This window comes from Schistocerca nitens, chromosome 11 (assembly GCF_023898315.1).
Source record: "Schistocerca nitens isolate TAMUIC-IGC-003100 chromosome 11, iqSchNite1.1, whole genome shotgun sequence".
NCBI classification, from domain to species: domain Eukaryota; kingdom Metazoa; phylum Arthropoda; class Insecta; order Orthoptera; family Acrididae; genus Schistocerca; species Schistocerca nitens.
In genome coordinates, this window is record NC_064624.1 from 119,577,484 (window position 1) to 120,730,916 (window position 1,153,433).

Consider the following 1,153,433-nt stretch of genomic DNA (forward strand, 5'->3'; position numbering starts at 1 on the left):
TCCAAAGTTTTTTTATAATTTTTCTTGTCTTTCTGGTATTTTCATAATCTGACCAAAAAAGGGGATCCTTTTTGCCTTATAGCATCTGTAAAGGGTTCCAGTACGCTGTAGACCGCTTCATTTGGCACTATCCCGCTATTGTCATTTTTTTAATATTTCTCATTTATGCATATTCTAGCTACTCTTCTCTGTACTTCAGGTATTTTGTTGATTCTGTTATTATGGATGAATTTGAAAATAGTTTTAATTCGATATGTCACCTCTGGTTCAACGGCCGTTTTGTAATTTTTTAAACTCATTTATGATTGATAGACGTTGCATCAATTATGCTGATTAAAATAAAGATAGAGAAAAGACTTAATCATTCTCGTTGCACACATCCATCGTACCTGTAATTACATGGCTGATGTATGACTGTTATCTTAGAGACTTCTGATGATAAATACAAATGATTAACCTGGAATCGTCCTGTAAGAAATTATATAGCAAGTTCTATCAAGTCGCCTATGTGACAGCTCGTGTGTGTATTTAACATATGATTAATCATATTTTATTGACGTTATCTTACTGGCACGTACTGTCATAAAATACACTACTGGCCATTAAAATTGCTACACCAAGAAGAAATGCAGGTGATAAACGGGTATTGATAGGACAAATATATTATACGAGAACTGACATGTGATTACATTTTCACGCAATTTGGGTGCATAGATCCTGAGGAATCAGTACCCAAAACAACCACAACTGGCCGTAATAGCGGCCTTGATACGCCTGGGCATTGAGTCCGACAGAGCTCGGATGTCGTGTACAGGTACAGCTGCCCATGCAGCTTCAACACGATACCACAGTTCATCAAGAGTAATGACTGGAGTATTGTGACAACCCAGTTGCTCGGCCACCATTGACCAGACGTTTTCAGTTGGTGAGACATCTGGAGAATGTGCTGGCCAGCGCAGCAGTCGAACATTTTCTGTATCCAGAAAGGCCCGTACAGGACCTGCAACATGCGGTCGTGCATTATCCTGCTGAAATGTAGGGTTTCGCAGGGATCGAATGGAGGCTAGAGCCACGGGTCGTAACACATCTAAAATTTAACGTTCACTGTACAAAGTGCCATCATTGCGAACAAGAGGTGACGAAGACGTGTAACCAATGGCACCCCATACCATCACGCCGGGTGATAACGCCAGTATGGCCATGACGAATACACGGATGCTACCATCATGATGCTGTAAACAGAACCTGGTTTCGTCCGAAAAAATGACGTTTTGCCATTCGTGCACCCAGGTTCGTCATTGAGTACACCATCGCAGGCGCTGCTGTCTGTGATGCAGCGTCAAGGGTAACCGCAGCCGTGGTCTCCGAGCTGATAGTCCTTGCTGCTGCAAACGTCGTCGAACTGTTCGTGCAGACGGTTGTTGTCTTGCAAACGTCCCCACCTGTTGACTCAGGGATCGAGACGTGGCTGCACGATCCGTTACAGCCGTGCGGATAACATGCCTGTCATCTCGACTGCTAGTGATACGAGGCCGTTGGGATCCAGCATGGCGTTCCGTATTACCCTCCTGAACCCACCGATTCCATATTCTGCTAACAGTCATTGGAGCTCGACCAACGCGAGCAGCAATGTCGCGATACGATAAACCGCAGCCGCGAGAGGCTACAATCCGACCTTTATTAAAGTCGGAAACGTGATGGTACGCAATTCTCCTCGTTACACGAGGCATCACAACAACGTTTCGCCAGGCAACTGCTGTTTGTGTATGAGAACTCGGTTGGAAACTTTCCTCGTGTCAGCTCGTTGTAGGTGTCGCCACCGGCGCCAGCCTTGTGTGAATGCTCTGAAAAGCTAATCATTTGCATATCACAGCATCGTCTTTCTGTCGGTTAAATTTCGCGTCTGTAGCACGTCATCGTCGTGGTGTAGCAATTTTAATGGTCAGTAGTGTACTTGGAATGGTTCGCGTATGTGACTGGAGACATCGGAAACTATGTGAGATATAGCAGTGTGAAACAATAACGTGAATGCTCCCAAGAACTGTGTTAGGTTTGCACTTGTCACAAGAGGTGCTGGGCAGTGGAGTAGTACCGACACGAAACGGCGTGTGGATTACTGCCTCAACTCAGTGCGGACGTATAAGAGAGTTGTGTATGGTGGTTTTTGCGGCGGCCGGGACAAAGAGAAGAGCGGCTAGGCTAGTCTAGCCTAGACGGGTTGTCGGCTATTAGCGGTTGCGCCATAGCTGGCGGGCCGTCTGGCTGGTGTCTAGGAATCTCTCCTATCTCTAGACGGGCGTTGCTAGGCGAACGCTTCAAGGGCAGCAGTCGCAGGGGGAAGTGCTGCAGACAGAAGACAAAAGACCGCGATCTGCACACACACACACACACACACACACACACACACACACACAGGTGCGCGCGCGCTACTTCATTGTTTTATGGCGGTGATAATAAAACACTATACGGAGTTTCCAGAATGAGAATTTCACTCTGCAGCGGAGTGTGCGCTTATATGAAACTTCCTGGCAGATTAAAACTGTGTACCGGACCGAGACTCGAACTCGGGACCTTTATCTTACACGGGGAAGTGCTCTACCATCTGAGCTACCCAAGCACGACTTGCGCCCCGTCGTCACAGCTTTTTACTCCTGCCAGGTCCCGAGCTCGAGTCTCGGCCCGGCACACAGTTTTAATCTGCCAGGAAGTTTCAAACCAAATGTTGCTTATTTGGACTTTGTCCATCGTTTTATACCTCAGAGGTAGATAAGTATCGTAGAAACATGAAAAACGCCATACAACGAAATTGGTCATTTTTTCCGAAATATTGTGATATCTCATTTTCCCTTATCAAAAAAAGTGGTATAAACCTGGGGACCCAGTCTTCCAACGCTCTTAACTGATAATTATGCAGGGTCGAACTACCGTTCCTTTTTCCTCAAGACTGAAATTAGTGTAAAATATTAAAATGACAGTTCATTTCCTATGCAAGTGTCGATGTTGTAACGTCAATATAACACCGAAATTGGCAAAGAAGTAACTTCAAAAGAGGAAAAAAGTACAGTGACACCGACATTTGCAAAAAAGAAAACCTAAATTGGAAAAAATGACAGCGGAATTGATAAAAAATAGTGAATTCGACAAAGATTACACCAAATCTGGCAAAAAAGTAACCTCGGGTTTGGCCTAAAACCTCCGTATTTGGCAGAAAATGTTGCACCAAGTTAGGGAAAAATATCATTTAATTTGACAAAATTGGCTTTGAAATTGGCAGAAAAAGCAGATCCGGAATTGGTAAAAAAAAACTCAAAAAAGGAAAAAAATAACACAAAATTGACATGAAACATCGAATTTGGCAAAAAATATCACCGAATTTTGCAAACTATAGAACTGATGTGGCATAAAGCAACACCGAATATGGCAAAAAATAAAACAATTTTTCTCCTGTCCCTACTTATTAGTCCATCGAATTTTCAACTTTTCTTTTACGGCATCGCATTTCAAACGCTTCGATTCTCTTCTTTTCCTGTTTTCCCCACGACCCATGATTCACTATCGTACAACAATGTCGTGCTGCAGACGAACATTGTTATATCAGGTATGAAAAGTTGACCTAACCACGCTGTCACGAATATACGAGAACGAGGCGGGTAGTTCCAGTAATCTAGTGAATGGTGTATGTTGGCAAAGGCTTGAGCTGCTAGCGTGATGATTCGTCGGGAAGACCTGGAATTGTCAGCGAATTACATTTTATGTGGAAAAATCAGGGAGTTCCAGGAACTTCAAAAATGGCTCTGAGCGCTATGGGACTTAACTTCTGAGGTCATCAATCCCCTAGAACTGAGAACTACTTAAACCTAACTAACCTAAGGACATCACACACACCCATGCCCGAGGCAGGATTCGTACCTGCGACCGTAGCGGTCGCGCGGTTCCAGACTGTAGCGCCTAGAACCGCTCGGCCACCCCGGCCGGCCAGGAACTTCGTAAAATCACTTGGAATCCTGTGTTTTTAACTTAGCATTGTAATTTGATTATATTGAGCTTCGCCAATCACAAATCCTAAAATACTTAACATTATATGAATATTATTCCGTATAAATTACCGATATTTAAAAACCGCTGTTGAATTACTGCTTGTTCTCAATGTATCTCAGCCTACAACAGTGGTTCCCAATCTGGGTTAATTACCCCCTGAGGGGTAAAACGAAATTCTCTAAGGGGTAAAAACTAAATTATTTTCAAATGATCATTTCTATTATCACAGTGTTGTACGACCCAAATACTGATTACGTAAGTTATTTTTTCCCAATTAGTAGCATTAATATGTTGCAGGTCATAAGTTCCTCACATAGTCCTCCCACTTCACACATATGTTGTACCTTGTCCCGTACATCGCTGTTGATAAAAGTGGGAGACATACGTAACAAATCCTAAAAATCTCAAGAAAACGTCTTCTTCAAGTTGTAGATAGTACTTACAATAGTCCAGAAATTGTTTCATTGCTCGCTTCAAAACAGGTAAATGAATTAAATGAAACCACGACACAGCAGTATCTGCATAAGGGATACTGTAGTGCTGCAAACAGTATTATCATTATTGAAACTTCCTGGCAGATTAAAACTGTAGGCCGGACCGAGACTCGAACTCGGGACCTTTGCCTTTCGCGGGCAAGCGCTTTACCAACTGAGCTACCCAAGCACGACTCACGCCCCGTCCTCACAGCTTTACTTCTGTTAGTACCTCGTCTCCTACCTTCCAAACTTTACAGAAGCTCTCCTGCGAACCTTGCGGAACTAGCACTCCTGAAAGAAAGGATATTGTGGAGACATGGCTTAGCCACAGTCTGCGGGATGTTTCCAGAATGAGATTTTCACTCTGTGTGCGCTGATATGAAACTTCCTGGCAGATTAAAACTGTGTGCCGGACCGAGACTGGAACTCGGGACCTTTGCCTTTCGCGGGCAAGTGCTCTACCAACTGAGCTACCCAAGCACGACTCACGCCCCGTCCTCACAGCTTTACTTCTGCCAGTACCTCGTCTCCTACCTTCCAAACTTTACAGAAGCTCTCCTGCGAACCTTGCAGAACTAGCACTCCTGAAAGAAAGGGTATAGCGGAGACATGGCTTAGCCACAGCCTGGGGGATGTTTCCAGAATGAGATTTTCACTCTGCAGCGGAGTGTGCGCTGATATGAAACTTCCTGGCAGATTAAAACTGGCACAAGTAAAGCTGCGAGGACGGGGCGTGAGTCGTGCTTGGGTAGCTCAGTGGTGCCGGCACGGTAGCTCAGCGTATTTGGTCAGAGAGCTAATTGGCCTATGTAATAAAAGAACTGAGTGGAAGGATCAACAAACGAACTTTAACGGATGTCATGTGACGTCCGCAGCGACCAAACACAACGATAAAAAAATAAATAAATAAAAGAGATGGTAGAGCACTTGCCCGCGAAAGGCAAAGGTCCCGAGTTCGAGTCTCGGCCCGGCAAACAGTTTTAATCTGCCAGGAAGTTTCATGTCAGCGCACACTCCGCTGCAGAGTGAAAATCTCATTCCAATATTGACATTATTATTACTATCCGTGGCTGTGGTGAGACACAAAGCATTAAGAGCCTGAAGTCTTCCAATTTCTGCCATTTCAGAAGTACAGCAATCAAGTGATGTAGGAACAGCAGATATAATGCACATATTTTAACTTGGTTGAATTTAAATATATTGCAGTGTGCAGGTCAAGCAAGGTCCGGAATGAAGGGGAGTAATGCAGAGCTTGTATGTTTTATGCAAAGGGTCTACCCTCACTGTGAATAGCTTTCGTATCTGAGAGGACGTTGTCGGTAGCACTTGTGATACACCACGAACTCCTTCGTCATTCGTTCTAGGCGGCCGTTGTGGCCGTACGGTTCTAGGCGCTTCAGTCTGGAACCGCTCGACCGCTACGGTCGCAGGTTCTAATCCTGCCTCGGGCATGGTTGTGTGTGATGTCATTAGGTTAGTTAGGTTTAAGCAGTTCTGAGTGTAGGGGACTGATGACCTCAGATGTTAAGTCCCATAGTGCTCAGAGTCATTTGAACCATTCGTTCTAACACGCCCCCCCCCTCCCCTCCTCCTCCCCACATACAAACTAAATATCATTCATCTTTTATAAAAATCTTCCAAGAAAAGTCAGTTTAGTGGTGTAAATTTGGCACGGAAGGGGGGGGGGGCACTAGCTAATGTCTAATTACAGTCAGGAGTAATAGTCTAAGAAAGTAATAAGTTTCATTTAATTTACGTCTATGGTCACAAACGTTTTGTTAACAGATTATGAGTTTCGGTCCTTAATGACCGTCATCGGATCTGTTTCATAAAAACAGTTCTAATGTACAGCAGCCATAATGGCATCGTCAAATGTTGTTAACATTTGATGATGCCACTATGGCTGCAGTACGACTTTGTTTTTATGAAACAGATACCGATGATGGTCATTAAAGACCGAAACCGGTAATCTGTTAACAAAAAGTTTGTGACCATAGACGTAAATTAAAGGAAACATTACATATACGGGTCACTGTTTTTCCCCACGATGTCGCAGCTTGTGAGTCTAAGAAAGGTTGGTAACCACTGACCACAGGAAAGGAAAGTAGTATTGTGAGATGCACAACTCTCTCCCCCCCCCCCCCCTCCTCCTCACGGTTAATTTATCACGATCTTTTCATGTCACCATGTCTCCGCACCTGATATGCTCAGATTTCTTTTTTTCCCCCCTCCGAGGGGTGAGTAGCCACCCTGTGTAGCCTCTATATTTTGTGCAGAGCCAATGAGGCGGTGTGTTTGACGTTTTTGCCTGTGTGTCCCCGGCAGGTGCTGCTGGACGGCGTGGGCGGTCTGCAGGCGGTGGCTTCGCTGCGCGACCACGCCGTGTACCGGGCGCTGAACGCGCGCAACCAGTTCCGCGCGCCCACCGAGTGGGGGCTCTGCCTGCGGCCCAGCTCCAGCTCCAGGGTGGGGGCGGGCGGGGGCGGCCCGGGGGCGCTCTTCTGCGTCGCCTGCGAGTCCGAGCGCGCCAGGCTGTGCTGGCTCACCGCCATGCGGCTTGCCAAGGTAGGCCAGCGCTGCCCGTCACTCTTCTCTCATCTCTCTCTCTCTCACACACACACAGAGAGATATGTACAGATGGAAGACAGAGTTCGACAGACGGAGAACAAAACTAGACGGGGAGGGGGGAGTTAGAGAACGAGATGGACAGGGAGTTAGAGGGAGCGAGGGAGAGGTTTAGTGAGAGAGAGAAAGAGAGAGAGAGAGCGAGAGAGTTAGAAAGCGAGTGAGACCGACAGACACAGAGAGAGTGTGTTACAAAGAGTGTGGTGGACGGAGAGAGAGAGAAAGAGAACGAGGGAGAGATAGGGAATGTTAGAATTAGAAAAAGAGAGTGAGAGACAGAGAGTCAGAGAGATGGAATGGTAGAGACAGAGGAAGAGAGAGACAGAGAGAGAGAGAGAGAGAGCCGCGTGGGATTAGCCGAGCGGTCTAGGCGCTGCAGTCATGGACTGTGCGGCTGGTCCCGGCGGAGGTTTGAGTCCTACCTCGGGCATGGGTGTGTGTGTTTGTCCTTAGGATAATTTAGGTTAAGTAGTGTGTAAGCTTAGGGACTGATGACCTTAGCAGTTAAGTCCCATAAGATTTCACACACATTTGAACATTTTTGAGAGAGAGAGAGAGAGGAGAGAGAGAGAGAGAGAGAGAGAGAGAGAGAGAGAGAGAGAGATTCGAGTGTGTGTGAGAGAGAACGAGATGGACAGAGAGGGAGGGAGTGAGGGAGAGGGTTAGAAAGACAGTGAGAGAGAGCGAGAGAGGTAGAAAGAGAGTGAAACAGAGAGAGAGTGTTACAAAGAGTGTGACAGGTGGAGGGAGAGACAGACTTAGAAAGAGAGTGAGGGAGAGATAGGGAATGTTACAGTTAGAAAGAGAGAGTGTGTGTGTGTGTGAGAGAGAGAGAGAGAGAGAGAGACAGGGAGAGAGAGAGAGTTAGATTGAATGTGTGTGAGGAAGAGAGTGAGGGACAGGGAGAGAGAAAGTGAGTTAGAAAGAGAGTGTGTGTGTGAGAGAGAGAGAGAGAGAGAGAGAGAGAGAGAGAGAGAGAGAAAGAGAGAGAGAGAGTGAGAGACAGAGAAAAGGAGTGTGTATTGGGACGAGAAAATAAAACTGTGTTACGAAGAGAAAGAAAGTAGGTCCGGAAGAGGAGAAAGTTACGAACAGGGAAAAATGTTTAGCACCAGAAAAAGCGAGCGTGTTAGACTTTCATACATAGAAGGCAAGCTATGTTCCAATAGGTCCACCTGTTAGTACCGTCACAAAATTTAAGCTTGTGTGAATAATGTTGTAATACACCAAACTTCGCTTTTCCTCCTCTCCTATCTCTTCTCTCTACGTCTTCGTCGTCTGCATGGCGAGTGGTTAAAAATACTGTGTACGTTCCGCCAATCCCTATCGAGTGGAAGCTAGTGCGAAGGAAGTTACAGTCTGGAATGTGCGGAATCCTGCCTGCAGCTGTGGCGGTTACTTTTTCAGCCGAGCCTATTGCCTCCAAAACTTTGACCTGAGTTGTGAATTTCGACCCAGTTCTATTTTTATCACTAGCTTTCTGCCCACGTCTCCGCTAGCGCACGCACGCTATATGTATTTCACGCATAAACACGGTTGTTTATCTTATTAAAGAGGCTTATTCGCCCAGATCGCACATAAAAAAACGATGATTATTAGATTTAGTGGAATTAAATCGACATCTTCAGATCATTTGTTTAGGATATTTTTTACAGGGCCAGTCCATTTCGTCGACTGTCCACTTTCAGTATACATAGAGATAACATTCCATAGTACCGTCTTTCGTCACACATTAAGAGAATAGCTGTGTGAACAGTGCATAATAGTTACAAATAAAATATATGACATGTGCGTAAAATGTTTCCATTTTTTGTGCTTCTTGACATCTGATCTTTTTGTGTCTTTTGAGATGTCAACAGGGACACAACAAGAAACATTTTATACACGTCATATGTATCTCATTTGTAACTATTGTGCACTATTCGCACGCCTATTCCCTTACTGTGTGACGAGAGACGGTACTACGGAATGTTGTCTCTGTAAGTTATGTCCAATTGATGTGAACAGTCGACGAAATCGACTGTCCCTGTAAAAATTTTTCCTACACAAATGATCTAAAGATGGCGATTTAATTCCGCTAAAACTAGTAATCACCGTGTACTTTTGTGCGAATAAATTTCTGTAATAAGAACGACCGTGTTTACTTTTTGAGGTCACCTCCAGAACACTACTGTGACACCTCGTAGAAAGTGAAAATGTTTGAAAAATACAGAAAACAAATAAGAATGCACATTGTTTTCCATCTTGCAAAGCATTCGGATTAGGACATATGTCCATATGACGTTTTTTGTTCAGAACCAGTAATGTTATCACACCTCAAAGCATGTACCTCACCTCCTGACTTACCTATTTGTAGACACATTTCATATGTACATTTTAACGTATTCCAAAACAACTAAATACACCAAAGAAACGCTAACAGGTCACTTTCGTAAATTTTTGCGTGTTATTCCTTTTCACACCCAGAGGGATAATAGGGGTATTTTACTCCCACATAATTGTTATGAAACTAATCAGTTACTGCACCAAATGTGATAGAAATTGCTCCAGGCGTTACCCAGAGACGCTGATATGTCATTTTGTCAACCCCCCCCTCCAACCTCTAGGAGTAAAACGTCGTTGGCACTTTCACCAACCAGCCTACAACCCGAAAACTGTACATTCGATGGTAACATCGGCCGTTACCGGACGTTTTTACATGTCATGGCCTCTCATACCTACCCCGACCACTACGGGTGGTAGAATATTACCCCCACATAAATTTTGTACACGAATTTTGTGTGAAATTGCTCCAAATGTTCCTCAGTTATGCTTTCGTTAACCCCTATACAGTCCAATCCCTATGAGAGATAAGTGATTGTTACCTCCAGATTGCTATTCTCTAGATAGTGATGTATCTACCGAGTTGGTTGGTGGAAATGGATGCAGTGGTTTATACAGGGTGGTCCATTGATCGTGACAGGGCCAAATATCTGACGAAATAAGCTCAAACGAAAAAACTACAAAGAACGAAACTCGTCTAGCTTGAAGGGGGAAACCAGATGGCGCTATGGTTGGCCCGCTAGATGGCGCTGCCATAGGTCAAACGGATATCAACTGCGCTTTTTTTAAAAATAGGAACCCCCATTTTTTATTACATATTCGTGTAGTACGTAAAGAAATATGAATGTTTTAGTTGGACCACTTTTTTCGGTTTGTGATACATGGCGCTGTAATAGTCACAAACATATGGCTCACAATTTTAGACGAACAGTTGGTGACAGGTAGGTTTTTTTAAATTAAAATACAGAACATAGGTACGTTTGAACATTTTATTTCGGTCGTTCCAACGAGATACATGTACCTTTGTGAACGTATCATTTCTGAGAACGCATGCTGTTACAGCGAGATTACCTGTAAATACCACATTAATGCAATAAATGCTCAAAATGAAGTCCGTTAACCTCAGTGCATTTGGCAGTACGTGTAACGAAATTCCTCTCAACAGCGAGTAGTTCGCCTTCCGTAATGTTCGCACACGCATTGACAATGCGCTGATGCATGTTGTCAGGTGTTGTCAGTCGATCACGATAGCAAATATCCTTCAACTTTCCCCACAGAAAGAAATCCAGGGACGTCAGATACGGTGAACGTGCGGGCCACGGTATGGTGCTTCGATGACCAATCCACCTGTCATGAAATATGCTATTCAATACCGCTTCAACCGCACTCGAGCTACTTGCCGGACATCCATCATGTTGGCAGTACATCGCCATTCTGTCATTCAGTGAAACATCTTGTAGTACGTCGACAGAACATTACGTAGGAAATCAGCATACATTGCACCATTTAGATTGCCATCGATAAAATGGGGGCCAATTATCCTTCCTCCCATATTGCCGCACCATACATTAACCCGCTAAGGTCGCTGATGTTCCACTTGTCGCAGCCATCGTCGATTTTCCGTTGCTCAATAGTGCATATTATGCCGATTTACGTTACCGCTGTCGGTGAATGTCGCTTCGTCGCTAAATAAACTCCTGGAAAATGAAATAAGAACACCGTGAATTCATTGTCCCAGGAAGGGGAAACTTTATTGACACATTCCTGGGGTCAGATACATCACATGATCACACTGACAGAACCACAGGCACATAGACACAGGCAACAGAGCATGCACAATGTCGGCACTAGTAGAGTGTATATCCACCTTTCGCAGCAATGCAGGCTGCTATTCTCCCATGGAGACGATCGTAGAGATGCTGGATGTAGTCCTGTGGAACGGCTTGCCATGCCATTTCCACCTGGCGCCTCAGTTGGACCAGCGTTCGTGCTGGACGTGCAGACCGCGTGAGACGACGCTTCATCCAGTCCCAAACATGCTCAATGGGGGACAGATCCGGAGATCTTGCTGGCCAGGGTAGTTGACTTACACCTTCTAGAGCACGTTGGGTGGCACGGGATACATGCGGACGTGCATTGTCCTGTTGGAACAGCAAGTTCCCTTGCCGGTCTAGGAATGGTAGAACGATGGGTTCGATGACGGTTTGGATGTACCGTGCACTATTCAGTGTCCCCTCGACGATCACCAGTGGTGTACGGCCAGTGTAGGAGATCGCTCCCCACACCATGATGCCGGGTGTTGGCCCTGTGTGCCTCGGTCGTATGCAGTCCTGATTGTGGCGCTCACCTGCACGGCGCCAAACACGCATACGACCATCATTGGCACCGAGGCAGAAGCGACTCTCATCGCTGAAGACGACACGTCTCCATTCGTCCCTCCATTCACGCCTGTCGCGACACCACTGGAGGCGGGCTGCACGATGTTGGGGCGTGAGCGGGAGACGGCCTAACGGTGTGCGGGACCGTAGCCCAGCTTCATGGAGACGGTTGCGAATGGTCCTCGCCGATACCCCAGGAGCAACAGTGTCCCTAATTTGCTGGGAAGTGGCGGTGCGGTCCCCTACGGCACTGCGTAGGATCCTACGGTCTTGGCGTGCATCCGTGCGTCGCTGCGGTCCGGTCCCAGGTCGACGGGCACGTGCACCTTCCGCCGACCACTGGCGACAACATCGATGTACTGTGGAGACCTCACGCCCCACGTGTTGAGCAATTCGGCGGTACGTCCACCCGGCCTCCCGCATGCCCACTATACGCCCTCGCTCAAAGTCCGTCAACTGCACATACGGTTCACGTCCACGCTGTCGCGGCATGCTACCAGTGTTAAAGACTGCGATGGAGCTCCGTATGCCACGGCAAACTGGCTGACACTGACGGCGGCGGTGCACAAATGCTGCGCAGCTAGCGCCATTCGACGGCCAACACCGCGGTTCCTGGTGTGTCCGCTGTGCCGTGCGTGTGATCATTGCTTGTACAGCCCTCTCGCAGTGTCCGGAGCAAGTATGGTGGGTCTGACACACCGGTGTCCATGTGTTCTTTTTTCCATTTCCAGGAGTGTAGTTGGAGAAAGCGGCGCTCCTGGTGCCCCCTGCTGGGAGCTGCAGAAAGGCCATCCGCGCGTGCGCTTTGGGCAATAACTGTGCTGCCGGACGCTCCTGCGGATAAAGTTTGAACTAAATCTCAGCTACGCGTTGAGTCACTTGACTAAACGGAAGTTCTTGTTTTCCCTGTTTTTGATTTAATGGCAGCCAGTGCTGGATTCCAGGCGGCGCTCAGTTGAAAACCTGCATCCCATCTTTCTGGGACTGTGTTATTAAGGAGGCCATACATATTCGCACGGCGGACAATTTAATCAACAGGGATGCAGGTTTTCAACTGAGCGCCGCCTGGAATCCAGCACTGGCTGCCATTAAATTAAAAACAGGGAAAACAAGAACTTCCGTTTAGTCAAGTGACTCAACGCGTAGCTGAGATTTAGTTCAAACTTTATCCGCAGGAGCGTCCGGCAGCACAGTTATTGCCCAAAGCGCACGCGCGGATGGCCTTTCTGGAGCTCCCAGCAGGGGGCACCAGGAGCGCCGCTTTCTCCAACTACACTCCTGGAAATGGAAAAAAGAACACATTGACACCGGTGTGTCAGACCCACCATACTTGCTCCCGACACTACGAGAGGGCTGTACAAGCAATGATCACACGCACGGCACAGCGGACACACCAGGAACCGCGGTGTTGGCCGTCGAATGGCGCTAGCTGCGCAGCATTTGTGCACCGCCGCCGTCAGTGTCAGCCAGTTTGCCGTGGCATACGGAGCTCCATCGCAGTCTTTAACACTGGTAGCATGCCGCGACAGCGTGGACGTGAACCGTATGTGCAGTTGACGGACTTTGAGCGAGGGCGTATAGTGGGCATGCGGGAGGCCGGGTGGACGTACCGCCGAATTGCTCAACACGTGGGGCGTGAGGTCTCCACAGTACATCGATGTTGTCGCCAGTGGTCGGCGGAAGGTGCACGTGCCCGTCGACCTGGGACCGGACCGCAGCGACGCACGGATGCACGCCAAGACCGTAGGATCCTACGCAGTGCCGTAGGGGACCGCACCGCCACTTCCCAGCAAATTAGGGACACTGTGGCTCCTGGGGTATCGGCGAGGACCATTCGCAACCGTCTCCATGAAGCTGGGCTACGGTCCCGCACACCGTTAGGCCGTCTTCCGCTCACGCCCCAACATCGTGCAGCCCGCCTCCAGTGGTGTCGCGACAGGCGTGAATGGAGGGACGAATGGAGACGTGTCGTCTTCAGCGATGAGAGTCGCTTCTGCCTCGGTGCCTATGATGGTCGTATGCGTGTTTGGCGCCGTGCAGGTGAGCACCACAATCAGGACTGCATACGACCGAGGCACACAGGGCCAACACCCGGCATCATGGTGTGGGGAGCGATCTCCTACACTGGCCGTACACCACTCGTGATCGTCGAGGGGACACTGAATAGTGCACGGTACATCCAAACCGTCATCGAACCCATCGTTCTACCATTCCTAGACCGGCAAGGGAACTTGCTGTTCCAACAGGACAATGCACGTCCGCATGTATCCCGTGCCACGCAACGTGCTCTAGAAGGTGTAAGTCAACTACCCTGGCCAGCAAGATCTCCGGATCTGTCCCCCATTGAGCATGTTTGGGACTGGATGAAGCGTCGTCTCGCGCGGTCTGCACGTCCAGCACGAACGCTGGTCCATCTGAGGCGCCAGGTGGAAATGGCATGGCAAGCCGTTCCACAGGACTACATCCAGCATCTCTACGATCGTCTCCATGGGAGAATAGCAGCCTGCATTGCTGCGAAAGGTGGATATACACTGTACTAGTGCCGACATTGTGCATGCTCTGTTGCCTGTGTCTATGTGCCTGTGGTTCTGTCAGTGTGATCATGTGATGTATCTGACCCCAGGAATGTGTCAATAAAGTTTCCCCTTCCTGGGACAATGAATTCACGGTGTTCTTATTTCAATTTCCAGGAGCGTATGAGCGTCTTCTCGCGCACGCGTATTGCCTGCTCCCGTCATGATAAATTCCGACGCCGCCGCGCGATTATCATGAGTCGCGCCTTGCAGCAGTGACAGCAGCAGCTACCAGCACCTGATGATGTCGACCAGTTGCATCGACGAAATATTGTACGATTTACACAATACGATCCGGCGGCAAACCCGAGAAGCGTATTTGCAACAGATCCGTCGGGAAAGCATGAAAAGTCACACATTCATATTTCTTTACGTACTACACGAATATGTAATCAAAAATGGGGGTTCCTATTTAAAAGTAAACGCAGTTGATATCTATTTGACCTGTGGCAGCGCCATCTAGCGGTCGACCCATAGCGCCATCTGGTTTCCCTCTTCAAGCTAGACGAGTTTCGTTCTTTGTATTTGGCCCGGTCACGATCAATGGACCACCCTGTATAGGCAGATAAGTACACACCTCGCCCAATGCAAATTTTTGGACACTTGTGTGTGTGTGTGTGTGCGTGTGCGCGCCTTCTTGCCAAGATGTGCAGTGCGTGCTGTGTTCCCTCACGGCGTTCCCTTTCTGTGTTTCAGTATGGCAAGCAGCTACGGGAGAACTACCGTTCGTTCAAGAGCAAGTGTACCGAGTCTGGCTCCAGTCCCAAGGAGTACAACAGCTACTCCGTGCCCAATGTGAGTACCACGCACCTACACCCTGTCTAACACTGTATGTACGCCAATTTTTTGTTTTGAACGGGAAGGCGGCCGTTGTGGCCGAGCGGTTCTAGGCGCTTCAGTCTGGAACGGCGCGACCGCTACGGCCGCAGGTTCGAATCCTGCCTCGGGCATGGATGTATGTTGATGTCCTTAGGTTAGGTTTAAGTAGTTCTAACAAGGGAACCTCCCCATCGCACCCCCCTCAGATTTACTTATAAGTTGGCACAGTGGATAGGCCTTGAGAAACTGAACACAGATCAATTGAGAAAACAGGAAGAAGTTGTGTGGAACTGTGAAAAAATAAGCAAAATATACAAACTGAGTAGTTCGTGGGAAGATAGGCAACATCAAGGATAGTGGAAATGCAGGAGCGCCGTGGTCTCGTGGTAACGTGAGCAGCTGCGGAACGAAAGGTCCTTGGTTCCGCTCCTTCCATCGAGTGAAAAATTTAATTTTTTATTTTCAATTTATGTGACAAACTCTTATGTTTTCATCACTTTTTTGGGAGTGATTATCACATCCACAAGAAAACCTAAATCGGGCAAGGTAGAAGAATCTTTTTACCCATTCGCCAAGTGTACAAGTTAGGTGGGTCGACAACATATTCCTGTCATGTGACACACATGCCGTCACCAGTGTCGTATAGAATATATCAGACGTGTTTTCCTGTGGAGGAATCGGTTGACCTATGACCTTGCGATCAAATGTTTTCGGTTCCCATTGGAGAGGGACGCCCTTTCGTCTACGAATCGCACGGTTTTGCGGTGAGGTCGCAAAAACACAGACACTAAACTTATTACAGTGAGCAGAGACGTCAATGAATGAACGGACAGATCATAACTTTACGAAAATAAAGAATTAAAATTTTCAGCCGGCCGAAGTGGCCGTGCGGTTAAAGGCGCTGCAGTCTGAAACCGCAAGACCGCTGCGGTCGCAGGTTCGAATCCTGCCTCGGGCATGGATGTATGTTGATGTCCTTAGGTTACTTAGGGTTAAGTAGTTCTAAGTTCTAGGGGACTGATGACCTCAGATGTTAAGTCCCATAGTGCTCAGAGCCATTCGAACCATTTTTTTGAACGGGGCGCCATGAATCTTGTGGCTGTAGCTGGGAGATTCCATTGTTCAAATGTCTGTGAACTCCTAAGGGACCAAACTGCTGAGGTCATCGGTCTCTAGACTTAACACTACTTAAAGTAACTTTGCTAAGAACAACAGACACACATCCATGCCCGAGGGAGGACTCGAACCTCCGGCGGGGCGGGGGGGGGGGGGGGGCACTATCTGTGACATGGCGCCTCAAACCACGCGGCTATACCTAGTGGCAAAAGAGTAATAGAGCACCACAAAAATAAGGGTAAGCGTGGTTAACATCTGAAGGAAATAGCTCGGAATATGATAATGTTTTTAGGTTTCGGATATGAAGTGGTGGTGCGACCTCCAGATCAGGTGAGAGCAAACGCACATGCCAACAGAAGTGCAAGTATTTACTTACTTACATAAAAAACGCGATGTGAGCTGTTTGGTAGTCTAAAAATCACACGTACACAACTGGCCATTAAAATCACTTCACCAAGAAGAAATGCAGATGATAAACGGGCATTCATTGGACAAATATATTATACTAGAGCTGACATGTGATTACATTTTCACGCAATGTTGGGTGCATAGATCCTCAGAGAAATCAGTACCCAGAACAACCACCTCTGGCCGTAATAACGGCCTCGATACGCCTAGGCATCGAGTCAAACACAGATCGGATAGCGTGTACAAGTAGAGCTGCCCATGCAGCTGCAACACGATACCACAGTTCGAGTGTAGTGACTGGCGTATTGTGACGAGCCAGTTGCTCGGCCACCATTGACCAGACGTTTTCAATTGGTGAGAGATCTGGAGAATATGCTGGCCAGGGCAGCAGTTGAACAGTTTCTGTATCCAGAGAGACCCGTACAGAACCTGCAACGTACGGTCGTGCATTATCCTGCTGAAATGTAGGGTTTCGCAGGGATCGCATGAAGGGTAGAGCCACGGTCGTAACACATCTGAAATGTAACGTCAACTGTTCAAAGTGTCGTCAATGCGAACAAGAGGTGACCGAGACATGTAACCAATGGCACCCCATACCATCACGCCGGATGATACACCAGTATGGCGATGACGAATACACGCTTCCAATGTGCGTTCACCGCGACGTCACCAAACACGGATGCGACCATGGTGATGCTGTAAACAGAACCTGGATTCATCCGAAAAAATGACGTTTTGCCATTCCTGCACACAGGTTCGTCGTCGAGTACACCATCGCAGCCGCTCCTGTCTGTGATGCAGCGTCAAGGGTAACCGCAGCCGTGGTCTCCGAGCTGATGGTCCGTGCAGCTGCAAACGTCGTCGAACTGTTCGTGCAGATGGCTGTTGTCTTGCAAACGTCCCCATCTGTTGACTCAGGGATCGAGACGTGGCTGCACGATCCGTTACAGCCGTGCGGATAAGATGCCTGTCATCTCGACTGCTAGTGATACGAGGCCGTTGGAATCCAGCACGGCGTTCCGTATTACCCTCCCCAAACCCACATTCTGCTAACAGTCATTCGATAACGCGAGCAGCAGTGTCGTGATACGATAAACCGCAATCGCGATAGGCTACAATCCGACCTTTATCAAAGTCGGAAACGAGATGGTACGCATTTCTCCTCCTTAGACGAGGCATCACAACAACGTTTCACCAGGCAACGCCGGTCAACTGCTGTTTGTGTATGAGAAATCGGTTGGAAACTTTCCTCTTGTCAGCACGTTGTAGGTGTCGCCACCGGCGCCAACCTTGTGTGAATGCTCTGAAAAGTAATCATTTGCATATCACAGCATCTTATTGCTGTCGGTTAAATTTCGTGTCTGTAGCACGTAATCTTTGTCGTGTAGCATTTTTAATGGCCAGTAGTGTATTTGTTTGATGGTGGTGGTGTTTTGGTTGTTGATGATGATGAGTGTTGTGGTGGCGATGGTTCTGATGGTGGCTTGATTGATGATGGTTGTGGTGATGGTTTGGTTGATGATGGTTGTGATGATGATTTGGTTGAAGATGGTGATTAGATTGATGATGGTGCTGATGAATTTGGTGATGATGATAATTATTAGTGTTTTTGGGCGCACAACAACGAGGTTATCAGCGCCCATGATGAATTTGATTGATGGTGGTAGTGATGATATGGGTGTTAATGGTGACAGCTATAGCTTAAGATGGTAGAAAATATTCATTCCCTGCCTTTGGTAGCTTATCTCTTAGGATCCTGTACAGTCTGCGACATACACTCCACATGCCCGCTCTGGCGCAACCTGAGATGAAGCTCCAGTTATCCACGCAGGATAGCAAATGGTTCAAATGTCTCTGAGCACTATGGAACAGAACTACTTAAAGCTAACTAAGGACGTCACACACATCCATGCCCGAAGCAGGATTCGAACGCGCGACCGTAGCGGTCACGCGGTTCCAGACTGAAGCGCCTAGAACCGCTCGGCTACCCCGGCCGGCCACAGAATATCCTACAGGGCCACATACTTAGTGTCTTTTTGGAGTACGTGCTGCAACACACGCACTGCGCCTCTGCTCTGTGTGTGAGCGTGCGCCCGAGTTACGTAACCCGTCGCGGCGCACGCCCGTGTATACACGGGAGAGGAAGAAGACACCGCCCGCCGCTTTGCTTTCTGTAAAACCCGGCGGCGCGCGTCCGCCTGCTGCGGGCGAGGCACTAAAGGCCCGCCAAGGCCGGGCGTATCTGTGCGCTGCTTTGGAAAGTGCCGGCACGCCTATCGGCCCATTGTGCTGTGTGCCCGGCCGCGCTATTTGTCGCCACTTTACGCCCCCGCGATAAGCCGACGGGGTCACCTTGCCCCGGCACACGGGACTCCCGCGTTGGGGCTCCCGCGTGAATCCCTTTTCGCGGAATGATGAATTTTGGAACACGTATTATCTTCGAGAATAATGACTTTTCTGGAGACTAGAAATCTACTCTGTGGGAATCAGCGTGGGTTTCGAAAAACACGATCGTGTGAAACCTCGCTCGCGCTATTCGTCCACGAGACTCAGAGGGCCACAGACACGGGTTCCCAGGTAGATGCCGTGTTTCTTGACTTCCGCAAGGCGTTCGATACAGATCCCCACAGTCGTTTAATGAACAAAGTAAGAGCATATGGGATATCAGACCAATTGTGTGATTGGATTGAAGAGTTCCTAGATAACGGAACGCAGCATGTCATTCTCAATGGAGAGAAGTCTTCCGAAGTAAGAGTGATTTCAGGTGTGCCGCAGGGGAGTGTCGTAGGACAGTTGCTATTCACAGTATACATAAATGACCTTGTGGATAACATCGGAAGTTCACTGAGGTTTTTTGCGGATGATGTTTAGTATATCGAGAGGTTGTAACAGTGGAAAATTGTACTGAAATGCAGGAGGATCCGCAACGAATTGACGCATGGTGCAGGGAATGGCAACTGAATCTCAATGTAGACAAGTGTAATGTGCTGCGAATACATAGAAAGATAGATCCCTTATCATTTAGCTACAAAATAGCAGGTCAGCAACTGGAAGCAGTTAATTCCGTAAATTATCTGGGAGTACGCATTAGGAGTGATTTAAAATGGAATGATCATATAAAGTTGATCGTCGGTAAAGCAGATGCCAGACTAGGATTCATTGGAAGAATCCTAAGGAAATGCAATCCGAAAAGAAAGGAAGTAGGTTACAGTACGCTTGTTCGCCCACTGCTTGAATACTGCTCACCAGTGTGGGATCCGTTCCAGACAGGGTTCATAGAACAGATAGAGAAGATCCAACGGAGAGCAGCGCGCTTCGTTACAGGATCGTTTAGTAATCGCGAAAGCGTTACGGAGATGATAGATAGACTCCAGTGGAAGACTCTGCAGGAGAGACGCTCAGTAGCTCGTCTCCGGCCATCCTGATTTAGGTTTTCCGTGATTTCCCTAAATCGTTTCAGGCAAATGCCGGGATGGTTCCTTTGAAAGGGCACGGCCGATTTCCTTCCCAATCCTTCCCTAACCCGAGCTTGCGCTCCGTCGCTAATGACCTCGTTGTCGACGGGACGTTAAACAGTAACCACCACCACCACATTTGCTTGCTGAGGTTGGCAGTACCGTAAATAGCATAGTCCAGGCTCGACCTCTGCTGGTGTCTTAAGCAGCCACACTCCAAAACAGACCTACCTAGAACTGACAAGCCAAAGTGCGCGCAGTATAGTACATCTACATCTGCATGCATACTCTGCAACTCACATTTAAGTGCCTGGCAGAGGGTTCATCGAACCACCTTCACAATTCTCTATTATTCCAATCTCGTATATCGCGCGGGAAGAATGAACTCCTATATCTTTCCGTACGAGCTCTGATTTCCCTTATTTTATCGTGGTGATCGTTCCTCTCTATGTAGGTCGGTGTCAACGAAATATTTTCGCATTCGCAGGAGAAAGTTGGTCATTGGAATTTCGTGAGAAGACTCCGTCGCAACGAAAAACGCCTTTCTTTTAATGATTTCCAGCCGAAATCCTGTATCATTTCTGTGACACTCTCTCCCATATTTCGCGATCATACAAAACGTGCTGCCTTTCTTTGAACTTTTTCGATGTACTCCGTCAGTCCTACCTGGTAAGGATCCCACAGCGCGCAGCAGTATTCTAAAAGAGGACGGACAAGAGTAGTGTAGGCAGTCTCCTTAGTAGGTCTGTTACATTTTCCAAATGTTCTGCCGATAAAACGCAGTCTTTGGTTAGCCTTCCCCACAAAATTTTCTGTGAGTTTCTTCTAATTTAAGGTGCTCCTAATTGTAATACCTAGGTATGAAGTTGAACTTACGGCTTTTAGATTAGAGTGATTTATTGTGTAACCGAAGTTTAACGCGTTCCTTTTAGCGCTCATGTGGATGACCTCAGACTTTTCGTTATTTAGTCTACTGCCACTTTTCGTAACATTCAGATATCATTTATAAATGGTTTTGTAGATTTTGTTATGGTGGTGTAATGGTCAGCGTTCCTGCCTCGTAAGCAACAAGACCCGGGTTCGGATCTCGGCCGTGACACAAATTTTAATTCATTTCGTCAGCTTCTATCATTGTCGTAGATAAATTTGAAATTCAGATTTCTCGAAGAAAATTTAGTTATAAGATACGGCTGTATGGTTATTTTCCTTTCGTAAAGATGTTACTTCGTCCGACGTCTGGGCGAAATGACCACAATGAGAAAATTCGTCGGCCGGAGTGGCCGAGCGGTTCTAGGCGCTACAGTCTGGAACCGCACGACCGCTACGGTCGCAGATTCGAATCCTGCCTCGGGCATGGATGTGTGTGATGTCCTTAGGTTAGTTAGGTTTTTTAAAAATGGCTCTGAGCACTATGGGACTTAACATCTGAGGTCATCAGTCCCCTAGAACTTAGAACTACTTAAACCCAACTAACCTAAGGACATCACACACATCCATGCCCGAGTCAGCCGACCGTAGCGGTCACTCGGCTCCAGACTGTAGCGCCTAGAACCGCACGGCCACTCCTGCCGGCTGAGCACTATGGGACTTAACTTCTGAGGTCATCAGTCCCCTAGACTTAGGACTACTTAAACCTAACTAACCTGACGACATCACACACATCCATGCCCGAGGCAGGATTCGAACCTGCGACCGTAGCAGCAGCGCGGTTCCGAACTGACGTGCCTAGAACCGCTCGGCCACAGCGGCCAGTTGCCACACACCATCCTAGTTTATTATTTAAATTTCACAGATTCATTAAAAGAGGTACAAATAAATTTTAACATTTCAATTTTGGTAAACATTTTTGGAATACAGTGATCAATAGATTATTATATTTTGACTAAAGTTGTCTTGATCACACCATTTATGTTTCAATGATGTAGGTAACCGGTTTCGGTTATTTTTACATAACCATCTTCAGACCCATGGCTCCCTTAGGATGGTAGGCGGAGCTCTCCTCAGCTGCTGAGCAGAGTTGACTTCGTAGCAGCTGAGGAGAGCTCCGCCTACCATCCTAAGGGAGCCATGGGTCTGAAGATGGTTATGTAAAAATAACCGAAACCGGTTACCTATATCATTGAAACATAAATGGTGTGATCAAGACTGAACTTTAGTCAAAATATAATTTAACATTTCACCTTACAAATTTATATTTTAACCCTAATAATATAAACAACTGTTTTAACCAATAATATTCACTTGTATCAATCGTATAACGGCGGCTGCTGGCACGAATTCTGTGTTGTAGACAGGGAGAGTAATGTGATTGATCGTCATTTTGAAATCACGTTCGTGTTTCATTGTAGGCACTGTTATGACGTCAAAGGTGAGAGTCAGCTGATGATATCGAAGGCTGTGGATCATGTGGAGAATGGAATCAGCCGCTCAGCGGAGTACCCGGAAGCACGCCACTGATCGAGCTGGCAACGGCGACACTATAGTGGTGATGGGGCGTCATAAATATCTCTGGAGTGAGCATTCGTATGCGCAGAACAGATTTTGTGTTGTCAACATACATTGCCGGCCTGGCCACGTGTTCTCGGGACGTCGTGTGTTTGTCCGTATAGCGCCCTACATACTTATAATGTCACTACATCCCTTTACAGACGGATTCTTTTCGTACGTGTCGTGGATTATTTATATATGTTACGCAGACATTTTAACAGTATCCATTTGATACCGGGAATAAATCAGCTACGTAACTTTTAAGGGCAAGTGATATTACATTCTGCTTCTTTGCGATAGGTGTCACAGTTCAGATGCACTCGATATTTGGTAGTTTTCGGTATGATACGGCACTTTATAGTATTACAGAGCCTGACGTACATTTTTGCAGTGATGGTCTTGCAAAACGACTTGACAGTACGCTAGTACTTTTGCAAGTGTCCGAAAAACACCGAATTTGCCACACATTAGCGATCATATCCCTGCTAATTCGTCCTTTTTTTCTTGTATTTCTGGGTATTTATTTTCTCGTTTTTGCGACCTAAAGCACAATTTTTCTTATTGGTGGCACTTTGAGGCATTTATTTAACGCATTTTAAGTACTTGCTCCCAGCTTATTAAATAAGTAGTAGACTTAGTAATCTATATACATAATCGACATGTCACTGATAAATGCATGGAGGATAGTATTTACTGAAACAACTAACCATTCTCTTTCCTATTCCACTAGCAAATTTACGAGAGGAAGCGACTGTTTGTAAGCTTTTGTACAAGCCGTAATATCTATTATATAGTCATAAAATCGTAGAAAAAAAAGGTCTACAGAATCAAGCCTTAATTTTACAGCGTCTCGAAATTTTTAGCATATACAGTGTCTCTTACTAATATGATAACTATAATTAAAGCTACATGGTATCGGGAGGACGACGGTTCAATCCCGTCTCCAGCCATCCTGATTTAGGTTTTCCGTGATTTCCCTAAATCGTTTCAGGCAAATACCGGGATGGTTCCTTTGAAAGGGCACGGCCGATTTCCTTCCCAATCCTTCCCTAACCCGAGCTTGCGCTCCGTCTCTAATGACCTCGTTGTCGACGGGACGTTAAACACTAACCACCACCACCACTACATGGTATGTACCCCTGAAAAGTTACTATCCCTCCTTTCACGTATTTTTCTTTGTATCCGTAGCAACAACAGTAATTCACCCTCGCTATTACACTATCAACAAACGGTGAAACACAACAAAAACTCTTGATATTGTAAACTTCAAACGCTGCAGAAAGCACACAGGCACAGCGAAGTCCCGAGATCACGTGACAATCCTGGTTTAATGTTGACAGCCTGCGCAGAACGCAATGCTCACTCCAGACATACTTACTCTATGTGGGGCGTGCGCGATCGCTACGCAGGCGGGGTGTCGGCCAGCACACACACACACACACACACACACACACACACACACACACCGTTACGAGTAACGGTGGGGCGACCTCGTCTAGCGCTCTACGACCGCGTCGCTTTCCAGGCCAGACCGGCCTAACCTCCACTAGACCACTCATCTAGCGAGGCGATGCGAACAACGCGCAGTGATGGCTCACTAGTATACGACCGCAAGATTTGCGATGAGCATCTTAGAGGAACTCAGTTCGATCAAGTATCTAGCGGTAATACTAGGAAGGAAAAACCTCCTGGATGGCCGGCCGCAGTGGCCGAGCGGCTCTAGGCGCTTCAGTCTGGAAACGCGCGACCGGTACGTCGCAGGTACGAATCCTGCCTCGGCCATGGATGTGTGTGATGTCCTTAGGTTAGTTAGGTTTAAGTAGTTCTAGGGGACTGATGACCTCAGATGTTAAGTCCTATAGTGCTCAGAGCCATTTGAACCATTTCTGGCCGGCCGCTGGTGGCCGAGCGGTTCTGGCGCTACAGTCTGGAACCGCGCGACCGCTACGGTCGCAGGTTCGAATCCTGCCTCGGGCATGGATGTGTGTGTTGTCCTTAGGTTAGTTAGGTTTAAGTAGTTCTAAGTTCTAGGGGACTTATGACCTCAGCAGTTGAGTCCCATAGTGCTCAGAGCCATTTGAACCATTTTGAACCATTTCTCCTGGATGAACCGGAGCTCCACTGACAAACTTCCACAGATTGTTTCGGGTTACCTTCCGAGCTGATGATGGTGCAGCGTACGAGAAGGTGTCGTTGGGTGACTACAGGAGGATACGAGGTGACACAGACAAAATTTCTAGTCGGAGTGGTGAGTGGTAACTAGCTTTACACTGAGGTGTCAAAAGTCATGGGATACCAAAAATGTTCAAATGTGTGTGAAATCTTATGAGACTTAACTGCTAAGGTCATCAGTCCCTAAGCTTACACACTACTTAAACTAAATTATCCTAAGGACAAACACACACACCCATGCCCGAGGGAGGACTCGAACCTCCGCCGGGACCAGCCGCACAGTCCACATTGGATACCGATATGAGCATATAGACACGGCCCTAGTTTCGTGTACACAAGGTACACTATGTGATCAAAAGTATCCGGACACCTGGCTGAAAATCGACTTACAAGTGCGACCACCATCGGTATTGCTGGAAGTCAATACGGTGTTGGCCCACGCTTAGCCTGGATGACAGCTTCCACTCTCGCAGGCATACGTTCAATCGGGTGCTGGAAGGTGTCTTGGGGAACGGCAGCCAATTCTTCACGGAGTGCTGCACTGAGGAGAGGTATCGATGTCGGTCGGTGAGACCTGGCGCGAAGATGGCGTGGCAAATAATCCCAAAGGTGTACTACTGGATTTAGGTCAGTACTCTCTGGAGGCCAGTCCATTACAGGGATGGTGCTGTCGTGTAACCACTCCGCCAGAGACCGTGCATTCTGAACAGGTGCTAGATCGTGTTGAAAGATGCAATTGCCATCTCTGGATTGCTCTTCTACACTGGGAAGCAACAAGGTGCTTGAAACATCAATGTAGGCCTGTGGTGTGATAGTGCCACGCAAAACAACAAGGGGTGCAAGCCCCCTCCACGAAAAACACGACCACACCATAACACCACCGCCTCCGGCCGGGGTGGCCGAGCGGTTCTAGGCGCTACAGCCTGGAACCGCTCGACCGCTACGGTCGCAGGTTCGAATCCTACCTCGGGCATGAGTGTGTGTGATGTCCTTAGGTTAGTTAGGTTTAAATAGTTCTAAGTTCTAGGGGACTGATGACCTCAGTCCCATAGTGCTCCGAGCCATTTGAACCATTTTAACACCACCACCTCCGAATTTTACTTTGGCACTACACACGCTGGCAGATGACGTTCACCGGGCATTCGCCATACCCACACCCTGCCATCGGAACGCTACATTGTGTACCGTGATTCGTCACTCCACACAAACGTTTTTACACTGTTCAATCGTCCAATGTTTACGCTCCTTACATCGAGTGAGGCGTCGTTTGGAATTTACCGGCGAGATGTGTGGCTTATGAGCAGCCGCTCGACCATGAAATCCAAGTTTTCTCACCTCCCGCCTAACTGTCACAGTACTTGCGGTGGATCCTGATGCAGTTTGGAATTCCTGTGTGACGGTCTGGACATATGTCTGCCTATCGCACATTACGTCCCTCTTCAACTGTCGGCGGTCTCTGTCAGTCAACAGACGAGGTCGGCCTGTACGCTTTTGTGCTGTACGTGTCCCTTCACGTTTCCACTTCACTACCACATCGGAAACAGTAGACCTAGGGATGTTTAGGAGTGTGGAAATCTCGCGTACAGACGTATGACACAAGCGACACCCAATCACCTGACCACGTTCGAAGTCCTTGAGTTCCGCGGAACGCCCCATTCTGCTCTCTCGCGATGTCTACTGAGGTCGCTGATATGGAGTACCTGGCAGTAGGTGGCAGCACAATGCACGTAATATGAAAAAACGTATGTTTTTGATGGTGTCCGGATACTTTTGATCACACAGTGTATAAAAGTTCAGTGCATTGGCACTTGAAAAGATTTCCGATGTGATTATGGTCGCAAGACAGGAATTAACAGACTTTGAACGCCCGAAGATACGAGAAGATAGAGCTAGACGCATACGACATTCCACTTCGGAAATCGTTAGCGAATTCAATATTCGGAGTTCCACTGTATCAAGAGTCTGCCGAGAACATCAGACTTCAGTGATTGCCTCTCATCACGGACAGTGGAGTGGCCGACGTACGTATTAGTGATAGTATTATGTATGCCCTACTCCAAATGTTCAAATGTGTGTGAAATCTTATGGGATTTAACTGCTAAGGTCATCAGTCCCTAAGCTTACATACTACTTAACCTAAACTATCCTAAGGACAAACACACACACACCTGCCCGAGGGAGGACTCGAACCTCCGCCGGGACCAGCCGCGCAGTCCATGACTGCAGCCCCTAGAGTCTAGGGCCTAGACCGTTCGGCTAATCCCACGCGGCTGCCCTACTGAGTATGGAGATAGAACACATTTAATATTCATTGTTATTTATTTTCCGTACTATCAAACATTGTCACTGTTTGCAAATGGCTCTGAGCACTATGGGACTTAATTTCTGAGGTCATCAGTCCTCTAGAACTTAGAACTACTTAAACCTAACTAACCTAAGGACATCACACACATCCATGCCCGAGGCAGGATTCGAACGTGCGACCGTAGCGGTCACGCGGTTCCAGACTGAAGCGCCTAGAACCGCACGGCCTAAGGGAAATCAGAGCTCGTACGGAAAGGTATAGGTGTTCATTCTTTCCGCGCGCTATGCCAGATTGGAATAATAGAGAATTGTGAAGCTGGTTCGATGAACCCTCTGCCAGGCACTTAAATGTGATTGGAGAGTATCCATGTAGATGTAGATGTAGAAGGTTGTGTCGAACATTGAGAGATTTAAGATTTCGAACAAACGAACGTTTACAATATAGTTGTTTACAATTTCCTTTTTTCGGATATGATTCTCGTATCATATGCAGCATGCAAATTGCATCGTCACGACTTCGCCTGTCATCTATTCTTTTCCTGCCCAAAAGACACCCACCTACTAGAATGAGATTCACTCTGCAGCGGAGTGTGCGCTGATATGAAACTTCCTGGCAGATTAAAACTATGTGCCGGACCGAGACTCGAACACGGGACCTTTGCCTTTCGCGGGCAAGTGCTCTGCAAGGTTCGCAGGAGAGATTCTGTTAAGTTTGGAAGGTAGGAGACGAGGTACTGGCAGAAGTAGAGCTGTGAGGACGGGGCGTGAGGCGTGCTTGGGTAGCTCAGTTGGTAGAGCACTTGCCCGCGAAAGGTCCCGAGTTCGAGTCTTGGTCCGGCACACAGTTTTAATCTGTCAGGAATTTTCATACCCACCTACTACTTTGACTGCCTAATTTCCCATCCTAATTCCTTCTGCATCACTGAATTTAATTGGATTTCATTCCATCACTCTTGTTTAACTTTTGTTGATGTCTATCTTACTACCTCTGTGAGAAGAGTCCCTGTTTCCAATTTTCACTCTACAATGTTCTCCTCTAATATCCGTGCTGGCGCCTGATGAAGACCGGAATGAGATGTGTCCCGGACGGTCGCGCAGTGCAGTGCTGCGGCCGCTGCGGGGGCGTGTTAGCACGGAAATCGCGTGAGCGCTGCGTCGGCCAGCTGGCCCGCTATATCGATCCCAGCTGCCTAACAGGTACGGGTCGGGGGGCGAGTCTATGCTAATGTCGCGAGGGGCAGCGGCCCGAGTACAGACAACACCCAACAGGTGGTCTCCCCCTGGCGGGGCCATTCTGTAATCCCGAGGCTCCCCAAACACAGCCCGCCGAGCGCGGCGAAAGCTGGAGGCTCTTTTGAGCGGGGGCAACACTTCCGCACTCGGAATGTAATGGTTCTTCATACTTCTATTTTATGACATCACATCATAAGCACTAAAAGACCTGAGTCGAAACGAGGCCCCAGGAGTAGGCAACATTCCATTAGAACTACTGACATCCTTGGGAGAGCCGGTCCTGACAAAATACTACCATCTGGTGAGCAAAATGTATGAGACAGGCGAAATACCCTCAGACTTCAAGAAGAATATAATAATTCCAATCCCAAAGAAAGCAGGCGTTAACAGATGTGAAAATTACCGAACTATCAGTTTTCAAGAAGAATATAATAATTCCAATCCCAAAGAAAGCAGGCGTTGACAGATGTGAAAATTACCGAACTATCAGTTTAATAAGTCACCGCTGCAAAATACTAACGCGAATTCTGTACAGACGAATGGAAAAACTGGTAGAAGCCGACCTCGGGGAAGATCAGTTTGGATTCCGTAGAAATGTTGGAACACGTGAGGCAATACTAACCTTACGAATTATCTTAGAAGAAAGATTAAGAAAAGGCAAACCTACGTTTCTATCATTTGTAGACTTAGAGAAAGCTTTTGACAACGTTAACTGGAATACTCTCTTTCAAGACAGTGTCTTGATAGGAGGATATAAGATGAACATCAACAAAAGCAAAACGAGGATAATGGAATGTAGTCGAATTAAATCGGGTGATGCTGAGGGGATTAGATAAGGAAATGAGACACTTAAAGTAGTAAAGGAGTTTTGCTGTTTAGGGAGCAAAATAACTGATGATGGTCGAAGTAGAGAGGATATAAAATGTAGACTGGCAATGGCAAGGAAATCGTTTCTGAAGAAGAGAAATTTGTTAACATCGAGTATAAATTTAAGTGTCAGGAAGTCGTTTCTGAAAGTATTTGTATGGAGTGTAGCCATGTATGGAAGTGAAACATGGACGATAACCAGTTTGGACAAGAAGAGAATAGAAGCTTTCGAAATGTGGTGCTACAGAAGAATGCTGAAGAGAAGGTGGGTAGATCACGTAACTAATGAGGAGGTATTGAATAGGATTGGGGAGAAGTTTGTGGCACAACTTGAGTAGAAGAAGGGATCGGTTGGTAGGACATGTTTTGATACATCAAGGGATCACAAATTTAGCATTGGAGAGCAGCGTGGAGGGTAACAATCGTAGGGGGAGACCAAGAGATGAATACACTAAGCAGATTCAGAAGGATGTAGGTTGCAGTAGGTACTGGGAGATGAAGAAGCTTGCACAGGATAGAGTAGCATGGAGAGCTGCATCAAACCAGCCTCAGGACTGAAGACCACAACAACAACAACGTCATTTTTTCCTATGAGGAGTATCTAAACCGGTAGAGGAAGATTTCCCTGGCGGCATATTAATTAAACCAACAAACACTTCATTTTTTTTATTACGAAGAGACAACACAGATTTTCAAAAATGCCTCCATCGACACGTAAACAAAGATTACACCGTCGGCTCATGTTCTGTCTGACACGGGCAAAAACCCCAGAAGTACCTGAATTGTTCCTGCTGCTGCTACTATCCGGGAAACCAGATCCTCTTCTGGTGCAACAGGAGTTGAAGGTTACGCATCTCTCCCCACACAAAAAACAGAGGGAACATATCTGGGGATCGAGCAGGCCACGGTACAGGACCACCTCTGCCAATCCACGTTTCTGGGAACCGTCGGTCCAGGAATCGACGCACACGGCGACCGAAATGTGCCGGCGCCCCGTCATGTTGGATCGACATGCGTTGTCTTGTAGAGAGCGGGACGTCTTCCAGCAATTCTGGCAATGCTCTGGCGAGAAAGTTGTGATAGCGCCTGCCATTTAATGGCCTAGGTAGCAGATGCGGCCCAATTAAACAATCTCCAACAACACCGACCCACACATTAACGAAGAACCGCACTTGATGAACGCTAGTAACTGTGGCATGTGGGTTATCCTCACTCCAGACATGCGAACTGTGCATGTTGAAGACTCCATCACGCCCGAACGTTGCTTCATCGGTAAACAACACAGAGGATGGAAATGTAGGACGCATTTCACACTGTTCCAGGTACCACTGCGAAAACTGGGCTCTGGATGGATAATCAACTGGTTCCAGGTTGTGGACACGCTTTAAGTGAAATGGACGTAACAATTGCTCTCGAAGGACTGTTCTTACAGTCGTCTGAATCGTCCTCATGTGACGTGCAGTTGCACGAGTGCTGATTGAAGGATCCCGCTCCACATGCTGCAAGACAGCTTCCTCAAATTGCAGCGTTCGTACCGTGCGACGGCGTCCCTGTCCAGGAAATCTGCTAAATGGCCCGGTCTCACGCAGACGTTGGTACACAGCAGCAAAGGTCGTACGATGCGGGATACGGCGATTAGGATATTGTTGTTGATAAACCCGCTGTGCAGCTCGTCCGTTGTGGTGCGCTACGTAGCACGCACCAACCATATCAGTGTACTCACTCCAGGTGTATCGCTCCACTAGTAAACAGACAATGCACTACTACACTGGTGGACTGCAGTTGCCTACGACTGAAGAGCGTAATACGGCCCCCACCGGTTTAAATAATCCTCATAGAAAAAAATGACATTAGGAAAAAATATTTGTTTTCATGTCCCCTACAACCTCCCAGAGTTTGTCGGTTTAAATACTTTTCACCCTGTACAGTGGTCGTAGAATCCAGGACGTGCTAGGCTCCACTAGGGGCAAGATGGATGCATTACGCACTCCAGGCGTATACGAGGAGGAATGCAAACGTGGAGAGGTATACATCGGCGATTTTTGGACAACGTGGTTGTGGAGGTAAAGCAGCGATTAGTATGATTAATCAATTATTCAACGACAGTTCTCAATCGCATTTATTATTATTATACCGACAACCGGTTTCAACCCGACGTAGGGGTCATCTCGGCGTTTACACTGTGAAATTACAGATATCCGTCAGAAAGACTGCGTTATACAACAGTTAAAATTACGTAAATTTAAAATATGTTTCCCACTGGTCGACTGCTGGTGGTGTCACTCCTGTCTACATAACGGCAGGAAACTATGCGGGACTCACCCTTCGTATGGACTTAAATAGCGTGCTCAGATCACGTGAATAGACTGAAACAGCTCCAGCGGCGATCAACCGCATTTAACACAGTTTATTATGTGTAATTACTACTCACCTTAGTTTAACATAAATTTAAGTGACAGCAAGTAACAGAAAACGGAACCATTTCATTCAAGAAGAGTTACAATTATAGTGTTAATTATAAAATAATCACAAATGTTCCGTAGTCAACTCGTAAAATTCGTAAAAGTACATTACATTATGTGCCACAATATAAAGTAAAACAATTTGTGACACACAAAAACTGGTGTCCTGTTGTATTACAATATACACTCCTGGAAATTGAAATAAGAACACCGTGAATTCATTGTCCCAGGAAGGGGAAACTTTATTGACACATTCCTGGGGTCAGATACATCACATGATCACACTGACAGAACCACAGGCACATAGACACAGGCAACAGAGCATGCACAATGTCGGCACTAGTACAGTGTATATCCACCTTTCGCAGCAATGCAGGCTGCTATTCTCCCATGGAGACGATCGTAGAGATGCTGGATGTAGTCCTGTGGAACGGCTTGCCATGCCATTTCCACCTGGCGCCTCAGTTGGACCAGCGTTCGTGCTGGACGTGCAGACCGCGTGAGACGACGCTTCATCCAGTCCCAAACATGCTCAATGGGGGACAGATCCGGAGATCTTGCTGGCCAGGGTAGTTGACTTACACCTCCTAGAGCACGTTGGGTGGCACGGGATACATGCGGACGTGCATTGTCCTGTTGGAACAGCAAGTTCCCTTGCCGGTCTAGGAATGGTAGAACGATGGGTTCGATGACGGTTTGGATGTACCGTGCACTATTCAGTGTCCCCTCGACGATCACCAGTGGTGTACGGCCAGTGTAGGAGATCGCTCCCCACACCATGATTCCAGGTGTTGGCCCTTTGTGCCTCGGTCGTATGCAGTCCTGATTGTGGCGCTCACCTGCACGGCGCCAAACACGCATACGACCATCATTGGCACCAAGGCAGAAGCGACTCTCATCGCTGAAGACGACACGTCTCCATTCGTCCCTCCATTCACGCCTGTCGCGACACCACTGGAGGCGGGCTGCACGATGTTGGGGCGTGAGCGGAAGACGGCCTAACGGTGTGCGGGACCGTAGCCCAGCTTCACGGAGACGGTTGCGAATGGTCCTCGCCGATACCCCAGGAGCAACAGTGTCCCTAATTTGCTGGGAAGTGGCGGTGCGGTCCCCTACGGCACTGCGTGGGATCCTACGGTCTTGGTGTGCATCCGTGCGTCGCTGCGGTCCGGTCCCAGGTCGACGGGCACGTGCACCTTCCGCCGACCACTGGCGACAACATCGATGTACTGTGGAGACCTCACGCCCCACGTGTTGAGCAATTCGGCGGTACGTCCACCCGGCCTCCCGCATGCCCACTATACGCCCTCGCTCAAAGTCCGTCAACTGCACATACGGTTCACGTCCACGCTGTCGCGGCATGCTACCAGTGTTAAAGACTGCGATGGAGCTCCGTATGCCACGGCAAACTGGCTGACACTGACGGCGGCGGTGCACAAATGCTGCGCAGCTAGCGCCATTCGACGGCCAACACCGCGGTTCCTGGTGTGTCCGCTGTGCCATGCGTGTGATCATTGCTTGTACAGCCCTCTCGCAGTGCCCGGTGCAAGTATGGTGAGTCTGACACACCGGTGTCAATGTGTCCATTTCGAGGAGTGTATCTATTCATACATTTAGGTAGAAGACATTTGAGTCAGTTTACTAAAACGGTTAATATGGCAGGACCACAGAGCCCTCTACTCGTTGTGGTGAGGAAGCCGTTGCCATGGATTATACAGCATGTATCAGGCGCCCCCTAGTCTGTGTAGCGAGGGCGGTGTCGTCATGGTAGCAGCTGGTGTGTTCGTATGGTGTTATCTTATGTGGTATAACGTAACATTTCGCCAGTGCTTCGTCATACATTACCCATGTTGAAATGGACCGTTTCCGAATTGCGGAAAACTTCGATATCGTGTTGATGTATGGCTATTGTGATCAAAATGCCCAACGGGCGTGTGCTATGTCTGCCCGGTATCCTGGACGACATCATCCAAGTGTCCGGACCGTTCGCCAGATAGTTACGATATTTAAGGAAACAGGAAGTGTTCAGCCACATGTGTAACGTCAACCACGACCTGGAACAAATAATGGTGCCCAAGTAGGTGTTTTAGCTGCTGTCGCGGCTAGTCCGCACATCAGTAGCAGACAAATTGGGCGAGAATCGGGAATCTCAAAAACGTCGGTGTTGAGAATGCTACATCAACATCGATTCCACCCGTACCATATTTCTATGCACCAGGAATTGCATGGCGATGACTTTGAACGTCGTGTACAGTTCTGCCACTGGGCACAAGAGAAATTACGGGATGATGACAGATTTTTTGCACGCGTTCTATTTGATGTGTTGGCAGAAGAGCCAACACTGTGTTGCTAGAGGAGGCCGAAATGCACGCGTTTAATTACACGCTGACTGGCGTGAGGTATGCTTCACAATATTAATTATCAAATGCTATGGCGCCTTGCTAGGTCGTAGCAAATGACGTAGCTGAAGGATATGCTAACTATCGTCTCAGCAAATGAGAGCGTATTGGTCAGTGATCCATCTCTGGCTAAGTCGGCTGTGCAACTGGGGCGAGTGCTAGGAAGTCTCTCTAGACCTGCCGTGTGGTGGCGTCGGTCTGCAATCACTGACAGTGGCGACACGTGGGTCCGACGTATACTAACGGACCGCGGCCGATTTAAAGCTACCACCTAGCAAGTGTGGTGTCTGGCGGTGACACCACACTATTTAGCGACGAAGCGTCATTCACCAACAGCGGTAACGTAAACCGGCATAATATGCACCACTGGGCAACGGAAAATCCACGATGGCTACAAGTGGAACATTAGCGACCTTGACGGGTTAATGCATGGTGCGGCATTATGGGAGGAATGGTAATTGGCCCCCATTTTATTGATGACAATCTAAATGGTGCAATGTATGCTGATTTCCTACGTAATGTTCTGCCGATGTAACTACAAGAACTTTCAGTGCACGACAGAATGGCGACGTACTTCCAACACGATGGATGTTCGGCACATAGCTCACGTGCGGTTGAAGCGGAATTTAATAACATATATAATGACAGGTGTTGGTCGTCGAAGCACCATACCGTGGCCCGCACGTTCACCGGATCTGACGTCACCGGATTTCTTTCTGTGGGGAAAGTTGAAGGATATTTGCTATCGTGATCCACCGACAACGCCTGACAACATGCGTCAGCGCATTGTCAATGCGTGTGCGAACATTACGGAAGGCGAACTACTCGCTGTTGAGAGGAATGTCGTTACACGTATTGCCAAATTCATTGGTTGACGGACATCATTTTGAGCATTTATTGCATTAATGTGGTATTTACAGGTAATCGCGCTGTAACAGCATGCGTTCTCGGAAATGATAAGTTCACAAAGGTACATGTATCTCGTTGGAACGACCGAAATAAAATGTTCAAACGTACCTATGTTCTGTATTTTAATTTAAAAAAACCTACCTGTTACCAACTGTTCGTCTAAAATTGTGAGCCATATGTTTGTGACTATTACAGCGCCATGTATCACAAAGTGAAAAAAGTGGTCCAACTAAAACATTCATATTTCTTTACGTACTACACGAATATGTAATAAAAAATGGGGGTTCCAATTTTAAAAAAACGCAGTTGATATCCGTTTGACCTACGGCAGCGCCATCTAGCGGGGCAACGATAGTGCCATCTGGTTTGCCCCATCAAGCTAGACAAGTTTCGTTCTTTCTAGTTTTTTCGTTTGACGCTTATTTCGTGAGATATTTGGCCCGTTCACGATCAATGGACCACCCTGTATATCAGAAGTTTCATATTGTTTCCTTGTCCCCTTCTGAGTACTTCACTTTCTTCGCTAGACAGTCGCATTTGTGCGTATGATGTGATGTTGTTGTTGTTGTGGTCTTCAGTCCGGAGACTGCTTTGATGCAGCTCTCCATGCTACTCTATCCTGTGCAAGCTTCTTCATCTCCCAGTACCTACTGCAACCTACATCCTTCTGAATCTGCTTAGTGTATTCATCTCTTGGTCACCCTCCACGCTGCCCTCCAATGCTAAATTTGTGATCCCTTGATGTCTCAGAACATGTCCTACGAACCGATCCCTTCTTGTCAAGTTGTGTCACAAACTCCTCACTAATTCTATTCAATAGCTCCTCATTAGTTACGTGATCTACCCATCTAATCTTCAGCATTCTTCTGTAGCACCACATTTCGAAAGCTTCTATTCTCTTCTTGTCCAAACTATTTATCGTCCATGTTTCACTTCCATACATGACTACACTCCATACAAATACTTTCAGAGACGACTTCCTGACACTTAAATCTATACTCGATGTTAACAAATTTCTCATCTTCAGCTCTCTACTTCGACCATCATCAGTTATTTTGCTCCCCAAATAACAAAACTCCTTTACTACTTTAAGTGTCTCATTTCCTAATCTAATTCCGTGAGCATCATCCGACTTAATTCGACTACATTCCATTATCCTCGTTTTGCTTTTGTTGATGTCCATTCCGTTCAACTGCTCTTCCAAGTCCTTTGCTGTCTCTGACAGAATTACAATGTCATCGGCGAACCTCAAAGATTTTACTTCTTCTCCATGAATTTTAATACCTACTCCGAATTTTTCTTTTGTTTCCTTTATTGCTTGCTCAATATACAGATTGAATAACATCGGGGAGAGGCTACAACCCTGTCTCACTCCTTTCCCAACCACTGCTTCCCTTTCATGCTCCTCGACTCTTATAACTGCCATCTGGTTTCTGTACAAATTGTAAATGTAAATTGTAAATGTAAATTGTAAATTGTAAATGACATTAGGGAAAAATATTTGTTTTGATGTCCCCTACAACCTCCCAACTTTTCACCCTGTAGAAGACAGGCTGCAGCCCAATCCGGTCAGTAACATTTATCACGTAAGGCAAGCGCACTGCTGGCTGCAGTTTGTCTGTTTCTTGCGCACTTGTGTTCGTCGATAAGGGTGGGTCCATCGAATTATGGTTGTAGCCATTGGCTAGAAACGTTGTGCGTAGCCTTTTAAGCTCAGGTGTCATGTTTTGAGCATCACTTAGGCGCTGCGAGGTTACACTGACCTCTGACCACGTCTTATTGGTGCGGCACGTTTTTTTTTCCGAGCTGGAGGGCTCACGCAGCGTTTGGTAGACCCTGTGCTGAAGCGCTGACGTCGGAGCAGAGCTTGTGCCGGTGTTCCCGGGCAGCAAGCAGGTGATTTAAAGCGAGGCGGGGCGGGGCCAGTGTTTACCCAGGCAGCCAGCCAGGCCGGGCTTTGTTAACTGTTTGCAGCGCTCAGCGCAGGCCCGAGGCGCGTGAGAGCGCGTGTTTGCAGTTGCTATGCGACGCGGCGGCCAGAACTCTGCTATCGCTTGCTCTGCAGGGTCTGTCCGTGTTCTCATACAGTTTGATCAAAAGTATCCGGACGTCTACGTGATCAAAAGTATCCGGACACCTACACTATGTGATCGAAAGTACCACCGAGCGAGGTGGCGCAGTGGTTAGACACTGGATTCGCATTCGGCAGGACGACGGTTCAGTCCCGCGTCCGGCCATCCTGGTTTAGGTTTTCCGTGATTTCCCTAAATCGCTCCAGGCAAATGCCGGGATGGTTCCTTTCAAAGGGCACGGCCGACTTCCTTCCCTAATCCAATGAGACCGATGACCTCGCTGTCTGGTCTCCTTCCCCAAACCAACCAACCAACCAATCAAAAGTACCCGCACACCTACACTATGCGATCAAAAGTACCCGCACACCTACACTATACGATCAAAAGTACCCAGACACCTACACTATACGATCAAAAGTACCCGGACACCTACACTATGTGATCAAAAGTACCCGGACACCTACACTATGTGATCAAAAGTACCTACACCTACACTATGTGATCAAAAGTACCCGCACACCTACACTATGTGATCAAAAGTACCCAGACACCTACACTATGTGATCAAAAGTACCCGGACACCTACACTATGTGATCAAAAGTACTTGCACACCTACACTATGTGATCAAAAGTACTTGCACACCTACACTATGTGATCAAAAATACCCACACACCTACACTATGTGACCAAAGGACCTGGACACCTACACTATGTGATCAAAAGTACCCGCACACCTACACTATGCGATCAAAAGTACCCGGACACCTACACTATGTGATCAAAAGTATCGAGACACCTGGCTGAAAATCGACTTAAAAGTGGCGCCTTCCATCGCTAATGCTGGAATTCAACATGGTGTTGGCCCAGCCTTTGCCTTGATGACAGCTTCCACTGCCCAGGTATACGTTCAGTCAGGTGCTGGAAGGTTTCTTGTGGAATGGCAGCCCATTCTTCACGGAGTGCTGCACTGAGGAGAGGTATCGATGTCGGTCGGTGAGGCCGGCCACGAAGTCATCGTTCCAAAATGTCTCAAAGGTGTTCTGTAGGATTCAGGTCAGGACTCTGTGCAGGCCAGTCCATTACAGGGATGTTACTGTCGTGTAACCACTCCGCCACAGGCCGTGCATTATGAACAGGTGCTCGATCGCGTTGAAAGATGCGATCGCCATCTCCGAATTGCTCTTCAATAGTGGGAAGCAAGAAGGTGCTTAAAACATCAATGTAGGCCTGTGCTGTGATAGTGCCACGCAAAACAACAACGGGTGCAAGTCCCCTCTCGCGTCCGTCGCCCGTCGTAATTTAATTTCTTATTTATTGGTAATGTTTATTGGTACCGACTTACGTGGTGGGCCTTAATCAAAATATTTCATTCAATTTTGATTTTCAGTTAAATGCTTTTGTGAAGTTCTCCTTTTTCACAATATTAATCTTAAATTATTTGTTACGTTGATGAATGTTAGACTCGCTGAATCTTAAAACGTGAGCATATAAGTTGAACAGTGGAGTATCATATTAATTTCCTCGACTAGTCAGTTCACTTTAAAGCAAAAAATCTTTAGTCATTAATTACAATTGCGGCCCACACACGCGCGAGAATATTTTTTTTCTTACCTCCGTTAACCACTGCATTGTAGTCGGAGTCCTGGCTCTGGCTCTCGGCTGTTGTACTGAAAGTAAGAATCTTAGAGCTACGTATTTTCTGCAGCGTCGGGCGGCTGTGGAGAAAAATGTATACTATGTTAATAGTGGGCGAGTTTTTCGCTTCCGCTAATTTTTATAAGTTAACATCGCCACGTAATGGCATCGGCCGCTGCTATTGTTGCACTGTAAATTACTCGAATGCAGGTTAATTCAAAGGAAGGCTGACATGAAATCGGGATCACCTCTTACAAATTAAAAGTGAACAATAATATTAAATCAATATATTATCTGCTTAATTAGTACAAATATGCTTACATTTGCCAGCACTCGCAAGATGTCCGTCTACACGCAACCAAGACAAGGGAAGAAGTGAAGACGACTAAAAAATTAACAAAAGAGCGTATCTTGTCGTCTCTTTAGATAATTTTGTTATATTTCTTTGCCCTCGAAACTTACACAGAGAAATTATTATAATACGGAGCTCACAATATCATTGATGTTGCCTATCTTACGCATGGACTACTCAGTTTGTATATTTTGCTTATTTTTTTCGTAGTTCCACACAACTTCTTCCTGTTTTCTCGATTGATCCGTGTTCAGTTTTTCGAGGCCTATCCACTGTGCCAACTTATAAGTAAATCTGAGGGGGGTGCGATGGGGAGGTTCCCTTGTCAGTTTGCATATTTTGCTTATTTTTTCATAGTCCCACACAACTTCTTCCTGTTTTCTCGATTGATCCGTGTTCAGTTTTTCGAGGCCTATCCACTGTGCCAACTTATAACTAAATCTGAGGGGGCGAGGGTGCAATGGGGAGGTTTCCTTGTAAGTTCTAGTGCTTAGAGCCATTTGAACCATTCTGAAAGCCAGCTGCCGCATATTACAACACGTGGAAATTTTGTTCAATTGCTGTATTCCGTTACGGTTGCCCAACGGCGATACTTTGCTGTACACAAATGCATCTGGTTGTGTATGCTGCAGGAACGTTAGACGTCAGAACTCCTATTATGTCAGCTTGTATTGTGAAGTATACACGGTGGAAATTTTACTCGGGGCCGGAGGATTAAAGTGAAGGGGCGTGTGCGTGCGTGCGAGGAGCCCCTTGCCGCCGTGCTGCTGCGTGTGGAGAAACTTCACTGACGATGACGAAGCGCTGTCGAAACACCTGTTGAAGGCCGCGGGGAGCAGCGAGCGTCGGCTTGTGAAACGCCCTGCGCCGACGACGACTGCTGTGTGCGTGCACGCACGACTCACTGTCGCGCGTAATTCCGCCTGCTCCCTTTCTCTCTGCATCAGATACGAGGTGTGGCTATAAAATAACGGGACTGTTTCTGTAAAACGTTTTATTTCTAAAGCACACGTCATATTTAGTTAGGCGCTTGGATTAGCCGTGTGGTCAAGGGCGCCTTGTCACGGTTCGAGCGGCTCCCCCTGTCGGAGGTTCGAGTCCTCCCTCGGGCATGGGTGTGTATGTTGACCTTAGCGAAAGTAAGTTAGATTAAGTAGCGTGTAAGCCCACGGGCCAATGACCTCAGCAGTTTCGTCCCATAGGAATTTACCACAAATTAAAAAAAAAATACAAAAAAACCATATTTAGTTATTGAAACTTCCTGGCAGCTGAAAACTGTGTGCCCGACCGAGACTCGAACCCGGGACCTTTGTCTTTCGTGGACAAGTGTTCTACCATCTGAGCTACCCAACCACGAATCACGACCCCTCCTCACAATTTTACTTCCGCCAGTACGTCGTCTCCCACCTTCCAAACTTCATAGAATGTCTTCTGTGAAACTTGCAGAACTAGCGCTCCTGGGAGAAAGTATCTGGGTGTGACTCCCAGGTTGATGCCATATTCCTCGACTTTCGAAAGGCGTTCGACTCAGTTCCGCACTGGTTGGTTGGTTTGGGGAAGGAGACCAGACAGCGAGGTCATCGGTCTCATCGGATTAGGGAAGGATGGGGAAGGAAGTCGGCCGTGCCCTTTGAAAGGAACCATCCCGGCATTTGCCTGGAGCGATTTAGGGAAATCACGGAAAACCTGAAGTTCCGCACTGTCGCTTGCTCCAAAAAGTGTGCGCTTACGGTCTTTCCGATGACATATGCGGTTGGATAAAAAGTTTTCTAACAGACAGAGAGCAGTATGTCGTCCTGAATGGGGAGACTTCAACAGAAACAACCGTAACTTCAGGTGTGCCCCAGGGCAGCGTAATAGGTCCGCTGCTTTTTACGATTTACATAAACGATTTGGTTGATGGTATTGACAGCGGCAATAGACTGTTTGCCGATGATGCTGTAGTCTACAGGAAAGAGTTATCACACGAAAGTTGTGAACAAATCAATGTGGATCTGCAGAAAAGAAATGCGTGGTGTAATGGCTGGCAGTTATCTCTCAGTACTAGTAAGTGTAACCTACTGCGTGTAACAAGGCGAAAATCCCCATTAAGTACGAGTACAAAATAAATGCCAGCGGTAACATCCGTCAAGTATTTGGGTGTGACTATTCGAAATGGTCCCAAATGGAACGATCAGATTACACAAGTAAGGGGTAAGGCGAACTCTAGATTGCGGTTTATTGGTAGAATCCTGAAGCGATGCAGTCCTTCAACGAAGGAAATTGCTTACAGTGCGTTAGTTCGTCCACTTTTAGAGTATTGTTTGTCTGTGTGGGACCCTTACCGGTTTGGTCTGATTCAAGAGATTGACAAGGTCCAAAGAAGAGCGGCAAGATTCGTGATTGGTACATTTAGCCATCGCGAGAGCGATACTTCATTCTATGAAGTGGAACACACTTGCAGATAGACGACGCGCTAAACGGAAGGGGCTGCTCACTAAATTCCAAAATCCGATCTTCGCCGACGATGTAGAGCATATATTATTACCACCAACTTTCAGCTCGCGCAATGATCACCATTCAAAGATAAGGTAAATTAGAGCTGGTACTGAGGCGTTCAGACAGTCGTTTTACCCTCGCGCGATTCACGAGTGGAACAGAGTGGGGGAAATACACTCCTGGAAATTGAAATAAGAACACCGTGAATTCATTGTCCCAGGAAGGGGAAACTTTATTGACACATTCCTGGGGTCAGATACATGACAGAACCACAGGCACATAGACACAGGCAACAGAGCATGCACAATGTCGGCACTAGTACAGTGTATATCCACCTTTCGCAGCAATGCAGGCTGCTATTCTCCCATGGAGACGATCGTAGAGATGCTGGATGTAGTCCTGTGGAACGGCTTGCCATGCCATTTCCACCTGGCGCCTCAGTTGGACCAGCGTTCGTGCTGGACGTGCAGACCGCGTGAGACGACGCTTCATCCAGTCCCAAACATGCTCAATGGGGGACAGATCCGGAGATCTTGCTAGCCAGGGTAGTTGACTTACACCTTCTAGAGCACGTTGGGTGGCACGGGATACATGCGGACGTGCATTGTCCTGTTGGAACAGCAAGTTCCCTTGCCGGTCTAGGAATGGTAGAACGATGGGTTCGATGACGGTTTGGATGTACCGTGCACTATTCAGTGTCCCCTCGACGATCACCAGTGGTGTACGGCCAGTGTAGGAGATCGCTCCCCACACCATGATGCCGGGTGTTGGCCCTGTGTGCCTCGGTCGTATGCAGTCCTGATTGTGGCGCTCACCTGCACGGCGCCAAACACGCATACGACCATCATTGGCACCGAGGCAGAAGCGACTCTTATCACTGAAGACGACACGTCTCCATTCGTCCCTCCATTCACGCCTGTCGCGACACCACTGGAGGCGGGCTGCACGATGTTGGGGCGTGAGCGGAAGACGGCCTAACGGTGTGCGGGACCGTAGCCCAGCTTCACGGAGACGGTTGCGAATGGTCCTCGCCGATACCCCAGGAGTAACAGTGTCCCTAATTTGCTGGGAAGTGGAGGTGCGGTCCCCTACGGCACTGCGTAGGATCCTACGGTCTTGGCGTGCATCCGTGCGTCGCTGCGGTCCGGTCCCAGGTCGACGGGCACGTGGACCTTCCGCCGACCACTGGCGACAACATCGATGTACTGTGGAGACATCACGCCCCACGTGTTGAGCAATTCGGCGGTACGTCCACCCGGCCTCCCGCATGCCCACTATACGCCCTCGCTCAAAGTCCGTCAACTGCACATACGGTTCACGTCCACGCTGTCGCGGCATGCTACCAGTGTTAAAGACTGCGATGGAGCTCCGTATGCCACGGCAAACTGGCTGACACTGACGGCGGCGGTGCACAAATGCTGCGCAGCTAGCGCCATTCGACGGCCAACACCGCGGTTCCTGGTGTGTCCGCTGTGCCGTGCGTGTGATCATTGCTTGTACAGCCCTCTCGCAGTGTCCGGAGCAAGTATGGTGGGTCTGACACACCGGTGTCAATGTGTTCTTTTTTCCATTTCCATGAGTGTATGACTTTGGCGCGAATTGTGCCCTCAGCCACACACCGCTTGGTGGCTAACGGAGTATATATGTAGATGTAGATGCCGGAAGTTAAGAAGACTTCAAGTTTAGTGCAGTTGTATCCCGACAATTATTGTCCAACATGGCTCCTGAAACATGCAATATGTCCGAAGAAATACAGGGCGAGTCAAAAGTCCTTGGACACCTTCGTAAGTTGGAAGATTAAAGGGAAAATTGAATTGTGATGATGGGAACATAGGTGCCATCTTAAATCCCCCATTTTGGATTCATTTTTTTAAATGGGAGAGGAGGTGTATGACACATCAAATAACATTCGCTTGAGCTCTGGAATTTAGTGGTGTAATTTGTTTTTGTCTATCGTGTACCGTTTAGAGGTTATTAATGTTCAAATTTGGGAAATTACCTTCATACCGACTGCTACAACACATTTTCTACGTGTTGTCCATCCTGAGACATGAGTCGGTATCAAGGTAAATTTGAACATCAATAACTTCTAAACTGTACAAGATAGACAAAAATAAATTACGCCACTCAATTCCAGAGCTCAATGGAGTGTTATTCGATGTGTCATACACCCCCCTTCCCATTAAAAAAAAATGACGTGAATCCAAAATGGCGGATTTCAAGATGGCGGCCATGAATGATATTCACTCTAAAAGTTGCGGCCCCGCATCAAACCTGTGTTCCCATCATCACATTTCAATTTTCCCTTTAATCTTCCAACTTACGAAGGTGTCCAAGGATTTTTCACTCGCCCTGTATACCAAGGTAATGCAAAAAATAAAAAGAAATGGAACAAACGATTTTCAAGTAAACTTTAATAGCCTTTGTAGCATAGATAGTCGTAATAAATAATAGCGATGAAAGGAACAGAAGATAGCTCTCTAGACAGTCTGGTCATGACATCTGTGCCTGTTTCGTTATCTGCCAAGTTAGCCATTTGAAACAGTGTGTATTTTTGCGCTGACAGACAGCAGACGATCGTCATTCGGGAAGTTAGTCGGACACGCACAGACAGTCGGTTCTGTCGAGTGGTGGTGGGATGATGGGGTCAGACCAACCAACTGACCGACATCAGACCAACCGACCGACAAGCAGAATTGGTCGGTAAGCTCCTCCAGTCGTCCAGTTTGTAGGACAGCTGATAAATTGGTCCCGATAAATTGGTCAAGCAAAATTGGTCGGGAAGCACCTCCACTCGTCCAGTTTGTAGGACGGCCGATAAATTGGTGCCGATAAATTGGTCAAGCAAAATTGAAGCCCCTCCACTCGTCCAGTTAGTAGGACGGCCTATAAATTGGTCCCGATAAATTGGTCAAGCAAAATTGGTCGGTAAGCCTCTCCAATCGACCAGTTTCCAGAACGGCTGATAAATTGGTCCCGATAAATTTGTCAAGCAAAATTGGTCGGTAAGCCTCTCCACTCGTCCAGTTTGTAGGACGGCTGATAAATTGGTCCCGTTAAATTGGTCAAGCAAAATTGGTCAGTAAGCCTCTCCACTTGTCCAGTTTGTAGGACGGCCAATAAATTGGTCCTGATAAATTGGTCAAGCAGAATTAGTCAGTAAGCCCCTCCACCCGTTCATTTTGTAGGACGGCCGCTAATTTGGTCCCGATAAATTGGTCAAGCAAAATTGGTCGGGAAGCCCCTCCACTCGTCCAGTTTGTAGGACGGCCGATAAATTGGTCCCGACAAATTGGTCAAGCAAAATTGGTTGTCAAACCCCTCCACTCGTCCAGTCTGTAGGACGGCCGATAAATTGGTCAAGCAAAATTGGCCAGTAAGCCTCTCCACTCGTCGAGTTTGTAGGATGGTCAATAAATTGGTCCCGATAAATTGGTCAAGCAAAATTGGTCGGGCAGCCCCTACACTCGTCCAATTTGTAGGACGGCCGATAAATTGGTCCCGACAAGCTGGTCAAGCAAAATTGGTCGTCAAGCCCCTCCACTCGTCCAGTTTGTAGGACGGCCGATAAATTGGTCCCGACAAGCTGGTCAAGCAAAATTGGTCGTCAAGCCCCTCCACTCGTCCAGTTTGTTGTAGGACGGCCGATAAATTGGTCCCGATAAATTGTTATGTGTGTGGAGTCCTTATACTGAGTGGTGACCGGTGAGTGTTAAGTGGCGATGTTGTTGACGTCTACAGGAGAGCGTGCGGTCTCGCGTGGCCATGGACTTCACGGGCAGCGTGGGGCGCATCGTGGACGACCCGCAGGAGGCGCGCGCCATCGCAGCCGCGGAGGGCTACTCGTGGAAGCGGCGCTGGCGGCCGCCCAGGCCGTCCGCCCCCGGCGCCGCCCCCGCCGCTCCCGGCGCCACCCCCGCGCCCGCCACCGGGCTGGCGGCCGGCGTGCACGTGGCGCAGCCCTGGTTCCACGCCGGCATGACGCGCGAGCAGGCCGCGCAACTCGTCCACCGGCACGGCTCCGTCGACGGGTGAGTCGCTCCTCACGATGAACACTCCTCTCTGCCTCCGAAACCTCCTGGCTTCCCGTACCTGTCCCCCTGTCTGTAACAGGCCGCGTCAACGCTGGGGTAAGAGGGGCATTAGGGGTATAGGTTTACCATTTACTACAATACTAGCTGAGTACCCAGTCTGTCACTTCCCCCCTCCCCCCCCCCCCATTACCATCTCCCACCCTCTGTCCATGTCCCACCCTGTGCACATGTCCCATCCCTTGTCCATCTCCCACCCTCTGTCCGTCTCCCACCCCCTATCCATCCCCCATCCCCTACTGTCCATCTCCCATCCCCTTCTGTCCAACCCCCTCTATCTCCCTCCCCCTCTTTCTCCCTCCCCCTCTTTCTATCTCCCTCCCCCTCTTTCTATCTCCATCGCCCTCTTTCTATCTCCCTCCCCTCTCATTCTCCCTCCCCTCTCATTCTATCTCCCTCCCCCTCTTTCTCCCTCCCCCTCTTTCTATCTCCCTCCCCCCTCTTTCTATCTCCCTCCATTGTCTGTCTCTCTCCCTCCCCCGCCTGTCTATCTCCCTCCCCCGCCTGTCTCCTGTCTATCTCCCTCCCCCGCCTGTCTATCTCCCTCCCCCGCCTGTCTGTCTCCCTCCCCCGCCTGTCTGTCTCCCTCCCCTGCCTGTCTGTCTCCCTCCCCCGCCTGTCTGTCTCCCTCCCCCGTCTGTCTCCCTCCCTTCCCCATCTGTCTGTCTCCCTCCCCCGTCTGTCTGTCTCCCTCCCCCGTCTGCCTCCCCCTTCTGTCTGTCTCCCTCCCCCGTCTGTCTATCTCCCTCCCCCGTCTGTCTATCTCCCTCCCCGTCTGTCTATCTCCCTCCCCCGTCTGTCTATCTCCCTCCCCGCTCTGTCTATATTCCTCCCCCTCTGTCCGTCTCCCACTCCCCCTGTCTCTGCCATTGCATCTCTTCCTACCTCCTTCTCTCTCCACAATATCACCTCCACGAAATAGCAAGTTGCAGGTTCTTACACCCACAGTATTTCCTTCCATATATCTTTATAAGTTAAAGCTTTAACAACGTTGTAACTCATCTAGACATTAACAAAAGTTTTTCATGATGTGATAACTCACAAACTTTTGTTTGCTCATTCACACACATCGATTTGTGCACCCTTAGTGGCACGGATAACGTCTGGCCGCCATTCCATTTCTCTCCACGTACGATTCCAGATCTCGGAGCTGACATGTTCAGCTGCATTGCGATAGTGTGCCTTCGAGTCCTATAGGTCTCTAACCTTTGTTCAGTACACCAGATCCTTCACAAAACCCCACAGGGCGAACTCTAGTGATGTGAGGTCACTGGATCATGGCAGGTCACACTCCGAGCTTCCTCCTCTGGCGTCCAAATTTTGTAAGGTTTTCAAGTCAAGTTTTACGTCAAAATTGCGTCACGTGGAAGGTAAGAAAAACTTTTGAGTTATCTTATCACATGCTGAGAACCATCTGTCAATATCTAGTATAGTTTTACAGTTATTGAAATCTTAAGTTGTAAAGATAATTTATGGACACCCTGTATGTGTACCGAATTTGGTTGAAATCGATTTAGGGGTTTAGGACGAGCTTTTTACCCGTGGCCCACGTATGCATATGTCTCACGTATTTCATATACAGGGTGAGTCACCTAACATTACCGCTGGATATATTTCGTAAACCACATCAAATACTGACGAATCGATTCCACAGACCGAATGTGAGGAGAGGGGCTAGTGTAATTGGTTAATACAGACCATAAAAAATGCACGGAAGTATGTTTTTTAACACAAACCTACGTTTTTTTAAATGGAACCCCGTTAGTTTTGCTAGCACATCTGAACATATAAACAAATACGTAATCAGTGCCGTTTGTTGCATTGTAAAATGTTAATTACATCCGGAGATATTGTAACCTAAAGTTGACGCTTGAGTACCACTCCTCCGCTGTTCGATCGTGTGTATCGGAGAGCACCGAATTACGTAGGGATCCAAAGGGAACTGTGATGGACCTTAGGTACAGAAGAGACTGGAACAGCACATTACGACCACATGCTAACACCTTTTTATTGGTCTTTTTCACTGACGCACATATACATTACCGTGAGGGGTGAGGTACACGTACACACGTGGTTTCCGTTTTCAATTACGGAGTGGAATAGAGTGTGTCCCGACATGTCAGGCCAATAGATGTTCAATGTGGTGGCCATCATTTGCTGCACACAATTGCAATCTCTGGCGTAATGAATGTCGTACACGCCGCAGTACATCTGGTGTAATGTCGCCGCAGGCTGCCACAATACGTTGTTTCATATCCTCTGGGGTTGTAGGCACATCACGGTACACATTCTCCTTTAACGTACCCCACAGAAAGAAGTCCAGAGGTGTAAGATCAGGAGAACGGGCTGGCCAATTTATGCGTCCTTCACGTCCTATGAAACGCCCGTCGAACATCCTGTCAAGGGTCAGCCTAGTGTTAATTGCGGAATGTGTAGGTGCACCATCATGCTGATACCACACACGTCGACGCGTTTCCAGTGGGACATTTTCGAGCAACGTTGGCAGATCACTCTGTAGAAACGCGATGTATGTTGCAGCTGTTTGGGCCCTTGCAATGAAGTGTTTGTTACAACACGCAACTGAACGTCGGAGGTTTCAAGCGTCAACTTTAGGTTACAATATCTCCGGATGTAATTAACATTTTACAATGCAAGAAACGGCACTGATTACAGATTTGTTTATATGTTCAGATGTCCATTAAAAAAAACGTAGCTTTGTGTTAAAAAACATACTTCCGTGCATTTTTGTATGGTCTGTATTAAACAATTACACTAGCCCCTCTCCTCACGTTCGGCCTGTGGAATCGGTTCGTTAGTATTTGATGTGGTTTACGAAATAATCGAGCGGTAACGTTATGTGACTCACCCTGTATGTACACTGAAGAGCCAAATGAACTGGTACACCGGCCTAATATTGTGTACGGCCCCTGCGAGCACGACGTGGCATGGACTCGACTAATGTGTCAAGTAGTGGTCGAGGGAGTTGACACCATGAATCCTGCATGGCTGTCCATAAATCTGTAAGAGTGCGAAGGGGGTGGAGATCTCTTCCGAACAGCACGTTGCCAGGTTCCCCAGATATGCTCAATAATGTTTATGTCTGGGGAGGTTGGTGGGCAGCGGAAGTGTTTAAACTCTGTAGCAATTCTGGACGTGTGTGGTGTCGCATTGTCCTGCTGGAATTGCCCGAGTCCGTCGGGATGATCAGTGCACATGAATGGATGCAGGTGATCAGACAGGAAGCTTACGTACGTGTCAGCCACAGTCATATCTAGACATACCAGGGGTCCCATATCACTACTGACATGCAGGGTCCAATGGATTCATGAGGTTGTCTCCATATCCGTACACGTCCATCCGCTCTATGCAGTTTGAAGCGAAAGTCGTCCGACCAGGCAACATGTTTCCAATCATCAACAGTCCAGTGTCGGTGTTGTGGGGACCAGGTGAGGCGTAAAGCTTTGTGTCGTCCAGTCAGGAAGGGTACACGAGTGAGCCTTCGGTTCCGAAAGCCCATATCGATGATATTTCGTGTAATGTTCGCACGCTGACACTTGTTGATGGCCCAGCATTGAAATCTGCACCAATATGTGGAAACAAACTGCCTATTGGCTTCTGTCTCGGGTTCTTCGGCGGACGTTCATCTAATGATTTTTCTGACGTTTCGCCAGCACGAGTGGCTGGCATTGTCAAAGCTTCACCCTCCGTTGCCGGTGGTGAACTGGAGGCGAGCTCGCGGCCGCAGACTGTATGTACCTGGCGCGCCAACGTCCGAGGCTTCTCCGCGGTCATTTCCGGTGCGGTTCTCCTCTTGCTACCTGTGACGGTCGTTCGCTGCAGTACGGGAAGCCAGGATCCGTTTACCTTAAGGCTTTCCTCTTTCTTGTTCAAACTGTTCGCGTGTTTTTGGATTTCTACAGCTTCTCTGAACAAGCGCATGTGATAGTGCTTCTCTACAGCCAGAACTCCCGTGTCTGCGAATTTTATTACGTGGTCGGTCTCATTCAGTGCGTGCTCTGGCACGGGCGATTTCTCCACCTGCCCCAACCTGCAATGTCGCTTATGTTCTTTGATCCTGGTGTTAATGGATCGTCCAGTCATTCCGACATAAACTTGATGACTGGACGATCAATTAACAAAAAAATGGTTCAAATGGCTCTGAGCACTATGGGACTCAACATCTTAGGTCATAAGTCCCCTAGAACTTACAACTACTTAAACCTAACTAACCTAAGGACATCACACACACCAATGCCCGAGGCAGGATTCGAACCTGCGACCGTAGCGATCAATTAACACCAGGATCAAAGAGCATAAGCGACATTGCAGGTTGGGGCAGGTGGAGAAATCGCCCGTGCCAGAGCAGGCACTGAATGAGACCGACCACGTAATAAAATTCGCAGACACGGAAGTTCTGGCAAGAGAAGCACTATCACACGCGCTTGTTCAGAGAAGCTGTAGAAATCCAAAAACACGCGAACAGTTTCAACAAGAAAGAGGAAAGCCTTAAGGTAAACGTATCCTGGCTTCCCGTACTACAGCGAATGACCGTCGCAGGTAGCAAGAGGAGAACCGCACCGGAAATGACCGCGAGGAAGCCCTCGGACGTTGGCGCGCCAGGTACATATAGTCTGCGGCCGCGAGCTCGCCTCCAGTTCACCACCGGCAACGGAGGGTGAAGCTTTGACAATGCCAGCCACTCGTGCTGGCGAAACGTCAGAAAAATCATTAGATGAACGTCGGGCGAAGAACCCGAGACAGAAGCCAATAGGCAGTTTGTCAACAAGTGGCCACGATAGCCTTAACAATTTTGTAATATGTGGAAAGGTAGCACTTCTGTCCCGTTGAACGATTCTCTTCAGTCGTCGTTGGTCCCGTTCTTGCAGGATCTTTTTCCGTCCGCAGCGATGTCGGATATTTGATGTTTTACCGGATTCTCGATATTCACGGTAGACTCGTGAAATGTTCTTACGGAATATCCCCACTTCACCGCTACCTCGGACATGGTGTGTCCCATCGCTCTTACGCCGACTATTAACACCACGCTCAAACCCTCTTACATCATTATAACCTGCCATTGCAGCAGCAGTAACCGATCTAACAACTGAGCCAACCTCTTGTTGTCTTTATAGGCGTTGCCGATCGCAGCGCTGTATTCTCCTTGTTTACACATCTGTTTATTTGACTGCGCATGCCTATACCAGTTACTTCGGCGCTTCGTTGTATTTGAAATAATTCACACATTTCTTCACATTCTTCGCCTGTATCTGTAGCGAATTTCAAACAAACACACTACAGACGTCAAATAGTTGTAGCGATGCCAGCGCGATTTGGTCGTGTTTGTTTGACGAAAGCGAGATTTGACAAAGTTCCCTATCACAGTATCAAAATGGAATGTAGTCGAATTAAGTCGGGTGATGCTCACGGAATTAGATTAGGAAATTAGACACTTAAAGTAGTAAAGGAGTGTTGTTATTTGGGGAGGAAAATAACTGATGATGGTCGAAGTAAAGAGCTGAAGAAGAGAAATTTGTTAACATCGAGTATAGATTTAAGTGTCAGGAAGTCGTTTCTGAAAGTATTTGTATGGAGTGTAGCCATGTATGGAAGTAAACATGGACGATAACCAGTTTGGACAAGAAGAGAATAGAAGCTTTCGAAATGTGGTGCTACAGAAGAATGCTGAAGATAAGGTGGGTAGATCACGTAACTAATGAGGAGGTATTGAATAGGATTGGGGAGAAGAGAAGTTTGTGGCACAACTTGACTAGAAGAAGGGGTCGGTTGGTAGGACATGTCCTGAGGCATCGAGGGATCACCAATTTAGCATTGGAGGGCAGCGTGGAGGGTAAAAATCGTAGAGGGAGACCAAGAGATGAATACACTAAGCAGATTCAGAAGGATGTAGGTTGCAGTAGGTACTGGGAGATGAAGAAGCTTGCACAGGATAGAGTAGCATGGAGAGCTGCATCAAACCAGTCTCAGGACTGAAGGCCACAACAACAACAACAAATGTTTGACATATCAACTTTGACAAAGAAATATGATAGTTTCCAGAATGAGATTTTCACCGAGACTCGAACTCGGGACCTTTGCCTTTCGCGGGCAAGTGCTCTACCAACTGAGCTACCGAAGCACGATTCACGCCCGGCCTCACAGCTTTACTTCTGCCAGTATCTCGTCTCCTACCTTCCAAACTTTACAGAAGCTCTTCTGCGAACCTTGCAGAACTAGCACTCCTGAAAGAAAGGATATTGCGGAGACATGGCTTAGCCACAACCTGGGGGATGTTTCCAGAATGAGATTTTCACTCTGCACCGGAGTGTGCGCTGATATGAAACTTCCTGGCAGATTAAAACTGTGTGCCCGACCGAGACTCGAACTCGGAACCTTTGCCTTTCGCGGGAAAGTCTTCTGCCATAATTTTTTTATTTTTTATTTATTTATTTTTTTTATCGTTGTGTTTGGTCGTTGCGGACGTCACATAACATCCGTTAGAGTTCGTTTGTTGATCCTTCCACTCAGTTTTCTTTTTTTTTTTTAATTGCAGGCAGCTCTCTGACCGAACACGCTGAGCTACCGTGCCGGCACCATCTGAGCTACCCAAGCACGACTCACGCCCCGTCCTCACAGCTTTACTTCTGCCAGTACCTCGTCTCCTACCTTCCAAACTTTACAGAAGCTCTCCTGCGAACAAAGTACTGGCAGAAGTAAAGCAGTAAGGACGGGGCTTGAGTCGTGCTTGAGTAGCTCAGATGCCCGCGAAAGGGAAAGGTCCCGAGTTCAAGTCTCGGCCCGGCACACAGTTTTAATCTGCCAGGAAGTTAAATATGGTAGTGTTATATTGGCAGTAGACATTGTATTGCCGTACCAACTTTGCCAAACCCTCGTCTTAAAAGGCAACCTCCTGTGCTTTCCGCCATCTCTCTACACTGGTCTGCAGCTCGTTGTCTGTGCCAGAATGTTGTCCTCATAGACAGCGGTTCATCTGAGCAGAGATGAACATCGGAGGAAGCCAAGTCCGGGCTGTATGTTGGGCAATCAAACACTTCCGGTCGAGAATGCCACAGAAGCATCTCCATCGCCTCGTGAAGCGGGTCTTACAGGCCTCTCCGAGGAGCGCGTGATACTAAATTTTCAGTTACGCCAGGGTCGAACCGCGCTGAGAGCGATAATTTAAAACTGGAGGCCGCAGACCATTCGACGTTTGGGACTCGTGGCTTCTATCAGCGTGATAAGGCAGACTCTGTAAAGTCTGGGGAAATCCGGATGCGAGGGGCGCCCGCTAATGGTGGTCAGCCACTTTAATAGCGCCCGGGGGTCCGGCGCATTCAGAATCGTATTAAGGCTGCTGCTGGAAGTCGTTAGCTCCAAGGCCGCAGCGGGTGGGAGAGATACCAACCCAAATTAGCGCCTACCCGCACAAGGATCTTCTCTTCACCTTCCAATGAGGCCTGTGTCCTTGAAAACGCTTTCCTCAAAATAGTCATGGTTTTAGTTCATCGTGCTAAGCATGTATTCCCAACACCCAAAAGACCGCGGTGGTAGTTTTGTAGCGCTGTAGGTCTGTAGAACTGGAACCCCCACATTGGAACTACGTCATGCCACTCACATGTTGTGTACACCATCTTAACAAAACCTGTACATGCTGTTGCTCTGCTCCAGAATATCGCCCCCCTCCCTCTCTCCCCCACCCCTCCAGTGCTCCTTGACACACACCGTCCCATGTTGTGACGTTTGATGTTGGTGTTTCAGGGTGTTCCTGGTCCGAGAGAGCCGCAGCTCCCCTGGGTCGTTCGTGCTGACCTACAAGTGCGGCGGGAAGGTCATCCACACGCAGATACAGCCGGTAAGTGAACCAGTGACCTCAGCTTCAGATAACCCCCCAAAACAGCCGACCCACCAAGAAATACACTACTGGCCATTAAAATTGCTACACCACGAAGGTGACGTGCTATAGACGCGAAATTTAACCGACGGTAAGAAGATGCTGTGATATGCAAATGATTAGCTTTTCAGAGCATTAACACAAGGTTGGCGCCGGTGGCGACACCTACAACGTGCTGACATGAGGGAAGTTCCCAACCGATTTTTCATACACAAACAGCAGTTGACCGGCGTTGCCTGGTGAAACTTCGTTGTGATGCCTCGTGTAAGGAGGAGAAATGCGTACCATCACGTTTCCGACTTTGATAAAGGTCGGATTGTAGCCTATCGCGATTCCTGCTTATCGTATCGCGACATTTCTGCTCGCGTTGGTCGATATCAAATGACTGTTAGCAGAATACGGAATCGGTGCGTAAAGGAGCGTAATACGGAACGCCGTGCTGGCTCCCAACGGCCTCGTATCGCTAGCAGTTGAGGTGGCAGGCATCTGTAATGGATCGTGCAGCCACGTCTCGATCCCTGAGTCAACAGATGGGGACGTTTCCAAGACAAAAACCATATGCAGGAACAATTCGACGACGTTTGCAGAAGCACGAACTACCACCTCAGAGACCGTGGCTGCGGTTAGCCTTGACGCTGCATCACAGACAGGAGCGCCTGCGATGGTGTACTCGACGACGAACCTGGGTGCACGAATGGGAAAACGTCATTTTTTCGGATGAATCCAGGTTCTGTTTACAGCATCGTGATGGTCACATCCGTGTTTGGCGACATCGCGGGTAACGCACATTGGCAGCGTGTATTCGTCATCGCCATACTGGCGTATCACCTGGCGTGATGGTTTGCGTTGCCATCGGTTACACGTCTCGCTCACCTCTTGTTCGCAATGACGGCACTTTGAACAGTGGACGTTACATTGCAGATGTCTTACGACCCGTGGCTCTACCCTTCATTCGATCCCTTCAAAACCCTGCATTTCAGCAGGATAATGCACGACCGCATGTTGCAGGTCCTGTACCGGCCTTTCTGGATACAGAAAATGTTCGACTCCTGCCCTCGCCAGCACATTCTCCAGATCTCTCACCAATTGAAAACGTCTGGTCAATGGTGGCCGAGCAACTGGCTCGTCACAATACGCCAGTCACTACTCTCGATGAACTGTGGTATCGTGTTGAAGCTGCACGGGCAGCTGTACCTGTACACGCCATCGGAGCTCTGTTTGACTCAATGCTCAGGCGTATCAAGTCCGTTATTACGGCTAGAGGTGGTTGTTCTGGGTACTGAGCTCTCAGGATCTATGCACCTAAATTGCGTGAAAATGTAATCACATGTCAGTTCTAGTATAATATATTTGTCCTCTGGATACCCGTTTATCATCTGCATTTCTTGTTGGTGTAGCAATTTTAATGGCCAGTGGTGTACTATTTCGCGCCCTGAACTTCCAAAATGTGCGCACTTTAAGAGGTTCTAGATCTGCTTTAGTAGGTAGTCTTACATTGAAACATATCTTAGTATGTTAAACTGTAATCTTTATTTAACATAAAAACTAAACTGCGTCCGAACAGGCCTTGGAAGGCCCAAGGGTACCGACCGACCGTCGTGTCATCCTCAGCGCACAGGCGTCACTGGATGCGGATACAGAGGAGCGTGTGGTCAGCACACCGCTTTTCCGGCCGTATGTCAGTTTACGAGACCGGAGCCGCTACTTCTCAATCGAGTAGCTCCTCAGTTTGCCTCACAAGGGCTGAGTGAACCCCGCTTGGCAACAGCGCTCGGCAGACCGGATGGTCACCCATCCGAGTGCTAGCCCAGCCCGACAGCGCTTAACTTCGGTTATCTGACGGGAACCGGTGTTACCACTGCGACAAGGCCGCTGGCCACGTTTAACATACAGGGTGATAATTATTGAACTATATAAGAAACGTAAATTAGTTGCAAACTATGGCGTGCACACACTTTATTCAACATGTAAAGGTGACTACAGATATTTGGATTTTGGTTATGATATGTTCCATATGCCTGCCTTCATTGGCAATGATGTTGCTCAGACGACTCGCTGAAGTGTCGGAACATCAATGCTGTCGACGACCTCCTGAATGGCTCTTTTCAGCTCAGCAATGGTTTTGAGGTTATTGCTGTACTCCTTGTCTTTAATATAGCCTCACAAAAAGGATTCGCACGTGTTTAGATCTGGAGAATATGGCATCCAATCTAGGTCTGTGCCAGTGGCCTCTGGGTACTTCGGACCCAGAATGTTGTTCCCAAAGTGCTCATGACATGAAACACTCTCCTGTTTTGATGGGGTTGAGCTCCATCTTGGATGAACCATATTGCACAATGGGGATGAAATCATCTCCGAAAACCTTCACGTACGTTTGGTAGTCACCGTGCCATCGAGGGATATACACCAATTATTCTGTGGCAGCCGTTGAGGGTGGAAAGGCTTCTCAATCATGGATGCACCAGTTTTGCTCATTGATGAAACCCATATTTTTGGATTTCCAGAAGGCTTTCGACACCGTTCCTCATAGCGTCTTCTAACCAAGCTGCGTGTCTGTGGAATATCACCTCAGATGAGCGAGTGGATTCGTGATTTCCTCTCAGAAAGGTCACAGTTTGTAGTTATAGATGGAAAGCCATCGAGTAAAACAGCAGGAATATCCGGTGTTCCCCAAGGAAGTGTTATAGGCCCTCTATTGTTCCTGATCTATATTAACGACACAGGAGACAATCTGAGTAGCCGTCTTAGATTGTTTGCAGAGGTTGCTGTGATTTAACATTTTGTAAAGTCGCCAGATGAGCAAAATTAAGTGTGAAATGATTTAGATATGATATCTGTATGGTGTGAAAAGTGGCAATTGACCCTGAATAAACGAAAGTGCGAAGTTATTTACATAAGTACTAAAAGGAATCAGCTAAATTTCGATTACGCGTAAGTCACACAAATCTGAGAGCTGTAAATTCAACTAAATACTGACGGATTACAATTACAAATAACCTAAACTGGGAGAATCACATAGATATTGTTGTCGACTGAGCAAACCAAAGACTGCGATTCATTGGCAGAACACTTGGAAGGTGCAACAGGTCTACTAAAGAGACTGCTTACTCCACGCTTGTCCGCCCTATTCTGGAGTACTGCTGTGCGGTGTGGGATCCACATCAGGTGGGACTGACGGATGACATCGAAAAAGTACAAAGAAGGGCAGCTCGTTTTGTGTTACCGCGAAATAGGGGAGATAGTGTCACAGACATGATACGTAAACTGGGGTGGCAATCATTGAAACAAAGGCGTTTTTCGTTGCGACAGGATCTTCTCATGAAATATCTGATTGCAAAAACATTCTGTTGGCACCCACCTACGTAAGGAGAAATGATCATCACGATGAAATAAGATAAATCAGGGCTCACACATAAAAATTTAAGTGCTCGTTTTTCCCGCGCGCCGCTCGAGAGTGGAACGGTAGAGAGACAGCTTGAAGGTGGTTCATTGAACCCTCTGCCAGGCACTTTATTGTGAACAGCAGAGTAATTACATAGACGTAGACATCTAAATGAAAGTGTGCTTCATCGCTAAACCAAACCCTAGATTGCATACTGTTTCCCATCAAGCCCTGCAGCCAATCCTAATGCAAACTATTCAGAAGTTATGACTATTTTATTTCATATAGTTCTCTAATTGCCACCTGTACACCGCAAAAATGATGCACAGAACTGCAAATCTATCTCGCCAACCTCACTCTCATTCGGTCTGCTGTCTGCTTTGATGCAACTCTCCACTAGTCTGTCCTGTGCAAGGCTCTTCATCTCCACATAACTATTGCGACCTACATCGACTTTTTAGTGCATTCCAGGTCCATAGGATGGATTATCTTCATCCTCTGCAAACTCCTCCTCCAGCTTCCTCTTGTTCCTCCTCCTGTTTACTCTTGGTTGTATTTCTAGACTCTTTACAGCCCTGTCTGCAGCCCGAAGGCGTTCCTTGTCTAAAGCAAGCATCGCTCGTACCGTGTTAGAACCTATCTTCATTCCCATATTTCTAAATACCTTGCACCTTACAATGTTGGCATCATTGAAAGTCGCAACAGCATCATACACACCAAAGTGAAGTGTTTCTATTCCAACAAATACAGTCTTGGGGATTCTCGACCATATAACACTATTTACACTTTCATTGGGGTTTTGACTTTTTCCGTGAATACACTTTTTCAACAGTTCAGGTGCTGCTAAGTCTCTGAAAATAGGTTTTATCATCTCCATTATTGCATGAGGCAGACTATGCTTATGAGTGTACACTTCACCAGTTAGCAATCCTTTGTTATATTTACAGCAACTGTCTTCTTCTTTGGGACACAAGCTATGTTGGGGATTTTCATCGTCTTTATTGTTTACAGTAATAACACATACCTTTGGCTTTCCAACATTTCTCCTTTTCTTAAAAGCGTTCAGAGGATTTCTAATAACTTTACTTTTACTCATTATTATACTTCAACAAAACAGAGACTCAAGAAACAGAATTAATTCCGAATATTTTCGAGATAACGACAGAGTAAATAAACACGAAACAATCGACAATCACACCAGCGATATATATTGAACCATCACAGGTTAGCCACAACACATACTTTATCTCACATCACTAAAATGTACCTGATGAACACGGACGTTAATAATAACACCATTTGACAGCAGTTTAACAGCGCCACAGTGGGTCACGCCCATGTAGAACACATTTCAAAAAAAATTTAAAAATAGTTGTAGTCTTCGGAATTGAATAAATTATATATCTATTAAAAGGTAATAGTCTGCAGATTCAGAAAACGCAAAAAAGTAAAACTTGAACTTTTCATGGTTTTGAGCCTTTCCGGAGCCCCTTAAGTTCTTCTCTCCCCAATACTCTACCTCATCATTGTGCATAATAAACATTTCGACATTAGTCAGTGTTCAGCACCTGTTCAGACTTGAAACTAGTTGTTTATTCACACATAATGTATGCTGAGGTGACAAATCTCATGGGACAGCTGTCAATATTGTGGTGGAGCTCCTTTTGGCCAACCTCGTGCAGTGACTCGACGTGGCACGGACTCGACAAGTTGTTGATAGCTCCTGCGGATATACGAGGTGCGGCTAGAAAAAAACCGGACTGATGCTGGAAAAAACATTTATTTACAATTATTTACAATTTCATGTTATCTCCTTCAATGTACTCTCCTCCTCGGTCTCTACACCGCTCCATACGAATTTTCCACTGTTCGTAGCAATGCTGCAGATCATTTTCGGTAAGTCCATACATTACGTCCGTCGCTTTTTCTTTTACTGCTTCAACAGTCTCAAATCTAGTTCCTTTCAAAGCTGACTTGACTTTAGGGAAAAGAAAAAAATCACAGGGGGCCAAATCAGGTGAGTAGGGTGGATGATCTAAGATGGGAATGTTGTGTTTTGCCAAAAACGTCTTCACTGACAACGCACTGTGAGCTGGGGCATTGTCTTGGTGAAGGATCCGTGACTTTTTTCTCCACAAATCGTTCCGTTTTCTCCGTACTCGCTCACGTAGAGTAGCCAGGACGCTAATGTAGTAATGCTGATTCACTGTTTGTCCCTCTGGTACCCAATCAATGTGCACAATCCCTTTGATGTCAAAAAAAAAAAAAAACAATCATCATTGCCTTGAATTTCGATTTTGACATTCGTGCTTTTTTTTGTCGTGGAGAACCAGGAGTTTTCCAATGCATCGATTGGCGTTTAGTTTCGGGATCGTAAGTAACATTACAAACGTTTCACTTGCAGATTTTCCTAGTTTGAAACAAAATTTGATGTTAACACGCTGTTCTTTCTGTACACTCAACATTTTCCGACGCACAGACAAAACGTCAACTACTTAAAACAGACGCCACGGGCAGACTGAGTGCAGGAGGCAGATGAAACTCGAGCAGTAGGCGGAGCGAGAGTCACGTGACAGGCCACGCGACTTTCAGCCTTATTGCATTCGTTTTATTGTCTCACAAGTACTAGTCCGGTTTTTTTCTAGCCACACCTCGTATTGAGCCACACTAACTGCGTAAGTGCTGCCGGTGTAGGATTTTGTCCATGAACTGAACTCTGCATCATGTCCCATAAATATTCAATGGGATTCATGTTCGGCGATCTGGGTGCCCGAAATCATATGCTCAAATTGTCCAAAATGTTCTCCAAACCAGTTGTTAACAATTGTGGCCCAATGACATGGCATTTTAGCATCCACAAAAATTACATTGTTGTTTGGGAACCTGAAGTCCATAAATAGCTCCAAATGGTCTCCAAGTAGCTGAACATAACCATTTCCAGTCAATGATCAGTTTAATTGTACCAGAGGACCCCTTCCATTCCGTGTGAATGCAGCCCCCATGTGATTACAAAGCTGCCACCAGCTTGTGCAGTACCGTGTTGACAATTTGGGTCTGTGGCTTCACGGAGTCTGCACCACTCTCGAACACTACCTTCAAAATGAGATTTTCACTCTGCAGCGGATTGTGCGCTGATATGAAACTTCCTGGCAGATTAAAACTGTGTATCGGTGTGAGACTCGAACTCGGGAGCTTTGCCTTTCGCGGGCAAGTGCTCTACCAACTGAGCTACCCAAGCACGACTCACGCTCGGTACTCACAGCTTTACTTCTGCCAGTACCTCGTCTCCTACCTTCCAAACTTAACAGAAGCTGTCCTGCGAACCTAGCAGTACTAGCACTCCTGAAAGAAAGGATATTGCGGAGACATGGCTTAACCACAGCCTGGGGAATGTTTCCAGAATGAGATTTTCACTCTGCAGCGGAGGTTCGCAGGAGAGCTTCTGTAAAGTTTGGTAGGTAGGAGACGAGGTACTGGCAGAAGTAAAGCTGTGAGTACCAGGCGTGAGTCGTGCTTCGGTAGCTCAGTTGGTAGAGCACTTGCCCGCGAAAGGCAGAGGTCCCGAGTTCGAGTCTCGGTCCGGCACACAGTTTTAATCTGCCAGGTAGTTTCATTACTTTCAGGTCTTACCAATTGAACTTGGGACTCATCTGACCAGGTCACGGTTCTCCAGTTGTCTAGAGTCCAACTGACATATTCACGAGTCCAGGAGTGGCACTGCAGGTCATGTGCTATCAGCAAAGGCACTTGCGTCAGTTGTCTGCTGACATAACCAATTAACGCCAGATTTCTCCGCACTGTCCTAACGGATATCTTTGTCGTACATCCCACATTCATTTCCGTGGGTATTTCACATAGTGTTGGTTGTCTCTTAGCACTGAAATGGTCGTCAGCCAGTGCGTTGTCCGTGGTGAGGAGTAATGCCTGAAACTTTTGTATTCTCAGCCAACTCTCGACGCTGTGGATCTTGGAACGTTGAATTCCCTGAAGTTTTCAGAAATGGAATGTCCCATGCAGCCGGCCAGGGTGGCCGGGCGGTTCTAGGCACTACAGTCTGGAACCGTGCGACCAGTACGGTCGCAGGTTTGAATCCTGTTTCGGGCATGGATGTGTGTGATGTCCTTAGGTTAGTTAGGTTTAAGTAGTTCTAAATTCTAGGGCACTGATGACCTCAGATGTTAAGTCCCATAGTGCTCAGAGCCATGTGAACCAATTTTTGTCCCATGCATCTAGCTCCAACTACCATTCCAGTTTCAAAGTCTGTTAACCCTCGTTGTGCAGCCATAATGAGGTCATAAACCTTTTCACATGAATCACCTGAGTACAAATAACAGCTCCGTCAATGAACTGACATTTTATATCTTCTGTTCACTACACATCTATGTGATCAAAAGTATCCGGACATCTGGCTGAAAATGACTTAAAAGTTCGTGGTGCCTTCCATCGCTAATGCTGGAATTCAGTATGGTGTTGGCCTTAATGACAGCTTCCACTCTTGCAGGCATACGTTCAATCAGGTGCTGGAAGGTTTCCTAGGGAATGGCAGCCCATTCTTCACGGAGTGCTGCACTGAGGAGAGGTATCGATGTCGGTCGGTGAGGCCTGGCACGAAGTCGGTGTTCCAAAACGTCGCAAAGGTGTTCTGTAGGACTCAGGTCAGGACTCTGTGCAGGCCAGTCCATTACAGGGATGTTACTGTCGTGTAACCACTCCGCCACAGGCCGTGCATTATGAACAGGTGCTCGACCGTGTTGGTAGATGCAATCGCCATCCCCGAATTGCTCTTCAACAGCGCGAAGGAAGGAGGTGCTTAAAACGTAAATGTGGGGCTGTTCTATGATAGTGCTTTGCCCCCTCCGCAAAAAAGACGACCACATCATACCACCACTGCCTCCGAATTTTACTGTTGGCACTACACACGCTGGCAGATGATGTTCACTGATCATTCGCCATACCCACACACAGCCATCGAATCGCCACATTGTGTACCGTAATTCGTCACTCCACACAACGTTTTTCCAGTGTTCAATCGTCCAATGTTTACGCTCCTTACACAGAGCGAGGGGTCGTTTGGCATTTACCGGCGTGATGTGTGGCTTGTGAGCAGCCACTCGACTGTGAAATCCAAGTTTTCTCACCTCTCACCTAACTGTCAGAGCGTTAATGTGGATCCTGATGCAGTTTTGAATTCCTGTGTGATGGTCTGGATAGATGTCTGCCTATTACACATTACAACCCTCTTCAACAGTCGGCAGTCCCTGTCGGTCAATAGATGAGGTTGGCCTGTACGCTTTTATGCTGTACGTGTCTTTTCACATTTGCACTTCACTGTGACATCGGAAACAGTGGACCTAGGGATGTTTAGCAGAGTGGAAATCTCGCATACAGATGTGACGCCCAATCACCTGACTACATTTCAAGTCCGTGAGTTCTGCAGAGCACCCCATTCTGCTCTCTCACGATGTCCAATGGCTACTGAGATCGCTAACGTGGAGTACCTGGCAGTAGGTGGCAGCACAATGCACCTAATATGAAAAACGTGTTTTTGGGGGTGTCTGGATACTTTTGATCACATAATGTATGTGCATGTCACTATCCCATAACTTATATCACGTTAATGTACATCTCCGCTGAGCCTTCATTAACGTCTGGAAACTTTGGAACATGTGCACCCATCAGACAAAAACATTAACAAGTCCTCGCTGCGTTCCAGAGGAATGTGGCACGAGATATCTACTCACTCGCCATTCAATTCCCGGAGATTGATGGGCACCTGCTAGATTCTCAGGTGCATCCATCTGGCTTCCTCTCAGGCAAGTTCGTTGGGCAATACATCAAGATAACTTTCTCTAAGTACAGGGTGATTCAAAAAGAATACCACAACTTTAGGAATTTAAAACTCTGCAACGACAAAAGGCAGAGCTAAGCACTATCTGTCGGCGAATTAAGGGAGCTATAAACTTTCATTTAGTTAGACCTGAGTTTCTCCTGGCGTATACAACTTTCAAATAACTTCCGGGAATTCAGCCAGGTAACACTTTCAGCGACCGCCGATATTTCGGCGGGAGAACACCCCGCCATTTTCAAGGCAAGGCAAACGGGGTGTTCTCCCGCCGAAATATAGGTATTAAATTTGCATGCACGCCGCCTGTCCGTTGCAGTTTGCCTTGAAAATGGCGGGGTGTTCTCCCGCCGAAATATCGGCGGTCGCTGAAAGTGTTACCTGGCTGAATTCCCGGAAGTTATTTGAAATTTCATTTAGTTGTACATTTGTTCGCATGAGGCGCTGTTGACTAGGCGTCAGCGTCAGTTGATGCTAAGATGGCGACCGCTCAACAGAAAGCTTTTTGTGTTATTGAGTACGGCAGAAGTGAATCGACGACAGTTGTTCGGCGTGCATTTCGAACGAAGTATGGTGTTAAACCTCCTGATAGGTGGTGTATTAAACGTCGGTATAAACAGTTTACAGAGAATGGATGTTTGTCCAAAGGGAAAAGTTCTGGATGGCCGAGAACGAGTGATGAAAATGTAGCACGCATCCAGCAAGCATTTGTTTGCAGCCCAGGAAAATCGACTCGCAGAGCTAGCAGAGAGCTGCAAATTCCACAATCGACTGTATGGAGAGTCCTACGAAAAAGGTTAGTTATGAAACCTGAACGTCAACTACCTGAGGCGATGGATCGGCCGCCAGGCAGCCCGTGACAGAGCACTTCATCACTGGCCTCCAAGAAGCCCTGATCTTACCCCCTGCGATTTTTTCTTACGGGGGTATGTTAAGGATATGGTGTTCCGGCCACCTCTCCCAGCCACCATTGATGATTTGAAACGAGAAATAACAGCAGCTATCCAAACTGTTACGCCTGATATGCTACAGAGAGTGTGGAACGAGTTGGAGTATCGGGTTGATATTGCTCGTGTGTCTGGAGGGGGCCATATTGAACATCTCTGAACTTGTTTTTGAGTGAAAAAAAAACTTTTTAAATACTCTTTGTAATGATGTATAACAGAAGGTTATATTATGTTTCTTTCATTAAATACACATTTTTAAAGTTGTGGTATTCTTTTTGAATCACCCTGTACTTTAGCACGATTCTGGCCCTTGTTGTGTAGACAGTTGTCACGCCAGAAGCTACCATCACTGTCAGGGCTGGCATCAACCGTGAAAGGACGCGGCTGGTAAGTGGTTCACACACGGCTCCCGTGGAAGCCCAGCTGAATGCCCCTACATTTCAATATTCCCCACACTAGACTGTCTCTGGTGTGTTGCCTCTTTCGAGCAGCTATTCTCCTCGATGACGGTGTATCGGATGCAACCGTCAGCCTGGTGGTAACGAAAAATGGATTCTTCCGACGGAATGAAATTTTTACATCAATTTTGGTCCAGTGCGATGACCCTGTCCCAACTAACTGCAACTGACGATGTGGTCTAGGCGGCTTGGGAGTATGTACGGATCGTCTGCTGTGGAGCCCCTTAGACATTGTGCTCCGAAAGGTGTGCTCCGAAATGTTTGTACCCACACCGGCACTGTACTCTGTCGTCAGGCTTGTACCGACCACCACCTGTCCTGCTTTACAGAGTGAGTGGGCCTCTGCCCCTCCACATTCTGTGACGAGGCACGGGTGTCCGACAACTTGTCACCTACTTGTCGTTTTGTGTTGGAACACGTGAAGCAATACTAACCTTACGACTTATCTTAGAAGAAAGATTAAGAAAAGGCAAACCTACGTTTCTAGCATTTGTAGACTTAGAGAAAGCTTTTGACAACGTTAACTGGAATACTCTCTTTCAAATTCTGAAGGTGGCAGGGGTAAAATACAGGGAGCGAAAGGCTATTTACAATTTCTACAGAAACCAGATGGCAGTTATAAGAGTCGAGGGACATGAAAGGGAAGCAGTGGTTGGGAAAGGAGTGAGACAGGGTTGTAGCCTCTCCCCGATGTTATTCAATCTGTATATTGAGCAAGCAGTAAAGGAAACAAAAGAAAAATTCGGAGTAGGTATTAAAATTCATGGAGAAGAAGTAAAAACTTTGAGGTTCGCCGATGACATTGTAATTCTGTCAGAGACAGCAAAGGACTTGGAAGAGCAGTTGAACGGAATGGACAGTGTCTTGAAAGGAGGATATAAGATGAACATCAACAAAAGCAAAACGAGGATAATGGAATGTAGTCTAATTAAATCGGGTGACGCTGAGGGGATTAGATTAGGAAGTGAGACACTTAAAGTAGTAAAGGAGTTTTGCTATTTAGGGAGTAAAATAACTGAAGATGGTCGAAGTAGAGAGGATATAAAATGTAGACTGGCAATGGCAAGGAAATCGTTTCTGAAGAAGAGAAATTTGTTAACATCGAGTATAGATTTAAGTGTCAGGAAGTCTTATCTGAAAGTATTTGTATGGAGTGTAGCCATGTATGGAAGTGAAACATGGACGATAACCAGTTTGGACAAGAAGAGAATAGAAGCTTTCGAAATGTGGTGCTGCAGAAGAATGCTGAAGATTAGATGGGTAGATCATATAACTAATGAGGAGGTACTGAATAGAATTGGGGAGAAGAGAAGTTTGTGGCACAACTTGACTAGAAGAAGGGATCGGTTGGTAGGACATGTTTTGAGGCATCAAGGGATCACAAATTTAGCATTGGAGGGCAGCGTGGAGGGTAAAAATCGTAGAGGGAGACCAAGAGATGAATACACTAAGCAGATTCAGAAGGATGTAGGTTGCAGTAGGTACTGGGAGATGAAGAAGCTTGCACAGGATAGAGTAGCATGGAGAGCTGCATCAAACCAGTCTCAGGACTGAAGACTACAACAACAACAGCAACAGCCCTCTGAGCAGTTCCCGTAGTCACTCACGAGCAGCTGACCATTTTCACCTTTTCCCTAGATGCTCGTTTTCGATGTGTCGAGCCCACAACAACAGGCACTTCGTCAGAGTGGCTTGTGTCGGATTAGTTCCCCATTTCTGGCCCGTATCATTGTTAGAGTGATTTGTGACTCATCTTTGCTTCACGTTACTGTGCCACAACACCAAAGGAGGCATTCCATTTCACTATGTGGCAGTGGCCATAATGTTACGGCTCACCAGTGTAATGTTTGACGTTGATGTCACCCGGCCTCCCTTTACCTGTTCCGACATTGCCAGACTCGTCTCCTTGGACCGAGATTCATTTAACGCTTAACGTTCCCACCCCAATTAACTGTATCCCAAATTAATAATTTTGTGAAAATTAATCCAGCTGCTGATTTTTGGAGCTGGGCAACCGTAACACCAAACTGCTGAGAAGTGTTTGTCCAGATTTTCTTTGAATAACATTATGCCAATAGTGTGAACTCCAACTTATTTGAGAAAGCGAAAGACGTACAGTTAGATGTAAGCGTAGGCTTCCGCGGCCGTTGTCTTCTTCAATAAAATTCTTCAGGGTATCAGACCGCATCGTCATAATTTAAAATGCGCCAACGTTTCGGCCAGCGTTGCAGCTAGCCTTCATCAGGGCCTTACGTTAACTGCTAAATGAACACACGTGGTTCCTTAAATAGCTGCACGAGAAAACCGTGTCGTTACTTGATTGGCTGTAAAAGGAGGAGGAGGAGGGGTGAAAGGTATGCTTTATTGGTGTTTCATTTATTATCTGTCATTGGCTGAAATAGCTGTTTTCTATTGGTCTTTATATTAATCCACCCCATTGGAGGAGATGGACGAATAGCGAACAGGTGATGGCTGTGACGTCACACTGTTTCCATGCTGTCCAGAAGCCGGCTGCGGCGTGCCATTGCTTTGTGTACTCGCGACCACTACTGCGGCTCTCCGCGTGTCTGCATGGGCCGCCACGGCTCTGCCGCCGCTCCGTAGCCCTGCTATTGCAGGCAGCCAAGACCTCGGAAGCTTGTACCCGTCCTCTCTATTCATGTTGGCGGGTCTTTTGGCTATTTCTATCGCCTCTCTAATCTTTCTTTTGAAAGTGAGAGGCTGTTTCGCCAGGACGCGGGCTTCTTGAAAAAATATTGGTTTCCCGCACTCGTCTCGGTGTTCCGCCACTGCTGACTTAGTGTGTTGTTTCAGGCGGATATATCTTTCATGTTCCGAGAGCCTTGTGCTAATCGGACGTCCCGTCTCACCTATGTAGACTAATCCACACGCACAACCAATTTCATACACGCCGCCTGAAACAACACACTAAGTCAGCAGTGGCGGAACACCGAGACGAGTGCGGGAAACCAATATTTTTTCAAGAAGCCCGCGTCCTGGCGAAACAGCCTCTCACTTTCAAAAGAAAGATTAGAGAGGCGATAGAAATAGCCAAAAGACCCGCCAACATGAATAGAGAGGACGGGTACAAGCTTCCGAGGTCTTGGCTGCCTGCAATAGCAGGGCTACGGAGCGGCGGCAGAGCCGTGGCGGCCCATGCAGACACGCGGAGAGCCGCAGTAGTGGTCGCGAGTACACAAAGCAATGGCACGCCGCAGCCGGCTTCTGGACAGCATGGAAACAGTGTGACGTCACAGCCATCACCTGTTCGCTATTCGTCCATCTCCTCCAATGGGGTGGATTAATATAAAGACCAATAGAAAACAGCTATTTCAGCCAATGACAGATAATAAAGAAAACACCAATAAAGCATACCTTTCACCCCTACTCCTCCTCCTTTTACAGCCAATCAAGTAACGACACGGTTTTCTCGTGCAGCTATTTAAGGAACCACGTGTGTTCATTTAGCAGTTAACGTAAGGCCCTGATGAAGGCTAGCTGCAACGCTGGCCGAAACGTTGGCGCATTTTAAATTATGACGATGCGGTCTGATACCCTGAAGAATTTTATTGAAGACGTACAGTTAGCTTTGTAGCAGTTGTTTCGTACCAAGACTGTAATGAGCCACTAACATATTTGTATTAGCTTATATTGTTTCATTCGTATAAATTTTGTCACAATTACTTTTATTATTTTACATTAATTTTTTGCATAATTTATAGTATTACCTTGTTGGTTCTTTCTACACAGAATACATGTTTTCTATCACAAAACAGCATTAATCTTATTTTTCTTCTTCTTCTTCTTCTTCTTCTTCTTCTTCTTGTGTTACGGCCTCTGTAGGACCACAGGTCGACTGCATTCTCCTCTTCTTTTCCCAGAACTTTTTCATTCTTTCTCTTCTTCTCTTCCGCTCTTCTTCCGAGATCTTTGGTGTACATTTCTCCTGTCGGCTTCACTGTTGACACACTAATCTTTTTGTGTGTTCTTCTCTGTCATTGGTCTCCGGCATATTGGTCGGTGTGTATTTGTTCCTGCAATTTTCCTTTTCTTCATCCTAATTCCAACCAGCCCTTCCGAAGTTCAACAGCCCACTTGGTTCCTGTCTGTCCCCTTGTCCTCCCAGTTGTTTCCCACACTCTCTTCGCCATTCTGTCCATACTCATCCTAACTACATGTCCAGCAAACCTTGCCAAAACAGTATTAATACAACCAATATTCAAATTTATACATTTATCTCAAATAACAATTTTATATTTGATTTTACATGATTAATATTGTGCTTCAGCACTCACCCACATGCATTGAGTAACTGACACTGGATAAAGATTCATAGAAAACTTGCATACATTAAATTTAAAATGTATACAAAATTTCCCAGTTTATCTTAAGTAAAGAAAGAACTAGCTCATACATACGTACTTTTGCCGGACTTTATTAACTTGTGAATAGCCTGCTTATCCAGATAAATGTGGACATGATACTCCACTGGAAAACACAGATAATGTAAAATACACATGTTTTTGCCACAAATTGTAATTTTTTTGTATTTAGAAAACACGGCTGTGTGTCACATTTGAGAGCTCATTCTGTTATTTGTGTGTTACATGTTGGGAACCAACAAATTACCCATAAGGCAGTATGTTGTATCACTTTCCTCCATTTCATATATTTTGTTTCTTTTATCCACTTTTACCCTGTATAAAGCTCTCATTTTCTGGAGTAAAGAACAATGATGTGGTCAGATAAATTTTGTCCTGAATGCTCTACTATGCAGATCAGCCCAACATAATTTCGAGCAAAAACATATTATCATCCAAAATGTTATGTCTTCTGAAATGCGCATCAAAGTGGAAAATTCTCAAGGGAAAAAAGAAGAATAAGCCTTAGAATGAAAACAATGGATGTGTATTGAAACTTCCTGGCAGATTAAAACTGTGTGCCGGACCGAGACGAACTCGGGACCTTTACCTTTCGTGGGCACGTGCTCTACCATCTGAGCTACCCAAGAACGACTCACTGTGAGGACGGGGCGTCACGGCCGCGAAAGGCAAAGGTCCCGAGTTCGAGTCTCGGTCCGGCGCACGGTTTTAATCTGCCAGGAAGTTTCATATACACTGCTGGCCACCGTAAATGCAACACCCTGAAGGAAGCATCCGAATCAAGTGAAATTTACACCATGAGTTTGCTGCGATGAGATATGCAACTGATTAGAATTTCAGCGCAGACGCACATCACGCGCGCCTGTGGCGCCACCTCATAGCGCCATTTAAGGCTTGGCGATTTCGACGAGTGTACGTTCGGCACGTGTGTTTACCTTGTGGTAGTTTCACAAGACGATCAGTTATGCCTCGTAGACAACAGCGAACATCTTTTGATCAAGTATCCGAGTTCGACAGAGGAAGGATAGTGGCTTACCGAGATTGTGGATTATCATACAGAGAAATCGCTAGTCGTGTTGGACGAAACCGAACAACTGTAATGCGGATATGTGACCGTCGGATGCAGGAGGGTACGACGGACCGACGTGGTCGATCGCATTCACCTCGGTGCACCACTGCACGTGCTGATAGGCAAATTGTGCGCATGGCAGTGACGGATCGCTCAGTGACATCCCGAACCATAGCACAGCACATTGCGTCTGTAACGCATCATCCAGTGTCTGCGCGTACCATTCGACGCCGTTTACAGCAGAGTGGTGTGTCCGCAAGACGTCCATTGCTTCGTCTACCACTGACGCAGAACCACAGACGTCTCCGTCGCCAATGGTGTGATGACAGACGGATGTGGACGGCAGAATGGAATGACGTTGTCTTTACTGACGAGGCACGCTTCTGTCTGCAGCACCACGATGGTCGGATTCGAGTGTGGAGACACCGTGGAGAGAGGATGCTGGACAGCTGCATTATGCACCGCCACACTGGTCTTGCACCGGGTATTATGGTATGGGGCGGTATTGGATATTACTCTCGCACGCCTCTAGTACGCATTGCCGGTACTTTAAATAGCCGGCTCTACATATCCGAGGTGCTGGAGCCAGTTGTCCTTCCTTACCTTCAGGGCTCGGCCACAGCCATATTTCAACAGGATAATGCGCGACCACACGTGGCACGCATTATCCAAAGGTTCTTCGTCAATAACCAGATTGAACTGCTTCCCTGGCCGGCTCGCTCTCCGGATCTTTCGCCGATAGAAAACATGTGGTCCACGGTTTCTCAACGAGTGACCAAGATTACATCCCCAGCTGCCACACCAGATGATCTTTGGCAACGTGTGGAAGCTGCTTGGGCTGCTGTGCCCCAGGAACACATCCAACGTCTCTTTGACTCAATGCCGAGACGTGTGGCAGCGGTGATCTCCAACAATGGCGGCTACTCTGGCTACTGATTCTGGCAGGAACCACATGTCACAGACGTCTGTAAACGTAATCATTTGATACTTGGTCAACATGTTATCTACAAAATAAATTTTGTTGTGCTACCTCTTGTCTTTCTTGGTGTTGCATTTACGGTGGCCAGCAGTGTAAGTCCACACTCCGCTGCCGAGTGAAATTCTCATAATGGATGTGTATTGTGTGCTTCACTAAGCACAGTATTAGGTACTGTAGTATATCTTATTCGTCACACAGTTTCGTCTCGCTTTGCCCACAGGTGGTGGACACTGCCCGCGACGCGGTCTGCTACTCGCTGGACAACGGCAGCACCAAGTTCTACGACCTGCTGCAGCTCGTCGAGTTCTACCAGCTGAACGCCGGCCGCCTGCCCACGCGCCTCACCCACTACGTCGTGCAGGGCCCCGCCGAACACAACTCCGTCACCTACTGAGGGCGGCAGTCCCGAGACGACACCTGACCGTCCCGAGGATCTGACGCTGTCGGAGGAACCTCCCGGACCCCGACGCGGCCAGTATCTACGCGGAGCTACATTGCCGACCGCGTACTCTTGCCGGCCTGTCGGTGCACACGTTTGATCTGTGCCTCGGTGGTAATACCCTGTAGCGTTTCGAGAACTGGACCGTGGTCACACTGTGTAAGCCGGCAAAGACTAGAGAATCGTTGTGGTATACCGGAATAGCTTCCAGTGTGTACTGGAGTAGCTTCCAGAAACTTCCGTCACCGTAGGATTCTTCTGTTTACCACTATGGAGAGGTAAAACCCTCTCACTATTTGTTGCACATATTATAGCATTGCGTGCAGACTTACACAACACTAGGGGGGTCGCGTTCTACCCAGCCCGACTTACAAAATGATGCGTCTTGTAAATTCTATTGGTGCATTTATTTCTTTATCCACCCGTGAACATTAATGTAATTTGTAAAGGGTACGGGATGACGTCATTATATATGTAAACGCGTATGTACAAAGGACATCTGCATAATAAGGAATCTGTTGACGACATATTAATGTAATTGAGTTTCGTGCAACATGTGTCATTACTGTGAAATATAAATGCATAGCACTGTGCACTGTTGGAGAATACATACAAAAATACTGAGCAGACTTGCCAAAGTTGGAGCTTTTTTATTATTATTTCTTTTTTTGCTGAGTCGTCAGTCTTGCTCTTGGCTATGTATGACCCACTACAGCTTTAGCCTCGGTGTCAATCTATTAGCACATTTGCTGGATGTTTACTGGTCTCTGTCTTCCTCAAAAGGTGTTGCCCTCTATGGCTCCCCAGTACCACAGAAGTTATTCCCTGATATCCTAGCACACGCCCTATCATCCTTTACTTACAGGAATCAGAGTTCCTCATAATTTATCGGTCCACCTAATTTGCAGCACCTCCAATTCTCTGTTTCCTATTCTCCCACAGTTGAGATTCTTCTGCACCCAGACAAGTTTCAGGAGAGAAATCCTATTTTAAAACTAACGGACATTCTCTGGTGTGTGGTTGGCCGACTTCTCATCTTTTTCGGATCTGTAAACGAGTGGCTACCAAATTGAGATGCTCTCAGTTCACCCTACGTCATTTCATGTGTAATTTAAAAATGTGAAGTTCCAAATGAATATCACTGCTTGTAATTTTCTCTCATGATGTCACCCACTTCGTTTGTCGTAAAATGTTTCTGTCCGTGTCTTATCATCTTGCCTCAATGTCTAAGCCTGACTTCCGTAAGACAGAACATGTCGTTTAGAGGTAATTTTATGCATTATTGCATTACAATACAATCTGTTATTAATTCAATCTGTACCGAACACACTTGCCGACACAGTTTTGAGATTTGACTCCTGAAATGGACATTGTTACCTTGCCAGAACTGTGTTTTGTAAACTTTGGAGGGATGAGGTCATTTTGTAGAAGAGGCCAGTATGCAAAGCACACGCTACAGATTGTGTACGCTACGTGGGACTTCTGTACATCTGGCATCGATGATAAATCTTGAGGTAGCCTGGCGTATTTTAAAAGCGTTTAACAGCTGTCTAAAATTTTTAAGAAGCATTACGCATGTTACTGCAGCTAATTGTCATCTGCAGTGTTTTGTCTGTCAGACATTTGTATGTGTACATAATATTTACAGTGCCTCTCTGCAGCACAAACTATGAAAATTCTTTGAAGTAATAAAATATATCTACACTATCATCGGTGTCAACATCCTCACCATCATTGAATGAATACTGTACAATATAGTGTATATAAATAAATAAGCAAGCAATCAGTTGCCACAAACCTTTTGACCCCTTACCTTCATCTGCAGAAATATTTCTAAATGCTTTATGTATTGAGTAATGCACGTGCGTGTGTGCGTGCATGTGTGTGTGTTGCATTGGAATTTATTTTTCTATTTATCAGAGTAACATATGATCAGTGAATGCACCCAGTAAATAATATTTAGGTGCTGAATCTATAAATAAAACTATGTATGCCAGTCTTGCATGATTGTGTCTGATAAGAGTGTTGCGTATATAGTTGTAATAACCAAGATGATTTAAAGCTCTGTAAGTGACTAAACGTTTTAGTTCATGATTTTAATTTATTACAAATTGCAGTGAGAGAAGCAAATGAAGTAGTTGTACAAACAGAGTAATAACTGAATTGTGATTTGTGTGTAATGTATAACAGAGTATCGTATATCATTCGCAGGAAAATGTAGAGAAAATTTATTTGCAATGTAATGTTATATATGTTTGTGAATCATCAGTATTTATTATATAGAAACATTAGCCTTTAGAGAAGCAAGTTGAAATAAGTATTTATCATGACAATACATATCTCGTCAGTTGCTGCTAGTACCGTTGTTTCGAAAATGACTTTTTGTGAATTTTGCATCGGCAACCCTGACGAATGAGATAAATGTAATAGCAGTGGAAGTGAATTGTAGTAAGTGTCTTAAAATACTTTGACATTGAAACTGAGGCTTTTGAGTTGCTACTGAAGAGTTACAACTCGGCAAGTAATAACAACATTATTATTTCTTATGTATTAATATCTATTTAGGAAGACTTTTGAACTAGATCTGTGGAGTGAGAGAGATACAAAGTTTAGTTGTAGTAACTGTAAAAATTAAAGAGTAATATATTTTTGTACATTTGTGGTAAAACTTTATTTTTGCCAAATAATATAGAAGTGCAGGAAGTTTTCCTTGGCCATGGCAACCACCTAGTTTTTGGTTTTATTAAAGTGTTTGTATTGTATACGTAGTGAGAAGTGGTGTGGCAGATGCGAGAACTTCCTGGCGGAACCTGTGTCTCTCTTTTTGTTATTGATTTTGTGTGTGTTAATCCTCGTGCTGTATAAAAGGGTTGTACATTGCATTGTATTCTGCACATCTCTATAACAGAATGATTGAGCTATCAGTATATCTCTGTACGTTGAAAATGAATGATACTTTTTGATTTGAGATCAGGAGAAGTTCATTCTGCAGCAAGCAATAAGTGTTGTCCACTGTGGATATTGACAGCAATAACTTGGACAATCATATCTTCATTTCCTGCGGACGTGGCTATCGTATTTCGTTGTGACACTTAATACTAACTGAATCCAGATATACTGTACATGATACATTGGTGCAGTTGTCGGGCATTACCACGTGGAGACGAGATGCAAATGTTAATTTGTGATAACTGTGACATTCTTAATGTCTAGTTGTGGTGGCTAGTGTTCTTTCCTGACACAATCACATTCATATTTGTGCCACTAAAGGCTTTCTTGAAGAATTACTCTTACAAATGTTTCTCTTGTGAAACATTGGATATCATTGTGTAATTCCTGAAATATTTTGCCGATGCAATTGACCGACATCTTCAGGTGCGACAAATTCACTGTTGAGCTACGACTGAAGACTTCTGTTTACTCCAGTCTAAAATGGGAAAACGTTTTCGGCCACAGAATTTGACACATTTCTGTGCGAGCTACTTCGATGCTCAGTGTAAAATAATCGTGCGTGGACTTGACGAGAGGTACCTTTTTCACCCGAGTGTCGGGACTAGATTGTACTTTGAAACATTTATTTAAGCAAAAGTAAGTTCTTTACAGTGGACAGAATAAAAAGCAATACAGATCGTTACTCAGAAGGGAACAAATCGGCAGGTACCTACTGGGGCAAATTTGTTGTTTTTTGCCCCACTTGTTGAGAAAGTCACAACCCTTTTTATGTTCTTTTTTTTTGTTATTGCCTGTAATATATCACTGTTGTGTATGGTGCACTTTCTTTCCTTGCAAGAAGTTCTGTGGTAGTGTAGGTAACCCTTACATGATAGACTAAAGATATTGCCTGCTGATACTTTGTTAGTGTTGTCCTTTATTAATGTTTAGTATTGTTTCTATTGCTGTTTACTGTTGTTATAGCTGTATCTCTATCAGTATTAATATGTATACAAGAACAGGGTTCGTATTTATGCTTCACTTCGTTTCGCAAATCTGTGAACTAGAGTTTTTATGTAACCACATTTACATTTCTTAGGAGTAAATGTTTGTTTTTGCACATTTGATCACTAGGATGTATTAACTTAATACTGTAATATGTACAAACAAGCTTGTTCACTTCTTTTCTATGGTCAGTAAATTATTTTTTACTCAAAACCGTGTGCTGTGTCATTTATTTCACCTGTCAATTATGTATTCATCCCATCCCTCTCCACCATTTCAGTGTTTGAAACACAATTAAGGAAGTTGTCAGTAAATTTTGGAGTTTACTCAGGGGTATTTTCTAAGTATTAAACTTTGTTTGGTTTCCTACCATCATTTAACTGTGTGTCTCTACTGCTCTGGAAATACCTGCACAGCAGTTGGCTCGATGTGCTCTGTTTGTTAATTTGAAACAAACTTATTTTGCTCATCCGTAGTACTCACTATTCATCATCATCTTGGACAGTTTCCAGCCACTGGCTGGGTCTGTCGGGAACACAAGCCTCTCCATCGTGTTCTGTCTTTCCACCATTCCCCCTCTTCCACCTTCGTCCAGTTCTCTCTGTGGTGTCACCGCCAGACACCACACTTGCTAGGTGGTAGCTTAAATCGGCCGCGGTCCATTAGTACATGTCGGACCCGCGTGTCGCCACTGTCAGGATCGCAGACCGAGCGCCACCACAAGGCAGGTCTCGAGAGACGTACTAGCACTCGCCCCAGTTGTACGACGACGTTGCTAGCGACTACACTGACGAAGCCTTTCTCTCATTTGCCGAGAGACAGTTAGAATAGCCTTCAGCTAAGTTAATGGCTACGACCTAGCAAGGCGCCATTTGTACCATTGCATGTATCTCAAGATAGTCTCACTTGTATCATCAAGAATGCTGTATACCAAAGGAGGATATAAAAGTGAAGTGTTCTAGTAGCTACGTTCTTTTCTTTATCACATTCATTACGAATCCTGTTCCAGACTTCACGCCAGTCGGCGTGTGTGTACGTGTGCCCTCTCGGCTACCCGTCACTGTGGACTGGCTGCCTTGTCAGCCCACTACACTCTCCTCTTCTTGTCACACATTCCTTCACTCCCTTCACCCATCTCTTGGTCTTCCTCTGGGCCTCTTCCCCTCCATTTGCAGATCAAACATCCTCTTTGGAATTCTTCCCTCATCCATTCTCTTCATGTGTCCATACCACTGCAGTCTTGATTTTTCTATCCTGTCCTGTACTGGTTCCTCCTTTAGTCTTTCCCTCACATACACATTTCGCAATCTGTCTCGTCTTGTTACACTCAACCTGCTCCTCTGGAACTTCATTTCACTAGCCTGTATTCTACTTTTGTCGCTTTTGTGCATTACCCATGTCTCACTTCCGTATGCCAATATGGGGACAAAGTAGGTTCGGTATATAATTCCCTTGGATTTCTGTGGCACCTCCTTGCTCCAAATAAGCCCCCTAATGCATTTGTAGAACTGCCCTGCTTTTCTGCACCTTTCATTTATTTCCATTGCGTTTCCCCCCTTACTTTCAATCACGCTTCCCAGGTACTTGAAGTTCTCTACCACTTGTAGTTTTTCCCCTCCACAAGTTATATCCACGTTTGGCCTATTCTTCTTCCTTGTTATGACAATTATTTCACTTTTCTTTGCAGAGAAATGCATTCCATATTGTGCTGCCGTTGCCTCCCATGCATCTAACTGCTCTTGCACCTCCTTCTCGCAATTTCCCCATAACATCAGGTCATCGGCAGAAAGCACTGCTTTCATTTTATGATCTCCAATTGCATCTGATACTTGCTGTAGGATTTCATCCGTAACAATAATAAACAATAAAGGCGAAATTGCACTTCCCTGTCGCAGCCCATTTTCCAGCTTGAACCGTGCAGTACGTTCCCTCCCCACTTTCACACAACTCTCACTTCCCTCATACATTTTTCTGACTTTTCGTGTTATCTCTTCATCTATCCCTTTTGTGTTCAGCACATCCCAGAGCTTGTCCCTACAGATACTGTCATACGCCTTCTCAATATCTAAAAAGGCCACGATTAAGTCCTTCCCGTACTCATAGTGCCTTTCCTGCAGTTGCCTTACCGCAAATATGAGGTCCGTTGTTGATCTTCCCGGTCTGAAACCGTACTGCTCCTCTTGCAGTCTACTTTCAATACTGCTTCTTATTCTCTTCTCCAGGATCTTTTCATAGATTTTTCCACAGTGGCATAGCAGGGTGATTCCTCTGTAGTTCTCACATCTCCTTTTATCCCCTTTCTTGAAGATCGGGACTATAATTCCTTTCTTCCAATCCTCAGGAATTCTGTTCTCCTTCCACACCACCCTCAGCACTCTGTATAGCCACTGGGTTCCTACTTCTCCTGCTGCTCGTATCATATCCACTGTTACTTCGTCCCACCCTGGTGCCTTGCCCCCTTTCATCCTCTTTATGGCTTCTTCCACTTTATTCCAAGTTAGATCATCAATTTCCCCACTATTATAATCATCCGCTGCCTTAGGCTCTCCATCGCTGTTAGTTACCCGCTTGACGGCATTCAACAGATCTTCAAAGTACTCCTTCCAAATCTTTTTGAGCTCATGCATTTCCTCCACAACTCTTCCATTATTATCCATGATCCTCAGGTACCCTCTTCTGAAGGCTTTGTTCTTTCGAAGTACTGCCTCTTTACATATGTTGTTCCACCATGGGGTTTCCCTACTTCTCCTCTTTGTGCTAGTTCTTCCGCACACAGTCTCAGCTGCCTCAACTAGAGCCCTCTTAAAACCTCCCCATTCTTCTTCCACTGTTCTCTGACCTTCCTTTGGCAGCTTCTTCCTGATCGCTATTAACAACAGTAATACCCACTTTTTACTCACTGCCCTCAAGCTTGTGCTGTTCCATTCTATTCCGGGTTTGTTTTTCTGGAAGTGTTAGATGTACATTAACAGCGATATATTTGTGTTGTATGCTTTGATTATTGGTTATCACACAGCCTTTTTGACTGTTGTGAAGGTATTTTCACAGAAGCAGAACTAACTGGGGCAGTAAAGATGATAAATCATAATTACAATATTAATGTATAATGAGCCATCAAGGACCACAGGTCACATGAGCCATAATACTCAGAAAATACTCCCGAGCAGCCTTCAAAGTTCTGTCGGTGAAGTTCAGATCGTCTTGTGTAATGGTTAAATCTTAAGCACAAAACATATTTCTCTTCATCAGTGCTATTGAAGTTTGCTTGTAGACTGTGAACCGTAAGAACACAGGAAAAGTGTTCCGCAAAGCAGTGGAATAAGAAAGAACAATTTCAGCTTTCTGACAAGTTCAGTCTGCCTTTAATGATTTACAACCTGATTTTGTGAGATTGCCTTGTCATCCCATTTTTGTATTATGCAGGAAAAGAAATCAATCGTACTTATAATGTAAAATAAAATGACTGTTGTTAACCCTTTAATCACAAGACCTGTATGAGCATACCCTTACTATTCGGCCTGGCATATGCTGCAAAGCTTGCTGTAAGGCATAATAAAATTTTAAGCTCTTTATTATCACAAACATATTTATGAAATGTAACCGAGCTATAGTTCCAATTCCACCCTTCTTTTACTTCATCATATTTTTGGTTTCAGATAAAGTACAGTGTAAACAGAGTTTGCAAGACTTTTTGATAGACAACTCCTTGTACTCTGTAGATAAATATCTTAACAGAGACTGTTAGACCAGCTTTAATAAAAATGTCTGTTAGATTTCAGTTCTGGCAGCACTTGGTTTGCAAGTCAACATTAGGTATTTTGTGCAAGATAAATTTATTAAAAGTGCATAAATATGTTTTATTCTGACAGGATAGGAATTCTGTAAATAATAGCAGTTGCACTTCACTGTAATGTACTCACATATTTTTGAAAACCTCCTGACAAATGATATTTTATGTTTTTTTAGTTCAGATTTTCTGACTTGTTCCACACTCATGAGAATCATCTCATTTTTGGATCTATGGAACAAAAACTGAATCTAATCTAATCTGACAACTTCTTTTGAGTGAAGTAACGTACAAGCACATTGTTATTGAAAAGGTCTATTAAAGTCTTATTTTTATTTATTTTCTTATGTTTCTACACTGTTGATTGACAATGAAATGAAATAATAATGTCACTGCTACAACAGATTTTGTACTAGCATAATAAGATATATACAAAATATAACTGAGTACCACTAATAACACAGAAAAAACAGTGCCTCAATCACACATCACATACAGGGTGTTTCAAAAATGACCGGTATATTTGAAACGGCAATAAAAACTAAACGAGCAGCGATAGAAATACACCGTTTGTTGCAATATGCTTGCGACAACAGTACATTTTCAGGCAGACAAACTTTCGAAATTACAGTAGTTACAATTTTCAACAACAGATGGCGCTGCGGTCTGGGAAACTCTATAGTACGATATTTTCCACATATCCACCATGCGTAGCAATAATATGGCGTAGTCTCTGAATGAAATTACCCGAAACCTTTGACAACGTGTCTGGCGGAATGGCTTCACATGCAGATGAGATGTACTGCTTCAGCTGTTAAATTGTTTCTGGATTCTGGCGGTACACCTGGTCTTTCAAGTGTCCCCACAGAAAGAAGTCACAGGGGTTCATGTCTGGCGAATAGGGAGGCCAATCCATGCCGCCTCCTGTATGTTTCGGATAGCCCAAAGCAATCACACGATCATCGAAATATTCATTCAGGAAATTAAAGACGTCGGCCGTGCTGTGTGGCCGGGCACCGTCTTGCATAAACCACGAGGTGTTCGCAGTGTCGTCTAAGGCAGTTTGTACCGCCACAAATTCACGAAGAATGTCCAGATAGCGTGATGCAGTACTCGTTTCGGATCTGAAAAATGGGCCAATGATTCCTTTGGAAGAAATGGCGGCCCAGACCAGTACTTTTTGAGGATGCAGGGACGATGGGACTGCAACATGGGGCTTTTCGGTTCCCCATATGCGCCAGTTCTGTTTATTGACGAAGCCGTCCAGGTAAAAATAAACTTCGTCAGTAAACCAAATGCTGCCCACATGCATATCGCTGTCATCAATCCTGTGCACTATATCGTTAGCGAATGTCTCTCGTGCAGCAATGGTAGCGGCGCTGAGGGGTTGCCGCGTTTGAATTTTGTACGGATAGAGGTGTAAACTCTGGCGCACGAGACGATACGTGGACGTTGGCGACATTTGGACCGCAGCTGCAACACGGCGAACGGAAACCCGAGGCCGCTGTCGGATCACCTGCTGCACTAGCTGCGCGTTGCCCTCTGTGGTTGCCGTACGCGGTCGCCCTACCTTTCCAGCACGTTCATCCGTCACGTTCCCAATCCGTTGAAATTTTTCAAACAGATCCTTTATTGTATCGCTTTTCGGTCCTTTGGTTACATTAAACCTCCGTTGAAAACTTCGTCTTGTTGCAACAACACTGTGTTCTAGGCGGTGGAATTCCAACACCAGAAAAATCCTCTGTTCTAAGGAATAAACCATGTTGTCTACAGCACACTTGCACGTTGTGAACAGCACACACTTACAGCAGAAAGACGACGTACAGAATGGCGCACCCACAGACTGCGTTGTCTTCTATATCTTTCACATCACTTGCAGCGCCATCTGTTGTTGAAAATTGTAGCTACTGTAATTTCGAAAGTTTGTCCGCCTGAAAATGTACTGTTGTCCCAAGCATATTGCAACAAACAGTGTATTTCTATCACTGCTCGTTTAGGTTTTATTGCCGTTTCAAATATACCGGTCATTTTTGAAACACCCTGTAATATAGAAAGTTTCTTTCCATTGTCAAACGTACCTGAATGATTACTATTCAGAATGGAGATGCAGTGGGTGAAATGTTCTCCCCTTTGTTGTGTAAAAACAAGTCTGGGTTTTGTGTGACAAGTAATAATATAGAATAATTTGGAAGTTAAAACACATCACTCATTAGAAACATGCACATGTGATTTAGCCAGGGCTGGTCCAATGCCCAGATCTAAAAGAAGGATGGGAAAAGTGTACTTCTAGTTTGATGTCGTGTGACTACTTACTCATGCATTATTTGCATATGTAGTGGAGTTTGCATATGCGAATGATGTGGTACCCTGTGGCTGTCACTGGCATTAAAGGAATTAAAATACATTCATGAAATAAATCATCATGAGGTAGAGTTTGTGGCCACTTTAAATTTTCCTCTATCCTCCCACCACCCCCCTGATTCATACCTCTTCTTTTCTTCAAATCTCTCTTCTCCACTTTTCTGAGCCAATTATACCATGGTGTTTCACCATGGAGCCTCAATTTGGGTGTCTTCCTCAATATTCTATCAGATGTCATTCCCTCCACATGTTCTTAACAACTGAACATTGCAATTACACCCTTTGATATTTCAATTTTTAATCTGTCCATTCTTGTTACTCCATTCTGGTTTAGCGACATGTCATTTCAAATGCCTGAATTATGCGTAAAATCCTTTATCTTCATTGTCCAAGTTTAAGTGACACTCATGTAATTGGAATAAGTAATGTGTACAAATTACAAGGTGAATTCTTTTACGATATTCACTGCAAGTGTAATTTAAGTAAGTGTGTGTGTGTTTTAAACATTTCTGGAATGGTATTAAAAGGAACGAGGACTGTCACCAACTTCAGTCCAAAGACTGATTTGACACCGTTCCCCTCCCTACTCTATTTTCATCTCTGCATAACTACCACAACCTGCTTACTCCATTCAAATTTCTATGATTTTTATCCCCGAGACTTTCCTTCATCATCAAGTGCATCATTTGTCAATGCCTCGCAATGGGGTCTATCCTGCAATCCCTTCTTTTAGTCAGGATGTACCATAAATTTCTTTTTTCTCCCAGTTCGGTTTGGAACCTCCTCATTAGTTTGTTGAGTTGCCTATCTAGTTGTAAGCATTCATCTACAGCACTGCATTTCGAAAGTCTCTATTCTCTTCTTGTATCAACTGCTTACTGTCCACATTTCACTTCTGTGCTATGCTACGCTCCAGAAACGATCTAACAGTTAAATTTATATCAGCGTTAACAAATATCTCTTTTGCAGAAATGCTTTTCTTGCCATTGTTACTGCACATTTTATATCATCTCTACTTCAGCCATCACAGTTATTTTACTACACTTATCTTACTTTTACCACTGCTCATCTACTACACCTCCTGATCCATTGCAATGGTGCATAAGTTTGTAATGTTTTTCCATAAGTTTAATAACCACAGCAGATACTCATAACAGAGACTTCAGTCATCAGTAATACAGGGTGATTCAAAAAGAATACCACAACTTTAAAAATGTGTATTTAATGAAAGAAACATAATATAACCTTCTGTTATACGTCATTACAAAGAGTATTTAAAAAGGTTTTTTTTCACTCAAAAACAAGTTCAGAGATGTTCAATATGGCCCCCTCCAGACACACGAGCAGTATCAACCCGATACTCCAACTCGTTCCACACTCTCTGTAGCATATCAGGCGTAACAGTTTGGATAGCTGCTGTTATTTCTCGTTTCAAATCGTCAATGGTGGCTGGGAGAGGTGGCCGAAACACCATATCCTTAACATACCCCCATAAGAAAAAATCGCAGGAGGTAAGATCAGGGCTTCTTGGAGGCCAGTGATGAAGTGCTCCGTCACGGGCTGCCTGGCGGCCGATCCATCGCCTCGGGTAGTTGACGTTCAGGTTTCATAACTAACCTTTTTCGTAGGACTCTCCATACAGTTGATTGTGGAATTTGCAGCTCTCTGCTAGCTCTGCGAGTCGATTTTCCTGGGCTGCGAACAAATGCTTGCTGGACGCGTGCTACATTTTCGTCACTCGTTCTCGGCCTTCCACAACTTTTCCCTTTGCACAAACACCCATTCTCTGTAAACTGTTTATACCAACGTTTAATACACCACCTATCAGGAGGTTTAACACCATACTTCGTTCGAAATGCACGCCGAACAACTGTCGTCGATTCACTTCTGCCGTACTCAATAACACAAAAAGCTTTCTGTTGAGCGGTCGCCATCTTAGCATCAACTGACGCTGACGCCTAGTCAACAGCGCCTCAAGCGAACAAATGTACAACTAAATGAAACTTTATAGCTCCCTTAATTCGCCGGCAGATAGTGCTTAGCTCTGCCTTTTGTCGTTGCAGAGTTTTAAATTCCTAAAGTTGTGGTATTCTTTTTGAATCACCCTGTATATTCCCCTTCACTATTTACAACAGTCTGCCAGTGCTGGGGTAACCTTACAGTTCTGCAGCCATAAAAGTCACGTTGTTTTTAAGGCAAAAACTCATAGAGCCACATTCAGCGCACATTTTCATCTGGAGAGGAAGCTCCTTCGAGGTTGTTCAGTAGAGAGCAGAAAAGGTGAAATTCTGAGAGTAGAAGGTGAGGTGAATATGGCTGGTGCCGAGTGACTTCCCAACCCAACTGCTGCATAGCGGTTTTTGTCAGTCTCGCAGAAAGCAGGTGGGCGTTATTGTGACGTAGCGTTGTTTCTCACAGTCTTCCTGGTTTGTTGTTCTTGGGTTGTCTGCAAGACATCTCAGTTGTTGGCAATAAACGCCATCAGCGATCGTTACACCTCGGGGAAGCAATTGGTAGTACACCGAAACATTCCTGTTGTGCCAGATGCACAACATTATCTTTTGTGGATGCACACAGGTCTTTATACAGGGTTGTCCGTTGATCATGACCGTGCCAAATATCTCACAAAATAAGCGTCAAACGGAATAAATACAAAGAACAAAACTTGTCTAGCTTGAAGGGCGAAACCAGATGGCGCTATGGTTGGCCCACTAGATGGCACTGCCATAAGTCAAATGGATATCAACCGTGTTTTTTTTTTAATAGGAACCCCCCTTTTTTATTACATATTCATGTAGTACGTAAAGGAGAATGAATGCTCTAGTTGGACCACTTTTTTCGCTTTGTGATAGGTGGTGCTGTAATAGTCACAAACATACGGCTCACAATTTTAGACGAACACTTGGTAACAGGTAGGTTTTTAAAATTAAAATACGGAATGTAGGTACATTTCAACATTTTATTTCGGTTGTTCCAATGTGATACATGTGCCTTTGTGAACTTATCATTTCTGCATTAATGCAACAAATGCTCAAAATGATGTCCATCAACCCCAATGCATTTGGCAATATGTGTAACGACATTCCTCTCAACAGCGAGTAGTTTGCATTCCGTAATGTTCACACATGCATTGACAATATGCTGACGCATGTTGTCAGGCATTGTCGGTGGATCACGATAGCAAATATCCTTCAACTTTCCCCACAGAAAGAAATCCGGGGACGTGAGATCCAGTGAACGTGTGGGCCACGGTATGGTGCTTCGACGACCAATGCACCTGTCATGAAATACACTATTCAATATTGCTCCAACTGCACGCGAGCTATGTGCTGGACATCAATCATGTTGGAAGTACATTGGCATTCTGTCATGCAGTGAAACATCTTGTAATAACATCGGTAGAACATTACGTAGGAAATCAGCGTACATTCCACCTTTTAGATTGCCATCGATAAAATGGGGGCCAATTATCCTTCCTCCCATAATGCTGTACCATACATTAACCCACCAAGGTCGCTGATATTCCACTTGTCGCAGCCATCGTGGATTTTCCGTTGCCCAGTAGTGCATATTATGGCGGTTTACGTTACCACTGTTGGTGAATGACGCTTCGTCACTAAATAGAACGCGTGCAAAAAATTTGTCATCTTCCCGTAATTTCTCTTGTGCCCAGTGGCAGAACTGTAAACGATGTTCAAAGTCGTGGCCATGCAATTCCTGGTGCATAGAAATATGGTACGGGTGCAGTCGATGTTGATGTAGCATTCTCAACACCGACGTTTTTGAGATTCCCGATTCTCGTGCAATTTGTCTGCTACTGATGTGCGGATTAGCCGCGACAGCAGCTAAAACACCTACTTGGGGATGGTCACTATTTGTTGCAGATTGTGGTTGACGTTTCACGTGTGGCTGAACACTTCATGTTTCCTTTAATAACGTAGCTATCCGGCGAACGGTCCGGACACTTGGATGATGTCGTCCAGGATACCGAGCAGCGTACACGGCACACACCCTTCGGTCATTTTGATCACAATAGCCATACATCAACACGATATCGACCTTTTCCTCAATTGTTAAACGGTCCTTTTGAACACAGGTAATGTACCACGAAGCAAATACCGTCTGCACTGGTGGAATGTTACGTGATACCACGTACTCATACATTTGTGGCTGTTACAGCACCATCTATCACAAAGCGAAAAAAGTGGTCCAACTAAAACATTCATATTTCTTTATATACTGCATGAATATGTAATAAAAATTTTGGTTCCTATTTAAAAAAACACATTTGATAATCATTTGGCCTATGGCAGTGCCATCTAGCGGACCAACCATAGCGCCATCTAGTTTCTCCCTTCAAGCTAGACGAGTTTCGTTCTTTGTAGTTTTTTCTTTTGATGCTTATTTTGTGAGATATTTGGCCCGGTCACTGTCAATGGACCATCGTGTGTAGGAAGTTGCTACAGTGTCTGGGCTCAACCATTCTTCTTTTTTCATTATGTTAGCATAAAGACACCATTTCTCATCACCAGTAATGATACAGGGTAGGAATGGTCGGTGTCGTTCGTGAGGCATTTGGTGACAAGTAAGCAGAGATGCACATATGGCCACCTCCCGATTTTTATGATTGGGCTTTGATCATGCGGTACCCATACACCTGATTTTTTTAAACCTTTCACATGGTGGAATGGTTTCAGTTCATCATATTCGCCAGTTCTTGAATCCACTGGTGTAGATCATGCGTTTAAATGATATTCGTCGAACCCCGAAGGTCTTCCTGAACACGGAGACTCACTGATGTCAAAAAGACATCCACTTCCTCGCTGTGCTGTGTCCAGTGCCATTATCCCAGACACTATGCAACTGTTTCTGGCTGTCTCCGCTGCTGTGCCCCCTCTACTGGTTCCAAACAGAAGATTATGTCAGAAATATACAGATTTCTCTACATGGCACTCCATTTTATAGCATCAGTAGCTCCAGTCACTACCTCCAAATGACAATATGTAAACATAAATAACAACAGCAAACTACAAATTAAATAATGACACTTGATAAACAATCCCATAGCAACCAGTATGTCAACATGCGAAAGAAAAGCTTACGAACTTATGCGCCGGCCTGTAATTTCTCACAGTATCACTTGATTTAATTTGAGAGTGTTCTGCTACCCTTTTCTGTTTACTTTTGTTGGTTAGCAAGCCAAAAATCTGTCAGTAACATTGGTGATTTTTCATAATTTTTATGTCACCATTTGCTTCAGTTATGTGTTACGAAGACAGTGTGAAAGGTTTTTATATGACAGTTGATCACTTACAATTTCATCCTCTTGCTACTTCACTTGCATCACTGGTGTAATGGCGGAGCTGTTGATTGACATTACACTATTGTACATTATATTTTTTCACTGACCAGTGACAAAATATAATGTACAATAGTGCATGTGTCTAACATAAATAAAAGGGAGGATATGTATTGGCATGTAAGTGTAATAAATAATCTGTATGTCCCTGAAAAAGCTTCTGAAAAGTTTTCAGTTATCACCTTTACAGAGAAATCTTGTTGCAGTCTTCTGTCGAATAAACACTTTCTTCACCTTTGTTTCAATTCCCCTGAAAATTACACCCTAGGGCAGTACCGAGTGAAAGTATGCTAAGTATGATAGCAACCCTGTCCGCAAGTCAACACGAAGTGCGAAGTGTCGGAACTGAACTTTGTGACCAGTTCGCCCATGTGCTTGGAACACCTGAGTAAATGGATGATAATAATAATGATGGTAATTCATCTTTTAATAGCATCTTCAGCTACATAAAAAGTTAGTAAAGTCACTTTCTTCTTCTCTTTTCCTTTTCAGTAGTTTATGCAAAATCCACTTTGATGTGTAAAAGCATTCATTCATTCATTCATTCTACAGGGTGTTTCAAAAATGACCAGTATATTTGAAACGGCAATAAAAACTAAACGAGCAGCGATAGAAATACACCGTTTGTTGCAATATGCTTGGGACAACAGTACATTTTCAGGCAGACAAACTTTCGAAATTACAGTAGTTACAATTTTCAACAACAGATGGCGCTGTGGTCTGGGAAACTCTATAGTACGATATTTTCCACATATCCACCATGCGTAGCAATAATATGGCGTAGTCTCTGAATGAAATTACCCGAAACCTTCGACAACGTGTCTGGCTGAATGGCTGCACATGCAGATGAGATGTACTGCTTCAGCTGTTCAATTGTTTCTGGATTCTGGCGGTACACCTGGTCTTTCAAGTGTCCCCACAGAAAGAAGTCACAGGGGTTCATGTCTGGCGAATAGGGAGGCCAATCCACGCCGCCTCCTGTATGTTTCGGATAGCCCAAAGCAATCACACGATCATCGAAATATTCATTCAGGAAATTAAAGACGTTGGCCGTGCGATGTGGCCGGGCACCATCTCGCATAAACCACGAGGTGATCGCAGTGTCGTCTAAGGCAGTTTGTACCGCCACAAATTCACGAAGAATGTCCAGATAGCATGATGCAGTAATCGTTTCGGATCTGAAAAATGGGCCAATGATTCCTTTGGAAGAAATGGCGGCCCAGACCAGTACTTTTTGAGGATGCAGGGACGATGGGACTGCAACATGGGGCTTTTCGGTTCCCCATATGCGCCAGTTCTGTTTATTGACGAAGCCGTCCAGGTAAAAATAAGCTTCGTCAGTAAACCAAATGCTGCCCACATGCATATCGCCGTCATCAATCCTGTCCACTATATCGTTAGCGAATGTCTCTCGTGCAGCAATGGTAGCGGCGCTGAGGGGTTGCCGCGTTTGAATTTTCTATGGATAGAGGTGTAAACTGTGGCGCACGAGACGATACGTGGACGTTGGCGTCATTTGGACCGCAGCTGCAACACGGCGAACGGAAACCCGAGGCCGCTGTCGGATCACCTGCTGCACTAGCTGCGCGTTGCCCTCCGTGGTTGCCGTACGCGGTCGCCCTACCTTTCCAGCACGTTCATCCTTCACGTTCCCAGTCCGTTGAAATTTTTCAAACAGATCCTTTATTGTATCGCTTTTCGGTCCTTTGGTTACATTAAACCTCCGTTGAAAACTTCGTCTTGTTGCAACAACACTGTGTTCTAGGCGGTGGAATTGCAACACCAGAAAAATCCTCTGTTCTAAGGAATAAACCATGTTGTCTACAGCACACTTGCACGTTGTGAACAGCACACGCTTACAGCAGAAAGACGACGTACAGAATGGCGCACCCACAGACTGCGTTGTCTTCTATATCTTTCACATCACTTGCAGCGCCATCTGTTGTTGAAAATTGTAACTACTGTAATTTCGAAAGTTTGTCTGCCTGAAAATGTACTGTTGTCCCAAGCATATTGCAACAAACGGTGTATTTCTATCGCTGCTCGTTTAGTTTTTATTGCCGTTTCAAATATACCGGTCATTTTTGAAACACCCTGTACATGCTTCGTAGATTCCATCAACAGAGAAAACCTTCAGGAGTGTGGACTGAGTCAACATATGCTTTCTGATCAATGGTGTCCAGACCCCTATTAGGAGACATTAATAAGGCCTGTGTCCACATTGTGCCTTAATGTGTTGGCTCAAACCCTACTATGGCCACTTTCAGTGACATGTCTGTATATTTGTGGGGCAGCGCTAAGTAATTGTCTATGTCTACGTGATTACTCTGCTATTCACAATAAAGTGCCCGGCAGAGGGTTCAGTGAACCACCTTTCCACTGTCTCTCTACCATTCCACTATCAAATGGTGCAGGGGAAAAATGAGCTGTTAAATTTTTCTGTGGGATACCTGATGTTTTCTTATTTTATGTTGATCATCATTTCTCTCTATGCAGGTAGGTGCCAACAGAATGTTTTCACAATCAGAGGAGAAAACTTGTGATTGAAATTTCATGACAAGATCCTGTCACAACGAAAAATGCCTTCGTTTTAATGATTGCTGCTCCAATTCATGTAACATGTCTGTGGCACTTTCTCACCTATTTCTCAATAATACAAAATGCCAGCCTTCTTTGAGTTTTTTCGATGTCATCCATCACACAGTAATACTCCAGAATAGGGTGGACAAGTGTGGTGTAAGCAATTTCTTTAGTAGATCCGTTACATCTTCTAAGTGTTCTGCCAATGAATCGCCATCTTTCATTTTGCTCTACCTACAACATTATAAATGTGACCTTTCCAATTAAGGTTATTTGTAATTTTAATCCCTAAGTATTTAGTTGAGTTTACAGCCTTCAGATTTGTGTGACAGAGTCAATTGCCACATTTTGCACCATACAGATATCTTATCTAAATCATTTTATAGTTCATTTTCGTCATCTGATGACTTTACATGACGGTAAATGACAGCATGAGCTAAAAATAATCTAAGACGGCTACTCAGATTGTCTGCTATGTCATTAATATAGGTAAGGAACAATGGAGGCCCTATAACGCTACCTTGGGGAATGCCGAATATTACTTCTGTTTTTTTCGATGACTTTCCATCTATTACTACGAACTGTGACCTTCCTGACAGGAAATCATGAACCCAGTCGCACAGCTGAGATGATATGCCATAGGCACACGATTTGGTTAGAAGATGCTTGTGAGGAACCGTGTTGAAAGCCTTCTGGAAATCTAAAAATATGGAATCCATTATTTGACATCCCCTATCGATAGCACTCATTACCTCAAGAGTATAAAGAGCTAGTTGTTTTTCACAAGAACGGTTTCTGAATCCATGCTATGTGTCAATAAATCGTTCCAAAATCCTACTACAAACCAACATTGCTGATATTGGCCTATAATTCAGGTGCACGGCTCAGCAGATAGGGTATATATAGATTGTGAGGGAGCCTAAACGGGAGGTCATGTTGAAAAAAGGTGAAAAAAAAATTAGAACCTGAAACCACTTTCTGGAACATCTTGGATGCCTTAGAATAATTACAATGTGTCCCAGAATTCTGTTAAAATTTGAAAATCCAGTAACTCACAGAATAATGTAGGCAGAGAGGTAAAAACTGGCACACATGCCTGAAATGACACGGGGTCTTATTGAAACTAAAAACAAGTCCAAAAACTGGCCAACAGATGACTCTGCACAAGAACACATCAGTGACACTGCATAAGAATTGTGTACAAAATGAGCTGGAGCAAGAGGTGGCTCAGAAGCTCGATCAATTGTGACATGCTGGCCTCACCAGAAAAGACAGTGTTATTGAAGCTTTATTATCACAATGGAGAATCCACTACTGCAGCTTTGTGATCCTACTGCCATAAGAAGGATATTTGAAGGGGTAAAAGTCCTGTGACAAGTGTCACTGTTAAGAAAATGATCATGAAGTTCAAAGTTCTTAGATGATCGGCCAGGCACAAGTGCCACTGCTGCTCGGACAGTTCAGGAAGAAATGGAGACTATAGCAAGTTCATCTCCACACGGTGAAGTCAACACTCATGAAGTCACGAATCGCTCTGGCATTCCATGCTCCATTATTTGTGGAGCACTAAGTCGCATCCTCCCATGCTATCTGTACAAAACTAGTGTCATCATGAACTGTTAGCTACCAATTTTGTGACAAGGGCAGCATTTGCACTGTGAGCACTTCCAAAAAATGGGGGAAGATGACAATTGCTTGTCTAATCTGTTGTGGGTGTACAAACACCATTTCACACTCTGAGGGCCTCTCAACACCTACAGCTGCAGAATTTGAGCTACGGAAAATCTTAGAACTGTAATGGAAATCCTATTGTATGACAAGAAAGTCACTGTGTGGTGTGGATTTACCACATCAGTCATGATTGGACCCTTTTCTTCTAGGAAATGCAGGGTACTGCTTTTCAAACTTTCAGCATGATGGGTGCAAGGTACGCCAATATGTTACAGAATCGCATCTTCCCTAGCCTGGCTGATAAACACCTGCCGGATGGTACAACCTTTATGCAGGATGGCTTTTCACCCCATATCAATACACGTAGTGAGGATCACATGCTTGTCCTCCCTGGAACGCGTGATTACTGGTTGTGCGATTGCTTGTAGTTGCAAGGCTACTGTGATTGTCCGATCTCTTTAGGTATGCTATGAGGGTAATCCCGAAAGTAAGGTCTCATATTCTTTTATAAGTACATAGGCCTGTTTATTTCTACAGTGGTATACATCAGTTTACAGCTTGAACATTTAGCTATTTTTCGACATAATCACCATTTCTGTCGATGCATTTTTGTAGATGCTGTGGCAGTTTTTGTAGGCCCATGTCATACCAGCTCGTCGTTGTGCTGTTCAGAAACTTATGACCCTCTTCTTTCACCTCGTCGTCGGAGCTGAATCTCTGGGACCACAATTAACAAGACAGGCAGCTTCTTATTAGCAATTAACTCAGTAAATGCTGTCCCTGCATGGTATTTTTTGCCAATGGTATGTATGTCCAGATGTAAAAATGAAGCCTCTAAAATCCAGGGCTTGTCACATCAGCTTTTACCAAGTGAATTGCTAGTGCGAAGTTGTCTGTCCTCCTGAAATAGACTGGTTTAGATCTGGCCAAACTGTGGGCAAAGTTATTTGAAAACCACCATTTTTTGCAACTGGTTGGCTGTCCTTTATTGCTGTCAAAACTAGTGTGTCTGTATGTATCAGAGTGCTTTGTATCCTTGAGAGATGTTAGCTAGCCAAATTAGAAAAAAAATTGGGACTCATCCTTTACAATATATTTATAAAAACAGGATCTACAAAGCAAAAATTAAAACAAGACACATATTTTAAAGACATAAAAAAGTTCTGATCATCTCTCACTTGGCACCAAAAGCAAGAATACTAAGGTACATGAAAGTTAAAAAAGATATATAGGAAATGAACGTACAATTGAAACACGTGCAAACCTATACATCCCTAGAACAGATGTAGAAACATTTGGAACTTTACGAGATGAGAAATGAACAATTGGTGCCGAGTGCTGCCACAGGCATGAAAATTGCCTAGCTTAAAGAAAAAAACTAAAACTGGCCCTTACCATAATGCTTATAAACTTCCCATGGTCGTAGATGGCTGGTTAGCAAAACAAATAAAACATATCTGTGTGTCTGTTTTAGCAAGGGCAGGGAGGGGATGGGAAGTGAAAAAACTCAGTTACATAGTACAATGGTTTATTTTATACATGACAACTTTTAGAGTACATAAAAATAATGTTTTTGGTATATGGCTGTAAAATACACTTCTGTGATGATATCAGCACATTACAAGATACACATACATTAAACATGCATTACACAATCCAGACACGTACAACACTCAGCTACAAAACAAGAAAATAAAATTTCTGTGCATCACTGAGGTTGTTAATGAATATTACATAAAATATTTTAAACAGGTTTATATTAACAATAGCCATTCCTTAATGCTTAGAAAGTTTTACATTATGTATGCAAAATTTTGATTGTTTTGATATTTTTTTTCTTTACATTATGCTTAGTCTGATCTAACCACACATAGTACATGAAAAGAAAACACATGAAATTAGCAGTTCATGGCGTTTTTGCAACTTTGTGGCAGTGGAGTCACAAATGGAATTTTGGACTCATACCAGACAGAAAAATATGACATTTAATCAATGATTCTTGAAACAGCCTCATTTTCCCCACTTTTATATACAAATTAGCTTTGGTTTTACTCAGTTAATGTTACAATGCATTAAATTACAATTATTGAACAGTTTGATAATTATCTCCTTTCTCTCGTTCATTCACTCACTCACACACACACACACACACACACACACACACACACACACACACACACACACGTTTTATTTATTCTTGAAAATAAACTTTTTTTCTCCTGGCAACATGTTTACAGTAGGTGACACCATCTTAAAATATCTGAACAAAGTCAATACTTCACAATCCTTGCAAATTAGCTTTATTTTCTTTTTACTTGCAATTTGACATTTCAGTGATAAATACACACAAATGGAAGACATACTGTCGATGACAATATCCTTATTTGAATCACCTCCTAAGTGATTACTTAGATTCAGTGACCAAAAATTCAGAGGCCTTTTTATTTTCTTCAACAGACACAAAACTGGCCGTTCTGGACATGCTGTAGAGTGGGGCAGAAAATAAACCGCAAACTTCTATCTAGCAATTATATTCCCATTTAGCAACAATTTCAAACATGTATTTAACATTACAGCAATTGCAGATATACAATTAGTAATTTGTATTCTGTGTATCCACATGTCCTAGTTAAACAGTTCATAAACCATGTGTCTGATATACATAAAAATACTGAAACAATTCAGAAACAATAAGCATAATGTACACGATGTCAAAACAATTTCTTCTCTAACAACCAACGTGGTCAGTAGATACACACACATAACTGTGTTGTGTTTACACAGAATTAAGTTTGGTGTTAGTAGATCAGAGAAATAGCATAAACGAAATACAAGAGACTCAGCCAACTTTCCATTTCATTCTCAGATATCCAAAATAATGTTTTTAATAAGCCTGTTTGACCAAGATAATTTGAGTACAACAATTGTATATAAGTGGTATGGCAGAGATTTAAGACCATACTGGCTCACAAATTGTGCCATTACAGTCTTATGGCGAATTAAATGTTCAGCAAATTAGACATTTCAGCTGCGATGGTGTCAACATTTACATGGATGTAAATGAACCCATCACACACTGACTATAGTACTTCCACAGCAAGCATGTCATGTTCCCCAATGAACAGCAATGCCTTATAGATACAGTAATTTCAATATTAACTTTTGCCTCATTGAATTCCTGTTTGTAAATTAGCATTATTTAAAGGTATTTGGATGCCATTTTAAATTATGAAATTTGTATTTTTGGATGCTGTATTTGGTCTGGTTCACATTATTATGTCATACAGGCATTGCAAGTAAGCAATTTTTCTAGAGGTCTTTTTGTATCTAAGTAGAAAGCATGACATTAAATGCATGGGTATCCATATTTCATTCAAGTACTTAGATTGACAGTTCATGCATTAGTAACTCAGTTGTCAATTGAGTTTGTTCATAATTTATTTTCACTCTGAATTTTCTACATTGCATTACTTGGACCTCTTCTTAACATATAGTGAAATTCTGTCAGGCCCAACTGTGAACTTAGTGGGAAATGAAAGGCTTTAAAAATGTCAACTGAGACATATACTGTTAGAAGAGTTTACGCACAGAACATCACTTCCCGATACCAAAATTGTAGAAAATGCGACATCAAAACAAGTGCTGCAGAGTTAACAACTGAAATATGAAACAAAAATTATGCCAAACAGGAAAGGAAATAGGCCTATGCAAAACGAGTAAAAAGAATGGGTTTTTGAACCTTTTCAGATAGTCAGAACTGGATGCACAGATGAAGTGAAAAGTTTGGGTGTGCACATACAGCAGCAGAAAGAGTAATTGTGCAGAAACAATGGGGAATTACAGAGGGAAAATTGTAAAAGATTCCAAAGACTGGAATATGTGATATAGTATTGAAGATGGAGAGGTGAAGAAAGTTTGTTAGTATTTGGGGACATAGGACATTGCATTAAACTGAACAAAATACTTAAGAGAAGAATGAAAGCAAAATAATGCTCTGAAATTTGTGTTATGTTTAATTCATTCAAAGCATTCCAGATCCTAGTTTACAACGGAGAAATTGCATTATTCATGAGCACAATAAACACATCGATCTTCCATTAAGAACTACAGCTTCTGATGCTGAAAACAAGAAGCAAAACATGAAATATGGCAGTTTTATTGACCCCACAAAAATGCATATTTTAATAACAGATGTCAACAGTCAACAATATTCCATTATTGTTTCTGACATTGCGAATAAATGTCAGGTGCCAAAATCTTCCAAGGTTCACATTGTGAACTTTTTTCAAATTTAGAGTTACCACTGCATCATGTGGTACATGAGTAAATTTTGTTACATAACAAGAGAAATGAATTGCTGTTGTAGAATTACACAGACTTTGAATTGTGCAAACTCTGTTGCTCCCCACAAGTTTCATTCCATTGTCCTCCTTAAATCACTGTTTCCATTCAGTGTTTATTTCTAATACTTCATCCAGAGCACTGTAACTTTTTCTGCCTACGTATTGAAACTCAAATCCAAATATGCAGTCACACAGTACATCAGTCACTCCCTTTAAGAGGCTAAATGCAGCTCTCAGCAGTTCATGATGTGATACGAGGCAGTGAATGTAAACAAATGCAGAGTGGAAGACAATATATACTGGAGGTAGTACATGATGTTGGCTCAAGTGCTGGTGACATCATGTGTTGTGTAGCAGGATGCCTTGGTGCACACAGTATCAACTCGCTTCTCCTTGGTGTAAGTTTAGCATTAAACAAGGCACAGAAGTAATCCCTCACAACTGTGTCAAACAGGGCAGATCACATTTTGTTTACAGTGGCTGTCAAATGGGACAAAAGGCACTTCAGTTCCAGTGGTTGCTAAATGGGGCAAAAGCCTCTTACTCTACAGTTGTGTCAAACAGGGCACCAAAAACAGCCACAGTGGTGTCAAATGGCGCACAATGTCCCCTATTACTGTTTGTGTGTCACAGACTTCAGCCATTCTGACTCATGAGGCAGGTGACAGAGGCGACTGAGTGTGACCTGCCGTGGATGCCGACTGCGCAGAAGGAAGGTCGACACACGCCGCTACTCGATCTCCTCGACGTAGGTGGCGGGGAAGATGCCGACGACTCCGTTGAGCTCCCCCAGCCACCAGCCGTCTGCTTGCTTGCTGTGGATGCGTATCACATCACCTGCAAACACATAACAGCAATGAAAACATGTTACAAGACCATGCAAAAATGGCGAGTGAAAATGAAAATAATTTTCTATCTAAGTTCTACACTCTACTCACAACTGAATAAGTTCAGCTGAAGTAACATGCAATTTTCCCTCTCTTTTCCTTTTCTTCTGATAGGGAAATGAGTTAAATATATTTTATCATGTACAATAAGATATCAACGTCAACAGTTATGGGAAAAAACAGTCTGAAAACATCTCTTGTCAAAACTGGGATACAATCTATAAAAAAATAACATTGGGGATCGCTTTTATGGGATGCTAAAGGGTTCCCCACCGTTCTCAACATTTTCCTTGGGGACATCACTTAGCAGCATTCCTGTAAGTTATTTGTACATTTAATTCACAAAGGAGTTCAAATTCTAGATATTCAAGGGAACAAAGAAATATTAGAACGTGTAAAAAAAGTTCACTGGAAACAGATAAAAATGGTTTTAGATTCTCTAGATTTATGTTTATGCAGGAAATAATTGTAAGGATGTTAAAAAGTGCCCGTAAAGCAATACATTCTACACAGTCAAGGGTTACTCAGCAAAGAGTGGGGGGTTTGGCAAAAATGTAACACAACTAACAATAAAACACTTCTGTCACTTCACAACACTGTTTCCCACTATGATGCTTTTTTTAATTTTTTTTTTAAATTTTTTGGAAAACCTTAAACCAAAGGTCCGCAACAAACAATACTAACATCTTATTCTCTTTCTGAGCTCCGAATCTCACTCAATTTTTCAGGCACGCAAATAGGAATTTGCGATACAAGAATGTAATCTGGGCATCAAAATGGTCCTGTTGATAGATGGTAGTGCATGTATAGTGCATGCAGTGACTATAGTTGAGAAGTTAAAGAACATTGTAGCACCAACATGTACATTATGAAATAACTACTTTGCAAAACAGTATTGTACGCTGTGGGTAAACAGAATGAGGTAACAATGTTTTAAACAGACTGGCCTTGTATTTGTGAGGATGGAGATTCCATTATTCATCCGGCCATGATGATTGAAGTTTTCTGTGATTTTCCTAAATTACTTCAGGCAAATGCCGAGATTGTTGCCCAACTAGCTCTATAAATGGGTAAAAAAAAATGGAAATGATCGTATGGCATTGTTGGCTGGGAGGCCCAATTCGGGGGAGTTCGGCTACTGTATTGCAAGTCCTTTTTAGTTGATGCCATTTCAGTGACTTGCGAGTCAATGATGATGAAAATGATGATGATGGACACACAATCAAACCTGGGCCCCCTGCGTAGTAGGCGGTAATGCTACTGCTAGGTTACAGAGGTGGACTATAAATGGGTAAATACCTGTGTATATGAATTGTTTTTTTTGTGTGTTTTTTTTGTTCTGAAACTGTTATACCACAGCATGTCCAATATCTCTGTAAAATGGTTGACAACCAAATAAAACTACTGCTACTACAGAAGGTACATTTTACTGCACAACAAAGTAATATTTTTTTCTGTCTGGTCTACAAGTTCAAAGAGGCAATAGTGGCTACTTCTATGCCTATGTGTAAGATGTTATTAATCCAGCTATATCTGCACAATTCCTATGGGACTGAGAAGTTGAGGAATACCTATTATACGTTATGCACTGCTGAATGGTCCTGTGAATTTTCAGCTTAGTTCTGCTACAGATATTCACAGTATTACTTTGCGTGGCTGCCAGGTTAGAATTCTCAGTGCTCCTGTAACATTCTCCAGTGGAGCAACGATTCCTCAAGCTACTTGATCTCCTTTCTATCTCTCACTTGATTCAAGATTCTTTATTAACCACAGACTTCGTTCAGTAGAATAGGTTTAATTATTAAACATGCAACTGGTAAAAAGAATACTCTTCCAGAAAAATTCTTAAAATTTACTGCTGTTTCTTTAACAAAATTTTCAAACATTGGTATCAGCACTGTTTTTTTTTTCAGAAAGTTTCGTTATTGTGTACATGGGGCACTCCAACAACAAATTAAAAAATTTGAACATGATATTTTGTGGGAATTTCCCCAATTTTTTTCATGAGGTATCAAAGTTCCATTTGGGAATGAAAATTTGCAATAAATTTAAAGGGAACAAGTTGATGCAGATGAATTTAGGTCCACTTAAAAGAAAGCTGTATGAGGTATTACTCAGTGGCTGAATACATGCATGACAAACAGCAAACATGAGCTGGATACAATGTGTTACATCCAAGAAATATCCTTATAGTGTTATTATTTATTGTAGTGCTATTATTTATTAGTGTAAAAATCTTTCTAACTGTATTATAAATTTTTGACATGTCTCCTGTACGCAAACCAAATGGATTGAAAATGTACGTCATGAGATGAATAAAACACAATTCACACATGTGACTAGCACTGTGACTGTGTATGCTCTACAGTGCAAAACTCATTTTCAACATAACACAACACTGTATAGAATTCTGAATTTACTGCAGTCAATATCATGTTTCTGATAAAGAGCTTCTTAGGATTCACTTTGCTCTTTAATCTGGTCACTTCCTTTTCAGTTACCGAATTTCACTTCTATAACAGGAATGTCCCCATATCAGTACACTGTAGGAGATGTGTGAATAGGTAAAACTAGCATACGCCATTTTTGCGTGCTCAGTGACATCTGCTGCTGACGAGAGACCACAGCTGAGCTATTCTCTTGCAGATACAGCTACCAAATTCCTCTCAGATCAATTCGGAGAGGCAGGCAGTTTCATTGATTCACTCTATGCATATTTAGTTAGTCCCAGAGTTAGTTGATGTATTTTATCAGGATTACAGAGGAGTTAATTACTAGAAAACAAATTCACTGGTAGTTAAGATTTTTTTCTGGGACAACTGATGTAATTTAAGAGATCATTACAAAAACAATACCTGTCTGTTTTTTGTTTTCATGGTTTCAGTACATTGTGGTAACCATGTCTGAGACTCACCATTTGCAGCAATGAAATGTGGTGGCAGACACAGCCCCTATCTACATCTTCATCTACATCTACATTCTGCAAACCACCGTAAGGTACATGGTCGAGGGTATGTCCCATTGTGCCAGTTATTAAGGTTTCTTCTCCTTCCATTCACGTAAGGAGTGGAGGAATAATGATTGTTTGAATGTCTCTGTGCATGCAGTAAATATTCTAATCTTATTCTCACAACCCCTACATGAGCGATAGGGGGTTGTAGTATATCCCTAGAGTAATTATTTCAAGCTGGTCCTTGAAACTTTGTTAATACACTACTGGCCATTAAAATTGCTACACCAAGAAGATAACGTGCTACAGACGCAAAATTTAACTGACAGGAAGAAGATGCTGTGATATGCAAATGATTACCTTTTCAGAGCATTCACACAAGGTTGGCACCGGTGGCGACACCTACAACGTGCTGACATGAGGAAAGTTTGCAACCGATTTCTCATACACAAACAGCAGTTGACCGGTGTTGCCTGGTGAAATGTTGTTGTGATGTCTCGTGTAAGGAGGATAAATGCGTACCATCACGTTTCCGACTTCGATAAAGGTCGGATTGTAGACTATCGCGATTGTGGTTTATCGTATCGCAACATTGCTGCTCGCATTGATTGTGATCCAATGACTGTTGGCAGAATATGGAATCGGTGGTTTCAGGAGAGTAATACGGAACGCCGTGCTGGATCACAATGGCCTCGTATCACTAGCAGATGAGATGACAGGCATCTTAATCGCACGGCTGTAATGGATCGTGTAGCCATGTCTCGATCCCTGAGTCAACAGATGGGGACGTTTGCAAAACAACAACCATCTGCACGAACAGTTCAATGACGTTTGCAGCAGCACAGACTATCAGCTCGGAGACCGTGGCTGCAGTTACCCTTGACGCTGCATCACAGAAAGGAGCGCCTGCAATGGTGTACTCGACGACGAACCTGGGTGCACGAATGGCAAAACGTCATGTTTTCCTATGAATCCAGTTTGTGTTTACAGCATCACGATGGTTGCATCTGTGTTTGGCAACATCACAGTGAACGCACATTGGAAGCGTGTATCCGTCATCGCCATACTGGCGTATCACCTGGCGTGATGGTATGGGGTGCCATTGGTTACACGTCTCGGTCACCTCTTGTTCGCATTGATGGCACTTTCAACAGTGGACATTACATATCAGATTTGTTACGACCCGTGGCTCTACCCTTCATTCGATCCCTGCGAAACCGTACATTTCAGCACGATAATGCACGACCGCATGTTGCAGGTCCTGTATGGGCCTTTCTGGATACAGAAAATGTTCAGCTGCTGCCCTGCCCAGCACCCTCTCCACCAATTGAAAACGTCTGGTCAATGGTGACCGAGCAACTGGCTCGTCACTATACGCCAGTCACTACTCTCGATGAACTGTGGTATTGTGTTGAAGTTGCATGGGCAGCTGTACCTGTACACGCCATCCGAGCTGTGTTTGACTCAATGCCCGGGCGTGTCAAGGCCGTTATTACGGCCAGAGGTGGTTGTTCTGGGTACTGATTTCTCAGGATCTATGCACTGAAATTGCATGAATATATAATCACATGTCAGTTCTAGTATAATATATTTGTCCAATGAATACCCATTTATCATCTACATTTCTTGTTGGTGCAGCAATTTTAATGGCCAGTAGTGTAGATGTTCTTGGGTAGTTTATGCCTGTCTTCAGGAGTCTTACAGTTGAGTTCCTTCACTAACTCTGTGACAATCTCCCAAGGATTAAACAAACCTGTGACCATTCGTGCTGCCCTTCTCTGTATACGTTCAATATCTCCTGTTAGTCCTATCTGGTATGGATCCAACTCACTTGTGCAATATTCTAGAACCAGTCTCATGAGTGATTTGTAAGCAATCTCTTTTGTAGACTGATTGCACTTCCCCTGTATTCTACCAGTAAACCAGTGTCTACCATCTGCCTGACCCACAACTGAACCTATGTGATCATTCCATTTCATATCCCTACAAAATGTTACACCCAGGTATTTGCACGAGTCGGTTGATTCCAACAGTTACTTGTTGATATTAGAATCATAGGATACTATGTTTTTTTCATGTTGTTAAGTGCAAAAGTTTACATTACTGAACATTTAGAGAAAGTTGCAAATCTCTGCACTGTGTTGAAATCCTATCAAGTAGCAGCTCCTCTCAGATAGTACTTCATTATAGATAACCACATCATTGGCAAAAGGCCAGATTTTACTATTAATGTTGTCTGCAAAGTCATTAACATACACCATGAACAACGAGGATCCAAACACACTTCCCTGGGACACACCCCAAGATACTTCTACATCTGACAATGACTTTTCATCTAAGATAACATGTTGCATCGTTCCTACCATAAAGTCCTCAATCCAGTCACATGTGAGAAAAGTGTGAGTCGGGTTTGTCATGGTCGATGTTTTCAAAATCCGTGCTGGCAGGCATTGAGGAATTCATTGTGTTCAAGGTACCTCAGTATGTTTGAGCTCAAAATATGTTCTAAGATTCTACAACAAATCGATGTCAAGGATATCGGACAGAGGTTTTGAGGATCACTTCTATGCTTCTTGTAGACGGTAGTGGCCTGTGCCTTTCTCCAAAAACTAGGGATGGTCTTTTCTTTCTGTCCCCTAACTCAGCCACAAATTCCGAATAGAATCTGACAGGGATTGCATCAGGCCCAGGAGCTTTGCTCAATTCTAACAATTTCAGTTGTTTCTCAACACCACTAACACTTATTTCATTCATCGTTTCAGTGATGTGAGGATTAAATTGGGGCAATTCTCCTTGGTTTTCCTTTGTAAAGGAACATTTGAAAATGGAGTTAAGCATTTCAGCTTTTGCTTTGCTACCCTCAATTTCAGTTCCTATCTCATTCCCTACGGACTGTCTTATTCACTATTCCTAGAGCCACCATTTAAAGCCAGTGCTTGAAACTTTGTAAGTAGGCTTTATCAGGATAGTTGCATCTGTCTTCACGAGACTGTCAGTTCAGTTTCTTCAGTATCTCTGTGACACTCTCCTACGGGTCAGACAAACAAGTGAATATTCGGGCTGCTCTTCTCTGTATACATTTAATGCCCCCTGACAGTCCTATTTTGTACAGGCCTCACACATTTGAACAATTTCCTAGGATGGGTAGCACAACTGTTTCATAAGCAATCTCCTTTGTAGACAGACTGCATTTTCCCAGACCAATGAACCAAAGTCACCACCTTCGTTACCCACAACTGAACCTATGTGATCATTCCATTTCATACCTTCACAAACTGTTACTTCCAGATGAAACTTCCTGGCAGATTAAAACTGTGTGCCCGACCGAGACTCGAACTCGGGACCTTTGCCTTTCGCGGGCAAGTGCTCTACCATCTGAGCTACCGAAGCACGACTCACGCCCGGTACTCACAGCTTTACTTCTGCCAGTACCTCGTCTCCTACCTTCCAAACTTTACAGAAGCTCTCCTGCGAACCTTGCAGAACTAGCACTCCTGAAAGAAAGGATATAGCGGAGACATGGCTTAGCCACAGCCTGGGGGATGTTTCCAGAATGAGATTTTCACTCTGCAGCGGAGTGTGCGCTGATATGAAACTTCCTGGCAGATTAAAACAGATACAGTTACTTCCAGATATTTGTATGAGTTAACTGATTCCAACTGTGCCTCACTGATAAGTGCTAAATTTTATATTTCTGAACATTTAAAACAAGTTGCTAATCTCTGCATCACTTTGGAACCTTATCAAGATCTGACTCAATATTTGTGCAGTTATTTTCAGACAATACTTCATTATATGCAAAAAGTCAGTGGTTGCAATTAATGCTGAACATTTCTTGGGTATTCAGCTGAGCTTTGTCATCTAGAAGGCACAATATTTTGGCCAGCTAACTTCTTGCCATTTGCAGTTGTTCCTGGTGACAGATTTCTGCCGGGCAGCACATGTATCAGGGTCACTTCTACCATTAGGCAAGACTAGGCGGCCACCTTGGGTGGAAACATTTTAGGGATGGCAAAGGGTGGAAAAATTAATTTCAAATCGAACAGCAAAAAAATTGGGCAAGTGAGGAGAAAAAAATGAAATAGAGAAAAAATTAAAACATCAAATTGTTTTTAAAAGCATGTGGAACAGCTACTTAATAAGTATTTCCTACCTTTAATGAAAGTAAACACATTGCCCCTACCTACCTCAAAACTATAGCAGCCACTACTGATTGTGAATACAAAACAAACAACCACGAACTTTATTCATCTCTGTCAAGTGCGGCTGTGAACCACGTGCACTGGCTTGCCGTGAAGATTAGCAAAGAATTTCTGAAGTGTATCATGACTGTCTAATAAACATATGACGAATCTGAGTGATACTTTTCATATGAAATAAGTAAGAAATAGGAATAAAGTACTATAATTCAGAATATTACTTCTGATAAATTAAAAATGTCACTCATAGGGGTAACATATAAAAATAGAGCCACATTCTGATTTTGTACTGAAATTTCTTCGTGATTATGTACAAGAAAAAAATTTGAAGCCAAAAATTTACTGTAGAGAAGAAGGAATATTCCAAGTCCAGTAACTCTGCCTGAAGAAACAGTCTGGTGAAAAAAATGTTCTTAACAATTTTTTTTTTTTATTTTTTGGTAAGCAATCATTGTGTGCAACTCAATTGGCCATAAGCAGTCATCTGTAGCTAATGTAGGGCAACAGCCACAGAAGGGAAACAGCCATTGCCTTTAGACAAACACAACATCCACACCTCACCAGGATTCAAACCCGGACCAACAATGATCAGAAGCCGATCGCTTGGACCAATGTGCCACCAGTGTGGCTAATAAAAGTTGTAGAACTCTCAATAGCAATAATCACAAGAAAGTTGATGATAAAAAAGGAGATTTATTCCACATTCTAAAAATTTTTCAGTTAAAGCAAATAATCCCACGGTTACCTAGCTGACCTAATCTGAAGCTTCGGCATGTCTCCCATCAGTATAACTTAATTTCTAAATTCAAGGAAAAATTCATTCGCACCAGAAAACAGTTCCACAACTTTATTAGTCCAGTTTCTCGCAATTAATCTATATAAACGATTTTGGAGACAATCTGAGCAGCCATCTTCAGTTGTTTGCAGATGACGCTGTCATTTATCGACTAATAAAGTCATCAGAAGATCAAAACAAACTGCAAAATGATTTAGAAAAGATATCTGAATGGTGCAAAATGTGGCACTTGACCCTAAATAACGAAAAGTGTGATGTCATCCACGTAAGTGCTAAAAGGAATTTGTTAAAATTCAGTTACACGATAAATCAGTCTAATCTAAAAGCCATAAATTCAACTAAATACCTAGGTATTATGAAACTTCCTGGCAGATTAAAACTGTGTGCCCGACTGAGACTCGAACTCGGGACCTTTACCTTTCGCGGGCAAGTGCTCTACCATCTGAGCTACCGAAGCACGACTCACGCCCGGTACTCACAGCTTTACTTCTGCCAGTACCTCGTCCCCTAACTTCCAAACTTTACAGAAGCTCTCCTGCGAACCTTGCAGAACTAGCACTCCTGAAAGAAAGGATATTGCGGAGACATGGCTTAGCCACAGCCTGGGGGATGTTTCCAGAATGAGATTTTCACTCTGCAGCGGAGTGTGCGCTGCTATGAAACTTCCTGGCAGATTAAAACTGTGTGCCCGACCGAGACTCGAACTCGGGACCTTTGCCTTTCGCGGGCAAGTGCTCTACCAACAGCGCACACTCCGCTGCAGAGTGAAAATCTCATTCTGGAAACATCCCCCAGGCTGTGGCTAAGCCATGTCTCCGCAATATCCTTTCTTTCAGGAGTGCTAGTTCTGCAAGGTTCGCAGGAGAGCTTCTGTAAAGTTTGGAAGGTAGGAGACGAGGTACTGGCAGAAGTAAAGCTGTGAATACCGGGCGTGAGTCGTGCTTCGGTAGCTCAGTTGGTAGAGCACTTGCCCGCGAAAGGCAAAGGTCCCGAGTTCGAGTCTCGGTCGGGCACACAGTTTTAATCTGCCAGGATGTTTCATATCAGCGCACACTCCGCTGTGGAGTGAAAATCTCATTCTGGACCTACGTTTTACAATTACGAACAACTTAAATTGGAAGGGACACATAGAAAATGTTACGGGGAAGGCTAACCGCAGACTGCGTTTTATTGGCAGGACACTTAGAAAATGTAACAGACCTACTAAGGAGACTGCCTACACTACACTTGTCTGCCCTCTTTTAGAATACTGCTGCATGGTGTGGGATCTTTACCAGGTAGGACTGACAGAGTACATTGAAAAAGTTCAAAGAAAGGCAGCACGTTTTGTATTATCACTAAATGTGGGAGAGAGTGTCACAGAAATGATACAGGTTTTGGGGCTGGAAATCATTAAAAGAAAGGCGTTTTTCATTGCGACGCAATCTTCTCACGAAATTGCAATCACCAACCTCCTCCTCCAAAAGCAAAAATATTTTGTTGACATTGAACTACATAGGGAGGAACGATCACCACGCTGAAACAAGGGAAATCAGAGCTCGTACGGAAAGATATAGGTGTTCGTGCTTTCCACGCGCTATACTAGATTCGAATAATAGAGAATTGTGAAGGTGGTTCGATGAACCCTCTGCCAGGCCCTTGAATGTGATTTGCAGAGTCTCCATGTAGATGTAGATGAAACAAGCAATTGATGACAAGTTTGGCTGCACTGGTATTTTCAGTTGAGTTCTAGTTTAAAATATACAGCGAATTCTCCCTATTTCAATTATTTTGGGTACATTTCAGAAACTGATGGCCAAAGATAACAAATTGAGGACATTTGCTGCCTTCAATTAGTTATAAAGGAACTAAGGACAAAGCATGAAAACTGACGACTGTTCGCAGAAAATAAGGGTGCCTGGTCACCTTAGTTCAATAATTAAATGTGTAATGGAGATTTGCATTGTTGTGCTGTTGGATATTGATGGTGGTGGAGGATGGGGGGGGGGGTATCTAGGAGACCGATGGTATTTAAAAAAAAAAAAAAAAAAAAGGGAGCATCACTCATCGTTTTCGAAGTCTTGCCTAGGAAAGCAAAACATTTAGCAATGGCCCTAACTTGCATATTTTCTCTCTCTCTCTCTCTCTCTCTCTCTCTCTCTCTCTCTCTCTCTCTGTCTGTCTCTCTCCTGCAGGCTCTGGTTGTGGACCCATTGCAATGGTGGGGGAAGCATGCTGTTAGGGTCAATCCAGGGTTCTCAGTAATGCTGCTGGCTTTATTAATTAGTATGCCACGTAGTTGGGTCTCTACAACCTCTTTGAGAACACTGTCCCAGTAGGTGCTGGACTGGTGCAACAAATTGGTGCTGTGGTAATCCATTGTATGTCCACAGGAGATGCAATGCTCTATCACTGTTGACATTGTCAGCTGTGTGTTATCAGTGTGGCATTTATGCTCAGTCTGTCTGTCCTGTACTGTCTGAATAGCCTGGCTTACATACATTTCTACATCTACAACCATACTCCGCAAGCCACGTATTGTTCGTGGAAAGAAAGATTGTCGGTATGCCTCTGTGTGGGCTCTAATCTCTCTGATTTTATCCTCACGGTCTCTTTGCGAGATATACGTAGGAGGGAGCAATACACTGCTCGACTCCTTGGTCAAGGTATGTTCTCGAAACTTCAACAAAAGCCCGTACCGAGCTACTGAGTGTCTCTCCTGCACAGTCTTCCACTGGAGTTATCTATCATCTCTGTAACGCTTTCGCGATTTCTAAACGATCCTGTAACGAAGCGAGCTGCTCTCCGTTGGATCTTTTCTATCTCTTCTATCGACCCTATCTGGTACGGATGGCACACAGGTGAGCAGTATTCAAGCAGTGCGCGAACAAGTGTAGTGTAACCTACTTCCTTTGGTTTTGGATTGCATTTCCTTAGGATTCTTCCAATGAATCTCAGTCTGGCGACGATCAGCTTTATATGATCATTCCATTTTAAATCACTCCTAATGCGTACTCCCAGATAATTTATGGAATTAACTGCTTCCAGTTGCTGACCTGCTATATTGTAGCTAAATGATAAGGGATCTTTCTTTCTATGTATTCGCAGCACATTACACTTGTCTACATTGAGATTCAATTGCCATTCCCTGCACCATGCGTCAATTTGCTGCAGATCCTCCTGCATTTCAGTACAATTATCCACTGTTACAACCTCTCGATATACCACAGCATCATCCGCAAAAAGTCTCAGTGAACTTCTGATGTGATCCACGTGGTCATTTATGTATATTGTGAATAGCAACGGTCCTACGATACTCCCCTGCGGCACACCTGAAATCACCCTCACTTCGGAAGACTTCTCTCAATTGAGAATGAGATGCTGTGTTCTGTTATCTAGGAACTCTTCAATCCAATCACACAATTGGTCCGACAGTCCATATGCTCAATATTTTTCGACACTGGCAACGGAAGTGGTAGACTCCCAGAGTCTTGGATCATCCTTAACTGATCCCTTTAAGGCTGTGGTCTCGGCTGGTGGCCGGAACACACACGGTGCTGTGTCTCCGAAGAATTCTTCTAATTTATGCTGATGTGTTCCCAACATACGAGACATTCACTATTCCAGCAGGCATCTCTCTATTCTCAGCAATATCTGCTCTCAACGTCTTCGGCATTAAGGCACACAATATTTGTTGGTTGCTGCAATAGGTTGTGCGGAACACAACCAGTAAGTACTGCAGTTCAGCTGCTAGGCTGTCACAGTCTGAGATTTTGTGTTCTCTGTGCACACCTCTCATTGTGAAGCGGCGTGGCAGCTGGTGGCACGCAAGCACAAATCTGTCTGTGTCGCTTTACAGCAGACGCTGTGTTCTAGTGTGCTGCCTGTTCTTCACTTTCCATTTGACGGGCACAACCAGAAGTGGGAGTTGACTGTCTTCTTCTACCTCCATCATGAACTTGATGTTCCGGTGCAAGAAATTGATGTGATGTCAGGTGTGCACCCAGATTAAGAACCTATCACCTACATATCACAACAAGCTTGAAGGCTACAGTTCAGTTCTTTTATCTTGGCGGCTCGCGCATGCCCGCCCAGACGCGGGAGATTGCTGCGTTGCCAGGTGCAAACGACGCACGCGCCAAGAGAAGGAGCACCATAGTACAGTACAGTTCGCAAACTTACTTTTTGGGGGGAGCGCGCAGTTTTTGAAGTAGAGCCACCACGGCCGCATTAACCCTTTCGCTGCTACAGAGACGTGCTCCCCGCATTCCGCACTGTGCGCGATTTTGTCACTGCACTGCTCGCCTGTGCAGACACATGGTGTTTCGACTGCTTTGACACTCTTATCATTCGATTTCACAAAAACTATTTGGCCCAAAAATTTGATTTTTACACATCTTCTTGACTGATACCTTCCCCCCATAAATGACTTAATTTTGTTTCGATGTTCAACGCAGTTATTGTGCAGCATTAGATGTAGTAAACCACTGTACGAAATTTTGAAGAGTTTGCAGAGGTAAAAGTCCACAGCATATACTTTCCGTATGGTCAATTTTAGCTGCCACAAGAAATTTAAAAAAATTACATTCAAACGAATAAAATTCATGAAGTAAGACACTTTGATGTCATTTTTAAATAAAGAAAATATTAAGCACCGAGCAAGATTTGAACTCGGAACCTTTTGCTTAGCAGCCAAAGACGTTCACCGTTACACTAACACAGCTCATCGTTCAACAGAATTCCTGGAGTACTTTAAAAAATCACGCAAAATACCGACAAATACTGTTGGTATGACTATGAATTACTCACGTTTTGTCGAAGTACAATAAGAAATAAACAATTACCGCTGTTCTTTATTGTGAAAAAGCGGTTGGTGAGAATGAATTTCCTTGCTATCGCCTGAATTAGGAGGCTTATTGCTTGTTTGGTTTAATTAATTAATAGAATATGAAGCAGTTGGTATAAATGCTTTTTCCAAACTTTCATTTATAGAAAGTCTGCTGTCAAGACATTGCTTTTGTTCTATTACTTTATTTATGACTGAACGTTTCTAAAACTGAAGACACTCGTCCGTACTCTGCTCTGCAGTCGAGCTCTGGCAACGTCGTTCTCTGTTCATTGGCTGACTGTGTTTTGTGACGTCAGATGCGCAGAATGGCCATAAACTCGGCCACCGTCGTAAATGACGCGCACTTTAGTACATTTCTGACTCCAGGGGTTCTTCTTCAAATGCCTCTGTATACACATTGGCCACCACTGGTGATAGCAGACAGCCCATCACTATTTTGTGTGTTTGTACATAGTCATTTTCATCAAATAGAAAATTGGTCAATGTAAGTAGGAACTGAAAGAGTTTCGGTAGTGCAGGGCTAAGCTTCTCTCCTGTGATGGGGGGGGGGGGGGGGGAGATGACATGTCATAGCTCATCATGAGGTCCTCTTAGCTTAATTGGAAGTTCTAGAGCCATCCGATGGAACGCACAGAATTCCATATTTGGTGCTGGCACTGTCCTGCAAAGGTGTTGTGCTAGCAAAAATTTTTGACTTATTGAATTCTTTCATTTGACAATAGTACATTTTACATGTCTGTATAAATTTTTAATTTATTTTCGTACAAGGAGTAACTAACAATTATAAATATACCATTTTCACAACTTTAAACATGGCTGACAGCAGCAACCGTAAATAAATTTTCAATATACGAGGGCCGTTCAGAAAGTAACCTCCGGTTGATTTAAAAAAATACACCAAGTTAAATAAAAATATTTTAATATATACATCTTACAACTACATCTTTGCACTATTTTTCTACATAGTCTCCATAGCGATTGAGGCACTTATCGTATCTCTTCAAAAGCTTTGAAATTCCTTCTGCATAAAAATCACCCGCTTGTGCCTGGAGCCAGCCTGTGACCGCATCTTTGAGCTCTTCGTCGTCATCAGACCGCTGTGACCCGAGCCATTTCTTCAAATGCATGAAGAGGTGATAATCACTTGGCGCCAGGTCTGGGCTGTAAGGTGGATGGTTGATAACGTCCCACTTGAAGGACTCGAGAAGGGCCGTTGTTCTGCGAGCAGAGCGAGGACGGGCGTTATCGTGCAAAAAAACGATACCGGAAGTCAGCACACCACGGCGTTTGTTCTGTATAGCCCGTCGTAACTTTTTTATTGTTTCACAGTACACGTCTTGATTAATGGTCGTACCACGTTCCACAACGAAGAGCTCAAAGATGCGGTCACAGGCTGGCTCCAGGAACAAGCGGGTGATTTTTATGCAGAAGGAATTTCAAAGCTTGTGAAGAGATATGATAAGTGCCTCAATCGCTATGGAGACTATGTAGAAAAATAGTGCAAAGATGTAGTTGTAAGATGTATATATTAAAATATTTTTATTTAACTTGGTGTATTTTTTTAAATCAACCGCAGGTTACTTTCTGAACGGCCCTCGTATAATATATATGGCCAACCAGTTGTATCAGTTTATTTAAGTTTTATTTACAATAAACTTATGCAATAGGTTGGTTGTATGCTTCATATGTTCAAAATATGTCATTTTTATTAAAAATTATAAGTCAATAATAGTTAATTAAATTTCTACTTTTTTAATAAAGTGCATTCTAACCCTGAGGCAGGTGTGCTGTTTTTTTTTATAACATCAGTGGGTTCATGGCATACTTCATACAAATGTTATATACAGCTGCCTTTACGTTACAAAAGTAAACATGTATGAGCAATATCACAGTTTAATTCAACATGATACAAAAACTTATGTTATATGAGCTAAATCCTGTTTAGTTAAACTATAATAAAATAAACTTTCATTAAGTCATTCTCTTGATGCATTCAAGTTTTACCACAGAATAATAACGCACTTGGAGCATTAAACATGGCATTTGCATCAGATCCCAGTCAAATGGTTATTTGATCGCTAATTAACTTGTAGACAACTGCCTCATTGTGGGATCCTCCTGCTAGCTCGGAATTCGGGTCATTTTCTTACACGGATCATAAATTTTTTCTCACCTAGCTCGCTGTTTATTTTATATTACTGCTGCCCTCTTGGATATGTGACAACACAACTTATCACAGAGTTAACTGAAGCAATAATAAAGATAAATATATATGGGCTCACAATTGTAAAACAACAATGGAACGGTACAAGACAATGTTACCTGTGATTATCACACTTTATACATGGGTGCTCCTGCTTGAGGGTTAAATAAAAAATATGTTGCTAATAGTGAGATTTGAATCAGTTAATTTATGATTACATAACTTTCACATTATGCACTCAGCTGTTGATGACTGTGTCAATACTTAATATCATAAGAGTTTGTACGTTTCAGTGCTCAGAAATCTTCTACCGTATTTACTCCAATCCAAGCTGCACTCGAATCTAAGCCACACCTGAAATTTTAGACTCAAAATTCAAGGGGAGAGAAACGTTTTAGACCGCACCTCCAAACCGAAAGAAAGTTGGTGCATTGTAATATGAGACACAATTTAGGTCGAATGAATAACGATACAGGTACAGTAGTTTGGTTCGTGTGGTAAGCTTAGCATTTAAGCTTTATCAGGCAGTCATTGCTATGCGTCAGGCGCTCCATCTGTTTTTATACGGGTACGCTTCCTTTTTCAAGTGCTTCATCTGAAAGAGAGAGAGAGAGAGAAAGAGAGAGAGGAATCGTTTCATTAGCAAAACAATGGCAAGAGACTGCTATTTGTTGTTACTTACACTGCTGCTTTCTTTGATAATGATCAACAAGAACCAAATAATAGACTGCGTATGATAGATGTTCTGAACGAAAGTTTAGCGAAAATTTTTCTCCATTTGAAAATCTTTGCAGACGCCTCTTTAGTACATTACATTCTGCACAGAAATTAAGGTCATCTTAGATTTAAAAATCTAGTCAGTTGCCGTGCTTCATTTCTGACTGTATCACTATTACGCATAAGAATAATACGAATATAAACATGACATGATACGTATATTGTTCCGCGTTTGCTGTTGTCTCACTCTAGTTTCATAGTTTATTAGGCAGACAGCATTTAAATGAGATAGCAGGAAACACAAAGGAATACATGGCAAAATGTTTACATTCGTATTATTCTGATGGTGAAGAGAATACTGCATGTGATTCACAATTCATAAAAGTTCCTATTAGCAACTATCTCTTGTCACAGGTAGGAAAAATTTAGAACGTAGAGTTGGTCATATTGACAAACATCCCAAACAGTCTTGCCAGTTGGATTTTTGTAGTACATTCAAAGGCTCCTACATTCGAAGATGAACAATACGGAATTTGTATCTACTTCATTGGATAATGTATGAAAATGTAATGGTTGAAACTCGGGGCGGAGAAAAAAGTTCATCTTCCACCTTTTTTTTTTTAATTTATTTACTGACGCAGAGGTTTTGGAGCCAGTATTTATCTTTGTGCCTGCAAAGCGTGCCTGTATAGCGCTACATATATTAGACGGCAAAAGTTAGTTGTGGCGGCACCTACCAACATTTTTCAGAACTTCCGCTTACTTTGCACTCTATTCTAAGCTGCAGGTGGTTTTTTGGATTACAAAAACCGGAAAAAAGTGCGGCTTGGATCTGAGTAAATACGGTAATCTTCAAACGCGATTTTGTGATTTTTTTGTTTAAAACTGCATCATAACACATTTAGAAATTGATGTCCAAGTACTGACGCTGAATGACATAAATAAGAATAAAATAGAAGAGAGTAATGCCACCTGTTGAGACTGTAGGTTATCGCTTCAATCAGTTCCTTTTCTCCTAAGTACTCAGCTTGAGATCACCTCTATTGCTATAATTTTGACATCAAAGGTTTCAGACAGCATATATATGACACAAAATTACATAACTGCTAGAGCATTTCCCATCTTCTGCAAGTTACTATTACATCACGGCCACAGGTAAGCAGTAATGTGATGACGATCATCATCATGATAATGATGATTGTGAAGATGATGCTAATGACAGTGATAATCATAGTGGCGATAGTGATTATATTGTTGATATTGTTGATGATGATGGCATGCTGACATACCCGGAGCCAGGTTGAGTTCGTCGTAGAGTTTGGCAGCGTAGTCGTACAGGGCGCGGCACTTCCCCGCACCCCCGCCACCGCCGCCGCCACCCCCGATGCCCCCGTTGCTGACACCGTTGGTGATGCCCGGGTCTTCCGACTCCAGGCCGCATTCGTAGTCTCTTTCGTCACTGCCCTGACTCGAGAACTCGTCTGAAAGAGAACCGTAACAACCTTGTGTGAACTAACATTCTTTACTGCTTCTCTTGTAATGAAACTGCTCAATGCTGCACTCTCACTATTTACTAAACAGCAAGATTCAGTATATTAGTGTACAACACAATACATTAATATACCCCACATACAATTATTCCTTACATCTGTATTTATAAATTGCATATCATTTACATCAGATTCACAAACGTGTATCCGTACAAAACGCTTGTATAAATTGTATTTACAGTCAAACCATATTAATTAAAAATTGCTGTGCATATTTTGTATTGCTTTGTGTAAGCCATCCTTTTGGAAATTTTTGTAGTTAAAATTACATTTGAACTTGTAATATACCTAATATACAAAGACTTAATGATAACTTTGATTCCCTGACATTGTGTAGTGCAATACCTCACTCTAAAGTGATTGGTATTGTGATTCGTGAATTTCATAAAAGTGACACTAAATTGGAGAATAATTAGGAGACACTATTACCAAATAAAACAAACAACGATGTATTTTAACAAACTGTGGCATTCATTGTAGTAATGAGAAAGACTTGAATTAGTGAAAATGGTAGGAAGAAAATATATAGTATTAATCACCAACTGTAATTATTCAAATAATTGGACTTTTACAAATGTAGTTTACTCATTCAAGAAGTTATTCTGTTGCTTGCAAATGAAGGCACATATTGTAAAACGTAAATTTAGGATGAAAGCTGTAAACAACATTCTGTCTTAATGACTTGATCAATTAAACTTGTCTTGTTTTAACCAGATATACATCTAATTATAAAATTCTAGGCATCTGTTACAAATTCTATCAATCAAAACCTGTTTCATTTTACCCTCTTAGCTTCAATTATTGTTGGGAATGTGAGTCATTGTGTAATTAGTGTGTATTAATTAATTTTGTGAAGTTCATTATCGTACTCATATTTAGATGGAATTTTCACATTTAAAAACATTTTTACATTATAAATTTCACATATTATTCAATTCTGTAATTTTAGACGCATTATTCTGTGTAATCAGAACATTTTAGCTTTGGAACTTTTAAATGTAAATACGATTAAAATATGTTGTCATTATTAAGTAATAACGGTCCAAGTGACCATCCATTATTAAGAATATATAAATAGGGAAGCAGCGAGGCTGCTGGGACGGGCAGTTTGAGCTGATTATCTCGAAGTGTAACCTGTGTCAGTTACTTGAATATTATTTCATTAAGATTTAAAGTTGTGAAAAAGTATGTTTCTTGATTTGTGAACCAGTCAGTTGTTTTACAAAGACATACTGTACAACTCGGCCTCTTTGCAATGTGGCATGATGGTTTTGATCAGCTGTTATGAACGGAAGAACAAATGTTTAAAAACTGAAATGGAAGAATAAATGTTTAAAAACTGAAACGGAAGAATAAATGTTTAAAAACTGGAAGCGATCACTTTCACTGTAAACCACACACTTCATGAAGATCCAGGCAATCTATGGATATTTCAGTTATGTGGAGAAAAATTTCTTTTTAACCTTCTACTTATGATTCTAGATAACATCAGATGACATGCACTTTTGATAAGTCAGTTCATCTGTCTTTGAAGTTTTGAGGATTACCTTAACTTACCGATGAGTAGATAATAATTAAGTAGAAGTGTTAAAAACTTATTATAGTTGATTACTGAAAAATGGGTTGGCACATAATTATCAGTTCAGTGTGAAATTTTCATGCAATTCTTTGCAATTTGAGTGACCCCTGGATCCGGTGCAAATGGTGTGCAGGTAAGTATGGTGGGTGGACTACCACCTTTAAGCTTCCGTCCCAGCTGATTTTATTTCAAACTTGATCTGTCACAGACAGACAGATTCAATATCTCTCCTCCTGCTGTGCTAGTTTTGGTCCAACCTGGGTATTTTACTTCCCTGGTACCTGCCATACCTGGTGAGCATTACCCAACCTGCCCCTAAGGAGGTGTCCCAGAGGGAGACAAGCATCTCCGCACAAAATTGATGGCATTTCAGGGATTGGAACACATAAGAGCCACAATTGATATAGACGGATAAATAACTGAACAAGTAAGGGAGTTTAAATATCTACATGCAGTTTTAAATTTCCCAAGTCAGATGATGCAGGGCTAAAACCAGCCAGATTCAGATATTTCTACGGAACCGTGCAACATATATTCAATCATAATGTATACAGGGAAAAGCATTAATTAAAATTTGTAAAAAAAATACCCTTGCATTTACTTTGTACAGTAGCAAAGGTTGACACTAAAATCAGATCAATTATGACAAACTGAGTCACCAGAGTTGAAGTTTCTCCATTTTATCATGGGATATTCATTACTAGACCATACAAGAAATGCTGATATAAGAGAAGAATTAATGTAGAATCCATTACAACTATAACATAAAAATATAAGACTGAACTGGAAAGACATGTCCAATGTATAATAAAAGGATAGCTAAAGCTGTAATACTGTATAAGAGAAACAATAGAGGTCCCTTAAGGAGATAGTGGAACAGCACAAAACATCTAACCCTTAGAGATGATAATTGTTATTATTATTATTATTATTATTATTATTGAAACAGATATAAAACATTGGAAGACTGTACAATATGAATGAACTACTTTTGTTAACATTGTGATTGGTATTATTAATGTAACATCTTTGATGAAAAGTTTTGGCTGGGTTTGTTTTATGTGTAGCACATAGTAAATTGTAATATAAATGGATAGATAAAAAAATCTACTCACCAAGTGGTAGCAGGGGAACACACACACACAAAAGGATTTAAATTTTTACAAACTTTCAAAGCCATTGGCTTCTTCTTCCGGCAGAACAATTGAAGGGGAATGAAGAGGGGTCAAGGAAAAGGACTGGAGAGATTTAGGGAAAGGGGTACAGTTCAGAAAAATTACCCAGAATCCTACATCAGGGGAGACTTACCGGATGAGTAAATTGTGTTGTGGAGTTGGTGTCATCTCAATATGTTTAGAAACAAAGGTTATTAATAAAATATAGAGAAATGAAACAAATAAACTGAGACATTTCATTTAAAAAAAAATACATATATTGAAACAAATATAATCATGAAATGTTTCTGCAAGCGGGACTGACTTACCAGAAAAACTATGTTGATAATGAGAATGAGTATTAATGGACAACCAATAGAAGGTAAGTAAAAGATAATTTTTAATACCTTGAGATTAAATTCATGGGCAACCTATCCTTTTCCTCTTATTAGGTTTCAAGATATTGAGAAAATATGGTGCAATAAAACACAAAAGTTCTTGTGAGGTGTGCTATCTTATGCCTTTACAATATCATAATTTTCAACTCAGTAAAATAACAGGTGGGTTACAGGCTGCTGTTGCAGGAATGAAAACTCTCCAAGACTCTGCACGGAGTTTTGAGATTGCACAGAATTCTGTACTGTGGTCTATGTGCCGCTCCTTAGGCACTTTAAAAAAGTGTAAACCAAACAAAACTTATTTGTTACAATCACCACAAATATCTCATAATACTCAAATATGCACCTACATCAACTATCAAGAGATCCTCAAAATCAGCAAAATCTTTTACACAAGTGACACCGCCACTCCTCGGTTTAAGTTGGTGGATAGCTAACAAACAACCCTTTTATACCACTTTACATGTTGAAATTTTCTTATGAGAAGAAATGAATAATTATTTTCAAGACATAAGCTTATTTATGAAAGAGAATTAAAATTATTTACATAAGATCATGTTCATATGGTTTATCAATTAATGTGGACTATATGGTAGGTGCAAATGTTGACCGCCACAAAAATGTACGATGGATTAGTTCACAGCCACTATACAATGAATAAAAAATTGGGAAAACTTGTCAGTCAGCCACTTTACTGTGACACATTAGTGTGTTTGCAAATACACATCAGATACATCCCAACATTTTTAATGTCTTCTAATCTTCCACAGATAAAAGAATCTAGAATATGAAAAAATTATCATTGAATTATTTCTTGAAGGAGTCCAATTTGCAAGAAAATGCCCATAACCATATGCGATTATACGCATAATAATAAGGAAATCTATTTTACGTATTTTATATGTGTGCTCGTTTGTGCCTACGAAAAAAAAATCACTTGTAGAGGTGTCATGAAAGTTTGAAAGATACTTTAATGTCCCCCAAAGGGAAAAAAAATTGAGAAGTGCAGAATTACATTACTGATCACTGGTAGTGAGGTTACTAATAGTTAAAATGTGAGTACTCATAATAAATTAAAATTGGTACAAAAACATGAAGCACCAAATAGAAAATAAATAACTTTTTATTTCTACATATTAAAAATAAATACAATATTAAAAACAATATTACTGATTTTCATTTAACAATAAGACATTTTGTGGTTTTGTACCAAATTTTAATGTATTATGAATGTTCAAGTTTGCTTCCATTCACTGGTCAAAAGTAAAAGATCTTATTTTTATAAGAAAACTATGATTCAATGTTTCTCAGATAACATATGAATTTCATAACATACAATTTAAAAAAGTAAAGAAGGTTGCATGCAGTAAAAATCAAACCAGTGACCTTTCCCTTACTGCTTCCACTACAAGCAAGTCTCTATTGACACTTTGCAATTTTTTTTTAGCTTAACTGGTCTTGGAAATGTTCAGAGTCGATTTTTTCAAGTCATTCTGACAAGTGCCTTCTAATCCTTTAGGAAACTGTGAGACATTAACTTTTCCCAGCGAATTGAATGTCCAAATAGCTTACGGGTTTGCTGCCGGGTGACGTCGTAGACCACCGCCGATATTTTGACAGGAGCACACCCTGCCATTCTCAAGGCACAACTGCAAGGAGGAAGCAATGTGCAAGGGAATTTAATACCTTGGTTGACAGAGGAGAAACAAGGAAGATACCACACACAGAACAAGTAACCACAGAGTCAACACACAACCGAAGCTAACCAACATCAGAAATATCGATAGTGAATCAACAGGCAAGGTAGCACTAATTCAGTCCCTCTGTTTTTTTATGAGAGACAGAGCCGGATTCCAAGCAGCATTTAAACAAAATCCACCATCTCTGTTTATAAGGTTGCTTGCTAATTTGATTTCAATAGCTTCCTTAATAACACTATCCCAATAGCTGGACATGCAAGCCAGAATCTCCGTGTTGTTGTGTTCCATAGGTTCTAGTGTACTGAACATAAGCATCACACACACTTACAACAGCTGAGCAAATCCGCTATTGCAGAACACTGCCTTGACACCGGCCATCCTATGGAGTACAAGAACATGGAGATTCTGGCTTGCATGTCTAGCTATTGGGATAGTGTTATTAAGGAAGCTATTGAAATCAAATTAGCAAGCAACCTTATAAACAGAGATGGTGGATTTTGTTTAAATGCTGCTTGGAATCCGGCTATGTCTCTCATCAAAACACAGAGGGGCAGAATTAGTGCTATCACACCTGTCGATTAATAGTCACCATCGATATTTGTGATGTTGGTTAGCTTTGGTTGTGTATTGACTCCGCGGTTACTTGTTCTGTGTGCGGTATCTTCCTTGTTTCTCCTCTGTGAACCGAGGTATTAAATTCTCTTGCACATTGCTTCCTCCTCGCAGTTGTGCCTCGAGAATAGCAGGGTGTGCCCCTGGCGAAATATCGGTGCTGGTCGACGACGTCACCTCGCAGCAAACCCGTAAGTTATTTGAACTTTAGGAAACTGTTGACAGAGCACTGACCTATGAATCCTGTAAGTATAATGGAAACAGGAGAGGTACAGCCTGGCAGGTTCCCTCGTTAGATGGGAAGGAGTGTGAAATCCTGCAAGCTGCAAGGTGCCACAGGATTCAGAACAACTACCTCTATGCAACATTTCATCCCGTAAGAAATTCTGAGCCCCACTCTCATACACAGGTCTGACAAACACATTATTGAGGTGGCTCACCAAAGTCGCTGTCCGCGGGCCTCACAGAGTTTCCGTCTCCGGCACCGCGGTCGTCGCAGCCGTTGACGACGCTGACGGCGACACTACCCGGCCAGTCGCTGCCACTGCCTGCCAGCAGCTCCACAGACTCGTCTCGTACCCATGTTGGCACCTGTGCAAGTCAACCAATTATCCCTGCTTTACCGGGAAATGCATCCCGACGACAAGGTGTGGAGCAGAACCACTGCTCCAAACTTTCTAAGTCAATAATTATTTCAGAGGTATTATACACAATCACAGGAAAAGAAGAATTTAAAGACACAGATAAAAAGGTCAGTTACTTAGCTAAGGTACCTGCGCAAATAAAGAATGGATAAAATCGCTTGCCCACAAACGGCAAAGGTCCTGAGTTCAAGTCTTGGTCTGGCCCGCAGTTTTAATCTGCCAAGAAAGTTTCATAACAGCACACACTCTGCTGCAGAGTGAAAATCTCATTCTGGAAACATCCTCCAGACTGTGGCTAAGCCATGTCTCCACAATATCCTCTCTTCCAGGAGTGCTAGTTCAGCAAGTTTCGCAGGAGAGCTTCTGTGAAGTTTGGAAGGTAGGAGATGAGGTACTGGCAGAAGTAAAGCTGTGAGGACGGGGTGTGAGTCATGCTTGAGTAGCTCATATGGTAGAGCACATGCCTATGAAAGGCAAAGGTCCCGAGTTTGAGTCTCAGTCCGGCACACACTTTTACCTGCCAGGAAAGTTTCAATGGATAAAACGTTCTCCATTAGGTCATCATCTCTGTGTTTTCTCAACCCATCCGTCACCTATTCACATGGCTACATGTCCCATTCATTCTCACTTCATTCTCCTTATGTCTCCCACTCCAGTCTGTTCCCTGACCCATCTGTTTTTTCCCTGTCTGTCCCGGTAATTCCAAGCATGCATCTCTCCAGTGATCATATGAACGCATAACGTCTGTTCTTGCGGACGTGTTATTGATTAACCTGAGTGGGCAATTAATCCACAAGCTTCAGTATGGATGTACAATTATGTTCAATTTCCTGCAGGAATCTTGAAGTAGTGAGCAGAGGATATGGATGGAGACTGCAGATAGATGGCATTAGGTGGGAGTGTGGGTGCACTGGGAAATACCGAGATAGTCCACACATTTAGCATAAACACTGTGGCAAGGTGGTGCAGTGGTTAACGCAACTGCCTGGTAAGCAGGAGATCCCAGGTTTGAGTCCCTGTCTGGAACACATTTTTTCTTTTCCCCACTGATTCAACATAAAGTTCCAATGCAACTGACCATTAGTTTCTTCCCTTCCCTTCCTGTCCCTTCCTTCTCTCCCCATCGCTTCTCTTCCATTTCCTTCCCCCCTACTCCAGCTTTAATTACATTACCTATTTTGATTACTGAGCAGCTGTAATGTAACAGACTGAGTCTCTCATATAGTAATATACAATTTTTTTTTTTTGGTCATCAGTCTACTGACTGGTTTGATGCGGCCCGCCACGAATTCCTTTCCTGTGCTAACCTCTTCATCTCAGAGTAGCACTTGCAACCTACGTCCTCAATTATTTGCTAGACGTATTCCAATCTCTGTCTTCCTCTACAGTTTTTGCCCTCTACAGCTCCCTCTAGTACCATGGGAGTCATTCCCTCATGTCTTAGCAGATGTCCTATCATCCTGTCCCTTCTCCTTATCAGTGTTTTCCACATATTCCTTTCCTCTCCGATTCTGCGTAGAACCTCCTCATTCCTTACCTTATCAGTCCACCTAATTTTCAACATTCGTCTATAGCTCCACATCTCAAATGCTCCGATTCTCTTCTGTTCCGGTTTTCCCACAGTCCATGTTTCACTACCATACAATGCTGTACTCCAGACGTACATCCTCACAAATTTCTTCCTCAAATTAAGGCCGGTATTTGATATTAGTAGACTTCTCTTGGACAGAAATGCCTTTTTTGCCATAGCGAGTCTGCTTTTGATGTCCTCCTTGCTCCGTCCGTCATTGGTTATTTTACTGCCTAGGTAGCAGAATTCCTTAACTTCATTGACTTCGTGACCATCAATCCCGATGTTAAGTTTCTCGCTGTTCTCATTTCTACTACTTCTCATTACCTTCGTCTTTCTCCGATTTACTCTCAAACCATACTGTGTACTCATTAGACTGTTCATTCCGTTCAGCAGATCATTTAATTCTTCTTCACTTTCACTCAGGATGGCAATGTCATCAGCGAATCGTATCATTGATATCCTTTCACCTTGTATTTTAATTCCACTCCTGAACCTTTCTTTTATTTCCATCATTGCTTCCTCGATGTACACCCTTCTTAATACGAGCACTTCATTCTTGATCGTCCACTCTTATTGTTCCCTCTTGGTTGTTGTACCCCGTCTCTCCCTATAGCTTACCCTACTTTTTTCAGAATCTCGAACAGCTTGCACCATTTTATATTGTCGAACGCTTTTTCCAGGTCGACAAATCCTATGAAAGTGTCTTGATTTTTCTTTAGCCTTGCTTCCATTATTAGCTGTAACGTCAGAATTGCCTCCCTCGTCCCTTTACTTTTCCTAAAGCCAAACTGATCGTCACCTAGCGCGTTCTCAATTTTCTTTTCCATTCTTCTGTATATTATTCTTGTAAGCAGCTTCGATGCATGAGCTGTTAAGCTGATTGTGCGATAATTCTCGCACTTGTCAGCTCTTGTCGTCTTCGGAATTGTGTGGATGAAGCTTTTCCGAAAGTCAGATGGTATGTCGCCAGACTCATATATTCTACACACCAACGTGAATAGTCATTTTGTTGCCACTCCCCCCAATGATTTTAGAAATTCTGATGGAATGTTATCTATCCCTTCTGCCTTATTTGACCGTAAGTCCTCCAAAGCTCTTTTAAATTCCGATTCTAATACTGGATCCCCTATCTCTTCTAAATCGAATCCTGTTTCTTCTTCTATCACATTAGACAAATCTTCACCCTCATAGAGGCTTTCAATGAATTTTTTCCACCTATCTGCTCTCTCCTCTGCATTTAACAGTGGAATTCCCGTTGCACTCTTAATGTTACCACCGTTGCTTTTAATGTCACCAAAGGATGTTTTGACTTTCCTGTATGCTGAGTCTGTCCTTCCGACAATCAAATCTTTTTCGATGTCTTCACATTTTTCCTGCAGCCATTTCGCCTTAGCTTCCCTGCTCTTCCTACTTATTTCAGTCCTCAGCGACTTGTATTTCTGTATTCCTGACTTTCCCGGAACATGTTTGTACTTCCTCCTTTCATGAATCAACTGAAGTATTTCTTCTGTTACCCATGGTTTCTTCGCAGCTACCTCCTTTGTACCTATGTTTTCCTTCCCAACTTCTGTGATGGCCTTTTTAGAGATGTCCATTCCTCTTCAACTGTACTGCCTACTGCGCTATTCCTTATTGCCGTATCTATAGCGTTAGAGAACTTCAAACGTATCTCGTCATTCCTTAGTACTTCCGTATCCCACTTCTTTGCGTATTGATTCTTCCTGACTAATGTCTTGAACTTCAGCCTACTCTTCATCACTACTATATTGTGATCTGAGGCTATATCTGCTCCTGGGTATGCCTTACAATCCAGTATCTGATTTCGGAATCTCTGTCTGACTGTGATATAATCTAATTGAAATCTTCCCGTATCTCCTGGCCTTTTCCAAGTATACCTCCTCCTCTTGTGATTCTTGAACAGGGTATTCGCTATTACTAGCTGAAACTTGTTACAGAACTCAATTAGTCTTTTTCCTCTTTCATTCCTTGTCCCAAGCCCAGATTCTCCTGTAACCTTTTCTTCTTCCCCTACAACTGCATTTCAGTCGCCCATGACTATATACGATATGTCTCGTTACTAATGATCACGATATACAATCATTAAGGTATTATGTGATACACGGCCTATAACATATAACTCAATGTACTGTATCATTTATTGTGTTATCTTATATCTACATTTACATTTATTCCTTTCTTTGTTAATATTCTTTATCTAATACTATTTGGAGTAATTAAATGTCCTGCAAATTACAGGTAATTAACCCTATTTCATTTACTAAAACATGCTAGTTAAAAATTTCATGTATGCACGTTACTAGTTTGTTGAAAAGATAATTTCTAATGCACAAAGATGATGGTTGGTCAGCTGGTACAGTTTTGTAAAACTAACAAATGCAAAGTTCTAGAAAGACACTTAATAATATCATATCTGATTACTATAATGTGACTCTACAAATGGCAGTATTTAAAATAATTAAGCACCTTAGAACAACTCTGTATATTTTATAGTAATTGTTAAAGAGATTTATTGTACAAAGTTTAGCGCGTAAAAACAATGGAATGTTACATCTGCCTATTTCTTTGTCTCTCCCAGTAACTCTGCAATCCACAAGTGAAACAGAGGGGGGGAAATATGACTTTGGCACGAATTGTGCCCTGCGCCACTCACCACTTGGTGGCTAGCGGAGTATACATGCAGATGTAGATGTAGATGTAATTCACACTATGCATCTCTCCAATGATCACTGAAGCAACCCACAGTTTTTTCTGGTCTTCACCATAAAATTACTTTACTTTGCGTACTTACTTTCATTACCATGTAGAATAATTTTTCTGAGGGAATTGCATACACAGACGCAAAGCACTGACTGCACATAAACATGCTGCAAGGATCATGTCTCTGGTGTCTCAGACCTAAGCTTCATGTAGGCAACCGTTAAACGAAAACAGTCATACTATCAATAATCTGTCATTACGAGGGTGGATGGAAAGTTCTTGGAATCATCACAAGAGGTCAGTGCTAGCACAACGAGTTGTTCACGTGATACTCATTGGACTGTTGGCTGTAAACATGTGCCACGCCAGTGCTCCCGGAAGAGAGCTGTGGCGGTGATGTGGCTGTGTTGTTGTTCCCACGTAGTGATTTGCGATAATGGAAAAAATCGAAATTTGAGCAGTGATTATGTACTTCGTGAAGAAAGGTATGAAAGCAAAGGACATTCCTGCCAATTTCCAGAATACACAGGGGGACTCTGCTCCTTCCTATTCAACTGTTGCCGAGTGGACAAATGAATTTAAATTTGGTCGGGAGAGCTTAGATGATGATACGTACAGTGGTTGGCCAAGATGTGTCACTACTGCAGAAATCATTGCAAAAATGCACAAAATGGTCACAGAGGATCACCGAATGAAAGTGTGTGAAGTTGCTCACGCTTGCCAGATCTCATCTGAAAGGGTATATCACATTTTAACTGAAGAATTAGAAGTGATAAAATTATCTGCAAGATGGGTGCCACGAATCTTGACACTGGATCAAAAACGAACGAGAATGGACAAATCGGAACAATGTTTGGCCTGTTTAGGAGAAACGAACAAATATTTTTGTGCCAGTTTCGGCCGCACATGAAACTTGGGAGTACTACTATATCCCAGAGACAAAACAACAGTCGAAGCAGTGGAAACATACTGATTCGCTGCCACCAAAGAAAGTAAAGACCATTCCTATGGTGGGAAAGGTCATGGCATCACTGTTCTGGGATGCGAAGGGGATTCTGTTTGTAGATTATCTCCCCACTGGGCAAATAATTACTGGAGAATACTATGCTAACCTCCAGGACAAAGTTCAACAGGTTTAGCAAGTAAGAAAGTTATCTTCCATCAAGACAATGTGCACCCGTAGCCATGGTAAAGTTACACAAACACAGGTATGAATTGTTGCCACACCCACTTTATTCACCTCATATGGCTCTGTCAGACTTCCATCTCTTCCCAAAACTGAAAATTTTTCTTGGTGGACAAAGATTCACTTCAAATGAAGTATTGATAGCGAGAGTTGACAACTATTTTGCAGGCCTGGAGGAAACTCATTTTCGAGATGGGATCAAGGCACTGGAACATCATTGGACAAAGTGCATTAATCTACAAGGAGGCTACATTGAAAAATTAAAAAAGTTTCTGTGATGTAAGTACTTTTTTTCTATTCTGTTCCAAGAACTTTTCAAACAACCCTCGTACAATAGCCAGCTGGAAAGGAATGACTTCTATCTTCTTTTCTCCCTCATTAGGTAGGTAATGTAATAATCATTAATTTGGTGGACTTTTGTGAACTTTCTTCTACAACCTACTCTAGTAACAGCATCCTACATAAACACATGGCAACACAGTATAAGTTCAGAAAATGGCCAACATTGATATAATTATAACATAATGTTCTGTGACTGGATTTCTTACACAATGAAATGCCCAGTCACATTCATGAAAGGCGGAAGAATGGGTATGGAGATGCTATGGTGCATGTTAGCAGTGTTAGGTAGTGGCTTCTTCGCTGTAGAGAATCTGACAGTCAGACGCAGTTGGCTGATGCAATACAGACTGGAACGTGCAGCTGGCGACTGTGGTAATTTTGTACAGTATCCAGTGTGTCAACCAAATCATTCACTACGGCTGCCAGGTAATGATAGATGAACTGTGTCACCTGTGATTCCCCAGTAAAGGCAACATCATACACTGGTAAAGGCAATGTGATGGCCATCATTGAAAACTTAGGCTATTCCAAGATTTGACCAACCAGAATAAAAAAGCAGGAAAACAATTGCATCCAATCTGTTACAGCACTTCAATTCACTGGAGCACACTTTCAAGTTGCAGAGACCCTGAAAAATTTTGAATATCAGTTGCTGATGCAAGGATGTAGCTCGAGGGGGGCAGTCCAGGTGGTCTGGAACCCCCCCCCCCCCCCCCCCCACACTGCCCCACTGTTTTCAATCATATGATGAGACAGGGATAGTCACTATTTATATTCAGCAAGGCCAACAATTTAAATAGCAGTCCCAGAAAATGCCATATATGCTTTCACCAATCAAATTTTGAATGATCTGAATAACCGAACACCACCCATTGGGATTTTTTGTGATCTCTCAAAGGCTTTTGATTGTGTAAATCATGAAATTCTGCTAGAGAAACTCAAGTATTGTGGCATGAGTGGGACAGTGCACAAATTGTTTAATTCGTACCTAACTGAAAGAGTGCAGAAAGTAGAAATAAGTAGTTCTCATAATATGCAAAGATCAGCACATTCCTCAAACTGGGGAACTATCAAGAATGAGGTTCCACAAGGGTCGGCCTTGGGTCGTTTGTTGTTCTTAATATATATTAATGACTTGCCATTCTATATTCATGAAGAGGCAAAGTTAGTTCTCTTTGCTGATGATAAAAGTATAGTAATCACACCTGACAAACAAGAATTAACTGATGAAATTGTCAATAATGTCTTTCAGAAAATTACTAAGTGGTTCCTTGTAAACGGACTCTCACTGAATTTTGATAAGACACAGTACATGCAGTTCCGTACAGTGAATGGTATGACGCCATTAATAAATACAGACCTTAATCAGAAGCATATAGCTAAGGTAGAATATTCAAAATTTTTAGGTGTGTCCATTGATGAGAGATTAAATTGGAAGAAACACATTGATGATCTGCTGAAACGTTTGAGTTCAGCTACTTATGCAATAAGGGTCATTGCAAATTTTGGTGATAAACATCTTAGTAAATTAGCTTACTTCGCCTATTTTCACTCATTGCTTTCATATGGCATCATATTTTGGGGTAATTCATCACTGAGGAATAAAGTATTTATTGCACAAAAGTGTGTAATCAGAATAATAGCTGGAGTCCACCCAAGATCATCCTGCAGACATTTATTTAAGGATCTAGGGATATTCACAGTAGCTTCTCAGTATATACACTCTCTTATGAAATTTGTTATTAACAACCAAACCCAATTCAAAAGTAATAGCAGTGTGCATAACTACAATACTAGGAGAAAGGATGATCTTCACTATTCAAGATTAAATCTAACTTTGGCACAGAAAGGGGTGAATTATACTGCCACTAAAGTCTTTGGTCACTTACCAAATAGTATCAAAAGTCTGACAGATAACCAACAAGTATTTAAGAAGAAATTAAAAGAATTTCTGAAGGACAACTCCTTCTACTCCATAGAGGAATTTTTAGATATAAATTAAGAAAAAAAGAGAAAAAAAAATTATAAAAAAAACAAAAAAAACAAAAAATAAAAAAGTTGTTATATTAACTTAATTATGTTGTTAAATTAACTTAATTATGTCATGTATTGGAAAATTTGACTCGTTCCACATCATTACAACATATCATATTCATGATCCATGGAACTAGTATTAACCTAATCTAATCTAATTTAATCTTGAAGGCAATGTGGCCTGAACCCGGCAACATTGAACATAGTTATCTGTGGTTTCCCATTTTCAAATTAGGCAAATTCTGGCATTGGTCCCTTACTATAAGCCACAGCCAATTCCTTCCAAACACCTTTCTTTCCTGACAGATTCCAGTTCCCTTGAAGAAGCAGCCTCTCTGCTTAAATGAAAAGAGCTGCATCAAAGGCGAGCTGAGCATCTCTTTGGAAACTCCTGGCAGTAAAAGCCGTATGATAAATAATCATCCAAATTCTCCTCATTTAGGCTCATGTGTTTGCCTGGATATACTTTCATGTAGAAAATGATCTGTCTTTCATTGTGAGAAGTGATAGGCGATACTTAAATGAGGAAATTTGGGAAGTGTTAGGTTGAATAATTCCAGATCTTTTGCATTTTTGACACCAAACATTGTTCTAGCTTCTCTGTTGAACAGAGACCTCTTTACTCCAAAATCCCTGTTGGTAATAATCATGGTGTCTGAAGAAATAAGCACTTGTCCACTCCTTATCAATTTCTCAGCTCAAATCAAGACTGAAAGAAGTAGAGCGTAAAATGACTTTGGAGGGTCAAGTGAGATTGTAGTGTGACTGCTTATTAGAGCTTTGCCGACATACACCACTGTTAGGTAACGATATTATATATTCACTCGATCAGAGCTGCGAGATCGTTGTTGAATAAAATGGCTTCGTTCTCTATGGAAATTTTCGGAATAAATGAAAAACATAAGTTTTGTTAACAAACTGGACCCCCACCCCTTTTTGATAAAATCATAGCTAAGTCCTTGGCTGAGGAAGGAGGACCATGACTTTTACTGCACAGGTGTACATGATCTTGTTTCAAGCTGAAAACAAACTGTGGAGAAAGATTGTGATTATATTGAAAAATAACAAATTAATCATGTACAGGGTTATTACAAATGATTGAAGCAATTTCACAGCTCTACAATAACTTTATTATTTGAGATATTTTCACAATGCTTTGCACACACATACAAAAACTCAAAAAGTTTTTTTAGGCATTCACAAATGTTCGATATGTGCCCCTTTAGTGATTCGGCAGACATCAAGCCGATAATCGAGTTCCTCCCACACTCGGCGCAGCATGTCCCCATCAATGAGTTCGAAAGCATCGTTGATGCGAGCTCGCAGTTCTGGCACGTTTCTTGGTAGAGGAGGTTTAAACACTGAATCTTTCACATAACCCCACAGAAAGAAATCGCACGGGGTTAAGTCGGGAGAGCGTGGAGGCCATGACATGAATTGCTGATCATGATCTCCACCACGCCCGATCCATCGGTTTTCCAATCTCCTGTTTAAGAAGTGCCGAACATCGTGATGGAAGTGTGGTGGAGCACCAACCTGTTGAAAGATGAAGTAGGCGCTGTCGGTCTCCAGTTGTGGCACGAGCCACTTTTCCAGCATATCCAGATACACGTGTCCTGTAATGTTTTTTTCGCAGAAGAAAAAGGGGCCGTAAACTTTAAACCGTGAGATTGCACAAAACACGTTAACTTTTGGTGAATTGTGAATTTGCTGCACGAATGCGTGAGGATTCTCTACCGCCCAGATTCGCACATTGTGTCTGTTCACTTCACCATTAAGAAAAAATGTTGCTGCATCACTGAAAACAAGTTTTGCACTGAACGCATCCTCTTCCACGAGCCGTTGCAACTGCGCCGAAAATTCAAAGCGTTTGACTTTGTCATCGGGTGTCAGGGCTTGTAGCAATTGTAAATGGTAAGGCCTCTGCTTTAGCCTTTTCCGTAAGATTTTCCAAACCGTCGGCTGTGGTACGTTTAGCTCCCTGCTTGCTTTATTCGTCGACTTCCGCGGGCTACGCGTGAAACTTGCCCGCACGCGTTCAACCGTTTCTTCGCTCACTGCAGGCCGACCCGTCGATTTCCCCTTACAGAGGCATCCAGAAGCTTTAAACTGCACATACCATCGCCGAATGGAGTTAGCAGTTGGTGGATGTTTGTTGAACTTGGTCCTGAAGTGTCGTTGCACTGTTATGACTGACTGATGTGAGTGCATTTCAAGCACGACATACGCTTTCTCGGCTCCTGTCGCCATTTTGTCCTACTGCGCTCTCGAGCGCTCTGGCGGCAGAAACCTGAAGTGTGGCTTCAGCCGAACAAAACTTTATGAGTTTTTCTACGTATCTGTAGTGTGTCGTGACCATATGTCAATGAATGGAGCTACAGTGAATTTATGAGATCACTTCAATCATTTGTAATAGCCCTGTATGTTGTAGCTTTTATCCTAAAAATATGGCATTCAGTTACTTATAAAAGAAACATTTTAAAAAATGGGTATTATTTTCTCACTGAGCCTCTTACATTTACTGTCTTATACAGTTCATTAAGAACAATGATGCTCAATTAATAAATATAATGCTGCGAACAAAATAACCTCTATCATCTACAACTTAAATTCACTCTGTCACAAAAGAAGCAAAGCATACAGCCATAGAAAATATTTTACCACCTCCCTCATGAATTAAATGTTCTAGCAGATAATGAAAGTTTTAACAAAAAACTGAAATGGTCCTTATTTGTCCTCTTCCTCTACTCGATGAACTGTGAGTAGATAGTATGTATGTGGTTGGGTTATGTTTATCACATTTTGTCTTACATTAAGATTAAGACAAAGAAATCAAGTTATGCAAATGACCTGCATGTAGCAAACTTTCCTCATGTATTTTATTTGTACGAGGGGGGATCAAATATAAATGGGATTTTTGTTCCTGAACATCAACTGTTGGTAGGACTGGCCCCGCACTTCTGCTCTGCTTAGGAGGGACTGTTAGCACTGAGGAGAGCATGCTGTTAGATATTGCCTGCCATTTCATTAGTAATGATCAAGGTGTCTGAGCAACACGTGCACCCCTCCATTGTGCAATCCACAATTATCAAATTTCTTGCTCGTGAAGGAGATATAGCGGTGGAAATTTGCCAAAGATTGACTGCACAGTTCAGTGATAAAACATTATCGAGGACGTGTTTGTCTGGCATAAAAAGTTCAAGAAAGGACAAGAGCATGTGGAAAATCAGCAACAAAATTGCCATCCTCAGCCCAGCGTAACAGACAAAGATATTCGTGCGGTTAAAGACATTACTGACGACGATCGACGGGTGCGAGTATCAGAAATTGCACTAAAAGTCGGAATCAGTTATGGGAGCTGTCAAGCAATCTTTACCTACAGTTCCATAAAGTTTGTCCAGATGGCTCCCTAAGCTTTTGACTCAAAATCAAGTTGAGATATTTGGAGGTCTATCAGAGGCTTACAGCACAGTTTGCGGAAGAAGGTGACGCATTTTTCAGTCAGATCGTCACCTGCGATGAAATGTGGGTTCACCACTACACTCCAGAATCTGAACGAGCCACTAAGGAGTGACAGAGAAAAGGGGAGGCAGCACCAGTAAAAGCCAAGACTCGACTGTCAACTGGTAAGGTTCTTTCAACCATTTTTTTCGATCAGTGAGGCATTTTGCTGATCGATTTATTGCACGAGGGATCCACAATCAATGCTGCTTACAATGGCAAATGGTTGAACAATGCGAGTGCTACATATTTCTGCTAAAGATGAGACCAATTGATTCGACAGGTCATCCTCCTCCACGACAATGCGGACCCCATACTGCAGCTCTAACTGTCTCCAAGCTACAGGAAATGCCCTGGACTACACTCGATCATCCCCCTACAGCTCGGACGTATCGCTCTGCAATTTCCATTTATTTGGACTGCTTAAAGAAGCTCTAGGAGAGTGACTATTTGAAGGTGATGAGAGTGTGGAAGCATTCGTGCGTGACTGGCTGGTAACACAACCCAGTTATTTTTATGGTGAGGGCATCAAAAAGCTGCCAATACACTGGGACCAATACATTTCCAAAGCAGGAGACTATGTGGAAAAATAAATTACAACTGATTTGAGTTTTTCAATAAATGAATTTAAATAAAAAATAAAATCCTGTTTATATTTGATCTGCCCTTGTACCAGGTGTACCTGTATGAAATGAGCATTTTTTTGTGAAAATTAAACACTAATTTTGAATTGAAAAGTAAAAACATTTTATTCAAAGTACTGACCATTGCTTTCTATACATTTTGACCACCTTTATGGCAATTTGTGGACACCACGCCAATAGAAATGTTCGTCTTTTGAAGCAAACCAATCAGACACCCAATTTTCGACTTCTTCGTAGGACTCGAAGTGTTCCTCAGCCAATGCGTGTCCCATTGATGAACACAAATGGTAGTCGGATGGGGCAAAGTCTGGTGAATACGGCGGGCAGGGTAGCAGCTCCCAGACAAGTGTTTTGATTGTATCCTGAACCAGTTTTGTTTCGTGTGCAGGTGCATTGTCGTGTAAAAAAATTACTTTGCCACGTCTTCTGGCCCATTCTGGTCCTTTTTGATCAATGCATAGTTCAAATTGATCATCTGCTGTCTGTAGCGATTAGTATTCACAGTTTCACTTGGTTTTAGAAGCTCGTGATACACCACACCTTTCTGATCCCACCAAACAGAGAGCATTGTTTGCTTGCCGAATCGATCTGGTTTTGCAGTCGATGTTGACGGTTGTCCCAGATTAACCCATGATTCTTCCTGTTTAGGATTCTTAAAATAAATCCATTTTTCATTGCCAGCAACAATTCGATGCAAAACTGATTTTCTTTCATGTCTTTGAAGCAAAATTTTACAAATGGTTTTTCAGTTTTCCATCTGTCTTTCATTCAATTCATGTGGCACCCATTTTCCACACGTTTGGATCTTTCCCATAGCTTTCTAACGGTCAGAAATTGTTTTTTGTGCAACATTTAGCATTCCTGCCATTTGCTTCTGACTCAAAGTATCATCTTCATCCAATATTGCTTGCAATTCGGCGTCTTCGAGCTATTTTGGTGGTCTTCCACGTACTTCATTTCATACATCAAAATCATTATTTCTGAACCATTGAAACCATCTCTTGCACATTGCTCTTGATAGAGCACGATCACCGAATGCCTCAGCAAGCATTCGATGTGACTCTGCAGCACTTTTTTTCAAATGAAAATAAAAAAATTAATGCTTTCGCAAATCGTCACTTTCTGGTACAAAATTCGACACTGTTAACGTGATGAAAACATATGATGTCGTTTGTTCCACGACTTCATGTATACTAAATATCTTTGACAGATGTCACACCTACCAAACAAAAAAAAAATTAAGGCTGGTTCACAACAAATGTTCCCTATCGACACATTTGTATCTTAACGCTCATTTAATACTGCTACACCTGGTAAATCTAAAGACGTGAGCTGACTTGTATATGCCCTATAGAACATGCAAAATAACCAAACTAAACTAAACCAAAATAAAGTAAGCCGGCCCCACAGTAACTTGACCACGCAGCCCACTAGCCCACGCATGCCTCACCTTCAGCACACTGTGCTGCATTCCGGCGCGGTCCCGGGAGACAGAGATGTGCGGAGCCAGCGGGTGCGCCGCTCTCGGCCGGCCTTCCAGCTCCAGAAGTGCGCTCTGGACTTTGAAGCGTGCAGCCTCCAGGTACGCCAGCATGGAACGTGCCTGGAACCCAAAGGCGAGTGCTACGTAATGCAACAGCCACAGATTTTGTATAGGAGTATGGGATACACAATCTTTAATGAACTACTCAATAAATTGTCTATTTTATAATGTTATAGTGTACGATTGTGTTTATTATTTTCCCATTTATTACTTATTAGCTAACATTATTTCTAAGACTTCAACGTCCTTTGATAAAAATTAGTTATACTATTTCATTTGCAAAATTACAAAACTGGATAATTTAGTATTTCCTGTACACAGATTTCCATTCTGCCAAAACAATAATTTCAAAATTAGAAAAATAATAATTTACTTGTCTGATGTAATTCTTGCATAAAATATATTAAAATGATTAACAGAAAGTTCTAAAAAAACGTTGCACAACAACAGGTTCAATTATTCAAATAGGGAACAGTTCAGTAGATAATAATCTGTAACATGATTTACAAAGCATTTGGTTCTATTAAATATCGTAACATAAGCATTGCCACCTCTGTAAATGTTAGCAATTAAAACGATTATGCACTTTGGCAGGAATTCACATATTTCAAAAGCAACTGCTCAAAATCAATATTTTAAGAAATTTCGTATCAAAAAGAAATAATTGTATAAAAAAGCAAGTAGTGTCAAACATTTTCTCCATTATTGTAAAACTTACAGTCATGCAAGTTTTTGTGAATATGTCACATTTCATTGTAACTTCCTAAAAAGTATTAATACTCTTAAAAATAAATGAACTTGTCATCACCAATTGTTACTTTTCATGTCAGTGCTGCTGCGAGACCAAATAAGTCAGCTGTTACAATCAGTTGCTGGTCAGACATTAAAGTATGGCCAACACAAGTTGTAGTTTAAATAAAAAAGGCAACAATTATTTAATCAGTCTGTAAAAAGTTTATGAAGATATGTTAGAAGATTAAGACAATAAATCATTATGTGAGTTAACAGTCAGTGTTTTATTCCATAAATTGAAAATAATGCATCGATCTCTTGCTAAAAATACACTCCTGGAAATTGAAATAAGAACACCGTGAATTCATTGTCCCAGGAAGGGGAAACTTTATTGACACATTCCTGGGGTCAGATACATCACATGATCACACTGACAGAACCACAGGCACATAGACACAGGCAACAGAGCATGCACAATGTCGGCACTAGTACAGTGTATATCCACCTTTCGCAGCAATGCAGGCTGCTATTCTCCCATGGAGACGATCGTAGAGATGCTGGATGTAGTCCTGTGGAACGGCTTGCCATGCCATTTCCACCTGGCGCCTCAGTTGGACCAGCGTTCGTGCTGGACGTGCAGACCGCGTCAGACGACGCTTCATCCAGTCCCAAAAATGCTCAATGGGGGACAGATCCGGAGATCTTGCTGGCCAGGGTAGTTGACTTACACCTTCTAGAGCACGTTGGGTGGCACGGGATACATGCGGACGTGCATTGTCCTGTTGGAACTGCAAGTTCCCTTGCCGGTCTAGGAATGGTAGAACGATGGGTTCGATGACGGTTTGGATGTACCGTGCACTATTCAGTGTCCCCTCGACGATCACCAGTGGTGTACGGCCAGTGTAGGAGATCGCTCCCCACACCATGATGCCGGGTGTTGGCCCTGTGTGCCTCGGTCGTATGCAGTCCTGATTGTGGCGCTCACCTGCACGGCGCCAAACACGCATACGACCATCATTGGCACCGAGGCAGAAGCGACTCTCATCGCTGAAGACGACACGTCTCCATTCGTCCCTCCATTCACGCCTGTCGCGACACCACTGGAGGCGGGCTGCACGATGTTGGGGCGTGAGCGGAAGACGGCCTAACGGTGTGCGGGACCGTAGCCCAGCTTCATGGAGACGGTTGCGAATGGTCCTCGCCGATACCCCAGGAGCAACAGTGTCCCTAATTTGCTGGGAAGTGGCGGTGCGGTCCCCTACGGCACTGGGTAGGATCCTACGGTCTTGGCGTGCATCCGTGCGTCGCTGCGGTCCGGTCCCAGGTCGACGGGCACGTGCACCTTCCGCCGACCACTGGCGACAACATCGATGTACTGTGGAGACCTCACGCCCCACGTGTTGAGCAATTCGGCGGTACGTCCACCCGGCCTCCCGCATGCCCACTATACGCCCTCGCTCAAAGTCCGTCAACTGCACATACGGTTCACGTCCACGCTGTCGCGGCATGCTACCAGTGTTAAAGACTGCGATGGAGCTCCGTATGCCACGGCAAACTGGCTGACACTGACGGCGGCGGTGCACAAATGCTGCGCAGCTAGCGCCATTCGACGGCCAACACCGCGGTTCCTGGTGTGTCCGCTGTGCCGTGCGTGTGATCATTGCTTGTACAGCCCTCTCGCAGTGTCCGGAGCAAGTATGGTGGGTCTGACACACCGGTGTCAATGTGTTCTTTTTTCCATTTCCAGGAGTGTAAATATTGAGCCAATTTCTTCTGAGAAGTGTTATTAGGAGGAGGACAGGTACTTTGGAAAAAGGTACTGCTTTATCTTCTTATAATAACCAGCCACTGCTTTTATCGAATACTTTAAAGAAAGTATTTACTATTAGCACTATTATCAGAGACTACAGAAAATGTCAAGATATCGAACAGAAAATTGTTTGCAGAAGGATGGATTCAGCATATAGAAAAGTCAAAAAAACTTTAAAATGTATTTATGAGCAAAGGAATCAAGGAAGAAAGAGTGTTAGACAAATGTAGAGGAGAGAGGTGGAAAGGGTGCATTGTGAGCCTCAAAGACGGGGAGGAATTTTTTGCTGATGTGATAGAAGCAGAAATGGGAACTGATGTGGAAGACATTTCAGTGTTAGAGTTTGCAAAGCTTTGGAAGACCTGAGACCAAATGAGGTGGAAGGCACAGATAACAGCAGAAATTACGAGATCATTGAAGGAAGTAGGAACCAAACAACTACAAAAGTTAGTGTATAGAATGTGGCACTGAAGAGATAACACTTTCGAAGGATATCAAACGCACAATCTAGAAGACAGAAAGGGCAGATAAATGTGAGAACTACAGCACAATCAGCTTGACTGGCTCATACATCCCATTCTTCTCAGCTCCACATGCCAATCTCACTTCCACATTCACTATTCTTTTGTTTTCTTCCAGCACTCTTTCATTTGTTCACTATGTTTGTTCTTCTTCTCTTTTGACCACTTCAGATGAAGTCCCTGCCCCCCCCCCCTCCATTCTGCTATCTTGGAATCCTTCCATATTCAATACTTTTCCCCTAAACACTTCTGTCACTTGTTTCTTGCGCTTTTATATTATTTTTCTAAATCCTTTTTGTAGTTTGTGGATCCAACTAACCAACTTTTTATACCATAAATATTTGAAGATCTTCTTGCTTAATCTACTGTCTTCCATTTCATATAAATGCTAAAAAATATCGGCCTTTTTTTTTCATTACTTCTGATATGATTTATGATTTCTATATTTCAGTAAACTGCATGAGTACTTTGTAACAGCCAACATTTCACAGTTTTTCGTGTGCATGTGCCTAATGCTTTCCTAATGACTTACTTTCCTAGTATTTCTAATTTATCTAAACAACAATTTTATGAGAAGGAAAGTTGCTACCCACCATACAGCGGAGATGCTGAGTGGCAGACAGGCAAAAAAGAAAAGATTTTCCACATACGTGCACACACACACACACACTCATGCAAAAACAACTTACACACATGACTGCAGTCTCAGGTAACTGAACCCACTCTCTGTGTGTGTGTGTGTGTGTATGTGTATGTGTGTCTAAGCCTGTTAATACCAGTGCCTAACAATTTTAATTGTATCTTACAGCACTGAGGATGGTCACTAAGTGACCGAAAATCGATTTTGTGGACAATAAAACAAAAAAATACGACCAAGACTGTTTCTCCTTCCAATCCTCAATGACTGTTCAGCGAACATTGCTGCATATGGACTTCCACAGCAAATTCGTGGTGGACAATGCTCTGACATCAAAGAAGGCAATGAGCACAGTTTTGATCCTGCACTTGCTCGTGAGTGCCTTCAAAGGGACAGGGCAGCGATGGGGTGGCCACTCTGAACTCTGCCTTTTTGTCTCAGGGTCGCAGTCAAAAATCCACGACTCATCACCAGTGATAACTGAGCTTAAAAAATGAGGATCATTTTCTCACATTTCCAACATTTCTCCGCACCGAAGCACTCGCGTGTGCTCGTGTTCGTCGGTCAACACTTTTGGGACGAGTTTGGCACACACCTTTCTCGTGTTCAAATCTTCGGTCCCAATGCGGAAAATGGTTGTTTTTGAGATGTTTAGAGTTTGCGCTACGAGTTGAAGGCTCAGCCGTCTGCCAGAGTTCAAGCAATCGCGCACACACGTCACATTTTCGTCGACTCGTGCGGCTGATGGCCGTCCACTGTGAGGTTCGTCGGTGATCTCCTCTCGGCCCTCCGTGCACCACTTGTGCCATCTTGTGATTTGCACAAGCAATCAGTCCCAAAGGCATGCTGAAGTAATGAAAACGTTTCGGTGGCGGACTTCCCAAGTTTAACGCAAGATCTGACAACGTACCGTTGCTCTACAGAATTATCCATTGTGTTGTGTTACATAAACTCAAAATGGGGTTGACGGAAGTACATATCCTGACTCGCTGGCAGCTCACAACCGAATGAGACAAAGAGCGTTTGAAGCTAACACCCCCCTCCACTTAGCCCACGAGGTTACAACACGCTGTGGTGTACCGTTGTGTCAGAACCAACTTGGTCGCATTTGTTATAGAATATATATATATAATAGAGGGAAACATTCCACGTGGGAAAAATATATCTAAAAACAAAGATGATGTGACTTACCGAACGAAAGTGCTGGCAGGTCGATAGACACACAAACAAACACAAACACACACACAAAATTCAAGCTTTCACAGCAAACTGTTGCCTCATCAGGAAAGAGGGGGAGGAGAGGGAAAGACGAAAGGATGTGGGTTTTAAGGGAGAGGGTAAGGAGTCATTCCAATCCCGGGAGTGGAAAGACTTACCTTAGGGGGCAAAAAGGACAGGTATACACTCGCACACACACATATCCATCCGCACATACACAGACACAAGCAGACATTTGTAAAGGCCAAGAGTTCGGGCAGAGATGTCAGTCTAGGCGGAAGTAAAGAGGCAAAGTTGTTGTTGAATGACAGGTGAGGTGTGAGTGGCGGCAACTTGAAATTAGCGGAGATTGAGGCCTGGTGGGTAACGGGAAGAGAGGATATATTGAAGAGCAAGTTCCCATCTCCGGAGTTCGGATAGGTTGGTGTTGGTGGGAAGTATCCAGATAACCCGGACGGTGTAACACTGTGCCAAGATGTGCTGGCCTTGCACCAGGGCATGTTTAGCCACAGGGTGATCCTCATTACCAACAAACACTGTCTGCCTGTGTCCATTCATGCGAATGGACAGTTTGTTGCTGGTCATTCCCACATAGAATGCATCACAGTGTAGGCAGGTCAGTAGGTAAATCACGTGGGTGCTTTCACATGTGGCTCTGGCTTTGTTCGTGTACACCTTCCAGGTTACAGGACTGGAGTAGGTGGTGGTGGGAGGGTGCATGGGGCAGGTTTTACATCGGGGACGGTTACAAGGGTAGGAGCCAGAGGGTAGGGAAGGGGCCACCTAACCTGCGTAACCTCTTAGTTCATCCCTATGAAATCCCCTGAGACTCGTTTGATGCAGCTCTCCATCTCTCCATGCTACTCTATCCTGTGCATGCTTCTCCCAGTACTTTATCTAAACATCCTTCTGAATCTGCTTAGCATATTCATCTCTTGGTCACCCTCTACCATATTTACCCTCCACGCTGCCCTCCAATGCTAGATTTGTGATCCCTCGATCTCTCAGAACATGTCCCACCAACCGATCCCTTCTTCTAGTCAAGTTGTGCCACAAACTCCTCTTCTCCCCAATTCTATTCAATACCTCCTCATTAGTTATGTGATCTACCCACCTAACCTTCAGCATTCTTCTGTAGCACCACATTTCGAAAGCTTCTATTCTCTTCTTGTCCAAACTATTTATCGTCCATGTTTCACTTCCATACAAATACTTTCAGAAACGACTTCCTGACACTTAAATCTATACTCTATGTTAACAAATTTCTCTTCTTCAGAAACGCTTTCCTTGCCATTGCCAGTCTACATTTTATATCCTCTCTACTTCAACCCTCATCAGTTATTTTGCTCCCTAAATAGCAAAACTCCTTTACTACTTTAAGTGTCTCATTTACGAATCTAATTCCCTCAGCATCACCCGACTTAATTCGCCTACATTCCGTTATCCTTGTTTTGCTATCCTTATTTCAAGACACTGTCCATTCCGTTCAACTGCTCTTTCATGTCCTTTGCCATCTCTGACAGAATTACAATGTCATCGGCGAACCTTAAATTTTTTATTTCTTCTCCATGGGCTTTAATACCTACTCCGAATTTTTCTTTTGTTTCCTTTACAGCTTGCTCAATATACAGATTGAATAATATCGGGGAGAGACTACAACCCTGTCTCAATCCCTTCCCAACCACTGCTTCCCTTTCATGTCCCTTGACTCTTATACCTGCCATCTGGTTTCTGTACAAATTGTAAATAGCTTTTCTTTCTCTTTTTTGGACTCCTGCCGCCCTAGGTATTTGAAAGAGAGTATTCCAATCAACATTGTCAAAAGCTTTCTCTAAGTCTACAAATGCTAGAAATGTAGGTTTGCCTTTTCTTAATCTTTCTTCTAAGATAAGTCGTAGGGTTTGTATTGCCTCACGTGTTGCAACATTTCTACGGAATCCAAACTGATCTTCCCCGAGGTCGGCTTCTATCAGTTTTTCCATTCGTCTGTAAAGAATTCACATTAGTATTTTGTAGCTGTGACTTATTAAACTGATTGTTCGGTAATTTTCACAGCTGTCAACACCTGCTTTCTTTGGGATTGGAATTATTATATTCTTCTTGAAGTCTGTGGGTATTTCGCCTGTCTCATACATCTTGCTCACCAGATGGTAGAGTTTTGTCAGGACAGGCTCTCCGAAGGCCATCAGTAGTTCTGATGGAATGTTGTCTACTCCGGGGGCCTTGTTTTGACTCAGGTCTTTCAGTGCTCTGTCAAACTCTTAACGCAGTAACATATCTCCCATTTCATCTTCATCTACATCCTCTTTCATTTCCATAATATTGTCCTCAAGTACATCGCCCTTGTATAGACCCTCTATATACTCCTTCCACCTTTCCGCTTTCCCTTCTTTGCTTAGAACTGGGTTTCCATCTGAGCTCTTTATGTTCATGCAAGTGGTTCTCTTATCTCCAAAGGTCTCTTTAATTTTCCTGTAGGCAGTATCTATCTTACCCCTAGTGAGATAAGCCTCTACATCCTTACGTTTGTCCTCTAGCCATCCCTGCTTTGCCCTGTTGCACTTCCTGTCAATCTCATTTTTGAGACGTTTGTATTCCTTTTTGCCTGCTTCATTTACTGCATTTTTATATTGTCTCCTTTCATCAACTAAATTCAATATTTCTTCTGTTACCCAAGGGTTTCTACTAGCCCTCGTCCTTTTACCTACTTGATCCTCTGCTGCCTTCACTACTTCATCCCTCAAAGCTACCCATTCTTCATCTACTGTATTTCTTTCCCCCATTCCTGTCAATTGTTCCCTTATGCTCTCCCTGAAACACTGTACAACCTCTGGTTTAGTCAGTTTATCCAGGTCCCATCTCCTTAAATTTCCACCTTTTTGCAGTTTCTTCAGTTTTAATCTACAGTTGATAACCAATAGATTGTGGTGATAGTCCATATCTGTCCCTGGAAATGTCTTGCAATTTAAAACCTGGTTCCTAAATCTCTATCTTACCATTATATAATCTATCTGATACCTTTTAGTACCTTTTAGTATCTCCAGGGTTCTTCCATGTATATAACCATCTTTCATGATTCTTAAACCAAGTGTTAGCTATGATTAAGTTATGCTCTGCGCAAAATTCTACCAGGCGGCTTCCTCTTTCATTTCTTAGCCCCAATCCATATTCACCTAATATTTTTCCTTCTCTCCCTTTTCCTACTCTTGAATTCCAGTCACTCATGACTATTAAATTATCGTCTCCCTACCCTACCTGAATAATTTCTTTTATAACAAACACAAACACACACACATGTATATATGATTTGGTTACGTTAAGGTATAGGTTACGTTAGGTTAGGTTATGCCCGTCTGGAAGTCTGTTAACATGTGGTGCAAATATGTGCAGTAAATTTGTCAAGGAGTTGTCGAGATTTTTGGTAATGATGTTGATGTATTTATATAGTAGTATAGATTAGTGTAATGACTGCTGTGCTTGTTTTCAATATACTAATAACCAACAATGAAACAGGGGAGACTCAAAGAATGTTATTGTTGTGAAGGTGTGTAGTGTGTAATGGGGTCTGTGAGCAGACCGAGTGAACACTGGAGCCTCCAGCCGGTACTCACGTGGTGCAGCTTATCGGCGACACTCTCGCCCCCGGAGTCGGCCGCCCCCGGTGATCCGCCGCCCCCGGCCCCGGTCCCCGAGTCAGAGGCGGAGGCCTTGAGTGCCCTGGCCAGCTGCTCGACGCCCTGCTTGCCGCGCCGCTCACGCTCTAGGTCTTGCCGGATCAGCTGCAGCAGCTTCACCAGTGCCTGAGGACGGACACAACGTGTTGAAACGAGACAAATTAAATCGTGGCATGGGATGGGGGGAGAAGCTCAACAATGGTAGGAGTCAGGAAATTGTTTTCAAGTGTCAACAAATGGGAATAAAAGTCTGAATATGACTGGGGTCATCGAAAGTCGAATGAGGGAGTCACAGGTTTCTGTTCTGGGTCTGATATAAGGAACTGTTATGAATGTGAGTGGGATTAAATGTGTCAGATACTTTAAAAATTTTTTAGCTCCAGTTCTATACCATAAATTGACTGTAAAGCACAGAAAAACAAGAATTACTCCACAACAAAATTGTGCAATGGTGTAAGTCAAAAGGACAGACTGCATTTTTTGAACTGTTTTCTGTATAAAGATTAAATTTTATGGTCAGTTTAAAATATCTTATGAGTAAAAGCATATTAAACTGAAGCTTATTATTATGTAATTCCTTTTCTTTAAACACATTTTCATCATCTTTCAATAATTTAGCTTGTTTAATATAAATATGTGTTTTTTGGAAATTCTGTAAAAAATGTAATAGTAGCACTCTTTACACTCTTACAATGTGGCTTACTGTCTTGTTATAGGAAGTGGCCACAAGGAAATCACAGGTGTATTTTCAGTTGCAGGATTCAGACACTACTGCTAAGGATAGTCTTGAGCAGATAAAAGATGCAGAGTTTGATTGTTTTGCAGGTAAAAGAAGCAGAGTAAAAACTGCAGAGTTCATGTGTTGAGTAGGTACAAGATACAGAGTTCACGCATGATGCAGAGTTCGTGTGTTCAGCAGATAAAAGATGCGGAGGTCACATGTTGAGGAGGTAAAAGGTGTGGAGCTCATATGTTGAATAGGTAAAAGATTGCAAGTTTGTGAGTTGTGCAGGTTGAAGTGTGTAGCTTGTGTGTTGCGGACACAAAATTTGTGAGGTTCATTCATTGATCAGGGTAAAGGTGCAGAGTTCATGCGTTGAGCAGGTAAAAATTGTGGTGATAGCAAATGGTCTCGTAGAAGCTGAACATAACTGTTCCAGTCAATGATCAGTTCAGTAGGACCGTAGGACTCAGTTCATTCTACATAAACACATCCCATACCATTATGGAGACACCAACAGCTTGCACAGTGCCTTGTTGAGAACTTGAGACTGTCGCTTCGTGGGATCTGTGTTGCAGTTGAACCCTTCCACCAGCTCTTACCAGCTGAAATTGGGACTCATCAGAGCATGCCACGGTTTTCATCCCACTGTCCTAACAGATATGGTTGCTGTATGTCCCACATTGTTTTCTGCTGTTATTTTGCACAGAGTTGCTTGTTTGTTAGCACTGACAACTCTACGGCAACACCACAGCTCTGTTATTAACTTAAGGCCGTCAGACCCTATGTTGTGACAGGTCTTGCCTGAAATTTGGTCTTCTCAACACACTCTTGACACCGTGGATCTCAGAACATTGAATTCCCTAGAATGATTTGTGAAATGGAATGTCTCATACATCTAGCTCCGACTACCATTCCGCGTTCATAGTCTGTTGATTCCCATGGTGTGGCCCTAATCACATTGGAAAATTTTTCACATGAGTCACCTGAGTACAAATGACAGGTCAGCCAATGCACTGCCCTTTTATGCCTCGTGTGGGCAACACTACCTTCATGTGTAGGTGTGCATATCGCTATTCCACGACTTTAGTCACCTCCCTGTAGCGCTGGGCAGGTAAAAGACGCAGAGTTTATGGTGTGAGCGGGTAAAATTTGTGGAGTTCGAGTGTGAAGCGTATAAACGTTGTGAGTTTTGTGTGTTGAGCAGGTAATACGTGGTTCACTCCAAAACAAATGCCCCAATTTTTTTTTAATCCATCTTTTATTCTACACCTTTGAAAGTTTTACAGTGCGTAGATACATCCTTTAGGAACAATATTTTCATTTCTCCACATAATTTCCATCCCTCTCAACTGCATTACGCCATCTAGGAACCAGCACCTGTATACCCGCACGGTAAAATTCTGGACCGACCTGTAGGAGCCTCTGAATGGCAGCGTGCACAAGGGAGTCATCATCTTCAAACCTTGTTCCACAAAGAGAGTCTTTCAGTTTCCCAAAGAGGTGCTAGTCACATGGAGCCAGGTCAGGACTGTTTCAGTGTTGTCCATCCGACTTTTGTGATCGCTTCCACGGTTTTTTGAGAGACACGTGGCCGTGCACTGTCGTGCAACAGCAAAACATCCTGCTTTTGCCGATGTGGTCGTACACGACTCAGTCGAGCTCGAAGTTTCTTCAGTGTCATCACATTTGCATCAGAATTTATGGTGGTTGCACTTGCCACGATGTCCACAAGCAGGAGTGCTTCGGAATCGAAAAACACCATAGCCATAACTTTTCCAGCAGAAAGTGTGGTTTTGAATTTTTTTTCTTGGGTAAATTTTCATGATGCCAATCCATTGATTGGCTCTTCATCTCTGGTGAAAAATGATGGAGCCACGTTTCATCACCTGTCACAGTTCTTCCAAGAAATTCATCTCCACCATTCTCGTACTGTTCCAAAAGTTCGCTGCATACCGTTTTTCTTGTTCTTTGTGAGCCACTGTCAACATCCTGGCACAAACCTTTTTTAACGCCAACACTTTCAGTATTCTGCAAACACTTCCTTCCCCTATCCCAACGTAGCGTGACAAGTCGTTCACTGTGATGCGTCTGTCAGCAGTCACCAATTCTTAGCTCTTTGCACATTGTCTGGAGTGTGTGCAGTACGAGGCCTGCCGCTGCGAGGACAATCCTCAATAATGCCGTGCCCGCTTTCATCACGTAACCTGCTTGCCCACCGACTAACTGTACTGCGATCGACAGCAGCATCTCCGTACACCTTTTTCAACCTCTTGTGGATGTTTCCCACTGTCTCGTTTTCACAGCACAGGAATTCTATGACAGCACGCTCTTTCTGACGAACGTCAAGTGTAGCAGCCATCTTGAAGACATGCTGTGACGGCGCCACTTACGGGAACAGGTTCAACTAAGTTTGAAAACAAGCGGTAAGGATGTATCTACGCACAGTAAAACTTTCAGACATGCAGAATGAAAACAAAAATAGCGTGCATTTCTTTTGGAGTGACCCTCGTACTTGTTGGAGTTAGCGTTGAGCAGGTAAAAGCTGCAAAGTGTGTGTGCTGAGTAGGTAAAAGGTGCCGAGTTTTTGTGTTGCGCAGGTAAAATATGCGAAGTTGGTGTGTTGAGGAGTCGGTGTGAGCCGCTGAGTGACTGATTTACCTGCTTGCGTCGGTCCCTGTTCATGGCGAGGGTGACGTGCTCGGCGTAGAAGTCTGGCAGCAGCTGCTCCGGCAGGGGGTTCCCCGCGCCCTGTAGTGCCGCCGTCGTCCGCAAGTCGCGCTGCACGTCCATCGCCTCCACCGGCTCGCGAAGCCGCGCTACGCTCTGCAGCAACAACAACGCCACCTCACACTACACCTACACACTACACAAGAAATAATAATGATGATTTCGCTTTGGGATACATTCAAACATCATTTCCCACGTAAATCCGCGACATATTGTTGCATAAAGTAACAAAAAAATTGGCTCTGAGCACTATGCGACTCAACTTCTGAGGTCATTAGTCGCCTAGAACTTAGAACTAATTAAACCTAACTAACCTAAGGACATCACACACATCGATGCCCGAGGCAGGATTCGAACCTGCGACCGTAGCGGTCGCTCGGTTCCAGACTGTAGCGGCCAGAACCGCACGGCCACTCCGGCCGGCCATAAAGTAACAGGTTGAGTTGCGTAAAATGTAGCATTCTGAGCAAATAACAGTGCATAAATGGAAATGTAATGTAGTTGAACGTTTACTATTCCTAACTCCTGTATCAACTGAGATAGTAAAGTAATTATGATTCTTTTAAATGGAACGAACTTTTTTTTTTTTTTTAAAAAAAAAGAAAAAGACGAGTGCACTGACGTAATACTTGTTAGCGTTTGCGTTCAAACTTTGCAAAAATATCAGAGAAAATTGCTAAAGCTGAGAGGCGGGGCAGCCGCAACCAGCTGTTGCAGCGTAAACACCACGTAAACACCACTCTCATACCAGGCTCCATCGCTGTGTCAAATCTTTCGACTGTTTACTTGTTTGCACAAAGTCTGATTACTTAAACGTGTCAAACTATATATGTTTCAAGTAATTTCCCTAAACCCCTTCTGATACACTAGAATTACCAAAAAAAGTGGTATCTCGCTGTTCCTATTAGGGGTTCTAGGGGTTGTAGAGTGGACTTAGTAGATTAAAGTTTTTATAATCCATGTCTGGAAACGGAGCGTTCGGATGTAAAGCAAGTTTGAAGACCAGATCACCAGGAAGATAGAATTTACTAAAAGCCAAGAACAGTCAGGCTATGACATTTGTGTGTACCATGTACAAAACTTGTTAAACACCCTGTATACCTTGTCTATGATGGAAGTTACCAGGTGGACACAGCTTACTATGCTCACATCGTACCGAATTGGTACAGTCCAGAGAACTTATAGAACGTCCTGTAGATCCTCATCTCAAGGGCAATCCAAAGAACTTACTATACATCTCTATCTCCAAAAAACTTACTAATCAACCTGTAGAACCAGCGCATTAGATAATAGAAAGTTATTAGATACCCTGTTGTTGTTGTGGTCTTCAGTCCTGAGACTGGTTTGATGCAGCTCTCCATGCTACACTATCCTGAGCAAGCTTCTTCATCTCCCAGTACCTGCTGCAACCTACATCCTTCTGAATCTGCTTAGTGTATTGATCTCTTGGTCTCTCTTTACGATTTTTACCCTCCACGCTGCCCTCCAATGCTAAATTTGTGACACCTTGATGCCTCAAAACATGTCCTACCAACCGATCCCTTCTTCTAGTCAAGTTGTGCCACAAACTTCTCTTCTCCCCAATCCTATTCAATACCTCCTCATTAGTTACGTGATCTACCCACCTTATCTTCAGCATTCTTCTGTAGCACCACATTTCGAAAGCTTCTATTCTCTTCTTGTCCAAACTGGTTATCGTCCATGTTTCACTTCCATACATGGCTACACTCCATACAAATACTTTCAGAAACGACTTCCAGACACTTAAATCTATACTCGATGTTAGCAAATTTCTCTTCTTCAGAAACGATTTCCTTGCCATTGCCAGTCTACATTTTATAGCCTCTCTACTTCGACCATCATCAGTTATTTTACTCCCTAAATAGCAAAACTCCTTTACTACTTTATGTGTCTCATTTCCTAATCTAATCCCCTCAGCATCACCCGATTTAATTTGACTACATTCCATTATCCTCGTTTTGCTTTTGTTGATGTTCATCTTATATCCTCCTTTCAAGACACTGTCCATTCCGTTCAACTGCTCTTCCAAGTCCTTTGCTGTCTCTGACAGAATTACAATGTCATCGGCGAACCTCAAAGTTTTTACTTATTTAGATACCCTGGGAGAAAGAAATTACTTTCTATACACCATGTTCACCAGTCCAGTATATTTAGTAGACTTGTCATATACCCCGTAGAGACTGTCTCAGATCAGTGTCGGAAGGTAGGCAGAACTTACTAAACACGCTTTACATCCGAACCCTTATGGAAGCGGTACAGTGTACAGAACTCATGAAACCCCTGTATATCATGATCTCAATGGCGACCTAAAGAACTGTAAAGTAGCCCTTTAGCTGCTGGGAACGTACCAGCCACACTGTATATTCTCTGCAGGACAGAAGCCGGCTGGTGTACAGACATTACTATGCATCCTGCACATGTATACCATGATAGAAATGAATATGACATGCAGAAATCATCAGACACTCTCTGCATCATATCTCGGATAAAAACTAGGAGGTACACAGAACTAATTAAACACACCGTTGAACCATTTCAGTATCTATAAAGGATTTACTAAATACCCAGTAATACCGTATAGGTGCTGGAAATTGGGACGTCAATAGAACTTTCTAAACACACTATGAGGCCCACAGGACTTGTGAACCATCCTGTACCACCTGTTCCATCTGGAGGCAGCAACCATTTCAGTAAGTACGAAGAACTTATTAAACGTGTATCACGCCTGTGCTGGAAGTTGGGAGGTGGACACAACTAAGTAAACACACTGTACATCAAATCTATGATACGTGCACTACTTGTGTACCACCCTGTACCACCTGTTCTACCTCTAGGTTACAACCATTTCAGCATGTACAGAGAACTTGTCAAACACCTTGTACAGCCTGTCTGTGCTGGTTGTAGGCAGGTGGACAGAACTGAGTAAACACGCTGTACACGGCGTTGTTTTTTCCATCGTCCACAAACTCTAGCGATTGATCGATGAGAGAATACAGAACAAAAAAGATCTAATGAATTTATGTTCGGAAGTGTGTGGTTTCCATGCAGGAGATCATTTATTCAATCATGCTTTCTTACAGAGACTGCAGTCTAATACGCGCAGTACCATGCAGTCACAGTTACAATACGTGTTGAAAATGGTTTCCGTGTGCCTCAACGCATGTTCTGTCTCACACGCTCACATCTGCCAGCCTGCATCCGAACAGTGTCAAAAGGTAGCATATCTGGAATGGGCTCTGGGCACACAATACTTTTGAGATGGCCCCATAGCCAGAAATCGCACGGGCTAAAAAGGGGAGGCCGCCAATTGTGAAATTCAGATTCGACTCATACTGCGCATAATAAAAGCTCATGGCCAGAGGTGTAATGTGGCAAAGCACCAAGATGCACTTCTCAGCCGTTGTCGAGAAAATCGACAGTTAAAAGAAACCGTTGTGGTGAAATACTCTCTACGATTAATAGTTGTCCACCGCGTCGTGGCGCAGCGGTAAGCGCTCGGGTTCGTAATCCGAAGGTCGTCGGATCGAATATCGCGCTATGCAACCTTTTTTTTTAGTATTTGTTTTTTGTATATATATATATATATATATATATATATATATATATATATATATATATAATTCCCGGCAATCAGTTGCAACAATTATGCATATAATAAGTTGTTGAAAGTCGTTTGTCGTGGAAAAACTGGCGACTTCGAACATCATTATGTTTTCCGCAAACAAAGTTGTATTTCACAAATGTTATTAAATGTCGTCATAATGTTAACCAAGTATAGTTAACGGAAGACGTATTCCGAAACGAATATATATATATATATATATATATATATATATATATATATATATATATATATATATATATATACAACAATTGTGCATATAATAAGTTGTTGAAAGTCGTTTGTCGTGGAAAAACTGGCGACTTCGAACATCATTATGTTTTCCGCAAACAAATTGCATTTCACAAATGTTATTAATTGTCTTCATAATGTTAACCACGTATAGTTAACGGAAGGCGTAGAAACGATATTCCGAAACGAATACGTATAGCGTAAGTCAAACGTTCGAATTAGAATAGAGACCCCACGAACACAAATTCGCTGTGGCAGGTATGAAATATAAACTCCGTTACTCGCTCGTTACACTTGAAGGACAGATGTTGAATGGGTCGAAACGAGCCGCCGCATAACAGCGTAGTTGCCTGCTAACTTCGAAAGAAGGTAGATGCGGTCCCTAGCGCAACTTACAACATCGTCGAAAATCAGTGCGGACGGGATAGCTTTGGTACACCCTGTTAAAAAAACGGAAAAATGGAGGCGGTACAATTGGAGAGCGATCCGCCTTCACCAACATGCATAAGCAATTCATTAATAGTATATATATATATATATATATATATATATATATATATATATATATATATATATATATATATATATATTACAAAAAACCAATAATAAAAAAAAATTGCATGGCGCGAGATTCGACCCGGCGACCTTCGGATTATGAACCCGAGCGCTTACCGCTGCGCCACGACGCTGAAGAAAATTGTTAATCGTAGAGAGTATTTCACCACAACGGTTTCTTTTAACTGTCGATTTTCTCGACAACGGCTGAGAAGTGCATCTTGGTGCTTTGCCACATTACACCTCTGGCCATGAGTTTTTATTATGCGCAGTATGAATCGAATCTGAATTTCACAACTGGCGGCCTCCCCTTGTAAGATCCAGTGAAGGAGCCGGCCATGCAACTAGACCCCCTCGTCCGATCCATCGATCAGGGAAGACACGATTGAGACACTTCCGGACGGCGAAGTGTGCTGGAGCATCATCGTGTAGCAGCCACATAACCCTTCCAGTCATTAGTGGCACTTCTTCCAGCAGGGGAGACAAAGACACCCGCAAGAAACGCCGTTAGTTCCGGCCTGTTAGGCGACGTGGAAAGAAGACAGGTCCCAAAGTACGGTCGCCAGTTATCCCGGCCCACACATTCTGGCTGCGCCGATGCTGATGATTCGCTGTCACCATACCGAGAGGGTCCTGTGTAGCAATCGTTTGCGCCAGGATTTCACCCGGAACAAGTCCCGCCCACTCACCCCCGGTCTTCCCGGTCTTTGTTCGGCGCCTGGGCATCGTTTCAGTTGACCTACGTGGCTTACCGCGTTCGGCTGCACTTGGTTCAAATGGCTCTGAGCACTATGGGACTCAACTGCTGTGGTCATAAGTCCCATAGAACTTAGAACTACTTAAACCTAACTAACCTAAGGACAGCACACAACACCCAGCCATCACGAGGCAGAGAAAATCCCTGACCCCGCCGGGAATCGAACCCGGGAACCCGGGCGTGGGAAGCGAGAACGCTACCGCACGACCACGAGATGCGGGCTCGGCTGCACTTGGAGTGAATGTTAAATTACGAGGGCAGTTCAATAAGTAATGCAACACATTTTTTCTCGGCCAATTTTGGTTGAAAAAACCGGAAATTTCTTGTGGAATATTTTCAAACATTCCCGCTTCGTCTCGTATAGTTTCATTGACTTCCGACAGGTGGCAGCGCTGTACGGAGCTGTTAAAATGGCGTCTGTAAACGGATGTGCGTTGCAAACAAAGGGCAGTGATCGAGTTTCTTTTGGCGGAAAACCAGGGCATCTCAGATATTCATAGGCGCTTGCAGAATGTCTACGGTGATCTGGCAGTGGACAAAAGCACGGTGAGTCGTTGGGCAAAGCGTGTGTCATCATCGCCGCAAGGTCAAGCGAGACTGTCTGATCTCCCGCATGCGGTCCGGCCGTGCACAGCTGTGACTCCTGCAATGGCGGAGCGTGCGAACACACTCGTTCGAGATGATCGACGGATCACCATCAAAAAACTCAGTGCTCAACTTGACATCTCTGTTGGTAGTGCTGTCACAATTGTTCACCAGTTGAGATATTCGAAGGTTTGTTCCCGCTGGGTCCCTCGTTGTCTAACCGAACACCATAAAGAGCAAAGGAGAACCATCTGTGCGGAATTGCTTGCTCGTCATGTGGCTGAGGGTGACAATTTCTTGTCAAAGATTGTTACAGGCGATGAAACATGGGTTCATCACTTCGAACCTGAAATAAAACGGCAATCAATGGAGTGGCGCCACACCCACTCCCCCTACCAAGAAAAAGTTTAAAGCCATACCCTCAGCCGGTAAAGTCACGGTTACAGTCTTCTGGGACGCTGAAGGGGTTATTCTGTTCGATGTCCTTCCCCACGGTCAAACGATCAACTCTGAAGTGTATTGTGCTACTCTTCAGAAATTGAAGAAACGACTTCAGCGTGTTCGTAGGCACAAAAATCTGAACGAACTTCTCCTTCTTCATGACAACGCAAGACCTCACACAAGTCTTCGCACCCGAGAGGAGCTCACAAAACTTCAGTGGACTGTTCTTCCTCGTGCACCCTACAGCCCCGATCTCGCACCGTCGGATTTCCATATGTTTGGCCCAATGAAGAACGCAATCCGTGGGACGCACTACGCGGATGATGAAGAAGTTATTGATGCAGTACGACGTTGGCTCCGACATCGACCAGTGGAATGGTACCGTGCAGGCATACAGGCCCTCATTTCAAGGTGGCGTAAGGCCGTAGCATTGAATGGAGATTACGTTGAAAAATAGTGTAGGGTAGCTAAAAGATCGGGGAATAACCTGGTGTATTTCAATGCTGAATAAAACAACCCCTGTTTCAGAAAAAAAAGTGCTGCATTACTTATTGAACTGCCCTCGTAGTATCTCGCTAGGCCTTAAATTTTGCTAGGTACTTAAAAGACGCGTTACAAAAAACGTGTACAGTTGGCCTCAGCTGTGCCAGGTACAGCAAACATAAGAGAAAACAATTTGGCACTGAATTCTTTAAATGCGAGAACTCAGTATTCAGATGAATAGCCTATGAAGAAACATACTTCTGTGCGAGAAAAAGAACCGAAAGGTAAAACAGGAAAAACCTACCCTCAAAGAATAATTTGCTAGGAGAAATAGAAACCACGATACATTTGACACTCGAGTTTCAGAACTCAGTATACGCGAAACAGGCACCAGTGTTCACTATGATTCCAGAGGGCATCAAAATTACTTTGTTCTTGCTAGATCGATCCAGGGTGTTTTCGCATGTTATTCACTGAATAGTTTTGCTGAAAAGTTTTAGGGGTGGAAGAAGAGCTGCACAGCATGAAGAACGTTTTAAAGCCGTCAAACACTGCAGCATTTATTTCCTCCATAACTGCTCTGTGACAAACATACACATCATCATTATCATTTTTAAAAAATGGTTTGAATGGCATTTATGAAATTAATAAATCTTTTGGTTAAAAATAGACAGGACAAAGAATAACGACACATTATTTTCCTGAGACGTTTGCAACAGCGTATAGTACATTAATCGCACAGAAACAGCCACAATTCTTTATAACCTCGTTTATAATGCGCAGGTATGGCATTGGAAGAATTTACAAGTTAAAATTCACCCATTACCCATGCAAATACTAACGAAATACACTCCTGGAAATTGAAATAAGAACACCGTGAATTCATTGTCCCAGGAAGGGCAAACTTTATTGACACATTCCTTGGGTCAGATACATCACATGATCACACTGACAGAACCACAGGCACATAGACACAGGCAACAGAGCATGCACAATGTCGGCACTAGTACAGTGTATATCCACCTTTCGCAGCAATTCAGGCTGCTATTCTCCCATGGAGACGATCGTAGAGATGCTGGATGTAGTCCTGTGGAACGGCTTGCCATGCCATTTCCACCTGGCGCCTCAGTTGGACCAGCGTTCGTGCCGGACGTGCAGACCGCGTGAGACGACGCTTCATCCAGTCCCAAACATACTCAATGGGGGACAGATCCGGAGATCTTGCTGGCCAGGGTAGTTGACTTACACCTTCTAGAGCACGTTGGGTGGCACGGGATACATGCGGACGTGCATTGTCCTGTTGGAACAGCAAGTTCCCTTGCCGGTCTAGGAATGGTAGAACGATGGGTTCGATGACGGTTTGGATGTACCGTGCACTATTCAGTGTCCCCTCGACGATCACCAGTGGTGTACGGCCAGTGTAGGAGATCGCTCCCCACACCATGATGCCGGGTGTTGGCCCTGTGTGCCTCGGTCGTATGCAGTCCTGATTGTGGCGCTCACCTGCACGGCGCCAAACACGCATACGACCATCATTGGCACCAAGGCAGAAGCGACTCTCATCGCTGAAGACGACACGTCTCCATTCGTCCCTCCATTCACGCCTGTCGCGACACCACTGGAGTCGGGCTGCACGATGTTGGGGCGTGAGCGGAAGACGGCCTAACGGTGTGCGGGACCGTAGCCCAGCTTCATGGAGACGGTTGCGAATGGTCCTCGCCGATACCCCAGGAGCAACAGTGTCCCTAATTTGCTGGGAAGTGGCGGTGCGGTCCCCTACGGCACTGCGTAGGATCCTACGGTCTTGGCGTGCATCCGTGCGTCGCTGCGGTCCGGTCCCAGGTCGACGGGCACGTGCACCTTCCGCCGACCACTGGCGACAACATCGATGTACTGTGGAGACCTCACGCCCCACGTGTTGAGCAATTCGGCGGTACGTCCACCCGGCCTCCCGCATGCCCACTATACGCCCTCGCTCAAAGTCCGTCAACTGTACATACGGTTCACGTCCACGCTGTCGCGGCATGCTACCAGTGTTAAAGACTGCGATGGAGCTCCGTATGCCACGGCAAACTGGCTGACACTGACGGCGGCGGTGCACAAATGCTGCGCAGCTAGCGCCATTCGACGGCCAACACCGCGGTTCCTGGTGTGTCCGCTGTGCCGTGCGTGTGATCATTGCTTGTACAGCCCTCTCGCAGTGTCCGGAGCAAGTATGGTGGGTCTGACACACCGGTGTCAATGTGTTCTTTTTTCCATTTCCAGGAGTGTATGTCATATAAGCAAATATCTTACTGCTTTCATCAGGCATTTCTACTTTATGGCATTCTTATATTCTTTAATTTTCGTGAGTTACTATGAGGGCCTACATAAACAAAACGACTTTCACTTATTTCTATACAACGTTGATGTTAGACAACAGAGTTAGTCGACTGCACCCGTGGCTTTACTACCGACATGACAGATTCAAGACCATTGTTTTCGCATTGTATGTTTGCTCTGCTGTTTCCCTCAAATAAACGTATTATAATAAGTGAATTAGCTAATGAAAATTTGTCCTTATTGCCCTTAAATAACATCGCGTTATTTTTTGCTTTCTATTGCAGCCGATGCTTTCAATTCTCTATAAATATTTTTATTTCTTTAATAATTCACATTGATGTTATACAGGGTCATTCAAAAAGAATACCACAACTTTAAAAATGTGTATTTAATGAAAGAAACATAATATAACCTTCTGTATACATCATTACAAAGAGTATTTAAAAAGGTTTTTTTTTTTACTCAAAAACAAGTTCAGAGATGTTCAATATGGCCCCCTCCAGACACACGAGCAATATCAACCCGATACTCCAACTCGTTCCACACTCTCTGTAGCATATCAGGCGTAACAGTTTGGATAGCTGCTGTTATTTCTCGTTTCAAATCCTCAATGGTGGCTGGGAGAGGTGGCCGAAACACCATATCCTTAACATACCCCCATAAGAAAAAATCGCAGGGGGTAAGATCAGGGCTTCTTGGAGGCCAGTGATGAAGTGCTCTGTCACGGGCTGCCTGGCGGCCGATCCGTCGCCTCGGGTAGTTGACGTTCAGGTTTCACAACTAACCTTTTTCGTAGGACTCTCCATACAGTTGATTGTGGAATTTGCAGCTCTCTGCTAGCTCTGCGAGTCGATTTTCCTGGGCTGCGAACAAATGCTTGCTGGATGCGTGTTACATTTTCGTCACTCGTTCTCGGCCGTCCAGAACTTTTCCCTTTGCACAAACACCCATTCTCTGTAAACTGTTTATACCAACGTTTAATACACCACCTATCAGGAGGTTTAACACCATACTTCGTTCGAAATGCACGCTGAACAACTGTCGTCGATTCACTTCTGCCGTACTCAATAACACAAAAAGCTTTCTGTTGAGCGGTCGCCATCTTAGCATCAACTGACGCTGATGCCTAGTCAACAGCGCCTCAAGCGAACAAATGTACAACTAAATGAAACTTTATAGCTCCCTTAATTCGCCGACAGATAGTGCTTAGCTCTGCCTTTTGTCGTTGCGGAGTTTTAAATTCCTAAAGTTGTGGTATTCTTTTTGAATCACCCTGTATTACTATCCAGAAAAACTTAAATTTCTTATCGTTACTAAATTTCATCACAGTGTAACGTGTTGAACAGTGACGATAACAACTTTGCTGTAGCTTCCAGTTTGCGGAACTGGCGGCTGTTTAGGGGAGGACCTTACACTACAGATAGGCGTGGAGGGGGGTGAATGGGCGAGACTTGTTCCGGGCGAAATCCTAGCGCTAAGGACACGTGTCCAGTGTACCATCTCACAGATGACTGTTGTGAAAGTTGAAGATACCGCTGTGAGTAAAGGTGGCCTCATTAGGGATGACGCAAATCCCGGAATCGTGGTTGCCTGGAGAAGAAACCACTGACAAAAAGTGAAAGTCTGTCGCTAGTAAGCCCTCCACACGCTGTAAGTGAAAGTCTGTAGCTAGTAAGCCCTCCACACGCTGTAAGTGAAAGTCTGTCGCTAGTAAGCCCTCCACACGCTGTAAGTGAAAGTCTGTAGCTAGTAAGCCCTCCACACGCTGTAAGTGAAAGTCTGAAGCTAGTAAGCCCTCCACACGCTGTAAGTGAAAGTCTGTCGCTAGTAAGCCCTCCACACGCTGTAAGTGAAAGTCTGTAGCTAATAAGCCCTCCACACGCTGTAAGTGAAAGTCTGTCGCTAGTAAGCCCTCCACACACTGTAAGTGAAAGTCTGTCGCTAGTAAGCCCTCCACACGCTGTAAGTGAAAGTCTGTCGCTAGTAAGCCCTCCACACGCTGTAAGTGAAAGTCTGTCGCTAGTAAGCCCTCCACACACTGTAAGTGAAAGTCTGTCGCTAGTAAGCCCTCCACACGCTGTAAGTGAAAGTCTGTCGCTAGTAAGCCCTCCACACACTGTAAGTGAAAGTCTGTCGCTAGTAAGCCCTCCACACGCTGTAAGTGAAAGTCTGTCGCTAGTAAGCCCTCCACACGCTGTAAGTGAAAGTCTGTCGCTAGTAAGCCCTCCACACGCTGAAAGTGAAAGTCTGTCGCTAGTAAGCCCTCCACACACTGTAAGTGAAAGTCTGTCGCTAGTAAGCCCTCCACACGCTGTAAGTAAAAGTCTGTAGCTAGTAAGCCCTCCACACGCTGTAAGTGAAAGTCTGTCGCTAGTAAGCCCTCCACACGCTGTAAGTAAAAGTCTGTAGCTAGTAAGCCCTCCACACGCTGTAAGTGGAAGTCTGTCGCTAGTTCAAATGGTTCAAACGGCTCTGAGCACTATGGGACTCAACTGCTGAGGTCATTAGTCCCCTAGAACTTAGAACTAGTTAAACCTAACTAACCTAAGGACATCACAAACATCCATGCCCGAGGCAGGATTCGAACCTGCGACCGTAGCGGTCTTGCGGTTCCAGACTGCAGCGCCTTTAACCGCACGGCCACTTCGGCCGGCCCTGTCGCTAGTAAGCCCTCCACACACTGTAAGTCTGTCGCTAGTAAGCCCTCCACACGCTGTAAGTGAAAGTCTGTCGCTAGTAAGCCCTCCACACGCTGTAAGTGAAAGTCTGTAGCTAGTAAGCCCTCCACACACTGTAAGTGAAAGTCTGTCGCTAGTAACCCCTCCACACATTGTAAGTGAAAGTCTGTCGCTAGTAAGCCCTCCACACGCTGTAAGTGAAAGTCTGTCGCTAGTAAGCCCTCCACACGCTGTAAGTGAAAGTCTGTAGCTAGTAAGCCCTCCACACGCTGTAAGTGAAAGTCTGTCGCTAGTAAGCCCTCCACACGCTGTAAGTGAAAGTCTGTCGCTAGTAAGCCCTCCACACGCTGTAAGTGAAAGTCTGTAGCTAGTAAGCCCTCCACACGCTGTAAGTGAAAGTCTGTAGCTAGTAAGCCCTCCACACGCTGTAAGTGAAAGTCTGTAGCTAGTAAGCCCTCCACACGCTGTAAGTGAAAGTCTGTAGCTAGTAAGCCCTCCACACGCTGTAAGTGAAAGTCTGTAGCTAGTAAGCCCTCCACATGCTGTAAGTGAAAGTCTGTCGCTAGTAAGCCCTCCACACGCTGTAAGTGAAAGTCTGTAGCTAGTAAGCCCTCCACACGCTGTAAGTGAAAGTCTGTCGCTAGTAAGCCCTCCACACGCTGTAAGTGAAAGTCTGTCGCTAGTAAGCCCTCCACACGCTGTAAGTGAAAGTCTGTCGCTAGTAAGCCCTCCACATGCTGTAAGTGAAAGTCTGTAGCTAGTAAGCCCTCCACACGCTGTAAGTGAAAGTCTGTAGCTAGTAAGCCCTCCACACGCTGTAAGTGAAAGTCTGTAGCTAGTAAGCCCTCCACACGCTGTAAGTGAAAGTCTGTAGCTAGTAAGCCCTCCACACGCTGTAAGTGAAAGTCTGTAGCTAGTAAGCCCTCCACACGCTGTAAGTGAAAGTCTGTAGCTAGTAAGCCCTCCACACGCTGTAAGTGAAAGTCTGTAGCTAGTAAGCCCTCCACACGCTGTAAGTGAAAGTCTGTAGCTAGTAAGCCCTCCACACGCTGTAAGTGAAAGTCTGTCGCTAGTAAGCCCTCCACACGCTGTAAGTGAAAGTCTGTAGCTAGTAAGCCCTCCACACGCTGTAAGTGAAAGTCTGTCGCTAGTAAGCCCTCCACACGCTGTAAGTGAAAGTCTGTCGCTAGTAAGCCCTCCACACGCTGTAAGTGAAAGTCTGTAGCTAGTAAGCCCTCCACACGCTGTAAGTGAAAGTCTGTAGCTAGTAAGCCCTCCACACGCTGTAAGTGAAAGTCTGTAGCTAGTAAGCCCTCCACACGCTGTAAGTGAAAGTCTGTAGCTAGTAAGCCCTCCACATGCTGTAAGTGAAAGTCTGTCGCTAGTAAGCCCTCCACACGCTGTAAGTGAAAGTCTGTAGCTAGTAAGCCCTCCACACGCTGTAAGTGAAAGTCTGAAGCTAGTAAGCCCTCCACACGCTGTAAGTGAAAGTCTGTCGCTAGTAAGCCCTCCACACGCTGTAAGTGAAAGTCTGTCGCTAGTAAGCCCTCCACATGCTGTAAGTGAAAGTCTGTAGCTAGTAAGCCCTCCACACGCTGTAAGTGAAAGTCTGTCGCTAGTAAGCCCTCCACACACTGTAAGTGAAAGTCTGTAGCTAGTAAGCCCTCCACACGCTGTAAGTGAAAGTCTGTAGCTAGTAAGCCCTCCACACACTGTAAGTGAAAGTCTGTAGCTAGTAAGCCCTCCACACGCTGTAAGTGAAAGTCTGTCACTAGTAAGCCCTCCACACACTGTAAGTGAAAGTCTGTAGCTAGTAAGCCCTCCACACGCTGTAAGTGAAAGTCTGTAGCTAGTAAGCCCTCCACACACTGTAAGTGAAAGTCTGTAGCTAGTTAGCCCTCCACATGCTGTAAGTGAAAGTCTGTCGCTAGTAAGCCCTCCACACGCTGTAAGTGAAAGTCTGTAGCTAGTAAGCCCTCCACACGCTGTAAGTGAAAGTCTGTATCTAGTAAGCCCTCCACACGCTGTAAGTGAAAGTCTATAGCTAGTAAGCCCTCCACACGCTGTAAGTGAAAGTCTGTAGCTAGTAAGCCCTCCACACGCTGTAAGTGAAAGTCTGTAGCTAGTAAGCCCTCCACACGCTGTAAGTGAAAGTCTGTCGCTAGTAAGCCCTCCACACACTGTAAGTGAAAGTCTGTAGCTAGTAAGCCCTCCACACGCTGTAAGTGAAAGTCTGTAGCTAGTAAGCCCTCCACACGCTGTAAGTGAAAGTCTGTAGCTAGTAAGCCCTCCACATGCTGTAAGTGAAAGTCTGTAGCTAGTAAGCCCTCCACACGCTGTAAGTGAAAGTCTGTCGCTAGTAAGCCCTCCACACGCTGTAAGTGAAAGTCTGTAGCTAGTAAGCCCTCCACATGCTGTAAGTGAAAGTCTGTCGCTAGTAAGCCCTCCACACACTGTAAGTGAAAGTCTGTAGCTAGTAAGCCCTCCACACGCTGTAAGTGAAAGTCTGTAGCTAGTAAGCCCTCCACACACTGTAAGTGAAAGTCTGTCGCTAGTAAGCCCTCCACACGCTGTAAGTGAAAGTCTGTCGCTAGTAAGCCCTCCACACACTGTAAGTGAAAGTCTGTAGCTAGTAAGCCCTCCACACACTGTAAGTGAAAGTCTGTCGCTAGTAAGCCCTCCACATGCTGTAAGCGATAAGGGCAGCAACAACTGTCATGGAGAATGTTCCACACGGTCTCCTGGCTTACCCTGTACTGCCTGGTACTGACACGGCATTCGTCTTACACAGTGTTTATCACATTTTCCTCCAAGTCTAGTGTCCCAACATTTTGGGCACGTCCTTCACGATTTCCTGCTTCCTGAAACGACCCCGTCTCACAGAAACAGCGAAACACTGTTGGAAACATTGGATGCTGGGCTTCTTGTCATTGGGGCAGTGTGCGATTTGCAGGGGGGGGGGGGTGGGGGGGGATTTCCCCCCCTCTGCATCAGACCATCCCCTCCTCTGGCTTTAGTTTATGCATCCGTACCTGGGATGTTTATTTCCCACGCACTGGAGTAAAACTTTACATATAATTTAAATTTGTGGAGCCGAACTCTGGAAATTTTTAATACAGTCTTACTACTAATACTATTAATACGTTTGCCTATTAATTTTGAAAAAGTGTTACGTAGTAGTTAAGCACTTCAAAACATTTAGAACCAAATAATCATTCTCATGTTGTCATTGTTGCTTTCGTCTAAGGTGCGTCATCCGTTTACTTGCGAGCTTGCGAGGGAAGTAGTGTGTCAGTCATACCGCAGCAGTCGTACCGCAGAGTTGGGTGAGCTGGGGTCTGAAGTTCCCACCCCGGGCCCTGACACAGGGTGGTGACCGGCCCGGCGCCTGTGCGAACATTCACCGTTAGGCCACCTTTTGGCAACGGTATGGCGCGGACTAACGCGCCTGGGACGAAAGCACACATTACTAAATAACGCACCATCGTGTGATTCTAGTTCCTACGAACTATTTCGTGGACCGTCTTTAAATACTCTTCTCTTCCACCATCGTTTTCTTTTCCTTTGGTTTTCATTTCCGTTGTTAGCTGCATGTGCAAGTACCAAGTAGGCCGCCGCTGCGATCACTTGATCATCATTTATACTGCAAGACTGACACACGTGTGGCACAAATTCTGTTGCTCTGGTATAAATTAACCTGCCGCATGCAACATACGCCGCAAGATGTTTCCTGTTGCAGCATGCTACAAGACGACGCACGCCACATTTCCGTAGCGTGCCACGATGTTGCAAGACGTCGCCCCAGCGTAAACGAGGCTTTAGAGCCAGGTCTGTATTGTATGGTGGATGTGAGGCGTTGCGTACGAAACTAAAACCTGCAATCAGATCCAAACGTCGTGGAAAACTGTGAAGAGGTGTCATCCTGCAGCAAGATACCGCTGGCCCACATTCTGCCAAACGGACAGCCGACGCAATAAAGGAGTTGAGACTCGAGGTGCTGGAACATCCACCATACAGTACAGACCTGGCTCCAAGTGATTTTCACATGTTTGGACCCTTAACGGAAGCACTACAGGGAAGAAGATTTGAAAGTGATGAAGACGTCATTGCTGCGGTGCAAAATTGATTACAGATGCAACCGAAAATCGTATTTTCTGATGAAATTAAAAAAAAAACAACTCGTAAAACGTCGGGAAAACTGCATTGAAGTCCAGGGAGGTTACGCAGAAAAATAACGCATGTTTCAGTTTTCTGTCATCAGAATAAGTGCAGCTTTTTACAGATGTGCCTTTACTTTTTGAATTCCCGTCGTATACCTGTATGTAATTCTGTCAGAGACAGCAAAGGACTTGGAAGAGCAGTTGAATGGAATGGATAGCGTCTTGAAAGGAGGATATAAGATGAACATCAACAAAAGCAAAACGAGGATAATGGAATGTAGTCAAATTAAGTCGGGTGATGCTGAGGGATTAGATTAGGAAATGATACACTTAAAGTAGTAAAGGAGTTTTGCTATTTAGGGAGTAAAATAACTGATGATGGTCGAAGTAGAGAGGATATAAAATGTAGATTGGCAATGGCAAGGAAAGCGTTTCTGAAGAAGAGAAATTTGTTAACATCGAGTATAGATTTAAGTGTCAGGAAGTAGTTTCTGAAAGTATTTGTATGGAGTGTCGCCATGTATGGAAGTGAAACATGGACGATAACCAATTTGGACAAGAAGAGAATAGAAGCTTTCGAAATGTGGTGCTACAGAAGAATGCTGAAGATTAGATGGGTAGATCACATAACTAATGAGAAGGTATTGAATGGAACTGGAGAGGAGTTTGTGGCACAACTTGACTAGATGAAGGAATCGGTTGGTAGGACATGTTCTGAGGCATCAAGGGATCACCAATTTAGAATTGGAGGGCAGTGCGGAGGGTAAAAATCGAAGAGGGAGACCAAGAGATGAATACACTAAGCAGATTCAGAAGGATGTAGGCTGCAGTAGGTACTGGGAGATGAAAAAGCTTGCACAGGATAGAGTAGCATGGAGAGCTGCATCAAACCAGTCTCAGGACTGAAGACCACAACAACAACAACAACAACCTGTATGTAGATGATTTCGTAACTAAGCTTTACCTATAATGTACTTTTAAAGATATAACAAGGGATGGCTTTTCTGATAGTGCATACGCGTGAATAGTGAGTTTCGACATTAACATCTATTTATAAATAACTGTTTAACCATGGGTAACGCCACGGTCCAAGCTAGTAACATATGTAATTATACTAACCCCCTAAGACATCCCCCCCCCCCACTAGTAAAAGCACAAATTGCACACTGCATTGGGGATAGGTCTCCTGATACAACGCCGCTGCCCGCCGCCTGTTGCCGTTTGCCTTTCATGTGAGCAGCACCATGTCGGCAAGCTATCGATTCGAATACGGAACCATTGTGTACAACACCGTATCACATCCACTACAAAGGTGAGTCAGCAAGAGAAGTGAATCGGACACAACATTAGCAATGAGTGTGGTAGGACGAACCATGCATACTGAAACTGTGGCTGCATGGCACAGCGCGTACTGGACCGCAGTCTCTGTAACAATGTATGACTGAGTAAATGGTCTCTAGCCCGTCCACCTAGCCACGCGGTCTAACGCGCTGCTTCCCGAGCTGGAAGGCGTGCCGGTCTCCGACACGAATCAGCCCGGCGGAAAAGTGTCGAGGTGCGGTGTGCCGGACAGCCTGTGGATGGTTTTTAGGCGGTTTTCCATTTTCCTCGGGGAATGCTGGCTGGTTCCCCTTATTCCGCCTCAGCTACACTGTGTCGGCGATTGCTGCGCAAACACTGTCTCCATGTATGCGTTCACCATAATTACTCTACCACGCAAACATTTGGGATACACTCGTCTGGTATGAGACGTTCCCGGCGGGGTCCACTGGGGGCTGAACCGCTCAGTAACCCTGGGTTCGGTGTGGGGCGGCGGTGGGGTGGGTCGACTGCTGTGGGGTTATGAACCACTGAGGACTACGGCGGGACGAAGCCTCTCCATTGTTTCTAGGCCCCCAGTTTTACAGGGTGATTCAAAAAGAATACCACAACTTTAAAAATGTGTATTTAATGAAAGAAACATAATACACTCGTGGAAATTGAAATAAGAACACCGTGAATTCATTGTCCCAGGAAGGGGAAACTTTATTGACACATTCCTGGGGTCAGATACATCACATGATCACACTGACAGAACCACAGGCACATAGACACAGGCAACAGAGCATGCACAATGTCGGCACTAGTACAGTGTATATCCACCTTTCGCAGCAATGCAGGCTGCTATTCTCCCATGGAGACGATCGTAGAGATGCTGGATGTAGTCCTGTGGAACGGCTTGCCATGCCATTTCCACCTGGCGCCTCAGTTGGACCAGCGTTCGTGCTGGACGTGCAGACCGCGTGAGACGACGCTTCATCCAGTCCCAAACATGCTCAATGGGGGACAGATCCGGAGATCTTGCTGGCCAGTGTAGTTGACTTACACCTTCTAGAGCACGTTGGGTGGCACGGGATACATGCGGACGTGCATTGTCCTGTTGGAACAGCAAGTTCCCTTGCCGGTCTAGGAATGGTAGAACGATGGGTTCGATGACGGTTTGGATGTACCGTGCACTATTCAGTGTCCCCTCGACGATCACCAGTGGTGTACGGCCAGTGTAGGAGATCGCTCCCCACACCATGATGCCGGGTGTTGGCCCTGTGTGCCTCGGTCGTATGCAGTCCTGATTGTGGCGCTCACCTGCACGGCGCCAAACACGCATACGACCATCATTGGCACCGAGGCAGAAGCGACTCTCATCGCTGAAGACGACACGTCTCCATTCGTCCCTCCATTCACGCCTGTCGCGACACCACTGGAGGCGGGCTGCACGATGTTGGGGCGTGAGCGGAAGACGGCCTAACGGTGTGCGGGACCGTAGCCCAGCTTCATGGAGACGGTTGCGAATGGTCCTCGCCGATACCCCAGGAGCAACAGTGTCCCTAATTTGCTGGGAAGTGGCGGTGCGGTCCCCTACGGCACTGCGTAGGATCCTACGGTCTTGGCGTGCATCCGTGCGTCGCTGCGGTCCGGTCCCAGGTCGACGGGCACGTGCACCTTCCGCCGGCCACTGGCGACAACATCGATGTACTGTGGAGACCTCACGCCCCACGTGTTGAGCAATTCGGCGGTACGTCCACCCGGCCTCCCGCATGCCCACTATACGCCCTCGCTCAAAGTCCGTCAACAGCACATACGGTTCACGTCCACGCTGTCGCGGCATGCTACCAGTGTTAAAGACTGCGATGGAGCTCCGTATGCCGCGGCAAACTGGCTGACACTGACGGCGGCGGTGCACAAATGCTGCGCAGCTAGCGCCATTCGACGGCCAACACCGCGGTTCCTGGTGTGTCCGCTGTGCCGTGCGTGTGATCATTGCTTGTACAGCCCTCTCGCAGTGTCCGGAGCAAGTATGGTGGGTCTGACACACCGGTGTCAATGTGTTCTTTTTTCCATTTCCAGGAGTGTATAACCTTCTGTTATACATAATTACAAAGAGTGTTTAAAAAGGTTTTATTTCACTCAAAAACAAGTTCAGAGATGTTCAATATGGCCCCCTCCAGACACTCGAGCATTATCAACCCGATACTCCAACTCGTTCCACACTCTCAGTAGCATATCAGGCGTAACAGTTTGGATAGCTGCTGTTATTTCTCGTTTAAAATCATCAGTGGTGGCTGGGAGAGGTGGCCGAAACACCATATCCTTAACATACCCCCATAAGAAAAAATCGCAGGGGGTAAGATCAGGGCGGGCTGCCTGGCGGCCGATCCGTCGCCTCGGGTAGTTGACGTTCAGGTAGTTACGGACAGATAAGTGCCAATGTGGTGGCGCTCCATCCTGCTGAAATATGAATCGTTGTGCTTCTTGTTCGAGCTGAGGGAACAGCCAATTCTCTAACATCTCCAGATACTGTAGTCCAGTTACAGTAGCACCTTCGAAGAAAAAGGGACCAAAAACTTTATTGGCTGAAATGGCAAGCGAACAAATGTACAACTAAATGAAACTTTATAGCTCCCTTAATTCGCCGACAGATAGTGCTTAGCTCTGCCTTTTGTCGTTGCAGAGTTTTAAATTCCTAAAGTTGTGGTATTCTTTTTGAATCACCCTGTACAATACAAATGGTCTGTAGCATGGAAACCATGCATCTCCGGACGTAAGTTCATTAGACCTTTTTTGTTCCCTGGCCTCTCATCGGTAAATCTCCATAAATTGTACAAGGTGGAAAAAATCACCCTGTACGAGGTAAACTGAACTTGTGAACCATCCTGTACCATATGTTCCATTTGCACGGAGATGAATTTCAGCATATGCAGTGCTGGACTCCAGGAAGTGAGCTGAACACCCTGTGCTTGCTGTCCAGTAGCTCTAGACCAGGGGTCTCCAAAGTACGGCCCGCGGGCCGAAACCGGCCCGCGAGGGCTGGCAAACCGGCCCGCGTTAGCTGGCCGGACATCCCCGGTATCCGGCCCGCCAAATATGTGAGGTGGTACCTATACCGCCAACAACTGAGTTTCGAGGCCTATCGCGGCCAATGCACCGCGACATTGGCTCTGCTACTCGCTACAAGACTACATAACTAAACTTATTGAACAGAAGAAATATTGAATTTAATTGATGAAAGGAGAAAATATAAAAATGCAGTAAATGAAGCAGGCAAAAAGGAATACAAACGTCTCAAAAATGATATCGACAGAAAGTGCAAAATGGCTAAGCAGGGATGGCTAGAGGACAAATGTAAGGATGTAGAGGCTTGTCTCACTAGGGGTAAGATAGATACTGCCTACAGGAAAATTAAAGAGACCTTTGGAGAGAAGAGAAACACTTGTATGAATATCAAGAGCTCAGATGGCAACCCAGTTCTAAGCAAAGAAGGGAAGGCAGAAAGGTGGAAGGAGTATATATAGAGGGTTTATACAAGGGCGATGTACTTGAGGACAATATTATGGAAATGGAAGAGGATGTAGATGAAGATGAAATGGGAGATAAGATACTGCGTGAAGAGTTTGACAGAGCACTGAAAGACCTGAGTCGAAACAAGGCCCCGGGAGTAGACAACATTCCATTAGAACTACTGATGGCCTTGGGAGAGCCAGTCATGACAAAACTCTAGCATCTGGTGAGCAAGATGTATGAGACAGGCGAAATACCCACAGACTTCAAGAAGAATATAATAATTCCAATACCAAAGAAAGCAGGTGTTGACAGATGTGAAAATTACCGAACTATCAGTTTAATAAGTCACAGCTGCAAAATACTAACGCGAATTCTTTACAGACGAATGGAAAAACTGGTAGAAGCGGACCTCGGGGAAGATCAGTTTGGATTCCGTAGAAATGTTGGAACACGTGAGGCAATACTAACCTTACGACTTATCTTAGAAGAAAGATTAAGAAAAGGCAAACCTACATTTCTAGCATTTGTAGACTTAGAGAAAGCTTTTGACAACGTTAACTGGAATACTCTCTTTCAAATTCTGAAGGTGGCAGGGGTAAAATACAGGGAGCGAAAGGCTATTTACAATTTGTACAGAAACCAGATGGCAGTTATAAGAGTCGAGGGGCATGAAAGGGAAGCAGTGGTTGGGAAAGGAGTGAGACAGGGTTGTAGCCTATTGCCGATGTTATTCAGTCTGTATATTGAGCAAGCAGTAAAGGAAACAAAAGAAAGATTCGGATTAGGTATTAAAATTCATGGAGAAGAAGTAAAAACTTTGAGGTTCGCCGATGACATTGTAATTCTGTCAGAGACAGCAAAGGACTTGGAAGAGCAGTTGAACGGAATGGACAGTGTCTTGAAAGGGGGATATAAGATGAACATCAACAAAAGCAAAACGAGGATGTAGTCAAATTAAATCGGGTGATGCTGAGGGAATTAAACTAGGAAATGAGACACTTAAAGTAGTAAAGGAGTTTTGCTATTTAGGGAGTAAAATAACTAATGATGGTCGAAGTAGAGAGGATATAAAATGTAGATTGGCAATGGCAAGGAAAGCGTTTCTCAAGAAGAGAAATTTGTTAACATCGAGTATAGATTTAAGTGTCAGGAAGTCATTTCTGAAACTATTTGTATGGAGTGTAGCCATGTATGGAAGTGAAATATGGACGATAACTAGTTTGGACAAGAAGAGAATAGAAGCTTTCGAAATGTGGTGCTACAGAAGAATGCTGAAGATAAGGTGGGTAGATCACGTAACTAATGAGGCGGTATTGAATAGGATTGGGGAGAAGAGAAGTTTGTGGCACAACTTGACTAGAAGAAGGGATCGGTTGGTAGGACATGTTTTGAGGCATCAAGGGATCACAAATTTAGCATTGGAGGGCAGCGTGGAGGGTAAAAATCGTAGAGGGAGACCAAGAGATGAATACACTAAGCAGATTCAGAAGGATGTAGGCTGCAGTAGGTACTGGGAGATGAAGAAGCTTGCACAGGATAGAGTAGCATGGAGAGCTGCATCAAACCAGTCTCAGGACTGAAGACCACAACAACAACATTGTTGCGCCGCTTGAAATAACAATGCGTTGACATACTCTACCTCTGTTACGTCTTGCAGTAATAGTTAAGGTGACCAGACGTCCGGATTAATCCGGACATGTCCTCCTTTTTAGCTCTTTGTCCGGGGCCCGGGCGGATTTTTACAGTGTTCGGCTTTTTCGCAAAGTTGAGCGTAATGCAGTTAAATTTACAATTCGTCCCGTTCTATTGCTCTTTTCTTAAATACTTTAACTATTGGCACAGCCTTCGTGACACACACACACACGAAGGCGATGTTAGTAGGTGCCACCAGGATCGTCGATGTTATCGTTGATCGACCTATAAGCGAATGCAAATATCGATTATTTAAAATTTTCGTTTCGTACCTTCGCTATGTATTGGCTTGGCTTCCTGTAGTGCACGTGTGATTTGTGAGTGTAATTTTTAACCGAGTGAGTTAAGTAAAATATTTGGCTATGCCTAAACGAAAGTGTACATTTTCTGATGTCCTTTCCTGCAAATATCCGGCTTTCAAGAAAGGGAGAAATGATTTTGAAGCGGAATGTGAGATATGTGGAGCTGGAACGCACGTCTCAGTGGCTAATAAAGGTAAGAAATGACACATTAACTGTCGTGGTTTTATTTCATTGTTTCATAGTCATTCAATTTATTTGTATTCGGAAGGTTGAAGTGCAGTTTACATGTCGTCAGCTGCTGCTTGAATTGTAGATGTTGGTAGCGGTGCGTCGAATGAAGGGAGGTGAATGGTCTTACGTTTTTCGGTTTGTAAACAATTCCGTGTTAAATGACACAACAAGTTTACTGTTACCAGTCACCGTTTTATTTTTTCCCACGACGCGTTTCGAAGGTTTAAACCTCCATCATCGGGTGGATTTACATTAGTTAGTATTACATATGTGTGTATGTTGTGTTACGATTTTGGAGGAACTTGTGGCACTGCCTAGTGGAGAAACAAGACACTATTTCAGAATATGGTTTTGGATAACTTTTGACAAAAAATTAAACTGATATCTAATGGTAAACTTTAATAAGTAAACTAGAGTACCTCCAGTGGTCACAGGTTCCTTTTTCTGTCGTAACACTTCACATGTATACTGCCACATTTGTAAACAAATTTGGCGTCTGGAATCAGCTGGGTGCAAGGTTCGTACAGCAGAAGAGAAGACATAATCGCAAAGTGCAAAGAATATACATCGTAACAACATTATTACAGGATAATCGTTTAAACCATTTGGAGGTGTTTGTTTTGAGGTGTCGAATATATGTGTGTGTACTTCAGGTGGTATATAAGTCCAATTTTGAAAGGTTAAAACAGCTAAACATTCGTACTCGTTTATGCAATCAGGTGAAATGTTAAAATGGCTTAAACTTCATGCTTGCTAATAACAATTAGGTGAAATGTTACAGGCTTGAATTACAATGATCATATTGGCTACAGCAGTAAAATCATACATAGATGACACTCTTTGAAGAAAGAGTGAGAGAGAGACAGAGAGAGAGAGGAAGGAGTGATTATATGAGAGCAAACATTTACATGGCAAGAAGTCTTAAGATTACATGTTGCATATATTATCTTTCTAAATAATACTAACTAATGTAAATCCACCCGATGATGGAGGTTTAAACCTTCGAAACGCGTCGTGGAAAAAATGAAACGGTGACTGGTAACAGTAAACTTGTTGTGTCATTTAATGTCAGTAACAGTGACGGTAAAGCCTAACCTAAAAAATGTTCGCAATTCCGTGTTGTTGAAATAACAGAACAATTGACGCCACACTGTCGCCACGATCAATGTTTTTAAATTTTTTTTTATATTGCTCAGTTAACCACCACCTGACCATCAGTAACAATCAACTACTAGTTTTACCGATGATTCCCCGGCAGTCACGTGACTTGTCCAAAGCTGACGGGTGGTATCCTCGTCTGCAGTTCACCCGTTTGATGTGTCCTTTTTTCTTCCTTTTTGAAGCTGTTTGTCCTCCTTTTCAAACAATAGCACCTGGTCATCCTAGTAATAGTGTTGTTAACAATTATTTTGAGATTTCGTTAACGTTGCAGGACGCTTTCGTGAAGAATGTGCAGTGACATACTTTTTTGTCGGTGAGATTCGCCAGAATAAAATACGCCAGAATTTCGGTCAGGTACGCCCACCAATCAAAATTATGTAATTAAATAAAAATCGTAGTTCGTTTCAGTGCTAGCTCTTCCCACACCCTTAGATTTTTGCGATTTCGTCTTTCCTTTAGCCTTACATTACGGTGAACGTGGAGTGCTAGGGTGCTTTAATCCCACTAGGCAGATCTTGGCCCTTATGACTTCCTGGAGGAGTCAATGTTGCCCGCGGACTAAAAAGTTTGGAGACCGCTGCTCTAGACGACTTTTGAACCTCCCTGTAGCAGCTGTCGGACGTACAGGCGTCACGTGGTGGTGACTACTTACCTGGAGCAGCCGGGGCGCCAGCTGGTCCAGCAGGGCGAGGTGCCTGGAGGCGAGCCCGGCGGCAGCCTCCAGCCGGTCCTGGTCCAGCGCCCGGAGGCAGCGTCCGCCCCTGCTCACGGCCGCCTCCCACTCCAGCCGCGACCGCTCGGCGCGCACGCAGCACCCCCAGTACTCCACGTCGGCGCGCTTCACGCACTCCTCGGCCTTGCGGCGCTTCTGCTGCAGCTGCCGGCACACAACGTACGTAAGAGACCTCACCTCGAAGTGGCGCCAATACATCGTTATCCACAGGGAGTTTCCCCAAAAATGTAACAGGACATAGAGAATGCTCCAATAAACAATGTGAGGTAGGAAAACTAGGGTCGGCTCTGAGCACTATGGGACTCAACTGCTGTGGTCATCAGTCCCCTAGAACTTAGAACTACTTAAACCTAACTAACCTAAGGACATCACACACGTCCATGCCCGAGGCAGGATTCGAACCTGCGGCCGTAGCGGTCGCACGGTTCCGGACTGCGCGCCTAGAACCGCGAGACCACCGCGGCCGGCGCTAGGGTCGGACAAGCCAGCTTAAACGAGATATGGATGTAAACTTTTCTACCGCTCTGTCTAGCGTTACTGTTTTCCAGCCTGTTTACAACTAACATGCCTACAAGTTTGCATGCACTGTGCTCTTTACTTACACTGCTGGCCACCGTAAATGCAACACCCTGAAGGAAGCATCCGAATCGAGTGAAATTTACACCATGGGTTTGCAGCGATGAGATATGCAACTGATTAGAATCTCAGCGCAGACGCACATCACGCGCGCCTGTGGCGCCACCTCATAGCGCCACTTAAGGCTTGGCGATTTCGACGAGTGTACGTTCGGCACGTGTGTTTACCGTGTGGTTGTTTCACAAGACGATCAGTTATGCCTCGTAGACAACAGCGAACATCTTTTGATCAAGTATCCGAGTTCGACAGAGGAAGGATAGTGGCTTACCGAGATTGTGGATTATCATACAGAGAAATCGCTAGTCGTGTTGGACGAAACCAAACAACTGTAATGCGGATATGTGACCGTCGGATGCAGGAGGGTACGACGGACCGACGTGGTCGATCGCATTCACCTCGGTGCACCACTGCACGTGCTGATAGGCAAATTGTGCGCACGGCAGTGACGGATCGCTCAGTGACATCCCGAACCGTAGCACAGCACATTGCGTCTGTAACGCATCATCCAGTGTCTGCGCGTACCACTCGACGCCGTTTACAGCAGAGTGGTCTGTCCACAAAACGTCCATTGCTTCGTCTACCATTGACGCAGAACCACAGACGTCTCCGTCGCCAATGGTGTGATGACAGACGGATGTGGACGGCAGAATGGAATGACGTTGTCTTTACTGACGAGGCACGCTTCTGTCTGCAGCACCACGATGGTCGGATTCGAGTGTGGAGACACCGTGGAGAGAGGATGCTGGACAGCTGCATTATGCACCGCCACACTGGTCTTGCACCGGGTATTATGGTATGGGGCGGTATTGGATATTACTCTCGCACGCCTATAGTACGCATTGCCGGTACTTTAAATAGCCGGCGCTACATATCCGAGGTGCTGGAGCCAGTTGTCCTTCCTTACCTTCAGGGCTCGGCCACAGCCATATTTCAACAGGATAATGTGCGACCTCACGTGGCACGCATTGTCCAAAGGTTCTTCGTCAATAACCAGATTGAATTGCTTCCCTGGCCGGCTCGCTCTCCGGATCTTTCGCCGATAGAAAACATGTGGTCCATGGTTGCTCAACGAGTGACCCAGATTACATCCCCAGCTGCCACACCAGATGATCTTTGGCAACGTGTGGAAGCTGCTTGGGCTGCTGTACCCCAGGAACACATCCAACGTCTCTTTGACTCAATGCCGAGACGTGTGGCAGCGGTGATCTCCAACAATGGCGGCTACTCTGGCTACTGATTCTGGCAGCAACCACATGTCACAGACGTCTGTAAACGTAATCATTTGATACTTGGTCAACATGTTATCTACAAAATAAATTTTGTTGCGCTACCTCTTGTCTTTCTTGGTGTTGCATTTACGGTGGCCAGCAGTGTACATGTACACTCTTTATTTCCTGCAAGGAAACAAGGAAGACGAACCCGATTACCAGGAAGTCGTGATGCAGGTGTTGTTTACTTTACTTGTCCAGAAGGAGGGGCATGAAAGGGAAGCAGTGGTTGGGAACGGAGTGACACAGGGTTGTAGCCTCTCCCCGATGTTATTCAATCTGTATACTGAGCAAGCACTAAAGGAAACAAAGGAAAAATTCGGAGTGGGAATTAAAATCCATTGAGAAGAAATAAAAACTTTGAGGTTCAAAAATGGTTCAAATGGCTCTGAGCACTATGTTCAAATGGTTCAAATGGCTCTGAGCACTATGGGACTTAACTGCTGAGGTCATCAGTCCCCTAGAACTTAGAACTAATTAAACCTAACTAACCTAAGGACAACACACACATCCATGCCCGAGGCAGGATTCGAACCTGCGACCGTAGCGGTCACGCGGCTCCACACCGTATCGACTAGAACCGCACGGCCACTGCGGCCGGCCTGAGCACTATGTGACTTAACTTCTAAGGTCATCAGTCGCCTAGAACTTAGAACTACTTAAACCTAACTAACCTAAGGACATCACCCACATCCATGCCCGAGGTAGGATTCGAACCTGCGACCGTAGCGGTCACGCGGTTCCAGACTGAAGCGCCTAGAACCGCACGGCCTCACCGGCAGGCTATGAGGTTCGCCGATGAGATTGTAATTCTGTCAGAGACAGCAAAGGACCTGGAAGAGCAGTGATTTTATTCCTAGTACCTCCTCAAGCTGGACTCTCCGAGCCCAGGTTCCCTACCTCAAGCTGTTCACTGGAGCATTATTTCTTTCTTTTTTTTGCTCGTGCCATGTCCCGCGGTTTCGCAGGGTCGGCACGGTTATGAACGCATTTGGCGAGGTTAGTTATAAGGGGCGGCCGGATGCCCTTCCTGCCGCCACCCCGTACCCCCACCCCCTCCCCCCCCCTCCCGGTATGGAATCAGTGTACCCCAGCTGTCTGCGTCTAGTGTAAATCGTGAAATAGTGCGAATGTGTTCAGATGTGTGCGAGTCGTGTAACTGAGGCAGAACATGGAGACCAGCCCAATATTCACCTAGCGGGATGTGGAAAACCGCCGAAAAACCACATCCAGGCTGGCCGACGTCGTTAATCCGCTGTGCGGATTCGATCCGGGGCCGGCACGCCTACCCGAGTCCAGGAAGCAGCGCATTAGCGCTCTTGGCTAACCTGGCGGGTTTTCACTGGAGCATCCTCTATGTCCGATTAAATATTTGCACGCTCTTACGGAAACACCCTGTATATAGCACACACCTGTATTTAAAAAGAAATCATATCCATATTTGTTGTTGTTGTTGCTGTGGTCTTGAGTCTGAAGACTGGTTTCATACAACTCTCCACTCTAGTGTATCCTGTGCAAGCCTCTTTATCTCTACATAACTAGTGGACCCTACATCAATCTGAACCTCCTTACTGTATTCGTACCTTCGTCTTCCTCTAATCCTTCTTTTATTCAATCTTGCAATAAATTCCTTTCCTCTCCAATATGATTCAGTACCTCTTCATCAGTTATCCAATCCATTCATCTACTTCTCAAAGTTGTTCTGCAGCATCAGACTTCAAAAGTTCCTATTCTCTTCTTGTCTGAACACCAGAAAAATACTTTCACAAAAGATATCCTAACACTTAAAATTACATTCGATGTTAACAAATTCTCTTTTTAAAGAAACATTTTCCCTGTTATAGCCAGTCACCACTTCATATCCCCTCTACTTTCATCAGTTATTTTACTGCCCAAATAGGAAATTCATCTACCAGTTTTACTGTTTCGTTTCCTAATGTAATTAACTCACCAATCAACTGTTTAATTCATCTCCATTCCCTTACCCTAGTTTTTCTTTTGTTGATGTTCATCTTATAATCTCTTTTCAGGACACTATCCATTTTGTTGACTTGCTCTTCAAAGTCCTTTGCTGGCTCCGAAAGAATTAAAATGCTACCGGTATTTCTCAGAGTTTGTATTTCTGCTCCCTGACAGAATTCCTTATTTGATTTCCTTTACTGCTTCCTTGGTATTTATACATCGGAAATAGACATCCGATATTTCACTGATACTGACCCATTTCCGCCATATTTGGGACTTCAAAACTGTGTTTTCTATATACTTGAAAAATGCTACAATCACCACGCCATTGGCAAAAGATTCCAGATTAGTTGCCCGTCCGGACCTCTCGGAATAGGCTGCTAATGGGGAGGTAGCCAAGACGAAAAGACTGAATGACCAAAAACCAGCATCTAATTGTATCAAGAAATATTCAAGCCTTAGTTGACCGCCTGAGCTTTCAGTTTCTTCCTCAAGAATATCTCGCTGGAGCCTTCCATTCTCCGCTACTAATATTCTGACTGTGTTACTGGTTTCATATCTACAGTTTCGACAATTGTTTCAGACCTGGAAATGTTCTAACAAACCTCAAACGAACCAGAGCAGAAGCAAATCATCACTTCTGTGAGACAGAGCATGAAATGTCATAGGTGTGAATGTGTTAAAGAAGCTCCAAAATCGGAAAAGGGAAATGCAAAGGCTCAGTACAGACACTGTAGGGGTCTGCGAAGTCAAATGGAAAGAAGACAGGAATCTGACGTCAGCAGAAAATGGAATGCTGCAATCGGGATTTGTCATGAATAGGAATATGGGCCAACAGTTGAGTAATAGTGTTGTAGTGATCAAACATCAATGCAAACCAACACCACCAACATTTCAGGTATACGTTCCGGTATCACAAGCAGAATGGACATGCCGTGTGGCTAGGGCCCCCCACGGTGTAGACCGTTCGCCTGGTGCAAGTCTTTCGAGTTGACGCCACTTCGGCGACTTGGGTGGTAATGGGGATGAAATGACGATGATAAGGACAGCACAACACCCAGTCCCTGAGCGGAGAAAATCTCCGACACAGCCGAGAATCGAACCCGGGCCGTTAGGTACGACATTCCGTCGCTCTGACCACTCAGCTACCAGGAGCGGACTCAAGCAGAATGAAGACATACAGAAAATATACGACATTAAACAAAGGGACATTAACCAAAAGGAGGTGAAACTCTTAACAATCATGGGTGACTGGAAGGCCGTAGTAGGAGAAGGAATAGAAGACAGAGTTACAGGAGAATACGTACTCGGTGCCAGAAATGTGAGAGGAGAAAGGAAGACTGTTTTGCAGTAAATTTCAGCTAGTAAGAGTGTAGACACTGCCCAAAAATCACAAGCGAATGAGGCTGTAAAGGGCCTGGAGATACGGGAAGATTCCAGCTGGATTACGTCATGTCAAGCAGAAATTCTGAAATCAGGTACGGGACTGCAACGCGTACCCAGGTAGACTCAGTCCTCAGTTTAGCAATAATAAGGAGATTACATTGAAGGCCTCTATGAGTTGGACGATTTGTCTGATGTAATAGAAGGAGAAACAGGTTCAAATGGCTCTGAGCACTATGGGACTTAACATCTGAGGTCATCAGTCCCCTAGAACTTAGAACTACTTAAGCCTAAGTAACCTAAGGACATCACACACATCCATGCCCGAGGCAGGATTCGAACCTGCGACCGCAGCGGTCGTGCGATGCCAGACTGAAGCGCCGAGAACCACTCGGCCACAACGGCCGGCGAAGAAACAGGATTCGAATTAGAACAGATAGGGGATCCATTATTAGAATCGGAATTTGAAAGAGCTTTGAAGGTCTTAAGATCAAATGAGGCAGAAGTAACAGATAACATTCCATCAGAATATCTAAAATCATTGGGGGGAAGAGGCCACAAAACTACTGTTCACGTTGGTGTGTAGAATGTATGACTCTGGCGACGTACCATCTGACTTTCGAAAAAATATCATCCACAAAATTCGCAAGACTGCAAAAGCTGACATGTGCGAGAATTATTGCACAGTTAGCTGAACAGCTCATGTGTCCAAGTTGCTGACAAGTGTAATATACAGAAAAATGGAAAAGAAAATTGAGGATGTGTTATATGACAATCAGTTTGGCTCGAGGAAAGGTAAAGCCATCAGAGAGACAATTCTGACATTGCGGTTGGTAACAGAAGCAAGACAGAAGACAAATCAAGATACGTTTATAGCATTCGTCGATCTGGAAAAAAGGTTCGACAATGTAAATTGGTAGAAGATGCTCGAAATTCTGAGGAAAATTGGGAGAAACGGGTGATAAATAATATGTACATTATCGGCTCTAGGTACATACAAAACTACACTACTGGCCATTAAAATTGCTACACCAAGAAGAAATGCAGATTGTAAACGGGTATTCATTGGACAAGTATATTATACTAGAACTGACATGTGATTACATTTTCGCGCAATTTGGGTGCATAGATCCTGAGAAATAACGGCCTTGATACGCCTGGGTATGAGTCAAAGAGAGCTCGTATGGCGTGTAAAGGTACAGCTGCCGATGCAGCTTCAACACATTACCACAGTTCATCAAGAGTACTGACTGGCATATTGTGACGAGCCAGTTGCTGGGCCACCATTGACCAGACGTTTCCAATTGGTGAGAGATCTGGAGAATGTACTGGCCAGGGCAGCAGTCGAACATTTTCTGTATCCAGAAAGGCCCGTACAGGACCTGGAACATGCGGTCGTGCATTATCCTGCTGAAATGTATGGTTTCGCGAGGATCGAATGAAGGGTGGAGCCACGGGTCGTAACACATCTGAAATGTAACGTCCACTGTTCAGAGTGCCGTCAATGCGAACAAGAGGTGACCGAGACGTGTAACCAGTGGCACCCCATACCATCACGCCAGGTGATACGCCAGTACGGCGATGGCGAATACACGCTTCCAATGTGTGTTCACCGCGATGTCGCCAACACGGATGCGACCATCATGATGCTTTTAACACAACCTGAATTCATCCGAAAAAAATGACGTTTTGCCATTCGTGCACCCAGGTTCGGCGTTGAGTATCGCATCGCAGGCGCTCCTGTCTGTGATGCAGCGTCACGGGTAACCGCAGCCGCGGTCTCCGAGCTGATAGTCCGTGCTGCTGCAAACGTCGTCGAACTGTTTGTGCAGATGGTTGTTGTCTTGCAAACGTCCCAATCTGCTGTCTCAGGGATCGAGACGTGGCTGCTCGATCCGTTACAGCCGTGCGGATAAGATGCCTGTCATCTCGACTGCTAGTGATGCGAGATCGTCGGGATCCAGCACGGCGTTCCGTATTACCCTCCTGAACCCACCGATTCCATATTCTGCTAACAGTCACTGGATCTCGACCAACGCAAGCAGCAACGTGATGGTACGCATTTCTCCTCCTTACACGATGCAACAACGTTTCACCACGCAACGCCGGTCAACTGCTGTTTGTGTATGAGAAATCGGTTGGAAACGTTCCTCATGTCAGCACGTTGTAGGTGTCGCCACCGGCGCCAACCTCGTGTGAATGCTCTGAAAAGCTAATCATTTGCATATCGCAGCATCTTCTTCCTGTCGGTTAAATTTCGCCTCTGTAGCACGTCATCTTCGTGGTGTACCAACTTTAATCGCCAGTAGTGTCTCTTTACGTACTGATTTATTATTGGATATTCCGTACACCAACAAGCTAGCTGCCTGCTAAGCTCCTTAGAGCAAGAATTGGAAGGAAAACGATGCACGTTCAATCTTGATGATAACCACTTTGCAAACAATGGTAACTGCATATAAGTGGCACAAAAAAAGATGTTCGCTTTCGTCACATATTGGATTTGTTCGGAACACTCCAGGCCGACTTCCCTGTTTTTTTTATTTTTTATTTATTTTTTTTTATTTCTGCAAACGCCAGCGAACTAGAAGTTGGGTGAAAATTTCGAGGTGTAGTTTCTGTTAGTAGCGCCAAGCGTCGATTACGTGAGCATTTCCCCTCAAACGTCTCCGCTCACCGCAATGACGAATCTTCTCATTTAGATTTTTGTTTATCATTTTCAACAACTTTTTTTTAAAATGCCGATGTGAAGAAATAGTACACTAGTTGCGTTACAAATTGTTTTTTAACGCAGCTAGTGTGCTGTTTCTTCACATCGGAAGTCTTGTTATGCGAGAGAAACAGACACGCCCCCCCCCCCCCCCCCACCCTTTCCTCCCTCCTCCTCCTCCTCCTCCTCCTCCGCATTGCGTCGGATTAATACTTTTGTGCCACATATACTTGTTTCGCACAGTCAAAGGGAAAGACTGGCAGTGATGCAGTGATGAAAGCTCAAAAAGTAGTAAAACCGTTTCACACAGTGAAAGTAAAATTCCGTTCTACATCAAGTTCAAAAGAGCAACTGCAAATATTTACCGAAAATTGTGAAAAAAAATATGATAAAAATATCGGCACTCGGTATTGCAATTTTAACGTCAATACATCGGGTGAAAGTATCTTAGAAAAATATCGATATATCGACATATCGATATTTTCCAACAGCCACACTGCTAACCTGAGGAGGGACTTTCCTACCGCTCCTGTTTCTTATGCAACGCGCCGAACAGAGTCGTTCGGCGGGTTGCGGTCACAAGGCGCCCTGCTTTGCGAAACTATACGAGCGCGGTCAGGTGGGGCAGTGTTTTGCTTCTCACGGTGGGCTCAAGGGCGTTTGGGCAAGGCCGCCATTCCGTAACAGGTACGCCAGCGCTGCGTGCCTTCGCCTGTACCAAATCAATTACTTTCTCCAGTACCGGAGAGCTACGCACGTTTGCCCTCCTATGCAATTTACTATTTTGTGAATGTCCGTTGGCACGGCCAAACGAGTGATTGAGGACAGTTGGCAGTTTCTTTAATTTAATAAAAGCACTCGATTGTGTGGACCACTGAATACTTTTGCGTAAGTTGGAGCATTATGTGATAGAGGAAAAATACACTCCTGGAAATTGAAATAAGAACACCGTGAATTCATTGTCCCAGGAAGGGGAAACTTTATTGACACATTCCTGGGGTCAGATACATCACATGATCACACTGACAGAACCACAGGCACATAGACACAGGCAACAGAGCATGCACAATGTCGGCACTAGTACAGTCTATATCCACCTTTCGCAGCAATGCAGGCTGCTATTCTCCCATGGAGACGATCGTAGAGATGCTGGATGTAGTCCTGTGGAACGGCTTGCCATGCCATTTCCACCTGGCGCCTCAGTTGGACCAGCGTTCGTGCTGGACGTGCAGACCGCGTGAGACGACGCTTCATCCAGTCCCAAACATGCTCAATGGAGGACAGATCCGGAGATCTTGCTGGCCAGGGTAGTTGACTTACACCTTCTAGAGCACGTTGGGTGGCACGGGATACATGCGGACGTGCATTGTCCTGTTGGAACAGCAAGTTCCCTTGCCGGTCTAGGAATGGTAGAACGATGGGTTCGATGACGGTTTGGATGTACCGTGCACTATTCAGTGTCCCCTCGACGATCACCAGTGGTGTACGGCCAGTGTAAGAGATCGCTCCCCACACCATGATGCCGGGTGTTGGCCCTGTGTGCCTCGGTCGTATGGAGTCCTGATTGTGGCGCTCACCTGCACGGCGCCAAACACGCATACGACCATCATTGGCACCAAGGCAGAAGCGACTCTCATCGCTGAAGACGACACGTCTCCATTCGTCCCTCCATTCACGCCTGTCGCCACACCACTGGAGGCGGGCTGCACGATGTTGGGGCGTGAGCGGAAGACGGCCTAACGGTGTGCGGGACCGTAGCCCAGCTTCGTGGAGACGGTTGCGAATGGTCCTCGCCGATACCCCAGGAGCAACAGTGTCCCTAATTTGCTGGGAAGTGGCGGTGCGGTCCTCTACGGCACTGCGTAGGATCCTACGGTCTTGGCGTGCATCCGTGCGTCGCTGCGGTCCGGTACCAGGTCGACGGGCACGTGCACCTTCCGCCGACCACTGGCGACAACATCGATGTACTGTGGAGACCTCACGCCCCACGTGTTGAGCAATTCGGCGGTACGTCCACCCGGCCTCCCGCATGCCCACTATACGCCCTCGCTCAAAGTCCGTCAACTGCACATACGGTTCACGTCCACGCTGTCGCGGCATGCTACCAGTGTTAAAGACTGCGATGGAGCTCCGTATGCCACGGCAAACTGGCTGACACTGACGGCGGCGGTGCACAAATGCTGCGCAGCTAGCGCCATTCGACGGCCAACACCGCGGTTCCTGGTGTGTCCGCTGTGCCGTGCGTGTGATCATTGCTTGTACAGCCCTCTCGCAGTGTCCGGAGCAAGTATGGTGGGTCTGACACACCGGTGTCAATGTGTTCTTTTTTCCATTTCCAGGAGTGTAGTTTTCTTCATACCTGGGAAGTGGGGGCACGAAGTTATCCTCCAGTGTGAACAGAGAGGAAGGAGATTTGAATCTGACTGGGGCCATGTAAAGTGTTGGGTGCCAGACGGTTCTGTCCTGGTTTCGTTGCTTTTCGTGATACATTTCAATGATCTGCCGTAATACACGAGAGGTGATTCAAAAAGATTTGTCTTTGCATATGACACAGGTGCTATAGTGAAAGATGTGGAACATAGTATAAATGATGTATTGTGTATTGAACTGGGGACCTAGAAACGACGGATAGGGTTCGTCCCGCCGTAGCCCAGTGGTTCACAACCCCCACAACACGTGTTTAATAAGTCCTCTGTACATACTGAAATTCATCTCAGTGCAAGTGGAACAGGTGGTACAGGATGGTTCACAAGTCCAGTCTATCTCATAGTTTGGATATACAGGATGATTTTTTTCCACCTTGTACAAATTCTGGGGATTCGCTGATGAAAGAATACGGAACAAAAAAGGTTGAATGAACTTACGTCCGGGGATGCATGGTTTCCATGCTAAAAACGGTTTGTATTGCGTATTGTGTATTAAACTGGGGGACCTAGAAACGACAGAGACGCTTCGTTCCGCCATAGCTCTCAATGGTTCACAACCCGCATAACACACCACAGCAGCCCACCCACCCCACCCCCGCCCCACACCGAACCCAGGGGTTATTGTGCACCTCGGCCCCCAGTGGAAACCCCGAGAACATCTCATACCCAAATGGTCGCGTGGTAGAATAATCATGGTGTACGCGTATATGGGGACACTGTTTGCGCAGCAATCGCCGACATAGTGAAACTGAGGCGGAATAAGGGAAATCAGCCCGCACTCGCCGAGGCAGATGGAAAACCGCCTGAAAGACCATCCACAGGCTGGCTCGCACAGCGGACCTCGACAGCGATCCGTCGGGCGGATTCGTGCCGGAGCCTGGCACGCCTTCTCGCTAGGGAAGTAGCGCGTTAGCCAGCGGGGCTAGCCGGGCGGCCGGCTAATAGGGTATATAGTGAGTATGGCTGCTGGTGAAATGACAAACTGCCTATTGGCTTCTGTCTCGGGTTCTTCGGCCGACGTTCATCTAATGATTTTTCTGACGTTTCGCCAGCACGAGTGGCTGGCATTGTCAAAGCTTCACCCTCCATTGCCGGTGGTGGAGGGTGAAGCTTTGACAATGCCAGCCACTCGTGCTGGCGAAACGTCAGAAAAATCATTAGATGAACGTCGGCCGAAGAACCCGAGACAGAAGCCAATAGGCAGTTTGTCAACAAGTGGCCACGAAAGCCTCAACAATTTTGCTGGTGAAATATTGGATTACCGACATTTTTCAAAAAATATCGATATGTTCCTCACATATATCGATGTCGCAAACTCGAGCGCCAATATTTTTATTTTATATAATTTTTTTCGCATTTTTTCGGTAAATATTTGACACTGTTCATTTGAAATTGTAGTAGCACATTATTTTACTTCCATTGCGTGAAGGAGTCTTACTTCTTTTTGAGCTTTCGTCACGTCCTTCTCTTTGACTGCGTGAGGCAAGTATAGGTGCCACAAACAAACAATCCGATTGCATAGGACGGGGGGTGCGGGCTGTATGAAAGACATAACAAGATTTCCGATGTGAGGAAACAGCACACCGGTTGCGTTAAAAAACAATTTCTAACGCAGCCAATGTGCTATTTTTTCACGTCGGTATTCTTCGAAAACAGCTGCTGAAAATGATGAGGAAAGATTTAAATTACAAGATGGGTCTTTGTGGAGGACGGAGACGTGTGAGGGGGGAACGCCGACGTAATCGGCGCTCGGCGCTACCAACAGAAACTGCAACGTTTAACTTCATCACGCAATTTTCTATACTGCAATTGCTAGGTCGCTGGCATTGGCGTAAATGAAAAAAACAGGAAAGTCGACATGAAGTGTTCCGGACAAATCGGATATGTGACGATACCAGACGACGGAACGATCGGACACCGTTTACCTTGTCAGTTACATGCAGTTACCATTGCTAACAAAGTAGTTATCTGCCGGCCGTGGTGGCCGAGCGGTTCTAGGCGCTACAGTCTGGAACCGCGCGACCGCTACGGCAGGTTCGAATCCTGCCTCGGGCGTGGATGTGTGTGATGTCCTTAGGTTAGTTAGGTTTAAGTAGTTCTAAGTTCTAGGGGACTGATGACCTCAGCAGTTGAGTCCCATAGTGCTCAGAGGCATTTTTTTGAAAGTAGTTATCGCCAAGCGTGAACGTGCATTGTTTTTGTTATATCCTAGCCAGTAATGCCAACCGAGCCCGCTGTCAAAAAGGTTGGCAGCATCAAAGTCCGGACGCCGTCCACATAAGCAGCGCCAGCGATACAGGAAATCGCCGCAAGTCTGCGCGCGCCACCGCTGGCTTCTGGCTTCTTAAGCGCTGGAGTCGCGAGCGCTAGGACCGTTCTGGATTCGCCGCTCAGTTGTAGACTCGCCACCGAATTGTGTACCTGCTAGTCAGTTGTGTGTTCATCGCAGCAGAGTTGTTGGTTGTCGTCAGCCGACGCTGACCAAGCCGCTCCGACTCGAACTAGACAGATTTCTGTAGACCATGTTCACCACTGTGTTCTGTATCGTCGTTAATAAAGATAAGTACCGACTTTCATTTAATCCGAGTGTTTGGGTTTTCATCTTTCTGTTCACTGTTCCAGCGGACCGGTCGGCCCGCTATTAAAAGTGTGGCGGTGACTTCGTAGGCCGTTTCTACAGCGAAGTGTTGTCGCTACGAAGGCCGTCACAAAAGTTTTCTTTTCAATTCTCTCTCTAAGGGGGATAAACAGGCTGCTAGATTGTTGGTGCACAGAATATCTAATAGTAAATCAATGCTTAATTATACAGCTCTAAAACTGGCATTATACTTACAATGTGCAGCCGATATTTCTATGCGCCAGTGTGTCCTTATCTTCCTGTTCGATATACCGATTAGTTCAAATGGTTCAAATGGCTCTGAGCACTATGGGACTCAACTGCTGAGGTCATTAGACCCCTAGAACTTAGAACTACTTAAACCTAACTAACCTAAGGACATCACAAACATCCATACCCGAGGCAGGATTCGAACCTGCGACCGTAGCGGTGCCGCGGTTCCAGACTGCAGCGCCTTTAACCGCACGGCCACTTCGGCCGGCTATACCGATTAGTTTCCCGGTATATCCATGGCAGATAATCATACTTCTTTTTGAATATCGATATACTGGATTTCTGATATTTTTAAAACTATCGCCGGCCGAAGTGGCCGTGCGGTTAAAGGCGCTGCAGTCTGGAACCGCAAGACCGCTACGGTCGCAGGTTCGAATCCTACCTCGGGAATGGATGTTTGTGATGTCCTTAGGTTAGTTAGGTTTAACTAGTTCTAAGTTCTAGGGGACTAATGACCTCAGCAGTTGAGTCCCATAGTGCTCAGAGCCATTTGAACCATTTTTTAAAACTATCAACAGTCGTAGTAGTCAGTAACACTAACAAGAGGCTTACAGCAAAAAACATTAACGTTTGAGTGTAATAAAACGCTATCCACACCGTTTCTGAGACGCACCTTTTATAAAAACGAATTACAGTGGTGAGGAAAACGTAAGGACCAAAGCAACTCTCGCATGATGTCTCACTGACAAGTGACATAGCTCGATGACACCTGAGCCATGAATAGAAAGAACCGCTGCAGTATAGCACAGAAGGAAACTGAAAGAAATACGCAATGAGACGAACAGAAACGACGTTTTTATTCAAACACATTACTCGCACTTGAGTGAGCGAGATTCACAATGACCCCCTCGACATTATAAAAGACGTAACACGGTTGTTAATAGAGAGTGTGACAATAAAGTAATAACAGAGCCCAGTATGTTGTCGTCGACGGCGAGTGTTCATCAGAGACAACGGTACCGCCAGGAGTGCCCCAGGCAAGTGTGACAGGACCGCTGTTCTTCTGTACGTACATACACTCCTGGAAATTGAAATAAGATCACCGTGAATTCATTGTCCCAGGAAGGGGAAACTTTATTGACACATTCCTGGGGTCAGATACATCACATGATCACACTGACAGAACCACAGGCACATAGACACAGGCAACAGAGCATGCACAATGTCGGCACTAGTACAGTGTATATCCACCTTTCGCAGCAATGCAGGCTGCTATTCTCCCATGGAGACGATCGTAGAGATGCTGGATGTAGTCCTGTGGAACGGCTTGCCATGCCATTTCCACCTGGCGCCTCAGTTGGACCAGCGTTCGTGCTGGACGTGCAGACCGCGTGAGACGACGCTTCATCCAGTCCCAAACATGCTCAATGGGGGACAGATCCGGAGATCTTGCTGGCCAGGGTAGTTGACTTACACCTTCTAGAGCACGTTGGGTGGCACGGGATACATGCGGACGTGCATTGTCCTGTTGGAACAGCAAGTTCCCTTGCCGGTCTAGGAATGGTAGAACGATGGGTTCGATGACGGTTTGGATGTACCGTGCACTATTCAGTGTCCCCTCGACGGTCACCAGTGGTGTACGGCCAGTGTAGGAGATCGCTCCCCACACCATGATGCCGGGTGTTGGCCCTGTGTGCCTCGGTCGTATGCAGTCCTGATTGTGGCGCTCACCTGCACAGCGCCAAACACGCATACGACCATCATTGGCACCAAGGCAGAAGCGACTCTCATCGCTGAAGACGACACGTCTCCATTCGTCCCTCCATTCACGCCTGTCGCGACACCACTGGAGGCGGGCTGCACGATGTTGGGGCGTGAGCGGAAGACGGCCTAACGGTGTGCGGGACCGTAGCCCAGCTTCATGGAGACGGTTGCGAATGGTCCTCGCCGATACCCCAGGAGCAACAGTGTCCCTAATTTGCTGGGAAGTGGCGGTGCGGTCCCCTACGGCACTGCGTAGGATCCTACGGTCTTGGCGTGCATCCGTGCGTCGCTGCGGTCCGGTCCCAGGTCGACGGGCACGTGCACCTTCCGCCGACCACTGGCGACAACATCGATGTACTGTGGAGACCTCACGCCTCACGTGTTGAGCAATTCGGCGGTACGTCCACCCGGCGTCCCGCATGCCCACTATACGTCCTCGCTCAAAGTCCGTCAACTGCACATACGGTTCACGTCCACGCTGTCGCGGCATGCTACCAGTGTTAAAGACTGCGATGGAGCTCCGTATGCCACGGCAAACTGGCTGACACTGACGGCGGCGGTGCACAAATGCTGCGCAGCTAGCGCCATTCGACGGCCAACACCGCGGTTCCTGGTGTGTCCGCTGTGCCGTGCGTGTGATCATTGCTTGTACAGCCCTCTCGCAGTGTCCGGAGCAAGTATGGTGGGTCTGACACACCGGTGGCAATGTGTTCTTTTTTCCATTTCCAGGAGTGTATATGAGTTGGCAGTCAGGATGGGTATATGTCGGCGTTTGCTGATGACGCCGTGGTATACTGTAACGTTCCAAAGTTGAGTGACTGTAGGTAGATACGAGACGACTCAGACGAAATTTCCAGTTCGTCTGATGAATGGCAGGTAGCCCTAAATGTGGAAACATGTAAGTTAATGCGGATGAGTAGAAAGATCAAACGTGTGATGTTCGGATACAGTATTACTAGTGCCCTGCTTGACACAGTCAAGTCGTTTAAATATCTGGGTGTAGCGCTGCAGCGTGTGAGAACTGTTTTGGGGAAGGCGAGTGGTCGACTTCGGTTTATTGGAACAATTTTTGGGAAACAGTGGTTCACCTGCAAAAAGAGACCGCTTATACAACGCTGGTGCGACCTACTACTGAGTACTGCTCGAGTGTTTGTCATCCGTACCAGGTCGGAGTGAAGGAAGACGTTGTAGGAATTCAGAGGAAGAGCCGGCCGCTGTGGCCGAGCGGCCCTATGCGCTTCAGTCCGGAACCACGCGGCTGCTACGGTCGCAGGTTCGAATGCTGCCTCGGGCATGGATGTGTATGATGTCCTTAGGTTAGTTCGGTTTAAGTAGTTCTAAGTCTAGGGGACTGATGACCTCAGATGTTAGGTCCCATACTGCTCAGAGCCATCTGAACCATTTTCAGAGGCGGGTTGCTAGCTTCGTTACCGGTATGTTCGAAAAACACGCAAGTGCCACTGGGAGACTGAACTCAATTCAGTGGGAGACCCTCCAAGAGAGGAATTGTGCATCACGGTGTGGCTATCAAAGTTCACAGAATGTACGTTCACAGAGGAGCCAGTCAGTACACTGCTCCCTCCTACGCATATGTCACGAAAAGACTATCAAGATAAAACAGGAGATATTCGAGCCCACACGCAGGCTTACCAGCAACCGTTCTTGCCGCGAACGTAGCGGGACAAGAACAGAAAAAGGGGGAAGTGACGCCGGTTCACAAACTACCCTCCGCCACACACCGTTAGCTGGTTTACGGAGTATAGTTGAGTAAAGGTATGAGGAGTGGATGCAGAGTGGGGGAAGGGAGTGTGAGTTGGTAATGAACTGGAGAAAGTGGAGGAGGGACCAGAGGTGAAATGATGGGGAGGGAGGGAGGGAGAGAGAGATATATGAAGGGTCATTTTATGTATTCAGTATGTTGTCGCTTCCGTTTTATCAAAAATCTGTTTTCGTTATGTTGTCGTTGGAGACTATATGAAATGGCACCAGAAGCTAGGCATCTACATGCTCACTCCAAATCTACTTGATCTGAAAATGTCCTCCTCACCTGTGATTCGTCATATCTGTATTATGACGTATTAATTATGGTAGGAGACGAGGTACCGGCGGAATTAAAGCTGTGAGGACGGGGCGCGAGTCGTGCTTGGGAAGCTCAGTCGGTAGAGCACTTGCCCGCGAAAGGCAAAGGTCCCGAGTTCGAGTCTCGGCCCGGTACACAGTTTTAATCTGCCAGAAAATTTCGTGCTGTGTATTTAATACCTAAGAGAAATGAAGGACTAGTGTGGCTATGAAAATCTAAATGGAGAGTATATATCTCAATTACCATAGTTTTCCTTAATTTTTTACATATTTATAAGTCGACATTACCATCAATAATACGTCAAAATACACATTTTTCGAACAACAGACGAAGGGAACATTTTCATACCAAGTTAAAACGAAAACTATCGGCTAGGTTGACAACATTACGTACACAAAAACACACGATGACAGGTTAGGCCAGGAAAATGCAAACAAGCATAAGTAGTGCTATATTGTGTCGTATTTCACTCCTGGAATGTGTGTACTGATGCAAGGCAATGTGAGATTGTTGGCAGGGTGTACACGCGGACAAAGAAAAAAAAACCTGAAATTTTGCCAGATTTCTCTGTTAAAAATACAATTTTTCCCAGGTAAAAATACTTTTCCTGTGTTAAAAAAAAATCACTCGTTTTGCAAAGATCTTTGATGTGCAACAACATGTGCGCTGCATATTTTCGTGTTACGAAATTATATATTTGAATTCCACCAAACCCAGCACGTTAGTTTCCGAAGCATTGAAATCGAGATTGCTATGTGCTTTTGTAAGCCAATCATAGCTCATGTTACGTGATTTCGCCAGCCGATAATAGCAAATATTCAGAGCCTAAGACACGTGATGTAGTAAAGCAATAGTAACACCACTGTTCAGTAACGCGAACACACAAATAGGAAAAGTTAATGGTTTAAATTAATATACATGGTGTAGTTACAAGAAGAGCTAAGCTTTCAGATATGATATTGGTCTTTTTTGCGTGTGTTACATTTTAATATACATCACAAAAATGTTTTAGTAAAATTTTAAATGACTAGGTGGCTGCCACTCAAAGTGTTAAGCTTTAAATGGGAATCAAACGCTCTGTGATTCAAGAAATTCAAAGCGCATTGGCACATGTAACATAATTCATCCAGCATAAAATGAAATTCACCTCGAAAGTAACGCTTTTCAACCACCATTCCCAATATTTTCGCCCGACCTGTTAGAATTCGTTTCAGCAGTTGTCAGACAGCGCCGGCCAGAGTGGCCGAGCGGTTCTAGGCGCTACAGTCTGAAACCGCGCGACCACTACGATCGCAGGTTCGAATCCTGCCTCGGGCATGGATGTGTGTGATGTCCTTAGGTTAGTTAGCTTTAAGTAGTTCAAAGTTCTAGGGGACTGATGACCTCAGAAGTTAAGTCCCATAGTGCTCAGAGCCATTTTAACCATTTTTGTCAGAGAGCGCCAGAAAACGGCGTTACTGCGCGTGCGCAGCTATGACGATGTAAGTACGAAGCCCACATCTCCGTTCATATAGAGCATTATGAGATCTTACATTACGTCGTAAACGAAACAGGAGGTCATAGGACAGTCCAAGAGCATCGAAATTTCGTAAACCACACTAAAATGCATAAATCGGCTGAAAGTGCATATTCGTATGTCCAGATTCACGAAGAAGTAGGCCCCAACCTGATATTAAGCTTTTCAGTGTAGTTTTCGGGCTCCAAACTTTCTTGAGTACCAGTACCGTATTATCTCAAGTTTGATTCTTTATTATGGCATAATGAATTTAAAGGAGATGGGATCTGGATAAACTGACAGAACCAGAGGTTGTAGAGGGTTTCAGAGATAACATTAGGGAACGATTGACAGGAATGGGGGAAAGAAATACAGTAGAAAAAGAATGGGTACCTATGAGGAATGAAATAGTGAAGGCAGCAGAGGATCAAGTATGTAAAAAGACGAGGGCTAGTAAAAATCCTTGGATAACAGATATTGAATTTAATCGATGAAAGGAGAAAATATAAAAATGCAGTAAATGAAGCAGGCAAAAACGAATACAAACGTCTCAAAAATGAGATCGGCAGGAAGTGCAAAACGGCTAAGCAGGGATGGCTACAGGACAAATATAAGGATGTAGGGGTAAGATGGATACTACCTACAGGAAAATTAAAGAGACTTTTGGAGAAAAGAGAACCACTTGTATGAATATCAAGAGCTCAGATGGTAACCCAGTTCTAAGCAAAGAAGAGAAAGCAGAAAGGTGGAAGGAGTATATAGAGGATCTATACAAGGGCAATGTACTTGAGGACAATATTATGGAAATGGATGTGGATGAAGATGAAATGGGAGATATGATACTGCGTGAAGAGTTTGACAGAGGACTGAAAGACCTAAGTCGAAAGGAAGCCCCGGGAGTAGACAACATTCCATTAGAACTACTGATGGCATTGGGAGAGCCAGTCCTGACAAAACTCTACCATCTGGTGAACAAGATGTATGAGACAGGCTAAATACCCCCAGACTTGAAGAAGAGCATAATAATTCCAATCCCAAAGAAACCAGGTGTTGACAGATGTGAAAATTACCGAACTATCAGTTTAATAAGTCACTGCTGCAAAATACCAACGCGAATTCTTTACAGACGAATGGAAAAACTGGTAGAAGCCGACGTTAGGGAAGATCAGTTTGGATTCCGTAGAAATATGGGAACACGTGAGGCAATACTGACCCTACGACTTATCTTAGAAAATATATTTAAAAAAGGCAAACCTACGTTTCTAGCATTTGTAGACTTAGAGAAAGCTTTTGACAATGTTGACTGGAATACTCTCGTTCAAAATTATGTAGGTGGCAGGGGTAAAATACAGGGAGCGAAAGGCTATTTACAATTTGTATAGAAACCAGATGGCAGTTATTAGAGTCGAGGGACATAAAAGGGAAGGGGTGGTTGGGAAGGGAGTGAGACAGGATTGTAGCCTCTTCCCAATGATATTCAGTCTGTATATTGAGCAAACAGTAAAGAAAACAAAAGGAAAATTCGAAGTAGGTATTAAAATCCATGGAGAAGAAATAAAAACTTTGAGGTTCGCCGATGACATTGTAATTCTGTCAGAGACAGCAAAGGACTTGGAAGAGCAGTTGAACGGAATGGACAGTGTCTTGAAAGGAGGATATAAGATGAACATCAACAAAAGCAAAACGAGGATAATGGAATGTAGTCGAATTAAATCGGGTGATGCTGAGGGTATTAGATTAGGAAAGGAGACGCTCAAATTAGTAAAAGAGCTTTGCTATTTGGGGAGCAAAATAACTTAAGATGGTCGAAGTAGAGAGGATATAAAATGTAGAGGGGCAATGGCAACGAAAGCGTTTCTGAAGAAGAGAAATTTGTTAACATGGAGTATAGATTTAAGTGTCAGGAAGTCGTTTCTGAAAGTATATGTATGGAGTGTAGCCATGTATGGAAGTGAAACGTGGACGATAAATAGTTTAGACAAGAAGAGAATAGAAGCTTTGGAAATGTGGTGTTACAGAAGAATGCTGAAGATTAGATGGGTAGATCTCAGAACAAATGAGGAGGTTTTGAATAGAATTAGGGAGAAGATAAATTTGTGGCACACGTTGACTAGAAGAATTGAAAGGTTGGTAGGACATGTTCTGAGGAATCGAGGGATCACAAATTTAGTGTTGGAGGGCAGCGTGGAGGGTAAAAATCGTAGAGGGAGACCAAGAGATGAATACAGTAAGCAGATTCAGAAGGATGTAGGTTGCAGTAGGTACTGGGAGATGAAGAAGCTTGTACAGGATAGAGTAGCATGGAGAGCTGCATCAAACCAGTCTCAGGACTGAAGACCACAACAACAACAATGACATATGTGCCACAAGATAAAAACGGCAACTGAAATTCGGCAAACTGTAAACACTAGCAAATAGTGTCGAATGAAACACTTCGTTTCAAATAAATTGACTGCCTCTGCGGAAAAGATTAATGGAAGCCAAATTTCTTTAGCAAATCGACAAAAACAACTTGATTTTCCTGCAAGGCAATTAATGCTTGACTGCCAAAAACTTGTAAATAAAATAATATCGGAAAACTGAAACTAACAACGTATTTTAGTCTTTCATAATTATGTGAATGTATTTTGATTCATTTGCTAGCTCCCGGCCACAGAAATACGTTTGTTTTCATTTGACGCGAGAGCTGTGAACGAAGATAGACAGCAAAATCACTAAACGTAAATACGGGTCACGTGGACACTCCCTCCCCCTACCCCCCGCCCCTACCCCGTCCCAGCCCCCGCCACACTACAACTCAGACTGCTCTGCGCATGCGCTAATCTGGCAGTTTGGGCGCGCCACAAAAAATTTTCCCGGTTAGCGTCCGGCTGCTCGTTGCTTCTGGCGGTACAGCTAACAGCTGTACTGACGTAGCCATAAGGGGAAGCAGGTACAGCTCATACGCGACTCAACTGCGCATGCGCAGGAGCCCGCTGGCAACTGCTGAAACGAACCTAATGTAAACCGTTGTGACGTCTCGCGCATCGGAAGCAGCTTGTTGTTATCAAGTAGTGCGTAGTTTTCGTTATCAAAACTTTTTGCTGTTGGCAGACGCTTGTGTGTTGTAAATGGCGCATTTCCTTTGCAACTTAACTTTTATTTTGGTTCTTACCCTCGTTTATGTTTTATTGCTGCAGTATTATTCTGCAGTAGGGGGGGCTAAGGTAAAATTCTTTGTTAGAATATCACTTCTTACCAGTCAAAACTACAAAAATTTAGCTGAAAACTGAAACAATGAGAAATTCCCGGGATTCTGAAAAATTCACGGGTTTTTCCCGGTTTAGCCGGCCGCGGTGGTCTAGCGGTTCTAGGCGCGCAGTCCGGAACCGCGCGACTGCTACGGTCGCAGGTTCGAATCCTGCCTCGGGCATGGATGTATGTGATGTCATTAGGTTAGTTAGGTTTAAGTAGTTCTAAGTTCTAGGGACTGATGACCACAGATGTTAAGTCCCATAGTGCTCAGAGCCATTTTTTCCCGGTTTGCTCCCGAATGAAAACATTCCCGGATTTCCCGATTGTCCCGGAGCGTATATTCAACAATTGTCCGTGCGAAACGAACGAGCTCATCAAAAATGTGCAAGCAGACAACTCTTCCTGATATAAAGGAAAGTCACACACAAAATGCCGTAACTATAAATCACACCTAACAAGGGAACCTCCCCATCGCACCCCCCTCAGATTTAGTTATAAGCTGGCACAGTGGATAGGCCTCTAAAAACTGAACACTGATCAATCGAGAAAGTAGGAAGAAGTTGTGTGGAACTATGAAGAAAATAAGCAAAATATACGAACTGAGTAGTCCATGTGCAAGATAGGCAACATCAAGGAGAATGTGAGGTCAGGAGCGCCGTGGTCCCGTGGTTTTTAGTCGGCACGGTAGCTCAGCGTGTTCGGTCAGAGGGTTAACTGCCCGCTGTAATAAAAAAGCTGAGTGAATGGATCATTAATGAACTTCAACGGCCGTTAGGTGACGTCCGCCACGAACAATTGAAACGAACAATAACGAACAAAATAACAAAAAAAAAAGTGGCCAGCGTGAGCAACTGCGGAAGGAGAGGTTCTTGGTTCAAGTCTTTCCTCGAGTGAAAACGTTTAATTTTCTATTTTCAGAAAATTATTATCTGTCCGTCCGTCCGCTATATTTGCTGGATTCATATTGCCCACGGAATACATCTCACGTATTTAACGCACTCTCGTCCAAAGTAGCGAACAGTCAACTGCCAGCCAGGGAGCCTCGTTAGCAGGAATACTCTCTCTTCCGTGCCGGCCGGTGTGGCCGAGCGGTTCTAGGCGCTTCAGTCCGGAGCCGCGCGACCGCTACGGTCGCAGGTTCGAATCCTGCCTCGGGCATGGATGTGTGTGATGTCCTTAGGTTAGTTAGGTTTAAGTAGTTCTAAGTTGTAGGGGACTGATGACCTCAGAAGTTAAGTCCCATAGTGCTCAGAGCCATTTGAACTCTCTCTTCCGAGCGCTGTAGTCGACTGACGTCGTGTGTTTCGATGTTTATTTAGGTGTAGCGTCCCAATACTGCGGCGCAGTTACTTCGCATCGGACGGACGGACGGACGGATAATAATTGTGTGAAAATAAAAAATTGAACCTCTCACTCGAGGACTTGAACCATGGACCTCTCGTTCCGCAGCTGCTCACGCTAACCACTTTTTTTTTTTTCCAAATCTCATTTTGTTCGGTTTCGTTCGTTGCATCTGCTCGGGGCGGACGTCGTAAGACATCCGTTTAAATTCGTTGTTGGTCGATTAACTCAGTTTATTTATTACAGAGGGCAGCTAACCCTCTGACAGAACACGCTGAGCCACCGTGCCGGCAGGACCACGGCGCTCCTGAGCTCATATTCTCCTTGATGTTGCCTATCTTGCACATGACTACTCAGTTTGTATATTTTGCTTATTTTCTTCAAAAAAAAATGGTTCAAATGGCTCTGAGCACTATGGGACTCAACTGCTGAGGTCATTAGTCCCCTAGAACTTAGAACTAGTTAAACCTAACTAACCTAAGGACATCACAAACATCCATGCCCGAGGCAGGATTCGAACCTGCGACCGTAGCGGTCTTGCGGTTCCAGACTGCAGCGCCTTTAACCGCACGGCCACTTCGGCCGGCTTATTTTCTTCATAGTTCCACACAACTTCTTCCTGTTTTCTCGATTGATCTGTGTTCAGTTTTTCAAGGCCTATCCACTGTGCCAACTTATAACTACATCTGAGGGGGGATGCGATGGGGAGGTTCCCTTGTAAGTATCATTTCTAACGAACTGTTTTTATATCTGGAAACCAAACTAAAATTATAAACATGTTTCACTGCAGACGGTGTTTTAAATACATGGAGCGAAACGCATATGGTGAGGTAAACGCCCATTTTTTAGTAGTTACACAGACGAATTTTAGATACCTTCAACAATCGTGACACAAGTACGCTCACGATGATCACACGGATGAAGGATTTAATGCTCTGAACGCTTAGAGGTGGCTATTATTATCAGAAAAAAGCCTTGAGAATACCGAATCCAGTCGTCCCTGCGAATGTAGCCTGTGGTATGGTAACAATGCCAACGAAAAGAAGACAGTAACGAGTGCGGAGTAATTATTGGTCAAATGTCAACAGTTTGTAAGAAACAATAAAAAAGCACCAATGGCCCTACTATTTCTTGGTTTAATAACCTATCTACATTTTTGCAAACGATAAGAAAACATAATTTACTTCCGGTGCTTCAAAACTAGGAGTGGATTTCCTTCATTGTCGCAATCTCGGAAAGAATGGTGACCTCTGATGTAGAGAAAAAAACGTAAGTTCCGTTACGTAGGTGACACGTTGTTGCAGACAAAATATATTTATTGACCTTATTAAAGACATAATGCACACACGGAGAACAAAACAGCATGAACTAACAATGAACTCACACAAGCAATTGATGAGATTTTAACTGTACTGACTAGGAAATTCGTAAGCTAGCAGAGATAAAATGCGTGTACGGAAAGGCTATTTACAGCTTGTACAGAATCCAGACAGCAATTATAAGAGTCAAAGGTCAGGGAACAGTGGCCGAGATGGAGTGAGATGGGATTGTGGCCTGTGCCTAATGTTATCCAATCTGTACAATGAGCGCGCTGTGAAAGAAATGATGGAGACGTCTGGGAAGGGAATTAAACTTTAGGGAACGCAAATAAAAAACACTGAGGTCCGTCGAATACATTAAATTATGTTAGATAGGGCTATAAACTTGAAAGAACAGCAGAGCGAAGTTGATGTTGTTTTGAAAAGAGTAATGGAATGTGGACGAATAAAATCACGCGACGCTGAAGGAATTAGATTAGGAAATCAGACACTAAAAGTAATGGATTAATACTGGTACCCAGCTAGCAAAATATCTGATGATGGCCGAAGAAGAGAGATTATGAGACTTGAACTGGCAGTAGCAAGAACAATTTTTTCTATAAGACAATAGTGTTTTAATAAAAGTTATGAATATGAATTGATGTGTTTGGCAGTCTTTTCTCAACGTATTTGTCTTGAATGTAGCCTTGCACGGAAGTGAAGTGTTCAGCATATAGAGATCAAACGACAGGGGAATAGAAGCTTTTAAAATGAGACAATGTTGAAGATGAGTAGGTACCGCATCAGATCGGGGAGAAAAATTTATGACATAACTTGACTGAATCGGCTTGGTTTTGCCATATATTTCTTTCGTCCCCGATTACATTCAATAACTTCTCATCTTCAGCATTCTCCTGTAGTGTCACATTTTAAAAGCTTTTCTCTTCTCGGTAGACAAGGCTGACGACTATCACAGGCCCTTTTTACTATCTAAATTGACATCATTCTTTGCAAATGGAAATGTAAAGTAAACAAAGGAATTGAGATAACGAATGAGAAATACCTGAATATACTTTTGTTTGCTGATGACATCGTTACCATTCAAAAGAATGAAATGACCTCCGAAGGTCGGTATACCAGCTGAACGACATTTGCAAGAAGTACAGCTTTAAAATTTCTAGTAAGAAAACAAAAATAGTGGCATTCCGAGGAAAATACCGAGCCAGAACATAAATTGTTTTGGATAATTCAGTTTTAGAACAAGTGTCTCTGATCTCTTACGTATGCTGTGCTATAAGTTTTGATTTGTACCCTGATATTGAAAATAAAATACACAAATTCCAAGCTCTCCTTGGTACCATTAGCAGAACACTGGGCCACGAAAAAAAATGAAAAAAAAATCCTGAGATTGTATAAAGTAATGGTGGTTTCAGTGTTATCCTACGGGGGGTTACCACAAAAAATGAATAAGTAAATAAATAAAATTCAAACAGCCGGGATGAGGTTCCTAAGAAAGACGAAGGGCTGCACAAGAAGACAATTCAAATGGCTCTGAGCACTATGGGACTTAACATCTGAGGATATCGGTCACCTAGACTTAGAACTACTTATTCCTAACTGACTTAAGTATACCACACACATCCATGCCCGAGGCAGCATTCGAACCTGCGACCGTAGCAGCAGCGCGGTTCCGGACTGAAGCGCCTAGAAGAGCTCGGCCACAGCGGCCGGGTGCACAAGAAGATATATGATTAGAAACGAACATATTAGAACCGAATTAAATATTCTCAGTATGAATGAAAAAATTCTGAAATATGGTTAAGGCTGCAAACAACACCTCATGAGAATGCCAGGTCACAGAATTCCTCAGAAGAACCTGAACTACAAGCCGAATGGAAAAAGGAGATTTCGGAAGACACAAAAAAAAAAGGTTCAAATGGCTCTGAGCACTATGGGACTTAACATCTATGGTGATCAGTCGCCCAGAACTTAGAACTACTTAAACCTAACTAACCTAAGGACATCACACAACACCCAGTCATCACGAGGCAGAGAAAATCCCTGACCCCGCCGGGAATCGAACCCGGGAAAGCCGGCCCCGGTGGCCGTGCGGTTCTAGGCGCTCCAGTCCGGAGCCGCGCTGCTGCTACGGTCGCAGGTTCGAATCCTGCCTCGGGCATGGGTGTGTGTGATGTCCTTAGGTTAGTTAGGTTTAAGTAGTTCTAAGTTCTAGGGGACTGATGACCACAGCAGTTGAGTCCCATAGTGCTCAGAGCCATTTTGAACCCGGGAACCCGAGCGTGGGAAGCGAGAACGCTACTGCACGACCACGAGATGCGGACTAGACCTACAAAAAGATGGGATTGATTTTGTTCGTGAGTTTCGAACAGGCAACGGCCTTATCCTTGAAAGGAAGATGATGATGATGAGGATGACTTGACTGAAACAAGTGATCGGTTGATAGGACACATCCAGAGGCATTGAGGAATTGTCAGGTTGGGAAAGGAGGAGGTGTGACGGCTAAAAACTGTGGAAGGAGACCTACGCTAAAATACTGTAACCAGATTCAAATGGATGTACGTTGCGGTATTCAGAGATGAAGAGGGTTGGCCAGGATACTGTTGCGTGGACAGCTGCATCAGACCTGTCTCAGACTGGAGACCACAAAGGCAACAACAACAGCAACAACAACAACAACAACAACAGCGACGACGACGACGACGACAGCAGTACGGTGATGGGCCTACCTTGGCAGTCTCCTTGTCGGACAGCTGGTGACCGAGTCGGGCGTGCAGCGGTTGGTGCTGCGTCGGTCCAGACTCCAGGTGGCTGTCCTGGAGCCTCTCGTTCTCGCGGGCAGCCGCGAAGCTCGCCTGCCAACACAGAAAAACACAAGACCTCAGTCCCAACGTGGCCAGTTCTGCAGTAAGCATAAAGCTACAACAGACTTCGGGTACACGTCTGCTGAAATACACTGAAGAGCAAAACAAACTGGTACACCTGGCTAAGGTCGTGCAGCGCCCCCGCGAGCACGCACGAGTGCATCAGCATGACGTGGCATGGACTCGACTGATGTCTGAAGTAGTGCTGGAGGGAATCGACACCATGAATCCTGCAGGTCTGTCAGTAAAACCGTAAGAGTAGGAGGGGGTGGAGATCTCTTCTGAACAGCGCATTGCAAGGCATCCCAGACATGCTCAATAATATTGTCAGGGGAGTTTGGTGGCCAGCGGAAGTGTTTAAACTCAGAAGAGTGTTCCTGGAGCCACTTCGTAGCAGTTTTGGACATGTGGGGTGTCGCATTGTCCTGCTGGAATTGCCCAAGTCCGCCGGAACGCACAGTGGACATGAATGGATGCAGGTGATCAGACAGGATGCTTACTTATGTGACTCCTGTCAGAGTCGTATCCAGACGTATCAGGGGTCCCATATCGCTCCAACTGCACACGCCCCACACCATTACAGAGCCTCCACCAGCTTGAACAGTCCTCTCCTGACTTGCAGGGTCCATGGATTCATGAGGTTGTCTTCATGCCCGTACACGTCCATCCGCTCGATAGAATTTGATACGAGACTCGTCCGACCAGGCAACATGTTTCCAGCCATCAACAGTCCAATGTTGGTGTTGACGGGCCCAGGCGAGGCGTAAACCTTTGTGTCGTCCAGTCATGAAGACTACACGAGTGAGCCTTCGGCTCCGAAAGCCAATATCGACGATGTTTCGTTGGATGGTTCGCACGCTGACACTTGCTGATGGCCCAGCATTAGAATCTGCAGGAATTTGCGGAATGCTTGCACTTGTGTCACGTTTCTCTTCTGCCATCGTTGGTCCTGTTCTTACAGGATCTTTTTCCAGCCGCAGCGATGTCGGGGATTTGATCTTTTACTGAATTCCTGACATTCACGGTCCGCTCGTGAAATGGTCGTACGATAAAATCCCCACTTCATCGCTACCTCAGAGATGCTGTGTCCTATCGCTCGTGCTCCGACTATAACACCACGTTCAAACTCACTTAAATGTTGACATTTCTGCCATTGTAGCAGCAGTAACCGATCTACCAGTCCGCCAGACACTTGTCTAATATAGGCGTTGTCGACCGCAGCGCCGTATTCTGCCTGTTTACAGATCTCTATATTGGAAGACGCATGCCTATACCAGTTTCTTTGGGGCTTCAATGTATTAAGGATCAAGTAGGATATTTGGTAAACCGATTACAACGGCTGACACTTTTAAAGACTGTACCGGAAACTTAGAACGACGGCTCTAATGCAACATTATTTTCGCTGATGGCAGCAGCCACGTGGCACATTAGAAGCGTCCCGGTTCCGAATTCGAATCCAGGATTACTCACGTGGAGAAGTGCTCTTGCTACTAACAAGGGAACCTCCCCATCGCATCCCCCTCAGATTTAGTTGGCACAGTGGATAGGCCTTGAAAAACTGAACACAGATCAATTGAGAAAACAGGAAGAAGTCGTGTGGGACTGTGAAAAAAATAAGCAAAATATACAAACTGAATAGTTCAAGGGAAGACAGGCAACGTCAAGGACACTGGAAACGCAGGAGCGCCGTGGTCTCGTGGTAACGTGAGCAGCTGCGGAACGAAAGGTCCTTGGTTCAAATCTTCCATCGAGTGAAAAGTTTAATTTTTTGTTTTCAGTTTATGTGACAAACTCTTGTGTTTTCATCACTTTTTTGGTAGTGATTATCACATCCACAAGAAAACCTAAATCGGGCAAGGTAGAAGAATCTTTTTACCCATTCGCCAAGTGTACAAGTTAGGTGGGTCGACAACATATTCCTGTCATGTGACGCACATGCCGTCACCAGTGTCGTATAGAATATATCAGACGTGTTTTCCTGTGGAGGAATCGGTTGACCTATGACCTTGCGATCAAATGTTTTCGGTTCCCATTGGAGAGGCACGTCCTTTCTTCTACTAATCGAACGGTTTTGCGGTGCGGTCGCAAAACACAGACGCTAAACTTATTACAGTGAACAGAGACGTCAATGAACGAACGGACAGATCATAACTTTGCGAAAATAAAAAAGTAAACTTTTCACTCGAGGGAAGACTTGAACCAAGGATCTCTCGTTCCGCAGCTGCTCACGCTAACCACGGGACCACGGCGCTCCTGAGCTCACACTATCCTAGATGTTGCCTATCTTGCACACTGACTACTCAGTTTGTATATTTTGCTTATTTTTTTCATAGTTCCACACAACTTCTTCCTGTTTTCTCGATTCATCTGTGTTCAGTTTTTGAAGGCCTATCCACTGTGCCAACTTATAACTAAATCTGAGGGGGGTCCGATGGGGAGGTTCCCTTGTAAGCTATCCAGGCGCGACTGATAACCAGTTTCTGGCGCTTGCGGTCCACAGTGAAGGACATCATCTTAACGCCGTCGATTGTAATATTGGTTGGTTGATTGGGGGGGGGGGGGGCAAACAGCGAGGTTATCGTTCTTATCGCATTAGGGAAGGAAGTCGGCTGTGCCCTTTCAAACGAACCATACCGGCATTTGCCCGAAGAGATTTAGGGAAGTCACGGAAAACCTCAATCAGGAAGGCCGGACGCGGGATTGAACCGTCGTCCTCCCGAATGTGAGTCCAGTGTGCTAACCACTGCGCCACCTCGGGTTGTAATGTTTTATTAGGCAGTTGACGAATGCAATTTTGGCACTAGCCCACCATAAAGTGATTAAACCAGAGCGTTAGCATATGTAAAAAATATTGGGTCTTCACAAGGTGCTGATGGCACGAGAGATAACTGTTGGATAAGGTTTTTACTTAAAGGTCAAATCATGATTCGAATCAGGCTTTCTTGAAACAGACTAGAGTTTCTCCATTCTTGTGTAATGATTTGATATTTCTGATTTATGCTAAGTCAATACTTTAAGCACTTCTTGATCTTACATCCTTGGTATTACGTTCTCGGTAGTACCTTCCGGAAATTACATTACGGAAATTACGTTTCAGATATTACTTACTTTCTGGAATTTGCCTTTCAGAAGTTACTTTCCGAAAATCACGTTCTGGAAATTATTTACCAGAAATTACGTTCTGGAAATTATAATTTGGTAAGTCCCTCCCAAAAATTATCGTCTAGATATCACCTTTTATAGCCTATTTTGAGGACATTATCTTCAAACTATTACCTTGCAAGTAAGCTGCCCTGAATTTCATTAATTGAGTGCAAGCGTTAGTATTTTTGTGTTGATTGAAGGACGTTCCCTCCCTCTATACCGCTATGTCAAGCAAGGAAACCAAGGTATACGTCTTGAGAAGGAAGTGTTTGGTTGCAAAGTTTATTTATTTATTTTGTTCAGAAGGTAATATGTTGAAGGTAATGTCCGAAAGTAATTTCCATAACGTAATACCTAGAAAGTAAGTTGTGGGAGGTAGCTTTTAGAAGGTAGTTCCAGATAATTTTTAGGGGTAACTCCTAGCAGGTAAGTACCAGAAGGTAAGTTGCAGAATGTAATTTTCGGAAGGTAATATGTGGAAGGTAATGTTGGCAACGTAATTTTGGGAAGGTGTTATTCAGAAGGTAATTTTCGATAGGTGGTGTCCAGAAAGTAACTTTCAGAGATCACGCCAAGCATCTTCAGAAAATTATTTGCAGGAGGTAATTTTCGCAAGATAAAGCCCAGAAGAAAATTTTTGGAGGGTAAGTTCCAAAATGAAATTTCTGAAAGGTAATTTCTGTAAATTAACGTGCAGAAGTTGATGCCTGGAAAGGAATTTTCAGAAGGCAATTTCTAGGCGGTGACATTCAGTAGGTAGGTAATTTCTGGAAACTACTTTCGAAACGTAAATCTCAGAAAAAAATTTTGGGAAGGTAAGTTCCAAAAGGTAATTTTTGAAAGGTAATTTCTGGAAATGTCTGGAAAGCAATTTTCAGAAGATAATGTCTAGAAGGTGACATTTAGTAGGTAGGTAATTTCTGGAATCAATTTTCGCAAGGTAAAGCCCAGAAGAAAATTTCTGGAAGGTAAGTTCCAAAAGGCAATTTCTGAAAGGTAATTTCTGGAAAGTAACATGCAGAAGGTGATGTCTGGCTGGAAAGGAATTTTCGGGAGAGGATTTCTAGAAGGCACCATTTAGTAGGCAGGTAATTTCTGGAAACAATTTTCCAGAAGGTAATTTTTAAAAACTAATACCTAAACTTAATTAGCAGTAGGCAAGGCCCTGGCCTGTGCTGTCCAGCCACCCTTCCTTCGGCCCCCGACACAGTACAGCGCCTGCCTAGCCCAGCCCGTCGCCTGCTCACCTTCTTGCTCTTGGCCTGCGCGTGCCTCCAGTCGGACAGCCCCCTGCCCGCCTTGTCCACGGCGGCCTCCACAGACTTGCGGATGCGGTGCTGCGCCTCGCTCAGCTGCCGCAGCGGCTTCACCACCTCCTCACCCAGAGACGCCGCCAGCGCCCTGCAACAACAACATCAGCAACATCAGACAACGCTACACACACCACACTGTCTCATCAAAGTACCACATCATATGTACGAGGCACTCAGTGTAATGGCATACAAGGTCAATGTGCGTAGCAGACAAACTCGTGCACAGATATTGCTGTTGTCAATCAGAATGCTTGAATGTTCGAATGTATGTGAAATCTTATGGGACTTAACTGCTAAGGTCATCAGTCCCTAAGCTTACACACTACTTAACCTAAATTATCCTAAGGACCAACACACACACACCCATGCCCAAGGGAGGACTCGAACCTCCGCTGGGACCTGCCAATCAGACTTCCGTTCGTTAGAGTGCTGGCGCAAGCTGGCGCCACCACACTAGTCGGCAAAGATGCAGCGCGAAGATCGATTATTAGGCGCCAGATCAAGCGCGCCTACGACAAGAGACCCCAGAGACACACCCGCAAGCAACATGCCGCCAGCGCCCTCTCGACGGCGTGTATTTACGCCGCCGCCGCAGACCGGACAGACTCACTGACTCAATCATCCCAGTTGGCGCCTGTCAATATACACTCCTGGAAATGGAAATAAGAACACATTGACACCGGTGTGTCAGACCCACCATACTTGCTCCGGACACTGCGAGAGGGCTGTACAAGCAATGATCACACGCACGGCACAGCGGACACACCAGGAACCGCGGTGTTGGCCGTCGAATGGCGCTAGCTGCGCAGCATTTGTGCACCGCCGCCGTCAGTGTCAGCCAGTTTGCCGTGGCATACGGAGCTCCATCGCAGTCTTTAACACTGGTAGCATGCCGCGACAGCGTGGACGTGAACCGTATGTGCAGTTGACAGACTTTGAGCGAGGGCGTATAGTGGGCATGCGGGAGGCCGGGTGGACGTACCGCCGAATTGCTCAACACGTGGGGCGTGAGGTCTCCACAGTACATCGATGTTGTCGCCAGTGGTCGGCGGAAGGTGCACGTGCCCGTCGACCTGGGACCGGACCGCAGCGACGCACGGATGCACGCCAAGACCGTAGGATCCTACGCAGTGCCGTAGGGGACCGCACCGCCACTTCCCAGCAAATTAGGGACACTGTTGCTCCTGGGGTATCGGCGAGGACCATTCGCAACCGTCTCCGTGAAGCTGGGCTACGGTCCCGCACACCGTTAGGCCGTCTTCCGCTCACGCCCCAACATCGTGCAGCCCGCCTCCAGTGGTGTCGCGACAGGCGTGAATGGAGGGACGAATGGAGACGTGTCGTCTTCAGCGATGAGAGTCGCTTCTGCCTTGGTGCCAATGATGGTCGTATGCGAGTTTGGCGCCGTGCAGGTGAGCGCCACAATCAGGACTGCATACGACCGAGGCACACAGGGCCAACACCCGGCATCATAGTGTGGGGAGCGATCTCCTACACTGGCCGTACACCACTGGTGATCGTCGAGGGGACACTGAATAGTGCACGGTACATCCAAACCGTCATCGAACCCATCGTTCTACCATTCTTAGACCGGCAGGGGAACTTGCTGTTCCAACAGGACAATGCACGTCCGCATGTATCCCGTGCCACCCAACGTGCTCTAGAAGGTGTAAGTCAACTACCCTGGCCAGCAAGATCTCCGGATCTGTCCCCCACTGAGCATGTTTGGGACTGGATGAAGCGTCGTCTCACGCGGTCTGCACGTCCGGCACGAACGCTGGTCCAACTGAGGCGCCAGGTGGAAATGGCATGGCAAGCCGTTCCACAGGACTACATCCAGCATCTCTACGATCGTCTCCATGGGAGAATAGCAGCCTGCATTGCTGCGAAAGGTGGATATACACTGTACTAGTGCCGACATTGTGCATGCTCTGTTGCCTGTGTCTATGTGCCTGTGGTTCTGTCAGTGTGATCATGTGATGTATCTGACCCCAGGAATGTGTCAATAAAGTTTCCCCTTCCTGGGACAATGAATTCACGGTGTTCTTATTTCAATTTCCAGGAGTGTATTTCTGAGCAGATTCAGTTAATGTCGGCGACTATGACAGTACGTAGCAACCAGATTAGTGACCATAGCAGGATTACCGATATTGTGTCCAGGAGCTGACGAGCGTGTACCACAACACATGGACTCTATTCCAGTTAAGTAAATGTTCATGTAAATACAGAACCATATGAATCCAATGTGCATGTGTGTTGTACAAAGAGGACAACATCCTCTCCCTTGCTTCCTTGCGATACAAGACTCTACCTTTAGGGCAACTGTAGAACTGAACAGTGGTCCAGCACAAGAATGGCACTGACAGACAGTAGCCCATTTTTGATTGTAGTTAGTAGTTGCATTTTCCAGGCGGGATAGTGAGTAACTACACCACTGGCCATTAAAATTGCTATACCAAGATGAAATGCAGATGGTAAACGGGTATTCATTGGAAACATATATTATACTAGAACTGACATGTGATTACATTTTCACGCAATTTAGGTGCATAGATCCTGAGAGCTCAGTACCCAGAACAACAACCCCTGGCCGTAATAACGGCCTTGATACGCCTGCAAATTGAGTCAAACAGAGCTTGGATGGCGTGTAGAGGTACAGCTGCCCATGCAGCTTCAACACGATACCACACTTCAAGAGCAGTGACTGGCGTATTGTGACGAGCCAGTTGCTCGGCCACAATTGACCAGACGTTTTCAACTGCTGAGAGACCTGGAGAAGGTGCTGGCCAGGGCAGCAGTCGAACATTTTCTGTATCCAGAAAGGCCCGTACAGGACCTGCAACATGAGGTCGTGCGTTATCCTGCTGAAATCGTAACACATCTGAAATGTAACGTTCACTGTTCAAAGTGCTGTCAATGCGAACAAGAGGTCACTGACACGTATAACCAATGGCACCGCATACCATCACGCCGGGTGATACGTCAGTATGGCGATGACGAATACACGCTTTCAATGTCCATTCACCGCGATGTCGCCAAACACGGAAGCGACCATCGTAATGCTGTAAACAGAACCTGGATTCATCCGAAAAAATGACGTTTTGCCATTCGTGCATCCACGTTCGTCGTCGAGTACACCATCGCAGGCGCTCCTGTCTGTGATGCAGCGTCAAGGGTAAATGCAGCCACGGTCTCCGAGCTGATAGTCCGTGCTGCTGCAAACGTCGTCGAACTGTTCGTGCAGATGGTTGTTGTCTTGCAAACGTCCCCATCTGTTGACTCAGGGATCCAGACGTGGCTGCACTATGCGTTACAGCCATGCAGATAAGATGCCTGTCATTTCGACTGCTAGTGGTACGAGGCCGTTGGGATCCAGCACGGCGTTCTGTATTACCCTCCTGAACCCCGCGCCATCCACAAAAATTCCTTCCATGAATGGCTGCATATGGCTTCCAAGTAGCCTAACATAACCATTTTCAGCTAATGATCGGTTCAGCTGGACCAATCCATTCCAAATCCAGTCCAAAACATTATCGAACGAAGCTTGTGGGGTGCCTTGCTGAGGACTTGGGTCCAGGGCTTCATGGGATCTACACCACACTCAAACCGTACCATCAGCTCTCGCCACCTGATATTGGCACTCAGCTGATCAGGCCACGGTGTTCCAGTCGTGTAGGGTCCAACCGACATGGTAACGAGCCCTGGAGAGGCGCTGCAGGCCGTGTCGTGCTGTTAGCAAAGACACTGTCATCGGTTGTCTGCTGTCATAGACCATCAACGCCAAATTTCGCCGCACTGCCCTAACGGATTTGTTCGTCGTACGTCCGACACTGATTTCAAGCAGTGTTGCTTGTCTGTTAGCACCGACGACCCTCCGCAAAAGCTGCTGCTCTCGGCGTTTCAGTCAAGGCCGTCCCCAAATGCGCTGTCCGTGATCAGAGGTAATGCCTCAGATTTGGTATTCTCGACACATTCGTGACACTCTCGGAACACTGAATTCCGTAACGATTTCCGAAATGGGATGCCCCATGCGTCTACCACCAACTACCAGCTGGCGTCCAAAGTTTGTTAACTCCCATCGCGCGGCCATAGTCCCGTCGGAAACCTTTTCACATGAATCGTGGGAGTACAGCTCCGTCAGTGCACCATGTTGTTGGGGGTTGGGTTGTTTGGGGAAGGAGACCAGACAGCGAGGTCATCGGTCTCGTCGGATTAGAGGAGGACGGGGAAGGAAGTCGGCCGTGCCCTATGAAAGGAACCATCCCGGCATTTGCCTGGAGCGATTTAGGGAAATCACGGAAAACCTAAATCAGGATGGCCGGACGCGGGATTGAACCGTCGTCCTCCCGAATGCGAGTCCAGTGTCTAACCACTGCGCCACCTCGCTCGGTTTACAATATCCGTGCAGTATTGTGGATGTATGCAATATCTATTGTACCTTTTTTAGTGTCTCTTGTTCGGCTACATTGTCGGGCAATATTGACAGCAATATGGAACCTATTGGCCGTGTAGCTCGCGAAAATAGCCTCTGGCAGTGTTGCCAAACAAGTATAGCCGAATCGTAGAGCTTCAGTATTGCCCGGCAATATTGACGGCAATATGTAGTACCTATTGGCCGTTTACCCCGCGCAAACAGTCGCTGGCGGTGTTGCCGAACAAGTGGCTCCAGTACGTATAACGTCAGTGTCACCTAGCTACGTTCCCGGGCAGTATTGGGGGCCGTATGCAGTATCTATTGGCTGTGTACCTTTTTATAGTGCGTGTTGCTCGGCTACATTGTCGGGCAATATTGACAGCAATATGAAACCTATTGGCCGTGTAGCTCGCGCAAATAGCCTCTGGCAGTGTTGCCAAACAAGTATAGCCGATTCGTAGAGCTTCAATATTGCCCGGCAATATTGACGGCAATATGTAGTACCTATTTGCCGTGTACCTCGCGCAAACAGTCGCTGGCGGTGTTGCCGAACAAGTGGCTCCACTACACATAACGTCAGTGTTAGCCGGCTACGTATACGGGCAGTTGGGTTGGGTCATTTGGGGAAGGAGACCAGACAGCGAGGTCATCGGTCTCATCGGATTAGAGGAGGACGGGGAAGGAAGTCGGCCGTGCCCTATGAAAGGAACCATCCCGGAATTTGCCTGGAGCGATTTAGGGAAATCACGGAAAACCTAAATCAGGATGGCCGGACGCGGGATTGAACCGTCGTCCTTCCGAATGCGAGTCCAGTGTCTAACCACTGCGCCACCTCGCTCGCTTTTTATACCATGTGTACGTGGTATGATCGTCATCGGTGTGTGTACATATCACTGTCCCATGACTTTTGTCACCCCAGTCGACGAGACCTGCCCACAAAATTCCGGAACATTGGTAATTTCGCGTCAGTGGTGCGTTGGAGAGAAATGCGGTTGTCATCCCTGTACGAGGCTGCGGTTAACGTGTAACTGCCGGAAGTTACATTGTTGTACGTCTGTTAGTTATTGTCCAATGCTGTACGGAGTAGAATGCTGTCTCGCACAGTTTGCGAATTTCGAGATGGCAGAGTTACAGGAGCAATGCGTCTGCATTAAATTTTCCGTGAAATTCGAGAAAACCTTTGCAGAGACACACCAAATGACACAGGCAGCCTACGCTGATGAGCGTTTAAGCCATAGTCGAATGGTTCACACAGTTTAAAAACGGCCGGACCCAATTGATAGAGTGGTCTAAGGCGCTGCAGTCCTGGACTGTGCAGCTGGTCCCGGCGGAGGTTCGAGTCCTCCCTCGGGCATGGGTGTGTGTGTTTGTCCTTAGGATAATTTAGGTTAAGTAGTGTTTAAGCTTAGGGACTGATGACCTTAGCAGTTAAGTCCCATAAGATTTCTCACACTTTTTTTTTTTTTTTAACAACAAGTGAAAGATGAGCCTCGTTCAGGACGCTTATGTCGGGAACGTGAACGAAACTGTGCGCGCCAATCGAAGACTGAGTGTCCGAGAGATTACAGAAGAATGTAGCATTACAGATGGATCATATCACGAAATCCTGACACAGCAACTTGCAAAGCATCGTGTTGGTGCGAAGTTCGTTCCACAGCTCGTGAGTCAAGACCAGAGAGACCTTCGCCTCGTAATCTGTGAAGAGCATGTGGATCGCGCAAATGAGAGCGAGATGTGCCTTAAGAGTATCAGAACTGGTGACGAGACGTGGGACTGCGGTTGAAATGTTGGCTCCAAGGTGGGTCGGGAAAGGTTCTCCGAGACCAAAAAGAAGCTCGTCATGTGAGGTCAAACGTCAAAGTCGTGCTGACAGTTTCCTTTGACTTTGAAGGATGAATTCGTGCCACAGGAACGTGTTGCGATGCACTCGCCACGTTAACGCGCTGCTTCCTGGACTCGGGTAGGCGCGCCGGCCCGGATCGAATCCACCCCGCGGATTAACGACGACGGTCGGTGTGCCGGCCAGTCTGGATGTGGTTTTTAGGCGGTTTTCCACATCCCCCTAGGTGAATACCGGGCTGGTCCCCACGTCCCGCCTCAGTTATATTGCTCGCAGGCATCTGAACACTTTCGCATTCTTCCATGGATTACACTGGACGCACACAGCCGGGGTACACTAATTCTGTCCTGGGGGGGGGGGGGGGGGGGTATACGGCGATGGCAGGAAGGGCATCCGGCCACTCCTTAATCTAACATTGCCAAATGCGATTAACCATGCTGACCCTGCCTCACTGCGGGAAAAAGGCACAAGCAAAAAAAAAAGAAAAGAACGTGTTGCAATGCCTGAAAAAACATGTGACAAGGAAAAGGCCTGAAATCTGGGGAGATAATTTACCAGTCTTGCATCAAGATAACACAGCCGCACATTCATCCCCATTGGCGCGTGACTTTTGCACAAAAAACAAAATCACTGTGCTGTCTCATTCTCCGTGCCCTCCAGACCTAGTACCAGCGTACTTTTTGTTCGTTTGTAAAGCTGAAAACCCTGTTGAAAGGTCAAAGATTTGCAACGACAGACGAGATACGAGGGTGAGTCAAATGAAAAAAATAAATATTTTTTTAATATTATTTATCGTGCAGAAGTGCTACAAAGCTGTATCACTTTTCAGCATAGTCTCCCCCACGCTCAATGCAAGTGCTCCAGCGCTTACAAAGTGAATAGATTCCTTTAGAAAAAAATTCTTTTGGTAGTCCGCGCAACCACTCATGCACCGCCTGGCGTACCTCTTCATCAGAACGCGACTTCTTTCCTCCCATTGCGTCTCTGAGTGGTCCAAACATATGGAAATCACTTGTGGCAAGGTCTGGTGAGTGTCGTGGATGAGGAAGACACTCAAAATGGAGGTGTGTGATTGTTGCAACTGTTGTACGGGCAGTGTGGGGCCTTGCATTGTCATGTTGCAAAAGGACACCTGCTGACAGCAATCCACGTCGCTTTGATTTGATTGCAGGCCGCAGATGATTTTTTAGGAGATCTGTGTACGATGCACTGGTAACAGTGGTCCCTCTAGGCATGTAATGCTCCAAAATGACGCCTTTTTCGTCCCAAAAGAGAGTCAGCATAACCTTCCCTGCTGATGGTTCTGTTCGAAACTTCTTTGGTTTTGATGATGAGGAATGGCGCCATTCCTTGCTCGCTCTCTTCGTTTCCGGCTGGTGGAAGTGAAACCAGGTTTCGTCCCCAGTAACGATTCTTGCAAGGAAGCCATCACCTTTTCGTTCAAAGCGCCGAAGAAGTTCTTCACAAGCATCAACACGTCGTTCTCTCACTTCAGGAGTCAGCTGCCGTGGCACCCATCTTGCAGACACTCCGTGAAACTGGAGCACATCATGCACAGTGTGGTGTGCTGACCCGTGACTAATCTGTAAACATGCTGCAGTGTCATTCTGTGTCACTCGACGCTTTTCTCCTTTACTATGGCTTCAACTGCTGCAATGTTCTGTGGAGTCACAACTCGTTGTGCCTGACCTGGACGCGGAGCACCTTCCACTGAAGTCGCACCATTTGCGAACTTCCTACTCCATTCGTAGACTTGCTGCTGTGACAAACGTGCAACACTGTACTGAACCTTCATTCGTCGATGAATTTCACTACGCAAAATCCGAACAACAGATCGCTATTCTTACGCAGTGCAAGTCTCGAGTGGGGCGGCCATCTTTATAGTGATACTGCGACGGTATGTGTGCATCTGCACTATGCTGCCACCTACAGGCCATTCTGCACGCTGTTTGTAGCACGCTTACCAACTTACAGGACAACGGCGCGAAATTTCGATTTCTTTTACAAAATTAAGGTTTTCATTTGACTCAACCTCAAATTCGCAGACGGCGCTTCGTGCGATCCAGCAAGACATGTACCAAGACTGCTTCCGGAAGCGGAAACGGCGTTAAGACGGTGTATCAATTGTGGAGGAGACTACCGGGTGATCAAAAAGTCAGCATAAATTTGAAAACTTAATAAACCACGGAATAATGTAGATAGGTAAAAATTGACAAACATGCTTGGAATGACATGGGGTTTTATTAGAACAAAAAAAAAACAGTGTTCACAAAATGTCCGACAGATGGCGCTGGACAGCAAAACGTCAGTGACTGCGCATGACAATTGTGTATAAAAGGAGCTGTAATGAGAGAGAGAATCAGCGCTCCCAACACCTTCTCCAATCCCATCTTGACCGGTTCACTGCTTGGTGCAACCAGTGGTTGCTCAAGGTCAATCCCTCCAAAACCCAGGCGATCATTGTAGGCAAAACCACCCCTTCCTTCCGCCTCCTTGATTTCTATCTCACCATCTATGGCCGTCCTATCGCCCTCACTCCCACCCTTAAGTACCTTGGCGTCACCCTCGACCGTCGCCCCCTCCTGCGCCCCCCATCACTGGACAATCCGAGCCAAGGCACGCTCCCGACAGTCTCCTCGAGCTCCTCTCCGGCCGCACGTGGGGTCTGGACCCCTCCACCATCCTCCACACCTATAAATCCCTCATCCGCCCTATCCTTTGTTACGCCCATCCGGCTTGGATCTCCGCCCCCCTACCTTTTATAAATCCCTCCAAATCCTTGAACGCCATGCTCTCTGCCTCGCCTATCGCATCCGTCTCCCCTCCCCCACGCGGATCCTGTACGACCTCATCCCCTTCCCCCACCTCCTCCTTTCCTTTGAACGGATACGGATCCTGTACACCTCCTGAAAACTCGATTGCCCTCACCTGCTTGTCTCACCCATCCACTCCCACCCCCGTCGGCTGCCGCGCCTGTATTCCCCACCAGGTCTCCATCTCTCCACCCTCCTTACCCTCTCCCGAGGTGGCTTCCGCCAGCTCCCCCTCCCTGATGATGTCCTCCTCCCCTCCATATACCCCTCCTACCAACTTTGATCCTCCCCCGCCACTTCCTGTGTCCTTTCCTTTAGGCACCCTCCCTCCCTTCCTTTTCCTTTTTCCCCGTCCCCTCCCTCCACCCCTCTTCCTCTGGGCTTCTCCTCTCCCTTCCTCCCTTCCCCCTGTCTCCCCTGCGCATGGCATCTTCTCTCCCCTCTCCCTCTCCCACTCCCCTTCCTCCTCCTCCTCTCTTGGCAGGTCCCCGGACTCGTACACGGTAAGTGAACATTCGCGCGCCGGAGATCAACGCCTCGTGTTCTGTGTGTGCCGTCGTTTTGTGCTTAAGTGATTCAGTGTTATTCGTTTTGTGCACCTACGTTCACATGTGACAATTTTCGTTTCTGTCTGTGTCCAAGTGTCTGAACAATTTTATCTTGGACTCTACGCCCGTGAACGGCACCTTGTATTTTAAAAAGTGTTTGTCTCCGTTTATTCGTCCACCATCTTTTTTCTCTGTCTTGATTTGTATCTTTTGTGTTTCTCTGTAGCCAAAGAGCGGTGTAGTATGCTGCTGCAGACCTGCCTGCATACAGGTTTCAAAATGACAATAAAGAAGAAAAAAAAGGGGGAGAGAATCAGATGCGCCAGCAGTCGCAGCATGTTGACGTTACCTGAAAAGGCGCTTTTAGTGAAGCTGTATTGTCAGAATGGAGAATGTGCTAGTTCAGCGTTACGATCCTATCGCCATAGGAAGGGGATTCGAACAGGTAAAGGTCCGTTGACAAATGCAGCTGTGGCGATAATGATTTCGAAGTTCGAAGCCACGGGTTGTTTAGACAAGCACAAGGCGTGATGCTGCTGAGACAGTTCAGGAAGAAATGGAGACTGTAGCGGGTTCGTCTATGCACGGGGAAGTCAGCGCTCGTGCAGTCGCACGTCGCACCGGCATTCCGTACACTACTGTTTGGTTGGCACTGAGGCGTACCCTCCGATGCTATCCGTACAAAATCCATCGGCATCGTGAACTGTTACCTGGCGATTTAGTGAAGCGGAGGGCATTTGCGGTGTGGGCGTTTCAAAAGATGGCGGAAGATGACGATTGGTTGAGAAACGTGTTGTGGACCGACGAAGCTCATTGCACGCTCCGACGGTCTGTCAACGCCCACAACTGCAGAATCTGGGCAACCGAAAATCCTAGAACTGTCGTGGAACCTCCATTGCACGACGAGAAAGTCACGATATAGGTTGGATTTACATCTACCACTATCGGGCCTTTTTTCTTCGAGGAAATGCGTGATTCTGGTTTTGTAACTGCTACCGTGACGGGTGAGAGGTACGCCGATATGTTACAGAATTGCATCATCCCCAGCCTGGCTGATAAAGACCTGCTGGAACGTACGATGTTTATGCAGGATGGCGCTCCACCCCATATTGCTAGACGCGTGAAAGATCTCTTGCGCACATTTGGTGATGATCGTGTGCTCAGGCGCCACTTTCGTCATGCTTAGCGTCCCAGGTCCCCAGACCTCCGTCCGTGCGATTACTGGCTTTGGGGTTACCTGAAGTCGCATATGTATCGTGATCGACCGACATCTCTAGGGATGCTGAAAGACAGCGTCCGACGCAAATGCCTCGCCATAACTCCGGACATGCTTTACAGTGCTGTTCACAACATCATTCCTCGACTACAGCTATTGTTGAGGAATGATGGCGGACGTATTGAGCATTTCCTGTAAAGAACATCACCTTTGCTTTGTCTTACTTTGTTATGCTAGTTATTGCTATTCTGATCAGATGAAGCGCCATCTGTCGGACATTTTTTAAACTTTTGTATTTTTGGTTCTAATAAAATCCTATGTCATTCCAAACAAGTGTGTCAATTTTTGCCTCTCTATGTATATTATTCCGTTATTTATTCAGTTTTGAAATTTATACTGACTTTTTGATCACCCGGTATTTCGGAGAGCATGCACAATAAGCAGAAGGTGAGCGCAGAAAAAAATTGTGGACAAATTTCCTGAATTTTTTGAACAGACCTCGTATACAGTGTTCCAATTTCTTTCGTTCCTTACACCAGGAAGCGGGCCAAAATTCGATAAGTGAGCTTATTTACTGCACTTGACGAGTACCGTCTAGCACTCGCCATACCGCTAAACTCCTCTTCTCGCCTCGTTCCGCGCTATGTCAGTCTCGCTTTCCGTCGTAGCGCTGTTTCGTGCGTGTACATGTTTCGGAGTGGTTCAGAGAGTTCATCTTCAGGAGCGACTGACCTGTGCGCCTCTGCCTGCTGCTGCATCTGCAGGCCGGCGGCCTGCCACGCCGTGCCCACGGTCCCCACCGCGTCCCGGGACGCCCTGGCCAGCTTGCCCGACAGCTTGCCCAGCGCCTTGGCGTACGCCGTCTCCGCCTCGCATCTGGAAAACAGCAACACAACACAGCTCAGCAGCGGCACCCTCTGGTCAGCACTCGCTCACCTATAGAACACAACTGGATAATTATACAGGGTGTTACAAAAAGGTACGGCCAAACTTTCAGGAAACATTCCTCACACACAAAGAAAGAAAATATGTTATGTGGACATGTGTCCGGAAACGCTTAGTTTCCATGTTAGAGCTCATTTTATTACTTCTCTTCAAATCACATTAATTGTGGAATGGAAACACACAGCAACAGAACGTACCAGCCTGACTTCAAACACTTTGTTACAGGAAATGTTCAAAACGTCCTCCATTAGCAAGGAAACGTGCATCCACCCTCCGTCGCACGGAATCCCTGATGCGCTGATGCAGCACTGGAGAATGGCGTATTGTATCACAGCCGTCCACAATACGAGCACGAAGAGTCTCTACATTTGGTACCGGGGTTGCGTAGACAAGAGCTTCCAAATGCCCCCATAAAAGAAAGTCAAGAGGGTTGAGGTCAGGAGAGCGTGGAGGCCACGGAATTTGTCCGCCTCTGCCAATGCATCGGTCACCGAATCTGTTGTTGAGAAGCATACGAAACACTTCGACTGAAATGTGCAGGAGCTCCATCGTGCACGAACCACATGTTGTGTCGTACTTGTAAAGGCACATGTTCTAGCAGTACAGGTAGAGTATCCCGTATGAAATCGTGATAACGTGCTCCATCGAGCGTAGGTGGAAGAACACACTGACGAAACTAAAATGAGCTCTAACACGGAAATTAAGCGTTTCCGCACACATGTCCACATAACATATTTTCTTTATTTGTGTGTGAGGAATGTTCCCTGAAAGTTTGGCCGTACCTTCTTGTAACACCCTGTATACTGAAGCGCCAAAGAAACTGGTATTCCAATACAGAGATGTGTAAACGGCGCACACGTCAGCAAAGCCTATACAGGGTGGCTCATTGATAGTGACGCGCCAAATATCTCACGAAATCGTCAAACGAAAAAACTACAAAGAACAAAACTGGTCTAGCTTGAAGGGGGAAACCAGATGGCGCTATGGTTGGCCCGCTAGATGGCGCTGCCATTGGTCAAACGGATATCAACTGCGTTTTCTTTTTAAATGGGAACCCCACTTTTTATTACATATTCGTGTAGTACCTAAAGAAATGTGAATGTTTCAGTTGGACCACTTTTTTCGCTTTGTGATAGATGACGCTGTAATAGTCACAAACGTATAAGTACGTGGTATCACGTAACACTCCGCCAGTGCGGACGGTATTTGCTTCGTGATACATTACCCGTGTTAAAATGGACCGTTTACCAATTGCGGAAAAGGTCGATGTCGTGTTGATGTATGCCTATTGTGATCAAAATGCCCAACGGGCGTGTGCTATGTATGCTGCTCGGTATCCTGGACGACACCATCCAAGTGTCCGGACCGTTCGCCGAACACTTACGTTATTTAAGGAAACAGGAAGTGTTCAGCCGCATGTGAAACGTCAACCACGACCTGCGACAAATGATGATGCCCAAGTAGGTGTTTTAGCTGCTGTGGCGGCTAATCCGCACATCAGTAGCAGACAAATTGCGCGAGAATAGGGAATCTCAAAAACGTCGGTGTTGAGAATGCTACATCGACATCGATTGCACCCGTACCATATTTCTGAGCACCAGGAATTGCATGGCGACTACTTGGAACGTCGTGTACAGTTCTGCCACTGGGCACGAGAGAAATTACGGGACGATGAGAGATTTTTTGCACGCGTTCTATTTAGCGACGAAGCGTCATTGACCGACAGTGGTAACGTAAACTGGCATAATATGCACTATTGGGCAACGGAAAATCCACGATGGCTGCGACAAGTGGTACATCAGCAACCTTGGCGGGTTAATGTATGGTGCGGCATTATGGGGGGAAGGATAATTGGCCCCCATTTTATCGATTGCAATCTAAATGGTGCAATGTATGCTGATTTCCTGCGTAATGTTCTACCGATGTCATTACAAGATGTTTCAGTGCATGACAGAATGGCGATGTACTTCCAGCATGATGGATGTCCGGCACATAGCTCGCGTATGGTTGAAGCGGTATTGAGTAGCATATTTCGTGACATGTGGATTGGTCGTTGAAGCACCATACCATGGCCCACACGTTCACCGGATCTGACGTCCCCGGATTTCTGTCTATGGGGAAGGTTGATGGATATTTGCTATCGTGATCCACTGACGATGCCTGACAACTGCGTCAGCGCATTCTAAATGCATGTGCGAACATCACGGAAGGCGAACTACTCGCTGTTGAGAGGAATGTCGTGACACGTATTGCCAAATGCATTGAGGTTGACAGACATCATTTTCAGCATTTATTGCATTAATGTGGTATTTACAGGTAATCACGCTGTAGCAGCATGCTTTCTCAGAAATGGTAAGTTCACAAAGGTACATGTATCACATTGCAACAACCGAAATAAAATGTTCAAACGTACCTACGTTCTGTATTTTAATTTAAAAAACCTACCTGTTACTAACTGTTCGTCTAAAATTGTGAGCCATATGTTTGTGGCTATTACAGCGCCATCTATCACTATGCGAAAAAAGTGGTCAGACTAAAACATTCATATTTCTTTACGCAGTACACGAATAAGTAATAAAAAATGGGGGTGCATATTTAAAAAAAACGCAGTCGATATCCGTTTGACCTATGGCAGCGCCATCTAGCGGGCCGACCATAGTGCCATCTGGTTTCCCCCCCTTCAAGCTAGACGAGTTTCGTTCTTTGTAGTTTTCTCGTTTGACGCTTATTTCGTGAGATATTTGGCCGCAATCACGATCAATGGACCACCCTGGCGCAGTTCTTAGATCGGCTACTGCTGCTGCAATGGCAGGTTATTACGATTCAAGTGGGTTTTAACGTGGTGTTATAGTCGGTGCACGACCGATAGGACAAAGGATCTCCGACCTTGCGACGAAGTGGGGATTTTAACGTGTGACCATTTCACAAGTGTGCAGTGAATATCAGGAATACGGTAAAACATCAAATCTCCGACATCGCAGCGGCCGGAAAAATATCGTGCAAGAATGGGACCAACGATGACAGAAGAGAAACGTTCAACGTGACAGAAGTGCAAGCCTTCCGTAAATTGCTGCAGATTTCAAGGCTGCCTCATCAATAAATGTCAGCGTGCGAAGCATTCAATGAAACATCATCGATACGGGTTTTCGGAGCCAAAGGTCCACTCGTGTACCCTTGATGACTGCACGACACAAAGCTTTACGGCTCGCCTGGGCCTGTCAATACTGTTGAGGACTGGAAACGTGTTGCCTGGTCGGGCGAGTCTCGTTTCAAATTGTATCGAGAGGATGGACGTGTACAGATATGGAGACAACCTCATGAGTCCGTGGACCCTGAACGTCAGCAGCGGACTGTTTAAGCTGGTGTAATGGTGTGGGGCGTGTGCAGTTGGAGTGATATGGGACCCCTGATTCGTCTAGATACGATTCTGACAGGTGACACGTATGTAAACATTCCGTCTGATCACCTGCACCCATTCGTGTCCACTGTGCATTCCCACGGACTTGGGCAATTGCAGCAGTACAATGCGACACCCCACACGTGCAAAATTGCTACGAAGTCGTTCGAGGAATACTCTTCTGACAAGGGAACCTCCCCATCGCACCCCCCTCAGATTTAGTTATAAGTTGGCACAGTGGATAGGCCTTGAAAAACTGAACACAGATCAATCGAGAAAACAGGAAGAAGTTGTGTGGAACTATGAAAAAAATTAGTAAAATATACAAACTGAGTAGTCCATGGGAAGATAGGCAACATCAAGGACAATGGGAGTCAACGAGCGCCGTGGTCCTGTGCTTAGCGAGAGCAGCTACGGAACGAGAGGTCCTAGGATCAAGTCTTCCCACGAGTGAAAAGTTTAATTTTTTATTTTCAGTTTATGTGACAAACTCTTATGTTTTCATCACTTTTTTGGCAGTGATTATCACACCCCCAAGAAAACCTAAATCGGGCAAGGTAGAAGAATCTTTTTACCCATTCGCCAAGTGTACAAGTTAGGCGGGTCGACAACATATTCCTGTCATGTGACGCACATGCCGTCACCAGTGTCGTATAGAATATATCAGACGTGTTTTCCTGAGGAGGAATCGGTTGACCTATGACCTTGCGATTAAATGTTTTCGGCTCCCATTGGAGAGGCACGTCCTTTCGTCTAATAATCGCAAAGTTTTGCGGTGCGGTCGCAAAACACAGACACTAAACTTATTACAGTGAACAGAGACGTCAATGAACGAACGGACAGATCATAACTTTGCGAAAATAAAAAAAGGAAACTTTTCACTCGAGGGAAGACTTGAACCAAGGATCTCTCGTTCCGCAGCTGCTCACGCTAACCACAGGACCACGGCGCTCCTGAGCTCACACTATCCTAGATGTTACCTATCGTGCACATGGTCTACTCAGTTTGTATATTTTACTAATTTTTTTCATAGTTCCATACAACATCTTCCTGTTTTCTCGATTGATCTGTGTTCAGTTTTTCAAGGCCTATCCACTGTGCCAACTTATAACTAAATCTGAGGGGGGTGCGATGGGGAGGTTCCCTTGTCAGTAAACAGCACGATCTGGAGGAAATCTGGCCGATCAATCCGTTGTTGGAGTAACCTCTGATGCAATGCGACCCTTGGTGCAAAGTCACTCACGAGCATTGCACGGACTCGTTGTGGGCGATATGGGTGTAATTGTTGTCCGTGCAGCACTTCGGCACACGCTAGTATGTGCAGCGTCAATTTCTCGTGCAATACGACCAGTACTTGCAGTGCGATCCGCTACAACACGTTGCAGCACCTCCTCTTCAAAATAGGGCGTGCAAGTTGTCCTAATGTTGTCAGGTCCCTCGTTTCTCCTTCCAGTGAATCAGTCTCCTTTATTCATCGATAGAAATAAACATTCCTCGTGAGGGATGATGCCTGTTAGCATATCTTTCCCTGTGCAGCCTTTCACCAGCGAGAGCATTGCAACGTGCTTCCCCATACACGAGGTGCATGCCAGTTCTGTGAAATTGCACCGGTACCGCTCAATCGTATTGTATTGTATTGTATTGTATTGTATTGTACTGTACGTCTCTCAATAGCACTGAGTAATTAATGGACCTGTCGTTGATTCATATCACGTTCTATCATGGGACAACGGAAATACACTCCTGGAAATTGAAATAAGAACACCGTGAATTCATTGTCCCAGGAAGGGGAAACTTTATTGACACATTCCTGTGGTCAGATACATCACATGATCACACTGACAGAACCACAGGCACATAGACACAGGCAACAGAGCATGCACAATGTCGGCACTAGTACAGTGTATATCCACCTTTCGCAGCAATGCAGGCTGCTATTCTCCCATGGAGACGATCGTAGAGATGCTGGATGTAGTCCTGTGGAACGGCTTGCCATGCCATTTCCACCTGGCGCCTCAGTTGGACCAGCGTTCGTGCTGGACGTGCAGACCGCGTGAGACGACGCTTCATCCAGTCCCAAACATGCTCAATGGGGGACAGATCCGGAGATCTTGCTGGCCAGGGTAGTTGACTTACACCTTCTAGAGCACGTTGGGTGGCACGGGATACATGCGGACGTGCATTGTCCTGTTGGAACAGCAAGTTCCCTTGCCGGTCTAGGAATGGTAGAACGATGGGTTCGATGACGGTTTGGATGTACCGTGCACTATTCAGTGTCCCCTCGACGATCACCAGTGGTGTACGGCCAGTGTGCCTCGGTCGTATGCAGTCCTGATTGTGGCGCTCACCTGCACGGCGCCAAACACGCATACGACCATCATTGGCACCGAGGCAGAAGCGACTCTCATCGCTGAAGACGACACGTCTCCATTCGTCCCTCCATTCACGCCTGTCGCGACACCACTGGAGGCGGGCTGCACGCTGTTGGGGCGTGAGCGGAAGACGGCCTAACGGTGTGCGGGACCGTAGCCCAGCTTCATGGAGACGGTTGCGAATGGTCCTCGCCCATACCCCAGGAGCAACAGTGTCCCTAATTTGCTGGGAAGTGGCGGTGCGGTCCCCTACGGCACTGCGTAGGATCCTACGGTCTTGGCGTGCATCCGTGCATCGCTGCGGTCCGGTCCCAGGTCGACGGGCACGTGCACCTTTCGCCGACCACTGGCGACAACATCGATGTACTGTGGAGACCTCACGCCCCACGTGTTGAGCAATTCGGCGGTACGTCCACCCGGCCTCCCGCATGCCCACTATACGCCCTCGCTCAAAGTCCGTCAACTGCACATACGGTTCACGTCCACGCTGTCGCGGCATGCTACCAGTGTTAAAGACTGCGATGGAGCTCCGTATGCCACGGCAAACGGGCTGACACTGACGGCGGCGGTGCACAAATGCTGCGCAGCTAGCGCCATTCGACGGCCAACACCGCGGTTCCTGGTGTGTCCGCTGTGCCGTGCGTGTGATCATTGCTTGTACAGCCCTCTCGCAGTGTCCGGAGCAAGTATGGTGGGTCTGACACACCGGTGTCAATGTGTTCTTTTTTCCATTTCCAGGAGTGTACGATACAAGAGAGCCGCGTTATGGGCAAGTAAAGTATACAAAACCTGAATCGTGACTTCCTGGTAATGAGGCTGGTCCTCCTTTTTTATTTTCAGGAAATAAAGATTGTACCTGTAAATAAACAGCAAAGTTCGTGTAAACTTGTTCGCGAGTTGGTTGTAAATGAGCTGGAAAACAGTAATTCTAGACAAAGCGGTAGACAAGTTTACTTTCCTATCTCCTTAAGCTGCCTTCTCCGACCCCAGGTCTCCTACCTCAAAGTGTTCAGTGGAGCGTTCTCTATGCCCTGTCACATGTTTGCACGCCCTTTCGGAAAGCCGGCCGGGGTGTCCGAGCGGAACCGCGCGACCGCTACGGCGCTGGTTCGTATCCTGCCTCGGGCATGGATGTGTGTTAGTTATGTTTAAGTAGTTCTAAGTTCTAGGGGACTGATGACCTCAGAAGTCCCATAGTGCTCAGAGCCATTTGAACCATTTGAACTGTCCACTCACCCCTATGTCTCCCCACACTGAACCTAGGGTTATTGTGTGTTTCGGCCGTCAGCGGAGGAAAATGATGAGGAAGCTTCCGTCACTGTCAACGGCGGCCGTTAGCGAAAAATGCTCTCTGATCGGTTTTCCTCTCTTATTAGCGAAAATGGAGATTTTTAGTTTTAACAAGACGGTGCGACCACTCACAGATTCCGTGAAACGATTGATCTGCTGAATGAAAAGTATCCTGAAAAAATCATCTCATCGCGTAGCAATCAGGAAAGGCGTTCCAGATCGTGCGATCTTACGTCTTGTGACGTTTTAGTAGGGATTTCGAAAAGTGCACGTGAACAAACCACAAGCAATACACCAAATCAGGTATGAAAAAATGGTTCAAATGGCTCTCAGCACTATGTGACTCAACTGCTGAGGTCATAAATCCCCTAGAACTTAGAACTACTTAAACCTAACTAACCTAAGGAAAACACACACATCCATGCCCGACGCAGGATTCGAACCTGCGACCGTAGCGGTCGCGCGGTTCCAGACTGTAGCGCCAGAACCGCTCGGCCACCACCGGCCGGCGAAGTATGAAACTAAAAGGGTTATTAAACGCACACGCCCCCCCCCCCTCCCTCCACCCCAGATGTTTGTGAACGAGAACTTCAATGAACGCATTGCTCTTTGCCGCGTGGCCTTGGGTGGGCTATGGAGCATATAATTTTTCATACATAAATGGGAGAAGTCATTAATGTTAGTAAAAAACAATTACATTTTGAATAAACTTTATATGTTCTATAAAAAAAACTAAACGCCGCCAGAACAGGCCATGAAGGCCCAACGGTACCGACCGGTCGCCGCGTCGTCCTGAGGCGTGACTGGATGCGGATATGGAGGGGCATGTGGTCAGCACACTGCTCTCCCGGCCGTATGTCAGTTTCCGAGACCGGAGCCGCCACTTCTCAGTCAAGTAGCTCCTCAGTTTGCCTCACAAGGACTGAGTGCACCTCGCTTGCCAACAGCGCTCGGCAGACCGGATGGTCACCCATCCACGTGCTAGCCCAGCCCGACAGCGCTTAACTTCGGTGATGTGACGGGAACCGGTGCTACCACTGCGGCAAGGCAGTGACGGCCTAAGAAGGGGAAAATGAGCTGAAGATGTGAGTTGGTATTAGGGACGACAATGGATTAGTGTCGTCCTTGCAGGTCTGTTAGTTATAGTGTTGTCGTGGTGTAATGGCTAGCATTCGTGCATAATAAGCATGTAAAACATGGGTTCAACTCCTGGCCATTGTACAAATTTTAATTCATCTCTTCAGCGTCCATCATTATAGCAGATAAAGACGAGACTCAAATGTCTTGTGGAAACTTTAATTATATCAGATCAATAGTCCAGCAATATGTTCTGGACTGGGAGACCTCTGGCAACATGCTCCCGCATTTTCATTCATTTCCACGAAGTTGATAATTTTTTCAGAGCTAACTACTTATAAATAATGAGAGGAATTGCAACGCATCTCGGGCACAAATGGTAACGCAGCTGCAGCATAAGTAAAATTTCGTTATCTTTAGTCCTCTTTGCTGCTCCAGTGAAAATTGCAGCAGTGTAGATTCACGTGCAGATCGATGTTTTCGGGATCTAATCTGGCAGCGATGAGTGAACGTCGTGTTGTTCCAGCGGCTAGTGCCTGCGTTTGAATTTTCACTCCTGACGATGTGGGGTAGTGTGAAACGCCTACTGCAAGCATGTTAGTACCCGCAGCGGGCGTCACCGTACAGTATTCCACGGCGAGCGACGGCCGGAAATGCTCGCAAGGCCTCGTGCATCCGCCCCCACATGTCGTTATACTCTGCTGCCGCTGCTGCGCGGATTCCGTGCCGTTGCGAGGCACATTATAAGCTCACAGTACATCATGCTTATGTGCCTCGCTTACAGCGGAAGTTCATCAGCTCGTGTAGAATAACCGGAATGAAAACAATTTCATTAAAAATATGCATCTGTGTCTGTCATTAGTTACTTTGTATTGTATGGATCAGGGGATCCAGAAACGACGGAGGCGCTTCGTCCCCGCCGTAGCCTTCAGTGGTACACAACCTCGAAACAGGCTACAGCAGTCCACCCACCCAACCGCCGCCCCACACGGAACCCAGGGTTATTGTGCGGTTCGGCCCCCAGTGGACCCCCTGGGAACCTCTTTCACCAGACGAGTGTAACCCCAATGGTTGCGTGGTAGAGTGATTATGGTGTAGGGGGATCCAGAAACGACGGAGGCGCTTCGTCCCCGCCGTAGCCTTCAGTGGTACACAACCCCGAAACAGGCTACAGCAGTCCACCCACCCACCCCCGCCCCACACGGAACCGAGGGTTATTGTGCGGTTCGGCCCCCAGTGGACCCCCTGGGAACCTCTTTCACCAGACGAGTGTAACCCCAATGGTTGCGTGGTAGAGTAATTATGGTGTAGGGGGATCCAGAAACGATGGAGGCGCTTCGTCCCCGCCGTAGCCTTCAGTGGTACACTACCCCGAAACAGGCTACAGCAGTCCACCCACCCAACCGCCGCCCCACACGGAACCCAGGGTTATTGTGCGGTTCGGCCCCCAGTGGACCCCCTGGGAACCTCTTTCACCAGACGAGTGTAACCCCAATGGTTGCGTGGTAGAGTAATTATGGTGTAGGGGGATCCAGAAACGACGGAGGCGCTTCGTCCCCGCCGTAGCCTTCAGTGGTACACTACCCCGAAACAGGCTACAGCAGTCCACCCACCCAACCGCCGCCCCACACGGAACCCAGGGTTATTGTGCGGTTCGGCCCCCAGTGGACCCCCTGGGAACCTCTTTCACCAGACGAGTGTAACCCCAATGGTTGCGTGGTAGAGTAATTATGGTGTAGGGGGATCCAGAAACGATGGAGGCGCTTCGTCCCCGCCGTAGCCTTCAGTGGTACACAACCCCGAAACAGGCTACAGCAGTCCACCCACCCAACCACCGCCCCACACGGAACCCAGGGTTATTGTGCGGTTCGGCCCCCAGTGGACCCCCTGGGAACCTCTTTCACCAGACGAGTGTAACCCCAATGGTTGCGTGGTAGAGTAATTATGGTGTAGGGGGATCCAGAAACGACGGAGGCGCTTCGTCCCCGCCGTAGCCTTCAGTGGTACTCAACCCCGAAACAGGCTACAGCAGTCCACCCACCCAACCGCCGCCCCACACGGAACCCAGGGTTATTATGCGGTTCGGCCCCCAGTGGACTCCCTGGGAACCTCTTTCACCAGATGAGTGTAACCCCAATGGTTGCGTGGTAGAGTAATTATGGTGTAGGGGGATCCAGAAACGACGGAGGCGCTTTGTCCCCGCCGTAGCCTTCAGTGGTACACAACCCCGAAACAGGCTACAGCAGTCCACCCACCCAACCGCCGCCCCACACGGAACCCAGGGCTATTGTGCGGTTCGGCCCCCAGTGGACTCCCTGGGAACCTCTTTCACCAGACGAGTGTAACCCCAATGGTTGCGTGGTGAGTAATTATGGTGTAGGGGGATCCAGAAACGACGGAGGCGCTTCGTCCCCGCCGTAGCCTTCAGTGGTACACAACCCCGAAACAGGCTACAGCAGTCCACCCACCCAACCACCGCCCCACACGGAACCCAGGGTTATTGTGCGGTTCGGCCCCCAGTGGACCCCCTGGGAACCTCTTTCACCAGACGAGTGTAACCCCAATGGTTGCGTGGTAGAGTAATTATGGTGTAGGGGGATCCAGAAACGACGGAGGCGCTTCGTCCCCGCTGTAGCCTTCAGTGGTACACAACCCCGAAACAGGCTACAGCAGTCCATCCACCCAACCGCCGCCCCACACGAAACCCAGGGTTATTGTGCAGTTCGGCCCCCAGTGGACCCCCTGGGAACCTCTTTCACCAGACGAGTGTAAACCCAATGGTTGCGTGGTAGAGTAATTATGGTGTAGGGGCATCCAGAAACGACGGAGGCGCTTCGTCCCCGCCGTAGCCTTCAGTGATACACAACCCCGAAACAGGCTACAGCAGTCCACCCACCCAACTGCCGCCCCACACCGAACCCAGGGTTATTGTGCGGTTCGGCCCCCAGTGGACCCCCTGGGAACCTCTTTCACCAGACGAGTGTAACCCCAATGGTTGCGTGGTAGAGTAATTATGGTGTAGGGGGATCCAGAAACGACGGAGGCGCTTCGTCCCCGCCGTAGCCTTCAGTGGTACACAACCCCGAAACAGGCTACAGCAGTCCACCCACCCAAGCGCCGCCCCACACGAAACCCAGGGTTATTGTGCGGTTCGGCCCCCAGTGGACCCCCTGGGAACCTCTTTCACTAGACGAGTGTAACACCAATGGTTGCGTGGTAGAGTAATTATGGTGTAGGGGGATCCAGAAACGACGGAGGCGCTTCGGCCCCGCCGTAGCCTTCAGTGGTACACAACCCCGAAACAGGCTACAGCAGTCCACCCACCCAACCGCTGCCCCACACGGAACCCAGGGTTATTGTGCGGTTTGGCCCTCAGTGAACCCCCTGGGAACCTCTTTCACCAGACAAGTGTAACCCCAATGGTTGCGTGGTAGAGTAATTATGGTGTACTAATCCGCCGGGCGGATTCGTGCCGGGGACCGGCATGCTTTCCCACTCGGGATGCAGCGCGTTAGACCGCACGGCTAACTGGGCGAGACATTAGTTAGTTACTCTTACACGTACCACATGTCGTAATTCTGACCCCTCTCTATGGTGTGGAAAGACTGAATTATGTAGTTAACGTACACAGGTGAAGTTGAGGGATTAGATTAGCAAAGTAGACGGTAAAACTAGTAGGTAGGCAACAAAGTAACTGAGGTGGTATAGAAGGATGTTCAAAATTAGGACTGATAAGACATGAGTAGGTTGTCCACAGAACCGGTGAAGAAAGCGATATATGGAAAACACTGAGTAGGAGAAGGTTCAAAATGGTTCAAGTGGCTCTAACAAGGGAACCTCCCCATCGCACCTCCCTCAGATTTAGTAATAAGTTGGCACAGTGGATAGGCCTTGATAAAATGAACACAGATCAATTGAGAAAACAGGAAGAAGTTGTGTGGAACTATGAAAAAATAAGCAAAATATACAAACTGAGTAGTTCAAGCACCACATAGGCAACATAATGGACAATGTGAGCTTAGGAGCGCCGTGGTCCCGTGGTAGCGTGAGCAGCTGTAGAATGGGAGGTACTTGGTTCAAGTCTTCCCTCAAGTGAAAATTTTACTTTCTTTATTTTTGCATAGTTATTATCAGTCCGTTCGTTCATTGACGTCTCTGTTCACTGCAATAAGTTTAGTGTCTCTGTTTCGCGACCGCATCGCAAAACCGTACGATTAGTAGACGAAAGGACGTGCCTCTCCAATGAGAACCGAAAACATTTGACCGCAAGGTCATAGGTCAACCGATTCCTCCACAGGAAAACACATCTGATATATTCTATACGACACTGGTGACGGCATGTGCGTCACATGACAGGAATATGTTGTCCATCCACCTAACTTGTACACTTGGCGAATGGGTAATAAGATTCTTCTACCTTGCCCGATTTAGGTTTTCTTGTGGATGTGATAATCACTCCAAAAAAGTGATGAAAACATAAGAGTTTGTCACATAAACTGAAAATAAAAAATTAAACTTTTCACTCGATGGAAGATTTTAACCAGTGACCTTTCGTTCCACAGCTGCTCACGTTACCACGAGACCACGGCTCTCCTGCGTTCCTGGTCTCCTTGATGTTGCCTATCTTCCCATGAACTACTCAGTTTGTATATTTTGCTTATTTTTTTCACAGTTCCACACAACTCCTTCCTGTTTTCTCAATTGATATGTGTTCAGTTTTTCAAGGCCTATCCACAGTGCCAACTTATAACTAAATCTGAGGTGGGTGCGATGGGGAGGTTCCCTTGTAAGAACTATGGGACTTAACTTCAGAGGTCATCTGTCCCCTAGAACTCAGAACTACTTAAACCTAACTAACCTAAGGACATCACACACATCCATGCCCGAGGCAGGATTCGAACCTGCGACCGTAGCGATCGCGCGGTTCCAGACTGACGCGCCTAGAACCGCTCGGCCACACCGGCCGGCCCGCTCCTATAGAGTAACCCGAGCAAAAACAATTTTAAAAACACGGAGATGTGTCTGTCATTTGTTATTTGCTAGTACACGTTCCATGTGTGGTAATTCTGATCCGTCTCTACCAAGCGGAAAGATTGAGTTTTACAGCTGAAGTATTAGAGGCGAGGCTGAGGGATTAGATTAGTAAATGAAAGTAGTAGATGGGGAACATAGTAACTGAGATGTTCTGGTATAGTAGGATGTTGAAAATTAGGTGGACTGATAAGAGATGAGTAGGTCCTCCGCAGGACCGGTGAAGAAACGAGTATATGAACAAGACTGACAAGAAAAAGGGGCAGGGACACAGGTAATGTGTTATGACACGAGGGAATGACTTCTAGAGAGAGCTGTAGAGGGCAAGAACTAGGGGGAGACAGAGATTGGAATATATCCAGCAAATAATTGAGGACGTTCGGCTGAAATGCTACTCTGAGGAGACGAGGTTGGCACAGGAAAGGAATGGCCCGCATGAAACCAAACAGAAGACTAACGTGTCGCCGGCCGGAGTGACCGAGTGGTTCTAGGCGCTACAGTCTGGAACCGCGCGACCGCTACGGTCTCAGGTTCGAATCCTGCCTCGGGCATGGATGTGTGTGATGTCCTTAGGTTAGTTAGGTTTAAGTAATTCTAAGTTCTAGGGGACTGATGACGTTAGAAGTTAAGTCCCATAGTGCTCAGAGCCATTTGAATCATTTTTTCGACTAACGTGTCATTGAGTTGCTTCTAACGATGAGTTTTATGCAACCTGCAACGCTTGCAAATACCACGATCAAGATTCTCCTATTCTCTCCCTCGGTACGCACAAACTACACTCCTGGAAATTGAAATAAGAACACCGTGAATTCATTGTCCCAGGAAGGGGAAACTTTATTGACACATTCCTGGGGTCAGATACATCACATGATCACACTGACAGAACCACAGGCACATAGACACAGGCAACAGAGCATGCACAATGTCGGCACTAGTACAGTGTATATCCACCTTTCGCAGCAATGCAGGCTGCTATTCTCCCATGGAGACGATCGTAGAGATGCTGGATGTAGTCCTGTGGAACGGCTTGCCATGCCATTTCCACCTGGCGCCTCAGTTGGACCAGCGTTCGTGCTGGACGTGCAGACCGCGTGAGACGACGCTTCATCCAGTCCCAAACATGCTCAATGGGGACAGATCCGGAGATCTTGCTGGCCAGGGTAGTTGACTTACACCTTCTAGAGCACGTTGGGTGGCACGGGATACATGCGGACGTGCATTGTCCTGTTGGAGCAGCAAGTTCCCTTGCCGGTCTAGGAATGGTAGAACGATCGGTTCGATGACGGTTTGGATGTACCGTGCACTATTCAGTGTCCCCTCGACGATCACCAGTGGTGTACGGCCAGTGTAGGAGATCGCTCCCCACACCATGGTGCCGGGTGTTGGCCCTATGTGCCTCGGTCGTATGCAGTCGTGATTGTGGCGCTCACCTGCACGGCGCCAAACACGCATACGACCATCATTGGCACCAAGGCAGAAGCGACTCTCATCGCTGAAGACGACACGTCTCCATTCGTCCCTCCATTCACGCCTGTCGCGACACCACTGGAGGCGGGCTGCACGATGGGGCGTGAGCGGAAGACGGCCTAACGGTGTGCGGGACCGTAGCGCAGCTTCATGGAGACGGTTGCGAATGGTCCTCGCCGATACCCCAGGAGCAACAGTGTCCCTAATTTGCTGGGAAGTGGCGGTGCGGTCCCCTACGGCACTGCGTAGGATCCTACGGTCTTGGTGTGCATCCGTGCGTCGCTGCGGTCCGGTCCCAGGTCGACGGGCACGTGCACCTTCCGCCGACCACTGGCGACAACATCGATGTACTGTGGAGACCTCACGCCCCACGTGTTGAGCAATTCGGCGGTACGTCCACCCGGCCTCCCGCATGCCCACTATACGCCCTCGCTCAAAGTCCGTCAGCTGCACATACGGTTCACGTCCACGCTGTCGCGGCATGCTACCAGTGTTAAAGACTGCGATGGAGCTCCGTATGCCACGGCAAACTGGCTGACACTGACGGCGGCGGTGCACAAATGCTGCGCAGCTAGCGCCATTCGACGGCCAACACCGCGGTTCCTGGTGTGTCCGCTGTGCCGTGCGTGTGATCATTGCTTGTACAGCCCTCTCGCAGTGTCCGGAGCAAGTATGGTGGGTCTGACACACCGGTGTCAATGTGTTCTTTTTTCCATTTCCAGGAGTGTATTAGTCCCACAGAACAAAAATGAGCAAAACTTTTTTCTACGAAATTTAGTATAGTTAAATTTTTACTGGGATACGTTTTCGGTGGAGGGCTTGGGCTTTCGAGTTGTTCAAGAAAAACCCGTTCTCTTAAATAATTCGAAAACTATGAGCCTTAGCGAAAACGCATCCAAGCACTAAATTTAACTACGTCAAATTTTCAACAAAAAAGCCCCGTTCACTTCTTCTGCAGGACTAATAGTTTGTGCGTAGCAAGGGAGTGTACGAAGATCTTGCTCGTGGTATTTGCAGGTGTTGCAGATTGTGTGAAACCCATAGGAAGGAGCAGCTGAATCACCGTGTATACAGGGCGAGTTACGTAAGACGTAAGACCCCTTTCATTCCTTGAACGGTTCCATACATCGATACGAGGTTTTCAGCAAATGATAGTACGCTAAAGGACATGTACTTTGGTATATGATAAAGTGTTTTTTGTATCCATCGACATACTGTAGCAGGTATGATTTTTAAATAGAACGATGTGATTTTTTTAAAGGCATCCGAAAGCTGTTGAAAAGACGACTGCAGGTTATCTGACTAATTATATTGGAGCTGCAACTCTTCGCAAAACAGTCCGAGAAATGTGCTAAAATCTGAAAGCAAATTGGTCAGAATCAAAAACTGCGGTGTAAACACCGGCAAGCAAAGCTGTCATGGCAGACGGGGTCGTTATATGCAGCAAGACAGGGATACGCCGCTTATTTCCTATACAATGTAGATAGAGGGTGAGTTATCATTTTTGTGTATGGAACTACGGCATATACACTACTGGCCATTAAAATTGCTACACCAAGAAGAAGTGCAGATGATAAACGGGTATTCACTGGACAAATATACTAGAACTGACATGTCAATACATTTTCACGCAATTTGGGTGCATAGATCCTGACAAATCAGTACCCAGAACAACCACCTCTGGCCGTAATAACGGCCTTGATACGCCTGGGCATTGAGTCAGAGCTTGGATGGCGTGTGGAGGTACAACTGCCCATGGAGGTTCAACACGATACCGCAGTTCATCAATAGTAGTGACTGGCGTATTGTGACGAGCCAGTTGCTCGGCCACCATTGACCAGACGTTTTCAGTTGGTGAGAGATCTGGATAATGTGCTGGCCAGGACAGCAGTCGAAGATTTTCTGTATCCAGAAAGGCCCGTACAGGACGTGCAACATGCGGTCGTGCATTATCCTGCTGAAACGCAGGGATCCAATGAAGGGTAGAGCCACGGGTTGTAACACATCTGAAATGTAACGTCCACTGTTCAAAGTGCCATCAGTGCGAACAAGAGGTGACCGAGACGTGTAACCGATGCCACCCCATGCCATCACGCCGGGTGATGCGCCAGTATGGCGATGACGAATACACGCTTCCAATGTGCGTTCACCCCGATGTCGCCAAACACGGATGCGACCATCTTCATGCTGTAAACAGAACCTGGATTCATCCGAAAAAATGACGTTTTGCCATTCGTGCACCCAGGTTCGTCGTCGAGTACACCATCGCAGGCGCTCCTGTCTGTGATGCAGCGTCAAGGGTAACCGCAGCCACGGTCTCCGAGCTGATTGTTCTTGCTGCTGCAAACGTCGTCGAACTGTTGGTGCAGATGGTTGTTGTCTCGCAAACGTGCCCATCTGTTGACTCAGGGATCGAGACGTGGCTGCAGGATCCGTTGCAGCCGTGCGGATAAGATGCGTGTCATCTCGACTGCTTGCAATACGAGGCCGTTGGGATCCAGCACGCCGTTCCGTATTACCCTCCTGAACCCACCGATTCTATATTCTGCTAACAGTCATTGGATCTCGACCAACGCGAGCAGCAGTGTCGCGATAAGATAAATCGCAATCGCGACACGCTACAATCCGACCTTTATCAAAGTCGAAAACGTGATGGTACGCATTTCTCCTCCTTACACGAGGCATCACAACAACGTTTCACCAGGCAACGCCCGTCAACTGCTGTTTGTGCACGAGAAATCGCTGGAAACTTTCCTCATGTCAGGACGTTGTAGGTGTTGCGACCGGTGCGAATCTTGTGTGAATGCTCTTAAAAAGCTAATCATTTGCATATGACAGCATCTTCTTCCTGTCGGTTAAATTTCGAGTCTGTAGCACGTCGTCTTCGTGGTGTAGCAATTTTAATGGCCAGTAATGTACACTCCTGGAAATGGAAAAAAGAACACATTGACACCGCTGTGTCAGACCCACCATACTTGCTCCGGACACTGCGAGAGGGCTGTACAAGCAATGATCACACGCACGGCACAGCGGACACACCAGGAACCGCGGTGTTGGCCGTCGAATGGCGCTAGCTGCGCAGCATTCGTGCACCGCCGCCGTCAGTGTCAGCCAGTTTGCCGTGGCATACGGAGCTCCATCGCAGTCTTTAACACTGGTAGCATGCCGCGACAGCGTGGACGTGAACCGTATGTGCAGTTGACGGACTTTGAGCGAGGGCGTATAGTGGGCATGCGGGAGGCCGGGTGGACGTACCGCCGAATTGCTCAACACGTGGGGCGTGAGGTCTCCACAGTACATCGATGTTGTCGCCAGTGGTCGGCGGAAGGTGCACGTGCCCGTCGACCTGGGACCGGACCGCAGCGACGCACGGATGCACGCCAAGACCGTAGGATCCTACGCAGTGCCGTAGGGGACCGCACCGCCACTTCCCAGCAAATTAGGGACACTGTTGCTCCTGGGGTATCGGCGAGGACCATTCGCAACCGTCTCCACGAAGCTGGGCTACGGTCCCGCACACCGTTAGGCCGTCTTCCGCTCACGCCCCAACATCGTGCAGCCCGCCTCCAGTGGTGTCGCGACAGGCGTGAATGGAGGGACGAATGGAGACGTGTCGTCTTCAGCGATGAGAGTCGCTTCTGCCTTGGTGCCAATGATGGTCGTATGCGTGTTTGGCGCCGTGCAGGTGAGCGCCACAATCAGGACTGCATACGACCGAGGCACACAGGGCCAACACCCGGCATCATGGTGTGGGGAGCGATCTCCTACACTGGCCGTACACCACTGGTGATCGTCGAGGGGACACTGAATAGTGCACGGTACATCCAAACCGTCATCGAACCCATCGTTCTACCATTCCTAGACCGGCAAGGGAACTTGCTGTTACAACAGGACAATGCATGTCCGCATGTATCCCGTGCCACCCAACGTGCTCTAGAAGGTGTAAGTCAACTACCCTGGCCAGCAAGATCTCCGGATCTGTCCCCCATTGAGCATGTTTGGGACTGGATGAAGCGTCGTCTCACGCGGTCTGCACGTCCAGCACGAACGCTGGTCCAACTGAGGCGCCAGGTGGAAATGGCATGGCAAGCCGTTCCACAGGACTACATCCAGCATCTCTACGATCGTCTCCATGGGAGAATAGCAGCCTGCATTGCTGCGAAAGGTGGATATACACTGTACTAGTGCCGACATTGTGCATGCTCTGTTGCCTGTGTCTATGTGCCTGTGGTTCTGTCAGTGTGATCATGTGATGTATCTGACCCCAGGAATGTGTCAATAAAGTTTCCCCTTCCTGGGACAATGAATTCACGGTGTTCTTATTTCAATTTCCAGGAGTCTATATTGTGTTTGAATATTACGAATTACCTCGAAGACAACGGTCTCTTTCACATAGTCAACTCGGATTTAGAAAACATCGTTCTTGTGAAACAGAACTAGCTCTTTACTCACACGAAGTGTTGACTGCTATCGACAAAGTATTTCAAATTAATTCTGTACTTCAAGATTTTCAAAAGGCTTTTGGCACCGTATCACACAAGCGGCTTGCAATGAAATTGCGTGCTTATGGAAAATCGTCTCATTTATGCGATTCATGATTTCCTGTTCAAAGGTCACAGTTCGTAGTAATTGACGGAAAGTCATCGAGTAAAACAGAAGTGATTCCTGGCGTTCCCATAGGTAGTGTTATAGGCCCCCTCCTGTTGATTATCTACATAAACGGTTTAGGAGACAATATGAGCAGCCGTCTTAGGATGTTTGCAGATGATGCCGTTGTCTGTCGTCTAGTAAAGTCATCAGAAGACCGAAAGAAATTGCAAAACTATTCAGAAAACATATCTGTATGGTGCAAAAAGCGGCAATTGACCCTAGATAACGAAAAGTGTGAGGCATTCATACGAGTGCTAAAAGATATCCGTTAAACTTTGGTTACACGATAAATCAGTTAAGTCTAAGGGCCGTACATTCAACTAAATGAGCTAAGTATCTAGAAATTACAATTACGAACAAACTGGAAGGAACACGCAGAAAACGTTGTGGGGAAGGCTAACAAAAGACTGCGTTTTATTAGCAAGACACTTAGAAGATGTAACAGAGGATAGACACTGCGGTTGTCCATCTTCGTTTAGAATACTGCTGCACGGTGTGGGATCCTTACGAGATAGGACTGACGGCGTACACCGAGAAAGTTCAAAGAAGGGCAGCACGTTTTGTTTCATCGCGAGATATTGAAGAGGGTGTTACGGGCATGATGCAGGATTTGGGGTGGACATAACTAAAACAAAGGCGTTTTGTACAATCACGAACTTTCTTTTCCGAATGCGAATTTTTTTTTTTTTTTTTTTTTTTGCGCCGGCCTATATAGGGAGAAACTATCATCATAACAAAATAAGGGAGAACGAAGCTCGGACGAAAGATGTAGGTGACACGAACGTAAGCATCCTCTCCGATCCCCTGGATCCGTTCACGTCCATTGTGCATTCCGCCGCCTTGTGCAATTCCAGCAGGACAATGCGACACCCCACACGTCCAGAATTGGTACTAAATGGCTCCAGGAACACTCTTCTGAGTTTAAACACTTCCGCTGGCCACCAAACACCCGAGACACGAACATTATTGAGTATATCTGGGACGCCTAGCAACGTGCTGTTCAGAACAGATCTCCATCCCCTCGTACTCTTACGGATTTATGGACAGCCCTGCAGGATTCATGGTGTCAGTTCCCTCCAGCACTACTTCAGACATTAGTCGAGTCTACGCCACGTCGTGTTGCGGCACTTCTGCATGCTCGCTTGCGCCCTACACGATATTAGGCAGGTGTACAGGTTTCTTTGGCTCTTCAGTGTATATAGTACTTGTTTACATGACACTCTATAGGAACGTGCCACCAGAAGTCAAAAAAAGAAAACGCAAGTTTTATGCTGCAGTTAAAAATGTGGTCCAACTCTCCCCTACTGACCCCCATATACGTGAAATGTACATACAGGGTGCTACAAAAAGGTACGGCCAAACTTTCAGGAAACATTCCTCACACACAAAGAAAGAAAATATGTTATGTGGACATGTGTCCGGAAACGCTTACTTTCCATCTTAGAGCCCATTTTATTACTTCTCTTCAAATCACATTACTCATGGAATGGAAACACACAGCAACAGAACGTACCAGCGTGACTTCAAACACTTTGTTACGGGAAATGTTCAAAATGTCCTCCGTTAGCGAGGATACGTGCATCCACCCTCCGTCGCACGGAATCCCTGATGCGCTGATGCAGCCCTGGAGAATGTATTGTATCACAGCCGCCCACAATACGAGCACGAAGAGTCTCTACATTTGGTACCGGGGTTGCGGAGACGAGAGCTTTCAAATGCCCCCATAAATGAAAGTCAAGAGGGTTGAGGTCAGGAGAGCGTGGAGGCCACGGAATTGGTCCGCCTCTACCAATCCGTCGGTCACCGAATCTGTTGTTGAGAAGCGTACCAACACCTCGACTGAAATGTGCGGGAACTCCATCGTGCATGAACCACATGTTGTGTCGTACTTGTAAAGGCACATGTTATAGCAGCACAGGTAGAGTATCCCGTATGAAATCATGATAACGTGCTCCATTGATCGTAGGTGGAAGAACATGGGGCCCAATCGAGACATCACCAACAATGCCTGCCCAAATGTTCACAGAAAATCTCTGTTGATGACGTGATTGCACGATTGCGTGCGGATTCTCGTCAGCCCACACATGTTGATTGTGAAAATTTACAATTTGATCACGTTGGAATGAAGCATCATCCGTAAAGAGAACATTTGTACTGAAATGAGGACTGACACATTGTCGGATGAACCATTCGCAGAATTGTACCCGTGGAGGCCAATCAGCTGCTGATAGTGCCTGCACACGCTGTACACGGTACGGAAACAACTGGTTCTCCCGTAGCACTCTCCATACAGTGACGTGGTCAACGTTACCTTGTACAGCAGCAACTTCTCTGACGCTGACATTAGGGTTATCGTCAACTGCACGAAGAACTGCCTCGTCCATTGCAGGTGTCCTAGGTCTTCCCCAGTCGCGAGTCATAGGCTGGAATGTTCCGTGCTCCCTAAGACGCCGATCAATTGCTTCGAACGTCTTCCTGTCTCGATACAAACGTACCGCGCCACGGCTATTGCCCCGTGCTAATCCGTACATCAAATGGGCATCTGCCAACTCCGCATTTGTAAACATTGCACTGACTGCAAAACCACGTTCATGATGAACACTAACCTGTTGATGCTACGTACTGATGTGCTTGATGCTAGTACTGTAGAGCAATGAATCGCATGTCAACACAAGCACCGAAGTCAGCATTACCTTCCTTCAATAGGACCAACTGGCGGTGAATCGAGGAAGTACAGTACATACTGACGAAACTGAAATGAGCTCTAACGTGGGAATTAAGCGTTTCCGGACTGATGTCCACATAACATCTTTTCTTTATTTGTGTGTGAGGAATGTTTCCTGAAAGTTTGGCCGTACCTTTTTGTAACACTCTGTATACACAGAAACTAAATACCATACATTTTTCATCATTTTAAATACAAAAGTGTTCCAAGAAAAGTCTTTCATTCTACAGCTGAGTTAGAGCTCATTTCATTACTTGTCGTCAAATCACATTAATCGTGGAATGGAAACACACAGCAACAGAACGTACCAGCGTGACTTCAAACACTTTGTTAGAGGAAATGTTCAAAATGTCCTCCGTTAGCGAGGAGACATGCATCCACCCTCCGTCGCACGGAATCCCTGATGCGCTGATGCAGCCCTGGAGAATGGAGTATTGTATCACAGCCGTCCACAATACGAGCACGAAGAGTCTCTACATTTGGTACCGGGGTTGCGTAGACAAGAGCTTTCGAATGCCCCCATAAATGAAAGTCAAGAGGGTGAGGTCAGGAAAGCGTGGAGGCCACGGAATTGGTCCGCCTCTACCAATCCGTCGGTCACCGAATCTGTTGTTGAGAAGCGCACGAACACTTCGACTCAAATGTGCAGGGCCTCCATCGTGCACGAACCACATGTTGTGTCGCACTTGTAAAGGCACATGTTCTAGCAGCACAGGTAGAGTATCCCGTATGAAATCATGGCGGTGAATCGAGGAAGTACAGTACATGCTGACGAAACTAAAATGAGCTCTAACACGGAAATTAAGCGTTTCCGGACACATGTCCACATAACATCTTTTCTTTATTTGTGAGTGAGGAATGTTTCCTGAAAGTTTGGCCGTACCTTTTTGTAACACCCTGTATATGTGAAATCTGTGTCAAATGATTGCGCGAGCGCATCTGCGGGAAAATAGCTAGTAAGAAAATAAAATTCGCGGTGCTTTCATTTTTTGAATACTGTTGTTGTTGTTGTTGTTGTTGTTGTGGTCTTCAGTCCTGAGACTGGTTTGATGCAGCTCTCCATGCTACTCTATCCTGTGCAAGCATCTTCATCTCCCAGTACCTACTGCAACCTAGGCTACAACCTTCTCAATCTGCTTAGTGTATTCATCTCTTGGTCTCCCTCTATGGTTTTTACCCTCCACGCTGCCCTCCAATACTAAATTGGTGATCCCTTGATGCCTCAGCACATGTCCTACCAACCGACCCCTTCTTCTAGTCAAGTTGTGCCACAAACTTCTCCCCAATCCTATTCAATACCGCCTCATTAGTTATGTGATCTACCCATCTAATCTTCAGCATTCTTCTGTAGCACCACATTTCGAAAGCTATTCTCTTCTCTAGTTACCGTCCATGTTTCACTTCCATGCGTGGCTACACTCCATACAAATACTTTCAGAAACGACGTCCTGAGAAATCTATACTCGATGTTAACAAATTTCAATTCTTCAGGAACGCTTTCCCTGCCATTGCCAGTCTACATTTTATATCCTCCCTACTTCGGCCATCATCAGTTATTTTGCTTCTCAAATAGCAAAACTCCTTTACTAATGACAACGAATCAGCAAGGGTGGTTTCTAAGACGATGTGTCCGTAAACCTCATGTCACGTTAGGAATCTTCAACCTCGAATATAAAAAACAGACTTTTTTCCTCGGTACAACGCAAACAGGACGTATGACGTTCATTACGTTTTGGCCACATCGTACCCACAACATAAGGAAAAAAAAAGAAACAAAAACGTAATAGTTAGTACGTACCTCTCCTGGAGAATGGAGCTCAACTCCTTGCAGAAATCGCCACCCTGTTTGATGTAGCGTCGGAGTTCCTCGAAGCCCGACTGACCCTGGAACAGAAGAGAGAATGGCCGTGATGAAATCTCTCGCCAAAAGTGTACCGAACAAATCTCACCGCCAGACGGTGAAACTGCTGCGTTGTGAAGGATAATCAGATATAAAGTAAATTTATGCTGTCCATTACTAACGTCGGTTCAAATAAACATAGGGTTCCGGCCTGACATGACTACGTGCTAACTACAGATTATTAGACAATTTCCTGAGGAACATAAATACATAATCTTGTCACCATCTCAAGGAGGCAACCTGGAATGACGAGGCAGAGAAGAACAGGACGTCTATAGTGAGAGAAGTGTGAGCAAGGTACAGGGTGACAATTATTGAACTATACAGGGTGAAAAGTATTTAAACCGACAAACTCTGCGAGGTTGTAGAGGACATCAAAACAAATATTTTTCCCTGATGTCATTTTTTCCTATGACAATTATTTAAACCGGTGGTGGCCGTATTAATTTCTTCAGCTGTTAGAGGCCGTATTACGCTCTTCAGCTGTAGGCAACTGCTGTCCACCAGTGTAGTAGTGCATTGTCTCTGTTTACTAATGGAGCGATACGCCTGGAGTGAGTACACTGATATGGTTGGTGCGTACTACGTAGCGCACCACAACGGACGAGCTGCACAGCGGGTTTATCAACAACAATATCCTAATCGCCGTATCCCGCATCGTACGACCTTTGCTGCTGTGTACCAACGTCTGCGTGAGACCGGGTCATTTAGCAGATTGCCTGGACAGGGACGCCGTCGCACGGTAAGAACGCTGCAATTTGAGGAAGCTGTCTTGCAGCATGTGGAGCGGGATCCTGCAATCAGTGCAGTTCTTCGTTAATGTGTGGGGTCAGTGTTGCTGGGGACTGTTTAATTGGGCCGTATCTGCTACTTAGGCCATTAAATGGCAGGCACTATCACAACTTTCTCGCCAGAGCATTGCCAGAATTGCTGGAAGACGTCCCGCTCTCTACAAGACAACGCATGTCGATCCAACATGACGGGGCGCCGGCACATTTCAGTCGCCGTGTGCGTCGATTCCTGGACCGACGGTTCCCAGAAACGTGGATTGGCAGAGGTGGTCCTGTACCGTGGCCTGCTCGATCCCCAGATATGTCCCCTCTGGACTTTCTTGTGTGGGGAGAGATGCGCAACCTTCAACTCTTGTTGCACCAGAAGAGGATCTGGTTGCCCGGATAGTAGCAGCAGCAGGAACAATTCAGGATACTCCTGGGGTTCTTGCCCGTGTCTGACAGAACATGATCCGACGGTGTAACCTTTGTTTACGTGTCAATGGAGGCATTTTTGAAAATCTAATGTAATTGAATTGGGTTGTGTTAATGTGTTGTCTCTTGGTCATAAAAAAATGGAAAAGTGTTTGTTAGTTTAATTAATCTGCGACCAGAGAAATCTTCCTCTACCGGTTTAAGTACTCCTCATAGAAAAAAAATGACATTAGGGAAAAATATTTGTTTTGATGTCCCCTACAACCTCCCAGAGTTTGTCGGTTTAAATACTTTTCACTCTGTATGAAATAAAATCGTCATAACTTCTGAAAGGTTTCCCGTTAGGACGTTCAAACTGCACGACTGGCCGCGGGGCATGATGGGAATTAGTATGGTTTGGTTTAGCGACGAAGCCCACTTTAATTTGGATGGGTTCGTCAATAAGCGAAATTGGCGCTTTTGGGAGACTGAGAATCCGCATTTCACCATCGAGAAGTCTCTTCACTCTCAACAGTCACAGAATAATCGGTGCGATATTTCTCTACGGCACGGTGCCTACTGAACGGTACGTGAAGGTTTTGGAAGACGATTTCATCCTGATTATCCAAAGTGACTCTGATTTCGACACGATGTGGTTTATGCAAGACGGAGCTCTACCCCATCGAAGCAGGAGAGTGTTTGATGTCCTGGGGGAGCACTTTGGGGACAGCATTCTGGCCCTGGGGTACCGAGAGGCCACTGGCATGGGCCTCGAATGGCCGTCATATTCATAGCACCTGAACACATGGGACTCCTTTTTGTGGGGCTACATTAAAGACAAGGTGTACAGCAATAACCCCAAAACCATTGCAGAGCTGAAAACAGCGATTCAGGAGGTCATCGACAGCATCGATGTTCCGATACTTCAGCGGGTCATGCAGAATTTCGCTATGCGCCACATCATCGCCAATGATGGCAGGCAAATCGAACATGTCACAACCTAAATCCGAATATCTGTAGTGACGTTTACATGCTGAATAAAGTGTGTGCACGCCGTGGTTTGTAATTAATTTACGTTTTTTTGATATAGTTCAATAATTGTCACCATGTTGAAATGAAGAGATGCAAGACTGAGGGAAGTAGATTGAGATATGTAGGGCTGACAGAGTGAGGAGTAAATGAAATGGAACGACTTTGGTAGAAATGGTGAGAGAAAAGTGGGAGTAATGAAATAAACAAATAAGGTAAAATAGTGCTGAAATTGGGTTGAGCAAGGTGACATAGATAATGAGGAAAGGAGATCAAGAATCAGAGAAGACACAGCAAGTGAGATGATAATGGAGGTAGAGAGAGAGTGGAGAGGAGGAATAAAGAGGAAATCACATACAATGAGGTTAGTACAAGTAAAGGAAGGGAGAAAATGCTTCAGGTAATGGAGAAAATAAGAAGAACGTCCTTGTAGCTTCTTTGGCGATTATAGGCGGTGAGGATATCAAGTAGGAACTTCATTGATGCAAGCAGGTATCTTTTTTCTTCCACTTGATATTATACTTCTGCAGCCGATCAGCTGCATTCATTGCTTTCAGTTTTATATGCTGTCGATACGAATAAGAAAAAGGATTGACGTAATAATTTGTGTGTGAGAATGTAAAGCGAATGAGATGACAGACTTACAGAAGGAAGAAAAGAGATCGAAAACAAGAGAAGTATAGGTTGAGAGGATAGAAATTGAGAAAGTAGGAAGTGATGAAGGTACACACAAGAGTGCTGGAGAATTAGGGTGAAATGTGTAGAAGAGTTAAAATAAAGAGGGACTGCGAGAGATATTTCGACCGTTCTAAAGCTGTTCATATCGACTGTTGGTGATATCACTTTGAAGTGGAAACGCGAAGGAAGATACACAGGTAAACCGCGCCCAGGCAAACAGCATGTAGTGACGGATAGAGACGGTCGAGCATTGGCTGGCAGTAAAAAATCGTATGGAATCAGCAGAAATAATCATTTGTGAGTGAATAACGCGTTAGTAGAACAACGACAGTGAATAGGGAGTTAAGAGTGGACGAGAAGCTCCTGATGATACGCACATTTCTGTGGTGAGTGTTAGGTAACGCTTGGAGCTGGGGTAAAGAGCGCTGTCACTGGATTGTGAATGACGGAAACACGTGATCTGGAGCGATGAATGACGCTATACCCCGTCCCTAAGTCATGGGAGGCTCTGAGTTTGGCTAATGCCTGGAGAACGTTATCTGCCATCATGTGTACTGCCAGCACCGAAGTGCGGAGGAATGTGGTGTTATCTGAGGTCATCAGTCCCCTAGACTTAGAACTATTTAAACCTAACTAACCTAAGGAGAATCTTCTGCAGCGGTCTGGACAGAGAACTCAGAAAGAGACTCATAAAATGTATTCTATGGACTGTTCTTCTATATGGCGCTGAAACATGGACTATGAGGAAAAAAGGCAAGAGATCTGGACATGGCGGAAGATGGTTCAAATGGCTCTGAGCACTATGGGACTCAACATCTTAGGTCATAAGTCCCCTAGAACTTAGAACTACTTAAACCTAACTAACCTAAGGACATCACACACACCCACGCCCGAGGCAGGATTCGAACCTGCGACCGTAGCAGTCCCGCGGTTCCGGACTGCAGCGCCAGAACCGCTAGACCACCGCGGCCGGCGGCGGAAGATGGAAAGAATAAGTTGGATGGACAGAGTAAAAAATGAAGAGGTACTGAGAAGAGTGGGAGAGAAAAGACAGTTACTAGATGTAATAAAGAGAAGAAAAAGAAATTGGATTGGGCATATATTAAGAAATAATGACGGACTGATAAAATTAGTTTTAGAAGGTTATGTAGAAGGGAAAAGGAAGTGAGGAAGGAAGAGATTCCAGATACTGGATGACATGATGGACGGTACAACATACAGAAGCCTTAAAAAGGAAGCAATGGATCGCAGAAAATGGAGAGGCAAAGGACCTGCTAATATAGCAGGTAATTGATGAAGGTGATCAACCTAAGGACATCACACACATCCATGCCCGAGGCAGGATTCGAACCTGCGACCGTAGCAGCAGCGGAGTTCCAGACTGAAGCGCCTAGAACCGGTCGGTCACAGCGGATGGCCTATAAGTTTTGATTTATACCCTGATATTGAAAGAAAAGGGTAAAATATCAGGCGTTCCAGAACATCCGACTCTGTGCAGGCCAGTCCATTACAGGGATGTTATTGTCGTGTAACCACTCCGCCACAGGCCGCGCATTATGAACAGGTGCTGGATCGTGTTGAAAGATGCAATCGCCATCCCCTAATTGCACTTCAAAAAATGGTTCAAATGGCTCTGAGCACTATGGGACTCAACTGCTGAGGTCATTAGTCCCCTAGAACTTAGAACTAGTTAAACCTAACTAACCTAAGGACATCACAAACATCCATGCACGAGGCAGGATTCGAACCTGCGACCGTAGCGGTCTTGCGGTTCCAGACTGCAGCGCCTTTAACCGCACGGCCACTTCGGCCGGCTAATTGCTCTTCAACAGTGGGAAGCAAGAAGTGCTTCAAACATCAATGTAGGCCTGTACAGTGATAGTGCCATGCGAAATAACAAGGGGTACAAACCCCCTCCATCAAAAACACGACCACACCGTAACACCACCGCCTCCGAATTTTACTGCTGGCACTACACACGCTGGCAGATGACGTTCACCAGCCATTCGCCATACCCACACCCTGCCATCGGATCACGACATATTGTACCGTGATTCGTCACTCCACACAACGTTTTTCCACTGTTCATTCGTCCCATGTTTACGTTCCTTACACCAAGCGAGGCGTCGTTTGGCATTTACCGGCGTGATGTGTGGCTTATGAACAGCCGCTCGACCGTGAAATCCAAGTTTTCTCACCTCCCGCCTAACTGTCACAGTACTTGCACTGGATCCTGATGCAGTTTGGAATTCCTGTGTGATGGTCTGGATAGATGTCTGCTTATTACACATTATGACCCTCTTCAACTGGCTCAAATGGTTCAAATGGCTCTGAGCACTATGAGACTCAACTGCCTTGGTCATCAGTCCCCTAAAACTTAGAACTACTTAAACCTAACTAACCTAAGGACAACACACACACCCATGCCCGAGGCAGGATTCGAACCTGCGACCGTAGCAGTCGCGGGGTTCCGGACTGAAGCGCCTAGAACCGCACGGCCACCGCGACCGGCCCTCTTCAACTGTCGGCGGTTTATGCCAGTCAACAGACGAGGTCGGCCTGTACGCTTTTGTGCTGTACGTCCTTTCACGTTTCCACTTCACTATCATATCGGAAACAGCGGACCTAGGGATGTTTAGGAGCGTGGAAATCTCGCGTACAGACGTATGAAACAAGTGACACCCAATCAGCTGACCATGTTCGAAGTCCGTGAGTTCCGTGGAGTGCCCCATTCTGCTCTGTCATGATGTTTAATGATTACTGACGTCACTGATATGCAGTACCTGGAAGTAGGTGGCAGCACAATGCACCTAATATTGAATACGTATGTTTTTGGGGATGTCCGGATACTTTCGATCGCATAGTGTATGTACCTGGCGCGCCAACGTCCGAGGGCTTCTACGCGGTCATTTCCGGTGCGGTTCTCCTCTTGCTACCTGCGACGGTCGTTCGCTGCAGTACGGGAAGCCAGGATCCGTTTACATGTTTGGGCGGGTTTAGTGACATCTCTGAATAGTCAAAGGGACTGTCTGTGACACAATATCCACAGTCAACGTGTATGTTCAGGAGTTCTGGGAACCGGGGTGAGGCAGAACTTTTTTTGGTGTGTGTATGCTGAGATTTTCTCTCTGCAGCGGAGTGTGCGCTGATATGAAACTTCCTGGCAGATTGAAACAGTGTGCCGGACCGAGACTCGAACTCGGAACCTCTGCAGTGTTCGACGGTCCCTGCCCGTTGAAAGTAAGACGTTGTCAACCGGCCTGAGTAAAAACCCTAAGAGATTTTGGTCGTATGTAAGAGCAGCAAGTGGGTCAAAATCATCTATTCATTCTCTCAGCGACTACTCCGGCACCGAAACGGAAGATAAGAGAGAGAAGGCCGAAATACTGAATTCTAAGTAGTTTCACCGCGGAAGGTCGTAACACCGTCCCTCCTTTGAATCGTCGTACGAACTTCGAAATGGCAGATATTGAGATAACCGATCGCAGAACTGAAAAGCAGCTACAATCCAGAATGAGATTTTCACTCTGCAGCCGAGTGTGCGCTGATATGAAACTTCCTGGCAAATTGAAACAGTGTGCCGGACCGAGACTCGAACTCGGGACCTTTGCCTTTCGCGTCAAGTGCTCTACCAACTCTGAGCTACCCAAGCACGACTCACGCCCCGTCCCCACAGGAGAGCTTCTGTAAGTTTGGAAGGTACGAGACGAGGTACTGGCAGAAGTAAAGCTGTGAGGACGGGGCGAGAGTCGTGCTTGGGTAGCTCAGTTGGTAGAGCACTTGCCCGCGAAAGGCAAACGTCCCGAGTTCGAGTCTCGGTCCGGCACACAGTTTTAATCTGCGAGGAAGTTTCAGCTACAATCGCTTGGTAGTGGAAAGGCGTCAGGACCAGATGAGATACCTGTAAGATTGTGCGACAGAACTTCCTCCCCTTCTAGCACTCATTCACCGTAGATTGCTTGAGCAACGAAAGGTACCTAACGACTGGAGAAAAGCGCATGTCATTCCCGTTTTTAAGAAAGCCCGTAAGACAGATCCACATAACTGTAGACCTAAATCGTTGACGTCATTTTGTTGTAGAATTATGTAAATTGTTTCATGCTCATGAATTATGACGTTTTTGGATAATGAACATTATAAAAATCAACACGGATTTCGCAAACAGAGATCCGGCGAAACTCAGCTCGCTCTGTTCCTCCGTGAGATCCACAGCGCAGTGGAGGACGGCTCTGAGGCTGATGGCGTGTTCCCTGATTTCAGTCAGGCATTTGACACCGCCCCGTATTGCCGTTGAACGAAAAAAAAAAAAAAAACCGAGGTTACGGAGTATCGGAGCAGACCTGCGATTGCATTCAAGGCTTTCTTGCAGACAGAATTCAAAACGTCGCTCTTAGCGCAACTAAATCGACAGATGTAAAGGCAACATCGGGAGTACCACAGGGAAGTGTGAGGGGTTGGGTTGTTTGGGGAAGGAGACCAGACAGCGAGGTCTTCGGTCTCATCGGATTAGGTTCAAAATGGTTCAAATGGCTCTGGGCACTATGGGACTTAACATTTGTGGTCATCAGTCCCCTAGAACTTAGTACTTAAACCTAACCAGCCTAAGGACATCACACACATCCATGCCCGAGGCAGGATTCGAACCTGCGACCGTAGCGGTCACGCGGTTCCGGACTGAAGCGCCTAGAACCGCACGGCCACACTGGCCGGCGGATTAGGGAAGGATGGGGAAGGAAGTCGGCCGTGGCCTTTCAAAAGAACCATCCCGACATTTGCCTGGAGCGATTTAGGGAAATCACGAAAAACCTAGATCAGGATGGCCGGACGCGGGATTGAACCGTCGTCCTTCCGATATTGCGAGTCCAGTGTCTGACCGGGAAGTGTGACAGGACCGTTGCTGTTTTCAATGTATATAAATGATCTAGTAGAAAGCGTCGGATGCTCTTTAACGCTATTCGCAGATGATGCGGTTGTCTATGCCAAAGTGGCAACGCCAGAAGGTAGTAAGAATTTGCAGAACGACCTGCAGAGAATTGATGAATGGTGCAGGCTCTGGCAGTTGATCCAGAACGCAAGTAAATGTAACACGCTGCGCGTACATATGAAAAGAAATTCACTACTGTACAGCTACACTGTTGGTGACAAACAGCTGGAGACAGCGTCTGCCGTGAAATATCTGGGCGCAACTATAGAGAGCGAACTGAAGTTCAAATGGATCTGAGCACTATGGGACTACCCATTTGAGGTCACCAGTCCCCTAGAACTTAGACCTACTAAAACCTAACTAACCTAACGACATCACACGCATCCATGCCCGAGGCAGGATTCGAACCTGTGACCGTAGCGGTCACGCGGTTCCAGACTGAAGCGCCTAGAACCGCACGGCCACTTCGGCCGGCCGAACTGAAGTGCAATGACCATATGAAACAGATAGTGCGAAAATCACACACAAAGATTCAGCGGAAGAATGTTAAGGTTCAAATGGCTCTGAGCACTATGGGACTCAACTGCTGTGGTCATCGTCCCCTAGAACTTAGAAATACTTAAACCTAACTAACCTAAGGACATCACACACAGCCATGTCCGAGGCAGGATTCGAACCTGCGACCGTAGCAGTCGCACGGTTCCGGACTGCGCGCCTAGAACCGCGAGACCACCGCGGCCGGCCGAATGTTAAGGAAATGTAACTCATACACGAAAAAAGTGGCTTATAAGGCGTTTGTTCGTCCGATTCTTGGGTATTGTTCATCTATCTGGGATCCCTATCAGGTAGGACTGATAGAGGAGATAGAGAAGATCCAACGAAGAGCGCCGCGTTTCGTCACGGGATCGTTTAGCTGGCCAAAGAGTGTTATGGAGATGCTAAACAAACTCCACTCGCAGACGTTAGAAGAGAGACGTTGTGCATCACGGAGAGAGTTACTATTGAAATTTCGGGACAGCACTTTTCAGGAGCAGTCAGACAACATATTACTCCCCCCCCCCCCCCCTCCTCCTCCACACCCACATAAATCTCCCGTTCTGACCACGAGGAGAAAATCTGAGAAATTAGAGCCAATACAGAGTCTTACCGACAATTCGCGAGTGCAACAGGGTTGGAGGGATCAGATAGTGGTACAGAAAGTACCTCCGCCACGGATCATTAGGTGGCTTGCCTAGTCACGGTTTAGCTGTAGCTATTCCTTCGCGTGACCACTTCAGAATTTCGTCACCGACAGTCTACTTGGGCAGTTTTAGAACTGTTGGAATGTCTCTGACTGATTTGTCACGCTGTCAGTCAACGTTGGACGGCACTGAACTCCACTGAGCGCCGTATTCTCCTCTTACTGCTTCTCTACCGACTACGCAATACTGCCTGCCTTCTTCTACAGGGTGTTTCAAAAATGACCGGTATATTTGAAACGGCAATAAAAACTACACGAGCAGCGATAGAAATACACCGTTTGTTGCAATATGCTTGGGACAACAGTACATTTTCAGGCGGACAAACTTTCGAAATTACAGTAGTTACAATTTTCAACAACAGATGGCGCTGCGGTCTGGGAAACTCTATAGTACGATATTTTCCACATATCCACCATGCGTAGCAATAATATGGCGTAGTCTCTGAATGAAATTACCCGAAACCTTTGACAACGTGTCTGGCGGAATGGCTTCACATGCAGATGAGATGTACTGCTTCAGCTGTTCAATTGTTTCTGGATTCTGGCGGTACACCTGGTCTTTCAAGTGTCCCCACAGAAAGAAGTCACAGGGGTTCATGTCTGGCGAATAGGGAGGCCAATCCACGCCGCCTCCTGTATGTTTCGGATAGCCCAAAGCAATCACACGATCATCGAAATATTCATTCGGGAAATTAAAGACGTCGGCCGTGCGATGTGGCCGGGCACCATCTTGCATAAACCACGAGGTGTTCGCAGTGTCGTCTAAGGCAGTTTGTATCGCCACAAATTCACGAAGAATGTCCAGATAGCGTGATGCAGTAATCGTTTCGGATCTGAAAAATGGGCCAATGATTCCTTTGGAAGAAATGGCGACCCAGACCAGTACTTTTTGAGGATGCAGGGACGATGGGACTGCAACATGGGGCTTTTCGGTTCCCCATATGCTCCAGTTCTGTTTATTGACGAAGCCGTCCAGGTAAAAATAAGCTTCGTCAGTAAACCAAATGCTGCCCACATGCATATCGCCGTCATCAATCCTGTGCACTATATCGTTAGCGAATGTCTCTCGTGCAGCAATGGTAGCGGCGCTGAGGGGTTGCCGCGTTTGAATTTTGTATGCATAGAGGTGTAAACTCTGGCGCACGAGACGATACGTGGACGTTGGCGTCATTTGGACCGCAGCTGCAACACGGCGAACGGAAACCCGAGGCCACTGTCGGATCACCTGCTGCACTAGCTGCGCGTTGCCCTCTGTGGTTGCCGTACGAGGTCGCCCTACCTTTCCAACACGTTCATCCGTCACGTTCCCAGTCCGTTGAAATTTTTCAAACAGATCCTTTATTGTATCGCTTTTCGGTCCTTTGGTTACATTAAACCTCCGTTGAAAACTTCGTCTTGTTGCAACAACACTGTGTTCTAGGCGGTGGAATTCCAACACCAGAAAAATCCTCTGTTCTAAGGAATAAACCATGTTGTCTACAGCACACTTGCACGTTGTGAACAGCACACGCTTACAGCGGAAACACGACGTACAGAATGGCGCACCCACAGACTGCGTTGTCTTCTATATCTTTCACATCACTTGCAGCGCCATCTGTTGTTGAAAATTGTAACTACTGTAATTTCGAAAGTTTGTCCGCCTGAAAATGTACTGTTGTCCCAAGCATATTGCAACAAACGGTGTATTTCTATCGCTGCTCGTTTAGTTTTTATTGCCGTTTCAAATATACCGGTCATTTTTGAAACAACCTGTATGTTGGCGGTGCCGCCTCCCCTGACATCTGGTGGTCGATTCCGTTATAAATACGAGTGTCTGGATAGTTTTGATCAGATAGATTACAAAGAAACAATGAAAAATAAAAAATAAACACGGAAGTACATACAAAAATTATATGTAGCGTTGTTCACGAAATGATCCTTGTAACGGGACATCCTTCTCTAACATTACTTCTCCTCAACAGTAGTTGTCGATACCAGTACTATTCTAATTTTTGGACAGGTCAATATTATCTCACAAGGGGAAGGCCTCAGACACGGCCAACCGGTTCAGCTCAAATTTGGCAGGTCGCTTGTGTACAACCTAAAACGAAGGAATCTAAGATATTTTGGGTCAACACAGCCGAAATTTTGAGAAAATCGCCTCTAAAGGTTATGACGAGCAATCGGCTCAAAATTCGCGGAATCGATAGATAATTGTAAATAGAGCATTGTTCATCATCAGGTATGGGGTCCGAAAATGCATACTTTTCCAGAAATAGAGGTAAGAAACTTTTACAACTGCCGCTTCTGTACCGACATGGTAAACGCTTTTCGCCGACAGTACCGATAGCGCAATAGCCAAGGTAACTGGCTGGGGCTTGGAGGACCCGGGTTCGAATCTCGAAGAAACCTAGCGGATGTTGTTCTTTGTATTTTTCCATATCTCAATTAATAGGGATAGGAGGGTTAATAAGGTAAGTATTATTATCATTCCTTATTCATTTATTTACGATATTAACCCTCCTATCCCTATCAACTGAGATATGGAAAAATACAAACGAAAAGAATAACATCCGCTACGTTTCTTCGAGATTCCAACCCGGGTTTTCCAATTCCCAACCAATTACCTTGGCTACTGCGCTGTAGGCGACAGGCGTTTACCATGTGGGTACAGAAGCGGCAGTTGTAAAAGTTTCTTTCCTCGATTTCTGGAAAATTTTGCGTTTGCGGACTCCATAGCTGATGATGAAAAGTGCTCTATTTACAATTATCTATCGATCCCGCCAATTTTGAGTCGATTGCTCGTCATAACCTTTAGGGATAATTTTCTCAAAATTGCGGGGTGTTGACCCAAAATATCTTAGATTCCCTCGTTTTAGGTTGTACACAAGCGACCTGCCAAATTTGAGCCGAATCGGTTGGCCGTGTCTGAGGCCTTCCCCTTGTCAGTTGCTTTTCTGAAAACTTTCATATAATTTTACACGCAGAATGTTATACTCCAAGCTAAAACTTATGAAAAGGAATTATTTATAAAATATTTTAGTTTCGACGTTATAATCGATGGGGACTAGCTCTGCATCTACTGTTACAATCACTTTTTTATTAGAAACATTTGAAATTACTAAATATTTGCACACTTAAAATTTCTATTATTAATTACGCCATCCTGCAATGTTTACTATGTTCATTTCTGGATTCATTCATGACATAATAACCGAAATTAACAGCGTAACGAAAATTAGTAGGAATTCAGTTGTTAAGAAAAATTGTAAATCCTTTGGAATGTTGCTATTTCCGCAGAGTGTGAGAGTCGTAATCTTGCCTCTGATGTGATCGTACGTATTCTTGTATAATAGGCGCGATCAATGTAATTTCGGCTTTGCTAATGTAAAAAGTCAAAATACTGTACTATACGAGGTGTGGCTAGAAAAAAAACCGGACTAGTACTGGTGAAACAATAAAACGAATGCAATAAGGCTGAAAGTCGCGTGGCCTGTCACGTGACTCTCGCTCCGCCTACTGCTCGAGTTTCATCTGCCTCCTGCACTCAGTCTGCCCGTGGCGTCTGTTTTAAGTAGTTGACGTTTTGTCTGTGCGTCGGAAAATGTTGAGTGTACAGAAAGAACAGCGTGTTAACATCAAATTTTGTTTCAAACTAGGAAAATCTGCAAGTGAAACGTTTGTAATGTTACAACAAGTGTACGGCGATGATTGTTTATCGCGAACACAAGTGTTTGAGTGGTTTAAACGATTTAAAGATGGCCGCGAAGACACCAGTGATGACACTCGCACTGGCAGACCATTGTCAGCAAAAACTGGTGCAAACATTGAAAAAATCGGTAAACTTGTTCGACAAGATCGCCGTTCAACAATCAGAGCAGTGTCTGAGTTAACGGGAGTTGACAAGGAAAGTGTTAGGCAGATTCTTCATGAAAGTTTCGACATGAACAAAGTGTGTTCAAAAATGGTTCCAAAGTGTCTCACAATTGAACAGAAGGAACGCCGAAGAATGATTTGTTCTGACATCCTGGAAAACATTGAAAGTGATCCCACCTTCTTACAAAATGTTATTACTTGCGATGAATCGTGGTTTTTTACTTACGATCCCGAAACTAAACGCCAATCGATGCATTGGAAAACTCCTGGTTCTCCACGACAAAAAAAAGGCACGAATGTCAAAATCGAAATTCAAGGCAATGATGACTGTTTTTTTTGACATCGAAGGGATTGTGCACATTGATTGGGTACCAGAGGGACAAACAGTGAATCAGCATTACTACATTAGCGTCCTGGCTACCCTACGTGAGCGAGTACGGAGAAAACGGAACGATTTGTGGAGAAAAAAGTCACGGATCCTTCACCGAGACAATGCCCCAGCTCACAGTGCGTTGTCAGTGAAGACGTTTTTGGCAAAACACAACATTCCCATCTTAGATCATCCACCCTACTCACCTGATTTGGCCCCCTGTGACTTTTTTCTTTTCCCTAAAGTCAAGTCAGCTTTGAAAGGAACTAGATTTGAGACTGTTGAAGCAGTGAAAGAAAAAGCGACGGAAGTAATGTATGGACTTACCGAAAATGATCTGCAGCATTGCTATGAACAGTGGAAAATTCGTATGGAGCGGTGTAGAGACCGAGGAGGAGAGTACATTGAAGGAGATAACATGAAATTGTAAATAATTGTAAATAAATGTTTTTTCCAGCATCAGTCCGGTTTTTTTCTAGCCGCACCTCGTATACTAAAATGTGAGAACATCTGCGTAAAATACCGTTTTGAAATTAAAAAAGACGTGCTAAGATATGTCAATAATTTTATTTTTACATGAAAGCCTGTACATTAATCTAGTTTTCCACATACTTTCCGTCAATATTGAGGCACTTGTTGTAACGTTGTACCAGTTTTTGAGTACCCTCCTCATAGAAGTCTGCCGCCTGACTTGTTAACCACTGCATCACCACTGTTTTGGCTTCGTCATCGTCTTGAAGACGCTGACCGCGCGGGTGTTTCTTCAAGTGCAGGAGCAGATGGCAGTCACTGGGCGCAAGATCGGGGCTGTACGGAGGATGATCTAGAGTTTCCCATCGAAAAAATGTGATGAGATGTTTGGTCTGATTCGCCACATGCGGACGGACAGCAAAACGATGCCCTTTCTCAACTTCCCATGGACTGTGGCTTTGATTCTGGTGTGACGTAGGCCACCCACGTTTCATCGCCCGTAACAATTTGGCTTTAGAAATCATCACCGTCGTTGTGGTACCGCTCAAGGAAAGTCAATGCACTGTCTAAACGTTGGGTTTTGTGCACATCCGTCAACATTTTCGGTACCCGACGTGCGCACAATTTTCGGCAATTCGGGTGCTCGGTCACCGTGCCATACAAAACACTAGGAGAAACATTAGGAAAGTCATTCCGCAAGGAGGAAATCGTAAAGAGTCTGTTTTCTCTCGCCTTCTTGTCCACTTCCTGCACCAAACTTTCATTAACGACCGAAGGACGCCCACTCCGTTGTTCATCGTGCACATCTGTGCGGCCATCTTTAAATGCTCTCACCCACTTTCTTACCATTCCATCACTCATAATGTTTTCTCCGTAAACTGCACAGATCTCACGATGAATATCGATCGCTTTTTAGGCCTTTAGCAGTAAGAAATCTTATAACAGCCCGTACTTCACAGTCGGCGGGACTCACGAGTATCGGAGGCACCTTAAACACTCAGTACACAACGTAAACAAGCAAGAATCAGACTGTAGTGGCGTCAGTGCGTAGATTAAGGTACAGGCTGTCATGTAAAAATAAAATGCTTGAGATATCTTAGCACGTCTTTTTTTAATTACCTACTTAAAAAAACACGCGTCGTACATTTACGCAAAAAAATTCTGCAACAGCTATCTTCCAATTTATTTAGTTCAAACGAAGCGTGTGGACCTGATGTTGGATGTTCAGCTTAAAGAATCAGGCCCCTAGACAAGAAGAACTGGAGGCATCTCATCATGACAAGCTAATTAAACTTGAAAGTTTGTTGTAATCTTCTCTCCTCTCAAATCTTTATAAAAGGCTTTGCTTATTAATTACTTGGACTGGGTATTGTGCAATGTGGACAATAGACAGAAGAAGGAGGAAGCAGGGGAGAGATTACATCCTCTTACGAATGGAGGGAGAGTATATATATATATATATATATATATATATATATATATATATATATATATATATATATGTGTGTGTGTGTGTGTGTGTGTGTGTGTGTGTGTGTGTGTGTGTAGAGACAGAGGGAAAGAGAGAGAGCGACGAAAGTTGGTGAGAGAGAGTAAATGGAGTCGGTAGAAGCCATATACACTCCTGGAAATGGAAAAAAGAACACATTGACACCGGTGTGTCAGACCCACTATACTTGCTCCGGACACTGCGAGAGGGCTGTACAAGCAATGATCACACGCACGGCACAGCGGACACACCAGGAACCGCGGTGTTGGCCGTCGAATGGCGCTAGCTGCGCAGCATTTGTGCACCGCCGCCGTCAGTGTCAGCCAGTTTGCCGTGGCATACGGAGCTCCATCGCAGTCTTTAACACTGGTAGCATGCCGCGACAGCGTGGACGTGAACCGTATGTGCAGTTGACGGACTTTGAGCGAGGGCGTATAGTGGGCATGCGGGAGGCCGGGTGGACGTACCGCCGAATTGCTCAACACGTGGGGCGTGAGGTCTCCACAGTACATCGATGTTGTCGCCAGTGGAAGGTGCACGTGCCCGTCGACCTGGGACCGGACCGCAGCGACGCACGCATGCACGCCAAGACCGTAGGATCCTACGCAGTGCCGTAGGGGACCGCACCGCCACTTCCCAGCAAATTAGGGACACTGTTGCTCCTGGGGTATCGGCGAGGACCATTCGCAACCGTCTCCGTGAAGCTGGGCTACGGTCCCGCACACCGTTAGGCCGTCTTCCGCTCACGCCCCAACATCGTGCAGCCCGCCTCCAGTGGTGTCGCGACAGGCGTGAATGGAGGGACGAATGGAGACGTGTCGTCTTCAGCGATGAGAGTCGCTTCTGCCTTGGTGCCAATGATGGTCGTATGCGTGTTTGGCGCCGTGCAGGTGAGCACCACAATCAGGACTGCATACGACCGAGGCACACAGGTCCAACACCCGGCATCATGGTGTGGGGAGCGATCTCCTACACTGGCCGTACACCACTGGTGAATGTCGAGGGGACACTGAATAGTGCACGGTACATCCAAACCGTCATCGAACCCATCGTTCTACCATTCCTAGACCGGCAAGGGAACTTGCTGTTCCAACAGGACAATGCACGTCCGCATGTATCCCGTGCCACCCAACGTGCTCTAGAAGGTGTAAGTCAACTACCCTGGCCAGCAAGATCTCCGGATCTGTCCCCCATTCAGCATGTTTGGGACTGGATGAAGCGTCGTCTCACGCGGTCTGCACGTCCAGCACGAACGCTGGTCCAACTGAGGCGCCAGGTGGAAATGGCATGGCAAGCCGTTCCACAGGACTACATCCAGCATCTCTACGATCGTCTCCATGGGAGAATAGCAGCCTGCATTGCTGCGAAAGGTGGATATAGACTGTACTAGTGCCGACATTGTGCATGCTCTGTTGCCTGTGTCTATGTGCCTGTGGTTCTGTCAGTGTGATCATGTGATGTATGTGACCCCAGGAATGTGTCAATAAAGTTTCCCCTTCCTGGGACAATGAATTCACGGTGTTCTTATTTCAATTTCCAGGAATATATATATATATATATATATATATATATATATATATATATATATATATATATAGAGAGAGAGAGAGAGAGAGAGAGAGAGAGAGAGAGAGTGAGAGTGAGAGAGAGAGAGAGAGACAGAGAAAGAGAGCAAGGAAGGTGGGTGAGTGAGCGAATAAGGTCGGCGGAAGCCCGACAGAGACAGACAGAGGTTTTACAGTGATCGTGGTATATATTGTGCGGACCTTCTCCTCGGCTGGCGCCCGGAACTTGTCCCTGGAGCGCGCGCTGGAGCGGCGCCGCCCGCGCAGCAGGAGCCTGGAGTCGACGTCCGCCCCCACCACGATCACCAGCGTGGCGGCGCTGGCGGACCTCCGTCGCATTGTAGCGCCGTCTGTCCCGCTCACCACAACACGACACGGCACGGGGAAACACACCCGCCGCCTTACTACACCCTGCCGCTCGTCACTTTTATCTTTGTTCGCTGACAGCACGCCACACCACGCTACACTCCCTGATGACACACGCTTCGATAATACCTCTGCTCACGCACCGCTGAAACTACTCAAGTCAGCTGCGACGCACCTCCCCAACTCGCAAACACAAGTTCCCACAACAAGTAAACAGAAACTTCGCCCACTTGTACACTGTCACCACGTTCCACAAATATCTCTCGCTCCAAAATTTCCCTTAATTCCACAAGAAATAGAAAATCACTTCAGCATCCCTTCAATGAAGATAATCTTTGCTGACATCTCTCATAACAAAAACGGTGTTTCTACAAATTGTAGCAGTAACATCTCTGGTGGTACTCTAGCAATGTCTCTGGGCTGAAGTGCACATAGCTACTATCTCTGGATCACACATTTATCAGTAATATCTCTGCTAAACTCAATCTCACGGTGTGTAATATTTACAACAGGACCTTGTAAATATATCAGGAGCTTAATATCCCTCGTACATACTACTAGGTCTCGTAGATAGCTGTAGAAGATGACATTGCTAATATCTGTGGATGAAGGATTCTTCAATACAACCTCTGCTCATGCTAGTAACTAACCATTATTTGTGTTCACTGTAACACAGTTGAGATGACCCACTTGTACACTGTCACCACGTTCCACAAATATCTCTCGCTCCAAAATTTCCCTTAATTCCACAAGAAATAGAAAATCACTTCAGCATCCCTTCAATGAAGATAATCTTTGCTGACATCTCTCATAACAAAAACGGTGTTTCTACAAATTGTAGCAGTAACATCTCTGGTGGTACCCTAGCAATGTCTGTGGGCTGAAGCGCACATACCTACTATCTCTGGATCACACATTTACCAGTAATATCTCTGCTAAAAATCTCACGGTGTGTAATCTTTACAACAGGACCTTGTAAATATATCAGGAGCTTAATATCCCTCGTACATACTACTAGGTCTCGTAGATAGCTGTAGAAGATGACATCGCTAATATCTGTGGATGAAGGATTCTTCAATATAATCTCTGCTCATGCTAGTAACTAACCGTTATTTGTGTTCACTGCAACACAGTTGAGATGACTCATCTTTTCTGAGCACAGGATCTCCATTCAAATCTCAGCTGGCTGAAGACTGACACAGCACCAATATCTCTGGACAGCATAGAGACATTACGTTGCATTAATATCGCTGGACAGCTACACTGCAACACAGTTCAGATGACGCATCTTTTCTCAGCACAGTATCTCCACACTACAAGTAAACTCAAATCTCAGCTGGCTGAAGACTGACACAATACTAATATCTCCGGACAGCACAGATACATTACGTTGCATTAATATCGCTGGACATCAAAATTTCCCCTTATTTCACTTAGAAATGGAAAGGCACCATGCCCATAGTTGTACCATAAAACACCACTGCAACGAAGATAGACTTCCCTGACATTTCTAATAACAAAGATGATCTCGTACATATTACTTCGGTAACATTTCTGCTATAGCAATATCTGTGAGCTACGAAAGAGGGCACTGGTAACGACTATGGAGAGGGGATCTTAACGTCACTTCTGTTTGTTGCAAACCTCAACGTACTGCGTACATGGGCTAGAAAACGGATCGTCAAAATAACACAGGTTGCTACAGAGCCAACATTACATTGTATATCCAAATACACACAGAAAAAGTCTCCTCTGTTTTGGGAAATCTTTTCAACAGCTCCGCAGACTGTGGTTGAATTGAACACTTTCAACTGCACAAGAAATTTTGCAAAATTTTCTTCGGGTGCTGGTCACGGCGAAGCCAGCGCTTTCGAAAATTACGAAAGGAAAGCGAAAACTGAACTTCTTCGGGAGGGTCGATATTCCGTCCAGCTGTTCTTGAAAACAGATCTTCAAGGACGCGGAGGAGAAGCGGTGGTGTGGGAAACAGCAAAAGTCGTTCTCTCCAGATGGAAGTCCCGGACTCCCACGCTCCGTACTTGTGAGAAAATATTCAGTGAAGTTCACTGGTTCCGGTGTCTATCTTCTCATCAATGAAACCTCAACACACAACAGTGTCGCCTGTAAACGGATCACTGCGTCGCTCTGGAGATCACCCATCCTGCTTCAGCACCGCCGCACCTACAGAGAACAGCACATTAAAACTCAACCCTACGTAACAGACCTATACAAGAAAGCTACCACAAAACTAGGAATGGTTTCAACATTCGAAATTCGATTCCTCCAGTTCCTTTCCTTCTAGGGAGTTTCGTGTGCAGATTTTTACGGGTACGAACATTCAGAGTGCTAAACGGTCTACCGGGGCTATTTGCGCAGACACAACCCAAGTTTAATTTTAATTTTAATAACCAACAGCCTCAGTTTCACCTTTTACCTAGAATATACCTAGGTGTCAGTCGGGATAGCCCAACTTTCTTCGGAATAAAAGTAACTACCATTTGTCAAGTTAAAACTACAAATCCATAAATTATCGTCAGACTTGAGTTCCAGTACAGCACTCGTGGCTGCCGAGGCAGTTTCAGGTAAGTTTTTGCAGTCTGACGATACGAGGTGTGGCTAGAAAAAAACCGGACTAGTACTGGTGAAACAATAAAACGAATGCAATAAGGCTGAAAGTCGCGTGGCCTGTCACGTGACTCTCGCTCCGCCTACTGCTCGAGTTTCATCTGCCTCCTGCACTCAGTCTGCCCGTGGCGTCTGTTTTAAGTAGTTGACGTTTTGTCTGTGCGTCGGAAAATGTTGAGTGTACAGAAAGAACAGCGTGTTAACATCAAATTTTGTTTCAAACTAGGAAAATCTGCAAGTGAAACGTTTGTAATGTTACAACAAGTGTACGGCTATGATTGTTTATCGCGAACACAAGTGTTTGAGTGGTTTAAACGATTTAAAGATGGCCGCGAAGACACCAGTGATGACACTCGCACTGGCAGATCATTGTCAGCAAAAACTGATGCAAACATTGAAAAAATCGGTAAACTTGTTCGACACTTTCCTTGTAAACTCCTGTTAACTCAGACACTGACAATGGTCTGCCAGTGCGAGTGTCATCACTGGTGTCTTCGCGGCCATCTTTAAATCGTTTAAACCACTCAAACACTTGTGTTCGCGATAAACAATCATCGCCGTACACTTGTTGTAACATTACAAACGTTTCACTTGCAGATTTTCCTAGTTTGAAACAAAATTTGATGTTAACACGCTGTTCTTTCTGTACACTCAACATTTTCCGACGCACAGACAAAACGTCAACTACTTAAAACAGACGCCACGGGCAGACTGAGTGCAGGAGGCAGATGAAACTCGAGCAGTAGGCGGAGCGAGAGTCACGTGACAGGCCACGCGACTTTCAGCCTTATTGCATTCGTTTTATTGTTTCACCAGTACTAGTCCGGTTTTTTTCTAGCCACACCTCGTAATTATGGATTTGTACTTTTAGCTTGACGATGTCCACTATGGACAAACGGTAGTTACTTTTATTCTGAAGAAGCTTGGGTTATCCCGACTGAAACATAGGTGAATTCTAAGTAAACGGTGCAACTGAGGCTGTTGGTTATTAAAATTAATATTTATACAGTTGCTGACAGGGCCGCGAAATTTTGAAAATATTCAACGCAAGTTTACTCGAGCAATGGAACGGAAAGAATATATAGACAACGATACGTTGGAAGCGCCATAAGGTTCTTCGCAGACAGTGCCTACGACAAACATATTACTTCCTCCTACAAATCTCTCGCGAAATGACCACGGTCTGACTCTCAGAAAAATTGGAGCTCATACAGAATTATGGCACAGTTAGCTTAACGAATCAGGCATCCAAGTTGTTAACAATAAAAAAAATTACAGGTAAATGGAAATTAAAATAGTTAGATCACGATCAATTTGGCTTTCTGAGGATGGAGAAAATGCGATACACATCATATGAGCAGTAAAATCATTTCTAGCCTGATGTCTGGCTTTTACCATTGCGACCCAGTCAGTCTGAATGCTACTACGGATTGTCTTGATTTCGTGTTCCACGTCCGATACCAAATGACAAATTTTTTCTCGACTGATATAATTATAAATTGACAGTTTTTCGATGTTTTTCTCTTTTTGTCTTGCGATTAAAATTCAACGTGAAAGGCTATCAATGATACGATTCGCTGATGATATTCCTATGTTGAGTGAAAGTGATGAAGATTACATGATCTGCTGAATGGAATGGACAGTCTAGTGAGAACGGACTATGGATTGAGAGTAAATTGAAGAAAGACGAAAATAATGAGAAGCAGTAGAAATGAGAACAGCGTGAAACTTAACATCAGGATTGATGGTCACGAAGTAGGTGAAGTTAAGAAACTCTGCTACGTAGGCAGCAAAATAACCAATGCCGGATGGAGCAAGGAGGACATCAAAAGCGGAAAAGCTCTGGCAAAAAGGGCATTCGTGGCCAAGAGAGGTCTATTAGTACCAAACATAGGCCTTAATTTGAGGAAGAATGCCGCGTGGGATTAGCCGAGCGGTCTAAGGCGCTACAGTCATGGACTGTGCGGCTGGTCCCGGCGGAGGTTCGAGTCCTCCCTCGGGCATGGATGTGTGTGTTTGTCCTTAGGATAATTTAGTTTAAGTAGTGTGTAAGCTTAGGGACTGATGACCTTAGCAGTTAAGTCCCATAAGATTTCACACACATTGAGGAAGAAATTTCTGAGAATGTACGTTTGGACCACAGTATTGTATGGGAGTGAAACATGGACTGCGGGAAATCCGGAACAGAAGAGAATTGAAGCATTTGAGATATGGTGCTACAGACGAACGTTGAAAATTAGGTGGACTGGTAAGGTAAGGAATGAGAAGGTTCTGCGCAGAGCCGGCCACTGTGGCCGAGCGGTTCTAGGCGCTTCAGTCCGGAGCCGCGCTGCTGCTACCGTCACAGGTTCGAATCCTGCTCGGGCATGGATGTGTGTCATGTCCTTAAGTTACGAGGGCTAGCTTGGAAAAATTTTTATTATATACAGATGAAAGCCACACTTAAATACTACTTTTATACATAGTTACCATTTAAATTAAGGCACTTATCGTAGCGATGGACGAGCTTGGAAATTCCTTCGTCGTAAATTTCGGCCGCCTGCGCCTTCAACCACGTGGTTACCTCTTTTGGGACAGAAAAGGTGTGATTTTTGTGGATTTCCTGGAAAGAGGCACTACAATAAACTCTCAAAGGTATTGTCAAACTCTGCACAACCTCAGAAGAGCAATACAAAACAAGCGCAGGGGAAAGTTGGGCTCAAAGATCTTGCCGATTCACGACAACGCCCGGGCCCACACGGCAAATGCCACTCGTGAAGTTCTCGAATCTTTTAAGTGGGAGTTGTTTCCTCATCCGCCGTACAGTCCCGACCTGGCACCGAGCGACTTCCACTTATTCCCAGGAATGAAGAAGTGGTTGGCTATGCAGCGTTTTGATGACGACGCACAGCTTCAAGAACAGGTAACCACGTGGTTGAAGGCGCAGGCGGCCGAATTTTACGACGAAGGAATTTCCGAGCTCGTCCAGCGCTACAATAAGTGCCTTAATTTAAATGGCAACTATGTAGAAAACTAGTATTTAAGTGTGGCTTTCATCTGTATATAATAAAAAAATTTCCAATACTTTATTTATTTTTAATTCCAAAACGTAATGTACTTTGTGGATAGCCCTCGTAGTTAGTTTTGAGTAATACTTCCCGGCAGATCTGTGTGCCGAACCGAGACTCGAACTCGGGACCTTTGCTTTTCGCGGGCAAGTGCTCCACCAAATGAGCTACCCAAGCACGACTCACGCCCCGTCCTCACAGCTTTACTTCTGCCAGTATCTCGTCTACTACCTTCCAAGCTTTACAGAAGCTCTCCTGTCCCTTCTCCTTGTCGGTGTTTTCCACATATTCCTTTCCTCTCCGGTTCTCAAAAAATGGCTCAAATGGGTCTAAGCACTATGGGACTTAACATCTGAGGTCATCAGTACCCCGGATTTATAACTACTTAAACCTAGAATGAGATTTTCACTCTGCAGCGGAGTGTGCGCTGATACGAAACTTCCTGGCAGATTAAAACTGTGTGCCGGACCGAGACTCGAACGCGGGACCATTGCCTTTCGCGGGCAAGTGCTCTACCATCTGAGCTACCCGAGCACGACTCACGCCCCGTCCTCACAGCTTTACTTCTGCCAGTACCTCGTCTCCTACCTTCCAAACTTTACAGAAGCTCTCCTGCTTACCTTGCAGAACTAGCACTCCTGAAAGAAAGGATATTGCGGAGACATGGCTTAGCCACAGCCTAGGGTCTGGAAGGTTCGCACGAGAGCTTCTGTAAAGTATGGAAGGTAGGAGACGAGGTACTGGCAGAAGTAAAGCTGTGAGGACGGGGCGTGAGTCGTGTATGGGTAGCTCAGATGGTAGAGCACTTGCCCGCGAAAGGCAAAGGTCCAGAGTTCGAGTCTCGGCCCAGCACACACTTTTAATCTGCCAGGAAGTTTCAATAGGAGAGTTAACGGCGAAAGTAAAGCTGTGAGTGCTGGTTGTGGTTGAATATTTAAAGTTACAGGTCCCCGGTCCAGCACAGTCGTTATACAAGAGGAAATTTAAGATCAATGAATATCATACTGAGTGGGTCAAGATTTCTCTGTGCGAAGCTACTGTCTGCATCTGTGTGAGCCGGCTGGGAATAAGACCTCCTAATCTCGCTCTCTGTACCCTGAATCCCAGGCCACCTCGTTAGGTCCCGCCTCCCACGCCTCCTACAGTCTTGGCACTCTCGCCGCCTTTGTTAGCGCTTCACTCACTTTCCAGGGTCCACGCCTCTCCATGGACCACATCCTTTCCAGAAAACCGCTGCTCGCTGCTTTCTCTCCGCCTTCCAGTGGGCCAAAGGTTCCACGAGCGAGCGGAGGACGTCTCGGCACAAGTGAAAATACGACTAAGCTCTCACCCTGAAGATGATGATTGCAAATACGGTCGAAACGCCGCTTGTACTAGCAGTTAAACCAGAACGTAATTACAGCCCACTTTACACCGAAGCGAAGACAAGCGAACGAGAATTCTCTCTGGTATAAACGTTAGGTGCGCGGCAGTAAACAAAATCCCGTCGTGTTGGGTTCGCATGCACTTGTGTTCCACTCGTTGTCGGTAGTTTAGCCAACCATCAAAGGAAGGCTGCGTGTTCTCCGCTTCGGCGCTAGTAGTACAGAAAGTTTTCGTTTCCTGTCTTACATACTTCTGTTGTTGTTGTTGTTGTTGACATGAGTTGCTGAGCGATGGATTAGCCCGAAGGGAATGTAATGTTGCTGCCACAAGGAATACACAGGGTGATTCCGTGATGGTGTTAAGAAATTTCAGGGATGATGGCGAAGCGTAAATGTACTCGTATCAATCTGAGATAAGGGAACATGGTCCGGAAACGTCCGAGCCGTACGTTACAAGTGAAAGCTACTCCGAAACTTATCTCCCCCACCGAAAAAGTGTTCATACTTCTTAAGGTGCACATTGTACAGTCCATGTTTATTAGGCATTTTTTTCCTCTTTTTGTAAATACACCTCCTTCCAAAATACGGAAAGCGAGAGGCTCCGAGTAGAAGAGATGTTTCACAATAGTGCAGATGAACGAGTGCTCATAGCTAGACTTGCCCTCTACGATAACTACGGTTCGATAGTACACAGGGTGTTACAAAAAGGTACGGCCAAACTTTCAGGAAACATTCCTCACACACAAATAAAGAAAAGATGTTATGTGTACATGTGTCCGGAAACGCTTAATTTCCATGTTAATTTCCATGTTAGAGCCGGCCGAAGTGGCCGTGCGGTTAAAGGCGCTGCAGTCTGGAACCGCAAGACCGCTACGGTCGCAGGTTCGAATCCTGCCTCGGGCATGGATGTTTGTGATGTCCTTAGGTTAGTTAGGTTTAACTAGTTCTAAGTTCTAGGGGACTAATAACCTCAGCAGTTGAGTCCCATAGTGCTCAGAGCCATTTGAACCATTTCCATGTTAGAGCTCATTTTAGTTTCTTCCACCTACGCTCAATGAAGCACGTATCCATGATTTCATACGAGATACTCTACCTGTGCTGCTAGAACATGTGCCTTTACAAGTACGACACAACATGTGGTTCATGCACGATGGAGCTCCTGCACATTTCAGTCGAAGTGTTCGTACGCTTCTCAACAACAGATTCGGTGACCGACGGATTGGTAGAGGCGGACCAATTCCGTGGCCTCCACGCTCTCCTGACCTCAACCCTCTTGACTTTCATTTGTGGGGGCATTCGAAAGCTCTCGTCTACGCAACCCCGGTACCAAATGTAGAGACTCTTCGTGCTCGTATTGTGGACGGCTGTGATACAATACGCCATTCTCCAGGGCTGCATCAGCGCATCAGGGATTCCGTGCGACGGAGGGTGGATGCACGTATCCTAACTAACGGAGGACATTTTGAACATTTCCTGTAACAAAGTGTTTGAAGTCACGCTGGTACGTTCTGTTGCTGTGTGTTTCCATTCCATGATTAATGTGATTTGAAGAGAAGTAATAAAATGAGCTCTAACATGGAAAGTAAGCGTTTCCGGACACATTTCTTTGTGTGTGAGGAATGTTTCCTGAAAGTTTGGCCGTACCTTTTTGTAAGACCCTTTATAAACTATATAAATGTAGTAAATGGTAGGATCACCGATATTACTGGTAGCATTGGGAGGTAAATGACTGTGATTTGAGCCTCCCTTCGGGTATACCGTTCGCCTGGTGCAAGTCTTTGGATTTGACGCCACTTCTGTGACTTGCGCGTCAATGGGGATGAACACCCAGTCTCTGAGCGGAGAAAATCTCCGACTCAGCCGGGAATCGAACCCGGGCCCTTAGGATTGACATTCTGTCGCGCTGACCACTCAGCTACCGGGGGCGGACATTGGGAGGTGAAGAACCATGAATAAATGTGTAAGAAAGGAAAAGGGAGATGACGACTTGGCTCCTCTTTTGTTTTTTGTTTTGGTTGTTTGTCTTGCACATAATTCGTACAGTGTTAGTCCATCGCGTATTCTACGTATATATTTACGAAATATAAATAGGTAATCGCGTAAATTTTGCTCTTTTATGTAACCAAAGCAAGTACTTTGATGCAAGGTGGTCGCAGGTTGTGTTCCAAAAACGAACAGCTTACAGACAGAAGTGGTGTCACTTTCTGCAGGACCTGACCATCATTTTGCAGGGCAATGCCCAAGCACGTACAGTTACTGATTTTGTTTGACTGATGGGTCTGGTAAGTGCTATACCACATACTGCACTCCCCTGACTTAGCCCGTCGTGAGTTCAACTCGGTTTCTAAACTGAAGGAAACACTTCACGGCATTCGCTTCAGAACTGCTACAAATTCGTCGGGCAACAGACCGCGCCGCTCGAAATGTCAACACAACTGGCACTGCTAAGAGTATCCTACGACTTCCACATCGCTGGCAACGGGCTATACAGAATGTTGGTGACTACTTTGAAGATGAGTAAAACTTTGAAAAATAATTCAAACGGCTCTGAGCACTATGACACTTAACTTCTGAGGTCATCAGTCCCCTAGAACTGAGAACTACTTAAACCTAACTAACCTAAGGACATCACACACATCCATGCCCGAGGCAGGATTCGAACCTGCGACCGCAGCGGTCGCCCGGTTCCAGATTGTAGCGCCTAGAACCGCTCGGCCACACCGGCCGTCAGTAAAACTTTGAAACACGAATCTGTTTTGTGCTATCTGTAAATAAATAGTTGCCACTATTAAAGTTCCAACCGTCGTATATTCTCACTCAGTTTCTAGACAGTTCACCGCTTCCGGTTTCTAGGAGAATCTAGTAACACACTGATGGCACATGTAGAAAGAAGAATCGTTATGAGGTAATGCCCGATAGGTATGAGACAAACACAGTGTACAGGCAATGCGGGTACGACCTTAACTGACCAAAGCTTCTGCAGTGTGCGCTTAATTACGGTAGACTGCGGAAACCTATGGTAGTTTTATAACTCTACTCATGGCTCTTAAGATACGCCCATGTTTACGCGACTTTTTTTTGTTTTAGTTCACGCTACCATCTCTGAAACTTAATACCCTGTGGTCCGCCCCAGGTAGCTGAATGGTCGCCAGATGCAACGAACGTAAACGAACAAAATGAGATAAAAAAATGGTCAGCGTGACGGATTGTCAATCCTCTGGGCCCGGGTTCGTTTCCCGGCTGGGTCGGGGAATTTTCTCCGTCAAGGGACTGGGTGTTGTGCTGTCATCATCTTCATCCTGTCATCCTCATCGACTGCAGGTCGCCGAAGTGGCGTCAAATTGAAAGACCGGCACCCGGCGAACGGTCTGCCCGACACAGGGCCCTAGCCATACGATTAAATTAAAAAAAAAATACCTTGTAGCTTTAGCAACAAGAGTATATGTAACCTATTCCACTGTCAGAAGCATCAAAATAATTTTCGATTCTAACTTTTGAATTGGTCGCCTCCGGACCAAAGTACACTACTGGCGATTAAAACTGGTACACCACGAAGATGACGAGCCACAGATGCGAAATTTAACCGACAGGAAGAAGATGCTGTGATATGCAAATTATTAGCTTTTCAGAGCATTCACACAAGGTTGGCGCCGGTGGCGACACCTACAACGTGCTGACATGAGCAAAGTTTCCGACCGATTTCTCATACACAAACAGCAGTTGACCGGCGTTGCCTGGTGAAACGTTGTTGTGATGCCTCGTGTAAGGAGGAGAAATGCGTACCATCACGTTTCCGACTTTGATAAAGGTCGGATTGTAGCCTTTCGCGATTGCGGTTTATCGTATCGCGACATTGCTGCTCGCGTTGGTCGAGATCCAATGACTTTACCAGAATATGGAATCGGTGGGTTCAGGAGGGTAATACGGAACGCCGTGCTGGATCCCAACGGCCTCGTATCACTAACAGTCGAGATGACAGGCATCTTATCCGCACGGCTGTAACGGATCGTACAGCCACGTCTCGATCCCTGAGTCAACAGATGGGGACGTTTGCAAGACACCAACCATCTGCACGAACAGTTCGACGACGTTTGCAGCAGCACGGACTATCAGCTCGGAGACCGTGGCTGCGGTTACCCTTGACGCTGCATCACAGACAGGAGCGGCTGCGATGGTGTACTCGACGACGAACCTGGGTGCACGAATGGCAAAACGTCATTTTTTCGGATGAATCCAGATTCTTTTTACAGCATCACGATGGTCGCATCCGTATTTGGCGACATCGCGGTGAACGCACATTGGAAGCTTGTATTCGTCATCGCCATACTGGCGTATCAACCGGCGTGATAGTACGGGGTGCATTGGTTACACGTCTCGGTCACCTCTTGTTCGCATTGACGACACTTTGAACAGTGGACGCTACATTTCAGATGTGTTACGACCCGTGGCTCTACCCTTCATTCGATCCCTGCGAAACCCTACATTTCAGCAGGATAATGCACGACCGCATGTTGCAGGTCCTGTACGGACCTTTCTGGATACATAAAATGTTCGACTGCTGCCCTGGCCAGCAGATTCTCCAGATCTCTCAGCAACTGAAAACGTCTGGTCAATGGTGGCCGAGCAGCTGGCTCGTCACAATGCACCAGTCACTACTCTTGATGAACTGTGGTATCGTGTTGAAGCTGCCTGGGCAGCTGTACCTGTACAGGGCATCCGAGCTCCGTTTGACTCAATGCCCAGGCGTATCAAGGCCGTTATTACGGCCAGAGGTGGTTGTTCTGGATACTGATTTCTCAGGATGTATGCACCCAAATTGCGTGAAAATGTAGTCACATGCCAGTTCTAGTATAATATATTTGTCCAATGAATACCCGTTTATCACCTGCATTTCTTCTTGGTGTAGCAATTTTAATCGCCAGTAGTGTATTTCTGCAATATCGCAGAATGCTCATTCAGCTTCTCGTAGCCCTATGACACGACCTCGTTCAAAGTCACTGAGGTGTTGCACCCGGCGTCTTTTTTGCCTTAAAGGCATTCTAGACTCTCAACTCATCACGTCCAGTATCAAAGGTAAACAACACTCACGATCGTTACAGCGTCTATTTAAATCAAACCCGCTTTGCATCCTGATAGTGGCGCAACTAGCGAAACCCTTAGCCAACGTGCGCGAAATTTGAACAGACATCTTCCTTCAGACATAGAAACACGACTACCAACTTATGTTTATCTCGCACAATCACAAGCCACTGAAGGTGCCGCATAAGCTAAACGCCAATGGCGCAAAATAAACAGCCTTTCATTTACTTGCATAGACGCACCACGTCTCCAAGAATACACATGTAACTAAGGAACGACGCAAAACATAAAAGCCGCTCGGGATTAGCCGAGCGGTCTGGAGCGCTGCAGTCATGAACTGTGCGGCTGGCCCCGGCGGAGGTTCGAGTCCTCCCTCGGGCATGAGTGTGTGTGTGTTTGTCCTCAGGATAATTTAGGTAAAGTAGTGTGTAAGCTTAGGGACTGATGACCTAAGCAGTTAAGTCCCATAACATTTTACACACATTTGAACATCTGAAAACATAAAAACCTGACGGTATGCGTGTTTATCCACAAAAAGTTTCCTCCTGCACGTTGGAAAGCGGCGAGCAGCACGGCATGTATTGTCGCTCTCGGCGTGCGCCAGGTCACTAGGAACAGAGCAAGAGTGGCACTTATCCGGGCTCTGCAAGCAGCAGCTTGCCCTCGGTCAGGAGGAAACTGTTTGTAAACAGCGGACGTGAAACCCCGCGGGCTTCCGCCGCCCCTGACACGCATTTGGACCGCAGCAGGAAGCGGCGGCTTCTCTCCACATCGGTCACGCCCCCTCCGTTAACAGGTGCTAATCTCTGTCTGTTCTCTTTCCAGTACCTGCATCTACACTATCACTGCGCAAGCGCTTGTGGTGTGTACGGCATGCGTTGTTCCCTTCCTAGCATGACTTTCCAACACATCCTCCCTACTGAATGGTACGTACGGGAGAGTTACCTACACTGAAGAGTCAAAGAAACTGGTACACCTGCCTAATATCGTGTAGGGACGCCGCGAGGACGCAGAAGTGCCGCGACATGACGTGGCATGGACTCGGCTAATGTCTGAAGTAATGCTGGAGGGAACTGACACTATGAATATAGAAGGGCTGTCCATAAATCCGTGCCGGCCGTGATGGCTGAGCGGTTCTAGGCGCTACAGTCTGGAACCGCGCGACCCCTATGGTCGCAGTTTCGAATCCTGCCTCGGGCATGGATATGTGTGATGTCCTTAGGTTAGTTACATTTAAGTAGTTCTAAGTTCTACGGGACTGATGACCTTAGAATTTAAGTCCCATAGTGCTCAAGACACTTTCATAGAATTTGTCGACCTGGAAAAAGCGTTCGACAATATAAAATGGTGCAAGCTGTTCGAGATTCTGAAAAAAGTAGGGGTAAGCTATAGGGAGAGACGGGTCATATACAACATGTACAACAACCAAGAGGGAATAATAAGAGTGCACGATCAAGAACGAAGTGCTCGTATTAAGAAGGGTGTAAGACAAGGCTGCAGCCTTTCGCCTCTACTCTTCAATATGTACAGCGAGGAAGCAATGATGGAAATAAAAGAAAAGTTCAGGAGTGGAATTAAAATACAAGGTGAAAGGATATCAGTGATACGATTCGCTGATGACATTGCTATCCTGAGTGAAAGTGAAGAAGAATTAAATGATCTGCTGAACGGAATGAACAGTCTGATGGGTACACAGTATGGTTTGAGAGTAAATCGGAGAAAGACGAAGGTAATGAGAAGTAGTAGAAATGAGAACAGCGAGAAACTTAACATCAGGATTGATGGTCACGAAGTCAATGAAGTTAAGGAATTCTGCTACCTAGGCAGTAAAATAACCAATGACGGACGGAGCAAGGAGGACATCAAAAGCAGACTCGCTATGGCAAAAGAGGCATTTCTGTCCAAGAGAAGTCTACTAATATCAAATACCGGCCTTAATTTGAGGAAGAAATTTCTGAGGATGTACCTCTGGAGTACAGCATTGTATGGTAGTGAAACATGGAAAACCGGAACAGAAGAGAATCGAAGCATTTGAGATGTGGTGCTATAGACGAATGTTGAAAATTAGGTGGACTGATAAGGTAAGGAATGAGGAGGTTCTACGCAGAATCGGAGAGGAAAGGAATATGTGGAAAACAGTGATAAGGGACAGGATGATAGGACATCTGCTAAGACATGAGGGAATGACTTCCATGGTACTAGAGGGAGCTGTAGAGGGCAAAAACTGTAGAGGAAGACAGAGATTGGAATACGTCAAGCAAATACTTGAGGACGTAGGTTGCAAGTGCTACTCTGAGATGAAGAGGTTAGCACAGGAAAGGAATTCGTGGCGGACCGCATCAAACCAGTCAGTAGACTGATGACCAAAAAAAAAAAAAAGTGCTCAGAGCCACTTGAACCATAAATCCGTAAGAGTACGATGGGGTGGGGATCTCTTCTGAACTGCACGTTGCAAGGCATCCCAGATATGCTCAATAATGTTCATGTCTGGCGAGTTTGGTGGACAGCGGATGTGTTTAATCTTAGAAGCGTCTGTAGCAATTCAGGATGTGTGAGATATCGCATTGTCCTGCTGGAATTGCCCAAGTCCGTCGGAATGCACGATGAACATGAATGGATGCAGGTGATCAGACAGGATGCTTACGTACGTGTCACCTGTCAGAGTCGTATCTAGACGTATCAGGGGTTCCATATCGCTCCAACTTCACACGCTCCACAACATTACAGAGCCTCCACCAGCTCGAACAGTCCCCTGCTGACATACAGGGTCAAAGGATTCATGAGGTTGTCTCCATACCCGACCATCCGCCCGATACAATTTGAAACCAGATTCGCCCGACCAGGCAACATGTCTCCAATCCAGAATGAAATTTTCACTCTGCAGCGGAGTGTGCGCTGATATGAAACTTCCTGGCAGATTAAAACTGTGTGCCCGACCGAGACTCGAACTCGGGACCTTTGCCTTTCGCGGGCAAGTGCTCTACCATCTGAGCTACCGAAGCACGACTCACGCCCGGTACTCACAGCTTTACTTCTGCCAGTATCTCGTCTCCTACCTTCCTGCAAGGTTCACAGGAGAGCTTCTGTAAAGTTTGGAAGGTAGGAGACGAGATACTGGCAGAAGTAAAGCTGTGAGTACCGGGCGTGAGTCGTGCTTCGGTAGCTCAGATGGTAGAGCACTTGCCCGCGAAAGGCAAAGGTCCCGAGTTCGAGTCTCGGTCGGGCACACAGTTTTAATCTGCCAGGAAGTTTCATGTTTCCAATCATCAACAGTCCAATGTCACTATTGATGAGCCCAGGCGCGTTTTAATGCTTTCTATAGTGCAGTCATCAAGCGTACACGAGTGGACCTCCGGCTCCGAAAGCCCATATCGAAAATATTTCGTCGATTGGTTCGCACACTGAAATGAAATAAAATGATCGTATGGCATTGTTGGCCGGGAGGCCCCATGTGGAGAAGTTCGTCCGCCGTATTGCCTTTTTAGTTGACGCCACTTCGGCGACTTGCGAGTCAATGACCATGAAGAACACACAACACCCAGTCATCACGAGGCAGAGAAAATCCCTGACCCCGCCGGGAATCGAACCCGGGACCCCGTGCGCGGGAAGCGAGAACGCTACCGCAAGACCACACTGACACTTGTTGATGGCGCAGCATTGAAATGTGCGGAAGGGCTGCACTGCTCTCATGTTGAACGATTCTATAGTTTTGTTTATAAATAAATAAATCTTCTGCCCCCAGTCACGATTTTTCTTTATTTCACTTTTCGCACGACGCGTTTCGAGAAATAATTCCCATTTTCAAGTGCGTTTTTTGTGTGTATTAAGCCATTTCTTTTGATGTTGTCAGTGTGTGTGAGTCTGCTTCATTTCGTTGACTTTTACTGCAATACATAAGAAACACGCGATTTTTTAGCTGGGTATCAATTCTTTTTGTGAAATTAGTGGCGAAATTTAGAACAATTTGTACTTACAGTTTTCTAATGGTCCATTTGTGCAGAGTCTCACATTAGAAAACTATAAGTACAAATTCTTCTAAATTTCGCCACTAACTTCACAAAAAGAACTGATGTTGTAGTGGCCTTCAGTCCTGAGACTGGTTTGATGCAGCTCTCCATGCTACTCTATCCTGTGCAAGCTTCTTCATCTCCCAGTACCTACTGCAACCTACATCCTTCTGAATCTGCTTAGTGTATTCATCTCTTGGTCTCCCTCTACGATTTTTACCCTCCACGCTGCCCTCCAATGCTAAATTTGTGATCCCTTGATGTCTCAGAACATGTCCTACCAACTGATCCCTTCTTCTTGTCAAGTTGTGCCACAAACTCCTCTGCTCCCCAATCCTATTCAATACCTCCTCATTAGTTATGTGATCTACCCGTCTAATCTTCAGCATTCTTCTGTAGCACCACATTTCGAAAGCTTCTATTCTCTTCTTGTCCAAACTAGTCATCGTCCATGTTTCACTTCGACACAAATACTTTCAGAAACGACTTCCTCACACTTAAATCTATACTCGATGTTAACAAATTTCTCTTCTTCAGAAACGCTTTCCTTACCATTGCCAGTCTACATTTTATATGCTCTCTACTTCGACCATCATCAGTTATTTTGCTCCCCAAATAGCAAAACTCCTTTACTGCTTTAAGTGTCTCATTTCCTAATCTAATTCCCTCAGCGTCACCCGACTTAATTCGACTACATTCCATTATCCTCGTTTTGCTTTTGTTGATACGCAACTAAAAAATCGCGTGTGTCTTATGTATTGCAGTACAAGTCAACGAAATGAAGCAGAATCACATACACTGACAACAACAAAAGAAATGGCTTAATACACACAAAAATGCACTTGAAAATGGGAATTATTTCTCGAAACGCGATGTGCGAAAAGTAAAATAAAGAAAAATCGTGACTGGTAGCAGATGATTTATTTATTTATAAACAAATTTATTGTTTCTACAGTCGGACGCTTTCAAAAACCATTTATAATGGATCAAATCAGATTGAACGATTCTCTTCACTTTTCTTTGGTCCCGTTCTTGCAGGATCTTTTTCCGACCGCAGCGACGTCGGAGATTTGATGTCTTAGCGGATTCCTGATATTCACGATACACACCAAATCGTCATACGGGAAAATCCGCTCTTCATCGCTGCCTCGGAGATGCTGTGTCCCATCGCTCATGCGCCGACTATAACACGACGTTCAGACTCACTTAAATCAACGTGCCATTGTACCAGCAGTAAACGATCTAACAACTGCGCCAGACACTTGTTGTCTTACATAGGCGTTGTCGACCACAACTTCCTATTCTGCCTCTATCTCTGTATTTAAATACACATTCCTATACCAGTTTCTTTGGCTCTTCAGTGTACACTCTAGCGAATCCTAATTTGTACTGCTGCTACAAAACTCGTACCTCCAGTTCACCCGAAATTTGTTGACATCTGCGTCAACTGCGTGCTTGTTGGAGCCATATTCTCAGCTATGAGATGTGTTTGTTGAGGAACAAATGATTCAGATGGCTCTAAACACTATGGGACTTAACATCTCAGATCATCAGTCCCCTAGACTGAGAACTACTTAAACCTAACTAACCTAAGGACATCACACACACCCATGCCGGAAGCAGGATTCGAACCTGCGACCGTTGCAGTAGCGCGGTTCCGGACTTATTGAGGAACACATGGTAGGGAAGACAGAGCTGGTTTTGTCGTAGTCTTTATGTAACTTTTTGTGCAAGCGCTGTTACTAGGTAAACACGGATATGCTTCTTTATGATTCAATATATACGAAATAACCTTAGTTTTTAGGCAGTGTTCAGCCAGTATTGCCTGTGGTTTGTTTGTAGAAAACTGTTGAAGAAAAATTGGCGACGATGCCTATAATGTACCGCTTAAGGCAGGGGCGGGCAGGAATCCTGCACGTGTGCGGTGCACATGAACCTGTGCAGTTAACAGGTGTTCCGCGTGCACACAGGGGCAAGCTAGCCACCTCCTTCTCTCCCCTCCCCACCATACCTTCTGTCCGCTCCTTCCTCTGCAATGCGTTTCGTTTCCTAGCTTGCTTTATTGAATGAAGGAATAGGATTAGTAGGAATGCTTGAAAGATGTCGTGTTTTGAAAGAGTACCTATTACCTACGATATGTTTTATTTAATTATCACAGGTGGAGTGGAACAAAATAAGGTTAGTAGGAATGCTTGAAAGATGTCGTGTTTTGGAGTACCTGTTACCTACGATACTTTTCATTTAACTATCACAGGTGTAGTGGAACAAAATTTCTACATACAGACAAACGCAAACAGTTACTTAAATTTTCATCACTGATGTTTGCTCTTAACCGACACTTACAAATTCAGCAAATGGTTTTCCAGCTCTCGCTATATTAAGCGCAGTCTTATAACTTGCACATACCGCTGGGCTATTATTGTTGTCGTCCAGAAAACTTGAAAACAGTGCTCCATAAAATGTTAAATCAGTTACATGAGAAACATGACGAAAGGAAGTCTCAGATCTCTCGTGACCACAGCAACTACGACAGCACGTGCACTCTCGTGATCATCCCACGCAAATATGTACGTCATTCTGATGATTCGGCCCATCGTGCTGCCATTCGTGAACGGAACTGCAGGGGGTGTTTCCAACAGGATAACGCTCGCCCATATACCGCTGTTGTAACCCAACATGCCCTACAGAGTGTCTCGGCTGCGATTTCGTACGACAGCACGTGCACTCTCGTGGTCATCCCACGCAAATATGTCCGTCATTCTGGTGATTCGGCCCATCGTGCTGCCATTCGTGAACGGAACTGCAGGGGGTGTTTCCAACAGGATAACGCTCGCCCATATACCGCTGTTGTAACCCAACATGCCCTACAGAGTGTCTCGGCTGCGATTTCGTACGACAGCACGTGCACTCTCGTGGTCATCCCACGCAAATATGTCCGTCATTCTGGTGATTCGGCCCATCGTGCTGCCATTCGTGAACGGAACTGCAGGGGGTGTTTCCAACAGGATAACGCTCGCCCATATACCGCTGTTGTAACCCAACATGCCCTACAGAGTGTCTCGGCTGCGATTTCGTACGACAGCACGTGCACTCTCGTGGTCATCCCACGCAAATATGTCCGTCATTCTGGTGATTCGGCCCATCGTGCTGCCATTCGTGAACGGAACTGCAGGGGGTGTTTCCAACAGGATAACGCTCGCCCATATACCGCTGTTGTAACCCAACATGCCCTACAGAGTGTCTCGGCTGCGATTTCGTACGACAGCACGTGCACTCTCGTGGTCATCCCACGCAAATATGTACGTCATTCTGGTGATTCGGCCCATCGTGCTGCCATTCGTGAACGGAACTGCAGGGGGTGTTTCCAACAGGATAACGCTCGCCCATATACCGCTGTTGTAACCCAACATGCCCTACAGAGTGTCTCGGCTGCGATTTCGTACGACAGCACGTGCACTCTCGTGGTCATCCCACGCAAATATGTCCGTCATTCTGATGATTCGGCCCATCGTGCTGCCATTCGTGAACGGAACTGCAGGGGGTGTTTCCAACAGGATAACGCTCGCCCATATACCGCTGTTGTAACCCAACATGCCCTACAGAGTGTCTCGGCTGCGATTTCGTACGACAGCACGTGCACTCTCGTGGTCATCCCACGCAAATATGTACGTCATTCTGGTGATTCGGCCCATCGTGCTGCCATTCGTGAACGGAACTGCAGGGGGTGCTTTCCAACAGGATAACGCGCGCCCATATACCGCTGTTGTAACATGATCTTACAGAGGGTTGATGTATTGCCTTGGCCTACTCGGTCACCAGATCTGTCCCCAATCGAGCACATATGGGACATCATAGGACAACTCAAGCGTTATATCCAAACAGCATTAACTGTCTCTGTATTGACCAACCAAGTGCAACACGCATGGAACTCCATCTACAAACTAACATCGCTCTTCTTAAGCTCAGTCAATTTCCCCATCTACTCAGAATCCGACAATAAATTGTACTCGTCCTTGTGAAATTTGTTATAATGGCGTTCAATGCTAAACTTCTGCTGACCAGCGAGAATACTGCCACATATTAAACATTTCGAATTTTCACGTTTTTGCACAAAGAAAAAATGATTCTCCCATTACTTTTTAAAAGATAGCAAATCTCCACTTCTCCGTTTCCTTGTTTCACTCTGCATTTTCCGGTTATTGAAATACAACGTTCACTACGTAGTGGTCGCTACGCATCAACGTCCGCGGCTTAGCCTGGCACTACACTACCGCAACCTGCTGGCTGTAGCCACTGCCCCAGTCGACGATTGCACGCGAGCAGCACACGTGCAGCGCTGTGTGCTCATGAGCCGGCCGCCCCTGGCTTAAAGATTCCAATAGCCACGCGGGATTAGCCGAGCCGTCTTAGGCGCTGCAGTCATGGACTGTGCGGCTGGTGGCGGCGGAGGTTCGAGTCCTCCCTCGGGCATGGGTGTCTTTGTTTGTCCTTAGGATAATTTAGGTTAAGTAGTGTGTAAGCTTAGGGACTGACGGCCTTAGCAGTTAAGTCCCATAAGATTTCACACACATTTGAACATTTTGATTCCAATATTTTACCGGTACAGTTTAAGAAACTTCCTCGAATACTACGTTTCAAAAAATGTGTTTAACGTTATTAGAGCAATATAATGCTTAGAAATAATGTGATGAATTTTCTAATACGTCTTTATACTAAGTTGATAATTAAATAATTATTTTGTATTACAGGAGGGCAACAGAAAGGCGTTCAGGAAAGTGGATGAGAAATGAATTTCATTTACGAAGAGCAGACTAGTGTTTAACGTCCCGTCGACAGCGAGGTCTTTAGAGACGGGGCACATCTCGGATTAAAGAAGGACTGGGAAGGAAGTCGGCCGTGCCATTTCAAAGGAACCATCCCGGTATTTGCCTGAAACGAATTAGGGTGGTCTCATTAGAACTTACCGCAAATATCAAATACTTAAACATACAGCTCTAAAACTGGCAGTATATTTACAATGTGCAGCCGATATTATTTTGGTCGGTACGTCGATATTTTTTCGTCAATATATCGATATATCGCTACGGTCGCAGGTTCGAATCCTGTCTCAGTCATGGATGTGCGTGATGTGCTTCAGTTAGTTAGGTTTAAGTAATAAGTCCTAGGGCCTCCCCCCATGAACCATGGACCTTGCCGTTGGTGGGTAGGCTTGTGTGCCTCAACGATACAGATAGCCGTACCGTAGGTGCAACCACAACGGAGGGGTATCTGTTGAGAGGCCAGACAAACACGTGGTTCCTGAAGAGGGGCAGCAGCCTTTTCAATAGTTGCAAGGGCAACAGTCTGAATGACTGACTGATCTGGCCTTGCAACACTAACCAAAACGGCCTTGCTGTTCTGGTACTGCGAACGGCTGAAAGCAAGGGGAAACTACAGCCGTAATTTTTCCCGGGGGCATGCTGCTTTACTGTATGGTCAAATGATGATGGCGTCCTCTTGGGTAAAATATTCCGGAGGTAAACCTACGTTTCTAGCATTTGCAGTCTCAGAGAAAGCTTTTGACAATGTTGACTGGAATACTCTCTTTCAAATTCTGAAGGGGGCAGGGGTAAAATACAGGGAGCGAAAGGCTATTTACAATTTGTACAGCAAGCAGTTGGCAGTTATAAGAGTCGACGGGCATGAAAGGGAAGCAGTGGTTGGGAAGGGTTGTAGCCTTATTCAATCTGTATACTGAGCAAGCAGTAAAGGAAACAAAAGAAAAACTCGGAGTAGGTATTAAAATCCAGGGAGAAGAAATAAATACTTTGAGGTTCGCTGATGACATTGTAATTCTGTCAGAGACAGCAAAGGACTTGGAAGAGCAGTTGAACGGAATGGACAGTGTCTTGAAAGGAGGATATAAGATGAACATCAACAAAAGCGAAACGAGGATAATGAAATGTAGTCGAATTAAGTCGGGTGATGCTGAGGGGATTAGATTAGGAAATGAGACACTTAAAGTAGTAAACGAGTTTTGCTATTTGGGGAGCAAAATAACTGATGATGGTCGAAGTAGAGAGGATATAAAATGTAGACTGGCAATGGCAAGGAAAGCGTTTCTGAAGAAGAGAAATTTGTTAGCATCGAGTATAGATTTAAGTGTAAGGAAGTCGTTTCTGAAAGTATTTGTATAGAGTGTAGCCATGTATGGAAGTGAAACATGGACGATAAATAGTTTGGACAAGAAGAGAATAGAAGCTTTCGAAATGTGGTGCTACAGAAGAATATTGAAGATTAGGTGGGTAGATCACGTAACTAATGAGGAGGTATTGAATAGGATTGGGGAGAAGAGGAGTTTGTGGCACAACTTGACAAGAAGAAGGGACCGGTAGGTGTGACATGTCCTGAGGCATCAAGGGATCACAAATTTAGCATTGGAGGGCAGCGTGGAGGGTAAAAATCGTAGAGGGAGACCAAGTGATGAATACACTAAGCAGATTCAGAAGGATGTAGGTTGCAGTAGGTACTGGGAGATGAAGGAGCTTGCACAGGATAGATTAGCATGGAGAGCTGCATCAAACCAGTCTCAGGACTGAAGACCAGACCAACAACAATAAGTCCTACGGGACTGATGACCTCATATGTTGAGCCCATAGTGCTCAGAGCCATATCGATATATCATAACTTTGTCAATATATCGGTAGCCAATAGGGACACGTTTTTAAATATCGGTTTATCAGAGTCCCGATATTTTTAAAAATATCAAGAGTCCTAGTTCCTAGAGCAGCCAACCATATATTGGTTCTTGTTACGTGTATCTCGGAAAGAGATCATAGTGATTAAGTTGACGCGGACGTTTACCAGTAATCGTTGTTGCGACGAACCATTCGCCCCTGGAAGGGCGGTAAGTGTCAGTGCTATACAAAATACCGTCCCGCACCCTCGTCCAAGTGCAACGCCACGTCCACTTTCACGTCTTATGTCAGGGCAACTTAAGGTGATTCGCGAAGTAAAACCGCACTAGTGGGTGAAGGTAGGAGAAAGCTGTGAGCCGGGCGTCGAACCCTGGTGTCTCCTGCCCGCTGTCCGCGAGCTGCCCACGTCCCGCCGGTTCCCGGCCGCGTCTGGAGCCCACACTTACACTTATCGCAGTACGGAGGGGGGGGGGGGAGGCAGGGCAAGAGCTGCGGGCCTATGGGGTTGTGCGACTGGATACGTGATTTCCCGTCAGGAAGGTCGCAGTTCGTAGTAATAGACGGCAAATCGTCGAGTAAAACTGAAGTGATATCAGGTGTTCCCCAGGGAAGCGTCCTGGGACCTCTGCTGTTCCTGATCTATATAAATGACCTGGGTGACAATCTGAGCAGTTCTCTTACGTTGTTCGCAGATGATGCTGTAATTTACCGTCTAGTAACGTCATCCGAAGACCAGTATCAGTTGCAAAGCGATTTAGAAAAGATTGCTGTACGGTGTAGCAGGTGGCAGTTGAGGCTAAATAACGAAAAGTGTGAGGTGATCCACACGAGTTCCAAAAGAAATCCGTTGGAATTCGATTACTCGATAAATAGTACAATTCTCGAGGCTGTCAATTCAACTAAGCACCTGGACGTTAAAATTACGGAGAACTTCAGTCGGAAAGACCACATAGATAATATTGTGGGGAAGGCGAGCCAAAGGTTGCGTTTCATTGGCAGGACACTTAGAAGATGCAACAGGTCCACTAAAGAGACAGCTTACACTACACTCGTTCGTCCTCTGTTAGAATATTGCTGCGCGGTGTGGGATCCTTACCAGGTGGGATTGACGGAGGACATCGAAAGGGTGCAAAAAAGGGCAGCTCGTTTTGTATTATCACGTAATAGGAGAGAGAGTGTGGCAGATATGATACGCGAGTTGGAACGGAAGTCATTAAAGCAAAGACGTTTTTCGTCGCGGCATCTATTTACGAAATTTCAGTCACCAACTTTCTCTTCCGAATGCGAAAATATTTTGTTGCGCCCAACTTACATAGGTAGGAATGGTCATCACAATAAAATAAGAGAAATCAGAGCTCGAACAGAAAGGTTTAGGTGTTCGTTTTTCCCGCGCACTGTTCGGGAGTGGAATGGTAGAGATGATTGTGGTTCGATGAACCCTCTGCCAAGCAGTTGAATGTGAATTGCAGAGTAATCATGTAGATGTAGAAGTAGATGAAGAGGCAGACGCTTTGTTCGCATAACGCAACAGCCGTCCCGTCAGAACGGCGTCCAACTTGGGCCGTGAGAGCAGCCTACCGGCTGAGTCAGACAGGTGTCTCGGAGCGCAGGCCCACTCAGCAGGGCGCTGAGTCACGGCCGACTCAGGTGCTCCACAAGGCACCGCACTGGGGCTGCCACACTTCCGCTGCGCAACCCGACCTGGCCGCTGAGTAATACACAGCACGAGCACTGCGGACAAAGCATTGGTTGGAGGAGAACTTCGGCGAAGTTTGCGAAGTGGGAGAAGAGACATTGGCGGAGGCAGCACTGCGACGGCGGGTCGTGATCGGATATCTCGGTCAGCGGACGAGGTAAAAACTTGCGATCATAACATCGAACTTGGCCAGCCACATTCAGCTCAGAAGATATTCCCGGATAGTCCTTTTATCTAGAAACGAAAAACAACGCGTGTCTCTGGCTCCCAGCCTGTGACAGCTACTACTCAGAGCAAGAAAACCAAAACCAGTCTTGAACACTGCCCATTATACACGACACTGGAGCACATCAAAACCAAAATTAGTCTCGAAGATTACTAATATGATCTGACAATACAGTACAACAAATTATCTGGCAGGGCCAACTAACAAAACTAAAATCAGTCTCAAAGATTACTGGTATTACCTGACACCAGAGCACAACAAAAATCAAAATCAGTCACAAAGGTTACTGGCACTGGAACACAAAAAAACCTACGTCAGCTGAAGGTTACTGGCATTACCTGGCAGTGGAGCGCAACAAATTACCTGACAGCAGAGCATTAAAAAAATCGATCATTCTGAAAGGTTAATTGTATTACCTGACACAGGAGCACAACAAAAACCAAAGTAAGTGGCAAAGGTTATGGGCATTACCTGACAGTGGAGCACAACAAATTACCTCACAGCAGAGCATAAAAAAAATATCAATCATTCTGAAAGGTTAATTGTATTACCTGACACAGGAGCACAACAAAAACCAAAGTAAGTGGCAAAGGTTATGGCCATTACCTGACAGTGGAGCACAACAAATTACCTCACAGCAGAGCATAAAAAAATCGATCATTCTGAAAGGTTAATTGTATTACCTGACACAGGAGCACAACAAAAACCAAAGTAAGTGGCAAAGGTTATGGGCATTACCTGACAGTGGAGCACAACAAATTACCTCACAGCAGAGCATAAAAAAATCGATCATTCTGAAAGGTTGATTGTATTACCTGACACAGGAGCACAACAAAAACCAAAGTAAGTGGCAAAGGTTATGGCCATTACCTGACAGTGGAGCACAACAAATTACCTCACAGCAGAGCATAAAAAAAATCGATCATTCTGAAAGGTTAATTGTATTACCTGACACAGGGGCACAACAAAAACCAAAGTGGCAAAGGTTATGGCCATTACCCGACAGTGGAGCGCAACAAATTACCTGACAGCAGAGCATTAAAAAAATCGATCATTCTGAAAGGTTAATTGTATTACCTGACACAGGAGCACAACAAAAACCAAAGTGGCAAAGGTTATGGGCATTACCTGACAGTGGAGAACAACAAATTACCTCACAGCAGAGCATAAAAAAAATCCATCATTCTGAAAGGTTAATTGTATTACCTGACACAGGGGCACAACAAAAACCAAAGTGGCAAAGGTTATGGCCATTACCTGACAGTGGAGCACAACAAATTACCTGACAGCAGAGTATAAAAAAATCGAACATTCTGAAAGGTTAACTGTATTACCTGACACAGGAGCACAACAAAAACCAAAGTAAGTGGCAAAGGTTATGGCCATTACCTGACAGTGGAGCACAACAAATTACCTCACAGCAGAGCATAAAAAAATCCATCATTCTGAAAGGTTAATTGTATTACCTGACACAGGGGCACAACAAAAACCAAAGTGGCAAAGGTTATGGCCATTACCTGACAGTGGAGCACAACAAATTACCTGACAGCAGAGCATAAAAAAAATCGATCATTCTGAAAGGTTACTTGTATTACCTGACACAGGAGCACAACAAAAACCAAAGTAAGTGGCAAAGGTTATGGCCATTACCTGACAGTGGAGCACAACAAATTACCTCACAGCAGAGCATAAAAAAATCGATCATTCTGAAAGGTTAATTGTATTACCTGACACAGGAGCACAACAAAAACCAAAGTAAGTGGCAAAGGTTATGGGCATTACCTGACAGTGGAGCACAACAAATTACCTCACAGCAGAGCATAAAAAAAAACCATCATTCTGAAAGGTTAATTGTATTACCTGACACAGGGGCACAACAAAAACCAAAGTGGCAAAGGTTATGGCCATTACCTGACAGTGGAGCACAACAAATTACCTGACAGCAGAGCATAAAAAAATCGAACATTCTGAAAGGTTAATTGTAATACCTGACACAGGAGCACAACAAAAACCAAACTAAGTGGCAAAGGTTATGGGCATTACCTGACAGTGGAGCACAACAAATTACCTCACAGCAGAGCATAAAAAAATCGATCATTCTGAAAGGTTAATTGTATTACCTGACACAGGAGCACAACAAAAACCAAAGTAAGTGGCAAAGGTTATGGCCATTACCTGACAGTGGAGCACAACAAATTACCTCACAGCAGAGCATAAAAAAATCGATCATTCTGAAAGGTTAATTGTATTACCTGACACAGGGGCACAACAAAAACCAAAGTGGCAAAGGTTATGGCCATTACCTGACAGTGGAGCGCAACAAATTACCTGACAGCAGAGCATTAAAAAAATCGATCATTCTGAAAGGTTAATTGTATTACCTGACACAGGAGCACAACAAAAACCAAAGTGGCAAAGGTTATGGGCATTACCTGACAGTGGAGAACAACAAATTACCTCACAGCAGAGCATAAAAAAAATCGATCATTCTGAAAGGTTAATTGTATTACCTGACACAGGAGCACAACAAAAACCAAACTAAGTGGCAAAGGTTATGGGCATTACCTGACAGTGGAGCACAACAAATTACCTCACAGCAGAGCATAAAAAAATCGAACATTCTGAAAGGTTAATTGTATTACCTGACACAGGAGCACAACAAAAACCAAAGTAAGTGGCAAAGGTTATGGGCATTACCTGACAGTGGAGCACAACAAATTACCTCACAGCAGAGCATAAAAAAAATCGATCATTCTGAAAGGTTAATTGTATTACCTGACACAGGGGCACAACAAAAACCAAAGTGGCAAAGGTTATGGCCATTACCTGACAGTGGAGCACAACAAATTACCTGACAGCAGAGCATAAAAAAATCGATCATCCTGAAAGGTTAATTGTATTACCTGACACAGGAGCACAACAAAAACCAAAGTAAGTGGCAAAGGTTATGGGCATTACCTGACAGTGGAGCACAACAAATTACCTGAAAGCAGAGCATAAAAAAAAATCGATCATTCTGAAAGGTTAATTGTATTACCTGACACAGGAGCACAACAAAAACCAAAGTAAGTGGCAAAGGTTATGGGCATTACCTGACAGTGGAGCACAACAAATTACCTCACAGCAGAGCATAAAAAAAATCGATCATTCTGAAAGGTTAATTGTATTACCTGACACAGGAGCACAACAAAAACCAAAGTAAGTGGCAAAGGTTATGGGCATTACCTGACAGTGGAGCACAACAAATTACCTCACAGCAGAGCATAAAAAAATCGATCATCCTGAAAGGTTAATTGTATTACCTGCCACAGGAGCACAACAAAAACCAAAGTAAGTGGCAAAGGTTATGGGCATTACCTGACAGTGGAGCACAACAAATTACCTGAAAGCAGAGCATAAAAAAAAATCGATCATTCTGAAAGGTTAATTGTATTACCTGACACAGGAGCACAACAAAAACCAAAGTAAGTGGCAAAGGTTATGGGCATTACCTGACAGTGGAGCACAACAAATTACCTCACAGCAGAGCATAAAAAAAATCGATCATTCTGAAAGGTTAATTGTATTACCTGACACAGGAGCACAACAAAAACCAAACTAAGTGGCAAAGGTTATGGGCATTACCTGACAGTGGAGCACAACAAATTACCTCACAGCAGAGCATAAAAAAAATCCATCATTCTGAAAGGTTAATTGTATTACCTGACACAGGGGCACAACAAAAACCAATGTGGCAAAGGTTATGGCTATTACCTGACAGTGGAGCACAACAAATTACCTGACAGCAGAGCATAAAAAAATCGAACATTCTGAAAGGTTAATTGTATTACCTGACACAGGAGCACAACAAAAACCAAAGTAAGTGGCAAAGGTTATGGGCATTACCTGACAGTGGAGCACAACAAATTACCTCACAGCAGAGCATTAAAAAAATCGATCATTCTGAAAGGTTAATTGTATTACCTGACACAGGGGCACAACAAAAACCAAAGTGGCAAAGGTTATGGCCATTACCTGACAGTGGAGCACAACAAATTACCTGACAGCAGAGCATAAAAAAATCGATCATCCTGAAAGGTTAATTGTATTACCTGACACAGGAGCACAACAAAAACCAAAGTAAGTGGCAAAGGTTATGGGCATTACCTGACAGTGGAGCACAACAAATTACCTCACAGCAGAGCATAAAAAAAAATCGATCATTCTGAAAGGTTAATTGTATTACCTGACACAGGAGCACAACAAAAACCAAAGTAAGTGGCAAAGGTTATGGGCATTACCTGACAGTGGAGCACAATAAATTACCTCACAGCAGAGCATAAAAAAATCCATCATTCTGAAAGGTTAATTGTATTACCTGACACAGGGGCACAACAAAAACCAAAGTGGCAAAGGTTATGGCCATTACCTGACAGTGGAGCACAACAAATTACCTGACAGCAGAGCATAAAAAAATCGAACATTCTGAAAGGTTAATTGTATTACCTGACACAGGAGCACAACAAAAACCAAACTAAGTGGCAAAGGTTATGGGCATTACCTGACAGTGGAGCACAACAAATTACCTGAAAGCAGAGCATAAAAAAAATCGATCATTCTGAAAGGTTAATTGTATTACCTGACACAGGAGCACAACAAAAACCAAAGTAAGTGGCAAAGGTTATGGGCATTACCTGACAGTGCAGCACAACAAATTACCTCACAGCAGAGCATAAAAAAAATCGATCATTCTGAAAGGTTACTTGTATTACCTGACACAGGAGCACAACAAAAACCAAAGTAAGTGGCAAAGGTTATGGGCATTACCTGACAGTGGAGCACAACAAATTACCTGACAGCAGAGCATAAAAAAATCGAACATTCTGAAAGGTTAATTGTATTACCTGACACAGGAGCACAACAAGAACCAAACTAAGTGGCAAAGGTTATGGGCATTACCTGACAGTGGAGCACAATAAATTACCTCACAGCAGAGCATAAAAAAATCCATCATTCTGAAAGGTTAATTGTATTACCTGACACAGGGGCACAACAAAAACCAAAGTGGCAAAGGTTATGGCCATTACCTGACAGTGGAGCACAACAAAACCAAAATGAGTTTCAAGGATTACTGGTACTACCTGCCTGAAATCCGTCCCAAAGATTGCTGGCACTACGTGACAGTAATTACAACAAATTACCTGACAGTGGCTGGCCGGAGTGGCCGTGCGGTTAAAGGCGCTGCAGTCTGGAACCGCAAGACCGCTACGGTCGCAGGTTCGAATCCTGCCTCGGGCATGGATGTTTGTGATGTCCTTAGGTTAGTCAGGTTTAAGTAGTTCTATGTTCTAGGGGACTGATGACCACAGCAGTTGAGTCCCATAGTGCTCAGAGCCAACCTGACAGTGGAGCATAAGAAAAGGAAAATCAGTCACGAAAATTACTGGCACTGACTGACATAGGACCACAACAAAACCAGAATCTGTGAGCGAGGTGGCGCAGTGGTTAGCACAATGTACTCGCATTCGGGAAGACGACGGGTCAAATCCGCGTCCAACCATCCTCATTTATAGGAACATGGTATCTGTTCTTTCGGACATGTCCGAAACAACAGATACGATCTTGATATAGTTAAGGCTAACCGGCCATTGACCTTCTTCGTCTGTGCTGAATTCACACGCATTGCCCGAACTCTTACGGGACTTGGTAAGATTGTCTGCCGCGAGTAATGAGTGTAATGGGCAGAGGCACTACGAATGTAGTGTGTGGACGTTAATTTGGAAATGTGTGTCTCACGGGGAACGTGCAAGGGCTAAGTCCCTGCAGTCGCACTATCCTCTGTGCCCTCGGTGGCTCACATGGATAGGGCGTCTGCCATATAAGCAGCAGATCCCGGGTTCGAATCCCAGTCCGTGCACACATTTTCAACTGTCCCTGTTGATGTATGTCAAGGGCTGTGTACAGCCTGCGGTCTTCATTTCATTATCATTTCATCCTAATTTAGGTTTTTCTTGATTTCCCCAAATCCAGAGAAATGCCGGGATGGTTCCTTTGAAAGGACACGGCCGACTTCCTCCCCATCCTTCCCTAATCCGATGGGACCGGAGACCTCGCTGTTTGGTCCCCTCCCCCGAATAGCTGTATGAAGATAACTTTGCCTGAGTTTTGACCGCTGTACTGCCACACTGGCTGATGCTATGTAAATGTAAATGTCGTGTGACTAGGGCCTCCAGTCGGGTAGACCGTTCGCCGGGTGCAAGTCTTTCGATTTGACGCCACTTCGGCGACTTGCGCGTCGATGGGAATGAAATGATGATGATGACAACACAACACCCAGTCCGTGAGCGGAGAAAATCTCCGACCCAGCCGAGAATCGAACCCAGGCCCTTAGGATTGACATTCTACCGCGCTGAGCAATCAGCTACCGGGGGCTATTGAACAGAATAATATTGGCTATACCTACAAGGAATGAAAATCGACAGGGTGGCAGAGTGAACGTATGCTAAATAAGCATCCATGTGACTCACTATTTGTTCAAAAAATTACTTTAGTTTAAATTCAAACGAGGGGCCCCGTTTATTTTCAAAAACGTTCCTTGATTCTAAAATACAGATTTTGGTTATTCTAGAATGGGAGCCTTTTTCTGCTTTAGAAGCAATTCTTCTGTGATGTAGAAGACTAGTAACAAGTGGCGTTAAAAGAGAAAGATGACTAATTTCAGATGAGTTGCCTTTGTTTGTTTTGGATGAAGGAATAAGATTCAGTTTATAAGAGGAGTTTGTTTGTTCGTTCTAGAAATGAAGATTTGTTGTTATTTACTGTACGAAGACTGCCGCAGTGTCAAGGGAGAAGTATTAGTGGTTGTAGATGAAGGAAGGAAGATTAGAGTGTAACGTTCGTCGGCAGCGAGGTCATTTTTAGAGACGGTGTTATGGAAACGGAGATTTGTTAGCGTTGAAAGAGGTGTCTTGTTTGGGTTAGACAAGAAGCGCAAATCTGAGAGAGGAAACTCGTATGTTTTACACAAAGAAGTGAAGCCCAATTTGTTTTAGAAGAGGAAGCTTGTGTGCTTTTAGATGTGAAACTTTGCTTTCTATAAAAGAGGAATCTTGCTTGCTTCAGAAGAGGAGTTTTATTTGCTTTTGAAGACAAATACTGTTTTGGAAGAGGAATCATATTTGTGTTTTGAAAAGGAGTTTCTTATTTTGGTTTTGAAGAGGAACCGTGATATTTATCTTACGCTGAAAATGTAGTAATGGGACACCCTTCTTTTTTATAGAAATAACCGATACCAAGTATACTGTCGATTCTTGTATAGGTGAGCATTCTCGACTGTTTCAATGAAAGAATTTCATTTGATTTTGTATACGATGTATTATACTTCAGGATAAAATTTATAAAAAGGAAATTAATTTGTTACACTCGATATGTAGTAACGGTTAAAAATTATTCTTGTTTGAAATTATAAATTCTGGCATACTTAAAATTCATATTATTATTTGCAAAATCTAGCGCTAACTATTAAATTTATTTCTGGACTCATTTGTAAAATAATGTTATAATTTGGTGCAGATACTTCTTTTGTCAAGAAAGTTTGTAAAGTATTTTACTTTAGAAACTCTTTGGAATAAGCTAAGTACCGCAGAATGTAGTAGTAGTGGACATGCTTCTGATGGAGACACACGGATTTATATGATCGATACTAACAGTGTAATTTGGAATATGAAGTGGAAATTGTAAAAACGGTGTGATGTTTAATAGTGTGACAAAGAATACAATTGAAGAAATATACAGGCAAATCTTCGTCATTTATTTAGTCATCAGGAGCCCACAACGTTAAATCAAAATTTCAGCCGCAATAACGTAGCCCCACACGCAAGACTTGGAGCCAACAACAAGAAGGGAAAAGGAAGTATTTCTTTTGCATATTTTGCGCCTCTCGAAGCTTTTGAAAGTAATGAAGACACCTGTGATCGTTTCTGCTAGCGCTGTTTCATTCCTGTTTCGTTTTATATGGCAAGTTTAAGTGCACAACGTGCAGTTGTTAAATTTTGTTTTCTACTCACAAGGGGAGGCCGCCAATTGTGAAATTCAGATTCGATTCATACTACGCATAATAAAAGCTCATGGCCAGAGGTGTAATGTGGCAAAGCACCAAGATGCACTTCTCAGCCGTTGTCGAGAAAATCGACAGTTAATAGAAACAGTTGCGGTGAAATACTCTCTACGATTTACAATTTCCTACAGCGTCGTGGCGCAGCGGTAGCTCGGGTTCGTAATCCGAAGGTCGCCGGATCGAATCTCGCGCCATGCAATATTTTTATTATTAGTTTTTTGTTTTATATATATATATATATATATATATATATATATATATATATATATATTAGTCGTAAAGCTCCCAACATGGAAGACGCTAAGTAAAGATGGTTCACTTCTGGGGCTTCTCATTCTTCTTGTTTGCCCACCAGGTCTTCATTCTTTGCGAGAATTCAGCTTTTCTTTCTTCGCTCCATTTTGTTCCAGTTCTCGCCGCTTTTGTCTCTGGTTTGACCTCCCATTTGTCAATTTAAGTTTGAAATTGTTTCTTTTGTTCATGTCTTCAGTAGTAATGTTGGCTAATTCCAGATCTTTCTTTACATTTTTGATCCATTCTCCTCCATTAACAAGGGATGCTACGTATCTTACTATTTTTTTTGTAAGTCTGTGATCGGGAAGTCTCATTATGTGGCCATAGAATTTTAGACGCCTCTTCCTCATGTCTATCTCTATGTTAGAATATTCTTCAATTTTAGAATTTTTCTGTAATCTATACCCCTCTTTGGTCCATCTTGGTCCCAGAATTTTCCTAATGATTTTCCTTTCCTCTTTCTTTAGGTTTTCCATATATATATATATATATATATATATATATATATATATATATATATATATATATATATAAACTATTAATGAATTGCTTATGCATGTTGGTGAAGGCGGATCGCTCTCCAATTGTACCACCTCCATTTTTCCGTTTGTTTAACAGGGTGTACCAAAGCTCTCACGTCCGCACTGATTTTCGACGATGTTATAAGTTGCGCTAGGGACCGCATCTACCTTCTTTCGAAGTTAGCAGGCAACTACGCTGTTATGCGGCGGCTCGTTTCGGCCCATTCAACATCTGTCCTTCGAGTGTAACGAGCGAGTAACGGAGTTTATATTTCATACCTGCCACAGCAAATTTGTGTTCGTGGGGTCTCTATTCTAATTCGAACGTTTGACTTACGCTATACTTATTCGTTTCAGAATTCCGTTTTTACGTCTTCCGTTTACTATACATGGTTAACATTATGAAGACAATTAATAACATTTGTGAAATAGAACTTTGTTTGCGGAAAACATAATCATGTTCGAAGTCGCCAGTTTTTCCACCACAAACGACTTTCAACAACTTATTATATGCATAATTGTTGCAACTGATTGCCGGGAATTATATATATATATATATATATATATATTACAAATAACAAATACTAAAAAAAAAGTTGCATGGCGCGAGATTCGATCCGGCGACCTTCGGATTTCGAACCCGAGCGCTTACCGCTGCACCACCACGCTGTAGAAAGTTATTAATCGTAGAGAGTTAGAGAGTATTTCACCGCAACGGTTTCTTTTAACTGTAGATTTTCTCGACAACGGCTGAGAAGTGCATCTTGGTGCTTTGCCACATTACACCTCTGGCCATGAGCTTTTATTATGCGCAGAATGAATCGAATCTGAATTTCACAATTGGCGGCCTCCCCTTGTCAGTAAAAATCGTGCTAAATCTGTTTTGTTATTGAAAAGAGCTTACCAAGATGACGGACGCTGTGGGAAAATGATGTACGAATGGTTTGATCGAATTAAAAATGGCGACATGTCGATTGATGACAAACCTCGTTCTGGACGTCCGTCAACTGCCTGAATCGACTTAAACATTGAAACAATTTTCGAGAGCTTGTGCTCACAGACCATCCACAGACAATTGATCAGCTGTCAGAGATTAATGGGTTATCTTGGGGCTTCGTTCAGCGAATTTTAACGGAAGATTTTCGAATGAAAAGGGTTGCTGCCAAGTTTTCTCCACGGGTTCTGACTGACAACCAAAAGGAACGTAGAGTCGGAATATGTCGTGCTTTGAAATAACAGCCTGAAACTGACCCGGATTTTCTGCCAAAGGTCATCACTGGCCATGAGTCATTGTGCTATGGTTATGACCAAGAAATAAAGCAACAGCCAAGCCGATGGAAGACTTCATCGTCACTCTGCCTAAAAAAATGTCGTCATGTCAAATCAAACATCCTACGGTCGGAGGTTCGAATCCTGCCCCGGTCATGGATGTGTGTGATGTCCTTAGGTTAGTTAGGTTTAAGTAGTTCTAAGTTCTAGGGGACTGATGACCTCAGGTGTTAAGCCCCATAGTGCTCAGAGCCATTTGAACCAAATCAAACATCAAAACAGTGCTGATTTGATTTTTTTGATGCCAAACAGAGTTTTTTCCCCCAGGTCAGACCGTCAGTCACACCTTTTATTTGGTACTTTATAGAAGATTGCGCAACAGTGTTCCTAAAAAGACTTGATTTGTGGCAGATAAGAAACTAGTTCTTCCACCACGACAATGCACCCGCACACACAGCCATCTCTGTTAGACAGTTTTTGACTAAAAATGGCACGCTTCCAATGCCCCCTGCACCTTACTCGCTCGACCTGGCCGCGTGGTCCTAGGCGCCTTGCCACGGTTCGTGCGGCTTTCCCCCGTCGGAGGTTCGAGTCCTCCCTCGAACATGGGTGTGTGTGTTGTCCTTAGCGTAAGTTAGTTTAAGTTAGATTAAGTAGTGTGTAAGCCTAGGGACCGAAGACCTCAGCAGTTTGGTCCCACAGGAACTTAGCACAAATATCCAGAATTTTCGCTTGAGCTGGCTCCGTGCGACATTGTCTTATTTCCAAGCATGAAACGAATCACGAAAGGACACCGATTCAACAACATTGAAAAATTCGAGAAGAAAACGAGGGGGGAGCTGTCAGCTGTTTCTACAAACGACTACAAAAGATGTTTCGAACAGTGGAGGTTCAAATGGCTCTGAGAACTATGGGACTTAACTTCTTAGGTCATCAGTCCCCTAGAACTTAGAACTACTTAAACCTAACTAACCTGAGGACAACACACACATCCATGCCCGAGGCAGGATTCGAACCTGCGACCGTAGCGGTCGCGGGGTTCCAGACTGTAGCGCCTAGAACCGCTCGGCCACTCCAGCCGGCAACAGTGGAGGCATTAGTGGAACAAATGCATTAGTTGCAATGGAATTATTTTGGAGGGGATATGGTTGGGCCGGCCGAAGTGGCCGTGCGGTTAAAGGCGCTGCAGTCTGGAACCGCAAGACCGCTACGGCCGCAGGTTCGAATCCTGCCTCGGGCATGGATGTTTGTGATGTCCTTAGGTTAGTTAGGTTTACCTAGTTCTAAGTTCTAGGGGACTAATGACCTCAGCAGTTGAGTCCCATAGTGCTCAGAGCCATTTGAACCATTTGATATGGTTGTTTTCCTAACAGTTTGAAAATATAGAGCTTTTAAAGAGTTATTCAGGTTTTTTCAGGTACCTTCTAGTACAGACAATGATTTTTCTTCGCTCAATAAGCGAATGGAATAAGAAAAACATGGATAATACTGGTACAATGTACCCTCCTCCGTGCACTGCTCAGTGGCTTGCGTCGTAAATAAATAAATGAGGAGTGAGAAGTATAGTGTACCGTCTGCCACTCAGCCGGCCGCGGTGGCCGAGCGGTTCTAGGCGCTCCAGTCCGGAGCCGCGCTGCTGCTACGGTCGCAGGTTCGAATCCTGCCTCGGGCATGGGTGTGTGTGATGTCCTTAGGTTACTTAGGTTTAAGTAGCTCTAAGTTCAAGGGGACTGATGACCACAGCAGTTAAGTCCCATAGTGCTCAGAGCCATTTGAACCATTGAACCTCTGCCACTCACTGGCGAAGCGTTCTCGCGGCTCTAGTGGTATAGCGGCAGCTGGCGGCGGATGTGAGAGGGAGAAGGAACGCGCGAGAATTTACGGTCGCCGCAGGTCACGAAATATCAGCGCGCTTACAACAGGTAGCGGAATGCTGCGCGCAGTCCATTCACAATACTGCACTCAATACTGCTGACTTCAGACTGTTGTATAATCACAGGACCGTATAAATACATTTATGAAAGTTATTATTTCCATGTCTAGCAGTTAACGTCCATTCTGCAACGGCTTTTATGACTGTAAGTATAACTTGCTTAAAATTTTGTGTTGTTGGGCTGCGTTCACAGTGTTGTAGGGAACGGTCGTCGGACGCCTTAGCCTTCTGTTGTGTTGGCAGAAGAGCCAACACGGTGTTACTAGAGGAGGCCGAAATGCACGCGTTTTAGCTCACGCAGGCTGGCGTGAGGAGAGAAGAACTACACTGACGTGAGGTCTGGAAGATGACAAGGAATGAGAATTCAGAAAGCGGACGTCATTAGTTTGATACTTAACTTTAATCCATTAATGATGAACGTCGCTCTTGACGGTACATGATTCACAATATTATCTGTTCAGATTTTTGAATATGGCGCCTTGCTAGGTCGTAGCAAATGACGTAGCTGAAGGCTATGCTAAACTGTCGTCTCTGCAAATGAGAGCGTATGTAGAGGGTGAACCATCGCTAGCAAAGTCGGCTGTACAACTGGGGCGAGTGCTAGGAAGTCTCTCTAGACCTGCCGTGTGGCGGCGCTCGGTCTGCAATCACTGATAGTGGCGACACGCGGGTCCGACGTATACTAACGGACCGCGGCCGATTTAAAGGCTACCACCTAGCAAGTGTGGTGTCTGGCGGTGACACCACACCTTCCTCAAGGAAGTATTCAAAAAACTCGCCACTCGACTATACAGGAACTCGAGCCGTTCGAACAGTCCTTTCATCCTTATTCTGGTGAACTGCACTGAAGAGCCAAGGAAACTGGTGCACCTACCTAATATTGTGTAGAGCCCCCGCGAGCACGCAGAAGTGCCGCAACACGGCGTGGCGTGGACTCGAGTAGTGTCTGGAGTAGTACTGGAGGGAACTGACACGATGAATCCTGCAGGGCCCTCCATAAATCCGTAAACAGTACGAAGAGGTGGAGATATCTCTTCTGAATGTGCAGGATATACTAAAAACATAGATAACATTCCATCAGAATTTCCAAAATCATTGGGGGAAGTGGCAACAAAACGACTATTCACGTTGGTGTGTAGAATATATGAGTCTGGCGATATACCATCTGACTTTCGGAAAAGCATCATCCACACAATTCCGAAGACGGCAAGAGCTGACAAGTGCGAGAATTATCGCACAATCAGCTTAACAGCTCATGCATCGAAGCTGCTTACAAGGATAATATACAGAAGAATGGAAAAGAAAATTGAGAATGCGCTAGGTGACGATCAGTTTGGCTTTAGGAAAAGTAAAGGGACGAGAGAGGCAATTCTGACGTTACGGCTAATAATGGAAGCAAGGCTAAAGAAAAATCGAGACACTTTCATAGGATTTGTCGACCTGGAAAAAGCGTTCGACAATATAAAATGGTGCAAGCTGTTGGAGATTCTGAAAAAAGTAGGGGTAAGCTATAGGGAGAGACGGGTCATATACAAGATGTACAACAACCAAAAGGGAATAATAAGAGTGGACGATCAAGAACGAAGTGCTCGTATTAAGAAGGGTGTAAGACAAGGCTATAGCCTTTCGCCCCTACTCTTCAATCTGTACATCGAGGAAGCAATGATGGAAATAAAAGAAAGGTTCAGGAGTGGAATTAAAATACAAGGTGAAAGGATATCAATGATACGATTCGCTGATGGCATTGCTATCCTGAGTGAAAGTGAAGAAGAATTAAATGATCTGCTGAACGGAATGAACAGTCTAATGAGTACACAGTATGGTTTGAGAGTAAATCGGAGAAAGACGAAGGTAATGAGAAGTAGTAGAAATGAGAACAGCGACAAACTTATCAGGATTGACGGTCACGAAGTCAATGAAGTTAAGGAATTCTGCTACCTAGGCAGTAAAATAACCAATGACGGACGGAGCAAGAACATCAAAAGCAGACTCGCTATGGCAAAAAAGTCATTTCTGGCCAAGAGAAGTCTACTAATATCAAATACCGGCCTTAATTTGAGGAAGAAATTTCTGAGGATGTACGTCTGGAGTACAGCATTGTATGGTAGTGAAACATGGAAAACCGGAACAGAAGAGACTCGAAGCATTTGAGATGTGGTGCTATAGACGAATGTTGAAAAATAGGTGGACTGATAAGGTAAGGAATGAGGAGGTTCTACGCAGAATCGGGGAGGAAAGGAATATGTGGAAAACACTGATAAGGAGAAGGGACAGGATGATAGGACATCTGCTAAGATATGAGGGAATGACTTCCATGGTATTAGAGGGAGCTGTAGAGGGCAAAAACTGTAGAGGAAGACAGAGATTGGAATACGTCAAGCAAATAATTGAGGACGTACGTTGCAATTGCTACTCTGAGATGAAGAGGTTAGCACAGGAAAGGAATTCGTGGCGGTCCGCATCAAACCAGTCAGTAGACTGATGACAAAAAAAATACTCCGTCCGAACAGGCCTTGGAAGGGCTAACGGTACCGACCGGCCGCCGTGTCATCCTCAGACCACATGCATCACTCGATGCGGATATGGAGGGTCATGTGCTCAGCACACCGCTCTCCCGGCCGTATGTCAGTTTCCGAGACCGGAGCCGCTACTTCTCAGTCAAGCAGCTCCTCAGTTTGCCTCACAAGGGCTGAGTGAACCCCGCTAGCCAACAGCGCTCGGCAGACCAGATGGTCACCCATCCGAATGCTAGTATACACTGCACATTCAAGCCAATATAATGGCAGTAAGAACTAATAGACATAAAACATGACATCCCTAAATCCACTGATCAGAGCACTCAGGTAACTGCACTACTTCTTGACTATCGAGTGGTTCAAATGGCTCTGAGCACTATGGGACTTAACTTCCGAGGTCATCAGTCCCCTAGAAAGTAGAACTACTTAAATCTAACTAACCTAAGGACATCACACACATCCATGCCCGAGGCAGGATTCGAACCTGCGACCGTAGCGGTCGCGCGGTTCCAGACTGTAGCGCCTAGAACCGCTCGGCCACCCCAGCCGGCTATTGACTATCCAAAAGCATTTGATTTACAGTTACACATAAGCTAATTATCCAAAGTACGGTCGTACGGAGTAAGCAGTGAAGCTTGTGGCTGGATTCGGGATTTCTTGGTGGAGAGGGCACAGCAAGTTGTGAATGGTGGGTCACCGACAGAAGTAGGGGTAACATCAGGATGCGCCAGAGAAGTGTGTTGGGACCCTTGCTGTTTACATTGTATATGAATGACATTGCAGGCAATATTAATAGTAGCCTCAGACTTTTCGCAGATGATGAACTTATCTGTAATCAAGTACTGTTTGCAAAAAGCTGCATACAAATTCAGTCGCAACTTTGTAAGATTGGTTCAAATGGCTCTGAGCACTATGAGACTTAACAACTGAGGTCATCAGTCCCCTAGAACTTAGAACTACTTAAACCTAACTAACCTAAGGACATCACACACATCCATGCCCGAGGCAGGATTCGAACCTGCGACCATAGCAGTCGCGTGGTTCCGGACTGAAGCGCTTACAACCGCTCGGCCACAGCGGCCGGCCCTCTTTTGTAAGATTTTAAATGGATGCAATGATTGGCAACTTGATTAAATATTGAAAAATTTGGAACTGTGCGCTTTACAAAACGAAAAATGTGTCTACAGTATGAATGAGTCACAGTTGGAATCCGTCAACTCATAGAAATATCTGGGGGTAACTCTTTATAGGAAAACGAAATGGAACGGTGACATAGCCTCAGCCATCAGTAAAGCGGATTTATTCGTAGAATACAAGAAAAATGCAATCAGTCTGCAAAGGAGACTTTACTATTCTCTCGTGCAACCCTTCCTAGAACATTGTTCGAGTGCGTGGGACATCTACCAAATACGAGCAGCAGGGGATATTGAACGTGTACAAAGTGGGGCAGCACGAATGGTCACTTTTTTTTTTTTTTTTTACATGCGGGAGAGTGTCACAGAGATACAGAAGGAATTGAACTGGCAGATTCTTGAAGTTATATGGAAACTATCCCGAGAAAGTCTATTAACAAAATTTGAAGAATCGGCTTTAAATGATGACACTAGGAATATACTACAACGCCTTACCTATCGCTCACATAGATATAATGAGGGCAAGATTAGAGTAATTACAGGACTCACGGAGCCATTCAAACATTCTTCCTGCGCTCCATATGTGGATGCAGCAGCAAGAAATCCTAATAACTTGTATAATGGCACGTACCCTCTGCCATGCACTTCACAGTGGTTTGCAGAGTATAGAAGTAGACGTAAGACTATAATTATTAGTACTAAGCATCAAGTCCGAAACTTATGCAAACAACTGCTTCTTTATATTAATCCAAACATATTTCAGTATCTTTGCGCCATCGCCAGTTGGTATTCTTCAGTTTGTTCCTTAAAATGGTTTCTTAACTTGCCGACCAAACTCACTACACCAACATTTCAGTGCTCATGATAACGCTAAGAATATGCGCTAAAGTATGGATCGTTGTACATGACTGAATAATTTAGAACAATTAAAGTAATGACAATAACTATTTTAGGCCTAATTTGGTTAGGATAATTATTACTTAAAATATGTTCAAATTTTACAGAGCTGGCTAAAGATACCCGCTGGTAAGGATTCAAGAGTGCTGAAACATGTTTGGTTGTATATAAAACACAGTTGATTTCCATAATATGTGAATCTATTTTGTCTGTAAACAAGGGCCGGCGGTAGTGGCCGTGCGGTTCTAGGCGCTACAGTCTGGAACCGAGCGACCGCTACGGTCGCAGGTTCGAATCCTGCCTCAGGAATGGATGTGTGTGATGTCCTTAGGTGAGTTAGGTTTAAGTAGTTCTGAGTTCTAGGGGACTGATGACCTCAGAAGTTAAGTCCCATAGTGCTCAGAGCCATTTGATCTTGCCTGTAAACAAGGCTACTGCAAGAGCTTCAAAAGCAAATGATGAACATCATAATTATTATCAAAAATGTCTCTGAGCACTATGGAACTTAACTTCTAAGGTCATCAGTCGCCTAGAACTGAGAACTACTTAAACCTAACTAACCTAAGGACATCACACACATCCATGCCCGAGGCAGGATTCGAATCTGCGACAGTAGAGGTCGCGCGGTTCCAGACTGTAGCGCCTAGAACCGCTCGGCCACCCCGGCCGGCATAATTATTATCGATCGCATGTAACGCAAGTAGACGAAAACGAATGCTGACTCTCCTTCAACTTTTAATTGTAAAGTAAGTAATATTTTGTCGCCGGCCGCATGGCCGTGCGGTTCTAGGCGCTTCAGTCTGGAACCGCGTGACCGCTACGGTCGCAGGTTCGAATCCTGTCTCGTGCATGGATGTGTGTGATGTCCTTAGGTTAGATAGGTTTAAGTAGTTCTAAGTTCTAGGGGACTGATGACCTCCCATAGTGCTCAGAGCAATTTGAACCAATATTTTGCCTGTAAACAAGGCTACTGCAAGAGCTTGTTTAAAAAAAAAATGTTCAAATGTGTGTGAAATCTTATGGGACTTAACTGCTAAGGTCATCAGTCCCTAAGCTTACACACTACTTAACCTAAATTATCCTAAGGACAAACACACACAGCCATGCCCGAGGGAGGACTGGAACCTCCGCCGGAACCAGCCGCACAGTCCATGACTGCAGCGCCCGAGACCGCTCGGCTAATCCCGCGCGGCCCAAGAGCTTCAAAAGCAAATGATGAACATCATAATTATTATCGGTCGCATGTAATGCAAGTAGACGAAAATGATAATGCTGACTCTCAACTTTTAATGGTAAAGCAAGTAATATTTTGGGATATCCGCAAAACACTAGCGGTTACTTGTATCGGCACAGGTCGTATCCACAAAGCAGTTGTGACATCCGGTGCCCACGTACATATCCTGGCATATCTGCGTTAGCGCAGACTATGGAGCCTTCCTCGCATCTGGATTTGAACATACGCACGCACACACACATACTACCGACTCGCAAGCCGTTGCTCATTTCCACGTCACAAGAGCACCCCAGAAGGTAAGGCAAATACGCTGGAGGAATCGAACAAAATATAAGCTGCGAAGCTAATCCGAGTAGGATCACAACATACTGAACACACACACGCGCGCACTGCCGAAGTCGACCGGAAAGGAACGCACTGATTCGGCACGGGACGCGAACCCGCGCGACACAGTTCACCGACTGACGACAGGTGCGAAGCCGACCTGCCACCGACGCGCCAGGAAGTGGCTGCAGTGTTGCCAACTGAGCGGCGACGTCAGTCACTAGGCACGCTCGGGAGCTCTTCTCTCCCCTCCACCACAGTTACACTCCAACACGCACACACACACACACACACACACACACACACACACAGCGTGCTACGTGCCACCGTCCTGTTGACCTGTACGAGACCTCGGCGCAGGGCGACTTTTTATAAGGTCCGATGCACACGACCGCGCACGTGAGTATGTGTGTGTGTGTGTGTGTGTGTGTGTGTGTGTGAGGAAATGCCGCCCTTTACGGGTGCGTCGCACGTGCTCTTACATCCGGAACACTTACCTTACTCGGAAGATAAGGAGGGAAAAGTAGGCGAGTCGCGACAATGCACTTACTGCAAGGTCCCACTTACTGCTCCCTGTAAACTCGCGGCGTAGAAAAAAACAGTGGGCAGATTACTCACAGTGCATCAGATGCACTTTACAGACCTTGGGGGTCACATTCCTCACAAGGGAACCTCCCCATCGCACCCCTCTTAGATTTAGTTATAAGTTGGCACAGTGGATAGGCCTTGAAAAACTGAACACAGGTCAATCGAGAAAACAGGAAGAAGTTGTGTGGAACTATGAAAAAATAAGCAAAATATATAAACAAAATATATATACGATGTTTGGTTAGTTAGTTAGCTAGTCACATGATTTGTGGATAATTAAAAGTTGTGTGGCCTCATAACCACGAAACAAACAAAACTTATGCGAATCTACGGAAAAAATTAATATTTGGGCCGACATTTCTAAGATTCTAATTCCTCTGTCTCAAGCCCTACGCTGTGGGGAGAGAGGGAGACTTTTACTTTTAGAGAATCAAAATTTACGAAGTAAATAAGTATTTTTTATTTTTCCGTAACCATTTTCTACGCAAAAATGAGAACATGGATTTTCTTGAATTACAGCGCCAACTACCAAGAATCAAAACAAATGTTTAAGACAAAATGTACGTAGTTTTTTTTATGTAGAATCTGATTCCACAATAAAAAAAAATGGGGGTTCCCATTTGAAATTTTAAAGTTGCCTCCCGCCCCAAACCCAGGCGGCTGGGCTGGGGTGGTGGGCTAATTTTAGCACCAGCGGATGTCCCCCTCGAAAATAATCAACTTTAGATTCTACACATCTTTTCGTGTTAAGCTTATTTTTCGAGTTACTCTGGTTTGTCAACTTAGAATTTACACCCTGTATACTATGAATGACGCCTTGTTAAGTTTTTATTTTATTACTGTTACCATAATTTTCTTCCTGTTTTATTATTTCACAGAAATGGTAGAGTAATCTAGAATCTTTTAAAGCAAATGAAGCATTATACCTCATTGCTACGTCAGACTAGGGTTTGTGCCATTCTGCGAGGAACTGCCGCATAGACCGGGTGGGCCCAAGTCCCGCAATCCGCACGTAGACGCCTATCTCAGGGTTCAAATGGTTCAAATGGCTCTGACCACTGTGGGACTTAACTTTCTGAGGTCATCAGTCCCCTAGAACTTAGAACTACTTAAACCTAACTAACCTAAGGACATCACACACATCCATGTCCCATGGAGGATCCGAACATGCGACCGTAGCGGTCGCACGGGTCCAGACTGAAGCGCCTAGAACCGCTCGGCCACATAGGCCGGCGCCTATCTCAGGCCACGACACGTGGCAACAGAGACATTTTTGACTCAGCTGTGCCGCTCAGATCTTACGGCATGTGTTTATTGTTCGTTTATGTCGGCATTGTTATTAACTTCTCCCATTTTCTATAATAATGGAATATTTCAAACCAATGCAAAATTTATAAATAAAACATACTCAACTAAAAAAAGTTTATTTAAAAACGACACATTTTAGCACTACCGGGACGACTAATTCATATATTTTTTTTTTTTACTCGGTGATTAGTAAAATTTTAAAAAACACCTGCTATGACCGTGACCAAATCAACACCGAGAAACGCACGTTATTCATGACTAGAATACCGTTATCTGTTCTACATTGTCGGATTTCCCATGCCTATCCGAGAGTGACCATTACGATGTTGCGACAGTTCCTCTGCACCCGGAACACAATCTTGACAGTTGCTGCAACTTTGGGGTTGGTACAGGTATTACGATAGTTTCTAATTAGCTATAGAGCTGACACACAATCCGGGATGATAACTGTCGTGTCTGCTGTGGACGTCTCTGCGAATAGTAGGGTTTCCACAATCGCAATCAGCTCCGCTGTCTTAAAATTGGAGTGTGGATGCAGCTTCTGCAGGCCTTGCTGTTTGCTTTGGGGTACCCAATTAGACCTACCAGCTCCTTCACTAGACTTGGGCCCATCTGCATGCACCACACGCACGCATCATGATAGTGATGACCTGGCGTTGCTTTAGCTGAATCCTTGTTTTGGCACCTTACATTAGCCCTGGCATCAGTCTACAGGGCCGAGATTTCGTACGCGCCAACAGAGTTGCAACTACCAGCACAGCAATGCCGACATAAAGGCGAAGAGCCGCGCGGGGTAGCCGCGCGGTCTTGGGCGTCTTGCCATGGTTCGCACAGCTCCACTCCCCCCGCCCCCTTCCCCGTCGGAGGTTCGGCTCCTCCCTCGTTCATAAATACCGGGTGATCAAAAAGTCAGTATAAATTTGAAAACTTAATAAACCACGGAATAATGTAGATAGAGAGGCAAAAATCGACTCTCATGCTTGGAATGACATGGGGTTTTGTCAGGAAAAAAAAAAAATCACAAAATGTCCGACAGATGGCGCTGGACAGCAAAACTGCTACCGTGACGGGTGAGAGGTACGCCGATATGTTACAGAATCGCATCGTCCCCAGCCTGGCTGATAAACACCTGCTGGAACGGACGATGTTTATGCAGGATGGCGCTCCACCCCATGTTGCTAGACGCATCGTTTGGTGATGATCGTGTGCTCAGCCGCCACTTTCGTCACGCTTGGCCTCCCAGGTCCCCAGACCTCAGTCCGTGCGATTGTTGGCTTTGGGGTTACCTGAAGTCGCAAGTGTATCGACCGACATCTCTAGGGATGCTGAAAGACAACATCCGACGCCAATGCCTCACCATAACTCCGGACATGCTTTACAGTGCTCTTCAAAAAATTATTACTGGACTACAGCAATTGTTGAGGAATGATGCTGGACATATTGAGCATTTCCTGTAAAGAACATCATTTTTGCTTTGTCTTACTTTGTTATGCTCATTATTGCTATTCTGATCACATGAAGCGCCATCTGTCGGACATTTTTTCAACTTTTGTATTTTTTGGTTCTAATAAAACCCCATCTCATTCGAAGCATGTGTGTCAATTTGTACCTCTCTATCTACATTATTCCGTGATTTATTCAGTTTTCAAATTTATACTGACTTTTTGATCACCCGGTATATCTGTTGTCCTTATCGAAAGTTAGGTAAGTACTGTGTACGCCTAGGGACTTATGATCTCGGCAGTTTGGTCCCCTAGGATCTTAAAACAAATTAAAAAAAAAAGGGCGAAGAGTGGACGGACCGCATCTCAATATCCACTAATACGTGTTGGGGTACCCCTGATTATATGGAGTATGACGCGGCCTAACGCTTTAGGAGATTTTACCATCACTGTTACAATGATTGGCGAACTGCCGTGGCTTGGGAACTGGGAAACCCCCCTGTGGGAAGTAGCCGTGTGAGTTTTCACAACGCGGGTCTGCTGCAGGGGAATGTTCAGACGCCCGTCTCACGGATTTTCACGCTTTTCGTATTCTCCGGATCACAAAGAAGCAGAAAGTGTGCTCAGAAACGTATGTGTTCGGTAGGTTCTAACTAAGGTTATTGCTCGTAACACATTACATTACTTGGACGCATGTGAAAAACGCGGGTATTTAAGAAATGTTTTTAATGGTGTGTATATGAGGAGGTTGAAAAGTATCAGCCAACCAGTTGCAAACCAAAAGTTTATTTAGCCCTTGACCTAGGTTTCGCTATTTATAAAAATACCTTCTTCTTCAGGAGTGGGCCACATTACCTGAAGTCGAGGGCGTCTTGTCATATATAAAAATTCATATAAAAACCAGAAACCTCATGCTACGACTCAATACGGCAGCAGAATTACACTCTGCGTACGTCAGAATAACTGTACAAATTTATTCGCCCACTGGCAAAGGCTCTTGTCTATAAAAGACTCCTGTTACAATTTTTGTATACAAGAGCCATTACCAATGGCCGAATACATTTGTGCATTTATTCTGACGTACGCTGAGTGTAATTTAATAATAACTGACAGTAATAATAATAAGGAAAAAATACTGTACATTAATAATAATGGCAACAATAATAGTAAAGGGTATAGAGACTGATACACACTGGTGTAGCACATTTGAATGCATGTTCACTACTGTGGAAGCCAAAGGGATGAAGAAAGAGGAGAAGAGGGGGAGACAGTGACGGTGGTTGTTCGGAAAGAACTTAAACAGAGATCTCTGCCAATACGGGAGAAGGGAACAGTTGTGAGGGACGACAGACTGACGAGAGTCAGCTGCAGACAAGTACACTATGTGCTCAAAAGTATCCGGACACCTCGCTGAAAATGACAAGTTCGTGGCGCCCGCTGTTGGTAATGCTGGAATTCAGTATGGTGTTGGCTCACCCTTAGGCTTGATGACAGCTTCCACTCTCGCAGGCATACGTTCAGTCAGGTGCTTGAAGGTTTCGTGGCGAATGACAGCCCATTCTTCACGGAGTGCTGCACTGAGGTATCGATGTCGGTCGGTGAGGCCTGGCACGAAGCCGGCGTTCCGAAACATCCCAGAGGTGTTCTGTAGGATTGAGGTCAGGACTCTGTGCAGGACAGTCCATTACAGGGATGTTATTGTCGTGTAACCACTCCGCCACAGGTCGTGCATTATGAACAGGTGCTCGATCGTGTTGAAAGATGCAATCGCCATCCACGAATTGCTCTTGAACAGAGGGAAGCAATAAGATGCTTAAAACATCAATGTAGGCCTGTGCTGTGACAGTGCCACGCAAAACAACACGGGGTGCAAGCTCCCTCCATGAAAAACACGACCACACCATAACACCACCGCCTCCGAATTTTACTGCTGGCACTACACACGCTGGCAGATGACGTTCACCGGGCATTCTCCATACCCACACCCTGCCATCAGATCGTCACGTTTTGTTCCGTGATTCATCACTCCACACAACGTTTTTCCACTGTTCAATCGTCCAATGTTTATGCTCCTTACACCGAGCGAGGCGTCGTTTGGCATATACCGGCGTGATGTGTGGCTTATGTGCAGCCACTGGACGGTGAAATCGAGGTTTTCTTACCTCCAGCCTAACTGTCATAGTACTTGCAGTGGATCCTGATGCAGTTTGGAATTCCTGTGTGGTGGTCTGGATACATGTCTGCCTATTACACATTACGACCCTCTTCGACTGTCGGCAGTCTGTGTCAGTCAACAGACGAGGTTGGCCTGTACACTTTTGTGCTGTACGTGTCCCTTCACGTTTCCACTTCACCATCACATCGGAAATAGTGGACCTAGCGATGTTTAGGAGTGTGTAAATCTCGCGTACAGATGTACGAGGTGCATTGTCAATACGTCCCAGAGATGGCAGCACCGTACGGCAGATGGAATTTTACCGCCAGCGGTGAGAATGAGAACTGTTTTAAATACTTAAAATGGCGACGTTTTCCTTACTTGAACAGCGTGCAATCATTCGTTTTCTGAATTTGCGTGGTGTGAAATCAATTGAAATACATCGACAGTTGAAGGAGACATGTGGTGATGGAGTTACGGATGTGTCGAAAGTGCGTTCGTGGGTGCGACAGTTTAATGAAGGCAGAAAATCGTGTGACAACAAACCGAAACAACCTCGGGCTCGCACAAGCCGGTCTGACGACACGATCGAGAAAGTGGAGAGAATTGTTTTGGGGGATCGCCGAATGACTGTCGAACAGATCGCCTCCAGAGTTGGCATTTCTGTGGGTTCTGTGCACACAATCCTGCACGACGACCTGAAAATGCGAAAAGTGTCATCCAGGTGGGTGCCACGAATGCTGACGGACGACCACACGGCTGCCCGTGTGGCACGTTGCCGAGCAATGTTGACGCGCAACGACAGCACGAATGGGACTTTCTTTTCGTCGGTTGTGACAATGTATGAGACGTGGATGCCATTTTTCAATCCAGAAACAAAGCGCCAGTCAGCTCAATGGAAGCACACAGATTCACCGCCACCAAAAAAATTTCGGGTAACCGCCAGTGCTGAAAAAATGATGGTGTCCACGTTCTGGGACAGCGAGGGCGTAATCCTTACCCATTGCGTTCCAAAGGGCACTATGGTAACAGGGGCATCCTACGAAAATGTTTTGAAGAACAAATTCCTTCCTGCACTGCAACAAAAACGTCCGGGAAGGGCTGCGCATGTGCTGTTTCACCGAGACAACGCACCCGCACATCGAGCTAACGTTACGTAACAGTTTCTTCGTGATAACAACTTTGAAGTGATTCCTCGTGCTCCCTACTCATCTGACCTGGCTCTTAGTGACTTTTGGCTTTTTCCAACAATGAAAGACACTCTCCGTGGCAGCACATTCACCAGCCGTGCTGCTATTGCCTCAGCGATTTTCCAGTGGTCAAAACACTCCTAAAGAAGCCTTCGCCGCTGCCATGGAATCGTGGCGTCAGCGTTGTGAAAAATGTGTACGTCTGCAGGGCGATTACGTCGAGAAGTAACGCCAGTTTCATCGATTTCGGGTGAGTATTTAATTACATAAGAAATCGGAGGCCTTAGAACTTGAATGCACCTCGTATGACACAAGTGACACCCAATCACCTGACCACGTTCCAAGTCCGTGAGTTCCGCGGAGAGCCCCATTCTGCTCTCTCACGATGTCTAATGACTACTGAGGTCGCTGATATGGAGTACCTGGCAGTAGGTGGCAGCACAATGCACCTAATGTGAAAAACGTATGTTTCTGGGGGTGTCTGGATACTTTTGATCACATAGTGTACACGCTCCTTCCTGTTCATTAATTTTACGTTGATCCCTGGTCCTTAATACCAGTGTCATTGTAGCTGTAAAGTAGGATTTACCCATGACTCTGTCATATGTCTCCAATCTGAAAGGTACGATAGGCAATAACATCCCTACTCAAATGGTTCAAATGGCTCTGAGCACTATGGGACTTAACATCTGAGGTCATCAGTCCCCTAGCTAGAACTTAGAACTACTTAAACCTAACTAACCTAAGGACATCACACACATCCATGCCCGAGGCAGGATTCGAACCTTCGAGCGTAGTAGCAGCTCGGTTCCGGACTGAAGCCCCAAGAACCGCTCGGTCACAGCGGCCGTCTGTGAACACTCTGCCAGGTTGTTAAATGTGATCTGCAGAGTATCCATGTAGATGTAGATATACTGTACTGCTAGCGCCGCCAGCAGTCGTCTGTTAATGGTTACTGCACGTTGTCGCAGAACATAGGCGGTGGTACCGTTAATGTGACTGGACCGTATACATGGGAGCGAGGAATTGTTATTTTTATTCTGCAAACTGCCACTGTGTGTATTTTTATGTCGCTTTTGACTGTATTTATGCTATAGTATCCCGTTTTAATGAATCTGAGGATGACATAAATAAAGTTGGAAACCGAAACTTCCTGGCAGATTAAAAGTGTGTGCCCGACCGAGACTCGAACTCGGGACCTTTGCCTTTCGCGGGCAAGTGCTCTACCATCTGAGCTACCGCAGCACAACTCACACCAATACTCAGCTTTACTTCCGCCAGTATCTCGTCTCCTACCTTCCAAACTTTACAGAAGCTCTCCTGCGAACCTTGCAGAACTAGCACTCCTGAAAGAAAGGATATAGCGGGGACATGGCTTAGCTACAGCCTGGTGGATGTTTCCAGAATGAGATTTTCACTCTGCAGCGGAGGTTCGCAGGAGAGCTTCTGTAAAGTTTGGCAGGTAGGAGACGAGATACTGGCAGAAGTAAAGCTGTGAGGACCGGGCGTGAGTCGTGCTTGGGTAGCTCAGATGGTAGAGCAGTTGCCCGCGAAAGGCAAAGGTCCCGAGTTCGAGTCTCGGTCCGACACACAGTTTTAATCTGCCGGGAAGTTTCATATCAACGCACACTCCGCTGCAGAGTGAAAATCTCATTCTGGAAAGTTGGAAACCGTCTGTCCAACAAAATAAAAAAGTTGCCTAGGCGGTGCTTGTCTTTCTATACATCAGATCTCGTCATGGTGCCACGCTCCATGTCTCACATTTACGAAATCTAATGAGTGATGGTGCTTGTGAAGTTGGGGGGAGAGGGGGGTCAAAGGTATGCAAAACACCCGTACTCACTTCGCTGTGACAGAAACGTCCTCCGCCAGAGCACTGTATAGTAGACCATCGCGAGCGCTTCGGCGCCTGTCTTGAGTGAGCGACTTATCCGAGGCCCGGATTCCCCCGGCAGTGAAACCCAGTGCTTACGGCGCCCTCGAGCTGGCGTGCGTTCTGGGACAGAGAAACCGCCCACCTCGCGCTGTGTGTGCCCTGCGTCCCTAAACACTGCGCTCTACTCTCAACGCCTCTACTTTCTCTCTCTCTGCCTCCCCTTTTGTTACAGCCAAGTCGGCACGTCACTGATAAACACCTGCTTTACTGCCGTCTTGTAATTATCCTACACCCTTTTTTTTGTTTTTTTTTTCCTTTATTGAATTTCAATTCCCCCCTGAAGGGGGCGGGCTGGCAGCAGCTTAGTATGCCGCTCTTCAGCCTACAGACTTTGTTAGAAAGATGAAGAGCATAAATAATAAAAACAGGCGATAAAATCGGAGACTGAAAGAGTAACATGGCGAAAAGAAATCGTGGATTGGTTGGTTGTTTGAGGAAGGAGACCAGACAGCGTGGTCATCGGTCTCATCGGAGTAGGGAAGGATGGGGAAGGAAGTCGGCCGTGCCCTTTCAGAGGAACCATCCCGGCATTTGCCTGGAGTGATTTAGGGAAACCACGGAAAACCTAAATCAGGATGGCCGGACGCGGGATTGAACCGTCGTCCTCCCGAATAGAAATCGTGGAACTTAAAACAATGAACAGAGGGATGATGACGCTAAGAGAATACATACAAAGCAGACAGGTAAAACAATAGACAGTCAATTAAAAAAACACGGCGACAGTCTGGTTTCTGTTCGCAAAAGACATAAAATTCACACCCAGCGACAGCACGGTTTCTGTTCGCAACACGAGAAAGACGAACAACACTGAACAGTCACTGGAACACTGCACTAAAAAGTTGTCAAATGTGACAGACCACAGCCGAGAGCAGGTGGGGGGAAACTGGACAGATGATGGGAAAATAAAAAAGGGGGGGAGACGGGAAAGGAGCTGATGGAGGATGAGGACCCATAAGAGGGGTGGGGGATGCTGGGCAGACGCGACAGGGAGTGGGGAAGGCAGAGGAGGGGAATACAAAAGGACTCGGGGGGGGGGGGGACAAGGGAGGTAGGGAGAGGTGCAGTGGGGTGAAAACAGGACGGAAGGGGGGGGGGAAGAGGGAGCCCAGGGAAAGGACAGAGGAAAGGAGGGGGAATGAGGATCAGAGTTGATAGGAGGGATAAATGGAGGGAGAGAGGGCATCATCCGGGAGGGGGAGTTGATGGAAGCCACCTTGTTGGGAAAGGAGATGTAGGGTGTAGAGATGGAGGGCAGGGGGGACACAACGGTGAAGACGTAGCAGGGGGCGGGGATCGGAGAGGAGTGGAGCAACCAGGGGGTGAGGGGGTTCAAGATGGCGGGAGGTGTAGAGGATGCGGATATGTTCGAGGAATAGGAGCAGACGGGGGAAAGGAATGAGATCATAGAGGATCCGCGTGGGGGACGGGAGGCGTATACGGAAGGCGAGGCGGAGTGCATGACGCTCAAGGATCTGGAGGGACTTATAGAATTTGGGGGGGGGGGGGGGAGAGATATCCAGGTAGGACTGGCATAACAGAGGATGGGACGGATTAAGGATTTTTAGGTGTGGAGGATGGTAGAGGGGTGCAACCCCCAAGTCCGGCCGGAGAGGAGTTTGAGGAGTCGGAGGCGGTTGTGAGCTTTGGATTGGATGGAGCGGAGATGAGGGATCCAGGTGAGGTGACGGTCAATGGTGAGGCCAAGGTAGGTGAGGGTGGGGGTGAGGCGGACAGGACGGGCGCAGACAGTAAGGGAGAAATCCAGGAGCCGGGAGGAGCGAGTGGTACGACCTACGATGATTGCCTGGGTCTTGGAAGGGTTCTACACCCTTAACACTTTGCTGCTTTTTGTTTTATGGGCACTTGACCGCGATCCTAGGGATACTTCTGTGCCTAGCGTTTCGTTTTCCAGCGTTGGAGTAGTAACCAGAGGCTATGAAGATTGAGGTAGCAGTCTCAAACTTGAATAAGCTCTATATACAGGGAGATCTATTGATAGTGACCGGGCCAAATATATCACGAAATAAGCATCAAACGAAAAAACTACGAAGAACGAAACTCGTCTAGCTTGAATGGGGAAAACAGATGGCGCTATGGTTGGTCCGCTAGATGGCGCTGCCTTAGGTCGAACGGATATCAACTGTTTTTTTATATAGGAACACCCATTTTTTATTACATATTCGTGTAGTACGTAAAGAAATATGAATTTTTTAGTTGGACCACTTTTTTCGATTTGGGATAGATAGCGCTGTAATAGTCACAAACGTATGTGTCTCAATTTTAGAGGAACAGCTGGTAACAGGTAGGTTTTTTACATTAAAATACAGAACATACGTACGTTTGAACATTTTATTTCGGTTGTTCCAATGTGATACATGTACCTTTGTGAACTTATCATTTCTGAGAACGCATGCTGTTACAGCTTGATTACCTGTAAATACCACATTAATGCAATAAATGCTCAAAATGATGTCCGTCAACCTCAATGGATTTGGCAATACGTGTAACGACATTCCTCTCAACAGCGAGTAGTTCGCCTTCCGTAATGTTCGCACATGCATTGACAATGCGCTGCCGCATGTTGTCAGGAGTTGTCGGTGGATCACGACAGCAAATATCCTTAAGTGCTTCGACGACCAATGCACCTGTCATGAAATATGCTACTCAATACTGCTTCAACCGCACGCGAGCTATGTGCGCGACATCCATCATGTTGGAAGTACATCGCCATTCTGTCACGCAGTGAAACATCTTGTAGTAACATCGGTAGAACATTACGTAAGAAATCAGCATACATTTCACCATTTAGATTGCCATCGATAAAATGGGGGCCAATTATCCTTGCTCCCACAATGCCGCACCATACATTAACCCGCCAAGGTCGCTGATGTTCCACTTGTCGCAGCCATCGTGGTTTTCCTTTGTCCAATAGAGCTTATTATGCCGGTTTACGTTACCGCTGTTGGTGAATGACGCTTCGTCGTTAAATAGAACGCGTGCAAAAAGTCTGTCATCGTCCCGTAATTTCTCTTGTGCCCAGTGGCAGAACTGTACACGAAGTTCAGAGTCGTCGCCATGCAATTCCTGGTGCATAGAAATATGGTGCGGGTGGAATCGATGTTGACGTTTCATTCTAAACGCCGACGTTTTTGAGATTCCCGATTTTCGCCCAGTTTATCTGCTACTGATGTGCGGATTAGCTGCGACAGCAGCTGAAACACCTACTCGGGCATCATCATTTATTGCAGATCGTGGTTGACGTTTCACATGTGGCTGAACACTTCCTGTTTTCTCAAATAACATAACTAACCGGCGAACGGTCCGGACGCTTGGATGATGTCGTCCAGGATACCGAGCAGCGTACATAGCACACGCCCGTTGGGCATTTTGATTACAATAGCCATACATCAACACGATATCGATCTTTTCCGCAATTGGTGAACGGTCCATTTAGCGCGGGTAATGTATCACGGAGCAAATACCGTCCGCACTGGCGGAATGTTTTGTGATACCACCTTACTTATTCGTTTGTGACTATTGCAGCGCCATCTATCGCAAAGCAAAAAAAGTGGTCTAACTAAAACATTCATATTTCTTTAGGTACTACACGAATATGTAATAAAAACGGGGGTTCCTATTTTAAAAAAACGCAGTCGATATCGGTTTGACCTATGGCAGCGCCATCTAGCTGGCCACCTATAGCGCCATCTGGTTTGCCCCTTCAAGCTAGACGAGTTTCGTTCTGTGTAGTTTTTTCGTTTGACGCTTATTTCGTGTGATATTTGGCCCAGTCACCATCAATGGACCACCCTGTATATATATGGTATCTGTTCTTTCGGACATCTAAGGTGTCAAAGGATCACCAATTTAGTATTGGAAGGCAGTATGTGAGGGCAGGGGGAGGGGTGGAGGGGAGTTCAACAGGGGGAGCAACGCCCTGGAAATGGATGCAGGTTGTGGTAGTTATACGGAGATGAAGAGACTTGCACAGGATAGAGTCTAGAGCTGCCGTTTGCTCACAGTACTGTGCCCCTTCGTAGCGCAAGTATTCGGAATGGATTACGTAATGAAGTGCTGAGACTATTTCGCAACTTTTAAACCAAGTGTGTCGCGTACTAAATGGGTACTCAAATACACTCCTGGAAATTGAAATAATAACACCGTGCATTCATTGTCCCAGGAAGGGGAAACTTTATTGACACATTCCTGGGGTCAGATACATCACATGATCACACTGACAGAACCACAGGCACATAGACACAGGCAACAGAGCATGCACAATGTCGGCACTAGTACAGTGTATATCCACCTTTCGCAGCAATGCAGGCTGCTATTCTCCCATGGAGACGATCGTAGAGATGCTGGATGTAGTCCTGTGGAACGGCTTGCCATGCCATTTCCACCTGGCGCCTCAGTTGGACCAGCGTTCGTGCTGGACGTGCAGACCGCGTGAGACGACGCTTCATCCAGTCCCAAACATGCTCAATGGGGGACAGATCCGGAGATCTTGCTGGCCAGGGTAGTTGACTTACACCTTCTAGAGCACGTTGGGTGGCACGGGATACATGCGGACGTGCATTGTGCTGTTGGAACAGCAAGTTCCCTTGCCGGTCTAGGAATGGTAGAACGATGGGTTCGATGACGGTTTGGATGTACCGTGCACTATTCAGTGTCCCCTCGACGATCACCAGTGGTGTACGGCCAGTGTAGGAGATCGCTCCCCACACCATGATGCCGGGTGTTGGCCCTGTGTGCCTCGGTCGTATGCAGTCCTGATTGTGGCGCTCACCTGCACGGCGCCAAACACGCATACGACCATCATTGGCACCAACGCAGAAGCGACTCTCATCGCTGAAGACGACACGTCTCCATTCGTCCCTCCATTCACGCCTGTCGCGACACCACTGGAGGCGGGCTGCACGATGTTGGGGCGTGAGCGGAAGGCGGCCTAACGGTGTGCGGGACCGTAGCCCAGCTTCATGGAGACGGTTGCGAATGGTCCTCGCCGATACCCCAGGAGCAACAGTGTCCCTAATTTGCTGGGAAGTAGCGGTGCGGTGCCCTACGGCACTGCGTAGGATCCTACGGTCTTGGCGTGCATCCGTGCGTCGCTGCGGTCCGGTCCCAGGTCGACGGGCACGTGCACCTTCCGCCGACCACTGGCGACAACATCAATGTACTGTGGAGACCTCACGCCCCACGTGTTGAGCAATTCGGCGGTACGTCCACCCGGCCTCCCGCATGCCCACTATACGCCCTCGCTCAAAGTCCGTCAACTGCACATACGGTTCACGTCCACGCTGTCGCGGCATGCTACCAGTGTTATAGACTGCGATGGAGCTCCGTATGCCACGGCAAACTGGCTGACACTGACGGCGGCGGTGCACAAATGCTGCGCAGCTAGCGCCATTCGACGGCCAACACCGCGGTTCCTGGTGTGTCCGCTGTGCCGTGCGTGTGATCATTGCTTGTACAGCCCTCTCGCAGTGTCCGGAGCAAGTATGGTGGGTCTGACACACCGGTGTCAATGTGTTCTTTTTTCCATTTCCAGGAGTGTAGTAACATCAGAAATTTCGTAGATGATGTTATTACAAACGATGGCTCCAACTATCATTCTTAGAATCGAACTGCCATCTCTAAAACAAATTCAGACGTCTGATTAGTTTACAAACTAGTTAGTGTGATCAGTATGTGATCAAAAGTATCCGGACACCACCAAAATCATTCGTTTTTCACATTAGGTGCATTGTGCTGCCACCTACTGCCAGGCACTCCATATCAGCGACCTCAGTAGTCATTAGCCATCGTGAGAGAGCAGAATGGGGAGCTCAATGGAACTCACGAACTTCGGACGTGGTCAGATGATTGGGTGTCACTCGTGTCATAGGTCTGCACGCGAGATTTCCACACTCCTAAACACCCCTAGGTCCGCTGTTTTCGATGTGATAGTGAAGTGGAAACATTAAGGGAAACGTACAGCACAAAATCGTACAGGCCGACATCGTCTTACAGAGACCGCCGACAGTTGAAGAGTGTCGTAATGTGTAATAGGCAGACATCTAATCAGACCATCGCACATAAATTCCAAACTGGATCAGGATCCACTGCAAGTACTATGACCGTTTGGTGGGAGGTTAGAAAACGTGGATTTCATGGTTGAGCGGCTGGACATAAGCAATACATCACGCCGGTATATGCCAAACGATGCCTTGCTTGGTATAAGGACTGTAGACACTGGACGGTTGAACAGTGGGAAAACGTTGTGTGGAGTGACGAATCACGGTACACAATGTGGCGATCCGATGGCAGGGTGTGGGTATGGCGAATGCCCGGTGAACGTCATCCGCCAGCGTGCGTAGTGCCAAGTTTTTCGTGGAGGGAGCTTGCTCCCTTCTTGTTTTGCGTGGCACTATCACAGCACAGGCCTACAATGATGTTTTAAGCACCTTCTTGCTTCCCACTGTTGAAGAGCAATTCGGGGATGGCGATTGCATCTTTCAACACGATCGAGCACCTGTTAATAATGCACAGCCTGTGGCGGAGTCGTTACACGAGAGTAACATCCCTGTAATGGACTGGCCTGCACAGAGTCCTGACCTGAATCCTACAGAACACTTTTTGGGATGTTTTGGAACGCCGACTTCGTGCCAGGCCTCACCAAACGACATCTATACCTCTCCTCAGAGCAGCACTCCGCCAAGAATTGAGTGGCTTTCCCCAAGAAACCTTCCAGCACCTGATTGAAGGTATGCCTGCGAGAGTGGAAGCTGTCATCAAGGCTAAGGGTGGACCAACACGTTACTGAATTCCAGCATTAGCGATGGAGGGCCGCACGAACTTGTAAGTGTTTTGAGCCAGGTGTCCAGATACTTTTGATCACATAGTGTGTTTGATGTTAAGCATGTAACATTTTTATTACTGAAGATGCAGACTTCGAATTATATTGGTTTCTTTAGTTTCGTAGTACTGACCCATACACTAACGAGAAAGCCAAAACGAAGATCGGTAAATCAAAAAGGTGGTTGTTGTTGTTGTGGTCTTCAGTCCTGAGACTGGTTTGATGCAGCTCTCCATGCTACTCTATCCTGCGCAAGCTTCTTCATCTCCCAGTACCTACTGCAACCTACATCCTTCTGAATCTGCTTAGTGTATTCATCTCTTGGTCTCCCTCTACGATTTTTACCCTCCACGCTGCCCTCCAATGCTAAATTTGTGATCCCTTGATGCCTCAAAACATGTCCTACCAACCGATCCCTTCTTCTAGTCAAGTTGTGCCACAAACTTCTCTTCTCCCCAATCCTATTCAATACCTCCTCATTAGTTACGTGATCTACCCACCTTATCTTCAGCATTCTTCTGTAGCACCACATTTCGAAAGCTTCTATTCTCTTCTTGTCCAAACTGGTTATTGTCCATGTTTCACTTCCATACATGGCTACACTCCATACAAATACTTTCAGAAACGACTTCCTGACACTTAAATCTATACTCGATGTTAACAAATTTCTCTTCTTCAGAAACGATTTCCTTGCCATTGCCAGTCTACATTTTATATCCTCTCTACTTCGACCATCATCAGTTATTTTACTCTCCAAATAGCAAAAATCCTTTACTACTTTAAGTGTCTCATTTCCTAATCTAATCCCCTCAGCATCACCCGATTTAATTTGACTACATTCCATTATCCTCGTTTTGCTTTTGTTGATGTTCATCTTATATCCTCCTTTCAAGACACTGTCCATTCCATTCAACTGCTCTTCCAAGTCCTTTGCTGTCTCTGACAATGTCATCGGCGAATCTCAACGTTTTTATTTCTTCTCCATGGATTTTAATACCTACTCCGAATTTTTCTTTTGTTTCCTTTACTGCTTGCTCAATGGTAGTCCTTCTATATATTCATTTAAGAACTTCTGGGAAATAGTGCACAGTGTCAAAGTCTTTTAGGTTTGATCACGGCAAAATTGACTATACTAGCACAGCCATTAAATTGGGAAAGGTTTGAAATAACCTTTCAATGTTTGTCAGAAGTTGCTAAGCGTCATCCAAACGGACTTACATCAAAAATGGTTCAAATGGCTCTGAGCAGTATGGGACTCAACATCTGAAGTCATCTGTCTCCTAGAACTCAGACTACTTAAACCTAAGTAACCTAAGGACATCACACACATCCATGCCCGAGGCAGGATTCGAACCTGCGACCGTAGCAGCAGCGCGGTTCCGGACAGAAGCGCCTAGAACCGCTCGGCCACAGCGGCCGGCTGGACTTACACCTGGCGGTGAACTTTCTAAAAGGGGACTCCCGACTAAAACATGGCGTACCCTCATTTCACAGACTGTGCTAAGGGGAAGGCAACTATGGTCTGTAGCTACACGATCGGCCTGGAGGTGTTCTACCGTGGACTCTCCCCGTGCTAAGCTGCGCTGCCCTGACCACAGAATGTATCGTAGCCAGCCTCCGTGTCGCGCCGGTGCAAGTTATGTCGCGGCCACGCCCCACGACGCAATGCCGCCGCCGTATTTACATGTGTGTTTGTGTGTTGTGGCGACCTTGGCACCTGCCGGGTAGGTGGCGACCTTGCCAGGACTGCAGGCGGAGCTCCCTGGAGAAACCGCCGCGAAGGAGAGAGAACACGGCCAGTCGGGAGAAAGCTGGGAGCGATTTGCTCCCCGCCGGGCGGTTACGGCAGGGAGGAGCCATATAACTGAGCTGTCTTCCCGGCCGCGCACGCACCACTGGCTCTTGGCCCGCACTGAAGTCTGACCGCGGAGCATCGCGTCAACAGCAGTCTGTGGCCCAACCGCGAGCCGAACCCGCTCTGCAAAGCTCCGGAGCGTATTTCATTAATTTTCTGCCTCTAGATACTGAGATGGTAAAAAAAAAAAAAAAAATTACGCCCACAGGAGACACGACGCTATCACCGAGTGACACCCGTCTGTTATCGTTGAGAATGGCCTCATTTCGCTCCACAAGCATTCCCCAGCAGTCGTTGGGAAGGGAGTGAGACAGGGTTGTAGCCTCTCCCCGATGTTGTTCAATCTGTATATTGAGCAAGCAGTGAAGGAAACGAAAGAAAAATTCGGAGTAGGTATTAAAATCCACGGAGAAGAAATAAAAACTTTGAGGTTCGTCGATAACATTGTAATTGTGTCAGTAGTCCATGTGCAAGATAGGCAGCATCAAGGATAATGCGAGCTCAGGAGCGCCGTGGTTAGCGTGTGCAGCTGCGGAACGAAAGGTCCTTGGTTCAAGTCTTCCCAAGAGTAAAAATTTTAACTTTTTATTTTCAGACAATTATCAAATTTCAGGCACTCAACAAAATCAACTTCGCTCTCCAAAATTCCAGGACATGTTCAGATTTGCTTGGACATATGCAGGATTTGATGGTCTACATACGGAAAAATTTGAAAACATTAAAAACATATGTTTTGACAGAGCACAGGGAAAACTGAGCGACTGTGAAACTATTGCATTCATTTGTTGCAGTTTATGTGACAAACTCTTACGTTTTCATCACTTTTTTGGGAGTGATTATCACATCCACAAGAAAACCTAAATAGGGCAAGGTAGAAGAATCTTTTTACCCATTCGCCAAGTGTACAAGTTAGGTGGGTCGACAACATATTCCTGTCATGTGACGCACATGCCGTCACCAGTGTCGTATAGAATATATCAAACGTGCTTTCCTGTGGAGGAATCGGTTGACCTATGGCCTTGCGATGAAATATTTTCGGTTCCCATTGGAGAGGCACGTCCTTTCGTCTACTAATCGCATGGTTTTGCGGTGCTGTCGCAAAACACAGACACTAAACTTATTACAGTGAACAGAGACGTCAATGAACGAACGGACAGATCATAACTTTGCGATAATAAAGAAAGTAAACTTTTCTCTCGAGGGAAGACTTGAACCAATTACCTCTCGCTCCGCAGCTGCTCACGCTAACCACGGGACCGCGGCGCTCCTGCGCTCACATTATCCTTGATGTTAACTATCTTGCTCATGGACTACTCAGTTTGTATATTTTGCTTATTTTTTCATAGTTCCACACAACTTCTTCCTGTTTTCTCGAGTGATATGTGTTCAGTGTTCCAAGGCCTATCCACTGTGCCAACCTATAACTAAATCTGAGGGGGGTGCGATGGGGAGGTTCCCTTGTAAGTGTAACATACTGCGTATAACAAGGCGAAAATCCCCATTAATGTATGAGTACAAAATGAATGCTCAGTCTTTGGAAGCGGTAACATCCGTCAAGTATCTGGGTGTGACTACTCGAAATGATCTCAAACGGAACGATCAGATTACACAAGTAATGGGTAAGGCGAACTCTAGATTTCGGTTTACTGGTAGAATCCTGAAGCGATGCAGTCCTTCAACAAAGGAAATAGCTTACAATACGTTAGTTCGTCCAGTCTTAGAGTATTGTTCGTCTGTATGGGACCCTTACCAGTTGGGTCTGATTCGAGAGATTGAGAAGGTCCAAAGAAGAGCGGCAAGATTCGTGACTGGTACATTTGGCCATCGTGATAGCGTTACAAATCTCATAGAAAGTCTGAAGTGGGACACACTTGCAGATAAACGGAAGGGGCTGGTCACAAAATTCCGATGTAGAGCATATTACCACCAACTTTCAAATCGCATAATGATCATCATTCAAAGATATGGGAAATTAGAGATCGTACTGAGGCGTTCAGACAGGCGTTTTTCCCTCGAGCGATCCGCGAGTGGAACAGAGGGGGGCGGGGGGGGGGGATATGACTTTGGCGCGAATTGTGCCCTCCGCCACACACCGCTTGGTGGCTAGCAGAGTATATATGGCGATGTACATGTAGATATCAAACAATCCCTTCTTTGAGTCAAGTTGTCCCACTTCTGCTTTGGTTAGTATCTAAAAACAATTCCACTGAGAATGCAACAAAAGCAGCGATTTATTTGCACCTGGCTTATTAAGGTTGGTAGCTTTCGGAGAAGCGTCATGAGCGGCGAATTTTGAGTAAAACCTACACATTTCAGTTACTGTCACGTTAAAATTTGCTTTTTTGGCAAAATACAAAGGAGTTCATACAACGTCACCTCAATAACATGTTGTGCAGATGCAATTGCAAATACACTCCTGGAAATGGAAAAAAGAACACATTGACACCGGTGTGTCAGACCCACCATACTTGCTCCGGACACTGCGAGAGGGCTGTACAAGCAATGATCACACGCACGGCACAGCGGACACACCAGGAACCGCGGTGTTGGCCGTCGAATGGCGCTAGCTGCGCAGCATTTGTGCACCGCCGCCGTCAGTGTCAGCCAGTTTGCCGTGGCATACGGAGCTCCATCGCAGTCTTTAACACTGGTAGCATGCCGCGACAGCGTGGACGTGAACCGTATGTGCAGTTGACGGACTTTGAGCGAGGGCGTATAGTGGGCATGCGGGAGGCCGGGTGGACGTACCGCCGAATTGCTCAACACGTGGGGCGTGAGGTCTCCACAGTACATCGATGTTGTCGCCAGTGGTCGGCGGAAGGTGCACGTGCCCGTCGACCTGGGACCGGACCGCAGCGACGCACGGATGCACGCCAAGACCGTAGGATCCTACGCAGTGCCGTAGGGGACCGCACCGCCACTTCCCAGCAAATTAGGGACACTGTTGCTCCTGGGGTATCGGCGAGGACCATTCGCAACCGTCTCCATGAAGCTGGGCTACGGTCCCGCACACCGTTAGGCCGTCTTCCGCTCACGCCCCAACATCGTGCAGCCCGCCTCCAGTGGTGTCGCGACAGGCATGAATGGAGGGACGAATGGAGACGTGTCGTCTTCAGCGATGAGAGTCGCTTCTGCCTTGGTGCCAATGATGGTCGTATGCGTGTTTGGCGCCGTGCAGGTGAGCGCCACAATCAGGACTGCATACGACCGAGGCACACAGGGCCAACACCCAGCATCATGGTGTGGGGAGCGATCTCCTACACTGGCCGCACACCACTGGTGATCGTCGAGGGGACACTGAATAGTGCACGGTACATCCAAACCGTCATCGAACCCATCGTTCTACCATTCCTAGACCGGCAAGGGAACTTGCTGTTCCAACAGGACAATGCACGTCCGCATGATTCCCGTGCCACCCAACGTGCTCTAGAAGGTGTAAGTCAACTACCCTGGCCAGCAAGATCTCCGGATCTGTCCCCCATTGAGCATGTTTGGGACTGGACGAAGCGTCGTCTCACGCGGTCTGCACGTCCAGCACGAACGCTGGTCCAACTGAGGCGCCAGGTGGAAATGGCATGGCAAGCCGTTCCACAGGAGTACATCCAGCATCTCTACGATCGTCTCCATGGGAGAATAGCAGCCTGCATTGCTGCGAAAGGTGGATATACACTGTACTAGTGCCGACATTGTGCATGCTCTGTTGCCTGTGTCTATGTGCCTGTGGTTCTGTCAGTGTGATCATGTGATGTATCTGACCCCAGGAATGTGTCAATAAAGTTTCCCCTTCCTGGGACAATGAATTCACGGTGTTCTTATTTCAATTTCCAGGAGTGTAATTCTCAAACAGTGGTTTATCAAGGTTATTAAGTGGGGAACTGAGGAAAAGTAAATTCAATAGCTTATGAAAAAGAATATCATTCTACATCTACATCGATACTCTGCGAATCACATTTAAGTGCCTGGCAGAGGGTTCATCGAACCACCTTCACAATTCTCTATTATTCCAATCGCGTATAGCGCGCGGAAAGAACAAACGCCTATATCTCTCCGTACGAGCTGTAATTTCCCTTATTTTACATTGGTGATCGTTCCTCCCTACGCAGGCCGTTGTCGACAAAACATTTTCGCATTCGGAGGAGAAAGTTGGTGATTGGAATTTCGTGAGAAAATTCTGTCGGAACGAAAAACGCCTTTCTTTTAATGACGTGCAGTTAAAATCCTGTATCATTTCTGTGACACTCTCTCCCATATTTCGCGATAATGCAAAATGTGCTGCCTTTCTTTGAACTTTTTCGATGTACTCCGTCAGTCCTACCTGGTAAGGATCCCACACCGCGCAGCAGTATTCTAAAAGAGGACGGACAAGCGTAGTGTGGGCAGTCTCCTTAGTAGATCTGTTACATTTTCTAAGTGTCCTGCCAAGAAAACTCCTTCCCCACAACATTTACTATGTGTTCCTTCCAATTTGGTACAAAATCATAAACGTGTAATGTCTTCGCTAATGTTATTCCAAAGCTCAGACCACTTCTCATTTGACCAGCTATCAATGGCCCTTAAAAATTAAATTCTTTCATCAAAAAAGTATATAGTTAGTGGAATAATATGGCAGATAATGGAGTTCTGCATACTAACCACATGATAAAATACTCTTTTCTTTGTGTGGTAACATTTCCCAAAATCTCGTAACGATATCTCAAACCGTTTATGAGACATCAGGAATGTTACGAATGTTTCATTTTGGCTTTATCGCGGTCGCAAATGAGCTACGTAAGATCAATTTTCTCGAGATTGGTGACAGACACCTCAACCAAAGTCTAAAGAAAAATTCTGTATGTTAGCCACGTTTCATACAAAGCAACATATTGTGTAATATGCACCATAAGCAAAAACATAGCGACCCCTGTTTCCCTATGCAAACTTTTGCAATTTTGCGTAGAGTCCTACTTAAATGCAAATATCACAATAACTACGACTATTATTGAAAAGATGGGCACTTCATCATGAAGCTGATATATAAAGCTACAAGATACGCAAAAATGAAATTTTTTACCGAATAGTTTCTGTAAAATCATTTGTGGAAGTTTGCAGAACATGCGCCTCGATTGTGTCGCCACCGAACGGCTGAAATATGGCAAACAGTGTCGGCCATCGCTTCCGAACAAACGACTGACCTCGCCCAGCACTTTCGACAAGTGGTCACTCCACAACCGTCACCGTATCTTGAGTGGATTCTACCCTCCTAATCTTCACCATTCTCCTGTTGATCCACATTTTAAAAATGTTCTGTTCTTTTTTTGTCTAATCTGCTTGTCAACCACGTTTCACTTCCCTTCAAGGGTACAGTGTACAGAAAAATCCCTTCAGAGGAAACGCAACTATTGAAAACCTAAATATACTGTATTGATGTTCCATAACAAATACTTAAATCTATATTCGATGTTAACAAATTCCTCTTCCTTGCTGTAGCAAATCTGCAGTTTCTGTGTGTCTACATAACCCAGCATTAGTTACTTCGCTGCCCAAATACCAGACTTCATCGACTACTTCTGATGCCTCATTTCTAATCTAATCCCCGCAGAATCACCTTCTCGGCCATTGCTTGTTTTTCCTTTTCTTCAACTCTTATAACTGCAATCTCCTTGCTCTACAAGTTATGTATAACATTTCGCTCCCTACGTTTTACCCCTGCCTACTCCGGGATTTCAATGAGTGTCTTCCACGCAACATTTGGAAAAGCTTTCTCGAAGTCTAGGCCTTTCTTTACCTAATCTTCTACGATAGGTCGTTGGGTAACTACTGCGTAGAGTGTTCCTACACTACTGGCCATTAAAATTGCTACACCAAGAAGAAACGCAGATGATAAACGGGTATTCATTGGACAGATATAATATAGCGGAACTGACATGTGATTACATTTTCACGCAGTTTGGGTGTACAGATCCTGAGAAATCAGTATCCAGAACAACCACCTCTGGCCGTAATAACGGCCTTGATACGCCTGGGCATTGAGTCAGAGCTCGGATGGCGTGTACAGGTACAGCTGCCCATGCAGCTTTAACACGATACCACAGTTCATCGAGAGTAGTGACTGGCGTATTTTGACGAGCCAGTTGCTCGGCCACCATTGACCAGACCTTTTCAGTTGGTGACAGATCTGGAGAATGTGCTGGCCAGGGCAGCAGTCGAACATTTTCTGTATCCAGAAAGGCCCACACAGGACCTGCAACATGCGGTCGTGCATTATCCTGCTGAAATGTAGGGTTTCGCAGGGATCGAATGAAGGGCAGAGCCACGGGTCGTAACACATCTGAAATGTAACGTCCACTGTTCAAAGTGGCGTCAATGCGAACAAGAGGTGACCGAGACGTGTAACCATTGGCACCCCATATCATCACGCCGGGTGATATGCCAGTATGGCGATGACTAATACACGCTTCCAATGTGCGTTGACCGCCATGTCACCAAAGACGGATGCGACCATCACGATGCTGTAAACAGAACCTGGATTCATCCGAAAAAATGACGTTTTGCCATTCGTGCACCCAGGTTCGTCGTCGAGTACACCATCGCAGGCGCTCCTGTCTGTGATGCGGCGTCAAGGGTAGCCGCAGCCGTGGTCTCCGAGCTGATAGTCTGTTCTGCTGCAAACATCGTCTAATTGTTCGTGCAGATGGTTGTTGTCTTACAAATGTCCCCATCTGTTGCCTCAGAGATCGAGACTTGGCTGCACGATCCGTTACAGCCGTGCGGATAAGATGCCTGACATCTCGACTGCTAGTGATACGAGCCGTTGAAATCGAGCACGGCGTTCCGTACTAGCCTCCTGAACCCACCGATTCCATATTCTGCTAACAGTCATTGGATCTCGACCAACGCGAGCAGCAATGTCGCTATACGATAAACCGCAATCATGATAGGCTACAATCCGTCCTTTATCAAAGTCGGAAACGTGATGGTACGCATTTTTCCTTCTTAGAGGAGGCATCACGTTTCACCAGGCAACGCCAGTCAACTGCTGTTTGTGTATGAGAAATCGGTTGGAAACTTTCCTCGTGTCAGTACGTTGTTGGTGTCGCCACCGGCGCCAACCTTGTGTGAACGCTCTGACATTTGCATGTCCGAGCATCTTCTTCCTGTCGGTTAAATTTCGCTTGTGTAGCACGTCATCTTCGTGGTGTAGCAGTTTTAATGGCCAGTAGTGTACATTTCTCCAGAAACCAAAGTGATCTTCCCCGACATCGGATGCTACCAGTTTTTCCACTCTTCTGTAAATAGTACGTGTTAGTATTCTTGCAACTGTGGCTTATTACACTGATACTTCGGCAGTACTGACACCTGTGAGCACCTGCTTTCTTTGGAATCATCACATTCTTCCTGAAGTCTTGTTGCATTTCGCCTGCCACGTAAGTTTCCCACAGCAGGTGGGATGACACAGAGAACATTAACCAGCCAGAAGATGCGTGGCCGCCCGGAACGGCGAGTCGCAGCGGTGGCTCGTGACCCTGTGAGACAAGTGGCTAGTTGCCGGGAGTCCCGCTAGGGGCGCCCTCTGCCTGACCCCTGACCCGACCCCGCAGAGAGCCTGGCCGTCAAATGGGGCCGCCAGCGGCAGCTGGACCTGTCTAATTGGCCGCCTCAAGTCATCACTGCAAAGTCTCTCTCTCTCTCTCTCTCTCTCTCTCTCTCTCTATCTCTATCTCTCTCTTGGTATATTCCCTCAATTCAGCACACGCCGCGGCACCCGCCGGAAGTTGTCGTTGCGAATTTTGACCTTAACAGTTAGCTACAAGGGGCAGCATACTTACTGCAACACGTCACAGCCATAAACGGCGAGCCGGCCGGAGTGGCCGAGCGGTTAAAGGCGCTACAGTCTGGAACCGCACGACCGCTACGGTCGCAGGTTCGAATCCTGCCTCGGGCATGGATGTGTGTGATGTCCTTAGGTTAGTTAGGTTTAAGTAGTTCTAAGTTCTAGGGGACTGATGACCATAGCAGTTGAGTCCCATAGTGCTCAGAGCCATTTGAACCATAAACGGCGTACCTGCAGTACTAAAACGCTAGCCCGGTACCTGATACGATTTGCAACTTGCTTGTCTTAACAGCTTTCAGCAGCATTTTGATTTTACAGTATTTCGCAAAATTGTTGACCGAATTTAAAAATTTAAAATGCTTCCATATTCTAGTCATTAAGACGTATAATCCGACGTAAATCTTTTTATACTGTAAGACAAGTAAACTGGAATGAGATTTTCACTCTGCAGCGTAGTGTGCGCTGATATGGAACTTCCTGACAGATTGAAACTGTGTGCCCGACCGAGACTCGAACTCGGGACCTTTGCCTTTCGCGGGCAAGTGCTCTACCAACTGAGCTACCGAAGCACGACTCACGCCCGGCCCTCACAGCATTACTTCTGCCAGTATCTCGTCTCCTACTTTCCAAACTTTACAGAAGCTCTCCTGCGAAGAGCACTTGCCCGCGAAAGGCAAAGGTCCCGAGTTCGAGTCTCGGTCCGGCACACAGTTTTAATCTCTCACGAAGTTTCAGACAAGTAACCTGACGGAAAAAATAGCAACATCAGAAAATGATTAAAGTGGAGTAATGAAATTTCGGGAATAAATTTGTCTAGCCAACATATTTAAATAATTAAAGGGGGTAGGACGTCAAACGGGCCGACTTGGAGCAGGAGAGGCATCACAGGACATTTCAATTTCCACTGTCTATACTTTTACAAATTAATTCATAAAACTTTGTCAGCATGACCAGGAAGGATTCAGGATTCACACTCGTAGCAGCGGCAGTTTAAAAACATAACAAAATAATTTTTTTTACATGTGAAATTTCATCATTTTTCAGTTACTATTGGCTACTTTCATAAGTAAGAGAGACTGTTCGATGAATTTTGCACAGCCTACAAACCATACTTACAGGTGTCTGAAACTCTAGAATCTATTTAATTTATGAAAAAATGAATGAGCTGTTACGTTTTCAACTTTATGTTTAGAAAAAATCAAATTTTGTAGTTAATTATCTCTATTTTTACCACAGTTTTTAATAGATTTGGATAATTCTTTAGTTTCATACACCTGTAAGTATTGGTTTGTATGCTGTGCAAAATTCATCAAAGAATCTCTCTTAGTTGTGAAGAAAAATGTACCTATAGCAACAAATGTAGCCAACTGTAAGTGAAAAAATGATGAAATTTCATATCTGAAAAAAATTATTTTGTTATGTTTTTGCGCTTCCACTGCTATGAATGTGAATACTGAATCCTTCCTGGTCATGCTGACAAAGTTTTATGAATTTATTTGTGAAAGTATAGACAGTTGGAAATTAAAATGTCCTGCGGTGCCTCTCCTGCTCCAAGTCGGCCCGTTTGACGTCCTACCCCCCTTAATATTGCGAGATAAGCCATCGTAAATGTTGAATGCTGGTACATTAATAACCGGTGCAACGACCAGAATATGGTGGCCATCTATTCCGATATATGGGGGGGCCTTCACCATTATGGATCTTCGTGTCCCGACTTTGCAAAGTACTGTTACGATCTTGGATCAAGTACTGAACTACCGCAACCTGTTAGCGCAACATGTAAATGCGGCCTCATTTAGTATTGTTTATGTCGACAAACTTACGCTGACAATGTCGCATGTTGCGTATCCTGTATCGACGGTGCACGCTGATCTTGCGCCATCATTACAGAAAATACCAGACTTCTCCAGTAGTGCGGGGCTGGAAATCTTGAAGCAGAGCCAGGCAGGAGAATCGGGCAAGTTCCCATTTGAATAGTGATCTGATAAGACGATTCCTTCTAAATGTAATACGAGTGCATGTTAGTAATGTTTGAAGTGTTTACTACGGGTACATCAGTGGCTCAAATGGTTCAAATGGCTCTGAGCACTATGGGACTTCACTGCTGTGGTCATCAGTCCACTAGACTTAGAACTACTTAAACCTAACTAACCTAAGGACATCACACACATCCATGCCCGAGGCAGGATTCGAACTTGCGACCGTAGCGGTCGCGCGGTTCCAGACTGCAGCGCCTTTAACCGCTTGGCCACCACGGCCGGTGCGTACATCAGTGGCGATGCGTGGCATTTTTTGTACGGTAGGCTGAGAAATACGAATTTCGAAAAAAGAAAAAAAAAATTATAACGAAAACTCGTAAAACAGAAACACTGCAAAAATAACTTAGGTACGTGTTTTTACTAACAAGTAAGATTGAAACTGTCACAGAAACTGTTATAAATAAATACATAAAAATACCAAGCACCTACACATTAATAAAAATGTAACACTTAGTAACACATCTTTATACAAATAATTCTGTCCTCCTGTCCGTATTTCGGGCGTAAACATCGATTACACGAGATATAAACTACTGTCGTTTGGTTGAAGATTTCACAGTTCCCTTCTCTGTAGCCAAAATCGCCAAGTTTCACAGTCTTTTATTCGTCATTGTGCTGCGAAGAAAGGTTTTAACCCTTTTTAATGTACTCACGCTTCTTTCGCAAGACGCAGTGGTTGCTGGAATTGCAAGAACCGACGACAGTAATTTCACACATTCAAAGAACATGGTTTTTAATTCAATGTTTATAATCGATTTGTGGAAGCCCTGGAACTGTAGACCCTTTTCCTCACGGCTGTAAAATGAACTTAAATTCTCCTTTCACTTACTCATTGTCAAAGGAAGGATATATTTTAAGTAGGTTTTCAACTTCACACACCGGGAATATGTTTGGCCTACTATAACCTGAGATTTTTTTCTCATTTACAAGTTCTGTAAAATCTGTTGCATGCAAGTCCTGGAATGTAGCTTTAACGTTTACTACTACTGTGTCAATTATTTCAAATCTACATCTACATCTACATGATTACTCTGCAATTCACATTTAAGTGCTTGGCAGAGGGTTCGTCGAACCACAATCATACTATCTCCCTACCATTCCACTCCCGAACAGCGCGCGGGAAAAACGACCACCTAAACCTTTCTGTTCGAGCTATGATTTCTCTTATTTTATTTTGACGATCATTCCTACCTATGTAAGTTGGGCTCAACAAAATATTTTCGCATTCGGAAGAGAAAGTTGGTGACTGAAATTTCGTAAATAGATCTCGCCGCGACGAAAAACGTCTTTGCTTTAATGATTTCCATCCCAACTCGCGTATCATATCTGCCACACTCTCTCCCCCATTACGTGATAATACAAAACGAGCTGCCCTTTTTTGCACCCTTTCGATGTCCTCCGTCAATCCCACCTGGTACGGATCCCACACCGCGCAGCAGTATTCTAACAGAGGACGAACGAGTGTAGTGTAAGCTGTCTCTTTAGTGGACTTGTTGCATCTTCTAAGTGTCCTGCCAATGAAACGCAACCTTTGGCTCACCTTCCCCACAATATTATCTATGTGGTCTTTCCAACTGAAGTTGTTCGTAATTTTAACACCCAGGTACTTAGTTGAATTGACAGCCTTGAGAATTGTACTATTTATCGAGTAATCGAATTCCAACGGATTTCTTTTGGAACTCGTGTGGATCACCTCACACTTTCCGTTATTTAGCCTCAACTGCCACCTGCCACACCATACAGCAACCTTTTCTAAATGCTAGCCTTCTCAATTTCTATATACTTGCTTCTGTTTCGTTCAAATTAATTTCTGATGTTCCTGCTGAATTTATAAGGCTCTTACCTTCCACTACGCATTTCAGAATAATTTCGTGACATGTTAGTCTTCCAACAGCCTTAACGCAGTTTTCTGTTTCGAGCTTACAGCGTCTTATGTCCATTTACTTCGCAACATGTTAAATAAGATACTTATATGTTGTACAATCGAGTTGTACAGTTGCAGTAGAAAAAGAAAAGTTTGATCACCCAATATATTATTTAGCCCATTTGCTTGGTGTAAGAAATTATCATCCCACATTTCATCGTTTATCACATCATTAAATGCTGCTCTTAGGTAAATTCGGAAATTTGTGGTAAGGACTATGGGACCAAACTGGTGAGGTCTCGGTCCCTAGGCTTACACACTACTTAATCTAACTTCCGCTAAGGACAATACACACACCCATGCCCGAGGGAGGACTCGAACCTCCCACAGGGGAGGGGGGGGGGGGAGCTGCGCGAACCGTGACACCGTAACAAGACGCCCTAGACCGTGCTCTTAGGTCTGTGTAGTGAAGAATAATGGTTTGTACAGTGCGTGAACGAAAATTCCACTTGAAATGATACTGAAATCGAGACCCTAAGCTGCCGACAGGGGTTGATATACATCAACGGGGACATGTGAAAATGTATGTCCCGACCGGGACTCGAACCAGGGATCTCCAGCTTACACGGTAGACGCTCTCTCCATCTGAGCCACCGAGGACACAGAGGATAGAGTGACTGCAGGGATTTATCCCGTGCACGCTGCCCATGAGACCCACATTCCCAACTTAATGTCCACATACTACATTCGTAGTGCCCCTGCCCATTACACTCATTACTCGTGGCAGACAATCTTACTGACTCCCGTAAGAGTTCGGGCAATGCGTGTGCATCCAGTACAGAAGGAGAAGGTCAATGGCCGGTTAGCCTTAATTATATCAAGATAGTATCTGTTCTTTCGGACATACCATACCATCTTCATATAAAATTCCACTTTCTTTCACAAGGACTCGGTACTTTAAATCCCCTTCCCACAGAAGTACGCTTCTTTTACTGGAACGGCTAAGAAATGCGTGAAAGCCTGATAGATTCGCCACGAAAATTCTTATTTGCATAATTTTTCTTACGAATATAGAGAACGACGTTTCAGGTGAAGTACGTAGCAGTGGATAAAGAGAGCACGATGATATGCTTGTTTCGAAATAAGATGTAATGTAAATGTCATGTGAATTGGGACTCCCGTCGGGTAGACCGTTCGCCGGGTGCAAGTCCTCCAATTTGACGCCACTTCGGCGACTTGCGCATTGATGGGGATGAAATGATGATGATTAGGACAACACAACACCCAGTCCCTGAGCGGAGAAAATCTCCGACCCAGCCGGGAATCGAACCCGGGCCCTTACGATTGACATGCTGGCGCGCTGACGACTCAGTTACCGGGGGCGGACGTTTTCCAATAGAATACACACCATAATTGGACCCTGCCATTGAACTGTACCGTCGTATAGATATTCCAACCGCTGAGCACTCGCAACAAAACAGTAGCTATGCCTTGTGCACTCCGTTCTTTGGATACGTCATAAAACCCTGCGAATCTCTCGTGTATTTATCCTGATTCATTAGTTGCAAAACAAAAAATTATAGTCATTTTACTTCTAGGTGAGGCAGCCGGCTTGTACTGATGTAAAAGGACTATTTTTATATTCACTCGAAATCTGTTCCGTAACAAGATCCGTAAAGCAAGCTGTGTGTCACAGGAAGTGCCTTTAGATACTCCATCGCATGTTAAATGATCTTTCATGTATGGTTCTTCTTCTGCCAAGAAATCCAAAAGTTCTAAATAATTTCCTTTTTTTACTGACACCTCAGATTCGTCATGACATCGTATAGCTAACTCTTGCCATGCTAAAAAGCAGAGCCGGCCGCGGTGCCGAGCTGTTCTAGGCGCTTCAGTCGGGAACTGCGCTCCTGCTACGGTCGCAGGTTCCAATCCTGCCTCGGGCATGGAGTTGTGTGATGTCCTTAGGTTAGTTAGGTTTAAGTAGTTCCAAGGTCTAGGGGACTGATGACCTCAGAAGTTAAGTCCAATAGTGCTCAGAGCCATTTGAATTGTATGGGGTGTCTGCAGTTGGAGTGGTATGGGACGCCTGATACGTCTAGATACGACTCTGACAGGTGACCCGTACGTAAGCATCCTGTCGGATCAGCTGCATCCATTCGTGTCCACTCTGCATTCCGACGGGCAATTCCAGCAGGACAATGCGACACCCCACACGTCCAGATTTCCTACAGATTGGCTCCAGGAACACTCTTCTGAGTTAAAACACTTCCGCTGGCCACCAAAGTTCCCAGGTATGAACATTATTGGGCATATCTGGGATGCCACAGAATGTGCTGTTCGGATTTATGGACAGCCGTGCAGGATTTATGGTGTTAATTCCCTCCAGCTCTACTTCAGACATTAGTCGAGTCCTTGCCATGTCGTGTTGCGGCACTTCTGCGTGCCCTCGGGGGCCCTACGCGGTACTATGCTTGTGTACCAGTTTCTTTGGCTCTTCAGTAAACATACCAGTATGGCGAAAAAAATCCTGAATTTGCGCAAATATTTTCGTCTATCATCCTGTAATTCCACGTTGAGAAGACGGCTGTGTCTTTCGTCGCGGTATTGTGAACAAAACGGAAATAATAATAGGGAGGAACAGCCAGAAGTGGCCAATTAGCAGTAGTAGGGTTAAAAGTTCGGAGTAGGTATTAAAATCCATGGAGAAGAAATAAAAACTTCGAGGTTCGCCGATGACGTAATTCTGTCAGAGACAGCAAAGGACTTGGAAGAGCAGTTGAACGGAATGGACAGTGTCTTGAAAGGAGGGTATAAGACGAACATCAACAAAAGCGAAACGAGGATAATAGAATGTAGTCGAATTAAGTCGGGTGATGCTGCGGGAATTAGATTAGGAAATGAGAAACTTAAAGTAGTAAAGATGTTTTGCTATTTGGGGAGCAAAATAACTGATGATGGCCGAAGTAGAGAGGATATAAAATGTAGACTGGCAATGGCAAGGAAAGCGTTTCTGAAGAAGAAAAATTTGTTAGCATCGAGTATAGATTTAAATGTCAGGGAGTCGTTTCTGAAAGTACTTGTGTGGTGTGTAGCCATGTATGGAAGTGAAACGTGGACGATAAATAGTTTGGACAAGAAGAGAATAGAAGCTTTCGAAATGTGGTGCTACAGAAGAATGCTGAAGATAAGGGGGGTAGATCACGTAACTAATGAGGAGGTATTGAATAGGATTGGGGAGAAGAGAAGTTTGTGGCACAACTTGACTAGAAGAAGGGATCGATTGGTAGGACATGTTCTGAGGCATAAAGGGATCACAAATTTAGCACTGGAGGGCAGCGTGGAGGGTAAAAATCGTAGAGGGAGACCAAGAGATGAATACACTAAGCAGATTCAGAAGGATGTAGGCTGCAGTAGGTACTGGGAGATGAAGAAACTTGCAAAGGATAGAATAGCATGGAGAGCTGCAACCGGCCGAAGTGGCCGTGCGGTTCTAGGCACTGCAGTCTGGAACTGCGTGACCGCTACGGTCGCAGGTTCGAATCCTGCCTCGGGCATGGATGTTTGTGATGTCCTTAGGTTAGTTAGGTTTAACTAGTTCTAAGTTCTAGGGGACTAACGACCACAGGAGTCCCATAGTGCTCAGAGCCATTTGGAGAGCTGCATCAAAACAGTCTCAGGACTGAAGACCACAACAACAACATCCTGTAATTCTACATTGAGAAGACGGCTGTGTCTTTCGTCGCGGTATTGTGAACAAAATGAAAATAATAATGGGGAGGAACAGCCAGAATTGCCCAATTAGCAGTAGTAAGGTCAAGGCGAAAGTGAGGGAATGACGCAGCGGCAGTTATATCTAGAATCTCTCCGTCAGTTTGACGGAGTCTCTTGCTGTCATGTCTTGCAGACAGGTGTGTGTGTGTGTGTGTGATAGCAACTTATGTCTTCGCCCTTTCCGTGTCGCGAGAGCTAAGGCGCCGCCGCTTTCGCTTGCCGGCTCTTGGCAGCTACAAGCACGGAGAGGCGAGTGCCTGAGAGCTGTGGGCGACCGTCACCTTGCCGTGTAGAGGGCGTCGACCCCAGTGCTGGCACACGCCCCTTGCCAGAGGGCAGCCGTGCGGGGAGAAAGGCCCGTCTCTCCCTTCGTTTTCTCACGTCGACTCGTCTCGTGTCGCCGTAGTCTGGCGCCGCCTCGACCGTCTTCCCCTACAGGCCGCGACAATCCCTCGCTCTCCAGCCAAATCACACTTCGTGGTCAACACCCTGCGGCTCACAAGTCAGCACCCGGTAGCCGACTGGTGCCGGCACGGTAGCTCAGCGTGTTTGGTCAGAGGGTTAGCTGCCCTCTACACGGTGTTACAAAAAGGTACGGCCAAACTTTCAGGAAACATTCCTCACACACTAAGAAAGAAAATATGTTATGTGGACATGTGTCCGGAAACGCTTACTTTCCATGTTAGAGCTCATTTTATTACTTCTCGTCAAATCACATTAATCATGGAATGGAAACGCACAGCAACAGAACGTACCAGCGAGACTTCACTTTGTTACAGGAAATGTTCAAAATGTCCTCCGTTAGCGAGGATACATGCATCCACCCTCCGTCGCACGGAATCCCAGATGCGCTGATGCAGCCCTGGAGAATGGCGTATTGTATCACAGCCGTCCACAATACGAGCACGAAGAGTCCCTACATTTGGTACCGGGGTTGCGTAGACGAGAGCTTTCAAATGCCCCCATAAATGAAAGTCAAGAGGGTTGAGGTCAGGAGAGCGTGGAGGCCACGGAATTGGTCCGCCTCTACCAATCCATCGGTCACCGAATGTGTTGTTGAGAAGCGTACGAACACTTCGACTGAAATGTGCAAGAGTTCCATCGTGCATGAACCACATGTTGTGTCGTACTTGTAAAGGCACATGTTCTAGCACCACAGGTAGAGTATCCCGTATGAAATCACGATAACGTGCTCCATTGAGCGTGGGTGGAAGAACATGGGGCCCAATCGAGACATCACCAACAATGCCTGCCCAAACGTTCACAGAAAATCTGTGTTGATGTGATTGCACAATTGCGTGCGGATTCTCGTCAGCCCTCACATGTTGATTGTGAAAATTTACAATTTGATCACGTTGGAATGAAGCCTCATCCGTAAAGAGAACATTTGCACTGAAATGAGGATTGACACATTCTCGGATGAACCATTCGTAGAAGTGTACCCGTGGAGGCCAATCAGCTGCTGCTAGTGCCTGCACACGCTGTACACGGTACGGAAACAACTGGTTCTCCCGTAGCACTCTCCATACAGTGACGTGGTCAACGTTACCTTGTACAGCAGCAACTTCCCTGACGCTGCCATTAGGGTTATCGTCAACTTCACGAAGAATTGCCTCGTCCATTGCAGGTGTCCTCGTCGTTCTAGGTCTTCCCCAGTCGCGAGTCATAGGCTGGAATGTTCCGTGCTCCCTAAGGCGCCGATCAATTGCTTCGAACGTCTTCCTGTCGGGACACCTTCGTTCTGGAAATCTGTCTCGATACAAACGTACCGCGCCACGGCTATTGCCCCGTGCTAATCCGTACATCAAATGGGCATCTGCCAACTCCGCATTTGTAAACATTGCACTGACTGCAAAACCACGTTCGCGATGAACACTAACCTGTTGATGCTACGTACTGATGTGCTTGATGCTAGTACTGTACAGCAATGAGTCGCATGTCAACACCAACACCGAACTCAACATTACCTTCCTTCAATTGGGCCAACTGGCGGTGAATCGAGGAAGTACAGTACATACTGACGAAACTAAAATGAGCTCTAACGTGGAAATTAAGCGTTTCCGGACACATGTCCACATAACATCTTTTCTTTATTTGTGTGTGAGGAATGTTTCCTGAAAGCTTGGCCGCACCTTTTTGTAACACCCTGTATAATAAAAAAAATGAGTTAATGGATCAACTACGAACTGAGTGTCTTGCGACGTCAGCCCCGAGCAGATACAACGAACGAAAGCGAACAAAATTAGATTTAAAAAAAAAAGTGGTCAGTGCGACAGACTATCAATCCCAAGGACCCGGTTTCGATTCCCGGCTGGGTCGGAGATTTTCTCTTGTCAGGGACTGGGTGTTGTGTTGCCCTTATTATCATCATTTCATCCCCATCGACGCGCAAGTCGCCGAAGTGGCGTCAAATAGAAAGACATGCACCAGGCGAGCGGTCTACCCGACGTCACATGACCTCTGCAGTGAAGAACTCTTCGGCGAAACAAAAACGTTTTTGGGCAGCCAAAGCATTATGGCGAGTAGGGCTGTCGATATTTTACAAAACATCAGGTTTCCGATGTACCAATATATTAAAAAATGAGATTATCACTCTGCAGCGGAGTGTTCGCTGATATGAAACTTCCTGGCAGATTAAACTGTGTGGCGGACCGAGACTCGAACTCGGGACCTTTGCCTTTCGCGGGCAAGTGCTGTACCAACTGAGCTACCCAAGCACGACTCACGGCCCGTCCTCACAGCTTTACTTCTGCCAGTACCTCGTCTCCTACCTTCCAAACTTTACAGAAGCTCTCCTGCGAACTTTGCTGAGACATGGCTAAGCCACAGCCAGCGGGATGGTTCCAGAATGAGATTTTCACTCTGCAGCGGAGTGTGCGCTGATATGAAACTTCCTGGCAGATTAAAACTGTGTGCCGGACCGAGACTCGAACTCGGGACCTTTGCCTTTCGCGGGCAAGTGCTGTACCAACTGAGCTACCCAAGCACGACTCACGGCCCGTCCTCACAGCTTTACTTCTGCCAGTACCTCGTCTCCTACCTTCCAAACTTTACAGAAGCTCTCCTGCGAACTTTGCTGAGACATGGCTAAGCCACAGCCAGCGGGATGGTTCCAGAATGAGATTTTCACTCTGCAGCGGAGTGTGCGCTGATATGAAACTTCCTGGCAGATTAAAACTGTGTGCCGGACCGAGACTCGAACTCGGGACCTTTGCCTTTCGCGGGCAAGTGCTGTACCAACTGAGCTACCCAAGCACGACTCACGGCCCGTCCTCACAGCTTTACTTCTGCCAGTACCTCGTCTCCTACCTTCCAAACTTTACAGAAGCTCTCCTGCGAACTTTGCTGAGACATGGCTAAGCCACAGCCAGCGGGATGGTTCCAGAATGAGATTTTCACTCTGCAGCGGAGTGTGCGCTGATATGAAACTTCCTGGCAGATTAAAACTGTGTGCCGGACCGAGACTCGAACTCGGGACCTTTGCCTTTCGCGGGCAAGTGCTGTACCAACTGAGCTACCCAAGCACGACTCACGCCCCGTCCTCACAGCTTTACTTCTGCCAGTGCCTCGTCTCCTACCTTCCAAACTTTACAGAAGCTCTCCTGCGAACTTTGCTGAGACATGGCTAAGCCACAGCCAGCGGGATGGTTCCAGAATGAGATTATCACTCTGCAGCGGAGTGTGCGCTGATATGAAACTTCCTGGCAGATTAAAACTGTGTGCTGGACCGAGACTCGAACTCGGGACCTTTGCCTTTCGCGGGCAAGTGCTGTACCAACTGAGCTACCCAAGCACGACTCACGCCCCGTCCTCACAGCTTTACTTCTGCCAGTACCTCGTCTCCTACCTTCCAAACTTTACAGAAGCTCTCCTGCGAACTTTGCTGAGACATGGCTAAGCCACAGCCAGCGGGATGGTTCCAGAATGAGATTATCACTCTGCAGCGGAGTGTGCGCTGATATGAAACTTCCTGGCAGATTAAAACTGTGTGCCGGACCGAGACTCGAACTCGGGACCTTTGCCTTTCGCGGGCAAGTGCTGTACCAACTGAGCTACCCAAGCACGACTCACGGCCCGTCCTCACAGCTTTACTTCTGCCAGTACCTCGTCTCCTACCTTCCAAACTTTACAGAAGCTCTCCTGCGAACTTTGCTGAGACATGGCTAAGCCACAGCCAGCGGGATGGTTCCAGAATGAGATTTTCACTCTGCAGCGGAGTGTGCGCTGATATGAAACTTCCTGGCAGATTAAAACTGTGTGCCGGACCGAGACTCGAACTCGGGACCTTTGCCTTTCGCGGGCAAGTGCTGTACCAACTGAGCTACCCAAGCACGACTCACGGCCCGTCCTCACAGCTTTACTTCTGCCAGTACCTCGTCTCCTACCTTCCAAACTTTACAGAAGCTCTCCTGCGAACTTTGCTGAGACATGGCTAAGCCACAGCCAGCGGGATGGTTCCAGAATGAGATTTTCACTCTGCAGCGGAGTGTGCGCTGATATGAAACTTCCTGGCAGATTAAAACTGTGTGCCGGACCGAGACACGAACTCGGGACCTTTGCCTTTCGCGGGCAAGTGCTGTACCAACTGAGCTACCCAAGCACGACTCACGGCCCGTCCTCACAGCTTTACTTCTGCCAGTACCTCGTCTCCTACCTTCCAAACTTTACAGAAGCTCTCCTGCGAACTTTGCTGAGACATGGCTAAGCCACAGCCAGCGGGATGGTTCCAGAATGAGATTTTCACTCTGCAGCGGAGTGTGCGCTGATATGAAACTTCCTGGCAGATTAAAACTGTGTGCCGGACCGAGACTCGAACTCGGGACCTTTGCCTTTCGCGGGCAAGTGCTGTACCAACTGAGCTACCCAAGCACGACTCACGGCCCGTCCTCACAGCTTTACTTCTGCCAGTACCTCGTCTCCTACCTTCCAAACTTTACAGAAGCTCTCCTGCGAACTTTGCTGAGACATGGCTAAGCCACAGCCAGCGGGATGGTTCCAGAATGAGATTATCACTCTGCAGCGGAGTGTGCGCTGATATGAAACTTCCTGGCAGATTAAAACTGTGTGCCGGACCGAGACTCGAACTCGGGACCTTTGCCTTTCGCGGGCAAGTGCTGTACCAACTGAGCTACCCAAGCACGACTCACGGCCCGTCCTCACAGCTTTACTTCTGCCAGTACCTCGTCTCCTACCTTCCAAACTTTACAGAAGCTCTCCTGCGAACTTTGCTGAGACATGGCTAAGCCACAGCCAGCGGGATGGTTCCAGAATGAGATTTTCACTCTGCAGCGGAGTGTGCGCTGATATGAAACTTCCTGGCAGATTAAAACTGTGTGCCGGACCGAGACTCGAACTCGGGACCTTTGCCTTTCGCGGGCAAGTGCTGTACCAACTGAGCTACCCAAGCACGACTCACGGCCCGTCCTCACAGCTTTACTTCTGCCAGTACCTCGTCTCCTACCTTCCAAACTTTACAGAAGCTCTCCTGCGAACTTTGCTGAGACATGGCTAAGCCACAGCCAGCGGGATGGTTCCAGAATGAGATTTTCACTCTGCAGCGGAGTGTGCGCTGATATGAAACTTCCTGGCAGATTAAAACTGTGTGCCGGACCGAGACTCGAACTCGGGACCTTTGCCTTTCGCGGGCAAGTGCTGTACCAACTGAGCTACCCAAGCACGACTCACGGCCCGTCCTCACAGCTTTACTTCTGCCAGTACCTCGTCTCCTACCTTCCAAACTTTACAGAAGCTCTCCTGCGAACTTTGCTGAGACATGGCTAAGCCACAGCCAGCGGGATCGTTCCAGAATGAGATTTTCACTCTGCAGCGGAGTGTGCGCTGATATGAAACTTCCTGGCAGATTAAAGCTGTGTGCCGGACCGAGACTCGAACTCGGGACCTTTGCCTTTCGCGGGCAAGTGCTGTACCAACTGAGCTACCCAAGCACGACTCACGCCCCGTCCTCACAGCTTTACTTCTGCCAGTACCTCGTCTCCTACCTTCCAAACTTTACAGAAGCTCTCCTGCGAACTTTGCTGAGACATGGCTAAGCCACAGCCTGGGGGATGTTTCCAGAATGAGATTTTCACTCTGCAGCGGAGTGTGCGCTGATATGAAACTTCCTGGCAGATTAAAGCTGTGTGCCGGACCGAGACTCGAACTCGGGACCTTTGCCTTTCGCGGGCAAGTGCTGTACCAACTGAGCTACCCAAGCACGACTCACGCCCCGTCCTCACAGCTTTACTTCTGCCAGTACCTCGTCTCCTACCTTCCAAACTTTACAGAAGCTCTCCTGCGAACTTTGCTGAGACATGGCTAAGCCACAGCCAGCGGGATGGTTCCAGAATGAGATTTTCACTCTGCAGCGGAGTGTGCGCTGATATGAAACTTCCTGGCAGATTAAAGCTGTGTGCCGGACCGAGACTCGAACTCGGGACCTTTGCCTTTCGCGGGCAAGTGCTGTACCAACTGAGCTACCCAAGCACGACTCACGCCCCGTCCTCACAGCTTTACTTCTGCCAGTACCTCGTCTCCTACCTTCCAAACTTTACAGAAGCTCTCCTGCGAACTTTGCTGAGACATGGCTAAGCCACAGCCAGCGGGATCGTTCCAGAATGAGATTTTCACTCTGCAGCGGAGTGTGCGCTGATATGAAACTTCCTGGCAGATTAAAGCTGTGTGCCGGACCGAGACTCGAACTCGGGACCTTTGCCTTTCGCGGGCAAGTGCTGTACCAACTGAGCTACCCAAGCACGACTCACGCCCCGTCCTCACAGCTTTACTTCTGCCAGTACCTCGTCTCCTACCTTCCAAACTTTACAGAAGCTCTCCTGCGAACTTTGCTGAGACATGGCTAAGCCACAGCCTGGGGGATGTTTCCAGAATGAGATTTTCACTCTGCAGCGGAGTGTGCGCTGATATGAAACTTCCTGGCAGATTAAAGCTGTGTGCCGGACCGAGACTCGAACTCGGGACCTTTGCCTTTCGCGGGCAAGTGCTGTACCAACTGAGCTACCCAAGCACGACTCACGCCCCGTCCTCACAGCTTTACTTCTGCCAGTACCTCGTCTCCTACCTTCCAAACTTTACAGAAGCTCTCCTGCGAACTTTGCTGAGACATGGCTAAGCCACAGCCAGCGGGATGGTTCCAGAATGAGATTTTCACTCTGCAGCGGAGTGTGCGCTGATATGAAACTTCCTGGCAGATTAAAGCTGTGTGCCGGACCGAGACTCGAACTCGGGACCTTTGCCTTTCGCGGGCAAGTGCTGTACCAACTGAGCTACCCAAGCACGACTCACGCCCCGTCCTCACAGCTTTACTTCTGCCAGTACCTCGTCTCCTACCTTCCAAACTTTACAGAAGCTCTCCTGCGAACTTTGCTGAGACATGGCTAAGCCACAGCCAGCGGGATGGTTCCAGAATGAGATTTTCACTCTGCAGCGGAGTGTGCGCTGATATGAAACTTCCTGGCAGGTAGAGCACTTGCCCGCGAAAGGTAAAGGTCCCGAGTTCGAGTATCGGTCCGTCACACAGTTTTAATCTGCCAGGAAGTTTCATATTAAAAAATAATATTTTCAATCCTCGATATCAGAACAGCATCGATATATCGAAGGAAGAAATATCGACGTACCGGCCTATGAAGATGTCGAGTGAACGCTGTAAATATACGAGGGTCACTCCAAAAGAAATGCACACTATTTTTGTAAAACTACTGTTTTCATTCTGTATGTGTGACAGTTTTACAGTGTGTAGATACATTCTTTAGGAGCAATACTTATTGAACTTATTGAACGCTCCTCGGAAAGCTATGATCCTCCAAGTAGTAAAACAGTAGCTGATAGTATAGTTAATACGAAACGACTAGAAATATGTGTAAAGGAAAAGGACGGCACGACCAATATTGTATGAAGAGGATGTTGGCCATGTCAGAGCATCTGTTATTCGTAGTTTTAAGAAATCTGTTCGGAAAGCAGTTATTGAATTTCAGTTGCCAAACACGACAAGATGGACCGTTATAAGAAACCGTTTTTAACACTATGTGATCAAAAGTATCCGGACACCTGGCTGAAAATGACTAACAAGTTCGTGGCGCCCTACATCGGTAATTGAGCAATTCAGTATGGTGTTGGCCCACCCTTAGCCTTGATGGCAGCTTCCACTGTCGCAGGCGTACGTTCAGTCAGGTGCTGGAGGGTTTCTTGAGGAATGCCGCAGCCCATTCTTCACGGAGTGCTGCACTGAGGAGAGGTATCGATGTCGGTCGGTGAGGCCTGGCACGAAGTGGGCGTTCCAAAACATCCCAGAGGTGTTCTGTAGGATTCAGGTCAGGACTCTGTGCAGACCAGCCCATTACAGGGATGTTATTGTCGTGTAACCACTCCGCCACAGGCCGTGCATTATGAACGGGTGCTCGATCGTGTTGAAAGATGCAATCGCCATCCTCGAATTGCTCTTCAACAGTGGGAAGCAAGAAGGTGCTTAAAACATCAATGTAGGCCTGCGCTGTGATAGTGCCATGCAAAGTAACAAGGGGTGCAAGCCCCCTCCACGAAAAACACGACCACACCATAACACCACCGCCTCCGAATTTTACTGCTGGCACTACACACGCTGGCAGATGACGTTCACCGGGCATTCGCCACACCCACACCCTGCCAACGGATCGCCACATTGTGTGATTCGTCACTCCACACTACGTTTTTCCATTGTTCAATCGTCCAATGTTTACGCTCCTTACATCGAGCGAGGCGTCATTTGGCATTTACCGGCGTGATGTGTGGCTTGTGAGCAGCCGCTAGACCATGAAATCCAAGTTTCCTCACCTCCCGCCTTACTCTCATAGTACTTGCAGTGGATCCTGATGCAGTTTGGAATTCCCGTGTGATGGCCTGGCTAGATGTCTGCCCATCACACGTTAAGACCCTCTTCAACTGTCGGTGGTCTCTGTTAGTCAACAGACGAAGTCGCCCTGTACGCTTTTGTGCTGTGCGCGTCCCTTCAGGTTTGTACTTCATCATCACATCGGAAACACTGGACCTAGGGATGTTTAGGAGTGTGGAAAACTCGCGTATAGACGTATGACACAAGTGACACCCAGTCACGTGACGACATTCGAAGACCGTAAGTTGCGCGGAGCGCCCCATTCTGCTCTCTCACGATGTCTAATGACTACTGAGGTCGCTGATAGGGAGCACCTGGCAGTAGGTGGCAGCGCAATGCACCTGATATGAAAGACGTATGTTTTTTGGACGTTTCCGGATACTTTTTATCACACACTGTACATGCTTCCATACCGGTTGCAGTCGGTGCATACTTTAAAGCCAGATGACTATGTTGTACCTTAAATAGTCATAATGTTCGTTGCTACAGTCTGGAACCGCGCGACCGCTACGGTCGCAGGTTCAAATCCTGCCTCGGGCATCGATGTTTGTGTTGTCCTTAGTTAGGTTTAAGTAGTTCTAAGTTCTAGAGGACTTATGACCTCAGCAGTTGAGTCCCATAGTGCTCAGAACCATTTGAACCATTTTTTTTGTGTTCGTTGCTGGGTGTGAGTACATCCTCATGAACTTGTACAGTTTTAAATAGCTCTCCCCAAAATTAAACATTTTCTGCACTGTGCTCGGATGTAAAGTGTACGGAGTATTTTTTCTTTTTTTTTTCTGGAGAGGCAAAACAGCATCCCCAGAGCACATGCACGTACAGCTTATAGTCATCTTTTGTATTTTGAGAAAAGACGGACAACTGGCTTGAGAGACATTGGAGCATAATGCCGACAGATCGTACAGACCGTCGGCTACAGTGTAATAAAATGTAAATACCGTGCGAGTAGGTCCACCCGTCGGGTAGACCTTTCGCCGGGTGCAAGTCTTTCGATTTCACGCCACTTCGGCGACTTGTGCGTCGATGGGGATGAAATGATTAGGACAACACAACGCCTAGTCCCTGAGCGGAGAAAATTTCCGACCCAGCCGGGAATCGAACCCGGGCCCTTCTGACCACTCAGCTACCTGGGGCGGACTGCTGTGCAATGACCGCAGAAGCACCGACGAGACAGACAGAGTATAGCAATGTGGTAACAAGAGTAGACGGAAGTCATTCCAGAAGGACTACATCACGTGAAGGTAGTAGTAGGATTGTTGGTCTGGCTGTGACAGCAGCTGAAGTTGGAGCGGCGATTGCAGGCAATGCGTAACCCGGGGCCACCGGCAGCAGGTTACGGGAAGCTCGGTTGAGGTCTAGCGTTGCCGCGTACACTGAGGTACAAGTCATGGGATACCTCCTAATATCGTATCGGACTTCCTTTTGCCTGGCGTAGAGCATCAACTAGGCGTGTCACGGACTCAACAAGTCGCTGGAAGAGCCCTGCAGAAATAATGACTCATGCTGCCTCTACAACCTTCCATCCTTCCATTACGAAAGTGTCGGCGGTGCAGCAATTTTGGTCATGAACTGGCCTCTCTATCATGTCCCATAAATGTTCAATGGGATTCACGTGGCCAATTGCGCGAATTGTCCAGAATGTTCTTCAAACCAATCGCAAACAACTATGGTCAGGTGACATGACATGATTGTTTGGAGACCATGAATGGCTGCAAATGGTCTCCAAGTAGCCTAACACAATCATTTCCAGTCAATGATCAGTTCAGTTGAACCATAGGACAAAGTCCATTCCATGTGAACGGAGCCCACACGCCGGCCGCGGTGGTCTCGCGGTTCTAGGCGCGCAGTCCGGAACCGCGCGACTGCTACGGTTGCAGGTTCGAATCCTGCCTCGGGCATGGATGTGTGTGATGTCCTTAGGTTAGTTAGGTTTAAGTAGTTCTAAGTTCTAGAGGACTTATGACCTCAGCAGTTGAGTCCCATAGTGCTCAGAGCCATTTCAACCATTTTTTGGAGCCCACACCATTATGCACCCACCATCAGCTTGCACAGTGCCTTCTTGGCATCTTGGGTCCACGACTTCGTAGGGTCTGACCCACACTCCAACCCTACCTGTAGCTCTTACGAACTGAAATCGGAACTCGTCTCACAAGGCCACGGTTTTCCAGTCGTGTAGGGTCCAACAGATATGGTCAACAGTGCAGGAGAGGCGCTGCGGGCAATGTTGTGCTCTTGGCAAAGACACTCGCGTCGGTCGTCTGCTGGCACAGCCATTAACGCCGAATTTCGTCGCACTGTCTGAGCCGTGGTAAAAGTTGCTGTTTTGAAGAATGGTTCAAATGGTTCAAATGGCTCTGAGCACTATGGGACTTAACTTCTGAGGTCATCAGTCCCCTAGAGCTTAGAACTACTTAAACCTAAGTAACCTAAGGACATCACACACATCCATGCCCGAGGCAGGATTCGAACCTGCGACCGTAGCAGCCGCGCGGTTCCGGACTGCGCGCCTAGAACCGCTAGACCACCGCGGCCGGCGCTGTTTTGAAGAGCGCGCCGCATCGCGTAGTGTGAAGCAGTGGCCCTCCGTTTCTGGCGGTGGCGCCGCTGTGCCAATCGCAGCTTTGGTGTCTCTCTCTGGTGGGAAAGGGGAGAGGTTGCCTGTTCACGTGCAGTTAAGGGGCGCTATGAGCTCGCCAGTCGGTCAGTCTGGGTCAGTCTCTCGTCCCCAGCTTGCTAGTCTGTCTCTCTTCCGCATTAGTGTCTGTCTGTCGTTCGAATCAACCTTTAAAGCCGGCAAAATCAGAGTCTTTCCATTCCGCCAGTAAGAGAACTCAGCGACGCATGAAGAGTATATGCGGACACGACATTACAGACATGCCTACGTGCAGCGTAACAGCAATCTCCAGAGGGTGGACAGCGATACCCACAGTGACAGCGAAAATAGTGACAATGAGGAGGAAGAGGAGGAGGAAGCTGAGATGTGACAGTAAATAAGCAAAAGTGCTGGCTATCTAGCCAAGAAAACACCAAATGCTGTACATGGTGTACATGGGGCACCTAAAGTAGTTAATACATAGGATTAGTAATAAATAGGATAAGCAACATTATTTCTCTACTAATAACCATTTGTGTGTGTGTGTGTGTGTGTGTGTGTGTCCGAAGTGGCCGTGCGGTTAAAGGCGCTCCAGTCTGGAACCGCAAGACCGCTACGGTTGCAGGTTCGAATCCTGCCTCGGGCATGGATGTTTGTGATGTCCTTAGGTTAGTTAGGTTTAACTAGTTCTAAGTTCTAGGGGACTAATGACCTCAGCAGTTGAGTCCCATAGTGCTGAGAGCCATTTGAACCATTTTGTGTGTGTGTGTGTGTGTGTGTGTGTGTCTGTGTGTGTGTGTGTGACTGGTGGTCAATGGCTCGAAGAAACCATTCCGAGGTATTCACCGTAAGTCACATTCGGTGATGGTACTAACAAATCTCTCATCTATCTTATCTTCTTTTAATATTCTTCTTAAAAAAACAACAAAATTTTATTTGTATTTCAACCTTAAATTATTGTTATTGTGAAAGTGTCATTCTTTGTAAATGTTGTAGATCAAACAAAAGGAAAGAAAACAGTAAAAAGATGAAAAACGAAAATTGTAACATGTACGACCTGTTTTAAACATCAGGCATCAGGTCTATAATTTGACAATAAATATATGAATAAAATTGCCGCAGTGGATACACCGGTTCCCATGAGATCACCGGAGTTAAGCGCTGTCGGGCGTGGCCAGCACTTGGATGGGTGACCATCCGGGCCGCCATGCGCTGTTGCCATTTTTCGGCGTTCACTCAGCCTCGTGACGCCAACTGAGGGGCTACTCGACCGAATAGTAGAGGCTCCGGTCAAGAATACCATCTTACGACCGGGAGAGCGGTGTGCTGACCCCACGCCCCTCCTATCCGCATCCTCCACTGAGGATGACACGGCGGTCGGATGGTCCCGGTAGGCCACTCGTGGCCTGAAGACGGAGTGCTAAAGATTTCTGAAATGGAATGTCCTACGCGTCTAGCTGGAACTACCATTCCGCATTCAAAGTCTGTTAATCCTCGTCGTTCGGCCACAATCACGTCGGAAAGCTTTACACATGAACCACCTGAGTACAAAGACAGCTGCACCAGTACACTGCCCTTTTATACCTTGTGTAAGCGATACTACCGCAACCTGCGTATGTGCATATCGCCAGCGCATGACTTTTGTTACCTCACAAGGGGAGGCCGCCAATTGTGAAATTCAGATTCGATTCATACTGCGCATAATAAAAGCTCATGGCCAGAGGCGTAATGTGGCAAAGCACCAAGACGCACTTCTCAGCCGTTGTCGAGAAAATCGACAGTTAAAAGAAACCGTTGCGGTGAAATACTCTCTACGATTAACAATTTATTACAGCGTCGTGGCGCAGTGGTAAGCGCTCGGGTTCGTAATCCGAAGGTCGCCGGATCAAATCTCGCGCCATGCAATTTTTTTATTAGTTATATATATTTGAATTACAAAAAAACTAATAAAAAAAATTGCATCGCGCGAGATTTGATCCGGCGACCTTCGGATTACAAACATTAATGAATTGCTTATGCATGTTGGTGAAGGCGGATCGCTCTCCAATTGTACCGCCTCCGTTTTTCCGTGTGTTCAACAGGGTGTACCAAAGCTCTCCCGTCCGCACTGACTTTCGACGATGTTGTAAGCTGCGCTAGGGACCGCGTCTACCTTCTTTCGATGTTAGCACTTGTGACTCATGTAAAGCCATCTTCAAATGACCCTGTCATTTTGATTCTTGATGGGCATTACGCTGTTATGCGGCGGCCCGTTTCGGCGCATTCAACATCTGTCCTTCAAGTGTAACGAGCGAGTAACGGAGTTTATATTTCATACCTGCCACAGCAAATTTGTGTTCGTGGGGTCTCTATTCTAATTCGAACGTTTGACTTACGCTATACGTATTCGTTTCGGAATATCGTTTCTACGTCTTCCGTTAACTATACGTGGTTAACATTACGAAGACAATTAATAACATTTGTGAAATACAACTTTGTTTGCGGAAAACATAATGATGTTCGAAGTCGCCAGTTTTTCCACGAGAAACGACTTTCAACAACTTATTATATGCATAATTGTTGCAACTGATTGCCGGGAATTATATATATGTGTGTGTGTATACACATTTGAATTCCAAAAAACAAATCCAAAAAAAAAAAAAGGTTGCATGGCGCGAGATTCGATCCGGCGACCTTCGGATTACGAGCCCGAGCGCTGACCGCTGCACCATGACGCTGTAGAAAATTATTAATCGTAGAGAGTATTTCACCGCAACGGTTTCTTTTAACTGTCGATTTTCTCGACAACGGCTGAGAAGTGCATCTTGGTGCTTTGCCACATTACACCTCTGGCCATGAGCTTTTATTATGCGCAGCATGAATCGAATCTGAATTTCACAATTGGCGGCCTCCCCTTGTCAGTGTATGGTAGTCCGCGCGCTTAGAGCTGGGTGGTAACGCGCTCGCCTCCCATGCAAGTTGGCCCGGGTTCGATTCCCAGCCGGGTTGGAGATTTTTCTCCGCTCGCGGACTGGGTGTTGTGTCGTCCTCATCATCATTTCATCCTCATTACCGGCGCACAAGTCGCCCAAAGTGGCGTCGAATGGATAAGACTTGCACTTGGCAGCCGAATTTCCCCGAATAGGGGACTCCCGGCCAACCATGCCATACGCTCATTTCACTTTTTAGTGTATCGTTTACCGGTGGCACCGTATCACAGACTTGTATGCTACACAGCCGGAGTCAACTGGGATATTGTGCAGCGTTGTCTGGTGTTCACCGATCAGTCTCGTTTTTGTTTGTGGTGGTCAGACCAACACCAACTTGTCCATAAGCCACCTTGTGGAACGTCTCAGGCAGCGGCAGTTCTCAAGACCCACACCTCTCCAACTCTTGCAATCAAGCTACGGGGATATACTGCTTACAGGAACGGGACTGATTCAGGGTTGAAGGAAAACTGAATGCTCGCCAGCAAGTGGTGACAATGATAAACCCGTTTTAAACGAAAGTTCCGCCATTTGATTGTCTAGATAGTTTGTTCTGCTGTACAATCACGATTTCGGCCTTTGCCCGTTTTCAAGCATCATAATGTTGGGCATGATCAGACTTCTATAAACAAACCCATCGTCAAATAGATTTAAGTTGGTTATATGCCGCACTTATAACAGCAAACAAAAAAAGAAAAAAAAGAGTAGAAGATATTCACAAAGTGTCTGGCACTCAAGCCACACTTTTGCCCAACATTGAAAATGGCCAAAGACCGAAATTATGGTTCTGCAGCAGAATAAACGACCTATTCCGCAAATGGCGGAACTTTCGTACAACAAATATGACATGGGTCTGGCCCGAAACCACGGTAAAATTATCAATGGTACAACTTGTTGTTTTACTGTTCATGACCAGACCAGCGAACCAAATGACACTTTCCAGCAGGATAATGCAGGATCCCAAAGTACAGCCACAAAAGGAACGCCTTCAGGAATGAAAGATTCCCTGACTGGCCTCCTTTGTGGCCCAATACGTCATCCATAGGGTGGTACGCCATCCACAGGGCAATTATCAATGGTAAAGCCTGTCGTTATTCTCTTCATAACCAGCGAACCAAATGGCACTTTCCAGCAGGATGATTCAGCATCCCACAGTACAGCTCACACCACAAACTGAGGAATGTAAGGTCCCCTGACTAGCCTCCTTGGTGCCCTGATATGTCATCCATGTGGCAATTATCAATGGTAAAGCCTGTGGTTATGCTCTCATGACCAGCGAATCAAATAGCACTTTCCAGCAGGATAATTCCGTAGGCCACAGTACAGCTCTCAGCACAAACGCCTGGACGAAGGTTCCCTGACTAGCCTCCTTGGTGCGCTGATATGTCATCCACTGGGCAATCATCAAAGCGTGTCGTTATATTATTCATTAGCAGCGAACTAAATGGCACCTTCCAGCAGGATAATACAAGATCCCACAGTACAGCTCTCACCACAAACACTTTGAGGAATGTAAGGTTGCATGACTGGTTTTCTTGGTGCCCTGATATGTGCCATCCATGCGACATGTCTGAGATGCTACAGGAAGTCGTTTACTGTAACGTATGCATCCTGAGTCATAGAGTCTGGTTGCCACCTCTTCCAATGACACCAGAAATTCCTTAGGAATGTTGTCTATACGGTCTGAATTATTTCACCCATGTCTGTAAATTCTAATGCTGGATCTCGTATCTCCCATATCGACTCCCATTTCTTCTTTTATAACAGTTTCTTCTTCTATAACATTTCCTCCATCTCATAGAGTCCATCAGTGTGCTCGCTCTGTCCTATGCGTTTAACAGTGGAAGTCACCCTGCCTTATTCCCCTGTCTCGGCTAGTAGCGAATTCCACACAATGAGCCTCTGGTGTGTAAGTGTGTGTGTGTGTGTGTGTGTGTCAGAGAGAGAGAGAGAGAGAGATTGTGGCGGTGGAGGGAGAGAGAGATGGGAAAACTAGCGACGTGACATTACGTCTCCTTTACGCGTCCAGCATTTACTTGAGTAAACACGCGTCGAGCTGTCACGCAGTGGACAGCTGGTTGGTATTTAGAGGCTCTTTACGAGATTTCAGCTAGAGATGAGCAGCTTTTATTGAGACACCGCACCGGGTCGTCTACGTAAACTCTCTCTGTCCCCCGGTCTCTGAATACGGGACTATGTCTCAACGCAATGTTGTTTCTCCTCACTCTTTGTGTGTGTGTATGTGTGTGTGTGTGTGTGTGTGTGTGTGTGTGTGTGTGTGTCTAGAGAAAACCTTCTCCCAACTCTCCGGGCAGTGCCATTTGACACACGTGGTACCGCGGCAATACGAAAGTGCCTTCTACGCATGTCCAGAAACGTCAGACTAACCGATTCACAAATTTCAAAAGTTGCTGTATCGTACGACTACAGCATCAATGACTCGCCAACGGATGCTGTCAACCCATAGAAACACGAGGGTACAACGATATTTCGGGATGTGAAGTACAAGCTTCTGAAATGCCCACAGCCTCAACGTGTTTTCAGAATGAAAACATGGTCCAAGTAGGCTGTATTCCTTATATTACCCGTTCAATTGGCTAATTTCAATCGCGGGTCTCATGCAGGTTCAAATAGTTCAAATGGCTCTGAGCACTGTGGGACTTAACATCTGAGGTCATCAGTCCCCTAGAACTTAGAACTACTTAAACCTAACTAACCTAAGGACATCACGCACATCCATGCCCAAGGCAGGATTCGAACCTCCGACCGTAGCGGTCACGCGGTTCCAAACTGACGCGCTTAGAACCGCACGGCCACACCGGCCGGCTATATGTGATCACATGTATCTCATTATATATATAGGGTGTTACAAAAAGGTACGGCCAAACTTTCAGGAAACATTCCTCACACACAAGTAAAGAAAAGATGTTATGTGGATATGTGTCCGGAAACGCTTAATTTCCATGTTAGAGCTCATTTTAGTTTCGTCAGTATGTACTGTACTTCCTCCATTCACCGCCATGATTTCATACTGGATACTCTACCTGTGCCTTTACAAGTACGACACAACATGTGGTTCATGCACGATGGAGCTCCTGCACATTTCAGTCCAAGTGTTCGTACGCTTCTCAACAGATTCGGTGACCGATGGATTGGTAGAGGCGAACCAATTCCGTGGCCTCCACACTCTCCTGACCTCAACCCTCTTGACTTTCATTTATGGGGGCATTTGAAAGCTCTCGTCTACGCAACCCCGGTACCAAATGTAGAGACTCTTCGTGCTCGTATTGTGGACGGCTGTGATACAATACGCCATTCTCCAGGGCTGCATCAGCGCATCAGGGATTCCGTGCGACGGAGGGTGGATGCACGTATCCTCGCTAACGGAGGACATTTTGAACATTTCCTGTAACAAAGTGTTTGAAGTCACGCTCGTACGTTCTGTTGCCGTGTGTTTCCATTCCATGATTAATGTGATTTGAAGAGAAGTAATAAAATGAGCTCTAACATGGAAAGTAAGCGTTTCCGGACACACGTCCACATAACATATTTTCTTTCTTAGTGTGTGAGGAATGTTTCCTGAAAGTTTGGCCGTACCTTTTTGTAACCCCCTGTAGATAAAACGCAGTGTCCCGAGCTACTCACTCACTCACTGACTTATCAACGCCCAGCCGAGACCACTATGGATAGAAACTTGAAATTTGCAGAGCTTGTCGATCTTCTACAGCAGGCGTCGTTTAAGAAGGGGTTTTCCGAAATTCCACCCCTGAGGGGGTGAAATAGGTGCTGAAAGATTTTTTGAAAACCATCGCTATTAAGGCGATTTTTAACCTAGACCTACGAAAACTCATATTTGGTTTCTTGCTTACAAGGGAGCCTCCCCATCGCACCCCCGTCAGATTTAGTTATAAGTTGGCACAGTGGATAGACCTTGAAAAAATGAACACAGATCAATCGAGAAAACAGGAAGAAGTTGTGGAGCTATGATAAAAATAAGCAAAATATACAAACTAAGTAGTCCATGCGCAAGATAGGCAACATCAAGGATAATGTGAGCTCAGGAGCGCCGTGGTCCCGTGGTTAGCGTGAGCAGCCGCGGAACGAGAGGTCCTTGGTTCAAGTCTTCCCTCAAGTGAAAAGTTTAATTTTTTATTTTCAGACAATTATCTGTCGGTCCGTCCGATGCGAGGTAACTGCGCCGTAGTATGGAGGCGCTACACCTAAACAAACCTCGAAACACACGTCAGTCGAACACAGCGCACAAACTCTGTTATCATCACTTTTTTCGGAGTGATTATCACATCCACAAGAAAACCTAAATCGGGCAAGGTAGAAGAATCTTTTTACCCATTCGCCAAATGTACAAGTTAGGTGGGTCGAGAACATATTCCTGTCATGTGACGCACGTGCAGTCACCAGTGTCGTATTGAATAAATCAGACGTGTTTTCCTGTGGAGGAATCGCTTGACCTATGACCTTGCGATCAAATGTGTTCGGTTCCCATTGGAGTGGCACGTCCTTCCGTCTAACACACACTAAACTTATTACAGTGAACAGAGGCGTCAATGAACGAACGGACAGATCAAAACTTTGCGAAAATAAAGTAAATTTTTCACTTGAGGGAAGACTTGAACCAAGGATCCTCTCGTTCAGCAGCTGCTCACCTTAAACACATGCCCACGGCGCTCCTGAGCTCGCATTATCCTTGATGTTGCCTATCTTACGCATGGACTACTCAGTTTGTATATTTTGCTTCTTTTTTTCATAGTTCCAAACAACTTCTTCCTGTTTTCTCGATTGATCTGTGTTCAGTTTTTCAAGGCCTATCCACTGTGCCAACTTACAACCAAATGTGAGGGGGGTGCGATGCGGAGGTTCCCTTGTTAGAAATAAAGAAATACATATTTCAGAATTTTCGAAAATTTAACCCCTATGGGAGTGAAAATTTGGAATTAAATAATTATTAAAGAACATGTTTTTTAAAGCTACATCTATGAAAATTGGTGTTTAACTTCTCGGTTGCAAATAAAAACACACGTGGCGTAGTGTTTTTGGAAATTGAGTCGCTAAGAGGGTGAAATAGGGGATGAAATACTTATGAAAAGCTTTCGGTATGAAAGCATTATTTAAGCTAAATCCATGAAAATTTGTATTTGGCTTCTCGGTTAGAAATAAGAAAGAAATATCTTTTTGCTGTTTTTCCAACGGCCTTGCCGCACAGTAATGACATTTGTTCCCATCAGATCACCGAAGTGAAGCGTTATCGGTCTTGGCTAGCACTCGGATGGGTGACCATCCGGTCTGCCGAGCGCTGTTGGCAAGCGGGGTGCACTCAGCCCTTGTGAGGCAAACTGAGGAGCTACTTGACTGAGAAGTGGCGGCTCCGGTCTCGTAAACTGAGATACGGCTTGGGTGCGTTGTTCCGACCACATGCCCCTCCGTATCCGCATCCAGTGACGCCTGTGGGCTGAGGAGGACACGGCGGCCGGTCGGTACCGTTGGGCCTTCCTAGACCTGTTCGGATGAGGTTTAGTTTTCAGAGTTTACAGACATTGGAAATAGAACGCCCAGGGGGACGAAATAGGAGATGAAAGTTTTTACGCAAATATTTCGTTATGAAAGCTAAATCTATGAATTTGTCTTTGGCTTCTTTGTTAGAATTAAAGAAATGTGCATTTCACTTTTTTTTAGAAATTCAACGCTTAATTGTATGAATTAAGGGGTGAAACGTTTTATGAAGATATTTCATCGTGAAAGCGTTGTCGAAGTTAAATCAATGAAAATTTGTATTTAGCATCTCTGTTAGAAATTAAAAAAAGTGTTTAATTGATTTTGGAACTTAAGCCCCTAATGGGTGATAGAGGGGATGAAATTTTTAAGCAAATATTTCGTTATATTTTAAAAAGATTTAAATCCAAATGTACGAAATTTGATATTCCACTTCTTAGTTAAATATACAGAGTCTTAGTTAAATATACAGAAACTGTGTTAGGGGCTGAAAGTCTCTACGGAAACATCACCATTGTTGTTGTTGTTGTGGTCTTCAGTCCTGAGACTGGTTTCATGCAGCTCTCCATGCTACTCTATCCTCTGCAAGCTTCTTCATCTCCCAGTACCTACTGCAACCTACATCCTTCTGAATCTGCTTAGTGTATTGATCTCTTGGTCTCCCTCTACGATTTTTACCCTCCACGCTGCCCTCCAATGCTAAATTTGTGATCCCTTGATGCCTCAAAACATGTCCTACCAACCGATCCCTTCTTCTAGTCAAGTTGTGCCACAAACTTCTCTTCTCCCCAATCCTATTCAATACGTCCTCATTAGTTACGTGATCTACCCACCTTATCTTCAGCATTCTTCTGTAGCACCACATTTCGAAAGCTTCTATTCTCTTCATGTCCAAACTGGTTATCGTCCATGTTTCACTTCCATACATGGCTACACTCCATACAAATACTTTCAGAAACGACTTCCTGACACTTAAATCTATACTCGATGTTAACAAATTTTTGTTCTTCAGAAACGATTTCCTTGCCATTGCCAGTCTACATTTTATATCCTCTCTACTTCGACCATCATCAGTTATTTTGCTCCCCAAATAGCAAAACTCCTTTACTACTTTAAGTGTCTCATTTCCTAATCTAATCCCCTCAGCATCACCCGATTTAATTTGACTACATTCCATTATCCTCGTTTTGCTTTTGTTGATGTTCATCTTATATCCTGCTTTCAAGACGCTGTCCATTCCGTTCAACTGCTCTTCTAAGTCCTTTGCTGTCTCTGACAGAATTACAATGTCATCGGCGAACCTCAAAGTTTTTACTTCTTCTCCATGAAATTTAGTACCTACTCGGAATTTTTCTTTTGTCTCCTTTACTGCTTGCTCAAAATACAGATTGAATAACATCGGGGAGAGGCTACAACCCTATCTCACTGCTTTCCCAACCACTGCTTCCCTTTCATGCCCCTCGACTCTTATAACTGCCATCTGGTTTCTGTACAAATTTTAAATAGCCTTTCGCTCCTTGTATTTTACCCCTGCCACCTTCAGAATTTGAAAGAGAGTATTCGAGTTAACATTGTCAAAAGCTTTTTCTACCATAAGAACGCAAAAGGCATGATTAACAAAAACCTTGGACTCCTACTACCAGAATCGCTTTTTGGTCAGAAGTACACTCGGGAAAGATGACGCTCCTACGGCCTTCATTAGCGTGAAAAGAGGGTGTTGCAATATGTAAACAACATAGAAAGTCGAGTAATGAAAAGAAAAGCAGAACTGAGCAGACAACACAGTTTATGGGAGCGAAGCAGTGGGCGCTAACCTACTTCAGGTATAAGTTAGCATCGAGAGCTTTCATAAACATTAGTCTCGACTACTGCAGTGATGTAAATTTACCCACGTAAACCCCCGTCGCCGCCGCCGCCTCCTCCACTTACGTTTCCGCAATTAACGTACACTATCAACGTGCAAATAAGGAACTGGGTACCTCCTATCAGCTGACTGTAATGAAAATTGAAATAATGACAACTGGAGGCGAGAAGAACAGACGGCTCAATTAGTGTCGTGGGCTGCGACGGTAAGAGGCTGTCTGGATACCAGCCGACATTCCTCCGTAACGAGTTGTCGGCTTTATCTGCAGCCTTATCTGACACCAGCGCGACGCCTCTGTAAATATTCCACTATCGACTGCTGCTTAAATTCTCTCAGCAGAGAAATTTCGGAGCTTTTCCTGCCCACGTGTCCATCGCAAAGGAAGGTATTCATGTGCCGCCCCTGCCCCCCCCCCCCCCCCACTGCATGTACTGTCCTGACTTGTAATAAATAAGAGCTGTATCTGTTTTGATTACCATAGACTGTACACATACATCAATCTATTTATGGCATGTAATACCTAAGTAGCTTTCATTGGGAGTTTTTCCAACTACGTGTCAACTACTCTATTTTATGCAGTTGCAATGTCATTATCATCATCATTTCCCTTGGACCTTTGTCCGACTTCAACTCGGGGTCCGCCTTGTTACTATGGAATTTTGTATTGTTAGAGGGTGGCCAGATGCCCTTCTTGCTACCCCGAACCCCCCCCCCCCCCCCTCTCCCCGGGACAGAGCGAGTGTACCCCAGCGGTCTGCATCCAGTGGAAGCCCTGAAACAGTGCGAACGTTTTCAAATGTTTGCGAGTCGTGTAACTGTGGCGGGACTGGGGACCAGCCCGGTTTTCACCTAGCGGGATGTGGAAAACCGCCTAAAAACCACGTACAGGCTCGCCAGCATACCGGCCCTAGTCGTTAATTCGCCAGGTGGATTCGATCCGGTGCCGGTGCTCGTACCCGAGTCCAGGAAGCAGCGTATTAGTGCCCTCGGCTAACCTGGTGGGCTTATGAAATTGTCATGTATTTTTACATTTCAATAAGTGTAGTATGATTACTATATACACTCCTGGAAATTGAAATAAGAACACCGTGAATTCATTGTCCCAGGAAGGGGAAACTTTATTGACACATTCCTGGGGTCAGATACATCACATGATCACACTGACAGAACCACAGGCACATAGACACAGGCAACAGAGCATGCACAATGTCGGCACTAGTACAGTGTATATCCACCTTTCGCAGCAATGCAGGCTGCTATTCTCCCATGGAGACGATCGTAGAGATGCTGGATGTAGTCCTGTGGAACGGCTTGCCATGCCATTTCCACCTGGCGCCTCAGTTGGACCAGCGTCCGTGCTGGACGTGCAGACCGCGTGAGACGACGCTTCATCCAGTCCCAAACATGCTCAATGGGGGACAGATCCGGAGATCTTGCTGGCCAGGGTAGTTGACTTACACCTTCTAGAGCACGTTGGGTGGCACGGGATACATGCGGACGTGCATTGTCCTGTTGGAACAGCAAGTTCCCTTGCCGGTCTAGGAATGGTAGAACGATGGGTTCGATGACGGTTTGGGTGTACCGTGCACTATTCAGTGTCCCCTCGACGATCACCAGTGGTGTACGGCCAGTGTAGGAGATCGCTCCCCACACCATGATGCCGGGTGTTGGCCCTGTGTGCCTCGGTCGTATGCAGTCCTGATTGTGGCGCTCACCTGCACGGCGCCAAACACGCATACGACCATCATTGGCACGAAGGCAGAAGCGACTCTCATCGCTGAAGACGACACGTCTCCATTCGTCCCTCCATTCACGCCTGTCGCGACACCACTGGAGGCGGGCTGCACGATGTTGGGGCGTGAGCGGAAGACGGCCTAACGGTGTGCGGGACCGTAGCCCAGCTTCATGGAGACGGTTGCGAATGGTCCTCGCCGATGCCCCAGGAGCAACAGTGTCCCTAATTTGCTGGGAAGTGGCGGTGCGGTCCCCTACGGCACTGCGTAGGATCCTACGGTCTTGGCGTGCATCCGTGCGTCGCTGCGGTCCGGTCCCAGGTCGACGGGCACGTGCACCTTCCGCCGACCACTGGCGACAACATCGATGTACTGTGGAGACCTCACGCCCCACGAGCAATTCGGCGGTACGTCCACCCGGCCTCCCGCATGCCCACTATACGCCCTCGCTCAAAGTCCGTCAACTGCACATACGGTTCACGTCCACGCTGTCGCGGCATGCTATCAGTGTTAAAGACTGCGATGGAGCTCCGTATGCCACGGCAAACTGGCTGACACTGACGGCGGCGGTGCACAAATGCTGCGCAGCTAGCGCCATTCGACGGCCAACACCGCGGTTCCTGGTGTGTCCGCTGTGCCGTGCGTGTGATCATTGCTTGTACAGCCCTCTCGCAGTGTCCGGAGCAAGTATGGTGGGTCTGACACACCGGTGTCAATGTGTTCTTTTTTCCATTTCCAGGAGTGTATTTCCATACTATTACTATATTTTATGAATATTGCACTGTAACTGCAGCCTCATGTCTTTTCTATCCACGTTGGACCCCCTACCTATGCCAACCTAATCTAATGGACTACCATTCTTCCCCACCCAGGCGCCTCCCCCTCCCTCCCTGGATGATGGCGGTCAAAGTGTAAGCAGTGAGAGGATGAGGAAAGGGAAGGTAGTCGACCGTGTCCTGGAGCCTGCGTTTGTTTGTCGATATATATCATTGTCTCTTGTTACCCCCCTCCCTCCGTTTTGTTTTGGAGCGTTCAACGACTCACCTGTTGATAGGTCCTTTGAAGTTTCCTGCCCCCAGCACCCCTCCCCTCCCCCCCCCCCCCCCCCCATCCACCACCCAACTTTATCTACAGTCTCATTTCCATTTTTCCTGCTTTAACATTTAATCAAACATACACTCATATCCCTACTATCGTTTATCCAGCCCCCAATCCATATATCTCCTACATATACCCACCTCTCCAGCATCCATTTACGCCGTCCCGCCGCCCCTCCCCTCGCATTTTTAAATCCTACTCTTAACTTCCGTATTATCAGTGGCACTTACTATATTCTTTTGTGGTCAATTGTCTTCGAATTTAATTTGGTTTTGTTCCTTTTACGCTTGAATACTGCCTAGCAATGTGGGATCTGTACCAGATAGGGTTGACAGAAGAGAGAGAGAAGATCCAACGGAGAGCAGCACGCTTCGTTACAGCATCATTTAGTAATCGCGAAAGCGTTACGGAGATGACAGATAAACTCCAGTGGAAGACTCTGCAGGAGAGAAGCTCAGTAGCTCGGTACGGGCTTTTGTTAAAGTTTCGAGAACATACCTTCACCGAAGAGTCAAGCAGTACGAGGTGCATTCAAGTTCTAAGGCCTCCGATTTTTTTTCTCCGGACTGGAAAGAGATTGAAACATGCGCATTGTTTTAACATGAGGTCGCGTTCATTGTCAATACGTCCCAGAGATGGCAGCACCGTACAGCAGATGGAATTTTACCGCCAGCAGCGAGAATGAGAACTGTTTTAAATACTTAAAATGGCGACGTTTTCCTTACTTGAACAGCATGCAATCATTCGTTTTCTGAATTTGCGTGGTGTGAAACCAACTGAAATTCATCGACAGTCGAAGGAGACATGTGGTGACGGAGTTAAGGATGTGTCGAAAGTGCGTTCGTGGGTGCGACAGTTTAACGAAGGCAGAACATCGTGTGACAACAAACCGAAACAACCTCGGGCTCGCACGAGCCGGTCTGACGAAACGATCGAGAAAGTGGAGAGAATTGTTTTGGGGGGTCGCCGAATGACTGTTGAACAGGTCGCCTCCAGAGTTGACATATCTGTGGGTTCTGTGCACACAATCCTGCACGACGACCCGAAAATGCGAAAAGTGTCATCCAGGTGGGTGCCACGAATGCTGACGGACGACCACACGGCTGCCCGTGTGGCACGTTGCCGAGCAATGTTGACGCGCAACGACAGCATGAATGGGACTTTCTTTTCGTCGGTTGTGACAATGGATGAGACGTGGATGCCATTTTTCAATCCAGAAACAAAGCGCCAGTCAGCTCAATGGAAGCACACAGATTCACCGCCACCAAAAAAATTTCGGGTAACCGCCAGTGCTGAAAAAATGATGGTGTCCACGTTCTGGGACAGCGAGGGCGTAATCCTTACCCATTGCGTTCCAAAGGGCACTACGGTAACAGGTGCATCCTACGAAAATGTTTTGAAGAACAAATTCATTCCTGCACTGCAACAAAAACGTCCGGGAAGGGCTGGGCGTGTGCTGTTTCACCGAGACAACGCACCCGCACATCGAGCTAACGTTACGCAACAGTTTCTTCGTGATAACAACTTTGAAGTGATTCCTCGTGCTCCCTACTCACCTGACCTGGCTCCTAGTGACTTTTGGCTGTTTCCAACAATGAAAGACAATCTCCGTGGCCGCACATTCACCAGCCGTGCTGCTATTGCCTCTGCGATTTTCCAGTGGTCAAGAAGCCTTCGCCGCTGCCATGGAATCATGGCGTCAGCGTTGTGAAAAATGTGTATGTCTGCAGGTCGATTACGTCGAGAAGTAACGCCAGTTTCATCGAATTCGGCTGAGTAGTTAATTAGAAAAAAAATCGGAGGCCTTAGAACTTGAATGCACCTCGTATATTGCTCCCTCCTACGTATATCTCGCGAAGAGACCGTGAGGATAAAATCAGAGAGATTAGAGCCCACACAGAAGCATACCGACAATCCTTCTTTCCACGAACAATATGAGACTGGAATAGAAGGGAGAACCGATAGAGGTACTCAGGGTACCCTCCGCCACACACCGTCAGGTGGCTTGCGGAGTATGGATGTAGATGTAGTTCCTGATCAAATTTAATGTGGGTTCACTTACAGGTGTTGACGATTTGTTGTATACACGTTTATTGCAAAGATGATGATACACAGTACCATCCCAAAGATAATTACATATAGTCTGGAGTTATTTAACATTAACAGTCATTTAACTGTGATATTTGTCATTTTAGTATTCAGTTGTTTTATTACACATACTCTCTGATTTCACTGTCAGTGCGACTCAAGGACATGTGTTCATCTTTTATATACCGAAGTAAATCTGTTTTTATTTAACATGAGTGCTCCCGATATTATTTATTGATCAGTTTACAAGATGATGATTTTACATCTGGCATTTCGTGGGGAACGAATTTTTTCGTTAGTTTATGGCCAAATCTGAGCTTGATGTCCCGCACTGTATGTTAATGACATTAATTGTAAGTACATTTCGTAATTATACGCTAATTTACATTCATTGTTTAAGACGTTTTACATCTTATGAAATTTTATGTGCTCTCACTGCATGCAATTTTTGCTTTTAGCAATCACTTGAAAATGGTATAAAATGCCGAAACCTGGGTCGGAATTAAACAAACACTAATACAGTCAAATGGCGGTATGTTCATTTAAAAAATTTAATGATTGCCCCCCCCAACTAAATGGTTCAAATGGCTCTGAGCAGTATGGGACTTAACTTATGAGGTCATCAGTCCCCTAGAAAGTAGAACTACTTAAATCTAACTAACCTAAGGACATCACACACATCCATGTCCGAGGCAGGATTCGAACCTGCGACCGTAGCGTTCGCGCGGTTCCGGACTAAAGCGCCTAGAACCGCTCGGCCACAACAGCCCCCCCCCCCCCCAACCAACATCATATCAGCGACACTCACTCTCTCTCTCTCTCTCTCTCTCTCTCTTTCTCTCTCTCTCTCTCCTATTTCGCGATAATAGAAAACGAGCTGCCCTTCTTTGGACTTGTTAGATGTCCTACGTCAATCCTATCTGGTACGGATTCGACAGCGCACAGCAATATTCCAGAAGAGGATGGGCAAGCGAAATGTAGGTAGTCTCTTTTGTAAATTTGTTGTATCTTGTAAGTGTTCTGCCTGTCTGCACAACATTTTCCATTCCACCGTTCCGAATTAAGTTGTTCGGAATTATAATCCCCATTTACTTATCGTGTAATCAAAATCTAATGGATTACTATTAGTTCTCAAGTTCACACCATCACACTTTTTATTTTACGTGTCATTTGCCGCTTTTCACGCTATACAGATATTTTGTATAAGTCATTTTTCAATTGATTTTGGCCATCTGATGTCAGAAGTAGACGGTAAACGACTGCTACATCTGCGAACAATATGTAACATGGCCAATAAGATTATCTCCTTCATTATTTATATATAGACTGGGAACAACAGAGGCGCTATAACACTTCCTTGGGGAACACAAGGTATTACTCCCGTCTCACTCAACGATTTTCTGTCAGTTGTTACCAAATGTGACCCTTCTGACAGGAAATCATGTAGGCATTCGCGCAATTGCGACGTTACTCTACAGCCACGAGGAACGGTGTCAGAAGCCTGCTGGAAATCTGCAAATATGAAATCAACTTGAGATACCGTGTCAACAGCACTCATTACTTCGTGTGAATAAAGAACCATATTATCTCAATCTCTGCTAGATATGTGTCAAGAGGTCGTTTTCTTCGAAATAATTTGTAATAATAAGTTTGTTTGCATGGCCATCCTCCGCAGGAAGCCAGAAATACTTGTTTTGTAAATAAAACCACCTTTTCTTGCTGCAACTTAATTTATTTTTCTCAGACTCGTTTCGCCATTTTCTTGGCCTAAGGCATCTTCAGTGGGATCTATAACGATACAGTTTTGTTATTTATAGATTATCAAACAGTTAACGTCGCGTTTTTTATGTAAATAAGTAATTTACTTGAAGATTGCTATGATCTGCGTTGAGAAAGGAGACGCAGATCACAGCAAACTGTAAGTAATTACTTATTTACATAAAAAAGGCGACGTTAACTGTTTTATAATCTATAAATAACAAAACTGTATCGTTATAGATCCCACTGAAGCCCTGAAGACACTGATATAGGCATGCGTATTCCAATACAGATACGAAAGCAGGCAGAAAACGGCGTTGCGGTCGGCAACGCCTATATAAGACAACAAGTGTCTGGCGCAGTTGTTAAATCAATTACTGCTGCTACAATGACAGATTATCAAGGTTTAAGTGAGTTTGAGCGTGGTGTTATAGTCGGCGCATGAGCGAAGTGGGGATTTTCTGTAAGAACTTTTCACCAGTCTACTGTGACTAGCAGGAATCCGGAAAACATCAAATATCCGAAATCGCTTCGGTCGGAAGAAGATCCTGCAAGAACGGACCAACAACGATTGAAGCGAATCGTTCAACGCGACAGAAGTGCAACCCGTCCGCAAATTGCTGTGCATTTCAATGCTGAGCCATCAAGAAGTGTCAGCGTGCGAACCATTCAACGAATCACCATCGATACGGGCTTTCGGAGCTGAAGGGCCGACTCGTGTACCCTTGATGACTGCACGACACAAAGCTTTACGCCTCTCCTGGCTCGTCAAATCCGACATTGGTCTGTTGACGACTGGAAACGAGTTGCCTGGTCGGACAAGTCTCGTTTCAAAATGTATCGAGCGGATGGGCACTGTCCAAGCCGATGGAGGCTCTGTAATGGTGTGGGACGTGTGCAGTTGGAGTGATATGGGACCCCTGACACGTCTAGATACGACTCTGACAGGTGACACGTACCTAAGCATCCTGTCTGATCACCTGCAACCATTCGTGTCCGTTGTGGATTCAGACGGGCAATTCCAGCAGGACAATGCGACACACCACACGTGCAGAATTGGTAAAGACAGAGTGACTCCAGGAACACTTACGAGTTTAAACACTTTCGCTAGTCACTAAACTCCCGGGACATGAACATTCTTGAGCACATCTGGGATGCCTTGCAACATGCTGTTTAGAAGAGATCTCAACTCCGTCGTACTCTTACGGAGTTATGGAGAGACCTGCAGGATTCGTGGTGTCTGTTGCCTCCAGCACTACTTCAGACATTAGTCGAGTCCATGCCACGTCGTGTTGCGGCAGTTTTGGGTGGTCGCGGGGGCCCTGCTAGGCAGGTGTACCAGTTTCTTTGGCTCTTCAGCGCAGATCCCACTGAAGATGCGTTGGACCAAGGAAAAGGGGAAACGCATCTGGGAAAAATAAAGTAAGTTGCAGCAACAAAAGACATATTTACAAAACAAATATGATTTGTAACACCTAGTATGTTATTGAGTCCTACTGCAAATCGAAGCCAGCGGTAGGCGCTTGTAATTCAGCGCTCCTTTTTGCTTTTTTTGCAACTTTTCACTCTTTAGGTTCAAATGGCTCTGAGCACTATGGGACTTAACAGCTATGGTCATCAGTCCCCTAGAACTTAGAACTACTTAAACCCAACTAACCTAAGGACATCACACAACACCCAGTCATCACGAGGCAGAGAAAATCCCTGACCCCGCCGGGAATCGAACCCGGGAACCCGGGCGCGGGAAGCGAGAACGCTCCGCACGACCACAATCGAAGGGGTCCTGGTATAAAAAAGACTCCTGGGTGTCAGGCCTTATGGAGGCTGACAGTCGTGTTGGTATCCCGCCACTGTCTGGGGCGTCACCAGACACCTCTTCCTGGTCATCGGAGGTCAGTTCAGAGCAGGTCAGTGAAGGCAATTCTAGTCCAGCAATAAGATTCCAAGCCCCAGTGACCAGCAAAAGAGTTTATAGAGACGCCTCGGGCTGCGATGGACCAGGTGTTTTGATGTGGGGTGCCTGTTGTTTTCAGGGCAGGACCCGTTTTCAGGTTATCCACGGCATCTGTACAGCACAGCCGTACGTGGACGATATTCTACGCCCCATTTTGTTTTCCCTCGCAGTAAACCGTCCTGTGCTTACACTTCAGCAAGATAATGCCCAGCCCCGCACAAGGCCAGACCCTACCTTGGCCAACAAGGTCGTCAGGTCTGTCCCCAGTTGCGAACGCTTGGAGCACTATGGCCAGGGCCCACAAACCATCTCAGGATTTTGACGATCTAACGTGGCAGTTGGACAGAATTGGGCACGATATCCATCAGTACAGCAGCAGAGTAACTGGTTGCATAAGGGCCAGAGGTGGATCAACGGGTTACTGGTTCAAATGGCTCTCAGCACTACGGGACTTAACATCTGAGGTCATTAGTCCCCTAGAACTTAGAACTAGTTAAACCTAACTAACCTAAGGACATCACAAACATCCATGCCCGAGGCAGGATTCGAACCTGCGATCGTAGTAGTCGCGCGGTTCCAGACTGAAGCGCCCAGTGTAGTGGGACGCGAAATTGAAGCGTCACCCATGCACCAGTGTCAGCCCAGTTTGCAGGTGAATTTAAGTGTAATTCAGTGTTTTGTTTATGTATTTTGTAATATTTGTAATGTTTGTGAACTATCTAAAGTTTTGTATTTACTTTTATGTTTCATGTACGGAGAGGGCGGCGCAACGAACGGAGACAGCATCTTCGCTGCCGGGACCAGAGAGGAAATTGCTGGCCACTATACGTCGCGGGGCGACAGCCAGAGAGCAACAGAAGATCCTGAAACCGAGTTGTTGCGTGGTGCTTCTAAAAAACTGAAAAAATAAGAATTTGTAATGTTTCTACAACAATGACGTTATAGAAAGTTCAATCATGTTGTAAATTTTCAGTCCTATCTTGTCAAGGCTAAGGTTCACGTCTATATGTAGTATATATGAAGATAATAAACTAGTGTATATTACAAAAGTTTAAATACGTGTTCCGAGAATTTATTTATGAAGAACTATATTAAGGAAGAAGGATTACTGATTATTAATTTTTGACAACATTTATCGCGAGTTTGAATCTTAAAAGTTTATTCAATGTGGTTTTAATATTTATTAAAGCAGATAACTTGCATTAATATAATTTCTGAGAAGAAACAAACGACATCTAAATTGAAAAAACTTTGCGCAAACCAATTGGACTGAGTGACGTAATTCTGCGCATACGACTCAAATGATGATGTTTTAATTACAGTTTCGTTCAAGAACCAGAGACAACTTTAAAAAGAATTTAAATAATTTTGAAGTGTTGTGTAACTGACGTAGGTGATGAAGTCTGCACATGGTCATACACTCCTGGAAATGGAAAAAAGAACAGATTGACACCGGTGTGTCAGACCCACCATACTTGCTCCGGACACTGCGAGAGGGCTGTACAAGCAATGATCACACGCACGGCACAGCGGACACACCAGGAACCGCGGTGTTGGCCGTCGAATGGCGCTAGCTGCGCAGCATTTGTGCACCGCCGCCGTCAGTGTCAGCCAGTTTGCCGTGGCATACGGAGCTCCATCGCAGTCTTCAACACTGGTAGCATGCCGCGACAGCGTGGACGTGAACCGTATGTGCAGTTGACGGACTTTGAGCGAGGGCGTATAGTGGGCATGCGGGAGGCCGGGTGGACGTACCGCCGAATTGCTCAACACGTGGGGCGTGAGGTCTCCACAGTACATCGATGTTGTCGCCAGTGGTCGGCGGAAGGTGCACGTGCCCGTCGACCTGGGACCGGACCGCAGCGACGCACGGATGCACGCCAAGACCGTAGGATCCTACGCAGTGCCGTAGGGGACCGCACCGCCACTTCCCAGCAAATTAGGGACACTGTTGCTCCTGGGGTATCGGCGAGGACCATTCGCAACCGTCTCCATGAAGCTGGGCTACGGTCCCGCACACCGTTAGGCCGTCTTCCGCTCACGCCCCAACATCGTGCAGCCCGCCTCCAGTGGTGTCGCGACAGGCGTGAATGGAGGGACGAATGGAGACGTGTCGTCTTCAGCGATGAGAGTCGCTTCTGCCTTGGTGCCAATGATGGTCGTATGCGTGTTTGGCGCCGTGCAGGTGAGCGCCACAATCAGGACTGCATACGACCGAGGCACACAGGGCCAACACCCGGCATCATGGTGTGGGGAGCGATCTCCTACACTGGCCGTACACCACTGGTGATCGTCGAGGGGACACTGAATAGTGCACGGTACATCCAAACCGTCATCGAACCCATCGTTCTACCATTCCTAGACCGGCAAGGGAACTTGCTGTTCCAACAGGACAATGCACGTCCGCATGTATCCCGTGCCACCCAACGTGCTCTAGAAGGTGTAAGTCAACTACCCTGGCCAGCAAGATCTCCGGATCTGTCCCCCATTGAGCATGTTTGGGACTGGATGAAGCGTCGTCTCACGCGGTCTGCACGTCCAGCACGAACGCTGGTCCAACTGAGGCGCCAGGTGGAAATGGCATGGCAAGCCGTTCCACAGGACTACATCCAGCATCTCTACGATCGTCTCCATGGGAGAATAGCAGCCTGCATTGCTGCGAAAGGTGGATATACACTGTACTAGTGCCGACATTGTGCATGCTCTGTTGCCTGTGTCTATGTGCCTGTGGTTCTGTCAGTGTGATCATGTGATGTATCTGACCCCAGGAATGTGTCAATAAAGTTTCCCCTTCCTGGGACAATGAATTCACGGTGTTCTTATTTCAATTTCCAGGAGTGTATGTCAAAAGAAAATCATTTGTACAAAACTTACGTCGTTACACTACACTAGAACCGCTCGGCCACAACGACCGGCGTTAATTACATCGTCAATAGGACAATCAATGTGAAGGTGAGTGTTCAACAGAGCTAAGCCGTTAAGTCGATCCTCCTCCATTGTCGACCTCGACCCTATAGAAGACTAACTGTATAACTATCAGTAAATTTGTGAAAATATTAGTAATTGTTCGAAACTAGCTGCAATAACCAATCTCTAAATTTATACATCGTTATGTTCACATGTTATTAGTTTCATCAGTCGTAAGAGAGTGTGATAGGCTTTGGTTAATACCAGTATGAGTACATTATTAAGTATTACTTTAAATGTTCTAAAACAGTATCATATGAGACAAGGGTGTATGTAGACCAATGTAGACCAACCATAATACTGTAGTGCCTCTGCCCCTTGTTGAAGTAGACAATGCAGTCTGTATTAGAAATGTTTACTTGTTTTTAATCAAGCTTCTAAGCTACAAGATCAAAGCAACTCCTATAAGCAACTCTCAATAAATGTAAATATTTTCCTTTTATTCTATTCGTGTAAAGTAATATTGTTCCTTTCTAACTCGCTATGTTCATATTTTCTTTATATTTTTTTTCAGTTCTATATTTATACTAAATATTATCAACATAATAATACTTTGTAAATGAAACAGCAAACCACGCACGCAGCATGCAGCATGTAATAGCATAGATCTGGTCCGCCTACTCGTGGCTAGGGACGGAAACGGTGCAGCTACTCGCAAACACACCATTTGTGAGTAGCCGCAACGGCAAAGAGACCATGACTTGCTGCAGACATACTGAAATAAGTAAGCTAACAACCCACCATAGTTATCAAGGCGGTGGGTTTCGAATGAGGTTAAATGTAAAAAAAAAAAAAAAAAAAAGTCAACCTCAGCCATGTCTTCGTACGCCGCAATGTTGAAATACTTCTTTCTATTGTAGCAATAGATGCAGGTAGACAAGCAAATATTTTGTACAGCCTGTGCAAACTAGGATGGTCAGATCTAGGACAGACAGACAACGCTTCCACAACAGTATCACGATCATCAAGGGCGTTTATACTCGTTTGCTTGTTTTTCTCCCACTCGAACAATCAGTTTAATAAGCCACAGCTGCAAAATACTAACACGAATTCTTTACAGACGAATGGAAAAGCTAGTAGAAGCCGACCTCGGGGAAGATCAGTTTGGATTCCGTAGAAATACTGGTACACGTGAGGCAATACTGACCCTACGACTTATCTTAGAAGAAAGATTAAGGAAAGGCAAACCTACGTTTCTAGCATTTGTAGACTTGGAGAAAGCTTTTGACAATGTTGACTGGAATACTGTCTTTCAAATTCTAAAGGTGGCAGGGGTAAAATACAGGGAGCGAAAGGCTATTTGCAATTTGTACAGAAACCAGATGGCAGTTATAAGAGTCGAGGGACATGAAAGGGAAGCAGTGGTTGGGAAGGGAGTAAGACAGGGTTGTAGCCTCTCCCCGATGTTATTCAATCTGTATATTGAGCAAGCAGTAAAGGAAACAAAAGAAAAATTCGGAGTAGGTATTAAAATCCATGGAGAAGAAATAAAAAGTTTGAGGTTCGCCGATGACATTGTAATTCTGTCAGAGACAGCAAAGGACTTGGAAGAGCAGTTGAACGGAATGGACAGTGTCTTGAAAGGAGGATATAAGATGAACATCAACAAAACCAAAACGAGGATAATGGAATGTAGTCGAATTAAGTCGGGTGATGTTGAGGGTATTAGATTAGGAAATGAGACACTTAAAGTAGAAAAGGACTTTTGCTATTTGGGGGAGCAAACTAACTGATGATGGTCGAAGTAGAGAGGATATAAAATGTAGACTGGCAATGGCAAGGAAAGCGTTTATGAAGAAGAGAAATTTGTTAACATCGAGTATAGATTTAAGTGTCAGGAAGTCGTTTCTGAAAGTATTTGTATGGAGTGTAGCCATGTATGGAAGTGAAACATGGACGATAAATAGTTTGGACAAGAAGAGAATAGAAGCTTTTGAAATGTGCTACAGAAGAATGCTGAAGATAAGGTGGGTAGATCACGTAACTAATGAGGAGGTATTGAATAGGATTGAGGAGAAGAGGAGTTTGTGGCACAACTTGACCAGAAGAAGGGATCGGTTGGTAGGACATGTTCTGAGGCATCAAGGGATCACGAATTTAGTATTGGAGGGCAGCGTGGAGGGTAAAAGTCGTAGAGGGAGACCAAGAGATCAATACACTAAGCAGATTCAGAAGGATGTAGGCTGCAGTAGGTACTGGGAGATGCAGAAGCTTGCACAGGATAGAGTAGCATGGAGAGCTGCATCAAACCAGTCTCAGGACTGAAGACCACAACAACAACAGTCTCTTCTTAATCACAGAGAGTGATTCTTCTTCAAAGAGCGGGTAGTTCAGTTAAGCACTGATTCAATTTATGTGCCGGATCATTATCCTCATTTTTCAGTAGTTGTGAGGGCGAAAGTACGTTGAATTTTAAATGATCACTAGAATGACCACGACTTTTCTCGCAGCTATGCGTTAGCTATCTATCTGCCACTCAGAAACGTATGAAGTACGATGACGCGGATGCGGGAGCAACATAGGAAAGTACAAACCACTCGATAACTCGATTCACTCGAGTCGACTGACGAAAGAAACGATCGAACAGCGTGCGGGCTGATTAGCGGGGGCGGCGCGGGTGGCAATGCGGGGGCGCGCACCCCTTGCGGCCCCCATATGTATCCGCCATTGCTTGGAATCGGTATGAAGGGCCGTGTCAGCAGCACACCGTTCTCCCGGCCGTCGTCACTTTTTGTGGAGCCGGTGCTACTTGGTCAAGTAGCTCCCTAGTTGGGATCCAGAAGACTGGGTACACACCGGTCCAGTCCTCCCACCAAGAAGAAATCCCTGCCAGTGCCGGAAATCGAATGCGGGTCCTTCGAATTGCACTCTGCCGTACTAGCTACTCAGCTACGCACGGCAGATCAGAATACCTCGTGCCAAAAGTGTATGACCCTCGAAGAACGTAAATGGGGCTCTCTGGGAGAAAGACGACGTATCTCACCAGAAAACTTATTGTGTAAATTCCGAGGGAGGGCTTCTTTTATTTCACAGGCACATATACATCTACATGGATACTCTGCAAATCATATTTAAGTGCCTGGCAGAGGATTCATCGAACCACCTTCACAATTCGCTATTATTCAAATCTCGTATAGCGTGCGGATAGAATGAACACCTGTATCTTTCCGTACGAGCTCTGATTTCCCTTATTTTATCGTGGTGATCCTTTCTCACTATGTAAGTCGGTGTCAACAAAATATTTTCGCATTCCGAGGTGAAAGTTGGTGATTGGAATTTCGTGAGAAGATTCCGTCGCAACGAAAAAGGCCTATCTTTTAATGATTTCCAGCACAAATCCTGTGACACTCTCTCCCGTATTTCGCGATAATACAAAACGTGCAGCCCTTTGAATTTTTTCGATGTACTCCGTCAGTCCTACCTGGTAACGATCCCACACCGCGCAGCAGTATTCTAAAAGAGGACGGACAAGCGTAGTGTAGGCAGTCTCCTTAGTAGGTCTACTACGTTTTCTAAGTGTCCTGCCAATAAAACGCAGTCTTTGGTTAGCCTTCCCCCACATTTTCTGTGTGTTCCTTCCAATTTAAGTTTTTCGTTATTGTATTTCCTAGGTACTTAGTTGAATTTACGGCTTTTTGCTTAGACTGATTTATCGTGTAACCGAAGTTTAACGAATTTCTTTTAGCACTCATGTGGATGACCTCACACTTTTAGTTATTTAGGGTCAACTGTCACTTTTCGGCCGGCCGCGGTGGTCTAGCGGTTCTAGGCGCTCAGTCCGGAACTGCGCGACTGCTACGGTCGCAGGTTCGAATCCTGCCTCGGGCATGGATGTGTGTGATGTCCTCAGGTTAGTTAGGTTTAAGTAGTTCTGAGTTCTAGGGGACTGATGACCACAGATGTTAAGTTCCATAGTGCTCAGAGCCATTTTTTTGTCACTTTTCGCACCATTCAGATATCTTTTCTAAATCCTTTGCAGTTTGTTTTGATCTTCTGATGACTTCATTAACTGATGAACTACAGCATGATCTGCAAACAACCGAAAACGGCTGCTCAGATTGTCTCCCAAATCGTTTATAAAGATAAGGAACAGCAAAGGGCCTATAACACTACCTTAGGGAACGCCAGAAATCACTTCTGTTTTACTCGATGACTTTCCGTCACCTACTACGAACTGTGACCTCCCTGACACGAAATCACAAATCCAGTCACATAACTGAGACGATATTCCATAAGCACGCAATTTTACTACGAGCCGCTTCTGTGGTACAGTGTCAAAACCCTTCCGGAAATCCAGAAATACGGAATCTATTTGAAATCCATTGTTAATAGCTCTCAACACTTCATGCGAATAAAGAGCTAATTGTGTTTCACAAGAACGATGTTTTCTAAATCCATGTTCACTTTGTGTCAATAGACCGTTTTCTTTCAGGTAATTCATAACGTTCTAACACAATATACGTTCCAGAAGCCTCCTGCATAACGACGTTAACGATATGGGCCAGTAATTTAGTGGATTACTCCTAGTACCTTTCTTGAATATTGGTGTGACCTGCGAAACTTCCCAGTCTTTGGGTACGGATCTTTCGTCGAGCGAACGGTTATATATGATTGTTAAGTATGGAGCTAATGCATCAGCATACTCCGAGAGGAACCTAATTGATATACAGAGAACTCAGGAGGTAAGTTGCAATATTGTGCCTGTGCTAATGTTTTAGCTGTACACTCAATGAGGGCCATAAGCTCATCATGTAGTAGCCACATTACCCTTCATACCAGCAACAGTAGGTCATCGGGTACGCAGTGCAGACGTACTGCGCCTGTTGGGAGTTGGGGGAGGATGGCTGTTCCCCAGAGGCGGTCCCAACAATCCCCTCCCACACAATGAGGCTGAACCAGAGCCCACAGTTCGCTGCACCCGTACCGTTGGAATCCTCCGTAGCCCACAGGCGGGCGCTGTGATGGTTAACAAACCGACCGCTGTGAAGGCGGCCTCACCTGTGAATAGGTTGGATGACAGCAATCCGAACACCATGGTGATCTGCCCGATGAATCACACGCGTGTCACATTTTCATCGTCTCGTGCGGTTGATGGCCGTCCACTGCGAGGTTCGTCGGTGATTTCCTCTCGGCCCTCCGTGCACTACTTGTGCCATCTTGTGATTTGGACGAGCAATCAGTCCCAAAGGCATGCTGAAGTAATGGAGACGTTTCGGTGGCGGACTTCCTAAGTTTAACGCAAAGTCTGATAGCGTGCCGTTGATCTACAGAATGATCCACTGTGCCGTGTTACATAAACTCAAAACGCACGTACTGACTCTCCGGCAGCTCGCATCCGAATGAGACAAAGAGCTTTTTGAAGCTGACACCGCCCTTCACTCACAAGGGGAGGCCGCCAATTGTGAAATTCAGATTCGACTCATACTGCGCATTATAGAAGCTCATGGCCAGAGGTGTAATGTGGCAAAACACCAAGATGCACTTCTCAGCCGTTGTCGAGAAAATCGACAGTTAAAAGAAACCGTTGCGGTGAAATACTCTCTACGATTAATAATTTTCTACAGCGTCGTGGTGCAGCGGTCAGCGCTCGGGTTCGTAATCCGAAGGTCGCCGGATCCAATCTCGCGCCATGCAACCTTTTTTTTTTAGTATATGTTTTTTGTAATTCAAATGTGTACACACACACACACACACACACACACACACACACACACATATATATATATATATATATATATATATATATATATATATATACTCCTGGAAATTGAAATAAGAACACCGTGAATTCATTGTCCCAGGAAGGGGAAACTTTATTGACACATTCCTGGGGTCAGATACATCACATGATCACACTGACAGAACCACAGGCACATTGACACAGGCAACAGAGCATGCACAATGTCGGCACTAGTACAGTGTATATCCACCTTTCGCAGCAATGCAGGCTGCTATTCTCCCATGGAGACGATCGTAGAGATGCTGGATGTAGTCCTGTGGAACGGCTTGCCATGCCATTTCCACCTGGCGCCTCAGTTGGACCAGCGTTCGTGCTGGACGTGCAGACCGCGTGAGACGACGCTTCATCCAGTCCCAAACATGCTCAATGGGGGACAGATCCGGAGATCTTGCTGGCCAGGGTAGTTGACTTACACCTTCTAGAGCACGTTGGGTGGCACGGGATACATGCGGACGTGCATTGTCCTGTTGGAACAGCAAGTTCCCTTGCCGGTCTAGGAATGGTAGAACGATGGGTTCGATGACGGTTTGGATGTACCGTGCACTATTCAGTGTCCCCTCGACGATCACCAGTGGTGTACGGCCAGTGTAGGAGATCGCTCCCCACACCATGATGCCGGGTGTTGGCCCTGTGTGCCTCGGTCGTATGCAGTCCTGATTGTGGCGCTCACCTGCACGGCGCCAAACACGCATACGACCATCATTGGCACCGAGGCAGAAGCGACTCTCATCGCTGAAGACGACACGTCTCCATTCGTCCCTCCATTCACGCCTGTCGCGACACCACCGGAGGCGGGCTGCACGATGTTGGGGCGTGAGCGGAAGACGGCCTTACGGTGTGCGGGACCGTAGCCCAGCTTCATGGAGACGGTTGCGAATGGTCCTCGCCGATACCCCAGGAGCAACAGTGTCCCTAATTTGCTGGGAAGTGGCGGTGCGGTCCCCTACGGCACTGCGTAGGATCCTACGGTCTTGGCGTGCATCCGTGCGTCGCTGCGGTCCGGTCCCAGGTCGACGGGCACGTGCACCTTCCGCCGACCACTGGCGACAACATCGATGTACTGTGGAGACCTCACGCCCCACGTGTTGAGCAATTCGGCGGTACGTCCACCCGGCCTCCCGCATGCCCACTATACGCCCTCGCTCAAAGTCCGTCAACTGCACATACGGTTCACGTCCACGCTGTCGCGGCATGCTACCAGTGTTAAAGACTGCGATGGAGCTCTGTATGCCATGGCAAACTGGCTGACACTGACGGCGGCGGTGCACAAATGCTGCGCAGCTAGCGCCATTCGACGGCCAACACCGCGGGTCCTGGTGTGTCCGCTGTGCCGTGCGTGTGATCATTGCTTGTACAGCCCTCTCGCAGTGTCAGGAGCAAGTATGGTGGGTCTGACACACCGGTGTCAATGTGTTCTTTTTTGCATTTCCAGGAGTGTATATATATAATTCCCGGCAATCAGTTGCAACAATTATGCATATAATAAGTTGTTGAAAGTCGTTTCTCGTGGAAAAACTGGCGACTTGGAACATCATTATGTTTTCCGCAAACAAAGTTGTATTTCACAAATGTTATTAATTGTCTTCATAATGTTAACCACGTATAGTTAACGGAAGACGTAGAAACGATATTCCGAAACGAATACGTATAGCGTGAGTCAAACGTTCGAATTAGAATAGAGACCCCACGAACACAAATTTGCTGTGGCAGGTATGAAATATAAACTCCGTTACTCGCTCGTTACACTTGAAGGACAGATGTTGAATGGGCCGAAACGAGCCGCCGCATAACAGCGTAGTTGCCTGCTAACTTCGAAAGAAGGTAGATGCGGTCCCTAGCGCAACTTATAACATCGTCGAAAATCGGTGCGGACGGGAGAGCTTTGGTACACCCTGTTAAACAAACGGAAAAACGGAGGCGGTACAATTGGAGAGCGATCCGCCTTCGCCAACATGCATAACCAATTCATTAATGTTTGTAATCCGAGGGCCGCTGGATCGAATCTCGCGCCATGCAATTGTTTTTATTAGTTTTTTTGTAATTCAAATATATATAACTAATAAAAAAATTGCATGGCGCGAGATTTGATCCGGCGACCTTCGGATTACGAACCCGAGCGCTTACCACTGCGCCACGACGCTGTAATAAATTGTTAATCGTAGAGAGTATTTCATCGCAACGGTTTCTTTTAACTGTCGATTTTCTCGACAACGGCTGAGAAGTGCGTCTTGGTGCTTTGCCACATTACACCTCTGGCCATGAGCTTTTATTATGCGCAGTATGAATCGAATCTGAATTTCACAATTGGCGGCCTCCCCTTGTCAGCCCAGCCGCTTATAACACGATGTGGTGTAGAGGAAAGGTGCCTATTATCCGATAGTTCCCTAATATGAGACACCCCCAACTGTGCTCATGTTAGGGGTTACACTCTGGTGGAGAGTTTATTGAACACTTCTATTGCGTGCCAGACGACGACACAGCGAGTAGGACGCCGTAGTTGAGCCGGACACAGTACGTAGAGGTTGATACAAAATTTCTTGTGTTTGGAGTTTTTGCGACATCGGTGTTGAGACAATATTTCAGCTTACAGGTGAGTGAATATTACTGCACTCTTTTATTGTAACGGTATTACCTATAATTATTGACAATTAGGTTCATTTTCCAACGAGCGTTGTTATAGTTGAATTCTTTTATCTTGGCGGCTCGCGCATGCCCGCCCAGACGCGGGAGATTGCTGCGTTCCCAGTTGCACACGACGCACGCGCCAAGAGAAACAGCACCATAATACAGGGTGATTCAAAAAGAGTACCACAACTTTAAAAATGTGTATTTAATGAAAGAAACATAATACAACCTTCTGTTATACATCATTACAAAGAGTATTTAAAAAGGTTTTTTTTTCACTCAAAACAAGTTCAGAGATGTTCAATATGGCCCCCTCCAGACACACGAGCAATATCAACCCGATACTCCAACTCGTTCCACACTCTCTGTAGCATATCAGGCGTAACAGTTTGGATAGCTGGTGTTATTTCTCGTTTCCAATCATCAATGGTGGCTGGGAGAGGTGGCCGAAACACCATATCCTTAACATACCCCCATAAGAAAAAATCGCAGGGGGTAAGATCAGGGCTTCTTGGAGGCCAGTTATGAAGTGCTCTGTCACGGGCTGCCTGGCGGCCGATCCATCGCCTCGGGTAGTTGACGTTCAGGTTTCATAACTAATCTTTTTCGTAGGACTCTCCATACAGTTGATTGTGGAATTTGCAGCTCTCTGCTAGCTCTGCGAGTCGATTTTCCTGGGCTGCGAACAAATGCTTGCCTGATGCGTGCTACATTTTCATCACTCGTTCTCGGCCGTCCAGAACTTTTCTCTTTGCACAAACACCCATTCTCTGTAAACTGTTTATACCAACGTTTAATACACCACCTATCAGGAGGTTTAACACCATACTTTGTTCGAAATGCACGCTGAACAACTGTCGTCGATTCACTTCTGCTGTACTCAATAACACAAAAAGCTTTCTGTTGAGCGGTCGCCATCTTAGCATCAACTGACGCTGACGCCTAGTCAACAGCGCCTCAAGCGAACAAATGTACAACTAAATGAAACTTTATAGCTCCCTTAATTCGCCGACAGATAGTGCTTAGCTCTGCCTTTTGTCGTTGCAGAGTTTTAAATTCCTAAAGTTGTGGTATTCTTTTTGAATCACCCTGTATTATTACTGTCTCATATTAGGAAACCTTGATCTCATTTCTATGAAATGCCTTGTTTGTGAACATTTCATAACTACTCTGAAAGATTGTTTATTATTGCAAGTACGATAATTGTATGATAAAATTAAATAATGTAAGATCTTATTACCATCATAAAAAATACAATTGCACTTACTTGTAGGTCTTTCAAATGGGTTTACAAAAGTGTGTCTCATATTAGGCACCTTTCCTCTACCGTTGCGTCAGGAAAATATTGGTCGCATTACTGATGGAACGCACTCTGTACGTAGACTTCCGCGGCCGGTGTCATGAAGATTAAAATTGGCCTGGGTGTTGTACCGCGCCACGGTATAAAATACAAGGCCGCTGCAATACGGTCGTGTTGTTGGTTTTAAGTTCAACTAAAGTATTTTATACAATAACGTGGTACAACACCCAGAACGATTTTAACCATAAACTTACGCTGTGGAACGTTTTTACTTTGTCGTCTAGAGTCCTGCATGACCGAGTAAGCGAGCACAAAATACGAGGTGGGGCGAGCACACCCTAACTGGATAGGCTGCCCGCACTAGTTGTAGTGACCGAAGAAGCCGTGACGGAATACGTAGCACGTTACTTTAAACACATTACACGTGTTATTATCCGTGTGAGACTGCAGCCAGTACGGGCTTCTCATTTGTGGCGTGTCTCTCTCTGTCATCATGCAGCGCGAGGAAGCCAGTGTAGTAAGACGTAAGATTGATTTCAATGTTTACACATTAAAGAAACGGGAAGGTCTAAAAAGCCAAGTATGGAGTACATTTCTGTTGGTTGTAGAGCAGGGCTTAACAACTGGCCGGTTTTGAGCGTGAGTACTCGCGTCTGCTCAGGCACGTGCTCGCCAGCAGTTGCAAGGTCGCGGAGTAGGGAGGGAGGGGAGGGAGGGGAGGGAGGGGAAATGCGCGCACATGTTTGAATGTGATCTCGCGTTCTTAGCAGATTTAACTAGCCATCTGAATGCTTTGAACATTTTACTACAAGGTAAAGATCTGCTAATTACTCATTTCATAGATCGAATACGAGCTTTTAAAATGAAATTGACAGTTTGGGTGAGTCAGCTGGAAACAGGAAATCTAGCTCATTTTCCTAAATTATCATCCATGCAAGACGTTCACAAAGACTGTGAACGTTATTCACATAGTTTAGTTGATCAGCGCTTTCATGATCTGACCGCACTAGACAGTGATTTTGATCTGTTCTCTCCATATTCAGCGAATATTTAAGAGATACGTCCTGAGCTGCAGCAAGAAATTATTGACCTGCAGTGTGACAGAGAATACAGAGACAAGAAAAACATTTTGGAATTCTACAGACACTTCCCTCAGGATGGATTTCCTCGTTAGCACAAACTGGCGGCTACAATAATATCAATGTTCGGTTCCACGTATGATGCAGCTTTTATTGTGTAACAGTTCACAAATTAATGCGAATGTAGAGGCATACACTAAGCTAATAAAATTATGTGGCATGTGTACATTCTCCTTTATTTGTTTCATTTGTCGCAGTAATAATTCGTGAATGATATCCCTGCAGGTGGCCCCGGATTTACATTGGCTGGCGGCAGTTGTTGTGTGTCCCACATGACTCTCCCCACTCTCCGCTCTGCTCTGGTCCGGTAGTGGGGGTAGCGTGCTCGTGCTGCTCCGTGCTCGCGCCTTGTTGCTCACAGCTTGCTCTGCGAGCACGTATGTTGTGAAGCCCTGTTGTAGATGAAAACAGTGCGTCTACTGGGTACGTATCATGCATAAAAAGCTCCACTTTATTGTTTTTCCAGTCGGGAACCACTCATTTAAAGAAACACAGTTGCAAGAAAGCTCACAAAGATCGTTGCTTTGGCCGTCCTTCCATGAACTTAATATGTTTGAAATAAGTGAAAAGCAGGAAATTCTTAGCAATGTGCGACAAATGTGTGCTACGTACGCAGGTTCAACATGCAATCATTAACATAATCGTTTTTGCATAGTTAGTGGGAAGTGTATTATAGAGAAACGGGAATGTTGTGCCTCATATAATATTTCATTAACGTAAAACATCTCGTTTTTATGGGAACGGGGGTCGGGTTTTTTAGGGTAGAGACCAAACAGCGAGGTCATCGGGCTCTTATGGGAACGTTTCGATGATTTCGATATGAGTTCTGTATTAGTTGTCTCTTTTGTTTATTATCATAGATCCTTCAAGTACTGTGTCATCACCACCCAGAGAGAGAGATCGTTTCAAGGAATGGAGGAACAACAGATCATCCGCAGCAGATGAAGTAGATCTGTACATTTTAATGCCCCCCGGAGACGATGATGATATCTTAAAGTGGTGGAGCAGACATGAAACAGATCTGCCAGGTTTGGCTGCAGTTGCAAGACGTATTTTATGCATCCCAGCAACAAGCGCACCTAGTGAAAGGTGCTTTAGTAAAGCCGACATGTTACTAACAAATCGCCGCAGCCAATTAAATCCGGAACGCGTTAGTGATTTACTGCTGATCAACAATAACTATAATTTTGTTTATGTTGTAAACAATTGAAAAGTGTGACAAGTTACGTCTGTAAATGTTTAATGTTCCTTGTGTGCTTTCTTTATGAAGACTGTTGTCTTCTAGATTACAGGAAAAGCACTTATTTAATGTTTCCTATAAATGAAAGAAAAAATATATCTTTTGTTTGGAAATGAGACTCGTCTTCTGTCCGCGATTGTATTGAAATATCATTTTACTTTCCTGGTGCTTTATGAATTTAGCTGTGTCACGTACCCGTTCTTGGAAATGTTACTTTTGTATTAAAAGAGAGAGAGAGATAAATACACTGTGTGTGTGAGAGAGAGAGAGAAAGAGAAAGAGAGAGAGAGAGAGTGAGAGAGATAAATACACTGTGTGTGTGTGAGAGAGAGAAAGAGCAAGAGAGAGAGAAAGAGAAAGAGAGAGAGAGAGAGATAAATACACTGTGTGTGTGAGAGAGAGAGAGAAAGAGAAAGAGAGAGATAGAGAGTATTAAAAGAGAGAGAGAGAGAGATAAATACACTGTGTGTGAGAGAGAGAGAGAAAGAGAAAGAGAGAGAGAGAGAGAGAGAGAGAGAGAGAGAGAGAGAGAGTTAAATACACTGTGTGTGTGAGAGAGAGAGAAAGAGAAAGAGAAAGAGAGAGAGAGATAAATACACTGTGTGTGTGAGAGAGAGAGAAAGAGAAAGAGAGAGAGTATTAAAAGAGAGAGAGAGAGAGAGATAAATACACTGTGTGTGAGAGAGAGAGAGAGAAAGAGGGAGAGAGAGAGAGATAAATACACTGTGTGTGTGTGAGAGAGAGAAAGAGCAAGAGAGAGAGAAAGAGAAAGAGAGAGAGAGATAAATACACTGTGTGTGTGAGAGAGAGAGAGAGAGAGAAAGAGAGAGATAGAGAGAGAGAGAGAGAGAGAGAGAGAGTATTAAAAAGAGAGAGAGAGTGAGAGAGAGATAAATACACTGTGTGTGTGTGAGAGAGAGAGAGAAAGAGAAAGAGAGAGAGAGAGAGAGAGTTAAATACACTGTGTGTGTGTGAGAGAGAGAAAGAGCAAGAGAGAGAGAAAGAGAAAGAGAAAGAGAGAGAGAGATAAATACACTGTGTGTGAGTGAGAGAGAGAGAAAGAGAGAGAGAGAGTATTAAAAAGAGAGAGAGAGAGAGATAAATACACTGTGTGTGTGAGAGAAAGAGAAAGAGAGAGAGAGAGAGAGAGAGAGGCGTTGGGTTTGTACAATACAGTACAGTGCAGTGAGCCGGGGCGAGGCGAGGTGAGACGTCAGCGGCGACCGGCCATGCTCGGTTATCCGCGTGTCCGGAATCCGGACAACAGACATGAAGCGAGTACGTGACCGATCCGAGATGTATGGGGCCGCACAGGAGCGGCTCGGTCCCCCCGTCAACAGGCCAGCCGTGACCGGTCAAACACAGAGCGTTGCACCGCTCTATTGTCGACAAACTTTATGAAGTGGTATTGATTTTCTTCAAGCCTTGCCTCCATAGCGAAGTGCAATGTCTCAAGTAGAGGTAGGGATGTAAATGTGGGGGCGTGTGGGTAATGTGCAAACGAGTGGTATCTGGCCCGCAGAGTGGCGCAGCCAGAAATTGTTGCAATAGTTCCTGTTTGTCACGGTAGAGGGTTAGCAGTCAGCTGAGCAACAGATGCCGTCACAGTGATGCAATTTACCTTCGCGCATTTTCTAAACCTTTTTCGAGACAAGTTGTGATATTATATTTATCTACATACTTTCTAGTTATCTTTTCTTTACGTCTGATAGCTTATAAAAAGAGGTGCATAGAAGGTTTTAGCAGTCGTTTGTCAACCTTAAATGGATAGTTGCTTAGTGTAATACACCGAAATTTAAAATGGCCATTGTGTAGGTAATGTGGAAGCATGCATACGATGGCAATGTGGAAGCGTTTCCACAATAGCAACATCAAATACATTGAAACTTCCTGGCAGATTAAAACTGTGTGCCCGACCGAGACTCGAACTCGGGACCTTTGCCTTTCGCGGGCAAGTGCTCTACCAACTGAGCACACTCCGCTGCAGAGTGAAAATCTCATTCTGGAATCATCAAATACATTACCTCTAATACGCTTTGCGTCTGTTTCTAGATGCCACGAAAGCTAGCTGATCGGAAACCAAGAGCTATTGTGAAGAAGTGGGATGCTGAAAACATGATTAAGGCTATAATAGCCTCAAGGGAAAGCAGGAGGAGTTAAGAAGAGCAGTAAAAGCTTTCAGACGACACTTCAAAGGTTTGTGCATAGTGACATGTCACCTGAAGAATGTGTTACCTTGAGACTTGGACGTAAGCCTGTACTACCTGATGCTACTGAGAAACAGTTGGTACAGTATCTCATTGAAATGCATAATCACTTCTATGGCCTTACCAGACTAGATGTCAAGAGAATGGCATATCAGCTGGCGGAAAGAAATAATATTGTCATCCTTTTACTTCAAATGCTGCAGTTAGAGCTCTGTTTGACCTTCTTCTTAGACGACACACAAATAAACTCACAATCCACAAACCTATGGGGACCTGATTCTCGAGAGCAAACGGGCTCAACAAAGAAGCTGTAGACAAGTTTTTTGATATTTTGGAAGCTGAGTACACTAAACATTCCTTAAGTTATTTGAGGATTCAGATGCAGAGCCCAATCCACCAACTGTCTCTTCACGCGAGTCAGATTTGGGTCTCCCAGTTGGGGAAGTTCAAATGGTTCAAATGGCTCTGAGCACTATGGAACTCAACTGCTGTGGTCATCAGTCCCCTAGAACTCAGAACTACTTAAACCTAACTAACCTATGGACATCACACACACCCATGCCCGAGGCAGGATTCGAACCTGCGACCGTAGCGGTCGCGCGGCTCCGGACTGGAGCGCCTAGAACCGCACGGCCACAACGGCCGGCCCAGTTGGGGAAGAAAAACCTACTGAAGAAGATGGCATTTGTATTTTTTGTGGAGGCGCATTTTCCAAATACGTTCGGGGAGAATTGTGGATTAAGTGTGTAGTGTGTCAGGAGTGGAGTCACTCTTTGTGTGCAAGAAAATATTAGATACAGGCTCCGAGGTAGATGCCATTTTCCTTGACCTCCGGAAGGCGTTCGATACAGTTCCGCACTGTCGCCTGATAAATAAAGTAGGATCCTACGGAATATCAGACCAGCTGTGTGGCTGGATTGAAGAGTTTTTAGCAAGCAGAACACAGCATGTTGTTATCAATGGGGAGACGTCTACAGACGTTAAAGTAACCTCTGGCTTGCCACAGGGGAGTGTTATGGGACCATTGCTTTTCATAATATATGTAAATGACCTAGTAGATAGTGTCGGAAGGTCCATGCGGCTTTTCGCGGATGATGCTGTAGTATACAGAGAAGTTGCAGCATTAGAAAATTGCAGCGGAATGCAGGAAGATCTGCAGCGGATAGGCACTTGGTGCAGGGAGTGGCAACTGACCCTTAACATAGACAAATGTAATGTATTGCGAATACATATGATTATATGATAGCGGAACAAACACTGGTAGCAGTTACTTCTGTAAAATATCTGGAAGTATGCGTGCGGAACGATTTGAAGTGGAATCATCATATAAAATTAATTGTTGGTAAGGCGGGTGCCAGGTTGAGATTCATTGGGAGAGTCCTTAGAAAATGTAGTCCATCAACAAAGCAGGTGGCTTACAAAACACTCGTTCGACCTATACTTGAGTATTGGTCATCATTGTGGGATCCGTACCAGATCGGGTTGACGGAGGAGATAGACAAGATCCAAAGAAGAGCGGCGCGTTTCGTCACAGGGTTATTTGGTAAGCGTGATAGCGTTACGGACATGTTTAGCAAACTCGAGTGGCAGACTCTGCAAGAGAGGCGCTCTGCATCGCGGTGTAGCTTGCTGTCCAGGTTTCGAGACGGTGCGTTTCTGGATGAGGTATCGAATATATTGCTTCCCCCTACTTATACCTCCCGAGGAGATCACGAAAGTAAAATTAGAGAGATTCGAGCGCGCACGGAGGCTTTCCGGCAGTCGTTCTTCCCGCGAACCGTACGCGACTGGAACAGAAAAGGGAGGTAATGACAGTGGCGTGTAAAGTGCCCTCCGCCACACACCGTTGGGTGGCTTGCGGAGTATAAATGTAGATGTAGATGAAGAAATGGATATATTTAAGATGCAATTTTTGCAAATGAACTTCGCGTATGAAGCATTTTTCTGTTACAGTTGCGTTTAAAAATATTATTGTGTAATTTAAATGTAATATAAAATAAAATAGTTTCTAAAATTTTTAATAGTTTTCGTTTGAAGTAGTCAGTTTCCCACAAATTTATGGCGTTTCCACATTACCCGCACTTCTTGAAAAATCAATGAGTCGTTGTGCAAGCAGAAACTGTTTCTTAATTTTTAACGTATTTACTTTTTATGTTTCAAATATTACATTCATTGCTAAAACCTTATCAATTAGTTTTGGCTCATTTTTGAAGCTGAAAGAGAAGTAAACATTTCTTTTATACAGCAAAAACAAACTGGGTTTCCACGTTTACACCCCTACCTCTAAAAAATTGGGCCCTTGCCCTTCCTACTGCCAAGCTGCTCGCTGGTTAACAGACCATTTACTGCCTCCCCGATTCTCCTGTACAGTATTCTCGCCAGGCAGCGAGCGCAGACGCCGCCAATTGTGGGGCGACCGACGCCGAAGGGGGCGTCGTCACGTGACACGACGCCTAAAACAGACGCCGGCCGTCGCGGCGTCAGCGACCGAAATAATTGGCAGCTGGCGGAGCGTGTGGGGGATCTGTACACGCCGTCTGCAGCCTAGGTCTTGGAGCAGGCAAGCTGACCACCACCCTACCCTCAGCCTAAGGGGTCCGGAAAGGCTCAAAATCATGAAAAGTTCAATTTTTACTTTTTTGCGTTTTCTGAATCTGCAGACTATTACCTTTTAATAGATATATAATTTATTCAATTCCGAAGACTACAACTATTTTTAAATTTTTTTAAAATGTGTTCTACATGGGCGTGACCCACTGTGGCGCTGTTAAACTGCTGTCAAATGGTGTTATTATTAACGTCCGTGTTCATCAGGTACATTTTAGTGATGTGAGATAAAGTATGTGTTGTGGCTAACCTGTGATGGTTCAATATATATCGCTGGTGTGACTGTCGATTGTTTCATGTTTATTTACTCTGTCGTTATCTCGAAAATATTCGTAATTAATTCTGTTTCTTGAGTCTCTGTTTTGTTGAAGTATAATAATGAGTAAAAGTAAAGTTATTATCCTCTGAAGGCTTTTAAGAAAAGGAGAAATGTTGGAAAGCCAAAGGTATGTGTTATTACTGTAAACAATAAAGACGATGAAAATCCCCAACATAGCTTGTGTCCCAAAGAAGAAGACAGTTGGTGTAAATATAACAAAGGATTGCTAACTGGTGAAGTGTACACTCATACGCATAGTCTGCCTCATGCAATAATGGAGGTGATAAAACCTATTTTCAGAGACTTAGCAGCACCTGAACTGTTGAAAAAGTGTATTCACGGAAAAACCCAAAACCCCAATGAAAGTGTAAATAGTGTTATATGGTCGAGAATCCCCAAGACTGTATTTGTTGGAATAGAAACACTTCACTTTGGTGTGTATGATGGTGTTGCGACTTTCAATGATGGCAACATTGTAAGGTGCAAGGTATTTAGAAATATGGGAATGAAGATAGGTTCTAACACGGTACGAGCGATGCTTGCTTTAGACAAGGAACGCCTTCGGGCTGCAGACAGGGCTGTAAAGAGTCTAGAAATACAAGCAAGAGTAAACAGGAGGAGGAACAAGAGGAAGCTGGAGGAGGAGTTTGCAGAGGATGAAGATAATCCATCCTATGCATCTGGAATGCACTAAAAAGTTAATCCAATCTTTGTCGCTCGATTCCCAAAACTTTTATTTTCTCATACTAATTACATGTTTTCTAAGGATCTTCCAAACAAAATTGTTTCAAACTTTCAGTAAATGTTACACAGTACCTTCTGCATAATTTAACACAGCCTTTTTCCAAAAAACTGTATATTTTTGAATATATAAATAAAAAATTCCAAAAAAATGTTGTCAATTTTCATTACAATTGAAAAAAATCATCTTTAATAACTGAACTAAAATTTTGTAAAATCCCTGTGTTAACTTGTAGCCCATATTCCAATAAATAATCTGTAAAAAGTTCAACTTCCTACCTCAAATACTTTGTGAGGAAAGATGTAATTTATAAGCGTTATTTTAACATTGCAAGTATAGGGCGTTCCGGAGCCCCTTAAGAAAGTCCGCCGGACAGTGATATCCCCATATACAGGTGGCGGCAGTATCGCTTATACAACGTATACAAGAGAAGTGCATTGCCTTAGTCGTTTGTACTGCCCCCACACCCGGCCTATGAAGCCAGAGTTTTAGAGCGAGCGGGATTACTCATTTATACCCGCGTCAATCATGTGAAAAAGTTTCCGACGTGATTATGGCAGCACGAAGCTAATTAACAGACGCCGTCCGGTGTGGCCGAGCAGTTTTAGGCGCTTCAGTCTGGAACCTCAAGGCCGCTACGGTCGCATGTTCGAATCCTGAGTCGGGCATGGATGTGTGTCATCTCCTTACGTTGGTTAGGTTCAAGTACACTACTGGCCATTAAAATTCCTACACCGAGAAGAAATGCAGATGATAAACGGGTAACAAATATATTATACTAGAACTGACATGTGATTATATTTTCATGCAATCTGGGTGAATAGATCCTGAGAAATCAGTAACCAGAACAACCACCTCTAGCAGTAATAACGGCCTCGATACACATGGGCATTGAGTCAAACAGAGCTCGGATGGCGTGTACAGGTACAGCTGCCCATGCAGCTTCAACACGATACCACAGTTCATAGAGAGTAGTGACTGGCGTATTGTGACGAGCCAGTTGCTCGGCCACCATTGAACAGACGTTTTCAATTGGTGAGACATTAGGAGAATGTGCTGACCAGGGCAGCAGTCGAACATTTTCTGTATCCAGAAAGGCCCGTGCAGGACTTGCAACATGCGGTCGTGCATTATCCTGCTGAAATGTAGGGTTTCGCATGCTTCGAATGAAGGGTAGAGCCACGGGTCGTAACACATCTGAAATGTAACGTCCACTGTTCAAAGTGCCGTCAATGCGAACAAGAGGTGACCGAGACGTGTAACCAATGGCACCCCATACCATCACGCCGGGTGATACGCCAGTATGGCGATGACGAATACACGCTTCCAATGTGCGTTCATCGCGATGTCGCCAAACACGGATGCAACCATCGTGATGCTGTAAACAGAACCTGGATTCGTCCGAAAAAATGACGTTTTGCCATTCGTGCTCCCAGGTTCGTCGTCGAGTACACCATCGCAGGCGCTCCTGTCTGTGATGCAGCGTCAAGGGTAACCGCAGCCACGGTCTTCGAGCTGATAGTCCGTGCTGCTGCAAACGACGTCGAACTGTTCGTGCAGATAGTTGTTCTCTTGCAAACGTCCCCATCTGTTGACTCATGGATCGAGACGTGGCTGCACGATCCGTTACAGCCATGCGGATAAGATGCCTGTCATCTTCGTCTTGTCGGTTAAATTTCGCGTCTGTGGCTCGTCATCTTTGTGGTGCAGCAATTTTAATGGCCACTAGTGTGTTGTTGTTGTTGTTGTGGTCTTCAGTCCTGAGATTGGTTTGATGCAGCTCTCCATGCTACTCTATCCTGTGCAAGCTTCTTCATCTCCCAGTACCTACTGCAACCTACATCCTTCTGAATCTGCTTAGTGTATTCATCTCTTGGTCTCCCCCTACGATTTTTACCTTCCACGCTGCCCTCCAATGCTAAATTTGTGATCAAATGGTTCAAATGGCTCTGAGCACTATGGGACTCAACATCTTAGGTCATAAGTCCCCTAGAACTTAGAACTACTTAAACCTAACTAACCTAAGGACATCACACACACCCATGCCCGAGGCAGGATTCGAACCTGCGACCGTAGCAGTCCCGCGGTTCCGGACTGCAGCGCCAGAACCGCTAGACCACCGCGGCCGGCAAATTTGTGATCCCTTGATGCCTCAAAACATGTCCTACCAACCGATCCCTTCTTCTAGTCAAGTTGTGCCACAAACTTCTCTTCTCCCCAATCCTATTCAATACCTCCTCATTAGTTACGTGATCTACCCACCTTATCTTCAGCATTCTTCTGTAGCACCACATTTCGAAAGCTTCTATTCTCTTCTTGTCCAAACTGGTTATCGTCCATGTTTCACTTCCATACATGGCTACACTCCATACAAATACTTTCAGAAACGACTTCCTGACACTTAAATCTATACTCGATGTTAACAAATTCCTCTTCTTCAGAAACGATTTTCTTGCCATTGCCAGTCTACATTTTATATCCTCTCTACTTCGACCATCATCAGTTATTTTGCTCCCCAAATAGCAAAACTCCTTTACTACTTTAAGTGTCTCATTTCCTAATCTAATCCCCTCAGCATCACCCGATTTAATTTGACTACATTCCATTATCCTCGTTTTGCTTTTGTTGATGTTCATCTTATATCCTCCTTTCAAGACACTGTCCATTCCGTTCAACTGCTCTTCCAAGTCCTTTGCTGTCTCTGACAATTACAATGTCATCGGCGAACTTCAAAGTTTTTACTTCTTCCCCATGAATTTTAATACCTACTCCGAATTTTTCTTTTGTTTCCTTTACTGCTTGCTCAATATACAGATTGAATAACATCGGGGAGAGGCTACAACCCTGTCTCACTCACTTCCCAACTACTGCTTCCCTTTCATGCCCCTCGACTCTTATAACTGCCATCTGGTTTCTGTACAAATTGTAAATAGCTTTTCGCTCCCTGTATTTTATCCCTGCCACCTTCAGAATTTGAAAGAGAGTATTCCAGTTAACATTGTAAAAAGCTTTCTCTTAGTCTACAAATGCTAGAAACGTAGGTTTGCCTTTTCTTAATATTTCTTCCAACATAAGTCGTAAGGTTAGTATTGCCTCATGTGTTCCAACATTTCTACGGAATCCAAACTGATCTTCCCCGAGGTCCGCTTCTACCAGTTTTTCCATTCGTCTGTAAAGAATTCGCGTTAGTATTTTGCAGCCATGACTTATTAAACTGATAGTTTGGTAATTTTGACATCTGTCAACACCTGCTTTCTTTGGGATTGGAATTATTATATTCTTCTTGAAGTCTGTGGGTATTTCGCCTGTCTCATACATCTTGCTCACCAGATGGTAGAGCTTTGTCATGACTGGCTCTCCCAAGGCCATCAGTAGTTCTAATGGAATGTTGTCTACTCCCGGGGCCTTGTTACGACTCAGGTCTTTCAGTGCTCTGTCAAACTCTTCACGCAGTATCTTATCTCCCATTTCGTCTTCATCTATATCCCCTTCCATTTCCATAATATTGTCCTCAAGTACATCGCCCTTGTATAAACCCTCTATATACTCCTTCCACCTTTCTGCCTTCCCTTCTTTGCTTAGAACTGGGTTGCCATCTGAGCTCTTGATATTCATACAAGTGGATCTCTTCTCTCCAAAGGTCTCTTTAATTTTCCTGTAGGTAGTATCTATCTTACCCCTAGTAAGACAAGCCTCTACATCCTTACATTTGTCCTCTAGCCATCCCTGCTTAGCCATTTTGCACTTCCTGTCAATCTCATTTTTGAGACGTCTGTATTCCCTTTTGCCTGCTTCATTTACTGCATTTTTATATTCTCTCCTTTCATCAATTAAATTCAATATTTCTTCTGTTACCCAAGGATTTCTATGAGCCCTCGTCTTTTTACCTACTTGATCCTCTGCTGCCTTCACTACTTCATCCCTCAGAGCTACCCATTTTTCTTCTACTGTATTTCTTTCCCCCATTCCTGCCAATTCTTCCCTTATGCTCTCCCTGAAACTCTCTACAACCTCTGGTTCTTTCAGTTTATCCAGGTCCCATCTCCTTAAATTCCCACCGTTTTGCAGTTTCTTCAGTTTCAATCTGCAGTTCATAACCAATAGATTGTGGTCAGAGTCCACATCTGCCCCTGGAAATGCCTTACAATTTAAAACCTGGTTCCTAAATCTCTGTCTTACCATTATATAATCTATCTGATACCTTTTAGTATCTCCAGGATTCTTCCAGGTATACAACCTCCTTTTATCATTCCTGAACCAAGTGTTAGCTATTATTAAGTCATGCTCTGTGCAAAATTCTACAAGGCGGCTTCCTCTTTCATTTCTTCCCCCCAATCCATATTCACCTACTATGTTTCCTTCTCTCCCTTTTCCTACTGATGAATTCCAGTCACCCATGACTATTAAATTTTCGTCTCCCTTCACTACCTGAATAATTTCTTTTATCTCGTCATACATTTCATCTATTTCTTCATCATCTGCAGAACTAGTTGGCATATAAACTTGTACTACTGTAGTAGGCATGGGCTTTGTGTCTATCTTGGCCACAATAATGCGTTCACTATGCTGTTTGTAGTAGCTAACCCGCACTACTATTTTTTTATTCATTATTAAACCTACTCCTGCATTACCCTTATTTGATTTTGTATTTATAACCCTGTATTCACCTGACCAAAAGTCTTGTTCCTCCTGCCACCGCCGGCCGCGGTGGTCTCGCGGTTCTAGGCGCGCAGTCCGGAACCGTGCGACTGCTACGGTCGCAGGTTCGAATCCTGCCTCGGGCATGGATGTGTGTGATGTCCTTAGGTTAGTTAGGTTTAAGTAGTTCTAAGTTCTAGGGGACTGATGACCACAGCAGTTGAGTCCCATAGTGCTCAGAGCCATTTGAACCATTTGAACCTCCTGCCGCCGAACTTCACTAATTCCCACTATATCTAACTTTAACCTATCCATTTCCCTTTTTAAATTTTCTAACCTACCTGCCCGATTAAGGGATCTGACATTCCACGCTCCGATCCGTAGAACGCCAGTTTTCTTTCTCCTGATAACGACATCCTGTTGAGTAGTCCCCGCCCGGAGATCCGAATGGGGGACTATTTTACCTCCGGAATATTTTACCCAAGAGGACGTCATCATCATTTAATCATACAGTAAAGCTGCATGTCCTCGGGAAAAATCACGGCTGTAGTTTCCCCTTGCTTTCAGCCGTTCGCAGTACCAGCACAGCATGGCCGTTTTGGTTAATGTTACAAGGCCAGATCAGTCAATCATCCAGACTGTTGCCCCAGCAACTACTGAAAAGGCTGCTGCCCCTCTTAGGAACCACACGTTTGTCTGGCCTCTCAACAGATACCCCTCCGTTGTGGTTGCACCTACGGTACGGCCATCTGTATCGCTGAGGCACGCAAGCCTCCCCACCAACGGCAAGGTCCATGGAGGGGCCACTAGTGTATTATTAATCAATTAATTATCCGTTCACACAAACACAACACTCCTTCAGGCATTAAAATCTCACAGCCTCGGGTTCGCTGAGGGTGGCAGCAATCTAAAACAGAGAACAGTCGACACGAAGTGTTCCGAATGGTTCCGATGTTTAACGATCAGTGCTTGGGAGCTGGCAGCCAACTTACCACGCCCTTATTATAGCCAAACTATTGTAGACTGGTAACACACTAATTTATGTAAGGTACCAACTAATAATAAGATCGGTACATATGCGGCCTGAGGTGCAGCCCAACAATGTCAGTATAGGTTCTCGAGCAAAAACGCTAGACGATCACTGGACTAGCGGATTCTCTTCCCCGTCGAAATGAGTCCATTCGAGGGCAAAGGCGGCAATACACGGTGTCGGCTTGATATCTACAGAGAATAACCAAGTTTTTGTCTGCCGTATTTACGAAGAAAGATTAAAGGAGAACATTTAAAAATTTAGGATAGGTAGCAGGCGAAAAGGAATACAAACGTTTAAGAAACAAGATTCGCAGGAAGTGCAAAATAGCTAAGCAGAAATGGCTGGAGGAAAAATGTAAGGATTTGGCAGGGTAAAGATAGATGCCACCTACAGGAAAATTCAAGACCCCTTTGAAGAAAAGACAAGCAGCCGTACGAATATCAAAAGTTCAAATGATAAACCAGTCCTAAGCAAAGAAAGGAAAGCAGAAAGGCGGAAGGAGTAAATAGAGGGTCTTTACGAGACAGATGAACTTGAAAGCAATATTATAGAGAAGCGGCAGACGAGACGCGAGATACGATACTGCGAGAAGAATTTGAAAAAGCACTGAAACATCTAAGTCGAGACACGGACCCGGGAGTAGATATTCCATCAGAACTACCGATAGCCTTCGGAGTGCCAGCCATGACAAAACTCTTCCATTTAGTGAGAAAGATGTATGAGACGGGTGGAATACCCTCAGACCAAGAAAAATGTTGTTGTTGTGGTCTTCAGCCCTGAGACTGGTTTGATGCAGCTCTCCATGCTACTCTATCCTGTGCAAGCTTCTTCATCTCCCAGTACCTACTGCAACCTACATCCTTCTGAATCTGCTTAGTGTATTCATCTCTTGGTCTCCCTCTACGATTTTTACCCTCCACGCTGCCCTCCAATGCTAAATTTGTGATCCCTTGATGCCTCAAAACATGCCCTACCAACCGATCCATTCTTCTAGTCAATTTGTGCCACAAACTCCTCTTCTCCCCAATTCTATTCAATACCTCCTCAATACTTATGTGATCTACCCATCTAATCTTCAGCATTCTTCTGTAGCACCACATTTCGAAAGCTTCTATTCTCTTCTTGTCCAAACTATTTATCGTTCACGTTTCACTTCCATACATGGCTACACTCCATACAAATACTTCTCGAAAAGACTTCCTGACACTTAAATTTATACTCGATGTTAACAAATTTCTCTTCTTCAGAAACGCTTTCCTTGCCATTGCAAGTCTACATTTTATATGCTCTCTACTTCGACCATCATCAGTTATTTTGCTACCCAAATAGCAAAACTCATCTACTACTTTGTCTCGTTTCCTAATCTCATTCCCACAGCATCAGCTGATTTAATTTGGCTACATTCTATTGTCCTCGTTTTGCTTTTGTTGATGTTCATTTATAGCCTCCTTTCAAGACACTGTCCATTACGTTCAGCTGCTCTTCCAGGTCCTTTTGCTGTGTACTAGTTCCAATTCCAAAGAAAGCTGTAGCTGACAAGTGTGAAAATTACCGAACTATCTGTTAAATAATTCATGGTTGCAAAATATCGACACGAGTTCTTCACAGAAGAATGGAAAAACAGGTAGAAGCTGAATTCGGGGAAGATCAGTTTGCAGTCCGGAGAAATGTAGGAATATGCGAGGCAATACTGATACTACGACTTGCCTTAGAAGATAAGTTAAGAAAACGGAAATCTGTGTTCATAGCATTTGTAAAGAAAAAGCTAGAGAAAGGTTTCGACAATATGGACGAGAATAACTCTTTGAAATTCTGAAGCTAGCAAGGGTCAAATACAGTGAACTATTTACAACCTGTACAGAAACCAGAGCGCAGTTATAAGAGGGGAGGGGCATAAACGAGGAGGAGTGGTTGAGAAGGGAGTGAGACAGGGTTGTGGTCTAACCCCGATGTTAATCAATTGTACATTGAACAAGCACTAAAGGAAACAAAAGAAAAACCTGGAGTAGGTATTAAATTTTAGGTATTAGTAATAGAAACTTAGAGGATTGCGGTTGACATTGTGATTCTGTCAGAGACAGCGACGGACTTGGACGAGCAGTTGAACGGAATGATGATGCTGAAGGAATTAGATTAGGAAATGAGACACTTAAAGTACTAGATGAGGTTTGGTGTCTAGGCAGCAAAGTAACTGATGAGGGGCGAAGTAGACATGATACATACTGTAGACTGGCAATGGTAAGCGTCCCTGAAGAAGAGAAATTTGTTAACATCGAGTATAGATTTAAGTGTCAGGAAGTCATTTCTGACGGTATTTGCCTGTAGTGTAGCCTTGTATCGAAGTGGTGACGACAAACAGTTCAGACAAGAAGAGGATAGAAGCGTTAGAAATGTAGTGCTTTAGAAGAATGCTGAAGATCGGATGGGTCGATCACATAGCTAATGAGGAGTTACTGAACAGAAATGGGAAGAAAAGAAATTTGTGGCAGAAGTAGGCCAAAAGAAGGGACCGTTTGGTAGGACACATTATGAGACAACAAGGGATCACCAGTTTACTGCTGGAGGGAAGGGGGAAATACGAGGGTGAGTCAGATGAAAACATTAAATTTGTAATAACAAATCGAAATTTCGCGTCGTTATCCTGTAAGTTGGTAAGCGTGCTACAAACAGCGTGAAGAATGGCCTGTAGGTGGCAGCATATTGCAGATACACACATACCGTCGCTGTATCAGTATAAAGATGGCCGCTCCACTTGAGACTTGCAGCAGGGTAGAACAGCGTTCTTGGTTCAAATGGCTCGGAGCACTATGGGACTTAACTGCTGTGGTCATCAGTCCCCTAGAACTTAGAACTACTTAAACCTAACTAACCTAAGGACATCACACACCGCCATGCCCGAGGCAGGATTCGAACCTGCGACCGTAGCGGTTGCGCGACAGCGTTCTTTTGTTCGGTTTTCGCGTAGTGAAGGTGTGAAACCTATTGAAATTCATCGACGAATGTTTAGTACGGTTCGCAAATGGTGCGACTTCAGTGGAAGATGCTCCTCGTCCAGGTCAGGCACAACAAGTTGTGACTCCACAGAACATTGCAGCAGTTGAAGCCATAGTGAAGGAAAACCGCCGAGTGACACAGAATGACACTGCAGCATGTTTACAGATTGTGCACGATGTGCTCCAGTTTCACTAAGTGTCTGCAAGATGGGTGCCACGCCAGCTGACTCCTGAAATGAGAGAACGACGTGTCGATGCTTGTGAAGAACTTCCTCGGCGCTTTGAACGACAAGGTGATCGCTTCCTTGCAAGAATCGTTACTGGGGACGAAATCTGGGTTCACTTCCACCAACCGGAAACGAAGAGAACGAGCAAGGAATGGCGCCATTCCTCATTACCAAAACCGAGGAAGTTTCGAACAGAACCATCAGCAGGGAAGGTTATGCTGACTCTCTTTTTGGACGAAAAAGGCGTCATTTTGGAGCATTACATGCCTAGAGGGACCACTGTGTCGCAGATCTCCTAAAAAATCATCTGCGGCCTGCAATGAAATCAAAGCGACGTGGATTGCTGTCAGCAGGTGTCCTTTTCCAACATGACAATGCGAGGCCCCACACTGCCCGTACAACAGTTGCAACAATCACAGACCTGAATTTTGAGTGTCTTCCTCATCCACCATACTCACCACACTTTGCCCCAAAAGCTTTCCATATTTTTGGACCACTCAGAGACGCAATGGGAGAAAGAATTTCAGTACTGACGAAGAGGTACGCCACGCGGTGCATGAGTGGTTGCACGGACTACCGAAAGAATTTTTTTTCTAAAAGATTTATGCACTTCGTAAGCGCTGGGGACTTGCATTGAGCGTGGGGAAGATTATGTTGAAAAGTGATACAGCTTTGTACCTCTTCTGCACAATAAATAATATTAGAAAAAATATTATGGTTTTCATTTGACTCACCCTCGTAGTAGAGGTAGACCAAGAGATGAATACAGTAAGCAGAGGGATGTAAGTTGCAGTAGGTACTGGGAGATGAAGAAGCTTGCACAGGATAGAGTAGCATGGAGCAAACTCGTCAATATTTACGAGGAAGTGAGCACGGAACTGTCAGTGATTCTTTTACACCGCATTACTCCATAGCAGGCCCTGGTGCCTAGGGAACAGATATTCAGCCATTACGATAGCGGGAAGCACTGGCCTGTTTGGCGGATTGGACCTCAGGCGACCCCAGCATTGGATGTGACGCCTGGGCCAGCGCTCAGGCAGTGGAAAGCAGAGCTTAATTGCTGGCAGGAGATGGGCAGACGCCCCGGAGCTAGAAAACTGGCGCCAACACGCTGACTCACGCCAGCGCTTGCCGAAAAAGCGACGCGCCAACCCATCTTGCACCCAAGGCAGGGGAACAGAAAATAGCTGCTCTGTGTGCGCTGACCGTGGTCGGAAGATCAAAGTCCGGGTTGAGACATCGGCACCTCTTCCCACCGCCGTTGCAGCGTCGACGTGTCTTCAAGACCGCGCTACACCAGTATTTATACGCACCAACCTACTTTGCAGTGTTTAATAGCTTGCACTTCCTACCAATACAAGGGGTTCTCCGTCTTATTTGTAATGACATGTCTTCCCTCTTTCCGCCTCGCTTACAACTAAAGCATCCCGGATGTGAGGTCCGCCAGTTATGCAAAACACCGGTTTTCTCGGTACCCAAACATGTTTCGGCACCACTGTGGCATCATCAGTGGGTTTTCGTTTTTATTTATTCTGCAATGTGAACATTTTTGTTGAATGATTATAAAATTGTGTGCATCTTTAGTTATGCAAAACACCGTTTTTCTCAGTACCCAAACATGTTTCGGCACCACTGTGCCATCATCAGTGGGTTTTCGTTTTTATTTATTCTGCAATGTGAACATTTTTGTTGAATGATTATAAAATTGTGTGCATCTTTAGTTATGCAAAACACCGTTTTTCTCAGTACCCAAACATGTTTCGGCACCACTGTGCCATCATCAGTGGGTTTTCGTTTTTATTTATTCTGCAATGTGAACATTTTTGTTGAATGATTATAAAATTGTGTGCATCTTTAGTTATGCAAAAAACCGTTTTTCTCAGTACCCAAACATGTTTCGGCACCACTGTGGCATCATCAGTGGATTTTCGTTTTTATTTATTCTGCAATGTGAACATTTTTGGTGAATGATTATAAAATTGTGTGCATCTTTAGTTATGCAAAACACCGTTTTTCTCAGTACCCAAACATGTTTCGGCACCACTGTGCCATCATCAGTGGGTTTTCGTTTTTATTTATTCTGCAATGTGAACATTTTTGTTGAATGATTATAAAATTGTGTGCATCTTTAGTTATGCAAAACACTGTTTTTCTCAGTACCCAAACATGTTTCGGCACCACTGTGCCATCATCAGAGAGTTTTCGTTTTTATTTATTCTGCAATGTGAACATTTTTGTTGAATGATTATAAAATTGTGTGCATCTTTAGTTATGCAAAACACTGTTTTTCTCAGTACCCAAACATGTTTCGGCACCACTGTGCCATCATCAGTGGGTTTTCGTTTTTATTTATTCTGCAATGTGAACATTTTTGTTGAATGATTATAAAATTGTGTGCATCTTTAGTTATGCAAAACACTGTTTTTCTCAGTACCCAAACATGTTTCGGCACCACTGTGCCATCATCAGTGGGTTTTCGTTTTTATTTATTCTGCAATGTGAACATTTTTGTTGAATGATTATAAAATTGTGTGCATCTTTAGTTATGCAAAACACCGTTTTTCTCAGTACCCAAACATGTTTCGGCACCACTGTGGCATCATCAGTGGATTTTCGTTTTTATTTATTCTGCAATGTGAACATTTTTGTTGAATGATTATAAAATTGTGTGCATCTTTAGTTATGCAAAACACCGTTTTTCTCAGTACCCAAACATGTTTCGGCACCACTGTGCCATCATCAGTGGGTTTTCGTTTTTATTTATTCTGCAATGTGGACATTTTTGTTAAATGGTTATAAAATTGTGTGCATCTTTAGTTATGCAAAACACCGTTTTTCTCAGTACCCAAACATGTTTCGGCACCACTGTGCCATCATCAGTGGGTTTTCGTTTTTATTTATTCTGCAATGTGAACATTTTTGTTGAATGATTATAAAATTGTGTGCATCTTTAGTTATGCAAAACACCGTTTTTCTCAGTACCCAAACATGTTTCGGCACCACTGTGCCATCATCAGTGGGTTTTCGTTTTTATTTATTCTGCAATGTGAAAATTTTTGTTGAATGATTATAAAATTGTGTGCATCTTTAGTTACGCAAAACACCGTTTTTCTCAGTACCCAAACATGTTTCGGCACCTCTGTGCCATCATCAGTGGGTTTTCGTTTTTATTTATTCTGCAATGTGGACATTTTTGTTAAATGATTATAAAATTATGTGCATCTTTAGTTCAAACAACAGATCGTTTCTTTTTGTAAATATCTTTACATTTGGTGTGTTTGAATTTTCTGGATCACTTGCGTGTTAATTACTGCAGGTAGCTTGTCCTCTGCAACCAAACGATGTTGATGTGTAAGTTTGTTGCTGAGAGTTAACCTATCTTCTAGAATGTAATTTAGTTTTTCGCGGTGTTTTCGCGCCTATTTTCGTTTTTACTTACGTTTTCGTGTGGCAAGCACTTCCATTCGCCGCATCATGCTGAGGCGTTGTGATGCACACAAGTATTTTCCACAAATAACGTAGTAAAACACTTTTTACTACACCAGAACACAGTGTGATTGTGGTTTGTTGTGTGTCCCAGCCCAGTTAGTGTTCATTTGTTCACCAGAGAGTTCGGCGCCAAATATGAGTTTTGTTTGCATTTTGTCTTTGTGTGTGTGTGTGTGTGTGTGTGTGTGTGTGCGTATGTGAGTGTGTGTAGATTTTATCTGCTTGTGTTGTTTTCTTTAATGTGTTAAATGGTGTGCCCCTGCAGAGTGTAGTGTATTCGTTTAAGACCTGTTTTCCTTCTGCTATTGCCTTTTGTATATGGAAGTTTTCCTTAATGGTCAGTTTGCTGTATAGGCTGTGGCTGGCTTTTAGTATTCTTAAGTCCGTTTCTATTGTGGTTGAGTGGTGATTGTTGGCTATAAGGTGGTCAGCAAATGTGCTATGAGAGCTGTTGCTTTTTAAAGCTCTGAGATCTTGTTTTGAAGTTTCTGCATGTTTGTCCTATGTACATTGACTGGCAAGTGTTGCATGTGAGTTCATATATTCCTGATCTGGCACATACTCACCTACAATAACATGTGCCATTTCGTTGTGTGTTGGTGTGTGTGTGTATGTGTGTGTGTGTGTGTGTGTTGTTGCTCTGTTGTGTCTTGTGTGTGGGCATTCTTTGTGTTCTGTGTTGTTCTGTGCTGGGTGGGGGAATTGTGTGTGTGTGTGTGTGTGTGTGTGTGTGTGTGTGTGTGTGGTGTGTTCATTTTTGTACTGTTACTATATTTTTTGATTAAACTTGTCTACCATATGGCTAGTATAACCACTTTCTACTGCTATTTGTTTTATTATTATAATCATTTAACAAAAATGTTCACATTGCAGAATGAATAAAAACGAAAACTCATTGATGGTGGTGCCGAAACATGTTTGGGCACTGAGAAAAAGGATGTTTTGCATAACTGGCGGACCTCACATCCAACAATTTTAACTGCAAATACGGCCAATACAAGGAGCTGCGAATCAATATGCTGATTAAATCATCACGTCTAGCAACGTCAAATTTATTATCTTAACAACTGTCTCAACGTAGCCAATTTTCACAGCAAGTACACAGCGTCATTCAGCATCCCCTAACGATGTCGTTTTATGCAACCCGCAATGTTATCTACATCTGCATCTACATTCATACTCCGCAAGCCACCCAACGGTGTGTGGCGGAGGGCACTTTACGTGCCACTGTCATTACCTCCCTTTCCTGTTCCAGTCGCGTATGGTTCGCGGGAAGAACGACTGTCTGAAAGCCTCCGTGCGCGCTCTAATCTCTCTAATTTTACATTCGTGATCTCCTCGGGAGGTATAAGTAGGGGGAAGCAATATACTCGATACCTCATCCAGAAACGCACCCTCTCGAAACCTGGCGAGCAAGCTACACCGCGATGCAGAGCGCCTCTCTTGCAGAGTCTGCCACTTGAGTTTATTAAACATCTTCGTAACGCTATCACGGTTACCAAATAACCCTGTGACGAAACGCGCCGCTCTTCTTTGGATCTTCTCTATCTCCTCCGTCAACCCGATCTGGTACGGATCCCACACTGATGAGCAATACTCAAGTATAGGTCGAACGAGTGTTTTGTAAGCCACCTCCTTTGTTGCTGGACTACATTTTCTAAGCACTCTCCCAATGAATCTCAACCTGGTACCCGCCTTACCAACAATTAATTTTATATGGTCATTCCACTTCAAATCGTTCCGCACGCATACTCCCAGATATTTTACAGAAGTAACTGCTACCAGTGTTTGTTCCGCTATCATACAATCATACAATGAAGGATCCTTCTTTCTATGTATTCGCAATACATTACATTTGTCTATGTTAAGGGACAGTTGCCACTCCCTGCACCAAGTGCCTATCCGCTGCAGATCTTCCTGCATTTCGCTACAATTTTCTAATGCTGCAACTTCTCTGTATACTACAGCATCATCCGCGAAAAGCCGCATGGAACTTCCGACACTATCTACTAGGTCATTTATATATATTGTGAAAAGCAATGGTCCCATAACACTCCCCTGTGGCACGCCAGAGGTTACCTTAACGTCTGTAGACGTCTCTCCATTGATAACAACATGCTGTGTTCTGTTTGCTAAAAAATCTTCAATCCAGCCACACAGCTGGTCTGATATTCCGTAGGCTCTTACTTTGTTTATCAGGCGACAGTGCGGAACTGTATCGAACGCCTTCCGGAAGTCAAGAAAAATAGCATCTACCTGGGAGCCTGTATCTAATATTTTCTGGGTCTCATGAACAAATAACGCGAGTTGGGTCTCACACGATCGCTGTTTCCGGAATCCATGTTGATTCCTACATAGTAGATTCTGGGTTTCCAAAAACGACATGATACTCGAGCAAAAAACATGTTCTAAAATTCTGCAACAGATCGACGTCAGAGATATAGGTCTATAGTTTTGCGCATCTGCTCGACGACCCTTCTTGAAGACTGGGACTACCTGTGCTCTTTTCCAATCATGTGGAACCTTCCGTTCCTCTAGAGACTTGCGGTACACGGCTGTTAGAAGGGGTGCAAGTTCTTTCGCGTACTCTGTGTAGAATCGAATTGGTATCCCGTCAGGTCCAGTGGACTTTCCTCTGTTGAGTGATTCCAGTTGCTTTTCTATTCCTTGGACACTTATTTCGATGTCAGCCATTTTTTCGTTTGTGCGAGGATTTAGAGAAGGAACTGCAGTGCGGTCTTCCTCTGTGAAACAGCTTTGGAAAAAGGTGTTTAGTATTTCAGCTTTACGCGTGTCATCCTCTGTTTCAATGCCATCATCATCCCGGAGTGTCTGGATATGCTGTTTCGAGCCACTTACTGATTTAACGTAAGACCAGAACTTCCTAGGATTTTCTGTCAAGTCGGTACATAGAATTTTACTTTCGAATTCACTGAACGCTTCTCGCATAGCCCTCCTTACGCTAACTTTGACATCGCTTAGCTTCTGTTTGTCTGAGAGGTTTTGGCTGCGTTTAAACTTGGAGTGAAGCTCTCTTTGCTTTCGCAGTACTTTCCTGGACTTCAAAAACCGCACGCGAGATTTTCGTATTCTCTGCCTCGTTACGCGTAAACTATTAGTCCTACAGTAAAACTGATCAGCAGGAAATGTAATGTAGTTAAATTTTGTACTGGTGTACGTTATCGCTACAGCCAGTAGTTTTCGAGTTATTCAAGAAAAACGTACAACAGTGACCTCCCAAACGCATTCGCTTTCACACACTCAGCCCGCCTGGGACAGAATTTCCAGTATGTTGTTTATGGCACTCCCTCCTACCACTGCGACTGCACGAATTGTTTCGCACATTCGACCTTTTCGATCTTCATTGATTGGTCTCATTACTCCACCGGCACTTACAAATTGTAAAGTTGACGTTCGTCTAAAGTTAACCTCACAGTTTCGTGAATAGCGTAATGTAAACAAATTACATCACTGTATTCATCAGGTCTTCTGACTGTGATTGTAAGAGTCAAATTTGAATCGAATTCTCAACGTAATTAGTAACGTTTGTTTTTCTTTTATTGCCCTCGCGGGAACGTCTAAATCATTGGCTTCGAAAACTCCAATACTGTATCAGAAACTCTACAGCAGTTTTCGAGATTAATCCGGGCATACAATAAGAAGCGAGTAGGCGACTTTACTTTATATAGGTAGACACAGAAGATTTAATAAAATATTATTTATTTACTTGCTAAAACAAGGCTACGACTTATATGGTTCAAATGGCTCTCAGCACTATGGGACTTAACTTCTGAGGTCATCAGTCCCCTAGAACTTAGAACTACTTAAACGTAACTAACCTAAGGACATCACACACATCCATGCCCGAGGCAGGATTCGAACCCGCGGGTTCCAGACTGTAGCGCCTAGAACCGCTCGGCCACTCCGGCCGGCTACGACTTCTCACGCAGTAATATTTTCCCATGATGCTTTTGGAGAATAATGAACTCCCATAAATTCTAGTGACAAAAGGCATATTTTATGTGATAGAACTACAATTTACCAATATTTTCAGATTTTTTGCCTTTACTTGTACTGGAAACCTTGTCTTTTGTCAGATTTCATGATTCTAGGACAACAGGACGTGTCCTATGCGTTGTGATGGCTGAGTTTGCCAGTATCAAAATATTTGACGTAAATGGCAGTATCTTTTGAGTGCACTGACAAAAAAACTTAAATTTCTGACACCGTAAAGGAACCATAAACTTTAGAACGTGAGATGAATTTGAACTTGCTGCTCTTAAGAGGTCTTAACAGACGGACATTCAAACGGATAATAACGACAAAAAAATTATGCGATATAACTGCAGTTTAACAATTTTCAGATTTTTTTGCCTTTACTTGTACGGTAATACCTTGCTTCTTGGCAGATTTCATTATTCTAGGACAAGAGATATCCTGTAGGTTCCGATGGGTGACTTTGCGATTATCAAAATATCTACATCTACATCTACATCCATACTCCGCAAACCACCCGACGGTGTGTGGCAGAGGGTACTTCGAGTACCTCTACAGGTTCTCCCAGTCTCGCATTGTTCGTGGAAGGAAAGATTGTCGGTATGCCTCCGTGTGGGCTCTAATCTCTCTGATTTTATCCTCACGGTCTCTTCGCGAGATATACGTAGGAGGAAGCAATATACTGCTTGACTCCTCGGTGAAGGTATGTTCTCGAAACTTCAACAAAAGCCCGTACTGAGCTACTGAGCGTCTCTCCTGCAGAGTCTTCCACTGGAGTTTATCTAGCATCTCCGTAACGCTTTCGCGATTACTAAATGATCCTGTAACGAAGCGCGCTGCTCTCTGTTGGATCTTCTCTATCTCTTCTATCAACCCTATCTGGTACGGATCCCACACTGCTGAGCAGTATTCAAGCAGTGGGCGAACAAGCGTACTGTAACTAACTTCCTTTGTTTTCGGATTGCATTTCCTTAGGATTCTTCCAATGAATCTCAGTCTGGCATCTGCTTTACCGACGATTAATTTTATATGGTCATTCCATTTTACATCACTCCTAATGCCTACTCCCAGATAACTTATGGAATTATTTGCTTCCATTTGCTGACCTGCTATATTGTAGCTAAATGATAAAGGATCTTTCTTCCTATGCATTCGCAGCACATTACACTTGTCTACATTGAGATTCAATTGCCATTCCCTGCACCATGCGTCAATTCGTTGCAGATCCTCCTGCATTTCAGTACAATTTTCCATTGTTACAACCTCTCGATGTACCACAGCATCATCCGCAAAAAGCCTCAGTGAACTTCCGATGTTATGCACAAGGTCATTTATGTATATTGTGAATAGCAACGGTCCTACGACACTCCCCTGCGGCACACCTGAAATCACTCTTACTTCGGAAGACTTCTCTCCATTGAGAATGACATGCTGCGTTCTGTTATCTAGGAACTCTTCAATCCAATCACACAATTGGTCTGATAGTCCATATGCTCTTACTCTGTTCATTAAACGACTGTGGGGAACTGTATCGAACGCCTTGTGGAAGTCAAGAAACACGGCATCTACCTGGGAACCCGTGTCTATGGCCCTCTGAGTCTCGTGGACGAATAGCGCGAGCTCGGTTTCACACGATCGTCTTTTCCGAAACCCATGCTGATTCCTACATTGTAGATTTCGAGACTCCAGAAAAGTCATTATACTCTAACATAATATGTGCTCCAAAATTCTACAACTGATCGACGTTAGAGATATAGGTCTATAGTTCTGCACATCTGTTCGACGTCCCTTCTTGAAAACTGGGATGACCTGTGCCCTTTTCCAATCCTTTGGAACGCTACGCTCTTCTAGAGACCTACGGTACACCGCTGGAAGGGGGGGGGGGGGGGCAAGTTCCTTCGCGTACTCTGTGTAAAATCGAACTGGTATCCCATCAGGTCCAGCGGCCTTTCCTCTTTTGAACGATTTTAATTTTTTTTTCTATCCCTCTTGTCATCTGTTTCGATATCTACCATTTTGTCATCTGTGCGACAATCTAGAGAAGGAACTACGGTTCAGTCTTCCTCTGTGAAACAGCTTTGGAAAAAATGGCCGTATTTTTTGACTGCATTGACATAGAACCTCAAATGTTTTACACCGCCAAGGGACCGCAGACATTGGTATGTGAAAAATATTTCAAGTCGATATGTTTACTCGTTCCTGAGAAAAAGAATTCTTAACAGGCGGACAACAAAGCGATCGTAGAAGGGTCCCGTTCTTACCGAGTGAGGTATGCACCCGTAAAAATCAACCAACACATTGCTTACTTCTATGTATATCTCGCGAGAAAACCATGAAGGCAAAGTTAAACATATTCGCAATCATATTGAAGCTTGCCAACAATAGTTCTTAGATTAGGAAAGTGTGGAAGCGACATGTGTACACAATGTATTCTCCGCCAGACACCGTAAGGTAGCTTGCGGTGCAGAACTGAAGGTGTGGATGCAGAAACAGCCGTCAGCTGAATTATCGGCCACAGCTTTTAGATTAGATTAGTACTTGTTCCATAGATCATGAATACGACACTTCGTAATGATGTGGAACGTGTCAGGTTAATAAAAGGATTTCTATACAAGATATTACATTACACAAAATATTACATGACAATATTTTTAATTTTTTTGTGGGGGTTGGGGAAATTACCCACTTACTATATCCAAAAATTCATCTAATGAGTAGGAGTTGCCATTAAGAAATTCTTTTAATTTCCTGCCGGCCGGAGTGGCCGAGCGGTTCTAGGAGCTACAGTCTGGAACCGCGCGACCGCTACGGTCGCAGGTTCGAATCCTGCCTCGGGGATGGATGTGTGTGATGTGCTTAGGTTTGTTAGGTTTAAGTAGTTCTAAGTTCTAGGGGACTGATGACCTCAGAAGTTAAGTCCCGTAGTGCTCAGAGCCATTTGAACCATGTTTTAATTTCCTTTTAAATGCTATATGGCTATCTGTCAGACTTCTGATGCTATTAGGTAAGTGACCAAACACTTTTGTGGCCGCATAATTTACTCCCTTCTGAGCCAAAGTTAGATTTACCCTTGAGTAGTGAAGATCATCTTTTCTCCTAGTGTTGTAGCCATGTACACTGCTACTACTTTTGAATTCGTTCGCACTGTTAATAACAAATTTCATAAGAGAATATATATATATTGTGAGGCTACAGTGAAGATCCATAGCTCTTTAAATAAGAGTCTGCAGGATGATCTCGGATGAGCTCCAGCAATAATTCTGATTACACGCTTTTGTGCAATGAACACTCTTTATACTCAATGATGAGTTTCCCCAGAATATGATGCCATACGAAAGCAGAGAATGAAAATAGGCGTGGTTGGCTAATGTATTGAGATGTTTATCGAGAAAATTTGGAATGACCCTAACAGCATAAGTAGCTGAACTCAAACGTTTCAGCAGATCCTCACTGTGTTTTTTTCCAGTTCAACCCTTCGTCAATGCATACACCTAGAAATTTTGAATATTCTACCTTAGCTACCGATTTCTGATCGAAGTCTAAATTTATTAATGGTGTCATTCCATTTACTGTGTGGAACTGTATATACTGCGTTTTGTCAAAGTTTAGTGGGAGCCCATTTGCAGAGAACCACTTAATGATTTTCTGAAAAACATCGTTTGCAATGTCATCAGTTAATTCTGGTCTGTTCGGTGTGACAGCCACACTTGTATCATCGGCAAAAAGTACCAGCTTTGCATCTTCGTGAATATAGAACGGCAAGTCATTAATATACCAGGTGATCAAAAACTTAGTATAAATTAGAAAACTTAATAAACTACGGAATAATGTAGATAGAGAGGTAAAAATTGACACACGTGCTTGGAATGACATGGGGTTTTATTAGAACCAAAATAAAACAAAGTATTGCTAGACGCGTGAAAGATCTCTTGCGCGCGTCGTCTGGTGATGATCGTGTGCTCAGCCGCCACTTTCGTCATGCTTGGCCTCCCAGGTCCCCAGACCTCAGTCCGTGCGATTATTGGATTTGGGGTTACCTGAAGTCGCAAGTGTATCGTGATCGACCGACATCTCTAGGGATGCTGAAAGACGACATCCGACGCCAATGCCTGACCATAACTCCGGACATGCTTTACAGTGCTGTTCACAACACTATTCCTCGACTACAGCTATTGTTGAGGAATGATGGTGGACATATTGACCATTTCCTGTAAACAGCATCATCTTTGCTTTGTTTTGTCTTACTTTGTTATGCTAATTACTGCTATTCTGATCAGATGAAGCGCCATCTGTCGGACATTTTTTGAACGTTTGTATTTGTTTTTTTGTTCTAATAAAACCCCATGTCATTCCAAGCATGTGTGTCAATTTGTACATTATTCCGTGATTTGTTCAGTTTTCAAATTTATACTGACTTTTTGATCACCCGGTATATTAAGAACAGCAGAGGACCCAAGACCGAACCTTGTGGCACCCCATTCTTGATTGTTCCCCACTTTGAGAAATCACCAGCCTAACCCGAGGCAATATGTCAGAGAAATTTAGAATTTTGATTTTTTTCCCATGACTATCGGTACACCTGTGGTGCGTCGCACACCTTCGCGTGTTCGGCTAACGAAGCAAAACTGGCAGCAGCTTGAGTGCTATCGTTTCCGAGAAACCTCGCCAATTAGGGCCATCTTCCAGAGGCGGCTACAGGTTTTCTTTCCCCTGCTCTCCTTCCCGGCGCACACCAATTTCCTAGCCGCATGTGAGTCCGCCTTTACTGCCGGAGTGAAACCGTTTTCACTTTCCTGGCAGGAGAGGCCCTCTTCAGGAAACACGTTTGAGTACCACTCCTTCCGCCGTAAAAGCCACGGCGCGTGTCTCAGCTGTCGAACAGGGGAGAACAAAGACAAAGTGACGCCTTAAGCGGCCCTCGCTTCCTCGAGACGCTACATGTGTTCTTTATCCGTTATGCGTCTGAGCTCTGGAATGATATAGGTACTTGGCAGCGTACGTATGCCTTGTGTGTTGTGTGTGTTGCCTATAATCTAGGCATCTGCTCCATGTCAAGGTAAATAAAAACTAAATTCCGCCCGAAAAGGCCATGAAGGCCCAACGGAACCGACCGGCCGCCGTGTCATCCTCAGCCCACAGCCGTCACTGGTTGCGGATATGGAGGGGCATGCGGTCAGCACACTACAGATGGTCAAACTCGTTGCTGATCGCTGTTTTTTGCGAACCGTTCATTTTTATTCGTTCGCCGTTCATTGTGCTTGGTATATGGTTCTTATGAAAATCTGAAAATTAGTAGCATAGGTGACTGAAGGCGCCAAGAGGGGGCACTTGCCTCCCCGCTGGAGTACTGAGTCTCTATTCAGAGCAGAATTCTCACACGCTTGTAATTTTCGTGATTCTGCAAAACATCTCGTTTAACCAACTGTAGCGTTATGTGGCTGATTGCAGTGAAATGTTATAAGGTGGCGCACGAAGAACCCGGTCCCGAGTACAGCCTACTCGCCAATTACGCGCGATTCGTTGACCGCTACGAGCAGAATAGATAAACATGTAATAATTAGTGAATAAACAACGAATAAGCTAATGCAGACAACAACTTCGAAACAATAGATGACGACTGGTGGGCGACAATGAGCAGTCTGGTACTCGGGGCCGATTCTTCGTGCGCCACCCTGTACCACTGAAATAATACTGTAGGAGTTATTGTATTCTCTTCTTTACAAAATGTGACACCATACACTCGATTACGAAGTGCCGGCTTCATTCGCTTGTAAGTCGGTCTGCCTTCCATAACAATCAACATGCTCTTTTACCTTGGACCAAAAACAGACGGAAGATAGCCACTCGTGTGTGCCTTGCCGACTTCCCTTGCATGCGTAATAACAAAAATTTGCCTTTCTACAAGTATTTCTTATGCTGTTTGTCGAAATAGTGAAGTAAGCTGATATGCCGTTTTGTTACCTGAAAAGATGTATGTACACTCCTGGAAATGGAAAAAAGAACACATTGACACCGGTGTGTCAGACCCACCATACTTGCTCCGGACACTGCGAGAGGGCTGTACAAGCAATGATCACACGCACGGCACAGCGGACACACCAGGAACCGCGGTGTTGGCCGTCGAATGGCGCTAGCTGCGCAGCATTTGTGCACCGCCGCCGTCAGTGTCAGCCAGTTTGCCGTGGCATACGGAGCTCCATCGCAGTCTTTAACACTGGTAGCATGCCGCGACAGCGTGGACGTGAACCGTATGTGCAGTTGACGGACTTTGAGCGAGGGCGTATAGTGGGCATGCGGGAGGCCGGGTGGACGTACCGCCGAATTGCTCAACACGTGGGGCGTGAGGTCTCCACAGTACATCGATGTTGTCGCCAGTGGTCGGCGGAAGGTGCACGTGCCCGTCGACCTGGGACCGGACCGCAGCGACGCACGGATGCACGCCAAGACCGTAGGATCCTACGCAGTGCCGTAGGGGACCGCACCGCCACTTCCCAGCAAATTAGGGACACTGTTGCTCCTGGGGTATCGGCGAGGACCATTCGCAACCGTCTCCATGAAGCTGGGCTACGGTCCCGCACACCGTTAGGCCGTCTTCCGCTCACGCCCTAACATCGTGCAGCCCGCCTCCAGTGGTGTCGCGACAGGCGTGAATGGAGGGACGAATGGAGACGTGTCGTCTTCAGCGATGAGAGTCGCTTCTGCCTCGGTGCCAATGATGGTCGTATGCGTGTTTGGCGCCGTGCAGGTGAGCGCCACAATCAGGACTGCATACGACCGAGGCACACAGGGCCAACACCCGGCATCATGGTGTGGGGAGCGATCTCCTACACTGGCCGTACACCACTGGTGATCGTCGAGGGGACACTGAATAGTGCACGGTACATCCAAACCGTCATCGAACCCATCGTTCTACCATTCCTAGACCGGCAAGGGAACTTGTTGTTCCAACAGGACAATGCACGTCCGCATGTATCCCGTGGCACCCAACGTGCTCTAGAAGGTGTAAGTCAACTACCCTGGCCAGCAAGATCTCCGGATCTGTCGCCCATTGAGCATGTTTGGGACTGGATGAAGCGTCGTCTCACGCGGTCTGCACGTCCAGCACGAACGCTGGTCCAACTGAGGCGCCAGGTGGAAATGGCATGGCAAGCCGTTCCACAGGACTACATCCAGCATCTCTGCGATCGTCTCCATGGGAGAATAGCAGCCTGCATTGATGCGAAAGGTGGATATACACTGTACTAGCGCCGACATTGTGCATGCTCTGTTGCTTGTGTCTATGTGCCTGTGGTTCTGTCAGTGTGATCATGTGATGTATCTGACCCCAGGAATGTGTCAATAAAGTTTCCCCTTCCTGGGACAATGAATTCACGGTGTTCTTATTTCAATTTCCAGGAGTGTATTACATACCACGTAATTTTTATGTAACTGACGTAATTATGAAATACATTTTATTTACCGGTCGTGGACACTGAATAGAATACGAAAAGATGAGAGTTGATCGATTAGCTCAGTTTTTTTATTACAGAGGGCTGCTAACCCTCTGATCGAACACACTGAGCTACCGTGCCGGCATTTAACCATTACGCTAACGCAGCTCGTCATTCAATTTATCTCCTGGAGGACTTTAAAATATCACGCAAAATACCGACAAACACTGTTGGTATGACTATGCATTACCCACGCTTCGTCGAAGTACAATAGGAAATAAACAATTACCGCTGTTCTTTATTGCGAGAAAGCGGTTAGTGAGAATGATACAAACACCTTTCCTTGCTATCGCCTGAATTAGGAGACTTATTACTTGTTCGATTTAATTAATTAATAGAATATGAAGCAATTGGTATAAAGAATGCTTGTTCCAAACTTTCTATAAAAGAGTGTCTGCTATCAAGACACTGCTTTCGTTCAGTTACTTTATTCATGACTGAACGTTTCTAAAACTGCAGACACTCGTCCGTGCTCTGCACTGCAGACGAGATCTGGCAACGTCGTTCTCTGCTCATTGGCTGACTGTGTTTTGTGACGTCAGATGCGCAGAACGAACCTACGAGGTGTGGCTAGAAAAAAACCGGACTAGTACTGGTGAAACAATAAAACGAATGCAATAAGGCTGAAAGTCGCGTGGCCTGTCACGTGACTCTCGCTCCGCCTACTGCTCGAGTTTCATCTGCCTCCTGCACTGTCTGCCCGTGGCGTCTGTTTTAAGTAGTTGACGTTTTGTCTGTGCGTCGAAAAATGTTGAGTGTACAGAAAGAACAGCGTGTTAACATCAAATTTTGTTTCAAACTAGGAAAATCTGCAAGTGAAACGTTTGTAATGTTACAACAAGTGTACGGCGATGATTGTTTATCGCGAACACAAGTGTTTGAGTGGTTTAAACGATTTAAAGATGGCCGCGAAGACACCAGTGATGACACTCGCACTGGCAGACCATTGTCAGCAAAAACTGATGCAAACATTGAAAAAATCGGTAAACTTGTTCGACACTTTCCTTGTCAACTCCTGTTAACTCAGACACTGCTCTGATTGTTAAACGGCGATCTTGTCGAACAAGTTTACCGATTTTTTCAATGTTTGCATCAGTTTTTGCTGACAATGGTCTGCCAGTGCGAGTGTCATCACTGGTGTCTTCGCGGCCATCTTTAAATCGTTTAAACCACTCAAACACTTGTGTTCGCGATAAACAATCATCGCCGTACACTTGTTGTAACATTACAAACGTTTCACTTGCAGATTTTCCTAGTGTGAAACAAAATTTGATGTTAACACGCTGTTCTTTCTGTACACTCAACATTTTCCGACGCACAGACAAAACGTCAACTACTTAAAACAGACGCCACGGGCAGACTGAGTGCAGGAGGCAGATGAAACTCGAGCAGTAGGCGGAGCGAGAGTCACGTGACAGGCCACGCGACTTTCAGCCTTATTGCATTCGTTTTATTGTTTCACCAGTACTAGTCCGGTTTTTTTCCTAGCCACACCTCGTAATCTCGGCCGCCGTCGTAAATGACGCGCACTTTAGTCGCTCATAAGCGAAACTCCCCAGAGCACAGCCCTCAGTTTTAGTGGTAAGCTGGTCCAGTGGATACCCCGTCAGAAACTGAACACAGATCAAGCATGAAAACAGGAAGGTGTACTGAACTGTGAAAGGAAAAATGGAAATAAAACACTGAACGCTCGAAGGACAAGAAGTTCAATAGAGAGCAACGTAAAACATCAATTGCGTCGTGGCCAAGTGCACATGGTATGGGGCTGTGAAGTGCACAAGCCCCGTTCAAACCTCAAAAAAATGGTGCAAATGCACTGAGCACTATGGGACTTGTTCCCATGTTTTCTCATTCTGGAAAAATCCCTCACGCTGTGGCTAAGCCGTGTCTCCGCAGTATCCTTTCTTCCAGGAATGCTAGTTCAGCAAGGTTCGCAGGAGAGCGTCCGTGAACTTTGGAAACTAGAGGTACTGGCGGAAGTAAAGGACGGGGCGTGAGTCGTGCTTGGGTAGCTCAGATGGTAGAGCACTTGCCCACGAAAGGCAAAGGTCCCGAGTTCGAGTCTCGGTCCGGAACACAGTTTTAATCTGGCACAAAGTTTCGGTCGAGTAGCTCCTCAATTGGCATCACGAGGCTGAGTGCACCCCGAAAAATGGCAACAGCGCATGGCGACCTGGATGGTCACCCATCCAAGTGCCGGCCACGCCCGACAGCGCTTAACTTCGGTGATCTCCCGGGAATCGCTGGATCCACTGCGGCACGGGCGTTGCCTAAAAATATCGACATAACGGTCTATAAAAATATCGGCTACGCATTCTAAATACACTGCCAGTTTTATAGAGCTGTATGTTTCAGTATTGAATTATTATTAGATGTTCTGTACATCAACAAGCTAGCAGCGTCTCCCTCAGAGCAAGAACTGAAAAGGAAACGAAGCACATTCACACTTGGCGATAACCACTTTTGCTAACAATGGTAACTGCATGTAAGTGACACAGTAAAAGATGTCCGATGGGTCCGTCGTTCTGTTTCGTCACATATGAGGTGTGTTCGGAACACTTCATGTCCACATCCCCCTTTTTCCTTTTTTTAGCACTTGTAGCGCCAAAACAGCATGGTGAAGTTAAACGTAGCAGTTTGTTTTGGTAGCGCCTGTATTAAAAATTGTTTTGTAACGCTATTAGTGTGCTATTTCTTCATATCGTAATTCTTGTTATTCTATTCACGCCGCCACCTCCCCCCCCCCCCCCCCCCCCTGCCCGGTGCAGTCGAACTTTTTCTTTGTTTTCACCTATACTTGCTTCACATATTGAAACAGAAAAACTCGACGTGACGAAAGCTCAAAAAGTAATAAGACACTTTCACACAGTGAAAGTGCAATCATGTTCTGCTACAATATCAAAGGAAGAAAATTACGAGGAAAATACAATACAAAATAGAAATACTGGCACTCGACATTGCTTTTTCGTTACCGATATTTCGGTGAAGAAGTGTCGCCGTTATTTTAGCAATGACCCTAGCTGTAATCTATGATATTTTAAAGAAATATTAACTTTTGTAGTTCATGTCTAAGTGCAATATAAGTGTACATGAAATACCTTTCCACAGATACAAATTTTTCAGTGATGCACGTGGGTTTGTCGAGCATTACAAAACTGTCTTATATTAGCTCGGATGCAGGACAAGTTCAGACGCAGTTCATCACCTAACTTTCTGAAGCTCACACGTTTAACTCTTTTTATATTAGTCATAATAGAAAATGTGTTGCAGAAACCTACAGCAAGACTCAGGTGAGGGTAATCTTGTTGAACAGAAACCCAGAAGTCGCATAAATTCTTGGTACTTCAGTGTTAAAGAGCCGTTCTTCTACAGATCTACCAGTTTCTCCATTTTAACACTCGATGTGTGGTTACTCTGCAAGAAGAGAAGGGCGTTTTCCATTGTTTTATCACAAGCTTTCCATTTGTTTTACGTTCTGAATTTGCTAGCCTCGCGAGACCCCTGGTACGCGACACACTGAGCTCCAGCAACACCGACTCAAAGGAAGGCCTCGGCGCTTGTTGGTGACGTCACGTCAGGTAGGCACGGCGAACGCCAGGTCTGTTGCAGGCAGAAACGCCTGGGCGTGCTTATCACTATAGAATCTCTTATTTTTGGACAAACTGTTTGGTATTGTTTTGGATCCTGCAGTTTTATTTAGATGAAAGATTTTCTTACTATCGTAAACCTACAAATGAAGATCATACTTCTGTATTACTGAATCCTGTCGAAACAAACGTAGATCAATATGAGAAGACGCTTTGCCCCATTGCAAGCTTCGGAAATTTTACATTCAAGTAACTATATTTACTTGATCCATTTTGTTATCGAAACTTACCCCAACCCCCTTACAATTAACTCGTTTCTTTTATTTATTTACTTATTTTCGTTTGACATCGTCACTGGAAATGTGAACTAATTTACATGTGTAAATGTCCAACTGTTGCCAGTCATTAGATTACAGTCGTTTTCAACGGAAGGAATTCTAAACAGGAAACAAAATAGCTTCATACATCGAAAATACTGCTGAGCTTAAACTTCTTTTAAACATGCACATTAGAAAAGATAAATATTCCCCTCTTGCAACTGAAAGGAGAAACATTATAACATAAAAAAAAATGTATTTGATAAAACAAGTATCTCTCTTGCCTCTTCTTCTGTTCCCCACCCCCTCCTCCAGCGTGTACAATCGCAAGATATTTCATTAACATTCAGTGCCCCTTACCCCATAGTCAACCAAGATACCTAAAGAAGAGCACCAATATGTTCACAGTTTCTTGTAAAAGCAACCCAGTACAAACGTAACTTCCTCAGATTTACAAATAAGGTAAACAAGCACGAATTCTGTTGCTGCTGGACCATGAAGTTGTTTTTGTATGTCAATCCTTAAAACAGGTGGAAATTTAAGTTCAGGAGTACACTATTTGTTAAGAAGTGTAATGAATTGCAGAAATCTCTCAGAACAATGTGTGTTGGTCAACTACCGCCAATAGTTTCACATTTTCCTGTGTCAGGGAGGGAGACACCACCATTATGAGTATGCCTGCAACAGACCTGGCGCTCGCCGTGCCTAGCTGACGTGACGTCACGAACAAGCGCCGAGGCCTTCCTTTGAGTCGGTGTTGGCTCTACCCGCTTAGAGAGCCTCTAGGCCTACCGACTTCATCACAAAACGCTGAATTATTTCAACTCGTAGTTAAGACCGCAAACGATAATTACGTACTAAAAACGATATACAACTAAATCGAACATACATGCACAACGCATAACAAGTCTCTCAATAATTGAAATACCTTTTAATCGTTTCAATAAGTCCTCTGAACTTCAATTCAACTCAAACGCATGGCGAACATAGGAAGCACGAGAGACGTTTGGCAGAAAAATGGCGCCAAGGCTAATCAACCAATCACGGGCAATTTCACCTATGGCCACTCTTTCCCTATACAGGCTCTCTATACTCGCTCTGTCACGCCTGCCCCCTAGCGCAGCGCTCTGCAACTACGTTACGGCGTGCGCGTATTATGAATGTAAACCAAGGGGAGACGTCCCTATGCACTAATACGCGTCATTTTTCGTTCTTACGAATAATCTTGTTTTTCACTTTTATACTGTAGACTTCCTCTTGTACTGAGACTTGTGTTAGTTTTTAAGTGACTTACTCCTACCTGTGGAAGCGCCGTTTACAGCTCAGGAAATCTCACCAAGTCTAAAGCACTGCTACTCACCTGAAACAAAAAAACATGCCACGAATTACCAACTGGAAATCATACATGCCGATATTGCAATAAAGCGAGTATTACGACTCACACTACAGTAGCCATAGGAACAGGTCAGGGGGTTAAACAACATTTGTAGGACACTATTATCGAGCGGTTTTCTCCAAATACAGGAAACAGATTAAAAATACCAATAAGTGAAATACTATAAATCAAATATGTTTGTAGTGTGCTCTTGAAAAGAAGGACGCTACTACAGAAGAATGCTGGAGTATATGGGTACTTCCAGTAATTAATGAGGAGCTATACATTCAAATTCGAAAAAAAAATTTAATGCTCAAAGTTACTAAAAGAATGTATAGATCCGGAATCATCAACAAACTGTCTATACGGTAACTGACGGAAATATGTTTGGGAGGGAAAGCCGCGGGGGGTGGGGTAGGAGGGGGGAGGGGGTTAAACTGTAGGAGGAGACCTAGGCAAGGAAACAGAGAAGCAAGATTACGGTTTATCGTTTCGTCGGTATCGAGGCATCGGAGACAGAGAACATACTTGCGAGTGTTTCCAAGGATGGAGAAGAAAATCGGTTGTGCCGTTCAAAGGAACCAACTGCCTGGAGTAATTCAGCGAACAATCATGTAAGTAAGTACACTACTGGCCATTCCAATTGCTACACCAAGAGGAAATGCAGATGATAAACGGGTATTCATTGGACAAATATATTATACTAGAACTGACATGTCATTACGTTTTCACGCAATTTGGGTGCATACTTCCTGAGAAATCAGTACCCAGAACAACCACCTCTGGCCGCAATAACGGCCTCGATACGCCTGGGCATTGAGTCAGAGCTCGGATGGTGTGTACAGGTACAGCTGCCCATGCAGCTTCAACACGATACCACAGTTAATCAAGAGTGGTGACTGGCGTATTGTGACGAGCCAGTTGCTCGGCCACTATTGACCAGACGTTTTCAGTTGGTGAGAAATCTGGAGAATGTGCTGGCCAGTGCAGCAGTCGAACATTTTCTGTATCCAGAAAGGCGCGTACAGGACCTGCAACATGCAGTCGCGCATTATCCTGCTAAAATGTAGGGTTTCGCAGGGATCGAATGAATGGTAGAGCCACGGGTCGTAACACATCTGAAATGTAACGTCCACTGTTCAAAGTGCCGTCAATACGAACAAGAGGTGACTGACACGTGTAACCAATGGCACCCCATACCATCACACCGGGTGATACGGCAGTATGGCGATGACGAATACACGCTTCCAATGTGCGCTCACCGCGATGTCGCCTAACACGGATGCGACCATCGGGATGCTGTAAACAGTACCTGGATTCGTCCGAAAAAACGACGTTTTGCCATTCGTGTACCCAGGTTCGTCGTCGAGGCTACAGCATCGCAGGCGCTCCTGTCTGTGATGCAGCGTCAAGGGTAACCGCAGCCACGGTCTCCGAGCTGATAGTCCATGCTGCTGCAAACGTCGTCGAACTGTTCGTGCAGACGATTGTTGCCTTGCAATCGTCCCCATCTGTTGACTCAGGGATCGAGACGTGGCTGCACGATCCGTTACAGCCATTCGGAGAAGATGCCTGTCATCTGGACTGCTAGCACGGCGTTCCGTATTACCCTCCTGAAGCCACCGATTCCATACTCTGCTAACAGTCATTGGAACTCGACCAACGCGAGCAGCAATGTCGCGATACGATAAACCGCAATCGCGATAGGCTACAATCCGACCTTTATCAAAGTCGGAAACGTGATGGTACGCATTTCTCCTCCTTACACGAGGCATCACAACAACGTTTCACCAGGCAACGCCGGTCAACTGCTGTTTGTGTATGAGAAATCGGTTGGAAACTTTCCTGATGTCAGCACGTTGTAGGTGTCGCCACAGGCGCCAACCTTGTGTGAATGCTCTGAAAGGCTAATCATTTGCATATCACAACATCTTCTTCCTGTGCGTTAAATTTCGCGTCTGTATGTCATCTTCGTGGTGGACCAACTTTTAATGGCCAGTAGTGTATAAAAACTTTCTACAGCCAAAATCGCATACATGCTTGTTCATTTAAAACGACCGATTTCCATGGACTTATCTTCATGTACTGAACTTTTTTTGTTTTTTTTTTTTGTTTTTTGTCTTCAGTTGGAACCTCACACAAAGTTGTCACGTTAGTGGATAAAATGTAGCACATTATACAAACGTTTGTCATAAATAAATAAATCATTTGAAATCAAAAAGTGGCTTGTGCACATGGCTATGTCCATATACGGTCTGTTAAGTAAGAGCGTGTACAGATGGTAAGAGATATCGTATTAGTTTTTTCACACCTCCAACAGAGGAAACCTTAAAACTTTTTACAGTTCATATCGGGGTTGGTACTGCGAACATTATGTATGGCATGAAGAAACAGGCCGTTTTGGTTACAGTGGTACATTTTTTTTTTATTTCCCAATGACGCATTTTCGGATTGGCTGATATTTGATAGCGATGGGTACATGGGATACCGCGCATAAAATATTCCAGCAGGTTAAATGATCCTTGTCAGAACTTTAAAAACACTAAGGATGTCCTTATTGCGGCATGTGGCGCAGTCTAATGTAAAGCATAAGGAGTGAGGCTCACAGTAAAGACCGTAGGCGTAGTGCAAATTCTAGCTGCACACACCTCATTTAAAGCTTTGACAAGGGGCATTTACCTGCTGGGATATTTTATGCGCGGCATCCTATGTACCCATCACTTCCAAATGTGGACCAATCCGAAGATGCCTAAATAGAGGTGAAACGCGTCATTGCGAAATAATAAAAAATTTTAACACTGCAACCAAGACTGCTCGTTTGTGCACAGAGGGGTATCTCTGTCCTTCAGGCAATGTCCGTACAGCATTAGTTCACTCTGAGTTCTTGACTGAGACATACAAGAAGAGACGTGAGTGCAGCTGACGCTTCGCGTTTATCAAAGATGGTTGATGCTGACTGCCGAATGTTGGTTCATCGACAAAAATGAAGATTGCAAGAGGACAATGATCCGAAGCACCGCAGCAGGATTTGCAGCGACTGGAAAAAGTGGGAGGTGTGCGGGTACTGGATTGGTCCTCAAAGTCGCCTGACGCTAATGCTGTTGAGAACGTTTGGTCTTGCATAAAAAAAAAAAAGCTGCAAGGAAAAAGGATCTTCACTTGGAAACACCTGTCAACGTAAATTCGGCGCATTTCGAAGTCTCTCCCACGTGAATACGCGGAAAACTTAGTTTGAAGCATGCCTCGGAGATGCCAAGCAATTACCGACGCTGCGGTGACTGTACGTATTATTACTTGTAATTCCATTTTTGTTCTGTTCATAAATGAAGTAGTGGTACAAGTCCGTTTTTGTTCATTTTAAGATACAGAGTCCTAAAGTTAAATGAGCGCTGAAAAATCTGCATTTGAGATACCAGAAATATTCAAGCATATGGCTTCTTGCTAGAGATGAACCTTTCTTTCTCTTTGTTTGCATCATTAATTTCAGAAACATTATAGGCAAAAAAGTTGAGGTAATGGACTTGCACCACTATTAAAATAAGCCGTTCATATGATGTTTGTACATGTTTTAGTTTGTTGTCAAATAGATTTTTCTACTGATTAAACCGATTACGACCTTAGTTAAGAGACTGGACGGAACACATAGAAGATGTTGCGGGGCAGGCTAAACAAAGACTGCGTTTTATTGGCAGGACACTTGGAAAATGTAACAGACCTACTAAGGAGACTGCCTACACTACGCTTGTCCGTCCTCTTTTAGAATCCTGCTGCGCGGTGTGGGATCCTTACCAGAGAGGATTGACGGAGTACATCGAAAAAGTTCAAAGAAAAGCAGCACGTTTTATATTATCGCGAAATATGGGAGAGAGTGTCACAGAAATGATACAGGATTTGGGCTGGACATCATTAAAAGAAAGGCGTTTTTCGTTGCGACGGAATCTTCTCACGAATTTCCAATCACCAACTTCCTCCTCCCAATGCGAAAATATTTTGTTGACACCGACCTACATAGGGCGGAACGATCACCACGATAAAATAAGGGAAATCAGAGCTCGTACGGAAAGATATAGGAGTTCATTCTTTCCGCGCGCTGTACGAGATTGGAATAATAGAGAATTGTGAAGGCGGTTCGATTAACCCTCTGCCAGGTACTTGAATGTGATTTGCAGAGTATCCATGTAGATGTGGATGTAAACTCAGAGTAGTGTTCCTGCAGCCACTCTAGTAATTCTGGACGTGTGGGGTGTCGCATTGTCCTGTTGGAGTTGGCCAAGTCAGTCGGAATGCACAGAGGAGTGGTACTCAAGCGTCAACTTTAGGTTACAATATCTCCGGATGTAATTAACATTTTACAATGCAACGAACGGCACTGATTACGTATTTGTTTATATGTTCAGATGTGCTAACAAAACTAACGGGGTTCCATTTAAAAAAACGTAGGTTTGTGTTAAAAAACACACTTCCGTGCATTTTTTTATGGTTTCTATTAACCAATTACAGTAGCCCCTCTCCTCACGTTCGGTCTGTGGAATCGGTTCGTCAGTATTTGATGTGGTTTACGAAATATATCCAGCGGTAACGTTAGGTTCAAATGGTTCAAATGGTTCTGAGCACTATGGGACTCAACTGCTGAGGTCATAAGTCCCCTAGAACTTAGAACTACTTAAACCTTACTAACCTAAGGACAACACAAACATCCATGCCCGAGGCAGGATTCGAACCTGCGACCGTAGCGGTCGCGCGGTTCCAGACTGTAGCGCCAGAACCGCTCGGCCACCAGCGGCCGGCTAACGTTAGGTGACTCACGCTGTATATACAGGGTGTTACAAAAAGGTACGGCCAAACTTTCAGGAAACATTCCTCACACACAAATAGAGAAAATATGTTATGTGGACATGTGTCCGGAAACGCTTAATTTCCATGTTACAGCTCATTTTAGTTTCTTGCACCTACGCTCAATGGAGCACGTTATCACGATTTCATACGGGATACTCTACCTGTGCTGCTAGAACATGTGCCTTTACAAGTACGACACAACATGTGGTTCATGCACGATGGAGCTCCTGCACATTTCAGTCGAAGTGTTCGTACGCTTCTCAACAACAGATTCGGTGACCGATGGATTGGTAGAGGCGGACCAATTCCGTGGCCTCCACGCTCTCCTGACCTCAACCCTCTTGACTTTCATTTATGGGGGCATTTGAAAGCTCTCGTCTACGCAACCCCGGTACCAAATGTAGAGACTCTCCGTGCTCGTATTGTGGACGGCTGTGATACAATACGCCATTCTCCAGGGCTGCATCAGCGCATCAGGGATTCCGTGCTATGGAGGGTGGATTCATGTATACTCGCTAACGGAGGACATTTTGAACATTTCCTGTAACCAAGTGTTAGAAGTCACGCTGGTACGTTCTGTTTCTGTGTGTTTCCATTCCATGATTAATGTGATTTGAAGAGAAGTAAAAAAATGAGCCCTAACATGGAAAGTAAGCGTTTCCGGACACATGTCCACATAACATAATTTCTTTCTTTGTGTGTGAGGAATGTTTCCTGAAAGTTTGGCCGTACCTTTTTGTAACGCCCTGTGTATACAGGGTGTCCCAGTTATCTTGTCCACCCAAAATATCTCTGGAACAATAACAGCTATTGGAAAACGACTTTGACCGGTATCAACGTAGGGCTGGGGCCCATAAATGTACATATTTGGAAAGATTCTAAAACGAAAGCATATGTGTTTTTTTAACACAAACTTATGCTTTTTAAATGGACCTCCTATATTTTTTCTTCAGCAATCCATAGCATGACAAAGCACATACACAATGGCGTTGATTGCATCGCAATATTCCCATTACATCCCGAGATATTATGACGCGAAGTTGACGCTTGAAACACCCGACATGCGCTGCTAGCGCACGTCCTGAGGCTCAGGCGTGAACCCCATGCTGCCCGTAATCGCGATGTGATTGACATGCGTAATCACACCTCCATACTTATGAAGAGGTCCGAAACGAATAATACGGTCTGCTGCCATCCTGCATTACCGTCGTACATTCCAGCAGGTATTTATCCGATAGGCTAGGGGTGAGGCGGTTCTGTAATATATCTGTGTACCGCAACGTTAGTCACAAAGTTAACTTCGCTTATCGTTAATCCGTTACTAAAAAGGTAATGCCGTTCAACGTTATAACTTTACTTTGCTGTACATCTAGCGCAAGTGACAGTTAATCATTCACTCGTAATAGAAAAATTCATGTTGATGGTTTTAGTGAAACGAGCAAGTGGACTAAAAGTTTTACCGTTGTTTCGGACCTCTTGATATGTATGGAGGTGTGATTACACATGGCAATCACATCGCGATTACGGGCAGCATGGGGTTCACGCCTGAGCCTCAAGACGTGCGCTAGCAGCGCATGTCGGGTGTTTCAAGCGTCAACTTCGCGTCTCAATATCTCGGGATGTAATGGGAATATTGCGATGCAATCAACGTCATTGTGTATGTGCTTTGTCATACTATGGATTGCTGAAGAAAAAATATAGGAGGTCTATTTAAAAAGCATAAGTTTGTGTTAAAAAAACACATATGCTTTCGTTGTAGAATGTTTCCAAATATGTACATTCATGGGCCCCAGCCTTACATTGATACCGGTGAAAGTCGTTTTCCAATAGCTGTTATTGTTCCAGAGATATTTTGGGTGGACAAGATAGCTGGGACACCCTGTATTAGGCACGACCTGCTCGGGTTGCGCGTGCGAGTTTGGTCAGAGATGGCTAAACTTTAGCTGGAATGTCGTGGAGCTGGAAACGAGCGGCTGGACCGGGGTACGCAGTCAGCTCCGCGAGGCGCTGTGAAACGCGTCGGAAGCGGCGCTTCCTGGCGTCGGCGAAACCGGCGCCGCTTTCCCCTTTGTCTCCGCGGACGCGGCCCGAAGTGGCCTAGCGTGACTCTGCGCCGATCCCCCGTTGGCCAACCGGTGGCAGGTGCATTCCGACTCGCTCCATCCGTCACCGACACTGACTGCCATCCCGTGTCTACAGCCGCCGCGGGATGTCTCCCCAGGACTTTAAAACCGTATCTCTTCGTTCAGTAATGAACGTGACAAAAAAATTGCTCTGAGCACTATGGGACTTCAACTTCTGAGGTCATCAGCCCCCTAGAACTTAGAACTACTTAAACCTAACTAACCTAAGGACATCACACACATCCATGCCCGAGGCAGGATTCGAACCTGTGACCGGAGCCGTCGCACGGTTCCAGACTGTAGCGCCTAGAACCGCTCGGCCACTCCGGCCGGCCCAATTAACGTGAGTCATTTCTTTCTCCGCCAGCTTCAGTTGGAAAATGTGGTGTCACCGCCAGACACCACACTTGCTAGGTGGTAGCCTTTAAATCGGCCGCGGTCCATTAGTATACGTCGGACCCGCGTGTCGCCACTGTCAGTGATTGCAGACCGAGCGCCGCCGCACGGCAGGTCTAGAGAGACTCCCTAGCACTCGCCCCAGTTGTACAGCCGACGTAGCTAGCGATGGTTCACTGACAAATTACGCTCTCATTTGCCGAGACGATAGTTAGCATAGCCTTCAGCTACGTCATTTGCTACGACCTAGCAAGGCGCCATTACCAGTTACTATTGATGCTGTAAAACATGTACCGTCAAGAGCTATGTTCACCATTTACGGGTTAAAGTTAAGTATTCCAACAGCTACGTCCTTTTTTGTTAAAGTCTAATTTCCTTGTCCTGTTCCAGACCTCACGCCAGCCTGCGTGAGCTTAAACGCGTGCCTTTCGGCTTCCTCCTAGTGGATTGGCTGTCTTGCCAGTACACAACAGAAAAAATGCGGAATTTGTTTATTTATTTAATTTATTTACACGTCAAGTTCCGTAGGACCAAATTGAGGAGCAAATCTCCATGGAACGTGTCAGTACATGAAATTACAACATAGAAGTAATAACAGATAAAAATAAATGTTCATGAACCTGAAAAAAGTTAGTCCATAAGTTTAAGTAAACGCTATCAGCAATACCATAAGAATGAGCTTAATTTTTCAAGGAACTTCTCGACAGAACAATAGGAGAGACCCATGAGGAAACTCTTCAGTTTCGTTTTGAGAGCGCGTGGTTTACTGCTAAGATTTTTGAATTCGAGTGGCAGCTTATTGGAAATGGATGCAGCAGTATACTGCACACCTTTCTGCACAAGAGTCAAGGAAGTCCGATGCAAATGCAGGTTTGATTTCTGCCGAGTATTAAGCGCGTGAAAGCTGCTTATTGTTGGGAATAAACTAATATTGGTATATTGGTAACAAGAAATGAGAATAAGGAATATATTGAGAGGCCAATGTCAAAATATCCGCCGGCCGCGGTGGCCGAGCGGTTTTAGGTGCATCAGTCCGGAACTGCGCGACTACCGTCGCAGGTTCGAATCCTGCCTCGGGCATGGATGTCTGTGATGTCCTTAGGTTACTTAGGTTTAAGTAGGTCTAAGCTCTAGGGGACTGATGATCTCAGATGTTGTCCCATAGTGCTCAGAGCCATTTGAACCAAAATATCCAGACTCGTGAACAGGGGTCGATAAGAGGTTCGTGAGCTTAACACCACTTATTGCCCGAACCGCCCGTTTCTGAGCCAAAAATATCCTTGTAGAATGGGAAGAGTTACCCCAAAAGATAATACCATACGACATAAGCAAATGAAAATAAGCAAAGTAGACTAATCTGAAAACCTAGAAATTTGAACTGTTCTGTTTCACTAATCATAAACGCATTCTGTGAAATTGAAATCTCAAGTTTTGTTCAATTGTGTGTTAGAAACTGTAAAACCTGTCTTATTGTGATTTAACGATAGTCTGTTTTCTACAAGCCACGAACTGAGGTCATGTACTGCACTATTTGAAACTGAGCCAATGTTGCACACACTGTCATATTTTAGAGTCACCCGTAATACTAGAGGGCATATCATTTATATAAGCCGCGCGGGATTAGCCGAGCGGTCTGGGGCGCTGCAGTCATGGACTGTGCGGCTGGTCCCGGCGGAGGTTCGAGTCGTCCCTGGGGCATGGGTGTGTGTGTTTGTGATAAGGATAATTTAGGTCAAGTAGTGTGTAAGCTTAGATTCACACACACATTTATATAAATAAGTAACAGGAGTGGCCCCAAGACTGATCCCTGGGGCACTCCCCACTTGAAAGTACCCCACTCAGATCCCACATCACAGCTGTTATCAACATGGTGAATAATGACCTTTTGCTGGCAGTTGCTAAAGTAAGAGGTGAACCAATTGTGAGCTACTCCCCTTATTCCGTAATGGTCCAACTTCTGGAGCAATATTTTGTGATCAGCACACTCAAAAGCTTTAGTTAAATCAAAAAATATACCTAGCGTTCAAAACCTTTTTGTTTAGCCCATCCAGTACCTCACAGAGAAAAGAGAATATAGCATTTTCAGTTGTTAAACGCCTTCTAAAGCAGAACTGTACATCTGATAGCAAATCGTATGAGTGCTGGGACATCATGAAATATTCCCTCTTCAGCGCCTGTAGTTTCATGAACTTCCAATAGATGGCAGCGCTATACATGGCCTTCAAAATGGCGTCTTTAATGGAGACGCATTCCAAGCAGAGAGTTGTCACTGAAGTTCTGTTGGAGGCAAACCAGAGCATCCCAAATATTCGTAGGCGCTTGCTGAATGTCTACAGAGACCTGTCAGTGAACAAAAGCACGGCGAGTCGTTGGGCGAGCCGTTTGTCATCATCGCATCAAGGGCGCGTAAATATGTCCGATCTCCCAGGTGCCGACCGGCCGCACACAGCTGTTGCTCCAGCAGTGTTGGAACGTGTGGACACTCTCACTCGAGGTGATCGATGGATTACAATCAAACACTTTGCTGCTCAACTGGATATCTGACTAGTCTGCATAGCCCAGAGTAGCTCACAAAACTGTGACTGTTCCTCCTTGTTCACCCTAGAGACCAGATCTCACGTCTTCAGACTTCCATCTGTTTGGCCCAATGAAGGATGCATTCTGCAGGAAGTAGTATGTGAGTGATGGGGAAGTTATTGATGTGGCAATACGTTGGCTCCGACGTTGACCAGTAGAGTGGTACCATGCGGGCATAGAGGTCTCCCAGTAAGGTGGCATAGGCCACTGTTCTGAAGTGAGATTATGTGCTGGCATAAGCTGTCGCCAGCACATCAGTCGGCAAAGGTGATTAGTAGGCGCTGGATCAAGCGCCCCTATCACGAGAGAGGCCAGAGACACACCAACAAGCAACACGCCGCCAACGCCCTCTCAACAGCATGAATTTTGGCCGCTGCCGCTGACCAGAGGGCGTCACTCAGTCATCCAGTTTGGCACGTGATAGTTTACTCGCACAGTGGGTTTAGTTCGTCACAGGCTATGACTGTACTTAGCGACCAGATTAGTGTCTTCTACGGGACTAGTTTATCTCAACCACAATTGCACATTACTAGCAGTGAGAAACTAAAGTTTGTAACAACAAGATTACTGACATTACATCAGTCTGCAAGACTAATGAGCTTGTACCACAAAATGTGGACTCCAAGTTAAGTAAATATTTCCACTTCGTGTACATAAACAACCGTATTAATCCACTTGTGCATCTGTGTTGTAGAAAGATCAAACTGGCCACCCATAACACCACTCTCTCCCTTGCTTCCTTGCGGCACAAGACTCCGCAGATTATGTTGAAAAATAAGGGTTCTGTAGCCAAAAGAGTGAAGCCAACGGCCTTGCCGCAGTGCTAACACCGTTTCCCGTCAGATCACCGAGGTTAAGCGCTGTCGGGCTGGGCTAGCACTCGGATGGGTGACCATCCGGTCTGTCGAGCGCTGTTGGCAAGCGGGGTGCACTCAGCCCTTGTGAGGCAAACTGAGGAGCTACTTGACTGAGAAGTAGCGGTTCCAGTCTCGTGAACTGAATTACGGCCGGGAGAGCGGTTTGCTGACCACATGCCCCTCCATATCCGCATCCAGTGACACCTGTGGGCTGAGGATGACACGGCGACCGGTCGGTACCGTTCGGCCTTCATGGCCTGTTCGGACGGGGTTTTGTTTCAGCCAAAAGTGGGAAATCGTGGATAAAAAGAACTTGTCTTCAGGAAAAAACCAACCTGCTTTCAGATAAAAAGTGTTCCATTACTTATTGCACGCCCGTCGTAAATGCTCTGCAAGACAGCATACAACCTGATCATTGCCCCGCAAAATGACTATCGCTACCCGCAGAAGGTGTCGCCGAATCTTTCTGTAAGATGTCCACTTTTGGAACAAGGTCTGCGACAAGGTTACAGAACGAAGCGGCGACCGTCATTTTGCACAACAACGCTCGGGCGGATATGGCGCAAGTCTTAATGATTTATTCACTCGATGCGGCTGGTATCTGCTGTACCACCCACCACATTCCCTGGGCCTAAGATGAAGGAAGCACCTCAAGGGCTTCGCTTTAGAATTGTTACAGAGATTATTCGGGCAGTAGACACTCCGCTCGAACTATCAACACAACTGACTCTAAAAAATGGTTCAAATGGCTCTGAGCACTATGGTCATTAGTCCCCTAGAACTTAGAACTACTTAAACCTAACTAACCTCAGGACAGCACACAACACCCAGTGATCACGAGGCAGAGAAAATCCCTGACCCCGCCGGGAATCGAACCCGGGAACCCGGGCGTGGGAAGCGAGAACGCTACCGCACGACCACGAGCTGCGGACAGAACTGACTCTGCTAAGGGTATCTTGCGACGTCCACTTTGCTGGCACCGGCTAATACATCGTGGTAGTGACTACTTTTGAGGAACAGTTGTAAGCCGGCCGGGGTGGCCGAGCGGTTCTAGGCGCTACAGTCTGGAACCTCGCGACCGCTACGGTCGCAGGCTCGAATCCTGCCTCGGGCATGGATGTGTGTGATGTCCTTAGCTTAGTTAGGTTTAAGTAGTTCTAAGTTCTAGGGGACTGATGACCTCAGAAGTTGAGTCCCATAGTGCTCAGAGCCATTTGAACCATTTTTTGAACAGTTGTAAATACCGGGTGGTTATGATTAAACTTTCGCTATTTAACACGTTAGAACACGAAAACTAATTACCATACGAGGATCAAACTTGGTAGCATTAATGTCAAGGACATGGGGAAGAAAAATAATCCAGAATCAATCCAACTGAAACGGTTTTAATATCCTGGTACTGTACATTATACCATTACATACTAGTACCATTACTGGTACCGGCTAGAAAATTTAAAAAGGGAAATGGATAGGTTAAAGTTAGATATAGTGGGAATTAGTGAAGTTCGGTGGCAGGAGGAACAAGACTTCTGGTCAGGTGAATACAGGGTTATAAATACAAAATCAAATAGGGATAATGCAGGAGTAGGTTTAATAATGAATAAAAAAACAGGAGTGCGGGTTAGCTACTACAAACAGCATAGTGAACGCATTATTGTGGTCAAGATAGACACGAAGCCCACGCCTACCACAGTAGTACAAGTTTATATGCCAACTAGCTCCGCAGATGACGAATAGATTGATGAAATGTATGATAAGATAAAAGACAGATTCAGAAGGATGTAGGTTGCAGTAGGTACTGGGAGATGAAGAAGCTTGCACAGGACAGAGTAGCATGGAGAGCTGCATCAAACCAGTCTCTGGACTGAAGACCACAACAACAACAACCATTACTGCTACAAAAGGAGGCCAGAAGAGTCTGAAAGTGCAGGATTGCATTCAGCACAGCAAAACGAAGCATGTCCCTAGGTATGCTGGCTACCTCTCTCGATATGCCGCGCTCCAGATCAGCACATGTGTGAATGTTCCCCTGGTAATTGGTTCAAATGGCTCTGAGCACTATGGGACTTAACTTCTGAGCTCATCAGTCCCCTAGCGCTTAGAACTACTTAAACCTTACTAACCTAAGGACATCACACATATCCATACCCGAGGTAGGATTCGAACCTGCGACAGTAGCGGTTTCGCGGCTCCAGAGTGTAGCGCCTAGAACCGCATGGCCACTCCGGCCGGCTACCATATTTGGTACTCGTACGGTAATTAGTTTCCGTGTTACAGCGTTTTAAATAGGGAGAGATTTATTACAACCACCCGGTAAATAATTGCCACTATCAATGTTCCAGCCTTCGCAGATGTAAGCGCACATGAATCAGTCTTGTCGGCATTGTAAGCTTGGAAGTTCTCTATCAGTCCAACACGTCCGCTCTCCATTCATTGTCTGAGATGTGAGTACGGATCCAAGAATAATATCGGTGCTTGGTGGGAGGACGGGGGGGGGGGGGGGGGGGGAGGGGGCGGACAGGATTGCTAAATGCGTCTGCCCTCTTCATCGCTCGCTTCTGTATCGAATGCGGAACTGAACTGCTACCACTTCGAGTCGCTATTTCTGCGCTGCACCTTATTTACGGAAGCTCCATCTAGACTACTGCATCCCAACCTGGCGGTAATTACCCCGTGAGGGATAAAATGGAATTTTCAGAGGGGTAAAACCTAAACGATTCGATTCTGTTTCAGTCACGAAACTAAATTATTTTCAAAAGATTTTTACTATTATCAAAATGTTGTGAGACTCTAATACTGATTATATAAATTATCCATAATTAGTCCTTCTCAATTGGTAGCATTAATGGCGTGAAGATTACAGGTTCCTCACATATGTTGTGCTTAGTCCTGTATATCACTGATGATAAAAGTGAGACATATACGTAACAAATGCTAAATATCTCACGAAAATGTCTTCTCCAAATAGTAGATAATATCTGCAGTAGTACAGAAATTGCTTCATTACTCGCTTCGAAACAGGTAAATGATCTAATTGACAGCACGACACAGCAGTAACTACATAAGGGCTGCTGTAGTGCTGTACACAGTATTATTACTACTATTGTTACTATTACTACACTCAAAAAATGGAAATGAAGTCCCATGCTTCTTTACAGAGCGTAGGGGAACGATGCTGGAGACCCGCACCGCCTTACTAGGCAAGGTCCTAATGGAGGTGGTTTGCCGTTGCCTTCCTCCGACCGTAATGGGGATGAATGATGATGATGAAGACGACACAACAACACCCAGTCATCTCGAGGCAGGAAAAATCCCTGAGCCCGCCGGGAATCGAACCCAGGACCCCGTGCTCGGGAAGCGAGAACGCTACCGCGAGACCACGAGGGCGGACCATTACTACACTACTGGCCATTAAAACTGCTACACCAAGAAGAAATGTAGATGACAAACGGGTACTCATTGGAGAAATATACTAGAAATGACATGTGATTACATTTTCACGCAATTTGGGTGCATAGATGATGAGAAATCAGTACCCAGAACAACCACCTCTGGCCGTAATAACGGCCTCGATACGCCTGGGCATTGAGTCAGACAGAGCTTGCATGGCGTGTACAGGTACAGCTGCCCATGATGCAAAAGCTTCAAAACGATACCACAGTTCATCAGGAGTAGTGACTGGCGTATTGTGACGAGCCAGTTGCTCGGCCACCATTGACCAGACGTTTTCAGTTGGTGACAGATCTGGAGAATGTGCTGGCCAGGACAGCAGTCGAATGTTTTCTGTATCCAGAAAGGCTCGTACAGGAACTGCAAAATGCGGTCGTGCATTATCCTGCTGAAATGGAGGGTTTCGCGGGGATCGAATGAAGGGTAAAGCCACGGGTCGTAACACATCTGAAATGTAACGTCCACTGTTCAAAGTGCCGTCAATGCGAACAAGAGGTGACCGAGACGTGTAACCGATGGCACTACATACAATCACGCCAGGTGATACGCCAGTCTGGCAATGACGAATACACGCTTCCAATGTGCGTTCATCGCGATGTCGCGAAAGGCGGATGCAACCATCGTGATGCTGTAAACATTCATCCGTAAAAATGACGTTTTGCCATTCGTGCACAAAGGTTCGTCGTCGAGTGCACCATCGCAGGCGCTCCTGTCTGTGATGGAGCGTCAAGGGTAACCGCAGCAACGGTCTCCGAGCTGATAGTCCATGCTGCTGCAAACGTCGTCGAACTGTTCCAGCAGATGGTTGTTGTCTTGCAAACGTCCGCAACTGTTGACTCACGGATCGAGACGTGGCTGCACGATCCGTTAGAGAAATGCGGATAAGATGCCTGTCATCTCGACTGCTAGTGATACGAGGCCGTTGGGATCCAGCATGGCGTTCCGTATTACCCTCCTGAAGCCACCGATTCCATATTCTGCTAACAGTCATTGGATCTCGACCAACGCGAGCAGCAATGTCGCAATACGATAAACCGCAATCGCGATTGGCTACAATCCGACCTTAATCAAAGTCGGAAACGAGATGGTACGCATTTCTCCTCCTTACACGAGCCATCACAGCTACGTTTCACCAGGCAACGCCGGTCAGCTGCTGTCTGTGTATGAGAAATCGGTTGGAAAGTTTCCTCATGTCAGAACGTTGTAGGTGTCGCAACCGGCGCCAACCTCGTGTGAATTCTCTGAAAAGCTAATCATTTCCCTATCACAGGATCTTCTTCCTATCGGTTAAATATGGCGTCTGTAGCACATCATCTTCGTGGTGTAGCAATTTTAATGGCCAGTAGTGTATTAGTGGCTGCGGTCAGGCACAAAGCAGTAACAGCCTGGAGCCGTCCAATGTCTGCCAGTTCAGAAGGAAGGAGTACAGGAACCGAGTGATTTAAGAACAGTGCCGACATTTTAACTTGTTTGATTTTAAATGCAGTTGCAGTGTGCAGGTCAAGCAAGTGCCGCAGTGCAGAGGAGTAATGTAGGGGAAGTACGTTTTGTGACGTCTAGCCTCACTGTGGATAGTTAGCTGTCCTTTCTAAGAAGAAGTTGTGAGTGGCCCTTGCGATGCACCACGAAGTTCTTCGCCATTCATTCTAAAACACACACATATAGGGTGTTACAAAAAGGTACGGCCAAACTTTCAGGAAACATTCCTCACACACAAATAAAGAAAAGATGTTATGTGGACATGTGTCCATGTTAGAGCTCATTTTATTACTTCTCTTCAAATCACATTAATCATGGAATGGAAACACACAGCAACAGAACGTACCTCCGTGACTTCAAACACTTTCTTACAAGAAATGTTCAAAATGTCCTCCGTTAGCGAGGATACATGCATTCACCCTCCGTCGCACGGAATCCCTGATGCGCTGATGCAGCCCTTGGTGAATGGCGTATTGTATCACAGCCGTCCACAATACGAGCACGAAGAGTCTCTAGATTTGGTACCGGGGTTGCGGAGACAAGAGCTTTCAAATGCCCCCATAAATGAAAGTCAAGAGGGTTGAGGTCAGCAGAGCGTGGAGGCCATGGAATTGGTCCGCCTCTACCAATCCATCGGTCACCGAATCTGTTGTTGAGAAGCGTACGAACACTTCGACTGAAATGTGCAGGAGCTAAATCGTGCATGAACCACAAGTTGTGTCGTACTTGTAAAGGCACATGTTCTAGCAGCACATGTAGAGTATCACGTATGAAATCGTGATAATGTGCTCCATTGAGCGTAGGTGGAAGAACATGGGGCCCAATCGAGACATCACCAACAATGCCTGCGCAAACGTTCACACAAAATCTGTGTTGATGACGTGATTGCACAATTGCGTGCGGATTCTGGTCAGCCCACACATGTTGATTGTGAAAATTTACAATTTGATGACGTTGGAATGAAGCCTCATCCGTAAAGAGAACATTTGCACTGAAATGAGGATTGACACATTGTCGGATGAACCATTCGCAGAAGTGTACCCGTGGAGGCCAATCAGCTGCTGATAGTGCCTGCACACGCTGTACACGGTACGGAAACAACTGGTTCTCCCGTAGCACTCTCCATACAGTGACGTGGTCAACGTTACCTTGTACAGCAGCAACTTCCCTGACGCTGACAGTAGGGTTATCGTCAACTTCACGAAGAATTGCCTCGACCAATGCAGGTGTCCTCGTCGATCTAGGTCTTCCCCAGCCACGAGTCATAGGCTGGAATGTTCCGTGCTCCTTAAGACGCCGATCAATTACTACGAACGTCTTCCTGTCGGGACACCTCCGTTCTGTAAGTCTCTCTCGATACAAACGTACCGCACCACGGCTATTGCCCCTTGCTAATTCACTCATCAAATGGGCATCTGCCAACTCCGCATTTGTAAACATTGCACTGACTTCAAAACCACGTTCGTGATGAACACTAACCTGTTGATGCTGCGTACTGATGTGCTTGATGCTAGTACTGTAGAGCAATGAGTCGCGTGTCAACACAAGCACCGAAGTCAACATTACCTTCCTTCAAATGGGCCAACTGGCGGTGAATCGAGGAAGTACAGTACATACTGACGAAACTAAAATGAGCTCTAACATGGAAATTAAGCGTTTCCGGACACATGTCCACATAACATATTTTCTTTATTTGTGTGTGAGGAATGTTTCCTGAAAGTTTGGCCGTACCTTTTTGTAACACCCTGTATACACAGAAACTAAATACGATACATTTTTCATCATTTTAAATATAAAAGTGTTCCAAGAAAAGTCTTTCATTCTACAGCTGAGTTACATGCTAAAGTTGGTGATAATGTGGGGGAGGGGGGCCAACAAACGAAAGGGGGGGGGAGGTTGTAGTACTAGCTAATGTCTGATTGCACTCAGGGGTAATGGTCTAAGAAAGGCTAGGAGCAACTGATCTAGAGCAAAATCGTAATAGTACTTCTAGCCAGTACGGAGTAGTTTCAGGAAAATAAGTTTTCTTTTTTCACGAACAGGTCGCTTATAAGGAAGAGAAATCGCCACTTGTTGACCCAGTGTTAACGAACACTGCAAGACTGTAGTCTCGCTAATCCCCGCTCCCACTTAGAAAAGCGAGTTTTTCACGCATATCGATATTTATGACGTCATACTTCCTGAACTATGTGTCGTACAATGATATAATTTTGGAGGTACGAGGCGTGTTTTTTAATTAAGTACCGTGTTGAAATTAAAAGACACGTGCTAAGATATCTCAATAACTTTACTTTTACATGAAAGCCTGTACCTTAATCTAGTTTGCCACATAATTTCCGCCAATATTGAGGCACTTGTCATAACGTTGTACCAGTTTTTGAATACCCTCCTCATAGAAGTCTGCCGCCTGACTTGTTAACCACTGCATCATCACCAGTGTTTTGACTTCGTCATCGTGTGGAAGACGCTGACCGCCCAGGTGTTTCTTCAAGTGCAGGAACAGATGGTAGTCACTGGGCGCAAGATCGGAGCTGTACGGAGGATGATCTAGAGTTTCCCATCGAAAATATGTGATGAGATGTTTGGTCTGATTCGCCACATGCGGACGGGCGTTGTCTTGCAGCAAAACGATGCCCTCGCTCAACTTTCGTGGACAGTTGCTTTGATTCTGGTGTGACGTCGGCCACCCACGTTTCATCGCTCGTAACAATTTGGCGTAAGAAATCATCACCGGCGTTGTGGTACCGCTCAAGGAAAGTCAATGCACTGTCTAAACGTTTGGTTTTGTGCACATCCGTCAACATTTTCGGTACCCAACGGGCGCACAATTTTCGGTAATTCGAGTGCTCGGTCACCGTGCCATACAAAACACTACGAGAAACATTAGGAAAATCATCCCGCAAGGAGGATATCATAAAGTGTCTGTTTTCTCTCACCTTATTGTCCACTTCCTGCACCAAACTTTCATCAACGACCGAAGGACGCCCACTCCGTTGTTCGTCGTGCACATTTGTGCAGCCATCTTTGAATGCTCTCACCAACTTTCTTACCATTCCATCACTCACAATGTTTTCTCCGTAAACTGCACAGATCTCACGATGAATATCGATCGCTTTTAGGCCTTTAGCACTGAGAAATCTTATAACAGCCCGTACTTCACAGTCGGCGGGACTCACGATTATCGGAGGCATCTTAAACACTCAGTACACAACGTAAACAAGGAAGAATCAGACCGTAATGGCGTCATTGCGTAGAGTGACGTACAGGCTTACATGTAAATATAAAAATTATTGAGATATCTTAGCACGTCTTTTTTTAATTTCGAAACGGTACTTACTTAATAAAACACGCCTGGTACATTCAACAATATATGCAGGTAGTGCCTGCAAAATGTGTTGCGAACAGAGACTGCAGCGCAGAAGTAATAAATTGAAACGTTGCGCCAGATGCTGAGCTTTTACTGCACGGACAGCGAAGATACAATAAGCGATAAATTTTTATCCTTCCATTATAATGTTGCGGTGAGTCAGCGTGGAAACATTTCGAAACGGTTCGAAATTATGTCAATACTTTTGCATTCATTCTCAAACACTGATAAATATTGCCTGTTTATATTTCAGACAAGCGAAGCTGACGGTGGGTAACTCATCCGGTTTCTCCGAGTGGTATTTTTTTTTTTTTCGAACTTCGATATGTGGCGAAATGAAAATCACAGTGATAATCCGGCGAATCTTTGCGCTGATGTATTATGATTGTCTCTAGTACGCCTTCTATCGCGTCTCGGCGTACAGTGAGCACGTAAAAATGCCTAGAAAATAGTGACTTCTGCCAAGTGCGAATTGCCTCCTGAGGCTTTCGCCTCGTTTCAGGCAGCCCATATAACGTAACTGTCATGCATTTTCTTCTTCATGACAATTCAAGGCATGCGCGGAAAAACTGGCTTACCCTAAAACGTAAAAGGTTACAGATAATTGTTGCAGTCAGTTGCTGGGTACGGGAACTGTAAACTGGCGTTGGTCTCACCTCTGATATTTAGCGCTGAGGCCAATGTAGGGTATAGAAACAGTCCCTAAGGCTATGCAAAACACTTGACCTATCTTTTTTATCACTAACAGAACAAAGTATGACCATCGGAAAACCGCTTCTTATGCGCGGCGTTTCGGAACATACTAGTTATACACACACAGTCGGATGCAGACCGACTTATGATACGGGTAAAAGTGAAACGTGTTACACTATGCCCGCATCTCGTGGTCGTGCGGTAGCGTTCTCGCTTCCCACGCCCGGGTTCCCGGGTTCGATTCCCGGCGGGGTCAGGGATTTTCTCTGCCTCGTGATGGCTGGGTGTTGTGTGCTGTCCTTAGGTTAGTTAGGTTTAAGTAGTTCTAAGTTCTAGGGGACTGATGACCATAGATGTTAAGTCCCATAGTGCTCAGAGCCATTTGAACCATTTTTTTGTTACACTATGTGATCAAAAGTATCCGGACACCTGGCTGAAAATGACTTACAAGTTCGGTATACTGGAATTCAGTATCGCGTTGGTCCACCCTTAGCCTTGATGACAGCTTCCAATCTCGCACGAGTACGTTCAGTCAGGTGCTGGAAGGTTTCTTGGGGAATGGCAGCCCATTCTTCACGGAGTGATGCACTGAAGAGATGAATCGATGTCGGTCGGTGAGGCCTGGCACGAAGTCGGCGTTCCAAAACATCCCAAAGGTGTTCTGTAGGATTCAGGTCACGATTCTGTGCAGGCCAGTCCATTACAGGGATGTTACTGTCGTGTAACCACTCCGCCACAGGCCGTGCATTATGGACAGGTGCTCGATCGTGTTGAAAGGTGCAATTGCCATCCCCGAATTGGTCTTCAATAGTTAGAAACAATAAGGTGCTTGAAACATCAATGCAGGCCTGCGCTGTGATAGTGCCACGTAAAACAACAAGGGGTGCAAGCCTACTCCATGAAAAACACGACCAACCATAACACCACCGCCTCCGAATTTGACTGTTGGCACTACACACGCTGGCAGATGACAATCACCGGGCATTCACCATACCCTAACCCTGCCATCGGATCGCCACATTGTGTACCGTGCTTCGTCACTCTACACAACTTTTTCCCACTGTTCAATCGTCCAATGTTTACTCTCCTTACTCCAAGCGAGGCGTCGTTTGGCATTTAACGGTGAGAAGTGTGGATTATGACCAGTCGCCCGACCATGAACTCCAACTTTCCTCACCTCATGCCTAACTGTCACTGTACTTGCAGTGGATCCTGATGCAGTCTGGAATTCCTGTGTGATGGTGTGCATAGATGTCTGCCTGTTACACATTACGACGCTCTTCAACTGTCGGCGGTCTCTGTCAGTAAACAGACGAGGTCAGCCTGTACACTTTTGTGCTGTACGTGTCCCTTCACGTTTCCACTTCACTATCACATCGGAAACAGTGGACCTAGGGATGTTTAGGAGTGTGGAAATCTCGCGTACAGACGCATGACACAAGTGACACAAAATCACCTGACCACGTTCGAAGTCCTTGAGTTCCACGGAGCGTCCCATTCTGCTCTCTCACGATATCTAATGGCTACTGAGGTCGCTGATATGGAGCACCTGCAAGTAGGTGGCAGCACAATGCACCTGATATGAAAAACGCCCGGCCGCTGTGGTCGAGCGGTTCTAGGTGCATCAGTCCGGAAACACGCGGCTGCTACGGTCGCAGGATCGAATCCTGCCTCGGACATGGATGCATGTGATGTCCTTAGGTTAATTAGGTTTAAGTAGTTCAAGTCTAGGGGACTGTTGACCTCACGTGTTAAGTCCCATAGTGCTTAGAGCCATTTGAAAAACGTATGTTTTTGGGGGTGTCCGGATACTTTTTATCACATTGTGTATGCGAGTTGTTATGACTTGGCAAGACAGCCAAGCCACTATGAGATAGCCGAAAGGCACGCGTTTAAGCTCACGCAGGCTGGCGTGAGGTCTGGAACAGTTAAAGGAGTTGAGTCTAGTAAAAAAAGTACGTAGCTTCTGGAGTACTTAACTTTAATCCATAATTGGTGAACATCGGTCTGACGGTACATGCATCGCAAGATAAATAGCAAATGATAATGGCGCCTTGCTAGGTCGTAGCAAATTCGTAGCTGAAGGCTATGCTAACTATCGTCTCGGCAAATGAGAGCGTAATTTGTCAGTGAACCATCGCTAGCAAAGTCGGCTGTACAACTGGGGCCAGTGCTAGGCTCTCTAGACCTGCCGTGTGGCGGCGCTCGGTCTGCAATCACTGATAGTGGCGACACGCGGGTCCGATGTATACTAATGGACCGCGGCCGATTTAAAGGCTACCACCTAGCAAGTGTGGTGTCTGGCGGTGACACCACACGAGTAAAAGCGCAAGGAAATGTAATTAATGTCTTACAGACAGAGTGGGTGGAGGGGGGGGGGTACCAAATGATGCATCGCTTGCGTGGAAAAATGTTCTGGAAATAGTCGTGCGTCTGTGAGAACGGCTTCACTTGGCTTGCGGCGCACACACGCACAAGTGTAGGCGAAGTGAGTGGGTGGTGGTGGTCGTGCATGAGAAAGTTAAGTGGAGCGAATGCGCTGGCAGGCGGCCACATCCACCCGGCGCGTCTTATGCAATGGCGTCGCGTTTGCTCTTGACCTTCGGCCGTGGAAAGCGAGGCCGGCACGGCACGCCCTACCGTAAGCTTCCGCTCGCGAAGACAGCGCCCACACACGACGCTCTAGTGACCGCCTGGATCGAGAATGCAAAGTGGAGTATGACAGCGTGGGAGTAGACGCCCCAAATCCGAGTTCCTATAGGCACAGAAAACTAGCCCACGGGCAAACACCAGTCCCAGCCATTTTGCCTATGTCGACACAATACTGACACCCTTTCGTCCGAGCTGGCATGAGAATACATCTCCATATGCAGCTAGACTCTGCAAGCATCTCTACGGTGTGTGGTGGAGGGTGGTTTGTGTATCAGTGTCACTTCCCTTTATTATTAACTATATATGACGGTAGTATCTGTTCCCGAAAGAACAGTTACCGTCGATGACCATGCAGCATTGCTCGAAATGAAATGATAATTAAATAGACACCCTAGCTGCAAGCAGGCGTTGATACACTACATTGGGGACATGTTGAAAATGTGTGCCCCGACCGGGACTCGAACCCGGGATCTCCTGCTTACATGGCAGACGCTCTATCCATCTGAGCCACCGCGGGCACAGAGGATAGTGCGTCTGCAGGGACTTATCCCTTGCACGCTCCCCGTGAGATCCACATTCCCAACATGTCCACAATCTGCCACGAGTAATATGATGGGCAAACATCTATCAGGCGCACTACGAATGTAGTGGTGTGGACATGTTGGGAATGTGGATCTCACGGGGAGCGTGCAAGGGATAAGTCCCTGCAGACGCACTATCCTCTGTGCCCGCGGTGGCTCAGATGGATAGAGCGTCTGCCATGTAAGCAGGAGATCCCGGGTTCGAGTCCCGGTCGGGGCACACATTTTCAACATGTCCCCAATGTAGTGTATCAACGCCTGCTTGCAGCTAGGGTGTCTATTTAATTATCATTTCACTTCCCTTTATTGTTGCAATCGCGAACGCTTCGCGAGAACGACGATTGCTGTTAAGCCCCCGCGAGATATACGTGAGAGAAAGCAATCTCTGCATACAAAAGGAAGTGTCCTGACTTATCATAATTCGGCCGAAACCACTAACGATGGAAACTTGAAATTTGGCCAGGGTTTGGTTCTTAGCCGGCCGGGGTGGCCGAGCGGTTCTAGGCGCTACAGTCTGGAACCGCGCGACCACTACGGTCGCAGGTTCGAATCCTGCCTCAGGCATGGATTTGTGTGATGTCCTTAGGTTGGTTAGGTTTAAGTAGTTCTAAGCTCTAGGGGACTGATGACCTCAGATGTTAAGTCCTATAGTACTCAGAGCTATTTAAACCATTTTTAACACCACTTTACCTTTCACTACGAGTAAATTTCTGAGAGAAAAAGTGGTACTCCAACTTTTAGGGACTATAAAAAGGTATTTAAGGTATAAATAACTGAAATGTCTGCAGTAAACGATATTGTAATATTTCATTTGTACATTTGATCAAATGAATCACGAATTACTGCTGTTCTTGTGTCCAGATCCAGCTACCGCCTGGTCTGGGTTGGTACTATGCATATTTGACAAAGTTAGTTTCAGAGGGTGGTTGGACCCCCTTCCTGTCTCTACTCCGTACTGCCCGGGACGCAAGTAGTCTGCCCCAACTGCCTACATCTAGTGTAAAATGTGAAATAGTGTGTATGTGTTTCAAATGTCTGCGAGTCGTGTAACTGAGGCGGAATGTAGGGACCAGCCCGGTATTCACCAAGTGGGATGTGGAAAATCGCCTAAAAACCACGCGCTAGCTGCCCGGTCATCCGGCCCTTCGTCGCTAATCTGCCGGGCGGATTCGATCCGGGGCTGTCGCGCCTACCCAGATCACGTAAAAAACAGATTGACCGTCCTTACGGCGGAACAGGCAACCGAAAAAATAGTTTTCCCGTCGGTCAACAGATGTCGCGGAATTGTCAACGCTGTATCTTCGGTGACGTGAATGACGCTGATTTGTGTTCGGCTACAGCGATGCGCGCGAAATGCATTCGTCACACTGCTGACTGTAGCAGCTCATGATCGGCTGTGGTTTTTCCCGAGTTTTCAATCTAAGAATGTAGACTAGCTCCTGTAATTCTACAAACCAAGTTTATTTCTCACAATCATATGCGAAATGAAATAAATGAAAAGTAACACACAAACATTTCTCGCGAGTTACTGTTTAAATGCAGACTGTATTGCAGTCGCAAGGGTTTTACACTCGCCTTCCATGCCGTCTATTTCCTCTTTGCTATTCAGCTCTTCTCATACGGATTATGGTGGTAAAAAAGATCTCCATGTGCAGGTTAACACTAGAAAGTTTTCAAAATCCGCACTCCGTTATTATGCGAATTAATGCTGGACATATTTCAGTGACAGTCATTTCAAATTTAAATTCTTTTACGTTGCATGTAACTTATCGTAAATGATATAAGAGTGGCACAAAACGATGAATTTTGGATTCTTGTTGAAAGGGGGCTGCAAACGCGGTAATATACAAGTGGAAGCGTGTTTTTCGAGCATATTTTGGCGGTGTCGACTTTGAAGAGCCACAGACGGCAAACCATAATTATGTTAAAAATTTACTTTGTACAGTTTAAAGATAACCCGCAAATATTCGCAACAGACACAGTTATTACTGGGGATATCCGAACTCGCGCAGAGCTGTTACTGTAAGTAGTGTTGTTGTCAAGTGAAAGCTGTGAGAGGATTATTAGCGCAGAGATTAAAAAAAATTAAAATAGGTACCGTCTATAGTTTGCATGTTATGCTCGTTCTCTTCTATTCTCCTCCCTTCATTCCAGTATAAACGCTTTTTCACAAGTATAAACGAATGGCAGTGAAAATTGGCGAATTATCTATGAATAGTCGTTTGCTGCAGTGTAAACGAGGTTTTACACTCCTTCACTTCGTTCGCTCTAGTATATACCAGGATTTAGAGGGACCGATGATCTAGCAGTTAGATGACGGCTATTATTCATTTATTTCACTGTTGCGATTACAGCTCTAGAGCCATTTTCAAGTACCAAGGGAAAGGTCTTGTAAGGTAATGCTTCTTAAATTGTTTACCAAATGTTACCACACTATGCTTTGCATTTTGTTATCCATATCTTATATTTGTTTCAGTTTTCACATTGCACACAAAAATGCCTCTACAGCCAAAATTACAATAGTGCAGTGAATAAACAGGTTAAAAATGTCCAAATCGCAGCAAAGATTTCATTTAAAAATTGTGTGCTATGATTCTTGTACAGGAAGGGCTGCCACATATCAGAATATAAGATCGACAAAATTTAGATAGGATCGAATGCTTAGGGCTCTTTATTAATTCTTACTCGTAACTAATTTATTGATTTATCTGAATTTAAAATCCACTCCCGTAACCTTTCTTTATCTTTGACGGGAAATCTGAACATTTTTAGTTCAGGATTTGTCCGTCTACTCCTGCCACAGTTGATATACTCGCACGCCCTCGACATGACGACTCGATCCAACACCACCGGTATGTCAGAAACAGCTGTACTTCACAGACGCCAAATGGTGGAAAGGCCGGTATTACACTATCAAATTTCTTTGTCAAAGATTTGATCAAAGATGTAATCCAATATTCCGTCCAATATATTTGACAAAGATCTTTGACGTAGCGCTAGAAGGGGTATTACACTGTCATCAAATTTTTCGTCAAAGTTCAAGATGGCTGACAACAACTTGTTATTAACCGCAGCAGTTGTACGTACCGCAATTGCATTGTGTGCACATGCGGAAAAGAAGTGGGGGAAAATGGAACCATACATACGAGGTTGACAGTCTTAAAAGTCCTGGGATTACAACTTGATAATAAATTCAGTTGGGAGGAGCACACCACACAACTGCAGAAACGCCTTAACAAATCTGTATTTGCAATTCGAGTGTTAGCAGTCAGAGGCAACATAAAAATGATAAAGCTTGCATACTTTGCCTACTTTCATTCCATAATGTCATATGGGATAATATTTTGGGATAAATCTTGAAGTCAAACAAAAGTTTTCAGAGTCCAAAAGCGTGTAATACGTATTATTTGTGGAGTAAATTCACGGACGTCCTGTAGAAACCTCTTCAAAGAACTGGGTATACTAACTGCTGCCTCTCAGTATATTTACTCCTTAATGAAATTTGTCCTAAACAATATATCTCTTTTTCCAACAAACAACTCAGTTCATACATACAATACCAGGAACAAAAATGATCTGCACAAGGGCTTAAAAGCACTTACTTTAGTTCAAAAAGGGGTCCACTACTCAGGAACACTCATCTTCAATAATTTGCCAGCAAACATAAAAAATTTAGTTAGAAATAAATATCAGTTTAAAAGGAGCCTGAAAGACTTACTACTGGCCAACTCCTTCTACTCCATTGGCGAAATTTTTAATAGAAACAAATGATGTATTGTATTTATTCATACTATTAGTATTGTTATTTCAGCTTTAAAAAAATCGACATGTTCCACATCCACGAGGATCTCCTCAGCACGGATCTATGGAACGAAAAACTAATCTAATCTGGGTGAAGCCGTGGGTTTTACGACGACACGATAAAAGCATTCAACAAAACTTGTTACGTGAGCTTACAGTGGAAGACGCCAAGTCGTACATCAATTACTTAAGAATGGATGAGCATACATTTCTGTATGTGCTCAGTGAAGTGTATCCTCATATCACAAAGCACAATATTCACTTAAGAACTGCTACATCTTCAGAAGACAGGCTTACTTTAACACAACGATTCCTTGCTATAGGAGAGGGTTATGTTACGTTAGGTTAGGTCAGGTCAGGTCTCCAATCTTCTTAATCTATTTTGTATTCAGGGTGCCTCACGTTGTAAAGCGCCTCATCAGCTTCAGACATCTCTATTAATTTTGTAGTTGTCGGCACACACCAATTGTATTTACCGGCAATGTTTATAAAAACACTACAGACGACAGAACGCTGCAGCGATGCTAGCGCTCCATGTGGTAACATGTCACACTGCAGTGAACAGAAGACAAGCGGTTTCTTTGATCAAATATACAGCGAGGTCCTAGATTTGATCAAATATTGGACGACATTTGACAAAGTCCCTATTACACTATCAAATATCTTCGACAAAGATGTTGGACAAAGATATTGGACAAAGAAATATGATAGTGTAATACCGGCCAAAGCTGCACGCGTTCGGACGATGTTGCCACATATTTCACAGAACGGAGTGCCATCTAGTGGTTGGTGCCACAAGTAAGGGTGTGACGCTGTTGCCGCCTGGTGGCTGTTCCCTGACAAGGGTTGCCTGCTAGACCAAGCGATTGGGCAAACTGCTTCTTATGTGATCTGGGGCCCCTACCCGAGTCCAGGAAGCAGCGCATTACCGCTCTCGGCTAACCTGACGCGTACGAATTATTGTAAAGCATGAATTTACACCAAACGAAAGGCAAAATCCTTCATTTCTCAGAACTGAGAAAACCTAAGCTATCCGCGGCACACATACGTATATATCCACGCACACCCCACAAATTCCCCTGAGGGCGTGAATTTGTGACCGAGTCGTAAGGCGCAGACGGTGGAGTGAGAAGTGTCGACGTTGACAAACCACAGAAAGGCAGCGGTAGGGCGACGGCCCGGTCTAATGGGGCACGTCTTCTCCTGGCTTCCCTCCTGAACACGTGCGAGCACACACACACACACACACACACACACACACACACACACACACAAGGGGCGGCAGCGAAGGTTCAGGGCATCCCGTGCTATTCTGAGAACCGACCAGACTACCAACGCAGGCTGCAGCGATGTGAAATACAAATAAGAAAAAGGGAAGCAAACCGATGGAACTAGGTGGGAAGCAACGAGGCAGCGATAAACGGGACGCAGCGTATCCGGCGACAGCCGCCGTGGGGCCGGTAAACACGTGGGCGCGCCTAACTCGGGAAACGAGTCTCACTGCCGCCACTAGGGCTGTAGATAAAATATCGATATCAGGCCGCACCCACCAAATATCGATATAAAGCGACTTCTCACCACATATCGATATCATAAAGGCGATGTCGGCTCCGATATTTTTATTTTATATTATTTTCACAAATTTCGGAACATACACTCCTGGAAATTGAAATAAGAACACCGTGAATTCATTGTCCCAGGAAGGGGAAACTTTATTGACACATTCCTGGGGTCAGATACATCACATGATCACACTGACAGAACCACAGGCACATAGACACAGGCAACAGAGCATGCACAATGTCGGCACTAGTACAGTGTATATCCACCTTTCGCAGCAATGCAGGCTGCTATTCTCCCATGGAGACGATCGTAGAGATGCTGGATGTAGTCCTGTGGAACGGCTTGCCATGCCATTTCCACCTGGCGCCTCAGTTGGACCAGCGTTCGTGCCGGACGTGCAGACCGCGTGAGACGACGCTTCATCCAGTCCCAAACATGCTCAATGGGGAACAGATCCGGAGATCTTGCTGGCCAGGGTAGTTGACTTACACCTTCTAACGTTGGGTGGCACGGGATACATGCGGACGTGCATTGTCCTGTTGGAACAGCAAGTTCCCTTGCCGGTCTAGGAATGGTAGAACGATGGGTTCGATGACGGTTTGGATGCACCGTGCACTATTCAGTGTCCCCTCGACGATCACCAGTGGTGTACGGCCAGTGTAGGAGATCGCTCCCGTGATGCCGGGTGTTGGCCCTGTGTGCCTCGGTCGTATGCAGTCCTGATTGTGGCGCTCACCTGCACGGCGCCAAACACGCATACGACCATCATTGGCACCGAGGCAGAAGCGACTCTCATCGCTGAAGACGACACGTCTCCATTCGTCCCTCCATTCACGCCTGTCGCGACACCACTGGAGGCGGGCTGCACGATGTTGGGGCGTGAGCGGAAGACGGCCTAACGGTGTGCAGGACCGTAGCCCAGCTTCATGGAGACGGTTGCGAATGGTCCTCGCCGATACCCCAGAAGCAACAGTGTCCCTAATTTGCTGGGAAGTGGCGGTGCGGTCCCCTACGGCACTGCGTAGTATCCTACGGTCTTGGCGTGCATCCGTGCGTCGCTGCGGTCCGGTCCCAGGTCGACGGGCACGTGCACCTTCCGCCGACCACTGGCGACAACATCGATGTACTGTGGAGACCTCACGCCCCACGTGTTGAGCAATTCGGCGGTACGTCCACCCGGCCTCCCGCATGCCCACTATACGCCCTCGCTCAAAGTCCGTCAACTGCACATACGGTTCACGTCCACGCTGTCGCGGCATGCTACCAGTGTTAAAGACTGCGATGGAGCTCCGTATGCCACGGCAAACTGGCTGACACTGACGGCGGCGGTGCACAAATGCTGCGCAGCTAGCGCCATTCGACGGCCAACACCGCGGTTCCTGGTGTGTCCGCTGTGCCGTGCGTGTGATCATTGCTTGTACAGCCCTCTCGCAGTGTCCGGAGCAAGTATGGTGGGTCTGACACACCGGTGTCAATGTGTTCTTTTTTCCATTTCCAGGAGTGTATTTGAAGTTGTACTTTTGAAGATCTAGTAGAGCATAATTTTACATTCACTGCGTCAAGGAGCCTTACCACTTTTTGAGCTTTCGACACCTCCAATCTCTCTCTTTACCTGTAAGGAGCAAATACACTGAACAGCTGCTACACCTGCTTAATATCGTGTAGGGCCACGGCGAACAGGCAGAAGTGCCGCAACACGACGTGACGTGGACTCGACTATTGTCTGAAGTAGTGCTGGAGGGAACTGACACCGTGAATTCTGCAGGACTGTCCATAAATCCGTGAGAGTATGAGGGGGTGGAGATCTCTTAGGAACAGCACGTAGCAAGGCATCCCAGATATGCTCAATAATGCACATGTCTGGAGAGCTTGGTGGCCAGCGGAAGTGTTTAAACTCAGAACAGTGTTCCTGTTCTGTAGCAATTCCGGACGTGCGGTTGTCGCATTGTTCTGCTGGAATTGGCCAAGTCCGTCGGAACGCACAGTGGACACGAACTGATGCAGGTGATCAGACAGGATGCTTACGTACGTGTCACCTGTCAGAGTCGTGTCTAGACGTGTCAGGGGTCCCACATCACTCCAACTGCACACGTCCCACACCATTACAGAACTTCCACCAGTTTGAACAGTCCCCTGCTGACATGCAGGGTACACCGATTCATGATGTCTTCATACACCTACACGTCCATCCGCTCGATACAATTTGAAACGATACTCGTCCGATCAGGCAACATGTTTCCAGTCATCAATAGTCCAATGTCGTGGGACTCAGGCGAGGCCTAAAGCTCTGGGTCTTCGGCTCGGAAAGCCCATACCGATGATGTTTCGTTGAACACTTCGCGCGCTGACACTGGCTGATTGCCCAGCATTGAAATCTGCAACAATTTGCGGAAGGGTTGCAGTTCTGTGATGTTCAACTATTCTTTTCAGTCGTCGTTCGTCTCTTTCTTGCAGGATCTTTTTCCGGCCGCAGCGATGTCGAAGATTTTACATTTTAAGATATTCCAGATATTCACGGTACATTCGTGAAATGGTCGTACGGAAAAAAAACCTACTTGTTCGCTACCTATGAGGTGCTGTGTCCCATCGCTCGTGCGTCGACAATAACACCACATTCAAACTCATTTAAATCTTGATAACCTGCCAGTTTAGCAGCAGTAACCGATCTGACAACTGCGCGAAACACTTGCTGTCTTAGCAGTGGTTAGCACACTCGACTCGCATTCGGCAGGACGACGGTTCAATCCCGTCTCCAGCCATCCTGATTTAGGTTTTCCGTGATTTCCCTAAATCGTTTCAGGCAAATGCCGGGATGGTTCCTTTGAAAGGGCACGGCCGATTTCCTTCCCAATCCTTCCCTCACCCGAGCATGCGCTCCGTCTCTAATGACCTCGTTGTCGACGGGACGTTAAACACTAATCTCCTCCTCCTCCACTATGGGACTCAACTGCTGAGGTCATAAGTCCCCTAGAACTTAGAACTACTTAAACCTAACTAACCTAAGGACAACACAAACATCCATGCCCGAGGCAGGATTCGAACCTGCGACCGTAGCGGTCGCGCGGTTCCAGACTGTAGCGCCAGAACCGCTCGGCCACCAGCGGCCGGCTAACGTTAGGTGACTCACGCTGTATATACAGGGTGTTACAAAAAGGTACGGCCAAACTTTCAGGAAACATTCCTCACACACAAATAAAGAAAAGATGTTATGTGGACATCTGTCCGGAAACGCAGGCAGCGCAATTAAGGTCTCAGAGCCAATTTTGCCTGTTGACGAACCCATCCATATGAAAATGGGCTTCGCCGCTAAACCAAACCGTAGAATTCCCATCATGCCACCCCCCCCCCCCCCCCCCCCCCCGCCGACGCAGCTTGAACGTCCTAACGCAAAGAGTTCCGAAGTTATGACGATTTCATTTCACGTAGTTCAATAATTGTCACACTGTATGATGTCATTGGTCAAAGCCGATGTGTGGTACCGAATACTCTGGTTTATCTGTTGGAACACCCTTGCCGAATACCTGGCACCACGCAGGGAAGCCGTACCGTACACTGCATGCAGACGAGCTCCACACACCCCCTACACAGTGAGATGATGTATGACCGATCTCCCACTAATATACAACGAACCTGTTACCGAAGTGTCCGATTCCACCCGTCTGCTTTGGCCCATGACGTAATCAATATGGCGGAAATGGCTGTTCTAAGCGTCTCCAATATGGCACTTAAGATGTCACTACATACACACGGCAACAAACACGAAAATACGTATAAGTAAGACAATAACATCTCCCTCCAAAAATACAATCAAACAAACCGGGCAGCCGTGGGAAATTGTGGGTTTTAGGGAGGAGAAAAGCTAAATATAACAGTAAAAACAAGACACACCAAGATCCCAAAACACGAAAATGACGAACAAAAAAAAATAATTACAAAATCTACAGGAATCAGACACTTCCCTTGACCTATATTGATCAACTGCAGCTCACGTTTCCGAAACACCAACAGAAAAACTACGAAAATTGGAATCGGTGATTTTCCTTGACCTATATAGGTCAACCATAACTATTGATACGGAAAAACCACCACCTACAACTACGAAAAACAAAACCAAAACCACAACGCCTCAAAAATTCAAAAGCCAAACACTTCTATGTAAATTAAAACATATTCAATACACAAAACGCACAACAAGACGACATCTACAAACACAACCAACACATAAACTCCGCGTCGTAATGACATCACACACCACAACACCGTTATGTCGTGGGTCAAAGCAGACGGGTGGAATCGGACGCTTCCGTTGATCCCAGAAATGCAGGAAACTCCGATACATCGCCATCGCCTGCCACGGTAATGATGCATGATACTCATACTAACAAATCCAACCTTGCACGAACCATCGCAGCTACTAAGCCACTACTGCTCTTACTACCCGCCGGCCGGAGTGGCCGAGCGGTTAAAGGCGCTACAGTCTGGAACCGCACGACCACTACGGTCGCAGGTTCGAATCCTGCCTCGGGCATGGATGTGTGTGATGTCCTTAGGTTAGTTAGGTTTAAGTAGTTCTAAGTTCTAGGGGACTTATGACCACAGCAGTTGAGTCCCATAGTGCTCAGAGCCATTTGAACCATTTTTTCTTACTACCCATCCCACTGTCGCAGGGTTTTTTTTCCCGCGGCACGAGCCTCGGAACTTTTTTCCCTCTGCTCTTCAAATCGCTACCCTCACTCGCGTTTCGTCCACTATCTATCACCTGATGGACCGTGTTAATGCGTAGCCTTACCCAGACGCACGGACAACATCACAGCCCAGCATTCTGTGATCCACCTATTAGATAACTTACATAAATTTTTGGACAACATGGTTGTGGAGACGAAGCAGCGATTAGTATGATTAATCAATTATCCAAAAACAGTCTTAATCGCATTTATTATTATTATTATACCGCCAACCGGTTTCAACCCGACGTAGGGGTCATCTTCTGGACGTTTACACTGTGAAATTACAGATATCCGTCAGAAAGACTCCGTTATACAACAGTTAAAATTTCGTAAATTTAAAATATGTTCCCCACTGGTAGACTGCTGGTGGTGTCACTCCTGTCTACATAACGGCAGGAAACTATGCGGGACTCACCCTTCGTATGGACTTAAATAGCGTGCTGGGGTCACGTGAATAGACTGAAACAGCCCCAGCGGCGATCAGCCGCATTTAACACAGTTTATTATGTGTAATTACTACTCACCTTGGTTTAACATAAATCTAAGTGACAGCAAGTAACAGAAAATGGAACCATTTCATTTAAAAAGAGTTACAATTCTAGTGGTGGTGGTGGTTAGTGTTTAACGTCCCGTCGACAACGAGGTCATTGGAGCGCAAGCTCGGGTTAGGGAAGGATTGGGAAGGAAATCGGCCGTGCCCTTTCAAAGGAACCATCCCGGCATTTGCATGAAACGATTTAGGGAAATCACCAATTCTAGTGTTAATTATAAAATAATAACAAGTGTTCCGTAGCCAACTCGTAAAATTCGTAAAAGTACACTCCTGGAAATGGAAAAAAGAACACATTGACACCGGTGTGTCAGACCCACCATACTTGCTCCGGACACTGCGAGAGGGCTGTACAAGCAATGATCACATGCACGGCACAGCGGACACACCAGGAACCGCGGTATTGGCCGTCGAATGGCGCTAGCTGCGCAGCATTTGTGCACCGCCGCCGTCAGTGTCAGCCAGTTTGCCGTGGCATACGGAGCTCCATCGCAGTCTTTAACACTGGTAGCATGTCGCGACAGCGTGGACGTGAACCGTATGTGCAGTTGACGGACTTTGAGCGAGGGCGTATAGTGGGCATGCGGGAGGCCGGGTGGACGTACCGCCGAATTGCTCAACACGTGGGGCGTGAGGTCTCCACAGTACATCGATGTTGTCGCCAGTGGTCGGCGGAAGGTGCACGTGCCCGTCGACCTGGGACCGGACCGCAGCGACGCACGGATGCACGCCAAGACCGTAGGATCCTACGCAGTGCCGTAGGGGACCGCACCGCCACTTCCCAGCAAATTAGGGACACTGTTGCTCCTGGGGTATCGGCGAGGACCATTCGCAACCTTCTCCGTGAAGCTGGGCTACGGTCCCGCACACCGTTAGGCCGTCTTCCGCTCACGCCCCAACATCGTGCAGCCCGCCTCCAGTGGCGTCGCGACAGGCGTGAATGGAGGGACGAATGGAGACGTGTCGTCTTCAGCGATGAGAGTCGCTTCTGCCTCGGTGCCAATGATGGTCGTATGCGTGTTTGGCGCCGTGCAGGTGAGCGCCACAATCAGGACTGCATACGACCGAGGCACACAGGGCCAACACCCGGCATCACGGTGTGGGGAGCGATCTCCTACACTGGCCGTACACCACTGGTGATCGTCGAGGGGACACTGAATAGTGCACGGTACATCCAAACCGTCATCGAACCCATCGTTCTACCATTCCTAGACCGGCAAGGGAACTTGCTGTTCCAACAGGACAATGCATGTCCGCATGTATCCCGTGCCACCCAACGTGCTCTATAAGGTGTAAGTCAACTACCCTGGCCAGCAAGATCTCCGGATCTGTCCCCCATTGAGCATGTTTGGGACTGGATGAAGCGTCGTCTCACGCGGTCTGCACGTCCAGCACGAACGCTGGTCCAACTGAGGCGCCAGGTGGAAATGGCATGGCAAGCCGTTCCACAGGACTACATCCAGCATCTCTACGATCGTCTCCATGGGAGAATAGCAGCCTGCATTGCTGCGAAAGGTGGATATACACTGTACTAGTGCCGACATTGTGCATGCTCTGTTGCCTGTGTCTATGTGCCTGTGGTTCTGTCAGTGTGATCATGTGATGTATCTGACCCCAGGAATGTGTCAATAAAGTTTCCCCTTCCTGGGACAATGAATTCACGGTGTTCTTATTTCAATTTCCAGGAGTGTATATTACTTTATGTGCCATAATATGAAGTAAAACAATCTGGGACACACAACAACTGGTGTCCTCTTGTATTACAATATATCTATTCGTACATTTAGGTAGAAAACATTTGAGTCAGTTTACTAAAACGGCTAATGTGGCAGGACTACAGAGCCCTCTACTCCTTGTGGTGAGGAAGCCGTTGCCATGCATTACAAAGCGTGTATCAGGCGCCCTCTAGTCTGTGTAGCGAGGACGCCGTCGTCATGGTAGCAGCTGGTGTGTTCGTATGGTGTTATCTCTGCCCCGGCCACGGCGTCCGTTGCCATGGTAGCGGTATGTCATGGCTCTTCATCCAGAGACAAGTTGTCACTTATTTCAGGTTATGCAAATATCAACAATCAAGAATAACCTAAAAAATCTAAAGATAGGATAAAAGTTTACGACACGTTTGTAGCACTCATTAAAGGAATTAAAGTATTACAATAATAAAAGAAAAAGTAGCATCATTGTCTACAAATAATATTTTCGAATAGCTCGAAAAATTTTTTATCGTGACTCTCTATTTGTTCATTCAGCATCGCTGCCGGATTCTGTTTATTACGTATAAAAATTTCCAGCTCTCTAGAATGGTTCCGTTTTCTGTTATTTACTGTCACTTAAATTTATGTTAAACCAAGGTGAGTAGTAATTACATATAATAAACTGTATTAAAGGTCGCTGGGGGTGTTGCCGTCTACTCACGTGACCCCAGCACGCTATTTAAGCCCATACGAAGGGTGAGTCCCGCATAGTTTCCTGCCGTTATGTAGACAGGAGTGACACCACCAGCAGTCGACCAGTGGGTAACATATTTCAAATTTACGTAATTTTAGCTGCTGTATAACGGAGTCTTTCTGACGAATATCTACAGGGTGTTACAAAAAGGTACGGCCAAACATTCAGGAAACATTCCTCACACACAAAGAAAGAAAAGATGTTATGTGGACATGTGTCCGGAAACGCTTAATTTCCATGTTAGAGCTCATTTTAGTTTCGTCAGTGTGTACTGTACTTCCTCGATTCACCGCCACTTGGCGCAATTGAAGGAAGGTAATGTTGACTTCGGTGCTTGTGTTGACGTGCGACTCATTGCTCTACAGTACTAGCACCGAGCACATCAGTACGTAGCATCAACAGGTTAGTGTTCATCACCAACGTGGTTTTGCAGTCAGTGCAATGTTTACAAATGCGGAGTTGGCAGATGCCCATTTGATGTACGGATTAGCACGGGGCAATAGCCGTGGCGCGGTACGTTTGTATCGAGACAGATTTCCAGAACGAAGGTGTCCCGACAGGAAGGCGTTCGAAGCAATTGGTCGGCGTCTTAGGGAGCAGGGAACATTCCAGCCTATGACTCGCGACTGGAGAAGACCTAGAACGACGAGGGCACCTGCAATGGACGAGGCAATTCTTCGTGCAGTTGACGATAACCCTAATGTAAGCGGCAGAGAAGTTGCTGCTGTACAAGGTAACGTTGACCACGTCACTGAATGGAGAGTGCTACGGGAGAACCAGTTGTTTCCGTACCGTGTACAGCGTGTGCAGGCACTATCAGCAGCTGATTGGCCTCCACGGGTAGACTTCTGCGAATGGTTCATCCGACAATGTGTCAATCCTCATTTCAGTACAAATGTTCTCTTTACGGATGAGGCTTCATTCCGACGTGATCAAATTGTAAATTTTCACAATCAACATGTGTGGGCTGACGAGAATCCGCACGCAATCGTGTAATCACGTCATCAACACAGATTTTCTGTGAACGTTTGGGCAGGCATTGTTGGTGATGTCTCGATTGGGCCCCACGTTCTTCCACCTACGCTCAATGGAGCACATTATCACGATTTCATACGGGATACTCTACGTGTGCTGCTAGAACATGTGCCTTTACAAGTACGACACAACATGTGGTTCGTGCACGATGGAGCTCCTGCACATTTCAGTCGAAGTGTTCGTACGCTTCTCAACAACAGATTCGGTGACCGACGGATTGGTAGAGGCGGATCAATTCCGTGGCCTCCACGCTCTCCTGACCTCAACCCTCTTGACTTTCATTTATGGGGGCATTTGAAAGCTCTTGTCTACGCAGCCCCGGTACCAAATGAAGAGACTCTTTGTGCTCGTATTGTGGACGGCTGTGATACAATACGCCATTCTCCAGGGCTGCATCAGCTCATCAGGGATTCCATGCGACGGAGGGTGGATGCACGTATCCTCGTTAACGGAGGACATTTTGAATATTTCCCGTAACAAAGTGTTTGAAGTCACGCTGGTACGTTCTGTTGCTGTGTGTTTCCATTCCATGATTAATGTGATTTGAAGAGAAGTAATAAAATGAGCTCTAACATGGAAAGTTTCCGGACACATGTCCATATAACATATTTTCTTTGTTTGTGTGTGAGGAATGTTTCCTGAAAGTTTGGCCGTACCTTTTTGTAACACCCTGTATAATTTCACAGTGTAAACGCCCAGAAGATGACCCCTACGTTGGGTTCAAACCGGTTGGCGGTATAATAGTAATAATAATAATAATAATAATAATAATAATAAATGCGATTAAGACTGTTTATGAATTATTGAGACAACTAACATGTTGACGGAGGTGACAGTAGAACTGTTGGTGTGGGGTGGTGGGCCCATCTCTTTTGAGTCCTCTGGCCAACATTAAACGAGTGGGACTTCCTGAATTGACTGGCAGGCAGCGCGGCTCACCTCCGGCACGCAGCAGTGCGGCCCGGGGGCGGCGTGGCAGTGGGGGCGGCCGTGTCCCTGCTGGATGCGGGCCCTGCGGCGGCGGCGCACCAGCTCGGCCGCCGCCTCCGCGCCGCCCCCAGCCACGCCCACGGCCTGCGCCGCCGCCTGGCGCTCCACCGCCGCCGCCAGCCGCCCCCGCTCGCAGCGCCACCAGCGCGCCGCCGCCCGCAGCGTGCGCCGGACGCGGCCGCCCGCGACGCCGCCCCCGGCGCCGCCTCCGGCCCGGACTCCCAGCCGGAACTCGCAGTACTCGAGGTCTTCGTAGTCGCCGGTCGACGTCACCGTCAGGCTTTCGTAGTCGCCGCTGTCCTCCCAGCAGGCGCCGTCGGGGCTGCGGGACGTCGACTTGTACGCCTCCGTGTCGCCTTCCGTCTCCGCAGAACCTTCGCGACTCGAAAAGACCGCTTTCGTCGACTCCCCGTCAGTATCCGCCAACTTCCGCTCGGTTCCGAACTTCTCTCGGCCTTTCTGGGAACCGTCGACAGCTTTCGTGTCATCCCGCCCGTCTTCGGTCATTTTCGGACTCGTTTCGACCAGTTCCGGCTCTGTCTGGCTTTTCCCGGCCAACTTCGGCTCTTCCCGATCGGCGTCGGCCATCTTCGGACCTACCTCACTCGCTCTCGGCTCTTTCGGGAACTCCCCAGCCGACTTCGGCTCTTTCCGAACCGCGCCGGCGATTCCCGTACCTAACTCGTCCAATTTCGATTCTGCTAGATCCTCCCCAGCACACTTCGCCTCTTTCTGATCCACATCGCCGTCTGCCACTCTCTTTCCTGCCATCGTCACCACCTTCACTACCACACACTGCGGCTCAGCCTGTTTTACACTTATCCCACTATCTTCCACAACCTCCCCCTCACTCCTACAGACTTTCACCAATTTCTGTGATCCAACAGTTGCTCCCCTCTCTTCCTGAACCACATTCCTCTGACCACACTTCCCCACATCAGTCCCTCCAAGCACCTCACTCTTCCCCTTCTCTACTCCATCGGAGCAGCCCTCAGACTTATCTCCCTTTAGTGACCTCACACCAGCCATGAACTCTTCAGTTATATTGGTGTACCTTCCCGAGTTTTGCCCTGTGTCACTCTGCAGTAGACCACTTCTACCCACTTTTGTACCTCCATCTCCAACTTCCTTAGAATAGTTCGCAGCATTGTCTGCATTACCATATAGATGAGCCCTCTCCTGATTGCTGCAAGGCAATTTATCATCACCACACTCTCGTGTATTACTTGAGCTGCCACTGGGGTCTGTGACTGGCGCCAGACTCGTCTGCATTATAACCACCTTTCTGTGACTCTGCGGTATCTCGTACAGAGAAGGCTGATCCTCACCAGCTGGTTGTTCACCACCACCATTTGAAGTTTCGGCCCCATTAGAGGTGGTATCATCAGGCACTGCTATCTTGCCTGCAGCCTTTCCTGGCCTCCTCAACTTCTGCAGCACGCTGGTACCATACCGGAGTGTCCATTGGGAAAGACCATTAACTTTGTCAGCAGCATTCGCCAATGTACGTTTCTCTCCAGTGCGGACTTCTATTGCATTCGGAACACGTCGAGGTACTTCTGGTGGCTCGGGCCGTGCCTCTGCCGTTCGATCGGTGTTCGGTTCAGGTCCGTCGGCGAGTACCAGTCTCTCGTAGTGCGCCCCGTCGGTCGCTTCTTGCCGAGTTTGTTGGAAAACCGGTGACACCTTCAACTCTTCGTAATCAGGTCCGTCGTCATTATCGTAACCTCTGTCTCCGGAAGCAGCAACGTTCTCACAGTTGAAATATCGCGAGCTCGCCTTTCTACCCTCGAGAGATGCCGACAGGTGGCTAAATGCAGCTCCAGAGGACACACTTTGGGAAACTTCTGGGACTGTCCGGCTGCTCATAGAGGACCCCGGACGTGAGCACTCGGCGTCGGTGACTCTCGACACCTGCCTCAAGGAGCCGATTTCCTCGTACCCAGGAAAGCAGTTGGAGTACCGCTGGTTGTCCCTACAGAAGTCTACAGAGCTCGGCATCGTTTTGCTCCTCAGTCGCGGCGGCTCCACCAGACTGGTGCCGTTTTTGGAATTCTTTACTACCTTCGCATACTCTGGGAATTTTTTCTCTGATGGGTCGTCCCCCAGTGGAACAGTCTGTCCCAGTTCCAGGCTGACCGACGTCCGGAATGTCGTCATAGTCGCCTGAGGATCTCCCGGAGATATCTGGCTATCCCTGTCAAGGTCTTCCTTGCTGTTGCCGAAGAAGGAGAAGTTTATGTTGGGCATCTGGCCCATTTCGTCCCTCGCTGGGCTGGTCGACGTGCTTCTCCTACTGCCAGAGCCGGACCCGAAGCTGGCTACGCTTCCTGGTGGTGGAGATGCTCCGCCGCTAGGGGCGCTGGAGGCGCCATCCGCAACTCTGGCGCTGTCCGTCGTGGCGCTGCCGTCGCCGTCACGTGACTGGTAGGTGGGGGTTCGCTGGCGCGCCCACCAGGGCACGGAGCGGCGCCACCATCGCTTCTCCTTGGTCATATTGCACCCAACTTTCTCGTGGCAAAAGCTTCCTACCAGAAATTATTCTCCTGTTACCAGCTATTGAGGCAGCTTTCAGGAACTTCACTTGTTCACTCAAAACTCCATCTATAGCACTATTTTAAATACTGTGCAGGTCCATCTTTGAAGTATGAAAATGCCCCAGGTGCATCAATGGATTTTGTTGATTTTTGCCGATATTACTGGCTTAATATATACAGCTACACAACCTATCTTCATTCACACTAGTTCATTTTGAATGTATGCCACGAAGTTCTTCAAGTAACCTTTGATTCACTCGAGTATGAGGTGGATTTCAAGTACTTTTTCCAAAGAGTTATTTTATATCCTCTTGATGCAAACCGGTATCACATCCAGATGTTGAAATTACTCCATTTCGTCTTCAAAATACACAAGACTGATTTAATAAGAATTATACATCTGATTTCTTGCTTCACATGAATTCTATATGAAGTTTTTTACTAGCATAATATTCTCATGGTATGTACACGACTGAAATCCAGTTTTCAACTGCTGCAAATGTATTATAGCATTGCATCTTCATTTAACATAAAGCAGTTTTTCCCAATGACTGAAAATTTGCTATCCATAGATCCAGTTTTTTAGTAGTGAATCCCTAATGTATTTAGCAACAGGAGATTTAAATGATAGTTATGATGTTGAATGTTTGATGACCTTAGAGATCTTCTATATTCTAAACCCAATAACTTGTCCCCCTTTCAATCTGGAATCTCACATGATCAGCTGTTTGAATTAATTCACAATTTTCGCGTGATATCTTCGAAACTTGCTACGTTGGTTTATATATTTTTGAAATTGTTCACTTACTTTTTAGCTTCCTGGTGTTTATTCATCTTCGTAGATACAACAAAGGATATTATCGTCTAGACGCAGTTGCACTTGTCTAGCTGACCTACTAAACTCATCTTACGGATTCATTCAGTGCCAAAATGTTCAGCTAATGAAATGCACTTAGGATGTTGATACTTACTAAGAGTGGATAGTATATGTATAAGTATTTCAGAATATGTAATTTCAAAGCAAACACCACGCCGTCATTTCTTGGGTGTTTTGTATTTCAACTTGTGTCAGTGGACGTAACTGGTTACTGGCCATAACAATTTTGAATAGTGATTTCTGTCGAAAAATTGCAGACGCCTTTCCTCTTCGTCTTCGCTTCCCACTTCTCTCTGCACTTCTTTTTACCTGGGCTTCTCTTCTCAACCCGTTTCTCTTTCAGCAGTCTTCGTCGACATCTAAGGTTGCCCAGACGACCTCCTTCACGTAGTTGCGAAATCTGAAAATACACACCTTATAAGACAAAGTTCTTTTCAGTGAGTTGGTAGCACTGGCCATTTCCTCCCGAACCTTATGACGTGTATTGGAAACTCGGAATTTGTGACACGCGGTTAGTAATAAATTTCTTTTTATCTGTGGCCACTCACCATGCAAAAGAAATTGTCCGATTATTTGATGAAGTCGAAGTACATAGATCACAGGATTGGCTTAAAATATGAGTCGACTACTGCAGACTATAATCAGATATGAAAATATAATGGAATCTAGACGTTCAGCTGCTTACAGGCATTGATAAATATCAATGGAGACTGTTGAAAAATGTGTGCCCCGACCTGCAAATGTAGTGTGTGGACAGGAAGTTGGAAAGTGTGGGTCTCAAGTGGAGTGTTGCAGAGATACGTCCCTGCAGTCGCAGTCTCTTCTGTGTCCTCGGTGGCTCAGGCGGTTAGAGCGTCTGCCGTATAAGCAGGAGGTCCCGGGTTCGAGTCTCGGTCGGGGCACACATTTTTCAACCCCGTCGATATTTATGAACGCCTGTAAGCAGCTAAAGGTCTAGATTTCATTGTAATTTCATTCTTCTACAGCTGTGAGATCACCAATGATATCTGTACAGATACCATATAATCAGATATGGGCACCCAGGTGATGGACAACAGGTTTGCACTCACAAGTATATTTCCTCGATATGCAAGATGTCTACAATAGCAACCTGTACCAGTGTTAGGTTCGTCCGATCACTATACCTATAGCACACACACACTCCTGGAAATTGAAATAAGAACACCGTGAATTCATTGTCCCAGGAAGGGGAAACTTTATTGACACATTCCTGGGGTCAGATACATCACATGATCACACTGACAGAACCACAGGCACATAGACACAGGCAACAGAGCATGCACAACGTCGGCACTAGTACAGTGTATATCCACCTTTCGCAGTAATGCAGGCTGCTATTCTCCCATGGAGACGATCGTAGAGATGCTGGATGTAGTCCTGTGGAACGGCTTGCCATGCCATTTCCACCTGGCGCCTCAGTTGGACCGGCGTTCGTGCTGGACGTGGAGACCGCGTGAGACGACGCTTCATCCAGTCCCAAACATGCTCAATGGGGGACAGATCCGGAGATCTTGCTGGCCAGGGTAGTTGACTTACACCTTCTAGAGCACGTTGGGTGGCACGGGATACACACGGACGCGCATTGTCCTGTTGGAACAGCAAGTTCCCTTGCCGGTCTAGGAATGGTAGAACGATGGGTTCGATGACGGTTTGGATGTACCGTGCACTATTCAGTGTCCCCTCGACGATCACCAGTGGTGTACGGCCAGTGTAGGAGATCGCTCCCCACACCGTGATGCCGGGTGTTGGCCCTGTGTGCCTCGGTCGTATGCAGCCCTGATTGTGGCGCTCACCTGCACGGCGCCAAACACGCATACGACCATCATTGGCACCTAGGCAGAAGCGTCTCTCATCGCTGAAGACGACACGTCTCCATTCGTCCCTCCATTCACGCCTGTCGCGACACCACTGGAGGCGGGCTGCACGATGTTGGGGCGTGAGCGGAAGACGGCCTAACGGTGTGCGGGACCGTAGCCCAGCTTCACAGAGACGGTTGCGAATGGTCCTCGCCGATACCCCAGGAGCAACAGTGTCCCTAATTTGCTGGGAAGTGGCGGTGCGGTCCCCTACGGCACTGCGTAGGATCCTACGGTCTTGGCGTGCATCCGTGCGTCGCTGCGGTCCGGTCCCAGGTCGACGGGCACGTGCACCTTCCGCCGACCACTGGCGACAACATCGATGTACTGTGGAGACCTCACGCCCCACGTGTTGAGCAATTCGGCGGTACGTCCACCCGGCCTCCCGCATGCCCACTATACGCCCTCGCTCAAAGTTCGTCAACTGCACATACGGTTCACGTCCACGCTGTCGCGGCATGCTACCAGTGTTAAAGACTGCGATGGAGCTCCGTATGCCACGGCAAACTGGCTGACACTGACGGCGGCGGTGCACAAATGCTGCGCAGCTAGCGCCATTCGACGGCCAACACCGCGGTTCCTGATGTGTCCGCTGTGCCGTGCGTATGAACATTGCTTGTACAGCCCTCTCGCAGTGTCCGGAGCAAGTATGGTGGGTCTGACACACCGGTGTCAATGTGTTCCTTTTTCCATTTCCAGGAGTGTAGTTGGGTTCTTTCAGAGTATGCTGTCACAATAGTTCAGTACTTGGCAATCATACACAAACGCTAGCTCGACGAAAGATCTGTACCTAAAGGCAGGAAAGATGCACAGGTCACAAAATACGCAAGAAAGGAAATAGGAGTAGCCGGATGAATTATACACGCGTAACACCGACGTCGAATTACAATAGGATTCTGGAACAGAAAACAGTCTGTTGACGCACAGTGACCATGGATTCAGAAAGTATAGTTCTTATAGTACACAGCCGGGCCGGAGTGGCCGAGCGGTTCTAGGCGCTACAGCCTGGAACCGCGCGACCGCTACGGTCACAGGTTCGAATCCTGCCTCGGGCATGGATGTGTGTGATGTCCTTAGGATAGTAAGGTTTAAGTAGTTCTAAGTTCTAGGGGACGGATGACCTCAGAAGTTAAGTCCCATAGTGCTCAGAGCCAATACACCATTTTTTTTATAGTACACAACCAGCACGTTATCCGCACGAAGTAATGAGTCCTATCGAAATGGGATGTCAAATCGTTTCCATATTTCTACATTACTGGCCATTAAAATTGCTACATCACGAAAATGACGTGCTACAGACGCGAGATTTAACCGACAGGAAGAAGACGCTCCGATATGCAAATGATTAGCTTTTCAGAGCATTCACACAAGGCTGGCGCCAGTGACGACACCTACAACGTGCTGACATGAGGAAAGTTTCCAACCGATTTCTCATACACAAACAGCAGTTGACCGGCGTTGCCTGGTGAAACGTTGTTGCGATGCCTCGTGTAAGGAGGAGAAATGCGTACCATCACGTTTCCGACTTTCATAAAGGTCGGATTGTGGCCCATCGCGATTACGGTTTATCGTATCGCGACATTGCTGCTCGCGTTAGTCGAGATCTGATGACTATTAGCAGAATATGGAATCGGTGGGTTCGGGACGGTAATACGGAACTCCGTGCTGGATCACAACGGCCTCGTATCACTAGCAGTCGAGATGACAGGCATCTTATCCACATGGCTGTAACGGATCGTGCAGCCACGTCTCGATCCCTGAGTCGACAGATGGGGACGTTTGCAAGACAACAACCATCTGCACGAACAATTCGACGACGTTTGGAGCAGCACGAACTATCAGATCGGAGACCGTGGCTGCGGTTACCCTTGAGGCTGCATCACAGACAGGAGCGCCTGCGATGGTTTAGTCGACGACGAACCTGGGTGCACGAATGGCAAAACCTCATTTTTTCGTATGAATCCAGGTTCTGTTTACAGCATCACGATGGTCGCATCCGTGTTTGGCGACATCGCGGTGAACGAACACTGGGAGCGTGTATTCGTCATCGCCATACTGGCGTATCACCCAGCGTGATGGTACGGGGTGCCGTCGGTTACATGTCTCGGTCACCTCTTGTTCGCATTGGCGGCACTTTGAACAGTGGACGCTACATTTCAGATGTGTTACGACCCGTGGCTCTACCCTTCATTCGATCCCTGCGAAACCCTACATTTCAGCAGGATAATGCACGACTGCATGTTGCAAGTCCTGTACGGGCCTTTCTGGATTCAGAAAATGTTCGACAGCTGCCCTGGTCAGATCTCTCACCAATTGAAAACGTCTTGTCAGTGGTGGCCGAGCAACTGCACAATACGCCAGTCACTACTCTTGATGAACTGTGGTATCGTGTTGAAGCTGCATGGGCAGCTGTACCTGTACACGCCATCCGAGTTTTGTTCGACTCAATGCCCAGGCGTATCGAGGCCGTTATTACGGCCAGAGGTGGTTGTTCTGGGTACTGATTTCTCAGGATCTATGCACCCAAATTGCGTGAAAATGTAATCACATGTCAGGTCTAGTATAATATATTTGTCCAATGAATACCCGTTTATCATCTGCATTTCTTCTTGGTGTCGCAATTTTAGTGGCCAGTAGTGTAGATTTCCAGAAGGCTTTTCACAATGCTCCTCATAAGAGGCTTCTAATCAAATTGCGTCTTAATTGTGCTACCGGATTTGTAATTTCTGTCAGCTAGGTGACAGTTTGTGGTAATGGAGGCAAACCCATCAAACGGAACAGAATATCTGGTCCGTCCTCCCCAAGGAAGTCTGTAGAACATCTGCTTTTCCTAATGTATGTAAAGGGTTTAGAAGACAATCTGTGCTTCCCTCTAAGTTTGTTAGCCGATGATGCTGTCATTTATCGTCATCAGCAGAACACAAGCAACTGCAAAATGATTTAGAAAAGGTATCTGTATGATATACTGCGTACCCAGGTAGGATGGCTCTTCCTGGTCACTGGTTAGGTAATGCAGGATATGTCCTACCAACGATGTTGAGGTATTTTACTTACAAGGGGACGCCGCCAATTGTGAAATTCAGATTCGATTCATACTGCGGATAATAAAAGCTCATGGCCAGAGGTGTAATGTGGCAAAGCACCAAGATGCACTTCTCAGCCGTTGTCGAGAAAATCGACAGTTAAAAGAAACCGTTGCGGTGAAATACTCTCCACGATTAATATATATATATATATATATATATATATATATATATATATATATATATATATTGTTGAGTGCTACTTAAGTAAATAAATTAGTGAAATCAAAGTGAACTAGAAATTAGGATATAAATGAAAAACTTGGTTTAGTTTAGAGAGTTACATACTCGCAAACAGCGGGCCGAACGGCGGAACAGAGGACACAATGACCATGAAGTCAGCAACTTCCACATAAGCGGGCGCTGTCGATTCAGCCGTCAGGGCATCGCCCGACCGGCTCACGTGTTTCTCAGTTGTCGTATGTGAGCAAAGGCCCTCGCCTACATCCCAAGAGCCAATGACCGACGTTAAGAAGATTCTTCGAGAAGCTTTTCAACGTGACAGAAGAGGCAATGACCGGCTCACGTGTTTCTCAGCCGTCACGTGTGATCAAAGGCCCTCGCCTACATTCCAAGAGCCAATGACCGACGTTAAGAAGATTCTTCGAGAAGCTTTTCAACGTGACAGACGAGGCAATGACCGTGAAGTCGTTCACCTCCAGTAAACTGAAGTGAATAAATACGCGAGACGCAGTGGGCCAGACAGATGAAGTCAGATGAAGACGACGGGGACGGAGACGAAGACGAGAGACGAAGGAAGAAAAGAAGAGTAGCAGTAGTTTTCAGTCAGTTTCGGTGCTGAAGACCGTCATGTAAGAAGAGTCTGCATCATGCACAGACGAACCAAGTCCGCCGCTGTAATGCAATAGCAAACAGCAGCCGCAGCGCCAGAAGACAGAAGTTAAAAGGTATTTGAAGTCTGATTTTTACGTACCCGGGTGACTCGTGAGGACGGGAAGGAGACGGCCTCACATCAGCAGTCACCTGTGAGCTGGGATGAAGACCTGACAGCCGAAGACTGGCAAGCGGGAGTCCGTGGTTCGAGTCCGGGACACTGGCCTTCCCCCGCCGCGCCGCTCCGCTGGTCGACGCACAACACACGCGGCCGCATAGAGAAGAGAAACACTGGGACGCGACACCCAAGGTATCATCCGATGCACGATTTCGCTCGCAATAATTAAACGGGCCACCTCGCGCTGCGCGTCTCCCGTCCGCTGGGCGAGACAGCGACACGAGATACACACCGCTACGCGTAATCAGACGCCGCCGCCGCCACCGCCGCCGCCGCCGCTGCCGCAGCAGAAGACTTCACAAACGACACAGCTGCCGCTCTCCGAATCAGAATATCCCGTAAGATACAGTTGTAAAAATCTTCAATAAAAGTTATCTTATGTGAAAATGATGTTTCATTCGACCTCATACCCGAGCCAAGGAAGAACCCACCCTGCCCACATGTTGTTAAGAGAGAAAAGTTAATTTATTTAATAGTTTCACCCTGACAGAATGCTTTAGAATGCTCAGCCTGACAATTGACAGCATCCAAAGAGAAAACCCAGTTACATTTAGTAGCAGAAGTGTCACATTTAGTATCACAACTGTTACATTTGGTATCAGAAGCCGTTATAGTTGTTACATTTGGTGTCAGAGAAAAAACCCTTGGCTCAATATGAGGTGTGAATGACAGTCACTAAAGGTCCACAGTTAGTATTGTTTAATGTGTGAAAGGATAGAGGTTTGCATAGCAGTCGTAATATTTTCTTTATTTAGAAGTGTATTTTCTCTCGTGATTTTAAGAGTTTTGTCGAAAATATTTAAACATCTTTTGAATTCAGTGTGGTAATATTGTGTAACTAATAGTTTGTAAAATGATGACACGAAATCGTACAAAGTCAGAGTCAGCACCACAAGCGGTTTCTACTGAGGAAGCTATTCAGAGCTTAGTTAAGCAGATAGCACAGCTTAAAAATGATAATAATGCATTATTTAAACAGTTTAGTGAGGTTAGGCAAACCAGTTCAATCCCTCCCACCCTAGATTCCTCAGCAGCAGCCTTAGTAACTCCTTTTTCAGGTAAACCTGGCGAGGACATAACAGCCTTTTTTGATGATTTAGTAGCAGCTGCAAAGTTAGGATCATGGTCAGATGAACAGCTCTTACAAATGACAAAGTTAAGATTGACAGGAGAGGCTAAAGCACACGTCTTATACCATGAAGAATTACGGAATGCTCCAACATTTGAGGAATTGAAGAAAGGATTGCTTAAACGTTTTCAAAAACAGAACAGCTGTAGATTTTATAGGGAACAGTTAAACACTATCACTCAGAGGCAAAACGAGTCGTTAGAAAGCTTTGTAGATAGGATTAGAAAAATTAATATTAACACCTATCAGTTGACAACTAGTGATGAAGCAAATAAAGTTATTTTACAAGAGGCAGAAGATAGAGCTTTGGATACATTTTTACGTGGGTTACCTCTTGAAACGTCCCGTCGTGTCAGGGCAGAGTTTCCTAAAAATTTAGCGGAAGCTGTATCTGTGGCGACGGCTTTTGAAGAAATTGACATTGCCACCAGATACAAGGAGAAGCGAAATGTATTTTCAGCAGGAGTACGATGTTTTAGGTGCGATCGACAGGGCCATATAGCAAAAAACTGCAGACAACCTCAATGCACTAATTGTCAAAGAATAGGTCACACATTCAAGGAATGCAGGTCTAAGAAAGTTTTTGGAAATAGGAATCAGTTAAACTCAAACGGGAATGTCGGAGCCGCCGCCAGGCGTTCCCAATAAAATTTCATGCCATTAAGGCGAATGTGAAGGCGGAATGCTGGTTATCTGCTACCATACAGGATAAAGAGGCAAGGATACTAGTGGATACAGGTGCAAACGTATCAATAGTAAGTAATGAATGTATTGGAGAAAAGAAATATGACCCTCCAAGGTATAGATTGAGTGGAGTAGGAGGAGGTACAGTGAAGTCATTAGGATGTACATCACTGATTTTCTATATTCACGGTGTACAATTTAAGGAAGATGTAGAAGTGGTAACAAAGGTAACTGACGGGTACGACGCGATCCTAGGACTGGATTTCCTGAATAAACATCACGCTAAAATTGACCTCAGACAGCAAACTGTAGAACTTAGCGGAATAGTGTTTCAGCTAGGTGACACCGCTGCAAAGGGCCCTCTGCCGCAAGATTTCCCTAACCGGAAGGCGAAATCAACTACACTGCGTGCAACGTCCTTGAAGGTTGATTCGCGGGATCAGATACCATCTGGCTCAGGAAAACTTTTCTGGATGACCGTTGACTCCGAAGTACCTACAGATACAGTGTGTCTAATAGAGCCTTTAGAGGAAAATGAGGAATTAGATGTATCACATTGTTTTGTACGTAGGAGTGTTGTACGGGTTCAAGACGTTGAGGGAGAAAGAAAAGTACCGGTACATATTGACAACTTCGGAGTGGAGGACAAAGAGTTGCATAAGGGAATATTGGTAGCTACAGTGAGTACTTTTGAAGAAGAAGATTTCATTTGGTCAGATATTAACGTTGGTCAGAAACCAGACGCCTATAAAACCGCATTACGCCAGAAGATTGAGCATTTGAAAGGAAATGATAGAGACACGATAGAAGCAGTTTTAGTTGAGTTTCAAGATTTATTTAATGCAGAAGGTCCACTGCCAGCAACAGATATCACACAGCATAGGATCCCAACAGGAAATAGCCCCCCAGTTTATAGGAAGCCTTATAGAGTTGCGCATCACTTACAGCCAGTACTGGATGAATTTATAGAACAGCATCTAAAAGATGGAATTATAGAATATTCTGATTCGCCTTATAATTCAAATATCGTAATTATTCCAAAGAAGTCTCCCGACGGTACGAAACGATATAGATTTTGTTGTGACTACAGACACCTTAACAAACAAACTATCTCAGATGTTTATCCTCTTCCAAACATTACCGATATAATTGACAGTTTGGGTAACAGTAAATACTTTTCAACAATCGATCTACGTAGCGGATATCATCAATTGGAAGTTGCACCTGAAGATAGGCATAAAAAAGCATTTTCTACCCCTGGAGGCCATTGGCAATTTAAAAGAATGCCTTTCGGTTTGAAAAATGCACCAGCAACTTTTCAAAGACTACTCGATGGAGTATTGCGAGGACTCAAAACTCAGCAATGTTGTGTATACCTAGACGATATTATTGTATTCTCCAAAGACATTAATGAACATGCTGTGCGTCTGCGTAATGTTTTTCAGAGACTTAGAAAAGCTAAATTAACATTAAATATGGAAAAATGTACTTTTGCATTGACAGAGGTTACATACCTAGGGCATGTCATTAGTGAAAAAAGAATTAAAACAGATCCTCGATTAATTTCGGCAGTTAAGGACTTCCCAACACCACAACGCGTTAAGGAAGTACAAAGTTTCATTGGTCTCGCATCGTACTACCGGAAATATGTTCAAAATTTTGCTGAGATTGCCCGACCCTTAACCCAATTATTGAAAAAGGGTGCAAAATTTCATTGGTCTGAAGATTGTGAATTAGCATTTCAAACCCTTAAAGATAAGTTAACACACAGTCCAGTATTAGCCTACCCAGATTATAATAAAGAATTTATTTTATCCTGTGATGCAAGTGGTCATTCAGTAGGAGTTGTTTTGAGTCAGAATATTAAGGGTGCGGAACACCCCATAGCCTACGCTTCGAGACAACTAACAACGGCAGAAAGAAATTATTCCACAACGGAGAAAGAATTGTTAAGTGTTATTTATGGTATCAAATACTTTAAATGCTACTTGTATGGTAGGAAATTCAAGGTCATTACAGACCACGCAGCTTTAAAATGGTTGCTTGGATTAAAGGATCCATCTAGTCGTCTTACCCGTTGGGCCCTATGTCTTTCCTAAATGGATTTCGAAGTTATCCATAAACCAGGCAAAAAACACACGAATGCAGATTGTCTAAGTCGGAAAATAACACTTTTGGAAGCAACAGGCCGAGATACTGAGGACTGGAGAAAGGCACAAGATGAGGATACAGAATGCAAAAAATACGCAACTCAAAAACAATTTTGCTTTGAAGATGGTGTATTATGCCGTAAAACAAAACTTGGACCGCGAGTTGTTGTTCCCCAACACCTTAGACAAGAAATAATGGCAGAGGCCCACGATCATATCCTTGCAGGACACGGTGGACAGCGGACAACCGAAAGACGTGTAGCAGAGCGATTTTGGTGGCAAACCAGAAAGCAGGATGTTGCGCAGTACGTTCGTAATTGCATTGCGTGCGCACAACGAGCAGAACTTTCTCGTTCAAAAATACCCTTACAGAGGCTCCCCGAGGCTTCATGTCCATTTCAAATCTGCGGAATCGATCTCTACGGGCCATATCATAGAACACCTGCTGGTAATAAGTATGTCCTTACAATTATAGATCACTTTTCACGCTATCTAGCTATGGTGAGTCTCCCAGATCAGCAAGCAAATACAGTTGCCCAAGCTTTAGTTAACAACTGGATACTTAAATTTGGCGTACCTGAAGCTATTATCACAGATCAGGGATCTAATTTTATGTCGGAATTAATGAAACAGCTATGCCACTTACTAAAAATACGTAAATTACGCACAACTCCGTTACACCCTCAGTGCAACGGGCGCACAGAAAGAGTTCATCGGACAATTGGCAAGATGCTTAGTTATTATATTAACGAACAACATTCTAATTGGGATACGTATTTACCAACAATCGTGTCGGTATACAACGCCAAAACGCATGAAGCAACTGGCATGTCACCTTATGAAGTGGTCTATGGCAGAAAAATGCCGTCCCCTTTTGATGTAATCAGGCAGAAAAACAGAAAAGTCGGAGAAACAGTAAGAGATTTCAGTCGAATGATGAAGGATGTATGGAAAAAGGTTCAAAAATCTAATACAAAGGCTTTGGAACGACAGGAAAGATTAGGTAATACCCAAGCTAAATATCCAAATTACAAAATAGGTCAGTGGGTTATGGTTTCAACTCCTTATATTGCGAGAGGAAAAACGAAGAAATTTGTAACAAACTACAGAGGTCCTTACCAAATTATTGAGATCACGTCACCAGTCAACGTTAAATTGCAACTGCCCACCCGAACTACCATTGTGCATGCAAGTCGTTTAAAACCTTTTAAGGGCGCTCCAGATGTAATTCCTTCAACAATAGTGTCTGCTTTTCCGAAGGGTGGAGGAAGTACCCGAAAAGGAAAAAGAGTGGTCACGCCAGCACAACATACAGACATGGCACCATACAATCTTCGACCAAGAGTGCGAATGTCCTAGTTGAATCTTAGTAGACTGTGGACAGTATACAAATGTAAATAATTAATACATGATAATGGTTTATTTTTTAAGAAAAAAAAAGTTGAACGTAGAAACATGTAGATCTTGTAGTTAACAATGTATTCCTTCATTTCTTTGTTTTTGTTTTTACTAGGTTGGTAGGTTCATAACCATATTGTTTGCTCTTTTCAGAAAACGCCATGCAAAGCATTTCCACACAAAACCTGTCCTACCTCAATGACTCCCTTGACAGTTCCCTTCTGAAGTCATTAGATACGTTCATAAACTCACAGCAAGGCAAAATTGATGCCAATGTTATGATGAAACATGTCTTAAAATTAAAAGGTGAACACAAAACTAAAATTATAATGCTAGGAACGGGTATATCTGGAACCTTTGTGTTGGTGTTTCTACTTTGTACAGTTTTCTTTTATCTAAGACGAAAAAAGAAGCCAAATAATAATATACCACTTCATCAAATCCCTGTGACCTGGATACTACACTCTTAACTGGTGTACTTCAGTAGTTACTTTTCAGCACTAGTGTATTAATTTTGTTTATTGTACTTAATTCTTTATTAAACAGTCTCATGTTAAAATAAACAATACTGTAAAATAGATATTCTTGCATTAGTATAGGGTACATTAAACAGGTGTTGCTATGTTACTTTCTAAGTGAATAATCTATTTTTGTTCATTCATTGTCATAAAGATTTGTTACACTTATTACAACCATTTATGTGTGAACTATGTGATTTATGAGCGTACAGTGCTTTAGTAAAGTGATAAAGTATTTTCAACATACTTAATGTGAAGCGTGTGTAATCTTCTAAGTCGAGAGTTTTCATTGCTTATGTTAGTGCTTTTGCTGTGTGAAGAGTGGAGGAATGTTGAGTGGTAAATTCGAGGGCGAATTTCTCCGAAGGGTGGAGGAATGTTGAGTGCTACTTAAGTAAATAAATTAGTGAAATCAAAGTGAACTAGAAATTAGGATATAAATGAAAAACTTGGTTTAGTTTAGAGAGTTACATACTCGCAAACAGCGGGCCGAACGGCGGAACAGAGGACACAATGACCATGAAGTCAGCAACTTCCACATAAGCGGGCGCTGTCGATTCAGCCGTCAGGGCATCGCCCGACCGGCTCACGTGTTTCTCAGTTGTCGTATGTGAGCAAAGGCCCTCGCCTACATCCCAAGAGCCAATGACCGACGTTAAGAAGATTCTTCGAGAAGCTTTTCAACGTGACAGAAGAGGCAATGACCGGCTCACGTGTTTCTCAGCCGTCACGTGTGATCAAAGGCCCTCGCCTACATTCCAAGAGCCAATGACCGACGTTAAGAAGATTCTTCGAGAAGCTTTTCAACGTGACAGACGAGGCAATGACCGTGAAGTCGTTCACCTCCAGTAAACTGAAGTGAATAAATACGCGAGACGCAGTGGGCCAGACAGATGAAGTCAGATGAAGACGACGGGGACGGAGACGAAGACGAGAGACGAAGGAAGAAAAGAAGAGTAGCAGTAGTTTTCAGTCAGTTTCGGTGCTGAAGACCGTCATGTAAGAAGAGTCTGCATCATGCACAGACGAACCAAGTCCGCCGCTGTAATGCAATAGCAAACAGCAGCCGCAGCGCCAGAAGACAGAAGTTAAAAGGTATTTGAAGTCTGATTTTTACGTACCCGGGTGACTCGTGAGGACGGGAAGGAGACGGCCTCACATCAGCAGTCACCTGTAAGCTGGGATGAAGACCTGATAGCCGAAGACTGGCAAGCGGGAGTCCGTGGTTCGAGTCCGGGACACTGGCCTTCCCCCGCCGCGCCGCTCCGCTGGTCGACGCACAACACACGCGGCCGCATAGAGAAGAGAAACACTGGGACGCGACACCCAAGGTATCATCCGATGCACGATTTCGCTCGCAATAATTAAACGGGCCACCTCGCGCTGCGCGTCTCCCGTCCGCTGGGCGAGACAGCGACACGAGATACACACCGCTACGCGTAATCAGACGCCGCCGCCGCCACCGCCGCCGCCGCCGCTGCCGCAGCAGAAGACTTCACAAACGACACAGCTGCCGCTCTCCGAATCAGAATATCCCGTAAGATACAGTTGTAAAAATCTTCAATAAAAGTTATCTTATGTGAAAATGATGTTTCATTCGACCTCATACCCGAGCCAAGGAAGAACCCACCCTGCCCACATGTTGTTAAGAGAGAAAAGTTAATTTATTTAATAGTTTCACCCTGACAGAATGCTTTAGAATGCTCAGCCTGACAATTGACAGCATCCAAAGAGAAAACCCAGTTACATTTAGTAGCAGAAGTGTCACATTTAGTATCACAACTGTTACATTTGGTATCAGAAGCCGTTATAGTTGTTACAATATATATATATATATATATATATATATATATATATATATATATATATATATATATATATATACTGTTAATGAATTGCTTATGCATGTTGGTGAAGGCGGATCGCTCTCCAATTGTACCGCCTGCAGTTTTATGTCTTTTTAACAGGGTGTACCAAAGCTCTCCCGTCCGCACTGATTTTCGACGATGTTATAAGTTGCGCTAGGGACCGCATCTACCTTCTTTCAAAGTTAGCAGGCAACTTCGCTGTTATGCGGCAGCTCGTTTCGGCCCATTCAACATCTGTCCTTAAAGTGTAACGAGCGAGTAACGGAGTTTATATTTCATACCGGCCACAGCAAATTTGTGTTCGTGGGGTCTCTATTCTAATTCGAACGTTTGACTTACGCTATACGTATTCGTTTCGGAATATCGTCTCTACGTCTTCCGTTAACTATACGTGGTTAACATTATGAAGACAATTAATAACATTTGTGAAATACAACTTTGTTTGCGGAAAACATAATGATGTTCGAAGTCGCCAGTTTTTCCACGACAAACGACTTTCAACAACTTATTATATGCATAATTGTTGCAACTGATTGCCGGGAATTTTATATATATATATATATATATATATATATATATATATATATATTTGAATTACAAAAAACAAATACTAAATATATATATATATATATATATATATATATATTTGAATTACAAAAAACAAATACTAAATATATATATATATATATATATATATATATATATATTTGAATTACAAAAAACAAATACTAAAAAAAAAAGGTTGCGTGGCGCGAGATTCGTTCCGGCGACCTTTGGATTACGAAACCGAGAGCTTACCGCTGCGCCACGACGGTGTAGAAAAATTATTAATCGTAGAGAGTACACTCCTGGGAATGGAAAAAAGAACACATTGACACCGGTGTGTCAGACCCACCATACTTGCTCCGGACACTGCGAGAGGGCTGTACAAGCAATGATCACACGCACGGCACAGCGGACACACCAGGAACCGCGGTGTTGGCCGTCGAATGGCGCTAGCTGCGCAGCATTTGTGCACCGCCGCCGTCAGTGTCAGCCAGTTTGCCGTGGCATACGGAGCTCCATCGCAGTCTTTAACACTGGTAGCATGCCGCGACAGCGTGGACGTGAACCGTATGTGCAGTTGACGGACTTTGAGCGAGGGCGTATAGTGGGCATGCGGGAGGCCGGGTGGACGTACCGCCGAATTGCTCAACACGTGGAGCGTGAGGTCTCCACAGTACATCGATGTTGTCGCCAGTGGTCGGCGGAAGGTGCACGTGCCCGTCGACCTGGGACCGGACCGCAGCGACGCACGGATGCACGCCAAGACCGTAGGATCCTACGCAGTGCCGTAGGGGACCGCACCGCCACTTCCCAGCAAATTAGGGACACTGTTGCTCCTGGGGTATCGGCGAGGACCATTCGCAACCGTCTCCATGAAGCTGGGCTACGGTCCCGCACACCGTTAGGCCGTCTTCCGCTCACGCCCCAACATCGTGCAGCCCGCCTCCAGTGGTGTCGCGACAGGCGTGAATGGAGGGACGAATGGAGACGTGTCGTCTTCAGCGATGAGAGTCGCTTCTGCCTCGGTGCCAATGATGGTCGTATGCGTGTTTGGCGCCGTGCAGGTGAGCGCCACAATCAGGACTGCATACGACCGAGGCACACAGGGCCAACACCCGGCATCATGGTGTGGGGAGCGATCTCCTACACTGGCCGTACACCACTGGTGATCGTCGAGGGGACACTGAATAGTGCACGGTACATCCAAACCGTCATCGAACCCATCGTTCTACCATTCCTAGACCGGCAAGGGAACTTGCTGTTCCAACAGGACAATGCACGTCCGCATGTATCCCGTGCCACCCAACGTGCTCTAGAAGGTGTAAGTCAACTACCCTGGCCAGCAAGATCTCCGGATCTGTCCCCCATTGAGCATGTTTGGGACTGGATGAAGCGTCGTCTCACGCGGTCTGCACGTCCAGCACGAACGCTGGTCCAACTGAGGCGCCAGGTGGAAATGGCATGGCAAGCCGTTCCACAGGACTACATCCAGCATCTCTACGATCGTCTCCATGGGAGAATAGCAGCCTGCATTGCTGCGAAAGGTGGATATACACTGTACTAGTGCCGACATTGTGCATGCTCTGTTGCCTGTGTCTATGTGCCTGTGGTTCTGTCAGTGTGATCATGTGATGTATCTGACCCCGGGAATGTGTCAATAAAGTTTCCCCTTCCTGGGACAATGAATTCACGGTGTTCTTATTTCAATTTCCAGGAGTGTATTTCACCGCAACGGTTTCTTTTAACTGTCGATTTTCTCGACAACGGCTGAGAAGTGTATCTTGGTGCTTTGCCACATTACGCCTCTGGCCATGAGCTTTTATTATGCGCAGTATGAATCGAATCTGAATTTAACAATTGGCGGCCTCCCCTTGTTAGTTACGGGATAGCAGTTTTCGCCTGTTTGTAACACCTATGTAAAAGAGACGTGCTATCTTGGTGTTGTGCAGTTCAGTGCCAGGTTCGTTCTACACCAAGGCGTTCTAGACCACGACTGAGTCGGCAAGACCGAGCGCAACCAGGAGCACCTCTGAAGATGTCCAACGTAGACTTGGACGAAACGTCAGGGATTGAAGAGTTCCGTGGACCACGGCCATACAACCTGGAAAACTGCTCAGCAAATAAACAACTGTTGACACGTCCTTTGCGCTCGCCGCCACATTGCTATTCTAAACTGCTGCCTTCGGCGACACCAGTGATACCGCACACGGTATTGCCAGTTAGTAATGCATGTCTGTGTGGAGGACAAGTCAGCACGTTGCACGTCGGATGTCACGGCTCGTGTGAGGACGGCTTTGCTGTTCTTGGCCGTAGGAGCGCGGGTTCGAAACGGACACATCGAACTCTTTTATTGCGCCGTTGACTCGCTCGATCAGCCAGAACATTGACGGAGCAAATACCTGCGGTTTTTCGTGCAGCCGAGTCTGTATTCGTCGTTAGCGAAGATAACGAGGTCGGCCGATGCAAAACATCGGGCAATGGCCTGGCGGAATGGTGAGGTCGGCGTCTGAAACTGTGGAAGCCGTGTAGCTGCGAACACAACGGCGCGAAGGAGCAGTGAATACGTGGCGAAACGGTCCGAGGCGGGGTAAAAACCCAGCATCCGGCTGCTGTTCGGAATTGGACTGTGGACGTGCGGAACACAGCATCCACGATCTGGGAAAACGGCGGAGAATGAGGAAGAAACAGAACAGTGGCAGAGGACAGAGCAGTAATTGAATGCGAGTTTGTTTGGGATGGGATTTTTGTGTGTAGCAGAACAAGAAGACCTGGCCGCAAGTTGAATGGTGAATTCTGCTTGCAGATACGACAAAGCGGTTTGCTTTCCGTTTTCTGGAAGGAACAAAGGCAGCTACATTACGGCCAGATTTTGAAGCTCACGACAGAAACGATTGGTTTCTTTCTTCGTGATACTGAGGTAGGTAGGTAGTAATTCACATATTGCAAACATTACTTGCACTACAATTATCCTAATAATATACGACGAACAAATTAACGTGGTATTAGCCTGTGAGCCTGTGATAAAAGAATGAGGTATTTTATGCGACTCGCTATTTTAATATGTGGTTATTCGCGACTTAATAAACAAATGCCCGCATCTCGTGGTCGTGCGGTAGCGTTCTCGCTTCCCACGCCCGGGTTCCCGGGTTCGATTCCCGGCGGGGTCAGAGATTTTCTCTGCCTCGTGATGGCTGGGTGTTGTGTGCTGTCCTTAGGTTAGTTAGGTTTAAGTAGTTCTAAGTTCTAGGGGACTGATGACCATAGATGTTAAGTCCCATAGTGCTCAGAGCCATTTGAACCAGCCATAAACAAATGCCTATTATCAAAAAGCTTGGATTCTGGATTTTCAAACGTGTCGTGAAATGTAACGCCCGGAAACTACCTTATTCTAGCTACAACCTTTAATGCAAAAATGGTTCAAATGGCTCTCAATACTATGGGACTTAACATCTGAGGCCATCAGTCCCCTAGAACTTGGAACTACTTAAACCTAACTAACCTAAGGACATGACACACATCCATGCCCGAGGCAGGATTCGAACCTGCGACCGTAGCGGTCTCGCGGTTCCAGACTGAAGCGCCTAGAACCGCACGGCCACCGCGGCCGGCAACCTTTTATGCATTGTTAGCAGTATAAATGGTTGATACAATAAGTCAGCAAGCCTTATACTTTTTAAATAATATTTACTGTAACGAATGTTATTAGCAATATTGCACGGCAAATATTAAGAAATAAACTTATGTTAATAGTAGTCGTTTTCGAGCTGTTCTAGCCGCTTCAGTCTGGAACCACGCGGCTGCTACGGACGCAGGTTCGAATCCTGCCTCGGGCATGGATGTGTGAGGTTTAAGTAGTTCTAAGTTCTAGGAGACTTATGACCTCAGATGTTAAGTCCCATAGTGCTTAGAGCCATTTAGACCATTTTTATTAGACGTTTGCGTATTGTCATGAATATTTTAAACAATCAAACTTGAAAAAAGTACTACACACACATACACACACAGACACAGACACACATACATACAACACAACGATCACACTTATATGTGTCCATATCAACGCAAAACATATAAAAATATCGCCACTCACACTAGCTACACTCTTCTACATCTGTACCTACATACATACACCGCAATCCACCATACGGTGCGTGGCGGAGGGTACCTCGTACCACAACTAGCATCTTCTCTCCCTGTTCCACTCCCTAACAGAACGAGGGAAAAATGGCTGCCTATATGCCTATGTACGAGCCCTAATCTCTCTTATCTTATATTTGTGGTCTTTCCGCGAAATATAAGTTGGCGGCAGTAAAATTGTACTGCAGTCAGCCTCAAGTGCTGGTTCTCTAAATTTCCTCAGTAGCGATTCACGAAAAGAACGCCTCCTTTCCTCCAGAGACTCCCACCCGAGTTCCTGAAGCATTTCCGTAACACTCGCGTGATGATCAAACCTACCAGTAACAAATCCAGCAGCCCGCCTCTGAATTGCTTCTATGTCCTCCCTCAATCCGACCTGATAGGGATCCCAAACGCTCGAGCAGTACTCAAGAATAGGTCGTACTAGTGTTTTATAAGCGGTCTCCTTTACAGATGAACCACATCTTCCCAAAATTCTACCAATGAACCGAAGACGACTATCCGCCTTCCCCACAACTGCCATTACACGCTTGTCCCACTTCATATCCCTCTGCAATGTTACGCCCAAATATTTAATCGCCGTGACTGTGTCAAGCGCCACACCACTAATGGAGTATTCAAACATTACAGGATTCTTTTTCCTATTCATCTGCATTAATTTACATTTATCTATATTTAGAGTTAGCTGCCATTCTTTACACCAATCTCAAATCCTGTCCAAGTCATCTTGTATCCTCCTACAGCCACTCAACGACGACACCTTCCCGTACACCACAGCATCATCAGCAAACAGCCGCACATTGCTATCCACCCTATCCAAAAGATCATTTATGTAGATAGAAAACAACAGCGGACCTACAACACTTCCCTGGGGCACTCCAGATGATACCCTCACCTCCGATGAACGCTCACCATCAAGGACTCTTCCCAGAAAAACATCACAAACTAAATGGCCTAATGTTTTCTGTTCGGTCATAACTAGACCACTAAATGGACTATGGCTGTCAGTACAGACACGCTCCTCGAGTAGACATATACGAGGGGTGGTCATAAAGCTTCAGTCACCACCTCGAAAGAAAATGGTTGCATAGATAACTTATTGATCATTTTCTTCATGTGGAGCACCACAGCCGTATGTTTTTTAGAGGACATTTTGAAGTATTCTGTCTTGGCTGTTCTTCCACAAGTATTCACTTTGCTACATACTGCACGACTACCCAGTTTGGGCTTTACACGCTACCTTCAAGGGCAGCAGGTATGGATGTTTTATACAATTACTATCCTGTTAATAGACGGCGATACAGCTGATGTGAAAACGAGCATGTGCAAGCGTCGGAATTAATACTGAAAACCTTGCTGTTTGCAGTAATAGTCATGTTTATACACTACTGACCATTAAAATTGCTACACCAAGCAGATGACGTGCTACAGACGCGAAATTTAACAGACAGGAAGAAGATGCTGTGATATGCAAATGATTAGCTTTTTAGAGGATTCACACGAGGTTGGCGCCGGTGGCGACACCTACAACGTGCTGACATGAGGAAAGTTTCCAACCGGTTTCTCATACACAAACAGCACTTGACCGGCATTGCCTGGTGAAACGTTGTTGTGATGCCTCGTGTAAGGAGGAGAAATGCGTGCCATCACGTTTCCGACTTTGATAAAGGTCGGATTGTAGCCTATCGCGATTGCGGTTTATCGTATCGCGACATTGTTACTCGCATTGGTCGAGATTCAATGACTGTTAGCAGAATATGGAATCGGTGGCTTCAGGAGGGTAATACGGAATGCCGTGTTGGATCCCAACGGCCTCGTATCACTAGCAGTCGAGATGACAGGCATCTTATCCGCACGGCTGTAACGGATCGTGCAGCCACGTCTCGATCCCTGAGTGAACAGATGGGGACGTTTGCAAGACAACAACCATCTGCACGAACAGTTCGACGACGTTTGCAGCAGCACGGACTACCAGCTCTGAGACCGTGGCTGTGGTTACGCTTCACTCTGCATCACAGACAGGAGCGCCTGCAATGGTGTACTCGACGAGGAACCTGGGTACACGAATGGCAAAACGTCATTTTTTCCGATGAATCCAAGTTCTGTTTACAGCATCGTGATGGTCGCATCCGCATTTGGTGACATCGCGGTGAACGCACATTGCAAACGTGTATTCGTCATCGCCATACTGGCGTATCACCCGGCGTGATGGTATGGGGTGCCATCGGTTACACGTCTCGGTCACCTCTTGTTCGCATTGACGGCACTTTGAACAGTGGACGTTACATTTCAGATGTGTTACGGCCCGTGGGTCAACCATTCATTCGATCCCTGCGAAACTCTACATTTCGGCAGGATAATGCACGACCGCATGTTTCAGGTCCTGTACGGGCCTTTCTGGATACAGAAAATGTTCGACTGCTGCCTCCAGATTTCTCACCAACTGAAAACGTCCGGTCAATGGTGGCCGAGCAACTGGCCCGTCACAATACGCCAGTCACTACTCTTGACGAACTGTGGTATCGTGTTGAAGCTGCATGGGCAGCTGTACCTGTACACGCCATCCAAGCTCTGTTTGACTCAATGCCCAGGCGTATCGAGGCTGTTATTACGGCCAGAGGTGGTTGTTCTGCGTACTGATTTCTCAGGACCTATGCACCCAAACTGCGTGAAAATGTAATCATGACAATTCACTTGTGCAATGAAACCCGTTTATCATCTGCATTTCTTCTTGGTGTAGCAATTTTAATGGCCAGTAGTGGAGCTAATAGGACACTTTCGTTGTCGAACACCAACTCTTCTTCCCATAATTGGTGTAATACATTCAAAACTTGGGAAGGGCAACCGAGGTGAAATACTGCAAAATCTCCTTTAATTAACTTATTATTTATATGCGGGTACACGTATGCAAGGTTGTTTGTTATACATTGCCCGCGACATAGCACCGTAGTAAGGAGTAATTATACAGGGTGACCTTAAGTGGAACGACCACATAAAACAAATGGTAGGCAAAACAGATCCCACACTGAGGTGCACAGGAAGAATCTTAAGGAAATGTAACTCATCGACGAAAGAAGTGGTTTACAAGGCGCTTGTTCGACCGATTCTTGAGTATTGTTTAGCTATATACAGGGTGTTTCAAAAATGACCGGTATATTTGAAACGGCAATAAAAACTAAACGAGCAGCGATAGAAATACACCGTTTGTTGCAATATGCTTGGGACAACAGTACATTTTCAGGCGGACAAACTTTCGAAATTACAGTAGTTACAATTTTCAACAACAGATGGCGCTGCGGTCTGGGAAACTCTATACTACGATATTTTCCACATATCCACCATGCGTAGCAATAATATGGCGTAGTCTCTGAATGAAATTACCCGAAACCTTTGACAACGTGTCTGGCGGAATGGCTTCACATGCAGATGAGATGTACTGCTTCAGCTGTTCAATTGTTTCTGGATTCTGGCGGTACACCTGGTCTTTCAAGTGTCCCCACAGAAAGAAGTCACAGGGGTTCATGTCTGGCGAATAGGGAGGCCAATCCACGCCGCCTCCTGTATGTTTCGGATAGCCCAAAGCAATCACACGATCATCGAAATATTCATTCAGGAAATTAAAGACGTCGGCCGTGCGATGTGGCCGGGCACCATCTTGCATAAACCACGAGGTGTTCGCAGTGTCGTCTAAGGCAGTTTGTACCGCCACAAATTCACGAAGAATGTCCAGATAGCGTGATGCAGTAATCGTTTCGGATCTGAAAAATGGGCCAATGATTCCTTTGGAAGAAATGGCGGCCCAGACCAGTACTTTTTGAGGATGCAGGGACGATGGGACTGCAACATGGGGCTTTTCGGTTCCCCATATGCGCCAGTTCTGTTTATTGACGAAGCCGTCCAGGTAAAAATAAGCTTCGTCAGTAAACCAAATGCTGCCCACATGCATATCGCCGTCATCAATCCTGTGCACTATATCGTTAGCGAATGTCTCTCGTGCAGCAATGGTAGCGGCGCTGAGGGGTTGCCGCGTTTGAATTTTGTACGGATAGAGGTGTAAACTCTGGCGCACGAGACGTTACGTGGACGTTGGCGTCATTTGGACCGCAGCTGCAACAGGGCGAACGGAAACCCGAGGCCGCTGTCGGATCACCTGCTGCACTAGCTGCGCGTTGCCCTCTGTGGTTGCCGTACGCGGTCGCCCTACCTTTCCAGCACGTTCATCCGTCACGTTCCCAGTCCGTTGAAATTTTTCAAACAGATCCTTTATTGTATCGCTTTTCGGTCCTTTGGTTACATTAAACCTCCGTTGAAAACTTCGTCTTGTTGCAACAACACTGTGTTCTAGGCGGTGGAATTCCAACACCAGAAAAATCCTCTGTTCTAAGGAATAAACCATGTTGTCTACAGCACACTTGCACGTTATGAACAGCACACGCTTACAGCAGAAAGACGACGTACAGAATGGCGCACCCGCAGACTGCGTTGTCTTCTATATCTTTCACATCACTTGCAGCGCCATCTGTTGTTGAAAATTGTAACTACTGTAATTTGGAAAGTTTGTCCGCCTGAAAATGTACTGTTGTCCCAAGCATATTGCAACAAACGGTGTATTTCTATCGCTGCTCGTTTAGTTTTTATTGCCGTTTCAAATATACCGGTCATTTTTGAAACACCCTGTAGGATCCTTAGCAGGTAGCACTAATAGACGAGCGAGAGAGAGAAGATCCAACGAAGAGCGGCGCGTTTCGTCACGGTATCTTTTAGCCGGCGCGAGATCGTCACAGAGATCCTCAACAAAGTCCAGTGAGAGACGCTGCAAGAGAGGCGCTGTGCATCACGTAGAGGGTTACCACTGAAATTTCGAGAGAAGTTCCCGGGAAGAGCCGGACAACATATTACTTCCGTCCCCATATATCTCGCGAAATGGCCACAACGAGAATATTCGAGACATTAGAGATAATACAGATTATCAGCATGAGTCATTCTTCCCAAGCGCCACTCGCTAGTTGAACAAGCAAGGGAGATCAGTTAGTGGTACCAAAAGTGTGGTGTCACCGCTAGACACCACACTTGCTAGGTGGTAGCTTTAAATCGGCCGCGGTCCATTAGTACATGTCGGACCCGCGTGTCGCCACTGTCAGTGATCGCAGACCGAGCGCCACCACACGGCAGGTCTAGAGAGACGTACTAGCACTCGCCTCAGTTGTACGACGACGTTGCTAGCGACTACACTGACGAAGCCTTTCTCTCATTTGCCGAGAGACAGTTAGAATAGCCTTCAGCTAATAGCTACGACCTAGCAAGGCGCCATTTGTACCATTGCATGTATCTCAAGATAGAGTCTCACTTGTATCATCCAGAATGCTGTATACCAAAGGACGATATAAAAGTTAAGTGTTCTAGTAGCTACGTTCTTTTCTTTATCACATTCATTACGAATCCTGTTCCAGACTTCGCGCCAGACGGCGTGTGTGTACGTGTGCCCTTTCGGCTACCCGTCACTGTGGACTGGCTGCCTTGTCAGTCCACTACAAAAAGTACCCTCCATCACACACCGCTGCGTTGCTTGGGAAGTATATATGGAAGTTGCAGAGTTACTACCTACCTTCCGCATGGAACACGCCTACCTCACCACTGACTACTAGTGTGTGACACATACGGTTACTGTCAACAAGTATGGGCATGAAGATGATGATGTAACAACATCGAAACTAGTTGCCAATAAAACCAACACCTTAATACAGCTGGTGGAATTAGTCATTTTTTAACATATATTATACCAGCTGACGTCCCAAGTCGTGCGATTATGGATATACGAAGAATTATTTTGTAGGACCATCAGTTACGAAAAACGTAAGAGATTCTAAAGGTGTGCCACGATCTAGAAAGTCAAATAGCTTGGGTAGTCCATAAAAAATAGCACTTCCCATCTTCCATATGCGTTCTGATACGGACTACTCGTAGACATCGCTCACCATTTGATGCCAAATACTGCATATACAGGATTTTCATCGTAAGAGGTAAGCTTCTAGACTACATCATTCTCAATGGAGAGAAGTCTTCCGAAGTAAGAGTGATTTCAGGTGTGCCGCAGGGGAGTGTCGTAGGACCGTTGCTATTCACAATATACATAAATGACCTTGTGGATGACATCGGAAGTTCACTGAGGCTTTTTGAGGATGATGCTGTGGTATATCGAGAGGTTGCAACAATGGTAAATTGTACTGAAATGCAGGAGGATATGCAGCGAATTGACGCATGGTGCAGGGAATGGCAATTGAATCTCAATGTAGACAAGTGTAATGTGCTGCGAATACATAGAAAGAAAGATCCCTTATCATTTAGCTACAATATAGCAGGTCAGCAACTGGAAGCAGTTAATTCCAAAAATTATCTCGGAGTACACATTGTTGTTGTTGTTGTTGTTGTGGTCTTCAGTCCTGAGACTGGTTTGATGCAGCTCTCCATGCCACTCTATCCTGTGCAAGCTTCTTGAGTACACATTACGAGTGATTTAAAATGGAATGATCATATAAAGTTGATCGTCGGTAAAGCCGATGCCAGACTGAGATTCATTGGAAGAATCCTAAGGAAATACAATCCGAAAACAAAGGAAGTAGGTTACAGTACGCTTGTTCGCCCACTGCTTGAATACTGCTCAGCAGCGTGGGATCCGTACCAGATAGGGTTGATAGAAGAGAGAGAGAAGATCCAACGGAGAGCAGCGCGCTTCGTTACTGGATCGTTTAGTAATCGCGAAAGCGTTACGGAGATGATAGATAAACTCCAGTGGAACACTCTGCAGGAGAGACGCTCAGTAGTTCAGTACGGGTTTTTGTTGAAGTTTCGAGAACATACCTTCACCGAGGAGTCAAGCAGTATATTGCTCCCTCCTACGTATACCTCGGGAAGAGACCGTGAGGATAAAATCAGAGAGATTAGAGCCCACACAGAGGCATACCGACAATCTTTCTTTCCACGAACAATACGAGACTGGAATAGAAGGGAGAACCGATAGAGGTACTCAAGGTACCCTCCGCCACACACCGTCAGGTGGCTTGCGGAGTATCGATGTAGATGTAGATGGTATAAGTACAGGGTGTACATAAACTTCACTTTCAATTATTTCAAATTCAAATGGTTCAAATGGCTCTGAGCACTATGGGACTTAACAGGGGTAATCAGTCCCCTACACTTAGAACTACTTAAACCTAACTAACGTAAGGACATCACACACATCCATGCCCGAGGCAGGATTCGAACCTGCGGCCGTAGCGGTCGCGCTTCAATTATTTACTGCACAATAACCAAACATTGTACAGATAACACCGAGCGAGGTGGCGCAGTGGTTAGCACACTGGACTCGCATTCGGGAGGACGACGGTTCAATCCCGTCTCCAGCCATCCTGATTTAGGTTTTCCGTGATTTCCCTAAATCGTTTCAGGCGAATGCCGGGATGGTTCCTTTGAAAGAGCACGGCCGATTTCCTTCCCCATCCTTACCTAACCCGAGCTTGCGCTCCGTCTCTAATGACCTCGTTGTCGACAGGACCTACAGATAACATACGTATGTCAATTTGAAGAGAAAACCCGAAAGTTTTTTTTTTCATGTTTAGCACCACAGCGTAGTTTAGTAATTTGCCGATAGTCGGCGCTAGTCGCATACATGGCGAGCTCAGGTGCGGAGCGAGCTTTCTGTGTGTTGGAGTTGGACAAAAACAACTGTGCTACAGGTGTTCAGCGGATGTTTAGAACCAAGAACGGTAAGAAGCCACGAACAAAGAAGGCGACTTACCACTGGCACAACAAATTCGTTACGACGGGTTGCTTGTGCCCGGCAAAGAGAAGCGGACGCCCCAGTATGAGTGAAGTGAATGTGGATCGCGTACGAGAGACATTCGTAAGGAGTCCAAAGAAATTGGTGCGTCGCCCATCGAATGTTTGTGAAAAAAGCTTTTACAGCTTCTCTTCAAAATGCAATTATGTATGACATCTGTACAATGTTTACTTCTTGTGCGACAAATAACAGAAAGTGCTTCCGAACTTTATGTACACCCTGTATTTACCGTTCGGCAACGGCCTTGTCGCAGTGGATACACCGGTTCCCGTGAGATCACCGAAGTTAAGCGCTGTCGGGCGTGGCCGGCACTTGGATGGGTGACCATCCAGCCGCCATCCGCTGTTGCCATTTTTCGGGGTGCACTCAGCCTCGTGATGCCAATTGAGGAGCTACTCGACCGAATAGTAGCGGCTCCGGTCAAAGAAAACCATCATAACGACCGGGAGAGCGGTGTGCTGACCACACGCCCCTCCTATCCACATCCTCAACTGAGGGTGACACGGCGGTCGGATGGTCCCGATGAGCCACTTGTGGCCTGCAGGCGGAGTGCTTTTTTATTTACCGTTCAAACTAAGAAGCGATATGAAATGTGACCGTCACGTAAAGGTACGTTTACACTGGGATACATGTATCGCGACATGTATGAGCGACATGTCAATTTGACATGTCGCGATACATCACCTCATACAAAAATTCACGGAACTTGTATGCGGACCCTCGAGCTCATACATGTCGCGTATACATTTTGTATATCGCTTTTTGGCCATATACGCGACATGTATGAGCGACATTTGAACTCGCGCATGTGCAGTACTATCATTTCCTGTCGTCTTGTCGCCTGCCGCTTATTTTGACGATTAGCGAATGCGTAGTACCAAGCTCTTTGGCGGCTGTTTGAGTTTTGGAGGTGCCGACTATCGTTTCGACGTTAATGTTTCTGCATAGAACATCAAAAACTGCCATATGCAACATTATTCTTCGTGTTTGCGAGGCCATTGTGCAAGTTTTATTCCAAGAAGTGAAGGTAAAAGTTTTATATATATCGGAGTATGTAATACATTCTATAATTTTTTCATGCATCTGGCACGTATATCAATGTTTTGCTATTATTCCGGCGGCCTCGCGTGATAATGTTGACAACGGATGCCGACAATCGTGTGTGAGACGTTGGCATTAGCAATCGCGCGACAATGCAAATGTTTTGTCATGAAATCTTCGTTTTACGAGGAATCCCCAGTGGCTAAAAAACGGATAGTTACTGCCAACTGATCCTCTGGTGGAATCGCTTCCCGAAAGTTTGTGTTGGTTTTGGACACAAGAGGAGCCACAAGTGATAACAAACCGCGGAAATCCTCCATACTCATCCTAACATAATTTCTAAAATATGCGCCATCCTTTAGCGTTAATTCGCGAGAAACTCTCTCTGCCACCATTTACGCTTCGTCCGCCTTTTCTTCCTATCATCTTCCAAAAGAGCAAGTGTACCAGCACATAAAAATGTGAAATCTTCCAAATCGTCGTCGGAAGCCATCGCACAGTGATACAAATCAGTGTAAACGCACGCTCATACATGTATGAAATTGATACCTGTCAACTCATACAAGTCGCGATACATGTCGCAAAGTCGCATATACAGGGTGTTTCAAAAATGACCGGTATATTTGAAACGGCAATAAAAACTAAACGAGCAGCGATAGAAATACACCGTTTGTTGCAATATGCTTGGGACAACAGTACATTTTCAGGCGGACAAACTTTAGACATTACAGTAGTTACAATTTTCAACAACAGATGGCGCTGCAAGTGATGTGAAAGATATAGAAGACAACGCAGTCTGTGGGTGCGCCATTCTGTACGTCGTCTTTCCGCTGTAAGCGTGTGCTGTTCACAACGTGCAAGTGTGCTGTAGACAACATGGTTTATTCCTTAGAACAGAGGATTTTTCTGGTGTTGGAATTCCACCGCCTACAACACAGTGTTGTTGCAACAAGACGAAGTTTTCAACGAAGGTTTAATGTAACCAAAGGACCGAAAAGCGATACAATAAAGGATCTGTTTGAAAAATTTCAACGGACTGGGAACGTGACGGATGAACGTGCTGGAAAGGTAGGGCGACCGCGTACGGCAACCACAGAGGGCAACGCGCAGCTAGTGCAGCAGGTGATCCCACAGCGGCCTCGGGTTTCCGTTCGCCGTGTTGCAGCTGCGGTCCAAATGACGCCAACGTCCACGTATCGTCTCGTGCGCCAGAGTTTACACCTCTATCCGTACAAAATTCAAACGCGGCAACCCCTCAGCGCCGCTACCGTTGCTGCACGAGAGACATTCGCTAACGATATAGTGCACAGGATTGATGACGGCGATATGCATGTGGGCAGCATTTGGTTTACTGACGAAGCTTATTTTTACCTGGACGGCTTCGTCAATAAACAGAACTGCCGCATATGGGGAACCGAAAAGCCCCATGTTGCAGTCCCATCGTCCCTGCATCCTCAAAAAGTACTGGTCTGGGCCGCCATTTCTTCCAAAGGAATCATTGGCCCATTTTTCAGATCCGAAACGATTACTGCATCACGCTATCTGGACATTCTTCGTGAATTTGTGGCGGTACAAACTGCCTTAGACGACACTGCGAACACCTCGTGGTTTATGCGAGATGGTGCCCGGCCACATCGCACGGCCGACGTCTTTAATTTCCTGAATGAATATTTCGACGATCGTGTGATTGCTTTGGGCTATCCGAAACATACAGGAGGCGGCGTGGATTGGCCTCCCTATTCGCCAGACATGAAGCTCTGTGACTTCTTTCTGTGGGGACACTTGAAAGACCAGGTGTACCGCCAGAATCCAGAAACAATTGAACAGCTGAAGCAGTACATCTCATCTGCATGTGAAGCCATTCCGCCAGACACGTTGTCAAAGGTTTCGGGTAATTTCATTCATATTATTGCTACGCATGGTGGATATGTGGAAAATATCGTACTATAGAGTTTCCCAGACCGCAGCGCCATCTGTTGTTGAAAATTGTAACTACTGTAATTTCGAAAGTTTGTCTGCCTGAAAATGTACTGTTGTCCCAAGCATATTGCAACAAACGGTGTATTTCTATCGCTGCTCGTTTAGTTTTTATTGCCGTTTCAAATATACCGGTCATTTTTGAAACACCCTGTACATGTATCTCATACATGTGCCGATACAAATGGCAGTGTAAACGCACCTTAAGATCTGTATTGGGCTGAGTGAATGGAAGGCTCGGATTTGATGCAGAAGTTATGAGAAAGTGAGTTGCATTTTTACGGGACATCACATACAACACGCTGGCGCCACCAGTTTTATACCTCCGCAAACCACTTTGCGGTGCGTAGCGAAGAGTGTTTGGAACGCCCAGTTGCAGCGCATACAAATACGCGCTGTCACTGTTCGTACGCACATTTTTGACATTTTTTATACATTTTCGGAAATACCATTTTTGACTATGATGATTTCAAAATGGGTCCCGGCCCGAAACTAGTCATCGACTGCATAAAAATAAAAATGAAAATTGCAGCTTTGGACTTGTTTCTCGTTGTACTGGAAGTTCGTAAAATTGTTAGACGCCACATCTGTGAAACTACTCTGTATAATCGTTTCTCGGATAGCAGTCGAGTTATGCGGACAGGAAGACACACGGGTCATTTTGGAAGGAGAGGACGTGACAATTTTGCGTACGGCAGCGGTCGCTGCGGTATATTTGTTACGCTGTCACGAAGCGCGTGGCACTGTATTTTTCCGTGTCGCAGAGGCCTATATTTTGTTCCGTCCCGGCGCGGGGCGTCGCAAGTGAGACAGGAAGTGGGGGCAGCAAAGTACACCGTGGACTGGAGGCACGGGAAGAGGAGCGGTGAGGAAACCCTGCCCGCAGCTCGGCGGCACATCTGGCTTCGCTTGGCAGTGCCGGGAGGGGTCAAATTTTCCGGGCCACAGCTGCTCCTAATTAAGTGCTAGCTAGCGTTACAGGCGAGGCATCCGGGGCAGGTGCCGACACGGACCTCGCGGTAAGATAGCAACTAGGACTGCTGATACACTCCTGGAAATTGAAATAAGAACACCGTGAATTCATTGTCCCAGGAAGGGGAAACTTTATTGACACATTCCTGGGGTCAGATACATCACATGATCACACTGACAGAACCACAGGCACATAGACACAGGCAACAGAGCATGCACAATGTCGGCACTAGTACAGTGTATATCCACCTTTCGCAGCAATGCAGGCTGCTATTCTCCCATGGAGACGATCGTAGAGATGCTGGATGTAGTCCTGTGGAACGGCTTGCCATGCCATTTCCACCTGGCGCCTCAGTTGGACCAGCGTTCGTGCTGGACGTGCAGACCGCGTGAGACGACGCTTCATCCAGTCCCAAACATGCTCAATGGGGGACAGATCCGGAGATCTTGCTGGCCAGGGTAGTTGACTTACACCTTCTAGAGCACGTTGGGTGGCACGGGATACATGCGGACGTGCATTGTCCTGTTGGAACAGCAAGTTCCCTTGCCGGTCTAGGAATGGTAGAACGATGGGTTCGATGACGGTTTGGATGTACCGTGCACTATTCAGTGTCCCCTCGACGATCACCAGTGGTGTACGGCCAGTGTAGCAGATCGCTCCCCACACCATGATGCCGGGTGTTGGCCCTGTGTGCCTCGGTCGTATGCAGTCCTGATTGTGGCGCTCACCCGCATGGCGCCAAACACGCATACGACCATCATTGGCACGAAGGCAGAAGCGACTCTCATCGCTGAAGACGACACGTCTCCATTCGTCCCTCCATTCACGCCTGTCGCGACACCACTGGAGGCGGGCTGCACGATGTTGGGGCGTGAGCGGAAGACGGCCTAACGGTGTACGGGACCGTAGCCCAGCTTCATGGAGACGGTTGCGAATGGTCCTCGCCGATACCCCAGGAGCAACAGTGTCCCTAATTTGCTGGGAAGTGGCGGTGCGGTCCCCTACGGCACTGCGTAGGATCCTACGGTCTTGGCGTGCATCCGTGCGTCGCTGCGGTCCGGTCCCAGGTCGACGGGCACGTGCACCTTCCGCCGACCACTGGCGACAACATCGATGTACTGTGGAGACCTCACGCCCCACGTGTTGAGCAATTCGGCGGTACGTCCACCCGGCCTCCCGCATGCCCACTATACGCCCTCGCTCAAAGTCCGTCAACTGCACATACGGTTCACGTCCACGCTGTCGCGGCATGCTACCAGTGTTAAAGACTGCGATGGAGCTCCGTATGCCACGGCAAACTGGCTGACACTGACGGCGGCGGTGCACAAATGCTGCGCAGCTAGCGCCATTCGACGGCCAACACCGCGGGTCCTGGTGTGTCCGCTGTGCCGTGCGTGTGATCATTGCTTGTACAGCCCTCTCGCAGTGTCCGGAGCAAGTATGGTGGGTCTGACACACCGGTGTCAATGTGTTCTTTTTTCCATTTCCAGGAGTGTATTTGTAGACAAAATGCCATTACCGGCCCCCGATACAGTGGCAAAAGTATCGATATATTGAAGGAAAATAGAGCTATAATACGGGGTGGTCCATTGATCGTGACCAGGCCAAATATCTCACGAAATAACCGTCAAACGGAAAAACTACAAACAACGAAACTCGCCCAGCTTGAAGGGGGAAACCAGGTGGCGCTATGGTTAGGCCGCTAGATGGCGCTGCCATAGGTCAAACGGATATCAACTGCATTTTTTAAAATAGGAACTCCCATTTTTTATTTCATATTCGTGTAGTACGTTAATAAATATGAAAGTTTTAGTCGGACGACTTTTTTCGCTTTGTGGTAGATCCCGTAATAGTCACAAACATAGGCTCACAATTTTAGACGAACAGTTGGTAACAGGTAGGTTTTTTAACTTCAAATATAGAACTTAGGTACGTTTGAACATTTTATTTCGGTTGCTCCAACGTGATACATGTACCTTTGTGAACTTATCATTTCTGAGAACACATGTTGTTACAGCGTGATTACCTGTAATTACCACATGAATGCAATAAATGGTCAAAATGATGTCCGTCAACCTCAACACATTTGGCAATACGTGTAACGAAATTCCTCTCGACAGCGAGTAGTTCGCCCTCCGTAATACTCGCACATGCATTGACAATGCGCTGATGCATGTTGTCAGGCGTTGTCGGTGGATCACGATAGCAAATATCCTTCAACTTTCCCCACAGAAAGAAATCCGGGGACGTCAGATCCGGAGAACGTGCGGGCCATGGTGTGGTGCTTCGACGACCAATCCACCTGTCATGAAAAATGCTCTTCAATACCGCTTCAACCGCACGCGAGCTATGTGCCGGACAACCATCATGTTGGAAGTACATCGCCATTCTGTCATGCAGTGAAATATCTAGTATTAACATTGGTAGAACATTACGTAGGAAATCGGCATACATTGCACAAGTTAGATTTCCATCGATAAAATGGGGGCCAATTATCCTTCCTCACGTAATGCCGCACCATACATTAACCCGTCAAGGTCGTTGATGTTCCACTTATCGCAGCCATCGTGGATTTTTTTTGCCCGATAGTGCATATTATGACGGTTTACGTTACCGCTGTTGGTGAATGACGCTTCGTCGCTAAATAGAACGCGTGCAAAAAATCTGTCATCGTCCCGTAATTTCTCTTGTGCCCAGTGGCAGAACTGTACACGACGTTCAAAGTCGTCGCCATGCAATTCCTGGTGCATGGAAATGTGGTACGGGTGCAATCGATGTTGATGTAGCATTCTCAACACCGACGTTTTTGAGATTCCCGTTTCCCGCCCTATTTGTCTGCTACTGATGTGCGGATCAGCCGCGACAGCAGGTCGTGGTTGACGTTTCACACGTGGTTGAACACTTCCTGTTTCCTTAAATAACGTAACTATCCGGCGAACGGTCCGGACACTTGGATGATGTCGTCCAGGATACCGAGCAGCATACATAGCACACGCCCGTTGGGCATTTTGATCACAATAGCCATACATCAACACGATATCGACCTTTTCCGCAATTGGTAAACGGTCCATTTCAACACGGGTAATGTATCACGAAGCAAATACCGTCCGCACTGGCGGAATGTTACGTGATATCACGTACTTTTACGTTTGTGACTATTAGAGGCCATTTATCACAAAACGAAATAAGTGGTCCAGCTAAAACATTCATATTTATTTACGTACTACACGAATATGTAATAAAAATGGGGGTTCCTATTTTAAAAAAACGTAGTTGATATCCGTTTGACCTATGGCAGCGCCATCTAGCGGGCCAACCATAGCGCCATCTGGTTTCCCCCTTGAAGCTAGACAAGTTTCGTTCTTTGTAGTTTTGTCGTTTGATGCTTATCACTATCAATGGACCACCCTGTATATCGTCCTATAGAAAGATCGGTGGTACGTTGTAAATACACTGCCTGTTATAGAGCTGTACATTGAAGCTTTGATTTATTATCAAATCAGGAAGCTAGGAGCCTGCCTATTCCCCTTGGAGTAAAAAACGAAAGAAAAACACTTAATTTGAAAATCTGTAAGTTAATAATGGGACTTTGTGCTGATGAAAAGTTTGTATTGCAATACTTTTTGGGTCGACTGTTGTCTTGTTAATTGACAACTGGGTACATCGTGCTTGCATGCACTATTTGATTCCAGTTAACCTTTCGTACCTTATTTTCTTAATTTGTCATTGGCTACCTATAACCCATATTTCATGTTGAAGTAGGAACACTGCGTGGTGAAGTTAAACGTTGCAGTTTGTGTTGGTAGCGCTGAACGCCGACCACGTCAGCATTTCCGCTCACACGTCTCCGCCCACCGCAAAGACGAATCTTTCCATTTAGATTGTAGTTCATCATTTCCAGCCGGCCGCTGTGGCCGAGAGGTTCTAGGCGCTTCAGTCCGAAACCACGCGGCTGCTACGGTCGCAGGTTCGAATACTGCCTAGGGCATGGATGTGTATGCTGCCCTTAGGTTAGTTAGGTTTAAGTAGTTGTAAGTCTAGGGGAATGATGGCCTCACATCTTAAGTCCCATAGTGCTCAGAGCCATTTGAACCATCATTTTCAGCAAATGCTGTAGAAAAGTGCTGATGTGAAGAAATAGCACACTAGTTGCGTTATAATTGTTTTCTAACGCAATTGGTTCGTTATTTCTTCACATCGGAAATCTTGTTATTCCATTCACACCGCCACTACAACCGAATTACTACTTTTGTGGCACCTATACTTGCTTCATACAGTCAAAGAGGAAGACTGGAGGTGATCAAAGCTCAAAAAGCAGTAAGAGTCCCTCGCGCAATGAAAGTAAGGTTGTCTTCTACTACAAGTTCAAGAGAAAGATTTCAAATATTTACCGAAAACTGTCAGAAAAATACAATATAAAATAAAAATATCGCCGCTTTATACTGATATTCTGATATCGACATACCTATGTATCGGGGAAGAAAATGTCGTTCTACATCGCTATTTTCGGAGGGAATTTTCGATGTTTTATAAACAGTCCTGTTATCTGTTACATAGTAATAGCCGAATAAAAGGAAGTTTTCCGTTTAAACGCCCTGTCGACGACAAGGTCATTGATGACAGAGCACAAGCTGGGTTATACGTCTATATCCTGGGGGGGGTGGGGGTGGGGGTGGGGGGAAGATAGACGCCGCGTATACGAATAATAATAGAAATTCTTCCAGTCCATATGTGGCACAACAGCAAACCAGTGCTGAACAGTAATGAATAAAAACAGCCTTGGTTGAAATTTTATTTTTTTATTTTTCAACGACGCGTGTCGCCTTATTTAGGCATCTTCAGGTAATGAGTTTACTATTTTATACTTCTAGTTTTTACTGAGTTTAACGAAGGCGATGTTGGCCTGATATATTTGACGATGCCCTTTGGCTACACTGATTACAGGATTATTAAGAAATACCAAATTAAGGTATTTGCTCTTTCAATAGGTGATCTGTTTATACATGCTTATAGGTTATCCAAGTCTGCACAACCCGATCGCGTTTCTTAAATAGATGTATTTGTTCTCTGTTTTCTATGTAGATAACCTGAAGATGCCTAAATAAGGCGAAACGCGTCGTTGAAAAATAATGAGATGTTTGGAGGAAAGAGAAGCAACTCTATGAATACCAGGAGTTCAGATGGCAAGTCAGTACCAAACAAAGACGTGCTTTAAGGAATATACAGGATGAACCAGAACACCACAGACAAACTTTGACAGGTGACATAGTACCGATCAAAACGAGGGAAAAATATCCAGTAAATATGGCCTCTAAACTGGATAGCTTAAAGGGTATGAGCACTTGTGCATCTTCGGTACCTTAAGATACATCTCTTCTAGTAATAGCTCTTTGCTTTTCATGTTTTGAGAAGTAGCGTGGATGAAAACAAGACAAAAATCTCCAGTAAACCTGTGCGCTAAACTCCGTAACTTAAGAGCAATGACCACTTGTACATCCTCACAACTGTAAAACACGCATATTCTACTGAAAAAGTGCTCATCCTCTTAAGATACGCATTTTAGAGCTCATGTTTACTAGATATTCTTTTCTTGTTTCGGCCTATACTACCTTCCCTAAGAATACGGAAAGGAAAGAGGTTACAGTAGAAGAGAAGTGTTTGACAGTATCGAAGATGAACAAGTGCCCATAGCTCTTAAGTTATGTACTTTAGAGCCCATGTTTACGAGGAATTTTGTTCTTCTTTGGTCCATACTATCACTTGAGAAAGTTTGTCGGTGGAGTTCCAGTTCATCCTGTGTAGAATAGCCGGTCGCAGTGGCCGTGCGGTTCTAGGCGATTCAGTCTGGAACCACGCGAGCGCTACGGTCGCACGTTCAAATCCTGCCTCGTGCATCGATGCGTGTGTTAGGTTTAAGTACTTCTAAGTTCTAGGGGACTGATGACCTCAGATGCTAACTCCCATAGTGCTCAGAGCCATTTGAAAAATTTGCGTAGAATGAAACGAACTTGAATGCAATGTTATTGAAAAGGAAGAGGAAGGAGGTGAAGGTGAGTCATGGGGAGATGGACACATAACTTTTCGACTGGGCCTAACAAACAGACGGATGACAACTGCTGAAATGCGAACAGAAGTTGAAGGCAGCTCGAAGTTGCGTTGAAGTCTCGAGTGGCATATGTGGCTTACTGCTGAAACTGTACTACAGACAACAGAGACTTGTACGGTGTAGAGCCGGTCTCAGGTGGGACGCTGAGCGCCATTCTGTGTTGCTCAGCGATGAGTCTCACTTCTGTCTGTTGCGGTTAGATCGACACTAGCATGACGGTAGCTGACCTAATCAAAGGTCACAAGAAGCGCTTGTCGAGACCCGTAACCCTACAACTCCTGCAACTGTGGTGTGCGGAGCTTATTTCAGTCGACGCCACACTGGGCGACTTGGGCGCCGGTGATGAGGATGAAATAATGATGAGAACAACAAAACGCCCAGTCCCTGAGGGGAGAAAATCTCCAACCCGGCCGGGAATCGAACTCGGGCCCGATTGCATGGGAGGCGAGCACGTTACGACCCAGCTAAGCAGGCGGATTGTGGGCAGCTATTGCACATGACAGCTGGGCTAATAAGGTAATTCATGAAAGATGGCACAGTGACAGTCAGATTGTGGCAAGAATCGTAAGCCCTGTTGTCACACCCTTACTGACCAGGGCACCAAATGCCATATTCCAGCAGAATAACGCTAGACCTCACACTCGAGTCCACACTATAAACGATTTTCGGATGCAAAGACCCTTGACCGGCATTCCAGGTCCATTGGTTTGTCACCCACTGAGCATATATTGGAAGCAGTGCGCAGACAGACACTATGTGATCAAAAGTATCCGGACACCTGGCTGAAAATGTCTTACAAGTTCGTAGCGCACACCATCAATAATGCTGGAATTCAGTATGGTGTTCGCCGACCCTTAGCCTTGATGACAGCTTCCGCTCTCGCAGGCGTACGTTCAGTCAGGTGCTGGAAGGTTTCTTGGGGAATGGCAGACCATTCTTCAAGGAATGCTGCACTGAGGAGACGTATCGATGTCGGTCGGTGAGACCTGGCAAGAAGTCGGCGTTCCAAAACATCCCACAGGTGTTCTATATGTTTCGGGTCACCACCATAACACTGTTGGCACTACAAAGCTGGCAGATGACGTTCACCGGTAATTCGCCAAACCCACACCCTGCCATCGGATCGCCACATTGTGTATCGTGATTCGCCACTCCACACAACGTTTTTCCACTGTTCAGTCGTCCAATGTTTACGCTGCTTACTCCAAGCGAGGCGTCGTTTGGCATTTACCGGCGAGATGTGTGGCTTATGACCAGCAACTCGACCATGAAATCCAAGTTTTCTCTGCTCCCGCCCAACTGTCATAGTACTTGCAGTGGATGCTGATGCAGTTTGGAATTCCTGTGTGATGGTCTGGATAGATGTCTGCCTATTAAACATTATCAGTCGGCGGTCTCTGTCAGCCAACAGACGAGGTCGGCCTGTACGCTTTTGTGCTGTATGTGTCCCTTCACGTATCCACTTCACTACCACATCGGAAACAGTAGACCTAGGGATGTTAAGGAATGAGGAAATCTCGCGTAGATACGTGTGACACAAGTGACACGCAAGCACCTGGCCACGCTCGAAGTCCGTGAGTTTTACGGAGCGCCCCATTCTGCTCTCTCACGATATCTAATGGCTACTGAGGTAGCTGATATGGAGTACCTGGCAGTAGGTGGCTGCACAATGCACCTATTACGAAAAACGAATATTTTTTGGGAGTGTCCGGATACAATTGATCACATAGTGTACGCTTCTGCATGATGTGACAGAACATGTGGCTTAGACACCTTAAGAATTTCCTCAGCATGACATTCGCAAGCTGTCCGCCCCATGCCACAACAAATACAATACTGTACTCGTCGTTCATGTTGGTGTCACACATTACAAGGAGATGGCAAGTCATGGGGTAGCTTTATGCACTTATACAGATGACGGTAGTAATTAACAACCTTTTAACATGGAATGATCGTCGATGCTAGACACAGGGGAGATTCCATTTCGGAAATCATTAGGTAATTCAATACTCCAAGATCAACAGTGTCAAGAGCGTGGTGAGAATTCCAAACTTCAGGCACTTCCGGTCATCACGGTAAACGCAGTGGCCGACGGCCTTCACTTAGCGACCGAGAGCAGCGGCGTTTGCGTCGAGTTGTCGGTGCTAACAGACAAGCAACACTGCCTGAGATAACTGCAGAAATCAGTGTGGGACGTGCGACGGCCGTATCCGCTAGGACAGTGCGCCGAAATATGGCGTCAATTGGCTGTGGCAGCAGACGACAGACGCGAGTGGCTTTGCTAACAGCACAACACCCCCTGCAGTGCCTCTCCTGGGTTGGTAGCTATACCAGTTGGACCCTAGACAACAGTGGCCTGGTCAGATGAATTCCGATTTCAGTTGGTAAGAGCTCATGACATGGTTGGAATGTGGCGCATAGCCAAAGAAGTCGTGGACCGAAGCTGTTAAGTAGGCACTGTGCAAACTGGTGGTTGCTCCATTGTGGTGTTGGCTGTGTTGATGCAGAATGGACTGGTCCAGTTGAACCAATGGAAAATCAGCGTTTGACGTCTTTGGCCGGGAGGCCCTTTGCGGGGCAGGTCCGGCCGCCTCGGTGCAGGTCTCATTACACTCGACGCAACATTGGGCGACCTGCGCGCCGGATGGGGATGAAATGACGATGAAAACAACACTAGTCCCTGAGCGGAGAAAATCCCCGACCCAGCCGAGAATCGAACCCGGGCCCTACGACGGCAATCCGTCGCGCTCACCACTCAGCTATCGGGGCAAACAGCTGAACCAATCATTGACTGGAAATGGTTATGTTCGGCCACTTCGAGACCGTCTGCAGCTATTCACGGACTTCACGTTCCGGAAGAACGGTGGAATTTTTATGGATGACAATGCGCCATGCCTACGGACCACAATTCGCAATTGGTTTGAAGAACATTCTAGGCAGGTGGAACGAATGATTTGGCAATTCAGATGGCCCGACATGATTCCCATTCAATATTTATGGGACATGATCGAGGGATCGGTTCGTGCACAAAATCCTGCTGTGGCTACACTTTCGCAAGTATGGTTGGCTGTGGACGCCGCACGCCGCAGTATTTCTGCAGAGGACTTCCAGCGGCTTGCGACACGGTATTACGAAGTAGGTTCAAAAATGATCAAATGTGTGGGAAATCCTACGGGACTCAACTCCTAAGGTCATCAGTCCCTAAATTATCCTAAGGACAAACACACATACGCATGCCCGAGGGAGGACTCGAACCTCCGCCGGGACCAGCCGCACAGTCCATGACTGCAGCGCCTCAGACCGCTCGTCTAATCCCGCGTGGCTTTACGAGGTATCCCTTGACATTTGTTTCCCCAGCGTATACGAGGGCTATTTGAAAAGTCTGTTGGGGTAAACCTTTTTTATTTTTCGACATAGTCTCCTTTTAGACTTATAGCCGGCCGCGGTGGTCTAGCGGTTCTGGCGCTGCAGTCCGGAACCGCGGGACTGCTACGGTCGCAGGTTCGAATCCTGCCTCGGGCATGGGTGTGTGTGATGTCCTTAGGTTAGTTAGGTTTAAGTAGTTCTAAGTTCTAGGGGACTTATGACCTAAGATGTTGAGTCCCATAGTGCTCAGAGCCATTTAGACTTATACACTTCGTCCAACGCTGTTCTAATTTGCTGATCCCTTCCAAATAATAGGAATTGTCCAAGTGTACAAAATAGCTTTTAGTTGCTGCAGTCACCTCTTCGTTTGAATAAAATCTTCGTACCGCCAGCCATTTCTTCAAATTGGGGAACAAATAGTAGTCCGAGGGAGCCAAGTCTGGAGAATAGGGGGGATGTGAAACGAGTTGGAATCCTGTTTCCATTAATTTTGCGACCACCACTGCTGAGGTGTGTGCTGGTGCATTGTCGTGATGGAAAAGGACTTTTTTGCGGTCCAATCGCCGGCGTTTTTCTTGCAGCTCGGTTTTCAAACGGTCCAATAACGATGAATAATATGCACCTGTAATAATTTTACCGTTTTCCAGATAGTCGGCCGAAGCAATGGTCTTCGCCTTTTTTGGTGCAGATTCTCCCTTGGCAACCCATTGTTTAGATTGTTCTTTGCTCACAGAAGTATAGTCATGTATCCATGCTTCATCCACAGTGACGAAAGTCCTGCGGATTCTTCCTGAACAGCTGCAAACCATCCTTGCAACACTTCACACGATTCTGTTTTTGGTCAAGCGTGAGCAATCGCGGAACCCATCTTGCGGATAGCTTTCTCATGTCCAAATGTTTATGCAAAATATTATGTACCCGTTCATTCGAGATGCCCACAGCACAAGCAATCTCACGCACGTTAACTGTTCTGTCATCCATCACCATATCATGGATTTTATCAATGATTTCTGGAGTCGTAACCTCCACAGGGCGGCCAGAACTTTGAGCATCACTTGTTCCCATATGGCCACTCCGAAAATTTTGAACCCACTTATAAACTGTTCTAATCGAACGTTCAGAGTCACCGTAATGTTTACCAAGCTTCTCTTTAGTCTCCTGAGGCGTTTTGCCTTTCATAAAGTAATGTTTAATCACGACACGAAATTCTTTTTCGTCCATTTTTTGACAATTACTCGACTTCCTTGATTCACACAAATGCCAAACACAAAGAAATAGACCAATATGGCTGAAACCTGGTGTGCGTTCTTTTACCAAAGACGCTGCTAACTAAACATGACTTCGATACGCGCCGGTGGTGCCATCTATCGCACTTCGCACGGACTTTTCAAACGCCCCTCGTACTCATGTTGACGAAGGTCATCAGTTCCGAATGGAACAGTTCAATCATTACGTGATGAAATTCTCCACTTAGTTTGATACGTATCGGAGTGGCACCCTGCATTTGTCTAATCGTAAATAAAAACATTGTATACCCCTACAGTTTGAGATTTTCTACAAAGTTTATAATTTTGCACTTCACTCTTTGGGACACTGTTTTGTTATGATCTGACTATAGTTCAATTCTTTTATCTTGGCGGCTCGCGCATGCCCACCCAGACGCGGGAGATTGCTGCGTTGCCAGTTGCACACGACGCAAGCGCCGAGAGAAACAGCGCCAAAGTATAGTATAGTTCGCAAACTAACGTTTAGGGGGGAGCGCGCAGTTTATGAAGTAAAGCCACCACGGCCGCATTAACCCTTTCGCTGCTACAGAGACGTGCTCCCTGCATTCCGCGCTGTGCGTGATTTTGTCGTCACTGCACTGCTCGCCTGTGCAGACACATGGTGTTTCGACTGCTTTCACACACTTTATCATTCGATTTCACAAAAACTATTTGGCCCAAAAATTAGATTTTTACACATCTTCTTGACTGATACCTTCCCCCCACTTCCTTTGACTGACTGAAGTGCTTCAAAATAAAGCCAAACGCGCCCGGTGTAAATAAAAGTTTTATTACAGTCGCGAAAGACGGAATATTTCTCAATATTACATACGACACCTATGTGGTACTTAAATTAAATGAGATATTGTTATACAGTAAATTTTATTTGAAATTTAGGTACCTTGTCCACATTTCATTCTCAACCACTGTGGCAACTAAAATCGACCATACGGAAAGTATACGCTATGGACTTTTACCTCTGCAAACTCTTCAAAATTTCGTGCAATGGTTTACTACATTTAATGCTGCACAATAACTGGGTTGAACATCGAAACAAAATTAAGTCATTTATGGGGGGAAGGTATCAGTCAAGAAGATGTGTAAAAATCTAATTTTTGGGCCAAATAGTTTTTGTGAAATCGAATGGTAAGTGTGTCAAAGCAGTGGGAACACCATGTGTCTGCACAGGCGAGCAGTGCAGTGATGACAAAATCGCGCACAGCGCGGAATGCGGGGAGCACGTGTCTGCAGCAGCGAAAGGGTTAATGAAGAGACAAAGCACTAGAAATTTCAAAAAATTGCATTCAAACGAATAAAATTCGTGAAGTAAGATACTTCGATGTTGTTTTAAAATAAAAAACAATATTTAGCATCGCACAAGGTTTGAAATCGTTACCTATCGCCTTCTAAACCAACGCCTTAACCGTTACGCTAACGCAGCTCGTCCTGCAATGTCTCTCCATAAGGACATCACGCAAAATTCTGACAAACACTGTTGGTATCCCTATGAATTACTCGCACTTCGTCAAAGTACAATAGGAAATAAACAATCACCGCTGTTCTTTATTGCGGAAAAGCGGTTAATGAAAATGATACAAACACCTTTCCTTGCTATCGCCTGAATTAGGAGCCTTATTGCTTGTTTGGTTTAATTAACTAATAGAATATGAAGCAATTGCTATAAAGAATGCTTTTTCCAAACTTTCTTTTACAGAAAGTCTGCTGTCAAGACATTGCTTTTGTTCAATTACTTTATTTATGACTAAACATTTCTAAAACTGTAGACACTCGTCCGTGCTCTCCACTGCAGTCGAGCTCTGGCAACGTCGTTCTCTGTTCATTGGCTGACTCTGTTCTGTGACGTCAGATGCGTAGAACGAACCTAAACTCGGCCGCCGTCATAAATGACGCGCACTTTAGTCATTACTGCAACTTCGATAATATACTTTTCCATAGTAACCTACAAAACGTCTGGCGTTGCACATAATCCTGTCCGCTAAGTCACTAACACGTACTCACAGACCTCTTCGGCCCCAGCTGCGCCGTTTGCTGTTGCCATATGTGGCAAAGTATCGCCGTTCTCTTGGAGGCCGAGACTTTAATATCGTTTCTGTAACGGGGGCCTCGAGTTAACTAGCTTCTGCGTTAATGAAATCCCGTTAAACCTCTCAATTGTGTGAAAGGCGGACACTCGTTTTATGAAGCGTGTGCCAGTATTCCGCCGCGGAAAATATTAATTATCACGCTTGTGAAGCCCGCTCGGTGCAAGACCATTGGTTCGATGTCTCAAGACGACTACGTTACGGCTTTATACAGCATTTCCCATACATCTTGACAACCACAAATAATTTTTTGTCCACAAGCAAATTTTGTTTCACAGTCAGGGCAACACCAACCAGCATGGTACTCTTTCTCGTTACTTTCTTCTTAACGAAAATATGAACAGTGACAAGCGGTTTATTTTTTAATGGTTCAAATGGCTCTGAGCACTATGGGACTCAACTGCTGTGGTCATAAGTCCCCTAGAACTTAGAACTACTTAAACCTAACTAACCTAAGGACATCACACACATCCATGCCCGAGGCAGGATTCGAACCTGCACGGTTCCGGACGCACGTTATAGTTTTCATTCGGTAGTCGACTTCCTCGCAGTGCATAATTTACGTAAACTCCACGTTATTAAAAACGTGACACGAAACTGACTGACTTTCCTGTTATACAGGGTGTTACAAAAAGGTGCGGCCAAACTTTCAGGAAACATTCCTCACACACAAAGAAAGAAAATATGTTATGTGGACATGTGTCCGGAAACGCTTAATTTCCATGTTAGAGCTCATTTCATTACTTCTCTTCAAATCACATTAATCGTGGAATGGAAACACACAGCAACAGAACGTACCAGCGTGACTTCAAACTCTTTGTTACAGGAAATGTTCGAAATGTCCTCCGTTAGCGAGGATACGTGCATCCACCCTCCGTCGCACGGAATCCCTGATGCGCTGATGCAGCCCTGGAGAATGGCGTATTGTATCACAGCCGTCCACAATACGAGCACGAAGAGTCTCTACATTTGGTACCGGGGTTGCGTAGACGAGAGCTTTCAAATGCCCCCATAAATGAAAGTCAAGAGGGTTGAGGTCAGCAGAGCGTGGAGGCCACGGAATTGGTCCGCCTCTACCAATCCGTCGGTCACCGAATCTGTTGTTGAGAAGCGTACGAACACTTCGACTGAAATGTGCAGGAGCTCCATCGTGCACGAACCACATGTTGTGTCGTACTTGTAAAGGAACATGTTCTAGCAGCACAGGTAAAGTATCCCGTATGAAATCGTGATAACGTGCTCCATTGACCGTAGGTGGAAGAACATGGGGCCCAATCGAGACATCACCAACAATGCCTGCCCAAACGTTCACATAAAATCTCTGTTGATGACGTGATTGCACAATTGCGTGCGGATTCTCGTCAGCCCACACACGTGGATTGCGAAAATTTACAATTGTTCACGTTGGAATGAAGCCTCATCCGTAAAGAGAACATTTGCACTGAAATGAGGATTGACACATTGTCGGATGAACCATTCGCAGAAGTGTACCCGTGGAGGCCAATCAGCTGCTGATTGTGCCTGCAGACGCTGTACACGGTACGGAAACAACTGGTTCTCCCGTAGCACTCTCCATACAGTGACGTGGTCAACGTTACCTTGTACAGCAGCAACTTCTCTGATGCTGACATTAGGGTTATCGTCAACTGCACGAAGAATTGCCTCGTCCATTGCAGGTGTCCTCGTCGTTCTAGGTCTTCCCCAGTCGCGAGTCATAGGCTGGAATGTTCCGTGCTCCCTAAGACGCCGATCAATTGCTGCGAACGTCTTCCTGTCGGGACACCTCCGTCTGTAAGTCTCTCTCGATACAAACGTACCGCACCACGGCTATTGCCCCTTGCTAATTCACTCATCAAATGGGCATCTGCCAACTCCGCATTCGTAAACATTGCACTGAGCTGCAAAACCACGTTCGTGATGAACACTAACCTGTTGATGCTACGTACTGATGTGCTTGATGCTAGTACTGTAGAGCAATGAGTCGCATGTCAACACAAGCACCGAAGTCAACATTACCTCCCTTCAATTGGGCCAACTGGCGGTGAATCGAGAAAGTACAGTACATACTCAAAAAATGGCTCTGAGCACTATGGGACTCAAGATCTTAGGTCATAAGTCCCCTAGAACTTAGAACTACTTAAACCTAACTAACCTAAGGACATCACACACGGAGTGGCCGAGCGGTTAAAGGCGCTACAGTCTGGAACCGCACGACCGCTACGGTCGCAGGTTCGAATCCTGCCTCGGGCATGGATGTGTGTGATGTCCTTAGGTTAGGTAGGTTTAAGTAGTTCTAAGTTCTAGCGGACTTATGACCACAGCAGTTGAGTCCCATAGTGCTCAGAGCCATTTGAACCATTTTTGAACATCACACACACCCATGCCCGAGGCAGGATTCGAACCTGCGACCGTAGCAGTCCCGCGGTTCCGGACTGCAGCGCCAGAACCGCTAGACCACCGCGGCCGGCTACAGTACATACTGACGAAACTAAAATGAGCTCTAACGTGGAAAGTAAGCGTTTCCAGACACATGTCCACCTAACATATTTACTTTATTTGTGTGTGAGGAATGTTTCCTGAAAGTTTGGCCGTACCTTTTTGTAACACCCTGTATATGGCACACAGCACAGGTATTCGGGATTATAGCGTAATTCGTCCACTTACTGGCATAACCAGGTAAGACACACTCTCAAGCGACAACATCGACAAGCCCGTGCACATAAGCAACACTGAGTGGATATGACGGATGCTACGAGGGCAGTTCAATAAGTAATGCAACACATTTATTTTCTGAAACAGGGGTTGTTTTATTCAGCATTGAAATACACCAGGTTATTCCCCAATCTTTTAGCTACACAACACTATTTTTCAACGTAATCTCCATTCAATGCTACGGCCTTACGCCACCTTGAAATGAGGGCCTGTATGCCTGCACGGTACCATTCCACTGGTCGATGTCGGGGCCAACGTCGTACTGCATCAATAACTTCTTCATCATCCGCGTAGTGCCTCCCACCGATTGCGTCCTTCATTGGGCCAAACATATGGAAATCCGACGGTGCGAGATCGGGGCTGTAGGGTGCACGAGGAAGAACAGTCCACTGAAGTTTTGTGAGCTCCTCTCGGGTGCGAAGACTTGTGTGAGCTCTTGCGTTGTCACGAAGAAGGAGAAGTTCGTTCAGATTTTTGTGCCTACGAACACGCTGAAGTCGTTTCTTCAATTTCTGAAGAGTAGCACAATACACTTCAGAGTTGATCGTTTGACCGTGGGGAAGGACGTCGAACAGAATAACCCCTTCAGCGTCCCAGAAGACTGTAACCGTGACTTTACCGGCTGAGGGTATGGCTTTAAACTTTTTCTTGGTAGGGGAGTGGGTGTGGCGCCACTCCATTGATTGCCGTTTTGTTTCAGGTTCGAAGTGATGAACCCATGTTTCATCGCCTGTAACAACCTTTGACAAGAAATTGTCACCCTCAGCCACATGACGAGCAAGCAATTCCGCACAGACGGTTCTCCTTTGCTCTTTATGCTGTTCGGTTAGACAACGAGGGACCCAGCGGGAACAAACCTTTGAATATCCCAACTGGTGAACAATTGTGACAGCACTACCAACAGAGATGTCAAGTTGAGCACTGAGTTGTTTGACGGTGATCCGTCGATCATCTCGAACGAGTGTGTTCGCACGCTCCGCCATTGCAGGAGTCCCAGCTGTGCACGGCCGGCCCGCACGCGGGAGATCAGACAGTCTCGCTTGACCTTGCGGCGATGATGACACACGCTTTGCCCAACGACTCACCGTGCTTTTGTCCACTGCCAGATCACCGTAGACATTCTGCGAGCGCCTATGAATATCTGAGATGCCCTGGTTTTCCGCCAAAAGAAACTCGATCACTGCCCGTTGTTTGCAACGCACATCCGTTACAGACGCCATTTTAACAGCTCCGTACAGCGCTGCCACCTGTCGGAAGTCAATGAAACTAAACGAGACGAAGCGGGAATGTTTGAAAATATTCCACAAGAAATTTCCGGTTTTTTCAACCAAAATTGGCCGAGAAAAAAAATGTATTGCATTACTTATTGAACTGCCCTCGTACAATAGTCGATCAACAGGCTATAGCAGGGAAGGCGACAAGCTCGCTCACTAACGCATAAACAAACCGCCAACTCTACCCTACACTGTGAATCCGCTTAATCAGAGGAATTCTGTGCGACGCAAAGCGCTACCAGCTATCTTCCTTCCCACGCATTTCCAGGAGGAACAACATAGCGCGGCGGCGCAGGGGGGGGGGGGGGGGGGGGGAATGGAATGCACTATGTACCCTCCGCCACGCGCCGTTTGGTGTTTGGCAGGTCTCAGATGTTCGTGAGACGTGTCCAGGATTAGCGCTTGCTCATCGCGCGTCCCTTTTACCTCCGTCCTGCAGTTATGAAACGGGCTCTCGGCTGTTGCCGCCGGCTGGATCTTCGGTAATGAGGCGCCAACTGCGGGAAATAACCTGTGCAGACATGGCCCTAGCCGCTGACGTCACCGCCAAGGCCGTGCAAGGCTGTGCGAACGACTTAGCGCTCGGCCGTTCCCGCTCGCCGTGTGTCTCCGTTGTTTCGACTGGGCTAGATGGAACTCACCACCACATTCCCCCTCAGGTTTAGTGTTAAGTTGGGCCAGTGGATAGGCCGACAAAAATTGAACACATGCGTGAAGAGAGGAAGAAGGTGTACTGAACTGTGGACAAAAGAAGCAAAATATGGACAATGAACGGTCAAAGCTCAAGAGCGAATTAGAATACCTACGGTATCGCGGTTTTTGTGGTCATGGTGTTGGACTGCGGAAGGGGGACATACACTATGTGATAGAAAGTATCCGGTCACCCCCAAAAACACACATTTTTCATATCAGGTGCATTGGGCTGCCACCTCCTGCCACGTACTCCATATCAGCGACCTCAGTAGTCATTAGACATCGTGAGAGAGCAGAATGGGGCGCGCCGTGAAAGTCTCGGACTTCGAGAACGTGGTTAGGTGATTGGGTGTCACTTGCGTCATGCGTCTGTACGCGAGATTTCCACACTCTTAAACGTCCCTAGGTCCACTGTTTCCGGTGTGATAGTGAAGTGGAAACGTGAAGGGACGCGTACAGCACAAAAGCGTAAAGGCTGACCACCTCTGTTGATTGACAGAGACGGCTGTGAATTGGCTCGTAATGTGTAATAGGCAGACGTCTATCGAGACCATCACACAGGAATTCCAAACTGCATGAGGATCCACTGCAGGTACTATGACAGTTAGGCGGGAGCAGAGAAAACTTGGATTTCATGGTCGAGCGGCTGCTCATAAGCCACACATCACGCCGGTAAATGCCAAACGACGCCTCGCTTGGTGTAAAGCAGGGCTTAACAACTGGCCGGTTTTGAGCGCGAGTACTCGCGTCTGCTCAGGCACATGCTCGCGAGCAGGTGCAAGGTCGCGGAGTAGGGAGAGAGGGGAGGGAGGGGAAATGCGCGCGCACGTTTGAATAGGGCCGCTGCGTGCCTATTGAATTCACGCCGACTGTGTAACGTTTAAAGTACTACGATCAGCTCTTAACAGTCACTTCGCTGGTTAAGAATCATGTGAAGTCGCCGTTGTGTAACCCCAACCGTGCTTTCGCAGTTCAACCCCCATTGGGAGGTGTTGCAAAATGTTTAGTATGTCACAAAACGCTGAATTCTTTTACGAAATATAATTTGCAGCGACATTGTATGTCGTACCACGCGAAAGACTACGGACGTGGGAAAAGTGATTGACCAGATCGTGCACAGGAAGTTATTAAATTTAAAAATGGTTCAAATTGCTCTGAGCACTATGGGACTTATCAGCTATGGTCATCAGTCCCCTAGAACTTAGAACTACTTAAACCTAACTAACCTAAGGACATCACACCACACCCAGCCATCACGAGGCAGAGAAAATCCCTGACCCCGCCGGGAATCGAACCCAGGAACCCTGGCGTGGGAAGCGAGAACGCTACCGCACGACCACGAGATGCGGGCGTTATTAAATTTAAAAGGAAGCTATCTGAAGAAGAAAAATCAACTGAGGCAGCTCTCAGAGTGGGTTACAAAATTGCTTTGCTTTTAGCAAAATCCCTGCACCCCTTAACTGATGGCTATTTAATAAAAGAATGTTTGGTAGTTGCAGCGGAACATTTGTGTCCATCTCAAGTTGAACAGTATCGGATTGTGCCTTTATCTAACATGACCATTATGCGTCGCATACAGGACATGGCAGACGACGTCCAGAGCCAGCTTGCAAATATCTGTAAAGATTTTATGGCGTATTCTCTAGCTCTGGACGAAAGTGTTGATATCACTGGAACAGCGCAGATTGCCATATTTATTAGAGGTGTTAATAGAGATCTTCAGGTGAGGGAGGAGCTCCTCGATGTAGTAGCCATCAAGAACACTACAACCGGAGGTGATATTTTAAGTAGTGTTGAAGAAAGTGTTGAAAATATAGGATTGTCGTGGAATTCTTTACTTTCAGTGTCTACAGATGGTAGAGGCATACACTAAGCTAATAAAATTATGTGGCGTGTGTACATTCTCCTTTATTTGTTTCATTTGCCGCAGTAATAATTCGTGAGTGATATCCCTGCAGGTGGCCGCGGATTTACATTGACTGGCGGCAGCTGTTGTGCGCCCCACGTGACTCTCCCCACTCTCCGCTCTGGTCCGGTAGTGGGGGTAGCGTGCTCGCGCTGCTCCGTGCTCGCACCTTGCTGCTCACAGCTTGCTCCGCGAGCACGTATGTTGTGAAGCACTGGTGTAAAGGGACGCAAACTTTGGACGACTAAACAGTGCAAAAACGTTGTGTGGATTGACAAAACGCGGTACACAATGTGGCGATCCGATGACAGGGTGTGGGTATGGCATATGCCCGGTGAACGTCATCTGCCAGCGTGTGTAGTGCCAACAGTCAAATTCGGAGCCGGTGGTGTTATGGTGTGGTCGTGTTTTTCATGGAAGGGGCTTGCACCCCGTGTTGTTTTGCGTGGCACTATCACAGCACAGGCCTACATTGATGATTTAAGTACCTTTGCCGGCCGAAGTGGCCGTGCGGTTAAAGGCGCTGCAGTCTGGAACCGCGAGACCGCTACGGTCGCAGGTTCGAATCCTGCCTCGGGCATGGATGTTTGTGATGTCCTTAGGTTAGTTAGGTTTAACTAGTTCTAAGTTCTAGGGGACTAATGACCTCAGCAGTTGAGTCCCATAGTGCTCAGAGCCATTTGAACCATTTTTTTAAGTACCTTCTTGTTTCCCACTGTTGAAGAGCAATTCGGGGATGACGATTGCATCTTTCAACACGATCGATCACCTGTTCGTAATGCACAGTCTGTGACGGAGTGGTTACACGAAAATAACATCCCTGTAATGGAGTGGCCTGCACAGAGTCCTGACCTGAATCCTACAGAACACCTCTGAGATGTTTCGGAACGCCGACTTCGTGCCAGGCCTCACCAACCGACATCGATACCTCTCCTCAGTGCAGCACTCCGTGAAGGATGGGCTGCCATTCCCCAAGAAACCTTCCAGCATCTGACTAAACGTATGCCTGCGAGAGTGGAAGCTGTCATCATGGCTAACACCATATTGAATTCCAGCATACCGATGAAGGGCGCCAAGAACTTTTAAGTCATTTTCAGCCAGGTGTCCGGAAACTTTTGATCACATAGTGTATGTCGTCCTGAAGGTTTGCACAGCTGCGTATTTGATTATGATTCACCGCCACATGCTGCTCGTAAAAATTTCTGTACTATGCAAGCAGTTAGACCGACAAAAATCGAAGACTGGATATCGCAGGAGGACAATGACACCGAGTACCACAGCCGACATTGCAGCGACTGCAAAAAGGAGGAAGGTGTGCGGATGCTGCATTGACCGTCACCGTCACCTGACGGTAATCCTATTGAAAATGTATGGTCTTAGATCCAAAGGAACGAGATGCACCGAAAAAAGATCTTCAGTTTGAATCAGCCTTTTTTTAATGAGGTTATCAGTCTTCTCACTTCAAGAAGAATATAATAATTCCAATACCAAAGAAAGCAGGTGTTGACAGATGTGAAAATTACCGAACTATCAGTTTAATAAGTCACAGCTGCAAAATACTAACGCGAATTCAATACAATCGAATGGAAAAACTGGTAGAAGCGGACCTCGGGGAAGATCAGTTTGGATTCCGTAGAAATGTTGGAACACGTGAGGCAATACTAACCTTACGACTTACCTTAGAAGAAAGATTAAGAAAAGGCAAACCTACGTTTCTAGCATTTGTAGACTTAGAGAAAGCTTCTGAAGGTGGCAGGGGTAAAATACAGGGAGCGAAAGGCTATTTACGATTTGTACAGAAACCAGATGGCAGTTATAAGAGTCGAGGGACATGAAAGGGAAGCAGTGGTTGGGAAAGGAGTGAGACAGGGTTGTAGCCTCTCCCCGATGTTATTCAAACTGTATATTGAGCAAGCAGTAAAGGAAACAAAAGAAAAATTCGGAGTAGGTATTAAAATTCATGGAGAAGAAGTAAAAACTTTGAGGTTCGCCGATGACATTGTAATTCTGTCAGAGACAGCAAAGGACTTGGAAGAACAGTTGAACGGAATGGACAGTGTCTTGAAAGGAGGATATAAGATGAACATCAACAAAAGCAAAACGAGGATAATGGAATGTAGTCAAATTAAATCGGGTGATGCTGAGGGGATTAGATTAGGAAATGAGACACTTAAAGTAGTAAAGGAGTTTTGCTATTTGGGGAGTAAAATAACTGATGATGGTCGAAGTAGAGAGGATATAAAATGTAGACTGGCAATGGCAAGGAAATCGTTTCTGAAGAAGAGAAATTTGTTAACACCGAGTATAGATTTAAGTGTCAGGAAGTCGTTTCTGAAAGTATTTGTATGGAGTGTAGCCATGTATGGAAGTGAAACATGGACGATAAATAGCTTAGACAAGAAGAGAATAGAAGCTTTTGAAATGTGGTGCTACAGAAGAATGCTGAAGATTAGATGGGTATATCACATAACTAATGAGGAGATATTGAATAGAATTGGGGAGAAGAGGAGTTTGTGGCACAACTTGACTAGAAGAAGGGACCGGTTGGTAGGACATGTTTTGAGGCATCAAGGGATCACAAATTTAGCATTGGAGGGCAGCGTGGAGGGTAAAAATCGTAGAGGGAGACCAAGAGATGAATACACTAAGCAGATTCAGAAGGATGTAGGTTGCAGTAGGTACTGGGAGATGAAGAAGCTTGCACAGGATAGAGTAGCATGGAGAGCTGCATCAAACCAGTCTCAGGACTGAAGACCACAACAACACATCAGTCTTCTCACTGGTTTGGTGTGACCCGCCATCAGTTCCTGTCCAGTGCCAACCTCTTCATCTCAGAGTAGCACTTGCAACCCACGTCCTCAATTATTCGCTGGATGTATCCCAATCTCTGTCTTCCTCTACAGTTTTTGCCCTCAACAGCTCCCTCTAGTACCATGGAATTCATTCCCTGATGTCTTAACAGATGCCCCATCATCCCATTTCATCTCCTTGTCAGTGTTTCCCACATATTCCTTTCCTTTCCAGTTCTGTGAAGAACTTTCTCATACCTTACCTTACCAGCCCATCTAATTTTCAGCATTCCTTTGTAGCACCACGCCTCAAATGCTTCGATTATCTTGTTATGGTTTTCTCACTGTCCATGTTTCACCACTATACAATGTTTTGCTCCATACGTACAGTCTCACAAATTTCTTACTCGAATTAAGGCCTGTATCTGATACTAGTACCCTTCTCTTGGCCAGGAATGACCCTTTGCCAGTAACAGTCTGCTTTTCACGTCGTCCTTGCTCTCTCCGTCATTGTCTATTTTGTTGTCTAAGTAGTATAGCCTAATTCCTTAACTTCACCTACGTCGTGATCTTCAGTCCTGATGTTAAGTTTCTCGCTGTTCTACTATCTGCTACTTCTCATTACCTTTCTTCGATTTTTTCTAATTCCATATTTTGTACTCATTAGACTGTTCATTCCATAAAGCAGATCACGTAGTTGTTCTTCACTTTTACTCAGGATAGCAATGTCATCAGCGAATCGCATCACTGAAAGCCTTTTAGCTTGAATTTTAATTCCATTCCTGAACCTTTCTCTTATTTCCATAATCACTTCTTCGATGTACAGATTAAACAGAAGGGGCGAAAGACTAGATCCGTGTCTTACACCCATTTTTAATACGAGCGTTCTCTGTAATGCACTCTTATTATTCCCTGAGGTCTCTTGCACATATTGCGTTTTATCTGTCTCTTCTTATGGCTTACTCCTATTTTTCTCCGAATTTCGAACATCTTGCAGCATTTAACACTGTCGAACGCTTTTTCGAGTTCGACAAATCCTATGAACGTATCTTGATTTCTCTTGCCTCTCTCGTGCCTATACCTGTCCAGAAGCCAAACTAACTGCCATCTAACACTTCCTGAGCTTACAAGGTGATATGATTCAATGGATGCCACTTAACATGAAACAGTGACGACTCATGAATTTTGTATTACTTTCCGCCATTTCTTTTATACAGGGTGGTCCACTGATAGTGACCGGGCCAAATATCTCACGAAAGAACTACAATGAACGAAATTTGTCTAGTTTGAGGGGGAAACCAGATGGCGCTATGGTTGCCACGCTACATGGCGCTGCCATAAGTCAAAGGGATGTCAACTGCGTTTTTTTAAAATAGGAACCCCCATTTTTTATTATATATTCGCGTACTACGTAAAGAAGTATGAATGTTTTAGTTGGACCACTTTTTTCGCTTTGTGATAGATGGCGCTGTAATAGTCACAAACACATGGCTCATAATTTTAGACGAACAGTTGGTAACAGGTAGGTTTTTTAAAGTAAAATACAGAACGTAGGTACGTTTGAACATTTTATTTCGGTTGTTCCAATGTGATACATGTACCTTTGTGAACTTATCACTTCTGAGAACGCATGCTGTTGCAGCGTGATTACCTGTAAATGCTCAAAATGATGTCCGTCAACCTCAATGCATTTGGCAATACGTGTTTTTTTTTGTTTTTTTTTTTTTTGTTTCGGGTTTAAGGGCGCTCAACTACTGAGGTCATTAGCGCCCAGTTACAATTGTTAGAGCACATAGAATCTAGTAAAACTCAAGGGGGGGGGGGGGGCGGGACGGGACACCAGAAAGTTCTTACAAAGATGCAGATAAAATAAGTGAAAGAGTTAGATGTCTTTTGACAAGCCAGTCAAAGTAATGAAACGAAGAACACGAGCAGCTGCTCGAGCGTCATCAGCTAAAATATCCTGTAAAGTAGATGGCAGAGACAGGACAACACGAGATTGACTAAAAAGGGGACACGACAATAAAACATGGCGCACTGTTAATGCACGACCACAAGGGCACTACGGGGCTGGGTCACAGGAGAGCAGGTAGCGGTGGCTAAACCGGCAATGCCCAATCCGCAACCTGGTCAGAAGGACCTCTTCTCGCCGAGATGGTCTGGAGGAGGTTGTCCAAGCAGTTGGGAACGGTTTTACTGCCCGGAGCTTGTTTCCTTGAAGTGATGACCAAGTATCCCACCACAACGACACAAGCCTCTTACAAAAAACCCCACTAACGTCAGATGACGGGACACAATGGGAGGCTGGCCGAGGCAGGAGGACTGCAGCCTTGGCTGCAGCATCCGCAGCCTCATTCCCAGGCACTCCTACATGGCCGGGAACCCACAGAAAGCTGACAGGAGAACCATCATCAGCGAAGGAATGGAGGGACTGCTGGATCCGTTGCACCAAGGGGTGGACCGGATAAGGAGCTCCAAGGCTCTGAAGAGCACTGAGTGAGTCAGAGCAGAGTACATACGATGAACGGCGGTGGCGGCGGGCATACTGAACGGCCTGATGGAGAGCAAAAAGCTCGGCCGTAAAGCTGGAACATTGGTCGAGGAGCCGGTATTTAAAGGTGGCGGCCCCGACGACAAAGGCACAGCCGACACCATCGTCAGTTTTGGAGCCATCAGTGTAAATAAAGGTGTGACTGGCAAGTCGCGCACGAAGTTCGACAAACCGTGAGCAATACACTGCAGCCGGAGTACCCTCCTTCGGGAGCGAGCTGAGGTCGAGATAAATATGAACCGGAGCCTGGAGCCACGGTGGTGTCGGGCTCTCACCCTCTCTGAAGGTGGTAGGGAGGGCAACATCCAATTGTCGAAGCAGGCGACGGAAGCGGACTCCGGGGGGCAGCAGGGCAGACACATACAACCCATACTGACGGTCGAGAGAATCGGCGAAGAAGGACTGATAAGAGGGGTGGTCGGGCATTGACAACAGCTGGCAGGCATACCGACAAAGCAGTACGTCGCGCCGGTAGGTCAACGGTAACTCGGCAGCTTCAGCATAAAGACTCTCGACAGGACTAGTGTAGAAGGCTCCAGTCGCAAGACGTAACCCGCTATGGTGGATGGAGTTGAGACGGCGTAAGAGGGATGGCCGAGCAGACGAGTAGACGAGTAGACGAGGCTCCCATAATCCAGCTTTGACCGGACTATGGACCGATACAAGCGAAGCAGGACAGAACTCTGAGGACATTAAGGGAACGTGTACAACGGGCCGCCAAATAAGAGACGTGCGGAGACCAACAAAGTTTCCTGTCCAGTGTGAGCCCTAGAAACTTAGTTGTTTCCACGAATGGGAGAACAACGGGACCGAGATGTAAGGATGGCGGAAGGAACGCTTTATATCGCCAAAAGTTGATACAAACCGTCTTCTCTTCAGAGAACCGGAAGCCATTTGCCACGCTCCATGAGTAGAGGCTGTCTAGACAACGCTGAAGGCAGCGCTCCAGGAGGCATATTCTCTGGGCACTGCAGTAGATCGCGAAGTCATCGACAAAGAGAGAGCCTGAGACATTAGGTGGAATGCAATCCATAATTGGATTGATCGCGATGGCAAAAAGGGCTACGCTCAAGACGGAGCCCTGAGGCACTCCGTTCTCCTGGAGGAAGACGTCGGACAATACGGAACCCACACATACCCTAAATTTTCGATCTGTTAAAAAGGAATCAATAAAAAGGGGCAGGCGACTGCGTAGACCCCACCGGTACATAGTGCGGAGGATACCTCCTCTCCAACAGGTATCATAAGCCTTCTCCAAATCGAAGAACACGGCTACCGTTTGGCGCTTTCGCAAAAAGTTGGTCATGATAAATGTCGACAAGGTCACAAGGTGGTCAACAGCGGAGCGGCAGCGACGAAAGCCGCATTGAACATTGGTAAGTAGCCGTCAAGATTCAAGAATCCGAACTAACCGAGCGTTAACCATGCGCTCCATCACCTTACAGACACAGCTTGTAAGAGAAATGGGGCGGTAACTAGAAGGAAGGTGTCTATCCTTCCCGGGTTTGGGTATAGGAACAACGTCAGCGTCACGCTAACGCATGGGGACTTGACCTTCGGTCCAGACGCGATTGTAGGTACGAAGAAGGAAGCTTTTGCCTGCTGGAGAAAGGCGGGCCAGCATCTGAACGTGAATGGCATCTGGCCCCGGAGCAGAGGACCGGGACAGTGCAAGTGCACGTTCGAGTTCCTGCATAGTAAAGGGGGCATTATAATTTTCCAGATTCAGCGAGTGGAAGGAAGGTCGCCGAGCCTCTTCTGCCTCTTTCCTGGGAGGGAAGGCAGGGTGGTAATGGGCGGAGCTTGAAACCTCCGCGAAAAAGCGGCCGAAGTCGTTGGAGACATCCACAGGATCAACAAGGACCTCATTATCTGAGGTCAGGTCAGGTACCGAAGAGTGGGCCTTAATGCCCGACAGCCGGTGCAGGCCACCCCAGACGACGGAGTAAAACTGTTAAAGGAGCTGGTGAAAGAGGCCCAACAAGCTTTTTTGCTGTCTTTGATGACTCTACGGCATTGCGCTCGGAGTCGTTTGTATCCAATACAATTCGCCAACGTAGGATGGCGGCGAAAGGTGCGTAAAGCACGTCGTCGAGCACGGATAGCGTCTCTACAAGCCTCATTCCACCAGGGGACGGAAACGCGACGTGAAGAAGAGGTAGTACGAGGAATGGAACGTTTGGCAGCATTGATAATAACAGCCGTGAGGTATTCGACCTGACTGTCACAACTGAGAAAATCGTGGTCCGGAAAGGTCGCCAGGGAGGAGTAAAGTCCCCAGTCAGCTTTCGGTATGTTCCAGCTTGAAGGACGTGGGGATGGTGTGTGGTGCAGGAGACGAACGAGGGAAGTGGTCGCTCGAATAGGTGTCAGGAAGGACATACCACTCGAACCTACGGGCAAGAGTGGTAGAACAGATCGAGAGGTCCAAGTGGGAGTAGGTATGAGTAGAGTCCGAGAGGAAAGTCGGGGCGCCAGTATTGAGGCAGACAAAATTGAGATGGTTGAAGACATCCGCCAAGAGGGAGCCTCTCAGACAGGATGCAGGAGAGCCCCAAAGGGGATGCTGGGCATTGAAGTCGCCAAACAATAAAAACGGCGGAGGAAGCTGAACAATCAGGTGCACCAAGTCAGCCCGACTAACTGCGGATGACGATGGAGTGTAGACGGTACAAACAGAAAAAGTAAAGGCAGGAAGAGTAATACGGACAGCTATGGCTTGGAGTGGGGTGGTCAATGGGATGGGATGGTAATAGACATCGTCCCGAACGAGCAACATGACCCCACCATGAGCTGGAATACCGTCCACAGGGGTGGGGTCAGACCGCTCCGAGGTATAGTGGATAAAAGCAATACGGTCAGTTGGGCGCAACTTGGTTTCCTGGAGACCAAGGACGAGCGGACAGTGCAGGCGGAGGAGCAGTTGTAATTCCTCCCGATTAGATCGAATACCTCTTATGTTCCAATGTAACAAGGCCATCGCTAGTCAGAAAAAAGGGGGAACGAAACGGGGGAAGAGCGGGTCACCTCGACGGCCGCGGAGGGCCAGGTTGCGAGGAAACAACGCTACAACCGGCGGGAGGCGGATCCTGTTCCATCGAGTCGTCGCCAGCTGCGGCCGCTTTCCCGGGTTGCGTAGGAGGGGCAGCATCATTCGCCGACGAGAGGCCAGCTGAGCGCCTGGCAGCAGAGCGTCCCGGTGAAACTGAGGACGGCTGGGAGCAGCGACTCACGGATGGAGCGTCAGACGAAACGGCCTTCTTGGAAGTCCGTTGAGGCACGGGGATGGTGGGCTGGACCCGAATAAGGTCCTCACGCGCGGGGTCCGTTTTGGAACGCCGGACCTCGGAAGCTGGGGTCCGGAACGTTTCCCCGATGGACGCCTGAGAAGAGGATCGCTTCTCAGGCGGCGGAGGGGAAGGAGGAGGAAGGGTGGCCCCTGGGGCAGAGGGGGCAGGGGCCGCGAGGGAGGAGGATTTGAAAGGGAGGGATTTGGGAGGCGGAGGCATAGACCCCGGATGGGGTGAGGAGGTGGAGGGGGGACAGGATAGGGGTGAGGATACTGTGGAAGGAGTGGACATGACTGAGGCAAACGAAGTTGTCAACGTCACGGGATGGAGGCGGTCATACTTCTTCCTGGCCTCAGAATAAGAGAGACGATCCAAAGTTTTTAATTCTTGAATCTTCTTCTCCATCTGATACGCGGGGCAGTCTAAAGATCTAGGCGAGTGGATGCCAGGACAATTGACGCACCGAAGTGGTGGGGTGCATGTATGTTCCTCACGAAGAGGACGTCCACAATCGCCACAAAGGGTCTCAGCCTCATACCGTGACGACATGTGCCCAAAGCGCAAACACCGAAAACAGCGCATAGGAGGCGGGACGTAAGGTCGCACGTCGCACCGGTAGCACATCACCTTTACCTTCTCCGGGAGAACGTCCCCCTCGAAGGCGAGGATAAAGGGCCCGGTGTAGATGCGACGGTCTTTGGGGCCGCCCTGGACTCGCCGGACAAAATGCACGCCTCGGCGCTCCAGATTGGCCCTGAGCTCCTCATCAGATTGCAGCAGGAGGTCCCGATGAAAAACAACCCGCTGCGTCCTATTCAGGGCCAGATGCGGGACAATGGACACTGGGATGTCCCCTAGTCGGTCGAACGCCTGAAGCGCCGCCGACTGTGCGGCGGAGGTGGTCTTTATAAGAACGGACCCCGAACGCATTTTACTGAGAGCCTCGATTTCCCCGAAGATGTCCTCGATGTGCTGGACAAAGAACATGGGCTTGGAGGTGGCGAACGTCCCCCGATCGGTCCGAGAACAGACTAAATAGCGGGGGAAGTACTTCGCCCCAAGCCGGCGGGCCTGTCCTTCCTCCCAGGGAGTGGCCAAGGGGGAAAGGGCAGGAGAACCATAACCAGAGACAGTACCTTTCTTTTTGAAAGACTCGGCCGCAGATCGACCCGATACATGTTGACGTTTCATCTGCGAAACGTCCGCCCCGATACCACCCACTCCGACCAGGGGCTCTCCCCACGGGCGCCACCCAGCCTCAGCAAGGGCCACCTGGCAGGATGACCGTTGCCGGGAGTCCTGATGCCCCAAGGAGACGGGCATCTACTCCTTGGCCGACGTGGGGAGGCTGCAGCTCAGGTATCGGCAGTACGAACCCTGTGTTGTCAGGGGGCTACAACCTAGAGGGTACATGACGACCCCACCACAACGGGCAGGCTACCGTGCTGGATTTCGGGTGCCATGGAAGGTCCATCATGATCGTAGGTGCAGACGGGGACGCACTATGGGCGTAACTTTTGCAACCCATCAGGCGTTTAGGCCCAATTTGAGGAATAGTGGGTGTGGTTACAACGCCGGTACAATGCTGAGTGCCAAGGTCTTAGTGCACTGAGGACCAGTCGTACACCACGTAAGGCGTCCTTCCCCAAAAGGCTCGTACTTCTGTAGAATTTTGAAAAATGGAGGTCAAACCCCAAGGGGGACCTACTACTAGGAGGCCGAAGCGGTTGAAACTCCTTTTAGTCGCCTCTTACGACAGGCAGGAATACCTCGGGCCTATTCTTACCCCGGACCCGCAGGGGGAGTCAATACGTGTAACGACATTCCTCTCAACAGCGAGTAGTTCGCCTTCCGTAATGTTCGTACATGCATTGGCTCTGAGCACTATTTAATTCGCACATGCATAGACAATGCGCTGACGCATGTTGTCAGGTGTTGTCGGTGGATCACGATAGCAAATATCCTTCAACTTTGGTCACAGAAAGAAATCAGAGGACGTCAGATCCGGAGAACGTGCGGGCCACGGTATGGTGCTTCGACGACCAATGAACCTGTCAGGAAATATGCTATTCAATACCGCTTCAATCGCACGCGAGCTATGTGCCGGACATCCATCATGTTGCAAGTACATCGCCATTCTGTCATGCAGTGAAACATCTTGTAGTAACATCGGTAGAAAATTACGTAGGAAATCGGCATACATTGCACCATTTAGATTGCCATCGATAAAATGGGGGCGAATTATCCTTTCTCTCATAATGACGCACCATACATTAAGCCGCCAAGGTCGCTGCTGTTCCACTTGTCGCAGACATCGTGGATTTTCCGTTGCCCAATAGTGCATATTATGCCGGTTTACGTTACAGCTGTCGGTGAATGACGCTTCGTCGCTAAATAGAACGCGTGCAAAAAAATCTGTCATCGTCCCGTAATTTCTCTTGTGCCCAGTGGCAGAACTGTACACGACGTTCAAAGTCGTCGCCATGCAATTCCTGGTGCATAGAAATATGGTACGGGTGCAATCGATGCTAATGTAGCATTCTCAACACCGACGTTTTTGAGATTCCCGTTTCCCGCCCTATTTGTCTGCTACTGATGTGCGGATTAGCCGCGACAGCAGCTAAAACACCTACTCGGGCAGGTCGTGGTTGACGTTTCACATGTGGCTGAACACTTCCTGTTTCCTTAAATAACGTAACTATCCGGCGAACGGTCCGGACACTTGGATGATGTTGTCCAGGATACCGAGCAGCATACATAGCACACGCCCGTTGGACATTTTGATCACAATAGCCATACACCAACACGATATCGACCTTTTTCGCAATTGGTAAATTGTCCGTTTTAACACGGGTAATGTATCACTAAGGAAATACCGTCCGCACTGGCGGAATGTTACGTGATACCACGTATTTATAGGTTTGTGACAATTACAGCGCCATCTATCACAAAGCGAAGAAAGTGGTCCAACTAAAACATTCATATTTCTTTAGGTAGTGCACGGATATGTAATAAAAAATTCGGGGTTCCTATTTAAAAAAAGAAAAAAAAAGAAAACGCAGCTGATTTCCGTTTCACCTATGGCAGGGCCATCTAGCTGGCCTACCATAGCGCCATCTGGTTTCCCGCTTCAAGCTAGACGAGTTCCGTTCTTTGTAGTTTTTTTCGTTTGACGCTTTTTTCGTGAGATATTTGGCCCAGTCACTATCAATGGAACACCCTCTATTACCTTGAGACCTGTTGTACACATTTCATGAGACCCGACGACTGGCTGTGGAAAGAACCTGATTGTGCACTACATAAATTTTTATCCGCAGTTTTGGTGTGGAATCGTGTTTCTTTCTGGTCGCTAAAGCAATTCATTGGAGGAACGTGCGTGGTTAGCCGCCATCCGCGCTGGTCCACTTTGCAGACAGTGGCGCAGTGAGACGGTAGCAACGGGGCGGGCAGTCAGCGGCGGTTAGCGCGGGCCCTTAGCGCTCGTTAGCGGCTCTTACGGCGCCCGGAAGCCACGTCTGTCTGTCCACGTCTGGCCGCAGATTGCCGTGGCACCGGCCGCGTGCTCACAACGCCACGTGGCGGTCGCTTCTCGTCGAAGAACACCTCTACAGCGAGTTTCCGTAAGAGCGTGCAAAAATGTTGCACGACATAGAGAATGCCCCACTGAACAATTTGAGCTGGGAAACCTGGCGACGGAGAAGCGAGCTTCAGCACATATGGAAGTAAACTTGCCTACCGCTTTTTTCAAATAACTTCCGGGAGTTCAGCCGGGTAACACGTTCAGCGACCGCCGGTATTTCGGCGGGAGAACACCCCGCCCGCCATATTGAAGGCAAACTGAAACGGACAGGCGGCGTACATGCAAATTTAAAACCTCGGTTCTCGGACTGAAACAGAAAAGATAACACACCCACTGAACAATAGTGCCACCAAAGATGACCAAAGTCAGAGATATTGATAGTGAGACTACGAACCTTCGACCATAAATACACTCCTGGAAATGGAAAAAAGAACATATTGACACCGGTGTGTCAGACCCACCATGCTTGCTCCGGACACTGCGAGAGGGCTCTACAAGCAATGATCACACGCACGGCACAGCGGACACACCAGGAACCGCGGTGTTGGCCGTCGAATGGCGCTAGCTGCGCAGCATTTGTGCACCGCCGCCGTTAGTGTCAGCCAGTTTGCCGTGGCATACGGAGCTCCATCGCAGTCTTTAACACTGGTAGCATGCCGTGACAGCGTGGACGTGAACCGTATGTGCAGTTGACGGACTTTGAGCGAGGGCGTATAGTGGGCATGCGGGAGGCCGGGTGGACGTACCGCCGAATTGCTCAACACGTGGGGCGTGAGGTCTCCACAGTACATCGATGTTGTCGCCAGTGGTCGGCGGAAGGTGCACGTGCCCGTCGACCTGGGACCGGACCGCAGCGACGCACGGATGCACGCCGAGACCGTAGGATCCTACGCAGTGCCGTAGGGGACCGCACCGCCACTTCCCACCAAATTAGGGACACTGTTGCTCCTGGGGTATCGGCGAGGACCATTCGCAACCGTCTCCATGAAGCTGGGCTACGGTCCCGCACACCGTTAGGCCGTCTTCCGCTCACGCCCCAACATCGTGCAGCCCGCCTCCAGTGGTGTCGCGACAGGCGTGAATGGAGGGACGAATGGAGACGTGTCGTCTTCAGCGATGAGAGTCGCTTCTGCCTTGGTGCCAATGATGGTCGTATGCGTGTTTGGCGCCGTGCAGGTGAGCGCCACAATCAGGACTGCATACGACCGAGGCACACAGGGCCAACACCCGGCATCATGGTGTGGGGAGCGATCTCCTACACTGGCCGTACACCACTGGTGATCGTCGAGGGGACACTGAATAGTGCACGGTACATCCAAACCGTCATCGAACCCATCGTTCTACCATTCCTAGACCGGCAAGGGAACTTGCTGTTCCAACAGGACAATGCACGTCCGCATGTATCCCGTGCCACCCAACGTGCTCTAGAAGGTGTAAGTCAACTACCCTGGCCAGCAAGATCTCCGGATCTGTCCCCCATTGAGCATGTTTGGGACTGGATGAAGCGTCGTCTCACGCGGTCTGCACGTCCAGCACGAACGCTGGTCCAACTGAGGCGCCAGGTGGAAATGGCATGGCAAGCCGTTCCACAGGACTACATCCAGCATCTCTACGATCGTCTCCATGGGAGAATAGCAGCCTGCATTGCTGCGAAAGGTGGATATACACTGTACTAGTGCCGACATTGTGCATGCTCTGTTGCCTGTGTCTATGTGCCTGTGGTTCTGTCAGTGTGATCATGTGATGTATCTGACCCCAGGAATGTGTCAATAAAGTTTCCCCTTCCTGGGACAATGAATTCACGGTGTTCTTATTTCAGTTTCCAGGAGTGTATAATAGACTGGCCCTGACGTCATTTTCGTGGCTCCAACATCTCTGGGTTAAAGTCACGTGAATGTTGGCAAAACATGGTTGTTTCGTGTTGCGCTTATGGCTGTACTCAGCGTTTTGTCGGGGGAAATGGCATTACATTTCACATGTAAATATTTCTATGATAGTGCAGATGCGTTTATTGAAATCTGCTGAGGTGATTTTTATATGTTTTTTACACTTGAAATAGAGTATGACGTAAATGAAAGTGTTGAAAGTGATGCCTGTAAAGTCAGACTTACATTACACCCTTTGGAAAGTATCTGTGATAATTCGGTTACAGAAGTAAGTATAATTGTTTCTCGTTCCTACTCATAGGTTCCCTAAGGATGAAAACCGAAGGCAGCTTTGGATACAGGCCCTGAAACGGAAAAACTTTAAGCCATCTCTACATACGCGCCTTTGCTCAAAACATTTCGCGGAGAAGTGTTTTGATAGGTTAGTTATTATTTACAATGTATATTTATAATTTATATTTACAGTGAAACTTCCTGGCAGATTAAAACTGTGTGCCCGACCGAGACTCGAACTCGGGACCTTTGCCTTTCGCGGGCAAGTGCTCTACCAACTGAGCTACCGAAGCACGACTCACGCCCGGTACTCACAGCTTTACTTCTGCCAGTACCTCGTCTCCTACCTTCCAAACTTTACAGAAGCTCTCCTTTCTTTCAGGAGCGCTATTTCTGCAAGGATCGCTGGAGAGCTTCTGTAAAGTTTGGAAGGTAGGAGACGAGGTACTGGCAGAAGTAAAGCTGTGAGTACCGGGCGTGAGTCGTGCTTCGGTAGCTCAGTTGGTAGAGCACTTGCCCGCGAAAGGCAAAGGTCCCGAGTTCCAGTCTCGGTCGGGCACACAGTTTTAATCTGCCAGGAAGTTTCATATCAGCGCACATTCCGCTGCAGAGTGAAAATCTCATTCTGGAAACATTCCCCAGGCTGTGGCTAAGCCATGTCTCCGCAATATCCTTTCTTTCAGGAGTGCTAGTTCTGCAAGGTTCGCAGGAGAACTTCTGTAAAGTTTGGAAGGTAGGAGACGAGATACTGGAAGAAGTAAAGCTGTGAGTACCGGGAGTGAGTCGTGCTTCGGTAGCTCAGACGGTAGAGCACTTGCCCGCGAAAGGCAAAGGTCCCGAGTTCCAGTCTCGGTCGGGCACACAGTTTTAATCTGCCAGAAAGTTTCATGTCAGCGCACACTCCGCTGCAGAGTGAAAATCTCATTCTGTATATTTACAGTGTCTGTCATTTTTAAACCTGGGCTCGAAAATTATTTTCTGAAATTTCAAAGTCACACCTTTCATCTAAAATATCATTTTTTTTAAACTGACAGTTTAAACTTTTGTAAAAATAGTGGGAACTGAACCTTTGAAGTGCACCTACAATTGATACTCTAAAATGGACCTGCTCCTAAAGTCGACAATTTTGGCGCCTATAGTTGACATAATTCCCATACCCCATTTTCTGTTATAAGTGACTAGAGCTCAAAACGCGGCGAATCCAATGTTTGATGTTTTGACACGAGCCCACTCTTACTGTTTAAAAGAATTTTAACGACATTTTACTGTAATTGATAGTTTATAGTAATTTCGTCCCGCTGCCCACCAGAGGGGCGTTCGATGTATTTTTTAGATTTTATAAATGGTACTGTGAATAAATCTAGGTCAAATGTTGTTCCGGCATAATTTTTCCAAAATAAAAAAGTAATTTTCGTGGGAAGCGTTTGGCAGTCAATTGAGAAATGTGGGTAAAAGACGATACAAACATTGGATGGCAGACCGCTGATTTGAAATCCCGACACGTTTTGCCAAGTCACGTGGTTTATGTTGGGGCCACAGCAGCCCTATAGCTTCTGCACAGCAAGGCCAGACTACTAGTATCTATGGTCGAAGCTACGAACCATAGAGTAGAAATATCTCTGGAGTGAGAATTCAGAAGCGTAGAATTGATTTTGCGTCGTCAACATACGTTGCCGCAATGGTCACGTGATCTCGGGACGCCGTAGATTTGTCCGACATTTATCCTATAAATTATGAATGTTGTCATATCGCTAGTAAAGACAGATTCCCTTCGTAAGTGCTGTGGATTTAGTATAAACGTTTTGCAGGCACCATAGCAGTTTACGTCTGATATTTGAAATAAATTGGGCTCTTAGCTTTGAAGAGCAAAATGAACGAGCATGACGTCACAGAAGCTTCACGTCAGCATGTATCCGACAAAATTTGTCCATGACCGAAGCAAACTTTATAACCTATGTTCTTGATCAATTATGTTTGGTAAATTACTGAGAAGTGAGACAACGTTTCAGAACATCGACAATTATTTGCCAGGGAAAGTATGTACATTCATACACATCAAAGAAAGCTTGAAAAGAATTAATGAAGCCTGTTAAACTTATCCATGATGTTTTTTTTACGTAATTAATAACGTCATAAACAACTGTATTTTACTCCTTCGTTAAAGCTGACTTTTTTTGCTTAAAATGTCGTATGGTGGAATTTGCTTCGTCTACTTATGTTCTTATACATATACATTGTGGGCGTCAGCGCCGTTGTGTTATCGTAAAACCTAAATAACTTTTCGCCTTCAGTTATACGACCTCGGTTGTGTAAGAAAGTGGAAAAAATATCCCAGTCGTCTTGGAACATCTCCAATTTGTCACTAAAACAAAGCGCTATTATAAAATAAAGATTATGAAGATACAACAGTACAAAATCCACTACTATGGTTCAAATGGTTCTGAGCACTATGGGACTCAACTGCTGAGGTCATTAGTCCCCTAGAACTTAGAACTAGTTAAACCTAACTAACCTAATGACATCACAAACATCCATGCCCGAGGCAGGATTCGAACCTGCGACCGTAGCGGTCTCGCGGTTCCAGGCTGCAGCGCCTTTAACCGCACGGCCACTTCGGCCGGCTCCACTACTATAAGGAGAATGAGCGCGGGCGAAAATAGGTTAACTTAAGATGTTAACAGACTGGTACCGTCAAAATTTTCTTCCCGAGAAACCTTGACGTACCGTGAAATGACGTGACGTTCCGTTGACGACCTGTGCGAATGCCTCCATTCGAAAGGTATTGTAGAACGTTTTGGTGTTGTGTGACGAGACGTGACGTCACGTGATGGCGGACGCGAACTGGCGTTAAACAATTGACGTCGTCCCTAGATCACGTGACAATTCCAGTTTAATGTTGACAACATGCGCAGGACGCAGTGCTCACTCCAGAGATATTTCTACTCTGTGCTACGAACTCGCAGGTGAGGTAGCATTGACTCTGTCCCTCTGTATACGAGTTCAAACAAAAGCCTCTGCCCGCTAATTTAATCTCAACTTCCTCCCTAATAACACTGTCTCAATAGCTGGACGTGCATGCCAATAGCTAGGGGTTATTATACAACATGGGGTGACCAGTATCCAAGCAATGTTCAGCATTAGCAGATCTATTTGGCTGCTGTAATCGTGTGTGCCGTTTATGCTCAGTACATCTGTCCTCCACGGTCCTGATAGTTTGCCCAATATATGCCATGCCGCACCTACGAGGAATACGATATACATCCGCCTTACGCAGTCCAAGATGATCCTTAACGGAACTCAAAAGTGCTCTAATTTTAGATGGAGGTCGGAAAACACATTTCACATCGTATTTCCGTAAAATACGACCCATCTTGTTGGACGTGTTTCGTAAGTAAGGCCTACCGCTTTGTCTTTTATTTGGTGCTCTTATTGCAACTTTTTTCTTACTGTCAAGCAACTGAATTATTGATTTATTAACAAAAGCACACATGGCCAGCTCTCAAATGTAGAGGAAGAAATTTTCCAGTTTATCTGAATGTTGTTATTTCTTTTTCAGATGAAACATCCACCTTCACGTGACACTGCCTTGGATTGTGCAGGTGGAATTGGACTGTTAACTAAAAACTTGCATCTGCATCAATTCCAAAACGTAGATTTGGTGGAACAAATTTGTATCTACACTCCTGGAAATTGAAATAAGAACACCGAGAATTCATTGTCCCAGGAAGGGGAAACTTTATTGACACATTCCTGGGGTCAGATACATCACATGATCACACTGACAGAACCACAGGCACATAGACACAGGCAACAGAGCATGCACAATGTCGGCACTAGTACAGTGTATATCCACCTTTCGCAGCAATGCAGGCTGCTATTCTCCCATGGAGACGATCGTAGAGATGCTGGATGTAGTCCTGTGGAACGGCTTGCCATGCCATTTCCACCTGGCGCCTCAGTTGGACCAGCGTTCGTGCCGGACGTGCAGACCGCGTGAGACGACGCTTCATCCAGTCCCAAACATGCTCAATGGGGGACAGATCCGGAGATCTTGCTGGCCAGGGTAGTTGACTTACACCTTCTAGAGCACGTTGGCTGGCACGGGATACATGCGGACGTGCATTGTCCTGTTGGAACAGCACGTTCCCTTGCCGGTCTAGGAATGGTAGAACGATGGGTTCGATGACGGTTTGGATGTACCGTGCACTATTCAGTGTCCCCTCGACGATCACCAGTGGTGTACGGCCAGTGTAGGAGATCGCTCCCCACACCATGATGCCGGGTGTTGGCCCTGTGTGCCTCGGTCGTATGCAGTCCTGATTGTGGCGCTCACCTGCACGGCGCCAAACACGCATACGACCATCATTGGCACCGAGGCAGAAGCGACTCTCATCGCTGAAGACGACACGTCTCCATTCGTCCCTCCATTCACGCCTGTCGCGACACCACTGGAGGCGGGCTGCACGATGTTGGGGCGTGAGCGGAAGACGGCCTAACGGTGTGCGGGACCGTAGCCCAGCTTCATGGAGACGGTTGCGAATGGTCCTCGCCGATACCCCAGGAGCAACAGTGTCCCTAATTTGCTGGGAAGTGGCGGTGCGGTCCCCTACGGCACTGCGTAGGATCCTACGGTCTCGGCGTGCATCCGTGCGTCGCTGCGGTCCGGTCCCAGGTCGACGGGCACGTGCACCTTCCGCCGACCACTGGCGACAACATCGATGTACTGTGGAGACCTCACGCCCCACGTGTTGAGCAATTCGGCGGTACGTCCACCCGACCTCCCGCATGCCCACTATACGCCCTCGCTCAAAGTCCGTCAACTGCACATACGGTTCACGTCCACGCTGTCGCGGCATGCTACCAGTGTTAAAGACTGCGATGGAGCTCCGTATGCCACGGCAAACTGGCTGACACTGACGGCGGCGGTGCACAAATGCTGCGCAGCTAGCGCCATTCGACGGCCAACACCGCGGTTCCTGGTGTGTCCGCTGTGCCGTGCGTGTGATCATTGCTTGTACAGCCCTCTCGCAGTGTCCGGAGCAAGTATGGTGGGTCTGACACACCGGTGTCAATGTGTTCTTTTTTCCATTTCCAGGAGTGTATATTAGAACAAATAAGCCCTCGGTCACAAATGGCTGGTTCAAATGGCTCTGAGCACTATGGGATTTAACATCTGAGGTCATCAGTCCCCTAGAACTTAGAACTACTTAAACCTAACTAACCTAAGGACGTCACACAACACCCAGTCATCACGTCGGTCACAAATATTGAGTGAAAATTGACGAGGTTTCGACGCTACTATGAGCGTCATCTTCAGAATTAAACTAACTGTTCTAAAATATATTAGGTATATAATACATTAATAAAATTAAAGTTTGTACTGACTGGAAAGAGATGCAGTACTTACAAGTCACATTTTTAAAAATCTAAGCCGGAAAGGCGACGTCATGAATAGTTGTAAATGAGATGGCGAACCGCTAAGGGCTGCTCGTACTTGAGTGAACAAGGGTTGCAACAAGACTTGTAAGTACTGCATCTCTTTCCAGTCAATAAAAACTTTAATTTTATTAATGTATTATATACCTAATATGTTTTAGAACAGCTAGTTTAATTCTGAAGACGACGCTCATAGTAGCGTCGAAACCTGGTTAATTTTGACTTAATATTTGTGACCGAGGGCTTATTTGTTCTAATATAATCTGACACGGTCAAAGTTTTAAATTTGTATCGTTTTGAAAGAACCAGAAACATACATTGGAAATAGTAAAAAGATTGGAACCTTCTTTAATGTTTGTGAGCTGAATTAAGAAAAAGCAAAATATTAAGGAAACAATGGAAAATCTTGTTTGGATTACCAACACTATTGTGTGAAGGATACATTGCTACTATCTGTAAATACAACGCATTGAGTTACACTTAGGCATTTTAACATTTTTTAAATGTTAGGGATAATAAGTTGCCGTCTCTTCATCTAAGAATAGATTATGAATGCAGCTAGCCGCTATCTCTGTGTAATGTCTTGTCTGTATAGACGTGTATCTGTTGTCTTTAAGATCCCTTCACCTTCACACATAAATCTATACAGTAAAGTAAGGCCCTCCCATTTCTTGGCTGATCCGTGATAAGACAGGCGAAAAATTAGACTAATGGAGGATTATTAGTATTATCTCTATTTTCATTCGCTCTCTCTCTCTCTCTCTCTCCCCTTTATCTATGTACAGTTTTAATATAATATTTCATTACGTGAAATCAGCCAAATAGAATCTTTGGTGGAGTCCTTCGTCTTGGTAATCAGCGGCTGGCTTGCTTTAAGAGATCTTTACATTAATTATTACTGTTAAACACTGCATTCAGTCGGGAGAATCAATCGTTTGGACAATTTGTTCCTTTTACGAAAGATGGCGAATTCCAGATGTGTACGAAGCCTTTTTGGACGATTTAACACAGACTCAGTGATTGCAGGCTCTCTTCGACACAGCTGAAACTTCCCCACTAATTACAGGGCCAACGTGATCATCAAATGATCCGGAAAAAACTCATTCGTCCATTCATTCCAGAACAAAAAAGTCACAAACCTTATTTATGAAGGAAATTGTGTATTAAATCCATCTCCATTACATGTCCAGATCTCCGGTGATTCCACGCCTTAATTATTTCTTTTACAGTCTCTTTCTCTTCAAACAAACCGCTAGCGGCACAAATGTTAATTGGCTCGCTTTAGCGAGAAGAAAAGCAGAATATGTATCTCTCAGAAACACGTCAATCCCTCACCAGATACTCCAGAAGCTGTCCTCGTTACCACTCTAACAACCATGGAGAATGCATATATGCATCTCTGTTATTTCAAAGAATAAACGCACTAGAAAATACTTTGGCGTCGTCGAGCTGTCGCCGCATATATTGCGAGAAAATCAGATCAGATAACTTTTCCAAACTGAATGAATGTGGATGGTTTGATTGAAAATGGTTAATTGGTGCGTGGTAGAGGGTATTTTCTGTGGGGACATTACAGCATGACAAAAACACTGTTGCCTATAAGCTTTTGGCCTAAGCACTATGGGACAACTTCTGAGGTCATCAGTCCCCTAGAACTTAGAACTACTTAAACCTACTTAACCTAAGGACATCACACACATCCATGCCCGAGGCAGGATTCGAACCTGCGACCGCAGCGGACGCGCGGTTCCAGACTGTAGCGCCTAGAACCGCTCGGCCACCCGAGCCGGCTCCAAAGCCTTCTTCGGGGGGGGGGGGGGGACAGCACACAAATTCATACAAGCAAGCACACTATTAGCTCCAGCTGTTACAGCCAGACTGCAACTGAAATGGAGCAACAATCAGAAGTGGTGTGGGATAGTAATGTGCAGGTGGGACAAGAGGTATCAGTGCTGTCTGACAGAGCATGAAGAGATGGCAGGACAGGCTTACGTGCAGTGTCAGAAGACTGTGGGGAGCGAGAAAGGGGTGGGGGAAATGGAGAGGAAAAGAGGAGCAGAGGAGTGGAAAAAAACTGGTGGATGCACTGGCAAAGAGCAGCACACAGTAAGGGTGAGAGGACAGAGGGCGCAGAAACAGCTGGGTGGAGGGTATGGGGGCAGTAGGTTACCACAGGTTGGGACTAGATGTTGTGAAGGTTGGTTGGGTGATAAAATACTACAGGGTGATTCGAAAAGAATACCACAACTTTAGGAATTTAAAACTCTGCAACGACAAAAGGCAGAGCTAAGCAATATCTGTCGGCGAATTAAGGGAGCTATAAAGTTTCATTTAGTTGTACATTTGTTCGCATGAGGCGCTGTTGACTAGGCGTCAGCGTCAGTTGATGCTAAGATGGCGACCGCTCAACAGAAAGCTTTTTGTGTTATTGAGTACAGCAGAAGTGAATCGACGACAGTTGTTCAGCGTGCATTTCGAACGAAGTACGGTGTTAAACCTCCCGATAGGTGGTGTATTAAACGTTGGTATAAACAGTTTACAGAGAATGGGTGTTTGTGCAAAGGGAAAAGTTCTGGACAGCCGAGAACGAGTGATGAAAATGTAGCACGCATCCAGCAAGCATTTGTTCGCAGCCCAGAATTGGTTGTTCCCTCAGCTCGAACAAGAAGCACAACAATTCATATTTCAGCAGGATGGAGCGCCACCACATTGGCACTTATCTGTCTGTAACTACCTGAACGTCAACTACCCGAGGCGATGGATCGGCCGCCAGGCAGCCCGTGACAGAGTACTTCATCACTGGCCTCCAAGAAGCCCTGATCTTACCCCCTGCGATTTTTTCTTATGGGGGTATGTTAAGGATATGGTCTTTCGGCCACCTCTCCCAGCCACCATTGATGATTTGAAACGAGAAATAACAGGAGCTATCCAAACTGTTACGCCTGATATGCTACAGAGAGTGTGGAACGAGTTGGAGTATCGGGTTGATATTGCTCGAGTGTCTGGAGGGGGCCATATTGAACATCTCTGAACTTGTTTTTGAGTGAAAAAAAACCTTTTTAAATACTCTTTGTAATGATGTATAACAGAAGGTTATATTATGTTTCTTTCATTAAATACACATTTTTAAAGTTGTGGTATTCTTTTTGAATCACCCTGTATTTTAGAAGGGGTGGGAAGGATCTGGGGAGAAGGTGAGAGCACGGATGAGGTGGAAACAGGTCGGTAGAGGGTGTCCTGGTTGTGGCCGCCAGTATTTTATCTGGCTAGAAGCTCGCCTTGAGGCAGCCTCATACACGTGAAGCAGCGTTGGTACAAAAGTGGAGTGAGGTAGAAGCGACAGATGGTACCGGATGTAACAGTCCCGAGGGAGAGCCCGTCAATTGTGCTGAACTTGCTTCGGATTGGTCGGCACATTCAGCTGTTAGGCGCCAAAACGCCTAACTTCTCTTATTAATTATTTGTATATGGACATCAAAAAAAGTTTTGCATCACCTCGGTTCCGAGAGTTTGACAACCTGTACAGAAAATCGGAATAGAGACCAACATAAACATCACTTCCGACGTTTTTATTGCTCACTAAAACCACACATTGGACCCAGAATGAGATTTTCACTCTGCAGCGGAGTGTGCGCTGATATGAAACTTCCTGGCAGATGAAAACTGAGTGCCGGACCGAGACTCGAACTCGGGACCTTTGCCTTTCGCGGGCAAGTGCTCTAACCATCTGAGCTACCCAAGCACGACTCACGCCCCGTCCTCGCAGCTTTACTTCTGCCAGTTTTGCAAGGTTCGCAGGAGGGCTTCTGTGAAGTCTGGAAGGTAGGAGACGAGGTACTGGCAGAAGTAAAGCTGTGAGGACGGGGCCTGAGTCGTGCTTGGATAGCTCAGATGGTAGAGCACTTGCCTGCGAAAGGCAAAGGTCCCGAGTTCGAGTCTCAGTCCGGCTCACAGTTTTAATCTGCCAGGAAGTTTCACACATTGCATGTTGTACCACACCATACGGCGAGACCTTCAGAGGTGGTGGTCCAGATTGCTGTACACACCGGTACCTCTAATACCCAGTAGCACGTCCTCTTGCATTGATGCATGCCTGTATTCGTCGTGGCATACTATCCACAAGTTCATCAAGGCACTGTTGGTCCAGATTGTCCCACTCCTCGGCCTAGATCCCTCAGAGTGGTTGGTGGGTCACGTCGTCCCTAAACAGCCCTTTTCAATCTATCCTAGGCATGTTCTACATCTACGTGATTACTGTCCTATTCACAATAAAGTGCCTGGCAGAGGGTTCAATGAACCACGTTCAAGCTGTCTCTCTACCGTTCCACTCTCGAACGGCACGCGGGAAAAGCGAGCACTTAAATCGTTCTGTGCGAGCCCTGATTTCTCATATTTTATCGTGATGATCATTTCTCGCTATGTAGGTGGGTGCCAACAGAATGTTTTCGCAATCGGAAGAGAAAACTGGTGATCGAAATTTCATGAGAACATCCCGTCGCAACGAAAAACACCTTTGTTTTAATGACTGCCACTCCAATTCGCTCTTAAAGGAACAAAGTTGACAGATATAAAGGTAATTTTCGGAGTATGCCATGGAAGCACAAAAGGGCGGCTAGTGTTGACAATCGGCTGTTCACAGACGATGTGGTTGTCTACAACAAAGTAGCAACGTAACGATTTTCAAAATGACCTCCAGAGAATTGATGAATGGTCCAGGATCTTGCATTAAGCAAATGTAATATATCAGTCACACAAGGATAGGAAAAGAACGCTACTGTGCAAGTACATTACTGATGACAAATTGCTGAAAACAATAACCTCCGTAAAATATCTAGGAGTAAATATGCAGAGCGACCTTTACTGGAATGACCACATAAAAGGTATAGTTGGAAAAAGCAGACACCAGACTTAGATTCATGGGAAAAATCTTAAGTAAATGTGACTCATCCAGGGAAGAGGTGGCTTATAAGGCGCTTGTTCGCCCGATTCTTGAGTATTGTTCATCTGTCTGGGATCCCTACCACGTAGGACTGACAGAAGAGATATAGAAGATCCAAAGAAGAGCTGCACGTTTCGTCACGGGATCGTTTAGACGGCACGAGAGCGTTACGGAGATGGTCAACAAACTCCTTTGGCAGACGTTACAAGAGAGGCGTTGTGCATCAGTATTTGGAGATGGAGGTACCAGGGCAAGAGCCACTGGGAGGCCTAGGAAGAGATGAACAGAGATCTCAACAGCACTTTTTAGGAGGAGTCGGACAACATATTACTTCCCCCCACATACGTCGCCGGCCGGGGTGGCCGAGCGGTTCTAGGCGCTACAGTCTGGAACCGCGTGACCGCTACGGTCGCAGGTTCGAATCCTGCCTCGGGCATGGATGTGTGTGATGTCCTTAGGTTAGTTAGGTTTAATTAGTTCTAAGTTCTAGGGGACTGATCACCTAAGAAGTTAAGTCCCATAGTGCTCAGAGCCATTTGAACCATTTGAACCCACATACGTCTCGCATAATGAGGCAATGAGAAAATTCGAGAAATCAGAGCCAATACAGACGCTTACCGACAACCATTCTTCCCACGCGCTATTCGCGAATGGAACTGGGTTGGAGAGCTCACTTAGTGGTACAAAAAGTACCCTCCGTCACACAGCACTAGGTGACTTGCGGAGTATGATGCAGATAACAAAATAAGATCCATAACCACCCACTCACATTTATACCGATTATAAAAACGTTCAATACTTGCGATTTCCCTTCAGCGCAAGTCAAAAGAGAGCATAGCACCGAGCAACACGAGTGTACATTGTACAAAATTCGCGAGAAAAATGAAAAATAACAATCGATATACAGGTCGCGCTACTGGAATGAAAGTTTTGAAGAATTGGAGTTGACTGTGAGTAAGAGCAACACACAGGCAGCCATTGACGAGTAGGAGGGCCACACCTTGTATCATCGCAATGAAAGGAGAAGAGGTTACATGTGTAGGAAGTTGCAAGTATCTGGGCAGTGTCATATCAAGTGATGGAAGTGCCAAACTAGAAGTTTTAAACAGAGCAGCAAAAGGATCCAGCTTCCTCCACGAAGTACGAAACCCAGTCTGGGGCAAAGGAGTCCCTTTAAGAACTATACAGGCCATGTATAAATCGTATCTCCCGCGAATCATGACATTTAGTCTGGTGACCTGTGTCATAAACACACTGAAGCGCCAAAGAAACTGGTATAGGCATGCGTATTCAAATACACAGGTACAGGGTGTTTCAAAAATGACCGGTATATTTGAAACGGCAATAAAAACTAAACGAGCAGCGATAGAAATACACCGTTTGTTGCAATATGCTTGGGACAACAGTACATTTTCAGGCAGACAAACTTTAGAAATTACAGTAGTTACAATTTTCAACAACAGATGGCGCTGCAAGTGATGTGAAAGATATAGAAGACAACGCAGTCTGTGGGTGCGCCATTCTGTACGTCGTCTTTCTGCTGTAAGCGTGTGCTGTTCACAACGTGCAAGTGTGCTGTGGACAACATGGTTTATTCCTTAGAACAGAGGATTTTTCTGGTGTTGGAATTCCACCGCCTAGAACACAGTGTTGTTGCAACAAGACGAAGTTTTCAACGGAGGTTTAATGTAACCAAAGGACCGAAAAGCGATACAATAAAGGATCTGTTTGCAAAATTTCAACGGACTGGGAACGTGACGGATGAACGTGCTGGAAAGGTAGGGCGACCGCGTACGGCAACCACAGAGGGCAACGCGCAGCTAGTGCAGCAGGTGATCCGACAGCGGCCTCGGGTTTCCCTTCGCCGTGTCGCAGCTGCGGTCCAAATGAGGCCAACGTCCACGTATCGTCTCGTGCGCCAGAGTTTACACCTCTATCCGTACAAAATTCAAACGCGGCAACCCCTCAGCGCCGCTACCATTGCTGCACGAGAGACATTCGCTAACGATATAGTGCACAGGATTGATGACGGCGATATGCATGTGGGCAGCATTTGGTTTACTGACGAAGCTTATTTTTACCTGGACAGCTTCGTCAATAAACAGAACTGGCGCATATGGGGAACCGAAAAGCCCCATGTTGCAGTCCCATCGTCCCTGCATCCTCAAAAAGTACTGGTCTGGGCCGCCATTTCTTCCAAAGGAATCATTGGCCCATTTTTCAGATCCGAAACGATTACTGCATCACACTATCTGGACATTCTTCGTGAATTTGTGGCGGTACAAACTGCCTTAGACGACACTGCGAACACCTCGTGGTTTATGCAAGATGGTGCCCGGCCACATCGCACGGCCGACGTCTTTAATTTCCTGAATGAATATTTCGATGATCGTGTGATTGCTTTGGGCTATCCGAAACATACAGGAGGCGGCGTGGATTGGCCTCCCTATTCGCCAGACATGAACCCCTGTGACTTCTTTCTGTGGGGACACTTGAAAGACCAGGTGTACCGCCAGAATCCAGAAACAACTGAACAGCTGAAGCAGTACATCTCATCTGCATGTGAAGCCATTCCGCCAGACACGTTGTCAAAGGTTTCGGGTAATTTCATTCAGAGACTACGCCATATTATTGCTACGCATGGTGGATATGTGGAAAATATCGTACTATAGAGTTTCCCAGACCGCAGCGCCATCTGTTGTTGAAAATTGTAACTACTGTAATTTCGAAAGTTTGTCTGCCTGAAAATGTACTGTTGTCCCAAGCATATTGCAACAAACGGTGTATTTCTATCGCTGCTCGTTTAGTTTTTATTGGCGTTTCAAATATACCGGTCATTTTTGAAACACCCTGTATGTAAACAGGCGGAATAAGGGGCGGCGGTTAGCAACTCCTATACAAGACAATAAGTCTCTGCCGCAGTCATTAGATCGGTTATCGCTGCTACAATGGCAGGTTATCAAGATTTAAGTGAGTTTGAATGTTTTGAACGTGATGTTATAGTCGGCGCAGGAGCGATGGGACACAGAATCTGCGCGGTAGCGATGAAGCGGGGATTTTCCCGTACGACCATTTCAATAGTGTTCCGTGAATATCAGGTATCCAGCGAAACATCAAATCTCCGACATCGCTGCGGCCGTAAAAAAAATTCCTGCAAGAACGGGACCAACGACGACTGAAGAGAACCGTTCAACGTGACAGAAGATCAGCCTTTCCGCAAATTTCTGCAGATTTCAATGCTGGGCCATCAACAAGCTTTACGTCTCGCCTGGGCTCGTCAACAACGATATCGGACTATTGATGACTCGAAACATGTTGCCTAATCGGACGAGTCTCGTTTCTAATTATATCGAGCGGATGCACGTGTATCGAGACAACCTCATGAATTCATGGACCCTGCATGTCACCAGGGAACTGTTCAAATTGGTGAAGGCTAGTCTAGATACGACTCTGACAGGTGACACGTACCTAAGCATCCTGTCTGATCACCTGCATCCATTCATGTCCATTGCGCATTCCGACGGGCTTGGGCAATTCCAATAGGACAATGCGACACACGTCCAGAATTGTTACAGAGTGGCTCCGGCAACACTCTTCTGAGTTTAAACACTTCCGCTGGCCACCAAACTCCCCAGACATGAACATTATTGAGCATATCTAGGATGCCTTGCAACTTGCTGTTCGGAAGACATCTCCACACCCCTCGTTCTCTTACGGATTTATGGACAGCCCTGCAGGATTCATGGTGTCAGTTCCCTCCAGCACTACTTCAGACATTAGTCGAGTCCATGTCGCGTCGTGTTGCGACGCTCCTGCGTGCCTGCGGGGGCCCTACACGATATCAGGCTGGTTTACTAGTTTCTTTGGCTCTTCAGTGTAAGACAGCCAGATACAGGCATGCGACATGAATTTCCGTAGGTCAACTCTGCCAAACACCAGGAGACACAGACTTGGGAACGAATATGTAAGGAGAGAACTGTAGGTGACTTGCAGCATGGTGAAACGAATGACTGTCGCAAGATTGAAATGGTTAGGGCACCACACTCAGAATTTCACGTCAGTATTTGGAGATGGAGGTACCAGAGACAAGAGCGTAGGAAGAGATGGACAGGGATCTCAAGAGGAGGAGAGTAATTTGAGATGGAGTGGAGAGATGAAAGCTGTTCCGAGGCAGAAATTAATGGAGGCATATCGTTCACGAAGTTCCTACCCGGTTCGCTGGAAAGAAATCCTGAAAATGTTGATGATGATACAGGTTCAAATGGCTCTGAGCTCTATGGGACTTAACATCTGAGGTCATCAGGTCCCTAGAACTAATTAAACCTAACCAACCGAAGGACATCACACACATCCATGCCCGAGGCAGGATTCGAACCTGCGACCGTAACGGTCACGCGGTTCCAGACTGTAGCGCCTAGAACCTCTCGGCCACCCCGGCTGGCATGATGCAGGTCGCTCACGACTTTCCGATTTCTTTCGCTACCTATATCGATTAATGGGCTAAGAACTTCCGACCATTGGCAAAAAAAGAAAATAAAAAAACCTGAAATGCAGGAGTCTCAAAACAAATATCTTAGGTTTGATGATAATTAGGTAAAAAGCGGTGAAATAATGGAATACTCGGGACGCTGGAGTAAAGCTGGAAGATCGGGAGACTCTCGCCAAAATAGGGAGAGCTAGCAGGAATGCAGGTGTGAAGAATATGAAAGGGAGTACAGAATATATCATATGTACAAACACTTCGCCACGTCTCTTGATAAACCGTATTGAAGCCACCGAAATTAACTGCCGTAGTTCTCCTATATTCAGCACAGCGATAAGGCTGCTGGGAAAGTAATGGCCGCCCTAGATATCAGCACGGAGTTTCTAAATTCGCCCCTACGTTTTCTCTTCAGTGTAATCAATTTCTCCAGCTTGCCCTAGCTCATTAGATCTCTTATCCCGCAGTTTATCCTGGCGCCTATAAATGGCTGGACCAGTTAGTACGTACCGGTTCTCTCGCCTCTGATACGGCTCGCTAGCCCCAGGACCTCGAAAATGGTGTCCGGTGTTCGTTATGTAAATTGCCGAAAGTGAAGGACCCAACACGATACCCTGCGGTACACCGCTGGAGGCTCCAGTTTCGAAGCTGCGCACGCGCTCCAGCGTTCTTACAGCGCGCACACACACACACACACACACACACACACACACACACACACACACAGATCAGCCGAGAGTGTAGCGGTCGCCATTTCTACACATTAGGACAGCGCGCGGGTTGTAGAGTACGTCAGAACGCCGGCCTCATTCTGCTACGAGATACGGGGTGGTACGGTACAAGCGTTAAGTGCCGTTACCTCAGACTCCCGTAGGGAAAAGTGTCCGTCTCTCTAACCGGTACCCGAAGCGGACACATATTGCGTCGTAAAATGAACCACTTTCGCTCGAAAATTCGTTCCTGTATCTAAACGAGCCTTACTCGGTCAGTCCTGCTGCTATCTGCAGCTTCATCCACTCTCTGCAAACCACTGTGAAGTGCGTGGAAGAGGGTACTTTTGAGTCTGCGAGTTATTAGGACCTTTTACCGTTCCGTTCACGTGACGCACCATTTACAGTGGAGCGAACACTAGCGAACGAGCATCAGCGAACGAGAATACGCACAGCTGTGAACGGCAGGCGAGCGCGAGAGAACTGCATTCGGTCGTGTTCGGTTCGCATTCGCTAGTGTCCGCTCGTGTTCCGCTCTCCCCACTCTTTCAGCGAACCATCCAAAAGAAGTTCTCGTCCCCTCCGCTTCGGCGCTAGCACTACAGAAAGTTTTGCTCTATCTTCTCTTTCCTGTTGATGTTGGTGTGAATTGGTTGAGTGGTGGAATATGGCTCTGAGCACTATGGGACTTAAGTCTCCTAGGACTTTGAACTAATTAAACCTAACTAACCTAACGACATCACACACATCCATGCCCGAGGTAGGATTCGAACCTGCGACCGTAGCGATCGCGTGGTTCCAGAATGAAGCGCCTAGAACCGCTCGGCCACAACGACCGGCTGAGCGGTGGAATAGTCTGAGGAAAACGTAATATTGCTGATGGAAGAATGTAGATATCATAGATCCGAGATGTAGGATCCAAGAGACCACAGCACAAATGCAGAGGGACAAGAAATTTGATTGGATAAATAAAAACCCGAACTACTCATTATAAAATAACAGAAAAACCTATTTTGCAACGTTGGATGTTTGTCACATGGAAAAAAAAGGACAGGAATCTGCCGAAGCAGTCAAAGGTAAAATTAGCGACGGGAGAAAGACGGTAAAATTATTCTGCCCTTGCACCAGCGGGAAATAGAGCGAATGTTGCTGTCGTGGTGTTCAGTCCTGAGACTGATGCAGCTCTCCATGCTATTCTATCCTGTGCAAGCTTCTTCATCTCCCAGTACCTACTGCAGCCTGCATCCTTCTGAATCTGCTTAGTGTATTCTCTCTACGATATTTACCCCTCCCACGCTGCTCAAATTGGTGATCCCTTGATGCCTCAGAACATGTCCTACCAACCGATCCCTTCTTCTACTCAAGTTGTGCCACAAACTCCTCTTCTCCTCAATTCTATTCAATACTTCCTCATTAGTTATGTGATCTACCCATCTAACCTTCAGCATTCTTCTGTAGCACCACATTTCGAAAGTTTCTATACTCTTCTTGTCCAAACTATTTATCGTCCACGTTTCATTTCCATATATGGCTACACTCCATACAAATACCTTCAGAAACGACTCCGTGACACTTAAATCTATTCTCGATGTTAACAAATTCCTCTTCTTCAGAAACGCTTTCCTTGCCATTGCCAGCCTACATTTTATATCCTCTCTACTTCGCCCTTCATCAGTTATTTTGCTCCCCAAATACCGAAACTCCTTTACTACTTTAAGTGTCTCATTTCCTAATCTAATTCCATCATCATCACCAGATTTAATTCGACTACATTCCATTATCCTTTTTTTGCTTTTGTTGATGTTCATCTTATATCCTCCTTTCAAGACACTGTCCATTCCGTTCAACTGCTCTTCCAAGTCCTTTGCTGTCTCTGACAGAATTGCAATGTCATCGGCGAACCTCAAAGTTTTTATTTCTTCTCCATGGATTTTAATACCTACTCCGAATTTTTCTTTCGTTTCCTTTACTTCTTGCTCAATATACAGATTGAATAACATCGGGGACAGGCAACAACCCTGTCTCACTCCCTTGCCAACCACTGCTTCCCTTTCATGCCCCTCGACTCTTATAACTGCCATCTGGTTTCTGTACAAATTGTAAATAGCCTTTCGCTCCCTGTATTTTACCCCTGCCACCTTCAGAATTTGAAAGAGAGTATTCCAGTCAACATTGTCAAAAGCGTTGTGTAAGTCTACAAATGCTAGAAACGTAGGTTTGCCTTTCCGTAACCTATTTTCTAAGACAAGTCGTAGGGTCAGTATTGCCTCACGTGTTCCAATATTTCTACGGAATCCAAACTGATCTTCCCCGAGGTCGGCTTCTACTAGGTTTTCCATTCGTCTGTAAGGAATTGGCGTTAGTATTTTGCAGCCGTGACTTATTAAACTGATAGTTCGGTAGATTTCACATCTGTCAACACCGAATAAAGACAATAAATTTCCTCGAAAGTAAACAACTGTCTATAATGGCGAACAAATTTTTAAAAAATGCGTCAGCCATGACTATTCTCGTTCCTTATGTTCATCGTGGCTGTAAGTACATGGCGGACGCCTCACGGTTATTTTACAGATTTTTGAGAATAAATAAAAATCGTTTATCCCGGATCAAGACATTTCTCTTCTAACAAAATGTACGGGGCGAGCAGAAGGTTTCATTTCGAATGACGCACAGTCCACAATCGGTATACGGATCAGGCAGTATCGCCGTAAGCACTGGCGGAATCATTCCACCGACGCACCCAGACTGAAGATACCCGTTTGGTACAACGCCATGTCCTGGTACGTAAAATGGCCCGTAATTGCCTGATGCACATCCTCGTCAGACAGGACTCGTCGACCCTTCAATGCATCTCTTACGGGACCGAAGGCGTGATCATCGCATACGGAGATCAGAACTATAGGGCGGGTGCTCCAGTGTCTCCCATTCGAGCTGTTGTAACTTCTGCGTTACGACATTTGCTATGTGGGGACGTGCGTTATCACCAAGCAGCAACACCCGAAGGCGTACTGTTCCACAACGCTGTTTCTCGACAGACATGCTGCTTCATACACACACTTTATTCTCCTACGGGTATCTACTGATGTTTGTCCCTCGGCAGCCAAGAAAAGAATAACAGCACGTTGGTCCCGCTTGAACGTACACTCCTGGAAATTGAAAAAAGAACACATTGACACCGGTGTGTCAGACCCACCATACTTGCTCCGGACACTGCGAGAGGGCTGTACAAGCAATGATCACACGCACGGCACAGCGGACACACCAGGAACCGCGGTGTTGGCCGTCGAATGGCGCTAGCTGCGCAGCATTTGTGCACCGCCGCCGTCAGTGTCAGCCAGTTTGCCGTGGCATACGGAGCTCCATCGCAGTCTTTAACACTGGTAGCATGCCGCGACAGCGTGGACGTGAACCGTATGTGCAGTTGACGGACTTTGAGCGAGGGCGTATAGTGGGCATGCGGGAGGCCGGGTGGACGTACCGCCGAATTGCTCAACACGTGGGGCGTGAGGTGTCCACAGTACATCGATGTTGTCGCCAGTGGTCGGCGGAAGGTGCACGTGCCCGTCGACCTGGGACCGGACCGCAGCGACGCACGGATGCACGCCAAGACCGTAGGATCCTACGCAGTGCCGTAGGGGACCGCACCGCCACTTCCCAGCAAATTAGGGACACTGTTGCTCCTGGGGTATCGGCGAGGACCATTCGCAACCGTCTCCATGAAGCTGGGCTACGGTCCCGCACACCGTTAGGCCGTCTTCCGCTCACGCCCCAACATCGTGCAGCCCGCCTCCAGTGGTGTCGCGACAGGCGTGAATGGAGGGACGAATGGAGACGTGTCGTCTTCAGCGATGAGAGTCGCTTCTGCCTCGGTGCCAATGATGGTCGTATGCGTGTTTGGCGCCGTGCAGGTGAGCGCCACAATCAGGACTGCATACGACCGAGGCACACAGGGCCAACACCCGGCATCACGGTGTGGGGAGCGATCTCCTACACTGGCCGTACACCACTGGTGATCGTCGAGGGGACACTGAATAGTGCACGGTACATCCAAACCGTCATCGAACCCATCGTTCTACCATTCCTAGACCGGCAAGGGAACTTGCTGTTCCAACAGGACAATGCACGTCCGCATTTATCCCGTGCCACCCAACGTGCTCTAGAAGGTGTAAGTCAACTACCCTGGCCAGCAAGATCTCCGGATCTGTCCCCCATTGAGCATGTTTGGGACTGGATGAAGCGTCGTCTCACGCGGTCTGCACGTCCGGCACGAACGCTGGTCCAACTGAGGCGCCAGGTGGAAATGGCATGGCAAGCCGTTCCACAGGACTACATCCAGCATCTCTACGATCGTCTCCATGGGAGAATAGCAGCCTGCATTGCTGCGAAAGGTGGATATACACTGTACTAGTGCCGACATTGTGCATGCTCTGTTGCCTGTGTCTATGTGCCTGTGGTTCTGTCAGTGTGATCATGTGATGTATCTGACCCCAGGAATGTGTCAATAAAGTTTCCCCTTCCTGGGACAATGAATTCACGGTGTTCTTATTTCAGTTTCCAGGAGTGTATTTGGCAATGACGTCGCCGTAGTTCACGTTTCCGCGTTTACCGCGCACGTCGGAAAGACACGAATGCCACACTAATTCCGTGCCAACATGTCGGTGCTTATATACCCGTACCAGAGTCGCGCATCGTTTCATACAGGTTACACTGTATAACAACGTCCTGAAACGGAAAATTTTTGATCGCCAATGATGTATAGCAGATTTTATCAAGTAGCGTATTTGATATCTCGTACGATCTATATTTCAAACTCCATTAGTCATATTTTATTGACATTACCTTCCTTACATTAATATTGTCGTTGGAGTGCTTCGCACATGTGACTCCATACGTCGAAGACTACAGTATGTGATCAAAAGTATCCGGACACCCTCAATAACATTCGTTTTTCATATTAGGTACTCCATATCAGCGACCTCAGCAGTGATTAGACATCGTGAGAGATCAGAATGGGGCGCTAAGCGAAACTCACGGACTTCGAACGTGGTCAGGTGATTGGGTGTCACTTGTGTCATACGTCTGTACGCGAGATTTCCACACTCCTAAACATCCCTAGGTCCACTGTTTGCGATGTGATAGTGAAGTGGAAACGTGAAGGGACACGTACAGCACAAAAGCGTACAGGCCGACCTCGTCTGTTGACTGAGAGACCGCCGACAGTTGAAGAGGGTCGTAATCTGTAATAGGAAGAAATCTATCCAGACCATCACACACGAATTGCAAACTGCATCAGGATACACTGCAAATACTATGACAGTTGGGTGGGAGGTGAGGAAACTTGGATTTCATGGTCGAGCGGCTGCTCATAAGCCACACATCACGCCGGTAAATGCCGAACGACGCATCGCTTGGTGTAAGGAGCGTAAATATTGGACTACTGAACAGTGGAAAAACGTTCTGTGGTGTGACGAATCACGCTACACAATGTGGCGATCCGATGCCTTGGTGTGGGTATGGTGAATGCCCGGTGAACGTCATCTGCCAGCGTGTGTAGTGCCAACAGTAAAATGCGGAGGCGGTGGTGTTATGGTGTGGTCGTGTTTTTCGTGGAGGGGGCTTGCACCCCGTGTTGTTTTGCGTGGCACTATCACAGCACAGGCCTACATTGATGTTTTAAGCACCTTCTTGCATCCCACTGTTGAACAGCAATTCGGTGATGGCGATTGTATCAACACGATCGAGCACCTGTTCATAATGCACGGCCTGTGGCGGAGTAGTTACACGACAATAACACCCCTGTAATGGACTGGCCAGCACAGAGTCCTGACCTGAATCCTATAGAACATCTTAGGGATGTTTCGGAACGCCGACTTCGCACCAGGCCTCACCGACCGACATCGATACCTCTCCTCAGTGCAGCAGCCCGTGAAGAATGGACTGCCGTTCCCCAAGAAACCTTCCAGCACCTGACTGAATGTACACCTCAGAGAGTGGAAGCTGTCATCAAGGCTAAGAGTGGGCCAACACGATACTGAATTCCAGCATTACCAATGGAGAGCGCCAGGTGTCCGAATACTTTTGATCACATTGTGTACTGGTACGGTTGTTGATACGAATGAAGGGTAGAGAACTTTCAGAGGTCGAAGTAAGACCCAAAACAAGAAAAAATGTCCAGTAAACATGGCGTCTAAAACGCGTACCTGATGAGGTATGAGCGCATGCTCATCTTAGCTACTGTGAAACTCATCTCCTCTACTCTACTGAAGAGTGCTCCTAGCTCTTAAATTATGCTTTTTAGAGGCAATGTGTACTAGTAATTTTTTCTTGTTTTGGTCCATGCTAACACCATTGAAAATTGTCAGAACGGTTTTGACTTATAACTTTCAACTCGTTCGTTTCCAGATCGATGCATCTATCCTTCTCCATCGTCCTGGAAAGTTTGTAACATCATCACTGGATGATGTTGAATCCGGATAAATCTTGCAGATGTGCAAGATGGGTCCCAAAGGAGTTCATGCGGCTACACAAGGACACAAGGTTGAGAGTGTGCATAAAGCTAGAGGAACGATATGAAAGAGAAAGTGGACACTTCCTCAACAAAATTTTAACTTGTGATGAAACTTGGCTTCACTATTATGAGCCACAATCGAAAAGACAAAGCACGGAGTGGAAGCACACCAACTCACGTGTCAGGAAAAAATTCAATTCCCAAGCATCAGCAGGAAAAGTCGTGTTGACCGTTTTTTTACAATGCTGAAGGTCTACATTTACATCTACATCAATACTCCGCAAGCCACCTGACGGTGTGTGGCGGAGGGTACCTTGAGTACCTCTATCGGTTCTCCCTTCTATTCCAGTCTCGTATTGTTCGTCGAAAGAAGGATTGTCGGTATGCTTCTGTGTGGGCTCTAATCTCTCTGATTTCATCAATCCTCATGGTCTCTTTGTGAGAGATACGTAGGAGGGAGCAATATACTGCTTGACTCTTCGGTGCAGGTATGTTCTCGAAGCTTTAACAAAAGCCCGTACCGAGCTACTGAGCGTCTCTCCTGCAGAGTCTTCCACTGGAGTTTATCTATCATCTCCGTAACGCTTTCGCGATTACTAAATGATCCTGTAACGAAGCGCGCTGCTCTCCGTTGGATCTTCTCCATCTCTTCTATCAACCCTATCTGGTACGGATCCCACACTGCTGAGCAGTATTCGAGCAGTGGGCGAACAAGTGTACTGTAACCTACTTCCTTTGTTTTCGGATTGCATTTCCTTAGGATTCTTCCAATGAATCTCAGTCTGGCATCTGCTTTACCGACGATCAACTTTATATGGTCATTCCACTTTAAATCACTCCTAATGCCTACTCCCAGATAATTTATTGAATTCACTGCTTCCAGTTGCTGACCTGGTATTTTGTAGCTAAATGATATCTTTCTTTCTATGTATTCGCAGCACATTACACTTGTCTACATTGAGATTCAATGGCCATTCCCTGCACCATGCGTCAATTTGCTGCAAATCCTCCTGCATTTCTGGTTGCAGTAATTCTCGCAAGGGACAAGCCTTAGAACATAAGTCCTTTATAAATCACCAGTAGTGTGAGCATATTCCAGGAAAATATCTTACCTTGTGTATTTCCTGAGGAGTTTTTAACTAATTTTTCTGGATCAGGAGAGACTCCGCTGGCAATCATTAAATAATGCTGCAGATTGATATTTCTTGGATGGAGAAGAGGAACTTTTTTTAAATTTTGGACTCAGGCGGATGCCTGAAGTCTGAACACATTTCAACAAAGTTGTAGTTCAGCTTAGATGACCACACCCACCCACCCACACACACTCTCTCTCTCTCTCTCTCTCTCTCTCTCTCTCTCTCTCTCTCTCTCTCTCTCTCTCACACACACACACACACACACACACACACACACGTTCAATGTCATAGAGAGACGTTATCTATTTAAGATGCCAAACAGGTTGTCCACCATACAGTGTCGGGAGTTATGAAGCTAGTCATTTCCCACTCAGTCTTGTCAACCTTGATTTGCTAGCAGCCTCTCTTCATGTCCATAGCTGAGAAATTCTTTCAAGCAATCGAAAGTGGCCTCAACGCATGGCAATGGATAGACGTTTTTCTTCAGGATATCTCACAAGCTGGAGAAAGAACTTTCAGAAGATTCAATAACGTCATCCTACAGTGTCTTCTCCAGTGCCTCATGAACTATGTGTTATTCACCTTGGTGGATGATGTGTGTTTTACAATTGGCTCCTTGGTCTATCTTTTCTCCACCTCAGATCTGAAAGCATATGAAAACTGTTGCAAAATGGCTGTCTCTTTCCAGCATTATTCCTCGATCAGATCAGATCCCGCTGGTAGCTCAAAAGTAGCTTCCTGCACTGCATTGTCCACAGGGTTGAGTCTTTTGTGGTTATCTCGAAGAGCAGCGTACAGTGCACAGTCAGTACCATTCGGATTTTAAACAAGGAGAGTGAGACGTCGTGGATCTCATAGAAGAGGTGTGGTTCCCCAGCAAGAGAACGCACGTCCTCATATTGCTCAACTGACCCGTGAAACCATCGGCAAAATGGGCTGGGAACTACTGCCTCATCCCCCTTACAGTCCTGATTTAGCACCCAATGATTTCCATTTGTTTGGTGCACTGAAGGAGGCATTACGCGGGAAGAGGTTGAAGGAAAACGAGGACGTGAAAAAGTTTATGGGACATTGGTTCAAGTTCAAACATCAAGATGAAGAGAATGAGATTTTCACTCTGCAGCGGAGTGTGCGCTGATATGAAACTTCCTGGCAGATTAAAACTGTGTGCCCGACCGAGACTCGAACTCGGGACCTTTGCCTTTCGTGGGCAAGCGCTCTACCATCTGAGCTACCGAAGCACGACTCACGCCCAGGTCCCGAGTTCGAGTCTCGGTCGGGCACACAGTTTTAATCTGCCAGGAAGTTTCATGTCAGCGCACACTCCGCTGCAGAGTGAAAATCTCATTCTGGAAACGTCCCCCCAGGCTGTGGCTAAGCCATGTCTCCGCAGTATCCTTTCTTTCAGGTGCTAGTTCTGCAAGATTCGCAGGAGAGCTTCTGTAAAGTTTGGTAGGTAGGAGACGAGATACTGGCAGAAGTGAAGCTGTCAGGACCGGGCGTGAGTCGTGCTTCGGAAGCTCAGTTGTTAGAGCACTTGCCCGCGAAAGGCAAAGGTCCCGAGTTCGAGTCTCGGTCGGGCACACAGTTTTAATCTGCCAGGAAGTTTCATCAAGATAAAGAGTTCTTTGCAGCCGGAGTAAAAAAGCTTCTAGCCCGTTCGAACAAGTGCATAAATGTTCAATGGAATTATGTTGAAAAATAGTCAGTATAGTTTTGTAAAAACAAACACTTTTTCTCCAAAACAATTTGTCTCTTTAATTACTGAATTTATTTATTTATCGAGTCAAAAGTACAGAAATATAAAAAATATAAGTGTTGACATAATTTTAGACAGGTGTAGCTCTCATAAGGTGTTGCATGGTGCAGGTGGTTGGTGAGGAGGAGCACTGTAGGAACTGGCTGTTAGTCTGCTCAGCGCCACACTGGCCAAGAACTGAGTCCACGGAGAAAACCCAAGTCCGCAGATTGGTCTTTCATGTCGTTATGTTTGATCGTAATCCACTGAGGGACCTCCACATTGACCACTTCTCCGAATGTCCAGGGGGAAGGTCTTCCTGTGGAGCCATCCATTCTCCCAAGTACCGACATTTCTCCCGCCATCGCGAGATCCTTGCGGCATGTGGATTCTCGATGAGATCCTCAGTAGTTGTCGAGAAGCTCTTTCTTGATTTCAGCGTAAGATGTACGGGCTGAGGGCCACATAGTGGATGGGCTTCCTTCGTTGTGGCCATACTTTTCTCATATCTCGCAGCTACCTCACGTCTGATTTCAGGAGGAGCTATGCTAGCGAAGCAGTGGAGTTTGTCCACAGGCGTAGGTCTTAAGCAACCCGTGATAATCCGGCAAGACTCACTGAGAGCCACATCTACGTTCCTGGCATGACTGGACTTGTACCATACCGAATAAGCATATTCAGCGTTGGAATAACATAGAGCCGGCAGCTGTGGCCGAGCGTTTCTAGGCGCTTCAGTCTGGAACCGCGCTGCTGCTACGGTCGCAGGTTCGAATCCTGCCTCGGGCATGGATGTGTATCATGTCCCTAGGTTAGTTAGGTTTAAGTAGTTCTAAGTCTAGGGGACTGATGACCTCTGATGTTAAGTCCCATTGTGCTCCCATTTGAGCCAATAACATAGAGCAAGCGCGCTTGAGCGCACAGTGCATGGATTAGCACCCCATGATGTACCTGTCAATTTTCGCATTATGTTGTTTCTGGCTGCCACTTTCTGTTTGCTGTTTAGGCAAATGCTGAAACACGTATGTATTCATTACCAGCGATGGCGAGGCATGACGGAATCTCTGACCAGAGGGTTATTTATCGTTGCTAGTCTGCACTTGACCGCGCGAGAGTTCAGTAGTGTGTGGCGAGTGGGCAGAGCGAGTCGACAGTTGGAGAGTAGTAGCAGTCTGGTGCAGTTGCGTGTAGCGAGTCGACAGTAGTTGTAGCGAGTGGACGGTTGTAGCGGGCGTCGGCATGCGTCGACGGCGTGCTGTTCTTCCGAATCTGGTCAGGATTGTGGTGGACGGTGTGTATTATTGTAGAAGGTAATGAAGCAGCATTGCGCGCAGCTAATAACGTATGTTAATTGTAATTAATTTGTTCAAAAAATGATGCCCCAATAATAACCTTTTTATAAAGTAACTCATTTTAAGAAAAGATTCATTTCAATTTAAAGAATATTTCCTATGCATTTCCTCCAAGAATCAAAATTAAAAGTAGGCCAGCATTGCACGGAGCTGTGCCGAAAAATAAGAGCAGATATAGATGCAGTTTTACTGAGGTAAGAATTTATCAGGTTTAATTATTTCACAGGGCCGAAGGTCAGCGCTGCTGCCCTTATAAAATTTATCAGGTTTAATTATTTCTGTTCAGATGTTACATTCAGTTCATGGTTCATTATTTAATTAACATTATTGTGGGTTTAATGAGCAATGTTCATTCGTTAATGTTTGTGGAGAGTCTACATTTGGGCCATTATTATTCTCTAATTTTGCAAGGAGGTTACGCTTGGCACATTTTCATTAACTTTGACATTCAAAATTCTTGCGGGGAGGTTAGACTTGGCTTCATTTCAATTTAACGATATATGGCTCATTATCATTGTCGTATTTTTGTGGGGAGGTTATGGTTCAAATGGCTCTGAGCACTATGGGACTCAACATCTGAGGTCATTAGTCCCCTAGAACTTAGAACTAGTTAAACCTAACTAACCTAAGGACATCACAAACATCCATGCCCGAGGCAGGATTCGAACCTGCGACCGTAGCGGTCTTGCGGTTCCAGACTGCAGCGCCTTTAACCGCACGGCCACTTCGGCCGGCTCTGTGGGGAGGTTACACTTAGCACAATTTCCACATTTATTTATTTCTAATTTCTTGCGGGGAGGTTACAATGCCTTTTACATGTTAGCGCGCGATCCAGAGTTACTCCACGATATTTGGGAGTAGGATTATGTTCGAGTACGATAACTCCCCAGGATGTATTTAAGGATCTAGATATAAATTAATCGCAATTATAAACGTTCGATTCATAGTAATACAGGGTCGAACAATTTCGACGGATGTGAAATGGAATGATCACATAGGTTCAATTGTCAGTAAAGCAGGTGGCAGACTTCGATTATTGAATGCCACTCGTATATACAGTATTGTGAGCTGTCCGCCGATTATAAACGCCAAAAGACAAGAACGCGGCGTTGATAGCCTACGGTCGCTATTCAGTGTTCCTTGTGGTGTAAACGATTGTTCACACGTACAAGCGAGCGCTACTGTATACTGGCGAGTTGTATGCGAATGCTCGTGAGCTTGCGTTCGCTTGCATTCACTCCTGTGTAAACGAGACTTAAAGAGAGGGAAAGAATGTTTGCTTAAACGCCCTCATGCGCGCTGTAATTTAGTCGGTACGTTGTAGTAGATTCCTAAGTTCATCATTTCTAACTTTCGAGTAGATCTTCAAACTTAGCGTGTGTCTTGAGGTGTTTGTCGGTTCGATCCATAAAGCAGTTTGGTAAACACGACGAAATATCCCTCTGAAGTAACAACATTATTCTGACTGCGTCAATAACACACAGGGTACTCCGTTGGAGCTGCACTTGCAACTAGTGTTTTTCTCTCCTAACAGGCAGAAAGCAATGGGTCAACGCAGTTACATACATACATTATTTCTGGTTGAAAAGCATTTCATTCAGTAGCACATCGTTGCTTACTATCGGAAGTACGGTGGCATATCAAGCGAAATTTGTGACTGGACTCAGGATTTCGTGGTAGCAAGGGCACAGTATCTAACATAGGATGCAGAGCCATTGACAGGTGTAGAAATAACGTTGACTGTGCCCCAAGAAAGTGTTGTTGGCGTTGTATACTAATGACTTTAAATGATAATTAATTGAAATCCTCAACTGCCGGAGTGGCCGAGCGGTTCTAAGCGCTACAGTTTGGAACAGCGCGACCGCTACGGTCGCAGGTTCTAATCCTGCCTCGGGCATGGGTGTGTGTGATGTCATTAGGTTTAAGTAGTTCTAAGTTCTAGGCGACTTATGACCTCAGACGTTAAGTCCCATAGTGCTCAGAGCCATTTAACAAATGTAAATCCACCTGATGGAGGTTTCAACCCTTGAAACGCGTCATGCAGATAAATTAACAGTGAGTGGTAACAGTAAACTTGTTGTTTCATTTAATGCCAGTAACAGTCACGGTAAAGCCTAACCTAAAATGTTCGCATTTAAATACTTAAGAAACACTTGTTATTCTTCGATTTCCCTAATCTTAATTACAGATCCGGCGATGGCAGTAGCCGAAACGGCGTGATGAATAACGGATGATGCTGTAGTATACAGAGAAGTTGCAGCATTAGAAAACTGTAGCGAAATGCAGGAAGATCTGCAGCGGATAGGCACTTGGTGCAGGGAGTGGCAACTGACCCTTAACATAGACAAATGTAATGTGTTGCGAATACATAGAAAGAAGGATCCTTTATTGTATGATTATATGATAGCCGAACAAACACTGGTAGCAGTTACTTCTGTAAAATATCTGGGAGTGTGCGTGCGGAACGATTTGAAGTGGAATGATCATATATCTCGTGGTCGTGCGGTAGCGTTCTCGCTTCCCACGCCCGGGTTCACGGGTTCGATTCCCGGCGGGGTCAGGCATTTTCTCTGCCTCGTGATGGCTGGGTGTTGTGTGCTGTCCTTAGGTTAGTTAGGTTTAAGTAGTTCTAAGTTCTAGGGGACTTATGACCACAGCAGTTGAGTCCCATAGTGCTCAGAGCCATTTGAACCAATGATCATATAAAATTAATTGTTGGTAAGGCGGGTGCCAGGTTGAGATTCATTGGGAGAATCCTTAGAAAATGTAGTCCATCAACAAAGGAGGTGGCTTACAAAACACTCGTTCGACCTATACTTGAGTATTGCTCGTCAGTGTGGGATCTGTACCAGATCGAGTTGACAGAGGAGATAAAGAAGATCCAAAGAAGAGCGGCGCGTTTCGTCACAGGGTTATTTGGTAACCGTGATAGCGTTACGGAGATGTTTAGAAAACTCGAGTGGGAGACTCTGCAAGAGAGGCGCTCTGCATCGCGGTGTAGCTTGCTGTCCAGGTTTCGAGAGGGTGTGTTTCCGGATGAGGTATCGAATATATTGCTTCCCCCTACTTGTACCTCCCGACGAGATCACGAATGTAAAATTAGAGAGATTAGAGCGCGCACGGAGGCTTTCAGACAGTCGTTCTTCCCGCGAACCATACGCGACTGGAACAGGAAAGGGAGGTAATGACAGTGGCACGTAAAGTGCCCTCCGCCACACACCGTTGGGTGGCTTGCGGAGTATAAATGTAGATGTAGAAGTAGAAATGCGCCGTCCGATGTAGACGGCTTTATCCACGAAGTCACAGTGTGACACAAAAACGTGTCGGGAGCGATCTTGTGCACCACACTACGAAGGCCCGAGCGAGGAGACAGACAAGCTGCGACAGCCGTGTTACGTCATCCGCGGAGCGTCAACCGCTTCGCACCGGCCAGACTGGGCCCCGGTCCGAATTTCTTGGGCGTCCACAGTGCTCCGAGCCCGCATCCTGCCCGACAACAGCGCTATAACCCGGCGTGTCTCCTTCTGCGCGCCCGAGCCTTGCCAACTTTCCCTCTCGCCGGTAGCCCGCCGGCTTTTATTTCTGGACCGTTGCCCCCCTTTTGTCTGCCCCTCATTTTTTTATTTCCCTCCCCCGCTTCGGCGTCCTCGGATCGCGGAGTCGTGTTCGCCGAGGTCTGGTTTCGGTGATCCAGCCAACGACCGCCAGCGCCAAGGTCGTACACACCGCATCAGGGGCCGGAAACAGGAGAACAACACCGCAGCGAACGGCTGCCGTTTGCTCGCGGCCCCAATAGCCAGCCGCTATAACAACTGCCGGCTGGACCTCTGCACCCGCTATGGTTCAAATGGCTCTGAGCACTGTGGGACTTAACTTCTGTGGTCATCAGTCCCCTAGAACTTAGAACTACTCAAATCTAACTAACCTAACGACATCACACACATCCATGCCCGAGGCAGGATTCGAACTTGCGACCGTAGCGATCGCGCGGTTCCAGACTGTAGCGCCTAGAACCGCTCGGCCACTCCGGCCCGCACACCCGCTATAATACGGGCATATAGCGGACTAGGTTGGGGGGGGGGGGTTGGGGGGCAGTGCATCGTCACCGGACTTGACAACGCACCGATCATGACATTAGATATAGAGATAGATTAGTTATAGGCTCAGAATAGGACAATTAGATTAGCATAGAACTGCAGCGACAAAGTCATCGACTACCCCAGTGCCAGGGGCACTCCCACGGGCATTAGCTCAGTGGGAAAGGCCAGCAAAATTAGGTTTGTTTCTTCTGGCACACCTGTGACGCTGCAGGTAGAGTAGTCATAGTAACATGTTAAAAGTAGTATCAAAATCAAACAGTAGTAGAAAATTCAATCCAATTAGCATAACAACATCCGTAGTAAATAACAGTAGAATAGTTCCCAAGTGGTGAAGGCATTATAGTATTAACCTGTAGTGTTAGAAAGTAAAAGCTGCAGAGTGTCAATAGTAACAGTTAGAAATAGGACCTACTAATGTACTTAGGTAATAGGTTAATTTGTATAATTATAATGATTTGAATATAGCGGCAGCTTTCTGGCGTCGAGAGGGGACCTCCTCCTGAAACCGAATTACAGCTTTTCTACTCGTTACGGAATTCTCTTAAAATTTGTCGACGACATTTTAATTCTGTCAGAGACAGCAAAGGACCTGGAAGAGCAGTTGAACAGAATGGACAGTGAAACTTCCTGGCAGACTAAAACTGTGTGCCAGGCTGAGACTCGAACTCGGGACCTCTGCCATTCGCGGGCAAGTGCTCTACCAACTGAGCTACCCAAGCACGACTCACGCCCCGTCCTCACAGCTTTACTTCTGCCAGTACCTCGTCTCCTACCTTCCAAACAGTTTTAATCTGCCAGGAAGTTTCATATCAGCGCACATTCCGCTGCAGAATGAAAATCTCAGAATGGACAGTGTCTTGTAAGGACGATATAAGATGAACATCAATACAAGCAAAGCGGGGATAGCGCATTGTAGTCGAATTAAATCAGGTGATCCTAAGGGAATTATATTAGGAAGTGAGACACTTACGGGGACCAGACCCGTGGTTCAGGTCGAAAAGAATCGATTTTCGGTTTGCATCATATTTCGATAGATTACGGTTTTATTTAAGTACTCTGAAAAGGATTTTGCTGAAAAAGTTTTTTTCGAGGATTTAAAGAGCATATTCCTACCACGTGTGTTTATGTGCCACGCACACTTTTCTGTCACCCACTTTTCTGCATATCCTGGGTGATCAAAAAGTCAGTATAAATTTGAAAACGTAAACCACAGAATAATGTAGATAGAGAGGTAAAAATTGACACACGTGCTTGGAATGACATGGGGTTTTATTAGAACCAAAATAAAACAAAGTATTGCTAGACGCGTGACAGATCTCTTGCGCGCGTCGTCTGGTGATGATCGTGTGCTCAGCCGCCACTTCCGTCATGCTTGGCCTCCCAGGACCCCCGACCTCAGCCCGTACGATTATTGGCTTTGGGGTTACCTGAAGTCGCAAGTGCATCGTGATCGACCGACATCTCTAGGGATGCTGAAAGACAACATCCGACGCCAATGCCTGACCATAACTCCGGACATGCTTTACAGTGCTGTTCACAACATTATTCCTCGACTACAGCCATTGTTGAGGAATGATGGTGGACATATTGAGCATTTCCTGTAAAGAACATCATCTTTGCTTTGTCTTACTTTGTTATGCTAATTATTGCTATTCTGATCAGATGAAGCGCCATCTGTCGGGCATCTTTTGAACATTTGTATTTTTTTGGTTCTAATAAAACCCCATGTCATTCGAAGCGTATGTGTCAATTTGTACCTCTCTATCCACATTATTCCGTGAATTATTCAGTTTTCAAATTTATACTGACTTTTTGATCACCCGGTATTTTATATCTTTATATCCCCTACATTGCACGTTAGGGATTTTTTTTTTTTTTTACTCCAGAGCCTTGGAATGCAACGGTCGGTATTCTTTTGTTGGTGCTGTTTGTAAACAACACGCTTCCAAACACGTGGTTAGTTTTGTTCAAGTGTGATTGCGAATAGTTGTTATACTTACATTTGCAGTGGTTGTTTATGTGTGTTTTGTTGTGGTTATTGAAGCTGACGAAACGTAAAGGCATTTTCAAGAAACGACAATTTAGAGGAAACAAGTTTAGAAAGCTTTCTGTACAAGAGGTTATGTCGCCTGGCAACGATGTTTCTAATTGCAATTCTTCAACAAGTGCATCATCAAAGAAGCTCTCACCATATGCCACCATGTGCCTACAGTTCACAACGAGATCACCAGGCAATTGGATATATGAGGTCCGACAATAAAATAATGAGACTGACTTTCTTTGCAAGATGTGGCAACCCTGCAGGCTTGTGTACGCACAATATCTTTGATCTCGGTCTGTAAGCTGCTTCTAGTCCAAGCCGCCCATCAATGCAACTGCTCAGTCATGAGTTGTGGTATAATAAGTTAACACGTGTTTCTGTCTCTCGTCACGGAAATGGAACCGCATAATATTGCGCAACGGTATCCCATTTCTTTTTGCGTTAAATTGGGTGAAAACGCGACGACAACTTACGTTAAGCTTCAGAAGGCTTTTGCAGAGGAGGTTATGTAAAAAACTCAAGTTTTTTGTTGTCATAGAATGTTTAGCGAAGGCAGAACGAATGTTGAAGACCGCAGTGGACGACCATCAACCTCACGGACAGATGTCAACTTGGCCAGGGTGTGTGAACTCGTACGATCTGATCAAAGATTATCCGTGAAAATGATTGCAGAAGAACTGAACATCAATCGAGAGACGGTTCGTCTAATAATAACTGAAGATCTTGGTATGAGAAAGGTTTGCGCAAAAACGGTCCCCAAAAATCTCACACCACAACAGCGAGAAACACGGAAAAACGTGGCAGCCGATCTGTTAGAGCAAACGGAAACCAATCCAGAATTGTTGATCCGTGTTATCACCGGTGATGAAAGTTGTTTTTTTTTTTCAGTACGAGCCAGAGACAAAAGGCCAAAGTTCGCAATGGTGCTCAAAGGGATCACCCAGACCAAAAAAAGCTCGCATGTCAAAGTCAAAAGTGAAATGCATGCCTGTGTCCTTTGATTCCAAGCGAAATGTTCATAAAGAGTGGGTGCCTCCTGGACAAACAGTTAACCAATATTAATACAAAGAAATTTTAGAAAGACTTCGTAAAAGAGTTGCTCGTGTCCGTGCCAACATTGCTGATAATTGGATTCTGCATCACGATAATGCGCCATCCAATACTGCTCTGATAATTGGATTCTGCATCACGATAATGCGCCATCCAATACTGCTCTGTCAGTCCAGCAATTTTTAACCTCAAAACAAATTTCAGTACCACCACAGCCACCTTATTCACCAGATATCGCTCCGTGCGACTTTTTTCTATTTCCAAGGGTCAAAACGGCGGCCAAGGGACACCATTTTCAAACAACACACGCTGTCCAAAAAGTTGTGACGAGGGTCTCGGAGGATATTACAGAAGATGAGTTCCAGAAATGTTACCATCAATGACAGAAGCGCTGCAAAAACTGTCTGCAGTCAGAAGGGAACTGCTTTGAAGGGGACAACACTAAACTTGACTAAAACGGTGAGCAACATTTCTTTTTCACATCGGTCTCATTACTTTATTGTCGCACTTCGTATGCAAAGAACGAAACTCGTCTAACTTGAAGGGGGAAACCAGATGGCGCTATGGTTGGCCCGCTAGATAGCTGTGCCATATGTCAAACGGATATCAACTGCGTTTTTTAAAAATAGGAACCCCCATTTTTTATTACGTATTCGTGTAGTACGTAAAGAAATATGAATGCTTTAGTTGGACCACTTTTTTCGCTTTGTGATAGATGGCGCTGTAATAGTCACAAACATATGGCTCACAATTTTAGACGAACAGTTGGTAACAGGTAGGTATTTTAACTTAAAATACAGAACGTAGGTACATTTCGGTTGCTCCAATGTGATACATGTACCTTTGTGAACTTATCATTTCTGAGAACACATGCATGCTGTTACAGCGTGATTACCTGTAAATACCGCATTAATGCAATAAATGCTCAAAATGATGTCCGTCAACCTCAATGCATTTGACAATACGTATAACGACATTCCTCTCAACAGCGAGTAGTTCGCCTTCAGTAATGTTCGCACACGCATTGACAATGCGCTGACGCATGTTGTCAGGCGTTGTCGGTGGATCACGATAGCAAATATCCTTCAACTTTCCCCACAGACAGAAATCCGGGGACGTCAGATCCGGTGAACGTGCGGGCCACGGTATGGTGCTTCGACGACCAATCCACCTGTCATGAAATATGCTATTCAGTACCGTTTCAACCGCACGCGAGCTATGTGCCGGACATCCATCATGTTGGAAGTACATCGCCATTCTGCCATGGAGTGAAACATCGGTAGAACGTTACGTAAGAAATTGCACCATTTAGATTGCCACCGATAAAATGGGGGCCAATTAACTTTCCTCCCATAATGCCGCTCCATACATTAACCCTCCAAGGTCGCTGATGTTCCACTTGTCGCAGCCATCGTGGATTTTCCGTTGCCCAATAGTGCAAATTATGCCGGTTTACGTTACAGCTGTTGGTGAATGACTCTTCGTCGCTAAATAGAACGCGTGCAAAAAAATCTGTCATCGTCCCACAATTTCTCTTGTGCCCAGTGGTAGAACTGTACACGACATTCAAAGTCGTCGGCATGCAATTCCTGGGGGTCAGGGATTTTCTCTGCCTCGTGATAGCTGGGTGTTGTGTGCTGTCCTTAGGTTAGTTAGGTTTAAGTAGTTCTAAGTTCTAGGGGACTGATGACCACAGCAGTTGCGTCCCATAGTGCTCCGAGCCATTTGAACCATTTGCAATTCCTGGTGCATAGAAATGTGGTACGGGTGCAATCGATGTTGATGTAGCATTCTCAACACCGACGTTTTTGAGATTCCCGATTCTCGTGCAATTTGTCTGCTACTGATGTGCGGATTAGCCGCGACAGCAGCTAAAACACCTACTTGGGCATCATCATTTGTTGCAGGTTGTGGTTGACGTTTCACACGTGGCTGAACACTTCCCGATTCCTTAAATAACGTAGCTATCCGGCGAACGGTTCGGACACTTGGATGATGTCGTCCAGGATACCGAGCAACATACATAGCACACGCCCGTTGGGCATTTTGATCACAATAGCCGTACATTAACACGATATCGACCTTTTCCGCAATTGGTAAAAGGTCCATTTTAACACGGGTAATGTATCACGAAGCAAATACCGTCCGCACTGGCGGAATGTTACGTGATACCACGTACTTATACGTTTGTGACTATTACAGCGCCACCTATCACAAAGCGAGAAAAGTGGTCCAACTAAAACACACGTATTTCTTTACTTACTCCAGGAATATGCAATAAAAACGGGGGCTCCTATTTAGAAAAACGCTGTTGATATCCGTTTGACCTATGGCAGCGCCATCTAGCGGGGCAACCATAGCGCCATCTGGTTTCGCACTTCAAGCTAGACGAGTTTCGTTCTTTGTTCTTTTTTCGTTTGGTGCTTATTACGTGAGATATTTGGCCCGGTCACTATCAATGGACCACCCTGTATATTAGATGAATTCTACGTTACATGATGCAGGTATTCCAAATGAACGAAAAATAAACCGGGAAATAGGCCAGAGTGAAGCAGCGATGTACTGTCTACCGTTCTCCAACTGTCAGGAAAACTTTCCTTCTTCGTCAATCAATTACCCGTCGTACTCTTACGGTATTATGGACAGACCTGCACGATTCATGGTGTCAGTTTCCTCCAGCACTAATTCAGACGTTAGTCGAGTCCATACCAGGTCGTCTTGCGGCACTTCTGCGTACTCGCGGGAGCCCTACACGATATTAGGGAGGTGTAGCAGTTTCTTTGGGTCTTCGGCGTATTACCAAATTATACAGGGTGATTCAAAAAGAATACCACAACTTTAGGAATTTAAAACTCTGCAACGACAAAAGGCAGAGCTAAGCACTATCTGTCGGCGAATTAAGGGAGCTATAAAGTTTCGTTTAGTTGTACATTTGTTCGCTTGAGGCGCTGTTGACTAGGCGTCAGCGTCAGTTGATGCTAAGATGGCGACCGCTCAACAGAAAGCTTTTTGTGTTATTGAGTACGGCAGAAGTGAATCGACGACAGTTGTTCAGCATGCAGCGGGAAACAACTCAGTATGAACGTGACTCGCCTAAGGTGAACGTTTTCTGTGCCATTTCAGCCAATAAAGTTTTGGTCCCTTTTTCTTCGAAGGTGCTACTGTAACTGGACTACAGTATCTGGAGATGTTATAAAATTGGCTGTTCCCTCAGCTCGAACAAGAAGCACGACAATTCATATTTCAGCAGGATGGAGCGCCACCACATTTGCACTTATCTGTCCGTAACTACCTGAACGTCAACTACCCGAGGCGATGGATCGGCCGCCAGGCAGCCCGTGACAGAGCACTTCATCACTGGCCTCCAAGAAGCCCTGATCTTACCCCCTGCGATTTTTTCTTATCGGGGTATGTTAAGGATAAGGTGTTTCGGCCACCTCTCCCAGCCACCATTGACGATTTGAAACGAGAAATAACAGCAGCTATCCAAACTGTTACGCCTGATATGCTACAGAGAGTGTAGAACGAGTTGGAGTATCGGGTTGATATTGCTCGTGTGTCTGGAGGGGGCCATACTGAACATCTCTGAACTGGTTTTTGAGTGAAAAAAAACCTTTTTAAATACTCTTTGTAATGATGTATAACAGAAGGTTATAATATGTTTCTTTCATTAAACACACATTTTTAAAGTTGTGGTATTCTTTTTGAATCACCCTGTATTTTGTCCTGTGGGCGGTAATAGCCACTGCTCGGAACCGAGGCCTTGACAACAAGTCGTCGCTTTCGTCGGCGCCTGGACATACCCAGGCCAGCTATTTAGAACCAGGCTGAAGCTCTAGACACGAAACTGAAAGCCGACACCGTACTGCCAAAAGCCTTTAGCCCTGTGACCTGGCGTCGCGTCAGCGGATGGCAGCCGAGCCGGGACAGCTGCCAGGCAGTGCCGCGATGTGCGGTGACCTAACGTAATTGTCGAGGTCCGAGTCTTGAACCGCGTGGGACACTCGGCGACAGCCGGGCCCCGGGAACTCGCTGTTACAAGCGTGGGTTGCCGGAGTGAGCGCTCCGGAACACTAGGCGGGACACGGCACGGATGAAGGACAGCAGACGGGTTCCACATTCCTCGGTTCCCGTAAGTACACTACTGACCATTAAAACTGCTACACCAAGAAGAAATGCAGATGATAAACGGGTATTCTTTGGACATATATCTTATACTAGAACTGACGTGTGATTACATTTTCACGCAATTTCGGTGCACAGATCCTGAGAAATCAGTACCCAGAACAACCATCTCTCGCCGTAATAACGACCTTGATACGCCTGGGCATTGAGTCAAACAGAGCTCGGATGGCGTGTACAGGTACAGCTGCCCATGCAACTTCAACACGATACCACAGTTCATCGAGAGTAGTGACTGAGGTATTGTGACGAGCCAGTTGCTCGGCCACCATTGACCAGACGTTTTCAGTTGGTGAGAGATCTGCAGAATGTGCTGGCCAGGGCAGCAGTGGAACATTTTCTGTATCCAGAAAGGCCAGTACAGGACCCGCAAAATGCGGTAGTGCATTATCCTGCTGAAATGTAGGGTTTTGCAGGGATCGAATGAAGGGTAGAGCCACGGGTCGTAACACATCTGAAATGTAGCGTCCACTGTTCAGACTGCCGTCAATGCGAACGAGAGGTGAACGAGACGTGTAACCAATGGCACACCATACCATCACGACGGGTGATACGCCAGTATGGCGATGACGAATACGCGCTTCCAATGTGCGTTCACCGCGATTTCGCCAAACACGGATGCGACCATCGTGATCCTGTAAACCTGGATTCATCCGAGAAAATGACGTTTTGCCATTCGTGCACCCAGGTTCGTCGTCGAGTACACCGTCGCAGGCGCTCCCGTCTGTGATGCAGCGTCAAGGGTAACCGCAGCCACGGTCTCCGAGCTGATAGTCCGTGCTGCTGCAAACGTCGTCCAACTGTTCGTGCAGATGTTTGTCTTGCAAACGTTCCCATCTGTTGACTCAGGGATCGAGACGTGGTTGCACGATCCGTTACAGCCGTGCGGATAAGATGCCTGTCATCTCGACTGCTAGTGATACGAGGCCGTTGGGATCCAGCACGGCGTTCCGTATTACCCTCCTGAACCCACCCATTCCATATTCTGCCAACACTCATTGGATCTCGAGCAACGCGGGCAACAATGTCGCGATACGGTAAACCGCAATCGCGATAGGCTACAATCCGACCTGTGGTGTCACCGCCAGCCAGCACACTTGCTAGGTGGTAGCCTTTAAATCGGCCGCGGTCCGTTAGTATACGTCGGACCCGCGTGTCGCCACTATCAGTGATTGCAGACCGAGCGCCGCCACACGGCACGTCTAGTCTAGAGAGACTTCCTAGCACTCGCCCCAGTTGTACAACCGACTTTGCTAGCGATGGTTCACTCACAAAATACGCTCTCATTTGCCGAGACGATAGTTAGCATAGCCTTCAGATACGTCATTTGCTACGACCTAGCAAGGCGCCATTATTCAGTTACTATTGATATTGTAAATAATGTACAGACAAGAGCTACGTTCAACATTAATGGATTAGAGTTAAGTATTCCACCAAGTACCACCTTTTTTTCTGAAGTCTAAATTCGTTGTCCTGTTCCAGACCTAACGCCAGCCTGCGTGAGCTGAAACGCGTGCCTTTCGGCTTCCTCTATTCCTACGGGTTGGCTCCCATGCCAATCCACAACATTTTGGTTAAGAGGGCCAACCCACTAATGTAAGAGGAAGCCGAAAGGCACGCGTTTAAGCTCACGCAGGCTGGCGTGAGGTCTGGAACAGGACAACGAATTTAGACTTCAGAAAAAAAGGTGGTACTTGGTGGAATACTTAACTCTAATGCATTAATGTTGAACGTAGCTCTTGTCTGTACATTATTTAGAATATCAATAGTAACTAAATAATGGCGCCTTGCTAGATCGTAGCAAATGACGTATCTGAAGGCTATGCTAAACTGTCGTCTCTGCAAATGAGAGCGTATGTAGTGAACCGTCGCTAGCAAAGTCGGCTGTACAACTGGGGCGAGTGCTAGGGAGTCTCTCTAGACTAGACCTGCCGCGTGGCAATCACTGATAGTGGCGACACGCGGGTCCGGCGTATACTAACGGACCGCGGCCGATTTAAAGGCTACCACCTAGCAAGTGTGGTGTCTGGCGGTGACACCACACGACCTTTATGAAAGTCGGAAACGTGATGGTCCAAATGGTTCAAATGTCTCTGAGCACTATGGGACTTAACATCTAAGGTGATCAGTTGCCCAGAACTTAGAACTACTTAAACCTTGCTAACCTAAGGACATGACATACATCCATGCACGAGGCAGGATTCGAACATAGCGGTCGCGTTCTAGACTATAGCGCCTAGAACCGCTCGGCCACTCCGGCCGGCAAACGTGATGGTATGCATTTCTCCTCCTTACACGAGGCATCACAACAACGTTTCACCAGACAACGCCGGTCAACTGCTGTTTGTGTATGAGAAATCGGTTGGAAACTTTCCTCTGTCAGCACGTTGTAGGTGTCGCCACCGGCGCCAACCTTGTGTGAATGCTCTGACAACCTAATCATTTGCATATGACATCATCTTCCTCCTGTCGGTTAAATTTCGCGTCTTGTGCGTAGCACTTTATCTTCGTGGTGCCGGCCGTGGTGGTCATGCGGTGCTAGGCGCTCAGTCCGGAACCGCGCGACTGCTACCGTCGCAGGTTCGAATCCTGCCTCGGGCATGGATGTGTGTGATGTCCTTAGGTTAGTTAGGTTTAAGTAGTTCTAAGTTCTAGGGGACTGATGACCTCAGATGTTAAGTCCCATAGTGCTCAGAGCCATCTTCGTGGTGTAGCAATTTTAATGGCCAGTAGTGCATTTGACAGGTTCCCCCACTGTAGGAGCCACGCGGTATAGCCGCGATGTCTAAGGGCGCATTGTCACGGTTCGCGCAGCTCCCCCCGTTGGAGGTTCGAGTCCTCCCTCGGGCATGGGTGTGTTTGTTGTCCTTAACGTAAGTTAGTTTAAGTTTGATTAAGTAGTATGTAAGCCTAGGGACGGACGACCTGAGCAGTTTGATGCTATAGGAACTTACACAAATTTCCAATTTTCCTACTGTAGGCTGCTACTGAAAGTCCAAGCATACGGATAGGTTTCTGGACATGTGAGCGGCTCGAAGACTTCTTAAGAAACAGAACCCAATATGTTGTTCTCCACAGAGAGTGTTCATCAGAGAGAAGGGTGCCGTCAGGAGTGACCCAGGAAAGTGTAATACAGGGAGTATCAAGAAGAATCACCCGATTTAAAAAAATCACAACTATTATGTTATTTGAGATGTGTGTGTTGGAAAGAGCAAACTGTCGAGTTTTTCATTCCATGTAGGCTTTCACGGCCGGCGTCTTTATCAGTACACATTTCCGGGCTAAGTTGCCGTGGTCGATCTGTAAAACTTCTTCTCCCTAACGTTTCGTTCTCAACTACGGAGAACATCTTCGGAGGCGAGTGAACGACTGGCTGCTAGGAGCTGGGGCCGCCGCTTATATGGATATCGTAGAGGGCGCCACCGCACGTCACGTGGCGTCGATGTGCAGCTATCTCTTGCTATCGTCTGTTCTCTCGATTGCAGGCAATCGATTGTCATGTGATTGATGCAACGTCGACCGCCATATCTTATCCAATTTTAATCCTTCTTCTTTACGATTAAAATTGTATTGATGTTTGTGGATTTCAATTGCCTCTCTATACATACGTGTATAATAATGCCACGTCCTCGCTAGCACACTTGTTTCACCAAATTTTTATTTCGTGATCTCCATCCTTAAAAACATGTTCCGCTACTGCCGATTTGTCGATATGTCCCAAGCGACAGTTTCTTTTGTGCTCCGTCAACTGTGTATTGATGCTTCTTTCTGTAGTTCCTATGTAAACTCTGCCACAACTGCACGGAATTTTATATACCCCTGGGGTGGCTAGGGGGTGACGAGCATCTTTTGTTGATATTAGGCATTCACTAATTTTCTTAGTAGGTCTGAAAATAGTCTCCACCTGAAACTTGGCTAGTACTTTTCCAATGCGATCCGTGATATTATGGATGAACGGAAGAAATACTTTTCCAGCTGATGGTTGTTGTTGTCTCCTATTTTTAGGCATTTTTTCTATTTGGGTGAAGTGCTCGGTTAATCTCGTTTTTCGTATAACCATTTTTCGCAAAGGCCATTCGTAAATGATTTAGTTCTTCTTGTAAGTAGCCTGGTTCACAAATATTATTGGCCCTATCCACTAGTGTTTTTATGACCCCCCTCTTTTGCCTAGGGTGGTGGTTTGACTTCTTATGGAGGTAGCGATCAGTATGTGTACTTTTCCTGTAGACCTTATGGCCTAAGGTCCCATCTGCGCGTTTGATAACTGATACATCCAAGAAGTTAAGTTGTCCATTCTTCTCCTTCTCCATAGTAAATTTAATCTTTGGGTTGATGCTATTTAAGTGTACCAGGCAATCATTCAAGTCTTCTTCCTCATGATTCCATATTACAAAGGTATCATCCACAGTTTTTGATGGTTCCCTCTAGGTAGCAGCAGTGTGCGGCCACTTCAGTTCTAGTAACAATGCTGTCGGACCAACAGAAAGCGTTTTGTGTTCTACGTTTTGGGCACTTCAGCGTGAGTTTCGTTCTAAGTCTGGTGTGGATGCTGCTACGGCACAGGTAATTAGCCGGCCGCCGTGGCCGAGCGGTTCTGCGCGCTTCAGTCGGGAACCACGCGGCTGCTACGGTCGCAGGTTCGAATCCTGCCTCGGGGCATGGATGTGTGTGATGTCCTTAAGGTTAGTTAGGTCTAAGTAGTTCTATGTTCCAGGGCACTGATGACCTCAGAAGTTAAGTCGCATAGTGGTTAGAGCCATTTGAACCATTTTTGAATTTGCACACGATCCAAATGTCGCCGCTGCTTGGCGTGTAGAGCTGCTGGGCTGAAACGGACGTGCCGTGTGGGTCCCAGCGCTGCCTCCCACTGCGGCTGACGTATCCCTGCACCAATAAGCAGCAGCGGGCCGCGGCTATTGTGGCCCACTTGGCACACAATTGCAGACTCGCCCACGATGCGCAGCCAGACCTGCATAACGACGCACCGGCTGCGCTCCGCCGGTCACACCACCAGACACGCCCATCTCTCTCTTCTCTTCCTCCGTCTGCACTTCCTCTACCAACTTGTTCATCTACATCTACATACACACTCCGCAATGCGTGGCGGAGGGTACCTCGTACCACAAGCAGCGTGTTCTCTCCCTGTTCCACTCCCAAAGAGAACGAGGGAAAAATGACTGCCTATATGCCTCTGTACGAGCCCTAATCTCTCTTATCTTTGTGGTCTTTCCGCGAAATGTAAGTTGGCGGCAGTAAAATTGTACTGCAGTCAGCGTCAAATGCTGGTTCTCTAAATTTCCTCAGTAGCGATTCACGAAAAGAACGCCTCCTTTCCTCTAGAGACTCCCACCCGAGTTCTTGAACCATTTCCGTAACACTCGCGTGATGATCAAACCTACCAGTAACAAATCTAGCAGCCCGCCTCTGAAGTGCTTCTATGTCCTCCCTCAATCCGACCTGATACGGATCCCAAACGCTCGAGCAGTACTCAAGAATAGGTCGCATCAGTGCTCTATAAGCGGTCTCCTTTACAGACGAACCACATCTTCCCAAAATTCTACCAATGAACCGAAGACGACTATCCGCCTTCCCCACAACTGCCATTACGTGCTTGTCCCACTTCATATCGCTATGCAATGTTACACCCAAATATTTAATCGACGTGACTGTGTCAAGCGCTACACTACTAATGGAGTATTCAAACATTACGTGATTCTTTTTCCTATTCATCTGCATTAATTTACATTTATCTATATTTAGAGTTAGCTGCCATTCTTTACATCAATCACAAATCCTGTCCAAGTCATCTTGTACCCTCCTACAGTCACTCAACGACGACACCTTCCCGTACACCACAGCATCATCAGCAAACAGCCGCACATTGCTATCCACCCTATCCAAAAGATCATTTATGCAGATAGAAAACAACAGCGGACCTACCACACTTCCCTGGGGCACTCCAGATGATACCCTCACCTCCGATGAACACTCACCATCGAGGACAATGTACTGGGTTCTATTACTTAAGAAGTCTTCGAGCCACTCACATACTTGGGAACCAATCCCATATGCTCGTACCTTAGTTAGGAGTCTGCAGTGGGGCACCGAGTCAAACGCTTTCCGGAAGTCAAGGAAAATGGTATCCGTCTGATACCCTTCATCCACGGTTCGCATGATATCGTGTGAAAAAAGGGCGAGTTGCGTTTCGTAGGAGCGATGCTTTCTAAAACCGTGCTGATGCATGGACAGCAACTTCTCTGTCTCAAGGAAATTCATTATATTCGAACCGAGAGTATGTTCGAGCATCCTGCAACAAACCGATGTTAAGGATATTGGTCTGTAATTTTGAGGATCCTTCTTTCTACCCTTCTTATATACAGGCGTCACCTGCGCTTTTTTCCAGTCGCTCGGGACTTTAAGATTCGCGATAAATGCAAGCTAAGTAAGGAGCCAATGCGGTAGACTACCCTCTGTAAAACTGAATTGGAATCCAATCAGGACCTGGCGATTTATTTATTTTCAACCCATTCAGCTGCTTCACAACCCCAGGGATGTCTATCAGTATGTCCTCCATACGGGAATCTGTACGAGACTCAAACGGCGGTATGTTTGTACGATCCTCCTGCGTGAAAGATTTCTCAAATGCTAAATTTAAAATTTCAGCTTTCGTTTTGCTGTCTTGCGTTGCCACGCCAGACTGATCAGTGAGTGACTGGATGGAAGCCTTCGACCTGCTTACCGATTTTACGTAAGACCAGAATTTCCTTGGGTTTTCAGCAAAATCTTTTGCTAAGGTATGACGGTGGTAGTGGTTGAATGCTTCGCGCACCGCTCTTTACCAAACAATTCATCCCACGCCCCTTCCACCTCACTGGCTCCCAAACAAACAACCTCCTTCTGTATTTCCTTATTCTAATCACAAGTAAATTCTTCTCCTCTTTCCAATTTCTTCATCTTCCTCATTAGTTCAAGAGTCTTTCGTCCAGTCATAGCTGCATCTGCCACTCCTCTTCCTCCTACTACTGTTCTTTCATGTGATTCACCCCTCCCCACTACTTTATAAGTGTTAGCTTACTCTTGTCATCTACTCATATTTTTCAATTCCTTCTCGGCCTTTTCCGCCCATTCTCAGATGCGGATCTACGATGTTTACGAACCGGGGCAAAAACATGATAGTGCCGCACCCTACTCCTCCTGGAGCGTTTGAGAGAGGACGTCAAAAATTTAAAGAAAAGATCGATTTTTCAAAAATATGTTCACTTCGTAACACACATCTTTCTCAATGGAGAGAAGTCTTCCGAAGTAAGACTGACTTCAGGTGTGCCGCAGGGGAGTGTCGTAGGACCGTTGCTATTCACAATATACATAAATGACCTTGTGGATGACATCGGAAGTTCACTGAGGCTTTTTGCGGGTGATGCTGTAGTATGTCGACAGGTTGTAACAATGGAACATTGTACTGAAATGCAGGAGGATCTGCAACGAATTGACGCATGGTGCAGGGAATGAAAATTGAATCTCTATGGAGACAAGTGTAATGTGCTGCGAATACAGAAAAAGAAAGATCCTTTATCATTTAGCTACAATATAGCAGGTCAGCAAGTGGAATCAGTTAATTCCATAAATTATCTGGGAGTAGGCATTAGGAGTGATTTAAAGTGGTATGACCGTATAAAGTTGATCGTCGGTAAAGCAGATGCCAGACTGAGATTCATTGGAAGAATCCTAAGGAAATGCAATCCGAAAACAAAGGAAGTAGGTTACAGTACGCTTGTTCGCCCACTGCTTGAATATTGCTGACCAATGTGGGATCCGCGCCAGATAGGGTTGATAGAAGAGACAGAGAAGATCGAACGAAGAGCAGCGCGCTTCGTTACAGGATCATTTAGTAATCGCGAAAGCGTTACGGAGATGATAGGTAAACTCCAGCGGAAGACTGTGCAGGAGAGACGCTCAGTAGCTCGGTACGGGCTTTTGTTGAAGTTTCGAGAACATACCTTCACCGAGGAGTCGAGCAGTATATTGCTCCCTCCTACGTATATCTCGCGAAGAGACCATGAGGATAAAATCAGAGAGATTAGAGCCCACACACAGGCATACCAACAATCCATCTCTCCACGAACAATACGAGACTGGAATAGAAGGGAGAACCGATAGGGGTACTCACGGTACCCTCCGCCACACACCGTCAGGTGGCTTGTGGAGTATGGATGTAGATGTAGATGTAAAATATAAAACATGTATGTTCGAGGAAATAAAAGACATGTTATTTTGTCTTAAGTGTGCCAAAGTGCAGTGGTAAGCCTCTTCACACAGCGTTTTCCTATCGCACGTCACTGTATTTCACTCTGTGGAATTCAAACGTGTACATTTAACGTGTTTATTTTGTAGTGGAAGCCATCAACCCTGTATTCAGGACAGCAGAAATTAAAATGTCCTGTGGAGCCTCTCCTGCTCCCAGTCGGCCGTTTGACGTCCTACTCCCCCTTAAAAAAACAAAAAACTCACAATTAATACCGGGTGGGATCATTTGTGACTGGCAGAATTAGAACTCTTCAGAAAATGATCACTCAGCATCACCGGCCGGTGTGGCCGTGCGGTTCTAGGCGCTTCAGTCTGGGACGACGCGACCGCTACGGTCGCAGGTTCGAATCCTGCCTCGGGCATGGATGTGTGTGATGTCTTTAGGTTAGTTAGGTTCTATGGGACTGATGATCTCAGATGTTAAGTCCCATAGTGCTCAGAGCCATAGTCCCCAAGTAGCCGAACATAACCATCTCCAGTGAATGATGGGTTGAGTTGGACCATGTAAACACTGCCCACACCATTACGGAGCCACCACCGCCTTGCACAGTGCCTTGTCGACAACTTCGGTCCATGGTTTCCTGCGGAGTGCATCACACTCGAACCCTACCGCAGCTCTTACCAACTGCAACCTACATTACTGTCCATTAAAATTGCTACACTACGAAGATGACGTGCTACAGACGCGAAATGTAACCGACAGGAAGAAGATGCTGAGATATGCAAATGATTACCTTTTCACAGCATTCACACAAGGCTTCCGCTGGTGGCGACACCTACAACGTGCTGACCTGACGAAACTTTCCAACCGATTTCTCATACACAAACAGCAGTTGACCGGCGTTGCCTGGTGAAACGTCGTTGTGATGCCTCGTGTAAGGATGAGAAATGCGTGCCATCACGTTTCCGACTTTGATAAAGGACGGATTGTAGCCTATCGCGATTGCGGTTTATCGTATCGCGACACTGCTGCTCGCGTTGGTCGAGATCCAATGACTGTTAGCAGAATATGGAATCGGTGGGTTCAGGAGGGTAATACGGAACGCCGTCCTGGATCCCAACAGCTTCGTATCACTAGCAGTCGAGATGACAGGCATCGTATCCGCATGGCTGTAACGGATCGTGCAGTCACGTCTCGAACCCTGAGTCAACAGATGGGGACGTTTGCAAGACAACAACCATCTGCACGAACAGTTCGACGACGTTTGCAGCAGCACGTACTATCAGCTCGGAGACCGTGGCTGCGGTTACCCTTGACGCTGCATCACAGACAGGAGCGCCTGCGATGGTGTACTCGACGACGAACTTGGGTGCACGAATGGCAAAACGTAATTATTTCAGACGAATCCAGGTTCTGTTTACAGCATCGCGATGGTCGCATCCGTGTTTGGCGATATCGCGGTGAACGCACATTAGAAGCGTGTATTCGTCATCGCCATATTGGCGTATCACCCGGCGTGATGGCATGGGGTGCCACTGGTTAAACGTCTCGGTCACCTCTTGTTCGCACTGACGGCACTTTGAACAGTGGACGTTACATTTCAGTTGTGTTACGACCCGTGACTGTACCCTTCATTCGATCCCTGCGAAAGCCTAAATTTCAGCAGGATAATGCACGACCGCGTGTTGGAGGTCGTGCACGGGTCTTTCTGGATGCAGAAAATGTTCGACTGCTGCCCTGGCCAGCACATTCTCCAGATCTCTCACCAATTGAAAACGTCTGGCCAATGGTGGCCGAGCAACTGGCTCGTCACAATACGCCACTTGGTGAACTGTGGTATCGTGTTGAAGCTGCACGGGCAGCTGTACCTGTAGACGCCATCCGAGCTCAGTTTGACTCAATGCCCAGGCGTATCAAGGCCGTTATTACGGCCAGAGGTGGTTGTTCTGGGTACTGATTTCTGAGGATCTATGCACCCAGATTGCGTGATAATGTAGTCACACGTCAGTTCTAGTATAATATATTTGTCCAATGAATGCCCATTTATCATCTGCATTTCTTCTTGGTGTAGCAATGTTGATGGCCAGTAGTATAGACTCATCTGATCAGACCACGGTCTTGCAGTCATCTAGGCGATGTCGTGCTTTTAGCAAAGGCACTCGTGTAGATCGTCTGCTGCCACAGCCCATTAACGCCACATTTCGCCGCATTCGTTCCACCTGCCTAGAATGTTCTTCAAACCAACTGCGAATTGGGTTCCGTAGACATGGCCCATTGTCATCCATGAAAGTTCCATCGTTCTTCCGGAACGCGAAGTCCGTGAATAGCTGCAGACGGTCTCGAAGTAGCCGAACATAACCATTTCCAGTCAATGATTGGTTCAGCTGTTTGCCCCGATAGCTGAGTGGTGAGCGTGACGGATTGCCGTCCTACGGGCCCGGGTTCGATTCTCGGCTGGGTCGGGGATTTTCTCCGCTCAGGGACTAGTGTTGTTTTCATCGTCATTTCATCCCCATCCGGCGCGCAGGTCGCCCAATGTTGCGTCGAGTGTAATGAGACCTGCACCAAGGTGGCCGGACCTGCCCCGCAAAGGGCCTCCCGGCCAAAGACCCCAAACGCTGATTTTCCATTGGTTCAAACTGGACCAGTCCGTTCTGCATCAACACAGCCCACACCACTATGGAGCAACCACCAGTTTGCACAGTGCCTACTTAACAGCTTCGGTCCACGGCTTCTTTGGGTATGCGCCACATTCCAACCATATCATGAGCTCTTACCAACTGAAATCGGAATTCATCTGACCAGGCCACTGATATAGTTACCAACCCAGGAGAGGCACTGCAGGGGGTGTCGTGCTGTTAGCAAAGCCACTCGCGTCGGTCGTCTGCTGCCACAGCCAATTGACGCCACATTTCGCCGCACTGTCCTAGCGGATACGGCCGTCGCACGTCCCACACTGATTTCTGCAGTTATTTCATGCAGTGTTGCCTGTCTGTTAGCACTGACAACTCGACGCAAACGGCGCTGCTCTCGGTCGTTATGTGAAGTCCGTCGGCCACTGCGTTGTCCGTTGTGAGAGGTAAACCCTGAAATGTGGTATTCTCACCACACTTTTAACATGGTGAGTTTTAGAATATCGAATTCCCTAACGAATGCCGAAGTGGAATGTCTCACGCGTGTAGCTCCAACTACCATTCCATGTTCAGAGTCGTGAGGCCCTAGTCACCTTGGCAATCTTTTCACCTGACTCAGCTGAATACAAGTGAGAGCCCCGCCAATGATCTGTCCTTTTATACCTTGTGTACGTGATGCTACCGTCATCCCTATATGTGCAAATCGCCACCTCGTGACATTTGTCACCTGAGTGTAATTCAGGAGCATCTCCACACGCGGCTGGCTGACGGGTTTTCCCTTAGACAGGACGCAGGTCTTGTAAGGACGCGGCGGCTTCGGCGGTGTGCAGCCTCGAAAGGGCATCCCGGCTCTCACAGTAAGGATGCCTCCATCGGTCACTTGCCCTGCCAGCCCGGTCGACCATTCAAGTCACCACTACGGCAGAAGCTGCAAAACTGCTTTAACATGCGCGCACCTAATTACGAATATATCGAAGCTACGACAAACGATAAGAGTCGAGGGGCATGAAAGGGAAGCAGTGGTTGGGAAAAGAGTGAGACAGGGTTGTAGCCTCTCCCCGATGTTATTCAATCTCTATATTGAGCAAGCAGTAAAGGAAACAAAAGGCAAATTCGGAGTAGGTAGGTGGCGCAGTGGTTAGCACACTGGACTCGCATTCGGGAGGACGACGGTTCAATCCCGTCTCCGGCCATCCTGATTTAGGTTTTCCGTGATTTCCCTAAATCGTTTCAGGCAAATGCCGGGATGGTTCCTTTGAAAGGGCACGGCCGATTTCCTTCCCAACCCTTCCCTAACCCGAGCTTGCGCTCCGTCTCTAATGACCTCGTTGTCGACGGGACGTTAAACACTAACCACCACCACCATCGGAGTAGGTATTAAAATTCATGGAGAAGAAGTAAAAACTTTGAGGTTCGCCGGTGACGTTGTAATTCTGTCAGAGACAGCAATGGACTTGGAAGAGCTGTTGAACGGAATGGACAGTGTCTTGAAAGGAGGATATAAGATGAACATCAACAAAAGCAAAACGAGGATAATGGAATGTAGTCAAATTAAATCGGGTGATGCTGAGGGGATTAGATTAGGAAATGAGACACTTAAAGTAGTAAAGGAGTTTTGCTATTTAGGGAGTAAAATAACTCATGATGGTCGAAGTAAAGAGGATATAAAATGTAGACTGGCAATGGCAAGGAAATCGTTTCTGAAGAAGAAAAATTTGCTAACATCGAGTATAGATTTAAGTGTCAGGAAGTCGTTTCTGTAAGTATTTGTATGGAGTGTAGTCATGTATGGAGGTGAAACATGGACGATAACTAGTTTGGACAGGAAGAGAATAGACGCTTTCGAAATGTGGTGCTACAGAAGAATGCTGAAGATAAGGTGGGTAGATCAAGTAACTAATGAGGAGGTACTGAAAAGGATTGGGGAGAAGTTTGTGGCACAACTTGACTAGAAGAAGAGATCGGTTGGTAGGACATGTTTTGAGGCATCAAGAAATCACAAATTTAGCATTGGAGGGCAGCGTGGAGGGTAAAAATCGTAGAGGGAGACCAAGAGATGAATACACTAAGCAGATTCAGAAGAATGTAGGCTGCAGTAGGTACTGGGAGATGAAGAAGCTTGCACAGGTTAGAGTAGCATGGAGAGCTGCATCAAACCAGTCTCAGGACTGAAGACCACAACAACAACAACGACAAACGAACGTGCATCAGAGTGAGGCACTTGTGTAAAAGCTAGGCAAGTGCATCTACATCTGCATCTACATTTATACTCCGCAAGCCACCCATCGGTGTGTGGCGGAGGGCATTTTACGTGCCACTGTCATTACCTCCCTTTCCTGTCCAGTCGCGTATGGTTCGCGGGAAGAACGACTGCCGGAAAGTCTCCGTGCACGCTCGAATCTCTCTAATTTTACATTCGTGATCTCCTCGGGAGGTATAAGTAGGTGGAAGCAATACATTCGATACCTCATCCAGAAACGCACCCTCTCGAAATCTGGACAGCAAGCTACACCGCGATGCAGAGCGACTCTCTTCCAGTGTCTGCCACTCGAGTTTGCTAAACATCTCCGTAACGCTGTCACGCTTGCCAAATAACCCTGTGACGAAACGCGCCGCTCTTCTTTGGATCTTCTCTCTCTGTCAACCCGATCTGGTACGGATCCCACACTGTTGAGCAATACTCAAGTATAGGTCGAACGAGTGTTTTGTAAGCCACCTCCTTTGTTGATGGACTACATTTTCTAAGGACTCTCCCAATGAATCTCAACCTGGTACCCGCCTTACCAACAATTAATTTTACATGATCATTCCACTTCAAATGGTTCCGCACGCATACTCCCAGATATTTTACAGAAGTAACTGCTACCAGTGTTTGTTCCGCTATCATATAATCATACAATAAAGGATCCTTCTTTCTATGTATTCACAATACATTACATTTGTCTATGTTAAGGGTCAGTTGCCACTCCCTGCACCAAGTGCATATCCGCTGCAGATCTTCCTGCATTTCGCTACAATTTGCTAATGCTCCAACTTCTCTGTATACTACAGCATCATCCGCGAAACTCCGCACGGAACTTCCGACACTTCTACTAGAGTGCGAGTGGAGTACATTCGGTCGTGTTCGGTTCGCATGCGCTAGTGTCCGCTCGTGTTCCACCGGTTCTCCACTTTTCGGGGAACCATTGAAGCAAGCTCGCGTCCTCTCCTCTTCGGCGCTAGTAGTACACAATCTTTTCTTCTGCTCCGTTGTCTACTTCTGTCGTTGTTGGCTCTAAGCACCATGGGCGTTCTGAGGTCATAAGATCGCTAGACTTAGAACCACTTAAACCTAAGTAACCTAAGTACATTAAACACATCCCCGAGGCTGGATTCGAACCTGCGACCGTAGGAGCAGTGCGGTTCCACAGCGAAGCGCCTAGAACGGCTCGGCCACAGCGGCCGGCTCTGTTGTTGACATGAACTGCGTAAGGGATGGAGTGGTCTGAAGGGAACATAATGTTGCTCATACAAGAATATAAACACCATAGCCCGCCGGCTAGCTGCGCGGTCTAACGCGCTGCTTCCCGTGCTGGAAGGCGTGCCGGACCCCGGCACGAATCCCCCCGCCGGATTAGTGTCGACGTCCGGTGTGCCGGCCAGCCTGTGGATGGTTTTTAGGCGGTTTTCCATCTACCTCGGCGAATGCAGGCTTGTTCCCCTTACTCCGTGTCAGTTACACTGGGTCAGCGATTGGTGAGCAAACACTGTCTCCACGTACGTGTACACCATAATTATCCTACCACACAAACGTTTGCGGTACACTCGCCTGCTATGAGACGTTCCTGGGTGAGGGGCGGGGGGGGGGGGGGTCACTGGAGGCTGAACCACATAATAACCCTGGGTTCGGTGTGGGGTGGCGGTGGGGTGGGTGGACTGCTGTGGCCTGTTGTGGGGTTGAGAACCACTGAGGGCTACGGCGGGACGGAGCCTCTCCGTCGTTACTAGGTCCATGGTTTAATGCTTATATACCACAGATGCTATTGGTATCCAATACACGTACAGCACAAAAGCGCAACCAAAATAAATACACTCCTGGAAATGGAAAAAAGAACACATTGACACCGGTGTGTCAGACCCACCATACTTGCTCCGGACACTGCGAGAGGGCTGTACAAGCGGACACACCAGGAACCGCGGTGTTGGCCGTCGAATGGCGCTAGCTGCGCAGCATTTGTGCACCGCCGCCGTCAGTGTCAGCCAGTTTGCCGTGGCATACGGAGCTCCATCGCAGTCTTTAACACTGGTAGCATGCCGCGACAGCGTGGACGTGAACCGTATGTGCAGTTGACGGACTTTGAGCGAGGGCGTATAGTGGGCATGCGGGAGGCCGGGTGGACGTACCGCCGAATTGCTCAACACGTGGGGCGTGAGGTCTCCACAGTACATCGATGTTGTCGCCAGTGGTCGGCGGAAGGTGCACGTGCCCGTCGACCTGGGACCGGACCGCAGCGACGCACGGATGCACGCCAAGACCGTAGGATCCTACGCAGTGTCGTAGGGGACCGCACCGCCACTTCCCAGCAAATTAGGGACACTGTTGCTCCTGGGGTATCGGCGAGGACCATTCGCAACCGTCTCCATGAAGCTGGGCTACGGTCCCGCACACCGTTAGGCCGTCTTCCGCTCACGCCCCAACATCGTGCAGCCCGCCTCCAGTGGTGTCGCGACAGGCGTGAATGGAGGGACGAATGGAGACGTGTCGTCTTCAGCGATGAGAGTCGCTTCTGCCTTGGTGCCAATGATGGTCGTATGCGTGTTTGGCGCCGTGCAGGTGAGCGCCACAATCAGGACTGCATACGACCGAGGCACACAGGGCCAACACCCGGCATCATGGTGTGGGGAGCGATCTCCTACACTGGCCGTACACCACTGGTGATCGTCGAGGGGACACTGAATAGTGCACGGTACATCCAAACCGTCATCGAACCCATCGTTCTACCATTCCTAGACCGGCAAGGGAACTTGCTGTTCCAACAGGACAATGCACGTCCGCATGTATCCCGTGCCACCCAACGTGCTCTAGAAGGTGTAAGTCAACTACCCTGGCCAGCAAGATCTCCGCATCTGTCCCCCATTGAGCATGTTTGGGACTGGATGAAGCGTCGTCTCACGCGGTCTGCACGTCCAGCACGAACGCTGGTCCAACTGAGGCGCCAGGTGGAAATGGCATGGCAAGCCGTTCCACAGGACTACATCCAGCATCTCTACGATCGTCTCCATGGGAGAATAGCAGCCTGCACTGCTGCGAAAGGTGGATATACACTGTACTAGTGCTGACATTGTGCATGCTCTGTTGCCTGTGTCTATGTGCCTGTGGTTTTGTCAGTGTGATCATGTGATGTATCTGACCCCAGGAATGTGTCAATAAAGTTTCCCCTTCCTGGGACAATGAATTCACGGTGTTCTTATTTCAATTTCCAGGAGTGTATATACAAAAACGATGCATACATGTTGTAATGGCCGGCCGGAGTGGCCGAGCGGTTCTAGGCGCTACAAAAAATGGTTCAAATGGCTCTGAGCACTATGGGACTTAACATCTATGGTCATCAGTCCCCTATAACTTAGAACTACTTAAACCTAACTAACCTAAGGACAGCACACAACACCCAGCCATCACGAGGTAGAGAAAATCCCTGACCCCGCCGGGAATCGAACCCGGGAACCCGGGCGTGGGAAGCGAGAACGCTACCGCACGACCACGAGATGCGGGCCTCTAGGCGCTACAGTTTGGAACCGCGCGACCGCTGCGGTCGCAGGTTCGAATCCTGCCTCTGGCATGGATGTGTGTGCTGTCCTCACGTTAGTTAGGTTTAAGTAGTTCTAAGTTCTAGAGGACTGATGACCTCAGATGTTAAGTCCCATAGTGCTCAGAGCCATTTGAACCTTTTGTTGTAATGTTATGTAAGCCTAACTAATTTATACCTGATTTTATTCTGAGAAGTTCAGTAATGTATGTAAATACCGTAAATGTAAAATCTGATTCAAAAAGTTCTTGAAGTGGAGTGAAGCGCAGTTGGACAGCAACAAACTCTTTAGTGCGCAATGCCCACAACGACAGTAGTTGTGAATCTTTGAGTATGGACTCTAATTAAAAAAAAACAAGACAATTGAAAAAGAGGACTGTTAATCTGTGTCTTGTGGAAAGGGGACGTGTTGCTAGGCCGTCGCTCAGAACATATTGTTACATTTAATGAAAATGGATATTTTAGTGATAGAACCGAGTGAAGTATCTGTAAGGGTTGCCAAACATTTACGTACACAAATTTTCTGGAAGTGAAGAGTAGAAATATCTTGAAACTTCCTGGCAGATTAAAACTGTGTGCCCGACCGAGACTCGAACTCGGGACCTTTGCTTTGGTTGCTGCCTCCTTCAGTGATCATCTTCTGCACCAGTTGTTGACGTATTACAATTTGGAGGAAGTTATTGTTCTGTAAGGTTTAAAATACGCATGCCTTTCGCGGGAGTGCTAGTTCTGCAAGGTTCTCAGGAGAGCTTCTGTGAAGTTTGGAAGGTAAGAGACGAGGTAATGGCAGAAGTACAGCTGTGAGTACCGGACGTGAGTCGTGCTTCGGTAGCTCAAGTGTATGAGACTCTGTGCGCCTCGCCACCAAAGAAATCCCCAGGACCGGATGGTCTGCCAGCGGAGTTTTACATCCGTTACTGGCCAATAGTAGGTGCGAAAATCACGAACATTGTAAATGAGGTTATTCAGGGTAAAATGATTCCGGCTGAGTTTAAGGAGAGTAAAATTGTTCTGGTGCCAAAAAATAATGGAAACAAAGATTTAAATAATTTTCGTCCAATTTCACTGCTGAATTCTGATTATAAATTAATAGCTAGAATAATAAACAAGAGAATTTCATGCCTTACAGATAAAATTATTAGTCAACATCAGAACTGTGCACAAGGCAGAACCATTTTTCAAAATCTAGCGGAATTCAGGGATATCATTGCAATAACTTCTGTAACAAACATAAAGTGTGCTTTATTGTTTTTAGATTTTTATAAAGCGTTCGATGTAGTAAATCATGAATATCTTCTACAGACATTGAAGAAAATAGGTTTCAACGATAGGGTCATACAGTTGATTAAGAACATAGCAACTGGAATAAATGCTAAAATAGCGGTGAATTGTCAACAATCCAGGCCGATGCAAATACAACGAGGTGTTCCTCAAGGAAGTCCTCTGTCCATGTCGCTCTTCGCAATTTCGCTGGAACCTTTCCTCCGACATGTCCATGCTACATTAAAAGGCTTAACATTATCAGGAAACAAAACAGTTATAAGGGCCTATGCTGACGATATAGGGGTCATTATAAGGAATAATGACGAGGTAACCACGCTAGCAACAGTGATTGATTCGTACTGTAGAGCATCTGGAGCCAATGCAAACGGAAAAAAAGTAAGATGTTAAATCTCAGAGGTTTTGATAATATCAACGTCGAGTGGGCAAAATTAGTCCGACAACATAAAACACTTGGGATCACCCTGACAGCGTGCCCTATGAAAATGACGGCTTTAAATTGGAAAGTTGCAGCAGATAAAGTGCAAGGAGCCATTGTAGAGAATTTAACTCGATATATGAACCAAGTTCAAAGAACACAGTATATCAACTCATGCATCCTTGCTAAGGCTTATTATACTGCCCAGCTGTTTCCAATACCGAGAATGATAGCGAGAAGATTAATGTCCAAAATCACAAAATTTTTGTGCAGAGGTGAAGTGTTCAGAGTACCTGCTAAAGTAGCCACTTTGGATCCTAAAAATGGTGGACTAGGATTAACTGATATAACGGATAAAGCCTCTGCTCTTTTTATCAAAAGGCAAGTTAATTTAATAAGAGACTCGCGAGAAAGCATCACCAGCCAACTTTTCGAGATCATTAAACCTCCAAGCCTGCTTCCCCCGATTGACGTGCAGAATATCAACAGTCGCTTACAGCACGTGAGGATTTTCTATGTTGAGTTTAGTTATGTCAGTGTCGAACTCAGGCAGTCCCGACACTTAACATCGAGAGCCATAATGCGGGAACGAAAGAAAAGCGAAGAAAGAAACAAAATAGAACGACAGTTTCCAAACATTGAGTGGACTGAGATTTGGAAAAACATTAGTTCCAATGTGCTCACGTCTAATATAAAAACGTCATGGTACAAGACAGTTAACAACATAGTTAGCACCAATGAAAGACTGCACGCAATCGGACTCTGTGAAACAAATTTATGTCAACAATGCCATCTAGTTGACACAGTAATTCACAGATATACTTGCAGTGGTCACATGAATAGTTGGAAGTGGATCCGGGAGCAAATAGCTCTGATTACAAGAACATCCCCTGAGTATATATCGCTGTCATTGATACACAGGCCTGAAGCACGCTATTTCCCAGAAGCAAAAAATAACGCTGTGTACTGGTTGCTGGGAAATTTCGTTAACTACGTCCTTAACAAATTAGGATCCGATAGCATCATAGAGTTCAAGGTACACATGCTGTGTGAGTTTCACAAAATTAGAAGCTATTCGAATCACAAGAAAAAGTTCGGTAATATGCTAAAAATTGTATTTGAAAGAATGGGCATTGGTTAATAAAAAAAAGAAGACTGTGTTGACAGTGATGTATTGTAGTTACCCTAAGGAAAATATTTAAGATTTTACAGTATATTTATGATGTGTGCTTTCTCTACTTCAGAGAGTAGTTTTTTGAAATTTATAAGCTAATGAACAGAACTTATGTGCCATTGATATTGTGTGTCTAATAGTGCCAAACACAAAACATGAAAGGTGCATTATTGGCTTATACTAGAAATATGGAAATAGACAGTTTTTATAGAAATCTCCTTATTGACTGGTTAAAACCATAAGATTCTATCCGATAAATGTAATATTCAATGGCTGGCACATTGCCCGCAGTGAAAGACTGATTATATAGATCTGATCACTTCAAATACTTAGATCCAATTAATGTCCAAAAAGTGTAGTTGGAAGGCTAGTCAACTTTATTCGATATCTCCTTTCCGCCATTCTCAAGTATTTATGTTTAATTAATTCTTTCTGGTGATTTAGTCAGTAACACAATCTTCTGTTGTCTTTCCTTAATGTCAGCGCAATTGAAATGATGAAACCGCTTTGTTTAAATAACTTTATGTATGTATAACTTAGTATGTATTTGCAATGTGTAACATTGTTTTTTTTAATAAAGGTTTTATATATAAAAAAAAAAGTTGGTAGAGCACTTGCCCGCGAAAGGCAAAGGTCCCGAGTTCCGAGTCTCGGTCGGACACACAGTTTTAATCTGCCAGGAAGTTTCATATCAGCGCACACTCCGCTGCAGAGTGAAAATCTCATTCTGTAGAAATATCTTGTTTTTGGAAAAGGAGGCGAACTTCATTGTCGTCGCCGTCTATCAATTGACAGAATTGTGAGTGTATAAACTTCACTAAAAAACAGGAAAAGAAATGCAGTCTCTATAGTTTTCATTCAATAAGTAACAACCTCTCATAATTTCTTAATTACAGTAACTGGATTATGTTCTTGTACAATAGTGTGGTGCTCAACTCCACTGACCAATTTTGACACAGCAGGACTTGTAGTCTGAAGGAAATTTGTGTGCCAAGCAATGTCCTTTCCTCACAAAAGCAGATTGCTGTTTGATCTTATTTACTTACAACAGTGTTCCCTTAGGTATGAAAAGCTACGAAAACTTGGGCTCAAAGCTATCCGCAATACGGGCAAGTAACCAACAGAGTCGTATTTTAAACCTTAAAGAACAATAACTTCCTCCAAATTGTAATACGTCAACAACTGGTGCAGAAGATGATCATTGAACGTGGCAGGAACCAAAACTCTGGTACCAGTTACGACTCAAAGTAAAAATCTCAATCAAAAATCAGTCTCTCTCTCTCTCTCTCCAAACACATATGTAAATATTCATATTATTAAAAAAAGTCATTTTATAATGTGCAAACGAAATTTGCATCGTAATCAGATTAACACGGACGTTGCAATAGCGTATTTATCTGCCGATACCGCGCAAGCGCCTTTCCAGTACAACGTCTGACCTGTACGGGAATATTCAGAATGGATGTACGGGTACATGTCATAGGTGCAGAGGTAAAGACATATTCGAGTTCGAAAAAATGGTTCAAATGGCTCTGAGCACTATGGGACTTAACATCTGAGAACTTGGAACTACTTAAACCTAACTAACCTAAGGATATCACACACATCCATGCCCGAGGCAGGATTCGAACCTGCGACCGTAGCGGTCGCGCGCTTCCAGACTGCAGCGCCTGGAACCGCTCGGCCACTCCGGCCGGCACTTCAATAAAATACTTGTGCTTTGTATATGTCATTACAGACGCAAAACATTTTCAAGTCTACAGCAACTATTGAAATCCGAAACAATCCCTAATGTAAAAGTCCCCATTTTCTTAGTAACTAAAATGTAAACGCTAGACTTCCTTCAGGTTACGTTGCTCACTAGTAATTAGTGTCCAGCTTCTAAATTTCCTCCTCAGCTCTAATTAGAAGCCGGCGAAACGCACCAACCCACGTATGTGGCAAGTTTTGCAGTAATCCTAAGGAGGCCGGCCGCTTTGGTCTAGCGGTTCTAGGCGCTCAGTCCGGAACCGCGGGACTGCTACGGTCGCAGGTTCGAATCCTGCCTCGGGCATGGGTGTGTGCGATGTCCTTAGGTTAGTTAGGTTTAAGTAGTTCTAAGTTCTAGGGGACTGATGACCTCAGCAGTTGAGTCCCATAGTGCTCAGAGCCATTTGAACCATTTGAATCCTAAGGAAAGCAGCAGCTACGATTCATTGTTCCAGGCATTTCGCGTTCACGTTCGAATTCAGACACTTAATTCTTATTTTCCCTTTGCCATTTTGATCACTTCGTCAGAAAACAGTACGCTCGCCGCGCTAAATAAACCTCCTGCGTCTTTACCTGTACAGAGCTCAAGATAGCAAGTCACCAAATCCCACTGTTCTTCTGTAACTTCGCTACAGCAACGCCGCCAAGCGGCTGGCATGAGTAAACACACTCCAAAACGATCGGTATTTGGAGTGGAGATGCACACTCAAAAGACTAATACGGTTGTATTACGGAGCTTACTATGACGACGAAATAAAAAGTTTTTTTTCTATTTCAGGCAGTGTGGTATCGATAACAGATAGAAACCCATTCTCTTTCATCAGAGCGAATTAGAAGAGCTAGTACTGACTGATTTGTACAAACAACCCGGGAAAGGTTTAAGGTAAGGTCACTGTCAGCACCGCTGGTCACTGAAAAGGGAATAGGGGAATTAAAGAACGGTTGTTGCTTGTCAAGGTGAGAAAATTGTTGCTGTTGTTGTTGCGGTCTTCAGTCCTGAGACTGGTTTGATGCAGCTCTCCATGCTACTCTATCCTGTGCAAGCTTCTTCATCTCCCAGTACCTACTGCAACCTACATCCTTCTGAATCTGCTTGGTGTATTCATCTCTTGGTCTCCCTCTACGATTTTTACCCTCCACTCTGCCCTCCAATACTAAATTGGTGATCCCTTCATGTCCTACCAACCGATCCCTTCTTCTAGTCAAGTTGTGCCACAAATTTCTCTTCTCCCCAATACTATTCAGTACCTCCTCATTAGTTACGTGATCTACCCATCTAATCTTCAGCATTCTTCTGTAGCACCACATTTCGAAAGCTTCTATTCTCTTCTTGTCCAAACTAGTTATCGTCCATGTTTCACTTCCATACATGGCTACACTCCATACAAATACTTTCAGAAATGACTTCTTGACACTTAAATCAATACTCGATGTTAACAAATTTCTCTTCTTCGGAAACGCTTTCCTTGCCATTGCCAGTCTACATTTTATATCCTCTCTACTTCGACCATCACAGTTTGCTCCCCAAATAGCAAAACTCCTTTACTACTTTAAGCGTCTCATTTCCTAATCTAATTCCCTCAGCATAACCCATTTAATTCGACTACATTCCGTTATCCTCGTTTTGCTGTTGTTGATGTTCATCCTATATCCTCGTTTCAAGATACTGTCCATTACGTTCAGCTGCTCTTCCAGGTCCTTTGCTGTCTCTGGCAGGATTAGAATGTGGCAGAAAATTTGCGCAATATGATTCACTGATCATGCAGCAGTAGCAGACGGATTTCAATAGGAATTGCGTTTTGTGCTCAGTGATTTCCGGACATCATCTGCGGTAGGTACTTTAGGCAGCAGTCCCTCGCGACTAGCAAAGAGCCGGCCGATGTGACCGACTGGTTCTAGGCGCTACAGTCTGGAACCGCGCGTCCGCTGTGGTCGCAGGTTCGAATCCTGCCTCGGGCATGGATGTGTGTGCTGTCCTGACGTTAGTTAGGTTTAAGTAGTTCTAAGTTCTAGAGGACTGATGACCTCAGATGTTAAGCCCCATAGTGCTCAGAGCCATTTGAACCATTATTTTGACTACCAAATGGCATCCTCCAGTTGGCATTGTTCGCAAGTCTCCGCGAACAAGCCGTGTGTCCGCAACTTTTCCCACACCACAGGGACCTAACGTCTCTCCACATGTTCAATGTGTATTGATGTAGTGACCACACTCTCTGTCCTGCAACATACTGAAGCCACCGTCACAGCATGAATAGTTACACTGTAGCGCCAAAAAAAACTGGTATTCAAATACAGAGATATGTAAAAAGGCTGCTAACGGCAACGCCTATACAGGGCTATTACAAATGATTGAAGCGATTTCATAAATTCACGGTAGCTCCATTCATTGACATATGGTCACGACACACTACAGATACGTAGAAAAACTCATAAAGTTTTGTTCGGCTGAAGCCGCACTTCCGGTTTCTGCCGCCAGAGCGCTCGAGAGCGCAGTGAGACAAAATGGCGACAGGAGCCGAGAAAGCGTATGTCGTGCTTGAAATGCACTCACATCAGTCAGTCATAACAGTGCAACAACAGTTCAGGACGAAGTTTAACAAAGATCCACCAACTGCTAACTCCATTCGGCGATGGTATGCGCATTTTTAAGGCTTCTGGACGCCTCTGTAAGGGGAGATCAACGGGTCGGCCTGCAGTGAGCGAAGAAACGGTTGAACGCGTGCGGGCAAGTTTCACGCGTAGCCCGCGGAAGTCGACGAATAAAGCAAGCAGGGAGCTAAACGTACCACAGCCGACGGTTTGGAAAATCTTACGGAAAAGGCTAAAGCAGAAGCCTTACCGTTTACAATTGCTACGAACCCTGACACCCGATGACAAAGTAAAACGCTTTGAATTTTCGGCGCGGTTGCAACAGCTCCTGGGAGAGGATGCGTTCAGTGCGAAACTTGTTTTCAGTGATGTGTATCTGGACATGCTGGAAAATTGGCTCATGCCACAACTGGAGACCGACAGCGCCGACTTCATTTTTCAACAGGATGGTGCTCCACCGCACTTTCATCACGATGTTTGGCATTCCTTAAACAGGAGATTCGAAAACCGATGGTTCGGTCGTGGTGGAGATCATGATCAGCAATTCATGTCACGGCCTTCACGCTCTCCCGACGTAACCCCATGCGATTTCTTTCTGTGCGGTTATGTGAAAGATTCAGTGTTTAAACCTCCTCTACCAAGAAACGTGCCAGAACTGCGAGCTCACATCAACGATGCTTTCGAACTCATTGATGGGGACATGCTGCGCCGAGTGTGGGAGGAACTCGATTATCGGCTTGATGTCTGCCGAATCACTAAAGGGGCACATATCGAACATTTGTGAATGCCTAAAAAAACTTTTTGAGTTTCTGTATGTATGTGCAAAGCTTTGTGAAAATATCTCAAATAATAAAGTTATTGTAGAGCTGTGAAATCGCTTCAGTCATTTGTAATAACCCTGTATAAGGCAACAAGTGTCTGGCGCAGTTGTTAGATCGGTTACTGCCGCTACAATGGCAGGTTATCAAGATTTAAGTGAGTTTGAACGTCGTGTTATAGTCGGCGCACCACCGATGGGACATAGCACCTCTGGGGTAGCAATGACGTGGAGATTTCAGAACGAGATTTTTTTTCCACTCTGCAGCGGAGTGTGCGCTGATATGAAACTTCCTGTCAGATTAAAACTGTGTGCTGGACCGAGACTCGAACTCGGGACCTTTGCCTTTCGCAGGCATGTGCTCTACCATCTGAGCTACCCAAGCACGACTCACGCCCCCTCCTCACAGCTTTACATCGGCCAGTACGTCGTCTCCTACGTTTTCATTCTGGAAATATTGCAGGCTCTGTCTAAGCCATGTCTCTGCAATATGCTTTCTTTCAGGAGTGCTAGTTCTGCTAGGGTCGCACTAGACGTTCTGTGAACTTTGGAAAGTAGGAGACGAGGTAATAGCGGAAGTAAAGGACGGGGCGTGAGTCGTCCTTGGGTAGCTCAGATGGTAGAGCACTTGCCCGCGAAAGGCAAAGGTCCCGAGTTCGAGTCTCGGTCCAGCACACAGTTTTTATCTGCCAGGAAGTTTCAAGTGGGGATTTGCCCGTAGGAACATGTCACGGTTGTACCGTCAATATCAGAAATCCGCTAAAACATCAAATCTAATACATCGCTGTCGCCGGAGAAACATCCTGTAAGAACGGGACCAAGGACGACTCTAGAGAATCGTTCAACGTGACAGAAGTGGAACCCTTCCGCAAACTGCTGCAGATTTCAATTGTGGGTCATCAGCAAGTGCCAGTGTGCCAACCATTCAACGAAACATCATCGATATGGGCTTTCGGAGCCAAAGGTCCACTCGTGTACCCTTGATGACCGCACACACGCCTGGGCCCATCAACACCGACATTGGACTGTTGATGATTGGAAATACGTTGTTTGGTCGGACGAGTCTCGTTTCAGATTGTATCGAGCGGACGGACGTTACGGGTATGGAGCCTAGCTGATGAATACCCTGCATGACAGCAGGGGCCTGTTCAAGCTGGTGGAGGCTCTGTAATGTTGTGGGGTGTGTGCAGTTGGAGCGATATGGGACCCCTGGTACGTCTAGATACGACTCTGACAGGTGACACGTACGTAAGCATCCTGTCTGACCACCTGCATCCATCCATGTCCATTGTGCATTCCGACAGACTTGGGCAATTCCAGCAGGACAATGCGACACCCCACACGTCCAGAATTGCTACAGAGTGGCTCCACGAACACTCTTCTCAGTGTAAACACATCCGCTTGCCAGCAAACTTGCCGGACAAGTGGACATTATTGAGCATATCTGGGATGGCTTGCAACGTGCTGTTCAGAAGAGATCTCCACTCCCTCGTACTCTTACGGATTTATGGACAGCCCTGCAGGATTCATGGTGTCAGTTCCCTTCAGCAATACTTCAGACATTAGTCGAGTCCATGCCACGTCGTGTTGTGGCACTTCTGCGTGCTCGCGGGGACTCTGCACGATACAGTTTATCTGGCTCTTCAGTCTAAATCACCTCAGATCCCCTTAGATTCCTTGACGACAATGAAAAATTCAGAACAGAAACAGAAAATGGGAGGACTAGTGTTTAACGTCACTTACAAGGGAACCTCCCCATCGCACCCCCCTCAGATTTAGTTACAAGTTGGCACAGTGGATAGGCCTTGAAAAACTGATCAATCGAGAAAAGAGGAAGAAGTTGTGTGGATTTATGAAAAAAATAAGCAAAAATATACAACCTGAATACATGCGCAAGATAAGCAACTTCAAGGATAATGTGAGCACAGGAGCGCCGTGGTCCCGTGGTTAGCGTGAGCAGCTGCGGAGCCAAAGGCCCTTGGTTCAAGTCTTCCTTTGAGTGAAAAATTCTTTTTTTTTCGCAAAGGTATGATCTGTCCGTTCGTCCATTGACGTCTCTGTTCACTGTAATAAGTTTAGTGTCTGTGTTTTGCGACCGCACCGCAAAACCGTGCGATTAGTAGACGAAAGGACGTGCCTCTCCAATGGGAACCGATAACATTAGATCGCAAGGTCATAGGTCAACCGATTCCTTCACAGGAAAACACTTCTGATATATTCTATACGACTCCGGGGACGGCATGTGCGTCACATAATTGTCTGTAAATAAAAAATTAAAACATTCACTCAAAGGAAGACTTGAACCAAGGACCTTTCGTTCCGCAGCTGCTCACGCTAACCACGAGACCACGGCGCTCCTGACATCAAGTTGTCCTTGATGTTGCATATCTTGCGCATGGACTACTCAGTTTGTATATTTTTTCTTATTTTTTTCAGAGTTCCACACAACTTCTTCCTGTTTTCTCGATTGATCTGTGTTCAGTTTTTCTAGGCCTATCCACTGTGCCAACGTATAACTAAATCTGAGGGGGGTGCGATGGGGAGGTTCCCTTGTTAGATGACGCGATCATTAGAGACGGAGCAGAAGCTGGTTTTCAGGAAGGTTGGGGAAGGATATCGGCTGTATTATCTTTTTCAAAGGAACCATCGCAAAATTCGGCTTACTCGATATGGGGAAACCTCGAGAAACCTGGATGGTCTGTCGGGGATATAAACCGTTGTCCCCCCGAATGCGGGTCCAGTGTTCCCCCAGCATCATGCAGCAAATGGTTCTTCGTAACTACTGATAATTTGGAGAGTACTACATGTCAGTCGGTGGGTGTCTCCCGTTCTGAAAAATACGGCACGATTTCAGATATTCGAAACAAATCGCTACGGTTCTTCCACACTTAGGGCACAAGAATCGAAAAGTAGGTCGACTTTGCGGCAGCAGCTTAAGAGTGGCGTCTGCTATCGGCGAATTCCGGATGAAATCCTCTTATCTGTCAGTGAAAAATATAGGTAAACACGGTATTATCTCCTAGCGTCTGAGATGCGGGCAGCTCAAGTTTAGATAAAACTAATAGCTACGCTTTCAGCCCTGTTTACCGACGAAAAAAGGATCGCGCGCCAGCGATTTCTATGCTCGGTCAGTAACGCGACGTGTGAGTCACTTTGCACGATATATCGTTATGGCGTGCAACGTGTTACAGAATATTAGCTTGATTGGTATTTAAATATGGTTCCTAGCTGATGAGTTCGCACAACGTAAGACAATAGGGCCTATTTTATTTAATAACAAAATTGAGAATCTAACGCTACTGCTGTATGTTAACTACACTCCTGGAAATGGAAAAAAGAACACATTGACACCGGTGTGTCAGACCCACCATACTTGCTCCGGACACTGCGAGAGGGCTGTACAAGCAATGATCACACGCACGGCACAGCGGACACACCAGGAACCGCGGTGTTGGCCGTCGAATGGCGCTAGCTGCGCAGCATTTGTGCACCGCCGCCGTCAGTGTCAGCCAGTTTGCCGTGGCATACGGAGCTCCATCGCAGTCTTTAACAGTGGTAGCATGCCGCGACAGCGTGGACGTGAACCGTATGTGCAGTTGACGGACTTTGAGCGAGGGCGTATAGTGGGCATGCGGGAGGCCGGGTGGACGTACCGCCGAATTGCTCAACACGTGGGGCGTGAGGTCTCCACAGTACATCGATGTTGTCGCCAGTGGTCGGCGGAAGGTGCACGTGCCCGTCGACCTGGGACCGGACCGCAGCGACGCACGGATGCACGCCGAGACCGTAGGATCCTACGCAGTGCCGTAGGGGACCGCATCGCCACTTCCCAGCAAATTAGGGACACTGTTGCTCCTGGGGTATCGGCGAGGACCATTCGCAACCGTCTCCATGAAGCTGGGCTACGGTCCCGCACACCGTTAGGCCGTCTTCCGCTCACGCCCCAACATCGTGCAGCCCGCCTCCAGTGGTGTCGCGACAGGCGTGAATGGAGGAACGAATGGAGACGTGTCGTCTTCAGCGATGAGAGTCGCTTCTGCCTCGGTGCCAATGATGGTCGTATGCGTGTTTGGCGCCGTGCAGGTGAGCGCCACAATCAGGACTGCATACGACCGAGGCACACAGGGCCAACACCCGGCATCACGGTGTGGGGAGCGATCTCCTACACTGGCCGTACACCACTGGTGATCGTCGAGGGGACACTGAATAGTGCACGGTACATCCAAACCGTCATCGAACCCATCGTTCTACCATTCCTAGACCGGCAAGGGAACTTGCTGTTCCAACAGGACAATGCACGTCCGCATGTATCCCGTGCTACCCAACGTGCTCTAGAAGGTGTAAGTCAACTACCCTGGCCAGCAAGATCTCCGGATCTGTCCCCCATTCATGTTTGGGACTGGATGAAGCGTCGTCTCACGCGGTCTGCACGTCCGGCACGAACGCTGGTCCAACTGAGGCGCCAGGTGGAAATGGCATGGCAAGCCGTTCCACAGGACTACATCCAGCATCTCTACGATCGTCTCCACGGGAGAATAGCAGCCTGCATTGCTGCGAAAGGTGGGTATACACTGTACTAGTGCCGACATTGTGCATGCTCTGTTACCTGTGTCTATGTGCCTGTGGTTCTGTCAGTGTGATCATGTGATGTATCTGACCCCAGGAATGTGTCAATAAAGTTTCCCCTTCCTGGGACAATGAATTCACGGTGTTCTTATTTCAATTTCCAGGAGTGTATAAGTTTGAAAATAGAAATTGTTCTGTCAAACAGAAGGAATTATGCAGTAGGAACTTTTACACCTACATCTACATCCATCCTGTACAACCACCGTGAGATGCATGGCAGAGGGTACGTCTTACTGTGCCAGTTATCAGGGTTTCTTCCCGTTCCATTCACGCATGGAGCGCGGAAAGAACGATTGTTTGAACGCCTCTGTGTGTCCACTAATTATTCTAATCTTATCCTCATGATACCCGTGTCAGCAATAGGTAGGGCGTAGTGGTATATCCCTACAGGAGTCATTTAAAGCTGGTCCTTGAAACTTGGTTAACACACTTTCTCCGGATGGTTTACATCATTCCGCAAGAGTCTTCCAGTTCGGTTGCATTAGTATCTCTGTGACACTCTCCCACGGATTAGACAAACCTGTGATGATCCATGCTGCCCTTCTCTGCATACACAGAATAACCCCTGTTAGTCCTACACGGTACGGATCCCACACACCAGAGCAATATTCTAGGATGGGTCGCATGAGTGATTTGTAAGACCTACTTCCAAATTTAACATCATTCAGAAAGTGATTAAAAAGTTTGATAACAACATTATCTGCCCCTTTCTGAACTAAAATCAGTTGTAATTAACAGTTCTGGTATTGTAATTATCCCACTACTAGTTCTGAATTCTACTGGGTTGATTGCAACAAATTTCACGAGAGAAAATATGTGGCGCTGCAATTAAAGTAACTGCCTTTTGAGAGCTATCTACGAGATGATGGAGAGTGAGCACCATATATTAATCTTATAGTACGTTTTTCTATAAGGAACACTTTATTTTTTAATGGTGACTTACCCAAGAGTACAGTCCTATGTGATATTACTTGGTGAAAATACAAATTAACTTACTGATTTATCTCTCTAGAAGGCTTACAGTAACATGAAGTGCAAGAGCGGCTACACCGAGTTGATTAAGAAAGTCTACAACGTCTATTTTTCCACTCACAACTGACAACAACGTATACATCCATGTTAGTAAGCTTGTGAATCCCCCCAACTCGCGTTCGTCGCAACGATGCACTGTTGCTTCCAGATGAATCCAATGTTGCCAGATTGTTACCTTCTCGCGGCACCGAATATATGGCAATTTTTTACACTGGCGGCAATTTTAAATCAAATACGGGATTTTTTTATATTAATTTCGAATATAAGACGCATATGAATTTTGGAGATAATTTTTCGAAGAAATAAGATGCATCTATTCAATCTGTATATTGAGCAAGCAGTAAAGGAAACAAAAGAAAAATTCGGAGTAGCTATTAAAATCTATGGAGAAGAAATAAAAACTTTGAGGTTAGCCGATGTCATTGTAATTCTGTCAGAGACAGCAAAGGACTTGGAAGAGCAGCTGAACGGAATGGACAGTGTCTTGAAAGGAGGATAAAAGATGAACATCAACAAAAGCAAAACGAGGATAATGGAATGTAGTCGATTTAAGTCGGGTGATGCTGAGGGAATTAGATTAGGAAATGAGACACTTAAAGTAGTAAAGAAGTTTTGCTATTTGGGGAGCAAAATACCTGATGATGGTCGAAGTAGAGAGGATTTAAAATGTAGACTGGCAATGGCAAGGAAAGCGTTTCTGAAGAAGAGAAAATTGTTAACATCGAGCATAGATTGAAGTGTCAGGAAGTCATTTCTGAAAGTATTTGTATGGAGTGTAGCCATGTATGGAAGTGAAACATGGACGAGAGTAGAAGCTTTCGAAATGTCGTGCTATAGAAGAATGCTGAAGATTAGATGGGTAGATCACATAACTAATGAGGAAGTATTGAGTAGGATTGGGGAGAAGAGGAGTTTGTGGCTCAATTTGACTAGAAGAAGGGATCGGTTGGTAGGACATGTTCTGAGGTATCAAGGGATCACCAATTTAGTGTTGGAGGGCAGCGTGGAAGGTAAAAATCGTAGAGGGAGACCAAGAGATGAATACACTAAGCAGATTCAGAAGGATGTAGGTTGCAGTAGGTACTGGGAGATGAAGAAGCTTGCACAGGATGAAGTAGCATGGAGAGCTGCATCAAAGCAGTCTCTGGACTGAAGACCACAACAACAACAACTGCAACAACAACAACGACGACAATACGCATCTGACTTTTGGAGGCAAGTTTTCCAAGAAAAAAGTGCGTCTTGTAGTCATAAAGGACGAAGAGAGGTTATCTGTTTCTGACAGTTTCATTCTTTGAACAGATAAAAAAAAGCCATTGAACTGAACAATGGTTCCTGTGGTACACATCTACAACAATTTTCATTTATTTCATATGGAAGTCTCTGTTGCAAGAATTTATTTGCAGTTGTTGTTGTTGTTGTGGTGGTCTTCAGTCCTGAGACTGGTTTGATGCAGCTCTCCATGCTACTCTATCCTGTGCAAGCTTCTTCATCTCCCAGTACCTACTGCAGCCTACATCCTTCTGAATCTGCTTAGTGTATTCATCTCTTGGTCTCCCTCAGTATCTAAAAAAATTGTTGACTTGATTACTTAATGAATGTAGTAATAAATGTAGCACATTGTCTAGAGGAAGTAGTGAATCCCTCACGTATATGTAACACAGCTTTAGTCAAAGTGAATTACATTCCAAATAATTCTGTACTAGTAGATAACCCTGAACACAAAAAACAGCAAACAAACAAAAATGCAAGGTTTTATGGTCCTTAAAATTTCTGGACTCTGTGTCATAAGGCAACACAGTTTTGACGAGTAACAACAACATTACAAGACTCAAGAGGAAAATAGCCAGTGTGCAAAACCTAAATAAATGTAATAATAATAGTTTCAAACAAGCAGAAAAACCAGTTTTGTTAACAATCTGTAACGCACCTTTTACGTGATCCACATGCAGCCACGTGTATTTCTTCATATATTCACTTGGTGCATCTACTTTTGTGTCTCGCTCAGTTCTTCCCCTGCCCTCTTTCCAGTCTTCTATCCTTGTCGTCACACCAATATTTATTTCTGTAGCTCACTGTTGTGTTCCGAGTCGGGGTACAGTGTATTCCGTCAGTTCGTGCTCGCAAACTCCATTTAGCACTTTCGACGCGCCAATTAATCACTCACCAATTTTTCAACCACCAGCGCTCTTTCACATGTCCTGACAACTGGTGCTCGCAGAAATGTGTTGATATCCACAAGCAGGTGATGTGAACACGGCACTCCAAGACTTCAAAGCAAGTTTCGATAGATTCGAGCAACTAGATTGGCTGTAACACTTTCAGCGAAAATAATTTCTTTCTCCCCACACATTACGCACCAACTTTTGCTGAGTTCTTCACTAAGAATTTTTCCTTTCTCTTTTCTTTTTCTAAGATGTGGAGGAGTAGAGATTAGTGGATCAGTGACGAGGAAGCGAAAACACTATGGCTGTTTAGGGAGCAATGCGAAATAAAATGTGACAACCGTAAAAAGTGCTTTCCTCCCTAATTGATGGACTGCCTAGGTGGTTAAAAACTTCCGCATTATAGCACATAGTTTCTCGGTATCGATTTGCGTAGCAATTTTTACGTTATATGTACAATCAAATTTGTCTTTAGAAGGTAAATCATCCGGAAAACAGAGGAGAAAATTTTGTAGCTGAGTATACGCTACTGTCGAGACTGTTGTAATTTGTCGTCCAAAATTGTGCTCATTCGATTTTGCTCGTCGCGTTACAGAACGCAGCGCCAGCTTTTCTTGTCTTCTTTAAAAGCTCTCCAAAGGAGTCGAGAGAGTGGATAAAGAGAATGAATAAACGGATGAAGTGAAATGTTACGCTGGGGGGAGGAAAGAAAGTTAACAGACAGACGCAGTGATTCGTAGCTAATGCGCATGCGCTGTAGATAAACGCTAGACCGCTATTGCTCGTTCAGGTGCCCCATCTAACTGCCGAGTATCACTGTTGCGCATGCGCCCTAGACAAATGCCGGACAGCGATTACTCGTTCAACTGCCCCATCGAACTGCCGAATATCGTTACTGCGCATGCGCTAAGGCGCGACTGTTGTCTCTTCTTGAAACGTTCCTTCGAATTTCGGTTTCGTTCGCGACGCGCGGCACATCAAACACGCACTCGCAAGCACACACGTCGTTGTTGACGCGGCGGCCACACACATTAAACTGGCAGCGCAGAGCTGCGACCGATTTAGTCCCAGCGCTTCTGGCCAGGGGGGGCGTTGTCCCTCCAGAGCAGTTCTATTTGTGACGCTCCGCGACTCCCGCTACACCGCCGTGCGCGCATGCGCGCCAGGAAGCAGCAGATGCGCTCGCCTTTTGTTTTCGTATCTGGCGCAGCGGGGCACCGCGCATGCGCGGGCGACCTACTGCTTACGTCACGGGCGCCGCGCGCTACACTCGCCTTGCAGAAAGGACGCGGCAGCGTTTTGTTTTTCAGAGAGCTAGTGTTTTGTTTTGTGCAAGCCACAGGTGGCAGTTTCTTCTGTAGCGAGTTCTTCTGCCTCCCCTCCCCACTCGCCCGCTTTTGTTTCACCCCTACATCTTCTTGCTTCTCGTGTTACGTAGGCATTACACGAGATCTACAGACGTCACGGGAATCGGATTACAAAACCGGCTGCGAGGATGAAACATAAAAACGTGGAAGACACGACGTACAGAGAAAAAAGAAAGGAAAAAGAAAAAGGGATATACGCCATCGTTCTCATATGCCTCTTTCCAGTCGATTATGCACTGAACAACAAATGCACAGTTTCCATCTACATGCATAGGGTGCAGCATCATGAATCCTCTATCTATAATAATAGATTGAGGATTGATGGTGCTGAAAGTTCACAGGAAAGATATAGTTGTAATACGGATCTACATGCGAAACAGCCGACACAGTGACGATGATTTAAGAGTGCTACAGCAAAAGATGAATCGCTGGCGGAGAGAGAGGGGAAAAAAGGCGTGCATCATGGTGAGGGATGATAAGAAGGCGGTGGTTGGCGAGAGGAAAGACAGAGTGGTGGTTAAGTTTTGATTTGGTAAGGGAAATGGGAGAGGTGCATGAATGATCAGATTTTGTAACGAAAACTCGTTAATAGTTGGAAATACCGTTCTCAAAAATCACAAGAGAAGACGGTGCACATGGATATTGAATATGGATATAACCAGATACCAGATCGATTATACACTCCTGGAAATTGAAATAAGAACACCGTGAATTCATTGTCCCAGGAAGGGGAAACTTTATTGACACATTCCTGGGGTCAGATACATCACATGATCACACTTACAGAACCACAGGCACATAGACACAGGCAACAGAGCATGCACAATGTCGGCACTAGTACAGTGTATATCCACCTTTCGCAGCAATGCAGGCTGCTATTCTCCCATGGAGACGATCGTAGAGATGCTGGATGTAGTCCTGTGGAACGGCTTGCCATGCCATTTCCACCTGGCGCCTCAGTTGGACCAGCGTTCGTGCCGGACGTGCAGACCGCGTGAGACGACGCTTCATCCAGTCCCAAACATGCTCAATGGGGGACAGATCCGGAGATCTTGCTGGCCAGGGTAGTTGACTTACACCTTCTAGAGCACGTTGGGTGGCACGGGATACATGCGGACGTGCATTGTCCTGTTGGAACAGCAAGTTCCCTTGCCGGTCTAGGAATGGTAGAACGATGGGTTCGATGACGGTTTGGATGTACCGTGCACTATTCAGTGTCCCCTCGACGGTCACCAGTGGTGTACGGCCAGTGTAGGAGATCGCTCCCCACACCATGATGCCGGGTGTTGGCCCTGTGTGCCTCGGTCGTATGCAGTCCTGATTGTGGCGCTCACCTGCACGGCGCCAAACACGCATACGACCATCGTTGGCACCAAGGCAGAAGCGACTCTCATCGCTGAAGACGACACGTCTCCATTCGTCCCTCCATTCACGCCTGTCGCGACACCACTGGAGGCGGGCTGCACGATGTTGGGGCGTGAGCGGAAGACGGCCTAACGGTGTGCGGGACCGTAGCCCAGCTTCATGGAGACGGTTGCGAATGGTCCTTGCCGATACCCCAGGAGCAACAGTGTCCCTAATTTGCTGGGAAGTGGCGGTGCGGTCCCCTACGGCACTGCGTAGGATCTTACGGTCTTGGCGTGCATCCGTGCGTCGCTGCGGTCCGGTCCCAGGTCGACGGGCACGTGCACCTTCCGCCGACCACTGGCGACAACATCGATGTACTGTGGAGACCTCACGCCCCACGTGTTGAGCAATTCGGCGGTACGTCCACCCGGCCTCCCGCATGCCCACTATACGCCCTCGCTCAAAGTCCGTCAACTGCACATACGGTTCACGTCCACGCTGTCGCGGCATGCTACCAGTGTTAAAGACTGCGATGGAGCTCCGTATGCCACGGCAAACTGGCTGACACTGACGGCGGCGGTGCACAAATGCTGCGCAGCTAGCGCCATTCGACGGCCAACACCGCGGTTCCTGGTGTGTCCGCTGTGCCGTGCGTGTGATCATTGCTTGTACAGCCCTCTCGCAGTGTCCGGAGCAAGTATGGTGGGTCTGACACACCGGTGTCAATGTGTTCTTTTTTCCATTTCCAGGAGTGTATTTACACGGAGTATATCCCGGATATGCAAGAGGTTCAAATGGCTCTAAGCACTGTGGGACTTAGGATCTGAGATCATAGTCCCCTAGACTTAGAACTACTTAAACCTAAGTACCATAAGGACATCACACACATTCTTGCCCGAGGCAGGATTCGAACCTGCGACCGTAGCAGCAGCGTGGTTCCGGACTCAAGCGCTCGGCCACAGCGGCCGGCTGTGCAAGAGGAATGCAAAGGAGCTACAAGATGCAGAAAGGGTATATTCAACAAAGTTTATATTTTTTTCTCTTTTTTTTCGTCAACAGATAGGTGGAATGTCTCACACATGTAGCTACTGGAGCATGGTTTCTCTGGTTATTGATTATCTTAAATGATTTTCCTTTCCTGCACGCAATATCAGCCATGTGACACTGTATGTTTACAACGAAGTAATTGCCAAGAGAATTCCTGATGGAGTCTGCTGCTTTTTGTAAGATGTGCTGCGTATAATATCGTTCAGTGACGCAAGTCCTGGACAAAATAGGAATCATACACTGCTAAGTTTTCTGGTCAATATGGCTGCCATCGACGTATTGAAAGCTATAACCCTCTATTCCTATGTACGAGGACATTCCTTTCTGCCTTGTGATAGGGACTTCGGGGCTACTAAATTGCTCATCTGAAAGACTGACAGAATATGTACAGTGGAAGATACAGCGAGTTTATGAAAAATGGCAGTGTGTGACGAAACTGAAATTCCGATATTAGCCGCAGTCGGGCACTGAAATAATTTCAATGGCGATATGTCAAAATTTATCCCGAACCGGATTCCCCGCTTTACGGCAGTTGTCTTCAGCGTTCGCCTATCTGAGTCTAACAACCCTACCACGAGAAAGGTCAAAAATTAATTATGATTTGTAGTGTTGCTCACGCTGCTAAATATTGCATTTTCGGGCAACAACAAAGTTATATTATGTGGCAGGTGTCATTAGAGCACAGTTAATAAAGTCGTTACATGAAATAGTGGATAAACTAGGCACTCATCTTTTCGTGTTTCCCACGCTGGTCTCGTTGTGATCTCGTGGCTCAATCGTCGAAAATCTAGGTGGTGATGATTCCAAGCTCGGATGCAAAGAGGTCTACGTGTTATTCTGCGATATTCAAAAGTTTTATAGCTGTGTTTCATAAGCCATTCTTGAAGATTAAACTTTTCCGAGTTAGCGCAATGGTGATGTAAAAAAAGTAATCAGCACTCCGAATTTAAGTTACACTTCCTTTTTATTACTTTTGTTGCAATATCACGTAACTCACAAAACATCACTACACAATATAAAACATACTTGAAAATATCTTCCTCACTGTTTAAGTTGACATGTTATAAACTGACTACAATTTGCGTCTTTCCAACATGACGTCCAAGATTTGACTCTCTAATAACCGCTTACGCGCCCAAAATTCAGAGTTACAAAAAAAACAAAGATCATCGTGACAAAAGAGAGAATTCACATAAGAATAATACCATTGCAACATAAACATATCGATGTATCGAAGTACCTCTACATTAATGAAATCAAATCTGAATGTTGTCTCAGAAATATGTCAACTACTTTACAGAAACACAGTAGAATATTGCTGGTATCGCGAGGTTGAGGTGACCTGCCGTAATGGTTACGTAATTCAAGTACCATTACATGAGCAAGCTTCACGTTCCACAAAAATTCCCAACTTGTCGCACACTATATACGTGGAGTCCCCTGTCCATTACCCCTACTGCTCGGAGCCTCATGTCGACCCACGCAAGAGGTCGGACGAAGAGTGCATCTGCACTGAGTCACCATTAATTGCTCTCAAGGCGCACACATTTATACACTATGTGGTCAAAAGTATCCGGACAGCCCCAAAAACATATGCTTTTCATATTAGGTGCATTGTGCTGCCACCTACTGCCAGGTAGTCATTAGACATCGTGAGAGAGCAGAATGGGGCGCTCCGCGGAACTCACGGACTTCGAACGTGGTCAGGCGATTGGGTGTCACTTGTGTCATACGTCTGTACGCGAGTTTTCCACACTCCTAAACATCCCTAGGTCCACTGTTTCCGATGTGATAGTGAAGTGGAAACGTGAAGGGACACGTACAGCACAAAAGCGTACAGGCAGACCTCGTCTGTTGACTGACAGAGACCGCCGACAGTTGAAGGGGATCGTAATGTCTAATATGAAATTAAATTAATACCATTAGGTGCTGACGGGCGTTGATACATGTCAACGGTGAAAGGTGGCTACACTGAGCCACAGCGCCAGAGATCGCGCCAGAGAGTTTTGTTTAGCCGCCTCCACTGGCAGTGATTATTGAGATGTAGCGGAGTGAACAGTGTGTGTCGAGAACTCGTAGCAGTCAGTGATTCTTGAGATGTCGTGGTAGGCAGTGCTTGTTCAGAACTCGTGGTAGGCAGTGATTATTGAGATGTAGTGGGCAGTGATTATTGAGAACTCGTAGTAGTCAGTGCTTGGGGAGAGCTCGTGGTAGTCAGTGCTTGTCGAGGACTCGTAGTAGTCAGTTCGTGTTCAGATGTGCTAGTAGGGAGTGCTTGCTGAGATGTGATACTGAAAAGTTCTTGTTGAGATGTGGTAATAGCGAGTCGGTGTGGAGATATATTGTAATGATTAGAGTGATTTTGGTCAATATATGAAGGTAACGAAACTTGATTTATTTTTCATTATTTAATGTCGTAAATAATGCTTCATTACAGGTTCAGTCAACAAAGCATCTGGCTTGTGTTCCGGGATTAGAGTGTAATTCTGGTTTTCTTGAGTAATTATGGTATTTCAATTTCCTTTAATTAATTCAGTATAAATGATATTTAAAATTTCTTGTGTTGTTGAAGAAGAACCGTGCCAGATGCGTACGTTGAGTCATACTTCCACACACAGAACAGTTATACTTGTGCTTTGGTTTCGTAGGTTTTATAGTTGCTGGGGACTTAATTAATTAATTGTATTAACGAAAATTTCCATTTCATTCTTTGATGTTGTTCTATGCAGTCAGATAGCGTAATAATACTAGTCAGGGCCAACCGTTTACGAGACATAACGTAATCGAACAGACAGCTACTAAAGCAAAAAATTTAAAAGTATTTGCATTCTATTTTAATCAAGCCCCCATGCAACGGGGACAGTTAAAAATGTGTGCCCGACCAGGACTCGAACCTGGGATCTACTGCTTACATGGCAGACGCTCTATCCACCTTTTTTTTCATTTTGTTCGATATTGCTGGTAGCGTTTGGTCTGGGTGGACATCCTGAACGGATCGTTGATTCTTTGACTCAGTTTTTTTTTATTACAGACAGCATGCAGCCCTCTGACCGAACACGCTAAGCTACCGTGCCGGCTACATTCTCAACTTACAGTCCACACACTACATTCGTAGCGCCCCTGCCATTATACCCATTCTTCGCGGCAGACAATCCACCGAGTCCCGTAAGAGTTCATGCAAGTCGTGTGCATCCGCAATGAATAAGGTCATCAGCCGGTTTGCCTTAGCCTTAATGTGTAATAGGCAGACTTCTGCCCGCATCTCGTGGTCGTGCGATAGCGTTCTCGCTTCCCACGCCCGGGTTCCCGGGTTCGATTCCCGGCGGGGTCAGGGATTTTCTCTGCCTCGTGATGGCTGGGTGTTGTGTGCTGTCCTTAGGTTAGTTAGGTTTAAGTAGTTCTAAGTTCTAGGGGACTTATGACCACAGCAGTTGAGTCCCATAGTGCTCAGAGCCATTTGAACCATTTTTTGCAGACATCTATCCAGACCAATCACACAGGAATTGCAAACTGCATCAGGATCCGCTGCAGGTGAGAAAACTTGGATTTCATGGTCGAGTGACCGCTCATAAGGCACACATCACGCCTCGTTTGCTGTAAGGAGCGTAAAGATCGGACGATTGAACAGTGGAAAAACGTTGTGTGGAGTGATGAATCGGGGTACACAAATTCGATGGCAGGGTGTGGGTATGGCGAATGCCCGGTGAGCGTCTTCTGCCAGCGTGTGTAGTGCCAACAGTAAAATTCGGAGGCGGTGGTGTTATGGTGTGGCCGTGTTTTTCATGGACGGAGCTTGCAGCCCGTATTGTTTTGCGTGACACTATCACAGCACAGGCCTGCATTGATCTTTTAGGCACCCTTTTGCTTCTCACTGTTGAAGGCCAATTCGGAGATGGCGATTCGATCTTTCAACACGGTCGAGCACCTGTTCATAATGCACGGCCTGTGGTGGAGTGGTTTGCTGCAATAACATCCCTGTAATGTACTGGCCTGCACAGAGTCCTGACCTGAATCCTACAGAACACCTTTGGTATGTTACGGAAAGCCGACTCCGTGCCAGGCCTCACCGACCGACATCGATACCTCTCCTCAGTGCAGCACTCCGTGAAGAATGGGCTGCCATTCCCCAAGAAACCTTCCAGCACCTGACTGAACGCGTGCCGGCGAGAGTGGAAGCTGTCATCATGGCTAAGGGTGCGCCAACACCGTACTGAACTCCAGCATTCCCGATGGAAGACGCCACTTGTAAGTCGATTTTCAGACAGGTGTCCGGATACTTTTGATCATATGGTGTATGTCTCGTGTCCGTTCTTTCGAACGTGTCCGAAACAACAGACACCACACATACACTCCTGGAATTGGAAAAAAGAACACATTGACACCGGTGTGTCAGACCCACCATACTTGCTCCGGACACTGCGAGAGGGCTGTACAAGCAATGATCACACGCACGGCACAGCGGACACACCAGGAACCGCGGTGTTGGCCGTCGAATGGCGCTAGCTGCGCAGCATTTGTGCACCGCCGCCGTCAGTGTCAGCCAGTTTGCCGTGGCATACGGAGCTCCCTCGCAGTCTTTAACACTGGTAGCATGCCGCGACAGCGTCGACGTGAACCGTATGTGCAGTTGACGGACTTTGAGCGAGGGCGTATAGTGGGCATGCGGGAGGCCGGGTGGACGTACCACCGAATTGCTCAACACGTGGGGCGTGAGGTCTCCACAGTACATCGATGTTGTCGCCAGTGGTCGGCGGAAGGTGCACGTGCCCGTCGACCTGGGACCGCACCGCAGCGACGCACGGATGCACGCCAAGACCGTAGGATCCTACGCAGTGCCGTAGGGGACCGCACCGCCACTTCCCAGCAAATTAGGGACACTGTTGCTCCTGGGGTATCGGCGAGGACCATTCGCAACCGTCTCCATGAAGCTGGGCTACGGTCCCGCACACCGTTAGGCCGTCTTCCGCTCACGCCCCAACATCGTGCAGCCCGCCTCCAGTGGTGTCGCGACAGGCGTGAATGGAGGGACGAATGGAGACGTGTCGTCTTCAGCGATGAGAGTCGCTTCTGCCTCGGTGCCAATGATGGTCGTATGCGTGTTTGGCGCCGTGCAGGTGAGCGCCACAATCAGGACTGCATACGACCGAGGCACACAGGGCCAACACCCGGCATCATGGTGTGGGGAGCGATCTCCTACACTGGCCGTACACCACTGGTGATCGTCGAGGGGACACTGAATAGTGCACGGTACATCCAAACCGTCATCGAACCCATCGTTCTACCATTCCTAGACCGGCAAGGGAACTTGCTGTTCCAACAGGACAATGCACGTCCGCATGTATCCCGTGCCACCCAACGTGCTCTAGAAGGTGTAAGTCAACTACCCTGGCCAGCAAGATCTCCGGATCTGTCCCCCATTCAGCATGTTTGGGACTGGATGAAGCGTCGTCTCACGCGGTCTGCACGTCCGGTACGAACGCTGGTCCAACTGAGGCGCCAGGTGGAAATGGCATGGCAAGCCGTTCCACAGGACTACATCCAGCATCTCTACGATCGTCTCCATGGGAGAATAGCAGCCTGCATTGCTGCGAAAGGTGGATATACACTGTACTAGTGCCGACATTGTGCATGCTCTGTTGCCTGTGTCTATGTGCCTGTGGTTCTGTCAGTGTGGTCATGTGATGTATCTGACCCCAGGAATGTGTCAATAAAGTTTCCCTTTCCTGGGACAATGAATTCACGGTGTTCTTATTTCAATTTCCAGGAGTGTATAAAAAAAGTTAACAGTGTGTCTGGACGTTTCTGCATATGATATTCTGCTGTTCTTCTGGCATTCAAAAAATGGTCGCCCAGCCACTGTAGAAGGTTGTATCAGATGAGGTCCGCAGCTCGAGGTCTCGAGGTAGCGTTGTCGCTTCTCGCGCAAGGAGTCCCCGGTTCGATTCCCGGCGGGCTCAGGGATTCTTCCTACCTCGACTGGGCGTTGTTGTGTCGTCTTCTTCTTCATCCCCATTACGGTCGGAGGAAGGCAATGGAAAACCACCTCCACTGCCTAGTGCAGCGGTGCGGCTCTCCCGCAGCGTCCCCTAAGCTCCTCGGAGTATGGGACCTCATCATCATCATCATCAGATTAGACAACAACAACGGCATTCCTAACAAAAATAAAACTACTTTGTGACGGTACTGATCAGTCACATGTCGCATTGAAGTATGTGTTTTACTGACTGGGACTTTCTAGGAGAAGGACAGGGCAGGTATAGGCGAAATTCTGTGTTTTCTAAGCTTCCCTCGTGGTGGGTCGGGAGGCAAGTGGCCACCCAAACGCTACAGGCTTCCTGTGGTTGGATAGCAGCGTCTCGGGATTTTCCCAGAATTTTTCGGATGGGCGGGCTAAGGTACGTGAAACAGCCGACCGAGATGGCTTATTCTCTGGCCGGCGGTACCGCTAGTCACCTTTCTGCTGCGTGCTATTCTTCGGGTGGCTGCTGAAGACTTGAGAAACGCAGCTGGGCGGTTTCTGGAACTATAGCAGAGGGGAAGCCACCGGAACATTTTCGTACACAGAGTAGGAAATGAGCAGTGTCACACGGTAAACTTGAGGCCAACAAGCAAAGAGAGGAGCGCATTATGGCAGCCTGTACACTGAAGCGCCAGAGAAGCTGGTATAGGCACGTATTCGAATACAGAGGTATGTAAACAGGCAGAATACGGCGCTGCGGTCGGCAACGCCTATACAGGGTGTTACAAAAAGGTACGGCCAAACTTCCAGGAAACATTCCTCACACAAAAAGAAAGAAAATATGTTATGTGGACATATGTCCGGAAACGTTTACTTTCCATGTTACAGCTCGTTTTACTACTTCTCTCCAAATCACATTAATCGTGGAATGGAAACACACAGCAAAAGAACGTACCAGCGTGACTTCAGACACTTTGTTACAGGAAATGTTCAAAATGTCCTCCATTAGCGAGGATACGTGCATCCACCCTCCGTCGCATGGAATCCCTGATGCGCTGATGCAGCCCTGGAGAATGGTGTATTGTATCACAGCCGTCCACAATACGAGCACGAAGAGTCTCTACATTTGTTACCGGGGTTGCGTAGTTAAGAGCTTTCAAATGCCCCCATAAATGAAAGTCAAGAGGGTTGAGGTCAGGAGAGCGTGGAGGCCACGGAATTGGTCCGCCTCTACCAATCCGTCGGTCACCGAATCTGTTGTTGAGAAGTGTACGAACACTTCGACTGAAATGTGCAGGAGCTCCATCGTGCACGAACCACATGTTGTGTCGTACTTGTAAAGGCACATGTTCTAGCAGCACAGGTAGAGTATCCCGTATGAAATCATGGTAACGTGCTCCATTGAGCGTAGGTGGAAGAAACTAAAATGAGCTCTGACATGGAAATTAAGCGTTTCCCGACACATGTCCACATAACATCATTTCTTTATTTGCGTGTGAGGAAAGTGTCCTGAAAGTTTGGCCGTACCTTTTTGTAACACCCTGTATAAGACAAAAAAGTATCTGGTGCAGTTGATAGATCGGTTACTGCCGCCACAATGGCAGGTTATCAAGATTTAAGTGAGTTTCTATATGGTGTTGTAGTCGGCGCACCACCGATGGGACGCTGCACCTCCGGGGTAGCAATGAAGTGGAGGTTACAGCGGAGTGTGCGCTGGTATGAAACTTCCTGGCAGATTAAAACTGTGTGCCCGACCGAGACTCGAACTCGGGACCTTTGCCTTTCGCGGGCAAGTGCTCTACCATCCGAGCTACCGAAGCACGACTCACGCCCGGTACTCACAGCTTTACTTCTGCCAGTACCTCGTCTCCTACCTTCCAATCTTTACAGAAGCTCTCCTGCGAACCTTGCAGAACTAGCACTCCTGAAAGAAAGGATATTGCGGAGACATGGCTTAGCCACAGCCTGGGGGATGTTTCCAGAATGAGATTTTCACTCTGCAGCGGAGTGTGCGCTGATATGAAACTTCCCGGCAGATTAAAACTGTGTGCCCGACCGAGACTCGAACTCGGGACCTTTGCCTTTCGCGGGCAAGTGCTCTACCAACTGAGCTACCCAAGCACGACTCACGCCCCGTCCTCACAGCTTTACATCGGCCAGTACCTCGTCTCCTACTTTTTCATTCTGGAAACATCCCCCAGGCTGTGGCTAAGCCATGTCTCTGCAACATCCTTTCTTTCAGGAGTGCTAGTTCTGCAAGGGTCGCAGGAGATCTTCTGTGAACTTTGGAAAGTAGGAGACGAGGTACTGGCGGAAATAAAGGACGGGGCGTGAGTCGTCCTTGGGTAGCTCAGATGGTAGAGCACTTGCCCGCGAAAGGCAAAGGTCCCGAGTTCGAGTCTCGGTCCAGCACACAGTTTTTATCTGCCAGGAAGTTTCAAGTGGGGATTTGCCCGTAGGAACATGTCACGGTTGTACCGTGAATATCAGAAATCCGATAAAACATCAAATCTAATACATCGCTGTCGCCGGAGAAACATCCTGTAAGAACGGGACCAAGGACGACTCAAGAGAATCGTTCAACGTGACAGAAGTGGAACCCTTCCGCAAACTGCTGCAGATTTCGATTGTGGGTCATCAGCAAGTGCCAGTGTGTCAACCATTCAACGAAACATCATCGATATGGGCTTTCGGAGCCAAAGGTCCACTCGTGTACCCTTGATGACCGCACACACGCCTGGGCCCGTCAACACCGACATTGGACTGTTGATGATTGGAAATACGTTGTTTGGTCGGACGAGTCTCGTTTCAGATTGTATCGAGCGGACGGACGTTACGGGTATGGAGCCTAGCTGATGAATACCCTACATGACAGCAGGGGCCTGTTGAAGCTGGTGGAGGCTCTGTAATGGTGTGGGGCGTGTGCAGTTGGAGTGATATGGGACCCCTGATACGTCTAGATACGACTCTGACAGGTGACACGTACGTAAGCATCCTGTCTGATCACCTGCATCCATCCATGTCCATTGTGCATTCCGACGGATTTCGGCATTTCCAGCAGGACAATACGTCACCCCAGACGTACAGAATTGCTACAGAGTGGCTCCACTAACATTCTTCTCAGTGTAAACACATCCGCTTGCCAGCAAACTTGTCGGACAAGTGGACATTATTGAGCATATCTGGGATGGCTTGCAACGTGCTTTTCAGAAGACATCTCCACTCCCTCGTACTCTTACAGATTTATGGACAGCCCTGCAGGATTCATGGTTTGAATTCCCTTCAGCAATACTTCAGACATTAGTCGAGTCCATGCCACATCGTGTTGCGGCACTTCTGCCTGCTCGCGGGGGCCCTACACGACACTGTGCTGGTGTACCAGTTTATTTGGCTCTTCAATGTAGTTAGTCTACAGCAATACAGTAGGAGCGAACTGTTAAATTTAGGCAGGCTTTCTTGAAAGTGGTGTGCAAAAACAAATTCATGCTTGTCATGATGATAAACCTGCGGACAGGCCCTCTCTGTGTATGAGAAAAAATAAATGAGCGTTTGGCATTGTTGCCGGGAGGTTCCATCTGGGGAAGCTCGGCCACCGACTGCAAGTCTTATTTCAGTCGACGCCACATTGGGCCACTTCCTTGCCGGTGATGAGGACAACACAAGGCCCAGTTCACGAGCAGGGAAACTCTACAACCCGGCCAGGAGTCGAACCCGGGTCCACTGCATGAGAGGCGTGCTCACCCAGTTGAGAAGGCCGAGTTGTGTGCGAGCAAAGTGAGTTCGAGTGGAGGAGCAGGAAGATCCCATCTGGCACTGCAGAGCGACGTCGTTTGCAGAGAGGTCGTGAGTGTTGTCCGGTCCGGCCTGTCGCTTGTTGTTGATGCTGCTTGTAAGTGTCGCGGGTGGCGTCTGCGTTGTACTCTCCGCATATCTCTGAACTTCCGAGTGCTTTGCGCAACTTGCATTGTTGCTATGAGGTTCAGAGTTTGCATAAGGAAGATCGTGTTCCGGGCTTCACCATTTCTGAGCTTCCCGGGCTCTGCTAAGCATTTTGCCCAAGAAGTTAACATTCTCGCAAATAGCTTTCAGGTCGCTTCTGCCTTCAAATATTACTTCCGAAGTCAGTTTTTAATTAATTTCTCCGAATGATTTGGATTCATCATTACACTTCAGTGATTTTAACTGGCTGAGAAAAAGAATCTTATATTTGCCAACACTTGATGTGTGAATCAAATTGACTTCTGTCAGTAAATTCACGTTCATTTTAATGATTATTTTCATTCGAGCTGTCATACAACCACTCCGATGAGGCGACCCTCCGTTGATTTGAAACCAATATTATCAACTGGATTTATGACAATTTGAAATTTCTTGTAAGGTGCTATGGGACCAAACTGCTGAGGTGATCGATCCCCAGGCTAACACACTCCCTTAATACAGGGCTATTACAAATGATTGAAGCGATTTCATAAATTCACTGTAGCTCCATTCATTGACATATGGTCACGACACACTACAGATACGTAGAAAAACTCACAAAGTTTTGTTCGGCTGAAGCCGCACTACAGGTTTCTGCCGCCAGAGCGCTCGAGAGCGCAGTGAGACAAAATGGCGACAGGAGCCGAGAAAGCGTATGTCGTGCTTGAAATGCACTCACATCAGTCAGTCATAACAGTGCAACGACACTTCAGGACGAAGTTCAACAAAGATCCACCGACTGCTAACTCCATTCGGCGATGGTATGCGCAGTTTAAAGCTTCTGGATGCCTCTGTAAGGGGAAATCGACGGGTCGGCCTGCAGTGAGCGAAGAAACGGCTGAACGCGTGCGGGCAAGTTTCACGCGTAGCCCGCGGAAGTCGACGAATAAAGCGAGCAGGGAGCTAAACGTACCACAGCCGACGGTTTGGAAACTCTTACGGAAAAGGCTAAAGCAGAAGCCTTACCGTTTACAATTCCTACAAGCCCTGACACCCGATGACAAAGTCAAACGCTTTGAATTTTCGGCGCGGTTGCAACAGCTCGTGGAAGAGGATGCGTTCAGTGCGAAACTTGTTTTCAGTGATGAAGCAACATTTTTTCTTAATGGTGAAGTGAACAGACACAATGTGCGAATCTGGGCGGTAGAGAATCCTCACGCATTCGTGAAGCAACTTCGCAATTCACCAAAAGTTAACGTGTTTTGTGCAATCTCACGGTTTAAAGTTTACGGCCCCTTTTTCTTCTGCGAAAAAAACGTTACAGGACACGTCTATCTGGACATGCTGGAAAATTGGCTCATGCCACAACTGGAGACCGACAGCGGCGACTTAATCTTTCAGCAGGATGGTGCTCCACCGCACTTCCATCACGATGTTCGGCATTTCTTAAGCAGGAGATTGGAAAACCGATGGATCGGTCGTGGTGGAGATTATGATCAGCAACTCATGTCATGACCTCCACGCTCTCCCGACTTAACCCCGTGCAATTTCTTTCTGTGGGGTTATGTGAAAGATTCAGTGTTTAAACCTCCTCTACCAAGAAACGTGCCAGAACTGCGAGCTCGCATCAACGATGCTTTCGAACTCATTGATGGGACATGCTGCGCCGAGTGTGGGAGGAACTTATCGGCCTGATGTCTGCCGGATCACTAAAGGGGGCACATATCGAACATTTGTGAATGCCTAAAAAAACTTTTTGAGTTTTTGTATGTGTGTGCAAAGCATTGTGAAAATATCTCAAATAATAAAGTTATTGTAGAGCTGTGAAATCGCTTCAATCATTTGTAATAACCCTGTATAACTTAAACTAACCGCTAAGGACAACATACCCACCGATGTACGAGGGAGGACTCCAACCCCACAAGGTGACGGGGGGGGGGGGGGAGGGAGGAGCCGACGGGAACCGTGACAAAGCCACCAAGATGTCACGCCTTCCCCTCGGGGTCTTGTTTTATGTCTCTGAATTGTACACTCATTGTATCAGCGTTCCGGAGTTTTACATAGGCCGGTAATTGCAACCAGCGGAGGATAACCGCTTCACTCCCAGTTTGTATAAATATTTTAATTAATATTTCTTATTGATAAACTGAAATTTTGCTGCTTCTGCACGTAGCAATGACTTTGTTCTCCTTTTTCTGTATCTTCCTGCGGCTGGATAATTTCACGACTTACTACACTACTGGCCATTAAAATTGCTACACAAATAGGAAATGCAGATGATAAACGGGTATTCATTGGACAAATATATTATACTAGAACTGACATGTCATTACATTTTCACGCAATTTGGGTGCATAGATCCTGAGAAATCAGTACCCAGAACAAACACCTCTGGCCGTAATAACGGCCTTGATACGCCTGGGCATTGAGTCAGAGCCCATGCAGCTCCAACACGATACCACAGTTCAAGAGTAGTGACTGGCGTATTGTGACGAGCCAGGTGCTCGGCCACCATTGACCAGACGTTTTCAGTTGGTGAGAGAACTGCAGAATGTGCTGGCCAGGGCAGCAGTCGAACATTTTCTGTATCCAGAAAGGCCCGTACAGGACCTGCAACATGCAGTCGTGCATTATCCTGCTGAAATGTAGGGTTTCGCAGGGATCGAATGAAGGGTAGAGCCACGGGTCGTAACACATCTGAAATGTAACGTCCACTGTTCAAAGTGCCGTCAATGCGAACAAGAGGTGACCGAGACGTGTAAGCAATGGCAACCCATACCAGCATGCCGGTTGATACGCCAGTATGGCGATGACGAATACACGTTTCCAATGTGCGTTCACCGCGATGTCGCCAAATACGGATGCCATCATCGTGATGCTGTAACCAGAAGCTGGATTCGTCCGAAATAATTACGTTTTGCCATTCGTGCACCCAGGTTCGTCGTCGAGTACACCATCGCAGGCGCTCCTGTCTGTGATGCAGCGTCAAGGGTAACCGCAGCCACGGTCTCCGAGCTGATAGTCCGTGCTGCTGCAGACGTCATCGAACTGTTCGTGCAGATGGTTTTTGTCTTGCAAACTTCCCCATCTGTTGAGTCAGGGATCGAGACGTGGCTGCACGATCCGTTACAGCCGTGCGGATAAGATGCCTGTCATCTCGACTGCTAGTGATACGAGGCCGTTGGGATCCAGCACGGCGTTCCATATTACCCTCCTGAACCCACTGATTCCATATTCTGCTAACAGTCATCGGATCTCGACCGACTCGAGCAGCAATGTGCGATACGATAAACCGCAATCGCGATAGTGTACAATCCGACCTTTATGAAATTGGGAAACGTGATGGTACGCATTTCTCTTTCTTACACGAGGCATCACAACAACGTTTCACCAGGCAACGCCGGTCAACTGCTGTTTGTTTATGAGAAATCGGAAACTTTCCTCATGTCAGCACGTTGTAGGTGTCGCCACCGGCGCCAACCTTGGGTGAATGCTCTGAAAAGCTACTCATTTGCATATCACAACATCTTCTTCCTGGCGGTTAAATTTCGCGCCTGTAGCACGTCATCTTCGCGTTGTAGCATATTTAATGGCCAGTAGTGTATTTGAACAAGTTGTAGACCCGTTATGTTGTTAAGTTCCTCCTAGAGAGCTCTTGCCGATTCCACAGAAAAAAATAATTAAGTCGGTTTGATAGTTTGGTAGGTATGAACGATAAAAATTCGGTGAAGCTGTCCACCGAAGTTTAGCGAATAATGCACCTGTATATCCATATTAGTAAATGGTTAAAACAGTCAGCCGATCATACAGTCAGAGTTTGAAGTTGCCTATGCAACGGGTTCGAGGGGCGACAATAATTTGATTTTCAATATTACATATAACTATTAACCAAATTTAGGAATTTAAATTGCTGTCAGAATCTGCTCATTAAGAAGTGCAGTCTTATGTCAAAGCTTTAGCACAGTAATACAAGTATTGCAATTGGAAACCGTAGCAGCTTACCTCACAGCGCACAGATTACCCAGACTATATTCATACAGTCTTTGAGCATGAGGGCACTTAACGACGTCCACTCTAGGCATAATTTAAAACCTTTTCGAATGTTTTTCTCGCTGACAACGCCCCCCTCCCTCCACAAAACAGCATCGCTTACGGCCCTTTCGCTGTTTATCCAGTAAAATTTTAATTTTACTGCTACTAATTCTACTCGCAACAGGTTTTGCAGACAATATCCACGTACACGATTCAATCGAACTGCAGAATTATTTCAGTGTAAAAGACATATGTCAGGGAATATGACGTCATAAAAAATGAAATGCTTGCAAACTGCCGCACCGTGCACGACTTTCAAATTTATGACTTCTTTGGTATGTCGCTGAAGAAAGCAGTAAATGTAGAAAGATCATGAAAATATTCGTATGAACTAATTTGACGGAATTGTGTACCGCGTAGCTCACAGGAACAGTTCGGAGACGATGGCAGATTGTATAAGCATAACAAAACAACCCCATCGTAAATCAGCATCTATCAGCCGACGGTCTGTGGACATTAACTCTCCTGAAATGGACTGGCCTGCACAGAGCGCGGACCTTAACCCAATGGAACACATCTGAGATGAGTCAGAAGTAGCATGTTGATATGTTTAAAAATATCGGCAATCAGATTTATCGATATTAAAATGGTACCATTATCGCTACACGATATATCGAAAAAAGTTATCGATATACCGACGGAATACTTATACAGGGTGTTACGAAAAGGTACGGCCAAACATTCAGGAAACATTCCTCACACACAAAGAAAGAACGCTTACTTTCCATGTTAGAGCTCATTTTATTACTTCTCTTCAAATCACATTAATCATGGAATGGAAACACACAGCAACAGAACGTACCAGCGTGGCTTCAAACACTTTGTTACAGGAAATGTTCAAAACGTCCTCCGTTAGCGAGGATACATGCATCCACCCTCCGTCGCATGGAATCCCTGATGCGCTGATGCAGCCCTGGAGAATGGCGTATTGTATCACAGCCGTCCACAATACGAGCACGAAGAGTCTCTACATTTGGTACCGGGGTTGCGTAGACGAGAGCTTTCAAATGCCCCCATAAATGAAAGTCAAGAGGGTTGAGGTCACGAGAGCGTGGAGGCCACGGAAATGGTCCGCCTCTACCAATCAATCGTCACCGAATATGTTGTTGAGAAGCGTACGAACACTTCGACTGAAATGTGCAGGAGCTCCATCGTGCATGAAGGACGTGTTGTGTCGTACTTGTAAAGGCACATGTTCTAGCAGCACAGGTAGAGTATCCCGTATGAAATCATGATAACGTGCTCCATTGAGCGTAGGTGGACGAAACTAAAATGAGCTCTAACATGGAAATTAAGCGTTTCCGGACACATGTCAACATAACATATTTTCTTTATTTGTGTGTGAGGAATGTTTCCTCAAAGTTTGGCCGTACCTTTTTGTAACACCCTGTATACACTGTCGGTTTTAGAGTTGTATATTTAAATAGTGCCTTATTATTAGATGTTCTGGACATTAATAAGCAAACAGCCTGCTTCTCCCCTTGGAGCACGAATCGAAAGTAAAACGATGCACGTTCGTGCTTGGAGATAACCACTTTGCTAACAATGGTAACTGCATATAAGCTGCACAATAAAAGGTGTCACACTGCACTCGCATTCGTGTCCGGCCATCCTGATTTACGTTTTCCGTGATTTCCCTAAATCGCTTCAGGCAAACGACGGGATGGTTCCTTTGAAAGAGCATGGCCGACTTCGTTCCCCATTCTATCCGATGGGACCGATAACCTTGCTGTTTGGTCCCTTTCCCCAAAGCCAACCAACCAACCAATAAAAGGTGTCCAACAGGTCCGTCGTTCGCTTTCGTCACATATCGGATGTGTCGGGAACACTTCATGTCGACTTCCCTCTCTTTCTGCAAACGGGAGCGACCTAGCAGCTGTAGTGTGAAAATTGCGTGGTGAAGCGAAACGCTACAGTCTCTGTTGCTAGCCCCGATAGGCGAGTATGCTAGTATTTTCCCTGAACGAATCCGCCCAACGCAAAGACCAGTCCTGTCTTTCAGATTTTTGTTCGTCATTTTCAGCAACTGTTTTTGAATGGCGGTGTGAAGAAATACCACAACAGTTGCATTAAAAAAAATTATTTTTAACGCAACTGGTATGCTAATTCTTCACATCGGAGATCTTGTTATTCCATTCCACCCCCTCCCGCCCCCCCCCCCCCCGCGCAGTGCAATCAGTCTTCTTCTTTGTGCCACTTGTACTTGCTTCACGCCGGCCGCTGTGGCCGATCGGTTCTAGGCGCTTAAGTCCGGAATCGCGCTGCTGCTACGGTCGCGGGTTCGAATCCTGCGTCGGGCAAGGATGTGTATGTGATGACCTTAGGTGATTTAGTTTCTAAGTTCTAGGGAACTGATGACCTCAGATGTTAAGTCCCTTAGTTCAAATGCTTCAAATGGCTCTGAGCACTATGCGACTTAACTTCTGAGGTCATCAGTCGCCTAGAACTTAGAACTAATTAAACCCTAACTAACCTAAGGACATCACACACATCCATGCCCGAGGCAGGATTCGAACCAGCGACTGCACCGGTCCCTTAGTGCTTAGAGCCATTTGAACCATTTTACTTGCTCTCACACAGTCAAAGAGAAAGGGTGTACGTGCTGAAGTAGTAAGACTCCTTCACACAGTGAAAGTAAAATTATCTTCCAATACAATTTCAAAAGAACCGTTTCCAATATTTGCCGAAAATTACAAAAAAAATATAATTTAAAATAAAAAGTCGATTCTGTTTATTGCCGTTTGGATATCGATATATCGCTGAAAGTACCGCAGTAGTAATCGATACATTTTGGAAGCCATTCGATATATTGATATTTGAGCAAAACTTGTCAGAAAGTCGACTTCGCTCCAGACAGCGTCCAAGGTCACTGCCTTCTCTGGTTTCGGCTCTTGCGGAATAATAGGCTCCCATTCCCCCACAGACATTCAGACACCCGACCGTATGTGTCATGAGCAGACTCGGAGGCGTCATAAAGACGAAAGGTGGACTGACTCCGTATTAGTGTCCATTAATAACTGACCGGATACTTTTGATCACATAGTTCAGGAACTGGAATGAATTTTTAACTCTGGACATATATGGCACTTCCAGGCAGATAAAAACTGTTTGCCGCACCCACACTCAAACTCACGTCCTTTCCCTTTTCGCAGGAATGTGTTCTGCCATCTGGACTACACAAGCACCATTTCCATCCCGTCTCCACATCTTTACTTTCGCCAGTGCCTTATTTCTTACTTTCCAAACTTTCAAAGAAGTTGAAACTTCCTGGCAGATTAAAACTGTGTGCCCGACCGAGACTCGAACTCGGGACCTTTGCCTTTCGCGGGCAAGTCCTCTACCAACTGAGCTACCCAAGCACGACTCACGCCCCGTCCTCACGGCTTTACTTCTGCCAGTACCCCGTCTCCTACCTTCCAAACTTAACAGAAGCTCTCCTGCGAACCTTGCAGAGCTTCTGTAAAGTTTGGAAGGTAGGAGACGAGATACTGGCAGAAGTAAAGCTGTGAGGACCGGCCGTGAGTCGTGCTTGGGTAGTTAAGATGGTAGGGCACTTGCCCGCGAAAGGCAAAGGTCCCGAGTTCGAGTCTCGGTCGGGCACACAGTTTTAATCTGCCAGGGAGTTTCATATCAGCGCACACTCCGCTGCAGAGTGAAAATCTCATTCTGGATTCAAAGAAGTTCTCTCTGGAAACTTGCAGGACTGGCTACCTCAGTTGGTAGAGCACTTGTTCGCAAAAGGCAAAGGTCCCGAGTTCCAGTCTCGGTCCTGCAGACACAATTTTAATCTACTAAGATGTTTCAGTGTAGGAAACTTTGGCGAGGCGTGCCCGTTCGTTATTCTGCCTCTATAGATATTGCGGAGCAAGATAAAGCGAACGCGTTTCAAACCATCTCGGTGACATAAGAAAAATCAGATGTGCATTTTCGCATGCGCTCCTATATAGTAGATATGTACCTGAAACTGCTGTCTGGCATCTTCTTCTAATTAGCTAAGTGTGAATTTCTGACGTGGGTAGTGACACATATGATGAGCGTAACCCGAACCGCCTGCGAAATCAACTGCTGGCAACCCGCATCACTTAACTCGCCTCTCCGCTAGATGTCACTGGCGACATTGAGCGGGTGTCGAGTAGTATCAACATCCCATATTTTAAGGCCACGTTCTCATTCAAAATGGTCGAAATTTCGATGCTTTTTATTGCATTTTTGAAAGGTATATGTGTCTAGAATGTTGAGACGAAAATGTTTTTTAATCCGTGCGGTACAAAAGTTTCCATAGCCCACTGTTCGAACCGGTGTCACGGCCGCCGCGGGGCGCTCTGAAGCCGGAGACGCCTGGCTCAGGTAGGAAACTTGTAGCGTGACGCGCGATCGCAAAATCATTTATATCGCCGGCAAAACTGACGAAGAACGTGGGCGGGCCGCCGAACGCAGCACATCCAAATAAACCAGATCTGCTCTTCTCGCCTACAAGAACAAGGGACTTGCTCTTCACGAACAATTCGAGGTAGAGGAAGGGTTGAGATACCGCCCGGGAACTGCAGACTATATATAAGTAATGAAAACACTATTTTTTGAGCAAATTTTGGTCAAAACAGGTAAAAATATAATTTTTAGTCCGCCATATTCGATTAGCCATTTTGAATCTTGAAATTCTAACATCAGATTTGTGTTAAGTGACATAAAAATGTAACATGTATTTTATGCAAACTAAACAAACATTACACATAATAGGTTTCTTTAAACTTTAAAAAGGTTTTTCTCGAGAAACGATATTTCAAAATTAGGTGCAGTACGAATTAAAACGATTCAATCTTTAGCTTCCGAAAAATACACTCTTTTATTGGGAACGTATAACTATAATATAAGATATTAGTTGATATTAAGTTATTGTAAAGTCCTAAACAGTGAAAAAACAAAAATCGAACTCAAATTTCAAATTAGCACCGTATCGTTAAATTTAAGGTTTCCATTGTGGTTAGAGATAAGCCGTCCTAAATTAAATGCAGTATCGACTGATGTTATCCATTTTTGATTTCAGATAACTCCTGAGGGGCTAAAAACTCGCAGGCCCTTGACGAAACCATAATTACGAGCGCCATTTTGTTTTTTTATTGAAAATCTAAAATAAATTTCAAAGTATGATCAATCATAATTCCCAAACAGATCCGCTATACGTCTTTTCATTGTCTCAATAAAAAATTCCCAACTACACCTATTTTTTTCTCATTTGAATGACAACCTGGCCTTAAGGGGGGTAGGACGTCAAACGGGCCGACTTGGAGCAGGAGAGCCACCACAGGACATTTTAATTTCCACTGCCTATACTTTTACAAATAAATTCATAAAACTTTGTCAGCATGAGCAGGAAGGGTTCAGCATCCACACTCATAGCAGTGGAAGTTCAAAAATATAACAAAATATGAAACTTCCTGGCAGATTAAAACTGTGTGCCCGACCGAGACTCGAACTCGGGACCTTTGCCTTTCGCTGGCAAGTGCTCTACCAGCTGAGCTACCGAAGCACGACTCACGCCCGGTACTCACAGCTTTACTTCTGCCAGTACCTCGTCTCCTACCTTCCAAACTTTACGGAAGCTCTCCAGCGAACCTTGCAGAACTAGCACTTGCCCGCGAAAGGCAAAGGTCCCGAGTTCGAGTCTCGGTCCGGCACACAGTTTTAATCTGCCAGGAAGTTTCATATCAGCGCACACTCCGCTGTAGAGTGAAAATTTCATCCTAATAACAAAATATATTTTTTTTACATGTGAAATGTCATCATTTTTTCATTTAGTATTGGCTGCATTCGTTGCTATAGGTACACTTTTCTTCATAAGTAAGGGAGATTCTTCGATAAATTTTGCACAGCATACAAACCATACTTACAGGTGCGTGAAAATCTAGAATTTTCCAAATCTATTAGAAACTGTGCTAAAAATTGGGATAATTAACCATAAAATTTGAGTTTTTTTTAAACATGAAGTTTAAAATGTAACAGCTCATTTATTTCTTCATTAATCAAATAAATTCTAGAGTTTCATACACCTGTAAGTATGGTTTGTATGCGGTGTAAAATTCATCGAAGAATCTCTCTTACTTGTGAAGAAAAGTGTACCTATAGCAACGAATGCAGCCAATAGTAAGTTGAAAAAAATGATGAAATTTCACACGTAAAAAAAATTATTTTGTTGTACTTTTGAACTTACATTGCTGTGAGTTTGAGTCCTGAATCCTTACTGGTCGTGTTGACAAAGTTTTATGAATTTATTTGTATGAGTATAGACAGTGGAAATTAAAATGTCCTGTGGTGGCTCTCCTGCTCCAAGTCGGCCCGTTTCGCATCCTACCCCCCTTAAGCTCCCTTTACATCAAAGTGAGCAGGAGCAATTGCGCATTCGCAAGCAATGTGCGCATGGTTTGCTTGCGTGCACCATCATTGACTTGTACGTGTGAAAACGCTTTTACACTAGAGCAAAAAAAGAAGAGTGTCTGAACAGGCCATGGAAGGCCCAACGGCGACGACCGGACCCCGTGTCATCCTCACCCTTAGGCGTCACCGGATGCGGATATCGAGGGGCATGTGGTCAGCACATCGCTCGCGTGACCATTGTCAGGTTTCGTGACCCGTGTCCCTACTGCTCACAAGGGAACCTCCCCATCGCACCCCCCTCAGATTTAGTTATAAGTTGGCACAGTGGATAGGCCTTGAAAAACTGAACACAGATGAATCGAGAAAACAGGAAGAAGTTGTGTGGAACTATGAAGAAAATTAGCAAAATATACAAACTCAGTAGTACATGTGCAAGATAGGCAACATCAAGGAGATTGCAAGCTGCGGAGCGCCGTGGTCCCGTGGTTAGCGTGAGCAGCTGCGGAACGAGAGGTCCTTGCTTCAAGTCTTGCCTCGAGTGAAAAGTTTACTTTCTTATTTTTGCAAAGTTATGATCTGTCCGTTCGTTCATTAATGTCTCTGTTCACTGTAATAAGTTTAGTGTCTGTAGTTTGCGACCGCACCGCAAAACCGTGCGATTAGTAGACGAAAGGGCGTGCCTCTCCAATGGGAACCGAAAATATTTGATCGCAAGGTCATAGGTCAACCGATTCCTCCACAGGAAAATATTCATTGACCTTGTTATTGAAGTCGCGAGCTATATTTGCTGGACTCATATTGCCCACGGAATACATCTCACGTATTTAATGCACTCTCGTCCAAAGTAGCGAACAGTCAACTGCCAGCCAGGGAGCCTCGTTAGCAGGAATACTCTCTCCTCCGTGCGCTGTAGTCGACTGACGTCGTGTGTTTCGATGTTTGTTTAGGCGTAGCGTCCCCATACTACGGCGCAGTTACCTCGCATCGGACGGACGGACGGACAGATAATAATTGTCTAAAAATAAAAAATTAAAATTTTCACTCGAGGGAAGACTTGAACCAAGGACGTCTGGTTCCGCTGCTGCTCACGCTAACCACGGGACCACGGCGCTCCTACGCTCACATTCTCCTTGATGTTGCCTATCGTGCGCATGGACTACTCACAAGGGAACCTCCCCATCGCACCCCCCTCAGATTTAGTAATAAGTTGGCACAGCGGATAGGCCTTGAAAAACTGAACACAGATCAATCGAGAAAACAGGAAGAAGTTGTGTGGAACTGTGAAAAAAATTAGTAAAATATTCAAACTGAGTAGTCCATGTGCAAGATAGGCAACATCAAGGAGATTGTGAACGTAGGAACGCCGTGGTCTCGTGGTTAGTGTGAGGAGCTGCGGAGCGGGGGGTCCTAGGTTCAAGTCTTCCCTTAACTTACTTTCTTTATTTTTGCAAATTTATGATCTGTCCGTTCGTTCATTGACGTCTCTGTTCACTGTAATAAGTTTAGTGTCTGTGTTTTGCGACCGCACCGCAAAACCGTGCGATTAGTAGACGAAAGGACGTGCCTCTCCAATGGGAACCGGAAACATTTGATCGCAAGGTCATAGGTCAACCGATTCCTCCACAGGAAAACACGTCTGATATATTCTATACGACACTGGTGACGGCATGTGCGTCACATGACAGGAATATGTTGTCGACCCACCTAACTTGTACACTTAGCGAAAGGGTAAAAAGATTCTTCTACCTTGCCCGATTTAGGTTTTCTTGGGGATGTGATAATCACTCCCGAAAAAGTGATGAAAACATAAGAGTTTGTCACATAAACTGAAAATAAAAAATTGAACTTTTCATTCGAGGGTAGACTTGAACCTAGGACCTCTAGTTACGAAGTTTCTCTCCCCAACCACGGGACCACAGCGCTCCTCGCGTGCAACTGCCCTTGTTGCCTATCTTCGCATGGACTACTCAGTTTGTATATTTTGCTTATTTTTTTTCACAGTTCCACACAACTTCTTCCTGTTTTCTCGATTGATCTGTGTTCAGTTTTTCAAGGCCTATCCACTGTGCCAACTTATTACTAAATCTGAGGGGGGTGCGATGGGGAAGTTCCCTTGTGAGTAGTCCATGCGCACGATAGGCAACATCAAGGAGAGCTGAGGAGCGCTGTGGTCCCGTGGTTAGCGTGAGCAGCAGCGGAACGAGAGGTCCTTGGTTCAAGTCTTCCCTAGAGTGAAAAATTTTAATTTTTTATTTTTAGACAATTATTATCTGTCGGTCCGTCCGATGCAAGGTAACTTCGCCGTAGTATGGGGACGCTATACCTAAACAAACATCGAAACACACGACGTCGGTCGACTGCAGCGCACGGGAGAGAAAGTATTCCTGCTAACGAGGCTCCCTGGCTGGCAGTTGACTGTTCGCTACTTTGGACGAGAGTGCATTAAATACGTGAGATGTATTCCGTGGGCAATATGAATCCAGCAAATATAGCTCGCAACTTCAATAACAAGGTCAATGAATATTTTCCTGTGGAGGAATCGGTTGACCTATGACCCTGCGCGCCGGCCGAAGTGGCCGTGCGGTTATAGGCGCTGCAGTCTGGAACCGCAAGACCGCTACGGTCGCAGGTTCGAATCCTGCCACGGGCATGAATGTGTGTGATGTCCTTAGGTTAGTTAGGTTTAAGTAGTCCTAAGTTCTAGGGGACTGATGACCTTAGATGTTAAGTCCCATAGTGCTAAGAGCCATTTTTCAACCTTAAGGAAAGACGCTGCATATTTAGGGGTGGTTTAAGGCATGAGCGACGTAAACAGCGGCTCCGGCCGCCAAGATGGCAGTGGGGCTAGCAGTGTCCAAGAGCAGAATTTCTTTTCACAGTGTTTATAATTAGTAGCTAAAAGTGACAAATGTGATGTGTACGATAACATAAGCAAAAATCTTCCAGCCAACATTAGCCAGTAAAAGGCCCGCCACCCACTTCAGTATCAGCTATTATCCTAGTTCGGAATCGACTAGGTGGGAATTAATAGAACTATTTTCATTTCAGGTAAATCCATATTACTACGCGACTATCCTGGAACCCGTACCCAAAACGAGTTGCAGGTTGCTAGAACGAACTCCAGTGGCAAGAAAAATTGATTTTCAATAAAAAAATGATCCAATATGTGTGAAATCTTATGGGCTTTAACTGCTAAGGTCATCAGTCCCTAAGCTTGCACACTACTTAAGGTAAATTATCCTAAGGACAAACACACACAACCATGGCCGGGGTGCACTCGAACCTCCGCCGGGATCAGCCGCACAGTCCATGACTGCAGCGCCTTAGATCGCTCGGCTAATCCCACGCGGCGATTTTCAATATATCGCGTACTCGTTGACCGATTCAAAAAGTTTAAAATTCTGTCATGATCTACTAGTTAAGAGGTAAAGGGCGACCGGGTCGTAAGGACGAATTTGAATTTTGCGCCATTTTGTTATACAACGATTCGCAGCTATGCTTTTTTCATGTTTGTTATTTGCGATCCTTCCAATTACATCCTGATGGCTTCCATGTGAAAATGAACTTGACTCGATATTTCGGCAATCCAATTGGTCACCATCTTCAGGAGAATGCTGCTTCGCTGACGAGTGCTGCTGAGAACTGCGGGATTTATAAGCGAAGCAGCATTCTCCTGAAGATGGTGACCAGTTGGATCGCCGAAATATCGAGTGAAGTTGATTTTAGGGTCCGGCAGCAAAACCCGAAGACACTTTCAATATGGTGTGACATGTCACACATCACGCGAAATGACTGCTCTGCTGAATCAGAAGTTTCCTCAAAAAATTCTCTCCTTGCGTGGCCTGCAGTCATGGAATGTGCGGATCGTCCCGGCGGAGGTTCGAGTCCTCCCTCGGGCATGGGTGTGTGAGTGTGTGTGTGTGTGTGTGTGTGTGTGTGTGTGTGTGTGTGTGTGTGTGTGTGTGTGTGTGTGTGTTTTTGTCCTTAGGATAGTTTAGCTTAAGTAGTGTGTAAGCTTAGGGACAGATTACCTTAGCAGTCAAGTCGCATAAGATTTCATACATTTGAACATTTTTTCTCTGTGTGACAACCAGGAATGGCCTTGCAGGTCATGCGATCTTACGCCTTGTGACTTTTTAGTAGGGATTTCAAGAAGTGTACGTGAACAAACCACAAGCAATAGACCAAATGAAGGATGAAATTAAAAGCGTTATTAATGGCACCCCCTTCTCCCCCCCCCCCATACGTTTGTGAAGGTGTCTTCGAGAACTTCAATGAACGCATTGCTCTTTGTCCCGTGTCTTTGACTGGGCTAGGGAGCATATAATTAATATTAGTAAAAAAAAATAACATTTTCAATAAATTTTATATTTTGTATGGAATAAACTAAACGCCGGCAGAATAAGCCATGAAGGCCCAACGGTACCGACCGGCAACCGTGTCGTCCTCATCCCACAGGCGTCACTGGATGCAGATACGGAGGGGCATGTGGTCAGCACACCGCTCTCCCGGCCGTGTGTCAGTTTCCGAGACTGGAGCCGCTACTTCTCAGCCACGTAGCTCCTCAGTTTGCCTCACAAGAGCTGAGTGCACCCGACTTGCCAACAGCACTTGGCAGACCGGATGGTCACCCATCCAAGTGCTAGCCCAGCCCGACAGCTCTTAACTTCGCTTATCTGACGGGAACCGATGTTACCACTGCGGCAAGGCCGTTGACTTTACAATAGAGCAGCAGTTCCCGTTCTCTTCTCAGCGAACACTTTGAGAATGTTGGTACTCTGATGGAACTACCTTGTTTATTTTAAAAGGTAACATAACTATAAAAGATGAAAAAAACGTGTTTTAATTTGCCATTACTTCAAATTTAAATCATAACTAATAAGAGCGAAATCACAATAAAATTTAAAAAGTAATTAGTGACGTCAAAATGTCGAAGAAAGCGCCACATTAATAATCTAACTACTGCGGGACACCTCTCAACACTTTCGAACATTTTCACTCCTGTTTATGCACTTCGTCGCTAGTAATCAAGGACTCCGCAGCCGACCGAGCAAGCGCTTAGTTTCATAATGGCAAGGTGTGTGTATCGAATCTGACCCGGGCCCGCCTTTCTTTCCCCCCATTCCCACATAATTCTAGCTACAGATGCGAGTGGTACGCCGTGAAATTTTGTGATGCTCGACAACTGTTCACGAATGCAAGTTATGTTTGTTTTCAACAGACACATTAAATAGCCCATGCACATTGAAAGAATCGATGTTCATTACATGTGCTGTATCTTACAATAATTGCTGTCTACCATCGTCAAGCGCTGTCGAGCTTGGCTAACACTTGGATGGGTGACCATCCGGTCTGCCGAGCGCTGTTGGCAAGCAGGGTGCACTCAGCCCTTGTGAGGCAAACTGAGGAGCTACTTGACTGAGAAGTAGCGGCTCCGGTATCGTAAACTGACACACGGCCGGGAGAGCGGTGTGCCGACCACGTGCCCCTCCATATCTGCATCCAGTGACGCCTGTCCGCTGAGGATGACACGGCGGTCGGTCGGTACCATGGGCCTTCAAGACCTACACTGACGAAGCTTTGTTGCTATGGTTTTACGATCAGTATCATTCAGATTCGCGCACTGCTCTACAGGTTGCACTTTACACTTCTCGCACATGTAGATAAAATTTCCAATCTCATTACGAAAAAATGTTTCCCTTTTTTTTTTCAAGGTAAAGATTATGAATAGAATATATGAGTCATTCAATAATGATACTTTGCAGAGCCACAATATTATGGTCCAGGCAGGAAGGTTCGATCCAAGGGCCTCGTGCTCATGAAAGCAAGTGCTTATCAAGCTCGCCTGCGGATTCCTTGAGTACGAGAAACAATACAATATACATAAGGAGACATAAAATTTTCAAACTCGATTTTTCTCCCAAACGGTAGAGAGTTCCATCTTCCTGTTTAGATATGTTGAAGTCGTAGTTGTAACCTACTCGTCCTGTTACTATGAATCAAATTGGCAGTGGAAAGTTTGTACGTAACCCTTGTCAGGGAATTAGATTCTACATTTACAACTACATGGATACTCTAAAAATCACATTTAACTGCCTGGCAGAGGGTTCATCGAACCACCTTCACAATTCTCTATTATTCCAATCTCGTATAGCGCGCGGAAAGAACGAACACCTATATCTTTCCGTACGAGCTCTGATTTCCCTTATTTTATCGTGGTGATCATTCCTCCCTATGTAGGTCGGTGTCAACAAAATATTTTCGCATTCGGAGGAGGAACTTGGCGAATGGAATTTCGTGAGAAGATTCGCGTCGCAACGAAAAACGCCTTTCTTTTAATGATGTCCAGCCCAAATCCTGTATCATTTCTGTGACACTCCCTCCCATATTCGGCGATAATACAAAACGTGCAGCCCTTCTTTGAACTTTTTCGATGTACTCCGTCAGTCCTATCTGGTAAGGACCCCACACTGCGCAGCAGTATTCTAAAAGAGGACGGACAAGCGTAGTGTAGGCTATCTCATTAGTAGATCTGTTACATTTTGCAAGTGTCCAGCCAATAAAACACAGTCTTTGGATTGCCTTCTCCACAACATTTTCTGTGTGTTCCGTCCAATTTAAGTTGTTCGTAATTGTGATACCTAGGTATTTAATTGAATTTAGGGCTTTTAGATTAGATTGATTTATCGGGTAACCGAAGATTAACGGATTCCTTTTCGCACTTATGCGGATGACCTCAGTCCGGGACCACGCTGCTGCTACGGTCGCAGGTTCGAAACCTGCGTCGGGAATGGATCTGTGTGATGTCCTTAGGTTAGTTAGGTTTAAGTAGTTCTAAGTTCTAGGGGACTGATGACCTCAGATGTTAAGTGCCATAGTGCTCAGAGCCATTTGAACCATTTAATGACCTCACAATTTTCGTTATTTAGGGTTGACTGCCAATTTTCGCACAATTCAGATATCTATTCTAAATCGTTTTGCAATTTTGTTTTGATCTTCTGATGACTTTATTAGTCGATAAACGACAGCGTCATCTGCAAACAACCGAAGACTGCTGCTCAGATTAAGCAACGAAACGCTTAAAGACGTAGCTGAGTTCTGCTATTTGGGCTGGCGAAAGTAGACAGGACATAAAATGCAGACTGGCAATCGCAAGGAAAGCATATCTGAATGAAATATAAATTTAAGTGTTTTGAGGTTATTTCTGAAGCTGTTTGTCTCGAGTGTAGTCTTGTAGGGAAGTGAAATATGAGCGATAAACAGTTTGGACACAAAGAGAATAGAAGCTTTTGAAAAGTGGTACTACAGTACAGTGCTGAAAATTAGGTGCGTAAATAGCATAAGTCATGACGAGGTACGGAACAGAGTTGGGGAGAAACGAATTTTATGCCACAGTTTGACTAAAAGGAGAGATCAAATGGCTCTGAGCACTATGGGACTTAACTTCTGAGGTCATCAGTCGTCTAGAACTTAGAACTAGTTAAACCTAACTAACCTAAGGACATCATACACATCCATGCCCGACGCAGGATTGGAACCTGCGACCGTAGCGATCACGCGGTTCCAGACTGTAGCGCCTAGAACCCCTCGGCCACTCCGGCCGGCCAAAGGAGAGATCGATTGATAGGACACTTTCTCTGAGACATAGAGGGATCGCCGATTTAGTATTGGAGGGAAGTGCGTGGGGTAAAAATCGTAGAGGGAGACCAAGAGATGAATACAGTAAGCAGACTCAGAAGAATGTATGTTGTAGTAATTACTCGGAGATGAACCTCGCACTGAATACATAGAGTAACATGGAGAGCTGCATGAAACCAGTCTTCCGTCTGAAGACCACAGGCCGGCCGGAGTGGCCGAGCGGTTCTAGGCGACCGCTACGGTCGCAGGTTCGAATCCTGCCTCGGGCATGGATGTGTGTGATGTTCTTAGGTTAGTTAGGTTTAAGTAGTTCTAAATTCTAGGGGACTGATGACCTCAGATGTTAAGTCCCATAGTGCTCAGAGCCATTTGAACCATTTTTTGAAGACCACAACAACAACAACAAAAACAACTATGACAGTTGTAAGTTTTTATATAGCCTATAGCAGGTGTCATGCGTGCCGGCTACGTAGTGCGCCAGGACTCAAGCTCCCACATACATAATAGTGTGGGTGCACTGCTCCCAAAAAATGTTTAAAAAAATGGCTCTGAGCAGTATGGGACTTAACATCTATGGTCATCAGTCCCCTAGAACTTAGAACTACTTAAACCTAACCCACCTAAGGACATCACACACACCCATGCCCGAGGCAGGATTCGAACCTGCGACCGTAGCAATCGCGCGGCTCCGGACTGAGCGCCTAGAACCGCTAGACCACCGCGGCCGGCAAAAAATGTTTAGTTGGATAAAAATAAAATAAACATTTCTCAGTTGTCTTTATCAAAAAGTAATGTAATATTAAAAGATTGAGATGGAAGTTAAAGTTTCTGAAAACGTATCTGTTTGTTTCAGATGTCTTTGTGCCAAGGTAACCAAGCAACACACTCTCCCGGTTCCTCGCCTTTCTCTGGCCAAGTCGAAGGTACTCCCCAGAATAAGAGTCTCACTACACTCTGAACGGAATCCCGTCTTTTCGGCCTGCTTTCGTGTTTCCTTAGCCACGCGGAGTGGCCGCATGGTTTGAGGCGCCGTGTCACGGATTGCGCGACCCCTCCCGGCGGGGGTTCGAGTCCTACCTCAGGCATAGGTGTGTGTGTTGTCGTTAGAGTAGGTTAGTTTAAGTGGTGTGTAAGTCTAGGGACCGATGACCTCAACAGTTTAGTCCCTTAGGAATTCACAAACATTTGCACATTTTTGTCTTTCCTTATAAGTGGCACGCTGCAATATACCCACTCCCTTCATCAACAATTGTTTTATGTGCTTGTCAATATTGAGCAATAGACACACTATCTGTATAGTTAGATTTTTAACGTAACAGCAGTGTCGTTTAAGATATCAGTGAAATTGTTTTCACGTAATCTGGATTGTTTAGTTTGCTGAGACAATAGCTTTGAAGGACGCGAGAGTTTATATTGTATACTGAAGGGGTGTTACCGCATTAATAGCTAGTACAAAAATGAGGCTCTACTGACGGGATACTTGCAGCAAAAGTTCTTCGCCGGGCAAAACTATTCGCAGTTTTCAGACGTTGCGCGATTACTGGACGCGTGCGGAAAGCTGGTATACAATACTGAGTATTGCCTCTGTACATACTTTCGAATTCCAACAGTTTCCCAGTCGCTACGGAAAAATTCGTCATACGCTTGTCGTCATCATCACAGTTGTATATTACTAATATCGACAATAGTGAAAAACTTTGAATATAGTAACCAAATGATCTCTTCGATTTTATTACATGGGAATTTACCGCACACTCCATTAAATTTCTGATTCTACCTGCTGCAATAAAAGTTACGTCAGTTAGTGATAGGTTATACGAGACCTGTTCAGAAAGTAAGCTCCGATTGATTGCCAAATTGAAACCACAGTGAACATCAGAAATGTTTTACTTGTAACAATTAGCTACACCTTTCAGCTACTTCTCTACGTAGTCGCCGTTCTGACTTAGACTTTTGTCATAGCGTTGTACCAACTTTTCAATAGCCTCGTCATAGAAGGCAGCCGCCAGTGCTTTCCGCCAATTCTCCACGCTGGCCTACACCTCGTTGTCTGTGTCAAAATGTTGTCTTCAAAGACAGCGGTTCATGTGACCAAAGATGAAACTCAGGGGGAGACAATTGCGGACTGTATTGTGGGTAATCTAACATTTCCATTTGCAAACGATGCAGGAGCATCTTCATTGCCCCTGCAGAATGCGGCTGAGAATTGTCTTGAAGACGAAACAGCACGACAGTTATGTAATGTTAGCTGCATAGCTTCAGGCGAAATTTCTCACCAGGCCCTCGTACTTGGCGGCAGACACTATTTTCTAGACATCTTTACGCACTCACTGCGAGCTCAGAAATGAGAAGAGCGACGTGATGCTAACTGGGGTTATACTAGAGACACTACCCAACACATCTGTGCAAAGCTTTATCGGATTTTCATAGTCGTTTCCATTTCGCGACCGATCGGAGCTTACTTTCTGAACGCCCCTCGTACATTTTATGTGAGAGGGTCAGGACTTTTATTTCTGGAGGCGGGCCCGTATCGAGTACGTTACGCTTCTGGATCTGTGGGATCGTCCAAGTACATTTGAGCCAGAGTTTCATCTCATTTCTGTCGCCTTTAAGCCAGCTGTGTTACCGGCTGAGCTAGGGCAGTCTCAACGTATGCTCATAACGCCGGTGAATTTCACTTACCGTCACAGCGCAGATCTTTATGACACAGGCATTGTTCATACGAGATTTTAAATGAAATCATTTTAAAAAATATCGAGACTCCCAAGAAAACATATGCTACACTACTGGGCATTAAAATTGCTACACCAAGAAGATGGCGTGCAAAAGACGCGAAATTTAGCTGACAGGAAGAAGATGCTGTGATATGCAAATGATTAGCTTTTCAGAGCATTCACACAAGGTTGGCGCCGGTGGCGACACCTACAACGTGCTGATATGAGGAAAGTTTCCAACCGATTTCTCATACACAAATGGCAGTCGCCTCGTGAAACGTAGTTGTGATGCCTCGTGTAAGGACGAGAAATGCGTACCATCACGTTTCCGACTTTGATAAAGGTCGGATTGTAGCCTATCGCGATTGCGGTTTATCGTATCGCGACATTGCTGCTCGCGTTGCTCGAGATCCAATGACTGTTAGCAGAATATGGAATCGGTGGCTTCAGGAGGGTAATACGGAACGCCGTGCTGGATCCCAACGGCCTCGTATCGCAGTCGAGATGACAGGCATCTTATCCGCACGGCTGTAACGGATCGTGCAGCCACGTCTCGATCCCTGAGTCAACAGATGGGGACGTTTGCAAGATAACAACCATCACAGACACGAGCGCCTGCGATGGTGTACTCGACGACGAACCTGGGTGCACGAATGGCGAAACGTCATTTATTCGGATGAATCCAGGTTCTGTTTACAGCATCACGATGGTCGCATCCGTGTTTGGCTACATCGCGGTGAACGCACATTGGAACCGTGTATTCGTCATCGCCATACTGGCGTATCACCCGGCGTGACGGTATGGGGTGCCATCGGTTACATGTCTCTGTCACCTCTTGTTCTCACTGACGGCACTTTGAACAGTGGACGTTACATTTCAGACGTGTTACGACCCGTGGCTGTACCCTCCATTCGATCGCTGCGAAACCCTACATTTCAGCAGGATAATGCACGACCGCATGTTGAGGGTCCAGTACGGGCCTTTCTGGATACAGAAAATGTTCGACTGCTGCCCTGGCCAGCACATTCTCCAGATCTTTCACCAATTGAAAATGTCTGGTCAATGGTGGCCGAGCAACTGGCTCGTCACCATACGCCAGTCACTACTCTCGATGAACTGTGGTATCGTGTTGAAGCTGCACGGGCAGCTGTAGCTGTACACGCCATCCGAGCTCTGTTCGACTCAATGGCCAGGCGTATCAAGGCCGTTATTACGACGAGAGGTGGTTGTTCTGGGTACTGATTTCTCAAGATCTATGTACCCAAATTGTGTGAAAGTGTATTCACATGTCAGTTCTAGTATAAAATATTTGTCCAATGAATCTGCATTTCTTCTTGGTATAGCAATTTTAATGGCCAGTAGTGTACATTCTGCCGTTGCTATACTCCCACAGAAATTCTGGAAAGTCGGTGTCCTTTGTTGGTGTGGTTTCTGTCTCCCTCGAGAATCCTTAGTTCTAGATATTTAAGAACATATTATTCACACTCCGACCTTCAAGTTGCCTCACTTGCGTCTCAGTCCTTGCCGACACGCGACGCAATACCCTCCACCCTTTCCCACAGTACCGCAGCGCCAGCGCCCCCCGCTATCCCTTCCCACAGCAGAACGTCTATTTATTTGGTCACAGCGGTACCGAAGACCACACGCTGGTGCCAGATCGCTCCGTATCTCCCTCCTCCCTCCCCCACTCCGCCCCCCAACACCCCCACATATCATCAAACAGACCGTGCGCCATGGACCCGCCGCAGCACAAACGCTAAGGCAAGACAACACACACATGTGCGTGTTACGTATACCACGGACGTAAGCGCGGCGCGATCAAACAAAAACTAGGCCGCCCGCGCTCTGGTGACGTCACGGCCAACGGAAGCACGGTTAGGCGGGGAGGGGGGAGGGGGGGGGAAGGAACATCTGAATCGGCACATGGCGCATATGAGGTCGCGCTCGCTCGGAAAGGCGGCTGTCTCGATCCGGTTCCACCTCGCTGCCTCGCACGGAGAATGGATGGGAGCAACGAACTCGATCCTCACAAGGTCGAGTAAACACGCGGCGAGGGAATCTGACACTGTCAAACTGGACCCTGTAACACGTCCATCCAAACATAAAAGATGCCTGTGAAGCACCTATTCTGTTCAAATACGGGCTGTTCAAAAAGTCTCTCCGCAGCTCCGTATGATTGTTCGCCTGCCTGAGTTACTTCCCTTCAAGTGGACTCTCCCAACATTCCACTGTTTCGTTTATCTCAGCCAGCCTCAGTAGTATCGTTGGTGTGTCTCGTTACGTGTTGACGTCAACGTTTAAGTTTAGTTCCTTTGTTAGTTTGTTTCGTTTTTGTCACTGTTAAAATGCTAACCATTGAAGAACGTGTGTTTTTAAGTTCAAAAAATGGCTCTGAGCACTATGGGACTTAACACCTGAGGTCATCAGTTCCCTAGAACTTAGAACTAGTTAAACCTAACTAACCTAAGGACATCACACACATCCATGCCCGAGACAGGATTCGAACCTGCGACCGTGGCGGTCGCGCGGTTCCAGACTGAAGCGCCTAGAACCGCTCGGCCACTCCGGCCGGCAAGCAAATGGTTCAAATGGCTCCGGGCACTATGGGACTCAACATCTGTGGTCATCAGTCCCCTAGATCTTAGAACTACTTAAACCTAACTAACCTAATGACATCACACACATCCATGCCCGAGGCAGGATTCGAATCTGCGACCGTAGCGGGCCGGCAATCGAACAAATGTTCAAAGCTGGCGGTAAATACACAGTTTCAGGTCGTCAAGGATTTAATTCAGTTTTCCCGGAGACAACACTCCCACATCTCGATACTGTGCGAGATTTGATTAACAAATTTCGAAGTACGGGTTCAGTGACAGATGCACCGACAAGTGGTCGTCCTAGCGTTTTATGTGAGGATAAACTACTCGATATTTCCGATAAAATGTCCACGAGTCCGAACAAGTCAGTAAGAAAACTCGCCCAGGAAACCGATTTTAGTGTCGAAACGGACCACACAGCTGTAACGAAAAAATTCCAAGTTTTCCCATACGAAGTGACAGTCTACATCTACATGGATACTCTGCAAATTACATTTAAGTGCCTGGCAGAGGGTTCATCAAACCACCTTCACAATTATTCAAAATTATTCCAATCTCGTATAGCGCGCGGAAAGAATGAACACCTATATCTTTCCGTACGAGCTCTGATTTCCCTGATCGTTCCGCCCTATGTAGGTCGGTGTCAACAAAATATTTTCGCATTCGGAGGAGAAAGTTGGTGATTGGAATTTCGTGAGAAGATTCCGTCGCAACGAAAAACGCCTTTCTTTTAATGATTTCCAGCGCAAATCTTGTACCATTTCTGTCGTGCAAGAACTGAAAAATACTGATCATGGCAAGAGACTGCATTATTGTCAGTGGTTCAGAAATGTATTTCAACAAATGGAGGGGATATTCCTAATGTAACGTTTTTCACTGATGAAACGAGGTTTCATTTATCCGGGTACATGAGCTCGCAAAATTCTCCTATGTGAAGTACTGCAAATCCATTGTGTATTCATGAGGACCAACTTCATTCTGTGAACATAGGAGTTTGGACTCCAATTTCTAGACGTCGGATTTTGGGTCCCATGTTTTTCACCGAAATAAACGATACTGCAATGATGTTCTGTACCCATTCATAGGAGAACATGTGAAGTGAAATACAAAACGGTTGCTTTCAAAAAGATGGTGCAACCGCGCATACAGCTCGCGTTTCAATGTCACTGCTTGCTGATGTTTTTGGTGATCGCATAATTTCACAGGGAGTTTGGCCTCCACGATCGCCTGACCTAACACCTCCTGACTCTTTCTTCTGGGGTGCAGCGAAAGCAACTGTCTATAGAAACCGTCCAAAATCCATCGATGAATTGAAAACTGCAATATCCACTTTCACTGCTTCTATTACATAAGAAATGTGACAGCTTGTGTTTGGAAACATGATTAGACGAACTGAATTGTGTATTCAACAACAGGGCGGACACTTTCAACAACTAATGTGAAAATTTGTAATTAAAAATGAATATTCAATAAATTAATAACTTGTATTTGACTGAGTTTCACTTCGGTATATTCACTGCGGCACACGGCACGCGCGGCTAACAATCATACGGCACTGCGGAGAGACTTTCTGAACAGCCCGTATAATCTGAACGTAGTTTTCAAAGGATGGGTGAAAAATATGGAGGAATGGGGCTAGACATAGATGAGAAATACCTGTTGTGCTATGAAATAACACTGGCTGCAGATGTCTGTCATACAGAGTACATGACTAAGAAAATCATGTACAGGGTGAGTCGGGAGGAAAGGTAGATCCTTTGAGGCCTCATACTATTACCGATTCTGAACAAAAAACTTCATATTGACATACGCATTATTGCGAATGGTTTCCGAAATGTCACTTTTGTACGTTTTTCTTTAATAACTCGAAAACCGCATCCTTCACCGAAAATGTGTCTCACTACACAAAATAAATTAAATTTGCTACGAAAAATGATCCTATTAATTTTCTGTCTAGGAATAACAGTTTGCGCCAAGATATTGCGACAATATTGAAAATCTGGCGCGATACACGTGCTCTGTAGCTTAGGTACGAGGGTCACTCCAAAATAAATGCCCACTATTTTTGTAAAAATACAGTTTTTATTCTGCATGTGTGAAAGTTTTACAGTGTGTAGATACATCCTTCCCGCTTGTTTTCAAACTTAGTTCAACCTGTTCCCGTGAGTGGCGCCGTCACAGCATGTCTTCAAGATGGCTGCTACACTTGACGTTCGTCAGAAGCAACGTGCCGTCACAGAATTCCTGTGCTGTGAAAACGAGACAGTCGGAAACATCCACAAGAGGTTGAAAAAGGTGTACGGAGATGCTGCTGTCGATCGCAGTACAGTTAGTCGGTGGGCGAGCAGGTTGCGTAAAGAAAGCGGGCACGGCAATATTGAGGATTGACCTCGCAGCGGCAGGCCTCGTACTGCACACACTCCAGACAATGTGCAGAGAGTTAACGAACTGGTGACTGCTGACAGACGCATCACAGTGAACGGATTGTCACGCTACGTTGGGATAGGGGAAGGAAGTGTTTGCAGAATACTGGAAGTGTTGGCGTTAAAAAAGGTTTGTGCCAGGTGGGTTCCCAAGATGTAGACATTGGCTCACAAAGAAACAAGAAAAACGGTATGCAGCGAACTTTTGGAACAGTACGAGAATGGTGGAGATGAATGTCTTGGAAGAATTGTGACAGGTGATGAAACGTTGGTCCATCATTTTTCACCAGAGACGAAGAAGCTATCATTGCAGTGGGATCATGCAAATTCCCCCAAGGAAAAAAAATTCAAAACCACACCTTCTGCTGAAAAGTTATGGCTACGGTGTTTTTCGATTCCGAAGGACTCTTGCTTGTGGACATCGTGCCAAGTGGAACCACCATAAATTCTGATGCATATGTGACGACAGTAAAGAAAGTTCAAGCTCGACTGAGTCTACCACATCGGGAAAAGCAGGATGTTTTGCTGTTGCACGACAATGCACGGCCACATGTCAGTCAAAAAACCGAGGAAGCGATCATAAAACTCGGATGGACAACACTGAAACACCCGCCTTACAGTCCTGACCTGGCTCCATGTGACTATCATCTCTTTGGGAAACTGAAAGACTCTCTTCGTGGAACAAGGTTTGAAGATGATGACTCCCTTGTGCACGCTGCCAAACAGTGGCTCCAACAGGTTGGTCCAGAATTTTACCCTCCGGATACACAGGCGCTGGTTCCAAGATGGCGTAAGGCAGTTGAGAGGGATGGAAAGTATGTGGAGAAATGAAAATATTGTTCCTAAAGGATGTATCTACACACTGTAAAACTTTCAAAAATGTAGAATAAAAGATGGAATCCTTTTGGAGTGACTTGATAGGCTACAAGCATCGTGTATCAAGATGTTCGTGTCCTTTTCCTCTGCAATATTGCTATACGTTGTAAACAATAAGAGTAAATAATACAGAAAATGAATGGAAATGTACATTGAAAGTGTTCTTGCTCGGAAACCATTCGGAATAGAGCATATGCCCATACAAGTTTTTTGTTCAGAATCACTAATGCTCTCAATTCTCAAAACACGTACCTTTCCTCCTGACTCACCCCGTATATATGTATACACTAAACGCCAAAGAAATTGGTATAGGCATGCGTATTCAAATACAGATACAGGGTGTTTCAAAAATGACACGTATATTTGAAACGGCAATAAAAACTAAACGAGCAGCGATAGAAATACACCGTTTGTTGCAATATGCTTGGGACAACAGTACATTTTCAGGCGGACAAACTTTCGAAATTACAGTAGTTACAATTTCCAACAACAGATGGCGCTGCGGTCTGGGAAACTCTATAGTACGATATTTTCCACATATCCACCATGCGTAGCAATAATATGGCGTAGTCTCTGAATGAAATTACCCGAAACCTTTGACAACGTGTCTGGCGGAATGGCTTCACATGCAGACGAGATGTACTGCTTCAGCTGTTCAATTGTTTCTGGATTCTGGCGGTACACCTGGTCTTTCAAGTGTCCCCACAGAAAGAAGTCACAGGGGTTCATGTCTGGCGAATAGGGAGGCCAATCCACGCCGCCTCCTGTATGTTTCGGATAGGCCAAAGCAATCACACGATCATCGATATATTCATTCAGGAAATTAAAGACGTCGGCCGTGCGATGTGGCCGGGCACCATCTTGCATAAACCACGAGGTGTTCGCAGTGTCGTCCAAGGCAGTTTGTACCGCCACAAATTCACGAAGAATGTCCAGATAGCGTGATGCAGTAATCGTTTCGGATCTGAAAAATGGGCCAATGATTCCTTTGGAAGAAATGGCGGCCCAGACCAGTACTTTTTGAGGATGCAGGGACGATGGGACTGCAACGTGGGGCTTTTCGGCTCCCCATATGCGCCAGTTCTGTTTATTGACGAAGCCGTCCAGGTAAAAATAAGCTTCGTCAGTAAACCAAATGCTGCCCACATGCATATCGCCGTCATCAATCCTGTGGACTATATCGTTAGCGAATGTCTCTCGTGCAGCAATGGTAGCGGCGCTGAGGGGTTGCCGCGTTTGAATTTTGTACGGATAGAGGTGTAAACTCTGGCGCACGAGACGATACGTGGACGTTGGCGTCATTTGGACCGCAGCTGCAACACGGCGAACGGAAACCCGAGGCCGCTGTCGGATCACCTGCTGCACTAGCTGCGCGTTGCCCTCTGTGGTTGCCGTACGCGGTCGCCCTACCTTTCCAGCACGTTCATCCGTCACGTTCCCAGTCCGTTGAAATTTTTCAAACAGATCCTTTATTGTATCGCTTTTCGGTCCTTTGGTTACATTAAACCTCCGTTGAAAACTTCGTCTTGTTGCAACAACACTGTGTTCTAGGCGGTGGAATTCCAACACCAGAAAAATCCTCTGTTCTAAGGAATGAACCATGTTGTCTACAGCACACTTGCACGTTGTGAACAGCACACGCTTACAGCAGAAAGACGACGTACGGAATGGCGCACCCACAGACTGTGTTGTCTTCTATATCTTTCACATCACTTGCAGCGCCATCTGTTGTTGAAAATTGTAACTACTGTAATTTCGAAAGTTTGTCCGCCTGAAAATGTACTGTTGTCCCAAGCATATTGCAACAAACGGTGTATTTCTATCGCTGCTCGTTTAGTTTTTATTGCCGTTTCAAATATACCAGTCATTTTTGAAACACCCTGTATATGTAGACTGGCAGAATATGGCGTTGCGGTCGGCAACGCCTATATACGACATGTGTGCGGCGCACTTGTTAGACCGGTTACAGCTGCTGCAATGGAAGGTTAAGAAGATTTAAGTAATTGCGAGGTCGGACGAGTCTCGTTTCAGCGGGTCGAGCGGGTGGACATGTACGGGTATGGAGACAACCACATGAATCCATGGACGCTATATGTCATCAGGGAACTGTTCGAACTGGTGGAGGCTAGTGTAGATACGACTCTGACAGGTGACACGTACGTAAGCATCCAGTCTGATCACCTGCATATCATGTCCACTGTGCATTGCGACGGACTTGGGCAATTCCAGCAGGACAATGGGACACCCCACACGTCCATAATTGCTACACAGTGGCTCCAGGAACGCTCTTCTGAGTTTAAACACGTCCGCTGCGCCACCGAACTCTCCAGACATGGACATTATTGAGCATATCTGGGATGCCTTGAAACGTGCTGTTGTGCAGACATTTCCACTCCCTCGTACTCTTACGGGTCTATGGACAAACCTGCAGGATTCATGGTGTCAGTTCCCTCCAGCTAGTGATGGGGAGCTGATGAATGAGTCGTTTAAAGGAACGCTTCACTCCAGTGAAGTGTGAACTAACCACTCAATTTCAATGAACTGGTACTTCAAACTCTTCACAGATAACACCACACTTTTTTCTAGTTCACTCACTCTTTTCCCCTCTCCCTCATCCCATTACATCGGCGCTACGTCACTTATTCTCCCTTCACTTCAGTTCCCTCTCTACTGCCTGTAGACGAATCGCGCGGTGTTTGTGGAAAACGATAGGTTTTCGAGGGGTTTGGGGGGTGAGGGGCGAGGGGAAGGCAGCGTCAGCTGCTTCCTGCAGTGCTGACAACATTACCCGTGACTATTTGTGCAGTTCAGTTATACTTCGCGTCTACCGGTAGCCTACCGTTGGCAGCGCTTGCGAACAAATTAATATTACAGATACAAACGAAGAGGCTGGCTGTGTGAGCACGCACAGCCAACATGAAAATAAGAGCTTTGTTAATAACACTGAAAGAGGGATTTTACCTGAAATCGTACCAATGACTACAGGTGACTGTTTACGTTTTGAATCTGGAGGGTTATTATTCTCAGCAAAAATAAAATCTACAGGAAAACTTCTGAATAATCACTTAACGTAGGTATATAGACTTTGTGACAGTGGTAAACATACTCATTCCATTTTGGATTAAATTTTAAAAGGAACATAAAATTGGACTGAATTTCGTTGGTAGCCCTAGCTTTCAGTCCATGAGCACAACAAATAATGTTTCATTTGACAGATAAAGACTTTTTTGGGCGCTTCATGAGAAAATGTCGAGCAAGATAAATGTAATTCTTTATATGTGACAGGCTTCTCTGTTTATCTTTCCTTTGTCCCCTTCGACCATGCTCTAGCTCAGACGTTGTAAGAGCGTAAAACGTTGCGTGCGCGTTACTGCATAGTTCGGCCATCTGTTGGTAAAATTATGAAGTATTACGAAGCTTTATTGTACGAGCGAGGCGAAGCGAGCGTAGCAGCGGCTGAGCGGCGAACTGGGCAACTTCGCCAGGCTTCCGTACTTCATGAATGAACTACTTCATTTGAACGCTTCACGGCAGGGAGTGAAATGAATGAAGTAGTTCACGGGAATGAACGAGTTCGACCCACCTCTACCTCCAGCACTACTTCAGACATTAGTCGAGTCCATGCGACGTCGTGCTGCGGCACTTCTGCGTGGCCGGCGGCTGTGGCCGAGCGGTTCTAGGAGTTTCAGTCCGGAACTGCGCTGCTGCTACGGTCGCAGTATCGAATCCTGCCTGGGACACGGATGTGTGTGATGTGCTTAGGTCAGTTAGGTTTACGTAGTTCTAAGTCTTGGGGACTGATGACCTCAGATGTTAAGGGGCTCCGGAAAGGCTCAAAATCATGAAAAGTTCAATTTTTACTTTTTTGCGTTTTCTGAATCTGCAGACTATTACCTTTTAATAGATATATAATTTATTCAATTCCGAAGACTACAACTGTTTTTAAATTTTTCTTGAAATGTGTTCTACATGGGCGTGACCCACTGTGGCGCTGTTAAACTGCTGTCAAATGGTGTTATTATTAACGTCCGTGTTCATCAGGTACATTTTAGTGATGTGAGATACAGTATGTGTTGTGGCTAACCTGTGATGGTTCAATAGATATCGCTGGTGTGATTGTCGACTGTTTCATGTTTATTTACTCTGTCGTTATCTCGAAAATATTCGTAATTAATTCTGTTTGAGTCTCTGTTTTGTTGAAGTATAATAATGAGTAAAAGTAAAGTTATTGGAAATCCTCTGAAGGCTTTTAAGAAAAGGAGAAATGTTGGAAAGCCAAAGGTATGTGTTATTACTGTAAACAATAAAGACGATGAAAATCCCCCACATAGCTTGTGTCCCAAAGAAGAAGACAGTTGGTGTAAATGTAACAAAGGATTGCTAACTGGTGAAGTGTACACTCATAAGCATAGTCTGCCTCATGCAATAATGGAGGTGATAAAACCTATTTTCAGAGACTTAGCAGCACCTGAACTGTTGAAAAAGTGTATTCACGGAAAAACTCAAAACCCCAATGAAAGTGTAAATAGTGTTATATGGTCGAGAATCCCCAAGACTGTATTTGTTGGAATAGAAACACTTCACTTTGGTGTGTATGATGCTGTTGCGACTTTCAATGATGGCAACATTGTAAGGTGCAAGGTATTTAGAAATATGGGAATGAAGATAGGTTCTAACACGGTACGAGCGATGCTTGCTTTAGACAAGGAACGCCTTCGGGCTGCAGACAGGGCTGTAAAGAGTCTAGAAATACAAGCAAGAGTAAACAGGAGGAGGAACAAGAGGAAGCTGGAGGAGGAGTTTGCAGAGGATGAAGATAATCCATCCTATGGACCTGGAATGCACTAAAAAGTTAATCCAATCTTTGTCGCTCGATTCCCAAAACTTTTATTTTCTCATACTAATTACATGTTTTCTAAGGATCTTCCAAACAAAATTGTTTCAAACTTTCAGTAAATGTTACACATTACCTTCTGCATAATTTAACACAGCCTTTTTCCAAAAAACTGTATATTTTTTAATATATAAATAAAAAATTGCAAAAAAATGTTGTGAATTTTCATTACAATTGAAAAAAAATCATCTTTAATAACTGAACTAAAATTTTGTAAAATGCCTGTGTTAAGTTGTAGCCCATATTCCAATAAATAATCTGTAAAAAGTTCAACTTCCTACCTCAAATACTTTGTGAGGAAAGATGTAATTTATTAGCGTTATTTTAACATTGCAGCCGGCCGAAGTGGCCTTACGGTTAAAGGCGCTGCAGTCTGGAACCGCAAGACCGCTACGGTCGCAGGTTCGAATCCTGCCTCGGGCATGGATGTTTGTGATGTCCTTAGGTTAGTTAGGTTTAACTAGTTCTAAGTTCTAGGGGACTAATGACCTCAGCAGTTGAGTCCCATAGTGCTCAGAGCCATTAACATTGCAAGTATAGGGCGTTCCGGAGCCCCGCAAGTCCCATAGTGCTCAGAGCCATTTGAACCATTTTGAACTTCTGCTTGCCTGCGCGGTACCCTCCACAATCGTAGGCAGGTGAACCAGTTTCTTTGGCTCTTCAGCGTATAAGGGACTAGTGTGGCATTTATGTCTTCCCGACGCGCCTGCGCTACATGAGGGAACCTGAACTATGGCGGCGTTATTATCAGATGCGTTCAAAGATGAGCAACGTGCTGATACTCTTTGTTTGACTTCCGAAGGGCTAACACGGGTAGACTTCCAGCGGACAATGTGAATGGAGCAGCATGTCTGTCGAAAACCATTATTGTGGAATGGTCCGACGCGGGACGCTGCTGCTTGATAACGGACGTCCCCGTATCGGTTCCAAAGCTCGTGGTCTAGCAGATAGCATTGCTGTCTCTGGACCACGTGGTCCCGGGTTCAGTTTCCGGCCGGGTTGGAGATTTTTCTCTGCCTGGGGATTTGGTGCTTGTGTTCATCATGTCATCATCATCATCATCATCATCATCATCATCATCATAGTGGCTATATTGGATTGAGTAAAAATTGGAATGTGTAAAAATTGAGACTTTGTACGGGCGCTGATGACCACGCAGTAGAGCGCCCCACAAACCAAACATTATCATCATCATCATCTCCGTATCGGAAATGTTGTAACGCAGTAGTCACACCAACTCAAGTGGGAGACACTTGATCATCCGCCCTATATTCCTGATCTCTCCCCAAGCGATTATCTTGCCTTGAGTCCCTTAAAGACGAGGACGTACGGCAGGCAGTGACTTCTTCCCGCAGCAGGAGACGGTGTTTTACCAAACGGGTATCTCCAACCTGGTGCGTCGGTCTGATGATTGACTCGGTGCTCACGAGCGTGCCGCCTGATTGCGGTACCGATTTTGGACTGTGCGACCTTCGAACGGAAAGTTTTTGATCGCTCCTTACAGCTTACCTTAAAACTGAACGAAAATTACCCCAAGTGCACCCGTCGAGTGTTTGACAATGAGAACAATGGATGCGTATTCAGTTCTTCGATTTGCTAGTTTTGGTCTTATGTTTTTCATTAGTCTATGTGTGAATATTATTTAAATCAACATACACACATCAAAAAACGTTTTGAATTACCCCGGTTCCCAGATCTCCTCAGGGTAGACGTTGATTGTGGATATTGGATCACAAACACAGACACATATGTAAACAATGATGCATGAGCAGCGCCTATTAGACGGAGGGGGTCCGACAGCCGATCAGTTCCAGTCATTCCAACAGGAAGGAGGTACACGGCTCGTGTTGTCTGTAGTTCAACCATGCCCCGACGGTCGATACCGCGGTTCGATCGCGTCCGCATTGTTACTTTGTGCCAGGAAGGGCTCTCAACATGGGAAGTGTCCAGGCGTCTCGGAGTGAACCAAAGCGATGTTGTTCGGACATGGAAGAGATACAGAGAGACAGGAACTGTCGATGACATGTCTCGCTCAGGCCGCCCGAGGGCTACTACTGCAGTGGATGACCGATACCTACAGATTGTGGCTCGGAGGAATCCTGACAGCAACGCCACCATGTTGAATAACCTCGACTTACGAGTCAAACTGTGCGCAATAGGCTGCATGAAGCGCAACTTCACTCCCGACCTTCAGGGCGAGGTCCATCTTTGCAACCATGACACCGTGCAGCGCGGTACAGATGGGCCGAACAACATGCCGAATGGACCGCTCAGGATTGGCATCACGTTCCCTTCACCGATGAGTGTCGCATATGCCTTCGACCAGACAATCGTCGGAGACGTGTTTGGAGGCAACCCGGTCAGGCTGAACGCCTTAGACACACTGTCCAGCGAGTGCAGCAAGGTGGCGGTTCCCTGCTGTTTTGGGGTGCCATTATGTGAGGCCGATGTACGCCGCTGGTGGTCATGGAAGGCGCCGTAACGGCTGTACGATACGTGAATGCCATCCTCCGACCGATAGTGCAACCGTATCGGCAGCATATTGGCGAGACATTCGTCCTCGTGGACGACAATTCGCGTCCCCATCGTGCACATCTTGTGAACCAGTTCCTCCAGGATAACGACATCGCTCGTCTAGAGTGGCCACCATGTTCTCCAGACATGAACCATATAAAACATGCCTGAGATAGATTGAAAAGGGCTGTTTATGGACGACGTGACCCACCAACCACTCTGAGGGATTTACGCCGAATCGCCGTTGGGGAGTGGGACAATCTGGACCAACAGTGTCTTAATGATTTGGTGGATAGTATGCCACGACGAATACAGGCATGCATCAATGCAGGAGGACGTGCTACTGGGTATTAGAGGTACCAGGGTGTACAGCAATCTGGACTACCACCTCTGAAGATCTCACTGTATGGTGGTACAACATGCAATGTGTGGTTTCCATAAGCAATAAAAAGGGCGGAAATGATGTTAATGTTGATCTGTATTCCAATTTTGTGTACAGGTTCCGGAACTCTCGGAACCGCGGTGATGCAAAACTTATTTTGAAGTGTGAAGATAGGATTCTGCGTCTTCAACCATACAGATTTCACACGGTTAACGTCAAATACTTAACAGATTAACTCATCTGTACACCAATCACAAAAAATGGCTCTGAGCACTATGGGACTCAACATCTTACGTCATAAGTCCCCTAGAACTTAGAACTACTTAAACCTAACTAACCTAAGGACATCACACACACCCATGCCCGAGGCGGGATTCGAACCCGCGACCGTAGCAGTCCCGCGGCTCCGGACTGCAGCGCCAGAACCGTTAGACCACCGCGGCCGGCCACACCAATCACAGATCTGAAGCTGTTGTATACATTGGAACTCTACTGTTTACGGAATCGGTATGAGGGAGGGGTGTTCCTAGTCGTATGTCAAAATATTCTCGGTGTTGTATTAATATTACTATGTATTTGTGAAACATCTTAGTTTACAATTTGTGTACTGTATTTACACTTCGTTTAAATGTAAAAGAACAAAGTTTGCTACTACAGCAGATTTAGTTTGCTGCTTAATGCAGGGTTTCGCAAACTGTACTCCGCTGAACACTTGTGTTCCCCGGAAAACTGTTAATAAAACGTAGTTTTTTTCGACCTTTTGACGACAGGGTTTACTAGTTATTATTTTTTAATTTTATTACGATTCCTGTGTTGTTAGTAATGATTTGAAATTGAAATAATCAATGAATAAATGAAGTTTTCCTCATTTAAAAAAATTTTATCAATCCTCAAAATAAACAAGGTGTTCCATCGAAGTACCAGGATTGTCAGTGTTCCGTCAGAGGAAAAATTTGAGAACCCCTTGTGTAATGTCAGACAGTTACAAATACGTGACAAACAATGCTACGTTATTGGTTAGTGTTTAAATCACAAAGACCGTAGTGAAAATTTTTTCCAGTACAATACTTGCGTCTCTCAGTTTCTAACCCCGGCACACCTCCTCGGGCCGGCTGGAGTGGCCGTGCGGTTCTAGGCGCTGCAGTCTGGAACCGAGCGACCGCTACGGTCGCAGGTTCGAATCCTGCCTCGGGCATGGATGTGTGTGGTGTCCTTAGGTTAGTTAGGTATAATTAGTTCTAAGTTGTAGGCTACTGATGACCTCAGAAGTTGAGTCGCATAGTGCTCAGAGCCATTTGAACCACCTCCTCGGACACAGAGGACGCGCCGCTTTTACAGTGGACGCGACTTTTCCGGCCTATCTCTCAATGTTGCGGCTTACGCCGTTCGCCCTACGTACCCGCAGGCTATGACAGATTAGCCACGTAGCAAATTCAAGGTCGAGTGTGTCACGTGCCAAAGCCTCTTTCTTTGTGGCGAAAAAATAAACCAGTTTTTGCGCGACCGGCTTCCGGGAGCTGGCACACGCAACAATTGCTGCTGGCGCGGATAAAGTTTTCCAGAGTTTTTTTGTTTTTTATTTTTATTTGTGTAACACTGCAGAAGCAACTGTTTGCAGCTGCGCAGGTGTCGCTAATTGTCCTTACTTACGGTAGCTTGGCAGCACTGTCCTCACCTTGCAAGTGCATTTCACAAGCGGACTGCGCCTACGCGTCTTCACCGATATCGTCCAAATTAATGGCAGATGCAGAGTTTGGGAAAAATTAAACTGACAGAAGTGGGGCTCCACATGGCCGAGAGTTTAGGAAAGAACTGGCCAGGTCTGAGTAGGAGTGGAGCAGTGAGGTTTCGGTATAGACATCATTTCTGTATATAAAAGGCGATGTCCTGACCGACTCATCGCTACGAATGGGAATTTGAAATTTGGAGAAGGTGTGGATCTTGTGCTTTAAGCATCGTTGAAGAAGGGATTTTGCGAAATTTCACCCCTAATGGGTTGAAATAGGGGATGAAGGATATTTTTTAAAAATATCGCTATTAACACAATTTTGAAGCTAGGCTTCGAAAACTGGTATTTGATTTGTTGGTCAGAAATAGAGAAATACACGTTCCAACATCTTTGGGGGTGAAATAGCGAGTGACAGGTTATTAAAGGACTACTATATCACTTTTAAAACTACATCTACGAACATTGGTGTTTTACTTCTCGGTCACAAATAAAAAAATATGTGTTTCAGTGTTTTTGGAAATTGAACCCTTAAGTGCCGCGCGGGATTAGCCGAGCGGCCTGAGGCGCTGCAGTCATGGACAGTGCGGCTGATCCCGGCGGAAGTTCGAGTCCTCCCTCGGGCATGGCTGTGTGTGTTTGTCCTTAGGATAATTTAGGTTAAGTAGTGTGTAAGCTTAGTGACTGATGACGTCAGCATTTAAGTCCCATAAGATGGTTCAAATGGCTCTGAGCACTATGGGACTTAACATCTATGGTCATCAGTCCCCTAGAACTTAGAACTACTTAAATCTAACTAACCTAAGGACAGCACACAACACCCAGTCCCATAAGATTTCACACACAATCCCTGAGGGGGTGAAACAGGGAATGATATTTTTTACGAAAATATTTTATTATGAAAGCATTCTTAAAGCTAAATCTATGAAAATTTAAATTTAACTTTTCAGTTAGACATAAAAAAAATACTTGTTTCACTGTTGTTGGAAAATCCTAATGGGCGTGACATGGGGGATGAAAGTTTTTATGGGAGTATTGAAACGTCCCCTTAGAAAAATTAATGAATTACTGTGCTGATAAACCTCTTACATTATTTGATTTTCAAACAGCTGAGCAAAACTGAACGTACTCAGACATTTCGCTCTTTACCACCTATTCTGATCAACACTACACACAGTATTTTTAGCGCAACGCAATCTGACTTTCAGTAATCCCTACAAAAGAATGGCCCTGACTAATATTAACCTATACCTTTGACAAATCACTTACCTCGCAAAAATCTTCGTTACTCGAACTACTGCAATACAGCGAGCGCCAATACTGCCAGCTAAATAAAAGATTCAAACTACTGAAGGCACTAACTACTGATAGGCATAGTTAGCAAATGAAAGATTTTGATAGAGAACAAACATTGTATTTACCTTAATAGTGTTCAAAAGTCATATATATATATATATATATATATATATATATATATATATATCAGTCCATGATATCCAATATTACAAATTTACTCTTTCTGATGGACACACGTCCAGATCGTCCGCTCTCAAAACTCCGCCATCTCTCTCCCCACATCCACCACTGCTGGCGGCTCACCTCCAACTGCCCAACACTACGTGCTGTTCACATCCAGCTGCCCAACACTACAATGGCGAATATTACAATGCCACCCAGCCACAGACTGCACACAGCACAGTCAGTGATTTTCATACAGAGCGCTACGTGGCGTTACCAACATAAAAACCTAAACAGCCTAGTTACAGTATTTAATTCTGCACGCATTTTGACACTAAATCTATGAAAATTTGTATTTATTGTTAGAAATAAAACATACGCATGTCTCTGTTTTTGGAAATTCAACCTCCAAGGGGGTGAAACATTTTATGAAAATACTTGATTACGAAATCTTTTTTAAAGCTAAATCTTTGAAAATTAGGGTCTAGCTTCTCGGTTAGAGATGAAAAAATACGCGTTTCCCTGTTTTTAGAAATCAACCCCTAAGGGGGTGAAATAGAGTTAGACTGGTTCACTGATTCGTAATCGGACACCCAAACCGCTAAGGATAAAAACTTGAAGCTTGGAGACGGTGTGGATCTTATACTGTAGGCACTGTATAAGAAGGGATTGTCCGAAATTTCACTCCTAAGTTTGTGAAATAGGAGATGAAAGGCATTTTGAAAGTATGTCCCTGTTAAGAGAATTTTGAAGCTGGACGTAAGAAAACTGGTATTTGGTTTCTCAGTCAGAAAATAAAAAAAAAATACGTCTTTCAGCATTTTGGAAATTCAGCCACTAAGGGGGTAAAATAGTGCGTGAAAGCTGTTTTAAAAATAAGTAATGATTAAAGAACAACTAATCTAGTAGTGATCAAAGATCCACGTAATTCCGGTTCGTTGTACTACGTGCATAGCGAGTCTAGCGAGTCCCAAGCCTGGATAAAATGTGGAGGGGTGTTATTATTCAAACTGTTGGAAAACCCACGGCTAAAACATTTCTGGTCGGAAACACAACACTGACGTGACAGGTCGCGAGCCGCGCGGGGCAGCCGCTCGGTCTGAGGCACCTTGTCACGGATCGCGCGGCTCCCCTCGTCGGTGTTTCGAGTCCTCCCTCGGGCATGGGTGTGTGTGTTGTCCTTAGCGTAGGTTAGTTTAAGTTAGATTATAGTGTGTGAGCTTAGGGACCGATGAGCTCAGTAGTTCCGTCCCGCAGGAACTTCACACCAAACCAGACGGGTCGCGAGGTCCAGGGACGGAAAGCTAGTCCTCTTTCCCCTAAAAGGTGACATCCCGAGCAGAGGGACAAAAGTGTTTCTTTCCGCTTAGGCCCGGATCTCTCAGTCCAGAACACCATACGACTTTTTTTTGTTACTGGTATGCTATGTACCCTCCGCTACATACTTTAGGATGAATGACATCTTTTTCGGCTTCCACTCACGTGAAGCGGTTGGACAGACTGGCCCTGAAGTGTGGAATCGTACTTATAACACAATAAAAGGGATGGATAACACACAGTTAGAGTCAAGTAATAAGAGAAGGGAGAAAGAGGTAGGAATGCCGGGTATTGCTGGAAAAACCAGTTTTCGGTTATACTGATTTTTTTTTCCAACTTCCGTTTAACCTGACTGTTAAAGCCGCTCAAAATAACTTAATTTTGAAATAATCAATTTTCGGGTTTTTATTCCCATTATTTCCTGTAATAAACGTAGAAATCGAGCAAAAAATTTTGACTCCCGCAGTTTCAATATACATTGAATCAAAACATTAAATAAAACAGGTAAATAAAAGAAAAATTTTTGAAACCCAACTAAAAAATCAACTTGTAAACGGGGGTCATACCAATATTAGGACATTACAAATAGTCCATGCTAAAGGGTGAAAACTGAGGTTGAAGAACTCTATCTTTCTTGTTAATTTGTCCGTTTTCAAGCGCTACAAGCAGATAAAGGAACATTGTGTAGACGCCAACAGGAGATCACCTGCTTTCTATTTTTATTGTGCACTGTGAATAAACTACTAAGTTTTGTACCAGTTTGTTACGGCTTTTCCTCTTCCTAACCTTTTAGAGCAAATGGAGCATTGTATTCTTTGATACTACTCTTCATAAAATACCTCTAGACTAGGGATGGTGCCATTCTATAATACACTGAAGCAGCAAAAGAAACAGGTGTAGCCATGCGTATTCAAATACAGAGAGACGTAAACAGGCTGAATACGGCGCTGCGTTCGCACCGCCTATATAAGACAACAAGTGTCTGGCGCAGTTGTTAGATCGGGTACCGCTGCTAAAATGGCAGGTTGTCAAGATTTGATTAAGTTTGAAAGTGGTGTTATAGTCGGCGCAAGAGCGATGGGACACAGCATCTACGAGGCAGCGCTGGAGTGGCGATTTTCCCGCAAGACTATTTCACGAGTGTACCGTGAATATCAGGAATCCGGTAAAACATCAAATCTCCGACATCTCTGCGGTCGGAGAAAGATCCTGCAAGAACAGGGCCGAGGACGACTTAAGAGAATCGTTCAACGTGACTGGACTGCAACCCTTCCGCAAATTGCTACAGATTTCAATGCTGCGCCATCAAGAAGTGTCAGCGTGCGAAGCATGCAACGAAATATCATCGATATGGGTTTTCGGAGGGGAAGGCGCACTCGTGTACCATTGATGACAGCACGACACAAAGCTTTACGCCTCGCCTGGCACCACCAACACCGACATTGGACTGTTGATGAGTGGAAACATGTTGCCTGGTCGGACGAGTCACGTTTCAAATTGTATTGGGCGGATGGACGTGTACGGGTATGGAGACAACCTCATGAATCCATGGACCCTGCATATCGGCAGGGGACTGTTCAAGCTGGTGGAGGAATTGTAGTGGTGTGGAGTGTGTGCAGTTGGAGTGATATGGGACCCCTGACACGTCTAGATACGACTCTGACATGTGATCCTGTCGGATCATCTGCATCCTGGCCGAGCGGTTCTATGCGCTACAGTCTGCAACAGCGCGACCGCTACGGTGGCGGGTTCGAATCCTGCCTCGGGCATGGATGTTTGTGATGTCCTTAGGTTAGTTAGGTTTAATTAGTTCTAGGGGACTGATGACCTCAGAAGTTAAGGCACATAGCGCTCATAGCGCTGACAGCCATCTGCACCCATTCGTGTCCATTGCGTATTCCGACGGACATGGGCAATTCCAGCATGACAATGCAACATCCCACAGATCGAGAACTGCTGCAGAGTGGCTCCAGGAAGACTCATCTGAGTTTAAACACTTCTGCTGGTCACTAAACTCCCCAGACACGCCCGTTATTGAGCATATCTGGGACGCCTTGCAGCTAGGTGTGCAGAAGAGATCTCCACCTCCACGTACTCTTACGAATTTGTGGACAGCCCTGCAGGATTCATGGTATCAGTCCTCTGCAGCACTACTTCAGACATTAGTCGAGACCGTGCCACGCCGTGTTGCGGCGCTCCTGCGTGCTCGCGGGGATCCTACACGACATTAGCCAGGCGTACCAGTTTCTTTGGCTCTTCAGTGTGTATTGTATTAATGCCGCACTGGCCGCTTTTTCTATTTTCTATAAAAACGCAATATTTCGAAAATTGTTCTGAGCATTATGGGACTTAACTTCTGAGGTCATCAGTCCCCTAGAACTTAGAAGTACTCAAACCTAACTAACCTAAGGACATCCATGCCCGAGGCAGGATTCGAACCTGCGACCGTAGCAGCAGCGCGGTTCCGGACTGAAGTGCCCAGAACCACTCGGCCAACCCTGCCAGCCGCAATATCTCAAAGCGACGTAAATTTTACAATAAAGATTACGCGTACTTTTAAAAAGAAAGGTCTATTTTAAAACGAAAAATTTTAGCACTACTGCTATGGCTACGTGATTTTTCGGTTTTCACCCGATTATTAGTAAAAAAAAAAATAAAAAGACTTGTTATAACAGAGACCAAACACCGGAAAGCGCCAGTTATTCGGAACTAAAATATCGGTATCCTTATTAACGAGTCGGTTTTTCCCATTCCTAAAAGGAGCTAACCCTGAGACGTTGTGTTACGAACATAGCGGCCGCCTTTCGTGGTGCTGCAACTGTAATGTACAGCTGTGCAGGTTAGTCAGCCAGGGAGCTGCTGCCTTGAATAAGCATTTCAGGTATCAGAGCTCTGTAAGAAACGTTCCTTTCCGCCGTCCTTGGTACTGACGGCTCTCACGCTTTCGGGAGTCACGTTTAACAGTCGCGGATAGAGGCAGCAGCTAGACCCCCGGTGACACAGATTAAGTCGCGCCGACCCAAATCTGCAGCAGTGGGACCTCGCCGCTCGCCACACCGTATCGTGTGTACCGGGCGACAGTGGGTTAGGATACGGCTGGCCAGCTCACCGCAGTACGAGCCTTGGATCACGCCCCGCAGCTTCGGTGTTGTGCAGCGTCCAGCTGCCGGCCTCGCAACAGGTGTCACCTGTAGCACGGTTGCGTCAAACTGCTTCTCCGCGCGCCGGGCTGTGGTAACACCGGAAACTTACCACCGCCGCTACTACGGAACTTCGTGTGGAGCCTTGTATCTACTGGCCGTTAAAATTGCTACACCAAGAACAAATGCAGATGATAAACGGGTAATCATTGGACAAATATACACTCCTGGAAATTGAAATAAGAACACCGTGAATTCATTGTCCCAGGAAGGGGAAACTTTATTGACACATTCCTGGGGTCAGATACATCACATGATCACACTGACAGAACCACAGGCACATAGACACAGGCAACAGAGCATGCACAATGTCGGCACTAGTACAGTGTATATCCACCTTTCGCAGCAATGCAGGCTGCTATTCTCCCATGGACACGATCGTAGAGATGCTGGATGTAGTCCTGTGGAACGGCTTGCCATGCCATTTCCACCTGGCGCCTCAGTTGGACCAGCGTTCGTGCTGGACGTGCAGACCGCGTGAGACGACGCTTCATCCAGTCCCAAACATGCTCAATGGGGGACAGATCCGGAGATCTTGCTGGCCAGGGTAGTTGACTTACACCTTCTAGAGCACGTTGGGTGGCACGGGATACATGGGGACGTGCATTGTCCTGTTGGAACAGCAAGTTCCCTTGCCGATCTAGGAATGGTAGAACGATGGGTTCGATGACGGTTTGGATGTACCGTGCACTATTCAGTGTCCCCTCGACGATCACCAGTGGTGTACGGCCAGTGTAGGAGATCGCTCCCCACACCATGATGCCGGGTGTTGGCCCTGTGTGCCTCGGTCGTATGCAGTCCTGATTGTGGCGCTCACCTGCACGGCGCCAAACACGCATACGACCATCATTGGCACCAAGGCAGAAGCGACTCTCATCGCTGAAGACGACACGTCTCCATTCGTCCCTCCATTCACGCCTGTCGCGACACCACTGGAGGCGGGCTGCACGATGTTGGGGCGTGAGCGGAAGACGGCCTAACGGTGTGCGGGACCGTAGCCCAGCTTCATGGAGACGGTTGCGAATGGTCCTCGCCGATACCCCAGGAGCAACAGTGTCCCTAATTTGCTAGGAAGTGGCGTGCACCTTCCGCCGACCACTGGCGACAACATCGATGTACTGTGGAGACCTCACGCCCCACGTGTTGAGCAATTCGGCGGTACGTCCACCCGGCCTCCCGCATGCCCACTATACGCCCTCGCTCAAAGTCCGTCAACTGCACATACGGTTCACGTCCACGCTGTCGCGGCATGCTACCAGTGTTAAAGACTGCGATGGAGCTCCGTATGCCACGGCAAACTGGCCGACACTGACGGCGGCGGTGCACAAATGCTGCGCAGCTAGCGCCATTCGACGGCCAACACCGCGGTTCCTGGTGTGTCCGCTGTGCCGTGCGTGTGATCATTGCTTGTACAGCCCTCTCGCAGTGTCCGGAGCAAGTATGGTGGGTCTGACACACCGGTGTCAATGTGTTCTTTTTTCCATTTCCAGGAGTGTATTATACTAGAATTAACATGTGATTACATTTTCACACAATTTGGGTGCATAGATCCTGAGAAATCAGTACCCAGAACAACCACCTCTGGCCGTAATAACGGCCTTCATACGCCTGGGCATTGAGTCAGAGCTCGGGTAGCGTGTACAGGTACAGCTGCCCATGCAGATTCAACACGATACCACAGATCATCAAGAGTAGTGACTGCCGTATTGTGATGAGCCAGTTGCTCGGCCACCATTGACCAGACGTTTTCAATTGGTGACAGATCTGGAGAATGTGCTGGCCAGCGCAGCAGTCGAACATTTTCTGTATCCAGGAAGGCCCGTACAGAACCAGCAACATCCGCTCGTGCATTATCCTGCTGAATTGTAGGCTTTCGCAGCGATCGAATGAAGGGTAGAGCCAGGGGTCGTAACACATCTGAAATGTAACGACGTCCACTGTTCAAAGTGCCGTCAATGCGAACAAGAGGGGACCGAGACGTGTAAGCAATGGCACCCCATACCATCACGCCGGGTGATACGCCAGTATGGCGATGACGAATACACGCTTCCAACGTGCGTTCACCGCCATGTCGCCAAACACGGATGCGACCGTCGTGATGCTGTAAACAGAACCTGGATTCACCCGAAAAACTGACGTTTTGCCATTCGTGCACCCAGGTTCGTCGGCGAGTACACCGTCGCAGGCGCTGCTGTCTGTGATGCAGCGTCAGGGGTAACCGCAGCCACGGTCTCCGAGCTGATAGTCTGTGCTGCTGCAAACGTCGTCGAACTGTTCGTGCAGATGGTTGTTGTCCTACAAACGTCCCCATCTGTTGACTCAGGGATCGAGACGCGGCTGCACGATCCGTTACAGCCGTGCGGATAAGATGCCTGTCATCTCGACTACTAGTGATACGAGGCCGTTGGGATGCAGCACGGCGTTCCGTATTACCCTCCTGAACCCACCGATTCCATATTCTGCTAACAGTCATTGGATCTCGACCAACGCGAGCAGCAATGTCGGGATACGATAAACCGCAATCGCGATAGGCTACAATCCGACCTTCGTCAAAGTCGGAAACGTGATGGTACGCATTTCCCCTCCTTACACGAGGCATCACAACAACGTTTCACCAGGCAACGCCGGTCAGCTGCTGTTTGTGATGAGAAATCGGTTGTAAACTTTCCTCATGTCGGCACGTTGTAGGTAACGCCACCGGCGCCAACCCTGTGTGAGTGCTCTGAAAAGCTAATCATTTGCATACCACAGCATCTTCTTCCTGTCGGCTAAATTTCGCGTCCGTAGCACGTCATCTTCGTAGTGTAGCAATTTTCATGGCCAGTAGTGTACATCTACAGAATGGCAAACTGGAAACAGTACATGTTCAACTGGGCTCCCTTCTAAGACGTACGACGGCGTCCTGTAAAACAATGCCTCCGAAATTCTTATGTGAAAACTTTTAAAGTCTTTTGAATAAAACAAAATTTTGTTAACATTCTACATCTTTATATGGCGAATGGCCTTGCCGCAGTGGTAACACCGGTTCCCGTCAGATAACCGAAGTTAAGCGCTGTGGGGCTGGGCTAGCAGTTGGATGGGTGACCGCCCGGTCTGCCGAGCGCTGTCGGCAAGCGGGGTGCACTCAGCCCTTGTGAGGCAAACTGAGGAGCTGCTTGACTGAGAAGTGGCGGCCAGGAGAGCGGTGTGCTGACCAGGTGCCCCTCCATATCCGCATCCACTAACGCCAATGGGCTGATGATGACACGGCGGCCGGTCGGTACCGTTGGGATTTCATGGCCTGTTCTGCAGGAGCATTTTTTTATTCTTCATGTCTGTATACACTCAGGTGACAGATCGTGCGATACCTCCTAATGTCGCATCAGACATCTTCCTTACAGGCGTACTGCAGCTACTCTACGTGCCATGGACTCGTCAAGTCGTTGCAAGTCCGCTGCAGAAATGTTGGCTTCGTAGCCGTTCGTAATTGCGAAAGCGTTGTCGGTGCAGGAGTTATTGCACGAACTGACCACCAGATTATGTCCCATACATGTTCGGTAGGATCAACCTCGGGGGATCTAGGTGGTCAAACCATTCGCTGCAATTATCCAGAAAGTTTTTCAAGCGAATCGCGGACAATTGTCGCTCGGTCACATGCAGCATTGTCATCCGTAAAAATTCCAGCACTGTTTCGGAACATGAAGTCCATGAATAGCTGCAAATTTTCCAAGTACTAGAATGAAGTTGTCACTCTGCAGTGGAGTGTGCGCTGATATGAAAATTCCTGGCAGATTAAAACTGTATGCCGGACCGAAACTGGAACACGCGGTCTTTGCCTTTTGCAGGCAAGTGCTGTACCGACCCAGTCGTGCTTGGGTAGCTCAATTGGTAGAGCACTTGCCCGTGAAAGGCAAAGGCCGCGAGTTCGAGTCTCGGTTGGCACACAGTTTTAATCTGCCAGGAAGTTTCATATCAGCGCACACTCCGCTGCAGAGTGAAAATCTCATTCTGGAAACACCCCCTAGGCTGTGGCTAGGCTTTCTCTCCTCAATATCGTTTCTTTCAGGAGTGCTAGTTCTGCAAGGTTCGCAGGAGAGCTTCTGTTGTTTGGAAGGTAGGACACGAGATACTGGCAGAAGTAAAGCTGTGAGGACGGGGCGTGAATCGTGCTTGGGAAGCTCAGTTGGTGGAGCACTTGCCCGCGAAAGGCAGAGGTCCCGAATTCGAGTCTCGGTCCGGCACACAGTTTTAAACTGGCAGGAAGTTTCATATCAGCGTACACTCCGCTGCAGAGTGAAAATCTCATTCTGGAAACACCCCCCAGGCTGTGGCTAAGCCTTCTCTCCACAATATTGTTTCTTTCAGGAGTGCTAGTTCTGCAAGGTTCGCAGGAGAGCTTCTGTTGTTTGGAAGGTAGGACACGAGATACTGGCAGAACTAAAGCTGTGAGGACGGGGCGTGAATCGTGCTTGGGTAGCTCAGTTGGTGGAGCACTTGCCCGCGAAAGGCAGAGGTCCCGAATTCGAGTCTCGGTCCGGCACACAGTTTTAATCTGCCAGGAAGTTTCATATCAGCGTACACTCCGCTGGAGTGTGAAAATCTCATTCTGGAAACATTCCCCAGGCTGTGGCTAAGCCTTGCCTCCACAATATCCTTTCTTTCAGGAGTGCTAGTTCTGCAAGGTTCGCAGGAGAGCTTCTGTAAGGTTTGAAAGGTACGGGACAAGGTACTGGCAGAATTGTAGCTGTGAGGTCGGTTCGTGAGTCGTGCTTGGGTATCTCAGTTGGTCGAGCACTTGTCTGCGAAAGGCAAAGTTCGCGAGTTCGAGTTTTAATCTGCCAGGAAGTTTCCTACCAATAGCTCTTACCAACTGGAATGAGGAGTCATGTGACCGGGTCACAGTTTACCAGTCGTCTAGGGTCCAACTGATACGGTCACGAGCACAAAAGAGGCGCTGCAGGCGATATCGTGCTGCTAGCAGAGGCACTCGCCTCAGTCGTCTGCTGCCAAACGCCATTGACACCAAATATTGCCGCATTGTCCTTTCCTCCTTTCCTCCACAGACTCCCACCCGAGTTCCTGAACCATTTCCGTAACACTCGCGTGATGATCAAACCGACCAGTAACAAATCTAGCAACCCGCCTCTGAATTGCTTCTATGTCCTCCCTCAATCCGACCTGATAGGGATCCCAAACGCTCGAGCAGTACTCAAGAATAGGTCGTATTAGTGTTTTATAAGCGGTCTCCTTTACAGACGAACCACATCTTCCCAAAATTCTACCAATGAACCCCACAACTCCCATTACATGCTTGTCCCACTTCATATCGCTCTGCAATGTTACGCCCAAATATTTAATCGACGTTACTACACTACTTATGGTGTATTCAAACATTACGGGATTCTTTTCCCTATTCACCTGCATTAATTTACAAAAAAATGGCTCTGAGAACTACGGGACTTAACTGCTGAGGTCATCAGTCCCCTAGAACTGAGAACTACTTCAACCTAACTAACCTAAGGACACCACACACATCCATGCCCGAGGCAGGATTCGAACCTGCGACCGTAGTGGTCTCGCGGTCCCAGACTGAAGCGCCTAGAACCGCTCGGCCACAACGGCCGGCATTACTTTACATTTATCTATATTTAAGAGTTAGCTGCCGTTCTTTACACCAATCACAAATCCTGTCCAAGTCATCTTGTATCCTCCTACAGTCACTCAACGACGACACCTTCCCGTACACCACAGCATCATCAGCAAACAGCCGCACATTGCTATCCACCCTATCCAAAAGATCATTTATGTAGACAGAAAACAACAGCGGACCTACCACACTTCCCTGGGGCACTCCAGATGATACCCTCACCTCCGATGAACACTCACCATCGAGGACTCTTCCCAGAAAAACATCACAAACTAAACGGCCTAACGTTTTCTGTTCGGTCATAACTGCACCACTAAATGTACTATGGCTGTCAATACAGACAGGCTCCTGGAGTAGACATATACGAGGGGTGGTCACAAAGCTTCAGTCACCACCTCAAAAGAAAATGGTTGCATAAATAACTTATTCATCATTTTCTTCATGTTTAGCACCACAGCCGTATATCTGTTAGAGGACAAAATGGTTCAAATGGCTCTGACCACTATGGGACTTAACTTTCTAAGGTCATCAGTCCCCTAGAACTTAGAACTACTTAAACTAACCTAAGGACATCACAGACATCCATGCCCGAGGCAGGATTCGAACCTGCGACCGTAGCGGTCGCGCGGTTCCACACTGTAGCGCCTAGAACCGCACGGCCACACTGGCCGGCTGTCACACTTCGTAGTAATAGACGGAAAGTCGTCAAGTAAAACAGAAGAAATATCCGGCGTTCCCCAAGGAAGTGTTATAGGCCCTCTATTGTTCCTGATCTACAATTAACGACATAGGAGACAACCCGAGCAGCCGTCTTTGATTGTTTGCAGATGTTGCTGTCATTTGCCGTCTTGTAAAGTCATCAGATCACCAAAACGAATTGCAAAATGATTTACATAAGACACCTGTATGCTGCGAAAAGTGGCAACTGACTCTGAATAAAGTTATTCACACTAGCACTAAAAGAAATCAGCTAAATTTCGATTACGCGACAAGTCACACAAATCTGAAGGCTGCAAATTCAACTAAATACTTAGGGATTACTATTACAAATAACCGAAACTGGAACGATTACATAGTAATATTGTGAGCAGAGCAAACCACAGACTGCGATTCACTGGCAGAACACTTGGAAGGTGCAACAGGTCTACTAAAGAGACTGCTTACACCACGCTTGTCCGCCCTATTCTGGAGTACTGCTGTGCGGTGTGGGATCCGCATCAGGTGGAACTGACGGATGACATCGAAAAAATACAAAGGGTAGCTCCTTTTGTATTATCGCGAAACAGGGGAGATAATGCCACAGACATGATACGTGGATTGGAGTGGCGATAATTAAAACAAAGGCGTTTTTCGTTGCGACGGGATCTTCTCATGAAATATCTGATTGCAAAAACATTCTGTTGGCACCCACCTACATAAGGAGAAATGATCATCACGATAAAATAAGAGAAATCAGGGCTCACACAGAAAAATTTAAGTGCTCGTTTTTCTTGCGCGTCGTTCGAGAGTGGAACGGTAGAGAGACAGCTTGAAGGCGGTTCCTTGAACCCTCTGCCAGGGACTTTATTGTGAATAGCAGAGTAATCACGCAGACGTAGAGTTTTGTTTCACACCTTCTGCAACTTCTGGCCTAGTTTACATCTATATGATACTCCGCAAGCCACCTAATCGTGTGTGGCGGAGGGTACATTTTGTACCACTAACTGAGTCCTCCAATCCTGTTCCATTCGCGAATAGCGCGTGGGAAGAATAATTATCGGTAAGCTTCCGTGTTGTGTCTGATTTCTCGAATTTTCTCCTCATGCTCATTACGCGAGACGTATGTAAGGGGAAGTAATATGTTGTCCGACTCTTCCCGGAAGGTGATCTCTCGAAATTTCCAGACTCAGTGTCTCCATGATGCCACTGGAGTTAACTGAACATATCTGTAACGTCGCGCCGACTAGACGGTCTGGTAACGAAACGTGTCGCTCTACGTTGGATCTACACTCCTGGAAATTGAAATCAGAACATCGTGAATTCATTGTCCCAGGAAGGGGAAACTTTATTGACACATTCCTGGAGTCAGATACATCACATGATCACACTGACAGAACCACAGGCACATAGACACAGGCAACAGAGCATGCACAATGTCGGCACTAGTACAGTGTATATCCACCTTTCGCAGCAATGCAGGCTGCTATTCTCCCATGGAGACGATCGTAGAGATGCTGGATGTAGTCCTGTGGAACGGCTTGCCATGCCATTTCCACCTGGCGCCTCAGTTGGACCAGCGTTCGTGCTGGACGTGCAGAACGCGTGAGACGACGCTTCATCCAGTCCCAAACATGCTCAATGGGGGACAGATCCGGAGATCTTGCTGGCCAGGGTAGTTGACTTACACCTTCTAGAGCACGTTGGGTGGCACGGGATACATGCGGACGTGCATTGTCCTGTTGGAACAGCAAGTTCCCTTGCCGGTCTAGGAATGGTAGAACGATGGGTTCGATGACGGTTTGGATGTACCGTGCACTATTCAGTGTCCCCTCGACGATCACCAGTGGTGTACGGCCAGTGTAGGAGATCGCTCCCCACACCATGATGCCGGGTGTTGGCCCTGTGTGCCTCGGTCGTATGCAGTCCTGATTGTGGCGCTCACCTGCACGGCGCCAAACACGCATACGACCATCATTGGCACCAAGGCAGAAGCGACTCTCATCGCTGAAGACGACACGTCTCCATTCGTCCCTCCATTCACGCCTGTCGCGACACCACTGGAGGCGGGCTGCACGATGTTGGGGCGTGAGCGGAAGACGGCCTGACGGTGTGCGGGACCGTAGCCCAGCTTCATGGAGACGGTTGCGAATGGTCCTCGCCGATACCCCAGGAGCAACAGTGTCCCTAATTTGCTGGGAAGTGGCGGTGCGGTCCCCTACGGCACTGCGAAGGATCCTACGGTCTTGGCGTGCATCCGTGCGTCGCTGCGGTCCGGTCCCAGGTCGACGGGCACGTGCACCTTCCGCCGACCACTGGCGACAACATCGATGTACTGTGGAGACCTCACGCCCCACGTGTTGAGCAATTCGGCGGTACGTCCACCCGACCTCCCGCATGCCCACTATACGCCCTCGCTCAAAGTCCGTCAACTGCACATACGGTTCACGTCCACGCTGTCGCGGCATGCTACCAGTGTTAAAGACTGCGATGGAGCTCCGTATGCCACGGCAAACTGGCTGACACTGACGGCGGCGGTGCACAAATGCTGCGCAGCTAGCGCCATTCGACGGCCAACACCGCGGTTCCTGGTGTGTCCGCTGTGCCGTGCGTGTGATCATTGCTTGTACAGCCCTCTCGCAGTGTCCGGAGCAAGTATGGTGGGTCTGACACACCGGTGTCAATGTGTTCTTTTTTCCATTTCCAGGAGTGTATGTCTTCCATCTGTCCTATCTGGTAGGGATCCGAGATAGATGAACAGTACTCAAGAATCGGTCCAACAAGGCCCTTACAAACCACTTCCTTCATGGATGAGTTACATTTCCTTACGATTCATCCTATGAATCTCAGTCTGGCAACTGCTTTTCCCATATTTGCTCTAAAATGGCCATTCCACTTAAGGTCGCCCTGGATAGTTACTCTTTAATATGGGGTGTTTGAAAAAGAATATAAGTATTACAAACTATCGATCGCTAGGCCTCGAGTCGGCTATTGGAGAAACCAATACATAGTCTAGTTTATATTAATAGCCGCTAGATGTCACTTGTCTTCTGCTTTGCTTGGTAACCGTCATATGTTTAAAATGGCTACTTCGCAGCAGAAATCAGTTTGTGCTCTGAAGTTAGCGAAGTGCAGTTCCGTGATTGCAGTACAAAGACGTTTCAGGTTGAGGTACGACATTGAACTTCCGAATGGGTGGAACATTCGTACATGGTATCGACAGTTTCTAGGTACAGGATGTTTTGTTCGTGAGGAAAATGTTGCACGAATTCAAACTGCTTTCCAACGTAGTCCTCCAAAATCAACTCGTTGTGCCAGTCGGGAGTTACAACTGTCTACAACAACAATTTGGCGTATTTTGAGACGTCGGTTACAGGTTACAGCTGTTAGAAGCTCAGCGTCGTGATGACAAAGGCAAACGTGTGGCATTTTGTAACGAGATTGTTAATGCTATTGACAATGATGACACTTTCGGACAGCGCATCGTGTTCGGTAATGAAGCGACTTTCCATGTTAGTGGTCAGGTAAACAAACACAGTGTTAGAATTTGGGGCCTAGAGAACCCACATGCAGCCATTGAACATGTAGCCGGCCGGTGTGGCCGTGCGGTTAAAGGCGCTTCAGTCTGGAACCGCGTGACCGCTACGGTCGCAGATTCGAATCATGCCTCGGGCATGGATGTGTGTGATGTCCTTAGGTTAGTTGGGTTTAAGTAGTTCTAAGTGCTAGGGGACTGATGACCTCAGATGTTAAGTCCCATAGTGCTCAGAGCCATTTGTACTTGAAGAAAATGACGACCAAGTAAACCACTTGTGGATGAGCGATGAGGCGCATTTCCATCTCTCTGGTTTTGTTAATAAACAAAACTTCAGATACTGGTCAGAGGAAACCCCTGGCGCACTTCATTCCGCCTCTTCATGCTCAAAAAGTGACGGTTTGGTGCGCAATGTCGGCAAGAGGAATCGTAGGCCCATTTTTCTTCGAGGATATCAATTGAAGTGCTATGACTGGCAACTCTGTGCGATACGTTGCAATGATCCAGAACTTTCTTACGCCAGAACTCGCCTGTTTTCCAGTGAATGAACACACAATGTTCCAACAAGACGGGGCAACAAGCCACACTGCAAGAGTTGCCATGAATGCTGTGGATCCTTTCATGTCCATTATAATTATCCGGGCTGTTATGCCGTGGTCGGTTGATGAATTCCGTGGTGTTTCCCAACGTTTCGTCTCCGACTGCGGGAGACATCTTCAAGGGGGTCCGTAGCTTGATGGAAGGTCCAACACACACACTGGCTCGCTAGTGACTGTCAGTAGCGAGCCAGTGTGTGTGTTGGACCTTCCATCAAGCTACGGACCCCCTTGAAGATGTCTCCCGCAGTCGGAGACGAAACGTTGGGAAACACCACGGAATTCATCAACCGACCACGGCATAACAGCCCGGATAATTATAATGGACATGATATTTCCGGCCGTGAAAGTTTACATTTCAGTATGTGGATCCTTTGTTTCCAGGCGGCGTCATTCCCCGAAACGGGGATATCCCTTGGCCGCCTCGCTCTCCAGATTTGACAACCTGCGCCTTTTTTCTGTGGGGTTACTTAAAAACAAGAGTTTTTCAGAACGATCCACCCAGAACTATCCCAGCCCTAAAACAACGAATTGCGGACGAAACTGAAGGAATACCAGTCAATATGCTGCAAAATGTCAGGGGAAACTTCCAGGCCCGGCTGCAGAAGTGCATAGAATCCAATGGAGGACATTTGGCAGATGTTACATTCAAAAAATAATTTTTCACTTATTGTACAGTAAATGGCTACCTTTTTACTTTATATTTATAACCATTAAATTCAAAAAATAAATTTTATAAGGAATTAGTTACTTACGAGGGCTATTCCGAAAGTAAGGTCCGATAGGTCGCGAAATGGAAACCACGGTAAAAATCAAAAATGTTTTATTTGCAACAGTTAGATACACCTTGCAGCTACTTATCTCCATAGTCGCCGACCCGACTTAGACGTGTATCGTAGCGTTGTACCAACTTTCCCATACCCTCGCTATAGAAGGCAGCCGCCAGTGCTCTCCGCCAATTCTCTACGCTGGCCTACGGCTCGTTGTCTTGTGCCGAAATGTTGTCTTCATAACCAGCGGTTCATGTGACCAGAGCTGAAACTCAGAGGGAGACAATTACGGGCTGTATTGTGGGTAATCTCACATTTCCATTTGAAAACGATGCAGGAGCATCTTCATTGCCCCTGCAGAATGCGGCTGAGAATTGTCTTGAAGACGAAACAGCACGACAGTTATGTAATGTTAGCTGCATAGCTTCAGGGGAAATTTCTCACCAGGCCCCCGTACTTGGCGGCAGACACTATTTTCTAGACATCTTTACGCACTCACTGCGAGCTCAGAAATGAGAAGAGCGACGTGATGCTAACTGGGGTTATACTAGAGACACTACCCAACACATCTGTGCAAAGCTTTATCGGATTTTCATAGTCGTTTCCATTTCGTGACCGATCGGACCCTACTTTCGGAATAGCCCTCGTATTTAAATCTTCCCGTTTCACTGGCTAACCCTGTATTTGTCTATTCCAACCTGATATGAAGCTCTCCGAGACTAGTTTTCTGTGGGATCCGAAGGCTAAGATTCCATCTCTGCAGGAAAGGATTTCATAGGCATGGTAATGTGTTGCGTTTTTTGGTGTTTGCATATGTCTGTGCGTCACCTCTACCTGTTGGAAGCAACTTTAGCTTGTCCGCTGCTGGCTCGGACATCGCTGGACAGCGTGTGGTCTGGCACGCCTGCGTCTGCAAAACAACTTCCTCCAGTTCGTTCATCGTTCTCGTAACCCGGATAGGCGAGCGTTTTTTGTAGGGTCTACAGAGGCAGGAGTTTTCTGCGAGGCACACTTCTGCCCTGTGGTCAGTTCCGCACCAGCGACAGCGCAGCTGCCGGTACGTAGCGAAACGCCAGCAATTTTGGAGCTTAATGTCCCGTCGGCATTGCGGTTTTTGCGTCTAATAAAACGAGCTGGACGATCTACTTCTAAAGGACAGAGCTGACCATGCACGTGTCGGCCTGAATTCGACTTGAACGTAGCGTTATAGGTTTTTTAAAAATTTTTAATTACTAAATGACCAACTACTGTCAAAAGCTTTCTCTAAATCTGGAAATGCTATAACCGCTAAGTCTGCCTTTCTTCAGTTTGTCTCCTAAGATCAGTCAAAGGTCCAGATTTACCTCGCGTCACCTTACAGTACTCTGGAACCCAAACTGACCTACCACAAAGTCGATTTCTACCAGTTTCATCATTCTTTTCCATACAGGGTGATCCTGGAGGAATGGTCAGTAGTGAGGATATGACATGAGGTATCCTTGGAAGCAAGAAAATTTGATAAACATGGGCTCTAAAATGCATACATCAAGATGACTTATCTTCGACACTGCGAAACTCATATCTTCTACTCGACAAGTGCCTGTAGCCCTTAAGGCATGCGCCGGCCGCTGGTGGCCGAGCGGTTCTGGCGCTACAGTCTGGAACCGCGCGACCGCTACGGTCGCAGGTTCGAATCCTGCCTCGGGCATGGATGTTTGTGTTGTCCTTAGGTTAGTTAGGTTTAAGTAGTTCTAAGTTCTAGGGGACTTATGACCTCAGCAGTTGAGTCCCATAGTGCTCAGAACCATTTGAACCATTTGAACCTTAAGGCATGCATTTTAGAGTTCATGTTTGCTAGACTTTTCTGCTCGCAATATACATCTACATCTACACAGATACTCCGGAAGCCACCGTACGGTACGTGTACCGCCACTACCCATGGCCTTTCCTGATCCACTCGCAAATAGAGCGAGGGAAAAACGATTGTCTGTACGCCTCCGTAAGAGCCCTAAATTTTCGTATCTTATCTCCGTGGTCTTTACGAGCGATGTATGTTGGTGGCAGTAGATTGGTTCGGCAGTCAGTTTCAAACGCCGGCTGTCTAAATTTTCTCGGCAGTCTTTCACGAAAAGAACACCGCCTTCCCTCCCTGTAACACTCACGTGTTGGTCGAACCTGCCCGTAGCTCTTAAGGTATGTATTGTAGAGTTCATGTTTACTACACTTTACTAGCAGCCCGCCTCTGAATTGCTTCGATGCCTTCCTTCAATCCGACCTGGTACGGATCCCAAAAACTCGAGCAGTACTCAAGAATAGGTCGTACCACCGTCCTACATGCGGTCTCCTTTACAGGTGGACCAATCTTTCCTAAAATTCTGCCGGCCGGAGTGGCCGCGCGGTTCTAGGCCCTACAGTCTGGAACCGCACGACTGCTGCGCTCGCAGGTTCGAATCCTGCCTCGGGCATGGATGTGTGCGATGTCCTTAGCTTAGTTAGGTTTAAGTAGTTCTAAGTTGTAGGGGACTGATGACCTCAGAAGTTAAGTCCCATAGTGCTCAGAGCCATTTTGAACCTAAAATTCTCCCAACAGACCAAAGTCGACCACTCGCCTTCCCCACCATAGTTCTCACTTGCTCGATCAACCTCATACCGCTTTGCAACGTTACACCCAGATATTTAAACGACTTGACTGTGTCAAGCAGGGCAATAGTTATACTGTATCCGAACATCACACGTTTGATCTTTCTACTCATCCGCATTAACTTACATGTTTCCACATTTAGGGCTAGCTGCCATTCATGACACCAACTAGAAATTTTGTCTGAGTCGTCTCGTATCTACCTACAGTCACTCAACTTCGGAACGTTACAGTATACCAGGGCGTCCTCAGCAAACGGCGACAGATATATAGCCATCCTGACTGCCAAATCATATACACTCCTGGAAATGGAAAAAAGAACACATTGACACCGCTGTGTCAGACCCACCATACTTGCTCCGGACACTGCGAGAGGGCTGTACAAGCAATGATCACACGCACGGCACAGCGGACACACCAGGAACCGCGGTGTTGGCCGTCGAATGGCGCTAGCTGCGCAGCATTTGTGCACCGCCGCCGTCAGTGTCAGCCAGTTTGCCGTGGCATACGGAGCTCCATCGCAGTCTTTAACACTGGTAGCATGCCGCGACAGCGTGGACGTGAACCGTATGTGCAGTTGACGGACTTTGAGCGAGGGCGTATAGTGGGCACGCGGGAGGCCGGGTGGACGTACCGCCGAATTGCTCAACACGTGGGGCGTGAGGTCTCCACAGTACATCGATGTTGTCGCCAGTGGTCGGCGGAAGGTGCACGCGCCCGTCGACCTGGGACCGGACCGCAGCGACGCACGGATGCACGCCAAGACCGTAGGATCCTACGCAGTGCCGTAGGGGACCGCACCGCCACTTCCCAGCAAATTAGGGACACTGTTGCTCCTGGGGTATCGGCGAGGACCATTCGCAACCGTCTCCATGAAGCTGGGCTACGGTCCCGCACACCGTTAGGCCGTCTTCCGCTCACGCCCCAACATCGTGCAGCCCGCCTCCAGTGGTCTCGCGACAGGCGTGAATGGAGGGACGAATGGAGACGTGTCGTCTTCAGCGATGAGAGTCGCTTCTGCCTCGGTGCCAATGATGGTAGTATGCGTGTTTGGCGCCGTGCAGGTGAGCGCCACAATCAGGACTGCATACGACCGAGGCACACAGGGCCAACACCCGGCATCATGGTGTGGGGAGCGATCTCCTACACTGGCCGTACACCACTGGTGATCGTCGAGGGGACACTGAATAGTGCACGGTACATCCAAACCGCCATCGAACCCATCGTTCTACCATTCCTAGACCGGCAAGGGAACTTGCTGTTCCAACAGGACAATGCACGTCCGCGTGTATCCCGTGCCACCCAACGTGCTCTATAAGGTGTAAGTCAACTACCCTGGCCAGCAAGATCTCCGGATCTGTCCCCCATTGAGCATGTTTGGGACTGGATGAAGCGTCGTCTCACGCGGTCTGCACGTCCAGCACGAACGCTGGTCCAACTGAGGCGCCAGGTGGAAATGGCATGGCAAGCCGTGCCACAGGACTACATCCAGCATCTCTACGATCGTCTCCATGGGAGAATAGCAGCCTGCATTGCTGCGAAAGGTGGATATACACTGTACTAGTGCCGACATTGTGCATGCTCTGTTGCCTGTGTCTATGTGCCTGTGGTTCTGTCAGTGTGATCATGTGATGTATCTGACCCCAGGAATGTGTCAATAAAGTTTCCCCTTCCTGGGACAATGAATTCACGGTGTTCTTATTTCCATTTCCAGGAGTGTATGTACGTACAGAAGAACAGCGGTCCTGTCACACTTGCCTGGGGCACTCCTGGCGGTACCCTTGTCTCTGATGAACACTCGCCGTCGACGACAACATACTGGGCTCTGTTATTACTTTATTGTCACACTCTCTATTAACAACCGTGCTACGTCTTTTATAATGTCGAGGGGGTCATTGTGAATCTCGCTCACTCAAGTGCGAGTAATGTGTTTGAATAAAAACGTCGTTTCTGTTCGTCTCATTGCGTATTTCTTTCAGTTTCCTTCTGTGCTATACTGCAGCGGTTCTTTCTATTCATGGCTCAGGTGTCATCGAGCTATGTCACTTGTCAGTGACACATCATGCGAAAGTTGCTTTGGTCCTTACGTTTTCCTCACCACTGTAGTTCGTTTTTATAAAAGGTGCGTCTCAGAAACGGTGTGGATAGCGTTTCATTACACTCAAACGTTAATGTTTTTTGCTGTAAGCGTCTTGTTAGTGTTACTGACTACTACGACTGTTGATAGTTTTAAAAATATCAGAAATCCAGTATATCGATATTCAAAAAGAAGTATCATTATCTGCCATGGATATACCGGGAAACTAATCGGTATAGCCGGCCGAAGTGGCCGTGCGGTTAAAGGCGCTGCAGTCTGGAACCGCGGCACCGCTACGGTCGCAGGTTCGAATCCTGCCTCGGGTATGGATGTTTGTGATGTCCTTAGCTTAGTTAGGTTTAAGTAGTTCTAAGTTCTAGGGGACTAATGACCTCAGCAGTTGAGTCCCATAGTGCTCAGAGCCATTTGAACCATTTGAACTAATCGGTATATCGAACAGGAAGATAAGGACACACTGGCCCATAGAAATATCGGCTGCACATTGTAAGTATAATGCCAGTTTTAGAGCTGTATAATTAAGCATTGATTTACTATTAGATATTCTGTGCATCAACAATCTAGCAGCCTGTTTATCCCCCTTAGAGAATTGAAAAGAAAACGATGCACGTTCACGCTTGGCTATAACTAGTTTCAAAAAAATGGCTCTGAGCACTATGGGACATCTGAGGTCATCAGTGCCCTAGAACTACTTAAACCTAACTAACCTAAGGACATCACACACATCCACGCCCGAGGCAGGATTCGAACCTGCGACCGTAGCAGCCGCGTGGTTCCGGACTGAAGCGCCTAGGGCCGCTCGGCCACAGCGGCCGGCTCCGCCTCTGAATTCCTACAACGTCTCCCTTCAATCCGACCTGGTACGGATGACAAGCACTCGAGCAGTACTCAGTAGTAGGTCGCACCAGCGTTGTATAAGCGGTCTCTTTTGCAGGTGGACCACTGTTTCGCAAAAATTGTTCCAATAAACCGAAGTCGACCACTCGCCTTCCCCAAAACAGTTCTCACACGCTGCAGCGCTACACCCAGATATTTAAACGACTTGACTGTGTCAAGCTGAACACTAGTAATACTGTATCCGAACATTACAGGTTTGATCTTGCCACTCATCCGCATTAACTTACAAAAATGGCTCAAATGGCTCTGAGCACTATGGGACTCAACTGCTGTGGTCATTAGTCCCCTAGAACTTAGAACTACTTGAACCTAACTAACCTAAGGACATCACAAACATCCATGCCCGAGGCAGGATTCGAACCTGCGACCGTAGCAGTCGCACGGTTCCGGACTGCGCGCCTAGAACCGCGAGACCACCGCGGCCGGCATTGACTTACATGTTTCCACATTTAGGGCTAGATGCCATTCATGACACCAACTAGAAATTTTGTCTAAGTCGTCTCGTATCTTCCTACAGTCACTCAAATTCGACACCTTACCGTACACCACGGCATCATCAGCAAACAACCGCAGATTGCTGCGCACCCTGTCGGCCAAATCATTTATGTATGCAGAGAACAACAGCGCCCACTTCCCTGGGGCACTCCTGACGATACCCCTGTCTCTGATGAATACTCGCCATCGAGGACAACATATGGAGTTCTACCACTTAAGAAATCTTCGAGACACTCACACAAAAATGGCTCTGAGCGCTATGGGACCTAACATCTGAGGTCATCAGTCCCATAGAACTTAGAACTACTTGAAGCTAACTAACCTACGGACACCATACACATCCATGCCCGAGGCAGGATGCGAACCTGTGACCGTAGCGGTCGCGCGGTTCCAGACTGAAGCGCCTAGGAACGCTCGGCCACAGCGGCCGGCGAGACACATATCAGTGAACGCATTCCATATGTTCATACGTTCATCAACAGCCTGCAATGGGACAGCGTGTGAAACGCCTTACGGAGACCTAGAAATACGGAATCTATCTGTTGCCCTCCATCCAAAGGTCGCAGTGCATCATGGGGGAAAAGGGCAAGCTGAGTTTCGCACGAGTGATGCTTTTTAAAACCGTACTGATTCGTGGAAATAAGCTTCTCAGTCTCAAGAAAGTTTACTGAGTTCGAACTGAGAGTACGTTCAAGTATTCTGCAGTAAACCGAAGTTCGGGATATTGGTCTGTAATTTTGTGGATCTGTTGTTTTACCTTTCTTATATAGTGGAGCCACCTGCAATTTTTTACGGTCTCTTGGTACTTTGTACTGTGCGAGAGATTTCACGATAAATGCAGGCTAGATAAGGGGCCAATGCCGTACTCCTTGTGAAATCGAACTGGGATTCCATCAGGACCTGATGATTTATTTACTTTCAAATCTATTAGCTGTTTCTCTGCTCCAGGGATGCTTATTATTATGTCGTCCATACGTGAGTCCTCGCGATGGTCAAATGACGGTATGTTCCTACTATTTTCCTGTGTGAGCGAGTTCTTGAACGTGAAATTTCTAACTTCATCTTTCGTTTTGCTGCCTTCAACTGACACACCAGAGTAGTGTACAAGGGACTAAATGGAAGCCTTAAACCCGCTTAACGATTTTACATAGGACCAGAATTTTCTCGGGTTCTCTGCCAATGATCGTTCCTGTCATATTCCTGAATGCTAACCATTCTTCCTGGGACGCTCTGTATAATTAGCGTCATTATTTTGCAACTATGGCTTATTCGAATGATGGTTCGGTAATATTCACACCTGTCAGCCCCTTCCCTGTTTCGAATTGGAATTATTACGTTCTTCTGAGTGTATTTCGCCCGTCTCAGATATCTTGTACACCAGGTGGGACAGTTTCTTTATGGCTGGCTCTCCCAAGGTTCTAGATAATGGTGAAGGAACGTTATCTGCTTAGTAATCTGCTGGTGACGAAACGTAATGGTTTCGAGTCGCGATTAAGTTACACATGTTGTTGTTGTGGTCTTCAGTCCTGAGACTGGTTTGATGCCTCTCCATGCTACTCTATCCTGTGCAAGCTTCTTCATCTCCCAGTACCTACTGCAAACTACATCCTTCTGAATCTGTTTAGTGTATTCATCTCTTGGTCTCCCTCTACGATTTTTACCCTCCACGCTACGCTCCAGTACTCAACTGGTGCCCTACCAACCTATCCCTTCTTCTTGTCAAGTTGTGCCACAAACTCCTCTTCTCCCCAATCCTATCCAATACTTCCTCATTAGTTATGTGATCTACCCATCTAATCTTCAGCATTCCTCTGTAGCACCACATTTCGAAAGCTTCTATTCTCTTCTTGTCCCAACTATTTATCGTCCACGTTTCACTTCCATACATGGCTACACTCCATACAAATACTTTCAGAAAGGACTTCCTGACACTTAAATCTATACTCGATGTTAACAAATTTCTCCAGAATCGCTTTCCTTGCCATTGCCAGTCTACATTTTATATCCTCTCTACTTCGACCATCATCAGTTATTTTGCTCCCCAAATAGCAAAACTCCTTTACTACTTGAAGTGTATCATTTCCTAATCTAATTCCCTCAGCATCACCCGACTTAATTCCACTACATTCCATTACCCTCGTTTTGCTTTTCTAGTTCATCATCTTATATCCGCCTTTCAACACACTGTCCATTCCGTTCAACTGCTCTTCCAAGTCCCTTGCTGTCTCTGACAGAATTACAATGTCATCGGCGTACCTCAAAGTTACATACAGCGCATCGCTTTACTGGGGAGGAACCGCACTGGAATTACGGTCACTACGGTGACGGTGACTCGGCTGAAGAGTGGTATCCGAGTGGGGCCGCGAGCCACAGGCTGGCGGCCGCAATCAGGAAGGGCCTCGTTACGCACGAACACACGCAGCCGACGCGATATACGCACCGCGCCCGTGGCTGCCAGGGTGCGCCTCACGCACACACGCGCTGCCAGCCGCCATAAAAAACCTAGCGCCCGTCTTTCTCACACTGCGCAGAGAGAGAAATGAACCCCAGCACTGCATCCGGTGTAACATCCGAAACCGCGGCAAAAAGACGATTCGTGCGCTAGCGCAAGAAATGGACGGCCGACTCTCCGCCAGGTCATGACGAAATTTTGTCTCAGAGAACCCCTGGTTAACCACATTCTACTAAAAAAATGCCACAGATTTATGATAATATCGAAACATTGATGGCGTTGAGCCGTGTTCTACACTACTGGCCATTAAAATTGCTACACTAAGAAGAAATGCAGATGATAAACGGGTATTCATTGGACAAATATATTATGCTAGAAGTGACATGTGATTACATTTTCACGCTTTTTAGGTGCATAGATCCTGAGAAATCAGTACCCAGACCAACCACCTCTGGCCATAATAACGGCCTCGATACGCCTGGGCATTGAGTCAAACAGAGCTCGGATGGCGTGTACAGGTACAGCTGCCCATGCAGCTTCAACACGATACCACAGTTTATCAAGAGTAGTGACTGGCGTATTGTGACCAGCCAGTTGCTCGGCCACCATTGACCAGACGTTTTCAGTTGGTGAGAGATCTGGAGAATGTGCTGGCCACGGCAGTAGTCGAACATTTTCTGTATCCAGAAAGGCCCGTACAGGACCTGCAACATGCGGTCGTGCATTATCCTGCTGAAATGTAGCGTTTCGCAGGGATCGAATGAAGGGTAGAGCGACGGGTCGTAACATATCTGAAATGTAACGTCCGCTGTTCAAAGTGCCGTCAATGCGAACAAGAGGTGACAGACACATGAAACCGATGGCACCCCATACCATCACGCCGCGTGATACGCCAGTATGGCGATGACGAGTACTCGCTTCCAATGTGCGTTCGCCGCGATGTCGCCAAACTCGGATGCGACCATCACGATGCTGTAAACAGAACCTGGATTCATCCGAAAAAATGACGTTTTCCCATTCGTGCACCCAGGTTCGTCGTCGAATACACCATCGCAGGCGCTCCTGTCTGTGATGCAGCGTCAAGGGCAACCGCAGCCACGGTCTCCGAGCTCATAGTCCGTGCTGCTGCAAACGTCGTCGAACTGTTCGTGCAGAGATGGTTGTTGTCTTGCAAACGTCCCCATCTGTTGACTCAGGGATCGAGACGTGGCTGCACGATCCGTTACAGCCCTGCAGATAAGATGCCTGTCATCTCGACTGCTAGTGATACGAGGCCGTCGGGATCCAGCACGGCGTTCCGTCTTACCCTCCTGAACCCACCGATTCCATATTCTGCTAACAGTCATTGGATCTCAACGAACGCGAGCGGCAATGTCGCGATACGATAAATCGCAATCGCGGTAGGCTACAATCCGACCTTATCAAAGTCGGAAACGTGATGGTACGCATTTCTGCTCTTTACACGAGACATCACAGTAACGTTTCACCAGGCAACGCCGGTCAACTGCTGTTTGTGTATGAGAAATGGGTTGGAAACTTTCCTCATGTCAGCACGTTGTAGGTGTCGCCACCGGCGCCAACCTTGTGTGAATGCTCTGAAAAGCTAATCATTTGCATATCACAGCATCTTCTTCCTGTCGGTTAAATTTTCCGTCTGTAGGACGTCATCTTCGTTGGTGTGGCAATTTTAATGGCTAGTAGTGTATGTTCTTACATCTGTGCGTGCTGACGTGATCCGTCTCCGTGTGGTCGCCTGTTAGCTGAGTCTTTGGTTGCAGTTCCTTGGAGTGGCTTGTTGACCACATCGGCAGTCAGTCTGTCGCAGTCAGGGTGAGAGAGAGGCAAGAGGCACGTGTGACGTAAGGCAGGCTGTGCAGGGGCCTTACGGGCGCCCCAGTTGACTAAGCGGCCGGTGGTCCGTTGAGTTGTGTTGGTCGGCAGTACTTGGGCCTAATGTCGACGCACCCGGTTCAAGTGGCTCTGACGAGGGAACCTCCCCATCGCACCCCCCTCAGATTTAGTTATAAGTTGGCACAGTGGACAGGCCTTGAAAAACTGAACACAGATCAATCAAGAAAACAGGAAGAAGTTGTATGGAACTATGAAAAAAATAAGCAACTGAGTAGTCCATGCACAAGATAGGCAACATCAAGGATAATGTAAGCTCAGGAGCGCTGTGGTCCCGTGGTTAGCGTGAGCAGCTACGGTACGAGAGGTCCTTGGTTCAAGTCTTCCCTCGACTAAAATGTTTAATTTTTTATTTTCAGACAATTATCAAAGTTCAGACACTCACACATAATCAACTTCGCTCTCCTAAATTCCAGGACATGTTCAGATTTGCTTGGACATATGCAGGATTTGACAGTCTACACACGGAAAAATTTGAACACGATAAAAACATATGTTTTGACAGAGCACAGGGAAAACTGTGCGACTGTCAAACTGTTGCATTCATTTGTTGCAGTTTATGTGACAAACTCTTATGTTTTCATCACTTTCTTGGGAGTGATTATCACATGCACAAGAAAACCTAAATCGGGCAAGGTAGAAGAATCTTTTTACCCATTCGCCAAGTGTACAAGTTAGGTGGGTCGACAACATATTCCTGTCATGTGATGCACATGCCGTCACCAGTGTCGTATAGAATATATCAGGCGTGTTTTCCTGTGGAGGAATCGGTTGACCTATGACCTTGCGATCTAATGTTATCGGTTCCCATTGGAGAGGCACGTCCTTTCTTCTACTAATCGCACGGTTTTGCGATGCGGTCGCAAAACACAGACACTAAACTTATTACAGTGAACAGAGACGTCAATGAACGAACGGACAGATCATAACTTTGCGAAAATAAAGAAAGTAAACTTTTCTCTCGAGGGAAAACTTGAACCAATTACCTCTCGTTCCGCAGCTGCTCACGCTAACCACGGGACCGCGGCGCTCCTGCGCTCACATTATCCTTGATGTTAACTATCTTTCTCATGGACTACTCAGTTTGTATATTTTGCTTATTTTTTCATACTTCCACACAACTTCTTCCTGTTTTCTCGATTGATTTGTGTTCACTTTTTCAAGGCCTATCCACTGTGCCAACTTATAACTAAATCTGAGGGCGGTGCGATGGGGAGATTCCCTTGTGAGCACTATGGGACTTAACATCTAAGGTCATCAGTTCCATATAACTTAGAACTACTTAAACCTTACTATCCTAAGGACATCACACACATCTATGCCCGAGGCAGGATTCGAACCTGCGACCGTAGCGGTACCGCGGTCACAGACTGTAGCGCCTAGAGCCGCTCGGCCACGCGGCCGGCGACTACATAACGTCTCACTTGTTTTATTTCACATATTCTGAAGCCATTCCAGTTTTTACTGCTGGGATATTCATCCTTGAAATTAGCAGCCTCTCACTTTTGAATATTTTTTTTTTTCCGTCGTCACATAACATTCTTTCCACGAGTCAAGATGGATCTAATACTTTCCCTTACGATGGGGAAATCTGGGAAAGGTATTTTTACATTGATATGTAAAAAAAAAACTTAAACAAAGAATCCATCAAAAAAGGGACTGATGATCTCAGTATTTTGGTCCCTTAGGAATTCACACACATTTGAACATTTTCGAAACCGAAACATCTGTACTTTCTATTCTTGTATGGTAATAGTAACACATAATAGGTGTATGAGTATCTAAGTCATACACACTGGCAAGATACCCACTGTCGGATTTATTTTCATTGCCTTTCATTTCCCATAACCAATAATGTGCTGTATGAATGACAAGAAACAGCAGTTTAAAAATCGCACGAATACGCTATCTATAAATTGGAAGTATTACTACAGACATACCTCAAAAGACACAAAATTATTCACATTAACAAATCACTGTCAGCAGTAAAGTGAAAAATTAAAAAAAAAATGGAATTGACTGAGGATCAGTCTCAGGAGTCAGGCATTACACCTCTTAATAACCATAAGACATACTAAAATAAGGTATTAAATAATTATGAAACATATTTGTGTTACGCAATAAAAGAATGATTTTAATGGTGTTTGCAGGGCAACTACCTAAATCACCGAGTGACACAAACACTGTACACTGCAACGCTGAATAATCTTCGAACAACAAAAGGCACAACGTAATGTTATCGGTTACACGTCATTAATGACATACCAGAGAACACTTCACACAGAAGGGAATAATTTTTTGGGTTGCCACAGACCGCCTTTACGATTCCCCTCTCCGTCCTCAACTTTAACTCTACACTGTTTGCGCCTGTTCTCATTTATCGGAAATACTACAGACATGACATACCTTCACTATATTGAATACCCCATCAATCAGCATTTAGTCTGTAGAAACTGGTCTGAAAATCTAATTCGACAGTCACTGCCGCACATTCTACTCACAACACGAGTCTTCTGCCAATGTCAGACTGTGTAAAAAATGGCTCTGAGCACTATGGGACTTAACATCTGTGGTCATCAGCCCCCTAGAACTTAGAACTACTTAAACCTACCTAACCTACGGACATCACACACATCCATGCCCGAGGCAGGATTCGAACCTGCGACCGTAGCGGTCGCGCGGTTCCAGACTGAAGCGCCTAGAACCGCTCGGCCACCACGACCGGCAGACTGAGTAAAATGGACCGACAAAGGAAATGCTTATGTGTCCCGAGACCTACTGTATTTCTCAATAGAACGAAAAGCCAGTCCCCGTTGCAAATATTTTATTTTTCATACGATGACTAGTTTCGGATCGAGACCCATTTTCAAATCAATGCATCATACAGTTATTACTTAATTCTTAAGCATATGCCGAAAATACAGAACATGTCGTTTTAAACTTAGATAACATTGTCGAAAATGGCATTTCCGGAGTCGCCAAGAAGATGTGTAATTTACACTCACAGTGCACACAGGTAACTGGCAGTTTACTCCTAGCTCTGTCGTAAGGAAACTTTGGGAGATGGGCGCCCTATCAGGACACAGGAAACCTTTTTATTTATTAAAATGTTCTCCAACTATCTAGTATACAACAACTCATACAACAAAATGAGTACTGTTTTTAGATATTTACCAAAAAGAGTCAAATACGTAAAATCACTAACCAGTGATACAAAGCAGTACCACATATGGCGTATATTACAAAACTGTATGTCATGTTGGCACGTAAAAATCATTAAATGTTATACCGCGCAGAAAACAATAGGAGAACTTCACGAAAAAGAGTTAAATACGTAAAATTACTGACCAGTAATGCACACCATCGCCACACACGGCCCGTATTACAAAATTGTATGCCATGTATGCACACAAAAATCTCTACAAATGAACAGTCTAGTATCCTGCCCACTTGTCTAAAATAGGGTGCCTAGAAAGCTGTTTTCTCGCATACCTACACAACAATTCAAGCAAACATTACTAATGGAGCATATTACAGTAAGTTACATTGACGATACTTAACTTTGCGTATACACAAACGTGTGTCGCCAGCAAATGGCGAAATGCAAATAATCAATGTCTTTCAGTATAACCACGCGGCTGATACGGTCGCAGGTTCGAATCCTGCCTCCGGCATGGATGCGTGTGATGTCCTTAGCTTAGTTACGTTTAGATACACTCCTGGAAATGGAAAAAAGAACACATTGACACCGGTGTGTCAGACCCACCATACTTGCTCCGGACACTGCGAGAGGGCTGTACAAGCAATGATCACACGCACGGCACAGCGGACACACCAGGAACCGCGGTGTTGGCCGTCGAATGGCGCTAGCTGCGCAGCATTTGTGCACCGCCGCCGTCAGTGTCAGCCAGTTTGCCGTGGCATACGGAGCTCCATCGCAGTCTTTAACACTGGTAGCATGCCGCGACAGCGTGGACGTCAACCGGACTTTGAGCGAGGGCGTATAGTGGGCATGCGGGAGGCCGGGTGGACGTACCGCCGAATTGCTCAACACGTGGGGCGTGAGGTCTCCACAGTACATCGATGTTGTCGACAGTGGTCGGCGGAAGGTGCACGTGCCCGTCGACCTGGGACTGGACCGCAGCAACGCACGGATGCACGCCAAGACCGTAGGATCCTACGCAGTGCCGTAGGGGACCGCACCGCCACTTCCCAGCAAATTAGGGACACTGTTGCTCCTGGGGTATCGGCGAGGACCATTCGCAACCGTCTCCATGAAGCTGGGCTACGGTCCCGCACACCGTTAGGCCGTCTTCCGCTCACGCCCCAACATCGTGCAGCCCGCCTCCAGTGGTGTCGCGACAGGCGTGAATGGAGGGACGAATGGAGACGTGTCGTCTTCAGCGATGAGAGTCGCTTCTGCCTTGGTGCCAATGATGGTCGTATGCGTGTTTGGCGCCGTGCAGGTGAGCGCCACAATCAGGACTGCATACGACCGAGGCACACAGGGCCAACACCCGGCATCATGGTGTGGAGAGCGATCTCCTACACTGGCCGTACACCACTGGTGATCGTCGAGGGGACACTGAATAGTGCACGGTACATCCAAACCGTCATCGAACCCATCGTTCTACCATTCCTAGACCGGCAAGGGAACTTGCTGTTCCAACAGGACAATGCACGTCCGCATGTATCCCGTACCACCCAACGTGCTCTAGAAGGTGTAAGTCAACTACCCTGGCCAGCAAGATCTCCGGATCTGTACCCCATTGAGCATGTTTGGGACTGGATGAAGCGTCGTCTCACGCGGTCTGCAGGTCCAGCACGAACGCTGGTCCAACTGAGGCGCCAGGTGGAAATGGCATGGCAAGCCGTTCCACAGGACTACATCCAGCATCTCTACGATCGTCTCCATGGGAGAATAGCAGCCTGCATTGCTGCGAAAGGTGGATATACACTGTACTAGTGCCGACATTGTGCATGCTCTGTTGCCTGTGTCTATGTACCTGTGGTTCTGTCAGTGTGATCATGTGATGTATCTGACCTCAGGAATGTGTCAATAAAGTTTCCCCTTCTTGGGACAATGAATTCACGGTGTTCTTATTTCAATTTCCAGGAGTGTAGTTCTAAGTCTAGGGGACTGATGACCTCAGATATTAAATCCCATAGTGTTTGGAGCCATTTGATTTCTTTCGGTACATACATCACTGTAAGCAAAACAATTCCATAAGTCACTGCTATACCTGCACTGCACTGCACTGCAAATCTCTGGTTTCACCTACCAGGAGTGAGACAGGCTAAGCAGCGAAGCTGCTGTTTCTGTGTGGACCTCAAGAACTATTGTTTGGCCTCACGGTTAGGATTGGCCTATGTGAGCGGCCGCGTGGGGGCGGACGCTGCGTCAAAGGCGGCATAGGGGCTGCGGAAGAAACTACCCCCGCAGCAGATCAGGCCAGCGCGTGGTCAGCCTGTGGTGGACTTGTCGTCCCAGTCCACGAATAAGACGACTGCGGAGGCATAGAACACCCTGGCGGACTGCCTGAAGCGATCCCGCAGCAGCGGGACGCCTGCTTCCTCGTGGAGGAGCCTCGTCGAGTAACGAGGGGGCTTGTGGAGAGCGAGTCTCAGCGCCCGATTCTGGACGCGCTGGAGCATCGCGACGTGCGACGGAGCTGCATTCCCCCACACTGTGGCGGCGTACTGGAGCACTGGCCGGACAAGGGCCAAGTACACAGTCAGGCCGTGCCGAGGTGGGTGGATTCGGGGTTCAGCAGCGGGTAGAGCGCCCGGAGACGCCCAATCGTCCGCCCCCTGATGTCTCGGATGTGCGGCAGCCAGGTGAGATGCCTGTCCAGCGTCACACCGAGGTATTTGCCGGTGGGATAAGTCACTGCTGTAGCGTTTGTATGACGGCGCTTATAGCCTCTTCGTGTAGAGGCCGCTCCTACTTGGTGTCGTCCCATCAGGGCACTATTGGCTAACGTCGTCTGACAGCCCGCTCTGCTCTTCCCTCCTTCATCGTCGTGCCGATGCTTGTTGCTCCGCCGCAGCAAACAGCAGCATTAGTACACACATCAAAAAAAGTTTTGCATCACCTCGGTTCCGAGAGTTCCGGAACCTGTACAGAAAATTGGAATGGAGATCAACATAAACATCATTTCCGCCCTTTTTATTGCTCATGAAAACCACACACTGCATGTTGTACCACCACACACTGAGACCTTCACAGGTGGTGGTCCAGACTGCTGTACCTCTACTACCCAGTAGCACGTCCTCTTGCATTGATGCATGCCTGTATTCGTCGTGGCATACTATCCACAAGTTCATCAAGGCACTGTTGTTCCACATTGTCCCACTCCTCAACGGCGATTCGGCGTAGATCCCTCAGAGTGGTCGGTGGGTCACGTCGTCCATAAACAGCCCTTTTCAACGTATCCCAGGCATGTTCAACAGGGTTCATGTCTGGATAACATGCTGACAGCTCTAGTCGAGCGATGTCGTTATCATGAAGGAAATCATTCACAAGATGTGCACGATGGAGGCGCGAATTGTCGTCCATGAAGACGAATGCCTCGCCAATATGCTGCCGATATGGTTGCACTATCGGCAGATGATGGCATTCACGTATCGTACAGCCGTTACAGCGGCGTACATCGGCCTCACATAATGCCACCCCAAAACATCAGGGAACCTCCACCTTGCTGCACTCGCTGGACAGTGTGTCTAAGGCGTTCAGCCTAACCAGGCTGTCTCCAAATACGTCTCCGACGATTGTCTGGTTGAACGCATATGCGACACCCATCGGTGAAAACGTGATGCCAATCCTGAGCGGTCCATTCGGCATGTTGTTCGGCCCATCTGTACCACGCTGCACGGTGTCGTGGTTGCAAAGATGGACCTCGCCCTGAAGGTCGGGAGTGAAGTTGCGCTTCATGCAGCCTATTGCGCACAGTTTGACTCGTAAGTCGAGGTTATTCAACATGGTGGCGTTGCTGTCAGGATTCCTCCGAGCCATAATCCGTAGGTAGCGGTCATCCACTGCAGTTGTAGCCCTCGGGCGGCCTGAGCGAGGCATGTCATCGACAGTTCCTGTCTCTCTGCATCTCCTCCATGTCCGAACAACATCGCTTTTGTTCACTCCCAGGCGCCTGGACACTTCCCTTGTTGAGAGTCCCGCCTGGCACAAAGTAACAATGCGGACGCGATCGAACCGCGGTATCGACCGTCTAGGCATGGTTGAACTACAGACAACACAAGCCGTGTACCTCCTTCCTGGTGGAGTGACTGGAACTGATCGGCTGTCGGACCCCCTCCGTCTAATAGGCGCTGCTCATGCATGGTTGTTTACATCTTTGGGCGGGTTTAGTCACATCTCTGAACAGTCAGAGGGACTGCGTCTGTGATACAATATCCGCAGTCAACGTCTGTCTTCAGGAGTTCTGGGAACCGTCCTTAGGCAAAACTTTTTTGATGTGTGTATTAAAAACAAACGAAAGAAGATTAAAATCTTTGTTCTGGCGCTACAGTCTGGAACCGCGCGACCGCTACGGTCGCAGGTTCGAATCCTGCCTCGGGCATGGATGTGTGTGTTGTCCTTAGGTTAGTTAGGTTTAAGTAGTTCTAAGTTCTAGGGGACTTATGACCTCAGCAGTTGAGTCCCATAGTGCTCAGAGCCATTTTTGATTAAAATCTTTATCACTTCCGACCATTTACAAGTATACAAATTTCTTATCAGAACAAACTTTACAAATTCAGTGCGGATGTAAGAACTTTGACACAATATGTCTCATCAGAAAACCAGCATGGTGGAAGTTCGTACTGATTTCTGCCTACAGATTTATTAATTATGCCACGTCACACTTATTGGGGAGCGTTAAAATCGTCGAGGCGTCGTGCGTTACACTTGACTGGCAAATAACTGGCGTCCTGAGCTCACCGCCAATCAAAGCTGGAACTCCGGCAGCTTTTGGAAGCCACGACGCGCATCAGACTGAGTGAGCGAACGGCGGTGGAGAATCCAGAGCAGTGCGTGTGGGAACGCAGCTGACGTCACAGGGTGCGTGCCGGTACATACAGTTAGGCAGACGGACAGGCCGCTGCGTGAGGGAACGCGCCAGTTGCGTGGGAGGGGGCGACGCAACGCGCACGCACCGAGACGCATGGCGATGCGTGCCGCTCCGCGGCCAAGCCAACACTGCTTGGTGACCGGACGTTACATGAATGTTGACAGCATATCACTTCAGGCACTCAACCCAGTAGTCACCCTCCCACGTTCTACACTGCTGGCCATCAAAATTGCTACACCACGAAGGTGACGTGCTACAGACGCCATATTTAACCATGTGATGTGCAAATGATTAGCTTTTCAGAGCATCCACACAAGGTTGGCGCCGGTGGCGACACCTACAACGTGCTGACATGAGGAAAGTTTCCAACCCATTTCTCACACACAAACAGCAACTGACCGGCGTTGCCTGGTGAAATGTTGTTGCGATGCCTCGTGTAACGAGGAGAAATGCGCACCATCACGTTTCCGACTCTGATAAAGGTCGGATTGTAGCCTGTCGCGATTGCGGTTTATCGTATCGCGACATTGTTGCTCCCGTTGGTCGAGATCCAATGACTCTTAGCAGAATATGGAATCGGTGGGTTCAGGAGGGTAATACGGAACGCCGTGCTGAATCCCAACGGCCTCGTATCACTAGCAGTCGAGATGACAGGCATCTTATCAGCACGGCTGTAACGGATCGTGCAGCCACGTCTCGATCCCTGAGTCAACAGATGGGGACGTTTGCAAGACAACAACCATCTGCACGAACAGTTCGACGACGTTTGCAGCAGCACGGACTATCAGCTCGGAGACCGTGGCTGCGGTTACCCTTGACGCTGCATCACAGACAGGAGCGTGCGCGATGGTGTACTCGACGACGAACCTGGGTGCACGAATGGCAAAACGTCATTTTTTCGGATGAAACCAGGTTCTGTTTACAGCGTCGTGATGGTCGCATCGGTATTTGGCGACATCGCGGTGAACGCATATTGGAAGCGTGTATTCGTCATCGCCATACTGGCGTATCACCCGGCGTGATGGCATGGGGTGCCTTGGTTACACGTCTCTGTCACCTCTTGTTCTCACTGACGGCACTTTGAACAGTGGAAGTTACATTTCAGATTTGTTACGACCCGTGGCTCTACCCTTCATTGGATCCCTGCGAAACCCTACATTTCAGCAGGATAATGCACGACCGCATGTTGCAGGTCCTGTACGGGCCTTTCTGGATACAGAAAATGCTCGACTGCTGCCCTGGCCAGCACATTCTCCAGATCTCTAACCAACTGAAGACGTCTGGTCAATGGTGGACGAGCAACTGGCTCGTCAGAATACGCCAGTCACTACTCTCGATGAACTATGGTATCGTGTTGAAGCTGCATGGGCAGCTGTACCTGTACACGCCATCCGAGCTCTGTTTGACTCAATGCCCAGGCGTATCAAGGCCGTTATTATGGCTAGAGCTGCTTGTTCTAGGTACTGGTTTCTCAGGATGTATGCACCCAAATTTCGTGAAAATGTAATCACATGTCAGTTCTAGTATAATATATTTGTCGACTGAATACCCGTTTATCATCTGCATTTCTTCTTGGTGTAGCAATTTTAATGGCTAGTAGTGTAATTACTAAAACTACATAAAATTACGTAGTATTTATAATATATACATCTTTTCAGGTAACAAAATGCTGTGTCAGCTTACATCACTATTTCGATAAGCAGCAGAAGAAATACTTGTAAAAAGTTTTTTTGTTATTACACATGCAAAGATTGTCTGCACGGCACACAAGAGTGGCCATTTTGCGTCCTATTTTTGGTCCAAGGTAGAAGGGCATGTTCATTGTTGTGGAAGGCAGACCGACTTGCGAGCGAATGAAGCCGGCGCTTCGTAATCGAGTGTCTCGTGTCACATTTTGTGAAGAGAATATGGTAACCCCTACAATATCATTTCAGTGGTACAGGGTGGCGCACGAAAAATCGTCCCCGAGTACCAGACTGCTCATTGTCGCTTACCAATCGTCATCTATTGTTTCGAAATTGCTTACATTAGCTTATTTGTTATTTTTTCACTACCTAATTATTACATGTTTATCTATTCTGCTCGTAGCGGTCAACGAATCGTGCGTAATTGGCGAGCAGTCTGTACTCGGGTTTATCGTGCGCCACCTTACATTATGTCACAGCGATCAGCCACAAAACGCTGCAGTTGGCTAAACGAGATGTTTTGCAGAACCACGAAAATTACAAGTGTGTGAGAATTCTGTTATGAATAAAAACTCTGCACTGCAGGGGGGAGGAAAGTGTCCCCTCTTGGTGCCTTCCATCTTCAGTCACCTGTGCTACTAATTTTCACTTTTCCATAAGAACCATACACCAAGCACAATGAACGGTGAACGAGTAAAAATGAACGGTTCCCAAAAAAAGAGCGATCACCAGTGAACTATTTTCCAAGGATGAACGACTTTGCCCATGTCCAATGTACAGTGGATGATATCGCGAGTGCAAGAACAACGCTAATTCTGGTCTACCGTTATAGAGCTTCACTTGTTCTATTCTTATTTGTTGCACTTTACTTTCAATTTTGCTGTATTACACTTGCTTACCTGTTTCCTTTACGTTTCTTTCCAGGCGTGTTATTCACGAACAGATAGCAATACTTTGGTCGTGACACTGCATTCGCGTGTAATCAGTTCACCCACCTGTATCGCAGCCTTTCAGTCTAGCAGCCGCGACATGGACGTAGGAGCACGCACTGCCGCAGAAAACTAGAAGAACTGACGTTAAAAAAGTTCCTCGTACTTACCGTGTGTAGCGGAATATCCTGCAATAAAAAGAAAACAAAGCTGTTATTATCTGAATTTCAATTGCATCAAATCAAAAATCAACGGTGGTTAATATTCGCACCCGTTCTTCATCATGTGATACTTAATTACACTCCTGGAAATTGAAATAAGAACACCGTGAATTCATTGACCCAGGAAGGGGAAACTTTATTGACACATTCCTGGGGTCAGATACATCACATGATCACACTGACAGAACCACAGGCACATAGACACAGGCAACAGAGCATGCACAATGTAGCAACTAGTACAGTGTATATCCACCTTTCGCAGCAATGCAGGCTGCTATTCTCCCATGGAGACGATCGTAGAGATGCTGGATGTAGTCCTGTGGAACGGCTTGCCATGTCATTTCCACCTGGCGCCTCAGTTGGACCAGCGTTCGTGCTGGACGTGCAGACCGCGTGAGACGACGCTTCATCCAGTCCCAAACATGCTCAATGGGGGACAGATCCGGAGATCTTGCTGGCCAGGGTAGTTGACTTACACCTTCTACAGCACGTTGGGTGGCACGGGATACATGCGGACGTGCATTGTCCTGTTGGAACAGCAAGTTCCCTTGCCGGTCTAGGAATGGTAGAACGATGGGTTCGATGACGGTTTGGATGTACCGTGCACTATTCAGTGTCCCCTCGACGATCACCAGTGGTGTACGGCCAGTGTAGGAGATCGCTCCCCACACCATGATGCCGGGTGTTGGCCCTGTGTGCCTCGGTCGTATGCAGTCCTGATTGTGGCGCTCACCTGCACGGCGCCAAACACGCATACGACCATCATCGGCACCAAGGCAGAAGCGACTCTCATCGCTGAAGACGACACGTCTCCATTCGTCCCTCCATTCACGCCTGTCGCGACACCACTGGAGGCGGGCTGCACGATGTTGGGGCGTGAGCGGAAGACGGCCTAACGGTGTGCGGGACCGTAGCCCAGCTTCATGGAGACGGTTGCGAATGGTCCTCGCCGATACCCCAGGAGCAACAGTGTCCCTAATTTGCTGGGAAGTGGCGGTGCGGTCCCCTACGGCACTGCGTAGGATCCTACGGTCTTGGCGTGCATCCGTGCGTCGCTGCGGTCCGGACCCAGGTCGACGGGCACGTGCACCTTCCGCCGACCACTGGCGACAACATCGATGTACTGTGGAGACCTCACGCCCCACGTGTTGAGCAATTCGGCGGTACGTCCACCCGGCCTCCCGCATGCCCACTATACGCCCTCGCTCAAAGTCCGTCAACTGCACATACGGTTCACGTCCACGCTGTCGCGGCATGCTACCAGTGTTAAAGACTGCGATGGAGCTCCGTATGCCACGGCAAACTGGCTGACACTGACGGCGGCGGTGCACAAATGCTGCGCAGCTAGCGCCATTCGACGGCCAACACCGCGGTTCCTGGTGTGTCCGCTGTGCCGTGCGTGTGATCATTGCTTGTACAGCCCTCTCGCAGTGTCCGGAGCAAGTATGGTGGGTCTGACACACCGGTGTCAATGTGTTCTTTTTTCCATTTCCAGGAGTGTATATTGATCAAGCACTAGTAGATAAGAACCGAGTGCAAGGACATATAACGGGAAGTGATGGTTGAGAAGGGAGTGAGACAGGGCTGTAACCTGTACATTGAGCAAGCGGTAAAGGAAACAAAGGAGAAATTTGGGAAGGCATTGAATTTTAGGGAGAAGAAATAAAAACTGAAGTTTCCCGATGATTCCAGAATGAGAATCGGTGGCAGAATTGAAGCTGTGGGTACGGGGCGTGAGTCGTGCTTGGGTAGTTCAGTTGGTAGAGCACTTGTCCGTGAAAGGCAAAGGTCCCGAGTTCGAGTCTCGGTCCGGCACACAGTTTTAATCTGCCAGGAAGTTTCGTTTTCCGATGATATTTTATTTCTGTCAGATACGGCAAAGACCTTGGAAAAGCAGCTGAGCAGTCTTCAAAAAAAGTTCATATGAACATCATCAAAACTAAGATTAGATTAGACTAGATCCAATTCATCCATAGTGAGGAGATCCTCCTTCAGAATGAACAACATACCAGAAAAAAAAGAATACACAATAAATATTTACAACGAAAAACAAATATGCTAATGTATCCTCCACACATCCCAAGTGGAATGCTAGTCATCGATGTGAAATGAGCGAAAAAAATTTTAAGCATACTTTCATTAATGAGGTAATGATAAATTCAACTGTCCTGGAGGTGCTAAGTGAATTTAAGAAAAAAAATGGCTCTGAGCACTATGGGACTTAACATCTATGGGCATCAGTCCCCTAGAACTTAGAACTACTTAAACCTAACTAACCTAAGGACAGCACACAACACCCAGCCATCACGAGGCAGAGAAAATCCCTGACCCCGCCGGGAATCGAACCCGGGAACCCGGGCGTGGGAAGCGAGAACGCTACCGCACGACCACGAGATGCGGGGCTGAATTTAAGAACTCTGTTCTTTTCGGTGATGAAGAATATAGCCTAGAGCTATGGTTGGTGAACGCTGTCAGAACTGATTGGCGACTCCATGGAGTGCTGTGTGCACAACGACCATATATGTTAAATTAAGAGGAACGTCAGCGTTGCTCGTAATATTGATGTTTTATTGATAGCAGAATCTATTTGTTATTGTCATCGCTTCTCAGTTTTGGTTATTGACAACTTGATACCAGTGTCTAAGTTTAATTTGTACAGCACTGAAAGTGATCACTATGTGATCGAAAATCGATTCTGCTATCAATAAAACATCAATATTACGGCCAACGCTGGCCTTCCTTTTAATTTAAGATATCGTAATTCATCAGAACGCAGTTACAAACCACTCGAAAGGTCATGAGAGAGCGCTGTTTTGAATAGGCTCTTTTCTATTTTCCAGCAGGTCTGTAGAGTGGCGTTATCCAACGTTCCAGTAATTATAGCTTGTTCGTTCGTACTGCAGACTGTTGCGAAAAATTTTCAGGATGAAGATTCTGAAGATACCGCACAGGATTCCCATGAGGATCGTTCATCTGCATCGGATGAGGACACCTTTAATCGTAAACTCAAGTGCGGGCACCTACAGGAAATAAGGCGAAAAGAAGCCTTACGGCCAAACGAACAGCTAAATCAAAAAGGCTCTGAGCACTATTGGACTTAACATCTATGATCATCAGTCCCCTAGAACTTGGAACTACTTAAACCTAACTAACCTAAGGACAGCACACAACACCCAGTCATCACGCAGCAAAATCAGACGTCCGCGCTTACTCAACAGGGGTGACTGACAATGCATACGGAGCAGTTAGCTAAAACTATTTCCTTTGTGTTAGAACTAAAAGATACGAGGAAGAGGGAAAGCTTATTCATTGGTTCCTTCCTTTCGCTTGCAAGTACAGGGTGTTTCAAAAATGACCGGTATATTTGAAACGGCAATAAAAACTAAACGAGCAGCGATAGAAATACACCGTTTGTTGCAATATGCTTGGGACAACAGTACATTTTCAGGCAGACAAACTTTCGAAATTACAGTAGTTACAATGTTCAACAACAGATGGCGCTGCGGTCTGGGAAACTCTATAGTACGATATTTTCCACATATCCACCATGCGTAGCAATAATATGGCGTAGTCTCTGAATGAAATTACCCGAAACCTTTGACAACGTGTCTGGCGGAATGGCTTCACATGCAGATGAGATGTACTGCTTCAGCTGTTCAATTGTTTCTGGATTCTGGCGGTACACCTGGTCTTTCAAGTGTCCCCACAGAAAGAAGTCACAGGGGTTCATGTCTGGCGAATAGGGAGGCCAATCCACGCCGCCTCCTGTATGTTTCGGATAGCCCAAAGCAATCACACGATCATCGAAATATTCATTCAGGAAATTAAAGACGTCGGCCGTGCGATGTGGCCGGGCACCATCCTGCATAAACCACGAGGTGTTCGCAGTGTCGTCTAAGGCAGTTTGTACCGCCACAAATTCACGAAGAATGTCCAGATAGCGTGATGCAGTAATCGTTTCGGATCTGAAAAATGGGCCAATGATTCCTTTGGAAGAAATGGCGGCCCAGACCAGTACTTTTTGAGGATGCAGGGACGATGGGACTGCAACGTGGGGCTTTTCGGTTCCCCATATGCGCCAGTTCTGTTTATTGACGAAGCCGTCCAGGTAAAAATAAGCTTCGTCAGTAAACCAAATGCTGCCCACATGCATATCGCCGTCATCAATCCTGTGCACTATATCGTTAGCGAATGTCTCTTGTGCAGCAATGGTAGCGGCGCTGAGGGGTTGCCGCGTTTGAATTTTGTACGGATAGAGGTGTAAACTCTGGCGCACGAGACGATACGTGGACGTTGGCGTCATTTGGACCGCAGCTGCAACACGGCGAACGGAAACCCGAGGCCGCTGTCGGATCACCTGCTGCACTAGCTGCGCGTTGCCCTCTGTGGTTGCCGTACGCGGTCGCCCTACCTTTCCAGCACGTTCATCCGTCACGTTCCCGGTCCGTTGAAATTTTTCAAACAGATCCTTTATTGTATCGCTTTTCGGTCCTTTGGTTACATTAAACCTCCGTTGAAAACTTCGTCTTGTTGCAACAACACTGTGTTCTAGACGGTGGAATTCCAACACCAGAAAAATCCTCTGTTCTAAGGAATAAACCACGTTGTCTACAGCACACGTGCACGTTGTGAACAGCACACGCTTACAGCAGAAAGACGACGTACAGAATGGCGCACCCACAGACTGCGTTGTCTTCTACATCTTTCACATCACTTGCAGCGCCATCTGTTGTTGAAAATTGTAACTACTGTAATTTCGAAAGTTTGTCCGCCTGAAAATGTACTGTTGTCCCAAGGATATTGCAACAAACGGTGTATTTCTATCGCTGCTCGTTTAGTTTTTATTGCCGTTTCAAATATACCGGTCATTTTTCAAAGACCCTGTAGATGCTCTGAATCGTACCTTCATCTTCCAAACTTGTGTTTCAGTTTCATTCATAGAGCTCACTGCCTCCGCAGTGTGCGTAATGCGGTAGATTTGAAAGTGCCCGATCTTCAATCTTAATTAACGTCCAAATGGTACAATTTCTTACCAAAATGTTCTCTACCGAGTCGCCTCTACAACCCCAAACTAAACTAAACTCCTCCCGAACAGGCCATGAAGGGCCAACGTTACCGACCGGCAGCCGTATCATCCTCAAACCATAAGCGTCACTGGATGCGGATACGGAGGGGCATGTGGTCAGCACACCGCTCTCCCGGCCGTATGTCAGTTCACGTGGCCGAAGCCGCTACTTCCTCAGTCGAGTAGCTCCTCAGATTGCCTCATAAGGTCTCAGTGTTCGCCGCTTGCCAACAGCGCTCGCCAGACTGGAGGTCACCCATCCTAGAGCTACCCCAGCCCAACGGCGCTTAACTTCGGTGATCTGACGGGAAGCACTGTTCCCACTGCGGCAAGGCCGTTGGTTCTACAACCCCAAAGCGTCTGTAATAGGACCCGTAAATTCCAAGAATTCAGTTATTCACCATTACTACCGGCCAACGGCGCTTAACTTCGGTGATCTGACGGGAACCACTGTTCCCACTGCGGCAAGGCCGTTGGTTCTACAACCCCAAAGCGTCTGTAATAGGACCCGTAAATTCCAAGAATTCAGTTATTCACCACTACTGCCGGCCAACGGCGCTTAACTTCGGTGATCTGACGGGAACCACTGTTCCCACTGCGGCAAGGCCGTTGGTTCTACAACCCCAAAGCGTCTGTAATGGGACCCGTAAATTCCAAGAATTCAGTTATTCACCACTACTGCCGGCCAACGGCGCTTAACTTCGGTGATCTGCGGCAAGGCCGTTGGTTCTACAACTTCGGTGATCTGCGGCAAGGCCGTTGGTTCTACAACCCCAAAGCGTCTGTAATGGGACCCGTAAATTCCAAGAATTCAGTTATTCACCACTACTGCCGGCCAACGGCGCTTAACTTCGGTGATCTGACGGGAACCACTGTTCCCACTGCAGCCACACCATTGGTTCTACAACCCCAAAGCGTCTGTAATAGGACCCATAAATTCCAAGAATTCAGTTATTCACCACTACTGCCGGCCAACGGCGCTTAACTTCGGTGATCTGACGGGAACCACTGTTCCTACTGCGGCAAGGCCGTTGGTTCTACAACCCCAAAGTGTCTGTAATAGGACCCGTAAATTCCAAGAATTCAGTTATTCACCACTACTGCCGGCCAACGGCACATAACTTCGGTGATCTGACGGGAACCACTGTTCCCACTGCGGCAAGGCCATTGGTTCTACAACCCCAAAGCGTCTGTAATAGGACCCGTAAATTCCAAGAATTCAGTTATTCACCACTACTGCCGGTTATCGCTGAAACAAAAGGTTTTCGGTTATACAGGGTGAGTCACCTAACGTTACCGCTGGATATATTTCGTAAACCCCATCAAATACTGACGAACCGATTCCACAGACCGAACGTGACGAGAGAGCTAGTGTAATTGTTTAATACAAACCGTACAAAAATCCACCGAAGTATGTTTTTTAACACAAACCTACGTTTTTTTAAATGGAACCACGTTAGTTTTGCTAGCACATCTGAACATATAAACAAATACGTAATCGGTGCCGTTTGTTGCATTGTGAAATGTTAATTACATCCGGAGGTATTGTAACCTAAAGTTGACGCTTGAAACCTCCGACGTTCAGTTGCGTGTTGTAACAAACACGGGCCACGGTCGGCGAGCAGCATCTGCAGGGACGTGTTTACGATGACGACCCTGTTTACGACTGTGGCTGTAGTGCACTGTTGTGGTTTGGTCTAGCTGTCGCAGTGTCCGCATGTAGCGCTTGCTGCTATTGTTATTCTGCATTCGTCTCCGCACGCAGACCAACTGTAGTACACCGTGTTACCAGACGTCTGTGATAGTGTAGTGTTGTAGGAACTTTGACCATGGTGTATTCGAACTCTGAAAAGGCGGAGATGATACTCATCTATGGCGAGTGTCGACGAAATGCAGCTGAAGCCTGCAGGGTGTATGCAGAACGGTACCCGGACAGAGAGCATCCAACGTGCCGCACATTGCAAAACATCTACCGCCAACTGTATGCGACAGGTATGGTCGTAGCACGCAAACGGGTCCGTAACAGGCCCGTCACAGGAGAAGCGGGTGCTGTTGGTGTGTTAGCTGCTGTTGCCACGAACCCACACAGGAGTACACGGGACATTGCGAGAGCCGGTGGACTGAGTCAAAGTAGTGTCATGCGCATACTGCATCGTCACCGCTTTCACCCGTTTCATGTGTCGCTACATCAGCAATTACATGGTGATGACTTTAAACATCGAGTGCAATTCTGTCAATGGGCATTAACAGAGAATGCGTTGCAGTTCTACCTGTTTACCGATGAAGCGGGTTTCACAAACCACGGGGCAGTGAATCTACGGAACATGCATTACTGGTCCGTGGACAATCCTCGCTGGCTCAGACAGGTAGAGCGACAGCGACCGTGGACTGTAAATGTATGGTGCGGAATCACTGGCGACCACCTCACTTCATTGCAGGGGCCCAAACAGCTGCAACATACATCGCGTTTCTACAGAATGATCTGCCAACGTCGCTCGAAAATGTCCCACTGGAAACGCGTCGACGTATGTGGTATCAGCATGATGGTGCACCTGCACATTCCGCAATTAACACTAGGCTGACCCTTGACAGGATGTTCGACGGGCGTTTCATAGGACATGGAGGACGCATAAATTGGCCAGCCCGTTCTCCTGATCTTACACCTCTGGACTTCTTTCTGTGGGGTACGTTAAAGGAGAATGTGTACCGTGATGTGCCTACAACCCCAGAGGATATGAAACAACGTATTGTGGCAGCCTGCGGCGACATTACACCAGATGTACTGCGGCGTGTACGACATTCATTACGCCAGAAACTGCAATTGTGTGCAGCAAATGATGGCCACCACATTGAACATCTATTGGCCTGACATGTCGGGACACACTCTATTCCACTCCGTAATTGAAAACGGAAACCACGTGTGTACGTGTACCTCACCCCTCGTGGTAATGTACATGTGCGTCAGTGAAAAAGACCAATAAAAAGGTGTTAGCATGTGGACGTAATGTGCTGTTCCAGTCTCTTCTGTACCTAAGGTCCATCACCGTTCCCTTTGGATCCCTACGTATTTTGGTGCTCTCCGATACACACGATCGAACAGCGGAGGAGTGGTACTCAAGCGTCAACTTTAGGTTACAATATCTCCGGATGTAATTAACATTTTACAATGCAACAAACGGCACTGATTATGTATTTCTCTATATGTTCAGATGTGCAAACAAAACTAACGGGGTTCCAGTTCAAAAAACGTAGGTTTGTGTTAAAAAACATACTTCGAACCAATTACACTAGCCCCTCTCCTCACGTTCGGTCTGTGGAATCGATTCGTCAGTATTTGATGTGGTTTACGAAATATATCCAGCGGTAATGTTAGGTGAGTCACCCTGTGTAGGCTTTATTCCACGCGAGATTAAGCTTTCTGTAAAAACCACTCAAAATAACTAGTTTCTCAGATCACCGATTTGCGGTTTCTTATTTCTATTATTCCCTGTAATAAACGTAGAAATCGAACAAAGACTGAAAAATTTTGTATCCTTCAGCCTCAAGATACGTAGAATAAAAATATAAAATTAAATAGGCAAACATAAGAAAACTTAGTATCTATCGTTCGCAGCTTTTCTCGGAAAGTGATAAGTGGGTGAAAACTACTACAGTGTCTATTTTTTTGGAACCGGTCACAAATAATGTTCTAATCGTGTATTGTACTGCTATTTGGGCAATACGAATTGTCACTGGTAAAGGGTGAAAATGAGGTTAAGGTTCGTGTTAGTTCGTCCGTTTTCAAGGGCTACAAGCAGATAAAGGCATGTTATGCACACACAAGCATCAGATCAGCTACTTTGAATTTTTATTGTATACTATGAACACATTTTAATTAATTTATCACTGTCCCATAATTTCCTTCCTCTTTTACTATTTCACAGAAATGGAAAGCAAAGGTTTTACAGCAAATGAAGCATTGAACATCATGGCTACGTCACTTCGTGAAAATACACACATCAAAAAAAGTTTCGCATCACCTCGGATCCGAGAGTTCCGGAAGCTGTACAGAAAATTGGAATAGAGATCAACATAAACATCATTTCCGCCCTTTTTATTGCTCATGAAAACCGCACACTGCATGTTGTACCACAATACAGTGAGACCTTCAGAGGTGATGGTCCAGATTGCTGTACACACCGGTACCTCTAATACCCAGTAGCACGTCCTCTTGGACTGATGCATGTCTATATTCGTCGTGCCATACTACCCACAAGTTCATCAAGGCACTGTTGGTCCAGATTGTCCCACTCCTCAACGGCGATTCGGCGTAGATGCCTCAGAGTGCTTGGTGAGTCACGTCGTCCATAAACAGCCGTTTTCAATCTATCCCAGGCGTGTTCGATGCGCTTCATGTCTGGAGAACATGCTGACCACTCCAGTCAGGCGATGTCGTCATCGTGAAGGAAGTCATTCACAAGATATACACGATGGGGCCGCGAATTGTCGTCCATGAAAACGAATCCCTCGCGAATGTGCTGCCGATATGGTTGCACTATCAGTCAGAGGACGGCATTCACGTATCCTACAGCCGTTACGGCACCTTCCATGACCACCAGCGGCGTACGTCGGCCCCACACAATGCCACCCCAAACCTCCACCTTGCTGCACTCGCTGGACGGTGTATCTAAGGTGTTCAGCCTGACCGGGTTGCCTCCAAATACGTCTCCGCCGATTGTCTGGTTGAAGGCATATGTGACACTCGGCAGTGAAGAGAACTTGACGCCAATCCTGAGCGGTCCATTCGGCATATTGTCGGGCCCATCTGTACCACGCTGCATGGTGTCGTGATTGCAAAGATGGACCTCGCCATGGACGTCGGGCGTGAAGTTGCTGATCATGCAGCCTATTGCACACAGTTTGAATATTAACACGACGTCCTGTGGCTGCACGAAAAGCATTACTCAACATGGTAGCGTTGCTGTCAGGGTTCCCCCGAGCCATAATTCGTAGGTAGCGGTCATCCACTGCAGTTGTAGCCCTCGGGCGGCCTGAGCGAGGCATGTCATCGACAGTTCCTGTCTCTCTGTACCTCCTCGATGTCCAAGCAACACCGCTTTGGTCCATTCCGAGACGCCTGGACACTTCCCATGTTGAGAGCCCTTCCTGGCCCGAAGTAACAATACGGACGCGATAGAACCGCGCTATAGACCGTCTAGGCACGGTTGAACTACAGACAACCCTAGCCGTGTACCTCCTTCCTGGTGGAATGACTGGAACTCATCGGCTGTTGGACCCCCTCCGTCAAATAGGCGCTGCTCATGCATGGTTGTTTACATCTTTGTACGGGTTTAGTGACATCTGTGAACAGTGAAAGGGACTGTGTCTGTGATATAATGCCTGCCGGTGTGGCTGAGCGGTTCTAGACGCTACAGTCTGGCACCGCGCGACCGCTCCGGTTGCCGGTTCGAATCCTGCCTCGGACATCGATGTGTGTGATGTCCTTAGGTTAGTTAGGTTTAAGTAGTTCTAAGTTCTAGGGGACTGATGACCTCAGATGTTAAGTCCCATAGTGCTCAGAGCCATATGAACCATATAAGTGATATAATATCCACAGTCGACATCTATCTTCAGGAGTTCTTGGAATCGGGGTGATGAAAAACTTTTTTTGATGTGTATTTCCAAAATAGGATTGGTGCCATTCTGCAATACAATGGGCGTTCGGTGACTACAACAGAAAACTACCGCATAGAGCAGGGCGAAGCCTTGCACACTTCAGTACGCGCGTACATTTAGCTGCGACACATGACAACAGGGACATTATTGTCTCAGCAATCCCGTACCAATTCTTGTGCCACGAGTTTGCTGCTCATTTCTGTTCAAACGGCTCTGAGCACTATGAGAGTTAACATCTGAGGTCATCAGTCCCCTAGAACTTAGAAGTACTTAAACCTAGCTAACCTAAGGACATCACACGCATCCATGCCCGAGGCAGGATTCGAACCTGCGACCGTAGCAGTCGCGCGGTTCCGGACTGAAGCGCCTAGAACCGCTCGGCCACAGCGGCCGCGCTCGTTTCTGTCGGCATTCTTAAAATAGCACTGATAGCTTTTCCCATTTTCTATAATAACGCAGTATTTGAAACCAATACAAATTATATGTACAAAAATCACTATTTTTTAAAAAAAAGTTTGATTTACAAACGAAAAATTCTAGCACTGCTGCTAGGCCTAATTGATATTTCGGTCTTGATTACTCGACTGGTAGCAAAAATAAAAAACCCCTGTTATAACCGAAACCAAACAAATACCAGAAAACAATGTTTATTCAGAAAAAATACTGGCATCGGTTTTTTCCGTTGGCTTTCACATTCTACCGTGACTTCTAGCTGTAGCTCTAGCAACCACGGGGAGTGATTCATTACGCTCAAAACAGCACGTATACGAGGTGTGGCTAGAAAAAAACCGGACTAGTACTGGTGAAACAATAAAACGAATGCAATAAGGCTGAAAGTCGCGTGGCCTGTCACGTGACTCTCGCTCCGCCTACTGCTCGAGTTTCATCTGCCTCCTGCACTCAGTCTGCCCGTGGCGTCTGTTTTAAGTAGTTGACGTTTTCTCTGTGCGTCGGAAAATGTTGAGTGTACAGAAAGAACAGCGTGTTAACATCAAATTTTGTTTCAAACTAGGAAAATCTGCAAGTGAAACGTTTGTAATGTTACAACAAGTGTACGGCGCTGATTGTTTATCGCGAACACAAGTGTTTGAGTGGTTTAAACGATTTAAAGATGGCCGCGAAGACACCAGTGATGACACTCGCACTGGCAGACCATTGTCAGCAAAATCTGATGCAAACATTGAAAAAATCGGTAAACTTGTTCGACACCTTCCTTGTCAACTCCTGTTAACTCAGACACTGCTCTGATTGTTAAACGGCGATCTTGTCGAACAAGTTTACCGATTTTTTCAATGTTTGCATCAGTTTTTGCTGACAGTGGTCTGCCAGTGCGAGTGTCATCACTGGTGTCTTCGCGGCCATCTTTAAATCGTTTAAACCACTCAAACACTTGTGTTCGCGATAAACAATCATCGCCGTACACTTGTTGTAACATTACAAACGTTTCACTTGCAGATTTTCCTAGTTTGAAACAAAATTTGATGTTAACACGCTGTTCTTTCTGTACACTCGACATTTTCCGACGCACAGAGAAAACGTCAACTACTTAAAACAGACGCCACGGGCAGACTGAGTGCAGGAGGCAGATGAAACTCGAGCAGTAGGCGGAGCGAGAGTCACGTGACAGGCCACGCGACTTTCAGCCTTATTGCATTCGTTTTATTGTTTCACCAGTACTAGTCCGGTTTTTTTCTAGCCACACCTCGTACTTATCAGTTTCATAACAGCATCCTTCATGCATCTCGTTTCGTGCACGCGAAGGATATGCACCGGCCTTCGGTTTGGGATAGGTGCAATCAAACTACTCCAGCGAAAGCTGCTCACATTAAGTGTAGCGTGGCAGGAATGCAAAAGGAAGCCAGAAGCGTCGAGGCACACCGAAGGTTCGTGTCGATCCGTGAAGGCCCGAAAACAACTACAGGGTCGTAGCTCATCACTCGCCACTTGATCAAGCGGCTGCGCATCAGGCAGTTTAATCTCTCAGACCGGCCGCCCAGTAGAATGTGGCGACCCTGAAAGGAGCTCGGAGCAAGCTTATTATCTGATGATTACTTTCATCGCCCCTAGCACTCTGCAAGTTTATGAAACTACACTCCTGGAAATTGAAATAAGAACACCGTGAATTCATTGTCCCAGGAAGGGGAAACTTTATTGACACATTCCTGGGGTCAGATACATCACATGATCACACTGACAGAACCACAGGCACATAGACACAGGCAACAGAGCACGCACAATGTCGGCACTAGTACAGTGTATATCCACCTTTCGCAGCAATGCAGGCTGCTATTCTCCCATGGAGACGATCGTAGAGATGCTGGATGTAGTCCTGTGGAACGGCTTGCCATGCCATTTCCACCTGGCGCCTCAGTTCGACCAGCGTTCGTGCTGGACGTGCAGACCGCGTGAGACGACGCTTCATCCAGTCCCAAACATGCTCAATGGGGGACAGATCCGGAGATCTTGCTGGCCAGGGTAGTTGACTTACACCTTCTAGAGCACGTTGGGTGGCACGGGATACATGCGGACGTGCATTGTCCTGTTGGAACAGCAAGTTCCCTTGCCGGTCTAGGAATGGTAGAACGATGGGTTCGATGACGGTTTGGATGTACCGTGCACTATTCAGTGTCCCCTCGACGATCACCAGTGGTGTACGGCCAGTGTAGGAGATCGCTCCCCACACCATGATGCCGGGTGTTGGCCCTGTGTGCCTCGGTCGTATGCAGTCCTGATTGTGGCGCTCACCTGCACGGCGCCAAACACGCATACGACCATCATTGGCACCGAGGCAGAAGCGACTCTCATCGCTGAAGACGACACGTCCGTGCGTCGCTGCGGTCCGGTCCCAGGTCGACGGGCACGTGCACCTCCCGCCGACCACTGGCGACAACATCGATGTACTGTGGAGACCTCACGCCCCACGTGTTGAGCAATTCGGCGGTACGTCCACCCGGCCTCCCGCATGCCCACTATACGCCCTCGCTCAAAGTCCGTCAACTGCACATACGGTTCACGTCCACGCTGTCGCGGCATGCTACCAGTGTTAAAGACTGCGATGGAGCTCCGTATGCCACGGCAAACTGGCTGACACTGACGGCGGCGGTGCACAAATGCTGCGCAGCTAGCGCCATTCGACGGCCAACACCGCGGTTCCTGGTGTGTCCGCTGTGCCGTGCGTGTGATCATTGCTTGTACAGCCCTCTCGCAGTGTCGGGAGCAAGTATGGTGGGTCTGACACACCGGTGTCAATGTGTTCTTTTTTCCATTTCCAGGAGTGTATTACATATACTCAGTGACTGCGTCCTACTTTATTCATTTCTCGTATGCATACATCAGTTACAATGCTGGTTATTAAACCCGCAACAACTGAAAGGATAGAAAATAACGAAATTTTACTATTTATAAGTATACCGAAGATACAGAAAATTCGGGTTTCTTTTGGATATGCCTTGTAAGTCAAGTTTTAAAGCGGGAAACTGTGCGTATGTCTTGGGGCAGCGTAACTCAAGGCGTCCAAATTATCCAGACTATATTCGTCCAGTGTTTGAGAACAAGAGCACTCAGCGACTTCCAGCAAACTACACACACACACACACACACTTCAGCCTTCGTGAAAGTTTTTCTCGTGATTGACGCCCACAAAATAACGAAAGAAAAAGTTCTTATCACTTACCAAGTTTGTGCTGTTCATGCAATAAACTTCAGCATCAGGCTTAAGGTTTACATTTACTACTTCTTTACTACTAATTCTAATCGTGACATATTTTGCCATCCGCATATAGCACTGAATGTACTTGCGAAATTTTATCATTGCACGCCATACAGTTCAGCAGATATGACTTTTCTTACATGTAGATTCGATTCTTTACAGAATTGGCGTGGGTGGTTACTGGTACATCACTAATGATGCCTGATAAGAATAGACGCAAGGCGTTTGGTTAGAAACAAAGTAATGACTCAGTTGTATAAGACGGCATACCTACAGGCTGTTTCAAAAATGACCGGTATATTTGAAACGGCAATAAAAACTAAACGAGCAGCGATAGAAATACACCATTTGTTGCAATATGCTTGGGACAACAGTACATTTTCAGGCAGACAAACTTTCAAAATTACAGTAGTTACAATTTTCAACAACAGATGGCGCTGCGGTCTGGGAAACTCTATAGTACGATATTTTCCACATATCCACCATGCGTAGCAATAATAGGGCGTAGTCTCTGAATGAAATTACCCGAAACCTTTGACAACGTGTCTGGCGGAATGGCTTCACATGCAGATGAGATGTACTGCTTCAGCTGTTCAATTGTTTCTGGATTCTGGCGGTACACCTGGTCTTTCAAGTGTCCCCACAGAAAGAAGTCACAGGGGTTCATGTCTGGCGAATAGGGAGGCCACTCCACGCCGCCTCCTGTATGTTTCGGATAGCCCAAAGCAATCACACGATCATCGAAATATTCATTCAGGAAATTAAAGACGTCGGCCGTGCGATGTGGCCGGGCACCATCTTGCATAAACCACGAGGTGTTCGCAGTGTCGTCCAAGGCAGTTTGTACCGCCACAAATTCACGAAGAATGTCCAGATAGCGTGATGCAGTAATCGTTTCGGATCTGAAAAATGGGCCAACGATTCCTTTGGAAGAAATGGCGGCCCAGACCAGTACTTTTTGAGGATGCAGGGACGATGGGACTGCAACATGGGGCTTTTCGGTTCCCCATATGCGCCAGTTCTGTTTATTGACGAAGCCGTCCAGGTAAAAATAAGCTTCGTCAGTAAACCAAATGCTGCCCACATGCATATCGCCGTCATCAATCCTGTGCACTATATCGTTAGCGAATGTCTCTCGTGCAGCAATGGTAGCGGCGCTGAGGGGTTGCTGCGTTTGAATTTTGTACGGATAGAGGTGTAAACTCTGGCGCACGAGACGATACGTGGACGTTGGCGTCATTTGGACCGCAGCTGCAACACGGCGAACGGAAACCCGAGGCCGCTGTCGGATCACCTGCTGCACTAGCTGCGCGTTGCCCTCTGTGGTTGCCGTACGCGGTCGCCCTACCTTTCCGGCACGTTCATCCGCCACGTTCCCAGTCCGTTGAAATTTTTCAAACAGATCCTTTATTGTATCGCTTTTCGGTTCTTTGGTTACATTAAACCTCCGTTGAACGTCTTGTTGCAACAACACTGTGTTCTAGGCGGTGGAATTCCAACACCAGAAAAATCCTCTGTTCTAAGGAATAAACCATGTTGTCCACAGCACACTTGCACGTTGTGAACAGCACACGCTTACAGCAGAAAGACGACGTACAGAATGGCGCACCCACAGACTGCGTTGTCTTCTATATCTTTCACATCACTTGTAGCGCCATCTGTTGTTGAAAATTGTAACTACTGTAATTTCGAAAGTTTGTCCGCCTGAAAATGTACTGTTGTCCCAAGCATATTGCAACAAACGGTGTATTTCTATCGCTGCTCGTTTAGTTTTTATTGCCGTTTCAAATATACCGGTCATTTTTGAAACACCCTGTATTATCTAAACTCTAAATGATAAACGTTATTGAAGTAGCAACTGAAGAATAATGCCTGCAAATATTAACAATGTCATTTGTAGAGAGTTGCTGTTATTAGTTCACAGTAGCAACTCATAATTCGTATACGAAAAATGTGTTCCTCTGCTTGTGACTATCTGTGTCCGAAGCTTGTTACTGAGGTCGTTAAACGAGATGATGTTATACGAGGGGCATTGGAATGTCCGCGCAAAGTCCGAGAGATGGAACCACCGTTGCGTATCGAGGACATGTTTAGTTAGTAGCATCTTCGGATAGAACGCACACCAAGTTTCAGCCATATTCGTCTATTTCTTTGTGTCAGGCATTCGTGTGAATCAAGGAAGTCAAGTGATTGTCAAAAAATGGACGAAAACGAATTTCGTGTGGTTATTAAACATTACTTTATGAAAGGCAAAACGCCTCAGGAGACTAAAGAGAAAGTTGATAAAAATTACGGTGACTCTGCACCTTCGATTAGAACAGTTTATATGTGGTTTCAAAATTTTGGGAGTGGCCATAAGGGGACAAGTGATGCTGAACTTTCTGGACGCTCTGTTGAGGTTACGACTGCAGAAATCATTGATAAAATCCATGATACGGTGATGGATGACAGAAGAGTTAAGGTGCGTGAGATTGCTAGTGCTGTGGGCATCTCGAATGAACGGGTACATTCTATTTTGCATAAACATTTGGACACGAGAAAGCTATCCACAAGATGGGTTCCGGGATTGCTCACGCTTGACCAAAAACGGAATCGCGTAAAGTGTTGCAAGGATGGTTTTCAGCTGTTCAGGAAGAATTCGCAGGACTTTAAGCGTCGTTTCGTCACTGTGGATGAAACATGGATACATTACTACACTCTTCGCACCAAACAACAATCTAAACAATGGGTTACCAAGGGAGAATCTGCACCAAAAAAAGGCGAAGACCATTCCTTCAGCCGGAAAGGTTATGGCGACTGTCTTTTGGGATTCGCAAGGGATGATCATCGACTATCTGGGAAAGGGTAAAACTATTGCAGGTGCATTTTATTCATCGTTATTAGACCGTTTGAAAACCGCGCTGCAAGAAAAACGCCTGCAATTAGAGTGGAGAAAAGTCCTCTTCCATCACGACAATGCACCAGCACACACCTCAGCAGTTGTAGTCGTAAAATTATTGGAAATAGGATCCCCCTATTATCCAGACTTGGCTATTTCGGACTACTATTTGTTCCCGAATTTGAAGGAACGGCTGGCTGGACAAAGATTTTATTCAAAGAGGTGATTGCAGCAACTAATAGCTATTTTGCAGACTTGGACAATTCCTATTATTTGGAAGGGATCAACAAATTAGAACAGAGTTGGAGGAAGTGTATAAATTTTAAAGGATACTATGTCGAAAAATAAAAAAGGTTTACCCCAAATACGTAAGTAGTTCTTATTTTTGCACGGACTTTTCAAACGACCCTCGTATATGTAATCGACTAGAAATAGTCCTGTCTTGCTTTGTACAGAACACGCAGGACAGAAGGGCCTTGCAGCTGTTTTGGCAAGGACAGGTGCGGTAAGACGAGCACAGCTAGAGAAGCCAGACATCTACACCTGGGAACAGCTCGGGGGCGAGAGTGCCATTTCAGACAATAGAGTGGGGGTGGCCATCCTTGGTGGAGTCGGGGGAGGGGGGCGGGGGGCCAGAGGAGGACGGGTGGAGGGGGAGGGGAAACTGTCGAAGCTCCATAAATGTCTGCAGGTGCTCTTTAATTGTAGCTCTACGGGTGTAGGCGATCCCTAGCTACTGCCACCATCCTGGTCTGTTGAGATGCGTGGTATATACTAACTCGTACCTGCAACGACGACAGTAAATATTGCAGCAGTACAAATGCGGCATGCGACTAAAGTCAGTTTTGCGTAAACTCTATATGCTTGCATTAGGACTGCTGATATTTTTAAAAGTATCGGTATTCTGATATATTGATGTTCAAAAAAATATCAGTATCGGCCTTCGATACATCGAACAAAATTATCGATACAGTGATGGAAAAAATATCGACGTACCACTCAAAAAAAAAAAAAATGTCGGCTGCACATTGTAAATATACTGTCAGTTTCAGAGCTGTATATTTAAGTAATTTATTACTGGATATTCTGTACATCAGTAAGCTAGCACCCTGCTTATCCCCATCAGAGCGAGACCTGAAAGGAAAAAGACGCACGTTCACGCTTGGTTCACCACTATGACACTTAATATCTGAGGTCATGAGTCCCCTAGACTTAGAACTACTTAAACCTAAGGACATCACACACATCGATGCCGAGGCAGGATTCGAACCTGCGACCGCAGCCGTCGCGCGGATCCAGACTGAATCACGCTTGGTGATAACCACTTTGATAACAATGGTAATTGCATGTAAGTGGCACAATAAAACGGGTCCGGTGTGTACGTCGTCCCGGTTCGTCATATATCGGATTTGTCTGGAACACTTCATGTCGACTTCCCTGTATTTTCATTTCTGTAAACGCCAGCGACCTAGCAGCTGTAGTGTCAAAAATGCGTGGTGAAGTTAAACGTTGCAGTTTCTGTTGGTAGCGCCGAGCGCCGATTACGTCAGCGTTTCCGCTCGCGCGTCTCTGCCCACCGCAAAGACAAATTTTTTCATTTAGATTTTTGTTCATCAGTTTCGGCAACTGCTTTTCAAAAATGTCGATGTGAAGAAATAGCACACTAGTTGCGTCATAAATTATTTTTTTAACGCTACAGTGTGTTATTTCTTCACATCGGAAATCTTGTCATTCCATTCACACTGCCGTCCCCTAGTTAAATCCGACTTCACCTACATTTGCTTCACACAGTCAAAGAGAAAGACCGGAATTGATGAGAGATAAAAAAGTATTAAAACTCCTTGACACAGTAAAATTTTGTTCACTATAACTACAAAAGAGGCAACGGCCTTACCGCAGTGGATACACCGGTTGCCGTCAGATCACCGAAGTTAAGCGCTGTCGGGCGTGGCCAGCACTTGGATAGGTGACCATCCGGGCCACCATGCGCTGATGCCACATTTTGGGGTGCACTCAGCCTAGTGATGGCAATTGAGGACCTATTCGAGAGAACAGTAGGAGCTCCGGTCAAAGAAAACCATCGTAACGACCGGGAGAGCGGTGTGCCGACCACACGCCCCTCCTATCCGCATCCTCCTCGGAGGATGACACGGCGGTCGGATGGTCCCAATGGGCCACTTGTGGCATGAAGAGGGAGTGCTTATTACTTCAAAAGAACAATTCCAAATATTTATCGAAAACTGCGAAAAAAATATAAAAATACTATCACTCGATATTGCCATTTGGACATCGATATATCGGGGTAATAAATATCGCTCATATATATCGATATTTTCTGGATATATATATATATATATATATATATATATATATATATATATATATATATATAATTATCAAATGTGAGTTCTTAAGGGTCCAAAATGCAGAGGTCATCGGTCCCTGGACTTACGCACTACATAATCTAACTTAAACTAACCTATGCTAAGAACAACACACACAGCCAGCCATGCCCGAGGGAGGACTCGAACCTCCGGCAGGAGGGGCCGTCTAACCACGCGGATTTCTCATTCATAAATCGTTTTTGATTGTTGTGCTTTTTGTCTGTGAGAAAACAGCGATATGACCCGTATAAGAAGGAGAAACTTCTACCAGCGCATGTGGCAATTCGACAGTGGTAGGACCGTGGCCTATCGAGACTTGTTTATCGTTTGCGATACTGCTGCTCGCCTTCGTCGGAATCCGACGACTGTCGTGAGAATATAGAATCAATCGTTTCAGGAGGGCCATGCTACACGCCATGCAGAATATCAACGGCCTACCCGACTAGCGCGCGAGAGGACAGACATCGTTAGGTCGGTCGTGCAGGGTCGTACAGCCAAGCCACGTACTCTGAGTGAGGAAACGGTTTTTGTTTTCAGTTACACAGGGACGGTGCGTCGACGTCTGAAGCAGCACGGACTGTCTGCACGACAGCCATAGTTGCGGCTTCCCGTGTCGCGGCAGCAGAGACGGCTGGTGCGCCCAACGACAACACTGGACACTGCAGTGGTACAACGTCCTCTTTCCAGAAGAGACCTAAATCTGCATACAGTACCACGGCGGACATATCCATGTGTGGTGCCTCCGAGAAGAACGATCTTTCCTAGACTGCATTTGTCATCGTCACATGGGTCCAGAAACTGGAGTGATGGGTAGGGTGCCATTCGGTACACAACAGGATCACATCTGCTTAGTTTGTGATTTGGATGCCAGCCGTTATCTTTCTGGCTTGAAAGGTCGGTGGCTGTACCCCATGTTAGAATTCTCTGTGACGTTCAGCAAGATAACGCCGGACCGCAATTGCCCATGCTGTCTTGACATATCTCGACACAGAGGGTGCTCGCTGTTGCGTGGCCAACACATTCTCCAGACCTCTAGCGGCGTTCATGCCACCTTCCTGCCCACATTATTACATTTTTGTTGCTATATTTTAATGCACGAATAGGACGATTTATTGCAGGAAGCTAGGAGTAGTTGGGATCACTAATCGAACGACGTGCCAGATAGTCACATAGAGTCAGAGCGGCCATCATTTACACCCACAGTTTACATACGACGATTGGAACTTTAATAGTGGCAACTACTTATTTACAGCTAGTACAAAACAGATACGTGTTTCAAAGTTTTATAGACCTTCAAAGTGGTCACCAGCATTGTGTATAGCCTGTTGCCAGCGATGTGGAAGTCGTAGGATACTCTTAGCAGTGCCAGCTGTGTTGACAGTTCGAGCGGCGCGGTCTATTGCCCGACGAATTTGTAGCAGTTCTGAAGCGAATGCCGTGAAGTGTTTCCTTTAGTTTAGAAACCGAGTTGAACTCACGAGGGCTTAAGTCAGGTGAGTGCAGTAGGTGGTATAGCACTTAGCAGCCCCATCACTCAAACAGATCAGTAACAGCTTGCACTGTATGTGCCTTGAGCATTGCCCCGCAAAATGATGGTCAGGTCATACAGAGAGTGACACGACTTCTGTCTCTAAGCTGGTCGTCGGTTGTGTTCCAAAACTGTTTTTTGTTAAAAAATGGTTCAAATGGCTCTGAGCACTATGAGACTTAACTTCTGAGGTCATCAGTCCCCTAGAACTTAGAACTACTTAAACCTAACTAACCTAAGGACATCACACACATCCATGCCCGAGGCAGGATTCGAACCTGCGACCGGAGCGGTCGCGCAGTTCCAGACTGTAGCGCCTAGAACCGCTCGGCCACCCCGGCCGGCAATCAAAGTACACATTCATCTTCTGTGGTGTATTTTGCCTTCAATTTATTTTCTTCACCATCTGATTAAAAGCGTAAAATATTAGTAAACATGTCCCCAAACTCTTTCATTTGTGTCACTTTCCACTTCCCTTAATGGTGTTATATGGGTTGACTGTTACATGACCAACTGTATTTGCTTTACAGTACATTTATTCTCCGATCGCCTTTTTTCCCCCTTCTTACTCAGTCTACTATTTATTTAATAAACTGGGAGCAAGTACGTAAAATACGTTAAATAAACACTTCAAAGTGTCACCAGTGAGAAAAATTGTGCCTTAGGTCGCAAAAACGAGAAAATAAATACGCAGAAATAGCAGAAAAAAGTTCGAATTAGCAGGGATATAATCGCTAATGTGTGGCAAATTCGGTGTTTTTCGGACACTTGCAAAAATACTAGCGTACTGTCAAGTCGTTTTGCAAGACTATCACTGCAAAAATGTACGTCAGGCTCTGTAATAGTATAAAGTGCCGTATCATACCGAAACCTACCAAAAATCGAGTGCAACTGAACTGTGACACCTATCGCAAAGAAGCAGAATGCAAAATCACTTGCCCTTAAAAGTTACGTAGCTGGTTTATTCCCGGTATCAAATGGATACTGTTAAAATGTCTGCGCAACATATATAAATAAGCCACGATACGTACGAAAAGAATCGGTCTGTACTAGGGATGTAGTGACATTCGAAATATAGAGGGCGCTATACGGACAAACACACGACGTCCCGAGAACACGTGGCCAGGCCGGCAATGTATGTTGACAACACAAAAAATCTGTTCTGCGCATGTGAATTCTCACTCCAGAGATATTTACTCTATGGGATGTGCTGATATCTCTGGTCCGGACAGCTGATTGCTGCCGCTGCCGGCGCGAGGAGACTCTTTGCCCCAACTTGGTCGTTCTGTCAAGAACGGTCGAGAGCTAGCTCTTCCTACAGCAGTTGCACATGTAGATACTTTAGTTACATAATACACATACGATTTTTAATTATAGAATTTGGCCAATTATAGACCGCTTATAACCTAAAGGTACAATATTTTTCTTTCTGTCTTCCCAGGACTGAATGCGTTGGCTGATTGTCTGCCTCTGCACATTTGACATCATCCTCATAGCTTGTGAATTCCGTTGTTGGACAAGAAATTTTACGGTACTGATCAGTAGCTGAAACTTTCTCTGTTCTGTATGGTGTTTGCTGGGTTTTCCAATTGAAGCTGTCTGAAAATTAGTCGTTGTGTTGGTTCTTCGCATTTATAACCGCTCATCACGTATTTCTTACATGCGAACGGCTACGTTCGTACACTGAAGAGCCAAAGAAACTGATACACCTGCCTAATATCGCGTAGGGCCCCCACGAGCAAACATAAGTGCCGCAACACGACGTGGCATGGACTTCACTAATGTCTAAAGTAGTCCTGAGGGAATTCACACCATAAATCCTGCAGGTCTGTCCATAAATCCGTAAGAGAACGAGAGGGTATAGATCTCTTCTGAACAGCACGCTGTAAGGCATCCCAGATACGCTCAATAATGCTCTTGTTCCGGGAGTTTGATGGCCAGCGGATGAGGTTAAACTCAGAAGAGTGTTCCTGGAGCCACTCTGTAGCATTTCTGGGCGTGTCGTGTGTCGCATTGTCCTGCTGGAATTGCCCAAGTCCGTCGGAACGCGCAATGGACATGATTGGATGCAGGTGATCAGACAGGATGCTTATGTACGTGTCACCTGTCAGAGTCGTATCTACGCATATCAGGGATCCCATATGACTCCAAGTGCACATGACCCACACCGTTACAGAGCCTGCACCAGCTTGAACACTCCCCTGCTGACAGGGTCCATGGATTCATGAGGCTGTCCATATCCGTACACGTTCATCCGGTCGATACATTTTGAAACGAGACTTATCCGACCAGGCAACTCGTTTCCAGTCATCAACAGTCCAATGTCAGTGTTGACGGGCCCAGGCGAGGCGTAAAGCTTTGTGTCGTGCACTCATCAAGGGTACACGAGTGGGCCTTCGGCTCCGAAAGGCCATATTGCTGATGTTTCGTTGAATGGTTCGTACGCTGAAACTTGTTGATGGCTCAACACTGAAATCTGCAGCAATTTGCGGAAGGGTTGCACTTCTATCACGTTGAACGATTCTCTTCAGTCGTCGTTGGTCCCGTTCTTCAAAAATGGTTCAAATGGCTCTGAGCACTATTGGATTTGTTCTGAGGTCATCAGTCCCCTAGAACTTAAAACTACTTAAACCTAACTATCCTAAGGACATCACACACACCAATGACTGAGGCAGGATTCGAACCTGCGACCGTAGAGGCCGCGCGGTTCCAGACTGTAGCGCCTAGAACCGCACGGCCACCACGGCCGGCCGGTCCCGTTCTTGCAGGATCTTTTTCCGGCCACAGCGATGTGCGGAGATTTGATGTTTTACCAGTTTCGTGATATTCACGGTACACTCGTGAAATGGTCGTACGGGAAAATCCCCACTTCATCGCTACCTCGGAGATGCTGGGTCCCATCGGTCGTGCGCCGACTATTAAAACAAACTCACTTAAATCTTGATGACCTGCCACTGTAGCAGCAGTAGCCGATCTAACAACAGCGCCAGACACTTGTTGTCTTATGCAGGCGTTGCCGAGCGCAGCGCCGTATTCTGCCTGTTTACATATCCCTGTATTTGAATACGCATGCCTATGACTTTCTTTGGCGCTTCAACGTGTACTGAATCGAATCAAAGACCGCCACGGCACCCACAAAACTTTTGTCCCGCCACAAACGCTTCTGCCGGTTCGTATTGTTCAATGGACACGATGTTTCGGCCATCAGTCACCATCCTCGGGTGTACTTTACGAACTGTCACTCCGCAAGGAAGTGAAGCATGTTAGGTAGGTGTGTGAGGTCGGCTTCTACCAGTTTTTCCATTCGTCTGTAAAGAATTCGTGTTAGTATTTTGCAGCTGTGACTTATTAAACTGATAGTTCGGTAATTTTCACATCTGTCAACACCTGCATTCTTTGGGATTGGAATTATTACATTCTTCTTGAAATGTGAGGGAATTTCGCCTGTCTCATACATCTTGCTCACCAAATGGTAGAGTTTTGTCAGGATTGGCTCTCCCAAGGCCATCAGTAGTTCTAATGGAATGTTGTCTACTCCCGGGGCCTTGTTTCGACTTAGGTCTTTCAGTACTCTGTCAGAGTTTTCACGCCGTATCATATCTCCCATTTCATCTTCATCTACATTCTCTTTCATTTCCATAATATTGTCCTCAAGTACATGGCCCCTCTTTGCTTCGAACTGGGTTTCCATCTGCGCTATTGATATTCATACAAGTGGCTCTCTTTTCTCCAAAGGTCTCTTTAATTTTGCTGTAGGCAGTATCTATCTTACCCCTAGTGAGATAAGCCTCTACATCCTTACATTTCTCCTCTAGCCATCCCTGCTTAGCTATTTTGCATTTCATGTCAATTTCATTTCTGAGACGTTTGTATTCCTTTTTTCCTGTTTCACTTACTGCATTTTTATATTTTCTCCTTTCATCAATTAAATTAAGTATTTCTTCTGTTTTTTCTCTGCCTCGTGATGACTGGATCTTGTGTGATGTCCTTAGGTTAGTTAGGTTTAAGTACTTCTAAGTTCTAGAGGACTGATGACCATAGATGTTTAGTCCCATAGTGCCCAGAGCCATTTCTTCTGTTACACAAGGCTTTCTACTAGCCCTCGTCATTTTACCTACTTGACCCTCCGCTGCTTTCACTACTTCATCCCTCAAAGCTACCCATTCTTCTTCTACTGTATTTCTTTCCCCCATTCCTGTCAATCGTTCCATTACGCTCACCCTGGTTCTTTCAGTTTATCCAGGTCCCATGTCCTTACATTCCCACCTTTTTGTAGTTTCTTCAGTGTTAATCTACAGTTCATAACCAATAGATTGTGGTCAGAGTCCACATCCGCCGCTGGAAATGTCTTACAATTTAAAACCTGGTTCCTAAATCTCTGTCTTACCATTATATAATCTATCTGATACCTTTTAGTATCTCCAGGGTTCTTCCATGTATACAACCTTCTATCATGATTCTTAAACCAAGTGTTAGCTATGATTAAGTTGTGCTCTCTGCAAAATTCTACCAGGCGCCTTCCTTTTTTATTTCTTAGCCCCACTCCATATTCACCTACTACGTTTCCTTCTCTTCCTTTTCCTACTATACAATTCCAGTCACTCAGGACTATTAAATTTTCGTCTCCCTTCACTGTCTGAATAATTTCTTCTATCTCATCATACATTTCATCAATTTCTTCGTCAACTGCAGAACTAGTTGGCATATAAACGTGTACTTCTATAGTGTTGTTGTTGTTGTGGTCTTCAGTCCTGAGACTGGTTTGATGCAGCTCTCCATGCTACTCTATCCTGTGCAAGCTTCTTCATCTCCCAGTACCTACTGCAGCCTACATCCTTCTGAATCTGCTTAGTGTATTCATCTCTTGGTCTCCCTCTACGATTTTTACCCTCCACGCTGCCCTCCAGTACCAAATTGGTGATCCCTTGATGCCTCAGAACATGTCCTACCAACCGATCCCTTCTTCTAGTCAAGTTGTGCCACAAACTCCTCCCCAATCCTATTCAATACCTCCTCATTAGTTATGTGATGTACCCATCTAATCTTCAGCATTCTTCTGTAGCACAGCCGTGAGAAATTCTTCACCGCACTATGTTTCGGTGCGGGCAGCAGCGGGCTTGATCATTGCTGTTTCTGCTTCCCTGATAAAATCAAATCAAATCAAGAGGTTACCAGCAGCCGTCCTTTAAGGGGCTGCGGAACGCCCTATACTTGCAATGTTAAAATAACGCTTATAAATTACATCTTTCCTCACAAAGTATTTGAGGTAGGAAGTTGAACTTTTTACAGATTATTTATTGGAATATGGGCTAGAACTTAACACAGGGATTTTACAAAATTTTAGTTCAGTTATTAAAGATGATTTTTTTTCAATTGTAATGAAAATTCACAACATTTTTTTGCAATTTTTTATTTATATATTCAAAAATATACAGTTTTTTGGAAAAAGGCTGTGTTAAATTATGCAGAAGGTACTGTGTAACATTTACTGAAAGTTTGAAACAAATATGTTTGGAAGATCCTTAGAAAACATGTAATTACTATGAGAAAATAAAAGTTTTGGGAATCGAGCGACAAAGATTGGATTAACTTTTTAGTGCATTCCAGGTCCATAGGATGGATTATCTTCATCCTCTGCAAACTCCTCCTCCAGCTTCCTCTTGTTCCTCCTCCTGTTTACTCTTGCTTGTATTTCTGGACTCTTTACAGCCCTGTCTGCAGCCCGAAGGCGTTCCTTGTCTAAAGCAAGCATCGCTCGTACCATGTTAGAACCTATCTTCATTCCCATATTTCTAAATACCTTGGCTTTCCAACATTTCTCCTTTTCTTAAAAGCCTTCAGAGGATTTCCAATAACTTTACTTTTACTCATTATTATACTTCAACAAAACAGAGACTCAAGAAACAGAATTAATTACGAATATTTTCCAGATAACGACAGAGTAAATAAACATGAAACAATCGACAATCGATATATATTGAACCATCACAGGTTAGCCACAACACATACTTTATCTCACATCACTAAAATGTACCTGATGAACACGGACGTTAATAATAACACCATTTGACAGCAGTTTAACAGCGCCACAGTGGGTCACGCCCATGTAGAACACATTTCAAAAAAAATTTAAAAATAGTTGTAGTCTTCGGAATTGAATAAATTATATAGCTATTAAAAGGTAATAGTCTGCAGATTCAGAAAACGCAAAAAAGTATTGAACTTTTCATGATTTTGAGCCTTTCCGGAGCCCCTTAACAGGTGCTGGTGGCGCGTGGGAAGCGGGCGAGCGAGCGGCGAGCCGAGCTCCTCTCTGGCCTTGCGTTCCTGCCCCGTCAGGTGGAGCAGGTTCTGCCAGCGACCGCCCCCGTTCCGCAATCGGCACGCAGACGCTCAGCTCGGACGGCGTATATGGCGCCGAGCGCCGCGCTCAGGCACCAATCTCCACTTGGCTCGCTCTCTGGGAAGTTAACATCGCACGCGCAACACGTCCCTAAACCGCGGGTCAAAACAATCCCTCCCTACTTTCACTGTTTCTTTTTTCCCTTTTTGGGTTTGTCATATTTCTGACTGTTCAGTTGCGGCCTCGCCCGAAATCCACTCCAGGCCTCCTTACATCATAGGCAATGGAATCGGACACAAGCCGATATCTACAGCTATGTTGTTGTTGTTGTGTTCTTCAGTCCTGAGACTGGTTTGATGCAGCTCTCCATGCTCCTCTATCCTGTGCAAGCTTCGTCATCTCCCAGTACCTACTGCAACCTACATCCTTCTGAATCTGCTTAGTGTACTCATCTCTTGGTCTCGCTCTACGATTTTTACCCTCCACGCTGCCCTCCAATGCTAAATTTGTGATCCCTTGATGCCTCAAAACATGTCCTACCAAAAAAATGGTTCAAATGGCTCTGAGCACTATGGCACTCAACATCTTAGGTCATAAGTCCCCTAGAACTTAGAACTACTTAAACCTAACTAACCGAAGGACATCACACACATCCATGCCCGAGGCAGGATTCGAACCTGCGACCGTAGCAGTCCCGCGGTTCCCATGTCCTACCAACCGATCCCTTCTTCTAGTCAAGTTGTGCCACAAACTTCTCTTCTCCCCAATCCTATTCAATACCTCCTCATTAGTTACGTGATCTACCCACCTTATCTTCAGCATTCTTCTGTAGCACCACATTTCGAAAGCTTCTATTCTCTTCATGCCCAAACTATGTATCGTCCACGTTTCACTTCCATACATGGCTACACTCCATACAAATACTTTCAGAAACGACTTCCTGACACTTAAATCTATACTCGATAACAAATTTCTCTTCTTCAGAAACGATTTCCTTGCCATTGCCAGTCTACATGTTATATCCTCTCTACTTCGACCATCATCAGTTATCTACACATCATCTACACCTATATCTACACGGATACTACGCAAATCATACTTTAGTGCTTGCGCGGAGGCTTTATCGAACCACAATAATTCTACATTATTCCAATCTCGAACAGCGCGCGAAGAAGAAAAAACGAACACCTATATCTTTACGTGCGAGCCCTGATTTCCCTTATTTTATTATGATGATCCTTTCTCCCTATGTAGACAGGCGTCAACAAAATATTTTCGCTTTGAGAGGAGAAAGCGATGATCCCGCCGCAGCGAAAAACGACTTTGCTTTGACGATGTCCACGCCACATCCTATAGCATGTCAGTGACACACTCTGCCCTATTTCTCCATAATACAAAACGTGATGCTCTTCTTTGGACTTCTCGATGTACTCTGTTAATCCTATCTAGTAAGGACTCCATATTGCGCAGTAGTACGAGGGCGAGTCAAATGAAAACCTTAAATTTGTAATAACAAATCGAAATTACGCGCCGTTATTCTGTAACTTGGTAAGCGTACTACAAACAGCAGCCGGCCGGTGTGGCCGTGCGGTTCTGGAACCGCGTGACCGCTACGGTCGCAGGTTCGAATCCTGCCTCGGGCATGGATGTGTGTGATGTCCTTACGTTAGTTAGGTTTAAGTAGTTCTAAGTTCTAAGGGACTGATGACCACAGATGTTAAGTCCCATAGTGCTCAGAGCCATCTGAACTACAAACAGCGTGCAGAATGGCCTGTAGATGGCAGCGTAGTGCAGATCCACACATACCGTCGCAGTTTCAGTATAAAGATGGCCGCCCCACTTGCGGCTTGCACTGCGGAAGAATAGCGATCGGTTGTTCGGATTTTGCGTAGTGTAGGTGTAAAACCTATTGAAATTCTTCGACGAATGAAGGTTCAGTACGGTGATGCATGTTTGTCACAGCAGCAAGTCTACGAATGGAGTAGGAAGTTCGCAAATGGTGTGACTTCAGTGGAAGATGCTCCTCGTCCAGGTCAGGCACAACGAGTTGTGACTCCACAGGACATTGCAGCAGTTGAAGCCATAGTAAAGGAGAAAAGTGTCGAGTGACACAGAATGACATTGCAGCATGTTTACAGATTAGTCATGGGTCAGCACACCACACTGTGCACGGTGTGCTCCAGTTTCACAAAGTGTCTGCAAGATGGGTGCGACGGCAGCTGACTCCTGAAATGAGAGAACGACGTGTTGATGCTTGTGAAGAACTTCTTCGGCGCTTTGAACGAGAAGGTGATGGCTTCCTTGCAAGAATCGTTGCTGGGGACGAAACCTGGGTTCACTTCCACCAACCGGAAACGAAGAGAGCGAGCGAGGAATGGCGCCATTCCTCATCACCAAAACCAAAGAAGTTTCGAACAGAACCATCAGCAGGGATGGTTACGCTGACTCTCTTTTCGGACGAAAAAAAGAGTCATTTCGGACCATTGCATGCCTAGAGGGACCACTGTCACCAGTGCATCGTACACAGATCTGCTAAAAAATCATCTGCGGCCTGCAATCAAATCAAAGCGACGTGGATTGCTGTCAGCAGGTGTCCTTTTGCAACGTGACAATGCAAGGCCCCACACTGCCCGTACAACAGTTGCCACAATCACACACCTGCATTTTCAGTGTCTTCCTCATCCACCATACTCACCAGATATTGCCCCAAGTGATTTCCATATGTTTGGACCACTGAAAGAAGCAATGGCAGGAAAGAAGTTCCGTTCTGATGAAGAGGTACGCCAAGCGGTGCATGAGTGGTTGCGTGGCCTACCAGAAGAATTTTTTTCTAAAGGAATCTATTCACTTTGTAAGCGCTGGAGGACTTGCATTGAGCGTGGGGGAGACTATGCTGAAAAGTGATACAGCTTTGTAGCACTTCTGCACAATAAATGATATTTAAAAAAATATTTAAGGTTTTCATTTGACTCACCCTCGTAGATCTGTTACATTTTCCAAGTCCCCTGTCAATAAAAAGGCAGTCTCCGATATGCCTTGCCCACAACATTTTCTATGTGTTCTTTCCAATTTAAGTTTTTGGTAATTGTAAGTCCTAGGTATTTGGATTTCCTATTTGGGGAGCAAAATAACTGTTGATGGTCGAGATAGAGAGGATATAAAATGTAGACTGGCAATGGCAAGGAAAGCGTTTCTGAAGAAGAGAAATTTGTTAAATCGAGTGTAGATTTAAGTGTCAGGAAGTCATTTCTGAAAGTATTTGTATGGAGTGTAGCCATTTATGGAAGTGAAACATGGACGTTATACAGTTTAGAGAAGAAGAGAACACAAGATCTCGAAACGTGGTGCTACAGAAGAATGCTGAAAGTTAGATGGGTAGGTCACGTAACCAATGAGGAGGTATTGAATATAATTGGGGAGAAGAGGAGTTTTTGACACAACGTGACTAGAAGAAGGGATTCGTTGGTACGAAACGTTCTGAGGCACAAAGGAATCACCAGTTTAGTATTGGAGGGAAGCGTGGTAAAAATAGTAAAGGGACACCAAGAGATGTAGGTTGTAGTAGTTATTCGGAGATGAAGAGGCTTGCACAGGATAGAGTAGCATACAGAGCTACATCAAACCAGTCTGGACTGAAGACCACAACAACAACAGGTATTTAGTGAATTTACGGCCTTTAGATTTGACTGATTTATCGTATAACCGAAGTTTAACGGGTTTCTTTCATCACTTATGTGGATGAACTCACACTTTTGATGATTTAGAGCCAATTGCCAATTTTCGCACCATGCATGTATGTTTTCTAAATCGTTTTGCTATTTGTTTTGATCTTCTGATGACTTTACTAGACGATAAACAGCATCATCATCTGCGAACAACCTAAGATGGCTATACACTCTCCTAAATCGCTTATATAGATAAGGAACAGCAAAGGGCCTATAACACTACCTTGGGGAACGCCAGAAAAAAACTTCTGTTTTACTCGATGACTTTCCGTCAGTTGCTACGAACTGTGACCTCTCTGACAGGAAATCACGAATCCAGTCACATGACTAAGACGATATTCCATAACCTCGCAATTTCACTACAAGCCGCTTTCGTGATACAGTGTCAAAACAAAACATTAACAGACAGTTCGCCAGTGTTCACTACCATTCTCTTGCATCTGTGAAAAGGTGTTCACACTGGAGGGACGGGAGGAGAACACCAAATAACGAGCATAGCCCAATAACGCCGAGTTATTATATTTAGGCGCAAATAATCGGCACACAGGTTACAACATTAACAGGATGACTCAGCTGTCCCTTTGGATGTCGTGAATGCAACCCGCAATTTTGTATCTGGCCGTCAAAAAACACGTCCGGGATCTTCATATTCCTTTCGCTCGCTACGCTCAAATAGTTACTCCTATAGAAAAAGTGGACGGGTCTTTTTTGTAGGAAATTTAATCTATTTAAATTCTGTACTGGGATGCGTTTTCGATCGAGCTCACGGTTTTCGAGTTATTGTAGAAACCTGTACAAAAGTGACCTTCAATCGCACCATCACCTCACACTCATCCCACACCAGTCAGGATTTCTAATATGTTGCTCATGGCTCACCCTCATACTACTGAACAAAAATTTCCGATTGCTCGAAGTATTTCCGATATTCGATCTTTTTTGGTCCCTACTGACTGGTCTATGACACCACTAACATCGTCGCATACTTTATTAACGCTATTACCTTAAACGTGCTTGTGAGTGTAATACGGTCGCAGGTTCGAATCCTGCCTCGAGCATGGATGTGTGTCATGTTCTTAGGTTAGTTAGGTTTAAGTAGTTCTAAGTTCTAGGGGACTGATGACCTCAGAAGTTAAGTCCCATAGTGCTCAGAGCCATTTGAACCATTTCTTAGGGTAATACGAAAAACGATTTTTCTAAATTTCGGGCTAAAACTAATTACGTTGACACTCCGATCCAGACTTGACCATTACAAGCACAGTAGTATCGTAGTCGGAAGACATGACGAATAAAACGATGTAACATTCTTGGATGCTCTGGTTCTGCGCAGAGAGGATGGCACTTTGGGACATGAAGTGTATCGGAAGCCGACGCACACGGATTAGTATTTACGTGCAAATAGCTGCCACCATCCTGCTCAGACGATGAGTGTTCTGATAGAGCGCATATCATTTCTGATAAAAGCAGTCTGAAAGATGAACTTTCCCACTTACAAAGAGTGAAGACAATGGGTACTCCCCACAGCAGATACAGAAGGCACTGAAAATGAAACCGAAAGAGGGCACAAAGAAAGCAGAAGAAGACGAAGAAACATTTAAATCGATGGCCTTCCTGCCATATGTGGGTAGCCTCTCATCAAAAATAGGACGCATTCTCAGCAGACACGAAGTAAAAGTGATTTTTCGTCCTCCACCCAAGACAGCTGCACTCGTGGGCTCCGTCAAAGATGATTTGCTGTTCAGAAAATCTGGAGTTAATGCTATGTAAATGTGGCCTTTCTTACATTGGACAAACGACTCGTACTGTCCAAGAAAGATGTACAGAACACCGGAGGTACACACGACTTTTACAGCCTAATACGTCGGCAGTGGCAGAGCACTGTATCGACACTGGTCGCAGTATGTTGTACGACAACGTCGAAATTTTCGCAACTACATCATCTTTTTGGGACTCGATAGTGAAGGAGGCAATTGAGATTCATTTGACGTTCAATTTAATTAATAGATATAGTAGTTTTAACCTTGATAAATCATGGAACCCGGCACTTGGTGTAATAAACTCACAAACACACCGACACGGTGCAGCTCACGATGATATATCGACATGTCAACACAGACCGACTGCGGAGTCATAGATGTCAAAATGGTGGAAATGGCTCTGAGCACTATGCGACTTTTAACTTCTGAGGTCATCAGTTCCCTAGAACTTAGAACTACTTAAACCTAACTAACCTAAGGACATCACACACATCCATGCCCGAGGCAGGATTCGAACCTGCGACCGTAGCGGTCGCTCGGTTCCAGACTGTAGCGCCCAGAACCGCACGGCCACTCCGGCCGGCAGTCATAGATGTAACTCGCGCATTGCGCACGACTCTGCCGCCGACCAAGTCTCTGGCGCACGCGCATCTGCGGCCGCATGCGCAGTTGCGCGGTACACGAGTGTTTAAAGGGACAAAGCGAGCACTGGAGCGGCAGTCTTGCGGCTCACTCTGAAGATGGCTGAACTTTACACAGCCGAAATATTAGAAAAGAAGGAGAATTCTTGCGGCTGCACACCCGAAACTTAATGGAACGATGCTACTGTTTATTTTATACTGTTCAAATTCACAAAATTGTTAGGTAAGATTTACGAGTACGTAAACGTCGATTTTCTCGACTAAGCAGGTGGTCTAATCATGCCAGTCGATGAAGACCAGAATAAGGCGAATGTGAGAAATAATTCCTGCAGTCTAAAATTTTTTGACAGTGGTCGGAGGGAGTGCTATGAACAGTGTACTAAAAATGCTGATCTGATCGGTGGGAGATGAGTGTGGCGATGGATATGCGTTTGAAGGTCACTTTTGCACATTTTTCTTCAGTAACTCTAAAACTACGCCTCTAGCGAAAACATATCCCAGAACAAAGTTTAACTACATTAAATTTCCTAGGGAAAAGGTCCTATGCATTTTTTCTGTGGGACTAATAGTTTGCGCCTAGCGAGCGAGAGAATATGAAAATCTCGCGCGTGGTTTTTGAAGGCCACATATAACATCGCGGGTTGCATAAAACGACATCGGTAGGGGCAGGTGAATAATCCTGCTCTTGTTTACTTCCTAGGAAATGTATTGAACTTTTCGTTTTTAATAAAAAATAACTACAGAGTTTGTGCTTATTCAGTGTGTTCCCACCCGATGCAAGCATCTAATGGATTTATCATCTTTCTCACGTTCTCAGTAGGATCTTGGAGTGCTTCTACAATTATCTACCAATCATAGGCCGGCCGCGGTGGAAGACCGGTTCTAGGTGCTTCAGTCCGGAACCGCGCGACTGCTACCGTCGCAAGTTCGAATCCTGCCTCGGCCATGGATGTGTGTGCTGTCCTTAGGTTAGTTAGGTTTAAGTAGTTCTAAGTTCTAGGGGACTGATGACCTCAGAAGTTAAGTCCCATAGTGCTCAGAGCCATTTGAACTACCAATCATATTTGTTTTCCTTCGGCATTTGTACTGCCGTCCACTTGGATCTCAAAAGCCCATATGATATGTGTTCTTCTATCAGCAACATTATTCTCTGCTCGGACCACTTCATCGCACAAGCAGCTGACTACAACAAAAGGAAAAGTAGGCAGGACAGCAGACAACGGCTTTCAGTACTGAAGCGCCGAAGCGTAGAGGACGCCATCTTCGTTCGATACTTCTCTTAAAGACCCACAACCAGTGGGACAATAGCCATCACTGGCGAAAGCGAAGCGAACACGACGAATTCCGTTTGCTCACGCGCGCTTATTGTTTACAGCAGAGAGAATTGCCGTTCACTGTTCCACGCTCTCTTGTGTTCGCTTCGCAGTAAAGGGGCTGCAGAGTAGCTCGTCCTCAATCATTTGTTGGATGTATTCCAGTCTTTGTCTTTCCTTACAGCTTTCACCTACTACAGATCCGTCTAGTACCATACAAGTTATTGCCTGATGTCTTTACACACGTTCTGTCATGATGTTCCTTCTCCTTGTCAGTGTTTTCCTTATGTTTATCAAAACAAGACATGGTTGTCTCACTGGGAGGTCCGCGATCGTTCATTAAGGAAAATATGGCGTTTCAGTGTTCGATCGCTAGTCTTTATTCTCAATAACAAATAAGAATAAAGACTAGCGATCGAAGACTGAAACGCCATATTTTCATTATGTTCCTTTCTTCACCAATTCTGCGAAATCTTCCTCATTTCTTACATTACCAGACCGCCTAGTTTCCAGCATCCTTCTATAATACTACCACATGTCCAGCGCTTCTATTCATTTTCGGTTTTCCCACAGTCCACGATTCACTACTATCCAATCTTGTGCTGCGAATGTAAGTTTTCAGAAATTTGTTCCTCGTATTAAGATCGATATTTGATTCCAGAAGACTTCTTTTGGTCTCTTTGCCTGTACCACTCTTTCCTCCTCGTTTCGTGTCTACATCATATTCCGCAAGCCACCTAATGGTGTGTGGCGGAGGGTACTTTCGGTACCACTATCTGATCCCTCCAACCCTGTTCCACTCGCGAATAGTGCGTGGGAAGAATGGTTGTCGGTAAGCCTCTGTATTGGCTCTAATTTCTCGAATTTTCTCCTCGCGGACAATACGCGAGATATCTGTTGGTGGGGGGGGGGAGTAATGTGTTGTCTGACCCCTCCTGAAAAAGTGTTGTCCCGAAATTTCAATAGTAAATCTCTCCCGATACACATGCCTCTCTTGTAACGTCTGCCAGTGGAGTTTGTTTATCATCTCCGTAAAGCTCTCTCGCCAGCTAAACGATCCCGTGACGAAAAACGCCGCTCTTCGTTGGATCTTCTCTATCTCCTCCATCAGTCCTATCTGATAGGGATCCCAGATAGACGAACAATACTCAAGAATCGGGCGAACAAGCGCCTTTAAGCCACTTCTTTCGTGGATGAGTTACATTTCCTAAAGATTCTTCCGATGAATCTGTGATGTCTGCTTTTCCCACTATCTTTTATTTGGTCATTCCACTTGAGGTCGCTCTGGATAGTTACGCCTTCTCCAGCTGTTTGTCATCAATAGTGTAGCTGTACAGTAGTGGATTTCTTTTGCTAGGTATGCGCAGTATGTTGCAATTATTTGCGTTCAAGGTCAACTGCCAGAGTCTGCACCATTCATCAATTCTCTGCAGGTCGTTCTGCAAATTCTTACTATCTTCTGGCGTTGCTACTTTGGTATTGACAACAGCATCACCTGCGAATAGCCTTCAAGAGTATCAGACTCTTTCTACTAGGTCATTTATATACGTATATTGTAAACAGCAACGGATTACACTCCCCTGTCGTGCTCCGGATATTACCTTTACATCTGGCGATTTAGTTCCGGTAAGAGCGACGTGTTGAGTTCTATCTGCTAGAAAGTCTTGAATGCAATCGCAACTCAGCTTCGATACCCCGTAAGCTCGTATTTTTTTCATGAAACGACAATGCGTGACGGTGTAAAATGCCTGACTGAAATCAAGGAACACGGCATCAGCCTGAGCGCCGTTGTCCACTGCGCTGTGGATCTCACGGAGGAACAGAGCGAGCTGAGTTTCGCAGGATCTCTGTTTGCGGAATCCATATTGATTTTTATAGGGGAGATGTTCATTCTCCTAGAACGTCATAATTCATGAGCATAAAACATGTTCCATAATTCTACAACAGATTGACGTCAACGATGTAGCTCTATAATTGTCTGGATCTGTCTTACGGCCTTTCTTAAAAACGAGAATGACCTGCGCTTTTTTTCAGTAGTTAGGACCTTTCGTTATTGTGCGGTTGGTGCAGCGGATAGTGTTTTGGGTTAGCATGCAAGGTTCGATTCTGGTTCTAGACTTATTTCCTTTTATTGCTGAATGTAGTCTGCGTGGTAGGGTATCTGGCGTCTTAATCGTCAAACAGCGATTACAATGAGTCTAAATGGCTCTGAGCACTATGGGGCTTCACACCTGAGGTCGTCAGTCCCCTAGAACTTAGAACTACTTAGACCTAACTAACCTAAGGACATCACACACATCCATGCCCGAGGCAGAATTCGAAACTGCGACCGTAGCGGTCGCGCGGTTCCAGACTGAAGCGTCTAGAGCCGCTCGGCCACAACGGCCGGCTCTCAGACTGAAGAATCAATATGCAAAGAAGTGGGATACGGAAGTACTAAGGAATGATGAAACACTCTTGAAGTCCTCTAAGATTACAGATATAGCAATAAGGAATACCTCAACAGGCAGTCACAGAAGTTGGAAAGAAAAAGATACGCACAAACAATTTGCGAAGAAACCATGGGTAACAGAAGAAATACTTCAGTTCATCGATGAAAGAAGAAAGTACAAAATTGATCAGGGAAATTCAGGAATACGGAAATACAAGTCGCTGAGGAATGAAATACACTCCTGGAAATTCAAATAAGAACACCGTGAATTCATTGTCCCAGGAAGGGGAAACTTTATTGACACATTCCTGGGGTCAGATACATCACATGATCACACTGACAGAACCACAGGCACATAGACACAGGCAACAGAGCATGCACAATGTCGGCACTAGTACAGTGTATATCCACCTTTCGCAGCAATGCAGGCTGCTATTCTCCCATGGAGACGATCGTAGAGATGCTGGATGTAGTCCTGTGGAACGGCTTGCCATGCCATTTCCACCTGGCGCCTCAGTTGGACCAGCGTTCGTGCCGGACGTGCAGACCGCGTGAGACGACGCTTCATCCAGTCCCAAACATGCTCAATGGGGGACAGATCCGGAGATCTTGCTGGCCAGGGTAGTTGACTTACACCTTCTAGAGCACGTTGGGTGGCACGGGATACATGCGGACGTGCATTGTCCTGTTGGAACAGCAAGTTCCCTTGCCGGTCTAGGAATGGTAGAACGATGGGTTCGATGACGGTTTGGATGTACCGTGCACTATTCAGTGTCCCCTCGACGATCACCAGTGGTGTACGGCCAGTGTAGGAGATCGCTCCCCACACCATGATGCCGGGTGTTGGCCCTGTGTGCCTCGGTCGTATGCAGTCCTGATTGTGGCGCTCACCTGCACGGCGCCAAACACGCATACGACCATCATTGGCACCGAGGCAGAAGCGACTCTCATCGCTGAAGACGACACGTCTCCATTCGTCCCTCCATTCACGCCTGTCGCGACACCACTGGAGGCGGGCTGCACGATGTTGGGGCGTGAGCGGAAGACGGCCTAACGGTGTGCGGGACCGTAGCCCAGCTTCATGGAGACGGTTGCGAATGGTCCTCGCCGATACCCCAGGAGCAACAGTGTCCCTAATTTGCTGGGAAGTGGCGGTGCGGTCCCCTACGGCACTGCGTAGGATCCTACGGTCTTGGCGTGCATCCGTGCGTCGCTGCGGTCCGGTCCCAGGTCGACGGGCACGTGCACCTTCCGCCGACCACTGGCGACAACATCGATGTACTGTGGAGACCTCACGCCCCACGTTTTGAGCAATTCGGCGGTACGTCCACCCGGCCTCCCGCATGCCCACTATACGCCCTCGCTCAAAGTCCGTCAACTGCACATACGGTTCACGTCCACGCTGTCGCGGCATGCTACCAGTGTTAAAGACTGCGATGAAGCTCCGTATGCCACGGCAAACTGGCTGACACTGACGGCGGCGGTGCACAAGTGCTGCGCAGCTAGCGCCATTCGACGGCCAACACCGCGGTTCCTGGTGTGTCCGCTGTGCCGTGCGTGTGATCATTGCTTGTACAGCCCTCTCGCAGTGTCAGGAGCAAGTATGGTGGGTCTGACACACCGGTGTCAATGTGTTCTTTTTTCCATTTCCAGGAGTGTAGATAGGATGTGCAGGGAAACTAAGACGAAATGGCTGCTTGAAAAATTTAAGACATCGAAAAAGAAATGATTGTCGGAAGGACAGACTCAGCCTATAGGAAAGTCAAAACAACCTTTGGTGAAATTAAAAGCAAGAGTGGTAACATTAAGAGTGCAATGGAAATTCTACTATTAAATGCAGAGAAGAGAGCAGATAGGTGGAAAGAGTGCCCTAAAGGCCTCTATGGCGGAAAACATTTGTCTGGTGTGATAAAAGAAGAAACAGGAGATGATTTAGAAGAGATAGGGGATCCAGTATTAGAATCAGAATGTAAGAGAGCTATGGAGGACTTACGTTCAAATAAGGCAGAAGGGATAGATAACATTCCATCAGAATTTCTAAAATCGTTGGGGGAAGTGGAAACAAAATGACTATTGTGTAGAATGTGTAAGTCTGGCGACGTATCATCTGACTTTCGGAAAAATATCATCCACACAATTCCGAAGATAACAAGAGCCGACAAGTGCGAGAATAATAGCACAATCCAAGTTGCTGACAAGAGTAATATACAGAAGAATGGAAAAGAAAATTGAGAACGCGCTAGGTGGCGATCAGTTTGGCTTTACGAAAAGTAAAGGGACGAGAGAGGCAATTCTGACGTTACGGCTAATAATGGAAGCAAGGCTAAAGAAAATTCAAGACACTTTCATAGGATTTGTCGACCTGGAAAAAGCGTTCGACAATATAAAATGGTGCAAGCTGTTCGAAAAAAGTAGGGGTAAGCTATAGGGAGAGACGGGTCATATACAATATGTACAAGAGCTAAGACGGAATAATAAGAGTGGACGATCAAGAACCAAGTGCTCGTATTAAGAAGGGTGTAAGACAGGGATGTAGTCTTTCGCCCCTGCTGTTCAATCTGTACATCAAAGAAGCAATGATGGGAATAAAAGAAAGGTCTAGGAGAGGATTTACAATTCAGGGTTAAAGGATATTAATATACGATTCGCCGATGAGATTGCTATCCTCTGCGAATGTGAAGAAGAATTACATGATCTGCTGAATGGAATGAACAGTCTAATGACTACAGAGTGTGGATTGAGAGTGAATCGAAGAAAGACGAAAGTAATGAGAAGTATCAGAAACGAGAATAGCGAGAAACTTAACATCAAGATTGATGGTCACGAAGCAGATGATGTTACGGACTTCTGCAACCTAGGCAGCAAAATAGCCAACGATGGATGGAGCAAGAAGGACATCAAAAGCAGAATAGCACTGGCAAACAGGGCATTCCTGGCAAAGGGAATTCTATCAGTATCAAACGTAGGCCTTAATTCGGGGAAGAAATTTGTGAGAATGTACGTTTGGAGCACAGCATTGTATAGTAATGAAACCTGGATTGTGCGGGAAATCGGAAGAGAAGGGAATCAAAGCGTTGGAGATGTGGTGCTAGAGAGGAATCTTGTAAATTAGGTGGACTGATGAGGAATGGGGAGGTTCTGCGCAGAATCGGAGAGGAAAGGAGTATGTGGAAAACACTGATAAGGAGAAGGGACAGGATGTTAGGACATCTTTTAAGACATCGGGGAATGACTTTCATGGTACTAGAGGGAGCCGTAGATGGCAAAAACTGTAGAGGAAGACAGAGATTGGAATACATGTAGCAAATAATTGAGGACGTAGGTTGCAAGTGCTACTCTGAGATGAAGAGGTTAGCACAGTAGAGGAATACGTGCCGGGCCGCATCACACCAGTTAGAAGACTAATGACTTGAAAAAAAAGTGGTCGTATTTAACAAAATCATCCTATAGAAAGACATAGAAACGTGGGCTAGTAAGAAATGAAGGCGTTGTCTGCAGCATAGACAAGAAAAGGTGTCCAGAATGAGATTTTCACTCTGCAGCGGAGTGTGCACTGATATGAAACTTCCTGGCAGATTAAAACTGTGTGCCGGACCGAGACTCGAACTCGGGACCTTTGCCTATCGCAGGCGAGTGCTCTACCATCTTTTATTTCTTTTTCTTTTTTTTTTTAATTTTTGCCGGACCGAGACTCGAACTCGGGACCTTTGCCTTTCGCAGGCAAGTGCTCTACCATCTCTTTTTTTTGGGGGGGGGGGGAGTCAGAGTTTTTATTTATTTTTTATGAAGGAAGGTAGGAGAACAGAAACCTTTATTATTCACAAAATAAACATAGTAAGTCCTGACACATGATAACTGTTCTGGAAGGAACCTCGCTGCCGTCCTACCATGCAGCATGAAATAACAACAAAATCAAAGTGGGGCCACCTCCGGCACCCTAAAGAAAAGTATTTATGGATATGAAAACAAAATTTGAAGTACATCCATTTGCTAACTGTTCAAGCCTGTGTTTTTCGTAGGTCGCATACTCGCATAATGTTCTTAGTCGATCACATTACTTGGTCGGTTTCACAACGAAAGCACCGCCGCTCATCTTTGCGCACCCGGCACACCCCAACTATATGGCGGGTCCGCAAAAACCGTTACTAGGAAATTGGCATACCAATCCTTGTACTTTTGTAGCCGTAATAGTTTTGTGTGTCCATCTTGCAAGTATTGTCAGTAATCCAGGACGTTCAGTAAGTTCGTACGTGTGTCTCTATAGATGTAATGGACCGTCATACCTGTGATCCACGCCACTGCGTACGTCTTATGACGCGGAAAATACGTTTCCTCTGGAAAAAATACTATGTCAGAACAGACTGCTGTATAGATAGTGCGCCGCATGAACGCTATTATCTTTCTTGCGAGAGTCCAGACAGCCGATGCCTCGCCGCAGACCAGCCGATGGTCGTCCGTATCCAGCACGCCGCATTGCTGACACAAGGGCGAATCCGCCAAATGTATTGCGTACTTTCTATCATTTGTAGGGTATTTTCGGTTCACGACAATGTACCATGTGGATCTGACTGATGTAGGTATGTGGGGGTGGTGGACCGTGCGCCACACCACGTGCCAATTAACAGCTGGATGTTTGCGTTCCACCCTATTCCGGGTGATCTGTCGAAGAAGCAGATGGTACACGTCCTTCGATGTCGACTGTCGGGTCGTCGGTAAACGCTCTGGAACGTAACTGTGTTCCACGATGAACGTGCGCACATACGTTAAAGGGGGCGATATATGGCCGAGACTGACTGGAGGAAGATGCGATGTTGGTACGAGTTCTTCAAAAAATTGTTCAAATGGCTCTGAGCACTATGGGACTCAACTGCTGAGGTCATTAGTCCCCTAGAACTTAGAACTAGTTAAACCTAACTAACCTAATGACATCACTAACATCCATGCCCGAGGCAGGATTCGAACCTGCGACCGTAGCGGTCTTGCGGTTCCAGACTGCAGCGCCTTTAACCGCACGGCCACTTCGGCCGGCACGAGTTCTTCGATGATCGTCCCCGTAAGTGAGTGGTTCCTGTTGCGCCACCGTTTGAGCATAGTATTAATATACATGGCACGCGCCTTCTCGTGCACGTTCACTAAACCAACGCCCCCCTCTCGCGCTGGGAGGGTAAGCGTGTTGTACTGTACCTTAAAGAGTTGTCCCAGGCACACATAGTACCCAAAAGCCGCTTGAAGCCTCATAGCCATCGTGCGCGTCAAGGGGAGAAGGTGTGTCAGGTGGCACATCATGGGCGCAAGGTAAAGGTTGACGAGTAACACTCGCTGCAGCATATCCATCGACCGTAGGGCGTTTAGTCGTACTGCCGTGCGGACTCTGAGTAACAGCCGGCCGCGGTGGTCTCGCGGTTCTAGGCGCGCAGTCCGGAACCGTGGGACTGCTACGGTCGCAGGTTCGAATCCTGCCTCGGGCATGGATATGTGTGATGTCCTTAGGTTAGTTAGGTTTAAGTAGTTCTAAGTTCTAGGGGACTGATAACCACAGCAGTTGAGTCCCATAGTGCTCAGAGCCATTTGAACCATTTGAACTCTGAGTAACAGTCTTGGGTAGTTGTCCGCAGCCGTTCTCGCTGTCTCTTTATGAAAGGTGATACCCAAACAGCGGAGGGTTTCCACCGCAGGTAAGGGTCCTTCCGTTCCCGGTTCTAGTCCACGCCCCACATGCATGAATTGTGATTTTCGGTAGTTGACCACACTTCCAGCTGCCATCCCATACGTCTGTAGCCAATCCAGTGCTGTTTGAGTCTCCCTCTCATTCCGTACGAGGAACACAATATCATCCGCGTATGCTCTGCATTTGAATGACAAATGCCGTAGGGAGATCCCGGTAAGACGGCGGCGAAGGCCTGCGAGGCACGGTTCTAAGGCGATCGCATAAAGGAGGATCGACGAGGGGCAACCCTGTCTCACTGATCTGAAGATCTTAAAATACGCAGTTCTCCCTCCGTTGACCACCATCGATCTGGCGCCGTGCAACAGCCGCATCACAGCATTGGTCAATAATGGCGAGACACCCATCCTGTTCATCACCGCCGCGAGGTACACATGGTCCACGCGATCAAAAGCATGATCGAAATCTACTGCAACCATCGTCCCCCGGAGGCGGCATGCAGCCGCGAGGGCGACGACGTCACGATAGTCTCCCAAGGCTGTGTGGATACTAGTGATGCCGCCAAGACAAGTCTGATCGGCATGTATTCGATTCTCCAGCGACTTTTTGATACGACTTCCCAGGATGCGCATGAAGATCTTGTAGTCACTATTAAGGAGGGTCAAGGGGAGATCATCACAAGGCCGTTTGCCACCACGGGGTTTCGGTATCGGTATCGGTATCATGAGCCCTTCCGTGAATTGAATGTGAACCGGTACTTCTTGCCGCAGAAGCTCATTAAACATACATAGCCACATCGGTGTCATAATGGTCACAAAGGCACGGTAAAATTCCAACGGGAATCCGTCTGGACCTGGGGACTTGTTGCAAGCACCTCGTGTAATCGCTTCCTCCAGCTCTTCACACGTAATTTCGGATAACCCGTCCGCTTCCCCGTTCACACTCGTCGCGTCTGGGATCTCTTGCAGGACGTTCCCCAGCTCCCTCTGACCCTCCCCGTTGCTCGCATAGAATCTGCTAAAATGATCCGTGAACGCCTGTGCTATGCCCCTTTGTGTTGTAAAACGACGGCCATCGCCGAGATCGATCTCATGTATTAAATTCCTGCGTCTTCTTCGTCTTTCCTTTATCACATAATGCATCGAGGGAACCTCGTTGTGCAGGAAATCCTGCGACCTCGCGCGTATCATCGTACCTGCCATCCTCTGCGTCGCAAGGTGTACCAGCTTCGCCTTAACTCGGTGGACGGCCGTCTGGCGTTCTGGTGTAGGTGGTTGAGCTAACAGTTCCCGGAGAGCCGTAAAGTAAAACTCAGTGGTCGTGCGCTGCCACTGAGAAACCTCCTTCCCGTAACCTATTAACGTCCTCCGTAAAGCTGGCTTCGCGCAGTCGATCCACCACTGCAGGACAGAACCGAAAGAATTTCGTCGACGGAGGCAGCCATGCCACGCGTCCTCCACCATGCGTCGCCATTCTGCATCTCGCAGGTGGGAGACGTTCATCTTCCAATTACCCCTCCGTCTCCACACCTGCTGTCTATCAAGGTTAACGGTACAAATATATGCCTCGTGGTCTGTAAACGCTGTCGGCCATATTTCTGCGTCCACCGTCGACATTGCTAACGCCCTTGAAACGTAGATCCGGTCCAAACGGCCCGCGGAGTGGCTAGTAAAAAATGTATATCCTGGTTGGTTGCGATACTTCAGGTCCCATGTATCGACTAATTCCATCTCGTTGATCAGCTCCCTAAGTTCTTGGCTAGTAGTATAGTTAGGTTGTTGGTCCTTTCTGTCGAGTATGCAACCATCGTATCGTCCATGGAACAATGGTGTAACCTCATGGGCGTAAAAATCTGCTCTGTCCCTTCTCTTATCCGAGCCTGACGGTGCGTATATGTTGATCAAACGTATTCTACCTATGGTCACGGCCGTACCACGGGCAGAAGGCAAATACTCTACTTCGTCGGCACGTATCCCTTCCTTTAATAGTATAGCTGTGCCAACGCCTCTCTCGTCACACGGGGAACAGTAAATGTCGTAACCGTAAAAGTCCGAGGGGGGAAGTACCCGAACTTCTTGTAATAGTGCGATGTCTAAATCCGCAGCCTTTATCATGTCACTGAGCATCTTGATTTTTACCGGCGTCCCAATGCTATTGATGTTAACAGACCCTATCCGATAAGCTTGTTGCATGGCGGTCAACGTAGATAGGGTACCGTACGGTCGCCAATTTTGCCGTACATAGGCTGCTGTCGGACTAACGTCCCCCGCTGTCCCCTCATATGGTCTGCCATTATTCCGTGCACTCTGCCGATCTGACACCAGGAGAGTGCGTGGGAGCAGTTCCTCCGGCATCATCTGTTCCCCACGGGGGTGGCTCTTCTGACCAGTCCCCTAGTGTCCCATCGTTGTCGTGCGGTGCAGGCGCCGTAGCCTCCTCAGTAGCCTGTTGCCGTCTATTGAGCTCCTTCGCTGTGTCTGGAGCATCGGCAGCGGTAGGTCGTGCCGCCGTCCCGCTGGCCACCGTTGCATACACGCTAGGCAGTTCTTCTGTATCCATGGTCGTCTGTTCTGTACCCGTAAACGTCTCAGAATTGCCTGCTAGATCAGAGTGGTCGTTCTCCACCGTGAGGCGGCGCTTCTTCCGGCGTTTTGGTGAGCACTGTTTACGTTGCCGGGCCTCGGGAATCAGAGGTCAGCACGGTCTCCAGTTGTTCGTGGGGGACGTCGGAATCTGAAGGGGCCGCAAGCGGAACCGAAGAGAGGGCGTCCTGTGACTGCTGCAGGCGGTCCAGCGCAACGTCGTCTTTCTGTGGCTCGCCACGATCCGCCGCTGTCTGTGTGTTCTGGTACGCGTCTGTCTCGCGGCCCACGTCATCGCGTAATGCGGCGACGTAAGTCATGGGGAGCACAGTCGGATGCGGCGTGAGGGGTGGATCATCCCGTGGCAGCTGCAATAACCTTCGTTGAGCACACTCAGAACGTATGTGTCCCTCCTTCCCACATCCAGTGCACGTCCTTGGTTGTCCGTCGTAAATGACAATCGCCCTACAACCGGCGATGTACAGGTATGACGGGACGTGTTTTCGGAGTTCGATCCGTATTTGTCTGACGCCATTGAGGACAGGATACGTCTTGAAACTCGCCCATTTTTCAGCCACGTGGAATAGGACCGTTCCGTGAGGACGCAGGGCGTCTGTCACCAATTCTTCTGGCACTTCGAATGGAAGCTCAAAGACGCGGATCGTTCGGAGGCGCATGCCGGCGTGTTCAACTGTTACCGCTCCAACATTCCCGTCCGAATGACGGAAACGAAGTCCTTGTCGGTGTCGAAGTAGTAGTTCGTCACATGCCGCTTCATTGATGAGCTTGACATAGACCACGCTGCTGACTATAGATAAGTGTATTCCAACTAGAACGTCAGGTTCGATTTTCACCTCGTCCCGTTCCATCTCGTAAGCCTTCGGTCGAGCATATTCGTAAACAAAACTAAATTTCAGTGTCGACTTGCGGAACGACAAGGCCATGATTCGTTCTGTGTATACCGCGACACACCGCTACACACTTAACGTCAACACCTCTCGCGCAGACGTGCGGCAGGGACGTAAACACCGTCCGTACCGCTGCGCCGCCGAAGGCTGACTGTGAGCTGAGCTACCCAAGCACGACTCACGCCCCGTCCTCACAGCTCTACTTCTGCCAGTAACTCGTCTCCTACCTTCCAAACTTTACAGAAGCTCTCCTGCGAACCTTGCAGAAGGCCAAGGGTCCGAGTTCGAATCTCGGTCCAGCACACAGTTTTAATCTGCCAGGAAGTTTCAAGAAAAGGTGTATTTGCCGGCCGTAGTGGCCGAGCGGTTCTAGGCGCTACAGTCTGGAACCGCGCGAACGCTACGGTCGCAGACTCGAATCCTGTCTCGGGCATGGATGTGTGTGATGTCCTTAGGTTAGTTAGGTTTAAGTAGTTCTAAGTTCTAGGGGACTGATGACCACAGCAGTTAAGTCCCATAGTGCTCAGAGCCATCTGAACCATTTTTTGAAAAGGTGTATTTGGAAAACCCTGGTAAGAATAAAGGACAGGATGATGGGATACGCGTTTATGCACGAGCCATCAGAAATCAACTCCCGTGGGACTTAAGTGTGTATTTTTTTTCCTTTCTTTTTTTTGCTCATCAGTCTTCTGGCAGGTTCCGTGCGGCCCGCACGTCTTTATCTCTTGTGCCAACCGCTTCATCTCATAGTGGAACTTAGCACCCTGCGTCCTCAATTATTTGTTGAGTGCATTCCAGTCTGTGTCTTTCTCTACAGATTTACCGCCTGCAGTTCCCTCTACTGCCGTGACAATTACTCCCTGATGTCCTACTATCCAGCCCCTTCCCACTGTCAGTGGTTCCGACACGTTCCGCTCCTCACTGCTTGTGAGTAGAGCCTTCTCACTCCTTATTTTTCAGTCCACATGATTTTTGTTCTTCTGTAGCATCACATCTCAAAAGCTTCGATTTCCTTCTTTCTTCCAGTTTTCCCACTGTCCGTCTCTCACTAGCATACAGGCATACTTTCTCAGAAATGTCTGCTCTCATTGCCAGAGATGCCCTTGGCCTCTGCTAATCCGCTTTTGATGCTCTCCTTGCTTCGTCCGTTATACAGGGTGAGTCACTAACTATTGCCACCAAGAATAACTCCTAAAGTATGATAGGAGTTTAAGAGTTTGTGCGACAAATGTTGCGTGGGACAATGGGGGCCATAAAATGGTTTTTTGTTGCTAGGTGGGGTCGCTTCAGAGATATGAAGGTCAACTTTGTTTCTTCAAATGGGATGCTATAGTTTGGTACTTATTTTCTGATGACAGCTATCGACACGAATCCAATGTAACAGTAAGTGTGGGGCGGCGGGTGGACTTATTATTATAAAAATGTAGAGTGTAATGTAGAAAAGATGCATTTCCCGACCGATTAGCAACATATGTGGGGCAGCGGGTGGAATTATTGTTGTTAAATGTTCCTATTGTTTATGCTGTGGTTTGCCGTTCTCAACACTGGCGCTCTAACTACAATATTGGCAACCAGAAAGTGATTAGCAAAACGTGAAGCCTGTAATTAGAATTCCTAGTGCCCACTTCATCTGAGGAATACACTTACAGCTACAGCTTCTAGCTCTGAGGAATTAGGAGATTGTCTGGGATTCATTACCAAAAACGATTCTCTCTAAAATGTTCACTATATTCTGAAAGTCACAGACCAGAAAGAATCCACACAATCCAACTAACAGAGCAGAGTCTAATGCGCTGATGCAACTATAACTGTTCAAATTAACTGTTTAAGTGAATGCTCGCCATAATTTGATGATAATGTTCATGAAACGCCACGCTAAATAATGGTAGCTAAATAATGGTAGAATGTATGTCCCGCGGCGGCACGTGAAAATACGACATACGCAAACTGAAGATATATCATTAAAGTCATTCCAGATTTAACACTTTGACTCGAAAACGATTTCATGGTTACGCGTATCCCGAGTAACTTAATACGGCATCCGAGGCTGTTTGTAGCAATGATACCGACGCGACGCGACTCCCGACACAGATGGTGTGTCATTCAGCGTCTGGAGAGAACTGGGGCCTTACTCTTTCGCGCAGCGTTCTTATATACAGGGTGTTTCAAAAATGACCGATATATTTGAAACGGCAATAAAAACTAAACGAGCAGCGATAGAAATACACCGTTTGTTGCAATATGCTTGGGTCAACAGTACATTTTCAGACGGACAAACTTTCGAAATTACAGTAGTTACAATTTTCAACAACAGATGGCGCTGCAAGTGATGTGAAAGATATAGAAGACAACGCAGTCTGTGGGTGCGCCATTCTGTACGTCGTCTTTCTGCTGTAAGCGTGTGCTGTTCACAACGTGCAAGTGTGCTGTGGACAACATGGTTTATTCCTTAGAACAGAGGATTTTTCTGGTGTTGGAATTCCACCGCCTAGAACACAGTGTTGTTGCAACAAGACGAAGTTTTCAACGGAGATTTAATGTAACCAAAGGACTGAAAAGCGATACAATAAAGGATCTGTTTGAAAAATTTCAACGGACTGGGAACGTGACGGATGAACGTGCTGGAAAGGTAGGGCGACCGCGTACGGCAACCACAGAGGGCAACGCGCAGCTAGTGCAGCAGGTGATCCGACAGCGGTCTCGGGTTTCCGTTCGCCGTGTTGCAGCTGCGGTCCAAATGACGCCAACGTCCACGTATCGTCTCGTGCGCCAGAGTTTACACCTCTATCCGTACAAAATTCAAACGCGGCAACCCCTCAGCGCCGCTACCATTGCTGCACGAGAGACATTCGCTAACGATATAGTGCACAGGATTGATGACGGCGATATGCATGTGGGCAGCATTTGGTTTACTGACGAAGCTTATTTTTACCTGGACGGCTTCGTCAATAAACAGAACTGGCGCATATGGGGAACCGAAAAGCCCCATGTTGCAGTCCCATCGTCCCTGCATCCTCAAAAAGTACTGGTCTGGGCCGCCATTTCTTCCAAAGGAATCATTGGCCCATTTTTCAGATCTGAAACGATTACTGCATCACGCTATCTGGACATTCTTCGTGAATTTGTGGCGGTACAAACTGCCTTAGACGACACTGCGAACACCTCGTGGTTTATGCAAGACGGTGCCCGGCCACATCGCACGGCCGACGTCTTTAATTTCCTGAATGAATATTTCGATGATCGTGTGATTGCTTTGGGCTATCCGAAACATACAGGAGGCGGCGTGGATTGGCCTCCCTATTCGCCAGACATGAACCCCTGTGACTTCTTTCTGTGGGGACAGTTGAAAGACCAGGTGTACCGCCAGAATCCAGAAACAATTGAACAGCTGAAGCAGTACATCTCATCTGCATGTGAAGCCATTCCGCCAGACACGTTGTCAAAGGTGTCGGGTAATTTCATTCAGAGACTACGCCATATTATTGCTACGCATGGTGGATATGTGGAAAATATCGTACTATAGAGTTTCCCAGACCGCAGCGCCATCTGTTGTTGACAATTGTAACTACTGTAATTTCGAAAGTTTGTCTGCCTGAAAATGTACTGTTGTCTCAAGCATATTGCAACAAACGGTATATTTCTATCGCTGCTCGTTTAGTTTTTATTACCGTTTCAAATATACCAGTCATTTTTGAAACACCCTGTATAAAGCCGCGGTGCGGACGGCAAAGGGAACGCCTGATCAAATCGGCTCTCCCGACTAGCCGCTGGGCTAGTAATGCACCACTTTAAGTTATCGAATAAATCATCGCTGCCTTTGCTGATGGCCGATGAAGCTCACAATTTAAATGTGCAATCAGCACACACGTAAGTAATCATAATAAAAGTCTGACGTGGCTAAGTCAAATATTTTGGGCGAGAGAATTAATTTAATTACACTACACGCTGTAGACGAGCTCTGAACTAGCCCTTTAGAGATACGCTATCGCTATAGTTCTATAGTTATTCAATTGAAACTTCTCACATATTTATGATTATAGCGGATCTCCCTTCTACTTAAATTTAAACATCCTAGCCTTATTTATTCACCTACTTAATCTATCTTGCTTCCATAATTTTTAAGACAAAAACCAGAAAATCATGAATTTCAACTAAAATTTTAATTTGTGAGATCCAGAATACTGTTTCTACTATATTATTATGCAAAAGGAATCTAAATACAAATTTTTAAGTTTCTAGCTCTTTTCCGTTGCGCCAATGATTTTTACAGAAAAACGTCCAAATTTCGAAAATGGTTAAAGTTATTGAACTGATATTCAACACATATTGATTTAGTATTACTCCTGACATGCTAGAAACGTTTCAGGTTATTTACTTGATTTTTAAAGTATTGCGCAACATTTATGACGTCAGAGCTAGTTACAGCGGACAGGCTGCACACAATGGAAAGACTGATGCGAATTTTATACAGCGTGAGTAGGCTGCTTCCCTACATAAGGTATCAAAAGCCGTCTGGAAATCTAGGAATATGGAATCGATCTGAGATCCCTTGTCGACAGCACTCATTACTTGATGGGAATAAAGAGCTAGCTGCGTTGCACAAGAACGATATTTTCTGAATCCGTGTTGGTTATGTATCAATAAGTCACTTTCTTCGAGGTGATTCATAATGCTAGAGTACAGTGTATGCTCCAAAATCCTACTGCAAACTGAGGTCAGTGATATGGGTCTGTAATTCAATAGGTTACTCCTATTTGCTTTCTTGAATATTGGTGTGACCTGTGCTACTTTCCAGTCTTTAGGAACAGACCTTTCATCAAGTGAGCGGTTGTATATGATTGCTAAGAAAGACGCTATTGTGTCTACATACTCCAAAAGGAACCTGATTGGTATACCATCTGGACCGGACGACTTGCCCTTCTTAAGTGATTTGAGTTGTTTCGCAACACCTAAGATATCTACTTTTATGTTCTAGGCGCGCAGTCCGGAACCGCGCCACTGCTATGGTCGCAGGTTCGAATCCTGCCTCGGGCGTAGATGTGTGTGATGTCCTTAGGTTAGTTAGGTTTAAGTAGTTCTAAGTTCTAGGGGACTGATGACCACAGCTGTTAAGTCCCATAGTGCTCAGAGCCATCTACTTTTATGTCACTCATGCTAACAGCTGTTCTGGTTTCGAATTCTGGAATATTTACTTCGTCTTCTGGCGTGAAGGAATTACGGAAAACTGTATTTAGTAACTCTGCAGAGATATGAAGTACAACTTTTTTTTTTATGGGATGCTATAGTTTGTTAGTTATTTTCTGATAGCGGCTACCGAGAGGAATCCAATGATGTCCAACAATAAGGTCTTTGAAGGTCAACGAAGGTTACAAAGGTGGCATGAAATTCCATGTACAGAATATTTTCGAAGTAATGACCATTGGTATCAGTGCAGTGCTGCAGTCTTCTTATCATGGACTGAGTGGTATTCCTTATCACTTCGGCACTTACCGAACCACAAGCTCTGACAATTCTCTCTCGTATATCGTGCAAATACTAAATATTCGCCGAATACGGCGTATCCATCCAACCTGCCATTGAGATGTAAGCTTCATTCGACGGTTTCGCAGTACAACACTAATAGGAACGGTGAGACTAGTATCGTCGAATCAAGCAAATGTGAATGATGTATTCCTTCGAAGAACAAGTCGATATGCTTCTCATTTATGGAGAATGCCAACGAAATTCAGTGAGAGCTAGAGACTTACACGCTGAAAGAAATCCTCAACGTACCCACCCTACACGTCGTACATTTAAATGTGTGTATGATAAACTGCATCTTTAAAGCATCGGAAACACAGCCGGCAAAGGAAAGTTACTAACGAGGAAACGAAAACTGGTACTCTTCCCACTTTTCAGCTACTATCACACTTTAGAAATTGTTCTTGGTGGCAATACTCAGTCACTCACACTGTATGTTCTTTGCTTCCAGAGCAGCATAATATCGTCTACTTAGTGGCGCCCAGTTCTGATGTTAAGTTTATCGTTAACCTTATTTCTACTATTTTTAACAATGTCTGAAGAAATAGACATTTGTAAAGATCTTGCAGCTGTACTAGATTTATGAAATTTATTCACATTTGAGGAATCTTTCTGGCATTAGCTGCATTACGTATGAAAATATTTCTGACACATGAAAGAACTTTGTGCAGGGTTCGAGTCACGGTCCTGCACAAAATTTCATGTGTTACCAACAGGTGATGTCTTCGTACCTAATACAGCTTATGTCAGAAAAATTTCGCAATTCCGAAAAAATTTCATTTCTACTACTGAGAGGTGGCATGAGCCCCCTCTCATATTTCTATCTTACGATTTTCCTCTTCAATCGCATGCGGTGAAAAGTTGCTATTCCTTCCCACGCGGACTTCCCACGCAGGGTCTCTCATCACCCAGGTGGTCCGGTGACAGGCGGGCTCTGCGGATCTCGAGAGGGTTAAGCCGACGGGTGTGAGGCAGTCGAGAGAATGCTTTCCAGACGCCGACATTGTCAAAAGACACGCCCGGAGGGGCCTGAAGTAGCGGCTGGGCTAGAGGTGCCGTTACTTCGCAGAAACTTAGCGAAAACACTTTCTGGCGGGCTACCAGCGAGGCGTGGGAATGACTTGTGTACCGAGGCAGTTGTGGCGGGAAAATTCCCGCGCTTTCTGCAAAATAGTAACTGTGATTGGCTTGCTCAGGGCATAGCTCCGTGACGTAGCAAAATCAGCGCAGAAATTGGCGCCAAGAATCTCCATTGGTGGAATGGTAGTGCTCCGGCAATGGAGTGGAATTTTCCGCCGGTTTTCGAGTTGCTGATTGGAACGTTTAACCACGGCCACTGTCGTGGGGGCGGGAATGTTCTTTGTTCGGCCTGTACGGGTGCTCAGGGTAGTCGGCTCTCGCCTTTCGGTCGAGGACGTCGAAGCAACTAGCCATCGCCTCCGGTACGCCAGATCGTGTTCTGGCAGTTAGTTTGGTAATGTATGTCCGCAGCACCGGCAGATAGGGATTTTCCTAGGAGATAATCAGAGCTCAGCAGAGCGCGCCTGTTCGTCTTTTTCTAACTTTGTTCTGTCTTGAGTAGCAGCAATTAATGTTGGGTTAGCTGTGTGTCTCTCTTAAGATTTGAGTGGCAAGGAATTGGCTCCACATACCACTTCGTCTTAAACCTCACAATCTAGTTTAGGGACAACTTCACCTTTACAGTGTTTGTATGAGTATCCAATTTGAGCCAATTTGATGTATTGTAAATGTTTCATGTGTTTTTGTTTATTATTTTGTGTTTAGTCTTAATAAATCATATTGTTATTTTGGACAGAACTTTCATTCTGTTGATCGGTAGAGCAACCCTATCATTCCTCACTATGTTAATGAAACCTTCGTTTATTTAACTTATTTATCAAATTAAATTATTGCAGGTGCCAAACTCTTTTCTACTCCACTTGCAGGGTTGATTACAGTCAGTTCGCGTGTAATTTTTAATCCTTGTGCAACAGCAAAAGTCGGAGTTAGAATAGGGGGGGGGGGCTTAGAGCATCATTTACATATGTAGATTCTAGAAGAATTTAGTGTTAAATACACTGCTAGCCCCGGCACCTCACACTACCACGCATTACTTTCACCTTTCTTCGATTTATACTCTCAGTCCGGATTGTGTACTCATTCTATTCAACATGTTCTGTAATTCTTCTCCACATTCGCTGAGGTTAGCAATGTCATCAGCAAATTTCATCACTGATATTCTTTCACCCTCAATTTTAATCCCACTCCTGACTGTTTTTTTATGTCCCTCATTGCTCCTTCGAGGTACAGACTGAACAGTACTGCATCCCTGTCTTACACCCTTTTTAATCCGAGCACTTTTATTATTTTCTCTTGGTTCTTGTACATATATATATATAACCTGTCTTTCTCTGTAGCTTACACCTATTTTCCTGAGAATTTCCAACATCTAGCGCCATTTTACATTGTCAGTCGCTTTTCTTGGGTCGACAAATCCTATGAACTTCTCTTGATTTGTCTGAAGCCTTTCTTCTATTATCAAGCGCAGCCTCAGGACTGCCTCAGTGATGAATTTTCCTTTCCGAAAACAGAACTGCTTTTCATCTAATAAATTGACTCTGAGCACTATGGGACCTAACAGCTGTGGTCATTAGTCTCCTAGAACTTAGAACTACTTAAACCTAACTAAGTACATCACACACATCCATGCCCGAGGCACGATTCGAACCTGCGACCGTAGCAGTCGCGCGGTTCCGGACTGAGCGCCTAGAACCGCTCGGTTGTCATCTAACAGATTCTTCTGTTTCCTATTACTGCCGTCAGCTTGGATACGTGAGCCGTTAAGCTTATTGTACAACAGTTCTCTCATTTGTTTGTCGTTACTAGCTTCGGGATTGTCTGGCGATATTTTTCGGAAAATCCCATGGTGTTTCTCCAGACTCATAGATTCTACTCACCAACTTATCTAGTCGCTTGACTGCCACATACACCAACGATTTCAGAAACTCTGAAAGGAACGTTTTCTATCCCATCGTACTAGAGAGAGAGAAAAAAAATTCGAGTCATCTGCTGACGCTAACCGACTGTCCTGCAAGGGCCTTCACCGCTTTCCGCGCGCGTCACCGCCTTCTGAACCCATTACACCACTCATCGTTTAGAGCTCGTTCGAATGCTGGGTGCGTCTTAGAGCGAGGTACTGTGCGAAAGACGCATCGGTATGCGAGTGGGCGTAAGTTGCGCAATGCTGGAGCGACTGAGTTACGTGGAGTGCGAAGGAGAGCGGCTGCAGCACTTCCTGGTGACCAGCGGAGCAGAGGTCGGCCGGGGTCGCCGGCTAACACACTGCGCAGACAGCGTGCGAGTGCGCGCAGAGGCAGTCGGCGAACCGGAAAGCTATGGCGCATTAGCGACGCTCTCGCTATGCAGCGTCGCTAGTATAAGCCAAAGAGCAAGTTTCAAGCCTCCGGGACAAATCTTTCATCTTTAATTTTTTTCCAAAAAACGGTGCCTGCCATATCGAAACAATAGCGTACTACAGCAAGATTATCAGCGGTGATCGTTAAGCCGGGTCGGTTTCCAGTGAAAGTTCGTGTTCTGTGCGTGCATTGAAGTCTCCACCTTTGGTCAGTAAGGCCTTCCACGTCCGCACTCCGCACACCAGTGTGAAGTACACGGCAAAGGGTTTTTCCCATTGTAAAACATGATGGAGCTAATTCCCATTCTATTCAAGTATAGCATGAATACATAATGACTGTTTAAACACCACTGTGCGCGCTATCATTGCTCTAATCTTGTCTTTGCCGTCCCTACCAGACCGATACGTATGCTGTCGTATTACGGTCCTAGACTGTTATCTTATTTTGGTTCTTGAAACTTTGTGAAGCATGCTTTCGCGGAATAGTTGACTTCAAGAGTCACGTCAGGTTTTTCAGCATCTTTATAACGCTCTCTCAAGGATCAAAGAAACGTGTGACCATTCGAATTATACTTGGTATATATTCAATACCCCCTGCTGGTCATCTCTGGTAATGGTTCCACACACTTGAGCAGTATCCTAGGATGGATCACATGAGTGTTGTATAACGAATACGTCTACGATCGGTTATGGACGTAGCAACTCGCGACCTAGTGTGTGCACTGCACCTCCGGGTAAAGATGGCATTAAGTGTTAAAGTCACATCGGAAAATATGAGTATATTTGTGCGATCTCAAGTGCATTCTAATATAGTATGAAGTATTTTGTGACTTCTGCGGTGCTCGGGAACCAATTATTATGGACCAGGAATTTTGTTATGAATATTAACGACAGACTGGCTCTAGAAATCTTACTAATTTTGCGACTGGACAAATAAAGCAATATTAGTTGGCATGCTAACATTTTACGATTCTTATAATACTTCATGGTGTGGTTCATGGTGTGGGTTCCTGTAGTCATGTCCTAGTTCATGAACCACGGGCAACGTATGAGTGGCCAAGTAAGTGGTCCCGACACTCGGGATACCAGTTACTTTGGAATAAGGCTGGGCGTCTCGGACATGTTCTGAGTCTTGGTCACCTTTGTGCTCATACGGCAAAGATTACCAAATCCACCGGTTAGTCCCTCAGCTGTTAGGGGTAAAACCCAATGGGACTCGGGGCAAGTAAGGCTAGCAACCTGCTTCCCTGGTACGTTAAATATGATGCTGGCAACAATCAGAGCAAAATGCCTCGGACCTTTGGAGGTGATGGAGTCCCACTTCTAACTGACAAACCAGGGACTCCTAAGATACGACTTGGCAAACAAATGATAATGGGGAGCTATTAATATCAATGGGGGCTACTCTGGGAAGAAGGTAGAGCTGGCAGAGGCTGCAGGTAAGATGGGGCTGGACGTTTTAGCTGTTAGTGACATTCGGGTAAGGGGTGAGAAAGAAGAGGAAGTGGGAGAATACAAGGTCTACCTGTCAGGAGTCAAAGCAGGAATAGCACAATGGAGTGTAGGGCTTTACATCAGGAAAGAAATGGTACCCAGCGTAGTTGCAATAAGGTATGTAAACGAACGACTGATGTGGGTAGATTTGACAGTGTCTAGCAAGAAAATTAGGATTGTGTCAGTACATTCGCATTGTGAAGGGACAGATCAAGATAAGGTGGATAGTTTTTATGAGGCACTCAGTGATGTAGTTGTTAGAGACAAGGACAGTGTTCTGCTCATGGGTGATTTTAACGCCAGGATTGGAAATCGAATAGAAGGGTATGAAAAGGTTATGGGTAAATTTGGAGAGGATATGGAGGCCAACAGGAACAACTCTTGGATTTCTGTGCCAGTATGGGCTTAGTAATCACAAACTCCTTTTTTAAACATAAGAACATTCACCGGTATACTTGGGAAGGCAGGGGAACCAGATCTGTCATTGACTATATAATAACAGATCAGGAATTCAGGAAGGCTGTGAGGGACACACGTGTATTCAGGGGATTCTTTGATGACACTGATCATTATTTAATCTGCAGTGAAATTGGTATTGTGAGGCCGAAAGTGCAGGAGGTCATGTCCATATGTAGGAGGGTAAGAGTGGAGAAACTTCAGGATAAGGAAATCAGGCACAAGTACATAACAGCGATCTCAGAAAGGTACCAGTAGGAATGGACAAGGTACAGGGACACAGTACTAGAAGTGGCTAAAGAATGTCTTGGAACAGTAGTGTGTAAAAGTAGGATGAAGCAAACAGCTTGGTGGAATGACACAGTCAAGGCAGCCTGTAAAAGGAAAAAGAAGGCGTATCAAAAATAGCTACATACTAGAACTCAGGTAGACAGAGAAAGTTATGTTGAAGAAAGAAACAAAGCCAAACAGATAATTGCAGCATCCAAGAAGAAATCTTGGGAGGACTTTGGAAACAGGTTGAAGACTATGGGTCAAGCTGCTGGAAAACCATTCTGGAGTGCAATTAGCAGTCTTCGAAAGGGAGGTAAGAAGGAAATGACAAGTATTTTGGACAGGTCAGGAAAACTGCTAGTGAATCCTGTGGATGCCTTGGGCAGATGGAGGGAATATTTTGAAGAGTTGCTCAATGTAGGTGAAAATACGATCAGTAATGTTTCATATTTCGAGGTAGAATGGGATAGGAATGATGATGGAAATAGGATCACATTTGAGGGAGAAAATGGTTAATAGATTGCAGTGCAATAAAGCAGCTGGGGTGGATGAAATTAAGTCGGAACTCATCAAATACAGTGGAATGTCAGGTCTTAAATGGCTACACAGGATGATTGAAATGGCCTGGGAGTCGGGACAGGTTCCATCAGACTGGACAAAAGCAGTAATCACACCAGTCTTTAAACATGGAAACAGAAAAGATTGTAACAACTACAGAGGTATCTCTTTAATCAGCGTTGTGGGTAAAATCTTCTCAGGTATTGTTGAAAGGAAAGTGCGAGTATTAGTTGAGGACCAATTGGGTGAAAATCAGTGTGGGTTTAGGCCTCTTAGAGGTTGCCATGATTTTGAAGTAATAGGTTTAACATCAGAAGAGGCACCAATGTTAGCACTGAATAGGGGATCGTGGAGGAATTTTATAAGGGGGCTATGCTCCAGACTGAACGCTGAAAGGCATGATCAGTCTTAAACGATGATGATGATTATGATGAATACCCGTTTATCATCTGCATTTCCTCTTGGTGTAGCAATTTTAATGGCCAGTAATGTATGTGTGATTTTTAGACTAGCAAACAGCTCACGTCGCGTTTTTTATGTAAGTAAGTAATTACTTGCAGTTTGTTGGCATCTTTTCTATTGGCTGATACGCTGATACGCTTGCCGCCCAGATATCGAAATTTCTTTTCGTAGTGTTGAGAGAAGATACTAACATTGATACTTCCTGGCAGATTAAAACTGTGTGCCGGACCGAGACTCGAACTCGGGACCTTTGCCTTTCGCGGGCAAGTGCTCTACCATCTGAGCTACCCAAGCACGACTCACGCCCGGTACTCACAGCTTCTGCCAATATCTCGTCTCCTACCTTCCAAACTTCACAGAAGCTCTCCTGTGAACCATACACAACTAGCACTCCTGGAAGAAAGGATATTGCGGAGACATGGCTTAGCCACAGCCTGGGGGATGTTTCCAGAATTGAGATTTTCACTCTGCACCGGAGAGAGCTTCTGTAAAGTTTGGAAGGTAGGAGACGAGATATTGGCAGAAGCTGTGAGTACCGGGCGTGAGTCGTGCTTGGGTAGCTCAGATGGTAGAGCACTTTCCCGCGAAAGGCAAAGGTCCCGCGTTCGTGTCTCGGTCCGGCATACAGTTTTAATCTGCCAGGAAGTTTCATATTGATGTGTTGGCAGAAGAGCCAACACCGTGTTGCTAGAGGAGGCCGAAATGCACGCGTTTAAGCTCACGCAGACTGGCGTGAGGTCTGGAACAAGGTAAAGTAGTTGAGTCTAGTAAGAAAAGAACTTAGTTGCTGGAATACTTAACTTTAATCCATAATTGGAGAACATCGCTCTTGTTGAGACATGAATTATAATCTCAGTATAAACTGGTAATGGCGCCTTGCTAGGTCGTAGCAAATGACGTAGCTGAAGGCTATGCTGACTATCGTCGCGGCCAATGAGAGCGTATTGGTCAGTGTAGCTTCGCTAGCAAAGTCGTCTGTACAACTGGGGCGAGTGCTAGGAAGTCTCTCTAGACCTGCCGTGTGGCGGCGCTCGGTCTGCAATCACTGACAGTGGCGACACGCGGGTCCGACGTATACTAATGGACCGCGGCCGATTTAAAGGCTACCACCTAGCAAGTGTGGTGTCTGGCGGTGAGACCACACATATCAGCGCACACCCCGCTGCAGAGTGAAAATCTGATTCTGGTATTGGAATTTTTTTTAAAATATCGATATATCGAAATCCCGATGACTGAGTGGTGGATCGCGCTGTGTGTGTATGTAGCCGCCGGGAGAGACGCTGCCGGACTTTGCGGTGTCGCCGAGGTCCGCTGCTCGCGCGGACTGGAATGAATGCCAGTGGCACGGCGGGCGTATTTCGGCCCGGGGTCGGCGCGCGATGATGTATACGCGTCCGGCCACACCGCCGCCGGCGCCGCCTTTGAGGAAGCGGGCATACCTGCGCCCCCCGCCGCAGGTTCCGGGAGGCTGCGGCCCACTGACCCAGACGCAGACGAGACGGGAGTTCCTCCGGGCCAGCCAGACACCTGCTGCGGCGCTGCAGCATCCGGGATGGCGGGCCGAGGGGGGAGCAGCGGTCCCGGCGCTTTGCGCGCGCCGACGCCGTTACCGCACGGCGAGCGGGCCAGAGGAGATAGAGAAGGTCCAAAGAAGATGGGTTGGGTTGGGTTGTTTGGGGAAGGAGACCAGACAGCCAGGTCATCGGTCTCATCGGATTAGGGATGGATGGGGAAGGAAGTCGGTCGTGCCCTTTCACAGGAACCATCCCGGCATTTGCCTGGAGCGATTTGGGGAAATCACGGAAAACCTAATCCAGGATGGCCGGACGCGGGATTGGACCGTCGTCCTTCCGAATGCGAGTCGAGTGTCTAACCACTGCGCCACCTCGCTCGGTTCCAGAGAAGAGCGGCGCGTTTCGTCACAGGGTTATTTGGTAAGCGTGGTAGCTTTACGGAGATGCAAGATTCTGCAAGAGAGGCGCTCTGCATCGCGGTGTAGCTCGCTGTCCAGATTTGGAGAGGGTGCGTTTCCGGATGAGGTATCGAATATATTGCTTCCCGCTACTTATACCTCCCGAGGAGATCACGGATGTAAAATTAGAGAGATTAGAGCGAGCACGGAGGCTTTCCGGCAGTCGTTCTTCCCGCCAACGGTACGCGACTGGAACAGGAAAGGGAGGTAATGACAGTGGCTCGTAAAGTGCCCTCCGCCACACACCGTTGGGTGGCTTGCGGAGTATAAATGTAGATGTAGATGTAGAAGGCGTCCGTTACTGAATACAATGTCGACAAGACTGTATTAATTCTGGCCGCCACACTGTCAATCACTGCACTGAAGCGCCTAGAACCGCTCGGCCACCACGGGCGACTTTTTTTTTTACGTTGATACATATCAACGAGGACAGACGAAAATGTGTGCCCCGACCAGTTCAAAAATGGCTCTGAGCACTATGGGACTCAACTGCTGAGGTCATTAGTCCCCTAGAACGTAGAACTAGTTAAACCTACCTAACCTAAGGACATCACACACATCCATGCCCGAGGCAGGATTCGAACCTGCGACCGTAGCGGTCTTGCGGTTCCAGATTGCAGCGCCTTTAACCGCACGGCCACTTCGGCCGGCTGCCCCGACCAGTATTCGAAGCCGGGATGCGGGATCTTCTGCTTACATTGCAGACACTCTAGCTATCTTTTTTACCGAGCGAGCTGGCGCAGTGGCTAGCACACTGGACTCGCATTCGGGAGGACGACGGTTCAATCCCGTCTCCGGCCATCCTGATTTAGGTTTTCCGTGATTTCCCTAAATCGTTTCAGGCAAATGCCGGGATGGTTCCTTTGAAAGGGCACGACCGATTTCCTTCCCAATCCTTCCCTAACCCGAGCTTGCGCTCCGTCTCTAATGACCTCGTTGTCGACGGGACGTTAAACACTAATGTCCTCCTCCTCCTCCTCCTCTTGTCCCACGCGTACGCTATAGGCGAATCCATCTGTAGACTAAGTCTCGAGGCTGATCTCCAGTACGAACTGCAGCTACGAACTGCAAACCTGCAACTCCGTACTGTACTCCGTTCACCATAGGAATAAACGTGACGTAAACAAACACAAACGCGATGATTGGCCAGAAGCCGTAGTACACGTACACTGGTGTTGTTACACTCTTGTAATTAGGTCCCACTTATGTATCAGGTATCTTATTACTAAGTTACGTTATACGGAACTTTACGGTATTCTAATCTACACCACTGACCATTAAAATTGCTACACCACGAAGATGACGTGCTACAGACGACAAATTTAACCGACAGAAAGAAGATGCTGTGCTATGAAAATGATTAGCTTTTCAGAGTATTCACACAAGATTGGCGCCGGTGGCGACACCTACAACGTGCTGACATGAGGAAAGTTTCCAACCGATTTCTCATACACAAACAGCAGTTGACCGGCGTTGCCTGGTGAAACGTTGTTGTGATGCCTCGTGTAAGGAGGAGAAATGCGTACCATCACGTTTCCGACTTTGATAAAGGTCGGATTGTAGTCTATCGCCATTGCGGTTTATCGTATCGCTACATTGTTGCTCCCGTTGGTCGAGATCCAATGACTGTTAGCAGAATATGGAATCGGTGGGTTGAGGAGGGTAATACTGAAAGCTGTGCTGGATCCCGACGGCCTCGTATCACTAGCAGTCGAGATGACAGGCATCTTATCCGCACGGCTGTAACGGATCGTGCAGCCACGTCTCGAACCCCGAGTCAACAGATGGGGACGTTTGCAAGACAACAACCATCTGCACCAACAGTTCGACGACGTTTGCAGCAGCATGGACTATCAGCTCGGAGACCGTGCCTGCAGTTACCCTTGACGCTGCATCACAGACAGCAGCGCCTATGATGGTGTACTCGACGACGAACCTGGGTGCAGGAATGCCATAACGTCATTATTCCCGATGAATCTAGGTTCCGTTTACAGCCTCACGATGGTCGCATCCGTGTTTGGCGACATCGCGGTGAACGCACATTGGAAGCGTGTATTCGTCATCGCCATACTGGCGTATCACCCGGCGTGATGGTATGGGATGCCACTGGTTACACGTCTCGGTCACCTCTTGTATGCACTGACGCCACTTTGAACAGTGGACGTTACATTTCAGATGTGTTACGACCCGCGGCTCTACCCTTGATTCGATCCCTGCGAAACCCTACATTTCAACAGGATAATGCACGACCGCATGTTGCAGGTCCTGTACGGGCCTTTCTGGATACACAAAATGTCCGACTGCTGCCCTGGACAGCACATTCTCCAGATCTCTCACCAATTCAAAACGTCTGATCAATGGTAGCCGAGCAACAGGCTCGTCACAATACGCCAGTCACTACTCTTGATGAACTGTGGTATCGTGATGAAGCTGCATGGGCAGCTGTACCTGTACACGCCATCCAACTAGGATTTTATGTTCGAGCTGCTGCTCATGAGCCACACACCACGCCGGTAAATGCCAAAGGACGCCTCGCTCGGTGTACGGAGCATAAACATTGGACGATTGAACAGTGGAAAAACGTTGTGTGGAGTGATGAATCACGGAACGAAACGTGGCGATCCGATGGCAGGATGTGGGTATGGTGAATGGCCGGTGAACGTCATGTGCCAGCGTGTGTAGTGCCAACAGTAAAATTCGGAGGCGCTGGTGTTATGGTGTGATCGTGTTTTTCATGGACGCTACCTGCGTGCCTCCGTTGATGTTTTAAGCACCTTCTTGCTTCTCATTGTTGAAGAGCAATTCGGCGGTGGCGATTGCACCTTTCAACACGATCGAGCACCTGTTAATCCTATAGAACACCTTTGGGATGTTTTGGAACGCCGACTTCGTGCCAGGCCTCAGCGACCTACATCGATACCTCTCCTCAGCGCAGCACTCCGTGAAGAATGGGCTGCCATTCCCCAAGAAACCTTCCAGCACCTGACTGAACGTATGCCTGCGGGTGTGGAAGCTGTCATCAAGACTAAGGGTCAGCCAAAACCATAATGAATTCCAGCATTACCGATGGAGGGCGCCACGAACTTGTAAATCATTTTCAGCCAGGTGTCCGGATACTTTTGATCACATAGTGTACGAGCGCCCTTCGTAGACTGTTCAATATTCTGGAGTAACTAACATGGCTGCGCCGGCAACGTACAGCAGAAGTCGTCATACTGTCTAATTATAACCGCGTAGGTGCAGCAATTAATGAATTTCTCTGACTCTCCTGGCCGGCCGCGGTGGCCGCGCGGTTCTAGGCGCTCCAGTCCGGAGCCGCGCTGCTACGGTCGCAGGTTCGAATCCTGCCTCGGGCATGGGTGTGTGTGATGTCCTTAGGTTAGTTAGGTTTACGTAGTTCTAAGTTCTATGGGACTGATGACCACAGCATTTGAGTCCCATAGTGCTCAGAGCTATTTGAACCATTTGACTCTCCTGACAACGCAGTCAGCATCAGCAAAAATATTACGGAATTTAGACGAAAATTTTCTAACAGCAGATAGTAAGAGCTATAGCACCCTTTACTGGAGAAACGTTCCGTTGTATCCGTACAATGCTGCGACACTGTAATGCCTTGGGAAAAAAACTACATACCCCATCCATGGAAAAGAGGAAGATAAACTAGGAAACAGAAATACACACAAAGAAACTGCATTTTGTGTGCACTTGCAAGAACAACCGAGAGCGTGGAAGCAATTTGATGTACAGTCTAGGACTGTTGATATTTTTAAAAATGTCGGGTATCCGATATATCGGTAGTTAATAATTCATCCTTATTGCCTCTCGATATATCGAGAACGGATGAATACGTGGAAGGAATAAATATCGACGTACCTGCGTACCTGCCCAAAAAAAAAAAAAAAAAAAGCAACAACAATAGGTTGTACATTGTAAATACACTGCCAGTTTTAGAGCTGGTTATTTAAGTATTGACTTATTATTAAATATTCTGTCCATCAACAAGATAGCAGCTTGCCTATCCCTCTGACGGCAAGAACTGAAAGAAATACGATTCACTTCCATGCCTGGCGATAACCAGGTTCGTAACAATGGTAACTGCATGTAAGTGGCACAATAAAAGGTGTCCGATGGGTCTATTCTTTGGTTTCTTCACGTCTCAGATTTGTCTGTCTGTTTATTCATTTCTGCCAAAGCCAGCGACCTAGCAGATGTAGTGTTAAAACTGCGTGATGAAGCTGAATGTTGCAGTTTCTGTTGGCAGCGCCGAGCGCCGATTACCTCAGAATCTCCCTCACACGTCTCCGTCCACCGTAAAGACCAATCTTGTCATTTACATTTTCGTTCACCATTTTCAGCTACTGTTTTCGAAGAATGCCGATGTGGAAAAACATCAGAGTGCTATTTCTTCATATCGGAAATCTCGTTATTCCATTCACACCGCTACCCCCCCCCCCCCTCCTCCGCCACCCCCCCCCCCCAAGTGCAATCGGACCTCTTGTTGTATGCAACATACACTTGCTTCACTCAGTCAAATAGAAAGATAGGACGTGAAGAAAGCTCAAAAAGTAGTAAGACTTCTTCACGCAGTGAATGTAAAATTATGTTCTACTACAACTGTAAATGAACAACTTCAAATATTTATCGAAATATACAGGGCAAGTCAAAAGTCCTTGGACACTTTCATAAGTTGGAAGATCAAAGGGAAAATTGAAATGTGATGATGGGAACATGGGTTTCACCTGGGGCCGCAACTTTTGGAGTGAATGTCATTCACGAAACTTCCTGGCAGATTAAAACTGTGTGCCTTTCGCGGGCAGGAAGTTTCATATCAGCGCACACTCCGCTGCAGAGTGAAAATCTCATTCTGGAATGTCATTCATGGCCGCCATCTTGAAATCCGCCATTTTGGATTCAAGTCATTTTCTTTAAATGGGAAGGGGGATGTATGACACATCAAATAAGACTGGCTTGAGCTCTGGAATTGAGTGGTGTAATTTGTTTTTCTCTATCTTGTACAGTTTAGAAGTTATTAATATGGTTGCGGCGACTACAGTTGTGCATTGCACGGGATGGACAACACGAAGAACATGTGTTGTAGCATTCGGTATGAAGGTAGTTTCCCAACTTTCAACATTGATAGCCTCTAAACTGTACAAGATGGACAAAAACAAATTACACCACTCAATTCCAGAGCTCAAGCGATTGTTAACTGATGTGTCATACTCCCCCCTTCCCATTTAAAAATATATTACTTGAATCCAAAATTGCGAATTTCAAGATGGCGGCCATGAATGACATTCACTCCAAAAGTTGCGGCCCCACATCAATCCTATGTTACCATCATCACATTTCAATTTTCCCTTCAATCTTTCAACTAATGAAAGTGTCCGAATGGCCCGTACAGGACCTGCAACATGCAATCGTGCATTATCCTGCTGAAATGTAGCCGCGCGCGACTCTCAATACTGCCGCATGGTATCGATGTATCGGCTTGATAGATGTAGCCTACCATATCAGGCAAATTATCTTTTATATATCGATACATCGATAATTTGCATTTCTATCAACAGCCCTAGTCGAGAGCAGCATCATTCAGCGACTGCAGCGCCGCCCTGATCCTACCGATGGCTGCGAAGTAACTGATATCGATATATCGGGCATAGCGCACAGCCGACCGATACCTACACTCCTGGAAATGGAAAAAAGAACACATTGACACCGGTGTGTCAGACCCACCATACTTGCTCCGGACACTGCGAGAGGGCTGTACAAGCAATGATCACACGCACGGCACAGCAGACACACCAGGAACCGCGGTGTTGGCCGTCGAATGGCGCTAGCTGCGCAGCATTTGTGCACCGCCGCCGTCAGTGTCAGCCAGTTTGCCGTGGCATACGGAGCTCCATCGCAGTCTTTAACACTGGTAGCATGCCGCGACAGCGTGGACGTGAACCGTATGTGCAGTTGACGGACTTTGAGCGAGGGCGTATAGTGGGCATGCGGGAGGCCGGGTGGACGTACCGCCGAATTGCTCAACACGTGGGGCGTGAGGTCTCCACAGTACATCGATGTTGTCGCCAGTGGTCGGCGAAAGGTGCACGTGCCCGTCGACCTGGGACCGGACCGCAGCGACGCACGGATGCACGCCAAGACCGTAGGATCCTACGCAGTGCCGTAGGGGACCGCACCGCCACTTCCCAGCAAATTAGGGACACTGTTGCTCCTGGGGTATCGGCGAGGACCATTCGCAACCGTCTCCATGAAGCTGGGCTACGGTCCCGCACACCGTTAGGCCGTCTTCCGCTCACGCCCCAACATCGTGCAGCCCGCCTCCAGTGGTGTCGCGACAGGCGTGAATGGAGGGACGAATGGAGACGTGTCGTCTTCAGCGATGAGAGTCGCTTCTGCCTCGGTGCCAATGATGGTCGTATACGTGTTTGGCGCCGTTCAGGTGAGCGCCACAATCAGGACTGCATACGACCGAGGCACACAGGGCCAACACCCGGCATCATGGTGTGGGGAGCGATCTCCTACACTGGCCGTACACCACTGGTGATCGTCGAGGGGACACTGAATAGTGCACGGTACATGCAAACCGTCATCGAACCCATCGTTCTACCATTCCTAGACCGGCAAGGGAACTTGCTGTTCCAACAGGACAATGCACGTCCGCATGTATCCCGTGCCACCCAACGTGCTCTAGAAGGTGTAAGTCAACTACCCTGGCCAGCAAGATCTCCGGATCTGTCCCCCATTGAGCATGTTTGGGACTGGATGAAGCGTCGTCTCACGCGGTCTGCACGTCCAGCACGAACGCTGGTCCAACTGAGGCGCCAGGTGGAAATGGCATGGCAAGCCGTTCCACAGGACTACATCCAGCATCTCTACGATCGTCTCCATGGGAGAATAGCAGCCTGCATTACTGCGAAAGGTGGATATACACTGTACTAGTGCCGACATTGTGCATGCTCTGTTGCCTGTGTCTATGTGCCCGTGGTTCTGTCAGTGTGATCATGTGATGTATCTGACCCCAGGAATGTGTCAATAAAGTTTCCCCTTCCTGGGACAATGAATTCACGGTGTTCTTATTTCAATTTCCAGGAGTGTATATCTTTTGGAGAATCATCGATACATCGATATTTCATTAGTAGCTGTAGTACAGTATATGTGAAGACAGTAACTTGTTCTTGAAAGAACAGAATACTGTTGATGACCGTGCAGCATTTCCCTGGAATAAATGATGACTAACTGAAACCCTCAGCTGCCGACAGATGTTGTTCTTTCGAGAACAGTTACTGTCTTCACATATACAGGGTGTTACAAAAAGGTACGGCCAAACTTTCAGGAAACATTCCTCACGCACAAAGAAAGAAAATATGGTATGTTGACACGTGTCCGGAAACGCTTACTTTCCATGTTAGAGTTCATTTTATTACTTCTCTTCAAATCACATTAATCATGGAATGGAAACACACAGCAACAGAACGTACCAGCGTGACTTCAAACACTTTCTTACAGGAAACGTTCAAAATGTCCTCCGTTAGCGAGGATAAATGCATCCACCCTCAGTCGCATGGAATCCCTGATGCGCTGATGCAGCCCTGGATAATGGCGTATTGTATCACAGCCGCCCACAATACGAGCACGAAGAGTCTCTACATTTGGTACCGGGGGTGCGTAGACAAGGGCTTTCAAATGCCCCCATAAATGAAAGTCAAGAGGGTTGAGGTCAGGAGAGCGTGGAGGCCATGGAATTGGTCCGCCTCTACCAATCCATCGGTCACCGAATCTGTTGCTGAGAAGCGTACGAACACTTGGACTGAAATGTGCAGGAGCTCCATCGTGAATGAACCACATGTCGTGTCGTACTTATAAAGGCACATGTTCTAGCAGCACAGGTAGAGTATCCCGTATGAAATCATGATTACGTGCTCCATTGAGCGTACATAGTGACGAAACTAAAATGAGCTCTAACATGGAAATTAAGCGTTTCCGGACACGTGTCCACATAACATCTTTTCTTTATTTGTGTGTGAGGAATGTTTCCTGAAAGTTTGGCCGTACCTTTTTGTAACACCCTGTATAGTTAAAGGCTACCGAGCCACTGACCTTCGTCTGTGCGAATGCGCACAGGTTGCCCTAACTCTTACGGGAATCGCCAAAGCGTGCGCGAGTAATGAGTGGATGGGCAAATGTCTATAAGGTACTTTACATATGTAGAATTATAGACACTTGGGAATGTGAGTCTCACGGGAAGAGTGCACGGGATAAGTCCCTGCAGTCGCGCTATTCATCTGTGTCCTCGGTGGCTCAGATGGACAGAGCGTCTGCCATGTAAGCAGGAGATCCCGGGTTCGAGTCCCGGTCGGGGCACACATTTTCAGCTGTCCACATCGAGGTATGTCAACAACACCTCTCGGCAGCTGAGGGTTTCAGTTAGTCACCATTTATTGCTGTAGCACAGACCATACCACTATCGTGATTCGCATAGCTCTGGAAGTGGGCCCGCCATGTAAACACACGGTGCACAGTGGCTCCACTGTCTGGGCGGCACGGGAAACGCACTTTTGGGAAAGGTGGCGAACAAGAGGGAGCCCTCGCACCAGACACTTTCGCTTTTAGCTGCGAATGAGTGAGAGCCTTTCCTTTCTGCAGCGCTAACCGCCCTGCGACCACCGCAGACAAGTCCGGCTGGACATACGACATCCGCAGCCCCTGATGTCGCAACAGGGGGGACGTGTTTACAGGTGTAGCGCCGCTTTCTCCCCGGGGGCCCGCTCCATATTTGTCTGCGACGGCCCGAGAAGAAATCTGCTCCTCAACTGGAATACGAAGTCCGTAGCGGGCCAAACTTGTCAACTTCTGCGCACACCTGTTAGCTCTGAACGTGATCATTCGTGTCTACAATCCCTATGCATCGAACTCCAATCCATGGTTAGTGTTCAAGTCAATTTAATAAGTAGCTTTTACTTTGGTGTTAGGAAGGATAAAAGCACCACAGAGGTACACTACTGGCCATTAAAATTGCTACACCGAGAAGAAATGCAGATGATAAACGAGTATTCATTGGACAAATATCTTATACTAGAACTGACATGTGATTACATTTTCACGCAATTTGGGTGCATAGATCCTGAGAAATCAGTAGCCAGAACAACCACCTCTGGCCGAAATAACGGCCGTGATACGCCTGGGCATCGAGTCAAACAGAGCTTGGATGGCGTGTACAGGTACAGCTGCCCATGCAGCTTCAACACGATACCACAGTTCATCAAGAGTAGTGACTGGCGTATTGTGACGAGCCAGTTGCTCGGCCTCCATTGACCAGACGTTTTCAGTTGGTGAGAGATCTGGAGAATGTGCTGGCCACGGCAGCAGTGGAACATTTTCTGTATCCAGAATGGCCCGTACAGGACCTGCAGCGTGCGGTCGTGCATTATCCTGCTGAAATGTAGGGTTTCGCAGGGATCGAATGAAGTGTAGAGCCATGGGTCGTAACACATCTGAGATGTAACGTCCACTGTTCAAAGTGCCGTCAATGCGAAAAAGAGGTGACCGAGACGTGTAACCGATGGCACCCCATATCATCACGCCGGGTGATAACGTCAGTTTGGCGATGACGAATACACGCTTCCAATGTGCGTTCACCGCGATATCACCAAACACGAATGCGACCAACGTGATGCTCTAAACAGAACCTGGATTCATCCGAAAAAATGACGTTTTTCCATTCGTGCACCCAGGTTCGTCGTCGAGTACTCCATCCCAGGTGCTCCTGTCTGTGATGCAGCGTCAAGGGTAACTGCAACCATGGTCTCCAAGCTGATATTCCATGCTGCTGCAAACGTCGTCGAACTGTTCGTGCAGATGGTTGTTGTCTTGCAAACGTCCCCATCTCAGGGATCGAGACGTTACTGCACGATCCGTTTTAGCCACGCGGATAAGACGCCTGTCATCTCGACTGCTAGTGATACGAGGCCGTTGGGATCCAGCACGGCGTTCCTTATTACCCTCCTGAAGCCACAGATTCCATATTCTGCTAACAGTCATTGGATCTCGACCAACGCGAGCAGCAATGTCGCGATACGATAAACCGCAATCGCGATAGGCTACAATCCGACCTAATCAAAGTCGGAAACGTGACGGTACGCATTCCTCCTCCTTACACGAGGCATCACAACAACGTTTCACCAGGCAACGCCGGTCAACTACTGTTTGTGTATGAGAACTCGGTTGGAAACTTTCCTCATGTCAACACGTTGTAGGTGTCGCCACCGGCGCCAACCTTGTGTGAATGCTCTGAAAAGCTAATCATTTGTATAACACAGCATCTCCTTCCTGTCGGTTAAATTTCGAGTCTGTAGCACGTGATCTTCGTGCTGTAGCAATTTTAATGGCCAGTAGTGTAATTCTGATGCTACTCTCGGTAATGGAACCACGACATGGAAGAAATCTACACACTTGTTGGTTTATAAAGTGCGTGCGACACTACAATACGGTGCACGATGTTCGAAATTCTCAGGTAAATACAGGGTGAAGAAATAAAATCATGATATGTTCTGAATGGTTTGTTTTAGGTCGTTCAAACTGCACGGTTGGCTGCTGGGCGTTATGGGAATTAGTATGTGCAGGCTTGGTTTGGTATAGCGACGAAGCCTACTTTCATTTCGATGGGTTCCTCAGTAAGCAAAACTGGCGCACTTTGAGGACTGACAATCCGCAATTCGCGATCGATAAGTCTCTTCACCCTAAGCAGATGACTGTGTGGTGACCAATGGCCAGGTACGGAATAATCGGTGCGATATTCCTTGCTGACATGGTGACTACCGAACGGTACGTGAAGGTTTACAGTGGTTTGCTTTGGCCAGAGCCGCTACTATTCGGTCGAGTAGCTCCTCAGTTGGCATCACGAGGCTGAGTGCACCCCGAAAAATGGCAACAGCGCATGGCGGCTGGATGGTCACCCATCCAAGTGCCGGCCACGCCCGACAGCGCTTAATTTCGGTGATCTCACGGCAACCGGTGAACCCACTGCGGCAAGGCCGTTGCCCGAAATATGCTATAGGCGCTGAGAAAAATGAGAACTGATAAAGTAAGGAACGAAGACGTTTTCCGCTGAATCGGCAAATAAGGCACATATTGAGAACACTGAGAAGCACAAGGGACAAAATGGTAGGTCATCTGTTAAGACATGAGGGAATGACTTCCATGGTAGTAGAGGCAGCTGTAGGAGTTGACTGAGATCGGAATACAACCAACAAATAACACAGGACGTAAGGCGGAATTGCTACTCTAACATTAATACACCACTGACGATTAAAATTGCTACACCAAGAAGAAATGCAGATGGTAAATGGGTATTCATTGAACAGATATATTGTATTAGAACTGACATGTGATTACATTTTCGAATCCTGCCTCAGACATGGGTGTGTTTGTGATGTCCTTAGGTTAGTTAGGTTTAAGTAGTTCTAAACTCTAGGGGACTGATGACCTCAGAAGTTAACTCCCATAATGCTCAGAGCCATTTTTTTATTACATTTTCACGCAATTTGATTGCATAGATCCTGAGAAATCAGTAGCCAGAACAACCACCTCTGGCAGTAATAACGGCCTTGATACGCCTGGGCATTGAGTCAAACAGAGCTGGGATGGCGTGTACAGGTACAGCTGCCCATGCAGATTCAACACGATACCACAGTTCATCAAGAGTAGTGACTGGCGTATTGTGACGAGCCAGTTGCTCGGCTATCATTGACCAGACGTTTTCAGTTGTTGAGAGATCTGGAGAATGTACTGGCCAGGGCAGCAGTCGAACATTTGCTGTATCTAGAAAGGCCCGTACAGGACCTGCAACATGCGTTCGTGCATTACCCTGCTGAAACGTACGGTTTTGCAGGGATCGAATGGAGGGTAGAGCCGCGGGTCGCACCACATCTGAAATGTAACGTCCACTGTTCAAAGTGCCGTCAATGCGAACAAGAGGTGACCGAGACGTGTAACCAATGGCACCCTATCACGCCGGGTGATACGCCAGTATGGCGATGACGAATACACGCTTCCAATGTGCGTTTACCGCGATGACGCCAAACACGGATGCGACCATCGTGATGCTGTAAACAGAACCTGGATTCATCCGAAAAAATGACGTTTTGGCATTCGTGCAGCCGGGTTCGTCGTCGAGTACACCATCGCAGGCGCTCCTGTCTGTGATGCAGCGTCAAGGGTAACCGCAGCCACGGTCGCCGAGCTGATAGTCCGTGCTGCTGCAAACGTCGTTGAACTGTTCGTGCAGATGGTTGTTGTCTTGCAAACGTCCCCATCTGTTAAGGATCGAGACGTGGCTGCACGATCCGTTACAGCCGTGCGGATAAGATGCCTGTCATCTCGACTGCTAGTGATACGAGGCCGTTGGGATCCAGCACGGCGTTCCGTATTACACTCCTGAACCCGCCGATTCCATATTCTGCTAACAGTCATCGGATCTCGACCAACGCGAGCAGGAATGTCGCGATACGATAAACCGCAATCGCGATGGGCTACAATCCGACCTTTATCAAAGTCGGAAACGTGATGGTACGCATTTCTGCTCCTTACACGAGGCGTCACAACAACGTTTCACCAGGCAACGCCGGTCAACTGCTGTTTGTGTATGAGAAATCGGTTCGGAACTTTCCTCATGTCAGCACGTTGTAGGTGTCGCCACCGGTGCCAGCCTTGTGTGAATGCTCTGAAGAGCTAATCATTTGCATATCACAGCATCTTCTTCCTGTCGGTTAAATTTCGCGTCTGTAGTACGTTATCTTCGTGGTGTAGCAATTTTAATGACCACTGGTGTTTTGGCACAAGAGAAGTATTCGTGCCAGCCAGCATGAATTCAGTCATGAAACTGGTGCCTCAAAACAAGCACATTGGACTGTTACAGTATTTGTTACATCTGCATTCTTAGTGCAGCTGTGAGAAAGAAGAGCAAAAACTAGTGAGGCGTTGGAAGTACGAGTCTCTTGTGTAAGGCGCACCACCCAACGAAGTGAACGATTCGGTGAAGCTACGTTACAGCTGCAGTGCGATGTGTCGAGAGCGGACATTTCGTCGCCAGTCGCAATTACTTTTGTTAGTTTCATGTTTGTATAGACCTTTCAGACCCCCTGATATACATGGAATGGAAACCGAAATCAAAGACTTTTTTGTGACAAAAACATTCATAGAATGCTATATTAATGGATAAAAAAATTATTCTCTTCTATTTCATAAAAATGGTGTGGGCCAGGAGTTTCTTTAGTTATTTCTTGCAGTGACATTCATAAAAGCAGTTACAGTTTCTTTCACAATTGAAATTATTTCGCCACAATGCATATCATCACATATTTCCAGTGTTGATAGCTTCGTATCATGTCATGGTGTATTTGTTGGTTTATACACAAAGGGTGTTCAGTAAGTAATGCAACACTTTTTTTTCTGAAAGCAAGCTGGTTTTATTCTGGATTCCTATACACCATATTATTCACCATTCCTTTGGCTATAAAACCCTACCTTTCAGTATAACCTCCGTTCAGTGCGACGGCGTCACGCCAGCTTACTGTCAGGGCCTGTATGCATGCATGCTACCACCCGACTGGTCGACGTCAGAACCAACGTCTTGCTACAGTAATAACCTCCCCATCATTCACATATTGCTTCCCGCGGAGTTCATCCTTCATTGGGCCAAAGAGACGGAAGGTATGAGATCTGGGCTATCGGGTAGATGAGGAAGAAGGTTTTGTTCAAAATGTTCAAATGTGTGTGAATTCCTAAGGGACCAAACTGCTGAGGTCATCGGTCCCTAGACTTACACAACTTAAACCACTTTATGCTAACAAGGGAACCTCCCCATCGCATCCCCCCTCAGATTTAGTTATAAGTTAGCACAGTGGATAGGCCTTGAAAAACTGAACACAGACCAATCGAGAAAACAGGAAGAAGTTGTGTGGAACTATGAAAAAATAAGCAAAATATACAAACTGAGAAGTCCATGTGCAAGGTAGGCAGCATCAAGGATAATGTGAGCTCAGGAGCGCCGTGGTCCCGTGGTTAGCGTGAGCAGCTGCGGAACGAGAGGTCCTTGTTTCAAGTCTTCCCTCGAGTGAAAAGTTTACTTTCTTTATTTTCGCAAAGTTATGATCTGTCCGTTCGTTCATTGACGTCTCTGTTCACTGTAATAAGTTTAGTGTCTGTGTTTTGCGACCGCACCGCAAAACCGTGCGATTAGTAGACGAAAGGACGTGCCTCTCCAATGGGAACCAAAAACATTTGATCGCGTCATAGGTCAACCGATTCCTCCACAGGAAAACACGTCTGATATATTCTATACGACACTGGTGACGGCATGTGCGCCACATGACAGGAATATGTTGTCGACCCACCTAACAACCGTCACGGTAGCTCAGCGTGTTAGGTCAGAGGGCTACGTGCCCTCTGTAATAAAAAAAACTTAGTTAATCGATCATCAACGAACTTAAATGGATGTCTTACGACGTCCGCCCCGAGCAGATGTAACTAACAAAAGCGAACAAAATGAGACTAAAAAAAAGAAAACAAAAAACCTGTACACTTGGGGAATGGGTAAAAAGATTCTTCTACCTTGCCCGATTTAGGTTTTCTTGTGGATGTGATAATCACTCCCAAAAAAGTGATAAAAACATAAGAGTTTGTCACATAATCTGAAAATAAAAAATTAAACTTTTCACTCAAGGGAAGACTTCAACCAAGTACCTCTCGTTCCGCAGTTGCTCACGCTAACCACGGGACCACGGCGCTCCTGAGCTCACACTGCCCTTAATGTTGGCTATCTTGCGCATGGACTACTCAGTTCGTATATTTTACTAATTTTTTTCATAGTTCCACACGACTTCTTCCTGTTTTCTCGATTGATCTGTGTTGAGTTTTTCAAGGCCTATCCACTGTGCCAGCTTATAACTAAATCTGAGGGGGGTGCGATTGGGAGGTTCCCTTGTAAGAACAATACGCACACACCCATGATCGAAGGATGACTCGAATCCCCGGCCGGAGGGGCCGCGCAATCCGTGCCATGGCGCCTCAAACCGTGCGGGCATCTCACGGGTGTGTAGACTTGTGTGGGGTCTTGCGTTATCATGGAGAAGAAATAGTCGTTTCTTCACTCTCCTGCTCCTCCTTCTTTAAATTTAGTAGGTGAACTTAGATTATTAAATAGAATTATGTCTTGATCTTCTTTTAGATTTTTTGCTTTAATTTTTTTGTCATTTTTTAGAGCTGTTTATACTTTATATATGTATTCTTATTCTCAGCATGGTAATTATTATTCTGGTGTTTATACTTGTTCTCTCGGTTATTTTCGTGAATATCATCTTTTACTAGAACAACACACTTCAGAGCTGGTCGTTGCACCATGTGGGACGGCGTCAGAGTAACTTCTTCAAACTCCTAAAAGACAATACTAAAGGGATTCAACTAGGGAGAAATCCAAACAAGATCACTGTCGACTGTTTAGCCTTCGAAGATGACATGGCATTGATTACAGATTCACTAGACAATGCCCAAGAACAAATAAAACTACAAAAACAAGCAGCTAAAGCAGGACTACAAGTATCCTATGAAAAAACAAAGTTTATGACAAACATTTGTGATGCTCCTCAAAATATTGCAGTTGACAACAACACAATACACAAAACAGATTCCTTTAAATACCTAGGAGAGTGGATTACATAAAATGCCAAAGAAAAGATAGCTATAGAAACTAGAGTGCACAAAATGGAAAGAGTGTTTCGTATGACCAAAAACGTTTATAATAAAAAATCCTTGTCCTGGAACACGAAATTAAGACACTACCAAACAGTGGCCAGACCTAAAGCTCTCTATGCGGCAGAAACACTTAAACTAACAAGAAATGGAGATGTTGAGAAACTAGAGAAGGTCGAAAGAAGAATTTTAAGGAAAATACTGGGAGCTAAAAGAAACGATAATGCTGAATACAGGTTAAGACCAAACAGAGAGCTATATCTGAAAACGGAGAAACTAACTGATGTAATGAGGAAGAGGAGACTACAGTTTTTTGGACATATATTCAGAATGGACAACAACAGACTAACCAAGAGGATATTCACATTAATAGCTACAAATCCAAGCCAGCATGGTTCATAGAGACTGAAAAGGACATTGAAAATGCTGGAGTTACAATAGACACAATAGAAAACAGAACACATTTCAGAAAGGCAGTTCAAAAGGCAGAATTTCAGGAGAGAAACAAAATAACTAGACGGAAGTGGACTCAAGAAGAAAGGGAACAACACTCTAAAAGGATGAAGGAAATTTGGAAACTGAAGAAATCTAATACAATGAAGAGTAGCCAAAGTTGATTCATCGTACCCTCCAAATGGGTTAATCGAAAGAAAAAAAAAAAAAAAAAAGACCGTCGCGACGATTTTATCGGCCGAGGGCGCGGCCTTCAACTTTTTCTTCGGAGGAGACAGGGTTTGGCGCCACTCCATGGATTGCCGTTTCGTTTTCGCTTCGAAGTGACAAAACCATGTTTCACTGCCTGTGATGATGTTCGACAGAAAATTGTCATTATAAGCCTCGTAATGCGCAAGCAATTCCTCATAGATGATCCTTCGTTGCTCTCTATGGTCTTTTATTAGGTCGCGAGGAACCCAAGAGGCCCACACCATTTAGAGTCCCAACTTGTGGACTAACGTGTCAGCACTGGCAACAGAGACGATCAGTTGTGCAGCGAGGTGTTTGATTGCGATCCGTCGATAACCTCGAATGAGAGTGTCCGCACGTTCCAACATTTCAGGAGTCTCAGCTGTGTGCCGCCTGCGCGAAATGACATACGCCTCGGCCAACGACTCGCCGTGCTTTTGTTGACTGTCAAGTCTCCGTAGACATTCTGCAGGCGCCCCTGAATATCTGCGATGCTCCGGTTTCCCGCCAAACGGAACTGCATGACGGCTCTGCTTGGAACGCACCACCGCTACGGACGCCATTTTGAAGGCTACGTAGAGAGCTGCGACGTGTCGGAACTTCATGAAACTATAGAGGCTGAAGCGGGAATATTCCATGATGTCCCACAACACCAATTGGCCGAGAAAAAGAAGTACTCTTCACTTATTGAACGCTCTTCATATTCTCTATGCTGCCTCTTCATCAGATCCACCTACGCTTCTCCAAACACCTGTCGGAAACGCACTAAAGTCTTCCACTTTGGATTAATTTAACGAAGCTATAAGTTCTTCATTATCAAGCCCTAAAAATTCAAAAACATAAAATCTAACCTCAGACATCGAGTGAATTAAGCATATGCCAGTATCATAGTCCCAACACGTACAACAGCGTGTATGGAAGTTACAGCAATGAAACTATTTAAAATATTCGGTGGACTGATTTTTACGAGGTGCATTCAAGTTCTAAGGCCTCCGATTTTTTTTTCTAATTAACTACTCACCCGAAATCGATGAAACTGGCGTTACTTCTCGACGTAATCGCCCTGCAGACGTACACATTTTTCACAACGCTGACGCCATGATTCCGTGGCAGCGGCGAAGGCTTCTTTAGGAGTCTGTTTTGACCACTGGAAAATCGCTGAGGCAAAGGCAGCACGGCTGGTGAATGTGCGGCCACGGAGAGTGTCTTTCATTGTTGGAAAAAGCCAAAAGTCATTAGGAGCCAGGTCAGCTGAGTAGGGAGCACGAGGAATCACTTCAAAGTTGTTATCACGAAGAAACTGTTGCGTAACGTTAGCTCTATGTGCGGGTGCGTTGTCTCGGTGAAACAGCACACGCGCAGTCCTTCCCGGACGTTTTTGTTGCAGTGCAGGAAGGAATTTGTTCTTCAAAACATTTTCGTAGGATGCACCTGTTACCGTAGTGCCCTTTGGAACGCAATGGGTAAGGATTACGCCCTCGCTGTCCCAGAACGTGGACACCATCATTTTTTCAACACTGGCGGTTACCTGAAATTTTTTTGGTGGCGGTGAATCTGTGTGCTTCCATTGAGCTGACTGGCGCTTTCTTTCTGGATTGAAAAATGGCATCCACGTCTCATCCATTGTCACAACTGACGAAAAGGAAGTCCCATTCGTGCTGTCGTTGCACGTCAACATTGCTCGGCAACACGCCACACGGGCAGCCGTGTGGTCGTCCGTCAGCATTCGTGGCACCCACCTGGATGACACTTTTCGCATTTTCAGGTCGTCGTGCAGGATTGTGTGCACAGAACCCACAGAAATGCCAACTCTGGAGGCGATCTGTTCGACAGTCATTCGGCGATCCCCCAAAACGATTCTCTCCACTTTCTCGATCGTGTCGTCAGACCGGCTCGTGTGAGCCCGAGGTCGTTTCGGTTTGTTGTCACACGATGTTCTGCCTTCATTAAACTGTCGCACCCACGAACGCACTTTCGACACATCCATAACTCCATCACCACATGTCTCCTTCAACTGTCGATGAATTTCAATTGGTTTCACACCACGCAAATTCAGAAAACGAATGATTGCACGCTGTTCAAGTAAGGAAAACGTCGCCATTTTAAGTATTTAAAACAGTTCTCATTCTCGCCGCTGGCGGTAAAATTCCATCTTCCGTGCGGTGCTGCCATCTCTGGGACGTATTGACAATGAACACGGCCTCATTTTAAAACAATGCGCATGTTTCTATCTCTTTCCAGTCCGGAGAAAAAAAATCGGAGGCCTTAGAACTTGAATGCACCTCGTATTTACTTCTGTAGAACTTTCAGAATCTGAAACGCATTTTTCAAAAATCAAAACGCAATAAATGATGCGCAATTTTGACTTTCGTCCATGCAGATACTCTCGACCTACCATACAGAAAATTTCAAACATTTAAGACGGAATATCCCGTTTCTGTAACAATATTCCGGTTTGCTTCCAACTATACATGAACCAGCGATTCCTGCACAATCGTTTCAATCAGGAATGAACGACATAAACGTAATCATACGATGCTACAGCATAAATAAACCGTACCCTCAGAATTGTGTGGGCAAGGTCCGAAAGTGGTAATACTGTAAAGGAACACTGATGGTATACAAAGAAGGATGATTCGAATGGTCACAACTTTGTTTATACAGGGTGGTCCATCGATAGCGACCGGGCCAAATATCTCACGAAATAAGCGGCCAACGAAAAAACTACAAAGAAGGAAACTCGTCTAGCTTGAAGGGGGAAATCAGATGGCGATATGGTCGGCCTGCAAGATGGCGCTGCCATAGGTCAAACGGATATCAACTGCGTTTTTTTAAAAATAGGAAGCCCCATTTCTATTACATATTCGTGTAGTACGTAAAGAAATATGAATGTTTTACTTGGACCACTTTCTTCACTTTCTGATAGGTGGCGCTGTAATAGTCATAAACGTATAAGTACGTGGTATCACGTAACACTCCGCCAGTGCGGACGGTATTTGCTTCGCGATACATTCATTGTGTTTTCCTCCATGCTCATCTCTACGTGGTGTTCTGACACTCTGCCCCCCCTCCCCCCCCCCCCCCGCCCCCTCTATACAGTAGACTGACTCGCACGTCGAGTTTTCATGTCCTCTTCCGGGGTTTAGTTTCATAATCGAGCCACCGTCAACAAGTACAATTACATATATGATGACAGCGACTGTTTCGCAGCGTTGTCATGGCTGTGCCGATACAAAATCTGTCGACTGTGTTCTGTTTACAATTTGCTACCAACATTAGTGATCTAACAATAGTGACTCCTAGGCGTGGCGAAATCTTGTGCTGTGTGTCACAATTCAGAAATGAATAGTGTAACAAGTGTGAACAAGAACCTCTGTATGATGTGCTTCTACCAAATATTGTTACTTCTGTCGTAAATAATAACATAAATGTTGAACGGTATGAGGTGCACGAACCCATGAAATGCCAGTACTGGAGGGAAATGAGTAAAAATTCCTCGTCGCCTTACCACACAATGGAATAAAATTACATAAATTAGTGTTTCTCAGCTCATTTCCCAGTATATGTTGGTCCTTATGAGCTACAGTCTCTGGGTTAAATAAAATATTAATTACCTGTACTAATGTGTGTAAATTGAGTATATGTTTCTGCTAAAAATAAAAAATGGTAATAATATATTTCATAAAACTGAGCACCTGGTGTTAGTTACAAAAACAGAGAATTTAGAGTAACAGCATTACCTCTTTTTTTGTATTGTAGATCAAACCTTTTATCACAAATACTTATTCAAATAAAAATGAATTTTTAATAGGCCATATTTGTAAATTGGACTTTTTTTTGTCATCAGTCTACTGACTGGTTTGATGCGGCCCGCCACAAATTCCTTTCCTGTGCTAACCTCTTCATCTCAGAGTAGCACTTGCAACCTACATCCTCAATTATTTGCTTGACGTATTCCAATCTCTGTCTTCCTCTACAGTTTTTGCCCTCTACAGATCCCTCTAGTACCATGGAAGTCATTCCCTCATGTCTTAGCAGATGTCCTATCATCCTGTCCCTTCTCCTTATCAGTGTTTTCCACATATTCCTTTCCTCTCCGATTCTGCGTAGAACCTCCTCATTCCTTACCTTATCAGTCCACCTAATTTTCAACATTCGTCTATAGCACAACATTTCAAATGCTTCGATTCTCTTCTGTTCCGGTTTTCCCACAATCCATGTTTCACTACCATACAATGCTGTACTCCAGACGTACATCCTCAGAAATTTCTTCCTCAAATTCAGGCCGGTATTTGATATTAGTAGACTTCTCTTGGCCAGAAATGCCTTTTTTCCCATAGCGAGTCCGCTTTTGATGTCCTCCTTGCTCCGTCCGTCATTGGTTATTTTACTGTCTAGGTAGCAGAATTCCTTAACTTCATTGACTTCGTGACCATCAATCCTGATGTTAAATATCTCGCTGATCTCATTTCTACTACTTCTCATTACCTTCTTCTTTCTCAGATTTACTCTCAAACCATACTGTGTACTCATTAGACAGTTCATTCCGTTCAGCAGATCATTTAATTCTTCTTCACTTTCACTCAGGATAGCAATGTCATCAGCGAATCGTATCATTGATATCCTTTCACCTTGTATTTTAATTCGACTCCTGAACCTTTCTTTTATTTCCATCATCGCTTCCTCGATGTACAGATTGAAGAGTAGGGGTGAAAGGCTACAGCCTTGTCTTACACCCTTCTTAATACGAGTCGTTCTTGATCGTCCACTCTTATTATTCCCTCTTGGTTGTTGTACATATTGTATATGACCCGTCTCTCCCTATAGCTTACCTCTACTTTTTTCAGAATCTCGAACAGCTTGCGCCATTTTATATTGTCGAACGCTTTTTCCAGGTCGACAAATCCTATTAAAGTGTCTCGATTTTTCTTTAGCCTTGCTTCCATTATTAGCCGTAACGTCAGAATTGCCTCTCTCGTCCCTTTACTTTTCCTAAAGCCAAACTGATCGTCACCTAGCGCATTCTCAATTTTCTTTTCCATTCTTCTGTATATTATTCTTGTAAGCAGCTTCGAGGCATGAGCTGTTAAGCTGATTGTGCGATTATTCTCGCACTTGTCAGCTTTTGCCGTCTTCGGAATTGTGTGGATGATGCTCTTCCGAAAGTCAGATGGTATATCGCCAGACTCATATATTCTACACACCAACGTGAATAGCCCTTTTGTTGCCACTTCCCCCAATGATTTTAGAAATTCTGATGGAATGTTATCTATTCCTTCTGCCTTATTTGACCATAAGTCCTCTAAAGCTCTTTTAAATTCCGATTCTAATACTGGATCCCCTATCTCTTCTAAATCGACTCCTGTTTCTTCTTCTATCACATCAGACAAATCTTCACCCTCATAGAGGCTTTCAATGTATTCTTTCCACCTATCTGCTCTCTCCTCTGCATTTAACAATGGAATTCCCGTCGCACTCTTAATGTTACCACCATTGCTTATAATGTGACCAAAGGTTGTTTTGACTTTCCTGTATGCTGAGTCTGTCCTTCCGACAATCATATCTTTTTCGATGTCTTCACATTTTTCTTGCAGCCATTTCGTCTTAGCTTCCCTGCACTTCCTATTTATTTCATTCCTCAGCGACTTGTATTTCTGTATTCCTGATTTTCCCGGAACATGTTTGTACTTCCTCCTTTCATCAATCAACTGAAGTATTTCTTTTGTTACCCATGGTTTGTTCGCAGCTACCGGCTTTGTACCTATGTTTTTCTTCCCAACTTCCGTGATGGCCCTTTTTAGAGATGTCCATTCCTCTTCAACTGTACTGCGTACTGCGCTATTCCTTATTGCTGTATCTATAGCGTTAGAGAACTTCAAACGTATCTCGTCATTCCTTAGTACTTCCATATCCCACTTCTTTGCATATTGATTCTTCACGACTAATGTGTTGAACTTCAGCCTACTCTTCATCACTACTATATTGTGATCTGAGTCTATATCTGCTCCTGGGTACGCCTTACAATCCAGTATCTGATTTCGGAATCTCTGTCTGACCATGATGTAATCTAATTGAAATCTTCCCTATGTCCTGGCCTTTTCCAAGTATACCTCCTCCTCTTGTGATTCTTGAACAGGGTATTCGCTATTACTAGCTGTAGCTTGTTACAGAACTCAATTAGTCTTTCTCCTCTTTCATTCCTCGTCCCAAGCCCGTATTCTTTCTTTTCTTCTACTCCTTCCCCTACAACTGCATTCCAGTCGCCCATGACTATTAGATTTTCGTCCCCCTTTACATACTGCATTATCCTTTCAATATCCTCATACACTTTCTCTATCTGTTCATCTTCAGCTTGCGACGTCGGCATGTATACCTGAACTATCGTTGTCGGTGTTGGTCTGCTGTTCACAGTAACACACCCTCTGCCCTACCTTCCTATTCATAACGAATCCTACACCTGTTATACCATTTTCTGCTGCTGTTGATATTACCCGATACTCATCTGACCAGAAATCCTTGTCTTCCTTCCACTTCACTTCACTGACCCCTACTATATCTAGATTGAGCCTTTGCATTTCCCTTTTCAGATTTTCTAGTTTCCCTACCACGTTCAAGCTTCTGACATTCCACGCCCCGACTCGTAGAACGTTATCCTTTCGTTGATTATTCAATCTTTTTGTCATGGTAACCTCCCCCTTGGCAGTCACCTCCCGGAGATCCGAATGGGGGACTATTCCGGAATCTTTTGCCAATGGAGAGATCATCATGACACTTCTTCAATTACAGGCCACATGTCCTCTGGATACACGTTACGTGTCTTTAATGCAGTGGTTTCCATTGCCTTCTGCATCCTCATGTCGTTGATCATCGCTGATTCTTCCGCCTTTAGGGGCAATTTCCCACCCCTAGGACAATAGAGTGCCCACCCTCTTTGACAAGGCCGTTGGAAGAATGAGGCTGACTTCTTATGTCGGAAGTCTTCGGCCGGCAATGCTGATTATTTATCAAAATTTAGGCAGTGGCGGGGATCGAACCCGGGACCGAAGACGTTTTGATTATGAATCAAAGACGCTACCGCTTTTTTTTTTTTAATCTCATTTTGTTCGTTTTCGTTCGTTGTATCTGCTCTGGGCGGACGTCGAAAGACATCCGTTTCAGTTCGTCGTTGATCGATTAACTCAGTTTTTTTATTACAGAGGGCAGCCTGCCCTCTGACCGAACACGCTGAGCTACCGTGCCGGCAGCCGTAAAGGAATTTCTCCAAGTTCTATGCAGATTCCTAACAATCTACAGAGAGCCCTAAAAACGTGCGATAGTGAATTTTTAATAGCTATGAAAATGCTTCTAAGTTTTGAAAAGAAATAGTGAGGCGTATGCAATAATTAATACTAAGAAGGTTAACTAATCATTCTTCAGTTATGCACTCCACGTTTTTCGTTTTCTGTTAAAAATTCAGTCACAAATTTTCAGAACTGTTTGTATCTGACTAGGAATCTGTATGCTACCAGGAGAAATTATTTTATGCTTTTTAGTCCGATGTAAAAGCGTGGTATATCACAAATTTATTTTTATTTAAATTATTATTTCCTGCTTTTTAGTCTCGGCCGGCCGGTGTGGCCGTGCAGTTCTAGGCGCGTCAGTCTGGAGCCGCGTGACCGCTACGGTCGCAGGTTCGAATCCTGCCTCGGGCATGGACGTGTGTGATGTCCTTAGGTTAGTTAGGTTTAAGTAGTTCTAAGTTCTAAGGGACTGATGACCTTAGAAATTAAGTCCCATAGTGCTCAGAGCCATTTGAACCATTTTTTTTTTTTTTTTTTTTAGTCTCGTGTGTGCGAAATTTTTCAGTCGATTTCAAACACTTTTATGAGATTACAAAAGTCACAAGTAATTTTCGGGTTTATTTAATTTTGTCTTCCGTTGACTCAACCAATATATTCCTTCCTCCTACGTATATTTCGCGGGAAGACCGAGAAGTTAAAAATTAGGAAGAATCGAGCTAACACGGAGGCTTACCTGCAATCGTTCTAGCCGCGAAATTTCCGCGGTTGGATCAGAAAAAGAGGGAAATGGCAGTAGTACGCGAAGTACCCTGCGCCGCATACCAGACAAGAAAGCGAACTATTATTGCATTGTCATCCAGCTCTGACCTACGTTTAAAATTTCAGGAATATAGCTCATCGAGAAGTTAGTTTAAAATCCGTTGCAATAATTGTACCAAACAGACAGGCAGAAAACCAGCCAATAAGAAAGTGGTGAAAATAATTATACGGAAATTATGTATAGACAAAGAAATAAAGACATAAAGTAATAATTAACGAAATTATCGATAAGATTGATCGATACATTTACATAATCGCACAACGCAATAAATTGACTCTTTCCTAGACATCCAATTCTAGCATAACGCAGGGCGTATCTGCGTTCCTCTCTAATTGCTGGAACCTCGGCCGTGGAAACTGCAAAATTACTACTGCTCTTCTGCATATCGATCCCGCAGAGATGGTGAAAGTAAAGTAGCAGCAACAAACGATCGCGTTGGGGTACACGAGCAGTAAACACCTCCCCTCCCCCCTTTCATACGCCAACTGACCACGCAGAAGCATAATTTGCGGCGCAATAAAAAGCGCTCTCCGCCACACACCGCAGCTGCGAACAGATGCGAGAGAAGCAAAGTTGAGTTATCGCTGTTTTTATGCCGTCTCCCAGTCTTATTTCTGAAGCAAGAAGGTGAGTGCTGGTTGTAAGGTAGGTGGTTATTAGCGATCGCCTCTTGTTTACACGGGGCAGGTGCGCGCCTCGCAGTAGGGCAGCACTCTAGGCTCGTGCGCATGCGCGGACAGCTGAAGGTCGCCTCCCACCTGTTGCGCGCCTTAAGAGGGCACGGGTCTGCCGGCAGCGGTGCAGTTACGTAATGGCAGTCAAACGGGCCGCGCCCAGAGAGGAATGGACGTGCGCCGACGAACGCGGAGAATGCATGATGTTCGGGCGCGACCGAAATCTGCTCAAATTCACCACCACGGGAATAAAAATAGACAACTACGACAACTCAGTTACGAAATACAGGGTGGGGCACGAAATGTGTTACCAATTGTTTCTTTCACAATTTACGACGCACATTAGATATCCCGCTGGGATCACTACAGCAGTACCAGCAGAGCTTGGAAAAACAAACGAGTTACGAAATGACGTGTAATTCGCGATACTGCCGCTAGGAGACTAGTAAGCAGCAATGGCTGACAATGGAAGACTGACGACACAGCAACGATCGGCAGTTGTGTTTATCAAACGAAAAGCCTTGTTGTGACTCAGAGGCGTTTTCGACAACAGTTTAACACACGATGGCTCCCTTGCAAGAAGACCACCCACAGGTTGTACGATAAATTTGTACAGAAAGGAACAGTATTGGAAGCGAAGCGACTTCGGTCTGTGCCTGTTTGTTCGCCGGAGAATACTGAACCGGTACGAGTTGCTGTACAGATAAGTCTCGGGAAATCGTGTAGAAAGGCAGCAGTGCAACTGGGAATATCCAGACGCTCCGTTCAACGCATTCTTAAAAGTGACCTCCATATGTGCCCATACAAGATGACCTGTGCACAGAAGCTCACTGAAGAACACGAGCAGCAGAGACTACTGTTTGCTCAGTAGGCGGAGGATGGGGAAGAAACTCTCAACAACGTTTGGTTTTCAGACGGGGCGCATTTTCATTTAGACAGTGTGGTTAACAAACAAAATGTACGCTTTGGGGGCCACTGAAAACCCACAAGTGCTTCACGAACGACAACATTATGCTCCGAGGATTACAGCGTGGGCAGCAATATCCAGTCACGGACTTATTGAACCCTTTTTCTTTGAAGAAACTGTGAACAGCGAGCGTTATTTGAGCATGCCTCGCAATAGCTTCATTCCACAGCTTCTTGCTACTGCCTTGCCCTTCGACACGCAGTGGTTCATGCAAGATGGAGCAAGGCCACATACTGCAAACACTGTGTTGGAGTTTTTAAAAAGGTTCAAATGGCTCTGAGCACTATGGGCCTTAACTTCTGAGGTCATCAGTCCCCTAAAACTTAGAACTACTTAAACCTAACTAACCTAAGGACATCACACACATCCATGCCCGAGGCAGGATTCGAACCTGCGACCGTAGCGGTCGCGCGGTTCCAGACTGTAGCGCCTAGAGCGCTCGGCCACTCCGGCCGGCTAGAGTTTTCACACGACCATTTCGACATGCGGATCATTTCACTCAGGTTTTCAGGTCGCTTCAATGACGGACGAAATTGGCCCTCCAACAGTCCAGACCTCAATCAATGTGACTTTTTGCTTTGTGGGTACCTAAACATTTTCCCGAAGTGTCCATGTGATTTAATGGAGCTCAGAAGACTAATTCTTCAAGCTTGCAGTGAAATTACGGAAGACATGTGCCGTAAGGTAGTCACTAACTTCAGTGTTCGTTCGAAGGAAGTTAGGAAACGAAATGGTGGACATATTGAGCATGTGCTGAGTTAGAACAAATCTACATTGACGGCTCTTCATTGTAGTGTATGTTCCTTTCAGATTGTATTGACAATAAAGTTTATATTCAAAAACAAAATGGTAACACGTTTCGAACGCCACCCTGTATTTACATTAATCGAACTTCATCTGGCCAACTAACGTAAAAGAACGAAACTGTTCGCAGAAACAGAAATTTATTCCCACAAACGTGCATTCCCTAACGGCATTGTAAATGAACAAAGAAAGTTACCCAACAAGGTGTTTCTAAGAAAACTTCCATAATTTACGTGCATAACCATACACCAAGTACAGCCGTGAAAAAACGTAATAGTATTAATAAATGAAAGGCCGTATATTTTTGTTGTGGCATACAATGTGAGCCATGTACGTCAATTGTTCTATCCTTATTTAGTTTAAATGCCACCCCAATATGTCAAGTTCTTTAACTGTGGGTAAAATGTGTAATTTAATTCTTTTAAACTATATACATAATGTATATATAATATTTTTGTAATATGCCATATAATTAACCAGTCACTACCGTAATAAATAAAAAAATGGCTCTCAGCACTATGGGACTTAACATCTGAGGTCATCAGTCCCCTAGAACTTAGAACTACTTAAACCTAACTAACCTAAGGAAATCACACACATCCATGCCCGAGGCAGGATTCGAACCTGTGACCATAGCGGTCGCACGGTTCCAGACTGAAGCGCCTAGAACCGCTCGGCCACACCGACCGGCCGTAGTTAGTAAATAATCACGAAGAACACTCAGGACATTGCATGCTAAGCAACTGCATTTTTTTTAGCCATTTAGAGGCTTAAATTAAAAATTTATAGACTAGACTCAACTAACTCACTTCAGTAGTACTGTCAGAACCTTAAGGAAAACATAACTTGTGTCATAGGCATGATTTTACGATGTAAACAAAGGTGTCAGTCAGAAACATTGATGGTACAGCGCTGTTTTGGGCAAAATACAAAGAAGAAGAACACTGGCGCAACAAGCTGAATAGAAAAGAAGTGCGTCCAACGAGTAATGAAGTGTAAATATACATTCACGAAGTGTAGTCGTTAAATAAAATTGTTGTTTTGCACAGAGCAGCTGCAGCATCCAGACTGCAGTCGACGTTGTCAACGTTGTGCTAACTACAGATTTAAACAGGTGTAAAGCCAATTGAAGATGAGCGAAAGCACGAAACACCTATTGGTACAAATAAAATGACATAAGGAAGTTTCAGATAGATTATATAATAGTAAGACAGAGATTTAGGAACCAGGTTTTAAATTGTAAGACATTTCCAGGGGCAGATATGGACTCTGACCACAATCTATTGGTTATGAACTGTAGATTAAAACTGAAGAAACTGCAAAAAGGTGGGAATTTAAGGAGATGGGACCTGGATAAACTGAAAGAACCAGAGGTTGTACAGAGTTTCAGGGAGAGCATAAGCGAACAATTGACAGGAATGGAGGAAAGAAATACAGTAGAAGAAGAATGGGTACCTTTGAGGGATGGTGGAGGCAGCAGAGGATCAAGTAGGTAAAAAGACGAGGGCTAGTAGAAACCCTTGGGTCACAGAAGAAATATTGAATTTAATTGATGAAAGGAGAAAATATAAAAATGCAGTAAATGAAGCAGGCAAAAAGGAATACAAACGTCTCAAAAATTATATCGACAGGAAGTGGAAAATGGCTAAGCAGGCATGGCTAGAGGACAAATGTAAAGATGTAGAGGCTTGTCTCACTAGGGGTAAGATAGATACAGCCTACAGGAAAATTAAAGAGGCCTTTGGAGAAAGGAGAACCACTTGCATGAATATCAAGAGCTTTGATGGAAACCCAGTTCTAAACAAAGCGTGGAGGGTAAGAATCGTGGGGGGAGACCAAGAGATGAATACACTAAGCAGATTCAGAAGGATGTAGGTTGCAGTAGGTACTGGGAGATGAAGAAGCTTGCACAGGATAGAGTAGCATGGAGAGCTCCATCAAACCAGTCTCAGGACTGAAGACCACAACAACAACAACAACAACATACATCCACATTGCAAGCCACCTAGCCGGCTGCGGTGGCCGAGCGGTTCTAGGCGCTTCAGTGCGGAACCGCGCTGCTGCTAAGATCGCAGGTTCGATTCCTGCCTCGGGCATGGTTGTCTGTGATGTCCTTAGGTTAGTTAGGTTTAAGTAGTTATCAGTTCTATGGGACTGATGACCTCAGAAGTAAAGTCCCATAGTGCTCAGAACCATTTGAACCAAACCACCTAACGGTATGGTGTGGAGGCTATTTCTGGTATAAAAGTTTTCCTGTTCAGAACGGTCAGTCTCATCACAATGCATCACTAGCTACAGTATATGACATAGCTCCATACTGTAATGCAAAACAGTCCTCCAAAATAGTGAGTCCCATTAACGATTTAACAATTGCAAAATTTAGGGAAAGCTCACAACAGTTAGACTGGCACGAGTGCAGAAGTATGTGCATTATGTCTGAGATTAGCACCTCCGATAGTAAAATTAAAACAATTTGGAATACTGTTAAAAGGAAAGCGGGCAACCGAGAGCAGAGGAAGACTGTATTTCTATCAGACGCAATGACAAATTTGTTAACAAAAAATCAGAAGAAGAAAATGCACAACTGGCCATTAAAATTGCTACACCACGAAGATGACGTGCTACAGACGCAAAATTTAACCGACAGGAAGAAGATGCTGTGATACGCAAATGATTAGCTTTTCAAAGCATTCACACAAGGTTGGCGCCGGTGGCGACACCTACAACGTGCTGACGTGAGGAAAGTTTCCAATCGATTTCTCATACACGAACAGCAGTTGACCGGCGTTGCCTGGTGAAACGTTGTTGTGATGCCTCGTGTAAGGAGGAGCAAGGCGTACCATCATGTTTCCGACTTCGATAAAGGTCGGTTTGTAGCCTATCGGCATTGCGGTTTATCGTGTAGCGAAATTGCTGCTCGCGTTGGTCGAGATCCAATGACTGTTAGCAGAATGTAGAATTGGTGGGTTCAGGAGGGTAATACGGAACGCCGTGCTGAATCCCAACGGCCTCGTATCACTAGCAGTCGAGACGAGAGGCATCTTATCCGCATGGCTGTAACGGATCGTGCAGCCACTTATCGATCCTTGGGTCAACAGATGGGGACGTTTGCAAGACAACAACCATCTGCACGAACAGTTCGACGACGTTTGCAGCAGCATGGAGTATCAGCTCGGAGACCGTGGCTGCGGTTACCCTTGACGCTGCATCACAGACAGGAGCGCCTGCGACGGTGTACTCGACGACGAACCTGGGTGCACGAATGGCAAAACGTCATTTTTTCGGATGAATCCATGTTCTGTTTACAGCATCACGATGGTCATATCCGTGTTTGGCGACATCGGGGTGAACGCACATTGGAAGCGTGTATTTGTCATCGCCATACTGGCGTATCACCCGGCGTGATGGTATGGGGTGCCATCGGTTACACGTCTCGGTCACCTCTTGTTCGCATTGACGGCACTTTGAATAGTGGAAGTTACATTTCAGATGTGTTACGACCCGTGGCTCTACCCTTCATTCGATCCCTGCGAAACCCTACATTTCAACAGGATAATGCACGACCACATGTTCCAGGTCCTGTTCGGGCCTTTCTGGATACAGGAAACGCTCGACTGCTGCCCTGGCCAGCACATTCTCGAAATCTCTCACCAATTGAAAACGTCTGGTCAATGGTGGCCGAGCAACTGGCTCGTCACAATACGCCAGTCACTACTCTCGATGAACTGGGGTATCGTGTTGAAGCTGCATGGGCAGCTGTACCTGTAGACGCCATCCGAGCTCTGTTTGACTCAATGCCCAGGCGTATCAAGGCCGTTATTACGGGCAGAGGTGATTGTTCTGGGTACTGATTTCTGAGGATCTATGCACCCAAATTGCGTGCAAATGTAATCACATGTCAGGTCTAGTATAATACATTTGTCCAATGAATACCCGTTTATCATCTGCATTTCTTCTTGGTGTAGCAATTTTAATGGCCAGTAGTGTATTTTTAACAATCATTTTTAAGCGTTGTTGACAAAATAGGATCCAGCTATTCATCACAAGGGGGGGGGGGGGGGGGGGGTAAGGTGTGGGATGCGTCACCAATAGCCTCTCCCACACAAATGTCAACCTCTCCGGCACGTGGTATCCCCTGCTACGCTAACGAGGCTCTGGCGACCGAGCTTCTCCCGGGATAAGGAGAACCCTCTACTAAGCCAACGACCTTCTAGAGGGCGGATGAGCTGGTAGAGCAAGGGCACCCTCTTGTCCTTGGAGCGAGAAATCACTCCTAAAGACGGAAGAATCACCAAGGGTGGTCAACGGCATAGGATGCTGAAGGCAACGGGAAACCACAGCATTAAAGATCCAATGGATATCCCCAGGAAAACTCATCATGGCAGAGTTCAATGTCAAATTATCCGGAGTTTCAACTCCCCCACTCGGATCTCCGGGGGGGAGAGCCTTGAACAATGCCACAAGTAAATACAAAAATAATGCAACAATAGCAACTTGGAATGTAAGATCATTATACCAACCAGGCAAAGTAAATAATGTTATACAAGAAATGAAACGTCTAAAAATTAATATTTTGGGTGTAAGTGAAACAAGATGGCCTGACTCAGGAGAAATGACCATTGACAACATGAAAGTATATTACTCGGGAAATTCTGATAGCCAGCACAGGAATGGGGTAGGAATAATTTTAGATGAGTATGCTAGTAAATCTGTCAAAAGCATTTTACCAATCTCAGATAGAGTAATCAGTCTACATTTACAAACGAAACAAACAAATATTAATTTAATCCAAATCTATGCTCCAACAGCCGACAAAGACCAAGAAGAAATAGGAAAATTTTATGAAGAATTAACACAAGCAATAGGAACCTCAAAAAGCAGAGACATTATTATCATCATGGGAGATTTTAATGCCAAAATAGGTGAAGGAAGTGAAGGTGATCTTATTGGACCTTTTGGTTTAGGAACAAGAAATGAAAGAGGAGATTTGCTGTCACAATTTTGCCAGGAAAACAATCTGTCTATTACAAACACATTTTTTAAACTCCCTAAACGAAGACTTTATACTTGGAAATCACCAAGAGACTGTAATGAAGAAGTTTGCAGAAATCAAATTGATTTCATACTTATAAACAAGAGGTACAAAAATTCTATTCATGGTGTGAAAACATATCCGGGAGCTGATATATTTTCTGATCATAACCTTTTAGTAGCAAAGTTCCATGTGAAACTGAAAGCCATACAAAAGAAACAAAAGAAGGACTATATAAATACAACTATTCTAAGAGACCCCTTGACTAAACAAAAGACTTCTGAAGAGATTAATAAGGAATTAGTTAGGATAAAGAATAATCAAACAGAAGATATTGATGGCAAATGGGAACTTATAAAAGACACATTAAATAATGCATGTAAAAACATAATGGTGACCAAACACGACAACATGAAAAAGAAGTGGATGACAGAGAAGATATTACAATTGATGGAACAAAGAAAAATACTTAAAAATAGAGATGAAAGTGAGTATAAAAGATTACATGCAGAAATACGAAAAGAAACACGGCGAGCAAAAGAAGAATGGTACAAGGAACAATGCTCTGAAATTGAGAGTTATGAAACAAGACATGATAGTTTCAACTTACACAAAAAAGTTAAAGATTTAGCTGGACTTAATAAAAAGAAAAGTACAAGTTTATTGTTAGATAAAAATGACAAAATAATTCCTGATGTTAAAGGTAAACTGGACAGGTGGACAGAATATGTCAAAGAACTATTTGAAGACACAAGAAAAGATCAAAAATTTTATGATAACATGATTGGAGAACGAGGACCAAGTATATCGAAAGAAGAAATATTACATGTTATCAACAAATCGAAGACAGGAAAAGCCCCTGGACCGGATAAGATACCAAATGACATCCTGAAACTCATAGGAATAGACCATATAGATATATTTGTACAATTGTTTAATGATATTTATAATTCGGGAATTATTCCTAGGGATTGGTTGACATCTACCTTTGTTACATTACCCAAAAAGGCTAATGCCAAAACTTGTAATGATCACCGTACAATAAGCTTAATGAGTCACACCTTAAAGATATTTCTAAAAGTTATACACCAACGAATATACAAAAAAGTAGAAGAAGGTATAAGTGAAACACAATTCGGTTTTAGAAGTTCCCTCGGTACAAGAGAAGCATTGTTTGCTTTTAACATATTAGCGCAACGATGTATGGAGGTTAACCAGCCACTATATGTGTGCTTTCTGGATTATAATAAAGCATTTGACAAAGTTCGTCATGATCATCTCATAGAATTGTTAGAAAAGAAAACACTTGATAAGAAAGACATCCGCATTATATACAACCTCTACTACAATCAAACCGCAACAGTGAAGGTAGAAAATGAATTATCGAATGATATAGAAATAAAGAGGGGTGTGAGACAAGGTTGCGTTCTCTCACCCTTATTGTTTAATATGTATTCAGAAGACATAATCCAGACAGCTCTATCAGATGAAATAGCTGGCATTAAAGTGAATGGGCTAAACATTAACAATGTTAGGTTTGCTGATGACACTGTACTACTAGCTGGAAACCTCAAAGATCTACAATTACTTCTTGACAAAGTCGCAGAAAAAAGTGAAGAATTTGGCTTGACTCTTAACGTAAGCAAGACTAAGTTCATGGTGATATCTAAAACACACCAACAAGAAAATCTTACAAGCAATAGGGAAAGAGTCGATCAAGTACGTAAATTTAAATATCTCGGAACAATTGTAAATGAGGAGATTGAAAGCTCAGAAGAAATTAAATCGAGAATAGGACAGGCCAGAAGTATCTTTAATAAGATGAAAAATGCATTCTGTTCGAGAGACATTTGTTTAAACACAAAAATGAGGTTGCTAAGATGCTATGTATTCTCAAAATTATTATACGGAATGGAAGCGTGGACATTGAAAAAGAAGGACATGAACAGTTTAGAAGCTTTTGAACTGTGGGCATATAGAAGAATACTTAGAATTAGTTGGGTGTCGAGGATTACTAATCAAGATGTCCTAAGAAGAATGGGAAAGGAAAAAGAATTAATTAAAACTATTAAAGTAAGGAAGCTACAATATTTAGGCCATGTTATTAGGGGAGTAAATTACAAAATATTGCGAATAATACTAGAAGGGAAAATTTGTGGGAAGAGAACGAGGGGTAGAAGACGGACATCCTGGATTGACAATTTAAAAAATTGGTACAACTGTTCAACGTCAGAACTCCTTAGATCGGCCAAATCAAGATCAGAAATTGCCATGATGACAGCCAACCTTCTTAGAGGAGACGGCACATGAAGAAGAAGATTCATCACAAAATACAAGGCTGTACATGGAAGAGGCAATACCTATGGAATTCGGTAAAGATCAACCCACGTCTCCTACAGACATTAGGAAAATAATAAATTCATTCAAAAGTAAAAGCTCGCTTGGAACTGATGGCATTTGCAACAGAGTACTTAAAGTTTGTTCCCAACAGATAAGTGCTATTCTCAGCCACATATGTAGCAGTTCACTGAAACAGGGCATTTTTCCGTATAGACTGACATATGCTATTGCTAAACCATTGCACGTAATAAGGAATACCACACAGTCCGTAATAAGAAGATTGCAGCACTGCATTCATACCAGTGGTCATCACTTCGAACATCTTCTGTAAATATACCTTCATGCCACCTTTGTGACCTTCGTTGACCTTCAAAGGCCTTACTGTCACACATCACTGGATTCGTTTCGACAGCCGCTATCAGAATATAAGTACCAAACTGTAGTATCCCATTAAAAGAAAAAAAAATATACACTTCACCTTCATATCTCTGCGGAGTTACTAAATACAGTTTTCCGTAATTCCTTCACGAAAGAAGACGAAGTAAATATTCCAGAATTCGAAACCAGAACGGCTGTTAGCATGAGTGACGTAAAAGTAGATATCTTAGGCGTTGCGAAACAACTCAAGTCACTTAAGAAAGGCAAGTCTTCTGGAGCCAGTCAGGTTCCTTTCAGAGCATGCAGACACAATAGCGCCTTTCTTGGCAATCACATACAACAGCTCACTTGACAAAACGTCTGTTGCCGGCCGGGGTGGCCGAGCGGTTCTAGGCGCTACAGTCTGAAACCGCGCGACAGCTACGGTCGCAGGTTTCAATCCTGCCTCGGGCATGGATGTGTGTGATGTCCTTAGGTTAGTTAGGTTTAAGTAGTTCTAAGTTCTAGGGGACTGATAACCTCAGATGTTACGTCCCATAGTGCTGAGAGCCATTTGAACCAAAGGTCTGTTGCTAAAGACTGGAAAGTGGCACAGGTCACACCAATATTCAAGAAAGGAAAAAAGGAGTAACCCATTGCATTACAGACTCATACCACTGACCTCAATTTCCAGTAGGATTTTGGAGCATATACTGTACTCGAACATTATGAATCACCCTGAAGAAAATGACTTATCGATACATAACCAACACGGATTCAGAAAATATCATTCTTGTGCAAAGAAGCTATCTCTTTATTCCCATCAAGGAATGAGTGTTTTCACAAAGGACCTCAGTTCGATTCCATATTCCTAGATTTCCAGAAGGCTTCTGATACCGTTCCTCACAAGCGACTATTAACCAAATTGCGTGCCTATGGAGTATCGTCTCAGTTGCGAGACTGGATTCGTGATTTCCTCTCAGAGAGGTCACAGTTCATAGTGATAGACGGTAAATTATCGAGTAGAACTGAAGTGATATCTGACGTTCCGCAAGGTAGCGTCACAGGCCCTCTGCTGTTCCTGATTTATATAAATGATCTAGGTGATAATCTGATCAGCCCCCTTAGATTGTTTGCTGATGACCGTCTAGTAAAATCATCAGACGATCAATTCCAATTACAAAATGATCTAGACGGAATTTCTGTATGGTGCGAAAAATGGCAATTGGCACTAAGCAAAGAAAAGTGCGAGGTCATCCACATGGGTACTAAAAGAAACCCGATAAATTTTGGGTATACGATAAATCGCACAAATCTTAGGGCTGTCAATTCGACTAAATACCTAGGTATTACAACTACGAGCAACTTAAATTGGAAGGACGATATAGATAATATTGTGGGGAAGGCGAAACAAAGACTGCGCTTTGTTGGCAGAAAACCCACTAAAGAAACAGCCTACATTATACTTGTCCTGGCCGGCCGAAGTGGCCGCGCGGTTCTGGCGCTGCAGTCTGGAACCGCGAGACCGCTACGGTCGCAGGTTCGAATCCTGCCTCGGGCATGGATGTTTGTGCTGTCCTTAGGTTAGTTAGGTTTAACTAGTTCTAAGTTCTAGGGGACTAATGACCTCCGCAGTTGAGTCCCATAGTGCTCAGAGCCATTATACTTGTCCTCCTCTACTGGAATATTGCTGCGTGGTGTGGGATTGACGGAGGACATCGAGAAAGTGCAAAGAAGGGCAGCTCGTTTCGTGTTAGCGCGCAATAGTGGTGAGAGTGTCACTGATATGATACGCGAGTTGGGATGGCAGTCACTGAAACAAAGGCGGTCTTCTTTTCGGTGAGATCTACACTCCTGGAAATGGAAAAAAGAACACATTGACACCGGTGTGTCAGACCCACCATACTTGCTCCGGACACTGCGAGAGGACTGTACAAGCAATGATCACACGCACGGCACAGCGGACACACCAGGAACCGCGGTGTTGGCCGTCGAATGGCGCTAGCTGCGCAGCATTTGTGCACCGCCGCCGTCAGTGTCAGCCAGTTTGCCGTGGCATACGGAGTTCCATCGCAGTCTTTAACACTGGTAGCATGCCGCGACAGCGTGGACGTGAACCGTATGTGCAGTTGACGCACTTTGAGCGAGGGCGTATAGTGGGCATGCGGGAGGCCGGGTGGACGTACCGCCGAATTGCTCAACACGTGGGGCGTGAGGTCTCCACAGTACATCGATGTTGTCGCCAGTGGTCGGCGGAAGGTGCACGTGCCCGTCGACCTGGGACCGGACCGGACCGCAGCGACGCACGGATGCACGCCAAGACCGTAGGATCCTACGCAGTGCCGTAGGGGACCGCACCGCCACTTCCCAGCAAATTACGGACACTGTTGCTCCTGGGGTATCGGCGAGGACCATTCGCAACCGTCTCCATGAAGCTGGGCTACGGTCCCGCACACCGTTAGGCCGTCTTCCGCTCACGCCCCAACATCGTGCAGCCCGCCTCCAGTGGTGTCGCGACAGGCGTGAATGGAGGGACGAATGGAGACGTGTCGTCTTCAGCGATGAGAGTCGCTTCTGCCTCGGTGCCAATGATGGTCGTATGCGTGTTTGGCGCCGTGCAGGTGAGCGCCACAATCAGGACTGCATACGACCGAGGCACACAGGGCCAACACCCGGCATCGTGGTGTGGGGAGCGATCTCCTACACTGGCCGTACACCACTGGTGATCGTCGAGGGGACACTGAATAGTGCACGGTACATCCAAACCGTCATCGAACCCATCGTTCTACCATTCCTAGACCGGCAAGGGAACTTGCTGTTCCAACAGGACAATGCACGTCCGCATGTATCCCGTGCCACCCAACGTGCTCTAGAAGGTGTAAGTCAACTACCCTGGCCAGCAAGATCTCCGGATCTGTCCCCCATTGAGCATGTTTGGGACTGGATGAAGCGTCGTCTCACGCGGTCTGCACGTCCAGCACGAACGCTGGTCCAACTGAGGCGCCAGGTGGAAATGGCATGGCAAGCCGTTCCACAGGACTACATCCAGCATCTCTACGATCGTCTCCATGGGAGAATAGCGGCCTGCATTGCTGCGAAAGGTGGATATACACTGTACTAGTGCCGACATTGTGCATGCTCTGTTGCCTGTGTCTATGTGCCTGTGGTTCTGTCAGTGTGATCATGTGATGTATCTGACCCCAGGAATGTGTCAATAAAGTTTCCCCTTCCTGTGACAATGAATTCACGGTGTTCTTATTTCAATTTCCAGGAGTGTATTACGAAATTTCAATCGCCAACTTTCTCTTCCGAATGCCGAAATATTTTGTTGAGGCCCACCTGCGTAGGGAGAAATAAGAGAAATCAGAGCTCGAACGGAAAGATTTAGCTGTTCCTTTTTTCCAAGCGCCATTCGAGAGTGGAATGGTAGAGAAGCGGTATGAAAATTGTTCGATGAACCCTCTGCCACGCACTTAAGTGTGAATTGCACAGTAACCATGTAGATGTAGATGAAGCGACCTCACCTATGAACAAAAAAGCAACGTCACATTATGGTCCCCGTTGTCCCATGCAACTTTTGTCCCACAAACGTCTCAGCTACTACCACACTTTCGGAGTTATTCTTGCTGGCAATAGTTAGTGACTCGCCCTGTATAGCTCTGTACGTACTCTTACCCTTCTCGCCTTGCTCTGATGGTTCCTTCACTAGACACGCGAGTGTGTGCGGAAGAGTAATGCATCCAGATTTTTTTTTTTACTTGTTCTCAGTACCGGTTGCGGTATTACATGCCATGCCTATTACTCGGTCGACGTTCCCGCTTCCCTGACGCAGCCTGCAACCCTATGCCGCTAGAGGGCTCCGAATTGTAGCGTGTTACATGGCAGTGTGTAAATTGCAGTTGTTTCAAAGGAAATGTGTTCTTTGCATGCTGCACATCCAAATGTTTATTTTTATTTATGCACCCAGACGCGTTTCGCTTTCTTTACAAGAGATCTTCAGTGGGTGTCCTGAAATGCCGGCCGAAGTGGCCGTGCGGTTAAAGGCGCTGCAGTCTGGAACCGCAAGACCGCTACGGTCGCAGGTTCGAGTCCTGCCTCGGGCATGGATGTTTGTGATGTCCTTAGGTTAGTTAGGTTTAACTAGTTCTAAGTTCTAGGGGACTAATGACCTCAGCAGTTGAGTCCCATAGTGCCCAGAGCCATTTGAACCATTTGTCCTGAAATATTACACGATTTGTCCGTTTTTCCGCATAGGTTATGGTTTCACATCGAGGTTATAGATTTAAAAACAGTTCGTTAACGTTTTTTTAAACAATGGAATGGTACTTACAGGTAACTCCTACATCACTGCATCTAACCAAACTGCTTTTTCTCATCTCGCAACCACGTGGACATCTTACAGTTCACTTTCAGTTCACTGTTTACGTTACGTATCACTGTGACTCCAATCTTTTTAATACAGAGTTTCATTAGTTTTTCTAAGTGTTACCAATAGTCTCAGTTTTCTGCATTCAACTGTTTTGTGAAAATATGTGTGTGTGTGTGTGTGTGTGTGTGTGTGTATTAGGGAGGGAGAGATATTTTTTTATATACCGACGGGTGTGAAACATGGACTCTCGGGACAGAGGAACAGCAGAAGCTAAATTCTTTTGAAATGTGGTGCTATAGACGCATGCTCAAAATAAAATGGATCGACAAGGTCACAAACGAAGTGGTTCAGGAAAGAGCAGGTGAGAAGAGAAGCTTCTGGAGTTACATTGTTAAAAGAAGAGTGCAATTTACAGGCCACCTATTAAGACATAAAGGACTCCTGAACACAATCATAGAGGAATATGTCGAGGGAAAAAGACCAAGAGGTAGACCACGACTGAGGTACACGGATCAAACCGTGAAAGATGTGGGACGTGACACCTATAAAGAAATGAAGAGAAAAGCTGAAAGACGCACAGAATGGAGACAAGCTGCCATTGTAGCTGTTGCAAACCAATCCTTGGATTGACCACTACAGAAGAAGAAGACCGAGGGGTTTAAAAAAATGTGTCCACTGTTTAAAAGTCCATAACTGGCAAACTAGTTGACGGAGTTGTCTCATCTTTGGTAGTGTAATAGTTTGTAGTTCCGGCAGTCGCCACACAAGCGTTGTATTGCGTTGTTTTGTTTTGTTTTGTCAGATGACAGTCGCCAGATAGTCAGTGTTTTGTTCTAACAAGGGAACCTCCCCATCGCACCCCCCTCAGATTTAGTTATAAATTGACACAGTGGATAGGCCTTGAAAAACTGAATACAGATCAATCGCGAAAACAGGAAGAAGTTGTGTAGAACTATGAAAAAAATAAGCAAAATATATAAACTGAGTAGTCCATGCGCAATATGAGTAACATCAAGGACAATGTTAGCTGAGGAGCGCCGTGGTCCCGTGGTTAGCGTGAGCGACTGCGGAATGGGAGGTCCTTGGTTCGAGTCCTCCCTCGAGTGAAAATTTTACTTTCTTTATTTTCGCAAAGTTACGATCCGTCCGATCGTTCATTGACGTCTCTGTTCACTGTAATAAGTTTATTGTCTGTGTTTTGTGACCGCACCGCAAAAACCGTGCGATTAGTAGACGAAAGGACGTGCCTCTCCAATAGGAACCGGTCATAGGTCAACCGATTCCTCCACAGGAAAACACGTCTGATATATTCCATACGACACTGGTGACGGCATGTGCGTCACATGACAGGAATATGTTGTCGACCCACCTGACTTGTACACTTGCCGAATGGGTAAAAAGATTCTTCTACCTTGCCCGATTTAGGTTTTCTTGTGGATGTGATAATCACTCCCAAAAAAGTGATGAAAACATAGAAGTTTGTCACATAAACTGCAATAAATGAATGCAACAGTCGCACAGTTTTTCCTGTGCTCTGTCAAAACATATGTTTTTTACGTTTTCAAATGTTTCCGTGTGTAGACCGTCAAATCCTGCATATGTCCAAGCAAATCTGAACATGTCCTGGAATTTGGGAGAGCGAAGTTGATTATGTGTGAGTGCCTGAACTTTGATAATTGTCTGAAAATAGAAAATTTAACTTTTCACTCGAGAGAAGACTTGAACCAAGGACCTCTCGTTCAGCAGCTGCTCACGCTAACCACGGGACCACGGCGCTCGTAACCTCACACTCTCCTTGATGTTGCCTACATTTCGCGTGGACTATTCAGTTTGTATATTTTGCTTATTTTTTTTCATAGTTCCACACAACTTCTTCCTGTTTTCTTTATTGATCTGTGTTCAGTTTTTCAAGTCCTATCCACTGTGCCAACTTATAAATAAATCTGAGGGGGGTGCGATGGGGAGGTTCCCCTGTTAGTTGCACCCAGTTACTCGAATAAACGTGGCTGGCGCAAGGCTTATATTCGATGAAAGGAAGTCAGTTCTGAAGTGGTATTTTACGTACGAAAACATTAATGAGGTTCAACGGCAATGGCGAAATATCAAACAGAGCCACGGACACGTTTAACGATCCATCGCAATCGAGACAAATTTGAAGCCGACGGCTGTGTTAAAGATGTACACAAACAACGATCTGGACGACCTGTAACAGTAACAAGTGCAGCTAACTCCCGTCGTGTATTACAACAGTTCACTCGCTCACCACAGAAGTCTGTGAGACAGTGTGCCCGTGAACCTGGAGTGAGTCGCTCAAGTGTTCGGAGAATTTTGAAGGCAGAAAAGTGGAAGTGCTACATCCCACGATTGCTACACGCAATGAACGAGGACGACCCAGATCGTAGAATGGAGTACTGCGAGTGGTTTACTAACATGGTGCCCAACGATGAAGAGTTTGCAAAGATGATTGTGTGGTCTGATGAGGCACAGTTCAAACTCAATGGTATAGTAAATCGCCACAATTGCATCTACTGGGCCGCCGAAAATCCGAACGTCCGTGTAGACAGAACCGTGAATTTGCCAGGAGTAAATGTGTGGTGTGGGTTGTCTTCCCGGGGCTCGATTGGGCCATTCTTCTTTGACGGCACAGTTACCGGTGAGGTGTGCCTTCAGAAGCTTCAGACATTCATTTTACCTGCCATCAGAGACTTGTATGGAGACAGAAGAGTTTACTTTCAACAAGATGGTGCCCCAGCCCACTACCAAACTCGTGTTAGGCCGTATCTCGGCGAAAATCTACCAGGAAGATGGATAGGCCGTAGAGGTGCTGTGGAGTATCCACCACGTACCCCAGACCTAACTCCTCTGGACTTTTACCTCTGGGGAACACTAAAGGACGTCGTTTATCGACAAAAGCCACGCACACTGGATGAACTTCGAGAATCCATTGTACATTCGTGTGGATATATCCAACTGAACACGTTGCAGTCGGTAGTTCGTGCTGCAGTTCGGCGGCATCGTTTGTGTGTGGACGTTAATGGTGACCATTTCGAACACCTACAGTGATATCTTTAAGTTGGACTTTAAGATACACTTTCACCAAAAATGAGACAACTCTGTCAATCAATTTGCAAGTTATGGAATTTTAAACAGTGGATACATTTTTTTAGATCCCTCCGTATAATAAAATAAAGATTATTTAGGTCACAGCTGCAAAATACTAACGCGAATTCTTTACAGACGAATGGAAAAACTGGTAGAAGCGGACCTCGGGGAAATTCAGTTTGGATTCCGTAGAAATGTTGGAACACGTGAGGCAATACTAACCTTGCGACTTATCTCAGAAGAAAGGTTAAGGAAAGGCAAACCTACGTTTCTAGCATTTGTAGACTTAGAGAAAGCTTTTGACAATGTTAACTGGAATACTCTCTTTCAAATTCTGAAGGAGGTAGGGGTAAAATACCGGGAGCGAAAGGCTATTTACAATTTGTACAGAAACCAGATGGCATAAGAGTCGAGGGGCATGAAAGGGAAGCAGTGGTTGGGAAAAGAGTGAGACAGGGTTGTAGCCTCTCCCCGATGTTATTCAATCTGTATATTGAGCAACTAGTAAAGGAAACAAAAGAAAAATTCGGAGTAGGTATTAAAATTCATGGAGAAGAAGTAAAAACTTTGAGGTTCGCCGATGACATTGTAATTCTGTCAGAGACAACAAAGGACTTGGAAGAGCAGTTGAACGGAATGGACAGTGTCTTGAAAGGAGGATATAAGATGAACATCAACAAAAGCAAAACGAGGATAATGGAATGTGGTCAAATTAAATCGGGTGATGCTGAGGGAATGAGATTAGGAAATGAGACACTTAAGGTAGTAAAGGAGTTTTGCTATTTAGGGAGTAAAATAACTGATGATGGTGGAAGTAGAGAGGATATAAAATGTAGACTGGCAATGGCAAGGAAATCGTTTCTGATGAAGAGAAATTTGTTAACGTCGAGTATAGATTTAAGTGTCAGGAAGTCGTTTCTGAAAGTATTTGTATGGAGTGTAGCCATGTATGGAAGTGAAACATGGACGATAACCAGTTTGGACAAGAAGAGAATAGAAGCTTTCGAAATGTGGTGCTACAGAAGAATGCTGAAGACAAGGTGGGTAGATCACGTAACTATTGAGGAGGTATTGAATAGGATTGGGGAGAAGAGAAGTTTGTGGCACAACTTGACTACAAGAAGGGATCGGTTGGTAGGACATGTTTTGAGGCATCAAGGGATCACAAATTTAGCATTGGAGGGCAGTGTGGAGGGTAAAAATCGTAGAGGGAGACCAAGAGATGAATACACTAAGCAGATTCAGAAGGATGTAGGTTGCAGTAGGTACTGGGAGATGAAGAAGCTTGCACAGGATAGAGTAGCATGGAGAGCTGCATCAAACCAGTCTCAGGACTGAAGACCACAACAACAACAACAATTAAAAATAATAATAATAATTGTTATTATTATATTTTCCTGTATATACTTCTGAGATGAATCAGATGTGTATTCATTGGTTGGGATTTCTGTCTATTATATGATCAATCAGTGTAAACAGTAAGTTGTTAGTCATATTTATTTGATCATTTAGTAGTTGTTTCTTTTCAGCCTTTGTTTTGTATATACGATAATTTTCCTGTAGTGTTAGGAGATGTCTTTCATTATTTATTCTGATTATTTTCATATCATTTTCTCTTGTAGTAGGTTTGTAGTTATTTTCTCTCAAATGGCCTGCAAAAGTTGAGTGGGTCTTCCATATTTCCATGCGTAACTTACGCTCTGAACTTTGAAAAAACACAGTACATACAATTTTCTGCTGCAAAAAGTATAATTCCTTAAATAAACATAACACATCAAAAGAAGTCAGTAGCCAGGCTGGAGCATACTAGGTTTTTGGTTATATATATAGATGAGAATCTTAATTGGAAAATTCATATTTCGGATGTCCTAAAGCGACTAGGTTCAGAAAGTTTTGCAAATCAGAATAATTGCCAATTTTGAGGATGTAGAAATTAGTAAGCTAACATACTTTGCATAGTTCCACTCTCTGATGTCAGAGAGAATAATATTCTGGGGCAACTCAACACTTAGGCAAAAGGTATTCACTGCTCAAAAGAAAGTAGTTAGAATAATGTGTGGGGTTCATAGCCGCACATCTTGTAGGCATCTGTTTAAAATGTTAGGAATTCTTACAACTGCTTCACAGTACATTTACTCAGTAATGAAATTTTTTCTCAACAACATGGGCCAGTTTAAAATCAACAGCGACATCCATGATTACAATACCAGAAAAAAGGAAAACCTACACTATCCTTTACTTAACCTATCTTTGGCACAAAAATGGCTCTGAGCACTATGGGACTTAACTTCTAAGGTCATCAGTCCCCTAGAACTTAGAACTACTTAAACCTAACTAACCTAAGGACATCACACACATCCATGCCCAAGGCAGGATTCGAACCTGCGACCGTAGCGGCCGCGCGGTTCCAGAATGTAGCGCCTTTAACCGCTTGTCCACCACGGCCGGCACTTTGGCACAGAAAAGGGTAAAATATGCTGCTATAAAACTTTTTGATAAACTACCAGATGAAAGAAAATGTCTGACAAAAAAAATGGTTCAAATGGCTCTGAGCACTATGGGACTCAACATCTGAGGTCATGAGTCCCCTAGAACTACTTAAACGTAACTAACCTAAGGACATCACACACATCCATGTCCGAGGCAGGATTCGAACCTGCAACCGCAGCAGTCGCGCGGTTCCGGACTGAAGCGCCTAGAACCGCTTGGCCACCACGGCCGGCTGAAATGTCTGACACACAGCAGTAATAGTTTCAAAAACAAATTGAAATCATACCTCCTTGACAACTCCCTCTATACCATAGATGAATTATTGAATATGAGTAAATAAATGTGGAGATATAATACAGGGTGATTCAAAAAGAATACCACAACTTTAGGAATTTAAAACTCTGCAACGACAAAAGGCAGAGCTAAGCACTATCTGTCGGCGAATTAAGGGAGCTATAAAGTTTCATTTAGTTGTACATTTGTTCGCTTGAGGCGCTGTTGACTAGGCGTCAGCGTCAGTTGATGCTAAGATGGCGACCGCTCGACAGAAAGCTTTTTGTGTTATTGAGTACGGCAGAAGTGAATCGACGACAGTTGTTCAGCGTGCATTTCGAACGAAGTATGGTGTTAAACCTCCTGATAGGTGGTGTATTAAACGTTGGTATAAACAGTTTACAGAGAATGGGTGTTTGTGCAAAGGGAAAAGTTCTGGACGGCCGAGAACGAGTGATGAAAATGTAGCACGCATCCAGCAAGCATTTGTTCGCAGCCCAGGAAAATCGACTCGCAGAGCTAGCAGAGAGCTGCAAATTCCACAATCGACTGTATGGAGAGTCCTACGAAAAAGGTTAGTTATGAAACCTGAACGTCAACTACCCGAGGCGACGGATCGGCCGCCAGGCAGCCCGTGACAGAGCACTTCATCACTGGCCTCCAAGAAGCCCTGATCTTACCCCCTGCGATTTTTTCTTATGGGGGTATGTTAAGGATATGGTGTTTCGGCCACCTCTCCCAGCCACCATTGATGATTTGAAACGAGAAATAACAGCAAAAAATGGCTCTGAGCACTATGGGACTCAACTGCTGTGGCCATAAGTCCCCTAGAACTTAGAACTACTTAAACCTAACTAACCTAAGGACATCACACACATCCATGCCCGAGGCAGGATTCGACCCTGCGACCGTAGTGGTCGTGCGGTTCCAGACTGTAGCGCCTTTAACCGCTCGGCCACTCCGGCCGGCTAAATAACAGCAACTATCCAAACTGTTACGCCTGATATGCTACAGAGAGTGTGGAACGAGTTGGAGTGTCGGGTTGATATTGCTCGTGTGTCTGGAGGGGGCCATATTGAACATCTCTGAACTTGTTTTTGAGTGTAAAAAACCTTTTTAAATACTCTTTGTAATGATGTATAACAGAAGGTTATGTTTCTTTCATTAATTACACATTTTTAAAGTTGTGGCATTCTTTTTGAATCACCCTGTATATGCATTCTGCGCCGTTTAAGGGAATGGGGTAGATAATAGAAATATTTAGGTATAAGGCCATAATGCAAAAAAAATAACTTGTTTCCTGTGCGATTTTCTTGTGTATTTGACACGTTCGACATCGTAACAGTTTTTCCGTGCTATTGATCAATGGAACACGTAACAAACTAACTAACTAACTAACTAACGAACTATGACGGTGGAAGAGAAATGGTCCGCTGTTACCGTGATTCCAACTGCGGGAATCGTGACTCCAATTTAAATCCATAGAAGGATAAAAGCTGTGTACGGTGATGATCGTATTGCGAGCTTGAATTGTTCGTAATCGTAATTAAGGATGGGGCTGGCGCTGAGCTCTACGTGTGCGACACAGCTGGGATTGAGGAAACTGCAGTACGGTAGCCGCGCGGCTCGTCCCAATCGGGTTGATGAACTCATCAGAGAGAATTATCGGTTTACACAGATACAGCTCTCAGGTAAGAGCGGCGTATCAGGCGTGCGCCGGTCACCACTGCAGGGCTGAGGTACAGATGACTGTGCGCGCAGTGGGTGCCTCGAATGGTCACTCCCGACATGAAACAGAAGACACTGGACATCTATCAACGCGTTTTACTGTTTGAGCGTGAGGGTGATGGGTTCCCTAAGAGCACTGTGGCAACTGGTGAAAGCTGAGTTCACCATGTTGTTGTTGTTGTGGTCTTCAGTCCTGAGACTGGTTTGATGCAGCTCTCCATGCTACTCTATCCTGTGCAAGCTTCTTCATCTCCCAGTACCTACTGCAACCTACATCCTTCTGAATCTGCTTAGTGTATTCATCTCTTGGTCTCCCTCTACGATTTTTACCCTCCACGCTGCCCTCCAATGCTAAATTTGTGATCCCTTGATGCCTCAAAACATGTCCTACCAACCGATCCCTTCTTCTAGTCAAGTTGTGCCACAAACTTCTCTTCTCCCCAGTCCTATTCAATACCTCCTCATTAGTCATGTGATCTACCCACCTTATCTTCAGCATTCTTCTGTAGCACCACATTTCGAAAGCTTCTATTCTCTTCTTGTCCAAACTATTTATCGTCCACGTTTCACTACCAAACATGGCTACACTCCATACAAATACTTTCAGAAACGACTTCCTGACACTTAAATCTATACTCGATGTTAACAAATTTCTCTTCTTCAGAAACGATTTCCTTGCCATTGCCAGTCTACATTTTATATCCTCTCTACTTCGACCATCATCAGTTATTTTACTCCCTAAATAGCAAAACTCCTTTACTACTTGAAGTGTCTCATTTCCTAATCTAATCCCCTCAGCATCACCCGATTTAATTTGACTACATTCCATTATCCTCGTTTTGCTTTTGTTGATGTTCATCTTATATCCTCCTTTCAAGACACTGTCCATTCCGTTCAACTGCTCTTCCAAGTCCTTTGCTGTCTCCGACAGAATTACAATGTCATCGGCGAATCTCAAAGTTTTTATTTCTTCTCCATGAATTTTAATACCTACTCCGAATTTTTCTTTTGTTTCCTTTACTGCTTGCTCAATATACAGATTGAATAACATCGGGGAGAGGCTACAACCCTGTCTCACTCCTTTCCCAACCACTGCTTCCCTTTCATGCCCCTCGACTCTTATAACTGCCATCTGGTTTCTGTACAAATTGTAAATAGCCTTTCGCTCCCTGTATTTTACCCCTGCCACCTTCAGAATTTGAAAGAGAGTATTCCAGTCAACATTGTCATAAGCTTTCTCTAAGTCTACAAATGCTAGAAACGTAGGTTTGTCTTTTCTTAATCTTTCTTCTAAGATAAGTCGTAAGGTTAGTATTGCCTCACGTGTTCCAACATTTCTACGGAATCCAAACTGATCTTCCCCGAGGTCCGCTTCTACCAGTTTTTCCATTCGTCTGTAAAGAATTCGCGTTAGTATTTTGCAGCTGTGACTTATTAAACTGATAGTTCGGTAATTTTCACATCTGTCAACACCTGCTTTCTTTGGTATTGGAATTATTATATTCTTCTTGAAGTCTGTGGGTATTTCGCCTGTCTCATACATCTTGCTCACCAGATGGTAGAGTTTTGTCATGACTGGCTCTCCCAAGGCCATCAGTAGTTCTAATGGAATGTTGTCTACTCCCGGGGCCTTGTTTCGACTCAGGTCTTTCAGTGGTCTGTCAAACTCTTCACGCAGTATCTTATCTCCCATTTCACCATTCTGACCCCGAAAACAAGAGAGCATCAATGGAGTTCCGCCACAGAGGACCATCGGCAAAGTGAATTCATGCGTACAAGTATCACCATAAACTGTGCAAAAAAAACTGAAACCACTAATTCAGAAACTTCTTCCACACGTGGAGCAATCTTTCCTTCAGTGTGGCAGAGCCAGAACACACCGAGCGAGGTGGCGCAGTGGCTAGCACACTGGCCTCGCATTCGGGAGGTTGGAGGTTCAAACTGGCGTGCGGCCATCCTGATTTAGGTTTCCCGTGATTTCCCTAAACCGCTTGAGGCGAATGCAGGGATGGTTCGTGTGAAAGGACAACGCATCTTTCCTACGCCATCCTTCCCTAATCCGATGGGATCGTTGATCTCGCTGCTTGGTCCCCTCCCGGAAACCAACCAATCATCTTGCCACCAAACAACAATAATTCCCACTATATCTATACTATGTGATCAAAAGTATCCGGACACCTGCCTGAAAATGAGTTCAAGTTCGTGCTGCCCTCCATCGGTAATCATGGAATTCAATACGGTGTTGGCCGACCCTTAGCCTTGATGACAGCTTCCACTCTCGCAGGCATACGTTCAATCTTCAAGAAGGGTCGTCGAGCAGAGGCGCAAAACTATAGACCTATATCTCTGACGTCGATCTGTTGTAGAATTTTAGAACATGTTTTTTGCTCGAGTATCATGTCGTTTTTGGAAACCCAGAATCTACTATGTAGGAATCAACATGGATTCCGGAAACAGCGATCGTGTGAGACCCAACTCGCGTTATTTGTTCATGAGACCCAGAAAATATTAGATACAGGCTCCCAGGTAGATGCTATTTTTCTTGACTTCTGGAAGGCGTTCGATACAGTTCCGCACTGTCGCCTGATAAACAAAGTAAGAGCCTACGGAATATCAGACCAGCTGTGTGGCTGGATTGAAGAGTTTTTAGCAAACAGAACACAGCATGTTGTTATCAATGGAGAGACGTCTACAGACGTTAAAATAACCTCTGGCGTGCCACAGGGGAGTGTTATGGGACCATTGCTTTTCACAATATATATAAATGACCTAGTAGATAGTGTCGGAAGTTCCATGCGGCTTTTCGCGGATGATGCTGTAGTATACAGAGAAGTTCCAGCATTAGAAAATTGTAGCAAAATGCAGGAAGATCTGCAGCGGATAGGCACTTGGTGCAGGGAGTGGCAACTGTCCCTTAACATAGACAAATGTAATGTATTGCGAGTACATAGAAAGAAGGATCCTTTATTGTATGATTATATGATAGCGGAACAAACACTGGTAGCAGTTACTTCTGTAAAATATCTGGGAGTATGCGTGCGGAACGATTTGAAGTGGAATGATCATATAAAATTAATTGTTGGTAAGGCGGGTACCAGGAGGAGATTCATTGGGAGAGTGCTTAGAAAATGTAGTCCATCAACAAAGGAGGTGGCTTACAAAACACTCGTTCGACCTATACTTGAGTATTGCTCATCAGTGTGGGATCCGTACCAGATCGGGTTGACGGAGGAGATAGAGAAGATCCAAAGAAGAGCGGCGCGTTTCGTCACAGGGTTATTTGGTAACCGTGATAGCGTTATGGAGATGTTTAGCAAACTCAAGTGGCAGACTCTGGAAGAGAGGCGCTCTGCATCGCGGTGTAGCTTGCTCGCCAGGTTTCGAGAGGGTGCGTTTCTGGATGAGGTATCGAGTATATTGCTTCCCCCTACTTATACCTCCCGAGGAGATCACGAATGTAAAATTAGAGAGATTAGAGCGCGCACGGAGGCTTTCAGACAGTCGTTCTTCCCGCGAACCATACGCGACTGGAACAGGAAAGGGAGGTAATGACAGTGGCACGTAAAGTGCCCTCCGCCACACACCGTTGGGTGGCTTGCGGAGTATGAATGTAGATGAATGTTGATGTAGAATGTAGATGTAGAATCAGGTGCTCGAAGGTTTCTTGGGGAATGGCGGCCCATTCTTCACGGAGTGCTGCACTGAGGAGACGTATCGATGTCGGTCAGTGAGGCCTGGAACGAAGTCGGCGTTCCAAAACATCCCAAAGGTGTTCCGCCTGTTTAGCTGGGTAGTAACATGCTTGCCTCCCATGCACTGGGCCCAGGTTCGATACCCGGCAAGGTTGCAGATTTCCTCCGCTCGAGGACTGGGTGTTGTGTTGTCCTCATTATCATTTCATCCTCATCACCGGCCGCAAGTCGCCCAATGTGGCGCCGACTGAAAACAGACTTGCGCTTGGCAGCCGAAGCCGACTGGGACATCCCGATCGGCAATGCCATTCGATCGTGTCATTTCATTTCAGGCAGGCCAGTCCATTACAGGGATGTTATTGTCGTGTAACCACTCCGCCACAGGCGCTGCATTACGGACAGGTGCTCGATCGTGTTGAAAGATGCAGTCGCCATCTCCGAATTGCTCTTCAACTGTGGAAAGCAAGAAGGTGCTTAAAACGTCAATGTAGGCCTGTGCTGTGATAGCGCCACGCAAAACAACAAGGGGTGCAAGCCCCATCCATGAAAAACACGACCGCACCACAACACCACCGCCTCCGAATTATACTGTTGGCACTACACACGCTGGCAGACGACGTTCACGGTCCATTTACCGTACCCACACCATGCCATTCGTCAATCCACACAACGTTTTTCCACAGTTCAGTCGTCCAATGTTTACGCTCCTTACATCGAGTGAGGCGTCGTTTGGAATTTACCGGCGTGATGTGTGGCTTATGAACAGCCGCTCGACCGTGAAATCCAAGTTTTCCCACCTCCCGCCAAACTGTCACAGTACTTGCAGTGGATCCTGATGCAGTTTGGTATTCCTGTGCGATGGTCTGGATAGATGTCTGCCTATTACACATTACGACCCTCTTCAACTGTCGGCGGTCTCTGTCAGTCAACAGACGAGGTCGGCCTGTACGCTTTTGTGCTGTACGTGTCCCTTCACGTTTCCACTTCACCATCACATCTGAAACAATGGACCTAGGGATGTTTAGGAGTGTCGAAATCTCGGGTACAGACGTATGACACAAGTGACACCCAATCACCTGACCACGGTGAAAGTTCGTGATATCCGCGAAGCGCCCCATTCTGCTCTCTCACGATGTCTAATGACTACTGAGGTCGCCGATATGGAGTACCAGGCAGTAGGTGACAGCACAATGCACCTAGCATGAAAAACGTATGTTTTTGGGGTTGTCCGGACACTTTTGATCACATAATGTGTAACTTCCAGAACGCACACGAGCGCGGTGACATCTGCAGGAGTTCGACGCTTTTGGTTCGCTGTCGCCGATCATCCTCCATACAGCCCTGACATGGCCCCATACAATTTTATCTGTTTCCAAAAGATAAACAACATCTTCTAGGGCTCAACTTAGATAATGACGAAACGGGACAAGTACAGAAGTGAGATTGTGGCTCCGTCAACAGAGTCAAACAGTCTATAGTGAGGTTATCAGTTAACTGGTCCCTCATTGGGAGAAATGTGTTTGTTGGCAAGGTAACTGTATTGAGAAACAAATACGTAGCCATGAAGAAAAAAGGTGTGCAATGTTAATGAAGTTCTTTAATTAAAAAACCTTCAATAGTTATCACATGTCGGCCGGAGTGGCCGAGCGGTTCTAGGCGCTACACTCCGGAACCGCGCGACCGCTACGGTCGCAGGTTCGAACCTTGCCTCGGCCATGGATGTGTGTGATGTCCTTAGGATACTTAGGTTTAAGTAGTTCTAAGTTCTAGGGGACTGATGACCTCAGATGTTACGTCCGATAGTGCTCAGAGCCATTAGAACCATTTTTATAGTTATCACATAAAAAAGTCGGAGGTATTGCTGCTCAGCTTGGCCTCATATGCTGGCGGCAGCATAGTAGTCGGACACACTTCTTCGAATGTAGGTTATCTCACAAAACTACACTCCTGGAAATGGAAAAAAGAACACATTGACACCGGTGTGTCAGACCCACCATACTTGCTCCGGACACTGCGAGAGGGCTGTACAAGCAATGATCACACGCACGGCACAGCGTACACACCAGGAACCGCGGTGTTGGCCGTCGAATGGCGCTAGCTGCGCAGCATTTGTGCACCGCCGCCGTCAGTGTCAGCCAGTTTGCCGTGGCATACGGAGCTCCATCGCAGTCTTTAACACTGGTAGCATGCCGCGACAGCGTGGACGTGAACCGTATGTGCAGTTGACGGACTTTGAGCGAGGGCGTATAGTGGGCATGCGGGAGGCCGGGTGGACGTACCGCCGAATTGCTCAACACGTGGGGCGTGAGGTCTCCACAGTACATCGATGTTGTCGCCAGTGGTCGGCGGAAGGTGCACGTGCCCGTCGACCTGGGACCGGACCGCAGCGACGCACGGATGCACGCCAAGACCGTGGGATCCTACGCAGTGCCGTAGGGGACCGCACCGCCACTTCCCAGCAAATTAGGGACACTGTTGCTCCTGGGGTATCGGCGAGGACCATTCGCAACCGTCTCCATGAAGCTGGGCTACGGTCCCGCACACCGTTAAGCCGTCTTCCGCTCACGCCCCAACATCGTGCAGCCCGCCTCCAGTGGTGTCGCGACAGGCGTGAATGGAGGGACGAATGGAGACGTGTCGTCTTCAGCGATGAGAGTCGCTTCTGCCTTGGTGCCAATGATGGTCGTATGCGTGTTTGGCGCCGTGCAGGTGAGCGCCACAATCAGGCCTGCATACGACCGAGGCACACAGGGCCAACACCTGGCATCATGGTGTGGGGAGCGATCTCCTACACTGGCCGTACACCACTGGTGATCGTCGAGGGGACACTGAATAGTGCACGGTACATCGAAACCGTCATCGAACCCATCGTTCTACCATTCCTAGACCGGCAAGGGAACTTGCTGTTCCAACAGGACAATGCACGTCCGCATGTATCCCGTGCCACCCAACGTGCTCTAGAAGGTGTAAGTCAACTACCCTGGCCAGCAAGATCTCCGGATCTGTCCCCCATTGAGCACGTTTGGGACTGGATGAAGCGTCGTCTCACGCGGTCTGCACGTCCAGCACGAACGCTGGTCCAACTGAGGCGCCAGGTGGAAATGGCATGGCAAGCCGTTCCACAGGACTACATCCAGCATCTCTACGATCGTCTCCATGGGAGAGTAGCAGCCTGCATTGCTGCGAAAGGTGGATTTACACTGTACTAGTGCCGACATTGTGCATGCTCTGTTGCCTGTGTCTCTGTGCCTGTGGTTCTGTCAGTGTGATCATGTGATGTATCTGACCCCAGGAATGTGTCAATAAAGTTTCCCCTTCCTGGGACAATGAATTCACGGTGTTCTTATTTCAATTTCCAGGAGTGTAGTTTCTCGAAAATTTAGTTGCCTTCCTCCCAAATAACCTCATTTGAAGCCAATGAGCATCTCCGTAACAATGGGATAGGTTACACTGACCTGATTTTACAGTAGCCCTGAATTCGTTCGGTATCTGTTGACAAACCTAACGATGACACCAAACATCGAACAGAACTTTGGAATTGGTCGCAACAGCACCCTGTATGAGATTTCCTTACAGGTTGTAATCTCCCCCCTCCTTCCTGCTTCCGTCTATTGTCTACATTAAACGATGTCCAGTCCGACTGATTAATAAGCAAAGTCTTTTATGAAGTTTTGAGAGCAGTGAAGATTAGAATTAACTTTCTAGTTTACTTAGCTTGTCATGTTGAGATGGCTCCAGTTCTTCTTGTCTAGCGGTCTGATTCTTGAAGCTCAAAATCTCATATCAGGTCCTCACGGTTGGTTTGAACTGAATAAATCTGAAGATCGTTGTAGCGAATTTTTTTTTACATAAATATAAGTTCTCACATTTTCATATATCATACGGTATTTTGGTTTTTCACATTAACAAAGCCGAAATTACATTGTGTGCACAAAAATACGTCCGAAAACATCAGAGGCAAGCTTAAAACTCCCACACTCTGCCGAAATAACCATATCCCAGAGGCTTTACAATTTTTCTTAACCAATGATTTTCTACTAGTTTCGTTTCATTATTAATTTGGATCTTCTTCTTCTTCTTCTTCTTCTTCTTCTTCGCGGATGGATCACCTAGGACCACGCGTAATCAACATTTGTTGGCCTTCCTTTTCGCCCAGTATTCCTTCATAAACAACGAATGGGCTAGCTTTCGTTGCGTAGACCATGTATGTCGGTTAGTTTTTCTCTCTTCTTCCTCAAAACCATTGGATCATTATTTCATAAATAAATCCAGAAATAAACATAGCAAAGAGTACAGGATGCGTAATCATTAATAGAAAATTTAAGTGTGCCAGTAAGTCGTAATTTCAAATGTTTCTAAAAAAAAATAATGTTAACTGTACGTTCAGAACTAGTTTATATCGATTATAACATCGAAACTGTAATATTTTATAAAGTAATTCCTTTTCGTAAATTTTAGCTTGAAATATAACATAGTGTGTATAAAGTTATATGAAAGTTTTCAGAAAAGCTACTGAGATAATACTGACGTGTCCAAAATTAAAAAAAACAATATTAGTATCGATAACTGCGGTTGAGAAAAATTAATGCCGGAGAAGGATGTCCCTTTACAAGGCGCACAGCAGTCTTCCAGAACCCTTCCAACATATACAACTCTTCCATTCGCCTTCGCTAACACAGGTTGTAAGTATTCACCTGGTTTTGTTTAGCGTTTCGATCGATCTAATGTGCTCCAGAAATTTATCATTAATTTTGTAAGAGGTTACTATTGGGTTCTTCCTCTTTTTATGAGCATTGTCTTTCACTTATGTCTAAAGAGAAACTGCCATCCATTACATCGACTGAAAAGTGTTGTCCATTCTCCATTTTCTTCTGATTGTTCTACGGCAGTTCTTTCGTGTTAACCATGCATGATACCCACTACTACCAAAGCCTATCCTTGCGCGACCTATCGCAGGCAGCAAGACATCCGCTACAGCTCTTACCACCCGACCTAACTACAGCAGAGGTTTTTTTTTTCCCTTGCCTCTTGCCTTGGCACTTTCTTTCCTCTGACCTTCAAACCGCTACCCTTCGTTCGATTTCGATCCAATCTATCTCCAGATGAGCGCGTATTAATGGTTAACCTTGACTAGACGTACGCAAACAAACACCGCAGTACCCACACATCCTGCGACACCTCACTTTAGTGAATACTAACCCTTATGCAGAGATGGCAGTAGACCTACTGTGTTGGCCATCATGCCGGTATGGGCGTGGAGGGGCTCCACCACTATTTAAAAAAAAAAAAGACCAGCACCGTCAGCCTATTTTGTATGTTAAATCACTTTTGTGTACTGAGAACATCAGAGATCAGAGGGCCCATTACACTTCATTTGTACACACACGATGCTCCGTTCACTCTTCGACAGGTACTACGAGAGCGTCACTGCTACTAAAACTGCAAATTTGGAAATACGTATTTGACATCAAGCAGCAAGTAAAGTACAGTGAGAAACTGATTGATTGCTTTGCATTAATGATTATCAAGTGAATAGCGCTGGCGGTGAGAGACCTTCGGAGAAGAGTATAAGGAGTAAAAAAAAAAAAAAATGCGTCTATTTACTGAACGGCAAAGTGGGCAGCAAAACGAGACCAAGGCTCGCTGGGTAGGACCAGTCGGACGAGGAGCGAACCCGTCTCGCCATGTTGGATGCCCACACACCAAATTACCGCCGCGCAGCACTCAGAATGTCCACCAAGGCTCTCGTTGGAGGCGAACGACGCAGTTCAGCCAAGGACAACGATCAACTCCCTAAAGTTCTGCCCTTCTCAGTGGGAAGCATCTGTCACGTACAGCAGCGGTACCGAGCTTTATTATTAAATGTACGTTACAGACGACAATTAGGTTACAACCAGTAAACGCACTCCATCCCCTTAGATCTTCAAGAATTGAGTTCCCGTGTATCAAATACAGTACTGGCCAGTAAAATTGCTACAACAAGAAGAAATGCAGATGATAAACGGGTATTCATTGGACAAATATATTATACAAGAACTGACATCTGATTACATTTTCACGCAATTTGGGTGCATACAGAAATCAGTACCCAGAACAACCAGCTCCGGCCGTAATAACGGCCGTGATACGCCTGGGCATTCAGTCAAACAGAGCTTGGATGGCGTGTACTGGTACAGCTGCCCATGCAGCTTCAACACGATAGGACAGTTCATCAAGAGTAGTGACTGGCGTATTGTGACGAGCCAGGTGCTCGGCCACCATTGACCAGACATTTTCAATTGGTGAGAGATCTGGAGAATGTGCTGGCCAGGGCAGCAGTCGAAAATTTTCTGTATCCAAAAAGGCCCGTACAGGACCTGCAACGTGCGGTCGTGCATTATCCTGCAGAAATGTAGGGTTTCGCAGGGATCGAATGGAGGGTAGAGCCACGGGTCGTAAAACATCTGAAATGTAACGTCCACTGTTCAAAGTGCCGTCAATGCGAACAAGAGGTGACCGACACGTGTAACCAATGGTACCCCATACCATCACGCCAGTATGGCGATGACGAATACACGCTTCCAATGTGCGTTCACCGCGATGTCGCCAAATACGGATGCGACCATCCTGATGCTGTAAACAGAACCTGGATTCATCCGAAAAAACGACGTTTGGCCATTCGTGCGCCCAGGTTCGTCGTCGAGTACACCATCGCAAGCGCTCCTGTCTGTGATGCAGCGTCAACTGTAACCGCAGCCACGGTCCCAGAGCAGATAGTCCGTGCTGATACAAACGTCGTCGAACTGTTCTTGAAGATGGTTGTTGTCTTTGAGCCGTCCCATCTGTTGACTCAGGGATCGAGACGTGGCTGCACGATCCGTTACAGCCATGCGGATAAGATGCCTGTCATCTCGACTGCTAGTGATACGAGGCCGTTGGGATCCAGCACGGCGTTCCGTATTACCCTCCTGAACCCACCGATTCCATATTCTTCTAACAGTCATTGGATCTCGACCAACGCGAGCAGCAGTGTCGGGATACGATGAACCGCAATCGCGATAGGCTAGAATCCGACCTTTATCAAAGTCGGAAACGTGATGGTACGCATTTCTCCTCCTTACACGAGGCGTCACAACAACGTTTCACCAGGCAACGCCCGTCAACTGCTCTTTGTGTATGAGAAATCGGTTGGAAACTTTGCTCGTGTCAGCACGTTGTAGGTGTCGCCACTGGCGCCAACCTTGTGTGAAAGCTCTGAAAAGCTAATCATTTGCATACCACGGCATACTCTTCCTGTCGGTTATATTTCGCGTCTGTAGCACGTCATGTTCGTGGGGTAGCAATTTTAATGGCCAGTAGTGCAGCTCGGACGTGTGATTACAAATGAGCTAATACGTTAAGATAGAGATCCAAATTCTAAAGGAAGCCAAGTAGTACTGTGCCGCATACTGCAGCTGGGAGTCGGGGTAGGAGGACGGTGGCATTTTTATTTATTTTATTTATTACCTGTTAGCGTTTGCCGTCGTCTCAGATCTGCACTACATCTCTGCAGTAGAAGTTGAACGATCATTTCCTGAATAGAACAGTCTAGTTGCCCCCATAGCAGCCATCAACTCCTGTTTGTTAAAACTACACTGGTGACGTGCTTTTTGTTTTGCCACACTTCTGACTAACGCTCCTGTTTTTATTCTCGCACAAACGGACTTGGAGGCTGTTTTCGAATCAGGCAACATTTCCTTGAACAAACGTCACTGCGTGCTAAAGGCAAGTTCTGCTCAAGAGGGAATGTCGTAAATAATAACTCTGCGCCGGCCGCTGGGGCCGAGCGGTTGTAGGCGCTTAACTCGGGAACCCCGCTGCTGCTGCGGTTGCAGCTTCGAATCCTTCCTCGGTCATGGCTGCGCGTGATGTCCTTAGTTAGGTTGATGTAGTTCTAAGTCTACGGGACTGATGACCACCGATGTTGTCCCGTGGTGCTTAGAACTATTTTAACAACTCTGCCCTTGTAATCAAACTTTCATTTTCCGAGAATTTAATAAAGATTGTTAAATTTTTGTTCGTATCCCTCAGCTTCGTTTTGCTAGCCACGTTTTTGCGGCAATCGACCCAAGAGGTGCAACTAAAAAATCTCGGCCTCTGCATCACCCGACTTAATTCGACTACATTCCATTATCCTCGTTTTGCTTTTGTTGATGTTCATCTTATATCCTCCTTTCAAGATACTGTCCATTCCGTTCAACTGCTCTTTCAGATCCTTTGCTGTCTCTGACAGAATTACAATGTCATTGGCATACCTTAAAGTTTTTATTTCTTCTCGATGCATTTTAATTCCTACTACGAATTTTTCTTTTGTTTCCTTTACTGCTTGCTCAATATATCCATTCAATAATATCGGGGACAGGCTACAACCCTGTCTCACTCCCTTCTCAATCACTGCTTCCCTTTCATGGCCCTCGACTCTTATAACTGCCATCTGGTTTATGTACAAATTCTAAATAGCCTTTCGCTCCCTGTATTTGAACCCTGCCACCGTCAGAATTTGAAAGAGAGCATTCCAGTCAACATTGTCAAAAGCTTTCTCAAAATCTACAAATGCTAGAAACGTAGCATCTATCTTCTAAGATAAGTCGTAGGGTTAGTATTGCCTCACGTGTTCCAACATTTCTACGGAATCTCACCTGATCTGCTTACTAGCGTTTGCTAAAAGAAGACACGGGGAAACACTGCATGTGCAGTCGCACTTGTACACTACTGGTCATTGAAATTGCGACACCACGAAGATGACGTGCTACAGACGTGAAATTTAAGCGACAGGAAGAATATGCTGTGGTATGCAAATGATTAGCTTTTCAGAGCATTCACACAAGGTTTGCGCCGGTGGCGACACCTACAACGTGCTGACACGAGCAAAGTTTCCAACCGATTTCTCATACACAGACAGCAGTTGACCGGCGTTGCCTGGTGAAACGTTGTTGTGACGCCTCGTGTAAGGAGGAGAAATGCGTACCATCACGTTTCCGACTTTGATAAAGGTCGGATTCTAGCCTATCGCGATTGCGGTTTAGCGTATCGCGACATTGCTGCTCGCGTTGGTCGAGATCCAATGACTGTTAGCAGAATATGGAATCGGTGGGTTCAGGAGGGTAATACGGAACGCCGTGCTGGATCCAGACGGCCTCCTATCACTAGCAGTCGAGATGACAGGCTGTCCCAGCTGTGAGTGGGGTGTCCCCTCCCTTTCCTAAAATGAGGCGAATTTATTTAAAAACAATTCAGATTTGCCTCCAATCCCGAGAACAGGTGTTCTGCTTGTGCCAACACTCATTTGTATTTTTACTCAGGTAACCACTGCTGTAAGGGACTAGAAGAAATATAAGGGAAGTGGGAAACCCCACAGTCAGACCCTGAAGACCACACGACAGTCGACCGACCGCCGTGTCATCCTGTCGTCATCGGATGCATGGCATCAGCACAGTGCACGCCCGGACTTCGTCGACTTTCAGGCTATGGAACCGCTGCTACTCGGTGGAGTGGTTCCTCAGGTGGCATCCATCACTGACTGCACGCCGAACAAGTCCTACCACTAAGGAAAATTCCCTGGCCGTGTAGGGAATCGAGCCCGGGTCCCCCGCGTGAGGGTCGGCGCTAACAGAATAGTTAAACACAAAATGTTCAGCCAAACAATAAATGTTTCTTTCGGTTTCACGACCGATTTACAAGTTGCAGAGTTTCCGGAAACAAATGGGCACACTTTTATATAAACTCACTCTGTACGTTACACCATTGTGTGCTGAACCAAAAATTTCAAAGTGAAGGTCAGGTTTTTAAGGTTTTTTTAGCATTTATTACAATCAGCTTACAATTATAAATAATGGAACAAATGAAAGAGCAACTCAAAATTTTTTGTTTGTATACACTACTGGTCATAAAAATTGCTACACCAAGAAGAAATGCAGATGATGAACGGGTATTCATTGGACAAATATATTATACTAGAACTGACACGTGATTACATTTTCACGCACTTTGGTTGCATAGATCCTGAGAAATCAGTACGCAGTACAACCACCTCTGGCCGTAATAACGGCCTTGATACGCCTGGGCATTGGGTCAAACAGAGCTCGGATGCCGTGTACAGGTACAGCTGCCCATGCAGCTTAAACACGATACCGAAGTTCATCAAGAGTAGTGACTGGCGCATTGTGACGAGCCAGTTGCTCGGCCACCATTGACCAGACGTTTTCACTTGATGAGAGATCTAGAGAATGTGCTGGCCAAGGCAGCAGTCGAAAATTTCTGCATCCAGAAAGGTCCATATAGGACCTGCAACATGCGGTCGTGCATTATCCTGCTGAAATGTAGGGTTTCACAGGGATCGAATGAAGGGTAGAGCCACGGGTCGTAACACATCTGAAATGTATCGTCCACTGTTCAAAGTGCCGTCAATGCGAACAAGAGGTGACCGAGACATGTAACCAGTGACACCCCATACCATCACGCCGGGTGATACGCCAGTATGGCGATGACGAATACACGCTTCCAATGTGCTTTCACCGCGATGTCGCCAAACACGGATGCGACCATCCTGATGCTGTAAACAGAATCTGGATTCATCCAAAGAAAGGCGTTTGCCCATTCGTGCACCCAGGTTCGTCGTCGAGTACACCATCGCAGGCGCTCCTGTCTGTGATGCAGCGTCAAGGGTAATCGCAGCCACGGTCTCCGAGCTGATAGTCCATGCTGCAGCAAACGTCGTCGAACTGTTCGTGCAGATGGTTGTTGTCTTGCAAACGTCCCCAACTGTTGACTCAGGGATCGAGACGTGACTGCCCAGGCGTATCAAGGCCGTTATTACGGCCAGAGGTGGTTGTACTGCGTACTGATTTCTCAGGATCTATGCAACCAAAGTGCGTGAAAATGTAATCACGTGTCAGTTCTAGTATAATATATTTGTCCAATGAATACCCGTTCATCATCTGCATTTCTTCTTGGTGTAGCAATTTTTATGACCAGTAGTGTATACAAACAAAAATTTTTGAGTTGCTCTTTCATTTGTTGCATTATTTATAATTGTAAGCTGATTGTAATAAATGCTAAAAAAACCTTAAAAACCTGACATTCATTTTGAAATTTTTGGTTCAGCACAGAATGGTTTAACGTACAGAGTGAGTTTATATAAAAGTGTGCCCATTTGTTTCCGGAAACTCTGCAACTTGTAAATCGGTCGTGAAACCGAAAGAAACATTTATTGTTTGGCTGAACATTTTGTGTTTAAATATTCTGTTAGCGCCGACCCTCACGCGGGGGACCCGGGCTCGATTCCCTATACGGCCAGGGAATTTTCCGTAGTGGTAGGACTTGTTCGTCGTGCAGTCAGTGATGGATGCCACCTGAGGAACCACTCCACCGAGTAGCAGCGGTTCCATAGCCTGAAAGTCGACAAAGTCCGGGCGTGCACTGTGCTGATGCCATGCATCCGATGACGACAGGATGACACGGCGGTCGGTCGACTGTCGTGTGGTCTTCAGGGTCTGACTGTGGGGTTTCCCTCTTCCCTTATATTTCTTCTAGTCCCTTACAGCAGTGGTTACCTGAGTAAAAATACAAACGAGTGTTGGCACAAGCAGAACAGCTGTTCTCGGGATTGGAGGAAAATCTGAATTGTTTTTAAATAAATTCGCCTCATTTTAGGAAAGGGAGGGGACACACCATTCGCAGCTGGGACAGGAAAAGGGGGAGGTGACAGTGGTACACAAAGTATGCTCCGTCACACACCGTAGGGTGGCTTACAGTGAGTGTGTGTGTGTGTGTGTGTGTGTGTGTGTGGAGATGGTGTAGGTGGTGAAGGGAGGTTACACCATAAGCTTTCCGCACGAGTTACAGTCTACATGTACATCTACATCTACATCTACATCTACATGATTACTTTGCAATTTACGTTTAACTGCTGGCAGAGGGTACATGGAACCCACTATTTTCTGCCGTTCCATTCCCGAACAGTGCGCCGGAAAAGCGAACACTTAAATCTTTCCGTGTGAGCTCTGATTTCTCTTATTTTATTATGATGATCATTTTTTTTTTCCAACAAAATATTTTCACACTCTGAGGAGAAAGCTGGTGATTGAAATTTCAGGAGAAGACCCTGCCGCAACGCAAAACGCCTTTGTCCAACTCACGTATCTGTGACACTACCTCCCCTATTTCGCCATAATACAAAACGAGCCGCCCTTCTTTGTACATTTTCGATGCCATCCGTCAGTCCCACCTGATGCGGATCCCACACCGTACAGCAATCAATACTTCAGAATAGGGCGGACAAGCGTAGTATAAGCATTCTCTTTAGTAGAACTGTTGGACTTTCTAAGTGTTCTGCCAATAAATCACAGTCTTTGGCTTGCTTTTCCCACAACATTATGTATTTGTATTTGATCGTCCCAATGTAAGCTAGTCCTAATTGTAATCCGTAAGTGTTTAATGAAACTGACAGTCTTTATATTTGTGTGATTTATCGAGTAACCGCATTCCCTTTAGTAATCCCGCGTATGACTTCACACTTTTCATTATTTAGAATCAATTGCCACTTTTTGCACCCCACAGATATCGTGTCTAAATTATTATGCAATTGGTTCTGATCTTCTGCTGACTTTACTAGATGGTATTTGACGGCATCATCTGCGAATAATCCAAGAGGACTGCTCAGATTGTCTCTTTTAACATTTATGTAGATCAGGAACAGTAGAGGGCCTGTAACACTTCGTTCAGGAAGGCCAGATATCACCTCTATTTTTCTCGATGGCTTTCGGTCACTTACTATGAACTGCAAATCGTTTCTGTAGATTGGGAACAGCAGGGGAATGCCAGATATCACTTCTATTTTATCCGACGACTTTTCGTACGAAATGAGAGCTTTCTGATAGGATATGACGAATCCAGTCGTACAACTGAGATGATACTGCATACACACACAACTTGATTAGAAGTCGCTTGTGGGGAACGGTGTCTAAAGGCTTCCGGACGTCTAAAAATATGAAATTAATTTAACGTCATCTGTCCACAGCACTCATTGCTTCACGAGAATAAAGAGCTATTTGTGTTTCACAAGAACGATATTTTCTGAATGCGTGTTGGCTGTTTGTCAATAAAACGTTCTCTTCGAGGAAATTCATTATAAAATGCTCTTTTATTCCAGTCTCTGATCACAAAAGAATTCTTTAGACGATGACCGGTTTCAGTCTGTAATGACCGTCTTCAGATCTGAAACTTCCTGGCAGATTAAAACTGTGTGCCCGACCGAGACTCGAACTCGGGACCTTTGCCTTTCGCGGGCAAGTGCTCTACCATCTGAGCTACCGAAGCACGACTCAGAAGGTAAAGTTTGGAAGGTAGGGGACGAGATACTGGCAGAAGTAAAGCTGTGAGTACCGGGCTTGAGTCGTGCTTCGGTAGCTCAGATGGTAGAGCACTTGCCCGCGAAATGCAAAGCTCCCGAGTTCGAGTCTCGGTCGGGCACGCAGTTTTAATCCGCCAGGAAGTTTCATATCAGCGCACACTCCGCTGCAGAGTGAAAATCTCATTCTGGAAACATCCCCCAGGCAGTGTCTCCGCAATATCCTTTCTTTCAGGAGTGCTAGTTCTGCAAGGTTCGCAGGAGAGCTTCTGTAAAGTTTGGAAGGTAGGAGACGAGATACTGGCAGAAGTAAAGCTGTGAGTACCGGGCGTGAGTCGTGCTTCGGTAGCTCAGATGGTAGAGCACTTGCCCGCGAAAGGTAAAGGTCCCGAGTTCGAGTCTCGGTCGGGCACACAGTTTTAATCCGCCAGGAAGTTTCATATCAGCGCACACTCCGCTGCAGGATGAAAATCTCATTCTGGAATCTTCAGATCTTTTTACACCATAACAGACTGAAACCGGTCATCGTCTAAAGAATTCATTCGTGATCAGAGGCTGGAATAAAAAACCATTTTACAGTATTGGATCAGTGTTTGCACACGCGATTATGTCGCAGTTGGTGAAATTCAGAAGACCGTGTACGTTCCAGGATCCTGCTGCAAATCGGCGTTAGTGATGCGGGTCTGTTATTCAGCGAATTACTTCTGTTCCCTTTCGTGGGTATTGGTGAGGCTAGTGTAACTTTCCAGATCTTAGGTACGGATCTTTCGCCGTGCAAGCGCTTGCGCATAATTGATAAGTGTAGAGCTGTTATATCAGCGCCCTCTGGAAGGAACCTTACTGGTATACGAGGTGTGGCTGGAAAAAAACCGGACTGGTACTGGTGAAACAATAAACTACCGTTAGTCCATCGTGAACATCGTCAAGCTAAAACAAAAAAATCCAAAAATCATCGTCACACTATAAATCTTATCTGAAACTGCAGTACAGCACTCGTGGCTGCCCTGCAGGATTCATGGTGTCAGTTCCCTCCAGCACTGCTTCAGACACTAGTCGAGTCCATGCCACGTCGTGTTGTGGCACTTCTGCGTGCTCGCGGGGTTAATAGTTGATTTTAGGCAGGTGTACCAGTTTCTTTGGTTCTCCACTGTATCATTTTCTTTCCAGAAATAATCACAACATCATCAAAAAATAGCCATCCTACAACATTTTAAGGTGGCTTGCACGGTAGGGATGTAGATCAAGATAGAACTTGACGGAGTCTCTCATCCCTCTCAAGTGGCAGAGACTGCATGACAGGCGTTGTGCACCACTACCAGGTGTGGCTAGAAAAACTGGTGAAACAATAAAACGAATGCAATAAGGCTGAAAGTCGCGTGGCCTGTCACGTGACTCTCGCTCCGCCTACTGCTCGAGTTTCATCTGCCTCCTGCACTCAGTCTGCCCGTGGCGTCTGTTTTAAGTAGTTGACGTTTTGTCTGTGCGTCGGAAAATGTTGAGTGTACAGAAAGAACAGCGTGTTAACATCAAATTTTGTTTCAAAGTAGGAAAATCTGCAAGTGAAGCGTTTGTAATGTTACAACAAGTGTACGGCGATGATTGTTTATCGCGAACACAAGTGTCTGAGTGGTTTAAATGATTTAAAGATGGCCGCGAAGACACCAGTGATGACACTCGCACTGGCAGACCATTGTCAGCAAAAACTGATGCAAACATTGAAAAAATCGGTAAACTTGTTCGACAAGATCGCCGTTTAACAATCAGAGCAGTGTCTGAGTTAACAGGAGTTGACAAGGAAAGTGTTATGGTTGGTTGGTCGGTTATTTGGGGGAAGAGACCAAACAGCGAGGTCATCGGTCTCATTGGATTAGGGAAGGATGGGGAAGGGAGGCGGCCGTGCCCTTTCAAAGGAACCATCCCAGCATTTGCCTGGAGCGAGTTAGGGAAATCACGGAAAACCTAAATCAGGATGGCCGGACGCGGGATTGAACCGTCGTCCTCCCGAATGCGAGTCCAGTGTGCTACCACTGCGCCACCTCGCTCGGTAAAGTGTTATGCAGATTCTTCATGAAAGTTTCGACATGAACAAAGTGTGTTCAAAAATGGTTCCAAAGTGTCTCACAATTGAACAGAAGGAACGCCGAAGAATGATTTGTTCTGACATCCTTGAAAGTGATCCCACCTTCTTACAAAATGTTATTACTTGCGATGAATCGTGGTTTTTTACTTACGATCCCGAAACTAAACGCCAATCGATGCATTGGAAAACTCCTGGTTCTCCACGACAAAAAAAAGCACGAATGTCAAAATCGAAATTCAAGGCAATGATGATTGTTTTTTTTGACATCTAAGGGATTGTGCACATTGATTGGGTACCAGAGGGACAAACAGTGAATCAGCATTACTACATTAGCGTCCTGGCTACCCTACGTGAGCGAGTACGGAGAAAACGGAACGATTTGTGGAGAAAAAAGTCACGGATCCTTCACCGAGACAATGCCCCAGCTCACAGTGCGTTGTCAGTGAAGACGTTTTTGGCAAAACACAACATTCCCATCTTAGATCATCCACCCTACTCACCTGATTTGGCCCCCTGTGACTTTTCTCTTTTCCCTAAAGTCAAGTCAGCTTTGAAAGGAACTAGATTTGAGACTGTTGAAGCAGTAAAAGAAAAAGCGACGGAAGTAATGTATGGACTTACCGAAAATGATCTGCAGCATTGCTACGAACAGTGGAAAATTCGTATGGAGCGGTGTAGAGACCGAGGAGGAGAGTACATTGAAGGAGATAACATGAAATTGTAAATAATTGTAAATAAATGTTTTTTTCCAGAATCAGTCCGGTTTTTTTCTAGCCGCACCTCGTTCAAAATGGTTCAAATGGCTCTGAGCACTATGGGACTCAACTGCTGAGGTCATTAGTCCCCTAGAACTTAGAACTAGTTAAACCTAACTAACCTAAGGACATCACAAACATCCATGCCCGAGGCAGGATTCGAACCTGCGACCGTAGTGGTCTTGCGGTTCCAGACTGCAGCGCCTTTAACCGCACGGCCACTTCGGCCGGCTCCGCACCTCGTATAATCTGGAACGGAGGCCTTCAGAATTTCGGGAAACTGTGTTTAGTAAACCTGCAATCATTAAGAGTGAAACGCTCTTGGGAACCACGCTCTGATGACATGGCCGGCGGAGTTTCATCGCGCGATGAGCGAAAGCGGTGGTCCAATTCCGGTACACGCTGCGCGGTTTTCCGTTCCTGTTATACCACGGGCTGCTGGCGGAAGACGGGCAGCGAGAACTGTATCTGAGCCGGTGGCGGGCGGTGTTCGGTTCTGATTGCAACCGCAAAGTTGTTCGGTTTCGGGAAGAGAAAGTGCTCGACATGCGAGCAGACTGTTATCCAACTGCCAGAGAGATGTTACACACTCATACGTCGTACTGACTGGCACGTTAGGAGCATCCTATATCTCTGGCGTCACGTATTATGTCGCATCGTCCTTCGTGTGCGTTGTGGTTTTTTATTAGGGGTAGGATGGGATTTTTTTTTTGGGGGGGGGGGAGGGAGGGATGTACATCAAGACGTTTGAAGATTTAGTAGTAGAGGCAAAGGTGGAAAAATGGGCCCCTGCTGGTATTATGGACCCCCTACATACACTCCTGGAAATTGAAATAAGAACACCGTGAATTCATTGTCCCAGGAAGGGGAAACTTTATTGACACATTCCTGGGGTCAGATACAGCACATGATCACACTGACAGAACCACAGCCACATAGACACAGGCAACAGAGCATGCACAATGTCGGCACTAGTACGGTGTATATCCACCTTTCGCAGCAATGCAGGCTGCTATTCTCCCATGGAGACGATCGTAGAGATGCTGGATGTAGTCCTGTGGAACGGCTTGCCATGCCATTTCCACCTGGCGCCTCAGTTGGACCAGCGTTCGTGCCGGACGTGCAGACCGCGTGAGACGACGCTTCATCCAGTCCCAAACATGCTCAATGGGGGACAGATCCGGAGATCTTGCTGGCCAGGGTAGTTGACTTACACCTTCTAGAGCACGTTGGGTGGCACGGGATACATGCGGACGTGCATTGTCCTGTTGGAACAGCAAGTTCCCTTGCCGGTCTAAGAATGGTAGAACGATGGGTTCGATGACGGTTTGGATGTACCGTGCACTATTCAGTGTCCCCTCGACGATCACCAGTGGTGTACGGCCAGTGTAGGAGATCGCTCCCCACACCATGATGCCGGGTGTTGGCCCTGTGTGCCTCGGTCGTATCCAGTCCTGATTGTGGCGCTCACCTGCACGGCGCCAAACACGCATACGACCATCATTGGCACCGAGGCAGAAGCGACTCTCATCGCTGAAGACGACACGCCTCCATTCGTCCCTCCATTCACGCCTGTCGCGACACCACTGGAGGCGGGCTGCACGATGTTGGGGCGTGAGCGGAAGACGGCCTAACGGTGTGCGGGACCGTAGCCCAGCTTCATGGAGACGGTTGCGAATGGTCCTCGCCGATACCCCAGGAGCAACAGTGTCCCTAATTTGCTGGGAAGTGGCGGTGCGGTCCCCTACGGCACTGCGTAGGATCCTACGGTCTTGGCGTGCATCCGTGCGTCGCTGCGGTCCGGTCCCAGATCGACGGGCACGTGCACCTTCCGCCGACCACTGGCGACAACATCGATGTACTGTGGAGACCTCACGCCGCACGTGTTGAGCAATTCGGCGGTACGTCCACCCGGCCTCCCGCAAGCCCACTATACGCCCTCGCTCAAAGTCCGTCAACTGCACATACGGTTCACGTCCACGCTGTCGCGGCATGCTACCAGTGTTAAAGACTGCGATGGAGGTCCGTATGCCACGGCAAACTGGCTGACACTGACGGCGGCGGTGCACAAATGCTGCGCAGCTAGCGCCATTCGACGGCCAACACCGCGGTTCCTGGTGTGTCCGCTGTGCCGTGCGTGTGATCATTGCTTGTACAGCCCTCTCGCAGTGTCCGGAGCAAGTATGGTGGGTCTGACACACCGGTGTCAATGTGTTCTTTTTTCCATTTCCAGGAGTGTATTTGGAAGTACAGGCCACGAATTTTAGCGGAGAGCACATGAACTACTAGAACTAGTTGCCAAACTTCACTGTAGAGTGCGCAGACGTAGTAGCTGTCATGGTTTGTGAGTAGTTGTGCTGTGAATTTTTTCGCTGTCATCAAAAGTTTGAAAGGTTAGTGTTTCTTTGAATAAAAGTCAAATTTCTAACATGTTATTACTAAAACCAAGGCAAGGTACGTATTTGGCTTGTTGTTGGGATGCCGTTTTACATTAATTAACGTCGGTTGCGAACCAAACTAACCGTAGGCAAAATCGTTTTTCCCAAGATGTCGAGACTGGATATATGGGCCCCCTTTGCTGCTGGTTTTATGGGCCCCGTAAAATCAATCAGATTTTATGGGACCATTTACAAATATTGCTACTCTTTATGTTTCAGATGCCTCGAAGACATCTTGTACCACCAAAAAAATCGAAACGGCAATCGTGGGACAAAGCAAATATGTCAGATACTATTGTAGCTATTAAAGAGAAAAAAATGGTGTTGAAAAAAGCGGTTAAAGTATACTCTGTCCCTCGTTCTACACTCCAAAGGCTTTCACGAATCAATAAACCGGTCGAAGAAATAGTTAATATTAAACTGGGCCGTCCACCGGTTTTACCACAGGGACTTGAGAACGAACTGGTTAAATATCTTCTCGTTATGGAATCCAAATTCTACAGCCTTACCAGAAATGACGTCAGGCGCATGGCCTACCGGCTTTGAACAAGAAATAAAATCCCTCATCCATTTGTAAAGGGCAAAGTTTCTGGTCGAACTTGGTTTGACCATTTTATGTCACGGCACAAAAATATTCTGTCTATTTTGAAGTCATCCGGAACTTCGATGTCACGTGCTAATGAGTTTAATAAACAAGCTGTCGACAATTTCTTCAGTTTACTTGAAGCTGCGTTCAGTAACTAGAAATATCCTGCAGACAGAGTTTTTAATGCACACGAGTCAAAAAATGGCTCTGAGCACTATGGGACTTAACATCTGAGGTCATCAGTCGCCTAGAAGTTAGAACTATTTGAACCTAACTAACCTAAGGACATCACACACATCCATGTTCGAGGCAGGATTCGAACCTGCGACCGTAGCGGTCGCGCGGTTCAAGACTGTAGCGCCTAGAACCGCTCGGCCACCACAGCCGGCAGACGAGTCAGGTCTTAGTGTCGTTCAAAGAAAAATTTCTCGTGTCATCGGCCTGAGGCGAAAAAGGCAAGTTGGTTCATTATCTGCAGCTGAAAGAGGATCACTTGTAACGTGTAAAAAGATGCTTATGTGTGTGACTATTGTGAATAGACTAGGCGTAGGCTGTGAAAATCATCCCACCAGTAGACTAATTAACAATGTTCAGAGTGAATCTTTCTTTCATTATACACAAAAATTAAATAAAATTATTTTTTCAAATTTTTGTTTCTTTTTATTTCAAACTACCTTGGGGCCCATATTACCAGCACAAATTCTTGACGCAGCAAAATGCAGACTATCAGGAAAAATAAAATTATGTTTTAACTATTAAAAAGTTGAACCAAAACATGTCATAACTATTTGCAGGACATACTAGAGAAATGCTTTATGTTAATTTCAGGTGATTATACTAAAAATAAAAGGTGTTATATAAAAAAAACAAAGTGGGGGTCCGTTTAACAATCAGAGCAGTGTCTGAGTTAACAGGAGTTTCCAGGATGTCAGAACAAATCATTCTTCGGCGTTCCTTCTGTTCAATTGTGAGACACTTTGGAACCATTTTTGAACATACTTTGTTCATGTTGAAACTTTCATGAAGAATCTGCCTAACACTTTTCTTGTCAACTCCTGTTAACTCAGACACTGCTCTGATTGTTAAACGGCGATCTTGTGGAACAAGTTTACCGATTTTTTCAATGTTTGCATCAGTTTTTGCTGACAATGGTCTGCCAGTGCGAGTGTCATCACTGGTGTCTTCGCGGCCATCTTTAAATCGTTTAAACCACTCAAACACTTGTGTTCGCGATAAACAATCATCGCCGTACACTTGTAACATTACAAACGTTTCACTTGCAGATTTTCCTAGTTTGAAACAAAATTTGATGTTAACACGCTGTTCTTTCTGTACACTCAACATTTTCCGACGCACAGACAAAACGTCAACTACTTAAAACAGACGCCACGGGCAGACTGAGTGCAGGAGGCAGATGAAACTCGAGCAGTAGGCGGAGCGAGAGTCACGTGACAGGCCACGCGACTTTCAGCCTTATTGCATTCGTTTTATTGTTTCACCAGTACTAGTCCGGTTTTTTTCTAGCCACACCTCGTATATTATTTGACATTTGGAGTGCTTCTTTGCTCCATTTAGTATTTACAAAGTGTTATAGCGGTACAGTACAACAGGAATGGGAGCCTGTCACCACTGGGCCTATTTTTATTTTTATTCTCACGTTTATATTTTCGTTCATCTATTCGGTCAAAGACCGCTACAAAGCTATGACCTATGTACTGAAATAGCATTTTGTTTCTTTCTCTTCTAGGTTATGCCACAGGTTATTCCAAAGTCGTAACACATCATATACATGCTACACTAATGTAAATTCACTTGCTGATGGATGCTTAAAATTGCGATTTGAGCTGCGGAAATAATAAATAGTGACTGGTAAAAGTACACTTTTTGTTTCATTTGATGTCAGTAACAGTCACGGTACAGCGTAACCAAACATGTTCGCATCTCATAGCAAGACATGTACGTAAGCATCCTGTATGGTCACGACCATAATTTCTACAGAGTGGCTCTTCTGAGTTTATACACTTCCGCTGGCCACCAAAGTGCCCAGACATGAACTATGTTGAGCGTATCCTCCATGCCTTGTAACGTGCTGTTCAGAAGAGATTTCCACCCCATCGTACTCTTATGAATTTATTTACAGCTCTGAAGGATTCGTGGTGTCCTGGCGTCTCGGAGTGAACCAAAGCGATGCTGTTGGGACATGGAGGAGATACACAGAGACAGGAACTGTCGATGACCTGCCTCGCTCAGGCCGCCCAAGGGCTGCTACTGCAGTGGATGACCGCTACCTACGGATTATGGCTCGGAGGAACGCTGATGGCAACGCCACCATGTTATGCTTTAAGTGCAGCCACAGGAAGTCGTGTTACGACTCAAACTGTGCGCAATAGGCTGCATGATGCGCAACTTCACTTCTGACGTCCACAGCGAGGTCCATCTTTGCAACCACGACACCGTGCAGCTCGGTAGAGACGGGCACAACAACATACCGAATGGACCGCTCTGGATTGGCATCACGTTCTCTTCACCAATGAGTGTCGCATATGACTTCAACCAGACAATCGTCGGAGACGTGTTTGGAGGCAACCCCGGTCAAGCTGAACGCCTTAGACACACTGTCCAGCGAGTGCAGCAAGGTGGAGGTTCCCTGCTGTTTTCGGGTGGCATTATGTGGGGCCGATGTACGCCGCTGGTGGTCATGGAAGGCGCCGTAACGGCTGTACGATACGTGAATGCCATCCTCCGACCGATAGTGAAACCGTATCGGCAGCATATTGGCGACGCGGTCGTCTTCATTGACGAAAATTCGCGCCCACATCTTGTGAATGACTTCCTTCAGTATAACGACATCGCTCGACTAGAGTGGCCAGCATGTTCTCCAGACATGAACCCTATCGAACATGCCTGGGATAGATTGAAAAGGGCTGTTTATGGACGACGTGACCCACCAACCACTCTGAGGGATGTAAGCGGAGTCGCTGTTGGACAATCTGGACCAACAGTGCCTTGATGAACTTGTTGATAGTGTGCCACGATGAATACAGGCATGCAACAATGCGAGAGGACTAGCTACTGGGTAGTAGAGGTCTCGCTGTAAGGTGGTACAACTTGCAATGTGTGGTTTTCATGAGCAATAAAAAGGGCGGAAATGATGTTTATGTTGGTCTCTATTCCAATTTCGTGCAGAGGTTCCGGAGCTCTCGGAACCGAGGTGGTGCAAAACTTTTTTTGATGTGTGTAATTCAATGAAATTTAATCATCAGATCAGACGTATTTATAACTGTCGAGAATTAAATGGAGAAACGCATCGACTTTTCCTGAAAATGTGTGCCTGTCGTGATTTGCGAAATCGCCTATACACACAATCTGGTAAGGTACCCGGAACAACTCTCCAGCTTCGAGCTGGAGACACAGAGGCAGGTCCCGTCTGGCAGTTAACCTCCGTAGCGGTGAGATGTTCCCAATGTACCAAGAACGAAATGTGTACGTGCAAATTTTTTTGAATGTCACTGGATTTACACTTGTACAACAGAAATGAATGAAATGTTCATTCCGGAGCGCTGTGTGCGCTCGTGTGCCTGTGTGCTGGACCGAGACTCGAACTCGAGACCTTTGCGTTTCATATCAGCGCACACTCCGCTGAAGCGTGAAATTTTCATTGTAGAAACATCCCCCAGGCTGTGGCAAAGCCATGTCTCCGCAATATCCTTTCTTCCAGGAGTGCTAGTTCTGCAAGGTTCGAAGGAGAGCTTCTGTAAAGTTTGGAAGGTAGGGGACGAGGTACTGGTAGAAGTAAAGCTGTGAGTACCGGGCTGAGTCGTGCTTCGGTTGCTCAGTTGGGCGCCCGCACGGTAGCTCAGCGTGTTCGGTCAGAGAGCTGGTTGGCCTCTTTAACAAAAAACCTGAGTGGGAGGATCAACAAAGGAACTTGAACGGATGTTATGTGATGTCCACAACGACCAAACACAACGATGAGCACGAAAAAAAAAAATAAATAAATAATGTTTGTAGATCACTTGCCCGCGAAAGGCGAAGGTCCCGAGTTCGAGTCTCTGACAGGAAGTTTTACAAAAAGGAGCAGGAGTCGAACCGTGGCCTCACACTAGTTCGTCTTACAAAGCTCGAACGCTAATCACATGTGCACCATGAACTCTAACGTCTGGCACCTGTGCACAGTTACATAATAGACGCGTAAAACTTCTCTTGCGATTTTTTCGGAATTGCCAGTGTAGTGCACCTTCTATTTTCACATCGTGTTGTTTTAATGGCCTGCTAAAGGTGAAAAAAGTTTGAACTGAATCTGTGACCACAACATTGTGGCCTCCCCTTCCAAGGTTCGTGTGTCTTCCTCTCGGACTCTGGTTGTACAGCGCACGTTGTTGTTGTTGTTGTTGTTGTTGTGGTCTTCAGTCCTGAGACTGGTTTGATGCAGCTCTCCATGCTACTCTATCCTGTGCAAGCTTCTTCATCTCCCAGTACCTACTGCAACCTACATCCTTCTGAATCTGCTTGGTGTATTCATCTCTTGGTCTCCCTCTACGATTTTTACCCTCCACGCTGCCCTCCAATGCTAAATTTGTGATCCCTTGATGCCTCAAAACATGTCCTACCAACCGATCCCTTCTTCTAGTCAAGTTGTGCCACAAACTTCTCTTCTCCCCAATCCTATTCAATACCTCCTCATTACTTACGTGATCTACCCACCTTAACTTCAGCATTCTTCTGTAACACCACATTTCGAAAGCTTCTATTCTCTTCTTGTCCTAACTGGTTATCGTCCATGCTTCACTTCCATACATGGCTACACTCAATACAAATACTTTCAGAAACGACTTCCTGACACTTAAATCTATACTCGATGTTAACAAATTTCTCTTCTTCAGAAACGATTTCCTTGCCATTGCCAGTCTACATTTTATATCCTCTCTACTTCGACCATCATTTGTTATTTTACTCCCTAAATAGCAAAACTACTTTTCTACTTTAAGCGTCTCATTTCCTAATCTAATTCCCTCACCATCACCCGACTTCATTAGACTACATTCCATTATCCTCGTTTTGCTTTTGTTGATGTTCATCTTATATCCTCCTTTCAAGACACTGTCCATTCCGTTCAACTGCTCTTCCAAGTCCTTTGCTGTCTCTGACAGAATTACAATGTCATCGGCGAACCTCAAAGTTTTTATTTCTTTTCCGTGGATTTTAATACCTACTCCTAATTTTTCTTTTGTTTACTTTACTGCTTGCTCAATATACAGATTGAATAACATCGGGGAGAGGCTACAACCCTGTCTCACTCCTTTCCCAACCACTGCTTCCCTTTCATGCCCCTAGACTCATAACTGCCATCTGGTTACTGTACAAATTGTAAATAGCCTTTCGCTCCTTCTATTTGACCCCTGCCACCTTCAGAATTTGAAAGAGAGTATTCCAGTTAACGTTGTCAAAAGCTTTCTCTAAGTCTACAAATGCTAGAAACGTAGGTTTGCCTTTTCTTAATCTTTCTTCTAAGATAAGTCGTAAGGTTAGTATTGCCTCACGTGTTCCAACATTTCTACGGAATCCAAACTGATCTTCCCCGAGGTCCGCTTCTACCAGTTTTTCCATTCGTCTGTAAAGAATTCGCGTTAGTATTTTGCAGCTGTAACTTATTAAACTGATAGTTCGGTAATTTTCACATCTGTCAACACCTGCTTTCTTTGGGATTGGAATTATTATATTCTTCTTGAAGTCTGTGGGTATTTCACCTGTCTCATACATCTTGCTCACCAGATGGTAGAGTTTTGTCATGACTGGCTCTCCCAAGGCTGTCAGTAGTTGTAATGGAATGTTGTCTACTCCTGGGGCCTTGTTTCGACTCAGGTCTTTCAGTGCTCTGTCAAACTCTTCACGCAGTATCGTATCTCCCATTTCATCTTCATCTACATCCACATCCATTTCCATAATATTGTCCTCAAGTACATCGCCCCTGTATAAACCCTCTATACTTCCACCTTTCTGCCTTCCCTTCTTTGCTTAGAACTGGGTTGCCATCTGAGTTCTTGATATTCATACAAGTGGTTCTCTTCTCTCCAAAGGTCTCTTTAATTTTCCTGTAGGCAGTATCTATCTTACTCCTAGTGAGAGAAGCGTCTACATCCTTACATTTGTCCTCTAGCCATCCCTGCTTAGCCATTTTGCACTTCCTGTCGATCTCATTTTTGAGACGTTTGTATTCCTTTTTGCCTGCTTCATTTACTGCATTTTTATATTTTCTCCTTTCATCAATTAAATTCAATATTTCTTCTGTTACCCAAGGATTTCTATTAGCCCTCGTCTTTTTACCTACTTGATCCTCTGCTGCCTTCACTACTTCATCCCTCAGAACTACCCATTCTTCTTCTACTGTATTTCTTTCCCCCATTCCTGTCAATTGTTCCCTTATGCTCTTCCTGAAACTCTCTACAACCTCTGGTTTTTTCAGTTTATCCAGGTCCCATCTCCTTAAATTCCCACCTTTTTGCAGTTTCTCCAGTTTCAATCTGCAGTTCATAACCAATAGATTGTGGTCAGAATCCACGTGTGCCCCTGGAAATGACAGCGCACGTAGCAGTGCCGATATCTCTTGTTACAGCGCGTGACGTCAGCCTTTGTGTTTGCCCTTGTCGCAGTTTATTGGCTCCGTACGCCGTAGAGCTGTCTCACCTCGGCGTGTGCTGATAAAAAAACAACAAAAGCGTGGCGCAAAGGTTTCCGCAGGCGAGCGCGCCGCGCCTGTCTTATCCGCCGATAGCTGAGGCGTCACCTCAGAACGCCGGGACTCGCAACGCAGACAAAAGGCGTCGCCTTGCGTCATCCCCGTGTGATGAGATACGAGCCTCAAGATCAGCTGAGCTGATTTTGACACCAGTGGTTAACCCTGAACACTTACTGACTCTACCGGAGAAGCCTCTTTTCTTCAGCGATCTTCAGCTGGTAGACTAACAAGGGGAAGGAGACACGGCCAACCGATTCGGCTCAAATTTGGCAGGTCACTTGTGTACAACCTAAAACGAACGAATCTAAGATATTTTGGGTCAACACCCCCGCGTTTTTGAGAAAATCACCCCTAAAGGTTATGACGAGCAATCGACACAAAATTGGCGAGATCGATAGACAATTGTAAATAGAGCATTTTTCATCATCAGGTATAGAGTCCGAAAAAGCATAATTTTCCAGAAATCGAGGTAAGAAACTTTTACAACTGCCGCTTCTGTACCCACATGGTTAACGCCTGTCGCCTACAGCGCCGATAGATTAGCCGGCGAGGTAACTCAGCGTGTTCAGTCAGAGGGTTAGCTGCTCTCTGTAATAAAAAACTGAGTTAATGGATCAACGACGAACTGAAACGGGTGTCTCGCGACGTCCGCCCCGAGCAGATGCAACAACGAACGAAAACGAACAAAATGAGATTAAAAAAAAAATAAGCGCAACGGCCAAGGTAACTGGCTGGGAATCGGAAAACCCGGGTTCGAATCTGGAAGAAACCGAGCGGATGTTATTGTTTTCGGTAGTATTTTTCCATATCTCAATTGATAGGGATAGGAGGGTTAACAAGGTAAGTAAACTAATAAGGAATGATAATAATAAGGTAGGCAAACTAATTTCCCAAACGCCGTGAGTTAGTAAAGTATTAAACTTTTAAGCCTTGTCACATGAAAACAACTCCGAGTAAGAGTGCTGCAAATTCCTCACGAGGGATCACAGATTGCCAACCGTGCGACGCTTGTTTACAGCGAGGCAACGGGACAGAATGCACGCGGGGAGAGTTATGTTGTCCCGGTTGCCTCTTCGTCATATCATAGGGAAGGAACAGTGTAGCTGTCGAAAGATTGCATTCATTAGATGCTCTTGCTGCCGCGAGTATATTTGTTTCGAATGTTTATATGACAAGTACCATCCATCTACGTGATTACGTAGGCTTTTCCGGCGTGATAAGGCATGAAAGTCTCTTCGGGTTTGCTGAAGGATCCTAAAATCAACTTGATATTTCGGCGAACCAACTGGTCGCCATCTTCAGGAAATACTGCTTGTGCTGATGACTCCCGCTGAGAACTGACGCCAGGCATTTTTTTTTTCCTTTATTGTATTTCAATTCCCCAACGGGGCGGGCTGGCAGCAGCATAGGCGCTGCTCTTCAGCCGAAAGACATAGAACAAAACAATAGAAGACATTGAAAAACAGCAAAGGAGAGAATAAGGTGAACATAGATATAAAAAAGGGGGAATATCATGGAAGGCAATAGACAAAAAACGGGGTGACTGTAAAATGGAGATAAAAAACTGGTTAAAAGTAGCACACACAAAAAGCCACACACTGCGACAATTAAAAGAACACAAGGCACAGTATGACTGGAGCATAAAGGTAGCGACAGATGGCATAGCACATAATGTAACACTGACGGCGAACCTCAAGGCAGGACACAATTAAAATCACACCTCTTGACGCACAGGAGAAACAGCACTAAACAACACCGATGTGGCACACTGATGAAGAGCAATACAGAGGATCTGCCAGGCGCTAGGAGATGAGGGAGACCTGAAGAAGGGAGGGAGGGGAAGAGGTGGGGGAGGTGAGCGGGGGCGCGTGGAAGAGGGCCAGGTAGGGAGGGATGTGGGAAGGAGAGAGGCAAGTATGCGGTGCAGGGTCTCAGGGGACGGGGGGAAGGAGGAAAATCCGCTCTGGGAGGAGGAGGTAAGAGGAAAAGGGGGCCCTGGGGAGGGGGGGCGGAACAAGGCCAGGTTATAGTTGGAAGGAAGGGTAGATGTCATGGCGAAGTTCGTCATCCGGGAGGGGGAGGCGTTGGAAATTGCCCTGATGAAGGAGATGGAGGGTGTGAAGGTGGAGAGAGGGAGGGATACAGCGATAGAGGCGCGGCAACGGGCGGGGGGTGGAGAGGAAGGAGGAAACCAGAGGGTGGGGGGGATCGAGCCTGCGAACAATGTAAAGGATGCGGAGATGTTGGAGGAACAGGAGGAGGTGGGGGAAGGGGATCAGTTCATACAGGAGCCGTGTGGGGGAAGGAAGGCGGATACGGAAGGCAAGGCGGAGCGCATGGCGTTCAAGGATTTGGAGGGCCTTGTAAAAGCGGGTGGGGGCGGAGATCCAGGCAACGCTGGCATAACAGAGGAGACGCCAGGCAGCAAATCGACGTCCTATATAGGCCGCCGTTCAGTACACGGCGCATGCGCCGCCCATCACGGTTTCTGCCTTCCAAGACAGGGAGGTGGCGCCGCCCTTAGTGAAACACTCCTGGCAACGATGTATCACAATCAAGGCCGCACCGAAGAACGTTCGGTTTTGATGCGAGGTAATACAGGATTCCACGTTTTGCTAAGAGAAAACCCATTGGTCAACACTTTTCGCCGACAGCACCGATGGTAGGGAGGGAGTGTGATCTTATTTCAGTGACAAAACTTTGGCCGTATGAGCCCACTAACCACTACGACGTTGCACTCACAATGAGCTAAGTGCACACACAGCTTCAGTTGGGAAGGAAGGACATCGTATCATTTCCTCAGACAACTGGCTCACAACTTACAATCAAATTTTCCCCGTGACATTTAAGTCTCATCTTTACCTACGATAACCGAGCCGCGCGTTGGTCGTGTTCGTGCCATCTCTTACTTAGCATCCTGTTTTTGCCGTACTGCCACCTCGTTATGTTAGTTTCAATTACTTGTGTCACTGAGTTGATGCCTTGCCTGCCCGTGGGCGGCAGCAGCAGCGCTTATAGATGTAGCCCCGCCGCATTATCTTTGCTGGACTGCTATTACTCCCCAGTCGACGTGTGTCGACAAGTCAGTTGGACCGTGTCAGTAGTTAGTTGGGACCTGGCAGTGTTTAACTTGGTACGCGGCAGCAGTAAGGTCCGATCTGTACCTACAGATTGGAAAATTGCTCAGGTCGCACGAGTGTTTAAGAAGGGTAGTAGGAGTAATCCATCGAACTACAGACCTATATCATTGACGTCGGTTTGCAGTAGGGTTGTGGAGCATATACTGTATTCAGACATTATGAATCACCTCGAAGGGAACGATCTATTGATACGTAATCAGCATGCTTTCAGAAAACATCGTTCTTGTGCAACGCAGCTAGCTCTTTATTCGCACGAAGTAATGGCCGCTATCGACAGGGGATCTCAAGTTGATTCCGTATTTCTAGATTTCCGGAAAGCTTTTGACACCGTTCCTCACAAGCTACTTCTAATCAAGCTGCGGGCCTATGGGGTATCGTCTCAGTTGTGCCACTGGATTCGTGATTTCCTGTCAGAAAGGTCGCAGTTCGTAGTAATAGACGGCAAATCGTCGAGTAAAACTGAAGTGATATCAGGTGTTCCCCAGGGAAGCGTCCTGGGACCTCTGCTGTTCCTGATCTATATAAATGACCTGGGTGACAATCTGAGCAGTTCTCTTAGATTGTTTGCAGATGATGCTGTAATTTACCGTCTAGTAAGGTCATCCGAAGACCAGTATCAGTTGCAAAGCGACTTAGAAAAGATTGCTGTATGGTGTGGCAGGTGGCAGTTGACGCTAAATAACGAAAAGTGTGAGGCGATCCACGCGAGTTCCAAAAGAAATCCGTTGGAATTCGATTACTCGATAAATAGTACAATTCTCAAGGCTGTCAATTCAACTAAGTACCTGGGTGTTAAAATCACGAACAACTTCAGTTGGAAAGACCTCATAGATAATATTGTGGGGAAGGCGAGCCAAAGGTTGCGTGTCATTGGCAGGACACTTAGAAGATGCAACAAGGCCTCTAAAGAGACAGCTTACAGTACACTCGTTCGTCCTCTGTTAGAATATTGCTGCGCGGTGTGGGATCCTTACCAGGTGGGATTGACGGAGGACATCGAAAGGGTGCAAAAAAGGGCAGCTCGTTTTGTATTATCACGTAGTAGGGGAGAGAGTGTGGCAGATATGATACGCGAGTTGGGATGGAAGTAATTAAAGCCAAGACGTTTTTCGTCGCAGCGAGATCTATTTACAAAATTTCTCTTCCGAATGGGAAAATATTTTGTTGAGCCTAACCTACATAGGTAGGAATGATCATCAAAATAAAATAAGAGGAATCAGAGCTCGAACAGAATGGTTTAGGTGTTCGTTTTCCCCGCGCGCTGTTCGGCAGTGGAATGGTAGAGAGATAGTATGATTGTGGTTCGATGAACCCTCTGCCAAGCACTTAAATGTGAATTGCAGAGTAATCATGTAGATGTAGACGGTTGCCAGCACACGTGATTGGAGTGGAGACGACTATGGTTGGTCGTCAGTGGGTCGTCTTGCCGGACGACGTGTATTGGCCGGCGATCAGTTATCAGTTGGCTGTTTGTACCGACTCGTGATTGGTCCCTGTTATTGTACAGACACTGCCGTTAGCATTGTCTGGTTCTTCGTGCAAGTGTTCGTGAAACTGTGTGTAGTTTGTGTGAGTTTGATGGGCAAGTAATTTTAAATTTAATGATGATTAAATGGACACCCTAGCTGCAAACAGACGTTGATGTACTTCATTGGGGACATGTTGAAAATGTGTGCCCCGACCGGGACTCGAACCCGGGATCTCCTGCTTACATGGCAGACGCTCTATCCATCTGAGCCACCGCGGGCACAGAGGATAGTGCGTCTGCAGGGACTTATCCCTTGCACGCTCCCCGTGAGATCCACATTCCCAACATGTCCACACCACTACATTCGTAGTGCGCCTAATAGATGTTTGCCCAACATACTCATTACTCTCACGGGGAGCGTGCAAGGGATAAGTCCCTGCAGACGCACCATCCTCTGTGCCCTCGGTGGCTCAGATGGATAGAGCGTCTGCCACGTAAGCAGGAGATCCCGGGTTCGAGTCCCGGTCGGGGCACACATTTTCAACATGTCCCCAATGAAGTACATGAACGCCTGTTTGCAGCTAGGGTGTCCATTTAATTATCATTTCATTCTAGCAAAGCTGCATGGTCATCCATGGTAACTGTTCTTTCGGGAACAGATACTACCGTAATATATATTTTAAATGATCTCGGCGTACCGGCTCTGAGCGTCGGTTGGCGTGGAGCAGCGACAAATTCTCGGCGGGGCGTAGTTTGGGCGCGTCCGCTGGCGTTCTCTACGCGGTGTCTTGAGAGTGTGGCGCTGTTCCCATTGCTACGAGGTCCGTGGCGCACCGACCCTGGACACGAAAGTTCAGTTTTGATTTAACTTGCCAGCAAGTCGAGATTGTTCACATTGTGTCGTTCGGAGTCCGTTGTCGGCTGTGGGGATATTCCTGCGAGCAACAACGTGGTTTTCAAGATGGAAAATTCTAGCCACCCTCCGGTGGAGTTTCACTGTATTTGGTTATTTGAATTGAAGTGCACTAGCGGAATCTTCTGCCTTGCGACCGTTAACGTTTTGGTTACCTGCCCTGGGCGTTGACGTAAATTTCAGGCAGTGTAGTTCCCTGTTCGTCGTCCGCAGCTCGTGGTCGTGCGGTAGCGTTCTCGCTTCCCGCGCCCGGGTTCGATTCCCGGCGGGGTCAGGGATTTTCTCTGCCTCGTGATGACTGGGTGTTGTGTGATGTCCTTAGGTTAGTTAGGTTTAAGTAGTTCTAAGTTCTAGGGGACTGATGACCATAGATGTTAAGTCCCATGGTGCTCAGAGCCATTTGAACCAATTTTTATTTTAAATTTCTGATTATGCTTGCGTTTTAAGTTGTTGGTCTTCAGCCGTTTTTAAATAAAAGTGCCTTTCAACCAGTAATTAAGTCCCAAAGATTAACGCTGTGCGTTTAAAAAATTTTTTGGACTCTTGTAATGTTTGATCAAATAATAAAGCGGTATGTTTGAGTGTCCACTGGCAGCCCCTTATTTTGGTTCAAAATGGCTCTGAGCACTATGACACTTCTAAGGTCATCAGTCCCCTAGAACTACTTAAACCTAACTAAGGAAATCACACACATCCATGCCCGAGGCAGGACTCGAACCTGCGACCGCAGCGCTCATGCGGTTCCAGACTGTAGCGCTTAGAACCGCTCGGCCGCCCGGCCGGCCCTTATTTTGGTCCCTTTCCACAATTTATTCTATCTGTCCTGTTCTGCGAGTTAAGCAGGGCATTTCAATAATGGTGAAATTTCTTCAGCTTACATCCTTATTGTAGCTCACAACTGTTGTAACTGGTCCTTGATATATTGGATACTGGCATTGGAATGGAGTTGATGCCGAAGCTGATTCCACACCAATTCTGTCGCGAACAGATCTGGACATCGTGCTGGCCATGGCAGTATCTCAACACCACACAGACAGACTTCCAGATGCCAGTGTGGTGGTGCCCCATCCTGTTGGTAAATGAAGTCGTTCGAATCGGTCTCCAACTGTGCGAAAAGAAAGTTCCCAAGCGTATCGAGATATGTGCTTCCTGTAACGGTGTTATCGGCAAAAAGAAAAATGGATCGTACACCTTTTCCCGTGAAACTGCACAAAACACCTTTGTGCATGAGCAGTGTCACGCTGAAAAATGTCACCACGATACTGTTCCATGAGAGGTAAGACATGAGGATGCAGTGTTGTTGTTGTTGTGGTCTTCAGTCCTGCGACTGGTTTGATGCAGCTCTCCATGCTACTCTATCCTGTGCAAACTTCTTCATCTCCCAGTACCTACTGCAACCTACATCCTTCTGAATCTGCTTAGTGTATGCATCTCTTGGTCTCCTTCTACGATTTTTACCCTCCACGCTGCCCTCCAACACTAAATTGGTGATCCCTCGATGTCTCAGAACATGTCCTACCAACCGGCTTCTTCTTGTCAAGTTGTGCCACAAACTCCTCTTCTCCCCAATTCTGTTCAATACCTCCCCATTGGTTATGTGATCTACCCATATAATCTTCAGCATTCTTCTGTAGCACCACATTTCTAAAGCTTCTATTCTCTTCTTGTCCAAACTATTCAGTATGTCCGTAATTTACTGCTGTGCCCTCAGAGTTCGCTCAATGATTAACAGCTGTGACCAGAAGGCATACCCAATGACTTCCCATGTTATGGCGCTGGGAGTAGCATTGCTGTGCCGCTGCAACACTCTGCAATAATGGGGCCTCTCCGCATAGTCATTCCATACTCGCCGACGATGATGGTCTGAGGTAGCCCAGAAGTGCGATTCATCACTGAGCACAGTGCGATGTCATCAGCAACTGATGCTTCCCGATCACGCCACCACTCTGTACTCCATTCAGCATAAGAATAAACCTCATGCAAACAATACGGCATGTATCCAGAATGAGATTTTCACTCTGCAGCGGAATGTGCACACTCCGCAGCAGGCTGTGGCTAAGCCATGTCTCCGCAGTATCCTTTCTTTCAGGAGTGCCAGTTCTGCAAGGTTCGCAGGAGAGCTTCTGTGAAGTTTGGAGAGTAGGAGACGAGATACTGGCAGAAGTACAGCTGTGAGTACCGGGTGTGAGTGGTGCTTCGGTAGCTCAGTTGGTAGAGCACTTGCCCGCGAAAGGCAGAGGTCCCGAGTTCGAGTCTCGGTCCGGCACACAGTTTTAATCTGCCAGGAAGTTTCATATCAGCGCACACTACGCTGCAGAGTGAAAATCTCATTCAGGAAACCGTAGAACATTTATCAAATTTCGCAGCGAGCGAGGTGGCGCAGTGGTTAGTGCACTGGACTCCCATTCGGGAGGACGACGGTTCAAACCCGCGTCCCGCCATCCTGATTTAGGTTTTCCGTCATTTTCCTAAATCGCTTCAGGCAAATCCCGAGATGGTTCCTTTGGAAGGGGACCACCTATTTCTTTCCGCGTCCTTCCCCAATCCGGTGAGACCGATGACCTCGCTGTTTGGTCCCCTCTTCCCAAACCAACCAACCACCAACGAACCAAATTTCGCTGTAGTACGATAATTACAGACCACACTGGACCTCAGTGGGTAGCTGCACTTTAATCATAAGGAGCCGGTATTCGTGGAGATCGGCAATGGGGGAGGGGTGAGAGTTGGTAGCAATCCGTAATCCTCCCCTCTCCCCCAACAACCGTACCGTCGGTCGACAATTTTTTGCTCTCGTTCCCATATCAACACCAGAGCTCAAGGCTCGTCCCCCCACTACGTTCTTTGATGCACCGACGTTTCGTGTGAAACGCACGTTTCGTCAGCCCCCCTTGTATTCCAGTTCTGATGAGATGGCCGGAGAGATTCTGAGGCATTTAGCGCCAGACCACAAGCGCGTTCCAAACTGAAACTTGCGTCCCCGTCAGACGGGTTTTCGGATCGCTCTTATTTCGGCAGACTCCCTAATTGGGCTGGCCCAGAAACGTGGCGGAGCGGAAAAGCACTCTCCACCGAACACCTCAGACGCAGGCAGTCCGTGCGGTTGGCTGCTGCTACAGACTGCGCCTGACCTTGCGAATAGACAAAAACAATCGCAAGCGTCGTTCACATTCGCGGTCTACCGCCGTCGGCCGCACGGCCAGTGGAAACTTACTGCGAATCAGCACCGCGTACAAATGACGGGGAAGAAAGTGGACACGATTTACACTACTGGCCATTAAAATTGCTACACCATGAAGATGACGTCCTACAGACGCGAAATGTAGCCGACATGAAGAAGATGCTGTGATATGCAAATGATTAGCTTTTCAGAGCATTCGCACAGGGCTGCCGCTGGTGGCGACACCTACAACGTGCTGACCTGACGAAAGTTTCCAACCGATTTCTCATACACAAACAGCAGTTGACCGGCGTTGCCTGGTGAAACGTTGTTGTGATGCCTCGTGTAAAGAGGAGAAATGCGTACCGTCACGTTTCCGACTTTGATAAAGAACGGATTGTAGCCTATCGCGATTGCGGTTTATCGTATCGCGACATTGCTGCTCGCGTTGGTCGAGATCCAATGACTTATCAGAATATGGAATCGGTGGGTTCAGGAGGGTAATACGGAACGCCGTGCTCGATCCCAACGGCCTCGTATCACTAGCAGTCGAGATAACAGGCATCTTATCCGCACGGCTGTAACGGATCTTGCAGCCGCGTCTCGATCCCTGAGTCAACAGATGGGGACGTTTGCAAGACAAGACCCATCTGCACGAATAGTTCGATGACGTTTGGAGCAGCACGGACTATCAGCTCGGAGACCGTGGCTGCGGTTACCCTTGACGCTGCATCACAGACAGGAGCGCCTGCGATGGTGTACTCGACGACGAACCTGGGTGCACGAATGGCAAAACGTCATTTTTTCGGATGAATCGAGGTTGTGTTTACAGCATCACGATGGTCGCATCCGTGTTTGGCGACATCGCGGTGAATGCACATTGGAAGCGTGTATTCGTCATCGCCATACTGGCGTATCACCTGGCGTGATGGTATGGGGTGCCATTGGTTACACGTCTCGGTCACCTCTTATTCGCCCTGACGGCACTTTGAACAGTGGACGTTACATTTCAACTGTGTTACGACCCGTGGTTCTACCCTTCATTCGATCCCTGCGAAACCCTACATTTCAGCAGGATAATGCACGACCGCATGTTGCAAGTCCTGTACGGGCCTTTATGGATACAGAAAATGTTCGACTGGCCAGCACAATCTGCAGGTCTCTCAGCAGTTGCAAATGTCTGGTCAATGGTGGCCGAGCAACTGGCTCATCACAACACGCCAGTCACTACTCTTGATGAACTGTGGTATCGTGTTGAAGCTGCATGGGCAGCTGTACCTGTACACGCCACCCGAGCTCTGTTTGACTCAATGCCCAGGCGTATCAAGGCCGTTATTACGGTCAGAGGTGGTTGTTCTGGGTACTGATTTCTAAGGATCTACGCACCCAAATTGCGTGGAAATGTATTCCCATGTCAGTTCTAATATAATATATTTATCCAATGAATACACGTTTATCATCTGCATTTCTTCTTGGTGTAGCGGTTTTAATGGCCAGTAGTTTAATAATACCTGCCGTCGAGGAAAACTTTGCTCACTACATTAGACGGCGTACGATCAGTAGGGACAGAAGCAACATCTAGAAGAAAGGAAGGAAAGCAATCCGTCAAGTCTTCAATTACTACAAGATATGGGCACCACACGGGCAGTTCTGGCGATGCACTTGACAACAGGCGCGAGACCATTTAAAAAAAAAAAAGAGAGAGAGAAGAAGAAGGAAGAAGAAGAAGAAAAGACAGCAGTGAGCTAGAGGGAAAGATGGGTAATGTACGATATGTACAACAACCAAGGGAATAATAACAAGGAAACCTCCCCACCCCTTGGTACTAGAGGGAGCTGTAGAGGGCAAAAACTATAAAGGAAGACAGAGATTGAAATACATCCAGTAAATAATTGACGAGTAGGTTGCAAGTGTTCTCTGAGATGAAAGAGTTGGCACAGGTTAGAAATCATTGGCGGGCCGCATCAAACAAGTCATGAGAGTCTTCCTACGAAAAAAAAGGTACAGACTGTCAATTGCACCAAAGTTACCGTGTGGACACTAATGAATAAGACAGGAACTAAGATTAAGGGCAGGAAAGCAAGAGCAGTTTTGCTGAGCTTCGTTTTTAAATGTGCCCTTAGTATAAGTAAACCAGAGCTAAATGCGTCTACTTATTTTAGTGTCGCGTTTCCCAGTTCCATCGGTATCGTCTGATTTAATACGATTACATTTCATTCCCTCGTTTTACTTTTGATTATGTTCATCTTGTAACCTCTTGTCGAAACACTACGCATTCCGTACAACAGATGTTCCAACTCTTTTTCCATCTCTTGAAAAATTACAATATGTCGATAAACCTTACAGTTTTAATATCTTCTCATTGTCAGAGAACTTTAATTCTCTTCCAAAATTTGTCATTGGTTTGCTTCACAGCTTGCTCTACGTTGAAGAAATATGCGTTGACTGTACCACTTTTGAGATTTTATTTATTATAGCCTAAAGAGTAAGGTACAAAATTATTTAAATACTGCCATCATCAAGGGCACTGTGTTAAAAGACTGGAAAGACTGAGTAAAATACACCTTCACTTAATTTTCTAAACGTCTGCAAGTGGTATATATTAGGTATTGGTGTTCTAAGTTCTTCCAGTGGGCGCATAAATTGTACCATCATATAAACTATGCCCCTGAGCTTAAACGTATGTACTATGTACTACATATGTACTAGTTCTTACATTACTATTTGCAGGCACTGCAACATAACTTTTTCATTCCTTCCATCCCTCCCCCTGCACATTTTGCAAATGGTTCAAATGGCTCTGAGCACTATGGGACTCAACTGCTGAGGTCATTAGTCCCCTAGAACTTAGAACTAGTTAAACCTAACTAACCTAAGGACAGCACAAACATCCATGCCCGAGGCAGGATTCGAACCTGCGACCGTAGCGGTCTTGCGGTTCCAGACTGCAGCGCCTTTAACCGCACGACCACTTCGGCCGGCTTCACATTTTGCATGAAACCACTTTTCGCGTTTCATGCATCTGCTCATTTCTTACATTCGATCTTCCTCGCTATAGGATTCCTCTGTGTTACCAATGTGTTCTTGTGCTGGCTTCCCCACAGAGTCTCCAAAACACTTCCTTCTCACGGGTGGAGTTACAATTCTACATTTCTTCGCCGTGGCTTCGGTTTTCTTTTATTTGTATGGGCTGCTCGTCACCTCACAGGCTTTTTGGATAGGCCCTGATGTTTTGCTCGTAACTTTCATTATTTCCCTCTGATTCACCGAGATTTCTTGGATGGACACCTTCAGCTCGGCTCTTACCTGCCAAGGCTGCTTCTGCATTCAAATGATGGGGTAACCGTTTCCTTCTGCAATGCCGAGCGCACGTTTTCTTACGTCCGACATTTTTAAACCTAACATCATCTGTTGAAATGTGAGAACATGCTCTTCCAATTCGTTTGCAATTTGGTTGGAAAACACGTTACTGCGACTACAAATTTTCACATCCTCGTATGCGTTTTCGTGTTTCTTTTCGGCGTACCTCTTTACTGTTGGCTTAGGCACATTTTATATGGGTGCACACTCATTTAACCCATGATCGCCAAGACTCGATTTGTTAAAAAAATGCAATTTAGACGTCTTAAAAGTTATTTTAACGCTTTTTCTCGTCAGAGGTATGGGTACGGTGTATCGTCGCTTACCATCACAAGTCACTGGTCAAATACTGTTGTAGCTAAATGCAATTAATATCTACTCCACTTTCCATAATGCCTTTCTAGTGCCACACCGTAAAACAAAATATTTATTTAATTAATTATTTAAGATACAGGGTGTTTCAAAAATGACCGGTATATTTGAAACGGCAATAAAAACTAAACGAGCAGCGATAGAAATACACCGTTTCTTGCAATATGCTTGGGACAACAGTACATTTTCAGGCAGACAAACTTTCCAAATTACAGTAGTTACAATTTTCAACAACAGATGGCGCTGCGGTCTGGGAAACTCTATAGTACGATATTTTCCACATATCCACCATGCGTAGCATATAATATGGCGTAGTCTCTGAATGAAATTACCCGAAACCTTTGACAACGTGTCTGGCGGAATGGCTTCACATGCAGATGAGATGCACTGCTTCAGCTGTTCAATTGTTTCTGGATTCTGGCGGTACACCTGGTCTTTCAAGTGTCCCCACAGAAAGAAGTCATAGGGGTTCATGTCTGGCGAATAGGGAGGCCAATCCACGCCGCCTCCTGTATGTTTCGGATAGCCCAAAGCAATCACACGATCATCGAAATATTCATTCAAGAAATTAAAGACGTCGGCCGTGCGAGGTGGCCGGGCACCATCTTGCATAAACCACGAGGTGTTCGCAGTGTCGTCTAAGGCAGTTTGTACCGCCACAAATTCACGAAGAATGTCCAGATAGCGTGATGCAGTAATCGTTTCGGATCTGAAAAATGGGCCAATGATTCCTTTGGAAGAAATGGCGGCCCAGACCAGTACTTTTTGAGGATGCAGGGACGATGGGACTGCAACATGGGGCTTTTCGGTTCCCCATATGCGCCAGTTCTGTTTATTGACGAAGCCGTCCAGGTAAAAATAAGCTTCGTCAGTAAACCAAATGCTGCCCACATGCATATCGCCGTCATCAATCCTGTGCACTATATCGTTAGCGAATGTCTCTCGTGCAGCAATGGTAGCGGCGCTGAGGGGTTGCCGCGTTTGAATTTTGTACGGATAGAGGTCTCAACTCTGGCGCACGAGACGATACATGGACGTTGGCGTCATTTGGACCGCAGCTGCAACACGGCGAACGGAAACCCGAGGCCGCTGTCGGATCACCTGCTGCACTAGCTGCGCGTTGCCCTCTGTGGTTGCCGTACGCGGTCGCCCTACCTTTCCAGCACGTTCATCCGTCACGTTCCCAGTCCGTTGAAATTTTTCAGACAGATCCTTTATTGTATCGCTTTTCGGTCCTTTGGTTACATTAAACCTCCGTTGAAAACTTTGTCTTGTTGCAACAACACTGTGTTCTAGGCGGTGGAATTCCAACGCCAGAAAAATCCTCTGTTCTAAGGAATAAACCATGTTGTCTACAGCACACTTGCACGTTGTGAACAGCACACGCTTACAGCAGAAAGACGACGTACAGAATGGCGCACCCACAGACTGCGTTGTCTTCTATATCTTTCACATCACTTGCAGCGCCATCTGTTGATGAAAATTGTAACTACTGTAATTTCGAAAGTTTGTCCGCCTGAAAATGTACTGTTGTCCCAAGCATATTGCAACAAACGGTGTATTTCTATCGCTGCTTGTTTAGTTTTTATTGCCGTTTCAAATATACCGGTCATTTTTGAAACACCCTGTATTATTCAGGACAAACAATACAATAGATAACTCACCATATCATTTATAAACATTACTTTGCACTGATAATGCTAAACGCAATTTTCATAGATCCACCATACGAGCAAGTTTCTTAGATTGTAGCAGTACAAAATCAGAAACTTATGGCGGTGCACTGTAGGAAACGTCGCCATTTTTTTCTTTCAATTTCCTACAGCATCAATTTCCTATGCAGCAGGATTTTGGGACATATATTGTGTTCGAACACTATGAATTACCTCGAACGAAACGGCCTATTGACACACTGTCAGCATGGGTTTAGAAAACATCGTTCCTGTGAAACACGACTATCTTTTTGTTCATATGAAGTGTTGAGTGCTATTGACAAGGGATTTCAGATCGATTCCGTATTTCTGGATTTCCGGAAACCTTTTGACACTGTACCACACAAGCGCCTAGTAGTGAAATTGCGTGCTTATAGAATATCGTCTCAGTTATGTGACTGGATTTGCGATTTCGTGTCAGAGAGGTCACAGTTCGTAGTAACTGACGGAAAGTCGTCGAGTAAAACAGAAGTGATTTCTGGCGTTCCCCAAGGTAGTGTTATAAGCCCTTTGCTGTTCCTTATCTATATAAACGATTTGGGAGACAATCTGAGCAGCCGTCTTCGATTGTTTGCAGATGACGCTGTCGTTTATCGACTAATAAAGTCATCAGAAGATCAAAAAAACTGCAAAACGATTTAGAAAAGATGTCTGAATGGTGTGAAAAGTGGCAGTTGACACTAAATAACGAAAAGTGTGAGGTCATCCACATGAGTGGTAAAAGGAATTCTTTAAACTTCGGTTACACGATAACTCAGTCTAATCTAAAAGCCATATATTCAAGTAAATACCTAGGTATTACAATTACGAACAACTTAAATTGGAAGGAACGCACTGAAAATGTGGTGTCACCGCAAGACACCACACTTGCTAGGTGGTAGCTTTAAATCGGCCGCGGTCCATTAGTACATGTCGGACCCGCGTGTCGCCACTGTCAGTGATCGCAGACCGAGCGCCACCACACGGCAGGTCTACAGAGACGGACTAGCACTCGCCCCAGTTGTACGGACGACGTAGCTAGCGATGCACACTGACGAAGCCTCGCTCATTTGCAGAGCAGATAGTTAGAATAGCCTTCAGCTAAGTCAATGGCTACGACCTAGCAAGGCGCCATTAGTAACATTGCATGTATCTACAGAGTCTCACTTGTATCGTCAAGAGCGATGTACAACAAGGATGGATTAAAGTTAAGTATTCCAGCAGCTACGTACTTTTCTTTATAGCATTCATTACGTATCCTGTTTCAGACCTACCTCTAGCCTGCGTGAGTTAACGCGTGCCTTTCGGCTACTTCCGAGTGGCGTTGCTGTCTTGTTACGCCACAACAGAAAATGTTGTGGGGAAGGTTAACCAAAGGCTGCGTTTTATCGGCAGAACACTTAGAAAATGTAACAGACCTACTAAGGAGACTGCCTACACTACGCTTGTCCGTCCTCTTTTAGAATACTGCTGCGCGGTGTGGGATCCTTACCAGATAGGACTGACGGAGTACATCGGAAAAGTCCAAAGAACGGCAGCACGGTCTGTATTATCGCGAAATATGGGAGAGAGTGTCATAGAAATGATAGAGGATTGGGGCTGGAAATCATTAAAAGAAAGGCTTTTTTCGTTGCGACGGAATCTTCTCACGAAATTCCAATCACCAACTTTATCCTCGGAATGCGAAAATATTTTGTTGACACCGACCTACATAGGGAGAAAGGATCACCACCATAAAATAAGGGAAATCAGAGCTCGTACAGAAAGATACAGGTGTTCGTTCTTTCCGCGCGCTATACGAGATTGTGAATGTGGTCCGATGAACCCTCTGCCAGGCAGTTAAATGTGAATTGCAGAGTATCCATGTAGATGTGGATGTAGATAGATACAAACGAACCACGAAGAATACAGATTCATGACTGTCTAAAAACTGAGGTTACTTCATGTATATTCATCCATAAATTAAACATTGCTGTTTACCTTACAACCCTAACTCTCGTCGCTACGTGCACAAAAGATGGGTGAAGCCTGCACCAAAATCAACACTTTCCTCAACATACAGACCTCATAGCTGACAATATGGTTGCAATAAGCATTTAGTTCACAAAGATTCAAAAATGGTTCAAATGGCTCTGAGCACTATGGGACTTCTATGGTCATCAGTCCCCTAGAACTTAGAACTACTTAAACCTAACTAACCTAAGGACAGCACACAACACCCAGCCATCACGAGGCAGAGAAAATCCCTGACCCCGCCGGGAATCGAACCCGGGAACCCGGGCGTGGGAAGCGAGAACGCTACCGCACGACCACGAGATGCGGGCAGTTCACAAAGATTTCGGTAAATATCGGATAGTACAAGAGGTATGAATTTTACGGTACTGGTACCAATTAGGAGATAGTAAAATGTAGGCAGCTTTACCGTATAGACTGAATAATACTGGGGTTAGGCTTCGACCATACCTCAGTCCATTATCAGATGACAGTATTGCATGGAAGAATGTGGAGTAGGCGTACAGTTGGTAACGGATGTCTAGTTGGTGGTGATGGTTTGATGATGATGGTTTGATGATGATGCCGACACTGTCACCCCCGCTAGAGAACGCAGTAATGTCTGAATAACGATTTGCTTCACTTTGGAGTCTGTTACTCAACGGGCGGGCGGGGAAGCAATTGCACTTGTATTTAATTATAGCGTGGCAGCGTATCGAATCATTGGCGGTCTCCCCGCCTCTGAAGTGTTTAGTCACACCCGGCAGACGCGGGCGGAATTAATTAATCGAGAGGGAGAGAGAAACTGTCGCGGTAACACCCGCTAAACTGTTATTAGCGTCCGCACGCTGAATGCGGAAAGCGCCAATGGACGAGAAATCCCGCCAGGTGAAAGCGCGTATTGCGGTAATACTTAAACGCAGTACCGTATTACGCTCGAGTTGTACCGACGCTTTGCATTACCGGCTGCCTTACTCGGGAGGGAATGAGCCGCGCATTACCAAATACGTGATCAACGTAGTGTCTTATAGTGCTGCACAGCGCCTCTCATGCAGTGTCTGCCACTTGAGTCGGATGAGAGACTTCGTCAAGCTCTAACTTGATCTACATCCCTACTCTGCAAGCCACCTTAAAATGTTGCAGGATGGCTACTTTTTGATGATGTTGTGATTATTTTTGTAAAGAAAATGATACACTAAATAGCCAAAGACACTGGTACACCTGCCTAATATGGAGTACGAACCCCGCGAGCACGCAGAAGCGCCACAACACGACGCGGCGTGGACTCGACTAATGTCTGAAGCAGTGCTGGAGGGAACTGACACCAAGAATCCTGCAGGGCTGTCCATAAATTCGTAAGAGCACGAGGGGGTGGAGATCTCTTCTGAACAGCAGGTTGCAAGGCATCCCAGATATGCTCAATCATGTTCATGTCTGGGGAGTTTGGTGCCCAGCGGAAGTATTTAAATTCAGAAGACTGTTCCTGGAGCCACTGTGTAGCAATTCTGGACGTGTAGGGTATTGCATTGTCCTGTTGGAATTGCCCAAGTCCGTCGGAATGCACTATGGATATGAATAGATGCAGGTGATCAGACAGAATACTTACGTACGTGTCACCTGTCAGGGTCGTATCTAGACGTACCAGGATTGCCATATCACTCCAACTCCACCACTATCTCCTCCAGCTTCTACCTAACCACAACAAGTAACAATTTAACGACGTGGTGCTAACTCGGACTTTGAATTCGATTTCGGGGGTTTGTTTCGCTTTCTATGGCTTTACAAATAAAAGTTAATAGCAACATATTATATATTTTATTGGTATACCCTCCCAAGAAAAGTATTTACTTTTCGAGATCGAAGGTAGAAGTTGAGAGGTTGAATAGTTTTTATTTCATGCTGCACACAGTATTGAAAAACCGTTTCTCGAGAAAAATCTTTTTAAAGTTTGTGGAAAACTTTTATGAGTGTTATTAGTTCAATTTCCATAAAAACTACATGTTTTTGTACACTTTAGACCCAAAGACACTCGTATACCTACCTAATATCGTGTAGGGCCCTCGCGAGCACGCAGAAGTGCCGCAACACGACGTGGCATGGACTCGACTAATGTTTGAAATAGTGCTGGAGGGAACTGACACCACGAATCCTTCAGGGCTGTCCATAAATCAGTAAGGGTACAAAGGAGTGAAGATCTCTTCTGAACAGCACGTTGCAAGGCATCCCAGATACGCTGAAGAATGTTCATTTGCGTCTGGTGGCCGGCGGAAGTGTTTAAACTCAGAAGATTGTTCCTGGAGCCACTGTGTAGCAATTTTGGACATGTAGGGTATTGCATTGTCCTGCTGGAATTGCCCACGTCCGTCGGAATGCACAATGGATATGAATAGATGCAGGTGATCAGAGAGGATGCTTACGTACATGTCACCTGTCAGAGTCGTATCTAGACGTATCAGGATTTCCATGTCACCCCAACTCCACCACTACCTCCTCCAGCTTGAACAGTCCCCTGCTGATATGCAGGTTTCATGGAGTCATGAGGTTGTCTCCATACCCGTACACGTCCATCCGCTCGATGCAATTCGAAACCAGACCTGTCAGAGAGGATGCTTACGTACGTGTCACCTGTCAGAGTCGCATCTAGACGTATCAGGATTGCCATATCACTCCAACTCCACCACTACCTCCTCCAGCTTGAACAGTCCCCTGCTGATATGCAGGTTCCATGGAGTCATGAGGTTGTCTCCATACCCGTACACGTCCATCCGCTCGATGCAATTCGAAACCAGACCTGTCAGAGAGGATGCTTACGTACGTGTCACCTGTCAGAGTCGTATCTAGACGTATCAGGATTGCCATATCACTCCAACTCCACCACTACCTCCTCCAGCTTGAACAGTCCCCTGCTGATATGCAGGTTCCATGGAGTCATGAGGTTGTCTCCATACCCGTACACGTCCATCCGCTCGATGCAATTCGAAACCAGACCTGTCAGAGAGGATGCTTACGTACGTGTCACCTGTCAGAGTCGTATCTAGACGTATCAGGATTTCCATGTCACTCCAACTCCACCACTACCTCCTCCAGCTTGAACAGTCCCCTGCTGATATGCAGGTTTCATGGAGTCATGAGGTTGTCTCCATACCCGTACACGTCCATCCGCTCGATGCAATTCGAAACCAGACCTGTCAGAGAGGATGCTTACGTACGTGTCACCTGTCAGAGTCGCATCTAGACGTATCAGGATTGCCATATCACTCCAACTCCACCACTACCTCCTCCAGCTTGAACAGTCCCCTGCTGATATGCAGGTTCCATGGAGTCATGAGGTTGTCTCCATACCCGTACACGTCCATCCGCTCGATGCAATTCGAAACCAGACCTGTCAGAGAGGATGCTTACGTACGTGTCACCTGTCAGAGTCGTATCTAGACGTATCAGGATTGCCATATCACTCCAACTCCACCACTACCTCCTCCAGCTTGAACAGTCCCCTGCTGATATGCAGGTTTCATGGAGTCATGAGGTTGTCTCCATACCCGTACACGTCCATCCGCTCGATGCAATTCGAAACCAGACCTGTCAGAGAGGATGCTTACGTACGTGTCACCTGTCAGAGTCGTATCTAGACGTATCAGGATTGCCATATCACTCCAACTCCACCACTATCTCCTCCAGCTTGAACAGTCCCCTGCTGATATGCAGGTTCCATGGAGTCATGAGGTTGTCTCCATACCCGTACACGTCCATCCGCTCGATGCAATTCGAAACCAGACCTGTCAGAGAGGATGCTTACGTACGTGTCACCTGTCAGAGTCGCATCTAGACGTATCAGGATTGCCATATCACTCCAACTCCACCACTACCTCCTCCAGCTTGAACAGTCCCCTGCTGATATGCAGGTTTCATGGAGTCATGAGGTTGTCTCCATACCCGTACACGTCCATCCGCTCGATGCAATTCGAAACCAGACCTGTCAGAGAGGATGCTTACGTACGTGTCACCTGTCAGAGTCGCATCTAGACGTATCAGGATTGCCATATCACTCCAACTCCACCACTACCTCCTCCAGCTTGAACAGTCCCCTGCTGATATGCAGGTTTCATGGAGTCATGAGGTTGTCTCCATACCCGTACACGTCCATCCGCTCGATGCAATTCGAAACCAGACCTGTCAGAGAGGATGCTTACGTACGTGTCACCTGTCAGAGTCGTATCTAGACGTATCAGGATTGCCATATCACTCCAACTCCACCACTACCTCCTCCAGCTTGAACAGTCCCCTGCTGATATGCAGGTTTCATGGAGTCATGAGGTTGTCTCCATACCCGTACACGTCCATCCGCTCGATGCAATTCGAAACCAGACCTGTCAGAGAGGATGCTTATGTACGTGTCACCTGTCAGAGTCGTATCTAGACGTATCAGGATTGCCATATCACTCCAACTCCACCACTACCTCCTCCAGCTTGAACAGTCCCCTGCTGATATGCAGGTTTCATGGAGTCATGAGGTTGTCTCCATACCCGTACACGTCCATCCGCTCGATGCAATTCGAAACCAGACCTGTCAGAGAGGATGCTTACGTACGTGTCACCTGTCAGAGTCGCATCTAGACGTATCAGGATTGCCATATCACTCCAACTCCACCACTACCTCCTCCAGCTTCAACAGTCCCCTGCTGATATGCAGGTTCCATGGAGTCATGAGGTTGTCTCCATACCCGTACACGTCCATCCGCTCGATGCAATTCGAAACCAGACCTGTCAGAGAGGATGCTTACGTACGTGTCACCTGTCAGAGTCGTATCTAGACATATCAGGATTGCCATATCACTCCAACTCCACCACTACCTCCTCCAGCTTGAACAGTCCCCTGCTGATATGCAGGTTTCATGGAGTCATGAGGTTGTCTCCATACCCGTACACGTCCATCCGCTCGATGCAATTCGAAACCAGACCTGTCAGAGAGGATGCTTACGTACGTGTCACCTGTCAGAGTCGTATCTAGACGTATCAGGATTGCCATATCACTCCAACTCCACCACTACCTCCTCCAGCTTGAACAGTCCCCTGCTGATATGCAGGTTTCATGGAGTCATGAGGTTGTCTCCATACCCATACACGTCCATCCGCTCGATGCAATTCGAAACCAGACCTGTCAGAGAGGATCATTACGTACGTGTCACCTGTCAGAGTCGTATCTAGACGTATCAGGATTGCCATATCACTCCAACTCCACCACTACCTCCTCCAGCTTGAACAGTCCCCTGCTGATATGCAGGTTTCATGGAGTCATGAGGTTGTCTCCATACCCGTACACGTCCATCCGCTCGATGCAATTCGAAACCAGACCTGTCAGAGAGGATGCTTACGTACGTGTCACCTGTCAGAGTCGTATCTAGACGTATCAGGATTGCCATATCACTCCAACTCCACCACTACCTCCTCCAGCTTGAACAGTCCCCTGCTGATATGCAGGTTTCATGGAGTCATGAGGTTGTCTCCATACCCGTACACGTCCATCCGCTCGATGCAATTCGAAATTAGACCTGTCAGAGAGGATGCTTACGTACGTGTCACCTGTCAGAGTCGCATCTAGACGTATCAGGATTGCCATATCACTCCAACTCCACCACTACCTCCTCCAGCTTGAACAGTCCCCTGCTGATATGCAGGTTCCATGGAGTCATGAGGTTGTCTCCATACCCGTACACGTCCATCCGCTCGATGCAATTCGAAACCAGACCTGTCAGAGAGGATGCTTACGTACGTGTCACCTGTCAGAGTCGTATCTAGACGTATCAGGATTGCCATATCACTCCAACTCCACCACTACCTCCTCCAGCTTGAACAGTCCCCTGCTGATATGCAGGTTTCATGGAGTCATGAGGTTGTCTCCATACCCGTACACGTCCATCCGCTCGATGCAATTCGAAACCAGACCTGTCAGAGAGGATGCTTACGTACGTGTCACCTGTCAGAGTCGTATCTAGACGTATCAGGATTGCCATATCACTCCAACTCCACCACTACCTCCTCCAGCTTGAACAGTCCCCTGCTGATATGCAGGTTTCATGGAGTCATGAGGTTGTCTCCATACCCGTACACGTCCATCCGCTCGATGCAATTCGAAACCAGACCTGTCAGAGAGGATGCTTACGTACGTGTCACCTGTCAGAGTCGCATCTAGACGTATCAGGATTGCCATATCACTCCAACTCCACCACTACCTCCTCCAGCTTGAACAGTCCCCTGCTGATATGCAGGTTTCATGGAGTCATGAGGTTGTCTCCATACCCGTACACGTCCATCCGCTCGATGCAATTCGAAACCAGACCTGTCAGAGAGGATGCTTACGTACGTGTCACCTGTCAGAGTCGTATCTAGACGTATCAGGATTGCCATATCACTCCAACTCCACCACTACCTCCTCCAGCTTGAACAGTCCCCTGCTGATATGCAGGTTTCATGGAGTCATGAGGTTGTCTCCATACCCGTACACGTCCATCCGCTCGATGCAATTCGAAACCAGACCTGTCAGAGAGGATGCTTACGTACGTGTCACCTGTCAGAGTCGTATCTAGACGTATCAGGATTGCCATATCACTCCAACTCCACCACTACCTCCTCCAGCTTGAACAGTCCCCTGCTGATATGCAGGTTTCATGGAGTCATGAGGTTGTCTCCATACCCGTACACGTCCATCCGCTCGATGCAATTCGAAACCAGACCTGTCAGAGAGGATGCTTACGTACGTGTCACCTGTCAGAGTCGCATCTAGACGTATCAGGATTGCCATATCACTCCAACTCCACCACTACCTCCTCCAGCTTGAACAGTCCCCTGCTGATATGCAGGTTCTATGGAGTCATGAGGTTGTCTCCGTACCCGTACACGTCCATCCGCTCGATGCAATTCGAAACCAGACCTGTCAGAGAGGATGCTTACGTACGTGTCACCTGTCAGACTCGCATCTAGACGTATCAGGATTGCCATATCACTCCAACTCCACCACTACCTCCTCCAGCTTGAACAGTCCCCTGCTGATATGCAGGTTCTATGGAGTCATGAGGTTGTCTCCGTACCCGTACACGTCCATCCGCTCGATGCAATTCGAAACCAGACCTGTCAGAGAGGATGCTTACGTACGTGTCACCTGTCAGAGTCGTATCTAGACGTATCAGGATTGCCATATCACTCCAACTCCACCACTACCTCCTCCAGCTTGAACAGTCCCCTGCTGATATGCAGGTTCCATGGAGTCATGAGGTTGTCTCCATACCCGTACACGTCCATCCGCTCGATGCAATTCGAAACCAGACCTGTCAGAGAGGATGCTTACGTACGTGTCACCTGTCAGAGTCGTATCTAGACGTATCAGGATTGCCATATCACTCCAACTCCACCACTACCTCCTCCAGCTTGAACAGTCCCCTGCTGATATGCAGGTTTCATGGAGTCATGAGGTTGTCTCCATACCCGTACACGTCCATCCGCTCGATGCAATTCGAAACCAGACCTGTCAGAGAGGATGCTTACGTACGTGTCACCTGTCAGAGTCGTATCTAGACGTATCAGGATAGCCATATCACTCCAACTCCACCACTACCTCCTCCAGCTTGAACAGTCCCCTGCTGATATGCAGGTTCCATGGAGTCATGAGGTTGTCTCCATACCCGTACACGTCCATCCGCTCGATGCAATTCGAAACCAGACCTGTCAGAGAGGATGCTTACGTATGTGTCACCTGTCAGAGTCGTATCTAGACGTATCAGGATTGCCATATCACTCCAACTCCACCACTACCTCCTCCAGCCTGAACAGTCCCCTGCTGATATGCAGGTTCCATGGAGTCATGAGGTTGTCTCCATACCCGTACACGTCCATCCGCTCGATGCAATTCGAAACCAGACCTGTCAGAGAGGATGCTTACGTACGTGTCACCTGTCAGAGTCGTATCTAGACGTATCAGGATTGCCATATCACTCCAACTCCACCACTACCTCCTCCAGCCTGAACAGTCCCCTGCTGATATGCAGGTTCCATGGAGTCATGAGGTTGTCTCCATACCCGTACACGTCCATCCGCTCGATGCAATTCGAAACCAGACCTGTCAGAGAGGATGCTTACGTACGTGTCACCTGTCAGAGTCGTATCTAGACGTATCAGGATTGCCATATCACTCCAACTCCACCACTACCTCCTCCAGCTTGAACAGTCCCCTGCTGATATGCAGGTTTCATGGAGTCATGAGGTTTTCTCCATACCCGTACACGTCCATCTGCTCGATGCAATTCGAAACCAGACCTGTCAGAGAGGATGCTTACGTACGTGTCACCTGTCAGAGTCGTATCTAGACGTATCAGGATTGCCATATCACTCCAACTCCACCACTACCTCCTCCAGCTTGAACAGTCCCCTGCTGATATGCAGGTTCCATGGAGTCATGAGGTTGTCTCCATACCCGTACACGTCCATCCGCTCGATGCAATTCGAAACCAGACCTGTCAGAGAGGATGCTTACGTACGTGTCACCTGTCAGAGTCGTATCTAGACGTATCAGGATTGCCATATCACTCCAACTCCACCACTACCTCCTCCAGCTTGAACAGTCCCCTGCTGATATGCAGGTTTCATGGAGTCATGAGGTTGTCTCCATACCCGTACACGTCCATCCGCTCGATGCAATTCGAAACCAGACCTGTCAGAGAGGATGCTTACGTACGTGTCACCTGTCAGAGTCGTATCTAGACGTATCAGGATTGCCATATCACTCCAACTCCACCACTACCTCCTCCAGCTTGAACAGTCCCCTGCTGATATGCAGGTTCCATGGAGTCATGAGGTTGTCTCCATACCCGTACACGTCCATCCGCTCGATGCAATTCGAAACCAGACCTGTCAGAGAGGATGCTTACGTACGTGTCACCTGTCAGAGTCGTATCTAGACGTATCAGGATTGCCATATCACTCCAACTCCACCACTACCTCCTCCAGCCTGAACAGTCCCCTGCTGATATGCAGGTTCCATGGAGTCATGAGGTTGTCTCCATACCCGTACACGTCCATCCGCTCGATGCAATTCGAAACCAGACCTGTCAGAGAGGATGCTTACGTACGTGTCACCTGTCAGAGTCGTATCTAGACGTATCAGGATTGCCATATCACTCCAACTCCACCACTACCTCCTCCAGCTTGAACAGTCCCCTGCTGATATGCAGGTTTCATGGAGTCATGAGGTTGTCTCCATACCCGTACACGTCCATCCGCTCGATGCAATTCGAAACCAGACCTGTCAGAGAGGATGCTTACGTACGTGTCACCTGTCAGAGTCGTATCTAGACGTATCAGGATTGCCATATCACTCCAACTCCACCACTACCTCCTCCAGCCTGAACAGTCCCCTGCTGATATGCAGGTTCCATGGAGTCATGAGGTTGTCTCCATACCCGTACACGTCCATCCGCTCGATGCAATTCGAAACCAGACCTGTCAGAGAGGATGCTTACGTACGTGTCACCTGTCAGAGTCGTATCTAGACGTATCAGGATTGCCATATCACTCCAACTCCACCACTACCTCCTCCAGCTTGAACAGTCCCCTGCTGATATGCAGGTTTCATGGAGTCATGAGGTTGTCTCCATACCCGTACACGTCCATCCGCTCGATGCAATTCGAAACCAGACCTGTCAGAGAGGATGCTTACGTACGTGTCACCTGTCAGAGTCGTATCTAGACGTATCAGGATTGCCATATCACTCCAACTCCACCACTACCTCCTCCAGCTTGAACAGTCCCCTGCTGATATGCAGGTTCCATGGAGTCATGAGGTTGTCTCCATACCCGTACACGTCCATCCGCTCGATGCAATTCGAAACCAGACCTGTCAGAGAGGATGCTTACGTACGTGTCACCTGTCAGAGTCGTATCTAGACGTATCAGGATTGCCATATCACTCCAACTCCACCACTACCTCCTCCAGCCTGAACAGTCCCCTGCTGATATGCAGGTTCCATGGAGTCATGAGGTTGTCTCCATACCCGTACACGTCCATCCGCTCGATGCAATTCGAAACCAGACCTGTCAGAGAGGATGCTTACGTACGTGTCACCTGTCAGAGTCGTATCTAGACGTATCCGGATTGCCATATCACTCCAACTCCACCACTACCTCCTCCAGCCTGAACAGTCCCCTGCTGATACGCAGGTTCCATGGAGTCATGAGGTTGTCTCCATACCCGTACACGTCCATCCGCTCGATGCAATTCGAAACCAGACCTGTCAGAGAGGATGCTTACGTACGTGCCACCTGTCAGAGTCGTATCTAGACGTATCAGGATTGCCATATCACTCCAACTCCACCACTACCTCCTCCAGCCTGAACAGTCCCCTGCTGATATGCAGGTTTCATGGAGTCATGAGGTTGTCTCCATACCCGTACACGTCCATCCGCTCGATGCAATTCGAAACCAGACCTGTCAGAGAGGATGCTTACGTACGTGTCACCTGTCAGAGTCGTATCTAGACGTATCAGGATTGCCATATCACTCCAACTCCACCACTACCTCCTCCAGCTTGAACAGTCCCCTGCTGATATGCAGGTTCCATGGAGTCATGAGGTTGTCTCCATACCCGTACACGTCCATCCGCTCGATGCAATTCGAAACCAGACCTGTCAGAGAGGATGCTTACGTACGTGTCACCTGTCAGAGTCGTATCTAGACGTATCAGGATTGCCATATCACTCCAACTCCACCACTACCTCCTCCAGCTTGAACAGTCCCCTGCTGATATGCAGGTTTCATGGAGTCATGAGGTTGTCTCCATACCCGTACACGTCCATCCACTCGATGCAATTCGAAACCAGACCTGTCAGAGAGGATGCTTACGTACGTGTCACCTGTCAGAGTCGTATCTAGACGTATCAGGATTGCCATATCACTCCAACTCCACCACTACCTCCTCCAGCTTGAACAGTCCCCTGCTGATATGCAGGTTCCATGGAGTCATGAGGTTGTCTCCATACCCGTACACGTCCATCCGCTCGATGCAATTCGAAACCAGACCTGTCAGAGAGGATGCTTACGTACGTGTCACCTGTCAGAGTCGTATCTAGACGTATCAGGATTGCCATATCACTCCAACTCCACCACTACCTCCTCCAGCTTGAACAGTCCCCTGCTGATATGCAGGTTCCATGGAGTCATGAGGTTGTCTCCATACCCGTACACGTCCATCCGCTCGATGCAATTCGAAACCAGACCTGTCAGAGAGGATGCTTACGTACGTGTCACCTGTCAGAGTCGTATCTAGACGTATCAGGATTGCCATATCACTCCAACTCCACCACTACCTCCTCCAGCCTGAACAGTCCCCTGCTGATATGCAGGTTTCATGGAGTCATGAGGTTGTCTCCATACCCGTACACGTCCATCCGCTCGATGCAATTCGAAACCAGACCTGTCAGAGAGGATGCTTACGTACGTGTCACCTGTCAGAGTCGTATCTAGACGTATCAGGATCGCCATATCACTCCAACTCCACCACTACCTCCTCCAGCTTGAACAGTCCCCTGCTGATATGCAGGTTCCATGGAGTCATGAGGTTGTCTCCATACCCGTACATGTCCATCCGCTCGATGCAATTCGAAACCAGACCTGTCAGAGAGGATGCTTACGTACGTGTCACCTGTCAGAGTCGTATCTAGACGTATCAGGATTGCCATATCACTCCAACTCCACCACTACCTCCTCCAGCCTGAACAGTCCCCTGCTGATATGCAGGTTTCATGGAGTCATGAGGTTGTCTCCATACCCGTTACACGTCCATCCGCTCGATGCAATTCGAAACCAGACCTGTCAGAGAGGATGCTTACGTACGTGTCACCTGTCAGAGTCGTATCTAGACGTATCAGGATCGCCATATCACTCCAACTCCACCACTACCTCCTCCAGCTTCAACAGTCCCCTGCTGATATGCAGGTTCCATGGAGTCATGAGGTTGTCTCCATACCCGTACACGTCCATCCGCTCGATGCAATTCGAAACCAGACCTGTCAGAGAGGATGCTTACGTACGTGTCACCTGTCAGAGTCGTATCTAGACGTATCAGGATTGCCATATCACTCCAACTCCACCACTACCTCCTCCAGCCTGAACAGTCCCCTGCTGATATGCAGGTTCCATGGAGTCATGAGGTTGTCTCCATACCCGTACACGTCCATCCGCTCGATGCAATTCGAAACCAGACCTGTCAGAGAGGATGCTTACGTACGTGTCACCTGTCAGAGTCGTATCTAGACGTATCAGGATTGCCATATCACTCCAACTCCACCACTACCTTCTCCAGCCTGAACAGTCCCCTGCTGATATGCAGGTTCCATGGAGTCATGAGGTTGTCTCCATACCCGTACACGTCCATCCGCTCGATGCAATTCGAAACCAGACCTGTCAGAGAGGATGCTTACGTACGTGTCACCTGTCAGAGTCGTATCTAGACGTATCAGGATTGCCATATCACTCCAACTCCACCACTACCTCCTCCAGCTTGAACAGTCCCCTGCTGATATGCAGGTTCCATGGAGTCATGAGGTTGTCTCCATACCCGTACACGTCCATCCGCTCGATGCAATTCGAAACCAGACCTGTCAGAGAGGATGCTTACGTACGTGTCACCTGTCAGAGTCGTATCTAGACGTATTAGGATCGCCATATCACTCCAACTCCACCATCACCTCCTCCAGCTTGAACAGTCCCCTGCTGATATGCAGGTTTCATGGAGTCATGAGGTTGTCTCCATACCCGTACACGTCCATCCGCTCGATGCAATTCGAAACCAGACCTGTCAGAGAGGATGCTTACGTACGTGTCACCTGTCAGAGTCGTATCTAGACGTATCAGGATTGCCATATCACTCCAACTCCACACCTACCTCCTCCAGCCTGAACAGTCCCCTGCTGATATGCAGGTTTCATGGAGTCATGAGGTTGTCTCCATACCCGTTACACGTCCATCCGCTCGATGCAATTCGAAACCAGACCTGTCAGAGAGGATGCTTACGTACGTGTCACCTGTCAGAGTCGTATCTAGACGTATCAGGATCGCCATATCACTCCAACTCCACCACTACCTCCTCCAGCTTGAACAGTCCCCTGCTGATATGCAGGTTCCATGGAGTCATGAGGTTGTCTCCATACCCGTACACGTCCATCCGCTCGATGCAATTCGAAACCAGACCTGTCAGAGAGGATGCTTACGTACGTGTCACCTGTCAGAGTCGTATCTAGACGTATCAGGATCGCCATATCACTCCAACTCCACCACTACCTCCTCCAGCTTGAACAGTCCCCTGCTGATATGCAGGTTCCATGGAGTCATGAGGTTGTCTCCATACCCGTACACGTCCATCCGCTCGATGCAATTCGAAACCAGACCTGTCAGAGAGGATGCTTACGTACGTGTCACCTGTCAGAGTCGTATCTAGACGTATCAGGATTGCCATATCACTCCAACTCCACCACTACCTCCTCCAGCCTGAACAGTCCCCTGCTGATATGCAGGTTCCATGGAGTCATGAGGTTGTCTCCATACCCGTACACGTCCATCCGCTCGATGCAATTCGAAACCAGACCTGTCAGAGAGGATGCTTACGTACGTGTCACCTGTCAGAGTCGTATCTAGACGTATCAGGATAGCCATATCACTCCAACTCCACCACTACCTCCTCCAGCTTGAACAGTCCCCTGCTGATATGCAGGTTTCATGGAGTCATGAGGTTGTCTCCATACCCGTACACGTCCATCCGCTCGATGCAATTCGAAACCAGACCTGTCAGAGAGGATGCTTACGTACGTGTCACCTGTCAGAGTCGTATCTAGACGTATCAGGATTGCCATATCACTCCAACTCCACCACTACCTCCTCCAGCTTGAACAGTCCCCTGCTGATATGCAGGTTCCATGGAGTCATGAGGTTGTCTCCATACCCGTACACGTCCATCCGCTCGATGCAATTCGAAACCAGACCTGTCAGAGAGGATGCTTACGTACGTGTCACCTGTCAGAGTCGTATCTAGACGTATTAGGATCGCCATATCACTCCAACTCCACCATCACCTCCTCCAGCTTGAACAGTCCCCTGCTGATATGCAGGTTTCATGGAGTCATGAGGTTGTCTCCATACCCGTACACGTCCATCCGCTCGATGCAATTCGAAACCAGACCTGTCAGAGAGGATGCTTACGTACGTGTCACCTGTCAGAGTCGTATCTAGACGTATCAGGATTGCCATATCACTCCAACTCCACCACTACCTCCTCCAGCCTGAACAGTCCCCTGCTGATATGCAGGTTTCATGGAGTCATGAGGTTGTCTCCATACCCGTTACACGTCCATCCGCTCGATGCAATTCGAAACCAGACCTGTCAGAGAGGATGCTTACGTACGTGTCACCTGTCAGAGTCGTATCTAGACGTATCAGGATTGCCATATCACTCCAACTCCACCACTACCTCCTCCAGCCTGAACAGTCCCCTGCTGATATGCAGGTTTCATGGAGTCATGAGGTTGTCTCCATACCCGTACACGTCCATCCGCTCGATGCAATTCGAAACCAGACCTGTCAGAGAGGATGCTTACGTACGTGTCACCTGTCAGAGTCGTATCTAGACGTATCAGGATCGCCATATCACTCCAACTCCACCACTACCTCCTCCAGCTTGAACAGTCCCCTGCTGATATGCAGGTTCCATGGAGTCATGAGGTTGTCTCCATACCCGTACACGTCCATCCGCTCGATGCAATTCGAAACCAGACCTGTCAGAGAGGATGCTTACGTACGTGTCACCTGTCAGAGTCGTATCTAGACGTATCAGGATTGCCATATCACTCCAACTCCACCACTACCTCCTCCAGCCTGAACAGTCCCCTGCTGATATGCAGGTTCCATGGAGTCATGAGGTTGTCTCCATACCCGTACACGTCCATCCGCTCGATGCAATTCGAAACCAGACCTGTCAGAGAGGATGCTTACGTACGTGTCACCTGTCAGAGTCGTATCTAGACGTATCAGGATAGCCATATCACTCCAACTCCACCACTACCTCCTCCAGCTTGAACAGTCCCCTGCTGATATGCAGGTTTCATGGAGTCATGAGGTTGTCTCCATACCCGTACACGTCCATCCGCTCGATGCAATTCGAAACCAGACCTGTCAGAGAGGATGCTTACGTACGTGTCACCTGTCAGAGTCGTATCTAGACGTATCAGGATTGCCATATCACTCCAACTCCACCACTACCTCCTCCAGCTTGAACAGTCCCCTGCTGATATGCAGGTTCCATGGAGTCATGAGGTTGTCTCCATACCCGTACACGTCCATCCGCTCGATGCAATTCGAAACCAGACCTGTCAGAGAGGATGCTTACGTACGTGTCACCTGTCAGAGTCGTATCTAGACGTATCAGGATTGCCATATCACTCCAACTCCACCACTACCTCCTCCAGCCTGAACAGTCCCCTGCTGATATGCAGGTTTCATGGAGTCATGAGGTTGTCTCCATACCCGTACACGTCCATCCGCTCGATGCAATTCGAAACCAGACCTGTCAGAGAGGATGCTTACGTACGTGTCACCTGTCAGAGTCGTATCTAGACGTATCAGGATTGCCATATCACTCCAACTCCACCACTACCTCCTCCAGCTTGAACAGTCCCCTGCTGATATGCAGGTTCCATGGAGTCATGAGGTTGTCTCCATACCCGTACACGTCCATCCGCTCGATGCAATTCGAAACCAGACCTGTCAGAGAGGATGCTTACGTACGTGTCACCTGTCAGAGTCGTATCTAGACGTATCAGGATTGCCATATCACTCCAACTCCACCACTACCTCCTCCAGCCTGAACAGTCCCCTGCTGATATGCAGGTTTCATGGAGTCATGAGGTTGTCTCCATACCCGTTACACGTCCATCCGCTCGATGCAATTCGAAACCAGACCTGTCAGAGAGGATGCTTACGTACGTGTCACCTGTCAGAGTCGTATCTAGACGTATCAGGATCGCCATATCACTCCAACTCCACCACTACCTCCTCCAGCTTGAACAGTCCCCTGCTGATATGCAGGTTCCATGGAGTCATGAGGTTGTCTCCATACCCGTACACGTCCATCCGCTCGATGCAATTCGAAACCAGACCTGTCAGAGAGGATGCTTACGTACGTGTCACCTGTCAGAGTCGTATCTAGACGTATCAGGATTGCCATATCACTCCAACTCCACCACTACCTCCTCCAGCCTGAACAGTCCCCTGCTGATATGCAGGTTCCATGGAGTCATGAGGTTGTCTCCATACCCGTACACGTCCATCCGCTCGATGCAATTCGAAACCAGACCTGTCAGAGAGGATGCTTACGTACGTGTCACCTGTCAGAGTCGTATCTAGACGTATCAGGATTGCCATATCACTCCAACTCCACCACTACCTTCTCCAGCCTGAACAGTCCCCTGCTGATATGCAGGTTCCATGGAGTCATGAGGTTGTCTCCATACCCGTACACGTCCATCCGCTCGATGCAATTCGAAACCAGACCTGTCAGAGAGGATGCTTACGTACGTGTCACCTGTCAGAGTCGTATCTAGACGTATCAGGATTGCCATATCACTCCAACTCCACCACTACCTCCTCCAGCTTGAACAGTCCCCTGCTGATATGCAGGTTCCATGGAGTCATGAGGTTGTCTCCATACCCGTACACGTCCATCCGCTCGATGCAATTCGAAACCAGACCTGTCAGAGAGGATGCTTACGTACGTGTCACCTGTCAGAGTCGTATCTAGACGTATCAGGATTGCCATATCACTCCAACTCCACCACTACCTTCTCCAGCCTGAACAGTCCCCTGCTGATATGCAGGTTCCATGGAGTCATGAGGTTGTCTCCATACCCGTACACGTCCATCCGCTCGATGCAATTCGAAACCAGACCTGTCAGAGAGGATGCTTACGTACGTGTCACCTGTCAGAGTCGTATCTAGACGTATCAGGATTGCCATATCACTCCAACTCCACCACTACCTCCTCCAGCTTGAACAGTCCCCTGCTGATATGCAGGTTCCATGGAGTCATGAGGTTGTCTCCATACCCGTACACGTCCATCCGCTCGATGCAATTCGAAACCAGACCTGTCAGAGAGGATGCTTACGTACGTGTCACCTGTCAGAGTCGTATCTAGACGTATCAGGATTGCCATATCACTCCAACTCCACCACTACCTCCTCCAGCTTGAACAGTCCCCTGCTGATATGCAGGTTCCATGGAGTCATGAGGTTGTCTCCATACCCGTACACGTCCATCCGCTCGATGCAATTCGAAACCAGACCTGTCAGAGAGGATGCTTACGTACGTGTCACCTGTCAGAGTCGTATCTAGACGTATTAGGATCGCCATATCACTCCAACTCCACCATCACCTCCTCCAGCTTGAACAGTCCCCTGCTGATATGCAGGTTTCATGGAGTCATGAGGTTGTCTCCATACCCGTACACGTCCATCCGCTCGATGCAATTCGAAACCAGACCTGTCCGACAGGGCAACATGTTTCCAGTCATCAACAGTCCAATGTCGCTGTTGACGGGCTCAGGCGACGCGTAAAGCTTTGTGTCGTGCAGTCAAGTGCACACGAGTGGGCCTTCGGCTCAGAAAGCCCATTTGCCGATGTTTCGTTGAATGGTTCGCACGCTGACACTTGTTGATGGCCCAGCACCGAAATCTGCAGCAATTCGTGGAAGGGTTGCACTTCAGTCGCCGTTGGTCCCGTTCTTGCAGGATCTTTCTGCGACCGCAGCGGTGTCGGAGAATTGATGTTTTATCGGATTTATGATGTTCACGGTACACTCGTGAAATGGTCGTACGGCTGAATCCTCACTTCAAAATGGTTCAAGTGGCTCTAAGCACTATGCGACTTGACATTCGAGGTCATCAGTACCCAAGAGTTAGAAACTACTTAAAACCTAACTAACCTAAGAACATCACACACATCCATGCCCGAGGCAGGATTCGAACCTGCGATAGTAGGAGTCGCGTGATTCCGGACTGAAGCAGCTAGAACCGCTCGGCCATAGAGGCCGGCAAAATCGCCACTTCATCGCTACCTCGGTATGCTGTGTCCCATTGGTCGTGCGCCGACTACAACACCACGCTCAAACTCACTTAAATCTTGTTGTAGCAGCAGTGACCGATCTAACAAGTTTCGTGGAAAGAAAATGTAGGGCACGAGGGAGATTTGAACACAGATCTCCCCGTTTGCAGTCCAACATCGTGCCCATAAAATATTACAACGATGCCGTTGCTATCCGAGTTCGCTTGATGTTGCACATGTTGAGTTCGGACCGTTCGCTGATTCGATTTTCCTTCTTTTTTCACAGTTCAGTACACCTTCTCCCTGTTTTCGTCCTTGGTCTGTGTTCAGTTTTTGATGGGCTATGCACTGGGCTATCTTATCACTAGACTTGAGGGGGTAATGCAGGAATGGTTTAATAATGAATAAAAAAATAGGCATGCGGGTAAGCTACTACGAAAAGCTTAGTGAACGCATTCTTGTAGCCAAGACAACCACTAAGCATACCACAGAACTACAAGTTTATATGCCAGCAAATTCTGCAGATGATGAAGAGATTGAAGAAATGTCTGATGCGATAAAAGAAATTATTCAGATAGTTAAGGGAGACGAAAATTTAGTGGTCATGGGAGACTGGATTTCGGTAGCTAACACTTGGTTCACAGCTAACACTTGGTTCAAGAATCATGTCAGAAGGCTGTATACATGGAAGAAGCCTGGAGATACTTTATGGTTTCAGGTAGATTGTATAATGGTAAGACATAGATTTAGGACCCAGGTATTAAATTGTAAGACATTTCCAGGGGCAGATGGGGACTCTGACCACAATTTATTGGTTATGAACTGTACATTAAAACCGAAGACTCTGCAAAAAAAAGTAGGAATTTAAGGAGATGGAACCTGGATAAACTTCAAGAACCAGAGGTTGTAGAGTGTTTAAGAGGGAGCATTACTGCTGTTCCAGTACAGCACTCGTGGCTGCCGCATCGCGGTCGCGAAGTGGGGCCGAGGCAGTTTCAGACAAGTTTTTACAGTCTGACGATGATTTTTGGATTTGTAGTTTTAGCTTGACGATGTCCACGATGGACAAACGGTAGTTACTGTTATTCTGAAGAAGGTTGGGTTATCCCGACTGAAACCTAGGTAAATTGTAGGTAAACGGTGCAACTCAGGCTTATAATTATTAAAATTAAAATTAAAGTGATTCTGAAACTTCCTGGCAGATTAAAACTGTGTGCCCGACCGAGACTCGACCTCAGGACCTTTGCCGCAATATCCTTTCTTTCAGGAGTGCTAGTTCTGCAACGTTCGCAGGAGAGCTTCTGTAAAGTTTGGAAGGTAGGAGACGAGGTACTGGCAGAAGTAAAGCTGTGGGTACCGGGCGTAAGTCGTGCTTCGGTAGCTCAGTTGGTAGAGCACTTGCCCGCGAAAGGCAAAGGTCCCGAGTTCGAGTCTCGGTCGGGCACACAGTTTTAATCTGCCAGGAAGTTTCATATCAGCGCACACTCCGCTGCAGAGTGAAAATCTCATTCTGGAAACATCCCCCAGGCTGTGGCTAAGCCATGTCTCCGCAATATCCTTTCTTTCAGGAGTGCTAGTTCTGCAGGGTTCGCAGGAGAGCTTCTGTAAAGTTTGGAAGGTAGGAGACGAGGTACTGGCAGAAGTAAAGCTGTGAGTACCGGGCGTGAGTCGTGCTTGGGTAGCTCAGATGGTAGAGCACTTGCCCGCGAAAGGCAAAGGTCCCGAGTTCGAGTCTCGGTCGGGCACACAGTTTTAATCTGCCAGGAAGTTTCATATCAGCGCACACTCCGCTTCAGAGTGAAAATCTCATTCTTAAAGTGATTCTATTAGGGTCCCGTTGTACCAGTTGAGATACGGAACCCTGACAAAGTGCCAAATACGTCGTTAAATTGCAAAAGAGGTAATCCAGTATGGCGCCTGCCTATGAAGTTGAACGCAGCCTTTCGTCTTACTAGCCATGTTAACGAAGAGTCCGCCTGCTTAGCTGGATGATAACGAGCTCGCCTCGCATGCAAGTGGGTACGAGTTCGATTCCCGGCCGGGTTGAAGATTTTCTCCGTTCGTGGAGTGGGTGTTTTATTGTCGTCATCATCATTTCATCCTCATCACCGGCGCGCAAGTCGCCTAATGTCGCGTCAAATGACGTAAGAATTGCACTCGGCGGCCGAAGTTCCCCGAATAGGGGCCTCCCGGCCAACGATACCATACGATTTCATTTCTCCACGAAGAAAATCTGACGAGCCAAATTCTACAAATCACGATTTAAAATGCTCCAGATTGTGAAACTGCACGCTGTGATGTCACAGAACTGGACCGGCTCCTAGACCACCTTCGCTTTCACCTGCCGTGTGGTGGCGGCTCTAGCCACCGGGCTCGGCTGCAGGTAACTGGTCCGTTTTCTCGGGCCCCAGCTGTCAGAGCAACTCGTGGGCAGACTGCACCGGCACGATATGCAGCTCGGGTGGGCGGGCTAGGCTGACGCAATAAATCGCCATCAACTCGCTCCGGGCTGTACGAGGCACACCCACACACGTGGCCACGTGGGAGAACTGGTGTGTAAGGCCAGAGGTGCTGTCCGAAAGTGTGGGTCCGCCGGCCTTGGGAAACTCACACGGCAGCCGGTAATTAACGTGGGTGCCGCCTCAACTGTTTCTAAGTGCAGTAGCTACCAATATGAAGGCTGACGCCAACAGAACGGCGCCTTCAGGTGCTAGTCAGCAGGAGGTTGCAAAAGCCTACGTCTTCCGTTACATCTACCCATATGAGAGCTAGCCATCAACTTGTCACCTCGAAAAAAAATCAAGTTGCCACCACGAAACTTGGTGCTAGTCCTCATCTACATGTACTAACAAGGCAACCTCCCCATCGCACCCCCCTCAGATTTAGTTATAACTTGGCACAGTGGATAGGCCTTCAAAAACTGAACACAGACCAATCGAGAAAACAGGGAGAAGTTGTGTGGAACTATGAAAAAAATAAGCAAAATGTACAAACTGAGTAGTCCATGCGCAAGATAGTCAACATCAAGGATAGTGCGAGCTCAGGAGCGCCGTGGTCCCGTGGTTAGCGTGAGCAGCTGCGGAACGAGAGGTCTTTGGTTCAAGTCTTCCCTCCAGTGAAAAGTTTAATTTTTCATTTTCGCAAAGTTATGATCTGTCCGTTCGTTCATTGACATCTCTGTTCACTGTAATAAGTTTAGTGTCTGTGTTTTGCGACCGCACCGCAAAACCGTGCGATTAGTAGACGAAAGGACGTACCTCTCCAATGGGAACAGAAAACATTTGATCGCAAGGTCATAGGTCAACCGATTCCTCCACAGGAAAACACATCTGATATATACGACACTGGTGACGGCATGTGCGTCACATGACAGGAATATGTTGTCGACCCACCTAACTTGTACACTTGGCGAATGGGTAAAAAGATTCTTCTACCTTGCCCGATTTAGGTTTTCTTGTGGATGTGATAATCACTCCAAAAAAAGTGATGAAAACATAAGAGTTTGTCACATAAACTGAAAATAAAAAGTTACACTTTTCACTCTATGGAAGATTTGAACCAAGGACCTTTTGTTGCGCAGCTGCTCACGTTACCACGAGACCACGGCGTTTCTGTGTTCCCATCGTCCTTAATGTTGCCTATCTTCCCTTGAACTACTCACTTTGTATATTTTGCTTATTTTTTCATAGTTCCACACAACTTCTTCCTGTTTTCTCAATTGATCTGTGTTCAGTTTTTCAAGGCCTATCCACTGTGCCAACTTATAACTAAATCTGAGGGGGGTGCGATGGGGAGGTTCCCTTGTAAGTGCAGTAGCTACCAATATGAAGGCTGACGCCAACACAACCAGGTACGACCCAGCAGAAGGTTGCAAAAGCCTACATCTTCCGCTACATCGACCCATATGAGAGGTAGCCGTGAAGTTTCACTCATCACCTCGAAAAAAGTTGCCACCACGAAACTTGGTGCTAGTCCTCGTCTACATGTACTACGTTTCTTTTTTTTTCAAAAAAAAAAGAAGGAAAAAAGCGCAGAATTTCAGATACACAGTGAAAAAGAACTCTCTAGTTTTAATGTGTCCTAGAATCTGTCCAAAGTGGCATACACTATTCTAGAATGAGATTTTCACTCTGCAGCGGAGTGTGCGCTGATATGAAACTTCCTGGCAGATTATAATTGTGTGCCGGACCGAGACTCGAACTAGGAACGTTTGCCTTTCGCGGGCAACTGCTCTACTATTTTTTTTTTATTTTTTTTTTATTTTTTTTATTTTTTATTTTTTTTTTTTTTTTTTTGTTAAGGAACCGTTGCAGGAGCAAGACCACGGGTAGGGCAGGGGTCGACACCGGAAGCCTGGCCATCCCGAAGCCGCGCCCAAGCAGCGTGTTCGAGGATCGAAGGATGAGGAAGAGGATTCAGTGCGTTTGTCTATGTTGTTTTATTTATTTAATTATTTAATTTTTATAATATTGTTAATTTTTTTTAATTTTTATTTTGTATTGTATTTTTGGATTTATTTTTGTTTCATTACAAAAAAAGATCCTACAACTGCCGTGTCCGAGTCGTCTTCTCGTCTGTTGCTAGGGTTTCCCCCCTATTCCGTCCGTAGAGGATCAATATGCTCCAGGATTCTTCTTCATTTCCAGCGTCTCATACCCGGAACGCCCCAGTGAGCAGGAGGATCCGCAAATAAGTCGCTTTCCAGGAAGGTGGATAGGCAGGGCTGGCCCGATACCTTGGCCACCACGAAGCGCAGACTAAACCCCACTGGAATTTTTCTTTTGAGGCCACATAAAAAATGTTGTGCACACTGAAAAGATGAGAGACATCAATCGTTTACGGGAAGTGGAATATCGTCTCGACGTGTGCAGGGCAACAAATGGATCCCGCGTTGACGTCTGCTAACATTAAACAAAACTTGAAGGAATTCTCTTTCATGATATGTACTCATTGATGTAATTTTTTACTTACTTCCCCATTAAATTTATGCTTAAAACTAGGGACTTCTTGAAACTTCCTGGCTGATTAAAACTGTGTGCCGGTCGAGACTCGAACTGGGGAGCTTTGCCTTTCGCGAGCAAGTGCTCTACTAACAGAGCTACCCTAGCACGACTCACGACGCGTCCTCACAGCTTCACCAGAACCTCGTCTCCTACCTTCCAAACTTCACAGTTTTAATCTGCCAGGAAGTTTCATATCAGCGCCCACTCCGCTGCAGAGTGAACATCTCATTCTGGAAACATCCCCCAGGCTGTGGCTAAGCCATGTCTCCGCAGTAGCCTTTCTTTCAGGAGTGCTAGTTCTGCAAGGTTCGCAGGAGAGCTTCTGTAAAGTTTGGAAGGTAGGAGACGAGGTACTAGCAGGAGTAAAGCTGTGAGTACCGGACGTAAGTCGTGCTTCGGTAGCTCAATTGGTAGAGAACTTGCCCGCGAAAGGCAAAGGTCCTGAGTTCGAGTCTCTGTCGGGCACACAGTTTTAATCTGCCAGGAAGTTTCATATCAGCGCACACTCCGCTGCAGAGTGAAAATCTCATTCTGGAAACATCCCCCAGGCTGTGGCTAAGCCATGTCTCCGCAATATCCTTTCTTTCAGGAGTGCTAGTTCTGCAAGGTTCGCAGGAGAGCTTCTGTAAAGTTTGGAAGGTAGGAGACGAGATACTGGCAGAAGTAAAGCTGTGAGTACCGGACGTAAGTGGCAGTTGACCTTAAAATAACGAAAAGTGTGAGGTCATCCACATGGGTGCTAAAAGGAACTCGTTAAACTTCGGTCACACGGTAAATCAGTCTAATGTAAAAACCGCAAATTCAATTAAACACCTAGGTACTACAATTACGGACAACTTAAATTGGAAGGGACATATAGAAAATGTTGTGGGTAAGGCTAACCAAAGACTACGTTTTATTGGCGGGACACTTAGAAAATGTAACAGACCTAGTAAGGAGACTGCCTACACTACGCTTGTCCGTCCTCTTTTAGAATACTGCTGCGCGGTGTGGGACCCTTAGCAGATAGGACTGACGGAGTACATCGAAAATGTTCGGGGACGGCGGGGGAGACCTGCACCGCTGTAGGCAAGGTCTAAGCGGAGGTGGTCTGCCATTGCCTTCCTCCGACCGTAATGGGGATGAACAATGATGAAGTTGTTGTTGTGGTCTTCAGTCCTAAGACTGGTTTGATGCAGCTCTCCACGCTACTCTATCCTGTGCAAGCTTCTTCATCTCCCTGTACCTACTGCAGCCTACATCCTTCTGAATCTACTTAGTGTATTCATCTCTTGGAGTCCCTCTACGATTTTTACCCTCCACGCTGCCCTCCAATGCTAAATTTGTGATCCCTTGATGCATCACAACATGTCCTACCAACCGGTCCCTTCTTATTGTCAACTTGTGCCACAAACGCCTCTTCTCCCCAATTCTATTCAATATCTCCTCATTAATTATGTGATCTACCCATCTAATCTTCAGCATTCTTCTGTAGCACCACATTTCGAAAGCTTCTATTCTCTTCTTGTCGAAACTATTTATCGTCCATGTTTCAGTTCCAAACAGGGCTACACTCCATACAAATACTTCCAGAAATGACTTCCTGACACTTAAATCTGTGCTCGATGTTAACAAATTTCTCTTCTTCAGAAACGCTTTACTTACCATTGCCAGTCTACATTTTGTATCCTCTCTACTTCGACCATCATCAGTTATTTTGCTCCCCAAATAGCAAAACTCCTACACTACTTTAGGTGTCTCATTTCCTATTCTAATTTAGTCAGAATCACCCGACTTAATTCGACTACATTCCACTATCCTCCTATTGCTTTTATTGATGTTCATCTTATATCCTCCTTCCAAGACACTGTCCATTCCGTTCAACTGCTCTTCCAAGTCCTTTGCTGTCTCTGACAGAATTACAATGTCATCGGCGAACCTCAAAGTGATGAAGATGACATAACAACACCTAGTAATCTCGAGGCATGTAAAATTCCCTGACCCCGCCGGGAATCGAACGCTGGACCCCGCGCTCGGGAAGCGAAAACGCTACCGCAAGAGCACGCGCTGCGGACAGAAGATATTAACGGGACAGATAATTCTCCACGTGTACCTAAATTAGGAGCTGGCAGAAGTGCACCTCATGCGCGATAAGGTGACCGGGAATGCTGTGCTGACCCATTGTTTGTGCCTCAAGTGCCCAGAACAAAGACGTCTAGATCGTTACATTTGATTGTCTCCATCGCCTTCTGTGCGCTCATAGGAAGTTAAGTTTGCCTCTCCTAGTTTGCAGAGGGGACGACGGGAGCCTACAACTCCAGAAATAGAAGGGGACATTTTTCTGAGCACACGGCAACTTCTATCGTCACACGAATGTTAGCATTGCAAGTGAATGCTCTTCTCACAACTGTGGCGAGAGCAACAGTAGTATTTTTACCGTTTGCAACGTGTACATCTACATCTACATCTACATCCATACTCCGCAAGCCACCTGACGGTGTGTGGCGGAGGGTACCTTGAGTACCTCTATCGGTTATCCCATCTATTCCAGTCTCGTATTGTTCGTAGAAAGGATTGTCGGTATGCCTCTGTGTAGGCTCTAATCTCTCTGATTTTATCCTCATCGTCTCTTCGCGAGATATACGTAGGAGGGAGCAACATTACTGCTTGACTCCTCGGTGAAGGTATGTTCTCGAAACTTCGACAAAAGCCCGTACCGACCTACTGAGCGTCTCTCCTGCAAAGTGTTCCACTGGAGTTTATCTATCATCTCTGTAACGCTTTCGCGATTACTAAATGATCCTGTAACGAAGCGCGCTGTCTCCGTTGGATCTTCTCTATCTCTTCTATCAACCCTATCTGGTACGGATCCCACACTGCTGAGCAGTATTCGAGCAGTGGGCGAACAAGTGTACTGTAACCTACTTCCTTTGTTTTCGGATTGCATTTCCTTAGGATTCTTCCAATGAATCTCAGTCTGGCATCGGCTTCACCGACGATCAACTTTATATGATCATTCCATTTTAAATCACTCCTAATGCGTACTCCCACATAATGTATGGAATTAATTGCTTGCAGTTGCTCACCTATATTGTAGCTAAATGATAAGGGATCTTTCTTTCTATGTATTGGCAGCACATTACACTTGTCTACATTGAGATTCAACTGCCATTCCCTGCACCATGCGTCAATTCGCTGCAGATCCTCCTGCATTTCGGTACAATTTTCCATTGTTACAACCTCTCGATACACCAGAGCATCATCTGCAAAAAGCATCAGTGAACTTCCGATGTTATTCACAACGTCATTTATGTATATTGTGAATAGCAACAGTCCTACGACACTCCCCTGCGGCACACCTGAAATCACTCTTACTTCGGAAGACTTCTCTCCATTGAGAATGACATGCTGCGTTCTGTTATCTAGGAACTCTTCAATCCAATCACACAACTGGTCTGATAGTCCATATGCTCTTACTCTGTTCATTAAACGACTGTGGGGTACTGTATCGAACGCCTTGCGGAAGTCAAGAAACACGGCATCTACCTGTGAACCCGTGCCTATGGCCCTCTGAGTCTCGTGGACGAAAAGCGCGAGCTGGGTTTCACACGATCGTCTTTTTCGAAACGCATGCTGATTCCTACAGAGTAGATTTCTAGTCTCCAGAAAAGTCATTATACTCGAACATAATACGTGTTCCATAATTCTACAACTGATCGACCTTAGAGATATAGGTCTATAGCTCTGCACATCTGTTCGACGTACCTTCTTGAAAACGGGGATGACCTGTGCCCTTTTCCAATCCTTAGGAACGCTACGCTCTTCTAGAGACCTACGGTACACCGCTTGCGTGAAAATGTTAGCAAATATCAATTGTAGTATAATACACTCCTGGAAACGGAAAAAAGAACACATTGACACCGGTGTGTCAGACCCACCATACTTGCTCCGGACACTGCGAGAGGGCTGTACAAGCAAGGATCACACGCACGGCACAGCGGACACACCAGGAACCGCGGTGTTGGCCGTCGAATGGCGCTAGCTGCGCAGCATTTGTGCACCGCCGCCGTCAGTGTCAGCCAGTTTGCCGTGGCATACGGAGCTCCATCGCAGTCTTTTAACACTGGTAGCATGCCGCGACAACGTGGACGTGAACCGTATGTGCAGTTGACGGACTTTGAGCGAGGGCGTATAGTGGGCATGCGGGAGGCCGGGTGGACGTACCGCCGAATTGCTCAACACGTGGGGCGTGAGGTCTCCACAGTACATCGATATTGTCGCCAGTGGTCGGCGGAAGGTGCACGTGCCCGTCGACCTGGGACCGAACCGCAGCGACGCACGGATGCACGCCAAGACCGTAGGATCCTACGCAGTGCCGTAGGGGACCGCACCGCCACTTCCCAGCAAATTAGGGACACTGTTGCTCCTGGGGTATCGGCGAGGACCATTCGCAACCGTCTCCATGAAGCTGGGCTACGGTCCCGCACACCGTTAGGCCGTCTTCCGCTCACGCCCCAACATCGTGCAGCCCGCCTCCAGTGGTGTCGCGACAGGCGTGAATGGAGGGACGAATGGAGACGTGTCGTCTTCAGCGATGAGAGTCGCTTCTGCCTCGGTGCCAATGATGGTCGTATGCGTGTTTGGCGCCGTGCAGGTGAGCGCCACAATCAGGACTGCATACGACCGAGGCACACAGGGCCAACACCCGGCATCATGGTGTGGGGAGCGATCTCCTACACTGGCCGTACACCACTGGTGATCGTCGAGGGGACACTGAATAGTGCACGGTACATCCAAACCGTCATCGAACCCATCGTTCTACCATTCCTAGACCGGCAAGCGAACTTGCTGTTCCAACAGCACAATGCACGTCCGCATGTATCCCGTGCCACCCAACGTGCTCTAGAAGGTGTAAGTCAACTACCCTGGCCAGCAAGATCTCCGGATCTGTCCCCCATTGAGCATGTTTGGGACTGGATGAAGCGTCGTCTCACGCGGTCTGCACGTCCAGCACGAACGCTGGTCCAACTGAGGCGCCAGGTGGAAATGGCATGGCAAGCCGTTCCACAGGACTACATCCAGCATCTCTACGATCGTCTCCATGGGAGAATAGCAGCCTGCATTGCTGCGAAAGGTGGATACACACTGTACTAGTGCCGACATTGTGCATGCTCTGTTGCCTGTGTCTATGTGCCTGTGGTTCTGTCAGTGTGATCATGTGATGTATCTGACCCCAGGAATGTGTCAATAAAGTTTCCCCTTCCTGGGACAATGAATTCACGGTGTTCTTATTTCAATTTCCAGGAGTGTATATTTGTCCAATGAATACCCGTTTCTCATCTGTATTTCTTCTTGGTGTAGCAATTTTAATGGCCAGTAGTGTATGAATATGTCTTTCGAGGCTGTGTTAAATCACTGCTCGAAAATTACCCAGACTATATTCATCCAGTATTTGAGAAGGAGAGCAAAATTTTCTAAACGTTTCCTCGCTTATGCGCTGGAAGTCGAAAATTTAACACATTAACTCATTTGTAAAGTAATCGGTAGTTTGGAACTGTTTGATACATGTGAGTTCGATTCTTTAAAGCCAGACTGTCATCCAAAATGGTCGAAAATTCGATTTTTTATTCCATTTTTTTGAAAGGTGTATATGTCTAGACTGTTCGGACGAAAAGGTTTTTTAATCAGTGCGTTACGAAAGTCTCTAGAACGCATTGTGCGAAGGAGTGCCACGGCTGCCGTGAAACGCTGTCAGCCAGAGAAGCCCGGCTCAGACAGATGATGATGATGATGATGATGATGATGATGATGATGTCTGGTTTGTGGGGAGCTCAACTGCGCGGTTATCAGCGCCCGTAGAATTTCCCAACCGTTGCTCAGTCCAAACTCGAACCCGGGACCCCGTGCTCGGCAAGCGAGAACGCGACCGCGAGACCACGAGCTGCGGACAGGCTCAGGCAGGAAACTTGTTCTGCCGCGATGCACGATCACAAAAATGATTTATATTGTTGCATGCATGCAAACACATTCGCCGAAAAACCTGGCGATCAACGTGTGCCGGCATATCCAGCCAGACGGATAGGCTTTTCTCCCCAAGATGAACGAGGTAGAGATGGGGGATCCGCTCTTGAACTAATTCATAGAGTTGAATCTTTCAATGGAGTGAACAATCAGTGATTCAGAAAAAAAGAACGGTAGCTCCAAACGTTTCCCACGGCAGAGAGAGAGAGAGAGAGAGAGAGAGAGAGAGAGAGAGAGACGGAGCATATCAGCAGCGCCTCTGCTGGTCAGAGCACAGTGCACGCCACACAACGCAGCCAGCGCCGGCCTCTGCCCTGCTTCTACCTTGGCTGCCTGCATTGTGCAGTGCCCCATTGGATTTTGTGTTTCACATATGCCGTGCCGTCTCTGTGCGTCGTCTGCTGTGTGCAGTGTCTGGCGCAGCTTAACTTCGCATCGCACTCTGTCGGCGATCGTTTCAGTCGCACGTCCTGCCCTCTGGGCAGTTGATGCCAGCAACAGGACAGAGAGCCACCTAGCGGATAACATAGGAACTACTTGCAAAAACCTGCTCGCAAGGGAGCGGACGATTTGTCTCGGAGCGGGTGAGCTCCCCCCACCCTCGGAACTCGCCCGCTCAACGCTCACCCCACCGTCTCGACTCTAGCCAGAGCGTCGAGCAAAGCGACTCAGGTGTCACTCTGGTCTCTGCGGTCTCAGCTCACGCAGTAATACAGCTCGCCGCTCGACCTGCTCGACTCAGTGCCTCTGCATCGGAGTTTGTCCCCACTGGATATTGTTCTTCATAGTAATACCGCTATGTATATTACATTATTATGTTATGTATACATCAATTGTTTTTATTTTATTTTTATTTGTTTAAACTGATTAGATTAGGTTCCTGATGACTACTCTTACTATAGGATTTTTATTATGGACACTCGAATTTACGCTTTAATTACGAGCGAACCGATAAACGTATCGCAAAATGTGATACACCAATATTTTCCTTGTTTTATTCTGCGTAAGGCTATATGCAGCACTTTCGTTTTACAGTCAAATTTATATTTTTTTTTCTTATTCTGGTACGGATTTTGCGATTTTAGGCGTCTTCAGAAGGAAACGTTCACTTTAAAAATATATGGCTTGCGATGTATTTGTATGAGGTTAATGAAATTTTAATACATTATAGCCAAATATATTGTTAATGTAAATCTCAAGTTACAACATTTTCCGATCACCCAAAAAACCACGATAGTGCAAAATAAATCAATAATCAAAAACTTTGTCATATCGTGGAAATTTCAATAAACAATACAAAATTCTTACTCATTATCTGTGTTACTTCAAAATAGGATCAAATAAGATCAAAATACAGGTATAGTACTGGAATAAACCAAGTTTAAAGGGCAATGTGCCTTCCATTTATTTTCCATTGTAAATGAGTGGTGAGTCATGAAAAAGAGCTAGTTCATTTCAGGGAGTGAACAGTTCTGATCCAATCTCTGAAAAGAACAGTTTTGCCCATCTCTAGAACGAGGGAATTGCTCTTCACGAACAATTCGCGTTAGTCCTGCCGACTGAACCCAAGTGACGAAAACACTTTTATTGTCAACTTTTGCGAAAAATTGGTCAAAACATAATTTCTGGTACGGGATGTTGGATTAGGCACTATCAGTTTTGAAAATCTTCAGATTTGTTTTCAGCGACATCAAAAATATACACGGAAGCGCCAAAGAAACTGGTATAGGTTTGCGTATTCAAATACAGAGCTATCTAAAAACGCAGAATACGGCGCAACGCCAATATAAAACAAGTACGTTGTTGGGGTTTTTTTTGGGGGAGGAGACCAGACAGCGAGGTCATCGTTCTCATCGGATTAGTGAAGGAGGGGAAGGAAGTCAGCCATGTCCTTTCAAAGGAACCATCCCGACATTTGCCTGGTGCGATTTATGGAAAACAAAATGGTTCAAATGTCTCTGAGCACTATGGGACTTAACTTCTTAGGTCATCAGTCCCCTAGAACTTACAACTACTTAAACCTAACTAACCTAAGGACATCACACACATCCATGCCTGAGGCAGGATTCGAACCTTCGACCGAAGCAGCAGCGCGGTTCCGGACTTAAGGGGCTCCGGAACGCCCTATACTTGCAATGTTAAAATAACGCTTATAAATTACATCTTTCCTCACAAAGTATTTGAGGTAGGAAGTTGAACTTTTTACAGATTATTTATTGGAATATGGGCTACAACTTAACACAGGGATTTTACAAAATTTTAGTTCAGTTATTAAAGATGATTTTTTTTCAATTGTAATGAAAGTTCACAACATTTTTTTGCAATTTTTTATTTATATACTCAAAAATATATAGTTTTTTGGAAAAAGGCTGTGTTAAATTATGCAGAAGGTACTGTGTAACATTTACTGAAAGTTTGAAACAAATATGTTTGGAAGATCCTTAGAAAACATGTAATTAGTATGAGAAAATAAAAGTTTTGGGAATCGAGCGACAAAGATTGGATTAACTTTTTAGTGCATTCCAGGTCCATAGGATGGATTATCTTCATCCTCTGCAAACTCCTCCTCCAGCTTCCTCTTGTTCCTCCTCCTGTTTACCCTTGCTTGTATTTCTAGACTCTTTACAGCCCTGTCTGCAGCCCGAAGGCGTTCCTTGTCTAAAGCAAGCATCGCTCGTACCGTGTTAGAACCTATCTTCATTCCCATATTTCTAAATACCTTGCACCTTACAATGTTGCCATCATTGAAAGTCGCAACAGCATCATACACACCAAAGTGAAGTGTTTCTATTCCAACAAATACAGTCTTGGGGATTCTCGACCATATAACACTATTTACACTTTCATTGGGGTTTTGAGTTTTTCCGTGAATACACTTTTTCAACAGTTCAGGTGCTGCTAAGTCTCTGAAAATAGGTTTCATCACCTCCATTATTGCATGAGGCAGACTATGCTTATGAGTGTACACTTCACCAGTTAGCAATCCTTTGTTATATTTACACCAACTGTCTTCTTCTTTGGGACACAAGCCATGTTGGGAATTTTCATCGTCTTTATTGTTTACAGTAATAACACATACCTTTGGCTTTCCGACATTTCTCCTTTTCTTAAAAGCCTTCAGAGGATTTTTAATAACTTTACTTTTACTCATTATTATACTTCAACAAAACAGAGACTCAAGAAACAGAATTAATTACGAATATTTTCGAGATAACGACAGAGTAAATAAACATGAAACAATCGACAATCACACCAGCGATATATATTGAACCATCACAGGTTAGCCACAACACATACTTTATCTCACATCACTAAAATGTACCTGATGAACACGGACGTTAATAATAACACCATTTGACAGCAGTTTAACAGCGCCACAGTGGGTCACGCCCATGTAGAACACATTTCAAAAAAAATTTAAAAATAGTTGTAGTCTTCGGAATTGAATAAATTACATATCTATTAAAAGGTAATAGTCTGCAGATTCAGAAAACGCATAAAAGTAAAAATTGAACTTTTCATGATTTTGAGCCTTTCCGGAGCCCCTTAAAGGGTCAGGGGTATACTGGTACCGACATCATCCGATTAAGACATTCAAAGTCCATACAGAAATAAAAGAGACCCACAAGCTGCGACATTGTCGCGAAAAAACAGTGACCCGTACATGTAATAAGTTTCCTTTAATTTATGTCTATGGTCACAAACTTATTGTTAACAGATTACCGGGTTCCGTCTTTAATGACCATTATCAGATCTGTTTGATAAAAACGAAGTCCTAACGTACTGCAGCCATAGTGGCATCGTCAAATGTTAAATGCGGAATCAGCACCAGCATCGTCAAATACATACACACTACTGGCCATTAAAATTGCTACACCAACAACAATTGCAGATAATAAACGGGTAAACGGGTATTCATTGGTCAAATATATTATACTAGAACTGACATGTGATTACATTTTCACGCAATATGGGTGCATTAGATCCTGAGAAATCAGTACCCAGAACAACCACCCCTGGCCGTAATAACGGCCTTGATACGCCTGGGCGTTAACAGAGCTTGTATGGCGTGTAAGCTGCCCATGCAGCTTCAACACGATACCACAGTTCATCGAGAGTAGTGACTGGCGTATTGTGACGTTTTCAGTTGGTGAGAGATCTGGAGAATGTGCTGGCCAGGGCAGCAGTCGAACACTTTCTGTATCCAGAAAGGCCCGTATAGGACCTGCAACATGCGGTCGTGCATTATCCTGCTGAAATGTAGGGTTTCGCAGGGATCCAATGAAGGGTGGAGCCACGGGTCGTAACACATCTGAAATGTAACGTCCACTGTTCAAAGTGCTGTCAATGCGAACAAGAGGTGACCGAGACGTGTAACCGATGGCACCCCATACCATCACGCCGGGTGATACGCCAGTATGGCGATGACGAATACACGCTTCCAATGTTCACCGCGATGTCGCCAAACACGGATGCGACCATCATGATGCTGTAAACAGAACCTGGATTCATCCGAAAAAATGACGTTTTGCTATTCGTGCACCCAGGTTCGTCGTCGGGTACACCATCGCAGGCGCTCCTGTCTGTCAAGGGTAACCGCAGCCACGGTCTCCGAGCTGATAGTCCGTGCTGCTGCAAACGTCGTCGAACTGTTCGTGGAGATGGTTGTTGTCTTGCAAACGTCCCCACCTGTTGGCTCAGGGATCGAGACGTGGCTGCACGATCCGTTACAGCCGTGCGGATAAGATGCCTGTCATCTAGACTGCTAGTGATACGACGTCGTTGGGATCCAGCACGGCGTTCCGTATTACCCTCCTGAACCCACCGATTCCATATTCTGCTAACAGTCATTGGATCTCGACCAACGCGAGCAGCTATGTCGCGATACGATAAACCGCAATCGCGATAGGCTACAATCCGACCTTTATCAAAGTCGGAAACGTGATGGTACGCATTTCTCCTCCTTACACGAGGCACCACAACAACGTTTCACCAGGCAACGCCGGTCAACTGCTGTTTGCGTACGAGAAATCGGTCGGAAACTTTCCTCATGTCAGCACGTTAGGTGTCGCCACCGGCGCCAACCTTGTGTGAATGCTCTGAAAAGCTAATTATTTGCATATCACAGCATCTTCTTCCTGTCGGTTAAATTTCACGGCAGTAGCACGTCATCTTCGTGGTGTAGCAATTTTAATGACCAGTAGTGTATTATGTATGTCTGTGTACCATAGACGTAAATTAAAGGAAACTTATTAAAGAGACATTAGTGTCAGAATGCTTACGACCAGTTACCAGCACCGTTAACAGCGCTAAGCTATCGCTTGATATAGTGCTGCCTTCTTGGCTCCCGTTGCAGCTGCGAATTACGCACAATAAGCATAAACGCCGTGGAACGGTGCCCGCTTTGCAGATCGTAGCGATTCGTCAGAGTTCTGGCAAGCTCTGCTCGCCGTTACTCAACACTCTGGCGCTGTCTTAAGCGAGGAGTGCTGACGCAAACGCGGATGTTTCCATCGCTAATCTAGCCACATCGGCGTGTTTAACCCCGGCTTTTCCCAATTTACCGAAACGCGTTGCTCCTATCTACCGTAGCGGCGTCAGTATGTCGCTAATAACCACTCCATTTAATTCGCGTCTTTTTTCCCGTAGCCTCTAGTGAGATTCGTATCATACGAGGGTCAGTCAAAAAGTAATGCCTCCTATTTTTTTTTCTACGTTTAATTGTCAGGAAATTTAAATGCAATTACATAGGTTGAAAACCACAACATTGAGGATCATTTTGTCATTTTTCAATGTAATCTCCGCCCATCTCTACAGTTTTGGTCCATCTTTGAACAAGGGCATGTATCCCAGCACGGTAAAAATCACAGCTCTGCTTCCTAAGCCATTGACGCACGGATGTTTTGACGGCCTCCTCATCTTCAAAATGAATCCCACGATGAGCTTCTTTTAGTGGCCCGAACAGATGGAAGTCTGATGGTGCCAGGTCAGGGCTGTATGGGGGATGAGGCAAAACTTCCCATCCAATTTTGACAATCTCGTCAGAGGTGTGACGACTGGTGTGTGGTCTTGCATTGTCATGCAAAAGAAGAACATCTGCCATTGATTTTGTTGGGCGAACTCGCTGAAGACGTGCTTTAAGTTTTTTGAGGGTTGTGACGTATTGAACAGAATTTATTGTGCATCCCTGCTCCAAAAAATCAACCAGAATCACACCCTCTGTATCCCAGAAAACTGTTGCCAAAACTTTCCCTGCCGATCGCACAGTTTTGAATTTTTTCTTCCTCGGCGAGCTTGTGTGACGCCACTCCATTGACTGCCTCTTTGATTCGGGTTCAAAAAAATGCACCCATGTTTCGTCCCCAGTCACAATTTTTTTCAGAAACTCATCTCCCTCCAAACGGAAGCGCTGCAAGTGTTGGGAGGCTATTGTTTTCCTTGCCTCTTTATTCTGATCGGTTAACATTCTTGGAACCCACCGTGCACAAACTTTTGAGTACCCCAATTGTTTAATAATCGTGATCACACTGCCTTTACTAAGAGAAATAATGCGACACACTTCATCTGCAGTCACCCGACGGTCACCACGAATGATGTCATCAACTTGCTGAATGTTGTGTGGAGTCACTGCACACACCGGCCTGCCGCTCCGCTTTTCGTCAGTCAACGGTGTTTGCCCTTCAGCTTCCTTACAACGACGAACCCATCGTCTAACAGTGCTGACATCCACTGTCACAACACCATACACCTTCTTCAGTCTTTCATGAATGCGTATGGGCGTTTCACCTTCTGCATTCAAGAATTCAATCACACAACGCTGTCTCAAACGAACATCGATGTCGGCCATCTTACAAACTTCTGCTGTGCTGCCACCTGTTGACACAGAAAGTTACTACTGCAGTGGATTGCAGAAGAAGGTTTGAGGAATGGCGCCAAATTCAAATTTTTCACTTAACTTAATTTCTTTAAGTAGAAAAAAAATGGGAGGCATTACTTTTTGACCGACCCTCGTACAAGATGACGCAACTAAGACAGGCCGAGCGCAAAAATTCGGTTGGCTGGTTCATTCAGCGAGGTCATCTGTCCCATTTGATTAGGAAAGGATAGGGATGGAAGTCGGCCGTGCCCTTTCAAAGGAACCATCCCGGCATTTGCGTGAAGAAATTTAGGGAAATCACGGGAAACCTAAGTCGATGGATGGACGCGGGTTTGAACCGTCGTCCTCCCGAATGCGAGTCCAGTGCACCACCTCGCTCGATCCAAAAATCCTGAACGACTAAATAAACTAAGAGGACTAAATATCAGTAAACCCCCGTGGTTGCTTCGGGGGGCTGCTTATGGTACAGGACTGGTATCGGGCGCAAATGTGAAGCTCCACGAAAAATTACTCACCTACGCGTGACTTGACGCTAATCTGTACCACTATACAATAGCAACGTCTTGTTTAACATTGTTACCAAAAATCTCCAAAAGGTCTTGGCCGATTTACTTGGAATGATTATACCTTGCTCTAATAAACATTCGGAAAGACATAGGCTGTACAATATATATATATATATATATATATATATATATATATATATATGTATATATATATATATATATATATATATATATGTATATATATATATATATATATATATATATATATATACAGGGTGTTTCAAAAATGACCGGTATATTTGAAACGGCAATAAAAACTAAACGAGCAGCGATAGAAATACACCGTTTGTTTAAATATGCTTGGGACAACAGTACATTTTCAGGCGGACAAACTTTCGAAATTACAGTAGTTACAATTTTCAACAACAGATGGCGCTGCAAGTGATGTCAACGATATAGAAGACAACGCAGTCTGTGGGTGCGCCATTCTGTACGTCGTCTTTCTGCTGTAAGCGTGTGCTGTTCACAACGTGCAAGTGTGCTGTAGACAACACGGTTTATTCCTTAGAACAGAGGATTTTTCTGGTGTTGGAATTCCACCGCCTAGAACACAGTGTTGTTGTAACAAGACGAAGTTTTCAACGGAGGTTTAATGTAACCAAAGGACCGAAAAGCGATACAATAAAGGATCTGTTTGAAAAATTTCAACGGACTGGGAACGTGACGGATGAACGTGCTGGAAAGGTAGGGCGACCGCGTACGGCACCCACAGAGGGCAACGCGCAGCTAGTGCAGCAGGTGATCCGACAGCGGCCTCGGCTTTCCGTTCGCCGTGTTGCAGCTGCGGTCCAAATGACGCCAACGTCCACGTATCGTCTCGTGCGCCACAGTTTACACCTCTATCCGTACAAAATTCAAACGCGGCAACCCCTCAGCGCCGCTACCATTGCTGCACGAGAGACATTCGCTAACGATATAGTGCACAGGATTGATGACGGCGATATGCATGTGGGCAGCATTTAGTTTACTGACGAAGCTTATTTTTACCCGGACGGCTTCGTCAATAAACAGAACTGGCGCATATGGGGAACCGAAAAGCCCCATGTTGCAGTCCCGTCGTCCCTGCATCCTCAAAAAGTACTGGTCTGGGCCGCCATTTCTTCCAAAGGAATCATTGGCCCATTTTTCAGATCCGAAACGATTACTGCATCACGCTATCTGGACATTCTTCGTGAATTTGTGGCGGTACAAACTGCCTTAGACGACACTGCGAACACCTCGTGGTTTATGCGAGATGGTGCCCGGCCACATCGCACGGCCGACGTCTTTAATTTCCTGAATCAATATTTCGATGATCGTGTGATTGCTTTGGGCTATCCGAAACATACAGGAGGCGGCGTGGATTGGCATCCCTATTCGCCAGACATGAACCCCTGTGACTTCTTTCTGTGAGGACACTTGAAAGACCAGGTGTACCGCCAGAATCCAGAAACAATTGAACAGCTGAAGCAGTACATCTCATCTGCATGTGAAGCCATTCCGCCAGACACGTTGTCAAAGGTTTCGGGTTATTTCATTCCGATACTACGCCATATTATATGCTACGCATGGTGGACATGTGGAAAATATCGTACTATAGAGTTTCCCAGACCGCAGCGCCATCTGTTGTTGAAAATTGTAACTACTGTAATTTCGAAAGTTTGTCTGCCTGAAAATGTACTGTTGTCCCAAGCATATTGCAACAAACGGTGTATTTCTATCGCTGCTCGTTTAGTTTTTATTGCCGTTTCAAATATACCGGTCATTTTTGAAACACCCTGTATATACACTCCTGGAAATGGAAAAAAGAACACATTGACACCGGTGTGTCAGACCCACCATACTTGCTCCGGACACTGCGAGAGGGCTGTACAAGCAATGATCACACGCACGGCACAGCGGACACACCAGGAACCGCGGTGTTGGTCGTCGAATGGCGCTAGCTGCGCAGCATTTGTGCACCGCCGCCGTCAGTGTCAGCCAGTTTGCCGTGGCATACGGAGCTCCATCGCAGTCTTTAATACTGGTAGCATGCCGCGACAGCGTGGACGTGAACCGTATGTGCAGTTGACGGACTTTGAGCGAGGGCGTATAGTGGGCATGCGGGAGGCCGGGTGGACGTACCGCCGAATTGCTCAACACGTGGGGCGTGAGGTCTCCACAGTACATCGATGTTGTCGCCAGTGGTCGGCGGAAGGTGCACGTGCCCGTCGACCTGGGACCGGACCGCAGCGACGCACGGATGCACGCCAAGACCGTAGGATCCTACGCAGTGCCGTAGGGGACCGCACCGCCACTTCCCAGCAAATTAGGGACACTGTTGCTACTGGGGTATCGCCGAGGACCATTCGCAACCGTCTCCATGAAGCTGGGCTACGGTCCCGCACACCGTTAGGCCGTCTTCCGCTCACGCCCCAACATCGTGCAGCCCGCCTCCAGTGGTGTCGCGACAGGCGTGAATGGAGGGACGAATGGAGACGTGTCGTCTTCAGCGATGAGAGTCGCTTCTGCCTTGGTGCCAATGATGGTCGTATGCGTGTTTGGCGCCGTGCAGGTGAGCGCCACAATCAGGACTGCATACGACCGAGGCACACAGGGCCAACACCCGGCATCACGGTGTGGGGAGCGATCTCCTACACTGGCCGTACACCACTGGTGATCGTCGAGGGGACACTGAATAGTGCACGGTACATCCAAACCGTCATCGAACCCATCGTTCTACCATTCCTAGACCGGCAAGGGAACGTGCTGTTCCAACAGGACAATGCACGTCCGCATGTATCCGGTGCCACCCAACGTGCTCTAGAAAGTGTAAGTCAACTACCCTGGCCAGCAAGATCTCCGGATCTGTCCCCCATTGAGCATGTTTGGGACTGGATGAAGCGTCGTCTCACGCGGTCTGCACGTCCAGCACGAACGCTGGTCCAACTGAGGCGCCAGGTGGAAATGGCATGGCAAGCCGTTCCACAGGACTACATCCAGCATCTCTACGATCGTCTCCATGGGAGAATAGCAGCCTGCATTGCTGCGAAAGGTGGATATACACTGTACTAGTGCCGACATTGTGCATGCTCTGTTGCCTGTGTCTATGTGCCTGTGGTTCTGTCAGTGTGATCATGTGATGTATCTGACCCCAGGAATGTGTCAATAAAGTTTCCCCTTCCTGGGACAATGAATTCACGGTGTTCTTATTTCAATTTCCAGGAGTGTATATAGCTTTCCGAATGAGTAGTTTAAACAACAATTTACAGTGAATGTAGGCTTTACCGGTGGAAACTGCTGATGAAAGCTTCTCGGGCTTCCATCCGGGTAGGTGCGTCGAAAATCCGCGACGTTTCGATGAGTGTAATTCTCATCATCGGATTTTCGACGCACCTACCCGGATGGAAGCCCGAGAAGGTATCATCAACAATTTACAGCTTTTCTGTTACAACCCACAGCGACAAAAAAAGAACAGTTCTATGAAAATGTTCACTTTCGTTTCACTTCTGTCTGTTTCAACTACGATAGCAGAGCATTTAAACTGGATCAAAGACGTACGAGAATGGACATAACGGAACCGTTTTAGGAGAAACGAACAAGATTTTTTGCGCCGGTTTGTGACCACAGATGAAATTTGGTTGCACTACCACACTCTACAGACAAAACAACAGTCAAAGCCGTGGAAACATGTTGATTCTACGGCAACAAAGAAAGCAAAGGCAATTCCTATGGCGGGAAAGATCGTGGCATCAGTGTTCTGGGATGCAAAGGGGATTGTGTTTCTAGATTATCACCCCACTGGGGTGCCAATTACTGGAGAATACTACTGTAAGCTCCTGGACAAATTGCAACAAAACATACGCGAAAAGTCGGCCGGGGAGGCCGAGCGGTTCTAGGCGCTACAGTCTGGAACCGCGCGACCGCTACGGTCGCAGGTTCGCATCCTGCCTCGGGCAGGGATATGTGTGCTGTCCTTAGTTAGGTTTAAGTAGTACTAAGTTGTAGGGGACTGATGACCTCAGAAGTCAAGTCCCATAGTGCTCAGAGATGCATTTGAGATACGCTAAAAAAGGCCAGGTTTAGCAAGGTTCAAATAGCTCTAAGCACTATTAGACTTAACATCTGAGGTCATCAACTACTTAAACCTAAGTAACCTAAGGACATCACACACATCCTTGCCCGAGGCACGATTCGAACCTGCGACCGTAGCAGCAGCAAGGTTCCGGACTGAAACGCCTAGAATCGCTCGGCGACAGCGGCCCGTTCTTTAGCAAGGAAGAAAGTCATCTTCCATCAAGACAATGCACGCCCGCACACATGTGCCGACGCCGTAGCAAAATTACAGTAACTAAGGCAGGGCTTAACAACTGGCCGGTTTTGAGCGCGAGTACTCGCGTTTGCTCAGGCACGTGCTCGCGAGCAGGTGCAAGGTCGCGGAGTAGGGCGGGAGGGGAGGGAGGGGAAATGCGCGCGCACGTTTGAATAGGGCCGCAGCGTGCCTATTGAATTCGCGCCGACTGTGTAACGTTTAAAGTACTACGATCAGCTCTTAACAGTCACTTCGCTGGTTAAGAATCATGTGAAGTCGCTGTTGTGTAACCCCAACCACGCTTTCGCAGTTCAACCCCCATTGGGAGGAATTTTATCTGTTTACTGAAAAAGATGGTGTTGCGAAATGTTTAGTATGTCACAAAACGGTGAATTCTTTTACGAAATTTAATTTGCAGCGACATTATATGTCGTACCATGCGAAAGACTACGGACGTGGAAAATGTGATGGACCAGACCGTGCACAGGAAGTTATTAAACTTAAAAGGAAGCTATCCGAAGAAGATCTGGACGACGAAGAAAAATCAACTGAGGCAGCTCTCAGAGTGAGTTACAAAATCGCTTTGCTTTTAGCAAAATCCCTGCGCCCCTTAACTGATGGCGATTTAATAAAAGAATGTTTGGTAGTTGCAGCGGAACATTTGTGTCCATCTCAAGCTGAACAGTTTCGGATTGTGCCATTATCTAACATGACCATTATGCGTCGCATACAGGACATGGCAGACGACGTCCAGAGCCAGCTTGCAAATATATGTAAAGATTTTATGGCGTATTCTCCAGCTCTGGACGAAAGTGTTGATATCACTGGAACAGCGCAGCTTTCCATATTTATTAGAGGTGTTAATAGAGATCTTCATGTGAGGGAGGAGCTCCTCGATGTAGTAGCCATGAAGAACACTACAACCGGAGGTGATATTTTAAGTAGTGTTGAAGAAAGTGTTGAAAATATAGGATTGTCGTGGAATTCTTTAGTTTCAGTGTCTACAGATGGTAGAGGCATACACTAAGCTAATAAAATTATGAGGCATGTGTACATTCTCCTTTATTTGTTTCATTTGTCGCAGTAATAATTCGTGAGTGATATCCCTGCAGGTGGCCGCGGATTTACATCGACTGGCGGCAGCTGTTGTGTACCCCACGTGACTCTCCCCACTCTCCGCTCTGGTCCGGTAGTGGGGGTAGCGTGCTCGCGCTGCTCCGTGCTCGCGCCTTGCTGCTCACAGCTTGCTCCGCGAGCACGTATGTTGTGAAGCCCTGAACTAAGGTATGCTCCGCGAGCACGTATGTTGTGAAGCCCTGAACTAAGGTATGCTCCGCGAGCACGTATGTTGTGAAGCCCTGAACTAAGGTATGAATTGTTGCCACAGGCGCCTTATTCACCTGATATGGCTCCGTCAGACTTCCACCTCTTCTCAAAACAGAAGCCGCGCGGGGTAGCCGAGCGGTCTGGGCGTCTTGTCACGTTCCGCGCAGCTCCCTCCGTCGGAGGTTCGAGTCCTCCCTCGGGCATGGATGTGTGTGTTGTCCTTAGCTCAAGTTAGTTAGATTAAATAGTGTCTAAGCTTAGGGATCGATGACCTCAGCAGTATGGTCCCATAAGACCATACCACAAATCTCCAATTTTCCCAAAACCGAAAATTTTTCTCGGTGGACGAAGATTCACTTCAAACAAAGAATTGATAGCCGGTGTTGACAATAATTTGGAGACCTGGAGGACACTCATTTCAGAGATGGGATCAAGACACTGGAATATCATTGGACCAAGTCCCTCAATCTACAACGAGACTACATTGAAGCATAAAAAAGTTTCAGTGATGTAAGTACTTTTTTCCTATTCCGTTCCGAGGGCTCTTCAAACCACCCTCGTAAGTACGAGGGTCACTCCAAAAGACATGCACAATATTTTTGTAAAAATACAGTTTTCATTTTGCATGTGTAAAAGTTTTACAGTGTGTAGATACAACCTTCCCGCTTGTTTTCAAACTTAGATCAACCTGTTCCCGTGAGTGGCGCCGTCACAGCATGTCTTCAAGATGGCTGCTACACTTGACGTTCGTCAGGAGCAACGTGCTGTCATAGAATTCCTGTGCTGTGAAAAAGAGACAGTGGGAAACATCCACAAGAGGTTGAAAAAGGTGTACGGAGATGCTGTTGTCGATCGCAGTACAGTTAGTCGGTGGGCAAGCAGGTTACGTGATGAAAGCGGGCACGGCAATATTGAGGATTGTCCTCGCAGCGGCAGGCCTCGTACTGCACACACTCCAGAAAATGTGCAGAGAGTTAACGAATTGGTGACTGCTGACAGACGCATCACAGTGAACGAATTGTCACGCTACTTTGGGATAGGGGAAGGAAGTGTTTCCAGAATACTGAAAGTGTTGGCGTTAAAAAAGGTTTGAGCCAGGTGCGTTCCCAGGATGTTGACAGTGGCTCACAAAGAAACAAGAAAAACGGTATGCAGCGAACTTTTGGAAGAATACGAGAATGGTGGAGATGAATGCCTTGGAAGAATTGTGACAGGTGATGAAACACAGCTCCATAATTTTTCACCAGAGACGAAGAGGCAATCAATGGAGTGGCATCGTGCAAATTCACCCAAGAAAAAAAAATTCAAAACCACACCTTCTACTGGAAAAGTTACGGCTACGGTGTTTTTCGATTCTGAAGGACTCTTGCTTGTAGACATCGTGCCAAGTGGAACCACCATAAATTCTGATGCATATGTGACGACAGTAAAGAAAGTTGAAGCTCGACTGAGTTTACCACATCGGGAAAAGCAGGATGTTTTGCTGTGGGACGACAATGCACGACCACGTGTCAGTCAAAAAACCGTCGAAGCGATCACAAAACTCGGATGGACCCGCCTTACACTCCTGACCTGGCTCCGCGTGACTATCACCTGTTTGGGGAACTGAAAGACTCTCTTCGTGGAACAAGGTTTGAAGATGACTCCCTTGTGCACGCTGCCAAACAGTGGCTCCAACAGGTTGGTCCAGAATTTTACCGTGCGGGTATACAGGCGCTGGTTCCAAGATTGCGTAAGGCAGTTGTGAGGTATGGAAAGTATGTGGAGAAATGAAAATATTGTTCCTAAGGGATGTATCTACACACAGTACAACTTTCAAACATGTAGAATAAAAGATGGATTTAAAAAAAAAATAGTGTGCATTTCTTTTGGAGTGACCCTCGTAAGTGGAAAAGGAAGCGCCCTCTGTGTGTTGTGGGCGGTGCCGTTGTACAGATTCCCGCTGAGATAGGCGCCGGCTGTGACGGACTCATCGCGCCATATCCGCGGCATCACACGTCCGCAGGAGCCTCCTCCACTAGCGGCACACGGGCACGAACTGGCGGCCGAAACGAAATGTGGAAGTAGAGGAACTTACGCGAAGGGAGAACGACGGGAGGTAAGTTCTGCAGCCGCCCTCGGACGGAACGCGGAAGCTGAGGCGGACGTGTTCTCCACCGTGGCTGACGATTTTCCGAAACCTTCACACGCCACGTGTTCCTCAACGTGATCTGCAAACTGAGAGTTCTCTAGCGGTAGCCATTTTTTTTACCATTGTAACTTTTTCCCACTGCGACACCTTTCTTTATTTTTTATTTTTATCTTCTTTTTTTTTCTTTTAGCGGCAGATAAAAATTTGTGCCCAAACGGGGTTCAAACTTGGACCTCTTGCTTAGTAGGCAGACGCGCTGAACATTGCACTATTTTTTTTCTTTTTTGTGCAAGTGAATGGCAGGCAGGTGACGGCAAAGAGGGCAGAGGTCAAGAATTCTGAGGCCTGGCCACGATACTGCTCACCGAGCGAGGTGGCGCAGTGGTTAAACACTGGACTCGCATTCGGGAGGACCATGGTTCAATCCCGCGTCCGGCCATCCTGATTTAGGTTTTCCGTGATTTCCCTAAATCGCTCCAGGCAAATGCCGGGATGGTTCCTTTCATAGGGCACGGCCCACTTCCTTCCCCGTCCTTCCCTAATCCGATGAGACCGATGACTTCGCTGTCTGGTCTCCTTCCCCAAAACAACCCAACCCAACCCCCACGATACTGCTCCCATACCTGTCCCCCACTCACATTTTTTCTAATATACACTGTTGTTGTTGTGGTCTTCAGTCCTGAGACTGGTTTGATGCAGCTCTCCATGTTACTCTATCCTGTGCAAGCTTCTTCATCTCCCAGTACCTACTGCAACCTACATCCTTCTGAATCTGCATAGTGTATTCATCTCTTGGTCTCCCTCTACGATTTTTACCCTCCACGCTGCCCTCCAATGCTAAATTTGTGATCCCTTGATGCCTCAGAATATGCCCACCAACCGATCCCTTCTTCTAGTCAAGTTGTGCCACAAACTTCTCTTCTCCCCAATCCTATTCAATACCTCCTCATTAGTTACGTGATCTACCCACCTTATCTTCAGCATTCTTCTGTAGCACCACATTTTAATATACACTATGTGATCAAAAGTATCCGGACACCTGGGTGAAAATGATTCAAAACTTCGTGGCGCTCTCGATCGATAATGCTGGAATTCAATATGGTGTTGGCCCACCCTTAGCCTTGATGACAGCTTCCACTCTCACAAGCATACGTTCAATCGGGTGCTGGAAACTTTCTTGGGGAATTACAGCCCATTCTTCACGCAGTGCTGCACTGAGGAGAGGTATGGATGTCGGTCGGTGAGGCCTGGCACCAAGTCGGCGTTCCAAAACATCCCAAAGGTTTTTTTTTTTTTTTTTGAAAGACAGTACGTTTACTCCAGTGACTATAAAACTTTTTATTTCCACTATTGCAATTTCGGCCTTAGGCCATTATCAAGCGCAGATGTTTCGGCTTTAAGCCATGTCTATACATGCTGAAGCCAGAACATCTGCATTTGATAATGGCCTAAGGCCGACATTGCGACAGTGGAAATAAGGAGTTTAACAGTGACTGGCGTAAACATAATGTCTTTCAAAAAATTTCAAATTACTGTGTATCCCAGTTATGGAAAGTTAATTAATCCCGAAGGTATTCTACAGAATTCAGGTCAGGACTCCGTGCAGTCCAGTCCATTACAGGGATCTTATTGTCGTCTAACCACTCCGCCACAGGCCGTGCATTATCAACAGGGGCTCGATCGTGTTGAAAGCTGCACTCGCCAGCCCCGAATTACTCTTCAACATGGGAAACAAAAAGGTGTTTAAAACATCAATGTAGGCCTGTACTGTGATAGTGTCACGCAAAACAACAAGGGGTGCAAGATCCCTCCATGAAAAACACGACCACACCGTAACACCACCACCTCCGAATTTTACTGTTGGCACTACACACGCTGGCGGATGACGTTCACCGGGCTTTCGCAAGACCCACACACTGCTATCGGATTTCCACATTGTGTACCGTGATTCGTCACTCCACACAACGTTTTTCTACTGTTCAATCGTCCAATGTTTACGCTGTTTACACTAAGCGACGCGTCTTTTGGCATTTATCGGCATAATGTGGGCTTACGAGCAGCCGCTCGACCATGAAATCCAAGTTTTCTCAGCTCCCGCCTAACTGTCATGGTACTTACAGTGGATCCTGGTGCAGTTTGGAATTCCTGTGTGACGGTCTGGATACATGTCTGCCTATTACACATAACGACCCTCTTCAACTGTCGGCGGTCTCTGTCAGTCAACAGACGAGGTCGGCCTGTACGCTTTTGTGCTGTACGTGTCGCTTCACGTATCCACTTCACTATCACATCGGAAGCAGTGGACCTCGGGTTGTTTGGGAGTGTGGAAATGTCGCGTATAGACGTATGACCCAAGTGACACCCAATCACTTGACCACCTTCGAAGCCCGTGAGTTCCGCGGAGCGCTCCATTCTGCTCTGTCACGATGACTACTGAGGTCGCTGGTATGGAGTACCAGGCATTAGGTGACATCACAATGCACCTAATATGAAAAACGTATTTTTTGCGGGTGTCCGGATACTTTTGATCACACAGTGTATAAGTGGCGGTGAATTTAATAACAAGATACCCGATGTGAAGAAATAACATACCAGGTGCGTTAAAAAACAATTAAAAATAGCAAGTAGTCAAATAACATTAAATTCACTAAAACTTCCTGCAAATACACGTGGTTTTTTATAAAGAAATTATATTATTTCTCAAATGCCATATAAATTAAATAATATTAAATAACATGATCAGTGAGAAAAAATTAAGTTTGAGGGAGAGTCGAATCGTCGCTTTATACACGTTCATCTTACGAAGTTTGAAAGCGAACCAGTTGACTACCTGGCCACAATGCCTCCCCCATACCTGTCACTCATTTGCTCCATTATTCCCAGGTATTCCATGTTTGTTCCCATATATGCCTTAAATTGTAGAACAAAACTGGAGCAGTAATTAAGGTAAATTAATTAACTGATTGCCGCTTCCAATGGCGTGAGTTCCTTGTAGGACATAACTCATAATAGGCAGAATGGTGACGGAAAAATCCATAACAAAAATTCATTCAAAAACATTTTCAAAATTTAACTTGTTATGCACTGGACGCACATGATGTCTGTAAGGAAGCCCTATATTTGTCAACTAAAGAAAGGAAATTCGGAGCCGGAGCGGTTTTGCCAAATTAGAACAGTTCTCATTTTAGAACCAACGTAAAAAAAGATTCCAGAAGTAATAAAAAAGAAAGAATAAGTATTCTGTTTCTAATGAATAAAACTGTCCACCTCTTTGTAGCCCACATAAAGCAATAGATAAATAGTTTTGGAACCATTCTTTATATTTGTTATTCTTCTTCAACTTAAAATGTTCTTCTGCAATATAAAACATGTACTCTTCTAATTTCGAAGCCGGCCGCTGTGGCCGAGTGGTTCTAGGCGTTTCAGTCCGGAACCGCGCTGCCGCTACGGACGCAGGTTCGAATCCTGCCTCGGGCATGAATTTGTGTGATGTGCTTAGTTAGTTCGGTTTAACTAGTTCTAAGTCTAGGGGACTGATGACCTCAGATGTTAAGTCCCATAGTGCTTACAGCCTTTTGAACCATTTTTAAGTTCGAAGTTTTGTTTGTTAACACGTAAAACACAAACTGTCCCAGAGGCCACGAATAACTGTTATTCTTTGCGGACGGGCAACATTTCCAGTCGGGTTGTGAAGGTTCAGTTATCGGTATAAGACTTTCTGCGGTTCTGTTGATAAGTGCTAATTTCTTCCTAGTCCAGTTCCAAATTCTGATTCTAGTTTCACATAAGAACATGTGCGCTACAGTTTCTAAAAGCTGACATTTGTCGCAGTATGCAGATGGTCTCAATTTGATTTTCCACAATCGTTCCGCTAAGGGTTTAGTTTCGTTTACGTCATACCGTACGGCACTGACTCTAATTGGTAGAATTTTATTGTTGGTATTTTTCCAACGTTGATCCAGTTTTTAGTAGGATATTTTACCTGCAGTGGTTTGTGAATCCGAGTTCTGGTAATATAATCACGGACCGTTCTAGTGTTGGTTAGGCTGGTGGAAGTCTTACATAGCTTCAATCGACATAGTACTTTCGGATGTAATCTAGGATGGCGTCTATATGTGTTACATTAATAGGAGCGTTCCTATCCCCAGGATCTAACGAGAGAAATAAAAGTTTCGTTATGCCTGTCTTAGTAGCATGTATTAGTTTAAAAGCACGAGTTAGAAACAGCATGATATCTAGATTTAACGTATTTAATTCCAAGTCCGCCGTTGTGCCTCTGCAAAGTCCCCGCGTGGAAGGATATCTTGAAGATATTTTGTTTCCACACATACCGCTCCAGCTAGCATTTTTTTGTACGGTGACATGCGGTATCGATAAGATTCTGCAAAAAAGGTTTGCATGACTCCGTTTCCCAGAATTGCTGAAGATAGACGTTGACTGTGGATATTGTATCACAGTCCCTTTGACCGATCAGAGGTGTCACTAAACCTCCCTGAAGATGTAAACAACCATGCGTGAGCAGCGCCTATTAGATGGAGGGAGTCCGACAGCCGATCACTTCCAGTCATTCCACCAGGAAGGAGGTACACGGCTCGTGTTGTCTGTAGTTCAACCACCCCTAGACGGTCAATACTGCGGTTCGATCGCTTCCGCATTGTTACTTTGTGCCAGGAAGGGCTCTCAACAAGGGAAGTGTCCAGAAGTCTCGGAGTGAACCAACGCGATGTTGCTCGGACGGAGGACATACGAGGTGCATTCAAGTTATAAGGCCTCCGATTTTTTTTTCTAGTTAACTACTCACCCGAAATCGATGAAACTGGCGTTACTTCTCGACGTAATCGTCCTGCAGACGCACACATTTTTCACAACGCTGACGCCACGATTCCATGGCAGCGGCAAAGGCTTCTTTAGGAGTCTGTTTTGACCACTGGAAAATCGCTGAGCAATAGCAGCACGGCTGGTGAATGTGCGGCCACGGAGAGTGTCTTTCATTGTTGGAATAAGCCAAAAGTCACAAGGAGCCAGGTCAGGTGAGTAGGGAGCACGAGGAATCACTTCAAAGTTGTTATCACGAAGAAACTGTCGCGTAACGTCAGTAGAGATGGGCAAAACTGTTCTTTTCAGAGATTGGATCAGAACTGCTCACTCCCTGAAATGAATTAGCTCTTTATCATGACTCACCACTCATTTACAAAAGAAAATAAATGAAAGGCACATTGCCCTTTAAACTTGGTTTATTCCAGTACTATACCTGTATTTTGATCTTATTTGATCCTATTTTGAAGTAACATAGATAATGAGTAAGAATTTTGTATTGTTTATTGAAATTTCCACGATATGACAAAGTTTTTGATTATTGATTTATTTTGCACTAGCGTGGTTTTTTGGGTGATCGGAAAATGTTGTAACTTGAGATTTACATTAACAATATATTTGGCTATAATGTATTAAAATTTCATTAACCTCATACAAATACATCGCAAGCCATATATTTTTCCTTTCGAAGACGCCTAAAATCGCAAAATCCGTACCAGAATAAGAAAAAAAAATATAAATTTGACTGTAAAACGAAAGTGCTGCATATAGCCTTACGCAGAATAAAACAAGGAAAATATTGGTGTATCACATTTTGCGATACGTTTATCGGTTCGCTCGTAATTAAAGCGTAAATTCGAGTACCCATAATAAAAATCCTATAGTAAGAGTAGTCATCAGGAACCTAATCTAATCAGTTTAAACAAATAAAAATAAAATAAAAACAATTGATGTATACATAACATAATAATGTAATATACATAGCGGTATTACTATGAAGAACAATATCCAGTGGGGACAAACTCCGATGCAGAGGCGCTGAGTCGAGCAGGTCGAGCCGCGAGCTGTATTACTGCGTGAGCTGAGACCGCAGAGACCAGAGTGACACCAGAGTCGCTTTGCTCGACGCTCTGGCTAGAGTCGAGACGGTGGGGTGAGCGTTGAGCGGGCGAGTTCCGAGGGTGGGGGGAGCTCACCCGCTCCGAGACAAATCGTCCGCTCCCTTGCGAGCAGGTTTTTGCAAGTAGTTCCTATGTTATCCGCTAGGTGGCTCTCTGTCCTGTTGCTGGCATCAACTGCCCAGAGGGCAGGACGTGCGACTGAAACGATCGCCGACAGAGTGCGATGCGAAGTTAAGCTGCGCCAGACACTGCACAGTGCACACGGCAGACGACGCACAGAGACGGCCCGGCATATGTGAAACACAAAATCCAATGGGGCACTGCACAATGCAGGCAGCCAAGGTAGAAGCAGGGCAGAGGCCGGCGCTGGCTGTGTTGTGTGGCGTGCACTGTGCTCTGACCAGCAGAGGCGCTGCTGATATGCTCCGTCTCTCTCTCTCTCTCTCTCTCTCTCTCTGCCTGGGAAACGTTTGGAGCTACCGTTCTTTTTTTCTGAATCACTGATTGTTCACTCCTTTGAAAGATTGAACTCTATGAATTAGTTCAAGAGCGGATCCCCCATCTCTAAACGTCAGCTCGATGTGCGGGTGCGTTGTCTCGGCGAAACAGCACACGTGCAGCCCTTCCCGGACGTTTTTGTTGCAGTGCAGGAAGGAATTTGTTCTTCAAAACATTTTCGTAGGATGCACCTGTTACCGTAGTGCCCTTTGGAACGCAATGGGTAAGGATTACGCCCTCGCTGTCCCAGAACACGGACACCATCATTTTTTCAGCACTGGCGGTTACCCGAAATTTTTTTGGTGGCGGTGAATCTGTGTGCTTCCATTGAGCTGACTGGCGCTTTGTTTCTGGATTGAAAAATGGCATCCACGTCTCATCCATTGTCACAACCGACGAAAAGAAAGTCCCATTCGTGCTGTCGTTGCGCGTCAACATTGCTCGGCAACGTGCCACACGAGCAGCCGTGTGGTCGTCCGTCAGCATTCGTGGCACCCACCTGGATGACACTTTTCGCATTTTCAGGTCGTTGTGCAGGATTGTGTGCACAGAACCCACAGAAATGCCAATTCTGGAGGCGATCTGTTCGACAGTCATTCGGCGATCCCCCAAAACAATTCTCTCCACTTTCTCGATCGTGTCGTCAGACCGGCTCGTGTGAGCCCGAGGTTGTTTCGGTTTGTTGTCACACGATGTTCTGCCTTCATTAAACTGTCACACCCACGAACGCACTTTCGACACATCCGTAACTCCGTCACCACACGTCTCCTTCAACTGTCGATGAATTTCAATTGGTTTCACACCACGCAAATTCAGAAAACGAATGATTGCACGCTGTTCAATTAAGGGAAACGTCGCCATTTTAAGTATTTAAAACAGTTCTCATTCTCGCCGCTGGCGGTAAAATTCCATCTGCTGTACGGTGCTGCCATCTCTGGGACGTATTGACAATGAACGCGGACTCATTTTAAAACAATGCGCATGTTTCTATCTCTCTCCAGTCCGGAGAAAAAAAATCGGAGGCCTTAGAACTTGAATGCAACTCGTACCGAGAGACAGGAACTGTCGATGGCATGCCTCGCTCAGGCCGCCCGAGGGCTACTACTGCGGTGGATGACCGCTATTTGACCGCTACCTACAGATTATGGCTAGGAGGAACCCTGACAGCAACGCCACCATGTTGAATAACGCTTTTCGTGCAGCCACAGGGCGTCGTGTTACGACTCAAACGGTGCGCAGTAGGCTGCACGATGCTCAACTTCACTCCTGACGTCCGTGGCGAGGTCCATCTTTGTAACCACGACACCATGCAGCGCGGTACAGATGGGCCCAACAACATGCCTAATGTCAGGATTGGCATCACATTCTCTTCACCGAGGAGCGTCGCATATGCCTTCAACCATACAATCGTCGGAGACGTGTTTGGAGGCAATCCCCGTCAAGCTGAACGCATTAGACACACTGTGCAGCAAGTGCAGTAAGGTGGAGGTTCCCCGCTGTTTATGAGTGGCATTATGTGGGACCGACGTACGCCGATGGAAGGCGCCGTAACAGCTGTACGATATGTGAATGCCATCCTCCGACCAAATAGTGCAACCATATCGGCAGCATACTGGCGAGGCATTCGTCTTCATGGACGACAATTCGCGCCCCCCATCGTGCACATCTTGTGAATGACTTCCTTCACGATGACATCTCTCGACTAGAGTGGCCAACATGTTGTCGAGACATGAACCCTAGAACATATTGTCGAGACATGAACCCTATCGAACATGCCTGAAGGGCTGTTTATGGACGACATGACCCAATAACCGCTCTGAGGGATGTACGCCGAATCGCCATTGAGGAGTGGGACAATCTGGACCAACAGTGCCTTGATGAACTGGTGGATAGTATGACCCGATGAACAAGGCATGCATCAATGCAACAGGATGTGCTACTGGGCATTGCAGGTACCGACGTGTACAGCAATGTGGACCACCACCTCTGAAGGTCTCGCTGTATCGTGGTACAACATGCAATGTCTGGTTTTCATGAGCAATAGAAATGGCGGAAATGCTGTTTATGTTGATTTCTATTCCAATTTTCTGTTCAGGTTCCGGAACTCTCGGAACGGACGTGATGCAAAACTTTTTTTGATGTGTCTATTTTGCTAAGTATGTATGTACACTCCTGGAAATGGAAAAAAGAACACATTGACACCAGTGTGTCAGACCCACCATACTTGCTCCGGACACTGCGAGAGGGCTGTACAAGCAATGATCACACGCACGGCACAGCGGACACACCAGGAACCGCGGTGTTGGCCGTCGAATGGCGCTAGCTGCGCAGCATTTGTGCACCGCCGCCGTCAGTGTCAGCCAGTTTGCCGTGGCATACGGAGCTCCATCGCAGTCTTTAACACTGGTAGCATGCCGCGACAGCGTGGACGTGAACCGTATGTGCAGTTGACGGACTTTGAGCGAGGGCGTATAGTGGGCATGCGGGAGGCCGGGTGGACGTACCGCCGAATTGCTCAACACGTGGGGCGTGAGGTCTCCACAGTACATCGATGTTGTCGCCAGTGGTCGGCGGAAGGTGCACGTGCCCGTCGACCTGGGACCGGACCGCAGCGACGCACGGATGCACGCCAAGACCGTAGGATCCTACGCAGTGCCGTAGGGGACCGCACCGCCACTTCCCAGCAAATTAGGGACACTGTTGCTCCTGGGGTATCGGCGAGGACCATTCGCAACCGTCTCCATGAAGCTGGGCTACGGTCCCGCACACCGTTAGGCCGTCTTCCGCTCACGCCCCAACATCGTGCAGCCCGCCTCCAGTGGTGTCGCGACAGGCGTGAATGGAGGGACGAATGGAGACGTGTCGTCTTCAGCGATGAGAGTCGCTTCTGCCTCGGTGCCAGTGATGGTCGTATGCGTGTTTGGCGCCGTGCAGGTGAGCGCCACAATCAGGACTGCATACGACCGAGGCACACAGGGCCAACACCCGGCATCATGGTGTGGGGAGCGATCTCCTACACTGGCCGTACACCACTGGTGATCGTCGAGGGGACACTGAATAGTGCACGGTACATCCAAACCGTCATCGAACCCATCGTTCTACCATTCCTAGACCGGCAAGGGAACTTGCTGTTCCAACAGGACAATGCACGTCCGCATGTATCCCGTGCCACCCAACGTGCTCTAGAAGGTGTAAGTCAACTACCCTGGCCAGCAAGATCTCCGGATCTGTCCCCCATTGAGCATGTTTGGGACTGGATGAAGCGTCGTCTCACGCGGTCTGCACGTCCAGCACGAACGCTGGTCCAACTGAGGCGCCAGGTGGAAATGGCATGGCAAGCCGTTCCACAGGACTACATCCAGCATCTCTACGATCGTCTCCATGGGAGAATAGCAGCCTGCATTGCTGCGAAAGGTGGATATACACTGTACTAGTGCCGACATTGTGCATGCTCTGTTGCCTGTGTCTGTGTGCCTGTGGTTGTGTCAGTGTGATCATGTGATGTATCTGACCCCAGGAATGTGTCAATAAAGTTTCCCCTTCCTGGGACAATGAATTCACGGTGTTCTTATTTCAATTTCCAGGAGTGTATTAATAAACTGAACTTTCTGTAGTAAGTCTAACGATCGCATGTTACGGTCCTTCAACAAGGCTCTGATGACATTAAGTTTCTGCTCCCAATCGTTCGTAGCCAGCCACAGAACTAGAGTTATAACATTACCATAGGCCACCAAAATTAACAGTTGCCTGCGTTAGTTTACCTAGTAGCCTTGGTCAATTAGTAACCACGTTACATGTAGATCCGGTGTGCTGCATACCTATCGGGTATAATGCCATTTCGATCCCTAAGATAATTCTCATTTATTGTTCCGTCTCAGTCGCACATTTTAAATTAGATTGCATGTTTCGATCACACTGGATCATCTTCGTACCTAAGTGGTTGCGTCGGCAACCCGTCTTATCTTCTCAGAACAACACATCAGAGCGCTCGGATAAGTAGTTCTGAGTAGACAAGACTGGTTGCTTTCGCAATAACTTAAGGGGCTCCGGAAAGGCTCAAAATCATGAAAAGTCCAATTTTTACTTTTTTGCGTTTTCTGAATCTGCAGACTATTACCTTTTAATAGATATATAATTTATTCAATTCCGAAGACTACAACTATTTTTAAATTTTTTTTGAAATGTGTTCTACATGGGCGTGACCCACTGTGGCGCTGTTAAACTGCTGTCAAATGGTGTTATTATTAACGTCCGTGTTCATCAGGTACATTTTAGTGATGTGAGATAAAGCATAAAACCTATTTTCAGAGACTTAGCAGCACCTGAACTGTTGAAAAAGTGTATTCACGGAAAAACTCAAAACCCCAATGAAAGTGTAAATAGTGTTATATGGTCGAGAATCCCCAAGACTGTATTTGTTGGAATAGAAACACTTCACTTTGGTGTGTATGATGCTGTTGCGACTTTCAATGATGGCAACATTGTAAGGTGCAAGGTATTTAGAAATATGGGAATGAAGGTAGGTTCTAACATGGTACGAGCGATGCTTGCTTTAGACAAGGAACGCCTTCGGGCTGCAGACAGGGCTGTAAAGAGTCTAGAAATACAAGCGAGAGTAAACAGGAGGAGGAACAAGAGGAAGCTGGAGGAGGAGTTTGCAGAGGATGAAGATAATCCATCCTATGGACCTGGAATGCACTAAAAAGTTAATCCAATCTTTGTCGCTCGATTCCCAAAACTTTTATTTTCTCATACTAATTACATGTTTTCTAAGGGTCTTCCAAACATATTTGTTTCAAACTTTCAGTAAATGTTACACAGTACCTTCTGCATAATTTAACACAGCCTTTTTCCAAAAAACTGTATATTTTTGAATATATAAATAAAAAATTGCAAAAAAATGTTGTGAATTTTCATTACAATTGAAAAAAAAATCATCTTTAATAACTGAACAAAAATTTTGTAAAATCCCTGTGTTAAGTTGTAGCCCATATTCCAATAAATAATCTGTAAAAAGTTCAACTTCCTACCTCAAATACTTTGTGAGGAAAGATGTAATTTATAAGCGTTATTTTAACATTGCAAGTATAGGGCGTTCCGGAGCCCCTTAATGTGAAGTTGATCCAATGACACAGAAATATGGAATGTAATTTAAACTGTGCGATTAAGACAGAACAATAAATAAGAATTACCTTAACTATCTAAACAGCTGCTAAATATTTCAGGACGATTATGTCGACTATGGTCATTTCGACCCCTCTGTTTGTGTATGTGATCATTGTCTTACTACATTCCCTAGAAACAGGAAGCGGTGAACAGTCTCGAAACTGAATGAGGATATATAAAGGGCTGCATAACCTAAGGAATATTTTTCTTCCACATAGTTGTCCTCCTGTTACTTAAAAATAAATAACAGTTATAGAAAAAATTGGAACTGTCAATGTTTAATTCTGGTTTTAATCGAAAGTTGTTGATTTGTAACGTGAAACAGAGGGATGTGGTACTAACGATAAAAAATAATACAGATTTATTATACACGGTGGTCCATATCTCACGAAATAAGCATCAAAAGAAAAAACTACAAAGAACGAAACTCGTCTAGATTGAAGGGGGAAACCAAATGGCGATATGGTTGGCCCGCTAGATGGTGCTGCCATAGGTCAAACTGATATCAACTGCGTCTTTTTAAATAGGAACCCCCATTTTTTATTACATATTCGTGTAGTAAGTAAAGAAATATGAATGTTTTAGTTGGACCACTTCTTTCGCTTTGTGATAGATGGCGCTGTAATAGTCACAAACGTATAAGTGCGTGCTATCCCGTAATATTCCGCCAGTGCGGACGGTATTTGCTTCGTGATAAATTACCCGTGCTAAAATGGACCGTTTACCAATTGCGGAAAAGGTCGATATCGTGTTGATGTATGGCTATTGCGATCAAAACACCCAACGGGCGTGTGCTATGTATGCTGCTCGGTATCCTGGACGACATCATCCAAGTGTCCCGACCGTTCGCCGGATAGTTACGTTATTTAAGGAATCGGGAAGTGTTCAGCCACATGTGAAACGTCAACCACGACCTGCAACAAATGATGATGCCCAAGTAGGTGTTTTAGCTGCTGTCGCGGCTAATCCGCACATCAGTAGCAGACAATTTGCGCGAGAATCGGGAATCAAAAACGTCGGTGTTGAGAATGCTACATCAACATCGATTGCACCCGTACCATATTTCTATGCACCAACGACTTTGAACGTCGTGTACAGTTCTGCCACTGGGGACAAGAGAAATTACTGGAAGATGACAGATTTTTTGCACGCGTTCTATTTAGCGACGAAGCGTCATTCACCAACAGAGGTAACGTAAAACGGCATAATTTGTACTATTGGGCAAAATCTACGATGCCTGCGACAAGTGGAACATCAGCGACCTTGGCGGGTTAATGTAAGGTGCGGCATTATGGGAGGAAGGATAATTGACCCCCAGTTTATTGACGGTAATCTAAATGGTGCAATGTATGCTGATTTCCTACGTAATGTTCTACCGATGTTACTACAAGATGTTTCACTGCATGACAGAATGGCGATGTACTTCCAACATGATGGATATCCGGCAGATAGCTCGCGTGCGGTTGAAGCGGTATTGAATAGCATATTTCGTGACAGGTGGATTGGTCGTCGAAGCACCATACCGTGACCCGCACGTTCACCGGATCTGACGTCCCCGGATTTCCTTCTGTGCGGAAAGTTGAAGGATATTTGCTATCGTCATCCACCGACAACCCCCGAGAACATGCGTTAGCGCATTGTCAATGAATGTGCTAACATTATGGAAGGCGAACTAGTCGCTGTTGAGAGGAATGTCGTTACACGTATTGCCAAATGCATTGAGGTTGACGGACATCATTTTGAGCATTTATTGCATTAATGTGGTATTTACGGGTAATCACGCTCTTAACAGTATGCGTTCTCAGAATGATAAGTTCACAAAGGTACATGTATCACATTGGAACGACCAAAATAAAATGTTCGAACGTACCTACGTTCTGTATTTTAATTTAAAAAACCTACCTGTTACCAACTGTTCGTCTAAAATTGTGAGCCATTTGTTTGTGAATATTACAGCGTCATCTACCGCAAAGTGAAAAAAGTGGTCCAACTAAAACATTCATATTTATTTACGTACTACACGAATATGTAATAAAAATGTGGACTGCTAGTTGAAAAACGCAGTTCATATCCGTTTGACCTATGGCAGCGCCATCTAGCTGGCCAACCATAGCGCCATTTGATTTGCCCCTTCAAGCTAGACAAGTTCCGTTCTTTGTAGTTTTTTTGTTTGACTCTTATTTCGTGAGATGTTCGCCCCGGTCACGATCAACGGACCACCCTGAATATATGTTCTGGGAAACTACTGAAGACACACGAGACCACTAGCAACAAAATAAATGGAAATTGTGCTTTAATTTCAACTAGTACGGTTCTGCGGAGGATTCATACATGCGAAGTTGCTAAATTTCAGGCAACATCATTAGCCGTAACTCCGTAACTAAAAATATGCGGACCTATGTTTATCTGAAATTTTTCTTTAGTTTTACTTGAAGAATAACGTATTAAAATATTTGCATATCTTCGCGAAACACGCTATAGACCCAATAATTCGCCGAATAAAGCACTGAATAATTAATTTCAAAGAAATTCAAATGCTGCTGTTGTACACACGATGAAATTGCACAAACCATGTAGTTCAATAGTTTTTCTTTTGGGCCCCATGTGCTATTTTTTACGTTATTCCGTGAACATTTTAAAAATCTAAGCACGTCCTCGAAAACTTAATGGGAAAAAGTACACTAGTTTTAATACGTCACAGAGAAATCGCTGTGACTTTTGTTCCCCGTGCGTCAGGTCTGGGTTACATATCTGCAGCTAGGCCATTAGAGACGCATTTCCAGTGATTAGATTAGTAATGGAGGAAACATTGAGGAAAAATTAGGTTACCTTCCTAACATTTGTGAACCCAGAGAAACCTTTCCTCAGTGTAAGGTGGAATAAGATGTTCACAGTACTTACAGGTATGGAGAATGAGGACTAATGTGCAACAACTCCAAAATCCAAGTGCAAGTAATTAAAGTTGAAGATCAGGAAAAAGAAATTTAGAGCATGAAAAATGTGAGGCAGGAAGTTAACCTATCTCACAGCTTCCAGGGACAACAAAAATGAGGGTTCGATCAGAATCTACCCATTGGTTGGTTGAATTGGGGGGGAGGGAGGGGGAGGGACCAAACAGCGAGGTTATCGGTCGCATCGCGTTAGGGAAGGATGGGGAAGGAAGTCGCCCGTGCCCTTACGAAGGAACCATCCCAGCATTTGCCTGGAGCGACTTTGGGAAGTCACGGAAAACCTGCGCCACCTCGCTCGGTCTAATCTTCCCATTAAGAGATGTGATGTTAACATATCTGAGTGGCCAAGCTCTGCAGCAAGCACAGAAATACTTGTTTTGTAAATAAATCCGCCTTTTCTTGCTGCAATTTAATTTATTTTTCCCAGATGCGTTTCGCCTTTTTCTTACTCTGAGGAATCTTCGGTGAGATCTATAACGATACATTTTTATTATTTTTAGATTATCAAACAGTTCACGTCGCGTTTTTTATGTAAATAAGTACAGTAACTGTAAGTAATTACTTATTTACATAAAAACAGTTTATTATTTGTAGTTTATCAAACAGTTCACGTCGCGTTTTTATGCAAATAAGTAACTGTACGTAATTACTTATTACATAAGAAACGCGACGCGAACTTATGATAATCTAAAAATAACAATACTGTATCGTTATAGATCCAACTGAAGATGCCTTACAGTAAGAAAAAGGCGAAACGCGTCTGGGAAAAATAAGTCGCAGCAATCAAAGGCGGTTTTATTTACAAAACAAGATATAATGCTATGTTAAAACAGGACAAGTATTGCGGATAGAAACTGTATGTTTGTCTTGAGGCCGAGTGTCAGACGGTGTGCAAATACCCGGAATTTATTCATCCATTTTTTGGTAATGAGTACACATGGAGACTTCCAAAAAGCTTTAACCACAATTTCAAACTTTTCTAAACTTATTCTCACATTCTGAAAGCAAATATTTTACCCATTAACTCCAGTTGCAGCCTGACGATAGAAGTTGGTTTATACATGAGAGTTACACTCTTTAACAAATTGGGGGTTTACTGGTTTTATACGAATAAAATAGTATCATGGGAGTAAACAACGGCACAACTTAACGCAGCAACTCAATACATCAATTTATTTACTTCCTAGCGAACCTGGCAGTGCTTCACAACTGCTAAATACACTCCTGAAAATGGAAAAAAGAACACATTGACACCGGTGTGTCAGACCCACCATACTTGCTCCGGACACTGCGAGAGGGCTGTACAAGCAATGATCACACGCACGGCACAGCGGACACACCAGGAACCGCGGTGTTGGCCGTCGAATGGCGCTAGCTGCGCAGCATTTGTGCACCGCCGCCGTCAGTGTCAGCCAGTTTGCCGTGGCATACGGAGCTCCATCGCAGTTTTTAACACTGGTAGCATGCCGCGACAGCGTGGACGTGAACCGTATGTGCAGTTGACGGACTTTGAGCGAGGGCGTATAGTGGGCATGCGGGAGGCCGGGTGGACGTACCGCCGAATTGCTCAACACGTGGGGCGTGAGGTCTCCACAGTACATCGATGTTGTCGCCAGTGGTCGGCGGAAGGTGCACGTGCCCGTCGACCTGGGACCGGACCGCAGCGACGCACGGATGCACGCCAAGACCGTAGGATCCTACGCAGTGCCGTAGGGGACCGCACCGCCACTTCCCAGCAAATTAGGGACACTGTTGCTCCTGGGGTATCGGCGAAGACCATTCGCAACCGTCTCCACGAAGCTGGGCTACGGTCCCGCACACCGTTAGGCCGTCTTCCGCTCACGCCCCAACATCGTGCAGCCCGCCTCCAGTGGTGTCGCGACAGGCGTGAATGGAGGGACGAATGGAGACGTGTCGTCTTCAGCGAAGAGAGTCGCTTCTGCCTCGGTGCCAATGATGGTCGTATGCGTGTTTGGCGCCGTGCAGGTGAGCGCCACAATCAGGACTGCATACGACCGAGGCACACAGGGCCAACACCCGGCATCATGGTGTGGGGAGCGATCTCCTACACTGGCCGTACACCACTGGTGATCGTCGAGGGGACACTGAATAGTGCACGGCACATCCAAACCGTCATCGAACCCATCGTTCTACCACTCCTAGACCGGCAAGGGAACTTGCTGTTCCAACAGGACAATGCACGTCCGCATGTATCCCGTGCCACCCAACGTGCTCTAGAAGGTGTAAGTCAACTACCCTGGCCAGCAAGATCTCCGGATCTGTCCCCCATTGAGCATGACTGGATGAAGCGTCGTCTCACGCGGTCTGCACGTCCAGTACGAACGCTGGTCCAACTGAGGCGCCAGGTGGAAATGGCATGGCAAGCCGTTCCACAGGACTACATCCAGCATCTCTACGATCGTCTCCATGGGAGAATAGCAGCCTGCATTGCTGCGAAAGGTGGATATACACTGTACTAGTGCCGACATTGTGCATGCTCTGTTGCCTGTGTCTATGTGTCTGTGGTTCTGTCAGTGTGATCATGTGATGTATCTGACCCCAGGAATGTGTCAATAAAGTTTCCCCTTCCTGGGACAATGAATTCACGGTGTTCTTATTTCAATTTCCAGGAGTGTATGTATAGGAATTGGATATGCATCCAAATCACCTCCCCCCCTACCCCCCCCATGTCCATTACGTCCCACCCCTTCTCCTTGTCTATCTCCTCCTCATCACTATCCCCATTTTCGCCTCCATCCTACTTCTGTCCACCTCCCCCCCCCTCCCTCTCCGTCTCTTCTTCTCCCTCTCTCTGACCTCGAGCATTCTTTATGGTTAATGCAAACGAAAATTAGACTTGTTGCAATTCCACTTACGTGTAAGTGAAGCACTTCGGTGTGATCAGTTTCAAGGAGGGCTCTCAGACTCTTCGTTAAAGTCATCCATTAGTTGTTGAAGTTGTGCGCTAGATGTAAACGAAGGAATTGTCCGAATGGGCCTAAAATCGGTAGATGTAATTTACATGTACAGACAAATTATTACTGCACAATATCACTCAGGACGACATGCAACAGCTATATCAATAGCCCAAAGCGTTACTGAATTGCTCAATTTGTGAAGCTCTTTCAACTGATTTCCGCCTCATTAGCATACTTTCTTCGTGGTGCGTCGTTTTCTTATTTTATTTATTATCTTAGAGTGTATTTATGTAATACATAGTATGCCTGGGAGGTACTGCTATCGGTATCTCACCATGCAAGACTTAATTTTTCAGATTTTAGAGTAGTCGTCATTACGCGATATGTACACCATGTATCATCCACGAGATAAATTTTAGCTACAGTGTGACGAGAGGAAATTATGCCTCTAACAGTTATAAACATCATCTATCCCACACATAGAAAAACAGTGAAATAAAACAAAACGACGATAAATATTAATTATTTATGTAATATTTTATGATGTAATTGGACATACCGATGTGTATCATACATAGACAATGCTAATTGTCAATTCCTTTTATGATCTGCGTTCGTCTTCCTTTGTTTTTACCTTTTTTTTGGTTGGCTTTTGTAGGTTGCGGACGCAAGACGCATATCAAACTGAGGTCTGTTAAGAAATTGTAATTATTTGTTAATTTTTACTTGAGAATAGAGTTCTTTATTATTATAAATGTGTGTGAATAATTATTTGTAACTTTAATTGCTCTCCCAATAAGCATTATCCGTGTTAATTATTTCTTTCCGCTGCAAGGAGCGCAGCCATTGATGATAGCAATTTGTATCGCATTTTTCTCTGTGTTTCTTACGAAAGTATCAAAGGTTTGCTTGATGAAAATTAGTCTAAATAGTGCACAGTATAAAAGTAAAGTTTGATCCGCATTAGTTCAGATAATTATCCTGTTAAAAGAAAAATTTGCTCTAACAATAGAAAGTCTCTGTTAATTGTCTGCCGCCATCTTAGCAATTATCTCAGCGGCAGATTCAAATTACGCAACTCTGCAGACATAAATGCCGAAGGTAATAAAAATGTGTAAAAATAAATGTGCACCGTTGGTCCCGAACTCCATATGTCTGCCCCGTATATCATAGCAGGCCTTACCACCGACTTGTACACTTCCCCTTTCAACCCAATGCTCACCTTCTTGTCACACAACACTCCACTCATTTTCCTCCAGTTGTTCCAACCGCAATCTATACGGTGTCGTATCTCGCTTTCCAGTCCTCCGTCCCTCTGTATGTACGACTGTGGGTATTTAAATTTGCAGACCGATTTCAGCTCATCATCCTGGATCTTGCAAGACCTCATCTGCGCATCCTTCAGTGCTAAATATTGTTTGTCCTGCTAATTTTCATCCCTCTTTGTTCTAGTGCTTTCCTCCAATCCTCCAGCTTTTCCTCAAGTCTGTCGATGCTCTGCTGAGAAAGAACCACATCCTCCGCAAACATCATATTCCACGGCGCTTCCTTCTTCACATCTTTCACCAGCACATCCACAATCAGGTCAAAGAGGTAGGGACTAAGCGCAGACTCTTGATGTAACCATAGTTTTACTGGAAACTCCTTTGTCATACCCACTACTTCTCATCTGTGTCATTGCTCCTCTGTACATTTCCTTCACTAACCTCACACAATTCTCTTGCATGCACTGCTCTCTCATACTTCTTTATATTTCGTCCCTCGGGACTCTGTCATATGGTTTCTCCAAATCAATGAAAGCCATATGTAGATCGTCTTGTAGCTCTCCGTGTCTCTCCACTATCCGCCTTAAAGCATGTATTGCATCAGTCGTTCCTCTGTTCTTCACACACCACAGTCTCCTTGTGTAATCTTGCTTCCATAACTCTTTCCCAAATTTTCATTGTGTGTGCCATCATTTTAATACCCCTATAGTTACTGCAGTCCTGCACATCACCTTTCCCCTTAAATATTGGGATCAGTACACTAGTTCTCCACTCGTCTGGCATCATGACTGACAATATTAATGGGTGGAGTCTGCCCTTTCGGACATGTCCGGAAGAACACACAGCATGCATTAATAAAATTTATTCGCCTCGATGGGCAACAGATCTACCTTCTTCAGTGCGGGTGCACAATTACGTCTGACTTCCTGAGAGTATCTCAAAGCAGCGAGCATGCATGACATTGTAAGACTTCCTGGACTCCTGACCATCATTGCTTACATATTCCGCCCTCACAATCATATTCCGCACACCAAGGCGCTTCATTCGATCCCAAACTCGATAAGATAAAGTCAATGTAGTATGAATTCATGTAAACGATACGCAAATAACAAGTGCGCACCGGGGTTGAGATACTCGAGGCTGGCGAACACACACACATTCAAGACATGACGGTCACAAGAGCTTTTAGTTTGGGAGAGGCGGACCGCACGCCGAGAGGCTGGTCCCATCAGAGGACGAGTCAGCCTATCTATGTCGGACGGCGACCGCCCGTGGAGCAGACAGCGTTTGCCGGAGTGAAAGGAAGAACGACCCCGTGTTCGGCTTAAAAGCAAATTCCGCTACATTGTGTGCGAGTGCTCAGCCTACACATTCTTTACAAACATAGCACGCAGTTTCAGAGGTTTTTACAGGGAGACAGCAAACGCCAAACGCCGATGTTACAGGTTTCCAGATTGGTCCGGTTTTAGAAGAGCAATGCTGATTGGCAGTCGATATTCCTGACGCCTTGAGCTGAAGGAGTAATGGAAGAGACCGAAAGATATACCCCTTCACGTCTGGCGTGGAGAGGGGCTGTTCCGTTGTCACTCTTGGAGCGAGAACATGGAACGAGGGCATGTGTGCTCGTACGTGTACTCAAAGAGTGAGGAACAAGTCTCTCCTCAGTACTTCACTGGGAGAGCACCTCTATCGAGAGCGAATCAGAGTACGACTCTATATTGAGTCCTTGCGATTAAGCGTTGTTCACTGTGTCGGCCGACACACTTTTTGTGCGGTGTGGCGGGCAGAGTTATAGTTAAACGCCTGCGAGGGAATTTTTGAGTGGCATCGCGGTGGACTGGTTATCTGACCGGTGTACCACGCCAATAATTAGACCAGGGACGAATAGGAGTCCTTGACTTCATCAAGACGTAGGGAGAGTTTGATTGGCGAAGGTCAATCCAGATAGCACGAGAGTTATCTTATTTGTCAGCAGCGAGCGGCGCAGACAGCAGTCATCACAGCTTACGGTATTGTGCGCTACAGCTCTTGCGAGCCCCATATTCCCTCCACAACAGTACACTTCACTGAATTTCACACGCGACAACCTCGACCGTACCTAGCAACATTCTAAAGGATAATTATTCGAGTAGGCGCGCCTCTCAGCCATTCTGCCAAGTCAACAACCATCTTAAACTTTGTATAGAAATTTCATTAGCGAATCCTATCCTAAAGAGGTAACTTCACATTCCGAACAGAACCCGGAAATCACTTGTTCAGTTCATAACTAAAGGTGCCATTGTGATTTATCAGAATTTTTGCAAATTAAATTATAATTTTCGTTAGTTTCATATTTTTCTTACACTAACTAGCACTACTCCAGTACCCAAGGATCCCACTAGTTAGGTAAGAAATTTTGTGAATTTTTGTGTCATTTCCTTACAGCGGACGACTCCAGAAGATATTTATTGCTGAAAGTTTTTTCAGGCATTTCTCTTTAGAAAGTTAGAAGCGTCTGTCTGACTTCTGTAGTAGTGTGGGGGTGGAAATTGCATCTTGCAGGAGCCACAGGGTAAAGGGTTGATCTCAGATTAATCCGTTGCACAGAATGTCAGAATAGCACCCACACGCTCACAACATGGACAGGGAATGTGGATAGGTGGCCTGGGTGGGGGCGTGGGTCGACCGAGAGGCGTGTCAAGATCGATATTCGGTGCTGTTGCGATAAACGCTGTGTCCGGGTGGCGCAGTGGTTAACGCAAGTGCCTGGGTTCGAATCCCGGTCTGGCGCACATTTTCACTCTTCGCCGCTGATTCCGCATTAAGTCCCAATTCAGCTGACATCAACAGTCCCCTCCTTTTCCTTTCTCCCCTCTCCACCTTTCGCTTAAAACGGAGCACAATTTACCCAGACTATTTATCCAATGTTACTTAATGACAGCACTTAACTATTTCCAACAGACTTTAAATAATTTCAAACGTTTCCTAAACTTGTTCTCGGTTACACGCTTTACACATTAATTTGTTTGTGAAGTAATTAGATGTTTGAAGCTGTTTTATACACGGAGGGTGGTTTAGCTGTTTATTAATAATGTTGTGGATAACATGACAAATAAAAACATACGACTGTCCAAAACTGGTACGTATGTTTAATGGTTCACTCGGTTCTTATCGCATATTTTGCACATATTCCATCGTTGTGTTCATATCTGACACAAAAGAGGTTAAAGAGCACAAAACAGAATAAAAGCTTGTGGTTTTTTGAGTCTGAACCACAGTTATTTGTAACTTCGTCTTCCAAATGACAAATGGTTCGATGCAGCTCTCCATGCTGCTCTATCCTGTGCAAGCTTCTTCATCTCCCAGTACCTACTGCAACCTACATCTTTCTGAATCTGCTTAGTGTATTCATCTCTAGGTCTCTCTCTACAATTTTTACCCTCCACACTGCCCTCCAATACTAAATTGATGATCCCTTGATGCCTCAGAACATGTCCTTACCAATCGATCCCTTCTTCTTGTCAAGTTGTGCCACAAACTCCTCTTCTCCCCAATTCTATTCAATACCTCCTCATTAGTTATGTGATCTACCCATCTAATCTTCAGTATTCTTCTGTAGCACCACATTTCAAAAGCTTCTATTCTCTTTTCGTCCAAACTATTTATTGTCCATGTTTCACTTCCATACATGGCTACACTCCATTTGTAACTACATCTTCCATATTTATACTTACATCCGTTCGAACAACTAATTTAAAAAATAATTTTAAATTTATTATTCAGTTAATAAGGCGTGCGTCAGAACAAACCAGGTCGACTTCTGCAGTGTCGTCACACATCGATTCGCTTCACTTTAGCAATATCTGAATCATACGTGCTAATCCCAAGTTTCAACATCGCAGACTTACGCAATATCACGGCACATGAAAATACTACACATTCTGTCCTACTAACGCGGCCTAACCTACGAAACAAACGAGTCAAGTCAGATGACAGCGAAAGATTTAGAGAACGCGTCTTCACGCGGGCGCGTTTTCGAAGTTTCGCATGTTTATGTCACAATAATCGCAGGTGAAGCATTTAAATTAGTGAATACTGATTTGCTTCTAAATGTGTTCCACATACAAAACCAGACAGCAAAGAAAAACATTTTGTTTACAACGGGCTGAGAAACGCAGACGCGAGGGCTTTGCTACGAACTGAGATATGCAGACACCATCGCTTATCAAGTAATCTAATCCACTGATAATGGACAGTATCAAAACCGTCATCGAAAACAAAACTCTTTGAAAACGAGCTAATATTTATATCGAATTGAACTGTGTCGTTTCCACTGAAGCCTGTCAAAAATTATTTTTCATTTACCCAGATGTTCTGTTCACTTTACGAAGAGTTAACATCGTAGTGACTGGAGCAAGAAGCTTCGAAATCATATACATTTGTTTCCTGTAGCTACCACCCTTATGTTATGAGGTGTACGAGTATGCACGGAACACCAAAAAAGTACTTATTTTCATATGGATGCAAAAAAAAGATCAATTAACTGTCTGCTTTCACCAACTTATTCATGTCGCTATGCTAATATGCTGCAGACTCTGTAATATATTTCTTCACACAGTTCTTTACCCGTAGGTAATGCTTACAGTTTCATACATCCTACCCATGATAGCTGTTGTTGGATTTGCATATTGTCGCATATGGTGTATGTCCCTGCTGCTCACAGTTATGTATCTTGATCAGTGCGCCCAAGAACTTATATTTTTCTGTTGAGGCTGTCTGTTTTGAAGTATCGTATATTACTGGGAGTGCCAAAATGGCAAACAATTTTCCAGATTTGAGTGACTCTGTAATGGAAGATTTATACCATGCTACGGAGAACACCCAAAGCTCTATACAATCGGCTAGGCAACAAGGTCTTTTGAAGAACCATATGGTGTGTGAAAATGGGAATTGTGTTGGATACAACGAGATGAAGCTGGAGAAAACTACAGGGAAAGATGGCGAAATTTGGCGCTGCTCCGTTGGCAGGGACAGTAGAAAGAAATGTTCAATCAGGAAAATGTCATTTTTTGCTGGCAGTCATTTAGACTGTCTTAATGTGGGCTTTCGAACTCAATAAGCAAAAGCTTTTAATGTTGTCGTTGTGGTCTTCAGTCCTGAGACTGGTTTGATGCAGCTCTCCATACTACTCTATCCTGTGCAAGCTTCTTTATCTCCCAGTACCTACTGCACCTACATCCTTCTGAATCTGCTTAGTGTATTCATCTCTTGGTCTCCCCCTACTATTTTTACCCTCCACGCTGCCATCCAATATTGAACTGGTGATCCCTTGATGACTCAGAAATTGTCCTACCAACCGATCCCTTCTTCTTCTCAAGTTGTGCCACAAACTCCTCTTCTCCCCAATTCTATTCAATACCTCCTCATTAGGTATATGATATACCCATCTAATCTTCAGCATTCTTCTGTAGCACCATATTTCTAAAGCTTCTATTCTCTTCTTGTCCAAACTATTTATCGTCCACGTTTCACTTCCATACATGGCTACACTCCATACAAATACTTTCAGAAACGACTTCCTGACACTTCAATCTATATTCTATGTTAACAAATTTCTCTTGTTCAGAAAAGCTTTCCTTGCCATTGCCAGTCAACATTTCATATCCTCTCTACTTCGACCATCATCAGTTATTTTGCTCCCCAAATAGCAAAACTCCTTTACCACTTTAAGTGTCTCATTTCCTAATCTAATTCCCTCAGCATCACCCGACAATTCCACTACATTCCATTATCCTCGTTTTGCTTTTGTTGATGTTCATCTTATATCCTCCTTTCAAGACACTGTCCATTCCGTTCAACTGCTCTTCCAGGTCCTTTTCTGTCTCAGACAGAATTTCAATGTCGTCGGCGAACCTCCAAGTTTTTATTTCTTCTCCATGGATTTTAATACCTACTCCGAACCTTTCTTTTGTTTCCTTTATTGCTTGCTCAATATACAGATTGAATAACATCGGGGAGAGGCTACAACCCTGTCTCACTCCCTTCCCAACCACTGCTTCCCTTTCGTGCCCCTCGACTCTTATAACTGCCATCTGGTTTCTGTACAAATTGTAAATAGCCTTTTGCTCCCTGTATTTTACCCCTGCCACCTTTAGAATTGGAAAGTGAGTATTCCAGTTAATATTGTCAAAAGCTTTCTCTAAGTCTACAAATGCTAGAAACGTAGGTTTACCTTTCCTTAATCTTTCTTCTAAGTCGTACAGCCAATATTGCCTCACGTGTTCCAACATTTCTACGGAATCCAAACGGATCTTCCCCGAGGTCGGCTTCTACCAGTTTTTCCATTCAGTTTTTAATGAGGGAGCTCAAAACAGGCAGTGAGCAAACTGTGGTCGATTGGTTCCAATTTTGTAGGGATATGTGCCATGAATATTTCTTAATTGAGTCAATAGTTTTGCGCGGCCCTGGCCATACTGTCGAAATAGACGAGAGTTGCTTCGTCAGGAGAAAGTACGGTGAGTCTTTGGTGGTTATGACGTGGAGACTAAGCAAAGCTTTATGGTTGCTGTGCCACGACCTTATGTTACCCATTTGCTGCCAATTTTGCAACAGTATATTTTGCCTGGACCCACAGTAGTTTCTGATTTGTGGCAAGCTTACAACACCATTAGTAACTTGGGCTACAGTCATCTGACTGTTAATCATTCGCTTTATCTTGTAGATCCCTTTACAAACGCAACCACAAATCACGTGGAGTCAGTCTGGCAAAGACTGGTAAAGAAAAAAATAAAAGGCGTTTCGGAGCTCACCGTGCTATGCTGAATAACTACCTGGCGGAATTTCTCTGGCGTCAACGTTTTGGGGGAAATCCATCCCACAATTTCATTGAGCATGTTCGAAAAATCTATCCCAATGCTGCAAATTAACTTGAGGTAGCTCTTTTTATCTAGTCTGTCATTCGAGCTTTAATGTACACTCCTGGAAATGGAAAAAAGAACACATTGACACCGGTGTGTCAGACCTACCATACTTGCTCCGGACACTGCGAGAGGGCTGTACAAGCAATGATCACACGCACGGCACAGCGGACACACCAGGAACCGCGGTGTTGGCCGTCGAATGGCGCTAGCTGCGCAGCATTTGTGCACCGCCGCCGTCAGTGTCAGCCAGTTTGCCGTGGCATACGAAGCTCCATCGCAGTCTTTAACACTGGTAGCATGCCGCGACAGCGTGGACGTGAACCGTATGTGCAGTTGACGGACTTTGAGCGAGGGCGTATAGTGGGCATGCGGGAGGCCGGGTGGACGTACCGCCGAATTGCTCAACACGTGGGGCGTGAGGTCTCCACAGTACATCGATGTTGTCGCCAGTGGTCGGCGGAAGGTGCACGTGCCCGTCGACCTGGGACCGGACCGCAGCGACGCACGGATGCACGCCAAGACCGTAGGATCCTACGCAGTGCCATAGGGGACCGCACCGCCACTTCCCAGCAAATTAGGGACACTGTTGCTCCTGGGGTATCGGCGAGGACCATTCGCAACCGTCTCCATGAAGCTGGGCTACGGTCCCGCACACCGTTAGGCCGTCTTCCGCTCACGCCCCAACATCGTGCAGCCCGCCTCCAGTGGTGTCGCGACAGGCGTGAATGGAGGGACGAATGGAGACGTGTCGTCTTCAGCGATGAGAGTCGCTTCTGCCTCGGTGCCAATGATGGTCGTATGCGTGTTTGGCGCCGTGCAGGTGAGCGCCACAATCAGGACTGCATACGACCGAGGCACACAGGGCCAACACCCGGCATCATGGTGTGGGGAGCGATCTCCTACACTGGCCGTACACCACTGGTGATCGTCGAGGGGACACTGAATAGTGCACGGTACATCCAAACCGTCATCGAACCCATCGTTCTACCATTCCTAGACCGGCAAGGGAACTTGCTGTTCCAACAGGACAATGCACGTCCGCATGTATCCCGTGCCACCCAACGTGCTCTAGAAGGTGTAAGTCAACTACCCTGGCCAGCAAGATCTCCGGATCTGTCCCCCATTGAGCATGTTTGGGACTGGATGAAGCGTCGTCTCACGCGGTCTGCACGTCCGGCACGAACGCTGGTCCAACTGAGGCGCCAGGTGGAAATGGCATGGCAAGCCGTTCCACAGGACTACATCCAGCATCTCTACGATCGTCTCCATGGGAGAATAGCAGCCTGCATTGCTGCGAAAGGTGGATATACACTGTACTAGTGCCGACATTGTGCATGCTCTGTTGCCTGTGTCTATGTGCCTGTGGTTCTGTCAGTGTGATCATGTGATGTATCTGACCCCAGGAATGTGTCAATAAAGTTTCCCCTTCCTGGGACAATGAATTCACGGTGTTCTTATTTCAATTTCCAGGAGTGTATATCTGTGCAAAATAGACAAATATGAACTTTTGAGAAAATTTTGTTATTAATTCCATCTTTTTTGCAAAAAAAAAGTTTTTGAAATTCCGTGCATACATATGCAATACATCATATTTTTAAAAAAAAATATTTGGAGACAGTTAATTGATCTTCTTTTTTGCATCCATGGCAAGCTTACAACACCATTAGTAACTTGGGCTACAATTATCTGACTGTTAATCATTCGCTTTATTTTGTAGATCCCTTTACAAACGCAACCACAAATCACGTGGAGTCAGTCTGGCAAAGACTGGTAAAGAAAAAAATAAAAGGCGTTTCGGAAGTCACCGCGCTATGCTGAATAACTACCTGGCGGAATTTCTGTGGCGTCAACGTTTTGGGGGAAATCCATCCCACAGTTTCATTGAGCATGTTCGAAAAATCTATCCCAATGCTGCAAATTAACTTGAGGTAGCTGTTTTTATTCGAGCTTTAACGTATATCTGTGCAAAATTAACAAATATGATTTTTTGAGAAAATTTTGTTAGTAATTCCACGTTTTTTGCAAAAAAAAAAGTTCTTGAATTTCCGTGCATACATATGCAATACATCATTTTCGATAAAAAAAATTTTGAGACAGTTAATTGACCTTTTTTTGCATCCATACGAAAATAAGTAGTTTTTCGGTGACGAGCGCATCAGATATGAATGTAACATACAATTTTTCAAATAAAAAATTTTTTGGTATACCGCGCATGTGTGTGCTTATATCTTCAGAAATACGCGTTTCCTTCAAAAAATAGGTACTTTTCTCGTGATCAGCGCATGTACCCCCTAAACTGCGTAAGTGCCGACAATCTTCACTGAATATATCAATGAATTTAAACAATTTCAAATCTACATCTACATCTATACTCCGCGAGCCACCTTACGGTGTGTGGCGGAGGGTACTTATTGTACCACTATCTGATCCCCCCTTCCCTGTTCCATTCACGAATTGTGCGTGGGAAGAACGACTGCTTGTAAGTCTCCGTATTTGCTCTAATTTCTCGGATCTTTTCGTTGTGATCATTACGCGAGATATATGTGGGCGTTAGTAATATGTTGCCCATCTCTTCCCGGAATGTGCTCTCTCGTAATTTCGATAATAAACCTCTCCGTATTGCGTAACGCCTTTCTTGAAGTGTCCGCCACTGGAGCTTGTTCAGCATCTCCGTAACGCTCTCGCGCTGACTAAATGTCCCCATGACGAATCGCGCTGCTTTTCGCTGGATCGTGTCTATCTCTTCTATTAATCCAACCTGGTAAGGGTCCCATACTGATGAGCAATACTCAAGAATCGGACGAACAAGCGTTTTGTAAGCTACTTCTTTCGTCGATGAGTCACATTTTCTTAGAATTCTTCCTATGAATCTCAACCTGGCGCCTGCTTTTCCCACTATTTGTTTTATGTGATCATTCCACTTCAGATCGCTCCGGATAGTAACTCCTAAGTATTTTACGGTCGTTACCGCTTCCAATGATTTACCACCTATGGCATAATCGTACTGGAATGGATTTCTGCCCCTATGTATGCGCATTATATTACATTTATCTACGTTTAGGGAAAGCTGCCAGCTGTCGCACCATTCATTAATCCTCTGCAGGTCTTCCTGGAGTACGTACGAGTCTTCTGATGTTGCTACTTTCTTGTAGACAACCGTGTCATCTGCAAATAGCCTCACGGAGCTACCGATGTTGTCAACTAAGTCATTTATGTATATTGTAAACAATAAAGGTCCTATCACGCTTCCTTGCGGTACTCCCGAAATTACCTCTACATCTGCAGATTTTGAACCGTTAAGAATGACATGTTGTGTTCTTTCTTCTAGGAAATCCTGAATCCAATCACAAACCTGGTCCGATATTCCGTTACGAATAACATTTCTGTGATCTCAGTGTGCTACGCCGGCTTTTGTTACGAGTCTGTAGACCCGCTAAATACGCTGTCACCCGCTAACTACACTCCTGGAAATTGAAATAAGAACACCGTGAATTCATTGTCCCAGGAAGGGGAAACTTTATTGACACACTCCTGGGGTCAGATACATCACATGATCACACTGACAGAACCACAGGCACATAGACACAGGCAACAGAGCATGCACAATGTCGGCACTAGTACAGTGTATATCCACCTTTCGCAGCAATGCAGGCTGCTATTCTCCCATGGAGACGATCGTAGAGATGCTGGATGTAGTCCTGTGGAACGGCTTGCCATGCCATTTCCACCTGGCGCCCCAGTTGGACCAGCGTTCGTGCTGGACGTGCAGACCGCGTGAGACGACGCTTCATCCAGTCCCAAACATGCTCAATGGAGGACAGATCCGGAGATCTTGCTGGCCAGGGTAGTTGACTTACACCTTCTAGAGCACGTTGGGTGGCACGGGATACATGCGGACGTGCATTGTCCTGTTGGAACAGCAAGTTCCCTTGCCGGTCTAGGAATGGTAGAACGATGGGGTCGATGACGGTTTGGATGTACCGTGCACTATTCAGTGTCCCCTCGACGATCACCAGTGGTGTACGGCCAGTGTAGCAGATCGCTCCCCACACCATGATGCCGGGTGTTGGCCCTGTGTGCCTCGGTCGTATGCAGTCCTGATTGTGGCGCTCACCTGCACGGCGCCAAACACGCATACGACCATCATTGGCACCGAGGCAGAAGCGACTCTCATCGCTGAAGACGACACGTCTCCATTCGTCCCTCCATTCGCGCCTGTCGCGACACCACTGGAGGCGGGCTGCACGATGTTGGGGCGTGAGCGGAAGACGGCCTAACGGTGTGCGGGACCGTAGCCCAGCTTCACGGAGACGGTTGCGAATGTTCCTCGCCGATACCCCAGGAGCAACAGTGTCCCTAATTTGGTGGGAAGTGGCGGTGCGGTCCCCTACGGCACTGCGTAGGATCCTACGGTCTTGGCGTGCATCCGTGCGTCGCTGCGATCCGGTCCCAGGTCGACGGGCACGTGCACCTTCCGCCGACCACTGGCGACAACATCGATGTACTGTGGAGACCTCACGCCCCACGTGTTGAGCAATTCGGCGGTACGTCCACCCGGCCTCCCGCATGCCCACTATACGCCCTCGCTCAAAGTCCGTCAACTGCACATACGGTTCACGTCCACGCTGTCGCGGCATGCTACCAGTGTTAAAGACTGCGATGGAGCTCCGTATGCCACGGCAAACTGGCTGACACTGACGGCGGCGGTGCACAAATGCTGCGCAGCTAGCGCCATTCGACGGCCAACACCGCGGTTCCTGGTGTGTCCGCTGTGCCGTGCGTGTGATCATTGCTTGTACAGCCCTCTCGCAGTGTCCGGAGCAAGTATGGTGGGTCTGACACACCGGTGTCAATATGTTCTTTTTTCCATTTCCAGGAGTGTATGTCTGACTGAGTTGGCTGCGCTGAAAAACCTGTTAGCACCGATGGTCACGATTTTGAAACAGCTACTCCCATCACTCACCGTGTCGTAGCTCTTCATAAACCAGCGCGTCTCAAGCTTTCAATATTACCGACCCAATTTTCAATCATAAATTTTATCCCTTCCCGCCTTTCCTCATACGATAGGCAGTGTCCGCTACTGCGATATATTGTTTAAATGATTTCATACCACTTTAACACAAAGTATGTTAGGTCTCAAGGTACTGATATTTTACTTCGTAGAATTGTGCCACCACGGCTGCAAAATACTAACACGAATTCTATACAGACGAATGGAAAAACTGGTAGAAGCCAACCTCAGGGAAGATCAATTTGGATTCTGTAAAAATGTTGGAACACGTGAGGCAATACTGACCCTACGACTTATCTTAGAAAATAGATTAAGGAAAGACAAACCTACGTTTCTAGCATTTGTAGAGTTAGAGAAAGCTTTTGACAATGTTGACTCGAATACTCTCTTTCAAATTCTGAAGGTGGCAGGGGTAAAATACAGGGAGCGAAAGGCTATTTACAATTTGTACAGAAACCAGATGGCAGTTGTACGAGTCGAGGGGCATGAAAGGGAAGCAGTGGTTGGGAAGGGAGTGAGACATGGCTGTAGCCTATTTCCGATGTTATTCAATCTGTATATTGAGCAAGCAGTAAAGGAAACAAAAGAAAAATTCGGAGTTGGAATTAAAATCCACGGAGAAGAAATAAAAACTTTGAGGTTCGCCGATGACATTGTAATTCTGTCAGAGACAGCAAAGAACCTGGAAGATATATGGGAGATATAAAGATAAATCGAAAGTATGAAAGAAAATTGCGAAAGAAGCATTTCTACGAAGTCACGCTACTGTTACGCTAACATACCACGCTATTGGCAATCCCTTCGAAGACTTTAAATTTACAACTGCAATTTCACCTCACAGTATTTGTGACATACTAATGGAAACGTGTCATGCATTATTTAGTGTAGTCATTCATTATTTAGTGGATTATATTCGTATAAATAATGTACACACACATAAATATCTACATATACTTTTATTCATAACTTCGCATTAATTAATTTTCTTAATCTCCATTTGTTCTGTAGTTCACAGTATTCTGTGAGCAACAACTCATACGATTCATTCATAATGTTTCCGTTTTTGTGCACATCTGATGTAACATCCCGCTATTACCGCAAAAGTGATTGGATTTCGGTGTTCTGTAAGCAAAACACTCTTTCGCCTTATTTTGAACTGTAGTGCGCGAGAGTACGGTAAGGATTCTGTCAGTACTGTCTACAGGCGGGACAAGGTATTCACGCAGCGCAATATACTTGAAAAATTGTAGATGTGCTCAAAATTATTGCGCAATGTCTCAATGTAGCCCCCAAACGTAGAATATTATTGCACGTTCGGAAATGTTGCGCAACGCTATTGACCGCCTAGGGGTGCTCTACTGACACAAACAGTAATGTTTTCCATGTAGCAAGACATACATGTGCCCAGTTGGAAATACGGAAGCGTCCGATCCGCCCGTCTGCTTTGACCCATGACGTCACAAATATGGCGGAAACGACCATAAACCATGATTCCAATATGGCGCATATAAAGTCGTTACGTACACATTATGAGGACGAAAATACATCGAAAAACAAACACACACACGTCCCACGAAAAGCATAATGACTCTAACAGGACAAGTGCGGGAAATAGGGGGGGGGGGGGGTTTGGGTAGGGACAAACTAAATATAAACAAATTTAGACACCCACCCCCGTACAAAACCACGGAAAACGACGAAAAAAACCGACATCACAAAACTCCCCATATACCACTAAACACATCTGGAATCGGACACTTCCCCTGACCTATATAGCCCAACAACAGCTCCCGATCTCATAAATTGGGATCGAACACTTCCCTTGACCTGTTATCCTTACGACATCTCCACATACAGCCGTTCCTGGTCCGAGACGCCGAAACTTTAAGTAAGCCTCATTTCTTTCGGCATACTGAACACTTCACGACTTCACCCTAAAATCCGAATAGTTGAAGAAATTTTATTAGAGACAACGCACTGTCCCCCATCATAGCCGCCAACCGAAAACTGTTGACCCTGTCAGTCATATCCATACCTACCAAAGACATAAAAAAAGCAATTTACCAAAATTCACACACGACGCCAGATTCGCAAACTAAACCAAAAACATCACCTAACACACCACCAGAGAGCACCACCGAACGCATCCAAACGACACCTACAAACACGCCACTCTCACAAAGTAAATTCCGCGCCGTCGTGACGTCACACACCATAACAGCCTTACGTCACGGGTCAAAGCCGACGGGTGGGATCGGACGCTTCGGTTGACCCGTCCAGTTTGATATATCATTGTCAACACCGCTCACGTGCATCCCGAGAAGTGAACCGTCATTGGTACTGTCACCAATGAACCTAGCAACTCCAAAAACTATGGATTCGACACTAATATCGGTCGTTATGCAATATTTTTACGTGTCACGATTTTTGGTTTGCGTTGTTTTGGAGGAAGAGACCAAACATCGAGGTCATCGGTCTCATCGCATTAGGGAAGGACGGGGAAGAAAGTCGGCCGTGCCCTTTCAGAGGAACCATCCCGGCATTTGCCTGGAGCGATTTAGGGAAAGCACGAGGGTTTGAACCGTCGTCCTCCCGAATGCGAGTCCAGCGTGCTACCACTGCGCCACCTCGCTCGGTGTCACGATTTTTCGCCCCTAGGAATGTAGGAATGTATTATCCCCACAGTATTTTTATACAAATAGTGAATCACGTACACTCAAGATTGAATTAAAATTGCTCCATAAGTTCCTGATTTATGCTTATTTCTCACCCCATTTTCATCCCTTTCCCTGTGAGCGGTAGGAGGTCCTTACGCCCATAGCCCTTCTCTCCAGACAAGTGATATGTGTACCAAATGTGGTTGAAATCGCTATAGTGGTTGAGGAGATCTGGAACGAACATATAACAATTTCTATGAATACAGGTGCTTTACAAAAAACACGGAAATATTGCGAAAAATGCATGTTTTAACGTAAATGCTACCTAAGCCTGCAGTTTTCTCTGTTGTATTTGGCCACGAAAGGGGTCGACAGAAGCGTCCGATCCCACGCGTCGGCTTTGACCCGTGACGTAAGGGTGTTGTCGTGTGTGACGTCATGACGGCGCGGAGTTTGGTTTGAGTGTGGCTGTCTCCAGTTCTGTTTTATCTTATTTTATTTACTTTTCTGATCTGTTCGTTCTATCTCGTGAGGATTTTTTTTAAATTTAAAAACACTTATTACTTATTTTAATTATCTGTTTCCTCCAATTTCTGTTTTAGTTTATTATATTTATCTTTCTGATCTGTTCGTTCTATCCCGTGAGATTTTTTTAAAAAAAAGACAAAAAACACTAATCAGCTAATGAAGCATCTTTATCTTCTATGGGTTGCAGGGGTTACGACCCCTGGGGAGGTGGGTGGGTATTCATGCATGGCTGTCTTCACTTACACGTTGTAGCTACGCAAGGCGTCTAAATTTGTTTATATTTAGTTTGCCCCCCACCCAAAACACCCCATTTCCCGCGCTTGTCCCGTTAGTGTCATTAGGCTTCTTGTGGAAAGTGTGTGTGTTTGTTTTTGTTTCCGCCATATTTGTGACGTCATGGGTCAAAGCAGACGGGCGGGATCGGACGCTTCCGTATTTCCCACGAAAGGCATCTGTGCAGTCTTCAACAAGATTCATACGACATACAGGGAATGTGCGAAAACATCGGAACAGACAGCCTTTGGAAAGGACTGTGGAGGAAAACACGGTGACAACTGCTGCAAAACTGCTGAATGTCGCACTCGCGAACACTGTGAGCACCAAAACAACATGAAGAGATTTTCACTCTGCAGCGGAGTGTGCGCTGATATGAAACTTCCTGGCAGATTAAAACTGTGTGCCCGACCGAGATTCGAACTCGGGACCTTTGCCTTTCGCGGGCTGCGAGTGCCGGCCGCGAGTTGTGCTTCGGTAGCTTAGTTGGTAGAGCACTTGCCCGCGAAAGGCAAAGGGCCCGAGTTCGAATCTCGGTCGGGCACACAGTTTTAATCTGCCAGGAAGTTTCATATCAGCGCACACTCCGCTGCAGAGTGAAAATCTCATTCTGGAAACATCCCTCAGGCTGTGGCTAAGCCATGTCTCCGCAATATCCTTTCTTTCAGGAGTGCTAGTTCTGCAACATGAAGAGAGCTTCAGCAGCAGGGAATTCCAAGACCATTGATCAATGATGCAAATGCTCGCAGTGATAAAACGAGGTGACGAAGCCGTAAAGTCTGGGCTATGGAGCAATGGGCGAAAGTCATTTGGTCGGACGTTTCTCGTTTCACACGGTTTCCAACTTGTATCCGACTTTACATCCCAAAAATGAAACACGGCAGGTGTTCTGTGCTGATTGACGCAGCCATCTCGTGGTATTGCATGGGCTCCGTTGTTGCTCTTCAAGGTCGCATTACTGTCAAAGATTACGTGACCATATTGGCTAATCAGTTCTGTCCCGTGGTACTACGTTTGTTCCCGAATGTTGATGTGTTCCAAGACGACAGCTCCCCTATTCACACACCTTGATTGGTGCAGGACTGGTTTTATGAGCACGAGAATGAATTGTCACATCGGGACTGGCCACAAGTACCAAATCGCAATATTATTGAGCCTTTGTGATCTACTTTGGAGAGAAGGGTCCATGATCACTATGCGTCTCTGTCATCGTTCGTTGCCTTAACTTGTCACTATTTTAAAGGAAGAATAGTACAAGGCTTCCTTCGAAACCATGCAGATCCTGTATTTATCCATTCTGATACGACTGGAACCTATATTAAATACCGACGGGTTACGTACACGATACTTGTGTTTTTGGAGTTTCCACGTTTTGTCCAACCCGTATATTGATGGAGATATATCACACCATCTATGCGTGCGAACCACTAAAACGTCATTCTTACAACAATTAAGCAGATATTATCAAATATCAACTACTTATACGGTACTTTCCTTTCATCAAATTCCATAACAATTTTAAATAAACCATAATAATGAGTCTTATACTGTAAGATAAGAAGAATATAATAATTCCAATCCTAAAGAAAGCAGGTGTTGACAGATATGAAAATTACCGAACTATCAGTTTAATAAGTCACAGCTGCAAAATACTAACGCGAATTCTTTACAGACGAATGGAAAAACTGGTAGAAGCCGACCTCGAGGAAGATCAGTTTGGATTCCGTAGAAATATTGAAACACGTGAGGCAATACTGACCTTACGACTTATCTTAGAAGAAAGATTAAGGAAAGGCAAAACCTACATTCCAAGCGTTTGTACACTTACAGAAAGCCTTTGACAATGTTGACTGGAATACTCTCTTTCAAATTCTAAAGGTGGCAGGGTAAAATACAAGGAGCGAAAGGCTATTTACAATTTGTACAGAAACCAGATGGCAGTTATAAGAGTCGAGGGGCATGAAAGGGAAGCTGTGGTTGGGAAGGGAGAGAGACAGGGTTGTAGCCTCTCCACGATGTTATTCAATCTGTATATTGAGCAAGCAATAAAGGAAAGAAAAGAAAAATTCGGAGTAGATATTAAAATTCATGGAGAAGAAATAAAAACTATGAGGTTCGCCGATGACGTTGTAATTCTGTCAGAGACAGCAAAGGACTTGGAGAGCAGTTGAACGGAATAGACAGTGTCTTGAAAGAGGGATATAAGGTGAACATTAACAAAAGCAAAACGAGGGTAATGGAATGTAGACGAATTAAATTTGGTAATGCTGAAGGAATTAAATCAGGAAATAAGACACAAGGTAGTAGATCTCCTATATGGGGAGCAAAATAACTGATGATGGTCGATGTAGAGAGGATATAAAATGTAAATTGACAATGGCAAGGAAAGCGTTTCTGAAGAAGAGAAATTTGTTAAGGTCGAGTATAGATTTAAGTGTCAGGAAATCGTTTCTGAAAGTATTTGTATGGAGTGCAGCCATGTATGTACGTGAAACGTGGACGATAAATAGTTTGGACAAGAAGAGAATAGAAGCTTTCGAAATGTGGTGCTACAGAAGAATGCTGAAGATTGGATGGGTAGACCACATAACTAATGAGGAGGTATTGAATAGAATTGGGGAGAAGATAAATTTGTGGCACAACTTGGCTATAAGAAGGGATCGGTTCGTAGGACGTGTTCTGAGGCATCAAGGGATCACCAATTTAGTATTGGAGGGCAGCGTGGAGGGTAAAAATCGTAGAGGGAGACCAAGAGATCAATACACTAAGCAGATTCTGAAGGATGTAGGTTGCAGTAGGTACTGGGAAATGAAGAAGCATGCACAGGATAGAGTAGCGTGGAGAGCTGCATCAAACCAGTCTCAGGACTGAAGACCACAACAACAACAAAATACTGTAGGATCTCAGAAATTCCTAAGGACTACACGGGATGGCTATACAGCAGACAGGAAAAAAAAAAACAGAAAGGAATCCAAAACTGAAGCGTACTCACCCATAACGACTCCTTAAAAAGCGAACTCATCTTGCGGCGGCGAGAGCGCCTTTGGAATCGGTTGCCGATTTCGGATTTGATCATCGGTTCACACTATATTATCCTGCGCGAGCATTGTTGATCCATGCACTATGTCACGTTTAATCCGCCAACACTTATTCTTTCGTCGAGTAATCACACTTTTATCTCATTCAAACGGGATAAATTGCAGCTGATGTCTTCATTCACGCGCACACGCGTACAGGTTGTCACACTTGTTGATGGCACTGGACGCGACAATAAACAGCGACGTATTTCCAAAACACGCGATGGAACTTTTGACGTTTTTCGCGACGGGAGCGATAACCGTGTTTTACCCGCACGTTCCGCGCTGGACAGCGTACGCCGCGCTTCTGCGATGTTTGAAAGCTGAACGAGCCTTTAACGGGAGAGCGTTCGGCCTCAATTTGCTGTGAAAACAGGTAAGCGAGCGGCGTGTCTAGCTACGTCACGCCAATGCCGTGATAACGTCGCAGGCGCGGCGTCGGCCAGCAAAAATATCCGCTTGTGTATTGCTTCTGAGCCGTTACGGTGAGCTGACAAGCTGCTAATCAGCCAATTATTGCGTATACGCCGCGTTGCGTTGCTTCAAACAACCGCTGCACCATTCAAATTTCGTCTGCCAGAGATGGTAATTCGGCGAGGCGAGCAGTGCCATCTGTGGTTGACGTTGGAAAGTCCGCGCTGCGTCGTACCGGTTTGTGCTGCGCGTGCCATCTACTGGTAGAATGCGAGAACCATTGCCGAAGCTTCGGAACGTGTCGCATGAAATCGGCGGGAAACCGTCTACTTTAATTACGCATTCGTCTTTGGAAATTAGCAACCAGTCATGTTTATCGATAGATTTCTCTGCTTATGTTGCTGTTAATTACGAACATATCCATAATGCGAAAGCCAACTCGCACTTTTCTCGCATGACATCGTGACAGCCATGCGACAGAAGTAATGGCTTTCCACATCAATTGGTTTCGGTCATGCTCGACAAACAGAATGCGGAAAGTTGGGGTGAATAATTCAGACAATGTTGGAAGGGGAGATAACCTTAGCAATTGAGAAGGCTTAACATTCAACAAGCACAGATGGTACTTACTGCAGACGATGCTAGAGTTATATTAAATCCTATTGGAGACAAAGTATCAGAGGACGCTGTTAATTATGTTTTTCCACGCATTATTAAGTAGTTCAAAAATGGCTCAAATGGGACTTTACTGCTGAGGTCATCAGTCCCCTAGAACTTAGAACTACTTAAACCTAACTAACCTAAGGACATCACACACATCCATGTCCGAGGCAGGATTCGAACCTGCGACCGTAGCGGTCGCGCGGCTTGAGACTGTAGCGCCTAGAACCGCTCGGCCACCCCGGCCGACTTTTAAGTAGTTCTCTGAAAATGGACTCTCCCTAAATGTTGAGAAAGCACACTGTATTCAGTTAACGAATAGAGTCATACCAACAATAGATGTAGCATACGAACAGGATCCAGTAAATAGGGTACAACACTCCAAATGTTTGCATGCGCTTAGTAATGAAAAACTGAAGTGGAAGAAGCACATTACAGAATTTCCCAAACAATTATGTGCAGCTAATCTTGTTCTTCGTATAATTGCTAGTCTTGAAAACAAACGAATTAACCTCCTGATATATTTTCCATATTTCCACTCACTAACGTCTTATAGAGTGATTTTATGAGGTAATTCACCACTTAGGAAGAAAGTATTGATTGCGCAAAAGCAATCAGTAAGGACAATATGTGGTTTACTTGTTTTGCAATTAAAACCGCCCTTTCTTGCTTCAATTTAATTTATTTTTCCCAGACGCGTTTCGCATTTTTCTTACTGTAAGGCATCTTCAGTGGAATCTTGAACGATACACATTTGTTATTTTTAGATTGTCAAACGGGTCACGTTGCGTTTTTTCATGTAAATAAATAACAAAACTGTATCGTTCTACATCCCTCTGAAGATGCCTTAGAGTAAGAAAAAGGCGAAACGCGTTTGGGAAAAATAAATTAAGTTGCACCACGAAAAGGCGGTTTTAATTACAAAAACAAGCATTTCTGTGTTTGCTGCAGGTGATGGCCACGCAAACAAACTTGCTAATATATCGTGTTCACGCACAGACATCATGTAGGAACCGCACCATTTTAACTTGGCTGTCTCACTACATACGACTAGAATGAGATTTTCACTCTGCAGCGGAGTGTGCGCTGATATGAAACTTCCTGGCAGATTAAAACTGTGTGCCGGACCGAGACTCGAACTCGGGACCTCGCAGGAGAGCTTCTGTAAAGTTTGGAAGGTAGGAGGCGAGATACTGGCAGAAGTAAAGCTGTGAGGACGGGGCGTGAGTCGTGCTTCGGTAGCTCAGTTGGTAGAGCACTTGCCCGCGAAAGGCAAAGGTCCCGAGTTCGAGTCTCGGTCCGGCACACAGTTTCTGTCTGCCAGGAAGTTCTACATACGATTATGTTCGGTAATGAAATTCGTCATAAGTAATCCACCACAATTTGAGAAGAAGAGTGAGGTCCATAGCTATACAACCAGAATGGAGAGTGACGCTTATTGCCCACTGTTGAAACTACCAGTGCAGCAGACTCGAGTTGAATATACAGCAACGAAAATTTTTGATCGCAGAACCACTCCGAAAGATGCCGCTCGTGTGTTAGCGTCAACGGCAATCTCCGACGAATTGTGCGGAATGAAGCAGAATGTCACAGGGAGTCCAGTACATGTTCTCATCTATGTCTACATCTACATGGCAACTCCACAAATCACACTTAAGTAGCTGGTACAGAGTTTATCGAACCACCTTGTAATCTTATGTGAGTCTCACTGCCCCTTTTTCTGTAACTAATTTGTGCCTGATTTTATTCTGAGATGCTCAGTAATGTATGTAAATACCGTAAATGTAAATTTAATTCAAAAAGTACTTGAAGTGAAGTGCAGCTGGACAGCAACAAACTCTTTAGCGCGCAATCCCCGCAGCGATAGTAGTTGTGAATCTTTGAGTGTAGACTCTTAAAAAAATTTTAAAAAAATAAAATTATTTATTAAAACAAAGGAAACTGTTAATCTGTGTCTTGCGGAAAGAGGACGTGTTGCTAGGCCGTCGCTCACAACGCATTGTTACATTTAATGAAAATTGATTTTTTAGTGATAAAACCGAGTAAAGCTTGTCTAAGAGTTGCCAAACATTTATGTATACAAATTTTCTGTAAGTGAAGAATAGAAATATCTTGCTTTTGGAAAAGGAGGTGAACTTCATTGTCGTCGCCGTTTATCAACCGAGAGAATTGTAAGTGTACAAAGTTCACTAAAATACAGGAAAAGAAACGCATTCTCTATAGTTTTCATTCAATACGTAACAACCTCTCATAATTTCTTAATGGCAGTAATAGCATTTGTAGACTTAGAGAAAGCTTTTGACAATGTTAACTGGAATACTCTATTTCAAATTCTGAAGGTGGCAGGGGTAAAATACAGGGAGCGAAAGCCTATTTACAATTTGTACAGAAAGCAGATGGCAGTTATAAGAGTCGAGGGGCACGAAAGGGAAGCAGTGGTTGGGAAAGGAGTGAGACAGGGTTGTAGCCTCTCCCCGATGTTATTCAATCTGTATATTGAGCAAGCAGTAAAGGCAACAAAAGAAAAATTCGGAGTAGGTATTAAAATCCATGGAGAAGAAATAAAAATTTTTAGGTTCGCCGATGACATTGTAATTCTGTCAGAGACGGCAAAGGACGTGGAAGAGCAGTTGAACGGAATGGACAGTGTCTTGAAAGGAGGATATAAGATGAACATCAACAAAAGCAAAACGAGGATTACGGAATGTAGTCAAATTATATCGGGTGATGCTGAGGGAATTAGATTAGGAAATGAGACACTTAAAGTAGTAAAGGAGTTTTGCTATTTAGGGAGTAAAATAACTGATGATGGTCGAAGTAGGGAGGATATGAAATGTAGACTGGCAATGGCAAGGAAATCGTTTCTGAAGAAGAGAAATTTGTTAACATCGAGTATAGATTTAAGTGTCAGGAAGTCGTTTCTGAAAGTATTTGTATGGAGTGTAGCCATGTATGGAAGTGAAACATGGACGATAACTAGTTTGGACAAGAAGAGAATAGAAGCTTTCGAAATGTGGTGCTACAGAAGAATGCTGAAGATAAGGTGGGTAGATCACATAAGTAATGAGGAGGTACTGAATAGAATTGAGAAGAAGATAAGGTGGGTAGATCACGTAACTAATGAGGAGGTATTGAATAGGATTGGGGAGAAGAGAAGTTCGTGGCACAACTTGACTAGAAGAAGGGATCGGTTGGTAGGACATGTTCTGTGGCATCAAGGGATCACCAATTTAGTATTGGAGGGCAGCGTGGAGGGTAAAAATCGTAGAGGGAGACTAAGAGATGAATACACTAAGCAGATTCAGAAGGATGTAGGTTGCAGTAGGTACTGGGAGATGAAGAAGCTTGCACAGGATAGAGTAGCATGGAGAGCTGCATCAAACCAGTCTCAGGACTGAAGACCACAACAACAACAACAACAACAATAGTATAGTGATGAACTCCACTGACCAATTTTGATGTAGCAGGACGTGTAGTTTGAAGGAAGTTTGTGTGCCAAGTAACCTCCATTTCTCACGAAAAGCAGATTACTGTTTGATCTTATTTACTTACAACAGTGGTCCCTTAGGTATGAAAAGCTACGAAAACTTGGGCTCAAAGCTATCCGCAATACGGCCAAGTAATTAACAGAGTCGTATTTTAAACCTTAAAGAACAATAACTTCCTCCAAATTGCAATACGTCACCAACTGGTGCAGAAGCTGATCATTCAAGGAGGCAACAACCAAAATCCAGGGACCAGTTACGACTCAAAGTAAAAATCTCAACCAAAAATCAATCTCTCTCTCTCTCTAAACACATATATAAATATTCATATAATTAAAAAAAGTCATTTTACAACCTTCACAATAATTCTGTATTATTCCAATCTCGAACAGAACGCGAAAAAAAACGAACACCTATATCTTTCCGAGTGAGCTCTGGTTTCCCTTATTTTATTATGATGATCGTTTCTCCCTATGTAGGTAGGCTTCAACAAAATATTTTCGCATTCAGAGGAGAAAGTTGGTGATTGAAATTTCGAGAGAAGATTCCGCCACAACGAAAAAACCCTTTGTTTTAATGACGTCCACCGCAACCCCGATTTCGCTATAATACAAAACGTGCTGCTCTTCTTTGAACTTTCTCGATGTACTCCGTTAATCCCATCACGTAAAGATCCCACACCGCGCAGCAGTATTCTAAAAGAGGACGGACAAGCGTAGTGTAGGCAGTCTTCTTAGTAAGTCTGTTACATTTTCTAAGTGTCCTGCCCAACGACCTATATAAACAACATAGACTGGCTATGGCACCGCCATCTTTGAAGCAACTTGAAAACTGAGCCGCCGTGTCTTGTAACGTCAAGGTGCAACCTACACGTCGTCTGCTAATACTGCATGTTGTTATTGTTTACTACGAATGGCGTAAAAAAAAAGACAATCTGCACTGACAATCTGATTTCTCTACTGTAAAACATATAGTGATGAATGCTAAAAGAAATGAAACACGCTTCTGACATCGATTAATTGAAAAGTTTATTACGAAATGTTGCAGTTCATTTCGCTGCAATGCCATATAGATTAGGTCAAAAACAATTTTAAATAGTTCAGTAGGTCCAAAAACGATCAATTGACAGCGCAGGACCTTTAATTGTCCCTTAAACAATATAAGTTTGTATATATTTGCCGAGTATGTTTCCCTCTTTCTTCCATTGGCCTGGTTTTTGCACAAATGGTGTAACCTACAATTAAAATACTATTTTAACAGCATCCTGACTAGAAAAGAGTAATGTGACTCTTCTCCAAATTCAGCTGGCACCATTAGATGGTCAAAATCGAGTAAATAAATTCGGCCTGTCACCCAACATTCTGAACAATTCCACACACAACTACAGAACGAAGTTCTTCCATATTAAGGTTTGACAGTCCCTGAAAACCCTTTCTGCCACTGTTAACAATTTGAATACACCCTTTGAAGCAGTATAAAAACTATTTTTGATACATTTTATTGCAATGAAACCTGTTTTCCATCAGTTTCCTCCAATTTACGGAGGTACTGCTGCAGTAAATTAAGTTTCACACTTGCTGTTAAACCATTAAGAAAACAACAGCCAACAGGAATTTTCCAACTCATTAATCCCAGTGACCATAAACAGTAGTGCCTCTTTTGCTATTTGGCTATCATCACTTCCCTCACATTCTTGCCCTAAGTCAACATAACTCCAGACCTTATTACCATCCCATATTAGGTCTTTTTTAAGAGCCACCTCATCGATTTAAGTGCCGCTAAAATAGGTCCTCAACTACATTGAACCTGATCTGCTAATTTTTGTAAGCTTTCTTCTGTAAATCGAGGACTGCCATTTACTGTAGGTGCCCACCTGCGGAGTGTTCGAGGATGGGGTAATTTAACAAACTTCCTCAAATAATTATAAGCTTTGAAGGAGTAAAAATTGAGTGTAAGGGCAAACTGTCTTATTTCTTTAGGATATTCAGGAAGTGAACATTTGTTTTGCATTGCAAAACGTTGCTTCAGAATATCACTATTTTTGTCACATCCCATCACTTCAGAAGCACAGTCTTGAAGTCTCTTATTTAGGCCTACAACCACTATTTTATATGCCACAATATGTTTCTTCTTTCTTGAAACACTTTGCCTTGCATGTTTCGCTTGCTTCCTCAGCTTCTCGGTCCTTTTCCGTAGTGCCTCATAATTCTTTCAATTTTTTGGGGCTAGGCAAACAATACGAATGATCTGTATGATCATTCTGATTCACTCTTTCACCTACAAAAATGAAGTATTATCATTAGGCTTTATTTTTCTTTAAACATACATTGATTAATAGTAAAATTCACACATAACCCATATAGCAAATAAATAACAGCAAACTATTTTACCTGGTTCATTTGATAATGAAGCTGATTCTTCACTGACTTGGTTGTCTCTATACTATGGTTGCTTTCTGCAGATGGTCAGGAAACGTAAATATTATCGGTACTGCGTTTGCCAGAAGTCGCCTTTTCTTGTTTCTACTATACATGTATCTATCTTCAAAGTGAAACGACCATATGTAGCTATATTGAGTTGGCTGCCACTCATCTCGCCTCATATTCGCTACCCACCGACTTAACAGCTCTTTCTTTTTCAGAGGAAATCTAAAAATAAAGAGACGTGTATACAGTAGCTTATTTACATTTTGTATACAGCTTAAACACGAAAATGATGCGCAAGACGCTAAGTACAACACACACTTAGATACTTACCTGAAATATGATATTCCAGTTGTTTTATCACTTCTATTAACGCAATTGTACACTGCACATACACTGGGCAAAATTCGCGATCGGTCAATAAGACTTTTAAAACAAATTACAACCGGAGAACAGTGATTTTCTAACACCAGTACTATACACCACATGTAAATATACTGTCGTGTAGACGTTTCAAAAAATGGCGGCCGGTGTTGCCTTTTGCTACCACTGGGAGCGCTGTTACCTCACAGATCTCTATGTAGTTTATATACCTCCTTTGTCCTGCCAATAAAACTCAGTCTTTCGTTTGCCTTCCCGACAACATTTTGTATGTGTTCTTTCCAGTTTAAGCTGTTCTTAATTGTAACTCCTAGGGATTTAGTTGAATTTACGGCTTTTAGATTAGACTGATTTATCGTGTAGCCGAAGTTTAACAAGTTCCTTTTAGCACTCATGTGCATGACTCACACTTTTCGTTATTTAGGGTCAACTGCCACTTTTCGTACCATTAAGATATTTTTTTCTAAATCGTTTTGCAGTTTGTTTTGGTCTTCTGATGACGTTATTAGTCGATAAACGACAGCGTCATCTGCAAACAACTGAAGACGGCTGCTCAAATTGTGTCGCAAATCGTTTATATAGATAAGGAACAGCAAAGGCCCTGTAACACTACCTTGGGGAACGCCATAAATCATTTCTCTTTTTCTCGATAACTTCCCGTCAATTGCTGCTACCTATGACCTCTCTGACGGATAATCACGTATCCAGTCACATAACAGACGATATTCCATAAGAGAGCAGTTTCACTACAAGTCGCTTGTGTGGTACAGTGTCAAACGCCTTCTGGAAATCTAAAAATATGGAATCAATTTGAAATACCTTGTCAACAACACTCAACACTTCGTGTGTGTAAAAAGCTAGTTGAGTTTAACAAGACCAATGTTTTCTAAATCCGTGTTCACTGTGTGTCAGTGGACCATTCTCTTGGAGGTAATTCATAGTGTTTGAACACAATGCATGTTCCAGAATCCTGCTGCATAACGATCTTAATGATGTGGGCCTGTAATTTAGTGCCGGCCGCTGTGGCCGAGCGGTTCTAGGCGCTTCAGTCCGGAACCGCGCTGCTGCTACAGTCGCAGGTTCGAATCCTGCCTCGGGCATGGGTGTATGTGATGTCCTTAGGTTAGGTTTAAGTAGTTCTACGTCTAGGGGACAGATAGCCTCAGACGTTAAGTCCCATAGTGCTCAGAGCCATTTGAACCCTTTTTTTGTGTAATTTAGTGGATTACTCCTACTACCTCTCTTGAATATTTGCGTAACATTTGCAACTTTCCAGTCTTTGGGTGCGGATCTTTCGTCGAGCGAACGGTTCTATATGATTGTTATGGGGCTATTGATAAGCATGCTCTGAAAGCAGCCTAATTGGTATACAGTCTGGACCAGAAGACCTCCTTTTATTAAGTGATGTAAGTTGCTTCACTACTCCGAGGATATCTAAGTTACTCATGTTGGCAGCTGTTATTGATTCGAATTCTGGAACCTTTACTTCGTCTAGGTGAAAGAATTTCTGAATGCTGTTTTTAGTAACACTGCTTTGCCAGCACGGTCATCGATAGTATTTCCATAGCTATCGCACGGAGAAGGCATTAATTGGCTCTTGCCGCTACATACGACCAGGATCTTTTCGGGTTTTCTCCCAGCTTTCGAGACAAAGTTTCGTTGTGGAAACTACTATTGCATGTCGGATTGTCCGCGATATATTTCGATCTTCTGTAAAAGATCGACAATCTTGGAGATTTTGCGTTCGTTTAAATTTGCCATGATTTTTTCGTTGCTTCTGCAACAGTGTTCTGACCCGTTTTGGTTACCATGAGGGATCAGCACCGTCGTTTGTTAATTTATTTGCTGCCGATACTATTTCTTTGAACTCAAGCCACATCTGGTCCACACTTATATTGTTAATTTGGAAGGAGTGGATATTGTCTCTCAGGAATGCGTCAAGTGAACTTTTATCTGCTCGTTTTGAATAGTTATATTTCTCGTTTAATTTTGGAGGATTTGGGGATTAGAATATTCAATTTCACTACGACAATCTTTTGTTCGCTAATCCCTTATCCATTCTGAAGCTCGTTATTAATTCAAGATTATTTCTTGCTAAGAGTGTAATGTAATTTAATTTAGCCCGACACGGATCAGAAATCAGCAAACTAGCTCAGTACCGAGGGTGGTTACGGGATTATAAATAATTAATTGTCCCTCTGTTCAATTATCACACACACACACACACACATATATATATATATATATATATATATATATATATATATATATATATATATATATATATATATATGGTGGTCCATTGATCGTGACCGGGCCAAATATCTCACGAAGTATACGAAACTCGTCTAGCTTGAAGGGGGAAAGCAGATAGCGCTATGGTTATCCGATAGATGGCGCTGCCATAGGTCAAACGGACATCAACTGCGTTTTTTTTTTTTTTTAAATAGGAACCCCCATTTTATATTACATATTCGTGTAGTACGTGAATAAATATGAATGTTTTAGTTGAACCACTTTTTTCGCTTTGTGATAGATGGCGCTGTAATAGTCACAAACAAATGGCTCACAACTGTAGACGAACAGTTGGTAACAGGTAGGTTTTTTAAATTAAAATACAGAACGTAGGTACGTTCGAACATTTTATTTCGGTTGTTCCAATATGATACATGTACCTTTGTGAACTTATCATTTCTGAGAACGCATGGTGTTACAGCGTGGTTACTTGTAAATACCACATTAATGCAATAAATTCTTCAAATTATGTCCGTCAACCTCAATGCATTTGGCAATACGTGTAACGACATTCCTCTCAACAGCGAGTAGTTCGCCTTCCGTAATGTTCGCACATGCATTGACAATGCGCTGACGCATGTTGTGAGGCGTTGTCGGTGGATCACGATAGCAAATATCCTTCAACTTTCCCCGCAGAAAGAAATACGGGGACGTCAGATCCGGTGAACGTGAGGGGCCACGGTATGGTGCTTCGACGACCAATCCACCTGTCATGAAATATGCTACTCAATACCGCTTCAACCGCACGCGAGCTATGTGCCGGACAACCATCATGTAGGAAGTACATCGCTATTCTGTCATGCAGTCAAACATCTTGTAGTAAAAATGGTTCAAATGGCTCTGAGCACTATGGGACTCAACTGCTGTGGTTATCAGTCCCCTAGAACTTAGAACTACTTAAACCTAACCAACCTAAGGACATCACACACATCCATGCCCGAGGCAGGATTCGAACCTGCGACCGTAGCAGTCGCACGGTTCCGGACTGCGCGCCTAGAACCGCTCGGCCACAGCGGCCGGCCATCTTGTAGTAACATCGGTAGAACATTACGTAGGAAATCAGCCTACATTGCACCATTTACATTGCCATCGATAAAATGGGGGCCAATTATCCTTCCTCCCATAATGCCGCAGCAAACATTACCCCACCAAGGTCGCTGATGTTCCGCTTCTCGCAGCTATCGTGGATTTTCCGTTGACGAATAGTGCATATTATGCCGGTTTACGTTACCGCTCTTGGTGAATGACGCTTCGTCGGTAAATAGAACGCGTGCAAAAAATCTGTCATAGTCCCGTAATTTCTTTTGTGTCCAGTGGCACAACTGTACACGACGTTCAAAGTCGTCGCCATGCGAATCCTGGTGCATAGAAATATAGTACGGGTGCAATCGATGTCGATGTAGCATTCTCAACACCGACGTTTTTGAGATTCCCGATTCTCGCGCAATTTGTCTGCTACTGATGTGCGGATTAGCCGCGACAGCAGCTAAAACACCTACTCGGGCATCATCATTCGTTGCAGGTCGTGGTTGACGTTTCACATGTGGCTGAACACTTCCTGTTTCCTTAAATAACGGCCGGCCGCTGGTGGCCGAGCGGTTCTGGCTCTACAGTCTGGAACCGCGCGACCGCTACGGTCGCAGGTTCGAATCCTGCCTCGGACATGGATGTTTGTGTTGTCCTTAGGTTAGTTAGGTTTAAGTAGTTCGAAGTTCTAGGGGACTTATGACCTCAGCAGTTGAGTCTCATAGTGCTCAGAGCCATTTGAACCATTTGAACCTTAAATAACGTAACTATCCGGCGAACGGTCCGGACACTTGGATGATGTCGTCCAGAATACCGAGCAGCATACATAGCACACGCCCGTTGGGCATTTTAATCACAATAGCCGTACATCAACACGATATCGACCTTTTCCGCAATTGGTGAACGGTCCATTTTAACACGGGTAAAGAATCACGAAGCAAATACTGTCCCCACTGGCGGAGTGTTACGTGATACCACGTACTTATACGTTTGTGACTATTACTGCGCCATCTATCACAAAGCGAAGAAAGTGGTCCAACTAAAACATTGATATTTCTTTACGTACTACACGAATACGTAATAAAAAATGGGGGTTCCTATTTAAGAAAAGGCAGTTGATATCCGTTTGACCTATGGCAGCGCCATCTAGCGGGCCAACCATAGCGCCATCTGGTTTCCCCCTTCAAGCTAGACGAGTTTCGTTCTTTGTAGTTTTTTTCGTTTGATGCTTATTACGTGTGATATTTGGCCCGGTCAATATCAATGGACGACCTTGTATATGTATAAAAATTCATCTACTAATAGCACCAGTTAATATTTCGTAGGTAACTCTAGATCATGGTTTCGCCTCGAATACCAATGTAAGATAACAACCATAATCTTTTGAGCTGAAATCTTAATACTAGAGCTAGAATCCTGTGACCAGGCCTTTCTGCGTGGTATGTTATCTCGCAACCTTGAGAAAATCTGAAAGTGAAATATATGAAATTATTCGTAGCGGCCGCATAGCTCGTGAAATCTGAAAAAAGTTTACTGTCCTAATCGGCGGCACGTCTCGAAGATGAGCTGAAAGAAAATTACTAATGATTTTCTATTATGGTGCCTAATAATGGTCAATGTTCTGTCAAGGCCACGTTTAGTCAGGGCAAGCAAGGTTTAGGTTTACAAATAATTATGTAACGTACACAAGTCTGAAGTCATGAACAACTAAATTTTAGTTTCGTTCACAGCTTAAAAAGACCGTTACAGCAAGATAAACCTCAGACAATCGTTCTTTCCTCTTCGAGTCCAAGAACAGAAGACGACAAAAGAATAGAAAGTTCAGACACAGAATCTTGAATGTCCGTGGAATATATTGCAACACAATGTATTTGTTTATTCTTTGGCATACATCGACAGCCATTCATACAATAATTATCACTACATGGTAGTTACAAACTTCAAATTCATGATCACGCCAGGAGACACAGTACAAGAGGTCAACTGTGCTTTCACAACCGTTTACTATTCGCGTGGGCTCATGAACTAACTGCTCGAAATTGTTTTCAAGGTATGCTTTTAGCACAATTTCGGATGATGTATTATGCGTACCTCCGGAATTAAACATGTATTATCACCAACATAACGAGGGTAAATTAAAATCACAATTATTGTATGAGTCGGGCACGGGTTTGAAATTAAACGCAAATTTTCTTCTAACCTCTCAAAGATTGTGTCATCTGAGTTAGGAGGACATTTAAAGGATCCAATTATTATTTTATTCCGGTTACCGAGAATGACCTCTGTCAATACTAACTCACAGAAACTATCTACATGAATTTCGCTGCAAGATAAACTACTACTAATAGCAACAAAAACTCCGCCACCCACTGTGCATAGCTTATCCTTTCGGGAGACTGTTAGGTTCTTCACAAATATCTCAGCTGTACTTATCTCGAAACCATTAGGCACAGGGCACAAGCTCGGATTGTGTCAAGGATGGGGAAGGAAATCGACCGTCCCCTTTCGAAGGAACCGTCCCGAGATATGCCTGGAGCGATACAGGGGAAGTCACAGAGAGCCTCAATGTGGTTGGCCAGACACAGGTTTGAACCACCCGTCCTCCTGAATTCGAGTCCAGTGAACATGTTCTCGTATGGCAGTTGCAGATGTGAGGGGTCTGGTGATGGTGTTCAGTACTGCGATCCATCGTTGTGGTGGTCAGATGCGGTCGACTGAAGCCATGCAGTCGGACTTTGGGTGACTGACACATCTGTATGCGTCACAAATCTCGAAAGGGGCCTACTGCACGATTCGACCATCTAGCCAAATGGGGGCCCAAAATCAGCCCCTTTCAAGCACTGTCAGATGCTGATAACGCTATCTCACACGAGCACCTGCCACTTCCAGTGACCAATCCACAGCTGATGCTGTTCACGCCCCTTTATATACCCTGATGATGATGACGTCCCATACTCCGAGGAGCGTAGGGGACGATGCGGGAGACCCGCACTGCCTACTAGGTGGAGGTAGTTTGCCATTGCCTTCCTGCGACCGTAATAGGGATTAATGATGATGATGAAAACGACACAACAACACCCAGTCATCTCGGGGCAGGGAAAATCCCTCACCCCTCCGGGAATCGAACCCGGGACGGGACCCCGTGCGCGGGAAGCGAGAACGCTACCGCGAGACCACAAGCTTATATACCACACCAAGACTATAAAACGTGATGTAAACAAACACAAACGCGATGATTGGTCAGAAGCCGTAGCACACATACACTGGTGTTGTTACGCTCTTGGAAGTGGACCCTACTTATGTTCAAAATGGTTCAAATGGCTCTGAGAACTATGGGAGTTAACATGTGAGGTCATCAGTCCCCTAGAATTTAGAACTACTTAAACCTAAGGACATCACACACAACCATGCCCGAGGCAGGATTCGAACCTGCGACCGTAGCGGTCGCGCGGTTCGAGACTGTAGCGCCTAGAACCGCTCGACCACCCCGGCCGGCCCTACTTATGTATTACATACAGGGTGTTTCAAAAATGACCGGTATATTTGAAACGGCAATAAAAACTAAACGAGCAGCGATAGAAATACACCGTTTGTTGCAATATGCTTGGGACAACAGTACATTTTCAGGCAGACAAACTTTCGAAATTACAGTACTTACAATTTTCAACAACAGATGGCGCTGCGGTCTGGGAAACGCTATAGTACGATATTTTCCACATATCCACCATGCATAGCAATAATATGGCGTAGTCTCTGAATGAAATTACCCGAAACCTTTGACAACGTGTCTGGCGGAATGGCTTCACATGCAGATGAGATGTACTGCTTCAGCTGTTCAATTGTTTCTGGATTCTGGCGGTACACCTGGTCTTTCAAGTGTCCCCACAGAAAGAAGTCACAGGGGTTCATGTCTGGCGAATAGGGAGGCCAATCCACGCCGCCTCCTGTATGTTTCGGATAGCCCAAAGCAATCACACGATCATCGAAATATTCATTCAGGAAATTAAAGACGTCGGCCGTGCGATGTGGCCGGGCACCATCTTGCATAAACCACGAGGTGTTCGCAGTGTCGTCTAAGGCAGTTTGTACCGCCACAAATTCACGAAGAATGTCCAGATAGCGTGATGCAGTAATCGTTTCGGATCTGAAAAATGGGCCAATGATTCCTTTGGAAGAAATTGCGGCCCAGGCCAGTACTTTTTGAGGATGCAGGGACGATGGGACTGCAACATGGGGCTTTTCGGTTCCCCATATGCGCCAGTTCTGTTTATTGACGAAGCCGTCCAGGTAAAAATAAGCTTCGTCAGTAAACCAAATGCTGCCCACATGCATATCGCCGTCATCAATCCTGTGCACTATATCGTTAGCGAATGTCTCTCGTGCAGCAATGGTAGCGGCGCTGAGGGGTTGCCGCGTTTGAATTTTGTACGGATAGAGGTGTAAACTCTGGCGCATGAGACGATACGTGGACGTTGGCGTCATTTGGACCGCAGCTGCAACACGGCGAACGGAAACCCGAGGCCGCTGTCGGATCACCTGCTGCACTAGCTGCGCGTTGCCCTCTGTGGTTGCCGTACGCGGTCGCCCTACCTTCCTTTATTGTATCGCTTTTCGGTCCTTTGGTTACATTAAACCTCCGTTGAAAACTTTGTCTTGTTGCAACAACACTGTTCTAGGCGGTGGAATGCGAACACCAGAAAAATCCTCTGTTCTAAGGAATAAACCATGTTGTCTACAGCACACTTGCACGTTGTGAACAGCACACTCTTACAGCAGAAAGACGACGTACAGAATGGCGCACCCACAGACTGCGTTGTCTTCTGTATCTTTCACATCACTTGCAGCGCCATCTGTTGTTGAAAATTGTAACTACTGTAATTTCGAAAGTTTGTCCGCCTGAAAATGTACTGTTGTCCCAAGCATATTGCAACAGACGGTGTATTTCTATCGCTGCTCGTGTAGATTTTATTGCCGTTTCAAATATACCGGTCATTTTTGAAACACCCTGTATCTTGTCACTAAGTTACGTTAAATGAAACTTTAAGATATTCAGATGTAATAACAGCCATCAACGTTTTTCTTAATCACGCTTTAGCTACGTAGTTTTTATGTCAAAAATTGTGCACAGTCACAACCTCTGCATGGTTGTGCTCTGATTGTCGCGCTGTTAATGCGCAGTATGAACATGGCTGAGGCTGCTTTCTGTAGTGAAACACGGGCGTGGAGCACGGTTGAAAAGTGCCGAGAAACAGGCTGTTCTTAATGTATTTCATAAATTTACGGAGATAATCGGCTTTGAAGTTTTCCGGGGCTTGTATACAATGCAGTTGACAAACACATATCGAACGTGTGGTGTAGTCGGAAGCGTAATGAAAAGTAAACCAATTGCGATTTATCCGTGTGTAGGTTTAAATCTACCTGGTGTCACTTTTTATTTCTCGTTCAGTTTGAAATACCTACATCTCGTAATTACAAAACTCATCACAATTTTTTATGAATAATGCACATCTTTTTGTTTCTAATTACACATTGGACACGAAATTCCTGTTCCCATTGTTGTTGTTGTTGTGGTCTTCAGTCCTGAGACTGGTTTGATGCAGCTCTCCATGCTACTCAATCCTGTACAAGCTTTTTCATCTCCCAGTACCTACTGAAACCTACATCCTTCTGAATCTGCTTAGTGTATTGATCTCTTGGTCTCCCTCTACGATTTTTACCCTCCATGCTGCCCTCCAATGCTAAATTTGTGATCCCTTGATGCCTCAAAACATGTCCTACCAACCGATCCCTTCTTCTAGTCAAGTTGTGCCACAAACTTCTCTTCTCCCCAATCCTATTCAATACCTCCTCATTAGTTACGTGATCTACCCACCTTATCTTCAGCATTCTTCTGTAGCACCACATTTCGAAAGCTTCTATTCTCTTCTTGTCCAAACTGGTTATCGTCCATATTTCACTTCCATACATGGCTACACTCCATACAAATACTTTCAGAAACGACTTCCTGACACTTAAATCTATACTCGATGTTAACAAATTTCTCTTCTTCAGAATCGCTTTCCTTGCCATTGCCAGTCTACATTTTATATCCTCTCTACTTCGACCATCATCAGTTATTTTACTCCCTAAATAGCAAAACTCCTTTACTACTTTAAGTGTCTCATTTCCTAATCTAATCCCCTCAGCATCACCCGATTTAATTTGACTACATTCCATTATCCTCGTTTTGCTTTTGTTGATGTTCATCTTATATCCTCCTTTCAAGACACTGTCCATTCCGTTCAACTGCTCTTCCAAATCCTTTGCTGTCTCTGACAGAATTACAATGTCATCGGCGAACCTCAAAGTTTTTACTTCTTCTCCATGAATTTTAATACCTACTCCGAATTTTTCTTTTGTTTCCTTTACCGCTTGCTGAATATACAGATTCAATAACATCGGAAATAGGCTACAGCCCTGTCTCACTCCTTTCCCAACCACTGCTTCCCTTTCATGCCCCTCGACTCTTATAACTGCCATCTGGTTTCTGTACAAATTGTAAATAGCCTTTCGCTCCCTGTATTTTACCCCTGCCACCTTCAGAATTTGAAAGAGAGTATTCCAGTTAACGTTGTCAAAAGCTTTCTCTAAGTCTACAAATGCTAGAAACGTAGGTTTGCCTTTTCTTAATCTTTCTTCTAAGATAAGTCGTAAGATTAGTATTGCCTCACGTGTTCCAACATTTCTACGGAATCCAAACTGATCTTCCCCGATGTCCGCCTCTACCATTTCAAATACAAATTCATAATTTTCGATGTTTTATGAAAGACTGTTCATAACAGTTGTTTAAATTAAGAAAACGTAACAATTTAATTCTTTAAGGCAAAAATGAGAAACCTATCCTCTTTATATGGACTATGTCCATCCTTTTATACCGCAGAGATAGATAAGTACCGTAGAAACATGAAAAACATTTTCACAGCATTGAGCACATCATACAAATGCTGCCTTTTTACATTCGCTACTTTACCATTACAATATGAGCCCAACAGAACTGATCTGGAGCAAAGCTGAGGGATTTGACCCGAGGAGTAACAAGACTGTTACGATGTCAGACGTACCGGAACTAACGCACGCAGCTTTTTCACACCTCACTGCCGAACGCTGGCGGGATGTAGAACGACTCGTCATGAAAGAAGAGGAGAAAATGCTGCGCCTGGTTGGCTTCGTGGATTCTGTTGTTGATAGGCTCATTATACACACAGCAGGTGACACTTGCAGAACTGAAATGTATTTCTCGGATTCGGATAAGTATGGAGCTAAGAGATCGCCAGACGTCTGACTGTAATACCATCAGTGGCTTCAGTATTTAAGTACACTATGAAATCCTTAAGTACTCTCTTACACTACACACAGCTTATGCAGAAAAATTACCCTGTGGTTAAGTCAAGCATTTTCATCGTTCTTGTTTTTAATTACAATAGTACGTTACCTAAAAACGATAACGTGTTGCGGTTTTCGTCTAGTCGTCTAAGGAGCGTATTGTGGGAGATGTCCGCGTAACGCACAGCGCAAAGCGTACTCATATTATGGTACTTGACAGTACTCGAGACAGCTTGGCTGCAGTCCCCACGTGAAACAGAAATCCCATGAGGATCCGGCAAACGCGGAAGTATACAAAAAATGGTTCAAATGGCTCTGAGCACTATGGGACTCAATTGCTGTGGTCATAAGTCCCCTAGAACTTAGAACTACTTAAACCTAACTAACCTAAGGACAGCACACAACACCCAGCCATCACGAGGCAGAGAAAATCCCTGACCCCGCCGGGAATCGAACCCGGGAACCCGGGCGTGGGAAGCGAGAACGCTACCGCACGACCACGAGATGCGGGCAGGAAGTATACATAGTGCAATATTTACATCAGGTTTATTCTTATGTTGAGCGGATTACGTTAAATGAAGTTTTAAGATATTCAAATGTATTAACAGCCATCAACGTTTTTCTTAATCGCCCTTTAGTTATGTACTTTTTATTTCAAACATCGTGTATAGTCACAGTATCTGCACTGTTGTGCTCTGATCGTCGCGCTGTTAATACGCAGTATCAAAATGGCTGACGCTGCTTTCTCTTCCGTAGTGAAACGCCCGTGTGGAACACGGGTAAAAAGTGCCAGGAAATACACTACTGACCACTAAAATTGCTACAGCACGAAGAAATGCAGACGATAAACGGGTATTCATTGGACAAATATATTATACTAGAACTGACATCTGATTACATTTTCGCGCAATTTGGGTGCATAGATCCTGAGAAATCAGTACCCAGAACAACCACATCTGGCCGTAATAACGGCCTCGATACGCCTAGGCATTGAGTCAAACAGAGCTCGGATGATGTGTACAGGTACAGCTGCCCATGCAGCTTCAACACGATACCACAGTTCATCAAGAGTAGTGACTGGCGTATTGTGACGAGCCAGTTGCTCGGCCACCATTGACCAGACGTTTTCAATTGGTGAGAGATCTGGAGAAGGTGCTGGCCAGGGCAGCAGTCGAACATTTTCTGTATCCAGAAAGGCCCGTACAGGACGTGCAACATGCGGTCGTGCATTATCCTGCTGAAATGTAGGGTTTCGCAGGCACCGAATGAAGGGTAGAGCCACGGGTCGTAACACATCTGAAAGTGCCGTCAATGCGAACAAGAGGTAACCGAGACATGTAACCAATGGCACCCCATCCCATCACGCCGGGTGATACGCCAGTATGGCGATGACGAATACACGCTTCCAATGTGCGTTCACTGCGATGTCGCCAAACACGGACGCGACCATCGTGATGCTGTCAACAGAACCTGGATTCATCCGAAAAAATGACGTTTTGCCATTCGTGCTCCCAGGTTCGTCGTCGAGTACAACATCGCAGGCGCTCCTCTCTGTGATGCAGCGTCAAGGAAAACCACAGCCGTGGTCTTCGAGCTGATAGTCCGTGCTGCTGCAAACGTCGTCGAAGTGTTCGTGCAGATGGTTGTTGTCTTACAAACGTCCCCATCTGTCGACTCAGGGATCGAGACGTGGCTGCACGATCCGTTACAGCCGTGCGGATAAGATGCCTGTCATCTCGACTGCTAGTGATACGAGGCCGTTGGGATCCCGCACGGCGTTCCGTATTACCCTCCTCAACCCACCGATTCCATATTCTGCTAACACTCATTGGATCTCGAGCAACGCGAGCAGCAATGTCGCCATACGATAAACCGCAATCAAAGTCGGAAACGTGTTTGTCTTCATTTCTCCTCCTTACACGAGGCACCACAACAACGTTTCACCGGGCAACGCCGGTCAATTTCTGTTTGTGTTTGAGAAATCGGTTGGAAACTTTCCTCATGTCAGAACGTTGTAGGTGTTGCCACCGGCGCCAACCTTGTGTGAATGTTCTGAATAGCTAATCATTTGCATATCACAGCATCTTCTTCCTGTCGGTTAAATTTTGCGTCATCTTCGTGGTGTAGCAATTTTAATGGCCAGTAGTGTAGTATGTTCTTAATGTTTGTCATAAATTTACAGATAAAATAGGCTTTGAAGTTTTTCGACGCGCTGTATTAAATACAGTTCATACAAGATGCACATTCGACTGTATCGGAACTGGTAGCGTAATACTTCGTTCATGCAAGAGCAGCACATTGTTCGCTGATTCAAGTCTCACGTGGGTAAATTTTTTTTCTCGTTCAATTTCAAATAACTACATCTCATAATTGTACGATTCATCAACATTTTTTATGAATGATGCACGTCTTCTTGTTTTTAATTACAGTACGCGAAATTCCTGTTTTCATGTCAAATATAAAATTCTCAATTAGCGATATTTCACGGAAGTCTGTTAATTAACGTTGCTTAAATTAAGGAAACATATTTTAATTTTTAAGACAAAAATGAAAAACCGAGTCCTCTTTATTTGGACTATGTCCATTGTTTTATACCACAGATGTAGATATGACTCGCAGAAACATGAAAAACAATCATTTTTAAAGATCGAGCAAACCATACAAATGCTGCATTTTTACATTTGCTACTGTACTATTACAATATGAACCCAATAGAACTGATATGGAACCAAGTTACGGGATTTGGCCCGAGAATAAGCTGGCAGGCGTACTGGAACTAATGCATGCAACTTTTTCACACGTCACTCCCGAACGTTGGCGGGATATACAACTACACGCCATAAAAGAGGAGGAGAAAATACGGCGCCTGGATGGCTTCGTCGATTCTGTTGTTGACCGACTCGTTATCAACGCAGCTGATGAGAGTTCCTGTACTGCAATATACAGGGTGATTCAAAAAGAATACCACAACTTTAGGAATTTAAAACTCTGCAACGACAAAAGGCAGAGCTAAGCACTATCTGTCGGCGAATTAAGGGAGCTATAAAGTTTCATTTAGTTGTACATTTGTTCGCTTGAGACGCTGTTGACTAGGCGTCAGCGTCAGTTGATGCTAAGATGGCGACCGCTCAACAGAAAGCTTTTTGTGTTATTGAGTACGGCAGAAGTGAATCGACGACAGTTGTTCGGCGTGCATTTCGAACGAAGTATGGTGTTAAACCTCCTGATAGGTGGTGTATTAAACGTTGGTATAAACAGTTTACAGAGAATGGGTGTTTGTGCAAAGGGAAAAGTTCTGGACGGCCGAGAACGAATGATGAAAATGTAGCACGCATCCAGCAAGCATTTGTTCGCAGCCCAGAATTGGCTGTTCCCTCAGCTCGAACAAGAAGGACAACAATTCATATTTCAGCAGGATGGAGCGCCACCACATTGCCACTTATCTGTCCGTAACTACCTGAACGTCAACTACCTGAGGCGATGGATCGGCCGCCAGGCAGCCCGTGACAGAGCACTTCATCACTGGCCTCCAAGAAGCCCTGATTTTACCCCCTGCGATTTTTTCTTATGGGGGTATGTTAAGGATATGGTGTTTCGGCCACCTCTCCCAGCCACCATAGATGATTTGAAACGAGAAATAGCAGCAGCCATCCAAACTGTTATGCCTGATATGCTACAGAGAGTGTGGAACGAGTTGGGGTATCGGGTTGATATTGCTCGTGTGTCTGGAGGGAGCCATATTGAACATCTCTGAAGTTGTTTTTGAGTGAAAAAAAACCTTTTTAAATACTCTTTGTAATGATGTATAACAGAAGGTTATATTATGTTTCTTTTATTAAATACACATTTTTAAAGTTGTGGTATTCTTTTTGAATCACTCTCTATTTCTCGGATTCGGATAAGGAAGGAGCTGAGACGGCCTCGCTGAGTTGGTACTGCGAACTGTTGAAAGCAGTGGGAAACTACGGCAGTAATTTTTCCAGAGGGCATGCAGCTTTACTGTATGGTTATATGATGATTGCGTCCTTTCGGGTAAAATATTCCGGAGGTAAAATAGTCCCCCATTTGCATCTCCGGGGGGGGGGGGGGGGGGACTACTCAGGAGGACGTCGTTACCAGGAGAAACAAAACTGGCGTTCTACGGATCGGAGCGTGGAATGTCAGATCCATTAATTGGGCAGGTACGCTATAAAATTTAAAAATGTAAACGAATAGGTTAAAGCTAGATATAGTGGGAATTAGTGAAGTTCAATGGCAGGAGGAACAAGACTTCTGGTCAGGTGAATACAGGGTTATAAATACAAAATCAAATAGGGGTAATGCAGGAGTAGGTTTAATAATGAATGAAAAAATAGAAGTGCGAGTAGACTACTACGAAAAACATAGTGAACGCATTTTTGTAGCTAAGATAGACACGAATCCCACGCCTCCCACACCAGTACAGGCTTATATACCAACTACACTGCTGGCCACCGTAAATGCAACACCAAGAAAGACAAGAGGTAGCACAACAAGATTTATTTTGTAGATAACATGTTGACCAAGTATCAAATGATTACGTTTACAGACGTCTGTGACATGTGGTTCCTGCCAGAATCAGTAGCCAGAGTAGCCGCCATTGTTGGAGATCACCGCTGCCACACGTCTCGGCATTGAGTCAAAGAGACGTTGGATGTGTTCCTGGGGTACAGCAGCCCAAGCAGCTTCCACACGTTGCCAAAGATCATCTGGTGTGGCAGCTGGGGATGTAATCTGGGTCACTCGTTGAGCAACCGTGGACCACATGTTTTCTATCGGCGAAAGATCCGGAGAGCGAGCCGGCCAGGGAAGCACTTCAATCTGGTTATTGACGAAGAACCTTTGGACAATGCGTGCTACGTGTGGTCGCGCATTATCCTGTTGAAATATGGCTGTGGCCGAGCCCTGAAGGTAAGGAAGGACAACCGGCTCCAGCACCTCGGATATGTAGCGTCGGCTATTTAAAGTACCGGCAATGCGTACTAGAGGCGTGCGAGAGTAATATCCAATACCGCCCCATATCATAATACCCGGTGCAAGGCCAGTGTGGCGGTGCATAATGCAGCTGTCCAGCATCCTCTCTCCACGGTGTCTCCACACTCGAATCCGACCATCGTGGTGCTGCAGACAGAAGCGTGCCTCGTCAGTAAAGACAACGTCATTCCATTCTGCCGTCCGCATCCGTCTGTCATCACACCATTGGCGACGGAGACGTCTGTGGTTCTGCGACAATGGTAGGCGAAGCAATGGACGTCTTGCGGACAGACCACTCTGCTGTAAACGGCGTCGAATGGTACGCGCAGACACTGGATGATGCGTTACAGGCGCAATGTGCTGTGCTACGGTTCGGGATGTCACTGAGCGATCCGTCACGGCCATGCGCACAATTTGCCTATCAGCACGCGCAGTGGTGCACCGAGGTGAATGCGATCGACCACGTCGGTCCGTCGTACCCTCCTGCATCCAACGGTCACATATCCGCATTACAGTTGTTTGGTTTCGTCCAACACGACTAGCGATTTCTCTGTATGGTAATCCACAATCTCGGTAAGCCACTATCCTTCCTCTGTCGAACTCGGATACGTGATCAAAAGATGTTCGCTGTTGTCTACGAGGCATAACTGATCGTCTTGTGAAACAACCACAAGGTAAACACACGTGCCGAACGTACACTCGTCGAAATCGCCAAGCCTTAAATGGCGCTATGAGGTGGCGCCACAGGCGCGCGTGATGTGCGTCTGCGCTGAAATTCTAATCAGTTGCATATCTCATCGCTGCAAACCCATGGTGTAAATTTCACTTGATTCGGATGCTTCCTTCAGGGTGTTGCATTTACGGTGGCCAGCAGTGTAGCTCCGCAGGTGACGAAGACACTGAAGAAATGTATGATCAGATAAAACAAATCATTCAGATAGCCAGGGGAGACCAAAATTTAATAGTCATGGGGGGACTGGAATTCGATAGCAGAAAATGGAAGAGAAGGAAAAGTAGTAGGTGAATATGGAAAGGGGCTAAGGAATGAAGGAGGAAGCCGTCTGATAGAATTTTGCGCAGAGCATAACTTAATCATAGCTAACACTTGGTTTAAGAATCATGTAAAAAGGTTGTATACGTGAAAGAGGCCTGGACACGCTGGAAAGTTTCAGATTAATTGTGTAATGGTAACACAGAGATTTAGGAGCCAGGTTTTAAATTGTAAGACATTTTCAGGGACAGATGTGGACTCTGACCACAATTTATTGGTTACCAACTTTAGACTAAAACTGATGAAACTGCAAAAAGATAGGAATTTAAGGAGATGGGACCTGGATAATCTGAAACAACCAGAGGTTGTAAAAAGTTACAGAGAGTGCATGACAGAACGCTTGACAAGAGCAGGGGAAATAAATACAGTAGAATGGGAAGCTTTGAGAGATGAAATAGTGAAGGCAGCAGAGGATCAAGTAAGTAAAAAGACGAGGGCTACTAGAAATCCTTCGGTAACAGAAGATATATTGAATTTAATTGATGAAAGGACAAAATATAAAAATGCAGTAAATGAAGCAGGCAAAAAGGAATACAAACGTCTCAAAAATGGGATCGACAGGAAGTGCAAAATGGCTAAGCAGAGGACAAATGTAAGGATATAGAGGTATATATCACAAGGGATAAGGTAGAGATACTGCCTACAGGATCGTTAAAGAGAAATTTGGAGAAAAGAGAACTACTCGTATGAATATCAAGAGCTCAGATGCAAACCCAGTTCCAAGCAAAGAAGGGAAAGCAGGGAGGTGGAAGGAGTGCATAGAGGGTCTATACAGGGGCGATGTTCTTGAGGACAATATTATGGAAATGGAAGAGGGTGTAGATGAAGATGAAATGGGAGATACGATACTGCGTGAAGAGTTTGACACAGCACTGAAAGACCTGAGTCGAAACAAGGCCCCGGGAGTAGACAACATTCCATTAGAACTACTGACAGCCTTGGGAGAGCCAGTCCTGACAAAGGTCTACAATCTGGCGAGCAAGATGTATGAGATGGGCGAAATACCCTCAGACTTCAAGACGAATGTAATAACTCCAGTCCGAAAGAAAGCAGGTGTTGACAGGTGTGAAAATTACCGAACTAAAAGTTTCATAAGTCACGGCTGCAAAATACTAACAGGAATTCCTTATAGACGAGTGGAAAAACTGGTAGAAGCGGACCTACGAAAAGATCAGTTTGTATTCCGTAGAAATGTTGGAACACGTGAGGCAATACTGACCCTCCGACTTATTTTAGAAGCTAGATTAAGGAAAGGCAAACCTAAGTTTCTAGCATTTGTAGACTTAGAGATTGACAATGTTTACTGGAATATTCTCTCTCAAATTCTGAAGGTGGCACGGGTAATATACAGGGCGCGAAAGGCTATTTTCGATTAGTACAGATACCAGATGGCAGTTACAGGAGTCCAGAGGCTTCAAAGAGAAACAGTGGTTGGGAAGGGAGTGAAAAAGGCTTATCTTATTCAATCTGTACATTGAGCAAGCAGTAAAGGAAACAAAAAAAATGGAGCATGAATTGTCCACAGAGAAGAGATAAAAACTTTGAGGTTTGCCGATGACATTGTAATTCTGTCTGAGACACCAAAGGACTTAGAAGAGCAATTGAACAAAATGGACAGTGGCTTGAAAGGAGGGTATAAGATGAACATCACCAAGAGCAAAATGAGGATAATGGAATGTAGTCAAATTAAATCAGATGATGCTGAGGGAATTAGATTAGGAAATAAGACACTAAAAGTAGTAGATGAGTTTTGCTATTTGGGGAGCAAAATAGCTGATGATGGTCGAAGTAGAGAGGATATAAAATGTAGACGGGCAATTGCAAGGAAAGCGTTTCTGAAGAAGAGAAATTTTTTTAACATCGAGTATAGGTTTAAGGGTCAGGAAGTCGTTACTGAAAGTATTTGTATGGACGTGAAACTTGGTCGATAAATAGTTTAGACAACAAGAGAATAGAGGCTTTCGGAAAGTGTGCTACAGAAGAATGCTGAAGATTAGATGGGTCGATCACGTAACTGTTGAGGAGGTACTGAATAGAAATGCGGAGAAGAGAAATTTGTGGCACAACTTGATTAGAAGAAGGGATCGGTTGGTAGGACTAAGCAGATTCAGAAGGATGTAGGTTGCAGTAAGTACTGGGAGATGAAGAAGCTTGCACAGGACAGAGTAGCATGGGGAGCTGCATCAAACCAATCTCAGGACTGAAGACCACAACAACACATTTAAGTATTGTTATTAGGTATTCTGTACATGAACAAGCCAGCAGCCTGCTTATCCCACTTAGAGCAAGAATTGAAAGGAAAACGATGCACGTTCACACTTGGCGATAAGAACATTGCTAACAATGGTAAATGCAGGAAAGTGGCACAATTCAGGTATCCGATTGGTCGTCGATCGGTGTCGTCAGATATCGGATTTGACCGGAGAAAGTCACGTGGCCTTCACTGTTTTTTCCATTTTCGCAAACCCCAACGACCTAGCAGTTTAGAATCAAAATTGCGTGGTGAATCTAAACGTTGCACTTTGTGTTGGTAGCGCCGAGCGCCGATTACGTCACCATTTCCACTCACGCGCCTCCGCCCACCGCAAAGACCAGTGTTGTCATTTAGATTTTTGTTCACCGTTTTCAGGAACTGTTTTTGAAAAATGTCGATGTGAAGAAATAGCACACTACTTGCGTTACAAATTGTTGTTTAACGCAACCGATGTGCTATTTCTTCACTTCGGAGGTCTTGTTATTCCACCCACACCACCACCCCGCTCCCCCTCACTCCCGGAGCAATCGGTCTTCTTTTCTGTGCCACCTATACATGCTTCACACACTCAAAGAGTAAGCCTGGACGCGATGAAATCTGAAAAAGTAGTAAGATTTCTTCACACGGAGAAAGTAAAATTATCTCCTACTACAACTTCAAAAGAACAGCTTCAAATATTTACCGAAAATTTGGAAAAAAGTAATATAAAATAAAAATATCGGCACTCGATATTGCCATTTCGGTATCTATATATCGGTTGAAACAATATTGGCTATATATGTCGGTACTTGAAGGAAAAAATATCGGCATATCAATACACTATGTGATTAAAAGTATCCAGACACCAGCAAAAACATGCCTTTTCCATATTAGGATCATTGTGCTGCCACCTACTGCCAGGTACCCCATATCAGCGACCTCAGTAGTCAATAGACATCGTGAGAGAGCAGAATGGGGCGCTCCACGGAACTCACGGACTTCGAACATGGTCAGGTGATGGGGTGTCACTTGTGTCTTACGTCTGTACGCGAGATTTCCACACTCCTAAACATCCTTAGGTCCACTGTTTCCGATGTGATACTGAACTGGAAACGTGAAGGGTCACGTACAGCACAAAAGCGTACAGGCCGACCTCGTCTGTTGACTGACAGAGACCGGCGACAGTTGAAGAGCGTCGTAATGTGTAATAGGCAGGCATCTACCCAGACCATCACACAGGAATTACAAACTGCATCAGGATCCACTGCAAGTACTACGACAGTTAGGCGGGAGGTGAGAGAACTTGGATTTCGTGGTCGAGCGGCTGAAGCCACATATCACGCCGGTAAATGCCAAACGACGCCTCGCTCTGTGTCAGGAGCGTAAACATTGGACGATTGAACAGTGGGAAAACGTTGTGTGGAGTGACGAATCACGGTACACAATGTGGCGATTCGATGGCAGGGTGCGGCTGTGGCGAATGCCCGGTGAACGTCATCTGCCAACGTGTGTAGTGCCAACCGTAGAATTCGGACGCGGTGGTGTTATGGTTGGTCGTGTTTTCCATGGAGGGATCTTGCACCCCTTGTCGTTTTGCGTGGCACTATCACATTACAGGCCTACATTGATGTTGTAACCACCTTCTTGCTTCCCACTGTTGAAGATCAATTCCAGGATAGCGATTGCATCTTTCAACACGATCGAGCACCTGTTCATAATGCACGGCCTGTGGCGGAGTGGCTACACGACGATAACTTCGATACCTCTCCTCAGTGCAGCACTCCGTGAAGAATGGGCTGCCATTCCCCAAGAAACGTTCCAGCACCTGATTGAACGTATGCCTGCGAGAGTGGAAGCTGTCATCAAGGCTAAGGGTGGGTCAACACTATATGGTTCAAAATGGTTCAAATGGCTCTGAGGACTATGGGACTTAACATCTGTGGTCATCAGTCCCCTAGAACTTAGAACTACTTAAACCTAACTAACCTAACGACATCACACGCATCCATGCCCGAGGCAGTATTCGAACCTGCGACCGTAGCAGCCGCGCGGTTCCGGACTGAACGCCTAGAACCGCGAGACCACCGCGGCCGGCCAACACTATATGGTGCCGCGCGGGATTAGCCGAGCGGTCTAAGGCGCTGCAGTCATGGACTGTGTGGCTGGTCCCGGCGGAGGTTCTATTCCTCCATCGGGCATGGGTGTGTGTGTGTGTTTGTCCGTAGGATAATTTAGGTTAAGCAGCGTGTAAGCTTAGGGACTGATGACTTTAGCAGTTAAGTCCCATAAGATTTCACACACATTTGAACATTTTTTGAACACTGTATAGTATTCCAACATTGCCGATGGAGGGCAACAAGGCACTGAAAGCGAATACTGACGGCAGTCTTAAGGCCATCTACCAACGAGCCAGGATCAAATATCACTGACTCCTATGAAGATCAACGACGGGCCGTCAATTTCTTTATGTCGAATGACATCCACTTTTTTACACATCGGGCCGCAGAGGACAAGGACCTCAAAGTGGTTGTCAAACGTCTACCTGCCGAAGTTACGGAGGAAGAACTGAAAGACGCACTGGTAGCGAAGGGTTTCCCGGTCATCAACGTCCACCAGTTTAAAAATCGAGGCGACAGCACTAAGGAATTACGACATCAAGCTGCTTACTGTGTCACGTTGTCAGCCCACAAGGAAAACTACAAGATTTAAGACATCAAATACCTTTTATATGCTGAAGTCGTTATTGAAACCTAAAACAGACAAGAAGGACCTGTTCAATGTCGCCACTGCCAGCGATTCGAACATACATTCTATGATCAACTGTGCAGGTTGTTCAAGAAAATGGACGCGCTTAGTATTGCTATGTTAGTTCTATTAAAACGCACATTTCCTTTGTTGACCATATGCAAGTCGCGTTGTTCTGTCAATGGTATAGATCAGGGCTTCACAACATACGTGCTCGCGGAGCAAGCTGTGAGCAGCAAGGCGCGAGCAGGGAGCAGCGCAAGCACGCTACCCCCACTACCGGACCACAGCGGAGAGTGGGGAGAGTCACGTGGCGCAAACAACAGCTGCCGCCAGTTAATGTAAATCCGCGGCCACCTGCAGGGATATCACTCACGAATTATTACTGCGACAAATGAAACAAATAAAGGAGAATGTACACACGCCCCATAATTTTATTAGCTTAGTGTATGCCTCTACATTAGCATTAGTTTGTGAACTGTTACACAATAAAAGGTGTCACTGAAGTGTGGGGTTCTCGGTTATCTTGTACTTTTTGCCCTTTACAATTGCGTCTATGTTCGGAGTAATTGTTCTTGTGCATTTTAGGCGCAGCGTGCAGTTTAAATTTCGATCAGACAATGCGTTTCTCAGGCGCGTCTTGTTACATTTCATTGCAGAGAACAGTTTTTCACAAACATACGTGGAACCGAACATTGATATTATTGTAGCCGCCAGTTTGTGCAAACAAGGAAATCTATCCTGAGGGAAGTGTCTGTAGAATTCCAAAATGTTTTTCTTGTTCTGAAATTTGTCTCTGTATTCTCTGTCACACTGCAGGTCAATAATTTCTTGCTGCAGCTCAGGGCGAATCTATTCGCTGAATATGGAGAGAACAGATCAAAATCACTGTCTAGTGCTGTCAGATCTTGAAAGTGCTGATACAACTAAACTATGTGAGTAATGTTCACAGTCTTTGTGGACATCTTGCATGGATGATAATTTAGGAAAATGAGCTAGGTTTCCTGTTTCCAGCTGACTCACCCAAAGTGTCAATTTCATTTTAAAAGCTCATATTCGATCTATGAAATGAGTAATTAGCTGATCTTTGCCTTGTAGTAAAATGTTCAAAGCATTCAGATGGCTAGTTAAATCTGCTAAGAACGCGAGATCACATTCAAACATGCGCGCGCATTTCCCCTCCCTCCCCTCCCTCCCCTCACTCCCTACTCCGCGACCTTGCACCTGCTCGCGAGCACGTGCCTGAGCAGACGCGAGTACTCGCGCTCAAAACCGGCCAGTTGTTAAGCCCTGGTATAGATAAATAAAAACTTGAACATCCCGGAACATGTAATAAGACAAAAAAGAAAGTACCAGGTGATTATAATTAAACTTTCCATATTCAATTTTGCCGCAGTGGATACACCTGTTCCCGTGAGATCACCGAAGTTAAGCGCTGTCGGGCGTAGCCGGCACTCTGATGGGTGACGATCCCAGTCGCCATGCGCTGTTGCCATTTTTCGGGGTGCACTCAGCCTCGTAATGCTACTCGACCGAATAGTAGCGGCTTCGGTCAAGAATACCATCATATCGAACGAGAGAGCGGTGTGCTGACCACACTCCTCTCTTATCCGCATCCTCAACTGAGGATGACACGGCGGTCGGATGGTCCCGGTAGGCCACTCGTGGCCTGAAGACGGAGTGTGTGTGTATGTGTGCGTGTGTGTGTGTGTGTGTGTGTGTGTGCGTGTGTGTGTGTATTCAACTCGTTGTAACACGTGGTACCAAACTTGGCAGGATTAATGTCCAGGGTATGGGGTGCATGATTTCCATGCGCGACAGCGCCACCGTCTAGTTCCAACTCTGGCCGCTAGGTGTCATGATCAATCACCGTGATTCATAGTCCCACACACCTGACAAGTCGCAGTGCACTTGTCGGCGTGTCGACATGAGCTTGGACGAAAGGAGGATGTCATTGCCGGGAAGCTCTACTATCAAAACGACAATAATGCTGGAGCTGTACTTCGAAAATATCGCCGGCTGAAAGGATTCTGGAAGGGTCCACGTTCTCTACCTGCTGTGGTGAACATACGTAATAAAGAAGTTGGAATCAACTGGAGAACAGGGCGTCACTCTGGGAAGAGGCCGACGACTGGTTGCACCACAGGTGGTTGATGAGATCGCAATTCTCGATCGTCAGGCGGGGCGCGTGCTGTGTCACGACAGTTGAACATTCCGAGTTTCTTTATACTGGAGGTGCTTCGAACCATTCTCAAATGGTATCCGTACAAGATCCATATTGTACAGCAGCTTGCACCACAGGACACACAACGACGTGTTGACTTCGCTCTCCACTTTCTCGTAAGGATTGAAGTTCCCTAAGGATGGCCCTGGACATTCCTATGGACAGACGAAGCCCATTTTTCCCTGACAGGTGAGGTGAACACACAGAACTGCCGAGTGTGGGGCTCTTCACCTCCAGTCACTGTGCACCTAAGTTGATGTGTACGGTGAACGTTGCATGGGGGCTTAATTATATATAATGAAAATAATTTTTTATTTTTCGTAGCTGTAAGTCCGATTACGCAGTCTCGTAAACGGTTGGCCCTGACTAGTTTTAGTACGCAATCTGACTGCATAGAATAACAACAAAGAATGAAAGAAAATTTTCGTTAACACAATTAATTAAGTCCCCAGCAACTATAGAACGTACGAAACCAAAGCACAAGTGTAACTGTTATGTGTGTGGAAGTGTGATTCAACGTACACATCTGGCACGGTTCTCCTTCAATAAGACAAGAAATTTTAAATACCATTTATACTGAAGTAATTAAAAAAAATAGAAATACTATAATTGCGTAAGGAAACCAGAATTACACTCTAATACAAGAACACAAGCCAGATGCTTTGTTGACTGAACCTGTAATGACGCATTATTTAAGACATTGAAATAATAAAAAGAAAAGGGAATTTTTTTACCTTCATATATATTGACGAAAAGCACTCTGATCATAACAATATCTCCATTCGAACAACATCTGCTGTCTAGCCCATCAAACAACTGCATAAAACATGGAACAAGCACTCCCTACTACAACATCTCAACACCGACTCTCTACCACCACATCTCAACAAGAACTCTCCACCACGACTTCTCGACAAGAACTGCCAGTGGAGGCGGCAGAATAATAATACTCTCTGGCGCGATGTCTGGCGCTGTGGCTCAGTGTAGCCAGCTTTCAACGTTCATCATTGGCCCACTCTCTTTTGAACAGGTTGGCGCTCGAGGACCAAAGACATGCAGTTGACTGGCCAGCGATGTGCTACGCCAGCATGTCATACCAGCCCTACAGGAGAGAGACACATTGAACTCAACAGTCTTCATGCAAGATGGGGCCCCACTGCACACCGTTCGTGAAGTTCACCTGCCTCTCCGAAACACATTTGCATACGATCGAATTATGAGGCGATCGTTTCCAAATGCTTGGCGCGCACGTTCACCTTGTAGGGAAGCAACCTACTCACCCTGTAGTAAATTCACATCAATCTTTCCATTGTGTGCCAGCCAGTCTGCTGTAACTAGCTCTGACGTCATAAATGTTGCGCAATACTTTAAAAATCAAGCAAATAACCAAAACCTTTTCTAGCATGTCAGAAGTAATACTAAATTAATGTGTGTTAAATATCAGTTCGATAACTTTAGCCATTTTCGAAATTTGGACGTTTTCTGTAAAAATCATTGGCGCAACAGAAAAGAGCTAGAGACTCCAAAATTTATATTTAAATTCATCTTTCATCATAATTTAATAAAAACAGAACTTTCGATTTCACAAATTAAGATTTTAGTGGAAATTCATGAATTTCTGGTTTTCGTCTCAAAACTTAAGGAAGCAAGATAGATTAAGTAGGCTAATAAATAAGGCTAGGATGTTTAGATTTAAATAGGTTGGAGATCCGCTATAACTATGAAGATGTGAAAAGTTTCATTTGAATACCTATAAAATTATAGCGATAGCGTATCTCCAAAGGGCCAGTTCAGAGCTCGTCTACTGCGTGCAGTGTAATTAAATTAATTCTCTCGCCCAACATATTTAACTTAGCCATGTCAAAAGTTTATTATCAATACTTACCTGCGTGCTGAATGCACATTTAAATTAAGAGCTTCATCGGCCATCAGCAAGAGAAGCTATGATTTATTCGGTAACTTAATGTGGTGCATTACTAGCCCAGCGGCTAGTCGGGAGAGCCGATTTGATCAGGCGTTCCCTTAGCCGTCCGCACCGCGGCTTTATATATAAGAATGCTGCGCGAGGAAGCAAGGCCCCAGTTCTCTCCAGACGCTGAATAGCACGCCATCTGTGTCGGGAGTCGCGTCGCGTCGGTATCATTGCTACAAATAGCCTCGGATGCCGTATTCAGTTACTCGAGATGCGCGTAACCAGGAAATCAATTTCAAGTGAGGTGTTAATTCTGGGATGATTTTCATTATCTAGCTTCAGTTTGCGTATTGTCGTATTTTCACGTGCCGTCGCGGGACAGACATTCTACCATTATTTAGCGTGGCGTTCGATGAAATATTATCATCAAATTATGGCGAGCATTCATTTTAATTTTATTCGGACATTTATAGTTGCATCAGCGCATTAGACTCTGAACTGCTCTGTTAGTTAGGTTGTATGGATAATTGTGTTTTTCATCTGTGACTTTCAGAATATACTCAACTATTTTAGAAAATCGTTTTTGATTATAAATCCCGGACAATCTCCTATTTCCTCAGAGCTATAAGCTGCAGCTATAATTGTATTCTCAGATGAAGTGGGCACTAGGAATTCTAATTACAGGCTTCACGTTTTGCTAATCACTTTCTGGTTGCTAACGTGTAAGAGAATAGAAGCTTTCGAAATGTGGTGCTACAGAAGAATGCTGAAGATAAGGTGGGTAGATCACGTAACTAATGAGGAGGTATTGGATAGGATTGGGGAGAAGAGAAGTTTGTGGCACAACTTGACTAGAAGAAGGGATCGGTTGGTAGGACATGTTTTGAGGCATCAAGGGATCACAAATTTAGCATTGGAGGGCAGCGTGGAGGGTAAAAATCTTAGAGGGAGACCAAGAGATCAATACACTAAGCAGATTCAGAAGGATGTAGGTTGCAGTAGGTACTGGGAGATGAAGAAGCTTGCACAGGATAGAGTAGCATGGAGAGCTGCATCAAACCAGTCTCAGGACTGAAGACCACAACAACAACAACAACAACGTGTAATTAGAGAGCCAGTGTTGAGAACGGCGAAAGACAGCATAAATAACATTCTAAATAATAGGAACTGATTTTACATTCAAACTTTTATACAGCAACCATAATTTCAATAAACCGCCGCCCCACAACCTGCTCTCACTCCCTGTGATTTCTGGATGTGGGGCTACCTGCATGACAGGGTTTACCAGGGGAACATCCACATATGTACTGATCTGAAGCGCAGAGCATCAAAAGAGACAGCCAGCATACCTATGGTCATGGTTCATTCTGCTGTACAGAATGGCCGGCCGCCGCGACCGAGCGGTTCTAGACGCTTCAGTCTGGAACCGCAGGTTCGAATCCTGCCTCGGGCATGGATGTGTGTGATGCCCTTAGGTTAGTTAGATTTAAGTAGTTCTAAGTCTAGGGGACTGATGACCTCAGATGTTAAGTCTCATAGTGCTCAGAGCCATTTTTGCGCAGAATGCAGTCCTGCGCTTTCAGACTCTTCTAAACACTGATGGGCGCCATATTGAGTTGCGTGAAAGGCGAGAGGTCTTGAGCAGGCGGCTTTCTGCACTCGTCCATTTCGGTCTTGTTTTTTTTTTTCTTTTTCTGTGTATTAGACATCGGTTTTTCTTTTAAAATGGGGAGGACCGATGATTTTGCTATTACATTCATAAATACTGACGAACAGTATCTTGTCTTGTGGGATACGACAGACTCGCATTATAAAATACAGTCCAAAAATCGTGGAGCCAGTGGAGGTGCACGTAGGGGAAGTCCGGCTTAAATTACAAACAATTTTGTTTTTAGGTCAATTTTGTTAAAAAAATGGTTCAAATGGGTCTGAGCACTATGGGACTTAACATCTATGGTCATCAGTCCCCTAGAACTTAGAACTCTAACTAACCTAAGGACAGCACACAACACCCAGCCATCACGAGGCAGAGAAAATCCCTGACCTCGCCGGGAATCGAACACGGCAACCCGGGCGTGGGAAGCGAGAACGCTACCGCACGACCACGAGATGCGGGCTCAAATGGTTCTGAGCACTATGGGACTTAACATCTGTGGTCATCAGTCCCCTAGAACTTAGAACTACTTAAACCTAACTAACCTAAGGACATCACACATATCCATGCCCGAGGCAGGATTCGAACCTGCGACCGTAGCAGTCGCGCGGTTCCGGACTGCGCGCCTAGAACCGCTAGACCACCGCGGCCGGCTCAATTTTGTATTCCGGAAAAAATTCTTCAACAATATCAACTCAGGTTTCTCAGTTCAGTCATACAAAAAGTAGTGTAGGTTAACGAATGTTAATCCACGAATCAACAAAATTCGTTCCGTTTTACAAACAATAATAATACATCAATCCTATATCATTGCAGATATCACAAATAAAGTTTTTCGTTCTGTGGTTTACTCCAGCACATTCAGTTTGTGCCCACATTTCGTTTATTTAGCGTATGGCTAATACAGACATACCATAAAATTAAATTACATATACATATGTACATATTGCCACACAAGAAACTTAAGTTCAGCTTTACGACTGAATATCCAGTCCTTCAATCCAGCGCACTGCATCTGCAGTTGCTAGCAGGAAGTCCTCTTCGGCACCGTGATAGGCTCGAATCCTGCATTCACTGACAAACTACATCAACATTTATACTCCGCAAGCCAGCCAACAGTGTGTGGCGGAGAGCACTTTACGTGCCACTGTCATTACGTCCCTCCGCATCTCGTGGACGTGCGGTAGCGTTCTCGCTTCCCACGCCCGGGTTCCCGGGTTCGATTCCCGGCTGGGTCAGGGATTTTCTCTGCCTCGTGATGGCTGGGTGTTGTGTGCTGTCCTTAGGTTAGTTAGGTTTAAGTAGTTCTAAGTTCTAGGGGACATGACCACAGCAGTTGAGTCCCATAGTGCTCAGAGCCATTTGAACCATTTTAGCCATTACGTCCCTTTCCTGTTCCAGTCGCGTACGGTTCGCGGGAAGAACGACTGCCGGAAAGCCTCCGTGCGCGCTCTAATCTCTCTAATTTTACATTTGTGATCTCCTCGGGAGGTATAAGTAGGGGGAAGCAATATATTCGATACCTCATCTAGAAACGCACCCTCTCCAAACCTGGACAGCGAGCTACACCGCGATGCAGAGCGCCTCTCTTGCAGAGTCTGCCACTCGAGTTTGCTAAACATCTCCGTAACGCTATCACGCTTACCAAATAACCCTGTGGCGAAACGCGCCGCTCTTCTTTGGATCTTCTCTTATCTCCTCTGTCAACCCGAACTGGTACGGATCCCACACTGATGAGCAATACTCACGTATAGGTCGAACGAGTGTTTTGTAAGCCACCTCCTTTGTTGATGGACTACATTTTCTAAGCACTCTCCCAATGAATCTCAACCTGATACCCGCCTTACCAACAATTAATGTTATATGATCATTCCACTTCAAATCGTTCCGCACGCATACTCCCAGATATTTTACAGAAGTAACTGCTACCAGTATTTGTTCCGCTATCATATAATCATACAATAAAGGATCCTTCTTTCTATGTATTCGCAATACATTACGTTTGTCTATGTTAAGGGTCACTTTCCACTCCCTGCACCAAGTGCCTATCCGCTGCAGATCTTCCTGCATTTCGCTGCAGTTTTCTAATGCTGCGACTCCTCTGTATACTACAGCATCATCCGCGAAAAGCCGCATGGAACACACAATCAATGTGGTGAACAGTCTGGTATGAAACCCTGCAGTCACAGTGTGGGGCGGCGGGTGGAATTATTATTTACTGTTGCATAAATGTTTGTTTGAATGGAGAACACTGCATTTCCCATTATTTAGAATGTTATTTATGCTGTCTTTCGCCGTTCTCAACACTGGCTCTCTAACTACAATATTGGCTACCAGAAAGTGATTAGCAAAACGTGAAGCCTGTAATTAGAATTCCTAGTGCCCACTTCATCTGAGAATACGCTTATAGTTACAGCTTATAGCTCTGAGGAATTAGGAGATTGTCCGGGATTTATAATCAAAAACGGTCTTGAAAAAAAAAAACGTTCTGTATTCTGAAAGTCACAGATGGAAACAAAAGAATGCACACAATCTAACTAACAGAACAGTTCAGAGTCTAATGCGCTGATGCCACTATAACTGTCCAAGTTAAATATTTAAATGAATGCTCGCCATAATTTGATGATAATGTTCATCAAATGCCACGCTAAATAATGGTAGAATGTCTGTCCCGCGGCGGCACGTGAAAATACGACAATACGCAAACTGAAGATCGATAATTAAAGTCAACCCAGAATTAACACTTCACTCGAAAATGATTTCATGGTTACGCGTATCTCGAGTAACTTAATACGGCATCCGAGGCTGTTTGTAACAATGATACCGACGCGACGCGACTCCCGACACAGATGGTGTGTTATTCAGCGTCTGGAGAGAACTGGGGCCCTCCTTCTTCGCGCAGCGTTCTTATATATAAAGCCGCGGTGCGGACGGCTAAGGGAACGCCTGATCAAATCGGCTCTCCCGACTAGCCGCTGGACTAGTAATGCACCACTTTAGGTTACCGAATAAATCATAGCTTCTTTTGCTGATGGCCGATGAAGCTCTCAATTTAAATGTGCATTCAACACGCAGGTAAGTAATCATAATAAAAGTTTGACGTGGCTAAGTTAAATATTTTGGGCGAGAGAATTAATTTAATTACACTGCACGCAGTAGACGAGCTCTGAACTGGCCCTTTGGAGATACGCTATCGCTATAGTTTTATAGGTATTCAAATGAAACTTTTCACATCCTTATGGTTATAGCGGACCTCCATTCTACTTAAATATAAACATCCTAGCCTTATTTATTAGCCTACTTAATCTATCTTGCTTCCTTAATTTTTTAAGACAAAAACCATAAAATATTGAATTTCAACTAAAATCTTAAATTGTGAGATCCAGAAGACTGTTTCTATTAAATAATTATGAAAAAGGAATCTAATTATAAATTTTTAATTCTCTAGCTCTTTTCTGTTGCACCAATGATTTTTACAGAAGCCGGCCGAAGTGGCCGTGCGGTTAAAGGCGCTGCAGTCTGGAACCGCAAGACTGCTGCGGTCGCAGGTTCGAATCCTGCCTCGGGCATGGATGTTTGTGATGTCCTTAGGTTATTTAGGTTTAACTAGTTCTAAGTTCTAGGGGACTAATGACCTCAGCAGTTGAGTCCCATAGGGCTCAGAGCCATTTGAACCATTTTTACAGAAAAACGTCAAAATTTCGAAAATGGTTAATGTTATCGAACTGATATTCAACACATATTAATTTAGTATTACTCCTGACATGCTAGAACCGTTTCAGGTTATCTATTTGATTTTAAAAGTATTGCGCAACATTTATGACGTCAGAGCTAGTTACAGCAGACTAGCTGGCACACAATGGAAAGACTGATGTGAATTTACTATGGCGTGAGTAGGCTGCTTCCCTACAACAGGGTGGATCAGTCAGCTTCTTCCACTTAAAGAGAGCATGCCTGCATCGGCCATGGCCGGTACGGATTCTGGTGAGAGTAGTCCAGGTCTTGCGTGGTAGGTCGAATCCACTTGGAAGTTTAGCACCTGAGAAAATGTTATGCGGGCGCACATCTGCGTCGCTCACGTCCGCAGGTTTAAATACCCTACCCATGCCTCCTGGCTGGTGCTAATTGAGCAACAGTGATTACAGGCAGCCAGACCATCCACAGGTTCTCCTGGCAGTGACGTATCAACTAAGTAGCAGAAACAGTTCTTTTCAGAGCCCATTAAGGGGCTCCAGAACGCCCTATACTTGCAATGTTAAAATAACGCTTATAAATTACATCTTTCCTCACAAAGTATTTGAGGTAGGAAGTTTGTGGTGTCACCGCCAGACACCACACTTGCTAGGTGGTAGCTTAAATCGGCCGCGGTCCATTAGTACATGTCGGACCCGCGTGTCGCCACTGTGTGATCGCAGACCGAGCGCCACCACACGGCAGGTCTAGAGAGACGTACGAGCACTCGCCCCAGTTGTACGACGACGTTGCTAGCGACTACACTGACGAAGCGTTTCTCTCATTTGCCGAGAGACAGTTAGAATAGCTTTCAGCTAAGTTAATGGCTACGACCTAGCAAGGCGCCATTTGTACCATTGCATGTATCTCAAGATAGTCTCACTTGCATCATCAAGAATGCTGTATACCAAAGGACGATATAAAAGGTAAGTGTTCTAGTAGCTACGTTCTTTTCTTTATCACATTCATTACGAATCTTGTTCCAGACTTAACGCCAGATGGCGTGAGTTGACGCGTGCCCTTTCGGCTACTTCACTGTGGACTGGCTGCCTTAACAGTCCACTACAAAGTTGAACTTTTTACAGATTATTTATTGGAATATGGGCTACAACTTAACACAGGGATTTTACAAAATTTTATTTCAGTTATTAAAGATGATTTTTTTTTCAATTGTAATGAAAATTCACAACATTTTTTTTGCAATTTTTTATTTATATATTCAAAAATATACAGTTTTTTGGAAAAAGGCTGTGTTAAATTATGCAGGAGGTACTGTGTAACATTTACTGAAAGTTTGAAACAAATATGTTTGGAAGATCCTTAGAAAACATGTAATTAGTATGAGAAAATAAAAGTTTTGGGAATCGAGCGACAAAGATTGGATTAACTTTTTAGTGCATTCCAGGTCCATAGGATGGATTATCTCCTCCTCCAGCTTCCTCTTGTTCCTCCTCCTGTTTACTCTTGCTTGTATTTCTAGACTCTTTACAGCCCTGTCTGCAGCCCGAAGGCGTTCCTTGTCTAAAGCAAGCATCGCTCGTACCATGTTAGAACCTATCTTCATTCCCATATTTCTTAATACCTTGCACCTTACAATGTTGCCATCATTGAAAGTAGCAATAGCATCATACACACCAAAGTGAAGTGTTTCTATTCCAACAAATACAGTCTTGGGGATTCTCGACCATATAACACTATTTACACTTTCATTGGGGTTTTGAGTTTATCCGTGATTACACTTTTTCAACAGTTCAGGTGCTGCTAAGTCTCTGAAAATAGGTTTTATCACCTCCATTATTGCATAATATTGCATAATGTTGCATAATAACACCATTTGACAGCAGTTTAACAGCGCCACAGTGGGTCACGCCCATGTAGAACACATTTCAAAAAAAATTTAAAAATAGTTGTAGTCTTCGGAATTGAATAAATTATATATCTATTAAAAGGTAATAGTCTGCAGATTCAGAAAACGCAAAAAAGTAAAAATTGAACTTTTCATGATTTTTAGCCTTTCCGGAGCCCCTTAAGCTATTTGTGTTACACATCTGTTTAAATTTAACAACATTAGCAGTAGGCGAACCTACAATAAAATAAACAAAACATTAAACATCAATTGGTAAAAGGGCAATGATACACAAATTAGAGATGGGTCGTTTGCGAACTAACGGGTGGAAAGGAACGGTTGACCAAGATTAACGGTAAGAGCGAGGAACGAATTCTAAGGAAAAGTCTTTCATAGGTCACTTCGGTCGCGGCTTCCTACTTAATAGTTCCCGGGAACGGGAAACGGTCGATCTCGTTCCCCCAACGGCACGTCGGCCGGTGTCGTTCCAGCCTCGGTCCCGTTCGGTCTCGTTCTCGCTCGGCAGGACTCGTCCTTCTTCGCGTGGCCGCTCGTCCCAGTTCCACTGCCGACTGCCATAGTGACACTACTGGCCATTAAAATTGCTACACCACGAACATGACGTGCTACAGACGCGAAATTTAACCGACAGGAAGAAGATGCTGTGATACGCAAATGATCAGCTTTTCAGAGCATTCACACGAGGTTGGCGCCGGTGGCGACACCTACAACGTGCTGACTTGACGAAAGTTTCGGACTGATTTCTCATACACAAACAGCAGTTGACCGGCGTTGCCTGGTGAAACGTTGTTATGATGCCACGTGTAAGGAGGAGAAATGCGTACCATCACGTTTTCGACTTTGGTAAAGGTCGGATTGTAGCCTGTCGCGATTGCGATTTATCTTATCGCGACACTGCTGCTCGCGTTGGTCGAGATCCAATGACTGTTAGCAGAATATGGAATCGGTGGGTTCAGGAGGGTAATACGGAAAGCTATGCTGGATCCCGACGGCCTCGTATCACTAGCAGTCGAGATGACAGGCATCTTATCCGCACGGCTGTAACGGATCTTGCAGCAACGTGTCGATCCCTGAGTCAGCAGATGGGGACGTTTGCAAGACAACAACCATTTCCACGAACAGTTCGACGACGTTTGCAGCAGCACGGACTATCAGCTCGGAGACCACGGCTGCGGTTACCCTTGACGCTGCATCACAGACAGGAGGGCCTGCGATGGTGTACTCGACGACGAACCTGGGTGCACGAATGGCAAAAAGTCATCTTTTCGCATGAATCCACGTTCTGTTTATAGCATCTTCTTGGTCGCATCCGTGTTTGGCGACATCGTGGTGAACGGACATTGAAACCGTGTATTCGGCATCGTCATACTGGCCTGGCGTATCACCCGGCGTGATGGTATGGCGTGCCATCGGTTACACGTCTTGGTCACCTCTTGTTCTCATTGACGGCTCTTTGAACAGTGGACGTTACATTTCAGATGTGTTACGACCCGTGGCTCTACCCTTCATTCAGTCCCTTCGAAACCCTACATTTCAGCAGGGTAATGCACGACCGCATGTTGCAGGTCCTGTGCGGGCCTTTCTGGATGCAGAAAATGTTCGACCGCTGCCCTGGCCAGCACATTCTCCAGATCTCTCACCGACTGAAAACGTCTGGTCAATGGTGGCCGAGCAACCGGCTCGTCACAATACACCAGTCGCTACTCTTGATGAACTGTGGCATCGTGTTGAAGCTGCATGGGCAGCTGTACCTGTACTCGCCATCCGAGCTCTGTTTGACTCAAAGCCCAGGCGTATCAAGGCTGTTATTAAGGCCAGAGGTGTTTGTTCTGGGTACTGATTTCTCAGGATCTATGTACCCAAACTGAGTGAAAATGTAATCACATGTCAGTTCTAGTATAATACATTTGTCCAATGAATACCCGTTTATCATCTGCATTTCCTCTTGGTGTAGCAATTGTAATGACCAGTGGTGTATATTCTTGGCGACTTTTATTTGCGAACATCTGCTGTTTAAAGATCGCCTCTCTACCCTGGTACATCAATTTACCTTACGAGCCCATTGATTAGTGAAATAGCATCGTTTAGGAGCCGTGATTGGCCTGCAGAATTTGGATGAAATTCAGAAAAATAAGATAAATTTTGTTTACGTCAACGCTGTACTCATTATGGAGGACTTGGGCAGCATAGCACTTCTCATGAAGCGCTGCTATCTCAAAGTGGGTTTTTAGTTCAGGCCACTGAGACAAAGCACGAGAAATAGCTTCTAAAATAGACATGCAACCTTTATTGCACTTCTGAACTATATTCAGTGGATTAGGTCCGTCATTTATTGCACTGAATAAATTTCTATAGCCAATTTGACGAGACGAAGACTTGGAAACTAAGAATACGTTTCTGACAACAAAAATTACAAATTCCGGGGCAAAGTTTCAGCTGCGACAGAAAATACTGCTAGCTGCACGGAATGGCAGACACGAGGAATTAAGACAAGATGAGGAACTTCTCTTTTCAAATTCTGATACACACCATTACTGATGCCTACCATTAACTGCTGCATTGTCAGTACCCAAACCGCGCATTAAGTGAATGATCAAGCCGTACTCATTAAGTAAAGATTTCAAACCACTGGTTACTTCCACTGCGTTGCCTTCCTCTAACTCTACCATTCCCAAGAATGTGGAAACAATACGACCTTGAGCCACAGAAAAGAACATCACACACGCAGATAACAATTTACTGGCGCTATCTGCATCTCAGCTGAGGATGGCACGGCAGTCGGATGGTCCCGATGGGCCACTTATGGCCTGAAGACGGAGTGCAAGAACACACTTAGGTCATGAAGTCGAAGGCTATGAATACTTCCAATAAAATTTCATCTCAGGTTGAGAATGCCATAAGGGAAAGATGTGAACATTTTCTTGCTTGTGAGATGCAACGCCGCTTGTCCCAAAATGTAAAAGTGTTTCAAGAAGTATCCCTAACTGCTCCAAGAGAATGCTTGAGAGTGATAAAAGAACCAACAGAATCACTGGCTAAGGAAATGGGCTTGTCAGACAAGTACAGTAACAAAAATTGATTTTTCAATGGTCCAAGCTCACCACTGTCCAATGGAAACAAATCAACAATAAGGCGGAGTTATGGAATGAAATTAGGTCATACAGAAGTGCCAGTGGCTTAAATCCTTTCCGCCGGCCGCAGTGGCCGTGCGGTTCTAGGCGCTTCAGACTGGAACCGCGCGACCGCTACGGTCGCAGGTTCGAATCCTGCCTCGGGTATGGATGTGTGTGATGTCCTTAAGTAGTTCTAAGTTCTAGGGGACTGATGACCTCAGATGTTAAGTCCCATAGTGCTCAGAGCCATTTGAACCATTTTAAATCCTTTCCTTGACCAAGAAGCCACGGTGAGAACTATGTATGGAACAACGAAATGGATAAAGATTCAGTAAGGGGTCCGGCAAGGCTGCATACTGTCACCGTACTTATTCAATCTGTATGCAGAACATGTCATGAGGAATGCGAGGCTAGATGAAGGAGAAACAGGAATTAAAATAGCTGGAATAAATGTAAACAACCTCAGGTACGCGGATGATACGATCCTGTTCGCAGAAAGTGAAGAAGAATTGAGAACACTCTTACTGAAGGTGAAAGACGAAAGTGAAAAGGCCGGTCTTATGCTGAATGTGTTGTTGTTGTTGTTGTGGTCTTCAGTCCTGAGACTGGTTTGATGCAGCTCCCCATGCTACTCTCTCCTGTGCAAGCTTCTTCATCTCCCAGTACCTACTGCACCCTACATCCTTCTGAATCTGCTTAGTGTATTCATCTCTTGGTCTCCATCTACGATTTTTACCCTCCACGCTGCCCTCCAATGCTAAATTTGTGATCCCTTGATGCCTCAAAACATGTCCTACCAACCGATCCCTTCTTCTAGTCAAGTTGTGCCACAAACTTCTCCTCTCCCCAATTCTATTCAATACCTCCTCATTAGTTATGTGATCTACCCACCTTATCTTCAGCATTCTTCTGTAGCACCACATTTCGAAAGCTTCTATTCTCTTCTTGTCCAAACTGGTTATCGTCCATGTTTCACTTCCATACATGGCTACACTCCATACAAATACTTTCAGAAACGACTTCCTGACACTTAGATCTATACTCGATGTTAACAAATTTCTCTTCTTCAGAAACGATTTCCTTGCCATTGCCAGTCTACATTTTATATCCTCTCTACTTCGACCATCATCAGTTATTTTACTCCCTAAATAGCAAAACTCCTTTACTACTTTAAGTGTCTCATTTCCTAATCTAATCCCCTCAGCATCACCCGATTTAATTTGACTACATTCCATTATCCTCGTTTTGCTTTTGTTGATGTTCATCTTATATCCTCCTTTCAAGACACTGTCCATTCCGTTCAACTGCTCTTCCAAGTCCTTTGCTGTCTCTGACAGAATTACAATGTCATCGGCGAACCTCAAACTTTTTACTTCTTCTCCATGAATTTTAGTACCTACTCCGAATTTTTCTTTTGTTTCCTTTACTGCTTGCTCAATATACAGATTGAATAACATCGGGGAGAGGCTACAACCCTGTCTCACTCATTTCCCAACCACTGCTTCCCTTTCATACCCGTCGACTCTTATAACTGTCATCTGGTTTCTGTACAATTTGTAAATAGCCTTTCGCTCCTTGTATTTTACCTCTGCCACCTTCAGAATTTGAAAGAGTATTCCAGTTAACGTTGTCAAAAGCTTTCTCTAAGTCTACAAATGCTAGAAACGTAGTTTTGCCTTTTCTTAATCTTTCTTCTAAGATAAGTCGTAAGGTTAGTATTGCCTCACGTGTTCCAACATTTCTACGGAATCCAAACTGATCTTCCCCGAGGTCCGCTTCTACCGGTTTTTCCATTCGTCTGTAAAGAATTCGCGTTAGTATTTTGCAGCTGTGACTTATTAAACTGATAGTTGGGTAATTTTCACATCTGTCAACACCTGCTTTCTTTGGGATTGGAATTATTATATTCTCTTGATGTCTGTCATCTTGCTCACCAGATGGTAGAGTTTTGTCATGACTGGCTCTCCCAAGGCCATCAGTAGTTCTAATGGAATGTTGTCTACTCCCGGGGCCTTGTTTCGACTCAGGTCTTTCAGTGCTCTGTCAAACTCTTCACGCAGTATCTTATCTCCCATTTCATCTTCATCTACATCCTCTTCCATTTCCATAATATTGTCCTCAAGTACATGTATAAACCCTCTATATACTCCTTCCACCTTTCTGCCTTCCCTTCTTTGCTTAACTGGGTTGCCATCTGAGATCTTGATATTGATACAAGTGGTTCTCTTCTCTCCAAAGGTCTCTTTAATTTTCCTGTAGGCAGTATCTATCTTACCCCTAGTGAGACAAGCCTCTACATCCTTACATTTGTCCTGTAGCCATCCCTGCTTAGCCATTAGCTGAATGTGAAGAAAACGAAAATTATGGCAACTACACCTACCAATTCGTGGGATATAGCAGGAGAAACCATGGAGGTAGTGACCACATTCAGTTATCTCGGTTCGCAGATCTCTGCTGACGGCGACTGCAGCCATGAATTCCGGAGACGCCTGTTGCTCGGTAGACAGGCGATGTCAAACCTTGACAATGTTATAAGGTCCAGAGATATAACACTAGCAACAAAGATCCGTATTGTGAGGGCTATGGTCTTTCCAGTTGTGATGTATGGATGTGAGACCTGGACCATTAGAAAGGCTGAACGGCGAAGAATTGACTCCTTCGAATTGTGGTGTTGGAGGAAACTTCTTAGAGTTCCATGGACTGGAAACAGAACCAACAGATCAATATTGGAGCAAATTAAACCAGATTTCTCCCTGGAAGGTCTAATGTTAAAACAAAAGCTGACCTACTTTGGACACACAATGCGAAGGCATGCCTCGCTGGAAAAAACATTAATGCTGAGGAAGATTGAAGGAACTAGAAGAAGAGGACGTCAGAGGATGAGATGGATCGATGGCATCACAGAAGCAATGTGTTCCAACCTGGAAGTGCAAGACAGGAAAAAGTGGCGTGATTTGGTTCATGGGGTCACGAGGAGTCGGAACCGACTAAACGAATAGAGAGAGAGAATATCTGTAGATTCATCCAACAGTACACTGAAATACCTGTCTCCTGTGTCCTTTTCCAGACTGGCCTTGAAGAGTGGGTAAAGAATGTTTTCAATCACACCACTACACTTGCTTCTATGCAAACACATTTGAGAGTCGTGGTCAGCACCTATAGAACACCTTTCTGAAAGGCTGCAGAGGTCTTCCACAGATCTTATTGGGGAGTGGATAGCCACAAATAAACATAATGCAGCTTCTGCAACAGCAACGTCATTGGACTGCCTAACTACATGTGCATCTAGTTTCAACTGCCCCTATGAAGAAAAGCGTGCCGTAGCTTTTACATACTTTTTGCTTTTTGAATGATTCAATAAATCCGACAGACGCGAATTTAAATTGCACTGGCAAAATCGACATAGGACACTAGAAGGATCGGCGGATATCTCAAGAAGCCAGTCTTTCAATTCTTTGTTACTAAGCCACTCTTTCCTAAGCTTTTGGTGTGTGTTTTTTGCCCTTTTGCTTCGACATTTTGATGAGGCAATAATAAAAAAGTAAAGAAAATTTTTGATTACAAAGCGATTAATTGCACCATAAACATTAACAATTCAACACTATGCACTGTACCGACTTCGGTCCACGCTAACTTGTAACTGCAATGCTAAAAGTAAAGAACTAAGACTAGAAAGGATTGTTCTGTTGTGGTGAGGCAGAGGAAACACTATGACCAAATCTGATTATTAAGAGTTAGCTGGACCCATATTGTTGCCAGTTTAGGATGTTTGACGCTAAATATGATTTCAAATTGTATATTGGAAAGACTGAATTAAGCGGAAAAATATCGTTGCAGACATCAATCCACAAATCCGTTAAAAAATCCGTTGACCGGTAAATGCAAAATTTCATCCACCGACTATAAAATCCGTCAAATTTAGCGGAAATTCCGCTGACTTGGCAACCCTGATAAAAACATGTACACGGCAACCATAATAAGAACTTTCACAATGAATAACCCGAAATATTGTCGGTTGGGGAGTAACACTACCTAATGAAGGGGCATAAATACACTACTGGCCATTAAAATTGATACACCAAGAGGAAATGCAGATGATAAACGCGTATTCATTGGACAAATATATATATTATACTACAACTGACATGTGATTACATTTTCACGCAGTTTGGGTGCATAGATCCTGAGAAATCAGTACCCAGAACAACCACCTCTGGCCGTAATAACGGCCTTGATACGCCTGGGCATTGAGTCAAACAGAGCTTGGTTGGCGTGTACAGGTACACCTGCCCATGCAGCTTCAACACGATACCACAATTCATAAAGAGTACTGTGACGAGCCAATTGCTCGGCCACCATTGACCAGACGTTTTCACTTGGTGAGAGATTTGGAGAATGTGCTCGCCAGGACAGCAGTCGAACATTTTCTGTATCCAGAAAGGCCCATACAGGACCTGCAACATGCGGTCGTGCATTATCCTGCTGAAATGTAGGGTTTTGCCCGGATCGAATGAAGGGTAGAGCCACGGGTCGTAACACATCTGAAATGCAACGTCCACTGTTCAAATTGCCGTCTATGCGAACAAGAGGTGACCGAGACGAGTAACCAATGGCACCCCATACCATCACTTCGGATGATACGCCTGTATGGCGATGACGAATACACGCTTCCAATGTGCGTTCACCGCGATGTCGCCAAACACGAATGCGACCATCATGATGCTGTAAACAGAACCTGGATTCATACGAAAAAAATGACGTTTTGCCATTCGTGCACCCAGGTTCGTCGTCGAGTACGCCATCGCAGGCGCTCCTGTCTGTGTGCAGCTTCAAGGGTAACCGCAGCCACGGTTTCCGAGCTGATAGTCCGTGCTGCTGCAAACGTCGTCGAACTGTTCGTGCAGATGGTTGTTCGCTTGCAAACGTCCGCATCTGTTGACTCAGGGATCGAGACGTGGCTGCACGATCCGTTACAGCCGTGCGGATAAGATGCCTGTCATCTCGACTGCTAGTGATACGAGCCCGTTGGGATCCAGCACGGCGTTCCGTATTACCCTCCTGAACCCACCGAATCCATATCCTGCTAACAGTCATTTGATTTCGACCAATGCGAGCAGCAATGTCGCGATACGATAAACCGCAATCGTGATAGGCTACAATCCGACCTGTATCAAAATCGGAAAAGTTATGGTACGCATTTCTCCTCCTTACACGAGGCATCACAACAACGTTTCACCAGGCAATGCCGGTCAACTGCTGTTTGTGTATGAGAAATCGGTTGGAAACTTTCCTGATGTTAGCAGTTCGTAGGTGTCGCCACCGGCGCCAACCTTGTGTCAAACCGAGCGATGTGGCGCAGTGGTAGCACACTGGACTCGCATTCGGGAGGACGACGGTTCAATCCCGTCTCCGGCCATCCTGATTTAGGTTTTCCGTGATTTCCCTAAATCGTTTCAGGCGAATGCCGGGATGGTTCCTTTGAAAGGGCACGGCCGATTTCCTTCGCAATCCTTCCCTAACCCGAGCTTGCGCTCCGTCTCTAATGACCTCGTTGTCGACGGGACGTTAAACACTAACCACCACCACCTTGTGTGAATGCTCAGAAAAGCTAATCATTTGCATATCACAGCATCTTCTTCTTGTCGGTTAAATTTCGCGTCTGCAGTACGGCATCTTCGTGGAGTAGCATTTTAATGGCCAGTAGTGTACGTACTGTTTATTGAAATGAATTGCACAAGGCGGCCTTACGATTCCTGTCCTCGCGGCTACCATTGTTCCCTGCTTCCGGCCTTACACTGAGGTGCCAAAAGTCAAGGCACACCTCCTAATATCGTGTCGCACCTTCTTTTGTCCGGCGTACTGCGGTAGCTCGACGTGCCATGGACTGAGTAAGTCGTTTGAAATCCCCTGCAGCATTATTGCTGCCTCTAATTTTTGCACGAGTTAACCTCTCCATTATGTCCCTTAAAGAGTTCGACGGGATTCGTGTCGAGCGATCTAGGTGGCCAATCATTCCCTCAAATTGTCCCAAAATGAAGATTGTATCTGTTCGCGAAAGAACTGATGACCGTGCAGCTTCTCTAGAATGAAATTATAATTAAATCGAAACCCATTGCTGCCGACACGTGTTGTTGATATACATCAATGGGGACAGCTGAAAACGTGTGCCACGGCCGGGACTCGAACCCGGGATCTCCTGCTTACATGGCAGACGCTCTATCCATCTTTTTTTTGACGCTACCCCCTTTTTTTAACAGCTTTTTTTTTTTTTTTTTTTGAACAGGAAGGCAGGGTAAACAAACAATCTTCATTCGTACAATTGTGCTGTCCTAGGGATAAGAAAAGTATCGAGACAGCAAAAACAATTTGGAAACCATAAAATCAACGCAAAGGCCGTCCTCTTTTTTTTTTTTTTTTTTTTTTTTTTTTTTTTTTTTTACAGGAATAAAGTAAATGACAATCCTAGTCACGGGCGGGAGTGAAAATGAAGTTATCATCTGCATCACAATCCCTGCAGCACGCGGTGTCGCATCATAAACCTGGCAGAAAGCCATATAATCTTGACCATTTCTGCCAGTGTGGGCGGTATGTATTTCTCCTGCGTCGACCATTCGAAGGACCATTACCTGAGGCGGTTTCGGTGGTTACCATCGTTGTGTGTGTGTGGTTTTTTTTTATTTCACTTTAACATAATGCAGTACTAACTGGCGCCAACAGGTAGGGGCCAATTTTCTTCTCAGTGTGCTATATGCCAATATAACTGAACCGCGCAGTGCTTTCTCTAGTCGTTCTGCTGCAGGAGTCTTCCCAGTTCTGGGACACCCCAGCTGTCGGGCGGATTGTGAAAAACACTTCCTAAAAAATTGGAAAAGTAAGTCCTGTATTTCGTATGACTCCGTATGAGCTCGTGTTGTTCTTGTAAATACATCCAATAATCCATCACGGACTTAATATCGTACGAATACAAATATTTCGTCGCATGTCCAGCGTTCCAATTGACCGCATACGTCTTTTGTTTGGGAAAAAAAGGTCTTGTCCGGTAGAAAAAGTACATCCGATGTGAGTTCTGTGTAGTTAGTGCGCCGAAGGAAGGCCAGTATTCGACGCGTCAGCATCCAGACGTCTCTCGCTGCGCCACACACTAAACCATGTTCTTCCGTTGCTAACAGTCCACAGTTTGTGCAAAGAGGAGAATCGACCATATGAATTGTATGTAATCGACTCCTGGTCACAAGTTTACGGTTTATAAGAATATACCACATGGACCTCGCTGCTGTTCACAGTAATGGAGTATGCACTGCACACCAAATGTGGTTCCATGTTCTCGACGGGTGTTTGAATTCCATTATATTGCGGCCATGGTGATCCATCAAGCATCTATAGATCTCCCGAGTCGTGGGTATTCTCGTCGAAGGTACTTTCAGACGAACATAACTGTAATCAACAAGAAATGAGGCAATGTGTGCAAGAGAAGGCGAAATATTGCCCACCGCAATAGGGGGTTCGTACGAAGGCGGAACAAGTAGTTCTATCAGAGCTGACGTTATGGTATGCTTTCTTTGTTGCCAATTTCGTATCATCGCTCGCATGTAAAGCGCCAGAGCTTTGTTTCGCACGTTTGTCAGGTTGAGGACACCGTTCCGGAACTGTAGCGTTGTCGTTGTTGTTGTTGTTGTCTTCAGTCCTGAGACTGGTTTGATGCAGCTCTCCATGCTACTCTATCCTCTGCAAGCTTCTTCATCTCCCAGTACCTACTGCAGCCTACATCCTTCTGAATCTGCTTAGTGTATTCATCTCTTGGTCTCCCTCTACGATTTTTACCCTCCACGCTGCCCTCCAACGCTAAATTTGTGATTTTGATGCCTCAAAACATGTCCTACCAACCGATCCCTTCTTCTAGTCAAGTTGTGCCACAAACTTATCTTCTCCCCAATCCTATTCAATACCTCCTCATTAGTTACGTGATCTACCCACCTTATCTTCAGCATTCTTCTGTAGCACCACATTTCAAAAGCTTCTATTCTCTTCTTGTCCAAACTAGTTATCGTCCGTGTTTCACTTCCATACATGGCTACACTCCATACAAATACTTTCAGAAACGACTTCCTGACACTTAAATCTATACTCGATGTTAACAAATTTCTCTTCTTCAGAAACGATTTCCTTGCCATTGCCAGTCTACATTTTATATCCTCTCTACTTCGACCATCATCAGTTATTTTACTCCCTAAATAGCAAAACTCCTTTACTACTTTAAGTGTCTCATTTCCTAATCTAATTCCCTCAGCATCACCCGGTTTAATTTGACTACATTCCATTATCCTCGTTTTGCTTTTGTTGACGTTCATCTTATATCCTCCTTTCAAGACACTGTCCATTCCGTTCAACTGCTCTTCCAAGTCCTTTGCTGTCTCTGGCAGAATTACAATGTCATCGGCGAATCTCAAAGTTTTTATTTCTTCTCCATGGATTTTAATACCTACTCCGAATTTTTCTTTTGTTTCCTTTACTGTTTGCTCAATATACAGATTGAATAACATCGGGGAGAGGCTACAACCCTGTCTCACTCCCTTCCCAACCACTGCCTCCCTTTCATGTCCCTCGACTCTTATAACTGCCATCTGGTTTCTGTACAAATTGTAAATAGCCTTTCGCTCCATGTATTTTACCCCTGCCACCTTTAGAATTTGAAAGATGGTATTCCAGTCAACATTGTCAAAAGCTTTTTCTACGTCTACAAATGCTAGAAACGTAGGTTTGTCTTTCCTTAATCTATTTTGTAAGATACGTCATAGGGTCAGTATTGCCTCACGTGTTCCAACATTTCTACGGAATCCAAACTGATCTTCCCCGAGGTCCGCTTCTACCAGTTTTTCCATTGGACTGTAAAGAAGTCGTGTTAGTATTTTGCAGCTGTGACTTATTAAACTGATAGTTCGGTAATTTTCACATCTGTCAACACCTGCTTTCTTTGGGATTGGAATTATTATATTTTTCTTGAAGTCTGGCGGTATTTCGCCTGTCTCATACATCTTGCCCACTATAATGTAAAAAAAAATAAAAATAAAAATAAAAATAAACTTGAAAAACTTGTTTCTTGTGCGCATTTCCTGCGCATTTGACACGTTCCTCATTATAACGGTTTTCCGTGCTATTGATCAATGGAACACGTAACTAACTAACTAAACCAGATTTTATCACATTGTCCTAACGGATATGTTCATCGCACGTGTCACATTGATTTCTGCGATTATCTCAAGCACCGTTGTTTGTGTTTTAGCACTGACAACAGTACATAATCGCCACTGCCCTCGGGGTTAAGTTAGCGCCGTCGGCCTCTGTGTTGTCCAAGGTAAGAGGCAATGCAGTGCGGCCGTACTTGCTTCGGCAGTACATATACTAAGATCGGAAAGATACGGAGAAGATTAGTTACAGCGTGTTTGGTCAGAGGGTTAGTTGCCCTCTGTAATAAAAAAACTGAGTTAATGGATCAACGACGAACTGAAAACAGGTGTCCGCACCGACCAGATGAAAAGAATGAAAGACGAAAAAAAAAAGAAAAAAAAAGCGGTCTAAGGCGCTGCAGTCATGGACTGTGCGGCTGGTCCCGGCGGCGGTTCGAGTCCTCCCTTAGGATACTTTAGGTTAAGTAGTGTGTAAGCTTGGGGACTGATGACCTTAGCAGATAAGTCTCATAAAATTTCACACATATCTGAACATTTTTTTTCAGAGGCAATGTCTAAAATTTCGTATTCTCGGCACGCTCTTGACATTGTAGATCTCGGAGTGCTGAATTCCTCAATGATATTCAAAACGGAATGTCCCATGCGTCTAGCTCCAACGATCGTTCTGCGTCGAAATTCCCGTCGTGCGGCCATAATCACGTCGCAAACTTTTTCACAGGAATCAGTTGAGTATAAAAGGCAGCTCCGGCAACGCACTGCCCTTTTATACCTTGTGTAGGCGATACTACCGCCATGTGTAAATGTCCATATCGCTGGCCAATGCCTTTTGTCACCTCATTGTATATTCATACACTACTGGCCATTAAAATTGCTGCACCAAGAAGAAACGCTGATGATAAACGGGTATTCATTGAACAAATATATTATACCAGAACTGACATGTGATTACATTTTCACGCAGTTTGGGTGCATAGATCCTGAGAAATCAGTACCCAGAACAACCACCTCTGGCCATAATAACGGCCTTGATACGCCTGGGCATCGAGTCAAACGGAGCTCTGATGGCGTGTACAGGTACAGCTGCCCATGCAGCTTCAACACGATACCACAGTTCATAAAGAGTAGTGACTGGCATATTGTGACGAGCCAGTTGCTAGGCCACCAATGACGAGACGTTTTCAATTGGTGAGAGATCTGGAGAATGTGCTGGTCAGGGCAGCAGTCGAACATTTTCTGAATCCAGAAATGCCCGTAAAGGACCTGCAACATGCCGTCGTGCATTATCCTGCTGAAATGTAGGGTTTCGCAAGGATCGAATGAAGGGTGGAGCCACGGGTCGTAACACATCTGAAATGTAACGTCCACTGTTCAAAGTGCCGTCAGTTCCAACAAGAGGTGACCGGGACGTGTAACCAATGGCATCCCATACCATCACACCGGGTCATACGCCAGTATGGCGATGACGAATACACGCTTCCAATGTGCGTTCACCGCGATGACGCCAAACACGGACGCGCCCATCGTGATGCTGTGAACAGAATTTGGATTCATCCGTAAAAATGACATTTTGCCATTCGTGCACCCAGGTTCGTCGTCGAGTACACCATCGCAGGCGCTCCTGTCTGTGATGCAGCGTCAAGGGTAACCGCAGCCACGGTCTCCGAGCTGCTGCAAACATCGTCGAACTGTGCGTGCAAATGGTTGTTGTCTTGCAAACGTCCCCATCTGTTGACTCAGGGATCGAGACGTGGCTGCACGATCCGTTAACAGCCGTGCGGATAAGATGCCTGTCATCTCGACTGCTAGTGATACGAGGCCGTTGGGTTCCAGCACGGCTTTCCGTATTACCCCCCCCCCCCCCCCCCCCGAACCTACCGATTCCATATACTGCTAACAGTCATTAGATCTCGACCAACTCGAGCAGCAATGTCGCGATACCATAAACCGCAATCGCGATAGGCTACAATCCGACATTTATCACAGTCGAAAACGTGATGGTACGCATTTCTCCTCCTTACACGATGTATCACGACAACGTTTCACCGGGCAACACCGGTCAACTGCTGTTTGTGTATGAGAAATCGGTTGGAAACTTTCCTCGTGTCAGCACGTTGTAGGTGTCGCCACCGGCACCAACCTTGTGTGAATGCTGTGAAAAGCTAATCATTGGCATATCACAGCATCTTCTTCCTGTCGGTTAAATTTCGCGTCTGTAGCACGTCATCTTCGTGGTGTAGTAAGTTTAATGGCCAGTAGTGTAGAATAGTTTAATGAAGAGTTTAAACAGGAAAGCAAAAAGAAAGCAATAATCATCAGATCAGTGAAAAGAAGCCAACGGCCTTGCCGCAGTGGTAACACCGTTTCCCGTTAGATCACCGAGGTTAAGAGCTGTCGGGCTGGGCTATCACTCGGATGGGTGACCATCTGGTTTGCCGAGCGCTGTCGGCAAGCGGGGTGCACTCAGCCCTTTTGAGGCAAACTGAGGAGCTACTTGACTGAGAAGTAGCGGCTCCGTTCTCGGAAAGTGACGTACATCGGGTGACGCCTGTGGGCTGAGGAAGACACGCCGGCCGGTTGGTACCGTTTGGTCTTCATGGCCTGTTCGGGAGGGGTGAAAAGAAAACATGTCAAAGACGGATTAGAAGAAATGGATTCAACTTTAAAAGCAACAACACTAGATACTTTCAAAGAAGTTTTAACAGGATTCCAGTCACCAAGTGTACATTTTAAAGATAAAACTGGAAAAATGGTTTTAAGCAATAAAGAGAACTGCCAGATTTTTAACTGAATACTTCGAAAATCACTACATGAAAATCCACCATTGGAACTACCTACAGTGGTTGCGTGCTTATGGATTGTCGTCTCAGTTATGTGACTGGATTTGTGATTTCCTGTCAGAGAGGTCACAGTTCGTCGTAATTGACGGAAAGTCATCGAGTAAGAAGTGATTTCTGGCGTTCCCCAAGGTAGTGTTATAGGCCCTTTGCTGTTCCTTATCTATATAAACGATTTGGGAGACAATCTGAGCAGCCGTCTTCGGCTGTTTGCAGATGACGCTGTCGTTTATCGACTAATAAAGTCATCAGAAGATCAAAACAAACAGCAAAACGATTTAGAAAAGATATCTGAATGGTGCTAAAATTGGCAGTTGATCCTAAATAACGAAAAGTGTGAAGTCACATGACTGCTACAGGGAACTCGTTAAACTTCGGTTACACATTAAATCAGTCTAATCTAAAAGCCCTAAATTCGACTAAATGCCTAGGAATTACTATTACGAACAACTTAAATTGGAAAGAACACATAGAAAATGTTGTGGGGAAGCCTAACCAAAGACTGCGTTTTATTGGGAGGACACTTAGAAAATGTAACAGACCTACTAAGGAGACTGCCTACACTACGCTTGTCCGTCCTCTTTTAGAATACTGCTGCGCGGTGTGGGATCCTTACCAGATAGGACTGACGGAGTACATCGAAAAAGTTCAAAGAAAGACAGCACGTTTTGTATTATCGCGAAATATGGGAGAGAATGTCACAGAAATCACAGAGTATTTGAGCTGTACATCATTAAAAGAAAGGCGTTTTTCGTTGAGACGGAATCTTCTCACGAAATTCCGACAATCAAATTTCTCCTCCGAATGCGAAAATATTTTGTTGACAGCGACCTATATAGGAAGGAACGATCACCAAGATAAAATAAGGGAAATCAGAGCTCGTACGGAAAGATGTAGCTGTTCATTCTTTCCGCGCGCTATACGAGGTTAGAAAATAGAGAATTCTGAAAGTGGTTCTGTGAAACCTCTGCCAGCCACTTAAATGTGATTTGCAGAGTATCCATGTAGATGTAGATGTACAGTAGAAGAAATAGAAAAGATTGTCAAAGCACTGAAGAATAATAAAGCACCAGGAGAGGATGGGATAGTAGCAGAAATGTGGAAACTAGCTGGCTTGTCCGCATGGCTGAAAATTCTCAAACTAATTAAAGACATTTGGACAAAAGTAATCATACCCAGTGACTGGTAAGAAGCACTGATCCATTCTCCCCATAAAAGACGAGATAAAACAGACACCAACAACTACAGGGGTATATGCCTGTTACCAGTAACATACTGTGTAAAGCACTTTTAAATAGAATAGAGGCACAAGCAGGACCTAATATAGCAGATTATCAACCAGGATTTAGAAAAGGTAGATCATGTGCAGAACAGATTCGTAATTTAAAAACAATTTTGAGAGTGAGAGCTACACTAACTAAAAATACAGTAGTTACTTTCGTAGACTTCAAGAAGGCATATGACTCGGTTGACAGACAAACACTATTCCAGATACCTTATGAATCAGGGATAGATGAAAACACCAGAAGACTTGTTGAACAAATGCTCACAGATACAACATCAAGAATTAAGTTTCAACGCGAAATTTCTGAATCATTCAAAATCAAAACAGGAGTTCAACGAGGAGATGGACTGTCTCTAAGTCTCTTTAACTTGGTTTTAGATAAAATAGTAAAAACATGGGAAAGCACATTAAAAAACAGAGGCACAAGGGGTATAAGCATGGGCCAAGGAAAGAACAAATTTGAAGTGAAATGTTTAGCCTTTGCAGATGGTATGGCATTAGTAACTGAAAACTGAACAGACGCAATAGTTATGCTTGATCTGTTACACGAGATCGCTGGAAAGACTGGGCTAAAAATATCCCATGAAAAACCGAGTATATAGAACACAAACATAATACAGAAAAGTTTATGAAAACAAAGTATGGAAAAATTAAAAGAGCTGATAAATTCAAATACCTCAGTGAGTGGGTCCAAGCCAATGGACAGGGTAACACGACAAATAAAGAAGAATAAAAAAGTTAGAATTTGCATATAAATTAACACAAAACTACTAGAATAATAAATCAATATCCATACAAGCGAAGATTAGACATTATAATTCAGTTATTAGCACACAAGCATCATATGGTTCAGAGCGCCTAACACTGAATAAGAAAGGCGAATTAAGAGAACTAGAAAAAAGAGAGAGAAAAATACTAAGAAAAATTCTAGGTCCTGAGAAAAACAATGAAAATAGGTGGATTAAAAGGAGAAATGAAGATTTATACAAAAATGTAGAAAAGATCACAGATAAAATGAGGAAGAAATGGCTAAAATTTTATGGATATTTAAAAAGAATGAAAGAAACGCGGATTACAAAGAATATTTTTAATTACGATAGTAAGCTGAAAAACTGTGGGATGGATAGAAGCAGTAAAGAAAGATGCCAACAAAATAGGTGTTACGGAAGAAATAATACGGGACATGAATCACTTCGGGCTACTGATAAAAAACCCAGACTATGAAGGAGATGAGACAAAACCTTGGGCCAAGAGAGTGTGGACAGATGAGCAGAGATGAACAGTTGGAGAGAAAATGAAGAAGTACTGGGAAGAAAGGAAGAAAAAATAACACCACAAGTTGTATGCGGTCCATAGCTGGCCAAGTTCACAAATAAAAGAAAACAAAACGTAGAATATGATAGTAAGCTTTCTCAGCATAGAGGTCTGCCAGTTCAGTTTCTTCAGCATCTGCGTGACACTCTCCTATGGGTCAAACCTGTGACCATTCGCGCTGCTCTTCTCTATATACATTCAATATCCCCAGTTAGTCCTATTTGGTATGGGTCCCATATCTAGAGCAATATTCTAGAATGGGTTGGAAGACTGATTCATAAGCAGTCTCCTTTGTAGACTGACTGCATTTCCCTAGTATTCTACCAACCAACCGAAGTCTTCCACTTGGTTTACCCACAACAGAACCTACATGATCGTTCATTTCATACCGCTGCATAGTGTTAGATCCAGTTATTTGTATGACATGACTTATTTCAGCTGTAATTCATTGATATTACAGTTATTAGTTATTACGTTTTTCTCTTCATTTTGTGAAGTGTACCATTTTACAGACCTGAACATTTGAAGTAAATTGCCAATGTTGCTTTGAGGTGTTATCAAGACCTGAGTGAATATTTGTACATTTTCCTTGAGACAGTTCATCTTTACAGATAACTAAATCATCTGAGAGAAGTCTGAGTTTGTGGTGTCACCGCTAGACACCACACTTGCTAGGTGGTAGCTTTAAATCGGCCGCGGTCCATTAGTACATGTCGGACCCGCGTGTCGCCACTGTGTGATCGTAGACCGAGCGCCAGCACACGGCAGGTCTAGAGAGACGGACTAGCACTCGCCCCAGTTGTACGACGACGTTGCTAGCGACTACACTGACGAAGCCTTTCTCTCATTTGCCGAGAGACAGTTAGAATAGCCTTCAGCTAAGTTAATGGCTACGACCTAGCAAGGCGCCATTTGTACCACTGCATGTATCTCAAGATAGTCTCACTTGTATCATCAAGAATGCTGTATACCAAAGGACGATATAAAAGTTAAGTGTTCTAGTAGCTACGTTCTTTTCTTTATCACATTCATCACGTATCCTGTTCCAGACTTCGCGCCAGTCGGCGTGTGTGTACGTGTGCCCTTTCGGCTACTTCACTGTGGACTGGCTGCCTTAACAGTCCACTACAGAGTTTATTAATAGCATTATCATTTTATTGATAATATTATTAATATTGTCCACGATGTCATTAATATAAACACATCACCTCGGATCCGAGAGTTTAGGATCCTGTACAGAAAATTGGAATAGGTATCAACATAAACATTATTTCCGCCCTTTTTATTGGTCATGAAGCCCACACATTGCATGTTGGAACACCATACAGGGGGACCTTCAGAGCTGTTGGTCCAGATTGCTGTACACACCGGTAACTCTAATACCCAGTAGCACGTCCTCTTGCATTGATGCATGCCTGTATTCGTCATGCCATACTATCCAGAAGTTCATCAAGGCATTGTTGCTCCACATTGTCCCACTCCTCAACGGCAATTCGGGGTAGATCCCTCAGAGTGGTTGGTGGGTCACGTCGTCTATAAACAGTCCTTTTCAATCTATCACAGGCATGTTCGATAAGGTTTATCTCTGGAGAACATGCTGGCCACTCTAGTCGAGCGACATCGTTATCCTGAAGGCAGTCATTCACAAGATGTGTGAGATGGGGGCGCGCATTGTCATCCATGAAGACGAATGCTTCGCCAATATGCTGCCGATATGGTTGCACTGTCGGTCGGAGGATGGCATTCACGTATCGTAGAGCCATTAGCGTCTTCCATGACCACCAGCGGCATACGTCGACCCCACATAATGCTACCCCAAAACATCAGGGAACCTCCACCTTGCTGCACTCGCTGGACAGTGTGTCTAAGGCGTTCAGCCTGCCCAGGTTGTCTCCAAATACGTCTCCGACGATTGTCTGATTGAAGGCATATGCGACACTCATCAGTGAAGGCAACATGATGCCAATCCTGAGCGGTCCATTCGGCATGTTGTTGGGCCCATCTGTACCGCGCTGCATTGTGTCGTGGTTGCCAAGATGGACCTCGCCACGGACGTCGGGAGTGAAGTTGCGCATGACGCAGCCTATTGTGCACAGTTTGAGTCATAACACGATGTCCTGTGGCTGCACGAAAAGCATTATTCAACATGGTGGCGTTGCTTTCAGGGTTCCTCCGAGCCATAATCTGTAGGTAGCGGTCATCCACTGCGGTTGTAGGCCTTGGACGGTCTGAGTGAGGCATGTCATCGATAGTTCCTGTCTCTCTGTACCTCCTCCATGTTAGAAAAACGTCGCTTTGGTTCACTCCGAGACGCCTGGACACTTCCCTTGTTGAGAGCCCTTCCTTGCACACATTCACAATACGGACGCGATCGAACCGCAGTATTGACCGTCTAAAGTGCGCGTCATTTATGACGGCGGCCTGTTCATTCTGCGCATCTGACGTCACAAAACACAGTCAGCCAATGAACAGAGAACGACGTTGCCAGAGCTCGACTGCAGTGCAAAGCACGGACGAGTGTCTTCAGTTTTAGAAACGTTCAGTCATAAATAAAGTAACTGAACAAATGCAATGTCTCGAAAGCAGACTTTCTTTTATAGAAAGTTTTGAAAAAAACATTCTTTATACCAATTGCTTCATATTCTATTAATTAATTAAACCAAACAAGCAAGGAAAGGTGTTTGTATCATTTTCACGAACCGCTTTTTCGCAATAAAGGACAGCGGTAATTTTTATTTCCTATTGTACTTCATAATCATACCAACAGTGTTTGTCGGTATTTTGTGTGATATTTTAAAGCCCTCCGGGAGATGTATTGAATGACGAGCTGCGTTAGCGTAATGGTTAAAGTATGCTGGCACGGTAGCTCAGCGTGTTTGGTCAGAGGGCTAGTTGCCCTCTGTAATAAAAAAAACTGGGTTAATGGATCAACAACGAACTGAAACGGGTGTCTTTCGACGTCCGCCCAGAGCAAATACAACGAACGAAAACGAACGAAATGAGATTAAAAAAAAAAAAGTGTATGGCTGCTACGCAAAAGGTTCTGAGTTCAAACCTCGATCAGTGCTTAATATTTTCTTTATTTAAAAACAATATCGAAGAGTCTTACTTCAAGAATTTTATTCGTTTGAATGTAATTTTTTGAAATTTCTAGTGGCATCTAAAATCGATCATACGGAAAGTATACGCTATGGACTTTTACCTCTGCAAACTCTTCAAAATTTCGTGCAATGGTTTACTACATCTAATGCTGCACAATAACTGCGTTGAACATCGAAGCAAAATTAAGTCATTTATGGGGGGAAGGTATCAGTCAAGAAGATGTGTAAAAATCAATTTTTTGGGCCAAATAGTTTTTGTGAAATCGAATGATAAAGTGTGTCAAAGTAGTCGAAACACCATGTGTCTGCACAGGCGAGCAGTGCAATGATGACAAAATCGCGCACATCGCGGAATGCGGGGAGCACGTGACTGTAGCAGCGGAAGGGTTAATGCGGCCGTGGTGGCTTTACTTCATAAACTGCGCGCTCCCCCCTAAATGTAAGTTTGCGAACCATTCTATACTATGGCGCTGCTTCTCTTGGCGCGTACAACTGGCAACGCAGCAATCTCCCGCGTCTGGGTGGGCAGGCGCCAACCGCCAAGATAAAAGAATTCAACTATAGGCACGGTTGAACTACTGACAACATGAGCCATGTATCTCCTTCCTGCTGGAATGATTGGAACTGTTCGCCTGTCGGACCCCGTCCGTCTAATAGGCGCTGCTCATGCACGGTTGTTTACATCATTGGGCAGGTTTAGTGACATCTCTGAACAGTGAAAGGGACTGTGTCTGTGATACAATATCCGCAGTCAATGTCTATCTTCATTAGTTCTGGGAAGTGGGGTGATGCAAACTTTTTTTGATGCGTATATAACAAGAACGGGAAGGGATCCAACACACGGCACACCCGTGGTTACTTCCACGTCAGCTGTCTGTGACTGTGCTTCCAAGACAACTTGCTGGGTCCTACCCATCAAAAAGTCCTCAATCCAGTCACAAATTTCGCTTGATACGCCATATGAGAATAAGTGTTGATATGGTACTGACAAGGGAACCTCCCCATCGCACCCCCCTCAGATTTAGTTATAAGTTGGCACAGGGATAGGGCTTGAAAAACTGAACACAGATCAATCGAGAAAACAGGAAGAAGTTGTGTGGAACCATGAAAAAAATAAGCAAAATATACAAACTGAGTAGTCCATGCGCAAGATATGCAACATCAAGGAGAGTGTCAGCTTACGAGCGAAGTGGTCCCGTGGTTAGCGTGAGCAGCTGCGGAACGAGAGGTCTTTGGTTCAAATCTTCTCTCGAGTGAAAAGATTAATTTTTTATTTTCAGATAAATATCAAAGTTCAGTCACTCACACATAATCAACTTCGCTCTCCAAAATTCCAGGACATGTTCAGATTTGCTTGGACATATACAGGATTTGACGGTCTACGCACGGAAACATTTGAAAACGTTTAAAACATATGTTTTGACAGAGCACAGGGAAAACTGTGCGACTGTGGAACTGTTGCATTCATTTGTTGCAGTTTATGTGACAAACTCTTATGTTTTCAACACTTTTTTGGGAGTGATTATCACATCTACAAGAAAACCTAAATCGGGCAAGGTAGAAGAATCTTTTTACCCATTCGCCAAGTGTGCAAGTTAGGTGGGTCGACAACATATTCCTGTCATGTGACGCACATGCCGTCACCAGTGTCGTAAAGAATATATCAGACGTGTGTTCCTGTGGAGGAATCGGTTGACCTATGACCTTGCGATCAAATGTTTTCGGTTCCTATTGGAGAGGCACGTCCTTTCGTCTACTAATCGCACGGTTTTGCGGTGCGGTAGCAAAACACAGACACTAAACTTATTACAGTGAACAGAGACGTCAGTGAATGAACGGGCAGATCGTAACTTTGCGAAAATAAAGAAAGTAAAATTTTCACTCGAGGGAGGACTCGAACTAAGGACCTCTCGTTCCGGCAGTTGCTCACGCTAACCACGGGTCCACGGCGCTCATCAGCTCACATTGCCCTTGATGTTGCCTATCTTGCACATGAACTACTCAGTTTGTATAATTTGCTTATTTTTTCGTAGTTCCACACAACTTCTTCCTGTTTTCTCGATTGATCTATGTTCAGTTTTTCAAGGCCTATGCATTGTGTCAATTTATAACTAAATTTGAGAGGGGTGCGATGGGGAGGTTCCCTTGTGAGTGAAATGATTTTCTACCTGTCTGCCTTGATCCATGGTTTTCAGTATGCAGGTTGAGAATAGTGTGATATGGGTTTCACGTGATCGATGTGTTATGAATCAACGCTATCTAGCACGGATGCAGTCATTTATTCAAAATATCCCGTTGCCTTTGAGCTCAGAATATATTCAAAGTTTCTACAAAAAATCCACGTCAAGGATATCGGACGGTAGTTTTGTGGATCTCTTCTGCCACCCTTGTGAACGTGTTTGATCTGTGTTTTCTTCCGATTTCTGGGCACAGTTTTTTGTTTCAGACATCTACGATACATTAGGTACAATTAAAAGAACGGCTAACTCAGTATGAATATGATAGTGATTCCATGGCGTCCTTGAATCTTGTTCAGTATCAACGATTTCAGCTGTTTCTCAGCGCCACTACTTCATCCATCTTTTCAACAGTACTAGGATTAATTTAAGGCAATGTTCCTGTTATTCTCAGTAAAGGAACATCTTAAAACAGGGTGAAGGATTTCTGCTTTCACTTCGTAACTTTCGATTTCAGTTCCAGTCACGTCCATGAGTCACTGGGCACTAACTTCGGTGCCACTCACAGCCTTTGCAGACGACTTTAATTTCTTTGGGCTTTTGAAAGATCATTCGACAATATTCTGTTTCGGTAGTCTTTGAAGGATTCACGAATTACTCTCGTGGCAGACAAATACGTTTCATTCAGCATCTGTCTGTCTATAGCCCTACGCTTTGTTTCAGACCAATTGAGCAGTACTCTTCGTTTCTTTAGACATTGCTTAACATTGAATGTGAACCATAGAGGGCGCTTCCTATCATGAACTGTTCTCACGGGTACATACAGGGTGTTTCAAAAATGACCGCTATATTTGAAACGGAAATAAAAACTAAACGAGCAGCGATAGAAATACACCGTTTGTTGCAATATGCTTGGGACAACAGTACATTTTCAGGCAGACAAACTTTCGAAATTACAGTAGTTACAATTTTCAACAACAGATGGCGCTGCGGTCTGGGAAACTCTATAGTACGATATTTTCCACATATCCACCATGCGTAGCAATAATATGGCGTAGTCTCTGAATGAAATTACCCGAAACCTTTGACAACGTGTCTGGCGGAATGGCTTTACATGCAGATGAGATGTACTGCTTCAGCTGTTCAATTGTTTCTGGATTCTGGCGGTACACCTGGTCTTTCAAGTGTCCCCACAGAAAGAAGTCACAGGGGTTCGTGTCTGGCGAATAGGGAGGCCAATCCACGCCGCCTCCTGTATGTTTCGGATAGCCCAAAGCAATCACACGCTCATCGAAATATTCATTCAGGAAATTAAAGACGTCGGCCGTGCGATGTGGCCGGGCACCGTCTTGCATAAACCACGAGGTGTTCGCAGTGTCGTCTAAGGCAGTTTGTACCGCCACAAATTCACGAAGAATGTCCAGACAGCGTGATGCAGTAATCGTTTCGGATCTGAAAAATGGGCCAATGATTCCTTTGGAAGACATGGCGGCCCAGACCAGTACTTTTTGAGGATGCAGGGACGATGGGACTCCAACATGGGGCTTTTCGGTTCCCCATATGCGCCAGTTCTGTTTATTGACGAAGCCGTCCAGGTAAAAATAAGCTTCGTCAGTAAACCAAATGCTGCCCACATGCATATCGCCGTCATCAATCCTGTGCACCATATCGTTAGCGAATGTCTCTCGTGCAGCAATGGTAGCGGCGCTGAGGGGTTGCCGCGTTTGAATTTTGTATGGATAGAGGTGTAAACTCTGGCGCATGAGACGATACGTGGACGTTGGCGTCATTTGGACCGCAGCTACAACACGGCGAACGGAAACCCGAGGCCGCTGTCGGATCACCTGCTGCACTGGCTGCGCGTTGCCCTCTGTGGGTGCCGTACGCGGTCGCCCTACCTTTCCAGCACGTTCATCCGTCACGTTCCCAGTCCGTTGAAATTTTTCAAACAGATCCTTTATTGTATCGCTTTTCGGTCCTTTGGTTACATTAAACCTCCGTTGAAAACTTCGTCTTGTTGCAACAACACTGTGTTCTAGGCGGTGGAATTCCAACACCAGAAAAATCCTCTGTTCTAAGGAATAAACCATGTTGTCCACAGCACACTTGCACGTTGTGAACAGCACACGCTTACAGCAGAAAGACGACGTACAGAATGGCGCACCCACAGACTGCGTTGTCTTCTATATCTTTCACATCACTTGCAGCGCCATCTGTTGTTGAAAATTGTAACTACTGTAATTTCGAAAGTTTGTCCGCCTGAAAATGTACTGTTGTCCCAAGCATATTGCAACAAACGGTGTATTTCTATCGCTCCTCGTTTAGTTTTTATTGCCGTTTCAAATATACCGGTCATTTTTGAAACACCCTGTATGTACCCACTGCATAACCAACTATTCACTTGTACCATAGTTCCTCTACAAGCTCCTGTCATGAGCTCACATTTTCAAGTTCCCCGCTGAGATATACAAGGTGTCCCACTCAAACCTCCCTGATTTCAAGGGTTCAGGAGAGAAAAAACGCGGTAGATACGACAATGAAAAATGCGCCACATCGTAGAGCATCTCAAAAAAATTTATATTCCCACGTCAGAAGTGCCAAGTATCGTCGCCAGAGTGCAGCATGGTCGCATGAAGTGAAAATGGTGACCCCACAGCAGTGCACGCAAGCAGTAGTGGAATTTGCAGAAATAAAATCGCTGATTACTGTGCAAAGAAATTATCTTTGTGTGTGTACGAATGTGATCCACCTAATGTGAAAACAATTACGGAATGGTATAGGAAGTTTCTGGCTACTGGAAGTGTTCTGAAACATTCTGGCGATGCATGTTACGGAGTTTCAGAAGCGACAGTGTAGGATATCAGACAAACGTTTCTCAGTAGCCCACGTAAGTCAAATCGTCAAGCATCTAGGCAACTTGATGTACTTCGATCAATATTTGCATCATGTAGTTCACCAGTGTCTTCATATGTGTGTTTACAAAGTGCAAACTCTGCGAGATCTACCACTGAACCACGGCGACAACAATTTGCTGTGGATATGCTGCAGCGTATTCATATAGACTCCTGGAAATTGAAATAAGAACACCGTGAATTCATTGTCCCAGGAAGGGGAAACTTTATTGACACATTCCTGGGGTCAGATACATCACATGATCACACTGACAGAACCACAGGCACATAGTCACAGGCAACAGAGCATGCACAATGTCGGCACTAGTACAGTGTATATCCACCTTTCGCAGCAATGCAGGCTGCTATTCTCCCATGGAGACGATCGTAGAGATGCTGGATGTAGTCCTGTGGAACGGCTTGCCATGCCATTTCCACCTGGCGCCTCAGTTGGACCAGCGTTCGTGCTGGACGTGCAGACCGCGTGAGACGACGCTTCATCTAGTCCCAAACATGCTCAATGGGGGACAGATCCGGAGATCTTGCTGGCCAGGGTTGTTGACTTACACCTTCTAGAGCACGTTGGGTGGCACGGGATACATGCGGACGTGCATTGTCCTGTTGGAACAGCAAGTTCCCTTGCCGGTCTAGGAATGGTAGAACGATGGGTTCGATGACGGTTTGGATGTACTGTGCACTATTCAGTGTCCCCTCGACGATCACCAGTGGTGTACGGACAGTGTAGGAGATCGCTCCCCACACCATGATGCCGGGTGTTGGCCCTGTGTGCCTCGGTCGTATGCAGTCCTGATTGTGGCGCTCACCTGCACGGCGCCAAACACGCATACGACCATCATTGGCACCGAGGCAGAAGCGACTCTCATCGCTGAAGACGACACGTCTCCATTCGTCCCTCCATTCACGCCTGTCGCGACACCACTGGAGGCGGGCTGCACGATGTTGGGGCGTGAGCGGAAGACGGCCTAACGGTGTGCGGGACCGTAGCCCAGCTTCATGGAGACGGTTGCGAATGGTCCTCGCCGATACCCCAGGAGCAACAGTGTCCCTAATTTGCTGGGAAGTGGCGGTGCGGTCCCCTACGGCACTGCGTAGGATCCTACGGTCTTGGCGTGCATCCATGCGTCGCTGCGGTCCGGTCCCAGGTCGACGGGCACGTGCACCTTCCGCCGACCACTGGCGACAACATCGATGTACTGTGGAGACCTCACGCCCCCACGTGTTGAGCAATTCGGCGGTACGTCCACCCGGCCTCCCGCATGCCCACTATACACCCTCGCTCAAAGTCCGTCAACTGCACATACGGTTCACGTCCACGCTGTCGCGGCATGCTACCAGTGTTAAAGACTGCGATGGAGCTCCGTATGCCACGGCAAACTGGCTGACACTGACGGCGGCGGTGCACAAATGCTGCGCAGCTAGCGCCATTCGACGGCCAACACCGCGGTTCCTGGTGTGTCCGCTGTGCCGTGCGTGTGATCATTGCTTGTACAGCCCTCTCGCAGTGTCCGGAGCAAGTATGGTGGGTCTGACACACCGGTGTCAATGTGTTCTTTTTTCCATTTCCAGGAGTGTAGATGCCAGCTACCTGAAAAGATGTTTATTCTCAGATAAGGCAACCTTTCATCTATCAGGAAGTGTTAATAGGCATAATGTTGGGATTTGGGTTTCGCAAAATCCGTACATGTGAACATGTTCGTGATAGCCCTAAACTAAGTGTCTGGTGCAGGCAAATGCACAACAGGACTGTTGGACCGTTCTTCTTTGCGGAACAGTGAACGGGTCAGTGTATCTGGACATGATGGAGCAGTTTCTGTAGCTTCAGATACAAGACTTGCAAGCCAACATCATTTTTCAACGAGATGGAGCTCCGCTGCATAGGTCAACGGCTGTTCGCAAGTTCCTGGATAGGAAGTTTCCCATCGTTGGATCGGATGTGGAGGACCCACTGCCTAGCCACCACGTTCACCCGACATTACGCTGCTTTATTTCTTCATGTCGGGATTCGTGAAGGACCACGTGTATGCGACCAAAGTGGATGATATTCCTACGTTGCGACATCGTATCACTCAAAGACCTTGTAAAAAATAACTAGACTCACTGATGGCGCGGCAGTCGCGGGATAATTTGAACCTTCGGCTGGACGCCATTATAGTGGTTGTAGTCTGATGTGTTGTGTAGTACTGTTGTTTATGAAGACCCTGATTCAACGTTGTATATTTGTTGGGGCGTACATACAGTATTTGTTACTCGTAATTCTTCTGTCTGTGCGTTCCAATCAAAAGAAGTACAATGGTGAAGAGTTGTGCAGCGATGAACTGTACAAATAAATTCGAGAAAGGAACGAATATTACATTTCACAGGTATGTGAATATTTTAAGTTGTTTTGTATGTCAGTGCACTTCCTTAGTAAATGTTTTTGTAACACGGTATTAGCATAATGTCTGTGCATATATTTCCAGGTTTCCTTTCTCAAAACCACAGCTGTTACAAAAATGGTTACACGCTGTCAGGAGGCAAGATTTCCGACCGACAGAATACCATTTAATATTTTCCGATTATTTTGAAGAAAGTTGTTTCCTTGAAAATTACGTAAATCGCAGAAAGCTGAAAGATGATGCTATTCCATCCATCTTTCGTTGTGAACCACATTTTATTTTAACTATAAAAGTTGAGTTGCAAGCAACACGAAATTTGAGTTAGCAGGCTTTTTATCGTTATAAAATGCAACTGAATGTGTGTAATTGTAATCTGATTTCACAACGTCTCTCGATGGAACAGTTGTTGAGTTTTATTTATTATATGAAAAAAGCACACATATAAACTGAAGTGTACATCTTCGAAAGTAAATATTGTGACCAATGCGATACTGGATGCCTGCCTGAAGTCTTGTTTGTTTTACTGGCTGATCGGAAGTGTTTACATGGTCTAGGTTAGGTTGAAACTTGATAATTTGGTCTTGAGTTGCCAAAGCACTACGCCATATATAACGCACTTTTCGTCATAAAATCTAAAGCAAGGTAGAGTCAGAAAATATCTATTTACATAGTGGGCAAATCTTCGAGTATTTTGATGCGTTTTGCGTACATCTATCGTAAATGAACTACGAAAAATGCTAGGGGTCCAGTGGATAACTTTTAGCTACGGCAGATTCCATGTACTACGTAACATAAATTCATAAGCAGTGACTAGTTGCTGTTTGTTCATAAATTAAAAACTATATTGTAGTACCGTATTTAAATGAGGCATTATGTTTGTGACCTAACTCTAAGGAAGGCATTTTATAACCAAAAGCGATGTATAAACATTCGAAATCCGCGCGTCAGTTTACCACTCTAATGGCCGCCGGCCAGCTATTCAATTTGTCCGCTCTTCACAGTCGACCACTCGTGCGGTTGTAAGGGCCTGGTATCACTAATGCGACTGCAACAATAACAGAGGAAATTTTGGAACGAACTTGGCAAGAAATTGAATATAGACTCGATTTTCCTCGTGTTACAAACGGTTGACATGTAGAGGTGTATTGATGATAAATAAATAAATAAATTCTTTGAGATGCTCTACGGTGTGGTGCATTTTTCACTGTCGTAACTACTGTGGTTTTTTCCCTGGTTCTATGAAATCAGGGAGGTTCGAGTGGGACACCCTGTACATCTAATGTAGACTGAGATATTTATCTAGTCTACTGAAAACATAAATTTTTGTACTTGCTTTAGTTTCCCTTTACGCTGGTAACTATTTATCTTACAACTGCCTTGTAGTGCTGCTCAGGCATAAGATATCTAACACACTCAATAACCCCCACACCTTATGCACATCACTGTGGAAAGTAAAACCAGACATGACTGAGAAGAACATATTTGAAGCCCAGAGAGGAACTGGACACTCCCAATATGTCATAAACATATGATTTGTTCCACTAGAAAAATTTTGTGAAAGCCTGCGACTGTGAAAGCAATGGTTTTGTTTATAAATAGCTTTCCTGGTACCAGTCGTAGTTTTTATTTATGTTTTACATGATGCGTTCTGGGAAATAATTCCCATTTTCAAAAGCGTTTTTCTATATATACTAAGGCATTTTTTTCGTTTTTGATGTGTGAGGTGGTAGGTAGCAGAAAAGTTATTTATAAATAAATCCATGTCATGAACAGTTTATAAAATAAGTGACAACATGCAGAGACAAATATTTTTCTGCATAACAACTGACAGTAATCGTTTCTATCAATTGAAGGGATTGTATTTTTTCTAGATTGATAACGTGCATTTGCACTGGAATAGCAGTGAGAGTCCTGAAAACTAGTAATAAACTCTTAGCGCTTTGATGAAACGTTCGCAAGAAGCGCCCAGGGATATATTGGACATGAAAGACAAAACTCCCGTCGGATTTTCATCTGGTTTGTCGAGTGAACGTTGCTTGTTGGGCCGGAGTCTACGTTGTATCAGCATGCTTGACCTTCATATTCTTTTTTTGTCAGTAATATTTGCTTCATTATTTTTCATTATCATATTACTATTCTTCTCTTTTAAAGGTATGTGGAACATAAATTTCATTTATAAGGAAGCGTGTTGCTTCCGTAAATCGTCTGACACAAATAGATACGAAACCTGTTCAACAAAGTAATGGCCTTACAGGGGACAGTCATTATTGAAAACGTGGCGCCAATTTCTACGGCAATATCTGTAGATTATTCTCTTTGAACACAAGAACTGCTATTGAAGGGCGTGGATTTTGGTACTTCCCCGAGCTCGCTTCCTTACACATCTGAATTTTGTTCTGGTCTCATGTTATCCACATAGTGTTTATAAAACGAAAGAGGTATCGCTTACTTCTGGATAGAATTATTCTTATTCTGCTAATGAATATAAAATCTTACGAAAATCATAAAGATTTCATATGTATGAGAATATCCACGGTAAAGTGAACTCCTGGAATCCCTCTTACTAGCCAACTATCGAACTTGTATATCGATGTGGTTTCTAAAGAACGCAGCAATATTTGCTCTGTAAATTAAGTGTAAACTTAATTCTGTAAAATAAAAACAATGTGCGATTTTAAGAATCAATTTATAGCATAAGGAATGGCCGCTTTCCAAAATTTCCTATTTAACTGCGTCTTCTTATGAAGGCAAAGATAAACAGCGTGTAGTTCCCCCCTCTGGTTTCGAGAACAGTACTATCTGCGCAGCAGGAACCTTCGATTGTTTTGTAATTCTGCCTACTCGTTGTTTTGTAACTACGCTGAAATGTCTGGAGACGAAGCGTGAGTAGAAAATTGCACATTGTTTCTTCTGTTCTTGGCACGCCCGAATGTATTGCCAAAAATATTTGCCTAGTATTTTTGTACTGTCGTATAGCGTGTAATCGTTTTCGTTCCTCTGTGCCCCTCTCGCAGTATCCCATCGCACCTGAACTTGAATAGGCGCCATCTTGGCGTTTTCAGTTTTAGTGCAGATCTCGTGTTTATTGATTAGCGAACTTTCTGGAGTGTCGGTGACTGTCACAAGATTTGAGAGCGCTCAGAATTGCTAACCTTTGTGTAGCGTTAACGTGAAACACATAACGTAGTAATACACGAATTCTTTCATAGAGTTTTACTTGTGTTGAACCGGTGTCTGCCCAATTTTTCTGTCGCGGGTTAATCGCAAGTATAGTGCACGGAATTTGGCCGGTTGAATTTTTGCACCACACACGATGGTTCAAGATAGCTCGTAAGTATTATGTGGCTTGACGGTTTAAATAGTCATGCCATGTGCAAACGACACAATGAGTCTGCAGTAATGGCGGTTTTGGTTTGGCGTGAATGATTCTGTTGTAGCATGGCATGCTTCATGTTCAGTGGTTGGTTTTATGTAAAAAAAAATTAAATCTAAGATCATTTTTGATTTAATAAAAAATGTTAGGATTACATACGTGAGTTGCAGAAAATTCACGTGTTACGTTTCTACATAATGTCCTGTTTAGTTTACACTGTTCTAGTAGATATTCCGTTAGTATTTTGTGGGAGGGGGGGGGGGTCTTAACCAGTAACATTATCTACAATTAAGAGCATTAACTGGTTTTAATTCAAGCATGAATCAAGCAGCTACAGGTTACAGTTAATTTATCGTCGGTTACTGCGTCGTAGTATAGGGCGGAAAATTTACTGCTAAGTTACTTTTGTTCAGTTGAGAAATGTTCCCTGTTACTGCAAAATTTTTCTCTAATTTAGTCAGTGAATTTTAGCTCACTAGTGACCTAAGAGTAGTAGTGTATTTAAATATTATTCATATTATTGGACATTTATAGTGGTAATGTTCATTGTGAATTAAGGTTTATATATTGAATTAGTTTAAAGCGTTCGGAAAATTTTCCTGTGGGGTATCTTACTTTTCAATTTTCATTGTAACTGTGCGAAACAATGAAACAATTCATTTGTGAAAAGAGGCATGTCGAATCTTTGTCGGAGCAGAATTTATTTTCTGAGTGGGGGAAAATTAATTCAACATTTGTTATCGCCTAATGGCAGTGTAATCTTTGAAATTCGTTGAAATATATTGGTGGTAACTACAGCGTACTTTCATGGTGTATTAAATTAAGGATTCAGATAAATTTTTCAATACTTAGTCAAATAAGTGATATGCCCTACACAGAATTTGCTCAAAGCATGAGAAAGTTTCATAGTTAATGGGCAGTGCTTCATGCTAGCAGTAAGAATATCCTTCAGAGCTTTTCCATGTAGTTGTGACCTGTAATAATTCTGAGCCTCAACCTAAACTGTAAACAGCTATACTACTCACTATTTCACAACTTCTTCACTGCCATCTCCAACTCTGACCTAAGCTGTATTACAGATGAAGTCTCATGACAACGAACAGTGTAGGGCACTATCACACTTCATGCAGCAATATCATTGATGCACAATTGTTGAGATAGATATATGTATATTACTTTTGCTCTTTGCATCCCACAATTAACTAAACATTCATTTCAGTAGTGTAATCCCCTCATTGTTTTACTGTAGATAGTATTTATATTTAGATGCAGATATGTAACAGTTTGTGAAAAATTGTGCTAAACCTTTGAAGCCATACTGTAAGATTGTTAGACTTTTCTCCAGCTAACATGCTTATATGAGCAGAATGAAATACTGTTTGCTTGGAGAATCTTTTGTTTTGAAGCAGCAGTTGCAGATAAAATTTTTATGGCTATACAAGTGTTAGTTTATCCAGAAATTTGTCGTGGTCAAAGATTAATTAGTTTAATGGTTTTTGAAATTCCAAAAATTGTCAGTTTAAATTGAGGTGTAGCCTACTTTTCAGTAAAATACATGTAGTGTGTAATTATAGCCTTATTTGAGTGTTGATAGGAATCGGGATTAACTGAAGCTTCCTATACTTGCAACCAAACTTGTCTTTCAATGGGACGTAGACGTCGGGCTACGCTACAGATCAGTCTGTTGCCATAACCTATTTTCCGAAAGCTGACATAGGCTCAAGGGAAATATTGTCAGTTCTGGTCTTTCTGTGTGAGCACAATGACTTTGCATGCCACATCCAAAGGTTTAGGTGATGTGGATCAAATACCTCCATGAAGGGTCACATAGAAAAACCAGTAACGAAGCCACAGCATTAAACTTGTACCTTATTTGCTTGCTTCTTGTAGAGCAAAAATGCTAATCAAAAAGTAGTCTTTTATTTCACACATTCAATGTTCATTTATATACTTGCTGTAGTATTACCATATTAATCAAATTTTGTTTCCGAAGTTTGTCATCCAGGATGGCAGGCATTAGAACTGATTTTGGAAATAACTTTGTCACAGACCTGTGCCGCCTCCAGTTATGTGGGCACAACGCCCCGGAGTCGTCTTCCTAACTGTGTGCCTGGAGGACTGCAAAGATCCTGTGATCAATATCGACACTGACAAGGTGTACTTCAAGGGTGTTGGTGGTACCGAAAGAAAGCTGCACGAGGTAAGTGGTCCTGTTGAGCTTTTGGGCAAGGAAAGTAAATGTGTTAACAGAACGGCCTGTTCTACAGTTTTATATTGTTGGTTGGAAATACAATGATCAATTTAGGGAAATTGGCATACAGATTATTATTTTAGTTTTGTCCATTGATGGACAAAAATGGGAAATTAATGCGCAAGGAAAATTTAAGTGAAGAGGGATAAAGTGAAAGATGTAAGTTTTAACAATGGGACCTTGGCAGGTGGTCGACAGCATAGTGAAATTGAATGATTATGGGTGGGTAATGTTGGTTGGCATGTTAGATGGAGGAACAAGCAAGGAAGGTATGAAACATAAAAATTGTTGTATGTGAAGGATTTAGCTGTTTTATGCAATTTAAAAAAAATCTGTACTTAAGTGCCTTGTTAGACAATGTCGCTTTTTTACATTCTTGGAAGAAAGATGACTAAAGTCTGAAGGGCATTGTTCTGCCAGTGTTCGTGTGTTAAAGTTCTAGTTTATATTTAATTATATTGTATACTCTCACCACATTTGTTTGTTCTACTGCTTATGAAAATGTTATATCTTTTACTGAAATTTGCAAGATGTATTATCAGGAATGGAATTTATTTCATATATGTTCCATTTGCTTGGTTGAGCATTTGCATGAAGCTTGTGTTGAATTTTCAGCTTATGTTACTGTGAAATTCCTGTTGGCTGAAGTTCGGAAGCACTTTATCCAAGATTCACATATGCTTCTCATGAATCCTTAGTCTTGGAGAATACTTGGATAAGAGTTTGTGGTAGATTGAAGCTTCAAATAAGCAAGTACTATGCTTCAAGGAACATTTGAACAACATACAGAGAGCAAGGGTGTCAACCAGTGCTCAAAGTTCCCAGATAAAACACGAAATGTATGTTTCCGAAGGTGTCACAGAGCTGTGCAGGTGCTGTAGACAAAGATGGAAAAAGTTTGTGATGGTTTGCAAATTGTTTCTTCGGACCTAGTTATTCAGTCACAGTGCTAAGTAAACCTTTCCACCAACAGTGAACTAAGCATGAATTGTTCCTACTTGCACCAATTCAGATTGCTGAACCGAGTACCCTAGTGGCAAGAAATTTAATCGCATAAATGTCTATAGACATTAATTTGAGGCCAGCATCATTTTGTGTCTGTTAAGAAATTTTTCTCCGTGAAAATTAAGTGTAAATCACAGGAAATTGAAATTATATTAACGTAAAAGTGGGTGCAAATTAACATTATGAAAGGAGAGAGCTGTAAATGTTGTAAAGAGTAGGTAAATGTTAATTCTGGGAATGTAAAAGTGGGCTTATAGATTTCAACTTGTCAGTTTACCTTCTCTGGGTGCATTTGTCTTGACTATATTGAAAGCGTGTGTTGGATAAAAATGCTGTGAAAATGTGGAGTTTAAATGTGTAAATTGCTGTAACGTTGAAAGTACTGTATGCAAGCTCCACTGAGTTATTTTACACTACAGTTTGATTGTAGGTCTTTGTTGGGGTATCTATAACTGCTAAAAACTACCTGACTAGTAGTTAAGTAAAGGCAAAGAGTTTGGGTAGAGATGTCAGTCGAGGCAGAAGTACAGAGGCAAACATGTTGTTGAAAGACAGGTGAGGTATGAGTGGCGGCAAATTGAAATTAGCGGAGATTGAGGCCTGGCGGATAATGAGAAGAGAGGATATACTGAAGGGCAAGTTCCCATCTCCGGAGTTCTGATAGGTTGGTGTTAGTGGGAAGTATCCAGATAACCCGGATGGTGTAACACTGTGCCAAGATGTGCTGGCCATGCACCAAGGCATGTTTAGCCTCAGGGTGATCCTCATTACCAACAGTGTTACACCGTCCGCGTTATCTGGATACTTCCCACTAACATCAACCTGTCTGAACTCTGGAGATGGGAACTTGCCCTTCAGTATATCCTCTCTTCTCGTTATCCGCCAGGCCTCAATCTCCACTAATTTCAATTTGCCGCCGCTCATACCTCACCTGTCTTTCAACATCATCTTTGCCTCTGTACTTCCGCTTCGACTGACATCTCTGCCCACTCTTTGCCTTTACAAATGTTTGCTTGTGTGTGTGTGTGTGTGTGTGTGTGTGTGTGTGTGTGTGCGTGCGCGTGCGTACCTGTCCTTTTATCCCCCTCAGGTAAGTCTTTCCGATCCTGGAATTGGAATGACTCCTTACCCTCTCCCTTAAAACCCACATCCTTTCGTCTTTCCCTCTCCTTCCCTCTTTCCTGATGAAGCAACCGTTGGTTGCGATAGCTTGAATTTTGTGTGTATGTTTGTGTATATAGAGGGAAACATTCCACGTGGGAAAAATATATCTAAAAACAAAGATCATGTGACTTACCAAACGAAAGTGCTGGCAGGTCGATAGACACACAAACATACACACAAAATTCAAGCTTTAGCAACCAACGGTTGCTTGGTCAGGAAAGAGGGAAGGAGAGGGAAAGACGAAAGGATGTGGGTTTTAAGGGAGAGAGGGTAAGGAGTCATTCCAATCCCGGGAGTGGAAAGACTCACCTTAGGGGGAAAAAAGGACGGGTATACACTCGCGAGTGTGCGCTTGCTCACACACACACAAGCAGACATATTCAAAGGCCAAAACCTGTGGGAAGCGGCTAAAAATTATCAGTGATGTGGGAAAAATGGAAATGAAGCGAAAGTTATTAGAACTAGCCGAAATGGTTGTTTAATAGGTGAAAGGAACTGTTTGTGAACTAGAAACGGATTTTATAGCAGCGGTAGTGTTGAAAGCGGAAAAAATTTTTTTTGTTATGGTTTGGAAGAGGGTTACGTATTACTGAGTATATATAGGCGGGATAAAATTGTATAATAGATAACGGTAAAAAGGAGAAGGTGAATACAAAGTGAAACTTCCGGCAAAAACAGAAAGAGGAAATAAGGCGACAGAAAAGATTTCAAAATGCAAGAGTGACAATAACAAACGTAATTGTTGGGTTCAAATTAATGATATGAATATAATAGAGGGAAACATTCCACGTGGGAAAATATATCTAAAAACAAAGATGATGTGATATATATATATATATATCTGCTTGTGTGTGTGTGTGTGTGTGCGCGCGCGCGCGCGCGCTCACGTGTATACCCGTCCTTTTTTCCCCCTAAGGTAAGTCTTTCCGCTCCCGGGATTGGAATGACTCCTTACCCTCTCCCTTAAAACCCGAATCCTTTCGTCTTTCCCTCTCCTTCCCTCTTTCCTGGTGAGGCAACAGTTTGTTGCGAAAGCTTGAATTTTGTGTGTATGGTTGTGTTAGTGTGTCTGTCGACCTGCCAGCACTTTCATTTGGTAAGTCACATCATCTTTGTTTATGGGGCAAGGAACACAGCTTTATAAAAGCCTCTTGTCCGGCAGTGCCTAGGAACGAAGCTTTGATACCAAGTGTTGGGCAAAATACAAAAGTAACAATTTCATCATAGTTATTGTACAGTGCTTTTTATGCAAAAATAAACTCTTTTTAACAGGTTACAATTCCGTTGTATAAAGAAGTGGACCCCGACAAGTCTGTAACATCTGTAAAAGCACGCAATATTGAGCTTGTACTAAAGAAGAAAGAATCGTCCCAGGGGTATTGGCCTCATCTCTGTTCTGACAAGCAAAAGCGGCACTGGTTGAAGGTGGACTTCAACAAGTGGAAGGATGAGGACGACAGTGACGATGAGACGGGACAGCCGGAGGACCTGGAAGAGGTAAGTCAGTTGGCTGCAACTATCACCATAATAAACTGCTGGATAAGTTACCCTAGATGTTCCTCTGGTTTAGCATGTCCCCGTTTCTCCTACCTGTTCTCTAATGCCTACCCACCTTCTATATGGTTGTCATCTTCTTTTCTCCTTTGGAATCCAGTATAGAACTACCCTAGAAGGTGCTATCCAAACTTTTCGGGACTGTTGCTGCCATTTGTTAAAAACATAATCTTTGGACTAATGGTCAGTCACCCTTGAAGTAGTTCTCATCTGCACGTACTCAACGGTCCTAGCACATCTGCCACTGGTAAAGTGTTTTCTGGAACTCCTGTTTTTTTGAGTGTGTTCAACACTGCAAGATGCCATATCTGGCATTTATGGTGGGTGGGGTACAACCGTCATGTTTTTTGCTGAAAAGGTCCTGGTGAGCAAGGTCGCGTAACAGTGCTTGTCGTGATTCAGCAGACAGTTCCCTTGACGCCAAAGTTCGGGCCGTCGTCGCCGTCGCAAAATCTCGCAATAGTACATGGAAATTGGTTGGGTGGGATGAATTCCTTGTGCACAATTCCCTTGGTATCAAGGAAAACGATAGTGCTTTTCACCTGTCTTGATTTTTTGGGTCTTGGATGATTGTTGCTTTGTATCTGGGTCATAACCATAAATCCAGCTATCTTCGCCGGTGATAACCTGTGTCAAGAAGGTTGGATCATCAGGTGCGGTATGACGGCAGTCGAGATCCTTGGCACAAATTTTGCGGCGACACGATGTATGCCCAATTCTTCAGTCAATCGTTGGCATGTCCCATAATCAATACCTACTTCATCCACAAGGTCTTGAAAGGTTCAATGTTGATCTGCAGGAACCGATTGTTGAAGTTTGGCAACAATGTCTGGTGTGCAGCTAATGGGCCTTCCAGTGTGAGCATCATTGACGATGTCTGACAGCTGGCCCTGAACAGAGCGTGCCACTCACACATGCATACGGCTCATGCTCTGTCCCCCAAACACTTCTTGAATCATTGCAAGTGTCTCCGTAGAACTTCCCCAGAGATTCGCACGGGATTTGATGCACACGTGCTGTTCTATTTGTGAATCCATTGTAAAATTGCCACACACCAAACAGTATTACAGAAATCACTGTGGACACACATGTCCTCTCAGCTGAATGCCACTCCACACACTGATTCATCAGATATGCAGCTCTTGCCACCTAGTGGTGCAAAGATCTACTACTATACTACTATGTTAAAGATGGCAGCACCAGTCCCGAAAATTTTGGGTTCCACGTTGTTTATTTGTCTGGCCAGATTGTTTGCCCACCTCAAATTCCTTATTGATTAGTAACAGTTTGTCACTCAACATCCTGTTGCTTTTTTCCTGTTTTTCCTAATAATTCTCATTGTGCATATTATGTTGTGCTGATCAACTGTAAATTTTTAAATAGTTTATTTTTTAAGTCAAAATTGTTTCAAATTGTGTGATTTAGTTGTCAGAAGCTCCATGAGACTGCCTGCAGGTGATGCAGTTGTCTGTAAGACAGTTCTAGTGTCAGAAGACTGTAATGAACTGCTGGAAGTACTGCTGAGGATTGGTAAATAGTGCAGGGGCTTACAGTTAATCATAAATATAAACAAACATATTGCTCATACATAGAAGAAATCTAGTGCAAAATTGCTGATGAATCTCTGAAAATAATATCTAAATAATAAAATACAATATGAAAAGCTGGGTGCTAGGCAGATTAGTAAGAATCATCTTAAGGAGATGATTCATCCACAACAGTTGGCTTACAAGACACCCATAAAATGAATTCATTGTGTGTGTGTGTGTGTGTGTGTGTGTGTGTGTGTGTGTGTGTGTGTGTCAGAGAGAGAGAGAGAGAGAGAGAGAGATGCCAAAAAACAATGGCAATTGGTAGAAGGTAAATGTTGTTCATTATGTATAGGTTCTGTGTTGAAATTTCTGGGTAATATGCTTTGGGAAGTTGAGCAGCATTTTACTTCATACCACATACATGAATTGAAATGAACACAACCATAAAATTTGACACACTAGGGCTGATGACCAATGGTCATTCTTCCCACGTGCATGTGCATATGGAAGAGAGATGGGGAGGCTTACTTAATGGTACTGGAATAACTCTGATACACTGTCTGATGGTTTACAAGGATAAATGTAGATGTAGACACTAATTTTACACTTCCCTATGCAGGCACACCAGGTACCTTGAAAGCTTAATTTATCTGTATCATTCTGGTAAATTTTATACTCCTTATTAATGTTGCCATTGTCAACTTGGACTGAGCTACATACAGCTTGTCAACTGGCTCTGTGACATCATTGACCCCGTAAACTGTTTAGATTCAGGGCACACATTTTGTAGTATTATGTTGTGAAGTCATTAATTTGATGGAGATGGATATGGGGTAACTGAATTTGATTTACAGGCATGAAAATTGCAGTTTATTCAAAACATAACACCTGTTCAAGAAAACTTGATCAGAAAATAAAAATTTTCTTTGTGATGATTTCCAAACAAGGAGCTTCATAGTCCAATGTGATACACATGAGGAACATGATTATCTTGATAAATTTTGATGCACAAGCAGTGTACTTACTTATTGCATTCTGCATCTTTGTAGCTTACACATATGCCGGAAAAGTTTTTCAATAAGATGGAGAGGCTCATTGTGATTTGACTAGCAGCCTCATTTTCCCATATCTCCCATGACTGGGTGGTATGTCAGAACCAGTTTCCTAACTACCTCTGGATTATTTGTGACTTAGTTCTGGACTTGTTGGTACTGGACAAGTGTCTACCACACACATCCACATGTCCTGCTGATCAGTGTAGACAATTTAACTGTCTCAAGTCATTTGTCATGCTGCTACTGTGTACTTCACCACTTTTGTGGGATATTTGTGTTCATCACTACACACTTCTGGTCATGAAAAGCCATGAGAAAGTATTTTGGATCATCCCAAGCACATTGCTTGGATGACTGCAGTCTTTTCTCATCTAACAGATGCCAAACCACCGAAGTTGTAAATATTTTTATAAACCACCCTGGAGAAGAAGGTGGGGAGAGAACACTGAAATAGATCGGATGATGTAAGCAGGGTACAGCATTTACCATAAATGAGTAATTTGATAAATTATGATGTCAAACAAAAAGAATATAATGCTTTGTGCTGGGGTGTAAAAGTGTCAAAATTTCTGTGGATATCGGCCAGTAGTGTCATTGTCAGAAACAGTTGAGGGGCTAACACCCCCCCCCCCCCCCCCCTGCTTTGGGCAATGCACTCTTTTTAGTGCAGTTCTATGTTGCACATATTGGTCTGTAACATTGGAAGTCACTATTTTCCCATTGACTCTCTCTTTTATGCTCTGTAATATTGGTAGTTGGATTTTACATTCTCGCCCAAACGTCTGCACGTATAACTTTTTGCACCAGCAGTTTAGTAACCATTTTGCGAGCATTTGTGTGGAACATTGCTTAAAGATACACCACAACCAGAAATATAGCAATAAGTTTCTCCTATGCTTAAAATGTTGAACACGATTTCTGAATTTTGCATGTTGTGTGTATTAAATGCCAATTAAAAATTGCTTCTAAATGCAATTTTTTTTTGTTACATTCTAGCTGCACAGTCCTTATAAGTTTAATTATTTAATAAAATCAGAAAATTGCTTTGTACTACAGCAAGCTGCCCATTTTCTGGATTAATGTGGACTAGAACACATGGATTATCCAAAATACAATGTTTTACCAGAAATTCCTTTTTCCAGTTAAAAAAATTACATATCAAATTTGAAAGTGCCCTGCAGTGCAAAAGCATTACTCACCAGAATCTGTAAACTTATTTATAAAATTGTGGAAGTATTTTGTGTCACTTTCCTTCAGTTCTCTTTCGGGAATTTAATTTTTTTCTTTGTGTGTTCATGCTTCTCATGATAGTTGTTAGTTTTCAGTGTCGAAACTTCAGCAGTCTGAATCAGTGTGTCCTACATTTTCTGATAACAAATGAATGCTTTGAGTGCATGTATGCTCACTACTCACATTTGAAATACAGAGCTGATGGTGACAGGCATAAAAGTTTATAAGCTGATGTGCTCCATAATATACAGGGAGAGGTGTAACGGAGTGCAAAACTTAAATATTCATTTCTTCAAATTGGAGCTCTGTGTTCATGCATTGGATGTTAGTCTTGTGAATAGGGATTTTCAGGCATATAGGAGCCCTGTGTATTGTGAAAGTGAGAAAGGTTTCTGTACTTTGTTGTTAAATGTTACATCAGTCGTAAGATAACACAAAAAGTGGCCAGTTATCACTCTACAGCAGGTATGGACAACCTTTGGTAACCTATGGACCTAATTCACATGCTTAAGCTTGCAGGCCACCTGGTCACATCACAAGTGACAACTATAGTGTCAATGTTACAATTATATGCCAACACGCTGGTACGAATGGTGCTCCTTTCCTTACATCAGTGTTCACAACGCACAAATGTAAACTTCTGGAGATGGGTTGCCAGGCATCTTGAAATGATCATGGAAAAATGAACACCTATGAAAGCAACTGTTGACAGCTAATTCATTACTAAATAGCTTAGATTTCAAAAGTTGGTGTTATAACATCCACAATGTGAGTCATTTTCTAACATTAATATGAGGAAGAACAGAAAAACAACATACAGCATAGAGATAAGCTGTTGTAGTTGACAAACAATTAGGAGTAATCTTTTGAATTTCTGGGCTGGATTGAAACAAATTGTAGGTTGGATTCAGCCTGCGGGCCACCAGTTACCTATCTGTACTGTACAGCATGCCATTTACTGTTAACACAGTAAACTGTTAACACAGTAAATGGCATGCTGTACAGTACAGATAGGTAACAATCATTAACCCATTAACATATTGCTCTCCCCACCTCCACCCCACTCCCCTCCCATTGAAAAACACCCTATAATGAATAAAATTATATACACATTTGGATATAGCTTTAAAGCTTAAATGATGTGCATATCTTTGAAGATCACAATAAATTCAAGCGCATACTCGTACATTGGACTTTGACTAAAATATCCTGAAACTTGAAGGCATTTTTTTTTAGTTTCTGTGTAGGTGTGAAGTTCAACCATGTATTTCACAATTATTTCCTGTGTAAGTATTGGAAGAGCTGGGTGGAGTGCAGTGGGTGTATTTATCTTGTACCACTGAGAAGCACATGTCAGTGGCAACTATTCACTTTCTCATGAAGCAACTTCACATTCTTCTAGATTTTCGGAACCACCAAATTCACTGTCAGATTCAGGCATCAAAGCGTGCAGCATAGTGTCTATAATCCGTCATCATAAGATAAAACGAACAGACGCAATGATTGGTCAGGAGCTGTAGCACATGTACACTGGTGGTGTTATGCTCTTGGAAGTAGGTCCTATTTATGCAGTAGATATCTTATTACTAAGCTACGTTAAATAACAGTTTAAGATATTCTAATGTATTAACAGCCATCAACATTTTTCTTAATCATGCTGTAGCCACATAGTTTTTGTTTCAAAAAATTGTGTACAGTCTGATCCTCTGCAGCATTGTGCTCTCATTGTCACGGTGTTTATGGGCAGTATGAAAATGGCTGAGGCTGCCTTCTGTTCCATAGTGAAACGCGCATGGAACACTGTCAAAGAGCCGAGAAATAGGCTGTTCTTAATGTTTTTCATACATTTACAAAGGTAATTGGCTTTGAAGTTTTTGCAGCATTGTATATAATGCAGTTGACAAACTTACTTCGAACGTGTAGTGCAGTCAGTAGCGTAATGGAATGTAAAGCAAAGGTGGTTATTCGTGCTTTTGTTCAAATTTACCCAGTATCATTTTTTCTTCTCGTTGAATTTGAAATACCTACATCACGTAATTATGAAAATAGTCTTCATTTTTTATTAATAACACAAGTCTTCTTGTTTATAATTACCGTATTTACTCGAATCTAAGCCGCACCTGAAAAATGAGACTCGAAATTCAAGGGGAGAGAAAAGTTTTAGGTCGCACCTCCAAATCGAAACAAAGTTCGTCTAGTTGTAATATGAGACACAATTTAGGTCGAATGAATGACGATACAGCTGCAGTAGTTTGGTTCGAGTCGTAAGCTTAGCAGTTACGGTTTACCAGGTAGCCATTGCTACGCGTCATGCGCTCCGCCCGTATTTATACGGATATCATTCCTTTTTCACGTGCTTCGTCTGGTTTGAATTGATTGCTTATTTTTCTTTGATCTGATAAGTGCCGTTCTCTTTGTTATAGGTGTTTACGTCACTCCAATCTGAAAATGCAATACTGCACTGTGTCATGCATTGTTTGTCGCATTCTGATAGTGCGTGTTTACGGCCTGTCGCCGCTCGCGGCGTTGCTTGCTTTTGTGCGCGCTCCCGCCACTTACAAATAAAAAATAGAGAGGAGTCGTCTCATTAGCGAAACATTTGTTGTTACTTACACTACTGCTTTCTGTGATAATGATCAACAAGAGCCAAATGACAGACTGCGTATGATAGATGATGTCCTGAACGAAATTTTAGCGAAAATTTTTCTCCGTTCCAAAATCTTTGCAGGCGCCTCTTTAGTTCATTACATTCTGCACAGAAATTAGTCATCTTAGATTTAAAAATCTAGTCAGTTGCCGTGCTTCATTTCCGACTGTATCACTATCAGGCATAAGAATAATAAGAATATAAACAGGACATGATATGTATATTCTTCCGCGTTTGCTGTTGTCTCACTCTAGTTTCGTAGTTTATTAGGCAGACAGGATTTAAATGAGATAGTAGCAAACACGAAACAATACATGGCAAAATGTTTATATTCGTATTAATCTTATGGCGAAGAGAATACTACATGTGATTCACAATTCACAAAAGCTCCTATTAGCAACCATCTCTTCTCACAGGTAGGAAAAAATTCAGAACGTAGAGTTGGCCATATTGACAAACATCCCAAACAGTCTTGCCAGTCGGATTAAAACGCAGTGGTCGAAACTCTTGGCGGAGGAAAAAGGCTCGTCTTCAAATTTATTTTTTTTTTTTTTTTTTTTAATTTATTTACTGACGCAGAGATTTTGGTCAGTATTTATCTTTGTGCCTACAAAGCATGCCTGTGTGGCGCTACATATATTCGACGGCAGAAGTTAGTTGTGGCGGCACCCACCAACATTTTTCAGAACTCCCACTTGCTTTGCACTTGATTCTAAGCCGCAGGCGGTTTTTTGGATTACAAAAACCGGAAAAAAAGTGCGGCTTAGATTCGAGTAAATATGGTACATATTGGTTGCGAAATGCCTTTTTCCATTTCACATACAAACTCTTAAATATTGATGTTTTATGGAAGTGTTCATAAAAGTTGTATAAATTACGGAAACGTAACAATTTCATTTTTAAGTCAAAAACTAAAACCAAATCCTCTTCATTTGGACTATGTTCATAGTTTTATAACACAGAGGTAGATAAGTATTGTAGAAACATGAAAAACAATTATTTTCACAGCATCAAGCACATCATACAAATGCCGCATTTTTACATTTGCTACTGTACAATTACAATATGAACCCAACAGAACTTATATTGAGCCAAGGCGTGGGATTTGGCCTGAGAAGTAGGAAACTTACGTGCCAGGCGTACTGGAATTGACATACATAGCTTTTTCACACGTCACTGCCGACCGCTGGTGGGATATAGAATGGCTCGACATAAAAAGAAAACATTCTGCGCCTGGTTGGCTTTGTGGATTCTGTTGTTGATAGGCTCGTTAACCATGTAGCAGGTGACACTTCGAGTTGAAATGTATTTCTCGAATTCGGATAAGGAAAGAGCTAAGAGATTACCAGATGACTGACTGTAAGTAATACCTTCAGTGGTTTCAGTATTTAACTGTATGGTGAAATCCTTGAATACTCTTTGTTACACACAGCTTATGCAGAAAAATTACCGTGTGGTTTAGTCAAGAATTTCATTCCTGTTTTTAGTTACAATAGTATATTAGCTAAAAACATGTTGCGGTTTTTGCCTATAGTCTACAGAGCATATTGTAGGACATTTGCAGTGTATTATTTCATACTGCTTAAAAATTAAATTCGAAGCTGTATTGTTCCTCCGCTTCTCATTTTATGTGAACTGCAGCTTGCCACATCACTGCAGCTGTATCAGCTGACTGGCCAGTGCTAAGTTAAATGTGCCGGTAAAGCTATGGTCCCGTATTATCGCTAAGCCGATATGCGTGTAACGCGCAGCACAAAACATACCCTTGTCATATTTGGCAGTACTCGTGGCAGCTTGGCTGCAGTCCCACGTAAAACTGAAATCCAATGAGGTTCCAGCAAATACGGAAGAAGACATAGTGCAATGTTTACATCAGGTTTCATCTTATGATGAACAGATTATAGTATCCAATGCTGCATACTGTAAAGACAGTACCTAGTGACAACCACCTCAGCCAAAATACATTTGCACTACAAATGGAGGGCTGGATGCTGTCTACAGCCACACTTACTAGGTGTGAAACGAATATAAGCAAAGTTTTATGTTTTCAGAGGTCTGTTCGTAAGTTGGCCTAGTATGTTTGGGATTTCTGTTTGCAAAATAATAAATCAGGATTTTAAGTGATTAATAAAGATCATTTTTTTGTGCCTCAAGCTAATTAACTAATGAAAAGATTGGTAAATTGTAGATGGAATGCAGCAAATTTTCTAAAGTAGGTTTCGAATTGTGGTTGACTCTCAGTAGGTTTATCACTGGCACAGTGTGGACATGTACTTAATGAAGAAAACAGATTTTATTGAATTTGTCAATGTTATGGAGAATTTGAATTTAGTAAAACTGTGGTAGATCATTTATTTGCGGAAGTCAGCTAGTATCGTGCACTTTTTGACAAACATCTGGTAGTCTACACACAGTGGAAGTAAATGAAATGGGAAAGACACTTTAACATAAGCCTAGTGCTTGCTCCTTAAAAATCTACAAATATTAAGATTTTTTACTTAGAAAGGCAAAACTTTTGCCTTCTGTGTAATCACTGTCACTTGAATCGTGATGAAATAGTGTCAAGCCACTATTACATTTAAAAAAGTTCTTATCTCACAGTACTTGGAGTTCATGGTACTTTGTGAAATACTATTTTGTGATTAGTGTTGGTTGTTTGCATTTCCTTCTTACAAGGTAACAGTCCATTCTGACAAGTTGAAACCTGCTCTGAAATTTTTAATGAAGGGAGAATACAACGAAAGAAACAATGTAAAAAATTTTAGCTACCAAGTCACATTGCAAGTATTTAAAAAAAAAAATGTTGCAAGTTGTGAAATTCGTAACTTGAGGTGGCTGGAGTAGTGTACACCCCTATCCTAGTTGTGGAAGACGGTGTTATTGCAGTGCATGGTAGGTGCATATCCTTGTTTCACAGCACATCGGTAAACAGATAACATAGCACAACGCGATAATTTGTTTTCATTGATAGCGTGTCGGGAACAGTTGTCAGTTTGCTATTTGTTTGAATTTGCAACTCATTTAATATCCATAATAATTAGCAGTTAAGTTTGTGGTATTACTACATGTCAAAATGGAGATAAAGCTGAATTACTTTGTTTTTTCGTATATGCTTACCAATAGCATATCTCTTGGTGCATGTCGCAGAGTTTCACAGTAATTTGGAATCGAGTAAATGTTTCCTACTTTGTGAAGATGAAATATGAAGATGGGGTATGCAATCAAAATTCTCCTAAATACCTGCATGTGTGCTATGTTTTAGTTAATGTCTTCGATGTTCATGCAAATGATGCTGATATTTCATTGTGGAAACATTTGAAGAAACTGGTGATCCTGTGAATTGTGGTTTCAGTGCTAATTGTTGTTCTGAATAAAATCCATAACAAACTTGTCCACTAATAACTTTTAATGACAAAGAAAAGCTTGTAAATTGTTTGACTAAATGAAGGATAGAGAAAGTGCTTAAAGTTCAGCAGTATGCACAGCCAGATTAGTCCCATAAAATCTGTGTGTGTGTGTGTGTGTGTGTGTGTGCAAGATACATATGGAATGTAGATTTACACAAAGTATGAAGTATGTGTGAAAATGATTTGCAGAAGTTTGAGAATGGGGTCTCTGAATGGCAAGCGAGATGGAAATTACTATCACACTACCTTGACCTAGTTAAACAGATTCAGGAGATTAGGTGCTAAAGGAAGTGTCAAATACAAAGTTTACTTCTAAACATTGTTGTTCATAGTTAATAGTGTTTAAAGCCAGTCAGCAAGGACAGTGTACAAACTGTGCTTCATTTTGGACGAAGAGTCAGTTACGTGTATGTGACAATGCTAGTGATGTGTAGTGCAAAAATTAAAAAAAGACTGTTCAATTGGAACAACTTTTTAATCAACAAAGAGAAGTCTGGAAAAATGGGGATGAATGATTTTCACTACTATATCCAAAACATCTCCTTACCAGTGATTCATTGCTCTTGTTCAATTTTTATCCTGGACATGACACCTCTGTCTTCACGATGATAAAAACTGTTAATATAATTCAGATTCCAGTTGGAACTAATAGTCATTCATAAAGTTTTTAGACAGTGTAAACCATTTTCAGGAAGTTGTCAGACAGTATAGCTTCTTTGTAATCTTTAGGTTCATCAGTGGAATAGTACTGTCAAATGTCGTTTGTGCAATGTCTGTTTACATAACTACTTTGTACAAATTTGGTAAAGTATGCACCACAGTATGCAGAACAAGGCCACAACCATTTCTTACTCCGTACCAATTCGGTATAAATAAAATGAGTAATTAGTGTGAAGTTTCTGAAAGCCATAATTCTTCTTTTGTCAGGTGTGCCTGTTGTAAGGAAAACGTTGTTTGTCATCCAATACACACTTCCCATTTTGGATGCATGCTAGGAATAACAAGGAAGTGTTTGATTTGTTAAAAAAATTACCTTATTCAGAAATTACCATAGAATTGTGCTACAGAAATTATTCTAAAATATTTCATGTAAAGATAGTAAGTCCAAATTGATGGAACTCCTCTATAATGCAGCTTTGTATGCTGCCTTGATTTTGTTTTGTCTGATAGTTACATGTGAAGCTGTTTAGCTAATGAGGTGAATTACAAGTTATTAAAAAATTAATCATTTGAGACTTTTCGGTACAGTGTAAGTGCTTAAAATTAGTGTGTACGCTTGGACTATGCACTGACGTCTCACCAGGGCTGCAGCTGCTACTTTGGTTCTAGCAAAAATGAGTATTATTTTTAGAAATACTTGCAGTATGTCTTACCAATGCATTTGTTTGGGTATTCTTCCAGTGTGAAGAATTTCAGGGTAGGATTTAACTTAACCAGATTGAACCGTTACCTTGTTGGTCATGATAATCACAGTGAAAACATTCAATAAATATGTTTCCCTTTGTTTATGAGGAGTCATTCATTGTTCAGGGTACTCTGATAAGAAAAGAATTTCTAGTTCCTTTGTTATTTTGCAGTGGGTGGTTTCATTGTGTCACATACTATCCATATTTCTTTTAGAGATTCTTGAGGAGAGTGAAGGGTGGCACAAGATGAAATTTTGTAATGAGTGATGATGAAGATGTCTGAAATGAGTTAATGTACTATGGGCTACTAATGGGAAAAAACTACACACAGATAGGTAGAAACATAAAGATGGAACAAGTAAATGTTGAATTGCTGTAGGGTGATAAAATAATTCTGAAGTACACAGGGTGTATACGACCTGGGAGATCTGGGAAGAACTCGGGAATTTTTTCATCCGGGAGAAAACCGGGAAAATCCGGGGAATTGTTTAGAATTCTGGGAATTTCATTGTTTTAGTTTTCAGTTAAATTTTTGTGATTTCAACTGGTAAGAACCAATACTTTAACAAAGGATATTACTGTATCCCACTACTGCAGAGTAATACTGCAGCAACAAAACATGAACGAGAAAAAAAACAACGAAAATAAAACTTAAGTTGCAAAGGAAATGCACCGTGTACAACAAAACAGTGCTCATACAAGTGTCTGCCAACAGCATAGTGTGTCAAAGGCTTTAGGAAGACTATGCAATGCTTTATAACAACAAACTGCCTCCGATGAGCGTTACGTGACAACTGTTTAAATTAGATTCGTTTGAGCTGTTGCGGGCGGGTTCTTGAATATGCACAGTTCAGTCTGTTTTCTCCCGCTTCTGGTTACAGAAGTGTGGCTAGGTGCCACTACTTAATATTGCCTCTGTTCGAAGTATAGTAAATCTGGGGGTGATGCACAGAGCTGTCTGAGTTGTGGTGGGGAGTGTCCATGTGACCTGTTTACATTCAGTGATTTTGTTGTTTCCTCTTCATTTATTGCTCTCACGTTAAATGATGACAAAACGGATTTTTGTGGCCGGGAGCTATCAAATGAATTAAAATACATTCGAATAATTACGGAAGGCTAAAATATGTTTCAGATTTTATTTCCACCTTTCTGACGGAACAGTGAAGTTATTTTTGCCGGTTTGGTAAAGAGATTTGGCTTAAAGTTAATCTTTTCTGCTGAGGCAGTCAATTTATTTGAAACGAAGTGTTTAATTTCACACTATTAGCTAGTTTCAACTGTTAGCTCCATTTCAAGTTCACGTATGGCATTATGCCATAATAAAGAACCAAACATGAGGTAATACAGTACTGGTACTCCAAGAAAATTTACATACGAACGTGCATTTTAAGCAGAATTATGCGTTTTAGTAGGGTTCACGAAATTCCGTCGCTCTTGAAGTATCATCTGATGTCTTGTTTCTTTCGTGCCATATGTAAGATCTTTTAATGTTTCACACGTACGAGCATACGGCTTCCTGCGTCAAAGTAGCTGTGCAAGCGCGGTGTCTCCTGTTATTTGGCGCTCTTGCAATAGCTGAAACGAACCTATTTCTAACAGGTCGTGGGAAAATATTGTGAATGGTGGTTTGAAAAGCATTACATTCAAAGCAGATTTCCGTTTACGCAAGATTAACTATGTGCGAGAATGTACGGTGGATTCCTTAAATCACAAAGCGTTTGACTCTCATTTAAAAATCAACTCTGAGGACGACCATTTAGAAGAATTTAGAGCCCAAAAGATCAGACATTTACGTCGTTTTACTGGCACATTTGTGTGATGTTATCTTAAAGTGTAACACGCGCAAGAAAGATCGTTATATGTCGAAGCTTAGCTTCTCTTCCAGCTTATTAATCTTAGAGACCAATATTATATATGAATGCTGTGTATATTAATTTAAACCATTAACTTTTCTTAGCCGGCCATTGTGGTAGAGCGATTCTAGGCACTTCAGTCCGGAACCGCGCTGCTGCTATGGTCGCAGGTTCGAATCCTGCCTTGGGCATGGATGTGTGTGATGTCCTTAGGTTAGTTAGGTTTAAGTCTTGGGGACTGATGACCTCAAATGTTAAGTCCCATAGTGCTCAGAGCCATTTTTGAACCAACTTTTCTTATTTGTGTATTCGTGCTACTTAAAGAGTGATCTTGCTATTGGCTCACTACATCATGTGTCCTATGCTGCCATCAGCTGGCGAGATCATGTGACAGGAGCTATGACTGTCTTACAAAAGCGCATCGCAATCTCGATTGCAATGTTCCGGAAAGTAATATGCGGTGTTTGGTGGAATTCAAATTTATACCTTCGTAATACGAAAATATGCAACGTACGTGTTGCTGCACATCAAAGGTCTTTCAAAACATGTTTTCTCCCCATCTAAGTTTCGTTTTCTAAAGTGCCGGGAAATTCTACTCCAGCATATAAAACCATAGGACTGATGAGTTTTAAAGTGCCGAGGAAGAGTATACTGTAACTCAACACGGAAAGTTTATTTTCATCTGGGAGAAAGTGTATTTTTAACTGGGAAATCCAGTCTTTTTTTTTTTTTTTTTTCCTTGTCCATGTATACACCCTGAGTACAAGAATAAATGAATTTACAACAATTTAAAATTGTGTAGAAAGTAACTTAGGTGAACTATTTCCTTGCTTTTTTTTCTGAGACTCGCTCCTAGAGTTCAATGGTAAAGTGATCTCACTAAATGTCAGATTTGTCAGAAGTACCAGAAGTATTAGATAATGGAAATGACAGAACTTGGTTGTTTATAATTCCTTATTTTGCCACTTAAATTAAGACTAATTAACAAACAAACTTCTGCCAACCGAATTGGAGGCACTAAAATGTGAAGTTATATATTTTTATGTGTATGGACTCTTGATTGCACTAAGTTTATTGCAATATTACTTTCCAGATGATGCGACAGATGGGAGGCCTGGGTGGTGGTGGTGGTGGTGATTCGAAGCCCGTCTTTGACGACCTCGACGCCGAGTCGGACTCGGACGACGAAGAGCTTCCAGACCTCGAATAAAGTGAAACAGATGTGTTTTGTCCAGGCTGTCACCAGGACTTGAGGGGAGCCACCGATGCAACCACCAAACTAGGGGGGAGGGTTCCACTCTCGTGCAGAGTTGTATTGTACACCAACCTGCCCCACCCCTCTTGACTGATACTGGGATCATTTAACATTAATCAGTGGTAGATGCAGCGTTACGCAGAAGTGAAGACATGTTTTCCTTGCAATAAGTAACTAACTTGAAAATCATTTACTGTTAAGAGACCTGAATGCATCGTTGATTGATAACAGTAACACCACATTCTTAAAGTGCTTTAGGATTTGGAATTTATATCTAATGTTTCGTGTTAATTTGCTGGTAGATAATAGCAAAAACTCTCAGATGGCTGCAGTTTTCCTTGTTCGACTTGCTTTCCTCTGTTTGCACACTGTAATAAAACATTGTGTTAAACTACAGCATGAAGGTTTGCAAATGGGGGAAAACAGTGTTTTCATTTTGGAAAGCAAGAGTTTCTGTGGACATTCTAATGCCAATTTACTGTAGTGGTTGGATGAAAGTGTTAGAAATTGCTGCAAAGGATTTATTCCATAAATTTAAATTCATACTGTGCACTTAACTGTAGATTTTTGAGGCCTCAATGTTTTTATTTGAAAATCTTGCCTGCTGCACTGAAATAAAAAGTACTTCCTAATGTGTTATTTTTATTGTGTTTAGATTGGTGGCAGGAAGAAAATTACAGTTTGCAGTTTGTGTTAAATGTTCCAAGACTTGATTTCTGTGGGGACGGTGGCATAACCCTGTTTGATTAGTTTCTCTTTATATTCCATGTTCTTTCATTTTTGTATATGTATAGAAGCTGGCCAATGTAAGTCTTTCCTTAGCTGTACTTTGTCAGTGTCCTGTGGATCAGGAATGTCTTTGTATGTACTGTGCATCGAGCTGTGGATTATGTAATGTTTTGGAGGAGAGCCAGCCGTTTGCCATAATCATCCAAAGTTTCAGTGACAATTCCTTATTCATTACCTTGATGGTGAACTGCAGTTTGTTTATTGTAAACGTTAAGAAACCTGCTTATTCAAGAAATGAAATAATGTAATTGTTGTTAAATAAATTTCTTAACTGGACTTAGTGACACCAGTTTCCCACACGGTCAATTTTCAGTTCCCAGTGATAGTCCCATCCAAACCACACTTCATTTATCTGGATCCAAAACTAATTCTGTTTTTTAAAATAAAAATGTAATTACAGGTAGTTAATGTTGCTGCAAAGATTATAGAAAAAGAATGTCGAGTTAGGCAGAAAACTTCATGATTAACTATCCCCCTCAGCCTTGTGGAGGAGGCAGAAGGGTTTTACTTAAAACTGCATTTATTGTCGACGTTTTTTCTGTTTCCAGTCTTTCCTTAGTTGCGTTAAATTAGTGTAAGTTTATTCTGTCTGTGCAATGGAAGGCGGTTGTCGTACGCGTTTCACTTCGTATTTGGGAAGCATCTTCAGTGGCAATTTCCAGCGCTGTTTGCTCGTATGTTGATCACAAAATGGCAAGTGCAAGTGATATATGCGATGTAACAAATGTGGGTGAAAGCACACTAGAAGTCGGCCAGCTGGAGTACGGAAACTAATGAATGCATCTCCAGGACCACAAGTGATGGAAATCGACACTAAAGATGCTTCCCAAATAAGAGGTGAAATGCTTATGGCAATAAACTCTCTTCAATTAGTTGCATAGATGGAATATGCCTCCACCAACTAAACCTGCATTTATTGTTTTACTTCCACATGAGGAGGAAACTCTGCTAGTGTAACAAGAATATAAATTTCTCCCACATCTGGCACTGCTTAGTAGAGAAAGGGGAGTGAACTCTGATTCTCATTAATGAGATTCAGTGAATGCTTTATAAGTAAATTTATCATGCAGCAACAGCCAAATTATTGATAGTCTGATAAAACCTCTTGAGAAGTAAGCTGTGCTTGTCCTCTTGACTGATCATACAAATTGGTGTCTACTCCTTAAGGTCCAGTTCATACAGAAATTGCACGGTACAGATGTCTGGTGCAGACATGGAGCTGTTTAGCGCCACATCCGTGTTAGCAAATTGAGCACTTCACATAGAGATGGCATGTCACAGACATGTTGCTTTGTGGTCCGTGCCATGTCACCACGAGTGGTGCACTGAAGGAACATGTTTTCATTAATGTGAAGTCATCCAATGTGCCTCAAAAAAATATGTTTTTATGTAGATGAAGCAAAGCTACATACATATGTTGATAGTTTCTCAGTAACACTTATTTTTACATAAAAAGTTAAACCACTGTTTTGAGGTTCGTGGATTCTCAGCTTTAGTTTGTCATTCAATCTGGAGGAAAAGAGTTGAGTTTTTGACATATTATGGCCTGCATTAAAACTTATTTTCATTACTGCCAATAGGTATTATGATACTTCTCAAGTAAGTATACTAGTGGACATAGCTGTGAAGAATGTAGTCACTAACCAGTTTACATTTGGTGGTTTTAGGACAAGTTGCAGCATATGGAATGTAGCTAACATATCATAAGATTTTTAATTGTGTATGAGAGAGTGAGTCCCAAGTAAATAAGTGATACAATGATGTTGGCCTGCAAGGTAACACACACAAACCACTTTCTTACAGCACTAAGTGAATCTGTGACTTGTTTCTGTTTAGTTGCGTACAGAGTCTGTTGTAATCTAATCTACACTAATAGCTTCATACACAAAACATCCAATAACTGTTACCATTAGCATATTGTCGAACAAATGGTGTGTGTGTTCCAGTGGGCAAAGAATGAGAAGTGAGATTTCTCTGCTGATCTACTTGTAAATAAAATGTTCTGTTCAGGATATTTTGGGCTTTTTTGATGCAGGTAATGTATATTGGGTAACATGCTGTTGTGGATATTTTTGTTTTACATAGTCGGTGCTATTTTTCAAACATTTTTATTTTCTGGATGAGCAGTTGAATCTGTGCAGTTATAAAGTTATGCTGCTGACACTGGTTTTTCTGTGGTTGTTGCCATAGGAATAGAAATTGTTACCATAGGAATGGAAACCTTACTTATGAAAACACAGCAGAGGTAAAGACACACTTACAGCAATACAAATCTGCACAAGCAGCATCAGAAGATAGGGAAAAATTTAACTCTATTCCTCTTGCAGTTACACTAAATATGTCCAGTCAGCATTACATTTTCTGTCATCAGTGTGTTTTGCCAGAGGTGAAAGTCCACTGTTTGGTTGGTTCTTTTTTCTCATAGAAATTAAATTTCTCAGCTTGGATATGCTGTTACATATCAAGTAAAGATTTATTCTTGGCACTTCTTGTGGACAGCATTTCCTCTCATAATATAGGGAAAACTATTATCTAGCAGCAGATTTCTTTTCCCAGTACTACTCAGCTTTTCAGTGCTTTGCCTAATCCATGGTTGCTGCTGTTACGGCTTTGTGACTAGCTTGCAAATGTAGTAGGTCTTCAGATGGAATGTGTAGCCAGATATACCGTATTTACTCAAATCTAAGCCGCACTTGAATCTAAGCCGCACCTGAAAAATGAGACTCGAAATAAAGGGAAAAAAAAAATCCCGAATCTAAGCCGCACCTGAAATTTGAGTCTTGAAATTCAAGGGGAGAGAAAAGTTTTAGGCTGCACCTCCAAATCGAAACAAAGTTGGTCCATTGTAGTATGACACACAATTTAGGTCGAATGAATGACGATACAGCTACAGTAGTTTGGTTCGAGTCGTGAGCTAAGCAGGTAAGCTTTACCACGTAGCCATTGCTATGCGTCAGGCGCACCGTCCATATTTATACGGGTAGCCTTCATTTTTCACGTGCTTCGTCTGGTTTGAATCGATTGCTTATTTTGCTTATTTTGCTTTTTGTTACTTTCACTGCTGCTTTCTTTGATAATGACCAACAAGAACCAAATAATAGACTGCGTATGATACATGTTCTGAACGAGAGTTAGGCGAAAATTTTTCTCCGTTTGAAAATCTTTGCGGCCGCTTCTTTAGTACATCAAATCCTGCACAGAAATTAGTCATCTTAGATTTTAAAATCTAGTCAGTTGCCATGTTTCATTTCTGACTGTATCACTATTAGGCATAAGAATAATACGAATATAAACATGACACGATACGTATATTCTTCTGCGTTTGCTGTTGTCTCACTCTAGTTTCGTAGTTTATTAGGCAGACAGGATGTAAATGAGATAGCAGCAAACACGAGCGCTACATATGTTCAACGGCAGTTTTTTCAGAACTTCCGCATGCTTTGCACTCGATTCTAAGCCGCAGGCGGTTTTTTGGATTACAAAAACCGGAAAAAAAGTGCGGCTTAGATTCGAGTAAATACGGTAGTATTTTGAAAGAGCATCTGTGCAGCAGTTGGTCTAGTGACAAGATCCCTGAAATCCTCTGGTTCCACTGTGCGCAGGATGTGCTGCCTGTGGTGTTGGCAATGATTGTCCCACTTATCTGGGTGAAAGGACATTAGTCCCGCTGTATAAGGACAAAATAGCACATGGCAAGAAACTGGTCTGCAGTGAAATATTTACAGATCAGATTTTGGATAATTGTCCTAATAATTTGAACATCTCAACAAAGTCTGCAGTATTTAGGCTTGTGTTAAAATGGAAAATAGGAGTTATGCTCAAATTTCCAGTTTTGTTGCTTTTCAGAATGCTGTATTTCACTTTAGATAAAGCTACACACTTCTGAGACATTCTGTCAACAACAAAAAAAAAATCAACCATATTGGCTGTACCCAATATATTCTTCGCTGTTCAACATTTGCATGTTACGAAGGATCCAGTGCATCAATATTTTTGATGACTTTGTATTGTGATCCACCCATAGCATGACTGCCCTGCATATCTCTAGTGCCTCAACAAGACATTTCTGTGTGGAATGGGCCCAAGAGTGCTGTTATCAAGTTACGCCTCAAACCCCTTATATAGAGCTTTAATTAAGCTGCATATTGATAACTAAAATGTGGTCGTAGTTTTGAAAGTGCGTACTGTATGTTTATGTGGCGTGTGTATATGGTTGAATGCTGGAATGTCTGTACTCTGTTCATATGGAAGTCAGTTTACTTACAAGAAAATGACATAGAACTAAACAGTCTCATTGATATTTAGAAGCAGTTTTCCATTTTATTCGCTCTTACATAGCATGTGCTGAGTGATTGTCCATTAAGTTGTATAAAACAACAAAAATCAACAGAACAGTTTTTGTTATGGCCAGAAATATAACAAAAGAAAAATTTATTCACCTCTATGAATTTTTTTCCTTATGTATTATTTTTACTTCATACCTAGCATATTCAGAACTGAGGCTAGAGCACATACAGCTGTTCCACCCAGAAAGTATTTAGGTGAGTCAGTATTTAGAAGAAATCTGATAAGTGGAACTGAAATTGGAGACGTGAATTTTGCTGGAGGAATAATGGGCTGTTATAGTGATGGCATTTGTGTCAATGAAAAAGTTAGTTTAGGATTGGAAATGTGAAAGTTTCAAATCTGGCAGGATCAGTCAAAATTAAAATGATTAGTCTTTGATTTTTAGTTAAGTTTCTTCTCTTCAGTTTAAAAAAAAAGTCTAAAGTCAAGATCAGATTTTTCTCCCTTATTTCTCGGGAAACTGCAGCTCTGCTTTCTTAACTTTTACAGTTATTCTTCCACCATACACAGATTAAAAATACTTCATATATTATTTCTACCTACTGGTTTACTGCATATTAATGTCTGGTTTTAGCTGTAGCTTGTACTAAAATGACAGCTTTATAAAGTATCCTTTTTCCATTGGATTGTTGTGCATCCATGGAGTCTACAGCTATGTAGTATTGAAAGTCCTCCTTCGCATGTTGTATGGCATCGGTAAATCGATGCAGCATCTGCCGTGACAGGGATTTATACTGCTGGACTCCGCATGCTGCCCAACAATTACTTGACTAAACAATAAAAATGCAAAACAAATTTGAACATAGAGCACTGCTTCTCAACATGTTTTGCCATGATACTTCTGAGTTTGATATTGCCAATAAAAGTAATTGAGGTAATTTCATTGAATATTTATTTTAAAAAAAGACTATAATAATATTCCAGAACTTAAATTTATGGGTTATTATTGGTTTATGCCTTAAAAGTTAGTTATCAGTGAAAAGAGATATTGCTTCTTACACGAAAAGTTCAATTCATGGTGAAATTGGACAGACACACACACGCATTTCATATTAAACAGAGAGAAGTGTCCCACGGTTCTTGTTTATGTTAGTGCTGTAAAATTGTGGGTCTCACAAGTAGGTAGTGGACAAATGCAACAGATAAGTGGTAGTTCACCATATTTCTGTGAAACTGAAGTTCTAGCTTGTCCTTCCACCCAGAAAAAGATTGGTGGTGAATAACAAGACACAGCATAAGGATTTGCGCACCCAGTAATTTTTGTCAAGAGGGAAAATATTATCATGCTATTCTCAAGAACCATGAGATGATTTAAAATAGTTTATTGGTTATGTCAACATCCTATGATTTTTCTTTTCCATGTGTCTGTTCTATATTAAGTTTTTTTAACAACTCTGTGAGTTTATCGCTTGACATCCACACCTTTTCTTCTTTCCCTTGCATGCTTTCATTCATGTAATTTAAATGGTGGAAAATAGCCAAATACGCTACCTTTGCACACCGCTCCTCGTCATTTAACTGGTGCCGTCACCTAACATAAGTTTCACCATTTTCTTACGTTACCTCCTCTGCAATAGCATGAGATTGAATTTTCTTGCTACTATTTTGGCAACTTTATAACTAGCTATTGCTACATTGTATAGTATGCCAGAACAAGTGATGTAAAGGATATCATCTTCACATTATTAACCTTGTGGATTACTCTTGTCCTGTTTAATCATTATTAAAGTCAAAGTAAAATTAGTTGTGTATATGCTTGCTCATGTATGGATGAGGGTTCAGAACATTTTGCACCTCCAGTACTTTTGAGAAAATTCCTTAATTTTATTCATCCAGATTCTGTATCCTCACAAACAGTACACTCAGATACACCGCAGGTCGTGGCGAAGCATTTAGAGAAAAGTAGCATTTCTGGAGCACAATGAGCCATTGTTTCTGGGCAGCTGCAGAATCAGCTACAGACTGGAATCAGGGTCGTGGGGCCCATCCCTATGCATTTTTTTTTTTTTATTTCCAAATTTCATGATACATTGCAAATAAATAGAAATAATTCTCAATACATTGTATGTATTAATATTTTCATAAAAGACATGAAAAGGAAAGGTAAACGTTAAAATATGAATTTGCAGAGAGAAATTGTTATTGAAATACGGGAAGTTGTAAGTCAGACTGCAATGTGATGAACAGCAAATATCCAAATGGCAAATCTGTACAACTGGTAACATTCTGTAATAAACGCCTCCGAAAGCTCGTGTTGTCAGATTTCTATTTATTCTTAAGCTTTTGACTATTTTTTTCTGTCATTGGCAGGGTTTATGTGCAGGCTAATTCATATTTTATTTAGTTCGCCCAATGGTATGTGGACGTCTCAAAATCACGGAACTCCCACATGCTACCAGATGTGTCTGTTACGGGAGAATGCTGGTAATGATACTGATTTCATTAGATGGTGGGAGACAGCTTAATGCCCTGTTGCCTTTCAACGTGGAGTGCCTGTTTCCATGCACAACAAAGAACGTAGCTGCTGTCCCAATTAAAGTTGTTGCACAGTCTGATCTGAATGGCATCCCTGGCTTGATGGAATATACTGACCATTTGGTGAAATCCAATTTGAAAACTTTTTGCAATTTATCTGGCTGTGGTGGTCCACGTTGCACAACTGGCTTTATAAATCAACTGTGTGTTGGGTAAAAACCCAGCATTAGATCCAAAATTGAGCTCAATAATCCCATTGTTCCCCTAACATTGGCCACGAAGCTGTTAACACCAGGACCCTGCCAACATTTTCTACAAATAATGTTGTCCACTCAGGTTTCATTGATATAAAAGAACCTTCTGTTTGTTCCCTTAATTTCATTACTTGTATAAAGTATTTGCATTCCCAAACAACTGCATCCATGTGTCGCTACCAAAACATTTATTTAAAGGGCTCTGCCAGTAAGTCCTGTTTCATGTAACGCCTTGTTGAAAATTGCTTTCTGCCCAGGAAAATGGATTTTTTGTTTTGCAGAAATAAGAAATTTGCATAGTGGCGGCATTAATTTTTTGATTTATCTAAAAGTTCCCCATTGCTTTCCTTTCGAATTTCCAGTTTTTGCTCAATTGTTTTTTGAATTTCCGGGTTTGTTGTCTATAATCATTGGTATCCCTCCCAAAATTTTTAGTGCTTCTTGGAGATTACAGAAAACCATTTGATTTATTTTTTGCATCCTGTTGCGTGCAATGCTGACTTTTGCATAAACTGCAGCCATTGGGTTGGAACTGGTAATATTAGTGAAAGATTCTTTTCGTGTCGACTCTTAATGCTAATCAAATTTATGTTAGAGATGACCAAACAATTGTTACTCAACAAAAACCTCTTTGTCATATTGTGCACTTTTTTGTGATTGTACTCACCATATAGCAGAGGTGCTGAGTTGCTGATAGGCCCAACCTAAAGACTATCAGAAAGTGAGCTTTTGGCCAACATGGCCTTTGTCGGAAATAGTGGGGCAGGGGGGGGGGGGGGGGGGGAGACACACACACACACAAATGCAACTCTCTCACACAGAACCACAGTGCCTACCTGCAACTCAGCATCTCCACTATATGGTGAGTAGCAACTATACTTTCATAATATTGTCACATTCCTGCCTGGATTTTCCATTGTTTGACTTCTGAATAAGTATATCACTAAACATTGTGGGATCATTTCAAAAGTTTTGCACACTGTAAGAGAGTGTTGAAGAGTATAATTTATTTTACAAAAGAGCTGTACAAGTTTTCAATATAATTTCCATTCTTGCTTATAACAGCTTCCCAACATTTTTACATCTTATGTTTTTGGATAGGACACCTTCATTGTTGAGCTGTCTGATTACTTGGGCATGTCAGTGGAAGTTTCAGTAATTGTATCGAAACATTTTCCACTAAGCTATTCAGTCCGGGAAACAAATCGAAGCCTGTTGGGCTCATGTCAGAACTGTACGGCAGGTGGGGAAATCTTTGCTATCCGTATTTGTAGAGGGTTTCTCTCACTGCTGGGGCAGTATGTGGTCTCGCATTATGACGCGAAATGAGGAACCCATCGGGCTGCAACTTATCTCACCTTTGAGTTTTCAGTTATGAGTTTGTAAACAGCATGTTTTTAGTCTGTCCTCTCATAAGATGTTAACAGTGACCAGAGAAGTTTAGTCTGCTGCAGTTGATGGCCTTCCAATTCTTGGGTTGACATCTGTTCTTACCCGACCAGCATGGAAACAAGCAGACCACCATCATACTGTACTGTGATCCACTACACTGTTCCCACATGCCTCTCCAAAGCATTGTAAATTTCCACTGTATCTTTCCACAAAGGGATTCAGTTTTGATGTAGGAATGCTGGTCACTACACATAATCTGACCTTACTTAGCTTCTACATCTTTTTAAAAATTGGATTACCTGAGAAACAGTGATTCGAACCAGCAAACATACATACTACCGTCACATCTAATCTTGCTTGCAACTGACATGAATATTCGACTTGATCACACCATCGTAATGATCGTGCGTGCGCAGTGTGCAGGATTTTGAAATGACCCTCCTACAAACTAAACTAAATGACACTAGTAACTAAAATCACATGAACAGAATCGATGTAAATCTACACATGCTGCGCTACACTTAGATGATAATGGGCAACTGATTTTTGGTGCCCCTGTAGAACAATTGCATAGTTCTGGGAAAGGATACTTCCCTCCAGCAAGAGCACCACTCACTTGTAAGTTTACCAAGTGATTACAAATGCTACTCAGTTACAAGGAATTTTATAAATTCCTGGGTCACTTTCTTTTACTGTGTGCAGCATCTGTCTTATTTTCTGGGATGGTCAGAGAATCGGTTGAATGCTGTGTCTGCGTAGGACTCTGCCTATTTTATTTGTTGTATGTCCAAAGAAAAGAACTGCTGTAAGCTTACCATCTTCTTTTGAATATCTCTGTATTTTGTTTATATCTAAAAACAAAGATGATGTGACTTACCAAATGAAAGTGCTGGCAGGTCAACAGACACACAAACATACACACTTGTTTGTGTGTCTGTCGACCTGCCAGCACTTTCATTTGGTAAGTCACATCATCTTTGTTTTTAGATATATTTTTCCTATGTGGAATGTTTCCCTCTATTATAATCATATCATTAATTTGAACCCAACAATTACGTTCTGTATTTTGTTTCTTAGAGATGGCTATCTTAACATCTTGTTTCCTATGACCGTCCTTCCGGAACACATTTCTTGGCTATCCGCTCTCAGAATCCAGTGGTCCTTGTCAGAAACATTCGTAGCTCTGTGTGTCGTAGTGTTAGAAACTGCTTTCTTTTTCAGTAGATGTTGAAAGCTTTGCGTATTTAGATAAATGTCACAATATATTGACTCTTGGTAAACAGAGTGGCCTAACTGGCCATTTGATTTTCTTTCAAGATGAATGTCTAAAAATGGTTATTTTCCTTCTCGGTCTATATCAGCAGTAAATTTGATATTTGGGTGCATACTATTCATATGATCAATGAGCAGGTGGGGAGCTTCGATATCATGTGACCAGATTGCAAATATGTCATCAACATAGTGAAAGAAGCAAGAGGGACTGAACTTAGCAAATGTTTTTCCAAATGCTCCTTAAAGAAATTCTCCACTGTCAGAGACTGGAGAACCAATGGCTTCTCCATCAGTCATTTCATAAAATTTATCACCATACAGAAAGTAGGTGATCATCAAGGATGCCAAGTTTTGATAGTCGTGTGTGGGATGTGGTCTACTAATAATTTTTTTACTGGGTTGGGCCACCTACTGGTGCACAAATAATTGCTTCTGATTTAACTTCCAGTTTATATAATAACCCTTGTGTTGATCAGAGTACTGTTGTTTCTGACTGCCTTGCTCATGCTTTTTTTAGTTTTCTCTGTAGATGGGAATCCAAAAGCTTCTTTCAAAACATATCTCTTGTTTATAACTTCAGGCTCTTCTTGTCTTTTTGATCACTTCTGATTTCTTGATGCCATTTGCACCAGGGGGATTTCTTTCTGGTTGACATGTTCAAAATTCTTTTGCATATCCTGTTTTCATTCATCCAAGCCATAAAACATCAATCTACATTTTCTCATTGTTACATTTAGTTGTTAAGTTTTCTCATTCCGATTTTAAGTTTTCTCATTCAGACTTTCATTACTCCTGTACCTGTATTCACCAATGTATAAAACTGTCCTGCTTGCTTATTCCAATATTTTTAAGTTTTTATTTAATGTATCTTCCACATGGGCTTTTTGTGAATGAGGAGACCATATCCAGACTAACCATAATTTCATATGGCTAAGTTCTCGTGTATTTAGTTATGTCAATAAACATTCGGGAATTTTTAGTATGATGCCCGCAAAGACCAAATATTGATGCTGTTGTTGTTGTGGTCTTCAGTCCTGAGACTGATTTGATGCAGCTCTCCATGCTACTCTATCCTGTGCAAGCTTCTTCATCTCCCAGTACCTACTGCAACCTACATCCTTCTGAATCTGCTTAGTGTATTCATCTCTTGGTCTCCCTCTACGATTTTTACCCTCCACGCTGCCCTCCAAAGCTAAATTTGCGATCCCTTGATGCCTCAAAACATGTCCTACCAACCGATCCCTTCTTCTAGTCAAGTTGTGCCACAAACTTCTCTTCTCCCCAATCCTATTCAATACCTCCTCATTAGTTATGTGATCTACCCACCTTATCTTCAGCATTCTTCTGTAGCACCACATTTCGAAAGCTTCTATTCTCTTCTTGTCCAAACTAGTTATCGTCCATGTTTCACTTCCATACATGGCTACACTCCATACAAATACTTTCAGAAACGACTTCCTGACACTTAAATCTATACTCGACGTTAACAAATTTCTCTTCTTCAGAAACGATTTCCTTGCCACTGCCAGTCTACATTTTATATCCTCTCTACTTCGATCATCATCAGTTATTTTGCTCCCCAAATAGCAAAACTCCTTTACTACTTTAAGTGTCTCATTTCCTAATTTAATTCCCTCAGCATCACCCGATTTAATTTGACTACATTCCATTATCCTCGTTTTGCTTTTGTTGATGTTCATCTTATATCCTCCTTTCAAGACACTGTCCATTCCGTTCAACTGCTCTTCCAAGTCCTTTGCTGTCTCTGACAGAATTACAATGTCATCGACGAACCTCAAAGTTTTTACTTCTTTTCCATGGATTTTAATACCTACTCCGAATTTTTCTTTTGTTTCCTTTACTGCTTGCTCAATATACAAATTGAATAACATCGGGGAGAGGCTACAACCCTGTCTCACTCCTTTCCCAACCACTGCTTCCCTTTCATGCCCCTCGACTCTTATAACTGCCACCTGGTTTCTGTACAAATTGTAAATAGCCTTTTGCTCCCTGTATTTTACCCCTGCCACCTTCAGAATTTGAAAGAGAGTATTCCAGTTAACGTTGTCAAAAGCTTTCTCTAAGTCTACAAATGCTAGAAACGTAGGATTGCCTTTTCTTAATCTTTCTCCTAAGATGTCGTAAGGTTAGTATTGCCTCACGTGTTCCAACATTTCTACGGAATCCAAACTGATCTTCCCCGAGGTCCGCTTCTACCAGTTTTTCCATTCGTCTGTAAAGAATTCGCGTTAGTATTTTGCAGCCATGACTTATTAAACTGATAGTTCGGTAATTTTCACATCTGTCAACACCTGCTTTCTTTGGGATTGGAATTATTATATTCTTCTTGAAGTCTGAGGGTACTTCGCCTGATGCTAGTAATTTGATTATATATTTCACTAACCTGTAGGTTGGAGAACCAAAGTGTAAACGATAGGTCACAGTGGAATGCCTTCTTTCCAGATTTGAGGCACACCATACGGCTTTGCTGACCTAAGAGATCATGCTCACAGATTCTCTATTAGAATGTTATTGTGTTAAGTCACACAGTATAATCATGTTTCATAGCTCTGTATTCACTGCCTTCCAAAGGTAACATCACTTTATGACGGTGCGCTGTGGCATTACAGAGGACTGTGGTATTTCCCTTGTCAAGAGGCAAAATAAGTAATCTTCATCTCCTCGCGAAACATGGAGTCATCTTCTCTCTGTTCTACCAGTGTTTGATGTAGGTGGCTTGGCTGTTGCTACGTGACTTGCAGTAAGCCTTACCTCATTGGCGACATTGTCTGAGTAATGCCACACTGCCTGTTTCAATCCACTGATGATATCTGTAATAGGTAGCATGCATGTTGTAGAAATAAGTTCAAAGATCTGTTCAGCTATGAGATGATTCCTTCATCAAAAGTCTTGTATGGCAAATTCTTGATCGTGTGTGCTATCTTGCTAGGTAAAGCTTGTACTTGCCCCTTTGCAAGGTATGTCAGTTTTAGTTCGTTTTGCAACAATATTAGGAAAGTTACTACTCACCACACAGTGGAGATGCTGAGTAGCAGATAGGGACAGCAAAAAGACTGTTCCAAATAAAGATTTTGGCTCGTAAGGCCTTTGTCAAAAATAGAAAAAAAAAACACACACACACAGCCGTGCGGTTCTAGGCGCATCAGTCTGGAACCGCGTGACCGCTACGGTCGCAGGTTCGAATCCTGCCTCGGGCATGGATCTGTGTGATGTCCTTAGGTTAGTTAGGTTTAAGTCGTTCTAAGTTCTAGGGGACTGATGAACACAGATGTTGAGTCCCATAGCGCTCAGAGCCAAACACACACGTGTGCGCGCGCACGACTCAAGTCTAAGGCAACCGTAGCCGTACAGCGTGGCTACAATTGCTTAGACTGCTGTTGTGTGTGTGTGTGTGTGTGTGTGTGTGTGTGTGTGTGTGTGTGATATTTTTGATGAAGGCCTTACAGGCCAAAAACCTTATTTGGAACAGTTTTTTTTTGTTGGGCCTATCCGCTACAGAGCATCTCCGCTATATGGTGAGTAGCAACTTTCCTAATATTGTTACATTCCATCCTGGAATATCCATTGTTTAGTCTGTTTTGCAATAATTTTGCTGAGATTACCTCTTTGGAGGGCTATAGATTCTCAGTCATACAGTCTTGCAAAATAACCAACAAAGTTACTTAAGCACACCGTTGGTCACTGTGAAAATTACATTAGAAACTATCAAATATTCATAGATATAACTAAAAAAAATTAGAATCAATCTGTACTAAATTATGTTGTGTTTGGATGTGAGCTATATGTTCACAAAAGTTCATGTGGAATATGCTAACGGCCTTTTCCGAGACTATCAAAATGTTTTGTTATACTTTAACAACCACTTTTCTTTTTGTCTAGTGTTAAATTTTATGAAATAACTGGTGTAATACTCATTGTCTCCAGAAGTGACCAATTGTGAAGAACATTGTTAAATTCAGTTCCTGTTTATCCATATTGCGTCTTTCACTACGTTGATGGAATCTCTATGATGTGGCTGCATAGAATCAAAGCGCTTCACCCATTCATTGATCATATGAAGACTACCCCCACCATGATCCAAAGTCCTTGCCTTTGGTAGGGAGGCTTGCGTGCCTCAGCGATACAGATGGCCGTACCGTAGGTGCAACCACAACGGAGGGGTATCTGTTGAGACGCCAGACAAACGTGTGGTTCCTGAAGAGGGGCAGCAGCCTTTTCAGTAGTTTCAGGGGCAACAATCTGGATGACTGACTGATCTGGACTTGTTACACTAACCAAAACGGCCTTGCTGTGCTGGTACTGTGAACGGCTGAAAGCAAGGGGAAACTACAGCCGTATTTTTTCCCGATGGCATGCAGCTTTACTGTATGGTTAAATGATGATGGTGTCCTCTTGGGTAAAATATTCCGGAGGTAAAATAGTCCCCCATTCGGATCTCCGGGCGGGGACTACTGACGAGAACATCGTTTCAGGAGAAAGAAAACTGGCGTTCTACGGATCGGAGCGTGGAATGTCAGATCCCTTAATCGGGCAGGTAGGTTAGAAAATTTAAAAAGGGAAATGGATAGCTTAAAGGTAGATACAGTGGGAGGTAGTGAAGTTCGGTGGCAGGAGGAACAAGACTTCTGGTCAGCTGAATACAGGATTATAAATACAAAATCAAACGGGGGTAATGCAGAAGTAGGTTTAATAATGAACAGAAACATAGGAGTGCAGGTAAGCTACTACAAACAGCATAGTGAACGCATTATGGTGGCCGAGATAGACACAAAGCCCATGCCTACTATAGTAGTACAAGTTTATATGCCAACTAGCTCTGCAGATGACGAAGAAATGTAAGATGAGATAAAAGAAATTATTCAGATAGTGAAGGGAGATGAAAATTTAATAGTCATGGGTGACTGGAATTCGATAGTAGGAGAAGGAAACATAGTAGGTGAATATGGATGGGGGGGGAAGAAGTGAAAGAGGAAGCCGCTTGGTAGAATTTTGCACGGAGCATAACTTAATCATAGCTAACACTTGGTTCAAGAGACATAAAAGAAGATTGGATACATGGAAGAAGCCTGGAGATACTGACAGGTTTCAGATACATTATATAATGGTAAGACAGAGATATAGGAACCAGGTTTTAAATTGTAAGACATTTCCAGGGGCAGATGTGGACTCTGACCACAATCTATTGGTTATGAACTGTAGGTTAAAACTGCAAAAACGTGGGAATTTAAGGAGATGGGACCTGGATAAACTGAAAGAAGCAGAGGTTGTACAGACTTTCAGGAAGAGCATAAGGGAACAATTGACAGGAATCGGGGAAAGAAATACAGTAGAAGAAGAATGGGCAGCTTTGAGGAATGAAATAGTGAAGGTAGCATAGGAACAAGTAGGTAAAAAGACGAGGGCTAGTAGAAATCCTTGGGTGACAGAAGAAATATTGAATTTAATTGATGAAAGAAGAAAATATAAAAATGCAGTAAATGAAGCAGGCAAAAAGGAATACAAATGTCTCAAAAATGAGATCGACAAGAAGTGCCAAATGGCTAAGCAGGCATGGCTAGAGGACAAATGTAAGGATGTAGAGGCTTATCTCACTAGGGGTAAGATAGATACTGCCTACAGGAAATTTAAAGAGACCATTGGAGAAAAGAGAACCACTTGTGTGAATATCAAGAGCTCAGATGGAAACCCAGTTCTAAGCAGAGAAGGGAAAGCAGAAAGGTGGAAGGAGTATATAGAGTGTCTATACTAGGGCGATGTACTTCAGGGCAATATTATGGAAATGGAGGAGGATGTAGATGAAGATGAAATGAGAGATATGATTCTGCGTGAAGAGTTTGACAGAGCACTGAAAGACCTGAGTCGAAACAGGCCCCCGGAGTAGACAACATTTTATTAGAACTACTGACAGCATTGGGAGAGCCAGTCCTGACAAAACTCTACCATCTGGTGAGCAAGATGTATGAGACAGGCGAAATACACTCAGAATTCAAGAAGAATATAATAATTCCAATCCCAAAGAAATCAGGTTTTGACAGATGTGAGAATTACCGAACTATCAGTTTAAGAAGTCACGGCAGCAAAATACTAACACGAATTATTTACAGACAAATGGAAAAACTAGTAGAAGCCGACTTCAGGGAAGATCAGTTTGGATTCTGTAGAAATATTGGAACACGTGAGGCAATACTGACCTTATGACTTATCTTAGAAGAAAGATTAAGGAAAGGCAAACCTACGTTTCTAGCATTTGTAGACTTAGAGAAAGCTTTTGACAATGTTGACTGGAATACTCTTCCAAATTCTGAAGGTGGCAGGGGTAAAATACAGGGAGCGAAAGGCTATTTACAATTTGTACAGAAACCAGGTGGCAGTTATAAGAGTCGAGGGACATGAAAGGGAAGCAGTGGTTGGGAAGGGAGTGAGACAGGGTTGTAGTCTCTCCCCGATGTTATTCAATCTGTATATTGAGCAAGCAGTAAAGGAAACAACAGAAAAGTTCGGAGTGGGTATTAAAATCCATGGAGAAGAAATAAAAACTTTGAGGTTTGCCGATGACATTCTAATTGTCAGAGGCAGCAAAGGACTTGGAAGAGCAGTTTGACGGAATGGACATTGTCTTTAAAGAAGGATATAAGATGAACATCAACAAAAGCATAACGAGGATAATGGAATGTAGTCGAATTAAATCGGGTGTTGCTGAGGGGATTAGGTTAGGAAATGAGACACTTAAAGTAGTAAAGGAGTTTTGCTATTTGGGGAGGAAAATAACTGATGATGGTCGAAGCAGAGAGGATATAGAATGTAGACTGGCAATAGCAAAAAAGCTTTTCTGAAGAAGAGAAATTTGTTAACATCGAGTGTAGATTTAAGTGTAAGGAAGTCATTTCTGAAAGTATTTGTATGGAGTGTAGCCATGTATGGAAGTGAAACATGGACGGTAAATAGTTTGGACAAGAAGAGAATAGAAGCTTTAAAATTGTGGTGCTACACAAGAATGCTGAAGATTAGATGGGTAGATCACATAACTAATGAGGAGGTATTGAATAGAATTGGGGAGAAGAGGAGTTTGTGGCACAACTTGACCAGAAGAAGGGATCGGTTGGTAGGGCATGTTCTGAGACATCAAGGGATCACCAGTTTAGTATTGGAGGGCAGCGTGGAGGGTAAAAATCGTAGAGGGAGACCAAGAGATGAATACACTAAGGAGATTCAGAAGGATGTAGGCTGCAGTAGGTACTGGGAGATGAAGAAGCTTGTACAGGATAGAGTAGCATGGAGAGCTGCATCAAACCAGTCTCAGGACTGAAGACCACAACAACAACAACAAAAGTGATTAAAGTGACACGGCATTTTTTTCTTTGGTATAATCAATACATTTCATTGTATAGGTCATAAAATTCTGTTAGGAAGCTTAAATTGTATAGTATTAGACGTCTTCCCCTTCTGTGGATGAATTTATATTCCAACAGTAGAAAACAAATAGTCACATTAGCAAATGATGAGACAGAAAAATTAAATTCAGATTGGGGTGACAGTAAATATGGTGTGCCACATGGTTTGGTGCTTGAGCCCATTCCTGTTCCTGATTTATATGAATGAGTTAGCAGGAACACTGGAAGGCTATTGAAAAGCCATAATGTTATCTGATGACACAAGTACAGGGTGGTTATAATTAAACTTTTGGTGCTAGAGTCAGTGAACATGGAAAACTATTTACTGTATGGGTACCCAGCTGTATAGGAACGGTGTTCAGACTGTGTGCTGCAGGATTTGTGTCATTAGCAGTGTTAGTGTCACGACTTTCTGTTAGACGCAGGTACAGGCACGGCGACAGGGTTGAAACACAGGCGTCAGCGTTCGCTGCAGCTGCAGACAATCGACGTGTGTCCAGCCGAGGTGAGCCGAGCTTTACTCTTAAAGCTGTTTCATCAAAACAACAGCAATAGTGCTGCTGCTCTTCTCAAATATCGACACATTAAAGGAATACAGAGAGGTCCTCTTCCCACACGGGGTTTGAAGAACGAGGTTTGGAAATTTGAATTAACTTGCGATTTGGGATTTACCACAAATTGTTGAAGAAGTTACTGTTGCCACGGCTAAGAATGCTGGACACGAGCTTTAGCACAACAGCTGAACATTTCGTGGTCCACTGTTCGGAAAGTGCTACGAACAACTGTGAAACGGAATTTCTAGTGCGGTTCCGGGCTATTGTGGATGCAAATGGTCGTCACACTCGGCAACATTTGTAACCTGGAATGTAAATGTGGTGTGCAGTTAACAAATGTTACCCCCTCGTGTGGTAATTAAAATGTGTTTCTTCCAATTGTTTATTATTTCTCTTCTGCATGTGCTTACAAATGTTTCGACAAAGTTGCATTGTTCTATAGTCATTTGTTTTTCATGGAGGCCCTATCAATTACAACAAGTTTAAAACTTCCTGGCAGATTAAAACTGTGTGCCCGACCGAGACTCAAACTCGGGACCTTTGCTTTTCGCGGGCAAGTGCTCTACCATCTGAGCTACCGAAGCACGACTCACGTCCGGTACTCACAGCTTTACTCCTGCCAGTACCTCGTCTCCTACCTTCCAAACTTTACAGAAGCTCTCCTGCGAACCTTGCAGAACTAGCACTCCTGAAAGAAAGGATACTGCGGAGACATGGCTTAGCCACAGCCTGGGGGATGTTTCCAGAATGAGATTTTCACTCTGCAGCGGAGTGTGCGCTGATATGAAACTTCCTAAAGTTTGGAAGGTAGGAGACGAGATACTGGCAGAAGTAAAGCTGTGAGGACCGGGCGTGAGTCGTGCTTCGGTAGCTCAGATGGTAGAGCACTTGCCCGCGAAAGGCAAAGGTCCCGAGTTCGAGTCTCGGTCGGGCACACAGTTTTAATCTGCCAGGAAGTTTCATATCAGCGCACACTCCGCTGCAGAGTGAAAATCTCATTCTGACAACAAGTTTAGTTGTAACCTCTCTGTATAGAGTTAAAAAGTCAAAACACATCTGTAGCAGACACAACCAGGAGAAAAATGGCACAGACTTCCAACTGGTTCACAGCCTACACCTTAGCCTTTAATCTTGCAAAAACTCATTTGCATGTTTGTAGTTCTTGGACATACTGATGGTTAATAAACTAAGGTGGCAGCAGCACATGGGTTAGTTAAACAAAAGCCCTGTTCTGCCCACTTTGCATCCAGAAACCACCCTCACTTTGTTGACCTGCAGACTGAACTGCTGGCATACTTTCCCTCTGTTCTGTTGTATGGCACAATCTTCTGGGGCAAAGCCGCTGAGGCAAAGAAAGTCATTCTACAGAAGAGTGCAATAAGAATGTTGTGTAAAGTTAATAACCGAACATCTTGCAGGAGCCTCTTGAGAGACCTAAAGATTCTTACTCTTACATGTCAATACAAATACTCTCTAATGGTCTGTGTAACTAATAACATATATATAGGCTACAGAATGGAGTTTTGTATTCTGATCCAAAAGTCTATACCAAGCTGCTGGTGGATATCAGACAGGAAATTTAAACTACTCAAATATTTTGGAATAGTAAAATGATACCTCATTAGTCACTTCTTCCACAATTTATCAGAACGCTCGGACTCACAGAACTCTAATACTTGCACTCGACTTTCCCAATATATAGACAGCTAACAGCGCTCTGCGTTAAGTTCGATAAAGATCTGTTGAAAGTATTAGGTGAAAACGGCAGCTGATTAGTACAATTTTATTTTATTTATTTATTTTTTTTTTTTCAAGGTAGCTGATTTTCTCTCAGCACAAATGTATAGAAAATAATTCCCGTAATTATCGTCGTGAGTAGATTAGCGCCAGTCATAATTTGTTGTCAGTATACTCTACAAGAGTAGCCAGCAGTGGCTGCCTGTGTCTGTTATATAACTTCATTTAAGAATGAACTTGCAAACTTCGATTATGGTTCCATATTGGTTGTAGAATATTTCAGAACAAATGAAAATTTATACCAGACTGGGACTCGAACCTGGATTTACCCTCTTGTCACGAGCGGTTACCTTAGCCACTTCAGCTATCCGAGCAGGCTTCCAGGAGCGGCCCAAATTTCCATTTTCGTAGTCTCCACTCTCCCCTTGTGCTCTCACTATACTGTATTATTGTGATTCCCACACAGGGTGACACACTGTTTTGTCTCGCCATAGTCTTGCTATGGAATGAAATACTGCAGTCCAATGTCTGAGACAGTGCATTGATGATCAACAGCCACATTTGATTAAGAACAAACAAGAGAAGAGTAGAAATTAGGGCAAGTGAAAATTTGGGCCACTGCTGGACGTGTGCTCGGATAGCCAAAGTACTTAAGGTGACTGTTGACAACAAGCAGTTAATGCAGGTTCAAGTCCTGGTCTGGCACCAATTTTCATCTTCTGAAATATCCTACAGATGATGCGGAACCGTATTCACAGTCTGCGAGTTTATTCTTAATTGAATGCTGCTGTTGATTATCACTGCAAAGACTCGCACACCGTACTGCAATATTTTATGCCATAAGAAGGGAATGATGAGAGAAAACAGTGTCACCCCATGCAGGAATCACGGTAATACAGGGTGATTCAAAAAGAATACCACAACTTTAAAAATGTGTATTTAATGAAAGAAACATAATATAACCTTCTGTTATACATCATTACAAAGAGTATTTAAAAAGGGTTTTTTCACTCAAAAACAAGTTCAGAGATGTTCAATATGGCCCCCTCCAGACACTCGAGCAATATCAACCCGATACTCCAACTCGTTCCACACTCTCTGTAGCATATCAGGCGTAACATTTTGGATAGCTGCTGTTATTTCTCGTTTCAAATCATCAATGGTGGCTGGGAGAGGTGGCTGAAACACCATATCCTTAACATACCCCCATAAGAAAAAATCGCAGGGGTTAAGATCAGGGCTTCTTGGAGGCCAGTGATGAAGTGCTCTGTCACGGGCTGCCTGGCGGCCGATCCATCACCTCGGGTAGTTGACGTTCAGGTAGTTACGGACAGATAAGTGCCAATGTGGTGGCGCTCCATCCTGCTGAAATATCGTAGGACTCTCCATACAGTTGACTGTGGAATTTGCAGCTCTCTGCTAGCTCTGTGAGTCGATTTTCCTGGGCTGCGAACAAATGCTTGCTGGATGCGTGCTACATTTTCATCACTCGTTCTCGGCCGTCCAGAACTTTTCCCTTTGCACAAACACCCATTCTCTGTAAACTGTTTATACCAACATTTAACACACCACCTATCAGGAAGTTTAACACCATACTTCATTCGAAATGCACGCTGAACATCTGTCGTCAATTCACTTCTGCCGTACTCAATAACACAAAAAGCTTTCTGTTGAGCGGTCGCCATCTTAGCATCAACTGACGCTGACGCCTAGTCAACAGCGCCTCAAGCGAACAAATGTACAACTAAATGAAACTTTATAGCTCCCTTAATTCGCCGACAGATAGTGCTTATCTCTGCCTTTTGTCGTTGCAGAGTTTTAAATTCCTAAAGTTGTGGTATTCTTTTTGAATCACCCTGTATGGTGCATGCACAAAGGAAGAGTAGACACGAGGACAATGGAGATATGGGTTACTTCTGGGTGCGTGCTCAGAGCCAAAGCGGCTGAGGTGACCCTTCACAACAAGCAGCTGTAAATTGGCTTTTTATAATTTTAAAATTTGTGGCTTTTCGTTTGAAATTCATACAGCCATCTCTCTGTCTTTTCTAACTTTACAGAGTAAGGTTACATTTATCTAAAAATTTCATAATTAGTTTTAAAATTAATATATGATATACACTACTGCTCATTAATTTCAAATGACATCTAGTTCTCTGTAGATAAGGCCTAATACCGTCGGTACAGTTGAGGATGCAAAGGAACAGTACAACAGTTGTACACATGTCATATTTTTTGTTTGTCGTCGTTGAGACACAATAGTACCCAACAAACAATGTTGTGTACATAAACATTATGTACCTATCTAATGTGTTTATTTACCTATTTGCCGACAGATGCCACATTTGGTGCACCTGTGTTGTTCCCTGTAGTGATGTGATGTCTGCAGCGAACGGCAAGCATTGCTACGATACATGACATGTCGTTCCTGCACATCGCTAGTATGGCTCTACGAGTGGAGATATCCACAGAAAAACATGCTGCAATTGTAGCACTTAGCCAGGAAGGTTTATCTATTCGCCAAATTGCGATACAGTGTAGCGTGTCTGTAGGGGGAGTGCAATACACCATTCACTGCCAGAATACAACAGGTAGCAATAAGGACATACCACGACCAGGATGACCTCATAAAACAAGTAAAAGTGATGATAAATATATCAGAATTACCAGTAAGAGAAACAGATTCAAAACAGCACCCCAAATTCATGGAGAATTGATAGAAATGAACACGACAACAATATCTGTTGCAAAGTAAAAAAGGAGACTGAAGCCAGCTTGAAAGGATGTGTCACAGCAAGATATACCCTTCTGATAAACAGAAGAGATTTGAATAGGCTAGAAAACATTGCAATCGGACATGGGAACAGTGGGCGAAGGTATTACGGTGAATCGAAGTATGAGATTTTTGAAACCAGAAGGAGAATATTTGTTTGCCAAAATTGTAGGGAAATGGTAGCCCAGCAGTGTGTTCTACCTACAGTTAAACACGGTGGAGGTTCTGTTACGGTTTGGGGATGTTTTGTCGGAGATAGAGTTGGCGACATTGTGAAAATAGAAGGATATACGGATCAGAAGCAGTACCACCACATACTTCAGTATTGTGCAATACGAAGTGGATTGCGCTTAATAGGGAAAGGGTTCACCTTGCAACAGGATAATGACCCAAAACATCGGTCGGGACACTGTACGAACTACATTGCATCAAAGGAAAAACAGAAAGCACTGAATGATATGGTATGGTCGTCCCAAAGCTCTGATTGTAATCTCATTGAAATGGTCTGGGACAAAGTGGACAGACGTATCAGGGAAGTTAATATATCCAGCAAGGATCATCTCTGGAATATTGTCAAGGATGTGTGGAATCATATAGATTCAGGACACCTACAAAAACTGATTGGCTGCATGCTACGAGTCTGTAAGGCAGTCATTAAATCCAAGGGAGGATACTGTGATGAAAGTAAAAGATAATGATTGTGATTGGATTATATATATGGAAGTTAATGTAACCATATTTTTGTGAGAGATAACATTTGATTTGTGTTGTGAATCTGAAATACCAGGGTATGTTGGAATTAATGAGCAGTAGTGTAGAAGAATCATCTCAGTTGTGTATTCAGTGAAGGTGGCTAGAGTATGATCTGTGATTAAACCTCATGTTAATTATGGAAATTTTTATTCACCTTAATTTTATGGAACCAGGGCTTCAAGGGAATGGTTGGCTGTATTTGTTGAAATTATTTTCCTCTAATGCGTATCACTGATTGGTATTCACCTTCCCTTTGGTGCCCAAACTGGCTTTAGCAATTTATTTAAAAATGTGTTCTTGTATTCGACTGGACTAAGGAGTAGTGAACAGAAATGTGCCAGCAAACATTTGGGGGCAAACTACATGCAGGATACACATTACACTAGTGGTATTTTTCCACACGAGCAGCGGCTGATAACCTGCTAGGAGTCTGTAGTGGACTACCTTCTTTGTTGTGTACTTCCTTCAGTTGTGTTGACAACAGTGATGATGATAAGGTCCCACACTCCGAGGAGCGTAGGGGACGATGCAGGAGACCTGCACCGTACTAGGCGAGGTCCGAGTGGAGGTGGTTTGTCATTGCCTTCCTCAGACCGTAGTGAGGATGAATGATGATGATGATGATGATGATGATGAAGATGACACAGCAACACCCAGTCATCTCGAGGTAGAAAACATCCCTGACCCCGCCGGGAATCGAACCGGGGACCCCGTGTGTGGGAAGCGAGAACGCTACCGCAAGACCACGTGCCGCAGACTGACGACAGTAGGCTCTTCTACAAACAATCCATTAAGCTTTTTTGTACATTTGTGACATGAAGTGTTACAGTTCAAGTAAACTGCTAATAGAAAGTGACTTGGACATTACAATTGTGTACATCATTTATCTGTACAGTGCAAGTTATTTCCTCTTCACCTAACCTGTGCTTGCATTAGTTAAAACTTTTTGCTGGTTTTTCTTGTATCAGCTGTTCTTAAATGTTTACACTAAGTTAAAATCACGGCGACTAGAAATCTACCATATTTAAGTGATGGTTAAAAGAGAAAATTGAAATCCTGCTGACAAGGGAACCTCCCCATCGCACCCCCCTCAGATTTAGTTATAAGTTGGCACAGTGGATAGGCCTTGAAAAACTGAACACAGATCAGTCGAGAAAACAGGAAGAAGTTGTGTGGAACTATGAAAAAATAAGCAAAATATACGAAGTGAGTAGTTCATGCGCAACATAAGCAACATCAAGGACGAAGTAGGCACAAGTGCGCTGTGGTCTCGTGGTTAACGTGAACAGCTGCGGAACGGGAGGTCCTTGGTTCAAGTCTTCCCTTGAGTGATAATTTTATTTTCATTATTTTTGTAAAGTTATGATCTGTCCGTTCGTGCATTGACGTCTCTGTTCACTATAATAAATTTAGTGTCTGTGTTTTGCGACCGCACCACAAAACCGTATGATTAGTAGACGAAAGAACGTGCCTCTCCAATGGGAACCGAAAACATTTGATCACAAGGTCATAGGTCAACCGATTCCCCCACAGGAAAACACGTCTGATATATTCTATACGACACTGGTGACGGCATGTGCATCACATGACAGGAATACGTTGTCGACCCACCTAACTTGTACACTTGGCAAATGGGTAAAAAGATTCTTCTACTTTGCCCGATTTAGGTTTTCTTGTGGATGTGATAATCACTCCCATAAAAGTGATGAAAACATAAGAGTTTGTCACATAAACTGAAAATAAAAAATTAAACTTTTCACTCGATGGAAGACTAGACCAAGGACCTCTCGTTCCACAACTGCTCACGCTAACCACAGGACCATGGCGCTCCAGAGCTCAACGTATCCTTGATGCTGCCTATCTTGCGCATTGACTACTCAGTTTGTATATTTTGCTTATTTTCTTCATAGTTCCACACAACTTCTTCCTGTTTTCTCGATTGGTCTGTGTTCAGTTTTTCAAGGCCTATCCACTGTGCCAACTTATAAGTAAATCTGAGGGGGGTGCGATGGGGAGGTTCCCTTGTGAGATGAACAAGTTAAAAAGACAGTGGAGATAGACAGAATCTTCCAGCAATCAGCAAGACTCCCAGAACAGATGTGTACTAAAATTACTACCGAAAGTGAAGTTATTGGAGAAAAGTCTGGTGATTTAACCCTTTCGGACCGAATTTTTTCTGGAGGAAGGAAAATTTTTCTTTAAGTGGTAATGCTCTTAGGTGATTTTTATGTTTTTAGATGCAAGGTTTTTACAGAAATGTGTATGCATTTTCAAAACATACTTCGTACCCTTGGCTTCAATTTATGGACTAGAGTAACTAATTAAAAAGTATTCTCTGTTATAATAAATAGTAAAATGATCACTTAATAATTACCATACAAAATAACAGTAACAGCATTCAGTTCTACAGGGGAGGCAACCACGTCTGTGTATTCTGGTGATTACAAGCTGCTGTGCACCGCTATATTGACTTGCCGATATTATCATGGTGATGCTCAACAGTTGGCAGCACTTGTTCATAATGAAAAGGTTGAACATTCACAAATGTGTACCTCATATTTCCATTAGGAAAAAATACTTATGTTGCAGCTAAGACAAAGTAATAGTTTATGTACACAATCGTAGCCAGAGATCGGATGCATATTCTGGTGACGCGCAATATGGAAAGTGACCGCCTGCAATAGACGCCAATTCACCACCAACGTATTGTTCTTTTCAACTTCAAGATTATCAGCAAATTGCACCATATAACACTGATACAGATAAACTGAATGAAGAGACTAAGCTAAAAATTGTAAACAGCAAGCCATGCAAAAGTCAGGGCTCTTCCCTAAAGACACAAAGACTAAAACATTGCTTAGCTCAGATTTTTATTAAAATTATATTAAAACAGGTCAGGAAATTGAATGATTCTGGATATGCAATTCCCCAACTTTAAATTCTGTATATGGTGTAGTGTGCTGGTTATTTGGAGATGGAGAGAACATATGGCGTGATTGACAAGTAACTGATTGCCAAGGTCTGTGCTACGTATTTAAATGTGTGTTTTATTTACAGAATGTGGAAACATGAAAGAACCATGAAAACACTTTTCAATGAAAGGTGTGACCAAATGCAATTTGTAATTTCTAGTATACTGAATATAACAAGGACATTAGCTCCGTGTCAAACTGTTTTACGCAGCCATGGTGAATCTGAAATAGAGGAACAGAGTGGCAATTTCTTAACTATAACAGTCCTTCTCTTCACATATGATCCTCTTCTGGGGCTACATCTTTCAAATGAAAAAAAAAAAAAAAAAAAAAAAAAAAATGAAAAAAAAAAAACTACAACAAAATATTTAAGCCCACAAATTCAATGAAATGGTTGTGTTTTAGAGCACATCATCAGTGAAATTAAACAGCAACCATTCTTTTTACTTACTGTAGACACAACCCACATGACCAAGAAAACACCAACTTAGTGTTTTTGTAAGATATCAGCACAAAGATTTAAGCAAACTGGATAGAATGGAGTTTGAAATATGGGATTGTTTTTAGGATTTCATGAGGTACGTAGTCATGCTACTGTGTGTTTTTTAAAAAGAAATAGTAACTGATTTATAGAAGATGAACATACAACCAGATAAGTGCAGAGCTCAAGGATCCAATGGTGCTGCATCTATTGCGACATACCTGTGACTGTTTTCTTAGCCAAATACCCAACTAGAAACCTGAAGTACAGCTCTATTTCTAGACACACATATTTATAGATTGTAAACCACTGTGAGATGCATGGCAAAGGGTATGTCCCACTGTACCAGTTATTAGGGTTTCTTCCTGCTCCACTCACATATGGGGCGTGAGAAGAATGATTGTTTGAATCCCTCTGTGCGTTCTGTAGTTATTCTAATCTTATCCTCGCGATCCCTTCATGAGTGATCTACATCTACATCCATACTCCGCAAGCCACCTGACGGTGTGTGGCAAAGGGTACCTTGAGTACCTCTATCGGTTCTCCCTTCTATTCCAGTCTCGTATTGTTTGAGGGAAGAAAGATTGTCGGTATGCTTCTGTGTGGGCTCTAATCTCTCTGATTTTATCCTCATCGTCTCTTCGCGAGATATACGTAGGAGGGAGCAATATACTGCTTGACTCATCAGTGAAGGTTTGTTCTCAAGACTTCAACAAAAGCCCATACCGCACCACTGAGCGTCTCTCCTGCAGAGTCTTCCACTGGAGTTTATCTATCATCTCCGTAACGCTTTCGCGATTACTAAATGATCCTGTAACGAAGTGCTTCTCTCTGTTGGATCTTCTCTATCTCTTCTATCAACCCTATCTGGTACGGATCCCACACTGGTGAGCAATATTCAAGCAGTGGGCGAACAAGTGTACTGTAACCTACTTCCTTTGTTTTCGGATTGTGTTTCCTTAGGATTCTTCCAATGAATCTCAGTCTGGCATCTGCTTTACCGACGATCAACTTTATATGATCATTCCATTTTAAATCACTCCTAATACCTACTCCCAGATAATACACGCAATTAACTGCTTCCAGTTGCTGACCTGCTATATTGTAGCTAAATGATAAAGGATCTTCTGATGTTATCCACAAGGTCATTTCTGTATGTTATGAATAGCAACAGTCCTATGACACTCCCCTGCAGCACACCTGAAATCACTCTTACTTCAGAAGACTTCTCTCCACTGAGAAAGACATGCTGTGTTCTGTTATCTAGGAACTCTTCAATCGAATCACACAATTGGTCTGATAGTCCATATGCTCTTACTTTGTTCATTAAACGACTGTGGGGAACTGTATCAAATGCCTTGTGCAAGTCAAGAAACACGGCATCTACTTAGGAACCCGTGTCTATGGCCCTCTGAGTCTCGTGGACGAATAGCGTGAGCGGGGTTTCACACGACCGTCTTTTTCGAAACCCACGCTGATTCCTACAGAGCAGATTTCTAGTCTCCAGAAAAGTCATTATACTCGAACATAATAAGTGTTCCAAAATTCTATAACTGATCGATGTTAGATATATAGGTCTATAGTTCTGCACATCTCTGTTGAAGAGCAATTCAGGGATGGTAATTGTATCTTTCAACACGATTGAGCACCTGTTCATAATGCACGGCGTGTGGCGGAGTGGTTACACGACAATAACATCCCTGTAGTGGACTGTCCTGCACAGAGTCCTGACCTGAATCCTATAGAACACCTTTGGGATGTTTTGGAACGCCGACTTCGTGCCAGGCCTCACCAACCGACATGGATACCTCTCCTCAGTGCAGCACTCCGTGAAGAATGGGCTGCCATTCCCCAAGAAACCTTCCAGCATCTGATAGAATGTATGCCTGCGAGAGTGGAAGCTGTCATGAAGGCTGAGGGTGGGCCAAAACCATTTTGAACTCCAGCATTACTGATGGAGGGCGCCAAAAACTTGTAAGTCATTTTCAGTCAGGTGTCCAGATAGTTTTGATCACATAGTGTATGTAACAACTTCGTTAGAACAAGTTGAGGCATAAAGCCATAACAAGAATTCGAGACCATTTCCCCAGTGAATCAAAAATCAGAAACATAGATTTCTAAGCCCAGCCTTTTTTCATTAGAGATTACTTGCAACTTGATAAATGGCAGGGAAAGAATTATAGAAAGGTAGAGATGACATAGTATAAGTAAATTGAACCATGAGTTGAAAGAAATGTACTGGAAAATGGACAATTATGCACAGGAGGTCAGGCTGAGGGTGAATCGAGACAAAATGCAGTCTGTGGTCTGTGCAGTGGGGAAGAAGACAAGAGCAGGAATAATTTGTTGAGTTAGATGGCATGAAATTTAAGAGTGTTAACCAGTTCAAATACTCGGCATATTGACTTACCAGTTTCAGATTCTTTATCAGCCGTCGACCACACGTAGTGGAATGGAGTTTACATTGATGTGCGATAGCAGTCACTATATTAATTAGTGTTCATGTTACATGCACGAATAATTTATTCTATATTAACCTGTTGTACAGAATTATAATCCTAATTCTAAAACTCAATTTCTACACTACTAGTATCCAAGAATTCTCTTAAACTATAGAATGCATTTATACAAGTTACATTTGAAATTATTGAAAGGTGTATTCACTGCAGAATGTGGCAATTTATTAAAAAATTTCTAAGCGTTCACTTCTTGAGAGTTGCCTGTTTTTATTAGCCTATGTCTAGGAATGTCAATACTCTTGTTTGTTTCTGATGTTACAACAGTGTACATTCTCTCTGTTGTCAAATTCTGCTGTGTTGTTTTTTGGAAATACGAATGATGCATAGATATAAAGATTAATTGCAGTTATTATTTTGCTCTTAATCAATAAAAAGCAGCAGTGTTCCCCTGGACCAACTTTACACATTATTCTTAGGGCTTTTTTTTCAATCAGTGATACAACACTGATGTGACATGAGCAACGCCACAACAACAGCCCATAAGATACGTGAGATTGAAAAAGTCCAAAGTAAGCTATCCTGAGATACCCATTTCTCACTAAATCAGATAATTTCCATAAGAGATAGGCCACCTTCATGTCTTTCTGCAGACATAATTAACACGGGGTTGCCAGTTTAGTTATACACTCCTGGAAATGGAAAAAAGAACACATTGACACCGGTGTGTCAGACCCACCATACTTGCTCCGGACACTGCGAGAGGGCTGTACAAGCAATGATCACATGCACGGCACAGCGGACACACCAGGAACCGCGGTGTTGGCCGTCCAATGGCGCTAGCTGCGCAGCATTTGTGCACCGCCGCCGTCAGTGTCAGCCAGTTTGCCGTGGCATACGGAGCTCCATCGCAGTCTTTAACACTGGTAGCATGCCGCGACAGCGTGGACGTGAACCGTATGTGCAGTTGACGGACTTTGAGCGAGGGCGTATAGTGGGCATGAGGGAGGCCGGGTGGACGTACCGCCGAATTGCTCAACACGTGGGGCGTGAGGTCTCCACAGTACATTGATGTTGTCGCCAGTGGTCGGCGGAAGGTGCACGTGCCCGTCGACCTGGGACCGGACCGCAGCGACGCACGGATGCACGCCAAGACCGTAGGATCCTACGCAGTGCCGTAGGGGACCGCACCGCCACTTCCCAGCAAATTAGGGACACTGTTGCTCCTGGGGTATCGGCGAGGACCATTCGCAACCGTCTCCGTGAAGCTGGGCTACGGTCCCGCACGCCGTTAGGCCGTCTTCCGCTCACGCCCCAACATCGTGCAGCCCGCCTCCAGTGGTGTCGCGACAGGCGTGAATGGAGGGACGAATGGAGACGTGTCGTCTTCAGCGATGAGAGTCGCTTCTGCCTCGGTGCCAATGACGGTCGTATGCGTGTTTGGCGCCGTGCAGGTGAGCGCCACAATCAGGACTGCATACGACCGAGGCACACAGGGCCAACACCCGGCATCACGGTGTGGGGAGCGATCTCCTACACTGGCCGTACACCACTGGTGATTGTCGAGGGGACACTGAATAGTGCACGGTACATCCAAACCGTCATCGAACCCATCGTTCTACCATTCCTAGACCGGCAAGGGAACGTGCTGTTCCAACAGGACAATGCACGTCCGCATGTATCCCGTGCCACCCAACGTGCTCTAGAAGGTGTAAGTCAACTACCCTGGCCAGCAAGATCTCCGGATCTGTCCCCCATTGAGCATGTTTGGGACTGGATGAAGCGTCGTCTCACGCGGTCTGCACGTCCGACACGAATGCTGGTCCAACTGAGGCGCCAGGTGGAAATGGCATGGCAAGCCGTTCCACAGGACTACATCCAGCATCTCTACGATCGTCTCCATGGGAGAATAGCAGCCTGCATTGCTGCGAAAGGTGGATATACACTGTACTAGTGCCGACATTGTGCATGCTCTGTTGCCTGTGTCTATGTGCCTGTGGTTCTGTCAGTGTGATCATGTGATGTATCTGACCCCAGGAATGTGTCAATAAAGTTTCCCCTTCCTGGGACAATGAATTCACGGTGTTCTTATTTCAATTTCCAGGAGTGTATGTATTCCAAGCAGTGTCAGAGATTTTGCTTATATGTGCCTAGTCCCAGCAGCAGGTCTCGAGTTTTCTCTGGATTGCACAGTAGTCCATTAGATGTGAACCAGTTTAGTGTTAAGGAGAGAGTGTGCTGTGATTTCTGGCATAACCTCAACCTGTCTCAATCTGTGCTGATTAAATTTGTCTTGTCCGCACATCAGATAACTGACTGAAACCCGACATAATACGACAGATCATTAATTGCAACAATGAAGAAGAACAGTCCTAGGACAGAGCCCTAAGTCACACCAGATGTGACTTTTTTCAGGAAGAATCCTTCTTTTGGACTGACACAGATTGCCTCCTGTTATTTAGATGAGAATTAATTATTTCTAATGTTGTAGTATTTATTCTATAATACTGTAGTTAGGCCAGTAAGATGTCATAGGGCATGCGGTCAAAAGCCTTACTCAAATTGCATACCCCAAGAGAGACTGTATTCTTATTTTCAAATGCAGTTAATGTCTGATTAACAATATAAAGGACTGCATCTGCATCTACATCTACCAGATGTACCAGTATGAAATGAGCGTTTTTTTGTTTTTGAATTGAAAAGTAAAACCATTTTATTCAAAGTACTGACCATTGCTTTCTATACATTTTGACCACCTTTCTGGCAAATTGTGGACACCATGCCAATAGAAATGTTCGTCTTTTGAAGCAAACCAATCAGACACCCAATTTTCGACTTCTTCGTAGGAATCGAATTGTTCCTCAGCCAATGCATGGCCCATTGATAAAAACAAATGGTAGTCGGAAGGGGCCAAGTCTGGTGAATACCGCGGGTGGGGTAGCAGCTCCCGGCCAAGTGTTTTGATTGTATCCTGAACCAGTTTTGCTTTGTGTGCAGGTGCATTGTCGTGTAAAAAAATTACTTTGCCATGTCTTCTGGCCCATTCTGGTCTTTTTTCAATCAATGTATAGTTCAAATTGATCATTTGTTGTCCTTAGCAATTATTATTCACAGTTTCACCGGGATTTAGAAGCTCACAATACACCACTCCTTTCTGATCCCACCAAACACAAAGCATTGTCTTCTTGCCAAGTTGATCTGGTTTTGCAGTCGATGTTGACGGTTGTCCCGGATTAACCCATGATTTTTCCCGTTTAGGATTCTTAAAATAAACGCATTTTTCATCGCCAGTACCAATTTGATGCAAAATTGATTTTCTTTCATGTCTTTGAAGCAAAATTTGACAAATGATTTTTCGGTTTTCCATCTATCTTTCATTCAATTCATGTGGCACCCATTTTCCACACTTTTGGATCTTTCCCATAGCTTTCAAACGGTCAAAAATTGTTTGCAACATTGCTTCCATTTGCTTCTGACTCAAAGTATCATCTTCATCCAATATTGCTTGCAATTCGGCATCTTTTAACTGTTTTGGTGGTCTTACACGTTCTTCATTTCTTACATCAAAATCATTACTTCTGAACTGTTGAAACCATTTTTGCATGTTGCTACTGATAGAGCACGATCACCATATGCCTCGACAAGCATTCGATGAGACTCTGCAGCACTTTTTTTCAAATGAAAACAAAAAATTAATGCTTTCCGCAAATCATCACTTTCTGGTACAAAATTTGACATTGTTAACACAATGAAAACATATGAAGTTGTTTGTTCCATGACTTGGTGTATACTAAATATCTTTGACAGATGTCATACAAACCAAACAAAAAAAAATTAAGGCTCATTCACAACAAATGTTCCCTATCAACACATTTGTATCTTAACACTCATTTCATACCAGTACACCTGGTACACGGATACTCTGCAAATCACATTTCAGTGCCTGGCAGAGGGTTCATCAAAGCACCTTCACAATAATTCTCTATTATTCCAATCTCATATAGTGCACGGAAAAAAACGAACACCTATATCTTTCCGTAAGAGCTCGGATTTCCCTTATTTCATTATGATGATCATTTCTCCCTATGTAGGTTGGCGTCAACAAAATACACTCCTGGAAATTGAAATAAGAACACCGTGAATTCATTGTCCCAGGAAGGGGAAACTTTATTGACACATTCCTGGGGTCAGATACATCACATGATCACACTGACAGAACCACAGGCACATAGACACAGGCAACAGAGCATGCACAATGTCGGCACTAGTACAGTGTATATCCACCTTTCGCAGCAATGCAGGCTGCTATTCTCCCATGGAGACGATCGTAGAGATGCTGGATGTAGTCCTGTGGAATGGCTTGCCATGCCATTTCCACCTGGCGCCTCAGTTGGACCAGCGTTCGTGCCAGACGTGCAGACCGCGTGAGACGACGCTTCATCCAGTCCCAAACATGCTCAATGGGGGACAGATCCGGAGATCTTGCTGGCCAGGGTAGTTGACTTACACCTTCTAGAGCACGTTGGGTGGCACGGGATACATGCGGACGTGCATTGTCCTGTTGGAACAGCAAGTTCCCTTGCCGGTCTAGGAATGGTAGAACAATGGGTTCGATGACGGTTTGGATGTACCATGCACTATTCAGTGTCCCCTCGACGACCACCAGTGGTGTACGGCCAGTGTAGGAGATCGCTCCCCACACCATGATGCCGCGTGCTGGCCCTGTGTGCCTCGGTCGTATGCAGTCCTGATTGTGGCGCTCACCTGCACGGCGCCAAACACGCATACGACCATCATTGGCACCAAGGCAGAAGCGACTCTCATCGCTGAAGACGACACGTCTCCATTCGTCCCTCCATTCACGCCTGTCGCGACACACTGGAGGCGGGCTGCACGATGTTGGGGCGTGAGCGGAAGACGGCCTAATGGTGTGCGGGACCGTAGCCCAGCTTCATGGAGACGGTTGCGAATGGTCCTCGCCGATACCCCAGGAGCAACAGTGTCCCTAATTTGCTGGGAAGTGGCGGTGCGGTCCCCTACGGCACTGCATAGGATCCCACAGTCTTGGCGTGCATCCGTGCGTCGCTGCGGTCCGGTCCCAGGTCGACGGGCACGTGCACCTTCCGCCGACCACTGGCGACAACATCGATGTACTGTGGAGACCTCACGCCCCACGTGTTGAGCAATTCGGCGGTACGTCCACCCGGCCTCCCGCATGCCCACTATACGCCCTCGCTCAAAGTCCGTCAACTGCACATACCGTTCACGTCCACGCTGTCGCGGCATGCTACCAGTGTTAAAGACTGCGATGGAGCTCCGTATGCCACGGCAAACTGGCTGACACTGACGGCGGTGGTGCACAAATGCTGCGCAGCTAGCGCCATTCGACGGCCAACACCGTGGTTCCTGGTGTGTCCGCTGTGCCGTGCGTGTGATCATTGCTTGTACAGCCCTCTCGCAGTGTCCGGAGCAAGTATGGTGGGTCTGACACACCGGTGTCAATGTGTTCTTTTTTCCATTTCCAGGAGTGTATTTTTGCATTTGGAGAAGAAAATTGGTGATTGAAATTTCGTGAGAAGATTCTGCCACAGCGAGAAACGTATTTGTTTTGTTGATGTCCACCCCAAATCCTGTATCATGCCCATGACACTCTCCCCTATTTCGCGATGATACAAAACATGTTGCTCTTCTTTGAACTTTCTCGATGTACTCTGTTAATCCTGTCTGGTAAGCATCCCACACTGAGCAGCAGTATTCTAGAAGAGGATGGACAAGTGTAGTGTAGGCACTATCTTTGGTAGATCGTACACATGTTCTGTTGTGCCAAGAAAACGCACACTTTCGGCCCTCCTCACATTATTTTCTGTGTGTTCCTTCCAATTTAAGATGCTCATAATAGTAATTCCTAGGTATTTAGCTGAATTCAGGGCCTTTAGATTTGATTGATTTATCGTATAACTGAAGTTTAATGGATTCCTTTTAGGAATCATGTGCATAACCTCACACTTTTCGTTAATTAGGGCCAATTTGCAGTTTTTGAACAATACAGGTATCTTATCTCAATCGTTTTGGAACTTGTTTTGATCTTCTGGTGACTTTATTAGTCGATAAATGACAGTGTCACCTGCGAACAACCTAAGATGGCTGCTCAGATTGTCTCCTAAATCGGTTATATAGATAAGGAACAGCAGAGGGTCTATAACACTACTTTGGGGATTGCTAGAAATCACATCTGTTTTACTCAATGACTTTCTGTCAATTACTACAAACTGCAGATGTGGTATTTTTTCCTTTCACACGTGGCTCTGCCTTTGATCGTGTACACCTTCCGGGTTACAGGACTGGAGTAGGTGGTGGTGGGAGGGTGCATGGGACAGGTTTTACACCGGGGGGCGGTTACAAGACACTCTTGGTGGAGTGGGGAGGATTTCCCTGCCTGCCCTGAAATGAGATCCATCCTTCACGAAATCCTCCCCTCTCCACCAACAGTGTCTTTCTGCTGTCCACCTAACCTTCGTAACCTCTTAGTTCATCCCTATGAAATCCCCAAACCACCTTCCCTACCCTCTGGCTCCTATCCTTGCAACCGCCCCCGGTGTAAAACCTGTCCCATGCACCCTCCCACTACCACCTACTCCAGTCCTGTAACCCAGAAGGTGTACACGATCAAAGGCAGAGCCACGTGTGAAAGCACCCACGTGATTTACCAACTGACCTGCCTACACTGTGACGCATTCTATGTGGGAATGACCAGCAACAAACTGTCCATTCGCATGAATGTGGACACAGGCAGACAGTGTTTGTCGGTAATGAGGATCACCCTGTGGCTAAACATGCCTCGGTGCACGGCCAGCACATCTTGGCACAGTGTTACACCGTCCGGGTTATCTGGATACTTCCCACCAACACCAACCCATCCGAACTCCGGAGATGGGAACTTGGTCTTCAATATATCCTCTCTTCCCGTTACCCACCAGGCCTCAATCTCCGCTAATTTCAAGTTTCCGCCACTCATTCCTCACCTGTCATTCAACAACATCTTTGCCTCTGAACTTCCGCCTCGACTGACATTTCTGCCCTAACTCTTTGTCTAAATATGTCTGCTTGTGTCTGTATATGTGTGGATGGATATGTGTGTGTGTGCGAGTGTATACCCGTCCTTTTTTCCCCCTAAGGTAAGTCTTTCTGCTCCCGGGATTGGAATGACTCCTTACCCTCTCCCTTAAAACCCACATCCTTTCGTCTTTCCCTCCCCTTCCCTCTTTGCTGATGAGGCAACAGTTTGTTACGAAAGCTTGAATTTTGTGTGTATGTTTGTGTCTGTTTGTGTGTCTATCGACCTGCCAGCGCTTTCGTTCGGTAAGTCACATCATCTTTGTTATTAGATATATTATTGTATAGTTAGATAGCTAGTAGCAGTCCATGTTTTTCAAGTTAGAAAATTCTGAAACAGCATTTAGTATATCTATGGGTGTGATAAGACCCCAATGGAATTCATGTACTCCAGGAAGCTGGTCAGCAAGAATATCAGTTGCTGATGTGTCTGAGTGGTTAATTTTAGATCCTAATTCATTTACTATAGTATTAAAGTATTTACTGAGCTTTCTTCAAGCAGAAAGTCTTTAGTTTGGGTAGACGTGGATTCTTGTGTTATAATATCCCAGGCAGCTATACATTTGTTCAGAGCTCCTTCTATGTAATTTTCATAGGCATCTTCTTTAGCGAGTTTAAATTTAGATTTATATTGTTTTTTACATTTTAGGTAAGTTTTATTAAACTGTGCAATATTTACAATTATTGTTCTACATCTTGTACAGTGAAAGCATATTTTTCCTTGATACTACCAAGGTCATCAGTGTACCATTTAAGCTTTTTATCTTCTTTGTTTGGGTTAGAACTGTTTCTTTACAGTGATGAGTACACAAGATCAACATACCTCTTCAAGAAATTATTAAAGAGAGTTTCAACAGTTGATTTATCTACATCATATTCATAAACAAAGTCCCACTTTGTGTTTCTAAGCAGTATGTGAATATATCTAAAAACAAATATGATGTGACTTACCAAACGAAAGCACTGGCAGGTCGATAGACACACTAACAAACACAAACATACACGCAAAATTCAAGCTTTCGCAACCAACGGTTGCTTCGTCAGGAAAGAGGGAAGGAGAGGGAAAGACGAAAGGATGTGTGTTTTAAGGGAGGGGGTACGGAGTAATTCCAATCCTGGGAGCGGTAAGACTTACCTTAGGGGGAAAAAAGGACAGGTATACACTCGCACACACACCCATATCCAACCGCACATACACAGACACAAGCAGACATTGCGGTTGGATATGGGTGTGTGTGCGAGTGTATACCTGTCCTTTTTTCCCCCTAAGGTAAGTCTTTCCACTCCCGGGATTGGAATTACTCCTTACCCTCTCCCTTAAAACCCACATCCTTTCGTCTTTCCCTCTCCTTCCCTCTTTCCTGACGAAGCAACCGTTGGTTGCGAAAGCTTGAATTTTGCGTGTATGTTTGTGTTTGTTTGTTTGTCTATCGACCTGCCAGCACTTTCGTTTGGTAAGTCACATCATCTTTGTTTTTAGATATATTTTTCCCACGTGTAATGTTTCCCTATATATATATAAAGATGATGTGACTTACCAAACGAAAGCGCTGGCACGTCGATAGACACACAAACAAACACAAACATACACGCAAAATTCAAGCTTTCGCAACCAACGGTTGCTTCGTCAGGAAAGAGGGAAGGAGAGGGAAAGACGAAAGGATGTGTGTTTTAAGGGAGGGGGTACGGAGTAATTCCAATCCTGGGAGCGGTAAGACTTACCTTAGGGGGAAAAAAGGACAGGTATACACTCGCACACACACCCATATCCAACCGCACATACACAGACACAAGCAGACATTGCGGTTGGATATGGGTGTGTGTGCGAGTGTATACCTGTCCTTTTTTCCCCCTAAGGTAAGTCTTTCCACTCCCGGGATTGGAATTACTCCTTACCCTCTCCCTTAAAACCCACATCCTTTCGTCTTTCCCTCTCCTTCCCTCTTTCCTGACGAAGCAACCGTTGGTTGCGAAAGCTTGAATTTTGCGTGTATGTTTGTGTTTGTTTGTTTGTCTATCGACCTGCCAGCACTTTCGTTTGGTAAGTCACATCATCTTTGTTTTTAGATATATTTTTCCCATGTGGAATGTTTCCCTCTATTATATCCATAACAGTATGTGAATAACTTAATATATTCCTCTTTCTGACCTCTAACCCATGTCATGCTTGGCTTCTTATCTGTAGCAACATAGTCATCATCTGTCTGTGCAAAGTGGTATGTGAGGAGCAGTGGATCATGATCTGCAAAACGTTCGTCTGCTATGCTAACAATGTATAGGTCTCCTAAGAAATTAACTGTGTAGAGCTATTGTTAGCACAGCATAAATTTAATGGCTCTGAGCACTATGGGACTTAACATCTAAGGTCATCAGTCCCCTAGAACTTAGAACAACTTAAACCTAACTAACCTAAGGACATCACACACATCCATGCCCGAGGCAGGATTCGAACCTTCGACTGGAGCGGTCACGCGGTTCCAGACTGAAGCGCCTAGACCGCACGGCCACACCGGCCGGCCATAAATTTAATGATCTGAGTAAGTTTAAAAATGTTTTTAGTTGGACTTGTAATCTCCCTCCGCCTTTCTTCTTCCAGCTATTGTCCACAAGGACAATTCTGATGGATAAATCAAGACAAGTGGATACAGAACCAGAGCTATCAGCTGAAACAATTGATAAACATAAATTCCTGGGTATTATAATATACAAACATCTTATATGGAAGGCGCACATAAACTACATGTGTAAAAAAATCTCCTGTAGCACCTACCTGCTAAAACGCCTTTCTAGCATAATGTATGTATGTATGTACTGGACTGGGGACCTAGAAACGACAGAGAGGCTTTTCCCTGCTGTAGCCCTCAGTGGTACAGAACCTCACAACAGGCTACAGCAATCCACTCACCCCACTGCTGCCCCACACCGAACCCAGGGTTCTTGTGTGGTTCGGCCCCCAGTGGACACCCTGGGAACGTCTCATTCCAGATGAGTGTAACCCCAATGTTTGCGTGGTAGAGTAATTGTAGTGTATGCATACGAGGAGACAGTGTCTGCACAGCAATCGCCGACGTAGTGTAACTGAGGCGGAGTAAGGGGAATCGGCCCGTATTCAAAGAGGCAGATGGAAAACCACCTTAAAAACCATCCACAGGCTAGCCGGCACACCAGGTGGATTCGTGCGAGGGACCGACATGCCTTCCCACTTGGGAAGCAGTGCGTTAGATCACACAGTTAGCCAGGTGGGCTTCTAGCATAATGGCGCAACCTGTTTTAAGGCAAATCTATTTTGTAATTATACACTCTCACCTGCAATATGTTTTCGAGATTTGGGGTGGGGCAACCAACAGTATACATAGATAGGGCTTTTAGAGCCCATAAAAGAGCAATTAGGATGTTGTTGTTGTTGTTGTGGTCTTCAGTCCTGAGACTGGTTTGATGCAGCTCTCCATGCTACTCTATCCTGTGCAAGCTTCTTCATCTCCCAGTACCTACTGCAACCTACATCCTTCTGAATCTGCTTAGTGTATTGATCTCTTGGTCTCCCTCTACGATTTTTACCCTCCACGCTGCCCTCCAATGCTAAATTTGTGATCCCTTGATGCCTCAAAACATGTCCTACCAACCGATCCCTTCTTCTAGTCAAATTGTGCCACAAACTTCTCTTCTCCCCAATCCTATTCAATACCTCCTCATTAGTTACGTGATCTACCCACCTTATCTTCAGCATTCTTCTGTAGCACCACATTTCGAAAGCTTCTATTCTCTTCTTGTCCAAACTGGTTATCGTCCATGTTTCACTTCCATACATGGCTACACTCCATACAAATACTTTCAGAAACGACTTCCTGACACTTAAATCTATACTCGATGTTAACAAATTTCTCTTCTTCAGAAATGATTTCCTTGCCATTGCCAGTCTACATTTTATATCCTCTCTACTTCGACCATCATCAGTTATTTTACTCCCTAAATAGCAAAACTCCTTTACTACTTTAAGTGTCTCATTTCCTAATCTAATCCCCTCAGCATCACCCGATTTAATTTGACTACATTCCATTATCCTCGTTTTGCTTTTGTTGATGTTCATCTCATATCCTCCTTTCAAGATACTGTCCATTCCGTTCAACTGCTCTTCCAAGTCCTTTGCTATCTCTGACAGAATTACAATGTCATCGGCGAACCTCAAAGTTTTTACTTCTTCTCCATGAATTTTAATACCTACTCCGAATATTTCTTTTGTTTCCTTTACTGCTTGCTCAATATACAGATTGAATAACATCGGGGAGAGGCTACAACCCTGTCTCACTCCTTTCCCAACCACTGCTTCCCTTTCATGCCCCTCGACTCTTATAACTGCCATCTGGTTTCTGTACAAATTGTAAATAGCCTTTCGCTCCCTGTATTTTACCCCTGCCACCTTCAGAATTTGGAAGAGAGTATTCCAGTTAACGTTGTCAAAAGCTTTCTCCAAGTCTACAAATGCTAGAAACGTAGGTTTGCCTTTTCTTAATCTTTCTTCTAAGATAAGTCGTAAGGTTAGTATTGCCTCACGTGTTCCGACATTTCTACGGAATCCAAACTGATCTTCCCCGAGGTCCGCTTCTACCAGTTTTTCCATTCGTCTGTAAAGAATTCGTGTTAGTATTTTGCAGCTGTGACTTATTAAACTGATAGTTCGGTAATTTTCACATCTGTCAACACCTGCTTTCTTTGGTATTGGAATTATTATATTCTTCTTGAAGTCTGTGGGTATTTCGCCTGTCTCATACATCTTGCTCACCAGATGGTAGAGTTTTGTCATGACTGGCTCTCCCAAGGCCATCAGTAGTTCTAATGGAATGTTGTCTACTCCCGGGGCCTTGTTTCGACTCAGGTCTTTCAGTGCTCTGTCAAAGTCTTCACGCAGTATCTTATCTCCCATTTCATCTTCATCTACATCCTCTTCCATTTCCATTATACTGTCCTCAAGTACATCGCTCTTGTATAAACCCTCTATATACTCCTTCCACCTTTCTGCCTTCCCTTCTTTGATTACAACTGGGTTGCCATCTGAGCTCTTGATATTCATAGAAGTGGTTCTCTTCTCTCCAAAGTTCTCTTTAATTTTCCTGTAGGCAGTATCTATCTTACCCCTAGTGAGACAAGCCTCTACATCCTTACATTTGTCCTCTAGCCATCCCTGCTTAGCCATTTTGCACTTTCTGTCAATCTCATTTTTGAGACGTTTGTATTCCCTTTCGCCTGCTTCATTTACTGCATTTTTATATTTTCTCCTTTCATCAATTAAATTCAATATTTCTTCTGTTACCCAAGGATTTCTATTAGCCCTCGTCTTTTTACCTACTTGATCCTCTGCTGCCTTCACTACTTCATCCCTCAGAGCTACCCATTCTTCTTCTACTGTATTTCTTTCCCCCATTCCTGTCAATTGTTCCCTTATGCTCTCCCTGAAACTCTCTACAACCTCTGGTTCTTTCAGTTTATCCAGGTCCCATCTCCTTAAATTCCCACCTTTTTGCAGTTTCTTCAGTTTCAATCTGCAGTTCATAACCAATAGATTGTGGTGAGAATCCACATCTGCCCCTGGAAATGTCTTACAATTTAAAACCTGGTTCCTAAATCTCTGTCTTACCATTATATAATCTATCTGATACCTTTTAGTATCTCCAGGATTTTTCCAGGTATACAACCTTCTTTTATGATTCTTGAACCAAGAGTTAGCTATGATTAAGTTATGCTCTGTGCAAAATTCTACAAGGCGGCTTCCTCTTTCATTTCTTCCCCCCAATCCATATTCACCTACTATGTTTCCTTCTCTCCCTTTTCCTACTGACAAATTCCAGTCACCCATGACTATTAAATTTTTGTCTCCCTTCACTACCTGAATAATTTCTTTTATCTCGTCATAATAGCTAATATTAGTAAGCGTCAGTCTTGTAGAGAATATTTCACTAAGTATAACATACTAACAGTGTATTCATTGCATGTTCTCAGAACTATACTGTTTGTAAAAGAAAATATGGAGCATAGTGTAATTATTATCCACTTTCCTCAAAAGCAGCTGAAATAAATGATTCAACTAGGACAAAAGTTTCCAAAGCAGCTTCAGCAAAAGCAGCTACATACTACGCAACTGTATCATTAACACGAAAAAAAAAAAAAAATGCCTGATGTGCCAGCAGCCAATGACCTTTCATCAGTATTGGCCCCTCCTCAGTCTTCAACAGCGAAAGACTTTTCACCATCATCAGTAGTAACAGAAGCAAACAGAAGAAGCACAAGAACCAGGAAACTTACAACTCTGCAGGATTTTTGGTACCTGGCCTCAGCTACAAGACTAACATAAGACAGATACTTTCAGATACGCCAACTTCCAAGTCTAACTGGCAACAGACTCATCTCCGCTGTCATCAACAGAAGAATAACCGTGCCACCAGCTCATCTAAAGGATTTTTTAGAATCAGGTCTAAAGGGAAGGACGCCACCAAGATAAGTGAAGACAAATGCCTAAAAGTGTTTCACCAAAACATTCAACCATAAAGAACAATGCACAACAGCTAGAAGTAGAATTGGAAACTTTCAATAGCCAAATTGTGTGTATGACCGAACACTGGTGCAAAGGGAAGGAAATTGAACACATTGCATTAGCCTCATATGACCTTGCGTGTTACTATAGCAGAATCTCAATGAATGGTGGAGATTCACGTATCTATGTAAAAAAAAGGTATGTCATTTAAAGTTAGATATGATCTTTTAGATCTAGGTGAGGACAAACATTTTGAACTTTCCACTGTTGAAATAATAGGACCTGGCATAGCAAAAAAATTAGTCATATTTTGTGTGTACCGCTCTCCCAATGGAGATATTGATATGTTCTTCTCAAAACTGAACCAAAGCTTAGACAAGGTTTCTGGACCAAAAGCAAATGTAATTATCTGTGGTGACTTAAACATTAATATGATGAAGCCTGATAAGGCTAGCAACGTATATGTGAATACTCTAAGCTGTTATGGAATATCCTCCCTTGTTAATTGTCCAACTAGAATAACGAAAGAATCTTCCTCATCTATAGATCATGTAGCTACAGATATTGATAGAAAAAATGTCATATTGTTGTCCAAAACCTGGGCCTATCAGACCACCTCTGCCAGATTTTAAAAACTAACATTCATGTAGAAACTCCTCCTAAACTGTGTACATACAAAAGAATGTTTTCCAAATCAGCCCTGTATGAGTTTAAATACCAGCTATAATATCAAGATTGGGGGGAAGTCTATGCAGAAACTAATGCAAATCAGAAATTTATCAAGTTCATGTCAATTTTTAAACTCAGATTTGAAGAGATGTTTCCCAAAACTCTTTATCAAATTAAAACTACAAAGAGAAATCAATGGGTGATTACAGGTATCAAAAAATCCTCAGAAACTCTTAGATATCTCAACTCCATAAAAAATAATCAATCTAACCCAGAAGTTCTGCAATTCTACAAAAAGTACAGAAAAGTGCTGCTAGCTGCAAAAAAACTTTCAAACAACAAAATATTACTTCAAGCTGAAAACAAGAACAAAGCAGCCTGGAACATCGTCAAACAGGAAACATCTAACTGTGCTAAAAAGGACCTCAATTCACATATTAAAAACAAAGATGTACCAGTAGGTAACCCTAAAAAATTATCTGATTTTGTAAACTCATATTTCAGTAGTATTGCAAAAAAATTACAGCAGAAATTTCCAGATACATACGATTTGCATACTCAGAACCAGCCAACAAACTCAATGGTGCTCTTGCCAACTACAGAAAGGGAAGTGGCACTAGTAGTACACCAACTAAAAAATAAAACTTCAGTAGGACTTGATGAAATCCCAGTCTGCATAATTAAAGATTGTATAGACTCCATAAAGGGCCCATTAACAGACATAATTAATGAATCTTTCGAATCTGGATACTTTCCGGAGTACCTAAAACAAGCAAAAGTTATACCTATCCTTAAAAATGGAGATGTGGAAAATGTAGAGAACTACAGGCCGATTTCTATACTGTCTATCATTTCTAAAATAATAGAAATACTAGTCAAAAAGAGACTGCTGAATTACCTGAATAAATATAACCTTCTTTCCAATGACCAATTTGGTTTTAGGCCCAGAAAAGGCACACAGTCTGCTATAGCACAGTAAGTATTTTTAAAAGCACTGGACAAAGGTGAAAATGTAAGTGGTATCTTTTTAGACTTGTCAAAGGCCTTTGATACAGTTGACCACAAAATCTTACTTCATAAATTAGAGCAAATAGGAATAAGAGGTGTGACAAAGAAGTGGTTCAAATCATACTTGGAAAACAGAGTTCAACGAGTTGAGATATCACAAGTTTCAAACAATTCCCTTGTAAAACACCTGTCTGACCCAGAACATGTGAATATAGGCGACCCACAGGGAAGTGTATTAGGCCCAATATTATTTCTTATATACATTAACGACTTCCCACAAAGTATCAGACATGGAGAAAAAATACTTTTTGCTGATGACAGAAACATAGTAACAACAGGTGAAAATCTAACACAACTGTCAGAAAGAGCAAATGAGGCTCTGAATGATGTCCACAACTGGTCATTAAAAAATAAATTAACCCTAACTGTAAAGAAAACTAACTATATTAACTTCCAATTGAACAAAACACACAATGCCACTAGAATAAAAGTTAATAATAATTAATTAGAATGTGTAACAAGTACCAAATTCTTAGGGATGAATGTAGACAGCCAACTGTAATGGACAAACCATGTCAACATTTTGGCAAAGAAATTATCCACAGCATGCTATGCTCTTAGACTCCTTGCACTGGTATGCAATAATACCTGTCTTAAAATAACATATTACGGATATCCTCAGCTATGGGATCATGTTTTGGGGAACAAGTGCCAATAACATACAAACTGTGTTCAAAGTACAAAAAAGAGCCATAAGGATAATAACAAACAGCAACAACAGAGCCCACTGTCTAGAATTATTTAGAAAGCTAAGAATTCTAACTGTTTCTTGTGAGTATATCTTTCAGAACATAATGTTCATTAAGAAAAATCTCAACATGTATAACACAAACAGCCTAATACATGACCATGAAACAAGATCTTGTCACCACCTCCATCTAGATAGAAAGAACAAGGCAAAGACACAAGAAAGTGTATTTTTATAATGGGGTAAAACTGTATAACAAATTACCACAGGAAATTAAAGAAATAAATGAGCTCCTCACTTTCAGACAAAAGCTTAAAACCTTCTTAGTAAGTAAAAGTTGTTATACTGTAAAGGAATATTTAACATAGATATAGATTATTAGCAACATATAACATTATCCCCAAAATATGATGTAATTATAAATGTGTGTATGACTAGTTATAAAAACTACACAAAATATGATAAGTTTGTTTCATTGTATGTAAATGTGTGCTCATGTATTATAAACTGAAGACATCCATACAATATATATTGTCCCATGGATGAATAAATAAATAAATAAATAAAAATAAAAAAAGAGCAACAGATCATAGTCCATTTTCTGCTGGAAGACATTTTTATAACAGATTGCCAAATAACATAAAATTGTTTAAAGGAAACATATTTGAGACAAAATTAAAGCAACTGTTAACTGATAAATGTTTGTACTCCATCAAGGATTTTTAATGTTATTGTGTATAATTTATCTTTACTTCTAAACTTTTCTTAATATTCTTTGTGTTTGTAAACTGACTATGTCCACTATTGTTACGTTATTATGGACAAATAAACCATTTATTATTTATTACTATTATTATTATTATTATTATTAAACAATGCCTAGTCCAAGTAATTAATAAGCAAAGTCTTCATGAAGATTTTGAGAGGAGAGAAGATTACAATAAACTTTCAATTTTACTTAGCTTGTCATGTTGAAATGGCTCCAGTTCTTTTTGTCTAGGGGTCTGATTCTTGAAGCTGAAAATCTCATATCAGATCCTCATGGTCAGTTTGAACTAAATAAATTTGAAGATTGTTGTTGCAGTTTTTTTTACATAAGTATATTTTCTCACATTTTAATATATGATACGGTCTTTTGATTTTTCACATTAAAAAAGCCGAAATTCATTGTTCACACCTATTATACAAAAATACATACTATCACATCAGAGGCAAGCTAACGACTCTCACTCACTGCAGAAATAACAATATTCCAAAGGATTTACAATTTTTCTTAACAAATGAATTCCTACTAGTTTTCTTTACATTATTGATTTCAATTATTATTTCATAAACGAATCTAGAAATAAACATAGTAAACAGTGTGGATGTCTCTTCAAATTTTCAAGATCTCTCTTACCTCTTTCACAACTCTCAAGTACATAATTTTAAACTCTTTCTCTCCTTCTTCAAAGTTGTTAGGTGAGTCACTCCCTATAGGTAGCCTAGACAAGGCATCAGCAACTACATTGTCTGTGCCCTTAATATATCTGATTTCATAAAAAAAACTGCTGTAAAAATAAAGCACAATAATTATTTCTGTTATGGTACAGCTTACACTCCTGGAGATAACATAATGCTTTGTGATCAGTATCGATGATGACTTTGTGGCCTAGTAAACAATTTTTCAACTTGTTGAATGGCCAATGTACAGCCAAAAGTTCTTTCTCAGTTACAGTGCACATCTTTTCATGCTTCTGCAATACTCTATTAGCAAATGCAAGTGACCTATGTACTAGCAAATGCAAATGATGTATATTTGATAACACCTTCATCCTCAACCTCCTGAAATAAATGAGCACCAAAACCAACATCACTGCTGTCTGTCATAATACAAAAAGGAAAAGTCAAATCCAGTCTGAACAATATCTGACCTTGACAAAATTGTCCTTTGATCTTATCAAAAGCATCCTGACATTCCTGATTCCAATTCCAAACCGTATTCTTCTTCAAAAGTTCACACAAGCATATAGCATTCAAAGCCTGGCTACTACAAAATTTTCTATAGAATCCAGTTAACCCAAAAAATGATCGAAGCTGTTTTTTTGTTGTGAGGAGCAGGAAAATTAGCAATAGCATCAAGTTGCTCTTTATCAGGTGCAATTCCTTTCTCAGATATAACATTTCATAAAAAATTTATTTCTTCCACTCCAAATTTATACTTACCTATTTGCAAAGTCTTACCTCCTAATTCCAATTTTGAAAACACATCTCTTAACAGATCCAAATGTTGTTCTCAAGTCTTTTCAGTGACCAAAATGTCATCAACATACACAATTAATTTTGAGCTCACTTCACTTCCCAAAACAGAATCCAGAGGTCTTATGAATTCAGCTACAAATACATTTAGCCCAGATGGCACCACACCGTATTGAAAACACTTCCCTCCATACAAAAATGCAGTATACTTTCCAGAATTAATTTCAAGGGGAAGCTCGTGAAATCCAGAGGTCAAGTCTAAAAACTTCTCATGAATTTTACATAGTCAAATTTATGTAATGGCTCATCCATGTTCTCAGAATGGTCATTGTCTCTAATAAGAAACTTATTAAGATGTCTAGAGTCCAAAACAATTCTCACTCCACCACTTACTTACCACAACCAAAGGATTATTTTAAGCATTCTTATTTCTGTCAATTACTCCCCACATTTCCATTTTCTGAATTTCTTTCTCTACATCTTTCCTTTTTGAAAATGGTATAGTATATGGCTTAAGAAAGAAAGGTTGATGATCTCTAAGGTAAAGCATGCACTGATAGCCTTTCACTTCCCCTGGTCTTTTACTGAAAGCATTTCTAAACTCCAATAACAAATGCCTGTTCCTTTTGTTGGTCATTAAGAGTTTTAGCATCCCCCACTTTAGAATCTACTACACTTTCAAAATCCTGATTCTCAGTCTCATCAAAATTTATATTGTCATAAAACATCTGGTACACACCTTGGTTGACAATGTTTTGCAAATAGTTACAACTTTTCCCACAGTTTAAAATACAGAAATTAGTTTTCACAAAAGTATTACTTTAAGATTTCAAAATAAACAATTCTTTACCACTCCATCCACAACAAGCCTCATTTTTCACTATCCAGCCCATACTGAGATTTATATTTTCTTCCAGACTAGAGATCACTAAACATCTGTGATCAAAGGTCTTGTCTTTTACACTAAAAGTTGAAAGTACCTGATATTTTACCAATTTGCTTTGCTTACCTGCAGCTCCTCTTATCTTTACACCTACAATGGGCATTTCCACAAAATTCTTACTATACTTGATCTTGTCTCTAAAAGACAATTGACCAAGCATCCTATTGGTTCAAGGCAAATGGATTCCTGCTGAATGAAAACAAAACACAGCAGATGGTCTGTAGTCTTAGAGACAAGCTTCTGTCAGATGATCCAAGTTATGTCAAATTTTTGGGGGTATACATTGATGATAAATTATCTTGGGGTCAACATGTACAATATATTAGTGGTAAATTGTCAAGAGTTATTTACCTGTTAAGCCGACTTATGGATTGTGTTCCTGAAAAATATGTTAGAACATCCTATTTTTCATTCTTTCAAAGTATAATAACATATGGAATTATTTTGTGGGGGAACTCTAGCTGTGTACATGACATATTAATACTGCAAAAAAAAGCTATTAGGATAATTACTGGGTCTGTATATAAGGCACACTGTAAACCATTGTTCTGTGAACAGAAAATCATGACTGTTATAAACTTGTACATATACTATGTTCTAATTTATACAAAGAAGAAATTACCAGAAACAAAAACCAGAGAAAATGTACACAGCCACAATACAAGAAGGAATAGGTGCCTCTATATTCCTTACCACAGATTGTCAAAGTCACTCAACAGCTACGAAATCATGGGGTACAAATTATTTAATAATCTTCCTCAATCTGTTCAAGAATTACCTGAACAATTATTCAGACAAACAATTCATGACTGGCTAGTCCTCCACCCATTCTATGACATAAGAGAATTTATCAACTGTAATATAATACTATAATGTTAACAAGAAACCTGTTGTTTCTTTCAAACTATTAATTGTATTTTAGTATGTATATGACGTTGTCTATTGCTGTAATGGCCGAATGACAATAAAATTATTATTATTATTATTATTATTATTATACCAGAAATTGGGCTACCTGTATCACTGACCAGGCTTAATTTAGATGTAAGGACACCCAAGATCTGAATCATGCTCTCTATTGTCAGACACATCATGCGATAGATTACTTTCAATTTCATTAAATGCTCCATACACACTGTCTTCACAAGGTTTTATCAACTTTACAGGTATCCTAACATTACTTTGATTACTCATGTTGTCAGGTAAAGATGAAATGTCGTGTGACGAGGGCCTCCCGTCGGGTAGACCGTTCGCCTGGTGCAAGTCTTTCGATTTGACACCACTTCGGCGACTTGCGCGTCGATGGGGATGAAATTATGACGATTGGGACAGCACAACATCCTGTCCCTGAGCGGAGAAAATCTCCGACCCAGCCAGGAATCGAACCCGGGCCCTTTGGACTGACAGTCTGTCGCGCTGACCACTCGGCTACTGGGGGCGGACGTCAAGTAAAGATTGAACACAATGAATAAATTCCATGGCGCAACTAACATCACTTGTTACAGAAGGAATGCAGAGCACATTACTGCCAAAACTACACTTCCTGCTTAAATTTTCTTTCACTTCATTCCACCAACTGGGAAACAAATTCTGACTAACCACAGCTAACTTATTCCAGAAAGCACCTCTATCTAAGTTATCATCAATCTGGTACCAAACGAACTTCAAAAAGTTTTCACCTTCATTCTCCAGGCTCACAGATACCTCACCTTTACTGTTTGGATCATTACTCTGCATGACATTAATGAAAAACTGTTTTGACTGGACTGGTATTCCAAGACCTTTACTTACTTAGCTGTATTATCAACACCATTTACGAATAACTCTGAAAATTCATTATTCTTAAACTCCACAAATACCTAATACTCATCATCGTCATATTCCTCCAAAATTACTTCATCAACAACATTACTGAAAGTCTCATTCCATCAAAGTCACTTACCTCACCTACATTCATGTGCAATAAGCCACCAGTCTCGGACTTCATCATCATCATCATCTTGGACAGTTTCCAGCCACTGGCTGGGTCTGTCGGGAACACGAGCCTCTCCATCGTGTTCTGTCTTTCCACCATTCCCCCTCTTCCACCTTCGTCCAGTTCTCCCCTCTTCTCGTCACACATTCCTTCACTCCCTTCACCCATCTATCTCTTGGTCTTCCTCTGGGCCTCTTCCCCTCCAGTTGCAGATCAAACATCCTCTTTGGAATTCTTCCCTCATCCATTCTCTTCATGTGTCCATACCACTGCAGTCTTGATTTTTCTATCCTGTCCTGTACTGGTTCCTCCTTTAGTCTTTCCCTCACATACACATTTCGCAATCTGTCTCGTCTTGTTACACTCAACCTGCTCCTCTGGAACTTCATTTCACTAGCCTGTATTCTACTTTTGTCGCTTTTGTGCATTACCCATGTCTCACTTCCGTATGCCAATATGGGGACAAAGTAGGTTCGGTATATAATTCCCTTGGATTTCTGTGGCACCTCCTTGCTCCAAATAAGCCCCCTAATGCATTTGTAGAACTGCCCTGCTTTTCTGCACCTTTCATTTATTTCCATTGCATTTCCCCCCTTACTTTCAATCATGCTTCCCAGGTACTTGAAGTTCTCTACCACTTGTAGTTTTTCCCCTCCACAAGTTATATCCACATTTGGCCTATTCTTCTTCTTTGTTGTGACAATTATTTCACTTTTCTTTGCAGAGAAATGCATTCCATATTGTGCTGCCGTTGCCTCCCATGCATCTAACTGCTCTTGCACCTCCTTCTCGCAATTTCCCCATAACATCAGGTCATCGGCAAAAAGCACTGCTTTCATTTTATGATCTCCAATTGCATCTGATTCTTGCTGTAGGATTTCATCCATAACAATAATAAACAATAAAGGCGAAAGTGCACTTCCCTGTCGCAGCCCATTTTCCAGCTTGAACCATGCAGTACGTTCCCTCCCCACTAACTAAGTCTCGGACTTACCAATGTCAATTACTTCACAGCTCTCATTCACATCTACATCAAAAATAACACCTAACTCAGATCCAATACAGTCATCACCTGATTTACATACAGCAACAATGCTATTTTCCACCCAGGAGAAGAAATTATTAGTACATACTACACGAAAATTCTCACTACTCTCACATTCTATTTTGTGATTAGCACTTACATCGCCATAATTAAACATAGTACCCTAAAACTTCTGGTCAAAACATAAATGAGAAATCTGATATTCCTTCTGTTCAATTTCAGATACACGTGCCATATCATTAGTGCTGTTATTGCTGTGTAATTGCAAGTATGGCTTAGGGGTCCTGTGTTTGTTACGTTTCCTCGCCCCAAAACTGTGGACCTTCATTGAGGCGAACTGTCATTTCCTAAGTAGTTACACCTGTGATTGTTTCTTCTATAAAAAAATGCCCATGATTATTCCCATTATTCCTATCCTATTGCTGTTCAAAATTTCTCTACCTATTGCCACTTTAATCTCGGTGGAACGTATCATGATCTCTGTTTCTGTGATTACTCCCATTGTGATTTCCATCATTCCTATCATTATGGTACATACTTCTTTTTACTGCTCTACCAGCCTGTCAACATATCATAAAAACGGTTCAAGACAATTGTCAGGTCCGTGTACCAAATCCCACTGCAACTTTTCTAGTAATCTCCTTTTAAGTGTATCAGTCAAGGTCATTTTGTCCAATGGTTTGTCAAGTTGTGCTAATTTTTTAAGTTGGTTCTTACAAAACTCTTTCAAAGTGCCGTCACTATTCCTTAATTATGACCATTCAAGAATCCACTTTTGATTCTCCCCTGTGCTGCTTCCAACTAAAATTTATTTAAAAAACTTTTCTCGAAACTCCGATATGTTTCCCATTGACTTAAATTTTAATTTACCCATGACAGAGCTTTGCATTCAAGAAATCTTTTAACACATTTAATTTTTTGATTGTCATTCATGCCTGACACAAAGATATCTCTGCAGTGGTGCAGAAAATTCACTGGATGTAAATTATCTGACGGAAAACTTTTGATAGGAGTGTTGGACCATTGTTTACACCCGGTTTTTTGTTAATACAACGTTCCTGAACTGCTGAAATTTTTAGATCTTAAACAGTTACATTGTTTTCTACATTTAAAATTTTTTGGTTGAAATTGGCCTCATTTTATTGGGTAGTACCTCCCAATGCACACAGTTTTTCTGCTACGGCCTTCTGTTCAACTCTGACAACTTCAACATTCTTTAATTGTTTCACTGACTCAGCTACAAACTCTTTTTCTAATACAATAAATTTATTTTCTAAAACATCAACTTTTTCATTCACACTTTGTAACCCCCTGACAAACCATTTTTAACTCTGAATCTTGATTACTAAGTTGACCTCTCTGATCTTGTACTCTGTCCATTTTACTATTGTTATTTGATCTTGTTTCAGTTAACTATTCATTACCTGCACTAAATTTGCTATTGTTATCTGTCTTTACTTCCTCTAGTTTTGCCAACATTAATTGCAAACCATCAGTCTTTACTGTTCCTTTGCTGTCTACGATTTCTCTTGGATCAAACATGTCCTGAGTGGATTCTGCAGCTTCCATTTCTACCTCAATTTTCATTTCATCCTTATTCATTTTGTTAACAAGCACACAAGTCCACAAACAAATTAACTTCACAATTAGTTTGTACTTGTCTTTGCTTTTTGATGTCCCTGGCTGTAGTTGTAAAGTCGTCCTCACTTTCATTACATCTGGCCCATCATTACTGGAACTGTGGTATCACTGTTGGTCAGCCTTCGGTTTTGCTACATCTGATCAGAAATTTATTTGTAGATAAATTTCAAAAATCAACAAAGTAAAACAATTTCTGCAACAGACGAAACTTCATTATTAGTCAATTAATCACGGATGATGTCCCCACTTCTAATCTCCGCCCTCCTTCCTGTCTTTCAGCAATTGTCCACATTTAACAATGCCCAGTCCAAGTATTTAATAAGCAAAGTCTTTATGAAGATTTTGAGAGGAGCAAAGATTACAATAAACTTCAATTTAACTTCTTGTTGTTGTTGTTGTGGTCTTCAGTCCTGAGACTGGTCTGATGCAGCTCTCCATGCTACTCTATCCTGTGCAAGCTTCTTAATCTCCCAATACGCACTGCAGCCTACATCCTTCTGAATCTGTTTAGTGTATTCATCTCTCCGTCCCCCTCTATGATTTTTACCCTCCATGCTGCCCACCAATATTAAATTGGTGATCCCTTGATGTCTCATAACATGTCCTACCAACCGGTCCCTTCTTCTAGTCAAGTTGTGCCACAAACTCCTCTTCTCCCCAATTCTATTCAATACCTCCTCATTAGTTACATGATCTACCCATCTAATCTTCAGCATTCTTCTGTAGCACCACATTTGAAAGGATTCTATTCTCTTCTTGTCCAAACTATTTATCTTCCATGTTTCACTTCCATACATGGCTACACTCCATACAAATACTTTCAGAAATGACTTCCTGACACTTAAATCTATACTCGATGTTAACAAATTTCTCTTCTTCAGAAATGGTCTCCTTGCCATTGCCAGTCTACATTTTATATCCTCTCTACTTCGACCATCATCAGTTATTTTGCTCCCCAAATAGCAAAACTCCTTTACTACTTTAAGTGTCTCATTTCCTAATCTAATTCCCTAGGCATCACCCGATTTAATTCGACTACATTCCATTATCCTCGTTTTGCTTTTGATGATGTTCATCTTATATCCTCCTTTCAAGACACTGTCCATTCTGTTCAACTGCTCTTCCAAGTCCTTTGCTGTCTCTGACAGAGTTACAATGTCATCGGCGAACCTCAAACTTTTTATTTCTTCTCCATGGATTTTAATACCTACTCCAAGCTGTTCTCTTGTTTCCTTTATTGCTTGCTCAATATACAGATTGAATAACATCGGGATAGGCTCCAACGCTGTCTCACTCCCTTCCCAACCACTGCTTCCCTTTCATGTCCCTCGACTCTTATAACTGCCATCTGCTTTCTGTACAAATTGTAAATAGCCTTTCGCTCCCTGTATTTTACCCCTGCCACCCTCAGAATTTGAAAGAGAGTATTCCAGTTAACATTGTCAAAAGCTTTCTCTAAGTGTACAAATGCTAGAAACGTAGGTTTGCCTTTTCTTAATCTAGCTTCTAAGATAAGGTGTAGGGTCAGTATTGCCTCACGTGTTCCCATATTTCTACGGAATCCAAACTGATCTTCCCCGAGTTCGGCTTCTACCAGTTGTTCCATTCGTCTGTACAGAATTCGCGTTAGTATTTTGCAGCCGTGACTTATTAAACTGATAGTTCGGTAATTTTCACATCTGTCAATGCCTGCTTTCTTTGGGATTGGAATTATTATATTCTTCTTGAAGTCTGAGGGTATTTCGCCTGTCTCATACATTTTGCTCACCAGATGGTAGAGTTTTTCATTGTCATATTGAGATGGCTCCAATTCTTCTTGTTCTAGAAGCTGAAAATCTCACATCAGGTCCACACAGTTGGTTTGAACTAAATAAATTTGAATATTGTTGTTGCAGGATCTTTTTTTTTACATAAACATATTTTCCAACATTTTAGTATATCATACAGTCTTTTGATTTTTCACACTAACAAAGCCGAGATTACATTGTTCACACCTATTACACAAAAATACGTCTGATCACATCAGAGGCAAGCTTATGACTCCCACACTCTGTGGGAATAACAATATCCAAAGGGTTTACAATTTTTCTTAATCAATAAATTCCTGCTAGTTTTCATTACATTATTAATTTCAAATATTATTTCATAAATAAATCTAGAAGTAAACATAATAATCAGTTAAGGATTGAGTAATTAATAATACAAACTTCAAGCATGCAAATATTTCGTAATTTTAACTGTTCATTACTTATCAATTGTAGCATCAAAACCAAAATATTTTATCAAGTTATTTCTTTTCATAAATTTTAGCTTGAAATATAACATAATGTGTATAAATTATATGAAAGTTTTCAGAAAACCAGCTGAGATAATACTGACCTGTCCAAAATTCGAAAAATAATACTGGTACTAACAACTACTGTTGAGGGAAAATAAGGCTAGAGGAGGTTGTCCCTTTACAGGCTCATCTGCGCCGGACAACCCTAAGTTGAAATCACCACATACTGCAACATTAGTTTTGAGTTTTAAAATTTTTCTCATCATTTGTTCAAATTGCACAAAAAATAGATTAACATCACCATTTGGAGGTCTATACAAACTGACAATTATGACATTCTGTTCAATCTGTCTTATACAACTAAATTCTCCATTTAATTCAGAGGAGCATGAACTTACATCTATTTTAGAAAATTTCACGTATTGTCTAATAAATATTGCTACCCTACCATTTTTTTCTCCCATTTCTGCACATTGTAGCTGCCAGGATGTACTCATTAGGTTTGAAAAAAATCTATTTGATTTTCTGTGATTCATTGTTCTGAGACACATAATACATCACATTTTTTATCTTGCAAAAATGTTCCAAATCTAATAATCTAATAATTTATTCCTAATAATGGGACTGTTTACTTGCATGAGAGTAAGTAATTCACATTTCTTTCACTTTCTCTCTAAGCAATTAGGAACCTGTTTTTGGCATGAAATGTTCTACTCTGTTATGACTCTGGAACTAAACTTTTACAACTTTCTCTAATAAAGAGACTGAATCCTCCTTGACTGTACAATTTGTTGAACCCATTCTTTTATTTGTTGCAAGTATTTTTTAAATTATTCTGTTAACTTGTTCACACAAAAAGTTTCCCTTTAATTAAGTAATTTCAATGTAGTCACAAAGATGATGAAACTTACCAAACAAAAGCGCTGGCAGGTCGATAGACACACAAACAAACACAAACATACACACAAAATTCTAGCTTTCGCAACCAACTGTTGCCTCATCAGGAAAGAGGGAAGGAGAGGGAAAGACGAAAGGATGTGGGTTTTAAGGGAGAAGGTAAGGAGTCATTCCAATCCCGGGAGCGGAAAGACTTACCTTAGGGGGAAAAAAGGATGGGTATACACTCGCACACACACACATATCCATCCACACATACACAGACACAAGCAGACATTTGTAAAGGCAAAGAGTTTGGGCAGAGATGTCAGTCTAGGCGGAAGTAAAGAGGCAAAGATGTTGTCGAATGACAGGTGAGGTGTGAGTGGCGGCAACTTGAAATTAGCGGAGATTGAGGCCTGGTGGGTAACGGGAAGAGAGGATATATTGAAGAGCAAGTTCCCATCTCCGGAGTTCGGATAGGTTGGTGTCGGTGGGAAGTATCCAGATAACCCGGACGGTGTAACACTGTGCCAAGATGTGCTGGCCGTGCACCGAGGCATGTTTAGCCACAGGGTGATCCTCATTACCGATAAACACTGTCTGCCTGTGTCCATTCATGCGAATGGACAGTTTGTTGCTGGTCATTCCCACATAGAATGCGTCACAGTGTAGGCAGGTCAGTTGGTAAATCACGTGGGTGCTTTCACACGTGGCTCTGCCTTTTATTGTGCACACCTTCCGGGTTACAGGACTGGAGTAGGTGGTGGTGGGAGGGTGCATGGGACAGGTTTCGAAAGCCAGAATTTTGTGTGTATGTTTGTGTTTGTTTGTGTGTCTATCGACCTGCCAGCGCTTTCGTTTGGTAAGTCACATCATCTTTCATCATCTTTATATATAAAAACAAAGATGATGTGACTTACCAAACGAAAGCGCTGGCAGGTCGATAGACACACAAACAAACACAAACACACACACAAAATTCAAGCTTTCGCAACAAACTGTTGCCTCATCAGGAAAGAGGGAAGGAGAGGGAAAGACGAAAGGATGTGAGTTTTAAGGGAGAGGGTAAGGAGTCATTCCAATCCCGGGAGTGGAAAGACTTACCTTAGGGGGAAAAACGGACGGGTATACACTCGCACACACACACACATATCCATCCACACATATACACACACAAGCAGACATCTCACAAGCAGACATATTTAAAGACAAAGAGTTTGGGCAGAGATGTCAGTCGAGGCGGAAGTGAAGAGGCAAAGATGATGTTGAATGACAGGTGAGGTATGAGTGGTAGCAACTTGAAATTAGCGGAGATTGAGGCCTGGTGGGTAACGGGAAGAGAGGATATATTGAACAGCAAGTTCCCATCTCCGGAGTTCGGATAGGTTGGTGTCGGTGGGAAGTATCCAGATAACCCGGACGGTGTAACACTGTGCCGAGATGTGCTGGCCGTGCACCGAGGCATGTTTAGCCACAGGGTGATCCTCATTACCGACAAACACTGTCTGCCTGTGTCCATTCATGCGAATGGACAATTTGTTGCTGGTCATTCCCACATAGAAAGCTTCACAGTGTAGGCAGGTCAGTTGGTAAATCACGTGGGTGCTTTCACACGTGGCTCTGCCTTTGATCGTGTACACCTTCCGGGTTACAGGACTGGAGTAGGTGGTGGTGGGAGGGTGCACGGGACAGGTTTTACACCGGGGGCGGTTGCAAGGTTAGGAGCCAGAGGGTAGGGAAGGTGGTTTGGGGATTTCATAGGGATGAACTAACAGGTTACGAAGGTTAGGTGGACGGCGGAAAGACACTCTTGGTGGAGTGGGGAGGATTTCGTGAAGGATGGATCTCATTTCAGGGCAGGATTTGAGGAAGTCGTATCCCTGCTGGAGAGCCACATTCAGAGTCTGGTCCAGTCCCGGAAAGTATCCTGTCACAAGTGGGGCACTTTTGTGGTTCTTCTGTGGGAGGTTTTGGGTTTGAGGGGATGAGGAAGTGGCTCTGGTTATTTGCTTCTGTACCAGGTCGGGAGGGTAGTTGCGAGATGCGAAAGCTGTTGTCAGGTTGTTGGTGTAATGGTTCAGGGATTCCGGACTGGAGCAGATTCGTTTGCCACGAAGACCTAGGCTGTAGGGAAGGGACCGTTTGATGTGGAATGGGTGGCAGCTGTCATAATGGAGGTACTGTTGCTTGTTGGTGGGTTTGATGTGGACGGACGTGTGAAGCTGGCCATTGGACAGGTGGAGGTCAACGTCAAGGAAAGTGGCATGGGATTTTGAGTAGGTCCAGGTGAATCTTATACATATATATAATAGAGGGAAACATTCCACGTGGGAAAAATATATCTAAAAACAAAGATGATGTGACTTACCGAACGAAAGCGCTGGCAGGTCGATAGACACACAAACAAACACAAACACACACACAAAATTCAAGCTTTCACAAAAAACTGTTGCCTCATCAGGAAAGAGGGAAGGAGAGGGAAAGACGAAAGGATGTGGGTTTTGAGGGAGAAGGTAAGGAGTCATTCCAATCCTGGGAGCGGAAAGAGTTACCTTAGGGGGAAAAAGGGCGGGTATACACTCGCACACACACACACACACACACACACACACACACACACACACATATCCATCCACACATATACAGACACAAGCAGACATCTCACAAGCAGACATATGTCTGCTTGTGAGATGTCTGCTTGTGTCTGTAAGAATAACAGTGGGAATGAAATGCATTTGAAGCTGAGTTAGCCCCTCTTCTCACTATAATCTATGGCACGGGGTGATTATAATTAAACTTTTAAAACGCTGTACAAATAACACCACTGATCAGAATGACATCAAATTGTAACAGAATATTATCGCAGAAGGGGGAAAACATATGGCAGAAGAAGAAACATAGTCTGAAAATTGATCAATATATGGCTTTGTATGTTCAGAATACGTAAATGAAAACACCTGTCATGCGCACGACCTATTGAAGTTGGTATAAACAGCCGGGTACACGGCTTTTCCTCATTTCACATCTGCGATGTTCACCATCACTGTCTCAATGCAGGATCGTGCTCTGCTTGTAAAGCTCTGTTACAAGAATGACGGCTGTGCACACGTCGCTCTGCAGAAGTTCTGGACACGAAGGGTTTGGAAAAAGGTTTTGGTCTGGTGATTGCCATGGGTCTGGAAAAAATGATATGGAAATTCGAAAAGACAGGGTCTTTTGGCTTGCAGCCTGGTAGAGGGATGAAATGAATTGATTTGACATCAGTGAAAGCAGTGGCCACAGGATAGAGTAGCATGGAGAGCTGCATCAAACCAGTCTCAGGACTGAAGACCACAACAACAACAAGGACCCGCTATCATTGACTTCCTGAAACACGCTGCCACAATTCATGCACAGCACTAGGTGAAGACTGTAATTACTAAATCTCAGAATCAATTCAAACGCTCGGGATAATGGCGGGCGACATCAGTCTCCTGGAAGACGATGCCTTCTCATATGTTGCCAAGGCTGTTTCACGTACGCTGCCGAAGTTTCGCTGGGAACCTCTTACACATCCTAAATCATACTGTCCCAAACACTCCTCATACGGTTTTCATATTTGTGGAGCCCTGAAGAAAGACATTCTTGGCTGTGCACGCCTGGGTACAATTTTTGTGGAAGGCACAGAATGTGTCGTCTCACAGTGGGATAAGTGGGATAATACACACATCGAAAAAAGTTTTGCATCACCCCAGTTCCCAGATCTCCTGAAGATAGACGGTGACCGTGGATATTGAATACCAGTTACAGTCCCTTTGACTGTTTAGAGATGTCACTAAACCCGCCCAAATATGTGAACAACCACGCATTAGCAGCGCCTATTAGACGGAGGGGGTCCGACAGCCGATCACTTCCAGTCATTCCACCAGGAAGGAGGTACACGGCTCGTGTTGTCTGTAGTTCAACTATGCTTAGGCGGTCAATACTGCGATTTGACCGCGTCCGCATTGTTACTTTGTGCCAGGAAGAGCTCTCAACAATGAAAGTGTCCAGGGGTGTCTGAGTGAACCAAAGCGATGTTGTTCGGACATGCCGCCCAAGGGCTACCACTGGAGCCGATGACCGCTACCTAGGAATTTCGTGCAGGCTCAGGACGTCGTGCTACGACTCTAACTGTGCGCAATAGGCTGCACGATGCGCAACTTCACTACCGACGTCCGTGGTGAGGTCCATCTTTCCAACCACGACACCATGCAGTGCGGTACAGATGGCCGCAACAACATGCCGTATGGACCACTCAGGATTGGGATCACGTTCTCTTCACCGATGAGTTTCGCATATGCCTTCAACCAAACAATCGTCGGAGACGTGTTTGGAGGCAACCCGGTCAGCCTGAACGCCTTAGACACACTGTCCAGAGAGTGCAGCAAGGTGGAGGTTCCCTGCTGTTTTGGGGTGGCGTTATGTGGGGCCGACGTACACCGCTGGTTGTCACGAAAGCCGTAACAGCTGTACGATACGTGAATGCCATCCTCCGACCAATAGTACAACCATATCGGCAGCATATTGGCGAGGTATTCGTCTTCACGGACGACAATTGGCGTCCCCATCCCACACATCTTGTGAATGACTTCCATCAGGATAATAACATCGCTCGACAAGAGTGGCCAGCATGTTGTCCAGACTTGAACCCTATCGAAAATGCCTGGGATAGACTGAAAAGGGCTGTTTATGGACGACATGACCCACCAACCACTCTTAGGGATCTACGCCGAATCGCCGTTGAGGAGTGGGAAAATCTGGACCAACAGTTCCTTGATGAACTTGTGGATAGTACGCCACGATGAATACAAGCGTGCATCAACGCAAGAGGACTTGCTACTGGGTATTAGAGGTACCGGTGTGTAGAAATGGCTCTGAGCACTATGGGACTTAACATCTTTGGTCATCAGTCCCCTAGAACTTAGAACTACTTAAACCTAACTAGCCTAAGGACATCACACAACACCCAGTCATCACGAGGCAGAGAAAATCCCTGACCCCGCCGGGAATCGAACCCGGGACCCCGCCGGTGTGTAGAGCAATCTGGACCACCATCTCTGAACGCCTCGCTATATGGTGGTACAACATGCAATGTGTGGTTTTCATGAGCAATAAAAAGGGCGGAAACGGTGTTTATGTTGATCTCTATTCCAATTTTCTGTACTGGTTCCGGAATACTCGCAACCGAGGTGATGCAAAACTTTATTTGATGTGTGTAGTACGATGATAGCTTTTGAAATAAAAAAAAAAGGTTAACTTGTCTCATTTTCATGTGACTGCCCCTTATACAATTCGCAGGAACTGAGCTGCAAGTAGTTGCTGCAGTAATTAAAAAGAGGAACAAGATACGTCTGTGTAGCATAAATATTCAAACCTCCTCGTACAAGAATAAGCACATCTTCTTTTCGAATCATCTCGTCAGGCAGTTGTCATTTCCTTTGGGAAGATGTCTGGAACATATCGAGACAGTCAAAGGGCTGTAACTATGCAACAGTTCAAGACAATCTCACTCTCCCTCCCTCCCTCACCAAAGAAAGCCGGAGCAGAAAGATTAGTAAAAAAACAAATTTATCGGAATATTTACAGATTTATACTGACAGCTTCAAAATCCAGATATTGGCTGAGTGGAATGTGCGTTCCTGTGCCCAAGTACAGATTACAAGGAATTGATTTCACTCCCCAGCGAAACTTCTAGTTTTTCTAGAGAAGCCACAGCTATACTCGCAGCGTTAAATTATTGGGTTGATGCATAAGTCCTTAGCGTTTTTGTTTTGCGTGTTTGTATGCCCGCTGTTACGGATTTGTTTAACGATTGTCATTTATCATGTTTATTTCACTGTTCCTATTCGATATTCGAGTTTACAGATTTACTGTTTTGTCATTTGGGAATACTGAGTGGACCTGAGGACGCTAGAAAATGGAGTGCAAAGTGGAGAAACCGCAACATTTCCGATATACGAGGTGTAGTGTCGGCAGACTTGCCAACACTACGCACACTAATTGAAAGAGGCGGCCAAGATGCACGCGCTAACTCACGAAGGATGGAGTGAGGTCTGAAACAGGAGACTTAATGAATGCTATAAAGAAAAGTACGTAGCTTCTGGACTACTTAACTTTTAATCCGTCCTTGTATACATCGTTCTTGATGAGACATCTGGAGATTGTGGCGATACAAGTGACTCTTTATATACAAGCTATCTAAGGCTAATGGCGCCTTGCTAAGTCGTAGCCATTAACTTAGCTGAAGGCTATTCTAACTGTCTCTCGGCAAATGAGAGAAATGGCTTCGTCCGTATAGTCGCTAGCAACGTCGTCGTACAACTGGGGCGAGTTCTCGTACGTCTCTCGAGACCTGCCGTGTGGTGGCGCTCGGTCTGCGATCACACAGTGACGACACGCGGGTCCGACATGTACCGCGGCCGATTTAAGCTACCACCTAGCAAGTGTGGTGTCTGGCAGTGACACCACACGAGGTGTGGCTAGAAAAAAACCGGACTAGTACTGGTGAAACAATAAAACGAATGCAATAAGGCTGAAAGTCGCGTGGCCTGTCACGTGACTCTCGCTCCGCCTACTGCTCGAGTTTCATCTGCCTCCTGCACTCAGTCTGCCCGTGGCGTCTGTTTTAAGTAGTTGACGTTTTGTCTGTGCGTCGGAAAATGTCGAGTGTACAGAAAGAACAGCGTGTTAACATCAAATTTTGTTTCAAACTAAAATCTGCAAGTGAAACGTTTGTAACGTTACAACAAGTGTACGGCGTTGATTGTTTATCGCGAACACAAGTGTTTGAGTGCTTTAAACGATTTAAAGATGGCCGCGAAGACACCAGTGATGACACTCGCACTGGCAGACCATTGTCAGCAAAAACTGATGCAAACATTGAAAAAATCGGTAAACTTGTTCGACAAGATCGCCGTTTAACAATCAGAGCAGTGTCTGAGTTAACAGGAGTTGACAAGGAAAGTGTTAGGCAGATTCTTCATGAAAGTTTCAACACGAACAAAGTGTGTTCAAAAATGGTTCCAAAGTGTCTCACAATTGAACAGAAGGAACGCCGAAGAATGATTTGTTCTGACATCCTGGAAAACATTGAAAGTGATCCCACCTTCTTACAAAATGTTATTACTTGCGATGAATCGTGGTTTTTTACTTACGATCCCGAAACTAAACGCCAATCGATGCATTGGAAAACTCCTGGTTCTCCACGACAAAAAAAAGCACGAATGTCAAAATCGAAATTCAAGGCAAAGATGATTGTTTTTTTTTGACATCAAAGGGATTGTGCACATTGATTGGGTACCAGAGGGACTAACAGTGAATCAGCATTACTACATTAGCGTCCTGGCTACCCTACGTGAGCGAGTACGGAGAAAACGGAACGATTTGTGGAGAAAAAAGTCACGGATCCTTCACCAAGACAATGCCCCAGCTCACAGTGCGTTGTCAGTGAAGACGTTTTTGGCAAAACACAACATTCCCATCTTAGATCATCCACCCTACTCACCTGATTTGGCCACCTGTTACTTTTTTCTTTTCCCTAAAGTCAAGTCAGCTTTGAAAGGAATTAGATTTGAGACTGTTGAAGCAGTAAAAGAAAGAGCGACGGAAGTAATGTATGGACTTACCGAAAATGATCTGCAGCATTGCTATGAACAGTGGAAAATTCGTATGGAGCGGTGTAGAGACCGAGGAGGAGAGTACATTGAAGGAGATAACATGAAATTGTAAATAATTGTAAATAAATGTTTTTTCCAGCATCAGTCCGGTTTTTTTCTAGCCGCACCTCGTATTCTTCCTTTTCAGCTCGATAGACGGATGACAGCAGCGGAGGCAGCCAGAAACTTTTGCGCCGTGTATGGGGGTAATGGTGTTAAACAGAGCACGGCAAGAAAATGGATTTCTCATTTTATGGAAGATCATTTAGAGACTTCTACATCTACATCTACATACATACTCCGCAATCCACCGTACGGTGCGTGGCGGAGGGTACCTCGTACCACAACTAACGTGTTCTCTCCCTGTTCCACTCCCAAACAGAACGAGGGAAAAATGACTGCCTATATGCCTCTATACGACCCCTAATCTCTCTTATCTTTGTGGTCTTTCCGCGAAATATAAGTTGGCGGCAATAAAATTGTACTGCAGTCAGCCTCAAATTCTGATTTCTCTAAATTTCCTCAGTAACGATTCACGAAAAGAACGCCTCCTTTCCTCTAGAGACTCCCACCCGAGTTCCTGAAGCATTTCCGTAACACTCGCGTGATGATCAAACCTACCAGTAGCAAATCTAGCAGCCCGCCTCTGAATTGCTTCTATGTCCTCCCTCAATCCGACCTGATAGGGATCCCAAACGCTCGAGCAGTACTCAAGAATAGGTCGTATTAGTGTTTTATAAGCGGTCTCCTTTACAGATGAACCACATCTTCCCCAAACTCTACCAATGAACCGAAGACGACTATCCGCCTTCCGCACAACTGCCATTACATGCTTGTCCCACTTCATATCGCTCTGCAATGTTACACCCAAATATTTAATCGACGTGACTGTGTCAAGCGCTACACTACTAATGGAGTATTCAAACATTACGGGATTCTTTTTCCTATTCATCTGCATTAATTTACATTTATCTATATTTAGAGTTAGCTGCCATTCTTTACACCAATCACAAATCCCGTCCAAGTCATCTCGTATCCTCCTACAGTCACTCAACGACGACACCTTCCCGTACACCACAGCATCATCAGCAAACAGCCGCACATTGCTATCCACCCTATCCAAAAGATCATTTATGTAGATAGAAAACAACAGCGGACCTACCACACTTCCCTGGGGCACTCCAGATGATACCCCCACCTCCGATGAACACTCACCGTCGAGGACAACGTACTGGGTTCTATTACTTAAGAAGTCTTCGAGCCACTCACATATTTGGGAAGCAATCCCATATGCTCGTACCTTAGTTAGGAGTCTGCAGTGGGGCACCGAGTCAAACGCTTTCCGGAAGTCATGGAAAATGGTATCCGTCTGATACCCTTCATCCATGGTTCGCAAGATATCAAGTGAAGAAAGGGCGAGTTGCGTTTCGCAGGAGCGATTCTTTCTAAAGCCGTGCTGATGCATGGACAGCAACTTCTCTGTCTCAAGGAAATTCATTATATTCGAACCGAGAATATGTTCGAGAATCCCGCAACAAACCGATGTTAAGGATATTTGTCAGTAATATTGAGGATCCTTCCTTCTACCCTTCTTATATACAGGCGCCACCTGCGCTTTTTTCCAGTCGCTCGGGACTTTACGTTGGGCAAGAGATTCGCGATAAATGCAAGCTAAGTAAGGGGCCAATGCAGTAGAGTACTCTCGGTAAAACCGAATTGGAATTGGAATCCCATCAGGACCTGGCGGTTTATTTACTTTCAACCCACGTTCAGGAAGACCTTCAGGGTTTGGCTAAGATCGTTTGAACGCATTAATCCACAATGATCCACGTCATTGTACTCGAAAACTGGCAAATGTGATAAGCTGTCGTCATTCCTCTAGCGTGCGACATTTGCATGCAATGGGGAAGGTTCAAAAGTCGTGTGTGTGTGTGTGTGTGTGTGTGTGTGTGTGTGAGTGTGTGTGTGTGTGTGTGTGTGTGTGTGTGTGTGTGTCCGTGTGTGTGTGTGTGTGTGTACTGTGTACTGAACCGGGGACCTACAAACGACGGACAGGCTTCGTGCCGCCGTAGCCCTCAGTGGCTCACAACCCCACAACAGGCCACAGCAGTCCACCCACCCCACCGCCGCCCCACACCGAACCCAGGGTTATTATGTGGTTCGGCTTCCAGTGGACCCCCACCAGAAACGTCTCATACCATATGATTCAAAATGGTTCAAATGGCTCGGAGCACTATGGGACTCAACATCTTAGGTCATAAGTCCCCTAGAACTTAGTACTTAAACCTAACTAACCTAAAGACATCACACACACCCATGCCCGAGGCAGGATTCGAACCTGCGACCGTAGCAGTCCCGCGGTTCCGGACTGCAGCGCCAGAACCGCTAGACCACCGCGGCCGGCATACCATATGAGTGTAACGAAATGGCTCTGAGCACTATGGGACTTAACATCTATGGTCATCAGTCCCCTAGAACTTAGAACTACTTAAACCTAACTAACCTAAGAACAGCACACAACACCCAGCCATCACGAGGCAGAGAAAATCCCTGACCCCGCCGGGAATCGAACCCGGGAACCCGGGCGTGGGAAGCGAGAACGCTACCGCACGACCACGAGATGCGGGCAGGAGTGTAACCTCAAATGTTTGTGTGGTAGAGTAATTAGGGTGTACGCGCACGAGGAGACAGTGTTTGCGCAGCAATCGTCGACGTAGTGTAACTGAGGCGGAATAAGGGGAACCATCCCGCATTCGCCGAGGTAGATGGAAAACCGCCTAAAAACTATCTACATGCTGGCCAGCACACCGGACCTCGACAGTAATCCGCCGGGCGGATTCGTGCCGGGGGCCGGCACGCCTCCCTGCTCGTGAAGGGTGTACCTCGCGCTCTAAGCCAAAATCCTAAAAATCAGTTGGTGGCTAGATGGACATCTCGGTTTTTTTTTTGTCATCAATTGGTTCATAACGACATCCACCGTTCCTACGCTGTATCGTTACTGGTGACGAGAAATTGTGTCTTTACTCTAATACAAGGAAAAGAAAGGAATGGTTGAACCCAAGCAAACCAGCATCTCCCAGCATCCGCAAAAGATAATGTTATGCATCTGGTGGGAAAGCGACGGTGTGCTTATTACGAAATGCTTCTCCATGGTGTAACCATTACTGCTAACATTTACTGTCAACAAATGAGACGTGTTGCAGACACAGTCCGAGAACGACGAGAAGGAAGACTGGGTGAAGTGGTGCAACTCCACGATAGCCGGCTGCTGTGGCCGAACGGTTCTAGGCGCTTCGGTCCGGAACCACGCTGCTGCTACGGCCGCAGGTTCGAATCCTGCTTCGGGCATTGGTGTGTGTGATGTCCTTAGGTTAGTTAGGTTTAAGGGGCTCCGGAACGCCCTATACTTGCAGTGTTAAAATAACGCTTATAAATTACATCTTTCCTCACAAAGTATTTGAGGTAGGAAGTTGAACTTTTTACAGATTATTTATTAGAATATGGGCTACAACTTAACACAGGGATTTTACAAAATTTTAGTTCAATTACTAAAGATGATTTTTTTTCAATTGTAATGAAAATTCACAACATTTTTTTGCAATTTTTTATTTATATATTCAAAAATATACAGTTTTTCGGAAAAAGGCTGTGTTAAATTATGCAGAAGGTACTGTGTAACATTTACTGAAAGTTTGAAACAAATATGTTTGGAAGATCCTTAGAAAACATGTAATTAGTATGAGAAAATAAAAGTTATGGGAATCGAGCGACAAAGATTGGATTAACTTTTTAGTGCATTCCAGGTCCGTAGGATGGATTATCTTCATCCTCTGCAAACTCCTCCTCCAGCTTCCTCTTGTTCCTCCTCCTGTTTACTCTTGCTTGTATTTCTAGACTCTTTACAGCCCTGTCTGCAGCCCGAAGGCGTTCCTTGTCTAAAGCAAGCATCGCTCGTACCATGTTAGAACCTATCTTCATTCCCATGTTTCTAAATACCTTGCACCTTACAATGTTGCCATCATTGAAAGTCGCAACAGCATCATACACACCAAAGTGAAGTGTTTCTATTCCAACAAATACAGTCTTGGGGATTCTCGACCATATAACACTATTTACACTTTCATTGGGGTTTTGAGTTTTTCCGTGAATACACTTTTTCAACAGTTCAGGTGCTGCTAAGTCTCTGAAAATAGGTTTTATCACCTCCATTATTGCATGAGGCAGACTATGCTTATGAGTGTACACTTCACCAGTTAGCAATCCTTTGTTATATTTACACCAACTGTCTTCTTCTTTGGGACACAAGCTATGTTGGGGATTTTCATCGTCTTTATTGTTTACAGTAATAACACATACCTTTGGCTTTCCAACATTTCTCCTTTTCTTAAAAGCCTTCAGAGGATTTCTAATAACTTTACTTTTACTCATTATTATACTTCAACAAAACAGAGACTCAAGAAACAGAATTAATTACGAATATTTTCGAGATAACGACAGAGTAAATAAACATCAAACAATCGACAATCACACCAGCGATATATATTGAACCATCACAGGTTAGCCACAACACATACTTTATCTCACATCACTAGAATGTACCTGATGAACACGGACGTTAATAATAACACCATTTGACAGCAGTTTAACAGCGCCACAGTGGGTCACGCCCATGTAGAACACATTTCAAAAAAAATTTAAAAATAGTTGTAGTCTCCGGAATTGAATAAATTATATATCTATTAAAAGGTAATAGTCTGCAGATTCAGAAAACGCAAAAAAGTAAAAATTGAACTTTTCATGATTTTCAGCCTTTCCGGAGCCCCTTAAGTAGTTCTAAGTTCTAGGGGACTGATGACCTCAGATGTAAAGTCCCATAGTGCTCAGAGCCGTTTGAACCATTTTTGAACCACGATAACGCCCGCCCGCATTCTGCCAGACTGGCAAAAAACACTATGCCAGAGTCTGGTTGAGAAGTCATTCCGCACCCAGCTTATTCACCTTACCTTAGGTCCTCAGATTTTCACCTTTTCCGCTCCCTATCGAACAACGTTCAGGGAACTTCCTTTCCGGATGAAAATGCGCTCCGAACGTAGTTCGACGAGTTCTTCGCCTCAAAATCACGTGATTTCTATCAAATGGTTCAAATGGCTCTGAGCACTATGGGACTTAACATCTGAGGTCATCAGTCCCCTAGAACTTAGAACTACTTAAACCTAATTAACCTAAGAACATCACACACATCCATGCCCGACGCAGGATTCGAACCTGCGACTGTAGCGGTCACGCGGTTCCGGACTGAAGCGCCTAGAACCGCTCGGCCACCACGGCTGGCATGAAAATGCTCTCCGAACGTAGTTCGACTTCTTCGCCTCAAAACCACGTGATTTCTACAATCGCGGGTCGAAAAGCTACCCCAACATCAGCAGACTGTTCTAATTAGTGAAGGAGAATCTATTATTAATCACGGAAGTCTCTGTTATGCGTATTTATTAAACTTATGGAAAAACGCTCCAACCTATTACATGCAGAATCTCCGGGTAAAACATATTTTGATTTTAATGGGTTGTAGAAGCTTAGCGAAACTCCAGGATATGCAGATACCTGCCATTCCCAAGAAAAGTAATCCACTGGTAACAGACATCACGGAAGTTAAAGTACCGAGGGAAATGAATATCTCGGGAAGAATGCACTGATCAGCCAGAACATTATGACCATCTATCTAACAGCCGGTATGTCCACCTTTCGCAAGGATAACAGTAGCGATGCGTAGTGGCATGGAAGCAGTGAGACCTTGATAGGTCGCTGGAGGGAGTTGCCACCACATCTACAAATACAAGTCACCTAATTCCCGTAAATCCTGGAAATAGGCGGGGGGGGGGGGGGAGGCGTTGAGGGGCAGGGTGATGAGCACATCCCAGATCTTGCGAGCTGTGATGGGGTGGGGGGGGGGGGGGGCCGCAGCACATCAGTTGGAACTAGCCACTGCGTTCCTCAATCCGCTCCATTACATTCCTGAACTTGTGACACCGAGCATTATCTTGCTGAAAAATGCCACTGCCATCGGGATACATGATCGTCACCAAGGGGTGTATGTGGTCTCCAACCAGTGTGTTATTTACATTCCCAGACTTGTGACACGGTGCATTATCTTGCTGAAAAGTGCAACAGCCATCGGGAAACATGGTCGTCGCGAAGTGGTGTACGTGGTCTGCAACCACAGTTCTATTTACATTCCTGAACTTGTGACACCGAGCATTATCTTGCTGAAAAATGCCTCTGCCAATGGGAAACATGGTCGTCACGAAGTGGTGTACGTGGTCTGCAACCAGTGTGTTATTTACATTCCCAGACTTGTGCCACGGTGCATTATCTTGCTGAAAAATGCCATTCCCTTTGGGAGACATGATCGTCACGAAGGGCTGTACGTGGTCTGCAACCAGTGTGTTATTTACATTCCCAGACTTGTGACACGGTGCATTATCTTGCTGAAAAATGTCACTGCCATCGGGAAACATGTTCGTCACGAAGGGGTGTACGTGGCCTGCAACCAGTGTGTTATTTACGTTCCCACACTTGTGACATGATGCATGTCTTGCTGAAAAGTGCCACTGCCATCGGGAAACATGATCGTCACGAAGTGGTGTACGTGGTCTGCAACCAGTGTGTTATTTACATTCCTGAACTTGTGACACCGAGCATTATCTTGCTGAAAAATGCCACTGCCATCGAGAAACATGATCGTCACGAAGGGGTGTACATGGTCTGCAACCAGTGTGTTATTTACATTCCCTGACTTGTGACACGGTGCATTACCTTGCTGAAAAATGCCACTGCCTTTGGGAAACATGATCGTCACGAACGGCTGTACGTGGTCTGCAACCAGTGTGTTATTTACATTCCCAGACTTGTGACACGGTGCATTATCTTGCTGAAAAATGCCACTGGCTTTGGGAAACATGATCGTCACGAAGGGCTGTACGTGGTCTGCAACCAGTGTGTTATTTACATTCCTGAACTTGTGACATGATGCATGTCTTGCTGAAAAGTGCCACTGCCATCGGGAAACATGATCGTCACGAAGGGGTGTACGTGGTCGGCAACCAGTGTGTTATTTACATTCCTGAACTTGTGACACTGAGCATTATCTTGCTCAAAAATGCCACTGCCATCGGGGAAACATGATCGTGACGAAGGGGTGTACGTGGTCGGCAACCAGTGTGTTATTTACATTCCCAGACTTGTGACACGGTGCGTTATCTTGTTGAAAAATGTCACTGCCATCGGGAAACATGTTCGTCACGAAGGGGTGTACGTGGCCTGCAACCAGTGTGTTATTTACGTTCCCACACTTGTGACATGGTGCATTATCTTGCTGAAAAGTGCCACTGCGATCGGGAAACATGATTGTCACGAAGGGCTGTACGTGGTCTGCAACCAGTGTGTTATTTACATTCCTGAACTTGTGACACCGAGCATTATCTTGCTCAAAAATGCCACTGCCATCGGGAAACATGATCGTCACGAAGGGGTGTACGTGGTCGGCAACCAGTGTGTTATTTACATTCCCAGACTTGTGACACGTTGCGTTATCTTGCTGAAAAATGCCACTGCCATCGGGAAACATGATCGTCACGAAGGGGTGTACATGGTCTGCAACCAGTGTGTTATTTACATTCCCTGACTTGTGACACGGTGCATTACCTTGCTGAAAAATGCCACTGCCTTTGGGAAACATGATCGTCACGAACGGCTGCACGTGGTCTGCAACCAGTGTGTTATTTACATTCCCAGACTTGTGACACGGTGCATTATCTTGCTGAAAAATGCCACTGGCTTTGGGAAACATGATCGTCACGAAGGGCTGTACGTGGTCTGCAACCAGTGTGTTATTTACATTCCTGAACTTGTGACACCGAGCATTATCTTGCTCAAAAATGCCACTGCCATCGGGAAACATGATCGTCACGAAGGGGTGTACGTGGTCGGCAACCAGTGTGTTATTTACATTCCTGAACTTGTGACACTGAGCATTATCTTGCTCAAAAATGCCACTGCCATCGGGAAACATGATCGTGACGAAGGGGTGTACGTGGTCGGCAACCAGTGTGTAATTTACATTCCCAGACTTGTGACACGTTGCGTTATCTTGCTGAAAAATGCCACTGCCATCGGGAAACATGATCGTCACGAAGGGGTGTACATGGTCTGCAACCAGTGTGTTATTTACATTCCCAGACTTGTGACACGGTGCATTACCTTGCTGAAAAATGCCACTGCCTTTGGGAAACATGATCGTCACGAAGGGCTGTACGTGGTCTGCAACCAGTGTGTTATTTACATTCCTGAACTTGTGACACCGAGCATTATCTTGCTCAAAAATGCCACTGCCATCGGGAAACATGATCGTCACGAAGGGGTGTACGTGGTCGGCAACCAGTGTGTTATTTACATTCCCAGACTTGTGACACGTTGCGTTATCTTGCTGAAAAATGCCACTGCCATCGGGAAACATGATCGTCACGAAGGGGTGTACATGGTCTGCAACCAGTGTGTTATTTACATTCCCAGACTTGTGACGCGGTGCATTACCTTGCTGAAAAATGCCACTGCCGTTGGGAAACATGATCGTCACGAACGGCTGTACGTGGTCTGCAACCAGTGTGTTATTTACATTCCCAGACTTGTGACACAGTGCATTATCTTGCTGAAAAATGCCACTGGCTTTGGGAAACATGATCGTCACGAAGGGCTGTACGTGGTCAGCAACCAGTGTATTATTTACATTCCTGAACTTGTGACACGGTACATTATCTTGCTGAAAAGTGCCACTGCCATCGGGAAACATGATCGTCACGAACGGGTGTATGTGGTCTGCATCCAGTGTGTTATTTACATTCCCAGACTTGTGACACGGTGCATTATCTTGCTGAAAAATGCCACTGGCTTTGGGAAACATGATCGTCACGAAGGGCTGTACGTGGTCAGCAACCAGTGTATTATTTACATTCCTGAACTTGTGACACGGTACATTATCTTGCTGAAAAGTGCCACTGCCATCGGGAAACATGATCGTCACGAACAGGTGTATATGGTCTGGAACCAGTGTGTTATTTACATTCCCAGACTTGTGACACGGTGCATTATCTTGCTGAAAAATGCCACTGCCTTTGGGAAACATGATCGTCACGAAGGGGTGTTATTAACATTCCCAGACTTGTGACACGGTGCATTATCTTGCTGAAAAATGCCACTGCCAACGGGAAAGATGGTCGTTAAGAAGTGGTGTACGTGGTCTGCAACCAGTGTGTTATTTACATTCCTGAACTTGTGACACGGTACATTATCTTGCTGAAAAGTGCCACTGCCATCGGGAAACATGATCGTCACGAAGGGCTGTACGTGGTCAGCAACCAGTGTATTATTTACATTCCCAGACTTGTGACACGGTACATTATCTTGCTGAAAAGTGCCACTGCCATCGGGAAACATGATCGTCACGAAGGGGTGTATGTGGTCTGCAACCAGTGTGTTATTTACATTCCCAGACTTGTGACACGGTACATTATCTTGCTGAAAAATGCCACTGCCTTTGGGAAACATGATTGTCACGAAGGGCTGTACGTGGTCAGCAACCAGTGTATTATTTACATTCCTGAACTTGTGACACGGTACATTATCTTGCTGAAAAATGCCACTGCCATCGGGAAACATGATCGTCACGAAGGGGTGTATGTGGTCTGCAAACAGTGTGTTATTTACATTCCCAGACTTGTGACACTGAGCATTATCTTGCTGAAAAATGCCACTGCCATCGGGAAACATGATCGTCACGAAGGGGTGTATGTGGTCTGCAACCAGTGTGTTATTTACATTCCCAGACTTGTGACACAGTGCATTATCTTGCTGAAAAATGCCACTGCCATCGGGAAACATGATCGTCACGAAGGGGTGTACATGGTCTGCAACCAGTGTGTTATTTACATTCCCAGACTTGTGACACGGTGCGTTATCTTGCTGAAAAATGCCACTGCCATTGGGAAACATGATCGTCACGAAGGGGTGTACGTGGTCTGCTACCAGTGTGTTATTTACATTCCCAGACTTGTGACACGGTGCGTTATCTTGCTGAAAAATGCCACTGCCATCGGGAAACATGTTCGTCACGAAGGGATGTACATGGTCTGCAACCAGTGTGTTATTTACATTCCCAGACTTGTGACACCGAGCATTATCTTGCTGAAAAATGCCACTGCCATCGGGAAACATGACCGTCTCGAAGGAGTGTACGTGGTCTGCAACCAGTGTGTTATTTACATTCCCAGACTTGTGACACGGTGCATTATCTTGCTGAAAAATACCACTGGCTTTGGGAAACATGATCGTCACGAAGGGCTGTACGTGGTCAGCAACCAGTGTATTATTTACATTCCTGAACTTGTGACACGGTACATTATCTTGCTGAAAAGTGCCACTGCCTTCGGGAAACATGATCGTCACGAAGGGGTGTATGTGGTCTGCAATCAGTGTGTTATATACATTCCCAGACTTGTGACATGGTGCATTATCTTGCTGAAAAATGCCACTGCCTTTGGGAAACACGATCGTCACGAAGGGCTGTACGTTGTCTGCAACCAGTGTGTTATTTACATTCCCAGACTTGTGACACAGTGCATTATCTTGCTGAAAAGTGCCACTGCCATCGGGAAACATGATCGTCACGAAGGGGTGAACGTGGTCCGCAACTAGTGTGTTATTTACCTTCCCGGACCCTTGACACGGGGCATTACCTTGCTGAAAAATGCCACTACCATCGGGAAACATGGTCGTCACGAAGGGGTTTATGTGGTCTGCAACCAGTTTGTTACGGTGCCTTGCATAAACTCCGCTGGCCCCATGGATGCCCACTTGAATGTTCCCCAGAGCATAACGGAGCCGCCGCCACGTATGCCCCGCATTACAGGCGTCAAGATGTCAAGATTCTGCTTCCCTGGGAGACGACGTATTCGCGACCTCCCATTGGCATGATGAAGACGGTATCGGAATTCATCAGACCGTGCAAACTCTGCCACCTCGCCAGCGTCCAGTGGCGACGATCACGTGCCCATTTCTCTCACAGCTGCCGATGTCGTGGTGCTAACATTGGCACATGAGTGGGACGTCGGCTACTGAGGCCCATCGTTAGGAGTGTACGTTGCGCTGTTGTGTTCAGATACACTTGTACTCCGTCCAGCATTAAAGTCTGATGTTAGTTCCGCCCAGTTCGCCGCCTGTACTGATTTCCAGGCTACCCAGCCTGCGACGTCTGAAATCTGTAATGAGAGGTGGACGCCCAACCTCACGACGTCTGAATGCGGGTTTCACCTCGGTTTCACCACATTCTGAAAACACTCACTACAGCTGTCTTCGAACACCCGACAATTCGTGCATATCACTGACCTCAATTTGCAGTAGGATTTTGGAGCATACACGCGATGGTCCATTGATAATGACCGGGCCAAATGTCTCACGAAATAAGCATCAAACGAAAAAACTACAAAGAACGAAACTCGTCAAGCGTGAAGGGGGAAACCAGTTGGCGCTATGGTTGGCCCGCTAGATGGCGCTGCCATAGGTCAAACAGATATCAACTGCGTTTTTTTTTAAATAGGAACCCCCATTTTTTATTACATATTCGTGTAGTACGTAAAGAAATATGAATGTTTTAGTTGGACCACTTTTTTCGCTCTGTGATAGATGGCGCTGTTGTAGTCACAAACGTATAAGTACGTGGTATCACGTAACATTCCGCCAGTGCGAACGGTATTTGCTTCGTGATACATTACCCGTGTTAAAATGGACCGTTTACCAATTGCGGAAAAGGTCGATATGGTGTTGATGTATGGCTATTGTGATCAAAATGCCCAACGGACGTGTGCTATGTATGCTGCTCGGTATCCTGGACGACAGCATCCAAGTGTCCGGACCGTTCGCCGGATAGTGTTCAGCCACGTGTGAAACGTCAACCACGACCTGCAACAAATGATGATGCCCAAGTAGGTGTTTTAGCTGCTGTCGCGGCTAATCCGCACATCAGTAGCAGACAAACTGAGCGAGAATCGGGAATCTCAAAAACGTCGGTGTTCAGAATGATATATCGACATCGACTGCACCCGTACCATATTTCTATGCACCAACGACTTTGAACGTCGTGTACAGTTCTGCCACTGGGCACAAGAGAAATTAATGGACGATGACAGATTTTTTGTACGCGTTCTATTTAGCGAGGAAGCGTCATTCACCAACAGCGGTAACGTAAACCGGCATAATATGCACTACTGGGCAACGGAAAATCCACAATGGCTGCGACAAGTGGAATATCAGCGACCTCGGCGGGTTAATGTGTAGTGCGGCATTATGGCAGGAAGGATAATTGGCCCCCATTTTATCGATGGCAATCTAAATGGTGCAATGTATGCTGATTTCCTACGTAATGTTCTACCGATGTTACTACAAGATGTTTCACTGCATGACAGAATGGCGATGTACTTCCAACATGATGGATGTCCGGCACATAGCTCGCGTGCGGTTGAAGCGCTAGTGAATAGCATATTTCGTGACAGGTGGATTGGTCGTCGAAGCACCATACCGTGGCCGGCACGTTCACCGGATCTGACGTCCACGGATTTCTTTCTGTGGGGAAAGTTGAAGGATATTTGCCATCGTGATCCACCGACTACGCCTGACAGCATGCGTCAGGGCATTGTCAGTGAATGTGCGAACATTACGGAAGGCGAACTACTCGCTGTTGAGAGGAATGTCGTTACACGTATTGCCAAATGCATTGAGGTTGACCGACATCATTTCGAGCATTTAGTGCATTAATGTGGTATTTACAGGTAATCACGCTGTAACAGCATGCGTTCTGAGAAGTGATAAGTTCACGAAGGTACATGTATCACATTGGAACAGCCGAAATAAAATGTTCGAACGTACCTACGTTCTGTATTTTAATTTAAAAAACCTGTTACCAACTGTTCGTCTAAAATTGTGAGCCATATGTTTGTGCCATTACAGCGCCATCTATCGCAAAGAGAAAAAAGTGGTCCAACTAAAACATCCACATTTCTTTACGTACTACACGAATATGTAATAAAAAATGGGGGTTCCTATTTTAAAAAAAAACGCAGTTGATATCTTTTTGACCTATGGCAGCGCCATCTAGCGGGCCAACCATGGCGCCATCTGAGTTCCCCCTTCGAGCTAGACAAGTTTCGTTCTTAGTAGTTTTTTCGTTTGACGCTTATTTCGTGAGATATTTGGCCCGGTGACCATCAATGGACCACCCTCTGCTGTACTCTAACATTATGAATCATCTTGAAGAAAATGACTTATTGATACATAACCAACACGAATTCAGAAAATACCTTCTTGTGCAACACAGCTAGCTCTTTTATCCCATGAAGTAGTGATTGCTGTCGACAAGGGATCTCAGATCGATTCCATATTCCTAGATTTCCAGAAGGCTTTTGATACCGTTTCTCACAAGCGACTATTAATAAAATTGCATGCATATGGAGTATCGTCTCAGTTGTGTGACTGGATTCGTGATTTCCTCTCAGAGAGGTCACAGTTCGTAGTGACAGACGGTAAATCATTGAGTAAAACAGAAGTGGTATCTGACGTTCCGCAAGGTAGTGTCATAGGCCCTCTGCTGTTCCTGATTTATATAAATGATCTAGGTGATAATCTGAGCAGCCCCTTTAGATTCTTTGCTGATGACGCCGTAATTTACCGCCTAGTAAAATCATCAGACGGTCAATTCCAATTAGAAAATGATCTAGAGAGAATTTCTGTATGGTGCAAAGGTGGCAGTTGGCACTAAATAAAGAAAAGTGCGCGGTCATCCACATGGATACTAAAAGAAATCCGATAAATTTTGGGTATACGATAAATCGCACAAATTTAAGCGCTGTCAATTCGATTAAATAACAAGGAATTACAATTACGAGCAACTTAAATTGGAAAGACGACATAGATAATATTGTGGGAAAGGCAAAACAAAGACTGCGCTTCGTTGGCAGTACACTTAGAAGATGCAACAAACCCACTAAAGTGACAGCCTACATTACAGTTGTCCGTCCTCTGCTGCATTGTTGCGGCGCGGTGTGGGATCCTTACCAGGTAGGATTGACGGAGGACATCGAAAAAGTGCAAAGAAGGGCAGCTCGATTCGTGTTATCGCGCAATAACGGCGAGAGTGTCACTGATATGATATGCGGGTTGGGGTAGCAGTCACTGAAACAAAGGCGGTTTTCTTTGCGGCGAGATTGCGAAATTTTAATCGCCAACTTTCTCTTCCCAACGCGAAAATATTTTGTTGACACCCACCTTCGAAGGGAGAAATGATCATCGCAGTAACATAAGAGAAATCAGAGCGCGAGCGGAAAGATTTAGGTGATCCCTTTTCCCACGCGCCATTCGAGATTGGAATGGTAGAGAAGTAGTATGAAAATGGTTCGATAAACACTGTGCCACGCACTTCAGTGTGAATTGCAGAGTAACCATGTAGTTGTAGACGCAGATTCCGAGATGTTCGTGCCGGTTCTCCGGGCCATCACAATCTGTCATCGGTCGAACTCAGATCGCGCGCCTTCCCCATTCTACACACGGTCAGTACGCTCACAGATACTACACGCACGGTGAGCGGACATTTGCCACGGTTTTACCTGCTCCGAAAGGTTGGGTCCCTTGTCTCCCCCTCCTCCCCCTCCTCCACCTCATCGCTTACTGAGCCTCTTGGCTGGTTTACTTAACATAGAACCAGAATCTCTTTGGATTTTCCCCCACATTTCTAGAGAGAGTTTCGTTGTGGAAACTATTAAATGCATCTCGCATTGAAATCCGCACCAAATTTCGAGCCTCAGTTAAACTTCGCCAATCTTGGAGGTTTTGCGTTCGTCTACATTATACTTCCTTTCTCGGTGCTCCTGCAGCAGCTTCCTGTCGTGTTTTGTGTACCGTGGGGGATCAGTTCCGTCTCTTATTAATTTATTTGGTATGAATCTCTCGAGTGCTATTGATACTATTTCTTTGAACTTGAGCCACATATGGTCTTCTCTTAGATAGTTTGGAAGGATTGGAGACTGTCTCTTAGAAAGGCGTCAACCGAATTTTTAGTTGCTTTTATAAATATATACAGGATGATTCAAAAAGAATACCACAACTTTAGGAATTTAAAACTCTGCAACGACAAAAGGCAGAGCTAAGCACTATCTGTCGGCGAATTAAGGGAGCTGTAAAGTTTCATTTAGTTGTACATTTGTTCGCTAGAGGCGCTGTTGACTAGGCGTCAGCGTCAGTTGATGCTAAGATGGCGACCGCTCGACAGAAAGCTTTTTGTGTTATTGAGTACGGCAGAAGTGAATCGACGACAGTTGTTCGGCGTGCATTTCGAACGAAGTATGGTGTTAAACCTCCTGATAGGTGGTGTATTAAACGTTGGTATAAACAGTTTACAGAGAATGGGTGTTTGTGCAAAGGGAAAAGTTCTGGACGGCCGAGAACGAGTGATGAAAATGTAGCACGCACCCAGCAAGCATTTGTTCGCAGCCCAGGAAAATCGACTCACACAGCTAGCAGAGAGCTGCAAATTCCACAATCAACTGTATGGAGAGTCCTACGAAAAAGGTTAGTTATGAAACCTGAACGTCAACTACCCGAGGCGATGGATCGGCCGCCAGGCAGCCCGTGACAGAGCACTTCATCACTGGCCTCCAAGAAGCCCTGATCTTACCCCCTGCGATTTTTTCTTATGGGGGTATGTTAAGGATATGGTGTTTCGGCCACCTCTCCCAGCCACCATTGATGATTTGAAACGAGAAATAACAGCAGCTATCCAAACCGTTACGCCTGATATGCTACAGAGAGTGTGGAACGAGTTGGAGTATCGGGTTGATATTGCTCGAGTGTCTGGAGGGGGCCATATTGAACATCTCTGAACTTGTTTTTGAGTGAAAAAAAACCTTTTTAAATACTCTTTGTAATGATGTATAACAGAAGGTTATATTATGTTTCTTTCATTAAATACACATTTTTTAAGTTGTGGTATTCTTTTTGAATCACCCTGTATATTTCGCGTTTAGTTTTGGTGAATTTCTTTGTTACGGAACTGAGCCTCACTACGACTGTGTGTTCACAATCCCTGTATCCGTCGTGGTGCTCAGGATTATTTGTGGCTAAGAGGTAAAGTGTGTTTTAGTAACCATTTACAATTTGAATGGCCTCGTGAACTAATTGTTCAAAAGAATTTTAAAAAAAGCCTTTATAACAATTACGGAAGTTCTTTCTATCTACAATAAGGTCTGAAAATGTATTTTTGTCAACATACGGAGAGTAGATTGAAGTCACTGCCAACTGTATGAGTAGGGTACCTATTTGTGATGAGACTCAAGTTTTCTTTGAACTGTTCAGTAACTGTTTCATCTGAGACCGTGGTTCGGTAAAAGGTGCCAGTTATTAATTTGTTCCGATTGTCGAATATAACCTCTATCCGTACTAAGTCACGGGAATTATCTGCTTCAATGTCGCTTCTGAGCTGGAACACATTTTTACATTATTTTTCCTTAAGTTGTGCTTCTTGTTTCTGTTGTAGTGCAGATCATTACAATTACGAATTTTCCCTCCAAAACCTAGGATGCTTTCTCTGTGACCTAGTAAATACCAGAGCTAAACAATGTAGAACAGCATCGTACGTTACAAGCATAGCATTCTGTATTACTTCATTTCCTTGTTTCTAACATATTAAAATTGCATATCGACTTTAGATGACATTTCAATCATAGATGATCTTATCTCTATTTAGTGAACGTATTTTCAATCATGTTTTGAACATTGTCCCGCTACACTTTAGTTAATAAAGTTTCGCCGCAAGGCATATCGCATTTTAGAGAGTAAATTAATATGGAGTACGTCGTTCTTCTTTTCAAACATTCACATACCCATTTCATCTTTCCTTATTGTCTTTTGGGCATGCAGTTGTAGTAATTAAAGTAGGCACAAATGCAGTGATCAAAAGGAAATTATTAGCGTACATTCGCATTCTCTTTACTTCGTTCCTTTCTTGTTGCTCCCACGGCGATGGACTGTTTCTATCGCAATCAGTAAGATTGAAAGGAAGCTACCGTACAGACAGAGGGATCTATATTTATACTTGGCAGAACTAATTACATACTGACATAATCGTCGATATTGCTTTCGTTTCCCAAAAGTTATAAATATTTCTATTTCGGAAAAGAAGCTCTGTATTTGGCCAAGATGTCGAAGAAGAAGGTCCCTTAAGCTGTGTTAACACTAGCAAGTCGCTTGCAGAGGTTATTGATGCAAGTTATTGCGAGCCGCTTGCAGCTTTGTTTACACAGCAGCGCACGAATTAAGCAAGACTCTTCCGCAAGTTCTTTGGCAAGAAACTTGCGCCAGCAACTTTCTGATACTGTTTATACATATGCTTTCAGTTCCGCTACGAGTGTCAGCCGAAGTATAAAATGACAAGTAGGCGGTTGGCATGTGCTGCAGCTCTTGTAATTGTAATGAAAAACGTGAAAAAGAAGAACAGAAGTATTTGGATTAGAGAGTGGATAATGGGAAGATCGCAAAATGGTGCCTGTAATAACCTTTTGCAACAACTTAGTATCGAGAGCATGGATACTTATGAAAACTTCTGCAGAATGTTCTCAAATCATCTGGTGTGTTTGTTGACGTTAATGGCTCCCGTCATATCAAAACGAGACACAAACTTCCGTACTGCTATTTCAGCAAAGGAACGTTTGCTAGTCACTCTACGATTTATACACTCCTGGAAATTGAAATAAGAACACCGTGAATTCATTGTCCCAGGAAGGGGAAACTTTATTGACACATTCCTGGGGTCAGATACATCACATGATCACACTGACAGAACCACAGGCACATAGACACAGGCAACAGAGCATGCACAATGTCGGCACTAGTACAGTGTATATCCATCTTTCGCAGCAATGCAGGCTGCTATTCTCCCATGGAGACGATCGTAGAGATGCTGGATGTAGTCCTGTGGAACGGCTTGCCATGCCATTTCCACCTGGCGCCTCAGTTGGACCAGCGTTCGTGCTGGACGCGCAGACCGCGTGAGACGACGCTTCATCCAGTCCCAAACATGCTCAATGGGGGACAGATCCGGAGATCTTGCTGGCCAGGGTAGTTGACTTACACCTTCTAGAGCACGTTGGGTGGCACGGGATACATGCGGACGTGCATTGCCCTGTTGGAACAGCAAGGTCCCTTGCCGGTCTAGGAATGGTAGAACGATGGGTTCGATGACGGTTTGGATGTACCGTGCACTATTCAGTGTCCCCTCGACGATCACCAGTGGTGTACGGCCAGTGTAGGAGATCGCTCCCCACACCATGATGCCGGGTGTTGGCCCTGTGTGCCTCGGTCGTATGCAGTCCTGATTGTGGCGCTCACCTGCACGGCGCCAAACACGCATACGACCATCATTGGCACCAAGGCAGAAGCGACTCTCATCGCTGAAGACGACACGTCTCCATTCGTCCCTCCATTCACGCCTGTCGCGACACCACTTGAGGCGGGCTGCACGGTGTTGGGGCGTGAGCGGAAGACGGCCTAACGGTGTGCGGGACCGTAGCCCAGCTTCATGGAGACGGTTGCGAATGGTCCTCGCCGATACCCCAGGAGCAACAGTGTCCCTAATTTGCTGGGAAGTGGCGGTGCGGTCCCCTACGGCACTGCGTAGGATCCTACGGTCTTGGCGTGCATCCGTGCGTCGCTGCGGTCTGGTCCCAGGTCGACGGGCACGGGCACCTTCCGCCGACCACTGGCGACAACATCGATGTACTGTGGAGGCCTCATGCCCCACGTGTTGAGCAATTCGGCGGTACGTCCACCCGGCCTCCCGCATGCCCACTATACGCCCTCGCTCAAAGTCCGTCAACTGTACTTACGGTTCACGTCCACGCTGTCGCGGCATGCTACCAGTGTTAAAGACTGCGATGGAGCTCCGTATGCCACGGCAAATTGGCTGACACTGACGGCGGCGGTGCACAAATGCTGCGCAGCTAGCGCCATTCGACGGCCAACACCGCGGTTCCTGGTGTGTCCGCTGTGCCGTGCGTGTGATCATTGCTTGTACAGCCCTCTCGCAGTGTCCGGAGCAAGTATGGTGGGTCTGACACACCGGTGTCAATGTGTTCTTATTTCCATTTCCAGGAGTGTAAATACATAAAAGCTGTCATTGAAACCTATGCTCCACAAAACCAGCTCCAGAAAAGAAGCATCTCCAGTTCAATAAGGACAGCAATCTGCCGAGCCATTTGCACCGACTTGGTCATCGTAAGATACCGTATTTACCTCAGATGTGCTTTCCCTTATTGAGGATTTAACAAAGTGAACTAGTGAATAACGTGTTACAGAATGATGTACCTCTTTATGCATCCAGTAGCACTCTCTTGGTATCAGGAGTATTTCTATCATGACGCTGTGATAAAACACCTCAAAAAGTACCGTACTTTATGTGTATGGGGCAGGTTTACAAGAAGGAGAGAACGGATATCTGTATACATTCATTGAGAAATAGTACCATTAGTGTATGAAAAGTTACGACTGCAGTGTTTATAATGAGTTAGCAAGGATAATTCTGTTACTATCTGAAATCCTTGGGTGACAGAAGAAATACTGTATTTAATTGATGAAAGGAGAAAATATAAAAATGCAGTAAATGAAGCAGGCAAAAAGGAATGCAAACGTCTCAAAAATGAGATCGACAGGAAGTGCAAAATGGCTAAGCAGGGATGGCTAGAGGACAAATGTAAGGATATAGATGCTTGTCTCACTAGGGGTAAGATAGATACTGCCTACAGGAAAATTAAAGAGACCTTTGGAGAAAAGAGAACCACTTGCATGAATATCAAGAGCTCAGATGGCAACCCAGTTCTAAGCAAAGAACGGAAGGCAGACAGGTGGAAGGAGTATATAGAGGGTTTATACAAGAGCGATGTACTTGAGGACAATATTATGGAAATGGAAGAGGATGTAGACGAAGACGAAATGGGAGATAAGATACTACGTGAAGAGTTTGACAGACCACTGAAAGACCTGAGTCGAAACAAGGCCCCGGGAGTAGACAACATTCCATTAGAACTACTGATGGCCTTGGGAGATCCAGTCATGACAAAACTCTACCATCTGGTGAGCAAGATGTATGAGACAGGCGAAATACCCACAGACTTCAAGAAGAATATAATAATTCCAATCCCAAAGAAAGCAGGTGTTGACAGATGTGAAAATTACCGAACTATCAGTTTAATAAGTCACAGCTGCAAAATACTAACGCGAATTCTTTACAGACGAATGGAAAAACTGGTAGAAGCGGACCTCGGGGAAGATCAGTTTGGATTCCGTAGAAATGTTGGAACACGTGAGGCAATACTAACCTTACGACTTACCTTAGAAGAAAGATTAAGAAAAGACAAACCTACGTTTCTAGCATTTGTAGACTTAGAGAAAGCTTTTGACAATGTTGACTGGAATACTCTCTTTCAAATTCTGAAGGTGGCAGGGGTAAAATACAGGGAGCGAAAGGCTATTTACAATTTGTACAGAAACCAGATGGCAGTTATAAGAGTCGAGGGGCATGAAAGGGAAGCAGTGGTTGGGAAAGGATTGAGACAGGGTTGTAGCCTCTCCCCGATGTTATTCAATCAGTATATTGAGCAAGCAGTAAAGGAAACAAAAGAAAAATTCGGAGTGGGTATTAAAATTCATGGAGAAGAAGTAAAAACTTTGAGGTTTGCCGATGACATTGTAATTCTGTCAGAGACAGCAAAGGACTTGGAAGAGCAGTTGAACGGAGTGGACAGTGTCTTGAAAGAAGGATATAAGATTAACATCAACAAAAGCAAAACGAGGATAATGGAATGTAGTCAAATTAAATCGGGTGATGCTGAGGGAATTAGATTAGGAAATGAGACACTTAAAGTAGTAAAGGAGTTTTGCTATTTAGGGAGTAAAATAACTGATGATGGTCGAAGTAGAGAGGATATAAAATGTAGACTGGCAAGTCAAGGAAATCGTTTCTAAAGAAGAGAAATTTGTTAACATCGAGTATAGATTTAAGTGTCAGGAAGTCGTTTCTGAAAGTATTTGTATGGAGTGTAGCCATGTATGGAAGTGAAACATGGACGATAACTAGTTTGGACAAGAAGAGAATAGAAGCTTTCGAAATGTGGTGCTACAGAAGAATGCTGAAGATAAGGTGGGTAGATCACGTAACTAATGAGGAGGTATTGAATAGGATTGGGAGAAGAGAAGTTTGTGGCACAACTTGACTAGAAGAAGGGATCGGTTGGTAGGACATGTTTTGAGGCATCAAGGGATCACAAATTTAGCATTGGAGGGCAGCGTGGAGGGTAAAAATCGTAGAGGGAGACCATGAGATGAATACACTAAGCAGATTCAGAAGAATGCAGGCTGCAGTAGGTACTGGGAGATGAAGAAGATTGCACAGGATAGAGTAGCATGGTGAGCTGCATCAAACCAGTCTCAGGACTGAAGACCACAACAACAACAATATCTGAAAGCGGGAACTTGAATCTACGCATTCGTCATTGTATAACCTGTGCAGCACCTTGATTAATCCTGATGTCCTGAATGTGTATTTTTTGTAAATGTATAGTGCATGTTCACAGGAAGAGAAGTGCCTCTAAGCATTCACGGAAAAAGGTTTAACGTAAGTGAATAAAAAATTATGAATGCAGTGTTTATGATATGTTACCAATAATTATGCCTATTATACCACTATCGACAAATCAGCATCTACAAGCTCGATGTTCTGTTTGGTATCTTAACTAGTTCAGTCTGCATTTTATGTTAAACTTCGATTACACGATAAATCAGTCAAATCTAAAGGCCGTAAATTCAACTAAATACAGGATGGCGCACGAAATGTGTTACCATTTTGTTTTTGAATATAAACTTTATTGTCAATACAATCTGAAAGGAACATATACTACAATGAAGAGTCGTCCATGGAGATTTGTTCTAACTCAGCACATCCTCAATATGTCTACCATCTCGTTTCATAACTCCCTTCATTCGAACACTATAGTTATTGATTACCCTACGGCACATGTCTTCCGCTATTTCACTGCAAGCTTGAAGAATAAGTCTTCTGGGCGCCATTAAATCACGTGGACGTTCCGGGAAAATTTTTTCCTTTTGGTACTCCCAAAGAAAAAAAGTCACGTGGATTCAGGTCTGGACTTCTGGTGGGCCAATTTTGTCCGTCATTGAAGCGACCTGAAAACCTGAGTGAAATGATCCGCATGTCGAAATACTCGTGTAAAAACTCCAACACAGTGTTTGCAGTATGTGGCCTTGCTCCATTTTGCATGAATCACTGCGTGTTGAAGGACAAGGCAGTAGCAAGAAGCTGTGGAATTTAAGGGGCTCCGGAAAGGCTCAAAATCATGAAAAGTTCAATTTTTACTTTTTTGCGTTTTCAGAATCTGCAGACTATTACCTTTTTATAGATATATAATTTATTCAATTCCGAAGACTACAACTATTTTTAAATTTTTTTTGAAATGTGTTCTACATGGGCGTGACCCACTGTGGCGCTGTTAAACTGCTGTCAAATGGTGTTATTATTAACGTCCGTGTTCATCAGGTACATTTTAGTGATGTGAGATAAAGTATGTGTTGTGGCTAACCTGTGATGGTTCAATATATATCGCTGGTGTGATTGTCGATTGTTTCGTGTTTATTTACTCTGTCGTTATCTCGAAAATATTCGTAATTAATTCTGTTTCTTGAGTCTCTGTTTTGTTGGAGTATAATAATGAGTAAAAGTAAAGTTATTAGAAATCCTCTGAAGGCTTTTAAGAAAAGGAGAAATATTGGAAAGCCAAAGGTATGTGTTATTACTGTAAACAATAAAGACGATGAAAATCCCCAACATAGCTTGTGTCCCAAAGAAGAAGACAGTTGGTGTAAATACAACAAAGGATTGCTAACTGGTGAAGTGTACACTCATAAGCATAGTCTGCCTCATGCAATAATGGAGGTGATAAAACCTATTTTCAGAGACTTGGCAGCACCTGAACTGTTGAAAAAGTGTATTCACGGAAAAACTCAAAACCCCAATGAAAGTGTAAATAGTGTTATATGGTCGAGAATCCCCAAGACTGTATTTGTTGGAATAGAAACACTTCACTTTGGTGTGTATGATGCTGTTGCGAGTTTTAATGATGGCAACATTGTAAGGTGTAAGGTATTTAGAAATATGGGAATGAAGATAGGTTCTAACATGGTACGAGCGATGCTTGCTTTAGACAAGGAACGCCTTCGGGCTGCAGACAGGACTGTAGAGAGTCTAGAAATACAAGCAAGAGTAAACAGGAGGAGGAACAAGAGGAAGCTGGAGGAGGAGTTTGCAGAGGATGAAGATAATCCATCCTATGGACCTGGAATGCACTAAAAAGTTAATCCAATCTTTGTCGCTCGATTCCCAAAACTTTTATTTTCTCATACTAATTACATGTTTTCTAAGGATCTTCCAAACATATTTGTTTCAAACTTTCAGTAAATGTTACACAGTACCTTCTGCATAATTTAACACAGCCTTTTTCCAAAAAACTGTATATTTTTGAATATATAAATAAAAAATTGCAAAAAAATGTTGTGAATTTTCATTACAATTGATAAAAAATCATCTTTAATAACTGAACTAAAATTTTGTAAAATCCCTGTGTTAAGTTGTAGCCCATATTCCAATAAATAATCTGTAAAAAGTTCAACTTCCTACCTCAAATACTTTGTGAGGAAAGATGTAATTTATAAGCGTTATTTTAACATTGCAAGTATAGGGCGTTCTGGAGCCCCTTAATGGAGCTCAGATGACTTATTCTTCAAGCTTGCAGTGAAATTACGGAAGACATGTGTCGTAGGGTAATCACTAACTTCAGTGTTCGGTTGAAGGAAGTTAGGAAACGAAATGGTGGACATGTTGAGCATGTGCTGAGTTAGAGCAAATCTCCATGGACGGCTCTTCATTGTAGTATATGTTCCTTTCAGATTGTATTGACAATAAAGTTTATATTCAAAAACAAATGGTGACACATTTCGTGCGCCACTCTGTACCTAGGAATTAAAATTACGAACAACTTAAACTGGAAAAAACACATAGAAAATGTTATGGGGAATGCAAATCAAAGACTGCACTTTAGTGGCAGAACACTTAGGAAATGTAACAGATATACTAAAGAACTGCCTGCAGTACCCTTGTCCGTGCTCTTTTAGAATAATGCTGCGTGGTTTGCGATCGTTATCAGATAGGATTAACGGAGTACATCGAGAAAGTTCAAAGAAGGGCAGCACGTTTCGTATTATTGCGTAATACGAGAGAGAGTGTCACTGGAATGATACAGTATTTGGGGTGGACATCAGTAAAACAAAGGCGTTGTTCGTTGCGGCAGAATGTTCTCATGAAATTTCAATCACCCATTTGGAAATACGGAAGCGTCCGATCCCGCCCGTCTGCTTTGACCCATGACGTCACAAATATGGCGGAAACAAAAACACACACACACACACTCTTTCCACAAGAAGCCTAATGACACTAACGGGACAAGCGCGGGAAATGAAGTGTTTTGGATGGGGGGCAAACTAAATATAATCAAATTTAGACGCCTTGTGTAGCTACAACGTGTAAGTGAATACAGCCATGCATGAATACCCACCCACCTCCCCAGGGGTCGTAACCCCTGCAACCCATAGAAGATAAAGATGCTTCAGTAACTGATTAGTGTTTTGTCTTTTTTTAAAAAAAATCTCACGGGATAGAACGAACAGATCAGAAAGATAAATATAATAAACTAAAACAGAAATTGGAGGAAACAGATAATTAAAATAAGTGATAAGTGTTTTTAAATTTAAAAAAATCTCACGAGATAGAACGAACAGATCAGAAAAGTAAATGAAATAAGATAAAACAGAACTGGAGACAGCCACACTCAAACCAAACTCCGCGCCATCATGACGTCACGCACAACACCCTTACGTCACGGGTCAAAGCCGACGCGTGGGATCGGACGCTTCTGTCGACCCACCCATTTTCTCCTCCGAATACGAAAATATTTTGTTGACGCCGACCTACATTGAGAGAAACGATCATCATAATAAAATAGGGGAAATCAGAGCTCGCACGGAAAGATATAGGTTTTCGTTTTTTCCGCGCGCTGTACGAGATTGGAATAACAGAGAATTGCGAAGGTGGTTAGATGAACCATCTGCCAGGCACTTAAATGTCAGCTGCAGAGTATCCATGCAGATGTAGATGTATACGTGGAAGATGGTTGCGGGATGAAAAGGCCGAAGGTCAATGATGAATCAATAACAACAAAAAATACGATATATAGTAAAAAAAAAAATGGAGATGAATACAGTAGTTATTAATAGCAGTGTTTCCTTTTTGTTTACATTGGAATGTATTTATACTCGATTTTGAACAAAGCTTGGTTACCTTTCCAATGTAGCACAGCAAACCGCTACGAATAAATTGTACATACAAAATATAAAATGTGTCAGCGAACATCGACAGCACTGAGATATGCGTTTTCCATGTAACAAGATGTAAAAAATCGTTAATTTTTTATTAGTGCATAATTTCTTTGCCTTTTTCTACTAGCTGTGATCGTTGACGGCATGAATGTTACAATAATCTAACTTCCTTGGTTGATGGCGCAGCGTCCGCAACAAACATCAAAATGGCGTCATAGCGTCGAAACAAAGACGTCCGCGCGAGCTTCTGGAAGCTACCGCGAGATGTCAGGAGCTGCCGGTTCTTTTCCGTTACACTGGGGTCACCGCTGCAGACGACCGTGCAGAGCTGCTAGTTATTATCGTCGACGGACGGGGGTGCTGTTTCTTGACTCCAGAGGGGCAGTCGGCGTTTGTTGGCAGGCGGCTCAGTGACACATTAGAAGTCGTGCGGGAGTGTTGGTGTACGTTGTTCGCTCTCGTGGGCGCGAGAAAGACTGAAACGAGAAATAATTCCAAGATGGATATTCGGTGGCTGTGGACTTTGGGCGTTATTTCGTGCCTCCTGCTAGACGTGCGGGCTGCGTCTTCACAAGGTAAGCGAAAAGAACCGTTTAGTTGTGCATACCTTACGAGCCCGAGAAGGTACCATGTGTTTCCTCGGCTTTAGTGTTGTGCGTCTGACATCTGTTTTGGACGCTTAGCGTGTGACATCTGTTTATAAGCAGATCAGACTTTCAGATATCGAATGCTATTGTTTCCGTCAACATCCGTTATTGCGGTGTAACAGAACATATGCGGCGTGTAGCGGGTGGGTCTGTAGAACCCGGATAGCATGTGAATGACCAGCGGGAGTATTTGTTTCTCGCTCTTGTGTTTCTGTCCTTATTGCTCGAGCGCCGTTGCAAGCGCGCTTAGCGAATAACAGTGATGTTGCGATTAAATCTTAAAACGACCGTCTTTTTGGTGTGTTTACTGTCAGATTTTCCTGCGGGCTCGCCTTTTTCTGCCAGTTTATCGGGTGTGCAAAGGTCCAGAAATAGTAATCAAAGCGAACTATGCTGACCAGCAAACATTTTGTTACGCGATGCTGCGAGACTGTCAAATGGGGGAGCTAGGCAATGAGTTCAAACGGGCACTTCCTTTCGGACGAAACCGCCCACATGTTTTGCTGTTGCTCTTTGGTTAGCTACATTCATTTCTTGGGCTATACGTCTCGTGATTTTATTCATCGCGAGCATGTTAATGTTTAAATTCTTTAGAGGGTTGCGCAACAAGGAATGATGTAGAATAGCGCTCAGTCTATTTGCATACGTATTCTATACGGCTTTTCTTGCGCTGTAATATTTGCAAAGCCGTCCGTTGCTGCAGTATTCATCAGGTTTTAGGTAGTATGCTCAACGTTTCAGACCACATTTTATGAGCTACCGAAGAGACTGTTTGAAAATATGGACAGTATTATCCCACGAATGTTTTTCTGAGACACAAACTTGAATTAGTGTCATTGCAGTTGATGCAGAAATTAAAGACACAGTTTCACACAAGCGAGGATGGGACTTTCCAGCTGCTGTCAGTATGTGTTATGAAAATAGTTTATGCAGGAATTAAGTATTAGTTTCGGGGAAATTGTTGCAGCTGCAGACGTGAATTGATGTGTGCTGTTGGAAAGCTTTGTTCTGGTGACATTGACGTGTAGCGTGGCCCTCGGTCTAGGTTAGGTTGAAAAGGTGATAATTAGATTGTGAGCTGCCGTATGTGAAAGCAAATTACAGGTTGCGGTAACAAATTTATCTTTAGTGGAGCCAAAGGTTTGCGTCTGCGCCGTATTTAGCGTGTTTTTCATCGTAAAAACTAAAGCTGCAAGGTAAATTCAGGAAACGTACTAAGATAATGAAGTCCCAGAGTATTTTGTTGTATATGACTTACACATGTCGTGTATAAACGAAAACAATGCAAGGGGCCCCCCACTACGCAACTTGTATCACAAACTTTTCAAAAACAGCTTTGACAATTTCTTTTAAGTAGTGAGTGTATCGAGACGTAAAATCACAACAGATGATAAAATGATGCAAAATAGGTAAAAGCGAGCACATCAGGGAAAAAGTGACATGTTTTCTAGTTTCACATGTCGCATCACTATTTACGTGATGTAACACCTCGTGTGTTTGTGTATCAACATATTTGTGGGATTTTTCCGTTCACGTGCTGGCACCGCTGACGTTTTTGCAGCGAAAAAAGTAGACTTGTTCTGCGGTCGACTAGGTTATGTAACCCTTCCTCCGACTTTGCGTTTGCAGCACATTGTCAGGACTGCGCGAATCTGGCTAGCGCTTAGCTTAGATTACGAACGGATTACGAGCTAAAGATTGCATATTTCGTCGGAAACTGTCATTGAGATACCATAGATATTTCTAAAGTAAGGCAATTCCGTACCAAATTCAAGCAATGCTGTCTGCATGGGTGACGGTTCGCAACTTCGCAAGCAGTCTTGTTTTCTTCTGAATTCAGTATTTTGCGGATCATTCAGTCAGGGTGTCCCACAAGTAATGGGCAGTATTCAGGGATATGGCAGGAACGATAATTCGAGACGAAAAAATCTCGTAAACATGGGCTCTAAAATGCATACCTTGAGCTATACGCACTTCATATTCGATACTGTGAAACACTTCTGCAAAACAAATGGTCTTAGCTCTCCAGTTATGCCTTTTAGAGCCCATGTTTACGAGACATTTTTGCTTCTAACGGTCGTTTGTCATCCCTGAATACTGACCATTCGACCTGTGCCATCCAGTATAGGGTACTGTGCATAATGTTTAGATAGGGAGTCCAAAATCTGGCACAATACTCAAGAACTGCTCGCATTAGCGCCTTGTACGCAACAATACAGTTGCTTGCGGAGTATTTATGTAGATGTAATCGCCTTTGTTTTTCGCTTGTTTAGAAATGTCAAATATTTTACAGGTGTATGGTAAGAAAATACATCAGCAGTCTTCTTCATGCAGTCTTATTTTCTGTTCAGTTTAAGTACGTGTTGTTGTTGTCTTCAAACCTGAGACTGGTTTGATGCAGCTCTCCATGCTACTCTATCCTGTCTAAGTACGTACTGTATTCGTATCAGAGGCACTGTGTCGATGTGTAATAAGCAGAATACGTACGTTGTCTGTCAAACGTATAACATCACCGGCACACGAATATCCTGTGAAAGTTGGTAGCTGTGCCTGTTTGAAGTGGCGAAAATGTAGTTTTTTTTGTTGGCGCTTGTTATTTCTCCCCCCTTCCCCCGTCGGCCCCCTCCATTTTTTGTAGTGTTGGTGTAGGCATTGCGACATACATCCTTGAAACTGCTTGAAACTGTCAGCTGTTACGAAATGAGCGGATTGGAGCGTCATAAGGATGAGCCTGCATTAATCCTCTTGTGTGCCGCCTGTCTTAACACGGTATTAACACATCCCGAAAGCGTTTACCACAGCGTACTCGCAACACATTGTACGCGTCCGTAGTGTAAGGCCTCTAGAGACGATTGTCATCTACAATCTGTTTAAACATTTCGATGCAGTTTACTCTGCACTCGCCGCGCCAATTCGTCGTCCGAAACTACTCCAACTTTTTGTTCTTCAAATTTCTTGAAGGTAAAAAGGCATCCGGCGAAATCTTGGCTGTATGCCTGGTACACAAGAACTTACATGATTGAGGGAGCTAAATACCGAGTACAAATAAGCAAGTGCTCGGAAATGAGTTGAGACAGACCTGCTTTCAATGACAAGCAATCCTGTCGTGTTTGAAACCGATTGTCGTTGACAAGGTGTGACGCTCGTATCCGATCGTTACGGTTGGTATCTTTTTCGGATCACTCCCCTTTTTCCCTTAACCGTGTTACATGACATCGTTGGGATTGGTACTCCACACCTAGTTAACACATCGCGTCGACACTCCAAGAAACGAGGCAGATCGATTCAAGCTGAGGTTACGGGCTTGTCGAGAGACACGTCAACCGTACGGTGATTCCACCAGACTGGCTGGCACATCCACACATCAGCGCTAGATAGTTACTTGATTGCCTGGTAACCGTTCTGTATCAAGGCTGGTCAAATAAGGTTGCTAAATTTCCATGAAAGAGTGTAACAGTTTTGTTGCGTCTTCATGATAGGTAAGCTTGACTTGTTCCAAGAATCGAATAAAGAATTTCGACCGCAGACGAGCACTGCGTGACACATCTTCTGAAAGACGAAAACCTAATTTCGGAAACTATATTTCGCTGTCATGTTTACGTATTATCTGAAGCAGGTTTGCTAGAAGAGTTAAATATGACGCCTCGAAAAGAGCTGTTACAGTTTCTGATTTAGTCAGCACAGTCGCTATTTCTTTTCAACTAGACGAGGTGAAAACAGCTTCAGTCTAACTTTTCTACTTATTTTTTCACTGTACAAGAAGCCACTTTCGTCCACATTAGCAGAAAATTTTTAAAAGAGACGAAACCTGACAGCCCAAGCACACTTCAAAACCAGTTGCACTTACATGGGAGCAAAAATAGATTGCGGAATTGAAAAACCGGCGACCATAAGCACGTTTCCACATTAGATTCTGAAGTGTTTACATGAGTACCTAGAAGCCTCATTGGGAAATCCGGTTTTGGGAGCCCCATGTAAACGGGGTGTTACATTACTAGACAGGCAAAGGCGCATCTTTTTATGAAGCCTGACGTTTGGTGAAGTAAGATGGCGGAGTTAGGAAGTTTATGGTACAACTACGATTTTCTGAAACGAAGTGATGTAAGCTTTACGAGGTGGTCTAAACAAGTTCTACACGTGAGCAAGTATTTGCATACTAGTTGAGTTTAACATATACGTTGAAGAATCGTGTTATGAGAAGAACGTGAAATTATATATACGCACGTTTGAATCAGTATAGTTTTCGTAATAACATTTAAACGAATAAAGACAGTTAACTAGAACATTCTATTTACAGGAGCACTTTCATGACGAGCATACTATTCAAAGAAAAGCAAAGCTGATTGAAACAGGTTAAAAACGCGTCATTAAGCTAGGCCTACGTCTGTTACTACTAGATTTATTAAAATCCCTAAAATATACAAAGTATTTAAACACTGCCAGTATTTCAGGAAATGCAAACTATTACGTAATTATTTAGGCCTGTGTGTGTGTGTGTGTGTGTGTGTGTGTGTGTGTGTGTGTGTGTGTGTGTGTGTGTGTGTGGTGGTCTTCAGTGCTGAGACTGGTTTGATGCAGCTCTCCATGCTACTCTATCCTGTGCAAGCTTCATCTCCCAGTACCTACTGCAACCTACATCCTTCTGAATCTGCTTAGTGTATTGATCTCTTGGTCTCCCTCTACGATTTTTACCCTCCACGCTGCCCTCCAATGCTAAATTTGTGATCCCTTGATGCCTCAAAACATGTCCTACCAACCGATCCCTTCTTCTAGTCAAGTTGTGCCACAAACTTCTCTTCTCCCCAATCCTATTCAATACCTCCTCATTAGTTACGTGATCTACCCACCTTATCTTCAGCATTCTTCTGTAGCACCACATTTCGAAAGCTTCTACTCTCTTCTTGTCCAAACTATTTATCGTCCATGTTTCACTTCCATACATGGCTACACTCCATACAAATACTTTCAGAAACGACTTCCTGACACTTAAATCTATACTCGATGTTAACAAATTTCTCTTCTTCAGAAACGATTTCCTTGCCATTGCCAGTCTACATTTTATATCCTCTCTACTTCGACCATCATCAGTTATTTTACTCCCTAAATAGCAAAACTCCTTTACTACTTTAAGTGTTTCATTTCCTAATCTAATCCCCTCAGCATCACCCGATTTAATTTGACTACATTCCATTACCCTCGTTTTGCTTTTGTTGATGTTCATTTTATATCCTCCTTTCAAGACACTGCCCATTCTATTCAGCTGCTCTTCCACGTCCTTTGCTGTCTGACAGAATTATGTCATCAGCGAACCTCAAAGTTTTTATTTCTTCTCTGTGGATTTTAATTCCTACTCCAAATTTTCTTTCCTTTACTGCTTGCTCAATATACAGATTGAATAACATCAGGGAGAGGCTACAACCCTGTCTCACTCCCTTCCCAACCACTCAACCACTGCTTCCCTTTCATACCCCTCGACCCTTATAACTGCCATCTGGTTTCTGTACAAATTGTAAATAGCCTTCGCTCCATGTATTTTATCCCTGCCACCTTTAGAATTTGAAAGAGAGTATTCCAGTTAACATTGTCAAAAGCTTTCTCTAAGTCTACAAATGCTAGAAACGTGGTTTTGCCTTTCCTTAATCTTTCTTCTAAGATAAGTCGTAGGGTCAGTATTGCCTCACGTGTTCAAACATTTCTATGGAATTCAAACTGATCTTCCCCGAGGGCTGCTTCTACCAGTTTTTCCATTCGTCTGTAGAGAATACGCGTTAGTATTTTGCAGCTGTGACTTATTAAACTGATAGTTCGGTAATTTTCACATCTGTCAACACGTGGTTTCTTTGGGATTGGAATTATTACATTCTTCTTGAAGTCTGAGGGAATTTTGTCTGTCTCATACATCTTGCTCACCAGATGGTAGAGTTTTGTCAGGACTGGCTCTCCCAAGGCCGTCAGTAGTTCTAATGGAATGTTGTCTACTCCCGGGGCCTTGTTTCGACTCAGGTCTTTCAGTGCTCTGTCAAACTCTTCACGCAGTATCTTATCTCCCACTTCATCTTCATCTACATCCTCTTCCATTTCCATAATATTGTCCTCAAGTACATCGCCCATGTATAAACCCTCTATATACTCCTTCCACCTTTCTGCCTTCCCTTCTTTGCTTAGACCTAGATAATCAAAAATACGTAAAATGTGTATAGTTAAGCTTTCATTGAGACATGTTCCATTCCTTGTATCTCCATCAGCTGTACGAAAAATAACAGCCAAACTCGACGGATGTACTGACCGTGGTTGTATCAGTTTATCCCTGTTTATTACGGCTGTTTTATCAGTAAGTAAACGGCTCTTTACGCGTCCTTCACATTAGCCGTTGTATTGTGATTCTGAAGTGCTGGCTTCAGCGATACTAATTATACTGTATTGCCAGTCCAATAATGTATGTCTGTGATTTCAACAACTTACCGAGTACAGTGCATTGTTGACAACCGTTTGAATTAGGGATAGCGGTTATCGCCGAAACAACTAGCTTTCAGGTACATCGTTTTTCCTTTTTTGCCGCACCAGTTGGAGTGTTAAAACCGCTCGAAATAACAGATTTTCGGTTTTTTACTCCTATTACTCTTTAGTAAACTCAGAAATTTAATAAAGATTGAAAAAGTCCGAAACTCTTCGAAGGTACATAGAATCAAAAATATTAATTTAAATAGTTTTTTATTTGCCTGAGTCCATCCTACATTCGCTGCTTTTCTCGAAAAGCGGTGAGTGGTTGAATTCTACAAAAAAACCAGGGAAATACGGAAGCGTCCGATCCCGCCCGTCTGCTTTGATCCATGACGTCACAAATATGGCGGAAACAAAAACACACACACACACACTCTTTCCACAAGAAGCCTAATGATACTAACGGGACAAGCGCGGGAAATGAAGTGTTTTGGGTGGGGGGCAAACTAAATATAAACAAATTTAGACGGCTTGTGTAGCTACAACGTGTAAGTGAATACAGCCATGCATGAATACCCACCCACCTCCCCAGGGGTCGTAACCCCTGCAACCGATAGAAGATAAAGATGCTTCAGTAACTGATTAGTGTTTTGTCTTTTTAAAAAAAAATCTCACGGGATAGAACGAACAGATCAGAAAGATAAATATAATAAACTAAAACAGAAATTGGAGGAAACAGATAATTAAAATAAGTGATAAGTGTTTTTAAATTTAAAAAAATCTCACGAGATAGAACGAACAGATCAGAAAAGTAAATAAAATAAGATAAAACAGAACTGGAGACAGCCACACTCAAACCAAACTCCGCGCCCTCATGACGTCACACACAACACCCTTACGTCACGGGTCAAAGCCGACGCGTGGGATAGGACGCTTCTGTCGACCCAAAACCAGCAGTATTCTAATATGGATTCTAATTTTTTGAAACTCTGCTCGAGTCATGTTGTAATCGGGGATCATACCGCTATTTTGCCATTACGAATAGCCATTGCTGAGATTTAAGAACTGTTTTTTCGTGCTAATTTGTCAGTTTTCAAGGGCTAAAGGCAGGGAAAAGCATATTATGTAGACACAGGCAGCAGATAAATTGCTTTCTATTTTTATTGTATACTCTGATGATGAATAAAGTTTTTATTGCTGTTACTATAATATCCGTTGTCTTTTACTATTTAATAGAAATGGAAAACAATTTTTAGATTTATTTATGATTTTTTAAAGCAATTTAAGTATTGTACTTAACTGCTACGTCAGTTCGTAAAAATATTTCTAGACAAGGGTTCGTGCTATTCTGCAATACAATGGGTGTCCGGCGACATCTACACGCTTACCTTAAGCCACGACACACGGCAACAGAGATATTATCTTACAAGGGAACCTCCCCATCGCACCCCCCTCAGATTTAGTTATAAGTTGGCACAGTGGATAGGCCTTGAAAAACTGAACACAGATCAATCGAGAAAACAGTTGTGTGGAACTATGAAAAAATAAGCAAAATATACAAACTGAGTAGTCCATGGGGAAGATATGCAACATCAAGCATGATCTGATCGCAGCAGCGCCGTGGTCCCGTGGTTAGCGTGAGCAACTGCGGAACGAGAGGTCCTTGGTTCAAGTCTCCCTCGAGCGAAAAGTTTTTCTTTATTTTCGCAAAGTTATCTGTCCATTCGTTCATTGACGTCTCTGTTCACTGTAATAAGTTTAGTGTCTGTGTTTTTCGACCGCACCGCAAAACCGCGCGATTAGTAGACGAAAGAACGTGCCTCTTCAATGAGAACCGAAAACATTTGATCGCAAGGTCATAGGTCAACCGATTCCTCCACAGGAAAACACGTCTGATATATTCTATACGACACTGGTGACGGCATGTGCGTCACATGACAGGAATATGTTGTCGACCCACATAACTTGTACACTTGGCGAATGGGTAAAAACATTCTTCTACGTTGCCCGATTTAGGTTTTCTTGTGGATGTGATAATCACTCCCAAAAAAGTGATGAAAACATAAGAGTTTGTCTCACAAACTGCAAAAAATGAATCCAACAGTTTCACAGTCGCTCACTTTACCTTGTGCTCTGTTAAAACAAATGTTTTTAACGTTTTCAAATTTTTCCGTGTGTAGACCGTCAAATCCTGCATATGTCCAAGCAAATCTGAACATGTCCTGGAATTTTGGAGAGCTAAGTCGATTATGTGTGAGTGCCTGAACTTTGGTAATTATCTGAAAATAAAAAATTAAAATTTTCACTGAAAGGAAGATTTGAACCAAGGACCTCTCGCTCCGCAGCTGCTCACGCTGACCACGGGACCACGGCGCTGCTGGCTGGAGTCTATCCCAGATGTTGCCTATAATGCGCATGGATTACTCAGTTTGTATATTTTGCTTAATTTTCAGAGTTCCACACAACTTCTTCCTGTTTTCTCGATTGATCTGTGTTCAGTTTTTCAAGGCCTATCCACTGTGCCAACTTATAACTAAATCTGAGGGGGGTGCGATGGGGAGGTTCCCTTGTTAGAATTGCTTACCAATTCTTATGACATGTTGGATTCTCGTTTGTGTCGGCATAGTTATTAAAGCTGCACTGACCGCTTTTCCCATTTTCTATTATAACGCAATATTTCAAATCAATGCAAATTTTACGAATACTAATTACTCCTTTTAAAAAAGCTCATTTAAAAACGAAAAAATTTAATACTGCTGTTATGGCCAAGTGATATTTCGGTCTTTTACTCGGTTTCTGGAAAAAATAAGAACAGTGTTACGACCGAGAGCGAACAAATAGCGAAAAATACCGGTTATTCAGAAGTAAAATACCCGTGTAGGTTCGATCCGGTCTGGTTTTTTTTTTTTCCATCTCTAGTGTGAATGATCAGTGTGTCGATTGCGATTGAAAGTGGAGGAAAGTTTCGTGCTGTTGTTCTATATTTGAAGGGATAGACTGCGGCACATCAATCAATTTATTGTATGATTATATGATAGCGGAACAGACACTGGTAGCAGTTACTTCTGTAAAATATCTGGGAGTATGCGTGCGGAACGATTTGAAGTGGAGTGATCATTTAAAATTGTTGGTAAGGCGAGTACCAGGTTGAGATTCATTGGGAGAGTGCTTAGAAAATGTAGTCCATCAACAAAGGAGGTGGCTTACAAAACACTCGTTCGACCTATACGTGAGTATTGCTCATCATTGTGGGATCCGTACCAGATCGGGTTGACGGAGGAGATAGAGAAGATCTAAAGAAGAGCGGCGCGTTTCGTCACAGGGTTATTTGGTAACCGTGATAGCGTTACGGAGATGTTTAATAAACTCGAGTGGCAGACTCTGCAAGAGAGGCGCTCTGCATCGCGGTGTAGCTTGCTCGCCAGGTTTCGAGAGGGTGCGTTTCTGGATGAGGTATCGAATATATTGCTTCCCCCTACTTATACCTCCCGAGGAGATCACGAATGTAAAATTAGAGAGATTAGAGCGCGCACGGAGGCTTTCAGACAGTCGTTCTTCCCGCGAACCATAACCGACTGGAACAGGAAAGGGAGGTAATGACAGTGGCACGTAAGTGCCCTCCGCCACAAACCGTTGGGTGGCTTGCGGAGTATAAATATAGATGTAGAAAACAAAGTTCAGGCGGACTCTACATAGTCACTGAAGACCATTTACCTTTGGGTTAATGAATTTAAAACATCTGGCCGTCCAACTGAGGTCACCGCAAAAGAAGCCATTCACAGAATCCAAAGCAAGAATCAGTGTGCGCAGTGGATGCCGCGAGTACTCACACCCGATCAAAAGCGCATCAGACTCACAATTCCAACACTATATTTGGCGATGTTTAATCGTAGCCGGCCGTTGTGACCTAGCGGTTCTAGGCGCATCAGTCCGGAACCGCGCTGCTGCTACGGTCGCTCGTTCGAATCCTGCCTCGGACATGTGTGATGCCATTAGGTTAATTAGGTTTAAGTACTTCTAAGTCTAGGGGAGTGATGGCCTCAGATGTCAAGTCTCATAGTGCTTAGAGCCATTTGAACCATTTTTTCTAACGTTAAGAATTATCTTGAAGAGAAAGCTCCACTGACACAGTCAATATGGATCCATCCTCTGAAACACAATTAGCTCTTTACTCACGTGAAGCGTTGAGTGATATTGACAAAGGATTTCAAATTGATTCCGTACTTCCAGATTTCCATAAGGCTTTTGCACTGTACCACACAAGCGGCTTATAACGAAATTGCATGCTTACGGAGTACCGTCTGTTATGTGACTGGATTAGTGATTTCTTGTCACAGGGGTCTCAGTAGTAATTGACGGTAAGTCATGAAGTAAAACAGAGGTGATTTCTGGCGTTCCACAAGGTATTTTTATAGGCCCTCTGCTGTTCCTTATCTATATAAACGTTTTAGGAGACAATCTGAGCAGCCGTTTTAGGTTGCTTGCAGATGACGCTGTCGTTTATCGACTAGTAAAACCATCGGATGATCGAAACCAATTGGAATACGATTTGCAACAGATATTTTTATCGTACGAAAATTGACAATTGACCCTAAGTAATGAAAATGTGAGATCGTCCACATGAGTGGTGGTGTTGTGGTCTTCAGTCCTGAGACTGGTTTGATGCAGCTCTCCATGCTACTCTATCCTGTGCAAGCTTCTTCATCTACCAGTACCTACTGCAACATACATCCTTCTGAATCTGCTTAGTGTATTCATCTCATGGTCTCCCTCTACGATTTTTACCCTCCAATACTAAATTGATGATCCCTTGATGCCTCAGAACATGTCCTACCAACCAATCCCTTCTTCTAATCAAGTTGTGCCACAAATTTCTCTTCTCCGCAATTCTATTCAATACGTCGTTAGTTATGTGATCTACCCATCTAATCTTCAGCATTCTTCTGTAGCACCACATTTCGAAAGCTTCTATTCTCTTCCTGTCCAAACTATTTATCGTCCATGTTTCACTTCCATACATGGCTACACTCCATACAAATACTTTCAGAAACGACTTCCTGGCACTTGAATCTATACTCGATGTTAACAAATTTCTGTTCTTCAGAAACGCTTTCCTTGCCATTGCCAGTCTACATTTTATATCCTCTCTACTTCGACCATCATCAGTTTTTTGCTCCCCAAATAGCAAAACTCCTTTACTACTTTAAGTGTCTCATTTCCTAATCCAATTTTCTCAGCTCACCCGACTTAATTCCATTATCCTCGTTCTGCTTTTGTTGATGTTCATCTTATATCCTCCTTTACGAAGCCTTAAAACTCCCATATTCATTTCGAAACATCTGGTCATGCGACGAATAACTGAAGACGCTGGGTAGAACTGCTGCTCTAAGATGAAGCGGTTGGCACGAGAGAGGATGTATTGGCGTGCTCATTATCCCAGTCAGATGATGGAAGAATTGCGTGGAACAGAGGCATCTAAAAATTGCGTTGATTATGGATCGGGTCGTTGAGTTGAAGGTACCTGAATCGGTTGCCAACAGCAAACCAAGACTACTTGCTTCTGAGGCCATTCCCTGTACTTGTCTCGGAGACGCGGAGCAGACCGCAGTGGCGGAAATACGATCTGGCCATGCGATGCTGCAAGGTTGGCAGCACGCAAAGTGGGAACTCACCGCGACAGCTGGTTTTTAGCGGCTTGCCAAGCGCGAGAAAAAAAAGGCGATAGGCAAGTTAGCGAGGAAGACTGCTTGTGACGTTACGTTCGCTTTGAGAGAGAGAGAGAGAGAGAGAGAGAGAGAGAGAGAGAGAGAGTGATTTGGCAGAGGTGGAGGGGAGCATGGCCCGTTCTTCAGCGCGTTTTATGTGGTCATTATCAAAGGTTGGTATTTGGTTTAGTAAGCGACAGAGTTTCGAAATTTCTTTACGAAATCGTGCCTGCCGTGTGCCTAGGGTATGAATGCGTGCACACACCTAGAAAAACAGACTGAAATTCGATGTACATCATTTTTGGTCATGTTTCAGCGGAATGCAAATTCGACTCGCTAGAAATTACACAGTGGATTTTTGTACAAATCCTTACAACGAATGCACAGATGGGGTATCAAGTTGAGCAGTGTGAAGTCTAGGTTAGCAAAAATAGTGCAAAACTTCCTGGCAGATTGAAATTGTGTGCCGGACAGAGACTCGAACTCGGGACTTTTGCCTTTCGCGGGCAAGTGCTGTACCGACTGAGCTACCCAAGCACGACTCACGCCCCGTCCTCACAGCCTTAATTCCGCCAGTACCTCATCTACCTTCCAAATTTCACAGAAGCTCTCCTGCGGACCTTGCAGAACTAGCACTCCTGGAAGAAAGGATATTGCGGAGACATAGCTTAGCCACAGCCTGGGGGATGTTTCCAGAGTGAAATTTTCACTCTACAGCGGAGTGTGCGCTGATAACGAAACTTCCTTGCAGATTAAAACTGTGTACCCGACCGAGACTCGAACTCGGGACCTTTGCCTTTCGCGGGCAAGTGCTGTACCGACTGAGCTATCTGCGTACACTCCGCTGTAGAGTGAAAATTTCACTCTAGAAACATCCCCCAGGCTGTGGCTAAGCCATGTCTCCGCAATATCCTTTCTTTCAAGAGTGCTAGTTCTGCAAGGTTCGCAGGAGAGCTTCTGTAAAGTTTGGAAGGTAGGAGACGAGGTACTGGCAGAAGTAAAGCTGTGAGGACGGGGCGTGAGTCGTGCTTGGGTAGCTCAGTCGGTACAGCACTTGCCGCGAAAGGCAAAGGTCTCGAGTTCGAGTCTCGGTCCGGCACACAGTTTTAATCTGCCAGGAAGTTTCAGATCAGCGCACACTCCGCTGTAGAGTGAAAATTTCATTCCAAAAATAGTGTAGTTGTTGAAAGTAATCAGGATAATTAAAAAAATGAAATGATCGTAAATTGGTACTATGACAGAAAAGTGAAATATTTCTTGAACAGTTCCTACTAGCTGTGCAAAAAAGTTTAGCTTGTCAAGGCGTATCTATACTGCATAAATACATTGGTTTGATATGTATTTTTTCCGAACAAAGCTTGAAAAATAAAACATTGGAAAAATGGTCAAATATTTGTGAAATGATCCTGGAAAATCCGGCAGCTACGACGGCGCCATCACTGTTGCCGGGGAAGGGAACAAAGTGACAGAAGAACTTTCCACCAAGTTTGATGCTGTCAAAACAAATGTGTGGTGCAGGATAAGTAACTACGAAATAGTATCGAACTGTTGACGTTCAGCATTTACATCGAGAATTGAAAGTAACTGATTGTGATGAACACTTGCGATATAGAATCTGATAGAAAATATCCGGACACCTATTAGTGGGCATTAATATCGGATGTGTGTACTCTCCGTCTTTATGATGGTTTGAGCTTCCTGGAGACACGTTCAGTGAGGTGTCAATCCCTGCGGAGGAATGGCAGCCGATTTCTTCCTCAAGAGGCAAAACCAGCCGAAGGCGACTTCTAACTCATCCCAGATGTGTTCCGTTGGGTTCAGGTCGGCACACTGTGCAGGGCAGTCCATTTCAGGAACGTTGATGTCCACAAACCATTGCCTCATTCACTGCTTTATGACACGAAAAGAAAATAAAGAACATTTGGTGCACTGTTGAAAGATACTCGATATTGTGCACGTTTAAAGCCCACACTGTAGACTCTACGGTCTACATAATCCTCCGGGATAGTCTCCTCTTGTACTGCTTAAAATTCTAAACCAAACGTTGAACTTCATGGGCAGAAGATATCTTGAAAATGATAGTATGAAATTTGTTAATGGTGATTGTGATGGTCTGAAGCGTGCTTTGCGCGAATATAAAAGTATTTCAGACCAAATCATTATTTAAAGGTATTAAATCTAACTTTCAGTAACACTTTTAAAGTGAGACATGCTCACTTGTTGCTCTGCGAATTTCTTTTCTTTTTGAATTCATAAGCATAGGGACATCTCCCCCCCCCCCTCACCATGAACCATGGACCTTGCTGTTGGTGGGGAGGCTTTCGTGCCTCAGCGATACAGATGGCCGTACCGTAGGTGCAACCACAACGCGGAGGGGTATCTGTTGAGAGGCCAGACAAACGTGTGGTTCCTGAAGAGGGGCAGCAGCCTTTTCAGTAGTTGCAAGGGCAACAGTCTGAATGATTGACTGATCTGGCCTTGTAACAATAACCAAAACGGCCTTGCTGTGCTGGTACTGCGAACGGCTGAAAGCAAGGGGAAACTACAGCCGTAATTTTTCCCGAGGGCATGCAGCTTTACTGTACTGCATCAAACCAGTCTCAGGACTGAAGACCACAACAACAACAACAGGGACATCTTACCCGTTGCTTTGTTCTTTGTCAATGTCTACACTGTTTCTTGTCTTATATGTAGTTGTTACCTATAATAATAACAACGTAACATGTTTCTTATTTCTGAACAAGGAAATTCTGAGATCGACCTCCAAAGTTTTCAAGAAAAGGTCCAGCATACACGGAGGAAAGACAATAATGAGTATAATAAAAACAATATTAGGTTTTTGTAGAGTAGGCGTAGTATTAGAAGGGGCTTAACAGTAAGGAAACTTAGTGCTATTATCAGCTTATCAAGCATACTAAGAAACTTGCAGAAATACACTCTAAGACAAAAAGACGCACCTCGAACGTGTTGGAAGATGCAATCGCCATCCCCGAATTGCTTTTAAACTGTGGGAAGCAAGAAGGTGCTTAAAACATCAAGGTACGCCTGTGCTGTGATAGTGCCTCGCAAAACAACAAGGGGTGCAAGCTCCCTCCTTGAAAAACACGACCACACCATAACACCACCGCCTCCGAATTTTACTGTTGGCACTACACACACTGGCAGATGACGTTCACCGGGCATTCGCCATACCCACACCCTGCCATCGGATCGCCACATTGTGTACCCTAATTCGTTACTCCACACAACGTTTTTCCACTGTTGAATCATCGAATGTTTACGCTCTTTACACCGAGCGAGGCTTCGTTTGGCATTTACCGGCGTGATGTGTGGGTTATGAGGAGCGGCTCGACCGTGAAATCCAAGTTTTCTCACCTCCCAACTGTTACAGTACTTGCAGTGGATCCTGATGCAGTTTGGAATTCCTGTGTGATGGTCTGAATAGATATCTGCCTATTACTCACTGCGACCCTCTTCAACCTTCCTGGTCTGTCAGTCAACAGACGAGGTCGGCTTGTACGCTTTTGTGCTTCCACTTTACTATGACATCGAAACCAGTGGACGTAGGGATGTTCAGTAGTGTTGAAATCTCGCGTACATACGAGGTGCATTAAAGTCCTAAGTCCTCCGATTTTTTTTCTAATTAACTACCCACCCGAAATCGATGACACTGGCGTTACTTCTCGACGTAATCGCCCTGCAGACGTACACATTTTTCACAACGCTGACGCCATGATTCCGTGGCAGCGGCGAAGGCTTCTTTAGGAGTCTGTTTTGACCACTGTAAAATCGCTGAGGCAATAGCAGCACGGCTGGTGAATGTGCGGCCACGGAGAGTGTCTTTCATTGTTGGAAAAAGCCAAAAGTCACTAGGAGCCAGGTCAGGTGAGTAGGGAGCACGAGGAATCACTTCAAAGTTATCACGAAGAAACTGTTGCGTAACGTTAGCTCAATGTGCGGGTGCGTTGTCTCGGTGAAACAGCACACGCACAGCCCTTCCCGGACGTTTTTGTTGCAGTGCAGGAAGAAATTTGTTCTTCAAAACATTTTCGTAGGGTGCACCTATTACCGTAGTGCCCTTTGGAACGCAATGGGTAAGGATTACGCCCTCGCTGTCCCAGAACATGGACACCGTCATTTTTTCAGCACTGGCGGTTACCCGAAATTTTTTTGGTGGCGGTGAATCTGTGTGCTTCCATTGAGCTGATTGGCGCTTTGTTTCTGGATTGAAAAATGACATCCACGTCTCATCCATTGTCACAACCGACGAAAAGAAAGTCCCATTCGTGCTGTCGTTGCGTCAACATTGCTCGGCAACGTGCCACACGGGCAGCCGTGTGGTCGTCCGTCAGCATTCGTGGCACCCACCTGGATGACACTTTTCGCATTTTCAGGTCGTCGTGCAGGATTGTGTGCACAGAACCCACAAATGCCAGCTCTGGAGGCGATCTGTTCGACAGTCGTTCGGCGATCCCCCAAAACAATTCTCTCCACTTTCTCGATCGTGTCGTCAGGCCGGCTCATGCGAGCCCGAGGTTGTTTCGGTTTGTTGTCACACGATGTTCTGCCTTCATTAAACTGTCGCACCCACGAACGCACTTTAGACACATCCATAACTCCGTCACCACATGTCTCCTTCAACTGTCGATGAATTTCAATTGGTTTCACACCACGCAAATTCAGAAAACGAATGATTGCACGCTGTTCAAGTAAGGAAAACGTCGCCATTTTAAGTATTTAAAACAGTTCTCATTCTCGACGCTGGCGGTAAAATTCCATCTGCCGTACGGTGCTGCCATCTCTGGGACGTATTGACAATGAACGCGGACTCATTTTAAAACAATGCGCATGTTTCTGTCTCTTTCCAGTCCGGAGAAAAAAAAATCGGGGGCCTTAGAACTTGAATGCACCTCGTATGTATGAAACAGTGTCACTGTGAGTTCCGCGGAATGCCCCATTCTGCTCTCACGATGTCTAATGACTACTGAGGTCGCTGATACGGAGTAATGTCAGTAGGTGGCAGCACAGTGCACCTGCTATCAAAAACGTGTTTTTTTGTGCGTGTCCGAATACTTTTGATCACATAGTGTAGCAAGTTACTTCAGATTGTCGATGTAAATGCCGAACGTTAACAGTTGGATACTATTTCGTAATTACTTAGCCTGCACCACACATTTGTTTCGACAACATAACATGAGGGAAAGTCATTCGGTATTCCACGCTATTGTCGTGCTGTTGCCTCTCCACGGCTTTCTGTCGGCTTTGCCCCCTCCCGGGCAACAGTGACGACGCCCTGCTGGCTGCCGACTTTTCCAGACACCACTCTCACAACACGACGCTGCACGTGCTTGCTCCGCCAAACAACTCGGAACACAGCCGCTCATGGTGTGCAATAATAACTGTCGAGGAATGCGAGGTAAGAGCAATGTTACTGCCACAACTTCACGTGTGGCTCGGCGAGCTTTATAGGAGCATTTGTGTGGACGAACACCATCTACATACTATTAGCGTCTGGCTATGAGATGAGTCTGTTACTAGGTGTAGAAGCGGTAATGAAGCGTAAAATTTTTTCAACGACGCAATTTCCGAGACTTTGCTCGTCTCGTACAGACGTGATTTTGTGTGTATAGACTGAAGCGACGAGTGAAATTTTGTACCAAGGCCAAGTATCGCACTCGGGTTCTCTATCCTGCCTATTAATCAGGAGAGCAGGGTTCGATTCCCGGCCTTAATACAAAATGTCGCCCAGCGCTTTAGTCTATATACATACACTACTGGCCATTAAAATTGCTACACCAAGAAGAAATGCAGATGATGAACTGGTAATGATTGGACAAATATATTATACTAGAACTGACATGTGGTTACATTTTCATGCAATTTGCATAGATCCTGAGAAATCAGTACCCAGAACAACCACCTCTGGCCGTAATGACGGCCTTGATACACCTGGGCATTGAGTCAGAGCTCGGATGGCGTGTAGAGGTACAGCTGCCCATGCAGCTTCAACACGATACCACAGTTCATCGAGAATAGTGACTGACGTATTGTGACGAGCCAGTTGCTCGGTCACCATTGACGAGATGTTTTCAGTTGGTGAGAGATCTGGAGAATCTGCTGGCCAGGGCAGCAGTCGAACATTTTCTGTATCCAGAAAGGCCCGTACAGGACCTGCAACATGCAGTCGTGCATTATCCTGCTGAAATGTAGCGTTTAGCAGGGATCGAAAGAAGGGTGGAGCCACGGGTCGTAACACATCTGAAATGTAACGTCCACTGTTCAAAGTGCCGTCAGTGCGAACAAGAGGTCACCGAGACGTCTAACCGATGGCACCCCATACCATCACGCCGGGTGATACGCCAGTATGTCGATGACGTATACACGCTTCCAATGTGCGTTCACCGCGATGTCGCCAGACACGGATGCGACCATCGTGATGCTGTAAACAGAACCTGGATTCATCCGAAAAAATGACGTTTTGCCATTCGTGCACCCGGGTTCGTCGTCGAGTACACCATCGCAGGCGCTCCTGTCTGTGATGCAGCGTCAAGGGTAACCGCAGCCACGGCCTCCGAGCTGATAGTCCGTGCTGCTGCAAACGTCATCGAAATGTTCGTGCAGATGGTTGTTGTCGTGCAAACATCCCCATCTGTTGATTCAGGGATCGAGACGTGGCTGCACGATCCGTTACAGCCGTGCGGATAAGATGCCTGTCATCTCGACTGCTAGTGATAAGAGGCCGTTGGGATCCAGCACGGCGTTCCGTATTTCCCTCCTGAACCCACCGATTCCATATTCTGCTAACAGTCATCGGATATCGACCAACGCGAGCAGCAATGTCGCGATACGATAAACGGCAATCGCGATAGGCTGCAATCCGACCTTTATCAAAGTCGGAAACGTGATGGTACGCATTTCTCCTCCTTACACGAGGCATCGCAACAACGTTTCACCAGGCAACGCCGGTCAACTGCTGTTTGTGTATGAGAAATCGGTTGGAAAAACTGCTCATGTCAACACGTTGTAGGTGTCGCCACCGACGCCAACCTTGTGTGAATGCTCTGAAAAGCTAATCATTTGCGTATCCGAGCATCTTCTTCCCGTCGGTTAAATTTCGCGTTTGTAGCGCATCTTCGTGGTGTAGCAGTTTAAATGGCCAGTAGTGTAAAATCATATCTGTATGAGAACAGTAAAGTCCATGAAATTGTCATTTCATTTGTATGAGAGTGCCTGCACCTGGGTTTCAGGCTGGATCTGCCATTTAGGTTTGATGGTGAGGTGCTATTCCAGAACATGAAGAGCCCCGGCAAATGAGTTCGTGTGTAAGGGGGAGTTTGAAGTAGACTGGGGCGGCAGTGAGAATTTAGGTCGAGGAGCGAGGCGTGCCAGGGTAATCAGTGTAGCTGTCTGAACCGGTGTGGCCTAGTGGATGAAGTTTCTGTGAAGTTCGCCGTGCAACACCCGGAGTTGTGGCACTAACAGAGAGCATGAGCGGCTTTGTTCAGAGTTGTTTGTCGAAGCACCTGCCTAGTAAGCAAAGCACCCGGGTTCGATTCCCGTCGTCGGTACAGTTCATAGACACAAAATCATACCTCTGAAATAAGTAATGTATACAGGGCTATTACAAATGATTGAAGCGATTTCATAAATTCACTGTAGCTCCATTCATTGACATATGGTCACACCACACTACAGATACGTAGAAAAACTCATAAAGTTTTGTTCGGTTGAAGCCGCACTTCAGGTTTCTGCCGCCAGAGCGCTCGAGAGCGCAGGGAGACATAATGGCGACAGGAGCCGAGAAAGCGTATGTCGTGCTTGAAATGCACTCACATCAGTCATAACAGTGCAACGACACTTCAGGACGAAGTTCACCAAAGATCTACCAACTGCCAACTGTTATTTGGGGATGGTATGCGCAGTTTAAAGCTTCTGGATGCCTCTGTAAGGGGAAATCGACGGGTCGGCCTGCAGTGAGCGAAGAAACGGTTGAACGCGTGCGGGCAAGTTTCACGCGTAGCCCGCGGAAGTCGACGAATAAAGCAAGCAGGGAGCTAAACGTACCACAGCCGACGGTTTGGAAAATCTTACGGAAAAGGCTAAAGCAGAAGCCTTGCCGTTTACAATTGCTACAAGCCCTGACACCCGATGACAAAGTCAAACGCTTTGAATTTTCGGCGCGGTTGCAACAGCTCGTGGAAGAGGATGCGTTCAGTGCGAAACTTGTTTTCAGTGATGAAGCAACATTTTTTCTTAATGGTGAAGTGAACAGACACAATGTGCGAATCTGGGCGGTAGAGAATCCTCACGCACTCGTGCAGCAAAATCGCAATTCACCAAAAGTTAACGTGTTTTGTGCAATCTCACGGATTAAAGTTTACGGCCCCTTTTTCTTCTGCGAAAAAAACGTTACAGGACACGTGTATCTGGACATGCTGGAAAATTGGCTCATGCCACAACTGGAGACCGACAGCGCCGACTTCATCTTTCAACAGGATGGTGATCCACCGCACTTCCATCATGATGTTCGGCATTTCTTAAACAGGAGATTGGAAAACCGATGGATCGGTCGTGGTGGAGATCATGATCAGCAATTCATGTCATGGACTCCACGCTCTCCCGACTTAACCCCATGCGATTTCTTTCTGTGGGGATATGTGAAAGATTCAGTGTTTAAACCTCCTCTACCAAGAAACGTGCCAGAACTGCGAGCTCGCATCAAAGTTGCTTTCGAACTCATTGATGGGGACATGCTGTGCCGAGTGTGGGAGGAACTCCATTATCGGCTTGATGTCTGCCGAATCACTAAAGGGGCACATATCGAGCATTTGTGAATGCCTAAAAAAACTTTTTGAGTTTTTGTATGTGTGTGCAAAGCATTGTGAAAATATCTCAAATAATAAAGTTATTGTAGAGCTGTGAAATCGCTTCAATCATTTGTAATAACCCTGTACAGCTTTAATGAGGCCAGTGCTAGCATATGGTGCTGAAACATGGGCATTAACGAAATGAGATGAAACGTAACGCGGCATATTTGGAAGGACATTAAATGTATTCGCAATTGGCTACTCCTGGCCGACTCACTTCACATGTCATAAACCATACGTCTACAATATCTTATTTATCCGCAGACACCGGGCAAACGACTTAGAAGTAAAATTTCTCACCTGTACGGAATATACGTAACGGATGTAAGAGTGCAAGTTGTAGACGCGTGGGTGACGACATGTGGAAGTTCGGCTTTGGCTCTGAGTCGCAAAGAAGGGAAAGCAGAAAAATGGTTCAAATGGCTCTGAGCACTATGCGACTTAACTTCTGACGTCATCAGTCGCCTAGAACTTAGAACTAATTAAACCTAACTAACCTAAGGATATCACATACATCCATGCCCGAGGCTGGATTCGAACCTGCGACCGTAGCGGTCACTCGGTTCCAGACTGTGGCGCCTAGAACCGCACGGCCACTTCCGCCGGCGGGAAAGCAGAAAGGTGGAAGGAGTATACAGAGGGTCTATACAAGGGCGATGTTCTTAAGGACAACATTATGGAAATGGAATAGGATGTAGATGTAGATGAAATGGGAGATATGATACTGCGTGAAGAGTTTGACAGAGCTGTTTTGTCGAAACAGGGCCCCGGGAGTAGACATTCCATTAGAACTACTGACGGCCTTGGGAGAGCCAGCCCTGACAAAACTCCACCATCTGGTAAGCAAGATGTATGAGACAAGCCACATACCCTCAGACTTCAAGAAGAATATAATAATTCCAATCCCAAAGAAAGCAGGTGTTGACAGATGTGAAAATTACCGAACTATCAGTTTAATAAGTCACGGTTGCAAAATACTAACGCGAATTCTTTACAGACTAATGGAAAAACTGGTAGAAGCCGGCCTCGGGGAAGATCAGTTTGGATTTGGTAGAAATGTTGGAACACTTGAGGCAATACTGACCCTTTGACTTATCTTAGAAGAAAGATTAAGAAAAGGCAAACCTACGTTTCTAGCATTTGTAGACTTAGAGAAAGCTTTGGACAACGTTAACTGGAATACTCTCTTTCAAATTCTGAAGGTGGCAGGGGTAAAATACAGGGAGCGAAAGGCTATTTACAATTTGTACAGAAAGCAGACGGCAGTTACAAGAGTCGAGGGTCATGAAAGGGAAGCAGTGGTTGGGAAAGGACTGAGACAGGGTTGTAGCCTCTCCCCGATGTTATTCAATCTGTATATTGAGCAAGCAGTAAAGGAAACAAAAGAAAAATTCGGAGTAGGTATTAAAATTCACGGAGAAGAAGTAAAAACTTTCAGGTTCGCCGATGACATAATTCTGTCGGAGACAGCAAAGGACTTGGAAGAGCAGTTGAACGGAATGGACAGTGTCTTGAAAGGAGGATATAAGATGAACATCAACAAAAGCAAAACGAGGATAATGGAATGTAGTCAAATTAAATCGGGTGATGCTGAGGGGATTAGATTAGGAAATAAGACACTTAATGTAGTAAAGGAGTTTTGCTATTTAGGGAGCAAAATAACTGATGATGGTCGAAGTAGAGAGGATATAAAATGTAGACTGGCAATGGCAAGAAAATCGTTTCTGAAGAAGAGAAATTCGTTAACATCGAGTATAGATTTAAGTGTCAGGAAGTCGTTTCTGAAAGTATTTGTATGGAGTGTAGCCATGTATGGAAGTGAAACATGGACGATAACCAGTTTGGACAAGAAGAGAATAGAAGCTTTCGAAATGTGGTGCTACAGAAGAATGCTGAAGATAAGGTGGGTAGATCACGTAACTAATGAGGAGGTATTGAATAGAATTGGGGAGAAGAGAAGTTTGTGGCACAACTTGACTAGAAGAAGGGATCGGTTGGTAGGGCATGTTCTAAGGCATCAAGGGATCACAAATTTAGAATTGGAGGGCAGCGTGGAGGGTAAAAATCGTAGAGGGAGACCAAGAGATGAATACACTAAGCAGATTCAGAAGGATGTAGGATGCAGTAAGTACTGGGAGATGAAGGCGCTTGCACAGGATAGAGTAGCATGGAGAGCTGCATCAAACCAGTCTCAGGACTGAAGACCACAACACAACAACGTTGGTCGTCCAGGGGTAGCTTAATGGTAAGGCGGGGACTCGCGATAAAGGGGGACATCCTGGTTCGAGTCCCGATGGGGCACAAATTCTCATTGTCATTCCATTCCACAGCTGATGGTTGTCCTTATTCGCAAACGCGAATGCTTTTATTGTATTTCATAACGGCTGTAGTCGCCGCAGTGCATGCACGTGCAAAAGAACTTCGGATTGTCATTCAGAATAAGACACAGTGCAATATCGTATTTGAAAGAAAGATCTTCAGAGAAATTCGTGGGCCAGTGACAGAAAATGGGGTCTGGAGGAAGAGATTAAATTATGACTTACAGTATCGCTCAAAAGTATTTTTTTAGCGATAATAAATTCGGAAAACTTCTTTAGGAGAAAAAATGAAACAATTTAATTACCAATCTCTATAATGTGCACTTCATTTTCTTAGACTCATAAGCAATTCTAATCTTTGCGTCAGTAATACTGTAAAACACTAACGAACATATTACATAAGCTCAGAAGTATTTTGTTAAAACTGAAGATATGAAAAACAATAACGAAGTGTTCACCCATCATGATGTTATTGGCTTAATACTTGGTTGCAAAGCCCTTTGCGTGTATTGTTGTAGCACATCTGGATGGCATGGAATCTGAGTTTGGCCAGTCGCGTCTGAGGAATCTTCTTCCACTGCTCACACAGTTCTTTGAAGAAAGCCTGTTTGCTTGTGCAGTTTTCTTAGCGAACACGTCCATCGACTTTGCCCTAAAGATGTTTTATGGGGTTTAAGTATTGTCTTTGGTTTGGCCACTGGAATACGTTTACTTTGTGCTGCTTTAGAGCTGTCTTCGCATGGCCAGAAGAGGGCTACGGCCCATTGTCATGCTGGAACTGCCAATTACAGGGCATATTTCGTCTTCCGTGAGGTATCGCACGATGTTAGTATTTCACCATACTTCAGACTACTTGAATAGTAACAAAACCAGCGGCTGTTTGTAAACCCAACGCCGTTTATTCTTTTTAGCATACGCTACCAGTTTAGACATCAAATTGTGACATCTTCAGGACCTAGGCATAATCTGCCATCCACAAACGTCGTCAGGTGCAGTGAAGAGTCGTATGCATGAGACCAAAACTAACTGAATTCCGTGTGTTCCGTGGCAGTAACAAGCCCAGCATGGTACAGAATCCAGTTAATTTTGGCCCGCTGTATACGATTCTGTTCATTGAACATGAAATTGTTTGCAGATGGCTGGTTATACGTGGGGCCCGAAGATGACACCATTCGTTCTCGAAACTGCTGGCATGTTTAAAAAAGAATAAACGACTTTGGATTCAAATACAGCCGCTGATTTTTATCATTCAAGCACTTCCCGGCCGTGTTCCCACTTTCCCTGACGGACTACCAGCGATACTGTTCATTACTCCAAGAATTTGGACTTCTACCTCTGTGCGCCGCTGTGACCGAGCGGTTCTAGGCGCTTCAGTCCGGAACCGCGCTGCTCCTACGGTCGCAGGTTCGAATCCTACCTCGGGCATGGACGTGTGTGATGTCCTTAGGTTTAAGTAGTTCTAAGTCTAGGGGACTGATGACCTCAGATGTTAAGTCCCATACTGCTCAGAGCCATTTGAGCCTCTGTGCGCCATGGTGGTTACTTGGTGCTTTCTATCATTCCTCTTGTTTTACGGCCGTCGAACATTGTGTATCGCGTCTGACGAAAAGAGATCAAACATCCTTTCATCACTTCATATAATTTTTTTACCAGTCTTCAGTGGTTCATGAGGCGTACTTCAAGTAAACTGTAGTGTGGCCTTCCTGTTTTAGACACTTATTATAGGTTCTCAAGAAGGTTGCTTGGCATACAGATCTGTAGCTGCTAACAAGGGAACCTCCCCATCGCACCCCCCTCAGATTTAGTTATAAGTTGGCTCAGTGGATAGGCCTTGAAAAACTGAACACAGATCAATCGAGAAAACAGGAAGAAGTTGTGTGGAACTATAAAAAAATAAGCAAAATATACAAACTGAGTAGTCCACGCGAAGATATGCAACATCATGGACATTCCGAGACTAGGAGCGCCGTGGTCACGTGGTTAGCGTGAGCAGCTAGGGAACGAGAGGTCCTTGGTTCAAGTCTCCCCTCAACCGAAAAATTTTTCTTTATTTTAGCAAAGTTATGATCCATCCATACGTTCATTGACGTCTCTGTTCACTGTAATAAGTTTAGTGTCTGTGTTTTGCGGCCGCACCGCAACACCGTGCGATTAGTAGACCAAAGGACGTTCCTCTCAAATGGGAACTGAAAACTTTTGATCGTAAGGTCATAGGTCAACCGATTCCTCCACAGGAAAACACGTCTGATATATTCTATACGACACTGGTGACGGCATGTGCGTCACATGACAGGAATATGTTGTCGACCCACCTAACTTGTACACTTGGCGAATGGGTAAAAAGATTCTTCCACGTTGCCCGATTAGGTTTTCTTGTGGATGTGATAATTACTCCCAAAAAAGTGATGAAAACATAAGAGTTTGTCACTTAAACTGCAACAGATCAATCCAAAAGTCTCACACTCGCACACTTTTCCCTGTGCTCTGTCAAAACATATGTTTTTTTACGTTTTCAAATTTTTCCGTGTGTAGACCGTCAAATCCTGCATATGTCCAAGCAAATCTGAACATGTCCTGGAATTTTGGAGAGCGAAGTTGATTATGTGTGTGTGCCTGAACTTTGATAATTGTCTGAAAATAAAGAATTAAACTTTTTGCTCGAAGGAAGACTTGAACCAAGGACCTTTAGTTCCGCAGCTGCTCACGCTAACCATGGGACCACGGCGCTCCTGTATTCTGTCGGTACTTGATGTTGCCTATCTTGCGCATGGACTACTCAGTTTGTATATTTTGCTTATTTTTTCATAGTTCCACTCAACTTCTTCCTGTTTTCTCGATTGATCTGTGTTCAGTTTTTCAAGGTCTATCCACTGTGGCAACTTACAACTAAATCTGAGGGGGGTGCGATGGGGAGGTTCCCTTGTAAGCCACGTTTAACTGTCGAAAGGTGGATCTTCATCCCGTGGCTTACTTCTAGATCACAGCGTACTGCCTGGGATGATTTTTTGGGCTCGACCATCCATTGCCTTCGAATGATCGTATCTTCTGTTTGGGTGGTTTTTCGGGGCCGACTTCTTCGTGTCTTGTTATCTATCGTCCTTTCTTTTCCTTTTTCCTGAAGCCGTGACCAGACGCGCACAACCTGTTGTAAGATGCCAAACGCCTTGGTGCGAAAAGTGTCAATTGACCCTGAATAAAGGAAAGTGTGAAGTTATTCACATGAGTACTAAAAGAAATCAGCTAAATTTCGATAACGCGATCAGTCACACAAACCTGAAGGCTGTAAATTCAGCTAAATACTTAGGGATTACGGTTACAAATAACCCAAATTGGAACGATCACATAGATAATATTGTGGGTAGAGCAAACCAAAGACTGCGATTCATTGGCAGAACACTTAGAAGGTGCAACAAGTCTACTAAAGAGACTACTTAAACCCCGCTTGTCTGGAGTGTCAGCCCTATTCTGGAGTATTGTTGTGCGGTGTGGGATCCGTTTCAGGTGGGACTGACGGATGACATCGAAAAAGTACAAAGAAGGGCAGCTCGTTTTGCATAATCACGAAATAGGGGAGATAGTGTCACAGACATGATACGTGGAGTAACAATCAATCAAACAAAGGCGTTTTTCTTTGCGACGGGATCTTCTCATGAAATTTCAATCATCAGTTTTCTCCTCTGACAGCGAAAACATTGTTGGCACCCACCTACATAGGGAGAACTGATCATGACGATAAAATAAATCAGGGCTCGCACAGAAAAATTTAAGTGCTCGTATTTCCCGCGTGCTGCTAGTGTGCGCTTGAAGGTGGTTCATTGAACCCTCTGCCAGGCACTTTATTGTGAATAGCAGAGTAATCACGTAGATGTGGATGTAGACGTTCGCAATGAAGGACTGAGTTTGGCCTTGACTCCGTAGTGTTAAGACAGCCTGCGTGAAATCTACGGAATATTCTTCACTTTTAGGTGTTGCTGTTAAGTAAACAAAAATATTAGAATTGCGTTTGCGTTATGTAGTTTGTTGCAGGCTTACCATTCTGCAAAATACTTACGAGCCTCTTGGAAACAGCTTTTATACAGCGTAAGTACATGTTTACCTCCACTCAGCAATCAATATATGTAAGTGTGGCGAGGTCAAGCAGTCTTCTGCCCGAAGAACCTGTTTCACTGCGCGCATAGATAAACACGCCTGCCAACCTACTCGTTAAACTACAAAATACTTTTAAGCAATACTGTATACAGGGTGGTCCATTGATAGTGACCGGGCCAAATATCACGAAATAAGCGTCAAACGAAAAAACTACTAAGACGAAAACTTGGCTAGCTTGAGGGCGAAACCAGGAGCAGCTGTGGTTGGTTCGGTAGATGGCGGTGCCATAGGTCAAACGGATATCAACTGCGTTTTTTTTAAATAGGAGCCCCCTTTTTATAACATTCGTGCAGTACGTAAAGAAATATGAATGTTTTAGTTGGAGCACTTTTTTCGCTTTGTGATAGATGGCGCTGTAATAGTCACAAACGTATAAGTACGTGGTATCACGTAACATTCCGCCAGTGCGGACGGTATTTGCTTCGTGATACATTACCCGTGTTAAAATGGACCGTTTACCACTTGCGGAAAAGTTCGATATCGTGTTGATGTATGGCTGTTGTGATCAAAATGGCCAACGGGCGTGTTCTATGTATGCTGCTCGGTATCCTGGACGACATCATCCAAGTGTCCGGACCGTTCGCCGGATAGTTACGTTATGTAAGGAAACAGGAAGTGTTCAGCCACATGTGAAACGTCAACCACGACCTGCAACAAATGATGATGCCCAAGTAGGTGTTTTAGCTGCTGTCGCGGCTAATCTGCACACCAGTAGCAGACAAATTGCGCGAGAATAGGGAATCTCAAAAACGTCGGTGTTGAGAATGCTACATCAACATCGATTGCACCCGTACCATATTGCTATGCACCAGGAATTGCATGGCGACGACTTTGAACGTCGTGTACAGTTCTGCCACTGGGCACGAGAGAAATTACGCGACGATGAGAGATTTTTTGCACGCATTCTATTTAACGACGAAGCGTCATTCACCGACAGCGGTAACGTAAACCGGCATAATATGCACTATTGGGCAACGGAAAATCCACGATGGCTGCGACAAGTGGAACATCAGCGATCTTGGCGGGTTAATGTGTGGTGCGGCATTATGGGGGGAAGGTTAAATGGCCCCCATTTTATCGATCGCAATCTAAATGGTGCAATGTATGCTGATTTCCTACGTAATGTGCTACCGATGTTACTACAAGATGTTTCACTGCATGACAGAATGGCGATGTACTTCCAACACGATGGATGTCCGACACATAGCTCGCGTGCGGTTGAAGCGGTATTGAATAGCATATTTCGTGACAGGTGGATTTTTTTTTTTTTACTACACTTTTTTTTTTTTTTTTTTTTTTTTTTTTTCCCCTATAGCCCTTCCTTGTCCTCTCCAAATTTGCCGCCATCCTCTAGTGTCAACGCAGCACGTTAAGCAGGTGGATTGGTCGTCGAAGCACCATACCGTGGCCCGCACGTTCATCGGATCTGACGTCCCCGGATTTCTTTCTGCGGGGAAAGTTGAAGGATATTTGCCATCGTGATCCACCGACAACGTCTGACAACATGCGTCAGCGCATTGTGAATGCATGTGCGAACATTACGGAAGGCGAACTACTCGCTGTTGAGGGGAATGTCGTTACACGTACTGCCGAATGCACTGAGGTTGACTGACATCATTTCGAACATTTATTGTATTGATGTGGTATTTACAGGTAATCACGCTGTAACAGCATGCGTTCTCAGAAATATGTTGACAAAGGTTCATGTATCACATTGGAACAACTGAAATGTTCAAACGTACGTACGTTCTGTATTTTAATTTTAAAAACCTACCTGTTACAAGCTGTTCGTCTAAAATTGAGCCATATGTTTGTGATGTGACTATTACAGCGCCATCTATCTCAAAGCTAAAAAAGTGGTCCTACTAAAACATTAATATTTCTTTACGTACTACACGAATATGTAATAAAAATGGGGGTTCCTATTTAAAAAAAAAAGGGCAGTTGATATCCGTTTGACCTATGGCAGCGCCATCTTGCGGGTCAATCATAGCGCTATCTGGTTTCCCCCTCTAGCTAGACAAGTTTCGTTTTTAGTAGTTTTTTCGTTTGACGCTTATTTCGTGAGATATTTGGCCCGGTCACGATCAATGGACTACCCTGTGTAATCCACATACTGAACCACACATTGTCAAACTACAGTACATGTTCGGAGGCTGTAAGGCGTAGGATATGAACTCAGAACAAACGAAAGAATAGTTAAAACAATGAGGAAACTGCCAGTGAGGACTTAAGGAAAACTGGAATTCAGCATTGGAGGAGACGGACAGTAAACGGGGAAGAGTGAATCTATGTAGAAGGCAAAGTTTCACGAAGTTCTGTCGCTGTGACGATGACGTGATTTGCTGGCCAATTCCACAGCATTGGTTAAGCGTGCTGCATGTACAGGGCTATTACAAATGACTGAAGCGATTTCATAAATTCACTGTAGCTCCATTCATTGACATATGGTCACGACACACTACAGATACGTAGAAAAACTCATAAAGTTTTGTTCGGCTGAAGCCGCACTTCAGGTTTCTGCCGCCAGAGCGCTCGAGAACGCAGTGAGACAAAATGGCGACAGGAGCCGAGAAAGCGTATGGCATGCTTGAAATGCACTCACATCAGTCAGGCATAACAGTGCAACGACACTTCAGGACGAAGTTCGACAAAGATCCACCAACTGCTAACTCCATTCGGCGATGGTATGCGCAGTTTAAAGCTTCTGGATGCCTCTGTAAGGGGAAATCAACGGGTCGGCCTGCAGTGAGCGAAGAAACGGCTGAACGCGTGCGGGCAAGTTTCACGCGTAGCCCGCGGAAGTCGACGAATAAAGCAAGCAGGGAGCTAAACGTACAACAGCCGACGGTTTGGAAAATCTTACGGAAAAGGCTAAAGCAGAAGCCTTGCCGTTTACAATTGCTACAAGCCTTGACACCCGATGACAAAGTCAAACACTTTGAATTTTCGGCGCGGTTGCAACAGCTCATGGAAGAGGATGCGTTCAGTGCGAAACTTGTTTTCAGTGATGAAGCAACATTTTTTCTTAATGGTGAAGTGAACAGACACAATATGCGAATCTGGGCTGTAGAGAATCCTCACGCATTCGTACAGCAAATTCGCAATTCACCAAAAGTTGACGTGTTTTGTGCAGTCTCACGGTTTAAAGTTTACGGCCCCTTTTTCTTCGAAAAAAAAAAAAAAAACGTTACAGGACACGTGTATCTGGACATGCTGGAAAATTGGCTCATGCCACAACTGGAGACCGACAGCGCCGACTTTATCTTTCAACAGGATGGTGCTCCACCGCACTTCCATCACGATGTTCGGCATTTCTTAAACAGGAGATTGGAAAACCGATGGATCGGTCGTGGTGGAGATCATGATCAGCAATTCATGTCATGGCCTCCACGTTCTCCCGACTTAACCCCATGCGATTTCTTTCTGTGAAACATTCAGTGTTTAAACCTCCTCTACCAAGAAACGTGCCAGAACTGCGAGCTCGCATCAACGATGCTTTCGAACTCATTGATGGGGACATGCTGCGCCGAGTGTGGGAGGAACTGGATTATCGACTTGATGTCTGCCGAATCACTAAAGGGGCACATATCGAAGATTTGTGAATGCCTAAAAAAGCTTTTTGAGTTTTTGTATGTGTGTGCAAAGCATTGTGAAAATATCTCAAATAATAAAGTTATTGTAGAGCTGTGAAATCGCTTCAATCATTTGTAATAACCCTGTATTTACGTAGGCAGAGTATGCCGACGCGGCAGTTATGTAGTTATCGGTTTTGTAGTGGAAAGTCTGATACTGGTAATATAGGATACGGCAGACGATTTCGTAAGCGCAGAGTACCAGATTCGAGAGTCGTCTCGTGTTGTCATTAAACTGTAATGGCCAGCAGTTACATCTCATCTGGACGTGTATATGAACATAGTGTGCGTGAAGTGGGAGACATTACTCAGTTACGCCGTAGTCGTTCAACAAGCATAGGCAGAATTGCCACACCTGTTGCTGTTGAACAAATAAGAGTATGGCGGACACCACGTATGCACGGCCTCCATACATACAGGGTGTTTCAAAAATGACCGGTATATTTGAAATGGCAATAAAAACTAAACGAGCAGCGATAGAAATACACCGTTTGTTGCAATATGCTTGGGACAACAGTACATTTTCAGGCGGACAAACTTTCGAAATTACAGTAGTCACAATTTTCAACAACAGATGGCGCTGCAAGTGATGTCAACGATATAGAAGACAACGCAGTCTGTGGGTGCGCCATTCTGTACGTCGTCTTTCTGCTGTAAGCGTGTGCTGTTCACAACGTGCAAGTGTGCTGTGGACAACATGATTTATTCCTTAGAACAGAGGATTTTTCTGGTGTTGGAATTCCACCGCCTAGAACACAGTGTTGTTGCAACAAGACGTTCAACGGAGATTTAATGTAACCAAAGGACCGAAAAGCGATACAATAAAGGATCTGTTTGAAAAATTTCAACGGACTGGGAACGTGACGGATGAACGTGCTGGAAAGGTAGGGCGACCGCGTACGGCAACCACAGAGGGCAACGCGCAGCTAGTGCAGCAGGTGATCCGACAGCGGCCTCGGGTTTCCGTTCGCCGTGTTGCAGCTGCGGTCCAAATGACGCCAACGTCCACGTATCGTCTCGTGCGCCAGAGTTTACACCTCTATCCGTACAAAATTCAAACGCGGCAACCCCTCAGCGCCGCTACCATTGCTGCACGAGAGACATTCGCTAACGATATAGTGCACAGGATTGATGACGGCGATATGCATGTGGGCAGCATTTGGTTTACTGACGAAGCTTATTTTTACCTGGACGGCTTCGTCAATAAACAGAACTGGCGCATATGGGGAACCGAAAAGCCCCATGTTGCAGTCCCATCGTCCCTGCATCCTCAAAAAGTACTGGTCTGGGCCGCCATTTCTTCCAAAGGAATCGTTGGCCCATTTTTCAGATCCGAAACGATTACTGCATCACGCTATCTGGACATTATTCGTGAATTTGTGGCGGTACAAACTGCCTTAGACGTCACTGCGAACACCTCGTGGTTTATGCAAGATGGTGCCCGGCCTCATCGCACGGCCGACGTCTTTAATTTCCTGAATGAATATTTCGATGATCGTGTGATTGCTTTGGGCTATCCGAAACATACAGGAGGCGGCGTGGATTGGCCTCCCTATTCGCCAGACATGAACCCCTGTGACTTTCTGTGCGGACACTTGAAAGACCAGGTGTACCGCCAGAATCCAGAAACAATTGAACAGCTGAAGCAGTACATCTCATCTGCATGTGAAGCCATTCCGCCAGACACGTTGTCAAAGGTTTCGGGTAATTTCATTCAGAGACTACGCCATATTATTGCTACGCATGGTGGATATGTGGAAAATATCGTACTATAGTTTCCCAGACCGCAGCGCCATCTGTTGTTGAAAATTGTAACTACTGTAATTTCGAAAGTTTGTCTGCCTGAAAACGTACTGTTGTCCCAAGCGTATTGCAACAAACGGTGTATTTCTATCGCTGCTCGTTTAGGTTTTATTGCCGTTTCAAATATACCGGTCATTTTTGAAACACCCTGTACCATTAACAACAGATTCAACACCTTAAAGAACAGGGTAGATGACTCGAATTTTGTCGTTGCCTAATTGCATAGCGCCTGGTAATACAATCAGCACGATTTACTGATGAAGCAACTTTCACTCGTGACTGTATGAATAACACCCGTAACCCATATGTCGTACGGCGAAAACATTCCTTTGTAGAGTTCCAGGGTGACAGTTATTGAACTGTATGAAATAAAATCGGCATAACTTCAGAACGGTTTTCATTAGGACGTTCAAACTGTATGGTCGGGTGTGGCACATGATGGGAATTAGTATGCGCGAGCATGGTTTGGTTTAGCGACGATGCCCACTTTCATTTGGATGGGTTCATCAATAAGCAAAATTGGCTGATTTGGGGGACTGAGAATCCGCATTTCACGAAGTGTCTTCACCCTCAACGGGTCACTGTGTGCAATGTCCAGTCACGGAATAATCGGTGCGATATTCGTTGATGACACGGTGAGTACCGAACGGTACGTGAAGGATTTGGAAGATGATTTCATCCCCATTATCCAAAGTGACCCTGGTTTCGACAAGATGTCGTCCATGCGAGATGGTGTTCGACCCCCATCGAAGTAGGGAGTGTTTGATGTCCTGGAGCAGGACTTTGGGGACCGCATTCTGGCTCTGGTGTATCCAGAGGCCACTGGCTTGGGGCTCGATTAGCTGCAATATTCTTCGGATCTGAGCACTTGCAAGTCCTTTTTGTGGGGCTGTATTAAAGACACGGTGAACAACACTAATCCCAAAACCACTGCTGAGCTGAAAAGTTATTTAGGAGGTCATAGACAGCATCGATGTTTCGACACAGGTCATGCGTAATTTCGCTATTCGTCTGTGCCGCAGTATCGCCAATGGTTGCAGGCATATCGAACTTATCACTGTATAAAGCTCCGCGGCGTATCAGGATATATTGAGTTCGATCGATCACAATTATCTTTTGACCAGCTCATCCGACGGGTTGAAATTTGCTTAGCGATCCGTGGCTCAGCATGATACAGTCTGCAAGAACAATGAATCCTTAGTTCCATCACGCAACGGAAATCCCGACGTATCGACTTAGCACCGTCAGTTTGACACAGTGTACTTTCTCGGCCCCGGATTACGCGAAAATCAGCGGCTGTTTCTTTCATGCAGTTCTTATTTTATGTATGTTGTACAGTTTTGTAGTTTATCACAGTTGTTGTAGTATACTTTACAAAAAGTATGGAATCGTTTTAAACAATTTACGACATATTTATAAATGTTGTTGTGGTCTTCAGTCCTGAGACTGGTTTGATGCAGCTCTTCATGCTACTCTATCCTGTGCAAGCTTCTTCATCTCCCAGTACTTACTGCAACCTACATCCTTCTGAATCTGCTTAGTGTATTCATCTCTTGGTCTCCCTCTACGATTTTTACCCTCCACGCTGCCCTCCAATGCTAAATTTGGTGATCCCCTGATGCCTCAGAACATGTCCTACCAACCGATTCCTTCTTCTAATCAAGTTGTGCCACAAACTCCTCTTCTCCCCAAATCTATTCAATACCTCCTCATTAGTTATGTGATCTACCCATCTAATCTTCAGCATTCTTCTGTAGCACCACCTTTCGAAAGCTTCTATTGTCTTCTTGTCCAAACTATTAATCTTCCATGTTTCACTTCCATACATGGCTACACTCCATACAAATACTTTCAGAAACGACTTCCCGACACTTAAATCTATACTCGATGTTAACAAATTTCTCTTCTTCAGAAACGCTTCCTTTCCATTGCCAGTCTACATTTTATATCCTCTCTACTTCGACCATCATCAGTTATTTTGCTCCCCAAATAGCAAAACTCCTTTACTACTTCAAGTGTCTCATTTCCTAGTCTAATTCCCTCAGCATCGCCCGACTTAATTCGACTACATTCCATTATTCTCGTTTTGCTTTTGTTGTTCATCTTCTCATTTCGAGACACTGTCCATTCCGTTCAACTGCTCTTACAGGTCCTTTGTTGTCTCTGGCAGAATTACAATGTCATCGGCGAACCTCAAAGTTTTTATTTCTCCATGGATTTTAATTCCTACTCAGAACTTTTCTTTTGTTTCCTTTACTGCTTGGTTAATCTAAAGATTGAACAACACCGGGGAGAGGCTACAACCCTGTCTCACTCCCTTCCCAACCACTGCTTCCCTTTCATGTCCCTCGACTATTAGAACTGCCATCTGGTCTCTGTACAAATTGTAGATAGCCTTTCGCTCCCTGTAATTTACCCCTGCCACCTTTAGAATTTGATGTATAAATAAACAGTAATAAAAGAACTGATGCATCACATTTTGTAAAATGCTTTCTGAAATTGAACTGAAACTTAATCTCACATGAAGGAGACTAAATTTTTACCAGATACATATGACTGGATGGCTCAGACCTATTAGATTCCGCACATCTATATTAACCAGAAAAAATACTGTTGTATCTTATATTTTAATTTTTAAAATACTTTTCGTAGTTAAACATTTTTTCTGTATAATTTAGTTGAAACTGTAATAAAGTTCAGGTATAGACAATTTCACGTTATTGAAACAAATTTTCCGATGCTTTACAATCGGAGAGGTAAGTAAATTCTGAAAAATACAACTTGGGTGAAATTGCGATTGCAGGTAAGTCATACTAAATTCTGTCTCAGAACATTTCTGAAACAGTCTTCAATCTGCTGTATTTCTTGGAGTTAAAGATCGCTCTTGGTATTCTTCTAAACATTTCTTGAGGAACGTATGTTCATCCTGCAACGAAAGTCAGTCACAGGCAAGCATATTAGTGCCACGTTCTACGCCTGAATTGTTTAACACTTCCAATCTAATAATCTCTTCGTCGGTGAAACGTGTAACCGCACACAACAGAATATCTACACAACAAATATCAGTTCCGCGTAAACAAAACACTAGAACTATGCAAAGCCGAACATGAGAAAAATGACCGTATTGGATGCTGGAAACCAGCAGTGTTACCAACATACACAATGTATCCGAAACACAATCGCAGGAAGCAAAAATTACCCAGTTTTACAAAATGTAAATAGTTTTCTACTATTTCACGAAACAGGTGCGAAAGCGTACACGACCGTAAAGCCGTCGGCACACGGACCGTCCTGTCGAACGTACACGTTGAGCGTGCCGAGTTCAACGTGCTGCTGAACGCTCAGGAACGATGCGACTTGTGCACACGGTACGTGGGCCGCAACGTGGTATACGCGATCGCAACGCACTCCAGCGGCACTTGAGGGATGCTTGTAGTTCGTAAATCACACTGTTTACTCAACGGGCGCGCGTAAAATTCCCACGTTAGCTCTATTAAAACGCACATTTCCTCCATCGTCCACGAAAACGAAAGTACCATGTCCAATCAATAAGGACACAGGTTTATAAAAGTTCCATTACAAACAGTGCGGTTCAAATTTGGAATACTTCTCCGCATAAGATAAACATTATTTCATCATTCCCACATTTTAGTAAAACCCCAAGGTCAGTCATACTTGATCAGTGTTCCTACCCAGTAGCAGAATCTTTGCAACGTGTGAATTACGAAGTGAAACAGAAAAAAGAACAAAGTATCTTTATACAAGTAGCGCAAGCTGTCTTGTAGATTAAGCCAATCGAACAAATTCACCCCTCAAAAAAAGGTGAACTTATATTTACATAACATCAAATATTATAGTACATACTTACATTAAACTAATAATGAAGTATCAGAACCCAATAAAAACGCGGATGTTAGGAAAAAAATTTGGAAGTGGCAAGACACGAACCACCGCCCCATGAAAATAAATATTAATGGGAAGTGACGCTAGCCACTACGCTATAACAAGAACAATTTCAAGCTTCCTAATCATAGTATGTTAGCTCGTGCAGAAAACCTTAATCGTAGATATGTTACTAATTGAAGTTTAATTATAACAAATTGTACCAAGATCATTGCGTTTTGGGTAGATCTTCAGTGTGTCGCTGGCTTCAAATAGCCTACTCTCACAATACGCAAGTTACAATAATAATTTTGCCACGAATATGTTTCTCATTATTTTATTGGAACGAATCACACAGTTAACACGGGTTTTTTTAGTGATTCTCAATTTGCTGGTGCTCAGAAACGGCATATATACATATAGGCTTGAAATGAATGCCAATATGGCGCCTCACAACTCTGTACTGAAGGGAGACGGCGTGCGTGTGACGTAGCTGCCGTTGTGCCATCTCATTGGTCAACGCTCAGACGCACGCTCAGAATATCTGACATGCCAGATATTGCTCTGCACGTTCGGAAAGACTCCCGAACGGGCTATTCCACGCTATGACGTCAGCAACTCGGCACGCTCAACGCTCAACGTTCGGATGCACGGTCCGTGTGCCGACGGCTTAAGTCCAATTTTTTTGTATGGTGGTCTTCTTTTTTCTGAACCCAATAAATATAGCACTGTAATCACGAAAGGCTATAGAATTTAATAAATTTATAAACAAATCTGTTTTCAGATCATTCGAAAGTACCATGTGCCCTTAAGGGAAAATATAGGGCATGCAAGGCCTTCTTTTAGTTACCGGTCTTCTGACTGGTCTGATGCGACCAGTCACGAATTCCTCTCCTGTGCTAACCTCTTCATCTCAGAGTAGCACTCGCGACATACGTCCTCAGTTACTTGCTGGATGTATTCCAATCTCTCTCTTCCTCTACAGTTTTTGCCCTCTACAGCTCCCTCTAGTACCATGGAAGTCATTCCCTCATGTCTTAGCAGATGTCCTATCATCCTGTCCCTTCTCCTTATCAGTGTTTTCCACATATTCCTTTCCTCTCCGATTCTGCGTAGAACCTCCTCATTCCTTACCTTATCAGTCCACCTAATTTTCAACATTCGTCTATAGCACCACATCTCAAATGCTTAGATTCTCTTCTGTTCCGGTTTTCCCACAGTCCATGTTTCACTACCATACAATGCTGTACTCCAGACGTACATCCTCAGAAATTTCTTCCTCAAATTAAGGCCGGTATTTGATATTAGTAGACTTCTCTTGGCCAGAAATGCCTTTTTTGCCATGGCGAGTCTGCTTTTGATGTCCTCCTTGCTCCGTCCGTCATTGGTTATTTTACAACCTAGGTAGCAGAATTCCTTAACTTCATTGACTTCGTGACCATCAATCCTGATGTTAAGTTTCTCGCTGTTCTCATTTCTACTACTTCTCATCACCTTCGTCTTTCTCCGATTTACTCTCAAACCGTACTGTGTACTCATTAGACTGTTCATTCCTTTCAGCAGATAATTTAATTCTTCTTCACTTTCACTCAGGATAGCAATGTCATCAGCGAATCGTATCATTGATATCCTTTCACCTTGTATTTTAATTCCACTCCTGAACCTTTCTTTTATTTCCATCATTGCTTCCTCGATGTACAGATTGAAGAGTAGGGGCGAAAGGCTACAGCCTTGTCTTACACCCTTCTTAATACGAGCACTTCGTTCTTGATCGTCCACTCTTATTATTCCCTCTTGGTTGTTGTACATATTGTATATGACCCGTCTCTCCCTATAGCTTACCCCTACTTATTTCAGAATCTCGAACAGCTTGCACCATTTTATATTGTCGAACGCTTTTTCCAGGTCGACAAATCCTATGAAGTGTCTTGATTTTTCTTTAGCCTTGCTTCCGTTATTAGCCGTAACGTCAGAATTGCCTCTAGTCCCTTTACTTTTCCTAAAGCCAAACTGATCGTCACCTAGCGCATTCTCAATCTTCTTTTCCATTCTTCTCTTACCAACTGAAATCAGGAGTCTGACCAGGCCACAGTTTTCCTGTCGCCCAGCGTCCAAATGGTCATCAGCCCAGGAGAGGCACGCACGGAATCCTGCCTCGGTCATGGATGTGTGTGACGTCCGTTTTTTTTTTTTTTTATTTTTATCAGTCTACTCACTGGTTTGATGCAGCCCGCCACGAATTCCTTTCCTGTGCTAACCTCTCCATCTCAGAGTAGCACTCGCGACATACGTCCTCAGTTACTTGCTTGACGTATTCCAATCTCTGTCTTCCTCTACAGTTTTTGCCCTCTACAGCTCCCTCTAGTACCATGGAAGACTTCCTGGTGTCTTAGCAGATGTCCTATCATCCTGTCCCTTCTCCTTATCAGTGTTTTCCACATATTCCTTTCCTCTTTGATTCTGCACAGACCCTCCTCATTCCTTACCTTATCAGTCCACCTAATTTTCAACATTCTTCTGTAGCACCACGACTCAAATGCTTAGATTCTCTTCTGTTCCGGTTTGCGCAGACGCCATGTTTCGCTATCATACAATGCTGTGCTCTAATTAAGGGCTACGTTTGATGCTAGCAGACTTCTCTTGGCCAGGAATGCCCTTTTTGCCAGAATTAGTCTGCTTTTGATGTCGTCCTTGGTCCGTCCGCCCCTGGTTATTTTGCTGCCCAGATAGTAGAATCCCTTAACTTCGTCTACTTTGTGACCATCAATCCTGGTGTTAAGTTTCTCACTTGTCTCATTTCTGCGACTTCTCATTACTTTCGTCTTTCTCCTATTCACCCTGTCCATATTCTGTACTCATTGGATTGTTCATTCCATTCAGATCATGTAATTCTTCTTTCATTCAGCATAGCAATGTCTCCAGCTAATCGTATCATTGATACTCTTTCGACATTGAATTTTAATCCCACCTCTGAACCTTTCTCTTATTCCCATAATTACTTCTTCGATGTTTAGATTGAGCAGTAGGGGGGAAGACTTCATCCCTGTCTTAAATCCTTTTTAATCCGAGCACTTCGTTCTTCGTCGTCCACTCGTATTATTCCCTTTTGGCTCTTGTGCATGTTTTATTTGTGAATTTGGCCAGCTATGGAGTGCATACAACTTAAGACTTACGGTGTTTCTTTTTCTTCCGTTCTCCCCAGTACTTCTTAATTTTCTCGTCAACTGCTCGTGTCTGCTCATCTGTCCACACTCTCTTGGGTCGAGGTTTTGGCTCATCTTCTCCATAGTCTGGGTTTTTTATCAGTAGCGTGAAGTGATTCCTGTCACTTATTTCTTCTGCACCACCTATTTTGTTGGCATCTTTCTTTACTGTTCTATCCATCCTACAGTTTTTTTTCACCTTACTAACGTAATTAAAATTTTTCTTTGTAATCCGTGTTTCTTCCATTCTTTTTAAATGTCCATAAAATTTTGGCCGTCTCTTCCTCATTGTATCCGTGATCTTTTCTGTATTTTTGTATAAGTCTTCATTTCTCTTTTTAATCCACCTATTTTCTACGTTTTTCTCAGGTCCCTAGAATTTTTCTTAGTATTCTCTTTTTTCTAGTTCTCTTAATTCCCCTTTCTTATTCAATGTTAGGCACTCTGATGCATATGTTGCTTGTGTCCTAATAACTGAGTTATATTGTCTAATCTTCGCTTCTATGGATAATGGTTTCTTATTGTAGTAGTTTTGTGTTAATTTATTTGCAAATTCTAACTTTTTTATTGTTTCTTTATTTGTTGTTTCTTTATTTGTGTTGCTCAGTCCATTGGCTTGGATCCACTCCCCCAGGTATTTGAATCGATCAACTTTTAATTTTTGCATACTTTGTTTTCATAAACTTTTCTGTATTATGTTTGTGTTCTAAATACTCGGTTTTTTCGTAGGATATTTTTAGCCCAGTCTTCTCAGCAATCTCGTGTAACAGATCAAGCATAACTATTGCGTCTGTTCAGTTTTCAGTTACCAATGCTATATCATCTGCAAAGGCTTAAAATTTCACTTCAAATTTGTTCTTTCCTTGGGCCATGCTTATACCCCTTGTACCTCTGTTTTTTAATGTGCTTTCCCATGTTTTTACTATTTTATCTAAAACCAAGTTAAAGAGAATTGGGGACAGTCCGTCTCCTTGTTGAACTCCTGTTTTGATTTTGAATGGTTCAGAAATTTTGCCTTGAAACTTAATCCTTGTTGCATCTGTGAGCGTTTGTTCAACAAGTCTTCTGGTGTTTTCGTCTGTCCCTGATTCATAGGGTATCTGGAATAGTGTTTGTCTGCCAACTGGGTCTTAGGCCGTCTTCAAGTCTACGAAAGTAATTACTGTATTTTTATTTTGTATAGCCCTCACTCGCAAAATTGTTTTTAAATTAAGAATCTGTTCTTGTGCACGTTGTACACTACTGGCTATTAAAATTGCTACACCACGAAGATGACGTGCTACAGCGCGAGATTTAACCGAGAGGAAGACGATGCTGTGATATGCAAATGATTAGCTTTTCAGAGCATACACACCAGGCTGGCGCCGGTGGCGACACCTACAACGTGCTGACACGAGGAAAGTTTCCAACCGATTTCTCATACACAAACAGCACTTGACCGGCGTTGCCCGGTGAAACGTTATGATGCCTCATGTAAGGAGGAGAAATGCGTACCATCACGTTTCCGACTTTGATAAAGGTCGAACTGTAGCCTATCGCGATTGCGGTTTATCGTATCGCAACATTCCTGCTCGCGTTGATCGAGATCCAATGACTGTTAGCAGAATATGGAATCGGTGGGTTCAGGAGGGTAATACGGAACGCCGTGCTGGATCCCAACGGCTTCGTATCACTAGCAGTCGAGATGACAGGCATCTTATCCGCACGGCTGTAACGGATCGTGCAGCCACGTCTCGATCCATGAGTCAACAGATGGGGACGTTTGCAAGAAAACAACCATCTGCACGAACAGTTCGACGACGTTTGCAGCAGCACGGACTATCAGCTCGGGGACCGTGGCTGCGGTTACCCTTGACGATGCATCCCAGACAGGAGCGCCTGGGATGGTGTACTCGACGACGAACCTGGGTGCGCGAATGGCAAAACGTCATTTTTCGGATTTATCCAGGTTCTGTTTGCAGCATCACGATGGTCGCATCCGTATTTGGCGACATCGCGGTAAACGCACATCGGAAGCGTGTATTCGACATCGCCATACTGGCGTATCACCCGGCGTGATGGTACGGGATGCCATCGATTACACGTCTCGGTCACCTCTTGTTCGCATCGACAGCACTTTGAACAGTGGACGCAACATTTCAGACGTGTTACGACCCGTAGCTCTACCCTTCATTCGATCCCTGCGAAGGCCTACATTTCAGCAGGATAATGCACGACCGCTTGTTGCAGGTCCTGTACGGGCCTTTCTGGATACAGAAAATGTTCGACTGCTGCCCTGGCCAGCACATTCTCCAGACCTCTTACCAACTGAAAACGTCTGGTCAATGGTGGCCGAGTAACTGGCTCGTCACAATACGTCAGTCACTACTCTCGATGAACTGTGGTATCGTGTTGAAGCTGCATGGGCAGCTGTACCTGTACACGTCATCCAAGCTCTGTTTGACTCAATGCCCGGGCGTATCAAGGCCGTTATTTCGACCAGAGGTGGTTCTTCTAGGTACTGATTTCCCAGGATCTATGCACCCAAATTGCATGAAAATGTAATCACATGGCAGTTTTAGTATAATATTTGTCCAATGAATACCCGTGTATCATCTGCATTTCTTCTCGGTGTAGCAATTCTAATGGCCAGTAGTGTGTATTATCCGTCTCTCGCTATAGCTTACCCCAATTTTTCGCAGAATTTCGAATATCTTGCACTACTTTACACTGTCGAACGCCTTTTCCATGCCAAAGCCTATGAAAGTGTCTCGATTTTTCTTTAGTCTCGCTTCTATTATCAATCGCAACGTCAGAATTGGCCATCCGGTGCCTGTACCTTTCCTAAAGCCGATCTGATAGTCATCTAAGGCCATTACCAGCTGGCCTGTTACGTGCGTCGCTGGAGTGCTGCCCCTGGCAGAAGGTGAAACTCCCGCCTGTATCCAGTGCCGGCACCCGCTGGAACGGAGACAATGGCGGCTCTTCACGACGGCGGACGCAGAGTCACGCTTGCTGACCAGGTACCGGGTGACGTCACCAGCCACGGCGTTTCGGTCGGCCGCGCTTAGTCCCGCCGGAGTTGAGAGTTTTGCTCCTCATTACTCCGCCGCGATCCGTTCCGTTACTCATTCTCGCCGAGTGGGCGACTGCGGAGGCGAAAGTCGCCGGCCGGTGACGTCATTGTGGTCTGGCGGCTGTGCTTAGATTGCGTGCAGTCTGTGGAAGGTCGAGAGAAGGGATGCCTACCCACTTTCTCTACAGCACTCGGAGGTCTGGCCCACACCTGCCGGTGTGCGGTGGAAACTAAGAGGGTGGTCTGAAAAGTTCTCGGAACGGAATAGAAAAAAAGTTCATACATCACTGAAACACTTTCATTTTTCAATGTAGTGTCCTTGTAGATAAATGCACCTGGTTCAAAATGGCTCGCCGGCAGTTGTGACCGAGCGGTTCTAGGCGCTACAGTCTGGAACCACGCGACCGCTACGGTCGCAGGTTCGAATCCTGCCTCGGGCATTGATTTGTGTAGTGTCCTTACGTTAGTTAGATTTAAGTAGTTCTAAGTCGAGGGGACTGACGACCTCAGATGTTAAGTCCCATAGTGCTTTCAAGGGAACCTCCCCATCGCACCCCCCTTAGATTTAGTTATAAGTTGGCACAGTGGATAGGCCTTGAAAAACTGAACACAGATCAATCGAGAAAACAGGAAGAAGTTGTGTGGAACTATGAAAAAAATAAGCAAAATATACGAACTGAGTAGACCATGCTCAAGATATGTAACATTATGGATAGTACTACCTCAGTAGCGCCGTGGTCCTGTGGTTAGCGTGAGCAGCTGTGAAACCACAGGTCCTTGGTTCGAATCTTCCCCCGAGTGAAACTTTAATTTTTTATTTTCAGACAATTGTCAAAGTTCAGGCACACACACAATCACCTTCGTTCTCCAAAATTCCAGGACATGTTCAGAATTGCTTGGACATGTGCAGGATTTGACGGTCTACACACGGAAAAATTTGAAAACGTTAAAAACATATGTTTTGACAGAGCACAGGGAAAACTGTGCGACTGTGAAACTGTTGCATTCATTTGTTGCAGTTTGTGACAAACTCTTATGTTTTCATCACTTTTTTGGGAGTGATTATCACATCCACAAGAAAACCTAAATCGGGCAAGGTAGAAGAATCTTTTTACTCATTCGCCAAGTGTGCAAGTTAGGTGGGTCGACAACATATTCCTGTCATGTGACGCACATGCCGTCACCAGTGTCGTATAGAATATATCACACGTGTTTTCCTGTGGAGGAATCGGTTGACTTACGACCTTGCGATCAAATGTTTTCGGTTCCCATTGGAGAGGCACGTCCTTTCGTCTACTAATCGCACGGTTTTGCGGTGCGGTCGCAAAACACAGACACTAAACTTATTACAGTGAACAAAGACGTCAATGAACGAACGGACAGATCATAACTGCGAAAATAAAGAAATTAAATTTTTCACTCGAGGGAGGACTTGAATCTAGGATCTCTCGTTCCACAGCTGCTCACGCTAACCACGGGACCACGGCGCTGCTGATCTCTCTCTCTCCTTGATGTTGCATATGTTGCACATTGACTACTCAGTTTGTATATTTTGCTTATTTTTTCATAGTTCCACACAACTTCTTCTTGTTTCCTTGATTGATCTGTGTTCAGTTTTCAAGGCCTAGCCACTGTGCCAACTTATAACTAAATCTGAGGGGGGTGCGATGGGGAGGTTCCCTTGTTAGAGCCATTTGAACCATAACTCAGTCTGCATGCAGTCTGTTGAAACATAACGCTTTCCCGTGGCCTTCTAGTCCTGTTTTACTCATTGGTCGCTTTGTTAGAGACGGTACGACGTGGTGGGGGATAATGCAAAACTCTGTCTTTTCCGTTCTAGCGTGAAGCGATGCAAGCAGAGCTGATGATGTGCCTCCGTCAACAAAGTCAGACATTCTGTAGTAACGCTATCAACAACCTGGTCTCTCGTTGGGCGAAATGTGATTCTGATCAGGGTGACTGTTGAGAAATACATATGTAGACATTAAGAAAAAAGATGTAAAGTCTTAATCAAGTTCGTTTTACTTAGAAAGCTATGAGAGTTTTCACATAGAAAATTCGGAGCCATTACATTTACGCTCTCGCTGGTGTATTAGATACTTTGAGAGTGGTTTGAGAGGTTCTCGGATCGGAACAGAAAAAATTACATCACTGAAACTATTTTATTTTTCAATGTAGTCTCCTTGTAGATTAATGCAGTTGGTCCAACGGTGTTCCAGTGCCTTGATCCCATCTCTAAAATGAGTTTCCTCCAGGCCTGCAAAATAGTTGTCAACTCCGGCTATCAATTCTTCGTTTGAAGTGAATCTTCGTCCACCAAGACAAATTTTCAGTTTCGGGAAGAGATGGAAGTCTGACGGAGCCATATCAGGTGAATAAGGCGGGTGTGGCAACAATTCGTACCTTAGTTCGTGTAATTTTGCCATGGCGACGGCACATGTTGCGGGCGCGTGTTGTTTTGATGAAAGATGACCCAATTCCTTGCTAAACGTGGCCTTTTTTCGCATATCTTCTGTTGCAATTTGTCCCGTAGGTTAGTATAGTATTTTCCAGCAATTGTTTGCCCATTGGGGAGATAATCTACAAACAGATCCCCCTTGCATCCCAGAACACTGATCTCATGTCCGTTCCCGCCGAAGGAATTGTCTTTACTTTCTTTGGTGGCGGAGAAAGAGATTGTTTCCACTGCTTTGACTGTTGTTTCGTCTCTGTGGTATAGCAGTGCACCCCAAGTTTCATCTGTGGTCACAAACCGGCGCAAAAAATCTTGTTCGTTTCTCCCAAAACGGGCCAGACATTGTTCCGATAAGTCCATTCTCGCGCGTTTTTGATCCAGCGTGAAGAGTCGCGGCACTTTTTTTTTTCACGTGTATCGGGACTTTTTTTTTTTTTCAGGTGTATCGGGACGTCAGTTTGCACCAGTATATCCGCCTTTTCAGGGGTGCAGTGGGTCCCACCTTACTCAAAAATGGTTCAAATCGTTCAAATGGCTCTGAGCACTATGGGATGATGACCATCTGAGGTCATCAGTCCCCTACACTTAGGTTAGTTAGGTTTAAGTAGTTCTAAGGACATCACACACATCCATGCCCGAGGCAGGATTCGAACCTGCGACCGTTGCGGACGCGCGGTTCCAGACTGTAGCGCCTAGAACCGCTCGGCCACCCCGGCCGCCTCCATCTTCCTCCTGATGGACGATAACGCACAGCCACACCGGGCTGCCATCGTGGAGGAGTACCGTGAAACAGAAGATATCAGGCGAATGGAGTGGCCTGCCTGTTCTCCAGACCTAAACCCCATCGAGCACGTCTGGCATGCTCTCGGTCGACGTATCGCTGCACGTCTTCAAACCCCTACGACACTTCAGGAGCTCCGACGGGCACTGGTGCAAGAATGGGAGGCTATACCCCAGCAGCTGCTCGACCACCTGATCCAGAGTATGCCAACCCGTTGTGCGGCCTGTGTACGTGTGCGCGGTGATCATATCCCATACTGATGTCGGGGTACATGGGCAGCAAACAGTGGCGTTTTGTAGCACACGTCTTTCAGGACGGTTTTCTCAACCTATCACCAATACCGTGGACTTACAGATCTGTGTCGTGTGTGTTCCCTATGTGCCTACGCTATTAGCGCCAGTTTTTGTGCAGTGCCACGTTGTGTGGCACCACCTTCTGCAGTTATCCTTATTTTATGAGCATGAGAGTACATAAGGGACAGCAGAGGGCCTATAACACTGCCTTGGGGAACGCCAGAAATCGCTTCAGTTTTACTCGGACTAGCTCTAAATGTGGAAAAATTAAAGTTAAGGCGGAACATTCGGAGAAAAAAACATTCCTGTAATGTTAGGAGATACCATTAATACTGTGCAGCTTTACACAGTACATAGATTGAATATGTAGGAGTAACGTTGTAACATTTGAAGTAGGACGAGCACATAAAGACGGTACTGGGGAAGGCGAACGGTCGACTTTGGTATATTGGGAGAACTCCAGGAAAGTGCTCCATCTCTGTGACACTCTCGCATAAACCAGTGACCATTCGTGCTGCCCTTCTCTGTATACGTTCAATATACCCATTTACGCCTGTTTTCTGTAGGCGTCACACTGTGTTCTAGACTGAGTGGTAAGTGATTAGTAGCCAACCTCCTTTACAAGCTGACTGCATATCCTTAGTATTCTACCAATGAACCGAAGTCTAACACAGCGCCTACAACTTAGCATAGAGCAAGTTGCCAATGGCTTGCACCACTTTGAAATCTTGCGAAGATTGACGTTGCTTCTTTCATACAGTACTTCATTATACACTCCTGGAAATGGAAAAAAGAACACATTGACACCGGTGTGTCAGACCCACCATACTTGCTCCGGACACTGCGAGAGGGCTGTACAAGCAATGATCACACGCACGGCACAGCGGACACACCAGGAACCGCGGTGTTGGCCGTCGAATGGCGCTAGCTGCGCGGCATTTGTGCACCGCCGCCGTCAGTGTCAGCCAGTTTGCCGTGGCATACGGAGCTCCATCGCAGTCTTTAACACTGGTAGCATGCCGCGACAGCGTGGACGTGAACCGTATGTGCAGTTGACGGACTTTGAGCGAGGGCGTATAGTGGGCATGCGGGAGGCCGGGTGGACGTACCGCCGAATTGCTCAACACGTGGGGCGTGAGGTCTCCACAGTACATCGATGTTGTCGCCAGTGGTCGGCGGAAGGTGCACGTGCCCGTCGACCTGGGACCGGACCGCAGCGACGCACGGATGCACGCCAAGACCGTAGGATCCTACGCAGTGTCGTAGGGGACCGCACCGCCACTTCCCAGCAAATTAGGGACACTGTTGCTCCTGGGGTATCGGCGAGGACCATTCGCAACCGTCTCCATGAAGCTGGGCTACGGTCCCGCACACCGTTAGGCTGTCTTCCGCTCACGCCCCAACATCGTGCAGCCCGCCTCCAGTGGTGTCGCGACAGGCGTGAATGGAGGGACGAATGGAGACGTGTCGTCTTCAGCGATGAGAGTCGCTTCTGCCTTGGTGCCAATGATGGTCGTATGCGTATTTGGCGCCGTGCAGGTGAGCGCCACAATCAGGACTGCATACGACCGAGGCACACAGGGCCAACACCCGGCATCACGGTGTGGGGAGCGATCTCCTACACTGGCCGTACACCACTGGTGATCGTCGAGGGGACACTGAATAGTGCACGGTACATCCAAACCGTCATCGAACCCATCGTTCTACCATTCCTAGACCGGCAAGGGAACTTGCTGTTCCAACAGGACAATGCACGTCCGCATGTATCCCGTGCCACCCAACGTGCTCTAGAAGGTGTAAGTCAACTACCCTGGCCAGCAAGATCTCCGGATCTGTCCCCCATTGAGCATGTTTGGGACTGGACGAAGCGTCGTCTCACGCGGTCTGCACGTCCAGCACGAACGCTGGTCCAACTGATGCGCCAGGTGGAAATGGCATGGCAAGCCGTTCCACAGGACTACATCCAGCATCTCTACGATCGTCTCCATGGGAGAATAGCAGCCTGCATTGCTGCGAAAGGTGGATATACACTGTACTAGTGCCGACATTGTGCGTGCACTGTTGCCTGTGTCTATGTGCCTGTGGTTCTGTCAGTGTGATCATGTGATGTATCTGACCCCAGGAATGTGTCAATAAAGTTTCCCCTTCCTGGGACAATGAATTCACGGTGTTCTTATTTCAATTTCCAGGAGTGTATATAACTGCATCATCTGCGAAAAGTTACAGCACTTTAGTGTCTCTTGCATTCTGTCGGTCTTTCGGTTAGGTAACAGTAAGATACACACGTCAAAGTTTTTTTTTTATAGGTAGTTCTGCCCTTTCATCATGGCAGACGAAACAGACGATACGATGAATGTGCGGACGTCTTGTCTGACGTTGCGGACGACTTGGCCGATTGGGAAGACGACATTGGCTATATAAAAGTGAAGCAGAACCGTAGGAAGATAGTGAAATACGTCCAAGAAGAATTCGGCGAGCGCTACGGTTGCCAAGTGATTCGGATGAATCAGACGAAGAAGACAGTGCACAGTGGTCATACATTGATTCATCGAGGACCAATAATAAATTTGAAGGATCTCCGGGTCCAAACATATTTGCCACAGATACACAAAGCGTCGAGGATGTCGTAGAATTATATATTGGGAACGATCTATTTGAATATATTAGCAACGAAACCAACAAGCACTACAGTCCAAATTGCAATAGAAGGAAACTGGATAAAAAAATGCCAAACTTGTCGACGTTACGTAACCGGAACTTAGAAAATGGTTTGGTCTTGTTGTCCTTAGGGAATTGCAAAAAATCATGGATCGATGACTATTGGTCATCGAATCCGTTGATAGACACATCGATATTTCGCAAAACTATGTCCCGCAACCGATTCAGACAAATATTATAATTTTTACATTTTTACATGAACCAGATAATGTCGACCGACTTTTCAATCGTAATTATTTTTCGAAAAAGTTTAAAGATATTTTTAATGAGTCAAAACATCTCAATTGATGAAGGAATGATACCGTGTCGTGGACGGTTAAATTTTAAAGTTTACAATCCGTCGAAAATTACGAAATATGGGATAGTCATTCGGATGGTGTGTGCTGTACAGGTTACCTCATTTAAGATACATTCCGGCGTTGGACAGCCTTTAGCAAAGGCAGTGATGGAACTGTTGACACCTTATGGGGAGTGGCGTCACCTCTACAATTTCATGAAAGTAGGGCAACAGGGTTGTGAACTTCTGAGAACTGAGTAAAACTTGACAATTTGTAATCTCCCGATAATGTAAAAACGGCCGGCGACAAGCCGAGTAATCCGAATTAGCGCTCTCGGCGTCAAGCGAATCAATTTGTACGTGGCGTGCGGACGGCAAAGTGTTAATATTCTCCGCATGGTCATTGATACACATCGTGAACAGTAAGGGTCTCAACACCGTTCACTGGGGCACACCCGAATTTTGCTTCTGCATCCAACATAACACACTATGACATCCCTGCGAAGAAATCCTCAATAGTCACAAATTTTGCTTCATGGGAATGAGGAGGCTCTGCGCAGTGTCGTAGAGTTAAGGTATGTGTGAAAAAACCTGACAAGGAGAAGGGACAGGATGATAGGACATCTGTGAAGACATTTGGGAATGAGTTGCATGGTGCTACAGGGAACTGTAAAGGAAGACAGGGAGTCGAGTACCTCCAACAAATAACTGGAGACGTAGGTTGCAAGTGCTACTCTGAGATGCCGGTTGGGACAAGAGAGGAATTCGTGACGAGGCGCGCCGCATCAAACTAAGAGGGTGAGTCAGATGAAAACCTTAAATTTGTAATGACAAATCGAAATTTTGCGCCGTTATCCTGTAAGTTGGTAAGCGTGCTACAAACACCTTGCAGAATGGCCTGTAGGTGGCAGTATAGTGCAGATTCCCACATACCGTCGCACTGTCAGTATAAAGATGGCCGCCCCACTTGCGACTTGCACCAGGGAAGAACAGCATTCAGTTATCGGGTTTTTGCGTAGTGAAGGTGTGAAACCTATTGAAATTCATCGACGAATGAAGGTTCAGTACGGCGATGTATGTTTGTCAGAGCAGCAAGTCTACGAATGGAGTAAGAAGTTCGCAAATGGTGCGACTTCAGTGGAAGATGCTCCTCGTCCAGGTCAGGCACAACGAGTTGTGACTCCACAGAACACTGCAGCAGTTGAAGCCATAGTGAAGGAAAACCGCCGACTGACACAGAATGACACTGCAGCATGTTTACAGATTGTGCACGATGTGCTCCAGTTTCACAAAGTGTCTGCAAGATGGGTGCCACGGCAGCTGACTCCTGAAATGAGAGAATGACGTGTCGATGCTCGTGAAGAACTTCTTCGGCGCTTTGAACGAGAAGGTGATGGCTTCCTTGCTAGAATAGTTACTGGGGATCAAGCCTGGTTTCACTTCCAACCGGAAATGAAGAGAGCGAGCAAGGAATGACCCCATTCCTCAACACCAAAACCAAAGAAGTTTCGAACAGAACCATCAGCAGGGAAGGTTATGCTGACTCTTTCTGGACGAAAAAGGCGTCATTATGGAGCATTACATGCCTAGACGGACCACTGTCACCAGTGCATCATACACAGATCTCCTAAAAAATCATCTGCGGCCTGCAATCAAATCAAAGCGACGTGGATTGGTGTCAGCAGGACCGAGCGAGGTGGCGCAGTGGTTAGACACTGGACTCGCATTCGGGAGGACGACGGTTCAATCCCGCGTCCGGCCATCCAGATTTAGGTTTTCCGTGATTTCCCTAAATCACTCCAGGTAAATGCCGGGATGGTTCCTCTGAAAGGGCACGGCCGACTTCCTTCCCCATCCTTCCCTAATCCGATGACCACGCTGTCTGGTCTCCTTCCCCAAAACCAACCAACCAACCTGTCAGCAGGTGTCCTTTTGCAACATGACAATGCAAGGCCCCACACTGCCCGTACAACAGTTGCAATAATCACAGACTTGCATTTTGAGTGTCTTCCTCATCCACCATACTCACCAGACTTTGCCCCAAGTGATTTCCCTATGTTTGGATCACTCAGTCGCAGTGGGAGGAAAGAAGTGCCGTTCTGACGAAGAGGTACGCCACACGGTGCGTTAGTGGTTGCGCGGACCAAAATTTTTTTTCTAAAGGAATTTATCCACTTAGTAAGCGCTGGAGTACTTGCATTGAGCATCAGGGAGATTATGTTGAAAAGTGATATAGCTTTGTACCACTTCTGCACAATAAATATTTAAGAAAAACATTCAAGGTTTTCATTTGACTCACGTTCGTAGTCAGAAGACTGAAAACCATACGATCTTACTTCCGACAGTATGGCTCAGCCCCTGTGGCCGAGCGGTTCTAGGCGCTACAATCTGGAACCGCGCGACCGCTACGGTCGGAGGTTCGAATCCTGCCTCGAGCATGGGTGTGTGAGATGTCCTCAGGTTAGTTAGGTTTAAGTTGTTCAGAGTTCTAGGAGACTGATGACCTCAGACGTTAAGTCCCATAGTGCTCAGAACCATTTTAGGTCGACAGTATGAGCAGATGTTTGTACGATGGAGAGTGTCGGTGAAGGTGATTGGTAATGGTAATGGTAATGGTGCCTCATTGTTCATGAGCCGTTGATGGAGGCCAGTGATTCTTGGTATGTGGTGGGTACTGGGGATGCATTATAACGCAGCAAGGAGGCGGCTGCTTGCAGATCAAAGGCAGCGCCTGCAACAGCACGCCCGCCGCCGTACGTGACTCCGGCCACCCACGCGTTGTCCCATTTGCGATCGCGTGGACGCGGAGCTTCGTCGCATTTGTTAAACAAGACCCCGAGTCGCGAGTGCAGCTGCACAAACATTTAGTGCTGACGCCGCTCTGGTGGCGTGGCGAGCATTGCTCTAGTGTACTCAATTCGTTCTCAAGTCATAGCCCGTGCCCCTCGACACTATGACGCCACCAAGACTAACACGCTTCTCCAAAGCATTGGGGGAATCGGACCTCTCCCCATACCTGCGCCATACTCCATGACGATGGTTATCCGCGGTAGTGCAGTATTGTGACCCACCCACTGCTGAGAGTACAATGTCGAGCTGTTAATAAAATCAGAGTCATCGATAATTTCAAAGGACTACCGAAGTATGCCGGAGATCTTACAATTAAATGTTTCCCTGAGACATTAAAGTCTCTTATCTACGATAATGATCGAAGCAGACGAAATAAACTAAAATTTGTGCTGCTTGTCTAGCAAGTAAGAAGACCCGGGTTAGAGTCCCGGCCGCAGCACAAATTTAAATTCATTTCGTATGCCTCGATCATTATCGTAGATAATACACCGGAGATGTTTCTTCCCTCGATGTATCTATATCAAAACGATAATATCGAGCGCCGATATTTTTATTTTATATTTTTTCGCAGTTTTCGATAAACATTTGAAATTGTTTTTTTGGAATTGTAGTAAAACGTAATTTTACTTAAACTTTGTGAAAAAGTGCTACTACTTTTTGAGCATTCATCATGTCCAGCCCCCCTCTCTTTGACTCTATGAAGCAAGTATATGTGGTACAAAAAAAGTCCAATTGCTCTTGGGGGTGGCGTTGTGAATGGAACAAGATCTTGGATCTGAAGAAATAGCACCAGTTGTCAAAAAAAAATTTGCGCCACTAGTGTGCTATTTCTTGACATTCGCATTCGTCCGCAGCTCGTGGTCGTGCGGTAGCGTTCTCGCTTCCCGCGCCCGGGTTCCCGGGTTCGATTCACGACGGGTCAGGGTTTTTCTGTGTCTTGTGATGACTGGGTGTTGTGTGATGTCCTTAGGTTAGTTAGGTTTAAGTAGTTCTAAGTCCTAGGGGACTGATGACCATAGATGTTAAGTCCCATAGTCCTCAGAGCCATTTGACAATTTTTTTTTTTTTTTGACATTCGCATTCTTCAAAAACAATTGCTGGAAATGATTAACAAAAATCTAAATGACAAGACTGGTCACTGCGGTGGGCGGAGACGTACGAGGGGAAATGCTGACGTAATCGGCGCTCGGCGCTGCCAACAGAAGCTGCAACGTTCAGCTTCACCACGCAGTTTTGATGATACAGCTGCTAGATTTCTTGAGTTGGCAGAAATGAAACAAAGTCGACATGAAGTGTTCCGGTCAAATCCGATACGTGACGAAAGCGAACGAGGGATCCATCGGACAGCTTTCATTCTGCCACTTGCGTGCAGTTACCATTGTTAGCATAGTGGTTACCGCCAAGCGTGAACGTCCATCGTTTTCCTTTCCGTTTTCGCTCCGAGGATAAATGGGCTGCTAGCTTGTGGATTACAGAATATCTAATAATGAATTAATACTTCAATATACAGCTCTACAACCGGCACTATATTTACAATGTGTGTTTCTATGGGCAGATACGTCGATATTTTTCCGCCGCTATATCTATACTTCATCCCCATACATCGAGAGCAATAATACTTTTAAACATCAATATATTGGCTTCCTGATATTTTTAATAACATAGACAGTCCGTAGAAATGTTGGAACACGTGAGGCAATACTAACCTTACGACTTATCTTAGAAGAAAGATTAAGGAAAGGCAAACCTACGTTTCTACCATTTGTAGACTTAGAGAAAGCTTTTGACAACGTTAACTGGAATACTCTCTTTCAAATTCTGAAGGTGGCAGGGGTAAAATACAAGGAGCGAAAGGCTATTTACGATTTGTACAGAAACCAGATGGCAGTTATAAGAGTCGAGGGGCATGAAAGGGAAGCAGTGGTTGGGAAAGGAGTGAGACAGGGTTGTAGCCTCTCCCCGATGTTATTCAATCTGTATATTGAGCAAGCAGTAAAGGAAGCAAAAGAAAAATTCGGAGTAAGTATTAGAATTCATGGAGAAGAAATAAAAACTTTGAGGTTCGCTGATGACATTGTAATTCTGTCAGACAGCAAAGGACTTGGAAGAGCAGTTGAACGGAATGGACAGTGTCTTGAAAGGAGGATATAAGATGAACATGAACAAAAGCAAAACGAGGGTAATGGAATGTAGTCAAATTAAATCGGGTGATGCTGAGGGGATTAGATTAGGAAATGAGACACTTAAAGTAGTAAAGGAGTTTTGCTATTTGGGGAGCAAAATAACTGAGGATGGTCGAAGTAGAGAGGATATAAAATGTAGACTGGCAATGGCAAGGAAATCGTTTGTGAAGATGAGAGATGTGTTAACATCGAGTATAGATTTAAGTGTCAGGAAGTCGTTTCTGAAAGTATTTGTATGGAGTGTAGCCATGTATGGAAGTGAAACATGGACGATAACCAGTTTGGGCAAGAAGAGAATAGAAGCTGTTGAAATGTGGTGCTACAGAAGAATGCTGAAGATAAGGTGGGTAGATCACGTAACTAATGAGGAGGTATTGAATAGGATTGGGGAGAAGAGAAGTTTGTGGCACAACTTGACCAGAAGAAGGGATCGGTTGGTAGGACATGTTTTGAGGCATCAAGGGATCACAAATTTAGCATTGGATGGCAGCGTGGAGGGTAAAAATCGTAGAGGGAGACCAAGAGATGAATACACTAAGCAGATTCAGAAGGATGTAGGTTGCAGTAGGTACTGGGAGATGAAGAAGCTTGCACAGGATAGAGTAGCATGGAGAGCTGCATCAAACCAGTCTCAGGACTGAAGACAACAACAACAACAACAACAACAACAACAACAGACAGTCTTAGTGGAATGCAACGCCTTCCACAATCAGTCCATGTGTTGTATCGTGCCTATTCCTCAAATATGGGGTGCATATGAAACCTGCTTTCTCTGGTCGCTACACAATTCAAGCAAATAGTATCAATTAATTTTATTGACAGAAAATAAATGACAACACTTAACTTTCAGAAATACAGATGTATCGCGAGCTAAGGACGACAGACAAATAAGATACCTCTTCCGTAATGTCAATGCTACACTATGTGATCAAAAAGTATCCGGACACCCCCCAAAAACATACTTTCCATGGTAGCTGCGTTGTGCTGCCACCCACTGCCAGGTACTCCATACCAGCGACCCCAGCAGTCATTAGACATCGTGAGAGAGCGGAGTGGGGCGCTCCGCGGAACTCACGGACTTCGAACGTGGTCAGCTGATTGGGTGTCACTTGTGTCATACGTCTGTGCCCGAGATTTCCCCACGCCTAAACATCTCTAGGTCCACTGTTTCCGATGTGATACTGAACTGGAAACGTGAAGGGTCACGTACAGCACAAAAGGGTACAGGCCGACGTCTGTTGACTGACAGAGACCGCCGACAGTTGAAGAGGGTCCTAATGTGTCATGGCGAGACATCTATCCAGACCATCACACAGAAATTCCACACTGCATCAGGATCCACTGCAAGTACTATGATACATAGGCGGGAGGTGAGAAAACTTGGATTTCACAGTCGAGCGGCTGCTCATAAGCCACGCATCATGCCGGTAAATGCCGAACTTCGCCTCGCTTAGTCCAAGGAGTAACGTTTTTCTACTGTTGAATCGTCCAGTTTTTACACTGGACGATTCAACAGCAGAAAAACGTTACTACACTACGTGAACAAATGTATCCGGACACATAGCTGAAAATCACAAGTTCGTGGCGCCCTCCATCGATAATGCTAGAATTCAGTATGGTGTTGGCCCGCCCTTGACCTTGATGACAGCTTCCACTCTCGCAGGCATACATTTAATCAGCTACTGGAACGTTTTTTGGGGAATGGCAGCCCATTCTTCACGGAGTGCTGCACTGAGGAGAGGTATCGATGTCCGTCAGTGAGGCCTGGCAAGAAGTTGGCGTTCCAAAACATCCCAAAGGTATTGTATAAGATTCAGGTTCAAAAATGGCTCTGAGCACAATGGGACTCAACTGCTGTGGTCATAAGTCCCCTAGAACTTAGAACTAGTTAAACCTAATTAACCTAAGGACAGCACACAACACCCAGCCATCACGAGGCAGAGAAAATCCCTGACCCCGCCGGGAATCGAACCCGGGAAGCCGGGCGTGGGAAGCGAGAACGCTACCCCACGACCACGAGATGCGGGCTAAGATTCAGGTCAAGACACTCTGTAGGCCAGTCCATTACTGGGATTTTATTGTCGTGTAACCACTCCGCCACAGGCCGTGCATTATGAACAGGTGCATCGATCGTGTTGGAAGATGCAATCGCCATCCCCGAATTGCTCTTCAACAGTGGGAAGCAAAATGATGCTTAATACATCAGTGTAGGCCTGTGCTGTGATAGTGCCACGCAAAACAACAAGGGGTGCAAGCCCCCTCCATGAAAAACACGACCACACCGTAACACCACCGTCTCCGAATTTCACTGTTGACACTACACATGCTGGCAGATGACGTTCACAGGCCATTCGCCATACCCGCACCCTGCCATCGGATCGCCACACCGTGATACATCACTCCACCCAAGTTTTTCCACTGTTCAATCGTTCAATGTTTACGCTCCTTACACCAAGCGAGGCGTCGTTTGGCATTTACCGCCGTGATGTGTGGCTTATGAGCAGCCGCTGGACCATGAAACAAATGGCTCTGAGCACTATGGGACTCAACTGCTGAGGTCATTAGTCCCCTAGAACTTAGAACTAGTTAAACCTAACTAACCTAAGGACATCACAAACATCCATGCCCGAGGCAGGATTCGAACCTGCGACCGTAGCGGTCTTGCGGTTCCAGACTGCAGCGCCTTTAACCGCACGGCCACTTCGGCCGGCGACCATGAAACCCAAATTTTCTCACCTCCCGCCTAACTGTCATAGTACTTGCAGTGGATCCTGATGCAGTTTGGGATTCCTGTGTGATGGTCTGGATAGATGTCTGCCTATTACACATTACGACCCTCTTCAACTGTCGGCGGTCTATACCAGTCAACAGACGAGGTCGGCCTGTAAGCTTTTGTGCTGCACGTGTCCCTTCACGTTTCCACTTCAGTACCTCATCGGAAACAGTGGACCTAAAAATGTTCAGGAGTGTGGAAATCTCTCATAGAAACGTACGACACAAGCGACAGCCAATCACCTGACAACATTCGAAGTCCGTGAGTTCCATGGTGCGCCCCATTCTGCTCTCTGACGATGTCTAGTCACTACTGAGGTCGCGGATATTGAATACCTGGTAGTAAGTGGCAGCACGATGTACCTAATATGAAGAACGTATGTGTTTGTGGGTGTTTCACATACGTAATTTTCCTGTCGGAAGCTTCTTACAAGGGAACCTCCCCATCGCACCCCCCTCAGATTTAGTTATAAGTTGGCACATTGGATAGGCCTTGATAAACTGAACACAGATCAATTGAGAAAACAGGAAGAAGTTGTGTGGAACTGTGAAAAAATAAGCAAAAATGTACAAACTGAGTAGTCCACGGGTCGCATAGGCAACATCATGGACAAAGTGAGCTCAGGAGCGTCGTGATCCCGTGGTAGCGTGAGCAGCTACTGAACGAGAGGTCCTTGGTTCAAGTCTTCCCTCGAGTGAAAATTTTATTTTCTTTATTTTTGCATAGTTATCTGTCCGTTCGTTCACTGTAATAAGTTTAGTGTTTGTGTTTTGCGACCGCATCGCAAAACCGTGCGATTAGTAGACGAAAGGACGTGCCTCTCCAATGGGAACCGAAAACATTTGATCGCAAGGTCATAGGTCAACCGATTCCTCCACAGGAAAACACATCTGATATATTCTATACGACACTGGTGACGGCATGTGCGTCACATGACAGGAATATGTTGTCGACCCACCCAACTTGTACACTTGGCGAAGGGGTAAAAAAATTCTTCTACATTGCCCGATTTAGGTTTTCTTGTGGATGTGATAATCACTCCCAAAAAAGTGATGAAAACATAAGAGTTTGTCACATAAACTGAAAATAAAAATTAAACTTTTCACTCGATGGAAGATTTGACCCTTGGACCTTTCGTTCCGCAGCTGCTCACGTTACCACGAGACCACGGCGCTCCTGCGTTCCCATCGTCCTTAATGTTGCCTATCTTCGCATGAACTACTCAGTTTGTATATTTTGCTTATTTTTTCATAGTTCCACACTACTTCTTCCTGTTTTCTCGATTGATCTGTGTTCAGTTTTTCAAGACCTATCCACTGTGCCAACTTATAACTAAATCTGAGGGGGGTGCGATGGGGAGGTTCCCTTGTTAGTAACAGAATTATTGACAGTGATCATTGCAGGAATGAGACTTATTAACACAAAAGTTTCGTGGAGGTCTATAGTTTAAATCACGTATTGCACATCGCTTTGCTAGTAGTTTGAATTTTTACTTTCTAACTAGCATAACAGCAGCACCCGCAGTATTTTGGACATAACAGCAGCACAGCATTTAGTCATTGTGGAAACAGGTAGGCCATTTATAAATTACGCGTGATACATTTAACATTACACACAGGGAATTGTTGGCAGTTATTAATATTTCATATTTTTGTGGCAGATTGCTTGTATTGCTAACAGGTCAGTTTTTGTAAATTTAACAGACCATTGTATTCTTGCCACGATCACTGCAGTACACAGTTTAATGTTAAATTTCCGGTTACCTTTGGCATTTTTGACCACTTGTCAAGAATTACGAGATTACTTTTGAACTTAAATACGAGCTTAACTGTTCCTCTAACACATCAACTTCGTTACCACATGCCAAAATGCCATTATTTGTAACTATACGTTACTATAGAACAAAAACTAACTAGCCGCTTTCAACGTGGCAATAAAACGACTATCAGAGTAATTTGGGACCGCAGTATTGAATTGACGCGCAAATTTTCGCTTTAAAAGTAGTTTTGTTTGTAACGTGAAATAGACCAACGCTTTTCGTCGGCGTTGGGCTTCGCTTGAAAGACTTGACGAGACGTTTTTGTGCGGGCAGACTGTAGCTACGCACTGCAAAAAACCAAATTGCAAATATCTGCAGAAACATCAAGAAAATGCGTCTGACGAATTTTGCGACAGACTCCCTGCATATGTAGCTTATTGTTGAAAGGAATTCTCGGCTTGTTTCCGGAAGTTGTTCATTGCACGATATTTGGCCTGCGCACCTGTTAGTCAGCCTCAGGTAAGACTGACGAAGTCTTAATCAGTGAAGCATGACTCACCTGAAGATGACTAACAAGTGCGTTGTCGAGACATCGTGCAATGAACAACGTCCGGCATGAAGCTCCAAACTGCTTTGAGTATTAAGTTTACCACTAAAGTATTTAAATTTCCAAATGCGTATCTTGGTTTATAGAACAACGCGCACTTCTGAAAAGAATACGAAAGTGGAAAACCAAATCAAATCATTTTTGTAATACTTACCTTACAATTTCATTAAATTCTACATCTGCATGACTGCTCAGCAATTCCCACTTAAGCGTTGGGAATAAGATCCATAGAAACACTTTAAGACGATTTCTCTGCCGATCCACTCTCGAATAGCGCGCGGGAAAAACGAACTCCTAAATCTCTCCGTGGCAACCCTGATTTTTCTTATTTTGTCGCAGTAGTCATTTCTCTCTACGTAGATCGGAGCCGGCAAAATGTTTTCCTATTCGCAGGAGGTAGTTGCTGATACGAATATCGAGTAAAGGATCTACGAGAAACGCATGTCTAATTATCTGCGATATTCGCCCACTTATTTCGCGAGACTACAAAACGAGCTGCCCATCTTTCAATTTCCTCGATGTCGTCAGGCAATGCTATCTGGTAAGCAATCGTATTGTAAGCAGTACGTTCGATAAATGTGTTACATTTCCTAAGTGCTCTGCCAATAAAACGTTGTCTTCGGCTTGCCTTCCCCACAACATTTCGAACGTGAAGCTTCCAGTTTAAGTTGTTTGTAATTGTAATTCCTAGGTATTTAGCTGAAATTATAACATTTGTATTTCTGTGATATGTCATGTACCCAAAATTTAACTAATATTTTTAGTACAGGACTCATGTGGAGGAATTCACTTTCCGCACCGTACAGATATCTAAATAGTTTTGCACTTCGTTTTGCTCTTCTGACGGCTTCACTAGATTGTAAATTTCACGTTCCATAAGTAAAGGGTGGTTCAGAAAGAGTACCGGTTTTGGAACGGTTGGTAAATTTTTGTCGATTAGTGACACCATTTTGATTCGTTTCTACACTCCTGGAAATGGAAAAAAGAACACATTGACACCGGTGTGTCAGACCCACCATACTTGCTCCGGACACTGCGAGAGGGCTGTACAAGCAATGATCACGCGCACGGCACAGCCGACACACCAGGAACCGCGGTGTTGGCCGTCGAATGGCGCTAGCTGCGCAGCATTTGTGCACCGCCGCCGTCAGTGTCAGCCAGTTTGCCGTGGCATACGGAGCTCCATCGCAGTCTTTAACACTGGTAGCATGCCGCGACAGCGTGGACGTGAA

The 1,153,433-nt window shown here is 45.3% G+C and overlaps 5 protein-coding genes, 5 non-coding genes and 2 pseudogenes across 13 annotated transcripts in view; 8 read left to right on the forward strand and 4 right to left on the reverse strand.

Annotated features, from left to right (window-relative positions):
• The window catches only part of LOC126212697 (growth factor receptor-bound protein 14-like), a 411,244-nt gene extending 336,066 nt beyond the window's left edge, over positions 1-75,178 (forward strand). Inside the window, exons 4-8 of the mRNA XM_049940112.1 lie at positions 6,840-7,079; positions 15,109-15,207; positions 45,324-45,613; positions 53,429-53,522; positions 70,841-75,178. Of these exons, the coding sequence (XP_049796069.1) occupies positions 6,840-7,079; positions 15,109-15,207; positions 45,324-45,613; positions 53,429-53,522; positions 70,841-71,014 (897 nt within the window). The 3' untranslated portion in view covers positions 71,015-75,178. The remainder of the gene's footprint in view (positions 1-6,839; positions 7,080-15,108; positions 15,208-45,323; positions 45,614-53,428; positions 53,523-70,840) is intronic.
• A 17,086-nt stretch (positions 75,179-92,264) lies between these two features.
• LOC126213229 (nostrin) lies at positions 92,265-909,829 on the reverse strand. 2 transcript variants are annotated; one of them, XM_049940878.1, is made up of 13 exons: positions 909,239-909,829; positions 674,637-674,654; positions 237,036-237,121; positions 213,016-213,159; positions 201,387-201,540; positions 196,861-196,986; positions 169,609-169,833; positions 144,829-144,993; positions 141,384-141,572; positions 132,762-132,914; positions 119,110-119,260; positions 112,966-113,157; positions 92,265-95,933 (listed from the first exon to the last, which is right to left on the reverse strand). In XM_049940878.1, the coding sequence occupies exons 1-13, from the start codon at positions 909,320-909,322 to the stop codon at positions 95,827-95,829; spliced, it is 1,794 nt and encodes a 597-aa protein (XP_049796835.1). In that variant the 5' UTR covers positions 909,323-909,829; the 3' UTR covers positions 92,265-95,826. The 2 variants fall into 2 exon arrangements, with proteins under 2 accessions (XP_049796835.1, XP_049796836.1); XM_049940879.1 differs by lacking the exons at positions 674,637-674,654; positions 909,239-909,829 and adding an exon at positions 586,024-587,224.
• On the reverse strand, positions 433,389-433,463 carry Trnat-ugu (transfer RNA threonine (anticodon UGU)). The gene has a single exon. It is a non-coding gene; the product is annotated as a tRNA-Thr (tRNA).
• Trnat-ugu (transfer RNA threonine (anticodon UGU)) lies at positions 433,672-433,746 on the forward strand. The gene has a single exon. It is a non-coding gene; the product is annotated as a tRNA-Thr (tRNA).
• Trnai-uau (transfer RNA isoleucine (anticodon UAU)) lies at positions 452,880-452,953 on the forward strand. Its single transcript has one exon. It is a non-coding gene; the product is annotated as a tRNA-Ile (tRNA).
• LOC126214078 (5S ribosomal RNA) lies at positions 645,094-645,211 on the forward strand (annotated as a pseudogene).
• LOC126214065 (5S ribosomal RNA) lies at positions 693,875-693,992 on the forward strand (annotated as a pseudogene).
• On the reverse strand, positions 816,561-816,635 carry Trnat-ugu (transfer RNA threonine (anticodon UGU)). The gene has a single exon. It is a non-coding gene; the product is annotated as a tRNA-Thr (tRNA).
• On the forward strand, positions 816,814-816,888 carry Trnat-cgu (transfer RNA threonine (anticodon CGU)). Its single transcript has one exon. It is a non-coding gene; the product is annotated as a tRNA-Thr (tRNA).
• A 39,390-nt stretch (positions 909,830-949,219) lies between the features above and the next one.
• Positions 949,220-1,070,481, reverse strand: LOC126213232 (uncharacterized). Its single transcript, XM_049940882.1, has 2 exons — positions 1,070,014-1,070,481; positions 949,220-949,317 (listed from the first exon to the last, which is right to left on the reverse strand). Exons 1-2 carry the CDS (start codon positions 1,070,417-1,070,419, stop codon positions 949,304-949,306), a joined length of 420 nt encoding a protein of 139 aa, XP_049796839.1. The 5' UTR covers positions 1,070,420-1,070,481; the 3' UTR covers positions 949,220-949,303.
• Positions 980,848-1,002,872, forward strand: LOC126213231 (prostaglandin E synthase 3). 2 transcript variants are annotated; one of them, XM_049940881.1, is made up of 4 exons: positions 980,848-980,957; positions 983,498-983,648; positions 987,141-987,365; positions 1,001,646-1,002,872. In XM_049940881.1, the coding sequence occupies exons 1-4, from the start codon at positions 980,941-980,943 to the stop codon at positions 1,001,760-1,001,762; spliced, it is 510 nt and encodes a 169-aa protein (XP_049796838.1). In that variant the 5' UTR covers positions 980,848-980,940; the 3' UTR covers positions 1,001,763-1,002,872. The 2 variants fall into 2 exon arrangements, with proteins under 2 accessions (XP_049796838.1, XP_049796837.1); XM_049940880.1 differs by lacking the exon at positions 980,848-980,957 and adding an exon at positions 981,126-981,405.
• Positions 1,070,482-1,092,134: 21,653 nt separating the features above from the next.
• Positions 1,092,135-1,153,433, forward strand: part of LOC126213034 (plexin domain-containing protein 1) — a 486,122-nt gene continuing 424,823 nt past the window's right edge. The window contains exon 1 of one of the 2 annotated variants that reach the window (XM_049940603.1): positions 1,092,135-1,092,375. In XM_049940603.1, coding sequence (XP_049796560.1) covers positions 1,092,300-1,092,375 — 76 coding nt within the window. In that variant the 5' untranslated portion in view covers positions 1,092,135-1,092,299. The remainder of the gene's footprint in view (positions 1,092,376-1,153,433) is intronic. The other variant, XM_049940604.1, reaches the window with a different exon arrangement.

Coding starts and splice junctions, on each gene's coding strand:
- LOC126213229 (XM_049940878.1), bottom strand. CDS start 909,322: ATGATCAAATCCGAAATCGGCAACCGATTCCAAAGGCGCTCTCGCCGC. Junction 169,834..196,860: donor CCGACAAGGAGACTGCCAAG/GTAGGCCCATCA, acceptor GTGTGCCGGCAG/CTGCAGCAGAAGCGCCGCAA. Junction 141,573..144,828: donor ACAGGGACCGACGCAAGCAG/GTAAATCAGTCA, acceptor GTCCGTCCTCAG/GCACTGGTGAAGCTGCTGCA.
- LOC126213231 (XM_049940881.1), top strand. Junction 983,649..987,140: donor CCGAAAGAAAGCTGCACGAG/GTAAGTGGTCCT, acceptor TCTTTTTAACAG/GTTACAATTCCGTTGTATAA. Junction 987,366..1,001,645: donor AGCCGGAGGACCTGGAAGAG/GTAAGTCAGTTG, acceptor ATTACTTTCCAG/ATGATGCGACAGATGGGAGG.
- LOC126213232 (XM_049940882.1), bottom strand. CDS start 1,070,419: ATGGAGGTGATAAAACCTATTTTCAGAGACTTAGCAGCACCTGAACTG.